The sequence below is a fragment of the Pseudophryne corroboree genome, chromosome 10, assembly GCF_028390025.1.
Source record: "Pseudophryne corroboree isolate aPseCor3 chromosome 10, aPseCor3.hap2, whole genome shotgun sequence".
NCBI classification, from domain to species: Eukaryota; Metazoa; Chordata; class Amphibia; order Anura; family Myobatrachidae; genus Pseudophryne; species Pseudophryne corroboree.
Window position 1 is genome coordinate 3,649,742 of NC_086453.1, and position 1,080,000 is coordinate 4,729,741.

A 1,080,000-nucleotide genomic window follows, 5' to 3' on the forward strand; every position below is an offset into this window, starting at 1 on the left:
CAGGATGCAGCTTTCCTGTGACATGTCATTACCCGAACTGCTCCGCCCCCCTGTGGGCTCATTCTGCTGCATACTGGCCTGTCAGGGAGATGTGACAGTGACACCCATCAGAGCGGACGTGCGCGGCTACATGTGAGAGGCGCGTCGTACACATGACTGACAGCCACATGTAAATAACCCCAGCGTTAGTAGGTGACAGTGATATTTTGCAGGATGTGTTTTACAGCAGGTTCCATATACTGTAAGTGGCCACGAGAAACCTTATATATACTGTATGTAGCCGTAGGGATCATTGGGGGTCATTTCGAGTTGATCGCTAGCAGCCGTTGTTCGCAGCGCAGCGATCAGTGAAAAAAAGGCTAATCTGCGCATGCGTATGCACCGCAATGCGCACGCGCGACATACGGGTACAAAGAGCATCGTGGTTTTGCACAGGTTCTAGCGAAGCTTTTAGTCGCGTGGCTGAACGCAGGAAGATTGACAGAAAGTAGGCGTTTCTGGGTGGCAACTGACCGTTTTCAGGGAGTGCTTAGAAAAACGCAGGCGTGTCGGGAAAAACGCAGGCGTGGCTGGGCGAACGCTGGGCGGGTGTGTGACGTCAAAAGCCTTTCCTCCATTGTTAGAATGAACGCATGCGAAGAGTAACTACAGGGCTGGTCTTGTTTTGCACAAAAAGATTTTGCAGGCGCTCTGCTGCACAGGCGTCCACACTTCTGCAAAGCGAAAATACACTCCCCGGTGGGCGGGGACTATGCGTTTGCACAGCTGCAAAAAGTAGCTAGCGAGCGATCAACTCGGAATGACCCCCATTGTGCCTTATATCCAATACAGGGAACAGGCGCTGATGATCCAATGTGAATGTATGTATCTCTGATTACCACCCCCCCCCCCCCCCCCCCCAAGAATGTAACAGCTACATAAATGGGTAAGGTGTAATCAGGGAGATCGCTGGTGTATTCAGGGAGTCAGGGAGGTCGCTGCTATTTCAGGGAGTCTCCTGCAGAATGCGGGAGGGTAGGTAACTATGACCTACCTCCTCTCCATACACAGGTGATGCTGCAGCCAGTAATGTAACACCAACCACCGCCACACCACAGGGAGCCACCAGACGCTCCACACTGCCACACCACGAGGAGCCACCAGACGCTGAGCACCGCCACAACATGGGGAGCCACCAGACGCTCCGCACTGCCACACCACGGGGAGCCACCAGACGCTCCACACTGCCACACCACGGGGAGCCACCAGACGCTGGGCACTGCCACACCACAAGAACCACCAGACGCTCCGCACTGCCACACCACTGGGAGCCACCAGACGCTGGGCACCGCCACACCACAGGGACCACCTGACGCTCTGCACCGCCACACCACAGGAACCACCAGACGCTGAGCACCGCCACACCACAAGAACCACCAGATGCTCTGCACCGCCACACCACAGGGAGCCACCAGACGCTGTGCACTGCCACACCACAGGGACCACCAGATGCTCTGCACCGCCACACCACAGGGACCACCAGACGCTCTGCACTGCCACACCACAGGAACCACCAGATGCTCTGCACCGCCACACCACAGGGACCACCTGACGCTCTGCACTGCCACACCACAGGGACCACCAGACGCAGAGCACCGCCACACCACAGGAACCACCAGATGCTCTGCACCGCCACACCACAGGGAGCCACCAGACGCTGTGCACCGCCACACCACAGGAACCACCAGATGTTCTGCACCGCCACACCACAGGAACCACCAGATACTCTGCACTGCCACACCACGGGGAGCCACCAGACGCTGTGCACCGCCACACCACAGGGAGCCACCAGACGCTGTGCACTGCCACACCACAGGAACCACCAGACGCTCCGCACTGCCACACCACTGGGAGCCACCAGACGCTGGGCACTGCCACACCACGGGGAGCCACCAGACGCTGAGCACCGCCACACCACAGGGATCACCTGACACTCTGCACCGCCACACCACAGAAACCACCAGACGCTGAGCACCGCCACACCACAAGAACCACCAGACGCTCCGCACTGCCACACCACTGGGAGCCACCAGACGCTGGGCACTGCCACACCATGGGGAGCAACCAGATGCTGAGCACCGCCACACCACAGGGACCACCAGACGCTGAGCACCACACTGAGCACTGACGCTCTGCACCGCCACACCACAGGAACCACCAGACGCTGAGCACCGCCACACCACAAGAACCACCAGATGCTCTGCACCGCCACACCACAGGGAGCCACCAGACGCTCTGCACTGCCACACCACAGGAACCACCAGATGCTCTGCACTGCCACACCACAGGGACCACCAGACGCTCTGCACTGCCACACCACAGGAACCACCAGATGCTCTGCACCGCCACACCACAGGGACCACCTGACGCTCTGCACTGCCACACCACAGGGACCACCAGACGCAGAGCACCGCCACACCACAGGAACCACCAGATGTTCTGCACCGCCACACCACAAGAACCACCAGATACTCTGCACTGCCACACCACGGGGAGCCACCAGACGCTGTGCACCGCCACACCACAGGAACCACCAGATGTTCTGCACCGCCACACCACAGGAACCACCAGATACTCTGCACTGCCACACCACGGGGAGCCACCAGACGCTGTGCACTGCCACACCACAGGGACCACCAGACGCTGAGCACCGCCACACCACAGGGACCACCAGACGCTGACCACTGCCACACCACAGGAACCACCAGATGCTCTGCACCGCCACACCACAGGAACCACCAGACGCTGTGCACCGCCACACCACAGGGACCACCAGACGCTGACCACTGCCACACCACAGGAACCACCAGATGCTCTGCACCGCCACACCACAGGAACCACCAGACGCTGTGCACCGCCACACCACAGGGACCACCAGACGCTGAGCACTGCCACACCACAGGAACCACCAGACGCTGTGCACCGCCACACCACGGGGAGCCACCAGACGCTGAGCACTGCCACACCACGGGGAGCCCCCAGACACTGGGCACAGCCACACTACGGGGAGCCACCAGACGCTCTGCACTGCCACACCACGGGGAGCCACCAGACGCTCTGCACTGCCACACCACGGGGAGCCCCCAGACACTGGGCACAGCCACACTACGGGGAGCCACCAGACGCTCTGCACTGCCACACCACGGGGAGCCACCAGACGCCCTGCACTGCCACACTACGGGGAGCCCCAGACAGTGGGCACAGCCACACCACGGGGAGCCACCAGACGCCCTGCACTGCCACACCACGGGGAGCCCCCAGACAGTGGGCACAGCCACACCACGGGGAGCCACCAGACGCCCTGCACTGCCACACCACGGGGAGCCACCAGACACTGGGCACTGCCACACCACGGGGAGCCACAAGACACTGGTCACTTGTATGGGATCTTTGCCCAGTTACAGATCCAGAGGTCGGTGACCCATCTATACCCCCGGTGTTAGTTATGTCAGAAGCATATAGCCATATAACAGAGGTATATACTAGACACTACGTCTATTGTCCTATACAGTAGTTGGGTTTCCATATTAATAGAGAGGATGTGACACCACTAAATGGTCATTATTTATCTCTGGGTGGGAGGCAGCATCTACAGGCGTATCCATCTGTGCCTTCATGCAAATACAGCTACAAGCCCATCCCTCACACACGAGAACACATGATAACATACAAACTCCACACAAATAGGGACTTGGTGGGAATCGAACACCAGACCTCAGTACTGTGTGGCTGCCATCTTGTGATATAACTGTACCCTGTAGAAAAATGACGTGAACAGAGAGATGATCATCTATGTCTATTATATATCTGCGTCTGTTCCTTCCCTCTATCCCGCACGTCTCACCAGTATATAATGGGGCTTATTGTCACAAATCCTTCCAAATCTGGATCATGCTCCCGCCTGACTCCCCATAATCACATTAATCTCATTCACTCCAGGCTGTTTTTTATTGTGGGTAATTAGCGTCATCGTCATTAGATAAATGAGACATAATTTCTGTTCCCCTCAGGATAATACTCGTACAGCATTGTTCCCCCGATCCCCGCTGAGCCCCGCGTCACGTCGTAAATCTGGCATTAATGAATGAAGGCAGTAAGTGTAGGTGCACCCATGCAAGACATGGCAGGCGTCACCCTTCACTGACATCACCACAGGGCGCAGGATTGTCTCTAGATCAGAGGTTCCCAAACGCGGTCCACAAGGCACCCCAATGGTCCAGGTTTTAAATGTATCCCTGCTTGGCCACAGGTGACTTAATCAGCAACTCAGTCAATTTCATTTAACCATCTGTGCTGAGCCATGGAAATACTGAAATCCTGGCCTGTTCGTCTGCCTCGAGGACTGCGTTTGGGAAGCTCTGATCTAGATGTTTCTCAGGATAACGCCTCGCTGTATATTGCTGCTCTGATCCCTGGACTCTGATCACTTGTAGTTTATTCTCAGTCTCTGGGACCGACCTCCTGAGATGTTACCAAGGGGATCACTTGGGGTCAGCCGATGGCCGACCGGGGAAGAGGTGCCCCAATTCTCTTTCTGGCACAGGGCACCAACGTCTAGTTACGACACTGGGCTATGGTACTGCGACACCAGAGGGGTTTCAGCTTTGTTACGCAGAACATTGATATTTGGAACTCATTTTTTCCTGTATGTTATATTGAGGGTGAGACGGTCGTAATAAAGTACAACAGGTCAAGTAGCGGCAAATAAAGGGGCCTCCGGACCCTCTCCGCCTGCTCATAGTAGAAAGGTTCAGTCTGATACACGCTCATCTAGCCTTCTCAGCTGCACCTAGGTGCACCAAGGTGTATTAGCATAAGCCTTTCATCTATTGTTCTCAGCTGCAATACAATACAGAGAGAACAATACATCAGGGGATTAATTCCGACTTCCCTGGCTCAGATATTCCTATTAAAGGCCACGATGAAGAGTGCTCCACCTGTATATGGCAGCTCTGTATAGCCTGCGCATTGCAGGAGGTCAGAATGATAACCTTGTTTACACAACCGAGCCCTTCTCATATTTGTCACAGATCGTAAAATCTGCAGACTCACAATTACTTGTGCACAGTATAAGGGGCCTGACCTTAGTACCGATATCACAAAGAGAAAGAAATCGCTGACACACTATGATTTCCTGCAACGAGCAGCACCTGCGTTCAGCATAGGGGTGCGGGGGAGGGGGGGGGGCTGTGCGGTGCATTCGTGCCTACTCTCCCACCAACTGCAATATTCAGGTATTCCCCCGCAGCCCCGGAAGAGTGGGCACCCATTCCGCATCCCAAACACTTCCGGCCTTTTCCCGGACAAGGAAAAAGATACTGATGTAGTAAATAAATATTATGGGGTATATGCAATTCACGGCGAATCGCGGCAATTTTTCGCCGTTTTTTAATTCGACTTAATTCGACAGGTGAATTCCGGAAGGTGGCTTCCGGAATTCACCATATTCAATGAAAAACGGATTCGCCAGAATCGCGGGCGAAAATCGGCCGATTTGGCGGATTTTGCCGCGATTTAAAAAAACGGGAAAAACCCGGAAAAAAAATGGCGTGGGGTCCCCCCTCCAAAGCATAACCAGCCTCGGGCTCTTCAAGCTGGTCCTGGTTCTAAAAATGCAGGGGAAAAATTGGGCAGGGATCCCCCGTATTTTTAAAACCAGCACCGGGCTCTGCGCCTGGTGCTGGTGCCAAAAATACGGGGGACAAAAAGAGTAGGGGTCCCCCGTATTTTTAACACCAGCATCGGGCTCCACTAGCTGGACAGATAATGCCACAGCCGGGGGTCACTTTTATGCCGTGCCCTGCGGCCGTGGCATTAAATATCCAACTAGTCACCCCTGGCCGGGGTACCCTGGGGGAGTGGGGACCCCTACAATCAAGGGGTCCCCCCCCCCCAGCCACCCAAGGGCCAGGGGTGAAGCCCGAGGCTGTCCCCCCCCCATCCAATGGGCTGCGGATGGGGGGGCTGATAGCCTTTTGTGATAATAAAAAGATATTGTTTTTTCCAGTAGTACTACAAGTCCCAGCAAGCCTCCCCCGCAAGCTGGTACTTGGAGAACCACAAGTACCAGCATGCGGGAGAAAAACGGGCCCGCTGGTACCTGTAGTACTACTGGAAAAAAAATACCCAAATAAAAACAGTACACAGACACCTTGATAGTAAAACTTTATTACACACTACCGACACACACATAGTAAGTAAGTACCTATGTTGACACGCCGACTGCCACGGTCTCCGACGATCCGAGGTACCTGTGAAAAAATTATACTCACCTTCCAGCCTCCAGAGGTACATCCAGGTCCAGAGATAATCCACGTACTTGGCAAAACAAAAAAACGAACACCGATCCATACCGGACTAAGAAAGGGGTCCCATGCTTTCACATCAGACCCCTTTCTCCCGAATCCCGGGACATCACGTGACTCCTGTCACTGAAGTCCCTTCAGCCAATCAGGAAGCGCTACTTCCGTGGCGCTCACCTGATTGGCTGTGCGCTGTCTGAGCTGTCAGACAGCGCATCGCAAAGCCGCTCCATTACTTTCAATGGTGGGAACTTTGCGGGTAGCGGTGGGGTTAACCCGCGGTCAGCCGCTGACCGGCGGGTGACCTCACCGCTAGCCGCTAAGTTCCCACCATTGAATATAATGGACTGGGCTGTGCGATGCGCTGTCTGCTCAGACGCGCAGAGCCAATCAGGTGAGCGCAACGAAGTTGCGCTTCCTGATTGGCTATAGAGACCTTTCTGTGACAGCTGTCACTGACAGGTCTCTCTGCATTCGGGGATAGGGGTCTCATGTGTCAGCATGGGACCCCTTTCAGTCCGGCATGGAGCGGGTATTTGCGTTTTGTTTTTTTCTACAAGTACGTGGATTTATCTCTGGACCATGGCTGAGGTGAGTATATTGATCTTTTATTTTCAGGTACCCCTGGATTCTACATGGAGAAGAGGACCGATGTCGGCGTGTGAACATAGGTAAGTATGTGTGTGTCGACGTATGAAATAAAGTTTTACTTTCACGGTGTGTGTGTCCTGTTTTTATTTGGGTATTTTTTTTCCAGTAGTACTACAGGTACCAGCGGGCCCGCTTTTCTCCCGCATGCTGGTACTTGTGGTTCTCCAAGTACCAGCTTGCGGGGGAGGCTTGCTGGGACTTGTAGTACTGCTGGAAAAAACAATATTCTTTTCATGATCACAAAAGGCTATCAGCCCCCCCATCCGCAGCCCATTGGATGAGGGGGACAGCCTCGGGCTTCACCCCTGGCCCTTGGGTGGCTGGGGGGGGGGACCCCTTGATTGAAGGGGTCCCCACTCCCCCAGGGTACCCCGGCCAGGGGTGACTAGTTGGATATTTAATGCCACGGCCGCAGGGCACGGCATAAAAGTGACCCCCGGCTGTGGCATTATCTGTCCAGCTAGTACAGCCCGATGCTGGTGTTAAAAATACGGGGGACCCCTACGCTTTTTGTCCCCCGTATTTTTGGCACCAGCACCAGGCGCAGAGCCCGGTGCTGGTTTTAAAAATACGGGGGATCCCCTGTCAATTTTTTCCCCGCATTTTTAGAACCAGGACCAGCTCGAAGAGCCTGAGGCTGGTTATGCTTTGGAGGGGGGACCCCACGCCATTTTTTTTTTAGGATTTTACCGTTCCAGGAATAAAAATAAATAAATAAATAATATTTTAAAAAATATATAAATAATATTTGTGCCTCCAAAAAAAAAAAAAAAAAAAGTACCTAATCCCTTCTAATATAAATAGATCTGCTATTCCCCCCCAAAAAAACACCAAAAAAACATGTTTACATTTTTTTTTATTGTTTTCACCCTCCAAAGTGTGGCGGATTGAAAATGACGAATTTGCTGTCTAAAAGCACTGCTGTCGAATTTCCAAACTTGAATTGAATATGCTTTGGTCGAATTGCAGCACTTGTATCATTGCAGAAAAGTCGAATTTGCAAAAATTCGAATTTCAAAAAGTCGAATTTTGAAAGTCCGTTTTTTGGTCGGAAAGCACTGAATTGCATAGGCGAATTTTTTTTTTGGTCGAAAATGACCCGAAATTCGACAATTTCGGGAATTCGACCGCAATTGCATATACCCCTATGTTTTAGTGAAGCGCTGTGATATATACTGATGGGATATGATGAAGGTAGGTATATATATGGACAGCGGTACTGACAGCGCCGGAAATATGAATATAAAAGTCTTAATGTAAGAGCAGAATAGAATATCTTGGTGAAAAACAGAAATCTGCCCATTCAGCAGCAGGGACCAGAGAACACACCTAGATAACTAGCTCCTTGTGGTGATGGTACCGGAGCCTCGCCGTCACCATGGGAGGACGGGTGTTATCACTTTCTCTATCTTACCTCGAGCAGTGCAAGTTGCACACTGCGGGAACGCTGAATGGACAGCGCTGAAGTGTAGCCACCTTGCTGCAGCGCGGTCTGGCCTCTCAGGGCGCGGCTCCTGTCTCCGTACCTCCTAACATGGGTGGTCATTCCGAGTTGATCGCTAGCTGCATTCGTTCGCTGTGCATCAATGAGGCAAAAAAAATGGCACTTCTGCGCATGCGTATGCGGCGCAATGTGCATGCACGTCGTACTTTTACCACGGCCGATGTAGTTTCACACAAGGTCTAGCAAAGTTTTTCAGTCGCACTGCTGACCGCAGAGTGATTGACATGAAGTGGGCGTTTCTGGGTGTAAACTGAGGGAGTACTTCTTTCGTTCGCACTTCTGCTGAGCTAAAATACACTCCCAGTGGGAGGCGGCATAGCGTTTGCACGGCTGCTAAAAACAGCTAGCGAGCGATCAACTCGGAATGACCCCCCTGATCCTCTCCAGGAGGGACACAATGCTCTGCTTCTGGGCTTTTCTCTTAATGTGTGATTGCCGGCACCTGTTTTGAACAGGTAAATGGATAAGAAAGGTGTTTCACCACAGGTGACGGCAATCACTAAATTAAGAGGGAAGTCCAGGAGCAGAGCATTGTGTCCTCCTGGAGAGGTCATGTTGAGAGGTATGACATAGGTATGAGCACTGGGTCAGTATTAGGGTACAGCACAGGTGATGGTAATCATACAGTAAGAGGGAAGAGCAGGAGCAGAGCATTGTGTCCTCCTGGAGAGGGTCATGTTGGGAGGTATGACATAGGTATGAGCACTGGGTCAGTATCAGGGTACAGCACAGGTGATGGTAATCATACAGTAAGAGGGAAGAGCAGGAGCAGAGCATTGTGTCCTCCTGGAGAGGTCATGTTGGGAGGTATGACATAGGTATGAGCACTGGGTCAGTATTAGGGTACAGCACAGGTGATGGTAATCATACAGTAAGAGGGAAGAGCAGGAGCAGAGCATTGTGTCCTCCTGGAGAGGTCATGTTGGGAGGTATGACATAGGTATGAGCACTGGGTCAGTATTAGGGTACAGCACAGGTGATGGTAATCATACAGTAAGAGGGGAGTGCAGGAGCAGAGCATTGTGTCCTCCTGGAGAGGTCATGTTGGGAGGTATGACATAGGTATGAGCACTGGGTCAGTATTAGGGTACAGCACAGGTGATGGCAATCATACAGTAAGAGGGAAGTGCAGGAGCAGAGCATTGTGTCCTCCTGGAGAGGTTATGTTGGGAGGTATGACATAGGTATGAGCAGTGGGTCAGTATTAGGGTACAGCACAGGTGATGGTAATCATACAGTAAGAGGGAAGAGCAGGAGCAGAGCATTGTGTCCTCCTGGAGAGGTCATGTTGGGAGGTATGACATAGGTATGAGCACTGGGTCAGTATTAGGGTACAGCACAGGTGATGGTAATCATACAGTAAGAGGGAAGAGCAGGAGCAGAGCATTGTGTCCTCCTGGAGAGGTCATGTTGGGAGGTATGACATAGGTATGAGCACTGGGTCAGTATTAGGGTACAGCACAGGTGATGGTAATCATACAGTAAGAGGGAAGAGCAGGAGCAGAGCATTGTGTCCTCCTGGAGAGGTCATGTTGAGAGGTATGACATAGGTATGAGCACTGGGTCAGTATTAGGGTACAGCACAGGTGATGGTAATCATACAGTAAGAGGGAAGAGCAGGAGCAGAGCATTGTGTCCTCCTGGAGAGGTCATGTTGGGAGGTATGACATAGGTATGAGCACTGGGTCAGTATTAGGGTACAGCACAGGTGATGGTAATCATACAGTAAGAGGGAAGAGCAGGAGCAGAGCATTGTGTCCTCCTGGAGAGGTCATGTTGGGAGGTATGACATAGGTATGAGCACTGGGTCAGTATTAGGGTACAGCACAGGTGATGGTAATCATACAGTAAGAGGGGAGTGCAGGAGCAGAGCATTGTGTCCTCCTGGAGAGGTCATGTTGGGAGGTATGACATAGGTATGAGCACTGGGTCAGTATTAGGGTACAGCACAGGTGATGGCAATCATACAGTAAGAGGGAAGAGCAGGAGCAGAGCATTGTGTCCTCCTGAAGAGGTCATGTTGGGAGGTATGACATAGGTATGAGCACTGGGTCAGTATTAGGGTACAGCACAGGTGATGGCAATCATACAGTAAGAGGGAAGAGCAGGAGCAGAGCATTGTGTCCTCCTGGAGAGGTCATGTTGGGAGGTATGACATAGGTATGAGCACTGGGTCAGTATTAGGGTACAGCACAGGTGATGGCAATCATACAGTAAGAGGGAAGTGCAGGAGCAGAGCATTGTGTCCTCCTGGAGAGGTTATGTTGGGAGGTATGACATAGGTATGAGCAGTGGGTCAGTATTAGGGTACAGCACAGGTGATGGTAATCATACAGTAAGAGGGAAGAGCAGGAGCAGAGCATTGTGTCCTCCTGGAGAGGTCATGTTGGGAGGTATGACATAGGTATGAGCACTGGGTCAGTATTAGGGTACAGCACAGGTGATGGTAATCATACAGTAAGAGGGAAGAGCAGGAGCAGAGCATTGTGTCCTCCTGGAGAGGTCATGTTGGGAGGTATGACATAGGTATGAGCACTGGGTCAGTATTAGGGTACAGCACAGGTGATGGCAATCATACAGTAAGAGGGAAGAGCAGGAGCAGAGCATTGTGTCCTCCTGGAGAGGTCATGTTGGGAGGTATGACATAGGTATGAGCACTGGGTCAGTATTAGGGTACAGCACAGGTGATGGCAATCATACAGTAAGAGGGAAGTGCAGGAGCAGAGCATTGTGTCCTCCTGGAGAGGTTATGTTGGGAGGTATGACATAGGTATGAGCAGTGGGTCAGTATTAGGGTACAGCACAGGTGATGGTAATCATACAGTAAGAGGGAAGAGCAGGAGCAGAGCATTGTGTCCTCCTGGAGAGGTCATGTTGGGAGGTATGACATAGGTATGAGCACTGGGTCAGTATTAGGGTACAGCACAGGTGATGGTAATCATACAGTAAGAGGGAAGAGCAGGAGCAGAGCATTGTGTCCTCCTGGAGAGGTCATGTTGGGAGGTATGACATAGGTATGAGCACTGGGTCAGTATTAGGGTACAGCACAGGTGATGGTAATCATACAGTAAGAGGGAAGAGCCGGAGCAGAGCATTGTGTCCTCCTGGAGAGGTCATGTTGGGAGGTATGACATAGGTATGAGCACTGGGTCAGTATTAGGGTACAGCACAGGTGATGGTAATCATACAGTAAGAGGGAAGAGCAGGAGCAGAGCATTGTGTCCTCCTGGAGAGGTCATGTTGGGAGGTATGACATAGGTATGAGCACTGGGTCAGTATTAGGGTACAGCACAGGTGATGGTAATCATACAGTAAGAGGGAAGAGCCGGAGCAGAGCATTGTGTCCTCCTGGAGAGGTCATGTTGGGAGGTATGACATAGGTATGAGCACTGGGTCAGTATTAGGGTACAGCACAGGTGATGGTAATCATACAGTAAGAGGGAAGAGCAGGAGCAGAGCATTGTGTCCTCCTGGAGAGGTCATGTTGGGAGGTATGACATAGGTATGAGCACTGGGTCAGTATTAGGGTACAGCACAGGTGATGGTAATCACACAGTAAGAGGGAAGAGCAGGAGCAGAGCATTGTGTCCTCCTGGAGAGATCATGTTGGGAGGTATGACATAGGTATGAGCACTGGGTTAGTATTAGGGTACAGCACAGGTGATCGCAATCATAAATTAATAGGGAATTCCAGGAGCAGAGCATTGTGTCCTCCTGGAGAGGTCATGTTGGGAGGTATGACATAGGTATGAGCACTGGGTCAGTATTAGGGTACAGCACAGGTGATGGTAATCATACAGTAAGAGAGAAGTGCAGGAGCAGAACATTGTGTCCTCCTGGAGAGGTAATGTTGGGAGGTATGACATAGGTATGAGCACTGGGTCAGTATTGGGGTACAGCACAGTTGATGGTAATCATACAGTAAGAGGGAAGTCCAGGAGCAGAGCATTGTGTCCCTCCTGGAGAGGTCATGTTGGGAGGTATGCGCCTCTCTCGTACTCCGGCAGCGGCTGTATCCAATGTGCCTGGGCTGTGCGGACTGGTCCACCAACGCGTTTCACCACCGCGTGACTTTGTCAAGGCAACCAGACTATCGCCATGGTCCTCAGTGTAAACATTAGTATTGCCCCTGGTTGGTAGCAAGTCAGCGTCCCAATCTTTACAACAATTATCTTCTGCATTGGACAGATAGATTCTCCACACGTATCGCTTCCTCTCATGGGTTACGTTGTGTAAAGCATCCCATATATACAGTCTCCATAGTACCACACTGCTGGGTCTTTATATGGAGTCAGATTCTCTCTTCTTGATGCTCCGGAAAGATAGGAAACAAAAACACACTGTAAAGAAGATAAATATCTGCTGGCCCCAAGTGACCACCGCCCTAACTGGATTGGTAACATCCCAGGGGGTCAGTTCCAGAGACTGGGAAGAAACTACAAGTGATCTGACGTCTAGGGATCAGAGCAGCAATATATGGCGAGGGGTTATCCTGAGAAACATCGAGATACAAGAGAGAGGATCTGATTATATATACAGACAATAGGGAACGCAGTGCACCACAAAGACGTGTAAAGATTGGGACGCTGACTTGCAGCCAACCAGGGGCAATACTATTGTTTACACTGAGGACCATGGTGATAATCTGGTTGCCTTGAAAAAGTCACACAGTGGTGAAACGCGCGTGGAGACCAGTTTCTGTGTTACAACAAGATTTCTATTCTGTTTTTACTTGTATATTCACATTTACAGGAATGTCACGTCCATATACAGTGGTACTGACATGTGGATGCCACAAGAGGAGGAGACAGTGGATCCTCAGCACTGCAGGGTTTGAACATTGGAACCATCTGATCGATGGTTCTGATGAAACATCGCATGAACTCCCACAGTGACAGCCACCAGCACACAGGCAGGAAACACTGCCGGTAGCAGCTCTGTGTTTACAAACAATGGAAAGAGCGTTTCCTTATATGGGAGTGATGGAGGCACGGCGCACCTGCCAGCGTCCTGGGGACACGACCTGCAGGAATGTGACACTCCCAAAGTCACAGCTGATGCAATGTGCCGGAAACCGGCTCCTGTGACAGGGAAACCTCTGACCTAGTCTGCAGGGTAACCGGAGACGCCTGCGTCATCCCCTTTCCTTTATAGAGCCCTAGAAGGGGCGTGTCACTGAGCCAAACACAAACACTAGCCTCTGTCTGACACGTCGCGGCCTTTTCCCCAAAAAAAGACTGGAAGGAAAGACTCTGGGGCAGATGTATTAAGCCTGGAGGAGTGATAAGCGCAAGGTGATAATGCATCAGCCAATCATTACGGGTTTAAAAAATGACAGTTAGGAGCTGATTGGCTGGTGCGTAATCACCTTCCACTTTTCAGTGCTTTATCCCTTCTTCAGGATTAATAGATTTGTGCAACCATTGTGGCGCCCCCTTGTCACAGTAACAGACACCCGTGTCAGCCCGGTGATACTCAGACCCCTGCCGGTACTGGCTGTCAGCGGTGATAGGGCCGCTCTGCCTGGCCACTCCACCCCTGCGCAGGGCGCCAGTCCTGGGCTTCCAGTACTGGCCAATGCGACATGCACGTTTGCCGCAGATGGCTATCAGTTCTTATGGTGAATGACGTATAAAAGCAGATAGCGAAAAGAAAGTCACTTTTCCCTGCAGTGTCCGCAAACCGTGACTGTCTCCCGTCGCCATACTATTGTTGGTGATAGAAAACCATTCAGCGGTTACTAAAACCTGAGAAGCGCACTCTTGTGGCTTATTGTGTCTCCAGATATCGGCAGGGCGACTTACCGGACCCTCGTGTGCTCTTCTTCCCTCACTCAGGCGCCTATTTATCAATGATCACATCTGCAATGCATTCCAAGACGCTAATACTGCACCCAGATCGCATTGCAGAATGCGATCATACTGGGTATATGTGTCACCTGATGCAGCCCGGCGCGCCAAGTGTAGTGCCGGGGGTCAGGGTAACCGCTATACACAGCGGCCATTGTAGCCCATAGGCTATAATAGACTACCACGATGAAAAGATGGCGGTAGCTGCATCGGCCAATATCGGAAATGGGTGTTTTCCGGGACATATTGTATGATAAATGGGCCCCTCATCTCCTCCCCACTGCCTACAGCAGCACCTGACCCCATGGTCCTGCCGCACTGCTGCGTATGAGCGCTATGACCGCTGACGCCGCAGTGTTTATACCATGTCCTGTGTTGTACGTCCTGTCTCTGTACTCAGGAAGGCGCTGCGGACCCCTTCTGGCACCATATAAATAAAGGATAACAATAGCAGCAGTCTGTAGGCGCCCCCTATGCACGAGATCTTGCGATATCTCAGGCACGCACAGCGGGTCAGCACTGGGGGGATGCACTGGGGGACTCGGAGATGTTACTACTCCCGGCTTCATCGCCTCCCGCTTCACCACGGTAAGTGCCACCATAGTACATCTTGCCAACACCTGTACAGTTAAGATCCCGAAGGACGGAGGTCGATAAACCGACGCCAGAATCCCGAAGGACGCCATAAGCCCGACGGAGGTTGGTATCCCGGCATCAAAATACAGACAGCCGAAATCCCAATTGTTCTTCCATCGAGACGTGGGTGGGTGTTAGGGTGCAGTGATGGGAAGGGTATAGTTAGGTACCGGGAGAGAGGGTTAGGTTTAGGCAATTAGAAGGGGAGGTTAGAGTTAGGCACCACAGGGGAGTGTTAGGGAAGGGGAGGGTTAGAGAAGGGGGCAGGGGAGGGTTAGGGTAGGGGAGGGTTAGAGAAGGGGGCAGGGGAGGGTTAGGGTAGGGGAGGGTTAGAGAAGGGGGCAGGGGAGGGTTAGAGAAGGGGGCAGGGGAGGGTTAGGGTAGGGGAGGGTAAGTGTAGGGGAGGATTAGGATAGGGGAGGGTTAGGGTAGGGGAGAGTTAGGGTTAGGGTATGGGAGAGTTAGGGTAGGGGAGGGTTAGTGTAGGGGAGGGTTAAGGTAGGGGCGGGTTAGGGGAGGGGAGGGTTAGGGAACAGGGTAAGGGAGGGTTAGAGAAGGGGGCAGGGGAGGGTTAGGGTAGGGGAGGGTTAGGGAACAGGGTAAGGGAGGGTTAGGGAAGGGGGCAGGGGAGGGTTAGGGTAGGGGAGGGTGAGGGTAGGGAAGGGTGAGGGTAGGGGAGGGTTAGGGTACGGGGGGGTTAGAGAAGGGGGCAGGGGAGGGTTAGGGTAGGGGAAGGTTAGGGAACAGGGTAAGGGAGGGTTAGGGAAGGGGGGAGGGGGAGGGGAGGGGGAGGGTTAGGGTAGGGTTAAGGTAGGGGCGGGTTAGGGGAGGGTTAGAGAAGGGGGCAGGGGAGGGGTAGGGGAGGGTTAGGGTAGGGGAGGGTTAAGGTAGGGGAGGGTTAGGGTAGGGGAGGGTTAGGGAACAGGGTAAGGGAGGGTTAGAGAAGGGGGCAGGGGAGGGGCGGGGGAGGGTTAGGGAACAGGGTAGGGTTAGGGAAGGGGGCAGGGGAGGGTTAGGGTAGGGGACGGTGAGGGTTGGGGAGGGTTAGGGAAGGGGGCAGGGGAGGGTTAGGGTAGGGGAGGGTTAGAGAAGGGGACAGGGGAGGGTTAGGGTAGGGGAGGGTTAAGGTAGGGGAGGGGAGGGTTAGGGTAGGGGAGAGTTAAGGGAGGGGAGGGTTAGGGGAGGGGAGAGTTAGGGTATGGGAGAGTTAGGGTAGGGGAGGGTTAGTGTAGGGGAGGGTTAGGATAGGGGAGGGTTAGGGTAGGGGAGAGTTAGGGGAGGGGTAGGGGAGGGTTAAGGTAGGGGTGGGTTAGGGAAGGGGTAGGGGAGGGTTAGGGTAGGGGAGGGTAAGGGAACAGGGTAAGGGAGGGTTAGGGAAGAGGGGAGGGGTAGGGGAGGGTTAGGGTAGGGGAGGGTTAGGGAACAGGGAAAGGGAGGGTTAGGGGAGGGGTGGGGGAGGGTTAGGATAGGGGCGGGATAGGGGAGGGGGAGGGGAGGGTTAGGGAACGGGGTAAGGGAGGGTTAGTGAAGGGGGCAGGGGAGGGGGAGGGTAAGGGTAGGGTTGTAGGGATAGGGTAGTGGAGGGTTAGGGTAGGGGAGAGTTAGGGTTAGGGTTACGCCAGGGGAGGGGAGGGTTAGGGTAGGGGAGGGTTAGGGAAGGGGGCAGGGGAGGGTTAGTGTAGGGGAGGGTTAGGATAGGGGAGGGTTAGGGTAGGGGAGAGTTAGGGTAGGGGAGGGGTAGGGGAGGGTTAGGGTAGGGGAGGGTTAGGGAACTGGGTAAGTGAGGCCTAGGGAAGGGCGCAGGGGTAGGGGAGGGTTAGGGTAGGATATGGTTAGGGTAGGGGAGGGTTAGGGGAGGGGAGAGTTAGGGTAGGGGAGGGTTAAGGTAGGGAAGGGTTAGGGGAGGGAAGGGTTAGGGTAGGGGAGGGTTAGGGTACGGGAGGGTTAGGGAACAGGGTAAGGGAGGGTTAGGGAAGGGGGCAGGGTAGGGGAGGGTTAGGGTAGGGGAGGGTTAGGGAACAGGGTAAGGGAGGGTTAGGGAAGGGGGCAGGGGAGGGTTAGGGTAGGGGAGGGTTAGGGTAGGGTAAGGTTAGGGTAGGGGAGGGTTAGGGAATGGGGTAAGGGAGGGTTAGGGAAGGGGGAGGGGTGGGGAGGGTTAGGGTAGGGGCGGGATAGGGGAGGGTTAGGGTAGGGGAGGGTTAGGGAACGGGGTAAGGGAGGGTTAGTGAAGGGGGCAGGGTAAGGGTAGGGTTGTAGGGTTAGGGTAGTGGAGGGTTAGGGTAGGGGAGAGTTAGGGTTAGGGTAGGGTTACGCCAGGGGATGGGAGGGTTAGGGTAGGGGAGGGTTAGGGGAGGGTTAGTGTAGGGGAGGGTTAGGGTAGGGGAGAGTTAGGGTAGGGGAGGGTTAGGGTAGGGGAGGGTTAGGGGAGGGGAGGGTTAGGGAACAGGGCAAGGGAGGGTTAGGGAAGGGGGCAGGGGAGGGTTAGGGTAGGGAAGGGGTAGGGGAGGGTTAGGGAACGGGGTAAGGGAGGGTTAGGGAAGGGGGCAGGGGAGGGTTAGGGTAGGGGAGGGTTAGGGTAGGGGAGGGTTAGGGTAGGGTAGGGTTAGGGAAGGAGGCAGGGGAGGGGTAGGGAACAGGGTAAGGGAGGGTTAGGGTAGGGGAGGGTTAGGGTAGGGGAGGGTTAGGGAACAGGGTAAGAGATGGTTAGGGAAGGGGGCAGGGGAGGGGTAGGGAAGGGTTAGGGTAGGGGAGGGTTAGGGAACGGGGTAAGGGAGGGTTAGGGAAGGGGACAGGGGAGGGGTAGGGGCGGGTTAGGGGAGGGTTAGGGTAGGGGAGGGGTAGGGTTAGGGAAGGAGGCAGGGGAGGGGTAGGGGAGGGTTAGGGAACAGGGTAAGGAAGGGTTAGGGTAGGGAAGGGTTAGGGTAGGGGAGGGTTAGGGAACAGGGTAAGGGAGGGTTAGGGAAGGGGGCAGAGGAGGGTTAGGGTAGGGGAAGGTTAGGGAACGGGTTTAAAGGAGGGTTAGGGAAGGGGGCAGGGGAGGGGTAGGGTAGGGGAGGGTTAGGGAAGGGGGCAGGGGAGGGTTATGGTAGGGGAGGGTAAGGGTAGGGGAGGGGTAGAGAATGGGGTAAGGGAGGGTAAGGGTTAGGGGTAAGGGTTAGGGGAGGGTTAGGGTAGGGGAGGGTTAGGGCACAGGGTAAGGGAGGGTTAGGGAAGGGGGCAGAGGAGGGTTAGGGTAGGGGAGGGTGAGAGTAGGGGAGGGTTAGGGAACGGGGTAAAGGAGGGTTAGGGAAGGGGGCAGGGGAGGGTTAGGGTAGGGAAGGGGGCAGGAGAGGGTTATGGTAGGGGAGGGTAAGGGTAGGGGAGGGTCAGAGAATGGGGTAAGGGAGGGTAAGGGTTAGGGGTAAGGGAAAGGGGAAGGGTTAGGGTAGGGGAGGGTTAGGGTACTTTACAGGGGGGCTGTTGGGATTCTGATGGTCGAGATGCCGCTGTTGGGATTCTGAGCACCGGCAACCTGTCCATCGGGATATCATACTGGAACCTCTATAGATTGTAGGCTCCATGGGGCAGAGCTTGATGTGAATGATTAAATATACTCTGTACATCGCTGCGGAATATGGAGGTCATTCCGAGTTGTTCGCTCGCAAGGCGATTTTAGCAGAGTTGCTCACGCTAAGCTGCCGCCTACTGGGAGTGAATCTTAGCATCTTAAAATTGCGAACGAAGTAATCGCAATATTGCAAATACACACCTCGTAGCAGTTTCTGAGTAACTTCAACCTTACTCGGCATCTGCGATCAGTTCAGTGCTTGTCGTACCTGGTTTGACGTCACAAACACACCCAGCGTTCGCCCAGACACTCCTCCGTTTCTCTGGCCACTCCTGCGTTTTTTCCGGAAACGGTAGCGTTTTTTCCCACACGCCCATAAAACGGCCTGTTTCCGCCCAGTAACACCCACTTCCTGTCAATCACACTACGATCGCCAGAACGATGAAAAAGCCGTGAGTAAAAATACTAACTGCATAGCAAATTTACTTGGCGCAGTCGCAGTGCGGACATTGCGCATGCGCATTAAGCGGAAAATCGCTGCGATGCGAAGATTTTTACCGAGCGAACAACTCGGAATGAGGGCCTATGTGTGCACTATATAAATAACAGTTATCTATAGTCTTTATGTGGTGAATAGGTAAGGTGTTATGGGCTGATGCGATGGGGAACGTGTGTCTATGTGCGGAGCATATGTTGCATCATTTCACCCTGCGAGTGCGCAGAGTTCCTGTGATCATTTGTCGCTGTCACGTATAAGACGATGTGTGTGGTATAAGGAGCAATAGGCTGCTGCGCAGTGTGGTGTATACAGGACAGGTTGGGATGGAAATCAAGCCAATAATTGCTGCCCACTGTCACATTATCTTTGCGGGGTGAGTGCGTCTTACCTGCTGCAGAACGTGACTCCCCCCCCCCCCGTATCTCATCTCCAGGCCACAACCCCCCCATATCTCATCTCCAGGCCACAACCCCCCCGTATCTCATCTCCAGGCCACAACCCCCCCATATCTCATCTCCAGGCCACAACCCCCCCGTATCTCATCTCCAGGCCACAACCCCCCCCATATCTCATCTCCAGGCCTCTCTCCTAATATAGACAGCAACGCTGGGTCCATGATGTGTACAGTGAGATTGGGACACATTCCTCAGCTATTAATATTCTTATCTATACTGGCTGTAAGAGACAGCACGCCTCAGGTTACATGTGACGGAGGTCTCAGTATCCCCAGACTCCCCCGGCATACAGCAGACGCTCATGTGACACGTGCCACACAACACACTGCATCACACCACGTGTTACACACAGGTACAGCCACACAACACACTGCATCACACCACGTGTTACACACAGGTACAGCCACACAACACACTGCATCACACCACGTGTTACACACAGGTACAGCCACACAACACACCACGTGTTACACACACAGGTACAGCCACACAACACACTGCATCACACCACGTGTTACACACAGGTACAGCCACACAACACACTGCATCACACCACGTGTTACACACAGGTACAGCCACACAACACACTGCATCACACCACGTGTTACACACAGGTACAGCCACACAACACACCACGTGTTACACACACAGGTACAGCCACACAACACACTGCATCACACCACGTGTTACACACAGGTACAGCCACACAACACACTGCATCACACCACGTGTTACACACACAGGTACAGCCACACAACACACTGCATCACACCACGTGTTACACACAGGTACAGCCACACAACACACTGCATCACACCACGTGTTACACACACAGGTACAGCCACACAACACACTGCATCACACCACGTGTTACACACAGGTACAGCCACACAACACACTGCATCACACCACGTGTTACACACAGGTACAGCCACACAACACACTGCATCACACCACGTGTTACACACAGGTACAGCCACACAACACACCACGTGTTACACACACAGGTACAGCCACACAACACACTGCATCACACCACGTGTTACACACAGGTACAGCCACACAACACACTGCATCACACCACGTGTTACACACAGGTACAGCCACACAACACACTGCATCACACCACGTGTTACACACAGGTACAGCCACACAACACACCACGTGTTACACACACAGGTACAGCCACACAACACACTGCATCACACCACGTGTTACACACAGGTACAGCCACACAACACACTGCATCACACCACGTGTTACACACAGGTACAGCCACACAACACACTGCATCACACCACGTGTTACACACAGGTACAGCCACACATCACACCACGTGTTACACACACAGGTACAGCCACACAACACACTGCATCACACCACGTGTTACACACAGGTACAGCCACACAACACACCACGTGTTACACACACAGGTACAGCCACACATCACACCACGTCTTACACACACAGGTACAGCCACACAACACACTGCATCACACCACGTGTTACACACACAGGTACAGCCACACATCAAACCACGTGTTACACACACAGGTACAGCCACACATCACACCACGTGTTACACACACAGGTACAGCCACACATCACACCACGTGTTACACACACAGGTACAGCCACACAACACACTGCATCACACCACGTGTTACACACACACGACACACTGCATCACACCACGTGTTACACACAGGTACAGCCACACGACACACTGCATCACACCACGTGTTACACACAGGTACAGCCACACGACACACTGCATCACACCACGTGTTACACACACAGGTACAGCCACACGACACACTGCATCACACCACGTGTTACACACAGGTACAGCCACACGACACACTGCATCACACCACGTGTTACACACAGGTACAGCCACACATCACACCACGTGTTACACACAGGTACAGCAACACATCACACCACGTGTTACACACAGGTACAGCCACACGACACACTGCATCACCCACCTAGGGTCCGGCCTACACAACTTTCCTCCATTTATAGTGAAACAAAGGACAGAACATTTAAATGTTGCCACATGGGTCTATCTGTATATAGCACATACCACCAATGGATCACACAGAGATCCTATAGGCAGGGCTTAAAGAGGTCCTGGAGAGGCGGTGGAACGCATTTGCCCTGCCATCTACCCCCCCCCCCCCCCCTCCCCTTCATATTTAGCAGAGCAAGGCCTGGGCTAGGGTTTTCGGCACCCCCCTGCAAACGATAAATTAGTGCCCTCTTTCCCATTCTTTATAAAGGGACATTGATCTCACAAAGAAGCGGCGTGGTCATATAATAGTACCCCCACTTCACATTACACCACACAGTAGCACAATCTTATTCACATTACACCGCACGTAGTGCCCCTGAAATATATTACACCACATAGTAATGCCCCTTATGCAGGTTACATCACTCAGTAGTGCCCTTTATACAAATTACACAATGGTACACAATGATTGACAGGCAGAGGCATTTGCTGGGCGGGAGGGGGTGACACGGCGGCGTTTAGCCGCCGTTTTTGGAGGGGCAGTCTGGCCAATGCAGGCATGGCCGGACCGTGCAGGGGGCGGGCCGCAGCGGCTACGTGACGTCACTGCGACCCAGGGCAGCGACGAGTAACTCCCAGCCAACCAAAGGAGCTGCGCTGGCCAGGAGCTACTCTTCAAGTACAAAAGCATCGCCGCTGTGTGATGCTTTTGTATTTGTGCGGGGGCTGGCACTGACATACGGGGCGGACTAGCCCTGTGCTGGGCGTCCCCCCGCATGTCTGGGAACATGATCGTAGCTGTGCTAAATTTAACACAGCTGCGATCAGCTCAGAATGACCCACATATTAGTACAGGTTGCGTATCCCTTATCCAAAATTCAAAATCACACATTTTGGCTCCCCTACTAAGGTAATGACACGTACCTAAATATTATATATATATATATATATATATATATATATATATATACAAAGCGTCTCCAAGCATGCAGCGGCACTCAGGGAATGATGCAAGCAATTATAAGGCAAAAGGTGTTTATTCCATAGTGAAGAAAATGGTCCAACGTTTCGGGGTGCAACCACCCCTTTGTCAAGGTGAACAAGCATGCAGCATGCTTGGAGACGCTTTGTGTACTACATTTCCCAGAAGGCACCGGGGCGCCTGTAACTACGAAGGGTGAGTGCCAATCCATTGGAATACATATATATATATATATATATATATATGTCATTATCTGAGTAGGGGACCCAAAAATGTGGCATTTTGAATTATGGATAAGGGATACGCAACCTGCAGTGGTTAATAAAACCCCTCTGGGTGATCTGTCATGTCACTCATGGGAGCTGGTATAGCGAGGTATAGAGGTTCCATGCTGATAATAATATATTATAATACTGCTCATATTAACACATAATAAGGTTTATAATAGTTGCACTGATTGTGACGATGGAACAGGGAATGTTTCACGTGAATGATTTGGCACGGTGCCCGGGTATAACTAACGCTGCAGATATGTCATTTGCACACTGCACTGTGTGTAACCTCCGAGCAGCGTCCAGAAGACAGATATAGGTGACTCTGACCCTTAGCAGAATTGTCTTAGACGTTACCTGGGTTCTCTAGGTGAGGAGACTTTGCTTTACTTCTGGCACATTTGACACATCTGAATTCTCAGAACATTAGTGGAATTTCTCCTGAACAATGCGCCATAAAACAATAACCCTTAGCTCTGCATCCTGTTACTTTCTGCGGTATAGCCTAATGGTTTGTGTCACGGGGGTCAATCCACGGAGGAAGGAAGATTGGCGTGGCCGCACTTTCCAACACAATTACACTTTTTAAATATGTTGAATCATTTCCAAAACAGCAAAATTCCCGCCGCAAAAAATATAGAGAACACTGCAGACATAAAATGCTAACCGAAAAGAATGAAAAGGAACACAAACGAGAAATGTTCTCCCAAGACCTGAAAACCCCTGATAGTAATACCTGCACACCTGTGTCCTGTCATTCTCTACTATATATCCTAAATACCTGTACACATGTGTCCTGTCATTCTCTACTATATATCCTAAATACCTGCACACCTGTGTCCTGCCATTCTCTACTATATATCCTAAATACCTGTACACCTGTGTCCAGTCATTCTCTACTACTGTATATCCTAAATACCTGTACACCTGTGTCCTGTCATTCTCTACTGTATATCCTAAATACCTGTACACCTGTGTCCTGCCATTATCTACTATATATCCTAAATACCTGCACACCTGTGTCCTGCCATTCTCTACTATATATCCTAAATACCTGCACACCTGTGTCCTGCCATTCTCTACTATATATCCTAAATACCTGCACACCTGTGTCCTGTCATTCTCTACTGTATATCCTAAATACCTGTACACCTGTGTCCTGCCATTATCTACTATATATCCTAAATACCTGCACACCTGTGTCCTGACATTCTCTACTATATATCCTAAATACCTGCACACCTGTGTCCTGTCATTCTCTACTATATATCCTAAATACCTGCACACCTGTGTCCTGCCATTCTCTACTATATATCCTAAATACCTGCACACCTGTGTCCTGCCATTCTCTGCTATATATCCTAAATACCTGCACACCTGTGTCCTGCCATTCTCTACTATATATCCTAAATACCTGCACACCTATGTCCTGCCATTCTCTACTATATATCCTAAATACCTGTACACCTGTGTCCTACCATTCTCTACTTACCTGTATATCCTAAATACCTGCACACCTGTGTCCTGTCATTCTCTACTATATATCCTAAATACCTGCACACCTGTGTCCTGCCATTCTCTACTATATATCCTAAATACATGCACACCTGTGTCCTGCCCTTCTCTACTATATATACCAAATACCTGTACACCTCTGTCCTGTCATTTCATACTATATATCTTAAATACCTGCACACCTGTGTCCTGTCATTTCCTACTATATATCCTAAATACCTGTACACCTGTGTCCTGACATTTCCTACTATATATCCTAGACACCTGCACACCTGTGTCCTGCCATTCTCTACTATATATCCTAAATACCTGTACACCTGTGTCCTGCCATTATCTACTATATATCCTAAATACCTGTACACCTGTGTCCTGTCATTCTCTACTATATATCCTAAATACCTGTACACCTGTGTCCTGCCATTATCTACTATATATCCTAAATACCTGTACACCTGTGTCCTGTCATTCTCTACTATATATATCCTAAATACCTGTACACCTGTGTCCTGTCATTTCCTACAATATATCCTAGACACCTGCACACCTGTGTCCTGCCATTCTCTACTATATATCCTAAATACCTGTACACCTATGTCCTGTCATTCTCTACTATATATCCTAAATACCTGCACCCCTGTGTCCTGCCATTCTCTTCTATATATCCTAAATACATACACACCTGTGTCCTGCCATTCACTACTATATATCCTAGACACCTGCACACCTGTGTCCTGCCATTCTCTACTATATATCCTAAATACCTGCACACCTGTGTCCTGCCATTATCTACTATATATCCTAAATACCTTCACACCTAAGTCCTGTCATTCCCTACTATATATCCTAAATACCTGCACACCTGTGTCCTGCCATTCTCTACTATATATCCTAAATACCTGTACATCTGTGTCTGGTCATTCTCTACTACTATATATCCTAAATACCTGCACACCTGTGTCCTGCCATTCTCTACTATATATCCTAAATACCTGCACACCTATGTCCTGTCATTCTCAACTACATATCCTATATAACTGCACACCTGTGGCCTGTCATTCCGTACTATATATCCTAAATACCTGTAACATGTGTCCTGCCATTCTCTACTATATATCCTAAATAACTGCACACCTATGTCCTGTCATTCTCTACTACTATATATCCTAAATACCTGCACACCTGTGTCCTGTCATTCCCTACTATGTATCCTAAATACATGCACACCTGTGTCCTGTCATTCCCTACTATATATCCTAAATACCTGCACACCTGTGTCCTGCCATTCTCTTCTATACTGTATATCCTAAATACCTGCACGCCTGTGCCCTGCCATTCCCTACTATATATCCTAAATACCTGTACCCCTGTGTCTTAACATTCTCTACTATATATCCTTAATACCTGTACACCTGTGTCCTAACATTCTCTACTATATATACTAAATACCTGCTCACCTATGTCCTACCATTCCCTACTATATATCCTAAATACCTGTACACCTGTGTCCTGCCATTCCCTACTGTATATCCTAAATACTTGTACACCTGTGTCCTGTCATTCTCTACTATATATCCTAAATACCTGTACACCTGTGTCCTACCATTCTCTACTATATATCCTAAATACCTGTACACCTGTTTCCTGTCATTCTCTATTATATATCCTAAATACCTGTACACCTATGTCCTGCTATTCTCTACTATATATCCTTAATACCCGTACACCTGTGTCCTGCCATTCTCTACTATATATCCTAAATACCTGTACACCTGTGTCCTGCCATTCTCTACTATATATCATAAATACCGGTACACGTGTCCTGCCATTCTCTACCATTATATATACTAAATACCTGCAGACCTGTGTCCTGTCATTCTCTACTATATATCCTAAATACCTGCACACCTGTGTCCTGTCATTTTCGACAATATATCCTAAATACCTGCACACTTTGTGTCCTGTTATTCTCTACTATATATCCTAAATACCTGCACACCTGTGTCCTGTCATTCTCTACTATATATCCTAAATACCTGCACACCTGTGTCCTGCCATTCTCTACTATATATCCTAAATACCTGTACACCTGTGTCCTGTCATTTCCTACAATATATCCTAGACACCTGCACACCTGTGTCCTGCCATTCTCTACTATATATCCTAAATACCTGTACACCTATGTCCTGTCATTCTCTACTATATATCCTAAATACCTGCACACCTGTGTCCTGCCATTCTCTTCTATATATCCTAAATACATACACACCTGTGTCCTGCCATTCACTACTATATATCCTAGACACCTGCACACCTGTTTCCTGCCATTCTCTACTATATATCCTAAATACCTGCACACCTGTGTCCTGCCATTATCTACTATATATCCTAAATACCTTCACACCTAATTCCTGTCATTCCCTACTATATATCCTAAATACCTGCACACCTGTGTCCTGCCATTCTCTACTATATATCCTAAATACCTGCACACCTGAGTCCTGTCATTCTCTACTACTATATATCCTAAATAACTGTACACCTGTGTCCTGTCAATCTCTACTATATATCCTAAATACCTGTACATCTGTGTCTGGTCATTCTCTACTACTATATATCCTAAATACATGCACACCTGTGTCCTGTCATTCCCTACTATATATCCTAAATACCTGCACACCTGTGTCCTGCCATTCTCTACTATATGTCCTAAATACCTGCACACCTATGTCCTGTCATTCTCAACTACATATCCTATATAACTGCACACCTGTGGCCTGTCATTCCGTACTATATATCCTAAATACCTGTAACATGTGTCCTGCCATTCTCTACTATATATCCTAAATAACTGCACACCTATGTCCTGTCATTCTCTACTACTATATATCCTAAATACCTGCACACCTGTGTCCTGTCATTCCCTACTATGTATCCTAAATACCTGCACACCTGTGTCCTGTCATTCCCTACTATATATCCTAAATACCTGCACACCTGTGCCCTGCAATTCCCTACTATATATCCTAAATACCTGTACACCTGTGTCTTAACATTCTCTACTATATATCCTAAATACCTGTACACCTGTGTCCTAACATTCTCTACTATATATACTAAATACCTGCTCACCTATGTCCTACCATTCCCTACTATATATCCTAAATACCTGTACATCTGTGTCCTGCCATTCCCTACTGTATATCCTAAATACTTGTACACCTGTGTCCTGTCATTCTCTACTATATATCCTAAATACCTGTACACCTGTGTCCTACCATTCTCTACTATATATCCTAAATACCTGTACACCTGTTTCCTGTCATTCTCTATTATATATCCTAAATACCTGTACACCTATGTCCTGCTATTCTCTACTATATATCCTTAATACCCGTACACCTGTGTCCTGCCATTCTCTACTATATATCCTAAATACCTGTACACCTGTGTCCTGCCATTCTCTACTATATATCATAAATACCGGTACACGTGTCCTGCCATTCTCTACCATTATATATACTAAATACCTGCAGACCTGTGTCCTGTCATTCTCTACTATATATCCTAAATACCTGCACACCTGTGTCCTGTCATTTTCTACAATATATCCTAAATACCTGCACACTTTGTGTCCTGTTATTCTCTACTATATATCCTAAATACCTGCAAACCCGTGTCCTGTCATTCTCTACTATATATCCTAAATACCTGCACACCTGTGTCCTGTCATTCTCTACTATATATCCTAAATACCTGCACACCTGTGTCCTGCCATTCTCTACTATATATCCTAAATACCTGTACACCTGTGTCCTGTCATTCTCTACTATATATCCTAAATACCTGTACACCTATGTCCTGCCATTCTCTACTATAAATCCTTAATACCTGTACACCTGTGTCCTGCAATTCTCTGCTATAAATCCTAAATACATGTACACCTGTGTCCTGCCATTCCCTACTATATATCCTAAATACCTGTACACCTGTGTCCTACCATTACCTACTATATATCCTAAATACATGCACACCTGTGTTCTGTCATTCTCTACTATATATCCTAAATACCTGTACACATGTGTCCTGTCATTCTCTACTATATATCCTAAATACCTGTACACCTGTGTCCTGCCATTACCTACTATATATCCTAAATACCTATACACCTGTGTCCTGCCATTACCTACTATATATCCTAAATACATGCACACCTGTGTCCTGTCATTCTCTACTATATATCCTAAATACCTGTACACATGTGTCCTGTCATTCTCTACTACATAATCCTAAATACCTGCACACCTGTGTTCTGCCATTCTCTACTATATATCCTAAATACCTGTACACCTGTGTCCTGTCATTCTCTATTATATATCCTAAATACCTGCACACCTGTGTCCTGCCATTCTCTACTATATATCCTAAATACCTGCACACCTGTGTCCTGCCATTCTCTACTATATATCCTAAATACCTGGACACCTGTGTCCTGTCATTCTCTACTATATATCCTAAATACCTGTACACCTGTGTCCTGTCATTCTCTACTATATATCCTAAATACCTGTACACCTATGTCCTGCCATTTTCTACTATAAATCCTTAATATCTGTACACCTGTGTCCTGCCATTCTCTGCTATAAATCCTAAATACCTGCACACTTGTATCCTGTCATTCTCTATTTTATATCCTAAATACCTGTACACATGCGTCCTGTCATTCTCTACTACATATCCTATATAACTGCACACATGTGTCCTGCCGTTATCTACTATATATCCTAGACACCTGTACACCTGTGTCCTGTCATTCTCTACTATATATCCTAAATACCTGCACACCTGTGTCCTGCCATTATCTACTATATATCCTAAATACCTGTACACCTGTGTTCTGTCATTCTCTACTATCCTGTATGTCCTGAATACCTGCGCACCTGTGTCCTGTCATTCTCTACTATATATCCTAAATACCTGCACACCTGTGTCCTGCGATTCTCTATTATATATCCTAAATACCTGCACACATGTGTCTTGTCATTCTCTACTACATATCCTATATAACTGCACACCTGTGTCCTGTCATTCTCTACTATATAACCTAAATACCTGTACACCTGTGTCCTGTCATTCCCTACTATATATCCTAAATACCTGTACACCTGTGTCCTGCCATTCTCTACTATATATCCTAAATACCTGCACACCTGTGTCCTGCCATTCTCTACTATATAACCTAAATACCTGCACACCCGTGTCCTGTCCTTCTCTACTACATATCCTATATAACTGCACACCTGTGTCCTGTCATTCTCTACTATTGTATATCTAAATACCTGCACACCTGTGTCCAGTCATTCTCTACTACATATCTTATATAACTGCACTCCTGTGTCCTGTCATTCTCTACTATTGTATATCCTAAATACCTGTACACCTGTGTCCTGTCAATCTCTACTATATATCCTAAATACCTGTACATCTGTGTCTGGTCATTCTCTACTACTATATATCCTAAATACATGCACACCTGTGTCCTGTCATTCCCTACTATATATCCTAAATACCTGCACACCTGTGTCCTGCCATTCTCTACTATATATCCTAAATACCTGCACACCTATGTCCTGTCATTCTCAACTACATATCCTATATAACTGCACACCTGTGGCCTGTCATTCCGTACTATATATCCTAAATACCTGTAACATGTGTCCTGCCATTCTCTACTATATATCCTAAATAACTGCACACCTATGTCCTGTCATTCTCTACTACTATATATCCTAAATACCTGCACACCTGTGTCCTGTCATTCCCTACTATGTATCCCAAATACCTGCACACCTGTGTCCTGTCATTCCCTACTATATATCCTAAATACCTGCACACCTGTGCCCTGCAATTCCCTACTATATATCCTAAATACCTGTACACCTGTGTCTTAACATTCTCTACTATATATCCTAAATACCTGTACACCTGTGTCCTAACATTCTCTACTATATATACTAAATACCTGCTCACCTATGTCCTACCATTCCCTACTATATATCCTAAATACCTGTACATCTGTGTCCTGCCATTCCCTACTGTATATCCTAAATACTTGTACACCTGTGTCCTGTCATTCTCTACTATATATCCTAAATACCTGTACACCTGTGTCCTACCATTCTCTACTATATATCCTAAATACCTGTACACCTGTTTCCTGTCATTCTCTATTATATATCCTAAATACCTGTACACCTATGTCCTGCTATTCTCTACTATATATCCTTAATACCCGTACACCTGTGTCCTGCCATTCTCTACTATATATCCTAAATACATGCACACCTGTGTTCTGTCATTCTCTACTATATATCCTAAATACCTGTACACATGTGTCCTGTCATTCTCTACTATATATCCTAAATACCTGTACACCTGTGTCCTGCCATTCTCTACTATATATCATAAATACCGGTACACGTGTCCTGCCATTCTCTACCATTATATATACTAAATACCTGCAGACCTGTGTCCTGTCATTCTCTACTATATATCCTAAATACCTGCACACCTGTGTCCTGTCATTTTCGACAATATATCCTAAATACCTGCACACTTTGTGTCCTGTTATTCTCTACTATATATCCTAAATACCTGCAAACCCGTGTCCTGTCATTCTCTACTATATATCCTAAATACCTGCACACCTGTGTCCTGTCATTCTCTACTATATATCCTAAATACCTGCACACCTGTGTCCTGCCATTCTCTACTATATATCCTAAATACCTGTACACCTGTGTCCTGTCATTTCCTACAATATATCCTAGACACCTGCACACCTGTGTCCTGCCATTCTCTACTATATATCCTAAATACCTGTACACCTATGTCCTGTCATTCTCTACTATATATCCTAAATACCTGCACACCTGTGTCCTGCCATTCTCTTCTATATATCCTAAATACATACACACCTGTGTCCTGCCATTCACTACTATATATCCTAGACACCTGCACACCTGTTTCCTGCCATTCTCTACTATATATCCTAAATACCTGCACACCTGTGTCCTGCCATTATCTACTATATATCCTAAATACCTTCACACCTAATTCCTGTCATTCCCTACTATATATCCTAAATACCTGCACACCTGTGTCCTGCCATTCTCTACTATATATCCTAAATACCTGCACACCTGAGTCCTGTCATTCTCTACTACTATATATCCTAAATAACTGTACACCTGTGTCCTGTCAATCTCTACTATATATCCTAAATACCTGTACATCTGTGTCTGGTCATTCTCTACTACTATATATCCTAAATACATGCACACCTGTGTCCTGTCATTCCCTACTATATATCCTAAATACCTGCACACCTGTGTCCTGCCATTCTCTACTATATGTCCTAAATACCTGCACACCTATGTCCTGTCATTCTCAACTACATATCCTATATAACTGCACACCTGTGGCCTGTCATTCCGTACTATATATCCTAAATACCTGTAACATGTGTCCTGCCATTCTCTACTATATATCCTAAATAACTGCACACCTATGTCCTGTCATTCTCTACTACTATATATCCTAAATACCTGCACACCTGTGTCCTGTCATTCCCTACTATGTATCCTAAATACCTGCACACCTGTGTCCTGTCATTCCCTACTATATATCCTAAATACCTGCACACCTGTGCCCTGCAATTCCCTACTATATATCCTAAATACCTGTACACCTGTGTCTTAACATTCTCTACTATATATCCTAAATACCTGTACACCTGTGTCCTAACATTCTCTACTATATATACTAAATACCTGCTCACCTATGTCCTACCATTCCCTACTATATATCCTAAATACCTGTACATCTGTGTCCTGCCATTCCCTACTGTATATCCTAAATACTTGTACACCTGTGTCCTGTCATTCTCTACTATATATCCTAAATACCTGTACACCTGTGTCCTACCATTCTCTACTATATATCCTAAATACCTGTACACCTGTTTCCTGTCATTCTCTATTATATATCCTAAATACCTGTACACCTATGTCCTGCTATTCTCTACTATATATCCTTAATACCCGTACACCTGTGTCCTGCCATTCTCTACTATATATCCTAAATACCTGTACACCTGTGTCCTGCCATTCTCTACTATATATCATAAATACCGGTACACGTGTCCTGCCATTCTCTACCATTATATATACTAAATACCTGCAGACCTGTGTCCTGTCATTCTCTACTATATATCCTAAATACCTGTACACCTGTGTCCTGTCATTCTCTACTATATATCCTAAATACCTGTACACCTATGTCCTGCCATTCTCTACTATAAATCCTTAATACCTGTACACCTGTGTCCTGCAATTCTCTGCTATAAATCCTAAATACATGTACACCTGTGTCCTGCCATTCCCTACTATATATCCTAAATACCTGTACACCTGTGTCCTACCATTACCTACTATATATCCTAAATACATGCACACCTGTGTTCTGTCATTCTCTACTATATATCCTAAATACCTGTACACATGTGTCCTGTCATTCTCTACTATATATCCTAAATACCTGTACACCTGTGTCCTGCCATTACCTACTATATATCCTAAATACCTATACACCTGTGTCCTGCCATTACCTACTATATATCCTAAATACATGCACACCTGTGTCCTGTCATTCTCTACTACATAATCCTAAATACCTGCACACCTGTGTTCTGCCATTCTCTACTATATATCCTAAATACCTGTACACCTGTGTCCTGTCATTCTCTATTATATATCCTAAATACCTGCACACCTGTGTCCTGCCATTCTCTACTATATATCCTAAATACCTGCACACCTGTGTCCTGCCATTCTCTACTATATATCCTAAATACCTGGACACCTGTGTCCTGTCATTCTCTACTATATATCCTAAATACCTGTACACCTGTGTCCTGTCATTCTCTACTATATATCCTAAATACCTGTACACCTATGTCCTGCCATTTTCTACTATAAATCCTTAATATCTGTACACCTGTGTCCTGCCATTCTCTGCTATAAATCCTAAATACCTGCACACTTGTATCCTGTCATTCTCTATTTTATATCCTAAATACCTGTACACATGCGTCCTGTCATTCTCTACTACATATCCTATATAACTGCACACATGTGTCCTGCCGTTATCTACTATATATCCTAGACACCTGTACACCTGTGTCCTGTCATTCTCTACTATATATCCTAAATACCTGCACACCTGTGTCCTGCCATTATCTACTATATATCCTAAATACCTGTACACCTGTGTTCTGTCATTCTCTACTATCCTGTATGTCCTGAATACCTGCGCACCTGTGTCCTGTCATTCTCTACTATATATCCTAAATACCTGCACACCTGTGTCCTGCGATTCTCTATTATATATCCTAAATACCTGCACACATGTGTCTTGTCATTCTCTACTACATATCCTATATAACTGCACACCTGTGTCCTGTCATTCTCTACTATATAACCTAAATACCTGTACACCTGTGTCCTGTCATTCCCTACTATATATCCTAAATACCTGTACACCTGTGTCCTGCCATTCTCTACTATATATCCTAAATACCTGCACACCTGTGTCCTGCCATTCTCTACTATATAACCTAAATACCTGCACACCCGTGTCCTGTCCTTCTCTACTACATATCCTATATAACTGCACACCTGTGTCCTGTCATTCTCTACTATTGTATATCTAAATACCTGCACACCTGTGTCCAGTCATTCTCTACTACATATCTTATATAACTGCACTCCTGTGTCCTGTCATTCTCTACTATTGTATATCCTAAATACCTGCACACCTGTGTCCTGTCATTCTCTACTACATATCTTATATAACTGCACACCTGTTTCCTGTCATTCTCTACTATTATATATCCTAAATACCTGCACACCTGTGTCCTGTCATTCTCTACTATATATCCTATATAACTGCACACCTGTGTCCTGCCATTCTCTTCTATATATCCTAAATACATACACACATGTGTCCTGTCATTCTCTACTATATATCCTAAATACCTGCACACCTGTGTCCTGTCATTCTCTACTATATATCCTATATAACAGCACACCTGTGTCCTGCCATTCTCTTCTATATATCCTAAATACATACACACCTGTGTCCTGTCATTCTCTACTATATATCCTAAATACCTGCACACCTGTGTCCTGTCATTCTCTACTATATATCCTAAATACCTGCACACCTGTGTCCTGTCATTCTCTACTACATATCCTATATAACTGCACACCTGTGTCCTGTCATTCTCTACTACATATCCTGTATAACTGCACACCTGTGTCCTGTCATTCTCTACTACATATCCTATATAACTGCACACCTGTGTCCTGTCATTTTCTACTACATATCCTATATAACTGCACACCTATGTCCTGTCATTCTCTACTATACTGTATATCATAAATACCTGCACACCTATGTCCTGTCATTCTCTACTATATATCCTAAATACCTGCACACCTATGTCCTGTCATTCTCTACTATACTGTATATCATAAATACCTGCACACCTGGGCGGCTTCAGCAGGAAATACACGGTATGTTAATGTACACAGATAGAACAGGAGGGGTGGCTAAATGTGGTTCACTGATTTAGGTAGGGATGTTCATATGAGGAGCGGCACAGAGCAGGTGTGTGTGTGTGTGTGTGTGTGTGTGTGTGTGTGTGTGTGTGTGTGTGTGTGTGTGTGTGTGTGTGTGTGTGTAAAGATAGACAGATAGATATTAGATAGATAGATAGATAGATGATATATGTGAGATAGATAGATAGATAGATAGATAGATAGATAGATAGATAGATAGATATTAGATAGATAGATAGATAGATAGATAGATAGATAGATAGATAGATAGATAGATAGATAGATGATATATGTGAGATAGATAGATAGATAGATAGATAGATAGATAGATAGATACATAGAAAGATAGATATTAGATAGATAGATAGATAGAAATTAGATAGATAGATAGATAGATAGATAGATAGATAGATAGATAGATAGATAGATATTAGATAGATAGATAGATAGATAGATAGATAGATAGATAGATAGATAGATAGATAGATAGATAGAAATTAGATAGATAGATAGATAGATAGATACATAGAAAGATAGATATTAGATAGATAGATAGATAGATAGATAGATAGATATTAGATATATAGATAGATAGATCGATACATAGAAAGATAGATATTAGATAGATAGATAGATAGATAGATAGATAGATATTAGATAGATAGATAGATAGATAGATAGATAGATAGATGATATATGTGAGATAGATAGATAGATAGATAGATAGATAGATAGATAGATAGATAGATAGATAGATAGATACATAGAAAGATAGATATTAGATAGATAGATAGATAGAAATTAGATAGATAGATAGATAGATAGATAGATAGATAGATAGATAGATAGATATTAGATAGATAGATAGATAGATAGATAGATAGAAATTAGATAGATAGATAGATAGATACATAGAAAGATAGATATTAGATAGCTAGATAGATAGATAGATAGATAGATAGATAGATATTAGATATATAGATAGATAGATCGATACATAGAAAGATAGATATTAGATAGATAGATAGATAGATAGATAGATAGATAGATAGATAGGGGGTGAGGGAGTTTGTGTGTTCCGCTTTGGCCTTAGCAATGTGTTTGTTAGGAGCGTCACATCACATGTGAGACTCTCATGTTCCTATACTACAGCTGGGAAGATCACGGCATCCTGGTGCCAGTGTAATGACAGGGCTCGGGTTACCCGTCTGCCATCGGGGTCAGACCCCTGTCCTGTGAGTACGAGTCATCTGAGGACCCGTGCGGGTCATGTGTGGCGCTGACATGTCAGTACTGTCTGGGGGCCGTAAAGTCAGTGTAAGTGATATGTGACTGCAGGTGAGACTGGGGCATAGTTCCTGGTGGCCGCAGCAGCTCCTACACAAGTTACACAGAGAGTGACACCGTACTGGAAGGGTTCTTTAGTGTTCGAGCAGCAGCAGCTCCTACACAAGTTACACATAGAGTGACACAGTACTGGAAGGGTTCTTTAGTGTTCGAGCAGCAGCAGCTCCTACACAAGTTACACAGAGAGTGACACAGTACTGGAAGGGTTCTTTAGTGTTCGAGCAGCAGCAGCTCCTACACAAGTTACACAGAGAGTGACACAGTACTGGAAGGGTTCTTTAGTGTTCGAGCAGCAGCAGCTCCTACACAAGTTACACAGAGAGTGACACAGTACTGGAAGGGTTCTTTAGTGTTCGAGCAGTCATTTCTATACAGGAAGCGTAGCGATAGCAATCCCGTGATTCATGTAACATGTAAGGGAGGTTACACTGAGCTGTAACACAGACATCATAAGATGAATGGGGATGTCTGTGACATACAGATGATATCTAGAAGAGGATTGGTTGCTACGGGCAACAGCTCCACTTGTTCTCTGTGGAAGGTGTGACATATCCTCCAGCATGTTAGTAAGGACAGAATGCTGGACACGTGGGCACACGCTGCGTCTGACTGCGGTGACCAATAAGGAATGATAACAAAGCGGATCACATGATGAGCAGACACCAATCACACACAGCTGCAAGTCTGAGCTAGGACGCTACTCCCCACGCAGCAACTGAGTGTTAACCCCTTGTTATCTCTACTATGCCCTTATTATCCCGACACATGATCAGCAGCCCCCTCCCTGGCTTACTGCATTACTGGGGGGGGGGGGGGGGGATATATGTACTGTGCCCCCTCCCTGGCTTACTGCATTACTGGGGGGGGGGATATGTACTGTGCCCCCTCCCTGGCTTACTGCATTACTGGGGAGGGGATATATGTACTGTGCCCCCTCCCTGGCTTCCTGCATTACTGGGGGGATATATGTACTGTGCCCCCTCCCCGGCTTACTGCATTACTGGGGGGGGGGGGGGGGATATATGTACTGTGCCCCCTCCCTGGCTTACTGCATTACTGGGGGGGGGGATATGTACTGTGCCCCCTCCCTGGCTTACTGCATTACTGGGGAGGGGATATATGTACTGTGCCCCCTCCCTGGCTTCCTGCATTACTGGGGGGATATATGTACTGTGCCCCCTCCCCGGCTTACTGCATTACTGGGGGGATATATGTACTGTGCCCCCTCCCTGGCTTCCTGCATTACTGGGGGGATATATGTACTGTGCCCCCTCCCTGGCTTACTGCATTACTGGGGAGGATATATGTACTGTGCCCCCTCCCCGGCTTACTGCATTACTGGGGAGGGGATATATGTACTGTGCCCCCTCCCTGGCTTACTGCATTACTGGGGAGGATATATGTACTGTGCCCCCTCCCCGGCTTACTGCATTACTGGGGAGAGGATATATGTACTGTGCCTCCTCCCCGGCTTACTGCATTACTGGGGGGGGGGGGATATATGTACTGTGCCCCCTCCCCGGCTTACTGCATTACTGGGGAGAGATATATGTACTGTGCCCCCTCCCCGGCTTGCTGCATTACTGGGGAGGATATATGTACTGTGCCCCCTCCCCGGCTTACTGCATTACTGGGGAGAGATATATGTACTGTGCCCCCTCCCTGGCTTACTGCATTACTGGGGAGGATATATGTACTGTGCCCCCTCCCCGGCTTACTGCATTACTGGGGAGGGATATATGTACTGTGCCCCCTCCCCGGCTTACTGCATTACTGGGGAGAGATATATGTACTGTGCCCCCTCCCCGGCTTACTGCATTACTGGGGAGAGATATATGTACTGTGCCCCCTCCCCGGCTTACTGCATTACTGGGGAGAGATATATGTACTGTGCCCCCTCCCCGGCTTACTGCATTACTGGGGAGGATATATGTACTGTGCCCCCTCCCCGACTTACTGCATTACTGGGGAGAGATATATGTACTGTGCCCCCTCCCCGGCTTACTGCATTACTGGGGAGAGATATATGTACTGTGCCCCATCCCCGGCTTACTGCATTACTGGGGAGGATATATGTACTGTGCCCCCTCCCCGGCTTACTGCATTACTGGGGAGAGATATATGTACTGTGCCCCCTCCCCGGCTTACTGCATTACTGGGGAGAGATTTATGTACTGTGCCCCCTCCCCGGCTTACTGCATTACTGGGGAGGGGATATATGTACTGTGCCCCCTCCCCGGCTTACTGCATTACTGGGGAGGGGATATATGTACTGTGCCCCCTCCCCGGCTTACTGCATTACTGGGGAGAGATATATGTACTGTGCCCCCTCCCCGGCTTACTGCAATACTGGGGAGAGATATATGTACTGTGCCCCCTCCCCGGCTTACTGCATTACTGGGGGGGGGATATATATACTGTGCCCCCTCCCCGGCTTACTGCATTACTTGGGAGAGATATATGTACTGTGCCCCCTCCCCGGCTTACTGCATTACTGGGGAGAGATATATGTACTGTGCCCCCTCCCCGGCTTACTGCAATACTGGGGAGAGATATATGTACTGTGCCCCCTCCCCGGCTTACTGCATTACTGGGGGGGGGATATATATACTGTGCCCCCTCCCCGGCTTACTGCATTACTGGGGAGAGATATATGTACTGTGCCCCCTCCCCGGCTTACTGCATTACTGGGGGGGGGGATATATATACTGTGCCCCCTCCCCGGATTACTGCATTACTGGGGAGAGATATATGTACTGTGCCCCCTCCCCGGCTTACTGCAATACTGGGGAGAGATATATGTACTGTGCCCCCTCCCCGGCTTACTGCATTACTGGGGAGAGATATATGTACTGTGCCCCCTCCCCGGCTTACTGCATTACTGGGGAGAGATATATGTACTGTGCCCCCTCCCCGGCTTACTGCATTACTGGGGAGAGATATATGTACTGTGCCCCCTCCCCGGCTTACTGCATTACTGGGAGAGGATATATGTACTGTGCCCCCTCCCTGGCTTACTGCATTACTGGGGAGAGATATATGTACTGTGCCCCCTCCCCGGCTTACTGCATTACTGGGGAGGGGATATATGTACTGTGCCCCCTCCCCGGCTTACTGCATTACTGGGGGGGGGGGATATATGTACTGTGCCCCCTCCCCGGCTTACTGCATTACTGGGGAGAGATATATGTACTGTGCCCCCTCCCCGGCTTACTGCATTACTGGGGAGGGATATATGTACTGTGCCCCCTCCCCGGCTTACTGCATTACTGGGGAGAGATATATGTACTGTGCCCCCTCCCCGGCTTACTGCATTACTGGGGGGGGGGGGGGAGGGGATATATGTACTGTGCCCCCTCCCTGGCTTACTGCATTACTGGGGAGGGATATATGTACTGTGCCCCCTCCCTGGCTTACTGCATTACTGGGGGGGGGGGGGGTATATGTACTGTGCCCCCTCCCCGGCTTACTGCATTACTGGGGAGAGATATATGTACTGTGCCCCCTCCCCGGCTTACTGCATTACTGGGGAGGGATATATGTACTGTGCCCCCTCCCTGGCTTACTGCATTACTGGGGGGGGGGATATATGTACTGTGCCCCCTCCCCGGCTTACTGCATTACTGGGGAGAGATATATGTACTGTGCCCCCTCCCCGGCTTACTGCATTACTGGGGAGGGATATATGTACTGTCCTATCCATTTGATAGATAGACAGTGTCTAGTTAGACAGTCAATAGATAGACACCATATGTTAGATGGACATTAGGTCGACAGGGTCAAAAGGTCGACAGGGTCAAAAGGTCGACATGAAAATGGTCGACATAAAAAGATAGACAAATGTTTTTTTTTTAAATGTAACATGTTTTTGGATTATTTCATACTTTCTCTATCCATGTCGGCATAGAGTTGGTTATAAACCTTGTGGCGAGCGCAGCGATCGACCGTGCCCGAAGCGTGGCGAGCGAAGCGAGCCCCGCGAGGGTATGCCTTTCTACAACTGGGGGTCCCAGATGACAAAACTATCCACACAAACCAGAAAAATGCAAAAAACATGGTGTCTACCTTTTTCATGTCAACCTTTTCCATGTCGACCTTTTGACCCTGTCGACCTTTTGACCTGTCGACCTTTTGACCTGTCGACCTTTTCCATGTCAACCTTTTGACCCTGTCGACCTTTTGAGCTGTCGACCTTTTGACCTGTCGACCTTTTCCATGTCGACCTTTTGACCCTGTCGACCTTTTGACCCTGTCGACCTAATGTCCATCTAACATATGGTGTCTATCTATTGACTGTCTAACTAGACACTATCTATCTTTCATACCGGAACCGTAATGCAGTAAGCCAGGGAGGGGGCACAGTACATATATCCCCTCCCCAGTAATGCAGTAAGCCAGGGAGGGGGCACAGTACATATATCCCCCCCCCCAGTAATGCAGTAAGCCGGGGAGGTGTCTATCTATTGACTGTCTAACTAGACACTATCTATCTTTCATACCGGAACCATGTACTGTGCCCCATCCCCGGCTTACTGCATTACTGGGGAGGATATATGTACTGTGCCCCCTCCCCGGCTTACTGCATTACTGGGGAGGGATATATGTACTGTGCCCCCTCCCTGGCTTACTGCATTACTGGGGAGGGATATATGTACTGTGCCCCCTCCCCGGCTTACTGCATTACTGGGGAGAGATATATGTACTGTGCCCCCTCCCCGGCTTACTGCATTACTGGGGAGGGATATATGTACTGTGCCCCCTCCCTGGCTTACTGCATTACTGGGGGGGGATATATGTACTGTGCCCCCTCCCCAGCTTACTGCATTACTGGGGAGGGATATATGTACTGTGCCCCATCCCCGGCTTACTGCATTACTGGGGAGGGGATATATGTACTGTGCCCCATCCCCGGCTTACTGCATTACTGGGGAGGGGATATATGTACTGTGCCCCCTCCCCAGCTTACTGCATTACTGGGGAGGGATATATGTACTGTGCCCCATCCCCGGCTTACTGCATTACTGGGGAGGGATATATGTACTGTGCCCCATCCCCGGCTTACTGCATTACTGGGGAGAGATATATGTACTGTGCCCCCTCCCCGGCTTACTGCATTACTGGGGAGAGATATATGTACTGTGCCCCCTCCCCGGCTTACTGCATTACTGGGGAGAGATATATGTACTGTGCCCCCTCCCCGGCTTACTGCATTACTGGGGAGAGATATATGTACTGTGCCCCCTCCCCGACTTACTGCATTACTAGGGAGAGATATGTGTACTGTGCCCCCTCCCCGGCTTACTGCATTACTGGGGAGGGGATATATGTACTGTGCCCCCTCCCCGGCTTACTGCATTACTGGGGAGGATATATGTACTGTGCCCCCTCCCCGGCTTACTGCATTACTGGGGAGGGGATATATGTACTGTGCCCCCTCCCTGGCTTACTGCATTACTGGGGAGGATATATGTACTGTGCCACCTCCCCGGCTTACTGCATTACTGGGGAGGGGATATATGTACTGTGCCCCCTCCCCGGCTTACTGCATTACTGGGGAGAGATATATGTACTGTGCCCCCTCCCTGGCTTACTGCATTACTGGGGGGGGGGGGGGGGGATATATGTACTGTGCCACCTCCCCGGCTTACTGCATTACTGGGGAGGGATATATGTACTGTGCCCCCTCCCCGGCTTACTGCATTACTGGGGAGGGATATATGTACTGTGCCCCCTCCCCGGCTTACTGCATTACTGGGGAGGGGATATATGTACTGTGCCCCCTCGCCGGCTTACTGCATTACTGGGGAGAGATATATGTACTGTGCCCCATCCCCGGCTTACTGCATTACTGGGGAGGGATATATGTACTGTGCCCCATCCCTGGCTTACTGCATTACTGGGGAGGGATATATGTACTGTGCCACCTCCCTGGCTTACTGCATTACTGGGGAGGGATATATGTACTGTGCCCCCTCCCCGACTTACTGCATTACTGGGGAGGGGATATATGTACTGTGCCCCCTCCCTGGCTTACTGCATTACTGGGGGGGGGATATATGTACTGTGCCCCCTCCCCGGCTTACTGCATTACTGGGGAGAGATATATGTACTGTGCCCCCTCCCCGGCTTACGGCATTACTGGGGAGGGATATATGTACTGTGCCCCATCCCCGGCTTACTGCATTACTGGGGGGGATATATGTACTGTGCCCCCTCCCCGGCTTACTGCATTACTGGGGAGGGGATATATGTACTGTGCCCCCTCCCCGACTTACTGCATTACTGGGGAGGGATATATGTACTGTGCCCCCTCCCTGGCTTACTGCATTACTGGGGGGGGGGGATATATGTACTGTGCCCCCTCCCTGGCTTACTGCATTACTGGGGGGGGATATATGTACTGTGCCCCCTCCCCGGCTTACTGCATTACTGGGGAGAGATATATGTACTGTGCCCCCTCCCCGGCTTACGGCATTACTGGGGAGGGGATATATGTACTGTGCCCCCTCCCCGACTTACTGCATTACTGGGGAGAGATATATGTACTGTGCCCCCTCCCCGGCTTACTGCATTACTGGGGAGGGATATATGTACTGTGCCCCCTCCCCGACTTACTGCATTACTGGGGAGGGATATATGTACTGTGCCCCCTCCCTGGCTTACTGCATTACTGGGGGGGGGGATATGTACTGTGCCCCCTCCCCGGCTTACTGCATTACTGGGGAGGATATATGTACTGTGCCCCATCCCCGGCTTACTGCATTACTGTGGAGGGATATATGTACTGTGCCCCATCCCCGGCTTACTGCATTACTGGGGAGGGATATATGTACTGTGCCCCCTCCCTGGCTTACTGCATTACTGTGGAGGGATATATGTACTGTGCCCCCTCCCCGGCTTACTGCATTACTGTGGAGGGATATATGTACTGTGCCCCCTCCCCGGCTTACTGCATTACTGGGGGGGGATATATGTACTGTGCCCCCTCCCCGGCTTACTGCATTACTGGGGGGGGGGGGATATATGTACTGTGCCCCCTCCCCGGCTTACTGCATTACTGGGGAGGGGATATATGTACTGTGCCCCCTCCCCGGCTTACTGCATTACTGGGGAGAGATATATGTACCGTGCCCCCTCCCCGGCTTACTGCATTACTGGGGAGGGATATATGTACTGTGCCCCCTCCCCGGCTTACTGCATTACTGGGGAGGGGATATATGTACTGTGCCCCCTCCCCGGCTTACTGCATTACTGGGGAGGGGATATATGTACTGTGCCCCATCCACGGCGTAATGCATTACTGGGGAGAGATATATGTACTGTGCCCCCTCCCCGGCTTACTGCATTACTGGGGAGAGATATATGTACTGTGCCCCCTCCCCGGCTTACTGCATTACTGGGGAGGGATATATGTACTGTGCCCCCTCCCCGGCTTACAGCATTACTGGGGAGGGATTAATGTACTGTGCCCCCTCCCCGACTTACTGCATTACTGGGGAGAGATATATGTACTGTGCCCCCTCCCCGGCTTGCTGCATTACTGGGGAGGGATATATGTACTGTGCCCCCTCCCCGACTTACTGCATTACTGGGGAGGGATATATGTACTGTGCCCCATCCCCGGCTTACTGCATTACTGGGGAGGGGATATATGTACTGTGCCACCTCTCCATCTTAGATAGATAGATAGATAGATGATATATGTGATACAGATAGATAGATAGATAGATAGATAGATAGATAGATAGATGATATATGTGATATAGATAGATAGATAGATAGATAGATAGATAGATAGATAGATAGATAGATAGATAGATAGATAGATGATATATGTGATATAGATAGATAGATAGATAGATAGATAGATAGATAGATAGATAGATAGATAGATAGATAGATGATATATGTGATATAGATAGATAGATAGATAGATAGATAGATAGATAGATAGATAGATAGATAGACAGATGATATATGTTATATAGAGGATAGATAGGTAGATAGATGATATATGTGAGATAGATAGATAGATAGATAGACAGACAGACAGACAGACAGACAGACAGACAGACAGATAGATAGATAGATAGATAGATAGATAGATAGATAGATAGATAGATAGATAGATAGATAGATAATATATGTGATATAGATAGATAGATAGATAGATAGATAGATAGATAGATAGATAGATAGATAGATGATAGATGTTATATAGAAGATAGATAGATAGGTAGATAGATAGATAGATAGATAGATAGATAGATAGATAGATAGATAGATAGATAGATAGATGATATATGTGATATAGATAGATGATATATGTGATACAGATAGATAGATAGATAAATAGATAGATAGATAGATAGATAGATAGATAGATAGATAGATAGATAGATAGATAGATAGATAGATAGATGATATATGTGATACAGATAGATAGATAGATAGATAGATAGATAGATAGATAGATAGATAGATAGATAGATAGATAGATGATATATGTTATATAGAGGATAGATAGATAGATAGATAGATAGATAGATAGATAGATAGATAGATAGATAGATAGATAGATAGATAGATAGATGATATATGTGATATAGATAGGTAGATGATATATGTGATATAGATAGATAGATAGATAGATAGATAGATAGATAGATAGATAGATAGATAGATAGATAGATGATATATGTGATATAGATAGATAGATAGATGATATATGTGAGATAGATAGATAGATAGATAGATAGATAGATAGATAGATAGATAGATAGATAGATGATATATGTGATAGATAGATAGATAGATAGATAGATAGATAGATAGATAGATAGATAGATAGATAGATAGATAGATAGATAGGTAGATAAATAGATGATATATGTGATAGATAGATAGATAGATAGATAGATAGATAGATAGATAGATAGATAGATAGATAGATAGATAGATAGATAGATGTTATATAGAAGATAGATAGATAGATAGATAAATAGATAGATAGATAGATAGATAGATAGATGATATATGTGATATAGATAGATAGATGATATATGTGATACAGATAGATAGATAGATAGATAGATAGATAGATAGATAGATAGATGATATATGTTATATAGAGGATAGATAGGTAGATAGATGATATATGTGATATAGATAGGTAGATGATATATGTGATATAGATAGATAGATGATATATATGATATACATAGATAGATAGATAGATAGATAGATAGATAGATAGAGAGAGAGATAGATAGATAGATGATATATGTTATATAGAAGATAGATAGATAGATAGATAGATAGATAGATAGATAGATAGATAGATAGATAGATAGATAGATGATATATGTAATACAGATAGATAGATAGATAGATAGATAGATAGATAATATATGTAATATAGATAGATAGATAGATAGATAGATAGATAGATAGATAGATAGATGTGATTATAGATAGATAGATGATATATGTAATACAGATAGATAGATAGATAGATAGATAGATAGATAGATAGATAGATAGATAGATAGATGATATATGTGATATACTGTAGATAGAGAGATAGATAGATGATATATGTTATATAGATAGATAGATAGATAGATAGATAGATAGATAGATAGATAGATATAGATAGATAGATAGATAGATAGATAGATAGATAGATGATATATGTAAGATAGATAGACAGATAATATATGTGATATATATAGATAGATGATACTGTATATGTAATATGGATAGATAGATAGATAGATAGATAGATAGTTGTGATATAGATAGATATATAGATAGATAGATAGATAGATAGATAGATAGATAGATAGATGATATATGTGAGATAGATAGATAGATAGATAGATAGATAGATGATATATGTGATACAGATAGATAGATAGATAGATAGATAGATAGATAGATAGATAGATAGATGATATATGTTATATAGAAGATAGATAGATAGATAGATAGATAGATAGATAGATAGATAGATAGATAGATGATATATGTGAGATAGGTAGATAGATAGATAGATAGATAGATAGATAGATAGATTATATATGTGATATACTGTAGATAGAGAGATAGATAGATGATATATGTTATATAGAGGATAGATAGATAGATAGATAGATAGATAGATAGATAGATAGATAGATAGATAGATGATATATGTGAGATAGATAGATGATATATGTTATATAGAGGATAGATAGATAGATAGATAGATAGATAGATAGATAGATAGATAGATAGATGATATATGTAAGATAGAGGATAGATAGATAGATAGATAGATAGATAGATAGATAGATAGATAGATAGATAGATAGATAGATAGATAGATAGGTAGATAGATTATATATGTGATATAGATAGGTAGATGATATATATAGATATATAGATAGATAGATAGATAGATAGATAGATGATATATGTTATATAGATAGATAGATGATATATGTGAGATAGATAGATAGATAGATAGATAGATAGATAGATAGATAGATGATATATGTGATATAGATAGATAGATAGATAGATAGATAGATAGATGATATATGTGAGATAGATAGATAGATAGATAGATAGATAGATAGATAGATAGATAGATAGAGAGATGATATATGTGATAGATATAGATAGATAGATAGATAGATAGATGATATATGTGATAGATAGATGATATATGTGATATAGATAGGTAGATGATATATATAGATATATAGATAGATAGATAGATAGATGATATATGTTATATAGATAGATAGATGATATATGTGAGATAGATAGATAGATAGATAGATAGATAGATAGATAGATAGATAGATAGATGATATATGTGATATAGATAGATAGATAGATAGATAGATAGATAGATAGATAGATAGATGATATATGTGAGATAGATAGATAGATAGATAGATAGATAGATAGATAGATAGATAGATAGATAGATAGATGATATATGTGATAGATATAGATAGATAGATAGATAGATAGATAGATAGATAGATAGATAGATAGATAGATAGATGATATATGTGATAGATTGATAGATAGATAGATAGATAGATAGATAGATAGATAGATAGATAGATGATATATGTGATAGATATAGATAGATAGATAGATAGATAGATAGATAGATAGATAGATAGATAGATAGATGATATATGTGAGATAGATAGATAGATAGATAGATAGATGATATATGTGATAGATATAGATAGATAGATAGATAGATAGATAGATAGATAGATGATATATGTTACAAGAAAACAAGAATATATATATATATATATAGATACGATACAGTGTAAATTGATGTTCTTAAACCAGCATATTCACTGAGGGGATCATATGGCATTGTGATATCCGGATGTTACTGTGTCAGCTGAAGTCCATCTCTGTTCCCCAATTTGGGTATGACTGGTCGTTTGTTTGGTTTTAAAAATAATAAAAGGGTTTTTGCTTTGCCCTAATTGGCTTCCCGTATTTTAATTTTGCATATAATTCCATGAGTGACATCTATCCATACCACATGGTCTAAGTAGGAGAGAATAAAACATCATCTCCAGTAAAGAAACCTTTATGTGTTTTCTACCATATTTATAGAAGTAAGCATACACGTAAGAATTTACGTTCAAGTCCTCATCACTTTGGGTGACCCCATAAGAAGGTGGACGTCGGATCTTTTCTGGGACTGTTTTATCACCTTAGTTTCCCTCCACACTGGGGAAAGAACTTTTATCTCATATACAGTTCACACTATTTTGTGTTATATCTCTTTGTTTCATACAATGTCATCGGTGTGAGGACTACTCAAGTGAAGGAGCATTTGGAGCGCAGAAAGTGAGATTGTACCATTCTTTTTTCTAGATGATATATGTTATATAGAAGATAGATAGATAGATAGATAGATAGATAGATAGATAGATAGATAGATGATATATGTGATATAGATAGATAGATAGATAGATAGATAGACAGATAGATAGATAAATAAATAGAGGATATATGTAATACAGATAGATAGATAGATAGATAGATAGATAGATAGATAGATAGATAGATAGATAGATAGATAGATGATATATGTAATACAGATAGACAGATAGATAGATAGATAGATAGATAGATAGATAGATAGATAAGATAGATAGATAGATAGATAGATAGATAGATAGATAGATAGATAGATAGATAGATAGATAGATAGATGATATATGTAATACAGATAGATAGATAGATAGATAGATAGATAGATAGATAGATGGATGATATATGTGATATACTGTAGATAGAGAGATAGATAGATGATATATGTTCTATAGAAGATAGATAGATAGATAGATAGATAGATAGATAGATAGATGATATATGTAATACAGATAGATAGATAGATAGATAGATAGATAGATAGATAGATAGATGATATATGTAATACAGATAGATAGATAGATAGATAGATAGATAGATAGATAGATAAGATAGATAGATAGATAGATAGATAGATAGATAGATAGATAGATAGATGATATATGTAATACAGATAGATAGATAGATAGATAGATAGATAGATAGATAGATGATATATGTGATATACTGTAGATAGAGAGATAGATAGATGATATATGTTATATAGAAGATATATAGATAGATAGATAGATAGATAGATAGATAGATAGATAGATAGATAGATAGATAGATAGATGATATATGTGAGATACTGTAGATAGATTATATATGTGAGATAGATAGATAGATAGATAGATAGATAGATAGATAGACAGATAGATAGATAGATAGATAGATAGATAGATAGATAGATGATATATGTAATACAGATAGATAGATAGATAGATGATATATGTAATACAGATAGATAGATAGATAGATAGATAGATAGATAGACAGATAGATAGATAGATGATATATGTGATATAGTGTAGATAGAGAGATAGATAGATGATATATGTTATATAGAAGATAGATAGATAGATAGATAGATAGATAGATAGATAGATAGATAGATAGATAGATAGATAGATAGATGATATATGTGAGATACTGTAGATAGATGATATATGTGAGATAGATAGATAGATAGATAGATAGATAGATAGATAGATAGATAGATAGACGGAAGCAGTAGCATTATACATGGCAGCACACAGTATCTGGCGAGCATATGCGTGACACAGGGATGCAGGACGGGGAGCGGGCTCGGCAGGGTGAGAGTTAATGCACTGGGTGGGGGACCAGTCTGATAATTGCCTGTGACCCCAGTGACCTCTATTGATCTCTGTGCTGTACGTGATGGCTGGGGGAGGGTAGCGAGCAGACCCCCCCACCTGGGTAATACACTGTGGGGGAAGTGATATAAACACTAGAGACAGAGATGAGAGGAGGGAAAGTCATGTAGAGCACGTACACCAGCGGGAAGGGAGGGGGCGCTCTGTCTGCCCCGGATTACACAGTTACTATCTCAGGCCAGAGAGGTGTCAGGGCAGCGGATGTGCATCAGAGTTACAGGGATTCCCCTCCATGCTCCTGCACACACGGTGCACCAATAACGCAGACCGGGGGTCCCCCATCCAGGCCGTCCCTCGCTAACGATTGTCACTGTAAACCATCGGGCACACGCGCTGGAAGTTCACCAATGCCTCGTGCTTTTACGTCACTGTACACGTTTCCCCCATACTGTATAATTTATTATTATTACCAGTTATTTGTATAGCGCACACATATTCCGCAGCGCTGTACAGAGAATACTTTACCCAGTCACATCAGCCCCTGCCCCAGTGGAGCTTACACTCTATATTCCCTGTCACATGTACACACACATTCTCACTAGGGGTAATTTTTAACCTACCAGTATATTTTTGGATTGTGGGAGGAAACCGGAGTACCCAGAGGAAACCCACGCAAGTACGGGGAGAACATACAAACTCCACACAGTTAGGTCCATGGTGGGAATGGAACCCGTGACCTCAGTGCTGTGAGGCAGTAATGCTAACCACTACACCATCCGTGCTGCCCAAATGGGCAGTATAATGGATCTGGTACTTCTGTATATTGTACTGGGCGCAGTACCTTCAGCATTTACCACTGATCAGCGCTAGTAATATATACTGACGGCGCATTTACCGTGTAACAAACACGACAGAATACAATCACCCAGCGCATAGTTACCGACTGTCCCGAAGGGTCGGGGAGAATCCCCAATATGGGAGCGCTCTCCCAGTGGCGTAACTACTGCCCCCGCAGTCCTCGCGGTGGCTTGGGGGCGAGGGGCTGCGGGGGCGCCACTGATTTACAGCAGACTGACATGCGGACGAGCGTCCGCATGTCAGTCTGCAGTCTCCTTCCCTCCGCCGCTTGTTGGAGGGCACACAGCGCGCCTCCCTGTGTCCCTCCTGCTGCATCATCTCCAGCGGCCGCGGGTCTAATAGGGGGAAGTGCCGTCCGTGAGCTCTAATTGGCTCACGAACCGGCACTTCCCCCTATTAGACCCGCGGCCGCCGGAGATGATGCAGCAGGAGGGACACAGGAGAGACGAGCTGTGCCCCCCGTGTCCCTCCAAAAAGCGACGGCGGGGGTGGGGGTGGGGGGGTGTAAATATCTGGCACTGGGGGCATATATGGCACGGGGGGGGGAGGAATATCTGGCACTGGGGCATTTCGGGCACTGGGGGGAATATCTGGCACTGGGGGGGGGATATCTGGCACTGGGGCATATATGGCACTGGGGGGGAATATCTGGCACTGGGGGCATATATGGCACTGGGGGGGGGGAATGGCACGGGGGGCATATATGGCACTGGGGGGAATATCTGGCACTGGGGGCATATATGGCACTGGGGGGGGGATATCTGGCACTGGGGCATATATGGCACTGGGGGAATATCTGGCACTGGGGGGGGATATCTGGCACTGGGGCATATATGGCACTGGGGGGAATATCTGGCACTGGGGGGGGGATATCTGGCACTGGGGCATATATGGCACTGGGGGGGAATATCTGGCACTGGGTGCATATATGGCACTGGGGGGGAATATCTGGCACTGGGGGCATATATGGCACTGGGGGGGATATCTGGCACTGGGGGCATATATGGCACGGGGGGAATATCTGGCACTGGGGGAATATCTGGCACTGGGGGGGAATATCTGGCACTGGGGGCATATATGGCACCGGGGGGGAATATATGGCACTGGGGGGGGGGGCATATCTGGCACTGGGGGCATATCTGGCACTGGGGGCATATGTGGCACTGGGGGGGAATATCTGGCACTGGGGGCATATGTGGCACTGGGGGGGTATATGTGTACCTGGCACATGGGGGGGACGACTATATTTGGCACTGGGGCATGTAAGTACCTGGCACCGTGGGGGAATATCTGGCACTGGGGACATATGTGGCACTGGGAGCACAGCCCTAGCAACAAGGACTACCTCCTAGCAACGAGCATGACACCCAGTGCATGAAACACCTGGCAACGAGCATGACACCCAGTGCATGAAACACCTGGCAACGAGCATGACACCCAGTGCATGAAACCCCTGGCAACGAGCATGACACCCTGAGCATGAAAACCCCTGGCACCGTGCATGGAACCAAGAGCATGAAACCCCTGGCAACGAGCATGACACCCAGTGCATGAAACCCCTGACAACGAGCAGGTAATTGAAAAGTAATTAGAAGCCTTACTGTAGGACTTAATGTGTAATGGGCATTACGGTGTGTGGCATCATGTATCACGGACATTGCGGTGTGTGTCATAATGTGTCACAGGCATTACGGTGTATGGTATACTATATCGCGGGCATTGTGATATGTGGTATAATGGCTCAGGGTCATTGCAGTGTGTGGCATAATGTATCACGGACATTGCGGTGTGTGTCATAGTGTGTCATGCATTACGGTGTGTGGTATACTATATCACGGGCATTGTGGTATGTGGTATAATGTCTCAGGGTCATTGCAGTGTGGCATAATACATAACGGGCATTGCGATGTGTGGCATAGGGTATAACGGGCAGGGCATTGCGGTATGTGTCACAGGCATTACGGTGTATGGTATACTATATCACGGGCATTGTGGTATAATGTCTCAAGGTCATTGCAGTGTGTGGCATAATGTGTCACAGGCATTGTATGTGCTATAATGTATCGGGCATTGCAGTGTGTGGCATAATGTATCACGGACATTGCGGTGTGTGTCATAATGTGTCACAGACATTGTATGTGCTATAATGTATCAGGGGCATTGCAGTGTGTAGCATAATGTATAACGGGCATTGCGATTCCTGTCATAATGTGTCACAGGCATTACGGTGTGTGGCATAATGTGTCACAGACATTACGGTGTGTGGCATAATGTATCGGGGGCATTACAGTGTGTGCATATTGTGTCGTGCATTATTGTGTGCGGCATAATGTCTAAGGGCCATTGTAGTGTGTGGCATAATGTATACTGGGCATTACTATAAGGAGGAAAAATGACAAATAATGTAAGGGGCATGAATCAGGATTATTTTTCTTTCCTGTGGTGGCCAACGTCTGGGCGTGCAGGTTGCAAAACTGGGGTATAAGGTAGTCTTTTCCTGCAATGCCACGCCCCTTTATACGAAACCACGCCCACTCCAACAAAATCACGCCCTTTTTTGGAGCGCGCGCCGAAGGCGCGCGCATATTTATCCCTTTCTTGCTCCCAATTATGGAGCATGAAGGGAGGGGGGCGCCGAATAATTTTTTGGCTTGGGGGAGAAAAATTTCTAGTTACGCCACTGCGCTCTCCCCAACACTGACGCAGCTGTAAATTGCAGTGGATCGCAGGGGGTGAAGCCACAATGACAGGAAGCAGCACCACGGTCCTCCCTCCGCCCTAATGGCTTTCCTGCTGCAGGCACAACGCAAATGTACAATAATGACGGTGACAGTATAAGTGGGAGGGGTCACAATGTACTCAGCCAATAAGAAGCGGCGGTCTATCAGCATCATCATCATCACATAGAAGTGATCCACCAGCATAAGTGATATGGAATGCATTGTGTAACCCTACTGTAGTCGGCTGACACTTGCACACCCGCTCTCCGTTCCTCCTATCAGTAACCCTACTGTAGCCGGCCGACACTTGCACACCCGCTCTCCGTTCCTCCTATCAGTAACCCTACTGTAGTCGGCCGACACTTGCACACCCGCTCTCCGTTCCTCCTATCAGTAACCCTACTATAGTCAGCCGACGCTTGCACACCCGCTCTCCGTTCCCCCTCTCAGTAACCCTACTGTAGCCGGCCGACGCTTGCACACCCGCTCTCCGTTCCCCCTCTCAGTAACCCTACTGTAGTCGGCCGACACTTGCACACCCGCTCTCCGTTCCCCCTCTCAGTAACCCTACTCTAGTCGGCCGACACTTGCACACCCGCTCTCCGTTCCTACTATCAGTAACCCTACTGTAGCCGGCCGACACTTGCACACCCGCTCTCCGTTCCTACTATCAGTAACCCTACTGTAGCCGGCCGACACTTGCACACCCGCTCTCCGTTCCTCCTATCAGTAACCCTACTATAGTCAGCCGACGCTTGCACACCCGCTCTCCGTTCCCCCTCTCAGTAACCCTACTGTAGCCGGCCGACGCTTGCACACCCGCTCTCCGTTCCCCCTCTCAGTAACCCTACTGTAGTCGGCCGACACTTGCACACCCGCTCTCCGTTCCCCCTCTCAGTAACCCTACTGTAGCCGGCCGACACTTGCACACCCGCTCTCCGTTCCTACTATCAGTAACCCTACTGTAGCCGGCCGACACTTGCACACCCGCTCCCCGTTCCTCCTAATAGTCACCCTACTGTAGCCGGCCTTCGCTTGCACACCCGCTCTCCATTCCTCCTATCAGTAACCCTACTGTAGCCGGCCGACGCTTGCACACCCACTCTCTGTTCCTCCTATCAGTAACCCTACTGTAGCCGGCCGACACTTGCACACACGCTCCCCGTTCCTCCTAATAGTCACCCTACTGTAGCCGGCCGACACTTGCACACCCGCTCCCCGTTCCTCCTAATAGTCACCCTACTGTAGCCGGCCGACACTTGCACACCCGCTCCCCGTTCCTCCTAATAGTCACCCTACTGTAGCCGGCCGACACTTGCACACCCGCTCTCCCGTTCCCCCTCTTAGTAACCCTACTGTAGTCAGTCGACGATTGCACACCCGCTCTCCATTCCTCCTATCAGTAACCCTACCGTAGCCGGCTGACGCTTCCACACCCGCTCTCCGTTCCTCCTATCAGTAACCCTACTGTAGCCGGCCGACACTTGCACACCCGCTCCCCGTTCCTCCTAATAGTCACCCTACTGTAGCCGGCCTTCGCTTGCACACCCGCTCTCCATTCCTCCTATCAGTAACCCTACTGTAGCCGGCCGACGCTTGCACACCCACTCTCTGTTCCTCCTATCAGTAACCCTACTGTAGCCGGCCGACACTTGCACACCTGCTCCCCGTTCCTCCTAATAGTCACCCTACTGTAGCCGGCCGACACTTGCACACCCGCTCCCCGTTCCTCCTAATAGTCACCCTACTGTAGCCGGCCGACACTTGCACACCCGCTCCCCGTTCCTCCTAATAGTCACCCTACTGTAGCCGGCCGACACTTGCACACCCGCTCCCCGTTCCTCCTAATAGTCACCCTACTGTAGCCGGCTGACACTTGCACACCCGCTCCCCGTTCCTCCTATCAGTAACCCTACTGTAGTCGGCCAACGCTTGCACACCCGCTCTCTGTTCCTCCTATCAGTAACCCTACTGTAGTCGGTCGACGCTTTCACAACCGCTCCCCGTTCCTCCTATCAGTAAACCCTACTGTAGCCGGCCGACACTTGCACACCCGCTCCCCGTTCCTCCTATCAGTAACCCTACTGTAGTCGACAAACGCTTGCACACCCGCTCTCTGTTCCTCCTATCAGTAACCCTACTGTAGTCAGTCGACGCTTTCACAACCGCTCCCCGTTCCTCCTATCAGTAAACCCTACTGTAGTCGGCCAACGCTTGCACACCCGCTCTCCGTTCCTCCTATCAGTAACCCTACTGTAGCCGGCCGACACTTGCACACCCGCTCCCCGTTCCTCCTAATAGTCACCCTACTGTAGCCGGCCTTCGCTTGCACACCCGCTCTCCATTCCTCCTATCAGTAACCCTACTGTAGCCGGCCGACACTTGCACACCCGCTCCCCGTTCCTCCTAATAGTCACCCTACTGTAGCCGGCCGACACTTGCACACCCGCTCCCCGTTCCTCCTATCAGTAACCCTACTGTAGTCGGCCAACGCTTGCACACCTGCTCTCCGTTCCTCCTATTAGTAACCCTACTGTAGCCGGCCGACACTTGCACACCCGCTCTCCCGTTCCCCCTCTTAGTAACCCTACTGTAGTCAGTCGACGATTGCACACCCGCTCTCCATTCCTCCTATCAGTAACCCTACTGTAGCCGGCCGACACTTTCACACCCGCTCTCCCGTTCCCCCTCTTAGTAACCCTACTGTAGCCGGCCGACACTTGCACACCCGCTCTCCCGTTCCCCCTCTTAGTAACCCTACTGTAGTCAGTCGACGATTGCACACCCGCTCTCCATTCCTCCTATCAGTAACCCTACTGTAGCCGGCCGACACTTGCACACCCGCTCTCCCGTTCCCCCTCTTAGTAACCCTACTGTAGTCAGTCGACGCTTGCACACCTGCTCTCTGCTCCTCCTATCAGTTACCCTACTGTAGCCGGCCGACACTTGCACACCCGCTCTCCCGTTCCCCCTCTTAGTAACCCTACTGTAGTCAGTCGACGATTGCACACCCGCTCTCCATTCCTCCTATCAGTAACCCTACTGTAGCCGGCCGACACTTGCACACCCGCTCCCCGTTCCTCCTAATAGTCACCCTACTGTAGCCGGCCTTCGCTTGCACACCCGCTCTCCATTCCTCCTATCAGTAACCCTACTGTAGCCGGCCGACGCTTGCACACCCACTCTCTGTTCCTCCTATCAGTAACCCTACTGTAGCCGGCCGACACTTGCACACACGCTCCCCGTTCCTCCTAATAGTCACCCTACTGTAGCCGGCCGACACTTGCACACCCGCTCCCCGTTCCTCCTAATAGTCACCCTACTGTAGCCGGCCGACACTTGCACACCCGCTCCCCGTTCCTCCTAATAGTCACCCTACTGTAGCCGGCCGACACTTGCACACCCGCTCTCCCGTTCCCCCTCTTAGTAACCCTACTGTAGTCAGTCGACGATTGCACACCCGCTCTCCATTCCTCCTATCAGTAACCCTACCGTAGCCGGCTGACGCTTCCACACCCGCTCTCCGTTCCTCCTATCAGTAACCCTACTGTAGCCGGCCGACACTTGCACACCCGCTCCCCGTTCCTCCTAATAGTCACCCTACTGTAGCCGGCCTTCGCTTGCACACCCGCTCTCCATTCCTCCTATCAGTAACCCTACTGTAGCCGGCCGACGCTTGCACACCCACTCTCTGTTCCTCCTATCAGTAACCCTACTGTAGCCGGCCGACACTTGCACACCCGCTCCCCGTTCCTCCTAATAGTCACCCTACTGTAGCCGGCCGACACTTGCACACCCGCTCCCCGTTCCTCCTAATAGTCACCCTACTGTAGCCGGCCGACACTTGCACACCCGCTCCCCGTTCCTCCTAATAGTCACCCTACTGTAGCCGGCCGACACTTGCACACCCGCTCCCCGTTCCTCCTAATAGTCACCCTACTGTAGCCGGCCGACACTTGCACACCCGCTCCCCGTTCCTCCTATCAGTAACCCTACTGTAGTCGGCCAACGCTTGCACACCCGCTCTCTGTTCCTCCTATCAGTAACCCTACTGTAGTCAGTCGACGCTTTCACAACCGCTCCCCGTTCCTCCTATCAGTAAACCCTACTGTAGCCGGCCGACACTTGCACACCCGCTCCCCGTTCCTCCTATCAGTAACCCTACTGTAGTCGGCCAACGCTTGCACACCCGCTCTCTGTTCCTCCTATCAGTAACCCTACTGTAGTCAGTCGACGCTTTCACAACCGCTCCCCGTTCCTCCTATCAGTAAACCCTACCGTAGCCGGCTGACGCTTGCACACCCGCTCTCCATTCCTCCTATCAGTAACCCTACTGTAGCCGGCCGACGCTTGCACACCCACTCTCTGTTCTTCCTATCAGTAACCCTACTGTAGCCGGCCGACACTTGCACACACGCTCCCCGTTCCTCCTAATAGTCACCCTACTGTAGCCGGCCGACACTTGCACACCCGCTCCCCGTTCCTCCTAATAGTCACCCTACTGTAGCCGGCCGACACTTGCACACCCGCTCCCCGTTCCTCCTATCAGTAAACCCTACTGTAGTCGGCCAACGCTTGCACACCCGCTCTCTGTTCCTCCTATCAGTAACCCTACTGTAGCCGGCCGACACTTGCACACCCGCTCCCCGTTCCTCCTATCAGTAACCCTACGGTAGCCGGCCGACGCTTGCACACCCGCTCTCCGTTCCTCATATCAGTAACCCTACTGTAGCCGGCCGACACTTGCACACCCGCTCCCCGTTCCTCCTAACAGTCACCCTACTGTAGCTGGCCTTCGCTTGCACACCCGCTCTCCATTCCTCCTATCAGTAACCCTACTGTAGCCGGCCGACACTTGCACACCCGCTCTCCATTCCTCCTAATAGTCACCCTACTGTAGCCGGCTGACACTTGCACACCCGCTCCCCGTTCCTCCTAATAGTCACCCTACTGTAGCCGGCTGACACTTGCACACCCGCTCCCCGTTCCTCCTAATAGTCACCCTACTGTAGCCGGCCGACACTTGCACACCCGCTCCGCGTTCCTCCTATCAGTAACCCTACTGTAGTCGGCCAACGCTTGCACACCCGCTCTCTGTTCCTCCTATCAGTAACCCTACTGTAGTCAGTCGACGCTTGCACACCTGCTCTCCGTTCCTCCTATCAGTAACCCTACTGTAGCCAGCCGACGCTTTCACAACCGCTCCCCGTTCCTCCTATCAGTAAACCCTACTGTAGTCGGCCAACGCTTGCACACCCGCTCTCTGTTCCTCCTATCAGTAACCCTACTGTAGCCGGCCGACACTTGCACACCCGCTCCCCGTTCCTCCTAATAGTCACCCTACTGTAGCCGGCCGACGCTTTCTCAACCGCTCCCCGTTCCTCCTATCAGTAACCCTACTGTAGTCGGCCGACGCTTGCACACCCGCTCCCCGTTCCTCCTATCAGTAACCCTACTGTAGTCGGCCGACGCTTGCACACCCGCTCCGTTCCTCCTATCAGTAACCCTACTGTAGTCAGTCGACGCTTGCACACCTGCTTTCCGTTCCTCCTATCAGTAACCCTACTGTAGCCGGCCGACGCATGCACACCCTCTCCCCGTTCCACCTATCAGTAACCCTACTGTAGCCGGCCGACGCATGCACACCCGCTCCCCGTTCCACCTATCAGTAACCCTACTGTAGCCGGCCGACGCTTGCACACCCGCTCTCTGTTCCTCCTATCAGTAACCCTACAGTAGTCGGCCGACGCTTGCACACCCGCTCCCCGTTCCTCCTATCAGTAACCCTACTGTAGCCGGCCGACGCATGCACACCCGCTCCCCGTTCCACCTATCAGTAACCCTACTGTAGCCGGCCGACGCATGCACACCCGCTCCCCGTTCCACCTATCAGTAACCCTACTGTAGCCGGCCGACGCATGCACACCCGCTCCCCGTTCCACCTATCAGTAACCCTACTGTAGCCGGCCGACGCATGCACACCCTCTCCCCGTTCCACCTATCAGTAACCCTACTGTAGCCGGCCGACGCATGCACACCCGCTCCCCGTTCCACCTATCAGTAACCCTACTGTAGCCGGCCGACGCTTGCACACCTGCTCCCCGTTCCTCCTATCAGTAACCCTACTGTAGCCGGCCGACACTTGCACACCCGCTCCCCGTTCCTCCTAATAGTAACCCTACTGTAGCCGGCCGACGCTTTCACAACCGCTCCCCGTTCCTCCTATCATTAACCCTACTGTAGTCGGCCAACGCTTGCACACCCGCTCCCCGTTCCTCCTATCAGTAACCCTACTGTAGTCGGCCGACGCTTGCACACCCGCTTTCCGTTCCTCCTATCAGTAACCCTACTGTAGCCGGCCGACGCATGCACACCCGCTCCCCGTTCCACCTATCAGTAACCCTACTGTAGCCGGCCGACGCTTGCACACCCGCTCTCCGTTCCTCCTTTCAGTAACCCTACTGTAGCCGGCCGACGCTTGCACACCCGCTCTCCGTTCCTCCTATCAGTTACTCTACTGTAGTCGGCCGACGCTTGCACACCCGCTCTCTGCTCCTCCTATCAGTAACCCTACTGTACCCGGCTGACACTTGCACACCCGCTCTCCGTTCCTCCTATCAGTAACCCTACTGTACCCGGCTGACACTTGCACACCCGCTCTCCATTCCTCCTATCAGTAACCCTACTGTAGCCGGCCGACACTTGCACACCCGCTCTCCGTTCCTCCTTTCAGTTACCCTACTGTAGCCGGCCGACGCTTGCACACCCGCTCTCCGTTCCTCCTATCAGTTACCCTACTGTAGCCGGCCGACGCTTGCACACCCGCTCTCCGTTCCTCCTATCAGTTACCCTACTGTAGCCGGCCGACGCTTGCACACCCGCTCTCCGTTCCTCCTATCAGTTACCCTACTGTAGCCGGCCTTCGCTTGCACACCCGCTCTCCGTTCCTCCTTTCAGTTACCCTACTGTAGCCGGCCGACGCTTGCACACCCGCTCTCCGTTCCTCCTTTCAGTTACCCTACTGTAGCCGGCCGACGCTTGCACACCCGCTCTCCGTTCCTCCTTTCAGTTACCCTACTGTAGCCGGCCGACGCTTGCACACCCGCTCTCCGTTGCTCCTATCAGTTACCCTACTGTAGCCGGCCGACGCTTGCACACCCGCTCTCCGTTCCTCCTATCAGTTACCCTACTGTAGCCGGCCGACGCTTGCACACCCGCTCTCCGTTCCTCCTATCAGTTACCCTACTGTAGCCGGCCGACGCTTGCACACCCGCTCCCCATTCCTCCTAATAGTCACACTACTGTAGCCGGCCTTCGCTTGCACACCCGCTCTCCATTCCTCCTATCAGTAACCCTACTGTAGCCGGCCGACGCTTGCACACCCGCTCTCTGTTCCTCCTATCAGTAACCCTACTGTAGTCAGTCGACGCTTGCACACCCGCTCTCCGTTCCTCCTATCAGTGACCCTACTGTAGCTGGCCGACGCTTGCACACCCGCTCTCCGTTCCTCCTATCAGTAACCCTACTGTAGCCGGCCGACGCTTGCACACCCGCTCTCCGTTCCTCCTATCAGTTACCCTACTGTAGCCGGCCGACGCTTGCACACCCACTCTCTGTTCCTCCTATCAGTAACCCTACTGTAGTCAGTTGACGCTTGCACACCCGCTCTCCGTTCCTCCTATCAGTAACCCTACTGTAGCCGGCCGACGCTTGCACACCCGCTCTCTGTTCCTCCTATCAGTAACCCTACTGTAGTCAGTCGACGCTTGCACACCCGCTCTCCGTTCCTCCTATCAGTAACCCTACTGTAGCCGGCTGACGCTTGCACACCCGCTCTCCGTTCCTCCTATCAGTTACCCTACTGTAGCCGGCCGACGCTTGCACACCCGCTCTCCGTTCCTCCTATCAGTAACCCTACTGTAGCCGGCCGACACTTGCACACCCGCTCCCCGTTCCTCCTAATAGTCACCCTACTGTAGCCGGCCTTCGCTTGCACACCCGCTCTCCGTTCCTCCTATCAGTAACCCTACTGTAGCCGGCCGACGCTTGCACACCCACTCTCTGTTCCTCCTATCAGTAACCCTACTGTAGTCAGTCGACGCTTGCACACCCGCTCTCCGTTCCTCCTGTCAGTAACCCTACTGTAGCCGGCCGACGCTTGCACACCCGCTCTCTGTTCCTCCTATCAGTAACCCTACTGTAGTCAGTCGATGCTTGCACACCCGCTCTCCGTTCCTCCTATCAGTAACCCTACTGTAGCCGGCCGACGCTTGCACACCCGCTCTCCGTTCCTCCTATCAGTAACCCTACTGTAGCCGGCCGACACTTGCACACCCGCTCCCCATTCCTCCTAATAGTCACCTTACTGTAGCCGGCCGACACTTGCACACCCGCTCCCCGTTCCTCCTAATAGTCACCCGACTGTAGTCAGTTGACGCATGCACACCCGCTCTCCGTTCCTCCTATCAGTAACCCTACTGTAGCCGGCCGACGCTTGCACACCCGCTCTCTGTTCCTCCTATCAGTAACCCTACTGTAGTCAGTCGACGCTTGCACACCCGCTCTCCGTTCCTCCTATCAGTAACCCTACTGCAGCCGGCTGACGCTTGCACACCCGCTCTCCGTTCCTCCTATCAGTTACCCTACTGTAGCCGGCCGACGCTTGCACACCCGCTCTCCTTTCCTCCTATCAGTAACCCTACTGTAGCCGGCCGACACTTGCACACCCGCTCCCCGTTCCTCCTAATAGTCACCCTACTGTAGCCGGCCTTCGCTTGCACACCCGCTCTCCATTCCTCATATCAGTAACCCTACTGTAGCCGGCCGACGCTTGCACACCCACTCTCTGTTCCTCCTATCAGTAACCCTACTGTAGTCAGTCGACGCTTGCACACCCGCTCTCCGTTCCTCCTGTCAGTAACCATACTGTAGCCGGCCGACGCTTGCACACCCGCTCTCTGTTCCTCCTATCAGTAACCCTACTGTAGTCAGTCGATGCTTGCACACCCGCTCTCCGTTCCTCCTATCAGTAACCCTACTGTAGCCGGCCGACGCTTGCACACCCGCTCTCCGTTCCTCCTATCAGTAACCCTACTGTAGCCGGCTGACGCTTGCACATCCTCTCTTCAATCCTCCTATCAGTAACCCTACTGTGGTCAGTCGACGCTTGCACACCCGCTCTCCGTTCCTCCTATCAGTAACCCTACTGTAGTCAGTCGACGCTTGCACACCCGCTCTCCGTTCCTCCTATCAGTAACCCTACTGTAGCCGGCCGACGCTTGCACACCCGCTTTCCGTTCCTCCTATCAGTAACGCTACTGTAGCCGGCTGACGCTTGCACACCCGCTCTCCGTTCCTCCAATCAGTAACCCTACTGTGGCCGGCCGACGCCTGCACACCCGCTCTCCGTTCCTCCTATCAGTAACCCTACTGTAGCCGGCCGACGCTTGCACACCCGCTCCCCGTTCCTCCTAGCAATAACCCTACTGTAGCCGGCCGACGCTTGCACACCCGCTCTCCGTTCCTCATATCAGTAACCCCACTGTAGTCGGCCGACACTTGCACACCCGCTCCCCGTTCCTCCTAATAGTCACCCTACTGTAGCCGGCCTTCGCTTGCACACCTGCTCTCCGTTCCTCCTATCAGTAACCCTACTGTAGTCGGCTGACGATTGCACACCCGCTCTCCATTCCTCCTATCAATAACCCTACTGTAGCCGGCTGACACTTGCACACCCGCTCTCCGTTCCTCCTATCAGTAACCCTACTGTAGCCGGCCGACGCTTGCACACCCGCTCTCCGCTCCTCATATCAGTAACCCTACTGTAGCCGGCCGACGCTTGCACACCCACTCTCTGTTCCTCCTATCAGTAACCCTACTGTAGTCAGTCGACGCTTGCACACCCGCTCTCTGTTCCTCCTATCAGTAACCCTACTGTAGTCAGTCGACACTTGCACACCCGCTCTCCGTTCCTCCTGTCAGTAACCCTACTGTAGCCGGCCGACGCTTGCACACCCGTTCTCTGTTCCTCCTATCAGTAACCCTACTGTAGTCAGTCGACGCTTGCACACCCGCTCTAAGTTCCTCCTATCAGTAACCCTAATGTAGCCGGCCGACACTTGCACACCCGCTCCCCGTTCCTCCTAATAGTCACCCTACTGTAGCCGGCCTTCGCTTGCACACCCGCTCTCCATTCCTCATATCAGTAACCCTACTGTAGCCGGCCGACGCTTGCACACCCACTCTCTGTTCCTCCTATCAGTAACCCTACTGTAGTCAGTCGACGCTTGCACACCCGCTCTCCGTTCCTCCTGTCAATAACCCTACTGTAGCCGGCCGACGCTTGCACACCCGCTCTCTGTTCCTCCTATCAGTAACCCTACTGTAGTCAGTCGACGCTTGCACACCCGCTCTAAGTTCCTCCTATCAGTAACCCTAATGTAGCCGGCCGACGCTTGCACACCCGCTCTCCGTTCATCCTATCAGTAACCCTACTGTAGCCGGCCGACGCTTGCACACCCGCTCTCCGTTCCTCCTGTCAGTAACCCTACTGTAGCCGGCCGAAGCTTGCACACCCGTTCTCTGTTCCTCCTATCAGTAACCCTACTGTAGTCAGTCGACGCTTGCACACCCGCTCTAAGTTCCTCCTATCAGTAACCCTAATGTAGCCGGCCGACACTTGCACACCCGCTCCCCGTTCCTCCTAATAGTCACCCTACTGTAGCCGGCCTTCGCTTGCACACCCGCTCTCCATTCCTCATATCAGTAACCCTACTGTAGCCGGCCGACGCTTGTACACCCACTCTCTGTTCCTCCTATCAGTAACCCTACTGTAGTCAGTCGACGCTTGCACACCCGCTCTCCGTTCCTCCTGTCAATAACCCTACTGTAGCCGGCCGACGCTTGCACACCCGCTCTCTGTTCCTCCTATCAGTAACCCTACTGTAGTCAGTCGACGCTTGCACACCCGCTCTAAGTTCCTCCTATCAGTAACCCTACTGTAGCCGGCCGACACATGCACACCCGCTCCCCGTTCCTCCTAATAGTCACCTTACTGTAGCCGGCCGACACTTGCACACCCGCTCCCCGTTCCTCCTAATAGTCACCCGACTATAGCCGGCCGACGCTTTCACAACCGCTCCCCGTTCCTCCTATCAGTAACCCTACTGTAGTCGGCCAACGCTTACACACCCGCTCTCTGTTCCTCCTATCAGTAACCCTACTGTAGTCGGCCGACGCTTGCACACCCGCTCCCCGTTCCTCCTATCAGTAACCCTACTGTAGTCAGTCGACGCTTGCACACCCGCTCTCCGTTCCTCCTATCAGTAACCCTACTGTAGCCGGCCGACGCTTGCACACCCGCTCTCCGTTCCTCCTATCAGTAACCCTACTGTAGCCGGCCGACGCTTGCACACCTGCTCCCCGTTCCTCCTATCAGTAACCCTACTGTAGTCAGTCGACGCTTGCACACCCGCTCTCCGTTCCTCCTATCAGTAACCCTACTGTAGCCGGCCGACGCTTCAACACCCGCTTTCCGTTCCTCCTATCAGTAACCCTACTGTAGCCGGCCGACACTTGCACACCCGCTCTCTGTTCCTCCTATCAGTAATCCTACTGTAGTCAGTCGACGCTTGCACACCCGCTCTCCGTTCCTCCTATCAGTAACCCTAATGTAGCCGGCCGACGCTTGCACACCCGCTCTCCGTTCATCCTATCAGTAACCCTACTGTAGTCGGCCAACGCTTGCACACCCGCTCCCCGTTCCTCCTATCAGTAACCCTACTGTAGTCGGCCGACGCTTGCACACCCGCTCCCCGTTCCTCCTATCAGTAACCCTACTGTAGTCGGCCGACGCTTGCACACCCGCTCTCCGTTCATCCTATCAGTAACCCTACTGTAGTCGGCCAACGCTTGCACACCCGCTCTCCATTCCTCCTATCAGTAACCCTACTGTAGTCGGCCGACGCTTGCACACCCGCTCTCCGTTCATCCTATCAGTAACCCTACTGTAGTCGGCCAACGCTTGCACACCCGCTCCCCGTTCCTCCTATCAGTAACCCTACTGTAGTCAGTCGACGCTTGCACACCTGCTCTCCGTTCCTCCTATCAGTAACCCTACTGTAGCCGGCCGACGCTTGCACACCCGCTCTCCGTTCCTCCTATCAGTAACCCTACTGTAGCCGGCCGACAATTGCACACCCGCTCTCCGTTCCTCCTATCAGTAACCCTACTGTAGCCGGCCGACGCTTGCACACCTGCTCCCCGTTCCTCCTATCAGTAACCCTACTGTAGTCAGTCGACGCTTGCACACCCGCTCTCCGTTCCTCCTATCAGTAACCCTACTGTAGCCGGCCGACGCTTGCACACCTGCTTTCCGTTCCTCCTATCAGTAACCCTACTGTAGCCGGCTGACGCTTGCACACCCACTCTCCGTTCCTCCAATCAGTAACCCTACTGTAGCCGGCCGAAGCCTGCACACCCGCTCTCCGTTCCTCCTATCAGTAACCTTACTGTAGTCAGTCGACGATTGCACACCCACTCTCCGTTACTCCTATCAGTAACCCTACTGTAGCTGGCCGACGCTTGCACACCCGCTCTCTGTTCCTCCTATCAGTAACCCTACTGTAGTCAGTTGACGCTTGCACACCCGCTCTCCGTTCCTCCTATCAGTAACCCTACTGTAGCCGGCCGACACTTGCACACCCGCTCTCTGTTCCTCCTATCAGTAACCCTACTGTAGCCGGCCGACACTTGCACACCCGCTCTCTGTTCCTCCTATCAGTAATCCTACTGTAGTCAGTCGACGCTTGCACACCCGCTCTCCGTTCCTCCTATCAGTAACCCTACTGTAGCCGGCCGACGCTTGCACACCCGCTCTCTGTTCCTCCTATCAGTAACCCTACTGTAGCCGGCCGACGCTTGCACACCCGCTCTCTGCTCCTCCTATCAGTAACCCTACTGTAGCCGGCCGACGCTTGCACACCCGCTCCCCGTTCCTCCTAATAGTCACCCGACTATAGCCGGCCGACGCTTGCACACCCGCTCTCCGTTCCTCCTATCAGTAACCCTACTGTAGTCGGCCAACGCTTGCACACCCGCTCTCTGTTCCTCCTATCAGTAACCCTACTGTAGTCGGCCGACGCTTGCACACCCGCTCCCCGTTCCTCCTATTAGTAACCCTACTGTAGTCAGTCGACGCTTGCACACCTGCTCTCCGTTACTCCTATCAGTAACCCTACTGTAGCCGGCCGACGCTTGCACACCCGCTCTCCATTCCTCCTATCAGTAACCCTACTGTAGCCGGCTGACGCTTGCACACCCGCTCCCCGTTCCTCCTATCAGTAACCCTACTGTAGTCAGTCGACGCTTGCACACCCGCTCTCCGTTCCTCCTATCAGTAACCCTACTGTAGCCGGCTGACGCTTGCACATCCGCTCTTCAATCCTCCTATCAGTAACCCTACTGTGGTCAGTCGACGCTTGCACACCCGCTCTCCGTTCCTCCTATCAGTAACCCTACTGTAGCCGGCCGACGCTTGCACACCCGCTTTCCGTTCCTCCTATCAGTAACCCTACTGTAGCCGGCTGACGCTTGCACACCCACTCTCCGTTCCTCCAATCAGTAACCCTACTGTAGCCGGCCGAAGCCTGCACACCCGCTCTCCGTTCCTCCTATCAGTAACCCTACTGTAGTCAGTCGACGATTGCACACCCGCTCTCCATTCCTCCTATCAGTAACCCTACTGTAGCCGGCCGACGCTTGCACACCCGCTCTCCATTCCTCCTATCAGTAACCCTACTGTAGCCGGCCGACGCTTGCACACCCGCTCTCTGCTCCTCCTATCAGTAACCCTACTGTAGCCGGCCGACGCTTGCACACCCGCTCTCTGCTCCTCCTATCAGTAACCCTACTGTAGCCGTCCGACGCTTGCACACCCGCTCTCCGTTCCTCCTATCAGTAACCCTACTGTAGCCGGCTGACGCTTGCACACCCGCTCCCCGTTCCTCCTATCAGTAACCCTACTGTGGTCAGTCGACGCTTGCACACCCGCTCCCCGTTCCTCCTATCAGTAACCCTACTGTAGTCAGTCGACGCTTGCACACCCGCTCTCCGTTCCTCCTATCAGTAACCCTACTGTAGCCGGCCGACGCTTGCACACCCGCTTTCCGTTCCTCCGATCAGTAACCCTACTGTAGCCGGCTGACGCTTGCACACCCACTCTCCGTTCCTCCTATCAGTAACCCTACTGTAGCCGGCCGACGCTTGCACACCCGCTCTCCATTCCTCCTATCAGTAACCCTACTGTAGCCGGCCGACGCTTGCACACCCGCTCTCTGCTCCTCCTATCAGTAACCCTACTGTAGCCGGCTGACACTTGCACACCCGCTCTCCGTTCCTCCTATCAGTAACCCTACTGTAGCCGGCTGACACTTGCACACCCACTCTCCATTCCTCCTATCAGTAACCCTACTGTAGTCGGCCGACACTTGCACACCCGCTCTCCGTTCCTCCTATCAGTAACCCTACTGTAGCCGGCTGACACTTGCACACCCGCTCTCCGTTCCTCCTATCAGTAACCCTACTGTAGTCGGCTGACGCTTGCACACCCGCTCTCCGTTCCTCCTATCAGTAACCCTACTGTAGTCGGCTGACGCTTGCACACCCGCTCCCCGTTCCTCCTATCAGTAACCCCACTGTAGCCGGCCGATGCTTGCACACCCGCTCCCCGTTCCTCCTATCAGTAACCCTACTGTAGCCGGCCGACGCTTGCACACCCGCTATCCGTTCCTCCTATCAGTAATCCTACTGTAGCCGGCCGACACTTGCACACCCGCTCCCCGTTCCTCCTATCAGTAATCCTACTGTAGCCGGCCGACACTTGCCCACCCGCTCTCCGTTCCTCCTATCAGTAACCCTACTGTAGCCGGCCAACGCTTGCACACCCGCTCCCCGTTCCTCCTATCAGTAACCCTACTGTAGCCGGCCGACGCTTGCACACCCGCTTTCCGTTCCTCCTATCAGTAACGCTACTGTAGCCGGCTGACGCTTGCACACCCGCTCTCCGTTCCTCCAATCAGTAACCCTACTGTGGCCGGCCGACGCCTGCACACCCGCTCTCCGTTCCTCCTATCAGTAACCCTACTGTAGTCAGTCGAAGCTTGCACACCCGCTCCCCGTTCCTCCTATCAGTAACCCTACTGTAGCCGGCCGACGCTTGCACACCCGCTCTCCGTTCCTCCTATCAGTAACCCTACTGTAGTCGGCTGACGCTTGCACACCCGCTCTCCGTTCCTCATATCAGTAACCCCACTGTAGTCGGCCGACACTTGCACACCCGCTCCCCGTTCCTCCTAATAGTCACCCTACTGTAGCCGGCCTTCGCTTGCACACCTGCTCTCCGTTCCTCCTATCAGTAACCCTACTGTAGCCGGCTGACACTTGCACACCCGCTCTCCGTTCCTCCTATCAGTAACCCTACTGTAGCCGGCTGACACTTGCACACCCGCTCTCCGTTCCTCCTATCAGTAACCCTACTGTAGCCGGCCGACGCTTGCACACCCACTCTCCGTTCCTCCTATCAGTAACCCTACTGTAGTCAGTCGACGATTGCACACCCGCTCTCCGTTCCTCATATCAGTAACCCTACTGTAGCCGGCCGACGCTTGCACACCCACTCTCTGTTCCTCCTATCAGTAACCCTACTGTAGTCAGTCGACGCTTGCACACCCGCTCTCCGTTCCTCCTGTCAGTAACCCTACTGTAGCCGGCCGACGCTTGCACACCCGTTCTCTGTTCCTCCTATCAGTAACCCTACTGTAGTCAGTCGACGCTTGCACACCCGCTCTAAGTTCCTCCTATCAGTAACCCTAATGTAGCCGGCCGACGCTTGCACACCCGCTCCCCGTTCCTCCTAATAGTCACCTTACTGTAGCCGGCCGACACTTGCACACCCGCTCCCCGTTCCTCCTAATAGTCACCTTACTGTAGCCGGCCGACACTTGCACACCCGCTCCCCGTTCCTCCTAATAGTCACCCGACTATAGCCGGCCGACGCTTTCACAAACGCTCCCCGTTCCTCCTATCAGTAACCCTACTGTAGTCGGCCAACGCTTGCACACCCGCTCTCTGTTCCTCCTATCAGTAACCCTACTGTAGTCGGCCGACGCTTGCACACCCGCTCCCCGTTCCTCCTATCAGTAACCCTACTGTAGTCAGTCGACGCTTGCACACCCGCTCTCCGTTCCTCCTATCAGTAACCCTACTGTAGCCGGCCGACGCTTGCACACCCGCTTTCCGTTCCTCCTATCAGTAACCCTACTGTAGCCGGCTGACGCTTGCACACCCGCTCTCCGTTCCTCCTATCAGTAACCTTACTGTAGTCAGTCGACGATTGCACACCCACTCTCCGTTACTCCTATCAGTAACCCTACTGTAGCTGGCCGACGCTTGCACACCCGCTCTCTGTTCCTCCTATCAGTAACCCTACTGTAGTCAGTCGACGCTTGCACACCCGCTCTCCGTTCCTCCTATCAGTAACCCTACTGTAGCCGGCCGACACTTGCACACCCGCTCTCTGTTCCTCCTATCAGTAACCCTACTGTAGCCGGCCGACACTTGCACACCCGCTCTCTGTTCCTCCTATCAGTAATCCTACTGTAGTCAGTCGACGCTTGCACACCCGCTCTCCGTTCCTCCTATCAGTAACCCTACTGTAGCCGGCCGACGCTTGCACACCCGCTCTCTGTTCCTCCTATCAGTAACCCTACTGTAGCCGGCCGACGCTTGCACACCCGCTCTCTGCTCCTCCTATCAGTAACCCTACTGTAGCCGGCCGACGCTTGCACACCCGCTCCCCGTTCCTCCTAATAGTCACCCGACTATAGCCGGCCGACGCTTTCACAACCGCTCCCCGTTCCTCCTATCAGTAACCCTACTGTAGTCGGCCAACGCTTGCACACCCGCTCTCTGTTCCTCCTATCAGTAACCCTACTGTAGTCGGCCGACGCTTGCACACCCGCTCCCCGTTCCTCCTATTAGTAACCCTACTGTAGTCAGTCGACGCTTGCACACCTGCTCTCCGTTCCTCCTATCAGTAACCCTACTGTAGCCGGCCGACGCTTGCACACCCGCTCTCCGTTCCTCCTATCAGTAACCCTACTGTGGTCAGTCGACGCTTGCACACCCGCTCTCCGTTCCTCCTATTAGTAACCCTACTGTAGTCAGTCGACGCTTGCACACCTGCTCTCCGTTCCTCCTATCAGTAACCCTACTGTAGCCGGCCGACGCTTGCACACCCGCTCTCCGTTCCTCCTATCAGTAACCCTACTGTGGTCAGTCGACGCTTGCACACCCGCTCTCCGTTCCTCCTATCAGTAACCCTACTGTAACCGGCCGACGCTTGCACACCTGCTCCCCGTTCCTCCTATCAGTAACCCTACTGTAGTCAGTCGACGCTTGCACACCCGCTCTCCGTTCCTCCTATCAGTAACCCTACTGTAGCCGGCCGACGCTTGCACACCCGCTTTCCGTTCCTCCTATCAGTAACCCTACTGTAGCCGGCTGACGCTTGCACACCCACTCTCCGTTCCTCCTATCAGTAACCCTACTGTAGCCGGCCGAAGCCTGCACACCCGCTCTCCATTCCTCCTATCAGTAACCCTACTGTAGCCGGCCGACGCTTGCACACCCGCTCTCCATTCCTCCTATCAGTAACCCTACTGTAGTCAGTCGACGATTGCACACCCGCTCTCCATTCCTCCTATCAGTAACCCTACTGTAGCCGGCCGACGCTTGCACACCCGCTCTCCATTCCTCCTATCAGTAACCCTACTGTAGCCGGCCGACGCTTGCACACCCGCTCTCTGCTCCTCCTATCAGTAACCCTACTGTAGCCGGCCGACGCTTGCACACCCGCTCTCTGCTCCTCCTATCAGTAACCCTACTGTAGCCGGCCGACGCTTGCACACCCGCTCTCCGTTCCTCCTATCAGTAACCCTACTGTAGCCGGCTGACGCTTGCACACCCGCTCCCCGTTCCTCCTATCAGTAACCCTACTGTGGTCAGTCGACGCTTGCACACCCGCTCTCCGTTACTCCTATCAGTAACCCTACTGTGGTCAGTCGACGCTTGCACACCTGCTCCCCGTTCCTCCTATCAGTAACCCTACTGTAGTCAGTCGACGCTTGCACACCCGCTCTCCGTTCCTCCTATCAGTAACCCTACTGTAGTCAGTCGACGCTTGCACACCCACTCTCTGTTCCTCCTATCAGTAACCCTACTGTAGCCGGCTGATGCTTGCACACCCGCTCTCCATTCCTCCTATCAGTAACCCTACTGTAGCCGGCCGACGCTTGCACACCCGCTCTCCATTCCTCCTATCAGTAACCCTACTGTAGCCGGCCGACGCTTGCACACCCGCTCTCCATTCCTCCTATCAGTAACCCTACTGTAGCCGGCCGACGCTTGCACACCCGCTCTCTGCTCCTCCTATCAGTAACCCTACTGTAGCCGGCCGACGCTTGCACACCCGCTCCCCGTTCCTCCTAATAGTAACCCTACTGTAGTCAGCCGACGCTTGCACACCCGCTCTCTGCTCCTCCTATCAGTAACCCTACTGTAGCCGGCCGACGCTTGCACACCCGCTCCCCGTTCCTCCTAATAGTCAACCTACTGTAGTCGGCCGACACTTGCACACCCGCTCCCCATTCCTCCTATCAGTAACCCTACTGTAGCCGGCCGACACTTGCACACCCGCTCTCTGCTCCTCCTATCAGTAACCCTACTGTAGCCGGCCGACGCTTGCACACCCGCTCTCCATTCCTCCTATCAGTAACCCTACTGTAGCCGGCCGACACTTGCACACCCGCTCTCTGCTCCTCCTATCAGTAACCCTACTGTAGCCGGCTGACACTTGCACACCCGCTCTCCGTTCCTCCTATCAGTAACCCTACTGTAGCCGGCCGACACTTGCACACCCGCTCTCTGCTCCTCCTATCAGTAACCCTACTGTAGTCGGCCGACACTTGCACACCCGCTCCCCGTTCCTCCTAATAGTCACCCGACTATAGCCGGCCGACGCTTTCACAACCGCTCCCCGTTCCTCCTATCAGTAACCCTACTGTAGTCGGCCGACGCTTGCACACCCGCTCTCCGTTCCTCCTATCAGTAACCCTACTGTAGCCGGCCGACGCCTGCACACCCGCTCTCCGTTCCTCCTATCAGTAACCCTACTGTAGTCAGTCGACGCTTGCACACCCGCTCTCTGTTCCTCCTATCAGTAACCCTACTGTAGCCGGCCGACGCTTGCACACCCGCTCTCTGCTCCTCCTATCAGTAACCCTACTGTAGCCGGCCGACACTTGCACACCCGCTCCCCGTTCCTCCTATCAGTAACCCTACTGTAGTCGGCCGACGCTTGCACACCCGCTCCCCGTTCCTCCTATCAGTAACCCTACTGTAGCCGGCCGACTCTTGCACACCCGCTCTCCGTTCCTCCTATCAGTAACCCTACTGTAGCCGGCCGACGCATGCACACCCGCTCTCCGTTCCTCCTATCAGTAACCCTACTGTAGCCGGCTGACGCTTGCACACCCGCTCTCCGTTCCTCCAATCAGTAACCCTACTGTAGCCGGCCGACGCCTGCACACCCGCTCTCCGTTCCTCCTATCAGTAACCCTACTGTAGTCAGTCGACGCTTGCACACCCGCTCTCCGTTCCTCATATCAGTAACCCTACTGTAGCCGGCCGACACTTGCACACCCGCTCTCCGTTCCTCCTATCAGTAACCCTACTGTAGTCGTCCGACACTTGCACACCCGCTCTCCGTTCCTACTATCAGTAACCCTACTGTAGTCGGCCGACACTTGCACACCCGCTCCCCGTTCCTCCTAGTAACCCTACTGTAGTCGGCCGACACTTGCACACCTGCTCCCCGTTCCTCCTATCAGTAACCCTACTGTAGTCGGCCGACGCTTGCACACCCGCTCTCCGTTCCTACTATCAGTAACCCTACTGTAGCCGGCCGACACTTGCACACCCGCTCTCCATTCCTCCTATCAGTAACCCTACTGTAGTCGGCCGACGCTTGCACACCCGCTCTCCGTTCCTCCTATCAGTAACCCTACTGTAGTCGGCCGACGCTTGCTCACCCGCTCTCCGTTCCTACTATCAGTAACCCTACTGTAGCCGGCCGACACTTGCACACCCGCTCCCCGTTCCTCCTATCAGTAATCCTACTGTAGTCGGCCGACACTTGCACACCTGCTCCCCGTTCCTCCTATCAGTAATCCTACTGTAGTCGGCCGACACTTGCACACCCGCTCTCCGTTCCTCCTATCAGTAATCCTACTGTAGTCGGCCGACACTTGCACACCCGCTCCCCGTTCCTCCTATCAGTAACCCTACTGTAGTCGGCCGACGCTTGCACACCCGCTCTCCATTCCTCCTATCAGTAATCCTACTGTAGTCGGCCGACACTTGCACACCCGCTCTCCATTCCTCCTATCAGTAACCCTACTGTAGTCAGTCGACGCTTGCACACCCGCTCTCCATTCCTCCTATCAGTAACCCTACTGTAGCCGGCTGACACTTGCACACCCGCTCCCCGTTCCTCCTATCAGTAACCCTACTGCAGCCGGCCGACGCTTGCACACCCGCTCCCCGTTCCTCCTAGTAACCCTACTGTAGTCGGCCGACACTTGCACACCCGCTCCCCGTTCCTCCTATCAGTAACCCTACTGTAGTCGGCCGACACTTGCACACCCGCTCCCCGTTCCTCCTATCAGTAACCCTACTGTAGTCGGCCGACGCTTGCACACCCGCTCTCCGTTCCTACTATCAGTAACCCTACTGTAGCCGGCCGACACTTGCACACCCGCTCCCCGTTCCTCCTATCAGTAACCCTACTGTAGTCGGCCGACGCTTGCACACCCGCTCTCCGTTCCTACTATCAGTAACCCTACTGTAGCCGGCCGACACTTGCACACCCGCTCCCCGTTCCTCCTATCAGTAACCCTACTGTAGTCGGCCGACGCTTGCACACCCGCTCTCCGTTCCTACTATCAGTAACCCTACTGTAGCCGGCCGACACTTGCACACCCGCTCTCCGTTCCTCCTATCAGTAACCCTACTGTAGCCGGCCGACACTTGCACACCCGCTCTCCATTCCTCCTATCAGTAACCCTACTGTAGCCGGCCGACGCTTGCACACCCGCTCTCCGTTCCTCCAATCAGTAACCCTACTGTAGTCAGTCGACGCTTGCACACCCGCTCTCCATTCCTCCTATCAGTAACCCTACTGTAGTCAGTCGACGCTTGCACACCCGCTCTCCGTTCCTCCAATCAGTAACCCTACTGTAGTCAGTCGACGCTTGCACACCCGCTCTCCATTCCTCCTATCAGTAACCCTACTGTAGTCAGTCGACGCTTGCACACCCGCTCTCCGTTCCTCCAATCAGTAACCCTACTGTAGTCAGTCGACGCTTGCACACCCGCTCCCCGTTCCTCCTATCAGTAACCCTACTGTAGTCAGTCGACGCTTGCACACCCGCTCTCCGTTCCTCCAATCAGTAACCCTACTGTAGTCAGTCGACGCTTGCACACCCGCTCCCCGTTCCTCCAATCAGTAACCCTACTGTAGTCAGTCGACGCTTGCACACCCGCTCCCCGTTCTTCCTAACAGTAATCCTACTGTAGCCGGCCGACTACGCACAGTACAAATAAATTCAGTTTGCACCTGTATAATTCCGTCACCCAGCTCTACATCATATCTGCATTCGCTACTGGTGGTGATCCAGCTCTCCTGGTAACATATACCGCCTCCAGCATGTAGAGGGGCTCGTCAGTGCCCACTTCTCCCCCCGGGAGGGGACGATGGTGCATTGTACGTCTGCTGGGTGACAGGGCTCAGCTTGTATAACAGGCAATGTTTCCAGCATCAGTGGTAATGAGGAACCTCCGTCTCCGGTTCCTGTTACACTGCACAGGCCAATGCAATACTTGGGATCAGTGAGTGCGGGTTCCCCCAGGGTGCACTGACCTCTCGGAGATATGTGGAAGTTATAAGCAAACGTTTACTTGTTCCGTGCGGCCTACATGCAGCTTTCAGGCCCAGTCATGAGTATTCTACCCCAGATAAGGGCAGGAGAGGACTGAGAGGAACCTGGAGCTAATTGCTAGTAACAGAGACTACACACATCCCTCCTTTATTCCTAAACTGCTAATCGCTTTATGTCCGGAGCCTGGAACCTCGCCGCTAAGGGCCAGGATGTAATTCCTGAGCAGAATCACAAGGCCGGACATTAACCCATTGCTGCATTAGGCCACCCATCCATATAACACGTAGAGAGAGGCTATCATCCTCTGGGCCCCTAGTGCCCCCTCACTGGGCCCCGGGCGGAGTCTGGGTGACAGGCAGCCATGTGGAAAGTCCAGAGATAGGCCTGAGGGAAACGGGTCTGACCAGGCCCGAGGAGGAATCTCCCATTATACAAGGAATGTCTGACTCATTCTTCTCATGAAAACGGATATATTCTGTAACTACAAGTAAGAGCTGAAAAGCTCATTAATGGGAACTGACGCCCTGTATATCTACCCTAGTCATTAGTCACCCTGCACAGCGGATTTCACTGCCCTGAGTAGCAGCTGCCGGACATTCTCTGTAAATGTTATCCATAGAACTCTGAATGAATAGCGCCCCCTAGTGGCAGCGTCATCCTGAACATACTTACATACAGATGCAGCCGTGCTCATCTTTCCTGCAACGCAGCACGCTGCAACACGGCTGGCTGTGCGGCGTGCCAGGCTGCGGCTATTTGCAGCCGGCGATCGCTACAATAACTCCATGTAATAAGAGCATGGCTACATCTGTATATCGCATGATTATAAAAGTGCTCAGCGCAAATAAATGTCTCCGAATGAAACATACTGAGCCTGATTCAGTGGCGGCATCAGACGCAAGCGGCTCCGACTCGCACCCCCTACCCTAACCCTCCCTTGTGGATGCCTAACCCTCCCCGGTGGTGTCTGACCCTAACCTCCCCTTCTAAGTGCCTAAACATAACCTCCTCTCCCTCCCCCGTGGCAGGACATCGGCACGTCCCGCTGACAGGACGATGGGGATGCCGGCTGTCGGTATATAGACGCCGACATTGCATCCTCCTTCACGATCCCAGCGTCGCTATATCAACCGCCGGGATCCCGTTTGTCGAGAAGCTAACTGCTTCCCTGATAGACAGCCTGTGACGTGCAACCAGAAACATGAGACCGCCTGGGAGGGTCTGCCTGAGAGGCGGACAAGGTCAGGAGCTTCCGCCGCTCTTATCTTTCTGTGCGTCGCTCCATTGAGAATACGACCCTGGCAGATAACGTTTTGGAAAAGCCATATTACTGTACTTGGTTGCCTGCAGCGACAGCCAGACCACATGAGCAGAAAAGCCTATTGCTTCATCCCTCGCTGCTGCCCACTATACTGAATTCAGTCCAACTACTTAGGGCATTGGCTAATCCCCTCAATCCCTCCGCTCATTAATATTTGGAAGTACCAGCTATACGTGTGTGAACTAGGCCTGGAGGAGGAGGACATTGTGCGGGAACAAAGGACATATACAGGCCAGTGACCCCGGGCAGCTGGAGACATACAATGAGGCTTTGTCCGGGGCGGGCAGGCAGACCGCTCATTTATAGGAGTATAAATATTACAGCAGAATTATACAACTACAGGCTGCAGATCCAACCAACACAATGTTCCCATCCTATGGTGACCAGGAGAATGTGATCCCTGACCCAACACTGCGGGAGCAGAAACCTAAATACACACAGCTGCAAGTTACTGTCTGATGGCCGACACGGTCACAGGATGCTATATCCCCAACACAGACATCAGTATACAGCACACACAGCGGAGACTGCCCGGGGAAATAGGAGGTGCTGAGAAACCTGGTCAAGATACGGGTGACGTCACTGGCTCCTAGTGACAGGATAGGCTGCGCTCTCAGTGATGTCACTGGCTCCTAGTAACTGGATAGGCTGCGCTCTCAGTGATGTCACTGGCTCCTAGTGACTGGATAGGCCGCGCTCTCAGTGATGTCACTGCTTTCTAGTGACTGGATAGGCCGCACTCTCAGTGATGTCACTGGCTCCTAGTAACTGTATAGGCTGCGCTCTCAGTGATGTCACTGGCTCTTAGTGGCTGGATATGCTGCACTCTCAGTGATGTCACTGGCTCCTAGTGACTGGATAGGCTGCGCTCTCAGTGATGTCACTGGCTCCTAGTGACTGGATAGGCTGCGCTCTCAGTGATGTCACTGGCTCTTAGTGACTGGATAGGCTGCGCTCTCAGTGATGTCACTGGCTCCTAGTGGCTGGATAGGCTGCACTCTCAGTGATGTCACTGGCTCCTAGTGACTGGATCGGCTGCGCTCTCAGTGATGTCACTGGCTCCTAGTGACTGAAGAGGCTGTGCTCTCAGTGATGTCACTGGCTCTTAGTGACTGGATAGGCTGCGCTCTCAGTGATGTCACTGGCTCCTAGTGACTGGATAGGCTGCACTCTCTGTGATGTCACTGGCTCCTAGTGACTGGATAGGTTGCACTCTCAGTGATGTCACTGGCTCCTAGTGACTGGATAGGCTGCTCTCTCAGTGATGTCACTGGTTCCTAGTGAAGGGATAGGCTGCGCTCTCAGTGATGTCACTGGCTCCTAGTGACTGGATAGGCTGCACTCTCAGTGATGTCACTGGTTTCTAGTGAACAAATAGGCTGCACTCTCAGTGATGTCACTAGCTCCTAGTGGCTGGATAGGCTGCACTCTCAGTGATGTCACTGGCTCCTAGTGATTGGATAGGTTGCGCTCTCAGTGATGTCACTGGCTCCTAGTGACTGGATAGGCTGCACTCTCAGTGATGTCACTGGTTTCTACTGAACGAATAGGCTGCACTCTCAGTGATGTCACTGGCTCCTAGTGACTGGATAGGGCACGCTCTCAGTGATGCCACTGGCTCCTAGTGACTGGATAGGCTGCACTCTCTGTGATGTCACTGGCTCCTAGTCACTGGACAGGCTGCGCTCTCAGTGATGTCACTGGCTCCTAGTGACTGGATAGGCTGTGCTCTCAGTGATGTCACTGGCTCCTAGTGGCTGGATAGGCTGCACTCTCAGTGATGTCACTCGCTCCTAGTGGCTGGATAGGTTGCACTCTCAGTGATGTCACTGGCTCCTAGTGATTGGATAGGTTGCGCTCTCAGTGATGTCACTGGCTCCTAGTGACTGGATAGGCTGCACTCTCAGTGATGTCACTGGTTTCTACTGAACGAATAGGCTGCACTCTCAGTGATGTCACTGGCTCCTAGTGACTGGATAGGGCACGCTCTCAGTGATGCCACTGGCTCCTAGTGACTGGATAGGCTGCACTCTCTGTGATGTCACTGGCTCCTAGTCACTGGACAGGCTGCGCTCTCAGTGATGTCACTGGCTCCTAGTGACTGGATAGGCTGTGCTCTCAGTGATGTCACTGGCTCCTAGTGACTGGACAGGCTGCACTCTCTGTGATGTCACTGGCTCCTAGTGACCGGATAGGCTGCAATCTCAGTGATGTCACTGGCACCTAGTGACTGGATAGGCTGCGCTCTCAGTGATGTCACTGGCTCCTAGTGAGTGGATAGGCTGTGCTCTCAGGATGTCACTGGCTCCTAGTGGCTGGATAGGTTGCACTCTCAGTGATCTCACTGGCTCCTAGTGATTGGATAGGTTGCGCTCTCAGTGATATCACTGGCTCCTAGTGACTGGATAGGCTGCACTCTCAGTGATGTCACTGGTTTCTAGTGAACGAATAGGCTGCGCTCTCAGTGATGTCACTGGTTTCTAGTGAACGAATAGGCTGCACTCTCAGTGATGTCACTGGTTTCTAGTGAACGAATAGGCTGCACTCTCAGTGATGTCACTGGTTTCTAGTGAACGAATAGGCTGCACTCTCAGTGATGTCACCGGCTCCTAGTGACTGGATAGGCTCCACTCTCAGTGATGTCACTGGCTCCTAGTGACTGGATACGCCGCACTCTCAGTGGTGTCACTGGCTCCTAGTGACTGGATGGGCTGCACTCTGTGATGTCACTGGCTCCTAGTGACTGGATGGGCTGCACTCTCAGTGATGTCACTGGCTCCTAGTGATTGGAGCAGAAGTGAATATCACAGAATGCGGCCTGAGTAGAAAGTATCTGTGTGAGAGTCACATCTAGTGGACATAGCATAATGAGAAATGGGCACTGTTGTGTAGTAACTGGGCAGTGAACATGCAGATTCACGGAGCAGATGCGCCTTGTGAGAGCACGGTCGGCATGCCGTCTGACATCCGTGGTTATGTGAGGCAGATGCAGCGTGATGTCTTTGCGCCCAGTCTGTGGTTACTAATGATGATAACTGCAGCTACACAAATGCACATAGACGCATGAATACTCGGTTGGATGTTTAGCGCCCAGCCTGCGGAAGGTATAAGTCCTGACGCTAATGATGATAGCTGCATGTAAACGCATGGACACACAGACGGATGTGCTGATGCTGCATCAGCATTTACATGGCCGGGACTGGGATCCCTTACTCATGGAAGAGGATGGCGAAGCCTTTGTCGGCCTCAGCCCTGGCTGCCAGCAGGGGGGGACTGTTGGGACTCTAGTCCCGGGCCCTAACTGCGAGGGGGACCGCATGGCAGCAGTGTGGATTGAAGCACAACACAGGCTGTCATAGAGGGGCAGCGCAGTCGGCATTATGAATTTGCAGCGGCAGCTCCCGATTGGCTGCCAATCCATGAGTTCTGATTGGCTCGTGGCCTCTTCTAAATTTGAAATACTGCCGGTGCTGTCCTTCTACGAATGCCTGCTCTGGACTCCTTCCCTGTGCTGCTGCTGTGATCCTGGCCCGCCGCAGTCACGCCTGGCGGAGCTACCTGGTGTTCTGCGGCCCTGTACCAGCACCCAGAATGGTAAATTGTGGGGGCTGCAGGGGGACCAGTCCCAGGCTCCATAATATCTGATGGCAGCTCTGGCCACAGCCGTATCGTCACCGATGGCAACCATCTGATTTATAAATAGGTGACATTTGTCTCCTTTTGGTAAATCTTCTCCCAAGTGTCTGAACCTTAATGACGTGCCTGGGGAATCACAGGATGATGGCGGTATTACTGTAAGCCTTGCCGGTCTCCGGGTATTTGCTCACTGAGCCAAAAACTTACACAACCTGTTCTGAGGAAGAATGACTGGAGCTCATTACCTCAGACGCTCGGCTCAGACAGGAAGTAACATGATGGAAACTCCGTGGCTATAAACTACGTGCTGAACGTGGACGTGCCAGCTCTGAGATGGAGCATAATCTCCTGGGGGGAGGGGACACTGCCATGTTACATCACCAAATAAAAACTTACGGACGCGGTTTACCATAATTTAGTCATTGTTGCCCCGCTGCTGTGGAAAAAATACCACCAATAAGGGTGACTGGTGCCCCCGCTCTCTCGGGGACCCGGTGTACGCCTGGTACGGGAAATTCGGATTCCTGATCTATTATGTAACCACAAAAGTCACAGCTTTCATTACAACTAAATGCCGAACACAGAAAGTAGATACTACACCAAGTGACATTGGGGGTCATTCAGCCCTGATCGCTCGCTAAGGGGTTTTTTTGCACTGCTGCGACCATATAGTCGCCGCCCATAGGAGAGGGTATTTTCGCTTCGCAAGTGTGTGATCGCATGTGTAGCAGAGCTGTAAGAATAGATCTTGTGTGGTCTCTGCGCAGCCCAGGACTTACTCAGCCGCTGCGATCACTTCACCCTGTCCGTGACCGGAACTGACGTCAGACACCCGCCCTGCAAACGCTTGGACACATCTGCGTTTTCCCAACCTCTCCCAGAAAACGGTCAGTTTCCACCCACAAACGCCCTCTTCCTGTCATCTCCTTGTGATCACCCGTGCGAACGGATCAGTCGCACAAACCCATCGCTGAGCAGTGATCTGCTTTGTACCCATGCGACGCGCCTGCGCATTGCGGTGCATACACATGCGCAGTTCTGATCTGATCGTCCACTATGCGAAAACGCAGCCTAGCGATCAGGTCTGAATTAGGCCCTTTATGTCTAAACTGCCCAATCCATGAAATATTTATTTGCTTTAGAAATGGAATAATGAATATTTAATTGAGATCTCAAGTGAGCGGTGTCCAGAGACATTGTCTGTGTGCTGTGGGTGTGAGCGGAGACGGTGGCTGTGTGCTGTGGGTGTGAGCGGAGACGGTGGCTGTGTGCTGTGTGTGTGAGCGGAGACGGTGGCTGTGTGCTGTGGGTGTGAGCGGAGACGGTGGCTGTGTGCTGTGGGTGTGAGCGGAGACGGTGGCTGTGTGATGTGGGTGTGAGCGGAGACGGTGGCTGTGTGCTGTGGGTGTGAGCGGAGACGGTGGCTGTGTGCTGTGGGTGTGAGCGGAGACGGTGGCTGTGTGCTGTGGGTGTGAGCGGAGACGGTGGCTGTGTGCTGTGGGTGTGAGCGGAGACGGTGGCTGTGTGCTGTGGGTGTGAGCGGAGACGGTGGCTGTGTGCTGTAGGTGTGAGCGGAGACGGTGGCTGTGTGCTGTGGGTGTGAGCGGAGACGGTGGCTGTGTGCTGTGGGTGTGAGCGGAGACGGTGGCTGTGTGCTGTGGGTGTGAGCGGAGACGGTGGCTGTGTGCTGTGTGTGTGAGCGGAGACGGTGGCTGTGTGCTGTGGGTGTGAGCGGAGACGGTGGCTGTGTGCTGTGGGTGTGAGCGAAGACGGTGGCTGTGTGCTGTGGGTGTGAGCGGAGACGGTGGCTGTGTGCTGTGGGTGTGAGCGGAGACGGTGGCTGTGTGCTGTGGGTGTGAGCGGAGACGGTGGCTGTGTGCTGTGGGTGTGAGCGGAGACGGTGGCTGTGTGCTGTGGGTGTGAGCGGAGACGGTGGCTGTGGGTGTGAGCGGAGACGGTGGCTGTGTGCTGTGGGTGTGAGCGGAGACGGTGGCTGTGTGCTGTGGGTGTGAGCGGAGACGGTGGCTGTGTGCTGTGGGTGTGAGCGGAGACGGTGGCTGTGTGCTGTGGGTGTGAGCGGAGACGGTGGCTGTGTGATGTGGGTGTGAGCGGAGACGGTGGCTGTGTGCTGTGGGTGTGAGCGGAGACGGTGGCTGTGTGCTGTGGGTGTGAGCGGAGACGGTGGCTGTGTGCTGTGGGTGTGCGGAGACGGTGGCTGTGTGCTGTGGGTGTGAGCGGAGACGGTGGCTGTGTGCTGTGGGTGTGAGCGGAGACGGTGGCTGTGTGCTGTGGGTGTGAGCGGAGACGGTGGCTGTGTGCTGTGGGTGTGAGCGGAGACGGTGGCTGTGTGCTGTGGGTGTGAGCGGAGACGGTGGCTGTGTGCTGTGGGTGTGAGCGGAGACGGTGGCTGTGTGCTGTGGGTGTGAGCGGAGACGGTGGCTGTGTGCTGTGGGTGTGAGCGGAGACGGTGGCTGTGTGCTGTGGGTGTGAGCGGAGACGGTGGCTGTGTGCTGTGGGTGTGAGCGGAGACGGTGGCTGTGTGCTGTGGGTGTGAGCGGAGACGGTGGCTGTGTGCTGTGGGTGTGAGCGGAGACGGTGGCTGTGTGCTGTGGGTGTGAGCGGAGACGGTGGCTGTGTGCTGTGGGTGTGAGCGGAGACGGTGGCTGTGTGCTGTGGGTGTGAGCGGAGACGGTGGCTGTGTGCTGTGGGTGTGAGCGGAGACGGTGGCTGTGTGCTGTGGGTGTGAGCGGAGACGGTGGCTGTGTGCTGTGGGTGTGAGCGGAGACGGTGGCTGTGTGCTGTGGGTGTGAGCGGAGACGGTGGCTGTGTGCTGTGGGTGTGAGCGGAGACGGTGGCTGTGTGCTGTGGGTGTGAGCGGAGACGGTGGCTGTGTGCTGTGGGTGTGAGCGGAGACGGTGGCTGTGTGCTGTGGGTGTGAGCGGAGACGGTGGCTGTGTGCTGTGGGTGTGAGCGGAGACGGTGGCTGTGTGCTGTGGGTGTGAGCGGAGACGGTGGCTGTGTGCTGTGGGTGTGAGCGGAGACGGTGGCTGTGTGCTGTGGGTGTGAGCGGAGACGGTGGCTGTGTGCTGTGGGTGTGAGCGGAGACGGTGGCTGTGTGCTGTGGGTGTGAGCGGAGACGGTGGCTGTGTGCTGTGGGTGTGAGCGGAGACGGTGGCTGTGTGCTGTGGGTGTGAGCGGAGACGGTGGCTGTGTGCTGTGGGTGTGAGCGGAGACGGTGGCTGTGTGCTGTGGGTGTGAGCGGAGACGGTGGCTGTGTGCTGTGGGTGTGAGCGGAGACGGTGGCTGTGTGCTGTGGGTGTGAGCGGAGACGGTGGCTGTGTGCTGTGGGTGTGAGCGGAGACGGTGGCTGTGTGCTGTGGGTGTGAGCGGAGACGGTGGCTGTGTGCTGTGGGTGTGAGCGGAGACGGTGGCTGTGTGCTGTGGGTGTGAGCGGAGACGGTGGCTGTGTGCTGTGGGTGTGAGCGGAGACGGTGGCTGTGTGCTGTGGGTGTGAGCGGAGACGGTGGCTGTGTGCTGTGGGTGTGAGCGGAGACGGTGGCTGTGTGCTGTGGGTGTGAGCGGAGACGGTGGCTGTGTGCTGTGGGTGTGAGCGGAGACGGTGGCTGTGTGCTGTGGGTGTGAGCGGAGACGGTGGCTGTGTGCTGTGGGTGTGAGCGGAGACGGTGGCTGTGTGCTGTGGGTGTGAGCGGAGACGGTGGCTGTGTGCTGTGGGTGTGAGCGGAGACGGTGGCTGTGTGCTGTGGGTGTGAGCGGAGACGGTGGCTGTGTGCTGTGGGTGTGAGCGGAGACGGTGGCTGTGTGCTGTGGGTGTGAGCGGAGACGGTGGCTGTGTGCTGTGGGTGTGAGCGGAGACGGTGGCTGTGTGCTGTGGGTGTGAGCGGAGACGGTGGCTGTGTGCTGTGGGTGTGAGCGGAGACGGTGGCTGTGTGCTGTGGGTGTGAGCGGAGACGGTGGCTGTGTGCTGTGGGTGTGAGCGGAGACGGTGGCTGTGTGCTGTGGGTGTGAGCGGAGACGGTGGCTGTGTGCTGTGGGTGTGAGCGGAGACGGTGGCTGTGTGCTGTGGGTGTGAGCGGAGACGGTGGCTGTGTGCTGTGGGTGTGAGCGGAGACGGTGGCTGTGTGCTGTGGGTGTGAGCGGAGACGGTGGCTGTGTGCTGTGGGTGTGAGCGGAGACGGTGGCTGTGTGCTGTGGGTGTGAGCGGAGACGGTGGCTGTGTGCTGTGGGTGTGAGCGGAGACGGTGGCTGTGTGCTGTGGGTGTGAGCGGAGACGGTGGCTGTGTGCTGTGGGTGTGAGCGGAGACGGTGGCTGTGTGCTGTGTGTGTGAGCGGAGACGGTGGCTGTGTGCTGTGGGTGTGAGCGGAGACGGTGGCTGTGTGCTGTGGGTGTGAGCGGAGACGGTGGCTGTGTGCTGTGGGTGTGAGCGGAGACGGTGGCTGTGTGCTGTGGGTGTGAGCGGAGACGGTGGCTGTGTGCTGTGTGTGTGAGCGGAGACGGTGGCTGTGTGCTGTGGGTGTGAGCGGAGACGGTGGCTGTGTGCTGTGGGTGTGAGCGGAGACGGTGGCTGTGTGCTGTGGGTGTGAGCGGAGACGGTGGCTGTGTGCTGTAGGTGTGAGCGGAGACGGTGGCTGTGTGCTGTGGGTGTGAGCGGAGACGGTGGCTGTGTGCTGTGGGTGTGAGCGGAGACGGTGGCTGTGTGCTGTGGGTGTGAGCGGAGACGGTGGCTGTGTGCTGTGGGTGTGAGCGGAGACGGTGACTGTGTGCTGTGGGTGTGAGCGGAGACGGTGGCTGTGTGCTGTGGGTGTGAGCGGAGACGGTGGCTGTGTGCTGTGGGTGTGAGCGGAGACGGTGGCTGTGTGCTGTGGGTGTGAGCGGAGACGGTGGCTGTGTGCTGTGGGTGTGAGCGGAGACGGTGGCTGTGTGCTGTGGGTGTGAGCGGAGACGGTGGCTGTGTGCTGTGGGTGTGAGCGGAGACGGTGGCTGTGTGCTGTGGGTGTGAGCGGAGACGGTGGCTGTGTGCTGTGGGTGTGAGCGGAGACGGTGCCTGTGTGCTGTGGGTGTGAGCGGAGACGGTGTCTGTGTGCTGTGGGTGTGAGCGGAGACGGTGGCTGTGTGCTGTGGGTGTGAGCGGAGACGGTGGCTGTGTGCTGTGGGTGTGAGCGGAGACGGTGGCTGTGTGCTGTGGGTGTGAGCGGAGACGGTGGCTGTGTGCTGTGGGTGTGAGCGGAGACGGTGTCTGTGTGCTGTGGGTGTGAGCGGAGACGGTGGCTGTGTGCTGTGGGTGTGAGCGGAGACGGTGGCTGTGTGCTGTGGGTGTGAGCGGAGACGGTGGCTGTGTGCTGTGGGTGTGAGCGGAGACGGTGGCTGTGTGCTGTGGGTGTGAGCGGAGACGGTGGCTGTGTGCTGTGGGTGTGAGCGGAGACGGTGGCTGTGTGCTGTGGGTGTGAGCGGAGACGGTGGCTGTGTGCTGTGGGTGTGAGCGGAGACGGTGGCTGTGTGCTGTGGGTGTGAGCGGAGACGGTGGCTGTGTGCTGTGGGTGTGAGCGGAGACGGTGGCTGTGTGCTGTGGGTGTGAGCGGAGACGGTGGCTGTGTGCTGTGGGTGTGAGCGGAGACGGTGGCTGTGTGCTGTGGGTGTGAGCCGGCGTGTAGCTGTGTAATCCCAGATGCTGCTGATGTGGAGAATGTGCAGGGCCTCACGTCTCCTGTCTCTTCCCTCGGGCTGTGAGTGGCAGCTGGGGGGGGAGCAGCACGTAGGAGGGGGATTGGCTGCAGTAGCATTGTGGTAGTCTCCGCTCTACCTCGTATAACAACCGCAGACTGGGAATTGGGAAACGTTACAAATATCCGTCTGGTTCTATTATCCTGTGTCACTTCTTACATAACATTGTCATATAAATATATCACTGTGCGGAATGAATAGACTCTAGTACAGGAGATCTCTCAGGTGTAACATTATAATGATCCCATCGCTCTCCTCAGGCCGGTCACTGGAAGACTATCCCACTGTCCTGCAATCCGGACACATATACTGTATACATGTATCACTCTTTCTGCACGTTACATCTGCCCCACCTGCAGTGCAGCATGGTGTTACCCAGGTCTCTCTGCACATGTTACATCTGCCCCACCTGCAGTGCAGCATGGTGTTACCCAGGTCTCTCTGCACATGTTACATCTGCCCCACCTGCAGTGCAGCATGGTGTTACCCAGGTCTCTCTGCACATGTTACATCTGCCCCACCTGCAGTGCAGCATGGTGTTACCCAGGTCTCTCTGCACATGTTACATCTGCCCCCCCCTGCAGTGCAGCATGGTGTTACCCAGGTCTCTCTGCACATGTTACATCTGCCCCACCTGCAGTGCAGCATGGTGTTACCCAGGTCTCTCTGCACATGTTACATCTGCCCCCCCCCTGCAGTGCAGCATGGTGTTACCCAGGTCTCTCTGCACATGTTACATCTGCCCCACCTGCAGTACAGCATGGTGTTACCCAGGTCTCTCTGCACATGTTACATCTGCCCCACCTGCAGTGCAGCATGGTGTTACCCAGGTCTCTCTGCACATGTTACATCTGCCCCCCCTGCAGTGCAGCATGGTGTTACCCTGGTCTCTCTGCACATGTTACATCTGCCCCACCTGCAGTACAGCATGGTGTTACCCAGGTCTCTCTGCACATGTTACATCTTCCCCACCTGCAGTGCAGCATGGTGTTACCCAGGTCTCTCTGCACATGTTACATCTGCCCCACCTGCAGTGCAGCATGGTGTTACCCAGGTCTCTCTGCACATGTTACATCTGCCCCCCCTGCAGTGCAGCATGGTGTTACCCAGGTCTCTCTGCACATGTTACATCTGCCCCACCTGCAGTGCAGCATGGTGTTACCCAGGTCTCTCTGCACATGTTACATCTTCCCCACCTGCAGTGCAGCATGGTGTTACCCAGGTCTCTCTGCACATGTTACATCTGCCCCCCCTGCAGTGCAGCATGGTGTTACCCAGGTCTCTCTGCACATGTTACATCTGCCCCACCTGCAGTGCACATGGGGGGTCATTCCGAGTTGTTCGCTCGCAAGCTGCTTTTAGCAGCTTTGCACACGCTAAGCCGCCGCCTACTGGGAGTGAATCTTAGCTTCATAAAATTGCGAACGAAAGATTAGCAGAATTGCGAATAGACACTTCTTAGCAGTTTCTGAGTAACTCGAGACTTACTCGGCATCTGCGATCAGTTCAGTGCTTGTCGTTCCTGGTTTGACGTCACAAACACACCCAGCGTTCGCCCAGACACTCCTCCGTTTCTCCAGACACTCCCGCGTTTTTCCCAGAAACGGTAGCGTCTTTTCACACACTCCCATAAAACGGCCAGTTTCCGCCCAGAAACACCCACTTCCTGTCAATCACACTACGATCACCAGAACGAAGAAAAAAACGTGAGTAATATTCCTAACTGCATAGCAAATTTACTTGGCGCAGTCGCACTGCGGACATTGCGCACGCGCACTAAGCGGAAAATCGCTGCGATGCGAAAAAATTTACCGAGCGAACAACTCGGAATGAGGGCCTTGTGGTTTTGCCCAACTGCTAACAAATTTGCTGCTGCGATCAGATCTGAATTACCCCCAATGTTTCTTATTGAGAAACTCAGCAAAAAATGTTCAGTGAGGTAACTTGTGTTTATATGTCACCCGTAGGTCCAGTCGTGCGGTGGTCGGGGACGTGCTTCTGTTTCTCCACATATTTTATGGCTGGCGGCCACAGGCACTGATTTTCCTGGTCACACTATACGCCAGGCAGGACTGTCACACTATACGCCAGGCAGGACTGTCACACTATATACACCAAGCAGGACTGTCACACTATATACAAGGCAGGACTGTCACACTATATACACCAAGCAGGACTGTCACACTATACGCCAGGCAGGACTGTCACACTATATACACCAAGCAGGACTGTCACACTATATACAAGGCAGGACTGTCACACTATATACAAGGCAGGACTGTCACTCTATAAATAAGGCAGGACTGTCACACTATATACACCAAGCAGAACTGTCACACTATATACAAGGCAGGACTGTCACACTATATGCCAGGCAGGACTGTCACACTATATACACCAAGCAGGACTGTCACACTAATCACTATATACAAGGCAGGACTGTCACACTATAAATAAGGCAGGACTGTCACACTATACACACCAAGCAGAATTGTCACACTATATACAAGGCAGGACTGTCACACTATATGCCATACAGGACTGTCACACTATATACAAGGCAGGACTGTCACACTATACGCCAGGCAGGACTGTCACACTATATACACCAAGCAGGACTGTCACACTATATACAAGGCAGGACTGTCACACTATATACAAGGCAGGACTGTCACTCTATAAATAAGGCAGGACTGTCACACTATATACACCAAGCAGAACTGTCACACTATATACAAGGCAGAACTGTCACACTATATGCCAGGCAGGACTGTCACACTATATACACCAAGCAGGACTGTCACACTAATCACTATATACAAGGCAGGACTGTCACACTATAAATAAGGCAGGACTGTCACACTATATACACCAAGCAGGACTGTCACACTAATCACTATATACAAGGCAGGACTGTCACACTATAAATAAGGCAGGACTGTCACACTATACACACCAAGCAGAATTGTCACACTATATACAAGGCAGGACTGTCACACTATACGCCAGGCAGGACTGTCACACTATATACACCAAGCAGGACTGTCACACTAATCACTATATACAAGGCAGGACTGTCACACTATATACAAGGCAGAATTGTCACACTATATACAAGGCAGGACTGTCACACTATATACAAGGCAGAATTGTCACACTATATACAAGGCAGAATTGTCACACTATATACAAGGCAGGACTGTCACACTATACGCCAGGCAGGACTGTCACACAATGGCCCTCATTCCGAGTTGTTCGCTCGCTAGCCGCTTTTCGCAGCAGTGCACACGCTAAGCCGCCGCCCTCTGGGAGTGAATCTTAGCTTAGCAGAATTGCGAACGAAGTATTCGCAATATTGCGAAAAGATTTTTCTTTGCAGTTTCTGAGTAGCTCGAGACTTACTCTGCCACTGCGATCAGTTCAGTGCTTGTCGTTCCTGGTTTGACGCCACAAACACACCCAGCGTTCGCCCAGACACTCCTCCGTTTCTCCAGCCACTCCCGCGTTTTTCCCAGAAACGGCAGCGTTTTTTCACACACTCCCATAAAACGGCCAGTTTCCGCCCAGAAACACCCACTTCCTGTCAATCACATTATGATCACCAGAACGAAGAAAAAACCTTGTAATGCCGTGAGTAAAATACCTAACTGCATAGCAAATTTACTTGGCGCAGCCGCAGTGCGAACATTGCGCATGCGCAGTTAGCGGAAAATCGCACCGATGCGAAGGAAAATAACGAGCGAACAACTCGGAATGAGGGCCTATATTCACCAAGCAGGACTGTCACACTATATACAAGGCAGGACTGTCACACTATATACACCAAGCAGGACTGTCACACTATATACAAGGCAGGACTGTCACACTATATACACCAAGCAGGACTGTCACACTATATACAAGGCAGGACTGTCACACTATATACACCAAGCAGGACTGTCACACTATATACAAGGCAGGACTGTCACACTATATACAAGGCAGGACTGTCACACTATATACAAGGCAGAACTGTCACACTATATACACCAAGCAGGACTGACACACTATATACAAGGCAGGACTGTCACACTATACGCCAGGCAGGACTGACATACTATATACAAGGCAGGACTGTCACAGTATATACAAGGCAGGACTGTCACACTATAAAATAAGGCAGGACTGTCACACTATATACACCAAGCAGGACTGTCACACTATATACAAGGCAGGACTGTCACACTATATACAAGGCAGGACTGTCACACTATACACACCAAGCAGAACTGTCACACTATATACAAGGCAGGACTGTCACACTATACACACCAAGCAGAACTGTCACACTATATACAAGGCAGGACTGTCACACTATACGCCAGGCAGGACTGTCACACTATATACACTAAGCAGGACTGTCACACTATATACAAGGCAGGACTGTCACACTATATACACCAAGCAGGACTGTCACACTATATACAAGGCAGGACTGTCACACTATATACACCAAGCAGGACTGTCACACTATATACAAGGCAGGACTGTCACACTATATACACCAAGCAGGACTGTCATACTATATACAAGTCAGGACTGTCGCACTATATACACCAAGCAGGACTGTCACACTATATACAAGGCAGGACTGTCACACTATATACACTAAGCAGGACTGTCACACTATATACAAGGCAGGACTGTCACACTATATACACCAAGCAGGACTGTCACACTATATACAAGGCAGGACTGTCACACTATATACACCAAGCAGGACTGTCACACTATATACAAGGCAGGACTGTCACACTATATACACTAAGCAGGACTGTCACACTATATACAAGGCAGGACTGTCACACTATACGCCAGGCAGGACTGACACACTATGGCCCTAATTCCGAGTTGTTCGCTCGCTAGCTGCTTTTAGCAGCCATGCAAACGCTAAGCCGCCGCCCTCTGGAAGTGTATCTTAGCTTAGCAGAAGTGCGAACGAAAGGATCGCAGAACTGCTACTAAATATTTTCGAGCAGTTTCTGAGCAGCTGCAGACCTACTCCTAGCTAGCGATCACTTCAGACTGTTTAGTTCCTGTTTTGACGTCACGAACACGCCCTGCGTTCTGCCAGCCACACCTGCGTTTCTCCAGGCACGCTCGCGTTTGTATCTGACACGCCTGCGTTTTTTCACACACTCCCTGAAAACGGTCAGTTGACACCCAGAAACGCCCCTTTCCTGTCAATCACTCTGCGGCAAGCAGTGCGACTGAAAAGCGTGGCTAGACCTTGTGTGAAACTGCATCAGCCGTTGTGAAAGTACGTCGTGCGTGCGCATTGCGCCGCATACGCAGAAGTACTGTTTTTTTGCATCATCGCTGCGCAGCGTACATTTTCATCTAGCGATCAACTCGGAATGACCCCCAATATGCAAGGCAGGACTGCTCATGGTTTGCAGGCCACCCAGCACTATAGTAGTATGCAGTGGCGTAAGTTTCTCCTGGTTGCCCAGAGGCAAGAAAAATATTGGTGCCCCCCCTATATATCATCCGTGAGCCAATAAGATGCCGTTTTGAGATCCGAGTAACACATACTTGCCGATATTTTAACTCTCCTCTCCGGGAGATGACCGGAGAGGAGAAGCAGGTGGGCGGTGATGAGGGAGGAGCCAAGCTGATTACATCAGCAGGCCCCGCCCACCCACCGGAAAAAGACGGTAATTGGATGAAATTTTGTTAGGGGCAGGGCTAAAATGACGCGATTAGCACCTGATCGCGTCATTAGGCTCCGCCCCCGCCGGGTCCGTGATTTTATGGTGTTATTCTCCCTATTCTGCCCACTTCACTAGGAAGTGGGCAGAATGCGGGAGGGGTGCCCACTCTTCCGGGGGCTGCGGGGGACTACCCGAAAACCGGATGTCTCCCGCAGAATCCGGGAGAGTAGGTAAGTATGGAGTAACACCGAGTAAAACCGAATCCGCTCATCTCTAATTTTAACTATATGAAGCTACTACAAAACCATTGCAACTAGGCAGCTCTTTGTAGGGGTCCAGCCACACACTACATAGATCTGCTCAGCCACTACATAGATCTGCTCAGTCACTACATAGATCTGCTCAGCTACACACTACATAGATCTGCTCAGTCACTACATAGATCTGCTCAGCTACACACTACATAGATCTGCTCAGTCACTCACAATGCTGATTATTTCTCTGACAATTAATTTGCAAGTGTCATTATATCCAGGATTAGAACCCACATCCTATTACACTAGTAACATGCACCTTACTGATGGAGCTATCTGCTCCTGCATAGGAAGTAGGAGAATTCTAACTATATGAAGTTACTTATAATTGTCAGAGAAATAACCTCATATAGTTGGAATTCTCAAACTTCCTTTATAGGGGCAAATAGCTTCATCAGTAAGGTGTCTGCTTCCAGTATACCTATAATAAAGAGGGTGTGATTTGTAAGGTGCAGTGACTAGTGGGGAAGTCGGCTACAGAAGAGATACCGGCTGCTGTCAATTAACTTTATTGATTAACGTCGCTGAACACACAGAACAGGAGGAGAGGTGCCCCCCTTCAAAGCAGGAGCCCGGCGGCAGCTGACTCCGTTGCCTCCCAGAGTTCTGCCTCTGGTAGTATGTAATGATTCTATCTGTGCATACAGTGGTAATTCAGTGATTTTAAATAAATAGTAATAATAATAATAATATATTGTGGTGCATATATAAAATATGGCACTGTGCACTGATTAACATAGGGGTAGATGAAGTCATTTTGTGTAAACATACTGTAAAAATTGAGGGATGTATATTTAATCAATGTTTTAATAGGTGTCATTGATGTGTTTTGTGTGTATATATACTATATATATATTATTCACGGTACTATAGGCTGACCCTTTATCCTGGGACACTGATGAGTTACACAGGTTCTGGGGCTGGCTGACTACACGCTGCGTGTCACCTGGTTTTAAGCAGCCCCAGAACCTGTGTAATCTATGAGTGTCCGGGATAAAGGGATAATATGGTCGCCCCAGGTACTATTATGTGCATATACAATCCTGCTGCTACATTTGCATTGGGATATATAATATACAACATATATATTTTTTATATTTTATTTTTATTTTATATACAATTGTTTCCTTCATGGGACAGTGACGTCTTCTCTGCGCTCTATTTAATAATGTGATATTATTGAGTACTATTAATACATGTATTGCTATAGTGATGAACACCGAGGGCCTGTCACTAGTAAAGGGGAAAGAGAACAATGGGAAGGGGGCTTGGGGTCTATTTACTAAGCAGTGATAACAGTGGAGAAGTGAGCCAGTTAGAAGTTGCCCATGGCAACCAATCAGCTGCTCTGTATTATTTTATAGTATGAAAATTATAAGTGTTACTTCAGTGCTGATTGGTTGCCGTGGGCAACTTCTCTACTGGCTCACTTCTCCGCTCCTATCACTGCTTCATGAATAGACCCCTTGGAGTGTTATTAATTACACCTGTGGATTGTGAATACAGCTGCTTGGCGCAGCGGCACTTATCCGATGAAGCCGGCGAATCAGCTCACAGGCGGCGAAACATGTTACGCACACGAGAAATCACTGGCCGAGGGGTAAAGTGTTGGCGCACAGCTTCCGCACCTCCAGTACAGTGCGACCAGACATACAGCACGACACAGCACGCCGCAGGACACAGGCGGCTGTCCCATTATTGCAGCAGCATTTGTGTCAGCACCTTAGGCAATACGCCGCGGCTATAGCACACCACCCGTTCATAACGGGAACAACTGTCTGGACACTGCACAATATGACGTACAGCATCTCATCTGCGACGGGACTGAGAGGGTCATTCCGAGTTGATCGCACGCTGCCATTTTTCACAACGCAGCGTCATACGGGTACAAAGCGGATCGTTGCTGGGCGATGAATTTAACGAAAAATCCATTCGCACAGCCAATCGCAAGGAGATTGACAGGAAGAAGGCGTTTGTGGGTGTCAACTGATCGTTTTCTGGGAGTGGCTGGAAAAACGCAGACGTGTCCAGGCGTTTGCAGGGCGGGTTCCTGACGTCAATTCCAGGACAGGACAGGCTGAAGTGATCACAGCGGCTGAGTAAGTTTAGAGCTTCTCAGAAACTGCACAAAACTTTTTCGTCCCCGCTCGGCTGCACAGGCGATCGCACACTTGCAAAGCAAAAATACACTCCCCGGTGGGCGGTGGCATAGCGTATGCACGGCTCAAAAAGTAACTAGCGAGTGATCAACTCGGAATGAGGGGCTGAGTACCGATCAGTAACATGACGGCAGTGAGTATGAATGAAGATACAGCTACCGCGCCGCTGTTCATTTATACTTAAAGTTTACTGGGATCAAATGTCGGTGATTCAAAATACAATCCTGCAGATTAGGACCGACAGCCGGGAGGTCTACACACATCCATATAATAAGCCGGAGTATTATATCTACCCTGCATATGTGTGACATCTCCTTCTCATCACTGGACACAAAAGAGCCATTCTAACCAGCCGGATACTCTGGGTCTAATTCAGACCTGGTCGCACGCAGGCGGTTTTTTGCAGTGCTGCGGCCAGGTAATCGCCGCCTACAGGCGATGGGGTAATCGCTGTGCAGGGGTGCGATCGGCTGTGCAGTTTCTGCACAGCCCAGGACTTCAGCCGCTGCGACAATCCGGACAAGTGGTGACGTCAGGAATCCCGGAAACGGCCGGGCACGCCTGCGTTTTTCCAGACACTCCCAGAAAACGTCTAGTTGCCGCCCACGAACGCCTTCTGCCTGTCAATCTTCTTGCGATTGCCGGTACAATCGTTTTCTTCGTTCGATTCGTCGCTGCTCGGCGACGGCGGCCGACGTGCCTGCGCATTGCGGGCCACACGCATGGGCTGTTCAGACCCGATCGCAAAGCTGCGATATAATGCAGCGTGTGATCGGGTCTGAATGACCCCCGCTGTCCACTAATTGTAACACCTGGCCCCCCGTGATACCCGTGAGAAAGATTGCAGGGGGTATCTGTGGGGTCCGACACCTCCCGGGGCTGGGAGTCCCCAGGCTCCTCCTCCTCCCCCCTGCAGCCGGAAGCAGAAATGACTGTGCTGCGGGGGAGAAGGAGCTGGGGATAAAGAGCAGTACCTGGACGCAGGTGAGGGGGGTCGGCAGGGGTGGCACTGGTCGGCGGGTGAGGCGTTCGGCGGCAGGTACAAAGGAAGCCAATAAGCTTCTATAGGGTATCGCCATCAAAAGATGGCGATACCTTTGGCAGCGAAAACCCGGCTGCCGGCTCTTAGTACATATGAATAAGCTGTAAAAAGCCCCAAAACTGAGTTTTATCGCATTTTCCCTTTAGTACATCCCACCCTGTGTGTAGTATTATTTTTATATGTGTTTTTTAAGGTATTAATGCGATTGTACATTTTAAATAAAGAATAAATACCAGCGCTTTCCTAACCTTTACTGCGTAGGTTCTGATAGGGTCCTGTCCCTGCGATGTGTAAACGCTGCGTCACATGTGCAGTTATCAGTCTGTACGTTTACTCAATGTATTAGCAGCCATGGCCTGGAAAGGTCCCTGCAGATCCCTCTCCTGGTAAGGTTTGCAGTGTGTAGCCTAAAGACAGCGTTAGCTACCGGGGGCCAAGCTCTGGAGCTTAGTAAATCTCACCTATAGGCTGCAGATACTGCGATCATGGTCCCTAAGCGCCATATAATGAATGTAATACAGGGGAATGATGGAGGAGAACCCAGGTAACTTTATCTCCCCGCAATCAGATTCCTCCATGGATGCTCTTGTTCCTTTGACCTCACACTTCAATCTCCTCCATGGCTTAAGTTACAGGTGAGGACAAGTTATTATGCATGAGGTAGAACTTTTGGTAAGACCTGGTCTATGTGTGATGTGTATAGTGTCCGGAGGGATGATGGGTGTGGGGGGGGAGGTTGTGGCCTGGTCATATTCCGTGGATCACTAAAGTTCTCTCCTTGTCAGGTTCCATTTACACCGCTCATTGTCAGGTGATTTCCCTGAGTCATCACTTCGAGGATTACTCAACAATGACCTGAATAAATCTGCAATATTACCAGTGTGACGAGTACTGAGGCATGTGAGACACTACCTGTCTTGTGACTGTGGTATGGAGGTGACTCAGTAACTTGGGACAGAGGTATCAGAGGGGGAGGTGTAACAGATGGAATAATACTGGTGGTATAGAGGTGATGGAGAGAGAGGTGTAACAGGTGGAGTAATACTGGTGGTGTAGAGGTGATGGAGAGAGAGGTGTAACAGGTGGAGTAATAGTGGCGGTGTAGAGGTGATGGAGGGGAGGAGTAATAGTGGTGGTATAGAGGTGATGGAGGGGAGGTGTAACAGGTATAGTAATAATGGTGGTGTAGAGGTAATAGAAGGGGAGGTGTAACAGGTGGAGTAGTAATGGTGGCGTAGAGGTGATGGAGGGGAGGATGTAACAGGCAGAGTAATACTGGTGGTGTAGAGGTGATGGAGGGGAGGATGTAACATGTGGAGTAATACTGGTGGTGTAGAGGTGATGGATAGGGAGGATGTAACAGGTGGAGTAATACTTGTGGTGTAGAGGTGATGAAGGAGGAGGATGTAACAGGTGGAGTAATAATGGTGGTGTAGAGGTGATAGAGGGGGAGGATGTAACAGGTGGAGTAATACTGGTGGTGTAGAGGTGATGGAGGGGAGGTGTAACATGTGGAGTAATACTGGTGGTGTAGAGGTGATGGAGGGGGAGGATGTAACAGGCAGAGTAATAGTGGTGGTGTAGAGGTGATGGAGGGGAGGATGTAACAGGTGGAGTAATAGTGGTGGTGTAGAGGTGATGGAGGGGAGGATGTAACAGGTGGAGTAATAATGGCGGTGTAGAGGTGATGGAGAGGGAAGTGTAACAGGCAGAGTAATACTGGTGGTGTAGAGGTGATGGAGAAGGATGTGTAACAGGTGGAGTAATACTGGTGGTGTAGGGGTGATGGAGAGAGGGTGTAACAGGTGGAGTAACAATGGTGGTGTAGAGGTGATAGAGGGAGAGGTGTAACAGGTGTAGTAACAATGGTCATGTAGAGGTGATGGAGAGGGAGGTGTAACAGGTATAGTAATAATGGTGGTGTAGAGGTGATGGAGAGGGATGTGTAACAGGTGGAGTAACAATGGTGGTGTAGAGGTGATGGAGGGGGAGGATGTAACAGGTGGAATAATAATGGTGGTGTAGAGGTGATAGCGAAGAGGTGAAACAGGTATAGTAATAATTGTGGTGTAGAGGTGATGGAGAGGGATGTGTAACAGGTGGAGTAACAATGGTGGTGTAGAGGTGATGGAGGGGGAGGATGTAACAGGTGGAGTAATAATGGTGGTGTAGAGGTGATGGAGGGGAGGTGTAACAGGTGGAGTAATACTGGTGGTATAGAGGTGATGGAGGGGAGGTGTAACAGGTATAGTAATAATGGTGGTGTAGAGGTAATGGAAGGGGAGGTGTAACAGGTGGAGTAGTAATGGTGGTGTAGAGGTGATGGAGGGGAGGTGTAACAGGTGGAGTAATAATGGTGGTGTAGAAGTGATGGAGGGGAAGTGTAACAGGTATAGTAATAATGGTGGAGTAGAGGGGATGGAGGGGAGGTGTAACAGGTGGAGTAATAATGGTGGTGTAGAGGTGATGGAGGGGGAGGATGTAACAGGCAGAGTAATAATGATGGTGTATAGGTGATTTAGAGAGAGGTGTAACAGGTGGAGTAATATTGGTGGTGTAGAGGTGATGGAGAGGGAGGTGTAACAGGCAGAGTAACAATGGCGGTGTAGAGGTGATGGAGGGGAGGTGTAACAGGTGGAGTAATAGTGGTGGTATAGAGGTGATGGAGGGGAGGTGTAACAGGTATAGTAATAATGGTGGTGTAGAGGTAATAGAAGGGGAGGTGTAACAGGTGGAGTAGTAATGGTGGTGTAGAGGTGATGGAGGGGAGGATGTAACAGGCAGAGTAATACTGGTGGTGTAGAGGTGATGGAGGGGAGGATGTAACATGTGGAGTAATACTGGTGGTGTAGAGGTGATGGATAGGGAGGATGTAACAGGTGGAGTAATACTTGTGGTGTAGAGGTGATGAAGGAGGAGGATGTAACAGGTGGAGTAATAATGGTGGTGTAGAGGTGATAGAGGGGGAGGATGTAACAGGTGGAGTAATACTGGTGGTATAGAGGTGATGGAGGGGAGGTGTAACAGGTATAGTAATAATGGTGGTGTAGAGGTAATGGAAGGGGAGGTGTAACAGGTGGAGTAGTAATGGTGGTGTAGAGGTGATGGAGGGGGAGGACGTAACAGGCAGAGTAATACTGGTGGTGTAGAGGTGATGGAGGGAAGATTGTAACAGGTGGAATAATAATGGTGGTGTAGAGGTGATAGAGGGGGAGGATGTAACAGGTGGAGTAATACTGGTGGTGTAGAGGTGATGGAGGGGAGGATGTAACATGCAGAGTAATACTGGTGGTGTAGAGGTGATGGATAGGGAGGATGTAACAGGTGGAGTAATACTTGTGGTGTAGAGGTGATGAAGGAGGAGGATGTAACAGGGGGAGTAATAATGGTGGTGTAGAGGTGATGGAGGGGGAGGATGTAACAGGTGGAGTAATACTGGTGGTGTAGAGGTGATGGAGGGGAGGATGTAACATGCAGAGTAATACTGGTGGTGTAGAGGTGATGGATAGGGAGGATGTAACAGGTGGAGTAATACTTGTGGTGTAGAGGCGATGAAGGAGGAGGATGTAACAGGTGGAGTAATAATGGTGGTGTAGAGGTGATGGAGGGGGAGGACGTAACAGGCAGAGTAATACTGGTGGTGTAGAGGTGATGGAGGGAAGGATGTAACAGGTGGAATAATAATGGTGGTGTAGAGGTGATAGAGGGGGAGGATGTAACAGGTGGAGTAATACTGGTGGTGTAGAGGTGATGGAGGGGAGGATGTAACATGCAGAGTAATACTGGTGGTGTAGAGGTGATGGATAGGGAGGATGTAACAGGTGGAGTAATACTTGTGGTGTAGAGGTGATGAAGGAGGAGGATGTAACAGGTGGAGTAATAATGGTGGTGTAGAGGTGATGGAGGGGGAGGACGTAACAGGCAGAGTAATACTGGTGGTGTAGAGGTGATGGAGGGAAGGATGTAACAGGTGGAATAATAATGGTGGTGTAGAGGTGATAGAGGGGGAGGATGTAACAGGTGGAGTAATACTGGTGGTGTAGAGGTGATGGAGGGGAGGATGTAACATGCAGAGTAATACTGGTGGTGTAGAGGTGATGGATAGGGAGGATGTAACAGGTGGAGTAATACTTGTGGTGTAGAGGTGATGAAGGAGGAGGATGTAACAGGTGGAGTAATAATGGTGGTGTAGAGGTGATGGAGGGGGAGGATGTAACAGGTGGAGTAATACTGGTGGTGTAGAGGTGATGGAGGGGAGGATGTAACATGCAGAGTAATACTGGTGGTGTAGAGGTGATGGATAGGGAGGATGTAACAGGTGGAGTAATACTTGTGGTGTAGAGGCGATGAAGGAGGAGGATGTAACAGGTGGAGTAATAATGGTGGTGTAGAGGTGATGGAGGGGGAGGACGTAACAGGCAGAGTAATACTGGTGGTGTAGAGGTGATGGAGAGAAGGATGTAACAGGTGGAATAATAATGGTGGTGTAGAGGTGATGGAGGGGGAGGATGTAACAGGTGGAGTAATACTGGTGGTGTAGAGGTGATGGATAGGGAGGATGTAACAGGTGGAGTAATACTTGTGGTGTAGAGGTGATGAAGGAGGAGGATGTAACAGGTGGAGTAATAATGGTGGTGTAGAGGTGATGGAGGGGGAGGATGTAACAGGTGGAGTAATACTGGTGGTGTAGAGGTGATGGTGGGGAGGATGTAACATGCAGAGTAATACTGGTGGTATAGAGGTGATGGATAGGGAGGATGTAACAGGCAGAGTAATACTTGTGGTGTAGAGGTGATGGAGGGGAGGTGTAACAGGTATAGTAATAATGGTGGTGTAGAGGTAATGGAAGGGGAGGTGTAACAGGTGGAGTAATAATGGTGGTGTAGAGGTGATGGAGGGGGAGGACGTAACAGGCAGAGTAATACTGGTGGTGTAGAGGTGATGGAGGGGAGGATGTAACAGGTGGAGTAATACTGGTGGTGTAGAGGTGATGGAGGGGGAGGATGTAACAGGCGGAGTAATACTGGTGGTGTAGAGGTGATGGAGGGGGAGGATGTAACAGGCGGAGTAATAATGGTGGTGTAGAGGTGATGGAGGGGAGGATGTAACCGGTGGAGTAATACTGGTGGTGTAGAGGTGATGGAGGGGGAGGATGTAACCGGTGGAGTAATACTGGTGGTGTAGAGGTGATGGAGGGGGAGGATGTAACCGGTGGAGTAATACTGGTGGTGTAGAGGTGATGGAGGGGGAGGATGTAACAGGTGGAGTAATACTGGTGGTATAGAGGTGATGGAGGGGAGGATGTAACATGTGGAGTAATACTTGTGGTGTAGAGGTGATGGAGGGGAGGATGTAACAGGCAGAGTAATACTGGTGGTGTAGAGGTGATGGAGGGGAGGATGTAACAGGTGGAGTAATACTGGTGGTGTAGAGGTGATGGAGGGGAGGATGTAACAGGCAGAGTAATACTGGTGGTGTAGAGGTGATGGAGGGGGAGGACGTAACAGGCAGAGTAATACTGGTGGTGTAGAGGTGATGGAGGGGGAGGACGTAACAGGCAGAGTAATACTGGTGGTGTAGAGGTGATGGAGGGGGAGGACGTAACAGGCAGAGTAATACTGGTGGTGTAGAGGTGATGGAGGGGAGGATGTAACAGGTGGAGTAATACTGGTGGTGTAGAGGTGATGGAGGGGGAGGATGTAACAGGTGGAGTAATACTTGTGGTGTAGAGATGATGGAGGAGGAGGATGTAACAGGTGGAGTAATACTGGTGGTGTAGAGGTGATGGAGGGGAGGATGTAACAGGTGGAGTAATACTGGTGGTGTAGAGGTGATGGAGGGGAGGATGTAACAGGTGGAGTAATACTGGTGGTGTAGAGGTGATGGAGGGGAGGATGTAACAGGTGGAGTAATACTTGTGGTGTAGAGGTGATGAAGGAGGAGGATGTAACAGGTGGAGTAATACTGGTGGTGTAGAGGTGATGGAGGGGGAGGATGTAACAGGCGGAGTAATACTGGTGGTGTAGAGGTGATGGAGGGGGAGGATGTAACAGGTGGAGTAATACTGGTGGTGTAGAGGTGATGGAGGGGGAGGATGTAACCGGTGGAGTAATACTGGTGGTGTAGAGGTGATGGAGGGGAGGATGTAACAGGTGGAGTAATACTGGTGGTGTAGAGGTGATGGAGGGGAGGATGTAACAGGTGGAGTAATACTGGTGGTGTAGAGGTGATGGAGGGGAGGATGTAACAGGTGGAGTAATACTGGTGGTGTAGAGGTGATGCAGGGGGAGGATGTAACAGGCAGAGTAATACTGGTGGTGTAGAGGTGATGGAGGGGAGGATGTAACAGGTGGAGTAATACTGGTGGTGTAGAGGTGATGGAGGGGGAAGACGTAACAGGCAGAGTAATAATGGTGGTGTAGAGGTGATGGAGGGGGAAGACGTAACAGGCAGAGTAATACTGGTGGTGTAGAGGTGATGGAGGGGGAGGATGTAACAGGTAGAGTAATAATGGTGGTGTAGAGGTGATGGAGGGGAGGATGTAACAGGTGGAATAATAATGGTGGTGTAGAGGTGATGGAGGGGGAGGATGTAACAGGCAGAGTAATACTGGTGGTGTAGAGGTGATGGAGGGGGAGGACGTAACAGGCAGAGTAATAATGGTGGTGCACACATGACAGAGATGTACAGGCTGGATTAGGTGGGAGGTGTGACAGATGCAGTAATGATGGTGTGATAACGGTGGTGTAGAGGAGGGGGCCTGTCACAAGTGGAGTAATAATGCTGGAGATGAATGGGTGATGACAGTGAGGTAATGGAAGATTAGGGGTAATAGGGAATTTGGCATAATCTAGTATACTGGTGACTGGTGTAAACGGAAAACCTGGATCCATCCCAATCAGACTAGAATTATTGAAACTCATGAAAGATATAATTAATCTGCTGCTGTATCTTCAGTAGAACATGAAGATCCCTCATCTGGATATTAGGTATCTGTTATAGATGGCACTGAGTTTGCCCCAGGTTCCAGCAGGTGCCGGTGACTGCGAGGCCCCTATTAGCCCCCATTAGTGAGGCCATGTCTGACTATATCTGCAAATGTCTGGGAACAGGAAATCTGTCCTGCTCATTGCATGAAGCATCAAGAAAATGCTGAAAAACACAATTTGTGCTTCACAGATCAAAGAGAAATTTCCCCACCTAGATCGCCACTGGGGCAGAAGAGTTTAATGATCGGGGCAGGCCCCTGGGAAAGAGAGGAGAGGAATACCTCCCCCTACTGGCGTTTTAGATAAGATGGCCTGTTTGGTTCATATATACTGTGAAGGTCTGTGTAACAAAGCTGGCTCAACCTTACACACTGGAAGGGTTCTTTACGGTTAAGGTGGAGACCACAGAGGGTAACAATAGATTGGAGCCTTTCTTGCAGGAAATAAGCAGTCATTTAGGACTGAGAGACATCTCAGTTATTATCAGGATGTTGCCTATAAAGCTACGTTAAATGGAGATGTACAGCAACCTGTTCCATAGCGTGGTACAACAGATGTCACACGCTGATGTACGTGACAAAGTGACATGTAGAGGAATGTAGAGGCCAGCGAAGCACCGGACAGGATCTGAACATGCGGATCTATCTGACGTGCCGTCTCCCCTGTCCCTGTATTATTCAGCATGACTGAGTATGAATATAAAATGCAGCATGACTAAAAGTGATCTAATCCCAGAGGATCCGGAGGCAGCTATGCGTGATCCTGAGAAGGAGCCTCATTGTCACCCGCTGGGTAACCATTGCTATGGCACCAGCCCCAGAACCCCCCCAATGATACTGCTATCAGGGCCAGAATTCCCCTCATCTCCCCAGTCTCTCCCACCAGTTACACCAGCAGCGTCTCCATCTTCCAAACACTGACCGCAGTTATACATGGAAGTTACCCGTCAGCTCTGTGCCAAGGTGTGTGCAGCCAGGGGCGGAAACCACCTGTGCTGGGGGCCACAGGTTACATACGCTGCTTGTGATGTAACACCCTCATACTGTACTGTACTCCATGCACTGCGGTACCCGGCTGCGTGTTACTGCTCATTACTACTCCATACACTGCGGTATCAGCCTGCGTGTTACTGCTCATTACTACTCCATACACTGCGGTATCTGCCTGCGTGTTACTGCTCATTACTACTCCATACACTGCGGTATCAGCCTGCGTTTTACTGCTCATTACTACTCCATACACTGCGGTATCCGCCTGCGTGTTACTGCTCATTACTACTCTATACACTGCAGTATCAGCTTGCGTGTTACTGCTCATTACTACTCCATACACTGCGGTATCTGCCTGCGTGTTACTGCTCATTACTACTCTATACACTGCAGTATCAGCCTGCGTGTTACTGCTCATTACTACTCCATACACTGCGGTATCCACCTGCATGTTACTGCTCATTACTACTCTATACACTGCGGTATCCGCCTGCGTGTTATTGCTCATTACTTCTCCATACACTGCGGTATCTGCCTGCGTGTTACTGCTCATTACTACTCCATACACTGCGGTATCAGCCTGCGTGTTACAGCTCATTACTACTCCATACACTGCGGTATCCGCCTGCGTGTTACTGCTCATTACTACTCTATACACTGTGGTATCAGCCTGCGTGTTACTGCTCATTACTACTCTATACACTGCGGTACCCGCCAGCGTGTTACTGTTCATTACTACTCCATACACTGCGGTATCAGCCTGCGTGTTACTGCTCATTACTATGCCATACACTGCGGTATCCGCCTGCATGTTACTGCTCATTACTACTCTATACAATGCAATATCAGCCTGCGTGTTGCTGCCCATTACTACTCCATACACTTTGGTATCCGCCTGCGTGTTACTGCTCATTACTACTCCATACACTGCGGAATCCGCCTGCGTTTTACTGCTCATTACTACTCTATACACTGCGGTATCAGCCTGCGTGTTACTGCTCATTATTACTCCATACACTGCGGTATCAGCCTGCGTGTTACTGCTCATTACTACTCCATACACTGCGGTATCCGCCTGCGTGTTACTGCTCATTACTACTCCATACACTGCGGTATCAGCCTGCTCATTACTACTCCATACATTGCGGTATCCGCCTGCGTGTTACTGCTCATTACTACTCAATACACTGCGGTATCAGCCTGCATGTTACTGCTCATTACTACTCCATACACCACGGTATCCACCTGCGTGTTACTGCTCATTATTACTCCATACACTGCGGTATCCACCTACGTGTTACTGCTCATTACTGATCCATACACTGCGGTATCAGCCTGCGTGTTACTGCTCATTACTACTCCATACACTGCGGTATCAGCCTGTGTGTTACTGATCATTACTACTCCATACACAGTGGTATCCGCCTGCGTGTTACTGCTCATTACTACTCTATGGGGGTCATTCCGAGTTGTTCGCTCGCAAGCTGCTTTTAGCAGCTTTGCACACGCTAAGCCGCCGCCTACTGGGAGTGAATCTTAGCATAGTAAAATTGCGAACGAAAGATTAGCAGAATTGCGAATAGACACTTCGTAGCAGTTTCTGAGTAGCTCCAGACTTACTCGGCATCTGCGATCAGTTCAGTGCTTGTCGTTCCTGGTTTGACGTCACAAACACACCCAGCGTTCGCCCAGACACTCCTCCGTTTCTCCAGCTACTCCCGCGTTTTTCCCAGAAACGGTAGCGTTTTTTCACACACACCCATAAAACGGCCAGTTTCCGCCCAGAAACACCCACTTCCTGTCAATCACATTACGATCAGCAGAACGAAGAAAAAGCTGTGAGTAAAATTCCTAACTGCATAGCAAATTTACTTGGCGCAGTCGCAGTGCGAACATTGCGCATGCGCACTAAGTGGAAAATCGCTGCGATGCGAAGAAATTTACAAAGCGAACAACTCGGAATTACCCCCTATACACTGCGGTATCAGCCTGCGTGTTACTGCTCATTACTACTTCATACACTGTGGTATCCGCCTGCATGTTACTACTCCATACACTCCGGTATCCGGCTGCGTGGTACTGCTACTCCATACACTCCGGTATCCGCCTGCATGTTACTACTCCATACACTCCGGTATCCGCCTGCGTGGTACTGCTCATTATTACTCCATACACTGCGGTATCCGCCTGCGTGTTACTGTTCATTACTACTCCATACACTGCGGTAGCCGCCTGCGTGTTACTGCTCATTACTACTCCATACACTGCGGTATCAGCCTGCATGTTACTGCTCATTACTACTCCATATGCTGCAGTATCGTATCAGCTTGTGTGTTACTGCTCATTACTACTCCACACACTGTGGTATCAGCCTGCGTGTTACTGCTCATTACTTCTCCATATACTGTGGTATCAGCCTGCATGTTACTGCTCATTACTACTCCATACACTGCGGTATCACCCTGCGTGTTACTGCTCATTACTACCCCATACACTGCGGTATCTGCCTGCATGTTACTGCTCATTACTACTCCATACACTGCGGTATCAGCCTGCATGTTGCTGCTCATTACTACTCCATATACTGCGGTATCCGCCTGCGTGTTCCTGCTCATTACTACTCCATACACTGCGGTATTAGCCTGCATGTTACTGCTCATTACTACTCCATACACTCCGGTATCAGCCTGCCTGTTCCTGTTCATTACTAATCCATACACTGTGGTATCTGCCTGCGTGTTACTGCTCATTACTACTCCATACACTGCGGTATCCGCCTGCGTGTTACTGCTCAATAATACTCCATACACTGCGGTATCAGCCTGCGTGTTACTGCTCATTACTACTCCATACACTGCGGTATCAGCCTGCGTGTTACTGATCATTTCTACTTCATACTCTGCGGTATCCGCCTGCGTGTTACTGCTCATTACTACTGCATACACTGCGGTATCAGCCTGCGTGTTACTGCTCATTACTACTCCATACACTGCGGTATCCGCCTGCGTGTTACTGCTCATTACTAGTCTATACACTGCGGTATCAGCCTGCTCATTACTACGCCATACACTGTGGCATCCGCCTGCGTGTTACTGCTCATTACTACTCCATACACTGCGGTATCCATCTGCGTGTTACTGCTCATTACTACTCCATACACTGCGGTATCCGCCTGCGTGTTACTGCTCATTACTACTCCATACACTGCTGTATCAGCCTGCGTGTTACTGCTCATTACTACTGCATACACTGCAGTATCCGCATGCGTGTTACTGCTCATTATTACTCCATACACTGCGGTATCAGCCTGCGTGTTACTGCTCATTAATGCTCCATACACTGCGGTATCAGCCTACGTGTTACTACTCATTACTACTCCATACACTGCGGTACCCGCCTGCGTGTTACTACTTTATATACCGCGGTACCCACCTGCGTGTTACTGCCCATTACATCATATACCAGCATTAGTCAGTGGCACTGGAGGAACAGGCCCGGCGCACGCTGATGTCACACAGCACAGGAAATGAAGGATAATAACAGGAGGTTGCAGCATACGGCGGCTGCACTGACTTCTCACCCACATTCTATGTCTGTGTCGCCAGAGATAAGAATTTTATATCCAGGAAATGTCTGAGAATCTGACCCTTCACCCACTGACCTTTTCCTGTCACACAGAGCGACACCACACTCCCTCAGCAAGGAACAGCACTCACCCTTGTATGAGACTGCCCTAACCCCAAGTATGAGTCCACACTCACAAAAGTATGGGGCTGTACTCACCCCAAGTATGAGACTACACTCACCCAAGTATGAAGCTGTGCTCACCCCAATTATGTGGCTACACTCTTCCCCAGTATTACGCTGTGTACTCCTCCCCGGTATAAGGCTGTGAATTTCTCCCCAGTATTAGGCTGTGTACTCCTCCCCAGTATAAGGCTGTGTACTCCTCCCCAGTATTAGGCTGTGTACCCCACCCCAGTATTAGGTGGCGCTCTCCTCCCCAGTATTAGGCTGTGTACCCCTCCCCAGTATAAGGCAGTGTATTCCTCCCCAGTATTAGGCTGTGTACCCCACCCCAGTATTAGGTGGCGCTCTCCTCCCCAGTATTAGGCTGTGTACCCCTCCCCAGTATAAGGCTGTGTACCCCTCCCCAGTATTAGGCTGTGTACCCCTCCCCACTATTAGGCTGTGTACCCCTCCCCAGTATTAGGCTGTGTACCCCTCCACAGTATTAGGCTGTGTACTCCTCCCCAGTATTAGGCTGTGTACCCCTCCCCAGTATTAGGCTGTGCACCCCTCCCCAGTATTAGGCTGTGTACCCCTCCCCAGTATTAGGCTGTGTACCCCTCCCCAGTATTAGGCTGTGTACCCCTCCCCAGTATTAGGCTGTGTACTCCTCCCCAGTATTAGGCTGTGTACCCCTCCCCAGTATTAGGCTGTGTACCCCTTGCCAGTATTAGGTGGCGCTCTCCTCCACAGTATTAGGCTAGGTACTCCTCCCCAGTATAAGGCTGTGTACCCCTCCCCAGTATTAGGCTGTGTACCCCTCCCCAGTAATAGGCTGTGTACCCCTCCCCAATATTTGGCTGTGTACCCCTCCCCAGTATTAGGCTGCGTACTCCTCTCTAGTATTAGGTGGCGCTCTCCTCCCCAGTATTAGGCTGTATACCCCTCCCCAGTATTAGGCTGTGTACACCTCCCCAGTAATAGGCTGTGTACCCCTCCCCAGTATTAGGCTGCTTACTCTTCCCCAGTATTAGACTGTGTACTCCTCCTCAGTATTAGGCTGTGTACCCCTCCCCAGTATTACGCTGTGTACCCCTCGCCAGTATTAGGTGGCGCTCTCCTCCACAGTATTAGGCTAGGTACTCCTCCCCAGTATTAGGCTGTGTACTCCTCCCCAGTATAAGGCTGTGTACCCCTCCCCAGTATTAGGCTGTGTACCCCTCCCCAGTAATAGGCTGTGTACTCCTCCCCAGTATTAGGCTGTGTACCCCTCCCCAGTATTAGGCTGTGTACCCCTCCTTAGTATTAGGCTATGTACTCCTCCCCAGTATTACGCTGTTTACTCCTCCCCAGTATTAGACTGTATACCCCTACCCAGTATTAGGCTGTGTATTCCTCCCCAGAATTACGCTGTGTACCCCTCCCCAGTATTAGGCTGTGTACCCCTCCCCAGTATTAGGCTGTGTACTCCTCCCCAGTATTAGGCTGTGTACCCCACCCCAGTATTAGGCTATGTACCCCTCCCCAGTATAAGGCTGTGTACCCTTCCCAAGTATTAGGCTGTGTACTCCTCCCCAGTATTAGGCTGCGTACTCCTCCCCAGTATTAGGCTGCGTACCCCACCCCAGTATTAGGTGGCGCTCTCCTCCCCAGTATTAGGCTGTGTACCCCTCACCAGTATAAGGCTGTGTACCCCTCCCCAGTGTTAGGCTGTGTACCCCTCCCCAGTATTAGGCTGTGTACTCCTCCCCAGTATTAGGCTGTGTACCCCTCCCCAGTATTGGGCTGCGTACTCCTCCCCAGTATTAGGCTGTGTACTCCTCTTTAGTATTAGGCTGTGTACCTCTCCCCAGTATTAGGCTGTGTACCACTCCCCAGTATTAGGCTGTGTACCCCTCCCCAGTATTAGGCTGTGTACCCCTCCCCAGTATAAGGCTGTGTACTCCTCCCCAGTATTAGGCTGTGTACCCCTCCCCAGTATTGGGCTGCGTACTCCTCCCCAGTATTAGGCTGTGTACTCCTCCCCAGTATTAGGCTGTGTACCTCTCCCCAGTATTAGGCTGTGTACCCCTCCCAAGTATTAGGCTGTGTACCCCTCCCCAGTATTTGGCTGTGTACCCCTCCCCAGTATAAGGCTGTGTACCCCTCCCCAGTATTAGGCTGTGTACCCCCTCCCAGTATTAGGCTGTGTACAACCTCCCCAGTATTAGGCTGTGTACCCCTCCCCAGTATAAGGCTGTGTACACCTCCCCAGTATTAGGGGGCGCTCTACTCGCCAGTATTAGGCTGTGTACTCCTCCCCAGTATTAGGCTGTGTATCCCTCCCCAGTATAAGGCTGTGTACACCTCCCCAGTATTAGGGGGCGCTCTACTAGCCAGTATTAGGCTGTGTACTCTTCCCCAGTATTAGGCTGTGTACTCCTCCCCAGTATTAGGCTGTGTACCCCTCCTCAGTATTAGGCTGTGTACCCCTCCCCAGTATTAGGCTGTGTACCCCTCCCCAGTATTAGGCTGTGTACTCTTCCCCAGTATTAGGCTGTGTACTCTTCCCCAGTATTAGGCTGTGTACCCTCCCCAGTATTAGACTGTGTACTCTTCCCCAGTATTAGGCTGTGTACCCCTCCCCAGTATTAGACTGTGTACCTCTCCCCAGTATTAGGTGGCGCTCTCCTCCCCAGTATTAGGCTGTGTACCCCTCCCCAGTATTAGGCTGTGTACTCCTCCCCAGTATTAGGCTGTGTACTCTTCCCCAGTATTAGGCTGTGTACTCCTCCCCAGTATTAGGCTGTGTACTCTTCCCCAGTATTAGGCTGTGTACTCCTCCCCAGTATTAGGCTGTGTACTCCTCCCCAGTATAAGGCTGTGTACTCCTCCCCAGTATTAGGCTGTGTACTCCTCCCCAGTATTAGGCTGTGTACTCCTCCCCAGTATTAGGCTGTGTACTCTTCCCCAGTATTAGGCTGTGTACTCCTCCCCAGTATTAGGCTGTGTACTCCTCCCCAGTATTAGGCTGTGTACTCTTCCCCAGTATTAGGCTGTGTACTCCTCCCCAGTATTAGGCTGTGTACCCCCTCCCAGTATAAGGCTGTGTACCCCCTCCCAGTATTAGGCTGTATACTCCTCCCCAGTATTAGGCTGTGCACCCCTCCCCAGTATTAGGCTGTGTACCCCTCCCCAGTATTAGGCTGTGTACCCCTCCCCAGTATTAGGCTGTGTACCCCTCCCCAGTATTAGGCTGTGTACTCCTCCCCAGTATTAGGCTGTGTACCCCTCCCCAGTATTAGGCTGTGTACCCCTTGCCAGTATTAGGTGGCGCTCTCCTCCACAGTATTAGGCTAGGTACTCCTCCCCAGTATAAGGCTGTGTACCCCTCCCCAGTATTAGGCTGTGTACCCCTCCCCAGTAATAGGCTGTGTACCCCTCCCCAATATTTGGCTGTGTACCCCTCCCCAGTATTAGGCTGTGTACTCCTCTCTAGTATTAGGTGGCGCTCTCCTCCCCAGTATTAGGCTGTATACCCCTCCCCAGTATTAGGCTGTGTACACCTCCCCAGTAATAGGCTGTGTACCCCTCCCCAGTATTAGGCTGCTTACTCTTCCCCAGTATTAGACTGTGTACTCCTCCTCAGTATTAGGCTGTGTACCCCTCCCCAGTATTACGCTGTGTACCCCTCGCCAGTATTAGGTGGCGCTCTCCTCCACAGTATTAGGCTAGGTACTCCTCCCCAGTATTAGGCTGTGTACTCCTCCCCAGTATAAGGCTGTGTACCCCTCCCCAGTATTAGGCTGTGTACCCCTCCCCAGTAATAGGCTGTGTACTCCTCCCCAGTATTAGGCTGTGTACCCCTCCCCAGTATTAGGCTGTGTACCCCTCCTTAGTATTAGGCTATGTACTCCTCCCCAGTATTACGCTGTTTACTCCTCCCCAGTATTAGACTGTATACCCCTACCCAGTATTAGGCTGTGTATTCCTCCCCAGAATTACGCTGTGTACCCCTCCCCAGTATTAGGCTGTGTACCCCTCCCCAGTATTAGGCTGTGTACTCCTCCCCAGTATTAGGCTGTGTACCCCACCCCAGTATTAGGCTATGTACCCCTCCCCAGTATAAGGCTGTGTACCCCTCCCAAGTATTAGGCTGTGTACTCCTCCCCAGTATTAGGCTGCGTACTCCTCCCCAGTATTAGGCTGCGTACCCCACCCCAGTATTAGGTGGCGCTCTCCTCCCCAGTATTAGGCTGTGTACCCCTCACCAGTATAAGGCTGTGTACCCCTCCCCAGTGTTAGGCTGTGTACCCCTCCCCAGTATTAGGCTGTGTACTCCTCCCCAGTATTAGGCTGTGTACCCCTCCCCAGTATTGGGCTGCGTACTCCTCCCCAGTATTAGGCTGTGTACTCCTCTTTAGTATTAGGCTGTGTACCTCTCCCCAGTATTAGGCTGTGTACCACTCCCCAGTATTAGGCTGTGTACCCCTCCCCAGTATTAGGCTGTGTACCCCTCCCCAGTATAAGGCTGTGTACTCCTCCCCAGTATTAGGCTGTGTACCCCTCCCCAGTATTGGGCTGCGTACTCCTCCCCAGTATTAGGCTGTGTACTCCTCCCCAGTATTAGGCTGTGTACCTCTCCCCAGTATTAGGCTGTGTACCCCTCCCAAGTATTAGGCTGTGTACCCCTCCCCAGTATTTGGCTGTGTACCCCTCCCCAGTATAAGGCTGTGTACCCCTCCCCAGTATTAGGCTGTGTACCCCCTCCCAGTATTAGGCTGTGTACAACCTCCCCAGTATTAGGCTGTGTACCCCTCCCCAGTATAAGGCTGTGTACACCTCCCCAGTATTAGGGGGCGCTCTACTCGCCAGTATTAGGCTGTGTACTCCTCCCCAGTATTAGGCTGTGTATCCCTCCCCAGTATAAGGCTGTGTACACCTCCCCAGTATTAGGGGGCGCTCTACTAGCCAGTATTAGGCTGTGTACTCTTCCCCAGTATTAGGCTGTGTACTCCTCCCCAGTATTAGGCTGTGTACCCCTCCTCAGTATTAGGCTGTGTACCCCTCCCCAGTATTAGGCTGTGTACTCTTCCCCAGTATTAGGCTGTGTACTCTTCCCCAGTATTAGGCTGTGTACCCCTCCCCAGTATTAGACTGTGTACTCTTCCCCAGTATTAGGCTGTGTACCCCTCCCCAGTATTAGACTGTGTACCTCTCCCCAGTATTAGGTGGCGCTCTCCTCCCCAGTATTAGGCTGTGTACCCCTCCCCAGTATTAGGCTGTGTACTCCTCCCCAGTATTAGGCTGTGTACTCTTCCCCAGTATTAGGCTGTGTACTCCTCCCCAGTATTAGGCTGTGTACTCTTCCCCAGTATTAGGCTGTGTACTCCTCCCCAGTATTAGGCTGTGTACTCCTCCCCAGTATTAGGCTGTGTACTCCTCCCCAGTATTAGGCTGTGTACTCCTCCCCAGTATTAGGCTGTGTACTCCTCCCCAGTATTAGGCTGTGTACTCTTCCCCAGTATTAGGCTGTGTACTCCTCCCCAGTATTAGGCTGTGTACTCCTCCCCAGTATTAGGCTGTGTACTCTTCCCCAGTATTAGGCTGTGTACTCCTCCCCAGTATTACGCTGTGTACCCCCTCCCAGTATAAGGCTGTGTACCCCCTCCCAGTATTAGGCTGTGTACTCCTCCCCAGTATTAGGCTGTGCACCCCTCCCCAGTATTAGGCTGTGTACCCCTCCCCAGTATTAGGCTGTGTACCCCTCCCCAGTATTAGGCTGTGTACCCCTCCCCAGTATTAGGCTGTGTACTCCTCCCCAGTATTAGGCTGTGTACCCCTCCCCAGTATTAGGCTGTGTACCCCTTGCCAGTATTAGGTGGCGCTCTCCTCCACAGTATTAGGCTAGGTACTCCTCCCCAGTATAAGGCTGTGTACCCCTCCCCAGTATTAGGCTGTGTACCCCTCCCCAGTAATAGGCTGTGTACCCCTCCCCAATATTTGGCTGTGTACCCTCCCCAGTATTAGGCTGTGTACTCCTCTCTAGTATTAGGTGGCGCTCTCCTCCCCAGTATTAGGCTGTATACCCCTCCCCAGTATTTGGCTGTGTACACCTCCCCAGTAATAGGCTGTGTACCCCTCCCCAGTATTAGGCTGCTTACTCTTCCCCAGTATTAGACTGTGTACTCCTCCTCAGTATTAGGCTGTGTACCCCTCCCCAGTATTACGCTGTGTACCCCTCGCCAGTATTAGGTGGCGCTCTCCTCCACAGTATTAGGCTAGGTATTCCTCCCCAGTATTAGGCTGTGTACTCCTCCCCAGTATAAGGCTGTGTACCCCTCCCCAGTATTAGGCTGTGTACCCCTCCCCAGTAATAGGCTGTGTACTCCTCCCCAGTATTAGGCTGTGTACCCCTCCCCAGTATTAGGCTGTGTACCCCTCCTTAGTATTAGGCTATGTACTCCTCCCCAGTATTACGCTGTTTACTCCTCCCCAGTATTAGACTGTATACCCCTACCCAGTATTAGGCTGTGTATTCCTCCCCAGAATTACGCTGTGTACCCCTCCCCAGTATTAGGCTGTGTTCCCCTCCCCAGTATTAGGCTGTGTACTCCTCCCCAGTATTAGGCTGTGTACCCCACCCCAGTATTAGGCTATGTACCCCTCCCCAGTATAAGGCTGTGTACCCCTCCCAAGTATTAGGCTGTGTACTCCTCCCCAGTATTAGGCTGCGTACTCCTCCCCAGTATTAGGCTGCGTACCCCACCCCAGTATTAGTTGGCGCTCTCCTCCCCAGTATTAGGCTGTGTACCCCTCACCAGTATAAGGCTGTGTACCCCTCCCCAGTGTTAGGCTGTGTACCCCTCCCCAGTATTAGGCTGTGTACTCCTCCCCAGTATTAGGCTGTGTACCCCTCCCCAGTATTGGGCTGCGTACTCCTCCCCAGTATTAGGCTGTGTACTCCTCTTTAGTATTAGGCTGTGTACCTCTCCCCAGTATTAGGCTGTGTACCACTCCCCAGTATTAGGCTGTGTACCCCTCCCCAGTATTAGGCTGTGTACCCCTCCCCAGTATAAGGCTGTGTACTCCTCCCCAGTATTAGGCTGTGTACCCCTCCCCAGTATTGGGCTGCGTACTCCTCCCCAGTATTAGGCTGTGTACTCCTCCCCAGTATTAGGCTGTGTACCTCTCCCCAGTATTAGGCTGTGTACCCCTCCCAAGTATTAGGCTGTGTACCCCTCCCCAGTATTTGGCTGTGTACCCCTCCCCAGTATAAGGCTGTGTACCCCTCCCCAGTATTAGGCTGTGTACCCCCTCCCAGTATTAGGCTGTGTACAACCTCCCCAGTATTAGGCTGTGTACCCCTCCCCAGTATAAGGCTGTGTACCCCTCCCCAGTATAAGGCTGTGTACACCTCCCCAGTATTAGGGGGCGCTCTACTCGCCAGTATTAGGCTGTGTACTCCTCCCCAGTATTAGGCTGTGTATCCCTCCCCAGTATAAGGCTGTGTACACCTCCCCAGTATTAGGGGGCGCTCTACTAGCCAGTATTAGGCTGTGTACTCTTCCCCAGTATTAGGCTGTGTACTCCTCCCCAGTATTAGGCTGTGTACCCCTCCTCAGTATTAGGCTGTGTACCCCTCCCCAGTATTAGGCTGTGTACTCTTCCCCAGTATTAGGCTGTGTACTCTTCCCCAGTATTAGGCTGTGTACCCCTCCCCAGTATTAGACTGTGTACTCTTCCCCAGTATTAGGCTGTGTACCCCTCCCCAGTATTAGACTGTGTACCTCTCCCCAGTATTAGGTGGCGCTCTCCTCCCCAGTATTAGGCTGTGTACCCCTCCCCAGTATTAGGCTGTGTACTCCTCCCCAGTATTAGGCTGTGTACTCTTCCCCAGTATTAGGCTGTGTACTCTTCCCCAGTATCAGGCTGTGTACTCCTCCCCAGTATTAGGCTGTGTAACCCTCGCCAGTATTAGGCTGTGTACTCCTCCCCAGTATTAGGCTGTGTAACCCCTCCCCAGTATTAGGCTGTGTAAAACTCCCCAGTATTAGGCTGTGTACCCCTCCCCAGTAATACGCTGTGTACTCTTCCCCAGTATTAGGCTGTGTACTCCTCCCCAGTATTAGGCTGTGTACTCTTCCCCAGTATTAGGCTGTGTACTCTTCACCAGTATTAGGCTGTGTATCCCTCCCCAGTATTAGGCTGTGTACTCTTCCCCAGTATTAGGCTGTGTATCCCTCCCCAGTATTAGGCTGTGTACCCCTCCCCAGTATAAGGCTGTATACCCCTCCCAAGTATTAGGCTGTGTACTCCTCCCCAGTATTAGGCTGCGTACTCCTCCCCAGTATTAGGCTGCGTACCCCACCCCAGTATTAGGTGGCGCTCTCCTCCCCAGTATTAGGCTGTGTACCCCTCACCAGTATAAGGCTGTGTACCCCTCCCCAGTGTTAGGCTGTGTACCCCTACCCAGTATTAGGCTGTGTACTCCTCCCCAGTATTAGGCTGTGTACTCCTCCCCAGTATTGGGCTGCGTACTCCTCCCCAGTATTAGGCTGTGTACTCCTCTTTAGTATTAGGCTGTGTACCTCTCCCCAGTATTAGGCTGTGTACCACTCCCCAGTATTAGGCTGTGTACCCCTCCCCAGTATTAGGCTGTGTACCCCTCCCCAGTATAAGGCTGTGTACTCCTCCCCAGTATTAGGCTGTGTACCCCTCCCCAGTATTGGGCTGCGTACTCCTCCCCAGTATTGGGCTGCGTTCTCCTCCCCAGTATTAGGCTGTGTACTCCTCTTTAGTATTAGGCTGTATACCTCTCCCCAGTATTAGGCTGTGTACCCCTCCCAAGTATTAGGCTGTGTACCCCTCCCCAGTATTTGGCTGTGTACCCCTCCCCAGTATAAGGCTGTGTACCCCTCCCCAGTATTAGGCTGTGTACCCCCTCCCAGTATTAGGCTGTGTACAACCTCCCCAGTATTAGGCTGTGTACCCCTCCCCAGTATAAGGCTGTGTACACCTCCCCAGTATTAGGGGGCGCTCTACTCGCCAGTATTAGGCTGCATACTCCTCCCCAGTATTAGGCTGTGTATCCCTCCCCAGTATAAGGCTGTGTACACCTCCCCAGTATTAGGGGGCGCTCTACTCGCCAGTATTAGGCTGTGTACTCTTCCCCAGTATTAGGCTGTGTACTCTTCCCCAGTATTAGGCTGTGTACCCCTCCCCAGTATTAGGCTGTGTACCCCTCCCCAGTATTAGGCTGTGTACTCCTTCCCAGTATTAGGCTGTGTACTCCTCCAAAGTATAAGGCTGTGTACTCCTCCCCAGTATAAGGCTGTGTATTCGTCCCCAGTATTACGCTGTGTACCCCTCCCCAGTATTAGACTGTGTACCTCTCCCCAGTATTAGGTGGCGCTCTCCTCCCCAGTATTAGGCTGTGTACCCCTCCCCAGTATTAGGCTGTGTACAACTCCCCAGTATTAGGCTGTGTACCCCTCCCCAGTATTAGGCTGTGTACTCCTCCCCGGTATTAGGCTGTGTACTCCTCCGCAGTATTAGGCTGTGTACTCCTCCCCGGTATTAGGCTGTGTACCCCTCCCCAGTATTAGGCAGTGTACCCCTCCCCAGTATTAGGCTGCGTACTCCTCCCCAGTATTAGGCTGTGTACTCCTCTTTAGTATTAGGCTGTGTACTCTTCCTCAGTAATAGGCTGTGTACTCCTCCCCTGTATTAGGCTGTGTACTCCTACCCAGTGTTAGGCTGTGTACCCCTCCCAAGTATTAGGCTGTGTACCCCTCCCCAGTATTTGGCTGTGTACCCCTCCCCAGTATAAGGCTGTGTACCCCTCCCCAGTATTAGGCTGTGTACCCCTCGCCAGTATTAGGCTGTGTACTCCTCCCCAGTATTAGGCTGTGTAACCCCTCCCCAGTATTAGGCTGTGTAAAACTCCCCAGTATTAGGCTGTGTACCCCTCCCCAGTAATACGCTGTGTACTCTTCCCCAGTATTAGGCTGTGTACTCCTCCCCAGTATTAGGCTGTGTACTCTTCCCCAGTATTAGGCTGTGTATTCCTCCCCAGTATTAGGCTGTGTACCCCTCCCTAGTATTAGGCTGTGTACCCCTCCCCAGTATTAGGCTGTGTATTCCTCCCCAGTATTAGGCTGTGTACTCCTCCCCAGTCTTAGGCTGTGTACTTCTCCCCAGTATTAGGCTGTGTACTCCTCCCCGGTATTAGGCTGTGTACTCTTCCCCAGTAATAGGCTGTGTACTCCTCCCCAGTATTAGGCTGTGTACTCCTCCCCGGTATTAGGCTGTGTACCCCTCCCCAGTATTAGGCAGTGTACCCCTCCCCAGTATTAGGCTGCGTACTCCTCCCCAGTATTAGGCTGTGTACTCCTCTTTAGTATTAGGCTGTGTACTCTTCCTCAGTAATAGGCTGTGTACTCCTCCCCTGTATTAGGCTGTGTACTCCTACCCAGTGTTAGGCTGTGTACCCCTCCCAAGTATTAGGCTGTGTACCCCTCCCCAGTATTTGGCTGTGTACCCCTCCCCAGTATAAGGCTGTGTACCCCTCCCCAGTATTAGGCTGTGTACCCCTCGCCAGTATTAGGCTGTGTACTCCTCCCCAGTATTAGGCTGTGTAACCCCTCCCCAGTATTAGGCTGTGTAAAACTCCCCAGTATTAGGCTGTGTACCCCTCCCCAGTAATACGCTGTGTACTCTTCCCCAGTATTAGGCTGTGTACTCCTCCCCAGTATTAGGCTGTGTACTCTTCCCCAGTATTAGGCTGTGTATTCCTCCCCAGTATTAGGCTGTGTACCCCTCCCTAGTATTAGGCTGTGTACCCCTCCCCAGTATTAGGCTGTGTATTCCTCCCCAGTATTAGGCTGTGTACTCCTCCCCAGTCTTAGGCTGTGTACCACTCCCCAGTATAATGCTGTGTACCCCTCCACAGTATTAGGCTGTGTACCCCTCCCCAGTATTAGGCTGTGTACCCCTGCCCAGTATTAGGCTGTGTACTCCTCCCCAGTATAAGGCTGTGTACCCCTCCCCAGTATTAGGCTGTGTACTCCTCCCCAGTATAAGGCTGTGTACTCCTCCCCATTATAAGGCTGTGTACTCCTCCCCAGTATTAGGCTGTGTACCCCTCCCCAGTATTAGACTGTGTACTCCTCCCCAGTATTAGGCTGTGTACCCCTCCCCAGTATAAGGCTGTGTACTCCTCCCCAGTATTAGGCTGTGTACTCCTCCCCAGTATTAGGCTGTGTACCCCTCCCCAGTATTAGGCTGTGTACTCCTCCCCAGTATAAGGCTGTGTACTCCTTCCCAGTATTAGGCTGTGTACCCCCTCCCCAGTATTAGGCTGTGTACCCCTCCCCAGTATTAGACTGTGTACCCCTCCCCAGTATTAGGTGGCGCTCTCCTCCCCAGTATTAGGCTGTGTAGCCCTCCCCAGTATTAGGCTGTGTACCCCTCCCCAGTATTAGACTGTGTACTCCTCCCCAGTATTAGACTGTGTACCCCTCCCCAGAATTAGGTGGCGCTCTCCTCCCCAGTATTAGGCTGTGTACCCCTCCCCAGTATAAGGCTGTGTACTCCTCCCCAGTATTAGACTGTGTACTACTCCCCAGTATTAGGCTGTGTACCCCTCCCCAGTATTAGACTGTGTACTCCTCCCCAGTATTAGACTGTGTACCCCTCCCCAGTATAAGGCTGTGTACTCCTCCCCAGTATTAGACTGTGTACTCCTCCCCAGTATAAGGCTGTGTACCCCTCCCCAGTATTAGGCTGTGTACTCCTCCCCAGTATTAGGCTGTGTACTCCTCCCCAGTATGAGGTGGCGCTCTCCTCCCCAGTTTAAGGCTGTGTACCCCTCCCTAGTATTAGGCTGTGTACTCCTCCCCAGTGTTAGATTGTGTACCCCCTCCCAGTATTAGGCTGTGTACCCCCTCCCAGTATTAGGCTGTGTACCCCTCCCCAGTATTAGGCTGTGTACCCCTCCCCAGTATAAGGCTGTGTACACCTCCCCAGTATTAGGTTGTGTACCCCTGCCCAGTATTAGGCTGTGTACTCCTTCCCAGTATTAGGCTGTGTACCCCTCCCCAGTATTAGACTGTGTACCCCTCCCCAGTATTAGGTGGCGCTCTCCTCCCCAGTATTAGGCTGTGTACTCCTCCCTAGTATTAGGCTGAGTACCCCTCCCCAGTATTAGGCTGTGTACTCCTCCCAAGTATTAGGCTGTGTACCCCTCCCCAGTAATAGGTTGTGTACTCCTCCCCAGTATTAGGCTGTGTACCTCTCCCCAGTGTTAGGTTGTGTACTCCTCCCCAGTATTAGGCTGTGTACTCCTCCCCAGTATTAGGCTGTGTAATCCTCCCCAGTATTAGGCTGTGTACCCCTCCCCAGTATTAGGCTGTGTACCCCTCCCCAGTATTAGGCTGTGTAATCCTCCCCAGTATTAGGCTGTGTACCTCTCCCCAGTATTAGGCTGTGTACTCCTTCCCAGTATTAGGCTGTGTATTCCTCACCAGTATTAGGCTGTGTACCCCTCCCCAGTAATAGGTTGTGTACTCCTCCCCAGTATTATGCTGTGTACCCCTCCCCAGTATTAGGCTGTGTACCCCTCCCCAATATTAAGCTGTGTACCCCTCCCCAGAATTAGGCTGTGTACTCCTCCCCAGTATTAGGCTGTGTACCCCTCCCCAGTATTAGGCTGTGTACCCCTCCCCAATATTAAGCTGTGTACCCCTCCCCAGAATTAGGCTGTGTACTCCTCCCCAGTATTAGGCTGTGTACCCCCTCCCCAGTATTAGGCTGTGTACCCCTCCCCAGTATTAGGCTGTGTACCCCTCCCCAGTATTAGGCTGTGTACCCCCCAGTATTAGGCTGTGTACTCCTCCCCAGTATAAGGCTGTGTACCCCTCCCCAGTATTAGGCTGTGTACCCCCCCAGTATTAGGCTGTGTACTCCTCCCCAGTATTAGGCTGTGTACCCCCCCCAGTATTAGGCTGTGTACTCCTCCCCAGTATTAGGCTGTGTACCCCCCCAGTATTAGGCTGTGTACTCCTCCCCAGTATTAGGCTGTGTACCCCTCCCCAGTATAAGGCTGTGTACCCCTCCACAGTATTAGGCTGTGTACCCCTCCCCAGTATTAGGCTGTGTACCCCTCCCCAGTATTAAGCTGTGTACCCCTCCCCAGAATTAGGCTGTGTACTCCTCCCCAGTATTAGGCTGTGTACCCCCTCCCCAGTATTAGGCTGTGTATCCCTCCCCAGTATTAGGCTGTGTACCCCTCCCCAGTATTAGGCTGTGTACCCCCCCCCCCCCGGTATTAGGCTGTGTACTCTTCCCCAGTATTAGGCTGTGTACTCTTCCCCAGTATTAGGCTGTGTACCCTTCCCCAGTATTAGGCTGTGTACTCCTCCCCAGTATTATGCTGTGTACCCCTCCCCAGTATTACGTGGTGCTCTCCTCCCCAGTATTAGGCTGTGTACTCCTCCCCAGTATTAGGCTGTGTACCCTTCCCCAGTATTAGGCTGTGTACTCCTCCCCAGTATTAGGCTGTGTACCCCTCCCCAGTAATAGGCTGTGTACTCCTCCCCAGTATTAGGCTGTGTACCCCTCCCCAGTATTAGGCTGTGTACTCCTCCCCAGTATTAGGCTGTGTACTCCTCCCCAGTATTAGGCTGTGTACCCCTCCCCAGTATAATGCTGTGTACCCCTCCACAGTATTAGGCTGTGTACCCCTCCCCAGTATTAGGCTGTGTACCCCTGCCCAGTATTAGGCTGTGTACCCTCCCCAGAATTATGCTGTGTACTCCTCCCCAGTATTAGGCTGTGTACCCCTCCCAAGTATAAGGCTGTGTACCCCTCCACAGTATTAGGCTGTGTACCCCTCCCCAGTATTAGGCTGTGTACCCCTGCCCAGTATTAGGCTGTGTACCCTCCCCAGAATTATGCTGTGTACCCCTCCCCAGTATTAGGCTGTGTATTCTTCCCCAGTATTAGGCTGTGTACTCTTCCCCAGTATTAGGCTGTGTACTCTTCCCCAGTATTAGGCTGTGTACCCTTCCCCAGTATTAGGCTGTGTACTCCTCCCCAGTATTATGCTGTGTACCCCTCCCCAGTATTAGGTGGTGCTCTCCTCCCCAGTATTAGGCTGTGTACTCCTCCCCAGAATTAGGCTGTGTACCCCTCCCCAGTAATAGGTTGTGTACTCCTCCCCAGTATTAGACTGTGTACTCCTCCCCAGTATAAGGCTGTGTACCCCTCCCCAGTATTAGGCTGTGTACTCCTCCCCAGTATTAGGCTGTGTACTCCTCCCCAGTATGAGGTGGCGCTCTCCTCCCCAGTTTAAGGCTGTGTACCCCTCCCTAGTATTAGGCTGTGTACTCCTCCCCAGTGTTAGATTGTGTACCCCCTCCCAGTATTAGGCTGTGTACCCCCTCCCAGTATTAGGCTGTGTACCCCTCCCCAGTATTAGGCTGTGTACTCCTCCCCAGTATTAGGCTGTGTACCCCTCCCCAGTATTAGGCTGTGTACTCCTCCCCAGTATTAGACTGTGTACTCCTCCCCAGTATAAGGCTGTGTACCCCTCCCCAGTATTAGGCTGTGTACTCCTCCCCAGTATAAGGCTGTGTACTCCTCCCCATTATAAGGCTGTGTACTCCTCCCCAGTATTAGGCTGTGTACCCCTCCCCAGTATTAGACTGTGTACTCCTCCCCAGTATTAGGCTGTGTACCCCTCCCCAGTATAAGGCTGTGTACTCCTCCCCAGTATTAGGCTGTGTACTCCTCCCCAGTATTAGGCTGTGTACCCCTCCCCAGTATTAGGCTGTGTACTCCTCCCCAGTATAAGGCTGTGTACTCCTTCCCAGTATTAGGCTGTGTACCCCCTCCCCAGTATTAGGCTGTGTACCCCTCCCCAGTATTAGACTGTGTACCCCTCCCCAGTATTAGGTGGCGCTCTCCTCCCCAGTATTAGGCTGTGTACCCCTCCCCAGTATAAGGCTGTGTACCCCTCCCCAGTATAAGGCTGTGTACCCCTCCCCAGTATTAGGCTGTGTACCCCTCCCCAGTATTAGGCTGTGTACCCCACCCCAGTATTAGACTGTGTACTCCTCCCCAGAATTAGGTGGCGCTCTCCTCCCCAGTATTAGGCTGTGTACTCCTCCCCAGTATTAGACTGTGTACTACTCCCCAGTATTAGGCTGTGTACCCCTCCCCAGTATTAGACTGTGTACTCCTCCCCAGTATTAGGCTGTGTACCCCTCCCCAGTATAAGGCTGTGTACTCCTCCCCAGTATTAGACTGTGTACCCCTCCCCAGTATAAGGCTGTGTACCCCTCCACAGTATTAGGCTGTGTACCCCTCCCCAGTATTAGGCTGTGTACCCCTCCCCAGTATTAAGCTGTGTACCCCTCCCCAGAATTAGGCTGTGTACTCCTCCCCAGTATTAGGCTGTGTACCCCCTCCCCAGTATTAGGCTGTGTATCCCTCCCCAGTATTAGGCTGTGTACCCCTCCCCAGTATTAGACTGTGTACTCCTCCCCAGTATAAGGCTGTGTACCCCTCCCCAGTATTAGGCTGTGTACTCCTCCCCAGTATTAGGCTGTGTACTCCTCCCCAGTATAAGGCTGTGTACCCCTCCCCAGTATTAGGCTGTGTACTCCTCCCCAGTATTAGACTGTGTACTCCTCCCCAGTATTAGGCTGTGTACCCCTCCCCAGTATAAGGCTGTGTACTCCTCCCCAGTATTAGGCTGTGTACTCCTCCCCAGTATTAGGCTGTGTACCCCTCCCCAGTATTAGGCTGTGTACTCCTCCCCAGTATTAGGCTGTGTACTCCTCCCCAGTATTAGACTGTGTACTCCTCCCCAGTATTAGACTGTGTACCCCTCCCCAGTATTAGACTGTGTACCTCTCCTCAGTAATAGACTGTGTACCCCTCCCCAGTATTAGACTGTGTACCCCTCCCCAGTATTAGACTGTGTACCCCTCCCCAGTATTAGACTGTGTACCCCTCCTCAGTATTAGACTGTGTACCCCTCCTCAGTATTAGACTGTGTACCCCTCCCCAGTATTAGACTGTGTACCACTCCCCAGTATTAGACTGTGTACCCCTCCCCAGTATTAGACTGTGTACCCCTCCCCAGTATTAGACTGTGTACCCCTCCTCAGTATTAGACTGTGTACCCCTCCTCAGTATTAGACTGTGTACCCCTCCCCAGTATTAAGCTGTGTACCCCTCCCCAGTATTAGACTGTGTTCCCCTCCTCAGTATTAGACTGTGTACCCCTCCTCAGTATTAGACTGTGTACCCCTCCTCAGTATTAGACTGTGTACCCCTCCTCAGTATTAGACTGTGTACCCCTCCCCAGTATTAGACTGTGTACCACTCCCCAGTATTAGACTGTGTACCCCTCCCCAGTATTAGACTGTGTACCCCTCCCCAGTATTAGACTGTGTACCCCTCCTCAGTATTAGACTGTGTACCCCTCCTCAGTATTAGACTGTGTACCCCTCCCCAGTATTAAGCTGTGTACCCCTCCCCAGTATTAGACTGTGTACCCCTCCTCAGTATTAGACTGTGTACCCCTCCTCAGTATTAGACTGTGTACCCCTCCTCAGTATTAGACTGTGTACCCCTCCCCAGTATTAGACTGTGTACCCCTCCCCAGTATTAGACTGTGTACTCCTCCCCAGTATTAGACTGTGTACCTCTCCTCAGTATTAGACTGTGTACCCCTCCCTTAGTATTAGACTGTGTACCCCTCCTCAGTATTAGACTGTGTACCTCTCCTCAGTATTAGACTGTGTACCCCTCCCTTAGTATTAGACTGTGTACCCCTCCTCAGTATTAGACTGTGTACCCCTCCCCAGTATTAGACTGTGTACTCCTCCCCAGTATTAGACTGTGTACCTCTCCTCAGTATTAGACTGCGTACCCCTCCCTTAGTATTAGACTGTGTACCCCTCCTCAGTATTAGACTGTGTACCCCTCCCCAGTATGATCCAATTCTCCCCAATTTGGGAAATCTTCGCAATATGGTAATAATTGCAGTCTCAGGACTTTGTTATTACAGATGTTGATGTCGGAGTGGGACAGGAGGGGGGGGGGGGCTGGGGTTGCTGGGATAAATTCCTCCCATATTGTGCAGCATTCTGTGTATATTGGGTGCGACCCATCGGTTCTTAGGAAACCTTTTCCAGTAACAGATGATGTTGTCTCCTAGCTGTGATGTGTCTCTCTCACCAGAACCTGGACAGGACAGCTGCAGTAAAACATCAAGTTCCCAAACGTTCCCTTTTATGGAGAGAAATTCAGTGTTATACCCCGTAATTCCCCACAGAAAACACGACGGAGCCTGGAATGAAAGGAACAATCACAAGAGCCACTGTGATACTCTACAGACGTCCCTACTGCTCCCGATATACAGGACAACCAATGTAACATTGATAGGCCCTTTCTCACAGCTCTGATAGTACATAGGGACAAGCACATGAGCGCAGGTGTGATACAGAATGAGGTCTACCTGCTCCTCCCCCATTGTAGCTTCATTACAGGAAAATGTGTCATAAATGGGGACAGTCGTGGCCAGGATACATGAGACGTGTCATCTACTGGGCCACAAACAGGTGACTGCAAGCAGGATATAGCTACCTGGATGTACCCTCCCACCCTCCAATACTATCCCCTCCCATCCTCCAATGCTGCCCCCTCCCATCCTCCAATGCTGCCCCCTCCCATCCTCCAATGCTGCCCCCTCCCGCCCTCTAATGCTGCACCCTCCCACCCTCCAATACTATCCCCTCCCACCCTCCAATGCTGCCCCCTCCCATCCTCCAATGCTGCCCCCTCCCGCCCTCTAATGCTGCACCCTCCCACCCTCCAATACTATCCCCTCCCATCCTCCAATTCTGCCCCCTCCCATCCTCCAATGCTGCCCCCTCCCGCCCTCTAATGCTGCACCCTCCCACCCTCCAATACTATCCCCTCCCATCCTCCAATGCTGCCCCCTCCCATCCTCCAATGCTGCCCCCTCCCGCCCTCTAATGCTGCACCCTCCCACCCTCCAATACTATCCCCTCCCATCCTCCAATGCTGCCCCCTCCCATCCTCCAATGCTGCCCCGTCCCGCCCTCTAATGCTGCACCCTCCCACCCTCCAATACTATCCCCTCCCATCCTCCAATGCTGCCCCCTCCCGCCCTAATTCTGCACCCTAATACTGCCCCCTTCCACCCTCTAATGCTGCCCCCTCCCGCCCTCTAATGATGCCTGCTTTCGGCCCCTAATGCTGCCTCCTCCCGTCCTCTAACGCTGCCCCCTCCCGCCCCCTAATGCTGCCTCCTCCCGCCCTCTAATGCTGCCCCCTCCCGCCCCCTAATGCTGTCCCCTCCCGCCCTCTAATGCTGCCCCCTCCCGCCCCCTAATGCTGCCCCCTCCCGCCCTCTAATGCTGCCCCCTCCCGCCCTCTAATGCTGCCCCCTCCCGCCCCCTAATGCTGCCTCCTCCTGCCCTCTAATGTTGCCCCCTCATGCCCTCCAATGCTGCCCCCTCCCATCCTCCAATGCTGCCCCTTCCCGCCCCCTAATATTGCCTCCTCCCGCCCTCTAATACTATCCCCTCCCGCCCCCTAATGCTGCCTCCTCCTGCACCCTAATGCTGCACATTCCCGCCCTCTAATGCTGCACCCTCCCTCCCTCTAATGCTGCACCCTCCCTCCCTGTAATGCTGCCCCCTCCCTCTAATGCTGCTCCCTCCCGCCTTCTAATGCTGCACCCTCCCGCCCTCTAATGCTGCACCCTCCCTCCCTCTAATGCTGCACCCTCCCGCCCTCTAATGCTGCTCCCTCCCGCCTTCTAATGCTGCACCCTCCACCCTCTAATGCTGCTCCCTCCCTCTAATGCTGCCCCCTCCCACCCTCTAATGCTGCACCCTCTCATCCTCTAATGCTGCACCCACCCTCCCTCTAATGCTGCACCCTCCCACCCTCTAATGCTGCACCCACCCTCCCTCTAATGCTGCACCCTCCCTCACTCTAATGATGCACCCTCCCTCCCTCTAATGCTGCACCCACCCTCCCTCTAATGCTGCACCCTCCCACCCTCTAATGCTGCACCCACCCTCCCTCTAATGCTGCACCCTCCCACCCTCTAATGCTGCACCCACCCTCCCTCTAACATACCTCCCAACTTTCGCTGCCTTGAAAGAGGGACTTCGCCGCGCGCGCTCCCGAAAGGGGGTGTGGCCTATGAAAAGGGGGCGTGGCTTCGCGGGAAGACCCGCAATCGCGAGCCACGCCCCCGATTTCATCACTGAGGGGGCATGCCCAGCGCTCCGTGAGCCGCTGGCATGCCCCCTCTCCCTCTGTCTACAATGAATAGACGCTGTGCGCATGCGCACAGCGTCTATTCACCGCTGCTCTGCTAAGCAGGGCAGCGAGAGACTGAGCCTCCCAACTGTCCCCCCCACCGCGGGACACTGCGGCCCGCGGGTGGGACAGCGGGACAGACCCCAAAAAACGGGACTGTCCCGCGAAAATCGGGACAGTTGGGAGGTATGCTCTAATGCTGCACCCTCCCTCCCTCTAATGTTGCCCCCTCCCACCCTCTAATGCTGCACCCTCCCTCCCTCTAATGCTGCACCCACCCTCCCACTAATGCCGCCCCCTCCCTCCCTCTAATGCCACACCCTCCCTCCCTCTAATGCTGCACCCACCCTCCCACTAATGCTGCACCCTCCCTCCCTCTAATGCTGCACCCACCCTCCCACTAATGCCGCCCCCTCCCTCCCTCTAATGCCGCATCCTCCCACCCTCTAATGCCGCACCCTCCCTCCCTCTAATGCTGCACCCTCCCTCCCTCTAATGCTGCACCCTCCTTCCATCTAATGCTGCACCCTCTCTCCCTCTAATGCTGCACCCTCCCTCCCACTAATGCCGCCCCCTCCCTCCCACTAATGCCGCCCCCTCCCTCCCTCTAATGTCGCACCCTCCCTCCCTCTAATGCTGCACCCTCCCTCCCTCTAATGCTGCACCCACCCTCCCACTAATGCCGCCCCCTCCCTCCCTCTAATGCCACACCCTCCCTCCCTCTAATGCTGCACCCACCCTCCCACTAATGCTGCACCCTCCCTCCCTCTAATGCTGCACCCACCCTCCCACTAATGCCGCCCCCTCCCTCCCTCTAATGCCGCATCCTCCCACCCTCTAATGCCGCACCCTCCCTCCCTCTAATGCTGCACCCTCCCTCCCTCTAATGCTGCACCCTCCTTCCATCTAATGCTGCACCCTCTCTCCCTCTAATGCTGCACCCTCCCTCCCACTAATGCCGCCCCCTCCCTCCCTCTAATGTCGCACCCTCCCTCCCTCTAATGCCGCATCCTCCCACCCTCTAATGCCGCACCCTCTCTCCCTCTAATGCTGCACCCTCCCACCCTCTAATGCTGCACCCTCCCTCCCTCTAATGCTGCACCCTCCCTCCCTCTAATACTGCACCCTCCACCCTCTAATGCTGCTCCCTCCCGCCCTCTAATGCTGCACCCTCCCACAATCTAAAGCTGCCTCCTCCCGCCCTCTAATGCTGCACCCTACCTCCCTCTAATGCTGCCTCCTCCCGCCCCCTAATGCCGCACCCTCCCTCCCTCTAATGCTGCCTCCTCCCGCCCCCTAATGCCGCACGCTCCCTCCCTCTAGTGCTGCACCCTCCCTCCCTCTAATGCCGCACCCTCCCGCCCCCTAATGCTGCCTCCTCCCGCCCTCTAATGCTGCACCCTACCTCCCTCTAATGCTGCCTCCTCCCGCCCCCTAATGCCGCACGCTCCCTCCCTCTAGTGCTGCACCCTCCCTCCCTCTAATGCCGCACCCTCCCGCCCCCTAATGCTGCCTCCTCCCGCCCTCTAATGCTGCACCCTCCCGCCCCCTAATGCTGCCTCCTCCCGCCCTCTAATGCTGCCCCCTCCTGCCCCCTAATGCTGCCCCCTCCCGCCCTCTAATTCTGCACCCTCACACCCTCTAATGCTGCCCCTTCCCGCCCTCTAATGCTACCCCCTCCCACCCTCTAATGCTGCTCCCTCCCACCCTCCAATGCTGCACCCTCCCGCCCTCTAATGCTGCCCCCTCCCACCCTCTAATACTGCACCCTCCCTCCATCTAATGCTGCACCCTCCCACCCTCTAATACTGCACCCTCCCTCCATCTAATGTTGCCCCCTCCCACCCTCTAATGCTGCACCCTCCCTCCCTCTAATGCTGCACCCACCCTCCCACTAATGCTGCACCCTCCCTCCCTCTAATGCTGCACCCACCCTCCCACTAATGCCGCCCCCTCCCTCCCTCTAATGCCGCACCCTCCCTCCCTCTAATGCCGCATCCTCCCACCCTCTAATGCCGCACCCTCCCTCCCTCTAATGCTGCACCCTCCCTCCCTCTAATGCTGCACCCTCCTTCCATCTAATGCTGCACCCTCTCTCCCTCTAATGCTGAACCCTCCCTCCCACTAATGCCGCCCCCTCCCTCCCTCTAATGTCGCACCCTCCCTCCCTCTAATGCCGCATCCTCCCACCCTCTAATGCCGCACCCTCTCTCCCTCTAATGCTGCACCCTCCCTCCCTCTAATGCTGCACCCTCCCTCCCTCTAATACTGCACCCTCCACCCTCTAATGCTGCTCCCTCCCTCCCTCTAATGCTGCACCCTCCTTCCATCTAATGCTGCACCCTCTCTCCCTCTAATGCTGCACCCTCCCTCCCACTAATGCCGCCCCCTCCCTCCCTCTAATGTCGCACCCTCCCTCCCTCTAATGCCGCATCCTCCCACCCTCTAATGCCGCACCCTCTCTCCCTCTAATGCTGCACCCTCCCTCCCTCTAATGCTGCACCCTCCCTCCCTCTAATACTGCACCCTCCACCCTCTAATGCTGCTCCCTCCCGCCCTCTAATGCTGCACCCTCCCACCATCTAAAGCTGCCTCCTCCCGCCCTCTAATGCTGCACCCTACCTCCCTCTAATGCTGCCTCCTCCCGCCCCCTAATGCCGCACGCTCCCTCCCTCTAGTGCTGCACCCTCCCTCCCTCTAATGCCGCCCCCTCCCGCCCCCTAATGCTGCCTCCTCCCGCCCTCTAATGCTGCACCCTCCCGCCCCCTAATGCTGCCTCCTCCCGCCCTCTAATGCTGCCCCCTCCTGCCCCCTAATGCTGCCCCCTCCCGCCCTCTAATTCTGCACCCTCACACCCTCTAATGCTGCCCCTTCCCGCCCTCTAATGCTGCCCCCTCCCACCCTCTAATGCTGCTCCCTCCCACCCTCTAATGCTGCACCCTCCCGCCCTCTAATGCTGCCCCCTCCCACCCTCTAATACTGCACCCTCCCTCCATCTAATGCTGCACCCTCCCGCCCTCTAATGCTGCACCCTCCCTCCCTCTAATGCTGCACCCTCCCCCCCTCTAATGCTGAACCCTCCCACCCTCTAATGCTGCCCCCTCCCGCCCTCTAATTCTGCACCCTCACACCCTCTAATGCTGCCCCTTCCCGCCCTCTAATGCTGCCCCCTCCCGCCCTCTAATGCTGCACCCTCTAATGCTGCACCCTCCCTCCCTCTAATGCTGCTCCCTCCTTCTAATGCTGCACCCTCCCGCCCTCTAATGCTGCACCCTCCCGCCCTCTAATGCTGCACCCTCCTTCCCTCTAATGCTGCTCCCTCACGCCTTCTAATGCTGCACCCTCCCTCCCTCTAATGTTGCACTCTTCCTCCCTCTAATGCTGCACCCTCCCTCCCTCTAATGCTGCACCCTCCCTCCCTCTAATGCTGCTCCCTCACGCTTTCTAATGCTGCACCCTCCCTCCCTCTAATGCTGAACCCTCCCTCCCTCTAATGCTGCTCCCTCCCGCCTTCTAATGCTGCACCCTCCCTCCCTCTAATGCTGCACCCTCCACCCTCTAATGCTGCGCCCTCCCATCCTCTATTGCTGCACCCTCCCTCACTCTAATGCTGCACCCTCCCACCCTCTAATGCTGCACCCTTTCATCCTCTAATGCTGCTCCCTCCCTCCCTCTAATGCTGCACCCTCCCATCCTCTAATGCTGCTCCCTCCCTCCCTCTAATGCTACACCCTCCCTCCCTCTAATGCTGAACCCTCCCACCCTCCAATGCTGCACCCTCCCATCCTCTAATGCTGCCCCCTCCCACCCTCTAATGCTGCCACCTCCCTCCATCTAATGCTGCACCCTCCCACCCTCTAATGCTGCACCCACCCTCCGTCTAATGCTCACCCTCCAAACCCTCTAATGCTGCCACCTGCCTCCATCTAATGCTGCGCCCTCCCATCCTCTAATGCTGCACCCTCCACCCTCTAATGCTGCACCCTCCCTCCCTCTAATGCTGCACACTCCCTCACTCTAATGCTGCACCCTCCCTCCCTCTAATGCTGCCCCCTCCCACCCTCTAATGCGGCACCCTCCCTCCCTCTAATGCTGCACACTCCCTCCCTCTAATGCTGCACCTTCCCTCCCTCTAATGCTGAACCCTCCTACCCTCTAATGCTGCACCCACCCTCCGTCTAATGCTCACCCTCCCACTCTCTAATGCTGCCACCTCCCTCCATCTAATGCTGCACCCTCCCACCCTCTAATGCTGGACACTCCCTCCCTCTAATGCTGCACCCTCCCTCCCTCTAATGCTGAACCCTCCCACCCTCTAATGCTGCACCCACCCTCCGTCTAATGCTCACCCTCCCACCCTCTAATGCTGCACCCTCCCTCCGTCTAATGCTACCCCTTCCCGCCCCCTAATATTGCCTTCTCCCGCCCTCTAATACTATCCCCTCCCGCCCCCTAATGCTGCCTCCTCCTGCCCTCTAATGCTGCACCCTCCCGCCCTATAATGCTGCACCCTCCCTCCCTCTAATGCTGCCCCCTCCCACCCTCTAATGCTGCACCCTCCCTCCATCTAATGCTCACCCTCCCACCCTCTAATGCTGCACCCTCCCATCCTCTAATGCTGCTCCCTCCCTCCCTCTAATGCTGCACCCTCCCATCCTCTAATGCTGCTCCCTCCCGCCCTCTAATGCTGCGCCCTCCCATCCTCTAATGCTGCACCCTCCACCCTCTAATGCTGCACCCTCCCATCCTCTAATGCTGCACCCTCCCTCACTCTAATGATGCCCCCTCCCTCCCTCTAATGCTGCACCCACCCTCCCTCTAATGCTGCACCCTCCCTCACTCTAATGCTGCACCTTCCCGGCCTCTAATGCTTCACCCTCCCTCCCTCTAATACTGCACCCTCTAATGCTGCCCCCTCCCGCCCGCTAATGCTGCACCCTAATGCTGCACATTCCCGCCCTCTAATGCTGCACCCTTCCTCCCTCTAATGCTGCACCCTCCCACCCTCTAATGCTGCACCCTAATGCTGCACATTCCCGCCCTCTAATGCTGCACCCTCCCTCCCTCTAATGCTGCACCCTCCCTCCCTGTAATGCTGCACCCTCCCGCTCTCTAATGCTGCTCCATCCCGCCTTCTAATGCTGCACCCTCCCGCCCTCTAATGCTGCGCCCTCACTCCCTCTAATGCTGCTCTCTCCCGCCTTCTAATGCTGCACCCTCCCGCCTTCTAATGCTGCACCCTCCCGCCCTCTAATGCTGCACCCTCCCTCCCTCTAATGCTGCACCCTCCCGCCCTCTAATGCTGCTCCCTCCCGCCTTCTAATGCTGCACCCTCCACCCTCTAATGCTGCTCCCTCCCTCCCTGTAATGCTGCGCCCTCCCATCCTCTAATGCTGCACCCTCCACCCTCTAATGCTGCACCCTCCCATCCTCTAATGCTGCACCCTCCCTCCCTCTAATGCTGCACCCACCCTCCCTCTAATGCTGCACCCTCCCTCACTCTAATGCTGCACCTTCCCGGCCTCTAATGCTGCACCCTCCCATCCTCTAATGCTGCACCCTCCCGCCCTCTAATGCCGCACCCTACTGCCCTCCAATGCCGCACCCTCCCTCCCACCAATGCCGCACCCTCCCACCCTCCAATGCTGCACCCTCCCTCTAATGCTGCACCCTCCCTCCATCTAATGCTGCACCCTCCCTCCATCTAATGCTGCACCCTCCCTCCCTCTAATGCTGCACCCTCCCTCCCTCTAATGCTGCACCCTCCCGTTCTGTAATGCTGCACCCTCTCTCCCTCAAAAGAGTACTACCCCATCCAGCCCAGCACTCACCCATAGAGTACCTATCATATGATCCAAAGTTCTCACCCAGAGTACTGTCCCCATCCAGCCCAGCACTCACCCATAGAGTACCTATCATATGCTCCAAAGTTCTCACCCAGAGAGTACTATCTCCATCCAGCACTCACCCATAGAGTACCTATCATATGTTCCAAAGCTATCACCCAGAGAGTATTACCCACATCCAGCCCAGCACTCACCCATAGAGTACCTATCATATGCTCAAAATTTCTCACCCAGAGAGTATTACCCACATCCAGCCCAGCACTCACCCATAGAGTACCTATCATATGTTCCAAATTTCTCACCCAGAGAATATTACCCACATCCAGCCCAGCTCTCACCCATAGAGTACCTATCATATGTTCCAAAGTTCTCGCCCAGAGTACTACCCACATCCAGCCCAGCACTCACCCATAGAGTACCTATCATATGCTCCAAAGCTATCACCCAGAGTACTGTCCCCATCCAGCCCAGCTCACACCCATAGAGTACCTATCATATGCTCCAAAGTTCTCACCCAGAGTACTGTCCCCATCCAGCCCAGCTCTCACCCATAGAGTACCTATCATATGTTCCAAATTCTCACCCAGAGTACAACCCACATCCAGCCCAGCACTCACCCATAGAGTACCTATCATATGATCCAAAGCTCTCACCCAAACAGTACTATCCCCATCCAGCCCAGCTCTCACCCATAGAGTACCTATCATATGCTCCAAAGCTATCACCCAGAGAGTACTATCATATGTTCCAAATTCTCACCCAGAGTACTACCCCCATCCAGCCCAGCTCTCACCCATAGAGTACCTATCATATGTTCCAAATTCTCACCCAGAGTACTACCCCCATCCAGCCCAGCACTCACCCATAGAGTACCTATCATATGTTCCAAAATCTCACCCAGAGTACAACCCACATCCAGCCCAGCACTCACCCATAAAGTACCTATCATATGATCCAAAGCTCTCACCCAAACAGTACTATCCCCATCCAGCCCAGCTCTCACCCATAGAGTACCTATCATATGCTCCAAAGCTATCACCCAGAGAGTACTATCATATGTTCCAAATTCTCACCCAGAGTACTACCCCCATCCAGCCCAGCTCTCACCAATAGAGTACCTATCATATGTTCCAAATTCTCACCCAGAGTACTACCCCCATCCAGCCCAGCACTCACCCATAGAGTACCTATCATATGTTCCAAATTCTCACCCAGAGTACAACCCACATCCAGCCCAGCACTCACCCATAGAGTACCTATCATATGATCCAAAGCTCTCACCCAAACAGTACTATCCACATCCAGCCCAGCTCTCACCCATAGAGTACCTATCATATGTTCCAAATTCTCACCCAGAGTACTACCCCCATCCAGCCCAGCACTCACCCATAGAGTACCTATCATATGTTCCAAAATCTCACCCAGAGTACAACCCACATCCAGCCCAGCACTCACCCATGAAGTACCTATCATATGATCCAAAGCTCTCACCCAAACAGTACTATCCCCATCCAGCCCAGCTCTCACCCATAGAGTACCTATCATATGCTCCAAAGCTATCACCCAGAGAGTACTATCATATGTTCCAAATTCTCACCCAGAGTACTACCCCCATCCAGCCCAGCTCTCACCAATAGAGTACCTATCATATGTTCCAAATTCTCACCCAGAGTACTACCCCCATCCAGCCCAGCACTCACCCATAGAGTACCTATCATATGTTCCAAATTCTCACCCAGAGTACAACCCACATCGAGCCCAGCACTCACCCATAGAGTACCTATCATATGATCCAAAGCTCTCACCCAAACAGTACTATCCCCATCCAGCCCAGCTCTCACCCATAGAGTACCTATCATATGCTCCAAAGCTATCACCCAGAGAGTACTATCCACATCCAGCCCAGCACTCACCCACAGAGTACCTATCATATGATCCAAAGCTATTACCCAGAGTACTATCCCCATCCAGACTAGCACTCACCCATAGAGTACCTATCATATGCTCCAACGTTCTCACCCAGAGAGTACTATCTCCATCCAGCCCAGCACTCACCCATAGAGTACCTATCATATGCTTCAAAGTTCGCATTGAGTATTACCCACATCCAGCCCAGCACTCACCCATAGAGTACCTATTATATGCTCCAAAGTTCTCACCCAGAGAGTACTACCCAAATCCATCCTAGCACTCACTCATAGAGTACCTATCATATGCTTCAAAGCTCTCACCCAGAGTATTACCCACATCCAGCCCAGCACTCACCCATAGAGTACCTATCATATGCTCCAAAGCTATCACCCAGAGTACTATCCCCATCCAGCCCAGCTCTTACCCATAGAGTACCTATCATATGTTCCAAAGTTCTCACCCAGAGAGCACTACCCAAATCCAGCCCAGCACTCACCCATAGAGTACCTATCATATGTTCAAAAGTTCTCACCCAGAGAGCACTTCCCACATCCAGCCCAGCACTCACCCATAGAGTACCTATCATATGCTCCAAAGCTATCACCCAGAGTACTATCCCCATCCAGCCCAGCACTCACCCATAGAGTACCTATCATATGCGCCAAAGCTATCACCCAGAGTACTATCCCCATCCAGCCCAGCTCTCACCCATAGAGTACCTATCATATGCTCCAAAGCTATCACCCAGAGTACTATCCCCATCCAGCCCAGTTCTCACCCATAGAGTACCTATCATATGCTCCAAAGCTATCACCCAGAGAGTACTATCCACATCAAGCCCAGCACTCACCCATAGAGTACCTATCATATGATCCAAAGCTATCACCCAGAGAGTATTACTCCCATCCAGCCCAGCACTCACCCATAGAGTACCTATCATATGCTCCAAAGCTCTCACCCAGAGTACTATCCCCATCCAGCCCAGCACTCACCCATAGAGTACCTATCATATGATCCAAAGTTCTCACCCAGAGAGTACTATCTCCATCCAGCCCAGCATTCACCCATAGAGTACCTATCATATGCTCCAAAGTTCTCACCCAGAGAGTACTACCCAAATCCAGCCTAGCACTCACTCATAGAGTACCTATCATATGCTCCAAAGCTCTCACCAAAAGAGTACTACCCCCATCCAGCCCAGCACTCACCCATAGAGTACCTATCATATGTTCCAAAGCTATCACCCAGAGTACTGTCCCCATCCAGCCCAGCTCTCACCCATAGAGTAACTATCATATGCTCCAAATTTCTCACCCAGAGAGTACTACCCACATCCAGGCCAGCACTCACTCATAGAGTACTTATCATATGTTCCAAAGTTCTCACCCAGAGAGTACTACACTCATCCAGCTCAGCACTCACCCATAGAGTACCTATTATATGCTCCAAAGCTCTCACCATGAGAGTACAATCCCCATCCAGCCCAGCACTCACCCATAGAGTACCTATCATATGTTCCAAATTTCTCACCCAGAGAGTATTACCCCCATCCAGCCCAGCACTCACCCATAGAGTACCTATCATATGTCCCAAAGTTCTCACCCAGAGAGTACTACCCACATCCAGCCCAGCACTCACCCATAGAGTACCTATATCTTCCACAGCTCTCGCCCATAGAGTACCTATCATATGCGCCAAAGCTATCACCCAGAGTACTATCCCCATCCAGCCCAGCACTCACCCATAGAATACCTATCATATGCTCCAAAGCTATCACCCAGAGTACTATCCCCATACAGCCCAGCTCTCACTCATAGAGTACCTATCATATGCTCCAAAGCTATCACCCAGAGAGTACTACCCACATCAAGCCCAGCACTCACCCATAGAGTACCTATCATATGATCCAAAGCTATCACCCAGAGAGTATTACCCCCATCCAGCCCAGCACTCACCCATAGAGTACCTATCATATGCTCCAAAGCTCTCACCCAGAGTACTATCCCCATCTAGCCCAGCACTCACCCATAGAGTACCTATCATATGATCCAAAGTTCTCACCCAGAGAGTACTACCCACATCCAGCCCAGCTCCCACCCATAGAGTACCTATCATATGCTCCAAAGTTCTCACCCAGAGAGTACTATCTCCATCCAGCCCAGCACTCACCCATAGAGTACCTATCATATGCTCCAAAGTTCTCACCCAGAGAGTACTACCCAAATCCAGCCTAGCACTCACCCATAGAGTACCTATCATATGCTCCAAAGCTCTCACCCAGAGTATTACCCCCATCCAGCCCAGCACTCACCCATAGAGTACCTATCATATGTTCCAAATTTCTCACCAAAAGAGTACTACCCCCATCCAGCCCAGCTCTCACCCATAGAGTACCTATCATATGTGCCAAAGCTATCACCCAGAGAGTACTACACTCATCCAGCCCAGCACTCACCCATAGAGTACCTATAATATGCTCCAAAGCTCTCACCGAAAGAGTACAATCCCCATCCAGCCCAGCACTCACCCATAGAGTACCTATCATATGTTCCAAATTTCTCACCCAGAGAGTACTACCCACATCCAGCCCAGCACTCACCCATAGAGTACCTATCATATGTTCCAAAGTTCTCACCCAGAGAGTATTACCCCCATCCAGCCCAGCACTCACCCATAGAGTACCTGTCATATGTTCCAGATTTCTCACCCAGAGAGTACTACCCACATCCAGCCCAGCACTCACCCATAGAGTACCTATCATATGTTCCAAATTTCTCACCCAGAGAGTACTACCCACATCCAGCCCAGCACTCACCCATAGAGTACCTATATCTTCCACAGCTCTCACCCATAGAGTACCTATCATATGCTCCAAAGCTATCACCCATAGAGTACTATCCACATACAGCCCAGCACTCACCCATAGAGTACCTATCATATGATCCAAAGTTCTCACCCAGGGAGTACTACCCACATCCAGCCCAGCTCTCACCCATAGAGTACCTATCATATGCTCCAAAGTTCTCACCCAGAGAGTACTATCTCCATCCAGCCCAGCACTCACCCATAGAGTACCTATCATATGATCCAAAGTTCTCACCCAGAGAGTACTACCCACATCCAGCCAAGCTCTCACCCATAGAGTACCTATCATATGCTCCAAAGTTCTCACCCAGAGAGTACTATCTCCATCCAGCCCAGCACTCACCCATAGAGTACCTATCATATGCTCCAAAGTTCTCACCCAGAGAGTACTACCCAAATCCAGCCTAGCACTCACCCATAGAGTACCTATCATATGCTCCAAAGCTCTCACCCAGAGTATTACCCCCATCCAGCCCAGCACTCACCCATAGAGTACCTATCATATGTTCCAAATTTCTCACCAAAAGAGTACTACCCCCATCCAGCCCAGCTCTCACCCATAGAGTACCTATCATATGTGCCAAAGCTATCACCCAGAGAGTACTACACTCATCCAGCCCAGCACTCACCCATAGAGTACCTATTAAATGCTCCAAAGCTCTCACCGAAAGAGTACAATCCCCATCCAGCCCAGCACTCACCCATAGAGTACCTATCATATGTTCCAAATTTCTCACCCAGAGAGTACTACCCACATCCAGCCCAGCACTCACCCATAGAGTACCTATCATATGTTCCAAAGTTCTCACCCAGAGAGTATTACCCCCATCCAGCCCAGCACTCACCCATAGAGTACCTATCATATGTTCCAAATTTCTCACCCAGAGAGTACTACCCACATCCAGCCCAGCACTCACCCATAGAGTACCTATCATATGTTCCAAATTTCTCACCCAGAGAGTACTACCCACATCCAGCCCAGCACTCGCCCATAGAGTACCTATATCTTCCACAGCTCTCACCCATAGAGTACCTATCATATGCTCTAAAGCTATCACCCAGAGAGTACTATCCACATCCAGCCCAGCACTCACCCACAGAGTACCTATCATATGATCCAAAGCTATCACCCAGAGTACTATCCCCATCCAGACTAGCACTCACCCATAGAGTACCTATTATATGCTCCAACGTTCTCACCCAGAGAGTACTATCTCCATCCAGCCCAGCACTCACCCATAGAGTACCTATCATATGCTTCAAAGTTTGCATCGAGTATTACCCACATCCAGCCCAGCACTCACCCATAGAGTACCTATTATATGCTCCAAAGTTCTCACCCAGAGAGTACTACCCAAATCCATCCTAGCACTCACTCATAGAGTACCTATCATATGCTTCAAAGCTCTCACCCAGAGTATTACCCACATCCAGCCCAGCACTCACCCATAGAGTACCTATCATATGTTCCAAAGCTATCACCCAGAGTACTATCCCCATCCAGCCCAGCTCTTACCCATAGAGTACCTATCATATGTTCCAAAGTTCTCACCCAGAGAGCACTACCCAAATCCAGCCCAGCACTCACCCATAGAGTACCTATCATTTGCTCCAAATTTCACACCCAGAGAGTACTACCCACATCCACCGCAGCACTCACCTATAGAGTACCTATCATATGTTCAAAAGTTCTCACCCAGAGAGCACTTTCCACATCCAGCCCAGCACTCACCCATAGAGTACCTATCATATGCTCCAAAGCTATCACCCAGAGTACTATCCCCATCCAGCCCAGCACTCACCCATAGAGTACCTATCATATGCTCCAAAGCTCTCACCCAGAGTATTACCCCCATCCAGCCCAGTACGGATGGTGTAATGGTTAGCATTACTGCCTCACAGCACTAAGGTCATGAGTTCGATTCCCACCATGGCCCTAACTGTGTGGAGTTTGTATATTCTCCCCGTACTTGCGTGGGTTTCCTCCGGGTACTCCGGTTTCCTCCCACAATCCAAAAATATACTGGTAGGTTAATTGGCTCCCAGCAAAATTAACCCTAGTGTGAATGTGTCTGTGTGTACATGTGGTAGGGAATATAGATTGTAAGCTCCACTGGGGCAGGGACTGATGTGAATGACCGAATATTCTCTGTAAAAGCGCTGCGGAATTTGTGTGCGCTATATAAATAACTGGTAATAATAATAATAATAATAATAATGCTCCAAAGCTATCACCCAGAGTACTATCCCCATCCAGCCCAGCTCTCACCCATAGAGTACCTATCATATGATCCAAAGCTATCACCCAGAGAGTATTACTCCCATCCAGCCCAGCACTCACCTATCATATGCTCCAAAGCTCTCACCCAGAGTACTATCCCCTTCCAGCCCAGCACTCACCCATAGAGTACCTATCATATGCTCCAAAGTTCTCACCCAGAGAGTACTACCCAAATCCAGCCTAGCACTCACTCATAGAGTACCTAACATATGCTCCAAAGCTCTCACCCAGAGTATTACCCCCATCCAGCCCAGCACTCACCCATAGAGTACCTATCATATGTTCCAAAGTTCTCACCCAGAGAGTATTACCCCCATCCAGCCCAGCACTCACCCATAGAGTACCTATCATATGTTCCAAATTTCTCACCCAGAGAGTACTACCCACATCCAGCCCAGCACTCACCCATAGAGTACCTATCATATGTTCCAAATTTCTCACCCAGAGAGTACTACCCACATCCAGCCCAGCACTCACCCATAGAGTACCTATATCTTCCACAGCTCTCACCCATAGAGTACCTATCATATGCTCTAAAGCTATCACCCAGAGAGTACTATCCACATCCAGCCCAGCACTCACCCACAGAGTACCTATCATATGATCCAAAGCTATCACCCAGAGTACTATCCCCATCCAGACTAGCACTCACCCATAGAGTACCTATCATATGCTCCAACGTTCTCACCCAGAGAGTACTATCTCCATCCAGCCCAGCACTCACCCATAGAGTACCTATCATATGCTTCAAAGTTCGCATCGAGTATTACCCACATCCAGCCCAGCACTCACCCATAGAGTACCTATTATATGCTCCAAAGTTCTCACCCAGAGAGTACTACCCAAATCCATCCTAGCACTCACTCATAGAGTACCTATCATATGCTTCAAAGCTCTCACCCAGAGTATTACCCACATCCAGCCCAGCACTCACCCATAGAGTACCTATCATATGTTCCAAAGCTATCACCCAGAGTACTATCCCCATCCAGCCCAGCTCTTACCCATAGAGTACCTATCATATGTTCCAAAGTTCTCACCCAGAGAGCACTACCCAAATCCAGCCCAGCACTCACCCATAGAGTACCTATCATTTGCTCCAAATTTCACACCCAGAGAGTACTACCCACATCCACCGCAGCACTCACCCATAGAGTACCTATCATATGTTCAAAAGTTCTCACCCAGAGAGTACTGTCCCCATCCAGCCCAGCTCTCACCCATAGAGTAACTATCATATGCTCCAAATTTCTCACCCAGAGAGTACTACCCACATCCAGGCCAGCACTCACTCATAGAGTACTTATCATATGTTCCAAAGTTCTCACCCAGAGAGTACTACACTCATCCAGCTCAGCACTCACCCATAGAGTACCTATTATATGCTCCAAAGCTCTCACCATGAGAGTACAATCCCCATCCAGCCCAGCACTCACCCATAGAGTACCTATCATATGTTCCAAATTTCTCACCCAGAGAGTATTACCCCCATCCAGCCCAGCACTCACCCATAGAGTACCTATCATATGTCCCAAAGTTCTCACCCAGAGAGTACTACCCACATCCAGCCCAGCACTCACCCATAGAGTACCTATATCTTCCACAGCTCTCGCCCATAGAGTACCTATCATATGCGCCAAAGCTATCACCCAGAGTACTATCCCCATCCAGCCCAGCACTCACCCATAGAATACCTATCATATGCTCCAAAGCTATCACCCAGAGTACTATCCCCATACAGCCCAGCTCTCACTCATAGAGTACCTATCATATGCTCCAAAGCTATCACCCAGAGAGTACTACCCACATCAAGCCCAGCACTCACCCATAGAGTACCTATCATATGATCCAAAGCTATCACCCAGAGAGTATTACCCCCATCCAGCCCAGCACTCACCCATAGAGTACCTATCATATGCTCCAAAGCTCTCACCCAGAGTACTATCCCCATCTAGCCCAGCACTCACCCATAGAGTACCTATCATATGATCCAAAGTTCTCACCCAGAGAGTACTACCCACATCCAGCCCAGCTCCCACCCATAGAGTACCTATCATATGCTCCAAAGTTCTCACCCAGAGAGTACTATCTCCATCCAGCCCAGCACTCACCCATAGAGTACCTATCATATGCTCCAAAGTTCTCACCCAGAGAGTACTACCCAAATCCAGCCTAGCACTCACCCATAGAGTACCTATCATATGCTCCAAAGCTCTCACCCAGAGTATTACCCCCATCCAGCCCAGCACTCACCCATAGAGTACCTATCATATGTTCCAAATTTCTCACCAAAAGAGTACTACCCCCATCCAGCCCAGCTCTCACCCATAGAGTACCTATCATATGTGCCAAAGCTATCACCCAGAGAGTACTACACTCATCCAGCCCAGCACTCACCCATAGAGTACCTATAATATGCTCCAAAGCTCTCACCGAAAGAGTACAATCCCCATCCAGCCCAGCACTCACCCATAGAGTACCTATCATATGTTCCAAATTTCTCACCCAGAGAGTACTACCCACATCCAGCCCAGCACTCACCCATAGAGTACCTATCATATGTTCCAAAGTTCTCACCCAGAGAGTATTACCCCCATCCAGCCCAGCACTCACCCATAGAGTACCTATCATATGTTCCAGATTTCTCACCCAGAGAGTACTACCCACATCCAGCCCAGCACTCACCCATAGAGTACCTATCATATGTTCCAAATTTCTCACCCAGAGAGTACTACCCACATCCAGCCCAGCACTCACCCATAGAGTACCTATATCTTCCACAGCTCTCACCCATAGAGTACCTATCATATGCTCCAAAGCTATCACCCATAGAGTACTATCCACATACAGCCCAGCACTCACCCATAGAGTACCTATCATATGATCCAAAGTTCTCACCCAGGGAGTACTACCCACATCCAGCCCAGCTCTCACCCATAGAGTACCTATCATATGCTCCAAAGTTCTCACTCAGAGAGTACTATCTCCATCCAGCCCAGCACTCACCCATAGAGTACCTATCATATGATCCAAAGTTCTCACCCAGAGAGTACTACCCACATCCAGCCAAGCTCTCACCCATAGAGTACCTATCATATGCTCCAAAGTTCTCACCCAGAGAGTACTATCTCCATCCAGCCCAGCACTCACCCATAGAGTACCTATCATATGCTCCAAAGTTCTCACCCAGAGAGTACTACCCAAATCCAGCCTAGCACTCACCCATAGAGTACCTATCATATGCTCCAAAGCTCTCACCCAGAGTATTACCCCCATCCAGCCCAGCACTCACCCATAGAGTACCTATCATATGTTCCAAATTTCTCACCAAAAGAGTACTACCCCCATCCAGCCCAGCTCTCACCCATAGAGTACCTATCATATGTGCCAAAGCTATCACCCAGAGAGTACTACACTCATCCAGCCCAGCACTCACCCATAGAGTACCTATTAAATGCTCCAAAGCTCTCACCGAAAGAGTACAATCCCCATCCAGCCCAGCACTCACCCATAGAGTACCTATCATATGTTCCAAATTTCTCACCCAGAGAGTACTACCCACATCCAGCCCAGCACTCACCCATAGAGTACCTATCATATGTTCCAAAGTTCTCACCCAGAGAGTATTACCCCCATCCAGCCCAGCACTCACCCATAGAGTAACTATCATATGTTCCAAATTTCTCACCCAGAGAGTACTACCCACATCCAGCCCAGCACTCACCCATAGAGTACCTATCATATGTTCCAAATTTCTCACCCAGAGAGTACTACCCACATCCAGCCCAGCACTCACCCATAGAGTACCTATATCTTCCACAGCTCTCACCCATAGAGTACCTATCATATGCTCTAAAGCTATCACCCAGAGAGTACTATCCACATCCAGCCCAGCACTCACCCACAGAGTACCTATCATATGATCCAAAGCTATCACCCAGAGTACTATCCCCATCCAGACTAGCACTCACCCATAGAGTACCTATCATATGCTCCAACGTTCTCACCCAGAGAGTACTATCTCCATCCAGCCCAGCACTCACCCATAGAGTACCTATCATATGCTTCAAAGTTCGCATCGAGTATTACCCACATCCAGCCCAGCACTCACCCATAGAGTACCTATTATATGCTCCAAAGTTCTCACCCAGAGAGTACTACCCAAATCCATCCTAGCACTCACTCATAGAGTACCTATCATATGCTTCAAAGCTCTCACCCAGAGTATTACCCACATCCAGCCCAGCACTCACCCATAGAGTACCTATCATATGTTCCAAAGCTATCACCCAGAGTACTATCCCCATCCAGCCCAGCTCTTACCCATAGAGTACCTATCATATGTTCCAAAGTTCTCACCCAGAGAGCACTACCCAAATCCAGCCCAGCACTCACCCATAGAGTACCTATCATTTGCTCCAAATTTCACACCCAGAGAGTACTACCCACATCCACCGCAGCACTCACCTATAGAGTACCTATCATATGTTCAAAAGTTCTCACCCAGAGAGCACTTTCCACATCCAGCCCAGCACTCACCCATAGAGTACCTATCATATGCTCCAAAGCTATCACCCAGAGTACTATCCCCATCCAGCCCAGCACTCACCCATAGAGTACCTATCATATGCTCCAAAGCTCTCACCCAGAGTATTACCCCCATCCAGCCCAGTACGGATGGTGTAATGGTTAGCATTACTGCCTCACAGCACTAAGGTCATGAGTTCGATTCCCACCATGGCCCTAACTGTGTGGAGTTTGTATATTCTCCCCGTACTTGCGTGGGTTTCCTCCGGGTACTCCGGTTTCCTCCCACAATCCAAAAATATACTGGTAGGTTAATTGGCTCCCAACAAAATTAACCCTAGTGTGAATGTGTCTGTGTGTACATGTGGTAGGGAATATAGATTGTAAGCTCCACTGGGGCAGGGACTGATGTGAATGACCGAATATTCTCTGTAAAAGCGCTGCGGAATTTGTGTGCGCTATATAAATAACTGGTAATAATAATAATAATAATAATAATGCTCCAAAGCTATCACCCAGAGTACTATCCCCATCCAGCCCAGCTCTCACCCATAGAGTACCTATCATATGATCCAAAGCTATCACCCAGAGAGTATTACTCCCATCCAGCCCAGCACTCACCTATCATATGCTCCAAAGCTCTCACCCAGAGTACTATCCCCTTCCAGCCCAGCACTCACCCATAGAGTACCTATCATATGCTCCAAAGTTCTCACCCAGAGAGTACTACCCAAATCCAGCCTAGCACTCACTCATAGAGTACCTAACATATGCTCCAAAGCTCTCACCCAGAGTATTACCCCCATCCAGCCCAGCACTCACCCATAGAGTACCTATCATATGTTCCAAATTTCTCACCAAAAGAGTACTACCCCCATCCAGCCCAGCACTCACCCATAGAGTACATATCATATGTTCCAAAGCTATCACCCAGAGTACTGTCTCCATCCAGCCCAGCTCTCACCCATAGAGTAACTATCATATGCTCCAAATTTCTCACCCAGAGAGTACTACCCACATCCAGGCCAGCACTCACCCATAGAGTACTTATCATATGTTCCAAAGTTCTCACCCAGAGAGTACTACACTCATCCAGCTCAGCACTCACCCATAGAGTACCTATTATATGCTCCAAAGCTCTCACCATGAGAGTACAATCCCCATCCAGCCCAGCACTCACCCATAGAGTACCTATCATATGTTCCAAATTTCTCACCCAGAGAGTATTACCCCCATCCAGCCCAGCACTCACCCATAGAGTACCTATCATATGTTCCAAATTTCTCACCCAGAGAGTACTACCCACATCCAGCCCAGCACTCACCCATAGAGTACCTATATCTTCCACAGCTCTCGCCCATAGAGTACCTATCATATGCTCCAAAGCTATCACCCAGAGTACTATCCCCATCCAGCCCAGCACTCACACATAGAGTACCTATCATATGGTCCAAAGCTATCTCCCAGAGTACTATCCCCATACAGCCCAGCTCTCACTCATAGAGTACCTATCATATGCTCCAAAGCTATCACCCAGAGAGTACTACCCACATCAAGCCCAGCACTCACCCATAGAGTACCTATCATATGATCCAAAGCTATCACCCAGAGAGTATTACCCCCATCCAGCCCAGCACTCACCCATAGAGTACCTATCATATGCTCCAAAGCTCTCACCCAGAGTACTATCCCCATCTAGCCCAGCACTCACCCATAGAGTACCTATCATATGATCCAAAGTTCTCACCCAGAGAGTACTACCCACATCCAGCCCAGCTCTCACCCATAGAGTACCTATCATATGCTCCAAAGATCTCACCCAGAGAGTACTATCTCCATCCAGCCCAGCACTCACCCATAGAGTACCTATCATATGCTCCAAAGTTCTCACCCAGAGAGTACTACCCAAATCCAGCCTAGCACTCACCCATAGAGTACCTATCATATGCTCCAAAGCTCTCACCCAGAGTATTACCCCCATCCAGCCCAGCACTCACCCATAGAGTACCTATCATATGTTCCAAATTTCTCACCAAAAGAGTACTACCCCCATCCAGCCCAGCTCTCACCCATAGAGTACCTATCATATGTGCCAAAGCTATCACCCAGAGAGTACTACACTCATCCAGCCCAGCACTCACCCATAGAGTACCTATTATATGCTCCAAAGCTCTCACCGAAAGAGTACAATCCCCATCCAGCCCAGCACTCACCCATAGAGTACCTATCATATGTTCCAAATTTCTCACCCAGAGAGTATTACCCACATCCAGCCCAGCACTCACCCATAGAGTACCTATTATATGTTCCAAAGTTCTCACCCAGAGAGTACTACCCACATCCAGCCCAGCACTCACCCATAGAGTACCTATCATATGTTCCAAAGTTCTCACCCAGAGAGTATTACCCCCATCCAGCCCAGCACTCACCCATAGAGTACCTATCATATGTTCCAAATTTCTCACCCAGAGAGTACTACCCACATCCAGCCCAGCACTCACCCATAGAGTACCTATATCTTCCACAGCTCTCACCCATAGAGTACCTATCATATGCTCCAAAGCTATCACCCAGAGAGTACTATCCACATCCAGCCCAGCACTCACCCACAGAGTACCTATCATATGATCCAAAGCTATCACCCAGAGTACTGTCCCCATCCAGACTAGCACTCACCCATAGAGTACCTATCATATGCTCCAACGTTCTCACCCAGAGAGTACTATCTCCATCCAGCCCAGCACTCACCCATAGAGTACCTATCAAATGCTTCAAAGTTCGCATCGAGTATTACCCACATCCAGCCCAGCACTCACCCATAGAGTACCTATTATATGCTCTAAAGTTCTCACCCAGAGTGTACTACCCAAATCCATCCTAGCACTCACTTATAGAGTACCTATCATATGCTTCAAAGCTCTCACCCAGAGTATTACCCACATCCAGCCCAGCACTCACCCATAGAGTACCTATCATATGTTCCAAAGCTATCACCCAGAGTACTATCCCCATCCAGCCCAGCTCTTACCCATAGAGTACCTATCATATGTTCCAAAGTTCTCACCCAGAGCACTACCCAAATCCAGCCCAGCACTCACCCATAGAGTACCTATCATTTGCTCCAAATTTCACACCCAGAGAATACTACCCACATCCACCGCAGCACTCACCCATAGAGTACCTATCATATGTTCAAAAGTTCTCACCCAGAGAGCACTTCCCACATCCAGCCCAGCACTCACCCATAGAGTACCTATCATATGCTCCAAAGCTATCACCCAGAGCACTATCCCCATCCAACCCAGCACTCACCCATAGAGTACCTATCATATGCTCCAAAGCTATCACCCAGAGTACTATCCCCATCCAGCCCAGCTCTCACCCATAGAGTACCTATCATATGCTCCAAAGCTATCACCCAGAGAGTACTACCCACATCAAGCCCAGCACTCACCCATAGAGTACCTATCATATGATCCAAAGCTATCACCCAGAGAGTATTACTCCCATCCAGCCCAGCACTCACCCATAGAGTACCCATAATATGCTCCAAAGCTCTCACCCAGAGTACTATCCCCATCCAGCCCAGCACTCACCCATAGAGTACCTATCATATGATCCAAAGTTCTCACCCAGAGAGTACTATCTCCATCCAGCCCAGCACTCACCCATAGAGTACCTATCATATGCTCCAAAGTTCTCACCCAGAGAGTACTACCCAAATCCAGCCTAGCACTCACTCATAGAGTACCTATCATATGCTCCAAAGCTCTCATCCAGAGTATTACCCCCATCCAGCCCAGCACTCACCCATAGAGTACCTATCATATGTTCCAAATTTCTCACCAAAAGAGTACTACCCCATCCAGCCCAGCACTCACCCATAGAGTACCTATCATATGTTCCAAATTTCTCACCCAGAGAGTATTACCCACATCCAGCCCAGCACTCACCCATAGAGTACCTATCATATGTTCCAAATTTCTCACATAGAGAGTACTACCCACATCCAGCCCAGCACTCACCCATAGAGTACCTATATCTTCCACAGCTCTCACCCATAGAGTACCTATCATATGCTCCAGAGTCCTCACCCGGGAAGGGGGAATGTAATAAGGTGTAAGAATCAGAAAGCGAGAGATTTTGGGAGATTTATCCTGTGTTGTTTTTTTTAAGTGGCAATCATTTACATGATAAAATCAGCCTGGTTTTGCTATGGTAGTTATTGCCTCTTTAAAAAAAAACAACACAGGAGAAATCTCCCAAAATCTCCCACTTTCTGATTCTCACACCCTATTACATCCCCCCCTCCCAGAGTGCTAGCCCCATCCTGCTCAGATCTCACCCCCAGAGTACCCATATCTTCCGAAGCTCTCACCCACTGAGTACTACCCCCCATCCTGCAGATTATTACAGTACTGACCAGAGCCGGCCCTAACCAATATGATGCCCTAGGCAAGATTTTGGCTGGTGCCCCCTAGCACCGCCGCTAGTTCTGCAGGAGATGTCTGGCATGAGTCAGCTGGCAGCTCTGCTAACGTCGGACGCCTTTTGTTTATGAAAATGCATCTTATTTGCATTACTATGTGGCTAGGATGCACAAGCAGCTTCTGCTGATTAAAATGATATGCAGCATGCCTATATTCTGTGTACGACTACGGCTGTATCTGCATACGAAATGCTACATTACAGTGATTTCCAGGAATACACACAGAATATAGGCATGCCGTATATCATTTTAATCAGCAGAAGCTGCTGGTGCCCCTAAGCATACCAAATGCCCTAGGCATTTGCCTAGTTTGCTTATGCCTAAGGCCGGCTCTGGTACTGACCTCTCTACAGTAGATATCTGCAGAACATTGCTCGGAGACAGACCCTGGTATACCGGCGACGAGTGCAGCATGTCCCCTAGTGGGCTCTCTGCACTAATCACACTTCAGCACGGTGGCGACATTCGGCCGCCACAAGGTTCTATTCCTCCTCTGGTGGTGGCATGGACCACCACACAATTGGGGATTCCAGCCGGCGGTCGGGATTTCGAGCGCCGGTATTTCACCGGGTGTCAGGATTCCGGTGTAGGTATTCTGACAGCCGGGATCCCAACAGCCGGTAAATTAACTGCCCCCGTCCCATCTACCCTCTGATTGGTACACAGAGAAATCTTGTTATGTTTCGGTAGCATAAAGAACAGTAAAAGTGGATTTATTGTCGCTCCTAATTCCCAGCTTTGGCCTGCTTCCTCCTGATCCATATCAGCTCTCTGAGTGTAAATTACAGCGACAGAAAGGACGCCAGAATCACGCTCTGGGACAGAGGGCGCCGGCTGCTGGCTTTTATATTTATCAAACCATTTTCAGCTATTTCTTAAAGATGTTGAAGTTCCCTGTGAAATGGAATTCCAAGTGTGGACGTGTCCTTGTGGTCAGACCCTCATGGCTGCACCCATGTGTGGAAAGGGGAAGGGGGGCAAAAGACCCCTGCGCTGGGCATTAGACCCGTCTGTATAAACAGCCAGACATCGCCCATATTTACTGTCACAGACAAGTGAGGAAAGCAGTCACTTATCACCCAAGGCAGCAGTTAGATTGTAAGCTCCACAGCGCAGGCATTCTCTCTGCAGGTATTTTTAAACCATTTCCTTAAAACAATCTCTGTTCCTATTCGTTATTCTAAATAGATATAGATGGATAAAGTTATTGTGATATTGTAATAATGCCTAATGCCAAGATAAATAATAATTATACAAAGCCAGGTTATATGTACAGGTATACAGTGTGTGGTCTATCTGTGTTATAAACAGTGTCTATCGCATATGTAATATCTACCGATCCTTCCATGTAATATCTACCCATCCTTCCATCTAATATCTACCCATCCTTCCATCTAATATCTACCCATCGCATATCTAATATCTACCTATCCTTCCATCTAATATCTACCCATCGCATATCTAATATCTACCCATCCTTCAATCTAATATCTACCCATCCTTCCATCTAATATTTACCCATTGCATTTCTAATATCTACCTATCCTTCAATCTAATATCTACCCATCCTTCCATCTAATATCTACCTATCCTTCCATCTAATATCTACCCATCGCATATCTAATATCTACCTATCCTTCCATCTAATATCTTCCATCTAATATCTACCTATCTTTCCATCTAATATCTACCCATCGCATATCTAATATCTACCTATCCTTCCATCTAATATCTACCCATCACATATCTAATATCTACCTATCCTTCCATCTAATATCTACCCATCGCATATCTAATATCTACCGATCCTTCCAGCTAATATCTTCCATCTAATATCTACCTATCCTTCCATCTAATATCTACCCATCGCTTATCTAATATCTACCCATCCTTCCATCTAATATCTACCCATCGCATATCTAATATCTACCTATCCTTCCATCTAATATCTACCCATCCTTCAATCTAATATCTACCTGTCCTTCCATCTAATATCTACCCATCGCATATCTAATATCTACCTATCCTTCCATATAATATCTACCCATCGCATATCTAATATCTACCTATCCTTCCATCTAATATCTACCCATCGCATATCTAATATCTACCCATCCTTCCATCTAATATCTACCCATCGCATATCTAATATCTACCTATCCTTCCATCTAATATCTACCCATCACATATCTAATATCTACCTATCCTTCCATCTAATATCTACCCATCGCATATCTAATATCTACCGATCCTTCCAGCTAATATCTTCCATCTAAAATCTACCTATCCTTCCATCTAATATCTACCCATCGCTTATCTAATATCTACCCATCGCATATCTAATATCTACCTATCCTTCCATCTAATATCTACCCATCGCATATCTAATATCTACCTGTCCTTCCATCTAATATCTACCCATTGCATATCTAATATCTACCTATCCTTCCATCTAATATCTACCCATCGCCAGGGCCGGCTCCAGGCATGTTCGACTAGAGCGGCCGCGCGGGGCGCCACTCTTACAGGGCGCCGCACGCTGCGGCCGCCATTTTCCTGCCTGGAGCCAGCCTCTGTGTGTCCGACTCCGACTCCCGGCCGCTTGTGTGCGCGCTATGCAGCGCGCTGTGCGGCGCCGGCGTCTGACGTTGGACGCCGGCGCCGCGCAGCGTGCATAGCGCGCACACAGTTTTGTTCCTCCGTCCGCGGCCCGCCCACAGCAGTATTCCCGGCTCCCAGCAGCACCGCAGTGTCAGTGACAGACAGGTAAGTTAAAATCTGTCTGGCACTGTGTGGGGCCGTTTATTTTTCTGGCACTGTGGGGGCATTATTTTTCTGGCACTGTGGGGGCATATCTGCACTGTGGGGGCATTGTTTTTCTGGCACTGTGGGGGCATATCTGCACTGTGGGGGCATTATTTTTCTGGCACTGTGGGGGCATATCTGCACTGTGGGGGCATTATTTTTCTGGCACTGTGGGGGCATATCTGCACTGTGGGGGCATTATGTTTCTGGCACTGTGGGGGCATTATTTTTCTGGCACTGTGGGGGCATATCTGCACTGTGGGGGCATTATTTTTCTGGCACTGTGGGGGCATTATTTTTCTGGCACTGTGGGGGCATATCTGCACTGTGGGCATTATTTTTCTGGCACTGTGGGGGCATATCTGCACTGTGGGGGCATTATTTTTCTGGCACTGTGGGGGCATATCTGCACTGTGGGGGCATTATTTTTCTGGCACTGTGGGGGCATATCTGCACTGTGGGGGCATTATTTTTCTGGCACTGTGGGGGCATATCTGCACTGTGGGGGCATTATTTTTCTGGCACTGTGGGGGCATATCTGCACTGTGGGGGCATTTATGTTTCTGGCACTGGGGGCATTTATGTATCTGGCACTGTGGGGGCATATCTGCACTGTGGGGGCTTTTATGTTTTGTGGCACGGCGGGCATTTATTTATCTGGCACTGTGGGGGCATTTATGTTTTGTGGCACTGGGGGCATTTATGTATCTGGCACTTATGTATCTGGCACTGTGGGGTCATTGATGCCAGGGCCGAAACTAGGATTTTTGTCACCCGGGGCAAGGTAGTCATTTGAACCCCCGAATAAAAATATTATATATATATATATATATATATATATATATATATATCTCTCTTTCAGAACTTTTTTACCTGAAAAATTGCCTTTTCTAACATGAATTTCATATCCAGGAAAAAGTGTCCCCATTTTACACAGTACGACAGGCAAGTGTCCCCATTCCCCATTTTACACATTGCGGCAGACAGGTGACCCCATTTTACACATTGCGGCAGACAGGTGTCCCCATTTTACACATTGCGGCAGGAAAAAGTGTCCCCATTTTACACATTGCGGCAGACAGGTGACCCCATTTTACACATTGCGGCAGACAGGTGTCCCCATTTTACACATTGCGGCAGGAAAAAGTGTCCCCATTTTACACATTGCGGCAGGCACGTGTCCCCATTTTACACAGTACGCTGGCAAGTGTCCCCATTTTACACATTGCGGCAGGAAAAAGTGTCCCCATTTGACACATTGCGGCAGGCACGTGTCCCCATTTTACACAGTACGCTGGCAAGTGTCCCCATTTTACACATTGCGGCAGGAAAAAGTGTCACCATTTTACACATTGCGGCAGGAAAAAGTGTCCCCATTTTACACATTGCGGCAGGCACAGGTCCCCATTTTACACATTGCGGCAGGAAAAAGTGTCCCCATTTTACACATTGCGGCAGGCACAGGTCCCCATTTTACACATTGCGGCAGGACGGTGGTGGAGGGAGAGAGAGAGAGAGGAAGGGAGAGGGGCTGACTTACATTTGAAGCGGTTCTCGCCGCTCTTCAGCCGCCTCTCCCTCCTCGTCCGGTCTGCGCGGCTCCCCCTTCTCCCTCCTCCGGCGGGGTTTCGTGGAATGACGCGTTTGCGCCGTGACGTCACGACGCAATCGCGTCATTCCGCGAAACCCCGCCCCCCGAGCTGGGCACTCGGGAGAAGGGGGTTTCAACGTTATAAAAGTGCCGCGGCGGGTGTTAGGGGGTCTCGGCGCCCCCTCCAATCCGGCGCCCAGGTCGCCTGCCCCCCTAGCCCCCCCCTAGTTTCGGCCCTGTTGATGCATCTGGCACTGTGGGGGCACTTATGTATCTGGCATTGTGTGGTCATTTATGTATCTGGCATTGTGGGGGCATTTATGTATCTGGCACTGGGGGCATATCTGCACTGTGTGGCCATTTATGTATCTGGCACTGCTGGGGGGCATGTCACGTGTAGCTGGCACTGCTGGGGGGTATGTCACGTGTAGCTGGCATTGCTGGGGGGCATGTCACGTGTAGCTGGCACTGCTGGGGGGCATATCATGTAGTGTATCTACTAGGCGTCTGTGGCTAGGCAATGTGTCTATCGTGCGCTGCCTGGCGCAAAGTGTCTATCGTGCGCTGCCTGGCGCAAAGTGTCTATCGTGCTCTGCCTGGCGCAAAGTGTCTATCGTGCTCTGCCTGGCGCAAAGTGTCTAACGTGCTCTGCCTGGCGCAAAGTGTATAGGAGGTTCTACCTGGTGCAATGTGTATTAGCTGCACTACTATGTGGTGTAATGCGAATTGCCACTACTCTGTGGTCATGCACCTTCCCCACGAATCAACGGCCCTAAATTTTTGCTGCGCGCCTTCGGCGCGCACTGTCCCTGCTTCACCATGTGGGTGGAGGAGCACCAAGCATTACAGTATGTACATCATTTTGCCCTCCTTACTTAAAAATGTGCCCTCCTTGTGATCAGCACCCTGCCCTAAAACGTGAACACTATCATGTGTAGCTGGCACTGCTGGGGGTCTATTGTGTGTAGCTGGCACTGTTGAGGGGCATGTCATGTGTAGCTGGCACTGCTGCGGGGCATGTCATGTGTAGCTGGCACTGCTGCGGGGCATGTCATGTGTAGCTGGCACTGCTGCGGGGCATGTCATGTGTTGCTGGCACTGCTGCGGGGCATGTCATGTGTAGCTGGCACTACACTGGAGACATTGTGTGTAAGGAACACTACTGTGGCTGTTCTGCATAAGGCTGCTAATTGTGTGCATAGAGGGGGTGTGAAAAAATATATTTATTTATAGTTTAATAATATGAAGTTACGAGGCCACACCCACTTTCCCAGGAGGCCACACCCACTTTTCCCGAAGCGCGCGCGCGCCTTCGGCGCGCGCATAGGGGTTGGGGGGCGCTTTTACATTTTCTCGCACAGGGTGCTAGTAGGCCTGGAGCCGGCCCTGCCCATCGCATATCTAATATCTACCTATCCTTCCATCTAATATCTAACCATCGCATATCTAATATCTACCGATCCTTCCAGCTAATATCTTCCATCTAATATCTACCTATCCTTCCATCTAATATCTACCCATCGCATATCTAATATCTACCTATCCTTCAATCTAATATCTACCCATCGCATATCTAATATCTACCTATCCTTCTATCTAATATCTACCCATCGCATATCTAATATCTACCTATCCTTCCATCTAATATCTACCCATCGCATATCTAATATCTACCTATCCTTCCATCTAATATCTACCCATCGCATATCTAATATCTACCTATCCTTCCATCTAATATCTACCCATCGCATATCTAATATCTACCTATCCTTCCATCTAATATCTACCCATCGCATATCTAATATCTACCGATCCTTCCAGCTAATATCTTCCATCTAATATCTACCTATCCTTCCAGCTAATACTGTATCTATTTGTTGCATATCTAATATCTAGCTATCCTTCCATCTAATATCTACCCATCCTTCCATCTAATATCTACCCATCCTTCCATCTAATATCTACCCATCGCATATCTAATATCTACCTATCCTTCCATCTAATATCTACCCATCGCATATCTAATATCTACCCATCCTTCCATCTAATATCTACCCATCCTTTCATCTAATATCTACCCATCCTTCCATCTAATGTCTACCCATCCTTCCATCTAATATCTACCCATCGCATATCTAATATCTACCCATCCTTCTATCTAATATCTACCAATCCTTCCATCTAATATCTTCCATCTAATATCTACCTATCCTTCCATCTAATATCTACCCATCGCATATCTAATGTCTACGTGTCCTTCCATCTAATATCTACCCATCGCATATCTAATATCTACCTATCCTTCCATCTAATATCTACCCATCGCATATCTAATATCTACCTATCCTTCCATCTAATATCTACCCATCACATATCTAATATCTTCCATCTAATATCTACCTTTCCTTCCATCTAATATCTACCCATCGCATATCTACCCAACCTTCCATCTAATATCTACCCATCGCATATCTAATATCTACCTATCCTTCTATCTAATATCTACCCATCGCATATCTAATATCTACCTATCCTTTCATCTAATATCTACCCATCGCATATCTAATATCTACCTATCCTTCCATCTAATATCTACCCATCGCATATCTAATATCTACCGATCCTTCCATCTAATATCTACCCATCGCATATCTAATATCTACCTATCCTTCCATCTAATATCTACCTATCGCATATCTAATATCTACCTATCCTTCCATCTAATATCTACCCATCGCATATCTAATATCTACCTATCCTTCCATCTAATATCTACCCATCGCATATCTAATATCTACCGATCCTTCCAGCTAATATCTTCCATCTAATATCTACCTATCCTTCCAGCTAATACTGTATCTATTTGTTGCATATCTAATATCTAGCTATCCTTCCATCTAATATCTATCCATCCTTCCATCTAATATCTACCCATCCTTCCATCTAATATCTACCCATCGCATATCTAATATCTACCGATCCTTCCAGCTAATATCTACCCATCGCATATCTAATATCTACCTATCCTTCCATCTAATATCTACCCATCCTTCAATCTAATATCTACCTGTCCTTCCATCTAATATCTACCCATCGCATATCTAATATCTACCCATCCTTCCAGCTAATATCTTCCATCTAATATCTACCTATCCTTCCATCTAATATCTACCCATCGCATATCTAATGTCTACCTGTCCTTCCATCTAATATCTAAACATCGCATATCTAATATCTACCTATCCTTCCATCTAATATCTACCCATCGCATATCTAATATCTACCTATCCTTCCATCTAATATCTACCCATCACATATCTAATATCTTCCATCTAATATCTACCTATCCTTCCATCTAATATCTACCCATCGCATATCTAATATCTACCCAACCTTCCATCTAATATCTACCCATCGCATATCTAATATCTACCTATCCTTCCATCTAATATCTACCCATCGCATATCTAATATCTACCTATCCTTCCATCTAATATCTACCCATCGCATATCTAATATCTACCGATCCTTCCAGCTAATATCTTCCATCTAATATCTACCTATCCTTCCATCTAATATCTACCCATCGCATATCTAATATCTACCCATCCTTCCATCTAATATCTACCCATCGCATATCTAATATCTACCTATCCTTCCATCTAATATCTACCCATCACATATCTAATGTCTACCTGTCCTTCCATCTAATATCTACCCATCGCATATCTAATATCTACCTATCCTTCCATCTAATATCTACCCATCGCATATCTAATATCTACCGATCCTTCCAGCTAATATCTTCCATCTAATATCTACCTATCCTTCCATCTAATATCTACCCATCGCATATCTAATATCTACCTATCCTTCCATCTAATATCTACCCATCGAATATCTAATATCTACCTGTCCTTCAATCTAATATCTACCCATCGCATATCTAATATCTACCTATCCTTCCATCTAATATCTACCCATCGCATATCTAATATCTACCAATCCTTCCATCTAATATCTACCCATCGCATATCTAATATCTACCTATCCTGCCATCTAATATCTACCCATCACATATCTAATATCTTCCATCTAATATCTACCTATCCTTCCATCTAATATCTACCCAGCGCATATCTAATATCTACCCAACCTTCCATCTAATATCTACCCATCGCATAACTAATATCTACCTATCCTTCCATCTAATATCTACCCATCGCATATTTAATATCTACCTATCCTTCCATCTAATATCTACCCATCGCATATCTAATATCTACCTATCCTTCCATCTAATATCTACCCATCGCATATCTAATATCTACCTATCCTTCCATCTAATATCTACCCATTGCATATCTAATATCTACCTATCCTTCCATCTAATATCTACCCATCGCATATCTAATACCTACCTATCCTTCCATCTAATATCTACCCATCGCATATCTAATATCTACCGATCCTTCCAGCTAATATCTTCCATCTAATGTCTACCTATCCTTCCATCTAATATCTACCCATCGCATATCTAATATCTACCCATCCTTCCATCTAATATCTACCCATCGCATATCTAATATCTACCTATCCTTCCATCTAATATATAACCCATCGCATATCTAATGTCTACCTGTCCTTCCATCTAATATCTACCCATCGCATATCTAATATCTACCGATCCGTCCAGCTAATATCTTCCATCTAATATCTACCTATCCTTCCATCTAATATCTACCCATCGCATATCTAATATCTACCTATCCTTCCATCTAATATCTACCCATCGCATATCTAATATCTACCTGTCCTTCCATCTAATATCTACCCATCGCATATCTAATATCTACCTATCCTTCCATCTAATACCTACCCATCGCATATCTAATATCTACCGATCCTTCCATCTAATATCTTCCATCTAATATCTACCTGTCCTTCCATCTAATATCTACCCATCGCATATCTAATATCTACCCATCTGTCCATCTAATATCTACCCATAGCATATCTAATATCTACCTATCCTTCCATCTATTATCTACCCATCGCATATCTAATATCTACCTATCCTTCCATCTAATATCTACCCATCGCATATCTAATATCTACCTATCCTTCCATCTAATATCTACCCATCGCATATCTAATATCTATCTATCCTTCCATCTAATATCTACCCATCGCATATCTAATATCTATCTATCCTTCCATCTAATATCTACCCATCGCATATCTAATATCTACCTATCCTTCCATCTAATATCTACCCATCGCATATCTAATATCTATCTATCCTTCCATCTAATATCTACCCATCGCATATCTAATATCTATCTATCCTTCCATCTAATATCTACCCATCGCATATCTAATATCTACCTATCCTTCCATCTAATATCTACCCATCGCATATCTAATATCTACCTATCCTTCCATCTAAAATCTACCAATCATGCTGAGCTGCATGTCCGGGAATGCCGGCGGTGACGTCACTGAACGTTATCGTTGAACGATAACGTTCAGTGTGTACGCACTATATCAATGAACGATATATCGTTCAACGATATAGGCGCAGTGGCCAGTTTCACGGAGTTCTGCACATGTGCAGTAGAGAAATCACTGGGAAAATGGCCACCATGCTATTTTCTTGGAGATCTGTGCATGGGCAGTAGAGTCTGAGCCCTCTAGCACGCTCCCGGCAGACAGGAGGTGGCCCGAACGAAGGAGGCAGGAAACGGGCCTCCTCTCTTAAAGCACCTCTGTCTATTACATATATGTTATTTACCTATCCTTCCATCTAATATCTATCACATATTATATAATATCTATCTATCCTTCCATCTGTATATACTTCTGTCTAATATCCATCTCATATGTAGCCATATCTCTGTCCCCTGTCACTGTGGCAGTCTGTATATACTGTGAGTGTGCTACTGTCTAATATCCATCTCATATGTAGCCGTATCTCTGTCCCCTGTCACTGTGGCAGTCTGTATATACTGTGCTTCTGTCTAATATCTATCTCATATGTAGCCGTATCTCTGTCCCCTGTCACTGTGGCAGTCTGTATATACTGTGCTTCTGTCTAATATCCATCTCATATGTAGCCGTATCTCTGTTCCCTGTCACTGTGGCAGTCTGTATATACTGTGAGTGTGCTACTGTCTAATATCCATCTCATATGTAGCCGTATCTCTGTCCCCTGTCACTGTGGCAGTCTGTATATACTGTGCTTCTGTCTAATATCCATCTCATATGTAGCCGTATCTCTGTCCCCTGTCACTGTGGCAGTCTGTATATACTGTGCTTCTGTCTAATATCCATCTCATATGTAGCCGTATCTCTGTCCCCTGTCACTGTGGCAGTCTGTATATACTGTGCTTCTGTCTAATATCCATCTCATATGTAGCCGTATCTCTGTCCCCTGTCACTGTGGCAGTCTGTATATACTGTGCTGCTGTCTAATATCCATCTCATATGTAGCCGTATCTCTGTCCCCTGTCACTGTGGCAGTCTGTATATACTGTGAGTGTGCTTCTGTCTAATATCCATCTCATATGTAGCCGTATCTCTGTCCCCTGTCACTGTGGCAGTCTGTATATACTGTGCTTCTGTCTAATATCCATCTCATGTGTAGCCGTATCTCTGTCCCCTGTCACTGTGGCAGTCTGTATATACTGTGCTGCTGTCTAATATCCATCTCATATGTAGCCGTATCTCTGTCCCCTGTCACTGTGGCAGTCTGTATATACTGTGCTTCTGTCTAATATCTATCTCATATGTAGCCGTATCTCTGTCCCCTGTCACTGTGGCAGTCTGTATATACTGTGCTTCTGTCTAATATCCATCTCATATGTAGCCGTATCTCTGTCCCCTGTCACTGTGGCAGTCTGTATATACTGTGCTTCTGTCTAATATCCATCTCATATGTAGCCGTATCTCTGTCCCCTGTCACTGTGGCAGTCTGTATATACTGTGCTGCTGTCTAATATCCATCTCATATGTAGCCGTATCTCTGTCCCCTGTCACTGTGGCAGTCTGTATATACTGTGAGTGTGCTTCTGTCTAATATCCATCTCATATATAGCCGTATCTCTGTCCCCTGTCACTGTGGCAGTCTGTATATACTGTGAGTGTGCTTCTGTCTAATATCCATCTCATGTGTAGCCGTATCTCTGTCCCCTGTCACTGTGGCAGTCTGTATATACTGTGAGTGTGCTTCTGTCTAATATCCATCTCATATGTAGCCGTATCTCTGTCCCCTGTCACTGTGGCAGTCTGTATATACTGTGAGTGTGCTTCTGTCTAATATCCATCTCAAATGTAGCCGTATCTCTGTCCCCTGTCACTGTGGCGGTCTGTATATACTGTGCTTCTGTCTAATATCCATCTCATATGTAGCCGTATCTCTGTCCCCTGTCACTGTGGCGGTCTGTATATACTGTGCTTCTGTCTAATATCCATCTCATATGTAGCCGTATCTCTGTCCCCTGTCACTGTGGCGGTCTGTATATACTGTGCTTCTGTCTAATATCCATCTCATATGTAGCCGTATCTCTGTCCCCTGTCACTGTGGCTGTCTGTATATACTGTGCTTCTGTCTAATATCTATCTCATATGTAGCCGTATCTCTGTCCCCTGTCACTGTGGCGGTCTGTATATACTGTATTTCTGTCTAATATCTATCTCATATGTAGCCGTATCTCTGTCCCCTGTCACTGTGGCGGTCTGTATATACTGTATTTCTGTCTAATATCCATCTCATATGTAGCCGTATCTCTGTCCCGTCACTGTGGCAGTCTGTATATACTGTGCTTCTGTCTAATATCCATCTCATATGTAGCCGTATCTCTGTCCCCTGTCACTGTGGCAGTCTGTATATACTGTGCTTCTGTCTAATATCCATCTCATATGTAGCCGTATCTCTGTCCCTCTGTCACTGTGGCAGTCTGTATATACTGTGCTTCTGTCTAATATCCATCTCATATGTAGCCATATCTCTGTCCTGTCACTGTGGCAGTCTGTATATACTGTGCTGCTGTCTAATATCCATCTCATATATAGCCGTATCTCTGTCCCCTGTCACTGTGGCAGTCTGTATATACTGTACTTCTGTCTAATATCCATCTCATATGTAGCCGTATCTCTGTCCTCTGTCACTGTGGCGGTCTGTATATACTGTGCTTCTGTCTAATATCCATCTCATATGTAGCCGTATCTCTGTCCCCTGTCACTGTGGCAGTCTGTATATACTGTGCTTCTGTCTAATATCCATCTCATATGTAGCCGTATCTCTGTCCCCTGTCACTGTGGCAGTCTGTATATACTGTGCTTCTGTCTAATATCCATCTCATATGTAGCCGTATCTCTGTCCCCTGTCACTGTGGCAGTCTGTATATACGTACTTCTGTCTAATATCCATCTCATATGTAGCCGTATCTCTGTCCCCTGTCACTGTGGCAGTCTGTATATACGTACTTCTGTCTAATATCCATCTCATATGTAGCCGTATCTCTGTCCCCTGTCACTGTGGCAGTCTGTATATACTGTACTTCTGTCTAATATCCATCTCATATGTAGCCGTATCTCTGTCCCCTGTCACCGTGGCAGTCTGTATATACTGTATTTCTGTCTAATATCCATCTGATATGTAGCCGTAGCTCTGTCCCCTGTCACTGTGGCAGTCTGTATATACTGTGCTGCTGTCTAATATCCATCTCATATGTAGCCGTATCTCTGTCCCCTGTCACTGTGGCAGTCTGTATATACGTACTTCTGTCTAATATCCATCTGATATGTAGCCGTATCTCTGTCCCCTGTCACTGTGGCAGTCTGTATATACTGTGCTTCTGTCTAATATCCATCTCATATGTAGCCGTATCTCTGTCCCCTGTCACTGTGGCGGTCTGTATATACGTACTTCTGTCTAGTATACATCTCATATGTAGCCGTATCTCTGTCCCCTGTCACTGTGGCGGTCTGTATATACTGTACTTCTGTCTAATATCCATCTCATATGTAGCCGTATCTCTGTCCCCTGTCACTGTGGCGGTCTGTATATACTGTGCTTCTGTCTAATATCCATCTCATATGTAGCCGTATCTCTGTCCCCTGTCACTGTGGCAGTCTGTATATACTGTGCTGCTGTCTAATATCCATCTCATATGTAGCCGTATCTCTGTCCCCTGTCACTGTGGCGGTCTGTATATACTGTGCTGCTGTCTAATATCCATCTCATATGTAGCCGTATCTCTGTCCCCTGTCACTGTGGCAGTCTGTATATACTGTGCTGCTGTCTAATATCCATCTCATATGTAGCCGTATCTCTGTCCCCTGTCACTGTGGCAGTCTGTATATACTGTGCTGCTGTCTAATATCCATCTCATATGTAGCCGTATCTCTGTCCCCTGTCACTGTGGCGGTCTGTATATACTGTACTTCTGTCTAATATCCATCTCATATGTAGCCTTATCTCTGTCCCTCTGTCCCCTGTCACTGTGATTAGATAACATGCAGCACATGGCACCTCCACCTGCGCACACTGAGCTCTGTCGCCAGGCTGCTTTGTTATCCGTGGAGGGGGCGTTTACTGCACCTGTGATATATGACGCGTGACAATTCACCTCTTGCTCCTTACACAATGTAAAGTTGAAAGCTTAGGTGGATAAAGGGTCAGACCATGTCCTGGATGATGAACTCCCGGTGTGCGAGCTCTGCAGCCTAAACTCACATAACCATTCATATAACACAAGATATTCCCTTATATATTCCCTTATAGCCTGAGCAGCAGAGGTGGCGCAAAATGCCTGGTTCTATGTTATATATCCAAATCTCACTGTGTTACCCTATTCATTCATCTGTCTGGAGTAGAGTAATGTTGTGCAGATCACTAGAGAGGACAGTAATGTAATAATCTGCAGGATATATCGCTATGTACCTGTCAGGGGTTAGATGGGACAGAGAGATGTTCTGCAGATCACTAGAGAGGTCAGTAATGTCCCTATAGAGTGTAAGCCTACGAGCAGGGCCTTCCTACCTCTAGGTCTGTCTGTTTTTACCCAGATTTGTTCTATACTGCTGTTCCAATTGTAAAGCGCAACGGAATATGCTGCACTATATAAGACATTGATGATAATAATAATAATAATAATAATAATAATAAATATCACTATGTACCTGTCAGGGGGTAGAGGGGACAGAGCAATGTTCTGCAGATCCCTATAGAGGTCAGTAATGTAATAAGCCGCAGAATATATCACTATCAGGGAGGTAGGTAAATTGGACAGAGCAATGATCTGCAGGCTACTAGAGGTCAGTGATGTAATAATCTGCAGAATATATCAGGATAGATGGAATAGCCCCAGCAACTTGCACTGCCTTTCCACCAAGTGCTGCCTGTCCTCCTGTCAGAGCTGCCTGTCCTCCTGTCAGTGCTGCCTGTCCTCCTGTCAATGCTGCCTGTCCTCCTGTCAGTGCTGCCTTTCCTCCTGTCAGTGCTGCCTGTCCTCCTGTCAGAGCTGCCTGTCCTCCTGTCAGTGCTGCCTGTCCTCCTGTCAATGCTGCCTGTCCTCCTGTCAGTGCTGCCTTTCCTCCTGTCAGTGCTGCCTGTCCTCCTGTCAGAGCTGCCTGTCCTCCTGTCAGTGCTGTCAGAGCTGCCTGTCCTCCTGTCAGAGCTGCCTGTCCTCCTGTCAGTGCTGCCTGTCCTCCTGTCAGTGCTGCCTGTCCTCCTGTCAGTGCTGCCTGTCCTCCTGTCAGTGCTGCCTGTCCTCCTGTCAGAGCTGCCTGTCCTCCTGTAAGTGCTGCCTGTCCTCCTGTCAGTGCTGCCTGTCCTCCTGTCAGTGCTGCCTGTCCTCCTGTCAGAGCTGCCTGTCCTCCTGTCAGAGCTGCCTGTCCTCCTGTCAGTGCTATCAGAGCTGCCTGTCCTCCTGTCAGAGCTGCCTGTCCTCCTGTCAGTGCTATCAGAGCTGCCTGTCCTCCTGTCAGAGCTGCATGTCCTCCTGTCAGTGCTGTCTATCCTATCAGTGCTGCCTGTCCTCCTGTCAGTGCATTCTGTCCTCCTGTCAGAGCTGCTTGTCCTCCTGTCAGAGCTGCCTGTCCTCCTGTAAGTGCTGTCAGTGCTGCCTGTCCTCCTGTCAGTGTTGCCTGTCCTCCTGTCAGTGCTGTCTGTCCTCCTGTCAGTGCTGTCAGTGCTGCCTGTCCTCCTGTCAGTGCTGCCTATCCTCCTGTAAGTGCTGTCAGTGCTGCCTGTCCTCCTGTAAGTGCTGTCAGTGCTGTCTGTCCTCCTGTCAGTGCTGCCTGTCCTCCTGTCAGTGCTGCCTGTCCTCCTGTCAGAGCTGCCTGTCCTCCTGTAAGAGCTGTCTGTGCTGCCTGTCCTCCTGTCAGTGCTGCCTGTCCTCCTGTCAGTGCTGCCTGTCCTCCTGTAAGTGCTGTCAGTGCTGCCTGTCCTCCTGTCAGTGCTGCCTGTCCTCCTGTAAGTGCTGTCTGTCCTCCTGTCAGTGCTGCCTGTCCTCCTGTCAATGCAGCCTGTCCTCCTGTCAGAGCTGCCTGTCCTCCTGTCAGTGCTGCCTGTCCTCCTGTCAGTGCCCAGTGCTGCCTGTCCTCCTGTCAGTGCTGCCTGTCCTCCTGTAAGTGCTGTCAGTGCTGCCTGTCCTCCTGTAAGTGCTGCCTGTCCTCTGGTCAGTGCTGCCTGTCCTCCTGTCAGAGCTGCCTGTCCTCCTGTCAGTGCTGTCAGTGCTGCCTGTCCTCCTGTCAGTGCAGCCTGTCCTCCTGTCAGAGCTGCCTGTCCTCCTGTCAGTGCTGCCTGTCCTCCTGTCAGAGCTGCCTGTCCTCCTGTCAGTGCTGCCTGTCCTCCTGTCAGTGCTGTCTGTCCTCCTGTCAGAGCTGCATGTCCTCCTGTCAGTGCTGCCTGCCCTCCTGTCAGTGCTGCCTGCCCTCCTGTCAGTGCTGTCTGTCCTCCTGTCAGTGCAGTCTGTCCTCCTGTCAGCTGCCTGTCCTCCTGTCAGTGCTGCCTGTCCTCCTGTCAGAGCTGCCTGTCCTCCTGTCAGTGCAGCCTGTCTTCCTGTCAGAGCTGCCTGTCCTCCTGTCAGTGCAGCCTGTCCTCCTGTCAGAGCTGCCTGTCCTCCTATCAGTGCTGCCTGTCCTCCTGTCAGTGCTGTCAGTGCTGCCTGTCCTCCTGTCAGTGAAGCCTGTCCTCCTGTCAGTGCTACCTGTCCTCTGGTCAGTGCTGTCTGTCCTCCTGTCAGTGCTGCCTGTCCTCCTGTCAGTGCTGCCTGTCCTCCTGTTAGTGCTGTCAGTGCTGCCTGTACTCCTGTCAGTGCTGCCTGTCCTCCTGTCAGTGCAGCCTGTCCTCCTGTCAGAGCTGCCTGTCCTCCTGTCAGTGCTGCCTGTCCTCCTGTCAGAGCTGCCTGTCCTCCTGTCAGTGCTGTCTGTCCTCCTGTCAGTGCAGCCTGTCCTCCTTTCAGCTGCCTGTCCTTCTGTCAGTGCAGCCTGTCCTCCTGTCAGTGCTGCCTGTCCTCCTGTCAGAGCTGCCTGTCCTCCTGTCAGTGCTGTCTGTCCTCCTGTCAGTGCAGCCTGTCCTCCTTTCAGCTGCCTGTCCTTCTGTCAGTGCTGCCTGTCCTCCTGTCAGTGCAGCCTGTCCTCCTGTCAGAGCTGCCTGTCCTTCTGTCAGTGCTGCCTGTCCTCCTGTCAGTGCTGCCTGTCCTCCTGTCAGAGCTGCCTGTCCTCCTGTCAGTGCTGCCTGTCCTCCTGTCAGTGCTGCCTGTCCTCCTGTCAGTGCTGTCAGTGCTGCCTGTCCTCCTGTCAGTGCTGCCCGTCCTCCTGTAAGTGCTGTCTGTCCTCCTGTCAGTGCAGCCTGTCCTCCTGTCAGTGCTGTCTGTCCTCCTGTCACTGCAGCCTGTCCTCCTGTCAGAGCTGCCTGTCCTCCTGTCAGTGCTGCCTGTCCTCCTGTCAGTGCAGCCTGTCCTCCTGTCAGAGCTGCCTGTCCTCCTGTCAGTGCTGCCTGTCCTCCTGTCAGTGCTGTCAGTGCTGCTTGTCCTCCTGTCAGTGCTGCCTGTCCTCCTGTCAGTGCTGTCAGAGCTGCCTGTCCTCCTGTCAGAGCTGCCTGTCCTCCTGTCAGAGCTGCCTGTCCTCCTGTCAGAGCTGCCTGTCCTCCTGTCAGTGCTGCCTGTCCTCCTGTCAGTGCTGCCTGTCCTCCTGTAAGTGCTGCCTATCCTCCTGTCAGAGCTGCCTGTCCTCCTGTCAGTGCTGCCTGTCCTCCTGTAAGTGCTGCCTGTCCTCCTGTCAGAGTTGCCTGTCCTCCTGTAAGTGCTGCCTGTCCTCTTGTCAGAGCTGTCTGTCCTCCTGTCAGTGCTGCCTGTCCTCCTGTCAGAGCTGCCTGTCCTCCTGTAAGTGCTGCCTTTCTTCCTGTCAGTGTTGCCTGTCCTCCTGTAAGTGCTGCCTGTCCTCTTGTCAGAGTTGCCTGTCCTCCTGTAAGTGCTGCCTGTCCTCTTGTCAGAGCTGTCTGTCCTCCTGTCAGTGCTGCCTTTCTTCCTGTCAGTGTTGCCTGTCCTCATGTAAGTGCTGCCTGTCCTCCTGTCAGCGAGAGGTGGGAATAACTACTATGGTGGCTGCAGAAGGTCACAGAATGGGGCGGCTGAAGCGCATAGCACATGGAATCAAGTTATTGGGCACTGAACGGCCCGTAGAAGCAATGTCAGCACCAGAACTGCTCTTTGGGTGCTTTATGTATTAGGTTTCCATGGCTGAGCAGCCACAAACAAGTCTTGTCACCATGGGCAATGGGAAAGGTTGGCTGGAGCGGCATACAGCAAACAACCATTGGACCCTGGAACAGTGGAAAGACGTTCTCTGCAGTGACAAATCACGCTTCTACATCTGCTGGTCTGACGGGACAATCAAGAGAAGGCTTCCTGGCGGAACGCTGTAGAGTCTGGCAGAGGAGGAATGCTAGTCTGACAGGACCATCGGGAGAAGGCTTCCTGGCAGAATGCTGTAGAGTCTGGCAGAGGAGGAATGCTGGTCTGACAGGACAATCAGGAGAAGGCTTCCTGGCGGAATGCTGTAGAGTCTGGCAGAGGAGGAATGCTAGTCTGACAGGACCATCGGGAGAAGGCTTCCTGGAGGAATGCTGTAGAGTCTGGCAGAGGAGGAATGCTGGTCTGACAGGACCATCGGGAGAAGGCTTCCTGGCGGAATGCTGTAGAGTCTGGCAGAGGAGGAATGCTGGTCTGCCAGGACCATCAGAAGGCTTCCTGGCGGAATGCTGTAGAGTCTGGCAGAGGAGGAATGCTGGTCTGACAGGACCATCAGGAGAAGGCTTCCTGGCGGAATGCTGTAGAGTCTGGCAGAGGAGGAATGCTGGTCTGACAGGACCATCAGGAGAAGGCTTCCTGGCGGAACGCTGTAGAGTCTGGCAGAGGAGGAATGCTGGTCTGACAGGACCATCAGGAAAAGGCTTCCTGGCGGAACGCTGTAGAGTCTGGCAGAGGAGGAATGCTGGTCTGACAGGACCATCAGGAGAAGGCTTCCTGGCGGAACGCTGTAGAGTCTGGCAGAGGAGGAATGCTGGTCTGACAGGACCATCAGGAGAAGGCTTCCTGGCGGAACGCTGTAGAGTCTGGCAGAGGAGGAATGCTGGTCTGACAGGACCATCAGGAGAAGGCTTCCTGGCGGAACGCTGTAGAGTCTGGCAGAGGAGGAATGCTGGTTAGGAGCTGTTTCTCTTGGTGTGGACCGAGCCCCTAATTTCCAGTGAAGGGAAACCTTAGTGGCACAGTATACAATGACATCCGTTAGGGAAGGCCCCTTTCCATGCACAAAGCAGGGGTCTATCAAGAACCTAGAAATGGTTTGCCTCACTTGGTGCAGAAGAACCTGTCACAGCTGCACCGATCCCTGACCCCAGCCTCATCCAATACCTTTAGGATGGTTTAGAACCCTGACTGTGACCCAGGCCCTATTACCCAACATCAGTGCCCAATGTCACTAATTCTCCTGTAGCCGGATGGTGAGTTCCTGATGCCATGTCTCACAATCTAGTGGTACTCATGCCATCTGTAGGTGGGTGAGCCGCTGTGCCCTATGAGTTACATTCTGCTAATAGCACTGGCAGAGAGTGCCTCCGGACCCCTCTCCTGCATTGGCTACTGCACAGGTATGGTTAGGAGACCACACATGTGCTGTGGAGGCACAATAAAGAAGTGGCGATACCGCTAACGCAATCACTGCGCACTACAGGACCCAGCTCCACTCTCACCTCCTCTCCCTGCATCTACAGAATTCATGCCAATGTTCATTTCTTATTGCCTCAAACAGGGGCAACAAGAAATGACAATGACCTGGCCTGACACAAGAAATTGATACTTCTGCCCCTGCAACACTTTACAATACGCTGGTAGTATCTGCTGATCACAGGAAGAGTTGCCGGCGGTGGTATTAGTATACTGTATGAGTAAACTTCACTAGTTTATAATATGCCAATAACCAATGTGCCAGCGACCTCTAGTGGCTGCTGTATCACACTGCGGATAGGCAGCCAGCACAGGTATTCGCAGAGCATCACACCCCACTATCTCAGCTACGTCCTCTATCGTTCCATGTTTACTAGTTTTTATTGTGTTTGCATTTAAATCATCCTCGGACACAAATATTAACTTATGAAGCAGAGACAGAAAGAAAAGACAGAGGTCTTGCATCAAACCGGCCTACGTGGCACGTCATGTAACCATTCACGCGGTCTGGCAATAGTCCAGTCCTTATCCGCCTGAATGTATCATTACTCCGTCGTCAGGACAGGGGCTCCATAGTACTACAGCAATTGCATATGCAAACACTTTCTACTGCGCATGCGCCATTGTCCGACAGTGCCTGTGGGCGCAGGTAGCAGCGGGGAGGGATCCTGTACATCCCTCTCCTGATTAATATTATATATGTAGCCCATAGGCTGCAGGGACCATGGCGTCCGGAGCTTGGGAAATCCGGCAGTTTAGCAGACACTTAGAAAGCTATGTGGGCTGCTGGCACATCCAGGAGATCCTTAATATTTGCAGTTACCCCTTCATATAGTGATAAAACAATCCCAAGAGACATAAAGACCCAGAGGTGGGATGTGTCATGTAGGTGACTGGTATTTACTTATACGTACAGCACAGTGACGTGCGGTGGGGTGAGGCAGAGCCTTTCCTGCCATACTTACGTTTAAATTAGAGTTTTGACTAAATAAAATATATGAAAAATACTAATAATTTGTTTGAAATATCTTTTTTGCATTATTCTAATAATTTTTATAGCCTAAACTCTGGAGTAAAAAGTCTATGGCAGGTGAGGCAGTGCCCCCCCCCCCCCCCCCCCCCTGTGTATCCTTTCCACACATCTCTAATCCAAACTCACCACATTTCCAGGAGTTTATACTGCTGCACCTGTGTATAATGCCCAGATGTATATAATGCTGCACCTGTGTATAATGCCCAGATGTACCCTTTGGCTCATATATTGCATGTAATCTGGTTCTGGGGTTAGCCAGTGCCTCCTGAGCCATTTAGCTCACCGCACGTCCCTGGTACAGCATATGTATCACATTAGGCATAAGGCCTCCTGCTTCCCTATGTGTGATAATGGTGTGCGGCGTCGCCTCCTGCTTCCCTATGTGTGATAATGGTGTGCGGGGTCGCCTCCTGCTTCCCTATGTGTGATAATGGTGTGCGGCGTCGCCTCCTGCTTCCCTATGTGTGATAATGGTGTGCGGCGTCGCCTCCTGCTTCCCTATGTGTGATAATGGTGTGCGGCGTCGCCTCCTGCTTCCCTATGTGTGATAATGGTGTGCGGCGTCGCCTCCTGCTTCCCTATGTGTGATAACGGTGTGCGGCGTCGTCTCCTGCTTCCCTATGTGTGTGATAACGGTGTGCGGCGTCGTCTCCTGCTTCCCTATGTGTGATAACGGTGTGCGGCGTCGCCTCCTGCTTCCCTATGTGTGATAACGGTGTGCGGCGTCGCCTCCTGCTTCCCTATGTGTGATAATGGTGTGCGGCGTCGCCTCCTGCTTCCCTATGTGTGATAACGGTGTGCGGCGTCGTCTCCTGCTTCCCTATGTGTGTGATAACGGTGTGCGGCGTCGTCTCCTGCTTCCCTATGTGTGATAACGGTGTGCGGCGTCGCCTCCTGCTTCCCTATGTGTGATAACGGTGTGCGGCGTCGCCTCCTGCTTCCCTATGTGTGATAATGGTGTGCGGCGTCACCTCCTGCTTCCCTATGTGTGATAATGGTGTGCGGCGTCGCCTCCTGCTTCCCTATGTGTGATAACGGTGTGCGGCGTCGTCTCCTGCTTCCCTATGTGTGTGATAACGGTGTGCGGCGTCGTCTCCTGCTTCCCTATGTGTGATAACGGTGTGCGGCGTCGCCTCCTGCTTCCCTATGTGTGATAATGGTGTGCGGCGTCGCCTCCTGCTTCCCTATGTGTGATAATGGTGTGCGGCGTCGCCTCCTGCTTCCCTATGTGTGATAATGGTGTGCGGCGTCGCCTCCTGCTTCCCTATGTGTGATAATGGTGTGCGGCGTCACCTCCTGCTTCCCTATGTGTGATAATGGTGTGCGGCGTCGCCTCCTGCTTCCCTATGTGTGATAATGGTGTGCGGCGTCGCCTCCTGCTTCCCTATGTGTGATAATGGTGTGCGGCGTCGTCTCCTGCTTCCCTATGTGTGTGATAACGGTGTGCGGCGTCGCCTCCTGCTTCCCTATGTGTGATAACGGTGTGCGGCGTCGTCTCCTGCTTCCCTATGTGTGTGATAACGGTGTGCGGCGTCGTCTCCTGCTTCCCTATGTGTGATAACGGTGTGCGGCGTCGCCTCCTGCTTCCCTATGTGTGATAACGGTGTGCGGCGTCGCCTCCTGCTTCCCTATGTGTGATAATGGTGTGCGGCGTCACCTCCTGCTTCCCTATGTGTGATAATGGTGTGCGGCGTCGCCTCCTGCTTCCCTATGTGTGATAACGGTGTGCGGCGTCGTCTCCTGCTTCCCTATGTGTGTGATAACGGTGTGCGGCGTCGTCTCCTGCTTCCCTATGTGTGATAACGGTGTGCGGCGTCGCCTCCTGCTTCCCTATGTGTGATAATGGTGTGCGGCGTCGCCTCCTGCTTCCCTATGTGTGATAATGGTGTGCGGCGTCACCTCCTGCTTCCCTATGTGTGATAATGGTGTGCGGCGTCGCCTCCTGCTTCCCTATGTGTGATAACGGTGTGCGGCGTCGTCTCCTGCTTCCCTATGTGTGTGATAACGGTGTGCGGCGTCGCCTCCTGCTTCCCTATGTGTGATAACGGTGTGCGGCGTCGCCTCCTGCTTCCCTATGTGTGATAATGGTGTGCGGCGTCGCCTCCTGCTTCCCTATGTGTGATAATGGTGTGCGGCGTCACCTCCTGCTTCCCTATGTGTGATAACGGTGTGCGGCGTCGCCTCCTGCTTCCCTATGTGTGATAACGGTGTGCGGCGTCGTCTCCTGCTTCCCTATGTGTGTGATAACGGTGTGCGGCGTCGCCTCCTGCTTCCCTATGTGTGATAACGGTGTGCGGCGTCGCCTCCTGCTTCCCTATGTGTGATAATGGTGTGCGGCGTCGCCTCCTGCTTCCCTATGTGTGATAAATAAGATTTTACTTACCGATAAATCTATTTCTCATAGTCCGTAGTGGATGCTGGGGACTCCGTCAGGAGTGGACCATGGGGAATAGCGGCTCCGCAGGAGACAGGGCACAAAAGCAAGCTTTTAGGATCACATGGTGTGTACTGGCTCCTCCCCCTATGACCCTCCTCCAAGCCTCAGTTAGGTACTGTGCCCGGACGAGCGTACACAATAAGGAAGGATTTTGAATCCCGGGTAAGACTCATACCAGCCACACCAATCACACTGTACAACCTGTGATCTGAACCCAGTTAACAGTATGATAACAATGAAGTAGCCTCTAAAAAAGATGGCTCACAACAATAATAACCCGATTTTTTTGTAACAATAACTATGTACAAGTAATGCAGACAATCCGCACTTGGGATGGGCGCCCAGCATCCACTACGGACTATGAGAAATAGAATTATCGGTAAGTAAATTCTTATTTTCTCTAACGTCCTAGTGGATGCTGGGGACTCCGTCAGGACCATGGGGATTATACCAAAGCTCCCAAACGGGCGGGAGAGTGCGGATGACTCTGCAGCACCGAATGAGAGAACTCCAGGTCCTCCTCAGCCAGGGTATCAAATTTGTAGAATTTAGCAAACGTGTTTGCCCCTGACCAAGTAGCTGCTCGGCAAAGTTGTAAAGCCGAGACCCCTCGGGCAGCCGCCCAAGATGAGCCCACCTTCCTTGTGGAATGGGCATTTACAGATTTTGGCTGTGGCAGGCCTGCCACAGAATGTGCAAGCTGAATTGTACTACAAATCCAACGAGCAATAGTCTGCTTAGAAGCAGGAGCACCCAGCTTTTTGGGTGCCTACAATATAAACAGCAAGTCAGACTTTCTGACTCCAGCCGTCCTGGAATTATATATATATATATATTTTCAGGGCCCTGACAACGTCTAGCAACTTGGAGTCCTCCAAGTCCCTAGTAGCCGCAGGCACCACAATAGGTTGTTTCAGGTGAAACGCTGACACCACCTTAGGAAGAAACTGGGGACGAGTCCGCAGTTCTGCCCTGTCCGAATGGAAAATCAAATATGGGCTTTTGTAAGACAAAGCCGCCAATTTTGACAATCGCCTGGCCGAGGCCAGGGCCAACAGCATGGTCACTTTCCATGTGAGATATTTCAAATCCACAGATTTGAGTGGTTCAAACCAATATGATTTGAGGAATCCCAACACTACGTTGAGATCCCACGGTGCCACTGGAGGCACACAAGGGCTGTATATGCAATACTCCCTTGACAAACGTCTGGACTTCAGGAACTGAAGCCAATTCTTTCTGGAAGAAAATCTATAGGGCCGAAACTTGAACCTTAATGGACCCCAATTTGAGGCTCATAGACACTCCTGTTTGCAGGAAGTGCAGAAATCGACCTAGTTGAAATTTTTTCGTGGGGCCTTCCTGGCCTCACCCACGCAACATATTTTTACCACATGTGGTGATAACGTTGTGCGGTCACCTCCTTCCTGGCTTTGACCAGGGTAGGTATGACCTCTTCCGGAATGCCTTTTCCCTTAGGATCCGGCGTTCAAACCGCCATGCCGTCAAACGCAGTCGCGGTAAGTCTTGGAACAGACAAGGTCCCTGCTGGAGCAGGTCCTTTCTTAAAGGCCGATGCCACGGTTCCTCTTGGAACAGACATGGTACTTGCTGAAAGCAAATCCCTTCTTAGCTCCCGAGGCCATTAGTCCTCTGTGAGCCTCTTGAAGTTACCAAGTCCCTCTTGGCCAATCCGGAGCCACGAGTATAGTTCTTACTCCTCTATGTCTTATAATTCTCAATACCTTGGTTATGAGAAGCAGAGGAGGGAACACATACACCGACTGTTACACCCACGGTGTTACCAGGACGTCCACAGCTATCGCCTGAAGGTCTCGTGACCTGGCGCAATACCTGTCCCATTTTTTGTTCGGGCGGGACGCCATCATGTCCACCTTTGGTCTTTCCCAACGGTTCACAATCATGCGGAAAACTTCCCGATGAAGTTCCCACTCTCCCGGGTGGAGGTCGTGCCTGCTGAGGAAGTCTGCTTCCCAGTCGTCCACTCCCGGAATGAACACTGCTGACAGTGCTATCACATGATTTTCCGCCTAGCGAAAAATCCTTGCAGTTTTGCCACTGCCCTCCTGCTTCTTGTGCCGCCCTTCTGTTTACGTGGGCGACTGCCGTGATGTTATCCCACTGGATCAATACCGGCTGACCTTGAAGCAGAGGTCTTGCTAAGCTTAGAGCATTATAAATTTGCTCTTAGCTCCAGTATATTTATGTGGAGAGAATTCTCCAGACTTGATCACACTCCTTGTGTGACTGCTCCCCAGCCTCTCAGGCTGGCCTCCGTGGTCACGAGCATCCAATCCTGAATGCCGAATCTGCGGCCCTCTAGAAAATGAGCACTCTGTAATCACCACAGGAGAGACACCCTTGTCCTTGGATATAGGGTTATCCGCTGATGCATCTGAAGATGCGATCCGGACCATTTGTCCAGCAGATCCCACTGAAGAGTTCTTGCGTGAAATCTGCCGAATGGAAGCGCTTCGTAATAAGCCACCATTTTTACCAGGACTCTTGTGCAATGATGCACTGACACTTTTCCTGGTTTTAGGAGGATCCCGATTAGCTCGGATAACTCCCTGGCTTTCTCCTCTGGGAGAAACACCTTTTCCTGGACTGTGTCCAGAATCATCCCTAGGACCAGCAGACGTGTCGTCGGAACAACTGCGGTTTTGGAATATTTAGAATCCACCCGTGCTGTCGTAGAACTACTTGAGATAGTGCTACTCCGACCTCCAACTGTTCTCTGGACCTTGTTCTTATCAGGAGGTCGTCCATTTTCTTTGAAGACGAATCCTCCTTTCGGTCATTACCTTGGTAAGGACCCGGGGTGCCTTGGACAATCCAACGGCATCGTCTTGAAACTGATAGTGACAGTTCTGTACCACGAACCTGAGGTACCCTTGGTGAGAAAAGGCAAATTTTGGGACATGGAGGTAAGCATCCCTGATGTCCCGGGACACCATATAGTCCCCTTGTTCTTTGCTATCACTGCTCTGAGTGACTCCATCTGGATTTGAACCCTTGTAAGTGTTCAAATTTTTCAGATTTAGAATAGGTCTCACCTAGCCTTCAGTACCACCATATAGTGTGGAGTAATACCCCTTTCCTTGTTGTCGGAGGGGTAATTTTATTATCACCTGCTGGGAATACAGCTTGTGAATTGTTTTCAATACTGCCTCCCTGTCGGAGGGAGACATTGGTACAGCAGACTACAGGAACCTGCGAGGGGGGAAACCTCTCGACATTCCAATCTGTACCCCTTGGATACTACTTGTAGGATCCAGGGGTCCTGTACGGTCCCAGCGTCATGCTGAGAACTTGGTAGAAGCGGTGGAGGGCTTCTGTTCCTGGGAATGGGCTGCCTGCTGCAGTCTTCTTCCCTTTCCTCTATCCCTGGGCAGATATGACTCTTATAGGGACGAAAGGACTGAGGCTGAAAAGACGGTGTCTTTTTCTGCAGAGATGTGACTTAGGGTAAAAAACGGTGGATTTTCCAGCAGTTGCCCTGGCCACCAGGTCCCATGGACCGACCCCAAATAACTCCTCCCCTTTATACGGCAATACATCTTTGTGCCGTTTGGAATCTGCATCACCTGACCACTGTCGTGTCCATAAACATCTTCTTGCAGATATGGACATCGCATTTACTCTTGATGCCAGAGTGCAAATATCCCTCTGCGCATCTCGCATATATAGAAATGCATCCTTTAAATGCTCTTATAGTCAATAAAATACTGTCCCTGTCAAGGGTATCAATATTTTTAGTCAGGGAATCCGACCAAGCCACCTCAGCTCTGCACATCCAGGCTGAGGCGATCGCTGGTCGCAGTATAACACCAGCATGTGTGTGTATACTTTTTAGGATATTTTTCAGCCTCCTATCAGCTGGCTCCTTAAGTACGGCCCTATCCGTAGATGGTACCGCTACTTGTTCTGATAAGCGTGTGAGCGCCTTATCCACCCTGAGGGGTGTTTCCCACCGCGCCTTAACTTCTGGCGGGAAAGGGTATACCGCCAATAATTTTCTATCGGGGGAAACCCACGCATCATCACACACTTCATTTAATTTATCTGATTCAAGAAAAACTACAGGTAGTTTTTTCACCTCACACATAATACCCTTTTTTGTGGTACTTGGAGTATCAGAAATATGTAACACCTCCTTCATTGCCCTTAACGTGTGGCCCTAAAAGAAAATACGTTTGTTTCTTCACCGTCGACACTGAAATCAGTGTCCGTGTCTGGGTCTGTGTCGACCGACTGAGGTAAATGGGCATTTTACAGCCCCTGACGGTGTTTGAGACGCCTGGACAGATACTAATTTGTTCGCCGGCCCTCTCATGTCGTCAACCGGCTTGCAGCGTGTTGACATTGTCACGTAATTTCCATAAATAAGCCATCCATTCCGGTGTCGACTCCCTAGAGAGTGACATCACCATTACAGGCAATTTGCTCCGCCTCCTCACCAATATTTTCCTCATACATGTCGACACACACGTACCGACATACAGCACACACATAGGGAATGCTCTGATAGAGGACAGGACCCACTAGCCCTTTGGGGAGACAGAGGGAGAGTTTGCCAGCACACACCAAAACGCTATAATTATCCAGGGACAACCTTTATATAAGTGTTCCTCCATTATAGCATTTTAATATACAGGTTGAGTATCCCTTATCCAAAATGCTTGGGACCAGAGGTATTTTGGATATGGGATTTTTCCGTATTTTGGAATAATTGCATACCATAATGAGATATCATGGTGATTGGACCCAAGTCTAAGCACAGAATGCATTTATGTTTCATATAGACCTTATACACACAGCCTGAAGGTAATTTTAGCCAATATTTTTTATAATTTTGTGCATTAAACAAAGTGTGTGTACATTCACACAATTAATTTATGTTTCGTATACACCTTATACACACAGCCTGAAGGTCCTTTAATACAATATTTGTAATAACTTTGTGTATTAAACAAAGTTTGTGTACATTGAGCCATCAGAAATAAAGGTTTCACTATATCACTCTCACTCAAAAAATTCCGTATTTCGGAATATTCCGTATTTCGGAATATTTGGATATGGGATACTCAACCTGTATATACATATCGCCAAATCAGTGCCCCCCCTCTCTGTTTTAACCCTGTTTCTGTAGTGCAGTGCAGGGGAGAGCATGGGAGCCTTCCCACCAGCCTTTCTGTGAGGGAAAATGGCGCTGTGTGCTGAGGAGAATAGGCCCCGCCCCCTTTTCGGCGGGCTCTTCTCCGGAGTTTTAGATATCTGGCAGGGGTTAAATACATCCATATAGCCTCAAGGGCTATATGTGATTTATTTTTCGCCATACAGGTATTATACATTGCTGCCCAGGGCGCCCCCCTCCAGCGCCCTGCACCCTCCGTGACCGCTGTGTGAAGTGTGCTGACAACAATGGCGCACAGCTGCAGTGCTGTGCGCTACCTGATGAAGACTGAGAGTCTTCTGCCGCCTGGTTCCGGACCTCATCTTCAGCGTCTGCAAGGGGGGTCGGCGGCGCGGCTCCGGGACGAACCCCAGGGCGAGCCCTGTGTTCCGACTCCCTCTGGAGCTATGTCCAGTAGCCTAAGAATCCAATCCATCCTGCACGCAGGTGAGTTGAAAATCTCTCCCCTAAGTCCCTCGATGCAGTGAGCCTGTTGCCAGCAGGACTCACTGAAAATAAAGAACCTAAAAACTTTTTCTAAGTAACTCTTTAAGAGAGCCACCTAGATTGCACCCTTCTCGGCCAGGCACAAAAACCTAACTGAGGCTTGGAGGAGGGTCATAGGGGGAGGAGCCAGTACACACCATGTGATCCTAAAAGCTTGCTTTTGTGCCCTGTCTCCTGCGGAGCCGCTATTCCCCATGGTCCTGACGGAGTCCCCAGCATCCACTAGGACGTTAGAGAAATGGTGTGCGGCGTCACCTCCTGCTTCCCTATGTGTGATAATGGTGTGCGGCGTCGCCTCCTGCTTCCCTATGTGTGATAATGGTGTGCGGCGTCGTCTCCTGCTTCCCTATGTGTGTGATAACGGTGTGCGGCGTCGCCTCCTGCTTCCCTATGTGTGATAACGGTGTGCGGCGTCGTCTCCTGCTTCCCTATGTGTGTGATAACGGTGTGCGGCGTCGTCTCCTGCTTCCCTATGTGTGATAACGGTGTGCGGCGTCGCCTCCTGCTTCCCTATGTGTGATAACGGTGTGCGGCGTCGCCTCCTGCTTCCCTATGTGTGATAATGGTGTGCGGCGTCACCTCCTGCTTCCCTATGTGTGATAATGGTGTGCGGCGTCGCCTCCTGCTTCCCTATGTGTGATAACGGTGTGCGGCGTCGTCTCCTGCTTCCCTATGTGTGTGATAACGGTGTGCGGCGTCGTCTCCTGCTTCCCTATGTGTGATAACGGTGTGCGGCGTCGCCTCCTGCTTCCCTATGTGTGATAACGGTGTGCGGCGTCGTCTCCTGCTTCCCTATGTGTGTGATAATGGTGTGCGGCGTCACCTCCTGCTTCCCTATGTGTGATAATGGTGTGCGGCGTCGCCTCCTGCTTCCCTATGTGTGATAATGGTGTGCGGCGTCGCCTCCTGCTTCCCTATGTGTGATAATGGTGTGCGGCGTCACCTCCTGCTTCCCTATGTGTGATAATGGTGTGCGGCGTCACCTCCTGCTTCCCTATGTGTGATAATGGTGTGCGGCGTCGCCTCCTGCTTCCCTGTGTGTGATAACGGTGTGCGGCGTCGCCTCCTGCTTCCCTATGTGTGTGATAACGGTGTGCGGCGTCGCCTCCTGCTTCCCTATGTGTGATAACGGTGTGCGTCGTCGTCTCCTGCTTCCCTGTGTCTGATAACAGTGTGCGTCGTCGCCTCCTGCTTCCCTGTGTGTGATAACGGTGTGCGGCGTCGCCTCCTGCTTCCCTATGTGTGATAACGGTGTGCGGCGTCGTCTCCTGCTTCCCTATGTGTGTGATAACGGTGTGCGGCGTCGCCTCCTGCTTCCCTGTGTGTGTGATAACGGTGTGCGGCGTCGCCTCCTGCTTCCCTATGGGTGTGATAACGGTGTGCGGCGTCGCCTCCTGCTTCCCTAAGTGTGTGATAACGGTGTGCGGCGTCGCTTCCTGCTTCCCTGTGTGTGATAACGGTGTGTGGCGTCGCCTCCTGCTTCCCTATGGGTGTGATAACGGTGTGCGGCGTCGCCTCCTGCTTCCCTAAGTGTGTGATAACGGTGTGCGGCGTCGCTTCCTGCTTCCCTGTGTGTGATAACGGTGTGTGGCGTCGCCTCCTGCTTCCCTGTGTGTGATAACGGTGTGCGGCGTCGCCTCCTGCTTCCCTAAGTGTGTGATAACGGTGTGCGGCGTCACCTCCTGCTTCCCTGTGTGTGATAACGGTGTGTGGCGTCGCCTCCTGCTTCCCTGTGTGTGATAACGGTGTGTGGCGTCGCCTCCTGCTTCCCTGTGTGTGATAACGGTGTGCGGCGTCGCCTCCTGCTTCCCTGTGTGTGATAACGGTGTGCGGCGTCGTCTCCTGCTTCACTGTGTGTGATAATGGTGTGCGGCGTCACCTCCTGCTTCCCTGTGTATGATAACGGTGTGCGGCGTCGCCTCCTGCTTCACTGTGTGTGATAATGGTGTGCAGCGTCGCCTCCTGCTTCCCTAAGTGTGTGATAACGGTGTGCGGCGTCGCCTCCTGCTTCCCTAAGTGTGTGATAACGGTGTGCGGCGTCGCTTCCTGCTTCCCTGTGTGTGATAACAGTGTGCGGCGTCGCCTCCTGCTTACCTGTGTGTGATAACGGTGTGCGGCGTCGCCTCCTGCTTCCCTGTGTGTGATAACGGTGTGCGGCGTCGTCTCCTGCTTCACTGTGTGTGATAATGGTGTGCGGCGTCACCTCCTGCTTCCCTGTGTATGATAATGGTGTGCGGCGTCACCTCCTGCTTCCCTGTGTCTGATAACAGTGTGCGGCGTCGCCTCCTGCTTCCCTGTGTGTGATAACGGTGTGCGACGTCGCCTCCTGCCTCCCTGTGTGTGATAACGGTGTGCGACATCGCCTCCTGCTTCCCTGTGTGTGATAACGGTGTGCGTCTCCTGCTTCCCTGTGTGTGATATCGGTGTGCGTTGTCGTCTCCTGCTTTGCTGTGTGTGATAATGGTGTGTGGCGTCGCCTCCTGCTACCCTGTGTGTGATAACGGTGTGCGCCTCCTGCCTCCCTGTGTGTGATAACGGTGTGCTGCGTTGCCACCTGCTTCCCTGTGTGTGATAACGGTGTGCGCCTCCTGCCTCCCTGTGTGTGATAACGGTGTGCGGCGTCGTCTCCTGCTTCACTGTGTGTGATAATGGTGTGCGGCGTCACCTCCTGCTTCCCTGTGTATGATAATGGTGTGCGGCGTCGCCTCCTGCTTCCCTGTGTGTGATAACGGTGTGCGACGTCGCCTCCTGCCTCCCTGTGTGTGATAACGGTGTGCGACATCGCCTCCTGCTTCCCTGTGTGTGATAACGGTGTGCGTCTCCTGCTTCCCTGTGTGTGATATCGGTGTGCGTCTCCTGCTTCCCTGTGTGTGATAACGGTGTGCGTCTCCTGCTTCCCTGTGTGTGATATCGGTGTGCGTCTCCTGCTTCCCTGTGTGTGATAACGGTGTGCGTCTCCTGCTTCCCTGTGTGTGATAACGGTGTGCGTCTCCTGCTTCCCTGTGTGTGATATCGGTGTGCGTTGTCGTCTCCTGCTTTGCTGTGTGTGATAATGGTGTGTGGCGTCGCCTCCTGCTACCCTGTGTGTGATAACGGTGTGCGCCTCCTGCCTCCCTGTGTGTGATAACGGTGTGCTGCGTTGCCTCCTGCTTCCCTGTGTGTGATAACGGTGTGCGCCTCCTGCCTCCCTGTGTGTGATAATGGTGTGTGGCGTCGCCTCCTGCTGATGTAACGCTGCAATGTGCCACAGACATGTGTTTACCCTTTATAATGGAGGAGACCCAGGAAACCGGACAGTGAGAGACACAGAGGGGCCCATTTATCATTAATCACATATTCAATGCGATCTGCGGCCAGGATAGCGCCGCAATATGCGAGTACATGGATGAGATTTATTAAGAAAAGCCTCCATCAATATTTATTACCCACTAGAATTAATGATAAATGTGCCACTTCAAAACATGAGCTGTAACCAAGCAACAGAGGAAAAGCATTACCAGACGCCAGGTCGCCACGAGCGCCGCAATACTGTGCTTCTGTCTAATATCCATCTCATATGTAGCCGTATCTCTGTCCCCTGTCACTCTGTATATACTGTACTTCTGTCTAATATCCATCTCATGTGTAGCCGTATCTCTGTCCCCTGTCACTGTGGCAGTCTGTATATACTGTGCTTCTGTCTAATATCCATCTCATATGTAGCCGTATCTCTGTCCCCTGTCACTCTGTATATACTGTACTTCTGTCTAATATCCATCTCATGTGTAGCCGTATCTCTGTCCCCTGTCACTGTGGCAGTCTGTATATACTGTACTTCTGTCTAATATCCATCTCATATGTAGCCGTATCTCTGTCCCCTGTCACTGTGGCAGTCTGTATATACTGTGCTTCTGTCTAATATCCATCTCATATGTAGCCATATCTCTGTCCCGTCACTGTGGCAGTCTGTATATACTGTGCTGCTGTCTAATATCCATCTCATATGTAGCCGTATCTCTGTCCTCTGTCACTGTGTCACTCTGTATATACTGTGCTGCTGTCTAATATCCATCTCATATGTAGCCGTATCTCTGTCCCCTGTCACTGTGGCAGTCTGTATATACTGTACTTCTGTCTAATATCCATCTCATATGTAGCCGTATCTCTGTCCCCTGTCACTGTGGCAGTCTGTATATACTGTGCTTCTGTCTAATATCCATCTCATATGTAGCCGTATCTCTGTCCCCTGTCACTGTGGCAGTCTGTATATACTGTGCTTCTGTCTAATATCCATCTCATATGTAGCCGTATCTCTGTCCCCTGTCACTGTGGCAGTCTGTATATACTGTACTTCTGTCTAATATCCATCTCATGTGTAGCCGTATCTCTGTCCCCTGTCACTGTGGCAGTCTGTATATACTGTACTTCTGTCTAATATCCATCTCATATGTAGCCGTATCTCTGTCCCCTGTCACTGTGGCAGTCTGTATATACTGTGCTTCTGTCTAATATCCATCTCATATGTAGCCGTATCTCTGTCCCCTGTCACTGTGGCAGTCTGTATATACTGTGCTTCTGTCTAATATCCATCTCATATGTAGCCGTATCTCTGTCCCCTGTCACTGTGGCAGTCTGTATATACTGTACTTCTGTCTAATATCCATCTCATATGTAGCCGTATCTCTGTCCCCTGTCACTGTGGCGGTCTGTATATACTGTGCTTCTGTCTAATATCCATCTCATATGTAGCCGTATCTCTGTCCCCTGTCACTGTGGCAGTCTGTATATACTGTACTTCTGTCTAATATCCATCTCATATGTAGCCGTATCTCTGTCCCCTGTCACTGTGGCAGTCTGTATATACTGTGCTTCTGTCTAATATCCATCTCATATGTAGCCGTATCTCTGTCCCCTGTCACTGTGGCAGTCTGTATACACTGTGCTTCTGTCTAATATCTATCTCATATGTAGCCGTATCTCTGTCCCCTGTCACTGTGGCAGTCTGTATATACTGTGCTTCTGTCTAATATCCATATATGTAGCCGTATCTCTGTCCCCTGTCACTGTGGCAGTCTGTATACACTGTGCTTCTGTCTAATATCCATCTCATATGTAGCCGTATCTCTGTCCCCTGTCACTGTGGCAGTCTGTATACACTGTGCTTCTGTCTAATATCCATCTCATATGTAGCCGTATCTCTGTCCCCTGTCACTGTGGCAGTCTGTATATACTGTGCTTCTGTCTAATATCCATCTCATATGTAGCCGTATCTCTGTCCCCTGTCACTGTGGCAGTCTGTATACACTGTGCTTCTGTCTAATATCCATCTCATATGTAGCCGTATCTCTGTCCCCTGTCACTGTGGCAGTCTGTATACACTGTGCTTCTGTCTAATATCCATCTCATATGTAGCCGTATCTCTGTCCCCTGTCACTGTGGCGGTCTGTATACACTGTGCTTCTGTCTAATATCTATCTCATATGTAGCCGTATCTCTGTCCCCTGTCACTGTGGCAGTCTGTATATACTGTGCTTCTGTCTAATATCCATCTCATATGTAGCCGTATCTCTGTCCCCTGTCACTGTGGCAGTCTGTATATACTGTGCTGCTGTCTAATATCCATCTCATATAAAGCCGTATCTCTGTCCCCTGTCACTGTGGCAGTCTGTATATACTGTGCTGCTGTCTAATATCCATCTCATATGTAGCCGTATCTCTGTCCCCTGTCACTGTGTCACTCTGTATATACTGTACTTCTATCTAATATCCATCTCATATGTAGCCGTATCTCTGTCCCCTGTCACTGTGGCAGTCTGTATATACTGTGCTGCTGTCTAATATCCATCTCATATAAAGCCGTATCTCTGTCCCCTGTCACTGTGGCAGTCTGTATATACTGTGCTGCTGTCTAATATCCATCTCATATGTAGCCGTATCTCTGTCCCCTGTCACTGTGTCACTCTGTATATACTGTACTTCTATCTAATATCCATCTCATATGTAGCCGTATCTCTGTCCCCTGTCACTGTGGCAGTCTGTATATACTGTACTTCTGTCTAATATCTATCTCATATGTAGCCGTATCTCTGTCCCCTGTCACTGTGGCAGTCTGTATATACTGTACTTCTGTCTAATATGCATCTCATATGTAGCCGTATCTCTGTCCCCTGTCACTGTGGCGGTCTGTATATACTGTGCTGCTGTCTAATATCCATCTCATATGTAGCCGTATCTCTGTCCCCTGTCACTGTGGCAGTCTGTATATACTGTGCTTCTGTCTAATATCTATCTCATATGTAGACGTATCTCTGTCCCCTGTCACTCTGTATATACTGTACTTCTGTCTAATATCCATCTCATGTGTAGCCGTATCTCTGTCCCCTGTCACTGTGGCAGTCTGTATATACTGTGCTTCTGTCTAATATCCATCTGATATGTAGACGTATCTCTGTCCCCTGTCACTCTGTATATACTGTACTTCTGTCTAATATCCATCTCATGTGTAGCCGTATCTCTGTCCCCTGTCACTGTGGCAGTCTGTATATACTGTACTTCTGTCTAATATCCATCTCATATGTAGCCGTATCTCTGTCCCCTGTCACTGTGGCAGTCTGTATATACTGTACTTCTGTCTAATATCCATCTCATATGTAGCCGTATCTCTGTCCCCTGTCACTGTGGCGGTCTGTATATACTGTGCTGCTGTCTAATATCCATCCATATGTAGCCGTATCTCTGTCCCCTGTCACTGTGGCAGTCTGTATATACTGTGCTTCTGTCTAATATCCATCTCATTTGTAGCCGTATCTCTGTCCCCTGTCACTGTGGCGGTCTGTATATACTGTGCTGCTGTCTAATATCCATCTCATATGTAGCCGTATCTCTGTCCCCTGTCACTGTGGCGGTCTGTATATACTGTGCTGCTGTCTAATATCCATCTCATATGCAGCCATATCTCTGTCCCCTGTCACTGTGTCACTCTGTATATACTGTGCTGCTGTCTAATATCCATCTCATATGTAGCCGTATCTCTGTCCCCTGTCACTGTGGCAGTCTGTATACACTGTGCTTCTGTCTAATATCCATCTCATATGTAGCCGTATCTCTGTCCCTCTGTCACTGTGGCGGTCTGTATATAATGTGCTTCTGTCTAATATCCATCTCATGTGTAGCCGTATCTCTGTCCCCTGTCACTGTGGCAGTCTGTATATACTGTACTTCTGTCTAATATCCATCTGATATGTAGCCGTATCTCTGTCCCCTGTCACTGTGGCAGTCTGTATATACTGTACTTCTGTCTAATATCCATCTGATATGTAGCCGTATCTCTGTCCCCTGTCACTGTGGCAGTCTGTATATACTGTACTTCTGTCTAATATCCATCTGATATGTAGCCGTATCTCTGTCCCCTGTCACTGTGGCAGTCTGTATATACTGTACTTCTGCCTAATATGCATCTCATATGTAGCCGTATCTCTGTCCCCTGTCACCGTGGCAGTCTGTATATACTGTACTTCTGTCTAATATCCATCTCATATGTAGCCGTATCTCTGTCCCCTGTCACTGTGGCAGTCTGTATATACTGTGCTTCTGTCTAATATCCATCTCATATGTAGCCGTATCTCTGTCCCCTGTCACTGTGGCAGTCTGTATATACTGTGCTGCTGTCTAATATCCATCTCATATGTAGCCGTATCTCTGTCCCCTGTCACTGTGGCAGTCTGTATATACTGTGCTTCTGTCTAATATCCATATATGTAGCCGTATCTCTGTCCCCTGTCACTGTGGCAGTCTGTATATACTGTGCTTCTGTCTAATATCCATCTCATATGTAGCCGTATCTCTGTCCCCTGTCACTGTGGCAGTCTGTATATACTGTGCTTCTGTCTAATATCTATCTCATATGTAGACGTATCTCTGTCCCCTGTCACTCTGTATATACTGTACTTCTGTCTAATATCCATCTCATGTGTAGCCGTATCTCTGTCCCCTGTCACTGTGGCAGTCTGTATATACTGTGCTTCTGTCTAATATCCATCTCATATGTAGCCATATCTCTGTCCCCTGTCACTGTGGCAGTCTGTACATACTGTACTTCTGTCTAATATCCATCTCATATGTAGCCGTATCTCTGTCCCCTGTCACTGTGGCGGTCTGTATATACTGTGCTTCTGTCTAATATCTATCTCATATGTAGACGTATCTCTGTCCCCTGTCACTCTGTATATACTGTACTTCTGTCTAATATCCATCTCATGTGTAGCCGTATCTCTGTCCCCTGTCACTGTGGCAGTCTGTATATACTGTGCTTCTGTCTAATATCCATCTCATATGTAGCCGTACCTCTGTCCCGTCACTGTGGCAGTCTGTATATACTTCTGTCTAATATCCATCTCATATGTAGCCGTATCTCTGTCCCCTGTCACTGTGGCGGTCTGTATATACTGTGCTGCTGTCTAATATCCATCTCATATGTAGCCGTATCTCTGTCCCCTGTCACTGTGGCAGTCTGTATATACTGTGCTTCTGTCTAATATCCATCTCATATGTAGCCGTATCTCTGTCCCCTGTCACTGTGGCAGTCTGTATATACTGTGCTGCTGTCTAATATCCATCTCATATGTAGCTGTACCTCTGTCCCCTGTCACTGTGGCAGTCTGTATATACTGTGCTTCTGTCTAATATCCATCTCATATGTAGCCGTATCTCTGTCCCCTGTCACTGTGGCAGTCTGTATATACTGTGCTTCTGTCTAATATCCATCTCATTTGTAGCCGTATCTCTGTCCCCTGTCACTGTGGCGGTCTGTATATACTGTGCTGCTGTCTAATATCCATCTCATATGTAGCCGTATCTCTGTCCCCTGTCACTGTGGCGGTCTGTATATACTGTGCTGCTGTCTAATATCCATCTCATATGCAGCCATATCTCTGTCCCCTGTCACTGTGTCACTCTGTATATACTGTGCTGCTGTCTAATATCCATCTCATATGTAGCCGTATCTCTGTCCCCTGTCACTGTGGCAGTCTGTATACACTGTGCTTCTGTCTAATATCCATCTCATATGTAGCCGTATCTCTGTCCCTCTGTCACTGTGGCGGTCTGTATATAATGTGCTTCTGTCTAATATCCATCTCATGTGTAGCCGTATCTCTGTCCCCTGTCACTGTGGCAGTCTGTATATACTGTACTTCTGTCTAATATCCATCTGATATGTAGCCGTATCTCTGTCCCCTGTCACTGTGGCAGTCTGTATATACTGTACTTCTGTCTAATATCCATCTGATATGTAGCCGTATCTCTGTCCCCTGTCACTGTGGCAGTCTGTATATACTGTACTTCTGTCTAATATCCATCTGATATGTAGCCGTATCTCTGTCCCCTGTCACTGTGGCAGTCTGTATATACTGTACTTCTGCCTAATATGCATCTCATATGTAGCCGTATCTCTGTCCCCTGTCACCGTGGCAGTCTGTATATACTGTACTTCTGTCTAATATCCATCTCATATGTAGCCGTATCTCTGTCCCCTGTCACTGTGGCAGTCTGTATATACTGTGCTTCTGTCTAATATCCATCTCATATGTAGCCGTATCTCTGTCCCCTGTCACTGTGGCAGTCTGTATATACTGTGCTGCTGTCTAATATCCATCTCATATGTAGCAGTATCTCTGTCCCCTGTCACTGTGGCAGTCTGTATATACTGTACTTCTGTCTAATATCCATCTCATATGTAGCCGTATCTCTGTCCCCTGTCACTGTGGCAGTCTGTATATACTGTGCTGCTGTCTAATATCCATCTCATATGTAGCCGTATCTCTGTCCCCTGTCACTGTGGCAGTCTGTATATACTGTGCTTCTGTCTAATATCCATATATGTAGCCGTATCTCTGTCCCCTGTCACTGTGGCAGTCTGTATATACTGTACTTCTGTCTAATATCCATCTCATATGTAGCCGTATCTCTGTCCCCTGTCACTGTGGCAGTCTGTATATACTGTACTTCTGTCTAATATCCATCTCATATGTAGCCGTCTCTCTGTCCCCTGTCACTGTGGCAGTCTGTATATACTGTACTTCTGCCTAATATCCATCTCATATGTAGCCGTATCTCTGTCCCCTGTCACTGTGGCAGTCTGTATATACTGTACTTCTGTCTAATATCCATCTCATATGTAGCCGTATCTCTGTCCCCTGTCACTGTGGCAGTCTGTATATACTGTACTTCTGTCTAATATCCATCTCATATGTAGCCGTATCTCTGTCCCTCTGTCACTGTGGCAGTCTGTATACACTGTGCTTCTGTCTAATATCCATCTCATGTGTAGCCGTATCTCTGTCCCCTGTCACTGTGGCAGTCTGTATATACTGTGCTTCTGTCTAATATCTATCTCATATGTAGCCGTATCTCTGTCCCTCTGTCACTGTGGTGGTCTGTATATACTGTGCTGCTGTCTAATATCCATCTCATATGTAGCCGTATCTCTGTCCCCTGTCACCGTGGCAGTCTATATACTGTGCTGCTGTCTAATATCCATCTGATATGCAGCCATATCTCTGTCCCCTGTCACTGTGGCGGTCTGTATATACTGTGCTTCTAATATCCATCTCATATGTAGCCGTATCTCTGTCCCCTGTCACTGTGGCAGTCTGTATATACTGTGCTTCTGTCTAATATCCATCTCATATGTAGCTGTATCTCTGTCCCCTGTCACTGTGGCAGTCTGTATATACTGTGCTTCTGTCTAATATCCATCTCATATGTAGCCGTATCTCTGTCCCCTGTCACTGTGGCAGTCTGTATATACTGTGCTTCTGTCTAATATCCATCTCATATGCAGCCATATCTCTGTCCCCTGTCACTGTGGCAGTCTGTATATACTGTGCTGCTGTCTAATATCCATCTCATATGTAGCCGTATCTCTGTCCCGTCACTGTGGCAGTCTGTATATACTGTACTTCTGTCTAATATCCATCTCATGTGTAGCCGTATCTCTGTCCCCTGTCACTGTGGCAGTCTGTATATACTGTGCTTCTGTCTAATATCCATCTCATATGTAGCCGTATCTCTGTCCCCTGTCACTGTGGCAGTCTGTATACACTGTGCTTCTGTCTAATATCCATCTCATATGTAGCCGTATCTCTGTCCCCTGTCACTGTGGCGGTCTGTATATACTGTGCTTCTGTCTAATATCCATCTCATATGTAGCCGTATCTCTGTCCCTCTGTCACTGTGGCGGTCTGTATATACTGTATTTCTGTCTAATATCCATCTCATATGTAGCCGTATCTCTGTCCCCTGTCACTGTGGCGGTCTGTATATACTGTGCTGCTGTCTAATATCCATCTCATATGTAGCCGTATCTCTGTCCCCTGTCACTGTGGCAGTCTGTATATACTGTACTTCTGTCTAATATCCATCTCATATGTAGCCGTATCTCTGTCCCCTGTCACTGTGGCGGTCTGTATATACTGTGCTGCTGTCTAATATCCATCTCATATGTAGCCGTATCTCTGTCCCCTGTCACTGTGGCGGTCTGTATATACTGTGCTGCTGTCTAATATCCATCTCATATGTAGCCGTATCTCTGTCCCCTGTCACTGTGGCGGTCTGTATATACTGTACATCTGTCTAATATGCATCTCATATGTAGCCGTATCTCTGTCCCCTGTCACTGTGGCAGTCTGTATATACTGTACTTCTGTCTAATATCCATCTCATATGTAGACGTATCTCTGTCCCCTGTCACTCTGTATATACTGTACTTCTGTCTAATATCCATCTCATGTGTAGCCGTATCTCTGTCCCCTGTCACTGTGGCAGTCTGTATATATATACTGTACTTCTGTCTAATATGCATCTCATATGTAGCCGTATCTCTGTCCCCTGTCACTGTGGCAGTCTGTATATATATACTGTACTTCTGTCTAATATCCATCTCATATGTAGCCGTATCTCTGTCCCTCTGTCACTGTGGCAGTCTGTATATACTGTGCTGCTGTCTAATATCCATCTCATATGTAGCCATATCTCTGTCCCCTGTCACCGTGGCAGTCTGTATATACTGTGCTGCTGTCTAATATCCATCTCATATGTAGCCGTATCTCTGTCCCCTGTCACTGTGGCAGTCTGTATATACTGTACTTCTGTCTAATATCCATCTCATATGTAGCCATATCTCTGTCCCCTGTCACTGTGGCAGTCTGTATATACTGTGCTGCTGTCTAATATCCATCTCATATGTAGCCATATCTCTGTCCCCTGTCACTGTGGCAGTCTGTATATATATACTGTACTTCTGTCTAATATCCATCTCATATGTAGCCGTATCTCTGTCCCTCTGTCACTGTGGCAGTCTGTATATACTGTGCTGCTGTCTAATATCCATCTCATATGTAGCCATATCTCTGTCCCCTGTCACCGTGGCAGTCTGTATATACTGTGCTGCTGTCTAATATCCATCTCATATGTAGCCGTATCTCTGTCCCCTGTCACTGTGGCAGTCTGTATATACGTACTTCTGTCTAATATCCATCTCATATGTAGCCATATCTCTGTCCCCTGTCACTGTGGCAGTCTGTATATATATACTGTACTTCTGTCTAATATCCATCTCATATGTAGCCGTATCTCTGTCCCCTGTCACTGTGGCAGTCTGTATATACTGTGCTGCTGTCTAATATCCATCTCATATGTAGCCGTATCTCTGTCCCCTGTCACTGTGGCAGTCTGTATATACTGTGCTGCTGTCTAATATCCATCTCATATGTAGCCGTATCTCTGTCCCCTGTCACTGTGGCAGTCTGTATATACTGTACTTCTGTCTATTATCCATCTCATATGTAGCCGTATCTCTGTCCCCTGTCACTGTGGCAGTCTGTATATACGTACTTCTGTCTAATATCCATCTCATATGTAGACGTATCTCTGTCCCCTGTGACTGTGGCGGTCTGTATATACTGTGCTTCTGTCTAATATCCATCTCATATGTAGCCGTATCTCTGTCCCCTGTCACTGTGGCAGTCTGTATATACTGTGCTGCTGTCTAATATCCATCTCATATGTAGCCGTATCTCTGTCCCCTGTCACTGTGGCGGTCTGTATATACTGTATTTCTGTCTAAAATCCATCTCATATGTAGCCGTATCTCTGTCCCCTGTCACTGTGGCAGTCTGTATATACTGTGCTTCTGTCTAATATCCATCTCATATGTAGCCGTATCTCTGTCCCCTGTCACTGTGGCAGTCTGTATATACTGTGCTGCTGTCTAATATCCATCTCATATGTAGCCGTATCTCTGTCCCCTGTCACTGTGGCAGTCTGTATATACTGTGCTGCTGTCTAATATCCATCTCATATGTAGCCGTATCTCTGTCCCCTGTCACTGTGGCAGTCTGTATATACTGTGCTTCTGTCTAATATCCATCTCATATGTAGCCGTATCTCTGTCCCCTGTCACTGTGGCAGTCTGTATATACTGTACTTCTGTCTAATATCCATCTGATATGTAGCCGTATCTCTGTCCCCTGTCACTGTGGCAGTCTGTATATACTGTGCTTCTGTCTAATATCCATCTCATATGTAGCCGTATCTCTGTCCCCTGTCACTGTGGCGGTCTGTATATACTGTACTTCTGTCTAATATCCATCTCATATGTAGCCGTATCTCTGTCCCCTGTCACTGTGGCAGTCTGTATATACTGTGCTTCTGTCTAATATCCATCTCACATGTAGCCGTATCTCTGTCCCCTGTCACTGTGGCAGTCTGTATACACTGTGCTTCTGTCTAATATCCATCTCATATGTAGCCGTATCTCTGTCCCCTGTCACTGTGGCGGTCTGTATATACTGTGCTTCTGTCTAATATCCATCTCATATGTAGCCGTATCTCTGTCCCTCTGTCACTGTGGCGGTCTGTATATACTGTATTTCTGTCTAATATCCATCTCATATGTAGCCGTATCTCTGTCCCCTGTCACTGTGGCGGTCTGTATATACTGTGCTGCTGTCTAATATCCATCTCATATGTAGCCGTATCTCTGTCCCCTGTCACTGTGGCAGTCTGTATATACTGTACTTCTGTCTAATATCCATCTCATATGTAGCCGTATCTCTGTCCCCTGTCACTGTGGCGGTCTGTATATACTGTGCTGCTGTCTAATATCCATCTCATATGTAGCCGTATCTCTGTCCCCTGTCACTGTGGCGGTCTGTATATACTGTGCTGCTGTCTAATATCCATCTCATATGTAGCCGTATCTCTGTCCCCTGTCACTGTGGCGGTCTGTATATACTGTACATCTGTCTAATATGCATCTCATATGTAGCCGTATCTCTGTCCCCTGTCACTGTGGCAGTCTGTATATACTGTACTTCTGTCTAATATCCATCTCATATGTAGCCGTATCTCTGTCCCCTGTCACTGTGGCGGTCTGTATATACTGTGCTGCTGTCTAATATCCATCTCATATGTAGCCGTATCTCTGTCCCCTGTCACTGTGGCGGTCTGTATATACTGTGCTGCTGTCTAATATCCATCTCATATGTAGCCGTATCTCTGTCCCCTGTCACTGTGGCGGTCTGTATATACTGTACATCTGTCTAATATGCATCTCATATGTAGCCGTATCTCTGTCCCCTGTCACTGTGGCAGTCTGTATATACTGTACTTCTGTCTAATATCCATCTCATATGTAGCCGTATCTCTGTCCCCTGTCACTGTGGCGGTCTGTATATACTGTATTTCTGTCTAATATCCATCTCATATGTAGCCGTATCTCTGTCCCCTGTCACTGTGGCAGTCTGTATATACTGTGCTTCTGTCTAATATCCATCTCATATGTAGCCGTATCTCTGTCCCCTGTCACTGTGGCAGTCTGTATATACTGTGCTTCTGTCTAATATCCATCTCATATGTAGCCGTATCTCTGTCCCCTGTCACTGTGGCAGTCTGTATATACTGTGCTTCTGTCTAATATCCATCTCATATGTAGCCGTATCTCTGTCCCCTGTCACTGTGGCAGTCTGTATATATTGTGCTTCTGCCTAATATCCATCTCATATGTAGCCGTATCTCTGTCCCCTGTCACTGTGGCAGTCTGTATATACTGTACTTCTGTCTAATATCCATGTCATATGTAGCCGTATCTCTGTCCCCTGTCACTGTGGCAGTCTGTATATACTGTGCTTCTGTCTAATATCCATCTCACATGTAGCCGTATCTCTGTCCCCTGTCACTGTGGCAGTCTGTATATACTGTGCTGCTGTCTAATATCCATCTCATATGTAGCCGTATCTCTGTCCCCTGTCACTGTGGCGGTCTGTATATATTGTGCTTCTGTCTAATATCCATCTCATATGTAGCCGTATCTCTGTCCCCTGTCACTGTGATTACATAACATGCAGCACATGGCACCTCCACTTGTGCACACTGAGCGCTGTCGCCAGGCTGCTTTGTTCTCCGTGGAGGGGGCGTTTTCTGCACCTGTGATATATGAAGCGCAACAATTCACCTCTTGGGGGTCATTCCGAGTTGTTCGCTCGTTATTTTTTTGCCGCAACGGAGCGATTAGTCGCTAATGCGCATGCGCAATGTCCGCAGTGCGACTGCGCCAAGTAAATTTGTTATGCAGTTAGGTATTTTACTCACGGCATTACGAGGTTTTTTCTTCGTTCTGGTGATCGTAATGTGATTGACAGGAAGTGGGTGTTTCTGGGCGGAAACTGGCCGTTTTATGGGTGTGTGCGAAAAAACGCTGCCGTTTCTGGGAAAAACGCGGGAGTGGCTGGGGAAACGGAGGAGTGTTTGGGCGAACGCTGGGTGTGTTTGTGACGTCAAACCAGGAACGACAAGCACTGAACTGATCGCAGATGCCGAGTAAGTCTGGAGCTACTCAGAAACTGCTAAGAAGTGTCTATTCGCAATTCTGCTAATCTTTCGTTCGCAATTTTACTAAGCTAAGATTCACTCCCAGTAGGCGGCGGCTTAGCGTGTGCAAAGCTGCTAAAAGCAGCTAGCGAGCGAACAACTCGGAATGAGGGCCCTTGCTCCTTACACAATGTAAAGTTGAAAGCTTAAGTGGATAAAGGGTCAGACCATGTCCTGGATGATAAACTCCCGGTGTGCGAGCTTTGCAGCCTAAACTCACATAACTATTCATATAACACAAGATATCCCCTTATATATTCATAGAAACATGGAAACATAGAATGTGACGGCAGATAAGAACCACTTGGCCCATCTAGTCTGCCCCTTTATTTTATCCTTTAGGTAATCTCAACCCTTTTTGAACCTTATTTCTTTGTAAGGATATTCATATGCCTGTCCCAAGCATGTTACATTGCCCTACAGTCTTAGCCTCTACCACCTCTGATGGGAGGCTATTCCACTTATCCACTACCCTTTCTGTGAAGTAATTTTTCCTTAAATTTCCCCTGAACCTCCCCCCCTCCAGTCTCAATGTATGCCTTCGAGTTCTAATACTTCTTTTCCTTTGAAGAATGTTTCCCTCCTGAACTTTGTTAAGACCCTTGATATATTTGAAAGTCTCTATCATGTCTCCCCTTTCCCTTCTCTCCTCCAAACTATACATGTTAAGATCTTTTAGCCTTTCTGGGTAAGTTTTGTGATGTAGGCCATGCACCATTTTAGTTGCCCTCCTTTGTACAGTTTTTAATGTATTTATATCCTTTTGAAGATATGGCCTCCAGAACTGGACACAGTATTCCAGATGGGACCGTACCAATGACCTATACAGTGGCATTATCACTTCTTTTTTCCTACTACTGATTCCTCTCCCTATGCAACCAAGCATCTGACTTGCCTTTCTCATTGCTTTGTTGCATTGCTTTCCTGCCTTCAAGTCACTTGAAATAGCGACTCCTAAATCCCTTTCCTCCTCCTTTATTCCCTTATAGCCTGAGCACCAGAGGTGCCACGCAAAGTGCCTGGTTCTATGTTATATATCCAAATCTCACTGTGTTACCCTATTCATTCATCTGTCTGGAGTAAAGCAATGTTCTGCAGATCACTAGAGGTCAGTAATGTAATAATCTGCAGGATATATCACTATGTATATATCAGGGGGTAGATGGGACAGAGCAATATTCTGCAGGTTACTAGAGAGGTCAGTAATGTAATAATCTGCAGGATATATCACTATGTATATATCAGGGTGTAGATGGGACAGAGCAATGTTCTGCAGGTTACTAGAGAGGTCAGTAATGTAATAATCTGCAGGATATATCACTATGTATCTATCAGGGGGTAGATGGGACAGAGCAATGTTCTGCAGATCACTAGAGGTCAGTAATGTAATAATCTGCAGGATATATCACTATGTACCTGTCAGGGGGTAGATGGGAAAGAGCAATGTTCTGCAGATGACTAGAGAGGTCAGTAGTGTAATAATCTGCAGGATATATCACTATGTACCTGTCAGGGGGTGGATGGGACAGAGCAATGTTCTGCAGATGACTAGAGAGGTCAGTAGTGTAATAATCTGCAGGATATATCACTATGTACCTGTCAGGGGGTAGATGGGACAGAGCAATGTTCTGCAGATAGTATTAGAGGTCAGTAATGTAATAATCTGCAGGATATATCACTATGTACCTGTCAGGGAGTAGATGGGACAGAGCAATGTTCTGCAGATAGTATTAGAGGTCAGTAATGTAATAATCTGCAGGATATATCACTATGTACCTGTCAGGGGGTAGATGGGACAGAGCAATGTTCTGCAGATCACTAGAGGTCAGTAATGTAATAATCTGCAGGATATATCACTATGTACCTGTCAGGGGGTAGATGGGAAAGAGCAATGTTCTGCAGATCACTAGAGCAGTCAGTAATGTAATAATCTGCAGGATATATCACTATGTACCTGTCAGGGGGTAGATGGGACAGAGCAATGTTCTGCAGATCAGTATTAGAGTAAGTAATGTAATAATGGTTGGTAGCATGCAGTGATGCTTTCTCCACCTGATGCTGGGACTGCAATGCTGTCTGACGCAGGGAGGAGACACTCAGTGACAGCTGAACACAGCCACGTTCTACACCCGCCTTCTGGGAGATATGAAGATGTGCTACAAACTGATACTATGTGCATAATTAGGTGGGCGGGGCAAGTGCTCACAGATGTGGGTGGAGCTTGAGGCGTGCAATATCATGACCCATCCACCTTGCAGACAGGTAAGTGCCTTGTATTGCAGGACAAATAGCTGTTTACTGGGACTTCTGAGAGGTGTCATCCTACTCTAGGAAATCTCACGGACGTTCTGGGAGAGTGACGTTACAATGCACCGGATTCATATTTCTAAGGAATTGCGCAGCTGCAAAGAAGCGGCAGTGCAATTCCGTGTCACTAAAATTGTAATGTAGTTGGGGACAGTAAGTGATGTGGGTCAGAGTGGGTGAGAGTCAGTGACGTGGATCAGGGTGGGTGAGAGTCAGTGATGAGAATCAGGGTGGGTAAGAGTCAGTGATGAGTCAGTGATGAGGATCAGGGTGGGTGAGAGTCAGTGATGAGGGTCAGGGCGGGTGAGAGTCAGTGACATGGATCAGGGTGGGTGAGAGTCAGTGATGAGGATCAGGGTGGGTGAGAGTCAGTAATGAGGGTCAGGGTGGGTGAGAGTTAGTGACATGGATCAGGGTGGGTGAGAGTCAGTGATGAGGGTCAGGGTGGGTGAGAGTCAGTGACATGGATTAGGGTGGGTGAGAGTCAGTGATGAGGATCAGGGTGGGTGAGAGTCAGTGATGAGGATCAGGGTGGGTGAGAGTCAGTGATGAGGATCAGGGTGGGTGAGAGTCAGTGACGTGGATCAGGGTGGGTGAGAGTCAGTGATGAGGGTCAGGGTGGGTGAGAGTCAGTGACATGGATCAGAGTGGGTGAGAGTCAGTGACGTGAATCAGGGTGGGTGAGAGTCAGTGATGAAGATCAGGGTGGGTGAGAGTCAGTGACGTGGATCAGGGTGGGTGAGAGTCAGTGATGAAGATCAGGGTGGGTGAGAGTCAGTGACATGGATCAGGGTGGGTGAGAGTCAGTGATGAGGATCAGGGAGGGTGAGAGTCAGTGATGAGGATCCTGATGGGTGAGATTCACTGACATGGATCAGGGTGGGTGAGAGTCAGTGATGAGGATCAGGGTGGGTGAGAGTCAGTGACATGGATCAGGGTGGGTGAGAGTCAGTGACATGGATCAGGGTGGGTGAGAGTCAGTGATGAGGGTCAGGGCGGGTGAGAGTCAGTGACATGGATCAGGGTGGGTGAGAGTCAGTGATGAGGATCAGGGTGGGTGAGAGTCAGTAATGAGGGTCAGGGTGGGTGAGAGTTAGTGACATGGATCAGGGTGGGTGAGAGTCAGTGATGAGGATCAGGGTGGGTGAGAGTCAGTGATGAAGATCAGGGTGGGTGAGAGTCAGTGATGAGGATCAGGGTGGGTGAGAGTTAGTGACATGGATCAGGGTGGGTGAGAGTCAGTGATGAGGATCAGGGTGGGTGAGAGTCACTGACATAGATAAGGGAGGGTGAGAGTCAGTGATGAGGATCAGGGTGGGTGAGAGTCAGTAATGAGGGTCAGGGTGGGTGAGAGTTAGTGACATGGATCAGGGTGGGTGAGAGTCAGTGATGAGGATCAGGGTGGGTGAGAGTCAGTAATGAGGGTCAGGGTGGGTGAGAGTTAGTGACATGGATCAGGGTGGGTGAGAGTCAGTGATGAGGATCAGGGTGGGTGAGAGTCAGTGATGAAGATCAGGGTGGGTGAGAGTCAGTGATGAGGATCAGGGTGGGTGAGAGTTAGTGACATGGATCAGGGTGGGTGAGAGTCAGTGATGAGAATCAGGGTGGGTGAGAGTCAGTGATGAAGATCAGGGTGGGTGAGAGTCAGTGATGAGGATCAGGGTGGGTGAGAGTCAGTGATGAGGATCAGGGTGGGTGAGAGTTAGTGACATGGGTCAGGGTGGGTCGAGAGTTAGTGACATGGATCAGGGTGGGTGAGAGTCAGTGATGAGGATCAGGGTGGGTGAGAGTCAGTAATGAGGGTCAGGGTGGGTGAGAGTTAGTGACATGGATCAGGGTGGGTGAGAGTCAGTGATGAGGATCAGGGTGGGTGAGAGTCAGTGATGAAGATCAGGGTGGGTGAGAGTCAGTGATGAGGATCAGGGTGGGTGAGAGTTAGTGACATGGATCAGGGTGGGTGAGAGTCAGTGATGAGAATCAGGGTGGGTGAGAGTCAGTGATGAAGATCAGGGTGGGTGAGAGTCAGTGATGAGGATCAGGGTGGGTGAGAGTCAGTGATGAGGATCAGGGTGGGTGAGAGTTAGTGACATGGATCAGGGTGGGTGAGAGTCAGTAATGAGGGTCAGGGTGGGTGAGAGTTAGTGACATGGATCAGGGTGGGTGAGAGTCAGTAATGAGGGTCAGGGTGGGTGAGAGTTAGTGACATGGATCAGGGTGGGTGAGAGCCAGTGATGAGGATCAGGGTGGGTGAGAGTCAGTGACATGGATCAGGGTGGGTGAGAGCCAGTAATGAGGGTCAGGGTGGGTGAGAGGCAGTGATGAGGGTCAGGGTGGGTGAGAGCCAGTGATGAGGATCAGGGTGGGTGAGAGTTAGTGACATGGATCAGGGTGGGTGAGAGTCAGTGATGAGGATCAGGGTGGGTGAGAGTCAGTGACATGGATCAGGGTGGGTGAGAGTCAGTGATGAGGATCAGGGAGGGTGAGAGTCAGTGATGAGGATCCTGATGGGTGAGATTCACTGACATGGATCAGGGTGGGTGAGAGTCAGTGATGAGGATCAGGGTGGGTGAGAGTCAGTGATGAGGATCAGGGTGGGTGAGAGTCACTGACATAGATAAGGGAGGGTGAGAGTCAGTGATGAGGATCAGGGTGGGTGAGAGTCAGTGACATGGATCAGGGTGGGTGAGAGTCAGTGACATGGATCAGGGTGGGTGAGAGTCAGTGATGAGGGTCAGGGCGGGTGAGAGTCAGTGACATGGATCAGGGTGGGTGAGAGTCAGTGATGAGGATCAGGGTGGGTGAGAGTCAGTAATGAGGGTCAGGGTGGGTGAGAGTTAGTGACATGGATCAGGGTGGGTGAGAGTCAGTGATGAGGATCAGGGTGGGTGAGAGTCAGTGATGAAGATCAGGGTGGGTGAGAGTCAGTGATGAGGATCAGGGTGGGTGAGAGTTAGTGACATGGATCAGGGTGGGTGAGAGTCAGTAATGAGGGTCAGGGTGGGTGAGAGTTAGTGACATGGATCAGTGTGGGTGAGAGTCAGTGATGAGGATCAGGGTGGGTGAGAGTCAGTGATGAAGATCAGGGTGGGTGAGAGTCAGTGATGAGGATCAGGGTGGGTGAGAGTTAGTGACATGGATCAGGGTGGGTGAGAGTCAGTAATGAGGGTCAGGGTGGGTGAGAGTTAGTGACATGGATCAGGGTGGGTGAGAGTCAGTGATGAGGATCAGGGTGGGTGAGAGTCAGTAATGAGGGTCAGGGTGGGTGAGAGTTAGTGACATGGATCAGGGTGGGTGAGAGTCAGTGATGAGGATCAGGGTGGGTGAGAGTCAGTGACATGGATCAGGGTGGGTGAGAGTCAGTGACATGGATCAGGGTGGGTGAGAGTCAGTGATGAGGGTCAGGGCGGGTGAGAGTCAGTGACATGGATCAGGGTGGGTGAGAGTCAGTGATGAGGATCAGGGTGGGTGAGAGTCAGTAATGAGGGTCAGGGTGGGTGAGAGTCAGTAATGAGGGTCAGGGTGGGTGAGAGTTAGTGACATGGATCAGGGTGGGTGAGAGTCAGTGATGAGGATCAGGGTGGGTGAGAGTCAGTAATGAGGGTCAGGGTGGGTGAGAGTCAGTAATGAGGGTCAGGGTGGGTGAGAGTTAGTGACATGGATCAGGGTGGGTGAGAGTCAGTGATGAGGATCAGGGTGGGTGAGAGTCAGTAATGAGGATCAGGGTGGGTGAGAGTCAGTAATGAGGATCAGGGTGGGTGAGAGTCAGTGACATGGATCAGGGTGGGTGAGAGTCAGTGATGAAGATCATGGTGGGGATAGTAAGTGATGAGGATCAGGGTGGGGATAGTAAGTGATATGGATAATGGAGGTAATTCCAAGTTGATCGCAGCAGGAATTTAGTTAGCAACTGGGCAAAACCATATGCAGTGCAGGAGAGGCAGATATAACATGTGCAGAGAGAGTTATATTTGGGTGGGTTATTTTATTTCTGTACAGGGTAAATACTGGCTGCTTTATTTTTACACTGCAGATTGAACACACCCCACCCAAATCTAACTCTCTCTGCACATGTTAAATCTGCCTCCCCTGCAGTGCACATGGTTTTGCCCAGTTGCTAACAAAAATCCTGCTGCGATTAACTTGGAATTACCTCCCATGCTGGGGAAGAGTAAGTGATGAGGATTAGTCTTGGGTGGTCAGTGATTAAGATCAGTGTGGAGGAGAGTCAGTGACATGGATCAGGGTGGGTGAGAGTCAGTGATGAGGGTCAGGGCGGGTGAGAGTCAGTGACATGGATCAGGGTGGGTGAGAGTCAGTGATGAGGATCAGGGTGGGTGAGAGTCAGTAATGAGGGTCAGGGTGGGTGAGAGTTAGTGACATGGATCAGGGTGGGTGAGAGTCAGTGATGAGGGTCAGGGTGGGTGAGAGTCAGTGACATGGATCAGGGTGGGTGAGAGTCAGTGATGAGGATCAGGGTGGGTGAGAGTCAGTGATGAGGGTCAGGGTGGGTGAGAGTCAGTGAAATGGATCAGGGTGGCTGAGAGTCAGTGATGAAGATCAGGGTGGGTGAGAGTTAGTGACATGGATCAGGGTGGGTGAGAGTCAGTGATGAGGGTCAGGGTGGGTGAGAGTCAGTAATGAGGGTCAGGGTGGGTGAGAGTCAGTAATGAGGGTCAGGGTGGGTGAGAGTTAGTGACATGGATCAGGGTGGGTGAGAGTCAGTGATGAGGGTCAGGGTGGGTGAGAGTCAGTGACATGGATCAGGGTGGGTGAGAGTCAGTGATGAGGGTCAGGGTGGGTGAGAGTCAGTGATGAGGGTCAGGGTGGGTGAGAGTCAGTGATGAGTGTCAGGGTGGGTGAGAGTCAGTAATGAGGGTCAGGGTGGGTGAGAGTTAGTGACATGGATCAGGGTGGGTGAGAGTCAGTGATGAGGGTCAGGGTGGGTGAGAGTCAGTAATGAGGGTCAGGGTGGGTGAGAGTCAGTGATGAGGGTCAGGGTGGGTGAGAGTCAGTGAAATGGATCAGGGTGGCTGAGAGTCAGTGATGAGGGTCAGGGTGGGTGAGAGTCGGTAATGAGGGTCAGGGTGGGTGAGAGTCAGTAATGAGGGTCAGGGTGGGTGAGAGTCAGTAATGAGGGTCAGGGTGGGTGAGAGTCAGTGATGAGGGTCAGGGTGGGTGAGAGTCAGTAATGAGGGTCAGGGTGGGTGAGAGTCAGTGATGAGGGTCAGGGTGGGTGAGAGTCAGTGAAATGGATCAGGGTGGCTGAGAGTCAGTGATGAAGATCAGGGTGGGTGAGAGTTAGTGACAGATCAGGGTGGGTGGGTGAGAGTCAGTGATGAGGATCAGGGTGGGTGAGAGTCAGTAATGAGGGTCAGGGTGGGTGAGAGTCAGTAATGAGGGTCAGGGTGGGTGAGAGTTAGTGACATGGATCAGGGTGGGTGAGAGTCAGTGAGGAGGGTCAGGGTGGGTGAGAGTCAGTGACATGGATCAGGGTGGGTGAGAGTCAGTGATGAGGATCAGGGTGGGTGAGAGTCAGTAATGAGGGTCAGGGTGGGTGAGAGTCAGTAATGAGGGTCAGGGTGGGTGAGAGTTAGTGACATGGATCAGGGTGGGTGAGAGTCAGTGATGAGGATCAGGGTGGGTGAGAGTCAGTGACATGGATCAGGGTGGGTGAGAGTCAGTGATGAGGATCAGGGTGGGTGAGAGTCAGTAATGAGGATCAGGGTGGGTGAGAGTCAGTGACATGGATCAGGGTGGGTGAGAGTCAGTGATGAAGATCATGGTGGGGATAGTAAGTGATGAGGATCAGGGTGGGGATAGTAAGTGATATGGATAATGGAGGTAATTCCAAGTTGATCGCAGCAGGAATTTAGTTAGCAACTGGGCAAAACCATATGCAGTGCAGGAGAGGCAGATATAACATGTGCAGAGAGAGTTATATTTGGGTGGGTTATTTTATTTCTGTACAGGGTAAATACTGGCTGCTTTATTTTTACACTGCAGATTGAACACACCCCACCCAAATCTAACTCTCTCTGCACATGTTAAATCTGCCTCCCCTGCAGTGCACATGGTTTTGCCCAGTTGCTAACAAAAATCCTGCTGCGATTAACTTGGAATTACCCCCCATGCTGGGGAAGAGTAAGTGATGAGGATTAGTCTTGGGTGGTCAGTGATTAAGATCAGTGTGGAGGAGAGTCAGTGACATGGATCAGGGTGGGTGAGAGTCAGTGATGAGGGTCAGGGCGGGTGAGAGTCAGTGACATGGATCAGGGTGGGTGATAGTCAGTGATGAGGATCAGGGTGGGTGAGAGTCAGTAATGAGGGTCAGGGTGGGTGAGAGTTAGTGACATGGATCAGGGTGGGTGAGAGTCAGTGATGAGGGTCAGGGTGGGTGAGAGTCAGTGACATGGATCAGGGTGGGTGAGAGTCAGTGATGAGGATCAGGGTGGGTGAGAGTCAGTGATGAGGGTCAGGGTGGGTGAGAGTCAGTGACATGGATCAGGGTGGGTGAGAGTCAGTGATGAGGGTCAGGGTGGGTGAGAGTCAGTGAAATGGATCAGGGTGGCTGAGAGTCAGTGATGAAGATCAGGGTGGGTGAGAGTTAGTGACATGGATCAGGGTGGGTGAGAGTCAGTGATGAGGGTCAGGGTGGGTGAGAGTCAGTAATGAGGGTCAGGGTGGGTGAGAGTCAATGATGAGGGTCAGGGTGGGTGAGAGTCAGTAATGAGGGTCAGGGTGGGTGAGAGTTAGTGACATGGATCAGGGTGGGTGAGAGTCAGTGATGAGGGTCAGGGTGGGTGAGAGTCAGTGACATGGATCAGGGTGGGTGAGAGTCAGTGATGAGGGTCAGGGTGGGTGAGAGTCAGTGACGAGTGTCAGGGTGGGTGAGAGTCAGTAATGAGGGTCAGGGTGGGTGAGAGTTAGTGACATGGATCAGGGTGGGTGAGAGTCAGTGATGAGGGTCAGGGTGGGTGAGAGTCAGTAATGAGGGTCAGGGTGGGTGAGAGTCAGTGATGAGGGTCAGGGTGGGTGAGAGTCAGTGAAATGGATCAGGGTGGCTGAGAGTCAGTGATGAGGGTCAGGGTGGGTGAGAGTCGGTAATGAGGGTCAGGGTGGGTGAGAGTCAGTAATGAGGGTCAGGGTGGGTGAGAGTCAGTAATGAGGGTCAGGGTGGGTGAGAGTCAGTGATGAGGGTCAGGGTGGGTGAGAGTCAGTAATGAGGGTCAGGGTGGGTGAGAGTCAGTGATGAGGGTCAGGGTGGGTGAGAGTCAGTGAAATGGATCAGGGTGGCTGAGAGTCAGTGATGACGATCAGGGTGGGTGAGAGTTAGTGACATAGATCAGGGTGGGTGGGTGAGAGTCAGTGATGAGGATCAGGGTGGGTGAGAGTCAGTAATGAGGGTCAGGGTGGGTGAGAGTCAGTGATGAGGGTCAGGGTGGGTGAGAGTCAGTGACATGGATCAGGGTGGGTGAGAGTCAGTGATGAGGATCAGGGTGGGGATAGTAAGTGATACGGATCATGTTGGGGAAGTGATGAGGATTAGTATTGGGTGGTCAGTGATGAAGATCAGTGTGGAGGAGAGTCAGTGTTGAGGATCAGGGTGGGGAGAGTCAGTGATGAGGGTCAGGGTGGGTGAGAGTCAGTGATGAGGGTCAGGGTGGGTGAGAGTCAGTGATGAGGATCAGGGTGGGTGAGAGTCAGTGATGAGGGTCAGGGTGGGTGAGAGTCAGTGATGAGGGTCAGGGTGGGTGAGAGTCAGTGATGAGGGTCAGGGTGGGTGAGAGTCAGTGATGAGGGTCAGGGTGGGTGAGAGTCAGTAATGAGGGTCAGGGTGGGTGAGAGTTAGTGACATGGATCAGGGTGGGTGAGAGTCAGTGATGAGGGTCAGGGTGGGTGAGAGTCAGTGACATGGATCAGGGTGGGTGAGAGTCAGTGATGAGGGTCAGGGTGGGTGAGAGTCAGTGATGAGTGTCAGGGTGGGTGAGAGTCAGTAATGAGGGTCAGGGTGGGTGAGAGTTAGTGACATGGATCAGGGTGGGTGAGAGTCAGTGATGAGGGTCAGGGTGGGTGAGAGTCAGTAATGAGGGTCAGGGTGGGTGAGAGTCAGTGATGAGGGTCAGGGTGGGTGAGAGTCAGTGAAATGGATCAGGGTGGCTGAGAGTCAGTGATGAGGGTCAGGGTGGGTGAGAGTCGGTAATGAGGGTCAGGGTGGGTGAGAGTCAGTAATGAGGGTCAGGGTGGGTGAGAGTCAGTAATGAGGGTCAGGGTGGGTGAGAGTCAGTGATGAGGGTCAGGGTGGGTGAGAGTCAGTAATGAGGGTCAGGGTGGGTGAGAGTCAGTGATGAGGGTCAGGGTGGGTGAGAGTCAGTGAAATGGATCAGGGTGGCTGAGAGTCAGTAATGAAGATCAGGGTGGGTGAGAGTTAGTGACATAGATCAGGGTGGGTGGGTGAGAGTCAGTGATGAGGATCAGCGTGGGTGAGAGTCAGTAATGAGGGTCAGGGTGGGTGAGAGTCAGTGATGAGGGTCAGGGTGGGTGAGAGTCAGTGACATGGATCAGGGTGGGTGAGAATCAGTGATGAGGATCAGGGTGGGGATAGTAAGTGATACGGATCATGTTGGGGAAGTGATGAGGATTAGTATTGGGTGGTCAGTGATGAAGATCAGTGTGGAGGAGAGTCAGTGATGAGGATCAGGGTGGGGAGAGTCAGTGATGAGGGTCAGGGTGGGTGAGAGTCAGTGATGAGGGTCAGGGTGGGTGAGAGTCAGTGATGAGGATCAGGGTGGGTGAGAGTCAGTGATGAGGGTCAGGGTGGGTGAGAGTCAGTGATGAGGGTCAGGGTGGGTGAGAGTCAGTGATGAGGGTCAGGGTGGGTGAGAGTCAGTGATGAGGGTCAGGGTGGGTGAGAGTCAGTAATGAGGGTCAGGGTGGGTGAGAGTTAGTGACATGGATCAGGGTGGGTGAGAGTCAGTGATGAGGGTCAGGGTGGGTGAGAGTCAGTAATGAGGGTCAGGGTGGGTGAGAGTCAGTGATGAGGGTCAGGGTGGGTGAGAGTCAGTGAAATGGATCAGGGTGGCTGAGAGTCAGTGATGAAGATCAGGGTGGGTGAGAGTTAGTGACATGGATCAGGGTGGGTGGGTGAGAGTCAGTGATGAGGGTCAGGGTGGGTGAGAGTCAGTAATGAGGGTCAGGGTGGGTGAGAGTTAGTGACATGGATCAGGGTGGGTGAGAGTCAGTGATGAGGATCAGGGTGGGGATAGTAAGTGATACGGATCATGCTGGGGAAGTGATGAGGATTAGTACTGGGTGGTCAGTAATGAAGATCAGTGTGGAGGAGAGTCAGTGATGAGGATCAGGGTGGGGAGAGTCAGTGATGAGGGTAAGGGTGGGTGAGAGTCAGTGATGAGGGTCAGGGTGGGTGAGAGTCAGTGACATGGATCAGGGTGGGTGAGAGTCAGTGATGAGGGTCAGGGTGGGTGAGAGTCAGTAATGAGGGTCAGGGTGGGTGAGAGTCAGTGATGAGGGTCAGGGTGGGTGAGAGTCAGTAATGAGGGTCAGGGTGGGTGAGAGTTAGTGACATGGATCAGGGTGGGTGAGAGTCAGTGATGAGGGTCAGGGTGGGTGAGAGTCAGTGACATGGATCAGGGAGGGGAGAGTCAGTGATGAGGATCAGGGTGGGGAGAGTCAGTGATGAGGGTCAGGGTGGGTGAGTCAGTGATGAGGGTCAGGGTGGGTGAGAGTCAGTGACATGGATCAGGGTGGGTGAGAGTCAGTGATGAGGATCAGGGTGGGTGAGAGTCAGTGATGAGGGTCAGGGTGGGTGAGAGTCAGTGATGAGGGTCAGGGTGGGTGAGAGTCAGTGATGAGGGTCAGGGTGGGTAAGAGTCAGTGATGAGGGTCAGGGTGGGTGAGAGTCAGTGATGAGGGTCAGGGTGGGTGAGAGTCAGTAATGAGGGTCAGGGTGGGTGAGAGTTAGTGACATGGATCAGGGTGGGTGAGAGTCAGTGATGAGGGTCAGGGTGGGTGAGCATCAGTAATGAGGGTCAGGGTGGGTGAGAGTCAGTGATGAGGGTCAGGGTGGGTGAGAGTCAGTGACATGGATCAGGGTGGGTGAGAGTCAGTGATGAGGATCAGGGTGGGTGAGAGTCAGTGATGAAGATCAGGGTGGGTGAGAGTTAGTGACATGGATCAGGGTGGGTGAGAGTCAGTGATGAGGGTCAGGGTGGGTGAGAGTCAGTAATGAGGGTCAGGGTGGGTGAGAGTCAGTGATGAGGGTCAGGGTGGGTGAGAGTCAGTAATGAGGGTCAGGGTGGGTGAGAGTCAGTGATGAGGGTCAGGGTGGGTGAGAGTCAGTAATGAGGGTCAGGGTGGGTGAGAGTTAGTGACATGGATCATGGTGGGTGAGAGTCAGTGATGAGGGTCAGAGTGGGTGAGAGTCAGTGATGAGGAACACGGTGGGGATAGTAAGTGATACGGATCATGTTGGGGAAGTGATGAGGATTAGTATTGGGTGGTCAGTGATGAAGATCAGTGTGGAGGAGAGTCAGTGATGAGGGTCAGGGTGGGTGAGAGTCAGTAATGAGGGTCAGGGTGGGTGAGAGTCAGTGATGAGGGTCAGGGTGGGTGAGAGTCAGTAATGAGGGTCAGGGTGGGTGAGAGTTAGTGACATAGATCAGGGTGGGTGAGAGTCAGTGATGAGGGTCAGGGTGGGTGAGAGTCAGTGACATGGATCAGGGTGGGTGAGAGTCAGTTATGAGGATCACGGTGGGGATAGTAAGTGATACGGATCATGTTGGGGAAGTGATGAGGATTAGTATTGGGTGGTCAGTGATGAAGATCAGTGTGGAGGAGAGTCAGTGATGAGGATCAGGGTGGGTATAGTAAGTGATACGGATCATGTTGGGGAAGTGATGAGGATTAGTATTGGGTGGTCAGTGATGAAGATCAGTGTGGAGGAGAGTCAGTGATGAGGGTCTGGGTGGGTGAGAGTCAGTAATGAGGGTCAGGGTGGGTGAGAGTCAGTGATGAGGGTCAGGGTGGGTGAGAGTCAGTGATGAGGATCAGGGTGGGTGAGAGTCAGTGATGAAGATCAGGGTGGGTGAGAGTTAGTGACATGGATCAGGGTGGGTGAGAGTCAGTGATGAGGGTCAGGGTGGGTGAGAGTCAGTAATGAGGGTCAGGGTGGGTGAGAGTCAGTGATGAGGGTCAGGGTGGGTGAGAGTCAGTAATGAGGGTCAGGGTGGGTGAGAGTCAGTGATGAGGGTCAGGGTGGGTGAGAGTCAGTAATGAGGGTCAGGGTGGGTGAGAGTTAGTGACATGGATCATGGTGGGTGAGAGTCAGTGATGAGGGTCAGAGTGGGTGAGAGTCAGTGATGAGGAACACGGTGGGGATAGTAAGTGATACGGATCATGTTGGGGAAGTGATGAGGATTAGTATTGGGTGGTCAGTGATGAAGATCAGTGTGGAGGAGAGTCAGTGATGAGGGTCAGGGTGGGTGAGAGTCAGTAATGAGGGTCAGGGTGGGTGAGAGTCAGTGATGAGGGTCAGGGTGGGTGAGAGTCAGTAATGAGGGTCAGGGTGGGTGAGAGTTAGTGACATAGATCAGGGTGGGTGAGAGTCAGTGATGAGGGTCAGGGTGGGTGAGAGTCAGTGACATGGATCAGGGTGGGTGAGAGTCAGTTATGAGGATCACGGTGGGGATAGTAAGTGATACGGATCATGTTGGGGAAGTGATGAGGATTAGTATTGGGTGGTCAGTGATGAAGATCAGTGTGGAGGAGAGTCAGTGATGAGGATCAGGGTGGGTATAGTAAGTGATACGGATCATGTTGGGGAAGTGATGAGGATTAGTATTGGGTGGTCAGTGATGAAGATCAGTGTGGAGGAGAGTCAGTGATGAGGGTCTGGGTGGGTGAGAGTCAGTAATGAGGGTCAGGGTGGGTGAGAGTCAGTGATGAGGGTCAGGGTGGGTGAGAGTCAGTAATGAGGGTCAGGGTGGGGGAGAGTTAGTGACATGGATCAGGGTGGGTGAGAGTCAGTGATGAGGGTCAGGGTGGGTGAGAGTCAGTGACATGGATCAGGGTGGGTGAGAGTCAGTGATGAGGATCAGGGTGGGGATAGTAAGTGATACGGATCATGTTGGGGAAGTGATGAGGATTAGTATTGGGTGGTCAGTGATGAAGATCAGTGTGGAGGAGAGTCAGTGATGAGGGTCAGGGTGGGTGAGAGTCAGTAATGAGGGTCAGGGTGGGTGAGAGTCAGTGATGAGGGTCAGGGTGGGTGAGAGTCAGTAATGAGGGTCAGGGTGGGTGAGAGTCAGTGATGAAGATCAGGGTGGGTGAGAGTTAGTGACATGGATCAGGGTGGGTGAGAGTCAGTGATGAGGGTCAGGGTGGGTGAGAGTCAGTGATGAGGGTCAGGGTGGGTGAGAGTCAGTAATGAGGGTCAGGGTGGGTGAGAGTCAGTGATGAGGGTCAGGGTGGGTGAGAGTCAGTAATGAGGGTCAGGGTGGGTGAGAGTTAGTGACATGGATCAGGGTGGGTGAGAGTCAGTGATGAGGGTCAGAGTGGGTGAGAGTCAGTGATGAGGAACACGGTGGGGATAGTAAGTGATACGGATCATGTTGGGGAAGTGATGAGGATTAGTATTGGGTGGTCAGTGATGAAGATCAGTGTGGAGGAGAGTCAGTGATGAGGGTCAGGGTGGGTGAGAGTCAGTAATGAGGGTCAGGGTGGGTGAGAGTCAGTGATGAGGGTCAGGGTGGGTGAGAGTCAGTAATGAGGGTCAGGGTGGGGGAGAGTTAGTGACATGGATCAGGGTGGGTGAGAGTCAGTGATGAGGGTCAGGGTGGGTGAGAGTCAGTGACATGGATCAGGGTGGGTGAAAGTCAGTGATGAGGATCACGGTGGGGATAGTAAGTGATACGGATCATGTTGGGGAAGTGATGAGGATTAGTATTGGGTGGTCAGTGATGAAGATCAGTGTGGAGGAGAGTCAGTGATGAGGATCAGGGTGGGGATAGTAAGTGATACGGATCATGCTGGGGAAGTGATGAGGATTAGTATTGGGTGGTCAGTGATGAAGATCAGTGTGGAGGAGAGTCAGTGATGAGGGTCAGGGTGGGTGAGAGTCAGTAATGAGGGTCAGGGTGGGTGAGAGTCAGTGATGAGGGTCAGGGTGGGTGAGAGTCAGTGATGAGGGTCAGGGTGGGTGAGAGTCAGTGACATGGATCAGGGTGGGTGAGAGTCAGTGATGAGGATCAGGGTGGGGATAGTAAGTGATACGGATCATGTTGGGGAAGTGATGAGGATTAGTATTGGGTGGTCAGTGATGAAGATCAGTGTGGAGGAGAGTCAGTGATGAGGGTCAGGGTGGGTGAGAGTCAGTAATGAGGGTCAGGGTTGGTGAGAGTCAGTGATGAGGGTCAGGGTGGGTGAGAGTCAGTAATGAGGGTCAGGGTGGGTGAGAGTTAGTGACATGGATCAGGGTGGGTGAGAGTCAGTGATGAGGGTCAGAGTTGGTGAGAGTCAGTGATGAGGATCACGGTGGGGATAGTAAGTGATACGGATCATGTTGGGGAAGTGATGAGGATTAGTATTGGGTGGTCAGTGATGAAGATCAGTGTGGAGGAGAGTCAGTGATGAGGGTCAGGGTGGGTGAGAGTCAGTAATGAGGGTCAGGGTGGGTGAGAGTCAGTGATGAGGGTCAGGGTGGGTGAGAGTCAGTAATGAGGGTCAGGGTGGGTGAGAGTTAGTGACATGGATCAGGGTGGGTGAGAGTCAGTGATGAGGGTCAGGGTGGGTGAGAGTCAGTGACATGGATCAGGGTGGGTGAGAGTCAGTGATGAGGATCAGGGTGGGGATAGTAAGTGATACAGATCATGTTGGGGAAGTGATGAGGATTAGTATTGGGTGGTCAGTGATGAAGATCAGTGTGGAGGAGAGTCAGTGATGAGGATCAGGGTGGGTGAGAGTTAGTGACATGGATCAGGGTGGGTGAGAGTCAGTGATCAGGGTCAGAGTGGGTGAGAGTCAGTGATGAGGATCACGGTGGGGATAGTAAGTGATACGGATCATGTTGGGGAAGTGATGAGGATTAGTATTGGGTGGTCAGTGATGAAGATCAGTGTGGAGGAGAGTCAGTGATGAGGATCAGGGTAGGGAGAGTCAGTGATGAGGGTCAGGGTGAGTGAGAGTCAGTAATGAGGGTCAGGGTGGGTGAGAGTTAGTGACATGGATCAGGGTGGGTGAGAGTCAGTGATGAGGGTCAGGGTGAGTGAGAGTCAGTAATGAGGGTCAGGGTGGGTGAGAGTTAGTGACATGGATCAGGGTGGGTGAGAGTCAGTGATGAGGGTCAGGGTGGGTGAGAGTCAGTGACATGGATCAGGGTGGGTGAGAGTCAGTGATGAGGGTCAGGGTGAGTGAGTCAGTAATGAGGGTCAGGGTGGGTGAGAGTTAGTGACATGGATCAGGGTGGGTGAGAGTCAGTGATGAGGGTCAGGGTGGGTGAGAGTCAGTGACATGGATCAGGGTGGGTGAGAGTCAGTGATGAGGATCAGGGTTGGGATAGTAAGTGATACGGATCATGTTGGGGAAGTGATGAGGATTAGTATTGGGTGGTCAGTGATGAAGATCAGTGTGGAGGAGAGTCAGTGATGAGGATCAGGGTGAGGAGAGTCAGTGATGAGGATCAGGGTGGGGAGAGTCAGTGATTTGGATTAGTGTGGGTTGGATTAGTGTGGGGTAGATTCAGTGATGAGAATCAGTGTGGAGATTCAGAGCCTAATTCAGCATGGATCATAGATGTCAGAAAAATCGCACATCTACAATCTATTACTCTCATCACAAGTCCGCCCCGCATGCTGGATCCAGCCCCCATCCGTGCAGAAGCATCGCATGGCGGCGATGCTTTTACATGTTTAAGGTAGCAGCCTAGCTGCGAAGGCAGGTGGCTACTTGTCATGTTTCGGGTCGCAGTGGCTGCATGTAACATCATGCAGCCATCGTGGCCCGCCCCGCAAATGATCTGGACACGCCTGCATTATCCAGACTGCACACCGCGATGCCCCTTAAACGCCACAGCGACGCCCCCTCCCGCCCTGACGAACACCTCTGCCTGTGAATTAGGCAGAGGCATTCGCACAAGTGAGATGTTGTTGCATCTCACTGTGTGCGCACGCACAGTGTGGCTTCTACGCATGCGCACACTTCACAGGGCTTCAGCATGCGAAAAAGGCCCTCAGTGAGGAAGATCAGTGTGGAGATTCAGTGACAAGGATCAGGTTGGGGGAGAGTAAGTGATGTTGATTTGGGTGGGGAGAGTCAGCAATGAGGATCTGGGTAGTGAAGAGTCAGTGTTAAGGATCTGGGTGGGGGAGAGTCAGTGATGAGGATCAATGTGGAGGAGTCAGTGGTGTGGATCTGGGTGGGGTAGATGCAGTGATGAGGATCAGTGTGGAGGATAGGTAATGATGAGGATATGGGTGGGGTGGGTGCAGTGATGAGGATCTAGGTGGGATAGTCAGTGGTGAGGATCTGGGTGGGAAAGTCAGTGGTGAGGATCTCGGTGGGGGAGAGTAAGTGATGTGGATTAGGGTGGGGAGAGTCAGCGATGAGGATCTGGTTGGGGGACAGTAAGTGATGTGGATCAAGTTTGGGGAGAGTCAGTGATGAGGATCTGTGTGGGAGAGTCAGTGATGAGGAACATTGTGGAGGAGAGTCAGTGATGATTATCAGGGTGAAAGAGAGTCAGTGACAAGGATCAGGTTGGGGAACAGTTAGTGATGTGGATCAGGTTTGGGGAGAGTCAGTGATGAGGATCTGGTTGGGGAGAGTCAGCGATGAGGAACAGGATGGAGGATGGTCAGTTACAAGGATCTGGTTGGGGACAGTAAGTGATGTGGATCAGGTTTGGGGAGAGTCAGTGATGAGGATCAGGGTGGGGAGAGTCAGTGATGAGGATCTTGGAGGGAGAGTAAGTGATGAGGATCAGGGTGGGGAGAGTCAGTGACGGGGATCTGGGTGGGAGAGTCAGTGATGAGGATTTGGATGGGAGACTCAGTGATGAGGATCTGGGTTAGAGAGTCAGTGATGAGGAACATTGTGGAGGAGAGTCAGTGATGATTATCAGGGTGAAAGAGAGTCAGTGACAAGGATCAGGTTGGGGAACAGTTAGTGATGTGGATCAGGTTTGGAGAGAGTCAGTGATGAGGATCTGGTTGGGGAGAGTCAGCGATGAGGAACAGGATGTAGGAGAGTCAGTTACAAGGATCTGGTTGGGGACAGTAAGTGATGTGGATCAGGTTTGGGGAGAGTCAGTGATGAGGATCAGCATGGAAGACAGTCAGTGACAAGGATCTGGTTGGAGGACAGTAAATGATGTGGATCAGGCTTAGGGAGTCAGTGATGAGGATTAGGATGGGGAGAGTCAGTGATGAAGATCAGGGTGGGATAATCAGTGATGAGGATTAGTGTGGAGAGTCAGTGATGAGGATCAATGTGGAGGAGAGGCAGTGATGAGGATCAGGATGGAAGACAGTCAGTGACAAGGATCTGGTTGGAGGACAGTAAATTATGTGGATCAGGTTTGGTGAGTCAGTGATGAGGATTAGGATGGGGAGAGTCAGTGATGAGGATCAGTGTGAAGGAGAGTCAGTGTTAAGGATCTGGGTGGGAGTTAGTGATGAGGATCAGTGTGGAGCAGTCAGTGGTGAGAATCAGGATGGAAGAGAGTCAGTGACAAGGATCTGGTTAGGGGACAGTAAGTGATGTGGATCAGATTTGGGGAGAGCCAATGATCAGGATCAGGGTGGGAATAGTCAGTGATGAGGATCAGGGTGGGAGAGTTGGTGATGAGGATGTGTGGAGGAGTCAGTAGCGAGGATAAGGATGGAAGAGAGTCAATGACAAGGATCAGGTTGGGGGACAGTAAGTGATGTGGATCAAGTTTGGGGAGAGTCAGTGATGAGGATCAGGATGAAAGAGAGTCAGTGTCGAGGATCAGTGCGGAGGAGAGTCAGTGATGAGGAACAGGTTTGGGGAGAGTCAGTGATGAGGATCTGGTTGGGGAGAGTCAGTGATGAGGATCAGGTTTGGGGAGAGTCAGTGATGAGGAACAGGTTTGGGGAGAGTCAGTGATGAGGATCAGGATGAAAGAGAGTCAGTGTCGAGGATCAGTGCGGAGGAGAGTCAGTGATGAGGATTAGTGTGGAGGAGTCAGTGGTGAGGATCAGGATGGAAGAGAGTCAGTGACAAGGATCTGTTTGGGGGACAGTAAGTTATGTGGATCAGGTTTGGGGAGAGTCAATGATGAGGATCAGGGTGGGAATAGTCAGTGATGAGAATCAGGGTGGGCGAGTCAGTGATGAGATTCAGTGTGGAGTCAGTGGTAAGGATCAGGATGGAAGAGAGTCAGTGACAAGGATCTGGCTGGGAGGCAGTAAGTGATGTGGATCAGGTTTGGGGAGAGTCAGTGATGAGGATCAGGGTGGGGAGAGTCAGTGATGAGGATCAGGGTGGGGAGAGTCAGTGATGAGGATAAGGGTGGGAGAGTCGGTGATGAGGATCAGTGTGGAGAGGCTTTGGGGAGAGTCAGTGATGAGGATCAGGTTTGGGGAGAGTCAGTGATAAGGATCAGGGTGGATGAGAGTCAGTGACAAGGATCTGGCTGGGGGACAGTAAGTGATGTGGATCAGGGTGGGGAGAGTCAGTGACAAGTATCTGGTTGGGGGAGAGTAAGTGATGTGGATCAGAATGGAAGAAAGTCCGTGATCAGGATCTGGTTGGGGGAGAGTAAGTGATGAGGATCAGGTTTGGGGAGAGTCAGTGATGAGGATCAGGATGGAAGAGAGTCAGTGACAAGGATCTGGTTGGGGACAGTCAGTGATGAGGATCAGGTTTGGGAAGAGTCAGTGATGAGGAACAGGATGGAAGAGAGTCAGTGATGAGGATCTGGTTGGGGGACAGTCAGTGATGAGGATCTGGTTGGGGAGAGTCAGTGATGAGGATCAGGTTTGGGGAGAGTCAGTGATGAGGAACAGGTTTGGGGAGAGTCAGTGATGAGGATCAGGTTTGGGGAGAGTCAGTGATGAGGATCTGGTTGGGGGACAGTCAGTGATGAGGATCAGGTTTGGGAAGAGTCAGTGATGAGGAACAGGATGGAAGAGAATCAGTGATGAGGATCTGGTTGGGGGACAGTCAGTGATGAGGATCTGGTTGGGGAGAGTCAGTGATGAGGATCTGGTTGGGGAGAGTCAGTGATGAGGAACAGGTTTGGGGAGAGTCAGTGATGAGGATCAGGTTTGGGGAGAGTCAGTGATGAGGATCTGGTTGGGGGACAGTCAGTGATGAGGAACAGGTTTGGGGAGAGTCAGTGATGAGGATCTGGTTGGGGGACAGTAAGTGATGTGGATCAGTGTGTGGAGAGTCAGTGACAAGGATCTGGTTGGGGGACAGTCAGTGATGAGGATCTGCTTGGGGAGAGTCAGTGATGCGGATCAGGATGGAAGAGAGTCAGTGATGAGGATCTGGTTAGGGTAATCTGGGCCATGGATCAGGTTGGGGGGAGAGGAGCTGGCGTGGATCTTGGTGTCATCATTAACTAGACTGTAATATATTACTATGCTGGTAAGAGGGCAGATAATGCTGTTATCAGAGCCCAGCACTGTCCGTGGAAGTGTGACCTTGGACTGTCCCTGGAGTAAAAGAGGAGTGACATTGGCTACTGTGTAATAGAGACCATCTGATAGTGACGTAGGACCCTGACAGTGGTGACTGGAATATTAGATTGCTGCAGCCCGTCGGATGACATGTTGGGAGTACGGGAAGGATGCAATTCTCCAGAATCGTCACTGTTCCCACGGAAACGCTGATATCCCCTGCATCATATAGGAAGCTTGTTAACGATCTACTCCTCAGCTTAACGCTTTACATGTGACTCCATAAGACATCACTGCACACGCAAGACATGCATACACAGAACCACGCTAGTAGCTGTGCAATTTTCTGACGTTCCAACTTAAATATAGGATCCAAGAACATCGCTTCTTATATACGCAGGAATAATCCTGAATCACCGCTCTGTCCCTCTATAGGACACATTTATCCTGAGCCAGCACATGGTGTTTGCAGGATAAAACATTGTATTCCTCAATAAGTCAGACTGCTGTGCTTTAATAACGATCATTATTAATTAAAATAATACATATATCACAAATCCTTAACTTACAGGTTGATTGAAATCCCAGTTATTACCAGGATATTGCTGAGTATGCGGATTGTAAGACAAACCCTGACACCAAGTAATCACCAGAGGGACCGGGAAGAGAGGCCAGGCTAACATAACGGGGACAGCTATGAGTGTCAGCTCTGTGCACACAATATGAAGCCCCCACACTGGGACAAGTGCACACAGGGTGGTCTATCACTCACACCCACCCTTACACCCCCCGATGGCCAGTACCAGAGGCGGATTGGCCATAGGGTTTACAGGGAAGATCCCCGGTGGGCCGACGCACCCGTGGGGCCTGTTTTGTTTGAGGACATGTGGTCCTTTTTATAGACATAATGAATAAGATGCTAAATAATTTGCATATATGAAAATGACTTTGCCACTTAGCCTGTGATTGCAGATGATCTAGTGTATGCTCTGTCTCCCTGCTTGGCTGACATATAAGATTGAGTGAATAGTGATTGGGATACGGTTGGTGTAATAAGCAAGAAAATATATATTTCTAAAGAATGATATCGTTTCCTAAATTCTGAAGGTGTATCATATAATGTGCTCATAATATTTAATTTTATTTCCGTTTAACTTCCCCTTGAGGCTGGACATGCCCACTATCTGGAAAGTCTTGGGGGGAGGGTGCTGCTGCCATGGCCCATGGCTAGACCTTACACCTCTGGTGCTGCCCATGTGGGGCCACTAGTACAAATTTTTCCTGGGCCGCTTTTTGTTCCCAATCCGCCCCTGACCAGTACTGACCATCTCATTTTATTTCCCCACATCTCTTTATACCATAGTTGCCTACCCTCCCCACATTCTGCAGGAGACTCCCTGAAATAGCGATCTCCCTGACTCCATCAGCAATCTCCCTGACTCCACCAGCAACCTCCCCGAATCCCTGACTCCACCAGCAACCTCCCCGACTCCCTGACTCCACCAGCAATCTCCCTGACTCCACCAGCAACCTCCCCGACTCCCTGACTCCACCAGCAACCTCCCAGACTTCCTGACTCCACCAGCAATCTCCCTGACTCCACCAGCAATCTCCCTGACTCCCTGAATAGACCAGCAATCTCCCTGACTCCACCAGCAATCTCCCTGACTCCACCAGCAATCTCCCTGACTCCCTGAATAGACCAGCAATCTCTCTGACTCCCTGACTCCACCAGCAATCTCCCTGACTCCACCAGCAAGCTCCCTGACTCCCTGAATAGACCAGCAATCTCCCTGACTCCCTGAATAGACCAGCAATCTCCCTGACTCCCTGAATAGACCAGCAATCTCTCTGACTCCCTGACTCCACCAGCAATCTCCCTGACTCCGCCAGCAATCTCCCTGACTCCCTGAATAGACTAGCAATCTCCCTGACTCCCTGACATAGCAGCAATCTCCCTGACTCCCTGAATAGACCAGCAATCTCCCTGACTCCCTGAATAGGCCAGCAATCTCCCTGACTCCCTGAATACACCAGCAATCTCCCTGACTCCCTGAATACACCAGCAATCTCCCTGACTCCCTGAATAGACCAGCAATCTCCCTGACTCCCTGAATACAGCAGCAATCTCCCGGACTCCCTGAATAGACCACTAATCTCCCTGACTCCCTGAATACACCAGCAATCTCGATGACTCCCTGAATACACCAGCAATCTCCCTGATTCCCTCAATAGACCAGCGATCTCCCTGACTCCCTGAATAGACCAGCGATCTCCCTGACTCCCTGAATAGACCAGCGATCTCCCTGACTCCCTGAATAGACCAGCGATCTCCCTGACTCCCTCAATAGACAAGCGATCTCCCTGACTCCCTGAATAGACCATCAATCTCCCTGACTCCCTCAATAGACCAGCAATCTCCCTGACTCCCTCAATAGACCAGCGATCTCCCTGACTCCCTGAATAGACCAGCAATCTCCCTGACTCCCTGAACAGTACAGTAATCTCCCTGACTCCCTGACTCCACCAGCTATCTTCCTGACTCCCTGAATAGACCAGCAATCTCCCTGACTCCCTGAATACACCAGCAATCTCCCTGACTCCCTGAATAGACCAGCAATCTCCCTGACTCCCTGAACAGTACAGTAATCTCCCTGACTCCCTGACTCCACCAGCTATCTTCCTGACTCCCTGAATAGACCAGCAATCTCCCTGACTCCCTGAATACACCAGCAATCTCCCTGAATAGACCAGCGATCTCCCTGACTTCCTGAACAGACCAGCGATCTCCCTGACTCCCTCAATAGACTAGCGATCTCCCTGACTCCCTGAATAGACCAGCGATCTCCCTGACTCCCTGAATAGACCAGCGATCTCCCTGACTTCCTGAATAGACCATCGATCTCCCTGACTCCCTCAATAGACTAGCGATCTCCCTGACTCCCTGAATAGACCAGCGATCTCCCTGACTCCCTGAATACACCAGCAATCTCCCTGACTCCCTGAATACACCAGCAATCTCCCTGACTCCCTGAAAATCAGAGGTACATACATTCACATTGGATCATCAGCGCCATTTCCCTGCATTGGGTATAAGGCACAATGATCCCTATGGCTACATACAGTATATATAAGGTTTCTCGTGGCCACTTACAGTATATGGGACCTCCTGTAAAACACATCCTGCAAAATATCACTGTCTTCTCATCAACGAGAAGACCTACTAACGCTGGGGTCATTTACATGCGGCTGTCAGTCATGTGTACGACGCGCCTCTCACATGTAGCCGCGCACGTCCGCTCTGATGGGTGTCACTGTCACATCTCCCTGACCGGCCAGTATGCGGCAGGCGAGTATGCTTTATACACATCTGAACTGTGCGGATGGCTTCATTCTGTTACCTTGTATAATCTCTGCTTGCAATATAGGTATCGGGACTCCATACTAGGGCCTCCAAGTTCCATATATAACATGAGTAAACACCAAGGGACATACAGCAGAAGGGGATGACCACATGGTGACACGCCCCCAGCAATATGCATTCTATACTGTAATTGACCTAAGAGCTTACAGTCCAGTCTCTAGGTGTGGATCTGGGGGTATGTTACCTCCATGTGCTCCTCTATTGATAAAATGAAAGTGCTACCACAGAGCGCGTTATCCATACTAGCTGACACCCCCACAGGGTTTAGGCAGAAGGGAGGTTAGTGTTACAGATCAGGGACAGGAAGGTTAGGGACCGGGGAGGGAGGGTTAGGTTTAGGCACTATAAGGGGGAGGTTAGGGTTAGGTACCACCGGGGAGGGTTAGGCAGCGGGGAAGGGAGGGTTAGGTACCACCGGGAAGGGTTAGGCAGCGGGGAAGGGAGGGTTAGGCACCACCGGGGAGGGTTAGGCAGTGGGGAAGGGAGGGTTAGGCACCACCGGGGAGGGTTAGGCAGTGGGGAAGGGAGGGTTAGGCACCACCAGGGAGGGTTAGGCAGCGGGGAAGGGAGGGTTAGGCACCACCGGGGAGGGTTAGGCAGCGGGGAAGGGAGGGTTAGGCACCACCGGGGAGGATTAGGCAGCGGGGAAGGGAGGGTTAGGCACCACCGGGGAGGGTTAGGCAGCGGGGAAGGGAGGGTTAGGCACCACCGGGGAGGGTTAGGCAGCGGGGAAGGGAGGGTTAGGCACCACCGGGGAGGGTTAGGCACCACCAGGGAGGGTTAGGTAGTGGGGAATGGAGGTTTAGGCACCACCGGGGAGGGTTAGGCAGCGGGGAAGGGAGGGTTAGGCACCACCGGGGAGGGTTAGGTAGTGGGGAAGGGAGGGTTAGGCACCACCGGGGAGGGTTAGGTAGTGGGGAAGGGAGGGTTAGGCACCACCGGGGAGGTTTAGGCACCACCGGGGAGGGTTAGGCAGCAGGTAAGGGAGGGTTGGGCACCACCGGGGAGGGTTAGACAGCGGGTATGGGAGGGTTAGGCAACACCGGGGTGGGGTAGGCAGTGGGGAAGGGAGGGTTAGGCACCACCGATGAGGGTTAGGCAGTGGGGTAGGGAGGGTTAGGCACCTAGCGGGAAGGGTTAGGGTAGGGAAAAGGTGAGGGTTAGGAACCTCAATGGAGGGCTGTTGGGATTCTGATGGACGGGATGCCGCTGTTAGTGTACTGCCAGTCGGTATCCCATCCATTGGTAAATTATACTGATTCCCCTGTACACTATAGATCTCCTATTTGCAAAGTACACATAGCATTATATGTCTGTATATTACAGATTACCTAAATGTATAGGACAAAGAATTATGTCTCTGTACACTATAGATCCTCCATAGAACACAAATGGTAATACAGTATGCCTGCACACTATAGATCCTCCATAGAACACAAACGGTAATACAGTACGCCTGCACAATATAGATCCACCACGGAACACAAATGGTAATACAGTATGCCTGCACACTATAGATCCACCATAGAACACAAATGGTAATACAGTATGCCTGCACACTATAGATCCTCCATAGAACACAAACGGTAATATAGTACGCCTGCACACTATAGATCCTCCATAGAACACAAATGGTAATACAGTATGCCTGCACACTATAGATCCACCACAGAACACAAATGGTAATACAGTATGCCTGCACACTATAGATCCACCACAGAACACAAATGGTAATACAGTATGCCTGTACACTATAGATCCACCACAGAACACAAATGGTAATACAGTATGCCTGCACACTATAGATCCACCATAGAACACAAATGGTAATACAGTATGCCTGCACAATATAGATCCACCATAGAACACAAATGGTAATACAGTATGCCTGCGCACTATAGATCCTCCATAGAACACAAATGGTAATACAGTATGCCTGCACACTATAGATCCTCCATAGAACACAAATGGTAATACAGTATGCCTGCACACTATAGATCCTCCATAGAACACAAATGGTAATACAGTATGCCTGCACACTATAGATCCACCGGAGAACACAAATGGTAATACAGTATGCCTGCACACTATGGATCCACCATAGAACACAAATGGTAATACAGTATGCCTGCACACTATAGATCCGTCATAGAACACAAATGGTAATACAGTATGCCTGCACACTATAGATCCTCCATAGAACACAAACGGTAATACAGTACGCCTGCACTATATAGATCCACCACAGAACACAAATGGTAATACAGTATGCCTGCACGCTATAGATCCACCACAGAACACAAATGGTAATACAGTATGCCTGCACACTATAGATCCACCATAGAACACAAATGGTAATACAGTATGCCTGCACACTATAGATCCACCATAGAACACAAATGGTAATACAGTATGCCTGCACACTATAGATCCTCCATAGAACACAAATGGTAATACAGTATGCCTGCACACTATAGATCCACCATAGAACACAAATGGTAATACAGTACGCCTGCACACTATAGATCCACCATAGAACACAAATGGTAATACAGTATGCCTGCACACTATAGATCTACCATAGAACACAAATGGCAATACAGTATGCCTGCACACTATAGATCCTCCATAGAACACAAATGGTAATACAGTATGCCTGCACACTATAGATCTGCCATAGAACACATATGGTAATACAGTATGCCTGCACACTATAGATCCACCATAGAACACAAATGGTAATACAGTATGCCTGCACACTATAGATCCTCCATAGAACACAAATGGTAATACAGTATGCCTGCACACTATAGATCCACCATAGAACACAAATGGTAATACAGTACGCCTGCACACTATAGATCTACCATAGAACACAAATGGTAATACAGTATGCCTGTACACTATAGATCCACCATAGAACACAAATGGTAATACAGTATGCCTGCACACTATAGATCTACCATAGAACACAAATGGCAATACAGTATGCCTGCACACTATAGATCCTCCATAGAACACAAATGGTAATACAGTATGCCTGCACACTATAGATCTGCCATAGAACACATATGGTAATACAGTACGCCTGCACACTATAGATCCACCATAGAACACAAATGGTAATACAGTATGCCTGCACACTATAGATCTACCATAGAACACAAATGGCAATACAGTATGCCTGCACAGTATAGATCTACCATAGAACACAAATGGCAATACAGTATGCCTGCACAATATAGATCCACCATAGAACACAAATGGTAATACAGTATGCCTGCACACTATAGATCTACCATAGAACACAAATGGTAATACAGTATGCCTGCACACTATAGATCCTCCATAGAACACAAATGGTGATACAGTATGCCTGCACACTATAGATCCACCATAGAACACAAATGGTAATACAGTATGCCTGGACACTATAGATCCACCATAGAACACAAATGGTAATGCAGTATGCCTGCACACTATAGATCTACCATAGAACACAAATGGAAATACAGTACGCCTGCACACTATAGATCCTCCATAGAACACAAATGGTAATACAGTATGCCTGCACACTATAGATCTGCCATAGAACACATATGGTAATACAGTACGCCTGCACACTATAGATCTACCATAGAACACAAATGGTAATACAGTATGCCTGCACACTATAGATCCACCATAGAACACAAATGGTAATACAGTACGCCTGCACACTATAGATCCACCATAGATCACAAATGGTAATACAGTATGCCTGCACACTATAGATCCACCATAGAACACAAATGGTAATACAGTACGCCTGCACACTATAGATCTACCATAGAACACAAATGGCAATACAGTATGCCTGCACACTATAGATCCTCCATAGAACACAAATGGTAATACAGTATGCCTGCACACTATAGATCTGCCATAGAACACATATGGTAATACAGTATGCCTGCACACTATAGATCCACCATAGAACACAAATGGTAATACAGTATGCCTGCACACTATAGATCCTCCATAGAACACAAATGGTAATACAGTATGCCTGCACACTATAGATCTGCCATAGAACACATATGGTAATACAGTACGCCTGCACACTATAGATCCACCATAGAACACAAATGGTAATACAGTATGCCTGCACACTATAGATCTACCATAGAACACAAATGGCAATACAGTATGCCTGCACAGTATAGATCTACCATAGAACACAAATGGCAATACAGTATGCCTGCACAATATAGATCCACCATAGAACACAAATGGTAATACAGTATGCCTGCACACTATAGATCTACCATAGAACACAAATGGTAATACAGTATGCCTGCACACTATAGATCCTCCAAAGAACACAAATGGTAATACAGTATGCCTGCACACTATAGATCCACCATAGAACACAAATGGTAATACAGTATGCCTGCACACTATAGATCCACCATAGAACACAAATGGTAATACAGTATGCCTGCACACTATAGATCCTCCATAGAACACAAATGGTAATACAGTATGCCTGCACACTATAGATCCACCATAGAACACAAATGGTAATACAGTACACCTGCACACTATAGATCTACCATAGAACACAAATGGTAATGCAGTATGCCTGCACACTATAGATCTACCATAGAACACAAATGGTAATACAGTATGCCTGCACACTATAGATCCACCATAGAACACAAATGGTAATACAGTATGCCTGCAGACTATAGATCTACCATAGAACACAAATGGCAATACAGTATGCCTGCACACTATAGATCCTCCATAGAACACAAATGGTAATACAGTATGCCTGCACACTATAGATCCTCCATAGAACACAAATGGTAATACAGTATGCCTGCACACTATAGATCCTCCATAGAACACAAATGGTAATACAGTATGCCTGCACACTAGAGGATCCACCGTAGAACACAAATGTTAATACAGTATGCCTGCACACTATGGATCCACCATAGAACACCAATGGTAATACAGTATGCCTGCACACTATAGATCCATCATAGAAAACAAATGGTAATACAGTATGCCTGCACACTATAGATCTACCATAGAACACAAATGGTAATACAGTATGCCTGCACACTATAGATCCTCCATAGAACACAAATGGTGATACAGTATGCCTGCACACTATAGATCCACCATAGAACACAAATGGTAATACAGTATGCCTGGACACTATAGATCCACCATAGAACACAAATGGTAATGCAGTATGCCTGCACACTATAGATCTACCATAGAACACAAATGGAAATACAGTACGCCTGCACACTATAGATCCTCCATAGAACACAAATGGTAATACAGTATGCCTGCACACTATAGATCTGCCATAGAACACATATGGTAATACAGTACGCCTGCACACTATAGATCTACCATAGAACACAAATGGTAATACAGTATGCCTGCACACTATAGATCCACCATAGAACACAAATGGTAATACAGTACGCCTGCACACTATAGATCCACCATAGATCACAAATGGTAATACAGTATGCCTGCACACTATAGATCTACCATAGAACACAAATGGCAATACAGTATGCCTGCACACTATAGATCTACCATAGAACACAAATGGCAATACAGTATGCCTGCACAATATAGATCCACCATAGAACACAAATGGTAATACAGTATGCCTGCACACTATAGATCTACCATAGAACACAAAAGGCAATACAGTATGCCGGCACACTATAGATCCTCCATAGAACACAAATGGCAATACAGTATGCCTGCACACTATAGATCCGCCATAGAACACAAATGGTAATACAGTATGCCTGCACACTATAGATCCGCCATAGAATACAAATGGTAATACAGTTTGCTTGCACACTATAGATCTACCATAGAACACAAATGGTAATACAGTATGCCTGCACAATATAGATCCACAACAGAACACAAATGGCAATACAGTTTGCCTGCACACTATAGATCAACCATAGAACACAAATGGTAATACAGTATGCCTGCACACTATTGATCCACCATAGAACACAAATGGTAATACATTATGCCTGCACACTATAGATCCGCCATAGAACACAAATGGTAATACAGTATGCTTGCACACTATAGATCTACCATAGAACACAAATGGTAATACAGTATGCATGCACAATATAGATCCACAAAAGAACACAAATGGTAATACAGTATGCCTGCACAATATAGATCCACCATAGAACACAAATGGTAATACAGTATGCTTGCACACTATAGATCCGTCATAGAACACAAATGGTAATACAGTATGCTTGCACACTATAGATCTACCATAGAACACAAATGGTAATACAGTATGCCTGCACAATATAGATCCACAACAGAACACAAATGGTAATACAGTATGCCTGCACAATATAGATCAACCATAGAACACAAATGGTAATACAGTATGCCTGCACACTATAGATCCACCATAGAACACAAATGGTAATACAGTATGCCTGCACAATATAGATCCACAACAGTACACAAATGGTAATACAGTATGCCTGCACAATATAGATCCATCATAGAACACTAATGGTAATACAGTATGCTTGCACACTATAGATCCTCCATAGAACACAAATGGTAATACAGTATGCCTGCACAATATAGATCCACCATAGAACACAAATGGTAATACAGTATGCCTGCACAATATAGATCCACCATAGAACACAAATGGTAATACAGTATGCCTGCACACTATAGCTCCACCATAGAACACAAATGGTAATACAGTATGCCTGCACAATATAGATCCACCATAGAACACTAATGGTAATACAGTATGCTTGCACACTATAGATCCTCCATAGAACACAAATGGTAATACAGTATGCCTGCACAATATAGATCCACCATAGAACACAAATGGTAATACAGTATGCCTGCACACTATAGCTCCACCATAGAACACAAATGGTAATACAGTATGCCTGCACAATATAGATCCACCATAGAACACAAATGGTAATACAGTATGCCTGCACAATATAGATCCACCATAGAACACAAATGGTAATACAGTATGCCTGCACAATATAGATCCACCATAGAACACAAATGGTAATACAGTATGCCTGCACACTATAGATCCACCACAGAACACAAATGGTAATACAGTATGCCTGCACAATATAGATCCACCCCATAGAACACAAATGGTAATACAGTATGCCTGCACAATATAGATCCACCGTAGAACACAAATGGTAATACAGTATGCCTGCACAATATAGATCCACAACAGAACACAAATGGTAATACAGTACGCCTGCACACTATAGATCTACCATAGAACACAAATGGTAATACAGTATGCCTGCACAATATAGATCCACCATAGAACATAAATGGTAATACAGTATGCCTGCACACTATAGCTACACCATAGAACACAAATGGTAATACAGTATGCCTGCACACTATAGCTCCACCATAGAACACAAATGGTAATACAGTATGCCTGCACACTATAGATTCCTTATAGACAAAGTGCAAATAGTATAAACTCCTCTACCCTAAAGATCTCCTATACAGGATGCAGTTGAAATCCCGACGACCGAGATCCCAGCCCACAAGATACCGGCACTGGAATCCCGACACACAACAGAATGCCAAAAGGGGCCAGGACACTGATGCCGGACCCCAATTGTCCAAACAGCGGGGTGGGTAAGTAAGTACCATGTCGGGGATGGAGGGGTTAGGTTCAGGAGACCATCGTGGGACAGGGTAAGTCTGTGGGGGGGTGTAGTTAGGTTTAGGGTGCGGGGAGTATGGTTAGGTTTAGGCACCACCCGGAGCGGTTAAGGTTAGGCTGCAGTGGGGAGAGGGAGAGGGTAGGGCGTCACAAGCCACCACGGCTCCCCGGTGGCTTGTGACACCCTACCTAACGTCCGGTCATTGCAAAATGACCAGATGCTCCTGAACTTCCACTCCCTGGCTGCAGGCTCTAGATCAACAAGTCATCAAGACGCCGAGCCAGTCTAGCGGTCGAGGTTGCCGGACTGATAGAGAACTGGAGAACATACAGCAGGGCAGCTGCACAAGATGAGTATTATCAGAGGCTTGACTGGGCTCAGCATGCTATTGGCTCCTGTTCCCTTTATAGCTGGGTTCTGCCTCTCATTCAGTGCTGGTCATAGTTTCTGGTTGCAGCGGGAGCCTTTGTCGTTTGGAGTTTCAGTATGTGTATTTCTCCGGCTGTCAGTACTCATCTCTTGACAGTGTCCCTGTGTCCAGCCTGTATTCAGCAGCATAATCTGTTGAGCAGAACTCTGTATCTTACTTTATGCTGTATTGTGTATTTCTATTGTACACTTGTGTTAGGTAGAAGTTACTGCTCCTCCTTGCCCGGAGGCAGCTCCCCGGTCAGGGGTTCTTTTGTTATCTCCTCAGCTCCTTTCTCCCCTTTCCTCGTACTTCCATTCCAGCCTTATCTCCATTGTTTGCCTTCTCTTAGTCCTATTCTCTGGTGTTCTACTCCTTTAGTGTATTTCTGGTACTCTCTTCCTTACTGGCACTGATTCAGGTCACTCGAGGGTTAAGCTCATACTACCACCAGTGGCGTAATTCCTGGTGGCATCCCAGTACCGGTAGGCGCATCAAGCCTTATGGGAAAAGCGGCTCTTATAGGCAAGAAGACTTAACCCCAGGTGCACAGGGGTCACTACCCAGAAGACCACCTGGAGACGAGAACTCAGCAAGAGGACCATCCAGTTGTAAGAGAGTGTTGGGTTACTTAACGACCCTTGTTGGGGTTCCCATGTCAGTCTCCTGACCACAGGCATCCCAACAGCATTTTATATCAAACCCCCTATACATAGTACACAATTGTAATATACCTGTGCATTACACATCCCCTATTCACAAAGAACACATTATATGTCTGTACACTATAGAGCCCACATATATATAATTACATGTATGTATATGCATAGGACACAGAGTTAATGTGTAATATATTGCTCCCCTACACATATATACCAATATCTGCCTGTATATCCAATGCAATATAGCATTACAGTCAGGGCCACCATTATAACATGATAGCCCTTGGGCACAGCAATACATTGGGGCCCTACACCCATTCATGGGAACCAATGATAAAGACAACCATAACTCACCCCTGCTGCGGTCCTGTACTCTGATTGGCGGATAGCTCTAGCCATCTACCAATCAGCATACTAACAAACACTCAGCAGGCTGGGAGGTAGGTAGAGAATGCTGCCTCACTGCTCTGATTGTGTGACCACCATCTGCCCTAGCTTGGAGGCCCCTAGAATTGTGGGGTCCTGGGCAGCTGCCCAGTGTGCCTATAGGTTAAGATGGCCCTGGTTACAGTATGTCTGTACACAACAGATCGCCTACACACTGAGTATACTGGCATTACATGTCAGTATGCAAACAGCAAGTTGCTGCATACATCGCAAGGACAGGAAGTGGGCGGTGACAATGTGATCGCCCATACTTGTGGGAGTGTCCTGACCGCGTATCTGCAGCTCTGTGCGACTCTGAGCCTGTCTCTAGCATGGGGCCGGTGCATGTCTGTGTATACTGCATTGTGTCTGACTCAGAATCAGCCCTATAGTACACACACATTATATATCAGTACTCTATAGATTCCCCTATATATACTGTATATATAGTACACACACTATATATCAGTACACTATAGCTTCCCCTATATACACTGTGTATATATAGTACACACATCATTATATATCAGTACACTATCGATTCCCCTATATATACTGTATATATAGTACACACAGCATTATATATCAGTACACTATAGATTCCCCTATACTGTATATATAGTACACACAGCATTATATATCAGTACACTATCGATTCCCCTATATATACTGTATATATAGTACACACATCATTATATATCAGTACACTATAGATCCAATATATATCATGTATATATAGTACACTCATCATTATATATCAGTACACTATCGATTCCCCTATATATACTGTATATATAGTACACCCAGCATTATATATCAGTACACTATAGATTCCCCTATATATATGTGTATATAGTGTACACACACATTATATATCAGTACACTATAGATTCCCCTATATATACTGTATATATAGTACACACAGCATTATATATCAGTACACTATCGATTCCCCTATATATACTGAATATATAGTACACACATCATTATATATAAGTACACTATAGATCCACTATATATACCGTATATATAGTACACACATCATTATATATCAGTACACTATCAATTCCCCTATATATACTGTATATATAGTACACATTATTATAGATCACTACACTATAGATTCCCCTATATGTACTGTATATATAGTACACACATCATTATATATCAGTACACTATAGATCCACTATATGTACTGTATATATAGTACACGCATAATTATATATCAGTACGCTATAGATCCTATATATGTACTGTATTTCTTCGTTGATGTTCCAGTTCTTTACTGTGTCAATTAATGAAGAAAATATGGAGCTGTTTAATAAATATAAATAAATAAATAAAAAAATAAAAAAAAAAAAATAAAAAAAAAATTAAATAAAAATAAATACTGGTTAATTATAATTTTGTTACTGTAATTCACTTAAAACAAAAGTACACGGGGGAGATGAATTTTAATAGTTGAACATCTTGGATATAATGGCTGCCGATGGGGGAACGGTAGATCAACGGTTTGGGGAAGGTGGGATTGTAGGTTCGATTTATGGATTGGTAAATTAGCGTTTAATGATGGTATCGGTAGACCAATACTAATATGTATTGTGATAACAGATATTTTCTTTATCTAAATATAATAGAGTTGAGAATGTGAACAATACATGAGATCAATTCAAAAACCTACCCTTTGAGGAGGGAAGCCTCACCTGATATACATAATGCACTTATAATTAATGTCGTACTCTCTACTATGATCACTAATGTGATCAAGATCTAACATGTATATAGAGGCTGAGGATGGATAAACGGTAGAGCATCGGACTACGAGAGACAGGGTATTCGGTTCAATTCATATGTTAGACTGATAATATAAGTAAAGGTGTATATATATATATGTTTTTCAATTTTTCTCTTTATTATTAGAACTGTTTAGGAAACAATTGAATATGTAGAAAAATTTTATGGACAAGCGGGCGTGCATGTATATTTATACATATTATTTTTAGTATAAGACTGTTTAGAGTTTTTGTTATAGATTGAATGATGTTTGTGAGGAGGTTGGATCAGGAGGTGGAATTAGGTAAATGTTGAAACAGGTGTTTCTTATACTCATTAATTGAAACACCAATAGGAGTTAAGATCTCTCCTTTAAAAAGGGTTCTGGAGCATTTGGAGCTCATTCTTTGATGAAGCCCCCGTAAGAGGAGCGAAACGCGTCAGAAGCAGACTTTTGGACCCTTGTACCAGCCTTTTTTTGCACCCATAATTACTCTATCATCCAGCGGTATCGTCCGTGGACAAACGGAGATCGGGAGGAGAAAAACCGCGACTGTGGTGTCTGCAGACGGCACTTGGAGGTGTGGACTCATAGAGCTTGGAAGTCGGGTAAACATTCAGTACAGCAGGCGCCAGTGTAGCGCCGTTCCCGCAGCCCGAGACCGCCTCGTCTGTCATTGGACTCTCCCGTGCTGTAACAACAGGTGCAAGCCACACGTAAGGCTCCAGTGTGGAGCGGTTATTCTGCACAATATCATCTCTCTTTGCTGAGTGGCAGCATATTGAGGAATTCCAGTACAAAGCAACGTGCAAAGATGTTATTTATTACATGGGCTCAAATCACAGCTGGTATTTGATCTTTTGTTCCAGTATATGGACTGAGTTTTATTTTTAGAAAATTATACTTCTCTGTGCACAGAGTTTACCTAGATCCACCTCCTCTATATATGAGAATATATTGTTAGTGATTTTATTGACCGGTCTATTAGTTTATTTGTAATATATATATATATATATATATATATATATTTTTTTTTTTTTTTTTTAATGTATTAAAAAATATAGAATTTATGAAATTATTAGTTTGTTTTTATTGAACTTTGAACCATACCATATCATTTATAGCGCAAGAGGGGATTATTTGTTCAGTGTCCTATTGTTACCAGAGACTTCTAGGTGCCGGTTCTTTTTGACTTGTTTTACCCAAAGTCAAGCTCTCTCCTGCAGCTTAAGTATATAATAATCTATAGTTACATTTGTATACAATTTTTAACACTAGTATTTTGTTCACCAGGATATGGTGATGATTTATTAGCGCCTGGTTATATTTTCTTGTAATATATAGTACATGCAGCATTATATATCAGTACGCTATATTTCCACTATATATACTGTATGTATAGTACACACACATTACATATCAGTACACTATAGATCCTCTTTATATAGTACACACAGTATTATATATCAGTACACTATAGATTCTTCTATATATACTGTATATATAGTACACACAACATTATATAGCAGTACACTATAGATTCTTCTATATATACTGTATATATAGTACACACAACATTATATAGCAGTACACTATAGATTCGTAAGCTTGCGAGCAGGGCCTTCCTACCTCTGTCTGTCTTTGCCCAGTTTTGTTCTATAATTGTTTGTCTAATTGTCAAGCGCAACGGAATATGCTGCACTATATAAGAAACTGCCAATAAATAAATATATATATATATACTGTATATTTAGTACACACACATTATATATCAGTACATTATACAGGGACATGTGTGTCTGGCACTGGGGCATGTCTGGCAATGGGGCATATCTGGCACTGGGGGCATGTCTGGCAATTGGGCATATCTGGCACTGGGGGCATGTCTGACACTGGGGCATATCTGGCACTGGGGGCATGTCTGACACTGGGGCATATCTGACACTGGGCGCATGTCTGGCACTGGGGCATATCTGGCACTGGGGGCATGTCTGGCACTGGGGCATATCTGGCACTGGGGGCATGTCTGACACTGGGGCATATCTGGCACTGGGGGCATGTCTGGCAATGGGGCATATCTGGCACTGGGGGCATGTCTGACACTGGGGCATATCTGGCACTGGGGGCATGTCTGGCACTGGGGGCATGTCTGACACTGGGGCATATCTGACACTGGGCGCATGTCTGGCACTGGGGCATGTCTGGCACTGGGGCATATCTGGCACTGGGGGCATGTCTGACACTGGGGCATATCTGGCACTGGGGGCATGTCTGGCACTGGGGGCATGTCTGGCACTGGGGGCATGTCTGACACTGGGGCATATCTGGCACTGGGGGCATGTCTGGCACTGGGGGCATGTCTGGCACTGGGGGCATGTCTGACACTGGGGCATATCTGACACTGGGCGCATGTCTGGCACTGGGGCATGTCTGGCACTGGGGGCATGTCTGACACTGGGGCATATCTGGCACTGGGGGCATGTCTGGCACTGGGGGCATGTCTGACACTGGGGCATATCTGGCACTGGGGGCATGTCTGGCACTGGGGGCATGTCTGACACTGGTGGCATGTCTGACACTGGGGCATATCTGACACTGGGGGCATGTCTGGCACTAGGGCATATCTGGCACTGGGGCATATCTGGCACTGGGGGCATATCTGGCACTGGGGGCATATCTGGCACTGGGGGCATGTCTGGCACTGGGCACTGGGGGCATGTCTGGCACTGGGGGCATATCTGACACTGGGGGCATGTCTGGCACTGGGGGCATATCTGACACTGGGGGCATGTCTGGCACTGGGGGCATATCTGACACTGGGGGCATGTCTGGCACTGGGGGCATATCTGACACTGGGGGCATATCTGACACTGGGGGCATGTCTGGCACTGGGGGCATATCTGATACTGGGGGCATGTCTGGCACTGGGGGCATATCTGACACTGGGGGCATGTCTGGCACTGGGGATCATGTCTGGCTCGGGGGCATATCTGGCACTGGGGGCATGTCTGGCACTGGGGGCATATCTGGCTCGGGGGCATGTCTGACACTGGGGGCATATCTGGCACTGGGGGCATATCTGGCACTGGGGGCATGTCTGGCACTGGGGGCATGTCTGGCACTGGGGGCATATCTGACACTGTGGGGACATGTGTATCTGCACTGGGGCATAGCTGGCACTGTGGGGATATGTGTATCTGGCACTGGGGGCATATCTGCACTGTGGGGACATGTGTATCTGCACTGGGGGCATATCTGCACTGTGGGGGCATGTGTATCTGCACTGGGGGCATATCTGGCACTGGGGGCATGTCTGGCACTGGGGGCATGTCTGGCACTGGGGGCATATCTGGCACTGGGTGCATGTCTGGCACTGGGGGCATATCTGGCACTGGGGGCATGTCTGGCACTGGGGGCATATCTGCCACTGGGGGCATGTCTGGCACTGTGGGGACATGTGTATCTGGCACTGGGGGTATGTCTGGCACTGTGGGGACATGTGTATCTGGCACTGGGGCATATCTGGCACTGTGGGGACATGTGTATCTGCACTGGGGGCATGTCTGGCACTGTGGGGACATGTGTATCTGGCACTGGGGCATGTCTGGCACTGTGGGGACATGTGTATCTGGTACTGGGGCATAGCTGGCACTGTGGGGACATGTGTATCTGGTACTGGGGCATAGCTGGCACTGTGGGGACATGCGTATCTGGCACTGGGGGCATAGCTGGCACTGGGGCCATAGCTGGCACTGTGGGGGCATGTGTATCTGGCACTCTGGGAACATGTGTATCCGGCACTGGGGGCATATCTGGCACTAGGGGGGCATGTATAACTGGAACTGGGAGCATATCTGACACTGGGGGCATGTCTGGCTTGGGGGCATATCTGGCACTGGGGGCATGTCTGGCTCGGGGGCATGTCTGACACTGGGGGGCATATCTGGCACTGGGGCATATCTGGCACTGGGGGCATGTCTGGCACTGGGGGCATATCTGGCACTGGGGGCATATCTGGCACTGGGGGCATGTCTGGCACTGGGGGCATATCTGCCACTGGGGGCATGTCTGGCACTGTGGGGACATGTGTATCTGGCACTGGGGCATGTCTGGCACTGTGGGGACATGTGTATCTGGCACTGGGGCATGTCTGGCACTGTGGGGACATGTGTATCTGGCACTGGGGCATAGCTGGCACTGGGGCCATAGCTGGCACTGTGGGGGCATGTGTATCTGGCACTCTGGGAACATGTGTATCCGGCACTGGGGGCATATCTGGCACTAGGGGGGCATGTATACCTAGAACTGGGAGCATATCTGGCACTGGGGGCATGTCTGGCTTGGGGGCATATCTGGCAATGGGGGCATGTCTGGCACTGGGGGCATGTCTGGCACTGGGGCATATCTGACACTGGGCGCATGTCTGGCACTGGGGCATGTCTGGCACTGGGGCATATCTGGCACTGGGGGCATGTCTGACACTGGGGCATATCTGGCACTGGGGCATGTCTGGCAATGGGGCATATCTGGCACTGGGGGCATGTCTGGCAATTGGGCATATCTGGCACTGGGGGCATGTCTGACACTGGGGCATATCTGGCACTGGGGGCATGTCTGGCACTGGGGGCATGTCTGACACTGGGGCATATCTGACACTGGGCGCATGTCTGGCACTGGGGCATATCTGGCACTGGGGGCATGTCTGGCACTGGGGACATGTCTGGCACTGGGGGCATGTCTGACACTGGGGCATATCTGGCACTGGGGGCATGTCTGGCAATGGGGCATATCTGGCACTGGGGGCATGTCTGACACTGGGGCATATCTGGCACTGGGGGCATGTCTGGCACTGGGGGCATGTCTGACACTGGGGCATATCTGACACTGGGCGCATGTCTGGCACTGGGGCATGTCTGGCACTGGGGCATATCTGGCACTGGGGGCATGTCTGACACTGGGGCATATCTGGCACTGGGGGCATGTCTGGCACTGGGGGCATGTCTGGCACTGGGGGCATGTCTGACACTGGGGCATATCTGGCACTGGGGGCATGTCTGGCACTGGGGGCATGTCTGGCACTGGGGGCATGTCTGACACTGGGGCATATCTGACACTGGGCGCATGTCTGGCACTGGGGCATGTCTGGCACTGGGGGCATGTCTGACACTGGGGCATATCTGGCACTGGGGGCATGTCTGGCACTGGGGGCATGTCTGACACTGGGGCATATCTGGCACTGGAGGCATGTCTGGCACTGGGGGCATGTCTGGCACTGGTGGCATGTCTGACACTGGGGCATATCTGACACTGGGGGCATGTCTGGCACTAGGGCATATCTGGCACTGGGGCATATCTGGCACTGGGGCATATCTGGCACTGGGGGCATATCTGGCACTGGGGGCATATCTGGCACTGGGGGCATGTCTGGCACTGGGGGCATGTCTGGCACTGGGGGCATATCTGACACTGGGGGCATGTCTGGCACTGGGGGCATATCTGACACTGGGGGCATGTCTGGCACTGGGGGCATATCTGACACTGGGGGCATGTCTGGCACTGGGGGCATATCTGACACTGGGGGCATATCTGACACTGGGGGCATGTCTGGCACTGGGGGCATATCTGATACTGGGGGCATGTCTGGCACTGGGGGCATATCTGACACTGGGGGCATGTCTGGCACTGGGGATCATGTCTGGCTCGGGGGCATATCTGGCACTGGGGGCATGTCTGGCACTGGGGGCATATCTGGCTCGGGGGCATGTCTGACACTGGGGGCATATCTGGCACTGGGGGCATATCTGGCACTGGGGGCATGTCTGGCACTGGGGGCATGTCTGGCACTGGGGGCATATCTGACACTGTGGGGACATGTGTATCTGCACTGGGGCATAGCTGGCACTGTGGGGATATGTGTATCTGGCACTGGGGGCATATCTGCACTGTGGGGACATGTGTATCTGCACTGGGGGCATATCTGCACTGTGGGGGCATGTGTATCTGCACTGGGGGCATATCTGGCACTGGGGGCATGTCTGGCACTGGGGGCATATCTGGCACTGGGTGCATGTCTGGCACTGGGGGCATATCTGGCACTGGGGGCATGTCTGGCACTGGGGGCATATCTGCCACTGGGGGCATGTCTGGCACTGTGGGGACATGTGTATCTGGCACTGGGGGCATGTCTGGCACTGTGGGGACATGTGTATCTGGCACTGGGGCATATCTGGCACTGTGGGGACATGTGTATCTGCACTGGGGGCATGTCTGGCACTGTGGGGACATGTGTATCTGGCACTGGGGCATGTCTGGCACTGTGGGGACATGTGTATCTGGTACTGGGGCATAGCTGGCACTGTGGGGACATGTGTATCTGGTACTGGGGCATAGCTGGCACTGTGGGGACATGTGTATCTGGCACTGGGGGCATAGCTGGCACTGGGGCCATAGCTGGCACTGTGGGGGCATGTGTATCTGGCACTCTGGGAACATGTGTATCCGGCACTGGGGGCATATCTGGCACTAGGGGGGCATGTATAACTGGAACTGGGAGCATATCTGGCACTGGGGGCATGTCTGGCTTGGGGGCATATCTGGCACTGGGGGCATGTCTGGCTCGGGGGCATGTCTGACACTGGGGGGCATATCTGGCACTGGGGCATATCTGGCACTGGGGGCATGTCTGGCACTGGGGGCATATCTGGCACTGGGGGCATGTCTGGCACTGGGGGCATGTCTGGCACTGGGGGCATATCTGCCACTGGGGGCATGTCTGGCACTGTGGGGACATGTGTATCTGGCACTGGGGCATGTCTGGCACTGTGGGGACATGTGTATCTGGCACTGGGGCATGTCTGGCACTGTGGGGACATGTGTATCTGGCACTGGGGCATAGCTGGCACTGGGGCCATAGCTGGCACTGTGGGGGCATGTGTATCTGGCACTCTGGGAACATGTGTATCCGGCACTGGGGGCATATCTGGCACTAGGGGGGCATGTATACCTAGAACTGGGAGCATATCTGGCACTGGGGGCATGTCTGGCTTGGGGGCATATCTGGCACTGGGGGCATGTCTGGCACTGGGGGCATGTCTGGCACTGGGGGCATGTCTGGCACTGGGGCATATCTGACACTGGGCGCATGTCTGGCACTGGGGCATGTCTGGCACTGGGGCATATCTGGCACTGGGGGCATGTCTGACACTGGGGCATATCTGGCACTGGGGGCATGTCTGGCACTGGGGCATATCTGGCACTGGGGGCATGTCTGGCACTGGGGGCATGTCTGGCACTGGTGGCATGTCTGACACTGGGGCATATCTGACACTGGGGGCATGTCTGGCACTGGGGGCATATCTGGCACTGGGGACATGTCTGGCACTGGGGACATGTCTGGCACTGGGGGCATATCTGACACTGGGGGCATGTCTGGCACTGGCGGCATATCTGACACTGGGGGCATGTCTGGCACTGGGGGCATATCTGACACTGGGGGCATGTCTGGCACTGGGGGCATATCTGACACTGGGGGCATATCTGACACTGGGGGCATATCTGGCACTTGGGGCATGTCTGGCACTGGGGGCATGTCTGGCACTGGGGGCATGTCTGGCACTGGGGGCATATCTGATACTGGGGTCATGTCTGGCACTGGGGGCATATCTGACACTGGGGGCATGTCTGGCACTGGGGATCATGTCTGGCTCAGGGGCATGTCTGGCACTGGGGGCATGTCTGGCACTGGGGGCATATCTGGCACTGGGGGCATATCTGGCTCGGGGGCATGTCTGACACTGGGGGCATATCTGGCACTGGGGGCATATCTGGCACTGGGGGCATATCTGACACTGTGGGGACATGTGTATCTGCACTGGGGCATAGCTGGCACTGTGGGGATATGTGTATCTGGCACTGGGGGCATATCTGCACTGTGGGGACATGTGTATCTGCACTGGGGGCATATCTGCACTGTGGGGGCATGTGTATCTGCACTGGGGGCATATCTGGCACTGGGGCATATCTGGCACTGGGGGCATGTCTGGCACTGGGGGCATGTCTGGCACTGGGGGCATATCTGGCACTGGGTGCATGTCTGGCACTGGGGGCATATCTGGCACTGGGGGCATGTCTGGCACTGGGGGCATATCTGCCACTGGGGGCATGTCTGGCACTGTGGGGACATGTGTATCTGGCACTGGGGCATGTCTGGCACTGTGGGGACATGTGTATCTGGCACTGGGGCATAGCTGGCACTGTGGGGACATGTGTATCTGGCACTGGGGGCATAGCTGGCACTGGGGCCATAGCTGGCACTGTGGGGGCATGTGTATCTGGCACTCTGGGAACATGTGTATCCGGCACTGGGGGCATATCTGGCACTAGGGGGGCATGTATACCTGGAACTGGGAGCATATCTGGCACTGGGGGCATGTCTGGCTTGGGGGCATATCTGGCACTGGGGGCATGTCTGGCTCGGGGGCATGTCTGACACTGGGGGGCATATCTGGCACTGGGGTATATCTGGCACTGGGGGCATGTCTGGCACTGGGGGCATATCTGGCACTGGGGGCATGTCTGGCACTGGGGGCATATCTGGCACTGGGGGCATGTCTGGCACTGGGGGCATATCTGGCACTGGGGGCATGTCTGGCACTGGGGGCATATCTGGCACTGGGGGCATGTCTGGCACTGGGGGCATATCTGCCACTGGGGGCATGTCTGGCACTGTGGGGACATGTGTATCTGGCACTGGGGCATGTCTGGCACTGTGGGGACATGTGTATCTGGCACTGGGGCATGTCTGGCACTGTGGGGAAATGTGTATCTGGCACTGGGGCATAGCTGGCACTGGGGCCATAGCTAGCACTGTGGGGGCATGTGTATCTGGCACTCTGGGAACAATTGTATCCGGCACTGGGGGCATATCTGGCACTAGGGGGGCATGTATACCTGGAACTGGGAGCATATCTGGCACTGGGGGCATGTCTGGCTTGGGGGCATATCTGGTACTGGTGGCATATCTGGCACTGGGGCATATCTGGCACTGGTGGCATGTCTGGCACTGGGGGCATATCTGGCACTGGGGGCATGTCTGGCACTGGGGGCATGTCTGGCACTGGGGGCATATCTGCCACTGGGGGCATGTCTGGCACTGTGGGGACATGTGTATCTGGCACTGGGGCATGTCTGGCACTGTGGGGACATGTGTATCTGGCACTGGGGCATGTCTGGCACTGTGGGGACATGTGTATCTGGCACTGGGGCATAGCTGGCACTGGGGCCATAGCTGGCACTGTGGGGGCATGTGTATCTGGCACTCTGGGAACATGTGTATCCGGCACTGGGGGCATATCTGGCACTAGGGGGGCATGTATACCTGGCACTTGGAGCATATCTGGCACTGGGGGGGGCATGTATACCTGGACTGGGAGCATATCTGGCACTGGGGGCATGTCTGGCTTGGGGGCATATCTGGCACTGGGGGCATGTCTGGCTCGGGGGCATGTCTGACACTGGGGGCATATCTGGCACTGGGGGCATGTCTGGCACTGGGGGCATATCTGGCACTGGGGGCATGCCTGGCACTGGGGGCATGCCTGGCACTGGGGGGCATGCCTGGCACTGGGGGCATGTCTGGCACTGGGAGCATATCTGGCACTGGGGGCATGTCTGGCACTGGGGCATGTCTGGCACTGTGGGGACATGTGTATCTGGCACTGGGGCATGTCTGGCACTGTGGGGACATGTGTATCTGGCACTGGGGCATAGCTGGCACTGGGGCCATAGCTGGCACTGTGGGGGCATGTGTATCTGGCACTCTGGGAACATGTGTATCCAGCACTGGGGGCATATCTGGCACTAGGGGGGCATGTATACCTGGCACTGGGAGCATATCTGGCACTGGGGGGGGGGGCATGTATACCTGGACTGGGAGCATATCTGGCACTGGGGGCATGTCTGGCTTGGGGGCATATCTGGCACTGGGGGCATGTCTGGCTCGGGGGCATGTCTGACACTGGGGGCATATCTGGCACTGGGGGCATGTCTGGCACTGGGGGCATATCTGGCACTGGGGGCATGTCTGGCACTGGGGGCATGTCTGGCACTGGGGGCATATCTGGCACTGGGGGCATGTCTGGCACTGGGGCATGTCTGGCACTGTGGGGACATGTGTATCTGCACTGGGGGCATATCTGGCACTGTGGGGGCACGTGTATCTGCACTGGGGGCATATCTGGAACTGTGGGGGCATGTGTATCTGGCACTCTGGGAACATGTGTATCCGGCACTGGGGGCATATCTGGCACTGTAAGGACATGTGTATCTGGCACTGTGGGTGCATATGTGTATCTGGCACTGTGGGGGCATATGTGTATCTGGCACTGTGGGGACATATGTGTATCTGGCACTGTGGGGGCATGTGTATCTGGCACTGTGGGGACATATCTGTATCTGGCACTGTGGGGACATGTGTATCTGGCACTGTGGGGACATGTGTATCTGGCACTGGGGTGACATATATGTATCTGGCACTGTGGTGACATATCTGTATCTGACACTGTGGGGACATATGTGTATCTGGCACTGTGGGGACATATGTGTATCTGGCACTGTGGGGACATATGTGTATCTGGCACTGTGGGGACATATGTGTATCTGGCACTGTGGAGGCACCCATTTTTTGGCATTTTTATATGTATGTGGCACTGTACTGGGGCATTATATGTATGTGGCACTGTACTGGGGCATTATATATATGTATGTGGCACTAAACTGGGGCATTATATGTATGTGGCACTGTACTGGGGCATTATATGTATGTGGCACTGTACTGGGGCATTATATGCAGCTGCGAGGCTAATCTTCCTTGCCAGACGTTCATCGTCTGCAGATCTGCTCTGTCAGTCCCTCCATTGGTTACCGGTATTCTACCGTAGTAAATATAAAATACTTTTACTCACATACAAGGCTATTAACCAAACTGCACCAACATACATCTCTTCACTCATCTCAAAATATCTCCCTACCCGACCTGTCCGCTCTGCACAAGATCTGCGTCTCTCATCCACTCGCATTACTTGTTCACACTCAAAATTACAGGACTTTATCTGGGCTGCGCCCACTCTGTGTAATGCCCTCCTACGCACAATAAGACTTACCTCTAGTCTCCAAACCTTTAAACGTTCCCTGAAAACTCACCTCTTCAGACAAGCCTATCAAATTCCAGACCCACCCACATAACCTTCAGTGCTTCCCTATCTAATTACATCCTCTGTAGAGTATTCATAACATCACATATCTTGTCTTTCTTTACTCTCACACCCTCCTGACACTTGGATAACTTTGTGGGGTATCATCATACAACCCATTAAGAACCTAGCAACCTGGTGGACCATTATGCAATAGATAGCATCAATCCTTGTGTATCTATGCCTATCTCCCTATAGATTGTAAGCTTGCGAGCAGGGCCTTCCTACCTCTATGTCTGTCTGTTTTTACCCAGTTTTGTTCTATTACTGTTGTTCTAATTGTAAAGCGCAATGGCATATGATGCGCTATATAAGAAACTGTTTAATAAATAAATAAATAAATAAATAAATATATGTATGTGGCACTGTACTGGGGCATTATATGTATGTGGCACTGTACAACATGACTAAAAACGGGGTTATGACACAAGGTCATACTCCTACAAATGTGATACCGAAAGGTGTGCACACAAAAATGGGGTGTGGCTTTGCGACAACTAGGCCACACCCCCATTTTTGCACGCGCGCCTGCGGCGCACGCATGATAGTGGCTCTTCACCTTTACTGTGGATCTTTTCTGGCTCTTTGCCTCTGACTGGTTGGCCACCCCTGCTATAGATATATATATATATATATATATATATACACATACACTGTATACATAGTACACACAGCATTATATATCAGTACACTATAGATCCACTATATATACTGTATATATATGTATGTATATACACACACTGTATATATACTGTATATATAGTACACACAGTATTATATATCAGCACACTATAGATCCTCTATATATACTGTATATATAGTACACACAGCATTATATATCAGTACACTATAGATCCACTATATATACTGTGTGTATACTGTATATATAGTACACACAGTATTATATATCAGCACACTATAGATCCTCTATATATACTGTATATATAGTACACACAGCATTATATATCAGTACACTATAGATTCCCCATATATACTGTGTATATAGGCCCTCATTCCGAGTTGTTCGCTCGCAAGGCGATTTCAGCAGAGTTACACACGCTAAGCCGCCGCCTACTGGGAGTGAATCTAAACTTCTTAAATGTGCGACCGATGTATGCGCATTTTTGCGATCAAAAACGAGTTAGCAGTTTCTGAGTAACTCCAGACTTACTCTGCCTGTGCGATCAGTTCAGTGCTTTTCGGTCCCGGCTGACGTCAGAAACACACCCAGCGTTCGGCCAAGCACTCCCACCGTTTCTCCAGACACGCCTGCGTTTTTTCCGGAAACGGTAGCGTTTTCAGCCACACGCCCATAAAACGCCATACATCCGCCCAGTAACACCCATTTCCTGTCAATCACAATGCGATCGCCGGAGCGATGAAAAAGCCGTGAGTAAAATTACTTTCTTCATAGTAAAGTTACTTGGCGCATGCGCAGTGCGAACATTACACATGCGCACTAAGAGAATTCTCACTGCGATGCGATGAAAAATACCGAGCGAACAACTCGGAATGAGGGCCATAGTACACAAAGCACAATATATCAGTACACTATAGATCCACTATATATACTGTATATAGTACACACAGCATTATATATCAGTACACTATAGATTTTCTCTCTCTCTCTCTCTCTCTCTATATATATATATATATATACTGTATATATAGTACACACCGCATTATATATCAGTACACTCAAGATTCTTCTATATATACTGTATTTATAGTACACACAGCATTATATATCAGTACACTATAGATTCCCCATATATATTTATATATATATAGTACACACACACATAATATATCAGTACACTACAGATCCTATATATAGTACACACAGCATTATATATCAGTACACTATAGATTCCCCATATATATTGTTTATATATAGTACACACACATTATATATCAGTACACGATAGATCCTCTATATATAGTACACACAGTATTATTATATATCAGTACGCTATAGATTCTCCTATATATACTGTATATATAGGATACACAGCATTATATATCAGTATACTATAGATTCTCTATATATACTGTATATATAGTACACACAGCATTATATATCAGTACGCTATAGATTCCCCATATATATTGTTTATATATAGTACACACATAATATATCAGTACACAATAGATCCTCTATATATAGTACACACAGTATTATATATCAGTACGCTATAGATTCTCCTATATATACTGTATATATAGTACACACAGCATTATATATCAGTATACTATAGATGTTCTCTATATATACTGTATATATAGTACACACAGCATTATATATCAGTATACTATAGATCCTCTATATATACTGTATATATAGTACACACAGCATTATATATCAGTATACTATAGATCCTCTATATATACTGTATATATAGTACACACAGCATTATATATCAGTATACTATAGATGTTCTCTATATATACTGTATATATAGTACACACAGCATTATATATCAGTATACTATAGATTATCTATATATACTGTATATATAGTACACACAGCATTATATATCAGTATACTATAGATTATCTATATATACTGTATATATAGTACACACAGCATTATATATCAGTATACTATAGATGTTCTCTATATATACTGTATATATAGTACACACAGTATTATATATCAGTACGCTATAGATTCTCCTATATATACTGTATATATAGTACACACAGCATTATATATCAGTATACTATAGATGTTATCTATATATACTGTATATATAGTACACACAGCATTATATATCAGTATACTATAGATTCTCTATATATACTGTATATATAGTACACACAGCATTATATATCAGTATACTATAGATGTTCTCTATATGGCCCTCATACCGAGTTGTTCGCTCGCAAGCTGCTTTTAGCAGCTTTGCACACGCTAAGCCGCCGCCTACTGGGAGTGAATCTTAGCTTATCAAAATTGTGAACGAAAGATTAGCAGAATTGCAAATAGAAATTTCTTCGCAGTTTCTGAGTAACTCCAGACTTAAGGCCCATACACACTTGACGATAAAATGAGCGACGTTGTTCATTTCAGCCCTCATCAATGACGTCGCTCATTATATCGTCAAGTGTGTATGCATCCAACGACCACCGATGCGCGGCCCCGCGGGACGTTAACGACCCTCGCTTATATGTGGAGCATGTATGCTCAATTTCCACTATGGTCGTTACCGACCAGAGACGTCGTTGAATGTGTATGGTGTGAACGACCAACGACCAACGACCAAGCCACTGTTCACCAGCCCTGTTCCCAGCTCATTATTTTAATAAACTGTTCAGCTTGGATGCTTCAGCGATGAATGGTCTTTGGTCGTTGGTAGTGTGTATGCTCATGTCGTTTGCTCAGCTGTTCAAGGGAAGTTCAAGGGAAGTCGTTAACGACGGTCGTTAACGACGTGTGCATCGTCAAGTGTGTATGGGCCTTTACTCTTCCAGTGCGATCGGTTCAGTGCTTGTCGTTCCTGGTTTGACGTCACAAACACACCCAGCGTTCGCCCAGACACTCCTCCGTTTCTCCACCCACTCCCGCGTTTTCCCCAGAAACGGCAGCGTTTTTTCACACACACCCATAAAACGGCCAGTTTCCGCCCAGAAACACCCACTTCCTGTCAATCACACTCCGATCACCAGAACGAAGAAAAAACCTCATAATCCATGAGTAAAATTCCTAACTGCATAGCAAATTTACTTGGCACAGTCGCAGTGCGAACATTGCGCATGCGCAATTAGCGGAAAATCGCTGTGATGCGAAGAAAATTACCAAGCGAACAACTCGGAATGACCACCTATATACTGTATATATAGTACACACAGTATTATATATCAGTACGCTATAGATTCTCCTATATATACTGTATATATAGTACACACAGCATTATATATCAGTATACTATAGATGTTCTCTATATATACTGTATATATAGTACACACAGCATTATATATCAGTACGCTATAGATTCTCCTATATATACTGTATATATAGTACACACAGCATTATATATCAGTACACTATAGATGTTCTCTATATATACTGTATATATAGTACACACAGCATTATATATCAGTATACTATAGATGTTCTCTATATAGCATCATTTGCCTGCACAATATAGATCACATCGTGTTATACCTCAGTACTATGGCCCTCATTCCGAGTTGATCGGTCGCAAGGCGATTTTAGCAGAGTTACACACGCTAAGCCGCCGCCTACTGGGAGTGAATCTTAGCTTCTTAAAATTGCGACCGATGTATTCGCAATATTGCGATTACACACCTCGTAGCAGTTTCTGAGTAGCTCCAGACTTACTCTGCCTGTGCGATCAGTTCAGTGCTTGTCGTTCCTGGTTGACGTCACAAACACACCCAGCGTTCGCCCAGACACTCCCCCGTTTCTCCAGCCACTCCTGCGTTTTTTCCGGAAACGGTAGCGTTTTTATCCACACGCCCATAAAACGCCGTGTTTCCGCCCAGTAACACCCATTTCCTGTCAATCACATTACGATCGCCGGAGCGATGAAAAAGCCGTGAGTAAAAATACTATCTTCATTATAAAATTACTTTGCGCAGTCGCAGTGCGAATATTGCGCATGCGTACTAAGCGGAATTTCACTGCGATGCGATGAAAATTCCCGAGCGAACGACTCGGAATGAGGGCCTGTGTATCGTTCACACAGCTTTATACTATATATCCGTATACTATAGATTCCCCTATATGTCTGTATACTATAGATTCCCCTATATATACTGTACACATAGCATTATTAGTGTAATATAGACACCTATACCTACTGTATGCATAGCGTTATATGTCCCCTATACACCTGGGTCCTCCCTCGTCCTTTGTCACTATTCGCAGCGATGCACTGTGCCAGCGAATGGGAGCGTGCGCTGCATACACGCCCCATACAGAATACATTATGCATATGCACCCGCAACTATACACGAGCGGGTATGAACAGTCGCTGCCGCAATGCATGTGAAAGCATCACGGCAAAGATGAAGGTGGCCATATTTGTACATATAGCGCACAGAGGCCGGGATGTAATAGGAGCCGATAATGCCAGCCAGGAAATTATCGCACCACATCGGACATTGGGGGTCATTCCGAGCTGATCGTAGCCCTGCAAAATTTAGGGGAACGCCCAGCACTGGGATATCCCGCCCCGCATGTCAGTGCTGACCCCTCCCCCGCAGAAGTGCAAAAGCATCGCACAGCGGCGATGCTTTTGAACTTTAGGAGTAGCTCCCGGACAGCACAGCTTTAGCGTGCTGACCGGGAGCTACTCGTCGCTCCCCGGCCCACAGCGGGTGCGTGTGACGTCACGCAGCCGCTGCGGCCCGCCCCCCGCTTGGTCCAACCACGCCTGCATTGGTCGGACCGCGCCCACGAAACGGCGGCCAAATGCCGTTGCCCCCCCCCCCCCCCCTGGCCCAGCAACCGCCACTGCCTGTCAGACAGAGGCGATCATATCGCAGCGACGGCCTTAGGCCATCGGGCATGCGCCGGTGCACTGCGGCGCTGGCACATGCGCAGTTCAGACCCGACCGCGCCGCCTCGATAAACTGCAGCGTGCGAATGGGTCAGAATGACCCCCATTACCCGGAACTGCGCCTATTTCCCAGAACTCGGCAATGTAATGGCGTGCGCCTATTTCCCAGAACTCGGCAATGTAATGGCGTGCGCCTATTTCCCAGAACTCGGCAATGTAATGGCGTGCGCCTATTTCCCAGAACTCGGCAATGTAATTGCGTGCGCCTCTTTCCCGGAACTCTGCAATGTAATGGCGTGCGCCTATTTCCCGGAACTCGGCAATGTAATGGCGTGCGCCTATTTCCCAGAACTCGGCAATGTAATGGCGTGCGCCTATTTCCCGGAACTCGGCAATGTAATGGCGTGCGTCTATTTCCCAGAACTCGGCAATGTAATGGCATGCGCCTATTTCCCAGAACTCGGCAATGTAATGGCGTGTGCCTATTTCCCAGAACTCGGCAATGTAATGGCGTGCGTCTATTTCCCGGAACTCGGCAATGTAATGGCGTGCGTCTATTTCCCGGAACTCGGCAATGTAATGGCGTGCGCCTATTTCCCAGAACTCGGCAATGTAATGGCATGCGTCTATTTCCCGGAACTCGGCAATGTAATGGCGTGCGCCTATTTCCCGGAACTCTGCAATGTAATGGCATGCGCCTATTTCCCAGAACTCGGCAATGTAATGGCGTGCGCCTATTTCCCAGAACTCGGCAATGTAATGGCGTGCGTCTATTTCCCGGAACTCGGCAATGTAATGGCATGCGCCTATTTCCCAGAACTCGGCAATGTAATGGCGTGCGCTTCTTTCCCGGAACTCTGCAATGTGATGACGTGCGCCTATTTCCCGGAACTCGGCAATGTAATGGCGTGCGTCTATTTCCCGGAACTCGGCAATGTAATGGCATGCGCCTATTTCCCAGAACTCGGCAATGTAATGGCGTGCGTCTATTTCCCGGAACTCGGCAATGTAATGGCATGCGCCTATTTCCCAGAACTCGGCAATGTAATGGCGTGCGCTTCTTTCCCGGAACTCTGCAATGTGATGACGTGCGCCTATTTCCCGGAACTCGGCAATGTAATGGTGTGCGTCTATTTCCCGGAACTCGGCAATGTAATGGCATGCGCCTATTTCCCGGAACTCGGCAATGTAATGGTCGTGCGTCTATTTCCCGGAACTCGGCAATGTAATGGCATGCGCCTATTTCCCAGAACTCGGCAATGTAATGGCGTGCGCCTATTTCATGGAACTCGGCAAAGTAATGGCGTGCGTCTATTTCCCAGAACTCGGCAATGTAATGGCGTGCGTCTATTTCCCGGAACTCAGCAATGTAATGGCGTGCGTCTATTTCCCGGAACTCAGCAATGTAATGGCGTGCGTCTATTTCCCAGAACTCGGCAATGTAATGGCGTGCGTCTATTTCCCGGAACTCAGCAATGTAATGGCGTGCGTCTATTTCCCGGAACTCAGCAATGTAATGGCGTGCGCTTCTTTCCCGGAACTCTGCAATGTGATGACGTGCGCCTATTTCCCGGAACTCGGCAAAGTAATGGCGTGCGCCTATTTCCCAGAACTCAGCAATGTAATGGCGTGCGTCTATTTCCCGGAACTCAGCAATGTAATGGCGTGCGCTTCTTTCCCGGAACTCTGCAATGTGATGACGTGCGCCTATTTCCCGGAACTCGGCAAAGTAATGGCGTGCACTTCTGCATTCGGATCCAAGCTGTCGTGGCATTTAGACTAGAAAACGTCCGATATTTACGGACCAACCGGAATGTGTCTTTTAGTATAGGAGGACCACAGTGTCAGAGAAAGTCACACATTGTCCACCAAAAGTCCCACGACTAAAGCAACACCCCCCCTAAATAAACCGCAGTCCTCCAGGACGCACACGCAGCTCCTGCTGATTACAATGACATGCGGCATGCCTGTATACCGTGTGTAACAGCGGCTGTATCTGCATACCTAATTATGTTACAGTGCTCGGCTGGAATACACTGTAGCATAACATTGTGCAGATACAGCCGCTATCACACACGGTATACAGGCATGACGCATGTCTTTGTAAACAGCAGGAGCTGCTTGTGCGTCCTAATACATCTATTTGTGTATCAGACACACGTTCCTGTGCAAAATGTGCAAAAATGACATATACACTACACAGACTATTTTTACAGATATAAGGTTTTTTTGTGTCAAAATGTACTGAAAAGTGCTTATAGCAAATGTGGCTGCAAAGTGCATTTATAACGGAGTTCTAATATAGGGGGTCATTCCGAGTTGTTCGCTCGTTGCCGTTTTTCGCAACAGAGCGATTTGGTGGAAAATGCGCATGCGCTAAGTTATTTATCACAAAACGTAGTAGATTGACACAAGCTTGAGCGACGTTTTTTCATCGCTCGAGTGATCATTGAGTGATTGACATGAAAGGGGCATTTCTGGGCGGAAACTGGCCGTTTTCAGGGAGTGTGCTAAAAAACGCAGGCGTGCCAGGTAAAAACGCAGGAGTGTCTGGAGAAATGGGGGAGTGGCTGGCCGAACGCAGGGCGTGTTTGTGACGTCAAACCAGGAACTAAACGGACTGAGCTGATCGCAATCTAGGAGTAGGTCTGGAGCTACTCAGAAACTGCTAAGAATTATTTAGTAGCAATTCTGCTAATCTTTCGTTCGCTATTCTGCTAAGATAAGATACACTCCCAGAGGGCGGAGGCTTAGCGTGTGCAATGCTGCTAAAAGCAGCTAGCGAGCCAACAACTCGGAATGAGGGCCATTGTCATTACCAACCCAAAAAAAAACACCTCTAAATTATTTGAGAGTTTTAGAGCGGTTTTGTGTTCGACTTGCAATATCGGACTTCATTACATCGGCCGAGATGTATACTTAACACGGGCTAAATATCTGCATCCGACTTTTAATCAGACTCTTTACCCTAGAACCGAAAGTGTCCGATAAATCCGATGTACTGCCGCCAATACAATAGCTGACTTATAATTATACAGGCACATATACACATTCTATACATAGTGTTATATGTCTGTACACCAGGCATGTCCAAACTGCGGCCCTCCAGCTGTTGTGAAACTACATATCCCAGCATGCCCTGACACAGTTTTGCAGTCAGAGAATGCTAAAGCTGTGTCAGGGCATGCTGGGATGTGTAGTTTCTCAACAGCTGGAGGGCCGCAGTTTGGACATGCCTGCTGTACACTATAGATCTCCTATACCAGTGGTTCCCAAAATCCCAAGATTATCAGCATTTCTTCCATGGCAACCCCTAGGCCAAAGGTTCTTATTGATAAATTCAGAAGAAATTATTTAATTAAGTAAACTGTGCTTAGCCGTCACCCTGAGGTGTAGTTATGTGGCGGTAGGCCGGGCTGTGCTGTCTGCGTATGTCACTGTGCTTAGCCGTCACCCTGAGGTGTAGTTATGTGGCGGTAGGCCGGGCTGTGCTATCTGCGTATGTCACTGTGCTTAGCCGTCACCCTGAGATGTAGTTATGTGGTGGTAGGCCGGGCTGTGCTATCTGCGTATGTCACTGTGCTTAGCCGTCACCCTGAGATTTAGTTATGTGGCGGTAGGCCGGGCTGTGCTGTCTGCATATGTCACTGTGCTTAGCTGTCACCCTGAGATGTAGTTATGTGGTGGTAGGCCGGGCTGTGCTGTCTGCGTATGTTACTGTGCTTAGCCGTCACCCTGAGATGTAGTTATGTGGCGGTAGGCCGGGCTGTGCTGTCTGCGTATGTTACTGTGCTTAGCCGTCACCCTGAGATGTAGTTATGTGGCGGTAGGCCGGGCTGTGCTGTCTGCGTATGTCACTGTGCTTAGCCGTCACCCTGAGGTGTAGTTATGTGGCGGTAGGCCGGGCTGTGCTATCTGCGTATGTCACTGTGCTTAGCCGTCACCCTGAGATGTAGTTATGTGGTGGTAGGCCGGGCTGTGCTATCTGCGTATGTCACTGTGCTTAGCCGTCACCCTGAGATTTAGTTATGTGGCAGTAGGCCGGGCTGTGCTGTCTGCATATGTCACTGTGCTTAGCTGTCACCCTGAGATGTAGTTATGTGGTGGTAGGCCGGGCTGTGCTGTCTGCGTATGTTACTGTGCTTAGCCGTCACCCTGAGATGTAGTTATGTGGCGGTAGGCCGGGCTGTGCTGTCTGCGTATGTTTCTGTGTTTAGCTGTCACCCTGAGGTGTAATTATGTGGCGGTAGGCCGGGCTGTGCTGTCTGCATATGTCACTGTGCTTAGCTGTCACCCTGAGATGTAGTTATGTGGTGGTAGGCCGGGCTGTGCTGTCTGCGTATGTCACTGTGCTTAGCCGTCACCCTGAGATGTAGTTATGAGGCGGTAGGCCGGGCTGTGCTGTCTGCGTATGTCACTGTGCTTAGTCGTCACCCTGAGATGTACTTATGTGGCGGTAGGCCGGGCTGTGCTGTCTGCGTATGTCACTGTGCTTAGCTGTCACCCTGAGATGTAGTTATGTGGCGGTAGGCCGGCTGTGCTGTCTGCGTATGTCACTGTGCTTAGCTGTCACCCTGAGATGTAGTTATGTGGCGGTAGGCCGGGCTGTGCTGTCTGCATATGTTACTGTGCTTAGCTGTCACCCTGAGATGTAGTTATGTGGCGGTAGGCCGGGCTGTGCTGTCTGCGTATGTCACTGTGCTGTCTGCGTATGTCACTTTGCTTAGCCGTCACCCTGAGATGTAGTTATGTGGCGGTAGGCCGGGCTGTGCTGTCTGCGTATGTCATTGTGCTTAGCCGTCACCCTGAGATGTAGTTATGTGGCGGTAGGCCGGGCTGTGCTGTCTGCGTATGTCACTGTGCTTAGCCGTCACCCTGAGATGTAGTTATGTGGCAGTAGGCCGGGCTGTGCTGTCTGCATATGTCACTGTGCTTAGCTGTCACCCTGAGATGTAGTTATGTGGTGGTAGGCCGGGCTGTGCTGTCTGCGTATGTTACTGTGCTTAGCCGTCACCCTGAGTTGTAGTTATGTGGCGGTAGGCCGGGCTGTGCTGTCTGCATATGTCACTGTGCTTAGCCGTCACCCTGAGATGTAGTTATGTGGCGGTAGGCCGGGCTGTGCTGTCTGCGTATGTTACTGTGCTTAGCCGTCACCCTGAGGTGTAGTTATGTGGTGGTAGGCCGGGCTGTGCTGTTTGCGTATGTTACTGTGCTTAGCCGTCACCCTGAGATGTAGTTATGTGGCGGTAGGCCGGGCTGTGCTGTCTGCATATGTCACTGTGCTTAGCCGTCACCCTGAGATGTAGTTATGTGGCGGTAGGCCGGGCTGTGCTGTCTGCGTATGTCACTGTGCTTAGCCGTCACCCTGAGGTGTAATTATGTGGCGGTAGGCCGGGCTGTGCTGTCTGCATATGTCACTGTGCTTAGCCGTCACCCTGAGATTTAGTTATGTGGCGGTAGGCAGGGCTGTGCTATCTGCGTATGTTACTGTGCTGAGCCGTCACCCTGAGATGTAGTTATGTGGTGGTAGGCCGGGCTGTGCTGTCTGCGTATGTCACTGTGCTTAGCCGTCACCCTGAGATGTAGTTATGTGGCGGTAGGCCGGGCTGTGCTGTCTGTGTATGTCACTGTGCTTAGTCGTCACCCTGAGATGTAGTTATGTGGCGGTAGGCCGGGCTGTGCTGTCTGCGTATGTCACTGTGCTTAGCCGTCACCCTGAGATGTACTTATGTGGCGGTAGGCCGGGCTGTGCTGTCTGCATATGTTACTGTGCTTAGCTGTCACCCTGAGATGTAGTTATGTGGCGGTAGGCCGGGCTGTGCTGTCTGCGTATGTCACTGTGCTGTCTGCGTATGTCACTGTGCTTAGCCGTCACCCTGAGATGTAGTTATGTGGCGGTAGGCCGGGCTCTGCTGTCTGCGTATGTCACTGTGCTTAGCCGTCACCCTGAGATGTACTTATGTGGCGGTAGGCCGGGCTGTGCTGTCTGCATATGTTACTGTGCTTAGCTGTCACCCTGAGATGTAGTTATGTGGCGGTAGGCCAGGCTGTGCTGTCTGCGTATGTCACTGTGCTTAGCCGTCACCCTGAGATGTAGTTATGTGGTGGTAGGCCGGGCTGTGCTGTCTGTGTATGTTTCTGTGTTTAGCTGTCACCCTGAGATGTAGTAATGTGGCGGTAGGCCGGGCTGTGCTGTCTGTGTATGTCACTGTGCTTAGCCGTCACCCTGAGATGTAGTTATGTGGCGGTAGGCCGGGCTGTGCTGTCTGCATATGTCACTGTGCTTAGCTGTCACCCTGAGGTGTAATTATGTGGCGGTAGGCCGGGCTGTGCTGTCTGCATATGTCACTGTGCTTAGCCGTCACCCTGAGATGTAGTTATGTGGCGGTAGGCCGGGCTGTGCTGTCTGCATATGTCACTGTGCTTAGCCGTCACCCTGAGATGTAGTTATGTGGCGGTAGGCCGGGCTGTGCTGTCTGCGTATGTTACTGTGCTTAGCCGTCACCCTGAGATGTAGTTATGTGGCGGTAGGCCGGGCTGTGCTGTCTGCGTATGTTACTGTGCTTAGCCGTCACCCTGAGGTGTAGTTATGTGGCGGTAGGCCGGGCTGTGCTGTCTGCGTATGTTACTGTGCTTAGTCGTCACCCTGAGATGTAGTTATGTGGCGGTAGGCCGGGCTCTGCTGTCTGCGTATGTTACTGTGCTTAGCCGTCACCCTGAGGTGTAGTTATGTGGCGGTAGGCCGGGCTGTGCTGTCTGCGTATGTTACTGTGCTTAGCCGTCACCCTGAGATGTAGTTATGTGGCGGTAGGCCGGGCTGTGCTGTCTGCGTATGTCACTGTGTAAGGCCGTCACCCTGAGATGTAGTTATGTGGCGGTAGGCCGGGCTGTGCTATCTGCGTATGTCACTGTGCTTAGCCGTCACCCTGAGATGTAGTTATGTGGTGGTAGGCCGGGCTGTGCTGTCTGCGTATATGTCACTGTGCTTAGCCGTCACCCTGAGATGTAGTTATGTGGTGGTAGGCCGGGCTGTGCTGTCTGCGTATGTCACTGTGCTTAGCCGTCACCCTGAGATGTAGTTATGTGGCGGTAGGCCGGGCTGTGCTATCTGCGTATGTCACTGTGCTTAGCCGTCACCCTGAGATGTAGTTATCTGGCGGTAGGCCGGGCTGTGCTGTCTGCGTATGTTACTGTGCTTAGCCGTCACCCTGAGGTGTAGTTATGTGGTGGTAGGCCGGGCTGTGCTGTCTGCGTATATGTCACTGTGCTTAGCCGTCACCCTGAGATGTAGTTATGTGGCGGTAGGCCGGGCTGTGCTGTCTGCGTATGTTACTGTGCTTATCCGTCACCCTGAGATGTAGTTATGTGGTGGTAGGCCGGGCTGTGCTGTCTGCGTATATGTCACTGTGCTTAGCCGTCACCCTGAGATGTAGTTATGTGGCGGTAGGCCGGGCTGTGCTGTCTGCGTATGTTACTGTGCTTAGTCGTCACCCTGAGATGTAGTTATGAGCCGGTAGGCCAGGGTGTGCTGTCTGCGTATGTCACTGTGCTTAGCCGTCACCCTGAGGTGTAGTTATGTGGCAGTAGGCCGGGCTGTGCTGTCTGCGTATGTCACTGTGCTTAGCCGTCACCCTGAGATGTAGTTATGTGGCGGTAGGCCGGGCTGTGCTATCTGCGTATGTTACTGTGCTTAGCCGTCATGATGAGATGTAGTTATGTGGTGGTAGGCCGGGCTGTGCTGTCTGCGTATGTCACTGTGCTTAGCCGTCACCCTGAGGTGTAGTTATGTGGTGGTAGGCCGGGCTGTGCTGTCTGCGTATGTTACTGTGCTTAGCCGTCACCCTGAGGTGTAGTTATGTGGTGGTAGGCCGGGCTGTGCTGTCTGCGTATGTTACTGTGCTTAGCCGTCACCCTGAGATGTAGTTATGTGGCGGTAGGCCGGGCTGTGCTGTCTGCGTATGTCACTGTGCTTAGCCGTCACCCTGAGGTGTAGTTATGTGGCGGTAGGCCGGGCTGTGCTGTCTGCGTATGTCATTGTGCTTAGCCGTCACCCTGAGATGTAGTTATGTGGCGGTAGGCCGGGCTGTGCTATCTGCGTATGTCACTGTGCTTAGCCGTCACCCTGAGATGTAGTTATGTGGTGGTAGGCCGGGCTGTGCTGTCTGCGTATATGTCACTGTGCTTAGCCGTCACCCTGAGATGTAGTTATGTGGTGGTAGGCCGGGCTGTGCTGTCTGCGTATGTCACTGTGCTTAGCCGTCACCCTGAGATGTAGTTATGTGGCGGTAGGCCGGGCTGTGCTGTCTGCGTATGTCATTGTGCTTAGCCGTCACCCTGAGATGTAGTTATGTGGCGGTAGGCCAGGCTGTGCTATCTGCGTATGTCACTGTGCTTAGCCGTCACCCTGAGATGTAGTTATGTGGTGGTAGGCCGGGCTGTGCTGTCTGCATATGTCACTGTGCTTAGCTGTCACCCTGAGATGTAGTTATGTGGCGGTAGGCCGGGCTGTGCTGTCTGCGTATGTCACTGTGCTTAGCTGTCACCCTGAGATGTAGTTATGTGGCGGTAGGCCGGGCTGTGCTGTCTGCATATGTCACTGTGCTTAGCCGTCACCCTGAGATGTAGTTATGTGGCGGTAGGCCGGGCTGTGCTGTCTGCGTATGTCACTGTGCTTAGCCGTCACCCTGAGATGTACTTATTTGGCGGTAGGCCGGGCTGTGCTGTCTGCGTATGTCACTGTGCTTAGCTGTCACCCTGAGATGTAGTTATGTGGCGGTAGGCCGGGCTGTGCTGTCTGCGTATGTCACTGTGCTGTCTGCGTATGTTACTGTGCTGAGGCGTCACCCTGAGATGTAGTTATGTCGCGGTAGGCCGGGCTGTGCTGTCTGCGTATGTCACTGTGCTTAGCCGTCACCCTGAGATGTAGTTATGTGGCGGTAGGCCGGGCTGTGCTGTCTGCATATGTCACTGTGCTTAGCCGTCACCCTGAGACGTTTACACATGAAACCCCTTTTTCAGACTGCCGGGACACCCCGTGACTACTGTCATTGAAGGTCCCGCCAGCCAATCAGGGAGCGCCACGTCATGGCGCTCTCCTGATTGGCTGTGTGCTCCTTGCCTGTCAATCAGGCTCAGCGCAGCGGCTAGAATGGAGGATCGCGGTCCTCCATTATAGCCTATGATGGGAACTTTGCGTTCTGCGGTTAACCGCAAAGTTAATTTGAGTCACTCTTGTGGGTGAATACATTACAATTAAATACAAATTGGATGATAAATGGACTGAAGAGGACCGAACTTCACCGGATAACAGGGGAATGTTTTGGGCATCTGTTCTGTTCACAGGTCCACGGTGGATTCTACGGGACAAGAGGACCGAGGGGCTCCGTGGGACAATAGGTAAGTATGTGAGTGTGTAAGTGTGCATGTATGTAAATTAAAGCTTTACTGTCACAGTGTGTGTGTTGTTTTTTTGGGTGTATTTTTTTGTAGTAGAACTACAGGTACCAGCAGGCCCGTTCTTTCCCTGCTTGCTGGTACTTGTGGTTCTCCAAGTACCAGCTTGCGGGGGAGGCTTGCTGGGACTTGTAGATCTCCTACAAAAAAAACAATATTCTATTTTTTACACAAAGGCTATCAGACTCCCATCCACTGCCCACGGATGGGGGGGGGGACAGCCTCGGGCTTCACCCCTGGCCCTTGGGTGGCTGACGGGGGGGGGGGGGGAACCCCTTGATTTAAGGGGTCCCCACTCCTGCAGGGTACCCGGCCAGGGGTGGCTAGTTGGGGGGAGAGGGGGGGGTAATGCCGCGGCCGCAGGGACCTATATAAAAGTGTCCCCCGGCTGCGGCATTATCTCTCTGGCTAGTGTAGCCCGGTGCTGGTTTAAAAAATACAGGGGACCCCTACTTCTTTTGTCCCCCGTATTTTTTGAACCAGGACTGGACGCTGAGCCCGGTGCTGGTTGTTTTAATATGGGGGGACCCTACGCAATTTCCCCCCTGTATTTTTACAACCAGGACCGGCTCAAAGAGCCCGAGGCTGGTTACGCATAGGAGGGGGAACCCAAGCAATTTTTTTTGGACATTTTGATGGAAAACAGACCCTTTCCCACAGATAAGCATGCATGGATCTCACTGATACGTGCATGACTATCCAAACACGCCAGGAAAAAGCAGGTCTATTTTTTTGCTTTTTTTTACGATTAGCAAAAAAATACAATCGCAATTGAACATTTAGAGACAAACACCAAAATACAAATAAATAGTAAATTCCCGTGTTGTATGAACAAACAGCCGCGTTTGACCGATGGTCTATTCATTCGTATTTCTGCCCTCTGCCGTGAAAACCATTCGAATAGCCCCAACACTGGCGCGATTTGTGCTTAGTAAATTCCTGTGTTGCCACTTAGAAAAAAAAAAAAAAATCGGACAAAATCGTGACTTTACTAAATATACCCCAGTGTGTGACATCGTAGTGTACATTGGGCCTAATTCTGAGTTGATCGCAGAGTTAGATTTGGGTGGAGTGTGTTCAATCTGCAATCTAATTTGCAGTGTAAAAATAAAGCAGCCAGTATTTACCCTGCACAGAAACAATATAACCCACCCATATCTAACTCTTTCTGCACATGTTATATCTGCCCCCCCCCCCCTGCAGTGCACATGGGCCCTCATTCCGAGTTGTTCGCTCGCTAGCTGCTTTTAGCAGCATTGCACACGCTAAGCCGCCGCCTACTGGGAGTGTATCTTAGCATTGCAGAATTGCGAACGCAAGATTAGCAGAATTGCAAATAGAAATTTCTTAGCAGTTTCTGAGTAGCTCGAGACTTACTCCTCCACTGCGATCAGTTCAGTCAGTTTAGTTCCTGGGTTGACGTCACAAACACTCCCAGCGTTCGCCCAGACACTCCCCCGTTTCTTCAGACACTCCCGCGTTTTTCCAAAAAACGGCAGCGTTTTTTCGCACACACCCATAAAACGTCCAGTTTCCGCCCAGAAACACCCACTTCCTCTCAATCACACTCCGATCACCAGAACGAAGAAATTTCTCCGTTAAGCTGTGAGTAAAATACCAAACTTCTTAGCAAATTTACTTGGCGCAGGCGCGGTGCGAACATTGCGCATGCGCATTAGCGACTAATCTCTCCGGTGCGAAAAAAAATAACGAGTGAACAACTCGGAATGAGGGCCATGGTTTTGCCCAATTGCTAACAAACTTGCTGCTGCGATCAACTCAGAATTAGGCCCATTATACAGTGTGTGACATCATAGTGTACAGTATACAGTGTGTGACATCATAGTGTACAGTATACAGTGTGATATCATAGTGTACATTATACAGTATGTGACATCGTAGTAAACATTATACAGTGTGTGACATCATAGTGTACAGTATACAGTGTGATATCATAGTGTACATTATACAGTATGTGACATCGTAGTAAACATTATACAGTGTGTGACATCATAGTGTACAGTATACAGTGTGATATCATAGTGTACATTATACAGTGAGTGATATCGTGTATATTATACAGTGTGATATCATAGTGTACATTATACAGTGTGTGACATCGTAGTAAACATTATACAGTGTGTGACATCATAGTGTACAGTATACAGTGTGATATCATAGTGTACATTATACAGTGAGTGATATCGTGTATATTATACAGTGTGATATCATAGTGTACATTATACAGTGTGTGACATCGTAGTAAACATTATACAGTGTGTGACATCATAGTGTACAGTATACAGTGTGATATCATAGTGTACATTATACAGTGTGTGACATCGTAGTAAACATACAGTGTGTGACATTATAGTGTACAGTATACAGTGTGATATCATAGTGTACATTATACAGTGAGTGATATTGTGTATATTATACAGTGTGATATCATAGTGTACATTATACAGTGTGTGATATCATAGTGTACATTATACAGTAAGTGATATCGTGTATATTATACAGTGTGATATCATAGTGTATATTATACAGTGAGTGATATCATAGTGTACATTATACAGTGAGTGATATCGTGTATATTATACAGTGTGATATCATGGCGTATGACATTGTAGTGTACGTTATACAGTGTGACATCATGGTGTACATTATATAGTGTGTGACATCATAGTGTACATTATACGGTGTGTGATATCATAATGTACATTATACAGTGTGTGACATCATAGTGTACATTATACGGTGTGTGATATCGTAGTGTACGTTATACAGTGTGACATCATGGTGTACATTATATAGTGTGTGACATCATAGTGTACATTATACGGTGTGTGATATCATAGTGTACATTATACAGTGTGTGACATCATAGTGTACATTATACGGTGTGTGATATCGTAGTGTACGTTATACAGTGTGACATCATGGTGTACATTATACAGTGTGTGACATCATGGTGTACATTATACAGTGTGTGACATCATAGTGTACAGTATACAGTGTGTGACATCATAGTGTACAGTATACAGTGTGTGATATCATAGTGTACATTATACAGTGTGTGACATCATAGTGTACATTATATGGTGTGTGATATCGTAGTGTACGTTATACAGTGTGACATCATGGTGTACATTATACAGTGTGTGACATCATGGTGTACAGTATACAGTGTGTGACATCATAGTGTACAGTATACAGTGTGTGATATCATAGTGTACATTATACAGTGTGTGATATCATAGTGTACATTATACAGTGTGTGATATCACAGTGTACATTATACAGTGTGTGACATCATAGTGTACATTATACGGTGTGTGATATCATAGTGTACATTATACGGTGTGTGATATCGTAGTGTACGTTATACAGTGTGACATCATGGTGTACATTATACAGTGTGTGACATCATGGTGTACAGTATACAGTGTGTGACATCATAGTGTACAGTATACAGTGTGTGACATCATAGTGTACAGTATACAGTGTGTGATATCATAGTGTACAGTATACAGTGTGTGATATCATAGTGTACATTATACAGTGTGACATCATAGTGTACATTATACAGTGTGACATCATAGTGTACATTATACAGTGTGACATCGTGGTGTACAGTATACAGCGTGTGACATCATAGTGTACATTATACAGTGTGACATCGTGGTGTACAGTATACAGCGTGTGACATCATAGTGTACATTATACAGTGTGACATCGTGGTGTACAGTATACAGCGTGTGACATCATAGTGTACATTATACAGTGTGACATCATAGTGTACATTATACAGTGTGACATCATAGTGTACATTATACAGTGTGTGACAGTGTAGTATACAGCGTGTGACATCATAGTGTACATTATACAGTGTGACATCGTGGTGTACAGTATACAGTGTATGACATCATAGTGTACATTATACAGTGTGACATCGTGGTGTACAGTATACAGCGTGTGACATCATAGTGTACATTATACAGTGTGACATCGTGGTGTACAGTATACAGCGTGTGACATCATAGTGTACATTATACAGTGTGACATCGTGGTGTACAGTATACAGCGTGTGACATCATAGTGTACATTATACAGAGTGACATCGTGGTGTACAGTATACAGCGTGTGACATCATAGTGTACATTATACAGTGTGACATCGTGGTGTACAGTATACAGCGTGTGACATCATAGTGTACATTATACAGTGTGACATCGTGGTGTACAGTATACAGCGTGTGACATCATAGTGTACATTATACAGTGTGACATCATAGTGTACATTATACAGTGTGACATCGTGGTGTACAGTATACAGCGTGTGACAGTGTAGTATACAGTACACAGCATGTGATAACACAATGTACACACCTTACTGTCGCCGGGTCCATGTACGAGGCTGGTGCTCTCAGTAGCAGATGGTTTGGGCGCGGGCTCCTTCTCCTCAGGCTGCATGGTGGGTGAGGGCAGAATCTCTCTCTCTGATCCTGCCGTCTCCCTGACAGCGTCCTCTCTCTCTCCCAATATACGTGTATCTACCTCCTCCCCTCCTCCTGTCTTATGCTCCATTCACATACCCCCTCCTCCCCGTCACATAATACTCCTCCCCTTCCCACAATATCCCTGCACATTTACCACCGCCCTGCAATATACCTGTGCATCTGCCCCCTCCCTATAATATTCCTGTGCATCTGTCCCCTCCCTATAATATTCCTGTGCATCTGCCCCCTCCCTATAATATTCCTGTGCATCTGTCCCCTCCCTATAATATTCCTGTGCATCTGCCCCCTCACTATAATGTACCTGTGCATCTGCCCCCTCACTATAATATACCTGTGCATCTGCCCCCTCCCTATAATATTCCTGTGCATCTGTCCCCTCCCTATAATATTCCTGTGCATCTGCCCCCTCACTATAATGTACCTGTGCATCTGCCCCCTCACTATAATATTACTGTGCATCTGCCCCTCATATAATATACCTGCGTATCTGCCCCCTCACTATAATATTCCTGTGCATCTGCCCCTTATATAATATACCTGCGTATCTGCCCCCTCACTATAATATTCCTGTGCATCTGCCCCTCATATAATATACCTGCGTATCTGCCCCCTCACTATAATATTCCTGTGCATCTGCCCCTCATATAATATACCTGTGCATCTGCCCACTCCCTATAATATTCCTGTGCATCTGCCCCCTCACTATAATATTCCTGTGCATCTGCCCCTCATATAATATACCTGTGCATCTGCCCCCTCCCTATAATATTCCGGTTCATCGTCCCCCTTCCTATAATATTCCTGTGCATCTGCCCCCTCACTATAATATTTCTGTGCATCTGCCCCCTCACTATAATGTACCTGTGCATCTGCCCCCTCACTATAATATTCCTGTGCATCTGCCCCCTCACTATAATATTCCTGTGCATCTGCCCCTCATATAATATACCTGCGTATCTGCCCCCTCACTATAATATTCCTGTGCATCTGCCCCTCATATAATATACCTGCGTATCTGCCCCCTCACTATAATATTCCTGTGCATCTGCCCCTCATATAATATACCTGTGCATCTGCCCACTCCCTATAATATTCCTGTGCATCTGCCCCCTCACTATAATATTCCTGTGCATCTGCCCCTCATATAATATACCTGTGCATCTGCCCCCTCCCTATAATATTCCGGTTCATCGTCCCCCTCCCTATAATATTCCTGTGCATCTGCCCCCTCACTATAATATTTCTGTGCATCTGCTCCCTCCCTATAATATTCCTGTGCCTCTGCCCCCTCACTATAATATTCCTGTGCATCTGCCCCTCATATAATATACCTGTGCATCTGCCCCCTCCCTATAATATTCCGGTTCATCGTCCCCCTCCCTATAATATTCCTGTGCATCTGCCCCCTCACTATAATATTTCTGTGCATCTGCTCCCTCCCTATAATATTCCTGTGCATCTGCCCCCTCACTATAATATTACTGTGCATCTGCCCCCTCACTATAATATTCCTGTACATCTGCCCCCTCACTATAATATTTCTGTGCATCTGCTCCCTCCCTATAATATTCCTGTGCATCTGTCCCCTCCCTATAATATTCCTGTGCATCTGCCCCTTCCCTATAATATTCCTGTGCATCTGCTCCCTCACTATAATAAGACTGTGCATCTGCCCCTCACTATAATATTCCTGTACATCTGCCCCCTCACTATATTCCCACGCATCGTCCCCCTCCCTATAATATTCCTGCGCATCTGCCCCCTCACTATAATATTCCTGCGCATCTGCCCCCTCACTATAATATTCCTGTGCATCTGCCCCCTCACTATAATATTCCCGCGCATCGTCCCCCTCACTATAATATTACTGCGCATCTGCCCCTTCCTATAAAATTCCTGTACATCTGCCCCCTCACTATAATATTCCCACGCATCGTCCCCCTCCCTATAATATTCCTGTGCATCTGCCCCCTCACTATAATATTCCTGTGCATCTGCCCCCTCACTATAATATTCCTGCGCATCTGCCCCCTCACTATAATATTTCTGTGCATCTGCTCCCTCCCTATAATATTCCTGTGCATCTGCCCCTCACTATAATATTCCCGCGCATCGTCCCCCTCACTATAATATTCCTGTGCATCTGCCCCCTCCCTATAATATTCCTGTGCATCTGCCCCCTCTCTATAATATTCCTGTGCATCTGCCCCCTCACTATAATATTCCTGCGCATCTGCCCCCTCACTATAATATTTCTGCGCATCTGCTCCCTCCCTATAATATTCCTGTGCATCTGCCCCTCACTATAATATTCCCGCGCATCGTCCCCCTCACTATAATATTCCTGTGCATCTGCCCCCTCACTATAATATTCCCGCGCATCGTCCCCCTCACTATAATATTCCTGTGCATCTGCCCCTCACTATAATATTCCCGCGCATCGTCCCCCTCACTATAATATTCCTGTGCATCTGCCCCTCACTATAATATTCCCGCGCATTGTCCCCCTCACTATAATATTCCTGTGCATCTGCCCCTCACTATAATATTCCCGCGCATCGTCCCCCTCACTATAATATTCCTGTGCATCTGCCGCCTCCCTATAATATTCCTGTGCATCTGCCCCCTCCCTATAATATTCCTGTGCATCTGCCCTCTCACTATAATATTCCTGCGCATCTGCCCCCTCACTATAATATTCCTGCGCATCAGCCGCCTCCCTATAATATTCCTGTGCATCTGCCCCCTCTCTATAATATTCCTGTGCATCTGCCCTCTCACTATAATATTCCTGCGCATCTGCCCCCTCACTATAATATTCCTGCGCATCTGCCGCCTCCCTATAATATTCCTGTGCATCTGCCCCCTCCCTATAATATTCCTGTGCATCTGCCCCCTCGCTATAATATTCCTGCGCATCTGCCCCCTCCTATAATATTCCTGTGCATCTGCCCCCTCACTATAATATTCCCGCGCATCGTCCCCCTCACTATAATATTACTGCGCATCTGCCCCCTCCTATAATATTCCTGTGCATCTGCCCCCTCCTATAATATTCCTGCGCATCTGCCCCCTCACTATAATATTCCTGCGCATCGTCCCCCTCACTATAATATACCTGCGTATCTGCCCCCTCACTATAATATTCCTGTGCATCTGCCCCCTCACTATAATATTACTGTGCATCTGCCCCCTCACTATAATATTGCTGTGCATCTGCCCCCTCCCTATAATATTCCTGTGCATCTGCCCCCTCCTATAATATTCCTGTGCATCTGCCCCCTCACTATAATATTTCTGTGCATCTGCTCCCTCCCTATAATATTCCTGTGCATCTGACCACTCCCTATAATATTCCTGTGCATCTGCCCCTTCCCTATAATATTCCTGTGCATCTGCTCCCTCCCTATAATATTCCTGTGCATCTGACCACTCCCTATAATATTCCTGTGCATCTGCCGCCTCCCTATAATATTCCTGTGCATCTGCCCCCTCACTATAATATTCCCGCGCATCGTCCCCCTCACTATATTACTGCGCATCTGCCCCTTCCTATAAAATTCCTGTACATCTGCCCCCTCACTATAATATTCCCGCGCATCGTCCCCCTCCCTATAATATTCCTGTGCATCTGCCCCCTCACTATAATATTCCTGCGCATCTGCCCCCTCACTATAATATTTCTGTGCATCTGCCCCCTCCCTATAATATACCTGTGCATCTGCTCCCTCCCTATAATATTCCTGTGCATCTGCCCCCTCCCTATAATATACCTGTGCATCTGCTCCCTCCCTATAATATTCCTGTGCATCTGCCCCCTAACTATAATATTCCTGTGCATTTGCTCCCTCCCTATAATATTCCTGTGCATCTGCCCCCTCCCTATAATATTCCTGTGCATCTGCCCCCTCCCTATAATATTCCCGTGCATCTGCCCCCTCACTATAATATTCCTGCGCATCTGCCCCCTCCCTATAATATTCCTATGCATCTGCCCCTCCCTATAATATTCCTGTGCATCTGCCCCCTCACTATAATATTTCTGTGCATCTGCTCCCTCCCTATAATATTCCTGTGCATCTGCCCCCTCGCTATAATATTCCTGTGCATCTGCCCCCTCACTATAATATACCTGCGCATCTGCCCCCTCCCTATAATATTCCTGCGCATCTGCCCCCTCACTATAATATTCCTGTGCATCTGCCCCCTCACTATAATATTCCTGTGCATCTGCCCCCTCCTATAATATTCCTGTGCATCTGCCCCCTCACTATAATATACCTGCGTATCTGCCCCTTCCTATAATATTCCTGTACATCTGCCGCCTCCCTATAATATTCCTGTGCATCTGCCCCCTCCCTATAATATTCCTGTACATCTGACCCTCACTATAATATACCTGCGTGTCTGCCCCTTCCTATAATATTCATGTACATCTGCCGCCTCCCTATAATATTCCTGTGCATCTGCGCCCTCCCTATAATATTCCTGTGCATCTGCCCCCTTCCTATAATATTCCTGTACATCTGCCCCTCACTATAATATTTCTACGCATCTGCCCCTCACTATAATATACCTGCGTATCTGCCCCTTCCTATAATATTCCTGTGCATCTGCCCCCTCACTATAATATACCTGCGTATCTGCCCCCTTACTATAATATTCCTGTGCATCTGCCCCCTCCCTATAATATTCTGGTGCATCTGCCCCCTCACTATAATATACCTGTGCATCTGCCCCCTCCCTATAATATTCCTGTGCATCTGCCCCCTCCCTATAATATTCCTGTGCATCTGGCCCCTCACTATAATATTCCCGCGCATCGTCCATCTCCCTATAATATTACTGTGCATCTGCCCCCTCCTATAATATTCCTGTGCATCTGCCACCTACGTTTAATATTCCTGTGCATCTGCCCCCTCCGTTTAATATTCCTGTGCATCTGCCCCCTCACTATAATATACCTGTGCATCTGCTCCCTCCCTATAATATTCCCGTGCATCTGCCCCTCACTATAATATTCCTGTGCATCTGCCCCCTCCCTATAATATTCATGTGCATCTGCCCCCTCACTATAATATTCCTGTGCATCTGCCCCCTCCCTATAATATTCCTGTGCATCTGCCCCCTCCCTATAATATACCTGTGCATCTGCCTACTCCCTATAATATTCCTGTGCATCTGCCCCCTCCCTATAATATACCTGTGCATCTGCCCCTCACTATAGAATTAGAGATGAGCGCCTGAAATTTTTCGGGTTTTGTGTTTTGGTTTTGGGTTCGGTTCCGCGGCCGTGTTTTGGGTTCGAACGCGTTTTGGCAAAACCTCACCGAATTATTTTTGTCGGATTCGGGTGTGTTTTGGATTCGGGTGTTTTTTTCCAAAAACACTAAAAAACAGCTTAAATCATAGAATTTGGGGGTCATTTTGATCCCAAAGTATTATTAACCTCAAAAACCATAATTTCCACTCATTTTCAGTCTATTCTGAATACCTCACACCTCACAATATTATTTTTAGTCCTAAAATTTGCACCGAGGTCGCTGTGTGAGTAAGATAAGCGACCCTAGTGGCCGACACAAACACCGGGCCCATCTAGGAGTGGCACTGCAGTGTCACGCAGGATGTCCCTTCCAAAAAACCCTCCCCAAACAGCACATGACGCAAAGAAAAAAAGAGGCGCAATGAGGTAGCTGTGTGAGTAAGATTAGCGACCCTAGTGGCCGACACAAACACCGGGCCCATCTAGGAGTGGCACTGCAGTGTCACGCAGGATGGCCCTTCCAAAAAACCCTCCCCAAACAGCACATGACGCAAAGAAAAAAAGAGGCGCAATGAGGTAGCTGTGTGAGTAAGATTAGCGACCCTAGTGGCCGACACAAACACCGGGCCCATCTAGGAGTGGCACTGCAGTGTCACGCAGGATGGCCCTTCCAAAAAACCCTCCCCAAACAGCACATGACGCAAAGAAAAAAAGAGGCGCAATGAGGTAGCTGACTGTGTGAGTAAGATTAGCGACCCTAGTGGCCGACACAAACACCGGGCCCATCTAGGAGTGGCACTGCAGTGTCACGCAGGATGTCCCTTCCAAAAAACCCTCCCCAAACAGCACATGACGCAAAGAAAAAAAGAGGCGCAATGAGGTAGCTGTGTGAGTAAGATTAGCGACCCTAGTGGCCGACACAAACACCGGGCCCATCTAGGAGTGGCACTGCAGTGTCACGCAGGATGTCCCTTCCAAAAAACCCTCCCCAATCAGCACATGATGCAAAGAAAAAGAAAAGAAAAAAGAGGTGCAAGATGGAATTATCCTTGGGCCCTCCCACCCACCCTTATGTTGTATAAACAAAACAGGACATGCACACTTTAACCAACCCATCATTTCAGTGACAGGGTCTGCCACACGACTGTGACTGATATGACGGGTTGGTTTGGACCCCCCCCAAAAAAGAAGCAATTAATCTCTCCTTGCACAAACTGGCTCTACAGAGGCAAGATGTCCACCTCATCTTCACCCTCCGATATATCACCGTGTACATCCCCCTCCTCACAGATTATCAATTCGTCCCCACTGGAATCCACCATCTCAGCTCCCTGTGTACTTTGTGGAGGCAATTGCTGCTGGTCAATGTCTCCGCGGAGGAATTGATTATAATTCATTTTAATGAACATCATCTTCTCCACATTTTCTGGATGTAACCTCGTACGCCGATTGCTGACAAGGTGAGCGGCGGCACTAAACACTCTTTCGGAGTACACACTTGTGGGAGGGCAACTTAGGTAGAATAAAGCCAGTTTGTGCAAGGGCCTCCAAATTGCCTCTTTTTCCTGCCAGTATAAGTACGGACTGTGTGACGTGCCTACTTGGATGCGGTCACTCATATAATCCTCCACCATTCTATCAATGTTGAGAGAATCATATGCAGTGACAGTAGACGACATGTCCGTAATCGTTGGCAGGTCCTTCAGTCCGGACCAGATGTCAGCATCAGCAGTCGCTCCAGACTGCCCTGCATCACCGCCAGCGGGTGGGCTCGGAATTCTGAGCCTTTTCCTCGCACCCCCAGTTGCGGGAGAATGTGAAGGAGGAGATGTTGACAGGTCGCGTTCCGCTTGACTTGACAATTTTGTCACCAGCAGGTCTTTCAACCCCAGCAGACCTGTGTCTGCCGGAAAGAGAGATCCAAGGTAGGCTTTAAATCTAGGATCGAGCACGGTGGCCAAAATGTAGTGCTCTGATTTCAACAGATTGACCACCCGTGAATCCTTGTTAAGCGAATTAAGGGCTGCATCCACAAGTCCCACATGCCTAGCGGAATCGCTCCGTGTTAGCTCCTTCTTCAATGCCTCCAGCTTCTTCTGCAAAAGCCTGATGAGGGGAATGACCTGACTCAGGCTGGCAGTGTCTGAACTGACTTCACGTGTGGCAAGTTCAAAGGGCATCAGAACCTTGCACAACGTTGAAATCATTCTCCACTGCACTTGAGACAGGTGCATTCCATCTCCTATATCGTGCTCAATTGTATAGGCTTGAATGGCCTTTTGCTGCTCATCCAACCTCTGAAGCATATAGAGGGTTGAATTCCACCTCGTTACCACTTCTTGCTTCAGATGATGGCAGGGCAGGTTCAGTAGTTTTTGGTGGTGCTCCAGTCTTCTGTACGTGGTGCCTGTACGCCGAAAGTGTCCCGCAATTTTTCTGGCCACCGACAGCATCTCTTGCACGCCCCTGTCGTTTTTTAAAAAATTCTGCACCACCAAATTCAAGGTATGTGCAAAACATGGGACGTGCTGGAATTTGCCCATATTTAATGCACACACAATATTGCTGGCGTTGTCCGATGCCACAAATCCACAGGAGAGTCCAATTGGGGTAAGCCATTCCGCGATGATCTTCCTCAGTTGCCGTAAGAGGTTTTCAGCTGTGTGCGTATTCTGGAAAGCGGTGATACAAAGCGTAGCCTGCCTAGGAAAGAGTTGGCGTTTGCGAGATGCTGCTACTGGTGCCGCCGCTGCTGTTCTTGCGGCGGGAGTCCATACATCTACCCAGTGGGCTGTCACAGTCATATAGTCCTGACCCTGCCCTGCTCCACTTGTCCACATGTCCGTGGTTAAGTGGACATTGGGTACAACTGCATTTTTTAGGACACTGGTGAGTCTTTTTCTGACGTCTGTGTACATTCTCGGTATCGCCTGCCTAGAGAAGTGGAACCTAGATGGTATTTGGTAACGGGGGCACACTGCCTCAATAAATTGTCTAGTTCCCTGTGAACTAACGGCGGATACCGGACGCACGTCTAACACCAACATAGTTGTCAAGGACTCAGTTATCCGCTTTGCAGTAGGATGACTGCTGTGATATTTCATCTTCCTCGCAAAGTACTGTTGAACAGTCAATTGCTTACTGGAAGTAGTACAAGTGGGCTTACGACTTCCCCTCTGGGATGACCATCGACTCCCAGCGGCAACAACAGCAGCGCCAGCAGCAGTAGGCGTTACACGCAAGGATGCATCGGAGGAATCCCAGGCAGGAGAGGACTCGTCAGACTTGCCAGTGACATGGCCTGCAGGACTATTGGCATTCCTGGGGAAGGAGGAAATTGACACTGAGGGAGTTGGTGGGGTGGTTTGCGTGAGCTTGGTTACAAGAGGAAGGGATTTACTGGTCAGTGGACTGCTTCCGCTGTCACCCAAAGTTTTTGAACTTGTCACTGACTTATTATGAATGCGCTGCAGGTGACGTATAAGGGAGGATGTTCCGAGGTGGTTAACGTCCTTACCCCTACTTATTACAGCTTGACAAAGGGAACACACGGCTTGACACCTGTTGTCCGCATTTCTGGTGAAATACCTCCACACCGAAGAGCTGATTTTTTTGGTATTTTCACCTGGCATGTCAACGGCCATATTCCTCCCACGGACAACAGGTGTCTCCCCGGGTGCCTGACTTAAACAAACCACCTCACCATCAGAATCCTTCTGGTCAATTTCCTCCCCAGCGCCAGCAACACCCATATCCTCCTCATCCTGGTGTACTTCAACACTGACATCTTCAATCTGACTATCAGGAACTGGACTGCGGGTGCTCCTTCCAGCACTTGCAGGGGGCATGCAAATAGTGGAAGGCGCATGCTCTTCACGTCCAGTGTTGGGAAGGTCAGGCATCGCAACCGACACAATTGGACTCTCCTTGTGGATTTGGGATTTCAAAGAACGCACAGTTCTTTGCGGTGCTTTTGCCAGCTTGAGTCTTTTCAGTTTTCTAGCGAGAGGCTGAGTGCTTCCATCCTCATGTGAAGCTGAACCACTAGCCATGAACATAGGCCAGGGCCTCAGCCGTTCCTTGCCACTTCGTGTGGTAAATGGCATATTGGCAAGTTTACGCTTCTCCTCCGACAATTTTATTTTAGGTTTTGGAGTCCTTTTTTTTCTGATATTTGGTGTTTTGGATTTGACATGCTCTGTACTATGACATTGGGCATCGGCCTTGGCAGACGACGTTGCTGGCATTTCATCGTCTCGGCCATGACTAGTGGCAGCAGCTTCAGCACGAGGTGGAAGTGGATCTTGATCTTTCCCTAATTTTGGAACCTCAACTTTTTTGTTCTCCATATTTTATAGGCAGAACTAAAAGGCACCTCAGGTAAACAATGGAGATGGATGGATTGGATACTAGTATACAATTATGGACGGACTGCCACGGTTAGGTGGTATAAAAAAACCACGGTTAGGTGGTATATATTGTAATACAATTATGGATGGACGGACTGCCTGCCGAGTTCCGACACAGAGGTAGCCACAGCCGTGAACTACCGCACTGTACACTGGTTGATAAAGAGATAGTAGTATACTCGTAACAACTAGTATGACTGACTATGACGGTATAAAGAATGAAAAAAAAACCACGGTTAGGTGGTATATATTATAATACAATTATGGATGGACGGACTGCCTGCCGACTGCCGACACAGAGGTAGCCACAGCCGTGAACTACCGCACTGTACACTGGTTGATAAAGAGATAGTAGTATACTCGTAACAACTAGTATGACACTATGACGGTATAAAGAATGAAAAAAAAACCACGGTTAGGTGGTATATATTATAATAATACAATTATGGATGGACGGACTGCCTGCCGAGTTCCGACACAGAGGTAGCCACAGCCGTGAACTACCGCACTGTACACTGGTTGATAAAGAGATAGTAGTATACTCGTAACAACTAGTATGACTGACTATGACGGTATAAAGAATGAAAAAAAAACCACGGTTAGGTGGTATATATTGTAATACAATTATGGATGGACGGACTGCCTGCCGAGTTCCGACACAGAGGTAGCCACAGCCGTGAACTACCGCACTGTACACTGGTTGATAAAGAGATAGTAGTATACTCGTAACAACTAGTATGACTGACTATGACGGTATAAAGAATGAAAAAAAAACCACGGTTAGGTGGTATATATTGTAATACAATTATGGATGGACGGACTGCCTGCCGAGTTCCGACACAGAGGTAGCCACAGCCGTGAACTACCGCACTGTACACTGGTTGATAAAGAGATAGTAGTATACTCGCAACAACTAGTATGACTGACTATGACGGTATAAAGAATGAAAAAAAAACCACGGTTAGGTGGTATATATTGTAATACAATTATGGATGGACGGACTGCCTGCCGAGTTCCGACACAGAGGTAGCCACAGCCGTGAACTACCGCACTGTACACTGGTTGATAAAGAGATAGTAGTATACTCGTAACAACTAGTATGACTGACTATGACGGTATAAAGAATGAAAAAAAAACCACGGTTAGGTGGTATATATTATAATACAATTATGGATGGACGGACTGCCTGCCGACTGCCGACACAGAGGTAGCCACAGCCGTGAACTACCGCACTGTACACTGGTTGATAAAGAGATAGTAGTATACTCGTAACAACTAGTATGACACTATGACGGTATAAAGAATGAAAAAAAAACCACGGTTAGGTGGTATATATTATAATACAATTATGGATGGAAGGACTGCCTGCCGAGTGCCGACACAGAGGTAGCCACAGCCGTGAACTACCGCACTGTACACTGGTTGATAAAGAGATAGTAGTATACTCGTAACAACTAGTATGACTGACTATGACGGTATAAAGAATGAAAAAAAAACCACGGTTAGGTGGTATATATTATAATACAATTATGGATGGACGGACTGCCTGCCGACTGCCGACACAGAGGTAGCCACAGCCGTGAACTACCGCACTGTACACTGGTTGATAAAGAGATAGTAGTATACTCGTAACAACTAGTATGACACTATGACGGTATAAAGAATGAAAAAAAAACCACGGTTAGGTGGTATATATTATAATACAATTATGGATGGACGGACTGCCTGCCGACTGCCGACACAGAGGTAGCCACAGCCGTGAACTACCGCACTGTACACTGGTTGATAAAGAGATAGTAGTATACTCGTAACAACTAGTATGACACTATGACGGTATAAAGAATGAAAAAAAAAACCACGGTTAGGTGGTATATATTATAATAATACAATTATGGATGGACGGACTGCCTGCCGACTGCCGACACAGAGGTAGCCACAGCCGTGAACTACCGCACTGTACACTGGTTGATAAAGAGATAGTAGTATACTCGTAACAACTAGTATGACTATGACGACGGTATAAAGAAAGAAAAAAAAATACCACGGTTAGGTGGTATATAATTATACAATTATGGATGGACGGACTGCCTGCCGAGTGCCGACTGCCGACACAGAGGTAGCCACAGCCGTGAACTACCGCACTGTACTGTGTCTGCTGCTAATATAGACTGGTTGATAAAGAGATAGTATACAACAATATACTACTATACTGGTGGTCAGGCACTGGTCACCACTAGTCACACTGGCAGTGGCACTCCTGCAGCAAAAGTGTGCACTGTTTAATTTTAAATTAATATAATATTATGTACTCCTGGCTCCTGCTATAACAACCTGCAGTGCTCCCCAGTCTCCCCCACAATTATTATAAGCTTTTATACATTGATGTGCAGAACACTGGGCTGAGCTGAGTGCACACAGACTGAGTCACACTGTGTGACTGCTGTGTATCGTTTTTTTCAGGCAGAGAACGGATATAGCAGAGAACGGATATATTAAATAAAAGTTAACTTAACAACAACTGCACTGGTCACTGTGGTAAACTCTGTCTGCACAATCTCTCTCTCTCTCTCTCTCTTCTAATCTATTCTAATGGAGAGGACGCCAGCCACGTCCTCTCCCTATCAATCTCAATGCACGTGTGAAAATGGCGGCGACGCGCGGCTCCTTATATAGAATCCGAGTCTCGCGAGAATCCGACAGCGTCATGATGACGTTCGGGCGCGCTCGGGTTAACCGAGCAAGGCGGGAAGATCCGAGTCGCTCGGACCCGTGAAAAAAAAAGTGAAGTTCGTGCGGGTTCGGATTCAAAGAAACCGAACCCGCTCATCTCTATATAGAATTCCTGTGCATCTGCCCCCTCCCTATAATATTCCTGTGCATCTGCCCCCTCACTATAATATACCTGTGCATCTGCCCCTCGCTATAATATACCTGTGCATCTGCCCCCTCCCTATAATATACCTGTGCATCTGCCCCCTCACTATAATATACCTGTGCATCTGCCCCCTCCCCATAATATACCTGTGCATCTGCCCCCTCCCTATAATGTACCTGCGCATCTGCCACCTCCCTATAATATTCCTGTGCATCTGCCCCCTCACTATAATATACCTGTGCATCTGCCCCTCGCTATAATATACCTGCGCATCTGCCACCTCCCTATAATATACCTGCGCATCTGCCACCTCCCTATAATATTCCTGTGCATCTGCTCCCTCACTATAATATACCTGCGCATCTGCCACCTCCCTATAATATTCCTGTGCATCTGCCCCCTCACTATAATATACCTGTGCATCTGCCCCTCGCTATAATATACCTGTGCATCTGCCCCATCGCTATAATATTCCTGTGCATCTGCCCCCTCGCTATAATATTCCTGTGCATCTGCCCCCTCGCTATAATATTCCTGTTCATCTGCCCCCTCACTATAATATACCTGCGCATCTGCCCCCTCCCTATAATAATCCTGCGCATCTGCCCCCTCCCTATAATATTCGTGCACATCTGCCCCCTCACTATAATATACCTGCGCATCTGCCCCCTCCCTATAATATACCTGTGCATCTGCCCCCTCACTATAATATTCCTGTGCATCTGCCCCCTCACTATAATATACCTGTGCATCTGCTCCCTCCCTATAATATTCCTGTGCATCTGCCCCTTCCTATAATATTCCTGCGCATCTGCCCCCTCCCTATAATATTTCTGTGCATCTGCCCCCTCACTATAATATTCCTGTGCATCTGCCCCCTCACTATAATATTTCTGTGCATCTGCCCCCTCACTATATTTCTGTGCATCTGCCCCCTCACTATAATATTCCTGTGCATCTGCCCCCTCACTATATTTCTGTGCATCTGCTCCCTCACTATAATATTCCTGTGCATCTGCCCCCTCACTATAATATTCCAGTGCATCTGCCCCCTCCCTATAATATTCCTGTGCATCTGCCCCCTCACTATAATATTCCTGTGCATCTGCCCCCTCCTATAATATTCCCGTGCATCTGCCCCCTCACTATAATATACCTGCGTATCTGCCCCTCACTATAATATTCCTGTGCTTCTGCCCCCTCCCTATAATATTCCTGTGCATCTGCCCCCTCCCTATAATATTCCAGCGCATCTTCCCCTCAGTATAGTATTCCTGCGCATCTGCCCCCTCCCTATAATATTCCTGTACATCTGCCCCCTCCTATAATATTCCCACACATCTGCTCCCTCACTATAATATACCTGCGTATCTGCCCCTTCCTATAATATTCCTGTACATCTGCCGCCTCCCTATAATATTCCTGTGCATCTGCCCCCTCCCTATAATATTCCCACGCATCTGCCCCTCACTATAATATACCTGCGTATCTGCCCCTTCCTATAATATTCCTGTACATCTGCCGCCTCCCTATAATATTCCTGTGCATCTGCCCCCTCCTATAATATTTCTACGCATCTGCCACTCACTATAATATACCTGTGCATCTGCCCCCTCCTATAATATTCCGGTGCATCTGCCCCCTCACTATAATATACCTGTGCATCTGCCCCTCCCTATAATATACTTGTGCATCTGCCCCCTCACTATAATATTCCTGTGCATCTGCCCCCTCCCTATAATATTCCTGTGCATCTGCCCCCTCACTATAATATTCTTGTACATCTGACCCCTCACTTTAATATTTCTGCGCATCTGCCCCTTCCCTATAATATTCCTGTGCATCTGCCCCCTCACTATAATATACCTGTGCATCTGCCCCCTCACTATAATATTCCTGTGCATCTGCCCCTCCCTATAATATTACTGTGCATCTGCCCCCTCACTATAATATTCCTGCGCATCTGCCCCCTCCCTATAATATTACTGTGCATCTGCCCCCTCCTATAATATTCCTGTGCATCTGCCCCCTCTGTTTAATATTCCTGTGCATCTACCCCCTCCCTATAATATTCCTGTGCATCTGCTCCCTCCCTATAATATTCCCACGCATCTGCCCCTCACTATAATATTCCGGTGCATCTGCTCCCTCCCTATAATATTCACGCGCATCTGCCCCCTCCCTATAATATTCCTGCGCATCTGCTCCCTCCCTATAATATTCCTGCGCATCTGCCCCCTTACTATAATATACCTGTGCATCGTCCCCCTCCCTATAATATTCCTGCGCCTCTGCCCCCTCCCTATATTCCCACGCATCTGTCCCTTTCCTATAATATACCTGTGCATCTGCCCCCTCCCTATAATATTCCCGTGCATCTGTCCCCTCCCTATAATATTCCTGCGCATCTGCCCCCTCACTATAATATTCCTGTGCATCTGCCCCCTCACTATAATATTCCTGTGCATCGTCCCCCTCCCTATAATATTCCCGTGCATCTGTCCCCTCCCTATAATATTCCTGCGCATCTGCCCCCTCACTATAATATTCCTGTGCATCTGCCCCCTCACTATAATATACCTGTGCATCTGCCCACTCCCTATAATATTCCAGTGCATCTGCCCCCTCCCTATAATATACCTGTGCATCTGCCCCTCACTATAATATTCCTGTGCATCTGCCCCCTCCCTATAATATTCCTGTGCATCTGCCCCCTCACTATAAAATACCTGTGCATCTGCCCCCTCTCTATAATATTCCTGTGCATCTGCCCCCACTCTATAATATTCCTGTGCATCTGCCCCCTCCCTATAATATTCCCACGCATCTTCCCCCTCCCTATAATATCCCTTGCATCTGCCCCTCACTATAATATTCTCGCACATCGTCCCCCTCACTATAATATTCCTGCGCATCTGCCCCCTCCCTATAATATTCCTGTGCATCATCCCCCTCTCTATAATATTCCTGTGCATCGTCCCACTCCCTATAATATTCCCGCGCATCGTCCCCCTAACTATAATATTCCCGCGCATCGTCCCCCTAACTATAATATTCCTGTGCATTGTCCCCCTCTCTATAATATACCTGCGCATCTGCCCCTCGCTATAATATTCCTGCGTATCTGCCCCCTCACTACAATATTCCTGCGCATCTGCCCCTCCCTATAATATTACTGTGAATCTGCCCCCTCCTATAATATTCCTGTGCATCTGCCCCCTCACTATAATATTCCTGTGCATTGTCCCCCTCACTATAATATTCCTGTGCATCTGCCCCCTCACTATAATATTCCTGCGCATCTGCCCCCTCCCTATAATATTCCCGCGCATCTGCCCTCTCCCTATAATATTCCAGCGTATCTGCCCCCTCCCTATAATATTCCCGCGCATCTGCCCCCTCACTATAATATTCCCGCGCATCTGCCCCCTCACTATAATATTCCCGCGTATCTGCTCCCTCACTATAATATTCCTGCGCATCTGCCCCCTCACTATAATATTCCTGTGCATCATCCCCCTCACTATAATATTCCTGCGCATCTGCCCACTCCCTATAATATTCCCGCGCATCTGCCCCCTCCCTATAATATTCCCGCGTATCTGCTCCCTCACTATAATATACCCGCGCATCTGCCCCCTCCCTATAATATTCCCGCACATCTGCCCCCTCACTATAATATTCCTGCGCATCTGCCCCCTCCCTATAATATTCCCGCGCATCTGCTCCCTCCCTATAATATTCCTGCGCATCTGCCCCCTCCCTATAATATTCCCGCGCATCTGCCCCCTCCCTATAATATTCCTGTGCATTGTCCCCCTCACTATAATATTCCTGTGCATCTGCTCCCTCCCTATAATATTCCTGTGCATTGTCCCCCTCACTATAATATTCCTGTGCATCATCCCCCTCACTATAATATTCCTGCGCATCTGCTCCCTCCCTATAATATTCCCGTGCATCTGCCCTCTCCCTATAATATTCCCGCGTATCTGCCCCCTCCCTATAATATTCCCGCGCATCTGCCCCCTCACTATAATATTCCCGCGTATCTGCCCCCTCACTATAATATTCCTGCGCATCTGCCCCCCTCCCTATAATATTCCCGCGCATCTGCTCCCTCCCTATAATATTCCCGCGCATCTGCCCCTCCCTATAATATTCCCGCGCATCTGCCCCCTCCCTATAATATTCCCGCGCATCTGCCCCCTCACTATAATATTCCCGTGCATCTGCCCCCTCCCTATAATATTCCCGCGCATATGCCCCCTCACTATAATATTCCTGTGCATCGTCCCCCTCACTATAATATTTCTCCTCGGGCACAGTTTCTAGACTGCGTCTGGTAGGGGGGGCATAGAGGGAGGAGCCAGTGCACACTATTGATTTCTTAAAGTGCCCAAGGCTCCTAGTGGACCCGTCTATACCCCATGGTACTATTGTGGACCACAGTATCCTCTGGGATGTAAGAGAAAAAAAAGTAAAAAAAAAACAAAACAGAAACCATACTCACATGTCCAGGGAGCCGGTGTCCGTTGCTCCGGTGAGCGCTACCGGGCGCCGGGTCCCCCATATGCTGCAATGTGACCCCGATGCAGTGAAGTGACGCTGCAAAGCGGCAGCACACTTTACAGCAACGGGGGTCACCGCAGCGCACAGGATTCCGCGCCAGGCTGCCCAGCAAAAGCAGCGCGGACCAGCTCCCTGGACTGGTAAGTATATTGATCTGCTGAGGGGGGATCCGCGGTGCGAGGGGGGTAGTCGCGAGGGGGGTCGACCGGGTAGTGGCGGTAGCAGCGAAGTCGGCGGGGGCGGTGCATGCGCAGCAGGACATCAGGGTATTTTTTACGAAAAATACCCCGATAATGCTGCGGAGCGTCATCGCAGGGACAGAGCTTGACCGCAACCTCTGTCCCCAAGCGATAATTGATACATCCCTGTAATCAATTATCGCAGTGCGAGATTGGGCGATTTTATCACATGACATCCGCATCCTGGATGGCGATAAATAGGCCCCTTAGTCTCTAAGAACTTTCCACCTCACTCCAACAACTGCTCTCACCTATTTCTATATTCACTTCTCCTGAGACGCTGGATCACACCTGAACCAGACTCTACAGAGAGCACTTGATGAAGTGGCTCCAGCCACCAATCACACTCCACGTAGGCCTAGATGTCAACCGTGGCACTCTACATTAACAAGGCATCTACAAAAACTGTCACGTAAACTTGAACGTAAGTGGAGTAAATCACGTGTTCCAAGCGACTTCCTCACATATAAGACGGTCTACAACTCTTATCATAATGTCCTGGACACTGCCAAACATACTTCCAATCTCTCATCTCTGCTCAAGCCTCTAACTCAAAGCGACCATTTAATACACTTAAATCACTTCTGAATCCTCCTTCATCCAACCCACCAGCCACTGTCATACCCCTTTAACATCGCACAAATAACCCGGTACCGACACGGCATATTGCCGTGTCGAACCGGGTCAGTGTGCGATGTGAAAGCACACTGGCCGATTTAGCGGGTCGCCTGACCCGGTAAATCAACCCGGTAAAAAAGAAGGGTTTTACCCGGGTTGATTACCGGGTCAGGTGCGGTGTGAATGGGAGCCGTGTCGTTGCGACACGGTTCCCATTCACAAGATAGGGAGAGGCGGCGCTGGAGATGAGCTCATCTCCCGACGCCGCCTCCACCTCCGCCCCTGCTGCGCGCTCCGTTGTTATGGCAACCGACCCGGTATATTGCCGGGTCGGAAAGCCAGCAGCGGAGTGCAAATGCCGGATCCCACCCGGTAAGTACACGTTTGTCTTACCGGGTAGGATCCGGCATTTGCAGTCTGAATGCAGCATCAGTGTGCAAGATCTGGCTTCCTACTTCAAGGACAAGATTGATGATATCTGAGATGATAAGGGCCCTCATTCCGAGTTGTTCGCTCGCAAACTGCTTTTAGCAGCTTTGCACACGCTAAGCCGCCGCCTACTGGGAGTGAATCTTAGCATATTAAAATTGCGACCGAAAGATTCACAATGTTGCGAAAAGACTTCTCTTAGCAGTTTCTGAGTAGCTCGAGACTTACTCTGCCAGTGCGATCAGTTCAGTGCTTGTCGTTCCTGGTTTGACGTCACAAACACACCCAGCGTTCGCCCAGACACTCCTCCGTTTCTCCAGCCACTCCCGCGTTTTTCCCAGAAACGCCAGTGTTTTTTCAAACACTCCCATAAAACGGCCAGTTTCCGCCCAGAATCACCCACTTCCTGTCAATCACACTCCAATCACCAGAACGAAGAAAAAACCTTGTAATGCCGTGAGTAAAATACCTAACTGCATAGCAAATTTACTTGGCGCAGTCGCAGTGCGAACATTGCGCATGCGCAGTTAGCAGAAAATCGCTGCGATGCAAAGAAAATTACTGAGCGAACAACTCGGAATGATCACCATGGTACGCTCTTCCTCAGCCAGTGACCTGCTCAGTTCCCTACATGAACCCTCTGGCACTCTCTTCATGTGATCCTACAAATGAAGATGAAGTATCTGCACTCTTCTCATCTGCCTAATCTACTACCTCTCCCCTTGAGCCCATACCTTCACAAGTAAATCTCTGTCTCCTGTGCTCATCCCAACCTTAACTAACATCTGTAATCTCTCTCTCTCTACTGGTATCTTTTCTTCAGTCTTCAAGCATGCAGTGATTACTCCCATTCTGACAAAACAATTCAAACCCAGACTCTCTCTCTAACTACCGTCCCATCTCTCAGCTCCCATGTCTCTCTCCCGTCCCATCTCTCAGCTCCCACATCTCTCTCAGCTCCCATCTCTCAGCTCCCATGCCACTCTCCCGTCCCATCTCTCAGCTCCCATGCCTCTCTCTTGTCCCATCTCTCAGCTCCCATGCCTCTCTCCTGTCTCATCAGCTCCCATGCCTCTCTCCCGTCCCATCTCTCAGCTCCCATGCCTCTCTCCCGAAACACAATTCAGACCCAGACTCACTCTCTAATTACCGTCCCATCTCTTAGCTCCCATGTCTCTCTCCCGTCCCATCTCTCAGCTCCCATGTCTCTCTCCCGTTTCATCTCTCAGCTCCTATGTCTCTCTCCCGTCCCATCTCTCAGCTCCCATGTCTCTCTCCCGTCCCATCTCTCAGCTCCCATGTCTCTCTCCCGTCCCATCTCTCAGCTCCCATCCCTCTCTCCCATCCCATCTCTCAGCTCCCATGCCTCTCTCCCGTCCCATCTCTCAGCCCATCTCTCAGCTCCCATGCCTCTCTCCCGTCCCATCTCTCAGCTCCCATGTCTCTCTCCCATCCCATCTCTCAGCTCCCATGCCTCTCTCCCGTCCCATCTCTCAGCTCCCATGACTCTCTCCCCCGTCCCATCTCTCAGCTCCCATGTCTCTCCCCGTCCCATCTCTCAGCTCCCATGCCTCTCTCCCGTCTCATCTCTCAGCTCCCATGCCTCTCTCCCGTCCCATCTCTCAGCTCCCATGTCTCTCTCCCATCCCATCTCTCAGCTCCCATGTCTCTCTCCTGTCCCATCTCTCAGCTCCCATGCCTCTCTCCCGTCCCATCTCTCAGCTCCCATGTCTCTCTCCCGTCCCATCTCTCAGCTCCCATGCCTCTTTCCCGTCCCATCTCTCAGCTCCCACATCTCTCTCAGCTCCCATCTCTCAGCTCCCATGCCACTCTCCCGTCCCATCTCTCAGCTCCCATGCCTCTCTCTTGTCCCATCTCTCAGCTCCCATGCCTCTCTCCTGTCTCATCAGCTCCCATGCCTCTCTCCCGTCCCATCTCTCAGCTCCCATGCCTCTCTCCCGAAACACAATTCAGACCCAGACTCACTCTCTAATTACCGTCCCATCTCTCAGCTCCCATGTCTCTCTCCCGTCCCATCTCTCAGCTCCCATGACTCTCTCCCGTCCCATCTCTCAGCTCCCATGTCTCTCTCCCGTCCCATCTCTCAGCTCCCATGCCTCTCTCCCATCCCATCTCTCAGCTCCCATGCCTCTCTCCCGTCCCATCTCTCAGCTCCCATGCCTCTCTCCAGTCCCATCTCTCAGCTCCCATGTCTCTCTCCCATCCCATCTCTCAGCTCCCATGCCTCTCTCCCGTCCCATCTCTCAGCTCCCATGACTCTCTCCCCCGTCCCATCCCTCAGCTCCCATGTCTCTCCCCGTCCCATCTCTCAGCTCCCATGCCTCTCTCCCGTCTCATCTCTCAGCTCCCATGCCTCTCTCCCGTCCCATCTCTCAGCTCCCATGTCTCTCTCCCATTCCATCTCTCAGCTCCCATGTCTCTCTCCTGTCCCATCTCTCAGCTCCCATGCCTCTCTCCCGTCCCATCTCTCAGCTCCCATGCCTCTCTCCCGTCCCATCTCTCAGCTCCCATGCCTCTCTCCCGTCCCATCTCTCAGCTCCCATGCCTTTCTCCCGTCCCATCTATCAGCTCCCATGCCTCTCTCCCGTCCCATCTATCAGCTCCCATGCCTCTCTCCCGTCCCATCTCTCAGCTCCCATGCCTCTCTCCCGTCCCATCTCTCAGCTCCCATGCCTCTCTCCCCCGTCCCATCTCTCAGCTCCCATGCCTCTCTCCAGTCCAATCTCTCAGCTCCCATGCCTCTCTCCCCCGTCCCATCTCTCAGCTCCCATGCCTCTCTCCCGTCCCATCTCTCAGTTCCCACGCCTCTCTCCCGTCCCATCTCTCAGCTCCAATGCCTCTCTCCCGTCCCATCTCTCAGCTCCCATGCCTCTCTCCCCTATCCCTACTCTCAGCTCCCATGCCTCTCTCTTGTCCCATCTCTCAGCTCCCGTGTCTCTCTCCCGTCTCATCAGCTCCCATGCCTCTCTCCCGTCCCATCTCTCAGCTCCCATGCCTCTCTCTCGTCCCATCTATCAGCTCCCATGCCTCTCTCCCGTCCCATCTCTCAGCTCCCATGTCTCTCCCCTATCCCATCTCTCAGCTCCCATGCCTCTCTCCCGTCCCATTTCTCAGTTCCCACGCCTCTCTCCCGTCCCATCAGCTCCCATGCCTCTCTCCCGTCCCATCTCTCAGCTCCCATGCCTCTCTCCCGTCCCATCTCTCAGCTCCCATGCCTCTCTCCCCTATCCCATCTCTCAGCTCCCATGCCTCTCTCCCGTCCCATCTCTCAGCTCCCATGCCTCTTTCCCCTATCTCATCTCTCAGCTCCCATGCCTATCTTTTGTCCCATCTCTCAGCTCCCATGCCTCTCTCCTGTCTCATCAGCTCCCATGCCTCTCTCCCGTCCCATCTCTAAGCTCCCATGCCTCTCTCCCGTCCCATCTCTAAGCTCCCATGCCTCTCTCCCGTCCCATCTCTCAGCTCCCACGCCTCTCTCCCGTCCCATCTCTCAGCTCCCATGTCTCTCCCCTATCCCATCTCTCAGCTCCCATGCCTCTCTTCCGTCCCATCTCTCAGTTTCCACGCCTCTCTCCCGTCCCATCTCTCAGCTCCCATGTCTCTCCCCCGTCCCATCTCTCAGCTCCCATGCCTCTCTCCCGTCCCATCTCTCAGCTCCCATGTCTCTCTCCCGTCCCATCTCTCAGCTCCCATGTCTCTCCCCTGTCCCATCTCTCAGCTCCCATGCCTCTCTCCCGTCCCATCTCTCAGCTCCCATGCCTCTCTCCTGTCCCATCTCTCAGCTCCCATGCCTCTCTCCCGTCCCATCTCTCAGCTCCCATGCCTCTCCCCCGTCCCATCTCTCAGCTCCCACGCCTCTCTCCCGTATCCCATCTCTCAGCTCCCATGCCTCTCTCTTGTCCCATCTCTCAGCTCCCATGCCTCTCTCCCGTCTCATCAGCTCCCATGCCTCTCTCCCGTCCCATCTCTCAGCTCCCATGCCTCTCTCCCGTCCCATCTCTCAGCTCCCATGCCTCTCTCCCGTCCCATCTCTCAGCTCCCATGCCTCTCTCCCGTCCCATCAGCTCCCATGCCTCTCTCCCGTCCCATCTCTCAGCTCCCATGCCTCTCTCCCATCCCATCTATCAGCTCCCATGCCTCTCTCCCGTCCCATCTCTCAGCTCCCATGCCTCTCTCCCCTATCTCATCTCTCAGCTCCCATGCCTCTCTCACGTCCCATCTCTCAGCTCCCATGTCTCTCTTCCGTCCCATCTCTCAGCTCCCATGCCTCTCTCCCGTCCCATCTCTCAGCTCCCATGTCTCTCTCCCCCGTCCCATCTCTCAGCTCCCATGTCTCTCGCCCATCCCATCTCTCAGCTCCCATGCCTCTCTCCCATCCCATCTCTCAGCTCCCATGTCTCTCTCCCGTCCCATCTCTCAGCTCCCATGCCTCTCTTCCGTCCCATCTCTCAGCTCCCATGCCTCTCTCCCGTCCCATCTCTCAGCTCCCATGCCTCTCTCCCGTCCCATCTCTCAGCTCCCATGCCTCTCTTCCGTCCCATCTCTCAGCTCCCATGCCTCTCTTCCATCCCATCTCTCAGCTCCCATGCCTCTCTCCCGTCCCATCAGCTCCCATGCCTCTCTCCCGTCCCATCTCTCAGCTCCCATGCCTCTCTCCCGTCCCATCTCTCATGCCTCTCTCCCGTCCCATCTCTCAGCTCCCATGCCTCTCTCCCGTCCCATCTCTCAGCTCCCATGCCTCTCTCCCGTCCCATCTCTCACGCCTCTCTCCCGTCCCATCTCTCATGTCTCTCCCCCATCCCATATCTCAGCTCCCATGTCTCTCTCCCGTCCCATCTCTCAGCTCCCATGCCTCTTTCCCGTCCCATGTCTCAGCTCCCATGTCTCTCCCCTATCCCATCTCTCAGCTCCCATGTCCAGCCAAGCTACTTGAGAGACTCTCCTACACTCACTCTCACAGCTTACTGGACCCACTTCATTCAGGATTTCCTCCCAACACTCCACAGGGACAGGACATCGGCATCGCAAGGTGACCCTGCACTAACTTTTCTTACGATTTTGACTATATAGTCAAAATCGTAAGAAAATATCTCACCGTGCGTACACACCATTACATACATCTAAGAAACATATCCAAAATACGACCATATCTTACACAAGACACAGCTAACACTCTAATCCACGCTCTCATTATCTCCCGCATTGATTATTGTAATAGTCTCCTGACCGGTCTTCCCAAACATAGGCTCTCACCACTACAATCCATTCTGACTGCAGCTGCGAGGCTAATCTTCCTCGCTAGACATTCATCGTCTGCAGTTCCGCTCTGTCAGTCCCTCCATTGGTTACCGGTATTCTACCGTATTCAATATAAAATACTGTTACTTACATACAAGGCTATTAATCAAACTACACCAACATACATCTCTTATCTCATAACATCTCCCTACCCGACCTCTCCGCTCTGCACAAGACCTGCGTCTCTCATCTACACTCATCACTCGCTCCCACTCACGATTGCAGGACTTTCATTGGGCTGCACCCACTCTGTGGAATGCCCTACCACGCACAATAAGACTCACCTCTAGTCTCCACACCTTCAAGCGTTCCCTGAAAACGCACCTCTTCAGGCAGCTTATCACATTCCAGAAACGCCCACATAACTTTCATAAACCTTCCTATCAAATTGCATCCACTCTGTACAGTCCACACATATCCTCACACTAACTCCCGACCCCAGTTCATCATTGCTGTGTGACCATATCATACAGCCCACCAAGAACCTAGCAATCTGGTGGACCATTATGCAATAGATAGCACCTATCCTTGTGTATCTATGCCTATTTCCCTATAGAGTGTAAGCTTGCGAGCAGGGCCTTCCTACCTCTATGCCTGTCTGTTTTTACCCAGTTTTGTTGTTATTTCCTATTATAAAGCGCAACGGAATTTGCTGCGCTATATAAGAAACTGTTAATAAATAAATAAAGGATATTGGGCATGATATATCATTTGAATACTGCCCATAGAGTCTTGGTGAAGACTTATTCTTTCTGAAGACACGGAGCCACTGTCATTTGTGAAGCGCGGTTTAGCTTACTTCTATTTCTGCAAAACCTGTGCATCTGCCCCCTCCATATAATATCCCTATGCCTCTGCCCAGTGCAGGGATGGGGGGGGCTGTTCAGGGCACACACCACTCTCCTGCTCTATATACATCCTCCTGGAATACATCTCTCCGTACAGGGCCGGGGTGAGGAAGGCGTTGTCCGGGGATGAAGCCTCAGGGAATCCTGGTTACGGATGTCATGGATGCCATATGGAATAAGCAGTATGCACCGGCTGTACTGTATGGGGGTAGCGCAGAGTGAGCATCGTTATCGGTCACTTATTACTCTGCTCTCATTATAATTCATCTGAGTTCAGCCAGGAAGCCATGTCTGTTCCCCCAGCACATTTCCTGTGATTTCCTCCTATCCTCCATACACATCGGTAGGGTAAGTGGATTGTAATGAAGTTAGCCCTAACGTGTGTCTGCATGGCGGGGGTTACAGACTGTAATCTCCGCTGGGACTGGTATGTATGATAATCTCCGTAACATCCTATATAATAAAAAGCTAACACTGTTCCTCTCCTCTATGGGGGGAATTCAAGTGTTTTGCGCACGGGCAGCCACAAAATGGCGCCCAGCGAAGCACTTTAAGTTTTGCTCTGCTCCGGCGCCCACAGCCGCAGACATCACAGTTATGTTGTTCCATCATTGTCACAGGCAGGTAGCTAGTCCTGTATAATACATGTAGGAGCCATGACGGTCAGAGCCATAGTTATCACATCCTGCATTCTGAATGCAGCTAAGCTTTGAACAAGACGCTATAGTCCCCATCCTCTGGGTGTTGGGGCAGAGCCGGCTCACCATGGTGAAGGATTAGAAGCAGTGATAGATCTTCAGGCGGCATAGCGTCAGAACGTGAGAGCTAAGTATCCCTATAGAAGCCTATGGCGTCTGCTGCAGGAAATGGACGGACTGCACAAGATTTGGGGATGGTTAAAATGTATTTGTAGGTACCCCCCACCCCTCTTCCCCGCCCCCCAAAAAATAATTTATTTTTATGGGATATCCACAATAATCCTTACCACATCAGCTTTTTAGGATGATCACAGATGAATTAGATATGTTTATTGCAGATGTACACGGAACGATATGGTTTGGCCGTGGTTTCACCTTTGCCCAAATTCCTTGTGCGTCTTAATTTTCGTTAAAATGTACAAAACAGGTAATACCCATAGTGTTCAATTACAGTCATTAACAATCAACTTTTCAAAGAAACACCTGAAAACATTCAATACAGGTTGAGTATCCCTTATTTAAAATCCCACATGTTTTGGCCCACGTACTGATATAATGACATGTATATATATATATATTGTATATATAATATATGTATAGATAGAAACATAGAAACAGAGAATTTGTCGGCAGATAAGAACCACTTGGCCCATCTAGTTTGCCCCTTTTTTTTTACCATATTTTTTATCTCAATCCTTATTTGATCCTTATTTCTTTTTAAGGATATCCTTATGTCTATCCCATACATGTTTAAATTGCCCTACTGTCTTACCCTCTACCACCTCTGATGGGAGGCTATTCCACTTGTCCACTACCCTTTCTGTGAAGTAATTTTTCCGCAAATTTCCCCTGAACCTCCCCCCTCCAGTCTCAGTGCATGTCCTCATGTCCTATTGCTTCTCTTCATTTGGAGAATGTTTCCCTCCTGGACTTTGTTAAAACCCTTGATATATGTGACAGTCTCTATCATGTCCCCCCTTTCCCTTCTCTGCTCCAAACTATACATATTGAGATTTCTGAGTCTTTCTGGGTAAGTTTTGTGATGTAGGCCATGCACCATTTTAGTTGCCCTTCTTTGTACAGTCTCTAATGTATTAATATTCTTTTGAAGATATGGCCTCCAGAATTGAACACAGTATTCTAGATATATGTAGATAGATATATATATATATATATATATATATATATATATATAGTTATCTCAGTGTGGGACCCAAAAATGTGGGATTTGGGATTTTGGATAAGGGATACTCAACCTGTATTTCATCAATATTGCCCAAAGGCTGAAGGGACCTGCCCGTCTAACCTTAGTGATAGAGCAGTGACACAGACACAGACGTATAATATCACATACGACACCTATAGACCACAGTATACATGTATAGGAGCCAGGCCCTTTTGTGCAACACAGAAATTACATGGTGGCAGATTTACCGGCCAGTTCCTTATAACTAGTATATACTGATGATGTAGATTCATTGATGAAGAGAAGGAAATAAGAATACAAATAAAATATGTAGTAAATAGTAAATGGATTTTTAGAACATGGAGATGGAGGTAGAACTTCAACCCAATTTTTGATAGGAAACAGTACAAATATTAGACTGTTAAATAAATTAGAATTTCATTTTGAAGGAGATTGCGGAGCTTCCTGACCTCTGTAGATGACGGTGGTAGTGACGGGACAGAGGTGTCCCATACAATGAGCTTCCTGACTTCTGTAGATGACGGTGGTAGTGGCGAGACAGGGGTGTCCCATACAATGAGCTTCCTGACCTCTGTAAATAACGGTGGTAGTGGCGAGACAGAAGTGTCCCATACAATGAGCTTCCTGACCTCTGTAGATGACGGTGGTAGTGGCGAGACAGAGGGGTCCCATACAGTGAGCTTCCTGACCTCTGTAGATGACAGTGGTAGTGGCGAGACAGAGGTGTCCCATACAATGCGCTTCCTGACCTGGCAAGGTGTCCCATACAATGAGCTTCCTGACCTCTGTAGATGACGGTGGTAGTGGCGAGACAGGGGTGTCCCATACAATGAGCTCCCTGACCTCTGTAGATGACAGTGGTAGTGGCGAGACAGAGGTGTCCCATACAATGAGCTTCCTGACCTCTGTAGATGACGGTGGTAGTGGCGAGACAGAAGTGTCCCATACAATGAGCTTCCTGACCTCTGTAGGTGACAGTGGTAGTGGCGGGACAGAGGTGTCCCATACAATGAGCTTCCTGACTTCTGTAGATGACGGTGGTAGTGGCGAGACAGAGGTGTCCCATACAATGAGCTTCCTGACCTCTGTAGATGACAGTGGTAGTGGCGAGACAGAGGTGTCCCATGCAATGAGCTTCCTGACCTCTGTAGATGACGGTGGTAGTGGCGAGACAGAGGTGTCCCATACAATGAGCTTCCTGACCTCTGTAGATGAGTAGATGACGGTGGTAGTGGCGAGACAGAGATGTCCCATGCAATAAGCTTCCTGACCTCTGTAGATGACAGCGGTAGTGGCGAGACAGAGATGTCCCATACAATGAGCTTCCTGACCTCTGTAGATAACGGTGCTAGTGGCGAGACAGAAGTGTCCCATACAGTGAGCTTCCTGACCTCTGTAGATGACAGTGGTAGTGGCGAGACAGAGGTGTCCCATACAATGCGCTTCCTGACCTCTGTAGATGACGGTGGTAGTGGCGAGACAGAGATGTCCCATACAATGAGCTTCCTGACCTCTGTAGATGAGTAGATGACGGTGGTAGTGGCGAGACAGAGGTGTCCCATACAATGAGCTTCCTGACCTCTGTAGATAACGGTGGTAGTGGCGAGACAGAAGTGTCCCATGCAATGAGCTTCCTGACCTCTGTAGATGACGGTGGTAGTGGCGAGACAGAGGTGTCCCATACAATGCGCTTCCTGACCTCTGTAGATGACGGTGGTAGTGGCGAGACAGAGATGTCCCATACAATGAGCTTCCTGACCTCTGTAGATGACGGTGGTAGTGGCGAGACAGAGGTGTCCCATACAATGCGCTTCCTGACCTCTGTAGATGACGGTGGTAGTGGCGAGACAGAGATGTCCCATACAATGAGCTTCCTGACCTCTGTAGATGACGGTGGTAGTGGCGAGACAGAAGTGTCCCATGCAATGAGCTTCCTGACCTGTGTAGATGACGGTGGTAGTGGCGAGACAGAGATGTCCCATGCAATGAGCTTCCTGACCTCTGTAGATGACGGTGGTAGTGGCGAGACAGAGGGGTCCCATACAATGAGCTTCCTGACCTCTGTAGATGAGTAGATGACGGTGGTAGTGGCGAGACAGAGGTGTCCCATACAATGAGCTTCCTGACCTCTGTAGATGACGGTGGTAGTGGCGAGGGTCGCAGTTAATTTCAGGACACCGATGCCGGAATCCAGACAGCCGATTAAATCCCGACAAATGCTAAGTATTCTCCCTCAGCTGACGGGTCCACGCCACCAACGGAGGGGAAATATAATAGTGCAGCGTGCCAAGCGAGCCTCTGGGGCCGAAGCGTGGTGAGCGAAGTGAGCCCGCGGGGGGACTGGATGCGCCGCTGTCGGGAAATCATACAGAATCCAGTGGCGAGACAGAGGTGTCCCATATAGTCAGCTTCTGGACAATATTTTTCTGGATGTGTAAAAATAGGATTTTAATTACCTACTGGTAAATCCTTTTCTCGTAGTCCGTAGAGGTTGCTGGGGTCCATTTAGTACCATGGGGTATAGACGGGTCCTTTGGGAGCCACTGGCACTTTAAGAGTTTATTAGTGTGGGCTGGCTCCTCCCCTCTATGCCCCTCCTACCAGACTCAGTCTAGAAACTGTGCCCGAGGAGACGGACATACTTCGAGAAGGAATACACAGATAGTGGTGAGATTCACACCAGCTCACACATAACAAAAAAGAAAGCCAAGCTAACCAGCTTGAAACGATTCAGCAACAACTGAAACAACAATACTGAACCAAGTAACAATGCAGAAATACGAAGCACTGGGCGGGCGCCCAGCATCCTCTACGGACTACGAGAAAAGGATTTACCGGTAGGTAATTAAAATCCTATTTTCTCTTACGTCCTATAGGATGCTGGGGTCCACATTAGTACCATGGGGATGTACCAAAGCTCCCAGTACGGGAGGGAGAGTGCTGAGGTTCCTGCAGAACTGATTGACCAAACTTCAGATCCTCAGAGGCCAAAGTATCAAACTTCTAGAACTGAGCAAACATGTTCGACCCAAACCAAGTAGCTGCTCAGCAAAGCTGTAAAGCCAAGACACCCCGGGCAGCCGCCCAGTAAGGACCCACTTTACTAATAGTGGGGCCTCGTAACAGATTTTGGACACGGCAAGCCTGCCGTATAATAAGCATGCTGGATAGTAGACCTGATCCAATGGAGAAATCGTCTGCTTAGAAGCAGGACACCCAACCTTGTTAGGATCATAAAGGACGAACAAAGCGCCCGACTTCCTGTGACGAGAGGTTCTCTTCAGATAATTCTTCAAAGCCCTCACCACATACAAGGACTTTGAGGTAATTGAGGAGTCAGTAGCCAATGGCACCACAATAGGTTGGTTGATATGAAAAGCAGACACAACCTTAGGAAGAAACTGCTGATACGTTCTGAGCTCGGCCCTATTTTTATGGAAAATCAAATAGGGGCTCTTGCAAGACAAAGCCCCCAATTCATACACACGTCTAGCAGATGCCAATGACAACAGTGTGACCGCCTTCCAAGTAAGAAACTTGACGTCCACCTCCTGCAAAGGTTCAAACCAATCCGATTGCAGGAACTGCAGCACCACATTAAGATCCCAAGGTGCCGTAGGAGGCACAAAGGGAGGTTGGATGTGCAGAACCCCTTTCAAGAAAGTCTGAACCTCAGGGAGCGCAGCCAATTGTTTCTGGAAGAAAATGGACAATGACGAAATCTGGACTTTAATGGAGCCCAAGCTAGGCCCACATCCACACCAGCCTGCAGAAAGAGGAGAAACTGTCCTAGTTAAAACTCCACCGTCCGATACTTCTTGGATTCACACCAAGACACATACTTTTTCCAAATGCGATGGTAATGTTTAGACGTTACTCCTTTCCTAGCTCGTATCAGGGTAGGAATAACTTTGGTCGGAATGCCTTTCCGAGCTAAGATCTGGCACTCAACCTCCATGCCGTCAAACATAGCCATGGTAAGTCTTGATAAGCGAATGGCCCCTGTTGCAGATGGTCCTATCGAAGAGGAAGAGGCCTCGGATCTTTCAGCAGTAACTCCAGAAGATCCGCATACCAAGCCCGTCTTGGCCAGTCCGGAGCAATGAGGATCGCCTGAACTCTTGTTCTTTTAATAAGTTTTAGAATCCTTGGGATGAGTGGAATAGGAGGAAACACATACATTGACTGGAAGATCCACGGAGTTACCAGTGCGTCCACCGCCACCGCCTGTGGGTCTCTCGACCTGGAACAGTACCTGCGAAGCTTCTTGTTGAGGCGGGAGGCCATCATGTCTATTTGAGGTACGCCCCAAAGACTTGTCACCTCTGCGAACACCTCCGGGTGGAGGCCCCACTCTCCTGGATGGAGGTCGTGTCTGCTGAGGAAGTCCGCTTCCCAGTTGTGCACTCCCGGAATGAAGATTGCTGATAACGCTATCGCATGCTGTTCTGCCCAGAGGAGAATCTATGTTACCTCTGCCATTGCAGCTCTGCTCTTCGTTCCGCCTTGTCGGTTTATGTAGGCCACCGTCGTTGCATTGTCTGACTGCACCTGAATGGCCTGATTTTGCAGAAGGTGTGCCGCTTGTAGAAGGCCATTGTACACGGCTCTTAACTCCAGAATGTTTATCAGAAGGATGGATTCCAGACTTGACCACCTCCTTGGAAGTTTTCCCCTTGGGTGAACGCGCCCCAACCTCTGAGACTTGCATCCGTGGTTAGAAGGATCCAGTTCTGAATCCCGAACCTGCGGCCCTCGAGAAGGTGAGGCATCTGCAGCCACCATAGGAGCAAAATCCTGGCTTTAGGCAACAGACGTATCATCTGGTGCATGTGCAAGTGAGATCCCGACCACTTGTCCAGGAGATCCAGTTGAAAGGACCGTGCATGAAATCTTCCATATTGTAGAGCCTCGCAGGAGGCAACCATCTTTCCCAGAAGGCGAATGCACTGATGAACTGACATCCGGGCAGACTTCAAGACATCCCGGACCATTGATTGTATCACCAATGCTTTCTCCACCGGTAGAAATACCCTCGCACTTCCGTGTTGAGGATCATCCCCAGGAAGAACAGTCTCCTTGTCGGCTCCAAATAGGACTTCGGAAGATTTAGGATCCATCCATGATCCCTGAGCAGTCGAGTTGTGAGAACAATGGACTGCAACAACTTCTCCCTGAACGATGCTTTTATCAGCAGGTTGTCCAGATATGGAATTATGTTCACTCCCTGCTTGCGGAGCAGGAGCATCATCTCTGCCATTACCTTAGTGAACACCCTCGGTGTCGTGGATAGGCCGAATGGCAGCGCCTGGAACTGATAGTGACAGTCCAACAGTGCAAATCTGAGATAAGCCTGGTGCGGCGGCCAAATTGGAATGTGAAGGTACGCATCCTTGATATCTAAGGATACCAGGAATTCCCCCTCCTCCAGACCTGAGATCACTGCTCTCAGAGACTCCATCTTGAACTTGAATTCCCTCAAATATGGATTTAAGAATTTGAGGTTCAATATTGGTCTGACCGAACCGTCTAGTTTCGGCACCACAAATAGGTTTGAGTAGTAACCCTTGTTTACCAGATGAGGTGGAACTGGAACAATGACATTTGCCTTTTCCAATTTTTGAATGGCTTCCTGCAGGATAGACCTTTCTGGCAGCAAAGCTGGTAAGCCTGATTTGAAGAATTTGTGAGTTGGGAGTTCTTGAAACTCCAGTCTGTACCCCTGGGATACAATATCTTGCACCCAGGGGTCCAGGCCTGAGGATACCCAGGCCTGACTGAAATTCCGTAGGCGAGCTCCCACCTGCCCGATCTCCAGGCTTGGAGGTCCACCGTCATGCTGAGGATTTTCAGGAAACAGAACCCGGCTTCTGTTCCTGGGAACCTGTCTGGATTTTCCCCGACCAACTCTGAAGAAGGTGGAAGAGGCTTTGGACTTCTTAACCTTTGCGGTCCGAAAGGACTGCATTGTAGACGTAGAAAAAGACTTCTTCTGCGTCGGGGTGGCTGAGGGAAGAAAGGGTGACTTACCCGCAGTTGCCGTGGAAATCCGCGCATCCAAAGCTTCCCCAAATAGAGCCTGACCTGTAAAGGGTCTTCTTGGATTCCGCAGACCATTGGCGCAACCAGAGTCCCCTGCGTGCCGAAACAGCCATGGAAGACGTCCGTGCATTCAGATGACCAAGGTCCTTCATAGCCTCCACCATGAAACCTGCAGAATCCTGTATGTGACGTAAAAACATTTCAATGTCACTTCTATCCATAGTATCTAAATCTTCTAGCATAAATACTAAAATAAGAATTTACTCACCGGTAATTCTATTTCTCGTAGTCCGTAGTGGATGCTGGGAACTCCGTAAGGACCATGGGGAATAGCGGGCTCCGAAGGAGGCTGGGCACTCTAGAAAGATTTATGACTACCTGGTGTGCACTGGCTCCTCCCACTATGACCCTCCTCCAAGCCTCAGTTAGGACACCGTGCCCAGACGAGCAGACATAATAAGGAAGGATTTAGAATCCCGGGTAAGACTCTTACCAGCCACACCAATCACACCGTACAACTCGTGATACTATATCCAGTTTGACAGTATGAAAACAACTGAGCCTCTCAACAGATGGCTCAACAATAACCCTTTAGTTAACAATAACTATATACAAGTATTGCAGACAATCCGCACTTGGGATGGGCGCCCAGCATCCACTACGGACTACGAGAAATAGAATTACCGGTGAGTAAATTCTTATTTTCTCTAACGTCCTAGTGGATGCTGGGAACTCCGTAAGGACCATGGGGATTATACCAAAGCTCCCAAACGGGCGGGAGAGTGCGGATGACTCTGTAGCACCGAATGAGAGAACTCCAGGTCCTCCTCAGCCAGGGTATCAAATTTGTAGAATTTTGCAAACGTATTTGCCCCTGACCAAGTAGCTGCTCGGCAAAGTTGTAAAGCCGAGACCCCTCGGGCAGCCGCCCAAGATGAGCCCACCTTCCTTGTGGAATGGGCCTTTACAGATTTTGGCTGTGGTATGCCTGCCACAGAATGTGCAAGCTGAATTGTACTACAAATCCAGCGAGCAATAGACTGCTTAGAAGCAGGAGCACCCAGTTTGTTGGGTGCATACAGGATAAACAGCGAGTCAGATTTTCTGACTCCAGCCGTCCTGGAAACATATATTTTCAGGGCCCTGACAACGTCTAGCAACTTGGAGTCCTCCAATTCACTAGTAGCCGCCGGCACCACAATAGGCTGGTTCAGGTGAAACGCTGACACCACCTTAGGGAGAAATTGGGGACGAGTCCTCAACTCTGCCCTATCCATATGGAAAATCAGATAAGGGCTTTTACATGATAAAGCCGCCAATTCTGACACTCGCCTGGCTGAAGCCAAGGCTAATAACATGACCACTTTCCACGTGAGATATTTCAGATCCACGGTTTTAAGTGGCTCAAACCAATGTGATTTTAAGAAACTCAACATCACGTTGAGATCCCAAGGTGCCACTGGAGGCACAAACGGGGGCTGAATATGCAGCACTCCTTTTACAAAAGTCTGAACTTCAGGTACTGAAGCTAGTTCTTTTTGAAAGAAAATCGACAGAGCCGAGATCTGTACTTTAATGGAGCCTAGTTTTAGGCCCATATCCACTCCTGCTTGCAGGAAATGCAGAAATCGACCTAGTTGAAATTCCTCTGTTGGGGCCTTATTGGCCTCGCACCATGCAACATATTTTCGCCATATGCGGTGATAATGCGTTGCCGTAACATCTTTCCTGGCCTTAATAAGCGTAGGAATGACTTCTTCCGGAATACCCTTTTCCTTTAGGATCCGGTGTTCAACCGCCATGCCGTCAAACGCAGCCGCGGTAAGTCTTGGAACAGACAGGGCCCCTGTTGTATCAGGTCCTGTCTGAGCGGTAGAGGCCACGGGTCCTCTGAGAGCATCTCTTGAAGTTCCGGGTACCACGCTCGTCTTGGCCAATCCGGAACCACGAGAATCGTGTTTACTCCTCGCTTTCTTATTATTCTCAATACCTTTGGAATGAGAGGCAGAGGAGGGAACACATAAACCGACTGGTACACCCACGGTGTCACTAGAGCGTCCACAGCTATCGCCTGAGGGTCCCTTGACCTGGCGCAATATCTTTTTAACTTTTTGTTGAGACGGGACGCCATCATGTCCACCTGTGGTTTTTCCCAACGGTTTACCAGCATCTGGAAGACTTCTGGGTGAAGTCCCCACTCTCCCGGGTGGAGGTCGTGTCTGCTGAGGAAGTCTGCTTCCCAGTTGTCCACTCCCGGAATGAACACTGCTGACAGTGCTAGTACATGATTCTCCGCCCATCGGAGAATTCTTGTGGCTTCTGCCATCGCCATCCTGCTTCTTGTGCCGCCCTGTCGATTTACATGGGCGACTGCCGTGATGTTGTCTGACTGGATCAGCACCGGCTGGTGTAGGAGCAGGGATTTTGCTTGACTTAGGGCATTGTAGATGGCCCTTAGTTCCAGAATATTTATGTGAAGGGAAGTCTCCTGACTCGACCATAGTCCTTGGAAGTTTCTTCCCTGTGTGACTGCCCCCCAGCCTCGAAGGCTGGCATCCGTGGTCACCAGGACCCAGTCCTGTATGCCGAACCTGCGGCCCTCTAGAAGATGGGCACTCTGCAGCCACCACAGTAGAGACACCCTGGTTCTTGGAGACAGGGTTATTAAGCGATGCATCTGAAGATGCGATCCGGACCACTGGTCCAACAGGTCCCTCTGAAAGATTCTGGCATGGAACCTGCCGAAGGAAAAATTGCTTCGTAAGAAGCCACCATCTTTCCCAGGACCCGCGTGCAGTGATGCACTGATACCTGTTTTGGTTTCAGGAGGTCTCTGACTAGAGATGACAACTCCCTGGCTTTCTCCTCCGGGAGAAACACTTTTCTCTGGACTGTATCCAGAATCATACCCAGGAACAGTAGCCGTGTCGTCGGAACCAGCTGTGACTTTGGGATATTCAGAATCCAGCCGTGCTGGTGCAGCACTTCCTGAGATAGTGCTACTCCCACCAACAACTGTTCCTTGGACCTCGCTTTTATTAGGAGATCGTCCAAGTACGGGATAATTAAAACTCCCTTTCTTCGAAGGAGTATCATCATTTCCGCCATAACCTTGATAAATACCCTCGGTGCCGTGGACAGTCCAAACGGCAGCGTCTGAAATTGGTAATGGCAATCCTGTACCACAAATCTGAGGTACTCCTGGTGAGGATGGTAAATGGGGACATGCAAGTAAGCATCCTTGATGTCCAGGGATACCATGTAATCCCCCTCGTCCAGGCTTGCAATAACCGCCCTGAGCGATTCCATCTTGAACTTGAATTTCTTTATGTATGTGTTCAAGGATTTCAAATTTAGAATGGGTCTCACCGAACCGTCCGGTTTCGGTACCACAAATAGTGTGGAATAATAACCCCGGCCTTGTTGAAGTAGGGGTACCTTGATTATCACCTGCTGGGAATACAGCTTGTGAATTGCCGCTAGCACCGCCTCCCTGTCTGAGGGAGCAATCGGCAAGGCAGATTTTAGGAACCGGTGGGTTGGGGACGCCTCGAATTCCAGCTTGTACCCCTGAGATACTATTTGCAGGATCCAGGGATCCACCTGTAAGCGAACCCACTGATCGCTGAAATTTTTGAGGCGACCCCCCACCGTACCTGGCTCCGCCTGTGGAGCCCCACCGTCATGCGGCGGACTTGGAAGAAGAAGCGGGGGAGGACTTTTGCTCCTGGGAACCTGCAGTTTGTTGCAGCCTTTTTCCCCTACCTCTGCCTCTGGACAGAAAAGACCCGCCTTTTCCACGCCTGTTTTTCTGGGTCCGAAAGGACTGAACCTGATAAAACGGCGCCTTCTTAGGCTGTGAGGGGACATGGGGTAAAAATGCTGACTTCCCAGACGTTGCTGTGGAAACTAGGTCCGAGAGACCATCCCCAAATAATTCCTCACCCTTATATGGTAACACTTCCATGTGCTTTTTTGAATCCGCATCTCCTGTCCACTGGCGAGTCCGTAAGCCTCTCCTAGCAGAAATGGACAATGCACTTACTTTAGATGCCAGCCGGCAGATTTCCCTCTGTGCATCTCTCATATATAAGACTGAGTCTTTTATATGGTCTATGGTTAACAGGATCGTGTCTCTGTCTAATGTGTCAATATTTTCTGACAGTTTATCTGACCATGCAGCGGCAGCACTGCACATCCAAGCTGACGCAATAGCTGGCCTAAGTATAATGCCTGTGTGTGTGTATACAGACTTCAGGATCGCCTCCTGCTTTCTATCAGCAGGTTTCTTGAGGGCGGCCGTATCCGGAGACGGTAGTGCCACCTTTTTAGACAAACGTGTGAGCGCTTTATCCACTCTAGGGGGTGTTTCCCAACGTGACCTATCCCCTGGCGGGAAAGGGAACGCCATTAGTACCTTCTTAGGAATTACCAATTTTTTATCAGGGAAAGCCCACGCTTCTTCACACACTTCATTTAATTCATCTGATGGGGGAAAAACTACGGGTAGTTTTTTCTCTCCAAACATAATACCCTTTTTAGTGGTACCTGTAGTTATATCAGAAATGTTTAACACCTCTTTCATTGCCTCAATCATGCAGTGAATGGCCTTAGTGGGCATCAGATTTGACTCATCGTCGTCGACACTGGTGTCAGTATCAGTGTCGACATCTGGGTCTGCTTGAGGTAGCGGGCGTTTTAGAGCCCCTGACGACCCATGCGACGCCTGGGCAGGCACGAGCTGAGAAGTCGGCTGTCCCACATTTGGCATGTCGTCGATTTTTTTATATAAGGAGTCTATACGTGCACTCATTACTTTCCATAAGCCCATCCACTCAGGTGTCTGTCCCGCAGGGGGTGACATCCCTTCTAAAGGCATCTGCTCCGCCTCCACATCATTATCCTCATCAAACATGTCGACACAGCCGTACCGACACCGCACACACACAAGGAATGCTCCGAATGAGGACAGGACCCACAAAAGCCCTTTGGGGGGACAGAGTGAGAGTATGCCAGCACACACCAGAGCGCTATATAATGCAGGGACTAACTGAGTTATGTCCCCTATAGCTGCTTTTAATATTATATATATATATATTGCGCCCAAATTTAGTGCCCCCCCTCTCTGTTTTTACCCTGTTCTGTAGTGTAGACTGCAGGGGAGAGCCAGGGAGCTTCCTTCCAGCGGATCTGTGAAGGAGAAATGGCGCCAGTGTGTCTGAGGGAGATAGCTCCGCCCCTTTTCCGCGGCCTATTCTCCCGCTTTTTTCTGGATTCTGGCAGGGGTATTTTCCACATATATAGCCTCTGGGGCTATATATTGTGGTATTTTTGCCAGCCAAGGTGTTTTTATTGCAGCTCAGGGCGCCCCCCCCCCAGCGCCCTGCACCCTCAGTGACCGGAGTGTGAAGTGTGCATGAGGAGCAATGGCGCACAGCTGCAGTGCTGTGCGCTACCTTGGTGAAGACTGATGTCTTCTGCCGCCGTTTTTCCGGACCTCTTCTTGCTTCTGGCTCTGTAAGGGGGACGGCGGCGCGGCTCCGGGACCGAACACCAAGGACTGGGCCTGCGGTCGATCCCTCTGGAGCTAATGGTGTCCAGTAGCCTAAGAAGCCCAATCCGGCTGCAAGCAGGCGAGTTCGCTTCTTCTCCCCTTAGTCCCTCGCTGCAGTGAGCCTGTTGCCAGCAGGTCTCACTGAAAATAAAAAACCTAAAATAAACTTTCTTTCTAGGAGCTCAGGAGAGCCCCTAGTGTGCATCCAACCTCGGCCGGGCACGAAATCTAACTGAGGCTTGGAGGAGGGTCATAGTGGGAGGAGCCAGTGCACACCAGGTAGTCATAAATCTTTCTAGAGTGCCCAGCCTCCTTCGGAGCCCGCTATTCCCCATGGTCCTTACGGAGTTCCCAGCATCCACTAGGACGTTAGAGAAATAAAATATAAATAAAACTAATAAAGCATAACGTAGAATATCAATCGACAATCACTCGTAAGAAAGCACAGTTCCTGTCAAATGAGATCACAGCAGCAAACAATAGGCCAGCTCAACTTTTCCGCACAGTGGAGATGCTTTGCAAGCCAGCATGCCTGCAGACTGATGAGACCTTCTCCCAGGCAAGATGCAGCGAGTTTGCAAACTTCTTTGCAGATAAAATATCCACCATCCGGGCTGGAATCTCCACAGTGCCATCAAAAGAGTGCCAAACTACAAAGCCTGCCAATATAAGCTACCTGCCTTCATGGACCAGCTTTGATCCAGTGGATGTAAAGGACACTGCTGAAATTGCTCGGATTTTGCGTCCCACCACCTGTGATCTGGACCCAGCCTCAACCAAGCTTCTAATAGGTTGTATGGATATAATTGGTCCTGTCTTTACAAAAATTGTTCAATGCTCTTTGCAGACAGGCATTTTTCCTGGACCCCTAAAGGAAGCAATTGTTAGACCGCTTCTTAAAAAACCTAATTTAGATCCCGACTGCATGACCAACTACAGACCGGTATCAAACCTTCCTTTCCTAGGAAAGGTTATTGAGAAAGTCCTTGCAAATCAACTGGAAACCCGCCTGACAACCCATGATATTTATGATCCATTTCAATCAGGATTCAGGAGAAGACCTAGCACTGAAACAGCCCTGGTGTGTGTGTTAAATGATCTTCTGATGGCAAAAGACAGAGGTGACTGTTCAATATTAATCCTTCTGGATCTCTCGGCAGCATTTGATACCGTGGACCATGGGCTTCTGATTGAGCGACTGATACATTTCTGTGGTCTGGATGGCACAGTTCTAAGCTGGTTCAAATCATTTCTCACAGGCAGGTCACAGAGAGTATCATCTGGATTATACTCATCACCACCAGTGCCATTTACATGTGGTGTCCCACAAGGTTCTATACTATCCCCCATGCTTTTTGCAGTATACATGCTCCCATTGGGCGAAATAATCAGGTGCCATGGCCTGGTCTACCACTGCTATGCAGATGATACACAACTGTACTTGTCCTTTGCTCCGGGCACTGATAACCCAATAGGAACCCTAAATGGCTGTCTAGCTGAACTACAGGAGTGGATGAGCGCCAGTTGGCTGCGACTGAACCCGGATAAAACAGAGGTCCTTATGATACGACCGCAACATCAAAGGACAAGACTGCAGCATAGCCAACCAACTGGACTTACACTCGGGGATTCAGAATTACAGACCAGTGATCGTGTGCGGAATCTTGGCGTTGTCCTGGATGGTGGCTTGACACTTAAACATCAGATATCAGCCACAATCAAATCCTCATTCTTTCACCTGAGAAACATAGCCAGAATCAAGCACTTAATTCCCTCAGATGATCTGCCAAAAGTCATCCATGCGTTTGTATCATCTCTAGATTAGACTACTGTAATGCCCTCTACCTTGGTCTACCAGAAAAAGAATTGCAGCGCTTACAGCTGGTGCAAAACACAGCTGCCAGGCTATTAACCAACCAGCCCCGTTCTAGCCACATAACACCCATCCTCTACTCCCTTCACTGGCTGCCTGTAAGATGGCGAATCATCTTCAAGATTGGCTTACTGAGTTTCAAAGCATTACATGACCAGGGCCCAAGGTACCTGAAACAGCTTCTGACCCCATACTGCCCCACTCGATACTGCGATCTGTAGATGAAGGACTTTTAGCAGTACCTAGAATCTACCGTAATTCACCTGGGGGTCGAGCTTTTAGTCATGCGGCTCCGACTCTATGGAACTCACTTCCCCGCACAGTGCGAGAGGCCTCAACTATAGAATCCTTCAAAAGTAGACTCAAGACTTTTCTGTTTACTCAGCATTTCCATAATGTCCCTTTTAGTATCTTCATGCTTCTGTATTTTATGAAAATGTACTTCATTATTTTCTGTACTATATTATGCTATGTATCTGTTAAGCGCCTTGAGTCCTATTGGAGAAAGAGCGCTATATAAATAAAATTATTATTATTATAGTAATGTGCCTGACCACTTTACTATGGCTTTAGAAATCCATGCACAAGCGATAGTGGGCCTTAGCGCCACGCCTGAAGCAGTGTATATGGATTTGAGCGTAGTCTCAATCTTGCGGTCTGCCGGCTCTTTCAAAGCGGTAGACCCAGGGACAGGTAAAACCACCTTTTTAGACAATCTAGATACAGAAGCGTCTACTATAGGGGGGTTTTCCCACTTTTTCCTATCCTCTTCAGGGAAAGGAAAAGCGAGAACCCTCTTTGGGATCTGGAATTTTTTCTCCGGGTTTTCCCAGGATTTCTCAAATAATGCGTTCAATTCCTTAGATGCAGGGAAGGTCAGGGAGGCTTTCTTATTGTCAGTAAAGTAAGCCTCCTCTACCTGTTCAGGTACCTTGTCAGAAATGTGTAAAACGTCCCGAATGGCCTCAATCATGAGCTGCACCCCCTTAGCAAGGGATGCCTCCCCCCTCAGTATATCCCCGTCACTGTCTCCTCTCCTGTGTCAGAGTCGGTATCCGTGTCGACCTGCATTACCGGGGTAAGAGCACGTTTTGGGGGGCATATACCAGGGGATTTTGAGGAGGTAGTAGGAGTAGAATACGACAAAATCTCTACACATTTTTTCAAAACCTGTGTTTCAACTGATGCAGAAAAAGCCTTTGACAGAGTGGACAGGGATTTTATGACTGGAATATTGAGGCATCTGGGACTAGGTAGCATCTGCCTACACAGAATCCTATCCCTCTATACCTCCCCATCCGCCAAAATTAAGATTAATGGCTCCCTTTCTGACCCCTTTCCAATTTTCAACGGTACGCGACAGGGATGCCCGCTATCCCCATTGCTCTTTGTCATCTGCATGGAAACACTAGCCCGAAGCATTAGGGCTAACCCAAATATTTCAGGCTTGCTAGTAAGGGGGACCGAATATAAACTGGCATTATATGCCGATGATCTCCTCGCAATAATCACGAACCCGGTCACCTCTCTGCCAAATTTAATGGTGGAATTTGAGAAGTTTGGAGTCCTCTCCAACGTCAAAATAAATTATTCCAAATCTATTGCCATGAACCTGACTACACCTCCGGCTATAGTAGAGGGCCTGAAACAAGCCTTCCCCTTCACCTGGCATGATCATAAATTAAAATATCTGGGGGTATCACTGACCAATGACTTGTCCAAAATGTTCTCCCTTATTATCTAGGCTTCGTTTAGACTTCCTGCTATGGAAAAAACTGAGACTGTCCTGGTTCGGAAGGATTAACGTAGTTAAAATGAATGCCCTCCCCAGGATTTTATTCTTTCTCCAGACCCTTCCGATACACATTCCCTTGCTATGGCTTCGAGATTTCCAGAGGCTTATCCGTACATTTGTATGGGGTGGGAATACACCTAGATTTAAACATGATATTTTGTTCAGAAGAAAACATCAAGGGGGGCAACAACTCCCACATATCCCTAACTACTACCACGCAGTACACCTGAATAGGATTCTGGAGTGGACACGTGCCAAGGATCGCAAACAATGGGTCCTCCTAGAGGAGGGCTGTCTCCCATACTATATAGAAATTGCACCTTGGCTTCCTACCCTCCCGAAGGTGTCACACCCCACGGTCTCTCCCACGCTCAGATTATGGGCCAAACTGAGATCCCAGAGTTATATATCCTCCAAACGGTCCCCCTTAACCTCTTTTCTCTATAACTCCGAATTTGCCCCTGGCTTTCAGGGGACTGCTTTCGCCCCATGGGCAGAAGCCGGGATCTTCAGAGTCAGTCAGCTGGTGAGCTCGGGTAGGGTGCGCTCTTTTTCAGATGTTCAATCCTCTTGGAACCTACACAGTGCTGAGTTTTGGAGGTTCCTGCAGGTCCACCATTTCATATCATCTCCCAAGAACTTCTCTGACATAACTAGGGACCTCACTGGATTTGAGAGACTATGTATCTCCCCCAGCTCACCCACACATACTATTTCACAAATTTACACGTTGATTATGGAAAATTTCTTCCCACAACCTCCTAACTTCTTGGCTTCCAGGGAAAGGGAATTGTCGGGGCTACCTACTCAAATTAACTGGGAATCCGTGTTTAAAAACGCTCAGGCGAGTTCTTTATGCATTTCGACACTAGAGACCCTTTATAAACTTATATATAGGTGGTATAGGACCCCCCATGTTCTCAACAGAATGTTTCCCTCTCTTTCGAATATGTGTTGGAGATGCAAAAATGCCCCAGGGAGTTTTATACATATTTGGTGGGATTGCCCTCTTATAACCCCATTCTGGACAGAAATATTTAAATGCACCGAACTGACAGTAGGTGACGAAATCCTGAGAGACCCAGATTTCTGGCTCCTTAATCACACCCCCGTAGGATTACACTCCTACAAATATTCCCTGTTAAGACACCTTAGCAACGCCGCTAAAGCGGTGATCCCAGTTCTTTGGAGATCTACCTCCCCACCCTCAATTAAAATGTGGTTCACAAAGATTGATCACTTCTTGGACATGGAAGACCTGGTTTCCTTCTCATCCGGGAAAACAGTTAACTTCATAGCTATTTGGTTTCCCTGGTACGACTTTAAAGACACATCGCAGTATAGGTCCTATATTGCGACATAACCCCCCTCATGTTGGTAAACAGGCCCATAATCATATCATTATCTATACCCATACCCATATTCCGATAATGTTGTTTCAGTACTGTGGCCCAGACTCAGGATCAGTGGAGATCGCCCATACGCTCCCCAATTAGTCTGCCCGCACCACGCAGACCACCACACCTGACCCTGTCCACCCTAACCTTCCCGTGCGTATCCTCTTTTCCTCTTCTCTTCTCTCTTTCCTTTTTTTTTTTCTCTTTCCCACTCACTGATGCTGTTTTGATATTATGCTCATCCCTTATAAAAGCTTTAATGATGACAGAAATGCAGACAGATATTTTTCGGCTAAGGGCGCTTTATGTGTGGTGTACTGATGGATATATGCTATGTGATATTTTTGTATGCCCTCCTTTTGTGTTTTTTTTTTTTAAATGTTTCTGTAATGTTTTTTAAATACTGCTTTGACTAATAAAAACAGTTTACACAAAAAAAAACCTGTGTTTCAGTCTCATAATGAGCTACCCTAGATGAAATCTGGGATATCATCCTCTTAATAGAAGCCACCAACTTGGGTTCAGAGGGCTGAGACATTATATTGCATTCCTGAGTACATGGAATGGATTCCGCTGAAGATACATATTCTGCCGCACAAGATACATGGTATAACATGGTAATGTGAGATATATAACACACACAAACACAGAAAAATGTCAGACACAGTTTCCCCCAGAGTATCTTCAGAGAGACACAGAGTATAAGGAGCCAGCCACACAGCGCCCCAGTAGGCAGGTATATAATAACAGCCTGGCGCTGCCTGAGTAACCTTAATAGACTACACAGGAATTTAGTGAACAAACACTCTCCCCCCCCCCCTTTCTATAACCCCCTGGTACCGCACAGCATAGCTGGAGTTATGTGGAGGTCAGCGCTCCCTGTCATCGTCTCTGTGTGTGATCTGCAGGGAGGAAAATAGCGCTGGTGAGCTGCTGGATCCGCTCTGAGCAGAAGCTCCGCCCCCTGTAATGACGCGTCTTCCCACACTTCTAAGGATTATACTGGCCTGAGGTAATGGTGACTAGCAGTAGCACAGAGTCCCTGATAGTCTTAGTGATCAGTTTTAAGGTATTGTCGCTGGCCCAGTGCGCCGCTCACAGCGCCGCACTACAGTACCGCTGAGCCCTCATGGAGCGCAGCGCCCACCCTGATGCCGCCATTCTCACCGGCTCCCCGCTTGTCGGAGCGCCGGCTTCCTACTCAGCACTGACGTCTTCTGGCTCTGTTAGGGGGTGGCGGCAGTGCTGCGGGAGCGAGCGGTCGCCTCGGGGGCTTGCGATCGACACCCTTAGGAGCTCAGTGTCCTGTAAGCGGAGATAGAGAACCATTAATTTCAAGAGTTGGTTCCTACTCCCCCCCGAGTCCCACGAAGCAGGGAGGTTGTTGCCAGCAGCCTCCCTGTACCTAACTACCCTTAGACATGGTAATGTGGATAAATGTACACACGCATACACACACACACACAGGAAAATGTCAGACACAGTTTCCCCCAGAGTACCTTCAGAGAGTCACAGAGTATAAGGAGCAGCCACACAGCGCCCCTGTAGGCAGATAATAGAATAAATGGCAGGCAGGTTATAACACTCTCCCCCCCTGTCTATAACACCCTGGTACCGCAGAGGTATGCTGGAGTTATGTGGAAGGCAGCGCTCCCTGTCAGCGTCTCATCTGTGTGATCTGCAGGTAGAAAATGGCGCTGGTGAGAGCTGGATCCGCCCTGAGAAGCCCCACCCCCTGTAATGGCGTGTCTTCCCGCACTTAATGGGTTATACTGGCCTGAGGTTTTGTGATGCTAACAGCGGGATTAGCCCCTGTTAGCATATGTGACCAGTGTAGGGTATGTGCGCTGGCCCAGGACGCCCCTCAAAGCGCCATAGACCAAGTGCCGCTGAGCCTTCTGGAGCACAGCCGATCAGAGCTGCGTTCCCACCCTTGTGCCGACATTCCCGCCGGCGACCCACTTCCCGGGCCGCCTGCGTCATACTCACCACTCTTCTTTCTTCTGGCTCTGTTAGAGGGTGGCGGCCATGCTGCGGGAGTGAGCGGTCGCCTCGTGGGCTTGCAATCAGCACCCTCAGGAGCTCAGTGTCCTGTTAGAGGAGATAGAGAACCACTAACTTCAAGAGTTGGTTCCTACTCCCCCCCCTACGTCCCACGAAGCAGGGAGGCTGTTACCAGCAGCCGCCTGTACCTAACTAACTCAGAAAATAATAAAAGTAGAAAAACTCCTAGGAGCTCCCCTAGCTGTGACCGGCTCCTCCTGGCACATTTTCTAAACTGAGTCTGGTAGGAGGGGCATAGGAGGGAGGAGCCAGCCCACACTCTCAAACTCTTAAAGTACCAGTGGCTTCTAGTGAACCCGTCTATACCCCATGGTACTAATGTGGACCCCAGCATCCTGTAGGACGTAAAAGAAAATTGATTAAATTGATTACAAATGAATAAGTGGCCATTGATTAATGAAGATATTTGGCATACAGTATGTGGGGTGCCAGTCTGTGTGCGATGAGATAACACCTGTACCACCTCCTGACCTCGTGGCACATCCCGGCCACAAAGGACATTTCAACAAGGAGGAAGACTATAATGGTAGCACAGGAACATGACAGAGAACATGAAAATAAGATTTTACTCACCGGTAAATCAATTTCTCGTAGTCCGTAGTGGATGCTGGGACTCCGTAAGGACCATGGGGAATAGCAGCTCCGCAGGAGACTGGGCACAACTAAAGAAAGCTTTAGGACTACCTGGTGTGCACTGGCTCCTCCCCCTATGACCCTCCTCCAGACCTCAGTTAGGATACTGTGCCCGGAAGAGCTGACACAATAAGGAAGGATTTTGAATCCCGGGTAAGACTCATACCAGCCACACCATTCACACCGTATAACTCGTGATACTATACCCAGTTAACAGTATGAAATATAACTGAGCCTCTCAACAGATGGCTCAACAATAACCCTTTAGTTAAACAATAACTATATACAAGTATTGCAGACAATCCGCACTTGGAATGGGCGCCCAGCATCCACTACGGACTACGAGAAATAGATTTACCGGTGAGTAAAATCTTATTTTCTCTGACGTCCTAAGTGGATGCTGGGACTCTCTAAGGACCATGGGGATTATACCAAAGCTCCCAAACGGGCGGGAGAGTGCTGATGACTCTGCAGCACCGAATGGGCAAACTCTAGGTCCTCCTCAGCCAGGGTGTCAAACTTGTAGAATTTAGCAAATGTGTTTGACCCCGACCAAGTAGCTGCTCGGCAAAGTTGTAAAGCCGAGACCCCTCGGGCAGCTGCCCAAGAAGAGCCCACCTTCCTCGTGGAATGGGCTTTCACTGATTTAGGATGCGGCAGTCCAGCAGCAGAATGTGCAAGCTGAATCGTACTACAGATCCAGCGAGCAATAGTCTGCTTTGAAGCAGGAGCACCCAGTTTGTTGGGTGCATACAGGATAAATAGCGAGTCAGTTTTCCTGACACTAGCCGTCCTGGAAACATAAATTTTCAGGGCCCTGACTACGTCCAACAACTTGGAAGCCTCCAAGTCTTTTGTAGCCGCAGGCACCACGATAGGTTGGTTCAGATGAAAAGCTGATACCACCTTAGGGAGAAACTGGGGACGAGTCCTCAATTCTGCCCTATCCATATGGAAAATCAGATAAGGGCTTTTACATGACAAAGCCGCCAATTCTGATACACGCCTGGCCGAAGCCAAGGCCGACAACATGACCACTTTCCACGTGAGATATTTCAATTCCACGGTTTTAAGTGGCTCAAACCAATGTGACTTTAGGAAATCCAACACCACGTTGAGATCCCAAGGTGCCACTGGAGGCACAAAAGGGGGCTGAATATGCAGCACTCACTTAACAAAAGTCTGAACTTCAGGTAGTGAAGCCAGTTCTCTCTGGAAGAAAATCGATAGAGCCGAAATCTGGACCTTAATGGAACCCAATTTGAGGCCCATAGTCACCCCTGACTGTAGGAAGTGCAGAAAACGGCCCAGCTGAAATTCCTCCGTTGGGGCCTTCCTGGCCTCACACCACGCAACATTTTCGCCAAATGCGGTGATAATGGTTTGCGGTCACTTCTTTCCTAGCTTTAATCAGCGTAGGAATGACTTCCTCCGGAATGCCCTTTTCCTTCAGGATCCGGTGTTCAACCGCCATGCCGTCAAACGCAGCCGCGGTAAGTCTTGGAACAGACAGGGCCCCTGCTGCAGCAGGTCCTGTCTGAGCGGCAGAGGCCATGGGTCCTCTGAGATCATTTCTTGAAGTTCCGGGTACCAAGCTCTTCTTGGCCAATCCGGAACAATGAGTATAGTTCTTACTCCTCTTCTCCTTATTATCCTCAGTACCTTTGGTATGAGAGGAAGAGGAGGGAACACATAAACCGACCGGTACACCCACGGTGTCACTAGAGCGTCCACAGCTATCGCCTGAGGGTCCCTCGACCTGGCGCAATATCTTTCTAGCTTTTTGTTTAGGCGGGACGCCATCATGTCCACCTGTGGCTTTTCCCAACGGTTTACAATCAGTTGGAAGACTTCCGGATGAAGTCCCCACTCTCCCGGGTGGAGGTCGTGTCTGCTGAGGAAGTCTGCTTCCCAGTTGTCCACTCCCGGAATGAACACTGCTGACAGTGCTAACACGTGATTTTCCGCCCATCGGAGAATCCTTGTGGCTTCTGCCATCGCCGTCCTGCTTCTTGTGCCGCCCTGTCGGTTTACATGGGCGACTGCCGTGATGTTGTCTGACTGGATCAGTACCGGCTGGTTTTGAAGCAGGGGTTTTGCCTGACTTAGGGCATTGAAAATGGCCCTCAGTTCCAGAATATTTATGTGTAGGGAAGTCTCCTGACTTGACCATAGTCCTTGGAAGTTTCTTCCCTGTGTGACTGCCCCCCATCCTCGAAGGCTGGCATCCGTGGTCACCAGGATCCAGTCCTGTATGCCGAATCTGCGGCCCTCTTGAAGATGAGCACTCTGCAGCCACCACAGCAAAGACACCCTAGTCTTTGGAGACAGGGTTATCAGCCGATGCATCTGAAGATGCGATCCGGACCACTTGTCCAACAGGTCCCACTGAAAGGTTCTTGCATGGAACCTGCCGAATGGAATTGCTTCGTAGGAAGCTACCATCTTTCCCAGGATCCGCGTGCAGTGATGCACCGACACCTGTTTTGGTTTTAGGAGGCCTCTGACTAGAGATGACAGCTCCTTGGCCTTCTCCTCCGGGAGAAACACTTATTTCTGTTCTGTGTCCAGAACCATCCCCAGGAACAGTAGACGTGTCGTAGGGACCAGCTGTGACTTTGGAATATTTAGAATCCAGCCGTGCTGTTGTAGCACCTCCCGAGACAGTGCTACCCCGACCAACAACTGCTCCCTGGACCTCGCCTTTATCAGGAGATCGTCCAAGTACGGGATAATTAAAACTCCCTTCTTTCGAAGGAGTATCATCATTTCGGCCATTACCTTGGTAAATACCCTCGGAGCCGTGGATAGACCAAACGGCAACGTCTGGAATTGGTAATGACAATCCTGTACCACAAATCTGAGGTACTCCTGGTGAGGATGGTAAATGGGGACATGCAGGTAAGCATCCTTGATGTCCAGTGATACCATGTAATCCCCCTCGTCCAGGCTTGCAATAACCGCCCTGAGCGATTCCATCTTGAACTTGAATTTTTTTATATATGTGTTCAAGGATCTCAAATTTAAAATGGGTCTTACCGAACCGTCCGGTTTCGGTACCACAAACATTGTGGAATAGTAACCCTGTCCTTGTTGAAGTAGGGGCACCTTGACTATCACCTGCTGGGAATACAGCTTGTGAATTGCCTCTAACACTGCCTCCCTGCCTGAGGGAGTTGTTGGCAAGGCAGATTTGAGGAAACGGCGGGGGGGAGACGTCTCGAATTCCAGCTTGTACCCCTGAGATACTACTTGAAGGATCCAGGGATCCACCCGTGAGCGAGCCCACTGATTGCTGAAGTTTTTGAGACGGGCCCCCACCATACCTGGCTCCGCCTGTGGAGCCCCAGCGTCATGCGGTGGACTTGGAGGAAGCGGGGGAGGACTTTTGCTCCTGGGAACTGGCTGTATGCTGCAGCTTTTTCCCTCTACCTCTGCCTCTGGGCAGAAAGGACGCGCCTTTAACCCGCTTGCCCTTTTCGGGCCGAAAGGACTGTACCTGATAATACGCTGCTTTCTTTGGCTGTGAGGGAACATGGGGTAAAAATGCAGACTTCCCAGCTGTTGCTGTGGAAACGAGGTCCGAGAGACCATCCCCAAACAACTCCTCACCCTTATAAGGCAAAACTTCCATGTGCCTTTTAGAATCTGCATCACCTGTCCACTGCCGAGTCCATAACCCTCACCTGGCAGAAATGGACATTGCACTTATTTTAGATGCCAGCCGGCAAATATCCCTCTGTGCATCTCTCATGTATAAGACTGCGTCTTTAATATGCTCTACGGTTAGCAATATAGTGTCCCTGTCTAGGGTATCAATATTTTCCGACAGGGAATCTGACCACGCAGCTGCAGCACTGCACATCCATGCTGAAGCAATAGCTGGTCTCAGTATAATACCTGTGTGTGTATATACAGACTTCAGGATAGCCTTCTGCTTTCTATCAGCAGGTTCCTATAGGGCGGCCGTGTCCGGAGACGGTAGTGCCACCTTCTTTGACAGGCGTGTGAGCGCTTTATCTACCCTAGGGGATGTTTCCCAACGTGACCTATCCTCTGGCGGGAAAGGGTACGTCATTAGTAACCTTTTAGAAATTACCAGCTTTTTATCAGGGGAAGCCCACGCTTCTTCACACACTTCATTTAATTCCTCAGATGGAGGAAAAACTACTGGTAGTTTTTTCTCTCCAAACATAATACCCTTTTTTGTGGTACCTGGGGTAACATCAGAAATATGCAACACATTTTTCATTGCCTCAATCATGTAACGTGTGGCCCTATTGGAAGTTACATTAGTCTCATCGTCGTCGACACTGGAGTCAGTATCCGTGTCGACATCTGTGTCTGCCATCTGAGGTAGCGGGCGTTTTAGAGCCCCTGATGGCTTTTGAGACGCCTGGGCAGGCACAGGCTGAGAAGCCGGCTGTCCCACATTAGGTATGTCGTCAAAACTTTTATGTAAGGAGTCGACACTGTCACGTAATTCCTTCCACATAACCATCCACTCAGGTGTCGACCCCGCAGGGGGTGACATCACATTTATCGGCATCTGCTCCGCCTCCACGTAAGCCTCCTCATCAAACATGTCGACACAGCCGTACCGACACACCGCACACACACAGGGAATGCTCTGACAGAGGACAGGACCCCACAAAGCCCTTTGGGGAGACAGAGAGAGAGTATGCCAGCACACACCAGAGCGCTATATAACACAGGGATCCCACTATAAATGAGTGTTTTCCCTTATAGCTGCTTATATATATATATATATATATATATATATATATATATATATTGCTGCGCCTAAATTTAGTGCCCCCCCCCTCTCTTTTTTACCCTTTTGAAGCTTGAAACTGCAGGGGAGAGCCAGGGAGCGATCCTTCCAGCGGAGCTGTGAGGGAAAAATGGCGCCAGTGTGCTGAGGGAGATAGCCCCGCCCCTTTTTCGGCTGACTTTTCTCCCGCTTTTTTATGGATTCTGGCAGGGGTATTTATCACATATATAGCCTCTGGGACTATATATTGTGATTTTTTGCCAGCCAAGGTATTAATATTGCTGCTCAGGGCGCCCCCCCCCAGCGCCCTGCACCCATCAGTGACCGCAGTGTGTGGTGTGCATGAGGAGCAATGGCGCACAGCTGCAGTGCTGTGCGCTACCTTGTTGAAGACCGAAGTCTTCTGCCGCCGATTTTCCGGACCATCTTCATGCTTCTGGCTCTGTAAGGGGGACGGCGACGCGGCTCCGGGACCGGACGATCGAGGTCGGGCCCTGTGTTCGATCCCTCTGGAGCTAATGGTGTCCAGTAGCCTAAGAAGCCCAAACTAGCTGCAATCAGGTAGGTTCGCTTCTTCTCCCCTTAGTCCCTCGCTGCAGTGAGTCTGTTGCCAGCAGGTCTCACTGAAAATAAAAAACCTAAAATATACTTTCTTTTCTAGGAGCTCAGGAGAGCCCCTAGTGTGCATCCAGCTCAGCCGGGCACAAGATTCTAACTGAGGTCTGGAGGAGGGTCATAGTGGGAGGAGCCAGTGCACACCAGGTAGTCCTAAAGCTTTCTTTAGTTGTGCCCAGTCTCCTGCGGAGCCGCTATTCCCCATGGTCCTTACGGAGTCCCAGCATCCACTTAGGACGTCAGAGAAAAAGGAAAAGACGCTCTAGGGTCTGAAATTCAAAGGAACCCCCCATTATATTCTGCAGTATGGGGGAGATTCATTCACACGCTCTCTATAAAGCAGTTCACGGTCACAGCCTTCTAAATGTCTAGCTATAACACCCACCTGTGTCAGGTAACCAAGGACCATCACACCCACCTGTCCGGAGACTAATAATTCCTGGATCTTACCTGGCCTGAATGCACGAAGGATAAGTTCCTGCTCCGCTTCTGTCCTCGGAGCTCTGGGGATTCTGTGTTCTAGGACCAGCCTTATACATACCTGAAACACAGACTACAATATAGAATTGTGAAGTCAAGGCCTGCGTTATTCCGCTGCCATCAAGCCAACCAATACTACCAAGACTACACCCATTGGTGGTGGTGGTGGGGGGAATCAGGGGACAGGCCTTGTTGATGACCTTCCCCACCTGTTATTAGGCCTTCTTCTTCCATACCATCCATCCTGGTGTTCCTGCCCGCAGAGCGTGAGCAGGATACAGAACGAGGAGCTGGATGTCCCCAGTGGTAGTAGAGGAGCATCAGATAGAGAGGAGGTCCGTTCTGTCTCCTACTGGTTATATCATGTATGTATACTTACTATGGGATGTGTAACGTTTCCTGACCACGTTACTTCTCCCAGGTAAATGTGTGTGATACAGAAAGTGTGATTTTAGGAGCCATTTATCAATCACTGCATGCACAATGTCTTCTGGACACGATGTTAGCGCCCAAGATCGCATTGCAGGATGCTCATACATTGCCCAGAAGTATGAAGCGGCAACAGCAGGTGCCTTTCCCTCCAATGTGCACGCTCCAATTTCCACCGACCATGCAAGATCGGCGACCACATGTGCTACAACGGCGTGACGCCATCTTTAGAGCATGGTAAATCTGACAGCATCACATCTTCTTCAGAGCAGTGTCTCCAGGGACCCCTAGCAGGGCATGTTTTACAGATCTCCTCAGTATCGCAAGTGACACAGGCCCAAATGTATATTAAGCCTTAACATAAGATGAAGTGGAGATGGATAAAGAGAGATAAAGTACCAGCTACTAACCGCCATGACACAGGCTGTGTTGTCTGACACTTTATCTCTCTTTATTCGTTTCCACTGGACCTCTTGTTAAGGCTTAATACAGATGGCGCCACAATTATCCAGTGCGGCTCCATCGTAGGCATGCAGTGTCCTGTGTGTGTGAGACTATTAGAGCATGTATTACGTGTATGCAGTGTCCTGTGTGTGTGAGACTATTAGAGCATGTATTACGTGTATGCAGTGCCCTGTGTGTGTGAGACTATTAGAGCATGTATTACGTGTATGCAGTGTCCTGTGTGTGTGTGAGACTATTAGAGCATGTATTACGTGTATGCAGTGTCCTGTGTGTGTGTGTGAGACTATTAGAGCATGTATTACGTGTATGCAGTGTCCTGTGTGTGTGAGACTATTAGGGCATGTATTACGTGTATGCAGTGTCCTGTGTGTGTGAGACTATTAGAGCATGTATTACGTGTATGCAGTGTCCTGTGTGTGTGAGACTATTAGAGCATGTATTACGTGTATGCAGTGTCCTGTGTGTGTGAGACTATTAGAGCATGTATTACGTGTATGCAGTGTCCTGTGTGTGAGACTATTAGAGCATGTATTACGTGTATGCAGTGTCCTGTGTGTGTGAGACTATTAGAGCATGTATTACGTGTATGCAGTGTCCTGTGTGTGAGACTATTAGAGCATGTATTACGTGTATGCAGTGTCCTGTGTGTGTGAGACTATTAGAGCATGTATTATGTGTATGCAGTGTCCTGTGTGTGTGAGACTATTAGAGCATGTATTATGTGTATGCAGTGTCCTGTGTGTGAGACTATTAGAGCATGTATTACGTGTATGCAGTGTCCTGTGTGTGTGAGACTATTAGAGCATGTATTACGTGTATGCAGTGTCCTGTGTGTGTGAGACTATTAGAGCATGTATTACGTGTATGCAGTGTCCTGTGTGTGTGACACTATTAGAGCATGTATTACGTGTATGCAGTGTCCTGTGTGTGTGACTATTAGAGCATGTATTACGTGTATGCAGTGTCCTGTGTGTGAGACTATTAGAGCATGTATTACGTGTATGCAGTGTCCTGTGTGTGTGACTATTAGAGCATGTATTATGCGTATGCAGTGTCCTGTGTGTGTGAGACTATTAGGGGATGTATTATGTGTATGCAGTGTCCTGTGTGTGTGACTATTAGGGCATGTATTACGTGTATGCAGTGTCCTGTGTGTGTGAGACTATTAGAGCATGTATTATGTGTATGCAGTGTCCTGTGTGTGTGAGACTATTAGAGCATGTATTACGTGTATGCAGTGTCCTGTGTGTGTGAGACTATTAGAGCATGTATTACGTGTATGCAATGTCCTGTGTGTGTGACACTATTAGAGCATGTATTACGTGTATGCAGTGTCCTGTGTGTGTGACTATTAGGGCATGTATTACGTGTATGCAGTGTCCTGTGTGTGTGTGAGACTATTAGAGCATGTATTATGTGTATGCAGTGTCCTGTGTGTGTGAGACTATTAGAGCATGTATTATGTGTATGCAGTGTCCTGTGTGTGTGAGACTATTAAGGCATGTATTACGTGTATGCAGTGTCCTGTGTGTGTGAGACTATTAGAGCATGTATTAGGTGTATGCAGTATCCTGTGTGTGTGAGACTATTAGAGCATGTATTACATGTATGCAGTGTCCTGTGTGTGAGACTATTAGAGCATGTATTACGTGTATGCAGTGTCCTGTGTGTGTGAGACTATTAGAGCATGTGTTACGTGTATGCAGAGTCCTGTGTGTGTGAGACTATTAGAGCATGTTTTATGTGTATGCAGTTTCCTGTGTGTGTGACTATTAGAGCATGTATTACGTGTATGCAGTGTCTTGTGTGTTTGAGACTATTAGAGCATGTATTACGTGTATGGAGTGTCCTGTGTGTGTGGGACTATTAGGGCATGTATTATGTGTATGCAGTGTCCTGTGTGTGTGAGACTATTAGGGCATGTATTATGTGTTGCAGTGTCCGGTGTGTGTGTGAGACTATTAGGGCATGTATTACGTGTTGCAGTGTCCGGTGTGTGTGTGTGAGACTATTAGGGCATGTATTACGTGTTGCAGTGTCCGGTGTGTGTGTGTGAGACTATTAGGGCATGTATTACATGTTGCAGTGTATGGTGTGTGTGTGAGACTATTAGGGCATGTATTACGTGTTGCAGTGTCCTGTGTGTGTGAGACTATTAGGGCATGTATTACGTGTTGCAGTGTCCTGTGTGGGACTATTAGGGCATGTATTACGTGTTGCAGTGTCCTGTGTGTGTGAGACTATTAGGGCATGTATTACGTGTTGCAGTGTCCTGTGTGGGACTATTAGGGCATGTATTACATGTATGCAGTGTCCTGTGTGTGAGACTATTAGGGCATGTATTACGTGTTGCAGTGTTCGGTGTGTATGTGAGACTATTAGGGCATGTATTACGTGTTGCAGTGTCCTGTGTATGTGAGACTATTAGGGCATGTATTACGTGTTGTAGTGTCCTGTGTGGAACTATTAGGGCATGTATTACGTGTATGCAGTGTCCTGTGTGTGTGAGACTATTAGAGCATGTGTTACGTGTATGCAGAGTCCTGTGTGTGTGAGACTATTAGAGCATGTTTTATGTGTATGCAGTTTCCTGTGTGTGTGGGACTATTAGGGCATGTATTACGTGTATGCAGTGTCTTGTGTGTTTGAGACTATTAGAGCATGTATTACGTGTATGGAGTGTCCTGTGTGTGTGGGACTATTAGGGCATGTATTATGTGTATGCAGTGTCCTGTGTGTGTGAGACTATTAGGGCATGTATTATGTGTTGCAGTGTCCGGTGTGTGTGTGAGACTATTAGGGCATGTATTACGTGTTGCAGTGTCCGGTGTGTGTGAGACTATTAGGGCATGTATTACGTGTTGCAGTGTCCGGTGTGTGTGTGTGAGACTATTAGGGCATGTATTACATGTTGCAGTGTATGGTGTGTGTGTGAGACTATTAGGGCATGTATTACGTGTTGCAGTGTCCTGTGTGTGTGTGAGACTATTAGGGCATGTATTACGTGTTGCAGTGTCCTGTGTGGGACTATTAGGGCATGTATTACGTGTTGCAGTGTCCTGTGTGTGTGAGACTATTAGGGCATGTATTACGTGTTGCAGTGTCCTGTGTGGGACTATTAGGGCATGTATTACATGTATGCAGTGTCCTGTGTGTGAGACTATTAGGGCATGTATTACGTGTTGCAGTGTTCGGTGTGTATGTGAGACTATTAGGGCATGTATTACGTGTTGCAGTGTCCTGTGTATGTGAGACTATTAGGGCATGTATTACGTGTTGTAGTGTCCTGTGTGGAACTATTAGGGCATGTATTACGTGTATGCAGTGTCCTGTGTGTGTGAGACTATTAGGGCATGTATAACGTGTATGCAGTGTCCTGTGTGTGTGAGACTATTAGGGCATGTATTACGTGTATGCAGTGTCCTGTGTGTGTGAGACTATTAGAGCATGTATTACGTGTATGGAGTGTCCTGTGTGTGTGGGACTATTAGGGCATGTATTATGTGTATGCAGTGTCCTGTGTGTGTGGGACTATTAGGGCATGTATTATGTGTATGCAGTGTCATGTGTGTGTGAGACTATTAGGGCATGTATTATGTGTTGCAGTGTCCGGTGTGTGTGTGAGACTATTAGGGCATGTATTACGTGTTGCAGTGTCCGGTGTGTGTGTGAGACTATTAGGGCATGTATTACGTGTTGCAGTGTCCGGTGTGTGTGTGAGAGACTATTAGGGCATGTATTACATGTTGCAGTGTATGGTGTGTGTGTGAGACTATTAGGGCATGTATTACGTGTTGCAGTGTCCTGTGTGGGACTATTAGGGCATGTATTACGTGTTGCAGTGTCCTGTGTGTGTGAGACTATTAGGGCATGTATTACGTGTTGCAGTGTCCTGTGTGGGACTATTAGGGCATGTATTACATGTATGCAGTGTCCTGTGTGTGAGACTATTAGGGCATGTATTACGTGTTGCAGTGTCCTGTGTGTGTGAGACTATTAGGGCATGTATTACGTGTATGCAGTGTCCTGTGTGTGTGAGACTATTAGGGCATGTATTACGTGTTGCAGTGTCCTGTGTGGGACTATTAGGGCATATATTACGTGTTGCAGTGTCTTGTGTGTATGTGAGACTATTAGGGCATGTATTACGTGTTGCAGTGTCCGGTGTGGGACTAATAGGGCATGTATTACGTGTTGCAGTGTCCGGTGTGTATGTGAGACTATTAGGGCATATATTACGAGTTGCAGTGTCTTGTGTGTGTGAGACTATTAGGGCATGTATTACATGTATGCAGTGTCCTGTGTGTGAGACTATTAGGGCATGTATTACGTGTTGCAGTGTCCGGTCTGTATGTGAGACTATTAGGGCATGTATTACGTGTTGCAGTGTCCGGTGTGGGACTATTAGGGCATGTATTACGTGTTGCAGTGTCCTGTGTGTGAGACTATTAGGGCATGTATTACGTGTTGCAGTGTCCGGCGTGTATGTGAGACTATTAGGGCATGTATTATGTGTTGCAGTGTCCGGTGTGGGACTATTAGGGCATGTATTACGTGTTGCAGTGTCCGGTGTGTATGTGAGACTATTAGGGCATGTATTACGTGTTGCAGTGTCCGGTCTGTATGTGAGACTATTAGGGCATGTATTACGTGTTGCAGTGTCCGGTGTGGGACTATAAGGGCATATATTACGTGTTGCAGTGTCCGGTGTGGGACTATAAGGGCATATATTACGTGTTGCAGTGTCCGGTCTGTATGTGAGACTATTAGCGCATGTATTACGTGTTGCAGTGTCCGGTGTGGGACTATAAGGGCATATATTACGTGTTGCAGTGTCTTGTGTGTGTGAGACTATTAGGGCATGTATTACGTGTTGCAGTGTCCTGTGTGAGACTATTAGGGCATATATTACGTGTTGCAGTGTCTTGTGTGTGTGAGACTATTAGGGCATGTATTACGTGTTGCAGTGTTCTGTGTGTGAGACTATTAGGGCATGTATTACGTGTTGCAGTGTCCGGTGTGTATGTGAGACTATTAGGGCATGTATTACGTGTTGCAGTGTCCGGTGTGTATGTGAGACTATTAGGGCATGTATTACGCGTTGCAGTGTCCGGTGTGGGACTATTAGGGCATGGAGAGATAGGTTTATGCTGCGGGGAGGGAGAGTTAGGGGGACATTGCGGTAAGTAAACTTACCTGCCCCATGTCGGGATTTTAAGCATCGGGATGCCGCAGGCGGTCTTCTAACCGCCACATCCTGGCCTCCAGCATTTCCTAGCTGACGTTGTACAAGAGGAGGAATGGTAAATGTACCTGAATGGATGCCGGACACGTATCCCACAAAGGTTTATGGATTTAATAGGTTTAAATGTATTGTTATCATTCTCACCACCTCTCCCGGATTGTGGGGCAGAGTCATGGGTGCGCCTCCTAGACCCTGACATACTGCGCCCGTCTCCCGCATGCTGCCCACTTCCTGAATGAAGCGGGAGGCCTGGGGTTCAGTGATGTCATTAACACTGAACTGCGTCATTGTGATGCCATTGAGGCTCCAAGATCCCCCACACATCAGACATGACGTGGGAATGTCCCAAAGGAGGCGGGTACAAGTCAGCACATCCGCCCAGAACCATCTTCTCTCGTCATAATGTAATAATAGGATTTTGGTTACCTACCAATAAATCCTTTTCTCGTAGTCCATAGAGGATGCTGGGGTCCACATTAGTACCTTGGGGTATAGACGGATCCACCAGGAGCCATTGGCACTTTAAGAGTTTGAGAGTGTGGGCTGGCTCCTCCCTCTATGCCCCTCCTACCAGACTCAGTTTAGAAACTGTGCCCGAGGAGACGGACATCTTCGAGAGAAGGATTTAACACAGTGGCGAGATTCACACCAGCTCACACATACAAGGCATGTCAAGCTAACACTCAGCAACTGCTGAAACATTACTTACCAAGTAACAATGCAGTACATAACTAAAGAAAGAAGTACTGAACCAGATAACGGTTGCAGGAAAACGAAGCGCTGGGCGGGCGCCCAGCATCCTCTACGGACCACGAAAAAAGGATTTAACGGTGGGTACCAAAATCCTATTTTCTCTTATGTCCTAGAGGATGCTGGGGTCCACATTAGTACTATTGGGATGTACCAAAGCTCCCAGAACGGGAGGGAGAGCGCGGAAGCTCCTGGAGAACTGATTGACTGAATTTCAGATCATCAGAGGCCAAAGTATCGAACTTGTAAAACTTTGCAAACGTGTTCGACCCAGACCAAGTTGCCGCTTGGCAAAGTTGTAACGCCGAGACACCCCGGGCAGCCGCCCAAGAAGACAGCACCTTACGAGTAGAGTGGGCCTTAACGGATTTTGGACATGGCAGTCCTGCCATAGAATAAGCATGCTGGATAGTGAATCTAATCCAGCGAGATATAGTCTGCTTTGAAGCAGGACACCCAATTTTCTTGGGATCATACAGGACAAACAAAGAGTCCGATTTCCTATGACGAGCAGTCCTCTTCACATAGATTCTCAAAGCCCTCACAACATCCAAGGACTTTGACGAAATTGAGGAGTCAGTAGCCACTGGCACGACAATAGGTTGGTTGATATGAAATGCCGACACAACCTTTGGAAGAAACTGCTGACAGGTCCGGAGCTCAGCTCTATCTTCGTGGAAGATCAAGTAAGGGCTTTTACATGACAAAGCCCCCAATTCTGACACACGTCTACCATAAGCTAAGGCCAACAACATGACAGCCTTCCATGTAAGAAATTTGACCTCAACCTCCTGTAGAGGCTCAAACCAGTCTGACTGCAACACCACGTTAAGGTCCCAAGGCGCCGTAGGCGGTACAAAGGGAGGTTGAATGTGCAGAACTCCCTTCAAAAAGGTCTGAACCTCAGGGAGGGTTGCCAATTGTTTCTGGAAGAAAATGGACAGGGCCGAAATCTGAACCTTCACAGATCCCAACCTCAGGCCCATATCCACACCTGCTTGCAGGAAGAGGAAGAAACATCCCAGTTGAAACTCCACCGTAGGAAACTTCTTGGACTCACACCAAGAGACATATTTCTTCCAAATACGATGGTAATTCTTAGACGTTACCCCTTTACTAGCCTGTATCAGGGTAGGAATGACCTTCTTCGGAATGCCCTTCCGAGCAAGTATCAGGCGCTCAACTTTCATGCCGTCAAACGTAGCCGCAGTAAGTCTTGATAGGAAAACGGCCCCTGCTGCAGCAGGTCCTCCCGAAGAGGAAGAGGTCTCGGCTCTTCCTGCAAGAGATTCAGAAGGTCCGCGTACCAAGCCTGCCTTGGCCAGTCTGGAGCAATGAGGATCGCTTGAACTCTTGTTCTCCTTACGAGCTTTAGAACTCTTGGAATGAGTGGAAGTGGTGGAAACACGTACACCGACTGGAACACCGACGGAGACACCAGGGCGTCCACTGCCACTGCTTGTGGGTCCCTCGACCTGGAACAATAGGGTTGAAGCTTCTTGTTGAGACGAGAGGCCATCATATCTATTTGGGGTAACCCCCAAAGGTCTGCTATTTCCTTGAACACCTCCAGATGGAGACCCCACTCCCCTGGATGGAGATCGTGTCTGCTGAGGAAGTCTGCTTCCTAGTTGTGCATTCCCGGAATGAAGATTGCTGAGAGCGACAACGCGTGTCTTTCTGCCCAGAGGATGATTCTTGTCACCTCTGACATTGCCGCTCTGCTCTTCGTTCCGCCCTGTCGGTTTATGTAAGCCACGGTCGTTACATTGTCCGACTGTACTTGAATGGCCCGACCTCTTAGAAGATGGGCCGCCTGAAGAAGACCGTTGTAGACGGCTCTTAGTTCCAGGAGGTTTATCGGCAGGCCGGCTTTCAGACTTGACCACCGTCCTTGGAAGGTTTCCCCTTGAGTGACTGCGCCCCAGCCCCGAAGGCTCGCATCCGTGGTTAGAAGGACCCAGTCCTGAATCCCGAACCTGCGGCCCTCCAGAAGGTGAGGCAATTGGAGCCACAGAGGAGTGAAATCCTGGCCTTTGGCGACAGACGAATTCTCTGGTGCATGTGGAGATGAGATCCTGACGACTTGTCCAGTAGATCCAGTTGGAAGGCCCGAGCATGGAATCTCCCGTACTGGAGAGCCTCGTAAGAGGCCACCATCTTTCCCAAAAGGCGAATGCATTGATGAACCGACACCCGGGCTGGCTTCAGGACATCCCGGACCATTGTTTGTATCACCAACGCCTTTTCCTGCGGAAGAAACACCCTCTGCACTTCCCAATGTGATTTTGGAAGGTTCAGAATCCAACCGTGGAGTCTGAGTAGGTGGGTTGTGAGAACAATGGACTGCAACAGCTTCTCCTTGGACGATGCCTTTATCAGCAGATCGTCCAGATATGGAATGATGTTCACCCCTTGTTTGCGGAGGAGAATCTTCATCTCTGTCATCACCTTCGTTGCTGTTGAGAGGCCGAATGGCAGGGCCTGGAACTGACAGTCCAGTAATCCGAAACGGAGACAAGCCTGATGCGGCAGCAAAATCGGAATGTGGAGGTACGCATCCTTGATATCCAGGGATACCAGGAATTCCCCCTCTTCTAAACCTGATATCACCACCCGGAGAGACTGCATTTTGAACTTGAACTCCTTTAGAAAGGGGTTCAGTGATTTTAGGTTCAGAATGGGCCTGACCGAACCATCCGGTTCCGGTACCACGAAAAGGTTTGAATAGTAACCTGTGGTTTGCAAATGAGGAGGAACTGGCACGATGACCTGTGCCTCCCCCAACTTCTGGACAGCCTCTTGTAGGACAGTTCTGTCTGCCAGTAGAACTGGCAAGGCTGATTTGAAAAATCAGTGAGGAGAGAGATTCTGAAATTCCAGCCTGTATCCCCGAGACACAATATCTATCACTCAAGGATCCAGGCCAGACGATACCCAGACGGTGACTGAACTGTCTGAGTCTCGCTCCCACCGGCCCCACCTCCAGGCCGCGCAGTCCACTGTCATGCGGAGGACTTTGGCGTACCTGAAACAGGCTTTTGTTCCTGGGAACCTGCAGCAGCAGGTTTCTTGGATTTAACTCGACCTCCCCTAAAGAAAGTATTGGACGGTTTGGCCTTTCCAGGCTTGTTAGGCCGAAAGGACTGTGATGCTGATGAAGAGAAGGATTTCTTCGGAGCAGGTGCAGCTGAGGGAAGAAACAGAGACTTACCCGCTGTAGCCGTGGATATCCACGCATCCAGAGCTTCTCCAAAGAGAGCCTGACCTGTGTAGGGTAGGGACTCCACACTTTTCCTGGATTCCGCGTCGGCCGACCACTGGCACAGCCACAGTCCCTGACGAGCTGAAACAGACATGGAAGAGATCCCCGCAGCCATGGAACCCAGGTCTTTCATGGATTCTACCATAAAACCTGCTGAATCGTGAATGTTACACAAAAACAATTCAACATCACCCTTATCCATCGTATCCAAATCCTCAAGTAAGGCAGCCGACCACTTCACTATTGCTTTTGCAATCCATGCACTAGAAATAGTGGGACGTAATATGGCCCCTGAAGCAGTGTACATTGATATAAGTGTATTATCAATTTTCCTATCAGCCGGCTCCTTTAAGGCGGTAGATCCCGGAACAGGTAAAACCACCTTTTTTGAGAGTGTGGACACAGAGGTGTCAACAATTGGCGGGTTTTCCCATTTTTTTTCCATCATCCTCAGGGAAAGGGAACACCACCTGAACCCTTTAAGGGATCTGGAATTTTTTCTCAGGGTTTTCCCATGCTTTCTCAAATATAGCATTTAATTCCTTTGACGCAGGGAAGGTTAGCGAGGCTTTCTTATTTTCAGTGAAAAAAGCCTCCTCAACCTGCTCAGGTGTGGTATCAGCAACATTCAACACATCCCTGATAGCCTCTATCAACAATTGCACCCCCTTTGCAAGAGAGGCAGACCCCCGCAACACATCCCCATCACCGTCTGTGGTGTCAGAATCGGTATCCGTGTCGTCTTGTGTGACATGCACAAGCGCACGTTTGTGGGGGTATATACCGGGGCGTCCTGAGGTACCAGAAACAGGCCACACAGCCATAGAGCTCTGTAATACCTGGGTTGCAGGTTCATTACTTGCAACCCTTTCTGAAATCTGAGAAATCCAAGTTTTGCTAGAGGAAAACCACTCTGGTTCCCTTGCTGGTATCTGTCCTAAACCAGTGCTATTCTGATTACATGGAATGGGATCATCCTGGGAGGATAAATCCTCTGCAGCATATGACACAGTGTCCCTGGACATTGCTATAGGTAACCACCAAACACTCCACACACACACACACACACAGGAGAGGGCAGACAGAGTTCCCCCCCCCAAGTAAGGCAAGAGAGACACAGAGATTGGAGCCAACCCACACACAGCGCTTGTAGCAAAGGGAGACCCCTTGTCAGCGCTAACTGTGCACCTTAATAGGATACACAGTCGTATTGCAGCCCCCCCCCCCCCCTTCTACAACCCCCTGGTACCGTGCACTGATAGCTGGAGTTGCTGTGGAGGGTCCTGTTCTTCCTCTCAGCGCTGTGCAGGCAGGAAAATGGCGCTGGAACGCTGCTGGGTCCGGTCTGAGGAGAAGCTCCGCCCCCAAAATGGCGCTGTCTTCCCGCTCTTCCACTGATTATACTGGCCTGAGGATTGATGCTGGCTGAGATCCGAGGACCCAGACAGACTTTGGGACCAGTGTAGGGTGTAGCGCTGGCTCAGGGCGCCCCTCACAGCGCCGCACCATGTACCGCTGAGCCTCCCCAAGCGCAGTTAATACTGCGCTCCTACCCTGATGCCGTCATCTTCACACCGCCCCCCCGCTTGCTCACTCCGTGTCTCACTTGCCACAATCTTCAGCTCTGTAAGGGGGTGGGGCATGCTGCTGGGGTGGACACGTCTAGACCCCATGCTACTAATGTGGACCCCAGCATCCTCTAGGACTTAAGAGAAAGAAGGTACAACATTACTCATACAGTGATTGTGTCTGTGTGTTTTACTGGAGAGAGAGCATCTACAGCACTGGTTCTGTGCCTCTCACCTCACACACATATACACAAGGCTACACACACATATATCCAGATACACACACTCCCCTACACAAGGAAAACATATGTACAGGCACACACCCCTACACAATATACACACCTATCCAGGGACACACATACATACATACATACATACATACATATATACAGACACACACACGCACACACACACACACACACCTATCCAGGGACACACATACATACATACATACATACATACATATATACAGACACACACCTATCCAGGGACACACACACACATACATACATACATACATACATACATATACATACATATATATATACAGACACACACACACACACACACACACACACACACACCTATCCAGGGACACACATACATATATACAGACATAAAACACAGGGTAGATGCTAGAATCAAGGGACCTTTTCCATCAGGGGGAGGAGCCAGGACACAAGGGGGAGGAGCTAGGCCAGCGGGATAGTTCCTCTACTATCCACGCCACCAACTATTACCTTTAGTAATTAGGTGGTGAGCGGAGCGGAGCGAGCCACCGTGCCCGAAGCGTGGCGAGCGAAGCGAGCCCGCGAGGGTACTTTTTCGGGTACCCTGTTCGCCCGTAGCTCCTCCCCCTGGTGACGAAGCTCCTCCCCTCAATACGTCACAAGGTCCCTTCAGCCCCTCCGATATAGAACCAACCATAAACACAGGGGGTATACAGAGACACTCCTCTATACAGACACACACACCTATCCAGGGACACACATACATACATATATACAGACATAAACACAGGGGGTGTACAGAGACACTCCTCTATACACACACACACACCTATCCAGGGACACACATACATATATACAGACATAAACACAGGGGGTGTACAGAGACACTCCTCTATACACACACACACACACACACACACACACCTATCCAGGGACACACATATATATATATACAAACATAGACACAGGGGGTGTACAGAGACACTCCTCTATACACACACACCTATCCAGGGACACACATACATACATATATACAGACATAAACACAGGGGGTATACAGAGACACTCCTCTATACACACACACACACCTATCCAGGGACACACATACATATATACAGACATAAACACAGGGGGTATACAGAGACACTCCTCTATACACACACACACACCTATCCAGGGACACACATACATATATACAGACATAAACACAGGGGGTATACAGAGACACTCCTCTATACACACACACCTATCCAGGGACACACATACATATATACAGACATAAACACAGGGGGTGTACAGAGACACTCCTCTATACACACACACACACCTATCCAGGGACACACATACATACATATATACAGACATAAACACAGGGGGTATACAGAGACACTCCTCTATACACACACACACACCTATCCAGGGACACACATACATATATACAGACATAAACACAGGGGGTATTGAAAGGATTTGACCTTATATTCTTTAACCCTCGATGTGATGGCCTCTTAGACGTCTGGAGTGTAAACTTTTAACCACAAGGTACATGCACAACACAAGCAGTAAAAATTCACACTGTTTATTATGAAGTTAACAAAAGTATATAAGACAATGCATATGGGTGTAACTGACATGTCGTTACACTCCCATTGGCTCGTTAATAGTTACCAGGCAGAACAGAAAAGGCGGATGTCCATATATGGGTTTTCTACAAGTTTCTCAAACATTTAACAAAGTTTTTGTAACACAGTATATTTGGGTAGAAAGAACAAGTTTCATCTGGTATGGAACTGACCTTGGATGCCAGACCCACACAGGCCTGGTATCTGTATGAGAGACAAAGGCACCTAGCACAGGGCAGCACGCATCCATGCAAACACATAAGAGTTCATATAGCATGTTTTAACCCTTCACTAGGGAAATAGAAATATTCACTTTTACACTGTAACTATTATAAGGAAATTGATCATATAAAAAGTAATATGTACCAAGACAGAAGAGGTAACCCTTCAATCCCCTCTTAGAATCATGATTATTATATGACATGATTCTTGAGTGAGGCTCCTTTCTTGTTCCTCCAGTTCTTGAGATATTGGACATAATCGTCGGGTCCCTCACTATCAGAGGAGGTGACAGGACTGGTGGTTATATCATAATACATCAGGGCCTTATCAATGCCTTTGGAGGTAAGTTTCTTTCCACAGGGAATTACACAATAAACTATAATGCCTACAAGAATTAAAGTTACAAGTATGAATATGCTTATTTGCACAAGAGCCTGTTTCCAATTTTCAAACCATCCAAAATATTGGCTCCATGGGTTATCAATACCTGAATTTTTCTTAAGTTCTATGGATAAGGTTTCTAACTTGTTTATGGCTAAAGTAACCTTACCATTGGGACCAGTGTTGTCAGGAATATATGTACAACAGCCTTCCACCTTACTAATGTAAACACATGTACCGCCTTTTTCTGCTAGGATCATGTCAAGGGCCATTCTATTTTGGAATGTCATTTGGGAAGTGGCTTCTAGCTGTTCAGCTATACCTTTAAGAGCATCTTTGGTATCATTAACAAATCTTTGTTGATTATAATATATATAATTAATCCAGGCTACGTTTTTATTTACAGTTACTATAGGAAATAATGACTCAAAACCCGCAGCCACCTCATCTCTAGCTTTGAACTCATTTGGAACACCTCTTGGGACCCCTATAGCATCAATGTATACGTGGGGGTCAAAGCTACCTCCTGGGAGTGCTCTTTTCTTTCGATTAGCAGGAGTATTAGAGGGAGGAGTGGGGTCATCGGTGATCATTAAAAAGGCTGAAAAAACAATTTTCCTGTTCTAGGGGTATATTAAGGGGCACTGTACCTAGGTGGGGCCTAGATTTGCCACAGACATAACAGTTGCTTTTATTGTGTTTGTTAGCACTATACTTCATCCATTCCAACCAAAAATTAATGTCAGGGAAACCAGTTTCAATAGCTAGGGTGTCTTCAAAGGTAGGGTTAGTAATAGCCACCATATCTTTAGAAGTGGCAATATGGGGCTTTAAAGGTTTGTTTTGGGGATATTTGCTATATCTATTTTTTGCAAATGATGGGCCATATTTCCAATCTGCTCCTGTATTCCACCCCACAGCTTCCCAGGAATTACAATTAGATCCATAATATCTAATGTCATAGTACCATTCGTCAGTAACACAAATATATACTGTCTCAGACATTCCTGATTTCCTCCTGTGTTGTATATAATATTTGTCATCAGCAATTTTGGGGAACATAAAATAGTCAAGGATATATGTGGCTACGTGTGTGTTAGAGGAATTATACCACAAGGTGGGGATCCCATTTGTTTGTGTGATGTCGACTTCACATATTGTGAGGTGAATAAGGGCCAGTAGGGCTATCGAGATAGTCCCCAGGATAGAGATAGGGGACAGGTTCCTCATCTTCTTCTGTTCTTCTTTCTTCGCTAGGTGGGAGGTCAGGGCTGTCTGCCCCGGTTCGTACCTCACTGGAATCACTTGCTTCCCTCTTTAGGTCTGGTCTAGGAACCTTTTTTTACTCGGGATGCATGGATCCAGGTAGGACTTTCCTCTATCAGGACTGCTGTTCGGGTAACTGCTACGACCTCTGTCTCTGGACCATAGGTGAAGTCTCCTGGGCTCTTGTTCCTGGGGAGCACCTTCACCACGACTCTGTCTCTGACTTTAAAGGGGTGTGTAGGTTCCTGTGGATTCAAAGGGTTTTTACAAACAACCTCATGTTCAATTTCATTCAGTTTTGTTATCAGGGACCTGACATACTCTTCTCTGATGAGTTCTAGATCTCCTTCCTGTACTACTAGTGGTTTCTTAGCCCAGGGTGTAGGAAAAGGGTCTACCCATTAGTATTTCAAAGGGTGAGTATCCTAGAGTTTTCTGTGGGGTATTCAAGATGCTGGTGTTTAGCTTTATTAGGGTTGTTCCTGAGGCAAGTGATGCATCTGCTAACATACTGGTCCACAAGTGATTTGGCATTAGTAACATAAAAATCATTGGTTAGTAGGAGGAGTGTTGTGGCTTCACCACGGTGACCAACACCACGGCACTGGGCAACGAGCAAAGGGGCACTGGACTGGGGTATACAGGGTTTCCCCTCTTTGCAGATTAATCCTGATTTAGGATTTTTTCTGCAGAATTGGGTAAGTCCAGTCGGAGAGATCAGTATTTGTCGCAGCAGCTTGAAGTTGAGTGAGCAGATGGACGTTGTCAAGGGAGGGACATGCTCTAGTGAGTGCAATGAGTTCTGCAGCTTGCGCGGACTGATAAGGCATTGGTAGGGTTTCCAACACAGTGTCAGGGAGGGTGACAATGGCATAGCCAGCCTGGTATGCATTGTCATTGGGCCTACTACAGGAGCCGTCAACAAAAACAATGTCTGCGCCTGGTATGGGAACGGGAGACATGTCAAGTCTGGGAGAAGTTTCAGCGTCAATGGAAGCAGCACAGTCATGTAGGTCGGGTGGTTCATCCTCGGGACCTTTCAAGCCTAAAAGGGCATTGAGAATGGGTGCAGGGCCAGAAGAGCTAGCAGTGTACTTAATGGTAAGGGTAGGGTTACTCAAAAGGAGTACTTCATATCCACTAAGGCGTTGTGCTGACATGTGCTGTGTGTGTAAGCCTTTAAGTATTGCCAGGACATCATGTGTGGTGTGGAGTACTGTGATGTGGCCTAAAGTGAGGGTAGTGGCCATTTCTGCAACCATTGCACAGGCTGCCAAAGCCCTGAGGCAGGCAGGCATACCTTGCACAGACACTGGCATGACTTTGGAAAAAAATGCCACGGGGCGCAACTTCCCTCCATGAAACTGTGTGAGCACCCCCGCCATGGTTTTACAATTGTCCCTTGCATATAGATGGAAAGGTAGTACATAATTGGGGAGGCCAAGTGCCGGACTTTTCATCAACATACATTTTAAACTTTCATATGCAGTTAACATTTCTTGTGACCATTGTACAGTTTTAGGTTTGTCCTTCAGTGTGGCTTGTCTCAAAATGTTATCATAATAAGAGCAATCAGATATCCACTGTCTGCAGTAATTTACCATACCCAGGAAGGACAGTAGTTCCCTCTGGGTAGTTGGGGTGACCAGGCCCAATACAGACTGTATGCGTTGTGGACTGACTTTCCTCTCTCCCTGAGTGAGCACAAAACCCAAGTAATCAACATGCTTTTTACACCATTGCATTTTTATTTTGGACACCTTGTGTCCACATTCACAAAGCCAGTTTAGTAATGAAACACCATCCACTCGGCAGGCCTCCTCAGTTTTACTACAGAGCAGCAGATCATCTGCATACTGTAGCAGGACTGAACCATGGTGAGGTTGCCAGGGCCCCAATGTGGCCTGGAGACAACAGGTGCGTCAATAATCTGCACCAGGTAAGTTGTTTACCCTCAAAAGAAAAGGCAAAAGTAATTGTGTCTGTGAATCTACAGGTATGCTGAAAAAAGGCATTCTTCAAATCAAATACAGAGAAGAACGCAGCATCTGCAGGGATTGCAGAAATGAGTGAGTTTACATCTGGAACAATTGGTGCAATTGGGACAATTAGCTGATTGATCGCTCTGAGATTCTGTACAAATCTTATACTGCCATCAGCTTTGGCAACAGGGTTCACAGGAGTACAGTATGGTGATACAATATGTCTGAGAATACCCTGTTGTAAGAATTGCTGTATCATGGGGCGGAGACCTTCTATCTTTTCTGGTGAGAGGGGATACTGCATAGGTCAGAACACAAAACACTGGTTGTTGCACCGCTGTCCACTAAAAAGGGAATTTTACTTCCATTTATAATAAGTGGCAGCAGAGGTGAATATTTTTACTATGACGGGAGAGTTGAATAAAGGCTGGGATATCCTCCTCCGGGCCCCGTCAGTGCGCGGGGTCTTTGGAATGTTCCCTGACTGCGGGGTTGGTTCTGTCTGTCAAAGCGTCTGGAGTTCTGATAGGTATGAGTGAGTGCAGGTTTCTTTTTACATCAAAACACCCTGCAGCCTCTTTCTCATATAAATGTATAGCTGCGTCCTTTGCAAGCTTTGCGCAAATAAGATATACAGCCATCGAGGGTAATAGTGGGCTTGGGACAGTGTTTTACTATTATCTAAACTCTGGGTTATTGGTGCGTTAGGGATAGAGCTAGTGGACGCACCCTCCAGCAGTGGAGCTGGAGGCAATCCCATTTGGTGTGAAAGGGTTACTGCTGCCAAGAGATCTGTGTCTCCGAGCGCAGGATACATTGGAATGCAAAGGGGGGAGGCGAGAGGGATACAGTTTCTCACTGCTTCGCTTCTGTGCTATTGGGAACTGACATTTTTCTTAAATCTCCATATAGAAAGGGTAATTACTGCCTTCCCGTAGGAATGGGTCCTGTCCTGCTTTCTCTATCCATCCCGCTAAATTATCCACCCATGGGTTAACTAAGTAATACTCTGAGGTAGAGTTGCGGGCGACATACATCTTGCATGTCTCACCAGGGAGGGGCGGGGGATATGTAGTTTTTTACTCTGACTAGAGCCCATTGTCAGACAGTAATATAAATCAACAGTACAACTTTAAAGGAAAATATCTAAAATTTACAACTCTACTATACATGCATCAGCTAACCAGTTAATTAGTCATTGACAATATCACAATATTATCTGTATAGTGAGAACATGAAATCTTTTGACGCGTACGATACTTACATTCGTACAAGATGTCAGAAAAATACAGCGTTTTAAACAGGAAGCAAGAAAAGTGTTTGAGTAAAGATATCTGGCAGACGAAAACTTACCAGCCGTCTGGACCAAATATAAGAACTTATCTCACTACAAACATACAAGAATATATATAGACGATCAAATCGAGGTATAATCTACGTTACGTATAGACCCCAGGTCTATTTTTTTTAAGTATCCCAGATACTGACGTCTTTGGAGAATTGCGCTTGGACCCCGGGTCCTTTCTCAGACGTATCTTTAAGTCCCAGACATTAAAGATTCTATGGTATCCCTGATACCTGTTTTATGCTTTTACATAAAACTTCGTAATATTAAGTCCCGGACTTAAATATTACCTTGTCACGTGTTCCCGGAACACTGACACGGATTCAGCTTCAGTGTATGACCGCAATCCTGTATGGCAAAGACAGACAATAAATTCTCTATCTTACCATTCAGGGACGATCACTGAATTCCGGACATAGCCCCCAGCTGAAAGGATTTGACCTTATATTCTTTAACCCTCGATGTGATGGCCTCTTAGACGTCTGGAGTGTAAACTTTTAACCACAAGGTACATGCACAACACAAGCAGTAAAAATTCACACTGTTTATTATGAAGTTAACAAAAGTATATAAGACAATGCATATGGGTGTAACTGACATGTCGTTACACTCCCATTGGCTCGTTAATAGTTACCAGGCAGAACAGAAAAGGCGGATGTCCATATATGGGTTTTCTACAAGTTTCTCAAACATTTAACAAAGTTTTTGTAACACAGTATATTTGGGTAGAAAGAACAAGTTTCATCTGGTATGGAACTGACCTTGGATGCCAGACCCACACAGGCCTGGTATCTGTATGAGAGACAAAGGCACCTAGCACAGGGCAGCACGCATCCATGCAAACACATAAGAGTTCATATAGCATGTTTTAACCCTTCACTAGGGAAATAGAAATATTCACTTTTACACTGTAACTATTATAAGGAAATTGATCATATAAAAAGTAATATGTACCAAGACAGAAGAGGTAACCCTTCAGGTATACAGAGACACTCCTCTATACACACACACACACACACACCTATCCAGGGACACACATACATACATATATACAGACATAAACACAGGGGGTGTACAGAGACACTCCTCTATACACACACACACACACACACACACACACACACAGGGGTGCAGAGACTGAGAGCAGGGCTGTGGCACTAGTAGTGAGTACCTGGCTGGTTCTGGTCTGGTGATACTGCTTTTGGTATCATGCAGGTCTGGTACCGCCGCGTTAGAGTGTGTCTCTATTACCGACTGACAGTTACACATGCGGCGGCCATCTTCCTGGAGACCAGCATGCGCGGAGTCCTATGTAATGAGCTCAGCCACTATGGCCTCTGCACAGGAGACACACTGAGTGCACACCTGAGCAGCCTGTTTCCCATGTGCTTATGACGGCGGCCCCGGCCAGCTGCGGAGAGGTGTACCATGCTGCCTCTGATACACACCTCCCCCCATCTCTCTATTCCCCATCCTCCCTCTCCCTCCATCACCCTTTCCCCCTCCCTCTCCCTCCATCACCCTTTTCCCCCTCCCTCCCCTCTCCCTCCATCACCCTTTTCCCCCTCCCTCCCCTTCCCTCTCCCTCCATCACCTTCGCTCTCCATCACCCTTTCCCCCCTCTCTCCCTCCCTCACCATATCCCTTCTCTCTCCTCCACCCCCCCCCCCCCTCTCCCTTCCCTCTCCTTCCCCCTTAGGGGCCTATTCATTAATCAGTGAAAAGGGTGGAGAAGTGAGACTGGAGAAGTTGCCCACGGCAACCAATCAGCATTGAAGTGAAATTTATAATTTGCATACTATACAGTTGTACAGAGCAGCTGATTGGTTGCCGTGGGCAACTTCTTCACCCTTTTCATGTATAGACCCCTTAGTCCTTTCCACAAAGGGAAAATAGACTCAACCCACAGAGCGAGGCCTCCATATCCTTCCACAGAGTGAGGCCTCCAAATCCTCACACAGAGCGAGGTCTCCATACCCTCACACACAGCGAGGCCTCTGTATCCTACCACAGAGCGAGGCCTCCATATCCTCTGTATCCTACCACAGAGCAAGGCCTCCATACTCTCCCACACAGCGAGGCCTCCACACCCTCCCATTCCATACCCTCCCACAGAGCGAGACCTCCATATCCTCCCACAGAGCGTGGCCTCCATATCCTCCCTTAGAGCGAGGCCTCCATACCCTCCCACAGAGCGAGGCCTCTGTACCCTCCCACAGAGCGAGGCCTCCGTATCCTCACACAGAGCGAGGCCTCCATATCCTCCCACAGAGCGAGGCCTCTATCCTACCACAGAGCGAGGCCTCCATATCCTCCCACAGAGCGAGACAGCCATACCCTCCCACATAGCGAGGCCTCCATATCCTTCCATTCCATACCCTCCCACAGAGCGAGACCTCCATATCCTCCAACAGAGCGTGGCCTCCATACCCTCCCACAGAGCGAGGCCTCTGTATCCTACCACATAGCGAGGCCTCCATATCCTCCCACAGAGCGAGGCCTCCATATCCTCCCACAGAGTGAGGCCTCCATACCCTCCCACAGAGTGAGGCCTCCATATCCTCCCACAGAGCGAGGCCTCTGTATCCTACCACAGAGCGAGGCCTCCATATCCTCCCACAGAGCGAGGCCTCCATACCCTCCCACACAGCGAGGCCTCCATACCCTCCCATTCCATACCCTCCCACAGAGCGTGGCCTCCATATCCTCCTTTAGAGCGAGGCCTCCATACCCTCCCACAGAGCGAGGCCTCCATACCCTCTCACAGAGAGAGGCCTCTGTACCCTCCCACAGAGCGAGGCCTCCATATCCTCACACAGAGCGAGGCCTCCATATCCTGCCACAGAGCGAGGCCTCCATATCCTGCCACAGAGCGAGGCCTCTGTATCCTACCACAGAGCGAGGCCTCCATACCCTCCCACACAGCGAGGCCTCCATACCCTCCCATTCCATACCCTCCCACAGAGCGTGGCCTCCATATCCTCCTTTAGAGTGAGGCCTCCATACCCTCCCACAGAGCGAGGCCTCCATACCCTCCCACAGAGCGAGGCCTCTGTACCCTCCCACAGAGCGAGGCCTCCATATCCTCACACAGAGCGAGGCCTCCATACCCTCCCACAGAGTGAGCCCTCCATATCCTCCCACAGAGCGAGGCCTCTGTATCCTACCACAGAGCGAGGCCTCCATATCCTCCCACAGAGCGAGACCTCCATACCCTCCCACATAGCGAGGCCTCCATATCCTTCCATTCCATACCCTCCCACAGAGCGAGACCTCCATATCCTCCCGCAGAGCGTGGCCTCCATATCCTCCCTTAGAGCAAGGCCTCCATACCCTCCCACAGAGCGAGGCCTCTGTACCCTCCCACAGAGCGAGGCCTCCGTACCCATCAATCAGAGTGCACTGTACTTTTCTGCAGCGGGGTACACTGGTATTCCACAGGGAATAACATTGGGATGTAGAGTTGGATTTTGATCCGAGGCACCAACAGGCTAAAGCTTTGACTGTTCCCAGGATGCACTGCACCGGCTCCTCTATAGCCCCGCCTCCAGGCACTGGAGCTCAGTTTGTAAGTTGGTGCCTGCAGTGCAGGCAGCTAACTGGATGGGTTGCTCTAAGCAGCCCTCAAAAGAGATTTTCTGAGAAGAAAGAAGACCTCAAGGGCCGCAGCACAGGCACTAGATGCTATATGTCATGCGGACATATCGTGCTGCGGCTCCCTCACCTCCCCCAACGGCGCTGTATACTCCCGCGTCCTGGTTGCCGGGTACTTACAGCAGAGGTGCTCCGGTCATCACAGGCACACATACCGCCGCTGCTCTCCTGGATCGCATCGCCGCAAATCTAGGGAGACGGTAAGAGGGTCCCCCAGGCGGGACCCGCCGAAATCGCGCTGGTGTGGACACTGTGGCCGTGCAGGGACCCCACTATATCCACCAGGGCAAGGAGCACAGGTCGGATTTACTAAAATCCGTTTTACATAGGCTCCATAGTACCCGGTGGTGAAGCTCAGCAAAGGGGGTAAGGCGCTGACCTGTAGCCCCAGCCCCAGACGCCATCTACAGCAGATGTTCCCGCCCTGGAGCTGCATCTCTCTCTCCCTCACTCCCTGTCAGCGTTTGGGCGCCATTACACAGTAATGATTCTGGGACTGCTGGCCACAGTCTCCTCTGTAAAGCCGCCTGTCTCATCAGCGCTGTGCATTTACAGGACACTTAAGTATTCTACATGTCGTTTAGACAGTGTTAGTTGAGAACAAGTGCATTACTACAGGGATAGTTAGTACAAGTATCCTGTGATATACATCCAGTGTTTACTGTGCATTGTTATATCTGTATACATACATAGCTTTACTTAGTATTGCTGGTCCAGTGCAGTTTTGTTGTTGTATGTAATAATTTCTGCATTATACATGTGACTGTGTGTGCATATAGCTGCTGTGTGGTTTCCATTCAGTGTATCTCACACGTATTGCTATCCCTACATTCTGTACCCTGAGGGGGGATAAGTGCACAGGGTCATACATATAGTGTTTCACAGGATATACGATTTTGTATTTTTATCTGTGTGTTTCAGTCACCCTATACCGCTTAAATCCTCTGTTTTGTGCTCTGCATTTGCAATTACATTACACAGGTTTTTTTTAGTCCGATTCTGTGTTTTGTCTGGCTATATTGTACTACCACGCCCTAAGACTACGTTTTCAACTAATGTCTGCTACACAGGGTGGGAATTCTGTGGACGCCCCTGCCTCATGCAGTGCTGATGCCACGGTTTTACCTGAGGAAGATATTTCAGCTGAGGGTCCAGCCCACCTTGGGCTGCTTTCTCTAATATGCTGACTACACTGGTAACAAGACTTATGCCCCCTGTGGGACCTCCTGTGCCATTACAGCCACATATTGTCCCTGTAGTTAATCCACCATGGGCGGATACTCTGTCAATTCAGTTACAGAAATTAAATTAGTCCTTGGTTACACAAACACCTAACCCTCCACCCCACCCTCCTAGGACCAAAGGGTCATCTAAGCGGGCCATTTCTTCCTCTTAGTCCACTCTTGTTTCGGATTCTTCATCCGATGAAGATGGGGAATACACTGATCCATCAGACACTGATACAGCTGCTTCTAAAGGGGAATCTACAACACAGGTTGATGTTCCTGCCCTAGTGGAGGCTATCACAATGATTCTTCAGATTGATGATGAGACTGACCATCCAGATACGTCTAAGAAACCTGATAAGTTCAAATGTCAGAAGGTCACTAAATTAGTCTTACCACATTCTGACCATTTAATTGACATACGTCAGGAATCCTGGGAGTCTCCAGGAAAGAAATTCTCCCTGTCTAAAAAGATGCTACCTCGTTATCCTATCGCTGCAGAGTTAAGTACTAAGTGGGAAACCCCACCACCAGTGGACTCACATGTAGCCCGTCTCGTGTTGTCATCTACTCTGCCTGTCACTATCATCACCCCTTTGAAGGAACCGACGGATAAGCGTGTGGAGGGTTGCTTGAAGTCTATTTACACTCTCGCAGGTGCTGTACATAGACCCACTATTGCAGCCTCTTGGGCTGCAGAAAGTATTGAAGCCTGGATTCAAGCAGTTGAGACAGTTACCTCTGAAATTTCCTGATAATGCCAGAGTGTTTATCATATATTACCACAGCCTCCCATTACATTCAGGAGGCGGCCTCTGATGCCGGTGTTATAGCGGTCAAAGCGTCTACTACGTCCATTCTGGCTCGCCGGATTCTGTGGTTGCGGTCCTGCTCGGTGGACCTGGACTCTAAAAGACCTTGGAGGTGCTCCCTCTTAAGGGAGATATACTGTTTGGGGAAGATATGAACAAGATTGTGACTGACTTGGCATCTGCCAAGACTGCATGTCTCCCAAGTACTAATCCGTCGGCTCCGAAGGCTAAGAGTACCACCTTTCGTTCCTTTTGACCTCCAGGTAAAACAAAGGGTCAGGCAGACCCGAGACAAGCTCGCACTTCCAAAACCTCTAAGCCCAAACCTAATTGTTCTTGGGCCGCCTGTCAGCCTGCTTCCAAATTAGACAAGCCTGCTGCATGACGGGGTGGGCCTCCCCCTGGGGGACCCCAGGGTAGGAGGCCAACTTCTGCAGTTCGCCCAGGTATGGTTACAGACCACTTCAGACACCTACGTGCGGGAAGTCGTCTCTCAAGGATACGCTATCTATTTCAAGACACGTCCCCCTCACCAGTTGTGTTCGACGATTATTCCTTCGGATCCGTTAAAAGCAAAAACTGTACATTTCTTGTACAATCCCTCCTGGACACAGGAGTGATAGTGTCAGTGCCTCAGTCTCAGAGAGGCAGGGGGTACTACTCAACGCTGTTCCTAGTTCCAAAACGCCGAATGGATCCTCCCGGCCCATTCTCAACCTCAAATCTTTGAACAAATTTGTGAAGGTATCCAAATTCCGCATGGAAACTCTTCGCTCTATTATTCTAGCTTTGGAGCCCAAGGACTATATGGTATCCCTGGACATACAGGATGCTTACCTGCATATACCCATTGCCATGTCGCATCAGCAATACCTGCGGTTTGCTATTGGTAACCTACATTATCAATTCCAAGCCTTGCCTTTTGGACTGACTACAGCTCCTCAGATCTTCACCAATGTCATGGCAGTCATGACGGCCATTCTCCGTCGTCAAGGCATCAGGATCCTGCCGTATCGGGACGACTTGCTGATCCTGGCGAATTCCCCAGAGGTTCTCATCCGTCATCTGGAACTGACAGTCCTATTCCTACAAGCCCATTGGTGACTCGTCAATTGGAAGAAATCCTCGCTGGTCCCTGCTCAGCGCATGGTGCACCTGGGGGCATTACTGGACACACACAACCAACGTTTGTTCTTGTCTCCAGAGAAGGTACTGAAGCTTCAGGACAGGATAAGATGCTTCCTTTCTCGCCCACGAGTGTCGATACACTCGGCGATGCAAGTACTAGGCCTCATGGGGTTGGCTTTCGAATTAGTAGAGTACGCTCAAAATCACTCTCGCTCTCTGCAGAAGCTAATCCTTGCCAAGTGGGACGGTCTGCCTCACCGGATCAGATCTCACATGGTCTCCTTGACTCCGGAGGTTCGACTGTTGCTGAGCTGGTGGCTACAAAACCAACAATTGAGCAGGGGTCATCCCTTCTGGATCTTCAACTGGGTCCTCCTAACAACGGATGCCAGTCTGTGGGGTTGGGGCGTGGTGTTGGAGCAACATTCTATTCAGGGTTGGTGGACCAGGGAGGAAAGTCTCCTCCCGATAAATATTCTGGAGTTGCGGGTAGTGTTCAATGCTCTGAAACTTGCCCTGCCTCTGGTACAGAAAAGGCCTGTTCAAGTACAGTCGGACAGTGCCACCACGGTGGCGTCCATAAATCATCAAGGCGGCACGCGAAGCCGCATGGCAATGTTGGAAGTGTCAAAGATTCTTCAATGGGCGGAACGCCATCTGCCAGCCATATCGGCAGTGTTCATTCCGGAAGTCCTCATGCTGGGAAGCGGACTTCCTCAGTCGTCAGGACGTACACACCGGAGAGTGGAGCCTTCATCCAGAAGTCTTTCAGCTCCTAGTAGACAAGTGGGGCTTACCAGATGTAGACCTGATGGCGTCTCGACACAATCACAAGGTTCCAGTCTTCGGAGCAAGGACAAGGGATCCTCAAGCAGCGTTCGTGTACGCACTGGCAATTCCGTGGAACTTTCAGCTGCCATGCATGTTCCCTCCGATGTCACTCCTGCCCAGGGTAATTAGGAAGTTCAAGCAAGAAGGAGGAATACTACTTCTAATCACTCCAGCGTGGCCCAGACGGCATTGGTTCTCAGACCTGCAGGGTCTCTCGATGGAACGTTCTCTTCTGCTTTCCACAATGCCCAGATCTCCTCGTTCAGGGCCCTTGTGTCCACCAGGATCTGGCCCGACTGGCTTTGACGGAGTGGCTCTTGAAGCTTCACTCCTGAGGGCCAAAGGATTTTCTGAGGCGGTCATTCAAACTATGTTGAAAGCCCGTAAACCAGCTGCGGCTCGGATTTATTATAGGGTCTGGAATATTTACTTCATCTGGTGTGCGGCTAAGAATTACGATGCATACAAGTTCAGTACTGCAAAACTTTTGGCTTTTCTGCAACAGGGCCTGGACTTAGGCCTTCGTCTGTCCTCCCTCAAGGTTCATATATCTTCCTTGTCTATGTGGTTTCAGAGAAAGATTGCATCTCTTCCTGACATTCACACTTTCACTCAGGGTGTTTTACGGATTCCACCTCCCTATGTCCCTCCTGTGGCTCCATGGGATTTGTCTGTTGTTCTGAATGCCCTACAAAAGTCTCCATTTGAGCCTCTTGAGTCTGTGGACCTTAAAGGGCTCACGCTTAAGGTCTTATTTTTGCTGGCTATTGCCTCTGCTAGGAGGGTGTCAGACTTGGGTGCCTTGTCTTGTCGGTCACCCTTTCTGATTTTTCACCGTGACCGGGTGGTTCTTAGAACTCGCCCTGGTTATCTACTTAAGGTGGTGTCGTCTTTCCACCTTAACCAAGAGATTGTGGTTCCGGCCTTTACCTCTCTTGGTTTGTCCTCCAAGGAATGGTCTTTGGATGTGATACGGCTCTCCGTCTCTATGTGAAGAGAACCGCCTCCCTTAGGAAATCTGATTCTCTATTTGTCCTTTTTGGTTTTCGCAAACGTGGCTGGCCTGCAAATAAGCAGACTTTGGCCAGATGGATTAGAATGGTGATCGCACAAGCTTATGCTCAGGCTGGACTCCCAGCTCCTGCTGCTATCAAGGCCCATTCTACTCGGTCTGTTGGACCTTCTTGGGTGGCCCGCCGTGGCGCGTCCCTAAAACAATTGTGCAAGGCGGGTACGTAGTCTTCAGTGAACACGTTCATAAGGTTTTATGCCTTTGATACCACCGCCTCCCAGGATGCTTCCTTTGGACGCCGGGTTCTTGTGCCCGCTACAGTGCGTCCCCTCCATGAGGAACTGCATTAGGAGATCCCCGATGTTATCCCTGTGGAATACCTGTGTACCCCGATGCAGAAAGGGAGATTTATGGTAAGATTTACCATTGTTAAATCTCTTTCTGCGAGGTACACTAGGTTCCACAGGGCGCCCACCCTGACGCACTTAGTTTCTTTGGGTTTATATGGCATTAGCCGCTGGTACCTTCTCCTGTCGTGAGAATGTGGTGTATGTGGCTACTAACTTCTGTCATCTCTTTTACCTGCTACTGCATTGGACTGGTTAACAAAACTGAGCTCCAGTGTCTGGAGGCGGGGCTATAGAGGAGGCGGTGCAGTGCATCCTGGGAACTGTCAAAGCTTTAGCCTGTTGGTGCCTCGGATCAAGATCCAACTCTACACCCCAATGTTATTCCCTGTAGAATCCAGTGTACCTGGCAGAAAGAGATTTAACAACGGTAAGTTCTTACCATAAATGTCCTTATTGCAGGTATTGCACGTTCTGTGTGGATGCTGCCATATATACACGCAGTGAGCAGCGAGGGGGGCACAGCAGCAGTGGGCTGATAAGCACACAGGCTCTGCAGGACTATCAGTGCATTATAAGCAGCGCGCGGTATAATGGAGGAGCAGTGACATCACGTTATACGTAGTATACTGCTCCTGCAGAGAATAGATGGCAGAGCCTGGATCCTGGGAGACGTCACTGAGAGGCTGCATTCAGATGCTCCCTATGTACTATCAGTATATGTCGCAGTAACACATAGACTTGTGCTCTGGGCTGAGGCCCAGTGAGGGCGTTTGGGGCGAGATGCCGGAGGACAGGGGTCACACACTATAGTAATAATGAGAATAATGGGCGACATCCCGGCTCTACACACCACAGTCACATCCTGGGAAAGGTCCGAGCGCCCGATTGGATGTTGCTAGGCAACACCATAATCATGTGGAAATGAGGCTGCAATTCTTTTCCTGCGAGTGGGAATGGAAGAGATTGCTGAGGATCCAAACAAAAGCTGCCTGCTGGTGGTGGTGGGATGCCGGAGCGCTCCGTCACTGGTAAGACCCTCTCTCTTATTCTGCTTCATTGCTAGGGCAGCCCACCCTCCCCCCCGTCCTGATGGTGATGTGTCTGCCCGGGGCACAGGGGGCCCTCCAACGCCTGGACATGCCGGAACTGTACATTACACGGATGTCACATCTCCAGTATGGCTGATACCACCGAGACGCAACCAAAGCCCCAAATCAAATCTGCATTTCCTGCCTCTCATGTCTGCGATGCCCCAGAGACAGCTGGAGGTCATTGTACTGCACTCTGGTATAGGTGGGTGATTCATAGATATGAGATATTAATAGCGGCCCTCCCCCTAGTAGTGCCTTATTCTGCGGCGGATGCCACCCCTTGTTACCCCTCAGAGGGGTGACCCCACACACTGGCACCTGTCTTGGCAGGCATGGGGTACAATATTACAGAACATACCCTCTATACTTTATCATGCAGCTGTCACAGGGGTAGTGGGACTGACTGGGATACGGCCCCCTGGGGTAAGTGTGTCCGTGTGGGAGAACATGCTGATATGACATGTATGAGAGATAAAGATCCGGTAATGATGCTGAGATGACCTTCCACGTTCCAGAAAGTGAGACTTTCCTATTACAATATGAAGGGAAGAGGCGTGTAATCGCAGGCTGGGGGCAGTAAGCAGGTGCTGCCGCTAATCCGGCTCATACAGACCAGAAACGGGCAGATACCCCAGAGGCTGGGGGCAGTAAGCAGGTGCTGCCGCTAATCCGGCTCATACAGACCAGAAACGGGCAGATACCCCAGAGGCTGGGGGCAGTAAGCAGGTGCTGCCGCTAATCCGGCTCATACAGACCAGAAACGGGCAGATACCCCAGAGGCTGGGGGCAGTAAGCAGGTGCTGCCGCTAATCCGGCTCATACAGACCAGCAGAGGTGGGCAGATACACCGGAGGCTGGGGGCAGTAAGCAGGTACCGCCTCTAATCCGGCTCATACAGACCAGCGAGATGGGCAGATACCCCGGAGGCTGGGGGCAGTAAGCAGGTGCCACTGCTAATCCAGCTCACACAGACCAGCAGAGACGGGCAAATACACCGGAGGCTGGGGGCAGTAAGCAGGTGCCACCACTAATACGGCTCATACAGACCAGCGAGATGGGCAGATACACCGGAGGCTGGGGGCAGTAAGCAGGTGCCACCGCTAATCCGGCTCATGCAGACCAGAGGCGCCCAGATACCCCAGAGGCTGGGGGTAGTAAGCAGGTGCCACCACTAATCCAGCTCATACAGACCAGCAGAGGCGCGCAGATACCCCGGAGGCTGGGGGCAGTAAGCAGGTGCCACCGCTAATCCAGCTCATGCAGAACAGCAGAGGCGCGCAGATACCCCAGAGGCTGGGGGCAGTAAGCAGGTGCCACCACTAATACGTCTCATACAGACCAGCAGAGACGGGCAGATACCCCAGAGGCTGGGGGCAGTAAGCAGGTGCCACCGCTAATCCGGCTCATACAGACCAGCAGAGGCGCCCAGATACCCCAGAGGCTGGGGGTAGTAAGCAGGTGCCACCACTAATCCGTCTCATACAGACCAGCAGAGGCGCGCAGATACCCCGGAGGCTGGGGGCAGTAAGCAGGTGCCACCGCTAATCCAGCTCATACAGACCAGCAGAGATGGGCAGATACCCCAGAGGCTGGGGGGCAGTAAGCAGGTGCCACCGCTAATCCGGCTCATACAGACCAGCAGAGATGGGCAGATACCCCAGAGGCTGGGGGCAGTAAGCAGGTGCCACCGCTAATCCGTCTCATACAGACCAGCAGAGGCGGGCAGATACACCGGAGGCTGGGGGCAGTAAGCAGGTGCCACCGCTAATCCGGCTCATGCAGACCAGCAGAGACGGGCAGATACCCCGGAGGCTGGGGGCAGTAAGCAGGTGCCACCGCTAATCCGGCTCATGCAGAACAGCAGAGACGGGCAGATACCCCGGAGGCTGGGGGCAGTAAGCAGGTGCCACCGCTAATCCGGCTCATACAGACCAGCAGAGGCGCGCAGATACCCCGGAGGCTGGGGGCAGTAAGCAGGTGCCACCGCTAATCCGGCTCATGCAGAACAGCAGAGACGGGCAGATACCCCGTGGGCTGGGCGCAGTCAGCAGGTGCCACATACACTGCTGACATGGAGGTGGACGCATCTCCGCATTTATACGGCTCTGCGATATATAAGGCTCTGCGTATGGGCGGGAATATCTGTAGGTATATTGGTCATCGTGTGTGCTGCAGGGCCAACGCGACGCCGTCGTTCACAGACATGTGGTTGGTACACACTGGCCGAAGGGCCCACGATATATCGGCATGTGTGTACCCAGCATGAGTCTCTGAATCTGTACAATGTACCAGCTGCAGCTTTTCCCCAATACAAGTCCTGTTCTACCGGAACTACATCTCCCAAAGTGCAGCGCATAGGAGACGAACGCGCTGCCGCAATCAGAGGATTTATAGTAGAACCACAATGGAGCTGAACATGTTCATTCCTGGGCATAATGTCTTACATCGTGCACCATGGGGGTAATTCAGACCTGATCGCAGCAGGAAATTTGTTATCAGTTGGGCAAAACCAGGGGGGTCATTCCGAGTTGTTCGCTCGCTAGCTGCTTTTAGCAGCTTTGCACACGCTAAGCCGCCGCCTACTGGGAGTGAATCTTAGCATAGTAAAATTGTGAACGAAAGATTAGCAAAATTGCGAATAGACACTTCTTAGCAGTTTCTGAGTAGCTCGAGACTTACTCCTACACTGCGATCACTTCAGTCAGTTTCGTTCCTGGTTTGACGTCACTAACACACCCAGCGTTCGCCCAGACACTCCTCCGTTTCTCCAGCCACTCCCGCGTTTTTCCCAGAAACGGTAGCGTTTTTTCACACACTCCCATAAAACGGCCAATTTCCGCCCAGAAACACCCACTTCCTGTCAATCACATTACGATCACCAGAACGACGAAAAAACCTCGTAATGCCGTGAGTAAAATACCTAACTGCTTAGCAAATTTACTTGGCGCAGTCGCACTGCGGACATTGCGCATGCGCATTAGCGACTAATCGCTCCGTTGCGGAAAAAAAATAACGAGCGAACAACTCGGAATGACCCCCCATGTGCAGTGCAGGTGGGGCAGATGTAACATGTGCAGAGAGAGTTAGATTTGGGTGGGGGGTGTTCAAACTGAAATCTAAATTGCAGTGTAACAATAAAGCAGCCAGTATTTACCCTGCACAGAAACAATATAACCCTCCCAAATCTAACTCTCTGCACGTTACATCTGCCTCCCCTGCAGTGCACATGGGCCCTCATTCCGAGTTGTTCGCTCGGTAAAAATCTTCGCATCGCAGCGATTTTCCGCTTAATGCGCATGCGCAATGTTCGCACTGCGACTGCGCCAAGTAAATTTGCTATGCACTTAGTAATTTTACTCACGGCTTTTTCATTGTTCTGGCGATCGTAATGTGATTGACAGGAAATGGGTGTTACTGGGCGGAAACAGGCCGTTTTATGGGCGTGTGGGAAAAAACGCTACCGTTTCCGGAAAAAACGCAGGAGTGGCCGGAGAAACGGAGGAGTGTCTGGGCGAACGCTGGGTGTGTTTGTGACGTCAAACCAGGAACGACAAGCACTGAACTGATCGCTGATGCCGAGTAAGTCTGGAGCTACTCAGAAACTGCTACGAGGTGTGTAATCGCAATATTGCGAATACATCGTTCGCAATTTTAAGATGCTAAGATTCACTCCCAGTAGGCGGCGGCTTAGCATGAGCAAATCTGCTAAAATCCGCTTGCGAGCGAACAACTCGGAATGACCTCCATGGTTTTGCCCAACTGCTAACAAATTTGCTGCTGCGATCACATCTGAATTACCCCTTGTATACAATGGTTTTATTGGGGGTCATTCCGAGTTGTTCGCTCGGTAAATTTCTTCGCATCGCAGCGATTTTCCGCTTAGTGCGCATGCGCAATGTTCGCACTGCGACTGCGCCAAGTAAATTTGCTATGCAGTTAGGAATTTTACTCACGGTTTTTTCTTCGTTCTGGTGATCGTAATGTGATTGACAGGAAGTGGGTGTTTCTGGGCGGAAACTGGCCGTTTTATGGGTGTGTGTGAAAAAAAGCTGCAGTTTCTGGGAAAAACGCGGGAGTGGCTGGAGAAACGGAGGAGTGTCTGGCCGAACGCTGGGTGTGTTTGTGACGTCAAACCAGGAACGACAAGCTCTGAACTGATCGCAGATGCCGAGTAAGTTTCGAGTTACTCAGAAACTGCACAGAGATGTCTTATCGCAACATTGCGAATCTTTCGTTCGCAATTTTAAGAAGCTAAGATTCACTTCCAGTAGGCGGCGGCTTAGCGTGTGCAAAGCTGCTAAAAGCAGCTTGCGAGCGAACAACTCGGAATGACCCCCATTGTACATTGTATTTTAACTATTTAGACAAATAAAGAGATTAAATAAAGGACACAACTGTATTTCTGCTTAGAGTCAGTCTTGCGTCAGCCCCCCCATGGTGTACCTAATGTCTGTTCTCAGTGACCACTTACCAGGTCTATGCCATTTCTAGCTGTCATCCTGATTTACAGGACATTTGCTGGTTACTGTGTGACATACTCATCACTTCCACCAATGTGTTCTCTCCTAGATCTGTGTACATGAGGCAGGGAATAACACGCTGACTGAGGTGTGCCGCAGCCCCATGTGATATCCACAAGACAGGTAAGTCCCACGCTTCTTCATGTCTGTGCCGGTCACATAGAGGAGGGGCCCCGTAACCCCTCGGTGCTGCAATGGGGCCCGCGGCTGAAATGAGCTGAGACACATAGGGGCCCATTTATCATAGATTACATATTGATTGCGTTCTTACCGCCCAGGATTGTGTTGCAATATGTGAACCTATCAGGTGACTGTATCACGCGGCACCCGCATCGACAGGGTCTCCGAAAGCAGCGCGTCCCTGCAATGTGGTCTGCGGGTGGCCGGGGGTCCTGCGCATGTGCGGTCAGATATGGATGCAGATCACTCCATACACAGCCAGACCTGCGTTCATCTCCTCACATGGCGGGGGTCGCCCAGCTTGTGCCCCCATGCATCTGCAATTACATTGCGGTCGCATAGGAACTAAGGTTGTCTCCCGGCAGCGCAGCCTGGCTGGGCTGTCAGGCGCTCGGCCGACAATTTTTTCCATCAAAGCGGCTGTGTGTGACATCATGCAGCCATCATAACGACCCGCCCTCTCAGTGCCGCGTTGCCGCCCCGCGAACGCCCACCACTGTCAGTCGCACTGCGGCCGCTTTCTTCAGGGATGCAGTGAAATGTTTATGGTCGCGCACGTGCAGTGCAGCCAGTAGGCATGCACAGACCAGATGGATGCGGCCGCTGCGTGCGGACCTGCGTCTGCGACCTTCTCAGAATCAGCCCCTTAGACCGCTCCTGTTTTGCAGCTGCTTGGCTGGGTTTCCTCGCACACATGTCCTCATACAAGTTACACTGAATACATTGCTTTATCTGTGTGCTTCAGTCTGTGTTTCTCAGCCATGTTTTGTGTCATCAGGCTGCCTGGAGACAGACATGGCCCTGGGCTCTCTGCATTAGACACGGTGTATTTAGACAATTCACGTGTGCACTGATGATGAAACGCGTCTATGCTACACTACATTTTACTATTGCAGAATGTAAATCACGGCGCGTCCTTTCACCCTCAAATAGCGCAACCCCCCCCCCCAATCCTACTACGCAAATGGACACATGTACTTCTGCTCCGTAACACTAGGCGGCTTCTTTCTACCTTCTTCATCCAGCCAATCTCCTGCCAACTCCATCACAGACCCCACCCGCTCCTGTAGTGTGACTGTTCTGTACCTCTACATGGTTAAATGGAAATCTATTGTCCCCTTACACCCGATGTGCACATTGTGGACAAAAGTGATTGGACACCCACACACCAGCGAAGGTGTGTGTTCCTCAGGAGCAGAACTACAATTGGTGCAGCAGGTGTGCTGCACTGGGGCCCCTGGAATTAAGGGGCCCACTCCTATCCAGACCAGCAATTAGTTTTTCTGCCTTTCCCTGTCACTTTCCGCCTCCCTGTCACCCACTGCCTCTCCCTGTCACTCTCCACCACCCTGTCACCCACTGCCTCTCCCTGTCACTCTCCTCCGTGTCACCCACTGCCTCTCCCTGTCACTCTCCTCTGTGTCACCCACTGCCTCTCCCTGCCACTTTCCTCCCTGTCACCCACTGCGTCTCCCTGTCAATTTCTGCCTCCCTGTCACCCACTGTCTCTCCTTATCACTTTCCACCTCCCTGTCACCCACTGCCTCTCCTTGTCTCTCTCCACCTGCCTGTCACCCACTGCCTTTCCCTATTACTTTCCTCCCCCGTGTCACCCACTGCCTCTCCCTGTCACTCTCCACTTCCCTGTCACTGACTGCCTCTCCCTGTCACTCTCCGCCTCCCTGTTACCCACTGCCTCTCCCTGGCACTTTCCTCCTCCGTGTCATCCACTGCCTCTCCCTGTCACTTTCCTCCTCCATGTCACCCACTGCCTCTCCCTGTCACTCTCCACCTCCCTGTCACCCACTGCCTCTCCCTGTCACTTTCCTCCTCCGTGTCACCCACTGCCTCTCCCTGGCACTTTCCTCCTCCATGTCACCCACTGCCTCTCCCTGTCACTTTCCTCCTCCATGTCACCCACTGCCTCTCCCTGTCACTCTCCTCCTCCATGTCACCCACTGCCTCTCCCTGTCACTCTCCACCTCCCTGTCACCCACTGCCTCTCCCTGGCACTTTCCTCCTCCGTGTCACCCACTGCCTCTCCCTGGCACTTTCCTCCTCCGTGTCACCCACTGCCTCTCCCTGTCACTTTCCTCCTCCATGTCACCCACTGCCTCTCCCTGTCACTCTCCACCTCCCTGTCACCCACTGCCTCTCCCTGTCACTCTCCACCTCCCTGTCACCCACTGCCTCTCCCTGTCACTCTCCACCTCCCTGTCACCCACTGCCTCTCCCTGTCACTTTCCTCCTCCATGTCACCCACTGCCTCTCCCTGTCACTCTCCACCTCCATGTCACCCACTGCCTCTCCCTGTCACTCTCCACCTCCCTGTCACCCACTGCCTCTCCCTGGCACTTTCCTCCTCCGTGTCACCCACTGCCTCTCCCTGGCACTTTCCTCCTCCGTGTCACCCACTGCCTCTCCCTGTCACTTTCCTCCTCCATGTCACCCACTGCCTCTCCCTGTCACTCTCCACCTCCCTGTCACCCACTGCCTCTCCCTGGCACTTTCCTCCTCCGTTTCATCCACTGCCTCTCCCTGGCACTTTCCTCCTCCGTGTCACCCACTGCCTCTCCCTGGCACTTTCCTCCTCCATGTCACCCACTGCCTCTCCCTGTCACTCTCCACCTCCATGTCACCCACTGCCTCTCCCTGTCACTCTCCACCTCCCTGTCACCCACTGCCTCTCCCTGGCACTTTCCTCCTCCGTGTCACCCACTGCCTCTCCCTGGCACTTTCCTCCTCCGTGTCACCCACTGCCTATCCCTGTCACTTTCCTCCTCCATGTCACCCACTGCCTCTCCCTGTCACTCTCCACCTCCCTGTCACCCACTGCCTCTCCCTGTCACTCTCCACCTCCCTGTCACCCACTGCCTCTCCCTGTCACTCTCCACCTCCCTGTCACCCACTGCCTCTCCCTGTCACTTTCCTCCTCCATGTCACCCACTGCCTCTCCCTGTCACTCTCCACCTCCATGTCACCCACTGCCTCTCCCTGTCACTCTCCACCTCCCTGTCACCCACTGCCTCTCCCTGGCACTTTCCTCCTCCGTGTCACCCACTGCCTCTCCCTGGCACTTTCCTCCTCCGTGTCACCCACTGCCTCTACCTGTCACTTTCCTCCTCCATGTCACCCACTGCCTCTCCCTGTCACTCTCCACCTCCCTGTCATCCACTGCCTCTCCCTGTCACTCTCCGCCTCCCTGTCACACTGTGCCTCTCCCTGTTACTGTGGCATATTATGAACTTGGGGTGGGGCAGAGGAGGAGGCCAAAAGCATTTTTTTGCACTTACCTGTGCCCACCACTCACAAGTTCCGCCACTGGTGCTCCTGCAGCAGACAAGAGCTTGTGAAGGTATAAGACAGGTGGAGGGCACGGATCAGATCATTTGCTAATAAAATGACTTGCCAGAAGCAGCGTACCCAGTTTGGAAAGGGGGAGTCATCATACGTTGCACGATTGGAGGTATGAGTGTGAGAAGACTTGCATATGTTAGGAAAGTTCCTAAATCCACTGGGCCAGATGTACTAAGCCTTGAAAAGTGATACATTTCACGGTGATAAAGTACCAACCAATCAGCTCCTAACTGTCATTTCTCAATCCCAGCCTTTAACATGGCAGTTAGGAGCTGATTGGCTGGTACATTATCACCGTGAAATTTATCACTTTTCAAGGCTTAGTACATCTCCCCATCGTGTCTTATGTCATTAATGCGTGGAAGAGAACGGTCATTGCTGGAATGAACCTCACCCTGGAAGACCCCGAAACTGCAGCCCAGCGACCGGAGAGAGCTAACCAGGGAGCTGGTCGCATGCATACACGCGCGTTCCGAATGTCCACTCGTTCCGATTCCAGAAGAACACTTGCCCATGAACCACTATTCCCACTCGTCCATGACACCCATAGAGTGGGAATGAATCCTGCGGACGCCAACCGAGCCCGCAAGAGGCTTCTTGCGCTCGCTTAACTCCCCCCCCCCTCTTTCCGGCGGAATCACGCTTACCCGACGGATCAGGGTTACACTCTTCAGATCAGATGGGCGTGTTTGGGTATTGTTAGGAGAACGTCTGTTCTTCGGTCTCGTAGCTAGTCGCTGTACATAAGGCGGAATGGCGAAACACACCGCATTGCCTGCAATAATCGCAGCACGTGGTGGCCCTTCAGAGTACTGACGTCAGTGACATCACTCTGGTCTATGTACTATCAGTGTCCAATCACTTCTGCCTACATAGTGTATATTACTGTGACACCGGGAACACGTCACCTCACACCTGATGTCATGCAGCCAGTACCGCTGTATTATTACACTGTATAGCACCATTCCTGTCATGTGACACCGGGAACGCGTCACCTCACACCTGATGTCATGCAGCCAGTACCGCTGTATTATTACACTGTATAGCACCATTCCTGTCCTGTGACACCGGGAACGCGTCACCTCACACCTGATGTCATGCAGCCAGTACCGCTGTATTATTACACTGTATAGCACCATTCCTGTCCTGTGACACCGGGAACGCGTCACCTCACACCTGATGTCATGCAGCCAGTACCGCTGTATTATTACACTGTATAGCACCATTCCTGTCCTGTGACACCGGGAACGCGTCACCTCACACCTGATGTCATGCAGCCAGTACCGCTGTATTATTACACTGTATAGCACCATTCCTGTCCTGTGACACCGGGAACACGTCACCTCACACCTGATGTCATGCAGCCAGTACCGCTGTATTATTACACTGTATAGCACCATTCCTGTCCTGTGACATCGGGAACACGTCACCTCACACCTGATGTCATGCAGCCAGTACCGCTGTATTATTAAACTGTATAGCACCATTCCTGTCCTGTGACACCGGGAACGCGTCACCTCACACCTGATGTCATGCAGCCAGTACCGCTGTATTATTACACTGTATAGCACCATTCCTGTCCTGTGACACCGGGAACACGTCACCTCACACCTGATGTCATGCAGCCAGTACCGCTGTATTATTACACTGTATAGCACCATTCCTGTCCTGTGACACCGGGAACGCGTCACCTCACACCTGATGTCATGCAGCCAGTACCGCTGTATTATTACACTGTATAGCACCATTCCTGTCCTGTGACACCGGGAACGCGTCACCTCACACCTGATGTCATGCAGCCAGTACCGCTGTATTATTACACTGTATAGCACCATTCCTGTCCTGTGACACCGGGAACACGTCACCTCACACCTGATGTCATGCAGCCAGTACCGCTGTATTATTACACTGTATAGCACCATTCCTGTCATGTGACACCGGGAACACGTCACCTCACACCTGATGTCATGCAGCCAGTACCGCTGTATTATTACACTGTATAGCACCATTCCTGTCCTGTGACACCGGGAACACGTCACCTCACACCTGATGTCATGCAGCCAGTACCGCTGTATTATTACACTGTATAGCACCATTCCTGTCATGTGACACCGGGAACACGTCACCTCACACCTGATGTCATGCAGCCAGTACCGCTGTATTATTACACTGTATAGCACCATTCCTGTCCTGTGACACCGGGAACGCGTCACCTCACACCTGATGTCATGCAGCCAGTACCGCTGTATTATTACACTGTATAGCACCATTCCTGTCCTGTGACACCGGGAACGCGTCACCTCACACCTGATGTCATGCAGCCAGTACCGCTGTATTATTACACTGTATAGCACCATTCCTGTCCTGTGACACCGGGAACGCGTCACCTCACACCTGATGTCATGCAGCCAGTACCGCTGTATTATTACACTGTATAGCACCATTCCTGTCCTGTGACACCGGGAACACGTCACCTCACACCTGATGTCATGCAGCCAGTACCGCTGTATTATTACACTGTATAGCACCATTCCTGTCCTGTGACACCGGGAACACGTCACCTCACACCTGATGTCATGCAGCCAGTACCGCTGTATTATTACACTGTATAGCACCATTCCTGTCATGTGACACCGGGAACACGTCACCTCACACCTGATGTCATGCAGCCAGTACCGCTGTATTATTACACTGTATAGCACCATTCCTGTCCTGTGACACCGGGAACGCGTCACCTCACACCTGATGTCATGCAGCCAGTACCGCTGTATTATTACACTGTATAGCACCATTCCTGTCCTGTGACACCGGGAACGCGTCACCTCACACCTGATGTCATGCAGCCAGTACCGCTGTATTATTACACTGTATAGCACCATTCCTGTCATGTGACACCGGGAACGCGTCACCTCACACCTGATGTCATGCAGCCAGTACCGCTGTATTATTACACTGTATAGCACCATTCCTGTCCTGTGACACCGGGAACGCGTCACCTCACACCTGATGTCATGCAGCCAGTACCGCTGTATTATTACACTGTATAGCACCATTCCTGTCCTGTGACACCGGGAACGCGTCACCTCACACCTGATGTCATGCAGCCAGTACCGCTGTATTATTACACTGTATAGCACCATTCCTGTCCTGTGACACCGGGAACACGTCACCTCACACCTGATGTCATGCAGCCAGTACCGCTGTATTATTACACTGTATAGCACCATTCCTGTCCTGTGACACCGGGAACGCGTCACCTCACACCTGATGTCATGCAGCCAGTACCGCTGTATTATTACACTGTATAGCACCATTCCTGTCCTGTGACACCGGGAACGCGTCACCTCACACCTGATGTCATGCAGCCAGTACCGCTGTATTATTACACTGTATAGCACCATTCCTGTCCTGTGACACCGGGAACACGTCACCTCACACCTGATGTCATGCAGCCAGTACCGCTGTATTATTACACTGTATAGCACCATTCCTGTCCTGTGACACCGGGAACACGTCACCTCACACCTGATGTCATGCAGCCAGTACCGCTGTATTATTACACTGTATAGCACCATTCCTGTCATGTGACACCGGGAACACGTCACCTCACACCTGATGTCATGCAGCCAGTACCGCTGTATTATTACACTGTATAGCACCATTCCTGTCCTGTGACACCGGGAACGCGTCACCTCACACCTGATGTCATGCAGCCAGTACCGCTGTATTATTACACTGTATAGCACCATTCCTGTCCTGTGACACCGGGAACGCGTCACCTCACACCTGATGTCATGCAGCCAGTACCGCTGTATTATTACACTGTATAGCACCATTCCTGTCCTGTGACACCGGGAACGCGTCACCTCACACCTGATGTCATGCAGCCAGTACCGCTGTATTATTACACTGTATAGCACCATTCCTGTCCTGTGACACCGGGAACACGTCACCTCACACCTGATGTCATGCAGCCCGTACCGCTGTATTATTACACTGTATAGCACCATTCCTGTCCTGTGACACCGGGAACGCGTCACCTCACACCTGATGTCATGCAGCCAGTACCGCTGTATTATTACACTGTATAGCACTATTCCTGTCCTGTGACACCGGGAACGCGTCACCTCACACCTGATGTCATGCAGCCAGTACCGCTGTATTATTACACTGTATAGCACCATTCCTGTCCTGTGACACCGGGAACACGTCACCTCACACCTGATGTCATGCAGCCAGTACCGCTGTATTATTACACTGTATAGCACCATTCCTGTCCTGTGACACCGGGAACACGTCACCTCACACCTGATGTCATGCAGCCAGTACCGCTGTATTATTACACTGTATAGCACCATTCCTGTCATGTGACACTGGGAACACGTCACCTCACACCTGATGTCATGCAGCCAGTACCGCTGTATTATTACACTGTATAGCACCATTCCTGTCCTGTGACACCGGGAACGCGTCACCTCACACCTGATGTCATGCAGCCAGTACCGCTGTATTATTACACTGTATAGCACCATTCCTGTCCTGTGACACCGGAAACGCGTCACCTCACACCTGATGTCATGCAGCCAGTACCGCTGTATTATTACACTGTATAGCACCATTCCTGTCCTGTGACACCGGGAACGCGTCACCTCACACCTGATGTCATGCAGCCAGTACCGCTGTATTATTACACTGTATAGCACCATTCCTGTCCTGTGACACCGGGAACACGTCACCTCACACCTGATGTCATGCAGCCAGTACCGCTGTATTATTACACTGTATAGCACCATTCCTGTCCTGTAACACCGGGAACACGTCACCTCACACCTGATGTCATGCAGCCAGTACCGCTGTATTATTACACTGTATAGCACCATTCCTGTCCTGTGACACCGGGAACGCGTCACCTCACACCTGATGTCATGCAGCCAGTACCGCTGTATTATTACACTGTATAGCACCATTCCTGTCCTGTGACACCAGGAACGCGTCACCTCACACCTGATGTCATGCAGCCAGTACCGCTGTATTATTACACTGTATAGCACCATTCCTGTCCTGTGACACCAGGAACACGTCACCTCACACCTGATGTCATGCAGCCAGTACCGCTGTATTATTACACAGTATAGCACCATTCCTGTCCTGTGACACCGGGAACACGTCACCTCACACCTGATGTCATGCAGCCAGTACTGCTGTATTATTACACTGTATAGCACCATTCCTGTCCTGTGACACCGGGAACGCGTCACCTCACACCTGATGTCATGCAGCCAGTACCGCTGTATTATTACACTGTATAGCACCATTCCTGTCCTGTTACACCAGGAACGTGTCACCTCACACCTGATGTCATGCAGCCAGTACCGCTGTATTATTACACTGTATAGCACCATTCCTGTCCTGTGACACCGGGAACGTGTCACCTCACACCTGATGTCATGCAGCCAGTACCGCTGTATTATTACACTGTATAGCACCATTCCTGTCCTGTGACACCGGGAACACGTCACCTCACACCTGATGTCATGCAGCCCGTACCGCTGTATTATTACACTGTATAGCACCATTCCTGTCCTGTGACACCGGGAACGCGTCACCTCACACCTGATGTCATGCAGCCAGTACCGCTGTATTATTACACTGTATAGCACCATTCCTGTCCTGTGACACCGGGAACGCGTCACCTCACACCTGATGTCATGCAGCCAGTACCGCTGTATTATTACACTGTATAGCACCATTCCTGTCCTGTGACACCGGGAACGCGTCACCTCACACCTGATGTCATGCAGCCAGTACCACTGTATTATTACACTGTATAGCACCATTCCTGTCCTGTGACACCGGGAACGCGTCACCTCACACCTGATGTCATGCAGCCAGTACCGCTGTATTATTACACTGTATAGCACCATTCCTGTCCTGTGACACCGGGAACGCGTCACCTCACACCTGATGTCATGCAGCCAGTACCGCTGTATTATTACACTGTATAGCACCATTCCTGTCCTGTGACACCGGGAACGCGTCACCTCACACCTGATGTCATGCAGCCAGTACCGCTGTATTATTACACTGTATAGCACCATTCCTGTCCTGTGACACCGGGAACACGTCACCTCACACCTGATGTCATGCAGCCAGTACCGCTGTATTATTACACTGTATAGCACCATTCCTGTCCTGTGACACCGGGAACGCGTCACCTCACACCTGATGTCATGCAGCCAGTACCGCTGTATTATTACACTGTATAGCACCATTCCTGTCCTGTGACACCGGGAACGCGTCACCTCACACCTGATGTCATGCAGCCAGTACCGCTATATTATTACACTGTATAGCACCATTCCTGTCCTGTGACACCGGGAACACGTCACCTCACACCTGATGTCATGCAGCCAGTACCGCTGTATTATTACACTGTATAGCACCATTCCTGTAACACCGGGAACACGTCACCTCACACCTGATGTCATGCAGCCAGTACCGCTGTATTATTACACTGTATAGCACCATTCCTGTCCTGTGACACCGGGAACGCGTCACCTCACACCTGATGTCATGCAGCCAGTACCGCTGTATTATTACACTGTATAGCACCATTCCTGTCCTGTGACACCAGGAACGCGTCACCTCACACCTGATGTCATGCAGCCAGTACCGCTGTATTATTACACTGTATAGCACCATTCCTGTCCTGTGACACCGGGAACACGTCACCTCACACCTGATGTCATGCAGCCAGTACCGCTGTATTATTACACTGTATAGCACCATTCCTGTCCTGTGACACCGGGAATGCGTCACCTCACACCTGATGTCATGCAGCCAGTACCGCTGTATTATTACACTGTATAGCACCATTCCTGTCCTGTGACACCGGGAACGATGTCACCTCACACCTGATGTCATGCAGCCAGTACCGCTGTATTATTACACTGTATAGCACCATTCCTGTCCTGTGACACCAGGAACGCGTCACCTCACACCTGATGTCATGCAGCCAGTACCGCTGTATTATTACACTGTATAGCACCATTCCTGTCCTGTGACACCGGGAACACGTCACCTCACACCTGATGTCATGCAGCCAGTACCGCTGTATTATTACACTGTATAGCACCATTCCTGTCCTGTGACACCGGGAACGCGTCACCTCACACCTGATGTCATGCAGCCAGTACCGCTGTATTATTACACTGTATAGCACCATTCCTGTCCTGTGACACCGGGAACGCGTCACCTCACACCTGATGTCATGCAGCCAGTACCGCTGTATTATTACACTGTATAGCACCATTCCTGTCCTGTGACACCGGGAACGCGTCACCTCACACCTGATGTCATGCAGCCAGTACCGCTGTATTATTACTCTGTATAGCACCATTCCTGTCCTGTGACACCGGGAACGCGTCACCTCACACCTGATGTCATGCAGCCAGTACCGCTGTATTATTACACTGTATAGCACCATTCCTGTCCTGTGACATCGGGAACACGTCACCTCACACCTGATGTCATGCAGCCAGTACCGCTGTATTATTACACTGTATAGCACCATTCCTGTCCTGTGACACCGGGAACACATCACCTCACACCTGATGTCATGCAGCCAGTACCGCTGTATTATTACACTGTATAGCACCATTCCTGTCCTGTGACACCGGGAACACGTCACCTCACACCTGATGTCATGCAGCCAGTACCGCTGTATTATTACACTGTATAGCACCATTCCTGTCCAGTAACACCGAGAACGCGTCACCTCACACCTGATGTCATGCAGCCAGTACCGCTGTATTATTACACTGTATAGCACCATTCCTGTCCTGTGACACCGGGAACACGTCACCTCACACCTGATGTCATGCAGCCAGTACCGCTGTATTATTACACTGTATAGCACCATTCCTGTCCTGTAACACCGGGAACGCGTCACCTCACACCTGATGGCATGCAGCCAGTACCGCTGTATTATTACACTGTATAGCACCATTTCTGTCCTGTAACACCGGGAACGTGTCACCTCACACCTGATGTCATGCAGCCAGTACCACTGTATTATTACACTGTATAGCACCATTCCTGTCCTGTGACACCAGGAACGCGTCACCTCACACCTGATGTCATGCAGCCAGTACCGCTGTATTATTACACTGTATAGCACCATTCCTGTCCTGTGACACCGGGAACACGTCACCTCACACCTGATGTCATGCAGCCAGTACCGCTGTATTATTACACTGTATAGCACCATTCCTGTCCTGTGACACCGGGAACGCGTCACCTCACACCTGATGTCATGCAGCCAGTACCGCTGTATTATTACACTGTATAGCACCATTTCTGTCCTGTAACACCGGGAACGTATCACCTCACACCTGATGTCATGCAGCCAGTACCGCTGTATTATTACACTGTATAGCACCATTCCTGTCCTGTGACACCGGGAACACGTCACCTCACACCTGATGTCATGCAGCCAGTACCGCTGTATTATTACACTGTATAACACCATTCCTGTCCTGTGACACCGGGAACACGTCACCTCACACCTGATGTCATTCAGCCAGTACCGCTGTATTATTACACTGTATAGCACCATTCCTGTCCTGTGACACCGGGAACGCGTCACCTCACACCTGATGTCATGCAGCCAGTACCGCTGTATTATTACACTGTATAGCACCATTCCTGTCCTGTGACACCGGGAACACGTCACCTCACACCTGATGTCATGCAGCCAGTACCGCTGTATTATTACACTGTATAGCACCATTCCTGTCCTGTGACACCGGGAACGCGTCACCTCACACCTGATGTCATGCAGCCAGTACCGCTGTATTATTACACTGTATAGCACCATTCCTGTCCTGTGACACCGGGAACGCGTCACCTCACACCTGATGTCATGCAGCCAGTACCGCTGTATTATTACACTGTATAGCACCATTCCTGTCCTGTGACACCGGGAACGCGTCACCTCACACCTGATGTCATGCAGCCAGTACCGCTGTATTATTACACTGTATAGCACCATTCCTGTCCTGTGACACCGGGAACGCGTCACCTCACACCTGATGTCATGCAGCCAGTACCGCTGTATTATTACACTGTATAGCACCATTCCTGTCCTGTAACACCGGGAACACGTCACCTCACACCTGATGTCATGCAGCCAGTACTGCTGTATTATTACACTGTATAGCACCATTTCTGTCCTGTAACACCGGGAACACATCACCTCACACCTGATGTCATGCAGCCAGTACCGCTGTATTATTACACTGTATAGCACCATTCCTGTCCTGTAACACCGGGAACGTGTCACCTCACACCTGATGTCATGCAGCCAGTACCGCTGTATTATTACACTGTATAGCACCATTCCTGTCCTGTGACACCGGGAACACGTCACCTCACACCTGATGTCATGCAGCCAGTACCGCTGTATTATTACACTATATAGCACCATTCCTGTCCTGTGACACCGGGAACACGTCACCTCACACCTGATGTCATGCAGCCAGTACCGCTGTATTATTACACTGTATAGCACCATTCCTGTCCTGTAACACCGGGAACGCGTCACCTCACACCTGATGTCATGCAGCCAGTACCGCTGTATTATTACACTGTATAGCACCATTCCTGTCCTGTGACACCGGGAACGCGTCACCTCACACCTGATGTCATGCAGCCAATACCGCTGTATTATTACACTGTATAGCACCATTCCTGTCCTGTGACACCGGGAACGTGTCACCTCACACCTGATGTCATGCAGCCAGTACCGCTGTATTCTTGTATTAGGAGTTCGGGGAGTAATTGGAGCAGGATCTCAGGTGAGTGATGTTTCCTGTGTTAGTACATGGCAAGTGGGTGTCTGGTCGCTCCCAGCCTGAGGCTGACACTGAGGGGGGAGGAACTAGCTGGGGTAATTAGCTGTGTAAGAAATGATAATATAATTGCAGCTTCCGTCTCCCCCTCCCCCTGTGCAGGATACCTCAGGCCTGTCTGTCTCTGGGCAGTGCTGCTGTGCAGATGTGTGGCTGGGAGAGCAGCACGCTGGGGCAGTGGACAGTGCTGCTTTACAGGTGTGTGGCTGGGAGAGCAGCACGCTGGGGCAGTGGACAGTGCTGCTGTGCAGATGTGTGGCTGGGAGAGCAGCACGCTAGAGCAGTGGACAGTGCTGCTTTACAGGTGTGTGGCTGGGAGAGCAGCACGCTGGGGCAGTGGACAGTGCTGCTGTGCAGATGTGTGGCTGGGAGAGCAGCACGCTAGAGCAGTGGACAGTGCTGCTTTACAGGTGTGTGGCTGGGAGAGCAGCACGCTGGGGCAGTGGACAGTGCTGCTGTGCAGATGTGTGGCTGGGAGAGCAGCACGCTAGAGCAGTGGACAGTGCTGCTGTACAGGTGTGTGGCTGGGAGAGCAGCACGCTGGGGCAGTGGACAATGCTGCTGTGCAGATGTGTGGCTGGGAGAGCAGCACGCTAGAGCAGTGGACAGTGCTGCTGTGCAGATGTGTGGCTGGGAGAGCAGCACGCTGGGGCAGTGGACAGTGCTGCTGTGTAGATGTGTGGCTGGGAGAGCAGCACGCTAGGGTAGTGGACAGTGCTGCTGTGCAGATGTGTGGCTGGGAGAGCAGCACGCTGGGGCAGTGGACAGTGCTGCTGTGCAGATGTGTGGCTGGGAGAGCAGCACGCTAGGGTAGTAGGCAGTGCTGCTGTGCAGATGTGTGGCTATGAGAGCAGCACGCTAGGGCAGTGGACAGTGCTGCTGTGCAGATGTGTGGTTGGGAGAGCAGCACGCTGGGGCAGTGGACAGTGCTGTTGTGCAGATGTGTGGCTGGGAGAGCAGCACGCTAGGGCAGTGGACAGTGCTGCTGTGCAGATGTGTGGCTATGAGAGCAGCACGCTAGGGCAGTGGACAGTGCTGCTGTGCAGATGTGTGGCTGGGAGAGCAGCACGCTGGGGCAGTGGACAGTGCTGCTGTGCAGATGTGTGGCTGGGAGAGCAGCACGCTGGGGCAGTGGACAGTGCTGCTGTGCAGATGTGTGGCTGGGAGAGCAGCACGCTAGGGCAGTGGACAGTGCTGCTGTGCAGATGTGTGGTTGGGAGAGCAGCATGCTAGGGCAGTGGACAGTGCTGCTTTGCAGATGTGTGGCTGGGAGAGCAGCACGCTAGGGCCGTGGACAGTGCTGCTGTGCAGATGTGTGGTTGGGAGAGCAGCATGCTAGGGCAGTGGACAGTGCTGCTTTGCAGATGTGTGGCTGGGAGAGCAGCACGCTAGGGCAGTGGACAGTGCTGCTGTGCAGATGTGTGGTTGGGAGAGCAGCACGCTGGGGCAGTGGACAGTGCTGCTGTGCAGATGTGTGGCTGGGAGAGCAGCACGCTAGTGCAGTGGACAGTGAGATAGGCATAGATCTGCGCCCATCTGCTCACATGCTGTGGTCCGCCCAGCACAGGACAAGGTCACCCAGCATGTTTGTGGCGCCACCCCGCGATGTGCTCAACCCCTGTCTGCGCTGGTAGGTTGTCTTGCGCCATTTTTTTTATCGGAACGGCTGCGTGTGACGTCACGCAGCCGGCATGAAAATAGTTTAGACCAGACTGCGCTCACAAAACGCAGCGTGGACGCCCCTTCCAGAATATAGATAGGGGCTTCATGCATGGTATACAGTAACGGCCCTTGTTCATACAGAGGTGGGTCTGTATACATGTAGTAGAGCCCCCAGGTGTCAGTGTGCCGGTGGGATATACAGTGCAATGTGCAGCAGAACATGAGACATAAATACATAGCATCGGCCAACCACCAGGATGGGGTGTGGGTGCGTGTACAGACCAGGCTCGCCCGCATTGAGCGATAAGCTCACGTTTCTCAGTTGAACCTCTGGATGGCCCGGAAACCTTCCTAGTCTCCTGGTTTTTCAGTGTCTCTCTGTGAAAATCCGTGTCAAAGTGATTTTTATATGAATAACATCCATACAGGATAATAACACGTCTGTGCGGAAGACTTCGGATTATGAGGAAAGACTTACAAGGCTGGATATGTTTACACTGGAAAAGAGGCGGCTGGGAGGGGACATTATTAATATCTATAAATACATAAAGGGACAATACAAGGATTTATCAGACGATCTGTTTATAAAAAAAAAAAAAACACTACACAGGACACGAGGACACCCCTGAGGTTAGAAGAGAAAATTCCATACCCAACGGAGGAAAGGGTTCTTCACAGTAAGAGCAGTAAGGATTTGGAATTCTCTGCCAGAGAAGGTAGTAATGGTGGACTCAATCAATAAGTTTAAAAATGGATTAGAAAGATTCCTAACTAAAAGAAATATCCAAGGATACAGCATTTAATTAAGATTTAAAAAAAATAAATAAAGATTATTCTAGAGGTTGAACTCGATGGACATCTGTCTTTTTTCAACCTCAACAACTATGTAACTTGTAATATCCGTATAATCGGCAGCGAGGGTCACGTCATTTCTTTCCTCTTTTATTTCCTTCTCTGCAGCTGCTGCTCTTCCCAGTAATTATACCCTGACACAAGGAGCATGGAGAATGAGCCGCCACACTCTGCCCCGGCCACTTCCACAACCGGCAGCCGCCAGACTAACACCCCGCTACCGGTGTACAGCGGAATACCTGACCGGCAGACTGTCCAGGTACTGACTGCCTTACTGGTGCCGCTCTGGCACAAGATGTATCCTCTCACTATAAGGGGGCAATCCAATTGGTGGGGATGTGCGATCCTGGTGTCACCCGGAATTCCCGTGGGGCAAACTCTGTGACGCCGGAGGATCAGCGGTCAGAATGCCATTCCCGCTAATTGTACTGCCCCATCCATCATGTGCTACATATCTGTCCCATCCCTCACCTCTGACGCCAGCAAGATTGTAAGCTCTTGTGGTCCTTACACTTGGGAACACAGGGGGTAATTCAGACCTGATGGCAGCAGCAAATTTGTTAGCAGTTGGGCAAAACCATGTGCACTGCAGGTGGGGCAGATGTAACATGTGCAGAGAGAGTTAGATTCGGGTGGGTTATTTTGTTTCTGTGCAGGGTAAATACTGGCTGCTTTATTTTTTACACTGCAATTTAGATTTCAGTTTGAACACACCCCACCCAAATCTAACTCTCTGCACATGTTACATCTGCCCCCCCCCCCCCCCCCGCAGTGCACATGGTTTTGACAAACTGCTAACAAATTTGCTGCTGCGATCAGATCTGAATTAGGCCCAAATAGTAATAAACCAGACTAGGTAATAGCAGTCAGGCGGAGAGGTTGGAGGGCCCTGCTCACAGGCTCCCAGCCTATAGGGAAATGGGATTGTGATACAAATGGGTAACAGCTACATTTCTCTAACGTCCTAAGTGGATGCTGGGGACTCCGTAAGGACCATGGGGATTAGCGGCTCCGCAGGAGACTGGGCACAACTAAAGAAAGCCTTAGGACTACCTGGTGTGCACTGGCTCCTCCCACCAAGACCCCCCCCCAGACCTCAGTTAGATTCTTGTGCCCGGCTGAGCTGGATGCACACTAGGGGCTCTCCTGAGCTCCTAGAAAGAAAGTATATGTTAGTTTTTTTATTTTACAGTGAGACCTGCTGGCAACAGGCTCACTGCAACGAGGGACTAAGGGGAGAAGAAGCGAACCTACCTGCTTGCAGCTAGCTTGGGCTTCTTAGGCTACTGGACACCATTAGCTCCAGAGGGATCGACCGCAGGACCCGACCTCGATCGTTCGGTCCCGGAGCCGCGCCGCCGGCCCCCTTACAGAGCCAGAAGCAAGAAGTGTTCCGGAAAATCGGCGGCAGAAGACTTCTGTCTTCACCAAGGTAGCGCACAGCACTGCAGCTGTGCGCCATTGCTCCTCATGTACACCTCACACTCCGGTCACTGATGGGTGCAGGGCGCTGGGGGGGGGGCGCCCTGAGGGCAATATATGACACCTTGGCTGGCAAATCTACACCATATATAGTCAGGAAGTTACGTGGAGGCGGAGCAGAGGCCGATAAATGGGATGTCGCCCCCTGTGGGGCCGACACCAGAGTGGATGGATAGGTGGAAGGTATTAACCGACAATGTCAACTCCTTACATAAAAGGCTGGATGACGTAGCAGCTGTGGGACAGCCGGCTTCTCAGCCCGCGCCTGCCCAGGCGTCTCAAAGGCCATCAGGGGCTCAAAAAAGCGCCCGTTACCTCAGATGGCAGACACAGATGTCGACACGGAGTCTGACTCCAGTGTCGACGAGGTTGAGACATATACACAATCCACTAGGAACATCCGTTACATGATCTCGGCAATGAAAAATGTGTTACGCATTTCTGACATGAACCCAAGTACCACATAAAAGGGGTTTTATTTTTGGGGAGAAAAAGCAGCCAGTGTTTTGTTCCCCCATCAGATGAATGAATGAAGAGTGTGAAAGCGTGGGTTCCCCCGATAAGAAACTGGTAATTTCTAAACAGTTACTGATGGCGTACCCTTTCCCGCCAGAGGATAGGTCACGCTGGGAGATATCCCCTAGAGTGGATAAGGCGCTCACACGTTTGTCAAAAAAGGTGGCACTGCCGTCTTAGGATACGGCCACCTTGAAGGAGCCTGCTGATAAAAAGCAGGAGGCTATCCTGTAGTCTGTATTTACACACACTCAGGTTCTATACTGAGACCTGCAATTGCCTCAGCAAAATAGTGCTGCTGCAGCGTGGTCTGATACCCTGTCAGATAATATTAATACCCTAGACAGGGATAATATTTTGCTAACATATAGCATTTTAAAGACGTCGTCTTATATAGGAAGGATGCACAGAGGGATATTTACCGGCTGGCATCCAGAATTAATGCAATGTCCATTCTGCCAGGAGGGTATTAGAAACCCGGCAGTGGACAGGTGATGCTGCCTATAAAAGGCACATGGAGATTCTGCCTTATAAGGGTGAGGAATTGTTTGGGGATGGTCTCTGGGACCTCATATCCACAGCAACAGCTGGGAAGAAAAATTTTTACCTCAGGTTTCCTCACAAAAGCCTAAGAAAGCACTGTATTTTCAGGTACAGTCCTTTCGGCTTCAGAAAAGCAAGCGGGTAAAAGGCGCTTCCTTTCTGCACAGAGACAAGGGAAGAAGGAAAAAGCTGCTCCAGGCAGCCAGTTCCCAGGATCAAAAATCTTCCCTCGCTTCCTCTGAGTCCACCGCATGACGCTGGGGCTCCACAGGTGGAGACAGGTGCGGTGGGGGCGCGTCTCGGGAACTTCAGGGACCAGTGGGCTTGCCCACAGGTGGATCCCTAAGTTCTGCAAGTAGTATCACAGGGATACAGGCTGGAGTTCGAGGCGACTCCCCCTCGCCGTTACCTCACATCAGCCTTGCCTGCTGCCCTCGGAGAAAGGTAGTACTGGCGGCAATTCACAAGTTGTACTTCCAGCAGGTGAAATCAAGGTACCCCTCCTTCAACAAGGCCGGGGTTACTATTCCAAAATGTTGTGGTACCGAAACCAGATGGTTCGGTGAGACCCATTCTAAAATTGAAATCCTTGAACACTTATATACGAAGGTTCAAGTTCAAAATGGAATCGCTCAGGGCGATTATTGCAAGCCTGGAGAATTTCAGGGTATCACTGGACATCAAGGATGCTTACCTGCATGTCCCTATTTACCCTCTTCACCAGGTGTACCTCAAAATTGTGGTACAGGATTGTCATTACCAATTCCAGACGTTGCCGTTGGTCTGTCCCCGGCACCGAGGGTATTTACCAAGGTAATGGCCGAAGTACTTATCCCGTACTTGGACGATCTCCTTATAAGGCGAGGTCCAGGGATCAGTTGTTTGTCGGAGTAGCACTATCTCGGGAAGTGCTACAACAGCACGGCTGGATTCTGAATATTCCAAAGTCGCAGCTGGTTCCTGCGACGCGTCTACTGTTCCTGGGTATGGTTCTGGACACAGAACAGGATAAAAAGGGTTTCTCCCGGAGGAGAAATCCAAGGAGTTGGCGTCTCTAGACGGAGACCTCCTAATACAAATACAGGTGTCGGTGCATCAATGCACGCGAGCCTTGGGAAAGATGGTAGCTTCTTTCGAAGAAATTCCATTCGCCAGGTCCCATGCAAGGATCTTCCAGTGGGATCTGTTGGACAAGTGGTCCGGGTCGCATCTTCAGATGCATCGGCGGATAACCCTGTCTCCAAGGGCCAGGGTGTCGCGGTTGTGGTGGCTGCAGAGTGCTCATCTTCTAGGGGGCCGCAGATTCGGCATACAGGACTGGGTCCTGGTGACCACGGATGCCAGCCTTCAAGGCTGGGGGCCAGTCACACAGGGAAGAAACTTCCAAGGCCTATGGAAAAGTCAGGAGACTTCCCTACACATAAATGTTCTGGAACTATGGGCCATTTACAATGCCCTAAGTCAGGCTAGACCCCTGCTTCAACACCGGCCGGTGCTGATCCAGTCAGACAACATCACGGCGGTCGCTCAGGGAAACCGACAGGGCGGCACAAGAAGCAGGATGGCGATGGCAGAAGCCACAAGGATTCTCCGATGGGCGGAAAATCATGTGTTAGCACTGTCAGCAGTGTTCATTCCCGGAGTGGACAACTGAGAAGCAGACTTTCTCAGCAGACACGACCTCCACCCGGGAGAGTGGGGACTTCATCCAGAAGTCTTCAAAATGATTGTACACCGTTGGGAAAGGCCACAGGTGGACATGATGGCGTCCCGCCTCAACAAAAAGCTACAAAGATATTGCGCCAGGTCAAGGGACCCTCAGGCGATAGCTGTGGACGCTCTGGTAACACCGTGGGTGTACCAGTCGGTGTATGTGTTCCCTTCTCTGCCTCTCTTACCCAGGGTAATGAGAATAATAAGAAGGAGAGGAGTAAGAACTATACTCATTGTTCCGGGTTGGCCAAGGAGAGCTTGGTACCCAGAACTCCAAGAAATGATCTCAGAGGACCCATGGCCTCTGCCGCTCAGACAGGACCTGCTGCAGCAGGGGGCCTGTCTGTTCCAAGACGTACCGCGGCTGCGTTTGACGGCATGGCGGTTGAACGCCGGATCCTGAAGGAAAAGGGCATTCCAGAGGAAGTTATCCCTACGCTAATTAAAGCTAGGAAAGAAGTGAACGCAAACCATTATCACCGCATATGGCGGAAATATGTTGCGGGCTGTGAGGCCAGGAAGGCCCCAAAGGAGGAATTTCAGCTGGGTCGATTTCTGCACTTCCTACAGTCAGAGGTGACTATGGGCCTAAAATTGGGTTCCATTAAGGTCCAGATTTCGGCTCTATCGATTTTCTTCCAAAATAGAACTGGCTTCACTGCCTGAAGTTCAGACTTTTGTTAAGGGAGTGCTGCATAGTCAGCCCCCGTTTGTGCCTCCAGTGGCACCGTGGGATCTCAACGTGGTGTTGGATTTCCTGAAGTCGCATTGGGTTGAGCCACTTAAATCCGTGGAGCTACAATACCTCACGTGGAAAGTGGTCATGCTGTTGGCCTTGACGTCGGCCAGGCGTGTGTCAGAATTGGCGGCTTTGTCATGCAAAAGCCCTGATCTGATTTTTTGTATGGATAAGGCGGAATTGAGGACTCGTTCCCAATTCCTTCCTAAGGTGGTATCAGTTTTTCATGTGAACCAACCTATTGTGGTGCCTGCGGCTACTTGGGACTTGGAGGATTCCAAGTTTCTGGACGTAGTCAGGGCCCTGACAAATATATGTTTCCAGGACGGCTGGAGTCAGAAAGACTGACTCGCTATTTATCCTATATGCACCCAACAAGCTGGATGCTCCTGCTTCTAAGCAGACTATTGCTCGCTGGATCTGTAGCACGATTCAACTTGCACATTCTGCGGCTGGACTGCCGCACCCTAAATCTGTAAAAGCCCATTCCACGAGGAAAGTGGGCTCTTCTTGGGCGGCTGCCCGAGGGGTCTCGGCTTTACAAATTTGCAGAGCTGTTACTTGGTCGGGGCCAAACACTCTTGCAAGAGTCTACAAGTTTGATACCCTGGCTGAGGAGGACCTAGAGTTTGCTCATTCGGTACTGCAGAGTCATCCGCACTCTCCCGCCCGTTTGGGAGCTTTGGTATAATCCCCATGGTCCTTACGGAGTCCCCAGCATCCACTTAGGACGTTAGAGAAAATAAGATTTTACTCACCGGTAAATCTATTTCTCGTAGTCCGTAGTGGATGCTGGGCGCCCGTCCCAAGTGCGGATTGTCTGCAATACCTGTATATAGTTATTGCCTAACTAAAGGGTTATTGTGGAGCCATCTGTTGAGAGGCTCAGTTGTTATCATACTGTTAACTGGGTATAGTATCACGAGTTATACGGTGTGATTGGTGTGGCTGGTATGAGTCTTACCCGGGATTCAAAATCCTTTCCTTGTTGTGTCAGCTCTTCCGGGCACAGTATCCTAACTGAGGTCTGGGGGGGGGGTCTTGGTGGGAGGAGCCAGTGCACACCAGGTAGTCCTAAGGCTTTCTTTAGTTGTGCCCAGTCTCCTGCGGAGCCGCTAATCCCCATGGTCCTTACGGAGTCCCCAGCATCCACTACGGACTACGAGAAATAGATTTACCGGTGAGTAAAATCTTATTATTGCATTATGGTCCAGCCAGATTGCACGGGGGAGGGGGGTAACAGAAGAATAGCTTATGGGGGTTATGCATACTTGCCCACTTTGCTGCCCCCTCCTCATGATTACTGGGAAGTGATCGCATCATCGTGGCTCCACCCCCCGCTATATAGTGCCGAGAAAATAGGCGCTGTATAGCGGGGGGGGGGGGGGGGGCGGAGCTACGATGGTTACTGCTGTGGGCGGCCGAGGTGGGGTGCGGAGGGCTTGACAGGGAGGCTTGCCCACCTTTCTGTGGTGCCGGGAGGGTGATCCCTATTTTCGGGTGTCTCCCGGCCATTCTGGGAGGGTAGGCAAGTATGAGGTTATGTGATTATTATCATTATTATTATTAAGTGTGTATGGAGATGAGGTTGGAGATGCAGGGCCGGCAACAGAAATCTTGGGGCCCACTACAGTGATATCTCTGGGGGCCCCTCACACACCGCAGTCTCCTTACACACACCCCACTGTCTGTCTGTCCCCAATGACTCCATGCCGGATTCCCAGCTCCCCCACCCCATCCCAGTGCCCTGTATCCCCTCACCAATCCACTCTTACCCAGTGAGAGACTCACCTGCGCGGCACTCCCCAGTATCCAGACCTGAACACCGCACAGCAGGTACCACGCGGCCCCCCCCCCCCTTCCCCCCCACAAGAGGCCGACTCAGGGCATAGGAATCCCGGCCAGCGGAATTGCTGCCAGTCACTGTGTGGCGTGAGGCTCCCGTCACTCTGAGGCTCCGCCCACACCGCCTACAGCTCGCTGCCCTATTTGGACAAGACGGCTCACATCCCTGCCGGGCACTAAGTGGCGTATTCTTGGGGCCCCTCTGATCCTTGGGGCCCGATACAGGTGTCCCCTCTGACTCCCCCCTGTTGCTGGCACTTTGGAGATGTAGGGAGCAGTGGAGTAGGAGAGGCCTTTGTGCATGATGGAATTCTGTAGCCGGTGGGTAGCCAGTGAAGGGCTTGGTAGAGAGGGAGCAGATGTGGAGCGGCGGGAGAGGAAGATACGTCTAGCTGCAGCGTTGAGTACAGATTGCAGAGGATCAAGCTGGGAGCAGGGGAGTCCGGTGATGAGAAGGTTGCAGTAGTCGATGTGAGAAATGATGTCACACTGCGGGTTCTCAGATCCTCTCACCACTGCCCCCACTACCGTTCCACTGGTTGGCATGTCTCTGCTGGTCAGTCATATTCCTGTTTGTTATTATTTCTGAATAGCGCTTCTGCGGTTCTGGCTGCATGGGTGCCGCCACCTGGCCTGCAGTCAGATGACACCATTACAGCCACTCACAGAGACTTACTTCTCACATGATTTCAAGTCTCCAATCCCAATGCACCGAGTCCTTTGTAAATCTTTTCCTGGCACCTGTTCATTGGCAGTTCAGCGAGTCTCCTGGTCTCCTGTGACAGAAGCAGTTGCAGTTCCTGTGCTCCAGCTTGTGTACCAATAATCTCTGTTATTCACCTGAGTGTTTCCAGTTCTCTGGATTCAGCCTGTAATAAGTGCTCATCATTCTGCTCACCTGTTGTCATCAAGCGCTTTCCTACACCAGTGTGATGTCTGCCTCCTGCAGCTATAGCTGAGTTTTGTTTCAGCCTCCTGCATGCAGTGTCCTTCCCCACATCCCATCTGTTATTGCAGACACACTCTCGTATCACAGACTCCAGTATCTGACACCTGGTAGCATAGCAGTCTATAATATTCCATCCTCCTTGTTCTGTTTCCAAGGAGTGTTGCAAATTTAGGAGAAGTATCAGTCAGCCTTTCAGAGTAATTCTAAGTCGGTCCCGCCCAGCGGTCCTAGCTCCTATGTACAGAACAAACCCGAAACCTGAAAGGTGATCAGTGAATGGACGATGGTTTTGGTGGTATACTTGGAGAGAAAGGGTCTGATGTGAGCAGTGGTTAAAGTGGGCCGTAACGGGCCAGAACTGCGTTCCGTCACCTCTAATTGAAATCGGAACCAGTTCCGCCTACGTCCGGCCACAGCATCTGGTCCCGGCTTCAGTGCATTTTAAAGCTAGCAGCGGCCGCCAGCCAATCCTGGATCATGGGCGGACCGGCTGCCAATTAAAACAGGAAGGATTTTTTCTTCAAAACTGCGTGAGCCAGTCACGGCTCACGCACCGTCAGCCAATGAGAAGCTGCCAAGTGGCCGCTTCTCATTGGCTGGCGGTCCACCAGCCGTGATTGGCGCGCAGATTCAAAGCAAGGCTTTTTAGATCAGCAGCTGGTCCACAGTTGTGACCCAGCCGTTGCTCCCTGCTTCTCCTCCGTCCCACTCCCAGAGAGACTGTGTCTCATGAAATGCCAGGAGCAGGAGGCGATATGGGGGAGGGGGGAGGAGGTGCCCCTAGTAATGAGGATTGGGTAAAAACCATAATACCCTCAGTAGTGCCACTTACACATAATGCCCCCAGTAGTGACAGTTATACATTATGTCCCCAGTATAGTGCCAGATACATATAATGCCCCCAGCAGTGCCTGGTACACGTAATGCCCCCAGCAGTGCCAGATACATGAAATACCCCCAGTAGTGTCAGATACACATACTATCCCCAGCAGTGCCAGATACACATACTATCCCCAGCAGTGCCAGATACACATACTACCCCCAGCAGTGCTAGGTACACATAATACCCGCAGCAGTGCCTGATACACGTAATGCCCCCAGCAGTGCCAGATACATGAAATACCCCCAGTAGTGTCAGATACACATACTATCCCCAGCAGTGCCAGATACACATACTATCCCCAGCAGTGCCAGGTACACATAATACCCGCAGCAGTGCCTGATACATGTAATGCCCCCAGTAGTGCCAGATACACATACTATCCCCAGCAGTGCCGGGTATCGGGATTGAAAAATGATCAATCCCGGGATTCCAAAAATACCAGGGATTGAGTTGAAGTTTTTACAATTAAAATCTTCAGTGCCCTCCCCCCTACCCTTGACGGACCCACCCAGCCCACAGAACTACTTACCATCCGCTGGGAGTGTGGACGGGTTCACTTTGTGCAGGCGGTGGGCGGTGAGGTGCAATCCGGGAAGCGCGGGCGGCTGGCATCAGACTGTGCAGCATGACCCCTGACCTCACGTAGTGCGCACAGCTGGGGGCGGGGGAGCCGAGAGAAGGGAGCTGGGCAGCATCTGAGCCTCCTGAGGAAGCTCAACGCTGCCTAACATTGAAAAAACAAGAGGGCTTTCTAATCCCGAAATCCCGGGGATTGACCCTAGGTGCACCCCTGGAACACCCCCCAGTTTGGCCTATGGTTTCTACGTGTGGTCCGAATGGAGAAGCAGAGAACCAGTGAAGCTTAGATCACAGCAACAAGCAGTGAGAATGGGGGGAAATCCTGATTGCCTGTACTGCAAAATATGTGAATGTCAGTGATGTAACGCGCAGTGGCCCTCATTCCGAGTTGTTCGCTCGTTAGTTTTTTTCGCAACGGAGCGATTAGTCGCAAACTGCGCATGCGCAACATTCGCAGTGCGCCTGCGCCAAGTAAATTTGCAAAAAAGTTTGGTATTTTACTCACGGCTTAACGAAGAAAATTCATCGTTCTGGTGATCGTAATGTGATTGACAGGAAGTGGGTGTTTCTGGGCGGAAACTGGTCGTTTTATGGGTGTGTGCGAAAAAACGCTGGCGTTTCTGGTAAAACGCGGGAGTGTCTGAAGAAACGGGGGAGTGTCTGGGCGAACGCTGGGTGTGTTTGTGACGTCAAACCAGGAACGACAAGCACTGAACTGATCGCAGTGGAGGAGTAAGTGTTGAGCTACTCAGAAACTGCTAAGAAATGTCTATTCGCAATTCTGCTAATCTTTCGTTCGCAATTCTGCTAAGCTAAGATTCACTTCCAGTAGGCGGCGGCTTAGTGTGTGCAATGCTGCTAAAAGCAGCTAGCGAGCGAACAACTCGGAATGAGGGCCAGTGTTGGGCTATTAGCCAATTATCTGTGCGTATAGCTAATTATACGCGGCACTCATTGGGCCGGATTCAGATCTTGACGGTAGTGTGGCTCTTTGCACAGGATGTTCAGTACTTTGCGCTGGAATACGGGTCTGCGACACCAGAAGCGGATGCGCTTATATCAGACTCCTCCTCCTGCATTACCATATTAGTGCTATGAGTGCTGCTTCCCTCCAACCACATCTGTGACATAAAAGACACCTTTATTACTTTCATGTAAAGTCATTTTTTTCACATCCGGACCCTTGGAGCTTACACTCTACAGGTTGTATTGCAGAAGCGTCCAACAATACAGTTGTACAGACAGCATGATATTCTGGCCTGTCCAGTATCACAATGTAGTGTACCATGTAGACGTGTGATGTGAGGTTGTGTCATGGAGAGCTGGTAGAGGGAAGGGGTAGAGAAGGGCTTCTGTGACTGGTTATCCCGGCACACAGAGCTCACACTCACATTCTCCTCCTCCTTCCTTTCAGGCTGCAGAATAGGAGTCAGTAGGAGGCACAGGTCAGAGGGCTTCTCTTTGTGTCCCCTGACAAAAGCCTCACTACTTGTAGCTAGGTCTCTGTTCTGTAATAGGCTGCGATGTTCTGAATCACTGACGCTCACTACTAGTTCCAGCACACACCTCCTGCGGGACCAGCAGGGCTCTACCCTGGGATATAGGGTACAGCATCGGTCCGAACCTCTGCACTGCTGACTGCGGACTGTGTGTAAGTACAACTGGTCTACACATCTCTTCCCAAACTCTCTGCTGTCTCCTGTCACTCAATGGTACTCAGGTCTGAGTGTAGTACAGTCTCTGGTGTCTCCTGTCAGTCAGTGTTACTCAGGTCTGAGTGTAATACAGTCTCTGGTGTCTCCTGTCAGTGTTACTCAGGTCTGAGTGTAGTACAGTCTCTGGTGTCTCCTGTCAGTGTTACTCAGGTCTGAGTGTAGTACAGTCTCTGGTGTCTCCTGTCACTCACTGGCACTCAGGTCTGAGTGTAATACAGTCTCTGGTGTCTCCTGTCAGTGTTACTCAGGTCTGAGTGTAGTACAGTCTCTGGTGTCTCCTGTCACTCACTGGCACTCAGGTCTGAGTGTAGTACAGTCTCTGGTGTCTCCTGTCACTCACTGGTACTCAGGTCTGAGTGTAGTACAGTCTCTGGTGTCTCCTGTCACTCACTGGCACTCAGGTCTGAGTGTAGTACAGTTTCTGGTGTCTCCTGTCACTCACTGGTACTCAGGTCTGAGTGTAGTACAGTCTCTGGTGTCTCCTGTCAGTGTTACTCAGGTCTGAGTGTAGTACAGTCTCTGGTGTCTCCTGTCACTCACTGGCACTCAGGTCTGAGTGTAATACAGTCTCTGGTGTCTCCTGTCACTCACTGGTACTCAGGTCTGAGTGTAATACAGTCTCTGGTGTCTCCTGTCAGTGTTACTCAGGTCTGAGTGTAGTACAGTCTCTGGTGTCTCCTGTCACTCACTGGCACTCAGGTCTGAGTGTAGTACAGTCTCTGGTGTCTCCTGTCACTCACTGGCACTCAGGTCTGAGTGTAATACAGTCTCTGGTGTCTCCTGTCACTCACTGGTACTCAGGTCTGAGTGTAATACAGGCTCTGGTGTCTCCTGTCAGTGTTACTCAGGTCTGAGTGTAATACAGTCTCTGGTGTCTCCTATCACTCACTGGTACTCAGGTCTGAGTGTAATACAGTCTCTGGTGTCTCCTGTCAGTGTTACTCAGGTCTGAGTGTAATACAGTCTCTGGTGTCTCCTGTCACTCACTGGTACTCAGGTCTGAGTGTAGTACAGTCTCTGGTGTCTCCTGTCAGAGTTACTCAGGTCTGAGTGTAGTACAGTCTCTGGTGTCTCCTGTCACTCACTGGCACTCAGGTCTGAGTGTAATACAGTCTCTGGTGTCTCCTGTCACTCACTGGTACTCAGGTCTGAGTGTAGTACAGTCTCTGGTGTCTCCTGTCAGTGGTACTCAGGTCTGAGTGTAGTACAGTCTCTGGTGTCTCCTGTCACTCACTGGTACTCAGGTCTGAGTGTAATACAGTCTCTGGTGTCTCCTGTCACTCACTGGTACTCAGGTCTGAGTGTAGTACAGTCTCTGGTGTCTCCTGTCAGTGTTACTCAGGTCTGAGTGTAGTACAGTCTCTGGTGTCTCCTGTCAGTGTTACTCAGGTCTGAGTGTAGTAAAGTCTCTGGTGTCTCCTCTCATTCTCTGTTACTCAGGTATGAGTGTAGTACAGTCTCTGGTGTCTCCTGTCAGTCACTGGTACTTAGGTCTGAGTGTAGTACAGTCTCTGGTGTCTCCTGTCAGTGTTACTCAGGTCTGAGTGTAGTACAGTTTCTGGTGTCTCCTGTCAGTCACTGGCACTCAGGTCTGAGTGTAGTACAGTCTCTGGTGTCTCAAGCCGCTCACTGTTACTAAGGTCTGAGTGTAGTACAGTCTCTGGTGTCTCCTGTCACTCACTGGTACTCAGGTCTGAGTGTAGTACAGTCTCTGGTGTCTCCTGTCACTCACTGTTACTCAGGTCTGAGTGTAGTACAGTCTCTGGTGTCTCCTGTCACTCACTGGCACTCAGGTCTGAGTGTAGTACAGTCTCTGGTGTCTCCTGTCACTCACTGGTACTCAGGTCTGAGTGTAGTACAGTCTCTGGTGTCTCCTGTCACTCACTGGCACTCAGGTCTGAGTGTAGTACAGTCTCTGGTGTCTCCTGTCACTCACTGGTACTCAGGTCTGAGTGTAGTACAGTCTCTGGTGTCTCCTGTCACTCACTGGTACTCAGGTCTGAGTGTAGTACAGTTTCTGGTGTCTCCTGTCACTCACTGGCACTCAGGTCTGAGTGTAGTACAGTCTCTGGTGTCTCCTGTCACTCACTGGTACTCAGGTCTGACTGTAGTACAGTCTCTGGTGTCTCCTGTCAGTCACTGTTACTCAGGTCTGAGTGTAGTACAGTCTCTGGTGTATCCTGTCACTCACTGTTACTCAGGTCTGAGTGTAGTACAGTCTCTGGTGTCTCCTGTCACTCACGGTTACTCAGGTCTGAGTGTAGTACAGTCTCTGGTGTCTCCTGTAACTCACTGTTACTCAGGACTGAGTGTTACACAGTCTCTGGTGTCTCCTGTCACTCACTGTTACTCAGGTCTGAGTGTAGTACAGTCTCTGGTGTCTCCTGTCAGTCACTGTTACTCAGGTCTGAGTGGAATACAGTCTCTGGTGTCTACGTTAAGTCACTGTTACTCAGGTCTGAGCGGAGTACAGTCTCTGGTGTCTTCTGTCAGTTAATGTTACTCAGGTCCGACTGTTGTACAGACTGGTGTCTCCTCTCAGTCAGTGTTACTAAGGTCTGAGTGGAGTACAGTCTCTGGTGTCTCCTGTCAGTCTCTGTTACTGAGGCCTGAGTGGAGTACAGTCTCTAGTGTCTCCTGTCAGTTACTGTTACTCAGGTCTGAGTGTAGTACAGTTTCTGGTGTCTCCTGTCACTCACTGGCACTCAGGTCTGAGTGGAGTACAATGTCTGGTGTCTCCTGTCAGTCTCTGTTACTCAAGTCTGAGTGGAGTACAGTCTCTGGTGTCTCCTGTCACTGTTACTCAGGTCTGACTGTAGTATAGTCTCTAGTGTCTCCTGTCACTCACTTTTACTCAGGTCTGAGTGTAGTACAGTCTCTGGTGTCTCCTGTCAGTCAGTGTTACTCAGGTCTGAGTGTAGTACAGTCTTTTGTGTCTCCTCTCACTCACTGTTTCTCAGGTCTGAGTTTAATACAGTCTCCTGCGTCTCCTATCAGTCTCTGTTACTTGGGTCTGAGTGGAGTATAGTCTCTGGTATCTCCTGTCAGTCAGTGTTACTCACTTATGAGTGTAGTACAGTCTCTTGTGTCTCCTGTCAGTCACTGTTACTTAGGTCTGAGTGGAGTACAGTCTCTGGTGTCTCCTGTCAGTCACTGTTACTCAGGTCTGAGTGTAGTACAGTCTTTTGTGTCTCCTCTCACTCACTGTTTCTCAGGTCTGAGTTTAATACAGTCTCTTGTGTCTCCTGTCAGTCACTGTTACTCAGGTCTGAGTGGAGTACAGTCTCTTGTGATTCCTGTCAGTCACTGTTACTCAGGTCTGGGTGAAGTACAGTCTCTGGTGTCCCCTGTCAGTCACTGTTACTCAGGTCTGAGTGGAGTACAGTCTCTGGTGTCTCCTGTCAGTCACTGTTACTCAGGTCTGAGTGTAGTACAGTCTTTTGTGTCTCCTCTCACTCACTGTTTCTCAGGTCTGAGTTTAATACAGTCTCTTGTGTCTCCTGTCAGTCACTGTTACTCAGGTCTGAGTGTAGTACAGTCTCTGGTGTCTCCTGTCAGTCACTGTTACTCAGGTCTGGGTGTAGTACAGTCTCTGGTGTCCCCTGTCAGTCACTGTTACTCAGGTCTGAGTGGAGTACAGTCTCTAGTGTCTCCTGTCAGTCACTGTTACTCAGGTCTGAGTGGAGTACAGTCTCTTGTGTTTCCTGTCAGTCACTGTTACTCAGGTCTGAGTGTAGTACAGTCTCTGGTGTCTCCTGTCAGTCACTGCGACTCAGGTCTAAGTGTAGTAAAGTTTCTGGTGTCTCCTGTCAGTGTTACTCAGGTATGAGTGTAGTACAGTCTCTGGTGTCTCCTGTCAGTGTTACTCAGGTCTGAGTGTAGTACAGTCTCTGGTGTCTCCTGTCAGTGTTACTCAGGTCTGTGTGTTGTACAGTCTCTGGTGTCTCCTGTCAGTGTTACTCAGGTATGAGTGTAGTAAAGTCTCTGGTGTCTCCTGTCAGTGTTACTCAGGTCTGAGTGTAGTATAGTCTCTGGTGTCTCCTGTCAGTGTTACTCAGGTATGAGTGTAGTACAGTCTCTGGTGTCTCCTGTCAGTGTTACTTAGGTATGAGTGTAGTACAGTCTCTGGTATCTCCTGTCAGTGTTACTCAGGTCTGAGTGTAGTACAGTTTCTGGTGTCTCCTGTCAGTCAGTGTTACTCAGGTCTGAGTGTAGTACAGTCTCTGGTGTCTCCTGTCAGTCTGCATTACTCAGGTCTGAGTGTAGTACAGTCTCTGGTGTCTCCTGTCAGTCAGTGTTACTCAGGTCTGAGTGTAGTGCAGTCTCTGGTGTCTCCTGTCAGTCTGTATTACTCAGTTTTGAATGTAGTACAGTCTCTGGTGTCTCCTGTCAGTGTTACTCAGGTATGAGTGTAGTACAGTCTCTGGTGTTTCCTGTCAGTGTTACTCAGGTATGAGTGTAGTACAGTCTCTGGTGTCTCCTGTCAGTGTTACTCAGGTCTGAGTGTAGTACAGTCTCTGGTGTCTCCTGTCAGTCAGTGTTACTCAGGTCTGAGTGTAGTACAGTCTCTGGTGTCTCCTGTCAGTCAGTGTTACTCAGGTCTGAGTATAGTACAGTCTCTGGTGTCTCCTGTCAGTCAGTGTTACTCAGGTCTGAGTGTAGTACAGTCTCTGGTGTCTCCTGTCAGTCAGTGTTACTCAGGTCTGAGTATAGTACAGTCTCTGGTGTCTCCTGTCAGTCAGTGTTACTCAGGTCTGAGTGTAGTACAGTCTCTGTTTTCTCCTGTCAGTCAGTGTTACTCAGGTCTGAGTGTAGTACAGTCTCTGGTGTCTCCTGTCAGTGTTACTCAGGTCTGAGTGGAGTACAGTCTCTTGTGTTTCCTGTCAGTCACTGTTACTCAGGTCTGAGTGTAGTACAGTCTCTTGTGTCTCCTGTCAGTCACTGTTACTCAGGTCTAAGTGTAGTAAAGTTTCTGGTGTCTCCTGTCAGTGTTACTCAGGTATGAGTGTAGTACAGTTTCTGGTGTCTCCTGTCAGTGTTACTCAGGTCTGAGTGTAGTACAGTCTCTGGCGTCTCCTGTCAGTGTTACTCAGGTCTGTGTGTTGTACAGTCTCTGGTGTCTCCTGTCAGTGTTACTCAGGTATGAGTGTAGTACAGTCTCTGGTGTCTCCTGTCAGTGTTACTCAGGTCTGAGTGTAGTACAGTCTCTGGTGTCTCCTGTCACTCAGATCTGAGTGTAGTACAGTCTCTGGTGTCTCCTGTCAGTCTGTATTACTCAGGTCTGAGTGTAGTACAGTCTCTGGTGTCTCCTGTCAGTCTGTATTACTCACGTCTGAGTGTAGTACAGTCTCTGGTGTCTCCTGTCAGTGTTACTCAGGTATGAGTGTAGTACAGTCTCTGGTGTTTCCTGTCAGTGTTACTCAGGTATGAGTGTAGTACAGTCTCTGGTGTTTCCTGTCAGTGTTACTCAGGTCTGAGTGTAGTACAGTCTCTGGTGTCTCCTGTCAGTGTTACTCAGGTCTGAGTGTAGTACAGTCTCTGGTGTCTCCTGTCAGTGTTACTCAGGTCTGAGTGTAGTACAGTCTCTGGTGTCTCCTGTCAGTCAGTGTTACTCAGGTCTGAGTGTAGTACAGTCTCTGGTGTATCCTGTCAGTCAGTGTTACTCAGGTCTGAGTGTAGTACAGTCTCTGGTGTCTCCTGTCAGTCAGTGTTACTCAGGTCTGAGTGTAGTACAGTCTCTTGTGTCTCCTGTCAGTCAGTGTTACTCAGGTCTGAGTGTAGTACAGTCTCTGGTGTCTCCTGTCAGTGTTACTCAGGTCTGAGTGGAGTACAGTCTCTTGTGTTTCCTGTCAGTCACTGTTACTCAGGTCTGAGTGTAGTACAGTCTCTTGTCTCTCCTGTCAGTCACTGTTACTCAGGTCTAAGTGTAGTAAAGTTTCTGGTGTCTCCTGTCAGTGTTACTCAGGTATGAGTGTAGTACAGTTTCTGGTGTCTCCTGTCAGTGTTACTCAGGTCTGAGTGTAGTACAGTCTCTGGTGTCTCCTGTCAGTGTTACTCAGGTCTGTGTGTTGTACAGTCTCTGGTGTCTCCTGTCAGGGTTACTCAGGTATGAGTGTAGTACAGTCTCTGGTGTCTCCTGTCAGTGTTACTCAGGTCTGAGTGTAGTACAGTCTCTGGTGTCTCATGTCAGTGTTACTCAGGTATGAGTGTAGTACAGTCTCTGGTGTCTCCTGTCAGTGTTACTCAGGTATGAGTGTAGTACAGTCTCTGGTGTCTCCTGTCAGTGTTACTCAGGTCTGAGTGTAGTACAGTTTCTGGTGTCTCCTGTCAGTCAGTGTTACTCAGGTCTGAGTGTAGTACAGTCTCTGGTGTCTCCTGTCAGTCTGTATTACTCAGGTCTGAGTGTAGTACAGTCTCTGGTGTCTCCTGTCAGTCAGTGTTACTCAGGTCTGAGTGTAGTGCAGTCTCTGGTGTCTCCTGTCACTCAGATCTGAGTGTAGTACAGTCTCTGGTGTCTCCTGTCAGTCTGTATTACTCAGGTCTGAGTGTAGTACAGTCTCTGGTGTCTCCTGTCAGTCTGTATTACTCAGGTCTGAGTGTAGTACAGTCTCTGGTGTCTCCTGTCAGTGTTACTCAGGTATGAGTGTAGTACAGTCTCTGGTGTTTCCTGTCAGTGTTACTCAGGTATGAGTGTAGTACAGTCTCTGGTGTTTCCTGTCAGTGTTACTCAGGTCTGAGTGTAGTACAGTCTCTGGTGTCTCCTGTCAGTGTTACTCAGGTCTGAGTGTAGTACAGTCTCTGGTGTCTCCTGTCAGTGTTACTCAGGTCTGAGTGTAGTACAGTCTCTGGTGTCTCCTGTCAGTCAGTGTTACTCAGGTCTGAGTGTAGTACAGTCTCTGGTGTATCCTGTCAGTCAGTGTTACTCAGGTCTGAGTGTAGTACAGTCTCTGGTGTCTCCTGTCAGTCAGTGTTACTCAGGTCTGAGTGTAGTACAGTCTCTGGTGTCTCCTGTCAGTCAGTGTTACTCAGGTCTGAGTGTAGTACAGTCTCTGGTGTCTCCTGTCAGTCAGTGTTACTCAGGTCTGAGTGTAGTACAGTCTCTGGTGTCTCCTGTCAGTCAGTGTTACTCAGGTCTGAGTGTAGTACAGTCTCTGATGTCTCCTGTCAGTCAGTGTTACTCAGGTCTGAGTGTAGTACAGTCTCTGGTGTTTCCTGTCAGTCAGTGTTACTCAGGTCTGAATGTAGTACAGTCTCTGGTGTCTCCTGTCAGTGTTACTCAGGTCTGAGTGTAGTACAGTCTCTGGTGTCTCCTGTCAGTGTTACTCAGGTCTGAGTGTTGTACAGTCTCTGGTGTCTCCTGTCAGTGTTACTCAGGTATGAGTGTAGTACAGTCTCTGGTGTCCCCTGGAGTATGGATCATGAGATCTACATAACAGAGGTGTACAGTCATGGATGAGAGAAGTATAGATGGGCGGAGGGAAGTACTGCAGAGCCTGTCCTGAGTGAGTGGTCTGTTCCTGCACTGGATAGAGGGCCTAATTCAGATCTGATCCCAGCAGCACATTTGATAGCTAATGGGCAAAACCATGTGCACTGCAGGGGAGGCAGATGTAACATGTGCAGAGAGAGTTAGATTTGGGTGGGTTATATTGTTTCTGTGCAGGGTAAATACTGGCTGCTTTATTTTTACACTGCAATTTAGATTGTAGATTGAACACACCCCACCCAAATCTAACTCTCTCTCTGCACATGTTACATCTGCCTCCCCTGCAGTGCACATGGGCCCTCATTCCGAGTCGTTCGCACGGTATTTTTCATCGCATCGCAGTGAAAATTCGCTTAGTACGCATGCGCAATATTCGCACTGCGACTGCGCCAAGTAATTTTATAATGAAGATAGTATTTTTACTCACGGCTTTTTCATCGCTCCGGCGATCGTAGTGTGATTGACAGGAAATGGGTGTTACTGGGCGGAAACACGGCGTTTTAGGGGCGTGTGGATGAAAACGCTACCGTTTCCGGAAAAAACGCAGGAGTGGCCGGAGAAACGGGGGAGTGTCTGGGCGAACGCTGGGTGTGTTTGTGACGTCAAACCAGGAACGACAAGCACTGAACTGATCGCAGATGCCGAGTAAGTCTGAAGCTACTCTGAAACTGCTAAGAAGTTTGTTATCGCAATTTTGCGAATACATCGTTCGCAATTTTAAGAAGCTAAGATTCACTCCCAGTAGGCGGCGGCTTAGCGTGTGTAACTCTGCTAAAATCGCCTTGCGACCGATCAACTCGGAATGAGGGCCATGGTTTTGCCCAATAGCTAACAAATTTGTTGCTGGGATCAGGTCTGAATTAGGGCCGGAGCCCCAGCCCTGGCACAGGGATGATGGAACACCTGTCACTGGGGGATGGGCAGGGGAGTGATGGATGAGATGGGGAAAAGCCATATCCGGGAGGAGAACTTTTTCCCTCATACAAAGGCTTCTCCTATTGTGAGGGGTAAACAACAAAACTTCTTCACCCCTCTTACCCTCTGACCCCCACTTCCGCCTTTCTAGATAAATCACTTTATGGATTGGAATCATTTTCATATTAACATCTTGTATGCCAGGTGATCTAGCAGGGATCTGCCAGTGGTGCCTCATACCTCTCAGTGAGGGTGATGGAGCCGGATGTTTATATATGTACAGTACTGTGCAAAAGTTTTAGGTGTGGAGAAAATGCTGCAATGTAAGAATGCTTTCAAAAATAGAAGTGTCATTAGTTTATTTTTATCAATTAACAAAATGCAAAGTTAATGAACAGAAGAGAAAGCTACATCAGTGCTTCTAGGTACACTTGCACACAGTTTTTGAAGAAACTCGGCAGGGAGGTTGTTCCAAACAACGGGTTCCAATGTTTAGATAGATGTCTAAGTCGTCAAGCAATAGGTTGATCTCATAGGTTGACATGCATTAGGTTGACACTGACAAAAGGTCAGAAGGTTCAAATGGTTGACACGGCAAAAGTCGACACATGTCAACATGAATTTTTAAGGGATTTTTGCACTTTTTACACCTTTTCCATACTTTACCATCCACGTGGACTCCTATTCAGAATAGTAACCCCTGCTCATCTCCCCAATCTCCACTCCCCCAACCCCTGCTCATCTCCTCACTCTCCTCTCCCCAACCCCTGCTTATCTTCCCACTCTCCTCTCCCCCAACCCCTGCTCATCTCCCCACTCTCCTCTCCCCAACCCCTGCTCATCTCCCCACTCCCCCCAACCCCTGCTCATCTCCCCACTCTCCTCTCCCCAACCCCTGCTTATCTCCCCACTCTCCTCTCCCCAACCCCTGCACATCTCCCCACTCCCCCCAACCCCTGCTCATAGCCCCACTGTCCTCTCCCCAACCCCTGCTTATCTCCCCACTCTCCTCCCCCCAACCCCTGCTCATCTCCCCAATCTCCACTCCCCCAACCCCTGCTCATCTCCCCACTCTCCTCTCCCCAACCCCTGCTCATCTCCCCACTCTCCTCTCCCCAACCCCTGCTCATCTCCCCACTCTCCTCTCCCCCAACCCCTGCTCATCTCCCCACTCTCCTCTCCCCAACCCCTGCTCATCTCCCCATTCTCCTCTCCCCAACCCCTGCTTATCTCCCCACTCTCCTCTCCCCAACCCCTGCTCATCTCCCCACTCCCCCCAACCCCAGCTCATCTCCCCACTCTCCTCTCCCCAACCCCTGCTTATCTCCCCACTCTCCTCCCCCCAACCCCTGCTCATCTCCCCAATCTCCACTCCCCCAACCCCTGCTCATCTCCCCACTCTCCTCTCCCCAACCCCTGCTCATCTCCCCACTCTCCACTCCCCAACCCCTGCTCATCTCCCCACTCTCCTCTCCCCAACCCCTGCTCATCTCCCCACTCTCCTCTCCCCAACCCCTGCTCATCTCCCCACTCTCCTCTCCCCCAACCCCTGCTCATCTCCCCACTCTCCTCTCCCCAACCCCTGCTCATCTCCCCAATCTCCACTCCCCAACCCCTGCTCATCTCCCCACTCTCCTCTCCCCAACCGCTGCTTATCTCCCCACTCTCCTCTCCCCAACCCCTGCTCATCTCCCTAATCTCCACCCCCCTAACCCCTGCTCATCTCCCCAATCTCCACTCCCCCAACCCCTGCTCATCTTCCCACTCTCCTCTACCCAACCCCTGCTCATCTCCCCATTCCCCCCAACCCCCGCTCATCTCCTCACTCTCCTCTCCCCAACCCCTGCTTATCTCCCCACTCTCCTCCCCCCAACCCCTGCTCATCTCCCCAATCTCCACTCCCCCAACCCCTGCTCATCTCCCCACTCTCCTCTCCCCAACCCCTGCTCATTTCCCCACTCTCCTCTCCCCAACCCCTGCTCATCTCCCCACTCTCCTCTCCCCAACCCCTGCTCATCTCCCCAATCTCCACTCCCCAACCCCTGCTCATCTCCCCACTCTCCTCTCCCCAACCCCTGCTTATCTCCCCACTCTCCTCTCCCCAACCCCTGCTCATCTCCCCAATCTCCACTCCCCCAACCCCTGCTCATCTCCCCAATCTCCACTCCCCCAACCCCTGCTCATCTCCCCACTCTCCTCTCCCTAACCCCTGCTCATCTCCCCACTCTCCTCTCCCCAACCCCTGCTCATCTCCCCAATCTCCACTCCCCAACCCCTGCTCATCTCCCCACTCTCCTCTCCCCAACCCCTGCTCATCTCCCCAATCTCCACTCCCAACCCCTGCTTTTCTCCCCACTCTCCTCTCCCCAACCCCTGCTCATCTCCCCACTCTCCTCTCCCCAACCCCTGCTCATCTCCCCACTCTCCACTCCCCCCAACCCCTGCTCATCTCCCCACTCTCCTCTCCCCAACCCCTGCTCATCTCCCCACTCTCCTCTCCCCAAACCCTGCTCATCTCCCCACTCTCCTCTCCCCATCCCCTGCTCATCTCCCCACTCTCCTCTCCCCAGCCTCTGCTCATCTCCCCACTCTCCTCTCCCCAACCCCTGCTCATCTCCTCACTCTCCTCTCCCCAACCCCTGCTCATCTCCCCACTCTCCTCTCCCCAACCCCTGCTCATCTCCCCACTCTCCTCTCCCCAACCCCTGCTCATCTCCCCACTCTCCTCTCCCCAACCCCTGCTCATCTCCCCACTCTCCTCTCCCCAACCCCTGCTCATCTCCCCACTCTCCACTCCCCCCAACCCCTGCTCATTTCCCCACTCTCCTATCCCCAACCCCTGCTCATCTCCCGACTCTCCACTCCCCCCAACCCCTGCTCATCTCCCCAATCTCTACTCCCCCAACCCCTGCTCATCTCCCCACTCTCCACTCCCCCCAACCCCTGCTCATCTCCTCACTCTCCTCTCCCCAACCCCTGCTCATCTCCTCACTCTCCTCTCCCCAACCCCTGCTCATCTCCCCACTCTCCTCTCCCCAACCCCTGCTCATCTCCCCACTCTCCTCTCCCCAGCCCCTGCTCATCTCCCCACACTCCTCTCCCCAACCCCTGCTCATCTCCCCACTCTCCTCTCCCCAACCCCTGCTCATCTCCCCATTCTCCACTCCCCCCAACCCCTGCTCATCTCCCCACTCTCCACTCCCCGCAACCCCTGTTCATCTTCCCATTCTCCACTCCCCCCAACCCCTGCTCATCTCCCTACTCTCCACTCCCCAACCCCTGCTCATCTCCCCACTCTCCTCTCCCCAACCCCTGCTCATCTCCCCACTCTCCTCTCCCCAACCCCTGCTCATCTCCCCACTCTCCTCTCTCCAACCCCTGCTCATCTCCCCACTCTCCACTCCCCCCAACCCCTGCTCATTTCCCCACTCTCCTATCCCCAACCCCTGCTCATCTCCCGACTCTCCACTCCCCCCAACCCCTGCTCATCTCCCCAATCTCTACTCCCCCAACCCCTGCTCATCTCCCCACTCTCCACTCCCCCCAACCCCTGCTCATCTCCTCACTCTCCTCTCCCCAACCCCTGCTCATCTCCTCACTCTCCTCTCCCCAACCCCTGCTCATCTCCCCACTCTCCTCTCCCCAACCCCTGCTCATCTCCCCACTCTCCTCTCCCCAGCCCCTGCTCATCTCCCCACACTCCTCTCCCCAACCCCTGCTCATCTCCCCACTCTCCTCTCCCCAACCCCTGCTCATCTCCCCATTCTCCACTCCCCCCAACCCCTGCTCATCTCCCCACTCTCCACTCCCCGCAACCCCTGTTCATCTTCCCATTCTCCACTCCCCCCAACCCCTGCTCATCTCCCTACTCTCCACTCCCCAACCCCTGCTCATCTCCCCACTCTCCACTCCCCCCAACCCCTGCTCATCTCCCCACTCTCCACTCCCCCAACCCCTGCTCATCTTCTCACTCTCCACTCCCCCCAACCCCTGCTCATATCCCCACTCTCCACTACCCCCAACCCCTGCTCATCTCCCCACTCTCCACTCCCCCCAACCCCTGCTCATCTCCCCACTCTCCACGCCCCCCAACCCCTGCTCATCTACCCACTCTCCACTCCCCCCAACCCCTGCTCATATCCCCACTCTCCACTCCCCCCAACCCCTGCTCATCTCCCCAACCCCTGCTCATCTCCCCATTCTCCACTCCCCCAACTCCTGCTCATCTCCCCACTCTCCTCTCCCCAACCCCTGCTCATCTCTCCACTCTCCTCCCCCCAACCCCTGCTCAACTCCTCACTCTCCTCTCCCCAACCCCTGCTCATTTCCCATTCTCCACTCCCCCCAACCCCTGCTCATCTCCCCACTCTCCACTCCCCCCAACCCCTGTTCATCTTCCCATTCTCCACTCCCCCCAACCCCTGCTCATCTCCCCACTCTCCACTCCCCCCAACCCCTGTTCATCTTCCCATTCTCCACTCCCCCCAACCCCTGCTCATATCCCCACTCCCCCCAACACCTGCTCATCTCCCCACTCTCCGCTCCCCAACCCCTGCTCATCTCCCCACTCTCCTCTCCCCAACTTCTGCTCATCTCCCCATTCTCCACTCCCCCCAATCCCTGCTCATCTCCCCAATCTCCACTCCCCCAACCACTGCTCATCTCCCCACTCTCCACTCCCCCAACCCCTGCTCATATCCCCATTCTCCACTCCCCCCAACCCCTGCTCATCTCCCCACTCTCCTCTCCCCAACCCCTGCTCATCTCCTCACTCTCCTGTCCCCAACCCCTGCTCATCTCCCCACTCTCCTCTCCCCGACTTCTGCTCATCTCCCCATTCTCCACTCCCCCCAACCCCTGCTCATCTCTCCACTCTCCACTCCCCCCAACCCCTGCTCATCTCCGCACTCTCCTCTCCCCAACCCCTGCTCATCTCTCCACTCTCCTCTCCCCAACCCCTGCTCTTCTCCCCACTCTCCACTCCCCCCAACCCCTGCTCATCTCCCTACTCTACACTCCCCAACCTCTGCTCATCTCCCCATTTTCCACTCCCCCCAACCCCTGCTCATCTCCCCACTCTCCACTCCCCCAACCCCTGCTCATCTCCCCTCTCCAACCCCTACTCCTCTCCCCACTCTCCACTCCCCACTCCCCCCAACCCCTGTTCATCTTCCCATTCTCCACTCCCCCCAACCCCTTCTCATCTCCCTACTCTCCTCTCCCCCAAACCCCTGCTCATCTCCCCACTCTGCTCCCTCCAACCCCAGCTCATCTCCCCACTCTCCACTCCCTCCAACTCCTGCTCATCTCCCCACTTTCCACTCCCCCAACCCCTGCTCATCTCCCCACTCTCCACTACCCCAACCCCTGCTCATCTCCCCTCTACACCTCCCCAACCCCTGCTCATCTCCCCACTCTCCTCTCCCCAACCCCTGCTCATCTCCTCACTCTCCTCTCCCCAACCCCTGCTCATATCTTTACTCTCCACTCCCCCAACCACTGCTCATCTCCCCACTCTCCTCTCCCCAACCCCTGCTCATCTCCCGACTCTCCTCTCCCCAACCCCTGCTCATATCTCCACTCTCCAGTCCCCCCAACCCCTGCTCATCTCCCGACTCTCCACTCCCCCAACCCCTGCTCATATCTCCACTCCCCACAACTCCATCTCATCTCCCGACTCTCCTCTCCCCAACCCCTGCTCATCTGTCCACTTTCCACTCCCCCCAACCCCATATCATCTCCCGACTCTCCCTTCCCCAACCCCTGCTCATCTCTCCACTCTCCTCTTCCCAACCCCTGCTCATCTCCCCACTCTCCTCTTCCCAACCCCTGCTCATCTCCCCACTCTCCACTCCCCCCAACCCCTGCTCATCTCCCCACTCTCCACTCCCCCCAACCCCTGCTCATCTCCCCACTCTCCTCTCCTCAACCCCTGCTCATCTCCCCACTCTCCTCTCCCCAACCCCTGCTCATCTCCTCACTCTTCTCTCCCCAACCCCTGCTCATCTCCCCACTCTCCTCTCCCCCAACCCCTGCTCATCTCCCCACTCTCCACCCCCAACCCCTGCTCCTCTCCCCACTCCCCTCTCCCCCCAACCCCTGTTCATCTTCCCATTCTCCACTCTCCCCAGCCCCTGCTCATCTCCCCACTCTCCTCTCCCCCACCCCTGCTCATCTCCCCTCTCCACCCCCAACCCCTACTCCTCTCCCCACTCCCCACTCCCCCCAACCCCTGTTCATCTTCCCATTCTCCACTCCCCCCAACCCCTTCTCATCTCCCTACTCTCCTCTCCCCCAAACTCCTGCTCATCTACCCACTCTGCTCCCCCCAACCCCAGCTCATCTCCCCACTCTCCACTCCCTCCAACTCCTGCTCATCTCCCCACTTTCCACTCCCCCAACCCCTGCTCATCTCCCCACTCTCCACTCCCCCAACCCCTGCTCATCTCCCCTCTCCACCTCCCCAACCCCTGCTCATCTCCCCACTCTCCTTTCCCCAACCCCTGCTCATCTCCTCACTCTCCTCTCCCCAACCCCTGCTCATATCTCCACTCTCCACTCCCCCCAACCACTGCTCATCTCCCCACTCTCCTCTCCCCAACCCCTGCTCATCTCCCGACTTTCCTCTCCCCAACCCCTGCTCATATCTCCACTCTCCACTCCCCCCAACCCCTGCTCATCTCCCGACTCTCCACTCCCCCAACCCCTGCTCATATCTCCACTGTCCACTCCCCCCAACCCCATCTCATCTCCCGACTCTCCTCTCCCCAACCCCTGCTCATCTGTCCACTCTCCACTCCCGACAACCCCATATCATCTCCCGACTCTCCTCTCCCCAACCCCTGCTCATCTCTCCACTCTCCTCTTCCCAACCCCTGCTCATCTCCCCACTCTCCTCTTCCCAACCCCTGCTCATCTCCCCACTCTCCACTCCCCCCAACCCCTGCTCATCTCCCCACTCTCCTCTCCTCAACCCCTGCTCATCTCCCCACTCTCCTATCCCCAACCCCTGCTCATCTCCTCACTCTTCTCTCCCCAACACCTGCTCATCTCCCCACTCTCCTCTCCCCCAACCCCTGCTCATCTCCCCACTCTCCACTCCCCCAACCCCTGCTCATCTCCCCACTATCCTCTCCCCCAACCCCTACTCATCTCTCCACTCTCCACTCCCCCCAACTCCTGCTCATCTCCCCTCTCTCCTCTCCCCAACCCCTGCTCATCTCCTCACTCTCCTCTCCCCAACCCCTGCTCATCTCCCCACTCTCCTCTCCCCTACCCCTGCTCATCTCCCCACTCTCCTCTACCCAACCCCTGCTCATCTCCCCACTCTCCTCTTCCAACCCCTGCTCATCTACCCACTCTCCTCTCCCCAACCCCTGCTCATCTCCCCACTCTCCACTCCCCCCAACCCCTGCTCATCTCCCGACTCTCCACTCCCCCAAACCCTGCTCATATCCCCTCTCTCCACTCCCCCCAACTCCTGCTCATCTCCCCTCTCTCTTCTCCCCAACCCCTGCTCATCTCCCCAATCTCCTCTCCCCAACCCCTGCTCATCTCCTCACTCTCCTCTTCCCAACCCCTGCTCATCTCCCCACTCTCCTCTCCCCCAACCCCTGCTCATCTCCCCACTCTCCTCTTCCCAACCCCTGCTCATCTCCCCACTCTCCACTCCCCCCAACCCCATCTCATCTCCCCACTCTCCTCTCCCCAACCCCTGCTCATCTCCCCACTCCCCCCAACCCCTGCTCATCTCCCCACTCTCCTCTTCCCAACCCCTGCTCATCTCCCCACTCTCCACTCCCCCCAACCCCTGCTCATCTCTTCACTCTCCTCTCCTCAACCCCTTCTCATCTCCCCACTCTCCTCTCCCCAACCCCTGCTCATCTCCTCACTCTTCTCTCCCCAACCCCTGCTCATCTCCCCACTCTCCTCTCCCCCAACCCCTGCTCATCTCCCCACTCTCCACTCCCCCAACCCCTGCTCATCTCCCCACTCTCCTCTCCCCCAACCCCTGCTCATATCCCCTCTCTCCTGTCCCCAACCCCTGCTCATCTCCCCACTCTCCTCTCCCCAACCCCTGCTCATATCCCCTCTCTCCTGTCCCCAACCCCTGTTCATCTCCCCACTCTTCACTCCCCAACCCCTGCTCATCTCTCCACTCTCCTCTCCCCAACCCCTGCTCATCTTCCTACTCACCTCTTCCCAACCTCTGTTCATCTCCCCACTCTCCACCCCCCCCAACTCCTGCTCATCTCCCCTCTCTCCTCTCCCCAACCCCTGCTCATCTCCCCACTCTCCTCTCCCCAACCTCTGTTCATCTCCCCACTCTCCACTCCCCACCCCTGCTCATCTCCTCACTCTCCACTCCCCCAACCCCTGCTCATCTCCTCACTCTCCTCTCCCCAACCCCTGCTCATCTCCCCACTCTCCTCTCCCCAACCCCTGCTCATTTCCTCACTCTCCACTCCCCCCAACCCCTGCTCATCTCCCTACTCTCCACTCCCCCCAACCCCTGCTCATCACCCTACTCTCCACTCCCCCCAACCCCTGCTCATCTCCTCATTCTCACTCTTTATTACACTGGCAGTGGCTGGTGCAATAGAAAAAATTGTGTTCATTGTGGCTCAGCTTGTGTGACGTTATGACATCATGCAGCGCCGCTGAGACAGGCAGAGCAGAGGAGCGTGACGTTGGGCAGCCAGAAGACAGCAGAGAAGGTAAGTGTGGTGGCTGGAGAGACACGTGGCTGAGCCGGAGTCTGCAGACATTCATTCAGATATTATATAAGTGTGCACTATTTTACCAACGTTCCGGAGCTGCAGAGACCCTTGTGTGGGTTGAGGAGACACAAGGGGGATGAGGCTGCTTGGGATGGGGGAAATGGGAGCACAGCACCGTGAGGCCATGCCGTTCCTTGAGATCATGTGCTAAAGCTGCCACCTAGGAGGGAGGGCAACAGACAAAATTTTGCTTAGGGCACCAAACTGGTCCTGGACGGCTCTGTGTGGCGCGGTACGAACTGCGGTGTATTTATGACAGTTGAATAACTGCTTATTCTCATTACTTATTGTGCAGGTGATCCAGCAAGCTCTGACCCGCCAGCCCAGCACCGCGGCACAGTATCTGCAGCAGATGTATGCAGCCCAGCAACAACACCTAATGCTGCAGACCGCAGCGCTACAACAGCAGCACCTGAACAGCGCTCAGCTGCAGAGCCTAGCTGCGGCACAGCAGGTAAGAGCTTACCCTGGGGTTATAGTTCACAGCCTCCAGTTAGCAGTATGACATGTGACTAAACTGCGGTCTATTTCCAGGCGAGTCTGGCGGGCAGCAGAGCTTCTCCCGCCGTGAGCGTGTCTCAGCAGAGTGCCCCCCAGTCCCCAGCGGTGAGTCACAGAGCATGGTATTGTATTGGCAGCACATTACGGGCACAGAGTCTATATTATCAGCAATGCTGGTCTGGGAGTACAGGAAGATACTATAATATAATGTATTGTGTCCCTCCGCCACCAGGTGTCACTACAGCTGAAAGTATAGACGTGTCCATGTACAGCTAGCCTCCCTGCACGTTAAACAGCCCTTAGAGTCACACCATGCCGCGGCGTGACTTGTTAGCACCGAGCCTCTTTATGCGCAGCTTTTTCCATTAAAATGCGTCTTATTTGCAAAACAATGGAAATAGGACGTACAAGCAGCTTATGCTGAGTAATATGATATGCGGCATGTGTATATTGCGTGTGTGTGTGTGTGTGTGTGTGTGTGTGTGTGTGTGTGTGTGTGTGTGTGTGTGTGACTGCGGCTGTATCTGTATACATAATGCTGCGTTACAGTGTCAGTAATAGGATATGCTGCATGTGTATACTCTGTGTGTGACTGCGGCTGTATCTGCATATGTAATGCTACGTTACAGTGTCAGTAATAGGATATGCTGCATGTGTATATTCTGTGTGTGACTGTAGCTGTATCTGCATATGTAATGCTACGTTACAGTGTCAGTAATAGGATATGCTGCATGTGTATATTCTGTGTGTGACTGTAGCTGTATCTGCATATGTAATGCTACGTTACAGTGTCAGTAATAGGATATGCTGCATGTGTATATACTGTGTGTGACTGCGGCTGTATCTGCATATGTAATGCTGCGTTACAGTGTCGGTAATAGGATATGGTGCATGTGTATACTCTGTGTGTGACTGTAGCTGTATCTGCATATGTAATGCTACGTTACAGTGTCAGTAATAGGATATGCTGCATGTGTATATTCTGTGTGTGACTGTAGCTGTATCTGCATATGTAATGCTGCGTTACAGTGTCGGTAATAGGATATGGTGCATGTGTATATACTGTGTGTAACTGCGGCTGTATCTGCATATGTAATGCTGCGTTACAGTGTCGGTAATAGGATATGGTGCATGTGTATACTCTGTGTGTGACTGTAGCTGTATCTGCATATGTAATGCTACGTTACAGTGTCAGTAATAGGATATGCTGCATGTGTATATTCTGTGTGTGATTGCTGCTGTATATGCATACATAATGCAATGTTACAATGACAGTAATAGGATATGCAGCATGTGTATATTGTGTTTGTGACTGTAGCTGTATCTGCATACGTAATGCTGCGTTACAGTGTCAGTAATAGGATATGCTGCATGTGTATATTCTGTGTTTGGCTGCGGCTGTATCTGTATACGTAATGCTACGTTACAGTGTCAGTAATAGTATATGCTGCATGTGTATATTCTGTGTGTGACTGCGGCTGTATCTGTATACGTAATGCTACGTTACAGTGTCAGAAATAGGATATGCTGTATGTGTATATTCTGTGTGTGACTGCGGCTGTATCTGTATACGTAATGCTACGTTACAGTGTCAGAAATAGGATATGCTGTATGTGTATATTCTGTGTGTGACTGCGGCTGTATCTGTATATGTAATGCTACGTTAGTGTCGGTAATAGGATATGCTGCATGTGTATATTCTGTGTGTGATTGCTGCTGTATCTGTATACGTAATGCTATGTTACAATGACAGTAATAGGATATGCGCATGCCTATATTCTGTGTGTGACTGTGGCTGTATCTGCATACGTAATGCTACGTTACAGTGTCAGTAATAGGATATGCTGCATGTGTATATACTGTGTGTGACTGCAGCTATATCTGCATACGTAATGCTACGTTAGTGTCGGTAATAGGATATGCTGCATGTGTATATACTGTGTGTGATTGCTGCTGTATCTGTATATGTAATGCTGTGTTACAGTGTCAGTAATAGGATATGCTGCATGTGTATATTGTGTGTGTGACTGCGGCTGTATCTGTATATGTAATGCTATGTTACAGTGTCAGTAATAGGATATGCTGCATTTGTATATACTGTATGTGACTTCGGCTGTATCTGCATACATAATGCTACGTTACAGTGTCAGTAATAGGATATGCTGCATGTGTATATACTGTGTGTGGTTGTTTCTGTATACGTAATACTACGTTACAGTGTCAGTAATAGTATATGCTGCATGTGTATATACTGTGTGTGACTGTGGCTGTATCTGTATATGTAATGCTATGTTACAGTGTCAGTAATAGGATATGCTGCATTTGTATATACTGTATGTGACTTCGGCTGTATCTGCATACGTAATGCTACGTTACAGTGTCAGTAATAGGATATGCTGCATGTGTATATACTGTGTGTGACAGCGGCTGTATCTGTATATGTAATGCTACGTTACAGTGTCAGTAATAGGATATGCTGCATGTGTATATACTGTGTGTGGCTGTATCTGTATACGTAATGCTACGTTACAGTGTCAGTAATAGTATATGCTGCATGTGTATATACCGTGTGTGACTGCGGCTGTATCTGTATACGTAATGCTACGTTAGTGTCAATAACAGTATATGATGCATGTGTATATTCTGGGTGTGACTGCGGCTGTATCTGCATACATAATGCTGCGTTACAGTGTCAGTAATAGTATATGCTGCATGTGTTTATTATATATATATACTTTCTGAAACTCTCACTCTATTGCATTTGTCCCACCGCCGCGGTCGCACACAGAATGTAGGCATGCCGCGTATCATTTTACTCAGCAGAGTCTGCGTGTGCGTCTTATTCATATAGCGATGCGAATAAGATGCAGTTTTGGCAAAAAAGGCGGCCGCCACTAACGGCGTCACTCGCACCAGGCGTCTCCCGCTGCGTGGCGTATTGAGGCGAGATGTATGAGGACACATCTGGAAGTGATTACTGCAATGAGTCCCTCACATCCCCATTTACAGGTCCTATCATTAGTGGACAGTTATTATCAGTGGATTCCCCACCCTGGTCCAGGAGACCCTCTGGGGTACCTGTGTATATACCTGTGCTCCGTGTACATTGGGGCACATGCTGGGTGAATATGGGGGGACAGGCTGTGTACAGGGGGTTATTGTAGATGACATAACGATGATCCTGTGATTCTTGTGTTTTGGCAGCAGATAAACCTGACCAGCTCTCCTCAGATCATCCAGCGGCCGCAGACCATCAGCTCCACGCCTCCGGCAGCGCCAGCCATAACCCAGCAGACTGTGCTACTGGGAAACGCAGCGTCTCCGTCGCTGAGCGCCAGCCAGGCTCAGATGTATCTGCGAGCACAGATGGTGGGTCCCCGATTGCTGACGCTAGCTACCTACCTGTACCAAGGCTGGCTCACAGCAATAAGCAGTTACATTGGTGCTATTATTATTACTGCCAGTTATTTATATAGCGCACACATATTCCACAGCGCTGTACAGAGAATATTTACCCATTCACATCAGCCCCTGCCCCAGGGAGCTTACACTCTATATTCCCTGTCACATGTACACACACACAGTCACACTAGGGGTAATTTGTGTTGGGAGCCAATTGACCTGCCAGTATATTTTTGGATTGTGGAGGAAACCCACGCAAGCATGGGGAGAACATACAAACTCCACACAGTTAGGGCCATTGTGGGAATGGAACCTATGACCTCAGTGCTGTGAGGCAGTAGTACTACCTATCCGCACTGGTGCTGAGGCAGATGGGTACGTACGCCTGTTTATACAGCGGAAGGTACATAGGGGGAAGAAGAAGGATTATACACAGACGTATTAGTACATAGGTGACTGAACTGCTCAGGACCTTTCACCTAAATCACAGTATTTACATACAAATAATACAGTATCGCCTGGCTGTGCTGCCTAACGTTAGTCTGAGGACCTATAAGCGAAGGTCTGGGATTAATTTCTAGGTTAAAGTAGTTTAAAAAAAAAACTTTTATGAAGCAGATACAGAAACTGGAGCAGTAAAGCTGGTGGCTGAGCCGCTCTGGGTACCTGCAGACTAGAGTCCAATCTCTCAGGTCATTGCAAGGTGTGACATTCTGCGGATTCCCTCCTACTTCTCTCACTGGTAGGCCCTTGTCATTTTATGGAATGTATATCTCCCTAGTCCCCACTGTGGTCACATATCCAGGCCTTCCTATCTCACTCAGGGCTGCCATTTTACCTTCTGGGGTGTTCCCGCAGTAGACTACAGTAATCCTCAGCCTCACCCTAACCTCAGTCTAACCCTAACCTCAACCTAACGCTAACCTCAGCCTAACCTTAACCTCAACCTAACCCTAACCTCAGCCTAACCTCAACCTAACCCTAACCTCAGCCTAACCCTAACCTCAACCTAACCCTAACCTCAGTCTAACCCTAACCTCAACCTAACCCTAACCTCAGCCTAACCCTAACCTCAACCTAACCCTAACCTCAGCCTAACCCTAACCTCAGTCTAACCCTAACCTCAGCCTAATCCTAACCTCAGCCTAACCCTAACCTCAACCTAACCCTAACCTCAGTCTAACCCTAACCTCAACCTAACACTAACCTCAGCCTAACCCTAACCTCAACCTAACCCTAACCTCAGCCTAACCCTAAACTCAACCTAACCCTAACCTCAGTCTAACCCTAACCTCAGCCTTACCCTATTCTCAGCCTAACCCTAACCTCAACCTAATGCTAACCTCGGCCTAACCCTAACCTCAACCTAACCATAACCTCAACCTAACGCTAACCTCAGCCTAACCCTCACCTCAGTCTAACCCTAACCTCAACCTAATGCTAACCTCAACCTAACGCCCTCCTCAGCCTAACCCTAACCTTAGCCTAACGCTAACCTCAGCCTAACCCTAACCTCAGCCTAACGCTAACCTCAGCCTAACCCTAACCTCAATCTAACGCTAACCTCAGCCTAACCCTAACCTCAGCCTAACGCTAACCTCAGCCTAACGCTAACCTCAGCCTAACCCTAACCTCAGCCTAACGCTAACCTCAGCCTAACCCTAACCTCAACCTAACGCTAACCTCAGCCTAACCCTAACCTCAACCTAACGCTAACCTCAGCCTAACCCTATGCTCAGCATAACCCTATCCTCAGCCTAGCCCTAACCTCAGCCTAACCCTAACCTCAGCCTAACCCTAACCTCAGCCTAACCCTAACCTCAACCTAACGCTAACCTCAGCCTAACCCTATGCTCAGCCTAACCCTAACCTCAACCTAATGCTAACCTCAGCCTAACTCTAACTTCAGCCTAACCCTATCCTCAATTTAATGCTAACCTCAGCCTAACCCTATGCTCAACCTAACGCTAACCTCAGCCTAACCCTAACCTCAACCTAACGCTAACCTCAGCCTAACCCTAACCTCAACCTAACGCTAACCTCAGCCTAACCCTAACCTCAACCTAACGCTAACCTCAGCCTAACCCTAACCTCAACCTAACGCTGACCTCAGCCTAACCCTAACCTCAGCCTAACCCTAACCTCATCTTAACCCTAACCTCAACCCAACGCTAACCTCAGCCTAACCCTATCCTCAACCTAATGCTAACCTCAGCCTAACGCTAACCTCAGCCTAACCCTAACCTCATTTTAACCCTAACCTCAACCTAACGTTAACCTCAGCCTAACCCTAACCTCAGCCTAACGCTAACCTCAGCCTAACTCTAACCTCAGCCTAACCCTAACCTCAGCCTAACCCTAACCTCAGATTAACCCTATCCTCAGCCTAACCCTATCCTCAGCATAACCCTATCCTCAGCATACCCTATCCTCATCATAAACCTAACCCCAGATTAACCCTATCCTAACCCTAATCTCAGCCTAATCCTAACCCCAGATTAACCCTATCCTCAGCCTAACCTAAACCTAACACATTAAACCCTATCCCTAATTACTGCCTAACCTAACCATAACCCTATTTCACCCCTAACCCTAAAATCAACTTTCTGGCTGTCAACATTCACAATGAATGAATGTCAACAAATTGCAGCCATGGGGGGAAGTGTAATAGGGGCTGAGTTTGCTGAGGTCGAGGAATTCGGCAGATACTGCATGTATTTTTAAAGCAGCAATAATTTACAAGGCAAAACCAACCTGATTTTGCCTTGTAAATGATTGCCGCTTTATAACGATCCTGGACTTCAACAAACTCAGCCCCTGTGGGTACTGCGGGGCACTGGGGGTAGGTTGGGACTGTACATTGCCCAGTGCTGGTACTGCGGGGCACTGGGGGTAGGTTGGGACTGTACATTGCCCAGTGCTGGTACTGCGGGGCACTGGGGGTAGGTTGGGACTGTACATTGCCCAGTGCTGGTACTGCGGGGCACTGGGGGTAGGTTGGGACTGTACATTGCCCAGTGCTGGTACTGCGGGGCACTGGGGGTAGGTTGGGACTGCACATTGCCCAGTGCTGGTACTGCAGGGCACTGGGAGTAGGTTGGGACTGCACATTGCCCAGTGCTGGTACTGTGGGGCACTGGGGGTAGGTTGGGACTGCACATTGCCCAGTGCTGGTACTGCAGGGCACTGGGGGTAGGTTGGGACTGTACATTGCCCAGTGCTGGTACTGCGGGGCACTGGGGGTAGGTTGGGACTGTGCATTGCCCAGTGCTGGTACTGTGGGGCACTGGGGGTAGGTTGGGACTGTACATTGCCCAGTGCTGGTACTGCGGGGCTCTGGGGGTAGGTTGGGACTGTACATTGCCCAGTGCTGGTACTGTGGGGCTCTGGGGGTAGGTTGGGACTGTACATTGCCCAGTGCTGGTACTGCGGGGCTCTGGGGGTAGGTTGGGACTGTACATTGCCCAGTGCTGGTACTGCGGGGCTCTGGGGGTAGGTTGGGACTGTACATTGCTCAGTGCTGGTACTGCGGGGCACTGGGGGTAGGTTGGGACTGTACATTGCTCAGTGCTGGTACTGCTGGGCACTGGGGGTAGGTTGGGACTGTACATTGCCCAGTGCTGGTACTGCGGGGCACTGGGGGTAGGTTGGGACTGTACATTGCCCAGTGCTGGTACTGCGGGGCTCTGGGGGTAGGTTGGGACTGTACATTGCTCAGTGCTGGTACTGCGGGGCACTGGGGGTAGGTTGGGACTGTACATTGCCCAGTGCTGGTACTGCGGGGCTCTGGGGGTAGGTTGGCACTGTACATTGCCCAGTGCTGGTGCTGTGGGGCACTGGGGGTAGGTTGGGACTGTACATTGCCCAGTGCTGGTACTGCGGGGCACTGGGGGTATGTTGGGACTGTACATTGCTCAGTGCTGGTACTGCGGGGCTCTGGGGGTAGGTTGGGACTGTACATTGCCCAGTGCTGGTACTGCAGGGCTCTGGGGGTAGGTTGGGACTGTACATTGCCCAGTGCTGGTGCTGTGGGGCACTGGGGGTAGGTTGGGACTGTACATTGCTCAGTGCTGGTACTGTGGGGCACTGGGGGTAGGTTGGGACTGTACATTGCCCAGTGCTGGTACTGCGGGGCTCTGGGGGTAGGTTGGGACTGTGCATTGCCCAGTGCTGGTACTGTGGGGCACTGGGGGTAGGTTGGGACTGCGCATTGCCCAGTGCTGGTGCTGTGGGGCACTGGGGGTAGGTTGGGACTGTACATTGCCCAGTGCTGGTGCTGTGGGGCACTGGGGGTAGGTTGGCACTGTACATTGCCCAGTGCTGGTACTGCGGGGCTCTGGGGGTAGGTTGGGACTGTACATTGCCCAGTGCTGGTGCTGTGGGGCACTGGGGGTAGGTTGGGACTGTACATTGCCCAGTGCTGGTACTGCGGGGCACTGGGGGTAGGTTGGGACTGTACATTGCCCAGTGCTGGTACTGCGGGGCACTGGGGGTAGGTTGGGACTGTACATTGCCCAGTGCTGGTGCTGTGGGGCACTGGGGGTAGGTTGGGACTGTACATTGCCCAGTGCTGGTACTGCGGGGCACTGGGGGTAGGTTGGGACTGTACATTGCCCAGTGCTGGTACTGCGGGGCACTGGGGGTAGGTTGGGACTGTACATTGCCCAGTGCTGGTTGGGACTGCACATTGCCCAGTGCTGGTACTGCAGGGCACTGGGAGTAGGTTGGGACTGCACATTGCCCAGTGCTGGTACTGTGGGGCACTGGGGGTAGGTTGGGACTGCACATTGCCCAATGCTGGTACTGCAGGGCTCTGGGGGTAGGTTGGGACTGTACATTGCCCAGTGCTGGTACTGCGGGGCACTGGGGGTAGGTTGGGACTGCGCATTGCCCAGTGCTGGTGCTGTGGGGCACTGGGGGTAGGTTGGGACTGTACATTGCCCAGTGCTGGTGCTGTGGGGCACTGGGGGTAGGTTGGGACTGCGCATTGCCCAGTGCTGGTGCTGTGGGGCACTGGGGGTAGGTTGGGACTGTACATTGCCCAGTGCTGGTACTGTGGGGCACTGGGGGTAGGTTGGGACTGTACATTGCCCAGTGCTGGTACTGTGGGGCACTGGGGGTAGGTTGGGACTGTACATTGCTCGGTGCTGGTGCTGTGGGGCACTGGGGGTAGGTTGGGACTGTACATTGCTCGGTGCTGGTACTGTGGGGCTCTGGGGGTAGGTTGGGACTGTACATTGCCCAGTGCTGGTACTGCAGGGCTCTGGGGGTAGGTTGGGACTGTACATTGCCCAGTGCTGGTACTGCAGGGCTCTGGGGGTAGGTTGGGACTGTACATTGCCCAGTGCTGGTACTGCGGGGCACTGGGGGTAGGTTGGGACTGCGCATTGCCCAGTGCTGGTGCTGTGGGGCACTGGGGGTAGGTTGGGACTGTACATTGCCCAGTGCTGGTGCTGTGGGGCACTGGGGGTAGGTTGGCACTGTACATTGCCCAGTGCTGGTACTGCGGGGCTCTGGGGGTAGGTTGGGACTGTACATTGCCCAGTGCTGGTGCTGTGGGGCACTGGGGGTAGGTTGGGACTGTACATTGCTCAGTGCTGGTACTGCGGGGCACTGGGGGTAGGTTGGGACTGTACATTGCTCAGTGCTGGTACTGATGGGCACTGGGGGTAGGTTGGGACTGTACATTGCCCAGTGCTGGTACTGCGGGGCTCTGGGGGTAGGTTGGCACTGTACATTGCCCAGTGCTGGTGCTGTGGGGCACTGGGGGTAGGTTGGGACTGTACATTGCCCAGTGCTGGTACTGTGGGGCACTGGGGGTAGGTTGGGACTGTACATTGCCCAGTGCTGGTGCTGTGGGGCACTGGGGGTAGGTTGGGACTGCGCATTGCCCAGTGCTGGTGCTGTGGGGCACTGGGGGTAGGTTGGGACTGTACATTGCCCAGTGCTGGTACTGTGGGGCACTGGGGGTAGGTTGGGACTGTACATTGCCCAGTGCTGGTACTGTGGGGCACTGGGGGTAGGTTGGGACTGTACATTGCTCGGTGCTGGTGCTGTGGGGCACTGGGGGTAGGTTGGGACTGTACATTGCTCGGTGCTGGTACTGTGGGGCTCTGGGGGTAGGTTGGGACTGTACATTGCCCAGTGCTGGTACTGCAGGGCTCTGGGGGTAGGTTGGGACTGTACATTGCCCAGTGCTGGTACTGCAGGGCTCTGGGGGTAGGTTGGGACTGTACATTGCCCAGTGCTGGTACTGTGGGGCACTGGGGGTAGGTTGGGACTGTACATTGCCCAGTGCTGGTACTGCGGGGCTCTGGGGGTAGGTTGGGACTGTACATTGCCCAGTGCTGGTACTGCAGGGCTCTGGGGGTAGGTTGGGACTGTACATTGCCCAGTGCTGGTACTGTGGGGCACTGGGGGTAGGTTGGGACTGCGCATTGCCCAGTGCTGGTGCTGTGGGGCACTGGGGGTAGGTTGGGACTGTACATTGCCCAGTGCTGGTGCTGTGGGGCACTGGGGGTAGGTTGGCACTGTACATTGCCCAGTGCTGGTACAGCGGGGCTCTGGGGGTAGGTTGGGACTGTACATTGCCCATTGCTGGTGCTGTGGGGCACTGGGGGTAGGTTGGGACTGTACATTGCTCAGTGCTGGTACTGCGGGGCACTGGGGGTAGGTTGGGACTGTACATTGCTCAGTGCTGGTACTGCTGGGCACTGGGGGTAGGTTGGGACTGTACATTGCCCAGTGCTGGTACTGCGGGGCTCTGGGGGTAGGTTGGCACTGTACATTGCCCAGTGCTGGTGCTGTGGGGCACTGGGGGTAGGTTGGGACTGTACATTGCCCAGTGCTGGTACTGTGGGGCACTGGGGGTAGGTTGGGACTGTACATTGCCCAGTGCTGGTGCTGTGGGGCACTGGGGGTAGGTTGGGACTGCGCATTGCCCAGTGCTGGTGCTGTGGGGCACTGGGGGTAGGTTGGGACTGTACATTGCCCAGTGCTGGTACTGTGGGGCACTGGGGGTAGGTTGGGACTGTACATTGCTCGGTGCTGGTGCTGTGGGGTACTGGGGGTAGGTTGGGACTGTACATTGCTCGGTGCTGGTACTGTGGGGCACTGGGGGTAGGTTGGGACTGTACATTGCCCAGTGCTGGTACTGCGGGGCACTGGGGGTAGGTTGGGACTGTACATTGCTCGGTGCTGGTGCTGTGGGGCACCTTGGGTAGGTTGGGACTGTACATTGCTCGGTGCTGGTACTGTGGGTCACTGGGGGTAGGTTGGGACTGTACATTGCAGCCCCGTGGAGATGAGATCATGGCTGTTTCCAGGTCAGTAGCTGAGTTTCTGTAATTGCTTTGTTCCCGCAGCTTATATTCACTCCGACAGCCGCAGTGAGCAGCATTCAATCCGAGGTCAGTTCTGGAGCCACGTCTCAGCCCCCCACCATCAGCACTCAGGTAACTTCTCTCTCAGTGTCATAGGAAGATGTAGCCGAGCCTGGCGAGATCGGGAGTAAGTGTGGGCATGCCAGTATAACGGTGAGACTCAGGGTCTGGTTCAGAGGTGGAAGCAGATGCCTTCACTATTGTGCGTTTGTACGCAGCGCTGTGTGCAAATGTCGCAGCTGTCAGGATTTGTATTGACGCCCATTAGAGGCGTCCATCCGCCGCTTGCATACATCTCTGAACCAGGCCTGAGAGCACAGACTGGACAGGGCTCTGCTACCATCAGTCGGGCTGATCACGTGTCTCTATGCCACCTCATTCTCATGCCAGGTCCTGGTGCAGATGTTACCGTCTGTGTTTCAGGTACAGAATCTCGCTGTGCGAGGACCAGGCGGTACGGCAGGCGGGCTGAGCCAGACGCAACTTCCCAGCCTGGCCATGAAGCCGACCACCATCAGCATGAACCTCCATCCTGTGAGCAGTACGTCTCAGAGCAGAAGCATGGGACACATACGAGGGGATAGCGTCGACATCCACAGGAAGGGCGACTCCCAGGGCGCAGAAAGCCGGGTGCTGGCAGGCAGGACAGTGATCCCAGCACACTCCATCATTACACCAGGTAAGAGGGGTGAGAGGAGGCTCCCGCACCGCTCCGCAACTGGGACACTCCACAGCGGACATCACGCAGCCGTCTATGACGCTTTCTCCTATTACACTCCTTTGTGTACCGGTAGATGCTTGTTGTGCGGGAGCCCCGTGTTATTAGCAGTATATTATATAGCGCAGCATATTCCGTGGCGCTTTACAAATGGAAACAACAAGAGAAGTGTGTAATAACAGACAGTCATAGCTGAGATTGGTTCTTACATTTTCTCCTGTTTTCCTTCGGTATAACGCTGATATAACGGTGAGATCATTGGCCCTCATTCCGAGTTGTTCGCTCGCAAGCTGCTCTTAGCAGATTTACTCACACTAAGCCGCCGCCTACTGGGAGTGAATCTTAGCATCTTAAAATTGCGAATGAAAGATTCTCAAAATTGCGATTACACACCTCTTAGCAGTTTCTGAGTAGCTTCAACCTTACTCGGCATCTGCGATCAGTTCAGTGCTTGTCGTTCCTGGTTTGACGTCATAAACACACCCAGCGTTCGCCCAGACACTCCTCCGTTTCTCCAGCCACTCCCGCGTTTTTCCCAGAAACGGTAGCGTTTTTCCGCACACACCCATAAAACGGCCAGTTTCTGCCCAGTAACACCCACTTCCTGTCAATCACACTACGATCACCAGAACGAAGAAAAAGCCGTGAGTAAAATTCCTAACTGCATAGCAAATTTACTTGGCAAGGTCGCACTGCGGACATTGCGCATGCGCACTAAGCGGAAAATCGCTGCGATGCGAAAAAAATTACCGAGCGAACAACTCGGAATGACCCCCATAGGTCACATGTAAACTGCACTTCTGTTATTGCACTACCGTATTCCCTGCTTAGTAGTGCCCAGGGTCTCCTATCTTCTCCCACTACAAGTGATCTGGTCTACTGTATTCGTGCACTAATAGTGATCTGGTATATTGTCTTCTCGCACTAGTAGTGATCTGATATCTTGTCTTACCGCACTAGTAGTGATATGATATCTTGTCTTCTCGCACTAGTAGTGATCTGATATCTTGTCTTCTCGCACTGATAGTGATCTGATATCTTGTCTTCTCGCACTAGTAGTGATCTGATATCTTGTCTTCTCGCACTAGTAGTGATCTGATATCTTGTCTTCTCGCACTGATAGTGATCTGATATCTTGTCTCCTCGCACTAATAGTGATCTGATATCTTGTCTCCTCGCACTAATAGTGATCTGATATCTTGTATTCTCGCACTAGTAGTGATCTGATATCTTGTCGTCTCGCACTAGTAGTGATCTGATATCTTGTCTTCTCGCACTGATAGTGATCTGATATCTTGTCTCCTCGCACTAGTAGTGATCTGATATCTTGTCTTCTCGCACTAGTAGTGATCTGATATCTTGTCTTCTCGCACTGATAGTGATCTGATATCTTGTCTTCTCGCACTAGTAGTGATCTGATATCTTGTCTTACCGCACTAGTAGTGATATGATATCTTGTCTTCTCGCACTAGTAGTGATCTGATATCTTGTCTTCTCGCACTGATAGTGATCTGATATCTTGTCTTCTCGCACTAGTAGTGATTTGATATCTTGTCTTCTCGCACTAGTAGTGCTCTGATATCTTGTCTTCTCGCACTAGTAGTGATCTGATATCTTGTCTTCTCGCACTGATAGTGATCTGATATCTTGTCTCCTCGCACTAGTAGTGATCTGATATCTTGTCTTCTCGCACTAGTAGTGATCTGATATCTTGTCTTCTTGCACTGATAGTGATCTGATATCTTGTCTTCTCGCACTAGTAGTGATCTGATATCTTGTCTTCTTGCACTAGTAGTGATTTGATATTGTCTTCTCGCACTGATAGTGATCTGATATCTTGTCTTCTCGCACTGATAGTGATCTGATATCTTGTCTTCTCGCACTGATAGTGATCTGATATCTTGTCTTCTCGCACTGATAGTGATCTGATATCTTTTCTTCTCGCACTAGTAGTGATTTGATATTGTCTTCTCGCACTGATAGTGATCTGATATCTTGTCTTCTCGCACTAGTAGTGATCTGATATCTTGTCTTCTCGCACTAGTAGTGATCTGATATCTTGTCTTACCGCACTAGTAGTGATCTGATATCTTGTCTTCTCGCACTGATAGTGATCTGATATCTTGTCTCCTCGCATTAGTAGTGATCTAATATCTTGTCTTCTTGCACTAGTAGTGATTTGATATCTTGTCTTCTTGCACTACTAGGGATTCTAAATGCCATTGTTCTTGTCCTTCGACAGTGTTCTCACACTAGTGAAGATCTTGATCTCCAGTATTCTAACACTTGTATTGATGTTTTTGCTTTAGTAATGATCCTGATCTCTGAAATTCTTGCACTGGTAGTGATCCTGATCTCTGATGTTCTTGCACTGGTAATGATCCTGATCTCTGAAGTTCCTGCACTGGTAATGATCCTGATCTCTGAAGTTCTTGCACTAGTAATGATCCTGATCTCTGATGTTCTTGCACTGGTAATGATCCTGATCTCTGAAGTTCCTGGACTGGTAATGATCCTGATCTCTGAAGCTCCTGGACTGGTAATGATCCTGATCTCTGAAGTTCTTGAATTAGTAGTAACACTGATCTCTGATGTTCTTGCACTAGTAATGATCCTGATCTCTGATGTTCTTGCACTAGTAGTGATCCTGATCTCTGATGTTCTTGCACTAGTAGTGATCCTGATCTCTGATGCTCTTGCACTGGTAATGATCCTGATCTCTGAAGTTCCTGGACTGAAAATGATCCTGATCTCTCATGTTCTTGCACTGGAAATGATCTTGATCTTTGATGTTCTAGCACTAGCAATGATCCTGATCTCTGATGTTCTTGCACTGGAAGTGATCCTGATCTCTGATGTTCTTGCACTGGTAATGATCCTGATCTCTGACGTTCTTGCACTGGTAATGATCCTGATCTCTGAAGTTCTTGCAATAGTAATGATCCTGATCTCTGATGTTCTTGCACTGGAAGTGATCCTGATCTCTGTTGTTTTGATCTCTGATGTTATTGCACTAGTAATGATCCTTATCTCTGATGTTCTTGCACTAATAATGATCCTGATCTTTAATGTTCTTGCACTAGAAATGATCCTGATCTCTGAAGTTCTTGCACTGGTAATGATCCTGATCTTTAATGTTCTTGCACTAGAAATGATCCTGATCTCTGATGTTCTTGCACTGGAAGTGATCCTGATCTCTGTTGTTTTTGCACTAGTAGTGATCTTGTAGTGGTGATGATCCTGATCTCTGAAGTTCTTGCACTAGTAGTGATCCTGATCTCTGATGTTCTTGCACTAGTAGTGATCCTGATCTCTGAAATTCTTGCACTGGTAATGATCCTGATCTCTGCAGTTCTTGCACTAGTAATGATCCTGATCTCTGATGTTCTTGCACTGGTAATGATCCTGATCTCTGAAGTTCCTGCACTAGTAATGATCCTGATCTCTGCAGTTCTTGCACTAGTAATGATCCTGATCTCTGATGTTCTTGCACTGGTAATGATCCTGATCTCTGATGTTCTTGCACTGGTAATGATCCTGATCTCTGATGTTCTTGCACTGGAAGTGATCCTGATCTCTGTTGTTTTTGCACTAGTAGTGATCTTGTAGTGGTGATGATTCTGATCTCTGATGTTCTTGCACTAGTAGTGATCCTGATCTCTGGAGTTCTTGCACTGGTAATTACCCTGATCGCTGAAGTTTTTGCACTAGTAGTAAGCCTGATCTTTGATGTTATTGCACTGGAAATTATCCTGATCTATCATGTTCTTGCACTGGAAATGATCTTGATCTTTGATGTTCTAGCACTAGCAATGATCCTGACCTCTGAATTTCTTGCACTAGTAATGATCCTGATCTCTGATGTTCTTGCACTAGTAATGATCCTGACCTCTGAATTTCTTGCACTAGTAATGATCCTGGTCTCTGAATTTCTTACAATAGTAATGATCCTGATCTCTGATGTTCTTGCACTGGAAGTGATCCTGATCTCTGTTGTTTTTGCACTAGTAGTGATCTTGTAGTGATGATGATCCTGATCTCTGATGTTCTTGCACTAGTAGTGATCCTGATCTCTGAAGTTCTTGCACTGGTAATTACCCTGATCGCTGAAGTTTTTGCACTAGTAGTGAGCCTGATCTCTGATGTTCTTGCACTGGAAATGATCCTGATCTTTGATGTTTTAGCACTAGTAATGATCCTGATCTCTGATGTTCTTGCACTGGAAATGATCCTGATCTTTGATGTTTTAGCACTAGTAATGATCCTGATCTCTGATGTTCTTGCACTAGTAATGATCCTGACCTCTGAATTTCTTGCACTAGTAATGATCCTGATCTCTCATGTTCTTGCACTGGAAATGATCCTGATCTTTGATGTTTTAGCACTAGTAATGATCCTGATCTCTGATGTTCTTGCACTAGTAATGATCCTGACCTCTGAATTTCTTGCACTAGTAATGATCCTGATCTCTGATGTTCTTGCACTGGTAATGACCCTGATCTCTGATGTTTTTGCACGAGTTGTGATCCTGATATCTGATGTTCTTGCACTAGTAATGATCCTGATCTCTGATGTTCTTGCACTAGTAGTTATCCTGATCTCTGATGTTCTTGCACTAGTAATGATCCTGACCTCTGAATTTCTTGCACTAGTAATGATCCTGATCTCTGATGTTCTTGCACTAGTAGTGATCCTGATCTCTGATGTTCTTGCACTGGTACTGACCCTGATCTCTGATGTTTTTGCACGAGTTGTGATCCTGATCTCTGATGTTCTTGCACTAGTAGTGATCCTGATCTCTGATGTTCTTGCACTGGTAATGACCCTGATCTCTGATGTTTTTGCACTAGTAGTGATCCTGATCTCTGATGTTCTTGCACTAGTAGTGATCCTGATCTCTGATGTTCTTGCACTAGTAGTGAACCTGATCTCTGATGTTCTTGCACTAGTAGTGATCCTGATCTCTGATGTTCTTGCACTAGTAGTGATCCTGATCTCTGAAGTTCTTGCATTGATAATTATAATGTCTGCCCTGTGCAGTCTTATATAGTTCTTATATCCCTCTATTTGTCTTTAGGGCTTTGCTGCTCCTCCTCATCCCTGGAGATTGCACAAAGTGTCATCACTTCACAGTATCTCATGTGACTCTAGAACCGGGCTCTCTCACTCAGGATGGAGCAGGGATTGTCATGGAAACAGCCCCCACTTCCTATGGTTATAAATAAATAATTGGTACTTCCATCAACCCCAGGCTCTATAGTAACCTCTTCCCTGCCGGAGTGATCCTGATCTCTGAAGTTCCTGCACTGGTAATGATCCTGATCTCTGAAGTTCTTGCACTAGTAATGATCCTGATCTCTGATGTTCTTGCACTGGTAATGATCCTGATCTCTGAAGTTCCTGGACTGGTAATGATCCTGATCTCTGAAGCTCCTGGACTGGTAATGATCCTGATCTCTGAAGTTCTTGAATTAGTAGTAACACTGATCTCTGATGTTCTTGCACTAGTAATGATCCTGATCTCTGATGTTCTTGCACTAGTAGTGATCCTGATCTCTGATGTTCTTGCACTAGTAGTGATCCTGATCTCTGATGCTCTTGCACTGGTAATGATCCTGATCTCTGAAGTTCCTGGACTGAAAATGATCCTGATCTCTCATGTTCTTGCACTGGAAATGATCTTGATCTTTGATGTTCTAGCACTAGCAATGATCCTGATCTCTGATGTTCTTGCACTGGAAGTGATCCTGATCTCTGATGTTCTTGCACTGGTAATGATCCTGATCTCTGACGTTCTTGCACTGGTAATGATCCTGATCTCTGAAGTTCTTGCAATAGTAATGATCCTGATCTCTGATGTTCTTGCACTGGAAGTGATCCTGATCTCTGTTGTTTTGATCTCTGATGTTATTGCACTAGTAATGATCCTTATCTCTGATGTTCTTGCACTAATAATGATCCTGATCTTTAATGTTCTTGCACTAGAAATGATCCTGATCTCTGAAGTTCTTGCACTGGTAATGATCCTGATCTTTAATGTTCTTGCACTAGAAATGATCCTGATCTCTGATGTTCTTGCACTGGAAGTGATCCTGATCTCTGTTGTTTTTGCACTAGTAGTGATCTTGTAGTGGTGATGACCCTGATCTCTGAAGTTCTTGCACTAGTAGTGATCCTGATCTCTGATGTTCTTGCACTAGTAGTGATCCTGATCTCTGAAATTCTTGCACTGGTAATGATCCTGATCTCTGCAGTTCTTGCACTAGTAATGATCCTGATCTCTGATGTTCTTGCACTGGTAATGATCCTGATCTCTGATGTTCTTGCACTGGTAATGATCCTGATCTCTGATGTTCTTGCACTGGAAGTGATCCTGATCTCTGTTGTTTTTGCACTAGTAGTGATCTTGTAGTGGTGATGATTCTGATCTCTGATGTTCTTGCACTAGTAGTGATCCTGATCTCTGGAGTTCTTGCACTGGTAATTACCCTGATCGCTGAAGTTTTTGCACTAGTAGTAAGCCTGATCTTTGATGTTATTGCACTGGAAATTATCCTGATCTATCATGTTCTTGCACTGGAAATGATCTTGATCTTTGATGTTCTAGCACTAGCAATGATCCTGACCTCTGAATTTCTTGCACTAGTAATGATCCTGATCTCTGATGTTCTTGCACTAGTAATGATCCTGACCTCTGAATTTCTTGCACTAGTAATGATCCTGGTCTCTGAATTTCTTACAATAGTAATGATCCTGATCTCTGATGTTCTTGCACTGGAAGTGATCCTGATCTCTGTTGTTTTTGCACTAGTAGTGATCTTGTAGTGATGATGATCCTGATCTCTGATGTTCTTGCACTAGTAGTGATCCTGATCTCTGAAGTTCTTGCACTGGTAATTACCCTGATCGCTGAAGTTTTTGCACTAGTAGTGAGCCTGATCTCTGATGTTCTTGCACTGGAAATGATCCTGATCTTTGATGTTTTAGCACTAGTAATGATCCTGATCTCTGATGTTCTTGCACTGGAAATGATCCTGATCTTTGATGTTTTAGCACTAGTAATGATCCTGATCTCTGATGTTCTTGCACTAGTAATGATCCTGACCTCTGAATTTCTTGCACTAGTAATGATCCTGATCTCTCATGTTCTTGCACTGGAAATGATCCTGATCTTTGATGTTTTAGCACTAGTAATGATCCTGATCTCTGATGTTCTTGCACTAGTAATGATCCTGACCTCTGAATTTCTTGCACTAGTAATGATCCTGATCTCTGATGTTCTTGCACTGGTAATGACCCTGATCTCTGATGTTTTTGCACGAGTTGTGATCCTGATATCTGATGTTCTTGCACTAGTAATGATCCTGATCTCTGATGTTCTTGCACTAGTAGTTATCCTGATCTCTGATGTTCTTGCACTAGTAATGATCCTGACCTCTGAATTTCTTGCACTAGTAATGATCCTGATCTCTGATGTTCTTGCACTAGTAGTGATCCTGATCTCTGATGTTCTTGCACTGGTACTGACCCTGATCTCTGATGTTTTTGCACGAGTTGTGATCCTGATCTCTGATGTTCTTGCACTAGTAGTGATCCTGATCTCTGATGTTCTTGCACTGGTAATGACCCTGATCTCTGATGTTTTTGCACTAGTAGTGATCCTGATCTCTGATGTTCTTGCACTAGTAGTGATCCTGATCTCTGATGTTCTTGCACTAGTAGTGAACCTGATCTCTGATGTTCTTGCACTAGTAGTGATCCTGATCTCTGATGTTCTTGCACTAGTAGTGATCCTGATCTCTGAAGTTCTTGCATTGATAATTATAATGTCTGCCCTGTGCAGTCTTATATAGTTCTTATATCCCTCTATTTGTCTTTAGGGCTTTGCTGCTCCTCCTCATCCCTGGAGATTGCACAAACTGTCATCACTTCACAGTATCTCATGTGACTCTAGAACCGGGCTCTCTCACTCAGGATGGAGCAGGGATTGTCATGGAAACAGCCCCCACTTCCTATGGTTATAAATAAATAATTGGTACTTCCATCAACCCCAGGCTCTATAGTAACCTCTTCCCTGCCGGAGGCCTGACAGGTGCTGCCACTGAATATAATCACTTGGAGACAATGTGTAGTAACTTCTTACAGCGGAAGCATATAAAACAGACGCAATATACGGAGAAAGCATTGTTACTGAAATGTATTCTTCCCTGTCGTTCTGTGGCATGTACTAGTACTGGACGCTTCCATAGCCCTTACCGGCAGCAAAGGTAGAGACAAGAGCTCCGGACAGCAGATGACGAGCAATTATCACCTATTAATAGTGTAGTCTCCGGCGGAATGGTTGTACATTCCATCTATCTATCTACTACTTCTTCTATTACATCTGCGATCAACATATTTTGCCTTCCAGAGCTGTCCGCAGTGACGATTGTCAGCTGGGCGCTGGTTTCCTACTGAGCCATGCTTTCCCTAGTGTGTCTCCAGCTGTGATGGACGGCACAGTGTTTTATGATAGAAGGATGTTGGGCAGTACTGAGCGATGGCTGGGACACGGTCCATTTTATGGGCCTGCACTGGTTGTGTACTCAGACGTCACATGGGAGGCCCTACTGAGATAGGGAATCTACACCTGTCAGAGGGCTGCTATGGTGAGACCGATGGTGGCATTTCTCCCCTTGCACACTCATACGTACACTTGCACACTCCCACACATGCTTGTGTTACATGGGAAGCACAGAGTCACAGACGTGAAAACTACAGCAACAGCAGCCAAAGCAAAGTCACCCCATACGGTGATATACAACCTGCTCCAGTACAGAACTGGCTTTTATATGATTTATGGAGCTGCCAGTGTCTTTTGGAAATGTAATCAATTTACATGGAGGACAGCGATTAGGGGCAGGCGGTATAGATGGAGGACAGCGATTAGGGGCAGGCGGTATAGATGGAGGACAGAGATTAGGGGCAGGCGGTATAGATGGAGGACAGAGATTAGGGGCAGCCGGTATAGATGGAGGACAGCGATTAGGGGCAGGCGGTATAGATGGAGGACAGCGATTAGGGGCAGGCGGTATAGATGGAGGACAGGGATTAGGGGCAGGCGGTATAGATGGAGGACAGAGATTAGGGGCCACCGGTATCGATGGAGGACAGCGATTAGGGGCAGGTGGTATAGATGGAGGACAGAGATTAGGGGCAGGCGGTATAGATGGTGGACAGAGATTAGAGGCAGGCGGTATAGATGGAGGACAGCGATTAGGGGCAGGCGGTATAGATGGAGGACAGCGATTAGGAGCAGGCGGTATAGATGGAGGACAGGGATTAGGGGCAGGCGGTATAGATGGAGGACAGGGATTAGGGGCAGCCGGTATAGATGGAGGACAGCGATTAGGGGCAGGCGGTATAGATGGAGGACAGCGATTAGGAGCAGGCGGTATAGATGGAGGACAGGGATTAGGGGCAGGCGGTATAGATGGAGGACAGGGATTAGGGGGAGCCGGTATAGATGGAGGACAGCGATTAGGGGCAGGCGGTATAGATGGAGGACAGCGATTAGGGGCAGGCGGTATAGATGGAGGTCAGCGATTAGGGGCAGGCGGTATAGATGGAGGACAGCGATTAGAGGCAGGCGGTATAGATGGAGGACAGGGATTAGGAGCAGGCAGTATAGATGGAGGACAGAGATTAGGGGCAGGTGGTATAGATGGAGGACAGAGATTAGGAGTAGGCGGTATAGATGGAGGACAGCAATTAGGGGCAGGCGGTATAGATGGAGGACAGAGATTAGGGGCAGGCGGTATAGATGGAGGACAGAGATTAGGGGCAGGCGGTATAGATGGAGGACAGAGATTAGGGGCAGGCGGTATAGATGGAGGACAGAGATTAGGGCCAAGCGGTATAGATGGAGGACAGAGATTAGGGGCAGGCGGTATAGATGGAGGACAGAGATTAGGGGCAGGCGGTATAGATGGAGGACAGAGATTAGGGGCAGGCGGTATAGATGGAGGACATAGATTAGGGGCAGGCGGTATAGATGGAGGACAGGGATTAGGGGCAGGCGGTATAGATGGAGGACAGAGATTAGGGGCAGGCGGTATAGATGGAGGACAGAGATTAGGGGCAGGCGGTATAGATGGAGGACAGAGATTAGGGGCAGGCGGTATAGATGGAGGACAGGGATTAGGGGCAGGCAGTATAGATGGAGGACAGGGATTAGGGGCAGGCGGTATAGATGGAGGACAGCGATTAGGGGCAGGCGGTATAGATGGAGGACAGCGATTAGGGGCAGGCGGTATAGATGGAGGACAGCGATTAGGGGCAGGCGGTATAGATGGAGGACAACGATTAGGGGCAGGCGGTATAGATGGAGGACAGCGATTAGGGGCAGGCGGTATAGATGGAGGACAGAGATTAGGGGCAGGCGGTATAGATGGAGGACAGGGATTAGGGGCAGGCGGTATAGATGGAGGACAGAGATTAGGGGCAGGCGGTATAGATGGAGGACAGGGATTAGGGGCAGGCGGTATAGATGGAGGACAGAGATTAGGGGCAGGCGGTATAAATGGAGGACAGAGATTAGGGGCAGGCGGTATAGATGGAGGACAGAGATTAGGGGCAGGCGGTATAGATGGAGGACAGAGATAAAGGGCAGGCGGTATAGATGGAGGACAGAGATTAGTGGCAGGCGGTATAGATGGAGGACAGAGATTAGGGGCAGGCGGTATAGATGGAGGACAGCGATTAGAGGCAGGCGGTATAGATGGAGGACAGCGATTAGAGGCAGGCGGTATGGATGGAGGACAGCGATTAGAGGCAGGCGGTATGGATGGAGGACAGCGATTAGAGGCAGGCGGTATAGATGGAGGACATCGATTAGGGGCAGGCGGTATAGATGGAGGACATCGATTAGGGGCAGGCGGTATAGATGGAGGACAGAGATTAGGGGCAGGCGGTATAGATGGAGGACAGCGATTAGGGGCAGGCGGTATAGATGGAGGACAGCGATTAGAGGCAGGCGGTATAGATGGAGGACAGAGATTAGGGGCAGGCGGTATAGATGGAGGACAGAGATTAGGGGCAGGCGGTATAGATGGAGGACAGCGATTAGGGGCAGGCGGTATAGATGGAGGACAGGGATTAGGAGCAGGCGGTATAGATGGAGGACAGGGATTAGGAGCAGGCGGTATAGATGGAGGACAGGGATTAGGAGCAGGCGGTATAGATGGAGGACAGTGATTAGGAGCAGGCGGTATAGATGGAGGACAGCGATTAGGGGCAGGCGGTATAGATGGAGGACAGAGATTAGAGGCAGGCGGTATAGATGGAGGATAGCGATTAGGGGCAGGCGGTATAGATGGAGGACAGTGATTAGGAGCAGGCGGTATAGATGGAGGACAGTGATTAGGAGCAGGAGGTATAGATGGAGGACAGAGATTAGGGGCAGGCGGAATAGATGGAGGACAGCGATTAGGGGCAGGCGGTATAGATGGAGGACAGCGATTAGGGGCAGGTGGTATAGATGGAGGACAGTGATTAGGAGCAGGTGGTATAGATGGAGGACAGTGATTAGGGGCAGGCGGTATAGATGGAGGACAGAGATTAGGGGCAGGCGGTATAGATGGAGGACAGCGATTAGGGGCAGGCGGTATAGATGGAGGACAGCGATTAGGGGCAGGCGGTATAAATGGAGGACAGAGATTAGGGGCAGGCGGTATAGATGGAGGACAGAGATTAGGAGCAGGCGGTATAGATGGAGGACAGTGATTAGGAGCAGGCGGTATAGATGGAGGACAGCGATTACGAGCAGGCGGTATAGATGGAGGACAGAGATTAGGGGCAGGCGGTATAGATGGAGGACAGCGATTAGGGGCAGGCGGTATAGATGGAGGACAGCGATTAGGAGCAGGCGGTATAGATGGAGGACAGAGATTAGGGGCAGGCGGTATAGATGGAGGCCAGAGATTAGGGGCAGGCGGTATAGATGGAGGACAGCGATTAGGAGCAGGCGGTATAGATGGAGGACAGGGATTAGGAGCAGGCGGTATAGATGGAGGCCAGAGATTAGGGGCTGGCGGTATAGATGGAGGACAGCGATTAGGGGCAGGCGGTATAGATGGAGGACAGCGATTAGAGGCAGGCGGTATAGATGGAGGACAGAGATTAGGGGCAGGCGGTATAGATGGAGGACAGTGATTAGGGGCAGGCGGTATAGATGGAGGACAGCGATTAGGAGCAGGCGGTATAGATGGAGGACAGAGATTAGGGGCAGGCGGTATAGATGGAGGACAGCGATTAGAGGCAGGCGGTATTGATGGAGGACAGAGATTAGGGGCAGGTGGTATAGATGGAGGACAGAGATTAGGGGCAGGCGGTATTGATGGAGGACAGCGATTAGGGGCAGGCGGTATAGATGGAGGACAGTGATTAGGGGCAGGCGGTATAGATGGAGGACAGAGATAAGGAGCAGGCGGTATAGATGGAGGACAGAGATTAGGGGCAGGCGGTATAGATGGAGGACAGTGATTAGGGGCAGGCGGTATAGATGGAGGACAGAGATTAGGGGCAGGCGGTATAGATGGAGGACAGAGATTAGGAGCAGGCGGTATAGATGGAGGACAGAGATTAGGGGCAGGCGGTATAGATGGAGGACAGTGATTAGGGGCAAGCGGTATAGATGGAGGACAGAGATTAGGGGCAGGCGGTATAGATGGAGGACAGAGATTAGGAGCAGGCGGTATAGATGGAGGACAGAGATTAGGGGCAGGCGGTATAGATGGAGGACAGAGATTAGGGGCAGGCGGTATAGATGGAGGACAGAGATTAGGGGCAGGCGGTATTGATGGAGAACAGAGATTAGGGGCAGGCGGTATAGATGGAGGACAGCGATTAGAGGCAGGCGGTATAGATGGAGGACAGAGATTAGAGGCAGGCGGTATTGATGGAGGACAGAGATTAGGGGCAGGCGGTAAAGATAGAAGACAGAGATTAGGAGCAGGCGGTATATATTCTCCTGTATTGTGCTGTATACTCGGTTCTGGATTACCCGCAGTACATGTATAGAACGTGTCTCCATGCGGTAGCTGTGCAATATGTAACGTTCCTGATCTTTCCGCAGCCTTCTCCCCGCAGCTGGTGCACCAGCAGAAACAGATCCAGCACCACTTTACCATCCAGAACCAGCCGCACATCCAGCCGCGTCCTGTGCTGCCGGTCACACAGATCAGCGCCCCGCGTCAGCCGCTCACCCACCAGCCGCAGCTGTCTCAGTGTCTGTGCTCCCCACCAATCACATCCCAGGCTCAACTGGATCCCCCGTCTACGTGCGTTGAGTCCAATGGGCACAGACCGAGCCCAGTTCTCCAGCTTCCCCAGCCATGTGCCAGCCTATCAGAGGGCACAGTGCAGCGCAGGCTCCTGCCACCCAGCTCTCCAGTCATCCTCCAGATCCCGACCGCTGCCGGCATGGTGAGTGTATTATCATATCACAAGGGATCCATAGTGCTCTGCTTAACGCGTAATACCCGACTGCCAGAATGCCGACGGATCCCAGTAAGTATTGTAACACTATCCCTAACCCACCCCTCCTGCAGCCTCACAATAACCCCCCTTGAAGCCTAACCCTAACCGCTCCCCCCACAGCCTAACCCTAACCAACCCCCCACAGCCTAACCCTAACCAACCCCCCACAGCCTAACCCTAACCGCCCCCCCCCACAGCCTAACCCTAACCGCCCCCCACAGCCTAACCATAACCACCCCCCCACAGCCTAACCCTAACCACTCCCCCCACACAGCCTAACCCTAACCGCTCCCCCCCACAGCCTAACCCTAACCAACCCCCCACAGCCTAACCCTACCCGCCCCCCCCCACAGCCTAACCCTAACCGCCCCCCCACAGCCTAACCATAACCACCCCCCCACAGCCTAACCCTAACCACTCCCCCCCCCACAGCCTAACCCTAACCGCTCCCCCCCACAGCCTAACCCTAACCAACCCCCCACAGCCTAACCCTACCCCCCCCCACAGCCTAACCCTAACCGCCCCCCACAGCCTAACCATAACCACCCCCCACAGCCTAACCCTACCCGCCCCCCCCCACAGCCTAACCCTAACCACCCCCCACAGCCTAACCATAACCCCCCCACAGCCTAACCCTAACCGCTCCCCCCCACAGCCTAACCCTAACCAACCCCCCACAGCCTAACCCTACCCGCCCCCCTCCACAGCCTAACCCTAACCTCCCCCCACAGCCTAACCCTAACCGCTCCCCCCCAAGCCTAACCCTAACCAACCCCCCACAGCCTAACCCTACCCCCCCCCCACAGCCTAACCCTAACCTCCCCCCACAGCCTAACCATATTCACCCCCCCACAGCCTAACCCTAACCTCCCCCCACAGCCTAACCATAACCACCCCCCCACAGCCTAACCCTAACCACCCCACACAGCCTAACCCTAACCGCTCCCCCCCACAGCCTAACCCTAACCGCTCCCCCCCCCCAAGCCTAACCCTAACCAACCCCCCACAGCCTAACCCTACCCGCCCCCCCACAGCCTAACCCTAACCTCCCCCCACAGCCTAACCATAACCACCCCCCCACAGCCTAACCCTAACCACCCCCCACAGCCTAACCCTAACCGCTCCCCCCCACAGCCTAACCCTAACCGCTCCCCCCCCACAGCCTAACCCTAACCGCCCCCCCCACAGCCTAACCCTACCCGCTCCCCCCCCACAGTCTAACCCTAACCACCACCCCCCACACAGCCTAACCCTAACCGCCCCCCCCCCCCACAGCCTAACCCTAACCACCCCCCCACAGCCTAACCCTAACTGCCCCCCCACAGCCTAACCCTAACCGCCCATCCCACACATCCTGACACTACCCCCCCACAGCCTAACCCTAACCGCCCCCCCACAGCCTAACCCTAACCGCCCCCCCCCCCACTCACAGCCTAACCCTAACCGCCCCTCCCCCACAGCCTAACCTACCCGCCCCCCACAGCCTAACCCTAACCGCCTCTCCCCCTCAGCCTAACCATAACCACCCCCCACAGCCTAACCTTAACCACCCCCCACAGCCTAACCCTAACTGCTCCCCCCCACAGCCTAACCCTAACCGCTCCCCCCCCCACAGCCTAACCCTAACCGCTCCCCCCCCACAGCCTAACCCTAACCACTCCCCCCCCCACAGTCTAACCCTAACCACCCCCACCCCCACACAGCCTAACCCTAACCGCCCCCCTCACAGCCTAACCCTAACTGCCCCCCCACAGCCTAACCCTAACCGCCCATCCCACACAGCCTGACACTACCCCCCCACAGCCTAACCCTAACCGCCCCCCCACAGCCTAACCCTAACCGCCCCCCCCCCCCACTCGCAGCCTAACCCTAACCGCCCCTCCCCCACAGCCTAACCTACCCGCCCCCCACAGCCTAACCCTAACCGCCTCTCCCCCACAGCCTAACCCTAACCCCCCCCACACAGCCTAACCCTAACCACCCCCCCCACAGCCTAACCCTAACCGCCTCCCACAGCCTAACCCTAACCGCTCCCCACAGCTAACCCTAATCGCACCTACAGCCTAAACATAACTGCCCCTCCCCACAGCCTAACCCTAACTGCCCCCCCACACATTAACCCTGACCGCCCCCCCACAGCCTAACCCTAACCACTCCCCCCCCCCCACAGCCTAACCCTAACCCCCCCCCCCCACACACAGCCTAACCCTAACCGCCCTCCCACAGCCTAACCCTAACCGCCCATCCCACACAGCCTGACACTACCCCCCCACAGCCTAACCCTAAACTCCTCGAACAGCCTAACCCTAACCGCTCCCCACAGCTAACCCTAACCGCCCCTACAGCCTAAACATAACCGCCCCTCCCCACAGCCTAACCCTAACCTCCTCCCACAGCCTAACCCTAACCGCTCCCCACAGCTAACCCTAACCGCCCCTACAGCCTAAACATAACCGCCCCTACCCCCTACAGCCTAACCCTAACTGCCCCCCCACAGCCTAACCCTAACCGCCCCCCCCCACACTGCCTAAACCTAACCACCCTTACAGCCTAAATCTAACTGTACCTTCCTGCAGCCTAACCTTAACCGCACCCTCCTTCCGCATCCGAACCCTAACTGCAGCCCCCCTAAAACATAACCATAATCTGCAGCTTAACCCCTGTCCCCCCACAGCCTAACCGCACTCCCCCTCGCCCACACAGCCTAACCCTAACCGCCTCACAGCGGCCTCACCCTGTCCACATCCGACCCACAGTCGCACAATAATTGGCGCATGATGTCACAAAATGGCGTTCTGTCACATGACTGGTGGAATGCATGAATATAGCGTATCTCCGTGTCCTGGGGAATGGTATCTCTCCAGTAACCGCTCTCATTTGCAGCAGATATGGAGTTTGGATCACTGTAACCAGGCAGAGAAGCAGTGTGACTTCTGCAGCGCTCGAGGTACAGAACAGCAATGCGCCTTATCACGCTTTTCCCGTCTTCCCGCAGGACAGCATCCACAAACATTGTGCTCCCCCCCAACGTATCCCGTCCGTCAGTCCTTCTCTGATTCATATCCAGCCACAGCCTACACTGGTAGCCCAAGCCACTGTCTCCATCACACAGACCCCGGATCTGCAGAAACCACTGCCGCACGGTGAGCCGCTGTCACATTGCATGCGTGTGATGAGAATAACATGCTTCTGTATCATGTATGTGTGCGTGCTGCAATGCCTCCGCGTTACAGGCTGGATAATGTCATGTGTGATCTATGCTTATCATTATATAGTGGTATAGGGTGCAGGTCACAGGCTCGCTGGTAACAGGCCAGAGGTATAGTGCAGCAGAGTCAGCGGAGGGCTTGGGTGTGATCTATACTTATCATTATATAGTGGTATAGGATACAGGTCACAGGCTCGCTGGTAACAGGCCAGAGGTATAGTGCAGCAGAGTCAGCGGAGGGCTGGGTGTGATCTATGCTTATCATTATATAGTGGTATAGGATACAGGTCACAGGCTCGCTGGTAACAGGCCAGAGGTATAGTGCAGCAGCAGAGTCAGCGGAGGGCTGGGTGTGATCTATACTTATCATTATATAGTGGTATAGGATGCAGGTCACAGGCTCGCTGGTAACAGGCCAGAGGTATAGTGCAGCAGAGTCAGCGGAGGGCTGGGTGTGATCTATACTTATCATTATATAGTGGTATAGGGTGCAGGTCACAGGCTCGCTGGTAACAGGCCAGAGGTATAGTGCAGCAGAGTCAGCGGAGGGGCTGGGTGTGATCTATGCTTATCATTATATAGTGGTATAGGGTGCAGGTCACAGGCTCGCTGGTAACAGGCCAGAGGTATAGTGCAGCAGAGTCAGCGAGGGCTGGTGTGATCTATACTTATCATTATATAGTGGTATAGGGTGCAGGTCACAGGCTCGCTGGTAACAGGCCAGAGGTATAGTGCAGCAGAGTCAGCGGAGGGCTGGGTGTGATCTATACTTATCATTATATAGTGGTATAGGGTGCAGGTCACAGGCTCGCTGGTAACAGGCCAGAGGTATAGTGCAGCAGAGTCAGCGGAGGGCTGGGTGTGATCTATACTTATCATTATATAGAGGTATAGGTGCAGGTCACAGGCTCGCTGGTAACAGGCCAGAGGTATAGTGCAGCAGAGTCAGCGGAGGGCTGGGTGTGATCTATACTAATCATTATATAGTGGTATAGGATGCAGGTCACACCGCTCGCTGGTAACAGGCCAGAGGTATAGTGCAGCAGAGTCAGCGGAGGGCTGGGTGTGATCTATACTTATCATTATATAGTAGTATAGGGTGCAGGTCACAGGCTCGCTGGTAACAGGCCAGAGGTATAGTGCAGCAGAGTCAGCGGAGGGCTGGGTGTGATCTATACTTATCATTATATAGTGGTATAGGGTGCAGGTCACAGGCTCGCTAGTAACAGGCCAGAGGTATAGTGCAGCAGAGTCAGCGGAGGGCTGGGTGTGATCTATACTTATCATTATATAGTGGTATAGGGTGCAGGTCACAGGCTCGCTGGTAACAGGCCAGAGGTATAGTGCAGCAGAGTCAGCGGAGGGCTGGGTGTGATCTATACTTATCATTATATAGTGGTATAGGATGCAGGTCACAGGCTCGTTGGTAACAGGCCAGAGGTATAGTGCAGCAGAGTCAGCGGAGGGCTGGGTGTGATCTATACTTATCATTATATAGTGGTATAGGGTGCAGGTCACACGCTCGCTGGTAACAGGCCAGAGGTATAGTGCAGCAGAGTCAGCGGAGGGCTGGGTGTGATCTATACTTATCATTATATAGTGGTATAGGGTGCAGGTCACAGGCTCGCTGGTAACAGGCCAGAGGTATAGTGCAGCAGAGTCAGCGGAGGGCTGGGTGTGATCTATACTTATCATTATATAGTGGTATAGGGTGCAGGTCACAGGCTCGCTGGTAACAGGCCAGAGGTATAGTGCAGCAGAGTCAGCGGAGGGCTGGGTGTGATCTATACTTATCATTATATAGTGGTATAGGATGCAGGTCACAGGCTCGCTGGTAACAGGCCAGAGGTATAGTGCAGCAGAGTCAGCGGAGGGCTGGGTGTAATCTATACTTATCATTATATAGTGGTATAGGGTGCAGGTCACAGGCTCGCTGGTAACAGGCCAGAGGTATAGTGCAGCAGAGTCAACGGAGGGCTGGGTGTGATCTATACTTATCATTATATAGTGGTATAGGATGCAGGTCACAGGCTCGCTGGTAACAGGCCAGAGGTATAGTGCAGCAGAGTCAGCGGAGGGCTGGGTGTGATCTATGCTTATCATTATATAGTGGTATAGGGTGCAGGTCACAGGCTCGCTGGTAATAGGCCAGAGGTATAGTGCAGCAGAGTCAGCGGAGGGCTGGGTGTGATCTATACTTATCATTATATAGTGGTATAGGGTGCAGGTCACAGGCTCGCTGGTAACAGGCCAGAGGTATAGTGCAGCAGAGTCAGCGGAGGGCTGGGTGTGATCTATACTTATCATTATATAGTGGTATAGGATGCAGGTCACAGGCTCGCTGGTAACAGGCCAGAGGTATAGTGCAGCAGAGTCAGCGGAGGGCTGGGTGTGATCTATAGTTATCATTATATAGTGGTATAGGGTGCAGGTCACAGGCTCGCTGGTAACAGGCCAGAGGTATAGTGCAGCAGAGTCAGCGGAGGGCTGGGTGTGATCTATACTTATCATTATATAGTGGTATAGGATACAGGTCATAGGCTCGCTGGTAACAGGCCAGAGGTATAGTGCAGCAGAGTCAGCGGAGGGCTGGGTGTGATCTATGCTTATCATTATATAGTGGTATAGGATACAGGTCACAGGCTCGCTGGTAACAGGCCAGAGGTATAGTGCAGCAGAGTCAGCGGAGGGCTGGGTGTGATCTATGCTTATCATTATATAGTGGTATAGGATACAGGTCACAGGCTCGCTGGTAACAGGCCAGAGGTATAGTGCAGCAGAGTCAGCGGAGGGCTGGGTGTGATCTATACTTATCATTATATAGTGGTATAGGATACAGGTCACAGGCTCGCTGGTAACAGGCCAGAGGTATAGTGCAGCAGAGTCAGCGGAGGGCTGGGTGTGATCTATACTTATCATTATATAGAGGTATAGGATGCAGGTCACAGGCTCGCTGGTAACAGGCCAGAGGTATAGTGCAGCAGAGTCAGCGGAGGGCTGGGTGTGATCTATACTTATCATTATATAGTGGTATAGGGTGCAGGTCACAGGCTCGCTGGTAACAGGCCAGAGGTATAGTGCAGCAGAGTCAGCGGAGGGCTGGGTGTGATCTATACTTATCATTATATAGTGGTATAGGGTGCAGGTCACAGGCTCGCTGGTAACAGGCAGAGGTATAGTGCAGCAGAGTCAGCGGAGGGCTGGGTGTGATCTATACTTATCATTATATAGTGGTATAGGGTGCAGGTCACAGGCTCGCTGGTAACAGGCCAGAGGTATAGTGCAGCAGAGTCAGCGGAGGGCTGGGTGTGATCTATACTTATCATTATATAGTGGTATAGGATGCAGGTCACAGGCTCGCTGGTAACAGGCCAGAGGTATAGTGCAGCAGAGTCAGCGGAGGGCTGGGTGTGATCTATACTTATCGTTATATAGTGGTATAGGGTGCAGGTCACAGGCTCGCTGGTAACAGGCCAGAGGTATAGTGCAGCAGAGTCAGCGGAGGGCTGAATGTGATCTATACTTATCATTATATAGTGGTATAGGGTGCAGGTCACAGGCTCGCTGGTAACAGGCCAGAGGTATAGTGCAGCAGAGTCAGCGGAGGGCTGGGTGTGATCTATACTTATCATTATATAGTGGTATAGGGTGCAGGTCACAGGCTCGCTGGTAACAGGACAGAGGTATAGTGCAGCAGAGTCAGCGGAGGGCTGGGTGTGATCTATACTTATCATTATATAGTGGTATAGGGTGCAGGTCACAGGCTCGCTGGTAACAGGCCAGAGGTATAGTGCAGCAGAGTCAGCGGAGGGCTGGGTGTGATCTATACTTATCATTATATAGTGGTATAGGGTGCAGGTCACAGGCTCGCTGGTAAGAGGCCAGAGGTATAGTGCAGCAGAGTCAGCGGAGGGCTGGGTGTGATCTATGCTTATCATTATATAGTGGTATAGGATGCAGGTCACAGCCTCGCTGGTAACAGGCCAGAGGTATAGTGCAGCAGAGTCAGCGGAGGGCTGGGTGTGATCTATACTTATCATTATATAGTGGTATAGGGTGCAGGTCACAGGCTCGCTGGTAAGAGGCCAGAGGTATAGTGCAGCAGAGTCAGCGGAGGGCTGGGTGTGATCTATACTTATCATTATATAGTGGTATAGGGTGCAGGTCACAGGCTCGCTGGTAACAGGCCAGAGGTATAGTGCAGCAGAGTCAGCGGAGGGCTGGGTGTGATCTATACTTATCATTTTACAGTGGTATAGGATGCAGGTCACAGGCTCGCTGGTAACAGGGCCAGAGGTATAGTGCAGCAGAGTCAGCGGAGGGCTGGGTGTGATCTATACTTATCATTATATAGTGGTATAGGATGCAGGTCACAGGCTCGCTGGTAACAGGCCAGAGGTATAGTGCAGCAGAGTCAGCGGAGGGCTGGGTGTGATCTATACTTATCATTATATAGTGGTATAGGGTGCAGGTCACAGGCTCGCTGGTAACAGGCCAGAGGTATAGTGCAGCAGAGTCAGCGGAGGGCTGGGTGTGATCTATACATATCATTATATAGTGGTATAGGGTGCAGGTCACAGGCTCGCTGGTAACAGGCCAGAGGTATAGTGCAGTAGAGTCAGCGGAGGGCTGGGTGTGATATATACTTATCATTATATAGTGGTATAGGATACAGGTCACAGGCTCGCTGGTAACAGGCCAGAGGTATAGTGCAGCAGAGTCAGCGGAGGGCTGGGTGTGATCTATACTTATCATTATATAGTGGTATAGGATACAGGTCACAGGCTCGCTGGTAACAGGCCAGAGGTATAGTGCAGCAGAGTCAGCGGAGGGCTGGGTGTGATCTATACTTATCATTATATAGTGGTATAGGATACAGGTCACTGGCTCGTTGGTAACAGGCCAGAGGTATGGTGCAGCAGAGTCAGCGGAGGGCTGGGTGTGATCTATGCTTATCATTATATAGTGGTATAGGGTGCAGGTCACAGGCTCGCTGGTAACAGGCCAGAGGTATAGTGCAGCAGAGTCAGCGGAGGGCTGGGTGTGATCTATACTTATCATTATATAGTGGTATAGGGTGCATTTCACAGGCTCGCTGGTAACAGGCCAGAGGTATAGTGCAGCAGAGTCAGCGGAGGGCTGGGTGTGATCTATACTTATCATTATATAGTGGTATAGGATACAGGTCACTGGCTCGTTGGTAACAGGCCAGAGGTATGGTGCAGCAGAGTCAGCGGAGGGCTGGGTGTGATCTATACTTATCATTATATAGTGGTATAGGGTGCAGGTCACAGGCTCGCTGGTAACAGGCCAGAGGTATAGTGCAGCAGAGTCAGCGGAGGGCTGGGTGTGATCTATGCTTATCATTATATAGTGGTATAGGATGCAGGTCACAGGCTCGCTGGTAACAGGCCAGAGGTATAGTGCAGCAGAGTCAGCGGAGGGCTGGGTGTGATCTATACTTATCATTATATAGTGGTATAGGGTGCAGGTCACAGGCTCGCTGGTAACAGGCCAGAGGTATAGTGCAGCAGAGTCAGCGGAGGGCTGGGTGTGATCTATGCTTATCATTATATAGTGGTATAGGGTGCAGGTCACAGGCTCGCTGGTAACAGGCCAGAGGTATAGTGCAGCAGAGTCAGCGGAGGGCTGGGTGTGATCTATACTTATCATTATATAGTGGTATAGGGTGCAGGTCACAGGCTCGCTGGTAACAGGCCAGAGGTATAGTGCAGCAGAGTCAGCGGAGGGCTGGGTGTGATCTATGCGTATCATTATATAGTGGTATAGGATGCAGGTCACAGGCTCGCTGGTAACAGGCCAGAGGTATAGTGCAGCAGAGTCAGCGGAGGGCTGGGTGTGATCTATACTTATCATTATATAGTGGTATAGGGTGCAGGTCACAGGCTCGCTGGTAACAGGCCAGAGGTATAGTGCAGCAGAGTCAGCGGAGGGCTGGGTGTGATCTATACTTATCATTATATAGTGGTATAGGGTGCAGGTCACAGGCTCGCTGGTAAGAGGCCAGAGGTATAGTGCAGCAGAGTCAGCGGAGGGCTGGGTGTGATCTATGCTTATCATTATATAGTGGTATAGGATGCAGGTCACAGCCTCGCTGGTAACAGGCCAGAGGTATAGTGCAGCAGAGTCAGCGGAGGGCTGGGTGTGATCTATACTTATCATTATATAGTGGTATAGGGTGCAGGTCACAGGCTCGCTGGTAAGAGGCCAGAGGTATAGTGCAGCAGAGTCAGCGGAGGGCTGGGTGTGATCTATACTTATCATTATATAGTGGTATAGGGTGCAGGTCACAGGCTCGCTGGTAACAGGCCAGAGGTATAGTGCAGCAGAGTCAGCGGAGGGCTGGGTGTGATCTATACTTATCATTTTACAGTGGTATAGGATGCAGGTCACAGGCTCGCTGGTAACAGGCCAGAGGTATAGTGCAGCAGAGTCAGCGGAGGGCTGGGTGTGATCTATACTTATCATTATATAGTGGTATAGGATGCAGGTCACAGGCTCGCTGGTAACAGGCCAGAGGTATAGTGCAGCAGAGTCAGCGGAGGGCTGGGTGTGATCTATACTTATCATTATATAGTGGTATAGGGTGCAGGTCACAGGCTCGCTGGTAACAGGCCAGAGGTATAGTGCAGCAGAGTCAGCGGAGGGCTGGGTGTGATCTATACATATCATTATATAGTGGTATAGGGTGCAGGTCACAGGCTCGCTGGTAACAGGCCAGAGGTATAGTGCAGTAGAGTCAGCGGAGGGCTGGGTGTGATATATACTTATCATTATATAGTGGTATAGGATACAGGTCACAGGCTCGCTGGTAACAGGCCAGAGGTATAGTGCAGCAGAGTCAGCGGAGGGCTGGGTGTGATCTATACTTATCATTATATAGTGGTATAGGATACAGGTCACAGGCTCGCTGGTAACAGGCCAGAGGTATAGTGCAGCAGAGTCAGCGGAGGGCTGGGTGTGATCTATACTTATCATTATATAGTGGTATAGGATACAGGTCACTGGCTCGTTGGTAACAGGCCAGAGGTATGGTGCAGCAGAGTCAGCGGAGGGCTGGGTGTGATCTATGCTTATCATTATATAGTGGTATAGGGTGCAGGTCACAGGCTCGCTGGTAACAGGCCAGAGGTATAGTGCAGCAGAGTCAGCGGAGGGCTGGGTGTGATCTATACTTATCATTATATAGTGGTATAGGGTGCATTTCACAGGCTCGCTGGTAACAGGCCAGAGGTATAGTGCAGCAGAGTCAGCGGAGGGCTGGGTGTGATCTATACTTATCATTATATAGTGGTATAGGGTGCAGGTCACAGGCTCGCTGGTAACAGGCAGAGGTATAGTGCAGCAGAGTCAGCGGAGGGCTGGGTGTGATCTATACTTATCATTATATAGTGGTATAGGGTGCAGGTCACAGACTCGCTGGTAACAGGCCAGAGGTATAGTGCAGCAGAGTCAGCGGAGGGCTGGGTGTGATCTATACTTATCATTATATAGTGGTATAGGATACAGGTCACTGGCTCGTTGGTAACAGGCCAGAGGTATGGTGCAGCAGAGTCAGCGGAGGGCTGGGTGTGATCTATACTTATCATTATATAGTGGTATAGGGTGCAGGTCACAGGCTCGCTGGTAACAGGCCAGAGGTATAGTGCAGCAGAGTCAGCGGAGGGCTGGGTGTGATCTATGCTTATCATTATATAGTGGTATAGGATGCAGGTCACAGGCTCGCTGGTAACAGGCCAGAGGTATAGTGCAGCAGAGTCAGCGGAGGGCTGGGTGTGATCTATACTTATCATTATATAGTGGTATAGGGTGCAGGTCACAGGCTCGCTGGTAACAGGCCAGAGGTATAGTGCAGCAGAGTCAGCGGAGGGCTGGGTGTGATCTATGCTTATCATTATATAGTGGTATAGGGTGCAGGTCACAGGCTCGCTGGTAACAGGCCAGAGGTATAGTGCAGCAGAGTCAGCGGAGGGCTGGGTGTGATCTATACTTATCATTATATAGTGGTATAGGGTGCAGGTCACAGGCTCGCTGGTAACAGGCCAGAGGTATAGTGCAGCAGAGTCAGCGGAGGGCTGGGTGTGATCTATGCTTATCATTATATAGTGGTATAGGGTGCAGGTCACAGGCTCGCTGGTAACAGGCCAGAGGTATAGTGCAGCAGAGTCAGCGGAGGGCTGGGTGTGATCTATACTTATCATTATATAGTGGTATAGGGTGCAGGTCACAGGCTCGCTGGTAACAGGCCAGAGGTATAGTGCAGCAGAGTCAGCGGAGGGCTGGGTTGTGATCTATGCTTATCATTATATAGTGGTATAGGATGCAGGTCACAGGCTCGCTGGTAACAGGCCAGAGGTATAGTGCAGCAGAGTCAGCGGAGGGCTGGGTGTGATCTATACTTATCATTATATAGAGGTATAGGGTGCAGGTCACAGGCTCGCTGGTAACAGGACAGAGGTATAGTGCAGCAGAGTCAGCGGAGGGCTGGGTGTGATCTATACTTATCATTATATAGTGGTATAGGATGCAGGTCACAGGCTCGCTGGTAACAGGCCAGAGGTATAGTGCAGCAGAGTCAGCGGAGGGCTGGGTGTGATCTATACTTATCATTATATAGTGGTATAGGGTGCAGGTCACAGGCTCGCTGGTAACAGGCCAGAGGTATAGTGCAGCAGAGTCAGCGGAGGGCTGGGTGTGATCTATACTTATCATTCTATAGTGGTATAGGGTGCAGGTCACAGGCTCGCTGGTAACAGGCCAGAGGTATAGTGCAGCAGAGTCAGCGGAGGGCTTGGGTGTGATCTATACTTATCATTATATAGTGGTATAGGGTGCAGGTCACAGGCTCGCTGGTAACAGGCCAGAGGTATAGTGCAGCAGAGTCAGCGGAGGGCTGGGTGTGATCTATACTTATCATTATATAGTGGTATAGGGTGCAGGTCACAGGCTCGTTGGTAACAGGCCAGAGGTATAGTGCAGCAGAGTCAGCGGAGGACTGGGTGTGATCTATACTTATCATTATATAGTGGTATAAGGTGCAGGTCACAGGCTCGTTGGTAACAGGCCAGAGGTATAGTGCAGCAGAGTCAGCGGAGGGCTGGGTGTGATCTATACTTATCATTATATAGTGGTATAGGGTGCAGGTCACAGGCTCGTTGGTAACAGGCCAGAGGTATAGTGCAGCAGAGTCAGCGGAGGGCTGGGTGTGATCTATACTTATCATTATATAGTGGTATAGGATACAGGTCACAGGCTCGCTGGTAACAGGCCAGAGGTATAGTGCAGCAGAGTCAGCGGAGGGCTGGGTGTGATCTATACTTATCATTATATAGTGGTATAGGGTGCAGGTCACAGGCTCGCTGGTAACAGGCCAGAGGTATAGTGCAGCAGAGTCAGCGGAGGGCTGGGTGTGATCTATACTTATCATTATATAGTGGTATAGGGTGCAGGTCACAGGCTCGCTGGTAACAGGCCAGAGGTATAGTGCAGCAGAGTCAGCGGAGGGCTGGGTGTGATCTATGCTTATCATTATATAGTGGTATAGGGTGCAGGTCACAGGCTCGCTGGTAACAGGCCAGAGGTATAGTGCAGCAGAGTCAGCGGAGGGCTGGGTGTGATCTATACTTATCATTATATAGTGGTATAGGGTGCAGGTCACAGGCTCGCTGGTAACAGGCCAGAGGTATAGTGCAGCAGAGTCAGCGGAGGGCTGGGTGTGATCTCTACTTATCATTATATAGTGGTATAGGGTGCAGGTCACAGGCTCGCTGGTAACAGGCCAGAGGTATAGTGCAGCAGAGTCAGCGGAGGGCTGGGTGTGATCTATACTTATCATTATATAGTGGTATAGGATGCAGGTCACAGGCTCGCTGGTAACAGGCCAGAGGTATAGTGCAGCAGAGTCAGCGGAGGGCTGGGTGTGATCTATACTTATCATTATATAGTGGTATAGGGTGCAGGTCACAGGCTCGCTAGTAACAGGCCAGAGGTATAGTGCAGCAGAGTCAGCGGAGGGCTGGGTGTGATCTATACTTATCATTATATAGTGGTATAGGATACAGGTCACAGGCTCGCTGGTAACAGGCCAGAGGTATAGTGCAGCAGAGTCAGCGGAGGGCTGGGTGTGATCTATACTTATCATTATATAGTAGTATAGGGTGCAGGTCACAGGCTCGCTAGTAACAGGCCAGAGGTATAGTGCAGCAGAGTCAGCGGAGGGCTGGGTGTGATCTATACTTATCATTATATAGTGGTATAGGATACAGGTCATAGGCTCGCTGGTAACAGGCCAGAGGTATAGTGCAGCAGAGTCAGCGGAGGGCTGGGTGTGATCTATACTTATCATTATATAGTGGTATAGGATACAGGTCACAGGCTCGCTGGTAACAGGCCAGAGGTATAGTGCAGCAGAGTCAGCGGAGGGCTGGGTGTGATCTATACTTATCATTATATAGTGGTATAGGGTGCAGGTCACAGGCTCGCTGGTAACAGGCCAGAGGTATAGTGCAGCAGAGTCAGCGGAGGGCTGGGTGTGATCTATGCTTATCATTATATAGTGGTATAGGATGCAGGTCACAGGCTCGCTGGTAACAGGCCAGAGGTATGGTGCAGCAGAGTCAGCGGAGGACTGGGTGTGATCTATACTTATCATTATATAGTGGTATAGGGTGCAGGTCACAGGCTCGCTGGTAACAGGCCAGAGGTATAGTGCAGCAGAGTCAGCGGAGGACTGGGTGTGATCTATACTTATCATTATATAGTGGTATAGGGTGCAGGTCACAGGCTCGTTGGTAACAGGCCAGAGGTATAGTGCAGCAGAGTCAGCGGAGGGCTGGGTGTGATCTATACTTATCATTATATAGTGGTATAGGGTGCAGGTCACAGGCTCGTTGGTAACAGGCCAGAGGTATAGTGCAGCAGAGTCAGCGGAGGGCTGGGTGTGATCTATACTTATCATTATATAGTGGTATAGGGTGCAGGTCACAGGCTCGCTGGTAACAGGCCAGAGGTATAGTGCAGCAGAGTCAGCGGAGGGCTGGGTGTGATCTATACTTATCATTATATAGTGGTATAGGGTGCAGGTCACAGGCTCGCTGGTAACAGGCCAGAGGTATAGTGCAGCAGAGTCAGCGGAGGGCTGGGTGTGATCTATGCTTATCATTATATAGTGGTATAGGGTGCAGGTCACAGGCTCGCTGGTAACAGGCCAGAGGTATAGTGCAGCAGAGTCAGCGGAGGGCTGGGTGTGATCTATACTTATCATTATATAGTGGTATAGGGTGCAGGTCACAGGCTCGCTGGTAACAGGCCAGAGGTATAGTGCAGCAGAGTCAGCGGAGGGCTGGGTGTGATCTATACTTATCATTATATAGTGGTATAGGGTGCAGGTCACAGGCTCGCTGGTAACAGGCCAGAGGTATAGTGCAGCAGAGTCAGCGGAGGGCTGGGTGTGATCTATACTTATCATTATATAGTGGTATAGGGTGCAGGTCACAGGCTCGCTGGTAACAGGCCAGAGGTATAGTGCAGCAGAGTCAGCGGAGGGCTGGGTGTGATCTATACATATCATTATATAGTGGTATAAGGTGCAGGTCACAGGCTCGCTGGTAACAGGCCAGAGGTATAGTGCAGCAGAGTCAGCGGAGGGCTGGGTGTGATCTATACTTATCATTATATAGTGGTATAGGATGCAGGTCACAGGCTCGCTGGTAACAGGCCAGAGGTATAGTGCAGCAGAGTCAGCGGAGGGCTGGGTGTGATCTATACTTATCATTATATAGTGGTATAGGGTGCAGGTCACAGGCTCGCTGGTAACAGGCCAGAGGTATAGTGCAGCAGAGTCAGCGGAGGGCTGGGTGTGATCTATACTTATCATTATATAGTGGTATAGGATGCAGGTCACAGGCTCGCTGGTAACAGGCCAGAGGTATAGTGCAGCAGAGTCAGCGGAGGGCTGGGTGTGATCTATACTTATCATTATATAGTGGTATAGGGTGCAGGTCACAGGCTCGCTGGTAACAGGCCAGAGGTATAGTGCAGCAGAGTCAGCGGAGGGCTGGGTGTGATCTATGCTTATCATTATATAGTGGTATAGGATGCAGGTCACAGGCTCGCTGGTAACAGGCCAGAGGTATAGTGCAGCAGAGTCAGCGGAGGGCTGGGTGTGATCTATACTTATCATTATATAGTGGTATAGGGTGCAGGTCACAGGCTCGCTGGTAACAGGCCAGAGGTATAGTGCAGCAGAGTCAGCGGAGGGCTGGGTGTGATCTATACTTATCATTATATAGTGGTATAGGGTGCAGGTCACAGGCTCGCTGGTAACAGGCCAGAGGTATAGTGCAGCAGAGTCAGCGGAGGGCTGGGTGTGATCTATACTTATCATTATATAGTGGTATAGGGTGCAGGTCACAGGCTCGCTGGTAACAGGCCAGAGGTATAGTGCAGCAGAGTCAGCGGAGGGCTGGGTGTGATCTATACTTATCATTATATAGTGGTATAGGGTGCAGGTCACAGGCTCGCTGGTAACAGGCCAGAGGTATAGTGCAGCAGAGTCAGCGGAGGGCTGGGTGTGATCTATGCTTATCATTATATAGTGGTATAGGGTGCAGGTCACAGGCTCGCTGGTAAGAGGCCAGAGGTATAGTGCAGCAGAGTCAGCGGAGGGCTGGGTGTGATCTATACTTATCATTATATAGTGGTATAGGGTGCAGGTCACAGGCTCGCTGGTAAGAGGCCAGAGGTATAGTGCAGCAGAGTCAGCGGAGGGCTGGGTGTGATCTATGCTTATCATTATATAGTGGTATAGGGTGCAGGTCACAGGCTCGCTGGTAAGAGGCCAGAGGTATAGTGCAGCAGAGTCAGCGGAGGGCTTGGGTGTGATCTATACTTATCATTATATAGTGGTATAGGGTGCAGGTCACAGGCTCGCTGGTAACAGGCCAGAGGTATAGTGCAGCAGAGTCAGCGGAGGGCTGGGTGTGATCTATACTTATCATTATATAGTGGTATAGGGTGCAGGTCACAGGCTCGCTGGTAACAGGCCAGAGGTATAGTGCAGCAGAGTCAGCGGAGGGCTGGGTTGTGATCTATACTTATCATTATATAGTGGTATAGGGTGCAGGTCACAGGCTCGCTGGTAACAGGCCAGAGGTATAGTGCAGCAGAGTCAGCGGAGGGCTGGGTGTGATCTATACTTATCATTATATAGTGGTATAGGGTGCAGGTCACAGGCTCGTTGGTAACAGGCCAGAGGTATAGTGCAGCAGAGTCAGCGGAGGGACTGGGTGTGATCTATACTTATCATTATATAGTGGTATAAGGTGCAGGTCACAGGCTCGCTGGTAAGAGGCCAGAGGTATAGTGCAGGCAGAGTCAGCGGAGGGCTGGGTGTGATCTATACTTATCATTATATAGTGGTATAGGGTGCAGGTCACACGCTCGCTGGTAACAGGCCAGAGGTATAGTGCAGCAGAGTCAGCGGAGGGCTGGGTGTGATCTATACTTATCATTATATAGTGGTATAGGGTGCAGGTCACAGGCTCGCTGGTAACAGGCCAGAGGTATAGTGCAGCAGAGTCAGCGGAGGGCTGGGTGTGATCTATACTTATCGTTATATAGTGGTATAGGGTGCAGGTCACAGGCTCGCTGGTAACAGGCCAGAGGTATAGTGCAGCAGAGTCAGCGGAGGGCTGGGTGTGATCTATACTTATCATTATATAGTGGTATAGGGTGCAGGTCACAGGCTCGCTGGTAACAGGCCAGAGGTATAGTGCAGCAGAGTCAGCGGAGGGCTGGGTGTGATCTATACTTATCATTATATAGTGGTATAGGGTGCAGGTCACAGGCTCGCTGGTAACAGGCCAGAGGTATAGTGCAGCAGAGTCAGCGGAGGGCTGGGTGTGATCTATGCTTATCATTATATAGTGGTATAGGATGCAGGTCACAGGCTCGCTGGTAACAGGCCAGAGGTATAGTGCAGCAGAGTCAGCAGAGGGCTGGGTGTGATCTATACTTATCATTATATAGTGGTATAGGGTGCAGGTCACAGGCTCGCTGGTAACAGGCCAGAGGTATAGTGCAGCAGAGTCAGCGGAGGGCTGGGTGTGATCTATGCTTATCATTATATAGTGGTATAGGATGCAGGTCACAGGCTCGCTGGTAACAGGCCAGAGGTATAGTGCAGCAGAGTCAGCAGAGGGCTGGGTGTGATCTATACTTATCATTATATAGTGGTATAGGATACAGGTCACAGGCTCGCTGGTAACAGGCCAGAGGTATAGTGCAGCAGAGTCAGCGGAGGGCTGGGTGTGATCTATACTTATCATTATATAGTGGTATAGGGTGCAGGTCACAGGCTCGCTGGTAACAGGCCAGAGGTATAGTGCAGCAGAGTCAGCGGAGGGCTGGGTGTGATCTATACTTATCATTATATAGTGGTATAGGGTGCAGGTCACAGGCTCGCTGGTAACAGGCCAGAGGTATAGTGCAGCAGAGTCAGCGGAGGGCTGGGTGTGATCTATGCTTATCATTATATAGTGGTATAGGGTGCAGGTCACAGGCTCGCTGGTAACAGGCCAGAGGTATAGTGCAGCAGAGTCAGCGGAGGGCTGGGTGTGATCTATACTTATCATTATATAGTGGTATAGGGTGCAGGTCACAGGCTCGCTGGTAACAGGCCAGAGGTATAGTGCAGCAGAGTCAGCGGAGGGCTGGATGTGATCTATGCTTATCATTATATAGTGGTATAGGATAGCAGGTCACAGGCTCGCTGGTAACAGGCCAGAGGTATAGTGCAGCAGAGTCAGCGGAGGGCTGGGTGTGATCTATACTTATCATTATATAGTGGTATAGGATGCAGGTCACAGGCTCGCTGGTAACAGGCCAGAGGTATAGTGCAGCAGAGTCAGCGGAGGGCTGGGTGTGATCTATACTTATCATTATATAGTGGTATAGGGTGCAGGTCACAGGCTCGCTGGTAACAGGCCAGACGGTATAGTGCAGCAGAGTCAGCGGAGGGCTGGGTGTGATCTATACTTATCATTATATAGTGGTATAGGATGCAGGTCACAGGCTCGCTGGTAACAGGCCAGAGGTATAGTGCAGCAGAGTCAGCGGAGGGCTGGGTGTGATCTATACTTATCATTATATAGTGGTATAGGGTGCAGGTCACAGGCTCGCTGGTAACAGGCCAGAGGTATAGTGCAGCAGAGTCAGCGGAGGGCTGGGTGTGATCTATACTTATCATTATATAGTGGTATAGGGTGCAGGTCACACGCTCGCTGGTAACAGGCCAGAGGTATAGTGCAGCAGAGTCAGCGGAGGGCTGGGTGTGATCTATACTTATCATTATATAGTGGTATAGGGTGCAGGTCACAGGCTCGCTGGTAACAGGCCAGAGGTATAGTGCAGCAGAGTCAGCGGAGGGCTGGGTGTGATCTATACTTATCATTATATAGAGGTATAGGGTGCAGGTCACAGGCTCGCTGGTAACAGGCCAGAGGTATAGTGCAGCAGAGTCAGCGGAGGGCTGGGTGTGATCTATACTTATCATTATATAGTGGTATAGGGTGCAGGTCACAGGCTCGCTGGTAACAGGCCAGAGGTATAGTGCAGCAGAGTCAGCGGAGGGCTGGGTGTGATCTATACTTATCATTATATAGTGGTATAGGGTGCAGGTCACAGGCTCGCTGGTAACAGGCCAGAGGTATAGTGCAGCAGAGTCAGCGGAGGGCTGGGTGTGATCTATGCTTATCATTATATAGTGGTATAGGGTGCAGGTCACAGGCTCGCTGGTAACAGGCCAGAGGTATAGTGCAGCAGAGTCAGCGGAGGGCTGGGTGTGATCTATGCTTATCATTATATAGTGGTATAGGGTGCAGGTCACAGGCTCGCTGGTAACAGGCCAGAGGTATAGTGCAGCAGAGTCAGCGGAGGGCTGGGTGTGATCTATACTTATCATTATATAGTGGTATAGGGTGCAGGTCACAGGCTCGCTGGTAACAGGCCAGAGGTATAGTGCAGCAGAGTCAGCGGAGGGCTGGGTGTGATCTATACTTATCATTATATAGTGGTATAGGGTGCAGGTCACAGGCTCGCTGGTAACAGGCCAGAGGTATAGTGCAGCAGAGTCAGCGGAGGGCTGGGTGTGATCTATGCTTATCATTATATAGTGGTATAGGGTGCAGGTCACTGGCTCGCTGGTAACAGGCCAGAGGTATAGTGCAGCAGAGTCAGCGGAGGGCTGGGTGTGATCTATACTTATCATTATATAGTGGTATAGGGTGCAGGTCACAGGCTCGCTGGTAACAGGCCAGAGGGTATAGTGCAGCAGAGTCTGCGGAGGGGCTGGGTGTGATCTATACTTATCATTATATAGTGGTATAGGGTGCAGGTCACAGGCTCGCTGGTAACAGGCCAGAGGTATAGTGCAGCAGAGTCAGCGGAGGGCTGGGTGTGATCTATACATATCATTATATAGTGGTATAGGGTGCAGGTCACAGGCTCGCTGGTAACAGGCCAGAGGTATAGTGCAGCAGAGTCAGCGGAGGGCTGGGTGTGATCTATGCTTATCATTATATAGTGGTATAGGGTGCAGGTCACAGGCTCGCTGGTAACAGGCCAGAGGTATAGTGCAGCAGAGTCAGCGGAGGGCTGGGTGTGATCTATGCTTATCATTATATAGTGGTATAGGGTGCAGGTCACAGGCTCGCTGGTAACAGGCCAGAGGTATAGTGCAGCAGAGTCAGCGGAGGGCTGGGTGTGATCTATACTTATCATTATATAGTGGTATAGGGTGCAGGTCACAGGCTCGCTGGTAACAGGCCAGAGGTATAGTGCAGCAGAGTCAGCGGAGGGCTGGGGTGTGATCTATACTTATCATTATATAGTGGTATAGGGTGCAGGTCACAGGCTCGCTGGTAACAGGCCAGAGGTATAGTGCAGCAGAGTCAGCGGAGGGCTGGGTGTGATCTATGCTTATCATTATATAGTGGTATAGGGTGCAGGTCACTGGCTCGCTGGTAACAGGCCAGAGGTATAGTGCAGCAGAGTCAGCGGAGGGCTGGGGTGTGATCTATACTTATCATTATATAGTGGTATAGGGTGCAGGTCACAGGCTCGCTGGTAACAGGCCAGAGGTATAGTGCAGCAGAGTCTGCGGAGGGCTGGGTGTGATCTATACTTATCATTATATAGTGGTATAGGGTGCAGGTCACAGGCTCGCTGGTAACAGGCCAGAGGTATAGTGCAGCAGAGTCAGCGGAGGGCTGGGTGTGATCTATACATATCATTATATAGTGGTATAGGGTGCAGGTCACAGGCTCGCTGGTAACAGGCCAGAGGTATAGTGCAGCAGAGTCAGCGGAGGGCTGGGTGTGATCTATACTTATCATTATATAGAGGTATAGGGTGCAGGTCACAGGCTCGCTGGTAACAGGCCAGAGGTATAGTGCAGCAGAGTCAGCGGAGGGCTGGGTGTGATCTATACTTATCATTATATAGTGGTATAGGATACAGGTCACAGGCTCGCTGGTAACAGGCCAGAGGTATAGTGCAGCAGAGTCAGCGGAGGGCTGGGTGTGATCTATACTTATCATTATATAGTGGTATAGGGTGCAGGTCACAGGCTCGCTGGTAACAGGCCAGAGGTATAGTGCAGCAGAGTCAGCGGAGGGCTGGGTGTGATCTATGCTTATCATTATATAGTGGTATAGGGTGCAGGTCACAGGCTCGCTGGTAACAGGCCAGAGGTATAGTGCAGCAGAGTCAGCGGAGGGCTGGGTGTGATCTATACTTATCATTATATAGTGGTATAGGATGCAGGTCACAGGCTCGCTGGTAACAGGCCAGAGGTATAGTGCAGCAGAGTCAGCGGAGGACTGGGTGTGATCTATACTTATCATTATATAGTGGTATAGGGATGCAGGTCACAGGCTCGCTGGTAACAGGCCAGAGGTATAGTGCAGCAGAGTCAGCGGAGGGCTGGGTGTGATCTATACTTATCATTATATAGTGGTATAGGGTGCAGGTCACAGGCTCGCTGGTAACAGGCCAGAGGTATAGTGCAGCAGAGTCAGCGGAGGGCTGGGTGTGATCTATACTTATCATTATATAGTGGTATAGGATGCAGGTCACAGGCTCGCTGGTAACAGGCCAGAGGTATAGTGCAGCAGAGTCAGCGGAGGGCTGGGTGTGATCTATACTTATCATTATATAGTGGTATAGGATACAGGTCACAGGCTCGCTGGTAACAGGCCAGAGGTATAGTGCAGCAGAGTCAGCGGAGGGCTGGGTGTGATCTATACTTATCATTATATAGTGGTATAGGATACAGGTCACTGGCTCGTTGGTAACAGGCCAGAGGTATAGTGCAGCAGAGTCAGCGGAGGGCTGGGTGTGATCTATACTTATCATTATATAGTGGTATAGGGTGCAGGTCACAGGCTCGCTGGTAACAGGCCAGAGGTATAGTGCAGCAGAGTCAGCGGAGGGCAGGGTGTGATCTATACTTATCATTATATAGTGGTATAGGGTGCAGGTCACAGGCTCGCTGGTAACAGGCCAGAGGTATAGTGCAGCAGAGTCAGCGGAGGGCTGGGTGTGATCTATACTTATCATTATATAGTGGTATAGGATACAGGTCACAGGCTCACTGGTAACAGGCCAGAGGTATAGTGCAGCAGAGTCAGCGGAGGGCTGGGTGTGATCTATACTTATCATTATATAGAGGTATAGGGTGCAGGTCACAGGCTCGCTGGTAACAGGCCAGACGTATAGTGCAGCAGAGTCAGCGGAGGGCTGGGTGTGATCTATACTTATCATTATATAGTGGTATAGGATACAGGTCACTGGCTCGTTGGTAACAGGCCAGAGGTATAGTGCAGCAGAGTCAGCGGAGGACTGGGTGTGATCTATACTTATCATTATATAGTGGTATAGGGTGCAGGTCACAGGCTCGCTGGTAACAGGCCAGAGGTATAGTGCAGCAGAGTCAGCGGAGGGCTGGGTGTGATTTATACTTATCATTATATAGTGGTATAGGGTGCAGGTCACAGGCTCGCTGGTAACAGGCCAGAGGTATAGTGCAGCAGAGTCAGCGGAGGGCTGGGTGTGATCTATACTTATCATTATATAGTGGTATAGGATACAGGTCACAGGCTCGCTGGTAACAGGCCAGAGGTATAGTGCAGCAGAGTCAGCGGAGGGCTGGGTGTGATCTATACTTATCATTATATAGTGGTATAGGATGCAGGTCACAGGCTCGCTGGTAACAGGCCAGAGGTATAGTGCAGCAGAGTCAGCGGAGGGCTGGGTGTGATCTATACTTATCATTATATAGTGGTATAGGATGCAGGTCACAGGCTCGCTGGTAACAGGCCAGAGGTATAGTGCAGCAGAGTCAGCGGAGGGCTGGGTGTGATCTATACTTATCATTATATAGTGGTATAGGATACAGGTCACAGGCTCGCTGGTAACAGGCCAGAGGTATAGTGCAGCAGAGTCAGCGGAGGGCTGGGTGTGATCTATGCTTATCATTATATAGTGGTATAGGATACAGGTCACAGGCTCGCTGGTAACAGGCCAGAGGTATAGTGCAGCAGAGTCAGCGGAGGGCTGGGTGTGATCTATACTTATCATTATATAGTGGTATAGGGTGTAGGTCACAGGCTCGCTGGTAACAGGCCAGAGGTATAGTGCAGCAGAGTCTGCGGAGGGCTGGGTGTGATCTATACTTATCATTATATAGTGGTATAGGGTGCAGGTCACAGGCTCGCTGGTAACAGGCCAGAGGTATAGTGCAGCAGAGTCAGCGGAGGGCTGGGTGTGATCTATACTTATCATTATATAGTGGTATAGGGTGCAGGTCACAGGCTCGCTGATAACAGGCCAGAGGTATAGTGCAGCAGAGTCAGCGGAGGGCTGGGTGTGATCTATACTTATCATTATATAGTGGTATAGGATGCAGGTCACAGGCTCGCTGGTAACAGGCCAGAGGTATAGTGCAGCAGAGTCAGCGGAGGGCTGGGTGTGATCTATGCTTATCATTATATAGTGGTATAGGGTGCAGGTCACAGGCTCGCTGGTAACAGGCCAGAGGTATAGTGCAGCAGAGTCAGCGGAGGGCTGGGTGTGATCTATGCTTATCATTATATAGTGGTATAGGATGCAGGTCACAGGCTCGCTGGTAATAGGCCAGAGGTATAGTGCAGCAGAGTCAGCGGAGGGCTGGGTGTGATCTATGCTTATCATTATATAGTGGTATAGGGTGCAGGTCACACGCTCGCTGGTAACAGGCCAGAGGTATAGTGCAGCAGAGTCAGCGGAGGGCTGGGTGTGATCTATACATATCATTATATAGTGGTATAGGGTGCAGGTCACAGGCTCGCTGGTAACAGGCCAGAGGTATAGTGCAGCAGAGTCAGCGGAGGGCTGGGTGTGATCTATGCTTATCATTATATAGTGGTATAGGATGCAGGTCACAGGCTCGCTGGTAACAGGCCAGAGGTATAGTGCAGCAGAGTCAGCGGAGGGCTGGGTGTGATCTATACTTATCATTATATAGTGGTATAGGGTGCAGGTCACACGCTCGCTGGTAACAGGCCAGAGGTATAGTGCAGCAGAGTCAGCGGAGGGCTGGGTGTGATCTATACTTATCATTATATAGTGGTATAGGGTGCAGGTCACAGGCTCGCTGGTAACAGGCCAGAGGTATAGTGCAGCAGAGTCAGCGGAGGGCTGGGTGTGATCTATACTTATCGTTATATAGTGGTATAGGGTGCAGGTCACAGGCTCGCTGGTAACAGGCCAGAGGTATAGTGCAGCAGAGTCAGCGGAGGGCTGGGTGTGATCTATACTTATCATTATATAGTGGTATAGGGTGCAGGTCACAGGCTCGCTGGTAACAGGCCAGAGGTATAGTGCAGCAGAGTCAGCGGAGGGCTGGGTGTGATCTATACTTATCATTATATAGTGGTATAGGGTGCAGGTCACAGGCTCGCTGGTAACAGGCCAGAGGTATAGTGCAGCAGAGTCAGCGGAGGGCTGGGTGTGATCTATACTTATCATTATATAGTGGTATAGGGTGCAGGTCACAGGCTCGCTGGTAACAGGCCAGAGGTATAGTGCAGCAGAGTCAGCGGAGGGCTGGGTGTGATCTATACTTATCATTATATAGTGGTATAGGGTGCAGGTCACAGGCTCGCTGGTAACAGGCCAGAGGTATAGTGCAGCAGAGTCAGCGGAGGGCTGGGTGTGATATATACTTATCATTATATAGTGGTATAGGGTGCAGGTCACAGGCTCGCTGGTAACAGGACAGAGGTATAGTGCAGCAGAGTCAGCGGAGGGCTGGGTGTGATCTATACTTATCATTATATAGTGGTATAGGATACAGGTCACAGGCTCGCTGGTAACAGGCCAGAGGTATAGTGCAGCAGAGTCAGCGGAGGGCTGGGTGTGATCTATACTTATCATTATATAGTGGTATAGGATACAGGTCACAGGCTCGCTGGTAACAGGCCAGAGGTATAGTGCAGCAGAGTCAGCAGAGGGCTGGGTGTGATCTATACTTATCATTATATAGTGGTATAGGGTGCAGGTCACAGGCTCGCTGGTAACAGGCCAGAGGTATAGTGCAGCAGAGTCAGCGGAGGGCTGGGTGTGATCTATACTTATCATTATATAGTGGTATAGGGTGCAGGTCACATGCTCGCTGGTAACAGGCCAGAGGTATAGTGCAGCAGAGTCAGCGGAGGGCTGGGTGTGATCTATACATATCATTATATAGTGGTATAGGGTGCAGGTCACAGGCTCGCTGGTAACAGGCCAGAGGTATAGTGCAGCAGAGTCAGCGGAGGGCTGGGTGTGATCTATGCTTATCATTATATAGTGGTATAGGGTGCAGGTCACAGGCTCGCTGGTAACAGGCCAGAGGTATAGTGCAGCAGAGTCTGCGGAGGGCTGGGTGTGATCTATAGTTATCATTATATAGTGGTATAGGATGCAGGTCACAGGCTCGCTGGTAACAGGCCAGAGGTATAGTGCAGCAGAGTCAGCAGAGGGCTGGGTGTGATCTATACTTATCATTATATAGTGGTATAGGGTGCAGGTCACAGGCTCGCTGGTAACAGGCCAGAGGTATAGTGCAGCAGAGTCAGCGGAGGGCTGGGTGTGATCTATACTTATCATTATATAGTGGTATAGGGTGCAGGTCACAGGCTCGCTGGTAACAGGCCAGAGGTATAGTGCAGCAGAGTCAGCGGAGGGCTGGGTGTGATCTATACTTATCATTATATAGTGGTATAGGGTGCAGGTCACAGGCTCGCTGGTAACAGGCCAGAGGTATAGTGCAGCAGAGTCAGCGGAGGGCTGGGTGTGATCTATGCTTATCATTATATAGTGGTATAGGGTGCAGGTCACAGGCTCGCTGGTAACAGGCCAGAGGTATAGTGCAGCAGAGTCTGCGGAGGGCTGGGTGTGATCTATAGTTATCATTATATAGTGGTATAGGATGCAGGTCACAGGCTCGCTGGTAACAGGCCAGAGGTATAGTGCAGCAGAGTCAGCGGAGGGCTGGGTGTGATCTATACTTATCATTATATAGTGGTATAGGGTGCAGGTCACAGGCTCGCTGGTAACAGGCCAGAGGTATAGTGCAGCAGAGTCAGCGGAGGGCTGGGTGTGATCTATGCTTATCATTATATAGTGGTATAGGGTGCAGGTCACAGACTCGCTGGTAACAGGCCAGAGGTATAGTGCAGCAGAGTCAGCGGAGGGCTGGGTGTGATCTATACTTATCATTATATAGAGGTATAGGGTGCAGGTCACAGGCTCGCTGGTAACAGGCCAGAGGTATAGTGCAGCAGAGTCAGCGGAGGGCTGGGTGTGATCTATACTTATCATTATATAGTGGTATAGGATGCAGGTCACAGGCTCGCTGGTAACAGGCCAGAGGTATAGTGCAGCAGAGTCAGCGGAGGGCTGGGTGTGATCTATACTTATCATTATATAGTGGTATAGGATACAGGTCACAGGCTCGCTGGTAACAGGCCAGAGGTATAGTGCAGCAGAGTCAGCGGAGGGCTGGGTGTGATCTATGCGTATCATTATATAGTGGTATAGGATGCAGGTCACAGGCTCGCTGGTAACAGGCCAGAGGTATAGTGCAGCAGAGTCAGCGGAGGGCTGGGTGTGATCTATACTTATCATTATATAGTGGTATAGGGTGCAGGTCACAGGCTCGCTGGTAACAGGCCAGAGGTATAGTGCAGCAGAGTCAGCGGAGGGCTGGGTGTGATCTATACTTATCATTATATAGTGGTATAGGGTGCAGGTCACAGGCTCGCTGGTAACAGGCCAGAGGTATAGTGCAGCAGAGTCAGCGGAGGGCTGGGTGTGATCTATACTTATCATTATATAGTGGTATAGGGTGCAGGTCACAGGCTCGCTGGTAACAGGCCAGAGGTATAGTGCAGCAGAGTCAGCGGAGGGCTGGGTGTGATCTTATCATTATATAGTGGTATAGGGTGCAGGTCACAGGCTCGCTGGTAACAGGCCAGAGGTATAGTGCAGCAGAGTCAGCGGAGGGCTGGGTGTGATCTATACTTATCATTATATAGTGGTATAGGGTGCAGGTCACAGGCTCGCTGGTAACAGGCCAGAGGTATAGTGCAGCAGAGTCAGCGGAGGGCTGGGTGTGATCTATACATATCATTATATAGTGGTATAGGGTGCAGGTCACAGGCTCGCTGGTAACAGGCCAGAGGTATAGTGCAGCAGAGTCAGCGGAGGGCTGGGTGTGATCTATACATATCATTATATAGTGGTATAGGGTGCAGGTCACAGGCTCGCTGGTAACAGGCCAGAGGTATAGTGCAGCAGAGTCAGCGGAGGGCTGGGTGTGATCTATACTTATCATTATATAGTGGTATAGGATGCAGGTCACAGGCTCGCTGGTAACAGGCCAGAGGTATAGTGCAGCAGAGTCAGCGGAGGGCTGGGTGTGATCTATACTTATCATTATATAGTGGTATAGGATGCAGGTCACAGGCTCGCTGGTAACAGGCCAGAGGTATAGTGCAGCAGAGTCAGCGGAGGGCTGGGTGTGATCTATACTTATCATTATATAGTGGTATAGGATGCAGGTCACAGGCTCGCTGGTAACAGGCCAGAGGTATAGTGCAGCAGAGTCAGCGGAGGGCTGGGTGTGATCTATACTTATCATTCTATAGTGGTATAGGGTGCAGGTCACACGCTCGCTGGTAACAGGCCAGAGGTATAGTGCAGCAGAGTCAGCGGAGGGCTGGGTGTGATCTATACTTATCATTATATAGTGGTATAGGATGCAGGTCACAGGCTCGCTGGTAACAGGCCAGAGGTATAGTGCAGCAGAGTCAGCGGAGGGCTGGGTGTGATCTATACTTATCATTATATAGTGGTATAGGGTGCAGGTCACAGGCTCGCTGGTAACAGGCCAGAGGTATAGTGCAGCAGAGTCAGCGGAGGGCTGGGTGTGATCTATACTTATCATTATATAGTGGTATAGGGTGCAGGTCACAGGCTCGCTGGTAACAGGCCAGATGTATAGTGCAGCAGAGTCAGCGGAGGGCTTGGTGTGATCTATACTTATCATTATATAGTGGTATAGGGTGCAGGTCACAGGCTCGCTGGTAACAGGCCAGATGTATAGTGCAGCAGAGTCAGCGGAGGGCTTGGTGTGATCTATACTTATCATTATATAGTGGTATAGGATACAGGTCACAGGCTCGCTGGTAACAGGCCAGATGTATAGTGCAGCAGAGTCAGCGGAGGGCTTGGTGTGATCTATACTTATCATTATATAGTGGTATAGGGTGCAGGTCACAGGCTCGCTGGTAACAGGCAGAGGTATAGTGCAGCAGAGTCAGCGGAGGGCTGGGTGTGATCTATACTTATCATTATATAGTGGTATAGGATACAGGTCACAGGCTCGCTGGTAACAGGCCAGAGGTATAGTGCAGCAGAGTCAGCGGAGGGCTGGGTGTGATCTATACTTATCATTATATAGTGGTATAGGATGCAGGTCACAGGCTCGCTGGTAACAGGCCAGAGGTATAGTGCAGCAGAGTCAGCGGAGGGCTGGGTGTGATCTATACTTATCATTATATAGTGGTATAGGGTGCAGGTCACAGGCTCGCTGGTAACAGGCCAGAGGTATAGTGCAGCAGAGTCAGCGGAGGGCTGGGTGTGATCTATACTTATCATTATATAGTGGTATAGGGTGCAGGTCACAGGCTCGCTGGTAACAGGCCAGAGGTATAGTGCAGCAGAGTCAGCGGAGGGCTGGGTGTGATCTATGCTTATCATTATATAGTGGTATAGGGTGCAGGTCACAGGCTCGCTGGTAACAGGCCAGAGGTATAGTGCAGCAGAGTCAGCGGAGGGCTGGGTGTGATCTATGCTTATCATTATATAGTGGTATAGGATGCAGGTCACAGGCTCGCTGGTAACAGGCCAGAGGTATAGTGCAGCAGAGTCAGCGGAGGGCTGGGTGTGATCTATACTTATCATTATATAGTGGTATAGGGTGCAGGTCACAGGCTCGCTGGTAACAGGCCAGAGGTATAGTGCAGCAGAGTCAGCGGAGGGCTGGGTGTGATCTATACTTATCGTTATATAGTGGTATAGGGTGCAGGTCACAGGCTCGCTGGTAACAGGCCAGAGGTATAGTGCAGCAGAGTCAGCGGAGGGCTGGGTGTGATCTATACTTATCATTATATAGTGGTATAGGGTGCAGGTCACAGGCTCGTTGGTAACAGGCCAGAGGTATAGTGCAGCAGAGTCAGCGGAGGGCTGGGTGTGATCTATACTTATCATTATATAGTGGTATAGGATGCAGGTCACAGGCTCGCTGGTAACAGGCCAGAGGTATAGTGCAGCAGAGTCAGCGGAGGGCTGGGTGTGATCTTATCATTATATAGTGGTATAGGGTGCAGGTCACAGGCTCGCTGGTAACAGGCCAGAGGTATAGTGCAGCAGAGTCAGCGGAGGGCTGGGTGTGATCTTATCATTATATAGTGGTATAGGGTGCAGGTCACAGGCTCGCTGGTAACAGGCCAGAGGTATAGTGCAGCAGAGTCAGCGGAGGGCTGGGTGTGATCTATACTTATCATTATATAGTGGTATAGGGTGCAGGTCACATGCTCGCTGGTAACAGGCCAGAGGTATAGTGCAGCAGAGTCAGCGGAGGGCTGGGTGTGATCTATACTTATCATTATATAGTGGTATAGGGTGCAGGTCACAGGCTCGCTGGTAACAGGCCAGAGGTATAGTGCAGCAGAGTCAGCGGAGGGCTGGGTGTGATCTATACTTATCATTATATAGTGGTATAGGGTGCAGGTCACAGGCTCGCTGGTAACAGGCCAGAGGTATAGTGCAGCAGAGTCAGCGGAGGGCTGGATGTGATCTATGCTTATCATTATATAGTGGTATAGGATACAGGTCACAGGCTCGCTGGTAACAGGCCAGAGGTATAGTGCAGCAGAGTCAGCGGAGGACTGGGTGTGATCTATACTTATCATTATATAGTGGTATAAGGTGCAGGTCACAGGCTCGTTGGTAACAGGCCAGAGGTATAGTGCAGCAGAGTCAGCGGAGGGCTGGGTGTGATCTATACTTATCATTATATAGTGGTATAGGATACAGGTCACAGGCTCGCTGGTAACAGGCCAGAGGTATAGTGCAGCAGAGTCAGCGGAGGGCTGGGTGTGATCTATACTTATCATTATATAGTGGTATAGGGTGCAGGTCACAGGCTCGCTGGTAACAGGCCAGAGGTATAGTGCAGCAGAGTCAGCGGAGGGCTGGGTGTGATCTATGCTTATCATTCTATAGTGGTATAGGGTGCAGGTCACAGGCTCGCTGGTAATAGGCCAGAGGTATAGTGCAGCAGAGTCAGCGGAGGGCTGGGTGTGATCTATACTTATCATTATATAGTGGTATAGGGTGCAGGTCACAGGCTCGCTGGTAAGAGGCCAGAGGTATAGTGCAGCAGAGTCAGTGGAGGGCTGGGTGTGATCTATACTTATCATTATATAGTGGTATAGGGTGCAGGTCACAGGCTCGCTGGTAACAGGCCAGAGGTATAGTGCAGCAGAGTCAGCGGAGGGCTGGGTGTGATCTATACTTATCATTATATAGAGGTATAGGGTGCAGGTCACAGGCTCGCTGGTAACAGGCCAGAGGTATGGTGCAGCAGAGTCAGCGGAGGGCTGGGTGTGATCTATACTTATCATTATATAGTGGTATAGGATACAGGTCACAGGCTCGCTGGTAATAGGCCAGAGGTATAGTGCAGCAGAGTCAGCAGAGGGCTGGGTGTGATCTATACTTATCATTATATAGTGGTATAGGGTGCAGGTCACAGGCTCGCTGGTAATAGGCCAGAGGTATAGTGCAGCAGAGTCAGCGGAGGGCAGGGTGTGATCTATACTTATCATTATATAGTGGTATAGGATACAGGTCACAGGCTCGCTGGTAACAGGCCAGAGGTATAGTGCAGCAGAGTCAGCGGAGGGCTGGGTGTGATCTATACTTATCATTATATAGTGGTATAGGGTGCAGGTCACAGGCTCGCTGGTAACAGGCCAGAGGTATAGTGCAGCAGAGTCAGTGGAGGGCTGGGTGTGATCTATACTTATCATTATATAGAGGTATAGGGTGCAGGTCACAGGCTCGCTGGTAACAGGACAGAGGTATAGTGCAGCAGAGTCAGCGGAGGGCTGGGTGTGATCTATACTTATCATTATATAGTGGTATAGGATGCAGGTCACAGGCTCGTTGGTAACAGGCCAGAGGTATAGTGCAGCAGAGTCAGCGGAGGGCTGGGTGTGATCTATACTTATCATTATATAGTGGTATAGGATGCAGGTCACAGGCTCGTTGGTAACAGGCCAGAGGTATAGTGCAGCAGAGTCAGCGGAGGGCTGGGTGTGATCTATACTTATCATTATATAGTGGTATAGGGTGCAGGTCACAGGCTCGCTGGTAACAGGACAGAGGTATAGTGCAGCAGAGTCAGCGGAGGGCTGGGTGTGATCTATACTTATCATTATATAGTGGTATAGGATGCAGGTCACAGGCTCGCTGGTAACAGGCCAGAGGTATAGTGCAGCAGAGTCAGCGGAGGGCTGGGTGTGATCTATACTTATCATTATATAGAGGTATAGGGTGCAGGTCACAGGCTCGCTGGTAACAGGCCAGAGGTATAGTGCAGCAGAGTCAGCGGAGGGCTGGGTGTGATCTATACTTATCATTATATAGTGGTATAGGGTGCAGGTCACAGGCTCGCTGGTAACAGGCCAGAGGTATAGTGCAGCAGAGTCAGTGGAGGGCTGGGTGTGATCTATACTTATCATTATATAGAGGTATAGGGTGCAGGTCACAGGCTCGCTGGTAACAGGCCAGAGGTATAGTGCAGCAGAGTCAGCGGAGGGCTGGGTGTGATCTATACTTATCATTATATAGTGGTATAGGATACAGGTCACAGGCTCGCTGGTAACAGGCCAGAGGTATAGTGCAGCAGAGTCAGCGGAGGGCTGGGTGTGATCTATACTTATCATTATATAGTGGTATAGGGTGCAGGTCACAGGCTCGTTGGTAACAGGCCAGAGGTATAGTGCAGCAGAGTCAGCGGAGGGCTGGGTGTGATCTATACTTATCATTATATAGTGGTATAGGATACAGGTCACAGGCTCGTTGGTAACAGGCCAGAGGTATAGTGCAGCAGAGTCAGCGGAGGACTGGGTGTGATCTATACTTATCATTATATAGTGGTATAGGGTGCAGGTCACAGGCTCGCTGGTAACAGGCCAGAGGTATAGTGCAGCAGAGTCAGCGGAGGGCTGGGTGTGATCTATACTTATCATTATATAGTGGTATAGGATACAGGTCACAGGCTCACTGGTAACAGGCCAGAGGTATAGTGCAGCAGAGTCAGCGGAGGGCTGGGTGTGATCTATACTTATCATTATATAGAGGTATAGGGTGCAGGTCACAGGCTCGCTGGTAACAGGCCAGACGTATAGTGCAGCAGAGTCAGCGGAGGACTGGGTGTGATCTATGCTTATCATTATATAGTGGTATAGGATACAGGTCACAGGCTCACTGGTAACAGGCCAGAGGTATAGTGCAGCAGAGTCAGTGGAGGGCTGGGTGTGATCTATACTTATCATTATATAGTGGTATAGGGTGCAGGTCACAGGCTCGCTGGTAACAGGCCAGAGGTATAGTGCAGCAGAGTCAGCGGAGGGCTGGGTGTGATCTATACTTATCATTATATAGTGGTATAGGGTGCAGGTCACAGGCTCGCTGGTAACAGGCCAGAGGTATAGTGCAGCAGAGTCAGCGGAGGGCTGGGTGTGATCTATACTTATCATTATATAGTGGTATAGGGTGCAGGTCACAGGCTCGTTGGTAACAGGCCAGAGGTATAGTGCAGCAGAGTCAGCGGAGGGCTGGGTGTGATCTATACTTATCATTATATAGTGGTATAGGATACAGGTCACAGGCTCGCTGGTAACAGGCCAGAGGTATAGTGCAGCAGAGTCAGCGGAGGGCTGGGTGTGATCTATGCTTATCATTATATAGTGGTATAGGGTGCAGGTCACAGGCTCGCTGGTAACAGGCAGAGGTATAGTGCAGCAGAGTCAGCGGAGGGCTGGGTGTGATCTATGCTTATCATTATATAGTGGTATAGGATACAGGTCACAGGCTCGCTGGTAACAGGCCAGAGGTATAGTGCAGCAGAGTCAGCGGAGGGCTGGGTGTGATCTATGCTTATCATTATATAGTGGTATAGGGTGCAGGTCACAGGCTCGCTGGTAACAGGCCAGAGGTATAGTGCAGCAGAGTCAGCGGAGGGCTGGGTGTGATCTATACTTATCATTATATAGTGGTATAGGGTGCAGGTCACAGGCTCGCTGGTAACAGGCCAGAGGTATAGTGCAGCAGAGTCAGCGGAGGGCTGGGTGTGATCTATACTTATCATTATATAGTGGTATAGGGTGCAGGTCACAGGCTCGCTGGTAACAGGCCAGAGGTATAGTGCAGCAGAGTCAGCGGAGGGCTGGGTGTGATCTATACTTATCATTATATAGTGGTATAGGGTGCAGGTCACAGGCTCGCTGGTAACAGGCCAGAGGTATAGTGCAGCAGAGTCAGCGGAGGGCTGGGTGTGATCTATACTTATCATTATATAGTGGTATAGGGTGCAGGTCACAGGCTCGCTGGTAACAGGCCAGAGGTATAGTGCAGCAGAGTCAGCGGAGGGCTGGGTGTGATCTATACTTATCATTATATAGTGGTATAGGGTGCAGGTCACAGGCTCGCTGGTAACAGGCCAGAGGTATAGTGCAGCAGAGTCAGCGGAGGGCTGGGTGTGATCTATGCTTATCATTATATAGTGGTATAGGGTGCAGGTCACAGGCTCGCTGGTAACAGGCCAGAGGTATAGTGCAGCAGAGTCAGCGGAGGGCTGGGTGTGATCTATACTTATCATTATATAGTGGTATAGGATGCAGGTCACAGGCTCGCTGGTAACAGGCCAGAGGTATAGTGCAGCAGAGTCAGCGGAGGGCTGGGTGTGATCTATGCTTATCATTATATAGTGGTATAGGGTGCAGGTCACAGGCTCGCTAGTAACAGGCCAGAGGTATAGTGCAGCAGAGTCAGCGGAGGGCTGGGTGTGATCTATGCGTATCATTATATAGTGGTATAGGATGCAGGTCACAGGCTCGCTGGTAACAGGCCAGAGGTATAGTGCAGCAGAGTCAGCGGAGGGCTGGGTGTGATCTATACTTATCATTATATAGTGGTATAGGGTGCAGGTCACAGGCTCGCTGGTAACAGGCCAGAGGTATGGTGCAGCAGAGTCAGCGGAGGGCTGGGTGTGATCTATACTTATCATTATATAGTGGTATAGGGTGCAGGTCACAGGCTCGCTGGTAACAGGCCAGAGGTATAGTGCAGCAGAGTCAGCGGAGGGCTGGGTGTGATCTATACTTATCATTATATAGTGGTATAGGATGCAGGTCACAGGCTCGCTGGTAACAGGCCAGAGGTATGGTGCAGCAGAGTCAGCGGAGGGCTGGGTGTGATCTATACTTATCATTATATAGTGGTATAGGATGCAGGTCACAGGCTCGCTGGTAACAGGCCAGAGGTATGGTGCAGCAGAGTCAGCGGAGGGCTGGGTGTGATCTATACTTATCATTATATAGTGGTATAGGATGCAGGTCACAGGCTCGCTGGTAACAGGCCAGAGGTATGGTGCAGCAGAGTCAGCGGAGGGCTGGGTGTGATCTATACTTATCATTATATAGTGGTATAGGGTGCAGGTCACAGGCTCGCTGGTAACAGGACAGAGGTATAGTGCAGCAGAGTCAGCGGAGGGCTGGGTGTGATCTATACTTATCATTATATAGTGGTATAGGATGCAGGTCACAGGCTCGCTAGTAACAGGCCAGAGGTATAGTGCAGCAGAGTCAGCGGAGGGCTGGGTGTGATCTATACTTATCATTATATAGTGGTATAGGATGCAGGTCACAGGCTCGCTGGTAACAGGCCAGAGGTATAGTGCAGCAGAGTCAGCGGAGGGCTGGGTGTGATCTATACTTATCATTATATAGTGGTATAGGGTGCAGGTCACAGGCTCGCTGGTAACAGGCCAGAGGTATAGTGCAGCAGAGTCAGCGGAGGGCTGGGTGTGATCTATACTTATCATTATATAGTGGTATAGGGTGCAGGTCACAGGCTCGCTGGTAACAGGCCAGAGGTATAGTGCAGCAGAGTCAGCGGAGGGCTGGGTGTGATATATACTTATCATTATATAGTGGTATAGGATGCAGGTCACAGGCTCGCTGGTAACAGGCCAGAGGTATAGTGCAGCAGAGTCAGCGGAGGGCTGGGTGTGATCTATACTTATCATTATATAGTGGTATAGGATGCAGGTCACAGGCTCGCTGGTAACAGGCCAGAGGTATAGTGCAGCAGAGTCAGCGGAGGGCTGGGTGTGATCTATGCTTATCATTATATAGAGGTATAGGATACAGGTCACAGGCTCGCTGGTAACAGGCCAGAGGTATAGTGCAGCAGAGTCAGCGGAGGGCTGGGTGTGATCTATACTTATCATTATATAGTGGTATAGGATGCAGGTCACAGGCTCGCTGGTAACAGGCAGAGGTATAGTGCAGCAGAGTCAGCGGAGGGCTGGGTGTGATCTATACTTATCATTATATAGTGGTATAGGGTGCAGGTCACAGACTCGCTGGTAACAGGCCAGAGGTATAGTGCAGCAGAGTCAGCGGAGGGCTGGGTGTGATCTATACTTATCATTATATAGTGGTATAGGGTGCAGGTCACAGGCTCGCTGGTAACAGGCCAGAGGTATAGTGCAGCAGAGTCAGCGGAGGGCTGGGTGTGATCTATACTTATCATTATATAGTGGTATAGGATACAGGTCACAGGCTCGCTGGTAACAGGCCAGAGGTATAGTGCAGCAGAGTCAGCGGAGGGCTGGGTGTGATCTATACTTATCATTATATAGTGGTATAGGGTGCAGGTCACAGGCTCGCTGGTAACAGGCCAGAGGTATAGTGCAGCAGAGTCAGCGGAGGGCTGGGTGTGATCTATACTTATCATTATATAGTGGTATAGGATGCAGGTCACAGGCTCGCTGGTAACAGGCCAGAGGTATAGTGCAGCAGAGTCAGCGGAGGGCTGGGTGTGATCTATACTTATCATTATATAGTGGTATAGGGTGCAGGTCACAGGCTCGCTGGTAACAGGCCAGAGGTATAGTGCAGCAGAGTCAGCGGAGGGCTGGGTGTGATCTATGCTTATCATTATATAGTGGTATAGGGTGCAGGTCACAGGCTCGCTGGTAACAGGCCAGAGGTATAGTGCAGCAGAGTCAGCGGAGGGCTGGGTGTGATCTTATCATTATATAGTGGTATAGGGTGCAGGTCACAGGCTCGCTGGTAACAGGCCAGAGGTATAGTGCAGCAGAGTCAGCGGAGGGCTGGGTGTGATCTATACTTATCATTATATAGTGGTATACGGTGCAGGTCACAGGCTCGCTGGTAACAGGCCAGAGGTATAGTGCAGCAGAGTCAGCGGAGGACTGGGTGTGATCTATGCTTATCATTATATAGTGGTATAGGATACAGGTCACAGGCTCGCTGGTAACAGGCCAGAGGTATAGTGCAGCAGAGTCAGCGGAGGGCTGGGTGTGATCTATACTTATCATTATATAGTGGTATAGGATGCAGGTCACAGGCTCGCTGGTAACAGGCCAGAGGTATAGTGCAGCAGAGTCAGCGGAGGGCTGGGTGTGATCTATACTTATCATTATATAGTGGTATAGGATGCAGGTCACAGGCTCGCTGGTAACAGGCCAGAGGTATAGTGCAGCAGAGTCAGCGGAGGGCAGGGTGTGATCTATACTTATCATTATATAGTGGTATAGGGTGCAGGTCACAGGCTCGCTGGTAACAGGCCAGAGGTATAGTGCAGCAGAGTCAGCGGAGGGCAGGGTGTGATCTATACTTATCATTATATAGTGGTATAGGGTGCAGGTCACAGGCTCGCTGGTAACAGGCCAGAGGTATAGTGCAGCAGAGTCAGCGGAGGGCTTGGTGTGATCTATACTTATCATTATATAGTGGTATAGGGTGCAGGTCACAGGCTCGCTGGTAACAGGCCAGAGGTATAGTGCAGCAGAGTCAGCGGAGGGCTGGGTGTGATCTATACTTATCATTATATAGTGGTATAGGGTGCAGGTCACAGGCTTGCTGGTAATAGGCCAGAGGTATAGTGCAGCAGAGTCAGCGGAGGGCTGGGTGTGATCTATACTTATCATTATATAGTGGTATAGGGTGCAGGTCACAGGCTCGCTGGTAATAGGCCAGAGGTATAGTGCAGCAGAGTCAGCGGAGGGCTGGGTGTGATCTATACTTATCATTATATAGTGGTATAGGGTGCAGGTCACAGGCTCGCTGGTAACAGGCCAGAGGTATAGTGCAGCAGAGTCAGCGGAGGGCTGGGTGTGATCTATACTTATCATTATATAGTGGTATAGGGTGCAGGTCACAGGCTCGCTGGTAACAGGCCAGAGGTATAGTGCAGCAGAGTCAGCGGAGGGCTGGGTGTGATCTATACTTATCATTATATAGTGGTATAGGGTGCAGGTCACAGGCTCGCTGGTAACAGGCCAGAGGTATAGTGCAGCAGAGTCAGCGGAGGCTGGGTGTGATCTATACTTATCATTATATAGTGGTATAGGGTGCAGGTCACACGCTCGCTGGTAACAGGCCAGAGGTATAGTGCAGCAGAGTCAGCGGAGGGCTGGGTGTGATCTATACTTATCATTATATAGTGGTATAGGGTGCAGGTCACAGGCTCGCTGGTAACAGGCCAGAGGTATAGTGCAGCAGAGTCAGCGGAGGGCTGGGTGTGATCTATACTTATCATTATATAGTGGTATAGGATACAGGTCACAGGCTCGCTGGTAACAGGCCAGAGGTATAGTGCAGCAGAGTCAGCGGAGGGCTGGGTGTGATCTATGCTTATCATTATATAGTGGTATAGGATACAGGTCACAGGCTCGCTGGTAACAGGCCAGAGGTATAGTGCAGCAGAGTCAGCGGAGGGCTGGGTGTGATCTATACTTATCATTATATAGTGGTATAGGATGCAGGTCACAGGCTCGCTGGTAACAGGCCAGAGGTATAGTGCAGCAGAGTCAGCGGAGGGCTGGGTGTGATCTATACTTATCATTATATAGTGGTATAGGATGCAGGTCACAGGCTCGCTGGTAACAGGCCAGAGGTATAGTGCAGCAGAGTCAGCGGAGGGCTGGGTGTGATCTATACTTATCATTATATAGTGGTATAGGGTGCAGGTCACAGGCTCGCTGGTAACAGGCCAGAGGTATAGTGCAGCAGAGTCAGCGGAGGGCTGGGTATGATCTATACTTATCATTATATAGTGGTATAGGGTGCAGGTCACAGGCTCGCTGGTAACAGGCCAGAGGTATAGTGCAGCAGAGTCAGCGGAGGGCTGGGTGTGATCTATACTTATCATTATATAGTGGTATAGGATGCAGGTCACAGGCTCGCTGGTAACAGGCCAGAGGTATAGTGCAGCAGAGTCAGCGGAGGGCTGGGTGTGATCTATACTTATCATTATATAGTGGTATAGGGTGCAGGTCACAGGCTCGCTGGTAACAGGCCAGAGGTATGGTGCAGCAGAGTCAGCGGAGGGCAGGGTGTGATCTATGCTTATCATTATATAGTGGTATAGGGTGCAGGTCACAGGCTCGCTGGTAACAGGCCAGAGGTATAGTGCAGCAGAGTCAGCGGAGGACTGGGTGTGATCTATACTTATCATTATATAGTGGTATAGGATACAGGTCACAGGCTCGCTGGTAACAGGCCAGAGGTATAGTGCAGCAGAGTCAGCGGAGGGCTGGGTGTGATCTATACTTATCATTATATAGTGGTATAGGATGCAGGTCACAGGCTCGCTGGTAACAGGCCAGAGGTATAGTGCAGCAGAGTCAGCGGAGGGCTGGGTGTGATCTATACTTATCATTATATAGTGGTATAGGGTGCAGGTCACAGGCTCGCTGGTAACAGGCCAGAGGTATAGTGCAGCAGAGTCAGCGGAGGGCAGGGTGTGATCTATACTTATCATTATATAGTGGTATAGGGTGCAGGTCACAGGCTCGCTGGTAACAGGCCAGAGGTATAGTGCAGCAGAGTCAGCGGAGGGCTGGGTGTGATCTATACTTATCATTATATAGTGGTATAGGATGCAGGTCACAGGCTCGCTGGTAACAGGCCAGAGGTATAGTGCAGCAGAGTCAGCGGAGGGCTGGGTGTGATCTATACTTATCATTATATAGTGGTATAGGATACAGGTCACAGGCTCGCTGGTAACAGGCCAGAGGTATAGTGCAGCAGAGTCAGCGGAGGGCTGGGTGTGATCTATACTTATCATTATATAGTGGTATAGGATGCAGGTCACAGGCTCGCTGGTAACAGGCCAGAGGTATAGTGCAGCAGAGTCAGCGGAGGGCTGGGTGTGATCTATACTTATCATTATATAGTGGTATAGGGTGCAGGTCACAGGCTCGCTGGTAACAGGCCAGAGGTATAGTGCAGCAGAGTCAGCGGAGGGCTGGGTGTGATCTATACTTATCATTATATAGTGGTATAGGGTGCAGGTCACAGGCTCGCTGGTAACAGGACAGAGGTATAGTGCAGCAGAGTCAGCGGAGGGCTGGGTGTGATCTATGCTTATCATTATATAGTGGTATAGGATACAGGTCACAGGCTCGCTGGTAACAGGCCAGAGGTATAGTGCAGCAGAGTCAGCGGAGGGCTGGGTGTGATCTATGCTTATCATTATATAGTGGTATAGGGTGCAGGTCACAGGCTCGCTGGTAACAGGCCAGAGGTATAGTGCAGCAGAGTCAGCGGAGGGCTGGGTGTGATCTATACTTATCATTATATAGTGGTATAGGATGCAGGTCACAGGCTCGCTGGTAACAGGCCAGAGGTATAGTGCAGCAGAGTCAGCGGAGGGCTGGGTGTGATCTATACTTATCATTATATAGTGGTATAGGGTGCAGGTCACAGGCTCGCTGGTAACAGGCCAGAGGTATAGTGCAGCAGAGTCAGCGGAGGGCTGGGTGTGATCTATACTTATCATTATATAGTGGTATAGGATGCAGGTCACTGGCTCGTTGGTAACAGGCCAGAGGTATAGTGCAGCAGAGTCAGCGGAGGGCTGGGTGTGATCTATGCTTATCATTATATAGTGGTATAGGGTGCAGGTCACAGGCTCGCTAGTAACAGGCCAGAGGTATAGTGCAGCAGAGTCAGCGGAGGGCTGGGTGTGATCTATACTTATCATTATATAGTGGTATAGGATACAGGTCACAGGCTCGCTGGTAACAGGCCAGAGGTATAGTGCAGCAGAGTCAGCGGAGGGCTGGGTGTGATCTATGCTTATCATTATATAGTGGTATAGGATGCAGGTCACAGGCTCGCTGGTAACAGGCCAGAGGTATAGTGCAGCAGAGTCAGCGGAGGGCTGGGTGTGATCTATACTTATCATTATATAGTGGTATAGGGTGCAGGTCACAGGCTCGCTGGTAACAGGCCAGAGGTATAGTGCAGCAGAGTCAGCGGAGGGCTGGGTGTGATCTATACTTATCATTATATAGTGGTATAGGGTGCAGGTCACAGGCTCGCTGGTAACAGGCCAGAGGTATAGTGCAGCAGAGTCAGCGGAGGGCTGGGTGTGATCTATGCTTATCATTATATAGTGGTATAGGATACAGGTCACAGGCTCGCTGGTAACAGGCCAGAGGTATAGTGCAGCAGAGTCAGCGGAGGGCTGGGTGTGATCTATGCTTATCATTATATAGTGGTATAGGATGCAGGTCACAGGCTCGCTGGTAACAGGCCAGAGGTATAGTGCAGCAGAGTCAGCGGAGGGCTGGGTGTGATCTATACTTATCATTATATAGTGGTATAGGGTGCAGGTCACAGGCTCGCTGGTAACAGGCCAGAGGTATAGTGCAGCAGAGTCAGCGGAGGGCTGGGTGTGATCTATACTTATCATTATATAGTGGTATAGGGTGCAGGTCACAGGCTCGCTGGTAACAGGCCAGAGGTATAGTGCAGCAGAGTCAGCGGAGGGCTGGGTGTGATCTATACTTATCATTATATAGTGGTATAGGGTGCAGGTCACAGGCTCGCTGGTAACAGGCCAGAGGTATAGTGCAGCAGAGTCAGCGGAGGGCTGGGTGTGATCTATACTTATCATTATATAGTGGTATAGGATGCAGGTCACAGGCTCGCTGGTAACAGGCCAGAGGTATAGTGCAGCAGAGTCAGCGGAGGGCTGGGTGTGATCTATGCTTATCATTATATAGTGGTATAGGGTGCAGGTCACAGGCTCGCTGGTAACAGGCCAGAGGTATAGTGCAGCAGAGTCAGCGGAGGGCTGGGTGTGATCTATACTTATCATTATATAGTAGTATAGGGTGCAGGTCACAGGCTCGCTAGTAACAGGCCAGAGGTATAGTGCAGCAGAGTCAGCGGAGGGCTGGGTGTGATCTATACTTATCATTATATAGTGGTATAGGATACAGGTCACAGGCTCGCTGGTAACAGGCCAGAGGTATAGTGCAGCAGAGTCAGCGGAGGGCTGGGTGTGATCTATACTTATCATTATATAGTGGTATAGGGTGCAGGTCACAGGCTCGCTGGTAACAGGCCAGAGGTATAGTGCAGCAGAGTCAGCGGAGGGCTGGGTGTGATCTATACTTATCATTATATAGTAGTATAGGGTGCAGGTCACAGGCTCGCTAGTAACAGGCCAGAGGTATGGTGCAGCAGAGTCGGAGGAGGCGCACCTAGCGTCATACCGCTCGCCATGGCGCAATCGCACAGTATACAATATACTGAGATACACTCAGCTCCTCCTGTCACAACGTTTTAAACAGCTAATCAATCTGATCCGCCAACTTTCTCCATCAAATAGGTGCACCTGGCGCCACCCAGGGGCAAGGAGAGGGGGGTAGATACTGATTTCCTGGCCCCCGGCTTGTTGCAGGGGCCCAGAGGCACAGGTCAGCTGCTGAGGGGTCATGGCCACCACCCCTGTGTACATGGGTCCTGTTTAGCTGTTGGGGGCCCTGGTGCCCACATGCCAGTCCCGGACAGACCCCCAATAACGGGACTGTGCTACCAGAATCAGAACCGCTGTCAGGCCGTCGTGCCGTCTCCTTCTCCTTATGCCGTCATCCAGTTGCTGAAAGGTCCTGGAATGTCCAGACCATCTCCCGGAGGCCTCCCCTCGTCCAGCCTGGCATTCATCGTATCCCCAAACCAGTCCCGACATCTAATTATTGCTATTCACATTTAATATATTGTCAACTCCTAAAATATGTAAAATAGCCCCAACAACCCCGAATCAGATTAATAGCACCCATGAAACATTACTACCTCCTCCAATGCCTCATGACGCTAATTCCCTGAGCACAGAAGATCCCGCATAACATTAATACACCCGCAGGCCCAAAATATATCAGTAGCTCCCATCCCCAGACACACTTACCTGCTTTGTAGAATGTTGTGGGAGTGATATCTCCATGGGTACCAAGACAAGGGGACATCTTGCCCCATGCGGAGAAGTGAGGGGACAGAGAAGAGAAGGAGGGGGAGGAATGGATGAGGATGAGGGCTAGGGAAGAGACCCCCTCCGGAATGCAGCTCAGACCTCCTATATTTTGTCTCCAGCCCTGATAAGGCATTCCAATGTGTGACCGGCCCAGGGTGGAATAGTCCACTCGTCCCCCAGGCCCAGCACGATCCTGGTACTGACCCATACTAACACTTATCCAATGTCTGTAAGTTCTGTGTATAATCCACCTGCACAACAATGCGTATGGGCCCAGTGATGTGGCCGACCTATCTGCACCGGGAGGCCATGTACGGAGCACACTGGTGGTGTAATGGGGACGAGAGAGACAGAGAAAACATTACCCAGGTACCAAGCACACCACAATGCTCTACAACCTTAGTCATGAGGACTATGGCCAAGCCACACTGCACCCGCACAGAGCTGGACCCAAACCAGGAGAAGCTCTCACACGGAATACCTAGGCTCAGAGCTGGACCCAAACCAAGAGAAGCTCTCACACGGAATACCTAGGCTCAGAGCTGGACCCAAACCAGGAGAAGCTCTCACACGGAATACCTAGGCTCAGAGCTGGACCCAAACCAGGAGAAGCTCTCACACGGAATACCTAGGCTCAGAGCTGGACCCAAACCAGGAGAAGCTCTCACACGGAATACCTAGGCTCAGAGCTGGACCCAAACCAGGAGAAGCTCTCACACGGAATACCTAGGCTCAGAGCTGGACCCAAACCAAGAGAAGCTCTCACACGGAATACCTAGGCTCAGGGTTGCTCCAGCCCAGGAACCTTTCTGCGTGGACAATTGGAGACAACCCGAGAGATGCCTGTCACCCACACAGCGCCAAGCTGTACTCACAGAGGAAGTCCAGCTAGTGGTAGAACCTTTCTTCTCTGGGAGGTCACTCCTCAGCCTGTGTGCGTGTTTTCAAATACTCACCATGTCCTACAATGAAAACCAACCAACGATGGCACACGCACCTCTACATAACTGCTGACAGCGTCAGAAAGGGCCACATACAACACGCGGACAGCAGGGAGGGAAAGGTTTGGGCCCTGGCTGTGTAACCCACAGGAAGTGTTCCCGAGAGACTCTGAACATGGTGGGAAGAGCAGGAGTGAGGCCTGGATGTGATAGGGCATGGGATCTGAGGGACGCATAGCTTACATATGGGGTAGAGCATGAGCTGGACATTATGGGCAGGTCCTAGGCCTGGGGAAGCTGGCAGAGAAGGGTGGTAAAATACCAGGACAGGACAGGAGCCTGGGACCAAAAGGAACAGAGGATATTAGTGGTCTTACCATGGGCAGGAGCTGTGAGAGGGCACAGTGATAGCTCTGTTGCTTCGGGTGACCTCTCCTTGCCACCTCTATTGTTATAGCATCTTCTGGCTCCTCCTATCTGATCTTCATTCTGTTGCTTCAGCTGCCATAGGGGGCAGGGTGACAATTGGTTGGTCATGGGAGGTCTTGGTTGAGTGGTCACAGCAAGTCCTGATTGATTGACAGTAATGGCCCTCACTGATACAAAGCAAGTCCACAACACGCGCTGCACCACGTCGGCCCGTCATTGCTATGTGTCCACAGCATCTGTACTACTGTCCTGCTGAACGCTCACTTGTGCCATTCCCTCGACGGACAGTAGGGTATACCAAGACCACCATGTGTCACTGGATCCGCATAATGCCTGCCCTGGTAACAGGTGGGCTGTCAGGGTGGACCTGTGCTGGACACCATACTACACGAGGAACTGGACAGTGATGGTTTTGGTGGCTTTCTCCACTGGCTGGTGGGGTGACCTGTCATCGTGCTGGTGTCCGCTGCCTGACTCACCAAGCAAGAGGTTCTGCAGCGCCTTTCAGCCCTAATGCTCTGTACGGTTGTGTCCTCTGTTCTGGAGTTCAGGAATAATATTGTCTTCACAACCAGGGATGAGTTTTGTCTCCCCCAGATGTGCTCCTTGCACATGGGAGTCTAAGGCCAGTTCCTCAGGAAAACGCAACACATTGTTCTACATACTCGCTGCAGAACTCCATCCCGGGAGCTATATACACACAGTGTGACCCTGTAGATGGTGTATATACCGTGTTACCCTGTAGAGGGTGTATATATGCAGCGTGACCCTGTAGAGGGTGTATATATGCAACATAACCCTGTAGGGGGTGTATATACAGTGTGACTCTGTAGAGGGTGTATATACGCAACGTGACCCTATAAAGCAGGGCTGGCCAAACCAGTCCTCGAGATCTACCAACAGTTCACATTTTCCAGATCACCTAGCTGGTGCACAGGTGTAGTCATTACTAATAAGATGTGCTGCATTCATTCCTAACTGACCATGCTACAGATCTCCAGGAGGCCTGGAAAACATGAACTGTTGCTAGATCTCAAGGACCGGTTTGGCCAGCCCTGCTATAAAGGGTATATGTACAGAGTGTGACCCTGTACGGGGTGTATATACAGTGTGACCCTGTAGAGGGTGTATATACACAGTGTGACCCTGTAGAGGGTGTATATACACAGTGTGACCCTGTAGAGGGTGTATATATGCAACATAACCCTGTAGGGGGTGTATATACAGCGTGATTCTGTAGAGGGTGTATATACGCAGCGTGACCCTGTAAAGGGTATATGTACAGAGTGTGACCCTGTATGGGGTGTATATACAGTGTGACCCTGTAGAGGGTGTATATACACAGTGTGACCCTGTAGATGGTGTATATATGCAACATGACCCTGTAGGGGGTGTATATACAGCGTGACTATGTAGAGGGTGTATATACGCAGCGTGACCCTGTAAAGGGTATATGTACAGAGTGTGACCCTGTACGGGGTGTATATACAGTGTGACCCTGTAGAGGGTGTATATACACAGTGTGACCCTGTAGAGGGTGTATATACACAATGTGACCCTGTAGAGGGTGTATATATGCAACATAACCCTGTAGGGGGTGTATATACAGCGTGACTCTGTAGAGGGTGTATATACGCAGCGTGACCCTGTAAAGGGTATATGTACAGAGGGTGACCCTGTATGGGGTGTATATACAGTGTGACCCTGTAGAGGGTGTATATACACACTGTGACCCTGTAGAGGGTGTATATATGCAACATGACCCTGTAGGGGGTGTATATACAGCGTGACTATGTAGAGGGTGTATATACGCAGCGTGACCCTGTAAAGGGTATATGTACAGAGTGTGACCCTGTACGGGGTGTATATACAGTGTGACCCTGTAGAGGGTGTATATACACAGTGTGACCCTGTAGAGGGTGTATATATGCAGCATGACCATGTAGGGGGTTTATATACAGTGTGACCCTGTAGAGGGTGTATATACACAGTGTGACCCCGTAGAGGGTGTATATACACAGTGTGACCCCGTAGAGGGTGTATATGCACAGCGTGACCCTGTAGACGGTGTATATGCACAGCGTGACCCTGCAGAGGGTGTATATACACAGCGTGACCCTGTAGAGGGTGTATACACAGTGTGACACTGTAGAGGGTGTATATACACAGCGTGACCCTGTAGAGGGTGTATACACAGCGTGACCCTGTAGAGGGCGTATATACGCAGCGTGACCCTGTAGATGGTGTATACACAGCGTGACCCTGTAGAGGGTGTATATACAGCGTGACCCTGTAAGGGTGTATATACGCAGCGTGACCCTATAGAGGGTGTATATACAGCGTGACCCTGCAGGGGGTGTATACGTAGCGTGACCCTGTAGAGGGTGTATATACACAGCGTGATCCTGTAGAGGGTGTATATACACAGTGTGACCCTGTAGAGGGGTGTAATCACAGCGTGACCCTGTAGAGGGTGTATACACAGTGTGACCCTGTAGAGGATGTATATACACAGTGTGACCCTGCAGGGGGTGTATACACAGCGTGACCCTGCAGGGGGTGTGTATACACAGTGTGACCCTGCAAGGGGTGTATATACACAGTGTGACCCTGTAGAGGGTGTATATACACAGTGTGACCCTGTAGAGGGTGTATATACACAGTGTGACCCTGTAGAGGGTGTATACGCAGCGTGACTCTGTAGAGGGTGTATATATAGACAGAGTGACCATGTAGAGGGTGTATATACACAGTGTGACCCTGCAGGGGGTGTATATAGACAGAGTGACTTTGTAGAGGGTGTATATATAGAGCGTGACCCTGCAGGGGGTGTATACGTAGCGTGACCCTGCAGGGGGTGTATATACAGCGTGACCCTGTAGAGGGTGTATATACACAGTGTGACCCTGTAGAGGGTATATATACACAGGTTGACCCTGTAGAGGGGTGTAATCACAGCGTGACCCTGTAGAGGGTGTATACACAGTGTGACCCTGTAGAGGGTGTATATACACAGTGTGACCCTGTAGAGGGTGTATATACACAGTGTGACCCTGTAGAGGGGTGTAATCACAGCGTGACCCTGTAGAGGGTGTATACACAGTGTGACCCTGTAGAGGATGTATATACACAGTGTGACCCTGCAGGGGGTGTATACACAGCGTGACCCTGCAGGGGGGGTGTATACACAGTGTGACCCTGCAAGGGGTGTATATACATAGTGTGACCCTGTAGAGGGTGTATATACACAGTGTGACCCTGTAGAGGGTGTATATACACAGTGTGACCCTGTAGAGGGTGTATACGCAGCGTGACTCTGTAGAGGGTGTATATATAGACAGAGTGACCATGTAGAGGGTGTATATACACAGTGTGACCCTGCAGGGGGTGTATATAGACAGAGTGACTTTGTAGAGGGTGTATATATAGAGCGTGACCCTGCAGGGGGTGTATACGTAGCGTGACCCTGCTGGGGGTGTATATACAGCGTGACCCTGTAGAGGGTGTATATACACAGTGTGACCCTGTAGAGGGTATATATACACAGGTTGACCCTGTAGAGGGTGTATATACAGCGTGACCCTGTAGAACCCCTTAGAATGTAAGCTCTCACGAGTAGGGCCCTCTTCCCTCATGTGCTTATCCTTTTCTTACTTTAATAATCCTCAACTGCCCAAATCACGCAGTTTTTTTAACCACCTGGAACTTCTCTCTGTCATTTACTGGTGTAGTTATGCTTAGTTACCCTGTACTTGTCCTATATTGTCTTCACCTGTAAGTCACTGTTTTCCTGTTTTGATTATGTGCATATGTGTTCTGTAATTGGGCGCTGCGGAACCCTTGTGGCGCCATATAAATAAAGGATAATAATAATAATAATAATATACGCAGCTTGACCCTGCAGGGGGTGTATACACAGCGTGACCCTGCAGGGGGTGTATATACAGCGTGACCCTGTAGAGGGTGTATACGCAGCGTGACCCTGCAGGGGGTGTATACACAGTGTGACCCTGTAGAGGGTGTATATACACAGCGTGGCCCTGTAGAGGGTGTATACACAGTGTGAACCTGTAGAGGGTGTATATACTGTACGCAGCGTGACCCTGTAGAGGGTATATATATAGACAGCGTGACCCTGCAGGGGGTGTATACGCAGCGTGACCCTGCAGGGGGTGTATACGCAGCGTGACCCTGCAGGAGGTGTATATATAGACAGCGTGACCCTGCAGGGGGTGTATATACAGCGTGACCTTGTAGAGGGTGTATATACGCAGCGTGACCCTGTAGAGGGTGTATACACAGTGTGAACCTGTAGAGGGTGTATATACTGTACGCAGCGTGACCCTGTAGAGGGTGTATATATAGACAGCGTGACCCTGCAGGGGGTGTATACGCAGCGTGACCCTGCAGGGGGTGTATACGCAGCGTGACCCTGCAGGAGGTGTATATATAGACAGCGTGACCCTGCAGGGGGTGTATATACAGCGTGACCCTGTAGAGGGTGTATATACGCAGCGTGACTCTGCAGGGGGTGTATACACAGCGTGACCCTGTAGAGGGTGTATATACGCAGCGTGACTCTGCAGGGGGTGTATATACAGCGTGACCCTGTAGAGAGTGTATATACGCAGCGTGACCCTGCAGGGGGTGTATACAGAGCGTGGCGCTCTCAGACACATACGGACAGCTGGCTCTCTGGTGCGGCAGCTGCTGCTGTGTCTAGTCCTCTCCTCCCTGATCCCCCCTCCTCCGCCTGGGATCTGGGATTGGAGGAGCAGTCAGGGGATAGGAGGCTGTGGGCACAAAGGGCCGAGCCTTTCATTCATTGTGTGATTGCTGAGCGCAGGCAGCATGGAGCGTGCTGTGGGGACACATTGCTGGGCTGCACCCGGGGAGGAATAGGCCGCACTCTGCAGCACTTCCTGCCAGCTGCCCCAATTCACAACAAAGGGGCTCCATTCCTCACTGCTCTGCAGAACATACATGTGGCCTGTCCCTGCAGAGCTCAACACATTGCAGAGCACTGCCCAACTTCACTCCGCAGAGCACAGTGCCCAACTTCACCTCGCAGAGCACAGTGCCCAACTTCACCTCGCAGAGCACAGTGCCCAACTTCACCTCGCAGAGCACAGTGCCCAACTTCTCCTCGCAGAGCACAGTGCCCAACTTCACCTCGCAGAGCACAGTGCCCAACTTCACTCCGCAGAGCACAGTGCCGGTGCCCAACTTCACTCCGCAGAGCACAGTGCCCAACTTCACCTCGCAGAGCACAGTGCCCAACTTCACCTCGCAGAGCACAGTGCCCAACTTCACCTCGCAGAGCACAGTGCCCAACTTCACCTCGCAGAGCACAGTGCCCAACTTCACTCCGCAGAGCACAGTGCCGGTGCCCAACTTCACTCCGCAGAGCACAGTACCCAACTTCACTCCGCAGAGCACAGTGCCCAACTTCACTCAACAGAGCACAGTGCCCAACTTCACCTCGCAGAGCACAGTGCCCAACTTCACCTCGCAGAGCACAGTGCCCAACTTCACCTCGCAGAGCACAGTGCCCAACTTCACCTCGCAGAGCACAGTGCCCAACTTCACTCCGCAGAGCACAGTGCCCAACTTCACTCCGCAGAGCACAGTGCCCAACTTCACTCCGCAGAGCACAGTGCCCAACTTCACCTCGCAGAGCACAGTGCCCAACTTCACCTCGCAGAGCACAGAGCCCAACTTCACTCCGCAGAGCACAGTGCCCAACTTCACTCCGCAGAGCACAGTGCCCAACTTCACTCCGCAGAGCACAGTGCCCAACTTCACCTCGCAGAGCACAGTGCCCAACTTCACTCCGCAGAGCACAGTGCCCAACTTCACTCCGCAGAGCACAGGACTACTGCCCAACTTCACTCCGCACAGCACAGTGCCCAACTTCACTCCGCAGAGCACAGGACCGCTGCCCAACTTCACTCCGCAGAGCACAGGACCACTGCCCAACTTCACTCCGCAGAGCACAGTGCCCAACTTCACTCCGCAGAGCACAGTGCCCAACTTCACTCCGCAGAGCACAGGACCGCTACCCAACTTCACTCCGCAGAGCACAGGACCACTGCCCAACTTCACTCCGCAGAGCACAGTGCCCAACTTCACTCCGCAGAGCACAGGACCGCTGCCCAACTTCACTCCGCAGAGCACAGTGCCGTGGCCCAACTTCACTCCGCAGAGCACAGTGCCCAACTTCACTCCGCAGAGCACAGTGCCAAACTTCACTCCGCAGAGCACAGGACCACTGCCCAACTTCACTCCGCAGAGCACAGGACCGCTGCCCAACTTCACTCCGCAGAGCACAGGACTACTGCCCAACTTCACTCCGCTGAGCACAGTGCCCAACTTCACTCCGCAGAGCACAGGACCGCTACCCAACTTCACTCTGCAGAGCACAGGACCACTGCCCAACTTCACTCCGCAGAGCACAGTGCCGGTGCCCAACTTCACTCCGCAGAGCACAGTGCCCAACTTCACTCCGCAGAGCACAGGACCGCTGCCCAACTTCACTCCGCAGAGCACAGTGCCGGTGCCCAACTTCACTCCGCAGAGCACAGTGCCCAACTTCACTCCACAGAGCACAGGACAGCTGCCCAACTTCACTCCGCAGAGCACAGTGCCCAACTTCACTCCGCAGAGCACAGTGCCCAACTTCACCTCGCAGAGCACAGTGCCCAACTTCACTCTGCAGAGCACAGTGCCCAACTTCACTCCGCAGAGCACAGGACCGCTGCCCGACTTCACTCCGCAGAGCACAGTGCCCAACTTCACTCCGCAGAGCACAGGACCGCTGCCCAACTTCACTCCGCAGAGCACAGGACTACTGCCCAACTTCACTCTGCAGAGCACAGGACTACTGCCCAACTTCACTCCGCAGAGCACAGTGCCCAACTTCACTCCACAGAGCACAGTGCCCAACTTCACTCCGCAGAGCACAGTGCCCAACTTCACTCCGCAGAGCACAGTGCCCAACTTCACTCCGCAGAGCACAGTGCCCAACTTCACTCCGCAGAGCACAGTGCCCAACTTCACTCCACAGAGCACAGTGCCCAACTTCACCTCGCAGAGCACAGTGCCCAACTTCACTCCGCAGAGCACAGTGCCGAACTTTACTCCGCAGAGCACAGTGCCCAACTTCACTCCGCAGAGCACAGTGCCCAACTTCACTCCGCAGAGCAAAGGACCTTAGTCCACAAAGTAAGGACTGAACCCAACCTCAATCTGCAGAGCACAGGGTCAGTACCCAACTTCACTATGCAGTTGACAGGATGAATACTGAACCCCAGTCTGTAGAGTAAGGACTGACTTTCAACCTCACTCCGCAGAGGACAGGGCTCCCAGCCGGCCTCCCTCCCAGAGGACAGGGCTTCTAGCCAGCCTCACTCCACAGAGGACAAGGCTCACAGCCGGCCTCAGTCCACCACAGAGTACAGGTCTCACAGCAGGCCTCCATCCTCCACAGTGGACAAAGCTTACAGCAGGCCTCCATCCTCCACAGTGGACAAAGCTTACAGCAGGCCTCCATCCTCCACAGTGGACAAGGCTCACAGCCAGCCTCCCACTGCAGAGGACAGGACGCTTAGTGTCCAGAGCAGTAGAGGACAGTGCTCCCAGCTGGCCTCCCACCGCAGAGGACAGGACTCCCAGCCGGCCTCCCACCACAGAGGACAGGGCTCCCAGCCGGCCTCCCACCACAGAGGACAGGGCTCACTGCCGGCCTCCCTCCCAGAGGACAGGGCTCACTGCCGGCCTCCCTCCCAGAGGACAGGGCTCACTGCCGGCCTCCCTCCCTGAGGACAGGGCTCTCAGCCGGCCTCCCACCGCAGAGGACAGGGACGCTTAGTGTCCAGCACAGAAGAGGACAGGGACGCTTAGTGTCCAGCGCAGAAGAGGACAGGGACGCTTAGTGTCCAGCGCAGAAGAGGACAGGGACGCTTAGTGTCCAGCGCAGAAGAGGACAGGTCTTGTAGAGAGGCCTCCAGCGTGTGAGACTGCCTTCGTTAGACATGTTTGACTCCAGAAGACTCTGATCAGCTCGTTATCTTCATGACAGCGTCATATTCCTCGGAACGCCGCAGCCTCTCATCCAGAACAGTTCTTGCTCCGAGCGTCACATACAGGTAGGTGATCCCGCCGGATACACACAATGGAGTGTTGGGGGGGAGGGGGGGGGGCTATTACTGTTCTTGGTAGTTATTCTGGAGCCACAGACTTTGTACCCATAGTTACTGGTGTGACCCCGTCATTGGGGTGAGTTTTTTTAGAACAGGTGATGTTGCCCATAGCAACCAATCAAATTCCACTTGAAATTTATCTAGCTGTTTGTAGAAGATAATAGATAAAGGGCGGGATGTACTAAGCTCTGCCGCTGCGCTAATTGCCGTCTCAGCGCTCCCTTGACATCTGCACGGTAACCCCTCCCGGCCCTGCCATCCGCTCCCGTTATTTTCTTCTGCAATCGCCGGTATGAACTTACATAAGCACCGCCTCTTCTCCGCCTGCGCTGGGGGTGGCGTAGTATACATACAGCGGTGTGTGCTGGAGATGTATCGCCTGCGCTGGGGGTGGTGTAGTATACATACAGCGGTGTGTGCGGGAGATGTATCGCCTGCGCTGGGGGTGGTGCAGTATACATACAGAGGTGTGTGCTGGAGATGTATCGCCTGCGCTGGGGGTGGCTTAGTATACATACAGCGGTGTGTGCTGGAGATGTATCGCCTGCGCTGGGGGTGGTGTAGTATACATACAGCGGTGTGTGCGGGAGATGTATCGCCTGCGCTGGGGGTGGTGTAGTATACATACAGAGGTGTGTGCGGGAGATGTATCGCCTGCGCTGGGGGTGGTGCAGTATACATACAGCGGTGTGTGCGGGAGATGTATCGCCTGCGCTGGGGGTGGTGCAGTATACATACAGCGGTGTGTGCGGGAGATGTATCGCCTGCGCTGGGGGTGGTGTAGTATACATACAGCGGTGTGTGCGGGAGATGTATCGCCTGCGCTGGGGGTGGTGCAGTATACATACAGCGGTGTGTGCGGGAGATGTATCGCCTGCGCTGGGGGTGGCTTAGTATACATACAGCGGTGTGTGCTGGAGATGTATCGCCTGCGCTGGGGGTGGTGCAGTATACATACAGCGGTGTGTGCGGGAGATGTATCGCCTGCGCTGGGGGTGGTGTAGTATACATACAGCGGTGTGTGCGGGAGATGTATCGCCTGCGCTGGGGGTGGTGTAGTATACATACAGAGGTGTGTGCGGGAGATGTATCGCCTGCGCTGGGGGTGGTGTAGTATACATACAGCGGTGTGTGCTGGAGATGTATCGCCTGCGCTGGGGGTGGTGTAGTATACATACAGCGGTGTGTGCGGGAGATGTATCGCCTGCGCTGGGGGTGGTGCAGTATACATACAGCGGTGTGTGCTGGAAATGTATCGCCTGCGCTGGGGGTGGTGCAGTATACATACAGAGGTGTGTGCGGGAGATGTATCGCCTGCGCTGGGGGTGGCGCTGTATACATACAGAGGTGTGTGCTGGAGATGTATCGCCTGCGCTGGGGGTGGTGTAGTATACATACAGCGGTGTGTGCTGGAGATGTATCGCCTACGCTGGGGGTGGTGTAGTATACATACAGAGGTGTGTGCTGGAGATGTATCGCCTGCGCTGGGGGTGGTGTAGTATACATACAGCGGTGTGTGCTGGAGATGTATCGCCTGCGCTGGGGGTGGTGTAGTATACATACAGAGGTGTGTGCGGGAGATGTATCGCCTGCGCTGGGGGTGGCGCTGTATACATACAGAGGTGTGTGCTGGAGATGTATCGCCTGCGCTGGGGGTGGTGTAGTATACATACAGCGGTGTGTGCTGGAGATGTATCGCCTACGCTGGGGGTGGTGTAGTATACATACAGAGGTGTGTGCTGGAGATGTATCGCCTGCGCTGGGGGTGGTGTAGTATACATACAGCGGTGTGTGCGGGAGATGTATCGCCTGCGCTGGGGGTGGTGTAGTATACATACAGCGGTGTGTGCAGGAGATGTATCGCCTGCGCTGGGGGTGGTGTAGTATACATACAGCGGTGTGTGCGGGAGATGTATCGCCTGCGCTGGGGGTGGTGTAGTATACATACAGCGGTGTGTGCGGGAGATGTATCGCCTGCGCTGGGGGTGGTGTAGTATACATACAGCGGTGTGTGCGGGAGATGTATCGCCTGCGCTGGGGGTGGTGTAGTATACATACAGCGGTGTGTGCGGGAGATGTATCGCCTGCGCTGGGGGTGGTGTAGTATACATACAGCGGTGTGTGCGGGAGATGTATCGCCTGCGCTGGGGGTGGTGTAGTATACATACAGCGGTGTGTGCGGGAGATGTATCGCCTGCGCTGGGGGTGGCGTAGTATACATACAGCGGTGTGTGCTGGAGATGTATCGCCTGCGCTGGGGGTGGTGTAGTATACATACAGAGGTGTGTGCTGGAGATGTATCGCCTGCGCTGGGGGTGGTGCAGTATACATACAGCGGTGTGTGCTGGAGATGTATCGCCTGCGCTGGGGGTGGTGCAGTATACATACAGCGGTGTGTGCGGGAGATGTATCGCCTGCGCTGGGGGTGGTGTAGTATACATACAGAGGTGTGTGCGGGAGATGTATCGCCTGCGCTGGGGGTGGCGTAGTATACATACAGCGGTGTGTGCGGGAGATGTATCGCCTGCGCTGGGGGTGGTGCAGTATACATACAGCGGTGTGTGCGGGAGATGTATCGCCTGCGCTGGGGGTGGTGCAGTATACATACAGCGGTGTGTGCTGGAGATGTATCGCCTGCGCTGGGGGTGGTGTAGTATACATACAGCGGTGTGTGCGGGAGATGTATCGCCTGCGCTGGGGGTGGTGTAGTATACATACAGCGGTGTGTGCGGGAGATGTATCGCCTGCGCTGGGGGTGGTGCAGTATACATACAGCGGTGTGTGCTGGAGATGTATCGCCTGCGCTGGGGGTGGTGTAGTATACATACAGAGGTGTGTGCGGGAGATGTATCGCCTGCGCTGGGGGTGGTGTAGTATACATACAGCGGTGTGTGCTGGAGATGTATCGCCTGCGCTGGGGGTGGTGCAGTATACATACAGCGGTGTGTGCTGGAGATGTATCGCCTGCGCTGGGGGTGGTGTAGTATACATACAGCGGTGTGTGCGGGAGATGTATCGCCTGCGCTGGGGGTGGTGTAGTATACATACAGCGGTGTGTGCTGGAGATGTATCGCCTGCGCTGGGGGTGGCGTAGTATACATACAGAGGTGTGTGCGGGAGATGTATCGCCTGCGCTGGGGGTGGTGTAGTATACATACAGCGGTGTGTGCGGGAGATGTATCGCCTGCGCTGGGGGTGGTGTAGTATACATACAGCGGTGTGTGCGGGAGATGTATCGCCTGCGCTGGGGGGGGTGTAGTATACATACAGCGGTGTGTGCTGGAGATGTATCGCCTGCGCTGGGGGTGGTGTAGTATACATACAGCGGTGTGTGCGGGAGATGTATCGCCTGCGCTGGGGGTGGTGTAGTATACATACAGCGGTGTGTGCTGGAGATGTATCGCCTGCGCTGGGGGTGGTGTAGTATACATACAGCGGTGTGTGCGGGAGATGTATCGCCTGCGCTGGGGGTGGTGTAGTATACATACAGCGGTGTGTGCTGGAGATGTATCGCCTACGCTGGGGGTGGTGTAGTATGCATACAGAGGTGTGTGCAGGAGATGTATCGCCTGCGCTGGGGGTGGCGTAGTATACATACAGCGGAGTGTGCTGGAGATGTATCGCCTGCGCTGGGGGTGGTGTAGTATACATACAGCGGTGTGTGCGGGAGATGTATCGCCTGCGCTGGGGGTGGTGTAGTATACATACAGCGGTGTGTGCTGGAGATGTATCGCCTGCGCTGGGGGTGGCTTAGTATACATACAGCGGTGTGTGCAGGAGATGTATCGCCTGCGCTGGGGGTGGTGCAGTATACATACAGCGGTGTGTGCGGGAGATGTATCGCCTGCGCTGGGGGTGGTGTAGTATACATACAGCGGTGTGTGCTGGAGATGTATCGCCTGCGCTGGGGGTGGCGTAGTATACATACAGAGGTGTGTGCGGGAGATGTATCGCCTGCGCTGGGGGTGGTGTAGTATACATACAGCGGTGTGTGCGGGAGATGTATCGCCTGCGCTGGGGGTGGTGTAGTATACATACAGCGGTGTGTGCGGGAGATGTATCGCCTGCGCTGGGGGTGGTGTAGTATACATACAGCGGTGTGTGCTGGAGATGTATCGCCTGCGCTGGGGGTGGTGTAGTATACATACAGCGGTGTGTGCTGGAGATGTATCGCCTGCGCTGGGGGTGGTGTAGTATACATACAGCGGTGTGTGCGGGAGATGTATCGCCTACGCTGGGGGTGGTGTAGTATACATACAGCGGTGTGTGCTGGAGATGTATCGCCTGCGCTGGGGGTGGTGTAGTATACATACAGCGGTGTGTGCTGGAGATGTATCGCCTGCGCTGGGGGTGGTGTAGTATACATACAGCGGTGTGTGCTGGAGATGTATCGCCTGCGCTGGGGGTGGTGTAGTATACATACAGAGGTGTGTGCTGGAGATGTATCGCCTGCGCTGGGGGTGGTGTAGTATACATACAGCGGTGTGTGCTGGAGATGTATCGCCTGCGCTGGGGGTGGTGTAGTATACATACAGCGGTGTGTGCTGGAGATGTATCGCCTGCGCTGGGGGTGGTGTAGTATACATACAGCGGTGTGTGCGGGAGATGTATCGCCTGCGCTGGGGGTGGTGTAGTATACATACAGCGGTGTGTGCGGGAGATGTATCGCCTGCGCTGGGGGTGGCGTAGTATACATACAGCGGTGTGTGCTGGAGATGTATCGCCTGCGCTGGGGGTGGTGTAGTATACATACAGCGGTGTGTGCTGGAGATGTATCGCCTGCGCTGGGGGTGGTGTAGTATACATACAGCGGTGTGTGCTGGAGATGTATCGCCTGCGCTGGGGGTGGTGTAGTATACATACAGCGGTGTGTGCTGGAGATGTATCGCCTGCGCTGGGGGTGGTGTAGTATACATACAGCGGTGTGTGCGGGAGATGTATCGCCTGCGCTGGGGGTGGTGTAGTATACATACAGCGGTGTGTGCGGGAGATGTATCGCCTGCGCTGGGGGTGGTGTAGTATACATACAGCGGTGTGTGCGGGAGATGTATCGCCTGCGCTGGGGGTGGTGTAGTATACATACAGCGGTGTGTGCTGGAGATGTATCGCCTGCGCTGGGGGTGGTGTAGTATACATACAGCGGTGTGTGCGGGAGATGTATCGCCTGCGCTGGGGGGGGTGTAGTATACATACAGCGGTGTGTGCTGGAGATGTATCGCCTGCGCTGGGGGTGGTGTAGTATACATACAGCGGTGTGTGCGGGAGATGTATCGCCTGCGCTGGGGGTGGTGTAGTATACATACAGCGGTGTGTGCTGGAGATGTATCGCCTGCGCTGGGGGTGGTGTAGTATACATACAGCGGTGTGTGCGGGAGATGTATCGCCTGCGCTGGGGGTGGCGTAGTATACATACAGCGGTGTGTGCTGGAGATGTATCGCCTGCGCTGGGGGTGGTGTAGTATACATACAGCGGTGTGTGCGGGAGATGTATCGCCTGCGCTGGGGGTGGTGTAGTATACATACAGCGGTGTGTGCGGGAGATGTATCGCCTGCGCTGGGGGTGGTGTAGTATACATACAGCGGTGTGTGCGGGAGATGTATCGCCTGCGCTGGGGGTGGTGTAGTATACATACAGCGGTGTGTGCTGGAGATGTATCGCCTGCGCTGGGGGTGGTGTAGTATACATACAGCGGTGTGTGCGGGAGATGTATCGCCTGCGCTGGGGGGGGTGTAGTATACATACAGCGGTGTGTGCTGGAGATGTATCGCCTGGGCTGGGGGTGGTGTAGTATACATACAGCGGTGTGTGCGGGAGATGTATCGCCTGCGCTGGGGGTGGTGCAGTATACATACAGCGGTGTGTGCGGGAGATGTATCGCCTGCGCTGGGGGTGGTGTAGTATACATACAGCGGTGTGTGCTGGAGATGTATCGCCTGCGCTGGGGGTGGTGTAGTATACATACAGCGGTGTGTGCTGGAGATGTATCGCCTGCGCTGGGGGTGGTGTAGTATACATACAGCGGTGTGTGCGGGAGATGTATCGCCTGCGCTGGGGGTGGCGCTGTATACATACAGCGGAGTGTGCTGGAGATGTATCGCCTGCGCTGGGGGTGGTGTAGTATACATACAGCGGTGTGTGCTGGAGATGTATCGCCTGCGCTGGGGGTGGTGTAGTATACATACAGCGGTGTGTGCTGGAGATGTATCGCCTGCGCTGGGGGTGGTGTAGTATACATACAGCGGTGTGTGCGGGAGATGTATCGCCTGCGCTGGGGGTGGCGTAGTATACATACAGCGGTGTGTGCTGGAGATGTATCGCCTGCGCTGGGGGTGGTGTAGTATACATACAGAGGTGTGTGCTGGAGATGTATCGCCTGCGCTGGGGGTGGTGTAGTATACATACAGCGGTGTGTGCGGGAGATGTATCGCCTGCGCTGGGGGTGGTGTAGTATACATACAGCGTTGTGTGTGGGAGATGTGTCGCCTGCGTTGGGGGTGGTGTAGTATACATACAGAGGTGTGTGCTGGAGATGTATCGCCTGCGCTGGGGGTGGCGTAGTATACATACAGCGGTGTGTGCTGGAGATGTATCGCCTGCGCTGGGAGTGACAGGAGGTTTGTCAGAGATTTCTGGGAAGAGAGACAGCTGTACACAGGTACCTGGTGATACTGCGCTCTGATTGGTGAGGAGTGGGTCACATGTGCAGTCAGGTGTGCCCAGGTGTCTCATTATCAGGTAGCAGGAGGTGAGGAATATGAGATAATACATCACAATGGAGACAGGGCTCTGGGAGTATAGCAGTGTGTGATTTCCTCATATTCTCATTTTAGTGAGTCTGCTACAGAGATATCCAGTAATCCTGTCCTGTGAGATGACTCAGATGAGCTTTGGTTATAACCTGTGTTATTAGAATAATGCTAATGCTGATTAGGGGGAACCTTACTATAGTATATGTATGCTGTCTGTGTACTGCTTCCATGACGCCTGGTGCTGTCCTTTACTATATGTGTGCTGTCAGTATAGTGTATCTATGGGTCCCTGGTGCTGTCACTTACTATCTGTGTATGATCTATATTGTATATCTATAGGACAGCACCAGTGACCTACAGATAGTAAGTGACAGCACCAGCAACCTACAGATAGTAAGGGACAGCACCAGCGACCTATAGATATACAATATAGATCACACACAGATAGTAAGTGACAGCACCAGCGGCATACAGATACTATCTGTCTGTGATCTATATTGTATATCTGTATCTTGCTGGTGCTGTCACTTACTATCTGTCAGCTTTCAGTCTCTGTGCCCTTAGTACTGTCTATATAATATATCTGTGAGCACTGGTGCTGTCACTTAGTCTCTGTACCCTTAGTACAGTCTATATAATATATCTGTGAGCACTGGTGCTGTCACTTAGTCTCTGTACCCTTAGTACAGTCTATATAATATATCTGTGAGCACTGGTGCTGTCACTTAGTCTCTGTACCCTTAGTACAGTCTATATAATATATCTGTGAGCACTGGTGCTGTCACTTAGTCTCTGTACCCTTAGTACTGTCTATATAATATATCTGTGAGCACTGGTGCTGTCACTTAGTCTCTGTACCCTTAGTACAGTCTATATAATATATCTGTGAGCACTGGTGCTGTCACTTAGACTGTACTAAGGGTACAGAGACTATATAATATATCTGTGAGCACTGGTGCTGTCACTTACTATCTGTCAGCTTTCAGTCTCTGTACCCTTAGTACTGTCTATATAATATACTGTATCTGTGAGCACTGGTGCTGTCACTTACTATCTGTTGGCTTTCAGTCTCTGTAACTATAGTACTGTCTATATAATATACTGTATCTGTGAGCACTGGTGCTGTCACTTACTATTTGTCGTCTTTCAGTCTCTGTACCCTAAGTACTGTCTATATACTGTATCTGTGAGCACTGGTGCTGTCACTTACTATCTGTCAGCTTTCAGTCTCTGTACCCTTAGTACTGTCTATATACTGTATCTGTGAGCACTGGTGCTGTCACTTACTATTTGTCGTCTTTCAGTCTCTGTACCCTAAGTACTGTCTATATACTGTATCTGTGAGCACTGGTGCTGTCACTTACTATCTGTCAGCTTTCAGTCTCTGTACCCTTAGTACTGTCTATATACTGTATCTGTGAGCACTGGTGCTGTCACTTACTATCTGTCAGCTTTCAGTCTCTGTACCCTTAGTACTGTCTATATACTGTATCTGTGAGCACTGGTGCTGTCACTTACTATCTGTCAGCTTTCAGTCTCTGTACCCTTAGTCAGTCTATATAATATATCTGTGAGCACTGGTTATGTCACTTACTATCTGTCTGCTTTCAGTCTCTGTACCCTTAGTACTGTATATATAATATACTGTATCTGTGAGCACTGGTGCTGTCACTTACTATCTGTCGACTTTCAGTCTCTGTACCCTTAGTACTGTATATATAATATACTGTATCTGTGAGCACTGGTGCTGTCACTTACTATACAGTAATGTGTGTCTTCCTTTATACGGACGCTCTGACAACACAACAATAATTGGAAGTCATTGTAAGTACAACAGATCGTTGTGGTGTGAGTGTGGGGTTCCAGTGTATAGATAGACGGTCATTAGGACGACACCATATGGATGACGGTGTCGGCACATGTTTCTCTTACATCCTAGAGGATGCTGGGGACTCCGTAAGGACCATGGGGTATAGACGGGCTCCGCAGGAGACATGGGCACTCTAAAGACTTTAGATGGGTGTGCACTGGCTCCTCCCTCTATGCCCCTCCTCCAGACCTCAGTTAGATCCTGTGCCCAGAGGAGACTGGGTGCATTACAGGGGAGCTCTCCTGAGTTTCTCTGTAAAAATAATTTTGTTAGGTTTTTTATTTTCAGGGAGCACTGCTGGCAACAGGCTCCCTGCAACGTGGGACTGAGGGGAGAGGAGCAGACCTACTTAAGTGATAGGCTCTGCTTCTTAGGCTACTGGACACCATTAGCTCCAGAGGGAGTCAGAACGCAGGTCTCACCCTCACAGAGCCGGAAGATAGAAGCCGGGTGAGTATTAAGAAGAAAAGAAGACTTCACAGGCGGCAGAAGACTTCAGATCTTTGCTGAGGTAACGAGCAGCGGTAACGCTGTGCGCCATTGCTCCCACACACAACTCACACAGCGGGCACTGTACAGGTGCAGGGGGGGGCGCCCTGGGCAGCAATAAAAACCTCTAGGGACACTGGCATATAAAGGAGATACTGCGGAGGCAGTATATTAATAAACCCCCGCCAGTATAAATAATTTGAGCGGGACCGAAGCCCGCCGGTGAGGGGGCGGGGCTTGGTCCTCCAGCACTAACCAGCACCATTTTCTCCACAGCACATTGCAGAGAAGCTGGCTCCCCGGACTCTCCCCTGCTGAACAAGGTTACAGAGGGCAAAAAAGAGGGGGGGGGCACATTAATGGCGCAGTGAGTATATTTATATAAAAGCGCTGAATACTAACTGTGATTTTATTCCAGTGTCCGGTGGCGCTGGGTGTGTGCTGGCATACTCTCTCTCTGTCTCTCCAAAGGGCCTTATTGGGGTGTGTGTGGGGGTGTCGGTACGCGTGTGTCGGCATGTCTGAAGCGGAAGGCTCGTCTAAGGAGGAGGTGGAGCAGATGATTGTGGTGTCTCCGTCGGCAACGCCGACTCCTGATTGGTTGGATATGTGGAATGTTTTAAATGCAAATGTGTCTTTATTACATAAAAGATTGGACAAAGCAGAGTCCAGGGATAAAACAGGGAGTCAATCCATGGCTTTGACTGTGTCACAGGGCCCTTCTGGGTCTCAAAAACGTCCCCTGTCCAAAGTAACAGACACTGATACCGACACGGATTCTGACTTCAGTGTCGACTACGATGATGCGAGGTTACACCCAAGGGTGGCCAAAAGTATTCATTATATGATTATTGCAATAAAAGATGTTTTACATATCACAGATGACCCCTCTGTCCCTGACACGAGGGTGCGCATGTATAAGGAAAAGAGACCTGAGGTAACCTTTCCCCCATCTCATGAGCTGAACGCGTTATTTGAAAAAGCTTGGGAAACTCCAGACAAAAAACTGCAGATTCCCAAGAGAATTCTTATGGCGTATCCTTTCCCTGCACAGGACAGGGTACGCTGGGAATCCTCTCCCAGTGTGGACAAGGCTTTAATGCGCTTATCCAAGAAGGTGGCGCTACCGTCTCCAGACACGGCAGCCCTCAAGGATCCTGCTGATCGCAGACAGGAAACTACCTTAAAATCTATTTATACACATACGGGTGCTTTACTCAGACCGGCAATAGCATCGGCTTGGGTTTGTAGCGCTGTAGCAGCTTGGACAGATACCTTGTCAGCTGATATTGATACCCTAGATAGGGATACCATTTTATTGACCTTAGGTCACATTAAGGACGCAGTCTTATATATGAGAGACGCTCAGAGAGACGTTGGGCTGCTAGGTTCGAGAGCCAACGCCATGGCGATTTCTGCTAGGCGAGCTCTGTGGACCCGCCAATGGACGGGTGATGCCGACTCAAAGAGGCGTATGGAAGTTTTACCTTACTAGGGTGAGGTTGTATTTGGGGAAGGTCTCGCGGACCTAGTTGCCACAGCTAAAGCGGGGAAATCTACTTTTTTACCTTCTGTTCCCCCACAGCAAAAGAAAACTCCACAATATCAGATGCAGTCCTTTCGGTCGCATAAGTCCAGAAGAGGTCGGGGCTCTTCCTTCCTCGCCAGAGGTAAGGGTAGAGGGATGAGAACACCTGCTTCGGCTAGTTCCCAGGAGCAGAAGTCCTCCCCGGCTTCTACTAAATCTACCGCATGACGCTGGGGCTCCACTGAGGGAGTCCGCGCCAGTGGGGGCACGTCTTCGACTCTTCAGCCACTTCTGGGTTTCGTCAGACGTGGATCCTTGGGCGATGGAAATTGTATCCCAGGGCTACAAACTGGAATTCGAAGAGGTGCCTCCTCGCCGATTTTTCAAATCGGCTTTACCAGCTTCTCCCCCAGAGAGGGAGATGGTTTTAGCTGCAATTCAAAAGCTGTGTCAACAACAAGTGGTTGTCGAGGTTCCTCTAGATCAACAGGGGAAGGGGTACTATTCAACCCTGTTTGTGGTTCCGAAACCGCATGGCTCGGTCAGACCATTCTAAATCTAAAATCCCTAAACCTGTACTTGCAAAAGTTCAAATTCAAGATGGAATCGCTCCGGGCGGTTATCTCCAGCCTGGAAGGGGGGGATTTTATGGTGTCACTAGACATAAAGGATGCATACCTTCATGTCCCCATATATCCCCCTCATCAGGAGTTCCTGAGATTCGCTGTACAGGACTGTCATTACCAGTTTCAGACGTTGCCGTTTGGTCTTTCCACGGCCCCGAGGGTGTTCACCAAGGTAATGGCGGAAATGATGGTGCTCCTGTGCAGGCATGGAGTCACAATTATCCCGTACTTGGACGATCTCCTGATAAAGGCGAGATCGAGAGATCAGTTGCAGAAAAGCGTGGCGCTCTCCCTGAGAGTGCTGCAGTAACATGGCTGGATTCTAAATATACCAAAGTCACAGTTGGTTCCAACGACTCGGCTATCTTTCTTAGGCATGATTCTGGACACGGAACAGAAGAGGGTTTTTCTCCCAATGGAAAAAGCCCAGGAACTCCAGAACATGGTCAGAGACCTGTTAAAACCGAAAAGAGTGTCAGTCCATCAATGCACTCGAGTTCTGGGAAAAAATGGTGGCGACCTACGAGGCCATCCCCTTCGGCAGGTTTCATGCGAGGACATTTCAGTGGGACCTTCTGGACAAGTGGTCCGGGTCCCATCTTCACATTCATCAGAAAATAAGCCTGTCCCCCAGGGCCAGGGTGTCTCTCCTGTGGTGGCTCACCTTCTAGAGGGTCGCAGGTTCGGCATTCAGGACTGGGTTCTGGTGACCACAGACGCGAGCCTCCGAGGATGGGGAGCAGTCACACAAGGAAGAAATTTTCAGGGACTATGGTCAAGCCAGGAGGCTTATCTACACATCAACATTCTAGAATTAAGGGCCATATACAACGGCCCACGACAAGCGGAGAATCTTCTTCGCGACCTACCGGTTCTGATTCAATCAGACAACGTCACAGCCGTGGCTCATGTAAATCGCCAAGGCTGGACAAAGAGGAGAGTGGCAATGGCGGAAACCACCAGGATTCTTCACTGGGCGGAAAATCACGTAAGCGCTCTGTCAGCAGTCTTCATTCCGGGAGTGGACAACTGGGAAGCAGACTTCCTCAGCAGACACGATCTCCATCCAGGAGAGTGGGGACTTCATCAATAAGTTTTTGCAGAGATAACAAGTCATTGAGGACTTCCTCAAATAGACATGATGGCGTCACGCCTCAACAAGAAGATTCGGAGGTATTGTGCCAGGTCAAGGGACCCTCAGGCAGTAGCGGTAGACGCCCTGGTGACACCGTGGGTGTTTCAATCGGTCTATGTGTTCCCTCCTCTTCCTCTCATCTCAAAAATATTGAGAATCATAAGACGAAAAAGAGTTCGGACAATACTCATTGTTCCAGATTGGCCTCGATGGGCCTGGTATTCAGATCTTCAGGAAATGCTCACAAAAGATCCGTGGCCTCTTCCTCTCAGGGAGGACCTGTTGCAGCAGGGGCCCTGCGTATTCCAAGACTTACCGCGGTTACGTTTGACGGCATGGCGGTTGAACACCGAATCCTAGCTGGGAAAGGTATTCTGGAGGAAGTCATCCCTACTCTGATAAAGGCTAGGAAGGAGGTGACGGCGAAACATTATCACCGTATCTGGAGGAAGTATGTATCTTGGTGTGAAGCCAAGAATGCTCCTACGGAAGATTTCCACTTGGGCCGTTTTCTCCACTTTCTACAGACAGGAGTGGATATGGGCCTGAAGTTAGGGCCGAAATCTGTACCTTAATGGAGCCTATCTGTATTCTTTCAGAAGGAATTGGCTTCTCTCCCAGAAGTCCAGACTTTTGTAAAGGGAATGCTGCACATCCAGCCTCCTTTTGTGCCCCCAATGGCACCTTGGGACCTTAACGTGGTGTTACAGTTCCTAAAATCTCACTGGTTTGAGCCTCTTCAAACAGTTGAATTAAAATTTCTCACTTGGAAGGTGGTCATGTTGTTGGCCTTGGCATCTGCAAGGCGGGTGTCCGAATTGGCGGCTTTGTCTCACAAAAGCCCCTATCTGATTTTCCATGTGGATAGAGCAGAGTTGAGGACGCGTCCTCAATTTTTGCCCAAGGTGGTTTCATATGAACCAACCTATTGTGGTGCCGGTGGCTACGGGAGACTTGGAGGATTCCAAGTCCCTGGATGTAGTCAGGGCCTTAAAAATTTACGTAGCCAGGACGGCTCGGATTAGGAAAACAGAGGCACTGTTTGTCCTGTATGCAGCCAACAAGGTTGGCGCTCCTGCTTCTAAGCAGACTATTGCTCGCTGGATCTGTAACACGATTCAGCAGGCCCATTCTACGGCTGGATTGCCGTTACCAAATTCGGTAAAGGCCCATTCCACTAGGAAGGTGAGCTCTTCTTGGGCGGCTGCCCGAGGCGTCTCGGCGTTACAGCTTTGCCGAGCAGCTACTTGGTCGGGTTCAAACACCTTTGCAAAGTTCTACAAGTTTGATACCCTGGCTGAGGAGGACCTCCTGTTTGCTCAATCGGTGCTGCAGATTCATCCGCACTCTCCCGCCCGGTTTGGAGCTTTAGTATAATCCCCATGGTCCTTACGGAGTCCCCAGCATCCTCTAGGACGTAAGAGAAAAATAAGAATTTACTTACCGATAATTCTATTTCTCGTAGTCCGTAGTGGATGCTGGGAACTCCGTAAGGACCATGGGGAATAGCGGCTCCGCAGGAGACTGGGCACAAAAGTAAAGCTTTAGGACTACCTGGTGTGCACTGGCTCCTCCCCCCATGACCCTCCTCCAAGCCTCAGTTAGGATACTGTGCCCGGACGAGCGTACACAATAAGGAAGGATTTTGAATCCCGGGTAAGACTCATACCAGCCACACCAATCACACTGTACAACTTGTGATCTGAACCCAGTTAACAGCATGATAACAGCGGAGCCTCTGAAAAGATGGCTCACAACAATAATAACCCGATTTTTGTAACAATAACTATGTACAAGTATTGCAGACAATCCGCACTTGGGATGGGCGCCCAGCATCCACTACGGACTACGAGAAATAGAATTATCGGTAAGTAAATTCTTATTTTCTCTGACGTCCTAGTGGATGCTGGGAACTCCGTAAGGACCATGGGGATTATACCAAAGCTCCCAAACGGGCGGGAGAGTGCGGATGACTCTGCAGCACCGAATGAGAGAACTCCAGGTCCTCCTCAGCCAGGGTATCAAATTTGTAGAATTTAGCAAACGTGTTTGCCCCTGACCAAGTAGCTGCTCGGCAAAGTTGTAAAGCCGAGACCCCTCGGGCAGCCGCCCAAGATGAGCCCACCTTCCTTGTGGAATGGGCTTTTACAGATTTTGGCTGTGGCAGGCCTGCCACAGAATGTGCAAGCTGAATTGTACTACAAATCCAACGAGCAATAGTCTGCTTAGAAGCAGGAGCACCCAGCTTGTTGGGTGCATACAGGATAAACAGCGAGTCAGATTTTCTGACTCCAGCCGTCCTGGAAACTTATATTTTCAGGGCCCTGACTACGTCCAGCAACTTGGAGTCCTCCAAGTCCCTAGTAGCCGCAGGTACCACAATAGGCTGGTTCAAGTGAAACGCTGAAACCACCTTAGGGAGAAATTGAGGACGAGTCCTCAATTCTGCCCTGTCCGTATGAAAAATTAGGTAAGGGCTTTTATAGGATAAAGCCGCCAATTCTGAGACACGCCTGGCTGAAGCCAGGGCCAACAGCATTACCACTTTCCATGTGAGATATTTTAAGTCCACAGTGGTGAGTGGTTCAACCAATGTGATTTTAGGAACCCCAAAACTACATTGAGATCCCAAGGTGCCACTGGAGGCACAAAAGGAGGCTGTATATGCAGTACCCCCTTGACAAACGTCTGAACTTCAGGAACTGAAGCCAGTTCTTTCTGGAAGAAAATCGACAGGGCCGAAATTTGAACCTTAATGGACCCCAATTTTAGGCCCATAGACACTCCTGTTTACAGGAAATGCAGGAATCGACCTAGTTGAAATTCCTCCATCGGGGCCTTACTGGCCTCGCACCACGCAACATATTTTCGCCAAATGCGGTGATAATGTTTTGCGGTTACATCCTTCCTGGCTTGACCAGGGTAGGGATGACTTCATCCGGAATGCCTTTTTCCTTCAGGATCCGGCGTTCAAAGTCTTGGAATAGACAGGGTCCTTGCTGGAGCAGGTCCCTTCTTAGAGGTAGAGGCCACGGGTCCTCCGTGAGCATCTCTTGAAGTTCCGGGTACCAAGTCCTTCTTGGCCAATCCGGAGCCACGAGTATAGTTCTTACTCCCCTCCTTCTTATAATTCTCAGTACTTTTGGTATGAGAGGAAGAGGAGGGAACACATACACTGACTGGTACACCCACGGTGTTACCAGAGCGTCCACAGCTATTGCCTGAGGGTCCCTTGACCTGGCGCAATACCTGTCCAATTTTTTGTTTAGGCGGGACGCCATCATGTCCACCTTTGGTTTTTCCCAATGGTTTACAATTATGTGGAAGACTTCTGGGTGAAGTCCCCACTCTCCCGGGTGGAGGTCGTGCCTGCTGAGGAAGTCTGCTTCCCAGTTGTCCACTCCCGGAATGAACACTGCTGACAGTGCTATCACATGATTTTCCGCCCAGCGAAAAATCCTTGCAGCTTCTGCCATTGCCCTCCTGCTTCTTGTGCCGCCCTGTCTGTTTACGTGGGCGACTGCCGTGATATTGTCCGACAGGATCAGCACCGGCTGACCTTGAAGCAGAGGTATTGCTTGGCTTAGGGCATTGTAAATGGCCCTTAGCTCCAACATATTTATGTGAAGTGATGTATCCAGGCTTGACCACAAGCCCTGGAAATTTTTTCCCTGTGTGACTGCTCCCCAGCCTCTCAGGCTGGCATCCGTGGTCACCAGGACCCAGTCCTGAATGCCGAATCTGCGGCCCTCTAGAAGATGAGCACTCTGCAACCACCACAGGAGAGACACCCTTGTCTTTGGTGACAGGGTTATCCGCTGATGCATCTGAAGATGCGATCCGGACCATTTGTCCAGCAGGTCCCACTGGAAAGTTCTTGCGTGGAATCTGCCAAATGGAATTGCTTCGTAGGAAGCCACCATTTTTCCCAGGACCCTTGTGCACTGATGCACTGAGACTTGGCCTGGTTTTAGGAGGTTTCTGACTAGTTCGGATAACTCCCTGGCTTTCTCCTCCGGGAGAAAACACCTTTTTCCGGACTGTGTCCAGGATCATCCCTAGGAATAGAAGGCGTGTCGTCGGGATCAGCTGCGATTTTGGAATATTGAGAATCCAACCGTGCTGCCGCAGCACTATCTGAGATAGTGCTACCCCGACTTCCAACTGTTCCCTGGATCTTGCCCTTATCAGGAGATCGTCCAAGTAAGGGATAACTAAAACTCCCTTCTTTCGAAGGAGTATCATCATTTCGGCCATTACCTTGGTAAAGACCCGGGGTGCCGTGGACAATCCAATCGGCAGCGTCTGAAACTGATAGTGACAGTTCTGTACCACAAACCTGAGGTACCCTTGGTGAGAAGGGTAAATTGGGACGTGTAGGTAAGCATCTTTGATGTCCAGAGAGACCATATAGTCCCCTTCTTCATGGTTTGCAATCACTGCTCTGAGTGACTCCATCTTGAATTTGAACCTTTGTATGTAAGTGTTCAAGGATTTTAGATTTAAAAATGGTCTTACCAAGCCGTCCGGCTTCGGTACCACAATAGTGTGGAATAGTACCCCTTTCCCTGTTGCAGGAGGGGTACCTTGATTATCACCTGCTGGGAATACAGCCTGTGAATGGCTTGCAATACTGTCTCCCTGTCTGAGGGAGACGTCGGTAAAGCAGACTTTATGAAACGGCGAGGGGGAGACGTCTCGAATTTCTTGAGACGGGCCCCCACCGTGCCTGAGACCGCTTGTAAAGCCCCAGCGTCATGCTGAGGACTTTGCGGAGGCGGGAGAGGGCTGAAGCGCCTTTTGCCCGCTTGTCCTTATGGGGCCGAAAGGACTGCGCCTGATAATACGGCGTCTTCTTAGGTTGAGAAGCTACCTGGGGTAAAAATGTGGATTTTCCAGTGGCCACCAGGTCTGTTAGACCTACCCCAAATAACTCCTACCTTTTATAAGGCGATACTTCCATATGCCTTTTGGAATCCTCATCACCTGACCACTGTCTTGTCCATAACCCTCTTCTGGCAGAAATGGACAGCGCACTTACTCTTGATGCCAGTCGGCAAATATCCCTCTGTGCATCACGCATATATAGAAATGCATCTTATAAATGCTCTATAGTTAGTAATATACTGTCCCTATCTAGGGTATCAATATTGTCAGTCAGGGAATCCGACCAAGCCACCCCAGCACTGCACATCCAGGCTGAGGCGATTGCTGGTCGCAGTATCACACCCGTGTGAGTGTATATACATTTTAGGATATTTTACTGCTTTCTGTCAGCAGGTTCCTTAAGGGCGACCGTATCCGGGGGACGGTAGTGCCACCTGTTTAGACAAGCGTGTGAGCGCTTTATTCACCCTAAGGGGTGTTTCCCAACGTGCCCTATCCTCTGGCGGGAAGGGGTATGATGCTAATAACTTTTTATCGGGGGAAACCCACGCATCATCACACACTTCATTTAATTCCTCAGATGCAGAAAAAACTACAGGCAGTTTTTTCTCACCCAACCTAATACCCTTTTTAGTGGTACTGGTATTATCAGAAATGTGTAAAAACATTTACCATAGCCTCAATCATGTAACGTGTGGGCCTACTGGAAGTCACATTCGTCTCTTAATCGTCGACACTGGAGTCAGTATCCGTGTCGGCGTCTGTATCTGCCATCTGCGGTAACGGGCGTTTTAGAGCCCCAGATGGCTTTTGAGACACCTGGACAGGCACAGGCTGAGTCGCGGGCTGTCTCATGTCATCAATCTTTTGTAAAGAGCTGACACTGTCACATAATTCCTTCCATAAGCTCATCCACTCAGGTGTCGACTCCCTAGGGGGTGACATCTCTGTTACAGGCAATTGCTCCGCCTCCACCTCATTTTCCTCCTCATACATGTCGACACAACGTACCGAGACACAGCACACACACAGGGAATGCTCTGATAGAGGACAGGACCCCACTAGCCCTTTGGGGAGACAGAGGGAGAGTATGCCAGCACACACCAGAGCGCTATATATATATATATATATATATATATATACAGGGATAACCTTATATAAGTGTTTTTCCCCTTATAGCTGCTGTATTGTTATACTGCGCCTAATTAGTGCCCCCCTCTCTTTTTTAACCCTTTCTGTAGTGTAGTGACTGCAGGGGATAGCCAGGGGAGCTTCCCTCCAACGGAGCTGTGAGGGAAAATGGCGCCAGTGTGCTGAGGAGATAGGCTCCGTCCCCTTCTCGGCGGCCTTTTCTCCCGTTTTTCTGTGGAATCTGGCAGCGGTTAAAATTCATCCATATAGCCCTGGGGGCTATATGTGATGTATTTTCGCCAGCCAAGGTGTTTTTATTGCTGCTCAGGGCGCCCCCCCCCCAGCGCCCTGCACCCTCAGTGACCGAAGTGTGAAGTGTGCTGAGAGCAATGGCGCACAGCTGCAGTGCTGTGCACTACCTTGGTGAAGACAGGATGTCTTCTGCCGCCGATTTTTCCGGACCTCTTCTTGCTTCTGGCTCTGTAAGGGGGCCGGCGGCGCGGCTCTGGGACCGAGCTCCGAGGCTGGGCCTGTGTTCGGTCCCTCTGGAGCTAATGGTGTCCAGTAGCCTAAGAAGCCCAATCCACTCTGCACGCAGGTGAGTTCGCTTCTTCTCCCCTTAGTCCCTCGATGCAGTGAGCCTGTTGCCAGCAGGTCTCACTGAAAATAAAAAACCTAAAACTAAACTTTCACTAAGAAGCTCAGGAGAGCCCCTAGTGTGCACCCTTCTCGGCCGGGCACAAAAATCTAACTGAGGCTTGGAGGAGGGTCATGGGGGGTGGAGCCAGTGCACACCAGGTAGTCCTAAAGCTTTACTTTTGTGCCCAGTCTCCTGCGGAGCCGCTATTCCCCATGGTCCTTACGGAGTTCCCAGTATCCACTAGGACGTCAGAGAAATAAGATTTTAAACCTACCGGTAAATATTTTTATCCTAGTCCGTAGAGGATGCTGGGCGCCCGTCCCAAGTGCGGACATATTTCTGCAAGACTTGTATATAGTTATTGCTTACATAAGGGTTATGTTACAGTTGAGATCAGTCTTTGGCTGATGCTGTTTTTGTTCATACTGTTGACTGGTTGCGTATATTCCAGGTTATACTGTGTGGATGGTGTGGGCTGGTATGAATCTTGTCCTTGGATTAACAAAAATCCTTTCCTCGTACTGTCCGTCTCCTCTGGGCACAGTTTCTCTAATTGAGGTCTGGAGGAGGGGCATAGAGGGAGGAGCCAGTGCACACCCAAACCTAAAGTTCTTTATAGTGCCCATGTCTCCTGCGGAGCCCGTCTATACCCCCATGGTCCTTGCGGAGTCCCCAGCATCCTCTACGGACTACGAGAAAAAGATTTACCGGTAGGTTTAAAATCTTATTTTTTAGGGTGTTTTCACGCTATTACAACTTTTGCCTCATTTGCTGTCCTTAGTAACCGTGTGGCGAGCGGACGCATTTCATCACATTTGGGTAAAAATGATTAAAAACACTTTTTTTGTGTTGACCTGTCGACCTAACGATAGTCTATCTTTTATACCACACCAGGTGTAGAGTGTCAGCTCTCTGACCCAGCAAGCTCTTCCTGTCAGCCCGGTCGCTACGTTAGATTGCCGGCAGATGGTGGACAGGTTAGAGAGCGCGGCAGGGACTGATGTGTACAGAGCTGCGGCATATGTAGGTGACATAGTCTCTGTGACGTGGTGAGGGCAGTGCCGCCTGTACGCAGCTGATGCTGCTGGATAAGGGGCATCTGACAGTGTGGGGCGGGGGTGATCCTCACCGTGGATCGCCGATACCCCACACCCAAGGACAGCTAGGAGCCCTCTCCGGCGTCTTCCTGGTAGCGGTGTGCCTGACCCTCCCGGTGGGCTAGGCCGGGTCTCTGGTGCCCACCTGGAACGCAGACGACTTCCTATAGTAATGGTGGGGATAACAGACCAGACATGTCTCTCTGTGTAGTCATCTGTATGTCAATGTCACCGTCTCTCTCTCTCTCTCTCTCTCTCTCTCTCTCTCTCTCTCTCTCTCTCTCTACGTGCTGTCTCTCATGTCACCGTCTCTCTCTCTCTCTCTACGTGATGTCTCTCATGTCACCGTCTCTCTCCCTCTCTACGTGATGTCTCTCATGTCACCGTCTCTCTCTCTCTCTCTCTCTCTACGTGATGTATCTCATGTCACCGTCTCTCTCTCTCTACGTGCTGTCTCTCATGTCACCGTCTCTCTCTCTCTCTCTACGTGATGTCTCTCATGTCACCGTCTCTCTCTCTACGTGATGTCTCTCATGTCAACGTCTCTCTCTCTCTCTCTCTGTCTCTACGTGCTGTCTCTCATGTCACCGTCTCTCTCTCTCTCTACGTGCTGTCTCTCATGTCACCGTCTCTCTCTCTCTCTCTCTCTACGTGCTGTCTCTCATGTCACCGTCTCTCTCTCTCTCTACGTGCTGTCTCTCATGTCACCGTCTCTCTCTCTCTCTCTCTCTACGTGCTGTCTCTCATGTCACCGTCTCTCTCTCTCTCTACGTGCTGTCTCTCATGTCACCGTCTCTCTCTACGTGCTGTCTCTCATGTCACCGTCTCTCTCTACGTGCTGTCTCTCATGTCACCGTCTCTCTCTCTCTCTCTACGTGCTGTCTCTCATGTCACCGTCTCTCTCTCCCTCTCTCTCTCTACGTGCTGTCTCTCATGTCACCGTCTCTCTCTCCCTCTCTCTCTCTACGTGCTGTCTCTCATGTCACCGTCTCTCTCTCTCCTCTCTCTCTACGTGCTGTCTCTCATGTCACCGTCTCTCTCTCTCTCTACGTGCTGTCTCTCATGTCACCGTCTCTCTCTCTCTCTCTCTACGTGCTGTCTCTCATGTCACCGTCTCTCTCTCTCCCTCTCTCTCTCTCTACGTGCTGTCTCTTATGTCACCGTCTCTCTCTCCCTCTCTACGTGCTGTCTCTCATGTCACCGTCTCTCTCTCTCTCTCTCTACGTGCTGTCTCTCATGTCACCGTCTCTCTCTCCCTCTCTCTACGTGCTGTCTCTCATGTCACCGTCTCTCTCTCTCTCTCTACGTGCTGTCTCTCATTTCACCGTCTCTCTCTCCCTCTCTACGTGCTGTCTCTCATGTCACCGTCTCTCTCTCTCTCTCTCTACGTGCTGTCTCTCATGTCACCGTCTCTCTCTCTCTCTCTCTCTACGTGCTGTCTCTCATGTCACCGTCTCTCTCTCCCTCTCTAGACCCCAGTCCGACGTGCCAGCCTGACCCACACTCTCGGCCTCCCCTGGACATGACATCGGGAAATGGTTCTTCTCCACTGCCAGCTGCTGCTACTGGCAGCGCCACCCAGAATGGTGAGAGCAAGCCGCCTCAGGCCGTGGTGAAGCCGCAGATCCTGACTCACGTCATCGAAGGCTTCGTCATCCAAGAGGGGGCTCAGCCATTCCCGGTATGTGTACGTCACATGATGCTTATCCTCCTGGGCACAATGGGGGTAATTCTGAGTTGATCACAGCAGGAATTTTGTTAGCAGTTGGGCAAAACCATGTGCACTGCAGGTGTGGCAGATGTAACACGTGCAGAGAGAGTTAGATGTGGGTGGGTTATTTTGTTTCTGTGCAGGGTAAATACTGGCTGCTTTATTTTTACACTGCAATTTAGATTTCAGTTTGAACTCACCACACCCAAATCTACCTCTCTCTGCACATGTTACATCTGCCTCCCCTGCAGTGCACATGGTTTTGCCCAACTGCTAACAAAATTCCTGGTGCGATCAACTCGGAATTACCCCCATTGTACATGAGGCACCGTGGGGGCAGTGCCTGGGAGGGTGGGGGCACCTAGAACCTGTATAAGATAAGGCTTCTGCCCATTCTGCCCGGGATATTGTACATGAGGCACCGTGGGGGCTGTGCCTGGGAGGGTGGGGGCACCTAGAACCTGTATAAGATGAGGCTTCTGCCCATTCTGCCCGGGATATTGTACATGAGGCACCGTGGGGGCTGTGCCTGGGAGGGTGGGGGCACCTAGAACCTGTATAAGATGAGGCTTCTGCCCGGGATATTGTATATGAGGCACCGTGGGGGCAGTGCCTGGGAGGGTGGGGGTACCTAGAACCTGTATAAGATGAGGCTTCTGCCCATTCTGCCCGGGATATTGTACATGAGGCACCGTGGGGGCTGTGCCTGGGAGGGTGGGGGCACCTAGAACCTGTATAAGATGAGGCTTCTGCCCGGGATATTGTATATGAGGCACCGTGGGGGCAGTGCCTGGGAGGGTGGGGGCACCTAGAACCTGTATAAGATGAGGCTTCTGCCCATTCTGCCCGGTATATTGTACATGAGGCTCCGTGGGGGCTGTGCCTGGGAGGGTGGGGGCACCTAGAACCTGTATAAGAGGAGGCTTCTGCCCGGGATATTGTATATGAGGCACCGTGGGGCCTGTGCCTGGGAGGGTGGGGGCACCTAGAACATGTATAAGATGAGACTTCTGCCCGGGATATTGTATATGAGGCACCGTGGGGCCTGTGCCTGGGAGGGTGGGGGCACCTAGAACCTGTATAAGATGAGGCTTCTGCCCGGGATATTGTATATGAGGCACCGTGGGGGCTGTGCCTAGGAGGGTGGGGGCACCTAGAACCTGTATAAGATGAGGCTTCTGCCCATTCTGACCGGTATATTGTACATGAGGCACCGTGGGGGCTGTGCCTGGGAGGGTGGGGGCACCTAGAACCTGTATAAGATGAGGCTTCTGCCCGGGATATTGTACATGAGGCACCGTGGGGGCTGTGCCTGGGAGGGTGGGGGCACCTAGAACCTGTATAAGATGAGGCTTCTGCCCGGGATATTGTACATGGGGCACCGTGGGGGCAGTGCCTGGGAGGGTGGGGGCACCTAGAACCTGTATAAGATGAGGCTTCTGCCCGGGATATTGTACATGAGGCACCGTGGGGGCTGTGCCTGGGAGGGTGGGGGCACCTAGAACCTGTATAAGATGAGGCTTCTGCCTGGGATATTGTATATGAGGCACCGTGGGGGCTGTGCCTGGGAGGGTGGGAGCACCTAGAACCTGTATAAGATGAGGCTTCTGCCCGGGATATTGTATATGAGGCACCGTGGGGGCAGTGCCTGGGAGGGTGGGGGCACCTAGAACATGTATAAGATGAGGCTTCTGCCCATTCTGCCCGGTATATTGTACATGAGGCACCGTGGGGGCTGTGCCTGGGAGGGTGGGGGCACCTAGAACCTGTATAAGATGAGGCTTCTGCCCATTCTGCCCGGGATATTGTACATGAGGCACCGTGGGGGCAGTGCCTGGGAGGGTGGGGGCACCTAGAACCTGTATAAGATGAGGCTTCTGCCCGGGATATTGTATATGAGGCACCGTGGGGCCTGTGCCTGGGAGGGTGGGGGCACCTAGAACCTGTATAAGATGAGGCTTCTGCCCGGGATATTGTACATGAGGCACCGTGGGGGCAGTGCCTGGGAGGGTGGGGGCACCTAGAACCTGTATAAGATGAGGCTTCTGCCCGGGATATTGTATATGAGGCACCGTGGGGCCTGTGCCTGGGAGGGTGGGGGCACCTAGAACCTGTATAAGATGAGGCTTCTGCCCGGGATATTGTACATGAGGCACCGTGGGGGCAGTGCCTGGGAGGGTGGGGGCACCTAGAACCTGTATAAGATGAGGCTTCTGCCCGGGATATTGTATATGAGGCACCGTGGGGCCTGTGCCTGGGAGGGTGGGGGCACCTAGAACCTGTATAAGCTGAGGCTTCTGCCCGGGATATTGTACATGAGGCACCGTGGGGGCAGTGCCTGGGATGGTGGGGGCACCTAGAACCTGTATAAGATGAGGCTTCTGCCCGGGATATTGTACATGAGGCACCGTGGGGGCAGTGCCTGGGAGGGTGGGGGCACCTAGAACCTGTATAAGATGAGGCTTCTGCCCGGGATATTGTATATGAGGCACCGTGGGGCCTGTGCCTGGGAGGGTGGGGGCACCTAGAACCTGTATAAGATGAGGCTTCTGCCCATTCTGCCCGGGATATTGTACATGAGGCACCGTGGGGGCAGTGCCTGGGAGGGTGGGGGTACCTAGAACCTGTATAAGATGAGGCTTCTGCCCATTCTGACCGGTATATATACATGAGGCACCGTGGGGGCTGTGCCTGGGAGGGTGGGGGCACCTAGAACCTGTATAAGATGAGGCTTCTGCCCATTCTGCCCGGGATATTGTACATGAGGCACCGTGGGGGCAGTGCCTGGGAGGGTGGGGGTACCTAGAACCTGTATAAGATGAGGCTTCTGCCCATTCTGACCGGTATATTGTACATGAGGCACCGTGGGGGCTGTGCCTGGGAGGGTGGGGGCACCTAGAACCTGTATAAGATGAGGCTTCTGCCCATTCTGACCGGTATATTGTACATGAGGCACCGTGGGGGCTGTGCCTGGGAGGGTGGGGGCACCTAGAACCTGTATAAGATGAGGCTTCTGCCCGGGATATTGTATATGAGGCACCGTGGGGCCTGTGCCTGGGAGGGTGGGGGCACCTAGAACCTGTATAAGATGAGGCTTCTGCCCGGGATATTGTACATGAGGCACCGTGGGGGCAGTGCCTGGGAGGGTGGGGGCACCTAGAACCTGTATAAGATGAGGCTTCTGCCCGGGATATTGTACATGAGGCACCGTGGGGGCTGTGCCTGGGAGGGTGGGGGCACCTAGAACCTGTATAAGATGAGGCTTCTGCCCGGGATATTGTACATGAGGCACCGTGGGGGCAGTGCCTGGGAGGGTGGGGGCACCTAGAACCTGTATAAGATGAGGCTTCTGCCCATTCTGCCCGGTATATTGTACATGAGGCACCGTGGGGCCTGTGCCTGGGAGGGTGGGGGCACCTAGAACCTGTATAAGATGAGGCTTCTGCCCGGGATATTGTACATGAGGCACCGTGGGGGCAGTGCCTGGGAGGGTGGGGGCACCTAGAACCTGTATAAGATGAGGCTTCTGCCCGGGATATTGTATATGAGGCACCGTGGGGCCTGTGCCTGGGAGGGTGGGGGCACCTAGAACCTGTATAAGATGAGGCTTCTGCCCGGGATATTGTACATGAGGCACCGTGGGGGCAGTGCCTGGGATGGTGGGGGCACCTAGAACCTGTATAAGATGAGGCTTCTGCCCGGGATATTGTACATGAGGCACCGTGGGGGCAGTGCCTGGGAGGGTGGGGGCACCTAGAACCTGTATAAGATGAGGCTTCTGCCCGGGATATTGTATATGAGGCACCGTGGGGCCTGTGCCTGGGAGGGTGGGGGCACCTAGAACCTGTATAAGATGAGGCTTCTGCCCATTCTGCCCGGGATATTGTACATGAGGCACCGTGGGGGCAGTGCCTGGGAGGGTGGGGGTACCTAGAACCTGTATAAGATGAGGCTTCTGCCCATTCTGACCGGTATATTGTACATGAGGCACCGTGGGGGCTGTGCCTGGGAGGGTGGGGGCACCTAGAACCTGTATAAGATGAGGCTTCTGCCCATTCTGCCCGGGATATTGTACATGAGGCACCGTGGGGGCAGTGCCTGGGAGGGTGGGGGTACCTAGAACCTGTATAAGATGAGGCTTCTGCCCATTCTGACCGGTATATTGTACATGAGGCACCGTGGGGGCTGTGCCTGGGAGGGTGGGGGCACCTAGAACCTGTTTAAGATGAGGCTTCTGCCCATTCTGACCGGTATATTGTACATGAGGCACCGTGGGGGCTGTGCCTGGGAGGGTGGGGGCACCTAGAACCTGTATAAGATGAGGCTTCTGCCCGGGATATTGTATATGAGGCACCGTGGGGCCTGTGCCTGGGAGGGTGGGGGCACCTAGAACCTGTATAAGATGAGGCTTCTGCCCGGGATATTGTACATGAGGCACCGTGGGGGCAGTGCCTGGGAGGGTGGGGGCACCTAGAACCTGTATAAGATGAGGCTTCTGCCCGGGATATTGTACATGAGGCACCGTGGGGGCTGTGCCTGGGAGGGTGGGGGCACCTAGAACCTGTATAAGATAAGGCTTCTGCCCGGGATATTGTACATGAGGCACCGTGGGGGCAGTGCCTGGGAGGGTGGGGGCACCTAGAACCTGTATAAGATGAGGCTTCTGCCCATTCTGCCCGGTATATTGTACATGAGGCACCGTGGGGCCTGTGCCTGGGAGGGTGGGGGCACCTAGAACCTGTATAAGATGAGGCTTCTGCCCATTCTGCCCGGTATATTGTACATGAGGCACCGTGGGGCCTGTGCCTGGGAGGGTGGGGGCACCTAGAACCTGTATAAGATGAGGCTTCTGCCCATTCTGACCGGTATATTGTACATGAGGCACCGTGGGGGCTGTGCCTGGGAGGGTGGGGGCACCTAGAACCTGTATAAGATGAGGCTTCTGCCCGGGATATTGTATATGAGGCACCGTGGGGGCAGTGCCTGGGAGGGTGGGGGCACCTAGAACCTGTATAAGATGAGGCTTATGCCCGGGATATTGTATATGAGGCACCGTGGGGCCTGTGCCTGGGAGGGTGGGGGCACCTAGAACCTGTATAAGATGAGGCTTATGCCCGGGATATTGTATATGAGGCACCGTGGGGGCAGTGCCTGGGAGGGTGGGGGCACCTAGAACCTGTATAAGATGAGGCTTATGCCCGGGATATTGTATATGAGGCACCGTGGGGGCTGTGCCTGGGAGGGTGGGGGCACCTAGAACCTGTATAAGATGAGGCTTCTGCCCGGGATATTGTATATGAGGCACCGTGGGGGCAGTGCCTGGGAGGGTGGGGGCACCTAGAACCTGTATAAGATGAGGCTTATGCCCGGGATATTGTATATGAGGCACCGTGGGGGCAGTGCCTGGGAGGGTGGGGGCACCTAGAACCTGTATAAGATGAGGCTTCTGCCCGGGATATTGTATATGAGGCACCGTGGGGCCTGTGCCTGGGAGGGTGGGGGCACCTAGAACCTGTATAAGATGTCACTGATCTTGGTTTTCTCTTTGCAGTCACATAGGCGCAGAACAGTCCTAGAGGTAGGTGTGCGGACGCCACTGACCATGTTATTATTGCATTGTGGTACACACGGGGCATGAAGCCGGGTCGTGTTGTGTGGGTGGTGGTGCGGGCAGAGTGTTACATGCAATATATTCCCTCACTTCAGCCCTGATGCCCACCCACCCCCCAGGCGGCTCGTCGGCAGTGTGCCCAGACTGTACCGCGCCAAACCTCCTGCTCCGTGGATGTGCGCTACATCCCCCTCTTCCGCCTCTCACATGTAACATTGCAGTGGCGCAATTCTCTGCCAGCAGAATGCTAGAGGCTGTAAGTGACATCTGTGCCTCATTCACACAGTATGTGTGCCTCATTCATATATAGTATGCATGCCTCATTCACATGTATGTGTGCCTCATTCATATTTAGTATATGTGCCTCATTCACATAGTATATATGTTCCTCATTCGCATAATATCTGTGTGCCTCATATATATGTCGTATGTATGCCTCATTCATATGTCGTATGTGTGCCTCATTTACATAGTATTGGTGTGCCTCACTCATGTGTAGTATGTGTAGTATGTGTGCCTCACTCATGTGTAGTATGTGTGCCTCACTCATGTGTAGTATGTGTGCCTCACTGATGTGTAGTATGTGTGCCTCACTCATGTGTAGTATGTGTGCCTCACTCATGTGTAGTATGTGTGCCTCACTCATGTGTAGTATGTGTGCCTCACTCATGTGTAGTATGTGTGCCTCACTCATGTGTAGTATGTGTGCCTCACTCATGTGTAGTATGTGTGCCTCACTCATGTGTAGTATGTGTGCCTCACTCATGTGTAGTATGTGTGCCTCACTCATGTGTAGTATGTGTGCCTCACTCATGTGTAGTATGTGTGCCTCACTCATGTGTAGTATGTGTGCCTCACTCATGTGTAGTATGTGTGCCTCACTCATGTGTAGTATGTGTGCCTCACTCATGTGTAGTATGTGTGCCTCACTCATGTGTAGTATGCGTGCCTCATGCACATAGTATATCTGCCTCATTGATATAGTATATATGTGCCTCATTCACATAGTGTATGTATATAATTTTATATATATATATATATATATATATATATATTTACACCTCATTCACATAGTATGCGTGCCTCATTCACATGTAATATACGTGCCTCATTCCCATAGTATGCATGCCTCATTCATATGTAGTGTGCGTGCTTCATTCACATAGAATCTGTGTGCATCTTTCATATGTAGTATGTGTGCCTCATTTACATAGTATGTGTGCCTCATTTACATAGTATGTGTGCCTCGTTTACATAGTATGTGTGCCTCATTCACATAGCATATATGTGCCTCATTCATATGTAGTGTGTGTGCCTCATTCACATAGTATATACGGTATGTGCCTCACTCATATGCAGTTTGCATGCCTCAATCATATACAGTATGTGTGCCTCACTCGTATGCATAAAGCACTTTTTGAGGCTCATTCAACTTATATCAGCAAAGATTGTTTCCAAACAGACACGGGTCTATTGGTCGGCACGTTCCATGTGCATCTGTATGACTGTTCCGGGGCCTGGGCACGCTGCGCCAGTGCTGCGTCTGTTCCGGGGCCTGGGCACGCTGCGCCAGTGCTGCGTCTGTGTCGGGGCCTGGGCACGCTGCGCCAGTGCTGCGTCTGTTCCGAGGGCTGGGCACGCTGCGCCAGTGCTGCGTCTGTTCCGAGGGCTGGGCACGCTGCGCCAGTGCTGCGTCTGTTCCGTGGGCCGGGCACATTGCGCCAGTGCTGCGCACACCTGTACCTTTCTGCCTAGGCTCCTGGGAAAGTTATATGCTGTAATTGCACACTCCTGTAGTATACACAGCGTAACACAACACGCCTCAGCCCCAGGTACTGTAATGGCGGTGTGATAGTAACGTCTCTTGGTAACAGCGCTTCCCCCTGTGTGACAGGTGCCTCGCTCACCCCTCCTGCTGGCGGCACAGAAGTATCAGCAGGTACTACTACCCGAGAAGCAGCCACAGCAAGATAACAACACCACCACCGACTCCGAGATGGAGACCTTCGTGCCAGGTACCCTGGGCGGCAGAGTGCAGAGAGCAACCACCCTACACCTTCATACATAGTGTGTGTCTGCGTGTGTCCTGTCACACATTCACCATGTGCAACCATATATGTGCAGAAACGCAGCCGCTGATACCCACTGACACTGTATCCCTGCCAGGGGGCTGCGTCACCGCTCCCCGCAGCGCTGTGTGTGACTGGATGGTGATGTCACAGAGTGAGGGCAGTGACACAGTCTATGTAGCAGGTTAGTGTGCGACTGGATGGTGATGTCACACAGTGAGCGCAGTAACACAGTCTATGTAGCAGGTTAGTGTGTGACTGGATGGTGATGTCACAGAGTGAGCGCAGTCACACAGTCTATGTAGCAGGTTAGTGTGTGACTGGATGGTGATGTCACAGAGTGAGGGCAGTGACACAGTCTATGTAGCAGGTTAGTGTGCGACTGGATGGTGATGTCACACAGTGAGCGCAGTCACACAGTATGTAGCAGGTTAGTGTGTGACTGTAGGGTGATGTCACAGAGTGAGGGAAGTGCAGTCACACAGTCTATGTAGCAGGTTAGTGTGTGACTGTATGGTGATGTCACAGAGTGAGGGAAGTGCAGTCACACAGTCTATGTAGCAGGTTAGTGTGTGACTGGATGGTGATGTCACAGAGTGAGTGCAGTCACACAGTCTATGTAGCAGGTTAGTGTGTGACTGGATGGTGATGTCACAGAGTGAGGGCAGTGCAGTCACACAGTCTATGTAGCAGGTTAGTGTGTGATTGGATAGTGATGTCACAGAGTGAGCGCAGTCACACAGTCTATGTAGCAGGTTAGTGTGTGACTGGATGGTGATGTCACAGAGTGAGCGCAGTCACACAGTCTATGTAGCAGGTTAGTGTGCGACTGGATGGTGATGTCACACAGTGAGCGCAGTAACACAGTCTATGTAGCAGGTTAGTGTGTGACTGGATGGTGATGTCACAGAGTGAGCGCAGTCACACAGTCTATGTAGCAGGTTAGTGTGTGACTGGATGGTGATGTCACAGAGTGAGCGCAGTCACACAGTATGTAGCAGGTTAGTGTGTGACTGTATGGTGATGTCACAGAGTGAGGGAAGTGCAGTCACACAGTCTATGTAGCAGGTTAGTGTGTGACTGTATGGTGATGTCACAGAGTGAGGGAAGTGCAGTCACACAGTCTATGTAGCAGGTTAGTGTGTGACTGGATGGTGATGTCACAGAGTGAGTGCAGTCACACAGTCTATGTAGCAGGTTAGTGTGTGACTGGATGGTGATGTCACAGAGTGAGCGCAGTCACACAGTCTATGTAGCAGGTTAGTGTGTGACTGGATGGTGATGTCACAGAGTGAGGGCAGTGACACAGTCTATGTAGCAGGTTAGTGTGTGACTGTATGGTGATGTCACAGAGTGAGGGAAGTGCAGTCACACAGTCTATGTAGCAGGTTAGTGTGTGACTGGGTGGTGATGTCACAGAGTGAGGGCAGTCACACAGTCTATGTAAGAGGTTAGTGTGTGACTGGATGGAGATGTCACAGAGTGAGAGCAGTCACACAGTCTATGTAGCAGGTTAGTGTGTGACTGGATGGTGATGTCACAAAGTGAGGGCAGTGACACAGTCTATGTAGCAGGTTACTGTGTGACTGGATGGAGATGTCACAGAGTGAGGGCAGTGACACAGTCTATGTAGCAGGTTAGTGTGTGACCTGGATGGTGATGTCACAGAGTGAGCGCAGTCACACAGTCTATGTAGCAGGTTAGTGTGTGATTGGACGGTGATGTCACAGAGTGAGCGCAGTCACACAGTCTATGTAGCAGGTTAGTGTGTGACCTGGATGGTGATGTCACAGAGTGAGCGCAGTCACACAGTCTATGTAGCAGGTTAGTGTGTGATTGGATGGTTATGTCACAGAGTGAGTGCAGTCACACAGTCTATGTAGCAGGTTAGTGTGTGACTGGATGGTGATGTCACAGAGTGAGGGAAGTGCAGTCACACAGTCTATGTAGCAGGTTAGTGTGTGATTGGATGGTGATGTCACAGAGTGAGGGCAGTCACACAGTCTATGTAGCAGGTTAGTGTGTGATTGGATGGTGATGTCACAGAGTGAGTGCAGTCACACAGTCTATGTAGCAGGTTAGTGTGTGACTGGATGGTGATGTCACAGAGTGATGGCAGAGCAGTCACACAGTCTATGTAGCAGGTTAGTGTGTGACTGGATGGTGATGTCACAGAGTGAGGGCAGCCACACATTCTATGTAGCAGGTTAGTGTGTGATTGGACGGTGATGTCACAGAGTGAGCGCAGTCACACAGTCTATGTAGCAGGTTAGTGTGACTGGTTGGTGATGTCACAGAGTGAGCGCAGTCACACAGTCTATGTAGCAGGTTAGTGTGTGACTGGATGGTGATGTCACAGAGTGAGCACAGTCACACAGTCTATGTAGCAGGTTAATGTGTGACTGGATGGTGATGTCACAGAGTGAGGGCAGAGCAGTCACGTAGTCTATGTAGCAGGTTAGTGTGTGACTGGATGGTGATGTCACAGAGTGAGTGCAGTCACACAGTCTATGTAGCAGGTTAGTGTGTGACTGGATGGTGATGTCACAGAGTGAGAGCAGTCACACAGTCTATGTAGCAGGTTAGTGTGTGACTGGATGGTGATGTCACAGAGTGAGGGCCATCACACAGTCTATGTAGCAGGTTAGTGTGTGACTGGATGGTGATGTCACAGAGTCAGCGCAGTCACACAGTCTATGTAGCAGGTTAGTGTGTGACTGGATGGTGATGTCACAGAGTGAGGACAGTCACACAGTCTATGTAGCAGGTTAGTGTGTGACTGAATGGTGATGTCACAGAGTGAGGGAAGTGCAGTCACACAGTCTATGTAGCAGGTTAGTGTGTGACTGGATGGTGATATCACAGAGTGAGCGCAGTCACACAGTCTATGTAGCAGGTTAGTGTGTGACTGGATGGTGATATCACAGAGTGAGCGCAGTCACACAGTCTATGTAGCAGGTTAGTGTGTGACTGGGTGGTGATATCACAGAGTGAGCGCAGTCACACAGTCTATGTAGCAGGTTAGTGTGTGACTGGGTGGTGATGTCACAGAGTGAGAGCAGTCACACAGTCTATGTAGCAGGTTAGTGTGTGACTGGATGGTGATGTCACAGAGTGAGAGCAGTCACACAGTCTATGTAGCAGGTTAGTGTGTGACTGGATGGTGATGTCACAGAGTGAGGGAAGTGCAGTCACACAGTCTATGTAGCAGGTTAGTGTGTAACTGGATGGTGATGTCACAGAGTGAGGGAAGTGCAGTCACACAGTCTATGTAGCAGGTTAGTGTGCGACTGGATGGTGATGTCACACAGTGAGCGCAGTCACACAGTCTATGTAGCAGGTTAGTGTGTGACTGGATGGTGATGTCACAGAGTGAGAGCAGTCACACAGTCTATGTAGCAGGTTAGTGTGTGACTGGATGGTGATGTCACAGAGTGAGGGCAGTCACACAGTCTATGTAGCAGGTTAGTGTGTGACTGGATGGTGATGTCACAGAGTGAGGGAAGTGCAGTCACACAGTCTATGTAGCAGGTTAGTGTGTGTATGGTGATGTCACAGAGTGAGCGCAGTAACACAGTCTATGTAGCAGGTTAGTGTGTGACTGGATGGTGATGTCACAGAGTGAGGGAAGGGCAGTCACACATTCTATGTAGCAGGTTTGTGTGTGATTGGACGGTGATGTCACAGAGTGAGCGCAGTCACACAGTCTATGTAGCAGGTTAGTGTGACTGGATGGTGATGTCGCAGAGTGAGCGCAGTCACACAGTCTATGTAGCACGTTAGTGTGTGATTGGATGGTGATGTCAGAGTGAGGGCAATCACACAGTCTATGTAGCAGGTTAGTGTGTGACTGGGTGGTGATGTCACAGAGTGAGAGCAGTCACACAGTCTATGTAGCAGGTTAGTGTGTGACTGGATGGTGATGTCACAGAGTGAGGGCAATCACACAGTCTATGTAGCAGGTTAGTGTGTGACTGGATGGTGATGTCACAGAGTGAGGGAAGTGCAGTCACACAGTCTATGTAGCAGGGCAGTGTGTGACTGGACGGTGATGTCACAGAGTGAGGGAAGTGCAGTCACACAGTCTATGTAGCAGGTTAGTGTGTGATTGGATGGTGATGTCACAGAGTGAGCGCAGTCACACAGTCTATGTAGCAGGTTAGTGTGTGACTGGATGGTGATGTCACAGAGTGAGGGAAGTGCAGTCACACAGTCTATGTAGCAGGTTAGTGTGTGACTGGATGGTGATGTCACAGAATGAGGGAACTGCAGTCACACAGTCTATGTAGCCGGTTAGTGTGTGATTGGATGGTGATGTCACAGAGTGAGCGCAGTCACACAGTCTATGTAGCAGGTTAGTGTGTGGCTGGATGGTGATGTCGCAGAGTGAGTGCAGTCACACAGTCTATGTAGCAGGTTAGTGTGTGATTGTATGGTGATGTCACAGAGTGAGCAGAGTAACACAGTCTATGTAGCAGGTTAGTGTGTGATTGGATGGTGATGTCACAGAGTGAGCGCAGTCACACAGTCTATGTAGCAGGTTAGTGTGTGGCCTGGATGGTGATGTCACAGAGTGAGCGCAGTCACACAGTCTATGTAGCAGGTTAGTGTGTGATTGGATGGTTATGTCACAGAGTGAGTGCAGTCACACAGTCTATGTAGCAGGTTAGTGTGTGACTGGATGGTGATGTCACAGAGTGAGCGCAGTCACACAGTCTATGTAGCACATTAGTGTGTGATTGGATGGTGATGTCAGAGTGAGCACAGTGCAGTCACACAGTCTATGTAGCAGGTTAGTGTGTGTATGGTGATGTCACAGAGTGAGCGCAGTCACACAGTCTATGTAGCAGGTTAATGTGTGACTGAATGGTGATGTCACAGAGTGAGCGCAGTCACACAGTCTATGTAGCAGGTTAGTGTGTGACTGGATGGTGATGTCACAGAGTGAGCGCAGTCACACAGTCTATGTAGCAGGTTAGTGTGTGATTGGATGGTGATGTCACAGTGAGCGCAGTCACACAGTCTATGTAGCAGGTTAGTGTGTGACTGGGTGGTGATGTCACAGAGTGAGGGCAGTCACACAGTCTATGTAGCAGGTTAGTGTGTGACTGGATGATGATGTCACAGAGTGGGTGCAGTCACACAGTCTATGTAGCAGGTTAGTGTGTGATTGGACAGTGATGTCACAGAGTGAGCGCAGTCGCACAATCTATGTAGCAGCTTAGTGTGTGACTGGATGGTGATGTCACCGAGTGAGCGCAGTCACACAGTCTATGTAGGAGGTTAGTGTGTGACTGGGTGGTGATGTCACAGAGTGAGCGCAGTCACACAGTCTATGTAGGAGGTTAGTGTGTGACTGGATGGTGATGTCACAGAGTGAGCGCAGTCACACAGTCTATGTAGCAGGTTAGTGTGTGACTGGATGGTGATGTCACAGAGTGAGTGCAGTCACACAGTCTATGTAGCAGGTTAGTGTGTGACTGGATGCTGATGTCACAGAGTGAGCGCAGTCACACAGTCTATGTAGCAGGTTAGTGTGTGACTGGATGGTGATGTCACAGAGTGAGCGCAGTCACACAGTCTATGTAGCAGGTTAGTGTGTGACTGGATGGTGGTGTCACAGAGTGAGGGAAGTGCAGTCACACAGTCTATATAGCAGGTTAGTGTGCGACTGGATGGTGATGTCACACAGTGAGCGCAGTCACAGTCTATGTAGCAGGTTAGTGTGTGATTGTATGGTGATGTCACAGAGTTAGCAGAGTAACACAGTCTATGTAGCAGGTTAGTGTGTGACTGGATGGTGATGTCACAGAGTGAGCACAGTCACACAGTCTATGTAGCAGGTTAGTGTGTGACTGGATGGTGATGTCACAGAGTGAGGGCAATCACACAGTCTATGTAGCAGGTTAGTGTGTGACTGGATGGTGATGTCACAGAGTGAGCGCAGTCACACAGTCCATGTAGCAGGTTAATGTGTGATTGTATGGTGATGTCACAGAGTGAGTGCAGTCACACAGTCTATGTAGCAGGTTAGTGTGTGACCTGGATGGTGATGTCACAGAGTGAGCGCAGTCACACAGTGTATGTAGCAGGTTAATGTGTGACTGGATGGTGATGTCACAGAGTGAGGGCAGAGCAGTCACACAGTCTATGTAGCAGGTTAGTGTGTGACCTGGATGGTGATGTCACAGAGTGAGCGCAGTCACACAGTCTATGTAGCAGGTTAGTGTGTGATAGGATGGTGATGTCACAGAGTGAGTGCAGTCACACAGTCTATGTAGCAGGTTAGTGTGTGATTGGATGGTTATGTCACAGAGTGAGGGAAGTGCAGTCACACAGTCTATGTAGCAGGTTAGTGTGTGACTGGATGGTGATGTCACAGAGTGAGCGCAGTCACACAGTCTATGTAGCAGGTTAGTGTGTGACTGGGTGGTGATGTCACAGAGTGAGGGCAGTCACACAGTCTATGTAGCAGGTTAGTGTGTGACTGGATGGTGATGTCACAGAGTGAGAGCAGTCACACAGTCTATGTAGCAGGTTAATGTGTGACTGGATGGTGATGTCACAGAGTGAGCGCAGTCACACAGTCTATGTAGCAGGTTAGTGTGTGACTGGATGGTGATGTCACAGAGTGAGAGCAGTCACACAGTCTATGTAGCAGGTTAATGTGTGACTGGATGGTGATGTCACAGAGTGAGCGCAGTCACACAGTCTATGTAGCAGGTTAGTGTGTGACTGGATGGTGATGTCACAGAGTGAGGGAAGTGCAGTCACACAGTCTATGTAGCAGGTTAGTGTGTGACTGGATGGTGATGTCACACAGTGAGCGCAGTCACACAGTCTATGTAGCAGGTTAGTGTGTGACTGGATGGTGATGTCACAGAGTGAGGGAAGTGCAGTCACACAGTCTATGTAGCAGGTTAGTGTGTGACTGGATGGTAATGTCACAGAATGAGGGAAGTGCAGTCACACAGTCTATGTAGCAGGTTAGTGTGTGATTGGATGGTGATGTCACAGAGTGAGCGCAGTCACACATTCTATGTAGCAGGTTAGTGTGTGGCTGGATGGTGATGTCGCAGAGTGAGTGCAGTCACACAGTCTATGTAGCAGGTTAGTGTGTGATTGTATGGTGATGTCACAGAGTGAGCAGAGTAACACAGTCTATGTAGCAGGTTAGTGTGTGACTGGATGGTGATGTCACAGAGTGAGGGCAGTCACACAGTCTATGTAGCAGGTTAGTGTGTGACTGGATGGTGATGTCACAGAGTGAGCGCAGTCACACAGTCTATGTAGCAGGTTAGTGTGTGACTGGATGGTGATGTCACAGAGTGAGGGAAGTGCAGTCACACAGTCTATGTAGCAGGTTAGTGTGTGTATGGTGATGTCACAGAGTGAGCGCAGTCACACAGTCCATGTAGCAGGTTAATGTGTGATTGTATGGTGATGTCACAGAGTGAGTGCAGTCACACAGTCTATGTAGCAGGTTAGTGTGTGACCTGGATGGTGATGTCACAGAGTGAGCGCAGTCACACAGTGTATGTAGCAGGTTAATGTGTGACTGGATGGTGATGTCACAGAGTGAGGGCAGAGCAGTCACACAGTCTATGTAGCAGGTTAGTGTGTGACCTGGATGGTGATGTCACAGAGTGAGCGCAGTCACACAGTCTATGTAGCAGGTTAGTGTGTGATTGGACGGTGATGTCACAGAGTGAGCGCAGTCACACAGTCTATGTAGCAGGTTAGTGTGTGACCTGGATGGTGATGTCACAGAGTGAGCGCAGTCACACAGTCTATGTAGCAGGTTAGTGTGTGATAGGATGGTGATGTCACAGAGTGAGTGCAGTCACACAGTCTATGTAGCAGGTTAGTGTGTGATTGGATGGTGATGTCACAGAGCGAGCGCAGTCAGTCTATGTAGCAGGTTAGTGTGTGATTGGATGGTGATGTCACAGAGCGAGCGCAGTCAGTCTATGTAGCAGGTTAGTGTGTGATAGGATGGTGATGTCACAGAGTGAGTGCAGTCGCACAGTCTATGTAGCAGGTTAGTGTGTGATTGGACAGTGATGTCACCGAGTGAGCGCAGTCACACAGTCTATGTAGGAGGTTAGTGTGTGACTGGGTGGTGATGTCACAGAGTGAGCGCAGTCACACAGTCTATGTAGCAGGTTAGTGTGTGATTGGATGGTGATGTCACAGAGTGAGCGCAGTCACACAGTCTATGTAGCAGGTTAGTGTGTGACTGGATGGTGATGTCACAGAGTGAGGGCAGTCACACAGTCTATGTAGCAGGTTAGTGTGTGACTGGATGGTGATGTCACAGAGTGAGAGCAGTCACACAGTCTATGTAGCAGGTTAGTGTGTGACTGGATGGCGATGTCACAGAGTGAGCGCAGTCACACAGTCTATGTAGCAGGTTAGTGTGTGACTGGATGGTGATGTTACAGAGTGATGGCAGAGCAGTCACACAGTCTATGTAGCAGGTTAGTGTGTGACTGGATGGTTATGTCACAGAGTGAGCACAGTCACACAGTCTATGTAGCAGGTTAGTGTGTGACTGGATGGTGATGTCATAGAGTGAGGACAGTCACACAGTCTATGTAGCAGGTTAGTGTGTGACTGAATGGTGATGTCACAGAGTGAGGGCAGTCATACAGTCTATGTAGCAGGTTAGTGTGTGACTGGATGGTGATGTCACAGAGTGAGGGCAGAGCAGTCACGTAGTCTATGTAGCAGGTTAGTGTGTGATTGGATGGTGATGTCACAGAGTGAGCGCAGTCATACAGTCTATGTAGCAGGTTAGTGTGTGACTGGATGGTTATGTCACAGAGTGAGGACAGTCACACAGTCTATGTAGCAGGTTAGTGTGTGACTGGATGGTGATGTCACAGAGTGAGGACAGTCGCACAGTCTATGTAGCAGGTTAGTGTGTGACTGAATGGTGATGTCACAGAGTGAGGGCAGTCACACAGTCTATGTAGCAGGTTAGTGTGTGACTGGATGGTGATGTCACAGAGTGAGTGCAGCACAGTCACACAGTCTATGCAGCAGGGTAGTGTGTGATTGGATGGTGATGTCACAGAATGAGGGAAGTGCAGTCACACAGTCTATGTAGCAGGTTAGTGTGTGATTGGATGATGTCACAGAGTGAGCGCAGTCACACAGTCTATGTAGCAGGTTAGTGTGTGATTGGATGGTGATGTCACAGAGTGAGGGCAGAGCAGTCACGTAGTCTATGTAGCAGGTTAGTGTGTGATTGGATGGTGATGTCACAGAGTCAGCGCAGTCACACAGTCTATGTAGCAGGTTAATGTGTGACTGGATGGTGATGTCACAGAGTGAGTGCAGCGCAGTCACACAGTCTATGCAGCAGGGTAGTGTGTGATTGGATGGTGATGTCACAGAGTGACGGCAGAGGAGTCACACAGTCTATGTAGCAGGTTAGTGTGTGATTGGATGGTGATGTCACAGAGTGAGCGCAGTCACACAGTCTATGTAGCAGGTTAGTGTGTGACTGGATGGTGATGTCACAGAGTGAGGGCAGTCACACAGTCTATGTAGCAGGTTAGTGTGTGACTGGATGGTGATGTCACAGAGTGAGGGCAGTCACACAATCTATGTAGCAGGTTAGTGTGTGACTGGATGGTGAAGTCACAGAGTGAGGGCAGAGCAGTCACACAGTCTATGTAGCAGGTTAGTGTGTGACTGGATGGTGATGTCACAGAGTGAGGGCAGTCACACAGTCTATGTAGCAGGTTAGTGTGTGACTGGATGGTGATGTCACAGAGTGAGGGCAGTCACACAGTCTATGTAGCAGGTTAGTGTGTGACTGGATGGTGATGTCACAGAGTGAGTGCAGTCACACAGTCTATGTAGCAGGTTAGTGTGTGACTGGATGGCGATGTCACAGAGTGAGCGCAGTCACACAGTCTATGTAGCAGGTTAGTGTGTGATTGGACGGTGATGTCACAGAGTGAGCGCAGTCACACAGTCTATGTAGCAGGTTAGTGTGTGACCTGGATGGTGATGTCACAGAGTGAGCGCAGTCACACAGTCTATGTAGCAGGTTAGTGTGTGATAGGATGGTGATGTCACAGAGTGAGTGCAGTCACACAGTCTATGTAGCAGGTTAGTGTGTGATTGGATGGTTATGTCACAGAGTGAGGGAAGTGCAGTCACACAGTCTATGTAGCAGGTTAGTGTGTGACTGGATGGTGATGTCACAGAGTGAGCGCAGTCACACAGTCTATGTAGCAGGTTAGTGTGTGACTGGATGGTGATGTCACAGAGTGAGGGCAGAGCAGTCACGTAGTCTATGTAGCAGGTTAGTGTGTGACTGGATGGTGATGTCACAGAGTGAGAGCAGTCACACAGTCTATGTAGCAGGTTAATGTGTGACTGGATGGTGATGTCACAGAGTGAGCGCAGTCACACAGTCTATGTAGCAGGTTAGTGTGTGATTGGATGGTGATGTCACAGAGCGAGCGCAGTCAGTCTATGTAGCAGGTTAGTGTGTGATTGGATGGTGATGTCACAGAGCGAGCGCAGTCAGTCTATGTAGCAGGTTAGTGTGTGATAGGATGGTGATGTCACAGAGTGAGTGCAGTCACACAGTCTATGTAGCAGGTTAGTGTGTGACTGGATGGTGATGTCACAGAGTGAGGGCAGTCACACAGTCTATGTAGCAGGTTAGTGTGTGACTGGATGGTGATGTCACAGAGTGAGTGCAGTCACACAGTCTATGTAGCAGGTTAGTGTGTGACTGGATGGCGATGTCACAGAGTGAGCGCAGTCACACAGTCTATGTAGCAGGTTAGTGTGTGACTGGATGGTGATGTCACAGAGTGAGGGCAGTCACACAGTCTATGTAGCAGGTTAGTGTGTGACTGGATGGTGATGTTACAGAGTGATGGCAGAGCAGTCACACAGTCTATGTAGCAGGTTAGTGTGTGACTGGATGGTTATGTCACAGAGTGAGGACAGTCACACAGTCTATGTAGCAGGTTAGTGTGTGACTGGATGGTGATGTCACAGAGTGAGGACAGTCACACAGTCTATGTAGCAGGTTAGTGTGTGACTGAATGGTGATGTCACAGAGTGAGGGCAGTCACACAGTCTATGTAGCAGGTTAGTGTGTGACTGGATGGTGATGTCACAGAGTGAGGGCAATCACACAGTCTATGTAGCAGGTTAGTGTGTGACTGGATGGTGATGTCACAGAGTGAGGGCAGAGCAGTCACGTAGTCTATGTAGCAGGTTAGTGTGTGATTGGATGGTGATGTCACAGAGTGAGCGCAGTCACACAGTCTATGTAGCAGGTTAGTGTGCGACTAGATGGTGATGTCACAGAGTGAGTGCAGCGCAGTCACACAGTCTATGTAGGAGGTTAGTGTGTGACTGGGTGGTGATGTCACAGAGTGAGCGCAGTCACACAGTCTATGTAGCAGGTTAGTGTGTGACTGGATGGTGATGTCACAGAGTGAGGGCAGTCACACAGTCTATGTAGCAGGTTAGTGTGTGACTGGATGGTGATGTCACAGAGTGAGGGCAGTCACACAGTCTATGTAGCAGGTTAGTGTGTGACTGGATGGCGATGTCACAGAGTGAGCGCAGTCACTCAGTCTATGTAGCAGGTTAGTGTGTGACTGGATGGTGATGTTACAGAGTGATGGCAGAGCAGTCACACAGTCTATGTAGCAGGTTAGTGTGTGACTGGATGGTTATGTCACAGAGTGAGGACAGTCACACAGTCTATGTAGCAGGTTAGTGTGTGACTGAATGGTGATGTCACAGAGTGAGGGCAGTCACACAGTCTATGTAGCAGGTTAGTGTGTGACTGGATGGTGATGTCACAGAGTGAGTGCAGCGCAGTCACACAGTCTATGCAGCAGGGTAGTGTGTGATTGGATGGTGATGTCACAGAATGAGGGAAGTGCAGTCACACAGTCTATGTAGCAGGTTAGTGTGTGATTGGATGATGTCACAGAGTGAGCGCAGTCACACAGTCTATGTAGCAGGTTAGTGTGTGATTGGATGGTGATGTCACAGAGTGAGGGAAGTGCAGTCACACAGTCTATGTAGCAGGTTAGTGTGTGACTGGATGGTGATGTCACACAGTGAGCGCAGTCACACAGTCTATGTAGCAGGTTAGTGTGTGACTGGATGGTGATGTCACAGAGTGAGGGAAGTGCAGTCACACAGTCTATGTAGCAGGTTAGTGTGTGACTGGATGGTAATGTCACAGAATGAGGGAAGTGCAGTCACACAGTCTATGTAGCAGGTTAGTGTGTGATTGGATGGTGATGTCACAGAGTGAGCGCAGTCACACATTCTATGTAGCAGGTTAGTGTGTGGCTGGATGGTGATGTCGCAGAGTGAGTGCAGTCACACAGTCTATGTAGCAGGTTAGTGTGTGATTGTATGGTGATGTCACAGAGTGAGCAGAGTAACACAGTCTATGTAGCAGGTTAGTGTGTGACTGGATGGTGATGTCACAGAGTGAGGGCAGTCACACAGTCTATGTAGCAGGTTAGTGTGTGACTGGATGGTGATGTCACAGAGTGAGCGCAGTCACACAGTCTATGTAGCAGGTTAGTGTGTGACTGGATGGTGATGTCACAGAGTGAGGGAAGTGCAGTCACACAGTCTATGTAGCAGGTTAGTGTGTGTATGGTGATGTCACAGAGTGAGCGCAGTCACACAGTCCATGTAGCAGGTTAATGTGTGATTGTATGGTGATGTCACAGAGTGAGTGCAGTCACACAGTCTATGTAGCAGGTTAGTGTGTGACCTGGATGGTGATGTCACAGAGTGAGCGCAGTCACACAGTGTATGTAGCAGGTTAATGTGTGACTGGATGGTGATGTCACAGAGTGAGGGCAGAGCAGTCACACAGTCTATGTAGCAGGTTAGTGTGTGACCTGGATGGTGATGTCACAGAGTGAGCGCAGTCACACAGTCTATGTAGCAGGTTAGTGTGTGATTGGACGGTGATGTCACAGAGTGAGCGCAGTCACACAGTCTATGTAGCAGGTTAGTGTGTGACCTGGATGGTGATGTCACAGAGTGAGCGCAGTCACACAGTCTATGTAGCAGGTTAGTGTGTGATAGGATGGTGATGTCACAGAGTGAGTGCAGTCACACAGTCTATGTAGCAGGTTAGTGTGTGATTGGATGGTGATGTCACAGAGCGAGCGCAGTCAGTCTATGTAGCAGGTTAGTGTGTGATTGGATGGTGATGTCACAGAGCGAGCGCAGTCAGTCTATGTAGCAGGTTAGTGTGTGATTGGATGGTGATGTCACAGAGTGAGGGCAGTCACACAGTTTATGTAGCAGGTTAGTGTGTGATTGGATGATGTCACAGAGTGAGCGCAGTCACACAGTCTATGTAGCAGGTTAGTGTGTGACTGGATGGTGATGTCACAGAGTGAGCGCAGTCACACAGTCTATGTAGCAGGTTAGTGTGTGATTGGATGGTGATGTCACAGAGTGAGGGCAGAGCAGTCACGTAGTCTACGTAGCAGGTTAGTGTGTGATTGGATGGTGATGTCACAGAGTCAGCGCAGTCACACAGTCTATGTAGCAGGTTAATGTGTGACTGGATGGTGATGTCACAGAGTGAGTGCAGCGCAGTCACACAGTCTATGCAGCAGGGTAGTGTGTGATTGGATGGTGATGTCACAGAGTGACGGCAGAGGAGTCACACAGTCTATGTAGCAGGTTAGTGTGTGATTGGATGGTGATGTCACAGAGTGAGGGCAGTCACACAGTTTATGTAGCAGGTTAGTGTGTGACTGGATGGTGATGTCACAGAGTGAGGGAAGTGCAGTCACACAGTCTATGTAGCAGGTTAGTGTGTGACTGGATGGTGATGTCACAGAGTGAGGGCAGTCACACAGTCTATGTAGCAGGTTAGTGTGTGACTGGATGGTGATGTCACAGAGTGAGGGCAGTCACACAATCTATGTAGCAGGTTAGTGTGTGACTGGATGGTGAAGTCACAGAGTGAGGGCAGAGCAGTCACACAGTCTATGTAGCAGGTTAGTGTGTGACTGGATGGTGATGTCACAGAGTCAGCGCAGTCACACAGTCTATGTAGCAGGTTAGTGTGTGATTGGACAGTGATGTCACAGAGTGAGGGCAGTCACACAGTCTGTGTAGCAGGTTAGTGTGTGACTGGGTGGTGATGTCACAGAGTGAGGGCAGTCACACAGTCTATGTAGCAGGTTAGTGTGTGACTGGATGGTGATGTCACAGAGTGAGCGCATTCACACAGTCTATGTAGCAGGTTAGTGTGTGACTGGATGGTGATGTCACAGAGTGAGGGAAGTGCAGTCACACAGTCTATGTAGCAGGTTAGTGTGTGACTGGATGGTGATGTCACAGAGTCAGCGCAGTCACACAGTCTATGTAGCAGGTTAGTGTGTGACTGGATGGTGATGTCACAGAGTCAGCGCAGTCACACAGTCTATGTAGCAGGTTAGTGTGTGACTGGATGGTGATGTTACAGAGTGAGGACAGTCACACAGTCTATGTAGCAGGTTAGTGTGTGACTGAATGGTGATGTCACAGAGTGAGGGCAGTCACACAGTCTATGTAGCAGGTTAGTGTGTGACTGGATGGTGATGTCACACAGTCTATGTAGTAGGTTAGTGTGTGATTGGACAGTGATGTCACAGAGTGAGCGCAGTCACACAGTCTATGTAGCAGGTTAGTGTGTGACTGGATGGTGATGTCACAGAGTGAGGGAAGTGCAGTCACACAGTCTATGTAGCAGGTTAGTGTGTGACTGGATGGTGATATCACAGAGTGAGCGCAGTCACACAGTCTATGTAGCAGGTTAGTGTGTGACTGGGTGGTGATGTCACAGAGTGAGAGCAGTCACACAGTCTATGTAGCAGGTTAGTGTGTGACTGGATGGTGATGTCACAGAGTGAGGGCAATCACACAGTCTATGTAGCAGGTTAGTGTGTGACTGGATGGTGATGTCACAGAGTGAGCGCAGTCACACAGTCTATGTAGCAGGTTAGTGTGCGACTGGATGGTGATGTCACACAGTGAGCGCAGTCACACAGTCTATGTGGCAGGTTAGCGTGTGACTGGATGGTGATGTCACAGAGTGAGGGAAGTGCAGTCACACAGTCTATGTAGCAGGTTAGTGTGTGGCTGGATGGTGATGTCGCAGAGTGAGTGCATTCACACAGTCTATGTAGCAGGTTAGTGTGTGATTGAATGGTGATGTCACAGAGTGAGTGCAGTAACACAGTCTATGTAGCAGGTTAGTGTGTGATTGAATGGTGATGTCACAGAGTGAGTGCAGTCACACAGTATGTAGCAGGTTAGTGTGTGACTGGATGGTGATGTCACAGAATGAGGGAAGTGCAGTCACACAGTCTATGTAGCAGGTTAGTGTGTGACTGGATGGTGATGTCACAGAATGAGTGAAGTGCAGTCACACAGTCTATGTAGCAGGTTAGTGTGTGACTGGATGGTGATGTCACAGAATGAGGGAAGTGCAGTCACACAGTCTATGTAGCAGGTTAGTGTGTGATTGGATGATGTCACAGAGTGAGCGCAGTCACACAGTCTATGTAGCAGGTTAGTGTGTGATTGGATGATGTCACAGAGTGAGGGCAGAGCAGTCACACAGTCTATGTAGCAGGTTAGTGTGTGACTGGATGGTGATGTCACAGAGTGAGGGAAGTGCAGTCACACAGTCTATGTAGCAGGTTAGTGTGCGACTGGATGGTGATGTCACACAGTGAGCGCAGTCACACAGTCTATGTAGCAGGTTAGTGTGTGACTGGATGGTGATGTCACAGAGTGAGGGAAGTGCAGTCACACAGTCTATGTAGCAGGTTAGTGTGTGGCTGGATGGTGATGTCACAGAGTGAGTGCAGTAACACAGTCTATGTAGCAGGTTAGTGTGTGGCTGGATGGTGATGTCACAGAGAGTGCAGTCACACAGTCTATGTAGCAGGTTAGTGTGTGATTGAATGGTGATGTCACAGAATGAGGGAAGTGCAGTCACACAGTATGTAGCAGGTTAGTGTGTGACTGGATGGTGATGTCACAGAATGAGGGAAGTGCAGTCACACAGTCTATGTAGCAGGTTAGTGTGTGACTGGATGGTGATGTCACAGAATGAGGGAAGTGCAGTCACACAGTCTATGTAGCAGGTTAGTGTGTGACTGGATGGTGATGTCACAGAATGAGGGAAGTGCAGTCACACAGTCTATGTAGCAGGTTAGTGTGTGATTGGATGGTGATGTCACAGAGTGAGCGCAGTCACACAGTCTATGTAGCAGGTTAGTGTGTGACTGGATGGTGATGTTACAGAGTGATGGCAGCGCAGTCACACAGTCTATGTAGCAGGTTAGTGTGTGATTGGACAGTGATGTCACCGAGTGAGCGCAGTCACACAGTCTATGTAGGAGGTTAGTGTGTGACTGGGTGGTGATGTCACAGAGTGAGCGCAGTCACACAGTCTATGTAGCAGGTTAGTGTGTGATTGGATGGTGATGTCACAGAGTGAGCGCAGTCACACAGTCTATGTAGCAGGTTAGTGTGTGACTGGATGGTGATGTCACAGAGTGAGGGCAGTCACACAGTCTATGTAGCAGGTTAGTGTGTGACTGGATGGTGATGTCACAGAGTGAGGGCAGTCACACAGTCTATGTAGCAGGTTAGTGTGTGACTGGATGGTGATGTCACAGAGTGAGTGCAGTCACACAGTCTATGTAGCAGGTTAGTGTGTGACTGGATGGCGATGTCACAGAGTGAGCGCAGTCACACAGTCTATGTAGCAGGTTAGTGTGTGATTGGATGGTGATGTCACAGAGTGAGCGCAGTCACACAGTCTATGTAGCAGGTTAGTGTGTGACTGGATGGTGATGTCACAGAGTGAGGGCAGAGCAGTCACGTAGTCTATGTAGCAGGTTAGTGTGTGACTGGATGGTGATGTCACAGAGTGAGGACAGTCACACAGTCTATGTAGCAGGTTAGTGTGTGACTGAATGGTGATGTCACAGAGTGAGGGCAGTCACACAGTCTATGTAGCAGGTTAGTGTGTGACTGGATGGTGATGTCACAGAGTGAGGGCAATCACACAGTCTATGTAGCAGGTTAGTGTGTGACTGGATGGTGATGTCACAGAGTGAGGGCAGAGCAGTCACGTAGTCTATGTAGCAGGTTAGTGTGTGATTGGATGGTGATGTCACAGAGTCAGCGCAGTCACACAGTCTATGTAGCAGGTTAATGTGTGACTGGATGGTGATGTCACAGAGTGAGTGCAGCGCAGTCACACAGTCTATGTAGGAGGTTAGTGTGTGACTGGGTGGTGATGTCACAGAGTGAGCGCAGTCACACAGTCTATGTAGCAGGTTAGTGTGTGATTGGATGGTGATGTCACAGAGTGAGCGCAGTCACACAGTCTATGTAGCAGGTTAGTGTGTGACTGGATGGTGATGTCACAGAGTGAGGGCAGTCACACAGTCTATGTAGCAGGTTAGTGTGTGACTGGATGGTGATGTCACAGAGTGAGGGCAGTCACACAGTCTATGTAGCAGGTTAGTGTGTGACTGGATGGTGATGTCACAGAGTGAGTGCAGTCACACAGTCTATGTAGCAGGTTAGTGTGTGACTGGATGGCGATGTCACAGAGTGAGCGCAGTCACACAGTCTATGTAGCAGGTTAGTGTGTGACTGGATGGTGATGTCACAGAGTGAGGGCAGTCACACAGTCTATGTAGCAGGTTAGTGTGTGACTGGATGGTGATGTCACAGAGTGAGGGCAGTCACACAGTCTATGTAGCAGGTTAGTGTGTGACTGGATGGTGATGTCACAGAGTGAGTGCAGCGCAGTCACACAGTCTATGCAGCAGGGTAGTGTGTGATTGGATGGTGATGTCACAGAGTGACGGCAGAGGAGTCACACAGTCTATGTAGCAGGTTAGTGTGTGATTGGATGGTGATGTCACAGAGTGAGGGCAGTCACACAGTCTGTGTAGCAGGTTAGTGTGTGACTGGGTGGTGATGTCACAGAGTGAGGGCAGTCACACAGTCTATGTAGCAGGTTAGTGTGTGACTGGATGGTGATGTCACAGAGTGAGCGCATTCACACAGTCTATGTAGCAGGTTAGTGTGTGACTGGATGGTGATGTCACAGAGTGAGCGCAGTCACACAGTCTATGTAGCAGGTTAGTGTGTGACTGGATGGTGATGTCACAGAGTCAGCGCAGTCACACAGTCTATGTAGCAGGTTAGTGTGTGACTGGATGGTGATGTTACAGAGTGAGGACAGTCACACAGTCTATGTAGCAGGTTAGTGTGTGACTGAATGGTGATGTCACAGAGTGAGGGCAGTCACACAGTCTATGTAGCAGGTTAGTGTGTGACTGGATGGTGATGTCACAGAGTCAGCGCAGTCACACAGTCTATGTAGCAGGTTAGTGTGTGATTGGATGGTGATGTCACAGAGTGAGGGAAGTGCAGTCACACAGTCTATGTAGCAGGTTAGTGTGTGACTGGATGGTGATATCACAGAGTGAGCGCAGTCACACAGTCTATGTAGCAGGTTAGTGTGTGACTGGATGGTGATATCACAGAGTGAGAGCAGTCACACAGTCTATGTAGCAGGTTAGTGTGTGACTGGATGGTGATGTCACAGAGTGAGGGCAATCACACAGTCTATGTAGCAGGTTAGTGTGTGACTGGATGGTGATGTCACAGAGTGAGCGCAGTCACACAGTCTATGTAGCAGGTTAGTGTGTGACTGGATGGTGATGTCACACAGTGAGCGCAGTCACACCGTCTATGTAGCAGGTTAGTGTGTGACTGGATGGTGATGTCACAGAGTGAGGGCAGTCACACAGTCTATGTAGCAGGTTAGTGTGTGACTGGATGGTGAAGTCACAGAGTGAGGGCAGAGCAGTCACACAGTCTATGTAGCAGGTTAGTGTGTGACTGGATGGTGATGTCACAGAGTCAGCGCAGTCACACAGTCTATGTAGCAGGTTAGTGTGTGACTGGATGGTGATGTCACAGAGTCAGCGCAGTCACACAGTCTATGTAGCAGGTTAGTGTGTGACTGGATGGTGATGTCACAGAGTGAGCGCAGTCACACAGTCTATGTAGCAGGTTAGTGTGTGACTGGATGGTGATGTCACACAGTGAGCGCAGTCACACCGTCTATGTAGCAGGTTAGTGTGTGACTGGATTGTGATGTCACAGAGTGAGGGCAGTCACACAGTCTATGTAGCAGGTTAGTGTGTGATTGTATGGTGATGTCACAGAGTGAGCAGAGTAACACAGTCTATGTGGCAGGTTAGCGTGTGACTGGATGGTGATGTCACAGAGTGAGGGAAGTGCAGTCACACAGTCTATGTAGCAGGTTAGTGTGTGGCTGGATGGTGATGTCGCAGAGTGAGTGCATTCACACAGTCTATGTAGCAGGTTAGTGTGTGATTGAATGGTGATGTCACAGAGTGAGTGCAGTAACACAGTCTATGTAGCAGGTTAGTGTGTGATTGAATGGTGATGTCACAGAGTGAGTGCAGTCACACAGTATGTAGCAGGTTAGTGTGTGACTGGATGGTTATGTCACAGAATGAGGGAAGTGCAGTCACACAGTCTATGTAGCAGGTTAGTGTGTGACTGGATGGTGATGTCACAGAGTGAGGACAGTCACACAGTCTATGTAGCAGGTTAGTGTGTGACTGAATGGTGATGTCACAGAGTGAGGGCAGTCACACAGTCTATGTAGCAGGTTAGTGTGTGACTGGATGGTGATGTCACAGAGTCAGCGCAGTCACACAGTCTATGTAGCAGGTTAGTGTGTGATTGGACAGTGATGTCACAGAGTGAGGGCAGTCACACAGTCTATGTAGCAGGTTAGTGTGTGACCGGATGGTGATGTCACAGAGTGAGCGCATTCACACAGTCTATGTAGCAGGTTAGTGTGTGACTGGATGGTGATGTCACAGAGTGAGGGAAGTGCAGTCACACAGTCTATGTAGCAGGTTAGTGTGTGACTGGATGGTGATGTCACAGAGTCAGCGCAGTCACACAGTCTATGTAGCAGGTTAGTGTGTGACTGGATGGTGATGTCACAGAGTCAGCGCAGTCACACAGTCTATGTAGCAGGTTAGTGTGTGACTGGTTGGTGATGTTACAGAGTGAGGACAGTCACACAGTCTATGTAGCAGGTTAGTGTGTGACTGAATGGTGATGTCACAGAGTGAGGGCAGTCACACAGTCTATGTAGCAGGTTAGTGTGTGATTGGACAGTGATGTCACAGAGTGAGGGCAGTCACACAGTCTGTGTAGCAGGTTAGTGTGTGACTGGGTGGTGATGTCACAGAGTGAGGGCAGTCACACAGTCTATGTAGCAGGTTAGTGTGTGACTGGATGGTGATGTCACAGAGTCAGCGCAGTCACACAGTCTATGTAGCAGGTTAGTGTGTGACTGGATGGTGATGTCACAGAGTCAGCGCAGTCACACAGTCTATGTAGCAGGTTAGTGTGTGACTGAATGGTGATGTCACAGAGTGAGGGCAGTCACACAGTCTATGTAGCAGGTTAGTGTGTGACTGGATGGTGATGTCACAGAGTCAGCGCAGTCACACAGTCTATGTAGCAGGTTAGTGTGTGATTGGATGGTGATGTCACAGAGTCAGCGCAGTCACACAGTCTATGTAGCAGGTTAATGTGTGACTGGATGGTGATGTCACAGAGTGAGGGAAGTGCAGTCACACAGTCTATGTAGCAGGTTAGTGTGTGACTGGATGGTGATATCACAGAGTGAGCGCAGTCACACAGTCTATGTAGCAGGTTAGTGTGTGACTGGATGGTGATGTCACAGAATGAGGGAAGTGCAGTCACACAGTCTATGTAGCAGGTTAGTGTGTGACTGGATGGTGATGTCACAGAATGAGGGAAGTGCAGTCACACAGTCTATGTAGCAGGTTAGTGTGTGACTGGATGGTGATGTCACAGAATGAGGGAAGTGCAGTCACACAGTCTATGTAGCAGGTTAGTGTGTGACTGGATGGTGATGTCACAGAATGAGGGAAGTGCAGTCACACAGTCTATGTAGCAGGTTAGTGTGTGATTGGATGATGTCACAGAGTGAGCGCAGTCACACAGTCTATGTAGCAGGTTAGTGTGTGATTGGATGATGTCACAGAGTGAGGGCAGAGCAGTCACACAGTCTATGTAGCAGGTTAGTGTGTGACTGGATGGTGATGTCACAGAGTGAGGGAAGTGCAGTCACACAGTCTATGTAGCAGGTTAGTGTGTGACTGGATGGTGATGTCACAGAATGAGGGAAGTGCAGTCACACAGTCTATGTAGCAGGTTAGTGTGTGACTGGATGGTGATGTCACAGAATGAGGGAAGTGCAGTCACACAGTCTATGTAGCAGGTTAGTGTGTGACTGGATGGTGATGTCACAGAATGAGGGAAGTGCAGTCACACAGTCTATGTAGCAGGTTAGTGTGTGATTGGATGGTGATGTCACAGAGTGAGCGCAGTCACACAGTCTATGTAGCAGGTTAGTGTGTGACTGGATGGTGATGTTACAGAGTGATGGCAGAGCAGTCACGTAGTCTATGTAGCAGGTTAGTGTGTGATTGGACAGTGATGTCACAGAGTGAGGGAAGTCACACAGTCTATGTAGCAGGTTAGTGTGTGACTGGGTGGTGATGTCACAGAGTGAGGGCAGTCACACAGTCTATGTAGCAGGTTAGTGTGTGACTGGATGGTGATGTCACAGAGTGAGCGCATTCACACAGTCTATGTAGCAGGTTAGTGTGTGACTGGATGGTGATGTCACAGAGTGAGGGAAGTGCAGTCACACAGTCTATGTAGCAGGTTAGTGTGTGACTGGATGGTGATGTCACAGAGTCAGCGCAGTCACACAGTCTATGTAGCAGGTTAGTGTGTGACTGGATGGTGATGTCACAGAGTCAGCGCAGTCACACAGTCTATGTAGCAGGTTAGTGTGTGACTGAATGGTGATGTCACAGAGTGAGGGCAGTCACACAGTCTATGTAGCAGGTTAGTGTGTGACTGGATGGTGATGTCACAGAGTCAGCGCAGTCACACAATCTATGTAGCAGGTTAGTGTGTGATTGGACAGTGATGTCACAGAGTGAGCGCAGTCACACAGTCTATGTAGCAGGTTAGTGTGTGACTGGGTGGTGATGTCACAGAGTGAGGGCAGTCACACAGTCTATGTAGCAGGTTAGTGTGTGACTGGATGGTGATGTCACAGAGTGAGTGCAGTCACACAGTATGTAGCAGGTTAGTGTGTGACTGGATGGTGATGTCACAGAGTGAGGGCAGCGCAGTCACACAGTCTATGTAGCAGGTTAGTGTGTGAATGGATGGTGATGTCACAGAGTGAGAGAAGTGCAGTCACACAGTCTATGTAGCAGGTTAGTGTGTGACTGGATGGTGATGTCACAGAGTCAGCGCAGTCACACAGTCTATGTAGCAGGTTAGTGTGTGACTGGATGGTGATGTCACAGAGTCAGCGCAGTCACACAGTCTATGTAGCAGGTTAGTGTGTGACTGGATGGTGATGTTACAGAGTGAGGACAGTCACACAGTCTATGTAGCAGGTTAGTGTGTGACTGAATGGTGATGTCACAGAGTGAGGGCAGTCACACAGTCTATGTAGCAGGTTAGTGTGTGACTGGATGGTGATGTCACAGAGTCAGCGCAGTCACACAGTCTATGTAGCAGGTTAGTGTGTGACTGGATGGTGATGTCACAGAGTCAGCGCAGTCACACAGTCTATGTAGCAGGTTAGTGTGTGATTGGACAGTGATGTCACAGAGTGAGGGCAGTCACACAGTCTGTGTAGCAGGTTAGTGTGTGACTGGGTGGTGATGTCACAGAGTGAGGGCAGTCACACAGTCTATGTAGCAGGTTAGTGTGTGACCGGATGGTGATGTTACAGAGTGAGCGCATTCACACAGTCTATGTAGCAGGTTAGTGTGTGACTGGATGGTGATGTCACAGAGTGAGGGAAGTGCAGTCACACAGTCTATGTAGCAGGTTAGTGTGTGACTGGATGGTGATGTCACAGAGTCAGCGCAGTCACACAGTCTATGTAGCAGGTTAGTGTGTGACTGGATGGTGATGTCACAGAGTCAGCGCAGTCACACAGTCTATGTAGCAGGTTAGTGTGTGACTGGATGGTGATGTCACAGAGTCAGCGCAGTCACACAGTCTATGTAGCAGGTTAGTGTGTGACTGGATGGTGATGTTACAGAGTGAGGACAGTCACACAGTCTATGTAGCAGGTTAGTGTGTGACTGAATGGTGATGTCACAGAGTGAGGGCAGTCACACAGTCTATGTAGCAGGTTAGTGTGTGACTGGGTGGTGATGTCACAGAGTGAGGGCAGTCACACAGTCTATGTAGCAGGTTAGTGTGTGACCGGATGGTGATGTCACAGAGTGAGCGCATTCACACAGTCTATGTAGCAGGTTAGTGTGTGACTGGATGGTGATGTCACAGAGTGAGGGAAGTGCAGTCACACAGTCTATGTAGCAGGTTAGTGTGTGACTGGATGGTGATGTCACAGAGTCAGCACAGTCACACAGTCTATGTAGCAGGTTAGTGTGTGACTGAATGGTGATGTCACAGAGTGAGGGCAGTCACACAGTCTATGTAGCAGGTTAGTGTGTGATTGGACAGTGATGTCACAGAGTGAGGGCAGTCACACAGTCTGTGTAGCAGGTTAGTGTGTGACTGGGTGGTGATGTCACAGAGTGAGGGCAGTCACACAGTCTATGTAGCAGGTTAGTGTGTGACTGGATGGTGATGTCACAGAGTCAGCGCAGTCACACAGTCTATGTAGCAGGTTAGTGTGTGACTGGATGGTGATGTCACAGAGTCAGCGCAGTCACACAGTCTATGTAGCAGGTTAGTGTGTGACTGGATGGTGATGTTACAGAGTGAGGACAGTCACACAGTCTATGTAGCAGGTTAGTGTGTGACTGAATGGTGATGTCACAGAGTGAGGGCAGTCACACAGTCTATGTAGCAGGTTAGTGTGTGACTGGATGGTGATGTCACAGAGTCAGCGCAGTCACACAGTCTATGTAGCAGGTTAGTGTGTGATTGGATGGTGATATCACAGAGTGAGCGCAGTCACACAGTCTATGTAGCAGGTTAGTGTGTGACTGGATGGTGATGTCACAGAATGAGGGAAGTGCAGTCACACAGTCTATGTAGCAGGTTAGTGTGTGACTGGATGGTGATGTCACAGAATGAGGGAAGTGCAGTCACACAGTCTATGTTGCAGGTTAGTGTGTGACTGGATGGTGATGTCACAGAATGAGGGAAGTGCAGTCACACAGTCTATGTAGCAGGTTAGTGTGTGACTGGATGGTGATGTCACAGAATGAGGGAAGTGCAGTCACACAGTCTATGTAGCAGGTTAGTGTGTGATTGGATGATGTCACAGAGTGAGCGCAGTCACACAGTCTATGTAGCAGGTTAGTGTGTGATTGGATGATGTCACAGAGTGAGGGCAGAGCAGTCACACAGTCTATGTAGCAGGTTAGTGTGTGACTGGATGGTGATGTCACAGAGTGAGGGAAGTGCAGTCACACAGTCTATGTAGCAGGTTAGTGTGTGACTGGATGGTGATGTCACAGAATGAGGGAAGTGCAGTCACACAGTCTATGTAGCAGGTTAGTGTGTGACTGGATGGTGATGTCACAGAATGAGGGAAGTGCAGTCACACAGTCTATGTAGCAGGTTAGTGTGTGACTGGATGGTGATGTCACAGAATGAGGGAAGTGCAGTCACACAGTCTATGTAGCAGGTTAGTGTGTGATTGGATGGTGATGTCACAGAGTGAGCGCAGTCACACAGTCTATGTAGCAGGTTAGTGTGTGACTGGATGGTGATGTTACAGAGTGATGGCAGAGCAGTCACGTAGTCTATGTAGCAGGTTAGTGTGTGATTGGACAGTGATGTCACAGAGTGAGGGAAGTCACACAGTCTATGTAGCAGGTTAGTGTGTGACTGGGTGGTGATGTCACAGAGTGAGGGCAGTCACACAGTCTATGTAGCAGGTTAGTGTGTGACTGGATGGTGATGTCACAGAGTGAGCGCATTCACACAGTCTATGTAGCAGGTTAGTGTGTGACTGGATGGTGATGTCACAGAGTGAGGGAAGTGCAGTCACACAGTCTATGTAGCAGGTTAGTGTGTGACTGGATGGTGATGTCACAGAGTCAGCGCAGTCACACAGTCTATGTAGCAGGTTAGTGTGTGACTGAATGGTGATGTCACAGAGTGAGGGCAGTCACACAGTCTATGTAGCAGGTTAGTGTGTGACTGGATGGTGATGTCACAGAGTCAGCGCAGTCACACAGTCTATGTAGCAGGTTAGTGTGTGATTGGACAGTGATGTCACAGAGTGAGCGCAGTCACACAGTCTATGTAGCAGGTTAGTGTGTGACTGGGTGGTGATGTCACAGAGTGAGGGCAGTCACACAGTCTATGTAGCAGGTTAGTGTGTGACTGGATGGTGATGTCAGAGTGAGTGCAGTCACACAGTATGTAGCAGGTTAGTGTGTGACTGGATGGTGATGTCACAGAGTGAGGGCAGCGCAGTCACACAGTCTATGTAGCAGGTTAGTGTGTGACTGGATGGTGATGTCACAGAGTGAGTGCAGTCACACAGTATGTAGCAGGTTAGTGTGTGATTGGATGGTGATGTCACAGAGTGAGTGCAGTCACACAGTATGTAGCAGGTTAGTGTGTGATTGGATGGTGATGTCACAGAGTGAGTGCAGTCACACAGTATGTAGCAGGTTAGTGTGTGGCTGGATGGTGAGGTCACAGTCGCGCAGGTTACATAAACGCAGTCCTGGATTTTAGTGAGTCTGCCTCAGAGTTGTGTCTCGGTCTCATAGTCCAGTGCAGACATCTCCCCCCCCCCCCCCCCCCTTCGAGCTTCTACATATTCACATTCTTTTCTTTGTATTTTTGTTGTGTTTAAGAATCCAAAAATGAGAACGATCCTCCCAAACTGAAGTGTGAGCTCTGTGGTCGGGTGAACTTTGAATACAAATTTAAACGTTCCAAGAGGTTTTGTTCCATGGCGTGTGCGAAGAGGTGAGTGAGTGTGCGATGTGTTACCTGTGCGCACACCTGGAGGTACCTGACACAGGGAGGCAGGGAGGCGCACACATCGGTAACATTATAGAAAATGAAGAATTAGCCCCAACTGGTAGTGAAAGCTAAGTGCAGGAGAAGAGGTGGTTATTATGTGTCGGCAGCTGACGCCCGGTGCCCACCGCGGAGACCAAATCTACAAACTACACCGTGCTGCGTGTTACTGTGACAGCCCGGAACGAGACGTTCTCTGATAGAGCAGGCGGGGAGATGGCTTTATGTGAGGCCTTGTAGGATTATGACGTGGGGGGAGACCACTCGCTAGTTCCGCTACCGCACAGCGCAGTGCTGACTGATTCCCCTCCCAGCCAATGCCAGCACACCGGTGTCTGATGTCAGCACCCCTCTCCTTCCTCCCGGTACTCGGTGGCGTCCTTCACTCTTTGCCCAGTGATGGTGGTGTACCGTAATGAGCCAGTCTGGCTTATTCCAGTACTGCTGACAATGACGCAAGGCGGGCCCCCACATCGCCGCGGGCCCCAGTGCAATGCACGAGCTGCACCACCGCTAGTTCTGCCCCTGGACACTGTGTGTATTGTGTATTTGCACGAACACTGTGTATAGTGGGGGTAATTCCACAGCCAGTACAGCGCATGTAACCATTTCTAGTTGTCAGGGAGCGCTGAGGCGTGAGAGACGTGGGGGGTCCGACCACGTGTAATCTCACATTATAATATAGATGGACAGCACTACCGCCTGTGGTGCTTCTCCTAATTATAAAGCATCTTAATCAATGTCCGTTTCCACACACTAAGGGGGTTATTCAGAGGTGTCAGCAAACCAAAAAGTTAGCAATTGGGTAACACCATGTGTACTACAGATGTAACATGTGCAGAGAGAGTTAGATTTGGGTGGGTTATATTGTTTCTGTGCAGGGTAAATGCTGGATGCTTTATTTTTACACTGCAATTTAGATTTCAGTTTGGACACACCCCACCCAAATCTAACTCTCTCTGCACATGTTACATCTGCCCCCCCCCCCCCCCCTGCAGTGCCAGTGCAGCATGGTGTTACCCAGGCCTCTCTGCACATGTTACATCTGCCCCCCCTGCAGTGCACATGGTTTTTCTCTTACGTCCTAGAGGATGCTGGGGACTCCAAAAGGACCATGGGGTATAGACGGGATCCGCAGGAGCTTGGGCACACTAAAAAGACTTTGACTGGGTGTGAACTGGCTCCTCCCTCTATGCCCCTCCTCCAGACCTCAGTTAGACTTTGTGCCCAGGAGTGACTGGACACACACTAGGGGAGCTCTACGGAGTTTCTCTAGAAAAGACTTTGTTAGGTTTTTTTATTTTCAGGGAGCACTGCTGGCTACAGGCTCCCTGCATCGTGGGACTGAGGAGAGAGAAGTCAGACCTACTTCTTAGTTTAAGGGCTCTGCTTCTTAGGCTACTGGACACCATTAGCTCCAGGGGGTTCGATCACTTGGTGCGCCTAGCTGCTTGTTCCCGGAGCCGCGCCGTCACCCCCCTCACAGAAGCCAGAAGAAAGAAGCCGGGTGAGTATTAGAAGAACCGAAGACTTCAGTAACGAGGTACAGCGCAGCGATAGCGCTGCGCTCCATGCTCCCACACACATCACCAACGGCACTCGCAGGGTGCTTGGGGGGAGCGCCCTGGGCAGCAGTTACTGAGGTTATTTAGACTGGCTAAAGGCATATTCGGTGCCCGGGCACCGCATATAATACCCCCCGCCAGTATAAATTTTCAAATTTGAGCGGGACTGAAGCGCGCCGGGAAGGGGCGGGGCTTAGCCGCACAGCTCACCTGCGCCATTTTCTTCTCTCCACATCCGCTGCAGAGACGCTGGCCCGGGACCTCCATGATCCTCACAAGTACAAGGGAGCAAAACGGGTGGGGGGGGGGGGGGGGGCACAGATAATTTGGTGCTTCTCTTATTTCAGCGCCACTGACATATTATTGTGTGTAGTATATAGGCGCTGGGGTGTGAGCTGGCATATTCCCTCTGTGTTTCTCTCTCCAGGCTTCCCTGTAGGCTGTCCCCTTTATTTGGCCAGTGTGAGTGTGGGGGTGTCGGTACTACGTGTCGGCATGTCTGAGGCTGAGTGTTCCTCCCCGGAGGAGGTTACTGGGGGTGCAGAAAAGGGGCTGGAGATGGCTCTGTCGGCACAGCCGACTGCTGATTGGGTTGCTATGTTAAGTACACGTAATGCTAATGTGGCTTTATTGTCTAAGAGGTTGGATAAATCTGATTCTCAGACTCTTACATGGAGAAAATCCATGGAAGATGCTTTGGCTCAGGTGCAGACCCCTCAGGGTCACAAAAACGTTCATTTACCCAGATGGTAGATACAGATGCCGACACGGAATCGGATTCCGATGTCGATTTTAATGAGGCTACTTTACACCCAAGGGTAGTTAAGAGTATTCACTACATGATTGTGGCTATTAAAGATGTTTTACGTCTCTCTGACGAACCTGCTGTTCAGGACACAAGGGTTTGCTTATTTAAAGGGAAAAGACCTGAGGTGAAGTTTCCCCCTCTCATGAAATGAACGCTCTTTGTGAAAAGGCTTGGGAGTCGCCGGACAAGAGGTGTTAGATTCCCAAGAGACTTTTTATGGCTAATCTTTCCCCTCTGATGACAGGGAAAAATGGGAATCGTCTCCCAATGTGGACAAAGCTCTATCCCGTTTGTCCAAGAAGGTGGCGCTTCCATCCCCTGACACTGCTGCTCTCAAGGATCCGGCGGATCGCAAGCTGGAGACGTCTTTGAAGGCCATTTTCGTTAATACTGGTGCATTGCTCAGACCTGCTGTGGCGTCGGTATGGGTGAGTAGTGCTATTGCTAAATGGGCTGATAATTTGGCTTCTGATATGGATACCCTTGATAAAGAAAATATTCTTTTGACTCTTGGTTATGTCAAGGACGCTGCAGATTACCTAAAGGATGCGGCGAGAGATGTGGCCTCTTGGGATCAAGAGCCAATGCCATGGCGGTCTCGGCCAGGAGGGCGCTGTGGATCCATCAATGGAATGCTGATGCCGACTCCAAGAAAAATATGGAAGCTCTCCCCTTCAAAGGTAGTGTCTTGTTTGGTGACGGCCTGGCTGACCTGGTGTCTACCGCGAATGCGGGTAAGTCATCTTTTCTTCCTTATGTTCCCGCACAACAGAAAAAGGCGCCCCATTATCAGATGCAGTCCTTTCGACCTAATAAATACAAGCGAGGTAGGGGCTCGTCCTTCCTCGCTTCAAAGGGTAGAGGAAGGGGAAAGAAGTCGCCTGCAGGATCAGGCACCCAGGAACAAAAGTCCTCCCCCGCCTCTACCAAGTCCACCGCATGACGCTGGGGCTCCCCTGCGGGAGTCCGTGCTGGTGGGGGGCCGTCTCCGAATCTTCAATCAGCCCTGGATCCTTGGGTCTTAGACATAGTGTCCCAAGGGTACAAGCTGGAGTTTCAGGAGATGCGCCGCCCCCCCCCCCCCCTCCCCCCCGCCGCTTTTTCATATCGGCCTTGCCAGTTTCTCTTCCAGAAAGAGAAGTAGTAAATGCTGCGATACAAAAGTTGAGTCAACAGAGGGTCATTGTTCCCGTTCCCCCGTCCCAACGGGGGGAAGGGTTCTATTTGAGCCTCTTTGTCGTACCGAAGCCGGACGGTTCAGTCAGACCGATTCTGAACCTAAAATCCCTCAATCCATACTTGAAAACTTTCAAGTACAAGATGGAATCTCTTCGAGCTGTGATCTCCAGCCTAGAAGGGGGGGAATTTTATGGCGTCAGTCGACATAAAGGATGCCTATTACACGTCCCGATATATCCTCTGCATCAGGCCTTCCTGAGATTTGCGGTGCAGGATTGTCATTACCAATTTCAGACGTTGCCGTTTGGGCTTTCCACGGCCCCGAGGGTTTTCACCAAGGTTATGGCAGAAATGATGGTACTCCTTCGCAAGCGAGGGGTCACAATTATCCCATACATGGACGATCTCCTGATAAAGGTGAGGTCACAGGAACAATTGTTAAAGAATGTGGAACTCTCCCTGACGGTTCTGCAACATCACGGTTGGATTTTAAATTTGCCAAAGTCTCAGTTAATTCCGACGACTCGGCTGCCCTTCCTGGGCATGATCCTAGACACAAAGCTTCAGAGAGTGTTTCTTCCGGAGGACAAAGCTCTAGAAATACAGACCATGGCCAAGGAGCTACTGAGACCGGCAAGAGTGTCGATTCATCAATGCACTCGAGTGCTAGGGAAGATGGTTGCGGCTTACGAAGCCATTCCATTTGGCAGGTTTCATACCCGGGTGTTTCAGTGGGATCTGCTAAACAAATGGTCCGGGTCTCACCTGCACATGCACCGGAAAATAAGTCTATCTTCCAGGGCCAGGATCTCTCTCCTGTGGTGGCTGCAAGGCTCTCACCTTCTAGAGGGATGCCGTTTCGGAATCCAGGACTGGGTCCTGCTGACCACAGATGCAAGTCTCCGAGGCTGGGGCGCAGTCGCACAGGGAAGAAGTTTCCAGGGAAAATGGTCAAGCCAGGAATCTTCTCTCCACATAAATGTTCTCGAGTTAAGAGCCATTTACAACGGCCTCCTGCAAGCGAAGAGTTTTCTTCAGGGTCTTCCTGTCCTGATCCAGTCGGACAACATCACAGCGGTGGCGTACGTAAACCGCCAAGGCGGAACAAGGAGCAGGGCGGCAATGGCGTAGGCCACAAGAATCCTTCGCTGGGCGGAACAGCACGTGAGCGCTCTGTCAGCAGTCTTCCTCCCGGGTGTGGAGTGTGGACAACTGGAAAGCAGACTTCCTCAGCAGACACGATCTCCATCCAGGAGAGTGGGCTCTTCATCAAGAGGTATTTGCAGAAGTGACAAGGCGTTGGGGAATTCCTCCTATAGACATGATGGCGTCTCGCCTCAACAAGAAACTAGTATTGTTCCAGGTCAAGCGACCCCCTAGCCTTTGCGGTGGACGCCATTTTAACTCTGTGGGTGTTTCAGTCGGTGTATGTGTTCCTTCCGCTTCCTCTCATTCCAAAGGTGCTGACGATCGCAAGACGAACAAGGGTTCAGGCAATACTCGTCGCTCCAGATTGGCCACGGAGGGTATCCGGATCTTCAGGAATTACTAGTGGAAGATCCCTGGCCGCTTCCTCTAAGAGAGGACCTGTTACTGCAGCGTCCCTGCATGTTTCCGGACTTACCGCGGCTGCGTTTGACGGCGTGGAAGTTGAACGCCAGATTTTAGCTCGGAAGGGTATTCCCGGGGAAGTCATCCCCACTCTCCTTAAGGCTAGGAAGGATGTCACGGCGAAACATTATCACCGTATTTGGAGAAAATACGTGTCGTGGTGTGAAACCAAATCAGCTCCTGCGGAGGAGTTTCACTTGGGTCGTTTCCTCCATTTTTTGCAGGCAGGCGTGGATGCAGTCCTGAAATTGGGTTCCATCAAAGTGCAGATTTCGGCTTTATCTATTTTCTTTCAAAGGGAATTGGCCGTCCTTCCTGACGTTCAGACTTTCGTGAAGGGAGTGCTGCATATCCATCCTCCATGTGTGCCGCCTGTGGCGCCGTGGAATCTTGAAGTGGTGTTGCAGTTTCTTATGTCTCACTGGTTAGAACCTTTGCGTAAGGTTGAGTTTCTCACTTGGAAAGTGGTCATGCTTTTGGCCTTGGCGTCTGCCAGGCGAGTGTCTGAGTTGGCGGCTTTGTCTCACAAGAGCCCATATTTGATTTTTTATTCGGACAGAGCGGAATTGAGGACTCGTCAACAATTTCTGCCGAAGGTGGTTTCTTCGTTTCACATAAATCAACCTATTGTTGTACCTGTGGCTACGGATGCTGTGGCGGTCCCGAAATATCTTGATGTTGTAAGAGCTTTGAAAATTTATGTCGCCAGAACGGCTCTTACTAGAAAGACAGAGGCTCTGTTTGTCCTGTATGCTTCCAACAAGATTGGAAATCCTGCTTCCAAGCAAACTATTGCACGCTGGATTTGTAATACGATTCAGCACGCTCATTCTTCGGCTGGGCTACCGTTGCCGAAGTCAGTAAAGGCCCATTCTATCAGGAAGGTGGGCTCATCTTGGCCGGCTGCCCGAGGGGTCTCGGCACTGCAACTTTGCCGAGCAGCTACGTGGTCGGGTTCAAACACTTTTGCTAAGTTCTATAAGTTTGATACCCTGGCTGAGGAGGACCTCATGTTTGCTCAGTCGGTGCTGCAGAGTCATCTGCACTCTCCCGCCCACTCTGGAGCTTTGGTATAATCCCCATGGTCCTTTTGGAGTCCCCAGCATCCTCTAGGACGTAAGAGAAAATAGGATTTTAATACTTACCGGTAAATCCTTTTCTCCTAGTCCGTAGAGGATGCTGGGCGCCCATCCCAGTACGTACTGTTACTTGCAGTTGTATTGTTACTGGTTATTTTCGGTTACACGTGGGTTGTGTATCGGTTATATTCAGCTTGTTGCTGTTGTTAGTTCATACTGTTATCTGGTTTCCTGATACTCCGGTTGTGGTGTGGGCTGGTATGTTTCTTGCCCTTTAGTTTAACAAAAATCCTTTTCTCGAAATGTCCGTCTCTCCTGGGCACAGTTCCTATAACCGAGGTCTGGAGGAGGGGCATAGAGGGAGGAGCCAGTTCACACCCAGTCAAAGTCTTTTTAGTGTGCCCAAGCTCCTGCGGATCCCGTCTATACCCCATGGTTCTTTTGGAGTCCCCAGCATCCTCTACGGACTAGGAGAAAAGGATTTACCGGTAGGTATTAAAATCCTATTTTCCCAGTTGCTAAATTTTTGGGTTTGCTAACAGCTCTGAATAGACCCCAAAGTGCAGTAGTTTGTTACTGGGTATTAGGAAATACGTTATCAGCGATTTGCCCCGTAGAGGTGGAACGTAATGAATTGTACTAAAGGGGTTATTCAGAGTTGTTAATAAATGATGTTATGCTGCAGGTGGGGCAGATGTAACGTGCAGAGACAGATTTGGGTGGGGGGTGTACATACTGAAATGTAAATTGCAGTGTAGAAATGAAGCAGCCAATATTTACCCTGCACAGGATGCTAAGAGTAAGTGACCGATAGTCACTATAAGAAGATCAGTACCTACCTCCAGTATCTGACAATGATTTCTGTTTATTGGTTGACACAATAACACACAACGGGGTTTAATAGTGAATGTCATTAATTCAGTAGATTCTGCCTCAGCCCGCTCAGCATACAGGGAGGCGGGAGCCCGGTGCCCACCCAGCATACCATACAGGAAAGTGGGAGCCCGGTGCCCACCCAGCATACCATACAGGAAAGTGGGAGCCCGGTGCCCACCCAGCATACCATACAGGAAAGTGGGAGCACGGTGCCCACCCAGCATACCATACAGGGAGGCGGGAGCCCGGTGCCCACCCAGCATACCATACAGGAAAGTGGGAGCCCGGTGCCCACCCAGCATACCATACAGGGAGGCGGGAGCCCGGTGCCCACCCAGCATACCATACAGGGAGGCGGGAGCCCGGTGCCCGCTCAGCATACCATACAGGAAAGCGGGAGCCTGGTGCCCACCCAGCATACCATACAGGGAGGCGGGAGCCCGGTGCCCACCCAGCATACCATACAGGGAGGTGGGAGCCCGGTGCCCGCTCAGCATATGGGGAGGCAGGAGCCCGGTGCCCACCCAGCATACCATACAGGGAGGCGGGAGCCCGGTGCCCGCCCAGCATAAGGGGAGGCAGGAGCCCGGTGCCCACCCAGCATACCATACAGGGAGGCGGGAGCCCGGTGCCCGCTCAGCATACCATACAGGGAGGTGGGAGCCCGGTGCCCGCTCAGCATACGGGGAGGCGGGAGCCCGGTGCCCACCCAGCATACCATACAGGGAGGCGGGAGCCCGGTGCCCACCCAGCATACCATACAGGGAGGCGGGAGCCCGGTGCCCACCCAGCATACCATACAGGGAGGTGGGAGCCCGGTGCCCGCTCAGCATACGGGGAGGCAGGAGCCCGGTGCCCACCCAGCATACCATACAGGGAGGCGGGAGCCTGTTGCCGCTCAGCATACCATACAGGGAGGCGGGAGCCCGGTGCCCGCCCAGCATAAGGGGAGGCAGGAGCCCGGTGCCCACCCAGCATACCATACAGGGAGGCGGGAGCCCGGTGCCCGCTCAGCATACCATACAGGGAGGTGGGAGCCCGGTGCCCGCTCAGCATACGGGGAGGCGGGAGCCCGGTGCCCACCCAGCATACCATACAGGGAGGCGGGAGCCCGGTGCCCACCCAGCATACCATACAGGGAGGCGGGAGCCCGGTGCCCGCTCAGCATACCATACAGGGAGCCCTGTGCTCGCCCAGCATAAGGGGATGCAGGAGCCCGGTGCCCACCCAGCATACCATACAGGGAGGCGGGAGCCCGGTGCCCACCCAGCATACCATACAGGGAGGCGGGAGCCCGGTGCCCGCTCAGCATACCATACAGGGAGCCCGGTGCCCGCCCAGCATAAGGGGAGGCAGGAGCCCGGTGCCCACCCAGCATACCATACAGGGAGGCGGGAGCCCGGTGCCCGCTCAGCATACCATACAGGGAGGTGGGAGCCCGGTGCCCGCTCAGCATAAGGGGAGGCAGGAGCCCGGTGCCCGCTCAGCATACCATACAGGGAGGTGGGAGCCCGGTGCCCGCTCAGCATACGGGGAGGCGGGAGCCTGGTGCCCACCCAGCATACCATACAGGGAGGCGGGAGCCCCAGTGCCCACTCAGCATACCATACAGGGAGGCTGGAGCCCGGTGCCCACCCAGCATACAATACAGGGAGGCGGGAGCCCAAGTGCCCACCCAGCATACAATACAGGGAGGCGGGAGCCCCAGTGCCCACCCAGCATACAATACAGGGAGGCGGGAGCCCGGTGCCCACCCAGCATACAATACAGGGAGGCGGGAGCCCAAGTGCCCACCCAGCATACAATACAGGGAGGCGGGAGCCCCAGTGCCCACCCAGCATACAATACAGGGAGGCGGGAGCCCGGTGCCCACCCAGCATACAATACAGGGAGGCAAGAGCCTGGTGCCCACCCAGCATAGTGTATGGGGAGACGGGAGCCCCGGGGCCCACCCAGCATAGTGTACGGGGAGGCGGGAGCCCCGGTGCCCACCCAGCATAGTGTACGGGGAGGCGGGAGCCCCGGTGCCCACCCAGCATAGTGTACGGGGAGGCGGGAGCCCCGCTGCCCACCCAGAATAGTGTACGGGGAGCCCCGGTGCCCACCCAGCAGCATAGCATACAGGGAGGTGGGTGCCCATCTAGCATAACTGCGCAGTTGGACTGGGTACCGGTGCCGATCTTGCATAGCGTCCGCGAAGGTGGGTACCGGTGTCCTCCTTGCATAGCGTCCAGGGAGGTAGGTTTCCGGTGCCCTCCTTGCATAGCGTACAGGCAGGCGGGAGAGGCAGTCGCCAGTGTCAGACTGAGCTATGTGAGTGGGTGGTGAGAAGTGAGTGAGCCTCAGCTGCCTGGTTACATCTCTGAGCACCGGATGTTATACCGGAGCCCTCGCCTGTAATATTACATCTCTGAGCCCTCGCCTGTTATACCGGAGCCCGGATCCTGTAATATTACATCTCTGAGCACCGGATGTTATACCGGAGCCCTCGCCTGTAATATTACATCTCTGAGCACCGGAAGTTATACCGGAGCCCTCGCCTGTAATATTACATCTCTGAGCACCGGATGTTCTACCGAAGCCCTCGCCTGTAATATTACATCTCTGAGCACCGGATGTTATACCGGATCCCTCGCCTGTAATATTACATCTCTGAGCACTGGATATTATACCGGAACCCGGATCCTGTAATATTACATCTCTGAGCACCGGATGTTATACCGGATCCCTCGCCTGTAATATTACATCTCTGAGCACCGGATGTCATACCGGAGCCCTCGCCTGTAATATTACATCTCTGAGCACCGGATATTATACCGGAGCCCTCGCCTGTAATATTACATCTCTGAGCACCGGATGTTATACGGATTCCTCGCCTGTAATATTACATCTCTGAGCACCGAATGTTATACCGGAGCCCGGATCCTGTAATATTACATCTCTGAGCACCGGATGTTATACCGGAGCCCGGATCCTGTAATATTACATCTCTGAGCACCGGATGTTATACCGGATCCCTCGCCTGTAATATTACATCTCTGAGCACCAGATTTTATACCGGATCCCTCGCCTGTAATATTACATCTCTGAGCACCAGATGTTATACCGGAGCCCAGATCCTGTAATATTACATCTCTGAGCATCGAATGTTATATCGGAGCCCGGATCCTGTAATATTACATCTCTGAGCACCGGATGTTATACCGGATCCCTCGCCTGTAATATTACATCTCTGCGCACCGGATGTTATACCGGAGCCCATATCCTGTAATATTACATCTCTGAGCATCGGATGTTATACCGGAGCCCGGATCCTGTAATATTACATCTCTGAGCACCGTATGTTATACCGGAGCCCTCGCCTGTAATATTACATCTCAGAGCACCGGATGTTATACCGGATCCCTCGCCTGTAATATTACATCTCTGTGCACCGGATGTTATACCGGATCCCTCGCCTGTAATATTACATCTCTGAGCACCGGATGTTATACCGGAGCCCTCGCCTGTAATATTACATCTCTGAGCACCGGATGTTATACCGGATCCCTCGCCTGTAATATTACATCTCTGAGCACCGGATGTTATACCGGATCCCTCGCCTGTAATATTACATCTCTGAGCACCGGATGTTATACCGGAGCCCTCGCCTGTAATATTACATCTCTGTGCACCGGATGTTATACCTGAGCCCTCGCCTGTAATATTACATCTCTGTGCACCGGATGTTATACCTGATCCCTCGCCTGTAATATTACATCTCTGAGCACCGGATGTTATACCGGATCCCTCGCCTCTAATATTACATCTCTGAGCACCGGATGTTATATCGGATCCCTCGCCTCTAATATTACATCTCTGAGCACCGGATGTTATATCGGATCCCTCGCCTGTAATATTACATCTCTGAGCACCGGATGTTATACCGGAGCCCTCGCCTGTAATATTACATCTCTGAGCACCGGATGTTATACCGGATCCCTCGCCTGTAATATTACATCTCTGAGCACCGGATGTTATACCGGATCCCTCGCCTGTAATATTACATCTCTGAGCACTGGATGTTATACCGGAGCCCTCGCCTGTAATATTACATCTCTGAGCACCGGATGTTATACCGGAGTCCTCGCCTGTAATATAACCTCTCTGAGCACCGGATGTTATACCGGAGCCCGGATCCTGTAATATTACATCTCTGAGCACCAGATGTTATACCGGATCCCTCACCTGTAATATTACATCTCTGAGCACCGGATGTTATACCGGAGCCCTCACCTGTAACATTACATCTCTGAGCACCGGATGTTATACCGGAGCCCTCGCCTGTAATATTACATCTCTGAGCACCGGATGTTATACCGGATCCCTCGCCTGTAATATTACATCTCTGTGCACCAGATGTTATACCGGATCCCTTGCCTCTAATATTACATTGATGAATCTGCTTCTACGTTCCGTCCGTGGTTCTGTTATTTGTATGAAATTATAGCTTTCCTCTTATCTCCTATCTCTGTAATTGTCTGTCCCGCAGGTATAATGTGGGATGCACGAAACGCGTAGGACTGTTCCACCCCGACCGCAGCAAGTTACAGAAACCCGGAGGTCCGAAACAGCGGAGATCACGCAAGGGTGGCCTGCAGAATCTGGGCACAGTTCCCGTGAAGCAGGTACAAGCAGCGCCCTATCTGTATACAGCATCCAGTCCAGTATTACACTGTGACACGGGGACCCTATGTACTAACGCGTTTCTGCCTTCCCTCATGGTGGTGATAAATCAGCCCTTAATCTACAGAACGGAGCGTTACATGTCTGTCGCATTGTCATTTAATGAAAAATATGTATATAATGGCCGGGTGTCCTATTACACTCCAGAGGCTCAAGTTGCACCCGTTCTTATCACTAGGAGGGACACAAGATGGACAGTGAGGGGTCTGGGTCTTGCAGTGTCCCCCCTCCATCGCTGATGACGATATACATTATCCCCAGGTAGAGACGGGGAACCATACACGCCAGCCTTGTGTCTCTGCCCTTGGCATTGTGGTTCTGTGTCCGCAGTCACTGGTTGCGTCATCGGCCATCTGAGTGCGCCTAAGGCTACTCACAGTGGCTGTCTCCATAGCCAGTAAATTTGCGTCGCAAGACACAGACACTGGCCTCGCCGCTCCCAAACGGGGTTATCGCCACCCATTCCCTGACCCCAGACGGCTTAGGGGGCTCTGTCCGAAGACCCCAGATGGCTTAGGGGGCTCTGTCCGATGACCCCAGACGGCTTAGGGGGCTCTGTCCGATGACCCCAGACGGCTTAGGCGGCTCTGTCCGATGACCCCAGACGGCTTAGGGGGCTCTGTCCAATGACGCAGGCCCCACTAGACAGTTCAGTGTACATATGTGACTGAGGGGTCTGGGACTCCAGGTCGACAACAAAAAGGTCGACACACCTTAGGCCGACGCCAATTGGTCGACACACCTTAGGTCGACATGGACAAAAGGTCGACATGGAAAAAGGTCGACATGAGTTTTTTTGGTGTCTTTTTTTCGTAGAGTGACCGGGAACCCCAATTAGTGCACCGCGTCCCCTCGCATGCTTCGGGCATGGTGCCTTCGCTTCGCTCGGCACAGATTACCATTCCAATCTTAGTCCACGTGGATCGTTAAGTATGAAAAGGTACCAAAAAAGAAAAAAATTGTGAAAAACTCATGTCGACGTTTTTCCATGTCGACATTGTTCCTGTCGACCTTTTGTCGATGTCGACCTAAGGTGTGTCGACCTTTTTGTTGTCGACCTGGAGTCCGGATACCGTGACTGAGGCCCATAGCTAGGTGACTGTGACCACAGCCGGGCAGTGCCCGGGGATAAATACGGTAGCAGTATATAGGATCTGATCACGCCGTCGCAGTTCTATGATCCATCCGTCTCGCTGATATTACACCATGATACCAGTATGGTTAGAACCTCAGGCCGGAACGCTGCGATCGCAGCCTGAACCTATCACTTGCCCTCATTTATCAATGAGTGATACATTTCACTGTGAGTGATAAATGGCACCAGCCAATCAGCTCCTAACTGTCATTTTTCAGTGGGGGCGCGGGGGAGGGGGGCATGTTTTACCTTTTGGGTTGTAAATTGCAGCGGAGCCCTTACCAGATTTTCCTGCCCTGGATTCAGCGGATACAATGAATTCTTTCTAACGCTTCCGGTATACAGCAGACATGGGGACAAGGAGCACCCTCGCTTCCTGTAGGATCACCGGCTCTTGTTCTGCATGAATGTAGCAGAAAGAAAGAAGTAATAATGCCACTGTATAGGTCATTGGTACGGCCTCATCTAGAATACTGTATTCAGTTCTGGAGGCCATATCTTCAAAAGGATATTAATACATTAGAAACTGTACAAAGGAGGGCAACTAAAAATAAGATTTTACTCACCGGTAAATCTATTCCTCGTAGTCCGTAGTGGATGCTGGAACTCCGTAAGGACCATGGGGAATAGCGGCTCCGCAGGAGACTGGGCACAACTAAAGAAAGCTTTAGGACTACCTGGTGTGCACTGGCTCCTCCCACTATGACCCTCCTCCAGACCTCAGTTAGGATACTGTGCCCGGAAGAGCTGACACAATAAGGAAGGATTTTGAATCCCGGGTAAGACTCATACCAGCCACACCAATCACACAGTATAACTCGTGATACTATACCCAGTTAACAGTATGAAATATAACTGAGCCTCTCAACAGATGGCTCAACAATAACCCTTTAGTTAGGCAATAACTATAAACAAGTATTGCAGACAATCCGCACCTGGGATGGGCGCCCAGCATCCACTACGGACTACGAGAAATAGATTTACCGGTGAGTAAAATCTTATTTTCTCTAACGTCCTAAGTGGATGCTGAGACTCCGTAAGGACCATGGGGATTATACCAAAGCTCCCAAACGGGCGGGAGAGTGCGGATGACTCTGCAGCACCGAATGAGCAAACTCTAGGTCCTCCTCAGCCAGGGTATCAAACTTGTAGACTCTTGCAAAAATGTTTGAACCCGACCAAGTAACAGCTCGGCAATTTTGTAAAGCCGAGACCCCTCGGGCAGCCGCCCAAGAAGAGCCCACTTTCCTCGTGGAATGGGCTTTTACAGATTTAGGGTGCGGCAGTCCAGCCGCAGAACGTGCAAGTTGAATCATGCTACAGATCCAGCGAGCAATAGTCTGCTTAGAAGCAGGAGCACCCAGCTTGTTGGGTGCATACAGGATAAATAGCGAGTCAGTTTTCCTGACTCCAGCCGTCCTGGAAACATATACTTTTCAGGGCCCTGACTACGTCCAGTAACTTGGAATCCTCCAAGTCCCAAGTAGCCGCAGGCACCACAATAGGTTGGTTCACATGAAAAACTGATACCACCTTAGGAAGGAATTGGGAACGAGTCCTCAATTCCGCCTTATCCATACAAAAAATCAGATCAGGGCTTTTGCATGACAAAGCCGCCAATTCTGACACACGCCTGGCCGACGTCAAGGCCAACAGCATGACCACTTTCCACGTGAGGTATTGTAGCTCCACGGATTTAAGTGGCTCAACCCAATGCGACTTCAGGAAATCCAACACCACGTTGAGATCCCACGGTGCCACTGGAGGCACAAACGGGGGCTGAATATGCAGCACTGCCTTAACAAAAGTCTGAACTTCAGGCAGTGAAGCCAGCTCTATTTTGGAAGAAAATCGATAGAGTCGAAATCTGGACCTTAATGGAACCCAATTTTAGGCCCATAGTCACCCCTGACTGTAGGAAGTGCAGAAATCGACCTAGCTGAAATTCCTCCTTTGGGGCCTTCCTGGCCTCACAGCACGTAACATATTTCCGCCATATGCGGTGATAATGGTTTGCGTTCACTTCTTTCCTAGCTTTAATTAGCGTAGGGATAACTTCCTCCGGAATGCCCTTTTCCTTCAGGATCCGGCGTACAACCGCCATGCCGTCAAACGCAGCCGCGGTACGTCTTGGAACAGACAGGCCCCCTGCTGCAGCAGGTCGTGTCTGAGCGGCAGAGGCCACGGGTCCTCTGAGATCATTTCTTGGAGTTCTGGGTACCAAGCTCTTCTTGGCCAACCCGGAACAATGAGTATCGTTCTTACTCCTCTCCTTCTTATTATTCTCATTACCCTGGGTAAGAGAGGCAAAGAAGGGAACACATACACCGACTGGTACACCCACGGTGTTACCAGAGCGTCCACAGCTATCGCCTGAGGGTCCCTTGACCTGGCGCAATATCTTTGTAGCTTTTTGTTGAGGCGGGACGCCATCATGTCCACCTGTGGCCTTTCCCAATGGTGTACAATCATTTGGAAGACTTCTGGATGAAGTCTCCACTCTCCCGGGTGGAGGCCGTGCCTGCTGAGAAAGTCTGCTTCCCAGTTGTCCACTCCGGGAATGAACACTGCTGACAGTGCTAACACATGATTTTCCGCCCATCGGAGAATCCTTGTGGCTTCTGCCATCGCCATCCTGCTTCTTGTGCCGCCCTGTCTTGTCTGACTGGATCAGCACCGGCCGGTGTTGAAGCAGGGGTCTAGCCTGACTTAGGGCATTGTAAATGGCCCTTAGTTCCAGAATATTTATGTGTAGGGAAGTCTCCTGACTTTTCCATAGTCCTTGGAAGTTTCTTCCCTGTGTGACTGCCCCCCAGCCTCGAAGGCTGGCATCTGTGGTCACCAGGACCCAGTCCTGTATGCCGAATCTGCGGCCCCCTAGAAGATGAGTACTCTGCAGCCACCACAACAGCGACACCCTGGCCCTTGGAGACAGGGTTATCCGCCGATGCATCTGAAGATGCGACCCAGACCACTTGTCCAACAGATCCCACTGGAAGATCCTTGCATGGGACCTGGCGAATGGAATTTCTTCGTAAGAAGCTACCATCCTTCCCAGGGCTCGCGTGCATTGATGCACCGACACCTGTATTTGTATTAGGAGGTCTCTGTCTAGAGACGACAACTCCTTGGACTTCTCCTCCGGGAGAAACCCTTTTTATCCTGTTCTGTGTCCAGAACCATACCCAGGAACAGTAGACGCGTCGTTGGAACCAGCTGCGACTTGGGAATATTCAGAATCCAGCCGTGCTGTTGTAGCACTTCCCGAGATAGTGCTACTCCAACGAACAACTGCTCCCTGGACCTCGCCTTTATAAGGAGATCGTCCAAGTACGGGATAATTATTTCGGCCATTACCTTGGTAAATACCCTCGGTGCCGGGGACAGACCAACGGCAACGTCTGGAATTGGTAATGACAATCTTGTACCACAATTTTGAGGTACTCCTGGTGAAGAGGGTAAATAGGGACATGTAGGTAAGCATCCTTGATGTCCAGTGATACCATGAAATTCTCCAGGCTTGCAATAATCGCCCTGAGCGATTCCATTTTGAACTTGAACCTTCGTATATAAGTGTTCAAGGATTTCAATTTTAGAATGGGTCTCACCGAACCGTCTGGTTTCGGTACCACAACATTCTGGAATAGTAACCCCGTCCTTGTTGAAGGAGGGGTACCTTGATTTCACCTGCTGGAAGTACAGCTTGTGAATTGCCGCCAGTACTACCTCCCTTTCTCCGAGGGCAGCAGGCAAGGCTGATGTGAAGTAACGGCGAGGGGGAGTCGCCTCGAACTCCAGCCTGTATCCCTGTGATACTACTTGCAGAACCTAGGGATCCACCTGTGGGCAAGCCCACTGGTCCCTGAAGTTCCCGAGACGCGCCCCCACCGCACCTGTCTCCACCTGTGGAGCCCCAGTGTCATGCGGTGGACTCAGAGGAAGCGGGGGAAGATTTTTGATCCTGGGAACTGGCTGTCTGGTGCAGCTTTTTCCTTCTTCCCTTGTCTCTGTGCAGAAAGGAAGCGCCTTTGACCCGCTTGCTTTTCTGAAGCCGAAAGGACTGTACCTGAAAATACGGTGCTTTCTTAGGCCGTGAGGAAACCTGAGGTAAAAAATTTTCTTCCGAGCTGTTGCTGTGGATACGAGGTCCCAGAGACCATCCCCAAACAATTCCTCACCCTTATAAGGCAGAATCTCCATGTGCCTTTTATAGGCAGCAGCACCTGTCCACTGCCGGGTTTCTAATACCCTCCTGGCAGAATGGACATTGCATTAATTCTAGATGCCAGCCGGCAAATATCCCTCTGTGCATCCTTCATATAAGACGACGTCTTTAATATGCTCTATGGCCCTCATTCCGAGTTGATCGCTCGGTATTTTTCATCGCATCGCAGTGAAATTCCGCTTAGTACGCATGCGCAATATTCGCACTGCGACTGCGCCAAGTAATTTTACAATGGAGATAGTATTTTTACTCACGGCTTTTTCTTCGCTCCGGCGATCGTAATGTGATTGACAGGAAATGGGTGTTACTGGGCGGAAACAGGCCGTTTTATGGGCGTGCGGGAAAAAACGCTACCGTTTCCGGAAAAAACGCAGGAGTGGCCGGGGAAACGGGGGAGTGTCTGGGCGAACGCTGGGTGTGTTTGTGATGTCAAACCAGGAACGACAAGCACTGAACTGATCGCACAGGCAGAGTAAGTCTGAAGCTACTCTGAAACTGCTAAGTAGTTAGTAATCGCAATATTGCGAATACATCGGTCGCAATTTTAAGAAGCTAAGATTCACTCCCAGTAGGCGGCGGCTTAGCGTGTGTAACTCTGCTAAAATCGCCTTGCGAGCGATCAACTCGGAATGAGGGCCTATGTTAGCAAACTATTATCCCTGTCTAGGGTATTAATATTATCTGACAGGGTATTAGACCACGCTGCAGCAGCACTATTTATGCTGAGGCAAATGCAGGTCTCAGTATAGTACCTGAGTGTGTAAATACAGACTTCAGGATAGCCTCCTGCTTTTTATCAGCAGGCTCCTTCAAAGTGGCCGTATCCCCAGACGGCAGTGCCACCTTTTTTGACAAACGTGTGAGCGCCTTAAACACCCTAGGGGATATCTCCCAACGTGACCTATCCTCTGGCGGGAAAGGGTACGCCATCAGTAACTTTTTAGAAATTACCAGTTTCTTATCGGGGGAACCCACGCTTCTTCACACACTTCATTCACTCATCTGATGGGGGAACAAAACACTGCCTGCTTTTTCTCCCCAAACATAAAACCCCTTTTATGTGGTACTTGGGTTCATGTCAGAAATGTGTAACACATTTTTCATTGCCGAGATCATGCAAGGGATGTTCCTAGTGGATTGTGTATATGTCTCAACCTCGTCGACACTGGAGTCAGACTCCGTGCCGACATCTGTGTCTGCCATCTGAGGTAACGGGCGTTTTTTGAGCCCCTGATGGCCTTTGAGACGCCTGGGCAGGCGCGGGATGAGAAGCCGGCTGTCCCACAGCTGTTACGTCATCCAGCCTTTTATGTAAGGAGTTGACATTGTCGGTTTATACCTTCCACCTATCCATCCACTCTGGTGTCGGCCCCACAGGGGGCGACATCCCATTTATCGGCCTCTGCTCCGCCTCCACGTAACCTTCCTCATCCAACATGTCGACACAGCCGTACCGACACACCGCACACACACAGGGAATGCTCTGACCGAGGACAGGACCCCACAAAGTCCTTTGGGGAGACAGAGAGAGAGTATGCCAGCACACACCAGAGCGCTATATAATGCAGGGATTAACACTATAACTGAGTGATTTTTTCCCCAATAGCTGCTTGTATACACATATTGCGCCTAAATTTAGTGGCCCCCCCCCCCTCTCTTTTTAACCCTTTGAGCCTGAAAACTACAGGGGAGAGCCTGGGGAGCTGTCTACCAGCTGCACTGTGAAGAAAAAATGGCGCCAGTGTGCAGAGGGAGATAGCCCCGCCCCCTTTTCGGCTGACTTTTCTCCCGCTTTTTTCATGGATTCTGGCAGGGGTAATTTATCACATATATAGCCCTGGGGACTATATATTGTGATGATTTACCAGCCAAGGTGTATTACATTGCCCTCAGGGCGCCCCCCCCCCAGCGCCCTGCACCCATCAGTGACCGGAGTGTGAGGTGTGCATGAGGAGCAATGGTGCACAGCTGCAGTGCTGTGCGCTACCTTGTTGAAGACAGAAGTCTTCTGCCGCCGATTTTCCGGAACACTTCTTGCTTCTGGCTCTGTAATAGGGCCGGCGGAGCGGCTCCGGGACCGAACATCGAGGTCGGGTCCTGTGGTCGATCCCTCTGGAGCTAATGGTGTCCAGTAGCCTAAGAAGCCCAAGCTACCACCAGTTAGGTAGGTTCGCTTCTTCTCCCCTTAGTCCCTCGCTGCAGTGAGTCTGTTGCCAGCAGATCTCACTGTAAAATAAAAAACCTAAAATATACTTTCTTTCTAGGAGCTCAGGAGAGCCCCTAGTGTGCATCCAGCTCAGCCGGGCACAAGATTCTAACTGAGGTCTGGAGGAGGGTCATAGTGGGAGGAGCCAGTGCACACCAGGTAGTCCTAAAGCTTTCTTTAGTTGTGCCCAGTCTCCTGCGGAGCCGCTATTCCCCATGGTCCTTACGGAGTCCCAGCATCCACTTAGGACGTCAGAGAAATGGTGCATGGCCTACATCACAAAACATACCCAGAAAGACTAAGAAATCTCAATATGTATAGTTTGGAGCAGAGAAGGGAAAGGGGGGACATGATAGAAACTTTCAAATATATGAAGGGTTTTAACAAAGTCCAGGAGGGAAACATTCTCCAAATGAAGAGAAGCAATAGGACACGAGGACATGCACTGTGACTGGAGGGGGGGAGGTTCAGGGGAAATTTGCGGAAAAATTACTTCACAGAAAGGGTAGTGGACAAGTGGAATAGCCTCCCATCAGAGGTGGTAGAGGCTAAGACAGTAGAGCAATTTAAACATGCATGGGATAGACATAAGGATATCCTTACACAGAAATAAGGATCAAATAAGGTTAGAGATAAAAAATAATATAAAAAAAAGGGGCAAACTGGATGGGCCAAGTGGTTCTTATCTGCCGACACATTCTATGTTTCTATGTATGGGCACCACTACCCTCCTCTATCTGTGCCCGGGGGATTTGGGTGATGGGTATAAGAGAGGGCGTGGTTAGTGCTGGCTGGTCCTTGCTCTGTATATAAACCATACTGTGGTCAGCGACTGGGCATTACTATCCGTAGTCAGCCTCAGCAATAATCCTCCTGGAAATCGCACAGAAGCCTCTGTTCCGGGAGCCGCGGGGCTGGTGTGAAACGGGTGTAAGTTACTAATACCCCTTTCACACAGACATAAATTTCCCGGGTTAAAACACATGAACGCTCATCAACCCGGGAAATTTCTTGGTGTGAAAGGGTACAGGGACAAAAACCCGGGATTTCTGTCCCCGCATTTCAACCCTGCAATCGACCAGGGTTGATCCCGGGATGATCCCTGGACCCTGGACAGTGTGATTGGTGCAGGGACATGTCCCGCCTTCCCGGGTTGCCTATACTGATACTGATTGGCTATTCAGGGCACTTCCTGGTCTTGTGTCTTTTCTGAGACGCCCATTTTCAGAAAATGCAGGGCCATCCCGGGTTCAGTATGAAAGGTGCAGACCCGGGATGTCCCTGCATGAGCCCGTGGCAGAATTCCCGGGTTTTGCCCCTGCATTTCTGGTGTGAAAGGGGTATAAGGGAGCACGAATAAATGTTCTTTTCTTCTGCGGACTCCAACAATTCCAGCCCCCATTCTTCTTCCAGATGGCCTCAGACAGAGACTCTCCGGGCCTCCGTCCCAAACACTCCCGAACTCCCCGGCCCGTCCGCCCTCGCGATCGCTTTATTCATGTTTCTAGGCCCATGTGTGTCTGCTCTGTCAGGAAACTGGAATTAACCACAATAGCTTTGATGTGTGAAATCCAGAATCTCCATCTGGTTCTCCTCCGTGTAATCACCTTGAAGCAACATTAACGCTGAACCTAATCTACGCTTTTATTGATGGAGCAAACTGGAAAGACAGAGAGGAGACTACGTCCGTATGTGGCGGCGCTGCCCCGAGATATATACATCCCAATGTCTGGGATCACGCCTTGTCGTCTGTACATGCAGCACAGTCTGTATTCTATAGCCGAACACTGGAAGGAACAGTCTTCATCCCCCTCCTCCTCTAGTTTACTGTTGTCTCTTATAGCTCACCAGCCCATAGCTCGGCCTTCAACCCCCATAGCTCGGCCTTCAACCCCCATAGCTCGGCCTTCAACCCCCATAGCTCGGCCTTCAACCCCCATAGCTCGGCCATCAGCCCCCATAGCTCGGCCATCAGCCCCCATAGCTCGGCCATCAGCCCGCAGCTCACCAGCCCATAGCTCAGCCATCAGCCCATAGCTCACCCATAGCTCAGCCATCAGCCCCATAGCTCAGCCATCAGCCCATAGCTCACCCATAGCTCAGCCATCAGCCCCATAGCTCAGCCATCAGCCTGCAGCTCACCAGCCCATAGTCCATTATCCCACAGCTGTCCAGCACTCTGTAATTGGTACCTGGTAATCACTGGCTCACATACAGCAGCAATGGACATGATCTCTCTCTGCTATACAAATGTCCTCAGCATCACAGCTCTCACTGGTGGTAAGGATAGAGCAGGGGAGGCCCAACAGCTCTCACTGGTGGTAAGGATAGAGCAGGGGAGGCCCAACAGCTCTCACTGGTGGTAAGGATAGTGCAGGGGAGGCCCAACAGCTCTCACTGGTGGTAAGGATACTGCAGGGGGAGGCCCAACAGCTCTCACTGGTGATAAAGATAGTGCAGGGGAGGCCCAACAGCTCTCATTGGTGGTAAGGATAGTGCAGGGGAGGCCCAACAGCTCTCACTGGTGATATGGATAGTGCAGGGGAGGCCCAACAGCTCTCACTGGTGATAAGGATAGTGCAGGGGAGGCCCAACAGCTCTCACTGGTGATATGGATAGTGCAGGGGAGGCCCAACAGCTCTCACTGGTGATATGGATAGTGCAGGGGAGGCCCAACAGCTGTCACTGGTGATATGGATAGTGCAGGGGAGGCCCAACAGCTCTCACTGGTGATAAGGATAGTGCAGGGAAGGCCCAACAGCTCTCACTGGTGATATGGATAGTGCAGGGGAGGCCCAACAGCTCTCACTGGTGGTAAGGATAGTGCAGGGGAGGCCCAACAGCTCTCACTGGTGATATGGATAGTGCAGGGGAGGCCCAACAGCTCTCACTGGTGATACGGATAGTGCAGGGGAGGCCCAACAGCTCTCACTGGTGATAAGGATAGTGCAGGGGAGGCCCAACAGCTCTCACTGGTGGTAAGGATAGTGCAGGGGAGGCCCAACAGCTCTCACTGGTGGTAAGGATAGTGCAGGGGAGGCCCAACAGCTCTCACTGGTGATATGGATAGTGCAGGGGGAGGCCCAACAGCTCTCACTGGTGATATGGATAGTGCAGGGGGAGGCCCAACAGCTCTCACTGGTGGTAAGAATAGTGCAGGGGAGGCCCAACAGCTCTCACTGGTGGTAAGAATAGTGCAGGGGAGGCCCAACAGCTCTCACTGGTGATATGGATAGTGCAGGGGAGGCCCAACAGCTGTCACTGGTGATATGGATAGTGCAGGGGAGGCCCAACAGCTCTCACTGGTGGTAAGAATAGTGCAGGGGAGGCCCAACAGCTCTCACTGGTGATAAGAATAGTGCAGGGGATGCCCAACAGCTCTCACTGGTGGTAAGAATAGTGCAGGGGAGGCCCAACAGCTCTCACTGGTGATATGGATAGTGCAGGGGGAGGCCCAACAGCTGTCACTGGTGATATGGATAGTGCAGGGGAGGCCCAACAGCTCTCACTGGTGGTAAGAATAGTGCAGGGGAGGCCCAACAGCTCTCACTGGTGGTAAGAATAGTGCAGGGGATGCCCAACAGCTCTCACTGGTGGTAAGGATAGTGTAGGGGAGGCCCAACAGCTGTCACTGGTGATATGGATAGTGCAGGGGAGGCCCAACAGCTCTCACTGGTGATATGGATAGTGCAGGGGAGGCCCAACAGCTCTCACTGGTGATAAGGATAGTGCAGGGGAGGCCCAACAGCTCTCACTGGTGATATGGATAGTGCAGGGGGAGGCCCAACAGCTCTCACTGGTGGTAAGGATAGTGCAGGGGGAGGCCCAACAGCTCTCACTGGTGGTAAGGATAGTGCAGGGGAGGCCCAACAGCTCTCACTGGTGGTAAGGATAGTGCAGGGGAGGCCCAACAGCTCTCACTGGTGATATGGATAGTGCAGGGGGAGGCCCAACAGCTCTCACTGGTGGTAAGGATAGTGCAGGGGAGGCCCAACAGCTCTCACTGGAGGTAAGGATAGTGCAGGGGAGGCCCAACAGCTCTCACTGGTGATATGGATAGTGCAGGGGAGGCCCAACAGCTCTCACTGGTGATATGGATAGTGCAGGGGAGGCCCAACAGCTCTCACTGGTGGTAAGGATAGAGCAGGGGAGGCCCAACAGCTCTCACTGGTGATAAGGATAGTGCAGGGGAGGCCCAACAGCTCTCACTGGTGATATGGATAGTGCAGGGGAGGCCCAACAGCTCTCACTTGTGGTAAGGATAGAGCAGGGGAGGCCCAACAGCTCTCACTGGTGGTAAGGATAGAGCAGGGGAGGCCCAACAGCTCTCACTGGAGGTAAGGATAGTGCAGGGGAGGCCCAACAGCTCTCACTGGTGGTAAGGATAGTGCAGGGGGAGGCCCAACAGCTCTCACTGGTGATAAGGATAGTGCAGGGAAGGCCCAACAGCTCTCACTGGTGATATGGATAGTGCAGGGGAGGCCCAACAGCTCTCACTGGTGATATGGATAGTGCAGGGGAGGCCCAACAGCTCTCACTGGTGGTAAGGATAGAGCAGGGGAGGCCCAACAGCTCTCACTGGTGATATGGATAGTGCAGGGGAGGCCCAACAGCTCTCACTGGTGATGAGGATAGTGCAGGGGAGGCCCAACAGCTCTCACTGGTGATATGGATAGTGCAGGGGAGGCCCAACAGCTCTCACTGGTGATATGGATAGTGCAGGGAAGGCCCAACAGCTCTCACTGGTGATATGGATAGTGCAGGGGAGGCCCAACAGCTCTCACTGGTGATATGGATAGTGCAGGGGAGGCCCAACAGCTCTCACTGGTGATATGGATAGTGCAGGGGAGGCCCAACAGCTCTTACTGGTGATATGGATAGTGCAGGGGAGGCCCAACAGCTCTCACTGGTGATAAAGATAGTGCAGGGGAGGCCCAACAGCTCTCATTGGTGGTAAGGATAGTGCAGGGGAGGCCCAACAGCTCTCATTGGTGGTAAGGATAGTGCAGGGGAGGCCCAACAGCTCTCACTGGTGATAAGGATAGTGCAGGGGAGGCCCAACAGCTCTCACTGGTGATATGGATAGTGCAGGGGAGGCCCAACAGCTCTCACTGGTGGTAAGGATAGTGCAGGGGAGGCCCAACAGCTCTCACTGGAGGTAAGGATAGTGCAGGGGAGGCCCAACAGCTCTCACTGGTGGTAAGGATAGTGCAGGGGGAGGCCCAACAGCTCTCACTGGTGATATGGATAGTGCAGGGGAGGCCCAACAGCTCTCACTGGTGGTAAGGATAGTGCAGGGGAGGCCCAACAGCTCTCACTGGTGGTAAGGATAGTGCAGGGGAGGCCCAACAGCTGTCACTGGTGATATGGATAGTGCAGGGGAGGCCCAACAGCTCTCACTGGTGATATGGATAGTGCAGGGGAGGCCCAACAGCTCTCACTGGTGATAAGGATAGTGCAGGGGAGGCCCAACAGCTCTCACTTGTGGTAAGGATAGAGCAGGGGAGGCCCAACAGCTCTCACTTGTGGTAAGGATAGTGCAGGGGAGGCCCAACAGCTCTCACTGGTGGTAAGGATAGTGCAGGGGAGGCCCAACAGCTCTCACTGGTGATATGGATAGTGCAGGGGAGGCCCAACAGCTCTCACTGGTGATATGGATAGTGCAGGGGAGGCCCAACAGCTCTCACTGGTGATATGGATAGTGCAGGGGAGGCCCAACAGCTCTCACTGGTGATATGGATAGTGCAGGGGAGGCCCAACAGCTGTCACTGGTGATATGGATAGTGCAGGGGAGGCCCAACAGCTGTCACTGGTGATATGGATAGTGCAGGGGAGGCCCAACAGCTCTCACTGGTGATATGGATAGTGCAGGGGAGGCCCAACAGCTGTCACTGGTGATATGGATAGTGCAGGGGAGGCCCAACAGCTGTCACTGGTGATATGGATAGTGCAGGGGAGGCCCAACAGCTCTCACTGGTGGTAAGGATAGTGCAGGGGAGGCCCAACAGCTCTCACTGGTGGTAAGAATAGTGCAGGGGAGGCCCAACAGCTCTCACTGGTGGTAAGAATAGTGCAGGGGAGGCCCAACAGCTCTCACTGGTGGTAAGAATAGTGCAGGGGAGGCCCAACAGCTCTCACTGGTGGTAAGAATAGTGCAGGGATATGCAACACTTGCACATCTGAATCTGTATACAAAGTGCTACGATGCTGCTGCTTTTTTCATGCCAATTTCCGCTGTGCTGCTTCTGCGATATTGTACATAAATTCCTGTGTGGTAAAGTCACAGCCAGGCGTCTCCGGTACAGACTGAGTGGTGTGTCGCTGCATCTGCGGTGGGAATTAGAAAGAAGAAATCTCGCTACGCAACACCGCTCAGCGCCTCTCTCACCGAGCCGTTCTGGGCGCTTTGTGTAACACGATCATTATTGGAAGCAGCCGGTAATGATCCTTTTCGGCACTACAAGGTGCGCTCTTACATGCCTGGAAGAGAACTTTCTTCTTGTCGGCAGATTGGGTTACTGGGAGCTGTAGGTGTTCTAAGAGCCTCACCGGCACTGACTAGTGATGGGTCATTCATGAATGATTAGTTCATCAGGAAGGAGTCAGACACGGACAGAATAGAGCCAGCAGCTGCATTAGGCTTCTCACTGTCTCACTCACTGGATTTTACTTCCTGAATCTGATGCTGTGAATGAAAGGTAAAAGTACAACACAGCCCAGCAATACAGATCTAATAAAAAATATCCTCTGCACTGCCTAGCCCAAGTCTCTGTGTGTCTGTGAGTGAGCATGTGTATCATGCTGCTCACCTTTCTGTGATACAATCACTGTCCTATTAGTCCAGATGTCCAAACACTTGCTGCTACTTCTGGTACTACTGGCTCCTGAGCATACTGCTGGGTGTTGTGTAGGTGCTGCTGCAGCACTGTTGTTATTCAGCTCTCACTCAGTGTCAGTCAGTACATCTCTGCTGCCACAGGGGGCACTGCTGCGCTCAGACATGGAGTGGACTCACTCTGTGGAGCTGATTGAGCTACATTGTCCTGACGACTCATGAGTCATTCTCCTTGCAAGTAGTTCAGTGATTCATTACAGATCACTGATCAGCTCACTGACTCAATGACTCTTACAGCCATAACAAGTCAGTGCAGTACCTCAAAGCTACCATGTGTGGTGCTGCTGTGCACAGGCATATGCATTGTATGGAGCTGATACTGAGCTGCATATAGCCATGATTCATTCCCCCAGTATATTAGGTGACAAGCTACACTCCCAATCAGCTAAAGACACAGTGCTGAGTGCTGCATGCTATCCTGTAGGGTCTGATTACTCCACACAAGACACAGGAGGATATGTACTATGACCCTTCAAGTGACATAAAGTGGAGCAGTTCCCCTAGCAACCAATCAGCTTCTGTCACTTTATATACTGTTGAAGATAAATGACAGAAGCTGATTGGTTACTTTGCAACATCTCCACTTTATCTCTCTAAGGTCTGTTACATTGGCGCAAAGGGACTTTTTTTTCTTTTAATTATTGTATTTTAAAAGCAGAAAAAAGTGACTTATGACATTACTCTGAATTTGGGTCACTTGCATATTATGAAGTAAAAAGGAGTACCAACAATGGGATTAATATTGCAGAGATACATATGTCACTATAAGGTTGCTATATAACTTATTGCTTTTCTTAAATATAAAATAAATCTGACATTTTAAACATATCTGATCATTTGATAAAGATTATAACTCCTACAATGAGCTAGTATTAGAAATACCTACTCTATGGGGGTCATTCCGAGTTGTTCGCTCGCAAGCCGTTTTTAGCAGCATTGCACACGCTAAGCCGCCGCCTACTGGGAGTGAATCTTAGCATAGTAAAATTGCGAACGAAAGATTCGCAATATTGCGAAAAGACTTCTCTGTGCAGTTTCTGAGTAGCTCCAGACTTACTCTTCCAGTGCGATCAGTTCAGTGCTTGTCGTTCCTGGTTTGACGTCACAAACACACCCAGCGTTCGCCCAGACACTCCTCCGTTTCTCCAGCCACTCCCGCGTTTTTCCCAGAAACGGTAGCGTTTTTTCCCACACGCCCATAAAACGTCCAGTTTCCGCCCAGAAACACCCACTTCCTGTCATTCACATTACGATCACCAGAACGAGGAAAAAACCTCGTAATGCCGTGAGTATAATACCAATCTTCATAGCAAATTTACTTGGTGCAGTCGCAGTGCGAACATTGCGCATGCGCACTAAGCGGAAAATCGCTGCGATGCAATGAAATTTACCGAGCGAACAACTCGGAATGACCCCCAATGTGTAATAGTCTAGACTACTTCTAAATCCAATCACTCCTTTCAGTCTCAGAGTCAGAGTGAGATGATGAACTACATGAACTAATCTTCTGAACTAATCTTCTCAGTGAACTAGATCATAATGAACTAATCACCAAAGTGAACTAGATTTCCCATCACTAGCACTGACGTTACGCTCGGAAACCCTGTAAGTTGCTGGGTTAATAACCCGCTATTCAGAGCCGCCCCGTGCGTTCCGCTCGCTGGTTCCGGTCATGGAGCTGATTGTATTCTGGGATGATTGGAGTTTGTCTCCTGCAATGAGGCTATGGTCACCAGTAACCTGTCTCCCTCTCCACAGATATCCGAATCGGTCCCCCTCCTCAACCCAGCGCCCATAACCGCCTCCTCCAACCTAAAGCACTGCAACAGCCAGGAGGACTCCAGCCGCTGCTCGGACAATTCCAGCTTTGAGGAGCCGCTGTCTCCCGTCTCCGTCAGCTCTTCCCTCTCCCGCAAGCGCCACAGTGACCGGAACACGGAGCTTCCAGATCTGCAGGGCGGCGGCTTGTTGGAGAACGACAATACCTTCTTACCCAGCGACCCTACCAAGTGGAACGTAGAGGAGGTCTACCAGTTCATCCGGTCCCTGCCAGGTGCGTAATGTCGCTCAGAAGTGTAAGTTGTGTTTCGGTGGACCATCTGTCCGGCGTCCGGGAATTATTCTAGGCGTAGGGTCCTGGCAGAGTCTACAGTGCTGCAGCCGCTGTCAGAGAGGAGGGGGATCTGCAAGGAGCCTACACTGGGGCCACCTCCTCTCCTAATCCAAGCCTGACACACACACACATTGTTCTTTACAGGTGGACTTCCCCTTCCCCTGCATGCTGGCACTTTTAGAACAATCATGCCCAAATTATTAAGGGAACCCTGGCACCTGTAGTCCACCTGTAAAGAAAAAAATTAAGAGAGCACTCACAGCCCAAAGACTGTATTCCTAACAACTTGTCCTACTCAGTAAGCCCTTGGGTTGGATCCTCTTTGGTGCATGTAGTAGTCCAAGCGTCTTCAAAAAATACAACAGCGGAGATCCCACTCCCCATGGACGTGTGCTAGCACGTAGTGACAAGTGAGTGACATCCATTCTTGTAGGAATCAATGGGGCATGTGCTGATTGGCTGAGAGTGTGAGAACCGGCGCTCTCAGCCAATCAGTGCTTCCCCCTATCATTCCTATGAGAGCAGTGCATCTAGTGTACAATGCTTGTCAGTGGGGAACGGGGTTTTCAGTTGTTTATTTTGGACGGTTTCCCAAAGCGTCGCAGAATCGCCCAAAAAGCCAAAATGGACCGTTAGTAAAAATCCAGTACCTGTGCCCGATTTACTTCTTCTCTTTCATGCCCGAAACATTGCGGGTCAAGGCAAATTGCAAGTGGGTGACATGTACGTGACCACCCTCTGTGTATTCCAAGTGTCCTATCTGGTGACCAACGCGGTTTAACCCTTGCACTGCTACAGCTACTTATTCAGATCCATAAAATGAGTATCTGTGCCTGCTTTACTGTCCTATCTCGTGGCCAAAACCTTGCCGGGCCAGCAAAACACAAAGGACATCTGTGTGAGGGACACAAGTTCTTGTGTATACATTGTTAGTGATCCAACTTGATGTAATTGTTTTAATGTAAAATGTGTTGAACAAGAAGCGTACGTCATCATCGTCATTTCCTCTCCATCCCTCTCTTTTTCTCCACTCTGCCCTAATACCTTCTTCTCTTACTGTCCAGGCTGCCAGGAGATCTCCGAGGAGTTCCGAGCACAAGAGATCGATGGACAGGCTCTGCTTCTTCTCAAAGAAGACCATCTTATGAGCACCATGAACATTAAACTGGGGCCGGCCCTCAAGATCTATGCCCGGATCAGTATGCTGAAGGACTCTTAAATAATATGGGACAGATGGACTCTCCAGCCCCGTTCCTCCACGGTTGCTCCACCTCCTGCGCTCTCTGTGAGAATGGAAATGCTCTTGCAGGAGACAGCAGCGAGGAAGCCACCGTTTCTCCCCCGCAGAGCATATGCTGGATTATAGTACCTGCCCTGATGCAGAGGATATGAGGTTTTGCTGTAACCAGTGATGTGTGGACTGGGATCTAAACCTTGTTATTTATAGGAATCTTCTTCTTTACTTTATATTTTTTACAACCAAATTCTCTATTTTAAAAGGGATGTCCTGGTTTTGAGCAGAAATAATTTTGTATGTGATGGGTTTTATGTTTTGATGGTGTAGATAGTGGCCTAGTCCTACAACGTCGGGCGCCAGTAGATGCTTTATTGCAGCAACTTTAATCTGAGAGAGCGTGTTGCCTTCTCCTTCCTGTGCAGTAGTCAGGGCCCGTGGGGTTATGCCTGTGGCGGCGTAGGCTGGCCCCTCTCCTAATGCCACAAGTGTGGGAAGAAGAAGAAATGTGCAATGTAAGTATGGACCTAAAGCTTATTACTTGGGTCTTCCCTGCTTGGCACTTGCTCCCCTGTCTAAGCTGCAAACATTGCCTTTAATGATAGCCGCCTACAGAAACAATGTACAGCTGCCCAAATCTGTACTCTGAGGACGGGGCAGAAGCGGTATCTGGTGACTCCAGCCCGGTCCAGCCAAGCTTCTAGGGCAGCGGTCTCTCTCACAGTGTTGTCTCCCAGGACCTGCATCATGGGGAAGCATTGCAGGTGCCTGGACTGAAGGACCTGTGCGTCTTAAGAGTAGCGTGGAAAACCATTCACCTAGATTAGGCGCTAGTAAGTTATTGTTCCCGGCTCTAGGCTGAGGTCACCAGGTTCTACCACTACGACGTCATATGTCAGGTGCAGGAGTTACTGCCGGGCTGTGCAGGCCTCATGTACATATGGTTCCTGGTGGCCATTGCTGTTGAGGCATGGGGCACATAGAGAAAGGAGGCAGAGATAGAGCAGAATGCCTGTAATGAGAATGGCCCCATGAGGGCTAATGTAATATGTATCAGCCCCGCACAGCCGTGCAGTACTATCTGCCTCTACCCCTACAATGGCCCATGGGGGTCCAGTAATGGGTGCACAGTGCTACAGCGGGTCACTAATCAGCGGGATCAACTCCAAACATCGATTCAGCTGCATTATATTACAGTGACGTCTCGAGGCATCCACGCGGAGCGGATAGGTCCAGCGATACAGACCTGGCGCTACAGTAACTACAGATCCCAATGGCTCTAATTTCCCTGATATCAGATTATTTCCTTAGGATTCAGTCGGGAATTTCACCACCAATGTTTGTGCCGGCCAAATAGAAGCCATTCACTGTGAAGGAGAAGAGAGGTAAATGGCAACGCGGCCAGCCCCAGCATCTCCCACCCCCCTTGGTGGTCCTGGGACTGTGTCTCTGCGGCAGTTACTGTCCAATACACCTGTAACCCCTCCCGAAGGGGACCACTTCTAGAAAACATTGTTATACTCTTAAGCCATGGGGACTGGTTAACTGGTGCTATATTGGTGCTAGGTTATAAAACCCTTTTGCAAGTGTTATCTTTATTTTATAAATAAAGTTGCAGTTGAATTAACGCTTTGTTGTGACGTATAACGGGTTCAGCCAATTCGGGCGATATACTAAGGGGCCCATTTACTAAGAAATGCAGTGGCAATGTGACCTGGGAGCGATATTAGCATTACAGTATACGATTCTTATAGAACCTGCAGTGAGAGAGAGCCAGTCTCTGCGATGTGCTCAGTGTGCCCGCTCCCGCTGACAGTACATGTACAGCCCGTCTCTGCGATGTGCTCAGTATTCCTGCTCCCGCTGACAGTACATGTACAGCCCGTCTCTGCGATGTGCTCAGTATTCCTGCTCCCGCTGACAGTACATGTACAGCCAGTCTCTGCGATGTGCTCAGTGTGCCCGCTCCCGCTGACAGTACATGTACAGCCCGTCTCTGCGATGTGCTCAGTGTGCCCGCTCCCGCTGACAGTACATGTACAGCCGGTCTCTGCGATGTGCTCAGTGTTCCTGCTCCCGCTGACAGTACATGTACAGCCCGTCTCTGCGATGTGCTCAGTGTTCCTGCTCCCGCTGACAGTACATGTACAGCCAGTCTCTGCGATGTGCTCAGTGTTTCTGCTCCCGCTGACAGTACATGTACAGCCAGTCTCTGCGATGTGCTCAGTGTTCCTGCTCCCGCTGACAGTACATGTACAGCCAGTCTCTGCGATGTGCTCAGTGTTCCTGCTCCCGCTGACAGTACATGTACAGCCAGTCTCTGCGATGTGCTCAGTGTTCCTGCTCTCGCTGACAGTACATGTACAGCCAGTCTCTGCGATGTGCTCAGTGTTCCTGCTCCCGCTGACAGTACATGTACAGCCCGTCTCTGCGATGTGCTCAGTGTTCCCACTCCCGCTGACAGTACATGTACAGCCAGTCTCTGCGATGTGCTCAGTGTTCCTGCTCCCGCTGACAGTACATGTACAGCCAGTCTCTGCGATGTGCTCAGTGTTCCTGCTCCCGCTGACAGTACATGTACAGCCCGTCTCTGCAATGTGCTCAGTGTTCCTGCTCCCGCTGACAGTACATGTACAGCCAGTCTCTGCGATGTGCTCAGTGTTCCTGCTCCCGCTGACAGTACATGTACAGCCCGTCTCTGCGATGTGCTCAGTGTTCCTGCTCCCGCTGACAGTACATGTACAGCCAGTCTCTGCGATGTGCTCAGTGTTCCCGCTCCCGCTGACAGTACATGTACAGCCAGTCTCTGCCATGTGCTCAGTGTTCCTGCTCCCGCTGACAGTACATGTACAGCCAGTCTCTGCGATGTGCTCAGTGTTCCTGCTCCCGCTGACAGTACATGTACAGCCAGTCTCTGCGATGTGCTCAGTGTGCCCGCTCCCACTGACAGTACATGTACAGCCAGTCTCTGCGATGTGCTCAGTGTTCCTGCTCTCGCTGACAGTACATGTACAGCCAGTCTCTGCGATGTGCTCAGTGTTCCTGCTCCCGCTGACAGTACATGTACAGCCAGTCTCTGCGATGTGCTCAGTGTTCCTGCTCCCGCTGACAGTACATGTACAGCCAGTCTCTGCCATGTGCTCAGTGTTCCTGCTCCCGCTGACAGTACATGTACAGCCAGTCTCTGCGATGTGCTCAGTGTTCCTGCTCCCGCTGACTGTACATGTACAGCCAGTCTCTGCGATGTGCTCAGTGTTCCTGCTCCCGCTGACAGTACATGTACAGCCAGTCTCTGCGATGTGCTCAGTGTTCCTGCTCCCGCTGACAGTACATGTACAGCCCGTCTCTGCGATGTGCTCAGTGTTCCCGCTCCCGCTGACAGTACATGTACAGCCAGTCTCTGCGATGTGCTCAGTGTTCCTGCTCTCGCTGACAGTACATGTACAGCCAGTCTCTGCGATGTGCTCAGTGTTCCTGCTCCCGCTGACAGTACATGTACAGCCAGTCTCTGCGATGTGCTCAGTGTTCCTGCTCCCGCTGACTGTACATGTACAGCCAGTCTCTGCAATGTGCTCAGTGTGCCTGCTCCCGCTGACTGTACATGTACAGCCAGTCTCTGCCATGTGCTCAGTGTTCCTGCTCCCACTGACAGTACATGTACAGCCAGTCTCTGCGGTGCTCAGTGTTCCCGCTCCCGCTGACTGTACATGTACAGCCAGTCTCTGCGATGTGCTCAGTGTTCCCACTCCCGCTGACTGTACATGTACAGCCAGTCTCTGCGATGTGCTCAGTGTTCCTGCTCCCGCTGACTGTACATGTACAGCCAGTCTCTGCCATGTGCTCAGTGTTCCTGCTCCCACTGACAGTACATGTACAGCCCGTCTCTGCGATGTGCTCAGTGTTCCTGCTCCCGCTGACTGTACATGTACAGCCAGTCTCTGCCATGTGCTCAGTGTTCCTGCTCCCACTGACAGTACATGTACAGCCCGTCTCTGCGATGTGCTCAGTGTTCCTGCTCCCGCTGACTGTACATGTACAGCCAGTCTCTGCCATGTGCTCAGTGTTCCTGCTCCCACTGACAGTACATGTACAGCCAGTCTCTGCGATGTGCTCAGTGTTCCCCTTACCGCTGACAGTACATGTACAGCCCGTCTCTGCGATGTGCTCAGTGTTCTTGCTCCCGCTGACAGTACATGTACAGCCAGTCTCTGCGATGTGCTCAGTGTTCCCACTCCCGCTGACAGTACATGTACAGCCCGTCTCTGCGATGTGCTCAGTGTACCTGCTCTCGCTGACAGTACATGTACAGCCAGTCCCTGCCATGTGCTCAGTGTTCCTGCTCCCGCTGACAGTACATGTACAGCCAGTCTCTGCGATGTGCTCAGTGTTCCTGCTCCCGCTGACAGTACATGTACAGCCAGTCTCTGCAATGTGCTCAGTGTTCCTGCTCCCACTGACAGTACATGTACAGCCAGTCTCTGCGATGTGCTCAGTGTTCCCACTCCCGCTGACAGTACATGTACAGCCAGTCTCTGCGATGTGCTCAGTGTTCCCACTCCCGCTGACAGTACATGTACAGCCAGTCTCTGCGATGTGCTCAGTGTTCCTGCTCTCGCTGACAGTACATGTACAGCCAGTCCCTGCCATGTGCTCAGTGTTCCTGCTCCCGCTGACAGTACATGTACAGCCAGTCTCTGCGATGTGCTCAGTGTTCCTGCTCCCGCTGACAGTACATGTACAGCCAGTCTCTGCAATGTGCTCAGTGTTCCTGCTCCCACTGACAGTACATGTACAGCCAGTCTCTGCGATGTGCTCAGTGTTCCCACTCCCGCTGACAGTACATGTACAGCCAGTCTCTGCGATGTGCTCAGTGTTCCCACTCCCGCTGACAGTACATGTACAGCCAGTCTCTGCCATGTGCTCAGTGTTCCTGCTCCCGCTGACAGTACATGTACAGCCAGTCTCTGCCATGTGCTCAGTGTTCCTGTTCCCGCTGACAGTACATGTACAGCCAGTCTCTGCCATGTGCTCAGTGTTCCTGCTCCCGCTGACAGTACATGTACAGCCAGTCTCTGCCATGTGCTCAGTGTTCCTGCTCCCGCTGACAGTACATGTACAGCCAGTCTCTGCGATGTGCTCAGTGTTCCTGCTCCCGCTGACTGTACATGTACAGCCAGTCTCTGCCATGTGCTCAGTGTTCCTGCTCCCGCTGACAGTACATGTACAGCCCGTCTCTGCGATGTGCTCAGTGTTCCCACTCCCGCTGACAGTACATGTACAGCCAGTCTCTGCGATGTGCTCAGTGTTCCTGCTCCAGCTGACAGTACATGTACAGCCAGTCTCTGCCATATGCTCAGTGTTCCTGCTCTCGCTGACAGTACATGTACAGCCAGTCTCTGCGATGTGCTCAGTGTTCCTGCTCCCGCTGACAGTACATGTACAGCCCATCTCTGCGATGTGCTCAGTGTTCCCACTCCCGCTGACAGTACATGTACAGCCCGTCTCTGCGATGTGCTCAGTGTTCCTGCTCCCGCTGACAGTACATGTACAGCCCGTCTCTGCGATGTGCTCAGTGTTCCCACTCCCGCTGACAGTACATGTACAGCCCGTCTCTGCGATGTGCTCAGTGTTCCTGCTCCCGCTGACAGTACATGTACAGCCAGTCTCTGCGATGTGCTCAGTGTTCCTGCTCCCACTGACAGTACATGTACAGCCTGTCTCTGCGATGTGCTCAGTGTGCCCGCTCCCGCTGACAGTACATGTACAGCCAGTCTCTGCCATGTGCTCAGTGTTCCTGCTCCCGCTGACAGTACATGTACAGCCAGTCTCTGCAATGTGCTCAGTGTTCCCCCTACCGCTGACAGTACATGTACAGCCAGTCTCTGCGATGTGCTCAGTGTTCCTGCTCCCGCTGACAGTACATGTACAGCCAGTCTCTGCGATGTGCTCAGTGTTCCCGCTCCCGCTGACAGTACATGTACAGCCAGTCTCTGCGATGTGCTCAGTGTTCCTGCTCCCGCTGACAGTACATGTACAGCCAGTCTCTGCGATGTGCTCAGTGTTCCTGCTCCCACTGACAGTACATGTACAGCCTGTCTCTGCGATGTGCTCAGTGTGCCCGCTCCCGCTGACAGTACATGTACAGCCAGTCTCTGCCATGTGCTCAGTGTTCCCGCTCCCGCTGACAGTACATGTACAGCCAGTCTCTGCGATGTGCTCAGTGTTCCCGCTCCCGCTGACAGTACATGTACAGCCAGTCTCTGCCATGTGCTCAGTGTTCCTGCTCCCGCTGACAGTACATGTGCGATGTGCTCAGTATTCCTGCTCCCGCTGACAGTACATGTACAACCCATCTCTGCGATGTGCTCAGTGTGCCCGCTCCCGCTGACAGTACATGTACAGCCAGTCTCTGCCATATGCTCAGTGTTCTTGCTCTCGCTGACAGTACATGTGCGATGTGCTCAGTGTTCCTGCTCTCGCTGACAGTACATGTACAGCCCGTCTCTGCGATGTGCTCAGTGTTCCTGCTCCCGCTGACAGTACATGTACAGCCCGTCTCTGCGATGTGCTCAGTGTTCCTGCTCCCGCTGACAGTACATGTACAGCCAGTCTCTGCGATGTGCTCAGTGTTCCTGCTCCCGCTGACAGTACATGTACAGCCAGTCTCTGCGATGTGCTCAGTGTTCCTGCTCCCGCTGACAGTACATGTACAGCCAGTCTCTGCGATGTGCTCAGTGTTCCTGCTCCCGCTGACAGTACATGTACAGCCAGTCTCTGCGATGTGCTCAGTGTTCCTGCTCTCGCTGACAGTACATGTACAGCCAGTCTCTGCGATGTGCTCAGTGTTCCTGCTCCCGCTGACAGTACATGTACAGCCCGTCTCTGCGATGTGCTCAGTGTTCCCACTCCCGCTGACAGTACATGTACAGCCAGTCTCTGCGATGTGCTCAGTGTTCCTGCTCCCGCTGACAGTACATGTACAGCCAGTCTCTGCGATGTGCTCAGTGTTCCTGCTCCCGCTGACAGTACATGTACAGCCCGTCTCTGCAATGTGCTCAGTGTTCCTGCTCCCGCTGACAGTACATGTACAGCCAGTCTCTGCGATGTGCTCAGTGTTCCTGCTCCCGCTGACAGTACATGTACAGCCCGTCTCTGCGATGTGCTCAGTGTTCCTGCTCCCGCTGACAGTACATGTACAGCCCGTCTCTGCGATGTGCTCAGTGTTCCTGCTCCCGCTGACAGTACATGTACAGCCAGTCTCTGCGATGTGCTCAGTGTTCCTGCTCTCGCTGACAGTACATGTACAGCCAGTCTCTGCGATGTGCTCAGTGTTCCTGCTCCCGCTGACAGTACATGTACAGCCAGTCTCTGCGATGTGCTCAGTGTTCCCGCTCCCGCTGACAGTACATGTACAGCCAGTCTCTGCGATGTGCTCAGTGTTCCTGCTCTCGCTGACAGTACATGTACAGCCAGTCTCTGCGATGTGCTCAGTGTTCCTGCTCCCGCTGACAGTACATGTACAGCCAGTCTCTGCGATGTGCTCAGTGTTCCTGCTCCCGCTGACTGTACATGTACAGCCAGTCTCTGCAATGTGCTCAGTGTGCCTGCTCCCGCTGACTGTACATGTACAGCCAGTCTCTGCCATGTGCTCAGTGTTCCTGCTCCCACTGACAGTACATGTACAGCCAGTCTCTGCGGTGCTCAGTGTTCCCGCTCCCGCTGACTGTACATGTACAGCCAGTCTCTGCGATGTGCTCAGTGTTCCCACTCCCGCTGACTGTACATGTACAGCCCGTCTCTGCGATGTGCTCAGTGTTCCTGCTCCCGCTGACTGTACATGTACAGCCAGTCTCTGCCATGTGCTCAGTGTTCCTGCTCCCACTGACAGTACATGTACAGCCCGTCTCTGCGATGTGCTCAGTGTTCCTGCTCCCGCTGACTGTACATGTACAGCCAGTCTCTGCCATGTGCTCAGTGTTCCTGCTCCCACTGACAGTACATGTACAGCCAGTCTCTGCGATGTGCTCAGTGTTCCCACTCCCGCTGACAGTACATGTACAGCCAGTCTCTGCAATGTGCTCAGTGTTCCTGCTCCCACTGACAGTACATGTACAGCCAGTCTCTGCGATGTGCTCAGTGTTCCCACTCCCGCTGACAGTACATGTACAGCCAGTCTCTGCGATGTGCTCAGTGTTCCCACTCCCGCTGACAGTACATGTACAGCCAGTCTCTGCCATGTGCTCAGTGTTCCTGCTCCCGCTGACAGTACATGTACAGCCAGTCTCTGCCATGTGCTCAGTGTTCCTGTTCCCGCTGACAGTACATGTACAGCCAGTCTCTGCCATGTGCTCAGTGTTCCTGCTCCCGCTGACAGTACATGTACAGCCAGTCTCTGCCATGTGCTCAGTGTTCCTGCTCCCGCTGACAGTACATGTACAGCCAGTCTCTGCGATGTGCTCAGTGTTCCTGCTCCCGCTGACTGTACATGTACAGCCAGTCTCTGCCATGTGCTCAGTGTTCCTGCTCCCGCTGACAGTACATGTACAGCCCGTCTCTGCGATGTGCTCAGTGTTCCCACTCCCGCTGACAGTACATGTACAGCCAGTCTCTGCGATGTGCTCAGTGTTCCTGCTCCAGCTGACAGTACATGTACAGCCAGTCTCTGCCATATGCTCAGTGTTCCTGCTCTCGCTGACAGTACATGTACAGCCAGTCTCTGCGATGTGCTCAGTGTTCCTGCTCCCGCTGACAGTACATGTACAGCCCATCTCTGCGATGTGCTCAGTGTTCCCACTCCCGCTGACAGTACATGTACAGCCCGTCTCTGCGATGTGCTCAGTGTTCCTGCTCCCGCTGACAGTACATGTACAGCCCGTCTCTGCGATGTGCTCAGTGTTCCCACTCCCGCTGACAGTACATGTACAGCCCGTCTCTGCGATGTGCTCAGTGTTCCTGCTCCCGCTGACAGTACATGTACAGCCAGTCTCTGCGATGTGCTCAGTGTTCCTGCTCCCACTGACAGTACATGTACAGCCTGTCTCTGCGATGTGCTCAGTGTGCCCGCTCCCGCTGACAGTACATGTACAGCCAGTCTCTGCCATGTGCTCAGTGTTCCTGCTCCCGCTGACAGTACATGTACAGCCAGTCTCTGCAATGTGCTCAGTGTTCCCCCTACCGCTGACAGTACATGTACAGCCAGTCTCTGCGATGTGCTCAGTGTTCCTGCTCCCGCTGACAGTACATGTGCGATGTGCTCAGTATTTCTGCTCCCGCTGACAGTACATGTACAGCCAGTCTCTGCGATGTGCTCAGTGTTCCCGCTCCCGCTGACAGTACATGTACAGCCAGTCTCTGCGATGTGCTCAGTGTTCCTGCTCCCGCTGACAGTACATGTACAGCCAGTCTCTGCGATGTGCTCAGTGTTCCTGCTCCCACTGACAGTACATGTACAGCCTGTCTCTGCGATGTGCTCAGTGTGCCCGCTCCCGCTGACAGTACATGTACAGCCAGTCTCTGCCATGTGCTCAGTGTTCCCGCTCCCGCTGACAGTACATGTACAGCCAGTCTCTGCGATGTGCTCAGTGTTCCCGCTCCCGCTGACAGTACATGTACAGCCAGTCTCTGCCATGTGCTCAGTGTTCCTGCTCCTGCTGACTGTACATGTACAGCCAGTCTCTGCCATGTGCTCAGTGTTCCTGCTCCCGCTGACAGTACATGTACAGCCAGTCTCTGCGATGTGCTCAGTGTTCCCGCTCCCGCTGACAGTACATGTACAGCCAGTCTCTGCGATGTGCTCAGTGTTCCCGCTCCCGCTGACAGTACATGTACAGCCAGTCTCTGCGATGTGCTCAGTGTGCTCGCTCCCGCTGACTGTACATGTACAGCCAGTCTCTGCGATGTGCTCAGTGTTCCCGCTCCCGCTGACAGTACATGTACAGCCAGTCTCTGCCATGTGCTCAGTGTTCCTGCTCCTGCTGACTGTACATGTACAGCCAGTCTCTGCCATGTGCTCAGTGTTCCTGCTCCCGCTGACAGTACATGTACAGCCAGTCTCTGCGATGTGCTCAGTGTTCCCGCTCCCGCTGACAGTACATGTACAGCCAGTCTCTGCGATGTGCTCAGTGTTCCCGCTCCCGCTGACAGTACATGTACAGCCAGTCTCTGCGATGTGCTCAGTGTGCTCGCTCCCACTGACCGTACATGTACAGCCCGTCTCTGCGATGTGCTCAGTGTTCCCCTTACCGCTGACAGTACATGTACAGCGAGTCTCTGCCATGTGCTCAGTGTTCCCCTACCGCTGACAGTACATGTACAGCCAGTCTCTGCCATGTGCTCAGTGTTCCTGCTCCCGCTGACGCTCCCGCTGACTGTACATGTACAGCCAGTCCCTGCCATGTGCTCAGTGTTCCTGCTCCCGCTGACAGTACATGTACAGCCAGTTTCTGCGATGTGCTCAGTGTGCCCGCTCCCGCTGACAGTACATGCACAGCCCGTCTCTGCGATGTGCTCAGTGTTCCTGCTTCCGCTGACAGTACATGTACAGCCAGTCTCTGCGATGTGCTCAGTGTTCCTGCTCCCGCTGACAGTACATGTGCGATGTGCTCAGTATTCCTGCTCCCGCTGACAGTACATGTACAACCCATCTCTGCGATGTGCTCAGTGTGCCCGCTCCCGCTGACAGTACATGTACAGCCAGTCTCTGCCATATGCTCAGTGTTCTTGCTCTCGCTGACAGTACATGTGCGATGTGCTCAGTGTTCCTGCTCTCGCTGACAGTACATGTACAGCCCGTCTCTGCGATGTGCTCAGTGTTCCTGCTCCCGCTGACAGTACATGTACAGCCCGTCTCTGCGATGTGCTCAGTGTTCCTGCTCCCGCTGACAGTACATGTACAGCCAGTCTCTGCGATGTGCTCAGTGTTCCTGCTCCCGCTGACAGTACATGTACAGCCAGTCTCTGCCATGTGCTCAGTGTTCCTGCTCCTGCTGACTGTACATGTACAGCCAGTCTCTGCCATGTGCTCAGTGTTCCTGCTCTCGCTGACAGTACATGTACAGCCAGTCTCTGCAATGTGCTCAGTGTTCCCCCTACCGCTGACAGTACATGTACAGCCCGTCTCTGCCATGTGCTCAGTGTTCCTGCTCCCGCTGACAGTACATGTACAGCCAGTCTCTGCGATGTGCTCAGTGTTCCCCCTACCGCTGACAGTACATGTACTGCCAGTCTCTGCCATGTGCTCAGTGTTCCTGCTCCTGCTGACTGTACATGTACAGCCAGTCTCTGCCATGTGCTCAGTGTTCCTGCTCCCGCTGACAGTACATGTACAGCCAGTCTCTGCGATGTGCTCAGTGTTCCCCCTACCGCTGACAGTACATGTACTGCCAGTCTCTGCCATGTGCTCAGTGTTCCTGCTCCTGCTGACTGTACATGTACAGCCAGTCTCTGCCATGTGCTCAGTGTTCCTGCTCTCGCTGACAGTACATGTACAGCCAGTCTCTGCAATGTGCTCAGTGTTCCCCCTACCGCTGACAGTACATGTACAGCCAGTCTCTGCGATGTGCTCAGTGTGCTCGCTCCCGCTGACTGTACATGTACAGCCAGTCGCTGCGATGTGCTCAGTGTTCCCGCTCCCACTGACCGTACATGTACAGCCCGTCTCTGCGATGTGCTCAGTGTTCCCCTTACCGCTGACAGTACATGTACAGCCAGTCTCTGCCATGTGCTCAGTGTTCCCCTACCGCTGACAGTACATGTACAGCCAGTCTCTGCCATGTGCTCAGTGTTCCTGCTCTCGCTGACAGTACATGTACAGCCAGTTTCTGCGATGTGCTCAGTGTGCCCGCTCCCGCTGACAGTACATGCACAGCCCGTCTCTGCGATGTGCTCAGTGTTCCTGCTCCTGCTGACAGTACATGTACAGCCAGTCTCTGCCATGTGCTCAGTGTTCCTGCTCCCGCTGACAGTACATGTACAGCCAGTCTCTGCAATGTGCTCAGTGTTCCTGCTCCCGCTGACTGTACATGTACAACCCATCTCTGCGATGTGCTCAGTGTTCCTGCTCTCGCTGACAGTACATGTACAGCCAGTCTCTGCGATGTGCTCAGTGTTCCTGCTCCAGCTGACAGTACATGTACAGCCAGTCTCTGCGATGTGCTCAGTGTTCCTGCTCCCGCTGACTGTACATGTACAGCCAGTCTCTGCCATGTGCTCAGTGTTCCTGCTCCCACTGACAGTACATGTACAGCCCGTCTCTGCGATGTGCTCAGTGTTCCTGCTCCCGCTGACAGTACATGTACAGCCAGTCTCTGCGGTGCTCAGTGTTCCTGCTCTCGCTGACAGTACATGTACAGCCAGTTTCTGCGATGTGCTCAGTGTTCCTGCTCCCGCTGACAGTACATGTACAGCCAGTCTCTGCGATGTGCTCAGTGTTCCTGCTCCCGCTGACAGTACATGTACAGCCCGTCTCTGCAATGTGCTCAGTGTTCCTGCTCCCGCTGACAGTACATGTACAGCCAGTCTCTGCGATGTGCTCAGTGTTCCTGCTCCCGCTGACAGTACATGTACAGCCAGTCTCTGCGATGTGCTCAGTGTTCCTGCTCCCGCTGACAGTACATGTACAGCCAGTCTCTGCGATGTGCTCAGTGTGCCTGCTCCCGCTGACAGTACATGTACAGCCAGTCTCTGCGATGTGCTCAGTGTTCCCACTCCCGCTGACAGTACATGTACAGCCAGTCTCTGCGATGTGCTCAGTGTTCCCCCTACCGCTGACAGTACATGTACAGCCAGTCTCTGCCATGTGCTCAGTGTTCCTGCTCCCGCTGACTGTACATGTACAGCCAGTCTCTGCCATGTGCTCAGTGTGCCCGCTCCCGCTGACAGTACATGCACAGCCCGTCTCTGCGATGTGCTCAGTGTTCCTGCTTCCGCTGACAGTACATGTACAGCCCGTCTCTGCGATGTGCTCAGTGTTCCTGCTCCCGCTGACAGTACATGTACAGCCAGTCTCTGCGATGTGCTCAGTGTTCCTGCTCCCACTGACAGTACATGTACAGCCAGTTTCTGCGATGTGCTCAATGTGCCCGCTCCTGCTGACAGTACATGTACAGCCAGTCTCTGCCATGTGCTCAGTGTTCCTGCTCTCGCTGACAGTACATGTACAGCCAGTCTCTGCAATGTGCTCAGTGTTCCCCCTACCGCTGACAGTACATGTACAGCCAGTCTCTGCGATGTGCTCAGTGTTCCTGCTCCCGCTGACAGTACATGTACAGCCAGTCTCTGCGATGTGCTCAGTGTTCCCCCTACCACTGACAGTACATGTACAGCCAGTCTCTGCGATGTGCTCAGTGTTCCTGCTCCCGCTGACAGTACATGTACAGCCAGTCTCTGCGATGTGCTCAGTGTTCCCCCTACCACTGACAGTACATGTACAGCCAGTCTCTGCCATATGCTCAGTGTTCCTGCTCCCACTGACAGTACATGTGCGATGTGCTCAGTATTTCTGCTCCCGCTGACAGTACATGTACAGCCAGTCTCTGCGATGTGCTCAGTGTTCCCGCTCCCGCTGACAGTACATGTACAGCCAGTCTCTGCAATGTGCTCAGTGTTCCCCCTACCGCTGACAGTACATGTACAGCCAGTCTCTGCGATGTGCTCAGTGTTCCTGCTCCCGCTGACAGTATATGTACAGCCCGTCTCTGCCATGTGCTCAGTGTTCCTGCTCCCGCTGACAGTACATGTACAGCCAGTCTCTGCCATATGCTCAGTGTTCCCGCTCCCGCTGACAGTACATGTACAGCCGGTCTCTGCGATGTGCTCAGTGTGCTCGCTCCCGCTGACTGTACATGTACAGCCAGTCTCTGCGATGTGCTCAGTGTTCCCGCTCCCGCTGACAGTACATGTACAGCCAGTCTCTGCGATGTGCTCAGTGTTCCCGCTCCCGCTGACAGTACATGTACAGCCAGTCTCTGCGATGTGCTCAGTGTGCTCGCTCCCGCTGACTGTACATGTACAGCCAGTCGCTGCGATGTGCTCAGTGTTCCCGCTCCCACTGACCGTACATGTACAGCCCGTCTCTGCGATGTGCTCAGTGTTCCCCTTACCGCTGACAGTACATGTACAGCGAGTCTCTGCCATGTGCTCAGTGTTCCCCTACCGCTGACAGTACATGTACAGCCAGTCTCTGCCATGTGCTCAGTGTTCCTGCTCCCGCTGACTGTACATGTACAGCCAGTCCCTGCCATGTGCTCAGTGTTCCTGCTCCCGCTGACAGTACATGTACAGCCAGTTTCTGCGATGTGCTCAGTGTGCCCGCTCCCGCTGACAGTACATGCACAGCCCGTCTCTGCGATGTGCTCAGTGTTCCTGCTTCCGCTGACAGTACATGTACAGCCAGTCTCTGCGATGTGCTCAGTGTTCCTGCTCCTGCTGACAGTACATGTGCGATGTGCTCAGTATTCCTGCTCCCGCTGACAGTACATGTACAACCCATCTCTGCGATGTGCTCAGTGTGCCCGCTCCCGCTGACAGTACATGTACAGCCCGTCTCTGCGATGTGCTCAGTGTTCTTGCTCTCGCTGACAGTACATGTGCGATGTGCTCAGTGTTCCTGCTCTCGCTGACAGTACATGTACAGCCCGTCTCTGCGATGTGCTCAGTGTTCCTGCTCCCGCTGACAGTACATGTACAGCCAGTCTCTGCGATGTGCTCAGTGTGCCCGCTCCCGCTGACAGTACATGTACAGCCTGTCTCTGCGATGTGCTCAGTTTTCCCACTCCCGCTGACAGTACATGTACAGCCAGTCTCTGCGATGTGCTCAGTGTTCCCCCTACCGCTGACAGTACATGTACTGCCAGTCTCTGCCATGTGCTCAGTGTGCCTGCTCCTGCTGACTGTACATGTACAGCCAGTCTCTGCCATGTGCTCAGTGTTCCTGCTCTCGCTGACAGTACATGTACAGCCAGTCTCTGCAATGTGCTCAGTGTTCCCCCTACCGCTGACAGTACATGTACAGCCAGTCTCTGCCATGTGCTCAGTGTTCCTGCTCTCGCTGACAGTACATGTACAGCCAGTCTCTGCAATGTGCTCAGTGTTCCCCCTACCGCTGACAGTACATGTACAGCCAGTCTCTGCGATGTGCTCAGTGTTCCTGCTCCCGCTGACAGTACATGTACAGCCAGTCTCTGCGATGTGCTCAGTGTTCCCCCTACCACTGACAGTACATGTACAGCCAGTCTCTGCGATGTGCTCAGTGTTCCTGCTCCCGCTGACAGTACATGTACAGCCAGTCTCTGCCATATGCTCAGTGTTCCTGCTCCCACTGACAGTACATGTGCAATGTGCTCAGTATTTCTGCTCCCGCTGACAGTACATGTACAGCCAGTCTCTGCGATGTGCTCAGTGTTCCCGCTCCCGCTGACAGTACATGTACAGCCGGTCTCTGCGATGTGCTCAGTGTGCTCGCTCCCGCTGACTGTACATGTACAGCCAGTCTCTGCGATGTGCTCAGTGTTCCCGCTCCCGCTGACAGTACATGTACAGCCAGTCTCTGCGATGTGCTCAGTGTTCCCGCTCCCGCTGACAGTACATGTACAGCCAGTCTCTGCGATGTGCTCAGTGTGCTCGCTCCCGCTGACTGTACATGTACAGCCAGTCGCTGCGATGTGCTCAGAGTTCCCGCTCCCACTGACCGTACATGTACAGCCCGTCTCTGCGATGTGCTCAGTGTTCCCCTTACCGCTGACAGTACATGTACAGCGAGTCTCTGCCATGTGCTCAGTGTTCCCCTACCGCTGACAGCACATGTACAGCCAGTCTCTGCCATGTGCTCAGTGTTCCCGCTCCCGCTGACGCTCCCGCTGACTGTACATGTACAGCCAGTCTCTGCCATGTGCTCAGTGTTCCTGCTCCCGCTGACAGTACATGTACAGCCAGTCTCTGCGATGTGCTCAGTGTGCCTGCTCCCGCTGACTGTACATGTACAGCCTGTCTCTGCGATGTGCTCAGTGTTCCTGCTTCCGCTGACAGTACATGTACAGCCAGTCTCTGCGATGTGCTCAGTGTTCCCGCTACCGCTGACCGTACATGTACAGCCAGTCCCTGCGATGTGCTCAGTGTTCCTGCTCACGCTGACAGTACATGTACAGCCAGTCTCTGCGATGTGCTCAGTGTTCCTGCTCTCGCTGACAGTTCATGTACAGCCAGTCTCTGCGATGTGCTCAGTGTTCCTGCTCTCGCTGACAGTACATGTACAGCCAGTCTCTGCGATGTGCTCAGTGTTCCCGCTCTCGCTGACAGTACATGTACAGCCAGTCTCTGCGATGTGCTCAGTGTGCCCGCTCCCGCTGACAGTACATGTACAGCCAGTCTCTGCGATGCGCTCAGTGTTCCCCCTACCGCTGACAGTACAAGTACAGCCAGTCTCTGCCATGTGCTCAGTGTTCCTGCTCCCGCTGACAGTACATGTACAGCCAGTCTCTGCGATGTGCTCAGTGTGCCTGCTCCCGCTGACTGTACATGTACAGCCTGTCTCTGCGATGTGCTCAGTGTGCCCGCTCCCGCTGACAGTACATGTACAGCCAGTCTCTGCCATGTGCTCAGTGTTCCTGCTCCCGCTGACAGTACATGTACAGCCAGTCTCTGCGATGTGCTCAGTGTGCCCGCTCCCGCTGACAGTACATGTACAGCCCGTCTCTGCGATGTGCTCAGTGTGCCCGCTCCCGCTGACAGTACATGTACAGCCAGTCTATGCCATGTGCTCAGTGTTCCTGCTCCCGCTGACAGTACATGTACAGCCAGTCTATGCCATGTGCTCAGTGTTCCTGCTCCCGCTGACAGTACATGTACAGCCAGTCTCTGCGATGTGCTCAGTGTTCCTGCTCCCGCTGACTGTACATGTACAGCCAGTCTCTGCCATGTGCTCAGTGTTCCTGCTCTCGCTGACAGTACATGTACAGCCAGTCTCTGCCATGTGCTCAGTGTTCCCCCTACCGCTGACAGTACATGTACAGCCAGTCTCTGCGATGTGCTCAGTGTTCCTGCTCCCGCTGACAGTATATGTACAGCCCGTCTCTGCCATGTGCTCAGTGTTCCTGCTCCCGCTGACAGTACATGTACAGCCAGTCTCTGCCATATGCTCAGTGTTCCTGCTCCCGCTGACAGTACATGTACAGCCAGTCTCTGCGATGTGCTCAGTGTTCCTGCTCTCGCTGACAGTACATGTACAGCCAGTCTCTGCGATGTGCTCAGTGTTCCTGCTCTCGCTGACAGTACATGTACAGCCAGTCTCTGCGATGTGCTCAGTGTGCCCGCTCCCGCTGACAGTACATGTACAGCCAGTCTCTGCGATGTGCTCAGTGTGCCCGCTCCCGCTGACAGTACATGTACAGCCCGTCTCTGCGATGTGCTCAGTGTGCCCGCTCCCGCTGACTGTACATGTACAGCCAGTCTCTGCGATGTGCTCAGTGTTCCTGCTCCCGCTGACAGTACATGTACAGCCAGTCTATGCCATGTGCTCAGTGTTCCTGCTCCCGCTGACAGTACATGTACAGCCAGTCTATGCCATGTGCTCAGTGTTCCTGCTCCCGCTGACAGTACATGTACAGCCAGTCTCTGCGATGTGCTCAGTGTTCCTGCTCCCGCTGACTGTACATGTACAGCCAGTCTCTGCGATGTGCTCAGTGTTCCTGCTCTCGCTGACAGTACATGTACAGCCCGTCTCTGCCATGTGCTCAGTGTTCCTGCTCCTGCTGACAGTACATGTACAGCCAGTCTCTGCCATATGCTCAGTGTTCCTGCTCCCGCTGACAGTACATGTACAGCCAGTCTCTGCGATGTGCTCAGTGTTCCTGCTCCCGCTGACAGTACATGTACAGCCAGTCTCTGCGATGTGCTCAGTGTTCCTGCTCCCGCTGACAGTACATGTACAGCCCGTCTCTGCCATATGCTCAGTGTTCCTGCTCCCGCTGACAGTACATGTACAGCCAGTCTCTGCGATGTGCTCAGTGTTCCTGCTCCCGCTGACAGTACATGTACAGCCAGTCTTTGCCATATGCTCAGTGTTCCTGCTCCCGCTGACAGTACATGTACAGCCAGTCTCTGCGATGTGCTCAGTGTACCTGATCCCGCTGACAGTACATATACAGCCAGTCTCTGCAATGTGCTCAGTGTTCCTGCTCCCGCTGACAGTACATGTACAGCCAGTCTCTGCAATGTGCTCAGTGTTCCTGCTCCCGCTGACAGTACATGTACAGCCAGTCTCTGCCATGTGCTCAGTGTTCCTGCTCCCGCTGACAGTACATGTACAGCCAGTCTCTGCCATGTGCTCAGTGTGCCCGCTCCCGCTGACTGTACATGTACAGCCAGTCTCTGCCATGTGCTCAGTGTTCCTGCTCCCGCTGACAGTACATGTACAGCCCGTCTCTGCGATGTGCTCAGTGTTCCTGCTCCCGCTGACAGTACATGTACAGCCAGTCTCTGCAATGTGCTCAGTGTTCCTGCTCCCGCTGACAGTACATGTACAGCCCGTCTCTGCGATGTGCTCAGTGTTCCCGCTCTCGCTGACAGTACATGTACAGCCCGTCTCTGCCATATGCTCAGTGTTCCTGCTCCCGCTGACAGTACATGTACAGCCCGTCTCTGCGATGTGCTCAGTGTTCCCGCTCCCGCTGACAGTACATGTACAGCCAGTCTCTGCGATGTGCTCAGTGTTCCTGCTCTCTCTGACAGTACATGTACAGCCAGTCTCTGCGATGTGCTCAGTGTTCCTGCTCCCGCTGACAGTACATGTACAGCCAGTCTCTGCGATGTGCTCAGTGTTCCTGCTCCCGCTGACAGTACATGTACAGCCAGTCTCTGCGATGTGCTCAGTGTTCCTGCTCTCGCTGACAGTACATGTACAGCCCATCTCTGCGATGTGCTCAGTGTTCCTGCTCCAGCTGACAGTACATGTACAGCCAGTCTCTGCGATGTGCTCAGTGTGCCCGCTCCCGCTGACAGTACATGTACAGCCAGTCTCTGCGATGTGCTCAGTGTGCCCGCTCCCGCTGACAGTACATGTACAGCCCGTCTCTGCCATGTGCTCAGTGTTCCTGCTCCCGCTGACAGTACATGTACAGCCAGTCTCTGCGATGTGCTCAGTGTACCTGATCCCGCTGACAGTACATATACAGCCAGTCTCTGCGATGTGCTCAGTGTTCCTGCTCCCACTGACAGTACATGTACAGCCAGTCTCTGCGATGTGCTCAGTGTTCCTGCTCTCGCTGACAGTACATGTACAGCCCGTCTCTGCGATGTGCTCAGTGTGCCCGCTCCCGCTGACAGTACATGTACAGCCCGTCTCTGCGATGTGCTCAGTGTTCCTGCTCCCGCTGACAGTACATGTACAGCCCGTCTCTGCGATGTGCTCAGTGTTCCTGCTCCCGCTGACAGTACATGTACAGCCCATCTCTGCGATGTGCTCAGTGTTCCTGCTCCCGCTGACAGTACATGTACAGCCAGTCTCTGCGATGTGCTCAGTGTGCCCGCTCCCGCTGACAGTACATGTACAGCCAGTCTCTGCCATGTGCTCAGTGTTCCTGCTCCCGCTGACAGTACATGTACAGCCAGTCTATGCCATGTGCTCAGTGTTCCTGCTCCCGCTGACTGTACATGTACAGCCAGTCTCTGCGATGTGCTCAGTGTTCCTGCTCCCGCTGACAGTACATGTACAGCCAGTCTCTGCCATGTGCTCAGTGTTCCCCCTACCGCTGACAGTACATGTACAGCCAGTCTCTGCGATGTGCTCAGTGTGCCCGCTCCCGCTGACTGTACATGTACAGCCAGTCTCTGCCATATGCTCAGTGTTCCCGCTCCCGCTGACAGTACATGTACAGCCAGTCTCTGCGATGTGCTCAGTGTTCCTGCTCCCGCTGACAGTACATGTACAGCCCGTCTCTGCGATGTGCTCAGTGTTCCTGCTCCCGCTGACAGTACATGTACAGCCCGTCTCTGCGATGTGCTCAGTGTTCCTGCTCCCGCTGACAGTACATGTACAGCCCATCTCTGCGATGTGCTCAGTGTTCCTGCTCCCGCTGACAGTACATGTACAGCCAGTCTCTGCGATGTGCTCAGTGTTCCCCCTACCGCTGACAGTACATGTACAGCCAGTCTCTGCGATGTGCTCAGTGTGCCTGCTCCCGCTGATTGTACATGTACAGCCTGTCTCTGCGATGTGCTCAGTGTTCCTGCTCCCGCTGACAGTACATGTACAGCCAGTCTCTGCAATGTGCTCAGTGTTCCTGCTCTCGCTGACAGTACATGTACAGCCAGTCTCTGCGATGTGCTCAGTGTGCCCGCTCCCGCTGACAGTACATGTACAGCCAGTCTCTGCGATGTGCTCAGTGTGCCCGCTCCCGCTGACAGTACATGTACAGCCCGTCTCTGCGATGTGCTCAGTGTGTCCGCTCCCGCTGACAGTACATGTACAGCCAGTCTATGCCATGTGCTCAGTGTTCCTGCTCCCGCTGACAGTACATGTACAGCCAGTCTATGCCATGTGCTCAGTGTTCCTGCTCCCGCTGACTGTACATGTACAGCCAGTCTCTGCCATGTGCTCAGTGTTCCTGCTCTCGCTGACAGTACATGTACAGCCAGTCTCTGCCATGTGCTCAGTGTTCCCCCTACCGCTGACAGTACATGTACAGCCAGTCTCTGCGATGTGCTCAGTGTTCCTGCTCCCGCTGACAGTACATCTACAGCCCGTCTCTGCCATGTGCTCAGTGTTCCTGCTCCCGCTGACAGTACAAGTACAGCCAGTCTCTGCGATGTGCTCAGTGTTCCTGCTCCCGCTGACAGTACATGTACAGCCAGTCTCTGCCATATGCTCAGTGTTCCTGCTCTCGCTGACAGTACATGTACAGCCAGTCTCTGCGATGTGCTCAGTGTTCCTGCTCCCGCTGACAGTACATGTACAGCCAGTCTCTGCGATGTGCTCAGTGTTCCCACTCCCGCTGACAGTACATGTACAGCCAGTCTCTGCCATGTGCTCAGTGTTCCTGCTCCCGCTGACAGTACATGTACAGCCCATCTCTGCGATGTGCTCAGTGTTCCTGCTCCAGCTGACAGTACATGTACAGCCAGTCTCTGCAATGTGCTCAGTGTTCCTGCTCCCGCTGACAGTACATGTACAGCCAGTCTCTGCCATGTGCTCAGTGTTCCTACTCCCGCTGACAGTACATGTACAGCCAGTCTCTGCCATGTGCTCAGTGTGCCCGCTCCCGCTGACTGTACATGTACAGCCAGTCTCTGCCATATGCTCAGTGTTCCTGCTCCCACTGACAGTACATGTACAGCCAGTCTCTGCCATGTGCTCAGTGTTCCTGCTCCCACTGACAGTACATGTACAGCCAGTCTCTGCCATGTGCTCAGTGTTCCTGCTCCCGCTGACAGTACATGTACAGCCAGTCTCTGCGATGTGCTCAGTGTTCCTGCTCCCGCTGACAGTACATGTACAGCCCGTCTCTGCGATGTGCTCAGTGTTCCCACTCCCGCTGACAGTACATGTACAGCCAGTCTCTGCGATGTGCTCAGTGTTCCTGCTCCCGCTGACAGTACATGTACAGCCAGTCTCTGCGATGTGCTCAGTGTTCCTGCTCCCGCTGACAGTACATGTACAGCCCGTCTCTGCGATGTGCTCAGTGTTCCTGCTCCCGCTGACAGTACATGTACAGCCAGTCTCTGCGATGTGCTCAGTGTTCCTGCTCCCGCTGACAGTACATGTACAGCCCGTCTCTGCGATGTGCTCAGTGTTCCTGCTCCCGCTGACAGTACATGTACAGCCAGTCTCTGCGATGTGCTCAGTGTTCCTGCTCCCGCTGACAGTACATGTACAGCCCGTCTCTGCGATGTGCTCAGTGTTCCTGCTCCCGCTGACAGTACATGTACAGCCCGTCTCTGCGATGTGCTCAGTGTTCCTGCTCCCGCTGACAGTACATGTACAGCCAGTCTCTGCGATGTGCTCAGTGTTCCTGCTCCCGCTGACTGTACATGTACAGCCCGTCTCTGCGATGTGCTCAGTGTTCCTGCTCCCGCTGACAGTACATGTACAGCCCGTCTCTGCGATGTGCTCAGTGTTCCTGCTCCCGCTGACAGTACATGTACAGCCCGTCTCTGCGATGTGCTCAGTGTGCCCGCTCCCGCTGACAGTACATGTACAGCCAGTCTCTGCGATGTGCTCAGTGTTCCTGCTCCCGCTGACAGTACATGTACAGCCAGTCTCTGCGATGTGCTCAGTGTTCCTGCTCCCGCTGACTGTACATGTACAGCCCGTCTCTGCGATGTGCTCAGTGTTCCTGCTCCCGCTGACAGTACATGTACAGCCCGTCTCTGCGATGTGCTCAGTGTTCCTGCTCCCGCTGACAGTACATGTACAGCCAGTCTCTGCGATGTGCTCAGTGTTCCTGCTCCCGCTGACAGTACATGTACAGCCAGTCTCTGCGATGTGCTCAGTGTGCCTGCTCCCGCTGACAGTACATGTACAGCCAGTCTCTGCCATGTGCTCAGTGTTCCTGCTCCCGCTGACAGTACATGTACAGCCAGTCTCTGCGATGTGCTCAGTGTGCCCGCTCCCGCTGACAGTACATGTACAGCCGGTCTCTGCGATGTGCTCAGTGTTCCTGCTCTCGCTGACAGTACATGTACAGCCAGTCTCTGCGATGTGCTCAGTGTTCCTGCTCTCGCTGACAGTACATGTACAGCCAGTCTCTGCGATGTGCTCAGTGTTCCTGCTCTCGCTGACAGTACATGTACAGCCCGTCTCTGCGGTGCTCAGTGTTCCCGCTCCCGCTGACAGTACATGTACAGCCAGTCTCTGCGGTGCTCAGTGTTCCCGCTCCCGCTGACTGTACATGTACAGCCAGTCTCTGCGATGTGCTCAGTGTTCCTGCTCTCGCTGACAGTACATGTACAGCCCGTCTCTGCGATGTGCTCAGTGTGCCCGCTCCCACTGACAGTACATGTCACTGCCCCTGTCACATGCAGCCCTGTCCTCACTGACACATCACTCATCTCCTGATATACTCTGTGCTGCTGGGGACCCTGCTCCTCCCACTATATAACTCTCAGTCTGTGGCTTCCTGCTGCCTCCATTCCCCTCCTCACATCATGTCACTGCCCCTGTCACATGCAGCCCTGTCCTCACTGACACATCACTCATCTCCTGATATACTCTGTGCTGCTGGGACCCCTGCTCCTCCCACTATATAACTCTCAGTCTGTGTCTTCCTGCTGCCTCCATTCCCCTCCTCACATCATGTCACTGCACCTGTCACATGCAGCCCTGTCCTCACTGACACATCACTCATCTCCTGATATACTCTGTGCTGCTGGGTACTCTGCTCCTCCCACTATATAACTCTCAGTCTGTGGCTTCCTGCTGCCTCCATTCCCCTCCTCACATCATGTCACTGCCCCTGTCACATGCAGCCCTGTCCTCACTGACACGTCACTCATCTCCTGATATACTCTGTGCTGCTGGGGACCCTGCTCCTCCCACTATATAACTCTCAGTCTGTGGCTTCCTGCTGTCTCCATTCCCCTCCTCACATCATGTCACTGCCCCTGTCACATGCAGCCCTGTCCTCACTGACACGTCACTCATCTCCTGATATACTCTGTGCTGCTGGGGACCCTGCTCCTCCCACTATATAACTCTCAGTCTGTGGCTTCCTGCTGCCTCCATTCCCCTCCTCACATCATGTCACTGCCCCTGTCACATGCAGTCCTGTCCTCACTGACACACCACTCATCTCCTGATATACTCTGTGCTGCTGGGGACCCTTCTCCACCCACTATATAACTCTGTCTGTGGCTTCCTGCTGCTTCCATTCCCCTCCTCACATCATGTCACTGCCCCTGTCACATGCAGCCCTGTCCTCACTGACACATCCCTCATCTCCTGATGTACTCTGTGGTGCTGGGGACCCTGCTCCTCCCACTATATAACTCTCAGTCTGTGGCTTCCTGCTGCCTCCATTCCCCTCCTCACATCATGTCACTGCCCCTGTCACATGCAGCCCTGTCCTCACTGACACATCACTCATCTCCTGATATACTCTGTGCTGCTGGAGACCCTGCTCCTCCCACTATATAACTCTCAGTCTGTGGCTTCCTGCTGCCTCCATTCCCCTCCTCACATCATGTCACTGCCCCTGTCACATGCAGCCCTGTCCTCACTGACACATCACTCATCTCCTGATATACTCTGTGCTGCTGGAGACCCTGCTCCTCCCACTATATAACTCTCAGTCTGTGGCTTCCTGCTGCCTCCATTCCCCTCCTCACATCATGTCACTGCCCCTGTCACATGCAGCCCTGTCCTCACTGACACATCACTCATCTCCTGATATACTCTGTGTTGCTGGGGACCCTGCTCCTCCCACTATAGTATACACCTTATTCATCAAGATTATAATCTGGGTCCAAGTTTTGTGGGAAAGAGTCTGAGAAAACTATCCCAGGTCACGTTTCCCGGGAGTCCAACCCTGCTAGCTACCAGAGTGGAACCCAGGAGGGAGCTGGGTAATGGTGCGGTGTGAACGTCTGCCCCGGGTCAGGCTAAACATAGGGAGAGCTGGCTCCCCGGGATTTGGAAATGATGCCCTGATGTAGCTATGGGTGTGAAGCATACTTACCTACTCTTCCTGGAATCATGTTGCCGTATGGAGGAGTGGGGATAAATGACGCCAATTGCGTAATTCTGGCCCTCTCCGCAGACCCCGGATTGCTGCATTTTCTCGTGAACACCTGGCCCCGCCCACATCAGGTGTCTGGGGGTTTGTGAACTTGGATCAGGAACCGGAGAGACGGCTTGGATATTTGGAGAATGTAGGAAGCTTGGAGGCCTGATGAGGCTTCTCCGCAGATGGAGAAGACTGAGTACCAAGGGTAGAGAGCCACAAGCCCGGTATACAGTGAGGAAGGGCTACAGCCCGCACACAGTCCTGGGCGGACCTAGAAGTGGTAGAGGCTCCGTATATAGTGGAAGCAGACACTGGTAGGTGTAGAGCCCGCACACTGCTGCTCAGAGCAAGGAATGAGCAGCATGAGTAGGACACCAACAAATGGATATTGATGCTAGCACACTATAGTACTCTGCACTGCATGGAGAGGATTCTGCAGTGTGCAGTGTGGATTGCACTGCATAGTATGAATGTAGGTGTTTGTGTAGAATGAAAGCAGTGTGCAGTGCGCAGCGTATACTGGATACAAGTACTAGCAGAATGGAGTCAGGAACAGGAATACACTAGGAACCAGGACACTCCAGGGAGTGGAGACCAGGAGCCAGTAGCAGGTTACAGGAGTGCAGTTGTTCTGGCGCTGATCTGTACTCCAAACCAGCATTAAATAGGGCGCCCTCTGCATTGATAGGCTGCTAGAGTCAGCTGATCACATAGCAGCTGGAGATTGGAGAATGATGTGTCAGCTGATAGGAATCAAGATGGCGGCGCCCATGCACTGCTGACATGACGGAGGAGACCGGCGGCTGCTGGGGCAGCGCGCGGACCAAAGGAGACGGAGGACACTGACGAAGAGGACTGAAGCCTGAGGTTGTGGAAGGAAGAGACGCGGTCACCGGCGGCAGGCTGAGACCTGCCCCCGGTGGTAAGTGTGAAACACACAGCCCACGACCACACACCTCAGCGCTGCACATGAGAGGGGACTGGTAGGTGGGACGCCGCACTGGTCATACCCACCGAACATTAAAGTAGGACACAGCTTCAGAGGACACATAGGCACCCACCACACCTATGGTAAAGGTGACCCGCAGGGTACACCTGACATTTACCTGAGCTGGGGTTCATTTTTGGTATACCATTAGGAAGGTATACCTTGCAAAGGGTGGTCTGCAGGACACACCTGACAGTGGTGAAGGAACGGTGTGATTAGGAACCATTAAATCATTAAAGGAGGTTGCTGACAGAAGGGCAGCCTGCAAGATATATCCGAACACTCAATATTATAATAAAGTGAGTCACAGAAACCATCATAGATTGATCATTGCCTCAAACCTACATCCATACACAAACAGTTTAACATATCTGTATACCCGTAACCTTATCCTATCCCACAACACCTTCTTTCCCCTCTCTCAATTTCCACTAATGGGCGCGCTGACCACTCAATGTTATAAATGACATGAGTGAAGAACCAGGGGACATTCCAACCACCTGTCTGATTGACAATGTTCTACACTCTGGTGTCTTCAGTGGCCCTCCGGAGGCCAGAAAGCGCTGCATGAGGTAATGGGGCTGTGAATCCCGATGTGTGACATCCTGGACCAACATGGTTTGTACAGAAGCATGAGTAAAGATCCTTTCCCAAAAGGCGATGTCTAAGGTTTTGTGGAGATCCCTCTCCCTATGCAAACCTGGGGGCTGAAGGGAGGGGCCTGCGTGCAGCCTCCATGTGGGCCCTTTCCTCTCTGGCAGCCCAGTAGACTCATTATTGTGCCACAGTCTACTGCGTGTGCATAGGTCTCCGGCAACATGGCACCCACACCTTGTTCCCTGGAACCTCTCTACTGCGTGTGAGCAAATCACTGAGAAAATGGCCACTGCATCGCTTTCCCCTTGATTTCTGTTCTTCTTTCATGTCGAACTGTGGGTGGAGTCTAGAAGCAGTAATGAGGTAAGTATAACTACCTCCCCGGCACCCATTATAGATAGACCATTGGGTGAAGGCCGGCTGTCTTCTTTTCTACAAGTATCTTATACAATGTAGAGACAGTATGTAGCAGGACCTGTAGTGTGGGAAAGAGGTCTCAGAGTGTGACAAATCTCTCCTCAATGACCGCTTCCACATGTCACGTGTGAGCCGAGTATAGAACCAGTGGTCTCCTTCTGAACGAGACTGCTTCTGAATGACATGAGAAGGGCTGGAGCCTACTAACCAACTGGCAGACCTGCAATGGCCATCAAGTGGGCTTGAGGAACAAGGTGGGAAGTCCGTACTGTACGCAAGCGTGAATGACAGGGGAGAGGATACAGTGGAACAACCGTATCTTCCGATGGAGGAGAGTGGGTGCCATCGTGGAGTGGGCGATAGGAGGCAATACTGGAGTCCATGCTATGGTTTGTACGGGTTGGGTAAGAAAGTTTTGTCCATCGTGACCATTGTGAGCATGACACACCCACGCCAATGCTCTGACCGGGAGAACGGCTGGGTAATATACCAAAAATAAGATTTTACTCACCGGTAAATCTATTTCTCTGACGTCCTAAGTGGATGCTGGGACTCCGTAAGGACCATGGGGATTATACCAAAGCTCCCAAACGGGCGGGAGAGTGCGGATGACTCTGCAGCACCGAATGAGCAAACTCTAGGTCCTCCTCAGCCAGGGTATCAAACTTGTAGACTCTTGCAAAAATGTTTGAACCCGACCAAGTAACAGCTCGGCAAATTTGTAAAGCCGAGACTCCTCGGGCAGCCGCCCAAGAAGAGCCCCGTTCCTCGTGGAATGGGCTTTTACAGATTTAGGGTGCGGCAGTCCAGCCGCAGAATGTGCAAGTTGAATCGTGCTACAGATCCAGCGAGCAATAGTCTGCTTAGAAGCAGGAACACCCAGCTTGTTGGGTGCATACAGGATAAATAGCGAGTCAGTTTTCCTGACTCCAGCCGTCCTGGAAACATATACTTTTCAGGGCCCTGACTACGTCCAGTAACTTGGAATCCTCCAAGTCCCAAGTAGCCGCAGGCACCACAAGAGGTTGGTTCACATGAAAAACTGATACCACCTTAGGAAGGAATTGGGAACGAGTCCTCAATTCCGCCTTATCCATATAAAATACAGATAAGGGCTTTTGCATGACAAAGCCGCCAATTCTGATACACGCCTGGCCGACGCCAAGGCCCACAGCATGACCACTTTCCACGTGAGGTATTGTAGCTCCACGGATTTAAGTGGCTCAACCCAATGCGACTTCAGGAAATCCAACACCACGTTGAGATCCCACGGTGCCACTGGAGGCACAAACGGGGGCTGACTATGCAGCACTCCCTTAACAAAAGTCTGAACTTCAGGCAGTGAAGCCAGTTCTATTTTGGAAGAAAATCGATAGAGGCGAAATCTGAACCTTAATGGAACTCAAGTTTAGGCCCGTAGTCACCTCTGACTGTAGGAAGTGCAGAAATCGACCTAGCTGAAATTCCTCCTTTGGGGCCTTCCTGGCCTCACAGCATGCAACATATTTCCGCCATATGCGGTGCTAATGGTTTGCGTTCACTTCTTTCCTAGCTTTAATTAGCGTAGGGATAACTTCCTCCGGAATGTTCTTTCAGGATCCGGCGTTCAACCGCCATGCCGTCAAACGCAGCCGCGGTACGTCTTGGAACAGACAGGCCCCCTGCTGCAGCAGGTCCTGTCTGAGCGGCAGAGGCCATGGGTCCTCTGAGATCATTTCTTGGAGTTCTGGGTTCCAAGCTCTTCTTGGCCAATCCGGAACAATGAGTATAGTTCTTACTCCTCTCCTTCTTATTATTCTCATTACCCTGGGTAAGAGAGGCAGAGAAGGGAACACATACACCGACTGGTACACCCACGGTGTTACCAGAGCGTCCCCAGCTATCGCCTGAGGGTCCCTTGACCTGGCGCAATAACTTTGTAGCTTTTTGTTGAGGCGGGACGCCATCATGTCCACCTGTGGCCTTTCCCAACGGTGTACAATCATTTGGAAGACTTCTGGATGAAGTCCCCACTCTCCCGGGTGGAGGTCGTGTCTGCTGAGAAAGTCTGCTTCTCAGTTGTCCACTCCGGGAATGAACACTGCTGACAGTGCTAACACATGATTTTCCGCCCATCGGAGAATCCTTGTGGCTTCTGCCATAGCCATCCTGCTTCTTGTGCCGCCCTGTCGGTTTACATGAGCGACCGCCGTGATGTTGTCTGACTGGATCAGCACCGGCCGGTGTTGAAGCAGGGGTCTAGCCTGACTTAGGGCATTGTAAATGGCCCATAGTTCCAGAATATTAATGTGTAGGGAAGTCTCCTGACTTTTCCATAGGCCTTGGAAGTTTCTTCCCTGTGTGACTGCCCCCCAGCCTTGAAGGCTGGCATCCGTGGTCACCAGGACCCAGTCCTGTATGCCGAATCTGCGGCCCCCTGGAAGATGAGCACTCTGCAGCCACCACAACAGCGACACCCTGGCCCTTGGATACAGGGTTATCCGCCGATGCATCTGAAGATGCGACCCGGACCACTTGTCCAACAGATCCCCCTGGAAGATCCTTGCATGGGACCTAGCGAATGGAATTTCTTCGTAAGAAGCTACCATCTTTCCCAGGGCTCGCGTGCATTGATGCACCGACACCTGTATTTGTATTAGGAGGTCTCTGTCTAGAGACGACAACTCCTTGGACTTCTCCTCCGGGAGAAACCCTTTTTATCCTGTTCTGTGTCCAGAACCATACCCAGGAACAGTAGACGCGTCGTAGGAACCAGCTGCGACTATGGAATATTCAGAATCCAGCCCTGCTGTTGTAGCACTTCCCGAGATAGTGCTACTCCGACGAACAACTGCTCCCTGGACCTCGCCTTTATAAGGAGATCGTCCAAGTACGGGATAATTATTTCGGCCATTACCTTGGTAAATACCCTCAGTGCCGGGGACAGACCAACGGCAACGTCTGGAATTGGTAATGACAATCCTGTACCACAATTTTGAGGTACTCCTGGTGAAGAGGGTAAATAGGGACATGCAGGTAAGCATCCTTGATGTCCAGTGATACCATGAAATTCTCCAGGCTTGCAATAATCGCCCTGCGCGATTCCGTTTTGAACTTGAACCTTCGTATATAAGTGTTCAAGGATTTCAATTTTAGAATGGGTCTCACCAAACCGTCTGGTTTCGGTACCACAACATTTTGGAATAGTAACCCCGGCCTTGTTGAAGGAGGGGTACCTTGATTTCACCTGCTGGAAGTACAGCTTGTGAATTGCCGCCAGTACTACCTTTCTCCGAGGGCAGCAGGCAAGGCTGATGTGAGGTAACGGCGAGGGGGAGTCGCCTCGAACTACTACTTGCAGAACCTAGGGATCCACCTGTGGGCAAGCCCACTGGTCCCTGAAGTTCCCTAGACGCGCCCCCACCGCACCTGTCTCCACCTGTGGAGCCCCAGCGTCATGCGGTGGACTCAGAGGAAGCGGGGGAAGATTTTTGATCCTGGGAACTGGCTGTCTGGTGCAGCTTTTTCCTTCTTCCCTTGTCTCTGTGCAGAAAGGAAGCGCCTTTGACCCGCTTGCTTTTCTGAAGCCGAAAGGACTGTACCTGAAAATACGGTGCTTTCTTAGGCTGTGAGGAAACCTGAGGTAAAAAAATTTCTTCCCAGCTGTTGCTGTGGATACGAGGTCCCAGAGACCATCCCCAAACAATTCCTCACCCTTATAAGGCAGAATCTCCATGTGCCTTTTAAAGGCAGCATCACCTGTCCACTGCCGGGTCTCTAATACCCTCCTGGCAGAATGGACATTGCATTAATTCTGGATGCCAGCCGGCAAATATCCCTCTGTGCATCCTTCATATATAAGACGACGTCTTTAATATGCTCTATGTTAGCAAAATATTATCCCTGTCTAGGGTATTAATATTATCTGACAGGGTATTAGACCACGCTGCAGCAGCACTATTTATGCTGAGGCAATTGCAGGTCTCAGTATAGAACCTGAGTGTGTATATACAGACTTCAGGATAGCCTCCTGCTTTTTATCAGCAGGCTCCTTCAAGGTGGCCGTATCCTAAGACGGCAGTGCCACCTTTTTCGACAAACGTGTGAGCGCCTTATCCACCCTAGGGGATATCTCCCCACGTGACCTATCCTCTGGCGGGAAAGGGTACTCCATTAGTAACTTTTTAGAATTACCAGTTTCTTATCGGGGGAACCCACGCTTCTTTACACACTTCATTCATTCATCTGAGGGGGAACAAAACACTGGCTGCTTTTTCTCCCCAAAAATAAAACCCCTTTTATGTGGTACTTGGGTTTATGTCAGAAATGCGTAACACATTTTTCATTGCCGAGATCATGTAACGGATGTTCCTAGTGGATTGTGTATATGTCTTAACCTCGTCGACACTGGAGTCAGACTCCGTGTCGACATCTGTGTCTGCCATCTGAGGTAACGGGCGTTTTTTTGAGCCCCTGATGGCCTTTGAGACGCCTGGGCAGGCGCGGGCTGAGAAGCCGGCTGTCCCACATCTGTTTTACGTCATCCAGCCTTCTATGTAAGAAGTTGACATTATCGGTTAATACATTCCACCTATCCATCCACTCTGGTGTCGGCCCCACAGGGGGCGACATCCCATTTTGTCGGCCTCTGCTCCACCTCCACGTAACCTTCCTCATCCCACATGTCGACACAGCCGTACCGACACACAGCACACACACAGGGAATGCTCTGACTGAGGACAGGACCCCACAAAGTCCTTTGGGGAGACAGAGAGAGAGTATGCCAGCACACACCAGAGCGCTATATAATGCAGGGATTAACACTATAACTGAGTGATTTTTCCCCCAATAGCTGCTTGTATAAACAATATTGCGCCTAAATTTAGTGCCCCCCCTCTCTTTTTAACCCTTTGAGCCTGAAAACTACAGGGGAGAGCCTGGGGAGCTGTCTTCCAGCTGCACTGTGAAGAGAAAATGGCGCCAGTGTGCTGAGGGAGATAGCTCCGCCCCTTTTTCGCGGACTTTTCTCCCGCTTTTTTATGGATTCTGGCAGGGGTATTTATCACATATATAGCCTCTGGGGCTATATATTGTGATATATTTGCCAGCCAAGGTGTTTTTATTGCTGCTCAGGGCACCCCCCCCCCAGCGCCCTGCACCCTCAGTGACCGGAGTGTGAAGTGTGTATGAGGAGCAATGGCGCACAGCTGCAGTGCTGTGCGCTACCTTGGTGAAGACTGATGTCTTCTGCCGCCGATTTTCCGGACTCTTCTTGCTTCTGGCTCTGTAAGGGGGCCGGCGGCGCGGCTCCGGGACCGAACACCAAGGTCAGGTCCTGCGGTCGATCCCTCTGGAGCTAATGGTGTCCAGTAGCCTAAGAAGCCCAAGCTACCACCAGTTAGGTAGGTTCGCTTCTTCTCCCCTTAGTCCCTCGCTGCAGTGAGTCTGTTGCCAGCAGATCTCACTGTAAAATAAAAAACCTAGCATATACTTTCTTTCTAGGAGCTCAGGAGAGCCCCTAGTGTGCATCCAGCTCAGCCGGGCACAAGATTCTAACTGGGGTCTGGAGGAGGGTCATAGTGGGAGGAGCCAGTGCACACCAGGTGGTCCTAAAGCTTTCTTTAGTTGTGCCCAGTCTCCTGCGGAGCCGCTATTCCCAATGGTCCTTACGGAGTCCCAGCATCCACTTAGGACGTCAGAGAAATAATTCAGCAAATGCATCTATTATGACATGCAGGCCATGGATGTCGATGCCTCTCTGTAGGCCTGGGACTGCTACAGCAGGGGCACTAGAATTCTCGGCAATGAATAGAGTTAATGCTGAAGTAAGTCTGAAACTCTGTGAATAGAGACTAGGGCAGAGGTTCCCAATTGCGGTCCTCAAGGCACCCCAACAGTCCAGGTGTTAGGTATATCCCTGGCTCAGCACAGATGGTTAAATCAAATTGACTAAGGTGCTAATTAATTCACCTGTGGCCAAGCATGGTTACATTTAAAACCAGGAACGTTGGGGTGCCTTGAGGACCGCGTTTGGGAACCTCTGGACTAGGGGATTGGATATGCTAGCCCACAAATCACTGGGGAGAGCTTGTATTCCCGGTCAGCCAGTCCCGGGTCCTAGATGTATTAGGGTTCAACTAGACTGCCCAGACATGAATGAACATGCAGCAAGAGCGCGGGGGGCATCACTGGGGCGCTTGCCATTGGGGTTACCAAAAGGATCTGAGAGGGCGCTGTCAACTAGGATCCTCCTCCACCGCTTGTCACAAAGGGACAACATTCTCAGGAGGAAAGGAGGACTGAGACCCAAATGAGCCAGTAGACACGTTTACCACCTTGATGGTGTGATCCCTAGTTCTTCTGCCACCTAATCCTGAGGAGGGAGTAAGGCACAACCAGGGTAGCACCACACTGCACTGCAGAGGGGCAGGTGTAACATGCCCTAACATGGGCGTTTCTGGGCAGTAACTGGGTGGTGACCATGTGGCCACACGGAACAGAGTGTTGTGGGCACTGATGCCAGCTTCCATCAAGTTAGGGTTAGGGTCATCCAGATACGGATGACGAGGACTGTAGCTGCGGCTGTAGGAACAGTGGGGACGGGGCGGGATGCAGACACAGATTCTTAGTATACACAGGGGGATTCTCGTATTAGCATAAGGGAGGAATTTGGGGGAGTTAAATGGGGGCAGGGTGTGTGCCCCTGCCCTCATTATAGATATGCCAGTGCTGCTACATTCTGTGCCAGAACTAGATAACAGACGGGCTATGTGATCTCCCACAGCACCTTCCGCTAAAGGGACGGTTCTCTCCCGAACACCTAAACATCATCTGCTTGCATACAGTGACCATCTGGTAAACACCAATGCTTCACGGTTTTCCAACCGCGCTGCCGATAAGCCCAGCATCTCCGAGCTGAAGCCCGCTGCCTGCTACCAGTCACAGTGCTGCGTGACCACCCATACTATGAAGTGGTTCCAGATGCCGATGGTAGGAGCAAGTTCCCCACCCATGACGCAGTGGGAGGAGTCAGTAACAGGTGGTTACAGAGAGAGAGAAAATATGTATATGCTAGGAGTGGTGAAATAATCCCACTTAGGTTACTAAAGAAGATTAACCCTTTACACAAATCACTCGGTCTGGGGTCCAAATGAAGTTCCTGTCCCCCTTGTTGGATTCAGCAATGTTGGCCCTAAATAAGAGTGGAAACAGCAATTAGGGTTAACAGCTGGTTACAATGTATTGCCAGTAACCATGAGGCAACTCTCCTACTCTGCAACCTTTGTCCACCACATTAAGGTCTTTAGCATTACCGGGTACAAATTTGAGGACCGCACTAGGACAAATCGTGGGTTGTAGACAGGGAGGAGAATATTGCAGGTTAATAAGCTCCAGAGCAGAGGTCAACTCTGGGAGGAAGTAAAGGCTATTTTACAGAAATAAGGAGCAAACATGAAGGTCTAGGGAGCAGAGGGCACAAGGAGAAAGGGTGGAAAACAGAGTTGAAACCAAGATAACAATAACACAACATTTTTCTCAAGAAGCTGGAATAACAGTTACCGGTGAGGGTGGAGGGAAACGCCTTATGGAAATTGTAAAAGTAATAAAAGACTAATGACCATCCATTGTTGGAGACGGGACAATGAATAATGACAAGCGGATTATGCCTCATGAGTGGTAGGGACAGGTGCTCAAAGAATTACAGATTACAGATAGGAAATATCAAATAATGAACAAGCAACTTCTAGGAAAGCAAGGGATTTACATAGGTCAGATACAGTGGCAACCCTTGGGCTTTTGGGCCTCCATTAGGAGCCTCAACTCATCAGGTTCCTCCCAGGAGTTGAAGCAGGGTTGAGGCAGCCAAATGAGCATGACCACTAGGGAAGATCAACCACAGGAACTTTTGAGAGAACAGCAGAATTGGTCAAGGTGGTCAGGCTCTGTGAGAGTAACATCTAATATTGTGGGTCACTAAGACAGAAACCCCAATGGGTATTTGACATTACATTCCAGCAGGTCAGTAAATGAATGGAGATTCTTTTGTTGCAAGGTGCGTCATGACAAACCCTTATACATTTCAACACCATAGCTGTTAAAGTCCGTGCCATGCAGGGACAAAATTTCGAGGACTATAGCCTCCTTTTCTATAATACAGATAATATTGCAGTGGGTATCAGAAGGGGAATCCGTAGACATCAGGCATCTCATTATCACAGTGTTTGTCACTGAATATCTGAGAGTGTCCACAATTCCCCGGGAAGAAACATCCCCAGGGACCCCTCTGATTCGTAGAGTTGTCTAGCAGCCATGGTGATTCTGGTCAAGTCTTCTGTAATGGCTCCTAATTTCATGGGACTGATTATACAGCGACTGCTGGAGTGATAGGATGCTATGGCTTCCATGGCATCTTCCAACCTGATGAGATGGAGGGCCACATGACCTACAGTATTGTCAGGGCAGGCTGTGTTTGTGGATCCGTTGGACTCAGTCCAACCGAAGGAGCGGATGCCCCTGAGTGCTGGAAACAAGGAGGACGAAGATAATTCCTTCTCATATATTTATTTAAATCAACAGAACTGAGAAGCTGAGGCAGAAGTTCAGGATTAGGGCACTGCAGGGAATGAAGTCACTGAAAGACACAGGACGTGAACGAAGAACTGTAGCAACTGGATGCTCGGTGATGTGGAAACATGGATGAAGAACTGTGAAAACTGGATGCTGGGTGATATGAAGACGTGGATGAAGAACTGTGAATACTGGATGCTGGATGATATGAAGACGTGGATGAAGAACTGTGAATACTGGATGCTGGATGATATGAAGACGTGGATGAAGAACTGTGAATACTGGATGCTGGATGATATGAAGAACTCCAACTGCAGCTAGCGAACCGCCACGAGAATCCTGCGGAACCCGAAGGCACTGGTGGGAGAGCGGTACACCGTGACTGCACAGTGGAGAGCTGGCGAGCGTTGTACAGCGAGAGTCGGCTGAGAATTCGGAGATCCTGACGGAACCAATTACAAGAGACGCACAGAACAGACTGCGGGAGCACAGAGCTAGGTACAGAGTAACCACAACAAAGCACTGGCACAGAATGCAATATCCCCAGCCTATTTACAGGCAACAGGAAAACAGGATTGGCTGGCACTCACCCTTCACGCTAATTGGTGCTACCCTTGGTCTCCAACATGGCCGCTCCCAGCACTTCAGACACGCCAGGGAGCCACTGGCCACTAGGTGCTCCCTCCAGCCTCCAGGAAGCCGCACTCACGCTGCCTGACCCGGCCGCATCCCCCTTGCGCCACAGAGCCGCCGCAGACAGCCCACTGGCAGCGGGCGAACGGCGGGACCCGCAGCGGTAAGCACACGCTGCGTGACAGTGTATATTGGATGGAATGGACAGTCATCCACTCCTGGATTCAGTGTTTTTGGTCCAGGAAGTTCTTCATCATGAGCAGGGAGTCAAGGGGTTGACTTACCAGGTTGGATGACGCTGGTTTCCCCTCCGATGACTGGTTGCAGTGGTGCCTCTTCTCCCGGTGGTTACAGATGGCCACGTCTCCCATAGGGACACGCACGCAGGTCAAATCCCAATCTCCACCTTATAAAAGGAAGCTCCCAGACACTCTCCTGTGCCAGAGTATGGGCCCGCATGCCATACTCCAGTGTCTAATCCTTTGTGCTTCCCAGTGAGTTTTCTGAAGCAGATTACGTATCCTGATCCCTGGTTTTCCTGCGCTCTGCTCCCTGTACCCGTGGTTTCTCATGCAGTCCTGTCACAGTCTGATGACCACATTACTACACGCCTCACAGCGAACAATTAGTTCTTGCTCCAATGTACACCCGTGCCCTTAACTTGAACTTAGGAATCCAGAGGACCGTGACCTGTGCGTCGGGTGCAGTGAAGCCCAAATCCTCATGTGGGTTGCCCTGGTGAAACCCCCGGCTCATTAAACGTTGCACCTCTGTTCACAGTATCTGCCAATCCTAAAGTATGGGTCAGCATCCATGATATCATGCATGAATTTGTGACAAAAGGCAAAGATTATGCGAATATCACTCTTAAGGTTGGCAAGAAGTGGTGAGAAGACATTCTTGGGAGATGCTTGGTAGACAAGATAGGGGTTACCAATGCTGGGAGCTGAGCACTGGAGATCAGGAGCGTTGGGGGGTCTTATGATTTGCTAGAGCCTATCTTGTGTGTAGATTTTTTGTCCCTATGGTTCAGGTACCGGCCTTGGTATAGAAGAGGATATTCCTGAAGACACTTTATGACCAGCTACTGAGAAACAATTTGAACCAGCTGAGGACTGTGCCATCCAGTCCACAGAAGATTTACAGGTGCACAGTCCTAGGAATCAAATGCTGCAGAGCGGTCAAGGAAGAAGAATCACCCGTCTCTTGCCACGTGAAGCTCAATAAGAACACGCACCAGGGCCGTGTCCATACTATGCAATACAGGAAGGGATCGCTTGTCTGATGGGTTTGAGAGGCGGTTTGTACTCTGAGTGGAAGAGGAGCGAGTGATGCACTTGGTAGAGGGGTGAGGCCAGCACAGCTGACGGGTGACAGCTCTGAGGAAAGACTGACATCGGGGAGACGGAGCTGGATATTTATATGCTGCTGTTCATAGAGCTAGTGTGGTTCCTTGGCTTGTACTACCTATCGTCTATGGTAGAGCTTCTCAAACGTGGTCCTCAAGCAACGGTCCATGTTTCAGGTAAATCCCTGGCTCAGCACAGATGGTTAAATCAAATTGACTGAGTTGCCAATTAAGTCACCTGTGGCCAAGCATGGCTATACTTAAAACCTGGACCATTGGGGAGCCTTGAGGACCATGTTTGAGAACCTCTGGTCTATGGCCTAGTGTCTATTTAAGCATGACCTGCTTTGTCAATATGCTGTGAAATATCTACAATGGCACAAACACAATTGTTGGCGTTAGCTCATACGTCACATTTGGAAATACTGTAAAATCCAATTCGCCATTTGCCATGGCGAAAGCACAAGCGCCGTCCTCAGAGGACACATTAAAAGAGATTCATTCCTCGTGACAGAGAGAGAGAAATGATTTCCAGGAAAGACGTCGGTTATTGCTGAAATAAGTGTCGGGAACAGGGTTTGTTTTATACAAATGTTGCATTTACAAGTTTATTCTCACAACAGATACAAATAGCAACTTGTCAAATTTTTTTTTTCCATTTTCCTCATTTTTTTGTACATAATGCAGACTGATTCCTCAGCTGTCCTGGTGGAGACGTTACTGAATGAGATAGCTAGGCTCTACATACATGTGGCTTGTATTTCATATAGAAAAGAAAGGTGTTAATAAGTATATTAGCGTATTTACACATTATTAACATGCCGAGGGGTAAGGTCAGTCTTGCATAACCCTTACACAACACATTAGAAGCAGGGAGAGGGGCAGCCAGATTCAGCCTAACAACAAAAGGAAACAAATGATAATAAAACATACAACTGTTAAAGTAACAATATAGTTAAGGCTTAAAACGTGTATAAAAATAACAGTTACAGTTGGAGGAACGTATACAGAGTAATCTGAGGAGCGTATACAGCAGGTTACCGCTCTGTACACAGCGAGCTGTCCCTGGGACTGTTGGGTAAACCCCCAATCTGGGACGGGGCAACCAACTCAATAGGGAGGTGGCAAGATGTAGGGTCATTACCAAAAAGCACAGAGGTCATGGAACAGGAAAGGGACCTTGTAGTGATGCAGCAGAACTCTCCCTCCCAGCTGGAAAAATCTCTGGACAGTATGAAAGGGATAAGTCCACAGGTATACAATACAGTGACCACCCCGGGTAGTCTGGTGATGGAGGCCTCAGAAGGAGGAGAGGTAACTGGACAGTATATAAGGGATACAATACAGTGACCACCCCGGGTAATCTGGTGACGGGGGCCTCAGAAGGAGGAGAGGTAACTGGACAGTATATAAGGGATACAATACAGTGACCACGCCGGGTAATCTGGTGACGGGGGCCTCAGAAGGAGCAGAGGTAACTGGACAGTATATAAGGGATACAATACAGTGACCACCCCAGGTAAACTGGTGGCAGGGGCCTCAGAAGGAGGAGAGTTAACTGGACAGTATATAAGGGATACAATACAGTGACCACCCCGGGTAATATGGTGACGGGGGCCTCAGAAGGAGGAGAGGTAACTGGTTCTGACTTTTGGTACACTACTGTTAATGCAAGCTTCATAAAATCCATCTAGAAATAATCATCTGCTCCTGATACAACAACACGTAGGTGAGCGCGGGAATCCCCCCTCCCCAGGATTAGAGACGAGACCAGGTGACGTGAGAATGGAAGGTAAGGGTCTCCCCTCAGCCACGACCACAAGGGATGCCCAGTAACTGGGATGTGAGGATCAGTACGTCACTGGGAATGGATAATGGGGTCTACTGGGCACAGCTCCATGGTTCCATGATGTTCTGAGATATAAATGTCTCCCGGACCTTTGTACATGGCAGGAAACGTTCATTCAATCAGTGCCAGGACACAACTACCGCCCACGCAGTTCTACTCCCCCGCCAGGCCGCACCCACTCATGTGACACCAGCAAGGGCATGCTGGAGTACAGAAACACTGCAGACAACACACCTCAGGGGCCGAGTCCATTAGGTGCGAGCTGCACACTTACTGTATCTAGTCTATGGGCTGAGACACGCCACAAAGCCTCCGGAAGCTGCTCCTAAAACGGGTCCCCTGGGTCACCCCTACCTTCCTCCCTGGGGTCGCCCCTACCTTCCTCCCTGGGGTCGCCCCTACCTTCCTCCCAGGGGTCGCCCCTACCTTCCTCCCTGGGGTCGCCCCTACCTTCCTCCCAGGGGTCGCCCCTACCTTCCTCCCTGGGGTCGCCCCTACCTTCCTCCCTGGGGTCTCCCCTACCTTCCACCTTGGGGTCGCCCCTACCTTCCTCCCTGGGTCGCCCCTATGCAGCACTATGGGGGCCATCCTGCCAGCACTTTAAGGTGATTAGAGGTCTGTTGCTCCTACACCTGTCACCAGATACACTGTTTGGGGGATCCTCCATCTCTGATTTCAGATGTCAGGGGATGATAATGAGACGTGATCTGTCACAGTGACCAGGCCGCGGGGTTTAGTATCGAGGCTGAAACCTGTAACGCTGTGTGAAGGCGGAGGTCCTATTTCCTGACCACAGAACACAATGCTTTCCCATGTTACTGTAAAATATGGGATCCGGTCAGGATCCCGGCAGTTGAAATACCGACGGCGGAATCCCACAACTGCTTGTAATGCCGGTGTCAGTATGCCGACATGAATCACAATTCCGGCACATACCATGTGTGTTATACAAAAGGCTGATTGAGGCGTTCCAACCCACAGATCCTAAAATACAACTTGTGTGAGTTAAAAAGCCGCCAGTAATGTCCCTTTCTTACCAAACTCCCGGGTCCAGCCCAGGACACTGACCACAGGTCTCCAGCCGTGCGGGGTACTGCCGTGTCACAGTGCAGGGGTACTGCCGTGTCACAGGTCGGGGGTACTGCCGTGTCACAGGTCGGGGGTACTGCCGTGTCACAGTGCAGGGGTACTGCCGTGTCACAGGTCGGGGGTACTGCCGTGTCACAGTGCAGGGGTACTGCCGTGTCACAGTGCAGGGGTACTGCCGTGTCACAGTGCAGGGGTACTGCCGTGTCACAGGTCGGGGGTACTGCCGTGTCACAGTGCAGGGGTACTGCCGGGGCTTGGAGAGGACGTCATCGCCTGGCTCTCCATACAGTGTTAGTGGGACCTGGGCTGGATGACCCGGGTTACCCAAGTCCTTCCGGGGAATGACCCTTCTCGCGTCCCGGGCTTTGCGGCAGTGTGAGAGGGGTGTAATGGTCTGAGGCAGAGCTGTTAAAGAGCAGATGAAATGTAGACTGGCCTGGTTCTGTGTTACAATGTATACACACAGAGCCAGCAGTGACGTCAGGGGACCATGTAACCTGTATACACAGAGCCTATACAGATGTTGGGGGACATCGATGCCCTGTAACCTGTATACACACAGAGCCAGCAGAGACTGTGTGTAACCTGTATACACACACACAGATCAGGGATCACCATTGGCTGAATACTGACTTATAGGGATGCGTTTTTCAGCACACACCCACATAATTTATTAAACTATAAAACTTAGGGTCAGGATCTTATTCTACCTCTGCATACAACAAGAAGATCAGATGTAAGGATTGTAGCTCTATGGGGTCCTATGGTACGTGTACAATAAATGTTATTGTGGTGACGGGGAATCACTGCAGGGTGGTGGTGGGGGAATCACTGCAGGGTGGTGGCGGGGGAATCACTGTGAGGTGGTCACGGGGAATCACTGCAGGGTGGTGGCGGGGGAATCACTGTGAGGTGGTGGCAGGGGAATCAGTGCGAGGTGGTGGCGGGGGAATCACTGCAGGGTGGTGGTGGGGGAATCACTGCAGGGTGGTGGCGGGGGAATCACTGTGAGGTGGTGACGGGGAATCACTGCAGGGTGGTGGCGGGGGAATCACTGTGAGGTGGTGACGGGGAATCACTGCAGGGTGGTGGCGGGGGAATCACTGTGAGGTGGTGGCTGGGGAATCACTGCGGGGTGGTGGCCGGGGAATTACTGCGAGGTGGTGGCCGGGGAATCACTGCGAGGTGGTGAAGGGGGAATCACTGCTGGGTGGTGGTGGTGGGGGAATCACTGTGAGGTGGTGGCCGGGGAATCACTGCGGGGTGGTGGCCGGGGAATCACTGTGGGGTGGTGGCCGGGGAATCACTGCGAGGTGGTGGCCGGGGAATCACAGCGGGGGGAAGGGTGTGATCATGATATGACGGTAATGGAATAAAGCAGATGTACGTCATGTTATATGAACGTGCGTCACACTGCGACATCGTGACGCCTGCAGGAATTACCCCAGGTCACGTAAGCTCTGCAGGTTCCCTCGCCTCTCTGCTTTAAATGAATGATGTAGATTGCCTCAATCACACACAGCCACAGCCCTGAAATGGGACTACAAATCCCAGCCACCTGCCGTTACTCTGCACCCGGTAATGACGGAACGCCTCGGAATGTGGGTATAACTCTGCCAATAAGCTCTACGTATACAAGACTCCCCAGGGACTGGCCTGACGCAGATTTCCTGAACAGTCCTGAGTTACAGTGTGGGAGGTAAGTGTCCACCTATCGGGGTACATAGTACTGGCGGCAGTGTTATTGCTACATCGCTGAGCCTGCCTGGTACAGGACCTCTGACCTCATCAGTGACACGGACAGAACCTGGCTCACCCGTTCATCAACAATCCTGGGGTCAGTAGAGTGAAACCAAAGACGGAAATAGAATCTTGTTATTACCAGGTGAAGCGCTCGTCGTCTGGTCACTCAGGACGCTGACACAATGCCGACTCACAATGGCCCAGACCATACAGCTGATGCATCCAGCTATCACTCACACATTAGTGAGCAGATATATATTTTTATATATATATATATATATATATATATATATATATATATGTATATATAAGTGGCATTTTCATACAATAATTTATTTATGTTTAGTTTCACTCTAGGTGACTCCGTACACAGGCAACACGCATCGCTTGTGACCAGAGGTGAGAAATAATGTGGAATGGAGGAGCCAGTCAGCGAGCCTGGGAACCAGCGGGGACGTCACCCCAAACAGGCAGGTGACTTACTAAGTGCATCAGCTCCCAGGACCTGTCCAGCCCAGACTGTGACCGTCACTCAACAGAAGCCCCCTGAAAGCTATACTGATGACGTGGGGGCACGGATCAGCATACAGGACCTGTCAGTGGATGGGGCGCGTCTTCAGTACAAGCTGGAGAGGAAAGTCTCTACGTGCTAAGTGCAGAGTATGGTTAGAAGGTGTGAGGCATGGTGTTCTATCTGCGGAGCCTCAGACGGCCCAAATGGCCCTTCTCCATCAGAAAATGCTCTATACATACACACACACACACAAAGGTCTCTCAGCTGCACATCAGGAACATAGAGGATCCTGCCAGACCACCAGGAGCTTATCATGTATGGTCAGGTCAGAAGGGAGAGCAGAATGGGAGAGGGGCCGTTACACATCCACGGCAGGTGTCACCACTGAGCCGCTTTCTCCAGTCCGACAACGCAGGGTAACGCGTCCGACTCCCCAGCCCCCTCTCCCGGAACTCAGCGCCAGGCTGGCAGGGACATGAACACACTAGGACCCTCAGCCGAAAGCAACAACATTTGGTCAGTTCTCAAGCGCAGTCAGCAGTGATGTGGCGTCTCGCTGATCAGTCCAGTCCGGGAGCAGAGCAGTCACGGTGCAGAGCATCGCAGCTCATCCTCTCCTTCTGCTTATGTTTTATTTCATTTCCCCGATTAGCAGCACCAAATTCTTGGCCAATAAATAGGATTTTATTTTTTTTATTATTGTTTTCTTATATGTAAAAAATGGAGGATAAAAAAAGGTTAGAGAAACATAAAGATATAAAATGTGAGAGATTAAAAGTGCTCAGCTGGGGATTCCGCATGTCACCTACTGTGGGCTAATCAATGTACACAAAGTCTCACACCCAGGGCAGACACTCGGAACCCCATGTGACTTCCAAAGCTCAGCCAATCCATGAGCACTCCTGAAGCCAGCCAATCAGAAGTTGCTGTGGTTCCAAGGTGACGTCCGCTTGTATGAAGAACTGGTTTAGCCAAATGAAAGCTTTGTAATCCCCAAGGGCAACCAACGACAGGCATAAATCCAGAGGTAAAATCCATTTGTATCCATAGGTTGGAGAAATGTAAGGAATCCAGGGGCAGCCACCACCGGAGCCGACAACAGGGTCTGAGACAGAAGGTGGTGGTCTCATTCCTGGACTTATTTCCCAGCCAGACAACTGTGGACAGGGGGCAGCCGCTCGAGCTGCCCTTAGTTTTTGGTCACCCTCTCCAAGGCTGCTCTCGCTTGCTCTATATGAGGGAAATTCTAACGGGAATGCCAGGAGACTCGGTCCTCTGAGGAGAATGGTGGTTGACCAGATGTTCGACCACAGTATGTTTGGACATATGCTTCATCAAATAGGTTTCCTGCAAGTAGAGAGAAGCCATTAGATGGAATCGTACCCCAGTAACAAGCAGGACCCCCATTCCCCATATAACATAAAGACGAGCGCTACTCACCGATGTGTACGCTCTCCCGCACATACTACAGCAATACGCCTTGGCGTGCTTGACGGCGTGGGCCGAGAGGTGGATTTGAAGTGAGGCAGAGTCTGTGTACGCTCGGTAGCAGTTGGGACACTTGTACGGTTTGTCTTTGTTGTGCTGTCGCTGGTGAGACTGTGCGGAGTAGAAGAAGGTCATTACGCAAAGGTATCGGACCCCCATTGCTACGGCCAGCCGGGGCGGAACCAACAGGCAAGACAAAGAACTAGCTGCCCCAAGGCGAGTAACACACCATTGCTTCCTATAGAACACAATGCCGCAGTGTACGCCCGCCGTCTGATGTAACTAGGGGCAACGGTCATCGCAGCTCTGGATAAAGGTGCCGCATGTACGTGGAAGTACATATAGATTATGTGTAACTCTGCAGTAACCTATCAGCTTCAGGTCTATTATCTCCGGCTACAGGTTTGCTCCTGTGTTAGTAAATAAGACCCACTTGCTGCTCATTCATTTCCCACTCAGTAAAACGTTGCTACCTCCGCAGGACATGAGCTACCGGGGCCGTAATAGACTCAGTGCAGACCCCATGGTGTCACTCACCTGCAGGTTGGAGAGCTGGGTGAAAGCCTTTTCACAGCCGGGCTGCGGACATTTGTAGGGCCGGTCTCCAGTATGAATCCTTCAATACAATCAGACACATCATTATACCAAAGAACACGAAAGGACAAAGCTTTATATGACGGTGAGGCCACGAGCTGCCAATCCTGGCACTCTAACAAGACATCGGACCACAGTACAGGAACCCAGAGGGACAGACTGGAAGAGATTATGGATTTATCATCTCGTTAGGAATGATAAGTGCTGCTCCAGCCAATCAGCTCCAGTCACTTTTCAAGCACATGACAGTAAGGAGCTGATTGGCTGGAGCCGTAGTTATTATTCCTAGTGAGTGATAACAAGCATATCACTCGTTGATAGATTTCCCCTATATGTCTGTTAGGCAATAGGGATTATGGGGGTCATTCCGAGTTGTTCGCTCGCTAGCAGTTTTTAGCAGCCGTGCAAACGCTAAGCCGCCGCCCACTGGGAGTGTATCTTAGCTTAGCAGAAGTGCGAATGAAAGGATCGCAGTGCGGCTACAAAATAAGTTTGTGCAGTGTCAGAGTAGCTCCAGACCTACTCAGCGCTTGCGATCACTTCAGACTGTTCAGTTCCTGTTTTGACGTCACAAACACGCCCTGCGTTCGCCCAGCCACGCCTGCGTTTTTCCTGCCACGCCTGCGTTTTTTCGAACACTCCCTGAAAACAGTCAGTTGTCACCCAGAAACGCCCACTTCATGTCAATTACTCTGCGGCCACCAGCGCAACTGAAAAGCTTTGCTAGACCTTGTGTGAAACTACATCGGCCGTCGTGAAAGTATGTCGAGCGTGCGCATTGCGCCGCATGCGCAGAAGTGCCGTTTTTTGGCATCATCGCTGCGCAGCGAAAATTTTCAGCTAGCGATCAACTCGGAATGACCCCCTATAATGGGAGATCAATGTGACGTACAGGAATGTTTGTGAATGGCGGTTTGTCAACATTAAAATGGCGTCAGGAATCATCGATAAATCGGGCTTGTTTATATCCGATTTCCGTGGCCGTTTTAAAACTATTGGTTGGAGCCGTTAGTAAAAATCCCCTGTAATGTCCCCGGTGGACAAAGCGCTTACCTGGTGTGCTGCTGAAGATGAGAGAGCTGGCGGAAGGATTTCTCGCAGTACGAGCAGTGGTAGGGCTTGACGCCGAGGTGGATGCGCAGGTGCTGTGCTAGGTATGAAGCATTGGCAAACGACTTAGAACAATGCGGGCACTTGTGAGGTTTGGCCTCTGTGTGGGACTTGGAGTGAATCTGCATCTCGGACTTGGTAAAGAAGGTCAAAGGGCAAACCTTACACCTAGATATGTCAAGGGGGCGATACAAGGAGAGGGTTTTAGAATAACAGCACAGGGGATACATATGTTAGGTCTTCAGTCACTACGTAGACACCCGAATGTCGGCGCCAGTACACCGACACGTTTCAGATGCTACATAAAGCATATTACCCGTGCGAGCATTATAACGCTGCCGCGTCAGCATTAGGTACCGGAGGTTCTGCACTGTGCGCCTCACTCAGCTGGGATCACTACTGAGAAAGAAATTGCCGTTTTCTCACAACTGCTAAAAAACGCCTGTGAAGAGCCGCCCCGAAAGGTATAAGACGCCCACCGATTCATTCACATAATAACGCTGCATACGCAGAAATCAAGTGTCATCGACAATGCTGGTTGACCCATGCATACGCAGGATATATGCGGCTGCAGTTTCAGAGGTGCCATGTTTATAATCGCAGCTGACATCAGATGCACGCCCTGAAACCGCCATGACACCCCCCCTGCGTTTTCCCAACCACTCCCCTCAAACGCCATTGTAACCTCCCACAAGCGCTCACTTCCTGGCAATCGCTATGCGATCGCACCTTGCTGGACCTATGATTGCATTGCACATGCACTTTGGCCTTCGCGCACGCACAGGTGTTCGATAATGGGCCGATTTGTGACTGAAGCTGAATACGGCCCTTACAAGAATATATTTCTCCATACTTTTCCCCTACTCAGGGGCTGAACACTTTAACTTAACATTGAGACAAGCGGTAAATTAAGGCGGCTCTCTAACAGAACAGGAAATGCTGCAGCTGTGGACTTCTGTCCCGCACTAGCGCACGTTACCGGAACCCGCGGCTAATTAAGTTCGGGCCTTAGTCTTCTGGAATTACACATCCGTGCGGTTAGGAAAAGATGTTCCGGCAACAACCGGTAACAAAACATAATAATCAGTTATTGGGCTCGCTTACTGATGGCGCCATAACTCCCATCACCCAGACACCAGCTGCCTCGTGACTTGCAGGGAAGGGTCACACTGCCCTATAGGAACCAGTCACAATACCTGGCACAATAAGGAAGAAGCCCCTCCAGCAATTATTACAGTTTACAGTAGATGGCGCCATTTATAGCGGAGATTAGATTAAAGACAGAACCAACCTTTTTTTTGCCTTTAGACCAATCGCCGCTTTAAATCTAGCGGCCCAGTCGCCAGAATCTCGGCGGCTCTCGCAAATTGTCGGCTATTCCATTTTGCCCAGAGCCGGCGAGGAACACGGCATCATTTTATTATGAACATCTAAGAGTGAAAAAGATTTCATCACACCTATAGGTTTTTCCCTCCTTTCCGATATCTCCCGAGGCCAAGATGGGGTATGGCACGACAAGCACCGGCGGTCCGGGTGGGTTCTCTGCTTTGATTTTCTTTCGTCCCCTCTCTGGCTTGGTGGGGCCGAGCAGACCGTGCCCCTGGATGGTCTTTATGGAATCTAGCGTTCCTGAGATGAGGGTGGGGGAGGTGGCGATGAGCCGCGTCTGGCTGTTGGAGGTCGGGGTGGAGGGTGTACCGCTGCTAGTACCGGTACTGGACTCCGAGGTGCTGACGTTGCTGCGGGAGGAGGACAGACCCAGCCCTGCAAAGTAAGAAGAGAACCCAGCTAAGTCATGAAGGGGAAAGAAAAAAAGAGAAGGTTAGATAATCAAAGTGGAAAACGATCAGTATCATCAATCACAGAACGCTAACGACCCCAGATAATAATTACACACATCCCTCCTTCACATACACAGAACAACAAGAAATCCTCTGCTCAGGGTCCACTGGGGGACACAAAGATTTGGTAACAAGGGTCCAACCTGCTGCTTGTTTCACAGAAGTAAGTCTGAACTCCCCCCCACCCCTTCTCTATCCCCTTCTCTGCGGGGAACTATTGCTCTTCTAACTGAGCCTCACAGGGCAGAGGAGGCGTCACGGAGGAGGTCACAAGAAAGATGAGAGGGAAAGGTAGAGAGGGAGGCAGAGAGAAAGGTAGAGAGAGAAGTAAAGAGAAAGAAAGAGAGAGGGAGAAAGAAATGAAAGAGAGAAAAGAAGAAGAGAGATACGCCGGCCATACCAGTGAGCACTAGCCAATGACACGGCTGTTCTGAATGATCGCGTATTAGAGTACGGCCAGAGTGTATCTCCGAGCGCACTGTTCCACTGAAGCCAAGGTCTAGTTCCACCGAGAGCCCCCAGATGTATGGACCCACTATGGGTGTAATCAGCCACGGCCAACACATCATCCCTCAGTCTCCCTGACACCACGATATGAACCCAAAGCGTGGTTATTATAGGTGTGACAGATGCTCCAGCCACTTGTGACCCCTCCTGCTGACCCCCCATTACACTGGACTACAGCAGGACTGACTCTAGAAGAGGAGGAAACCTGGATGAGGCCCTGGACTGGCCTTGCTGGGGTTTGAGCCCAGGCTGGCTCTTCAGATGGAGCCGTCACAGAGACCAAGGACTCCTGGCCGAGCGCCCTCTGATGAACGGACTACTTTCTGGGGGTTCCAGCGGAGCTAGCGGATAAAGGGGGTAACTCAGTCCTGATCGGTAGGGTGCGTTTTTTGCAGACCTGCGATCAGATAGTTGCCGCCTAGAGGGGGAGGGGTAATGTGCAGGTGTGCGATCGCATTTGTAGCAGCCCAGGACTTACACAGCCGCTGCAATAATCGGGGCTGGAGCTGACGTCAGAAACCTCCCTCCAAACGCCTGGTCCCTCCTGCGTTTTCCTGGACACTCCTACAAAATGGTCAGTTGCCACCCACAAACGCCCTCTTCCTGTGCAGTCGTCCAACGCGCCGGTGCATATATGTGCGCGGTACAGACCTGATTGCCCGCTATGCAGCGATCAGGTCTGACTTACCCCCAATACGCTCCCATCTCCCGTACTGTGAGCTCAGCAATACACTATGCCCAGAGCCGGCACCACCTGCAGGCGCACAGGTAACACCGTATCACACCTCACTTACAGAGGAGGCTCCATAATGCCGCCCGCTGCTGGAACACTGCGGCGCTGACCTCAGAACAAAGCCCGGTACCTATATAGAAGGGGAGGAGCTCAGACTTACAGCAGATCTTTGTCAGGACCCCCTATACCCCATCGTTAGTGTCCCCCGTAGGATGTAAGAGCTATAATCATTGCAGACAGATGAAAACAGAATAATTAGGGGAATTTCTAAGATTAACACGTCAAATACAGAGAAGGAAAAACATTCCAGGGGATAATCTCTTTCCATATGAGCCTAGTGAGATATACGCTGCATTATCCTCCCCTGCCCTGCGCTGTCTGCTGCGGCCTACGCTATTATTACCCGCCATCATGTTTATCAGACAGCGCTGTACTTGGCGACTGGGAAATGACTCGTGTCACTGGTTCTGGGTGATCTCGCAGGCTGTATCATGGCTGTCTGCATTGTATGCACGGTATTACATCAATAGGGTATTTACCCGTACAACACCCGCCCCCCCCGGCCGGACTTAGCACAATAACCCCAGGAGCTAGAGCGGAGCCGGCTCCCAGTGCCAGATAGCAGGGTAATGTGTGTACTGGGAATATGACATCTGTAAGGGAATTTCCTATAACTGTGTATTACTCCTACACACAGAGGCCTGGATCCTACTGAGCAGGGGCCCCAGGGAAGATGTGTACAGGGGACACAGGGAACATCCGCTCTCTCCCCCGGCCACACACAGCACTAATCAGGAATAGCAGCACTGTCCTAGCGAGCAGTGATTTACCAGTGACAGAGCTGCTGGCGGGCCGGGCATGTAATGCCACATCTGGCTGGGGAACGGCGTGTGGGTGCAGACCTTGGACTTGCTGTAGCTTCTGTAAGGACATGACGGACTGGCTGGTCTCCGCAGGCGAATGCGATGGAATGAGAAGTTGCTGCGATGGGACAGACGTCGGAGGCAAATGAGGAGGTCGGATCTTCTCAGCCATCAGCTGCTCCTTAATCTTATTGATTAACACCAGGTTATCCAACTGTGAGGAGAGGAGAGGGGTCAGTGTGATCCAGTACACAGGAACAATACACAGGCGTGACCGCACACAATGGAATGACTTCCATACTGCGGAAGCTATACTGTAACATTCACTGCAAGTCTTTGTTATAATGCTGTATATACTGTAATGGTGTCACAGCTGAATACAGATTGTGACCGGCTATTGTCCCATGGACAGTTCCTCCCACCTCAGTCATGAAAGACTATAACTCAGCGCTGCCATCGGCGTATACGCGCCGTATTCCATGCATTAATTTAGGATGCACTGGACAAGGGTCTTATGCCCTTCCCCTAACTGATGCTTTTCTAGACTCTTTCTCAGAATTGCTTTGACTGTTCTTTGATCTTCATGATGAAGCTTTGGCAAATGTATTTCCACAGACACGATACGTGATACAAGGTACAATACTGACCTCGGGGTGACTGTGCTGCAGTGTAAGACACACCTACAGCGTCACAAGTTCCCGGGTAGTTGTACAGAGCATGTCTGCATTATGAATACCTAATAACAGTCTATAAACTAGAGGAGAAGACGCCATCGATATACCACAAAGACTCTGCTTACCGTCTGGACAAGCGGCTTCCTGATCTGTAGCACGTTTAATGAATAAGTATACGTCTGTGCAAAATGCACGAGAAAGGTTGGACTAAAAATAAAAAAGTTTCCTAAAATAATTTTACAACAAACTTCTGGTGACGATCCGTGTTCCCATTTTATACAGAGTACATGGAGCTTCATGGAATCACTACGCTTTGGGGTATATTTACTAAGGTGTGAGTTTTTTTTATTATTAAGGGAGATGTCGCCCATAGCAACCAATCAGATTGTAGCTATTTTCTTCTAGAAGCAGCTAGATAAATGTTAAGTGGAATCTGATTGGTTACTATAGGCAATATCTCAACTTCTAAAAAAACTCACACCTTAGTACATATACCCCTTTGTGTCTACAAGCCGGATCTTCTATCTAATGCTTGTGTCCTGACTGCTGCACAGGTAAGTTGTCCTATAGATCTTTCATATAGAGTAACAACAGACTATAGGTTCCCCCTACCCTCTCTGTAATATGTCCCAGCTTTATGTGCGCTGTCCGGAGCTATGTGACATCATACAGATAATAGACAGTAATAAGCTCTGTCCCGGGCAGGGTTCTCCCTACCCTCTCTGTAATATGTCCCAGCTTTATGTGCGCTGTCCGGAGCTATGTGACATACAGATAATAGACAGTAATACGCTCTGTCCCGGGCAGGGTTCTCCCTACCCTCTCTGTAATATGTCCCAGCTTTATGTGCGCTGTCTGGAGCTATGTGACACCATACAGATAATAGACAGTAATACGCTCTGTCCCGGGCAGGGTTCTCCCTACCCTCTCTGTAATATGTCCCAGCTTTATGTGCGCTGTCTGGAGCTATGTGACACCATACAGATAATAGACAGTAATACGCTCTGTCCCGGGCAGGGTTCTCCCTACCCTCTCTGTAATATGTCCCAGCTTTATGTGCGCTGTCCGGAGCTATGTGACATCATACAGATAATAGACAGTAATACGCTCTGTCCCGGGCAGGGTTCTCCCCTCTCTGTAATATGTCCCAGCTTTATGTGCGCTGTCCGGAGCTATGTGACATCATACAGATAATAGACAGTAATAAGCTCTGTCCCGGGCAGGGTTCTCCCTACCCTCTCTGTAATATGTCCCAGCTTTATGTGCGCTGTCCGGAGCTATGTGACATCATACAGATAATAGACAGTAATATGCTCTGTCCCGGGCAGGGTTCTACCTACCCTCTCTGTAATATGTCCCAGCTTTATGTGCGCTGTCCGGAGCTATGTGACATCATACAGATAATAGACAGTAATACGCTCTGTCCCGGGCAGGGTTCTCCCTACCCTCTCTGTAATATGTCCCAGCTTTATGTGCGCTGTCCGGAGCTATGTGACATCATACAGATAATAGACTGTAATACGCTCTGTCCCGGGCAGGGTTCTCCCTACCCTCTCTGTAATATGTCCCAGCTTTATGTGCGCTGTCTGGAGCTATGTGACACCATACAGATAATAGACAGTAATACGCTCTGTCCCGGGCAGGGTTCTCCCTACCCTCTCTGTAATATGTCCCAGCTTTATGTGCGCTGTCCGGAGCTATGTGACATCATACAGATAATAGACAGTAATACGCTCTGTCCCGGGCAGGGTTCTCCCCTCTCTGTAATATGTCCCAGCTTTATGTGCGCTGTCCGGAGCTATGTGACATCATACAGATAATAGACAGTAATAAGCTCTGTCCCGGGCAGGGTTCTCCCTACCCTCTCTGTAATATGTCACAGCTTTATGTGCGCTGTCCGGAGCTATGTGACATCATACAGATAATAGACAGTAATAAGCTCTGTCCCGGGCAGGGTTCTCCCTACCCTCTCTGTAATATGTCCCACCTTTATGTGCGCTGTCCGGAGCTATGTGACATCATACAGATAATAGACAGTAATACGCTCTGTCCCGGGCAGGGTTCTCCCTACCCTCTCTGTAATATGTCCCAGCTTTATGTGCGCTGTCCGGAGCTATGTGACATCATACAGATAATAGACAGTAATAAGCTCTGTCCCGGGCAGGGTTCTCCCTACCCTCTCTGTAATATGTCCCAGCTTTATGTGCGCTGTCCGGAGCTATGTGACATCATACAGATAATAGACAGTAATAAGCTCTGTCCCGGGCAGGGTTCTCCCCTCTCTGTAATATGTCCCAGCTTTATGTGCGCTGTCCGGAGCTATGTGACACCATACAGATAATAGACAGTAATAAGCTCTGTCCCGGGCAGGGTTCTCCCTACCGGCTCTGTAATATGTCCCAGCTTTATGTGCGCTGTCCGGAGCTATGTGACATCATACAGATAATAGACAGTAATAAGCTCTGTCCCGGGCAGGGTTCTCCCTACCGGCTCTGTAATATGTCCCAGCTTTATGTGCGCTGTCCGCAGCTATGTGACATCATACAGATAATAGACAGTAATACGCTCTATCCCGGTCAGGGTTCTCCCTACCCTCTCTGTAATATGTCCCAGCTTTATGTGCGCTGTCCGGAGCTATGAGACATCATACAGATAATAGACAGTAATAATAAGATTTTACTTACCGATAAATCTATTTCTCGGAGTCCGTAGTGGATGCTGGGGTTCCTGAAAGGACCATGGGGAATAGCGGCTCCGCAGGAGACAGGGCACAAAAAGTAAAGCTTTTCCAGATCAGGTGGTGTGCACTGGCTCCTCCCCCTATGACCCTCCTCCAGACTCCAGTTAGGTACTGTGCCCGGACGAGCGTACACAATAAGGGAGGATTTTGAATCCCGGGTAAGACTCATACCAGCCACACCAATCACACCGTACAACTTGTGATCTAAACCCAGTTAACAGTATGATAACAGCGGAGCCTCTGAAAGATGGCTTCCTTCAACAATAACCCGAATTAGTTAACAATAACTATGTACAATTATTGCAGATAATCCGCACTTGGGATGGGCGCCCAGCATCCACTACGGACTCCGAGAAATAGATTTATCGGTAAGTAAAATCTTATTTTCTCTATCGTCCTAGTGGATGCTGGGGTTCCTGAAAGGACCATGGGGATTATACCAAAGCTCCCAAACGGGCGGGAGAGTGCGGATGACTCTGCAGCACCGAATGAGAGAACTCCAGGTCCTCCTTAGCCAGAGTATCAAATTTGTAAAATTTTACAAACGTGTTCTCCCCTGACCACGTAGCTGCTCGGCAAAGTTGTAATGCCGAGACCCCTCGGGCAGCCGCCCAAGATGAGCCCACCTTCCTTGTGGAGTGGGCCTTTACAGATTTAGGCTGTGGCAGGCCTGCCACAGAATGTGCAAGTTGGATTGTGCTACAGATCCAACGAGCAATCGTCTGCTTAGACGCAGGAGCACCCATCTTGTTGGGTGCATACAATATAAACAACGAGTCAGATTTTCTGACTCCAGCTGTCCTTGCAATATATATTTTTAATGCTCTGACAACGTCCAGTAACTTGGAGTCCTCCAAGTCACTTGTAGCCGCAGGCACTACAATAGGCTGGTTCAGATGAAATGCTGACACCACCTTAGGGAGAAAATGCGGACGAGTCCGCAGTTCTGCCCTGTCCGAATGGAAAATCAGATATGGGCTTTTGTAAGATAAAGCTGCCAGTTCTGACACTCTCCTGGCCGAAGCCAGGGCTAGAAGCATGGTCACTTTCCATGTGAGATATTTCAAATCCACCTTCTTTAGTGGTTCAAACCAATGAGATTTTAGAAAGTCCAAAACCACATTGAGATCCCACGGTGCCACTGGAGGCACCACAGGAGGCTGTATATGTAGCACTCCCTTAACAAAGGTCTGGACTTCAGGGACTGAAGCCAATTCTTTTTGAAAGAAAATCGACAGGGCCGAAATTTGAACCTTAATAGATCCCAATTTGAGACCCATAGACAATCCTGATAGCAGGAAATGTAGGAATCGACCCAGTTGAAATTCCTCCGTCGGAGCACTCCGATCTTCGCACCACGCAACATATTTTCGCCAAATTCGGTGATAATGTTGCACGGTTACTTCCTTCCTTGCTTTAATCAAAGTAGGAATGACTTCTTCCGGCATGCCTTTTTCCTTTAGGATCCGGCGTTCAACCGCCATGCCGTCAAACGCAGCCGCGGTAAGTCTTGAAACAGACAGGGACCCTGCTGAAGCAAGTCCCTCCTTAGAGGTAGAGGCCACGGATCTTCCGTGATCATCTCTTGAAGTTCCGAGTACCAAGTCCTTCTTGGCCAATCCGGAACCACTAGTATCGTCCTTACGCCTCTTTGCCGTATAATTCTCAATACTTTTGGTATGAGAGGCAGAGGAGGAAACACATACACCGACTGGTACACCCAAGGCGTTACCAGCGCGTCCACAGCTATTGCCTGCGGATCTCTTGACCTGGCGCAATACCTGTCCAGTTTTTTGTTGAGGCGAGACGCCATCATGTCCACCATTGGTCTTTCCCAACGGGTTACCAGCAAGTGGAAGACTTCTGGATGAAGTCCCCACTCTCCCGGGTGAAGATCGTGTCTGCTGAGGAAGTCTGCTTCCCAGTTGTCCACTCCCGGGATGAACACTGCTGACAGTGCTATCACATGATTCTCTGCCCAGCGAAGAATCCTTGCAGCTTCTGCCATTGCACTCCTGCTTCTTGTGCCGCCCTGTCTGTTCACATGGGCGACTGCCGTGATGTTGTCCGACTGGATCAACACCGGTTTTCCCTGAAGCAGAGGTTCTGCCTGGCTTAGAGCATTGTATATTGCTCTTAGTTCCAGAATGTTTATGTGAAGAGACGTTTCCAGGCTCGTCCATACTCCCTGGAAGTTTCTTCCTTGTGTGACTGCTCCCCAGCCTCTCAGGCTGGCGTCCGTGGTCACCAGGATCCAATCCTGTATGCCGAATCTGCGGCCCTCCAATAGATGAGCACTCTGCAACCACCACAGAAGAGACACCCTTGTCCTTGGAGACAGGGTTATCCGCAGGTGCATCTGAAGATGCGACCCTGACCATTTGTCCAACAGATCCCTTTGGAAAATTCTTGCGTGGAATCTGCCGAATGGAATTGCTTCGTAAGAAGCCACCATTTTTCCCAGGACTCTTGTGCATTGATGTACAGACACTTTTCCTGGTTTTAGGAGGTTCCTGACAAGCTCGGATAACTCCTTGGCTTTTTCCTCCGGGAGAAAAACCTTTTTCTGAACCGTGTCCAGAATCATCCCTAGGAACAGCAGACGAGTTGTCGGCATTAACTGGGATTTTGGAATATTCAGAATCCACCCGTGCTGTTTTAGCACTTCTTGCGACAGTGCTAATCCCATCTCTAGCTGTTCTCTGGACCTTGCCCTTATTAGGAGATCGTCCAAGTATGGGATAATTAATATGCCTTTTCTTCGAAGAAGAATCATCATCTCGGCCATTACCTTTGTAAAGACCCGAGGTGCCGTGGACAATCCGAACGGCAGCGTCTGAAACTGATAGTGACAGTTTTGTACAACGAACCTGAGGTACCCCTGGTGTGAGGGGTAAATTGGAACGTGGAGATACGCATCCTTGATGTCCAAGGATACCATAAAGTCCCCCTCTTCCAGGTTCGCTATCACTGCTCTGAGTGACTCCATCTTGAACTTGAACTTCTTTATGTACAGGTTCAAGGACTTCAGATTTAGAATAGGCCTTACCGAGCCATCCGGCTTCGGTACCACAAAAAGAGTGGAATAATACCCCTTCCCTTGTTGTAGAAGAAGTACCTTGACTATCACCTGCTGAGAGTACAGCTTGTGAATGGCTTCCAAAACCGTCTCCCTTTCGGAGGGGGACGTTGGTAAAGCAGACTTCAGGAAACGGCGAGGTGGATCTGTCTCTAATTCCAACCTGTACCCCTGAGATATTATCTGCAGGATCCAGGGATCTACCTGCGAGTGAGCCCACTGCGCGCTGTAATTTTTGAGACGACCACCCACCGTCCCCGAGTCCGCTTGAGAAGCCCCAGCGTCATGCTGAGGCTTTTGTAGAAGCCGGGGAAGGCTTCTGTTCCTGGGAAGGAGCTGCCTGTTGCTGTTTCTTCCCTCGACCTCTGCCTCGTGGCAGATATGAATAGCCCTTTGCTCTCTTATTTTTAAAGGAACGAAAGGGCTGCGGTTGAAAAGTCGGTGCCTTTTTCTGTTGGGGAGTGACTTGAGGTAGAAAGGTGGATTTCCCGGCTGTAGCCGTGGCCACCAAATCTGATAGACCGACTCCAAATAACTCCTCCCCTTTATACGGCAAAACTTCCATATGTCGTTTTGAATCCGCATCGCCTGTCCACTGTCGCGTCCATAAAGCTCTTCTGGCCGAAATGGACATAGCACTTACCCGTGATGCCAGTGTGCAGATATCCCTCTGTGCATCACGCATATAAAGAAATGCATCCTTTATTTGTTCTAACGACAGTAAAATATTGTCCCTGTCCAGGGTATCAATATTTTCAATCAGGGACTCTGACCAAACTACCCCAGCACTGCACATCCAGGCAGTCGCTATAGCTGGTCGTAGTATAACACCTGCATGTGTGTATATACTTTTTTGGATATTTTCCATCCTCCTATCTGATGGATCTTTAAGTGCGGCCGTCTCAGGAGAGGGTAACGCCACTTGTTTAGATAAGCGTGTTAGCGCCTTGTCCACCCTAGGAGGTGTTTCCCAGCGCTCCCTAACCTCTGGCGGGAAAGGGTATAATGCCAATAATTTCTTTGAAATTATCAGCTTTTTATCAGGGGCAACCCACGCTTCATTACACACGTCATTTAATTCTTCTGATTCAGGAAAAACTATAGGTAGTTTTTTCACACCCCACATAATACCCTGTTTAGTGGTACCTGTAGTATCAGCTAAATGTAACGCCTCCTTCATTGCCAAAATCATATAACGTGTGGCCCTACTGGAAAATACGGTTGATTCGTCACCGTCACCACTGGAGTCAGTGCCTGTGTCTGGGTCTGTGTCGACCGACTGAGGCAAAGGGCGTTTCACAGCCCCTGACGGTGTTTGAGTCGCCTGGACAGGCACTAATTGATTGTCCGGCCGTCTCATGTCGTCAAACGACTGCTTTAGCGTGTTGACACTATCCCGTAGTTCCATAAATAAAGGCATCCATTCTGGTGTCGACTCCCTAGGGGGTGACATCCTCATATTTGGCAATTGCTCCGCCTCCACACCAATATCGTCCTCATACATGTCGACACACACGTACCGACACACAGCAGACACACAGGGAATGCTCCTAACGAAGACAGGACCCACTAGCCCTTTGGGGAGACAGAGGGAGAGTTTGCCAGCACACACCAAAAGCGCTATATATATAACAGGGATAGCCTTATAATAAGTGCTCCCTTATAGCTGCTTTATATATATCAAAATATCGCCATAAATTTGCCCCCCCTCTCTGTTTTACCCTGTTTCTGTAGTGCAGTGCAGGGGAGAGACCTGGGAGCCGTCCTGACCAGCGGAGCTGTGAGAGGAAATGGCGCCGTGTGCTGAGGAGATAGGCCCCGCCCCTTTTCCGGCGGGCTCGTCTCCCGCTATTTAGTGAATCCAGGCAGGGGTTAAATATCTCCATATAGCCTCTGGGGGCTATATGTGAGGTATTTTTAGCCTTTATATAGGTTACATTTGCCTCCCAGGGCGCCCCCCCCCCCAGCGCCCTGCACCCTCAGTGACTGCGTGTGAAGTGTGCTGAGAGGAAAATGGCGCACAGCTGCAGTGCTGTGCGCTACCTTTAGAAGACTGCAGGAGTCTTCAGCCGCCGATTCTGGACCTCTTCTGACTTCAGCATCTGCAAGGGGGCCGGCGGCGCGGCTCCGGTGACCATCCAGGCTGTACCTGTGATCGTCCCTCTGGAGCTGATGTCCAGTAGCCAAGAAGCCAATCCATCCTGCACGCAGGTGAGTTCACTTCTTCTCCCCTCAGTCCCTCGTTGCAGTGATCCTGTTGCCAGCAGGACTCACTGTAAAATAAAAAACCTAAGCTAAACTTTTTCTAAGCAGCTCTTTAGGAGAGCCACCTAGATTGCACCCTTCTCGGCCGGGCACAAAAATCTAACTGGAGTCTGGAGGAGGGTCATAGGGGGAGGAGCCAGTGCACACCACCTGATCTGGAAAAGCTTTACTTTTTGTGCCCTGTCTCCTGCGGAGCCGCTATTCCCCATGGTCCTTTCAGGAACCCCAGCATCCACTAGGACGATAGAGAAATGCTCTGTCCCGGGCAGGGTTCTCCCCTCTCTGTAATATGTCCCAGCTTTATGTGCGCTGTCCGGAGCTATGTGACATCATACAGATAATAGACAGTAATAAGCTCTGTCCCGGGCAGGGTTCTCCCTACCCTCTCTGTAATATGTCCCAGCTTTATGTGCGCTGTCCGGAGCTATGTGACATCATACAAATAATAGACAGTAAAAAGCTCTGTCCCGGGCAGGGTTCTCCCTACCCTCTCTGTAATATGTCCCAGCTTTATGTGCGCTGTCCGGAGCTATGTGACATCATACAGATAATAGACAGTAATAAGCTCTGTCCCGGGCAGGGTTCTCCCTACCCTCTCTGTAATATGTCACAGCTTTATGTGCGCTGTCCGGAGCTATGTGACATACAGATAATAGACAGTAATACGCTCTGTCCCGGGCAGGGTTCTCCCTACCCTCTCTGTAATATGTCCCAGCTTTATGTGCGCTGTCCGGAGCTATGTGACATCATACAGATAATAGACAGTAATACGCTCTGTCCCGGGCAGGGTTCTACCTACCCTCTCTGTAATATGTCCCAGCTTTATGTGCGCTGTCAGGAGCTATGTGACATACAGATAATAGACAGTAATACGCTCTGTCCCGGGCAGGGTTCTCCCTACCCTCTCTGTAATATGCCCCAGCTTTATGTGCGCTGTCCGGAACTATGTGACATACAGATAATAGACAGTAATACGCTCTGTCCCGGGCAGGGTTCTCCCCTCTCTGTAATATGTCCGAGCTTTATGTGCGCTGTCCGGAGCTATGTGACACCATACAGATAATAGACAGTAATAAGCTCTGTCCCGGGCAGGGTTCTCCCTACCCTCTCTGTAATATGTCCCAGCTTTATGTGCGCTGTCCGGAGCTATGTGACATACAGATAATAGACAGTAATAAGCTCTGTCCCGGGCAGGGTTCACCCCTCTCTGTAATATGTCCCAGCTATATGTGCGCTGTCCGGAGCTATGTGACATCATACAGATAATAGACAGTAATAAGCTCTGTCCCGGGCAGGGTTCTCCCTACCCTCTCTGTAATATGTCCCAGCTTTATGTGCGCTGTCCGGAGCTATGTGACATCATACAGATAATAGACAGTAATACGCTCTGTCCCGGGCAGGGTTCTCCCTACCCTCTCTGTAATATGTCCCACCTATATGTGCGCTGTCCGGAGCTATGTGACATCATACAGATAATAGACAGTAATACGCTCTGTCCCGGGCAGGGTTCTCCCTACCCTCTCTGTAATATGTCCCAGCTTTATGTGCGCTGTCCGGAGCTATGTGACATCATACAGATAATAGACAGTAATAAGCTCTGTCCCGGGCAGGGTTCTCCCTACCCTCTCTGTAATATGTCCCAGCTTTATGTGCGCTGTCCGGAGCTATGTGACATCATACATTTAATAGACAGTAATACGCTCTGTCCCGGGCAGGGTTCTCCCTACCCTCTCTGTAATATGTCCCACCTATATGTGCGCTGTCCGGAGCTATGTGACATCATACAGATAATAGACAGTAATACGCTCTGTCCCGGGCAGGGTTCTCCCTACCCTCTCTGTAATATGTCCCAGCTTTATGTGCGCTGTCCGGAGCTATGTGACACCATACAGATAATAGACAGTAATAAGCTATGTCCCGGGCAGGGTTCTCCCTACCCTCTCTGTAATATGTCCCAGCTTTATGTGCGCTGTCCGGAGCTATGTGACATCATACAGATAATAGACAGTAATAAGCTCTGTCCCGGACAGGGTTCTCCCTACCCTCTCGGTAATATGTCCCAGCTTTATGTGCGCTGTCCGGAGCTATGTGACATCATACAGATAATAGACAGTAATAAGCTCTGTCCCGGGCAGGGTTCTACCCTCTCTGTAATATGTCAAAGCTTTATGTGCGCTGTCCGGAGCTATGTGACATACAGATAATAGACAGTAATACGCTCTGTCCCTGGCAGGGTTCTCCCTACCCTCTCTGTAATATGTCCCAGCTTTATGTGCGCTGTCCCGAGCTATGTGACATCGTACAGATAATAGACAGTAATACGCTCTGTCCCGGGCAGGGTTCTCCCCTCTCTGTAATATGTCCCAGCTTTATGTGCGCTGTCCGGAGCTATGTGACATCATACAGATAATAGACAGTAATACGCTCTGTCCCGGGCAGGGTTCTCCCCTCTCTGTAATATGTCCCAGCTTTATGTGCGCTGTCCGGAGCTATGTGACATCATACAGATAATAGACAGTAATAAGCTCTGTCCCGGGCAGGGTTCTACCCTCTCTGTAATATGTCCCAGCTTTATGTGCGCTGTCCGGAGCTATGTGACATCATACAGATAATAGACTGTAATACGCTCTGTCCCGGGCAGGGTTCACCCCTCTCTGTAATATGTCCCAGCTATATGTGCGCTGTCCGGAGCTATGTGACATCATACAGAAAATAGACAGTAATACGCTTTGTCCCGGGCAGGGTTCTCCCTACCCTCTCTGTAATATGTCCCAGCTTTATGTGCGCTGTCCGGAGCTATGTGACATCATACAGATAATAGACAGTAATAAGCTCTGTCCCGGGCAGGGTTCTCCCTACCCTCTCTGTAATATGTCCCAGCTATATGTGCGCTGTCCGGAGCTATGTGACATCATACAGATAATAGACAGTAATACGCTCTGTCCCGGGCAGGGTTCTCCCTACCCTCTCTGTAATATGTCCCAGCTTTATGTGCGCTGTCCGGAGCTATGTGACATCATACAGATAATAGACTGTAATACGCTCTGTCCCGGGCAGGGTTCACCCCTCTCTGTAATATGTCCCAGCTATATGTGCGCTGTCCGGAGCTATGTGACATCATACAGATAATAGACAGTAATACGCTCTGTCCCGGGCAGGGTTCTCCCTACCCTCTCTGTAATATGTGCCAGCTTTATGTGCGCTGGCCGGAGCTATGTGACATACAGATAATAGACAGTAATAAGCTCTGTCCCGGGCAGGGTTCTCCCTACCCTCTCTGTAATATGTCCCAGCTTTATGTGCGCTGTCCGGAGCTATGTGACATCATACAGATAATAGACAGTAATAAGCTCTGTCCCGGGCAGGGTTCTCCCTACCCTCTCTGTAATATGTCCCAGCTTTATGTGCGCTGTCCGGAGCTATGTGACATCATACAGATAATAGACAGTAATAAGCTCTGTCCCGGGCAGGGTTCTCCCTACCCTCTCTGTAATATGTCCCAGCTTTATGTGCACTGTCCGGAGCTATTTGACATCATACAGATAATAGACAGTAATAAGCTCTGTCCCGGACAGGGTTCTCCCTACCCTCTCTGTAACATGTCCCAGCTTTATGTACGCTGTCCGGAGCTATGTGACATACAGATAATAGACAGTAATAAGCTCTGTCCCGGGCAGGGTTCTCCCCTCTCTGTAATATGTCCCAGCTTTATGTGCGCTGTCCGGAGCTATGTGACATCATACAGATAATAGACCGTAATATGCTCTGTCCCGGGCAGGGTTCTCCCCTCTCTGTAATATGTCCCAGCTTTATGTGCGCTGTCCGGAGCTATGTGACATCATACAGATAATAGACAGTAATAAGCTGTCCCGGGCAGGGTTCTCCCTACCCCCTCTGTAACATGTCCCAGCTTTATGTGCGCTGTCCGGAGCTATGTGACATCATACAGATAATAGACAGTAATATGCTCTGTCCCGGGCAGGGTTCTCCCCTCTCTGTAATATGTCCCAGCTTTATGTGCGCTGTCCGGAGCTATGTGACATACAGATAATAGACAGTAATAAGCTCTGTCCCGGGCAGGGTTCTCCCTACCCTCTCTGTAATATGTCCCAGCTTTATGTGCGCTGTCCGGAGCTATGTGACATCATACAGGTAATAGACAGTAATATGCTCTGTCCCGGGCAGGGTTCTCCCCTCTCTGTAATATGTCCCAGCTTTATGTGCGCTGTCCGGAGCTATGTGACATCATACAGATAATAGACAGTAATATGCTCTGTCCCGGGCAGGGTTCTCCCTACCCTCTCTGTAATATGTCCCAGCTTTATGTGCGCTGTCCGGAGCTATGTGACATCATACAGATAATAGACAGTAATACGCTCTGTCCCGGGCAGGGTTCTCCCTACCCTCTCTGTAATATGTCCCAGCTTTATGTGCGCTGTCCGGAGCTATGTGACACCATACAGATAATAGACAGTAATACGCTCTGTCCCGGGCAGGGTTCTCCCTACCCTCTCTGTAATATGCCCCAGCTTTATGTGCGCTGTCCGGAGCTATGTGACATCATACAGAAAATAGACAGTAATACGCTCTGTCCCGGGCAGGGTTCTCCCTACCCTCTCTGTAATATGTCCCAGCTTTATGTGCGCTGTCCGGAGCTATGTGACACCATACAGATAATAGACAGTAATAAGCTCTGTCCCGGACAGTGTTCTCCCTACCCTCTCTGTAATATGTCCCAGCTTTATGTGCGCTGTCCGGAGCTATGTGACATCATACAGAAAATAGACAGTAATACGCTCTGTCCCGGGCAGGGTTCTCCCTACCCTCTCTGTAATATGTCCCAGCTTTATGTGCGCTGTCCGGAGCTATGTGACACCATACAGATAATAGACAGTAATAAGCTCTGTCCCGGACAGGGTTCTCTCTACCCTCTCTGTAATATGTCCCAGCTTTATGTGCGCTGTCCGGAGCTATGTGACATCATACAGATAATAGACAGTAATAAGCTCTGTCCCGGGCAGGGTTCTCCCCTCTCTGTAATATGTCCCAGCTTTATGTGCGCTGTCCGGAGCTATGTGACATCATACAGATAATAGACAGTAATACGCTCTGTCCCGGGCAGGGTTCTCCCTACCCTCTCTGTAATATGTCCCAGCTTTATGTGCGCTGTCCGGAGCTATGTGACATCATACAGATAATAGACAGTAATAAGCTCTGTCCCGGGCAGGGTTCTACCCTCTCTGTAATATGTCCCAGCTTTATGTGCGCTGTCCGGAGCTATGTGACATACAGATAATAGACAGTAATACACTCTGTCCCGGGCAGGGTTCTCCCTACCCTCTCTGTAATATGTCCCAGCTTTATGTGCGCTGTCCGGAGCTATGTGACATCATACAGATAATAGACAGTAATAAGGTCTGTCCCGGGCAGGGTTCTACCCTCTCTGTAATATGTCCCAGCTTTATGTGCGCTGTCCGGAGCTTTCTGACATCATACAGATAATAGACAGTAATAAGCTCTGTCCCGGGCAGGGTTCTCCCTACCCCCTCTGTAATATGTCCCAGCTTTATGTGCGCTGTCCGGAGCTATGTGACATCATACAGATAATAGACAGTAATAAGCTCTGTCCCGGGCAGGGTTCTCCCTACCCTCTCTGTAATATGTCCCAGCTTTATGTGCGCTGTCCGGAGCTATGTGACATCATACAGATAATAGACAGTAATAAGCTCTGTCCCGGGCAGGGTTCTCCCTACCGGCTCTGTAATATGTCCCAGCTTTATGTGCGCTGTCCGGAGCTATGTGACATCATACAGATAATAGACAGTAATATGCTCTGTCCCGGGCAGGGTTCTCCCTACCCTCTCTGTAATATGTGCCAGCTTTATGTGCGCTGTCCGTAGCTATGTGACATCATACAGATAATAGACAGTAATAAGCTCTGTCCCGGGCAGGGTTCTACCTACCCTCTCTGTAATATGTCCCAGCTTTATGTGCGCTGTCCGGAGCTATGTGACATCATACAGATAATAGACAGTAATACGCTCTGTCCCGGGCAGGGTTCTCCCTACCCTCTCTGTAATATGTCCCAGCTTTATGTGCGCTGTCCGGAGCTATGTGACATCATACAGATAATAGACTGTAATACGCTCTGTCCCGGGCAGGGTTCACCCCTCTCTGTAATATGTCCCAGCTATATGTGCGCTGTCCGGAGCTATGTGACATCATACAGATAATAGACAGTAATACGCTCTGTCCCGGGCAGGGTTCTCCCTACCCTCTCTGTAATATGTCCCAGCTTTATGTGCGCTGTCCGGAGCTATGTGACATCATACAGATAATAGACAGTAATAAGCTCTGTCCCGGGCAGGGTTCTCCCTACCCTCTCTGTAATATGTCCCAGCTTTATGTGCGCTGTCCGGAGCTATGTGACATCATACAGATAATAGACAGTAATACGCTCTGTCCCGGGCAGGGTTCTCCCTACCCTCTCTGTAATATGTCCCAGCTTTATGTGCGCTGTCCGGAGCTATGTGACATCATACAGATAATAGACAGTAATAAGCTCTGTCCCGGGCAGGGTTCTCCCTACCCTCTCTGTAATATGTCCCAGCTTTATGTGCGCTGTCCGGAGCTATGTGACATCATACAGATAATAGACAGTAATATGCTCTGTCCCGGGCAGGGTTCTCCCTACACTCTCTGTAATATGTGCCAGCTTTATGTGCGCTGTCCGTAGCTATGTGACATCATACAGATAATAGACAGTAATAAGCTCTGTCCCGGACAGGGTTCACCCCTACCCTCTCTGTAATATGTCCCAGCTTTATGTACGCTGTCCGGAGCTATGTGACATACAGATAATAGACAGTAATAAGCTCTGTCCCGGGCAGGGTTCTCCCCTCTCTGTAATATGTCCCAGCTTTATGTGCGCTGTCCGGAGCTATGTGACATCATACAGATAATAGACAGTAATATGCTCTGTCCCGGGCAGGGTTCTCCCCTCTCTGTAATATGTCCCAGCTTTATGTGCGCTGTCCGGAGCTATGTGACATCATACAGATAATAGACAGTAATAAGCTCTGTCCCGGGCAGGGTTCTCCCTACCCTCTCTGTAATATGTCCCAGCTTTATGTGCGCTGTCCGGAGCTATGTGACACCATACAGATAATAGACAGTAATAAGCTCTGTCCCGGACAGGGTTCTCCCTACCCTCTCTGTAATATGTCCCAGCTTTATGTGCGCTGTCCGGAGCTATGTGACATCATACAGATAATAGACAGTAATAAGCTCTGTCCCGGGCAGGGTTCTCCCCTCTCTGTAATATGTCCCAGCTTTATGTGCGCTGTCCGGAGCTATGTGACATCATACAGATAATAGACAGTAATACGCTCTGTCCCGGGCAGGGTTCTCCCTACCCTCTCTGTAATATGTCCCAGCTTTATGTGCGCTGTCCGGAGCTATGTGACATCATACAGATAATAGACAGTAATAAGCTCTGTCCCGGGCAGGGTTCTACCCTCTCTGTAATATGTCCCAGCTTTATGTGCGCTGTCCGGAGCTATGTGACATACAGATAATAGACAGTAATACACTCTGTCCCGGGCAGGGTTCTCCCTACCCTCTCTGTAATATGTCCCAGCTTTATGTGCGCTGTCCGGAGCTATGTGACATCATACAGATAATAGACAGTAATAAGCTCTGTCCCGGGCAGGGTTCTACCCTCTCTGTAATATGTCCCAGCTTTATGTGCGCTGTCCGGAGCTTTCTGACATCATACAGATAATAGACAGTAATAAGCTCTGTCCCGGGCAGGGTTCTCCCTACCCCCTCTGTAATATGTCCCAGCTTTATGTGCGCTGTCCGGAGCTATGTGACATCATACAGATAATAGACAGTAATAAGCTCTGTCCCGGGCAGGGTTCTCCCTACCCTCTCTGTAATATGTCCCAGCTTTATGTGCGCTGTCCGGAGCTATGTGACATCATACAGATAATAGACAGTAATAAGCTCTGTCCCGGGCAGGGTTCTCCCTACCGGCTCTGTAATATGTCCCAGCTTTATGTGCGCTGTCCGGAGCTATGTGACATCATACAGATAATAGACAGTAATATGCTCTGTCCCGGGCAGGGTTCTCCCTACCCTCTCTGTAATATGTGCCAGCTTTATGTGCGCTGTCCGTAGCTATGTGACATCATACAGATAATAGACAGTAATAAGCTCTGTCCCGGGCAGGGTTCTACCTACCCTCTCTGTAATATGTCCCAGCTTTATGTGCGCTGTCCGGAGCTATGTGACATCATACAGATAATAGACAGTAATACGCTCTGTCCCGGGCAGGGTTCTCCCTACCCTCTCTGTAATATGTCCCAGCTTTATGTGCGCTGTCCGGAGCTATGTGACATCATACAGATAATAGACTGTAATACGCTCTGTCCCGGGCAGGGTTCACCCCTCTCTGTAATATGTCCCAGCTATATGTGCGCTGTCCGGAGCTATGTGACATCATACAGATAATAGACAGTAATACGCTCTGTCCCGGGCAGGGTTCTCCCTACCCTCTCTGTAATATGTCCCAGCTTTATGTGCGCTGTCCGGAGCTATGTGACATCATACAGATAATAGACAGTAATAAGCTCTGTCCCGGGCAGGGTTCTCCCTACCCTCTCTGTAATATGTCCCAGCTTTATGTGCGCTGTCCGGAGCTATGTGACATCATACAGATAATAGACAGTAATACGCTCTGTCCCGGGCAGGGTTCTCCCTACCCTCTCTGTAATATGTCCCAGCTTTATGTGCGCTGTCCGGAGCTATGTGACATCATACAGATAATAGACAGTAATAAGCTCTGTCCCGGGCAGGGTTCTCCCTACCCTCTCTGTAATATGTCCCAGCTTTATGTGCGCTGTCCGGAGCTATGTGACATCATACAGATAATAGACAGTAATATGCTCTGTCCCGGGCAGGGTTCTCCCTACACTCTCTGTAATATGTGCCAGCTTTATGTGCGCTGTCCGTAGCTATGTGACATCATACAGATAATAGACAGTAATAAGCTCTGTCCCGGACAGGGTTCACCCCTACCCTCTCTGTAATATGTCCCAGCTTTATGTACGCTGTCCGGAGCTATGTGACATACAGATAATAGACAGTAATAAGCTCTGTCCCGGGCAGGGTTCTCCCCTCTCTGTAATATGTCCCAGCTTTATGTGCGCTGTCCGGAGCTATGTGACATCATACAGATAATAGACAGTAATATGCTCTGTCCCGGGCAGGGTTCTCCCCTCTCTGTAATATGTCCCAGCTTTATGTGCGCTGTCCGGAGCTATGTGACATCATACAGATAATAGACAGTAATAAGCTCTGTCCCGGGCAGGGTTCTCCCTACCCCCTCTGTAACATGTCCCAGCTTTATGTGCGCTGTCCGGAGCTATGTGACATCATACAGATAATAGACAGTAATATGCTCTGTCCCGGGCAGGGTTCTCCCCTCTCTGTAATATGTCCCAGCTTTATGTGCGCTGTCCGGAGCTATGTGACATACAGATAATAGACCGTAATAAGCTCTGTCCCGGGCAGGGTTCTCCCTACCCTCTCTGTAATATGTCCCAGCTTTATGTGCGCTGTCCGGAGCTATGTGACATCATACAGGTAATAGACAGTAATAAGCTCTGTCCCGGGCAGGGTTCTCCCTACCCTCTCTGTAATATGTCCCAGCTTTAGGTGCGCTGTCCGGAGCTATGTGACATCATACAGGTAATAGACAGTAATAAGCTCTGTCCCGGGCAGGGTTCTCCCTACCCTCTCTGTAATATGTCCCAGCTTTATGTGCGCTGTCCGGAGCTATGTGACATCATACAGATAATAGACAGTAATATGCTCTGTCCCGGGCAGGGTTCTCCCTACCCTCTCTGTAATATGTCCCAGCTTTATGTGCGCTGTCCGGAGCTATGTGACATCATACAGATAATAGACAGTAATACGCTCTGTCCCGGGCAGGGTTCTCCCTACCCTCTCTGTAATATGTCCCAGCTTTATGTGCGCTGTCCGGAGCTATGTGACACCATACAGATAATAGACAGTAATACGCTCTGTCCCGGGCAGGGTTCTCCCTACCCTCTCTGTAATATGCCCCAGCTTTATGTGCGCTGTCCGGAGCTATGTGACATCATACAGAAAATAATAAGAATTTACTTACCGATAATTCTATTTCTCATAGTCCGTAGTGGATGCTGGGACTCCGTCAGGACCATGGGGAATAGCGGGCTCCGCAGGAGACAGGGCACATCTAAATAAAGCTTTTAGGATCACATGGTGCGTACTGGCTCCTCCCCCTATGACCCTCCTCCAAGCCTCAGTTAGGTACTGTGCCCGGACGAGCGTACACAATAAGGAAGGATCTTGAATCCCGGGTAAGACTCATACCAGCCACACCAATCACACCGTACAACTTGTGATCTGAACCCAGTTAACAGTATGATAACAAAAAACGAAGTAGCCTCTGAAAAGATGGCTCACAACAATAGTAATAACCCGATCTTTGTAACAATAACTATGTACAAGTATTGCAGACAATCCGCACTTGGGATGGGCGCCCAGCATCCACTACGGACTATGAGAAATAGAATTATCGGTAAGTAAATTCTTATTTTCTCTAACGTCCTAGTGGATGCTGGGACTCCGTCAGGACCATGGGGATTATACCAAAGCTCCCAAACGGGCGGGAGAGTGCGGATGACTCTGCAGCACCGAATGAGAGAACTCCAGGTCCTCCTTAGCCAGAGTATCAAATTTGTAAAATTTTACAAACGTGTTCTCCCCTGACCACGTAGCTGCTCGGCAAAGTTGTAATGCCGAGACCCCTCGGGCAGCCGCCCAAGATGAGCCCACTTTCCTTGTGGAGTGGGCCTTTACAGATTTAGGCTGTGGCAGGCCTGCCACAGAATGTGCAAGTTGGATTGTGCTACAGATCCAACGTGCAATCGTCTGTTTAGACGCAGGAGCACCCATCTTGTTGGGTGCATACAATATAAACAACGAGTCAGATTTTCTGACTCCAGCTGTCCTTGAAATATATATATTTTTAATGCTCTGACAACGTCCAGTAACTTGGAGTCCTCCAAGTCGCTAGTAGCCGCAGGCACCACAATAGGCTGGTTCAAGTGAAAAGCCGAAACCACCTTAGGGAGAAAATGAGGACGTGTCCGCAGTTCTGCCCTGTCCGAATGGAAAATCAGATATGGGCTTTTGTATGATAAAGCCGCCAACTCTGAAACTCTCCTGGCTGAAGCCAGGGCCAATAGCATGGTTACCTTCCATGTAAGGTATTTTAAATCTACCGATTTTAGAGGCTCAAACCAATGAGATTTGAGAAAATTCAAAACTACGTTCAAATCCCACGGTGCCACTGGAGGCACTATTGGGGGTTGTATATGTAGTACACCTTTGACAAAAGTTTGTACTTCAGGCACTGATGCCAATTCCTTCTGGAAGAAGATTGATAAGGCCGAAATTTGAACTTTAATGGACCCCAATTTTAGGCCCATAGACAATCCTGCTTGCATGAAATGTAAGAATCGACCCAATTGAAATTCTTCCGTTGGAGCCTTCTTGGCCTCACACCACGCAACATATTTTCGCTAAATGCGGTGATAATGTTGTACAGTCACTTCCTTTCTAGCCTTAATCAAGGTAGGAATAACTTCCTCTGGAATGCCCTTTTCTTTTAGAATCCGGCGTTCAACCGCCATGCCGTCAAACGCAGACGCGGTAAGTCTTGGAACATACAAGGTCCCTGCTGAAGCAGATCCCTTCTTAGAGGTAGAGGCCATGGATCCTCCGTGAGCATCTCTTGAAGTTCCGGATACCAAGTTCTTCTTGGCCAGTCCGGAGCCACCAGTATTGTTCTTACTCCTCTTTTCCGTATAATTCTCAGTACCTTTGGTATGAGAGGCAGAGGAGGGAACACATACACTGACTGGTACACCCACGGTGTTACCAGAGCGTCCACAGCTATTGCCTGAGGGTCTCTTGACCTGGCGCAATATCTGTCCAATTTTTTGTTGAGGCGAGACGCCATCATGTCCACCTTTGGTCTTTCCCAACGGTTCACAATCATGTGGAAGACTTCTGGATGAAGTCCCCACTCTCCCGGGTGAAGGTCGTGTCTGCTGAGGAAGTCTGCTTCCCAGTTGTCCACTCCCGGGATGAACACTGCTGACAGTGCTATGACATGATTCTCCGCCCAGCGCAGAATCCTTGCAGCTTCTGTCATTGCTCTTCTGCTTCTCGTGCCGCCTTGTCGGTTTACGTGGGCGACTGCCGTGATGTTGTCCGACTGGATCAACACCGGCTGACCCTGAAGCAGCGATTTTGCCAGGCTTAGAGCATTGTAGATCGCTCTTAGCTCCAGTATATTTATGTGAAGGGACGTCTCCAGGTTTGACCACACGCCCTGGAAGTTTCTTCCCTGTGTGACTGCTCCCCAGCCTCGTAGGCTGGCATCCGTAGTCACCAGGACCCAGTCCTGTATGCCGAATCTGCGGCCCTCTAACAGATGGGCACTCTGCAACCACCACAGGAGAGACAACCTTGTTCTTGGTGACAGTGTTATCCGCTGATGCATGTGCAGATGCGATCCGGACCATTTGTCCAGCAGATCCCACTGAAATGTCCGTGCATGGAATCTGCCGAATGGAATCGCTTCGTAAGAAGCCACCATCTTTCCCAGGACTCTTGTGCATTGATGTACTGACACAGTTCCTGGTTTTAGGAGGTTCCTGACAAGTTCGGATAACTCCCTTGCTTTCTCCTCCGGGAGAAACACCTTTTTCTGAACCGTGTCCAGAATCATTCCCAGGAACAGCAGACGAGTTGTCGGGGTCAATTGAGATTTTGGAAGATTCAGAATCCACCCGTGTTGCTGAAGCACTACCTGGGTTAGTGCTACACCGACTTTCAGCTGTTCTCTGGACTTTGCCCTTATCAGGAGATCGTCCAAGTAAGGGATAATTAATACGCCTTTTCTTCGTAGAAGAACCATCATTTCGGTCATTACCTTGGTAAAGACCCGAGGGGCCGTGGACAAACCAAACGGCAGCGTTTGAAACTGATAATGACAGTCTTGTATCACGAACCTGAGATACCCTTGGTGTGAGGGGTAAATTGGGACATGCAGATAAGCATCCTTTATGTCCAGGGACACCATGAAGTCCCCTTCTTCCAGATTCGCTATCACTGCTCTGAGTGACTCCATCTTGAACTTGAATTTCTGTATGTACAGGTTCAAGGATTTCAGGTTTAGAATAGGTCTTACCGAACCGTCCGGCTTCGGTACCACAAATAGTGTGGAATAATACCCCTTTCCCTGTTGTAGGAGGGGTACCTTGACTATCACCTGCTGAGAATACAGCTTGTGAATGGCTTCCAAAACCGACGTCCTTTCTGAGGGAGACGTTGGTAAAGCAGACTTTAGGAACCGGCGAGGGGGAGACCTTTCGAACTCCAACATGTAACCCTGAGATATTATCTGCAGGATCCACGGGTCCACTTGTGAGCGAGCCCACTGATTGCTGAAAATCTTGAGTCGACCCCCCACCGCTCCTGAGTCCGCTTGTAAAGCCCCAGCGTCATGCTGATGGCTTTGTAGAACCCGGGGCGGGCTTCTGGTCCTGGGCAGGGGCTGCTTGCTGCCCTCTCTTACCCTTTCCTCTGCCTCGCGGCAGATAAGACTGTCCTTTTGGTCGCTTGTTTTTATAGGAGCGAAAGGACTGCGGCTGAAAAGACGGTGTCTTTTTCTGTTGGGAGGGGGTCTGAGGTAAAAAAGTGGATTTGCCGGCAGTTGCCGTGGCCACCAGGTCCGAAAGACCGACCCCAAATAATTCCTCTCCTTTATATGGCAATACTTCCATATGCCTTTTGGAATCCGCATCACCTGACCACTGTCGCGTCCATAAACTTCTTCTGGCAGATATGGACATCGCGCTTACTCTTGATGCTAGAGTACAATATCCCTCTGAGCATCTCGCATATAAAGAAAAGCATCCTTTAATTGCTCTAGAGTCAATAAAATACTGTCCCTATCCAGGGTATCAATATTTTCAGTCAGAGAATCCAACCACACTACCCCAGCACTGCACATCCAGGCTGAGGCTACTGCCGGTCGCAGTATAACACCAGTATGTGTGTATATACTCTTCAGTGTAGTTTCCAGCCTCCTATCTGCTGGATCCTTGAGGGCGGCCGTATCAGGAGACGGCAACGCCACTTGCTTTGATAAACGTGTGAGCGCCTTATCCACCCTAGGGGGTGTTTCCCAGCGCGCCCTAACCTCTGGTGGGAAAGGGTATAATGCCAATAACTTCTTGGAAATTAGCAGTTTTCTATCTGGGTTAACCCACGCTTCGTCACACACGTCATTCAATTCCTCTGATTCTGGAAAAGCTACAGGTAGTTTTTTCACCCCCCACATAATACCCCTTTTTGAGGTACCAGCAGTATCAGAGATCTGCAAAGCCTCCTTCATTGCCGTGATCATATAACGTGTGGCCCTATTGGAAAATACGTTTGTTTCTTCACCGTCGACACTAGATTCATCTGTGTCGGTACCCGTGTCGACTGACTGAGGTAAGGGACGTTTTACAGCCCCTGACGGTGTCTGAGACGCCTGAGCCGGTACTAACTGGTTTTCCGGCCGTCTCATTTCGTCAACTGACTTTTGTAATGTGCTAACATTATCACGTAATTCCATAACTAAAGCCATCCATTCCGGTGTCGACTCCCTAGGGGGTGACATCACCATTACCGGCAATTGCTCTGCCTCCACACCAACATCGTCCTCATACATGTCGACACACACGTACCGACACACAGCAGCCACACAGGGAATGCTCTAATCGAAGACAGGACCCTCTTAGCCCTTTGGGGAGACAGAGGGAGAGTTTGCCAGCACACACCAAAAGCGCTATAAATGTATATAAACAACCCTAGAAGGTGTTGTTTTTGATATAAGCGCTTTTAATATATCAATATCGCCAAATTATGCCCCCCTTCTCTTTGTTACCCTGTTTCTGTAGTGCAGTGCAGGGGAGAGTCCTGGGAGCCTTCCTCACCAGCGGAGCTGAGCAGGAAAATGGCGCTGAGTGCTGAGGAGAATAAGCTCCGCCCCTTTTTCGGCGGGTTTTTCTCCCGGGTTTTAAGAAAACTGGCCTGGGTTAAATACATACATATAGCCTTAATGGCTATATGTGATGTATTTATTTTGCCACTAAAGGTATTTAATATTGCTGCCCAGGGCGCCCCCAGCAGCGCCCTGCACCCTCCGTGACTGAATCAGTGAGACGTGTAGCAACAATGGCGCACAGCTGCAGTGCTGTGCGCTACCTTCATGAAGACTGAGGAGTCTTCTGCCGCCTGCTTTCCGGACCTCCGTCTTCAGCGTCTGTAAGGGGGATCGGCGGCGCGGCTCCGGGACGAACCCCAGGAGGACCTGTGTTCCGACTCCCTCTGGAGCTAAGTGTCCAGTAGCCTAAGACTCCAATCCATCCTGCACGCAGGTGAGTTGGAAATCTCTCCCCTAAGTCCCTCGATGCAGTGATCCTGTTGCCAGCAGGATTCACTGAGATTTAAACCTAAAAAAACTTTTTCTAAGCAGCTCTTTAGGAGAGCCACCTAGATTGCACCCTTCTCGGACGGGCACAAAAACCTAACTGAGGCTTGGAGGAGGGTCATAGGGGGAGGAGCCAGTACGCACCATGTGATCCTAAAAGCTTTATTTAGATGTGCCCTGTCTCCTGCGGAGCCCGCTATTCCCCATGGTCCTGACGGAGTCCCAGCATCCACTAGGACGTTAGAGAAAGACAGTAATACGCTCTGTCCCGGGCAGGGTTCTCCCTACCCTCTCTGTAATATGTCCCAGCTTTATGTGCGCTGTCCGGAGCTATGTGACACCATACAGATAATAGACAGTAATAAGCTCTGTCCCGGACAGTGTTCTCCCTACCCTCTCTGTAATATGTCCCAGCTTTATGTGCGCTGTCCGGAGCTATGTGACATCATACAGAAAATAGACAGTAATACGCTCTGTCCCGGGCAGGGTTCTCCCTACCCTCTCTGTAATATGTCCCAGCTTTATGTGCGCTGTCCGGAGCTATGTGACATCATACAGATAAGACAGTAATAAGCTCTGTCCCGGGCAGGGTTCTACCTACCCTCTCTGTAATATGCCCCAGCTTTATGTGCGCTGTCCGGAGCTATGTGACATCATACAGATAATAGACAGTAATAAGCTCTGTCCCGGGCAGGGTTCTCCCTACCCTCTCTGTAATATGTCCCAGCTTTATGTGCGCTGTCCGGAGCTATGTGACATCATACAGATAATAGACAGTAATACGCTCTGTCCCGGGCAGGGTTCTCCCTACCCTCTCTGTAATATGTCCCAGCTTTATGTGCGCTGTCCGGAGCTATGTGACATCATACAGATAATAGACAGTAATAAGCTCTGTCCCGGGCAGGGTTCTACCCTCTCTGTAATATGTCCCAGCTTTATGTGCGCTGTCCGGAGCTATGTGACATACAGATAATAGACAGTAATACGCTCTGTCCCTGGCAGGGTTCTCCCTACCCTCTCTGTAATATGTCCCAGCTTTATGTGCGCTGTCCCGAGCTATGTGACATCATACAGATAATAGACAGTAATACGCTCTGTCCCGGGCAGGGTTCTCCCCTCTCTGTAATATGTCCCAGCTTTATGTGCGCTGTCCGGAGCTATGTGACATCATACAGATAATAGACAGTAATACACTCTGTCCCGGGCAGGGTTCTCCCTACCCTCTCTGTAATATGTCCCAGCTTTATGTGCGCTGTCCGGAGCTATGTGACATCATACAGATAATAGACAGTAATAAGCTCTGTCCCGGGCAGGGTTCTACCCTCTCTGTAATATGTCCCAGCTTTATGTGCGCTGTCCGGAGCTTTCTGACATCATACAGATAATAGACAGTAATAAGCTCTGTCCCGGGCAGGGTTCTCCCTACCCCCTCTGTAATATGTCCCAGCTTTATGTGCGCTGACCGGAGCTATGTGACATCATACAGATAATAGACAGTAATAAGCTCTGTCCCGGGCAGGGTTCTCCCTACCCTCTCTGTAATATGTCCCAGCTTTATGTGCGCTGTCCGGAGCTATGTGACATCATACAGATAATAGACAGTAATATGCTCTGTCCCGGGCAGGGTTCTCCCTACCCTCTCTGTAATATGTGCCAGCTTTATGTGCGCTGTCCGTAGCTATGTGACATCATACAGATAATAGACAGTAATAAGCTCTGTCCCAGGCAGGGTTCTACCTACCCTCTCTGTAATATGTCCCAGCTTTATGTGCGCTGTCCGGAGCTATGTGACACCATACAGATAATAGACAGTAATACGCTCTGTCCCGAGCAGGGTTCTCCCTACCCTCTCTGTAATATGTCCCAGCTTTATGTGCGCTGTCCGGAGCTATGTGACATCATACAGATAATAGATAGTAATAAGCTCTGTCCCGGGCAGGGTTCTCCCTACCCTCTCTGTAATATGTCCCAGCTTTATGTGCGCTGTCCGGAGCTATGTGACATCATACAGATAATAGACAGTAATAAGCTCTGTCCCGGGCAGGGTTCTCCCCTCTCTGTAATATGTCCCAGCTTTATGTGCGCTGTCCGGAGCTATGTGACATCATACAGATAAGACAGTAATAAGCTCTGTCCCGGGCAGGGTTCTACCTACCCTCTCTGTAATATGCCCCAGCTTTATGTGCGCTGTCCGGAGCTATGTGACATCATACAGATAATAGACAGTAATAAGCTCTGTCCCGGGCAGGGTTCTCCCTACCCTCTCTGTAATATGTCCCAGCTTTATGTGCGCTGTCCGGAGCTATGTGACACCATACAGATAATAGACAGTAATAAGCTCTGTCCCGGACAGTGTTCTCCCTACCCTCTCTGTAATATGTCCCAGCTTTATGTGCGCTGTCCGGAGCTATGTGACATCATACAGAAAATAGACAGTAATACGCTGTGTCCCGGGCAGGGTTCTCCCTACCCTCTCTGTAATATGTCCCAGCTTTATGTGCGCTGTCCGGAGCTATGTGACATCATACAGATAAGACAGTAATAAGCTCTGTCCCGGGCAGGGTTCTACCTACCCTCTCTGTAATATGCCCCAGCTTTATGTGCGCTGTCCGGAGCTATGTGACATCATACAGATAATAGACAGTAATAAGCTCTGTCCCGGGCAGGGTTCTCCCTACCCTCTCTGTAATATGTCCCAGCTTTATGTGCGCTGTCCGGAGCTATGTGACATCATACAGATAATAGACAGTAATAAGCTCTGTCCCGGGCAGGGTTCTACCCTCTCTGTAATATGTCCCAGCTTTATGTGCGCTGTCCGGAGCTATGTGACATACAGATAATAGACAGTAATACGCTCTGTCCCTGGCAGGGTTCTCCCTACCCTCTCTGTAATATGTCCCAGCTTTATGTGCGCTGTCCCGAGCTATGTGACATCATACAGATAATAGACAGTAATACGCTCTGTCCCGGGCAGGGTTCTCCCCTCTCTGTAATATGTCCCAGCTTTATGTGCGCTGTCCGGAGCTATGTGACATCATACAGATAATAGACAGTAATACACTCTGTCCCGGGCAGGGTTCTCCCTACCCTCTCTGTAATATGTCCCAGCTTTATGTGCGCTGTCCGGAGCTATGTGACATCATACAGATAATAGACAGTAATAAGCTCTGTCCCGGGCAGGGTTCTACCCTCTCTGTAATATGTCCCAGCTTTATGTGCGCTGTCCGGAGCTTTCTGACATCATACAGATAATAGACAGTAATAAGCTCTGTCCCGGGCAGGGTTCTCCCTACCCCCTCTGTAATATGTCCCAGCTTTATGTGCGCTGACCGGAGCTATGTGACATCATACAGATAATAGACAGTAATAAGCTCTGTCCCGGGCAGGGTTCTCCCTACCCTCTCTGTAATATGTCCCAGCTTTATGTGCGCTGTCCGGAGCTATGTGACATCATACAGATAATAGACAGTAATATGCTCTGTCCCGGGCAGGGTTCTCCCTACCCTCTCTGTAATATGTGCCAGCTTTATGTGCGCTGTCCGTAGCTATGTGACATCATACAGATAATAGACAGTAATAAGCTCTGTCCCAGGCAGGGTTCTACCTACCCTCTCTGTAATATGTCCCAGCTTTATGTGCGCTGTCCGGAGCTATGTGACACCATACAGATAATAGACAGTAATACGCTCTGTCCCGAGCAGGGTTCTCCCTACCCTCTCTGTAATATGTCCCAGCTTTATGTGCGCTGTCCGGAGCTATGTGACATCATACAGATAATAGATAGTAATAAGCTCTGTCCCGGGCAGGGTTCTCCCTACCCTCTCTGTAATATGTCCCAGCTTTATGTGCGCTGTCCGGAGCTATGTGACATCATACAGATAATAGACAGTAATAAGCTCTGTCCCGGGCAGGGTTCTCCCCTCTCTGTAATATGTCCCAGCTTTATGTGCGCTGTCCGGAGCTATGTGACATCATACAGATAAGACAGTAATAAGCTCTGTCCCGGGCAGGGTTCTACCTACCCTCTCTGTAATATGCCCCAGCATTATGTGCGCTGTCCGGAGCTATGTGACATCATACAGATAATAGACAGTAATAAGCTCTGTCCCGGGCAGGGTTCTCCCTACCCTCTCTGTAATATGTCCCAGCTTTATGTGCGCTGTCCGGAGCTATGTGACACCATACAGATAATAGACAGTAATAAGCTCTGTCCCGGACAGTGTTCTCCCTACCCTCTCTGTAATATGTCCCAGCTTTATGTGCGCTGTCCGGAGCTATGTGACATCATACAGAAAATAGACAGTAATACGCTCTGTCCCGGGCAGGGTTCTCCCTACCCTCTCTGTAATATGTCCCAGCTTTATGTGCGCTGTCCGGAGCTATGTGACATCATACAGATAAGACAGTAATAAGCTCTGTCCCGGGCAGGGTTCTACCTACCCTCTCTGTAATATGCCCCAGCTTTATGTGCGCTGTCCGGAGCTATGTGACATCATACAGATAATAGACAGTAATAAGCTCTGTCCCGGGCAGGGTTCTCCCTACCCTCTCTGTAATATGTCCCAGCTTTATGTGCGCTGTCCGGAGCTATGTGACATCATACAGATAATAGACAGTAATACGCTCTGTCCCGGGCAGGGTTCTCCCTACCCTCTCTGTAATATGTCCCAGCTTTATGTGCGCTGTCCGGAGCTATGTGACATCATACAGATAATAGACAGTAATAAGCTCTGTCCCGGGCAGGGTTCTACCCTCTCTGTAATATGTCCCAGCTTTATGTGCGCTGTCCGGAGCTATGTGACATACAGATAATAGACAGTAATACGCTCTGTCCCTGGCAGGGTTCTCCCTACCCTCTCTGTAATATGTCCCAGCTTTATGTGCGCTGTCCCGAGCTATGTGACATCATACAGATAATAGACAGTAATACGCTCTGTCCCGGGCAGGGTTCTCCCCTCTCTGTAATATGTCCCAGCTTTATGTGCGCTGTCCGGAGCTATGTGACATCATACAGATAATAGACAGTAATACACTCTGTCCCGGGCAGGGTTCTCCCTACCCTCTCTGTAATATGTCCCAGCTTTATGTGCGCTGTCCGGAGCTATGTGACATCATACAGAAAATAGACAGTAATAAGCTCTGTCCCGGGCAGGGTTCTACCCTCTCTGTAATATGTCCCAGCTTTATGTGCGCTGTCCGGAGCTTTCTGACATCATACAGATAATAGACAGTAATAAGCTCTGTCCCGGGCAGGGTTCTCCCTACCCCCTCTGTAATATGTCCCAGCTTTATGTGCGCTGACCGGAGCTATGTGACATCATACAGATAATAGACAGTAATAAGCTCTGTCCCGGGCAGGGTTCTCCCTACCCTCTCTGTAATATGTCCCAGCTTTATGTGCGCTGTCCGGAGCTATGTGACATCATACAGATAATAGACAGTAATATGCTCTGTCCCGGGCAGGGTTCTCCCCTCTCTGTAATATGTCCCAGCTTTATGTGCGCTGTCCGGAGCTATGTGACATCATACAGATAAGACAGTAATAAGCTCTGTCCCGGGCAGGGTTCTACCTACCCTCTCTGTAATATGCCCCAGCTTTATGTGCGCTGTCCGGAGCTATGTGACATCATACAGATAATAGACAGTAATAAGCTCTGTCCCGGGCAGGGTTCTCCCTACCCTCTCTGTAATATGTCCCAGCTTTATGTGCGCTGTCCGGAGCTATGTGACATACAGATAATAGACAGTAATAAGCTCTGTCCCGGGCAGGGTTCTCCCTACCCTCTCTGTAATATGTGCCAGCTTTATGTGCGCTGTCCGGAGCTATGTGGCATCATACAGATAATAGACAGTAATAAGCTCTGTCCCGGGCAGGGTTCTCCCTACCCTCTCTGTAATATGTCCCAGCTTTATGTGCGCTGTCCGGAGCTATGTGACATCATACAGATAATAGACAGTAGTATGCTCTGTCCCGGGCAGGGTTCTCCCTACCCTCTCTGTAATATGTGCCAGCTTTATGTGCGCTGTCCGTAGCTATGTGACATCATACAGATAATAGACAGTAATAAGCTCTGTCCCAGGCAGGGTTCTACCTACCCTCTCTGTAATATGTCCCAGCTTTATGTGCGCTGTCCGGAGCTATGTGACACCATACAGATAATAGACAGTAATACGCTCTGTCCCGAGCAGGGTTCTCCCTACCCTCTCTGTAATATGTCCCAGCTTTATGTGCGCTGTCCGGAGCTATGTGACATCATACAGATAATAGATAGTAATAAGCTCTGTCCCGGGCAGGGTTCTCCCTACCCTCTCTGTAATATGTCCCAGCTTTATGTGCGCTGTCCGGAGCTATGTGACATCATACAGATAATAGACAGTAATAAGCTCTGTCCCGAGCAGGGTTCTCCCCTCTCTGTAATATGTCCCAGCTTTATGTGCGCTGTCCGGAGCTATGTGACATCATACAGATAAGACAGTAATAAGCTCTGTCCCGGGCAGGGTTCTACCTACCCTCTCTGTAATATGCCCCAGCTTTATGTGCGCTGTCCGGAGCTATGTGACATCATACAGATAATAGACAGTAATAAGCTCTGTCCCGGGCAGGGTTCTCCCTACCCTCTCTGTAATATGTCCCAGCTTTATGTGCACTGTCCGGAGCTATGTGACATCATACAGATAATAGACAGTGATATGCTCTATCCCGGGCAGGGTTCTCCCCTCTCTGTAACATGTCCCAGCTTTATGTGCGCTGTCCGGAGCTATGTGACATCATACAGATAATAGACAGTAATAAGCTCTGTCCCGGGCAGGGTTCTCCCTACCCTCTCTGTAATATGTCCCAGCTTTATGTGCGCTGTCCGGAGCTATGTGACATACAGATAATAGACAGTAATAAGCTCTGTCCCGGGCAGGGTTCTACCTACCCTCTCTGTAATATGTCCCAGCTTTATGTGCGCTGTCCGGAGCTATGTGACATCATACAGATAATAGACAGTAATAAGCTCTGTCCCGGGCAGGGTTCTCCCTACCCTCTCTGTAATATGTCCCAGCTTTATGTGCGCTGTCCGGAGCTATGTGACATACAGATAATAGACAGTAATAAGCTCTGTCCCGGGCAGGGTTCTCCCTACCCTCTCTGTAATATGTGCCAGCTTTATGTGCGCTGTCCGGAGCTATGTGACATCATACAGATAATAGACAGTAATAAGCTCTGTCCCGGGCAGGGTTCTCCCTACCCTCTCTGTAATATGTCCCAGCTTTATGTGCGCTGTCCGGAGCTATGTGACATCATACAGATAATAGACAGTAATAAGCTCTGTCCCGGGCAGGGTTCTCCCCTCTCTGTAATATGTCCCAGCTTTATGTGCGCTGTCCGGAGCTATGTGACATAATACAGATAATAGACAGTAATATGCTCTGTCCCGGGCAGGGTTCTCCCTACCCTCTCTGTAATATGTCCCAGCTTTATGTGCGCTGTCCGGAGCTATGTGACATCATACAGATAATAGACAGTAATATGCTCTGTCCCGGGCAGGGTTCTACCTACCCTCTCTGTAATATGTCCCAGCTTTATGTGCGCTGTCCGGAGCTATGTGACATCATATAGATAATAGACAGTAATAAGCTCTGTCCCGGGCAGGGTTCTCCCTACCCTCTCTGTAATATGTCCCAGCTTTATGTGCGCTGTCCGGAGCTATGTGACATCATACAAATAATAGACAGTAATAAGCTCTGTCCCGGGCAGGGTTCTCCCTACCCTCTCTGTAATATGTCACAGCTTTATGTGCGCTGTCCGGAGCTATGTGACATCATACAGATAATAGACAGTAATAAGCTCTGTCCCGGGCAGGGTTCTCCCCTCTCTGTAATATGTCCCAGCTTTATGTGCGCTGTCCGGAGCTATGTGACATACAGATAATAGACAGTAATAAGCTCTGTCCCGGGCAGGGTTCTCCCTACCCTCTCTGTAATATGTCACAGCTTTATGTGCGCTGTCCGGAGCTATGTGACATCATACAGATAATAGACAGTAATATGCTCTGTCCCGGGCAGGGTTCTCCCTACCCTCTCTGTAATATGTCCCAGCTTTATGTGCGCTGTCCGGAGCTATGTGACATCATACAGATAATAGACAGTAATAAGCTCTGTCCCGGGCAGGGTTCTCCCCTCTGTGTAATATGTCCCAGCTTTATGTGCGCTGTCCGGAGCTATGTGACACCATACAGATAATAGACAGTAATAAGCTCTGTCCCGGGCAGTGGTCTTCCTACCCTCTCTGTAACATGTCCCAGCTTTATGTGCGCTGTCCGGAGCTATGTGACATCATACAGATAATAGACAGTAATAAGCTCTGTCCCGGGCAGTGGTCTTCCTACCCTCTCTGTAACATGTCCCAGCTTTATGTGCGCTGTCCGGAGCTATGTGACATCATACAAATAATAGACAGTAATAAGACACTGTATCAATCACCATAGTATTGGATAAAGGTAATTTCATCATTCTCACCTGGCTGGGCATTGCTGGAGGTGGAGGCCAAAAATAAGGATTGTTAAAGCGGGGTTCGGCCATCCTGCAAGAAGGAAAGAGAGTTACGCTGCTGGCTGGAGGGTACAGAAGTGATGCAGTCAGTTATAAGCATGCACCTAGATGCCAGGCAGCATTATACATAATACGTATTAGAAGATACAGGATGAAGCCACACGGCCGCAGGAGCAGAAAGACGCAGACACAGGGCTTACTACACGTCAGGGGAAGGGCCGCAGATCACTCCCTTACACACAGCTGGCGGACGCTGTCTGCGGGTACACAAACGTTTATAGACACCCATAGCTCCAGTTCTTGTTACAAGTGACACAGAGGATACATTTCATCTGGTATCCCTAAAGCACCAACGCTTTGCACAGTGCTATGTAATGAGCGAGTGAAAGGATACAGGGTCTGTACACTGTACACTAGCAGATGGCAGCTTGGGAAAGGCCGGGACAGGGGGACTAGGGGCCTAATACAGCAACTACGTATTCACATGCAGCGGATATGCAAAAATATGCTAATGACATCATTATAGCTGATCAGGATGTCAGTCACAAGTAAGCCGCCAGCGCCTGTACAACTGTGGAGGGAGAAGCAGTCGCAGGCTCAGCTACACCCCCAAAGCAGCCGCAGGGTCACCCCCGAAAGCAGCCGCAGGGTCACCCCCGAAAGCAGGGGTAGTTTGTGCAGTTACGCTCCTTTCCCCTGACCTGTGCAATGTGTCCCCAGTACCTCCGCGCTCAGCTGTATGGGGGGATGCTCAGGGAAAGCGGCTACTGAGCACAGAAGACCATCGCTGTATGTAAGGTTGTGCGCTGTGTAGGGTAAGGGGGAAACGCTCTTCACCATCGTTATTCGTAGCCGTGTAAAGCACTGGGGACTTCAGCCCATTTTTATAATGCATTTTCCATTCACAGTTTACACAATAATCATTACGTGTAATTCAGGTGATGCACAGACATTATATATTGTTATATATTGTTCTATACAAAAATAAATTTGCATTGAGTCCCCCTTTCTGTCCCCACGTTCTGTACTCAGGCCGGCTCCTGGCTTATCTGTCTGCACATTGCTGCCCTCTCTCTGCCTTCCCTTATACTATCTCACCCTCTCCACCTTCCCTTATAGTATCTCACCCCCTCCACCTTCCCTTATACTATCTCACCCTCTCCACCTTCCCTTATACTATCTCACCCCCTCCACCTTCCCTTATACTATCTCACCCTCTCCACCTTCCCTTATACTATCTCACCCCATCCACCTTCCCATATACTATCTCACCCTCTCCACCTTCCCTTATACTATCTCACCCACTCCACCTTCCCTTATAGTATCTCACCCCCTCCACCTTCCCTTATACTATCTCACCCTCTCCACCTTCCCTTATACTATCTCACCCTCTCCACCTTCCCTTATAGTATCTCACCCCCTCCACCTTCCCTTATACTATCTCACCCCCTCCACCTTCCCTTATACTATCTCACCCTCTCCACCTTCCCTTATAGTATCTCACCCCCTCCACCTTCCCTTATACTATCTCACCCCCTCCACCTTCCCTTATACTATCTCACCCTCTCCACCTTCCCTTATAGTATCTCACCCCCTCCACCTTCCCTTATACTATCTCACCCTCTCCACCTTCCCTTATAGTATCTCACCCCCTCCACCTTCCCTTATACTATCTCACCCTCTCCACCTTCCCTTATACTATCTCACCCCATCCACCTTCCCATATACTATCTCACCCCCTCCACCTTCCCTTATAGTATCTCACCCCCTCCACCTTCCCTTATACTATCTCACCCCCTCCACCTTCCCTTATAGTATCTCACCCCCTCCACCTTCCCTTATACTATCTCACCCCCTCCACCTTCCCTTATACTATCTCACCCCCTCCACCTTCCCTTATACTATCTCACCCTCTCCACCTTCCCTTATACTATCTCACCCTCTCCACCTTCCCTTATACTATCTCACCCCCTCCACCTTCCCATATACTATCTCACCCTCTCCACCTTCCCTTATACTATCTCACCCTCTCCACCTTCCCTTATACTATCTCACCCCCTCCACCTTCCCTTATAGTATCTCACCCCCTCCACCTTCCCTTATACTATCTCACCCCCTCCACCTTCCCTTATACTATCTCACCCCCTCCACCTTCCCTTATACTATCTCACCCCCTCCACCTTCCCTTATACTATCTCACCCCCTCCACCTTCCCTTATAGTATCTCACCCCCTCCACCTTCCCTTATACTATCTCACCCCCTCCACCTTCCCTTATACTATCTCACCCCATCCACCTTCCCTTATACTATCTCACCCCCTCCACCTTCCCTTATACTATCTCACCCCCTCCAACTTCCCTTATACTATCTCACCCCCTCCACCTTCCCTTATAGTATCTCACCCCCTCCACCTTCCCTTATAGTATCTCACCCCCTCCACCTTCCCTTATACTATCTCACCCCCTCCACCTTCCCTTATACTATCTCACCCCCTCCACCTTCCCTTATAGTATCTCACCCCCTCCACCTTCCCTTATACTATCTCACCCCCTCCACCTTCCCTTATACTATCTCACCCCATCCACCTTCCCTTATACTATCTCACCCCCTCCACCTTCCCTTATACTATCTCACCCCCTCCACCTTCCCTTATACTATCTCACCCCCTCCACCTTCCCTTATAGTATCTCACCCCCTCCACCTTCCCTTATACTATCTCACCCCCTCCACCTTCCCTTATACTATCTCACCCCCTCCAACTTCCCTTATACTATCTCACCCCCTCCACCTTCCCTTATAGTATCTCACCCCCTCCACCTTCCCTTATAGTATCTCACCCCCTCCACCTTCCCTAATACTATCTCACCCCCTCCAACTTCCCATATACTATTTAACCCCCTCCATCTTCCATTATACTATCTCACCCCCTCCACCTTACCTTATAGTATCTCACCCCCTCCACCATCCCTTATACTATCTCACCCTCTCCACCTTCCCTTATAGTACCTCACCCCCTCCACCTTCCCTTATAGTATCTCACCCCCTCCACCTTCCCTTATAGTATCTCACCCCCTCCACCTTCCCTTATAGTATCTCACCCCCTCCACCTTCCCTTATAGTATCTCACCCCCTCCACCTTCCCTTATAGTACCTCACCCCCTCCACCTTCCCTTATAGTATCTCACCCCCTCCACCTTCCCTTATAGTATCTCACCCCCTCCACCTTCCCTTATACTATCTCACCCCCTCCACCTTCCCTTATAGTACCTCACCCCCTCCACCTTCCCTTATAGTATCTCACCCCCTCCACCTTCCCTTATACTATCTCACACCCTCCCTTATACTATCTCACCCCCTCCACCTTCCCTTATAGTATCTCACCCTCTCCACCTTCCCTTATAGTATCTCACCCCCTCCACCTTCCCTTATACTATCTCACCCCCTCCACCTTCCCTTATACTATCTCACCCCCTCCACCTTCCCTTATAGTATCTCACCCCCTCCACCTTCCCTTATAGTATCTCACCCCCTCCACCTTCCCTTATAGTATCTCACCCCCTCCACCTTCCCTTATACTATCTCACCCTCTCCACCTTCCCTTATACTATTTCACCCCCTCCACCTTCCCTTATAGTACCTCACCCTCTCCACCTTCCCTTATACTATTTCACCCCCTCCACCTTCCCTTATAGTATCTCACCCCCTCCACCTTCCCTTCTACTATCTCACCCCCTCCACCTTCCCTTATAGTATCTCACCCCCTCCACCTTCCCTTATAGTACCTCACCCTCTCCACCTTTCCTTATACTATCTCACCCCCTCCACCTTCCCTTATAGTATCTCACCCCCTCCACCTTCCCTTATAGTATCTCACCCCCTCCACCTTCCCTTATAGTATCTCACCCCCTCCACCTTCCCTTATAGTATCTCACCCCCTCCACCTTCCCTTATAGTATCTCACCCCCTCCACCTTCCCTTGTACTATCTCACCCCCTCCATCTTCCCTTATACTATCTCACCCCCTCCACCTTCCCTTATAGTATCTCACCCCCTCCACCTTCCCTTATACTATCTCACCCTCTCCACCTTCCCTTATACTATCTCACCCCCTCCACCTTCCCTTAGAGTACCTCACCCTCTCCACCTTCCCTTATAGTATCTCACCCCCTCCACCTTCCCATATACTATCTCACCCACTCCACCTTCCCTTATACTATCTCACCCCCTCCATCTTCCATTATACTATCTCACCCCCTCCACCTTACCTTATAGTATCTCACCCCCTCCACCATCCCTTATACTATCTCACCCTCTCCACCTTCCCTTATAGTACCTCACCCCCTCCACCTTCCCTTATAGTATCTCACCCCCTCCACCTTCCCTTATCGTATATCACCCCCTCCACCTTCCCTTATAGTATCTCACACTCTCCACCTTCCCTTATACTATTTCACCCCCTCCACCTTCCCTTATAGTACCTCACACTCTCCACCTTCCCTTATACTATTTCACCCCCTCCACCTTCCCTTATAGTATCTCACCCCCTCCACCTTCCCTTCTACTATCTCACCCCCTCCACCTTCCCTTATAGTATCTCACCCCCTCCACCTTCCCTTATAGTACCTCACCCTCTCCACCTTTCCTTATACTATCTCACCCCCTCCACCTTCCCTTATAGTATCTCACCCCCTCCACCTTCCCTTATAGTATCTCACCCCCTCCACCTTCCCTTATAGTATCTCACCCCCTCCACCTTCCCTTATAGTATCTCACCCCCTCCACCTTCCCTTGTACTATCTCACCCCCTCCATCTTCCCTTATACTATCTCACCCCCTCCACCTTCCCTTATAGTATCTCACCCCCTCCACCTTCCCTTATAGTATCTCACCCCCTCCACCTTCCCTTATACTATCTCACCCTCTCCACCTTCCCTTATACTATCTCACCCCCTCCACCTTCCCTTACAGTACCTCACCCTCTCCACCTTCCCTTATAGTATCTCACCCCCTCCACCTTCCCATATACTATCTCACCCACTCCACCTTCCCTTATACTATCTCACCCCATCCACCTTCCCTTATAGTATCTCACCCCCTCCACCTTCCCTTATAGTATCTCACCCCCTCCACCTTCCCTTATACTATCTCACCCCCTCCACCTTCCCTTATACTATCTCACCCCCTCCACCTTCCCTTATACTATCTCACCCCCTCCACCTTCCCTTATACTATCTCACCCTCTCCACCTTCCCTTATAGTATCTCACCCACTCCACCTTCCCTTATAGTATCTCACCCCCTCCACCTTCCCTTATAGTATCTCACCCCCCTCCACCTTCCCTTATACTATCTCACCCCCTCCACCTTCCCTTATACTATCTTACCCCCTCCACCTTCCCTTATACTATCTCACCCCCTCCACCTTCCCTTATAGTATCTCACCCCCTCCACCTTCCCTTATAGTATCTCGCCCCCTCCACCTTCCCTTATACTATCTCACCCCCTCCACCTTCCCTTATACTATCTCACCCCATCCACCTTCCCTTATACTATCTCGCCCCCTCCACCTTCCCTTATACTATCTCACCCCCTCCACCTTCCCTTATAGTATCTCACCCCCTCCACCTTCCCTTATAGTATCTCTCCCCCTCCACCTTCCCTTATAGTATCTCACCACCTCCACCTTCCCTTATAGTATCTCACCCCCTCCACCTTCCCTTATACTATCTCACCCTCTCCACCTTCCCTTATACTATCTCACCCCCTCCACCTTCCCTTAGAGTAACTCACCCTCTCCACCTTCCCTTATAGTATCTCACCCCCTCCACCTTCCCTTATACTATCTCACCCCCTCCACCTTCCCTTATAGTATCTCACCCCCTCCACCTTCCCTTATAGTATCTCTCCCCCTCCACCTTCCCTTATAGTATCTCACCCCCTCCACCTTCCCTTATAGTATCTCACCCCCTCCACCTTCCCTTATACTATCTCACCCCCTCCACCTTCCCTTATACTATCTCACCCACTCCACCTTCCCTTATAGTATCTCACCCACTCCACCTTCCCTTATAGTATCTCACCCACTCCACCTTCCCTTATAGTATCTCACCCCCTCCACCTTCCCTTATACTATCTCACCTTCTCCACCTTCCCTTATAGTATCTCGCCCCCTCCACCTTCCCTTATACTATTTCACCCCCTCCACCTTCCCTTATACTATCTCACCCCATCCACCTTCCCTTATACTATCTCACCCTCTCCACCTTCCCTTATAGTATCTCACCCACTCCACCTTCCCTTATAGTATCTCACCCCCTCCACCTTCCCTTATACTATCTCACCCCCTCCACCTTCCCTTATACTATCTCACCCCCTCCTACTTCCCTTATACTATCTCACCCCTCCACCTTCCATTATACTATCTCACCCCCTCCACCTTCCCTTATAGTATCTCACCCCCTCCACCTTCCCTTATACTATCTCACCCACTCCACCTTCCCTTATACTATCTCCAGAGCGGAGCTGTACAGACATAACCAGGCATATATTCCCCTCTGCACTGCCTCTGTGTATCTGTATAGTGTGCTCTCGGGAACATCTCCAGAGCGGAGCTGTAGAGACATAACCAGGCATATATTCCCCTCTGCACTGCCTCTGTGTATCTGTATAGTGTGCTCTCAGGAACATCTCCAGAGCGGAGCTGTACAGACATAACCAGGCATATATTCCCCTCTGCACTGCCTCTGTGTATCTGTATAGTGCGCTCTCAGGAACATCTCCAGAGCGGAGCTGTACAGAGACATAACCAGGCATATATTCCCCTCTGCACTGCCTCTGTATCTGTATAGTGTGCTCTCAGGAACATCTCCAGAGCGGAGCTGTACAGAGACATAACCAGGCATATATTCCCCTCTGCACTGCCTCTGTGTATCTGTATAGTGTGCTCTCAGGAACATCTCCAGAGCGGAGCTGTACAGAGACATAACCAGGCATATATTCCCCTCTGCACTGCCTCTGTGTATCTGTATAGTGTGCTCTCAGGAACATCTCCAGAACGGAGCTGTACAGAGACATAACCAGGCATATATTCCCCTCTGCACTGCCTCTGTGTATCTGTATAGTGTGCTCTCAGGAACATCTCCAGAGCGGAGCTGTAGAGACATAACCAGGCATATATTCCCCTCTGCACTGCCTCTGTGTATCTGTATAGTGTGCTCTCAGGAACATCTCCAGAGCGGAGCTGTACAGAGACATAACCAGGCATATATTCCCCTCTGCACTGCCTCTGTGTATCTGTATAGTGTGCTCTCAGGAACATCTCCAGAACGGAGCTGTACAGAGACATAACCAGGCATATATTCCCCTCTGCACTGCCTCTGTGTATCTGTATAGTGTGCTCTCAGGAACATCTCCAGAGCGGAGCTGTACAGAGACATAACCAGGCATATATTCCCCTCTGCACTGCCTCTGTGTATCTGTATAGTGTGCTCTCAGGAACATCTCCAGAGCGGAGCAGTACAGACATAACCAGGCATATATTCCCCTCTGCACTGCCTCTGTGTATCTGTATAGTGTGGTCTCAGGAACATCTCCAGAGCGGAGCTGTAGAGACATAACCAGGCATATATTTCCCTCTGCACTGCCTCTGTATCTGCATAGTGTGCTCTCAGGAACATCTCCAGAGCAGAGCAGTACAGACATAATCAGGCACATATTCCCCTCTGCACTGCCTGTGTGTATCTGTATAGTGTGCTCTCAGGAACATCTCCAGAGCGGAGCTGTACAGAGACATAACCAGGCATATATTCCCCTCTGCACTGCCTCTGTGTATCTGTATAGTGTGCTCTCAGGAACATCTCCAGAGCGGAGCTGTACAGAGACATAACCAGGCATATATTCCCCTCTGCACTGCCTCTGTATAGTGTGCTCTCAGGAACATCTCCAGAGCGGAGCTGTACAGAGACATAACCAGGCATATATTCCCCTCTGCACTGCCTCTGTGTATCTGTATAGTGTGCTCTCGGGAACATCTCCAGAGCGGAGCTGTAGAGAGACATAACCAGGCATATATTCCCCTCTGCACTGCCTCTGTGTATCTGTATAGTGTGCTCTCGGGAACATCTCCAGAGCGGAGCTGTACAGAGACATAACCAGGCATATATTCCCCTCTGCACTGCCTCTGTATCTGTATAGTGTGCTCTCAGGAACATCTCCAGAGCGGAGCTGTAGAGACATAACCAGGCATATATTCCCCTCTGCACTGCCTCTGTGTATCTGTATAGTGTGCTCTCAGGAACATCTCCAGAGCGGAGCTGTACAGAGACATAACCAGGCATATATTCCCCTCTGCACTGCCTCTGTGTATCTGTATAGTGTGCTCTCGGGAACATCTCCAGAGCGGAGCTGTACAGAGACATAACCAGGCATATATTCCCCTCTGCACTGCCTCTGTGTATCTGTATAGTGAGCTCTCGGGAACATCTCCAGAGCGGAGCTGTACAGACATAACCAGGCATATATTCCCCTCTGCACTGCTTCTGTATCTGTATAGTGTGCTCTCAGGAACATCTCCAGAGCGGAGCTGTAGAGACATAACCAGGCATATATTCCCCTCTGCACTGCCTCTGTATCTGTATAGTGTGCTCTCAGGAACATCTCCAGAGCGGAGCTGTAGAGACATAACCAGGCATATATTCCCCTCTGCACTGCTTCTGTATCTGTATAGTGTGCTCTCAGGAACATCTCCAGAGCGGAGCTGTAGAGACATAACCAGGCATATATTCCCCTCTGCACTGCCTCTGTATCTGTATAGTGTGCTCTCAGGAACATCTCCAGAGCGGAGCTGTAGAGACATAACCAGGCATATATTCCCCTCTGCACTGCCTCTGTATCTGTATAGTGTGCTCTCAGGAACATCTCCAGAGCGGAGCTGTAGAGACATAACCAGGCATATATTCCCCTCTGCACTGCTTCTGTATCTGTATAGTGTGCTCTCAGGAACATCTCCAGAGCGGAGCTGTAGAGACATAACCAGGCATATATTCCCCTCTGCACTGCCTCTGTATCTGTATAGTGTGCTCTCAGGAACATCTCCAGAGCGGAGCTGTAGAGACATAACCAGGCATATATTCCCCTCTGCACTGCCTCTGTATCTGTATAGTGTGCTCTCAGGAACAACTCCAGAGCAGAGCAGTACAGACATAACCAGGCATATATTCCCCTCTGCACTGCCTCTGTATCTGTATAGTGTGCTCTCGGGAACATCTCCAGAGCGGAGCTGTACAGAGACATAACCAGGCATATATTCCCCTCTGCACTGCCTCTGTATCTGTATAGTGTGCTCTCAGGAACATCTCCAGAGCGGAGCTGTAGAGACATAACCAGGCATATATTCCCCTCTGCACTGCCTCTGTGTATCTGTATAGTGTGCTCTCAGGAACATCTCCAGAGCGGAGCTGTAGAGACATAACCAGGCATATATTCCCCTCTGCACTGCCTCTGTGTATCTGTATAGTGTGCTCTCTGGAACATCTCCAGAGCGGAGCTGTACAGACATAACCAGGCATATATTCCCCTCTGCACTGCCTCTGTGTATCTGTATAGTGTGCTCTCGGAAACATCTCCAGAGCGGAGCTGTAGAGACATAACCAGGCATATATTCCCTCTGCACTGCCTCTGTATCTGTATAGTGTGCTCTCGGGAACATCTCCAGAGCGGAGCTGTACAGAGACATAACCAGGCATATATTCTCCTCTGCACTGCCTCTGTATCTGTATAGTGTGCTCTCTGGAACATCTCCAGAGCGGAGCTGTACAGACATAACCAGGCATATATTCCCCTCTGCACTGCCTCTGTGTATCTGTATAGTGTGCTCTCAGGAACATCTCCAGAGCGGAGCTGTACAGACATAACCAGGCATATATTCCCCTCTGCACTGCCTCTGTGTATCTGTATAGTGTGCTCTCAGGAACATCTCCAGAGCGGAGCTGTACAGAGACATAACCAGGCATATATTCCCCTCTGCACTGCCTCTGTATCTGTATAGTGTGCTCTCTGGAACATCTCCAGAGCGGAGCTGTACAGACATAACCAGGCATATATTCCCCTCTGCACTGCCTCTGTGTATCTGTATAGTGTGCTCTCTGGAACATCTCCAGAGCGGAGCTGTAGAGACATAACCAGGCATATATTCCCCTCTGCACTGCCTCTGTGTATCTGTATAGTGTGCTCTCGGAAACATCTCCAGAGCGGAGCTGTAGAGACATAACCAGGCATATATTCCCTCTGCACTGCCTCTGTATCTGTATAGTGTGCTCTCAGGAACATCTCCAGAGCGGAGCTGTACAGAGACATAACCAGGCATATATTCCCCTCTGCACTGCCTCTGTGTATCTGTATAGTGTGCTCTCAGGAACATCTCCAGAGCGGAGCTGTACAGAGACATAACCAGGCATATATTCCCTCTGCACTGCCTCTGTATCTGTATAGTGTGCTCTCAGGAACATCTCCAGAGCGGAGCTGTACAGAGACATAACCAGGCTTTAGGAACTGCCTCTTTCATCTACTGCAGGTACTTTTTTTACTTAGACTACGGCTTAGTTTACGAGAGAACATCCGCTATAATTATCATTTCTCAGTGTGCAACACGGAGGTCCAAAACTGGTCCTAGCACAATATAACCTGTCAGCTACACATAGCACATAGAGCCTGCAAGTTACATATTAGCTGGCCCTACATTCAGGGCCTGTGTGTCCCCTCAGGCTGGCTACACCCCTACAAATGCTCCCTTTCCTATCACATTGCACACTGTACAGAGCCCCTCTGGAGACTGTCAGGCCTTTGCTAAGAATGTCCTGCCTCCGCCTCTGCAAACGTTGCCATCTTACACCTCGCCGGAAAGCGGGGCACACGGCGGGAGGAAAGCACAAATCGCACTGCGTCACGGACCTCCAGCGTTGTACAGGTCAGACGGGGAATTGCCCACCCATTAGCTCCTCAGCCAACGCCAAGTGACTTCTGACAGCTCAGACAACAGTAATGACGGGTTTATCAGGCTCCCTCTTCAGATGTCTACATCACGGCCTTCACCATAGTGTAGCAACAAGGCTTAAGCCATGCACAGGCCCCGATTCCCAGCAAGCATCCATTCCTGGCTCACAACAGTGCAGGCCCCAGGCCCGGCAGTCAAGGCGTTAATCCAGAGATGAGGCTTTCTGAGGAATGCTATGAAAGGCTGTGTTTATTTTTAGTCAGATGAACATCTCAGCAGGTTCCATGGTCAGTTCCTGCTCCGCTCCAGGCCTCACACAGAAAGAGGGCACAATCCTGACTTGCAAGAGAAATTCTCAGCTTAACCCATAGGATACTGAACAGCTCCAGGTCTTACGGGCCTTCTGTTGCCGGGAAGATGTGTGCACACCAGCCAGCTGGAACTCCTACTGTACGCCATATTGCCTTTGTACAATGCTAGGCGACAGGTCTAAACAAATCCCGGGAAAGGTTTACACAGGAACCAGACCAAAGGAAACCGGGATTCGGAATGATGAGATTTCATCACCAATTGCTGACACAGGTCTGAGCGCTTCTTAGTGTGCCCGCAGCTTCAGGGTGCGCCAGCAGGCCTATACCCCAAATCTTTCCAGCCAATCACAGCACAGCCAGGTAACATGTCAGGTTGGCCCTCACCTTCTACCCTGTAATTCTCAGCATGTTGTAAGACAGCCTGTAGCGGCCCGCGGAGCCACCGGTCCCAGGGAGAGTTCCTGCACATTACTGTACAGAAGAAATGTTCTTATTCTGCACCTTGTATGCATTTTCCCCTATAAACAAAAAGCACTAAGTCCCCTAAACAGGTCAGTATGGGATCTGTAGTGCCACAAGTCCACTTAGCAGCACTCGAGCCTTAAATACAAATGGCTGAGCAGCAAAGTGTCGCTGGACGTTACTGTGAGATGTTGGCAGCTACGTAACCTTTCAGGAACAATTTAGAACTGGCAGCGGGGAGACCCGTCTGTAATCGTCTAGCGTATGACGAGGAACCGTGTCCAGGATCACAGTGTAGGGACTAGTGACACAGGTGCCATTTATCAGTGTATATATGTGGATATATCCCCAAAAACACCCGTTTTCAGGGGGTAGCTGCCAACATTCTGTAACACCTGAACGTATGTAGGAGGGACCGGAGCAGATACCTCCAATACTGATTGGTTGGTACTTTAACTCTCTCCAAGGCTTAGTAAATAGACCCCTATGTGTCATCTTATCCTTTTCACAAATCACCCAAACAGTCTACACCCAGCACACTAACACGCAGTACACACTAATGCCCCCGCCGTCACTGCCGGGATCAGCTAGTGCATACACTATGGCATAGTACACACTAATGCCCCCACCGTCACTGCCGGGATCAGCCAGTGCATACACTATGGCACAGTACACACTAATGCCCCCGCCATCACTCCTAGGATCAGCAAGTGCATACACTATGGCGCAGTACACACTAATGCCCCCGCCGTCACTGCTGGGATCAGCAAGTGCATACACTATGGCGCAGTACACACTAATGCCCCCGCCGTCACTGCCGGGATCAGCTAGTGCATACACTATGGCGCAGTACACACTAATGCCGTCGCTGCGTCACTGCTGGGATCAGCAAGTGCATACACTATGGCGCAGTACACACTAATGCCCCCGCCGTCACTGCCGGGATCAGCAAGTGCATACACTATGGCGCAGTACACACTAATGCCCCCGCCATCACTCCTAGGATCAGCAAGTGCATACACTATGGCGCAGTACACACTAATGCCCCCGCCGTCACTGCTGGGATCAGCAAGTGCATACACTATGGCGCAGTACACACTAATTCCCCCGCCGTCACTGCTGGGATCAGCCAGTGCATACACTATGGCGCAGTACACACTAATACCCCCGCCGTCACTGCTGGGATCAGCAAGGGCATACACTATGGCGCAGTACACACTAATGCCCCCGCCGTCACTACTGGGATCAGCCAGTGCATACACTATGGCGCAGTACACACTAATGCCCCCGCCGTCACTGCTGGGATCAGCAAGTGCATACACTATGGCACAGTACACACTAATGCCCCCGCCGTCACTGCTGGGATCAGCAAGGGCATACACTATGGCGCAGTACACACTAATGCCCCCGCCGTCACTCCTTGGATCAGCAAGTGTATACACTATGGCGCAGTACACACTAATGCCCCCGCCGTCACTGCTGGGATCAGCAAGAGCATACACTATGGCGCAGTACACACTAATACCCCCGCCGTCACTGCTGGGATCAGCAAGGGCATACACTATGGCGCAGTACACACTAATGCCCCCGCCGTCACTGCTGGGATCAGCCAGTGCATACACTATGGCGCAGTACACACTAATGCCCCCGCCGTCACTGCCGGGATCAGCAAGTGCATACACTATGGCGCAGTACACACTAATGCCCCCGCCGTCACTGCTGGGATCAGCAAGTGTATATGCATTGCCGATGCCACCCCCTGGCTTAACACAACTGCTCCACCACACAAACACAAGACACTGCCAACAAATGTCACTTTGTATTACAGCAACACAATACACAACTTGTACTACGTACAGCGAGAGCTGGAGTAAATTATGGGCCGTGCTCCCTGGTTGTGTGCCCGGAGCTATTCAACTGACTGCATCGTGCCCGGAGCTATTCAACTGACTGCATCGTGCCCGGAGCTATTCAACTGACTGCATCGTGCCCGGAGCTATTCAACTGACTGCATCGTGCCCGGAGCTATTCAACTGACTGCATCGAGCCCGGAGCTATTAAACTGACTGCATCGTGCCAGGAGCTATTCAACTGACTGCATCGTGCCCGGAGCTATTCAACTGACTGCATCGTGCCCGGAGCTATTCAACTGACTGCATCGAGCCCGGAGCTATTAAACTGACTGCATCGTGCCAGGAGCTATTCAACTGACTGCATCGTGCCCGGAGCTATTCAACTGACTGCATCGTGCCCGGAGCTATTCAACTGACTGCATCGTGCCCGGAGCTATTCAACTGACTGCATCGTGCCCAGCACTTACCCCGGGAGACGCACCTACTGAGCATGCCCGGTGGTTTGTCGTGGTAAACCGCACCTCAAAAGGGAAGTATCGGGCACGACGCGGTTACCACATGCGGTCAGTCCGACACCAGCCCTGAGGCACTGGCTGATGCAGGCCCCTCTGCTAATCACGGGCTTACGCCGGGGCACTGGGACAGCTTTGGGCACTTATCCCGGGAATTCCCTCCAATTATCATCAATTTCACACATATCCTATACAGGCCAACGCTGCTCCTCACCTTTATGGGGGGAATTCAAGTGTTTTGTGCACTGGCGGCCCCTAGATGACACCCAACGGACCAATTGAATTGTTGCTCCATTCGAGCGTGCACAGCCGCCGCCACTGACGTCACTGCTGTTTCGTCATTTTGACGGGCTGGTGACTAGTCCGTGATAAGTGACCACACGTCAGGAGGGAACGCGTCACGCTATATAGAACGTCATATAATAAAGGATTAGAGAATACACGTGAAAGTGACGCTAAGCAGGTGAACTATACGCCTTGTCTGCCCTGTAACGTGAGCCTGTTCCCATCTGAAATCATTCACAGGTTGTGCAGTGAACGCTGCCTTATTTCTGGGAATATCCCTAACCCTGTAACTTTTACCCACTGCCGTTTTTACACAAGCGAGAAGCTGGAGGATGCCTGAAACATAAAGTGTATTTTCTATGTGCTAAGAAATCTGCGTTCACGCTTGTGCCTATGTTGGAGCTATATGGATGCCAGAGCGTCACTCCCTACTGAGGGGTCATCAATACAGGGAAGCTCGAACACCCCCTCCACTGACCAATCACATCATGGTTAGTGAGGCAAACCACGTGTTATTGGCTGAACGCAAATAATCCATCTCTCAATTTTATTTAATGACTAAATTGGTAAATGAGGGTTTGGGGAGCGACTCACAATCACAATGAGTGGAGTAAACAGATAATACCTCACCCCAGCCACTGTGATAGAGGAGTATTATGGAATCATAGTAATAATAGGTAATATTAAAGCGATATGTTTCTATGGAGCATTGGGATCTATAGGAATGATATTCAGGTTCCATCAATTCACCTCAGATCGGCAGAACACTGGCAGCAAGTGTTCCTACACTTCCAACCCTCAACCAGCAAATCATATCTGTACGACACGCTGCAGGCCATTCCGCACGTGAGGAATAACCAGGAATGCATGAATAATTAGGGCAAATTGCCATCATAAATAGCACATCACTGCATTGCATAGGAGGGTTCCCGATATCTGGGGGGAGGGGGGGGAGTTACCAGTGTTATTCTCCCAGCTGCAGAGATCGCGCCCGGACACCTGAGAGAGAGGAGGTAACTGATGAAGGACTCTTCTGCGGCCACACTCTCTCAGTGCCCTCCTGGTGTGTATATGGGGGCGGGTTACAAGGTCAGACTGAGAGACGGCGTATACTGAGAAATGGAAATAAACCTCTGCATACACGGCTTCCATGTTTAGCACGATCTACAGCTTGGGGTGACTGACTGCTGAGTCAGCTCTCCCAGCGTCACCCTGTCGCCCCCTAACCCCACTGGAACATTTAAGTATATTAGTGAAAGAAGAAAATCAAATGGAGGAATAATAAGACGGAGAGGGAGACAATGTAATAGCAGATCATCTAAATTACTATTTGTGCTCAGTATTCACCACAAGAGAGGGGAAGGGGCCACAAGGACATTCATACGCATATAAGGTAGACGGAACCTTTTCAGACAGACAGTGAAATTCCCGGGTGAAGAAGTACTACCCGGTAATTTGCCGATAAACACCGGTCCTTTTAGAGTCTGATAGGCTCAACTCTGGTTGAAATTCCCGGGACTTCGACCCAGGATTTTACCCGGGAATTTCCACCCTTTCACACAGACGAAATACCCATGTTGATCCGCAAATTACCGGGTAGAAATTCTTGGCCCGGTAACTTGCTTGTCTGTGTGAAAGGGGGGTCAGGCGGGGACCGGCAAAACGACCCAGCACTGAAATGCCGGGCAATATGCCGGGATTTTCAGACGTTTCTTTCTGAAAAAGAGTATCACAGAGGAGAAGGGTATAACAGAACGCTCAAAGCAGAAAGTAGATAAATCAATGGGGCCAAATGGGAGAATACTAAAAGAGCATAAAGGGGTGCTGGTAACACCATTATTAGAATTATTCAACCAGTCACTAGCTACAGGAGTAAGTCCAGAGGACTGGAAAAGAGCAAACGTAGCCCCACTGCACAAAAGTGGAAGCAAGGAAGAGTCAAGTAACTACAGACCAGTAAGCCTTACATCAGTAGTGGGAAAGTAATGAAACACCATTAGAAGAAAGAGTAGTGGAATATCTTAAAAGAAACAGTTTACAGGATCCCAAACAGCATGGATTTACTGGCGGGAGATCATGCCAAACAAATCGTGACTAAAATAATAGATCAAGAGGGAGGCGCCATAGATGTAGCATATCTTTAGTAAGGCACGGGATGCATTTGGCATCCCAGGGGTTGGGATGTCGTCGGTCATGTGACTGATGCTGGAATCCAGACATAGCCGACACTCCACGAGGATTAGTCCTAGCCGAAGCCCCTGGAGGGTTAGGGATAGGGGTAAAATTCTTACCCCCATACGGTGTCTGGATTCTAACTGTTGCGGTCAGTCATGTGACGGTCGGTATCCTGACTGCAGGCATTTCATACTAACCCATTTGACACTGTCCCACATTGGATTATAAAACAGTTGGATAAGAACCTGGTTGCAGGAAAAGAAACAGAGAGTTGTAGTAAATGGAGTGCATTCACAGGAGTAAAATATTACCAATGGAGTACCCCAGGGATCTGTACTTGGACCAGCGCTCTTTAATATCTTTGTTGGTGGCATTGTACATGGTATTGAAGGGAAATTATTCCTTATTGCAGATGACACAAAAGGTATGCAACAGGGTGCACACAACAGGAGGGGTAAAACAAATGATTGAGGGTCAGGACTAGGTAGACTAGAGGAATGGTCAAGAGTGTGGCAACTACAGTTTAATGCTAAAAAATGCAAAATCCTGCACTTGGGTCTCAAAAATTCAAAGGCTAAATATAGAATTAATGGCGCAATACTGGAAACTACTCAGGAGGAAAGGGATCTAGGAATTACTATTTCAGGTGACAAAGGATAAATATAGTATTAATGGCGCCATACTGGGAACTACTGAGAAGGAAAGGGATCTAGGAGTCACTATTTCAGGTGACAAAGTATAAATAAAGTATTAATGGCACTATACTGGGGACTACTGAGGAGGAAAGGGATATAGGAGTCACTATTTCAGGTGACATAAAGAATAAATATAGTATAATGGCACTATACTGGGAACTACTGAGGAGGAAAGGGATCTAGGAGTCACTACCTCAGGTGACATAAAGAATAAATATAGTATTAATGGCACTATACTGGGGACTACTGAGGAGGAAAGGGATCTATGAGTCACTATTTCAGGTGACATAAAGAATAAATATAGTATTAATGGCACTATACTAGGGACTACTGAGGAGGAAAGGGATCTAGGAGTCACTATCTCAGGTGACATAAAGGATAAATATAGTATTAATGGCACTATACTAGGGACTACTGAGGAGGAAAGGGATCTAGGAGTCACTATCTCAGGTGACATAAAGGATAAATATAGTATTAATGGCACTATACTGGAAACTACTGAGGAGGAAAGGGATCTAGGAGTCACTATTTCAGGTGATATAAAGGATAAATATAGCATTAATGGCTCTATACTGGAGACTACTGAGGAGGAAAGGGATCTAGGAGTCACTATTTCAGGTGACATAAAGAATAAATATAGTATAATGGCACTATACTGGAAACTACTGAGGAGGAAAGGGATCTAGGAGTCACTATCTCAGGTGACATAAAGGATAAATATAGAATTAATGGCACTATACTGGGGACTACTGAGGAGGAAAGGGATCTAGGAGTCACTATTTCAGGTGATATAAAGGATAAATATAGCATTAATGGCTCTATACTGGAGACTACTGAGGAGGAAAGGGATCTAGGAGTCACTATTTCAGGTGACATAAAGAATAAATATAGTATAATGGCACTATACTGGGAACTACTGAGGAGGAAAGGGATCTAGGAGTCACTATTTCAGGTGATATAAAGGATAAATATAGTATTAATGGCACTATACTGGGAACTACTGAGGAGGAAAGGGATCTAGGAGTCACTATCTCAGGTGATATAAAGGATAAATATAGTATTAATGGCACTATACTGGGGACTACTGAGGAGGAAAGGGATCTAGGAGTCACTATCTCAGGTGATATAAAGGATAAATATAGTATTAATGGCACTATACTGGGAACTACTGAGGAGGAAAGGGATCTAGGAGTCACTATTTCAGGTGACATAAAGGATAAATATAATATTAATGGAACTATACTGGAAACTACTGAGGAGGAAAGGGATCTAGGAGTCACTATTTCAGGTGACATAAAGGATAAATATAGCATTAATGGCTCTATACTGGAGACTACTGAGGAGGAAAGGGATCTAGGAGTCACTATTTCAGGTGACATAAAGGATAAATATAATATTAATGGCACTATACTGGAAACTACTGAGGAGGAAAGGGATCTAGGAGTCACTATCTCAGGTGACATAAAGGATAAATATAGTATTAATGGCGATATACTGGGAACTACTGAGGAGGACAGGAATCTAGGAGTCACTATTTCAGGTGACATAAAGGATAAATATAGTATTAATGGCACTATACTGGAAACTACTGAGGAGGAAAGGGATCTAGGAGACACTATCTCAGGTGACATAAAGGATAAATATAGTATTAATGGCACTATACTGGAAACTACTGAGGAGGAAAGGGATCTAGGAGTCACTATCTCAGGTGACATAAAGGATAAATATAGTATTAATGGCACTATACTGGAAACTACTGAGGAGGAAAGGGATCTAGGAGACACTATCTCAGGTGACATAAAGGATAAATATAGTATTAATGGCACTATACTGGAAACTACTGAGGAGGAAAGGGATCTAGGAGTCACTATCTCAGGTGACATAAAGGATATAGTATTAATTGACCTATACTGGGAACTACTGAGGAGGAAAGGGATCTAGGAGTCACTATTACAGGTGACAAAGGATAAATATAGTATTAATGGCACTATACTGGAAACTACTGAGGAGGAAATGGATCTAGGAGTCACTATTTCAGGTGACATAAAGGATAAATACAGTATTAATGGCACTATACTGGGAACTACTGAGGAGGAAAGGGATCTAGGAGTCACTATCTCAGGTGACATAAAGGATAAATATAGTATAATGGCACTATACTGGGAACTACTGAGGAGGAAAGGGATCTAGGAGTCACTATCTCAGGTGACATAAAGGATAAATATAGTATTAAGGGCACTATACTGGATACTACTGAGGAGGAAAGGGATCTAGGAGTCACTATCTCAGGTGACATAAAGGATAAATATAGTATTAATGGCACTATACTGGAAACTACTGAGGAGGAAAGGGATCTAGGAGTCACTATTTCAGGTGATATAAGGATAAATAAGATTTTACTTACCGATAAATCTATTTCTCGTAGTCCGTAGTGGATGCTGGGACTCCGTAAGGACCATGGGGAATAGCGGCTCCGCAGGAGACAGGGCACAAGAATAAAAGCTTTAGGATCAGGTGGTGTGCACTGGCTCCTCCCCCTATGACCCTCCTCCAAGCCTCAGTTAGGATACTGTGCCCGGACGAGCGTACATAATAAGGAAGGATATTGAATCCCGGGTAAGACTCATACCAGCCACACCAATCACACCGTACAACTTGTGATCTGAACCCAGTTAACAGTATGATAAAACGAAAAGGAGCCTCTGAAAAGATGGCTCACAACAATAATAACCCGAATTTTTGTAACAATAACTATATACAAGTATTGCAGACAATCCGCACTTGGGATGGGCGCCCAGCATCCACTACGGACTACGAGAAATAGATTTATCGGTAAGTAAAATCTTATTTTCTCTGACGTCCTAGTGGTTGCTGGGACTCCGTAAGGACCATGGGGATTATACCAAAGCTCCCAAACGGGCGGGAGAGTGCGGATGACTCTGCAGCACCGAATGAGAGAACTCCAGGTCCTCCTCAGCCAGGGTATCAAATTTGTAGAATTTCGCAAACGTGTTTGCCCCTGACCAAGTAGCTGCTCGGCAAAGTTGTAAAGCCGAGACCCCTCGGGCAGCCGCCCAAGATGAGCCCACTTTCCTTGTGGAATGGGCTTTTACCGATTTTGGCTGTGGCAGGCCTGCCACAGAATGTGCAAGCTGAATTGTACTACAAATCCAACGAGCAATCGTCTGCTTAGAAGCAGGAGCACCCAGCTTGTTGGGTGCATACAGGATAAACAGCGAGTCAGATTTTCTGACTCCAGCCGTCCTGGAAACATATATTTTCAGGACCCTGACAACGTCAAGCAACTTGGATTCCTCCAAGTCCCTAGTAGCCGCAGGTACCACAATAGGTTGGTTCATGTGAAATGCAGAAACCACCTTAGGTAGAAATTGAGGACGAGTCCTCAATTCTGCCCTGTCAGAATGAAAAATTAAGTAAGGACTTTTATATGATAAAGCCGCCAATTCTGACACACGCCTGGCTGAAGCCAGGGCTAACAGCATCGTCACCTTCCATGTGAGATATTTGAAGTCCACAGTGGTGAGTGGTTCAAACCAATGTGACTTTAGAAAACTCAACACAACATTGAGATCCCAAGGTGCCACTGGAGGCACAAAAGGAGGCTGTATATGCAGTACCCCTTTTACAAATGTCTGAACTTCAGGCATTGAAGCCAGTTCTTTCTGGAAGAAAATCGACAGGGCCGAAATTTGAACCTTAATGGACCCTAATTTTAGGCCCATAGATAGTCCTGTTTGCAGGAAATGGAGGAAACGACCCAGTTGAAATTCCTCTGTAGGGGCCTTCTTGGCCTCACACCACGCAACATATTTTCGCCAAATGCGGTGATAATGTTTTGCGGTTACGTCCTTCCTGGCCTTGACCAGGGTAGGGATGACTTCATCTGGAATGCCTTTTTCCCTCAGGATCCGGCGTTCAACCGCCATGCCGTCAAACGCAGCCGCGGTAAGTCTTGGAACAGACAAGGCCCCTGCTGGAGCAGGTCCTTTCTCAGAGGTAGAGGCCACGGTTCGTCCGTGAGCATCTCTTGAAGTTCCGGGTACCAAGTCCTTCTTGGCCAATCCGGAGCCACGAGTATAGTTCTTACTCCTCTCCTTCTTATGATTCTCAGTACCTTTGGTATGAGAGGCAGAGGAGGGAACACATACACTGACTGGTACACCCACGGCGTTACCAGGGCGTCCACCGCTATTGCCTGAGGGTCCCTTGACCTGGCGCAATATCTGTCTAGTTTTTTGTTTAGACGGGACGCCATCATGTCCACCTTTGGTTCTTCCCAACGGTTTACTATCAGGTGGAAGACTTCTGGGTGAAGTCCCCACTCTCCCGGGTGGAGGTCGTGTCTGCTGAGGAAGTCTGCTTCCCAGTTGTCCACTCCCGGAATGAACACTGCTGACAGTGCTATCACATGATTTTCCGCCCAGCGAAGAATCCTTGCAGCTTCTGCCATTGCCCTCCTGCTTCTCGTGCCGCCCTGTCTGTTTACGTGGGCGACTGACGTGATGTTGTCCGATTGGATCAATACCGCCTGACCCTGAAGCAGGGGTTTCGCTTGACTTAGGGCATTGTAAATGGCCCTTAGTTCCAGAATGTTTATATGAAGAGATGCTTCCATGCTTGACCACAAGCCCTGGAAATTTCTTCCCTGTGTGACTGCTCCCCAGCCTCTCAGGCTTGCATCCGTGGTCACCAGGATCCAATCCTGAATGCCAAATCTGCGGCCCTCTAGTAGATGAGCACTCTGCAGCCACCACAGAAGAGACACCCTTGTCCTTGGCGACAGGGTTATCCGCTGATGCATCTGAAGATGCGATCCGGACCATTTGTCCAGTAGATCCCACTGAAAAGTTCTTGCATGGAATCTTCCGAATGGAATCGCTTCGTAAGAAGCCACCATTTTTCCCAGGACCCTCGTGCACTGATGCACTGACACCTGGCCTGGTTTTAGGAGGTTCCTGACTAGCTCGGATAACTCCCTGGCCTTCTCCTCCGGGAGAAACACCTTTTTCTGGACTGTGTCCAGAATCATTCCTAGGAACAGTAGACGTGTCGTTGGAATCAGCTGCGATTTTGGAATATTTAGGATCCACCCGTGCTGACGTAACACTATCTGAGATAGTGCTACTCCGACTTCTAACTGTTCCCTGGACCTTGCCCTTATCAGGAGATCGTCCAAGTAAGGGATAATTAAGATGCCTTTTCTTCGAAGAAGAATCATCATTTCGGCCATTACCTTGGTAAAGACCCGAGGTGCCGTGGACAACCCAAACGGCAGCGTCTGAAACTGATAATGACAGTCTTGTACTACAAACCTGAGGTACCCTTGGTGAGACGGGTAGATTGGGACGTGGAGATAAGCATCCTTGATGTCCAGAAACACCATATAGTCCCCTTCTTCCAGGTTTGCTATCACCGCTCTGAGTGATTCCATCTTGAATTTGAACCTCTTTATGTAAGTGTTCAAGGATTTCAGATTTAAAATTGGTCTCACCGAGCCGTCCGGCTTCGGTACCACAAAACAGCGTGGAATAATACCCCTTTCCCTGTTGTAGGAGGGGTACCTTGATTATCACCTGCTGGGAATACAGCTTGTGAATGGCTTCCAAAATTGCCTCCCTGTCGGAGGGAGACTTTGGTAGAGCAGACTTCAGGAACCGGCGAGGGGGAAACGCCTCGAATTCCAGTTTGTACCCCTGCGACACTACCTGTAGAATCCAGGGGTCCACTTGCGAGTGAGCCCACTGCGCGTTGAAATTCTTGAGACGGGCTCCCACCATGTCTGAGTCTGCTTGTAAAGCCCCAGCGTCATGCTGAAGACTTGGCAGAAGCAGGGGAGGGCTTCTGCTCCTGGGAAGTGGCTGCATGGTGCAGTCTTTTTCCCCTTCCTCTGCCCCGGGGCAGGAAGGAATGGCCTTTGGCTCGCTTGTACTTATGGGAACGAAAGGACTGAGTTTGAAAAGACGGTGTCTTTTTCTGCTGATGTGAAGTGACCTGGGGTAAAAAGGTGGATTTTCCAGCCGTTGCCGTGGCCACCAGGTCCGATAGACCAGCCCCAAATAACTCCTCCCCTTTATACGGCAATACTTCCATATGTCGTTTGGAATCCGCATCGCCTGACCACTGTCGCGTCCATAACGCTCTTCTGGCAGAAATGGACATAGCACTTACTCTTGATGCCAGGGTGCAAATATCCCTCTGTGCATCACGCATATATAGTAATGCATCCTTCAAATGCTCTATAGTTAACAGAATATTGTCCCTATCCAGGGTATCAATATTTTCAGTCAGGGAATCCGACCACGCGACTCCAGCACTGCACATCCAGGCTGAGGCGATTGCTGATCGCAGTATAACACCAGTATGTGTGTATATACTTTTAAGAATATTTTCCAGCCTTCTATCTGCTGGTTCTTTGAGGGTGGCCGTATCAGGAGACGGTAACGCTACTTGTTTAGATAAACGTGTGAGCGCCTTATCTACCCTAGGGGGTGTTTCCCAACGCGTCCTAACCTCTGACGGGAAAGGATATAGTGCCAATAATTTTTTAGAAATTAGCAGTTTTTTGTCGGGGGAAACCCACGCTTCATCACACACCTCATTTAATTCATCTGACTCAGGGAAAACTATTGGTAGTTTTTTCACACCCCACATAATACCCTTCTTTGTGGTACTTGTAGTGTCAGAAATGTTCAATGCCTCCTTCATTGCCGTGATCATGTAACGTGTGGCCCTACTGGACATTACGTTTGTCTCCTCACCGTCGACACTAGACTCAGTATCTGTGTCTGGGTCTGTGTCGACCCACTGAGGTAACGGGCGTTTTAGGGCCCCTGACGGTGTCTGAGACGCCTGGACAGGCACTAATTGATTTGCCGGCTGTCTCATGTCATCAACCGTTCTTTGCAAAGTGCTGACATTATCACTTAATTCTTTAAATACGATCATCCAGTCAGGTGTCGACTCCCTAGGGGGTGACATCACTAACCCAGGCAATTGCTCCGCCTCCACATCATTTTCCTCCTCATACATGTCGACACACACGTACCGACACACAGCACACACACCGGGAATGCTCTGATAGAGGACAGGACCCCACAAGCCCTTTGGAGAGACAGAGGGAGAGTCTGCCAGCACACACCAAGCGCTATATATATATATACAGGAATAACCTTATATAAAAGTGTTATTCCCTTATAGCTGCTGTTTATATAATTTTTAGCTGCCAAGAGTGCCCCCCCTTCTCTTTTTTACCCTGATTCTGTAGCAAGTCTGCAGGGGAGAGTCAGGGAGCCGTCCTTCCAGCGGAGCTGTGAGGGAAAATGGCGCTTGTGTGCTGAGGAGATAGGCTCCGCCCCTTCACGACGTCCTTATCTCCCGCTTTTTGCTGTAAAAATGGCAGGGGTTAAAATACATCCATATAGCCCAAGAGCTATATGTGATGTATTCTTTTGCCAACCTAAGGTATCATCTGTTATATTGCGTCTCAGGGCGCTCCCCCCCAGCGCCCTGCACCCTCAGTGACCGGAGTGTGAAGTGTGCTGAGAGCAATGGCGCACAGCTGCGGTGCTGTGCGCTACCTTAGCCTGAAGACAGGATCGTCTTCTGCCGCCGATTTCACCGGACCTCTTCGCTCTTCTGGCTCTGTAAGGGGGCCGGCGGCGCGGCTCCGGGACCCATCCAGGCTGAACCTGTGATTGTCCCTCTGGAGCTAATGTCCAGTAGCCTAAGAAGCCCAATCCACTCTGCACGCAGGTGAGTCCGTTTCTTCTCCCCTTAGTCCCACGATGCAGTGAGCCTGTTGCCAGCAGGACTCACTGAAAATAAAAAACCTAAAAAACACTTTTATTCTAAGCAGCTCAGGAGAGCCACCTAGCCTGTACCCTTCTCGTTCGGGCACAAAAATCTAACTGAGGCTTGGAGGAGGGTCATAGGGGGAGGAGCCAGTGCACACCACCTGATCCTAAAGCTTTTATTCTTGTGTCCTGTCTCCTGCGGAGCCGCTATTCCCCATGGTCCTTACGGAGTCCCAGCATCCACTAGGACGTCAGAGAAAATATAGTATTAATGGCACTATACTGGAAGATACTGAGGAGGAAAGGGATCTAGGAGTCACTATCTCAGGTGACATAAAGGATAAATATAATATTAATGTCACTATACTGGAAACTACTGAGGAGGAAAGGGATCTAGGAGTCACTATTTCAGGTGTCATAAAGGATAAATATAGTATTAATGGCGCTATACTGGGAGCTACTGAGGAGGAAAGGGATCTAGGAGTCACTATTTCAGGTGACAAAGGATAAATATAGTATTAATGGCACTATACTGGGAACTACTGAGGAGGAAAGGGATCTAGGAGTCACTATTTCAGGTGATATAAAGGATAAATATAGTATTAATGGCACTATACTGGTAAATACTGAGGAGGAAAGGGATCTAGGAGTCACTATTTCAGGTGACAAAGGATAAATATAGTATTAATGGCACTATACTGGAAACTACTGAGGAGGAAAGGGATCTAGGAGTCACTATTTCAGGTGACATAAAGGATAAATATAGTATTAATGGCACTATACTGGGAACTACTGAGGAGGAAAGGGATCTAGGAGTCACTATCTCAGGTGACATAAAGGATAAATATAGTATTAATGGCACTATACTGGGAACTACTGAGGAGGAAAGGGATCTAGGAGTCACTATCTCAGGTGACATAAAGGATAAATATAGTATTAATGCTACTATACTGGAAACTACTGAGGAGGAAAGGGATCTAGGAGTCACTATTTCAGGTGACATAAAGGATAAATATAGTATTAATGGCACTATACTGGACACTACTGAGGAGGAAAGGGATCTAGGAGTCACTATCTCAGGTGACATAAAAGGATAAATATAGTATTATTGGCACTATACTGGAAGATACTGAGGAGGAAAGATATCTAGGAGTCACTATCTCAGGTGACATAAAGGATAAATATAGTATTAATGGCACTATACTGGAAACTACTGAGGAGGAAAGGGATCTAGGAGTCACTATCTCAGGTGACATAAAGGATAAATATAGTATTAATGGCACTATACTGGAAACTACTGAGGAGGACAGGAATCTAGGAGTCACTATTTCAGGTGACATAAAGGATAAATATAGTATTAATGGCGATATACTGGAAACTACTGAGGAAAGGGATCTAGGAGTCACTATTTCATGTAACATAAAGGATAAATATAGTATTAATGGCACTATACTGGAAACTACTGAGGAGGAAAGGGATCTAGGAGTCACTATTTCAGGTGACATAAAGGATAAATATAGTATTAATGGCGCTATACTGGAAACTACTGAGGAGGAAAGGGATCTAGGAGTCACTATCTCAGGTGACAAAGGATAAATATAGTATTAATGGCACTATACTGGGAACTACTGAGGAGGAAAGGGATCTAGGAGTCACTATTTCATGTAACATAAAGGATAAATATAGTATTAATGGCACTATACTGGAAACTACTGAGGAGGAAAGGGATCTAGGAGTCACTATTTCAGGTGTCATAAAGGATAAATATAGTATTAATGGCACTATACTGGGAGCTACTGAGGAGGAAAGGGATCTAGGAGTCACTATTTCAGGTGACATAAAGGATAAATATAGTATTAATGGCACTATACTGGGAACTACTGAGGAGGAAAGGGATCTAGGAGTCACTATTTCAGGTGACATAAAGGATAAATATAGTATTAATGGCAGTATACTGGAAACTACTGAGGGGGAAAGGGATCTAGGAGTCAATATTTCAGGTGACATAAAGGATAAATATAGTATTAATGGCACTATACTGGAAACTACTGAGGAGGAAAGGGATCTAGGAGTCACTATTTCAGGTGACATAAAGGATAAATATAGTATTAATGGCACTATACTGGAAACTACTGAGGAGGAAAGGGATCTAGGAGTCACTATTTCAGGTGACATAAAGGATAAATATAGTATTAATGGCGCTATACTGGAAACTACTGAGGAGGAAAGGGATCTAGGAGTCACTATCTCAGGTGACAAAGGATAAATATAGTATTAATGGCACTATACTGGGAACTACTGAGGAGGAAAGGGATCTAGGAGTCACTATTTCATGTAACATAAAGGATAAATATAGTATTAATGGCACTATACTGGAAACTACTGAGGAGGAAAGGGATCTAGGAGTCACTATTTCAGGTGTCATAAAGGATAAATATAGTATTAATGGCACTATACTGGGAGCTACTGAGGAGGAAATGGATCTAGGAGTCACTATTTCAGGTGACATAAAGGATAAATATAGTATTAATGGCACTATACTGGGAACTACTGAGGAGGAAAGGGATCTAGGAGTCACTATTTCAGGTGACATAAAGGATAAATATAGTATTAATGGCAGTATACTGGAAACTACTGAGGGGGAAAGGGATCTAGGAGTCAATATTTCAGGTGACATAAAGGATAAAATAAGAATTTACTTACCGATAATTCTATTTCTCGGAGTCCGTAGTGGATGCTGGGGTTCCTGAAAGGACCATGGGGAATAGCGGCTCCGCAGGAGACAGGGCACAAAAGTAAAGCTTTCCGATCAGGTGGTGTGCACTGGCTCCTCCCCCTATGACCCTCCTCCAAGCCAGTTAGGCACTGTGCCCGGACGAGCGTACACAATAAGGGAGGAATTTTGAATCCCGGGTAAGACTCATACCAGCCACACCAATCACACCGTACAACTTGTGATCTAAACCCAGTTAACAGTATGATAACAGCGGAGCCTCTGAAAAGATGGCTCACAACAATAATAACCCGATTTTTGTAACTATGTACAAGTATTGCAGATAATCCGCACTTGGGATGGGCGCCCAGCATCCACTACGGACTCCGAGAAATAGAATTATCGGTAAGTAAATTCTTATTTTCTCTATCGTCCTAGTGGATGCTGGGGTTCCTGAAAGGACCATGGGGATTATACCAAAGCTCCCAAACGGGCGGGAGAGTGCGGATGACTCTGCAGCACCGAATGAGAGAACTCCAGGTCCTCCTTAGCCAGGGTATCAAATTTGTAGAATTTAGCAAACGTGTTTGCCCCTGACCAAGTAGCTGCTCGGCAAAGTTGTAAAGCCGAGACCCCTCGGGCAGCCGCCCAAGATGAGCCCACCTTCCTTGTGGAATGGGCATTTACATATTTTGGCTGTGGCAGGCCTGCCACAGAATGTGCAAGCTGAATTGTATTACACATCCAACTAGCCATAGTCTGCTTAGAAGCAAGAGCACCCAGTTTGTTGGGTGCATACAGGATAACAGCAAGTCAGTTTTCCTGACTCCAGCCGTCCTGGAACATATTTTCAGGGCCCTGACAACATCTAGCAACTTGGAGTCCTCCAAGTCCCTAGTAGGTGCAAGGCACCACAATAAGCTGGTTCAGGTGAAACACTGACACCACCTTAGGGAGAGAACTGGGGACGAGTCCGCAGCTCTGCCCTGTCCGAATGGACAAACAGATATGGGCTTTTTTGAGAAAAAAACCACCAATTTGACACTCGCCTGGTCCAGGCCAGGGCCAAGAGCATGGTCACTTTTTATGTGAGATGCTTCAAATCCACAGATTTGACTGGTTTTAAACCAATGTGATTTGAGGAATCCCAGAACTACGTTGAGATCCCACAGTGCCACTGGAGGCACAAAAGGGGGTTGTATATGCAATACTCCCTTGACAAACTTCTGGACTTCAGGAACTGAAGCCAATTCTTTTTGGAAGAAAATCGACAGGGCCGAAATTTGAACCTTAATGGACCCCAATTTGAGGCCCATAGACACTCCTGTTTGCAGGAAATGCAGGAAACGACCGAGTTGAAATTTCTTTGTGGGGCCTTCCTGGCCTCACACCACGCAACATATTTTCGCCACATGTGGTGATAATGTTGTGCGGTCACCTCCTTTCTGGCTTTGACCAGGGTAGGAATGACCTCTTCCGGAATGCCTTTTTCCCTTAGGATCCGGCTTTCCACCTCCATGCCGACAAACGCAGCTGCGGTAAGTCTTGGAACAGACATGGTACTTGCTGAAGCAAGTCCCTTCTTAGCGGCAGAGGCCATAAGACCTCTGTAAGCATCTCTTGAAGTTCCGGGTACCAAGTCCTTCTTGGCCAATCCGGAGCCATGAGTATAGTTCTTACTCCTCTACGTCTTATAATTCTCAGCACCTTAGGTATGAGAAGCAGAGGAGGGAACACATACACCGACTGGTACACCCACGGTGTTACCAGAACGTCCACAGCTATTGCCTGAGGGTCTCTTGACCTGGCGCAATACCTGTCCCGTTTTTTGTTCAGACGGGACGCCATCATGTCCACCTTTGGTATTTCCCAACGGTTTACAATCAAGTGGAAAAAACTTCCCGATGAAGTTTCCACTCTCCCGGGTGGAGGTCGTGCCTGCTGAGGAAGTCTGCTTCCCAGTTTCCATTCCCGGGATGAAACACTGCTGACAGTGCTATCACATGATTTTCCGCCCAGCGAAAAGTCCTTGCAGTTTTTGCCATTGCCCTCCTGCTTCTTGTGTCGCCCTGTCTGTTTACGTGGGCGACTGCCGTGATGTTTTTCCCACTGGATCAATACCGGCTGACCTTGAAGCAGAGGTCTTGCTAAGCTTAGAGCATTATAAATTTACCCTTAGCTCCAGTATATTTATGTGGAGAAAAGTCTCCAGACTTGATCACACTCCCTGGAAATTTTTTCCTTGTGTGACTGCTCCCCAGCCTCTCGGGCTGGGCTCCGTGGTCACCAGCATCCAATCCTGAATGCCGAATCTGCGGCCCTCTAGAAGATGAGCACTCTATAACCACCACAGGAGAGACACCCTTGTCCTTGGATATAGGGTTATCCGCTGATGCATCTGAAGATGCGATCCGGACCATTTGTCCAGCAGATCCCACTGAAAAGTTCTTGCGTGAAATCTGCCGAATGGAATTGCTTCGTAGGAAGCCACCATTTTTACCAGGACCCTTGTGCAATGATGCACTGTTTTTAGGAGGTTCCTGACTAGCTCGGATAACTCCCTGGCTTTCTCTTCCGGGAGAAACACCTTTTTCTGGACTGTGTCCAGAATCATCCCTAGGCACAGCAGACGTGTCGTCGGGATCAGCTGCGATTTTGGAATATTTAGAATCCACCCGTGCTGTTGTAGCAGTATCCGAGATAGTGCTACTCCGACCTCCAACTGTTCCCTGGACTATGCCCTTATCAGGAGATCGTCCAAGTAAGGGATAATTAAGACGCCTTTTCTTCGAAGAAGAATCATCATTTCGGCCATTACCTTGGTAAAGACCCGGGGTGCCGTGGACAATCCAAACGGCAGCGTCTGAAACTGATAGTGACAGTTCTGCACCACGAACCTGAGGTACCCTTAGTGAGAAGGGCAAATTTGGGACATAGAGGTAAGCATCCCTAATGTCCCGGGACACTATATAGTCCCCTTCTTCCTGGTTCGTTATCACTGCTCTGAGTGACTCCATCTTGATTAGAACCTTTGTAAGTGTTCAAAAAATTTTTTAGAATAAGTCTCACCTAGCCTTCTGGCTTCAGTACCACAATATAGTGTGGAATAATACCCCTTTTCTTGTAGTAGGAGGGGTAATTTAATTATCACCTGCTGGGAATACAGCTTGTGAATTTTTTCCCATACTGCCTCCTTGTCGGAGGGAGACCTTGGTAAAGCAGACTTCAGGAGCCTGCGAAGGGGAAACGTCTCGACATTCCAATCTGTACCCCTGGGATACTACTTGTAGGATCCAGGGGTCCTGTACGGTCTCAGCGCCATGCTGAGAATTTGTCAGAAGCGGTGGAACGCTTCTGTTCCTGGGAATGGGCTGCCTGCTGCAGTCTTCTTCCCTTTCCTCTATCCCTGGGCAGATATGATCTTATAGGGACGAAAGGACTGAGGCTGAAAAGACGGTGTCTTTTTCTGCAGAGATGTGACTTAGGGTAAAAACGGCGGATTTTCCAGCAGTTGCCGTGGCCACCAGGTCCGATGGACCGACCCCAAATAACTCCTCTTCCTTTATACGGCAATACACCTTTGTGCCGTTTGGAATCTGCATCACCTGACCACTGTCGTGTCCATAACATCTTCTGGCAGATATGGACATCGCATTTACTCTTGATGCCAGAGTGCCAATATCCCTCTGTGCATCTCGCATATATAGAAATGCATCCTTTAAAATGCTCTATAGTCAATAAAATACTGTCCCTGTCAAGGGTATCAATATTTTTAGTCAGGGAATCCGACCAAGCCACCCCAGCTCTGCACATCCAGGCTGAGGCGATCGCTGGTCGCAGTATAACACCAGTATGTGTGTATATACTTTTTATGATATTTTCCAGCCTCCTGTCAGCTGGTCCTTGAGGACGGCCCTATCTATAGACGGTACCGCCACTTGTTTTGATAAGCGTGTGAGCGCCTTATCCACCCTAAGGGGTGTTTCCCAACGCGCCCTAACTTCTGGCGGGAAAGGGTATACCGCCCATAATTTTCTATCGGGGGGAACCCACGCATCATCACACACTTTATTTAATTTATCTGATTCAGGAAAAACTACGGTAGTTTTTTCACATCCCACATAATACCCTCTTTTGTGGTACTTGTAGTATCAGAAATATGAAACACCTCCTTCATTGCCTTTAACGTGTGGCCCTAATAAGGAATACGTTTGTTTATTCACCGTCGACACTGGATTCAGTGTCCCTGTCTGTGTCTGTGTCGACCGACTAAAGTAAACGGGCGTTTTAAAACCCCTGACGGTGTTTTTGAGACGTCTGGACCGGTACTAATTGTTTGTCGGCCGTCTCATGTCGTCAACCGACCTTGCAGCGTGTTGACATTATCACGTAATTCCCTAAATAAGCCATCCATTCCGGTGTCGACTCCCTAGAGAGTGACATCACCATTACAGGCAATTGCTCCGCCTCCTCACCAACATCGTCCTCATACATGTCGACACACACGTACCGACACACAGCACACACACAGGGAATGCTCTGATAGAGGACAGGACCCACTAGCCCTTTGGAGAGACAGAGGGAGAGTTTACCAGCACACACCAAAAACGCTATAATTATATAGGGACAACCTTATATAAGTGTTTTCCCTTATAGCATCTTTTTTATATATTTTTAACGCCAAATTAGTGCCCCCCCTCTCTGTTTTAACCCTGTTTCTGTAGTGCAGTGCAGGGGAGAGCCTGGGAGCCTTCCCTCCAGCCTTTCTGTGAGGGAAAATGGCGCTGTGTGCTGAGGAGATAGGCCCCGCCCCTTTTTCGGCGGCCTCGTCTCCCGCTTTTAACGGATTCTGGCAGGGGTTAAATATCTCCATATAGCCTCCGGAGGCTATATGTGAGGTATTTTTAGCCAAAATAGGTATTCATTTGCCTCCCAGGGCGCCCCCCTCCCAGCGCCCTGCACCCTCAGTGACTGCCGTGTGAAGTGTGCTGAGAGGAAAATGGCGCACAGCTGCAGTGCTGTGCGCTACCTTTAGAAGACTGAGGAGTCTTCTGCCGCCGATTCTGGACCTCTTCTTACTTCAGCATCTGCAAGGGGGCCGGCGGCAAGGCTCCGGTGACCATCCAGGCTGTACCTGTGATCGTCCCTCTGGAGCTGATGTCCAGTAGCCAAGAAGCCAATCCATCCTGCACGCAGGTGAGTTCACTTCTTCTCCCCTAAGTCCCTCGTTGCAGTGATCCTGTTGCCAGCAGGACTCACTGTAAAATAAAAAACCTAAGCTAAACTTTTCTAAGCAGCTCTTTAGGAGAGCCACCTAGATTGCACCCTTCTCGGCCGGGCACAAAAATCTAACTGGCTTGGAGGAGGGTCATAGGGGGAGGAGCCAGTGCACACCACCTGATCGGAAAGCTTTACTTTTGTGCCCTGTCTCCTGCGGAGCCGCTATTCCCCATGGTCCTTTCAGGAACCCCAGCATCCACTAGGACGATAGAGAAATATAGTATTAATGGCACTATACTGGAAACTACTGAGGAGGAAAGGGATCTAGGAGTCACTATTTCAGGTGACATAAAGGATAAATATAGTATTAATGGCACTATACTGGAAACTACTGAGGAGGAAAGGGATCTAGGAGTCACTATCTCATGTGACAAAGGATAAATATAGTATTAATGGCACTATACTGGAAACTACTGAGGAGGAAAGGGATCTAGGAGTCACTATTTCAGGTGACATAAAGGATAAAATAAGATTTTAAACCTACAGGTAAATCTTTTTCTCGTAGTCCGTAGAGGATGCTGGGGACTCCGTAAGGACCATGGGGATAGACGGGCTCTGCAGGAGACATGGGCACTTTAAGAAAGACTTTAGGTTTGGGTGTGCACTGGCTCCTCCCTCTATGCCCCTCCTCCAGACCTCAGTTAGAGAAACTGTGCCCAGAGGAGACGGACAGTACGAGGAAAGTATTTTTGTTAAACCAAGGGCAAGATTCATACCAGCCCACACCATTCACACCGTATAACTTGTGATAAACTAACCAGTTAACAGTATGAAAAAACAACATAGCATCAGTCGGAGACCGATGAAACTATAACATAACCCTTATGTAAGCAAAACTATATACAAGTCTTGCAGAAGTAGTCCGCACTAGGGACGGGCGCCCAGCATCCTCTACGGACTACGAGAAAAAGATTTACCGGTAGGTTTAAAACTTATTTTCTCTTACGTCCTAGAGGATGCTGGGGACTCCGTAAGGACCATGGGGATTATACCAAAGCTCCCAAACGGGCGGGAGAGTGCGGATGACTCTGCAGCACCGAATGAGCAAACAGGAGGTCCTCCTGAGCCAACTTATAGAACTTTGCAAAGGTGTTTGAATCCGACCAAGTAGCAGCTCGGCACAGCTGTAGTGCCGAGACCCCTCGGGCAGCCGCCCAAGACGAGCCCACCTTCCTAGTGGAATGGGCCTTGACCGATTTTGGTAACGGCAATCCAGCCGTCGCATGCGCCTGCTGAATCGTGTTACAGATCCAGCGAGCAATAGTCTGCTTTGAAGCAGGAGCGCCAACCTTATTGGCTGCATACAGGACAAACAGTGTTTCTGTTTTTCTGACTCTATCCGTTCTGGCCACGTAAATTTTCAAAGCCCTGACCACATCAAGGGACTCGGAATGCTCCAAGTCTCGCGTAGCCACAGGCACTACAAAAGGTTGGTTCATATGAAAAGATGACACCACCTTAGGCAAGAATTGAGGACGGGTCCACAATTCCGCTCTATCCATATGGAAAACCAGATAGGGGCTTTTATGAGACAAAGCCGCCAATTCCGACACTCGCCTAGCCGAAGCCAAGGCCAACAACATGACCACCTTCCAAGTGAGATATTTTAACTCCACCGTTTTAAGTGGTTCAAACCAGTGCGACTTAAGGAAACTCAAAACCACGTTAAGGTCCCAAGGCGCCACCGGAGGCACAAAAGGAGGCTGAATATGCAGTACTCCCTTCACAAAGGTCAGTACTTCTGGGAGAGAAGCCAATTGTTTTTGAAAGAAAATGGATAAGGCCGAAATCTGAACCTTAATGGAGCCTAATTTTAGGCCCAACTTCACTCCAGTTTGTAGGAAGTGAAGGAAACGGCCCAGATGGAATTGTTCCGTAGGAGCATTCCTGGCCTCACACCAAGAAACATATTTTCGCCATATACGGTGATAATGTTTTGCTGTCACGTCCTTCCTAGCCTTTATCAGAGTAGGAATGACCTCATCCGGAATACCCTTTTCCGCTAGGATCCGGCGTTCAACCGCCATGCCGTCAAACGCAGCCGCGGTAAGTCTTGGAACAGACAGGGCCCCTGTTGCAACAGGTCCTGTCTTAGAGGAAGATGCCACGAATCTTCTGTGAGCATCTCCTGCAGATCCGGATACCAGGCCCTTCGTAGCCAATCTGGAACAATGAGAATTGTCTGTACTCCTCTATTCTCAACACCTTTGGGATGAAAGGAAGAGGAGTAAACACATAGACCGACTGGAAAACCCACGGTGTCACTAGGGCGTCCACAGCTACCGCCTGAGGGTCTCTTGACCTGGCGCAATACCTCTGCAGCTTTTTGTTGAGGCGGGACGCCATCATGTCTATCTGGGGCAGTCCCCACTGACTTGCAATCTGTGCGATGACTTCCTGATGAAGTCCCCACTCTCCTGGATGCAGGTCGTGTCTGCTGAGGAAGTCTGCTTCCCAGTTGTCCACTCCCGGAATGAACACTGCTGACAGTGCGCTTACATGATTTTCCGCCCAGCGAAGAATCCTGGTGGCTTCCGCCATTGCCACTCTGCTCCTTGTGCCGCCCTGGTGGTTTACATGAGCCACTGCAGTGATGTTGTCTGACTGGATCAGAACTGGTAAGTCGCGAAGCAAGGTCTCCGCTTGACGAAGGGTGTTGTATATGGCCCTCAGCTCCAGGACGTTGATGTGAAGACAAGTCTCTTGACTTGACCAAAGACCCTGGAAGTTTCTTCCTTGTGTGACTGCTCCCCAACCTCGGAGGCTCGCGTCCGTGGTCACCAGAACCCAGTCCTGAATGCCGCACTCTGCAGCCACCACAGAAGAGATACCCTGGCCCTGGGGGACAGGGTGATCAACTGATGAATCTGTAGATGTGACCCGGACCACTTGTCCAGTAGGTCCCATTGGAAGGTCCTCGCATGGAACCTGCCGAATGGAATGGCCTCGTAAGATGCCACCATCTTTCCCAGGACTCGAGTGCAGTGATGCACTGACACCTGTTTTGGTTTCAATAGGTTCCTGACCAGAGTCATGAGTTCCTGAGCCTTTTCCATCGGAAGATAAACGCTTTTCTGGTCCGTATCCAGAATCATGCCCAAGAAGGTCAGACGAGTCGTAGGAACCAACTGCGACTTCGGGATATTGAGAATCCAGCCGTGTTGCTGTAACACCTTCAGTGAAAGTGACACGCTGTTCAGTAACTGCTCTCGTGATCTCGCTTTTATGAGGAGATCGTCCAAGTATGGGATAATTGTGACACCCTGCTTGCGCAGGAGCACCATCATTTCCACCATTACCTTGGTGAAAATCCTCGGGGCTGTGGAAAGCCCAAACGGCAACGTCTGAAATTGGTAATGACAATCCTGTACCGCAAATCTCAGGTACGCCTGATGAGGTGGATATATGGGAGCATGAAGGTATGCATCCTTTATGTCTAGAGATGCCATAAAATCCCCCCCTTCCAAGCTGGCGATGATCGCCCTGAGCGATTCCATCTTGAACTTGAACCTTTTCAAGTATAAGTTCAGGGATTTTAAATTTAAAATGGGTCTGACCGAACCGTCCGGTTTCGGGAATACGAACAGGGTTGAGTAATATCCCCTCCCTTGTTGAAGTAGGGGAACCTTGACCACCACCTGTTGAAGATACAATTTGTGAATTGCATTTAACACTATCTCCCTTTCTTGGGGAGAAGTCGGCAGGGCCGATTTGAAAAACCGGCGAGGAGGCACCTCTTCGAATTCCAGCTTGTAACCTTGAGAAACAATTTCTATTGCCCAGGGATCCACCTGTGAGTGAACCCAGATGTGGCTGAAAATTCGAAGACGTGCCCCCACTGGGGCGGACTCCCTTAGTGGAGCCCCAGCGTCATGCGGTGGATTTTGTAGAGGCCGGGGAGGACTTCTGTTCCTGGTAACTAGCTGTGTTGTGCAGCTTTTTCCCTCTGCCCTTACCTCTGGCAAGAAAGGACGCACCTCGTACTCTCTTGTTTCTTTGTGACCGAAAGGACTGCATTTGATAATGTGGCGCTTTCTTAGGCTGTGAGGGAATATAAGGCAAAAAATTTGATTTACCAGCTGTAGCTGTGGAGACCAGGTCCGAGAGACCTTCCCCAAACAATTGCTCACCCCTGTAAGGTAAAACCTCCATATGCCTCTTTGAGTCGGCATCACCTGTCCATTGCCGGGTCCATAGGACTCGTCTAGCAGAAATCGACATAACATTGATTCTAGAACCCAGTAGACCAATGTCTCTTTGAGCATCTCTCATATATAAGACAGCATCTTTTATATGTCCTAGGGTCAATAAGATGGTATCCTTATCCAGGGTTTCAATTTCCGCTGATAAGGTATCTCTCCACGCTGCTACAGCGCTACAAACCTAAGCCGACGCAATAGCCGGTCTGAGTAAGGTACCTGAATGTTTGTAAACGGACTTCAAGGTAACCTCCTGCTTGCGATCAGCAGGATCCCTGAGGGTAGCCGTATCTTGGGATGGCAGCGCTACCTTTTTGGATAGGCGTGTCAACGCTTTGTCCACCTTAGGGGAGGATTCCCACCGTATCCTGTCCATTGGCGGAAAAGGATACGCCATAAGAATCCTTTTGGGAATCTGCACTTTTTTGTCTGGAGATTCCCAAGCTTTTTCACATAACTCGTTCCGCTCATGTGAGGGGGGAAAGGTTACCTCATGTTTCTTTCCCTTATACATGTGTACCCTCGTGTCAGGGACAGGGGGTTCCTCTGTGATATGCAAAACATCTTTTATTGCAATAATCATATATCGAATACATTTAGCCAATTTTGGCTGTAACTTTACATCATCGTAGTCGACACTGGAGTCAGAATCCGTGTCGGTATCTGTGTCTACTATTTGGGATAGTGGGCGCTTTTGAGACCCCGAAGGTCCCTGCGACATAGGGACAGACATGGGTTGACTCCCTGGCTGTTTCCTAGCTTCAGCTTTGTCTAATCTTTTGTGCAATAAATTTACATTAGCACTTAAAACATTCCACATATCCAGCCAGTCAGGTGTCGGCGTTGTCGACGGAGACACCACTTTCATTTGCTCCCCCTCCTCCCTAGGAGAGCCTTCTACCTCAGACATGTCGACACACGCGTACCGACACACCACACACTCAGGGAATCCTCTTATCTGAAGATAGTTCCCCCACAAGGCCCTTTGGAGAGACAGAGAGAGAGTATGCCAGCACACACCCAGCACTATATGACCCAGGAAAAAACCACACACAATATGTTTACCTAGATAGCGCTGTATGTATTTTGCGCCAAATATGTGCCCCCCCCCCTTCTTTAAAACCTTCTTTCACCGTGGATAAGCAGGGGAGAGTCCGGGGAGCTTCCTCTCAGCGCTGTGCTGTGGAGAAAATGGCGCTGGTGAGTGCTGAGGAAGAAGCCCCGCCCCCTCAGCGGCGGCCTTCTGTCCCACTAAAATATCCAAAAAACCTGGCTGGGGCTCTTTATATATACAGTGCCCAGCTGTATATATATATATATATATATATATACTTTTTGCCAGAAAATGAGGTTTATTGCTGCCCTCAGTGAAGATCTGAAGTCTTCTGCCGCCTCTGAAGTCTTCTTTTCTTCTCATACTCACCCGGCTTCTATCTTCCGGCTCTGCAAGGAGGACGGCGGCGCGGCTCTGGGACGGACGGCGAGGGTGAGACCTGCGTACCGATTCCTCTGGAGCTAATGGTGTCCAGTAGCCTAAGAAGCAGAGCCTATCATTTAAGTAGGTCTGCTCCTCTCTCCTCAGTCCCACGATGCAGGGAGCCTGTTGCCAGCAGTGCTCCCTGAAAATAAAAAACCTAACAAAAGTCTTTTTCAGAGATACTCAGGAGAGCTCCCCTGTAATGCACCCTATCTCCTCTGGGCACAGGCTCTAACTGAGGTCTGGAGGAGGGGCATAGAGGGAGGAGCCAGTGCACACCCATCTAAAGTCTTTTAGAGTGCCCATGTCTCCTGCGGAGCCCGTCTATACCCCATGGTCCTTACGGAGTCCCCAGCATCCTCTAGGACGTAAGAGAAAAGTGGTATAACCTCCCATCAGAGGTGGTAGAGGCTAAGACAGTAGAGCAATGTAACATGCTTGGGATAGACAAGAACTAAGTATCAAAAAGGGTTGAGATTACCTAAAGGATAAAAAAGGGGCAGACTAGATGGGCCGCGTGGTTCTGCCGTCACATTCTAGGTTTCTCTGCTCTCCCCTATCAGTGCTCAGTACGGAGCAATCAGCGGATCTATACATTACTCGTCACATTCTAGGTTTCTCTGCTCTCCCCTATCAGTGCTCAGGACGGAGCAATCAGCAGATCTATACATTACTCGTCACATTCTAGGTTTCTCTGCTCTCCCCTATCAGTGCTCAGGACGGAGCAATCAGCAGATCTATACATTACTCGTCACATTCTAGGTTTCTCTGTTCTCCCCTATCAGTGCTCAGTACGGAGCAATCAGCGGATCTATACATTACTCGTCACATTCTAGGTTTCTCTGCTCTCCCCTATCAGTGCTCAGGACGGAGCAATCAGCAGATCTATACATTACTCGTCACATTCTTGGTTTCTCTGCTCTCCCCTATCAGTGCTCAGGACGGAGCAATCAGCAGATCTATACATTACTCGTCACATTCTAGGTTTCTCTGCTCTCCCCTATCAGTGCTCAGAACGGAGCAATCAGCGGATCTATACATTACTCGTCACATTCTAGGTTTCTCTGCTCTCCCCTATCAGTGCTCAGGACGGAGCAATCAGCAGATCTATACATTACTCGTCACATTCTAGGTTTCTCTGCTCTCCCCTATCAGTGCTCAGAACGGAGCAATCAGCGGATCTATACATTACTCGTCACATTCTAGGTTTCTCTGCTCTCCCCTATCAGTGCTCAGGACGGAGCAATCAGCGGATCTATACATTACTCGTCACATTCTAGGTTTCTCTGCTCTCCCCTATCAGTGCTCAGGACGGAGCAATCAGCAGATCTATACATTACTCGTCACATTCTAGGTTTCTCTGCTCTCCCCTATCAGTGCTCAGGACGGAGCAATCAGCAGATCTATACATTACTCGTCACATTCTAGGTTTCTCTGCTCTCCCCTATCAGTGCTCAGGACGGAGCAATCAGCAGATCTATACATTACTCGTCACATTCTAGGTTTCTCTGCTCTCCCCTATCAGTGCTCAGGACGGAGCAATCAGCAGATCTATACATTACTCGTCACATTCTAGGTTTCTCTGCTCTCCCCTATCAGTGCTCAGGACGGAGCAATCAGCAGGTAACATTACTCGTCACATTCTAGGTTTCTCTGTTCTCCCCTATCAGTGCTCAGGACGGAGAAATCAGCAGATCTATACATCACTCGTCACATTCTAGGTTTCTCTGTTCTCCCCTATCAGTGCTCAGGACGGAGAAATCGGCAGATCTATACATCACTCGTCACATTCTAGGTTTCTCTGCTCTCCCCTATCAGTGCTCAGGACGGAGCAATCAGCGGATCTATACATTACTCGTCACATTCTAGGTTTCTCTGCTCTCCCCTATCAGTGCTCAGGACGGAGCAATCAGCAGATCTATACATTACTCGTCACATTCTAGGTTTCTCTGCTCTCCCCTATCAGTGCTCAGGACGGAGCAATCAGCAGATCTATACATTACTCGTCACATTCTAGGTTTCTCTGCTCTCCCCTATCAGTGCTCAGGACGGAGCAATCAGCAGATCTATACATTACTCGTCACATTCTAGGTTTCTCTGCTCTCCCCTATCAGTGCTCAGGACGGAGCAATCAGCGGATCTATACATTACTCGTCACATTCTAGGTTTCTCTGCTCTCCCCTATCAGTGCTCAGGACGGAGCAATCAGCGGATCTATACATTACTCGTCACATTCTAGGTTTCTCTGCTCTCCCCTATCAGTGCTCAGGACGGAGCAATCAGCGGATCTATACATTACTCGTCACATTCTAGGTTTCTCTACTCTCCCCTATCAGTGCTCAGGACGGAGCAATCAGCGGATCTATACATTACTCGTCACATTCTAGGTTTCTCTGCTCTCCCCTATCAGTGCTCAGGACGGAGCAATCAGTGGATCTATACATTACTCGTCACATTCTAGGTTTCTCTGCTCTCCCCTATCAGTGCTCAGGACGGAGCAATCAGCAGATCTATACATTACTCGTCACATTCTAGGTTTCTCTGCTCTCCCCTATCAGTGCTCAGGACAGAGCAATCAGCAGATCTATACATTACTCGTCACATTCTAGGTTTCTCTGCTCTCCCCTATCAGTGCTCAGGACGGAGCAATCAGCGGATCTATACATCACTCTTACAGCTGTAACTGAGCCTCAGCCAACCCTGAGTGCAGCACCAGCAATAACTCCTGGGACACGTCTGACAGGCACAAGTGTTATTTACATGACTGGACAATATGGACAAGACAATCAATAACAGCCCAGCTCCACGTGACTCCCCCAGGTCTGTCTCATAGAGTCTCTCTCTGTCTAGGAACACCTTAGTCACGTCTGGAGCTGCTGACTCTATGGTTATAATGTCAGTATATTATTATCCCTCACACGTGTCCTTCCATTCATTCCGTAACAGGCCTACTGCACATTTTAATGGATCTGAAATACAATATATATATATATATATATATATAGCGACAGAAGGGAAAAATGTGCCATATGACAGAGCTCACCTTATGTCACAGTCCCTGTAACAGTAATTATAATAATATGAGAATAATGAATAGAATCCTGCGCGCGGATTAATAGGGCGGCACTGTTACCGTGTTCCGCAGACAGCCTGTCACATTCTCTGCAGGCCAGTAAATCAAAGCCCCTCATAACCCCCCAGCCAGGAGGACACTGTGTCACTGCACCATAGGTGGGCACTCCTGGCCAGCGTATTAGGTCTCATGCCCACTAGCACCAATTACGTACGCCTTACTAGCGATAGACACCGTGCCCGCTCTCTGGGCTACATCCTGTTCTATAGATATGACTGCATTGTGCATGCCTGCTAATACAGCGTGTCCCTGGTCTCAGACTGGCCGAGCAGACGTGAGGGGCACCTGGGGAGAGCAGCGGTCACAATAAGCCCTACCCCCGCTCAGCAGATGCACCGCTGATACCTCAGGAGGTTCCCATCCATACACCTGCACCAGGCAGACATCACCAGGGCCTCAGCTCAGCGAGTTACCTCTATGAGGCGCCAGGATATTAGTCACAGAGAACCTTTGCCCAACCGTTCCAGTAGCACTCCGTACCGAGCTGCCCCATGGAGGGGTGGGGGGTAGGGGTAGATTTACTTAAGATTCTAAATATTACCCAGCCCTGTAACAGGGCGTCACTGCGCTTCACCCACCCCCTAGGGGGTCAGGTGGGTGGGACACACTGCTTCTGCCCACTAGCTGCTGCTCAGGGGGTCTCACAGACGTTCCAAGCAGCCGCACAGGGGAGAAGACACAGTGGAGGGCGTGAGGTGGAGGGGGGGGCGGCATGCGGCCGAGGGCAGGCATGGCTGGTACCACGACCAGGCCATCCCGCCCTCTGCGGCTGCAAACCCCTCATTATGGCCCTGGTGTCGCCTATAGCAACCAATAACATTGTATTATTTTCTAGCATGCAATAGAGGAATTATAGCTAGAATCTGATTGGTTGCTATGGACAACACCAACACTTTTCATTTTAAGAAGCTTTAGTAAATCTACACCTTAATTATCATCTATTAAAAAAAAACAGACATTTCTGCAAAGATCCTATTTATATGGAATGAAGATTCCCCATCGATCGGCCCACCCACTTTGCTACACCCTGCCCTCTCTTACGCCCCCAATACACCCTCTGGCTGCCTTCCCTTACACCCCAGCTACACACACTGGCTGCCTTCCCTTACTCCCCAGCTACACCCACAGGCTGCCTTCCCTTACTCCCCAGCTACACCCACTGGCTGCCTTCCCTTACACCCCAGCTACACCCACTGGCTGCCTTCCCTTACTCCCCAGCTACACACACTGGCTGCCTTCCCTTACACCCCAGCTACACCCACTGGCTGCCTTCCCTTACTCCCCAGCTACACCCACTGGCTGCCTTCCCTTACTCCCCAGCTACACCCACTGGCTGCCTTCCCTTACACCCCAGCTACACCCACTGGCTGCCTTCCCTTACTCCCCAGCTACACACACAGGCTGCCTTCCCTTACACCCCAGCTGCACACACTGGCTGCCTTCCCTTACTCCCCAGCTGCACCCACTGGCTGCCTTCCCTTACTCCCCAGCTACACCCACTGGCTGCCTTCCCTTACACCCCAGCTACACCCACTGGCTGCCTTCCCTTACACCCCAGCTACACCCACTGGCTGCCTTCCCTTACTCCCCAGCTACACACACTGGCTGCCTTCCCTTACACCCCAGCTACACACACTGGCTGCCTTCCCTTACTCCCCAGCTACACCCACTGGCTGCCTTCCCTTACTCCCCAGCTACACACACTGGCTGCCTTCCCTTACACCCCAGCTACACCCACTGGCTGCCTTCCCTTACTCCCCAGCTACACACACTGGCTGCCTTCCCTTACACCCCAGCTACACCCACTGGCTGCCTTCCCTTACTCCCCAGCTACACACACTGGCTGCCTTCCCTTACACCCCAGCTACACCCACTGGCTGCCTTCCCTTACTCCCCAGCTACACCCTCTGGCTGCCTTCCCTTACACCCCAGCTACACCCACTGGCTGCCTTCCCTTACTCCCCAGCTACACCCACTGGCTGCCTTCCCTTACTCCCCAGCTACACACACAGGCTGCCTTCCCTTACTCCCCAGCTACACCCACTGGCTGCCTTCCTTTTCACCACAGCTACACCCACTGGCTGCCTTCCCTTACTCCCCAGCTACACACACGGGCTGCCTTCCCTTATTCCCCAGCTACACCCACTGGCTGCCTTCCCTTACTCCCCCGATACACACACTGGCTGCCTTCCCTTACACCCCAGCTACACCCACTGACTGCCTTCCCTTACGCCCCCGATACACACACTGGGTGCCTTCCCTTACACCCCAGCTACACCCACTGGCTGCACTCCCTTTGCTGTATCATTTCTCCTCTCACTTTGTGTTATTCTAGAAGTTTTTGTAACTGGCTTTCCATAAACTTGCTAAATCCCAGGAATAGCAGACTGTAATTGCCAGGCTGCTCTCAGGTTACCCCACTGTGTGTGGTTTTGGAAACACCAACTCACAACATTACTGCAATCACTAAAGCACGTTGGGATACACTATAAAGCATCGAACTCTCAATATAATACACAAGTGATGCTAGTATACGGTACATAAACGCATGTAAATATCTGTATAAATGGTGTGTAATGACATCATAGCTTATAATATCTGTGTTCTGATGTCATCACTTCAGCGTACTGTAAATTATCATGGATATTAGCAGTCACCTGGGATTTCTGATTTGTGTTTAAGTTAAATATGGTCATGGGGTGACTTCTAATGTCCATGAACTTTACACAAGGGAGTGCGCGATCCTATAGACACAGCAATGAGGTTGTAATTAGTTGTTACAGGAACACAGCGGCTCAGGACAGACAGGCCTAGCAATCAGAAGAAAAGCCCGTTCACTCCGCTCCAACAAAAAACACATCGTCCATAGTGTATCCATATCTCTGCCACCAACCATTATCCTGTACCCAGCACACGTCCACAGGACAGAAGGGTCACTGGATGAGCAATGGAGGGCCGCATTTTACTATCACACCCCTGGGCCCAACGTTTCTTATCAAGATATTCAGCAAAAATATGAAATTAAGTAAGTCACGCTGACCTGTCATCCTTAGGATCAGTTATATACCGGGCAGGGTTGAGCTTGCGTCTGTCCACAGATTTCACGTTTGGCAGCCACCAGCTCTGGTTTTACCTATCACATTCACCATAACATAATTTGATTTAGGCCGGGACCCCCTACCAGTGGCACCCCTGCAAGTGCCTCGCAGCACCCTGTCTGGGTACAACTGGCTCATTCTACAAAGCGTGTATCACCGCACGGACACTGACAAGATGGCGGTAACCGTTCAGGAGAATGCAGCGAGAGACTGGCCACAGAGAACGTCATTACTGTTCTCATGCTCCAAATGCAGAACTTCCATCATTTGTCCCCTAGTTGGGAAATGATGGAAGTAACTAGGGGACGGATGACGGGAGACATCATGTTAATGGTGGTCATTCAGCTTCCTGATCACAAATAGTAAGGTATAGCGATCCACAAACGCACTGGACTTAAAGTTCTTCATTGAAGGTGGATTTTTACAGCCACATAAATGTATGAAATGAGATGGATCCCAGTACGCAGAAATGCAGCCAGATATCACACGTTCAGTAGCCTCGGACGCACGGATCTTTGCACGCAGCGTTGCGGACATTTTCACGCCACTGCAACAGCACTTAAGGGCCTAGAACACGCACAAACGCATTTCCAACCCCGGATTAGGCCCATAATACATTTGCTACTACATGACACGGAAAGCGTTCCTACCACAAGGAACAAAACCCATCACTGTAATCCCAGTCATACAGCAGCGGTGTGATCAACAAAACCAAACTCTAATGGGCCCACATACATCTCACTATATCCTTCTCTCTCTGCCAGCGGCTGATCAGGAACTGCGTCCTGCAGCATCAGTACGAGAAGATACCCAGAAAAATGGACGCAAGTGTCTCCACCTCACACAGAGGATGAGGCCCTTCACCCCGGCTACAGCAGCCAGAGAAGAGGTCATTTCTCTAACAAGAGGGCCACAACACGTCACACGAAAGGGCCTGCGCACAATAAATGTACAGAAATAGAATGCCGGACAAGTGTTGGTCTGCGGTGCACAGGGCCAAGGGTGCTCAATGGTAGAAAGTCACCACTTGTCAAGGAGGACTGCAATACAGATCATTCTCCAGATGTAACATCTCCTCTTTGTGTGGTCACAATGTCTTGAAGTGCTGAGAATTCCAGCCCCCTGAATGCAGCCCCTCTGCACCCAGTATCTCAGCGTGCAGCCCCCACTGCACCCGTCCACCTGCATCTCAGCATGAAGTCCCCAATCCTGCACCCACCCTGGAACCCCATCATAAAGTTCCCTCTACACACCAGCATCTATGCGTGCAGCCCCCCACTGCAATCGCCCCCCTTCATCTCAGCAGGAAGTCCCTCAGCCCCCTTGCCTGCAGACCCTCCAGACTGAGACAGAAATAAAGTTTCCATGGCAGGCTGCACCCTTTCACCTCCCCCTAAGTGCCCCCAGGAGATGCGGGGATCCTTGGTGATTCTCCTAGTCAGTCCCTTCAGAAGAGATGCCATGACAGGTCCTTCCCCCTCCTGGAGGTGGCCCCAGCTTGTCCCCCCCCTGAGGTGCCCCCAGGCAGTCCTTACAGGAGCTGCCCCTCTAATTGGTGATGCCCCCGGCCCATCCATCCCGGAGCTACTCCTCACCTGATGATGCCCCCAGCGAGTCTTCCCAGCCAGTTCCCCCACAAAGTTGCGCCCCACTTGGTGATGCCCCCAGCCAGTCCTCCCAGGAGATGGCAACCCAGACCAGTCCTCCCGCTTGGTGATGCCCCCAGCCAGTCCCACCAGGAACTGCCCCCTTAATTGGTGATGCCCCCGGCCTGTCCATCCTGGAGATACACTTCACCAGATAATGCCCCTGGAAAGCCCCCCCTCTCAGAACTGCCCCCCTAATTGGTGATGCCCCCGGTCTGTCCATCCCGGAGCTAACCCTCACCTGATGATGCCCCCGGACAGTCACCCCTCCCAGAACTGCCCCCCTAATTGGTGATGCTCCCGGCCTGTCTTCCCCCGGAGTTGCCCCCCAATTGGTGATGCCCCAGGGCCAGACCCTACTCCTGGAACTGCCCCCCACTTGGTGATGCCCTCAGCCAACCCCCTCCTAGAGGTGCCCCCCAGTCTGTCCCCCCAGGTGCTGGTCCCCCACTTGGTGATGCCCACAGCCTGCCCCCCTCAGGGTCTGCCCCCACCTGTTGATGCCCCAAGCCTGCCCCCCCTCAGGAGCTGCCCCCCACTTGGTGATGCCACAAGCCTGCCCCCCTCAGGATCTGCCCCCACCTGGTGATGCCCCCAGTCTGCCCCCCACTTGATAATGCCCCCAGCCTGCCCCCCTCAGGAGGTGCCCCCCACTTGGTTATGCCCCCAGCCTGCCCCCCCCCACAGGAGCTGCCCCCAGCATGCCCCCCACTTGGTTATGCCCCCAGCCTGCCCCCCCACAGGAGCTGCCCCCAGCATGCCCCCCTCAGGAGCTGCCCCCCACTTGGTGATGCCCCCAGCCTGCCCCCCCACAGGAGCTGCCCCCAGCATGCCCCCCTCAGGAGCTGCCCCCAGCCTGCCCCCCTCCGCCTCTCCCACATTCTCAGACAGTTTTATTAAAAATGTCAGACAAAAGAAAAACAAACATGGCAGCAGCAGCGGCGGCGGCAGAGGACGGAGATCACCCCGAGCCGCCGCCATGTTCTGCAGATCTCCAGCACATAGACTGGGGGGCGAGGCCGGGCAACCGGAGCCCCCCCGCATCCCCCGCCGCACCGACCCCCACACCCGCTGCTCCCCGCCCCGGACACTGACACGAGCCGCCCTCCTCCCGTCCCCGGTGCCCCCCTCCCCCCGGTACCGGACAGCCCGGATACCCCGGCGGCGGCAGCAGCAGCAGCGCGGGAAGAGGCCGGGATACAGACCTGATGTGTGGCCGGACATAGACACCAGGGCCGGCGGCGGCCTGACGGGGGCTCCGGTTGCTGGGCGGGTTCCGGGTCGCCGCGGATCACTTCTGGGTTCTGCTCCGTGCCCACAATTCACCCAACTCACACGGTGCACGGAGATTCCACGGAGGAGCCCCCCTTCTCTCAGCAGCGCTCAGCAGCCCTCCCCCCCGTCCCCAAATATCCTCCCCCTGCTCCCCCTCCCAGCCTCCCCCCGCCCGGCGATCCCTCCATGTTCCCTCATCACAGGGCTGCTCCTATAGACTCTATATACCCTATATACTGTATATACACTGTATACTGTACCCTATATACTAACAATACCCCTCCCCCAGCCTGGCTATCCCTCCATGTTCCCTCATCACAGGGCAGCTCCTATACACTCTATATACTGGATATACCCTATATACTGTACCCTATATAGTAATAATACACCCCCCTCCCAGCCTGGCTATCCCTCCATGTTCCCTCATCACAGGGCTGCTCCTATAGACTCTATATACCCTATATACTGTATATACCCTGTATACTGTACCCTATATACTAACAATACCCCTCCCCCAGCCTGGCTATCCCTCCATGTTCCCTCATCACAGGGCTGCTCCTATAGACTCTATATACCCTATATACTGTATATACCCTGTATACTGTACCCTATATACTAACAATACCCCTCCCCCAGCCTGGCTATCCCTCCATGTTCCCTCATCACAGGGCAGCTCCTATACACTCTATATACCCTATATACTGGATATACCCTATATACTGTACCCTATATAGTAATAATACACCCCCCTCCCAGCCTGGCTATCCCTCCATGTTCCCTCATCACAGGGCAGCTCCTATAGACTCTATATACCCTATATACTGTATATACCCTGTATACTGTACCCTATATACTAACAATACCCCTCCCCCAGCCTGGCTATCCCTCCATGTTCCCTCATCACAGGGCTGCCCCTATATACTCTATATACCCTATATACTCCATATGCTGTACCCTATATACTAATAATACACCCCCCTCCCAGCCTGGCTATCCCTCCATGTTCCCTCATCACAGGGCTGCTCCTATAGACTCTATATACTGTATATACCCTGTATACTGTACCCTATATACTAATAAAACACCCCTCTCCCAGCCTGGCTATCCCTTCATGTTCCCTCATCACAGGGCTGCTCCTATATACTATATATACCCTATATAGTGTACCCTGTATACTGTATATACCCTGTATACTGTACCCTATATACTAATAATACACCCCCCCGCCCGGCGATCCCTCCATGTTCCCTCATCACAGGGCTGCTCCTATAGACTCTATATACCCTATATACTGTATATACCCTGTATACTAATAATACACCCCCCTCCCAGCCTGGCTATCCCTTCATGTTCCCTCATCACAGGGCTGCTCCTATATACTCTATATACCCTATATACTGTATATACTCCATATGCTGTACCCTATATACTAATAATACACCCCCCTCCCAGCCTGGCTATCCCTCCATGTTCCCTCATCACAGGGCTGCCCCTATATTCTCTATATACCCTATATAGTGTACCTATATACTGTATATACCCTATATACTGTACCCTATATACTAATAATACACCCCCCTCCCAGCCTGGCTATCCCTCCATGTTCCCTCATCACAGGGCTGCTCCTATATACTATATATACCCTCTATAGTGTAGCCTGTATTCTGTATATACCCTATATACTGTACCCACATATACTAATAATACTCCCCCCACCCGGCGATTCCTCCATGTTCCCTCATCACAGGGCTGCTCCTATATACTCTATATACACTGTATACTGTACCCTATATACTGTATATACCCTGTATACTGTACCCTATATATTAATAATACACCCCCCTCCCAGCCTGGCTATCCCTCCATGTTCCCTCATCACAGGGCTGCTCCTATATACTCTATATACCCTGCATACTGTACCATATATACTAATAATACCCCCCTCCCAGCCTGGCTATCCCTCCATGTTCCCTCATCACAGGGCTGCTCCTATATACTCTATATACCCTATATACTGTACCCTGTATACTGTATATACTCCATATGCTGTACCCTATACACTAATAATACCCCTTCCCCTGTCTGGCTATTCCTCCATGTTCCCTCATCACAGGGCTGTTCCTATATACTATATATACCCTATATACTGTATATACCCTATATACTAATAATACACCCCCCTCCCAGCCTGGCTATCCCTCCATGTTCCCTCATCACAGGGCAGCTCCTATATACTCTATATACCCTATATACTGTATATACTCCATATGATGTACCCTATATACTAACAATACACACACACCCCTCCCAGCCTGGCTATCCCTCCATGTTCCCTCATCACAGGGCTGCCCCTATATACCCTATATACTGTATATACCCTATATACTAACAATACACCCCCCCCCCCTCCCAGCCTGGCTATCCCTCCATATTCCCTCATCACAGGGCTGCTCCTATATACTGTGTATATGCCCAATATACTGTACCCTATATACTAATAATACACCCCCCTCCCAGCCTGGCTATCCCTCCATGTTCCCTCATCACAGGGCTGCCCCTATATTCTCTATATACCCTATATAGTGTACCTATATACTGTATATACCCTATATACTGTACCCTATATACTAATAATACACCCCCCCCTCCCAGCCTGGCTATCCCTCCATGTTCCCTCATCACAGGGCTGCTCCTATATACTATATATACCCTATATAGTGTAGCATGTATTCTGTATATACCCTATATACTGTACCCACATATACTAATAATACTCCCCCCGCCCGGCGATTCCTCCATGTTCCCTCATCACAGGGCTGCTCCTATATACTCTATATACACTGTATACTGTACCCTATATACTGTATATACCCTGTATACTGTACCCTATATATTAATAATACACCCCCCTCCCAGCCGGGCTATCCCTCCATGTTCCCTCATCACAGGGCTGCTCCTATATACTCTATATACCCTGCATACTGTACCCTATATACTGTACCCTATATACTAATAATACCCCCCTCCCAGCCTGGCTATCCCTCCATGTTCCCTCATCACAGGGCTGCTCCTATATACTCTATATACCCTATATACTGTACCCTGTATACTGTATATACTCCATATGCTGTACCCTATACACTAATAATACCCCTTCCCCTGTCTGGCTATTCCTCCATGTTCCCTCATCACAGGGCGGCTCCTATATACTCTATATACCCTGTATACTGTATATACCCTATATACTGTACCCTATATACTAATAATACACCCCCCCCCCCCCTTCCAGCCTGGCTGTCCCTCCATGTTCCCTCATCACAGGGCTGTTCCTATATACTATATATACCCTATATACTGTATATACCCTATATACTGTACCCTATATACTAATAATACACCCCCCTCCCAGCCTGGCTATCCCTCCATGTTCCCTCATCACAGGGCAGCTCCTATATACTCTATATATACCCTATATACTGTATATACTCCATATGAGTTACCCTATATACTAACAATACACACACACACCCCTCCCAGCCTGGCTATCCCTCCATGTTCCCTCATCACAGGGCTGCCCCTATATACTCTATATACCCTATATACTGTACCCTATATACTGTATATACCATATATACTAATAATACACCCACCCCCCCCCCTCCCAGGCTGGCTATCCCTCCATATTCCCTCATCACAGGGCTGCTCCTATATACTATATATACCCTATATACTGTACCCTATATACTAATAATACACCCCCCTCCCAGCCTGGCTATCCCTCCATGTTCCCTCATCACAGGGCAGCTCCTATATACTCTACCCTATATACTAATAATAACCCCCTCCCAGCAGCCTCCCCCCGCCTGGTTATCACTTCATGTTCCCTCATCACACGGCAGCTCCTATATACTCTATATACCCTATATACTGTACCCTATATACTAATAATAACCCCCTCCCAGCAGCCTCCCCCCCCGCCTGGCAATCCCTTCATGTTCCCGCATCACAAGGCTGCTCCTATATACTATATATACCCTATATAATGTATTCTATATACTGTACCCTGTAATTTCCCCTCACAGCCCCCCCCCCCCCCCCCACACCTTCCTGCCTGACTATCACATCATATTCCCTCATCACAGGGCTGCTCTGCTCACACATCATATATACTTATATACCCTATATACTATACGCTGTATACTACTACTAATGTCCCCCTCCCAGCCTCCCCCTGCCTGGCTATCACATCATGTTCCCCCATCACAGGGCTGCTCCCCTCACACATCATACTGTATATACCCTATATACTAATAATAATGCCAGCCTCCCCCCCACCTGGCTATCCCTTCATGTTCCCTCATCACAGGGCTGCTCCTATATACTGTATATACCCTATATAATGTACCCTGTATAATAATAATAATGTCCCCTCCCCCCGCCTGGATATCCCTTCATGTACCCTCATCACAGGGCTGCTCCTATATAATGTATGTAACCTGTATACTGTACCCTATATACTGTACATACCCTATACACTATACCCTATATACTAATAATAATAACCCCCTCCCAGCCTCCCCCGCCTGGCAATCCCTTCATGTTCCCGCATCACAAGGCTGCTCCTATATACTATATATACCCTATATAATGTATTCTATATACTGTACCCTGTAATTTCCCCTCACAGCCCCCCCCCCCCCCACACACACACACCTTCCTGCCTGGCTATCACATCATATTCCCTCATCACAGGGCTGTTCCTCTCACACATCATATATACAGTATATACCCTATCTCCTAATAATAATGCCAGCCTCCCGCCGCCTGGCAATCCCTTCATGTTCCCTCATCACAGGGCTGCTCTGCTCACACATCATATATACTTATATACCCTATATACTATACGCTATATACTACTACTAATGTCCCCCTCCCAGCCTCCCCCTGACTGGCTATCACATCATGTTCCCCCATCACAGGGCTGCTCCCCTCACACATCATACTGTATATACCCTATATACTAATAATAATGCCAGCCTCCCCCCACCTGGCTATCCCTTCATGTTCCCTCATCACAGGGCTGTTCCTATATACTGTATGTAACCTGTATACTGTACCCTGTATAATAATAATGTCCCCTCCCCCCGCCTGGATATCCCTTCATGTACCCTCATCACAGGGCTGCTCCTATATAATGTATGTAACCTGTATACTGTACATACCCTATACACTATACCCTATATACTAATAATAATATCCCCCTCCCAGCCTCCTCCCACCTGGCTATCACTTCATGTTCTCTCATCACAGAGCTGTTCCTCTCACACATCCTATATACTGTACATACCCTATATACTGTACCCTATATACTCATAATAATAATATCCCCTCCCAGCCTCCCCCGCCTGGCAATCCCTTCATGTTCCCGCATCACAAGGCTGCTCCTATATACTATATATACCCTATATAATGTATTCTATATACTGTACCCTGTAATTTCCCCTCACAGCCTCCCCCCCCCCCCCCCCCACACCTTCCTGCCTGGCTATCACATCATATTCCCTCATCACAGGGCTGTTCCTCTCACACATCCTATATACTGTACCCTATATACTCATAATAATAATACCCCCTCCCAGCCTCCCCCGCCTGGCAATCCCTTCATGTTCCCGCATCACCGGGCTGCTCCTATATACTGTATATACCCTATATAATGTACCCTATATACTGTACCCTGTATCTCCTATATATTAGCCCAAGTCTGTGACTCTGTGCCTGCCCGTAACGCTGGGCGGAGTCACAGATGTGGGCTAAGCTACTGACGTCACACACCCTTCTCCCCCCGGACCCGCGCCGAAGATGTGAGGGCGGGAGGCGACGGTCTGTCTGAAGCCGAGCGCCTGTCACTCCTGCTCCCCGCCTGAGCCCCGGCGCCTCTCTCCTGCCGTCTGCCCAGTGAGGAGAGAGGCAACCCTCCGTCCGGACCTCCAGGTACAGCGGGTCCCCGGGGGGGGGAAGGAAAGATGTGCCTGGCGCCCTGGGGGGGGGGATGTGCCTGCCAAGGGGGAAGGTCTGCCTGGCGGGGGGGGACATGTGCCTCGCGGGGGAGATGTGCGGCTCACGCGGCAGCGGGGACAGCGCACACTGCTGTGCTCCCCAGCTGCCGAGGGAGGTGTGCCTGGCGTGTGGTACACATGTGCCTGGCTGGGAGGGGGGGGGGGGGGGGGGGGGGAGATACTGTACATGTGCCTGGCTGGGGGGGAGATGTGCCTGGCTGGGGGGGGACATGTGGCTGGCTGGGGGGGGGACATGTGCCTGGCTGGGGGGGGCGGGGGAAATGTGACGCAGGGCGCCTCACGCGGGAGCAGGGACACCCCACAGTTACCCTGACACTGCGCCTGGGTGGCCTGCGGACCTGCTGCTGCTAATGGCCAACCACCCCCAGCGCCTCCTTACCCCCTACCCCACCTGTGGCACCCCCACACTCGCCCATCCACCACCTTCCACTGCACCACCACCCCACCCCCACATTCCGCGCCTCCAGACCCCCCAGCCTCTACAGACACCCTCCCCCATCCACCGTCAACCCCCGCAGCCGCACATCCCCCACACACAACGCCTCCTCACCCCATACCGCACCTGCAGCACACCCGCAGCCACCCATCCACCACCCGCACTGCCTTCGAACCCTTCCACCATCCGCCGCACCTGCCACTCCCCCACACGCAGCGCCTCCAGACCCTCTATACCACCCACGCACCCCACTCCGCTGCCCCTCCCTTATCCACAGAACATCCCATCCGCACACCCCCATCCGCAGGAGACCCACAACATCTACACACATCCTCCCCCATCCGCAGTCATTCCCCGCAACCAACCCCACCCGCACCACCTCCTGACCTCCTACCCCACTGCACCCACCCCTCAACCACCCGCAGTGCCTCCAGACCCCCTCCCCCATCTGCCACACTCCCGCACCTGCTCCTCCCCCACATGCATCGCTTCTGGACCCCCTACCCCACCCTCAGCGCACTCACCCCTTCCCCACCCGCACCACCTTCTGACAGCCTGCCCCACTGCACCCGCCCCTCCACCACCCGCAGCACCTCCCAACCCCCTCCCCCATGTGCTGCACCTGCCCCTCCCCCACACACGGCGCACTCGCCCCTTCCCCACCTGCAGCGCCTCCGGAACCCCCATCCGCCAGATCCCCGTACCTGCCCCTCCCCTACCCGCCGCACCTGCCCATTCACCACCTGTAGCGCCTTTGGACTCTTCCACCATCCGCCGCACCACCACCCCTCCCTCACATGCGGACCCTCCAGACCCCCTACACCAGCCACGGCCCCCACTGCCCTGCCCCTCCCTCAACCACAGACCCTCCCAACCACAGCCCCCCCATCCACCCCCCCTCCACAGACACCCTCCCCCATCCACCGTCAACCCCTGCAACCGCCCCTCCCTCACCCACAGCACATCCTGACCCCCTATCCCACCCGCTGCCCCACTGCACCCGCCCCTCAACCACCTGCACCGCCTCTGGACCCCCTCCCCCATCTGCCGCACCCCCGCACCTGCCCCTCCCCAACGCACATCTCTTCCGGACCCCGGACCCCACCAGCAGCGCACTCACCCCTTCCCCACCTGCAGCCCCTCTGGAACCCCCTCACCCAGCCCCCAGAACCCAGTACCTGCCCCTCCCCTACCCGCGGCACCCCCCACCCTCCCCCACCCATACCGCCTCTGGAACCCACTCCCCCGCACATCCCCACCCGCAGCGCCTAACGACCCCATCCGCTTTCCCCCCCACACCCGCTGCATTCTGTACAGTGTGCCCTGCAGGCGCTGTTCACACCGTCGCAAGGGCCTACGCCCCTTCACCATCCAACGCCCCTTCACCATCCAACGCCCTTTAATTGTGCAATATTGAACCGCTCACAAAACTAGGAATGCAGGTAATACTTCATATAATACATATATTGAACGGCGTACAGGGGTTAAGGGGGCGTAGCCCCTTACGACGGTGTGAAGAGCGCCCGTAGGGCGCAATGAAGCACCTAGTACTAATAATAATGTTCCGCTCCCAGCCTCCCCCGTCTGGCTATCACTTCATGTTCCTTCATAACAGGGCTGCTCCTATATACTATATATACCCTATATACTGTACCCAGTGGTGCAGAGAGAGAGAGGGGAGAGGGTACAAATTACCTGGGCCCAGGCCCCTCCCCCTTACCTGGCTGCAGCTCTTCTCCTCAGCCCAGCACACGCCGCTGTGTACTGGGCTGCAGTGTGGCCATGGAGGTGCTTAAAATACAATTTTTTCAGTATTTTTTTCAAAGGGTACATGACCACACCTCTTGTGATTAAGCCACACCCCTTGAAAAGTACCTGGGCCCAGCCCGTCTCTTGACTGCCCCGAATGTACCCTATATACTAATAATAATGTCCCCTCCTAGCCTCCCCCCACCTGGCTATCTCTTTCCTTCATCACAAGGCTGCTCCAATCACACTATATACTGTATATACCCTATATATTGTTCCCTATATACTAATAATCATCTCCTTCCCCTCACAGTAATAATATTTCTGCTGCGGGGTACACTGGGCTCCACAAGTCTGGACAATGGATTGTAGAGTAGGATCTTGATCCGAGGCACCAACAGGCTCAAAGCTTTGACTGTTCCCAGAATGCACAGCGCCGCCTCCTCTATAACCCCGCCTCCCTGCACAGGAGCTCAGTTTGTCAGTTGGTGCTGCAGTAAGCAGGCACATTACAGAGGGGCTGCTCCAGGCAGCCCTGAGAAAAGCTTTTTATGAGGTAAAAAGTGAAGACTACAAGGGCAGCAGCGGTGGTAAATGTCTTGTGACATTCACTGCTGCAGCTCCAGCTCTCCCCAGCGGCGCTGCACACTCTCGAGCCCTGGTTGCCGGGTACCTACAGCGGAGGCTCCGGTTTACTTCACGTTAGGCACACACGGCTGGGGCTCTCCAGGATCGCGTGGCCGCGCTTCGGAAGGTGGCGAGTGGGTCCCGCTCGCGGGACCCGGTCTTTATCGCGATCTGGCGCGGTCAGTGGGAGGCGAGCCGCGCGCGCTGGCAGTGGACACTGTGGATACAGGCCGATCCCATTAGATCACCAGAGCATGGGCGCAGGTCAGGTTTTCTCTTAAAACCGATTTCTCTAACGTCCTAGTGGATGCTGGGGACTCCGTCAGGACCATGGGGAATAGCGGCTCCGCAGGAGACAGGGCACAAAAGTAAAAGCTTTAGGATCAGGTGGTGTGCACTGGCTCCTCCCCCTATGACCCCCCTCCAAGCCTCAGTTAGATTTTTGTGCCCGGCCGAGAAGGGTGCAATCTAGGTGGCTCTCCTAAAGAGCTGCTTAGAGTAAAAGTTTGTTAGGTTTTTTATTTTCAGTGAGTCCTGCTGGCAACAGGCTCACTGCATCGAGGGACTTAGGGGAGAGAAGTGAACTCACCTGCGTGCAGGATGGATTGGCTTCTTAGGCTACTGGACACCATTAGCTCCAGAGGGAGTCGGAACACAGGTCTCACCCTGGGGTTCGTCCCGGAGCCGCGCCGCCGACCCCCCTTGCAGATGCCGAAAAATGAAGGTCCAGAAACGGCGGCAGAAGACTCTTCAGTCTTCATAAGGTAGCGCACAGCACTGCAGCTGTGCGCCATTGTTGTCAGCACACTTCATAGCAGCGGTCACTGAGAGTGCAGGGCGCTGGGGGGGGGCGCCCTGGGCAGCAATGATAGTACCTTATTCTGGCTAAAAATACATCACATATAGCCCCTGGGGGCTATATGGATGTATTTAACCCCTGCCAGGTCTCAGAAAAACGGGAGAAGAAGCCCGCCGAAAAGGGGGCGGGGCCTATTCTCCTCAGCACACAGCGCCATTTTCCCTCACAGAAATGCTGGTGGGAAGGCTCCCAGGCTCTCCCCTGCACTGCATTACAGAAACAGGGTTAAAACAGAGAGGGGGGGCACTTATTTGGCGATATGTATATATATATATTAAAATGCTATAAGGGAAAAACACTTATATAAAGGTTGTCCCTGTATAATTATAGCGTTTTTGGTGTGTGCTGGCAAACTCTCCCTCTGTCTCCCCAAAGGGCTAGTGGGGTCCTGTCCTCTATCAGAGCATTCCCTGTGTGTGTGCTGTGTGTCGGTACGTGTGTGTCGACATGTATGAGGACGATGTTGGTGAGGAGGCGGAGCAATTGCCTGAAATGGTGATGTCACTCTCTAGGGAGTCGACACCGGAATGGATGGCTTATTTAAGGAATTACGTGATAATGTCAACACGCTGCAAGGTCGGTTGACGACATGAGACGGCCGGCAAACAAATTAGTACCTGTCCAGGCGTCTCAAACACCGTCAGGGGCTGTAAAACGCTCATTTACCTCAGTCGGTCGACACAGACACGGACACTGACTCCAGTGTCGACGGTGAAGAAACAAACGTATTTTCCTTTAGGGCCACACGTTACATGTTAAGGGCAATGAAGGAGGTGTTACATATTTCTGATACTACAAGTACCACAAGAAGGGTATTATGTGGGGTGTGAAAAAACTACCTGTAGTTTTTCCTGAATCAGATAAATTAAATGAAGTGTGTGATGATGCGTGGGTTTCCCCCGATAGAAAATTATTGGCGGTATACCCTTTCCCGCCAGAAGTTAGGGCGCGTTGGGAAACACCCTTTAGGGTGGATAAGGCGCTCACACGCTTATCAAAACAAGTGGCGGTACCGTCTCCAGATAGATCCGCCCTCAAGGAGCCAGCTGAGAGGCTGGAAAATATCCTAAAAAGGTATATACACACATACTGGTGTTATACTGCGACCAGCGATCGCCTCAGCCTGGATGCGCAGCGCTGGGGTGGCTTGGTCGGATTCCCTGACTGAAAATATTGATACCCTTGACAGGGACAGTATTTTATTGACTATAGAGCATTTAAAGGATGCATTTCTATATATGCGAGATGCACAGAGGGATATTTGCACTCTGGCATCAAGAGTAAGTGCGATGTCCATATCTGCCAAAAGATGTTTATGGACACGACAGTGGTCAGGTGATGCAGATTCCAAACGGCACAAAGATGTATTGCCGTATAAAGGGGAGGAGTTATTTGGGGTCGGTCCATCGGACCTGGTGGCCACGGCAACTGCTGGGAAATCCACCGTTTTTACCCTAAGTCACATCTATGCAGAAAAAGACACTGTCTTTTCAGCCTCAGTCCTTTCGTCCCCATAAGCATATCTGCCCAGGGATAGAGGAAAGGGAAGAAGACTGCAGCAGGCAGCCCATTCCCAGGAACAGAAGCCTTCCACCGCTTCTGCCAAGTTCTCAGCATGACGCTGGAGCCGTACAGGACCCCTGGATCCTACAAGTAGTATCCCAGGGGTACAGATTGGAAAGTCGAGACGTTTCCCCTCGCAGGTTCCTGAAGTCTGCTTTACCAACGTCTCCCTCCGACAGGGAGGCAGTATTGGAAACAATTCACAAGCTGTATTCCCAGCAGGTGATAATCAAAGTACCCCTCCTACAACAAGGAAAGGGGTATTATTCCACACTATATTGTGGTACTGAAACAAGAAGGCTCGGTGAGACCTATTCTAAATCTGAAATATTTGAACACTTACAAAGGTTCAAATCAAGATGGAGTCACTCAGAGCAGTGATAGCGAACCAGGAAGAAGGGGACTATATGGTGTCCCGGGACATCAGGGATGCTTACCTCCATGTCCCAATTTGCCCTTCTCACCAAGGGTATCTCAGGTTCGTGGTACAGAACTGTCACTATCAGTTTCAGACGCTGCCGTTTGGATTGTCCACGGCACTCCGGGTCTTTACCAAGGTAATGCCCGAAATGATGATTCTTCTTCGAAGAAAATGGACGACCTCATGATAAGAGCAAGGTCCAGAGAACAGTTGGAGGTCGGAGTAGCACTATCTCAAGTAGTTCTACGACAGCACGGGTGGATTCTAAATATTCCAAAACCGCAGCTGTTTCCGACGACACGTCTGCTGTTCCTAGGGATGATTCTGGACACAGTCCAGAAAAAGGTGTTTCTCCCGGAGGAGAAAGCCAGGGAGTTATCCGAGCTAGTCAGGAACCTCCTAAAACCAGGAAAAGAGTCAGTGCATCATTGCACAAGAGTCCTGGGAAAAATGGTGGCTTATTACGAAGCGATTCCATTCGGCAGATTCCACGCAAGAACTTTTCAGTGGGATCTGCTGGACAAATGGTCCGGATCGCATCTTCAGATGCATCAGCGGATAACCCTATCTCCAAGGACAAGGGTGTCTCTCCTGTGGTGGTTACAGAGTGCTCATCTTCTAGAGGGCCGCAGATTCGGCATTCAGGATTGGATGCTGGTGACCACGGAGGCCAGCCTGAGAGGCTGGGGAGCAATCACACAAGGAAAAAAAAAAATTTCCAGGGAGTGTGATCAAGTCTGGAGACTTTTCTCCACATAAATATACTGGAGCTAAGGGCAATTTATAATGCTCTAAGCTTAGCAAGACCTCTGCTTCAAGGTCAGCCGGTATTGATCCAGTGGGACAACATCACGGCAGTCGCCCACGTAAACAGACAGGGCGGCACAAGAAGCAGGAGGGCAATGGCAAAAACTGCAAGGATTTTTCGCTGGGCGGAAAATCATGTGATAGCACTGTCAGCAGTGTTCATTCCGGGAGTGGACAACTGGGAAGCAGACTTCCTCAGCAGGCACGACCTCCACCCGGGAGAGTGGGGACTTCATCAGGAAGTTTTCCACATGATTGTGAACCGTTGGGAAAGACCAAAGGTGTACATGATGGCGTCCCGCCTGAACAAAAAACTGGACAGGTATTGCGCCAGGTCAAGAGACTTTCAGGCAATAGCTGTGGACGTTCTGGTAACACCGTGGGCGTACAAGTCGGTGTATGTGTTTCCTCCTCTGCTTCTCATACCCAAGGTATTGAGAATTATAAGACGTAGAGGAGTAAGAACTATACTCGTGGCTCCGGATTGGCCAAGAAGGACTTGGTACCCGGAACTTCAAGAGATACTCACAGAGGACTCATGACCTCTGCCGCTAAGAAGGGACTTGCTTCAGCACGTACCATGTCTGTTCCAAGACTTACCGCGGCTGCGTTTGACGGCATGGCGGTTGAACGCCGGATCCTAAGGGAAAAAGGCATTCCGGAAGAGGTCATTCCTACCCTGGTCAAAGCCAGGAAGGACGTGACCGCACAACATTATCACCACATGTGGCGAAAATATGTTGCGTGGTGTGAGGCCAGGAAGGCTCCACGAATAAATTTCAACTCGGTCGATTCCTGCATTTCCTGCAAACAGGAGTGTCTATGGGCCTCAGATTGGGATCCATTAAGGTTCAAATTTCGGCCCTGTCGATTTTCTTCCAGAAAGAATTGGCTTCAGTTCCTGAAGTCCAGAAGTTTGTCAAGGGAGTACTGCATATACAACCCCCTTTTGTGCCTCCAGTGGCACTGTGGGATCTCATCGTAGTGCTGGGATTCCTCAAATCACATTGGTTTAAACCGCTCAAATCTGTGGATTTGAAATATCTCACATGGAAAGTGACCATGATGTTGGCCCTGGCCTCGGCCAGGCGAGTGTCAGAATTGGCGGCTTTGTCTCACAAAAGCCCATATCTGATTGTCCATTCGGACAGGGCAGAGCTGCGGACTCGTCCCCAGTTTCTCCCTAAGGTGGTGTCAGCGTTTCACCTGAACCAGCTTATTGTGGTACCTGCGGCTACTAGGGACTTGGAGGACTCCAAGTTGCTAGATGTTGTCAGGGCCCTGAAAATATCGGTTTCCAGGACGGCTGGAGTCAGGAAAACTGACTTGCTGTTATCCTGTATGCACCCAACAAACTGGGTGCTCTTGCTTCTAAGCAGACGATTGCTAGTTGGATGTGTAGTACAATTCAGCTTGCACATTCTGTGGCAGGCCTGCCACAGCCAAAATATGTAAATGCCCATTCCACAAGGAAGGTGGGCTCATCCTGGGCGGCTGCCCGAGGGGTCTCGGCATTACAACTCTGCCGAGCAGCTACGTGGTCGGGGGAGAACACGTTTGTAAAATTCTACAAATTTGATACCCTGGCTAAAGAGGACCTGGAGTTCTCTCATTCGGTGCTGCAGAGTCATCCGCACTCTCCCGCCCGTTTGGGAGCTTTGGTATAATCCCCATGGTCCTGACGGAGTCCCCAGCATCCACTAGGACGTTAGAGAAAATAAGATTTTACTTACCGATAAATCTATTTCTCGTAGTCCGTAGTGGATGCTGGGCGCCCATCCCAAGTGCGGATTGTCTGCAATACTTGTACATAGTTATTGGTACAAAAATCGGGTTTTCTCTAACGTCCTAGTGGATGCTGGGGACTCCGTCAGGACCATGGGGGATAGCGGCTCCGCAGGAGACAGGGCACAAAAGCAAGCTTTTAGGATCACATGGTGTGTACTGGCTCCTCCCCCTATGACCCTCCTCCAAGCCTCAGTTAGGTTTTTGTGCCCGGCCGAGAAGGGTGCAATCTAGGTGGCTCTCTTAAAGAGTTACTTAGAAAAAATTTTTAGGTTCTTTATTTTCAGTGAGTCCTGCTGGCAACAGGCTCACTGCATCGAGGGACTTAGGGGAGAGATTTTCAACTCACCTGCGTGCAGGATGGATTGGATTCTTAGGCTACTGGACATAGCTCCAGAGGGAGTCGGAACACAGGGCTCGCCCTGGGGTTCGTCCCGGAGCCGCGCCGCCGACCCCCCTTGCAGACGCTGAAGATGAAGAGGTCCGGAACCAGGCGGCAGAAGACTCTCAGTCTTCATCAGGTAGCGCACAGCACTGCAGCTGTGCGCCATTGTTGTCAGCACACTTCACACAGCGGTCACGGAGGGTGCAGGGCGCTGGGGGGGGGCGCCCTGGGCAGCAATGTATAATACCTGTATGGCGAAAAATACATCACATATAGCCCTTGAGGCTATATGGATGTATTTAACCCCTGCCAGATATCTAAAACTCCGGAGAAGAAGCCCGCCGAAAAGGGGGCGGGGCCTATTCTCCTCAGCACACAGCGCCATTTTCCCTCACAGAAAGGCTGGTGGGAAGGCTCCCATGCTCTCCCCTGCACTGCACTACAGAAACAGGGTTAAAACAGAGAGGGGGGGCACTGATTTGGCGATATGTATATATATTAAAATGCTATAAGGGAGGAACACTTATATAAAGGTTGTCCCTGGATAATTATAGCGTTTTGGTGTGTGCTGGCAAACTCTCCCTCTGTCTCCCCAAAGGGCTAGTGGGTCCTGTCCTCTATCAGAGCATTCCCTATGTGTGTGCTGTATGTCGGTACGTGTGTGTCGACATGTATGAGGAAAATATTGGTGAGGAGGCGGAGCAAATTGCCTGTAATGGTGATGTCACTCTCTAGGGAGTCGACACCGGAATGGATGGCTTATTTATGGAAATTACGTGACAATGTCAACACGCTGCAAGCCGGTTGACGACATGAGAGGGCCGGCGAACAAATTAGTATCTGTCCAGGCGTCTCAAACACCGTCAGGGGCTGTAAAATGCCCATTTACCTCAGTCGGTCGACACAGACCCAGACACGGACACTGATTTCAGTGTCGACGGTGAAGAAACAAACGTATTTTCTTTTAGGGCCACACGTTAAGGGCAATGAAGGAGGTGTTACATATTTCTGATACTCCAAGTACCACAAAAAAGGGTATTATGTGTGAGGTGAAAAAACTACCTGTAGTTTTTCCTGAATCAGATAAATTAAATGAAGTGTGTGATGATGCGTGGGTTTCCCCCGATAGAAAATTATTGGCGGTATACCCTTTCCCGCCAGAAGTTAAGGCGCGGTGGGAAACACCCCTCAGGGTGGATAAGGCGCTCACACGCTTATCAGAACAAGTGGCGGTACCATCTACGGATAGGGCCGTACTTAAGGAGCCAGCTGATAGGAGGCTGAAAAATATCCTAAAAAGTATACACACACATGCTGGTGTTATACTGCGACCAGCGATCGCCTCAGCCTGGATGTGCAGAGCTGAGGTGGCTTGGTCGGATTCCCTGACTAAAAATATTGATACCTTTGACAGGGACAGTATTTTATTGACTATAGAGCATTTAAAGGATGCATTTCTATATATGCGAGATGCGCAGAGGGATATTTGCACTCTGGCATCAAGAGTAAATGCGATGTCCATATCTGCAAGAAGATGTTTATGGACACGACAGTGGTCAGGTGATGCAGATTCCAAACGGCACAAAGATGTATTGCCGTATAAAGGGGAGGAGTTATTTGGGGTCGGTCCATCGGACCTGGTGGCCACGGCAACTGCTGGGAAATCCACCGTTTTTACCCTAAGTCACATCTCTGCAGAAAAAGACACCGTCTTTTCAGCCTCAGTCCTTTCGTCCCTATAAGAGTCATATCTGCCCAGGGATAGAGGAAAGGGAAGAAGACTGCAGCAGGCAGCCCATTCCCAGGAACAGAAGCCCTCCACCGCTTCTACCAAGTTCTCAGCATGACGCTGGGACCGTACAGGACCCCTGGATCCTACAAGTAGTATCCAAGGGGTACAGATTGGAATGTCGAGAGGTTTCCCCCCTCGCAGGTTCCTGTAGTCTGCTGTACCAATGTCTCCCTCCGACAGGGAGGCAGTATTGAAAACAATTCACAAGCTGTATTCCCAGCAGGTGATAATAAAATTACCCCTCCGACAACAAGGAAAGGGGTATTACTCCACACTATAGGGTGGTACTGAAGGCTAGGTGAGACCTATTCTAAATCTGAAAAATTTGAACACTTACAAGGGTTCAAATCCAGATGGAGTCACTCAGAGCAGTGATAGCAAAGAACAAGGGGACTATATGGTGTCCCGGGACATCAGGGATGCTTACCTCCATGTCCCAAAATTTGCCTTTTCTCACCAAGGGTACCTCAGGTTCGTGGTACAGAACTGTCACTATCAGTTTCAAGACGATGCCGTTGGATTGTCCAAGGCACCCCGGGTCCTTACCAAGGTAATGACCGAAAGGAGGATTCGTCTTCAAAGAAAATGGACGACCTCCTGATAAGAACAAGGTCCAGAGAACAGTTGGAGGTCGGAGTAGCACTATCTCAAGTAGTTCTACGACAGCACGGGTGGATTCTAAATATTCCAAAACCGCAGTTGTTCCGACGACACGTCTGCTGTTCCTAGGGATGATTCTGGACACAGTCCAGGGAAGGGTGTTTCTCCCAGAGGAGAAAGCCAGGGAGTTTTCCGAGCTAATCGGGATCCTCCTAAAACCAGGAAAAGTGTCAGTGCATCATTGCACAAGAGTCCTGGTAAAAATGGTGGCTTATTACGAAGCGCTTCCATTCGGCAGATTTCACGCAAGAACTCTTCAGTGGGATCTGCTGGACAAATGGTCCGGATCGCATCTTCAGATGCATCAGCGGATAACCCTATATCCAAGGACAAGGGTGTCTCTCCTGTGGTGATTACAGAGTGCTCATCTTCTAGAGGGCCGCAGATTCGGCATTCAGGATTGGATGCTCGTGACCACGGAGGCCAGCCTGAGAGGCTGGGGAGCAGTCACACAAGGAGTGTGATCAAGTCTGGAGAATTCTCTCCACATAAATATACTGAAGCTAAGAGCAAATTTATAATGCTCTAAGCTTAGCAAGACCTCTGCTTCAAGGTCAGCCGGTATTGATCCAGTGGGATAACATCACGGCAGTCGCCCACGTAAACAGAAAGGGCGGCACAAGAAGCAGGAGGGCAGTGGCAAAACTGCAAGGATTTTTCGCTAGGCGGAAAATCATGTGATAGCACTGTCAGCAGTGTTCATTCCGGGAGTGGACGACTGGGAAGCAGACTTCCTCAGCAGGCACGACCTCCACCCGGGAGAGTGGGAACTTCATCGGGAAGTTTTCCGCATGATTGTGAACCGTTGGGAAAGACCAAAGGTGGACATGATGGCGTCCCGCCCGAACAAAAAATGGGACAGGTATTGCGCCAGGTCACGAGACCTTCAGGCGATAGCTGTGGACGTCCTGGTAACACCGTGGGTGTAACAGTCGGTGTATGTGTTCCCTCCTCTGCTTCTCATAACCAAGGTATTGAGAATTATAAGACATAGAGGAGTAAGAACTATACTCGTGGCTCCGGATTGGCCAAGAGGGACTTGGTAACCGGAACTTCAAGAGATGCTCACAGAGGACTAATGGCCTCGGGAGCTAAGAAGGGATTTGCTTTCAGCAAGTACCATGTCTGTTCCAAGAGGAACCGTGGCATCGGCCTTTAAGAAAGGACCTGCTCCAGCAGGGACCTGGTCTGTTCCAAGACTTACCGCGACTGCGTTTGACGGCAGGGCGGTTTGAACGCCGGATCCTAAGGGAAAAGGCATTCCGGAAGAGGTCATACCTACCCTGGTCAAAGCCAGGAAGGAAGTGACCGCACAACGTTATCACCACATGTGGTAAAAATATGTTGCGTGGGTGAGGCCAGGAAGGCCCCACGAAAAAATTTCAACTAGGTCGATTTCTGCACTTCCTTCAAACAGGAGTGTCTATGAGCCTCAAATTGGGGTCCATTAAGGTTCAAGTTTCGGCCCTATAGATTTTCTTCCAGAAAGAATTGGCTTCAGTTCCTGAAGTCCAGACGTTTGTCAAGGGAGTATTGCATATACAGCCCTTGTGTGCCTCCAGTGGCACCGTGGGATCTCAACGTAGTGTTGGGATTCCTCAAATCATATTGGTTTGAACCACTCAAATCTGTGGATTTGAAATATCTCACATGGAAAGTGACCATGCTGTTGGCCCTGGCCTCGGCCAGGCGATTGTCAAAATTGGCGGCTTTGTCTTACAAAAGCCCATATTTGATTTTCCATTCGGACAGGGCAGAACTGCGGACTCGTCCCCAGTTTCTTCCTAAGGTGGTGTCAGCGTTTCACCTGAAACAACCTATTGTGGTGCCTGCGGCTACTAGGGACTTGGAGGACTCCAAGTTGCTAGACGTTGTCAGGGCCCTGAAAATATATATATATATATAATTCCAGGACGGCTGGAGTCAGAAAGTCTGACTTGCTGTTTATATTGTAGGCACCCAAAAAGCTGGGTGCTCCTGCTTCTAAGCAGACTATTGCTCGTTGGATTTGTAGTACAATTCAGCTTGCACATTCTGTGGCAGGCCTGCCACAGCCAAAATCTGTAAATGCCCATTCCACAAGGAAGGTGGGCTCATCTTGGGCGGCTGCCCGAGGGGTCTCGGCTTTACAACTTTGCCGAGCAGCTACTTGGTCAGGGGCAAACACGTTTGCTAAATTCTACAAATTTGATACCCTGGCTGAGGAGGACCTGGAGTTCTCTCATTCGGTGCTGCAGAGTCATCCGCACTCTCCCGCCCGTTTGGGAGCTTTGGTATAATCCCCATGGTCCTGACGGAGTCCCCAGCATCCACTAGGACGTTAGAGAAAATAAGATTTTACTTACCGATAAATCTATTTCTCATAGTCCGTAGTGGATGCTGGGCGCCCATCCCAAGTGCGGATTGTCTGCATTACTTGTACATAGTTATTGTTACAAAAAAATCGGCTTATTATTGTTGTGAGCCATCTTTTTTAGAGGCTACTTCATTGTTATCATACTGTTAACTGGGTTCAAATCACAAGTTGTACGGTGTGATTGGTGTGGCTGGTATGAGTCTTACCCGGGATTCAAGATCCTTCCTTATTGTGTACGCTCGTCCGGGCACAGTACCTAACTGAGGCTTGGAGGAGGGTCATAGGGGGAGGAGCCAGTACACACCATGTGATCCTAAAAGCTTGCTTTTGTGCCCTGTCTCCTGCGGAGCCGCTATCCCCCATGGTCCTGACGGAGTCCCCAGCATCCACTACGGACTATGAGAAATAGATTTATCGGTAAGTAAAATCTTATTATTATTGTTGTGAGCCATCTTTTCAGAGGCTCCGCTGTTATCATGCTGTTAACTGGGTTCAGATCACAGGTTGTACAGTGTGATTGGTGTGGCTGGTATGAGTCTTACCCGGGATTCAAGATCCTTCCTTATTGTGTACGCTCGTCCGGGCACAGTATCCTAACTGAGGCTTGGAGGGGGGTCATAGGGGGAGGAGCCAGTGCACACCACCTGATCCTAAAGCTTTTACTTTTGTGCCCTGTCTCCTGCGGAGCCGCTATTCCCCATGGTCCTGACGGAGTCCCCAGCATCCACTACGGACTACGAGAAATAGATTTATCGGTAAGTAAAATCTTATTTTTAATATCGCCCACAGTACCCGGTGGTTTTGCCAGCAAGGGGGATAAGGCTTAGACCTGAAGCCCCTCCCCCAGCCCCAGGGCGCCATTTCCAGCAAGTGTTCCCGCCCTGCAGCTGCATATCTGTCTCTCCCTCACTCCCTGGCAGTGTCTGCGGCGCCATTATCCCTCAGCTCACTGTTCCTGGGACTGCTTGGGCAAATCCTCCTGTGTAAAGCCGCCTGGTTGTCAGCGCTGTGACTTTACATGACACTTAAGTCTTCTACCTGCCTTTTTAGTCAGTGTTAGTAAGAAAGAGTGCATTTAGTCAGGGGTTTATAGTACAATTACCCTGTGATATACATCCAGTTCTTACTGTGCAGTGTTATATCTATTGACTACATAGCTATATATATAAGCTAGTCCAGTGCAGTATTATTGTCTGTAATAACCTCTGCATTGTACAGACTGTGACTATCTGTGTGTGCATTAGCTTGCTGAGTGGTGTCCATCTCGTGTCTTTCACTCAACCTGCTATCCCTATATTCTATAACCTGAGGGGGCTTGGTGCGTCAGGTGTTATCTAATATAGGATTTTCACAAAGATATACTGTAGTATGTATTTTTCTCTGTGATTTAGTCACCATATCTCTCCTTTATCTCTGCTTGTGCTGACTACACTGCGCAGGGGTTTGGGTTTAGGGATATAGTGCTGCTAATAATTGTACTGTGTTACCTGATACTGCAAGTTATATCATGTCTGTTTCTGAGGGTAACGGTTCTGGGGCTGAACACACTGCCGGTGTTGCTGAAGCCACAGGCACATATGGGGAGAATATAGCAGCTGTGGGCTCTGGTTCTGGGGGCTCCTTGCCCCCCAGTGGGACTGTGGCAACGAAGGCACATACTGACCCTCCGTGGGCCGCTTTTTCCACGCTTCTGCATACGCTAGTTCATAAACTAACACCCCCTATGGGACCCCCAATGCCGGTACAACCGTATGTGGTCCCTGCAGCTAACCCGCCGTGGGCAGACGATTTATCTGCTCAATTAAAGAAGTTGAACCAGTCCCTGACTAATAAAAAGTCTGACCAACGCTCGCCTAAGTCCAAGAGGTCCTCTAAGCGAGCGCTCGTCTCCTCACAATCCACTGCTGTCACTGACACCTCGTCTGATGAAGACAGCACATACACTGACCCCATAGGTTCTGACTCAGATACGGCTGATGGGGAGGGTAGTTCACATGTGGATGTTCCTGATCTTTTGGAGGCTATTAAATTAATTCTGCAGATTACGGATGATCCCGAGCCATCCGTTCCTCCTAAGAAACCAGATAGGTTCAAGCGTCACAAGGTGATTAAACAAGTTTTACCTCACTCTGACCACCTAGTGGATATACGTCAGGAACCCTGGCAAAGCCCGGGTACGAAGTTTGTGCCTCAAAAGAAGATGCTGGCTCGCTATCCCCTCGCGCCAGAGCTGTCTAAGAATTGGGAAACGCCTCCTCCAGTAGACTCACATGTGACAAGCTGGTGGTTTCCTCAGCTCTACCTGTCACTACCGTCACGTCTCTAAAAGAGCCTACGGATAAACGTGTCAAGGGTTGTCTAAAAGCGATTTACACCCTCACGGGTGCTGCACAAAAGCCCACTATTGCAGCTACATGGGCGGCATAGGCTATTGAAGCATGGGCCTTGGAGTTAGAGGCTGAAATTTCCTCTGACCATGCAAGACATTGCTTGTCATATATTGTCACAGCTTCTCGCTATATTAAAGAGGCGGCTTCTGATGCCGGTATCCTAGCAGCCAAGGCCTCTACTACGTCAGTCCTGGCTCGCAGGATATTGTGGCTGAGATCCTGGTCTGTGGATCTGGACTCTAGAAAAACCCTGGAGGTACTCCCTTTCAAGGGGGATATTCTGTTTGGGGAGGACTTAAATAAGATAGTGGCTGACTTGGCTACTGCCAAAACTGCCTGTCTGCCTAATACAGCTCCTTCTGTGTCGAAGGCCAAAGGTACGTCCTTTCGTCCTTCAGGTAAAGCAAAAGGTCAGGCTTACCATAAGCAGGCCCGCACTTCCAAACCTGGTAAGCCGAAGCCCAAAAGAGCCTGGGCTGCCCGTCAGCCAGCAGCCAAGACCGATAAGCCTGCCGCATGACGGGGCGGGCATCCCCCTGGGGGATCCCAGGGTGGGGGGCCGGCTTCTAGGGTATACCCAGGAATGGTTGAAGACCACTTCAGATGCCTGGGTACGGGAAGTCGTCACTCGAGGTTACGCCATAGCCTTCAAAAACCGACCCCCTCATCGATTTTGCCAGACAGACGTCCCGTCGGACCAGACAAAGGCAAACACTCTGCATTCGGTGATACAGACCCTCCTGGATATAGGAGTCGTAGTACAGGTGCTGTCACGATCCGGGTATCTGGACGCCATTACTTACCCTTCAGATGCCTCCTGAGGCTGGCTCAGCGTTCCAGGACCGGATCCCATCCGTTACACTGATGTCCACATTCCTGCCTCCTCTCCTGTCACTCTGAGACGCGGTCACCGCGGCGCCATGTTACATCTGGAATGGCGTTCTCCGCAGCCTCCACCGCTGTCCCTGAGTTCCTGCATGCAGAGTGTCAGAGTGGCGATTACGTCAGCCGCGGCCTCCGCTGTGCCCGCGTGGTTTAGATGTGCAATCATCAGTCTGGCGTCTCCTGTCTCCTGTGGCCGGCGCCGCCATTGCTGTTTCAATTCTCACATGGATTACAAACCAAACTTCCCTCCAAGTGTCTGCATGGGCGCAGCCATCTTGGATTTTGTCATCTGATCATTTCCACCAATCTGCTGTCTGTATTGTTAATCTGCATAATTGCCTAGCCAACCCCTTCCTTGCTGCAGGTATAAATATGCTGTGCCTGAGCAAGGAAGGCGTCAGTGCTTTGGTTGTCAAACCTAGTTCCAGTTTGTCTCTCTCCTGTGGTTGTTTTCCAGGTTCCAGTTCCTATCTCCAAACCTCCACTAAAGAGACCCGCACCAGCATTCCACCTGCGGTGTAGCCTGACTCTCCTATCCTCATTTGATTCATCTGCTTCCAGCTACAGAACCACCTGCTTTCTGCATCCAGCTTCCAGCAGAGGTCAGCTCTTCTTAAAGTGCCGGTACCCTTTTCTGCATATTATCATTTATCACCGGCATTATAATTTCACCGCTCTCAATCTCCAAACATCACTTCATATTTCATCGCTCTCAAGCTACATTTATTATTTGACTGGTTCCAGCCAGTACCCACTCCGTGCCAACATCAGTCTGGTTCCAGCCAGTACCCACAGCAGCCGTTTTATCCACAGCAGCCCAGCTTTTCCTGGAACACCAGCTGGTACGATCCTGGGCTATCTCCATTGCTACAGTCGGGCCTGGTAAGGACTTTCCAACTAGAAAATTATAAGAACTATCTCACACTACCAGAGCCCTGTGGCCCTTGCCACCCTGTAGTACCCAGGAACTGTATTTATTCTCTGCTGATTTTTATGTTTTCTTTTACTACTGCTGTGTTACGGAGTTTTGTCATAAATAAACATCATTGACTTTTATCCTGGTTGTCGTGGCCACGCCTTCGGGCAATTCTGTTACATGTTACTTACATGTCTAGGGGTCTGATTCAACCTCCCAGGTTCCACTATACCTCAGCCCCTACAACTGAGGCTGCCTCCCGTCAGCTCAGGCCCTCAGTTGTGACAGTAAGCACTGACCATATGAATCCAGCCGGAGACCAGGATCAAGCGGCTAGGCCGATGCAAGAACTGGCAGCCCGACTTGAACATCAGGAGGCTGCACAGGGCCACATCATCCGCTGTCTCCAGGATCTCTCTACTCGGCTGGATGGGATTCAGACAACCCTCCGTGGATCAGACGCGTCCGGTGCGTCAACCACAGTGACTCCAGCTATAACCCCACCCACCTTACCCATTTCTGCTCCACGTCTTCATCTTCCAACGCCAGCAAAATTTGACGGATCTCCAAGATTCTGCAGGGGATTTCTCAACCAGTGTGAGATTCAGTTTGAGCTACAACCTGGCAATTTTCCCAGTGACCGTACAAAAATTGCCTACATTATCTCTCTTCTCAGTGGCTCAGCCCTTGATTGGGCATCACCGTTATGGGAGAGGTCCGACACCCTGCTATCCTCCTATACTGCATTCGTGTCAACATTCAGGCGTATCTTCGACGAGCCAGGCCGGGTAACTTCAGCTTCATCTGAGATTCTCCGTTTACGCCAGGGATCATGTACTGTAGGACAATATCTTATACAGTTCCAGATCCTGGCATCCGAACTGGCATGGAACGACGAGGCCCTGTATGCTGCATTCTGGCATGGCTTATCTGAGCGTATTAAAGATGAGTTAGCTACCAGAGACTTACCTTCCAAGTTAGATGAGCTAATCTCACTCTGCACGAAAGTTGATTTACGTTTCAGAGAGAGAGCAACTGAGCGTGGAAGATCATCTGCTCCAAAATCTTCTGCTCCTCCTCCTCGCCAACTGTTACCATCTAAAGATGAGCCCATGCAAATTGGCCGTTCCCGTTTAACTCCTGCTGAGCGCCGAAGACGTCTCTCCGAGTCTCTCTGTCTTTACTGTGCAGCTCCGTCTCACACCATCAATGCCTGTCCCGAACGTTCGGGAAAACTCCAAACCCTAGCTCGCCCAGGAGAGGGCCGGCTAGGAGTAATGATCTCCTCTCCATCTCCTCATGATTGTAATCTCCCAGTGTCGCTCCAAATTGCTCAACGTTATCGGAACGTCATTGCCCTCCTTGATTCCGGAGCAGCTGGGAACTTTATTACCGAAGCCTATGTTAAACGGTGGTCCCTACCCACCGAAAGACTTCCTTCATCCATTTCCTTAACTGCCGTGGATGGCAGCAAGATTTTTGATACAGTTATTTCTCTAAGGACTCTACCAGTTCGTCTGAGAGTGGGAGTTCTTCATTCCGAACTTATTTCTTTTTTAGTGATTCCAAGAGCAACACATCCTGTGGTCCTGGGCCTTCCATGGCTCCGTCTTCACAATCCTACAATTGATTGGACGACTACGCAAATTCTGGCATGGGGTTCCTCCTGTGCTGAGACATGTTTGTTTAAAGTATTGCCTGTCTGTTCTTCCTCCCCCAGTTCGTCTGATGTTCCACCTCCTCCATATCAAGATTTCACGGATGTGTTCAGTAAAGCTTCTGCTGATATCCTTCCTCCTCATAGAGAATGGGACTGCCCGATTGATCTCGTTCCAGGGAAGGTTCCACCTCGAGGCCGAACTTATCCGTTGTCTCTGCCTGAGACGCATTCTATGGAGGAATACATTAAAGAGAACCTAGCAAAGGGGTTCATTCGACCTTCTTCTTCTCCAGCCGGCGCAGGCTTCTTTTTTGTAAAGAAGAAAGATGGTGGTCTGCGGCCGTGCATCGACTACAGAGGCTTGAACGACATTACCATCAAGAACCGCTATCCTTTACCCCTGATTACTGAGCTCTTTGATAGAGTTAGCGGAGCTACCATCTTCACAAAGCTGGACTTGAGAGGTGCATACAATCTCATCCGGATCCGTGAGGGTGACGAGTGGAAGACCGCCTTTAACACCCGTGACGGACATTATGAGTACCTCGTCATGCCCTTCGGATTGAGCAATGCTCCAGCTGTCTTCCAGCATTTTGTCAATGAGATCTTCAGAGACATTTTATACCGTCATGTCGTGGTCTATCTAGATGATATCCTCATTTTTGCTAACAATTTAGAGGAACATCGTTTTTGGGTAAAAGAGGTTCTGTCCCGTCTCCGTGTCAATCATCTCTATTGCAAATTAGAGAAATGCGTCTTTGAAGTCAAGTCCATTCCGTTTCTAGGTTACATTGTGTCCGGTTCCGGACTAGAGATGGATCCTGAGAAACTACAAGCAATCCAGAATTGGCCGATACCCTTAACCCTCAAAGGGGTCCAGAGGTTCTTAGGGTTCGCCAATTATTATAGAAAGTTTATACGAGACTTTTCCACCATTGTGGCGCCTATTACTGCTTTAACTAAGAAGGGTGCTAACCCGTCCAAGTGGTCTGAAGAAGCTACGCAAGCTTTTCATCTTTTAAAACAGCGGTTCATCTCAGCACCAGTTCTGAAACAGCCCGACATCGACTCCCCTTTCATCTTAGAGGTGGATGCCTCCTCCGTTGGAGTAGGAGCAGTGTTATCTCAGAGGGCTAAAGATGGTCATTTACACCCTTGCAGTTTCTTCTCCCGGAAGTTCTCCCCAGCTGAGCGCAACTATGCCATTGGCGACCAGGAGTTGCTAGCCATCAAGCTCGCTCTAGAAGAGTGGAGGTATCTGTTGGAGGGAGCTTCTCATTCAATCACCATACTTACAGACCACAAGAATCTTTTATATCTGAAAGGCGCACAATGTCTCAATCCTCGTCAGGCCAGATGGGCACTTTTCTTTTCCAGGTTCGACTTTAAGCTCCAGTTCTGTCCGGGCTCTCAGAATCGCAAGGCCGATGCCCTTTCCCGCTCATGGGAGCAAGAAAATGAGTCAGAGTCTTCAGACAAGCATCCTATTATAAATCCGTTGGCATTCTCCACGGTAGGGATGGACTCTACGCCCCCACCAGGGAAAAGTTTTGTGAAGCCGATGCTAAGGAAGAAGCTCATGCATTGGGCCCATGCTTCCCGTTTTGCCGGACATACAGGTATCCAAAAAACCCTGGAGTTTATCTCTAGGTCCTATTGGTGGCCAACTCTGAAAAAGGACGTCATGGAGTTTATTGCATCTTGCCCAAAGTGTGCCCAACATAAGGTATCCCACCAGTCGCCTGCGGGGCAACTGGTTCCACTATCCGTTCCCCGTCGACCATGGACCCATTTGTCAATGGATTTCATTACAGACTTACCCATGTGCAACAAGTTCAATACCATCTGGGTGGTAGTTGACCGGTTCACCAAGATGGCGCACTTCATTCCTCTCACCGGCCTTCCGTCAGCTTCCAAGTTGGCTCAAGTATTCATACAAGAGATCTTCCGACTCCACGGTCTTCCTGAAGAAATTATCTCAGATCGAGGAGTTCAATTCACAGCCAAATTCTGGCGAAGTTTATGTCAAGTCCTCCAAGTCAAGCTAAAGTTTTCCACGGCTTACCATCCTCAGACCAATGGTCAAACTGAGAGGTTGAATCAGGACTTGGAGGCCTTCCTCCGCATCTATGTGTCTTCCTCTCAAGATGACTGGGTTCAATTACTTCCCTGGGCCGAGTTCTGTCATAACAACCAGTATCATTCCTCATCTTCTTCAACACCATTCTTCACTAACTTTGGATTCCACCCTAAAGTCCCTGAGTTCCAACCGCTTCCAGCAACTTCTGTTCCAGCAGTGGATATCACCTTGCATCAGTTTGCAAATAACTGGAAGAGTGTACGATCAGCTCTGCTCAAGGCATCGTTCAGGTACAAGAAGTTTGCGGATAAGAAGCGTAGAGCAGTTCCTGCTCTCAAGGTGGGTGATCGGGTATGGTTATCCACAAAGAATTTGAGGTTAAGAGTTCCCAGTATGCAGTTTGCACCTCGCTACATCGGTCCTTTTAAAATTGAACAAATCATCAATCCTGTTGCTTACAGACTTCAGTTACCTCCCTTCTTAAAAATACCCAGGACATTCCATGTTTCCCTGTTGAAACCGCTGATCCTGAATCGGTTTCATTCCTCACTTCCTCCAACTCCGAAAGTCCAAACTCAACGAGGCGTTGAGTATGAAGTGGCCAAGATCCTGGACTCACGTCACCGTTACGGTCAACTACAGTATCTTATTGACTGGAAGGGTTACGGCCCTGAGGAACGCTCATGGACCAATGCTTCTGATGTCCATGCTCCTGCCTTGGTCCGGAGATTCCATTCCAAGTTTCCTCAAAAGCCAAAGAAGTGTCCTGGGGCCACTCCTAAAGGGGGGGGTGCTGTCACGATCCGGGTATCTGGACGCCATTACTTACCCTTCAGATGCCTCCTGAGGCTGGCTCAGCGTTCCAGGACCGGATCCCATCCGTTACACTGATGTCCACATTCCTGCCTCCTCTCCTGTCACTCTGAGACGCGGTCACCGCGGCGCCATGTTACATCTGGAATGGCGTTCTCCGCAGCCTCCACCGCTGTCCCTGAGTTCCTGCATGCAGAGTGTCAGAGTGGCGATTACGTCAGCCGCGGCCTCCGCTGTGCCCGCGTGGTTTAGATGTGCAATCATCAGTCTGGCGTCTCCTGTCTCCTGTGGCCGGCGCCGCCATTGCTGTTTCAATTCTCGCATGGATTACAAACCAAACTTCCCTCCAAGTGTCTGCATGGGCGCAGCCATCTTGGATTTTGTCATCTGATCATTTCCACCAATCTGCTGTCTGTATTGTTAATCTGCATAATTGCCTAGCCAACCCCTTCCTTGCTGCAGGTATAAATATGCTGTGCCTGAGCAAGGAAGGCGTCAGTGCTTTGGTTGTCAAACCTAGTTCCAGTTTGTCTCTCTCCTGTGGTTGTTTTCCAGGTTCCAGTTCCTATCTCCAAACCTCCACTAAAGAGACCCGCACCAGCATTCCACCTGCGGTGTAGCCTGACTCTCCTATCCTCATTTGATTCATCTGCTTCCAGCTACAGAACCACCTGCTTTCTGCATCCAGCTTCCAGCAGAGGTCAGCTCTTCTTAAAGTGCCGGTACCCTTTTCTGCATATTATCATTTATCACCGGCATTATAATTTCACCGCTCTCAATCTCCAAACATCACTTCATATTTCATCGCTCTCAAGCTACATTTATTATTTGACTGGTTCCAGCCAGTACCCACTCCGTGCCAACATCAGTCTGGTTCCAGCCAGTACCCACAGCAGCCGTTTTATCCACAGCAGCCCAGCTTTTCCTGGAACACCAGCTGGTACGATCCTGGGCTATCTCCATTGCTACAGTCGGGCCTGGTAAGGACTTTCCAACTAGAAGATTATAAGAACTGTCTCACACTACCAGAGCCCTGTGGCCCTTGCCACCCTGTAGTACCCAGGAACTGTATTTATTCTCTGCTGATTTTTATGTTTTCTTTTACTACTGCTGTGTTACGGAGTTTTGTCATAAATAAACATCATTGACTTTTATCCTGGTTGTCGTGGCCACGCCTTCGGGCAATTCTGTTACATGTTACTTACATGTCTAGGGGCCTGATTCAACCTCCCAGGTTCCACTATACCTCAGCCCCTACAACTGAGGCTGCCTCCCGTCAGCTCAGGCCCTCAGTTGTGACAGGTGCCTCTTGCTCAGAGGGGCCGGGGGTAATATTCTCCGCTGTTTCTAGTCCCGAAACCGAATGGGTTCTCCCGGCCCATTCTCAACCTCAAGGCACTGAACAAATTTGTGAAGGTTTCCAAGTTCCGTATGGAAACCCTTCGCTCTATAGTTCTGGCCTTGGAACCTGGGGACTACATGGTCTCCCTGGACATACAGGATGCTTACCTGCATATTCCTATAGCAGTGTCACATCAACAATACCTGAGGTTCGCTATTGGCAACCTCCATTACCAGTTTCGGGCGTTACCTTTTGGTTTAACAACGGCTCCGCGAGTCTTCACCAAAGTTATGGCGATGATGACGGTGGTACTCCGCCGTCAAGGGGTCAGGATACTGCCGTATCTGGACGACTTGTTAATCCTGGCAAATTCCCCAGATCTTCTCCTGCGCCATCTGGATATGACGGTCCGGTTTCTACAAGCCCACGGGTGGCTCATCAACTGGAAGAAATCCTCCCTGGTCCCTGCTCAAAGCATGGTGCATCTGGGAGCGCTGTTGGACACTCACAACCAGACGTTGTTCTTGTCTCAGGAGAAAGTCCTGAAACTTCAGGACAGGATTCGTTGCTTCCTTTCTCGTCCGCAAGTGTCGATACATTCGGCAATGCAGGTGCTGGGCCTCATGGTGTCAGCATTCGACATAGTGGAGTATGCTCAATTCCATTCTCGCCCCCTCCAGAAGCTGATTCTAGCCAAGTGGGACAGCCTGCCTCACCGGATCAGGTCTCACATGATCTCTTTGACTCCGGAGGTCCGTCTGTCGCTGCTCTGGTGGCTCCTGGACCGACAATTGTGCAAAGGCCGTCCCTTCTGGATATCCAGCTGGGTCCTGTTGACGACAGATGCCAGTCTAAGAGGTTGGGGCGCGGTGCTGGAGCAGCACTCCTTGCAGGGTCGGTGGACCAAGGAGGAATCTCTCCTCTTGATCAACATTCTGGAATTGCGGGCGGTCTTCATTGCGTTGAACCTAGCCCAGCATTTGATTCAGAACCGTCCTGTTCAAGTACAGTCGGACAACGCCACCACAGTGGCTTACATAAATCATCAAGGCGGCACTAGAAGCTGTTTGGCAATGAAGGAAGCCTCACAGATTCTACGTTGGGCAGAACGCAATCTACCGGCAATATCTGCAATATTCATTCCGGGAGTCCTGAATTGGGAAGCAGACTTTCTCAGTCGTCAGGACGTGCATGCCGGCGAGTGGGGCCTCCATCCAGAAGTGTTTCAACTCCTCGTGGAAAGGTGGGGTCTTCCAGATGTGGATCTGATGGCGTCTCGACACAATCACAAGGTTCCGGTCTTCAGAGCAAGAACAAGGGATCCTCAAGCAGCATTCGTGGATGCGCTGGCAGTGCCGTGGAGGTTTCGGCTGCCGTACGTGTTCCCTCCGGTGTCACTCCTGCCCAGGGTAATTTGGAAGTTCAAGCAAGAAAAAGGAAATCTGCTTCTCATAGCTCCGGCGTGGCCCAGATGGCACTGGTTCTCAGACCTGCAAGGCCTATCGTCAGAGCGTCCACTTCTACTTCCACAACGCCCAGACCTCCTCGTTCAGGGCCCCTGTGTTTACCAGGACCTAGCCCGACTGTCTTTGACGGTGTGGCTCTTGAAGCTTCCGTCTTAAGAGCTAAGGTTTTTTTTGAAGAGGTCATTAAAACTATGTTGCGTGCCCGGAAACTGGCCTCTGCTCGGATTTACCATCGGGTCTGGCATTCCTACTTTGTTTGGTGCGCATCTAACCATTATGACGCTTCCAAGTTTAGTACAGCCAAACTTTTGGCTTTTCTACAGCAGGACCTAGATTTATGCCTGCGTCTGGCCTCCCTCAAGGTTCATATTTCTGCCTTGTCGGTGTGGTTTCAGAGAAAAATTGCGACTTTACCTGATTTTCATACTTTCACTCAGGGTGTGTTGCGTATCCAACCTCCCTATGTCCCGCCTGTGGCTCCTTGGGACTTGTCGGTGGTTTTGGAGGTGTTGCAGGAGCTTCCATTTGAACCTCTTGGTTCAAGCTGACCTTAAGTGGCTTTCCCTTAAGGTGGTGTTCTTGCTGGCTATTGCCTCTGCTAGAAGAGTGTCGGATTTGGGTGCCTTGTCTTGTAGTTCCCCATATCTGATTTTTCACCGTAACCGGGCGGTTCTTGGGATTCGTCCCGGATATTTACCTAAGGTGGTTTCTTCGTTCCACCTTAATCAGGAGATTGTGGTTCCAGCTTTTGTTTCTCCTGATTTGTCTCCCAAAGAGCGGTCTTTGGATGTGGTACGGGCTCTCCGTATCTATGTGAAGAGAACTGCTTCTATTCGAAAGTCTGATTCTCTCTTTGTTTTGTTTGGATTTCACAAACGTGGCTGGCCTGCTCACAAGCAGACCCTGGCCAGGTGGATTAGAATGGTGATTGCGCATGCTTATGTGAAGGCTGGTCTGTCAGCTCCTGTTCACATTACGGCCCATTTTACTCGGTCTGTTGGACCTTCTTGGGCGGCCCAACGTGGTGCGACCCTTGACCAATTGTGCAAGGCGGCTACGTGGTCCTCCGGGAACACGTTCATAAGGTTCTATGCCTTCGATACTGCCGCTTCCCAGGATGCTTTCTTTGGACGCCGGGTTCTTGTGCCTGCTACAGTGCGTCCCCTCCCATAAGGAACTGCTTTAGGACATCCCCATTGTCCAGACTTGTGGAGCCCAGTGTACCCCGCAGCAGAAAACGAGTTTTATGGTAAGAACTTACCCTTGTTAAAACTCTTTCTGCGAGGAACACTGGGCTCCACAAGGCGCCTTCCCTGACGCACTTAGCTTCTTTGGGTTGATATGGCATACATAAAAGTGTTATTATAAAAATAGCATTATACCTGCGTTAAGTTATATCATCAGCTGTTGTCGATTGTGAACTTTGTGAACCAACTCCTCATCACTCTTTGTGCTCAACAGGTATGATTCGTGGAACTACACATCCCAGCAAGTTGTACTGCATTTGCTGATTATGTCAAATGAATATCATGATTGAATAGTCTAGGTATATTGAAAAAGCTAGTTTTTTTTGTTTTTTGTTTGTTTTTCTCTTTGTAAAGATATAGGGGCTCATTCCGAGTTGTTCGCTCGTTATATTTTTCTCGCAACGGAGCGATTAGTCGCTAATGCGCATGCGCAATGTCCGCAGTGCGACTGCGCCAAGTAAATTTGCTATGCAGTTAGGTATTTTACTCACCGCATTACGAGGTTTTTTCTTCGTTCTGGTGATCTTAATGTGATTGACAGGAAGTGGGTGTTTCTGGGCGGAAACAGGCCGTTTTATGGGTGTGTGCGAAAAAACGCTACCGTTTCTGGGAAAAACGCGGGAGTGGCTGGAGAAACGGAGGAGTGTCTGGGCGAACGCTGGGTGTGTTTGTGACGTCAAACCAGGAACGACAAGCACTGAACTGATCGCAGATGCCGAGTAAGTCTGGAACTACTCAGAAACTGCTAAGAAGTGTCTATTCGCAATTCTGCTAATCTTTCGTTCGCAATTTTGATAAGCTAAGATTCACTCCCAGTAGGCGGCGGCTTAGCATGTGCAAAGCTGCTAAAAGCAGCTTGCGAGCGAACAACTCGGAATGACCCCCATAGTTGGCTGCCTTATTGGTATGTAATGTCTGTTTTTCTAAGCTAATTTATGGCCTTAGCTTAAAGGGGGGTTGTATTGGGTGGAGTTTGCAATCATTGCATTCACATGGATATTGTTCCTATTTGAAGTCTAGTATACGGCTGGATAGCCATCGGCTGGTAGTGCTTCCCTAGAAGTGCTGACATAAAAGTGTTATTATAAAAATAGCGTTATACCTGCGTTAAGCCGAAGGAAAACAGAAGGGAAACATCAACACACCAACACTACCACAAAAGGACTGCCTTAATGCCTCAAAAATAAGATTTTACTTACCGATAAATCTATTTCTCGGAGTCCGTAGTGGATGCTGGGGTTCCTGAAAGGACCATGGGGAATAGCGGCTCCGCAGGAGACAGGGCACAAAAAGTAAAGCTTTTCCAGATCAGGTGGTGTGCACTGGCTCCTCCCCCTATGACCCTCCTCCAGACTCCAGTTAGGTACTGTGCCCGGACGAGCGTACACAATAAGGGAGGATTTTGAATCCCGGGTAAGACTCATACCAGCCACACCAATCACACCGTACAACTTGTGATCTAAACCCAGTTAACAGTATGATAACAGCGGAGCCTCTGAAAGATGGCTTCCTTCAACAATAACCCGAATTAGTTAACAATAACTATGTACAATTATTGCAGATAATCCGCACTTGGGATGGGCGCCCAGCATCCACTACGGACTCCGAGAAATAGATTTATCGGTAAGTAAAATCTTATTTTCTCTATCGTCCTAGTGGATGCTGGGGTTCCTGAAAGGACCATGGGGATTATACCAAAGCTCCCAAACGGGCGGGAGAGTGCGGATGACTCTGCAGCACCGAATGAGAGAACTCCAGGTCCTCCTTAGCCAGAGTATCAAATTTGTAAAATTTTACAAACGTGTTCTCCCCTGACCACGTAGCTGCTCGGCAAAGTTGTAATGCCGAGACCCCTCGGGCAGCCGCCCAAGATGAGCCCACCTTCCTTGTGGAGTGGGCCTTTACAGATTTAGGCTGTGGCAGGCCTGCCACAGAATGTGCAAGTTGGATTGTGCTACAGATCCAACGAGCAATCGTCTGCTTAGACGCAGGAGCACCCATCTTGTTGGGTGCATACAATATAAACAACGAGTCAGATTTTCTGACTCCAGCTGTCCTTGCAATATATATTTTTAATGCTCTGACAACGTCCAGTAACTTGGAGTCCTCCAAGTCACTTGTAGCCGCAGGCACTACAATAGGCTGGTTCAGATGAAATGCTGACACCACCTTAGGGAGAAAATGCGGACGAGTCCGCAGTTCTGCCCTGTCCGAATGGAAAATCAGATATGGGCTTTTGTAAGATAAAGCTGCCAGTTCTGACACTCTCCTGGCCGAAGCCAGGGCTAGAAGCATGGTCACTTTCCATGTGAGATATTTCAAATCCACCTTCTTTAGTGGTTCAAACCAATGAGATTTTAGAAAGTCCAAAACCACATTGAGATCCCACGGTGCCACTGGAGGCACCACAGGAGGCTGTATATGTAGCACTCCCTTAACAAAGGTCTGGACTTCAGGGACTGAAGCCAATTCTTTTTTGAAAGAAAATCGACAGGGCCGAAATTTGAACCTTAATAGATCCCAATTTGAGACCCATAGACAATCCTGATTGCAGGAAATGTAGGAATCGACCCAGTTGAAATTCCTCCGTCGGAGCACTCCGATCTTCGCACCACGCAACATATTTTCGCCAAATTCGGTGATAATGTTGCACGGTTACTTCCTTCCTTGCTTTAATCAAAGTAGGAATGACTTCTTCCGGCATGCCTTTTTCCTTTAGGATCCGGCGTTCAACCGCCATGCCGTCAAACGCAGCCGCGGTAAGTCTTGAAACAGACAGGGACCCTGCTGAAGCAAGTCCCTCCTTAGAGGTAGAGGCCACGGATCTTCCGTGATCATCTCTTGAAGTTCCGGGTACCAAGTCCTTCTTGGCCAATCCGGAACCACTAGTATCGTCCTTACGCCTCTTTGCCGTATAATTCTCAATACTTTTGGTATGAGAGGCAGAGGAGGAAACACATACACCGACTGGTACACCCAAGGCGTTACCAGCGCGTCCACAGCTATTGCCTGCGGATCTCTTGACCTGGCGCAATACCTGTCCAGTTTTTTGTTGAGGCGAGACGCCATCATGTCCACCATTGGTTTTTCCCAACGGGTTACCAGCAAGTGGAAGACTTCTGGATGAAGTCCCCACTCTCCCGGGTGAAGATCTGCTTCCCAGTTGTCCACTCCCGGGATGAACACTGCTGACAGTGCTATCACATGATTCTCTGCCCAGCGAAGAATCCTTGCAGCTTCTGCCATTGCACTCCTGCTTCTTGTGCCGCCCTGTCTGTTCACATGGGCGACTGCCGTGATGTTGTCCGACTGGATCAACACCGGTTTTCCCTGAAGCAGAGGTTCTGCCTGGCTTAGAGCATTGTATATTGCTCTTAGTTCCAGAATGTTTATGTGAAGAGACGTTTCTCCAATAGATGAGCACTCTGCAACCACCACAGAAGAGACACCCTTGTCCTTGGAGACAGGGTTATCCGCAGGTGCATCTGAAGATGCGACCCTGACCATTTGTCCAACAGATCCCTTTGGAAAATTCTTGCGTGGAATCTGCCGAATGGAATTGCTTCGTAAGAAGCCACCATTTTTCCCAGGACTCTTGTGCATTGATGTACAGACACCTTTCCTGGTTTTAGGAGGTTCCTGACAAGCTCGGATAACTCCTTGGCTTTTTCCTTCGGGAGAAAAACCTTTTTCTGAACCGTGTCCAGAATCATCCCTAGGAACAGCAGACGAGTTGTCGGCATTAACTGGGATTTTGGAATATTCAGAATCCACCCGTGCTGTTTTAGCACTTCTTGCGACAGTGCTAATCCCATCTCTAGCTGTTCTCTGGACCTTGCCCTTATTAGGAGATCGTCCAAGTATGGGATAATTAATATGCCTTTTCTTCGAAGAAGAATCATCATCTCGGCCATTACCTTTGTAAAGACCCGAGGTGCCGTGGACAATCCGAACGGCAGCGTCTGAAACTGATAGTGACAGTTTTGTACAACGAACCTGAGGTACCCCTGGTGTGAGGGGTAAATTGGAACGTGGAGATACGCATCCTTGATGTCCAAGGATACCATAAAGTCCCCCTCTTCCAGGTTCGCTATCACTGCTCTGAGTGACTCCATCTTGAACTTGAACTTCTTTATGTACAGGTTCAAGGACTTCAGATTTAGAATAGGCCTTACCGAGCCATCCGGCTTCGGTACCACAAAAAGAGTGGAATAATACCCCTTCCCTTGTTGTAGAAGAGGTACCTTGACTATCACCTGCTGAGAGTACAGCTTGTGAATGGCTTCCAAAACCGTCTCCCTTTCGGAGGGGGACGTTGGTAAAGCAGACTTCAGGAAACGGCGAGGTGGATCTGTCTCTAATTCCAACCTGTACCCCTGAGATATTATCTGCAGGATCCAGGGATCTACCTGCGAGTGAGCCCACTGCGCGCTGTAATTTTTGAGACGACCACCCACCGTCCCCGAGTCCGCTTGAGAAGCCCCAGCGTCATGCTGAGGCTTTTGTAGAAGCCGGGGAAGGCTTCTGTTCCTGGGAAGGAGCTGCCTGTTGCTGTTTCTTCCCTCGACCTCTGCCTCGTGGCAGATATGAATAGCCCTTTGCTCTCTTATTTTTAAAGGAACGAAAGGGCTGCGGTTGAAAAGTCGGTGCCTTTTTCTGTTGGGGAGTGACTTGAGGTAGAAAGGTGGATTTCCCGGCTGTAGCCGTGGCCACCAAATCTGATAGACCGACTCCAAATAACTCCTCCCCTTTATACGGCAAAACTTCCATATGTCGTTTTGAATCCGCATCGCCTGTCCACTGTCGCGTCCATAAAGCTCTTCTGGCCGAAATGGACATAGCACTTACCCGTGATGCCAGTGTGCAGATATCCCTCTGTGCATCACGCATATAAAGAAATGCATCCTTTATTTGTTCTAACGACAGTAAAATATTGTCCCTGTCCAGGGTATCAATATTTTCAATCAGGGACTCTGACCAAACTACCCCAGCACTGCACATCCAGGCAGTCGCTATAGCTGGTCGTAGTATAACACCTGCATGTGTGTATATACTTTTTTGGATATTTTCCATCCTCCTATCTGATGGATCTTTAAGTGCGGCCGTCTCAGGAGAGGGTAACGCCACTTGTTTAGATAAGCGTGTTAGCGCCTTGTCCACCCTAGGAGGTGTTTCCCAGCGCTCCCTAACCTCTGGCGGGAAAGGGTATAATGCCAATAATTTCTTTGAAATTATCAGCTTTTTATCAGGGGCAACCCACGCTTCATTACACACGTCATTTAATTCTTCTGATTCAGGAAAAACTATAGGTAGTTTTTTCACACCCCACATAATACCCTGTTTAGTGGTACCTGTAGTATCAGCTAAATGTAACGCCTCCTTCATTGCCAAAATCATATAACGTGTGGCCCTACTGGAAAATACGGTTGATTCGTCACCGTCACCACTGGAGTCAGTGCCTGTGTCTGGGTCTGTGTCGACCGACTGAGGCAAAGGGCGTTTCACAGCCCCTGACGGTGTTTGAGTCGCCTGGACAGGCACTAATTGATTGTCCGGCCGTCTCATGTCGTCAAACGACTGCTTTAGCGTGTTGACACTATCCCGTAGTTCCATAAATAAAGGCATCCATTCTGGTGTCGACTCCCTAGGGGGTGACATCCTCATATTTGGCAATTGCTCCGCCTCCACACCAATATCGTCCTCATACATGTCGACACACACGTACCGACACACAGCAGACACACAGGGAATGCTCCTAACGAAGACAGGACCCACTAGCCCTTTGGGGAGACAGAGGGAGAGTTTGCCAGCACACACCAAAAGCGCTATATATAACAGGGATAGCCTTATAATAAGTGCTCCCTTATAGCTGCTTTATATATATCAAAATATCGCCATAAATTTGCCCCCCCTCTCTGTTTTACCCTGTTTCTGTAGTGCAGTGCAGGGGAGAGACCTGGGAGCCGTCCTGACCAGCGGAGCTGTGAGAGGAAATGGCGCCGTGTGCTGAGGAGAAAGGCCCCGCCCCTTTTCCGGCGGGCTCGTCTCCCGCTATTTAGTGAATCCAGGCAGGGGTTAAATATCTCCATATAGCCTCTGGGGGCTATATGTGAGGTATTTTTAGCCTTTATATAGGTTACATTTGCCTCCCAGGGCGCCCCCCCCCAGCGCCCTGCACCCTCAGTGACTGCGTGTGAAGTGTGCTGAGAGGAAAATGGCGCACAGCTGCAGTGCTGTGCGCTACCTTTAGAAGACTGCAGGAGTCTTCAGCCGCCGATTCTGGACCTCTTCTGACTTCAGCATCTGCAAGGGGGCCGGCGGCGCGGCTCCGGTGACCATCCAGGCTGTACCTGTGATCGTCCCTCTGGAGCTGATGTCCAGTAGCCAAGAAGCCAATCCATCCTGCACGCAGGTGAGTTCACTTCTTCTCCCCTCAGTCCCTCGTTGCAGTGATCCTGTTGCCAGCAGGACTCACTGTAAAATAAAAAACCTAAGCTAAACTTTTTCTAAGCAGCTCTTTAGGAGAGCCACCTAGATTGCACCCTTCTCGGCCGGGCACAAAAATCTAACTGGAGTCTGGAGGAGGGTCATAGGGGGAGGAGCCAGTGCACACCACCTGATCTGGAAAAGCTTTACTTTTTGTGCCCTGTCTCCTGCGGAGCCGCTATTCCCCATGGTCCTTTCAGGAACCCCAGCATCCACTAGGACGATAGAGAAAGTATGTAATTCATCTTATGCATATTATCTGTTTTTAAAAACCTATGAAAAGGCATCCCTAATCTGCTCACTATAGTTCTCTCTTAGGCAAACTTATGTGTGTTTCTTGATGTAATGATTTCTTGTAAATGTCATTGCATGTGTGGGGAAGTTGCTCGGTGAAACATTTTATTATTGCATACTGACTGGTGTTTACCTCCTTTGAACATTTACCCATTGTGGTCAGGTGTACTATATCTTTATATTTAGTAAGGTGTAGACATGGTGTATAGGACAGAGTATGATTTCCGATTAGTAAAAGAAAACAAATACTGAGCAACATCCCCAAACAGGTAATTTCAACTTTAAACTTGTCATTTATTTTGTACGCTCTGGACATGGCTACTAATAACAAATGCACAGACAAAATTCTTAAAGCTATGTGTGCAAATGCTAGGAGCTTAGGAGACAAAATTCCAGAGCTAATTGCGATAATGACAAGGGATAACCTGGATTTTGTGGCAATTACAGAGTCTTGGTGCAATGAGAATCATGACTGGGACTTAGCTATACCAGGATACAATTTATTTAGGAAAGATAGAATAGGAAGAATAGGAGGAGGGGTAGCAATGTATGTGAAAAAAAGCATAAATGCTACTTTAATACAAAATATTGAAGCCAAAACTGAGGCCCTTTGGGTCACCATAGAAACTGGGAAGAAGGACATTATTCGCATTGGGGTGATCTATAGACCACCAGGCCAGGGGCAGGATTTGGACAGGAACCTATTGTTGGACATCTCTAAAATGGCTTTTAAGGGAGAAGTCATAATCATGGGAGACTTTATTTTACCTGATGTAAATTGGGAGGGGTCTTTTGCAAGTTCAGCTACAAGTGGCAAATTTCTACATTCCTTACAGGGAGCATATCTCAAGCAATTGGTGAGGGAGCCCACTCGCAAAGACTCAATATTAGATCTAATTCTTACAAATGGTGATAGGATATCTGATATATATGTGGGTGAGCACCTGGGATCCAGTGATCATCAAGCAGTATGGTTTAGTATAAAGACAGGATCCAACTCCTGTCACACAAAAACAAAGGTGTTGGATTTTATAAATGCTGACTTTGCAAAAATGGGGAGATGTTTAAGTGATTCATTGGCAGACTGGAGGAACTTGGAAGGATTGCAGGAGAGGTGGAAAAAACTGAAAAGTGCAATGCTAAGTGCAACAGACCTTTGTATCAAAATGGTTAGGAAAAGCACCAGGAAAAGGAAGCCAGTGTGGTTCACAAAAGAAGTATCAACTAGTGTGAAAGCAAAAAAGATGGCTTTTAGGAAATACAAACAGACTCAAAATAATAACGACAAAGAGGTGTATCTGGGCAGACGGAAGGATGCTAAGAAAGTGATCAGACGTGCAAAGGCAGAAGCTGAGGAGAAAATGGCCCAGTCAGTAGATAAAGGGGGCAAAAATAAGAATTTACTCACCGGTAATTCTATTTCTCGTAGTCCGTAGTGGATGCTGGGTACTCCGTGAGGACCATGGGGTATAGACGGGCTCCACAGGAGACTGGGCACTCTTAAAAGAAAGATTAGGTACTATATCTGGTGTGCACTGGCTCCTCCCTCTATGCCCCTCCTCCAGACCTCAGTTAGGGAAACTGTGCCCGGAAGAGCTGACATTACTAGGAAAGGATTTGGAATCCAGGGTAAGACTCATACCAGCCACACCAATCACACCGTACAACTCGTGATAACTATACCCAGTTAACAGTATGAACAATAACTGAGCCTCTCTCAACAGATGGCTCATACAATAACCCTTTAGTTAAGCAATAACTATATACATGTATTGCAGAGAGTCCGCACTTGGGACGGGCTCCCAGCATCCACTACGGACTACGAGAAATAGAATTACCGGTGAGTAAATTCTTATTTTCTCTGACGTCCTAGTGGATGCTGGGTACTCAGTAAGGACCATGGGGATTATACCAAAGCTCCCAAATGGGCGGGAGAGTGCAGATGACTCTGCAGCACCGAATGAGCAAACTCAAGGTCCTCCTCAGCCAGGGTATCAAACTTGTAGAATTTTGCAAAAGTGTTTGAACCCGACCAAGTAGTAGCTCGGCAAAGTTGTAAAGCCGAGACCCCTCGGGCAGTCGCCCAAGAAGAGCCCACCTTCCTCGTGGAATGGGCATTTACTGATTTAGGATGTGGCAGTCCAGCCGCAGAATGTGCAAGCTGAATCGTGCTACAGATCCAGCGAGCAATAGTCTGCTTTGAAGCAGGAGCACCCAGCTTGTTGGGTGCATGCAGGATAAATAGCGAGTCAGTTTTTCTGACTCTAGCCGTCCTGGAAACATAAAGTTTCAGGGCCCGGACTACATCCAGCAACTTGAAATCCTCCAAGTCCCTAGTAGCCGCAGGCACCACAATAGGTTGGTTCAAATGAAACGATGATACCACCTTAGGGAGAAATTGGGCACGAGTCCTCCATTCTGCCCTTTCCATATGGAAGATCAGATATGGGCTTTTACATGACAAATCCGCCAATTCTGACACACGCCTAGTCCAAGCTAAGGCCAAAAGCATGACCACTTTCCACGTGAGATATTTTAGCTCCACGGTCTTAAGTGGCTCAAACCAGTGGGATTTTAGGAATCCAACACACGTTAAGATCCCAAGGTGCCACTGGAGGCACAAAAGGGGCTGAATATGCAGCACCCCTGTAACAACGTTCGAACTTCAGGCAGTGAAGCCAGTTCTTTTTGAGAGAAAAAGGGATAGGGCCGAAATCTTGGCCTTTATGGATCCTAATTTTAGGCCCATAGTCACTCCTGACTGTAGGAAGTGCAGGAATCGACCCCCCTGGAATTCCTCTGTAGGGCCTTCCCGGCCACACACCAAGCAACCTATTTTCTCTAACGTCCTAGTGGATGCTGGGGACTCCGTCAGGACCAAGGGGAACAGCGGCTCCGCAGGAGACAGGGCACAAAAGCAAGCTTTTAGGATCACATGGTGTGCACTGGCTCCTCCCCCTATGACCCTCCTCCAAGCCTCAGTTAGGTTTTTGTGCCCGGCCGAGAAGGGTGCAATCTAGGTGGCTCTCTTAAAGAGTTACTTAGAAAAAGTTTTTAGGTTCTTTATTTTCAGTGAGTCCTGCTGGCAACAGGCTCACTGCATCGAGGGACTTAGGGGAGAGATTTTTAACTCACCTGCGTGCAGGATGGATTGGATTCTTAGGCTACTGGACATAGCTCCAGAGGGAGTCGGAACACAGGGCTCGCCCTGGGGTTCGTCCCGGAGCCGCGCCGCCGACCCCCCTTGCAGACGCTGAAGATGAAGAGGTCCGGAACCAGGCGGCAGAAGACTCTCAGTCTTCATCAGGTAGCGCACAGCACTGCAGCTGTGCGCCATTGTTGTCAGCACACTTCACACAGCGGTCACGGAGGGTGCAGGGCGCTGGGGGGGGGGCGCCCTGGGCAGCAATGTATAATACCTGTATGGCGAAAAATACATCACATATAGCCCTTGAGGCTATATGGATGTATTTAACCCCTGCCAGATATCTAAAACTCCGGAGAAGAAGCCCGCCGAAAAGGGGGCGGGGCCTATTCTCCTCAGCACACAGCGCCATTTTCCCTCACAGAAAGGCTGGTGGGAAGGCTCCCATGCTCTCCCCTGCACTGCACTACAGAAACAGGGTTAAAACAGAGAGGGGGGGCACTGATTTGGCGATATGTATATATATTAAAATGCTATAAGGGAGGAACACTTATATAAAGGTTGTCCCTGGATAATTATAGCGTTTTGGTGTGTGCTGGCAAACTCTCCCTCTGTCTCCCCAAAGGGCTAGTGGGTCCTGTCCTCTATCAGAGCATTCCCTATGTGTGTGCTGTATGTCGGTACGTGTGTGTCGACATGTATGAGGAAAATATTGGTGAGGAGGCGGAGCAAATTGCCTGTAATGGTGATGTCACTCTCTAGGGAGTCGACACCGGAATGGATGGCTTATTTATGGAAATTACGTGACAATGTCAACACGCTGCAAGCCGGTTGACGACATGAGAGGGCCGGCGAACAAATTAGTATCTGTCCAGGCGTCTCAAACACCGTCAGGGGCTGTAAAATGCCCATTTACCTCAGTCGGTCGACACAGACCCAGACACGGACACTGATTTCAGTGTCGACGGTGAAGAAACAAACGTATTTTCTTTTAGGGCCACACGTTAAGGGCAATGAAGGAGGTGTTACATATTTCTGATACTCCAAGTACCACAAAAAAGGGTATTATGTGTGAGGTGAAAAAACTACCTGTAGTTTTTCCTGAATCAGATAAATTAAATGAAGTGTGTGATGATGCGTGGGTTTCCCCCGATAGAAAATTATTGGCGGTATACCCTTTCCCGCCAGAAGTTAAGGCGCGGTGGGAAACACCCCTCAGGGTGGATAAGGCGCTCACACGCTTATCAGAACAAGTGGCGGTACCATCTACGGATAGGGCCGTACTTAAGGAGCCAGCTGATTGGAGGCTGAAAAATATCCTAAAAAGTATACACACACATGCTGGTGTTATACTGCGACCAGCGATCGCCTCAGCCTGGATGTGCAGAGCTGAGGTGGCTTGGTCGGATTCCCTGACTAAAAATATTGATACCTTTGACAGGGACAGTATTTTATTGACTATAGAGCATTTAAAGGATGCATTTCTATATATGCGAGATGCGCAGAGGGATATTTGCACTCTGGCATCAAGAGTAAATGCGATGTCCATATCTGCAAGAAGATGTTTATGGACACGACAGTGGTCAGGTGATGCAGATTCCAAACGGCACAAAGATGTATTGCCGTATAAAGGGGAGGAGTTATTTGGGGTCGGTCCATGGGACCTGGTGGCCAGGGCAACTGCTGGAAAATCCACCGTTTTTTTTACCCTAAGTCACATCTCTGCAGAAAAAGACACCGTCTTTTCAGCCTCAGTCCTTTCGTCCCTATAAGAGTCATATCTGCCCAGGGATAGAGGAAAGGGAAGAAGACTGCAGCAGGCAGCCCATTCCCAGGAACAGAAGCCCTCCACCGCTTCTACCAAGTTCTCAGCATGACGCTGGGACCGTACAGGACCCCTGGATCCTATAAGTAGTATCCAAGGGGTACAGATTGGAATGTCGAGAGGTTTCCCCCCTCGCAGGTTCCTGTAGTCTGCTGTACCAATGTCTCCCTCCGACAGGGAGGCAGTATTGAAAACAATTCACAAGCTGTATTCCCAGCAGGTGATAATAAAATTACCCCTCCGACAACAAGGAAAGGGGTATTACTCCACACTATATGGTGGTACTGAAGGCTAGGTGAGACCTATTCTAAATCTGAAAAATTTGAACACTTACAAGGGTTCAAATCCAGATGGAGTCACTCAGAGCAGTGATAGCAAAGAACAAGGGGACTATATGGTGTCCCGGGACATCAGGGATGCTTACCTCCATGTCCCAAAATTTGCCTTTTCTCACCAAGGGTACCTCAGGTTCGTGGTACAGAACTGTCACTATCAGTTTCAAGACGATGCCGTTGGATTGTCCAAGGCACCCCGGGTCCTTACCAAGGTAATGACCGAAAGGAGGATTCGTCTTCAAAGAAAATGGACGACCTCCTGATAAGAACAAGGTCCAGAGAACAGTTGGAGGTCGGAGTAGCACTATCTCAAGTAGTTCTACGACAGCACGGGTGGATTCTAAATATTCCAAAACCGCAGTTGTTCCGACGACACGTCTGCTGGTCCTAGGGATGATTCTGGACACAGTCCAGGAAAAGGTGTTTCTCCCAGAGGAGAAAGCCAGGGAGTTATCCGAGCTAATCGGGATCCTCCTAAAACCAGGAAAAGTGTCAGTGCATCATTGCACAAGAGTCCTGGTAAAAATGGTGGCTTATTACGAAGCGCTTCCATTCGGCAGATTTCACGCAAGAACTCTTCAGTGGGATCTGCTGGACAAATGGTCCGGATCGCATCTTCAGATGCATCAGCGGATAACCCTATATCCAAGGACAAGGGTGTCTCTCCTGTGGTGATTACAGAGTGCTCATCTTCTAGAGGGCCGCAGATTCGGCATTCAGGATTGGATGCTCGTGACCACGGAGGCCAGCCTGAGAGGCTGGGGAGCAGTCACATAAGGAGTGTGATCAAGTCTGGAGAATTCTCTCCACATAAATATACTGGAGCTAAGAGCAAATTTATAATGCTCTAAGCTTAGCAAGACCTCTGCTTCAAGGTCAGCCGGTATTGATCCAGTGGGATAACATCACGGCAGTCGCCCACGTAAACAGAAAGGGCGGCACAAGAAGCAGGAGGGCAGTGGCAAAACTGCAAGGATTTTTCGCTAGGCGGAAAATCATGTGATAGCACTGTCAGCAGTGTTCATTCCGGGAGTGGACGACTGGGAAGCAGACTTCCTCAGCAGGCACGACCTCCACCCGGGAGAGTGGGAACATCATCGGGAAGTTTTCCGCATGATTGTGAACCGTTGGGAAAGACCAAAGGTGGACATGATGGCGTCCCGCCCGAACAAAAAATGGGACAGGTATTGCGCCAGGTCACGAGACCTTCAGGCGATAGCTGTGGACGTCCTGGTAACACCGTGGGTGTAACAGTCGGTGTATGTGTTCCCTCCTCTGCTTCTCATAACCAAGGTATTGAGAATTATAAGACATAGAGGAGTAAAGAACTATACTCGTGGCTCCGGATTGGCCAAGAGGGACTTGGTAACCGGAACTTCAAGAGATGCTCACAGAGGACTAATGGCCTCGGGAGCTAAGAAGGGATTTGCTTTCAGCAAGTACCATGTCTGTTCCAAGAGGAACCGTGGCATCGGCCTTTAAGAAAGGACCTGCTCCAGCAGGGACCTTGTCTGTTCCAAGACTTACCGCGACTGCGTTTGACGGCATGGCGGTTTGAACGCCGGATCCTAAGGGAAAAGGCATTCCGGAAGAGGTCATACCTACCCTGGTCAAAGCCAGGAAGGAGGTGACCGCACAACGTTATCACCGCATGTGGTAAAAATATGTTGCGTGGGTGAGGCCAGGAAGGCCCCACGAAAAAATTTCAACTAGGTCGATTTCTGCACTTCCTGCAAACAGGAGTGTCTATGAGCCTCAAATTGGGGTCCATTAAGGTTCAAGTTTCGACCCTATAGATTTTCTTCCAGAAAGAATTGGCTTCAGTTCCTGAAGTCCAGACGTTTGTCAAGGGAGTATTGCATATACAGCCCTTGTGTGCCTCCAGTGGCACCGTGGGATCTCAACGTAGTGTTGGGATTCCTCAAATCATATTGGTTTGAACCACTCAAATCTGTGGATTTGAAATATCTCACATGGAAAGTGACCATGCTGTTGGCCCTGGCCTCGGCCAGGCGATTGTCAAAATTGGCGGCTTTGTCTTACAAAAGCCCATATTTGATTTTCCATTCGGACAGGGCAGAACTGCGGACTCGTCCCCAGTTTCTTCCTAAGGTGGTGTCAGCGTTTCACCTGAAACAACCTATTGTGGTGCCTGCGGCTACTAGGGACTTGGAGGACTCCAAGTTGCTAGACGTTGTCAGGGCCCTGAAAATATATATATATATATAATTCCAGGACGGCTGGAGTCAGAAAGTCTGACTTGCTGTTTATATTGTAGGCACCCAAAAAGCTGGGTGCTCCTGCTTCTAAGCAGACTATTGCTCGTTGGATTTGTAGTACAATTCAGCTTGCACATTCTGTGGCAGGCCTGCCACAGCCAAAATCTGTAAATGCCCATTCCACAAGGAAGGTGGGCTCATCTTGGGCGGCTGCCCGAGGGGTCTCGGCTTTACAACTTTGCCGAGCAGCTACTTGGTCAGGGGCAAACACGTTTGCTAAATTCTACAAATTTGATACCCTGGCTGAGGAGGACCTGGAGTTCTCTCATTCGGTGCTGCAGAGTCATCCGCACTCTCCCGCCCGTTTGGGAGCTTTGGTATAATCCCCATGGTCCTGACGGAGTCCCCAGCATCCACTAGGACGTTAGAGAAAATAAGATTTTACTTACCGATAAATCTATTTCTCATAGTCCGTAGTGGATGCTGGGCGCCCATCCCAAGTGCGGATTGTCTGCATTACTTGTACATAGTTATTGTTACAAAAAAAAAAAAAAAAAATTGGGTTATTATTGTTGTGAGCCATCTTTTTTAGAGGCTACTTCATTGTTATCATACTGTTAACTGGGTTCAAATCACAAGTTGTACGGTGTGATTGGTGTGGCTGGTATGAGTCTTACCCGGGATTCAAGATCCTTCCTTATTGTGTACGCTCGTCCGGGCACAGTACCTGGCTGAGGCTTGGAGGAGGGTCATAGGGGGAGGAGCCAGTGCACACCATGTGATCCTAAAAGCTTGCTTTTGTGCCCTGTCTCCTGCGGAGCCGCTGTTCCCCTTGGTCCTGACGGAGTCCCCAGCATCCACTACGGACTATGAGAAATAGATTTATCGGTATGTAAAATCTTATTTTCGCCATATACAGTGAAAAAGTCTTGCCGTCTTTCCTAGCCTTTATCAGCGTAGGAATAACTGCATCCGGAATGCCCTTTTCCGCTAGGATCCGGCGTTCAGCCGCCATGCCGTCCAACGCAGCCGCGGTAAGTCTTGGATCAGACAGGGTCCCTGTTGCAACATGTCCTGACTGAGAGGCAGAGGCCATGGGTCCTCTGAGAGCATTTCTTGCAGTTCCGGGTACCGAGTCCTTCTTGGCCAATCCGGAGCAAAGAATATTGTTCACACTCCTCCGTTTATTACAATTCTTAGCCCTTGGGTCTGAGAGGAAGAGGAGGGAATATATAGACCGACCGGAACACCCACGGTGTTACTAGTGCGACCACAGCTATCGCCTGAGAGTCCCTTGACCCAGCGTAAAACCTTTTTTATCTTTTTATTGAGGTGGGACGCCATGTAGTCCACCTGAGGCAGTTTCCATCAATTTGCAAAACTGCGTGAAGACTTCCTGATGAAGTCACCACTTTCCCGGGTGGAGGTCGTGTCCACTCCCGGAATGAACACTGCTGTCAGTGCGCTTACTTGATTCTCCGCTCAGCGAAGAATTCTGGTGGCTTCTACTCTCGCCACCCTGCTCCTTGTGCCGCCCTGGCGGTTTACATGAGCCCCTGCGGTCTGACTGGATCAGAACCAGTTGGTCGCGAAGCAGGAACTCCGCTTGACTTAGGGCGTTGTATATTGCCCTTAGTTCCAGGATATTGATGTGAAGGCAAGTCTGTTGGCTTGACCACAAACCTTGGAATTTTCTTTCCTGTGTAACTGCCCCCCACCCTCGGTGGCTTGCATCCGTGGTCACCAGGACCCAGTCCTGAATGCCGAATCTGCGGCCCTCGAGAAGGTGAGCACTCCGCAGCCACCACAGGAGAGACACCCTGGCCCTTGGGGATAGGGTGATTAACCGATGCACCTGAAGATGTGATCCGGACCACTTGTCCAGTAAGTTCCATTTTCCTTGCATGGAACCAGCCGAAGGGGATGGCCTCGTATGATGCCATCATCCTTCCCAGGACTCGAGTGTAGTGAAGCACTGACACCTGTTTTGGTTTTCAATAGATTCCTGACCAGTGTCATGAGCTCCTGAGCTCTCTCTATCGGGAGATAAACCCTCTTCTGGTCTGTGTCTAGGATCATGCCTAGGCGAGGCAGATGAGCTGTAGGAACCAACTGCGACTTCGGAATATATAGAATCCAGTCGTGTTGCCGTTTCACTTCCAGAGAAGGTGATACGCTGTCCAGCAACTGCTCTCTTGATCTCGCTTTTATGAGGAGATCATCCAAGTATGTGATAATAGTGACACCTTGCTTCCGCAGGAGCACCATCATATCCGCCATTACCTTGGTGAAATTGGTAATGACAATCCCGTACCGCAATTCTGAGGTACGCCTGATGAGGTGGATAAATGGGGACACGAAGGTATGCATCCCTTATGTCCCGATTCATTTCAGGCTTGCAATGACCGCTCTTAGCGATTTCATCTTGAACCTGAACCTTTTCAGGTACATGTTCAGGGATTTTAATTCAATATGGGTCTAACCGAACCGTCTGGTATCGGGATTATAACATGGTCGAATAATAACACCCTCTTGTTGAAGGAGGGGACCCTTGACCACCACCTGTTGAAGATACAATTTACGAATTGCAGTTAACACTGGCTCCCTCTCTTGGGGGGAAGCCCGCCGGGTCCTCGGTGAGGGGGCATCTTCTCACAGTCCAGCCTGTATCCCTGCGATACAATTTCTATTGCCCAGGGATCTAACAGGGAGTGAACCCACTTGTGGCTGAACTTACGAAGGCGTGTCCCCACCGGGCCTAGCTCCGCCTGTGGAGCCCCAGTGACATGCGGTGGATTTTTGTAGAGGCCGGGGAGGACTTCTGTTCCTGGGGACTAGCTGTGTTGTACAGCTTCTTTCCTCTTTCCCCGGCTCTGACAAGAAAGGACGCACCTCAGACTTTCTTGTTTCTTTATTCGAAAAGCTGCATTTAATAATGTCGTGCTTTCCTAGGCTGTGCAGGAATATAAGGCAAAATATCAGAATTCACCAGCTATAGCTGTGGAGACCAGGCCCGAGAACCTTTCTCCACACAATCCTCAGCCTTCCATATGCCTCTTAAGTCGGCATCATCTGTCCAATGTATATTCTACAGGACACGTCAAGCAGAAATCGACATAGCTTTTGTCTCTAGGACCCAGTATACTCATGTCCCTTTGGGCATGCTTTATAATTATATATCTATCACTTAAGACTGCATCTTAAATATTTATATGCATACTACGGTCTTAATCTCTGCTGATAAAGTACCTGTCCATGCTGCCACAGCGCTATAAACTCATGCCGACACAATCGCCGGTCTGGGTAGTATACTAGAATGTGCACACTATCTGCAGGATCCCTGAGAATAGCTAGTGCAAACAGGACACCCAAGGGGAAGATTCTCAACACATCCTGGCCCTAGTGGGGAAAGGATACAGCCTGAGAATTCTCTTGTGGGAAGCTGCCGTCTCTTGTCTGGAGATTCCCGCTCTTTTTCCTCATGAGAGGAGGGAAATGTACCTCAGCATTCTTCCCCTTAACATGTGTACTCTCGTGTCAGGGACAGATGAGTCATCAGTGATATGCAAATCATCTTTTATTCCAATAATCATATATTGAATATCTTTTAGCCCTCTTGGCTGTAACTTTGCATTATCGTAGTCGACAGTGGAGTTAAACTCCGTGTCGATACTTTGTTATTTTGGATAGTGAACATAGAGAGACTCTGAAGGACTCTGTGACATAGGGACAGACCAGTGTAGATTTCCTTTCTGTTCCCTAACCTTTTGTGCAATAATTTTACCTCAGCACTTACACATATCCAAACAGGTGTCGGTGTTGTTGACGGAGACACCCTCCCACACACTTATCCGCTCTATCACCTCCTTAGAGGAGCCTTTTACCTCAGACATGTCGACACACGCGTACCGACACACCACACACACAGGGGAGGAATGGCGCACAGCTGCAGTGCTGTGCGCTACCTTAATGAAGACCGGAGTCTTCAGCCGCCGATTTTCAACTTCTCTTCGTTCTTCTGACTCTGCAAGGGGGACGGCGGCGCGGCTCCGGGACCGGACGACCGAGGACTGGGCCTGTGTTCGATCCCTCTGGAGCTAATGGTGTCCAGTAGCCTTAGAAGCCCAAGCTAGCTGCAAGCAGGTAGGTTCGCTTCTCTCCCCTCAGTCCCACGTAGCAGTGAGTCTGTTGCCAGCAGATCTCACTGAAAATAAAAAACCTAACAAATACTTTCTTTTCTAGGAAGCTCAGGAGAGCCCCTAGGGTGCATCCAGCTCTGGCCTGGCACAGATACTAACTGAGGTCTGGAGGAGGGGCATAGAGGGAGGAGCCAGTGCACACCAGATATAGTACCTAATCTTTCTTTTAAGAGTGCCCAGTCTCCTGCGGAGCCCGTCTATACCCCATGGTCCTTACGGAGTACCCAGCATCCACTAGGACGTCAGAGAAACTTTTTTTAAGTATATAAGTGAAAGGAGAAAATCAAATGGAGGAATAATAAGACTTAAGACAGAGAGTGGGCATTTGGTGGAGGGAGACAAGGCAATAGCAGATCACCTAAATAATAATTTTTGCTCAGTATTTACTACAGAAGAAGGGATAAGGCCACAGTTAAGTTGCAAGGACATTCATAAAAATAAGGTAGATGAAAATACATTTACAGAGGAGAAGGTCCTAACAGAACTTTCAAAACTAAAAGTGGATAAATCAATGGGACCAGATGGGATACACCCAAGGATACTCAAAGAGCTAAAAGATGTGCTGGTTACACCTTTAACAGAATTATTTAACCAGTCATTAAATACAGGTGCTATTCCAGAAGACTGGAAAAGAGCAAATGTAGTTCCACTGCACAAAAGTGGAAGCAAGGAAGAAGCAAGTAACTACAGACCAGTAAGCCTTACATCAGTAGTAGGGAAAGTAATGGAAAAACTATTAAAAGAAAGAGTAGTGGAATATCTTAAATCAAACAACTTACAGGATCCAAAACAGCATGGATTTACTGGTGGGAGATCATGCCAAACAAATCTTATTGACTTTTTTGACTCTGTGATGAAAATAATAGATCAAGGGGGAGCTGTAGGTGTAGCATATCTAGACTTTAGTAAGGCATTTGACACTGTCCCACATCGCAGACTGCTAAATAAACTTGAAAGCCTGGGGGTGGATTATAAATCAGTTAAATGGATAAGAACCTGGTTGCAGGATAGGAAACAGACAGTCGTAGTTAATGGAGTGCAATCTATGGAGGGAAATGTTACCAGTGGAGTACCCCAGGGATCTGTACTTGGTCCAGTTCTCTTTAATATCTTTGTTGGTGACATTGCAGATGGTATTGAAGGGAAGATATGCCTTTCTGCAGATGATACAAAGATATGCAACAGGGTAGACACACCGGGAGGGGTCAAACAAATGATTAATGACCTAGGTAGGCTTGAGAAATGGTCAAGAACGTGGCAACTACAGTTTAATGCTAAAAAATGCAAAATCATGCACTTGGGTCTCAAAAACCCAAAGGCTAAGTATAGTATCAAGGGTACTATAATGGAAACTACTGAGGAGGAAAGAGATTTAGGAGTCACTATTTCAAGTGACTTGAAGGCAGGAAAGCAATGCAACAAAGCAATGAGAAAGGCAAGTCAGATGCTTGGTTGCATAGGGAGAGGAATCAGTAGCAGGAAAAAAGAAGTGATAATGCCACTGTATAGGTCATTGGTACGGCCCCATCTGGAATACTGTGTCCAGTTCTGGAGACCCTATCTCCAGAAGGATATAAATACATTAGAGAGTGTACAAAGAAGGGCAACTAAAATGGTGCATGGCCTACATCACAAAACTTACCCGGAAAGGCTAAAAGATCTTAACATGTATAGTTTGGAGGAGAGAAGGGAAAGGCGGGACATGATAGAAACTTTCAAATATATCAAGGGTCTTAACAAAGTTCAGGAGGGAAACATTCTTCAAAGGAAAAGAAGTATTAGAACTCGAGGGCATACATTGAGACTGGAGGGGGGGAGGTTCAGGGGAAATTTAAGGAAAAATTACTTCACAGAAAGGGTAGTGGATAAGTGGAATAGCCTCCCATCAGAGGTGGTAGAGGCTAAGACTGTAGGGCAATTTAAACATGCTTGGGACAGGCATATGAATATCCTTACAAAGAATTAAGGTTAAAAAAGGGTTGAGATTGCCTAAAGGATAAAATAAAAAAGGGGCAGACTAGATGGGCCAAGTGGTTCTTATCTGCCGTCAAATTCTATGTTTCTATGTTACTATGTTTCTCTTGTCATGAGAGTGTGGTGTATATGGCTACTGTCACGATCCGGGTATCTGGACGCCATTATTTACCTTTCAGGTGTCTCCTAAGTCTGTCCCAGCGTCCTAGGCCCGGTTCCCAGCTGTGTGGCTAGCATTCATACGTCATGTCTCATCTCTACTGATCCGTGGATGTTGTCCTTCTAATGCCTGGGCGACTGGCTTGGCGTCACCTGCCAGCGGGGCCTCAGGCATCATCTCCGTATTCTCAACGCATTACAGGGTATGTGGCACTCCTCACCTACTGCGGCCGTCCGTGCTGAAGGTTTGAGACGCAAGTCGGCGTTCTCTGTGTTCACCGCCGCCATTACAGAGGAATCTCCATGTGGTGTTACCAACAAGGTTTCCCTCCACTGGCCGGTATGGGCGCAGCCATCTTGGTTCCAGTCACATGATCCTGACCTCCAATCCATAGCTCCGCTGAAGTCTGCCTAATTGGTCATCCAATCCCTGCATACCTAAGGGTATAAAGGGATTGAGCCTGCACCAGGAAATCGTCAGTGCTTTGGTTGTCAAACCTTGTTTCCAGTCTTTCTCTCCTGTGGTTGTTTCCATTCCAGGTTTCCAGCTCCTGTTTCCAGTTACCACTAAGAGACCCGCACCAGCTTACCACCTTGCGGTGCAGCCTGACTCTGCAGTCTTCTATGACTACTCCAGCTTCCAGCTACAGATCCATCTGCTTCCAGCGGTCAGCTTCCAGCAGTGATCAACTACCTTAAAGTGCCGGTGCTTTTCCAGCGGATACCTACATACCATCGGTATCCACAAACCATCGGTACCTGCATATTATCATTTCCTTTATCTTCGCTCCCTAGCTTCATTCTACCACCTGGCTGGTTCCATCCAGCATCCACTCCATGTTTTCAACACCTGGCTGGTTCCATCCAGCATTCAGAGCAGTTACCTGAACTACAGTGCTAACAGCTTCCAGCGATACATCTGCTGGTGTGTTCCTTGGCTACTCTCACTACTACGGACGGGTCTGGTAAGGACATTCCATCTCTGGGACATTAAGAACTGTACCTTCTGCTACCAGTACCCTGTGGCTTCTGCCAAGCCTATAGTGATCCAGGAACTGTTTTATGTTTACTACTGTATATCTTCATTCATTTACCACTGCTGTGAATACATGGAGTTCTGTTAATAAACTTTTATTGACTTTTAATCCTGGTTGTCATGGTCACGCCTTCGGGCAACCTTCCTACACTGTACTCATATGTCCAGGGGTCTGATTAAACCTCTGAAGTTTAGTTTCACCTCAGCCCCTACAACTGAGGCTTCCTCCCGTCAGCTCAGGCCCTCAGTTGTGACAGTAAGCACTGACCATATGAATCCAGCCGGAGACCAGGATCAAGCGGCCAGGCCAATGCAAGAACTGGCAGCCAGACTCGAACATCAGGAGGCTGCACAAGGCCACATTATCCGCTGTCTCCAGGATCTCTCTACTCGGCTGGATGGGATCCAAACGACTCTCTGTGGATCAGGGGCGTCCGGTGCGTCCACCACAGTGACACCAGTTGTAACCCCACCCACCTTACCCATTTCTGCTCCACGTCTTCATCTTCCAACGCCAGCTAAATTTGATGGATCTCCAAGATCTTGCAGGGGATTTCTCAATCAATGTGAAATTCATTTCGAGCTACAACCTGGCAGTTTCCCTAGTGATCGCACTAAAATTGCTTATATTATTTCCCTCCTCAGTGGCTCAGCCCTTGATTGGGCATCACCTTTATGGGAGAAATCCGACACCCTGTTGTCCTCATATACTGACTTTGTAGCGACATTCAGGCGCATCTTCGACGAGCCAGGCTGGGTAACTTCAGCTTCTTCTGAGATTCTCCGTTTACGCCAGGGAACACGTACTGTGGGACAGTACCTAATACAGTTCAAGATCCTGGCATCCGAACTGCCATGGAACGACGAAGCCCTGTATGCTGCATTCTGGCATGGCTTATCTGAACGCATCAAGGACGAATTAGCTACCAGAGACTTGCCCTCTAAGTTGGATGAGCTAATATCTCTATGTACAAAAGTCGATCTACGGTTCAGAGAAAGAGCAACTGAGCGGGGAAGGTCGTCTATCCCAAAACCTTCTGCTCCTCCTCCTCGTCAACCGTCTCCATTCAAAGATGAGCCCATGCAAATTGGTCGTTCCCGTCTATCTCCAGCTGAACGCCGAAGACGTCTTTCTGAGTTCATATGTCTTTGTTGTGCAGCTCCGTCTCATGCAATCAATGCCTGTCCCAAACGTCCGGGAAACTTCAAGTCCTAGCCCGCCAAGGAGAGGGCCGGCTAGGAGTAATGCTCTCCTCTCCATCTCCTCATGATTGTAATCTCCCAGTCTCGCTTCAAATTGCTCAACGTTATAGGAACATCATTGCCCTCCTAGATTCCGGAGCAGCTGGGAATTTCATAACTGAAGCATGTTAAACGGTGGTCCCTACCCACTGAGAGACTTTCCTCGTCCATCTCTTTAACTGCCGTGGATGGCAGTAAGATTTTTGACGCAGTTACTTCTTTAAGAACTCTACCAGTCCGTCTGAGAGTAGGAGTTCTTCATTCAGAATTTATTTCCTTCCTAGTGATTCCAAGAGCCACACATCCAGTGGTTTTGGGCCTTCCATGGCTTCGTCTCCATAACCCATCGATTGACTGGACGACTACTCAAATCCTGGCATGGGGTCCTTCCTGTACTGAGACCTGTTTGTCCAAAGTGCTTCCTGTTTGTTCTTCCTCCTCCAAGTCGTTGGATGTTCCACCTCCTCCGTATCAACATTACACGGACGTGTTCAGTAAAGCCTCTGCTGATATCCTTCCTCCTCATAGGGAATGGGACTGTCCAATTGATCTCATCCCAGGGAAGTTTCCACCTCGAGGCCGAACCTATCCGTTGTCTTTACCAGAAACGTATTTTATGGAGGAATATATTAAAGAGAATCTGGCAAAGGGTTTAATTCGACCTTCTTCCTCCCCAGCTGGCGCAGGTTTCTTCTTCGTTAAGAAGAAAGATGGTGGCCTGCGGCCATGCATCGATTACAGAGGCTTGAACGACATCACCGTCAAGAACCGATATCCTTTACCTTTGATTACAGAACTCTTCGATAGAGTCAGCGGAGCAACCATCTTCATGAAATTAGATTTGAGGGGTGCCTACAACCTCATCCGGATCCGAGAGGGTGACGAGTGGAAGACCGCCTTTAACACCCGTGATGGACATTATGAGTACCTCGTCATGCCTTTCGGATTAAGTAATGCTCCAGCTGTCTTCCAGCATTTCGTGAACGAGATCTTCAGAGACATCTTATATCGTCATGTCGTGGTTTATCTAGATGATATACTTATCTTTGCCAATAATCTGGAAGAACATCGTTTCTGGGTAAAGGTAGTTCTGTCCCGTCTCCGTGTCAATCATCTCTATTGCAAATTGGAGAAGTGTGTTTTCGAAGTCAAATCCACTCCATTTCTAGGCTACATTGTGTCCGGTTCCGGACTAGAAATGGATCCTGAGAAATTACAAGCAATCCAGAATTGGCCGATACCTTTAACCCTCAAAGGGGTCCAGAGGTTTTTAGGATTCGCCAATTATTACAGAAAGTTTATACGAGACTTTTCCACCATTGTGGCACCTATCACTGCGTTAACCAAGAAGGGTGCTAATCCGTCCAAGTGGTCTGAAGAAGCTATGCAAGCCTTTCATCTATTAAAGCAACGATTCATCTCTGCTCCGGTTTTGAAACAACCCGACGTTAACTCTCCTTTCATCCTGGAGGTGGATGCCTCTTCTGTTGGAGTAGGGGCGGTACTTTCCCAGAGAGCTAAAGATGGTCATCTACATCCTTGCAGCTTCTTCTCCCGGAAGTTTTCTCCAGCTGAGCGCAACTATGCCATTGGCGATCAGGAGTTGCTGGCAATCAAACTCGCTCTGGAGGAGTGGAGATACCTGCTGGAGGGAGCTTCTCATTCGATCACCATACTTACCGATCACAAGAATCTTTTGTATTTGAAAGGCGCACAATGTCTTAATCCTCGTCAGGCCAGATGGGCACTTTTCTTTTCCAGGTTCGACTTTAAACTCCAGTTCTGTCCGGGCTCTCAGAATCGCAAGGCCGATGCCCTTTCCCGCTCTTGGGAGCAAGAAAATGAGTCGGAGTCTTCTGACAAGCATCCTATTATTAATCCGTTGGCATTCTCCACGGTAAGGATGGACTCTACGCCCCCACCAGGGAAAAGTTTTGTGAAGCCGGTGTTAAGGAAGAAGCTCATGCTTTGGGCACATGCTTCCCGTTTTGCCAGACATACAGGCATTCAGAAAACCCTTGAGTTCATCTCTAGGTCTTATTGGTGGCCAACTCTGAAGAAGGACGTCATGGAGTTTATTGCTTCTTGCCCAAAGTGTGCCCAACACAAAGTATTCCGCCAGTCGCCTGCGGGGCAACTGGTTCCATAATCTGTTCCCCGTCGACCGTGGACCCATTTGTCGATGGACTTTGTTACAGACCTGCCTATGTGCAACAAATTTAATACCATCTGGGTAGTGGTTGACCGGTTTACCAAGATGGCACATTTCATTCCTCTCACCGTTCTTCCGTCAGCTTCCAAGTTGGCTCAAGTATTCATTCAAGAGATCTTCCGATTACACGGTCTTCCCGAGGAGATCATCTCTGATAGAGGAGTACAATTTGTAGCCAAATTCTGGCGAAGTTTGTGTCAAGCCCTCCAGGTCAAATTAAAGTTTTCTACAGCTTACCATCCTCAGACCAATGGTCAAACTGAGAGGGTGAATCAGGACTTGGAGGCCTTCCTCCGCATCTATGTGTCTTCCTCTCAAGATGACTGGGTTCAACTCCTTCCCTGGGCCGAGTTCAGCCATAACAACCAATATCATTCCTCATCTTCTTCAACACCATTCTTCATCAACTATGGATTCCACCCTAAAGCTCCAGAATTCCAGCGACATATGTACCAGCAGTTGATATCACCTTGCGCCAGTTTTCAAATAACTGGAAAAATGTTCGAGCGGCTCTGCTCAAAGCATCATTCAGATATAAGAAGTTTGCAGATAAGAAGCGTAGGGCAGTTCCTGCTCTTAAGGTGGGTGATCGTGTGTGGTTGTCTACGAAGAATTTGAGATTAAGAGTTCCAAGCATGAAGTTTGCACCTCGTTACATTGGCCCTTTTCAAATTGAACAAGTTATCAATCCTGTTGCTTACAAACTCCAGTTGCCCCCATTCTTGAAAATTCCTAGGACATTCCATGTTTCCCTTCTGAAACCGCTGATTCTGAATCGATTCCACTCTGCACTACCTTCGGCTCCTAAAGTCCAGACTCAACAGGGAGTTGAGTATGAAGTTGCCAAGATTCTGGATTCACGTTTCCGCTATGGTCAGTTACAATATCTTATTGATTGGAAGGGCTATGGTCCTGAATAACGCTCTTGGACCAATGCTTTAGATGTCCATGCTCCTACTTTGGTCCGGAATTTCCACTCCAGATTTCCTCAGAAGCCTAAGAAGTGTCCTGGGGCCACCCCTAAAGGGGGGGGTGCTGTCACGATCCGGGTATCTGGACGCCATTATTTACCTTTCAGGTGTCTCCTAAGGCTGTCCCAGCGTCCTAGGTCTGGTTCCCAGCTGTGTGGCTAGCATTCATACGTCATGTCTCATCTCTACTGATCCGTGGATGTTGTCCTTCTAATGCCTGGGCGACTGGCTTGGCGTCACCTGCCAGCGGTGCCTCAGTCATCATCTCCGTATTCTCAATGCATTACAGGGTATGTGGCACTCCTCACCTACTGCGGCCCCGGCCGTCCGTGCTGAAGGTTTGAGACGCAAGTCGGCGTTCTCTGTGTTCACCGCCGCCATTACAGAGGAATCTCCATGTGGTGTTACAAACAATGTTTACCTCCACTGGCCGGTATGGGCGCAGCCATCTTGGTTCCAGTCACATGATCCTGACCTCCAATCCATAGCTCCGCTGAAGTCTGCCTAATTGGTCATCCAATCCCTGCATACCTAAGGGTATAAAGGGACTGAGCAAGAAAAAAAGCAATTGTTTCCCCAGCACACTGAATGAATAACAGTAACCAGATATAAATCCCACATGATAATAGAATTCAGAGATCTTCGTTACACATATTTGCGCAAATGTGTGGTTAAGCCCCAAAGCCGCATCAAGGCCTCTCTGTATATTTGGGGTCCCTAGCGCTATATCTAGGTGCAGGGTGTGGCACCCCAAAACACCAGAATGAGCCAGAAAGCACAGCGTGACATACCAGTGTAAAAAACTATAGTGTTAATAAATTAGTATTTAGGAAGCCGAAGCTATAGAGGGGGTGATACAAACATGAAATGTAATTAAAATAGAGAAATAGTGTTAGAAAATTAATAAGTGAAAAGTGTTAATAGAATGTAAAGGTATGCCACACTAAAGCCATCCAGCTCAGCCAGTCCAGAGGCACCACACCTCACACCTCCATTACCCCAATCTGGGTCTAATATTAACCAGCAAGGAGTCACATGATAATGGCTCCTTACTAAAATATGTCTAAGCTAAGAGCTACTTACCTTGGAGCAACCCCATAATGCTCCATGTGGCATGTCAGGGCCTGCACCTCCTCCTAATGCAGAAACCTCTCTGCCTCTCACAACAGACATATAGATTGGTAAATGCTCAATTAGCTTAGTGATATCATTCAGGTGCTCGAAAGGAAGGGGTATTTCTGAGCAAGAAAAAAAGCAATTGTTTCCCCAGCACACTGAATGAATAACAGTAACCAGATATAAATCCCACATGATAATAGAATTCAGAGATCTTCGTTACACATATTTGCGCAAATGTGTGGTTAAGCCCCAAAGCCGCATCAAGGCCTCTCTGTATATTTGGGGTCCCTAGCGCTATATCTAGGTGCAGGGTGTGGCACCCCAAGACACCAGAATGAGCCAGAAAGCACAGCGTGACATACCAGTGTAAAAAACTATAGTGTTAATAAATTAGTATTTAGGAAGCCGAAGCTATAGAGGGGGTGATACAAACATGAAATGTAATTAAAATAGAGAAATAGTGTTAGAAAATTAATAAGTGAAAAGTGTTAATAGAATGTAAAGGTATGCCACACTAAAGCCATCCAGCTCAGCCAGTCCAGAGGCACCACACCTCACACCTCCATTACCCCAATCTGGGTCTAATATTAACCAGCAAGGAGTCTCCTTGCTGGTTAATATTAGACCCAGATTGGGGTAATGGAGGTGTGAGGTGTGGTGCCTCTGGACTGGCTGAGCTGGATGGCTTTAGTGTGGCATACCTTTACATTCTATTAACACTTTTCACTTATTAATTTTCTAACACTATTTCTCTATTTTAATTACATTTCATGTTTGTATCACCCCCTCTATAGCTTCGGCTTCCTAAATACTAATTTATTAACACTATAGTTTTTTACACTGGTATGTCACGCTGTGCTTTCTGGCTCATTCTGGTGTTTTGGGGTGCCACACCCTGCACCTAGATATAGCGCTAGGGACCCCAAATATACAGAGAGGCCTTGATGCGGCTTTGGGGCTTAACCACACATTTGCGCAAATATGTGTAACGAAGATCTCTGAATTCTATTATCATGTGGGATTTATATCTGGTTACTGTTATTCATTCAGTGTGCTGGGGAAACAATTGCTTTTTTTCTTGCTCAGAAATACCCCTTCCTTTCGAGCACCTGAATGATATCACTAAGCTAATTGAGCATTTACCAATCTATATGTATAAAGGGACTGAGCCTGCACTAGGAAATCGTCAGTGCTTTGTTTGTCAAACCTTGTTTCCAGTCTCTCTCTCCTGTGGTTGTTTTGTTCCAGGTTTCCAGCTCCTGTCTCCAGTTACCACTAAGAGACCCGCACCAGCTTACCACCTTGCGGTGCAGCCTGACTCTGCAGTCTTCTATGACTACTCCAGCTTCCAGCTACAGATCCATCTGCTTCCAGCGGTCAGCTTCCAGCAGTGATCAACTACCTTAAAGTGCCGGTGCTTTTCCAGCGGATACCTACATACCATCGGTATCCACAAACCATCGGTACCTGCATATCATAATTTCCTTTATCTTCGCTCCCTAGCTTCATTCTACCACCTGGCTGGTTCCATCCAGCATCCACTCCATGTTTTCAACACCTGGCTGGTTCCATCCAGCATTCACAGCAGTTACCTCAACTACAGTGCTACCAGCTTCCAGTGATACATCTGCTGGTGTGTTCCTTGGCTACTCTCACTACTACGGACGGGTCTGGTAAGGACATTCCATCTCTGGGACATTAAGAACTGTACCTTCTGCTACCAGTACCCTTGTGGCTTCTGCCAAGCCTATAGTGATCCAGGAACTGTTTTATGTTTACTACTGTATATCTTCATTCATTTACCACTGCTGTGAATACATGGAGTTCTGTTAATATACTTTTATTGACTTTTAATCCTGGTTGTCATGGTCACGCCTTCGGGCAACCTTCCAACACCGTACTCATATGTCTAGGGGTCTGAATAAACCTCCCAAGTTTAGTTTCCCCTCAGCCCCTACAACTGAGGCTTCCTCCCGTCAGCTCAGGCCCTCAGTTGTGACAGCTACTAACCGTTGTCGTCTATTTTCCTGCTACTGCATTGGGCTGGTTAACTAAAAACTGAGCTCCTGTGCTGGGAGGCGGGGTTATAGAGGAGGCGGCGCTGTGCATTCTGGTAACAGACAAAGCTTTGAGCCTGTTGGTGCCTCGAATCAAGATCCTACTCTACACCCCTATGTCTATTCCTTGTGGAGCCCAGTGTACCTCGCAGAAAGAGTTTTAACAAGGGTACGTTCTTACCATAAAACTCGTTATATGTATAGAGTATACCATAACCTGTATAATATCCCTGTATATACCCTCCTGCCTGATTATTATTCATATTACCTCAGAATTCGCTCCTTCCCCTCACAGTAATAATATATATGTATAGAGTGTACCATAACCTATATAATATCCCTGTATATACCCTCCTGCCTGATTATTATTCATATTACCTCAGAATCAGCTCCTTCCCCTCACAGTAATAATATATATGTATAGAGTATACCATAACCTATATAATATCCCTGTATATACCCTCCTGCCTGATTATTATTCATATTACCTCAGAATCAGCTCCTTCCCCTCACAGTAATAATATATATGTATATAGTATACCATAACCTATATAATATCCCTGTATATACCCTCCTGCCTGATTATTATTCATATTACCTCAGAATCAGCTCCTTCCCCTCACAGTAATAATATATATGTATATAGTATACCATAACCTATATAATATCCCTGTATATACCCTCCTGCCTGATTATTATTCATATTACCTCAGAATCAGCTCCTTCCCCTCACAGTAATAATATATATGTATATAGTATACCATAACCTATATAATATCCCTGTATATACCCTCCTGCCTGATTATTATTCATATTACCTCAGAATCAGCTCCTTCCCCTCACAGTAAATAATATATATGTTGATAAAGCTAAATATTTATCTTACTTAAAACCCTTTAAGAGGTCAAAGAACACAGTACGCTATTGGTGTATGGAATACCGTAAGGGTACGCACGTTGCGTAACAATCGCTTAGCCGTAGTCGAGACGCTCGAGCGTCACGTTCGCTCACGGCCACGAGATCACAGGCAGGCACGCTATAGGCTGCCGACTAACGTAATGATATGCTACTAGTGTAGCGGACGCTTGGGACCACGAGGAGATCACAAGCGGCGCTGATGCTCACAATATTAAACCTTTATAACTATACCATAAAACAATGTATTATGCAGTAAACCTTGGTGTAGTGATAGAGTGTAAATGTAACACAGTGTAACCTTATTAACTTAAAGCTGTATGAGCGTCTCCGACGCTCAGAGAATACTTAGAAATATAAAAAATACACAGATACCGATCTTAGGTTCTAACACCTTATATAAACGTTCTATTTGCAAAAGAATAATACAATACAAGTCATACACTACCAATATAACATAGACTAACTAACCAGATAACTACACATGAAATACAATAACAGCACAATAACACTTTAAGAGGAAAAGAGAGAGAAAGAGGAGAAGAGAGAGAGAGAGAGAGAGAGATATGGCTCACAATAACAATAAATACAATATGATTGCGGAGAAACTTATGCACAAGGGGAACAATCGCATGCGCCTTTCTGAATATCCAGCTCCCGATTATCAGTGATGAGAACCGTTGAAGAGAGTAGAGTGGAGCTGGATCAGATCGGCTCGTCTATATATACACCACTCACAATATAATACAATGGTCCCTACAATCTCATTGTTCATTGGACACAGGAATTCGTCTTCGCATTATAACAAAAGGTCATAGGTTGATTCATACAGGTGGGCTGTGACTATTTCCAACTGCTCAGGTGGGTGGGAAACTAGGTTTCCCGCCGCATGGATAATAAAGTGCAAATAATAGCAAATGTCCATAAACTTCTTATGTCCATAACTATTCGCACGAGCAATTAATCTGCTTCAAACCAACACCGGAATATTGCTAATTAAATACTCTTCCGATGGATACTAAACATCACTGTATAACCTCTGTCTGACCCTTCGTATCAAACAAAGAGGGATCTTTTTGTCTATGAACATGCTACATTAACTAAACTTTCAGATTCTATCAAAGGGACCATAATCTACAAAATACATTATATCGTTAAAATATGTAACGATCGAGTCGCCCGTTAGACGCACACAAACTCTACCGTAAATGCGCATACCGTGCGCCTGCGGGTGCACGCACCAGCGGGTATGCGTACGCACGGGAGAGCGTGGGCACGCGCAGCGGGGACACGCATGAGGTGCAAATATGGTAGTGTGCATCATGATATTTTTCTGACTTTGACAGTCCACCCTTTGGCAGTCACCAATAACTGCCACTTCCTAAAACATTTCAAAAAGAGAAAAATATATGTCATGTGTAAATATTTCTATGGTTGGGTAGGGGAGGAGAGGAGAAGGTGAGAAAAGGGTATGACCTAGTGAGATAGCAGAAGCATGTGTGTATGAATCCATGTTTGGGGGGTCATGTATCATCGTGCCGTACGTGTCTTAAATCAAGCTTCGAGGTATTGCGAAGTATACATTTGAATTCCTTCTTATCCTGTGGTACGGGTCTGTGGATGGGCTGTCAAACTTTACCGAGCTCTTTTCGGCTTTTGGTTGCAACAAAATGGGGGAGCACATTTTAGTTGATGATACATGAATGGGGGAATATGTGAATGCTGATATCTGTGCCTGTATTCCCTATCGACTATGTGTGTTGTTACCTGAAGGTTGTAGAGGTGAAGATAAAGAACACTTATGGTAAATGCATTGATAAACTATGTGAGTTTAATATACATTTGCCGATTGAGGTCTTGTCTGAAGTCTTGTCTGAAGTCTCCTTTGGGCTTTTGCTATTAACGGTATGCAAAAAGCCTTGTCAATGTCCATAGACTTACAAAAAAAAGTTGGGCTAGCGTAAATTTAAAATTTCTAGGGAAACTGGGGGTCTATGGCATAGTCCATCTGTTGTTTGTGTACAAGGTTGTCAAACTTCTTCTTTAATCCATCTGTTGTCTGTATATAAGGTCATCAAATTCCTCTTCCAAGCGGGTCTTTTTATCTTGGAGAAAAGGAGAAACAGGTGAAAGAAACAGACCGTAGAATCACATTTTCATCACATCATTGTCTCTATCGTTGGGTCATAAATCACATCCATTGGAATTACAATTTCCTCACTCCTTAGACTCATTACCCTGGTACTCCGTTTGCACTTCGTTAAAGCCTGACCGCATCTAAATATCAAGCCAATTGATATGACAACACCTAAGATACATAGAAGAAATTTCCCTACATCCATTATGACTCCTTGAGCCCATTCTCCTAAACCAGAGAACCAATTTCGCGGGTTCAACCATGACACCCAACCAGTCAGCTCATTACCCACAGCAGCAAGGGTGAGATTGTGTCTCCTGCGAAATTCCCACTTTAATTGGAGAATATCGTCCATCTTTTGGTCTATGACCTCGACCGGGTCCTCGGTGCTATTCGTAATATAAGTGCAGCATTTCACGCCGTACTGCGTTGCCAGTGTGACACAATATCCACCTGTCACTGCCGTGAGATAATTAAGAACCATCCTATGCTGAACCAGTTCTGTTTTATAAGCTTGGAGCTCTCTTCCGGTATATCTAAAAGTGTCGTCATACATTTCAGTGATATTGTCTAATAAATTTGCAAGCGCGGATGTATATCTATAGTTCAGCACTCCTCTAGCGGTGCGAGTGAAATCTAACGCAAGTAGAACCTGAATCCTGGTGGATTCATGGATCAGATCAGAGGCCGGGTGCTCTGTCCTTTCTGTCAGTTGCCTTTTAACGACGTGCTCGTAATGAGTGTGAGTATAAGGAGCTTGGGCACCACGGTGTATATCTTTCATTTTGGTATGTGATACAGTCATTACCTCAGGCAGTACTTTTCCAATATAACACAATCCTTCAGAGTTTGGGGCAAGCCACTTATACGCCTTCCTCCCGCATATGAAATATGCATCATCGGGGAGAACATATGGGACGGAGTAGGACATAACCATATTGCACATCTTCCATGTGAAATCTCCTAACCCTAATTCTCCCATCTGTCTAGTACACGTATCTGTTTGTATGATATGTGCACAGTATCCTGGTGATACCTCTCCAACTCTCATGATCCTATTTCCTAGGGTATACCTATATCGGAAAGATTTTTCCCTACCGGCTATGTGGCGTATAAGCTCTGTATCTGTAGGCATTCTATCTGCTCTATATGAAAAGGTCATGGTTTGGTTACTCCATGACACTTCCCAATTTCCCGGCTTTCGGGGATTGGAAATGTTAAAACATATTAGGGATCTATCCACATGATATTGGTGGAGCTTCAAACTAGGAGGACTGGAGATATTAAACCTCCTGTCCACCGGTCTCCCACCACTTAACTCAAGTACCTCCCCTACCGTTAAAGGGAATGGTACTAAACCTGATTTGCTATGGCCTAGAAGTACTTGAGAGCATACCCAACAATCTGTCTGATTTAACACATTACCCACTAAGGAGTGATAGTCACTCAATGGATGCCGGTCCATGTGGATATTAAAACTGGATTGGCATTTCTTGATGCACCCATCCTCAACTACATTGTCACAGAGCCTACAGATACAGTTTTCTTCAGCTAACAATCCTTCACAATTCCTTCTATTGTCAATGCTATCGGATCGTTTTCTGATACTCGCCTTTACTTGTTGGTTAAGTTGCTCTTGGAAAACTACGCCTCCATCTTTGTCATCAGAACCCATTCCAGAACCTCTCTCGACCTCCATGGTACTCTCGCCGGAACAGACTGCTCTGGTCAACATCATGGTCAACAGGAAAATCCGGATCACAGTCTCTTGGGGCAAGTCCATCTTATAGGAGGAAACGGAGAAGAGTAAGAAGGGGGAAAAAATAATTGAGGGAGATGGGATGGGAAGTGGAGAAAACAATAAAAGGGAACAGGGGATCGACAACTGCTTCCGATCTTATGATTTTTCAAAGCTCAGGTGCCGCCTCAGTCCTCCTGAAACAGACACTCCAGTGATACAACTTCCTCTACCGTCTGTTCTTTATCACGGGACCTCTCTGGATCAGCAACCTTCTTACAATGGGACGAATGAACCCAAGTCTCTCTCTCGGCAACCTTCAATGCTGTCGTGCTAATCAATAAGACTTGGTATGGTCCTTCCCATCTGTCAATAAGGCAACCTGAGCGTAGAAAATTCCGTATCATTACATAATCCCCAGGTTCAATGTCATGACAATTACTATCTGGTAAATCAGGAATCACTAATTTCAAATTATCATTTTGATTCCTTAGCTGTTTACTCATGTTAACCAGGTATTTTACAGTCACTTCATTGTTACACTTCAAATCATCCTGAGGGTTAATCATAACATGCGGTTGTCGACCAAACAAGATTTCAAAGGGGGACAGATTAAGAGGGGACCTGGGAGTGGTTCTGATGCTGTATAGTACAATGGGTAAAGCTTCTGGCCATGTCAATCCTGTTTCTGCCATAACTTTGCTCAATTTATTTTTAATAGTGCTGTTCACTCTTTCCACCTTCGCACTCGCCTGGGGGCGATATGGAGTGTGCAGCTTACTATCAATTCCCATCAACTTACACATTCCTTGAAAGACATCACCTGTAAAATGGGTACCCCTATCACTTTCAATTATTCTAGGGATACCATATCTACACACAAATTCCTGCACAATTTTCTTAGCAGTAAACATAGCGGTATTTGTGGCCGCAGGAAATGCTTCGACCCAATTTGAGAATACATCTATACAAACAAGTACATATTTCAAATTTCGACAAGGGGGTAATTGTATAAAGTCAATCTGTATTACCTGAAAAGGGCCGCCTGTAGGTGGGATATGAGATGGTTCTGTTGGTATTGCCTTTCCGATATTCTTCCTCAAGCAGGTAAGGCATGACATTGCTCTCTTACCTGCATGGGATGAGAATCCTGGGGCGCACCAATATGCTCTTACCAACTTACACATTCCTTCCCTGCCCAGATGAGTCAGCCCGTGTGCTGCCTCAGCTAAGCATGGAAGATATGCTCTGGGGGCCACTGGTTTACCTTGTCCATCCGTCCAGAGTCCTGAGGACTCCTGGCCATATCCTTTTGCCTTCCAGACTGCCTTTTCCTGTGTGGAACACAAATTTTGCATTTCACACAACTTCTGTGTGTTGATGGTATTAAATACCATCAGTTGTGTGGTGTCTGTCTGTCTGGGGGTACCGGCTGCTAACTTAGCAGCTTCGTCTGCTCGGCTGTTACCAAGTGATACTGGGTCCTGGCTATATGTGTGTGCTTTACACTTGATAACAGCCACTCTGTCGGGTTCCTGTATTGCTGTTAGAAGCCTTTTGATGTGAGCTGCATGCGCTACCGGTGTACCAGCTGCCGTCATGAAATTTCTGAGGCGCCATAGGGCTCCGAAATCATGGACTACCCCGAAGGCGTATCTAGAATCGGTGTAGATATTGGCTGACTTGCCCTTAGCCAATTCACATGCTCTGGTTAGGGCAACCAGTTCAGCAACCTGGGCTGAGTGAGGTGGGCCTAGCGGTTCTGCTTCTATGGTGCCTTGGTCATCTACGACTGCGTATCCAGTACACAAGTCTCCCGAGTCCGACTGTCTGTGACAACTACCGTCAGTGTAAAAAGTAAGATCTACATCTTCCAGTGGGTTGTCACTGATGTCAGGCCTTGCCGTGAAATTTTGGGTCAAATATTCCATACAATCATGTGTGCCATCCCTTGTATTAAATCCTCCTTCCCCATCACTCTCGTCCTCCACCCTTTGTGCCTGTCCAGGCACACCTGGGAGATATGTTGCAGGATTTAATGCACTGCATCTCCTTATGGTGATGTTTACGGGGGCCATTAGTGCCAATTCCCATCTTGTAAACCGCGCTGATGAGACGTGCCTGGTTTGGGCAGAATTTAGCAAGGCTGACACTGCATGTGGTGTATGGATTGTGAGGTTGTGTCCTAGCACTACATCTTCGCTTTTCGTTACTAGCAATGCTATCGCAGCAACGCTTCGCAAGCATGTGGGGAGGGATCGCGCTACCGTATCTAGCTGAGCGCTGTAGTATGCTACCGGCCTGCTGGCATCACCGTGCTTTTGGGTTAGGACGCCTGCCGCGCAACCAGCACTTTCTGTTCCGTACAGCTCAAAGGGTTTCCCATAGTCTGGCATACCTAATGCTGGTGCCTGCGTTAGGCACTGTTTGAGTTTCTCAAATGCCATCTCGGATTCGTCTGTATGCGAAATCCGATCAGGTTTGTTTGATGAAACCATCTCCTGCAAAGGTAATGCTAGAATGGAAAATCCTGGGATCCAGTTACGGCAATACCCACACATTCCTAAAAATGTTCTGATTTGTTGCTGGGTTTGTGGCAGAGTCATGTCTCTAATTGCTTGGATTCTATCAGCGGTCAGGTGTCTCAGTCCTTGTGTTAGACAGTGTCCTAAATATTTTACTTTAGTTTGGCATAATTGCAACTTGTCTTTGGAAACCTTGTGTCCTGTGTCTGAAAGTTGAAACAGGAGCTGTTTCGTATCCTTCAGGGACGCTTCCAATGAATCTGAACACAGTAGTAAATCATCCACATACTGTATCAATATTGATCCACTCTCTGGTTGGAAAGACTGTAAACAATCATGCAAAGCCTGGGAAAATATGCTTGGACTGTCTATGAAACCTTGTGGTAATCGAGTCCATGTGTATTGGACTCCTCTGTATGTAAATGCAAACAAATATTGGCTGTCAGGGTGCAGAGGTACCGAGAAGAAAGCGGAGCAGAGGTCAATAACAGTGAAAAATTTCGCAGTGGGAGGGATCTGCATAAGGATGACAGCTGGATTTGGCACTACGGGGAACTGACTCTCAACTATTTTGTTAATCCCCCTTAGATCCTGCACTAGCCTGTAACCCCTCCCCCCACTCTTTTTCACAGGGAAGATGGGACTATTGGCAGTGCTGGATGTTCTTACCAGAATGCCCTGTTGTAGCAAGCGCTCTATTACTGGGTAAACTCCTAACTCCACCTCTGGCTTCAGAGGATATTGTGGGATTTTTGGAGCTATCCTACCATCTTTTACTTGCACAACTACTGGAGCTACGTTTGCCATTAATCCAGTGTCTTGTCCATCTTTAGTCCAAAGTGACTCTGGTATCTGGGATGTCATTTCTTCTACTTGGGATGGAGTCCTATTTGTCATAACGGTATGTGTCATTAATTTTGATGGGGAGTCTAACATGTCTCGTACTTCCTGAGCGTTATTCTCAGGTATGTCTAAGAATACACCTTCAGGAGTACAATAAATGACGCACCCCATTTTACACAATAAATCTCTTCCCAGGAGATTAGTCGGTGCCGATGCAGCCAGCAAAAAGGAATGCTTGGTATGTAAAGGCCCTATTGTAATCTCGGCTGGTTTGCTAACAGGGTAGCGCTGGACTACTCCCGTTACTCCCATGGCTGGAATTGTCTTACCAGTGGTTCTCATGCCCACTGTCGAATTTATCACTGATTTGGCCGCCCCCGTATCTACAAGAAAGTTTAATGATTTACCAGCTACATTAATTGCAATTTCGGGTTCACTTCCAAGACTTGCAATCAATTTTACTGGTTGCAGATTACAGGTGTGGCCACACCCCTATTGGGTATGGTGACCTCCCTGAATCCCGCTGGCAGCAACTACTTGAGAAGGGGTTAAATGGGAACTGCCAGAAGCTTGCCAGTCTCCTTTTGGGGGATATCTTTTTGTTTCCCCTGTATGTGGCTCATAACTCCGTCTCTGCGGACCCTGATCCCAATTTCGTGTGTCATGTCGTTGTCTAGGGGGTTGGTATGATTTTTGTGAATTTTTCGCTCTACAGTCTCGTGCCATGTGTCCCTGTCTATGACAAAAATAACAAGTTACCACATTTGACTTACCCACAGGGGTCGGAGGTTTATACGAAGGTTGCCTTGTGGTCAAAGCCTGTATACTTACGGCCATTAACTTATCACCTTGTGACTCCCTGTGTCTGGTGATATTTCGATCGTGATCAATAGCAGCCTCTCTCAAAGTAGCCACCGACAGACCTCGCCAACATGGTTGCGTGGTCTGTACTCTTGCTTTCAATACCTCTTTTAAACCATCCATTAACACAGATACTGCTACTTCTCTATGATTTGCATTGGTCTTAATGTCTTCTATGCCTGTGTATTTTGCCATTTCTAGTAGTGCCCGATGAAAATAATCAGCAGCTGTTTCTGTCTCTTTTTGTTTAATGGAGAAAATTCTATTCCATTTGACTACAGCTGGAAAATACTCCTTCAACTGTAAATTTATCCTCTTTACATTGTCTGAGTTGTACACATCCGTAAGGGGTACCTCTCCATCTAATTTACAGTCAGCTAAAAACCTTTCTGGGTCGACATTGGAGGGTAAACATGCCCTCAGCAATATCTGCCAGTCTTTGTTATTGGGCTCTACAGTGTTCCCTAGGTCTCTGATGTATTTCTGGCTAGCAACTAGATCTTTCCTAGGATCAGGGAATTCAGACACTATTGCTCTTAATTCCATTTGGGTAAACGGGCAGTGCATGGCAATGTTTCTGACAGGAGTGACTCCTGTAGTGTCCGTTTTCCCATTTGGCACTGCTATTACCCTAACGGGATTAAGTTTAATAATATCATTCTGAGTAGATTCTACAGCCTGTGGTGAAATGGTTTCAGCATAGTGTATGGTGCCGTACTTACCCGTTGATACGACCTCACCTGTCCCTCCGCTAGGGGCCTTTGATACTAATCTTACGGGTTGGGCCGCGCCTACTGTTGTTTCAGATATGGTGGCTGCTAGAGAGAGCGCCGATATTGTTGTCGATTCGTCCTCTTGATCACACTCCTGGGGAAAGTTTAAAACAGGGTACAACTTGCATGGGTTAATACTTGTATTAGTTAACTTATTAATATTATCCTTAACATTTATACAGTTGCTAAGTGCCTGTTTATTGCACCCTAGTGCGTCATTCTCCGCAACCAATTTCTCTCCTGATATATATGGTGGCGGTGGTGCCGTGGCTACCAGTTTCCTGATAGGGTTAGATCCCGCCGCCTGAGCCAATCCTCTCTGTATTTCACCCTCCTGTTGCCATAACTGTAAATAATCATAATGTTTGATCTGTCTCTTTGTTGATTTAATGAGACATATCCTCCTCCTTAGATTTAGTAACACATCTGGGCTAAAGCTGCCTACTCTTGGGAACTTCTCCCCGTCATGTACAGTCATTCTTTCCCATTCATCACATAAAACCTCTGTGTGTGAACCGTATTTTTCACACATTACATACCTTGCCGACCCGATTGGTCGGTTTACTAAATCAACCCGAACCAAGGTTGATCGCCCCCTACCTGAACAACTGGCCCCCATAGCTTGCAGGCGTTGCTTGCACTACCTTTGACCTTTATATCAGGGTCTTCAGCGAACCCTTACAAAAACCAAGATGTTCAAGATAGGCTGACGGTGGCGGTTTACCGAGTACCCCACTCACTCGCCCACGCCGACCAATACGCCCACACACTGCCTTAGCGCTGGCGTACTCGACCCAGGGCCCCTATGAACCTTTGTTTACTGGAACATGCGAGTGTGATCCGAAGAGCATTAACCCTTTCCAGCAACTGTTGGTTGTTGGATAATTCCTGAGTGACCAGCGAACTTCCCTTAAAAAATAAAAAATTACACAAATCACGTTAGAATGTACAAATAGCGTTTATGACCCCTTCCGTACGCAAATGGTACTGGGTCAAATTACTAACTAATGCACACAATTACGTGCGGTACAATCGTTCAGCACATAAGCAACTAATCTTATGTGCGGAGCGACCAGTGGAATCGAAATTTAGCAGCTGCGAATTCCTTCAGCCTGAGCTTTATGGCCTATATGGGTTCTGCACCAACCCTTCCTGGTGTTGGGCTACTTGTCTCTATAGCGGACTTCTTTGTCTGCTGTACCTAGACCTCCTGGTCTGTTCCGGACCTCCTGGTCTGCTACAGTATGACCTCCTGGTCTGCTACACTCTAATGCTCTTTATATGTTTAACAAGGGATGCCTCCCTAGCCACCATGTATGTCACTTACACGTATGTACTTCACGAGAACTCGATGATTTCCTGTGGTTCAATCCCAAAAATTGTAGAAACTTATATATGCAAACACTCACTCACCACATGTACACTTTACTTTTGTTTCTATTTCTTTCTATTTCTGCGCAGAAATTTCTTCCCTTTAGACCAGATGAGTCGTAAATTGGAGAAGGATCTATTAGCTTAAATTTCAGACACTAAAATCGATTTGCGCTATTTATCGCGTTGCCACCTTTTCGCCTGTTTAAAATAACACTATCGTGTGATTTGTTACGTGGGCGTACCCAGACGCTCCGTTGCGTAATATACGCTGCGTGCGTCGGCCTTTTGGTTGCGCACGCGGGTCTCAGCCTTTTGTTAGAGACACGTGTACGCAAGGCAGATATCCACCGTAACACAGTTAACACGTTTATCAATGTAGGTGATCCTCGATCATCTACCGAGCACCACACCGGTCTCTCCTTGTATCCTTAGGCAGAGCTGTGTGCGTGCTTTACAATTTACCCCTTAAATGTATTACTTTTACTCTTTAACTATTAATAGCGACAAATCTCTCTTAGCACGTTTATCAATTATAAAATGACAAACAGGAGAGTGATATGAAAATACACGAATAAAAAGAAATGCAGATATATGCGTGCGTGTGTGCGTACGCAAAACAGAAAAAAACAGTTTTAAAAGACACTATTGTGTTGTTCTTACCTCCGGTTCCGGATTCCTTCAGCACCCTTTACTAAGCGAAGCAGACGCTTATCCAGGCAGCACTACGAGGAATATGATCTCCCGCCCTTTGCTGATGGATAATGTCTGCTGAAATTACCTAGTACAGATATGTGAAGGACGGACGAGCCGCCAATTGATAAAGCTAAATATTTATCTTACTTAAAACCCTTTAAGAGGTCAAAGAACACAGTACGCTATTGGCGTATGGAATACCGTAAGGGTACGCACGTTGCGTAACAATCGCTTAGCCGTAGTCGAGACGCTCGAGCGTCACGTTCGCTCACGGCCACGAGATCACAGGCAGGCACGCTATAGGCTGCCGACTAACGTAATGATATGCTACTAGCGTAGCGGACGCTTGGGACCACGAGGAGATCACAAGCGGCGCTGATGCTCACGATATTAAACCTTTATAACTATACCATAAAACAATGTATTATGCAGTAAACCTTGGTGTAGTGATAGAGTGTAAATGTAACACAGTGTAACCTTATTAACTTAAAGCTGTATGAGCGTCTCCGACGCTCAGAGAATACTTAGAAATATAAAAAATACACAGATACCGATCTTAGGTTCTAACACCTTATATAAACGTTCTATTTGCAAAAGAATAATACAATACAAGTCATACACTACCAATATAACATAGACTAACTAACCAGATAACTACACATGAAATACAATAACAGCACAATAACACTTTAAGAGGAAAAGAGAGAGAAAGAGGAGAAGAGAGAGAGAGAGAGATATATGGCTCACAATAACAATAAAGACAATATGATTGCGGAGAAACTTACGCACAAGGGGAACAATCGCATGCGCCTTTCTGAATATCCAGCTCCCGATTATCAGTGATGAGAACCGTTGAAGAGAGTAGAGTGGAGCTGGATCAGATCGGCTCGTCTATATATACACCACTCACAATACAATACAATGGTCCCTACAATCTCATTGTTCATTGGACACAGGAATTCGTCTTCGCATTATAACAAAAGGTCATAGGTTGATTCATACAGGTGGGCTGTGACTATTTCCAACTGCTCAGGTGGGTGGGAAACTAGGTTTCCCGCCGCATGGATAATAAAGTGCAAATAATAGCAAATGTCCATAAACTTCTTATGTCCATAACTATTCGCACGAGCGATTAATCTGCTTCAAACCAACACCGGAATATTGCTAATTAAATACTCTTCCGATGGATACTAAACATCACTGTATAACCTCTGTCTGACCCTTCGTATCAAACAAAGAGGGATCTCTTTGTCCATGAACATGCTACATTAACTAAACTTTCAGATTCTATCAAAGGGACCATAATCTACAAAATACATTATATGGTAAAAATATGTAACGATCGAGTCGCCCGTTAGACGCACACAAACTCTACCGTAAATGCGCATACCGTGCGCCTGCGGGTATGCGTACGCACGGGAGAGCGTGGGCACGCGCAGCGGGGACACGCATGAGGTGCAAATATGGTAGTGTGCATCATGATATTTTTCTGACTTTGACAATGTATATAGTATACCATAACCTATATAATATCCCTGTATACACCCTCCTGCCTGATTATTATTCATATTACCTCAGAATTCGCTCCTTCTCCTCACAGTAATAATATATATGTATGGAGTATACCATAACCTATATAATATACATGTATATACCCTCCTGCCTGATTATTATTCATATTACCTCAGAATTCGCTCCTTCCCCTCACAGTAATAATATATATATATATATATATATATATATATATATATATATATATGTAGAGTGTACCATAACCTATATAATATCCCTGTATATACCCTCCTTCCTGATTATTATTCATATTACCTCAGAATTCGCTCCTTCCCCTCACAGTAATAATATATATATATATATATGTATAGAGTATACCATATATAATATACCTGTATATACCTTCCTGCCTGATTATTATTCATATTACCTCAGAATTCGCTCCTTCCCCTCACAGTAATAATATATATGTATATAGTATACCATAACCTATATAATATCCCTGTATATACCCTCCTTCCTGATTATTATTCATATTACCTCAGAATTCGCTCCTTCCCCTCACAGTAATAATATATATGTATATAGTATACCATAACCTATATAATATCCCTGTATATACCCTCCTTCCTGATTATTATTCATATTACCTCAGAATCAGCTCCTTCCCCTCACAGTAATAATATATATGTATATAGTATACCATAACCTATATAATATCCCTGTATATACCCTCCTTCCTGATTATTATTCATATTACCTCAGAATAATCTCCTTCCCCTCACAATAATAATATATATGTATATAGTATACCATAACCTATATAATATCCCTGTATATACCCCTCCTGCCTGATTATTATTCATATTACCTCAGAATTAGCTCTTTCCCCTCACAGTAATAATATATATGTATATGTATAGAGTATATCATAACCTATATAATATCCCTGTATATACCCTCCTTCCTGATTATTATTAATATTAACCCAGAATCAGCTCCTTCCCCTCATAATAATAATAATAATAATAATAATATATATGTATAGAGTATACCATAACCTATATAATATCCCTGTATTTACCCTCCTGACTGATAATTATTCATATTACCTCAGAATTCACTCCTTGCCCTCTCAGTAATCATATATATGTATAGAGTATACCATAACCTATATAATATCCCTGTATATACCCTCCTGCCTGATTATTATTCATATTACCTCAGAATTCGCTCCTTCCCCTCACAGTAATAATATATATGGATAGAGTTTGGTTCGTTTTTCCTCTTACGTCCTAGAGGTTGCTGGGGACTCCGTAAGAACCATGGGGTATAGACGGGCTCCGCAGGAGACATGGGCACTTATAAAGAACTTTTAGTATGGGTGTGCACTGGCTCCTCCCTCTATGCCCCTCCTCCAGACCTCAGTTAGATCCTGTGCCCAGAGGAGAAGGGTGCACTGCAGAGAGCTCTCCTGAGTTTTCTGTGGAAAAAAGAATTTTGTTAGGTTTTTATTTTCAGGGAGCACTGCTGGCAACAGGCTCCCTGCATCGTGGGACTGAGGGGAGAAGAGCAGACCTACTTAAATGATAGGCTCTGCTTCTTAGGCTACTGGACACCATTAGCTCCAGAGGGAGTCGGAACACAGGTCTCACCCTGGGGTTCGTCCCGGAGCCGCGCCGCCGTCCTCCTCACAGAGCCGGAAGATAGAAGCCGGGTGAGTATGAGAAGCAAGAAGATGTCAAAGGCGGCAGAAGACTTCAGATCTTCATGAGGTAAAGCGCGCAGCGGTAAGCTGCGCACCATTGCTCCCACACACAGACACACAGAAAGCACTGATGGGTGCAGGGCGCAGGGGGGGTGCCCTGGGCAGCAATAAGCCTCATTTTTGGGCAAAAAAGGTCACATTAGGCTGCGGAGGCAGCAAATAGATGATTCCCCGCCATTTTATTAAAATTGAAGAGGGACCGAAGCCCGCCGCTGGAGGGGGCGGAGCTTGATCCCTCAGCACTAACCAGCGCCATTTTCTCCACAGAGGCTGCAGAGAACGCTGGCTCCCCGGACTCTCCCCTGCTGAACACTTCAGAGGGCTGAAAAAGAGGAGGGGGGCACATCACAGGCGCAGTGAGTGGGAAGATTGGCATTATATAATAATATAAAAGCGCTGTCTGGATTTTCCAGTGTCAGTTTGGCGCTGGGTGTGTGCTGGCATACTCCCTCTCTCTCTCTCTGTCTCTCCTAAGGGCCTGGTTGGGGATTTGTCCCCTTATAGGTATATCCCTGTGTGTGTGGGGTGTCAGTACGTGCGTGTCGGCATGTCTGAAGCAGAAGGCTTCTCCAAGGAGGAGGTGGAGCAGATGAGTGGTGTGTCCCCGTCGGTAGTGCCGACTCAGGAATGGATGGACATGTGGCATATGTTGAATGCAAGTGTGGCATCTTTACATAAGAGGCTAGATAAAGCTGAATCCAGGGAGGCATCAGGGGGTCAATCCTCGGATTGGACCGACTCACAGGGCCCGTCGGGGTCTCAAAAGCGTCCCTTGTCACAAATGGAGGACACAGATACTGACACGGACTCTGATTCCAGTGTCGACTATGATGAAGCTAGATTGCACCCTAAGGTGACAAAGAGTATTCAGTGTATGATTATTGCAATAAGAGATGTGTTGCATATTGCTGATGAACCCTCTGTTCCAGACACGAGGGTACACATGTTTAAGGGAAAGAAACAGATAAATAAGAATTTACTTACCGATAATTCTATTTCTCGTAGTCCGTAGTGGATGCTGGGGACTCCGTAAGGACCATGGGGACTAGCGGCTCCGCAGGAGACTGGGCACATCTAAAGAAAGCTTTAGGACTAGCTGGTGTGCACTGGCTCCTCCCCCTATGACCCTCCTCCAAGCCTCAGTTAGGATACTGTGCCCGGACGAGCGTACACAATAAGGAAGGATCTTGAATCCCGGGTAAGACTCATACCAGCCACACCAATCACACCGTATAACTCGTGATCTGAACCCAGTTAACAGCATGATAGCAGAGGAGCCTCTAGAAAAGATGGCTCACTACAGCAATAACCCGATCTTTTTGGTAACAATAACTATGTACCAGTATTGCAGACAATCCGCACTTGGGATGGGCGCCCAGCATCCACTACGGACTACGAGAAATAGAATTATCGGTAAGTAAATTCTTATTTTCTCTAACGTCCTAAGTGGATGCTGGGGACTCCGTAAGGACCATGGGGATTATACCAAAGCTCCCAAACGGGCGGGAGAGTGCGGATGACTCTGCAGCACCAATTGAGAGAAACTCCAGGTCCTCCTCAGCCAGGGTATCAATTTTGTAGAATTTTACAAACGTATTTGCTCCTGACCAAGTAGCTGCTCGGCAAAGTTGTAAAGCCGAGACCCCTCGGGCAACCGCCCAAGATGAGCCCACCTTCCTTGTGGAGTGGGCATTTACAGATTTTTTGGCTGTGGCAGGCCTGCCACAGAATATGCAAGCTGAATTGTACTACAAATCCAACGAGCAATAGTCTGCTTAGAAGCAGGAGCACCCAGCTTGTTGGGTGCATACAGGATAAACAGCGAGTCAGTTTTCCTGACTCCAGCCGTCCTGGATATTTTCAGGGCCCTGACAACATCTAGCAACTTGGAGTCCTCCAAGTCCCTAGTAGCCGCAGGCACCACAATAGGTTGGTTCAGGTGAAACGCTGAAACCACCTTAGGGAGAAACTGAGGACGAGTCCTCAATTCCCCCTGTCCGAATGGAAAATCAGATAAGGGCTTTTACAGGATAAAGCCGCCAATTCTGACACGCACCTGGCCCCGGCCAGGGCCAACAGCATGACCACTTTCCATGTGAGATATTTTAACTCCACAGATTTAAGTGGTTCAACCCAATGTGACTTTTGGAAACCAAAACCTACATTGAGATCCCAAAGTGCCACTGGAGGCACAAAAGGAGGCTGTATATGCAGTACCCCTTTTACAAACGTCTGAACTTCAGGGACTGAAGCTAGTTCTTTTTGGAAGAAAATTGACAGGGCCGAAATTTGAACCTTAATGGACCCCAATTTCAGGCCCATAGACACTCCTGTTTGCAGGAAATGTAGGAATCGACCTAGTTGAATTTCCTCCGTCGGGCCTTACTGGCCTCGCACCACGCAACATATTTTCGCCAAATGCGGTGATAATGTTTTGCGGTTACATCCTTCCTGGCTTTGATCAGGATAGGGATGACTTCATCCGGAATGCCTTTTTTCCTTCAGGATCCGGCGTTCAACCTCCATGCCGTCAAACGCAGCCGCGGTAAGTCTTGGAACAGACAGGGTCCATGCTGGAGCAGGTCCCTTCTTAGAGGTAGAGGCCACGGATCCTCCGTGAGCATCTCTTGAAGTTCCGGTTACCAATTCCTTCTTGGCCAATCCGGAGCCACGAATATAGTGCTTACTCCTCTCCATCTTATCAATCTCAGTACCTTGGGTATGAGAGGCAGAGGAGGAAACACATACACTGACTGGTACACCCACGGTGTTACCAGAGCGTCTACAGCTATTGCCTGAGGGTCCCTTGACCTGGCGCAATACCTGTCGAGTTTTTCCCAACGGTTTATAATCATGTGGAAGACTTCTGGGTGAAGTCCCCACTCTCCCGGGTGGAGGTCGTGTTGAGGAAGTCTGCTTCCCAGTTGTCCACTCCCGGAATGAATACTGCTGACAGTGCTATCACATGGTTTTCTGCCCAGCGAAAAATCCTTGCAGCTTCTGCCATTGCCCTCCTGCTTCTTGTGCCACCCTTGTTTGTTTACGTGGGTGACTGCCGTGATGTTGTCCGACTGGATCAACACCGGCTGACCTTGAAGCAGAGGTCTTGCTAAGCTTAGAGCATTGTAAATGGCCCTTAGCTTTAGGATATTTATGTGAAGTGACGTCTCCAGGCTAGACTATAAGCCCTGGATATTCCTTCCCTGTGTGACTGCTCCCCAGCCTCGCAGGCTGGCATCCGTGGTCACCAGGACCCAGTCCTGAATGCCGAATCTGCGGCCCTCTAGAAGATGAGCACTCTGCAACCACCACAGGAGGGACACCCTTGTCCTTGGTGACAGGGTTATCCGCTGATGCATCTGAAGATGCGACCCGGACCATTTGTCCAGCAGGTCCCACTGGAAAGTTCTTGCGTGGAATCTGCCGAATGGGATTGCTTCGTAGGAAGCCACCATTATACCCAGAACCCTTGTGCATTGATGCACTGAGACTTGGCTCGGTTTTAGGAGGTTCCTGACTATCTCGGATAACTCCCTGGCTTTCTCCTCCGGGAGAAACACCTTTTTCTGGACTGTGTCCAGGATCATCCCTAGGAACAGAAGACAAGTCATCGGAACCAGCTGCGATTTTGGAATATTGAGAATCCAATCGTGCTGCCGCAACACTACCTGAGATAGTGCTACACCGACCTCCAACTGTTCCCTGGATCTTACCCTTATCAGGGAATCGTCCAAGTAAGGGATAACTAATATTCCCTTCCTTCGAAAGAATATCATCATTTCGGCCATTACCTTGGTAAAGACCCGGGGTGCCGTGGACCATCCATACGGCAGCGTCTGAACTGATAGTGACAGTTCTGTACCATAAACCTGAGGTACCCTTGATGAGAAGGGTACATTTTTTACATGAAGGTAAGCATCCTTGATGTCCCGAGACATCATGTAGTCCCCTTCTTCCAGGTTCGCAATCACTGCTCTGAGTGACTCAATCTTGAATTTGAACCTCTGTATGTAAGTGTTCAAAGATTTTAGATTTATAATCGGTCTCACCAAGCCGTCCGGCTTTGGTACCACAACAGTGTGGAATAATACCCCGTTCCCTGTTACAGGAGGGGTACCTTGATTATCACCTGCTGGGAATACAGCTTGTGAATGGCTTCCAAAACTATCTCCCTGTCAGAAGGAGACATCGGTAAAGCCGACTTTAGGAAACGGCGAGGGGGAGACGTCTCGAATTCTAATTTGTACCCCTGAGTATCACCTGAAGGATCCAGGGGTCTACTTGCGAGTGAGCCCACTGCGTGCTGAAATTCATTGAGACGGGCCCCCCACCGTGCCTGATTCTGCTTGTAAAGCCCCAGCGTCATACTGAGGGCTTGGCAGAGGCGGGAGAGGGTTTCTGTTCCTGGGAACTGGCTGATTTCTGCAGCCTTTTTCCTCTCCCTCTGTCACGGGGCAGAAAAGAGGAACCTTTTGCCCGCTTGTCCACGAAAAGACTGCGCCTGATAATACGGCGTCTTCTCATGATGAGAGGCGACCTGGGGTACAAACGTGGATTTCCCAGCTGTTGCCGTGGCCACCAGGTCTGAAAGACCGACCCCAAATAACTCCTCCCCTTAATAAGGCAATACTTCCAAATGCCGTTTGGAATACGCATCACCTGACCACTGACGTGTCCATAACCCTCTACTGGTAGAAATGGACAACGCACTTAGACTTGATGCCAGTCGGCAAATATTCCGCTGTGCATCACGCATATATAGAAATGCATCTTTAAAATGCTCTATAGGCAATAATATACTGTCCCTATCTAAGGTAACAATATTTTCAGTCAGGGAATCCGACCACGTCAACCCAGCACTGCACATCCAGGCTGAGGCGATTGCTGGTCGCAGTATAACACCAGTATGTGTGTAATACATTTCTCTAACGTCCTAGTGGATGCTGGGGACTCCGTCAGGACCATGGGGAATAGCGGCTCCGCAGGAGACAGGGCACAAAAGCAAGCTTTTAGGATCACATGGTGTGTACTGGCTCCTCCCCCTATGACCCTCCTCCAAGCCTCAGTTAGGTTTTTGTGCCCGTCCGAGCAGGGTGCAATCTAGGTGGCTCTCCTAAAGAGCTGCTTAGAAAAAGTTTTTAGGTTTTTTATTTTCAGTGAGTCCTGCTGGCAACAGGCTCACTGCATCGAGGGACTTAGGGGAGAGATTTTCAACTCACCTGCGTGCAGGATGGATTGGAGTCTTAGGCTACTGGACATAGCTCCAGAGGGAGTCGGAACACAGGTCACCCTGGGGTTCGTCCCGGAGCCGCGCCGCCGATCCCCCTTACAGATGCTGAAGATCGTGGGTCCGGAAACAGGTGGCAGAAGGCTCTTCAGCCTTCATGAAGGTAGCGCACAGCACTGCAGCTGTGCGCCATTGTTGCTACACACTTCACACTGAACGGTCACGGAGGGTGCAGGGCGCTGCTGGGGGCGCCCTGGGCAGCAATAATTAATACCTTTTATGGCAAAGAATACATCACATATAGCCATTGAGGCTATATGTATGTATTTAACCCAGGCCAGATATCTCAAAACCCGGGAGAAAAGCCTGCCGGAAAGGGGGCGGGGCTTATTCTCCTCAGCACACAGCGCCATTTTCCTGCTCAGCTCCGCTGTGAGGAAGGCTCCCAGGACTCTCCCCTGCACTGCACTACAGAAACAGGGTAACAAAGAGAAGGGGGGCATATTTTGGCGATATTTATATATTTAAAGCGCATATAACAGAAACAACACCTTTTAGGGTTGTTTATATACATTTTATAGCGCTTTTGGTGTGTGCTGGCAAACTCTCCCTCTGTCTCCCCAAAGGGCTAGTGGGGTCCTGTCTTCGATAAGAGCATTCCCTGTGTGTCTGCTGTGTGTCGGTACGTGTGTGTCGACATGTATGAGGACGATGTTGGTATGGAGGCGGAGCAATTGCCGGTAATGGTGATGTCACCCCCTAGGGAGTCGACACCGGAATGGATGGCTTTAATTATGGAATTACGTGATAATGTTAGTACATTACAAAAGTCAGTTGACGAAATGAGACGGCCGGAAAACCAGTTGGTACCTGCTCAGGCGTCTCAGACACCGTCAGGGGCTGTAAAACGTCCCTTACCTCAGTCAGTCGACACAGGTACCGACACAGATGAATCTAGTGTCGACGGTGAAGAAACAAACGTATTTTCCAATAGGGCCACACGTTATATGATCACGGCAATGAAGGAGGCTTTGCAGATCTCTGATACTGCAGGTACCTCAAAAAGGGGTATTATGTGGGGGGTGAAAAAAACTACCTGTAGCTTTTCCAGAATCAGAGGAATTGAATGACGTGTGTGATGAAGCGTGGGTTAACCCCGATAGAAAACTGCTAATTTCAAAGAAGTTATTGGCATTATACCCTTTCCCACCAGAGGTTAGGGCGCGCTGGGAAACACCCCCTAGGGTGGATAAAGCGCTCACACGTTTATCAAAACAAGTGGCGTTGCCGTCTCCTGATACGGCCGCCCTCAAGGATCCAGCAGATAGGAGGCTGGAAACTACACTGAAGAGTATATACACACATACTGGTGTTATACTCCGACCAGCAATAGCCTCAGCCTGGATGTGCAGTGCTGGGGTAGTGTGGTTGGATTCCCTGACTGAAAATATTGATACCCTGGATAGGGACAGTATTTTATTGACTTTAGAGCAATTAAAGGATACGTTTCTTTATATGCGAGATGCTCAGAGGGATATTTGCACTCTGGCATCGAGAGTAAATGCGATGTCCATATCTGCCAGAAGAAGTTTATGGACGCGACAGTGGTCAGGTGATGCGGATTCCAAAAGGCATATGGAAGTATTGCCATATAAAGGAGAGGAATTATTTGGGGTCGGTCTATCGGATCTGGTGACCACGGCAACTGCCGGCAAATCCACGTTTTTACCTCAGACTCCCTCCCAACAGAAAAAGACACCGTCTTTTCAGCCGCAGTCCTTTCGCTCCTATAAAAACAAGCGGGCAAAAGGACAGTCTTATCTGCCCCGAGGCAGAGGAAAGGGTAAGAGAGGGCAGCAAGCAGCCCCTGCCCAGGAACAGAAGCCCGCCCCGGGTTCTACAAAGCCATCAGCATGACGCTGGGGCTTTACTAGCGGACTCAGGAGCGGTGGGGGGTCGACTAAAGATTTTCAGCAATCAGTGGGCTCGCTCACAGGTGGACCCGTGGATCCTGCAGATAGTATCTCAGGGTTACATGTTGGAATTCGAAAGGTCTCCCCCTCGCCGGTTCCTAAAGTCTGCTTTACCAACGCCTCCCTTAGTAAGGGCGACGGTATTGGAAGCCATTCACAAGCTGTATTCTCAGCAGGTGATAATCAAGGTACCCCTCCTACAACAGGGAAAGGGGTATTATTCCACACTATTTGTGGTACCGAAGCCGGACGGTTCGGTAAGACCTATTCTAAATCTGAAATCCTTGAACCTGTACATACAGAAATTCAAGTTCAAGATGGAGTCACTAAGAGCAGTGATAGCGAATCTGGAAGAAGGGGACTTCATGGTGTCCCTGGACATAAAATATGCTTATCTGCATGTCCCAATTTACCCCTCACACCAAGGGTATCTCAGGTTCGTGATACAAGACTGTCATTATCAGTTTCAAACGCTGCCGTTTGGTTTGTCCACGGCACCTCGGGTCTTTACCAAGGTAATGACCGAAATGATGGTTCTTCTACGAAGAAAAGGCGTATTAATTATCCCTTACTTGGACGATCTCCTGATAAGGGCAAGGTCCAGAGAACAGCTGGAAGTCGGGGTAGCACTAACCCAAGTAGTGCTTCAACAACACGGGTGGATTCTGAATCTTCCAAAATCTCAATTGACACAGACAACACGTCTGCTGTTCCTGGGAATGATTCTGGACACTGTTCAGAAAAAGGTGTTTCTCCCGGAGGAGAAAGCGAGGGAGTTATCCGAACTTGTCAGGAACCTCCTAAAACCAGGAAATGTGTCAGTACATCAATGCACAAGAGTCCTGGGAAAGATGGTGGCTTCTTACGAAGCAATTCCATTCGGCAGATTCCACGCACGAATATTTCAGTGGGATCTGCTGGACAAATGGTCCGGATCGCATCTGCACATGCATCAGCGGATAACACTGTCACCAAGAACAAGGTTGTCTCTCCTGTGGTGGTTGCAGAGTGCCCATCTGTTAGAGGGCCGCAGGTTCGGCATACAGGACTGGGTCCTGGTGACTACGGATGCCAGCCTACGAGGCTGGGGAGCAGTCACACAGGGAAGAAACTTCCAGGGTGTATGGTCAAACCTGGAGAAGTCTCTTCACATAAATATACTGGAGCTAAGAGCGATCTACAATGCTCTAAACATGGCGAAACCGCTGCTTCAGGGTCAGCCGGTGTTGATCCAGTCGGACAACATCACGGCAGTCGCCCACGTAAACAGACAAGGCGGCACGAGAAGCAGAAGAGCAATGACAGAAGCTGCAAGGATTCTTCGCTGGGCGGAAAATCATGTCATAGCACTGTCAGCAGTGTTCATCCCGGGAGTGGACAACTGGGAAGCAGACTTCCTCAGCAGACACGACCTTCACCCGGGAGAGTGGGGACTTCATCCGGAAGTTTTCCACATGATTGTGAACCATTGGGAAAAACCAAAGGTGGACATGATGGCGTCTCGCCTCAACAAAAAACTGGACAGATATTGCGCCAGGTCAAGAGACCCTCAGGCAATAGCTGTGGACGCTCTGGTAACACCGTGGGTGTACCAGTCAGTGTATGTGTTCCCTCCTCTGCCTCTCATACCAAAGGTACTGAGAATTATACGGAAAAGGGGAGTAAGAACAATACTAGTGGCTCCGGATTGGCCAAGAAGAACTTGGTACCCGGAACTTCAAGAGATGCTCACGGAAGATCCGTGGCCTCTACCTCTAAGAAGGGATCTGCTTCAGCAGGGACCTTGTATGTTCCAAGACTTACCGCGACTGCGTTTGACGGCATGGCGGTTGAACGCCGGATTCTAAAAGAAAAGGGCATTCCAGAGGAAGTTATTCCTACCTTGATTAAAGCTAGGAAGGAAGTGACCGCACAACATTATCACCGCATTTGGAGAAAATATGTTGCGTGGTGTCAAGCCAAGAAGGCCCCAACGGAAGAATTTCAATTGGGTCGATTCCTACATTTCCTGCAGGCAGGATTGTCTATGGGCCTAAAATTGGGGTCTATTAAAGTTCAAATTTCGGCCTTATCAATTTTCTTCCAGAAAGAATTGGCTTCAGTGCCTGAAGTACAAACTTTTGTCAAGGGTGTACTACATATACAGCCCCCAATTGTGCCTCCAGTGGCACCGTGGGATCTAAACGTAGTTTTGGATTTTCTCAAATCTCATTGGTTTGAGCCTCTCAAATCGGTAGATTTGAAGTATCTTACATGGAAAGTAACCATGCTACTGGCCCTGGCTTCAGCCAGGAGAGTTTCAGAGTTGGCGGCTTTATCGTACAAAAGCCCATATCTGATTTTCCATTCGGACAGGGCAGAACTGCGGACACGTCCTCATTTTCTCCCTAAGGTGGTTTCGGCTTTTCACTTGAACCAGCCTATTGTGGTGCCTGCGGCTACTAGCGACTTGGAGGACTCCAAGTTACTGGACGTTGTCAGAGCATTGAAAATATATATTTCAAGGACAGCTGGAGTCAGAAAATCTGACTCGTTGTTTATCTTGTATGCACCCAACAAGATGGGTGCTCCTGCGTCTAAGCAGACGATTGCTCGTTGGATCTGTAGCACAATCCAACTTGCACATTCTGTGGCAGGCCTGCCACAGCCTAAAACTGTTAAAGCCCACTCCACAAGGAAGGTGGGCTCATCTTGGGCGGCTGCCCGAGGGGTCTCGGCTTTACAACTTTGCAGAGCAGCTACGTGGTCAGGGGAGAACACGTTTGTAAAATTTTACAAATTTGATACTCTGGCTAAAGAGGACTTGGAGTTCTCTCATTCGGTGCTGCAGAGTCATCCGCACTCTCCCGCCCGTTTGGGAGCTTTGGTATAATCCCCATGGTCCTGACGGAGTCCCCAGCATCCACTAGGACGTTAGAGAAAATAAGAATTTACTTACCGATAATTCTATTTCTCATAGTCCGTAGTGGATGCTGGGCGCCCATCCCAAGTGCGGATTGTCTGCAATACTTGTACATAGTTATTGTTACAAAAATCGGGTTATTATTGTTGTGAGCCATCTTTTTTTAGAGGCTACTTCTGTGTTATCATACTGTTAACTGGGTTCAGATCACAAGTTGTACGGTGTGATTGGTGTGGCTGGTATGAGTCTTACCCGGGATTCAAGATCCTTCCTTATTGTGTACGCTCGTCCGGGCACAGTACCTAACTGAGGCTTGGAGGAGGGTCATAGGGGGAGGAGCCAGTACACACCATGTGATCCTAAAAGCTTGCTTTTGTGCCCTGTCTCCTGCGGAGCCGCTATTCCCCATGGTCCTGACGGAGTCCCCAGCATCCACTACGGACTATGAGAAATAGAATTATCGGTAAGTAAATTCTTATTTTTAGGATATCCTCCTGCTTTCTATCAGCAGGATCCTTAAGGGCGGCCATCTCAGGAGAGGGTAGAGCCCTTGTTCTTACCAGCGTGTGAGCGCTTTATCCACCCTAGGGGGTGTTTCCCAACGCACCCTAACCTCTGGCGGGAAAGGATATAATGCCAATAACATTTTTATCAGTTGTTATCGGGGGAAACCCACGCATCATCACACACTTCATTTAATTTCTCAGATTCAGGAAAACTACAGGTAGTTTTTCCTCACCGAACATAATACCCCTTTTTGGTGGTACTCGTATTATCAGAAATGTGTAAAACATTTTTCATTGCCTCAATCATGTAACGTGTGGCCCTACTGGAAGTCACATTTGTCTCTTCACCGTCGACACTGGAGTCAGTATCCGTGTCGGCGTCTATATCTGCCATCTGAGGTAACGGGCGCTTTAGAGCCCCTGACGGCCTATGAGACTTCTGGACAGGCACAAGCTGAGTAGCCGGCTGTCTCATGTCAACCACTGTCTTTTATACAGAGCTGACACTGTCACGTAATTCTTCCAACAGTTCATCCACTCAGGTGTCAACCCCCTAGGGGGTGACATCACTATTACAGGCAATCTGCTCCGTCTCCACATCATTTTTCTCCTCATACATGTCGACACCAACGTACCGACATACAGCACACGCACAGGGAATGCTCTGATAGAGGACAGGACCCCACTAGCCCTTTGGGGAGACAGAGGGAGAGTTTGCCAGCACACACCAGAGCGCTATATATATATACAGGGATAACCTTATATAAGTGTTTCTCTATCGTCCTAGTGGATGCTGGGGTTCCTGAAAGGACCATGGGGAATAGCGGCTCCGCAGGAGACAGGGCACAAAAAGTAAAGCTTTCCGATCAGGTGGTGTGCACTGGCTCCTCCCCCTATGACCCTCCTCCAAGCCTCAGTTAGATTTTTGTGCCCGGCCGAGAAGGGTGCAATCTAGGTGGCTCTCCTAAAGAGCTGCTTAGAGAAAGTTTAGCTTAGGTTTTTTATTTTACAGTGAGTCCTGCTGGCAACAGGATCACTGCAACGAGGGACTTAGGGGAGAAGAAGTGAACTCACCTGCGTGCAGGATGGATTGGCTTCTTGGCTACTGGACATCAGCTCCAGAGGGACGATCACAGGTACAGCCTGGATGGTCACCGGAGCCTCGCCGCCGGCCCCCTTGCAGATGCTGAAACATGAAGAGGTCCAGAAACGGCGGCAGAAGACTCCTCAGTCTTCTAAAGGTAGCGCACAGCACTGCAGCTGTGCGCCATTTTCCTCTCAGCACACTTCACACGGCAGTCACTGAGGGTGCAGGGCGCTGGGAGGGGAGCGCCCTGGGAGGCAAATGAAAACCTATTTGGCTAAAAAATACCTCACATATAGCCTCCGGGGGCTATATGGAGATATTTAACCCCTACCAGAATACACTAAAGAGCGGGAGACGAGCCCGCCGGAAAAGGGGCGGGGCCTATCTCCTCAGCACACAGCGCCATTTTCCTTACACAGCTCCGCTGGTCAGGACGGCTCCCAGGTCTCTCCCCTGCACTGCACTACAGAAACAGGGTAAAACAAGAGAGGGGGGGCAAAATAGTGGCAAAAATTATATTATAAAAGCAGCTATACAGGGAGCACTTATTATAAGGCTATCCCTGTCATATATAGCGCTTTTGGTGTGTGCTGGCAAACTCTCCCTCTGTCTCCCCAAAGGGCTAGTGGGGTCCTGTCTTCGTTAAGAGCATTCCCTGTGTGTCTGCTGTGTGTCGGTACGTGTGTGTCGACATGTATGAGGACGATATTGGTGTGGAGGCGGAACAATTGCCAAATTTGGGGATGTCACCTCCTAGGGGGTCGACACCAGAATGGATGCCTTTATTTATGGAATTACGGGATAGTGTCAACACGCTAAAGCAGTCGTTTGACGACATGAGACGGCCGGACAATCAGTTAGTGCCTGTCCAGGCGCCTCAAACACCGTCAGGGGCTGTAAAACGCCCTTTGCCTCAGTCGGTCGACACAGACCCAGACACAGGCACTGATTCCAGTGGCGACGGTGACGAATCAACCGTATTTTCCAGTAGGGCCACACGTTATATGATTTTGGCAATGAAGGAGGCGTTACATTTAGCTGATACTACAGGTACCACTAAACAGGGTATTATGTGGGGTGTGAAAAAACTACCTATAGTTTTTCCTGAATCAGAAGAACTAAATGATGTATGTGATGAAGCGTGGGTTGCCCCCGATAAAAAGATGCTAATTTCAAAGAAGTTATTAGCTTTATACCCTTTCCCGTCAGAGGTTAGGGCGCGCTGGGAAACACCTCCTAGGGTGGACAAGGCGCTCACACGCTTATCTAAACAAGTGGCGTTACCCTCTCCTGAGACGGCCGCACTTAAAGATCCAGCAGATAGGAGGATGGAAAATATCCAAAAAAGTATATACACACATACAGGTGTTATACTACGACCAGCTATAGCGACAGCCTGGATGTGCAGTGCTGGAGTAGCTTGGTCAGAGTCCCTGATTGAAAATATTGATACCCTGGATAGGGACAATGTTTTACTGTCTTTAGAGCAAATAAAGGATGCATTTCTTTATATGCGTGATGCACAGAGGGATATCTGCACACTGGCATCACGGGTAAGTGCTATGTCCATTTCGGCCAGAAGAAGTTTATGGACGCGACAGTGGTCAGGCGATGCGGACTCAAAACGGCATATGGAAGTTTTGCCGTATAAAGGGGAGGAGTTATTTGGAGTCGGTCTATCAGATTTGGTGGCCACGGCTACAGCCGGGAAATCCACCTTTTTACCTCAAGCTACTCCCCAACAGAAAAAGACACCGACTTTTCAACCGCAGCCCTTTCGTTCCTTTAAAAACAAGAGAGCAAAGGGATATTCATATCTGCCACGAGGCAGAGGAAGGGGGAAGAGACACCAACAGGCAGCTCCTTCCCAGGAACAGAAGCCCTCCCCCGCTTCTACAAAAGCCTCAGCATGACGCTGGGGCTTCTCAAGCGGACTCGGGGGCGGTGGGCGGTCGTCTCAAGAATTTCAGCGCGCAGTGGGCTCACTCGCAGGTAGATCCCTGGATCCTGCAGATAATATCTCAGGGGTACAGGTTGGAACTAGAGACAGATCCGCCTCGCCGTTTCCTGAAGTCTGCTTTACCAACGTCCCCCTCCGAAAGGGAGACGGTTTTGGAAGCCATTCACAAGCTGTACTCTCAGCAGGTGATAGTCAAGGTACCTCTTCTACAACAGGGAAAGGGGTATTATTCCACTCTATTTGTGGTACCGAAGCCGGACGGCTCGGTAAGACCTATTCTAAATCTGAAGTCCTTGAACCTGTACATAAAGAAGTTCAAGTTCAAAATGGAGTCACTCAGAGCAGTGATAGCGAACCTGGAAGAAGGGGACTTTATGGTGTCCTTGGACATCAAGGATGCGTACCTCCACGTTCCAATTTACCCCTCACACCAGGGGTACCTCAGGTTCGTTGTACAAAACTGTCACTATCAGTTTCAGACGCTGCCGTTCGGATTGTCCACGGCACCTCGGGTCTTTACAAAGGTAATGGCCGAGATGATGATTCTTCTTCGAAGAAAAGGCGTATTAATTATCCCATACTTGGACGATCTCCTAATAAGGGCAAGGTCCTGAGAACAGCTAGAGATGGGATTAGCACTGTCTCAAGAAGTGCTAAAACAGCACGGCTGGATTCTGAATATTCCAAAATCCCAGTTAATGCCGACAACTCGTCTGCTGTTCCTAGGGATGATTCTGGACACGGTTCAGAAAAAGGTTTTTCTCCCGGAGGAAAAAGCCAAGGAGTTATCCGAGCTTGTCAGGAACCTCCTAAAACCAGGAAAGGTGTCTGTACATCAATGCACAAGAGTCCTGGGAAAAATGGTGGCTTCTTACGAAGCAATTCCATTCGGCAGATTCCATGCACGAATTTTCCAGAGGGATCTGTTGGACAAATGGTCAGGGTCGCATCTTCAGATGCACCAGCGGATAACCCTGTCTCCAAGGACAAGGGTATCTCTTCTGTGGTGGTTGCAGAGTGCTCATCTATTGGAGGGCCGCAGATTCGGCATACAGGATTGGATCCTGGTGACCACGGACGCCAGCCTGAGAGGCTGGGGAGCAGTCACACAAGGAAGAAACTTCCAGGGAGTGTGGACGAGCCTGGAAACGTCTCTTCACATAAACATTCTGGAACTAAGAGCAATCTACAATGCTCTAAGCCAGGCAGAACCTCTGCTTCAAGGAAAACCGGTGTTGATCCAGTCGGACAACATCACGGCAGTCGCCCATGTAAACAGACAGGGCGGCACAAGAAGCAGGAGTGCAATGGCAGAAGCTGCAAGGATTCTTCGCTGGGCAGAGAATCATGTGATAGCACTGTCAGCAGTGTTCATCCCGGGAGTGGACAACTGGGAAGCAGACTTCCTCAGCAGACACGACCTTCACCCGGGAGAGTGGGGACTTCATCCGGAAGTCTTCCACATGCTGGTAACCCGTTGGGAAAGACCAATGGTGGACATGATGGCGTCTCGCCTCAACAAAAAACTGGACAGGTATTGCGCCAGGTCAAGAGATCCGCAGGCAATAGCTGTGGACGCGCTGGTAACGCCTTGGGTGTACCAGTCGGTGTATGTGTTTCCTCCTCTGCCTCTCATACCAAAAGTATTGAGAATTATACGGCAAAGAGGCGTAAGAACGATACTAGTGGTTCCGGATTGGCCAAGAAGGACTTGGTACCCGGAACTTCAAGAGATGATCACGGAAGATCCGTGGCCTCTACCTCTAAGGAGGGACTTGCTTCAGCAGGGTCCCTGTCTGTTTCAAGACTTACCGCGGCTGCGTTTGACGGCATGCCGGTTGAACGCCGGATCCTAAAGGAAAAAGGCATGCCGGAAGAAGTCATTCCTACTTTGATTAAAGCAAGGAAGGAAGTAACCGTGCAACACTATCACCGCATTTGGCGAAGATATGTTGCGTGGTGCGAGGATCGGAGTGCTCCGACGGAGGAATTTCAACTGGGTCGATTCCTACATTTCCTGCAATCAGGATTGTCTATGGGTCTCAAATTGGGATCTATTAAGGTTCAAATTTCGGCCCTGTCGATTTTCTTTCAAAAAGAATTGGCTTCAGTTCCTGAAGTCCAGACTTTTGTTAAGGGAGTGCTGCATATACAGCCTCCTGTGGTGCCTCCAGTGGCACCGTGGGATCTCAATGTGGTTTTGGAATTTCTAAAATCTCATTGGTTTGAACCACTAAAAAAGGTGGATTTAAAATATCTCACATGGAAAGTGACCATGTTACTAGCCCTGGCTTCGGCCAGGAGAGTGTCAGAACTGGCAGCTTTATCTTACAAAAGCCCATATCTGATTTTCCATTCGGACAGGGCAGAACTGCGGACTCGTCCGCATTTTCTCCCTAAGGTGGTGTCAGCATTTCATCTGAACCAGCCTATTGTAGTGCCTGCGGCTACAAGTGACTTGGAGGACTCCAAGTTACTGGACGTTGTCAGAGCATTAAAAATATATATTGCAAGGACAGCTGGAGTCAGAAAATCTGACTCGTTGTTTATATTGTATGCACCCAACAAGATGGGTGCTCCTGCGTCTAAGCAGACGATTGCTCGTTGGATCTGTAGCACAATCCAACTTGCACATTCTGTGGCAGGCCTGCCACAGCCTAAATCTGTAAAGGCCCACTCCACAAGGAAGGTGGGCTCATCTTGGGCGGCTGCCCGAGGGGTCTCGGCATTACAACTTTGCCGAGCAGCTACGTGGTCAGGGGAGAACACGTTTGTAAAATTTTACAAATTTGATACTCTGGCTAAGGAGGACCTGGAGTTCTCTCATTCGGTGCTACAGAGTCATCCGCACTCTCCCGCCCGTTTGGGAGCTTTGGTATAATCCCCATGGTCCTTTCAGGAACCCCAGCATCCACTAGGACGATAGAGAAAATAAGAATTTACTTACCGATAATTCTATTTCTCGGAGTCCGTAGTGGATGCTGGGCGCCCATCCCAAGTGCGGATTATCTGCAATAATTGTACATAGTTATTGTTAACTAATTCGGGTTATTGTTTAGGAAGCCATCTTTCAGAGGCTCCTCTGTTATCATACTGTTAACTGGGTTTGATCACAAGTTGTACGGTGTGATTGGTGTGGCTGGTATGAGTCTTACCCGGGATTCAAAATTCCTCCCTTATTGTGTACGCTCGTCCGGGCACAGTACCTAACTGAGGCTTGGAGGAGGGTCATAGGGGGAGGAGCCAGTGCACACCACCTGATCGGAAAGCTTTACTTTTTGTGCCCTGTCTCCTGCGGAGCCGCTATTCCCCATGGTCCTTTCAGGAACCCCAGCATCCACTACGGACTCCGAGAAATAGAATTATCGGTAAGTAAATTCTTATTTTTTCCCCTTATAGCTGCTGTATAGTTAATACTGCGCCTAATTAGTGCCCCCCTCTCTTTATTTAACCCTTTCTGTAGTGTAGTGACTGCAGGGGAGAGACAGGGAGCTTCCCTCCAACGAAGCTGTGAGGGAAAATGGCGCCAGTGTGCTGAGGAGATAGGCTCCGCCCCCTTATCGGCGGCCTTATCTCCCGTTTTTTGGGTATTTTTGGCATGGGTTAAATGCATCCATATAGCCCAGGGGCTATATGTGATGCATCTTTTGCCATTTACGGTATGTTTATTGCGTCTCATGGCGCCCCCACCCAGCGACCTGCACCCTCAGTGACCGGAGTGTGAAGTGTGCTGAGAGCAATGTTGCACAGCTGCGGTGCTGTGCGCTACCTTTTTGAAGACAGGACGTCTTCTGCCGCCGATTTTCCGGATCTCTTCAGGCTTCTGGCTCTGTAAGGGGGCCGGCGGCGCGGCTCTGGGACCCATCCAGGCTGGGCCTGTGATCGTCCCTCTGGAGCTAATGTCCAGTAGCCTAAGAAGCCCAATCCACTCTGCACGCAGGTGAGTTCGCTTCTTCTCCCCTTAGTCCCTCGATGCAGTGAGCCTGTTGCCAGCAGGTCTCACTGAAAATAAAAAACCTAAACTAAAACTTTCACTAAGCAGCTCAGGAGAGCCCCTAGTGTGCACCCTTCTCGTTCGGGCACAGAAATCTAACTGAGGCTTGGAGGAGGGTCATAGGGGGAGGAGCCAGTGCACACCAGCTAGTCCTAAAGCTTTCTTTAGATGTGCCCAGTCTCCTGCGGAGCCGCTAGTCCCCATGGTCCTTACGGAGTCCCCAGCATCCACTTAGGACGTTAGAGAAATAAACTTTCCCCCATCTCATGAACTTAACGAGTTATTTGAAAAAGCTTGGGAGACTCCAGATAAGAGGCTGCAGATTCCCAAAAGAATTAATATGGCATACCCTTTCCCTACACAGGACAGGGTACGTTGGGAATCCTCTCCCACTGTGGACAAGGCTTTTACACGCCTGTCCAAGAAAGTGGCGCTGCCGTCTCCAGACACAGCGGCCCTCAAGGACCCTGCGGACCGCAGGCAGGAGACTACATTAAAGTCTATTTATTCACATACTGGTGCTTTGCTCAGACCGGCAATTGCGTCGGCATGGGTATGTAGCGCAGTTGCAGCTTGGACAGATACCCTGTCGGCTGACCTTGATACCCTAGATAGGGATGCTATTTTGTTAACTCTAGCCCATATTAAAGACGCAGTCTTGTATATGAGAGACGCTCAAGGGGACATTGGGTTGCTGGGTTCCAGAGCCAATGCCATGGCTATTTCAGCGAGACGATCCTTATGGACCCGCCAATGGACGGGTGATGCGGATTCGAAAAAGCATATGGAGGTTTTACTCTATAAGGGTGACGTGTTGTTTGGGGATGGGCTCGCGGACCTGGTTTCCACAGCTACCGTGGGTAAATCTACCTTTTTACCTTTTATTCCCCAACAGCAAAAGAAAACTCCACAATATCACATGCAGTCCTTTCGGTCGCAAAAGTCCAGAAGAGGTCGGGGATCCTCCTTCCTTGCCAGAGGTAAGGGTAGAGGAAAGAGAACACCTGCTTCGGCTGGTGCCCAGGAACAGAAGTCCTCCCCGGCTTCTACAAAACCCACTGCATGACGCTGGGGCTCCCCTGCGGGAGTCCGCACCAGTGGGGGCACGCCTTCGACTCTTCAGCCAGGTCTGGGTCAGGTCAGACGTGAATCCTTGGGCGTTGGAAATAGTTTCCCAAGGCTACAAACTGGAATTCGAAGAGGTGCCCCCACGCCGATTTTTCAAGTCGGCCTTACCAACTTCTACCCCGTAGCGGGATGTAGTGTTAGCTGCAATTCAAACGCTGTGTCAACAGCAAGTAATTATCAGGGTTCCCCTGAACCAACAGGGAAAAGGGTACTATTCGACCCTCTTTGTGGTCCCGAAGCCGGATGGTTCGGTCAGACCCATTTTAAATCTAAAATCCCTAAACCTGTACTTGAAAAGATTCAAATTCAAGATGGAATCACTCCGAGCGGTAATAGCCAGCCTGGAGGGGGGGGAGGGATTTTATGGTGTCACTGGACATAAAGGATGCTTACCTTCATGTCCCCATATATCCCTCTCATCAGGAGTACCTGAGATTCGCTGTACAGGATTGTCATTACCAGTTTCAGACGTTGCCGTTTGGGCTTTCCACGGCCCCGAGGATTTTCACCAAGATAATGGCGAAGATGATGGTGGTCCTGCGCAAGCAAGGAGTCACAATTATCCCATACTTGGACGATCTCCTGATAAAGGCGAGATCAAAAGAGCAATTGCTGAGAAACGTGTCACTCTCTCTGAGAGTACTCCAGCAACACGGTTGGATTCTCAATCTACCGAAGTCACAGTTGGTTCCAACAACTCGACTAGCGTTCCTAGGTATGATACTGGACACGGAACAAAAGAAGGTTTTTCACCCGTTGGAAAAAGCCCAGGACCTCCAGAACATGGTCAGAGACCGGCTAAAGCCAAAAAGAGTGTCAGTTCATCAATGCACTCGTGTTTTGGGGAAAATGGTGGCAGCCTACGAGGCCATCCCCTTCGGCAGGTTCCATGCGAGGACGTTTCAATAGGACCTTCTGGACAAATGGTCCAGGTCCCATCTACAATTACATCAAAAGAAAACACTGTCCCCCAGGGCCAGGGTGTCTCTTCTATGGTGGCTGCAAAGTGCTCACCTCCTAGAGGGTCGCAGATTCGGCATTCAGGACTGGGTTCTGGTAACCACGGACGCGAGCCTCCGAAGATGGGGAGCAGTCACCCAAGGAAGAAATTTTCAAGGACTATGGATAAGCCAGGAGTCCTGCCTGCACATCAACGTGTTGGAATTAAGGGCCATATACCACGGCCTTCGACAAGCGGAGAGTCTTCTTCGAAACCTATCGGTGCTGATTCAATCGGACAATGTCACAGCAGTGGCTCATGTGAACCGCCAAGGCGGGACAAGGAGCAGAGTCGCGATGGCAGAAGCCACCAGGATTCTTCGCTGGGCGGAAAATCACGTAAGCGCTCTGTCAGCTGTCTTCATTCCGGGTGTGGACAACTGGGAGGCAGACTTCCTCAGCAGACACGATCTCCATCCAGGAGAGTGGGGACTTCATCAAGAAGTCTTTGCAGAGATAACGGGTCTTTGGGGAGATCCTCAAATAGACATGATGGTGTCACGCCTCAACAAGAAGCTTCGGAGGTATTGTGCCAGGTCCCGGGACCCTCAGGCAATAGCAGTAGACGCGCTGGTAACGCCATGGGTGTTCCAATCGGTCTATGTGTTTCCTCCTCTTCCTCTCATCACAAAGGTGTTGAGGATCATAAGGCGAAAAAGAGTACAGACAATACTCATTGTTCCAGACTGGCCTCGAAGGGCCTGGTACTCAGATCTTCAGGAGATGCTCACAGAAGATCCTTGGCCTCTTCCTCTAAGGGAGGACCTGTTGCAGCAGGGGCCCTGCATGTTCCAAGACTTACCGCGGTTACGTTTGACGGCATGGCGGTTGAACGCCGGATCCTAGCTGAGAAGGGTATTCCGGAAGAAGTCATACCTACTCTAATAAAGGCTAGGAAGGAGGTGACGGCAAAACATTATCACCGTATCTGGCGGAAATATGTCTCTTGGTCTGAAACCAAGAATGCTACTACGGAAGATTTCCATTTGGGCCGTTTTCTCCACTTCCTACAGACAGGAGTGGATGTGGGCCTAAAATTAGGCTCTGTTAAGGTACAGATTTCGGCTCTGTCGATATTCTTTCAGAAGGAATTGGCTTCTCTTCCAGAAGTCCAGACTTTTGTAAAGGGAGTGCTACACATCCAGCCTCCTTTTGTGCCCCCAGTGGCACCATGGGACCTGAACGTGGTGTTGCAGTTCCTAAAATCACACTGGTTTGAACCCCTTAACACGGTTGAGTTGAAATTTCTCACCTGGAAGGTGGTCATGTTATTGGCCTTGGCTTCTGCAAGGCGGGTGTCAGAATTAGCGGCCTTGTCTCACAAGAGCCCCTACTTGATTTTTCATGTTGATAGAGCGGAATTGAGGACTCGTCCTCAATTTTTACCTAAGGTGGTTTCTTCATTCCATATAAACCAACCTATTGTGGTGCCTGTGGCTACGAGTGACTTGGAGGATTCCAGGTCCCTGGATGTAGTCAGGGCCTTAAAGATTTATGTAGCCAGGACGGCTAGAACTGGGAAAACAGAGGCTCTGTTTGTTCTGTATGCAGCCAACAAGATTGGCGCGCCTGCTTCAAAGCAGACTATTGCTCGCTGGATCTGTAACACGATTCAGCAGGCGTATGTTACGGCTGGATTGCCGTTACCACATTCAGTAAAGGCCCATTCCACTAGGAAGGTGGGCTATTCTTGGGCGGTTGCCCGAGGCGTCTCGGCATTACAGCTTTGCCGAGCAGCGACTTGGTCGGGGTCAAACACTTTTGCTAAATTCTACAAGTTTGATACCCTGGCTGATGAGGACCTAGCATTTGCTCAGTCGGTGTTGCAGAGTCATCCGCACTCTCCCGCCCGATTGGGAGTTTTGGTATAATCCCCATGGTCCTTACGGAGTCCCCAGCATCCACTAGGACGTAAGAGAAAATAAGATTTTAAACCTACCGGTAAATCTATTTCTCCTAGTCCGTAGAGGATGCTGGGCGCCCGTCCCAGTGCGGAAAATCTGCAAGACTTGTATATAGTTGTTGCTTACATAAGGGTTATGTTACAGTTGGAATCGGTCTTGGACCGTTGCTGTTGTTTGTTCATACTGTTAACTGGTTCTGTATGTTCCGGGTTACATGGTATGATTGGTGTGGGCTGGTATGAATCTTGCCCTTGGATTGCTAAATCCTGCCTTGTATTGTCCATCTCCTCTGGGCACAGTTCTCTAACTGAGGTCTGGAGGAGGGGCATAGAGGGAGGAGCCAGTGCACACCCATAGTCAAAGTTCTGTATAGGTGCCCATGTCTCCTGCGGAGCCCATCTATACCCCATGGTCCTTACGGAGTCCCCAGCATCCTCTACGGACTAGGAGAAAATAAGAATTTACTTACCGATAATTCTATTTCTCATAGTCCGTAGTGGATGCTGGGGACTCCGTAAGGACCATGGGGAATAGCGGCTCCGCAGGAGACTGGGCACATCTAAAGAAAGCTTTAGGACTATCTGGTGTGCACTGGCTCCTCCCCCTATGACCCTCCTCCAAGCCTCAGTTAGGATACTGTGCCCGGACGAGCATACACAATAAGGAAGGATTTTGAATCCCGGGTAAGACTCATACCAGCCACACCAATCACACCGTATAACCTGTGATCTGAACCCAGTTAACAGCATGATAACAGAGGAGCCTCTGAAAGATGGCTCACAACAATAATAACCCGATTTTTGTAACAATAACTATGTACAAGTATTGCAGACAATCCGCACTTGGGATGGGCGCCCAGCATCCACTACGGACTATGAGAAATAGAATTATCGGTAAGTAAATTCTTATTTTCTCTAACGTCCTAAGTGGATGCTGGGGACTCCGTAAGGACCATGGGGATTATACCAAAGCTCCCAAACGGGCGGGAGAGTGCGGATGACTCTGCAGCACCAAATGAGAGAACTCCAGGTCCTCCTCAGCCAGGATATCAATTTTGTAGAATTTTACAAACGTATTTGCTCCTGAACAAGTAGCTGCTCGGCAAAGTTGTAAAGCCGAGACCCCTCGGGCAGCCGCCCAAGATGAGCCCACCTTCCTTGTGGAGTGGGCATTTACAGATTTTTGGCTGTGGCAGGCCTGCCACAGAATGTGCAAGCTGAATTGTACTACAAATCCAACGAGCAATAGTCTGCTTAGAAGCAGGAGCACCCAGGTTGTTGGGTGCACACAGGATAAACAGCGAGTCAGATTTCCTGACTCCAGCCGTCCTGGAAACATATATTTTCAGGGCACTGACAACGCCTGCAACTTGGAGGCCTCCAAGTCCCTAGTAGCCGCAGGCACCTCCAATAGGTTGGTTCAGGTGAGACGCTGAAACCACCTTGGGGAGAAACTGAGGACGAGTCCTCAATTCCGCCCTGTCCGAATGGAAAATCAGATAAGGGCTTTTTCAGGATAAAGCCGCCAATTCTGACACGCGCCTGGCCCAGGCCAGGGCCAACAGCATGACCACTTTCCATGTGAGATATTTTAACTCCACAGATTTAAGTGGTTCAAACCAATGTGACTTTTGGAACCCAAAACTACATTGAGATCCCAAAGTGCCACTGGAGGCACAAAAGGAGGCTGTATATGCAGTACCCCTTTTACAAACGTCTGAACTTCAGGGACTGAAGCTAGTTCTTTTTGGAAGAAAATTGACAGGGCCGAAATTTGAACCTTAATGGACCCCAATTTCAGGCCCATAGACACTCCTGTTTGCAGGAAATGTAGGAATCGACCCAGTTGAATTTCCTCCGTCGGGCCTTACTGGCCTCGCACCACGCAACATATTTTCGCCAATTGCGGTGATAATGTTTTTTGCGGTTACATCCTTCCTGGCTTTGATCAGGATAGGGATGACTTCATCCGGAATGCCTTTTTTCCTTCAGGATCCGGCGTTCAACCGCCATGCCGTCAAACGCAGCCGCGGTAAGTCTTGGAACAGACAGGGTCCTTGCTGGAGCAGGTCCCTTCTTAGAGGTAGAGGCCACGAATCCTCCGTGAGCATCTCTTGAAGTTCCGGTTACCAAGTCCTTCTTGGCCAATCCGGAACCACGAATATAGTGCTTACTCCTCTCCAACTTATCAATCTCAGTACCTTGGGTATGAGAGGCAGAGGAGGGAACACATACCCTGACTGGTACACCCACGGTGTTACCAGAGCGTCTACAGCTTATTGCCTGAGGGTCCCTGGACCTGGCGCAATACCTGTCGAGTTTTTAATCATGTGGAAGACTTCTGGGTGAAGTCCCCACTCTCCCGGGTGGAGGTCGTGCTGAGGAAGTCTGCTTCCCAGTTGTCCACTCCCGGAATGAATACTGCTGACAGTGCTATCACATGATTTTCCGCCCAGCGAAGAATCCTTGCAGCTTCTGCCATTGCCCTCCTGCTTCTTGTGCCACCCTGTCTGTTTACGTGGGTGACTGCCGTGATGTTGTCCGACTGGATCAACACCGGCTGACCTTGAAGCAGAGGTCTTGCTAAGCTTAGAGCATTGTAAATGTCCCTTAGCTTCAGGATATTTATGTGAAGTGATGTCTCCAGGCTTGACCATAAGCCCTGGATATTCCTTCCCTGTGTGACTGCTCCCCAGCCTCGCAGGCTGGCATCCGTGGTCACCAGGACCCAGTCCTGAATGCCTAATCTGCGGCCCTCTAGAAGATGAGCACTCTGCAACCACCACAGGAGGGACACCCTTGTCCTTGGTGACAGGGTTATCCGCTGATGCATCTGAAGATGCGATCCGGACCATTTGTCCAGCAGGTCCCACTGGAAAGTTCTTGCGTGGAATCTGCCGAAACGGATTGCTTCGTAGGAAGCCACCATTTTACCCAGAACCCTTGTGCATTGATGCACTGAGACTTGGCTCGGTTTTAGGAGGTTCCTGACTAGCTCGGATAACTCCCTGGCTTTCTCCTCCGGGAGAAACACCTTTTTCTGGACTGTGTCCAGGATCATCCCTAGGAACAGAAGACACGTCGTCGGAACCAGGTGCGATTTTGGAATATTGAGAATCCAATCGTGCTGCCGCAACACTACCTGAGATAGTGCTACACCGACCTCCAACTGTTCCCTGGATCTTACCCTTATCAGGGAATTGTCCAAGGAAGGGATAACTAAAATTCACTTCCTTCGAAGGAATATCATCATGTCGGCCATTACCTTGGTAAAGACCCGGGGTGCCGTGTACCATCCATACGGCAGCGTCTGAACTGATAGTGACAGTTCTGTACCATAAACCTGAGGTACCCTTGGTGAGAAGGGTAAATTTTGACATGAAGGTAAGCATCCTTGATGTCCCGAGACATCATGTAGTCCCCTTCTTCCAGGTTCGCAATCACTGCTCTGAGTGACTCAATCTTGAATTTGAACCTCTGTACGTAAGTGTTCAAAGATTTTAGATTTAGAATCGGTCTCACCGAGCCGTCCGGCTTCGGTACCACAACAGTGTGGAATAATACCCCGTTCCCTGTTGCAGGAGGGGTATCTTGATTATCACCTGCTGGGAATACAGCTTGTGAATGGCTTCCAAAACTGTCTCCCTGTCAGAAGGAGACATCGGTAAAGCCGACTTTAGGAAACGGCGAGGGGGAGACGTCTCGATTTCTAATTTGTACCCCTGAGATATCACCTGAAGGATCCAGGGGTCTACTTGCGAGTGAGCCCACTGCGCGCTGAAATTCATTGAGACGGGCCCCCCACCGTGCCTGATTCTGCTTGTAAAGCCCCAGCGTATACTGAGGGCTTGGCAGAGGCGGGAGAGGGTTTCTGTTCCTGGGAACTGGCTGATTTCTGCAGCCTTTTTCCTCTCCCTCTGTCACGGGGCAGAAATGAGGAACCTTTTGCCCGCTTGTCCACGAAAAGACTGCGCCTGATAATACGGCGTCTTCTCATGTTGAGAGGCGACCTGGGGTACAAACGTGGAATTCCCAGCTGTTGCCGTGGCCACCAGGTCTGAAAGACCGACCCCAAATAACTCCTCCCTTAATAAAGCAATACTTCCAAATGCCGTTTGGAATACGCATCACCTGACCACTGACGTGTCCATAACCCTCTACTGGTAGAAATGGACAACGCGCTTAGACTTGATGCCAGTCGGCAAATATTCCGCTGTGCATCACGCATATATAAAAATGCATCTTTTAAATGCTCTATAGGCAAAAATATACTGTCCCTATCTAGGGTATCAATATTTTCAGTCAGGGAATCCGACCACGCCAACCCAGCACTGCACATCCAGGCTGAGGCGATTGCTGGTCGCAGTATAACACCAGTATGTGTGTAAATACCTTTTAGGATACCCTCCTGCTTTCTATCAGCAGGATCCTTAAGGGCGGCCATCTCAGGCGAAGGTAGAGCCCTTACAAGCGTGTGAGCGCTTTATCCCCCCTAGGGGGTGTTTCCCAACGCACCCTAACCTCTGGCGGGAAAGGATATAATGCCAATAACATTTTAGAAATTATCCGTTGTTATCGGGGGAAACCCACGCATCATCACACACCTCGTTTAATTTCTCAGATTCAGGAAAACTACAGGTAGTTTTTCCTCACCGAACATAATACCCCTTTTTTTTGGTGGTACTCGTATTATCAGAAATGTGTAAAACATTTTTCATTGCCTCAATCATGTAACGTGTGGCCCTACTGGAAGTCACATTCGTCTCTTCACCGTCGACACTGGAGTCAGTATCCGTGTCGGCGTCTATATCTGCCATCTGAGGTAACGGGCGCTTTAGAGCCCCTGACGGCCTATGAGACGTCTGGACAGGCACAAGCTGAGTAGCCGGCTGTCTCATGTCAACCACTGTCTTTTATACAGAGCTGACACTGTCACGTAATTCCTTCCAACAGTTCAACCACTCAGGTGTCGACCCCCTAGGGGGTGACATCACTATTACAGGCAATCTGCTCCGTCTCCACATCATTTTTCTCCTCATACATGTCGACACAAAAGTACCGACATACAGCACACACACAGGGAATGCTCTGATAGAGGACAGGACCCCACTAGCCCTTTGGGTAGACAGAGGGAGAGTTTGCCAGCACACACCAGAGCGCTATATATATACAGGGATAACCTTATATAAGTGTTTTTCCCCTTATAGCTGCTGTATTGTTAATACTGCGCCCAATTAGTGCCCCCCTCTCTTTTTTTTAACCCTTTCTGTAGTGTAGTGACTGCAGGGGAGAGACAGGGAGCTTCCCTCCAACGGAGCTGTGAGGGAAAATGGCGCCAGTGTGCTGAGGAGATAGGCTCCGCCCCTTTTTTGCGGACTTTTCTCCTGCTTTTTTATGGATTCTGGCAGGGGTTAAATGCATCCATATAGCCCAGGAGCTATATGTGATGCATTTTTTTGCCATCCAAGGTGTTTTTATTGCGTCTCAGGGCGCCCCCCCCCCAGCGCCCTGCACCCTCAGTGACCGAAGTGTGAAGTGTGCTGAGAGCAATGGCGCACAGCTGCAGTGCTGTGCGCTACCTTGTTGAAGACAGGACGTCTTCTGCCGCCGATTTTCCGGACCTCTTCTGCCTTCTGGCTCTGTAAGGGGGCCGGCGGCGCGGCTCTGGGACCCATCCAAGCTGGGCCTGTGATCGTCCCTCTGGAGCTAATGTCCAGTAGCCTAAGAAGCCCAATCCACTCTGCACGCAGGTGAGTTCGCTTCTTCTCCCCTTAGTCCCACGATGCAGTGAGCCTGTTGCCAGCAGGACTCACTGAAAATAATAAACCTAAACTAAAACTTTCACTAAGAAGCTCAGGAGAGCCCCTAGTGTGCACCCTTCTCGTTCGGGCACAGAGATCTAACTGAGGCTTGGAGGAGGGTCATAGGGGGAGGAGCCAGTGCACACCAGATAGTCCTAAAGCTTTCTTTAGATGTGCCCAGTCTCCTGCGGAGCCGCTATTCCCCATGGTCCTTACGGAGTCCCCAGCATCCACTTAGGACGTTAGAGAAATAGATTTACCGGTAGGTTTAAAATCTTATTATAACCTTTATAATATCCCTGTATATAAATTCCTGCCTGATTATTATTCATATTACCTCAGAATCATCTCCTTCCCCTCACAGTAATAATATATATGTATATAGTATACCATAACCTATATAATATCCCTGTATATACCCTCCTTCCTGATTATTATTCATATTACCTCAGAATCAGCTCCTTCCCCTCACAGTAATAATATATATGTATATAGTATACCATAACCTATATAATATACCTGTATATACCTTCCTGTCTGATTATTATTCATATTACCTCAGAATCATCTCCTTCCCCTCACAGTAATAATATATATGTATATAGTATACCATAACCTATATAATATACCTGTATATACCTTCCTGTCTGATTATTATTCATATTACCTCAGAATCAGCTCCTTCCCCTCACAGTAATAATATATATGTATAGAGTATACCATAACCTATATAATATCCCTGTATATACCCTCCTGCCTGATTATTATTTGTATTACCTCAGAATAAGCTCTTTCCCCACACAGTAATATATTATATATGTGTAGAGTGTACCATAACCTATATAATATCCCTGTATATACCCTCCTGCCTGATTATTATTTGTATTACCTCAGAATAAGCTCTTTCCCCACACAGTAATATATTATATATGTATAGAGTGTACCATAACCTATATAATATCCCTGTATATACCCTCCTGTCTGATTATTATTCATATTACCTCAGAATAAGCTCCTTCCCCTCACAGTAATAATATATATGTATAGAGTATACCATAACCTATATAATATCCCTGTATATACCCTCCTGCCTGATTATTATTTGTATTACCTCAGAATCATCTCCTTCCCCTCACAGTAATAATATATATGTATAGAGTATACCATAACCTATATAATATACGTGTATACACCCTCCTGTCTGATTATTATTCATATTACCTCAGAATCATCTCCTTCCCCTCACAGTAATAATATATATGTATATAGTATACCATAACCTATATAATATACCTGTATATACCTTCCTGTCTGATTATTATTCATATTACCTCAGAATCATCTCCTTCCCCTCACAGTAATAATATATATGTATAGAGTATACCATAACCTATATAATATCCCTGTATACACCCTCCTGCCTGATTATTATTCGTATTACCTCAGAATCAGCTCCTTCCCCTCACAGTAATATTATATATGTATAGAGTGTACCATAACCTATATAATATCCCTGTATATACCCTCCTGCCTGATTATTATTCATATTACCTCAGAATAAGCTCCTTCCCCTCACAGTAATAATATATATGTATAGAGTATACCATATATAATATCCCTGTATATACCCTCCTGTCTGATTATTATTCATATTACCTCAGAATCATCTCCTTCCCCTCACAGTAATAATATATATGTATAGAATATACCATAACCTATATAATATTCCTGTATATACCCTAATTATTATTAATATTACCTCAGAATCAGCTTCTTCTCCTCAGACTAATAATATATATGTCTAGAATATATAATAACCTCTGTAATGATTTACCCCATCCAAACCACCTCCCTAATTGTTCATTTTATTTTAGAATCAGCTATTACCTTCAGAATAATAATACTTGTGTATCTAACATAACCTATTAAAAATCTATATATATGTAGTAGGACTTGTATCATATTATTTGTAGTATGGATGTACATATATACGGATTATAGTATAATATATATTATATACATGGAGTGTATGTATAACGTATATTCCTGGGGGTACACTGTAATTCGGGCTATCACCTGTACAGCCCGTGGCTGAGAGAGACCCGGATGAGACAGTTGAGAAAGTCGGTTGGGAGAGGCAGAACGAGGGGGAACGGCGCAGAGAGAGGAGGGATGATCGGTGCAGCAGAGGGAAAACAGAGAGACCCCGCTGGAGATTGCGATCACCCGCAGCCACGGAGACCGGTGATCTTGGACCGGGTGAGGCGGAGCGCCAGCAGCAGTGACCGCCGAACCAGGAGAGCAGGGACTGGCACCGCATTCCCAGAAGTCGGGGGAGCAGAGTGTAGCGCCTATCCTTTGATGACGCCATTCCCTCCTGGACACATCAGACGACAGACTCAGACGACGTCAGCCCTCAAAGCGGTTGGCCAGCCTCATCTCATTAGGCAGTGCAGAGAGCTGAGAGTCACTGAAGCGACTGAGGTCTGTAACCACTTACACAACCAACTTTATACCTTATAGACCCATAACGCCAACATTAATTACCAGGAAATAGTTTATGTCTATATCTAGCCCCCTCTACGTCCAGAGAACAGACTTATCACAAACCATCAGATTGTAGTATTAAATACAGCAGGGACTAAGACTAGGCTAGAGACCCATCCCCGTCAGTGGGAAAAAAGAAGATATATTTATCCGCTACCCGTGTATTCAAGTGGAGAGTAATACACCCTGAGCCCATTAACTAAAGTGCACCAGTAATGCCAGAGCCACTGCCACACTGCCACATACCCCCTAAGGACAATCTAAGGACAGTGTCCAGGCAGTGACTACAAAACTGGAACAGCAGTTTAGGTGTTACCCGTAACACAGGAAAAGAGTACTTTTAATTGGAACTCATCGACTAGACTAAACGGATACAAATCATATATAATTTGGTAGTAGCTGGTCCACACAACTGGTAAATTTCTACACATTTCAGGAAGGGAAACTTTGTTGCTAAATAGCTACTACAATCATTAAACAGGATACGTACTAGCTACTACACTCATTAAACAGGATACGTACTAGCTACTACACTCATTAAACAGGATACGTACTAGCTACTACACTCATTAAACAGGATACGTACTAGCTACTACACTCATTAAACAGGATACATACTAGCTACTACACTCATTAAACAGGATACGTACTAGCTACTACACTCATTAAACAGGATACGTACTAGCTACTACACTCATTAAACAGGATACGTACTAGCTACTACACTCATTAAACAGGATACGTACTAGCTACTACACTCATTAAACAGGATACGTACTAGCTACTACACTTATTAAACAGGATACGTACTAGCTACTACACTCATTAAACAGGATACGTACTAGCTACTACACTTATTAAACAGGATACGTACTAGCTACTACACTTATTAAACAGGATACGTACTAGCTACTACACTCATTAAACAGGATACGTACTAGCTACTACACTCATTAAACAGGATACGTACTAGCTACTACACTCATTAAACAGGATACGTACTAGCTACTACACTCATTAAACAGGATACGTACTAGCTACTACACTCATTAAACAGGATACGTACTAGCTACTACACTCATTAAACAGGATACGTACTAGCTACTACACTCATTAAACAGGATACGTACTAGCTACTACACTCATTAAACAGGATACGTACTAGCTACTACACTCATTAAACAGGATACGTACTAGCTACTACACTCATTAAACAGGATACGTACTAGCTACTACACTCATTAAACAGGATACGTACTAGCTACTACACTCATTAAACAGGATACGTACTAGCTACTACACTTATTAAACAGGATACGTACTAGCTACTACACTCATTAAACAGGATACGTACTAGCTACTACACTCATTAAACAGGATACGTACTAGCTACTACACTCATTAAACAGGATACGTACTAGCTACTACACTCATTAAACAGGATACGTACTAGCTACTACACTCATTAAACAGGATACGTACTAGCTACTACACTCATTAAACAGGATACGTACTAGCTACTACACTCATTAAACAGGATACGTACTAGCTACTACACTCATTAAACAGGATACGTACTAGCTACTACACTTATTAAACAGGATACGTACTAGCTACTACACTCATTAAACAGGATACGTACTAGCTACTACACTTATTAAACAGGATACGTACTAGCTACTACACTCATTAAACAGGATACGTACTAGCTACTACACTCATTAAACAGGATACGTACTAGCTACTACACTCATTAAACAGGATACGTACTAGCTACTACACTCATTAAACAGGATACGTACTAGCTACTACACTCATTAAACAGGATACGTACTAGCTACTACACTCATTAAACAGGATACGTACTAGCTACTACACTCATTAAACAGGATACGTACTAGCTACTACACTCATTAAACAGGATACATACTAGCTACTACACTTATTAAACAGGATACGTACTAGCTACTACACTCATTAAACAGGATACGTACTAGCTACTACACTCATTAAACAGGATACGTACTAGCTACTACACTCATTAAACAGGATACGTACTAGCTACTACACTCATTAAACAGGATACGTACTAGCTACTACACTCATTAAACAGGATACGTACTAGCTACTACACTCATTAAACAGGATACGTACTAGCTACTACACACATTAAACAGGATACGTACTAGCTACTACACTCATTAAACAGGATACGTACTAGCTACTACACTCATTAAACAGGATACGTACTAGCTACTACACTTATTAAACAGGATACGTACTAGCTACTACACTCATTAAACAGGATACGTACTAGCTACTACACTCATTAAACAGGATACGTACTAGCTACTACACTCATTAAACAGGATACGTACTAGCTACTACACTTATTAAACAGGATACGTACTAGCTACTACACTCATTAAACAGGATACGTACTAGCTACTACACTTATTAAACAGGATACCAATACCCAGGAGTTCTTCAGTCATCATAAAGGGAGTGTAATATTATCCTAACGTCACAGGAACTTGGCAATATATATATGCATATATACATAGTACTTTCCTTTCGACAGTTCGCTTAGTTACGATAAACTCTTTAGTGCACACGTGACTGCACTCAGGACATTCTTTGAACTAAGAGTTGTTTGCAGTTAACTTTATTGTATTGTTTAATGCTAATAATTCCAAAGGGCCCTGAGTAATTGCAAAGGAGTATCGATGATATAAACGAAGGTTGTTAGAGGCAATATGCTAGATAACTGTTGTTATACTCTGCAGAATGAGTAAATATATTTACGTTTATTTACATGTCTGATATTTATGTGATATAATTGATTACCTAAATACTTACCGTTGACAAGAAAGAGCGGGATCCAAAGGACGTCCAGGTGAATCTGAAATACAAAAGGTTATAATATTATCGTATTATTTGTTTGTTTCGATATAGGGTATTCCCAAGCCTACCCTACCCAAACCCCTTTTTCCCAATAACTGAACAGGGACACGGCTTGGGTGGAGGCACACATATCGTTCTTAGTCCTTAGTTACCGTGGTAACCATTATTGAGGGCTACATTTGGAGGCACTGCTGAGATTTTAAGTAAGTACGCCTGTCTACTAGTCAGAAATGGAGAAGGCTATATACCTGTGGTGTAAAGATCATGGTACAGAAGTACGATGCAGCCTGAGTATCGGAGATTTTGTAGGCATCACTGATGAGGAAGTGATTAAAGAGGTACAGAAGCTGTGGGGTGTGAAGGTACCCGTTCTGGTGGATAAGTGGAAGTGAGTGACCGGGGACATCAGGGCTGTGTTGATAACAACGCAAGAGTGCTTAGATCCGTCTCTGATCCCGGTCAACATATTAGTAGGAGGAGAATTAAGCAAGAGATGGCAGATCATGTGGCCCCGGGATCTCACTGATAGTGCCGGGGGTCCCCAGAGGATAGTAGACTGGGGGAGGGGACGGTTGCATGGGAGGAAAATTCTAAGATAATAGGGGATAATTCTCCAACTCCCCTGCCCAAAGACCCCTCAATTGAAGTCATAGAGCCCCAAGTTGAATCGGTCATGGATAAAGTAGTGAGCAATTTCGAACAATGGCACTACGAAGGAGGGTACAGAAGATTACGAGTATTCTCCGGTATACTACCCATACCCACTGGAGAAGAGGGATACGATGCATGGCGGGAGGCCGCTATACAACACTCAGAGGAATGGCGTTGCCCTGAGCACATCAAGAAGCAGGGGATCGTTGAAAGCTTAAGGGGTCCTGCCATGGGAATCATTCGTGCCACCCGACGCAGCAATCCTACCGCTACCTTGAAAGATTACTTCAATGCGTTAGATTACTCATTTGGGACGTTGGAGGACATAGGAGATATATTGGCCCGTCTAAACCAGACATCAGGAGCCATCCGAGACTCTCACCAAGTTCATCTATCGGTTAGACAAAATCCTGTACAAACTTCTTGATAAGGGAGGAATCGAGTCATCAGAAATTGATGAGAAGCGCCTTAAACAGTTATTGAGAGGGGCTCTGACCACAAATCCAGTGGCCCAACGACTTAGGTGTAGTGTGTCCGGGGCCAAACCCCCAACTTTGAGTGAATTAATTAAAGATGTGAAGCTGGAAGAGGTCCAAATCGAGAATAGAGAAAAGAGTCTCAAGAGAGTGAAGGTTGTGGTACCATCCCCTTTAGACCCCTCTTCTAATGTTCTCCCTAATACCGAAAAACTGTATAAACTGCTCGAGGAACAGAATAAGAAACTAGATCAACTAATAACATTGCAGTGCAGTATTCCTGTGCCAAGGAACCGTGGGAGAGGGAGAGGATCATCTCGACAGATGGAGAACAGGGATCAGATTATCTGTTATCGGTGTGGTCAGATGGGTCACCGATCATTTGAGTGCCCACAGATAGGGAACTATGGCCAGAGCTCCAATACACGTGAGATCCGACCTACTAGTCCGCCGGAAAACCCGTGAGGGACGTCGGTGAACCCCGCATCGACTCCCGAGCAATAGTAGTATGTGCAATGGGGGGTACCTGGTGGCCTACGTCCTTTCCTGAAGGAATGATTGGAATGGCCCCCGTATTACTGGCTAGCATCAACGGTCAACCCTGTAGGGTGTTATTGGACAGCGGCTCGCAAGTTTCCATCATCTTAGAGAGCTGGTAACTTCACCACTTATCTGATGTACCCATATCACCTGTAGACGGGCTAGTGATATGGGGTCTGAGTGACCAAAAATACCCGTACCTAGGATATGTTGTGACTCAAATTGAATTTCACCCGTCTTTAACAGATCCAGTAGTCCCACTCCCTTTCATTGCCCTGATTTGTCCCGACCCCCCTGGGACCAGGGAGGCAGTACCTGTTATAGTTGGGACTAATTCAAACCTTTTCAAGACCCTATCAGATTGGTGTCTATCACAGGATAGAGTTATCATCCCTCCGGAGGGAACGGAGAATCAATGCCCAGTATTCCGAACTACTGTCACTGACGGATCTACTATTCCCTCTACTACAGATGAAGTGGCTATCTCAGATAAAGAGGGCGAATGTTTTGTCACCAAACTGCGGAAGTGCTTTCAGGACAGTGACCTGACAGGGCAGGAACAGGAGCAGCTAGTAGAAGAACTATCCAATAGAAGATCGGTCTTTTCAGTCAACGAATGGGATCTGGGGACGGCAGTTGGGGTGGAACATCGGATTAGGCTAAGTAATACCACTCCTTTCCGAGAACGATCTCGACGACTAGCCCCCGCTGACTTTGATGATGTACGGAAACATCTGAAGGACTTACTAGAAAATCAAGTGATAGCTGTTTCCGAAAGTCCCTATGCATTTCCGATCGTCGTAGCTCGGAAGAAGAACGGTGACATTCGGTTGTGCATCGACTATAGGACTTTAAACAATAGAACGATTGCTGATAAATACACCGTACCTCGAGTAGAAGAAGCCCTGGATTGCCTACAAGGTAGTCGTTCGTTCTCGGTCCTAGACATGCGGTGTGGATACTACCAGATCCCCATGAGACCCGAGGATAGAGCTAAAACAGCATTCATCTGTCCAATCGGGTTTTTTGAGTTCCTCAAAATGCCGCAGGGTGTGAAGGGGGCCCCCTCTACTTTCCAACGCACTATGGAACAGACGGTAGGAGACGTGCTACCGAGAGGTACTGGTGTACTTGGACGATATTATTGTCTTCGGGAAGACTATTGCGGAGCACGACGCCCGATTGCTTAAAGTATTAGACAGACTTCAATGTAAGGGGCTAAAATTGTCCATTGATAAATGCAAATTCTGTCAGACCACCATCAAGTATCTTGGGCATATTGTCAATCGAGATGGAGTCGCCACGGACCCGGAGAAAAACGATGCTGTGTTACGGTGGCCACGTCCGAAAAACTTGAAAGAACTACGTTCGTTTTTAGGGTTCTGTGGGTACTATCGTCGTTTCGTACCTCAGTACTCTAGAGTAGCACGACCCCTCACCGAATTGACCAAAGGTTATCCCCCAATTAATGGCAGCATTAGAAGCAAACGCAACGGTGCCCCTACTGGTTACTTTAAGCCATCGGAGAAGTTCAGAGAAAGGTGGAACAGTCTCTGTGAGGATTCTTTCCTTCGGTTGAAGCAGTGTTTGACCCAAGCACCTATTCTTGCCTATGCAGATCCGACTCTACCCTATGAACTGCACATAGATGCCTCTTTCGAGGGGTTGGGTGGAGTGTTGTATCAATACCAGCAAGAGAAATTAAGACCTATCGCCTATGTCAGTCGAGGCCTGTCTGATAGTGAACGGAAGTATGCCGTACACAAGCTCGAATTCCTCTCCCTAAAGTGGGCCGTAGTCGATAAATTCCACAACTATCTGTACGGAGCGGAGTTCATGGTTCACACCGCTAATAATAAGATTTTACTTACCGGTAAATCTATTTCTCGTAGTCCGTAGTGGATGCTGGGGACTCCGTAAGGACCATGGGAATAGACGGGCTCCGCAGGAGACATGGGCACTTTAAGAAAGAATTTAGATTCTGGTGTGCTCTGGCTCCTCCCTCTATGTCCCTCCTCCAGACCTCAGTTAGAGAAACTGTGCCCGGAAGAGCTGACAGTACAAGGAAAGGATTTTGGAAATCCAGGGCAAGACTCATACCAGCCACACCAATCACACCGTATAACTTGTGATAAACTTACCCAGTCAACAATATGAACAACAACAGAGCATCAGTTCAACCCTGATGCAACAATAACATAGCCCTTATTGCAGCAATAACTATATACAAGTATTGCAGAAGAAGTCCGCACTTGGGACGGGCGCCCAGCATCCACTACGGACTACGAGAAATAGATTTACCGGTAAGTAAAATCTTATTTTCTCTAACGTCCTAGTGGATGCTGGGGACTCCGTAAGGACCATGGGGATTATACCAAAGCTCCCAAACGGGCAGCAGAGTGCGGATGACTCTGCAGCACCGATTGAGCAAACAATAGGTCCTCATCAGCCAGGGTATCAAACTTGTAGAACTTTGCAAAAGTGTTTGAACCTGACCAAGTAGCAGCTCGGCATAGTTGTAATGCCGAGACCCCTCGGGCAGCCACCCAAGAAGAGCCCACCTTCCTAGTGGAATGGGCTTTAACTGATTTTGGCAGCGGCAATCCAGCCGCAGAATGAGCCTGCTGAATCGTGTTACAGATCCAGCGAGCAATAGTTTGCTTTGAAGCAGGAGCACCCAGCTTGTTGGATGCATACAGGATAAACAGCGACTCAGTTTTCCTGACTCTAGCCGTTCTGGCTACATAAACCTTCAAAGCCCTGACCACATCCAGTAACTCGGAATCCTCCAAGTCACGAGTAGCCACAGGCACCACAATAGGTTGGTTCATATGCCACTTTTGGCAGAAATTGTGGACGGGTCCGCAATTCTGCTCTATCCATATGGAAAACCAGATAGGGGCTTTTATGTGACAAAGCCGCTAAATCTGACACACGCCTAGCCGAAGCCAAGGCTAATAGCATGACCACCTTCCACGTGAGATATTTTAACTCCACCGTTTTAAGTGGTTCAAACCAGTGTGATTTCAGGAAACTTAACACCACGTTAAGATCCCAAGGTGCCACTGGAGGTACAAAAGGAGGCTGAATATGCAGCACTCCCTTTACAAACGTCTGAACTTCTGGTAGAGAAGCCAACTCTTTTTGAAAGAAAATGGATAGGGCCGAAATCTGGACCTTAATGGAGCCCAATTTTAGGCCCAAATTCACTCCTGACTGTAGGAAGTGAAGGAAACGGCCCAGCTGGAATTCCTCTGTAGGAGCATTCCTGGCCTCACACCAAGAAACATATTTTCGCCATATACGGTGATAATGTTTAGCTGTCACGTCCTTCCTAGCCTTTATCAGCGTAGGAATGACCTCGTCCGGAATGCCCTTTTCTGCTAGGATCCGGCGTTCAAACGCCATGCCGTCAAACGCAGCCGCGGTAAGACTTGGAACAGACAGGGCCCCTGTTGCAACAGGTCCTGTCTTAGAGGAAGAGGCCACGGGTCCTCTGTGAGCATTTCTTGCAGATCTGGATACCAGGTCCTTCGTGGACAATCTGGAACAATGAGGATTGTTCTCACTCCTCCTTTTCTTATTATCCTCAGCACCTTGGGAATGAGAGGAAGAGGAGGAAATGCATAGACCGACTGGAACACCCACTGTGTCACCAGGGCGTCTACCGCTATTGCTTGAGGGTCTCGACCTGGCGCAATACCTCTGTAGTTTTTTGTTGAGGCGGGATGCCATCATGTCCACCTGTGGCAGTTCCCACCGATATGTGATCTGTGTGAAGACTTCCTGATGAAGTCCCCACTCTCCCGGGTGGAGGTCGTGTCTGCTGAGGAAGTCTGCTTCCCAGTTGTCCACTCCCGGGATGAACACTGCTGATAGAGCGCTTACGTGATTCTCCGCCCAGCGAAGAATTCTGGTGGCTTCTGCCATCGCCACTCTGCTCCTTGTGCTGCCTTGGCGGTTCACCTGAGCCACTGCGGTGATGTTTTCTGACTGAATCAGAACCGGTTGGTCGCGAAGCAAGTGCTCCGCCTGACGTAGGGCGTTGTATACGGCCCTTAGTTCCAGGATGTTGATGTGAAGGCAAGTCTCTTGACTTGACCACAGACCTTGGAAATTTCTTCCCTGTGTGACTGCTCCCCACCCTCTGAGGCTAGCGTCCGTGGTCACCAGGACCCAGTCCTGAATTCCGAATCTGCGTCCCTCTAGAAGGTGAGAACTCTGCAGCCACCACAGGAGTGACACCCTGGCCCTGGGGGACAGGGTGATTAACCGATGCATCTGAAGATGTAAACCGGACCACTTGTCCAGTAAGTCCCATTGGAAGGTCCTCGCATGGAACCTGCCGAAGGGAATGGCCTCGTATGATGCCACCATCCTTCCCAGGACTCGAGTGCAGTGATGTACTGACACCTGTTTTGGTTTTAATAGATTCCTGACCAGTGTCATGAGCTCCTGAGCTCTCTCTATCGGGAGATAAACCCTTTTCTGGTCTGTGTCTAGAATCATGCCTAGGAAAGGCAGATGAGCCGTAGGAACCAACTGCGACTTTGGAATATATAGAATCCAGCCGTGTTGCCGTTACACTTTCAGAGAAAGTGATACGCTGTTCAGCAACTGCTCTCTTGATCTCGCTTTTATGAGGAGATCGTCCAAGTACGGGATAATTGTGACACCTTGCTTCCGCAGGAGCACCATCATTTCCGCCATTACCTTGGTGAAGATTCTCGGGGCCGTGGAGAGACCAAACGGCAACGTCTGAAATTGGTAATGACAATCCTGTACCGCAAATCTGAGGTACGCCTGATGAGGTAGATAAATGGGGACATGAAGGTATGCATCCTTTATGTCCAGAGACACCATAAAATCTCCCCCTTTCAGGCTTGCGATGACCGCTCTTAGCGATTCCATCTTGAACTTGAACCTTTTCAGGTATATGTTCAGGGATTTTAAATTCAATATGGGTCTGACCGAACCGTCCGGTTTCGGGACTACAACATGGTCGAATAATAACCCCCTCCTTGAAGGAGGGGAACCTTGACCACCACCTGTTGAAGATACAATTTGTGAATTGCAGTTAACACTATTTCCCTCTCGTGGGGGGAAGCCGGCAGGCCGTCGGTGAGGGGGCATCTCCTCAAAGTCCAGCTTGTATCCCTGAGACACAATATCTATTGCCCAGGGATCCAACAGGGAGTGAACCCACTTGTGGCTGAAATGACGAAGACGTGCCCCCACCGGGCCTAGCTCCGCCTGTGGAGCCCCAGCGACATGCGGTGGATTTTGTAGAGGCCGGGGAGGACTTTTGTTCCTGGGAACTAGCTGTGTTGTGCAGCTTCTTTCCTCTGCCCCTGCCTCTGGCAAGAAAGGGCACACCTCGGACTTTCTTGTTTCTTTGTGTTCGAAAGGCTGCATTTGATAATGTCGTGCTTTCCTAGGCTGTGCAGGAATATAAGGCAAAAGATCAGAATTACCAGCTATAGCTGTGGAGACCAGGTCCGAGATCCCTTCTCCACACAATCCTCAGCCTTCCATATGCCTCTTAAGTCGGCATCACCTGTCCATTGCATATTCTACAGGACACGTCAGGCAGAAATCGACATAGCGTTGACTCTAGAACCCAGTAGACTAATGTCTCTTTGGGCATGTTTAATATATATATATATATATATCTTAAGACAGCATCTTTAATATATATCTATATATATATATATACATATATATATATACATACTAGTGTCTCAATCTCTGCTGATAAGGTACCTGTCCACGCTGCTACAGCGCTATAAACCCATGCCGACACAATCGCCGGTCTGAGTAGTGTACCAGAATGTGCACGCTATCTGCAGGATCCCTGAGGATAGCTGTTAAGTCAGGGCTACTTTTTGGGCAAACGTGACACCCTAGGGGAAGATTCCCATCGTATCCTGGCCCCATTAGGGAAAGGATACTCCCTGAGAATTCTTTTTGGGAAGCTGCAGCTTCTTGTCTGGAGATTCCTGCTCTTTTTCTTCATGAGAGGAGGGAAATTTACCTCAGCTTTCTTCCCCTTAAACATGTGTACCCTTGTGTCAGGGACAGATGAGTCATCAGTGATATGCAAATCATCTTTTATTACAATAATCATATATTGAATACTTTCCTGCCATTTTGGCTGTAACTTTGCATTATCGTAGTCGACACTGGAGTCAGACTCCGTGTCGATATCAGTGTGTATTATTTTGGATAGTGAGCATTGAGAGACTCTGAAGGTCTCTGCGACATAGGGACAGACATGGGTAGATTCCCTGTCTGTTCTCTAATCTTTTGTGCAATAAATTCACCTTAGCACTTAATTACACATATCCAAACAGCTGTCGGCGTTGTCGACGGAGACACCCCTCACACACACATTTGCTCCATCTCCTCCTTAGGGGAGCCTTTTACCTCAGACATGTCGACACACACGTACCGACACACCACACACTCAGGGAATGCTCATCTGAAGACAATTCCCCCATAAGGCCCTTTGGAGAGACAGAGAGAGAGTATGCCAGCACACACCCCAGCGCTATTAACCCTGGAATAACACAGTAACTTAATGTTAACCCAGTAGCTGCTGTTTATATTGATTTTTGCGCCTAATTATGTGCCCCCCCCCCTCTCTTTTTACCCTCTTCTACCGTGTATCTGCAGGGGAGAGGCTGGGGAGCTTCCTCTCAGCGGTGCTGTGGAGAAAAAACATGGCGCTGGTGAGTGCTGAGGAAGAAGCCCCGCCCCCTCGACGGTGGGCTTCTGTCCTGCTTAAATATACATTTACTTGGTGGGGGCTCATATGTATATACAGTGCCCAACTGTATATATGCTAAACTTTTGCCAAAGAGGTCCCAATTGCTGCCCAGGGCGCCCCCCCCTGCGCCCTGCACCCTTACAGTGACCGGAGTATGTGAGGTGTGTGGGAGCAATGGCGCACAGCTGCAGTGCTGTGCGCTACCTCAGTGAAGACTGGAGTCTTCTGCCGCCGATTTCGAAGTCTTCTTGCTTCTTATGCTCACCCGGCTTCTGTGTTCCGGCTCTGCGAGGGGGGCGGCGGCGCGGCTCTGGGATCGGACGACGAGGGTGAGATCCTGTGTACGATCCCTCTGGAGCTAATGGTGTCCAGTAGCCTAAGAAGCAGGACCTATCTTCAGAGAGTAGGGCTGCTTCTCTCCCCTCAGTCCCACGCTGCAGAGAGTCTGTTGCCAGCAGAGCTCCCTGAAAATAAAAAACCTAACAAAATACTTTCTAACAGCAAGCTCAGGAGAGCTCACTGAACAGCACCCAGCTCGTCCGGGCACAGATTCAAACTGAGGTCTGGAGGAGGGACATAGAGGGAGGAGCCAGAGCACACCAGAACCTAAATTCTTTCTTAAAGTGCCCATGTCTCCTGCGGAGCCCGTCTATTCCCATGGTCCTTACGGAGTCCCCAGCATCCACTAGGACGTTAGAGAAACATATTTTCTCTGACGTCCTAGTGGATGCTGGGACTCCGTCAGGACCATGGGGAATAGCGGCTCCGCAGGAGACAGGGCACAAAATTTAAAAGTTTGACCACTAGGTGGTGTGTACTGGCTCCTCCCCCTATGACCCTCCTCCAAGCCTCAGTTAGGTTTTTGTGCCCGTCCGAGCAGGGTGCAATCTAGGTGGCTCTCCTAAAGAGCTGCTTAGAAAAAGTTTGTTAGGTTTTTTATTTTCAGTGAGTCCTGCTGGCAACAGGCTCACTGCAACGAGGGACTTAGGGGAGAAGAAGTGAACTCACCTGCGTGCAGGATGGATTTGCTTCTTAGGCTACTGGACACTAGCTCCAGAGGGACGATCACAGGTACAGCCTGGATGGGTCACCGGAGCCGCGCCGCCGACCCCCTTGCAGATGCCGAATAGAGAAGGTCCAGAAACCGGCGGCAGAAGACGTCTCAGTCTTCATGAGGTAGCGCACAGCACTGCAGCTGTGCGCCATTGCTCTCCGCACACTTCACACCAGCGGTCACTGAGGGTGCAGGGCGCTGGGGGGGGCGCCCTGGGCAGCAATGTAATATACCTATTCTGGCTAAAATATATCACATATAGCCCCTGGGGCTATATGGATGTATTTAACCCCTGCCAGGTTCCAAAAAAACCGGGAGAAGAAGCCCGCCGAAAAGGGGGCGGGGCCTATTCTCAGCACACAGCACCATTTTCCTGCCCAGCTCCGCTGCGAGGAAGGCTCCCAGGACTCTCCCCTGCACTGCACTACAGAAACAGGGTAAAAACAGAGAGGGGGGGCACTTATTGGCGATATTTATAATATTTGAGCTGCTATAAAGGGAACACACTTATTAAGGTTGTCCCTATATATATTTATAGCGCTTGGGTGTGTGCTGGCAAACTCTCCCTCTGTCTCCCCAAAGGGCTAGTGGGGTCCTGTCTTCTATCAGAGCATTCCCTGTGTGTCTGCTGTGTGTCGGTACGTGTGTGTCGACATGTATGAGGACGATGTTGGCGTGGAGGCGGAGCAATTGCCTGTAATGGTGATGTCACCCCCTAGGGAGTCGACACCAGAATGGATGGCTTTGTTTATGGAATTACGGGATAGTGTCAGCACGCTACAAAAGTCGGTTGACGACATGAGACAGCCGGCAAACCAGTTAGTACCTGTCCAGGCGTCTCAGACACCGTCAGGGGCTGTAAAACGCCCTTTACCTCAGTCGGTCGACACAGACCCAGACACTGACACTGAATCCAGTGTCGACGGTGAAGAAACAAACGTATTTTCCAGTAGGGCCACACGTTATATGATCACGGCAATGAAGGAGGCTTTACATATCTCTGATACTGCAAGTACCACAAAAAGGGGTATTATGTGGGGTCTGAAAAAACTACCTGTAGTTTTTCCTGAATCAGAGGAATTGAATGACGTGTGTGATGAAGCGTGGGTTACCCCTGATAAAAAACTGCTAATTTCAAAGAAGTTATTGGCATTATACCCTTTCCCGCCAGAGGTTAGGGCGCGCTGGGAAACACCCCCTAGGGTGGACAAGGCGCTCACACGTTTATCCAAACAAGTGGCGTTACCGTCTCCTGATACAGCCGCCCTCAAGGATCCAGCTGAAAGGAGGCTGGAAAATACTCTAAAAAGTATATACACACATACTGGTGTTATACTGCGACCAGCAATCGCCTCAGCCTGGATGTGCAGTGCTGGGGTGGCTTGGTCGGATTCCCTGACTGAAAATATTGATACCCTGGATAGGGACAGTATTTTATTGACTATAGAGCAATTAAAGGATGCGTTCCTTTATATGCGAGATGCACAGAGAGATATCTGCACTCTGGCATCAAGAGTAAGTGCGATGTCCATATCTGCCAGAAGAAGTCTATGGACACGACAGTGGTCAGGCGATGCGGATTCCAAACGGCATATGGAAGTATTGCCGTATAAAGGAGAGGAATTATTTGGGGTCGGTCTATCGGATTTGGTAGCCACGGCAACAGCCGGGAAGTCCACCTTTTTACCTCAAGTCCCCTCCCAACAGAAAAAGCCGCAGTCTTTTCAGCCGCAGTCCTTTCGTTCCTATAAGAACAAGCGAGCAAAAGGACATTCATATTTGCCCCGAGGCAAAGGAAAGGGTAAGAGACTGCACCAAGCAGCCCCTTCCCAGGAGCAGAAGTCCTCCCCGGCTTCTGCAAAGGCCTCAGCATGACGCTGGGACCTTACAAGCGGACTCAGGGGCGGTGGGGGGTCGCCTCAAGAATTTCAGCGCACAGTGGGCTCACTCGCAGGTGGACCCCTGGATCCTGCAGGTAGTATCTCAGGGTTACAGGTTGGAATTCGAGAAGTCTCCCCCTCGCCGGTTCCAAAAGTCTGCTTTGCCAACGTCTCCCTCCGACAGGGCGACGGTATTGGAAGCCATTCACAAGCTGTATTCTCAGCAGGTGATAGTCAAGGTACCCCTTCTACAACAGGGAAAGGGGTATTACTCCACGCTATTTGTGGTACCGAAGCCGGACGGCTCGGTAAGACCTATTCTAAATCTGAAATCTCTGAACCTCTACATACAAAAATTCAAGTTCAAGATGGAGTCACTCAGAGCAGTGATAGCGAATCTGGAAGAGGGGGATTTTATGGTGTCCTTGGACATCAAGGATGCTTACCTTCATGTCCCAATTTGCCCTTCACACCAAGGGTACCTCAGGTTTTTGGTACAAAACTGTCATTATCAGTTTCAGACGCTGCCGTTTGGATTGTCCACGGCACCCAGGGTCTTTACCAAGGTAATGGCCGAAATGATGATTCTTCTTCGAAGAGAAGGCGTATTAATTATCCCTTACTTGGACGATCTCCTGATAAGGGCAAGATCCAGAGAACAGCTGGAGGTCGGAGTAGCACTAACTCAAGTAGTGCTCCAACAGCACGGGTGGATTCTGAATTTTCCAAAATCCCAACTGATCCCGACGACACGTCTGCTGTTCCTAGGGATGATTCTGGACACTGTTCAGAAAACGGTATTTCTTCCGGAGGAGAAAGCCAGGGAGTTATCCGAACTAGTCAGGAACCTCCTAAAACCAGGGACAGTGTCTGTGCATCAATGCACAAGAGTCCTGGGAAAAATGGTGGCTTCTTACGAAGCGATTCCATTCGGCAGATTCCATGCACGAATTTTTCAGTGGGATCTGCTAGACAAATGGTCCGGATCGCATCTGCAGATGCATCAGCGGATAAAATTGTCGACAAGGACAAGGGTCTCTCTGCTATGGTGGTTGCAGAGTACTCATCTGTTAGAGGGCCGCAGATTCGGCATACAGAACTGGGTCCTAGTGACCACGGATGCCAGCCTGAGAGGCTGGGGAGCGGTCACACGAGGAAGAAACTTCCAGGGCGTGTGGTCAAGCCTGGAAACGTCTCTTCACATAACTATACTGGAGCTAAGAGCAATCTACAATGCTCTAAGCCTGGCAAAACCTCTGCTTCAGGGTCAGCCGGTGTTGATCCAGTCGGACAACATCACGGCAGTCGCCCACGTAAACAGACAGGGCGGCACAAGAAGCAGGAGGGCAATGGCAGAAGCTGCAAGGATTCTTCGCTGGGCGGAAAATCATGTGATAGCACTGTCAGCAGTGTTCATTCCGGGAGTGGACAACTGGGAAGCAGACTTCCTCAGCAGACACGATCTTCACCCGGGAGAGTGGGGACTTCATCCAGAAGTCTTCCACATGATTGTGGTCCATTGGGAAAGACCAATGGTGGACATGATGGCGTCCCGCCTCAACAAAAAACTGGACAGGTATTGCGCCAGGTCAAGAGATTCTCAGGCAATAGCTGTGGACGCTCTGGTAACACCATGGGTGTACCAGTCAGTGTATGTGTTCCCTCCTCTGCCTCTCATACCCAAGGTACTGAGAATTATACGGCAAAGGGGAGTAAGAACGATACTCGTGGCTCCGGACTGGCCAAGAAGGACTTGGTACCCGGAACTTCAGGAGATGCTCACGGAAGATCCGTGGCCTCTACCTCTAAGAAGGGACCTGCTTCAGCAGGGACCGTGTCTATTCCAAGACTTACCGCGGCTGCGTTTGACGGCATGGCGGTTGAACGCCGGATCCTAAGGGAAAAAGGCATTCCGGAAGAGGTCATCCCTACCCTGGTCAAAGCCAGGAAGGAGGTGACTGCACAACATTATCACCGCATTTGGAGAAAATATGTTGCATGGTGTGAGGCCAGGAAGGCCCCGACAGAGGAATTTCAACTGGGTCGATTCCTACATTTCCTGCAAACAGGATTATCTATGGGCCTCAAATTAGGGTCCATTAAGGTTCAAATTTCGGCCCTGTCGATTTTCTTCCAGAAAGAATTGGCTTCAGTTCCTGAAGTCCAGACTTTTGTAAAAGGAGTACTACATATACAGCCCCCGGTTGTGCCCCCAGTGGCACCGTGGGATCTCAATGTAGTTTTGGATTTTCTCAAATCCCATTGGTTTGAGCCACTCAAATCGGTAGATTTGAAATATCTTACATGGAAAGTAACCATGCTACTGGCTCTGGCTTCAGCCAGGAGAGTGTCAGAATTGGCAGCTTTATCATATAAAAGCCCATATCTGATTTTCCATTCGGACAGGGCAGAATTGAGGACGCGTCCTCATTTTCTGCCTAAGGTGGTATCAGCGTTTCACCTGAACTAGCCTATTGTGGTGCCTGCGGCTACTAGCGATTTGGAGGATTCCAAGTTGCTGGACGTTGTCAGAGCATTGAAAATATATATTTCAAGGACGGCTGGAGTCAGAAAATCTGACTCGTTGTTTATACTATATGAACCCAACAAGCTGGGTGCTCCTGCTTCTAAGCAGACGATTGCTCGTTGGATTTGTAGCACAATTCAACTGGCACATTCTGTGGCAGGCTTGCCACAGCCTAAATCTGTCAAGGCCCACTCCACAAGGAAGGTGGGCTCATCTTGGGCGGCTGCCCGAGGGGTCTCGGCATTACAACTCTGCCGAGCAGCTACGTGGTCAGGGGAGAACACGTTTGTAAGATTCTACAAATTTGATACCCTGGCTAAGGAGGACCTGGAGTTCTCTCATTCGGTGCTGCAGAGTCATCCGCACTCTCCCGCCCGTTTGGGAGCTTTGGTATAATCCCCATGGTCCTGACGGAGTCCCAGCATCCACTAGGACGTCAGAGAAAATAAGATTTTACTTACCGATAAATCTATTACTCGTAGTCCGTAGTGGATGCTGGGCGCCCATCCCAAGTGCGGATTGTCTGCAATACTTGTACATAGTTATTGTTACAAAAAAATCGGGTTGTTTATTGTTGTGAGCCATCTTTTCAGAGGCTCCTACGTTATCATACTGTTAACTGGGTTCAGATCACAAGTTGTACGGTGTGATTGGTGTGGCTGGTTTGAGTCTTACCCGGGATTCAGAATCCTTCCTTATTGTGTACGCTCGTCCGGGCACAGTATCCTAACTGAGGCTTGGAGGAGGGTCATAGGGGGAGGAGCCAGTACACACCACCTAGTGGTCAAACTTTTAAATTTTGTGCCCTGTCTCCTGCGGAGCCGCTATTCCCCATGGTCCTGACGGAGTCCCAGCATCCACTACGGACTACGAGAAATAGATTTATCGGTAAGTAAAATCTTATTTTAAAACAATTCAACACAAGAACAGAAGTTACAGATAAAGAATATACACAAGGTGCTGGCGGCAACTAGGGAGGCCAATCCTGGGCCGTTTTTTCAATCCCGGGATTCGGGATTGAAAAACGCTCAATCCCGGGATTCCGGGATTGCAGTAGGGAGCAGGGAGAGTGGGAGTGGAGGGCAGTGGAAAAGAGTGTAGGGAGCACGGAGGCTGTAGGGAGCAGCGCTGGAGGGTGGGTGTAGTGAAGGGACTAGGGAGCAGCACTGGAGGGTGGGTGTAGTGTAGGGACTAGGGAGCATTGCTGGAGGGTGGGTGTAGTGTGGGAGCAGCGCTGGAGGGTGGGTGTAGTGTAGGGACTAGGGAGCAGCGCTGGTGGGTGTAGTGTAGGGACTAGGGAGCATCGCTGGAGGGTGGGTGTAGTGTAGGGACTAGGGAGCAGCGCTGGAGGGTGGGTGTAGTGTAGGGACTAGGGAGCAGCGCTGGAGGGTGGGTGTAGTGTAGGGACTAGGGAGCAGCGCTGGTGGGTGTAGTGTAGGGACTAGGGAGCAGCGCTGGTGGGTGTAGAGTAGGGATTACAGAGCCGGAAGACAGAAGCCGGGTGAGTATGAGAAGCAAGAAGACTTCGAAATCGGTGGCAGAAGACTCCGTTCTTCACATGAGGTAACGCACAGCACTGCAGCTGTGCGCCATTGCTCCCACACACCTCACATACTCCGGTCACTGTAAGGGCGCAGGGGGGGGCGCCCTGGGCAGCATATGGACCTCTTTTGGCAAAAGTACACATATATACAGTTGGGCACTGTATATATGTATGAGCCCCCGCCAAGAAAATGTATATTTAAGCGGGACAGAAGCCCGCCGTCAAGGGGGCAGGGCTTCTTCCTCAGCACTCACCAGCGCCATGTTTTTTCTCCACAGCACCGCTGAGAGGAAGCTCCCCAGCCTCTCCCCTGCAGATACACGGTAGAAGAGGGTAAAAAGAGAGGGGGGGCACATAATTAGGCTCAAAAATCAATATAAACAGCAGCTACTGGGTTAACATTAAGTTACTGTGTTATTCCAGGGTTAATAGCGCTGGGGTGTGTGCTGGCATACTCTCTCTCTGTCTCTCCAAAGGGCCTTATGGGGGAATTGTCTTCAGATGAGCATTCCCTGAGTGTGTGGTGTGTCGGTACGTGTGTGTCGACATGTCTGAGGTAAAAGGCTCCCCTAAGGAGGAGATGGAGCAAATGTGTGTGTGAGGGGTGTCTCCGTCGACAACGCCGACAGCTGTTTGGATATGTGTAATTAAGTGCTGAGGTAAATTTATTGCACAAAAGATTAGAGAACAGACAGGGAATCTACCCATGTCTGTCCCTATGTCGCAGAGACCTTCAGAGTCTCTCAATGCTCACTATCCAAAATAATAAACACTGATATCGACACGGAGGTTGACTCCAGTGTCGACTACGATAATGCAAAGTTACAGCCAAAATGGCAGGAAAGTATTCAATATATGATTATTGTAATAAAAGATGTTTTGCATATCACTGATGACTCATCTGTCCCTGACACAAGGGTACACATGTTTAAGGGGAAGAAAGCTGAGGTAAATTTCCCTCCTCTCATGAAGAAAAAGAGCGGGAATCTCCAGACAAGAAGCTGCAGCTTCCCAAAAAGAATTCTCAGGGAGTATCCTTTCCCTACTAGGGCCAGGATACGATGGGAATCTTCCCCTAGGGTGTCACGTTTGCCCAAAAGGTAGCCCTGACTTAACAGCTATCCTCAGGGATCCTGCAGATAGCGTGCACATTCTGGTACACTACTCAGACCGGCGATTGTGTCGGCATGGGTTTATAGCGCTGTAGCAGCGTGGACAGGTACCTTATCAGCAGAGATTGAGACCCTAGTATGTATATAAATATATATGTGTATATATATATATAGATATATATATTAAAGATGCTGTCTTAAGATAGATAGATATATATATATATATATATATATAAAAAACATGCCCAAAGAGACATTAGTCTACTGGGTTCTAGAGTCAACGCTATGTCGATTTCTGCTTGACATGACCTGTAGAATATGCAATGGACAGGTGATGCCGACTTAAGAGGCATATGGAAGGCTGAGGATTGTGTGGAGAAGGGATCTCGGACCTGGTCTCCACAGCTATAGCTGGTAATTCTGATCTTTTGCCTTTTATTCCTGCACAGCGTAGGATAGCACGACATTATCAAATGCAGCCTTTCGATCACAAAGAAACAAGAAAGTCTGAGGTGCGTCCTTTCTTGCCAGAGGCAGGGGCAGAGGAAAGAAGCTGCACAACACAGCTAGTTCCCAGGAACAGAAGTCCTCCCCGGCCTCTACAAAATCCACCGCATGTCGCTGGGGCTCCACAGGCGGAGCTAGGCCCGGTGGCGGCACATCTTCGTCATTTCAGCCACAAGTGGGTTCACTCCCTGTTGGATCCCTGGGCAATTTATATTGTGTCTCAGGGATACAAGCTGGACTTTGAGGAAATGCCCCCTCACCGACGGCCCTGCCGGCTACCCCCCACGAGAGGGAAATAGTGTTAACTGCAATTCACAAATTGTATCTTCAACAGGTGGTGGTCAAGGTTCCCCTCCTTCAACAAGGAGAGGGTTATTATTCGACCATGTTGTAGTCCCGAAACCAGACGGTTCGGTCAGACCCATATTGAATTAAAATCCCTGAACATATACCTCAAGTTCAAGATGGAATCTCTAAGAGCGGTCATCGCAAGCCTGAAAGGGAGATTTTATGGTGTCTCTGGACATAAAGGATGCATACCTTCATGTCCCCATTTATCCACCTCATCAGGCGTACCTCAGATTTGCGGTACAGGATTGTCATTACCAATTTCAGACGTTGCCGTTTGGTCTCTCCACGGCCCCGAGAATCTTCACCAAGGTAATGGCGGAAATGATGGTGTTCCTGCGGAAGCAAGGTGTCACAATTATCCCGTACTTGGACGATCTCCTCATAAAAGCGAGATCAAGAGAGCAGTTGCTGAACAGCGTATCACTTTCTCTGGAAGTGTAACGGCAACACGGCTGGATTCTATATATTCCAAAGTCGCAGTTGGTTCCTACGGCTCATCTGCCTTTCCGAGGCATGATTCTAGACACAGACCAGAAAAGGGTTTATCTCCCGATAGAAAGAGCTCAGGAGCTCATGACACTGGTCAGGAACCTATTAAAACCAAAACAGGTGTCAGTACATCACTGCACTCGAGTCCTGGGAAGGATGGTGGCATCATACGAGGCCATTCCCTTCGGCAGGTTCCATGCGAGGACCTTTCAATGGGACTTACTGGACAAGTGGTCCGGATCACATCTTCAGATGCATCGGTTAATCACCCTGTCCCCCAGGGCCAGGGTGTCTCTCCTGTGGTGGCTGCAGAGTGCTCACCTTCTTGAGGGCCGCAGATTCGGCATTCAGGACTGGGTCCTGGTGACCACGGATGCAAGCCTCCGAGGGTGGGGAGCAGTCACACATGGAAGAAATTTCCAAGGTTTGTGGTCAAGTCAGGAGACTTGCCTTCACATCAACATCCTGGAACTAAGGGCCATATACAACGCCCTAAGTTAAGCGGAGACCCTGGTTCGCGACCAACCAGTTCTGATTCAGTCAGAAGCCACCAGAATTCTTCGCTGGGCGGAGAATCACGTAAGCGCACTGTCAGCAGTGTTCATCCCGGGAGTGGACAACTGGGAAGCAGACTTCCTCAGTAGGCACGACCTCCACCCGGGAGAGTGGGGACTTCATCTAGAAGTCTTCACGCAGATTGCAAGTCGGTGGGAACTGCCACAGGTGGACATGATGGCATCCCGCCTCAACAAAAAGCTACAGAGGTATTGCGCCAGGTCAACACCGTGGGTGTTCCAGTCGGTCTATGTATTTTCTCCTCTTCCTCTCATACCCATAAGAAAAAGAGAAGTGAGAACAATACTCATTGTTCCGGATTGGCCAAGAAGGACTTGGTATCCAGATCTGCAAGAAATGCTCACAGAGGACCCGTGGCCTCTTCCTCTAAGACAGGACTTGTTGCAACAAGGGCCCTGTCTGTTCCAAGACTTACCGCGGCTGCGTTTGACGGCATGACGGTTGAACGCCGGATCCTAGCGGAAAAAGGCATTCCAGATGAGGTCATTCCTACGCTGATAAAGGCTAGGAAGGACATGACAGCTCAACATTATCACCGTATATGCCGAAAATATGTTGCTTGGTGTGAGGCCAGGAATGCCCCTACGGAGGAATTCCAGCTGGGCAGTTTCCTTCACTTCCTACAGTCAGGAGTGACTTTGGGCCTAAAATTGGGTTCCATTAAGGTCCAGATTTCGGCCCTATCCATTTTCTTTCAAAAAGAGCTGGCATCTCTACCTGAAGTTCAGACGTTTGTGAAGGGAGTGCTGTGTATTCAGCCCCCTTTTGTGCCCCCGGTGGCACCTTGGGATCTTAATGTGGTGTTGAGTTTCCTGAAATCCCACTGGTTTGAACCACTCAAAACGGTGGAATTGAAATATCTCACGTGGAAGGTGGTCATGCTACTAGCATTGGCTTCGGCTAGGTGTGTGTCAGAATTAGCGGCTTTGTCACATAAAAACCCCTATCTGGTTTTCCATGCGGATAGAGCAGAATTGCGGACCCGTCCACAATTTCTGCCAAAAGTGGTTTCAACCTTTCATATAAACCAACCTATTGTGGTGCCTGTGGCTACTACTGACTTGGAGGATTCCGAGTTACTTGATGTGGTCAGGGCTCTGAAGGTTTATGTAGCCAGAACGGCTAGGGTCAGGAAAACAGAATCTTTGTTTATCCTGTATGCTTCCAACAAGCTTGGTGCTCCTGCTTCAAAGCAAACTATTGCTCTCTGGATCTGTAATACGATTCAGCAGGCTCATTCTGCGGCTGGATTGCCGCTGCCAAAATCAGTTGACGCCCATTCCACTAGGAAGGTGGGCTCTTCTTGGGCGGCTGCCCGAGGGGTCTCGGCATTACAACTGTGCCGAGCGGCTACTTGGTCAGGTGCAAACACTTTTGCAAAGTTCTACAAATTTGATACCCTGGCTGAGGAGCACCTTGTGTTTGCTCATTCGGTGCTGCAGAGTCATCCGCACTCTCCCGCCCGTTTGGGAGCTTTGGTATAATCCCCATGGTCCTTACGGAGTCCCCAGCATCCACTAGGACGTTAGAGAAAATAAGATTTTACTTACCGGTAAATCTATTTCTCGTAGTCCGTAGTGGATGCTGGGCGCCCGTCCCAAGTGCGGACTTCTTCTGCAATACTTGTATATAGTTATTGCTGCAATAAGGGCAATGTTATTGTTGCATCAGGGTTGAACTGATGCTCTGTTGTTGTTCATACTGTTGACTGGGTAAGTTTATCACAAGTTATACGGTGTGATTGGTGTGGCTGGTATGAGTCTTGCCCTGGATTTCCAAAATCCTTTCCTTGTACTGTCAGCTCTTCTGGGCACAGTTTCTCTAACTGAGGTCTGGAGGAGGGACATAGAGGGAGGAGCCAGAGCACACCAGAATCTAAATTCTTTCTTAAAGTGCCCATGTCTCCTGCGGAGCCCGTCTATTCCCCATGGTCCTTACGGAGTCCCCAGCATCCACTACGGACTACGAGAAATAGATTTACCGGTAAGTAAAATCTTATTTTTGCTTCTGAGGAAGTTGTGGTCACACCATGACGAAACGCGTTAAGCAAATATTCCTACTGGACTCTCTGGATATTGGACCTCTATTTACACATGGGTGATGTCCTGTCCAGCAGGTAGCGCATGCAGACTGGGTTTCCTCTTATTCCTTCCAGCAATGAGACCCTACTGCGTCCTCTTCCAGTAACTGCTGGTGCTTGGACTCCTTGCTGACACTTCATGCAGACAGGCACGTGTGTCGGCTATAGTAATTACAGTCTCCGGCTCTGTGACAGAATGCTGCAATAACCGGTCACTCTCAGGCACTCTCAGTGCTGCATGAGATCAGGTGTAGGAGCCAGACGTGGGGATGTGTTAGTGGCTGTGGCCAGATGGTCTGTGACAATGTGTTCCCCAGTGGGTGGCTGCTCTGATAAGACTGGGGTTTTGGTAGGATGTGAGAGACCATTGTATGCCCTAACCTTTCACATGGGCTTCGCAGGACGTCGGCCGCTTCCACAAGTGCGTCACGTAGACACACAAGGAGAAGAGCTGACGGCAAGCACATGACTTGTATGGCGGCCCTGGGATAAAGACCAAATCTGTTATCTGGTGGCAGAGGCCCCATTCTGCTTTCCCTTGTGACCTTTGCTGGAGACGGTTAGATGGGCAGACAATGGAATTAGGAGAATGTTCTACGTCCCGGGGCTCAAACACTGTCATGGTCTGAGATTTACATTATTGCATCAAGAGTGCATCCTCGTAACCTTCCTTCATCAGAACTACAGCAGTGCGGCCTACACGCACTTATAGCCGAGGTCTGTGTGTCCACGAGGCGTTAACTGCGCGGTGCCTCTCTCATGGGGATAGCTGCATGGTGCCTCTCTGATGGGTGTAGCTGCATGATGCCTCTCTGATGGGGATAGCTGCATGGTGCCTCTCTGATGGGGATAGCTGCATGGTGCCTCTCTGATGGGTGTAGCTGCATGATGCCTCTCTGATAGGGATAGCTGTATGGTGCCTCTCTGATGGGGATAGCAGCATGGTGCCTCTCTGATGGGGATAGCTGCATGGTGCCTCTGATGGGGATAGCTGCATGGTGCCTCTGATGGGGATAGCTGCGTGGTGCCTCTCATGGGGATAGCTGCGTGGTGCCTCTCTGATGGGGATAGCTGCATGGAGCCTCTCTGATGGGGATAGCTGTATGGTGCCTCTCTGATGGGGATAGCTGCATGGTGCCTCTCTGATGGGGATAGCTGCACGGTGCCTCTCTGATGGGGATAGTTGCATGGTGCCTCTCTCATGGGGATAGCTGCATGGTGCCTCTCTCATGAGGATAGCTGCATGGTGCCTCTCTGATGGGGATAGCTGCATGGTGACTCTCTGATGGGGATAGCTGCATGGTGCCTCTCTGATGGGGATAGCTGCATGGTGCCTCTGATGGGGAAAGCTTCATGGTGCCTATCTGATGGGGACAGCTGTATGTTGCCTCTCTGATGGGGATAGCCGCATGGTGACTCTCTCATGGGGATAGCCGCATGGTGACTCTCTCATGGGGATAGCTGCATGGTGACTCTCTCATGGGGATAGCTGCATGATGCCTCTCATGGGGATAGCTGCATGGTGACTCTCTGATGGGGATTGCTGCATGGTGCCTCTCTGATGGGGATAGCTGCATGGTGCCTCTGATGGGGATAGCTGCATGGTGCCTCTCTGATGGGGATAGCTGCATGGTGCCTCTCTGATGGGGATAGCTGCATGGTGCCTCTGATGGGAATAGCGCCTCTCTGATGGGGATGGCTGCATGGTGCCTCTGATGGGGATAGCTGCATGGTGCCTCTGATGGGGATAGCTGCATGGTGCCTCTGATGGGGATAGCTGCATGGTGTCTCTCTGATGGAGATAGCTGCATGGTGCCTCTGATGGGGATAGCTGCATGGTGTCTCTCTTATGGGGATAGCTGCATGGTGCCTCTGATGGGGATAGCTGCATGGTGCGTCTTGATGGGGATAGCTGCATGGTGCCTCTCTGATGGGGATAGCGGCATAGTGCCTCTCTGATGGGGATAGCGGCATTGTGCCTCTCTGATGGGTGTAGCTGCATGATGTCTCTCTGATGGGGATAGCTGTTTGGTGCCTCTCTGATGGGGACAGCAGCATGGTGCCTCTGATGGGGATAGCTGCATGGTGCCTCTGATGGGGATATCTGCATGGTGCCTCTCATGGGGATAGCTGCATGGTGCCTCTCATGGGGATAGCTGCATGGTGCCTCTCATGGGAATAGCTGCATGGTGCCTCTCTGATGTGGATAGCTGCATGGAGCCTCTCTGATGGGGATAGCTGCATGGTGCCTCTGATGGGGATAGCTGCATGGTGCCTCTGATGGGGATAGCTGCATGGTGCCTCTCTCCTGGGTATAGCTGCATGGTGCCTCTCTGATGGGGATAGCTGCATGGTGCCTCTCTGATGGGGATAGCTGCATGGTGCCTCTGATGGGGATAGCGTCATGGTGCCTTTCTGATAGGGATAGCTGCATGGTGCCTCTCTGATGGGGATAGCTGCATGGTGCCTCTCTGATGGGGATAGCTGCATGGTGCCTCTCTCATGGGGATAGCTGCATGGTGCCTCTCTCATGGGGATAGCTGCATGGTGCCTCTCTGATGGGAATAGCTGCATAGTGACTCTCTGATGGGGATAGCTGCATGGTGCCTCTCTGATGGGGATAGCTGCATGGTATCTCTCTGATGGGGATAGCTGCATGGTGCCTCTGATGGGGATAGCTGCATGGTGCCTCTCTGATGGGGATAGCTGCATGGTGCCTCTGATGGGAATAGCGTCTCTCTGATGGGGATAGCTGGATGGTGCCTCTCTGATGGGGATAGCTGCATGGTACCTCTCTGATGGGGATAGCTGCATGGTGCCTCTCTGATGGGGATAGCTGCATGGTGCCTCTGATGGGGATAGCTTCATGGAGCCTCTCTGATGGGGATAGCTGCATGGTGCCTCTCTGATGGGGATAGCCGCATGGTGCCTCTCTGATGGGGATAGCCGTATGGTGTCTCTCTGATGGGGATAGCTGCATGGTGCCTCTCTGATGGGGATAGCTGCATGGTGCCTCTCTGATGGGGATAGCTGCATGGTGCCTCTCTAATGGGGATAGCTGCATGGTGCCACTGATGGGGATAGCTTCATGGTGCCTCTCTGATGGGGATAGCTGCATGGCGCCTCTCTGATGGGGATAGCTGCATGGTGCCTCTCTGATGGGGATAGCGGCATGGTGCCTCTGATGGGGATATCTTCATGGTGCCTCTCTGATGGGGATAGCTGCATGGTGCCTCTCTGATGGGGATAGCTGCATGGTGTCTCTCTGATGGGGATAGCTGCATGGTGCCTCTGATGGGGATAGCTGCATGGCGACTCTCCTATGGGGATAGCTGCATGGTGCCTCTGATGGGAATAGCTGCATGGTGCCTCTCTGATGGGGATAGCTGCATGGTGCCTCTCTGATGGGGATAGCTGCATGGTGCCTCTCTGATGGGGATAGCAGCATGGTGCCTCTGATGGGGATAGCTGCATGGTGCCTCTCTGATGGGGATAGCTGCATGGTGCCTCTCTGATGAGGATAGCTGCATGGTGACTCGTCTCGTAAGGGGATAGCTGCATGGTGCCTCTGATGGGAATAGCTGCATAGTGCCTCTCTGATGGGGATAGCTGCATGGTGCCTCTCTGATGGGGATAGCAGCATGGTGCCTCTCTGATGTGGATAGCAGCATGGTGCCTCTGATGGGGATAGCTGCATGGTGCCTCTCTGATGGGGATAGCTGCATGGTGCCTCTCTGATGGGGATAGCTGCATGGTGCCTCTCTGATGGGGATAGCGGCATAGTGCCTCTCTGATTGGGACAGCAGCATGATGCCTCTGATGGGGATAGCTGCATGGTGCCTCTGTGATGGAGATATCTGCATGGTGCCTCTGTGATGGGGATAGCTGCATGGTGCCTCTCTGATGGGGATAGCTGCATGGTGCCTCTCTGATGGGGATAGCTGCATGGTGCCTCTCTGATGGGGATTGCTGCATGGTGCCACTGATGGGGATATCTTCATGGTGCCTCTCTGATGGGGATAGCTGCATGGTGCCTCTCTGATGGGGATAGCTGCATGGTGCCTCTCTGATGGGGATAGCGGCATGGTGCCTCTGATGGGGATAGCTTCATGGTGCCTCTCTGATGGGGATAGCTTCATGGTGCCTCTCTGACGGGGATAGCTGCATGTTGCCTCTCTGATGGGTGTAGCTGCATGATGCCTCTCTGATGGGGGTAGCTGTATGGTGCCTCTCTGATGGGGATAGCTGCATGGTGCCTCTGATGGGGATAGCTGCATGGTGCCTCTGATGGGGATAGCTGCATGGTGCCTCTGATGGGGATAGCTGCGTGGTGCCTCTCTCATGGGGATAGCTGCATGGTGCCTCTCTGATGGGGATAGCTGCATGGAGCCTCTCTGATGGGGATAGCTGTATGGTGCCTCTCTGATGGGGATAGCTGCATGGTGCCTCTCTGATGGGGATAGCTGCATGGTGCCTCTCTGATGGGGATAGCTGCATGGTGCCTCTCTGATGGGGATAGCTGCATGGTGTCTCTCTGATGGGAATAGCCGCATGGTGCCTTTCTGATGGGGATAGCCGCATGGTGCCTCTCTGATGGGGATAGCCGCATGGTGCCTCTCTGATGGGGATAGCGACATGGTGCCTCTGATGGGGATAGCTTCATGGTGCCTATCTGATGGGGATAGCTGCATGGTGCCTCTCTGATGGGGATAGCTGCATGGTGTTTCTCTGATGGGGATAGCTGCATGGTGTCTCTCTGATGGGGATAGCTGCATGGTGCCTCTGATGGGGGATAGCTGTATGGTGCCTCTGATGGGGATAGCTGTATGGTGCCTCTCTGATGGGGATAGCTGCATGGTGCCTCTCTGATAGGGATAGCTGCATGGTGCCTCTCTGATGGGGATAGCTGCATGGTGCCTCTGATGGGGATAGCTGCATGGTGACTCTCCTATGGGGATAGCTGCATGGTGCCTCTGATGGGAATAGCTGCATGGTGCCTCTCTGATGGTGATAGCTGCATGGTGTCTCTCTGATGGGGAAAGCTGCATGGTGCCTCTGATGGGGATAGCTGCATGGTGCCTCTCTGATGGGGATAGCTGCATGGTGCCTCTCTGATGGGGATAGCTGCATGGTGCCTCTCTGATGGGGATAGCTGCATGGTGCCTCTCTGATGGGGATAGCTGCATGGTGCCTCTGATGGGGATTGCTGCATGGTGCCTCTGATGGGGATAGCTGCATGGTGCCTCTTTGATGGGGAAAGCGGCATGGTGCCTCTGATGGGGATAGCTTCATGGTGCCTCTCTGATGGGGATAGCGGCATGGTGCCTCTCTGATGGGGATAGCTGCATGGTGCCTCTCTGATGGGGATAGCTGCATGGTGCCTCTCTGATGGGGATAGCAGCATGGTGCCTCTCTGATGGGGATAGCAGCATGGTGCCTCTGATGGGGATAGCTGCATGGTGCCTCTGATGGGGATAGCTGCATGGTGCCTCTCTGATGGGGATAGCTGCATGGTGCCTCTCTGATGGGGATAGCGGCATGGTGCCTCCCTGATGGGGATAGCTGCATGGTGCCTCTCTGATGGGTGTAGCTGCATGGTGCCTCTCTGATGGGGATAGCTGCATGGTGCCTCTCTGATGGGGATAGCTGCATGGTGCCTCTCTGATGGGGATAGCTGCATGGTGTCTCTCTGATGGGGATAGCTGCATGGTGTCTCTCTGATGGGGATAGCTGCATGGTGTCTCTCTGATGGGGATAGCTGCATGGTGCCTCTGATGGGGGATAGCTGTATGGTGCCTCTGATGGGGATAGCTGTATGGTGCCTCTCTGATGGGGATAGCTGCATGGTGCCTCTCTGATGGGGATAGCTGCATGGTGCCTCTGATGGGGATAGCTGCATGGTGACTCTCCTATGGGGATAGCTGCATGGTGCCTCTCTGATGGGGATAGCGGCATGGTGCCTCTGATGGGGATAGCTTCATGGTGCCTCTCTGATGGGGATAGCGGCATGGTGCCTCTCTGATGGGGATAGCTGCGTGGTGCCTCTCTGATGGGGATAGCTGCATGGTGCCTCTCTGATGGGGATAGCAGCATGGTGCCTCTCTGATGGGGATAGCAGCATGGTGCCTCTCTGATGGGGATAGCAGCATGGTGCCTCTGATGGGGATAGCTGCATGGTGCCTCTCTGATGGGGATAGCTGCATGGTGCCTCTCTGATGGGGATAGCGGCATGGTGCCTCTCTGATGGGGATAGCGGCATAGTGCCTCCCTGATGGGGATAGCTGCATGGTGCCTCTCTGATGGGTGTAGCTGCATGGTGCCTCTCTGATGGGGATAGCTGCATGGTGCCTCTCTGATGGGGATAGCTGCATGGTGCCTCTCTGATGGGGATAGCAGCATGGTGCCTCTGATGGGGATTGCTGCATGGTGCCTCTGATGGGGATAGCTGAATGGAGCCTCTCTGATGGGGATATCTGCATGGTGCCTCTCTGATGGGGATAGCGGCATAGTGCCTCTCTGATGAGGATAGCTGCATGGGGTCTCTCTGATGGGGATAGCTGCATGGTGCCTTTCTGATGGGGATAGCTGCGTGGTGTCTCTCCTATGGGGACAGCTGCATGGTGCATCTGATGGGAATAGCTGCGTGGTGCCTCTCTGATGGGGATAGCTGCATGGTGCCTCTCTGATGGGGATAGCTGCATGGTGCATCTGATGGGAATAGCTGCGTGGTGCCTCTCTGATGGGAATAGCTGCGTTGTGCCTCTCTGATGGGGATAGCTGCATGGTGCCTCTCTGATGGGGATAACTGCATGGTGCCTCTCTGATGGGAATAGCTGCATGGTGCCTCTCTGATGGGTATAGCTGCATGGTGCCTCTCGGATGGGAATAGCTGCATGATGGCTCTCTGATGGGAATAGCTGCATGGTGCCTCTCTGATGGGAATAGCTGTATGGTGCCTCTCTGATGGGAATAGCTGTATGGTGACTCCCTGATGGGGATAGCTGCATGGTGCCTCTCTGATGGGGATAGCTGCATGGTGCCTCTGATGGGGATAGCTGCATGGTGCCTCTGATGGGGATGGCTGCATGGTGCCTCTTTGATGGGGATAGCTGCATGGCGCCTCTCTAATGGGGATAGCGGCATGGTGCCTCTGAAGGGAATAGCTGCATGGTGCCTCTCTGATGGGGATAGCTGCATGGTGCCTCTGATGGGGATAGTTGAGACAGAGTGGGTACACATATGTAGACTGGCAGGATGCCCCAGGTAGGTAGTGGGATGGCAGTATAATGAGAGATACAGTAAAACAAGATGGCACTGCACTGTATGCAGATAACTGGTGCAGAGCTGGAGCCAGTAGCCTGGCACTGTGATATGAGATACATATGAGAGAGCCCCAGCATGTAATAACAACAGGTATTAGTACCAGAAGATGGCATTAGACATAAATGTGACAGACGCATAGCCCTTCCTCAGATCTATGGAAGGTGGGCAGATTAATGATAAAGCACTGCCACAGCTGTACTAGAGGGTGGCGCTGTATGTAGGTGCCCTCACTACCCAGTGCTTGTGGATGGCACAGAACAGGCATAGTGTACGACAGTGACCATTCTGTTTCTGTAGTGCCTCTGTGGTTGGGCCAGCACAGAATAAATGTATATTGGACTATGCACTAGGGTTGGTGGGCATCTTACGCCATCTTATTCAGTGTCAGCACCAACACCGAGCTCTTCCCCCAACATCAGCTGTCTCCTTAGGAATCAGTAGTTACAGGTTAGTTCTCAGTTTCCCAGCAGTGGTAAAACCCAGCAATCCTGCGCAGCGCCCTCTTGTGTCTGTGTGTAGACATTGTAATAGCTTAGTGTAATAATGTAGTGATGCCCATCGGGTGAGATAATAATACAAAGTCTTCCCTATGTCTGTAATTGCTGAATAGATATATGGTGGTGTTTTCCCTGGTGCACAGATGTATCTGTATACATGTGTACAGGACAGGGATCATTCAAGGAAATATAACAATTCATTCATATTATTAAAACAGAGGCACAAAGTAATATTCTGTAGTAAATAGTAACAACACATGTAACCGTACATATAGTGTACAAAGCCAATAAGCAATAAAAGGACAATAAAAGTCAAGATGGATGATGTACAAGTCAGGATAAAAACTGACACGTGCTAGCACATATGAGGTGCAGTATGTTAGTTAGACAGTTAAAAGGTCGACATGCAATAACTAGACACCATAGGGTTGTAAAATAGGTCGACAAGGTCAATATGAAAAAGGTTGACACAAAAGAAGTAGAGCTCCGCTTCGCTCGCCACAAGGTTACTAAAGGTAATAGTTTGTGACACGGATATAAATGCAGCAAAAGTTATAAAAACATGGGCAAAAAACCTGAAAAACATGTGTCGACCATATGTGTGTTGACCATTTGATCTGACAACCTTTTGACTGTCGACCTTGTATCTGTCTATCTCACCAGCACCTCCCCACATATGATGGGTACCTGTTGTCAGCCTCTGGCTCATGGTAGTGAATCCTGTATATTCAGCATCTGCTTAGTATACGTATTTTTCCACCAGCAGTTGTGCAGCAGAGGGGGGTATAGCAGGGACAGCAATCGGGACCGTTCTATAAAACGGGCACATGTCATACCCATATAGTAGGCATGCCAAGCCCAGGATCTGCATCATCGGATGCAGACTTCCTGGACCTAGCTGACCCGTTCCAAAGGCCAGTCTGCGTAAGATTAGGCTTACACACAGACTCACAGAGGACTGTGACCATTGCGATCGATGGTCACAATGATGATCCGATGCTCCGTCATCAGATGTAGCACAAGGATCGCTGGCAGGAGGTGTATTTTGTCTACGGATGCGTCCTGCTACATTTGCATTTTAGTAGTACGGTATTGCATAGCCGCTTCCATGCCACTTCCCAGAGGTTGAGAACTGAGAGGATGCTCAGAGGAAGCCAGGGGTTGAGAACCAGGAGGATGGTCAGTACAAGCCAGAGGTTGAGAAACAGAAGGATAGTCAGAGGAAGCCAGGGGCTGAGAATCGGGAGGATGGTCAGAGGAAGCCAGAGGTTGAGAACCAGGAGGCTGGCCAGTGAAAACCAGAGGTTGAGAAACAGAAGGATAGTCAGAGGAAGCCAGAGGCTGAGAATTGGGAGGATGGCCAGAGAAAGCCAGAGGTTCAAAACGGGGAGAATGGTCAGTGAAAGCCAGAGGCTGAGAATTGGGAGGATAGTCAGAGGAAGCCAGAGGTTGAGAACCGTGAGGATGGTCAGTGGAAGCCAGATGTTGAGAATGTGTAGGATGGTCAGTGTAAGCCAGAGGCTGAGAATTGAGAGGATAGTCAGAGGTTGAGAACCGTGAGTATGGTCAGTGGAAGCCAGAGGTTGAGAATGGGGAGGATGGTCAGTGAAAGCCAGAGGCTGAGAATCGGGAGGATAGTCAGAGGAAGCCAGAGGATGAGAACTAGAAGGATGGTCAGTGAAAGCCAGAGGTTGAGAAACAGCAGGATAGTCAGAGGAAGCCAGAGCCTGAGAACTAAGAGCAAAGTCAGTGGAAGCCAGAGGTTGAGAACCAGGAGGATGGTCAGAGGAAGCCAGAGGCTGAGAATCGGGAGGATGGTCAGTGAAAGCCAGAGGCTGAGAATCAGGAGGAGGATAGTCAGAGGAAGCCAGAGGCTGAGAATCGGGATGATAGTCAGAGGAAGCCAAAGGATGAGAACCAGGAGGATGGCCAGTGAAAGCCAGAGGCTGAGAATCGGGAGGATAGTCAGAGGAAGCCAGAGGTTGGGAACGGAGAGGATGGTCAGTGAAAGCCAGAGGCTGAGAATCGGGAGGAAAGTCAGAGGAAGCCAGAGGATAAGAATCAGGAGGATAGTCAGTGAAAGCCAGAGGTTGAGAAACTGCAGGATAGTCAGAGGAAGCCAGAGGCTGAGAACTAAGAGCAAAGTCAGTGGAAGCCAGAGTTTGAGAACCAGGAGGATGGTCAGAGGAAGCCAGAGGCTGAGAATCGGGAGGATGGTCAGTGAAAGCCAGAGGCTGAGAATCGGGAGGATGGTCAGATGAAGCAAGAGGTTGAGAACCAGGAGACTGGTCAGATGAAGCCAGAGGTTGAGAACCGGGAGAATGGTCAGATGAAGCCCAGTAGTCAGATGTTAGAAACAAAAGCACACAATTAAAAAAGATTTTGTGAGCTCCTTGGAATTTGATCCCATGACATTGGAGACTAGAAACCAGCCAGTTGAGCCATGGCAGGGACAGGTTGGTTAATCCTTGTTTCTGGTTTACATGATATTCCTGAACAGCTCTTGATCTCCTCCTGCTTCCTGGCCACAGTCAATCCTCTGCAGGCTGTGGGTATATAAAGCAGGAAGCAACACATCCATTGACATCCTGTGCTGCAATTAGACTTGGCGCTCTCAAGATCAGTGGCGCCACACTGGGCTGGCGAGTCTGCAGAATCACTGATTAGTTTAGTGACTCATAACGATCAGATGATGGCAAGTGTAAAGAGCCAGATTGGTAGCCAGGAAATGCCAGGAGCCGAGAGCCTTTGGTGTAGTCAGATGATGCAGGGCCAGGAAACCAGAAGGGTAGCCAGACAAAATTATCCGATAGATGAATCAGGCCCACTGGTTTACACAACAAGAGCTCAGACAACTGGTAACTTCTGGTGGTCTTCTAGCATCTCTTATATAAAGTGATTGTCACCTTTTTCTGATGTGCCTAAGCATTGTATGCAAAAACATTACCCATTCGCTGACTAGCAGAAAAATAGCCCACAGAACCACCCCCCATATGCAGATACAGTAAGTGTTAAGGCAAAAGCTTTGCGTTGTTGGTAGTGTAACAGCCAGGCCATGTTAGGAAACACTTGTAGTTAGAGGATGCACTCTAATCATGTCTAGAGACCTGTGGATGTGATGTTGCAGCAGGTTAGGATTCAGATTGCCAGGTGTTGTGCCAGCAAGCATCCTGACGGTACCCTCGTTCCTTCCAAGATGATTGGCAGGTTTCCCAAGACGGTGGATGTGATAGGAGACAATAAGATGAGGAGCAGGAATAACTGCTGCACAGCTCTCAGATATTTTTCCCAGAACATCTCTCTTCCCCTTAACAAATTATTGAATCAGGCTCGGTACCTTGAGAGATGTCTTCATCTATTTAGTCCAGATGAACTTGAGTATGTAGAGGAGCCTTTGGAGAATTAGATGGGGAGGATAATAAGAATACATGACGTGTCTGTATCTGTTGTGTGAAATTAGGAAGCTGTAACCAAATATGTGCAGCAGAGCTTTCTAATGATATTCATAGGGTCCGATATAGTCTTCTGCAAGCTCATAAGAAGGCCGTAAGAGATGACAATGGTTTGGGATCACCATATTTCAGTGGCTTGATGTTGATAAGGGGTAGAATTAATAATTTCCATTTGCTCAGCCTTCTGTAATAGTCTAAGGGCCATTTTTGGGTCGTGTCTACTGTGGCCAGTCTGCATAACCATAGGTCAACTCTAGGAGTTGATGCTCTTCGTTATTGCGTATAGTCTGCGTATGTGTGCGTAGTTGCATATGAGTTTGCGATGGCTCAGGTGGGCAGCAGCTTCACTTGCAATGATTAGCAATTCCATAGCCTATAGAACCTCAGCTGCGTAGGCATCGCATAGAAACATAAATTAGTCCCTAAGTAAGGTTGTATGAGTATCATGGATCAGAGATCTGGTAGAGAGCAGTTAGTCCACGAGGTAGATGGAAACCATTACTGGCAAAGTGTTTGCTCATATTGGCAGATTGGGTTATAGAATTATAAGCACACATCGCAGGGGCAGGCACGTCTTCAAACCTTGTTTGTCTCATCCCCTCTCCACCCCTCCACCATCTTGGCCTCAGATGTATTTGTGTGCTTCTCCCACCCATAATTCACCATGCTTCCGGGGAAAGGGGATTACCTGGTCCCCACTGTTTTTGTGGTTGGGAGGGGACTACCATCACCATGTGCAGGCCACAAGTTACAGGATCGCACTCTGGGACCCGTGGATAGTACATACAGTGCAGCCCCAATTCTCTCTATGGGGTAAATTTACTAAGCTCCCGATTTTGACCGAGATGCCGTTTTTTCAGCAAAGTGTCATCTCGGTAATTTACTAAACACTAATCACGGCAGAGATGAGGGCATTCGTAATTTTTTGCAAGTCCAAGTAAAAAATTACGAATGAATACACCATCGGTCAAATTACGCCTGTTTAGATATGAATCTCGGTCATTTACTATCCATTCGTAATTGTAATTGCTGCCGTGAAAATGCATTCGCGGCCGCGAAAAATTACACATCGTAATTTTTTCCTAAAAAAAAACGCGCCAGCATTTGAAAAGCGTGTTTACATGTGTACTCAATTATCCATTACTCACACCTGAATGTTTGGCCCTATAAAAGTGTTCCAGGCACATTTTGAACTTCTCTCACTCTGAAATGGCGGCTGTGGTGTGTGCCAATGATTTTTGGTTTGCTGTGGGATACCTTAGACTGCTCCATGAGGCTTCCAGGAATCAGGCCCAGGTAAGTGAACATGGTCAACAGGTTGTCCAGGTACCGCGGAGGCTGCGCCAGCCTCGTTTTTTTAGAGGGCGTTTAAACTTAAATGCATTGTCCGATGATAGGGTCATACAGATGTTCCGCCTAAATAGAACCAACATTTTCCACCTGTATGACCTTGTCAAACTGGGCATAGACCCTGAGACAGCACGCTCTCGCTCTGTCTCAGGCCTACACAAACTCCTGGCTGTGTTACACTTTATGGCTACTGGGAGCTTCCAGGCTGTGGCAGGCGACGTCATTGGTATCTCACAGCCCACCTTTTCCAGATATTTGAATCAGGTGAGTCTAAAAATACATAGGCGGTTATGTCTAAGTGTTGCTTCTGTAAGTACAAACAACACAGTATTGTAGAGAATACCTAACATGACACTCACCTTAGCTTGTTTAATGTCCACTCAGGTTTTGGATGTGTTGGAGCCACACATTAATGCCTCAATCTGCTTCCCTACCGAGGAGTCGGAGTGGAGTGCTGTCAGGGTAGCTTTCTATGAGCTTGCTGGCATGCCCAATGTGCTGGGGGCCATAGATTGCACACACGTTCAGCTGAGATCACCTAAGGGCCGCCAATATATATATACTAATAGGCATCTGGCACAATCAACTAATGTCCAGGTGGTCTGTGATGCAAACATAAAAATTATGAGTGTTGTTGCAGGTTACCCTGGTGGCTGCCATGACTCCTTCATCCTCAGTCAGTCATCGCTCTTCGATAAATTTGAGGACGGACAAATGCCTGATGGCTGGCTGTTGGGTATGTTTAAAATGTGTTGTGTGTATGTCTTTTAACCACAAACTCGAGTTTTGATTAGGTGAAAGAATAATCTAACATATGTACTAATGTTGACTATATCTGATTTTCAGGTGATGGGGGTTACGGCTGCTACTCTTGGCTCCTTACTCCATTGTCCCAACCTGATTCTCCTGCTGAACACAGTTACAATCATGCACATAAGGCTACGCGGAATGTGATAGAAAGATGTTTTGGTGTGCTGAAGTCACGGTTTCGGTGTCTGGATAAATCTGCAGGCCTTTTGTTGTATAGTCCCTCAAAGGTGACTAGAATTGTGTTCTGCTGCTGTTTTCTCCATAATCTGTGTTTAAACCAACATCTGGCACATGATGAGGGAGAAAGCAGTCAGCAAGCAGAGGAGTTAGACCCATCTGGTGACAGTGTGAGTACATATGTAGGGAGGCAGGTACGGCAAGAAGTGATCCTGCGCTATTTTTCAGGTCAGTTTTAGTAGGCTGTAATTATCCTTGACTAAACACTTTGCACTACTTTCTATTGTGTGTTTTGTAACTTACTGTTTGTTGTTTATAGTGGTGTGTACATTGTACTTAGTTTATGCTAAAAACACATTTTCAGTCATTACCCTTGAAAAATATACATACATACAGAGCAGCTTCGACAATGTTTGAGACGGACACAGGAAGTTGTGTGTTTGTCAAATACAAATTTTTATTTAGCAAATCACATTGGGGTTATTTTTTCCGCTTGTGTGTGCTGGGTGCTGTGCTTTGTGCTGGCTCACTGGCACGTGCTCTGGAGGAACGCCGAACAGGGGAGGTTACTGGCGTTTGGATAGGGGTCGTGGTCCCCGAGCTGGAGGTTACTTGGTGAGCTCCCATCAATGTAATATTGCTGCTCAAATTATTAATGCTTGCAATCAGTTGAGTGTTGGTTGCAGTGTGGCTGGCTACAATCCGGGATAAGGACTCATTCACAACCTGGTTGTGCTGAATGAGCTGAACGAGTGCCTGCTGATGGCGCTGTTGCTCATCTATGATGCGCGTTAAATGAGCAAGCATTTGGCTGTTGTCAGCCCTTATTTGCTCCATTGAGATTGCCATTCGCCCTACTTGTACAATCAGTCTGCCCGAGTTGCGACTAATGCGCGGTAGATGATGGGGCAGACTGGCAAGGTGTTGTGTATGTGCGGTCAGGCTGGCATTGCTTTGGGCCTGTTGGCTTGTCCAACTGGCCCAAAAGTCATCTGGTATTTGGGTTGGGGGCGGAGCTTGTGCCAGTTGTGGACTGATGGAGGCTTGGGGGATATCCTGCAGCTGTATTGGCTGGCTTGGGTCAACAGGTGTAAGTTGCAGTGTGATGGTTGCCTGTTGGTCTTGTCCCTGCTGGTCCACGTCGGCCATCAAGCTGGGCTCTGTATGGGGTGGCCAACATGCAATGTTTATTTGTCAATTTGTTTAAAGGCTACTTCTACACATTACTACATTCATAATACTCCATTTGTATAGTTGTTGGCGTTGTTTTTCAAAACTTATAATGTTTTTTTTGTTCAAAAACATATATACCAACACAGGCGGCCACATAGACAGATTTGCATAATCCACACCTAACTACCTCCCCTCCACAGCATTACAGTGTTATATCACCTCCCCTGACCACGATATAGACTACTTACCTGGATAGTCCAGATGAGCGGAGCAAGTAAGCCATCTACATACTGGACAGGGGAGATGTGTGAACAATATAATGTTGTGGATGCTGTTTTTGTTTGGGAATTTTATTGGTATTTTATTTTAATGTGCACGTGTGTGGCCAAATTTTAAACAAATGTCTGTTATTTATTAAAAATGATGTTGGCGAGATCATCCACTAAGACCTTTTAAAAAAAAACATTTTCACCTTTAGCAATTGAAGACGTAACATCACATTGCTTGTTCTGGAAAACATGTAATCTCAAAACCAACTAACAACATATTAACTGTACTGTGTATATTATTGCCTATGTGTTTAATTTCTGTTTTTACTCACCAGATAACTGAGGTGATCGGGGCTCATCACTCTGCGAACTCGCCAATAGTGCCAGTGGTGGCTGGGGTGACACTGCCGAAATGCGTCGCCTGGGTGGGGATGATGGAGCCGCAGATTCCGTGCCAAGACGCCGTGTCTTACTTGGCCTCCTGGGTAAGTGGCCCGAGCCCTGTGATGGGCGCCTTACAGGAGGTCGGCTTCCAGAAGCAGAACCTATGTGAAAATATAAACATTAATATTTTGTACTTCTATGTGTTTTCAGAATATGTGACTACAGTGAAGTCTTACCTGCAATCCCAGCCTCATCCTGACTTGTCTGAGGCCTGTCTGGCCGGCTGGTCTGTGGGACTGTTGAAAAAGTGGCCCAAACATTATTACCATGCTTTGTGTAAAAATTATAACTGCAAAGCCTTAGTGTACTGTAACCATCTATTAGGTATTGGATAAACAAATAATTTCTGATTAAGAGCTTCAAGCTTCATTATTTTGTGTTGTATATCCAAATGTACATGATGTTGCACACAATAAATCTGTTACATTTGAGAATTATGCCTCAGATATTGCAGAGATTGACTACTTGCAAATGTTTTAAAAATGTAATATTGGAATAATTGCACCGTTTTTCAGAAGTAAATAAATCAAAAAATATTTTGAAAATAAGCATACAACACAGATGTCCAAGCAATATTGCAAAAAATATTTTATACAAAATAAAAAAACAGCAGCCATTGCACATGTTTTTGCGCAATATTAAATTTACCAAACAGCCAATGCAAGGTGAAAAAAGCAAATTCTAAACACAAACACACCTTAAGGGTGCATAGGCCTGAAATATGTGAAACACAATTTATGCATCCTTTACCCTTTAAAAATGACATTTACAACATTTAGAGGACATTTAAATAAAAATCTAACAAATCAAACTTACCATCCTGCGTGGGTCGGTCCGAATCCCGGACATGAGTAGCAGACACCACTTCGGCAGGAATCAATGCCCGCACAGGCTCCTCCCAGTCCCGATAGGTGGCCCGGAAAGGGGGGCCACCTCCGGTTTTTCGTGCAGATTTGGACTCTTTGGCCATCTTGGCCTTGACACGCCGCTTTATATCATAAAACCTCTTGCGGCACGTGTCCTCAGTCCGCCTCACCACACCCTCACTATTCACGGCAAGTATTACTTGCCCCCACAGGACAGACTTCCTGCGGGAGGACACCTTGCCAGCATCCTGACCAAACAATTGGCGATGGTGCTTCATCAGCTCACGCACCAAAGCCATGTTTTCAGCATAGCTGAACTTAATATTCCTGCCAGTCTTGGTAGTGGTGCGTGGCTGCGGAGCCACAACACCATCACTATCACTGGAAAATACAGCAACAGGCACCCCCTCCTCCTCCTCCTCACTAACCTCCTCCCTCTCACTACCCCCCTCCACCTCACTAACAGCCTCCACCTCACTACCAGCCTCCACCTCACTACCAGCCTCCACCTCACTACCAGCCTCCACCTCACTAACCTCCGCCACCACACTGACCTCTGAGTCTGACATGACAAACGACAAAAAACACTGAAAAATCAAAACACAAAACACACTCCTCCACTACTCCTACTACTACACACCACACAGCCAACACACACGCTCACTCACTCACAAACAATGACAAAAGACTGTAAAAAAAAAACAAGAACAAAAAAGTAGACAAACTGTGAAAAAACAATACTACAAATATGACAAGACTACTTACACACACAGTACAGCACTCAACAATCACCAAACTCCTCTCCAAATCCACCAAAAACTCCACCAAACTCACCAACTCCAAATACACCTTCCTCTCTCCTCTCCACTAGCTAAACCCACGAGGTGCGGTGTGTTTGGGGCGGTTTTATAGTAATATGCACAGACACTCCTCCTTCACGAATACAACCAATCACGGCCGCGTGACGAAAACGAAACTTAGGACTAAAAACGCGGCAGCAATTTCTAAATCACTGCCGTAACAGACATGTGACGCAGTCGTAAAAAAAACACATAAACGCGGCCGCGAAACAGCAAACGCGGCCGCAATCTACAGCAGAAAAGCACGAATGACATCGACATCGGAAGAAACGAAAAACACGAATACGACAGCTTAGTAAATTAGTCGTAATCAATTCAAAAAGTTGCAATTTTACACTGTCGATGTCATTCGTGATTGAACTTGGACATGATTCTGGAAAATACGAATCTTAGTAAATTTACCCCTATGTATATTGTGTCAGGGTTTGCAGTGGTCCACCCGTTTGCTGTATTCAGCAATGCAGGACTTCTAGAGACCAGATGGAAAGGGTCAAGTGGAGTCCCTAATCTATCCGAGCCCACACTTACATCATGGCAGGGTAGCTATCCTATGTGTCGCAAGCAGTACGCACCAGAGTCATAGTGGCTATGCTGCACATATCAAGTTCAGGCAAGTTGGTTTCTGTGGCTTGCCCATCACCATGAATTGTGACAGTTCACTGTTATGACCAGAAGCTCTGTCCATGAACTGACTCCTCACTACCTTGGTGCCTGTGCACTGCAACTGGCTTATAAGACTTCATCTAAGTGTCATCATCATACTTCAGCCTACTTAAAGGGACCTATCCCAATGACTATTGCTTGGTTATTGCTGGTTTGTCTCCCTGAGCTTTGGGTGTTCAGACTTTAGTCCTGTTATCGGATGTGCGCTTTTGAATTCTGCTTGTCTGCTTCCAGTCCATTGGACTTGTGTTCTGAACCCAGGCGTGTTAGAGACTACTCTATTTTCTCCATTCTTGTGTGCTTATTCTCCAGCCCTGTGCTCCATGATTTACCTACACTGTGACACTATGAAGAGCACCATGTCTGGACTGGAGCTTTGGGGCAGGACCCATGTCAGTACCTTCTTGTAGGTGTGGTTATTGCTCATGGGCACACTAGCTTCTGCTACCGGGCTTCGTGACTGATTCTTAGTGTGAACGGTATTGCACAGCCGCAGATCAACATTGCAATGTTTCCAGCATTGGCCATTGGAGGAAGCTGACGCTTGCTCAAACTGGCTGCTTCCTTCCTGCTTGCAAAGCCAGGAAATCTGCGTCCTCCGACAAGATCCTGGCCCTGACACTGACATGCTCCCGGCCAACCATACTCCTGCTCCACGCCCACATCCCTACTCTCGGTTGAACCACATGGTAGTTGGGTACTGCACTGCAGTTTCCTCACCTGGAAGGTGCCTCTCTTGTGTGTCTCTTGTTGGTGATTGTCTTGGCAAGACAGGTATCTGACTTGGCTTCCCTATCTCTTAGGTTATCATGTCTGGCTGTTTATTAGGACAGAGAGGTCCTGGGTCCCAGGCCATCATTCTAGTGAAAGTGACATTTCCACCAGGATCTTGAAATCCCTGCTCTGGAGCCAGATCTCACTTGGTTTCTCCTCCTTGATGTGGCGTAGATCTGTGTCTCCACAGATTCCAACTCCATTACGGACAATGGATCACTTTATTATACAGAAGAGGAAGGCCAGAAACCAAACAGCCGGTGGCCTGTTGGATTACAGGTACCATCAAGCAAGTCTGTTTTGTAGGCGACTCCAATACCTGATCACATTGCGGTTTACTTACTGTATATAGGTGAGTTCCTCTTGGGCGAAGCTTCATCTATGTGAGGTCAGCTGGAGATTGAGTATAAATCCAGGTTTGTGCTCGGATTGTTACATCTGGGAAGGGTTGGATGTAACAGGATGTGAACGGCTAGTCAGTAGTATATAAGGGTGGTGGTCTGTAAGGGACGGGCAGAGGGATACGTATGGAGGAACCAGCAGAAGCCTCCAGTGATGTCAGCTGTGTAACAAGCTTGTTTCCCCACACCATGCTGATTGAGAACATCCTCTCACTTCAGATGTTCTTGTTACCGGTTCATGATTAATTAATCTTCACTAATCAGGAGCAGGGATTGAACATGTTCTGATTAATTAAACCTCTCAAACAGCCCATGCCTCACAGGCAGCGAGAGGCAGCGGCGGCTCCACACCTGGTCTCCTCATCCCTGCTCATTCACTCAATCCAGCAGATTAGGCCTGGATTTGTTACAGAGGTAGGCAGACGCTTACACCGTCATCTGTTCTGGGCTCTGTACAAGCCGGGGCCCCCTCTGCTGGTGATCTGTAAGAACTGCAAATCCAAAATGTTACATTTCAAGTTTAGTACAATTTTGTGGCTTTCATCTTTTATGCATGTTGTAGTCCCAAAATGACACGTGTAAATGATACCTCCTGTATGTATGTATGTATGTATGTATGTATGTATGTATCTATCTATGTATGTATGTATGTATGTATCTATGTATGTATAGTATGTATGTATAGTATGTGTGTATGTATTTATGTATGTGCAGTATGTATGTATGTATGTATGTACAGTATGTAAGTACGTACAGTATGTATGTATTTATGTATGTATGTATGTACACTATGTATGTATGTACACTATGTACGTACGTACGTACGTACGTACGTACGTACGTACGTACGTACGTACGTACGTATTTATGTATGTATGTACAGTATGTATGTATCTATGTATGTACAGTATGTATGTATGTACGTATGTACAGTATGTATGTATAGTATGTATGTACAGTATGTACAGTATGTATAGTATGTATAGTATGTATGTATAGTATGTATGTATAGTATGTATGTATGTATGTACAGTATGTATGTACTGTATGTATGTATGTATGTATGTATGTATGTACAGTATGTATGTATGTATGTATGTACAGTATGTATGTATGTATGTATGTATGTATGTACAGTATGTATGTACAGTATGTATTTTATGTATGTACAGTATGTATGTATGTATGTATGTACAGTATGTATTTGTTAGGTGCAGACTCCAGCAGAGTGTATCTGTCAGCTCTTTCCCTCTGAGGGACTATGGGGGTAATTCAGCATGGATCGCTCTTCAGAGAAATCGCAAATTGAGCGATTATCGAATGACTACACATGTGTAGCGTCTGCATTGCGCACGCGTGAGGAGTAATAGCGACTGGGCAGAAACCTGCCATTTTCTGGGTGTGTCAGAAAAAACGCAGGCGTGCCCAGGTGTTTTTGGGGAGGGTCTCTGATGTCGGCGCGGACCACTTCCAGCCCGTCTCAGTCGCAGATTAGTGACAGCCTCAGACCTGCTCACATTTGTTCAGACGGCAAAGACTCTTCAGTGTTCCGGGATTTGCGTATGCATCTGCGAGTGGATAGCGATCTGTGATGTATATGTAGGGGGCGTTTCTTTCTTTTTGTCGAGGCGGCGCCTTTCTACTCGCAGACAACTGCAATCTGTCAGAGTAACGATCCATGCTGAATTGGGCCTTATATACACATATGGCCTGTGCAGACGCAGTAGTGTATGACGTGCTGTGTGTACAGGCTGGGCTCTGTATAATATGTCCTGTGCAGACGCAGTGGTGTATGACGTGCTGTGTGTACAGGCTGGGCTCTGTATAATATGTACTGTGCAGACGCAGTGGTGTATGACGTGCTCTGTGTACAGGCTGGGCTCTGTATAATATGTCCTGTGCAGACGCAGTGGTGTATGACGTGCTCTGTGTACAGGCTGGGCTCTGTATAATATGTACTGCGCAGACGCAGTGGTGTATGACGTGCTCTGTGTACAGGCTGGGCTCTGTATAATATGTACTGTGCAGACGCAGTGGTGTATGACGTGCTCTGTGTACAGGCTGGGCTCTGTATAATATGTACTGTGCAGACGCAGTGGTGTATGACGTGCTCTGTGTACAGGCTGGGCTCTGTATAATATGTACTGTGCAGACGCAGTGGTGTATGACGTGCTCTGTGTACAGGCTGGGCTCTGTATAATATGTACTGTGCAGACGCAGTGGTGTATGACGTGCTCTGTGTACAGGCTGGGCTCTGTATAATATGTACTGTGCAGACGCAGTGGTGTATGATGTGCTCTGTGTACAGGCTGGGCTCTGTATAATATGTACTGTGCAGACGCAGTGGTGTATGACGTGCTGTGTGTACAGGCTGGGCTCTGTATAATATGTACTGTACAGACGCAGTGGTGGATGACGTGCTGTGTGTACAGGCTGGGCTCTGTATAATATGTACTGTGCAGACGCAGTGGTGGATGACGTGCTCTGTGTACAGGCTGGGCTCTGTATAATATGTCCTGTGCAGACGCAGTGGTGTATGACGTGCTCTGTGTACAGGCTGGGCTCTGTATAATATGTCCTGCGCAGACGCAGTGGTGGATGACGTGCTAAGTGTACAGGCTGGGCTCTGTATAATATGTACTGTGCAGACGCAGTGGTGTATGACGTGCTCTGTGTACAGGCTGGGCTCTGTATAATATGTCCTGTGCAGACGCAGTGGTGTATGACGTGCTCTGTGTACAGGCTGGGCTCTGTATAATATGTACTGCGCAGACGCAGTGGTGTATGACGTGCTCTGTGTACAGGCTGGGCTCTGTATAATATGTACTGTGCAGACGCAGTGGTGTATGACGTGCTCTGTGTACAGGCTGGGCTCTGTATAATATGTACTGTGCAGACGCAGTGGTGTATGACGTACTCTGTGTACAGGCTGGGCTCTGTATAATATGTCCTGTGCAGACGCAGTGGTGTATGACGTGCTCTGTGTACAGGCTGGGCTCTGTATAATATGTCCTGCGCAGACGCAGTGGTGTATGACGTGCTCTGTGTACAGGCTGGGCTCTGTATAATATGTACTGTGCAGACGCAGTGGTGTATGACGTGCTCTGTGTACAGGCTGGGCTCTGTATAATATGTACTGTGCAGACGCAGTGGTGTATGACGTGCTCTGTGTACAGGCTGGGCTCTGTATAATATGTACTGTGCAGACGCAGTGGTGTATGACGTGCTCTGTGTACAGGCTGGGCTCTGTATAATATGTACTGTGCAGACGCAGTGGTGTATGATGTGCTCTGTGTACAGGCTGGGCTCTGTATAATATGTACTGTGCAGACGCAGTGGTGTATGACGTGCTCTGTGTACAGGCTGGGCTCTGTATAATATGTACTGTGCAGACGCAGTGGTGTATGACGTGCTGTGTGTACAGGCTGGGCTCTGTATAATATGTCCTGTGCAGACGCAGTGGTGTATGACGTGCTGTGTGTACAGGCTGGGCTCTGTATAATATGTCCTGTGCAGACGCAGTGGTGTATGACGTGCTGTGTGTACAGGCTGGGCTCTGTATAATATGTCCTGTGCAGACGCAGTGGTGTATGACGTGCTGTGTGTACAGGCTGGGCTCTGTATAATATGTCCTGTGCAGACGCAGTGGTGTATGACGTGCTCTGTGTACAGGCTGGGCCCTGTATAATATGTCCTGTGCAGACGCAGTGGTGGATGACGTGCTCTGTGTACAGGCTGGGCTCTGTATAATATGTACTGTGCAGACGCAGTGGTGTATGACGTGCTCTGTGTACAGGCTGGGCTCTGTATAATATGTACTGTGCAGACGCAGTGGTGGATGATGTGCTGTGTGTACAGGCTGGGCTCTGTATAATATGTCCTGTGCAGACGCAGTGGTGTATGACGTGCTCTGTGTACAGGCTGGGCTCTGTATAATATGTACTGCGCAGACGCAGTGGTGTATGACGTGCTGTGTGTACAGGCTGGGCTCTGTATAATATGTACTGTGCAGACGCAGTGGTGTATGACGTGCTCTGTGTACAGGCTGGGCTCTGTATAATATGTACTGCGCAGACGCAGTGGTGTATGACGTGCTCTGTGTACAGGCTGGGCTCTGTATAATATGTCCTGTGCAGACGCAGTGGTGTATGACGTGCTCTGTGTACAGGCTGGGCTCTGTATAATATGTCCTGCGCAGACGCAGTGGTGTATGACGTGCTGTGTGTACAGGCTGGGCTCTGTATAATATGTCCTGTGCAGACGCAGTGGTGTATGACGTGCTCTGTGTACAGGCTGGGCTCTGTATAATATGTCCTGTGCAGACGCAGTGGTGTATGACGTGCTGTGTGTACAGGCTGGGCTCTGTATAATATGTCCTGTGTAGACGCAGTGGTGTATGATGCGCTCTGTGTACAGGCTGGGCTCTGTATAATATGTCCTGTGCAGACGCAGTGGTGTATGACGCGCTCTGTGTACAGGCTGGGCTCTGTATAATATGTCCTGCGCAGACGCAGTGGTGTATGACGTGCTCTGTGTACAGGCTGGGCTCTGTATAATATGTCCTGTGCAGACGCAGTGGTGTATGACGTGCTGTGTGTACAGGCTGAGCTCTGTATAATATGTACTGTGCAGACGCAGTGGTGTATGACGTGCTGTGTGTACAGGCTGAGCTCTGTATAATATGTCCTGTGCAGACGCAGTGGTGTATGACGTGCTCTGTGTACAGGCTGGGCTCTGTATAATATATGTACTGTGCAGACGCAGTGGTGTATGACGTGCTGTGTGTACAGGCTGGGCTCTGTATAATATGTACTGTACAGACGCAGTGGTGGATGACGTGCTGTGTGTACAGGCTGGGCTCTGTATAATATGTCCTGCGCAGACGCAGTGGTGGATGACGTGCTATGTGTACAGGCTGGGCTCTGTATAATTTGTACTGTGCAGACGCAGTGGTGTATGACGTGCTCTGTGTACAGGCTGGGCTCTGTATAATATGTACTGCGCAGACGCAGTGGTGTATGACGTGCTCTGTGTACAGGCTGGGCTCTGTATAATATGTACTGCGCAGACGCAGTGGTGTATGACGTGCTGTGTGTACAGGCTGGGCTCTGTATAATATGTCCTGTGCAGACGCAGTGGTGTATGACGTGCTCTGTGTACAGGCTGGGCTCTGTATAATATGTCCTGTGCAGACGCAGTGGTGTATGACGTGCTCTGTGTACAGGCTGGGCTCTGTATAATATGTCCTGTGCAGACGCAGTGGTGTATGACGTGCTCTTTGTACAGCGTGGGCTCTGTATAATATGTCCTGTGCAGACGCAGTGGTGTATGACGTGCTCTGTGTACAGGCTGGGCTCTGTATAATATGTCCTGTGCAGACGCAGTGGTGTATGACGTGCTCTTTGTACAGCGTGGGCTCTGTATAATATGTACTGTGCAGACGCAGTGGTGTATGACGTGCTCTGTGTACAGGCTGGGCTCTGTATAATATGTCCTGTGCAGACGCAGTGGTGTATGACGTGCTGTGTGTACAGGCTGGGCTCTGTATAATATGTCCTGTGCAGACGCAGTGGTGTATGACGTGCTCTGTGTACAGGCTGGGCTCTGTATAATATGTCCTGCGCAGACGCAGTGGTGGATGACGTGCTGTGTGTACAGGCTGGGCTCTGTATAATATGTCCTGTGCAGACGCAGTGGTGTATGATGTGCTCTGTGTACAGGCTGGGCTCTGTATAATATGTACTGTGCAGACGCAGTGGTGTATGACGTGCTCTGTGTACAGGCTGGGCTCTGTATAATATGTCCTGTGCTGACGCAGTGGTGGATGACGTGCTCTGTGTACAGGCTGGGCTCTGTATAATATGTCCTGTGCAGACGCAGTGGTGTATGACGTGCTCTGTGTACAGGCTGGGCTCTGTATAATATATGTACTGTGCAGACGCAGTGGTGTATGACGTGCTGTGTGTACAGGCTGGGCTCTGTATAATATATGTACTGTGCAGACGCAGTGGTGTATGACGTGCTGTGTGTACAGGCTGGGCTCTGTATAATATGTCCTGTGCAGACGCAGTGGTGTATGACGTGCTCTGTGTACAGGCTGGGCTTTGTATAATATGTCCTGTGCAGACGCAGTGGTGTATGACGTGCTCTGTGTACAGGCTGGGCTCTGTATAATATATGTACTGTGCAGACGCAGTGGTGTATGACGTGCTCTGTGTACAGGCTGGGCTCTGTATAATATATGTACTGTGCAGACGCAGTGGTGGATGACGTGCTGTGTGTACAGGCTGGGCTCTGTATAATATGTACTGTGCAGACGCAGTGGTGTATGACGTGCTCTGTGTACAGGCTGGGCTCTGTATAATATGTCCTGTGCAGACGCAGTGGTGTATGACGCGCTCTGTGTACAGGCTGGGCTCTGTATAATATGTCCTGTGCAGACGCAGTGGTGTATGACGTGCTCTGTGTACAGGCTGGGCTTTGTATAATATGTCCTGTGCAGACGCAGTGGTGTATGACGTGCTGTGTGTACAGGCTGGGCTCTGTATAATATATGTACTGTGCAGACGCAGTGGTGTATGACGCGCTCTGTGTACAGGCTGGGCTCTGTATAATATGTACTGTGCAGACGCAGTGGTGGATGACGTGCTCTGTGTACAGGCTGGGCTCTGTATAATATGTACTGTGCAGACGCAGTGGTGTATGACGTGCTCTGTGTACAGGCTGGGCTCTGTATAATATGTCCTGTGCAGACGCAGTGGTGTATGACGTGCTGTGTGTACAGCGTGGGCTCTGTATAATATGTACTGTGCAGACGCAGTGGTGTATGACGTGCTGTGTGTACAGGCTGAGCTCTGTATAATATGTACTGTGCAGACGCAGTGGTGTATGACGTGCTGTGTGTACAGGCTGGGCTCTGTATAATATGTCCTGTGCAGACGCAGTGGTGTATGACGTGCTGTGTGTACAGGCTGAGCTCTGTATAATATGTACTGTGCAGACGCAGTGGTGTATGACGTGCTCTGTGTACAGGCTGGGCTCTGTATAATATGTCCTGTGCAGACGCAGTGGTGTATGACGTGCTGTGTGTACAGGCTGGGCTCTGTATAATATGTCCTGCGCAGACGCAGTGGTGTATGACGTGCTCTGTGTACAGGCTGGGCCCTGTATAATATGTCCTGTGCAGACGCAGTGGTGTATGACGTGCTGTGTGTACAGGCTGGGCTCTGTATAATATGTCCTGCGCAGACGCAGTGGTGTATGACGTGCTCTGTGTACAGGCTGGGCTCTGTATAATATATCCTGCGCAGACGCAGTGGTGTATGACGTGCTGTGTGTACAGGCTGGGCTCTGTATAATATATGTACTGTGCAGACGCAGTGGTGTATGACGTGCTGTGTGTACAGGCTGGGCTCTGTATAATATGTCCTGTGCAGACGCAGTGGTGTATGACGTGCTCTGTGTACAGGCTGGGCTCTATATAATATGTCCTGTGCAGACGCAGTGGTGTATGACGCGCTCTGTGCACAGGCTGGGCTCTGTATAATATGTACTGTGCAGACGCAGTGGTGTATGACGTGCTCTGTGTACAGGCTGTGCTCTGTATAATATGTACTGTGCAGACGCAGTGGTGTATGACGCGCTCTGTGTACAGGCTGGGCTCTGTATAATATATGTACTGTGCAGACGCAGTGGTGTATGACGTGCTCTGTGTACAGGCTGTGCTCTGTATAATATGTACTGTGCAGACGCAGTGGTGTATGACGTGCTCTGTGTACAGGCTGGGCTCTGTATAATATGTCCTGTGCAGACGCAGTGGTGTATGACGCGCTGTGTGTACAGGCTGGGCTCTGTATAATATGTCCTGTGCAGACGCAGTGGTGTATGATAGAGATGAGCGGGTTCGGTTCCTCGGAATCCGAACCCGCCCGAACTTCAGCTTTTTTTACACGGATCCGAGCGACTCGGATCTTCCCGCCTTGCTCGGTTAACCCGAGCGCGCCCGAACGTCATCATGACGCTGTCGGATTCTCGCGAGGCTCGGATTCTATCGCGAGACTCGGATTCTATATAAGGAGCCGCGCGTCGCCGCCATTTTCACACGTGCATTGAGATTGATAGGGAGAGGACGTGGCTGGCGTCCTCTCCATTTAGATTAGAAGAGAGAGAGTGAGATTGAGACAGAGACACTTGATTTACTGGAGCTTAGGAGTACTAGAGAGTGCAGAGTTTACTAGTGACTGACCACTGACCAGTGACCACCAGTGCAGTTTTATTTAATATAATCCGTTCTCTGCCTGAAAAAAACGATACACAGTGACTCAGTCACATACCATATCTGTGCTCAGCCCAGTGTGCTGCATCATCTATGTATAATATCTGACTGTGCTCACACAGCTTAATTGTGGGGGAGACTGGGGAGCAGTTATAGGTTATAGCAGGAGCCAGGAGTACATACATATTATTAAAATTAAACAGTGCACACTTTTGCTGCAGGAGTGCCACTGCCAGTGTGACTGACCAGTGACCTGACCACACTGACCACCAGTATAGTATACTATATTGTGATTGCCTGAAAAAGTTAAACACTCGTCGTGTGACTTGTGTGGTGTTTTTTTATTCTATAAAAAACTCATTCTGCTGACAGACAGTGTCCAGCAGGTCCGTCATTATATAATATATACCTGTCCGGCTGCAGTAGTGATATATATATATTTTTTATATCATTATTTATCATCCAGTCGCAGCAGACACAGTACAGTAGTTCACGGCTGTAGCTACCTCTGTGTCGGCACTCGGCAGTCCATCCATAATTGTATACCACCTACCCGTGGTTTTTTTTTTCTTTCTTCTTTATACATACTACATCTCATTATCATCCAGTCTATATTAGCAGCAGACACAGTACAGTACGGTAGTCCACGGCTGTAGCTACCTCTGTGTCGGCACTCGGCAGTCCATCCATAATTGTATACCACCTACCCGTGGTTTTTTTTTTCTTCTTTATACATACTACATCTCATTATCATCCAGTCTATATTAGCAGCAGACACAGTACAGTACGGTAGTCCACGGCTGTAGCTACCTCTGTGTCGGCACTCGGCAGTCCATCCATAATTGTATACCACCTACCCGTGTTTTTTTTTCTTTCTTCTTTATACATACTACATCTCATTATCAACCAGTCTATATTAGCAGCAGACACAGTACAGTACGGTAGTCCACGGCTGTAGCTACCTCTGTGTCGGCACTCGGCAGTCTGTCTATAACTGTATACCACCTACCCGTGGTTTTTTTTTCTTTCTTCTTTATACATACTACATCTCATTATCATCCAGTCTATATTAGCAGCAGACACAGTACAGTACGGTAGTCCACGGCTGTAGCTACCTCTGTGTCGGCACTCGGCAGTCCATCCATAATTGTATACCACCTACCCGTGGTATTTTTTTCTTTCTTCTTTATACATACTACATCTCATTATCATCCAGTCTATATTAGCAGCAGACACAGTACAGTACGGTAGTCCACGGCTGTAGCTACCTCTGTGTCGGCACTCGGCAGTCCATCCATAATTGTATACCACCTACCCGTGGTTTTTTTTTCTTTCTTCTTTATACATACTACATCTCATCAACCAGTCTATATTAGCAGCAGACACAGTACAGTACGGTAGTCCACGGCTGTAGCTACCTCTGTGTCGGCACTCAGCAGTCCGTCCATAATTGTATACCACCTACCCGTGGTTTTTTTTTCTTTCTTCTTTATACATACTACATCTCATTATCATCCAGTCTATATTAGCAGCAGACACAGTACAGTACGGTAGTCCACGGCTGTAGCTACCTCTGTGTCGGCACTCGGCAGTCCATCCATAATTGTATACCACCTACCCGTGGTTTTTTTTTTCTTTCTTCTTTATACATACTACATCTCATTATCATCCAGTCTATATTAGCAGCAGACACAGTACAGTACGGTAGTCCACGGCTGTAGCTACCTCTGTGTCGGCACTCGGCAGTCCATCCATAATTGTATACCACCTACCCGTGGTTTTTTTTTCTTTCTTCTTTATACATACTACATCTCATTATCATCCAGTCTATATTAGCAGCAGACACAGTACAGTACGGTAGTCCACGGCTGTAGCTACCTCTGTGTCGGCACTCGGCAGTCCGTCCATAATTGTATACCACCTACCCGTGGTTTTTTTTTCTTTCTTCTTTATACATACTACATCTCATTATCAACCAGTCTATATTAGCAGCAGACACAGTACAGTACGGTAGTCCACGGCTGTAGCTACCTCTGTGTCGGCACTCGGCAGTCCGTCCATGTCGTCTACTGTCACTGCATATGATTCTCTCAACATTGAAAGAATGGTGGAGGATTATATGAGTGACCGCATCCAAGTAGGCACGTCACACAGTCCGTACTTATACTGGCAGGAAAAAGAGGCAATTTGGAGGCCCTTGCACAAACTGGCTTTATTCTACCTAAGTTGCCCTCCCACAAGTGTGTACTCCGAAAGAGTGTTTAGTGCCGCCGCTCACCTTGTCAGCAATCGGCGTACGAGGTTACATCCAGAAAATGTGGAGAAGATGATGTTCATTAAAATGAATTATAATCAATTCCTCCGCGGAGACATTGACCAGCAGCAATTGCCTCCACAAAGTACACAGGGAGCTGAGATGGTGGATTCCAGTGGGGACGAATTGATAATCTGTGAGGAGGGGGATGTACACGGTGATATATCGGAGGATGATGATGAGGTGGACATCTTGCCTCTGTAGAGCCAGTTTGTGCAAGGAGAGATTAATTGCTTCTTTTTTGGGGGGGGTCCAAACCAACCCGTCATATCAGTCACAGTCGTGTGGCAGACCCTGTCACTGAAATGATGGGTTGGTTAAAGTGTGCATGTCCTGTTTTGTTTATACAACATAAGGGTGGGTGGGAGGGCCCAAGGACAATTCCATCTTGCACCTCTTTTTTCTTTTCTTTTTCTTTGCGTCATGTGCTGTTTGGGGAGGGTTTTTTGGAAGGGACATCCTGCGTGACACTGCAGTGCCACTCCTAGATGGGCCCGGTGTTTGTGTCGGCCACTAGGGTCGCTTATCTTACTCACACAGTCAGCTACCTCATTGCGCCTCTTTTTTTCTTTGCGTCATGTGCTGTTTGGGGAGGGTTTTTTGGAAGGGACATCCTGCGTGACACTGCAGTGCCACTCCTAGATGGGCCCGGTGTTTGTGTCGGCCACTAGGGTCGCTTATCTTACTCACACAGTCAGCTACCTCATTGCGCCTCTTTTTTTCTTTGCGTCATGTGCTGTTTGGGGAGGGTTTTTTGGAAGGAACATCCTGCGTGACACTGCAGTGCCACTCCTAGATGGGCCCGGTGTTTGTGTCTGCCACTAGGGTCGCTTATCTTACTCACACAGTCAGCTACCTCATTGCGCCTCTTTTTTTCTTTGCGTCATGTGCTGTTTGGGGAGGGTTTTTTGGAAGGGACATCCTGCGTGACACTGCAGTGCCACTCCTAGATGGGCCCGGTGTTTGTGTCGGCCACTAGGGTCGCTTATCTTACTCACACAGCGACCTCGGTGCAAATTTTAGGACTAAAAATAATATTGTGAGGTGTGAGGTATTCAGAATAGACTGAAAATGAGTGGAAATTATGATTTTTGAGGTTAATAATACTTTGGGATCAAAATGACCCCCAAATTCTATGATTTAAGCTGTTTTTTAGGGTTTTTTGAAAAAAACACCCGAATCCAAAACACACCCGAATCCGACAAAAAAAATTCGGTGAGGTTTTGCCAAAACGCGGTCGAACCAAAAACCAAAACACAAAACCCGAAAAATTTCCGGCGCTCATCTCTAGTGTATGACCCGCTGTGTGTACAGGCTGGGCTCTGTATAATATGTCCTGTGCAGACGCAGTGGTGTATGACGTGCTGTGTGTACAGGCTGGGCTCTGTATAATATGTCCTGTGCAGACGCAGTGGTGTATGACGTGCTCTGTGTACAGGCTGGGCTCTGTATAATATGTCCTGTGCAGACGCAGTGGTGTATGACGTGCTCTGTGTACAGGCTGGGCTCTGTATAATATGTCCTGTGCAGACGCAGTGGTGTATGACGTGCTGTGTGTACAGGCTGGGCTCTGTATAATATGTCCTGTGCAGACGCAGTGGTGTATGACGTGCTGTGTGTACAGGCTGGGCTCTGTATAATATGTCCTGTGCAGACGCAGTGGTGTATGACGTGCTGTGTGTACAGGCTGGGCTTTGTATGATATGTCCTGTGCAGACGCAGTGGTGTATGACGCGCCCTGTGTACAGGCTGGGCTCTGTATAATATGTCCTGTGCAGACGCAGTGGTGTATGACGTGCTGTGTGTACAGGCTGGGCTCTGTATAATATGTCCTGTGCAGACGCAGTGGTGTATGACGTGCTGTGTGTACAGGCTGGGCTCTGTATAATATGTCCTGTGCAGACGCAGTGGTGTATGACGTGCTCTGTGTACAGGCTGGGCTCTGTATAATATGTCCTGTGCAGACGCAGTGGTGTATGACGCGCTCTGTGTACAGGCTGGGCTCTGTATAATATGTCCTGTGCAGACGCAGTGGTGTATGACGCGCTGTGTGTACAGGCTGGGCTCTGTATAATATGTCCTGTGCAGACGCAGTGGTGTATGACGCGCTCTGTGTACAGGCTGGGCTCTGTATAATATGTCCTGTGCAGACGCAGTGGTGGATCACGTGCTCTGTGTACAGGCTGGGCTCTGTATAATATGTCCTGTGCAGACGCAGTGGTGTATGACGTGCTGTGTGTACAGGCTGGGCTCTGTATAATATGTCCTGTGCAGACGCAGTGGTGTATGACGTGCTGTGTGTACAGGCTGGGCTCTGTATAATATGTCCTGTGCAGACGCAGTGGTGTATGACGTGCTGTGTGTACAGGCTGGGCTCTGTATAATATGTCCTGTGCAGACGCAGTGGTGTATGACGTGCTGTGTGTACAGGCTGGGCTCTGTATAATATGTCCTGTGCAGACGCAGTGGTGTATGACGTGCTGTGTGTACAGGCTGGGCTCTGTATAATATGTCCTGTGCAGACGCAGTGGTGTATGACGCGCTGTGTGTACAGGCTGGGCTCTGTATAATATGTCCTGTGCAGACGCAGTGGTGTATGACGCGCTGTGTGTACAGGCTGGGCTCTGTATAATATGTCCTGTGCAGATGCAGTGGTGTATGACGTGCTCTGTGTACAGGCTGGGCTTTGTATAATATGTCCTGTGCAGACGCAGTGGTGTATGACGCGCTCTGTGTACAGGCTGGGCTCTGTATAATATGTACTGTGCAGACGCAGTGGTGTATGACGCGCTGTGTGTACAGGCTGGGCTCTGTATAATATGTCCTGTGCAGACGCAGTGGTGTATGACGTGCTCTGTGTACAGGCTGGGCTTTGTATAATATGTCCTGTGCAGACGCAGTGGTGTATGACGCGCTCTGTGTACAGGCTGGGCTCTGTATAATATCTACTGTGCAGACGCAGTGGTGTATGACGTGCTCTGTGTACAGGCTGGGCTCTGTATAATATGTCCTGTGCAGACGCAGTGGTGTATGACGTGCTGTGTGTACAGGCTGGGCTCTGTATAATATGTCCTGTGCAGACGCAGTGGTGTATGACGTGCTGTGTGTACAGGCTGGGCTCTATATAATATGTCCTGTGCAGACGCAGTGGTGTATGACGTGCTCTGTGTACAGGCTGGGCTCTGTATAATATGTCCTGTGCAGACGCAGTGGTGTATGACGTGCTCTGTGTACAGGCTGGGCTCTGTATAATATGTCCTGTGCAGACGCAGTGGTGTATGACGCGCTGTGTGTACAGGCTGGACTCTGTATAATATGTCCTGTGCAGACGCAGTGGTGTATGACGTGCTCTGTGTACAGGCTGGGCTCTGTATAATATGTCCTGTGCAGACGCAGTGGTGTATGACGTGCTGTGTGTACAGGCTGGGCTCTGTATAATATGTTCTGTGCAGACGCAGTGGTGTATGACGTGCTCTGTGTACAGGCTGGGCTCTGTATAATATGTCCTGTGCAGACGCAGTGGTGTATGACGTGCTCTGTGTACAGGCTGGGCTCTGTATAATATGTCCTGTGCAGACGCAGTGGTGTATGACGTGCTGTGTGTACAGGCTGGGCTCTGTATAATATGTCCTGCGCAGACGCAGTGGTGTATGACGTGCTGTGTGTACAGGCTGGGCTCTGTATAATATGTCCTGTGCAGACGCAGTGGTGTATGATGTGCTGTGTGTACAGGCTGGGCTCTGTATAATATGTCCTGTGCAGACGCAGTGGTGTATGATGTGCTCTGTGTACAGGCTGGGCTCTGTATGATATGTCCTGTGCAGACGCAGTGGTGTATGATGTGCTGTGTGTACAGGCTGGGCTCTGTATAATATGTCCTGTGCAGACGCAGTGGTGTATGATGTGCTGTGTGTACAGGCTGGGCTCTGTATAATATGTCCTGTGCAGACGCAGTGGTGTATGACGTGCTGTGTGTACAGGCTGGGCTCTGTATAATATGTCCTGTGCAGACGCAGTGGTGTATGACGTGCTCTGTGTACAGGCTGGGCTCTGTATAATATGTCCTGTGCAGACGCAGTGGTGTATGACGTGCTCTCTGTACAGGCTGGGCTCTGTATAATATGTACTGTGCAGATGCAGTGGTGTATGACGTGCTGTGTGTACAGGCTGGGCTCTGTATAATATGTCCTGCGCAGACGCAGTGGTGTATGACGTGCTCTGTGTACAGGCTGGGCTCTTTATAATATGTCCTGTGCAGACGCAGTGGTGTATGACGTGCTGTGTGTACAGGCTGGGCTCTGTATAATATGTCCTGTGCAGACGCAGTGGTGTATGACGTGCTGTGTGTACAGGCTGGGCTTTGTATAATATGTCCTGTGCAGACGCAGTGGTGTATGACGTGCTCTGTGTACAGGCTGGGCTCTGTATAATATGTCCTGTGCAGACGCAGTGGTGTATGACGTGCTGTGTGTACAGGCTGGGCTCTGTATAATATGTCCTGTGCAGACGCAGTGGTGTATGACGTGCTCTGTGTACAGGCTGGGCTCTGTATACGTCCTGCGCAGACGCAGTGGTGTATGACGTGCTCTGTGCTCTGTGTACAGGCTGGGCTCTGTATAATATGTACTGCGCAGACGCAGTGGTGTATGACGTGCTCTGTGTACAGGCTGGGCTCTGTATAATATGTCCTGTGCAGACGCAGTGGTGGATGACGTGCTCTGTGTACAGGCTGGGCTCTGTATAATATGTCCTGTGCAGACGCAGTGGTGTATGACGTGCTCTGTGTACAGGCTGGGCTCTGTATAATATATGTACTGTGCAGACGCAGTGGTGTATGACGCGCTCTGTGTACAGGCTGGGCTCTGTATAATATGTACTGTGCAGACGCAGTGGTGTATGACGTGCTGTGTGTACAGGCTGGGCTCTGTATAATATATGTACTGTGCAGACGCAGTGGTGTATGACGCGCTCTGTGTACAGGCTGGGCTCTGTATAATATGTCCTGTGCAGACGCAGCGGTGTATGACGCGCTCTGTGTACAGGCTGGGCTCTGTATAATATGTACTGTGCAGACGCAGTGGTGTATGACGTGCTCTGTGTACAGGCTGGGCTCTGTATAATATGTCCTGTGCAGACGCAGTGGTGTATGACGTGCTCTGTGTACAGGCTGGGCTCTGTATAATATGTACTGTGCAGACGCAGTGGTGTATGACGTGCTGTGTGTACAGCGTGGGCTCTGTATAATATGTACTGTGCAGACGCAGTGGTGTATGACGTGCTGTGTGTACAGGCTGAGCTCTGTATAATATGTACTGTGCAGACGCAGTGGTGTATGACGTGCTGTGTGTACAGGCTGAGCTCTGTATAATATGTACTGTGCAGACGCAGTGGTGTATGACGTGCTCTGTGTACAGGCTGGGCTCTGTATAATATGTACTGTGCAGACGCAGTGGTGTATGACGTGCTCTGTGTACAGGCTGAGCTCTGTATAATATGTACTGTGCAGACGCAGTGGTGTATGACGTGCTCTGTGTACAGGCTGGGCTCTGTATAATATGTCCTGTGCAGACGCAGTGGTGTATGACGTGCTGTGTGTACAGGCTGGGCTCTGTATAATATGTCCTGTGCAGACGCAGTGGTGTATGACGTGCTGTGTGTACAGGCTGGGCTCTGTATAATATGTCCTGTGCAGACGCAGTGGTGTATGACGTGCTCTGTGTACAGGCTGGGCTCTGTATATGTCCTGCGCAGACGCAGTGGTGTATGACGTGCTCTGTGTACAGGCTGGGCTCTGTATAATATGTACTGCGCAGACGCAGTGGTGTATGACGTGCTCTGTGTACAGGCTGGGCTCTGTATAATATGTCCTGTGCAGACGCAGTGGTGTATGACGTGCTGTGTGTACAGGCTGGGCTCTGTATAATATGTCCTGTGCAGACGCAGTGGTGTATGACGTGCTGTGTGTAGTACAGGCTGGGCTCTGTATAATATGTCCTGTGCAGACGCAGTGGTGTATGACGTGCTCTGTGTACAGGCTGGGCTCTGTATAATATGTCCTGTGCAGACGCAGTGGTGTATGACGTGCTCTGTGTACAGGCTGGGCTCTGTATAATATGTCCTGTGCAGACGCAGTGGTGTATGACGTGCTCTGTGTACAGGCTGGGCTCTGTATAATATGTACTGTGCAGACGCAGTGGTGTATGACGTGCTCTGTGTACAGGCTGGGCTCTGTATAATATGTCCTGTGCAGACGCAGTGGTGTATGACGTGCTCTGTGTACAGGCTGGGCTCTGTATAATATGTCCTGTGCAGACGCAGTGGTATATGACGTGCTCTGTGTACAGGCTGGGCTCTGTATAATATGTACTGTGCAGACGCAGTGGTGTATGACGTGCTCTGTGTACAGGCTGGGCTCTGTATAATATGTACTGTGCAGACGCAGTGGTGTATGACGTGCTGTGTGTACAGCGTGGGCTCTGTATAATATGTACTGTGCAGACGCAGTGGTGTATGACGTGCTGTGTGTACAGGCTGAGCTCTGTATAATATGTACTGTGCAGACGCAGTGGTGTATGACGTGCTGTGTGTACAGGCTGAGCTCTGTATAATATGTACTGTGCAGACGCAGTGGTGTATGACGTGCTCTGTGTACAGGCTGGGCTCTGTATAATATGTACTGTGCAGACGCAGTGGTGTATGACGTGCTCTGTGTACAGGCTGAGCTCTGTATAATATGTACTGTGCAGACGCAGTGGTGTATGACGTGCTCTGTGTACAGGCTGGGCTCTGTATAATATGTCCTGTGCAGACGCAGTGGTGTATGACGTGCTGTGTGTACAGGCTGGGCTCTGTATAATATGTACTGTGCAGACGCAGTGGTGTATGACGTGCTGTGTGTACAGGCTGGGCTCTTTATAATATGTCCTGTGCAGACGCAGTGGTGTATGACGTGCTGTGTGTACAGGCTGGGCTCTGTATAATATGTCCTGTGCAGACGCAGTGGTGTATGACGTGCTGTGTGTACAGGCTGGGCTTTGTATAATATGTCCTGTGCAGACGCAGTGGTGTATGACGTGCTGTGTGTACAGGCTGGGCTCTGTATAATATGTCCTGTGCAGACGCAGTGGTGTATGACGTGCTGTGTGTACAGGCTGGGCTCTGTATAATATGTCCTGTGCAGACGCAGTGGTGTATGACGTGCTCTGTGTACAGGCTGGGCTCTGTATATGTCCTGCGCAGACGCAGTGGTGTATGACGTGCTCTGTGTACAGGCTGGGCTCTGTATAATATGTACTGCGCAGACGCAGTGGTGTATGACGTGCTCTGTGTACAGGCTGGGCTCTGTATAATATGTCCTGTGCAGACGCAGTGGTGTATGACGTGCTGTGTGTACAGGCTGGGCTCTGTATAATATGTCCTGTGCAGACGCAGTGGTGTATGACGTGCTGTGTGTAGTACAGGCTGGGCTCTGTATAATATGTCCTGTGCAGACGCAGTGGTGTATGACGTGCTCTGTGTACAGGCTGGGCTCTGTATAATATGTCCTGTGCAGACGCAGTGGTGTATGACGTGCTCTGTGTACAGGCTGGGCTCTGTATAATATGTCCTGTGCAGACGCAGTGGTGTATGACGTGCTCTGTGTACAGGCTGGGCTCTGTATAATATGTACTGTGCAGACGCAGTGGTGTATGACGTGCTCTGTGTACAGGCTGGGCTCTGTATAATATGTCCTGTGCAGACGCAGTGGTGTATGACGTGCTCTGTGTACAGGCTGGGCTCTGTATAATATGTACTGTGCAGACGCAGTGGTGTATGACGTGCTCTGTGTACAGGCTGGGCTCTGTATAATATGTACTGTGCAGACGCAGTGGTGGATGACGTGCTCTGTGTACAGCGTGAGCTCTGTATAATATGTACTGTGCAGACGCAGTGGTGTATGACGTGCTGTGTGTACAGGCTGGGCTCTGTATAATATGTCCTGTGCAGACGCAGTGGTGGATGACGTGCTGTGTGTACAGGCTGGGCTCTGTATAATATGTCCTGTGCAGACGAAGTGGTATATGACGTGCTCTGTGTACAGGCTGGGCTCTGTATAATATGTACTGTGCAGACGCAGTGGTGTATGACGTGCTCTGTGTACAGGCTGGGCTCTGTATAATATGTCCTGTGCAGACGCAGTGGTGGATGACGTGCTGTGTGTACAGGCTGGGCTCTGTATAATATGTCCTGTGCAGACGCAGTGGTGTATGATGTGCTGTGTGTACAGGCTGGGCTCTGTATAATATGTCCTGTGCAGACGCAGTGGTGTATGACCCGCTGTGTGTACAGGCTGGGCTCTGTATAATATGTCCTGTGCAGACGCAGTGGTGTATGACGTGCTGTGTGTACAGGCTGGGCTCTGTATAATATGTACTGTGCAGACGCAGTGGTGTATGACGTGCTCTGTGTACAGGCTGGGCTCTGTATAATATGTCCTGTGCAGACGCAGTGGTGTATGACGTGCTCTGTGTACAGGCTGGGCTCTGTATAATATGTACTGTGCAGACGCAGTGGTGGATGATGTGCTCTGTGTACAGGCTGGGCTCTGTATAATATGTCCTGTGCAGACGCAGTGGTGTATGACGTGCTCTGTGTACAGGCAGGGCTCTGTATAATATGTCCTGTGCAGACGCAGTGGTGTATGACGTGCTCTGTGTACAGGCAGGGCTCTGTATAATATGTCCTGTGCAGACGCAGTGGTGTATGACGTGCTGTGTGTACAGGCTGGGCTCTGTATAATATGTACTGTGCAGACGCAGTGGTGTATGACGTGCTGTGTGTACAGGCTGGGCTCTGTATAATATGTACTGTGCAGACGCAGTGGTGTATGATGTGCTGTGTGTACAGGCTGGGCTCTGTATAATATGTACTGTGCAGATGCAGTGGTGTATGACGTGCTGTGTGTACAGGCTGGGCTCTGTATAATATGTCCTGTGCAGACGCAGTGGTGTATGACGTGCTGTGTGTACAGGCTGGGCTCTGTATAATATGTACTGCGCAGACGCAGTGGTGGATGATGTGCTCTGTGTACAGGCTGGGCTCTGTATAATATGTACTGTGCAGACGCAGTGGTGTATGATGTGCTGTGTGTACAGGCTGGGCTCTGTATAATATGTCCTGTGCAGACGCAGTGGTGTATGACGTGCTCTGTGTACAGGCTGGGCTCTGTATAATATGTACTGTGTAGACGCAGTGGTGTATGACGTGCTCTGTGTACAGGCTGGGCTCTGTATAATATGTCCTGTGCAGACGCAGTGGTGTATGACGTGCTCTGTGTACAGGCTGGGCTCTGTATAATATGTCCTGTGCAGACGCAGTGGTGGATGACGTGCTCTGTGTACAGCGTGAGCTCTGTATAATATGTACTGTGCAGACGCAGTGGTGGATGATGTGCTGTGTGTACAGGCTGGGCTCTGTATAATATGTACTGTGCAGACGCAGTGGTGTATGACGTGCTGTGTGTACAGGCTGGGCTCTGTATAATATGTCCTGTGCAGACGCAGTGGTGTATGACGTGCTGTGTGTACAGGCTGGGCTCTGTATAATATGTCCTGTGCAGACGCAGTGGTGTATGACGTGCTCTGTGTACAGGCTGGGCTCTGTATAATATGTCCTGTGCAGACGCAGTGGTGTATGACGTGCTGTGTGTACAGGCTGGGCTCTGTATAATATGTCCTGTGCAGACGCAGTGGTGTATGACGTGCTCTGGGTACAGGCTGGGCTCTGTATAATATGTCCTGTGCAGACGCAGTGGTGTATGACGTGCTCTGTGTACAGGCTGGGCTCTGTATAATATGTACTGTGCAGACGCAGTGGTGTATGACGTGCTGTGTGTACAGGCTGGGCTCTGTATAATATGTACTGCGCAGACGCAGTGGTGGATGATGTGCTCTGTGTACAGGCTGGGCTCTGTATAATATGTCCTGTGCAGACGCAGTGGTGTATGACGTGCTGTGTGTACAGGCTGGGCTCTGTATAATATATGTACTGTGCAGACGCAGTGGTGTATGACGTGCTCTGTGTACAGGCTGGGCTCTGTATAATATGTACTGTGCAGACGCAGTGGTGTATGACGTGCTCTGTGTACAGGCTGGGCTCTGTATAATATGTACTGTGCAGACGCAGTGGTGTATGACGTGCTCTGTGTACAGGCTGGGCTCTGTATAATATGTACTGTGCAGACGCAGTGGTGTATGACGTGCTCTGTGTACAGGCTGGGCTCTGTATAATATGTCCTGTGCAGACGCAGTGGTGTATGACGTGCTCTGTGTACAGGCTGGTCTCTGTATAATATGTCCTGTGCAGACGCAGTGGTGGATGACGTGCTCTGTGTACAGCGTGAGCTCTGTATAATATGTACTGTGCAGACGCAGTGGTGTACAGGCTGGGCTCTGTATAATATGTCCTGTGCAGACGCAGTGGTATATGACGTGCTCTGTGTACAGGCTGGGCTCTGTATAATATGTCCTGTGCAGACGCAGTGGTATATGACGTGCTCTGTGTACAGGCTGGGCTCTGTATAATATGTCCTGTGCAGACGCAGTGGTGTATGACGTGCTCTGTGTACAGGCTGGGCTCTGTATAATATGTACTGTGCAGACGCAGTGGTGTATGACGTGCTCTGTGTACAGGCTGGGCTCTGTATAATATGTACTGTGCAGACGCAGTGGTGTATGACGTGCTCTGTGTACAGGCTGGGCTCTGTATAATATGTCCTGTGCAGACGCAGTGGTGTATGACGCGCTGTGTGTACAGGCTGGGCTCTGTATAATATGTCCTGTGCAGACGCAGTGGTATATGACGTGCTCTGTGTACAGGCTGGGCTCTGTATAATATGTCCTGTGCAGACGCAGTGGTGTATGACGTGCTCTGTGTACAGGCTGGGCTCTGTATAATATGTACTGTGCAGACGCAGTGGTGTATGACGTGCTGTGTGTACAGGCTGGGCTCTGTATAATATGTACTGTGCAGACGCAGTGGTGTATGACGTGCTCTGTGTAGAGGCTGGGCTCTGTATAATATATCCTGTGCAGACGCAGTGGTGTATGACGTGCTGTGTGTACAGGCTGGGCTCTGTATAATATGTACTGCGCAGACGCAGTGGTGGATGATGTGCTCTGTGTACAGGCTGGGCTCTGTATAATATGTACTGTGCAGACGCAGTGGTGTATGACGTGCTCTGTGTACAGGCTGGGCTCTGTATAATATGTACTGTGCAGACGCAGTGGTGTATGACGTGCTCTGTGTACAGGCTGGGCTCTGTATAATATGTACTGTGCAGACGCAGTGGTGGATGATGTGCTGTGTGTACAGGCTGGGCTCTGTATAATATGTACTGTGCAGATGCAGTGGTGTATGACGTGCTGTGTGTACAGGCTGGGCTCTGTATAATATGTCCTGTGCAGACGCAGTGGTGTATGACGTGCTGTGTGTACAGGCTGGGCTCTGTATAATATGTACTGTGCAGACGCAGTGGTGTATGACGTGCTGTGTGTACAGGCTGGGCTCTGTATAATATGTCCTGTGCAGACGCAGTGGTGTATGACGTGCTCTGTGTACAGGCTGGGCTCTGTATAATATGTACTGTGCAGACGCAGTGGTGTATGACGTGCTGTGTGTACAGGCTGGGCTCTGTATAATATGTCCTGTGCAGACGCAGTGGTGTATGACGTGCTCTGTGTACAGGCTGGGCTCTGTATAATATGTACTGTGCAGACGCAGTGGTGTATGACGTGCTCTGTGTACAGGCTGGGCTCTGTATAATATGTACTGCGCAGACGCAGTGGTGTATGACGTGCTGTGTGTACAGGCTGGGCTCTGTATATGTCCTGTGCAGACGCAGTGGTGTATGACGCGCTCTGTGTACAGGCTGGGCTCTGTATAATATGTACTGTGCAGACGCAGTGGTGTATGACGTGCTGTGTGTACAGGCTGGGCTCTGTATAATATGTACTGTGCAGACGCAGTGGTGTATGACGTGCTCTGTGTACAGGCTGGGCTCTGTATAATATGTCCTGCGCAGACGCAGTGGTGTATGACGTGCTCTGTGTACAGGCTGGGCTCTGTATAATAGGTACTGTGCAGACGCAGTGGTGGATGATGTGCTGTGTGTACAGGCTGGGCTCTGTATAATATGTACTGTGCAGACGCAGTGGTGTATGACGTGCTGTGTGTACAGGCTGGGCTCTGTATAATATGTACTGCGCAGACGCAGTGGTGTATGACGTGCTCTGTGTACAGGCTGGGCTCTGTATAATATGTCCTGTGCAGACGCAGTGGTGTATGACGTGCTCTGTGTACAGGCTGGGCTCTGTATAATATGTACTGTGCAGACGCAGTGGTGTATGACGTGCTCTGTGTACAGGCTGGGCTCTGTATAATATGTACTGTGCAGACGCAGTGGTGTATGACGTGCTCTGTGTACAGGCTGGGCTCTGTATAATATGTCCTGTGCAGACACAGTGGTGTATGACGCGCTCTGTATACAGGCTGGGCTCTGTATAATATGTCCTGTGCAGATGCAGTGGTGGATGACGTGCTCTGTGTACAGGCTGGGCTCTGTATAATATGTACTGCGCAGACGCAGTGGTGTATGACGTGCTCTGTGTACAGGCTGGGCTCTGTATAATATGTACTGTGCAGACGCAGTGGTGTATGACGTGCTGTGTGTACAGGCTGGGCTCTGTATAATATGTCCTGTGCAGACGCAGTGGTGTATGACGTGCTGTGTGTACAGGCTGGGCTCTGTATAATATGTCCTGTGCAGACGCAGTGGTGTATGACGTGCTGTGTGTACAGGCTGGGCTCTGTATAATGGTAGTTTGCATCTGATCTGCTGTTCCAAGCGTTACTACACAGACTCTTTTCTGGCTCTGGGAGTTACTGCTGTTACATTGCTATTTTCATGTGTTGTAAGATAGACCCTATACATCCATATAAGGGCCCTCATTCCGAGTTGATCGCTCGCTAGCTACTTTTTGCAGCCATGCAAACGTATAGTCGCCGCCCACGGGGGAGTGTATTTTCGCTTTGCAAGTGTGTGATCGCCTGTGCAGCCGAGCGGGACAAAAACGTTTTTTGCAGTTTCTGAGAAGCTCTGAACTTACTCAGACGTTGCGATCACATCAGCCTGTCCGGTCCTGGAATTGACGTCAGACACCCGCTCTGCAAACGCCTGGACACGCCTGCGTTTTCCCAACCACTCCCAGAAAACGGTCAGTTGACACCCACAAACACCCTCTTTCTGTCAATCTCCTTGTGAACGGCTGTGCGAATGGAATCGTCGCTAGAAGCATTGCACAGCAACAATGCTGTTTGTACCCGTACGACGCGCCTGTGCATTACGGTGCATACGCATGCGCAGTAGTAACCTGATCGCTGCGCTGCGAAAATCGGCAGCGTGCGACCAACTCGGAATGACCCCCATGTGTACTCACAACAGGGCATTATGTGCTGACCAATGCCAGCGCTGCACAGAAGGCAGCTGGCGGCAGACGGCAGCCATAGAGGAACAAGTGGCGTTTATAAGAACATTTGCCGTCGCCTTTCTAGAATTCTATATTGGAGGTAATACAGGTTGATCGCTCAGTGGGGCAGAGGCCGCTTTGGGCGTGATACAGTAGTGGAAGGTTGGGCATTGGTGGGCACCCTGCAACTCTCCAGGACCCTTCCCCGCACACAGGGCAGGACCCCAGCAGGAGAGGTCTCTGCCGTGCGGATTATCCCGTAGCTTGTAGGCTGTTCCCTGGAATTCCTCTGCAATCTCACTGAATGCTGCTGCCATATGCAATACCTTTATGTACTCTATCACTGTGTCTCAGACCCAGAGAAACACCTGTATTGTACAGTACGGGTATAGGCCCTCATTCCGAGTTGTTGGCTCGCTAGCTGCTTTTCGCAGCATTGCACACGCTAGGCCTCCGCCCTCTGGGAGTGTATCTTAGCTTAGCAGAATTGCGAACGAAAGATTAGCAGAATTGCGAATAAATAATACTTAGCAGTTTCTGAGTAGCTCGAGACTTATGTCACAGAAAAAACGAAAAGAAATGGTCGCACAGACGAAATAATTTTATGAATCAATTATGTGTGTTTATTCTATCCCCGCTTATCATTAAATAGATATTGCAATATCGTGAACCGGGGGAGGTGCTCCTGGAATAAAGTTTGGCATCAATATAGCTAAAGAAAGAAAAGTATTCCGTACTAGGGCACACTCAAAAACTAATACACTGATATATCCTAAAAGTCAACGCCCCTTAGGGGAGAGGACCAATGATAATTAAAATATAACTTTTATTGATATACGTTAAAGCTTACGAAATATGTGCACGTGAAAAAATAATAATAATAATGAAAAAATAATAATAGAATAATAATTAGAGATGAGCGGGTTCGGTTTCTCTGAATCCGAACCCGCCGAACTTCAGCTTTTTTTACACGGGGCCGAGCAGGCTCGGATCCTCCCGCCTTGCTCGGTTAACCCGAGCGCGCCCGAACGTCATCATCCCGCTGTCGGATTCTCGCGAGGCTCGGATTCTATCGCGAGACTCGGATTCTATATAAGGAGCCGCGCGTCGCCGCCATTTTTCACACGTGCATTGAGATTGATAGGGAGAGGACGTGGCTGGCGTCCTCTCCGTTTAGAGTGACTAATAGTACTAGAGAGAGAGAGACACAAATTTTGGGGAGCATAATATAGGAGGAGTACTACTTGCTGCTGATAGTGTGACCAGTGGCAGTGACCAGTGCCACCAATTTAATGAATCCGTTCTCTGCCTGAAAAAAAACGATACACAGTGTGACACAGTCACACATACCATATCTGTGCTCAGCCCAGTGTGCTGCATCATATACTGTATATCATTATCTGACTGCTGAGTGCTCACTGCTCACACAGCTTAATTGTGGGGGAGACTGGGGAGCAGTTATAGCAGGAGTACATATTTTAAGTACAGTGCACACTTTTGCTGCCAGAGTGCCACTGCCAGTGTGACTGACCAGTGACCACTGACCACCAGTATTGTGATTGTCTGCTGACCACCAGTATATTGTGATTGTCTGCCTGAAAAAGTTAAACACTCGTCGTGTGGTGTTTTTATAAACGCATTCTGCAGACAGTGTCCAGCAGGTCCGTCATTACATAATATATACCTGTCCGGCTGCAGTACTAGTGTGATATATATATATATATATTTTAATTTTATCTCATTATCATCCAGTCTATATTAGCAGCAGACACAGTACGGTAGTCCACGGCTGTAGCTACCTCTGTGTCGGCAGTCGCTCGTCCATCCATAATTGTATACCACCTACCCGTGTTTTTTTTTTTTTCTATCTTCTTGATACTAGTAGCTTACTTTAGGAGTCTGCAGTGCTGAGTCTGACAGACAGTGTCCAGCAGGTCCGTCATTACATAATATATACCTGTCCGGCTGCAGTACTAGTGTGATATATATATATATTTTAATTTTATCTCATTATCATCCAGTCTATATTAGCAGCAGACACAGTACGGTAGTCCACGGCTGTAGCTACCTCTGTGTCGGCAGTCGCTCGTCCATCCATAATTGTATACCACCTACCCGTGGTTTATTTTTTTTTTCTATCTTCTTGATACTAGTAGCTTACTTTAGGAGTCTGCAGTGCTGACAGACAGTGTCCAGCAGGTCCGTCATTACATAATATATACCTGTCCGGCTGCAGTACTAGTGTGATATATATATATATATATTTTAATTTTATCTCATTATCATCCAGTCTATATTAGCAGCAGACACAGTACGGTAGTCCACGGCTGTAGCTACCTCTGTGTCGGCAGTCGCTCGTCCATCCATAATTGTATACCACCTACCCGTGGTTTATTTTTATTTTCTATCTTCTTGATACTAGTAGCTTACTTTAGGAGTCTGCAGTGCTGAGTCTGACAGACAGTGTCCAGCAGGTCCGTCATTACATAATATATACCTGTCCGGCTGCAGTACTAGTGTGATATATATATATATTTTAATTTTATCTCATTATCATCCAGTCTATATTAGCAGCAGACACAGTACGGTAGTCCACGGCTGTAGCTACCTCTGTGTCGGCAGTCGCTCATCCATCCATAATTGTATACCACCTACCCGTGGTTTATTTTTTTTTTCTATCTTCTTGATACTAGTAGCTTACTTTAGGAGTCTGCAGTGCTGACAGACAGTGTCCAGCAGGTCCGTCATTACATAATATATACCTGTCCGGCTGCAGTACTAGTGTGATATATATATATATATTTTAATTTTATCTCATTATCATCCAGTCTATATTAGCAGCAGACACAGTACGGTAGTCCACGGCTGTAGCTACCTCTGTGTCAGCAGTCGCTCGTCCATCCATAAGTATACTAGTATCCATCCATCTCCATTGTTTACCTGAGGTGCCTTTTAGTTGTGCTTATTAAAATATGGAGAACAAAAATGTTGAGGTTCCAAAATTAGGGAAAGATCAAGATCGACTTCCACCTCGTGCTGAAGCTGCTGCCACTAGTCATGGCCGAGACGATGAAATGCCAGCAACGTCGTCTGCCAAGGCCGATGCCCAATGTCATAGTACAGAGCATGTAAAATCCAAAACACCAAATATCAGTAAAAAAAGGACTCAAAAATCTAAAATAAAATTGTCGGAGGAGAAGCGTAAACTTGCCAATATGCCATTTACCACACGGAGTGGCAAGGAACGGCTGAGGCCCTGGCCTATGTTCATGGCTAGTGGTTCAGCTTCACATGAGGATGGAAGCACTCAGCCTCTCGCTAGAAAAATGAAAAGACTCAAGCTGGCAAAAGCACAGCAAAGAACTGTGCGTTCTTCGAAATCACAAATCCACAAGGAGAGTCCAATTGTGTCGTTTGCGATGCCTGACCTTCCCAACACTGGACGTGAAGAGCATGCGCCTTCCACCATTTGCACGCCCCCTGCAAGTGCTGGAAGGAGCACCCGCAGTCCAGTTCCTGATAGTCAGATTGAAGATGTCAGTGTTGAAGTACACCAGGATGAGGAGGATATGGGTGTTGCTGGCGCTGGGGAGGAAATTGACCAGGAGGATTCTGATGGTGAGGTGGTTTGTTTAAGTCAGGCACCCGGGGAGACACCTGTTGTCCGTGGGAGGAATATGGCCGTTGACATGCCTGGTGAAAATACCAAAAAAATCAGCTCTTCGGTGTGGAAGTATTTCAACAGAAATGCGGACAACATTTGTCAAGCCGTGTGTTGCCTTTGTCAAGCTGTAATAAGTAGGGGTAAGGACGTTAACCACCTCGGAACATCCTCTCTTATACGTCACCTGCAGCGCATTCATAATAAGTCAGTGACAAGTTCAAAAACTTTGGGCGACAGCGGAAGCAGTCCACTGACCAGTAAATCCCTTCCTCTTGTAACCAAGCTCACGCAAACCACCCCACCAACTCCCTCAGTGTCAATTTCCTCCTTCCCCAGGAATGCCAATAGTCCTGCAGGCCATGTCACTGGCAATTCTGACGAGTCCTCTCCTGCCTGGGATTCCTCCGATGCATCCTTGCGTGTAACGCCTACTGCTGCTGGCGCTGCTGTTGTTGCTGCTGGGAGTCGATGGTCATCCCAGAGGGGAAGTCGTAAGCCCACTTTTACTACTTCCACCAAGCAATTGACTGTCCAACAGTCCTTTGCGAGGAAGATGAAATATCACAGCAGTCATCCTGTTGCAAAGCGGATAACTGAGGCCTTGACAACTATGTTGGTGTTAGACGTGCGTCCGGTATCCGCCGTTAGTTCACAGGGAACTAGACAATTTCTTGAGGTAGTGTGCCCCCGTTACCAAATACCATCTAGGTTCCACTTCTCTAGGCAGGCGATACCGAGAATGTACACGGACGTCAGAAAAAGACTCACCAGTGTCCTAAAAAATGCAGTTGTACCCAATGTCCACTTAACCACGGACATGTGGACAAGTGGAGCAGGGCAGGGTCAGGACTATATGACTGTGACAGCCCACTGGGTAGATGTATGGACTCCCGCCGCAAGAACAGCAGCGACGGCACCAGTAGCAGCATCTCGCAAACGCCAACTCTTTCCTAGGCAGGCTACGCTTTGTATCACCGGTTTCCAGAATACGCACACAGCTGAAAACCTCTTACGGCAACTGAGGAAGATCATCGCGGAATGGCTTACCCCAATTGGACTCTCCTGTGGATTTGTGGCATCGGACAACGCCAGCAATATTGTGTGTGCATTAAATATGGGCAAATTCCAGCACGTCCCATGTTTTGCACATACCTTGAATTTGGTGGTGCAGAATTTTTAAAAAAACGACAGGGGCGTGCAAGAGATGCTGTCGGTGGCCAGAAGAATTGCGGGACACTTTCGGCGTACAGGCACCACGTACAGAAGACTGGAGCAACACCAAAAACGCCTGAACCTGCCCTGCCATCATCTGAAGCAAGAAGTGGTAACGAGGTGGAATTCAACCCTATATATGCTTCAGAGGTTGGAGGAGCAGCAAAAGGCCATTCAAGCCTATACAATTGAGCACGATATAGGAGGTGGAATGCACCTGTCTCAAGCGCAGTGGAGAATGATTTCAACATTGTGCAAGGTTCTGCTGCCCTTTGAACTTGCCACACGTGAAGTCAGTTCAGACACTGCCAGCCTGAGTCAGGTCATTCCCCTCATCAGGCTTTTGCAGAAGAAGCTGGAGATATTGAAGGAGGAGCTAACACGGAGCGATTCCGCTAGGCATGTGGGACTTGTGGATGGAGCCCTTAATTCGCTTAACAAGGATTCACGGGTGGTCAATCTGTTGAAATCAGATCACTACATTTTGGCCACCGTGCTCGATCCTAGATTTAAAACCTACCTTGGATCTCTCTTTCCGGCAGACACAAGTCTGCTGGGGTTCAAAGACCTGCTGGTGAGAAAATTGTCAAGTCAAGCGGAACGCGACCTGTCAACATCTCCTCCTTCACATTCTCCCGCAACTGGGGGTGCGAGGAAAAGGCTCAGAATTCCGAGCCCACCCGCTGGCGGTGATGCAGGGCAGTCTGGAGCGACTGCTGATGCTGACATCTGGTCCGGACTGAAGGACCTGACAACGATTACGGACATGTCGTCTACTGTCACTGCATATGATTCTCTCCCCATTGAAAGAATGGTGGAGGATTATATGAGTGACCGCATCCAAGTAGGCACGTCAGACAGTCCGTACTTATACTGGCAGGAAAAAGAGGCAATTTGGAGGCCCTTGCACAAACTGGCTTTATTCTACCTAAGTTGCCCTCCCACAAGTGTGTACTCCGAAAGAGTGTTTAGTGCCGCCGCTCACCTTGTCAGCAATCGGCGTACGAGGTTACTTCCAGAAAATGTGGAGAAGATGATGTTCATTAAAATGAATTATAATCAATTCCTCCGTGGAGACATTGACCAGCAGCAATTGCCTCCACAAAGTACACAGGGAGCTGAGATGGTGGATTCCAGTGGGGACGAATTGATAATCTGTGAGGAGGGGGATGTACACGGTGATATATCGGAGGATGATGATGAGGTGGACATCTTGCCTCTGTAGAGCCAGTTTGTGCAAGGAGAGATTAATTGCTTCTTTTTTGGTGGGGGTCCAAACCAACCTGTCATTTCAGTCACAGTCGTGTGGCAGACCCTGTCACTGAAATGATGGGTTGGTTAAAGTGTGCATGTCCTGTTTATACAACATAAGGGTGGATGGGAGGGCCCAAGGACAATTCCATCTTGCACCTCTTTTTTCTTTAATTTTTCTTTGCGTCATGTGCTGTTTGGGGAGTGTTTTTTGGAAGGGCCATCCTGCGTGACACTGCAGTGCCACTCCTAGATGGGCCAGGTGTTTGTGTCGGCCACTAGGGTCGCTTAGCTTACTCACACAGCTACCTCATTGCGCCTCTTTTTTTCTTTGCGTCATGTGCTGTTTGGGGAGTGTTTTTTGGAAGGGCCATCCTGCGTGACACTGCAGTGCCACTCCTAGATGGGCCAGGTGTTTGTGTCGGCCACTAGGGTCGCTTAGCTTACTCACACAGCTACCTCATTGCGCCTCTTTTTTTCTTTGCGTCATGTGCTGTTTGGGGAGTGTTTTTTGGAAGGGCCATCCTGCGTGACACTGCAGTGCCACTCCTAGATGGGCCAGGTGTTTGTGTCGGCCACTAGGGTCGCTTAGCTTACTCACACAGCTACCTCATTGCGCCTCTTTTTTTCTTTGCGTCATGTGCTGTTTGGGGAGTGTTTTTTGGAAGGGCCATCCTGCGTGACACTGCAGTGCCACTCCTAGATGGGCCAGGTGTTTGTGTCGGCCACTAGGGTCGCTTATCTTACTCACACAGCTACCTCATTGCGCCTCTTTTTTTCTTTGCGTCATGTGCTGTTTGGGGAGTGTTTTTTGGAAGGGCCATCCTGCGTGACACTGCAGTGCCACTCCTAGATGGGCCAGGTGTTTGTGTCGGCCACTAGGGTCGCTTAGCTTACTCACACAGCTACCTCATTGCGCCTCTTTTTTTCTTTGCATCATGTGCTGTTTGGGGAGTGTTTTTTGGAAGGGCCATCCTGCGTGACACTGCAGTGCCACTCCTAGATGGGCCAGGTGTTTGTGTCGGCCACTAGGGTCGCTTAGCTTAGTCATCCAGCGACCTCGGTGCAAATTTTAGGACTAAAAATAATATTGTGAGGTGTGAGGTATTCAGAATAGACTGAAAATGAGTGGAAATTATGGTTTTTGAGGTTAATAATACTAACACACCCGAATCCGACAAAAAAAATTCGGTGAGGTTTTGCCAAAACGCGGTCGAACCCAAAACACGGCCGCGGAACCGAACCCAAAACCAAAACACAAAACCCGAAAAATTTCAAGTGCACATCTCTAATAATAATATTATTATTTTTTCATTATTATTATTATTTTTTCACGTGCACATATTTCGTAAGCTTTAACGTATATTAATAAAAGTTATATTTTAATTATCATTGGTCCTCTCCCCAAAGGGGCGTTGACTTTTAGGATATATCCGTGTATTTGTTTTTGAGTGTGCCCTAGTACGGAATACTTTTCTTTCTTTAGCTATATTGATAGCTCGAGACTTACTCCTACACTGCGATCAGCTCAGTCAGTTTCGTTCCTGGTTTGACGTCACACACACGCCCTGCGTTCGGCCAGCCACTCCCCCGTTTCTCCAGCCACTCCCGCGTTTTTCCCTGACATGCCTGCGTTTTTCTGCACACTCCCAGAAAACGGTCAGTTTCCGCCCAGAAACACCCACTTCCTGTCATTCACACTCCGATCACTTCAACGATGAAAATTCTTCGTTCGGACGTGAGTAAATCTACTAAGTTTTGTGCTAAAATACTTACCGCATGCGCGCTGCATACCATGCGCATTTTTGCCTTAATCGCTCCGTTGTGAAAATCGTCAACGAGCTAACAACTCGGAATGACCCCCATAATACAGTACAGGTGTTATTAGCCGGCGCTTCCACAACGGAGCGATTATCAGCAGACTGCTGTACCGCGCTTTCATACGCAGAGTGATTGACAAGAAGGGATCGCTTGCCGGAGTTCACGTAGAAGTGGCGGCAAAAATGCAGGCGTGTGGTGACCATTTTCCAGGCATGTATCTGCCGTCAGCTGTGATCATTTACGTAAAGTGACATGGCACCAGCGTCGCTACTGGCGCAGCCAGTCTGTGTACGCATAGGTCAGCCCTAGGAGACCATGTTTCCCCCGTCATTGCGTCGGTGCATCTGAGTTCGCAATTGCTGAGGATGGCTTCGGGGGCGTCGATCGTGGGGCGGCTGCTTCATTAGCGAGTATTAGCAATTCCGCAACCTAAGAAACCGCAGCCGCGTATGCTTGTATACAAACAGGAATTACAGCGCAGTGTCTGCTGGGATATCTCACGCAGTCCCCCTGTGACTCTGCTGCCTGTCTGGGAGGACTGTCTACTAGAGTCCATAATCCTGCCATGGTCCTGACATCACCAAGCCCCACCCCCACATTGGGAAAATACCACGATTTGTGGGTCCACGGGAAGGGGGTGGGGCTATAATGGCACCATTCGCATAATTTTAGCCCCTCCCCACCACATGGACCCGCGGAGCGCGAATATACCAGTGTGAGTATCTCTTCATCCTACCAGCATCACTAGGGTTCGGCCAGGATGCGGGAGAACTGCCTGCTCTTCCGGGGGGTGCGGGGTACTACCCCAAAAATCGTGAGCCTCGCGCAACTTCCGGGAGAGAAAGCAAGTATGGTGCAGGAGGTTCTCTGACATGAGATTGCATTTGACACCAGTGTCAGTTCTGTATTTTCTCTCTGTTTCTGTTGTGTTTGACGCGGAGTCTGGTAAAGACTCCTCCCCTTTCAGCGACCAGTTCTGCGCTCTCGCAGTGTATGGCATTGTCAGGTTCAGATACGGTCTCCATGTTATTGGTTCTATGTGGCTGCCGTCCCCTCAGTGTTACGTGTGGCATGCTTGCAGTCATTGTGTATTTGGATTTGTGGCGCTCAGGTGGGTGGTGCCCACCACAGTTTCGGCATTGCATGTACTGGGGTGTTGCGGCGCTTTATACATACTTCTGCCTCCCTCTGTGACTCCCTTGTACTCCGCTCAGACTGCTCAGTAAGTATGCAGAGATGGATGGCAGTTTCTAAAGTCAGATTATTCTCTCTTAGTAACTAGGGGGGTCATTCCGAGTTGATCGCTAGCTGCCTTTGTTTGCAGCACAATAATCAGTGAAAAAAACGGCTAAGCACCAGCTCCCACCCAACACACACACCACCTGCCCCTATCTCCTACCCTGCAACAATTACAAAGTGTATTTTATGTGTGTGTATATATATATATATATATATATATTAAAATACCAAATTAAATCTTAAATTGCGCTATACCCCAAGCTACACCACTGAGAAATACCTTCTGTCAGATGAGGTATTGAGAGTTAAATAGAAAACTGTAGGGGATTCTCGTGGGAGCTAAATCGCCTTACAATTCACAATACAATTTTTAAAAGAAATATTTATTCACATAAAATGAATAATGAAATTCATAACATTGTCACATACGTCATTGACGCAAATATATAAAACCCTTTTTCGGAATTATACATCAATCATATAAACATATATTGCTTCCATGTTAGTCTGAAGAATTACAATCTGGTGATTTTCTGCTTGAAATTAGAAAAGATGAATCTCCAACCAGATGATGTGTGTTCTAATAACCGAAAAAACCCAACGCGTTTCATCCGTTAGGACTTCATCAGGGGTTAAAAATCAAATTCTCTATAACAGAAAGGATTACCAATAGTTGTAATTCTCAATGTATCACATCCAAAATGTGTATTCGGTATTCAACTTATAAGATATCAAAATGGCTTCACCACAATAATATCATCAACATATAGATTGGGATTAGTTGCTGTGGTAATCCTTTCTCCAATGAATTAGGGTCACTCTCACAGGATCACAGCTGTGATCCTGTGAGAGTGACCATAATTCATTGGAGAAAGCTGATCCCATGATGAAGGTGTGACAACCGAAACGGGCCGTTGGGATGGCTGTACATTTATCTATGGACTTTTCCCTACAACGCTGATGAGTATAAACTCTGTATTCTAAATGCCTGATTATGCTGCTACTAAACCGTTTTTCACTTTTTCTATTTGGTGGTGTGCTGGTCTCCTTGTGTTAGACTTTTGTGGAAAACACAGGGAATGGACTGTATTTCAATGAATTGACCTGGCACCCCTGGAGCTTTTACAAGTGTGTGCGATTCACTTCTGGACATATATATGTATATATAGATGGTTGCGGCAGCACTCCCAATAAAAGGATTACTTTCCCGGTGCCCTCCTTGGTAACCTGGCAGTGTTACCGAATAGAAGCGAAACACTGAAGGCGGCGCTCGGATGAACTCCACAGTCACACACAGGTGATGTTCAACGTTTCGAAGACGCTTAATTACATCATCATCAGGACACACATACAACTAAACACAGGTCCCAGCCACCAGGTGTAGTCATCTCAGCTATCGGGCCGGTGTGTAGACGCACACAGACTGCGTCACCTTCCCTCGCCCGTTACATTGGATGACTAATAACATATACAAAAAGTGCAAGAAAGTAATTACAATGGATGCAGGACATACACAATCCAATATAGGACTAGCAAAGGCATATTCCAATATTATTATCATTTTATATATACTGTAAATGCAGCGCATACATCAAACTAAATAATATGCACAAAAAATGGATGGTACTTCTATATAATACCTACACAAGAGATGATACCGAATTAAGTTCAATGGGCGGTTTTCAAATGATATATCACAAAGACAATGGTGTTGATTCGCACAGATCTGCTCTCAGGGGTCACACAGGTATATCATGACGTATATATATATATATATATATATATATGTACCATCATTTAACAGAAGTTTTCCAGGTATAAGATAATTTCTCAGTTGGCGGTGCTCCCACGAGTCACAAAATTATAGTGGTAATAGAGGACATAATTATAATTTATTAAAAATATTACATATTACATTTCTCTATCGTCCTAGTGGATGCTGGGGTTCCTGAAAGGACCATGGGGAATAGCGGCTCCGCAGGAGACAGGGCACAAAAAGTAAAGCTTTACGATCAGGTGGTGTGTACTGGCTCCTCCCCCTATGACCCTCCTCCAAGCCTCAGTTAGATTTTTGTGCCCGGCCGAGAAGGGTGCAATCTAGGTGGCTCTCCTAAAGAGCTGCTTAGAAAAGTTTAGCTTAGGTTTTTTATTTTACAGTGAGTCCTGCTGGCAACAGGATCACTGCAACGAGGGACTTAGGGGAGAAGAAGTGAACTCACCTGCGTGCAGGATGGATTGGCTTCTTGGCTACTGGACATCAGCTCCAGAGGGACGATCACAGGTACAGCCTGGATGGTCACCGGAGCCTTGCCGCCGGCCCCCTTGCAGATGCTGAAGTAAGAAGACTCCTCAGTCTTCTAAAGGTAGCGCACAGCACTGCAGCTGTGCGCCATTTTCCTCTCAGCACACTTCACACGGCAGTCACTGAGGGTGCAGGGCGCTGGGAGGGGGGCGCCCTGGGAGGCAAATGAAAACCTATTTTGGCTAAAAATACCTCACATATAGCCTCCGGAGGCTATATGGAGATATTTAACCCCTGCCAGAATCCGTTAAGAGCGGGAGACGAGGCCGCCGAAAAAGGGGCGGGGCCTATCTCCTCAGCACACAGCGCCATTTTCCCTCACAGAAAGGCTGGAGGGAAGGCTCCCAGGCTCTCCCCTGCACTGCACTACAGAAACAGGGTTAAAACAGAGAGGGGGGGCACTAATTTGGCGTTAGAAATATATAAAAAAGATGCTATAAGGGAAAACACTTATATAAGGTTGTCCCTATATAATTATAGCGTTTTTGGTGTGTGCTGGCAAACTCTCCCTCTGTCTCTCCAAAGGGCTAGTGGGTCCTGTCCTCTATCAGAGCATTCCCTGTGTGTGTGCTGTGTGTCGGTACGTGTGTGTCGGCATGTATGAGGACGATGTTGGTGAGGAGGCGGAGCAATTGCCTGTAATGGTGATGTCACTCTCTAGTGAGTCGACACCGGAATGGATGGCTTATTTAGGGAATTACGTGATAATGTCAACACGCTGCAAGGTCGGTTGACGACATGAGACGGCCGACAAACAATTAGTACCGGTCCAGACGTCTCAAAAACACCGTCAGGGGTTTTAAAACGCCCGTTTACTTTAGTCGGTCGACACAGACACAGACAGGGACACTGAATCCAGTGTCGACGGTGAATAAACAAACGTATTCCTTATTAGGGCCACACGTTAAAGGCAATGAAGGAGGTGTTACATATTTCTGATACTACAAGTACCACAAAAGAGGGTATTATGTGGGATGTGAAAAAACTACCGTAGTTTTTCCTGAATCAGATAAATTAAATAAAGTGTGTGATGATGCGTGGGTTCCCCCCGATAGAAAATTATGGGCGGTATACCCTTTCCCGCCAGAAGTTAGGGCGCGTTGGGAAACACCCCTTAGGGTGGATAAGGCGCTCACACGCTTATCAAAACAAGTGGCGGTACCGTCTATAGATAGGGCCGTCCTCAAGGACCAGCTGACAGGAGGCTGGAAACTATCATAAAAAGTATATACACACATACTGGTGTTATACTGCGACCAGCGATCGCCTCAGCCTGGATGTGCAGAGCTGGGGTGGCTTGGTCGGATTCCCTGACTAAAAATATTGATACCCTTGACAGGGACAGTATTTTATTGACTATAGAGCATTTAAAGGATGCATTTCTATATATGCGAGATGCACAGAGGGATATTTGCACTCTGGCATCAAGAGTAAATGCGATGTCCATATCTGCCAGAAGATGTTATGGACACGACAGTGGTCAGGTGATGCAGATTCCAAACGGCACAAAGGTGTATTGCCGTATAAAGGAAGAGGAGTTATTTGGGGTCGGTCCATCGGACCTGGTGGCCACGGCAACTGCTGGAAAATCCACCGTTTTTACCCTAAGTCACATCTCTGCAGAAAAAGACACCGTCTTTTCAGCCTCAGTCCTTTCGTCCCTATAAGATCATATCTGCCCAGGGATAGAGGAAAGGGAAGAAGACTGCAGCAGGCAGCCCATTCCCAGGAACAGAAGCGTTCCACCGCTTCTGACAAGTTCTCAGCATGGCGCTGAGACTGTACAGGACCCCTGGATCCTACAAGTAGTATCCCAGGGGTACAGATTGGAATGTCGAGACGTTTCCCCTTCGCAGGCTCCTGAAGTCTGCTTTACCACACCCCGGGTCTTTACCAAGGTAATGGCCGAAATGATGATTCTTCTTCGAAGAAAAGGCGTCTTAATTATCCCTTACTTGGACGATCTCCTGATAAGGGCATAGTCCAGGGAACAGTTGGAGGTCGGAGTAGCACTATCTCGGATACTGCTACAACAGCACGGGTGGATTCTAAATATTCCAAAATCGCAGCTGATCCCGACGACACGTCTGCTGTGCCTAGGGATGATTCTGGACACAGTCCAGAAAAAGGTGTTTCTCCCGGAAGAGAAAGCCAGGGAGTTATCCGAGCTAGTCAGGAACCTCCTAAAAACAGTGCATCATTGCACAAGGGTCCTGGTAAAAATGGTGGCTTCCTACGAAGCAATTCCATTCGGCAGATTTCACGCAAGAACTTTTCAGTGGGATCTGCTGGACAAATGGTCCGGATCGCATCTTCAGATGCATCAGCGGATAACCCTATATCCAAGGACAAGGGTGTCTCTCCTGTGGTGGTTATAGAGTGCTCATCTTCTAGAGGGCCGCAGATTCGGCATTCAGGATTGGATGCTGGTGACCACGGAGCCCAGCCCGAGAGGCTGGGGAGCAGTCACACAAGGAAAAAATTTCCAGGGAGTGTGATCAAGTCTGGAGACTTTTCTCCACATAAATATACTGGAGCTAAGGGTAAATTTATAATGCTCTAAGCTTAGCAAGACCTCTGCTTCAAGGTCAGCCGGTATTGATCCAGTGGGAAAAACATCACGGCAGTCGCCCACGTAAACAGACAGGGCGACACAAGAAGCAGGAGGGCAATGGCAAAAACTGCAAGGACTTTTCGCTGGGCGGAAAATCATGTGATAGCACTGTCAGCAGTGTTTCATCCCGGGAATGGAAACTTGGAAGCAGACTTCCTCAGCAGGCACGACCTCCACCCGGGAGAGTGGAAACTTCATCGGGAAGTTTTTTCCACATGATTGTAAACCGTTGGGAAATACCAAAGGTGGACATGATGGCGTCCCGTCTGAACAAAAAACGGGACAGGTATTGCGCCAGGTCAAGAGACCCTCAGGCAATAGCTGTGGACGTTCTGGTAACACCGTGGGTGTACCAGTCGGTGTATGTGTTCCCTCCTCTGCTTCTCATACCTAAGGTGCTGAGAATTATAAGACGTAGAGGAGTAAGAACTATACTCATGGCTCCGGATTGGCCAAGAAGGACTTGGTACCCGGAACTTCAAGAGATGCTTACAGAGGTCTTATGGCCTCTGCCGCTAAGAAGGGACTTGCTTCAGCAAGTACCATGTCTGTTCCAAGACTTACCGCAGCTGCGTTTGTCGGCATGGCGGTGGAACGCCGGATCCTAAGGGAAAAAGGCATTCCGGAAGAGGTCATTCCTACCCTGGTCAAAGCCAGAAAGGAGGTGACCGCACAACATTATCACCACCTGTGGCGAAAATATGTTGCGTGGTGTGAGGCCAGGAAGGCCCCACAAAGAAATTTCAACTCGGTCGTTTCCTGCATTTCCTGCAAACAGGAGTGTCTATGGGCCTCAAATTGGGGTCCATTAAGGTTCAAATTTCGGCCCTGTCGATTTTCTTCCAGAAAGAATTGGCTTCAGTTCCTGAAGTCCAGAAGTTTGTCAAGGGAGTATTGCATATACAACCCCCTTTTGTGCCTCCAGTGGCACTGTGGGATCTCAACGTAGTTCTGGGATTCCTCAAATCACATTGGTTTAAAACCAGTCAAATCTGTGGATTTGAAGCATCTCACATGAAAAGTGACCATGCTCTTGGCCCTGGCCTGGACCAGGCGAGTGTCAAATTGGTGGTTTTTTCTCAAAAAAGCCCATATCTGTTTGTCCATTCGGACAGGGCAGAGCTGCGGACTCGTCCCCAGTTCTCTCCCTAAGGTGGTGTCAGTGTTTCACCTGAACCAGCTTATTGTGGTGCCTTGCACCTACTAGGGACTTGGAGGACTCCAAGTTGCTAGATGTTGTCAGGGCCCTGAAAATATGTTCCAGGACGGCTGGAGTCAGGAAAACTGACTTGCTGTTATCCTGTATGCACCCAACAAACTGGGTGCTCTTGCTTCTAAGCAGACTATTGCTAGTTGGATGTGTAATACAATTCAGCTTGCACATTCTGTGGCAGGCCTGCCACAGCCAAAATATGTAAATGACCATTCCACAAGGAAGGTGGGCTCATCTTGGGCGGCTGCCCGAGGGGTCTCGGCTTTACAACTTTGCCGAGCGGTTATTTAGTCAGGGGCAAACACGTTTGTAAAATCCTACAAATTTGATACCCTGGCTAAGGAGGACCTGGAGTTCTCTCATTCGGTGCTGCAGAGTCATCCGCACTCTCCCGCCCGTTTGGGAGCTTTGGTATTATCCCCATGGTCCTTTCAGGAACCCCAGCATCCACTAGGACGATAGAGAAAATAAGAATTTACTTACCGATAATTCTATTTCTCGGAGTCCGTAGTGGATGCTGGGCGCCCATCCCAAGTGCGGATTGTCTGCAATACTTGTACATAGTTACAAAAATCGGGTTATTATTGTTGTGAGCCATCTTTTCAGAGGCTCCGCTGTTATCATACTGTTAACTGGGTTCAGATCACAGGTTGTACAGTGTGATTGGTGTGGCTGGTATGAGTCTTACCCGGGATTCAAAATCCTTCCTTATTGTGTACGCTCGTCCGGGCACAGTACCTAACTGAGGCTTGGAGGAGGGTCATAGGGGGAGGAGCCAGTACACACCACCTGATCGTAAAGCTTTACTTTTTGTGCCCTGTCTCCTGCGGAGCCGCTATTCCCCATGGTCCTTTCAGGAACCCCAGCATCCACTACGGACTCCGAGAAATAGAATTATCGGTAAGTAAATTCTTATTTTTATTGATATGCATTAAAAAAAAGGGGATTTAGGTGTGCCGTTTTGAGTTCACAGACAACACAAACATGTAACAATACAGGTTGAGTATCCCATATCCAAATATTCCGAAATACGGAATATTCCGAAATACGGACTTTTTTGATTGAGAGTGAGATAGTGAAACCTTTGTTTTCTGATGGCTCAGTGTACACAAACTTTGTTTAATACACAAAGTTATTAAAAATATTGGCTAAAATGACCTTCAGGCTGTGTGTATAAGGTGTATATGTAACATAAATGCATTCTGTGCTTATACTTGGGTCCCATCACCATGATTTCTCATTATGGTATGCAATTATTCCAAAATACGGAAAAATCCCATATCCAAAATACCTCTGGTCCCAAGCATTTTGGATAAGGGAGACTCAACCTGTAATTAGAGAAAATGTAATCCCAATCAGTCATTTCAAGTAGTCAGAGGGCCGTGTGTAAGAAATAATAATCGTCCCAAAGACTGGTGACCATACAGCAGTACAGAGAAGTGTGCTACGTTTAGTAACGCACATAGCACATGTGGATGTATATTCATAGACAAAATATATACAAATGGCAGCCAATGCAAGTAGCGATTTCCAATTTTTGGGGAATAAATTTGTCCTGTTACTTACCTATTGCATATAGCTATATTTTTGAACATAACATCAAAGTAGTTCTAGTAATTGTAGGTGAAAATATAGACTTAGGACAATAGTAAATCAATATAACTACATATATGCAAAAATAAGAAACAATCTTCAGGTATCACATATATTGTCTGTGAGGAGGCAAAGACTCATATGGACCACCGCCACTTTTACTGCTGTCCTCCCGTATGTCCTAAAGGACAGTGAACATGAGGATGAGAGTGTGGGAAGATGGACCAGAGGTAAGAGAGTATAGAACAGGGGAAGGATCTACTGCTGTGGGGCGGCCAGCCCTGACACCCCTGTTGGTAAGTAACCAGCGCAGGGGAGTCAAATGGGTTCCTCAGGTAGGAGGTGAGGAAGATACTTAGATATCGAAATGCGTTGGCTGAGGACTGTTTTATGAAGCTCTTTCGTGGTCAGACGGTACAGTGGATATTCTGGGGATGCCTATGATATTGTTATAATCCATGTGCATTTGTCTACTTTTTTGTTGGGTAGACCATATGACCGGGTGAGAGTCCATTTTTAATATTGTTCTTTTTTATGAAATCTATTAAAAGATTGTACTACACTAGTGGAAGCTTTTCCTTTTTCCCACATATACAACGAACGAACATTGAAAGTTCATTGAAGGAAGGATCAGGATCATGATTGGCTGAAGCCGCTCCAGTGAATGTGTTATTGTCTACATATCTAGTAGACCACTATTTCCGGTAGGGGGCTATATCATCAACCTTGCATGTCAAAATATATTGAAGGGGTGATACACTATGAGAGTTCTTTCCTTCTATTTTTGAGTGTACTTGGGAGCTGTAAGAGATTTGCTGCTTGGAGGAACACTTGAGGAGGTGGAATCTTGAAATTGTCTTTTGTCCTACCAACAGAGCCGAAGGATAAAGTGGTGATTTTGTTCCTTTTGAGTCATGTGTAGATATTATATAGAAGTACCATCCATTTTTTGTGCATATTATTTAATATATTCATATATCCCATAGTTTAATGTATGCGCTGCATTTACAGTATATATAAAATGATAATAATATTGGAATATGCCTTTGCTAGTCCTATATTGGTTTGTGTATGTCCTGCATCCATTTTAATTACTTTCTTGCACTTTTTGTATATGTTATTAGTCATCTAATGTAACGGGCGAGGGAAAGTGGCGCAATCTGTGTGCGTCTACACACCGGCCCGATAGCGGAGATGACTACACCTGGAGGCTGGGACCTGTTTTTAGTTGTATGTGTTTCCTGATGACGATGTAATTAAACGTCTTCGAAACATTGAACATCACCTGTGTGTGACTGTGGAGTTCATCCAAGTGCCGCCTTCAGTGTTTTGCTTATTTATATATATATATATATATATATATATTTATTTTTATATATATATATATATATATATATATAGTAACCCTGTAAGGGAACAAGGTGCCGTTTCGTGGGGTAAATGTTAGCAAGCAGCAGCTGAGGAATCACACAAGTCCAGTGTGTGGTGCAACTGGCCACGACCAGTTTTATTAAGCAGAAGACAAACAAACATCAAAAGAAAATACCGTGCCTGTCCGGCACTAACTAAACACAAGACGTTCCTAACTGGCTCTAAACAAAAAAAACACAGAGTTTTCCAGTCAACACTGTATGGCTCACATGTATAAGGAAGCGTATTTCTCTCACAGAGATCCTGCAGTCTTCCCAGGCAGTCTGCACACACTAATCAGGCTAGCAGCCCGATAACCCACTTACACAGCTGAAACCCTGATTAGCCCTCTGTGAGGCCAAAGACCCGAACTGGGCCCAACGTCTGGAACTTGCCCTATCTTTCTTTCAGGGCCCTTATCCAGCTTTTCCAATAAACTGAAAAGGCTCTGAACTTCTGACAAAACAAAACATTTTCCTAATACATGTAAGACAAGAACCTGGGACAAACATACCTGCCCTTAAACACTATTCCAGTCTTCTTGTCACATATCCCCCTCCACTGTTTCGACCTAGGGGCCGGAACACTTGTAGCCCCCAAACAGAAGATGCGGGACAATGCATCTGCGTTGGCCAATTGTGTACCCGGTCTATGTTCAACAGTAAACTTAAAATCCTGCAATGCTAGAAACCATCTAGTTATCCGAGCATTCTGACCTCTATTTACATACATCCATTTTAAAGGGGCGTGATCTGTCACTAGTCTGAATTGTCTACCCAAGAGGTAATATCTCAAGGTATCTAGTGCCCACTTAATGGCCAAAGCCTCCTTTTCCACAATGGCATACCTTTTTTCATGCTCATTGAGTTTCCTACTCAAATAAATGATAAGGTGTTTGTCCCCATCTCTGGTTTGGGACAACATAGCCCCTATCCCTACCTCTGAGGCATCTGTCTGTACAACAAATTGTTTCGAGAAATCTGGTGTCATCAATACCGGTTGTGAACACATAGCCACTTTTAATGTTTGGAACGCTTTTTCTGCATCAGAGTTCCATTTCACCATATTTGACTGCTTCCCTTTGGTAAGGTCTGACAACGGGACTGCTGTGGTCGCAAAATTGGGAATAAACCGTCTATAGTACCCAATTATTCCCAAAAAAGCCCTTACCTGTTTTTTATTCACTGGACGAGGCCAGTTTTGAATAGCATCAATTTTATTCAATTGGGGCCTAATCAGACCACTGCCTATGGTGAAGCCCAAGTATTTGACCTCCTCCATTGCGAGGCAGCACTTCTTTGGGTTAGCAGTTAACCCTGCCTCTCTGATTGAGTCCAGTACTGCTTGCACTTTAACCCAATGGGACCCCCAGTCTGTACTGTGAATTACCACATCATCCAAATAGGCAGCTGCATATTTTCTATGGGGCCTCAAAATTTTATCCATGGCCCGTTGAAAGGTTGCTGGAGCCCCATGCAACCCAAAGGGTAACATCTTATACTGGTATAGCCCCTTCGGAACCGAAAAGGCTGTTTTTTTCTTTTGCGCTGTCAAAGGTATTTGCCAGTACTCTTTGGTCAGGTCCAACGTAGTGAGAAACCTGGCTGTTCCCAGCCTTTCTATAAGCTCATCCACACGGGGCATGGGGTATGCGTCAAATTTGGACACCTCATTTAACTTACGAAAGTCATTACAGAAGCGTATGCTACCGTCGGGCTTCGGGATGAGAACTATGGGACTGGACCACTCACTGTTAGATTCCTCTATAACTCCAAGTTCTAACATGTTTTTAACTTCTTTAGAAACAGCTTCTCGCTGAGCTTCAGGAATCCTATATTGCTTTAAATGAACCCTGACCCCTGGTTCTGTGACAATGTCATGTTTTATTATGGTCGTTCGGCCAGGCAGCTCTGAAAATACCTCCCTATTTTGGATGAGAAATTCTTTAACCTGATTGTTCTGATCAGCAGATAATGTCTCTGACACCTTTACTGCGGGAAGCAACTGAGATGAAGACACAGAAGGGCCAGGCTCCGATGACAGAGACAACCTATCTTTCCAGGGTTTGATTAAGTTAACATAGTAGATTTGTTCGGGTTTTCTCTTTCCCGGTTGGTATACTTTGTAATTAACCTCATTCACTTTTTCCCTAATCTCAAATGGACCCTGCTATTTAGCTAGGAATTTGCTTTCCACAGTGGGTACCAAAACAAGAACTCTATCTCCAGGAGCAAATTCCCGTATCTTGGCACTCCGGTTATAGACCCTCTGTTGAGCACTTTGGGCCTGTTCCATGTGCTCTCTGACAATAGGTACCACGGCTGCAATCCTATCCTGCATTTGCGTTACATGTTCAAGAACGCTTCTATAAGGAGTGGGCTGTCCTTCCCACGTCTCTTTGGCAATGTCCAACAGCCCTCTGGGTTGTCTACCGTACTACAAATCAAATGGAGAAAACCCCATAGAGGACTGAGGAACTTCTCTGATGGCCATTAACAAGTAGGGCAACAAACAATCCCAGTTTTTCCCATCTCTATCAACAACCTTTTTTAACATACTTTTTAATGTTTTATTGAACCTTTCCCCCAACCCGTCAGTTTGGGGATGGTAGATGGACGTCCTGAGGTGAGTGACCTTAAATAATTTGCACAATTCTTTCATGACCCTTGACATAAATGGGGTACCTTGGTCAGTCAAAATTTCTTTTGGTATTCCCACTCTACTAAAAACCTGCACCAGCTCCCTAGCTATCGCCTTGGTTGTGATAGTGCGTAAAGGGACAGCCTCAGGATATCGAGTGGCATAGTCCATTATTACCAGGATATACTGATGGCCCCGAGCGGACTTTAACAAGGGCCCCACGAGATCCATGGCTATCCTGTCTAACGGGACCTCTATAATAGGCATGGGAACTAGTGAGCTCCTGAAATGGGGTCTAGGAGCATAATACTGGCATTCAGGACAGGAAGAACAATATTCAGACACTTCTTTATAAACCCCTGGCCAGAAGAACCTTTGTAAAACTCTTTCAGTGGTTTTTTCTGCCCCTAAATGTCCTGCTGTAACATGACTATGAGCTAAATCCAGTACCGTTCTCCGATAAGGCTGGGGAACTACCAGCTGTTCCACCACATCCTCACCCTTTTTGACAATGTGGTACAAGAGCTCATTACAGATGGCCATGTGGGGATACGTAACCCTGTCACCTGGTACCACAGGTACCCCATTAACAATCTTAACATTCTCTCTAGCCTTTATTAAGGTAGGATCCTTTAACTGTTCAGATGCAAACAGATCCTTTGCCTCCAGGTCAGGCACGCTTTCAGTTCTAACTACTATGTCTCAGTTCCCAGCAAGAGGGTCCTCCCTGGACTCCCCATCTGTCACTTCCCCAGCCAAACTAGCAAAAGGCAAAGGGTCAGAAAGTTCCTAAGACACAAGTACATCCATAAAATCACCGGTATTATCAACTGGCTCTTTACTTCTCACATTTGTTGATAAACGTGATTCCCACAGTTTCCAAAAACTAGGAAAATCCCTCCCTATTATGGCCTCATGCACCAGGGTGAGGACCAGTCCTACTTTAACAATTGCTGACCCACAACAAGTTTCTATATTCACTTCAGCAGTGACATAATGTTGGGTATACCCATGTATGCAAGTTACCCCAATAGGTATTTGCTGGACCTTTAAGGGGTTCACTAACCCAGCTTTCACGAGGGTAACTAAACTTCCTGAATCTAGCAAGGCCTCTACCCGGTTACCCTCTAAGAACACATCACACATTTGTTTTTCCAGCTCAGGTGAAGGTACCACAATACAGGCTAACCTATCAAAGAAAGACATTCTGCGACATTCAAAGGCAGCATCACATTGCATGGGTTCTTGCATGACTGGGCAATTGGCAATAACATGACCTGGCATACCACACCTAAAACATTTAACCACATGATTATGAACCCATTGGCCTGTCTCCAGGGCCAGTGTTTACAGTCTCTCCAGCCTTGCGTTCTCTTAACCGCCCAGCAACGTTTTCCCATGGAACAGTCTTACCAGTCTTCACTGAAGGGCACTGTCGAGGATCTATGGGTTGCTGGGTGGTCATCAGTAGTTCCTCTGCCGCCAAATACCTCTCTACCATGTCCACCAATTGGTCAGCAGTATCCGGGTTTCCATGGCTCACCCACTTGCGCAGGACCACTGGCAAAGATCTCAAGTAGCGGTCCATAACGACTCTTTCAACCATCTGGGTACCAGTTAATGTCTCTGGCTGTAACCATTTTTTTGTTAGCTGAATAAGGTCGTGCATCTGGGAGCGAGGAGGCTTCTCCATGGCGTACACCCAACGGTGCACCCGTTGTGCTCGTACTGACAGCGTGACTCCTAGGCGGGTCAGGATCTCAGTCTTTAGTTTATCATAGTCCCGAGCCTCAGCAGTACTTAAATCAAAGTACGCTTTTTGTAGCTCACCTGACAGAAAAGGCGCCAGCAGACTGGCCCACTGTGCTTTCGGCCAGTTCTCACACTCGGCAGTCCTTTCAAACGTGGTCAGGTAGGCCTCTACATCATCAGCCTCTGTCATTTTCTGCAGGAAGTGACTGGCCCGTATAGAACTAGAGCTAGTCGGAGCACTGATGGCCACATCTCCAATCCGGGCTGCAAGGCTCTGCACCACTTCTGTTAAGGCCTCTCTATCCTGACACTGTTGCCTGTAAAGTTCGTCAATAGCCACCTGCTGCTGTCTCCTATTTTCCTCTATTGCCACCTGCTGCTGTCTGTTGTCCTCCTGCTGAGCCGCTGTAGCTTGCAGCAAGGCTTTGAGCAGTTCCTCCATGTCGACAGATTTTTCAGGCGGCTTTGTAGCTGCTTTCACCCAGGACATATATCAAATCCTCAGGGCGAGTTTCAGCAACTTCACACTGGGCTGTATCTGCACAAACCACCGTTTTCCGCAGGCCTCATAAAGCTGCTGCTTTCACTTATGCGCAGAGCGGCATGCTTGCATTCCCCACCAAGTTGTAACACTGTAAGGGAACAAGGTGCCATTTCGTGGGGTAAATGTTAGCAAGCAGCAGCTGAGGAATCACACAAGTCCAGTGTGTGGTGCAACTGGCCACAACCAGTTTTATTAAGCAGAAAACAAAACAAACATCAAAAGAAAATACCTTGCCTGTCCGGCACTAACTAAACACAAGACGTTCCTAACTGACTCTAAACAAAAAAAACACAGAGTTTTCCAGTCAACACTGTATGGCTCACATGTATAAGGAAGCGTATTTCTCTCACAGAGATCCTGCAGTCTTCCCAGGCAGTCTGCACACATTAATCAGGCTAGCAGCCCTATAACCCACTTACACAGCTGAAACCCTGATTAGCCCTCTGTGAGGCCAAAGACCCGAACTGGGCCCAACGTCTGGAACTTGCCCTATCTTTGTTTCAGGGCCCTTATCCAGCTTTTCCAATAAGCTGAAAAGGTTCTGACAAAACAAAACATTTTCCTAATACATGTAAGACAAGAACCTGGGACAAACATACCTGCTCAAACACTATTCCAGTGTTCTTGTCACAAAATAAATATATATATATATATATATATATATATATATGTAACCCTTCCCTATTATAAGGTACCGTGAGGGTTTGGGTTACTTTAGTAATTCCTATGGCGTGCCTCCACCCAAGCACTAATGTAAGCGCGCTTGCTTGGGAAAGCCCGTAAAGATATACTAAGTATACTTTAATATATAACTATCGAAATACTCCTGTAATACCTTGCTTTCTACTTTGTCTTTCAGCTCTTCTCGGGATACCTCAGCAGGATGTGAAGTCCTTCATGGTATGTATGTCGCACTTAATAATACACCACCATTGCAATAAATTATATTTCAATTAATATATTAGTAACACACATGAACATTACTAACACTGTAACCCTGAATCTATACAATTTCATTTGCATGCAGAACAAAAAAAACAATTTTACCTTGGTACCAAAAAATTTATATGCGCTCAGTGTAAAACCGGTATCAGTGTTTCTATTTACCCAGAGTTATTTTCAATGGTCTCGTCTATAACCCAAAGGGGTAACTGATTCAATACCTCGAATCAACTACTGCTGTATGTATAGAAGTGAATCCAGGATATAGGTTGTTCCACTGTCTAGATTCGGTGCATTCTCCTAAGTCTGGGAGTAAATATAGTACAGTAATTTAATTGCCGGCTAAATAGGTAGGAAAAGGGAACCTAGGTATTAGGTGGGTCGTCCACGTGTTACAAGTGGATACTGTAATCTTGTTAGCAACCTATGATGTGCTCCAATGAGTCTTGATCCCTTCCAAGACGCACACCGGTTTTCCACTGAGACCTTTGAAGCGTCGTCTCCTAAGCAGTCTTTCTCAATACACCTTACAACATTCGATAATCCGGTTCGGAAAGGAGGGCATATCAATTTCTCGGTGGATTGTTGGACTACACGGCAGTAGATGATTGTCCCCTTATATCCACCTTAGTACTCCTATGTCTAGCAATACTTATATCTTTGCCTCTATAGTGGGGGCGATCCTTGAATAAGACGGGATAATACTGTTCATAATACGGGCCCAATGATGCCCCAGATGGTCTCATTAACCTAGGGATGGTCGTGGTAACCCCTAATTTGGTAAAGTTCTTGCCCTGTATTCCCAGTGGTGGTATCTATAGGGTGAGGGTATTATATTGAGGATGAACCCCTTCTGACTCTCCTCTTGAAGCGACTTAATACTTCCAGCTGGGATAACGGTCCTTGCATCGGATCCCACTATATATGTAGGGGTGTACTAATCACATTCTCCCCCATCATTGCAGTTGCAAAGAAGTAAAGTTAAAATTGGGTACCCAGAGGCTGCTGTTGTAATGCCTATACTCTCCTACCATCACTTTGCCAATTCTTATTCACCATTTACTCCCTGCCTCCTCCTTAACCCACCTCCTCCTCCTGACGTTTAGGCTCCTTCACTCCAATGTGATCCCGGGTCGGCGCTCCGATAATCAGGGCTCTACCATATAACCCAGCACCAGGTACCTATGATTGCGGCCCTCCCCGTCGAGCCGTCCGTCTCTTCTCTTTCATCCAGCTGGCGTTTGTTGTACTGCTGCACCGCGGCTCTCTCCGCTAGACGCTATTAAGTTACTCCGTCGAGGGGAGCCGCCCTGTGCCGCTTCTCTTTCTCGTCCTCCGCTCCGTCCTCTCAGCAGTCAGGGATCACAGGCTGGCTCACTCTGCGGTCCGTCCTTCTCCTCCTCTGCCGCGCTTCTCCCCGGGTCCCCTCTCTTGACTCTCCTTCTGCGTCACCTCCTCGCCCTCCAGTCCTCGCTCCAACGTCCACACTCTAACGGTCCCCTCATCGGCACTAGGGTTCTGGAAGTTTCTCTCCAGACCCCCAATGCTCAGTCCTTTTTATTATGAATTACCAATATCATACAATACCTATCTACATATCACAAATATATACATTTGAGATATATACACATGTTCCCCTATTACACAGTACCCCTACATTTCTATAAAGACTATTCCCCTAAATACCTCACCCTCCATACCTCTAGATCTAGGGCGCTACATATATATCTATATATATCTATATATCTATATCTATATGTGAAGCGAGTGAACCAACCGCGCCAATATGCATTCGCCAATCAACACTAGTAGTTTAGACCAAAAATTAAGAAATTATTACGTGCAATCAAATAATATATAAGTAGATATATATACACCTATATAATCTCCCTTGAAGGACACTCCCTTGAATTTAGTAGGGCGTCTGCTACACCTTAAGAAAAAAGCATTGGTAAAGTGCTTTATGGGTCATGTATATGGAACGATGGATAAGGTGTTTCAAAGCGACCAATGATGTCACATAGAATTTGGGAGACCTTAAATATATAAAAAAAGGTTGTCAATTTATTACTAAATACACCAGTAAAAGACAGTAACACCACTAAAATCACAAATAAAAGATGTTAAAAAAACTTTTTAGAGCAAACTTAAAAAATACAGAGAATTTATTCCTAAAAATATTTTAAAAAATGGGTAACATAGACTGCATAAAATGATGGTACTATAGACAAGATACCATAAAACTGCTTAACTTGAGAAGATATATATATATATCATGGCAGGGGATGTTATTCAATACACATAACACTAAAACTGAATAATAAATGTTTCTCTCCTAAAACCTCCCACTTATTGTTTTGCACATAGTTAATGATTTGTCATCGCTCCCCCCATACACTTACTGTATATAATGTAATGATTTGCCATCGCCCCCCCCCATACACTTACTGTATATAAATGTAATGATTTGTCATCGCCCCCCCATACACTTACTGTATATAAATGTAATGATTTGTCATTGCCCCCCATACACTTACTGTATATAAATGTAATGATTTATCGTCGCCCCCATACATTTACTGTATATAAATGTAATGATTTATCGTCGCCCCCCCCATACACTTACTGTATATAAATGTAATGATTTATCGTCACCCCCCCATACACTTACTGTATATAAATGTAATGATTTGTCATTGCCCCCATATACTTACTGTATATAAATGTAATGATTTATCGTCGCCCCCCCCATACACTTACTGTATATAAATGTAATGATTTATCGTCGCCCCCCCATACACTTACTGTATATAAATGTAATGATTTATCGTCGCCCCCCCCATACACTTACTGTATATAAATGTAATGATTTATCATCGCCCCCCCATACACTTACTGTATATAAATGTAATGATTTGTCATCGCTCCCCCATACACTTACTGTATATAAATGTAATGATTTATCATCGCCCCCCCATACACTTTACTGTATATAAATGTAATGATTTGTCATCGCTCCCCCATACACTTACTGTATATAAATGTAATGATTTATCATCGCCCCCCCATACACTTACTGTATATAAATGTAATGATTTATCATCGCCCCCCCATACACTTACTGTATATAAATGTAATGATTTGTCATCGCTCCCCCATACACTTACTGTATATAAATGTAATGATTTGTCATCGCTCCCCCCATACACTTACTGTATATAAATGTAATGATTTATCATCGCCCCCCCATACACTTACTGTATATAAATGTAATGATTTGTCATCGCTCCCCCATACACTTACTGTATATAAATGTAATGATTTATCGTCGCCCCCCCATACACTTACTGTATATAAATGTAATGATTTGTCGCCCCCCCCATACACTTACTGTATATAAATGTAATGATTTGTCGCCCCCCCATACACTTACTGTATATAAATGTAATGATTTATCGTCGCCCCCCCCCATACACTTACTGTATATAAATGTAATGATTTATCGTCGCCCCCCCATACACTTACTGTATATAAATGTAATGATTTCTCATTGCCCCCATATACTTACTGTATTTATTACCAGTTATTTATATATATAAATGTAATGATTTATCGTCGCCCCCATACACTTACTGTATATAAATGTAATGATTTGTCATCGCTCCCCATACACTTACTGTATATAAATGTAATGATTTATCGTCGCCCCCCCATACACTTACTGTATATAAATGTAATGATTTGTCATCGCCCCCCATACACTTACTGTATATAAATGTAATGATTTATCGTCGCCCCCCCATACACTTACTGTATATAAATGTAATGATTTATCGTCGCCCCCCCATACACTTACTGTATATAAATGTAATGATTTATCGTCGCCCCCCCCATACACTTACTGTATATAAATGTAATGATTTGTCATCGCCCCCCCCATACACTTACTGTATATAAATGTAATGATTTATCGTCGCCCCCCCATACACTTACTGTATATAAATGTAATGATTTATCGTCGCCCCCCCATACACTTACTGTATATAAATGTAATGATTTGTCATCGCTCCCTCCATACACTTACTGTATATAAATGTAATGATTTATCGTCGCCCCCCCCCCATACACTTACTGTATATAAATGTAATGATTTATCGTCGCCCCCCCCATACACTTACTGTATATAAATGTAATGATTTATCGTCGCCCCCCCCCATACACTTACTGTATATAAATGTAATGATTAATCGTCGCCCCCCCCATACACTTACTGTATATAAATGTAATGATTTATCGTCGCCCCCCCATACACTTACTGTATATAAATGTAATGATTTGTCGTCGCTCCCTCCATACACTTACGGTAAATAAATGTAATGATTTGTCATCGCCCCCATACACTTACTGTTTATAAATGTAATGATTTATCATCGCCCCCATACACTTACTGTATATAAATGTAATGATTTGTCATCGCTCCCTCCATACACTTACTGTATATAAATGTAATGATTTATCGTCGCCCCCCCATACACTTACTGTATATAAATGTAATGATTTATCGTCACCCCCATACACTTACTGTATATAAATGTAATGATTTATCATCGCCCCCCCATACACTTACTGTATATAAATGTAATGATTTATCGTCGCCCCCCCCCCATACACTTACTGTATATAAATGTAATGATTTGTCATCGCTCCCTCCATACACTTACTGTATATAAATGTAATGATTTATAGTCGCCCCCCCATACACTTACTGTATATAAATGTAATGATTTATCATCCCCCCCCCATACACTTACTGTATATAAATGTAATGATTTATCGTCGCCCCCCCCCATACACTTACTGTATATAAATGTAATGATTTATCGTCGCCCCCCCCCATACACTTACTGTATATAAATGTAATGATTTATCGTCGCTCCCCCCATACACTTACTGTATATAAATGTAATGATTTGTCATCGCCCCCATACACTTACTGTATATAAATGTAATGATTTGTCATCGCCCCCATACACTTACTGTATATAAATGTAATGATTTATCGTCGCCCCCCCCATACACTTACTGTATATAAATGTAATGATTTGTCATCGCCCCCATACACTTACTGTATATAAATGTAATGATTTGTCATCGCTCCCCCATACACTTACTGTATATAATGTAATGATTTGTCATCGCTCCCCCATACACTTACTGTATATAAATGTAATGATTTGTCATCGCCCCCATACACTTACTGTATATAAATGTAATGATTTGTCATCGCTCCCCCCATACACTTACTGTATATAAATGTAATGATTTATCGTCGCCCCCATACACTTACTGTATATAATGTAATGATTTGTCATCGCCCCCCCCATACACTTACTGTATATAAATGTAATGATTTATCGTCGCCCCGCCCATACACTTACTGTATATAAATGTAATGATTTGTCATCGCCCCCCCCCCATACACTTACTGTATATAAATGTAATGATTTGTCATCGCTCCCCCCATACACTTACTGTATATAAATGTAATGATTTATCGTCGCCCCCCCCATACACTTACTGTATATAAATGTAATGATTCGTCATCGCTCCCCCCCATACACTTACTGTATATAAATGTAATGATTTATCGTCGCCCCCCCATACACTTAATGTATATAAATGTAATGATTTGTCATCGCCCCCCCCATACACTTACTGTATATAAATGTAATGATTTTTCTCTATCGTCCTAAGTGGATGCTGGGGTTCCTGAAAGGACCATGGGGAATAGCGGCTCCGCAGGAGACAGGGCACAAAAAAGTAAAGCTTTACTAGGTCAGGTGGTGTGCACTGGCTCCTCCCCCTATGACCCTCCTCCAGACTCCAGTTAGATTTTGTGCCCGAACGAGAAGGGTGCAATCTAGGTGGCTCTCCTAAAGAGCTGCTTAGAGAAAGTTTAGTTTAGGTTTTTTTCTTTACAGTGAGCCCTGCTGGCAACAGGATCACTGCAACGTGGGACTTAGGGGGAAAGTAGTAAACTCACCTGCATGCAGAGTGGATTTGCTGCTTGGCTACTGGACACCATTAGCTCCAGAGGGATCGAACACAGGCCCAGCCGTGGAGTCCGGTCCCGGAGCCGCGCCGCCGACCCCCTTGCAGATGCTGAAGCATGAAGAGGTCCGGAAACCGGCGGCTGAAGACTCCTCAGTCTTCATAAGGTAGCGCACAGCACTGCAGCTGTGCGCCATTTTCCTCTCAGCACACTTCACTGGGCAGTCACTGAGGGTGCAGAGCGCTGGGGGGGGGCGCTCTGAGAGGCAAATATAAACCTTATACAAGGCTAAAAATACCTCACATATAGCCCATAGGGGCTATATGGAGATATTTAACCCCTGCCTGACTGGAAAAATAGCGGGAGAAGAACCCGCCGAAAAAGGGGCGGGGCCTATCTCCTCAGCACACGGCGCCATTTTCTGTCACAGCTCCGCTGGTCAGAACGGCTCCCAGGTCTCTCCCCTGCACTGCACTACAGAAACAGGGTAAAACAGAGAGGGGGGGCACATTAATGGCTATATATATATATATTAAAGCAGCTATAAGGGAGCACTTAATATAAGGATATCCCTTGTATATATAGCGCTTTGTGGTGTGTGCTGGCAGACTCTCCCTCTGTCTCCCCAAAAGGGCTAGTGGGTCCTGTCTTCATTAGAGCATTCCCTGTGAGTTTGCGGTGTGTGTCGGTACGTGGTGTCGACATGTATGAGGACGATATTGGTGTGGAGGCGGAGCAATTGCCAAATATGCAGATGTCACCCCCCAGGGGGTCGACACCAGAATGGATGCCTTTATTTGTGGAATTACGTGATGGTTTATCTTCCCTTAAACAGTCAGTTGAGGACATGAGGCGGCCGGACAATCAATTAATGCCTGTCCAGGCGCCTCAAACACCGTCAGGGGCTGTAAAACGCCCTTTGCCTCAGTCGGTCGACACAGACCCAGACACGGGCACTGATTCCAGTGACGACGGTAGAAATTCAAACGTATTTTCCAGTAGGGCCACACGTTATATGATTTTGGCAATGAAGGAGACGTTACATTTAGCTGATACTACAGATACCGTAAAACAGGGTATTATGTATGGTGTGAAAAAACTACAAACAGTTTTTCCTGAATCAGAAGAATTAAATGACGTGTGTGATGAAGCGTGGGTTGCTCCTGATAAAAAGTTGATAATTTCAAAAAAGTTATTGGCATTATACCCTTTCCCGCCAGAGGTTAGGGCGCGCTGGGAAACACCCCCTAAGGTGGACAAGGCGCTCACACGCTTATCCAAACAAGTGGCGTTACCCTCTCCTGAGACGGCCGCACTTAAGGATCCATCAGATAGAAAGATGGAAGTTATTCAAAAGAATATATACACACATGCAGGTGTTATACTACGACCAGCTATAGCAACTGCCTGGATGTGCAGTGCTGGAGTAGTTTGGTCAGAATCCCTGATTGAAAATATTGATACCCTAGATAGGGACAATGTTTTACTGTCGTTAGAACAAATAAAGGATGCATTTATCTATATGCGTGATGCACAGAGGGATATTTGCACACTGGCATCTCGGATGAGTGCTATGTCCATTTCAGCCAGAAGAGCCTTATGGACACGACAGTGGACAGGCGATGCGGATTCAAAACGTCACATGGAGGTTTTGCCGTATAAAGGGGAGGAGTTATTTGGAGTTGGTCTATCAGACTTGGTGGCCACGGCTACTGCCGGGAAATCCACTTTTTTACCTCAAGTCACTCCCCAACAGAGAAAGGCACCGACCTTTCAACCGCAGCCTTTTCGCTCCTACAAAAATAAGAGAGCAAAGGGCTTGTCGTACCTGCCACGAGGCAGAGGAAGAGGGAAGAGACACCAACAGGCAGCTCCTTCCCAGGAACAGAAGCCCTCCCCGGCTCCTGCAAAAACCTCAGCATGACGCTGGGGCCTCTCAAGCGGACTCGGGGACAGTGGGGGGCCGTCTCAAAAATTACAGCGCGCAGTGGGCTCACTCGCAGGTAGACCCCTGGATCCTGCAGATAATATCTCAGGGGTACAGGTTGGAATTAGAGACGGATCCTCCTCATCGTTTCCTGAAGTCTGCCTTACCAACCGTCTCTTCCGAAAGGGAGAGGGTGTTGGAAGCCATTCACAAGCTGTACGCTCAGCAGGTGATAGTCAAAGTACCCCTATTACAACAAGGAAAGGGGTATTATTCCACTCTATTTGTGGTACCGAAGCCGGATGGCTCGGTAAGGCCTATTCTAAATCTGAAGTCCTTGAACCTCTACATAAAAAAGTTCAAGTTCAAGATGGAGTCACTCAGAGCAGTGATAGCGAACCTGGAAGAAGGGGACTTTATGGTATCCTTGGACATCAAGGATGCGTATCTACACGTTCCGATTTACCCCGCACACCAGGGGTACCTCAGGTTCATTGTTCAAAACTGTCACTATCAGTTTCAGACGCTGCCGTTCGGATTGTCCACGGCGCCTCGGGTCTTTACCAAGGTAATGGCCGAGATGATGATTCTTCTTCGAAGAAAAGGCGTATTAGTTATCCCATACTTGGACGATCTCCTAATAAGGGCAAGGTCCAGAGAACAGCTGGAGACAGCTTTAGCACTATCTCAAGAGGTGCTAAGACAACACGGGTGGATTCTGAATATTCCAAAATCCCATTTAATCCCGACAACTCGTCTGCTGTTCCTAGGAATGATTCTGGACACGGTTCAGAAAAAGGTTTTCCTTCCAGAGGAAAAAGCCAAGGAGTTATCCGATCTGGTCAGGAACCTCCTAAAACCAGGAAAAGTGTCAGTACATCAATGCACAAGAGTCCTGGGAAAAATGGTGGCTTCTTACGAAGCAATTCCATTCGGCAGATTCCATGCAAGAATATTCCAAAGGGATCTGTTGGACAAATGGTCAGGGTCGCATCTGCAGATGCACCTGCGAATAACCCTGTCACCAAAGACAAGGGTGTCACTTCTGTGGTGGTTGCAGAAGGCTCACCTATTAGAAGGCCGCAGATTCGGCATTCAGGATTGGATCCTGGTGACCACGGACGCCAGCCTGAGAGGCTGGGGAGCAGTCACACAAGGAAGAAACTTCCAGGGAGTATGGACGAGTCTGGAAAAGTCTCTTCACATAAACATTCTGGAACTAAGAGCAATCTACAATGCTCTAAGCCAGGCGGAACTTCTCCTGCAAGGAAAGCCGGTGTTGATTCAGTCGGACAACATCACGGCGGTCGCCCATGTAAACAGGCAGGGCGGCACAAGAAGCAGGAGTGCAATGGCAGAAGCTGCCAAGATTCTTCGCTGGGCGGAGAATCACGTGATAGCACTGTCAGCAGTGTTCATCCCGGGCGTGGACAACTGGGAAGCAGACTTCCTCAGCAGACACGATCTTCATCCGGGAGAGTGGGGTCTACATCCAGAAGTCTTCAACATGTTAATAGACCGTTGGGAAAGACCAATTGTAGACATGATGGCGTCTCGCCTCAACAAGAAACTGGACAAATATTGCGCCAGGTCAAGAGATCCACAGGCAATAGCTGTGGACGCACTGGTAACTCCTTGGGTGTACCAGTCAGTGTATGTGTTTCCTCCTCTGCCGCTCATACCAAAGGTATTGAAGATCATACGGCAAAGAAGAGTAAGAACAATACTAGTGGTTCCGGATTGGCCGAGAAGGACTTGGTATCCGGAACTTCAAGAGATGCTCACGGACGAACCGTGGCCTCTACCTCTGAGAAGGGACCTGCTACAGCAGGGTCCCTGTCTTTTTCAAGACTTACCGCGGCTGCGTTTGACGGCATGGCGGTTGAACGCCAGATCCTAAAAGGGAAAGGCATTCCAGAAGAAGTCATTCCTACCTTGATTAAGGCACGGAAGGAAGTCACCGTGAAACATTATCACCGCATTTGGCGAAAATATGTAGCGTGGTGCGAGGATCGGAGGGTTCCGACGGAGGAATTCCAACTGGGTCGTTTCCTACATTTCCTGCAATCAGGATTATCTATGGGTCTCAAATTGGGATCCATTAAGGTTCAAATTTCGGCCCTGTCAATATTCTTCCAAAAAGAATTGGCCTCTGTCCCTGAGGTCCAGACTTTTGTCAAGGGAGTACTGCATATACAGCCTCCTGTGGTGCCTCCGGTGGCACCGTGGGATCTAAATGTAGTTTTAGATTTCCTCAAATCCCATTGGTTTGAACCATTGAAAAAGGTGGATTTGAAATATCTCACATTGAAAGTGACTATGTTACTAGCCCTGGCCTCTGCCAGGAGAGTATCTGAATTGGCGGCTTTATCTTATAAAAGTCCTTATCTAATCTTCCATTCGGATAGGGCAGAACTGCGGACTCGTCCGCATTTTCTCCCTAAAGTGGTATCAGCATTTCATCTGAACCAACCTATTGTGGTGCCTGCGGCCACTAGCGACTTGGAGGACTCCAAGTTGTTGGACGTTGTCAGAGCCTTAAAAATATACATTGCAAGGACGGCTGGAGTCAGAAAATCTGACTCGCTGTTTATATTGTATGCACCCAACAAGTTGGGCGCACCTGCTTCTAAGCAGTCGATTGCTCGTTGGATTTGTAACACAATTCAACTTGCACATTCTGTGGCAGGCCTGCCACAGCCTAAAACTGTAAAAGCCCACTCCACAAGGAAGGTGGGCTCATCTTGGGCGGCTGCCCGAGGGGTCTCGGCATTACAACTCTGCCGAGCAGCTACGTGGTCGGGGGAGAACACGTTTGTAAAATTTTACAAATTTGATACCCTGGCACAGGAGGACCTGGAGTTCTCTCATTCGGTGCTGCAGAGTCATCCGCACTCTCCCGCCCGTTTGGGAGCTTTGGTATAATCCCCATGGTCCTTTCAGGAACCCCAGCATCCACTTAGGACGATAGAGAAAATAAGAATTTACTTACCGATAATTCTATTTCTCGGAGTCCGTAGTGGATGCTGGGCGCCCATCCCAAGTGCGGATTATCTGCAATACTTGTACATAGTTATTGTTAACTAATTCGGGTTATTGTTAAGGAGCCATCTTTAAGAGGCCCTTTCTGTTGTCATACTGTTAACTGGGTTTAGATCACAAGTTGTACGGTGTGATTGGTGTGGCTGGTATGAGTCTTACCCGGGATTCAAAATGCCTCCCTTATTGTGTATGCTCGTCCGGGCACAGTACCTAACTGGAGTCTGGAGGAGGGTCATAGGGGGAGGAGCCAGTGCACACCACCTGACCTAGTAAAGCTTTACTTTTTTGTGCCCTGTCTCCTGCGGAGCCGCTATTCCCCATGGTCCTTTCAGGAACCCCAGCATCCACTACGGACTCCGAGAAATAGAATTATCGGTAAGTAAATTCTTATTATCGTCGCCCCCCCCCCCATACACTTACTGTATATAAATGTAATGATTTATCGTCGCCCCCATACACTTACTGTATATAAATGTAATGATTTGTCATCGCTCCCCCCATACACTTACTGTATATAAATGTAATGATTTGTCATCGCTCCCTCCATACACTTACTGTATATAAATGTAATGATTTGTCATCGCTCCCCCCATACACTTACTGTATATAAATGTAATGATTTATCGTCGCCCCCATACACTTACTGTATATAATGTAATGATTTATCGTCGCCCCTCCATACACTTACTGTATATAAATGTAATGATTTATCGTCGCCCCCATACACTTACTGTATATAAATGTAATGATTTATCGTCGCCCCCATACACTTACTGTATATAAATGTAATGATTTGTCATCGCCCCCCCATACACTTACTGTATATAAATGTAATGATTTGTCATCGCCCCCCCATACAATTACTGTATATAAATGCAATGATTTATCGTCGCCCCCCCATACACTTACTGTATATAAATGTAATGATTTATCGTCGCCCCCCCCATACACTTACTGTATATAAATGTAATGATTTGTCATCGCCCCCATACACTTACTGTATATAAATGTAATGATTTATCGTCGCCCCTCCATACACTTACTGTATATAAATGTAATGATTTATCGTCGCCCCCCCATACACTTACTGTATATAATGTAATGATTTATCGTCGCCCCCCCATACACTTACTGTATATAAATGTAATGATTTATCGTCGCCCCCCCATACACTTACTGTATATAAATGTAATGATTTATCGTCGCCCCCCCCATACACTTACTGTATATAAATGTAATGATTTATCGTCGCCCCCCCCCATACACTTACTGTATATAAATGTAATGATTTATCGTCGCCCCCCCCATACACTTACTGTATATAAATGTAATGATTTATCGTCGCCCCCCCCATACACTTACTGTATATAAATGTAATGATTTGTCATCGCCCCCCCATACACTTACTGTATATAAATGTAATGATTTATCATCGCCCCCCCCATACACTTACTGTATATAAATGTAATGATTTGTCATCGCCCCCCCATACACTTACTGTATATAAATGTAATGATTTGTCATCGCCCCCCCATACACTTACTGTATATAATGTAATGATTTATCGTCGCCCCCATACACTTACTGTATATAAATGTAATGATTTATCGTCGCCCCCATACACTTACTGTATATAAATGCAATGATTTATCGTCGCCCCCCCATACACTTACTGTATATAAATGTAATGATTTATCGTCGCCCCCCCCATACACTTACTGTATATAATGTAATGATTTGTCATCGCTCCCCCCATACACTTACTGTATATAAATGTAATGATTTATCGTCGCCCGCCCATACACTTACTGTATATAAATGTAATGATTTATCGTCGCCCCCATACACTTACTGTATATAAATGTAATGATTTGTCATCGCCCCCATACACTTACTGTATATAAATGTAATGATTTATCGTCGCCCCTCCATACACTTACTGTATATAAATGTAATGATTTGTCATCGCCCACCCATACACTTACTGTATATAAATGTAATGATTTGTCATCGCCCCCCCCATACACTTACTGTATATAAATGCAATGATTTATCGTCGCCCCCCCATACACTTACTGTATATAAATGCAATGATTTATCGTCGCCCCCCCATACACTTACTGTATATAATGTAATGATTTATCGTCGCCCCCATACACTTACTGTATATAAATGTAATGATTTATCGTCGCCCCCATACACTTACTGTATATAAATGTAATGATTTGTCATCGCCCCCATACACTTACTGTATATAAATGTAATGATTTATCGTCGCCCCTCCATACACTTACTGTATATAAATGTAATGATTTATCGTCGCCCCCCCCATACACTTACTGTATATAAATGTAATGATTTATCGTCGCCCCCCCATACACTTACTGTATATAAATGTAATGATTTATCGTCGCCCCCCCCATACACTTACTGTATATAAATGTAATGATTTATCGTCGCCCCCCCCATACACTTACTGTATATAAATGTAATGATTTGTCGTCGCCCCCCCCATACACTTACTGTATATAAATGTAATGATTTGTCATCGCCCCCCCATACACTTACTGTATGTAAATGTAATGATTTGTCATCGCCCCCCCATACACTTACTGTATATAATGTAATGATTTGTCGTCGCCCCCCCCATACACTTACTGTATATAAATGTAATGATTTGTCATCGCCCCCCCATACACTTACTGTATATAAATGTAATGATTTATCGTCGCCCCCATACACTTACTGTATATAAATGTAATGATTTGTCATCGCCCCCCCCATACACTTACTGTATATAAATGTAATGATTTGTCATCGCCCCCCCATACACTTACTGTATATAATGTAATGATTTGTCATCGCCCCCCCATACACTTACTGTATATAAATGTAATGATTTATCGTCGCCCCCCCATACACTTACTGTATATAAATGTAATGATTTATCGTCGCCCCCCCCATACACTTACTGTATATAAATGTAATGATTTATCGTCGCCCCCATACACTTACTGTATATAAATGTAATGATTTATCGTCGCCCCCCCCATACACTTACTGTATATAAATGTAATGATTTGTCATCGCCCCCCCATACACTTACTGTATATAAATGTAATGATTTATCGTCGCCCCCCCATACACTTACTGTATATAAATGTAATGATTTGTCATCGCTCCCCCCATACACTTACTGTATATAAATGTAATGATTTATCGTCGCCCCCCCCATACACTTACTGTATATAAATGTAATGATTTATCGTCGCCCCCCCCCCATACACTTACTGTATATAATGTAATGATTTGTCATTGCCCCCCCATACACTTACTGTATATAAATGTAATGATTTGTCATCGCCCCCCCCATACACTTACTGTATATAAATGTAATGATTTGTCATCGCCCCCCCCATACACTTACTGTATATAAATGTAATGATTTATCGTCGCTCCCTCCATACACTTACTGTATATAAATGTAATGATTTGTCATCGCTCCCTCCATACACTTACTGTATATAAATGTAATGATTTATCGTCGCCCCCCCATACACTTACTGTATATAAATGTAATAATTTATCATCGCCCCCCCCATACACTTACTGTATATAAATGTAATGATTTGTCATCGCCCCCATACACTTACTGTATATAAATTTCATGATTTATCGTCACCCCCCCCATACACTTACTGTATATAATGTAATGATTTATCATCGCCCCCCCCATACACTTACTGTATATAAATGTAATGATTTGTCATCGCCCCCATACACTTACTGTATATAAATGTAATGATTTATCGTCGCCCCCCCCATACACTTACTGTATATAAATGTAATGATTTATCGTCGCCCCCCCATACACTTACTGTATATAAATGTAATGATTTATCGTCGCCCCCCCCCATACACTTACTGTATATAAATGTAATGATTTATCGTCGCCCCCCCATACACTTACTGTATATAAATGTAATGATTTGTCATCGCCCCCCCATACACTTACTGTATATAAATGTAATGATTTATCGTCGCCCCCACATACACTTACTGTATATAAATGTAATGATTTATCGTCGCCCCCCCATACACTTACTGTATATAAATTGTAACAGGAGACTTGCTAGAATGTGCTCTGCTACAAAAATTCCACCAGCGACCGACTCCAGGCTTGTGCAAAAACAACAATTACCTTTTATTCAGGTAGCTCAAGAACACAGATATACATAAAACAAAGATCACTGTCTTTAGTATAAACTACCAGGGAGGTTAGGCCCTGCCTCACTCCCTCTTATACCCCTTTTCCACTAGCTGTTTTTACCCGTGTTTTTGCACGGGGGCGCGCATCAACACGGATTTTTAGTAGGTGGAAACGGGTCAACACGGGTTGAGTGACCCGGGAATCCAACCCGGCTATTTACCTGGGTAGAACACGGTAATGACACGGATAGCGGTGCAGTGGAAACGGTCATTACACGTGTTTTCAGACCCGAGTAACGCTCTGAGACGCTGATTGGTGCTTCTGGGGCACTGGAAGATGATGTCATCCCTGGGAGACACGCTGGGCACATGCAGGCATTGAGGCAGCAAACAAAACACTCTGAAGTCGCGCTGGGTACATACAGATCTTTTTATTGCAGCAGCTTCCAGACAATATACAGCAGCAGAAGCTCCAGCACAGCAACATGGCTAGCCATATCTGGTCAGACACAGAGATCAAGGAGCTGCTTAATATTCGGGGAGAGGAAGAAATAAGAAGGCAGGTGACTGGAACAGTTAAGGATGCTATCGTCTACAAGAACATATCCCTTATGCTGGCAGAAAGGGGCATCCAAAAAACCCAGCAACAAGTCGTTAACAAATTGAAGGCACTACGCAGACAATTCACCAAAGTACACGACCATAACCGCAAGAAAAGTGGTGCTGGGCGTATGGAATGGCCATATTATGACCTATGCTATAGTGTCTTCGGCAAAACTGCGATAACAAATCCCATAGCACTATCGTCATCCAGCTCTGCCAGTCGCCAGATGTCAGTCGACGAGGACTGTGACGAAACACAGCACAGCCTTCCCAGCTCACAATGCAGCCCATCATCCCCGCTGCTTATATCGGACAGCAGTTTTGAAGACTCGACCGTCAATGATGATTCCATCAGTGCCACTATTGAGGACGTACCACAGTCTCAGGCGGAGACGTCGCAACCCCCCAAGACCACGACTTTGCGCTCAAATAGTAAGTATTACCATTACAAATACAGTTGCAGCAGTCCCTATATGTAAAGGCATGGTAATGTTGCAGAGTATAGCTAGTGTGCAGGTGGGAGAAGGCCACAAACACGTATATGCTACCACTGCTATTTTTAAATTGTTGCTTACATTCTGTTTCATCTCCTTCACAGTCTACAACGTTCCACAGCGGAAAAAGAAACTGAACAAAACAGAACAGGTAGCCCTCTCTGCAAAGAATTGAGCTCTCCTTCTCCAGCTCTGCAGTAGGTAGCACAAGGTGAAAAGCTGCATCAAGCTGTCTGTAGCAGAAAGCAGCAGTAAACTGCAAACAGTCTGCGACTCCATGCTAGACACAGCTACTGCACCGGCGTCCATTGCTGCAATGCTGTGAGCAGGCCCCACCCCTCCCTTTTGGTCCTTTTGATGACATCATCTTGATGAGACAGTAAAAAGTCCATTTGTAATGACAGCAATAGGCTTTTACAGAGCTTACCCGGGTTAAGTGGAAACAGATCAGACACGGGAATAACCCGTGTCGAAGTGTAGTGGAAACGGGGGAGCCGACACGGGTTGTAGCCGTGTTAAACATCCCGGATCGGACACGGTACGTAGGTGGAAAAGGGGTATTACTAAGGAATCGTTCAGGTCCCGGCATCCTGACACTAGTGGCCCAGCCCTCCGGATCCCACTGTCCCTAGCAGGCCTATATCCTGGACACTTACTGCCTTCAGGAGCCCTAACCAGAGGCGGATTGGCCATAGGGTTCACAGGGAAGATCCCCGGTGGGCCGACGCACCCGTGGGGCCTGTTTTGTTTGAGGACACATGGTCCTTTTTATAGACATAATGAATAAGATGCTAAATAATTTGCATATATGAAAATGACTTTGCCACTTAGCCTGTGATTGCAGATGATCTAGTGTATGCTCTGTCTGCCTGCTTGGCTGACATATAAGATAAGATTGAGTGAATAGTGATTGGGATACGGTTGGTGTAATAAGCAAGAAAATATATCTTTCTAAAGAATGATATCGTTTCCTAAATTCTGAAGGTGTATCATATAATGTGCTCATAATATCTAATTTTATTTCCTTTTAACTTCCCCTTGAGGCTGGACATGCCCACTATCTGGAAAGTCTTGGGGGGAGGGAGCTGCTGCCATGGCCCATGGCTAGACCTTACACCTCTGGTGCCGCCCATGTGGGGCCACTAGTACACATATTTCCAGGGCCGCTTTTTGTTCCCAATCCGCCCCTGGCCTGACTGATGGGAGAGACTCTGCTTTAAACCCAGCAGCCAGGTGCTGGCTGATGAAGCAGCTTCTTGGGCTAAGAAGCCTATAAGACCTGGTCTGGGCCCAATGGATAGGAACCCGGTCCATCCACACTTCCCACCTACCCCCAGGACCCTGTGTGTAGCTTACAGGTGGCAAAGTACTTCTCCTGCCACATACCCTTTCCCTCAGCTTTTCATGGCTCAGAAAAGCAGCATGTGACATTGGCAAGGTTTCACCTTCCCCAATTATTTTGGGCTGACAAATCGTTGGGACATCACTTGGGCCCATACACTTGCTGCGTGTAAATGTAATGACTTGTCGTCTCCTCCCCCCATACACTTTCTGCGTGTAAATGTAATGACTTGTCGTCTCCTCCCCCCATACACTTGCTGCGTGTAAATGTAATGACTTGTCGTCTCCTCCCCCCATACACTTGCTGCGTGTAAATGTAATGACTTGTCGTCTCCTCCCCCCATACACTTGCTGCGTGTAAATGTAATGACTTGTCGTCTCCTCCCCCCATACACTTGCTGCGTGTAAATGTAACGACTTGTCGTCTCCTCCCCCCATACACTTGCTGCGTGTAAATGTAACGACTTGTCGTCTCCTCCCCCCATACACTTGCTGCGTGTAAATGTAACGACTTGTCGTCTCCTCCCCCCATACACTTGCTGCGTGTAAATGTAACGACTTGTCGTCTCCTCCCCCCATACACTTACTGTATATAAATGTAATGATTTGTCATCGCCCCCCCATACACTTACTGTATATAAATGTAATGATTTGTCATCGCTCCCCCATACACTTACTGTATATAATGTAATGATTTGTCATCGCCCCCCCATACACTTACTGTATATAAGTGTGTTGATTTGTCATCGCCCCCATACACTTACTGTATATAAATGTAATGATTTGTCATCGCTCCCCCCATACACTTACTGTATATAATGTAATGATTTGTCATCGCTCCCCCCATACACTTACTGTATATAATGTAATGATTTGTCATCGCTCCCCCCATACACTTACTGTATATAATGTAATGATTTGTCATCGCTCCCCCCATACACTTACTGTATATAATGTAATGATTTGTCATCGCTCCCCCCATACACTTACTGTATATAATGTAATGATTTGTCATCGCTCCCCCCATACACTTACTGTATATAATGTAATGATTTGTCATCGCTCCCCCCATACACTTACTGTATATAATGTAATGATTTGTCATCGCTCCCCCATACACTTACTGTATATAATGTAATGATTTGTCATCGCTCCCCCATACACTTACTGTATATAAATGTAATGATTTGTCATCGCTCCCCCCATACACTTACTGTATATAATGTAATGATTTGTCATCGCTCCCTCCATACACTTACTGTATATAATGTAATGATTTGTCATCGCTCCCCCCATACACTTACTGTATATAAATGTAATGATTTGTCATCGCTCCCTCCATACACTTACTGTATATAAATGTAATGATTTATCGTCGCCCCCCCCATACACTTACTGTATATAAATGTAATGATTTGTCATCGCCCCCCCATACACTTACTGTATATAAATGTAATGATTTGTCATCGCTCCCCCCATACACTTACTGTATATAATGTAATGATTTGTCATCGCTCCCCCCATACACTTACTGTATATAAATGTAATGATTTATCGTCGCCCCCATACACTTACTGTATATAATGTAATGATTTGTCATCGCCCCCCCATACACTTACTGTATATAAATGTAATGATTTGTCATCGCCCCCATACACTTACTATATATAATGTAATGATTTGTCATCGCTCCCCCCATACACTTACTGTATATAAATGTAATGATTTATCGTCGCCCCCATACACTTACTGTATATAAATGTAATGATTTATCGTCGCCCCCATACACTTACTGTATATAATGTAATGATTTGTCATCGCTCCCCCCATACACTTACTGTATATAATGTAATGATTTGTCGTCGCCCCCATACACTTACTGAATATAATGTAATGATTTGTCATCGCTCCCCCATACACTTACTGTATATAATGTAATGATTTGTCATCGCTCCCCCATACACTTACTGTATATAATGTAATGATTTGTCATCGCCCCCCCATACACTTACTGTATTTAAATGTAATGATTCGTCATCGCTCCCCCCATACACTTACTGTATATAATGTAATGATTTGTCATCGCTCCCCCCATACACTTACTGTATATAATGTAATGATTTGTCATCGCTCCTTCCATACACTTACTGTATATAATGTAATGATTTGTCATCGCTCCCCCCATACACTTACTGTATATAATGTAATGATTTGTCGTCGCCCCCATACACTTACTGTATATAATGTAATGATTTGTCATCGCTCCCCCATACACTTACTGTATATAATGTAATGATTTGTCATCGCTCCCCCATACACTTACTGTATATAATGTAATGATTTGTCATCGCCCCCCCATACACTTACTGTATCTAAATGTAATGATTCGTCATCGCTCCCCCCATACACTTACTGTATATAATGTAATGATTTGTCATCGCCCCCCCATACACTTACTGTATATAAATGTAATGATTTATCGTCGCCCCCATACACTTACTGTATATAAATGTAATGATTTGTCATCGCCCCCCCATACACTTACTGTATATAATGTAATGATTTATCGTCGCCCCCCCATACACTTACTGTATATAATGTAATGATTCGTCATCGCTCCCCCCATACACTTACTGTATATAAATGTAATGATTTGTCATCCCCCCCATACACTTACTGTATATAATGTAATGATTTATCGTCGCCCCCCCCATACACTTACTGTATATAATGTAATGATTCGTCATCCCCCCCATACACTTACTGTATATAATGTAATGATTTGTCATCGCTCCCCCCATACACTTACTGTATATAAATGTAATGATTCGTCATCGCTCCCCCCATACACTTACTGTATATAAATGTAATGATTTGTCATCGCTCCCCCCATACACTTACTGTATATAAATGTAATGATTTGTCATCGCTCCCCCATACACTTACTGTATATAAATGTAATGATTTTTGTTCCCCCTCCACTGTACTGAGGAGAAGAACTGATACTGACCAGAGGATGACACACCGGAAGCTGGAGTCAATGGCAGAGCACCGAGGTAGGCTGAGAGCTGGAGGACTGCCGAGGATGCTGGGTAGAACTGGCACAGATGGCAAGAGCTCATTGGAAGCACACCAATGGTAACCAAGGTCGATGTTGGAACACCAGTGGTGAGCTGTGTCACGATCCGGGTATCTGGACGCCATTTCTTACCCATCAGATGCCTCCTAAGGCTGGCTCAGTGCTCCAGGACCGGATCCCATCTGTTATCCTAATGTTCACATTCCTGCATCCTCTCCTGTCTCTCTGAGACGCTGTCACAGTAACGCCTTATTACATCTGGCATGGCGTCTCCCGCGGCCTCCGCCGCCGTCCCTGAGCTTCTGCATGCAGAGTGTCAGAGTGGCGATTACGTCAGCCGCGGCCTCCGCTGTGTCCGCGTGGTTGGATGTGCACTTGTCAGCCTGGCGTCTCCTGTCTCCAGTGGCCGGCGCCGCCATTACTGTTTTCATTACCACATGGATTACAAACCAAACTTCCCTCCAAGTGTCTGCATGGGCGCAGCCATCTTGGATTCTGTCAGCTGATCATTTCCTCCAATCTGTTGTCAGTATTGTTAATCTGCATAATTGCCTAGCCAATCCCTTCCTTGCTGCAGGTATAAATACACTGTGCCTGAGCAAGGAAGGCGTCAGTGCTTTGGTTGTCAAACCTAGTTCCTGTTTGTCTCTCTCCTGTGATTGTCTTCCAGGTTCCAGCTCCTGTCTCAAGACTTCCACCATAGAGACCCGCACCAGCATTCCACCTGCGGTGTAGCCTGACTCTCCAATCCATTGTGGATTCATCTGTTTCCAGCTACAACATTACCTGCTTCCAGCTCAGCTTCCAGCAGAGTACAGCTTCCCTTAAAGGGCCGGTGTCCTTTCTACACTTTACCACTCTCCACCGGTATTATTATTTCTCCGCTCTCAAGTTCTACATTTCAGTTCATATTTCATCGCTCCCAAGTTCATTTATTATTTAACTGGTTCCAGCCAGTATCCACTCCGTGCTAACAACAGTCTGGTTCCAGCCAGTATCCACAGCAGCTGTTTTATCTTCAGCAACCCAGCTTTTCCTGGAACACCAGCTGGCACAATCCTGGGTTATCTCCATTGCTACAGTCGGGCCTGGTAAGGACTTTCCATCTAGAAGATCATAAGAACTATCTCACACTACCAGTGCCCTGTGGCTCCTGCCATCCTGTAGTACCCAGGAACTGTATTTATTCTTTGCTGACTTTTACGTTTTCTTTTACTGCTGCTGTGTTGCGGAGTTGTCATAAATAAACATCATTGACTTTTATTCCTGGTTGTCGTGGTCACGCCTTCGGGCAATTCTTCTACATGTCTAGGGGTCTGATACAACCTGCCAGGTTCCATTACACCTCAGCCCCTACAACTGAGGCTGCCTCCCGTCAGCTCAGGCCCTCAGTTGTGACAGTCCCTACAACTGAGGCTGCCTCCCGTCAGCTCAGGCCCTCAGTTGTGACAGTAAGCACTGACCTAATGAATCCAGCCGGAGATCAGGATCAAGCGGCCAGGCCGATGCAAGAACTGGCAGCCCGACTTGAACATCAGGAAGCTGCACAGGGCCACATCATCCGCTGTCTCCAGGATCTCTCTACTCGGCTGGATGGGATTCAGACAACCCTCCGTGGATCAGACGCGTCCGGTGCGTCAACCACAGTGACTCCAGCTATAACCCCACCCACCTTACCCATTTCTGCTCCACGTCTTCATCTTCCAACGCCAGCAAAATTTGACGGATCTCCAAGATTCTGCAGGGGATTTCTCAACCAGTGTGAGATTCAGTTTGAGCTACAACCTGGCAATTTTCCCAGTGACCGTACAAAAATTGCCTACATTATCTCTCTTCTCAGTGGCTCAGCCCTTGATTGGGCATCACCGTTATGGGAGAGGTCCGACACCCTGCTATCCTCCTACACTACATTCGTGTCAACATTCAGGCGTATCTTCGACGAGCCAGGCCGGGTAACTTCAGCTTCATCTGAGATTCTCCGTTTGCGCCAGGGATCACGTACTGTAGGACAATATCTTATACAGTTCCAGATCCTGGCATCCGAACTGGCATGGAACGACGAGGCCCTGTATGCTGCATTCTGGCATGGCTTATCTGAGAGTATTAAAGATGAGTTAGCTACCAGAGACTTACCTTCCAAGTTAGATGAGCTAATCTCACTCTGCACGAAAGTTGATTTACGTTTCAGAGAGAGAGCAACTGAGCGTGTAAGATCATCTGCTCCAAAATCTTCTGCTCCTCCTCCTCGCCAACTGTCACCATCTAAAGATGAGTCCAGCCAAATTGGTCGTTCCCGTTTAACTCCTGCTGAGCGCCGAAGACGCCTCTCCAAGTCTCTCTGTCTTTATTGTGCAGCTCCATCTCACACCATTAATGCCTGTCCCAAACGTCCAGGACTCCAGACCCTAGCTCGCCAAGGAGAGGGCCGGCTAGGAGTAATGATCTCCTCTCCATCTCCTCAAGATTGTAATCTCCCAGTCTCGCTTCAAGTTGCTCAACGTTATCGGAACGTCATTGCCCTCCTTGATTCCGGAGCAGCTGGGAACTTTATTACCGAAGCCTATGTTAAACGGTGGTCCCTACCCACCGAGAGACTTCCTTCGTCCATTTCTTTAACTGCCGTGGATGGCAGCAAAATTTTTGATGCAGTTATTTCTTTAAGGACTCTACCAGTTCGTCTGAGAGTGGGAGTTCTTCATTCCGAACTTATTTCTTTTTTAGTGATTCCAAGAGCCACACATCCTGTGGTCCTGGGCCTTCCATGGCTCCGTCTTCACAATCCTACAATTGATTGGACGACTACGCAAATCCTGGCATGGGGTTCCTCCTGTGCTGAGACATGTTTGTTTAAAGTATTGCCTGTCTGTTCTTCCTCCCCCAGGTCGTCTGATGTTCCACCTCCTCCATATCAAGATTTCACGGATGTGTTCAGTAAAGCTTCTGCTGATATCCTTCCTCCTCATAGAGAATGGGACTGCCCGATTGATCTCGTTCCAGGGAAGGTTCCACCTCGAGGCCGAACTTATCCGTTGTCTCTGCCTGAGACGCATTCTATGGAGGAATACATTAAAGAGAACCTAGCAAAGGGGTTCATTCGACCTTCTTCTTCTCCAGCCGGCGCAGGCTTCTTTTTTGTAAAGAAGAAAGATGGTGGTCTGCGGCCGTGCATCGACTACAGAGGTTTGAACGACATTACCATCAAGAACCGTTATCCTTTACCCCTGATTACTGAGCTCTTTGACAGAGTTAGCGGAGCTACCATCTTTACAAAGCTGGACTTGAGAGGTGCATACAATCTCATCCGGATCCGTGAGGGTGACGAGTGGAAGACCGCCTTTAACACCCGTGACGGACATTATGAGTACCTCGTCATGCCCTTCGGATTGAGCAATGCTCCAGCTGTCTTCCAGCATTTTGTCAATGAGATCTTCAGAGACATTCTATACCGTCATGTCGTGGTCTATCTAGACGATATCCTCATTTTTGCCAACGATTTAGAGGAACATCGTTTTTGGGTTAAAGAGGTTCTGTCCCGTCTCCGTGTCAATCATCTCTATTGCAAATTAGAGAAATGCGTCTTTGAAGTCAAGTCCATTCCGTTTCTAGGGTACATTGTGTCCGGTTCCGGACTAGAGATGGATCCTGAGAAACTACAAGCAATCCAAAATTGGCCGATACCCTTAACCCTCAAAGGGGTCCAGAGGTTCTTGGGGTTCGCCAACTATTACCGAAAGTTTATACGAGACTTTTCCACCATTGTGGCGCCTATTACTGCTTTCACTAAGAAGGGTGCTAACCCGTCCAAGTGGTCTGAAGAAGCCATGCAAGCATTTCATCTTTTAAAACAAAGGTTCGTCTCTGCGCCTGTTCTGAAACAGCCTGACATCGACTCTCCTTTCATCTTAGAGGTGGATGCCTCCTCCGTTGGAGTAGGAGCGGTGTTATCTCAGAGGGCTAAAGATGGCCATTTACACCCTTGCAGTTTCTTCTCCCGGAAGTTCTCCCCAGCTGAGCGCAACTATGCCATTGGCGACCAGGAGTTGCTAGCCATCAAGCTCGCTCTAGAAGAGTGGAGGTATCTGTTGGAGGGAGCTTCTCATTCAATCACCATACTTACAGACCACAAGAACCTTTTATATCTGAAAGGCGCACAATGTCTCAACCCTCGTCAGGCCAGATGGGCACTTTTCTTTTCCAGGTTCGACTTTAAACTCCAGTTCTGTCCGGGCTCTCAGAATCGCAAGGCCGATGCCCTTTCCCGCTCATGGGAGCAAGAAAATGAGTCAGAGTCTTCAGACAAGCATCCTATTATAAATCCGTTGGCATTCTCCACGGTAGGGATGGACTCTACGCCCCCATCAGGGAAAAGTTTTGTGAAACCGATGCTAAGGAAGAAGCTCATGCATTGGGCCCATGCTTCCCGTTTTGCCGGACATACAGGTATCCAAAAAACCCTGGAGTTTATCTCTAGGTCCTATTGGTGGCCAACTCTGAAAAAGGACGTCTTGGAGTTTATTGCATCTTGCCCAAAGTGTGCTCAACATAAGGTATCCCGCCAGTCGCCTGCGGGGCAACTGGTTCCACTATCTGTTCCCCGTCGACCTTGGACCCATTTGTCGATGGATTTTATTACAGATTTACCCATGTGCAACAAGTTCAATACCATCTGGGTGGTAGTTGACCGGTTCACCAAGATGGCACACTTCATTCCTCTCACCGGTCTTCCGTCAGCTTCCAAGTTGGCTCAAGTATTCATACAAGAGATCTTCCGACTCCACGGTCTTCCTGAAGAAATTATCTCAGATCGAGGAGTTCAATTCACAGCCAAATTCTGGCAAAGTTTATGTCAAGTCCTTCAAGTCAAGCTAAAGTTTTCCACGGCTTACCATCCTCAGACCAATGGTCAAACCGAGAGGGTGAATCAGGACTTGGAGGCCTTCCTCCGCATCTATGTGTCCTCCTCTCAAGATGACTGGGTTCAATTACTTCCCTGGGCCGAGTTCTGTCATAACAACCAGTATCATTCTTCATCTGCTTCAACACCATTCTTCACTAACTTTGGATTCCACCCTAAAGTCCCTGAGTTCCAACCGCTTCCAGCAACTTCTGTTCCCGCAGTGGATATCACCTTGCATCAGTTTGCCAATATCTGGAAGAGCGTACGATCAGCTCTGCTCAAGGCATCGTTCAGGTACAAGAAGTTTGCGGATAAGAAGCGTCGAGCAGTTCCTGCTCTCAAGGTGGGTGATCGGGTATGGTTATCCACGAAGAATCTGAGGTTAAGAGTTCCCAGTATGAAGTTTGCACCTCGCTATATCGGTCCTTTCAAGATTGAACAAGTCATCAATCCTGTTGCTTACAGACTTCAGTTGCCTCCCTTCTTAAAAATACCCAGGACATTCCATGTTTCCCTGTTGAAACCGCTGATCTTGAATCGGTTTCATTCCTCACTTCCTCCAACTCCGAAAGTCCAAACTCAACGAGGCGTTGAGTATGAAGTGGCCAAGATCCTGGACTCACGTCACCGTTACGGTCAACTACAGTATCTTATTGACTGGAAGGGTTACGGCCCTGAGGAACGTTCATGGACCAATGCTTCTGATGTCCATGCTCCTGCCTTGGTCCGGAGATTCCATTCCAAGTTTCCTCAAAAGCCAAAGAAGTGTCCTGGGGCCACTCCTAAAGGGGGGGGTGCTGTCACGATCCGGGTATCTGGACGCCATTTCTTACCCATCAGATGCCTCCTAAGGCTGGCTCAGCGCTCCAGGACCGGATCCCATCTGTTATCCTAATGTTCACATTCCTGCATCCTCTCCTGTCTCTCTGAGACGCTGTCACAGTAACGCCTTATTACATCTGGCATGGCGTCTCCCGCGGCCTCCGCCGCCGTCCCTGAGCTTCTGCATGCAGAGTGTCAGAGTGGCGATTACGTCAGCCGCGGCCTCCGCTGTGTCCGCGTGGTTTGATGTGCACTTGTCAGCCTGGCGTCTCCTGTCTCCAGTGGCCGGCGCCGCCATTACTGTTTTCATTACCACATGGATTACAAACCAAACTTCCCTCCAAGTGTCTGCATGGGCGCAGCCATCTTGGATTCTGTCAGCTGATCATTTCCTCCAATCTGTTGTCAGTATTGTTAATCTGCATAATTGCCTAGCCAATCCCTTCCTTGCTGCAGGTATAAATACACTGTGCCTGAGCAAGGAAGGCGTCAGTGCTTTGGTTGTCAAACCTAGTTCCTGTTTGTCTCTCTCCTGTGATTGTCTTCCAGGTTCCAGCTCCTGTCTCAAGACTTCCACCATAGAGACCCGCACCAGCATTCCACCTGCGGTGTAGCCTGACTCTCCAATCCATTGTGGATTCATCTGTTTCCAGCTACAACATTACCTGCTTCCAGCTCAGCTTCCAGCAGAGTACAGCTTCCCTTAAAGGGCCGGTGTCCTTTCTACACTTTACCACTCTCCACCGGTATTATTATTTCTCCGCTCTCAAGTTCTACATTTCAGTTCATATTTCATCGCTCCCAAGTTCATTTATTATTTAACTGGTTCCAGCCAGTATCCACTCCGTGCTAACAACAGTCTGGTTCCAGCCAGTATCCACAGCAGCTGTTTTATCTTCAGCAACCCAGCTTTTCCTGGAACACCAGCTGGCACAATCCTGGGTTATCTCCATTGCTACAGTCGGGCCTGGTAAGGACTTTCCATCTAGAAGATCATAAGAACTATCTCACACTACCAGTGCTCTGTGGCTCCTGCCATCCTGTAGTACCCAGGAACTGTATTTATTCTTTGCTGACTTTTACGTTTTCTTTTACTGCTGCTGTGTTGCGGAGTTGTCATAAATAAACATCATTGACTTTTATTCCTGGTTGTCGTGGTCACGCCTTCGGGCAATTCTTCTACATGTCTAGGGGTCTGATACAACCTGCCAGGTTCCATTACACCTCAGCCCCTACAACTGAGGCTGCCTCCCGTCAGCTCAGGCCCTCAGTTGTGACAGTCCCTACAACTGAGGCTGCCTCCCGTCAGCTCAGGCCCTCAGTTGTGACAAGCTGTAGGCGATGTAGGAACACCGCTGATGACTGAGGATGGTGTAGGGACACCGCTGATGACTGAGGATGGTGTAGGGACACCGCTGATGACAAGAGGCAATGTGGAAACACCGCTGGTAGCTGGAAACGATGTGGGAATACCGCTGAGAGCTGGAGACAGTGAAGGAACACTGCTGGTAACAGGAGGCAATGTGGTAACACCGCTAGAGTCAGGCAGTACCGCAGGATGGAAACAGGTGCGGGGTCTCTTTAAGTGGAGCAAGGTCGCAGGAGCTGGAATACCTGGAGACAGCAAGCAGGAACAACAGACTGTAGAGCCATCCAACACTGGGTTAGACAATCATAGCACTGACAACAAGAAGTCCTGGTTCAGGATACTTATACCTGCTGGGAAGCCGGGATTGGCTGAGCAATCAGAGAGGATTCTGTGTACAGTGGATTGGCTGTGGAGAGTCATGTGATCAACCCAAACATGGCTGCACCCATGTATGGCTCTGGAGGGAAAAGTCTGTTTGTAAACAGCATGTGGAAACTTGTAGTAATGGCGGCAGAGGCTGCGGAGAACAGGAGACACCATCCGCTAGGACAGGAGGGACATGCTGGGTAGCTGTCATATCAGCGTCGCCGGGATCGCTGAGGAGACACTGTGGAGATACCGTGCAGCGTGCTGCATGTAAACAGCGCAGATGGAATCCAGGCTTGGAGCGCAGGGACAGTCTCAGAAGGCACTTGGGGGGACATTCCAACCTGATCGCATGCTAGGTTTTTTCACTGCGCTGCGCTCAGGTCAGAACTGCGCATGCGTATGCACCACAATGCGCAGGCGGGTCATACGGGTACAAAGTAGAGATGAGCGGATTCGGTTTTACTCGGTTTTACTCGGTTCCTAAAACCGACTCTTATTGGCTATCCAAAACACGTGACATCCGTGAGCCAATAAGACTCGGTTTTGAGAACCGAGTAAAACCGAGTAAAACCGAATCCGCTCATCTCTAGTACAAAGCGAATTGTTGCTGAGCGATGGATTTAACAAAGAATCCATTCGCACAGCCGATCGCAAGGAGATTGACAGGACGAAGGCGTTTGTGGGTGGCAACTGACCGTTTTCTGGGAGAGGTTGGAAAAATGCAGGCGTGTCCAAGCGTTTGCAGGGCTGGTGTCTGACGTCAATTCCGGGACCGGACAGGCTGAAGTGATCGCAGCGACTGAGTAAGTTCTGGGCTACTCAGAAACTGCACAAAACTTTTTTGTACCGCTTGGCTGCACAGGCGTTCGCACACTTGCAAAGCGAAAATACACTCTCCTGTGGGCGGCGACTATCTGATCGCAGCGCTGCAAAAAAAACCCTAGCGAGCGATCAACTCGGAATGACCCCCTTGGATGGTAAGTAAGTGTGCTTAGTTACCCGGACCGTGACAAAAGGTCTACAGTTAATAGGTCGACTACTAATGGTAGACATGCATTAGGAAGATAGGGTCACAAGAGGTCGACATGACAATGGTCGACAGTTTTTTTCCTTTTTCCCCCAACTTTTTCATACTTTACTGTCCATGTGGACTGCGATTGGGAATAGAAAGCTAATAGTAGTCTCCATGCGAGGGGACGCGGCGCACTAACGGGGCTTGATTGTGGCAGAACAGTGACAAAACACCCCACAAAATAAAAAAAATTGTGTCTACTTTTTTGTGTCGACCATTTACATATCAACCTTTTTACCCTGTCGACCTCTCCTACTGTCTACCTATTTGTCGACCTTTGACCCTGCGGCCCAATGCATGTCTACCATTAGTGGTAATCCAGACCCGGCTGCGCTGCCTCCTCTCTACCGCTGCCATCCTCAGTCATGAAGTGCGGCTCAGACAGTGAGAGGAGAGGGAACTCTCAGACACCGCAACCAGACACACTGATTGCCAATGAGATGGAAACTTTTCAGGTCTGGGCAGCCAAAGGCCCCTTAGTCCCCAAGGACCCCTGTGCACCGCACCTGCAGTAGATCCAGCTCTGGTCTGCGATCAGCTGTATACGCTCTGCAGATATATACTGGGCACCGGCTGTACTGCATACGCTCTGCAGATATATACTGGGCACCGGCTGTGCTGCATACGCTCTGCAGATATATACTGGGCACCGGCTGTACTGCATACGCTCTGCAGATATATACTGGGCACCGGCTGTACTGCATACGCTCTGCAGATATATACTGAGCACCGGCTGTGCTGCATACGCTCTGCAGATATATACTGGGCACCGGCTGTACTGCATACGCTCTGCAGATATATACTGGGCACCGGCTGTACTGCATACGCTCTGCAGATATATACTGGGCACCGGCTGTGCTGTATACACTCTGCAGATATATACTGGGCACCGGCTGTGCTGCATACGCTCTGCAGATATATACTGGGCACCGGCTGTACTGCATACGCTCTGCAGATATATACTGGGCACCGGCTGTGCTGTATACGCTCTGCAGATATATACTGGGCACCGGCTGTACTGCATACGCTCTGCAGATATATACTGGGCACCGGCTGTGCTGTATACGCTCTGCAGATATATACTGGGCACCGGCTGTGCTGTATACACTCTGCAGATATATACTGGGCACCGGCTGTACTGCATACGCTCTGCAGATATATACTGGGCACCGGCTGTACTGTATACGCTCTGCAGATATATACTGGGCACCGGCTGTACTGCATACGCTCTGCAGATATATACTGGGCACCGGCTGTACTGCATACGCTCTGCAGATATATACTGGGCACCGGCTGTACTGCATACGCTCTGCAGATATATACTGGGCACCGGCTGTGCTGCATACGCTCTGCATATACTGGGCACCGGCTGTACCGCAGGGCTGACACTATATGTCTGTGAGTGACGTGTCTGCGCCCAGCTGTATACGCTCTGCAGATATATACTGGGCACCGGCTGCACTGCATATGCTCTGCAGATATATACTGGGCACCGGCTGTGCTGTATACGCTCTGCAGATATATACTGGGCACCAGCTGTGCTGTATACGCTCTGCAGATATTTACTGGGCACCGGCTGTACTGCATACGCTCTGCAGATATATACTGGGCACCGGCTGTACTGCATACGCTCTGCAGATATATACTGGGCACCGGCTGTACTGCATATGCTCTGCAGATATATACTGGGTACCGGCTGTACTGCATACGCTATACTGTGCACCGGCTGTGCCGCAGGGCTGACGCTATATGTCTGTGAGTGACGTGTCTGCGCCCAGCTGTATACGCTCTGCAGATATATACTGGGCACCGGCTGTACTGCATACGCTCTGCAGATATATACTGGGCACCGGCTGTACTGCATACGCTCTGCAGATATATACTGGGCACCGGCTGTACTGCATATGCTCTGCAGATATATACTGGGCACCGGCTGTGCTGCATACGCTCTGCAGATATATACTGGGCACCGGCTGTACTGCATATGCTCTGCAGATATATACTGGGCACCGGCTGTGCTGTATACGCTCTGCAGATATATACTGTGCACCGGCTGTGCTGTATACGCTCTGCAGATATATACTGGGAACCGGCTGTGCTGTATACGCTCTGCAGATATATACTGGGCACCGGCTGTACTGCATATGCTCTGCAGATATATACTGGGCACCGGCTGTGCTGTATACGCTCTGCAGATATATACTGGGCACCGGCTGTGCTGTATACGCTCTGCAGATATATACTGGGCACCGGCTGTACTGCATACGCTCTGCAGATATATACTGGGCACCGGCTGTACTGCATACGCTCTGCAGATATATACTGGGCACCGGCTGTACTGCATACGCTCTGCAGATATATACTGGGCACCGGCTGTACTGCATATGCTCTGCAGATATATACTGGGCACCGGCTGTACTGCATATGCTCTGCAGATATATACTGGGCACCGGCTGTGCCGCAGGGCTGACTCTGTGAGCGGTATTCAATTCTTTTCACCCCCTTCCACACCCGTTCTGTTTCTGCTGACAGGAGTGTTATAATCATTTCAGCTTACTACCCCCGGGGTAGCGAGGGCGCCCAACTCTTTACGCAGCCAAACCTAATTACAATGGGCACGATATACGCGATAACGGGGATCACTTTAGAAAGGAGATTGCGCATGATATATATTTGAATACCGCCCTATAGGGGTCATTCCGAGTTGAACGCACAGTAGCTGTTTTTAGCAGCCGTGCAAACTCATAGTCGCCGCCCACAGGGGAGTGTATTTTCACTTTGCAAGTGTGCGAACGCCTGTGCAGCCGAGCGGTACAAAAACAGTTTGTGCAGTTTCTGATTAACTCTGGACTTACTCAGCCGCTGCGATCACTTCAGTCTTTTTGGTGCCGGAATTGACATCAGACACCCGCCCTGCAAAAGCCCAGACACGCCTGCGTTTTCCCTACCGCTCCCAGAAAATGGTCAATTGACACCCATAAACGCCCTCTTCCTGTCAATTTTCTTGCGATCGGCTGTGCGTATGGATTCTTCATTAAATCCATAGCTCAGCAACGATCCGCACTGTACCCATACGATGCGCGCGTGCATTGCATACGCATGCGCAGTAGAGACCTAATCGCAGCGCAGCGAAAATCGGAATGACCCCCTATATGTCTGTGAGTGACGTGTCTGCGTCCAGCTGTATATGCTCTGCAGATATATCGGACACTGGCTATGCTGCATATGCTCTGCAGATACATAGGGAATCAGCTGTGCCGCAGGACTGATGCTATATGTCTGTGAGTGACGTGTCTGCGCCGGGCTGTATACGCTCTGCAGATATATACTGGACACCGGCTGTGCCGCAGGACTGATGCTATATGTCTGTGAGTGACGTGTCTGCGACCAGCTGTATACGCTCTGCAGATATATACTGGACACCGGCTGTGCGCCAGGGCTGATGCTATATGTCTGTGAGTGACGTGTCTGCGTCGGGCTGTATACGCTCTGCAGATATATACTGGACACCGGCTGTGCCGCAGGGCTGATGCTATATGTCTGTGAGTGACGTGTCTGCGTCGGGCTGTATACGCTCTGCAGATATATACTGGACACCGGCTGTGCCGCAGGGCTGACGCTATATGTCTGTGAGTGACGTGTCTGCGTCGGGCTGTATACGCTCTGCAGATATATACTGGACACCGGCTGTGCCGCAGGGCTGATGCTATATGTCTGTGAGTGACGTGTCTGCGCCGGGCTGTATACGCTCTGCAGATATATACTGGACACCGGCTGTGCTGCAGGGCTGATGCTATATGTCTGTGAGTGACGTGTCTGTGACCAGCTGTATATGCTCTGCAGATATATACTGGGTACCGGCTGTGCTGCAGGGCTGATGCTATATGTCTGTGAGTGACGTGTCTGCGTCGGGCTGTATATGCTCTGCAGATATATACTGGGTACCGGCTGTGCTGCAGGGCTGACGCTATATGTCTGTGAGTGACGTGTCTGCGCCCGGCTGTATACGCTCTGCAGATATATACTGGACACCAGCTGTGCCGCAGGGCTGATGCTATATGTCTGTGAGTGACGTGTCTGCGCCGGGCTGTATACGCTCTGCAGATATATACTGGACACCGGCTGTGCTGCAGGGCTGATGCTATATGTCTGTGAGTGACGTGTCTGTGACCAGCTGTTTATGCTCTGCAGATATATACTGGGTACCGGCTGTGCGGCAGGGCTGATGCTATATGTCTGTGAGTGACGTGTCTGCGTCGGGCTGTATATGCTCTGCAGATATATACTGGGTACCGGCTGTGCTGCAGGGCTGACGCTATATGTCTGTGAGTGACGTGTCTGCGCCCGGCTGTATACGCTCTGCAGATATATACTGGACACCAGCTGTGCCGCAGGGCTGATGCTATATGTCTGTGAGTGACGTGTCTGCGCCGGGCTGTATACGCTCTGCAGATATATACTGGACACCGGCTGTGCTGCAGGGCTGATGCTATATGTCTGTGAGTGACGTGTCTGTGACCAGCTGTATACGCTCTGCAGATATATACTGGGTACCGGCTGTGCTGTATACACTCTACAGATAATAAGATTTTAAACCTACCGGTAAATCTGTTTCTCCTAGTCCGTAGAGGATGCTGGGGACTCCGTAAGGACCATGGGGGATAGATGGGCTCCGCAGGAGACATGGGCACTAAAAAATAACTTTAGGTATGGGTGTGCACTGGCTCCTCCCTCTATGCCCCTCCTCCAGACCTCAGTTAGAGAAACTGTGCCCAGAGGAGACGGACAGTACGAGGAAAGGATTTTGGAAATCCAAGGGCAAGATTCATACCAGCCACACCATTCACACCGTATAACATGGGATACACGAACCAGTCAACAGTATGAAACAAAACCAGTATCAGTCCAAAACTGATCCAACTGAAACATAACCCTTATGTAAGCAACAACTATATACAAGTCTTGCAGAATGTTGTCCGCACTGGGACGGGCGCCCAGCATCCTCTACGGACTAGGAGAAATAGATTTACCGGTAGGTTTAAAATCTTATTTTCTCTTACGTCCTAGAGGATGCTGGGGACTCCGTAAGGACCATGGGGATTATACCAAAGTTCCAAAACGGGCGGGAGAGTGTGGATGACTCTGCAGGACCGAATGAGCATACATGAGGTCCTCCTCAGCCAGGGTATCAAACTTGTAGAATTTTGCAAAAGTGTTTGAACCCGGCCAAGTCGCCGCTCGGCAAAGTTGTAATGCCGAGATGCCTCGGGCAGCCGCCCAAGAAGAGCCCACCTTCCTAGTGGAATGGGCCTTTACCAAATTCGGTAACGGCAATCCAGCCGTAGAATGAGCCTGCTGAATCGTGTTACAGATCCAGCGAGCAATAGTCTGCTTTGAAGCAGGGCCGCCAACTTTGTTGGCTGCATACAGGATAAACAGTGCCTCTGTTTTCCTAACCCGAGCCGTTCTGGCCACATAAATTTTCAATGCCCTGACCACATCTAGGGACTCGGAATCCTCCACGTCCCTAGTAGCCACCAGCACCACAATAGGATGGTTCATATGAAAAGAAGAAACCACCTTAGGCAAAAACTGAGGACTAGTCCGCAACTCAGCTCTATCCACATGAAAAATCAGATAAGGGCTTTTGTGAGACAAAGCCGCCAACTCCGACACTCGCCGCGCCAAAGCCAATAACATGACCACTTTCCAAGTGAGATACTTCAATTCAACTGTTTGAAGAGGTTCAAACCAGTGAGACTTAAGAAACCGTAACACCACGTTAAGGTCCCATGGTGCCACCGGAGGCACAAAAGGAGGCTGGATATGCAGCACCCCTTTCACGAAAGTCTGGACTTCTGGAAGAGAAGCCAATTCCTTTTGAAAGAAAATGGATAGGGCCGAAATCTGAACCTTAATGGAGCCTAACTTTAGGCCCAAATTCACTCCAGTTTGCAGGAAGTGGAGAAAACGGCCCAGATGGAATTCTTCCGGAGGAGCAGTCTTGGCTTCGCACCAAGATACATACTTCCTCCAGATACGGTGATAATGTTTCGATGTCACCTCCTTCCTAGCCTTTATCAGAGTAGGAATGACCTCATTCGGAATGCCCTTTTCCGCTAGGATCCTGCGTTCAACCGCCATGCCGTCAAACGCAGTCGCGGTAACAGGTCTTCCCTGAGGGGAAGAGGCCACGGATCTTCTGTGAGCATTTCCTGCAGATCCGGATACCAGGCCCTTCGAGGCCAATCTGGAACAATGAGAATTGTCTGAATCCCTCTTCGTGTTATGATTCTCAGTATCTTTGAGATGAGAGGAAGAGGAGGGAACACATAGACCGACTGAAACACCCACGGTGTCACCAGTGCGTCCACTGCCACCGCCTGAGGGTCCCTTGACCTGGCGCAATATCTCGGAAGTTTCTTGTTGAGGCGTGAAGCCATCATGTCTATTTGAGGCAGTCCCCACTGACTTGCAATCTCTGCGAAGACTTCTTGATGAAGTCCCCACTCTCCTGGATGCAGATCGTGTCTGCTTAGGAAGTCTGCCTCCCAGTTGTCCACTCCCGGAATGAAGGCTGCTGACAGAGCGCTTACATGACTCTCCGCCCATCGAAGAATCTTTGAGGCTTCTGCCATTGCCACTCTGCTCCTTGTGCCGCCTTGGCGGTTTACATGAGCCACTGCTGTGATGTCGTCTGATTGAATCAGAACCGGTAGACCTCGAAGTAAGGTCTCCGCTTGACGAAGGCCATTGTATATGGCCCTTAATTCCAGTACGTTGATGTGTAGACAAGTCTCCTGGCTTGACCACAGACCTTGGAAGTTTCTTCCCTGTGTGACTGCTCCCCATCCTCGGAGGCTCGCGTCCGTGGTCACCAGAACCCAGTCCTGAATGCAGAACCTGCGACCCTCTAGAAGGTGAGCACTCTGCAGCCACCACAAGAGAGATACCCTGGCCCTGGGGGACAGGCGGATCATCTGATGAATCTGTAGATGTGACCCGGACCACTTGTCCAGAAGGTCAAACTGAAAAGTCCTGGCATGGAACCTGCCGAGTGGAATGGCCTCGTAAGACGCCACCATCTTTCCCAGAACTCGAGTGCAGTGATGTACCGACACCCTGTCTGGCTTTAACAGGTCCCTGACCAAGCTCTGAAGTTCCTGGGCCTTTTCCATTGGGAGAAAGACCCTCTTTTGTTCCGTGTCCAGAATCATGCCTAAGAAAGGCAATCGGGTCGTTGGAACTAACTGTGACTTCGGTAGATTGAGAATCCAACCGTGTTGTTGCAACACTCAGGGAGAGAGATACGCTGTCCAGCAACTGTTCTCTCGATCTCGCTTTTATCAGGAGATCGTCCAAGTATGGGATAATTGTGACACCATGCTTGCGCAGGAGCACCATCATCTCTGCCATTAATTTGGTAAAAATCCTCGGGGCCGTGGAAAGCCCAAACGGCAGCGTCTGAAATTGGTAATGACAATCCTGCACCACAAATCTCAGGAACGCCTGATGAGGTTGATATATGTGGACATGAAGGTATGCATCCTTTATGTCTAGGGACACCATATAATCTCCCCCTTCCAGACTTGCAATGACCGCTCTGAGCGATTCCATCTTGAACTTGAACCTCTTTAAGTATAGGTTTAAGGATTTTATATTCAGAATGGGTCTGACCGAACCGTCCGGTTTTGGGACCACAAACAGGGTTGAGTAATAGCCCATCCCCTGCTGCAGTAGGGGAACTTTGACCACCACTTGTTGAAGGCACAACTTTTGAATTGCTGCCAAAACTACTTCCCTCTCTGGGGAAGAAGTCGGCAGTGCCCAGGGAAAACCGGCGAGGAGGCACCTCTTTGAATTCCAGCTTGTACCCCTGGGAAACAATGTCTATTGCCCAGGGATCCACCTGAGAGTGAACCCAGACTTGGCTGAAAAGACGAAGACGTGCCCCCACAGGAGCGGACTCCCCCCGCGGAGCCCCAGCGTCATGCGGTGGATTTAGTAGAAGCCGGGGAGGACTTTTGTTCCTGGGAACTGGCTGTAGCTGGCAGCTTTTTCCCTTTGCCCTTACCTCTGGCAAGAAAGGAAGATCCCCGAGCTCTCTTGGATTTATGCGACCAAAAGGACTGCATTTGATAATGTGGTGCTTTCTTAGGCTGTGAGGAAACATAAGGTAAAAAGGTTGATTTACCTGCAGTAGCTGTGGAAACCAGGTCCACGAGACCTTCCCCAAACAACTCCTCACCCTTGTAAGGCAAAACCTCCATATGCCGTTTCGAGTCGGCATCACCCGTCCACTGTCGGGTCCACAGTGCTCGCCTGGCAGAAATCGCCATAGCGTTCGCTCTGGACCCCAGTATGCCCACATCCCTCTGAGCCTCTCTCATATAAAGGACCGCATCCTTAATATGGCCCAGGGTAAATAAAGTAGTTTCCTTATCCATCGTATCCATATCAGCAGATAAGGTATCGGTCCACGCTAGTACAGCGCTACAAACTCAAGCCGACGCTATTGCCGGTCTGAGTAATGTACCAGTATGTGTGTAAATTGACTTCAAGGTATTTTCCTGCTTGCGATCAGCAGGATCCCTGAGGGTTGCGGTATCCTGAGACGGCAGCGCCACCTTTTTGGAAAGGCGCGTCAATGCTTTGTCCACCCTTGGGGAGGATTCCCACCGTATCCTGTCCTTGATAAGGAAAGGATACGCCATAAGAATCCTTTTGGGAATCTGCAGCTTCTTGTCTGGAGTTTCCCAAGCCCTTTCAAATAACTCATTTAATTCAAAGGAAGGTGGAAAAGTAACCTCAGGCTTCTTTTCTTTAAACATGTGGACCTTTGGATTAGGTACAGCGGGGTCATCTATAATATGCAGCACATCCTTTATAGCAATAATCATATAATGAATACTCTTTGCCAATTTTGGCTGCAACCTCGCATCATCATAATCGACACTGGATTCAGAATCCGTGTCGGTATCTGTGTCAACTACCGGAGAAAGTGGGCGTTTTTGAGACCCAGAAGGCCCCTGTGACATAGGGAAAGGCAGGGCATGACCCTCTGTACCGTCCCTGGACTCTGCTGTGTCCAAACGTTTGTGCAATAAATTCACATTTGCATTTAAAATATTCCACATATCCATCCAGTCATGTGTCGGCATTGCCGACGGAGACACCACACTCATGCGCTCCACCTCATCCCTAGGAGAGCCTTCCGCTTCAGACATGCCGACACGCACGTACCGACACACCACACACTCAGGGAAAGCTCTAATCTGGAGACAGTTCCCCCACAAGGCCCTTTGGAGAGACAGAGAGAGAGTATGCCAGCACACACCCAGCGCCAATAACCCTGGAAAAAATGACCCAGATACAGCGCTTCTTTATATATGTACTGTGCCAAATTATGTGCCCCCCCCTTCTTTAAAACCCTGTCACCGGTGATCAGCAGGGGAGAGTCCGGGGAGCCAGCTTCTCAGCGTGTGCTGTGGAGAAAATGGCGCTGGTGAGTGCTGAGGGAGAAGCCCCGCCCCCTCAGTGGCGGGCTTCGGTACCGCTCTTTTAAAACAACTGGCGGGGATTCACTGTAAATACCACAAAAAAGTGTATATATTAGAGATGAGCGGGTTCGGTTTCTCTGAATCCGAACCCGCCCGAACTTCATGTTTTTTTACACGGGTCCGAGCGACTCGGATCTTCCCGCCTTGCTCGGTTAACCCGAGCGCGCCCGAACGTCATCATCACGCTGTCGGATTCTCGCGAGGCTCGGATTCTATCGCGAGACTCGGATTCTATATAAGGAGCCGCGCGTCGCGGCCATTTTCACACGTGCATTGAGATTGATAGGGAGAGGACGTGGCTGGCATCCTCTCCGTTTAGAAATTAAAATAGATAGGAGAGTGAGACACTTCATTTACTTACTGGAGCTTAGGAGGAGTTATACTAGTGACTGATGACCAGTGACCTGACCACCAGTGCAGTTTTATAATTTATTATTATTTAATAATCCGTTCTGTTCTTGTTCTCTGCCTGAAAAAAACGATACACAGTGACTCAGTCACGCTCACATACCATATCTGTGCTCAGCCCAGTGTGCTGCATCATCTATGTATAATATCTGACTGTGCTCACACAGCTTAATTGTGGGGGAGACTGGGGAGCAGTTATAGGTTATAGCAGGAGCCAGGAGTACATATTAAACAGTGCACACTTTTGCTGCCAGAGTGCCACTGCCAGTGTGACTGACCACTGACCACTGTGACCAGTGACCTGACCACACTGACCACCAGTATAGTATATTGTGATTGAATGTCTGCCTGAAAAAGTACACTCGTCGTGTGACTTGTGTGGTGTTTTTTTATTCTATAAAAATTAAAAAACTCATTCTGCTGAGTGCTGACAGACAGTGTCCAGCAGGTCCGTCATTATATAATATATACCTGTCCGGCTGCAGTAGTGATATATATATATTTTTTATATCATTATTTATCATCCAGTCTATACTAGCAGCAGACACAGTACGGTAGTTCACGGCTGTAGCTACCTCTGTGTCGGCACTCGGCAGTCCATCCATAATTGTATACCACCTACCCGTGGTTTTTTTTTTCTTTCTTCTTTATACATACTACATCTCATTATCATCCAGTCTATATTAGCAGCAGACACAGTACAGTACGGTAGTCCACGGCTGTAGCTACCTCTGTGTCGGCACTCGGCAGTCCATCCATAATTGTATACCACCTACCCGTGGTTTTTTTTTTCTTTCTTCTTTATACATACTACATCTCATTATCATCCAGTCTATATTAGCAGCAGACACAGTACAGTACGGTAGTCCACGGCTGTAGCTACCTCTGTGTCGGCACTCGGCAGTCCATCCATAATTGTATACCACCTACCCGTGGTTTTTTTTTTCTTTCTTCTTTATACATACTACATCTCATTATCAACCAGTCTATATTAGCAGCAGACACAGTACGGTAGTTCACGGCTGTAGCTACCTCTGTGTCGGCACTCGGCAGTCCATCCATAATTGTATACCACCTACCCGTGGTTTTTATTTTTCTTTCTTCTTTATACATACTACATCTCATTATCATCCAGTCTATATTAGCAGCAGACACAGTACAGTACGGTAGTCCACGGCTGTAGCTACCTCTGTGTCGGCACTCGGCAGTCCATCCATAATTGTATACCACCTACCCGTGTTTTTTTCTTTCTTTCTTCTTTATACATACTACATCTCATTATCAACCAGTCTATATTAGCAGCAGACACAGTACGGTAGTTCACGGCTGTAGCTACCTCTGTGTCGGCACTCGGCAGTCCATCCATAATTGTATACCACCTACCCGTGGTTTTTTTTTCTTTCTTCTTTATACATACTACATCTCATTATCATCCAGTCTATATTAGCAGCAGACACAGTACAGTACGGTAGTCCACGGCTGTAGCTATCTCTGTGTCGGCACTCGGCAGTCCATCCATAATTGTATACCACCTACCCGTGGTTTTTTTTTTCTTTCTTCTTTATACATACTACATCTCATTACCAACCAGTCTATATTAGCAGCAGACACAGTACAGTACGGTAGTCCACGGCTGTAGCTACCTCTGTGTCGGCACTCGGCAGTCCATCCATAATTGTATACCACCTACCCGTGGTTTTTTTTTTCTTTCTTCTTTATACATACTACATCTCATTATCAACCAGTCTATATTAGCAGCAGACACAGTACGGTAGTTCACGGCTGTAGCTACCTCTGTGTCGGCACTCGGCAGTCCATCCATAATTGTATACCACCTACCCGTGGTTTTTATTTTTCTTCTTTATACATACTACATCTCATTATCATCCAGTCTATATTAGCAGCAGACACAGTACAGTACGGTAGTCCACGGCTGTAGCTACCTCTGTGTCGGCACTCGGCAGTCCATCCATAATTGTATACCACCTACCCGTGGTTTTTTTTTCTTTCTTCTTTATACATACTACATCTCATTATCAACCAGTCTATATTAGCAGCAGACACAGTACGGTAGTTCACGGCTGTAGCTACCTCTGTGTCGGCACTCGGCAGTCCATCCATAATTGTATACCACCTACCCGTGGTTTTTTTTTTTCTTTCTTCTTTATACATACTACATCTCATTATCATCCAGTCTATATTAGCAGCAGACACAGTACAGTACGGTAGTCCACGGCTGTAGCTACCTCTGTGTCGGCACTCGGCAGTCCATCCATAATTGTATACCACCTACCCGTGGTTTTTTTTTTTCTTCTTTATACATACTACATCTCATTATCATCCAGTCTATATTAGCAGCAGACACAGTACAGTACGGTAGTCCACGGTTGTAGCTACCTCTGTGTCGGCACTCGGCAGTCCATCCATAATTGTATACCACCTACCCGTGGTTTTTTTTTTTTTCTTCTTTATACATACTACATCTCATTATCAACCAGTCTATATTAGCAGCAGACACAGTACAGTACGGTAGTCCACGGCTGTAGCTACCTCTGTGTCGGCACTCGGCAGTCCATCCATAATTGTATACTAGTATCCATCCATCTCCATTGTTTACCTGAGGTGCCTTTTAGTTGTGCCTATTAAAATATGGAGAACAAAAATGTTGAGGTTCCAAAATTAGGGAAAGATCAAGATCCACTTCCACCTCGTGCTGAAGCTGCTGCCACTAGTCATGGCCGAGACGATGAAATGCCAGCAACGTCGTCTGCCAAGGCCGATGCCCAATGTCATAGTACAGAGCATGTCAAATCCAAAACACCAAATATCAGTAAAAAAAGGACTCCAAAACCTAAAATAAAATTGTCGGAGGAGAAGCGTAAACTTGCCAATATGCCATTTACCACACGGAGTGGCAAGGAACGGCTGAGGCCCTGGCCTATGTTCATGGCTAGTGGTTCAGCTTCACATGAGGATGGAAGCACTCAGCCTCTCGCTAGAAAACTGAAAAGACTCAAGCTGGCAAAAGCACCGCAAAGAACTGTGCGTTCTTCGAAATCCCAAATCCACAAGGAGAGTCCAATTGTGTCGGTTGCGATGCCTGACCTTCCCAACACTGGACGTGAAGAGCATGCGCCTTCCACCATTTGCGCGCCCCCTGCAAGTGCTGGAAGGAGCACCCGCAGTCCAGTTCCTGATAGTCAGATTGAAGATGTCAGTGTTGAAGTACACCAGGATGAGGAGGATATGGGTGTTGCTGGCGCTGGGGAGGAAATTGACCAGGAGGATTCTGATGGTGAGGTGGTTTGTTTAAGTCAGGCACCCGGGGAGACACCTGTTGTCCGTGGGAGGAATATGGCCACTGACATGCCTGGTGAAAATACCAAAAAAATCAGCTCTTCGGTGTGGAAGTATTTCAACAGAAATGCGGACAACAGGTGTCAAGCCGTGTGTTGCCTTTGTCAAGCTGTAATAAGTAGGGGTAAGGACGTTAACCACCTCGGAACATCCTCCCTTATACGTCACCTGCAGCGCATTCATAATAAGTCAGTGACAAGTTCAAAAACTTTGGGCGACAGCGGAAGCAGTCCACTGACCAGTAAATCCCTTCCTCTTGTAACCAAGCTCACGCAAACCACCCCACCAACTCCCTCAGTGTCAATTTCCTCCTTCCCCAGGAATGCCAATAGTCCTGCAGGCCATGTCACTGGCAATTCTGACGAGTCCTCTCCTGCCTGGGATTCCTCCGATGCATCCTTGCGTGTAACGCCTACTGCTGCTGGCGCTGCTGTTGTTGCTGCTGGGAGTCGATGGTCATCCCAGAGGGGAAGTCGTAAGCCCACTTGTACTACTTCCAGTAAGCAATTGACTGTTCAACAGTCCTTTGCGAGGAAGATGAAATATCACAGCAGTCATCCTGCTGCAAAGCGGATAACTGAGGCCTTGACAACTATGTTGGTGTTAGACGTGCGTCCGGTATCCGCCGCTAGTTCACAGGGAACTAGACAATTTATTGAGGCAGTGTGCCCCCGTTACCAAATACCATCTAGGTTCCACTTCTCTAGGCAGGCGATACCGAGAATGTACACGGACGTCAGAAAAAGACTCACCAGTGTCCTAAAAAATGCAGTTGTACCCAATGTCCACTTAACCACGGACATGTGGACAAGTGGAGCAGGGCAGGGTCAGGACTATATGACTGTGACAGCCCACTGGGTAGATGTATGGACTCCCGCCGCAAGAACAGCAGCGGCGGCACCAGTAGCAGCATCTCGCAAACGCCAACTCTTTCCTAGGCAGGCTACGCTTTGTATCACCGGTTTCCAGAATACGCACACAGCTGAAAACCTCTTACGGCAACTGAGGAAGATCATCGCGGAATGGCTTACCCCAATTGGACTCTCCTGTGGATTTGTGGCATCGGACAACGCCAGCAATATTGTGTGTGCATTAAATATGGGCAAATTCCAGCACGTCCCATGTTTTGCACATACCTTGAATTTGGTGGTGCAGAATTTTTTAAAAAACGACAGGGGCGTGCAAGAGATGCTGTCGGTGGCCAGAAGAATTGCGGGACACTTTCGGCGTACAGGCACCACGTACAGAAGACTGGAGCACCACCAAAAACTACTGAACCTGCCCTGCCATCATCTGAAGCAAGAAGTGGTAACGAGGTGGAATTCAACCCTCTATATGCTTCAGAGGTTGGAGGAGCAGCAAAAGGCCATTCAAGCCTATACAATTGAGCACGATATAGGAGGTGGAATGCACCTGTCTCAAGCGCAGTGGAGAATGATTTCAACGTTGTGCAAGGTTCTGATGCCCTTTGAACTTGCCACACGTGAAGTCAGTTCAGACACTGCCAGCCTGAGTCAGGTCATTCCCCTCATCAGGCTTTTGCAGAAGAAGCTGGAGACATTGAAGGAGGAGTTAACACGGAGCGATTCCGCTAGGCATGTGGGACTTGTGGATGGAGCCCTTAATTCGCTTAACAAGGATTCACGGGTGGTCAATCTGTTGAAATCAGAGCACTACATTTTGGCCACCGTGCTCGATCCTAGATTTAAAGCCTACCTTGGATCTCTCTTTCCGGCAGACACAAGTCTGCTGGGGTTGAAAGACCTGCTGGTGAGAAAATTGTCAAGTCAAGCGGAACGCGACCTGTCAACATCTCCTCCTTCACATTCTCCCGCAACTGGGGGTGCGAGGAAAAGGCTCAGAATTCCGAGCCCACCCGCTGGCGGTGATGCAGGGCAGTCTGGAGCGACTGCTGATGCTGACATCTGGTCCGGACTGAAGGACCTGACAACGATTACGGACATGTCGTCTACTGTCACTGCATATGATTCTCTCAACATTGAAAGAATGGTGGAGGATTATATGAGTGACCGCATCCAAGTAGGCACGTCACACAGTCCGTACTTATACTGGCAGGAAAAAGAGGCAATTTGGAGGCCCTTGCACAAACTGGCTTTATTCTACCTAAGTTGCCCTCCCACAAGTGTGTACTCCGAAAGAGTGTTTAGTGCCGCCACTCACCTTGTCAGCAATCGGCGTACGAGGTTACATCCAGAAAATGTGGAGAAGATGATGTTCATTAAAATGAATTATAATCAATTCCTCCGCGGAGACATTGACCAGCAGCAATTGCCTCCACAAAGTACACAGGGAGCTGAGATGGTGGATTCCAGTGGGGACGAATTGATAATCTGTGAGGAGGGGGATGTACACGGTGATATATCGGAGGATGATGATGAGGTGGACATCTTGCCTCTGTAGAGCCAGTTTGTGCAAGGAGAGATTAATTGCTTCTTTTTTGGTGGGGGTCCAAACCAACCCGTCATTTCAGTCACAGTCGTGTGGCAGACCCTGTCACTGAAATGATGGGTTGGTTAAAGTGTGCATGTCCTGTTTATACAACATAAGGGTGGGTGGGAGGGCCCAAGGACAATTCCATCTTGCACCTCTTTTTTCTTTAAATTTTCTTTGCGTCATGTGCTGTTTGGGGAGGGTTTTTTGGAAGGGCCATCCTGCGTGACACTGCAGTGCCACTACTAGATGGGCCCGGTGTTTGTGTCGGCCACTAGGATCGCTTATCTTACTCACACAGCTACCTCATTGCGCCTCTTTTTTTCTTTGCGTCATGTGCTGTTTGGGGAGGGTTTTTTGGAAGGGACATCCTGCGTGACACTGCAGTGCCACTCCTAGATGGGCCCGGTGTTTGTGTCGGCCACTAGGGTCGCTTATCTTACTCACACAGCTACCTCATTGCGCCTCTTTTTTTCTTTGCGTCATGTGCTGTTTGGGGAGGGTTTTTTGGAAGGGACATCCTGCGTGACACTGCAGTGACACTCCTAGATGGGCCCGGTGTTTGTGTCGGCCACTAGGGTCGCTTATCTTACTCACACAGCTACCTCATTGCGCCTCTTTTTTTCTTTGCGTCGTGTGCTGTTTGGGGAGGGTTTTTTGGAAGGGACATCCTGCGTGACACTCCTAGATGGGCCCGGTGTTTGTGTCGGCCACTAGGGTCCCTTATCTTACTCACACAGCTACCTCATTGCGCCTCTTTTTTTCTTTGCGTCATGTGCTGTTTGGGGAGGGTTTTTTGGAAGGGACATCCTGCGTGACACTGCAGTGCCACTCCTAGATGGGCCCGGTGTTTGTGTCGGCCACTAGGGTCGCTTATCTTACTCACACAGCTACCTCATTGCGCCTCTTTTTTTCTTTGCGTCATGTGCTGTTTGGGGAGGGTTTTTTGGAAGGGACATCCTGCGTGACACTGCAGTGCCACTCCTAGATGGGCCCGGTGTTTGTGTCAGCCACTAGGGTCGCTTATCTTACTCACACAGCTACCTCATTGCGCCTCTTTTTTTCTTTGCGTCATGTGCTGTTTGGGGAGGGTTTTTTGGAAGGGACATCCTGCGTGACACTGCAGTGACACTCCTAGATGGGCCCGGTGTTTGTGTCGGCCACTAGGGTCGCTTATCTTACTCACACAGCTACCTCATTGCGCCTCTTTTTTTCTTTGCGTCATGTGCAGTTTGGGGAGGGTTTTTTGGAAGGGACATCCTGCGTGACACTGCAGTGACACTCCTAGATGGGCCCGGTGTTTGTGTCGGCCACTAGGGTCGCTTATCTTACTCACACAGCTACCTCATTGCGCCTCTTTTTTTCTTTGCGTCATGTGCTGTTTGGGGAGGGTTTTTTGGAAGGGACATCCTGCGTGACACTGCAGTGACACTCCTAGATGGGCCCGGTGTTTGTGTCGGCCACTAGGGTCGCTTAGCTTAGTCATCCAGCGACCTAGGTGCAAATTTTAGGACTAAAAATAATATTGTGAGGTGTGAGGTATTCAGAATAGACTGAAAATGAGTGTAAATTATGGTTTTTGAGGTTAATAATACTTTGGGATCAAAATGACCCCCAAATTCTATGATTTAAGCTGTTTTTTAGTGTTTTTTGAAAAAAACACCCGAATCCAAAACACACCCGAATCCGACAAAAAAAATTCGGTGAGGTTTTGCCAAAACGCGGTCGAACCCAAAACACGGCCGCGGAACCGAACCCAAAACCAAAACACAAAACCCGAAAAATTTCCGGCGCTCATCTCTAGTATATATATGTATAGCCAGTCTTAGGGGTATACATTGCTGCCCAGGGCGCCCCCCCTTCCCCCCGCGCCCTGCACCCAACAGTCTGCGCTGTGTGTGTTCTGTGAGGGAGCAATGGCACGCAGCATTACCGCTGCCCGTTACCTCAGTGAAGCTCTGAAGTCTTCTGCCGCCTTTGAAGTCTTCTGCCTTCCTATACTCACCCGGCTTCTATCTTCCAGCTCTGCGAGGAGGACGGCGGCGCGGCTCCGGGACGAACCTGCTAGGGGAGACCTGCGTTCTGACTCCCTCTGGAGCTAATGGTGTCCAGTAGCCTAAGAAGCAGCGCCTATCAGTTAAGTAGGTCTGCTTCTCTCCCCTCAGTCCCACGATGCAGGGAGTCTGTTGCCAGCAGAGCTCCCTGAAAATAAAAAACCTAACAAAATACTTTCTTTCAGGAAGCTCAGGAGAGCTCCCTGTAGTGCACCCAGTCTCCTCTGGGCACAGTATTAAACTGAGGTCTGGAGGAGGGGCATGGAGGGAGGAGCCAGTGCACACCCAGACCTAAAGTTCTTTTTTAGTGCCCATGTCTCCTGCGGAGCCCGTCTATCCCCCATGGTCCTTACGGAGTCCCCAGCATCCTCTAGGACGTAAGAGAAATATACTGGACACTGGCTGTGCTGCAGGGCTGATGCTATATGTCCGTGAGTGATGTGTCTGCGCCCGGCTGTATACACTCTGCAGATATATACTGGGCACCGGCTGTGCTGTATACACTCTGCAGATATATACTGGGCACCGGCTGTACTGCATACACTCTGCAGATATATACTGGGCACCGGCTGTGCTGTATACACTCTGCAGATATATACTGGGCACCGGCTGTGCTGTATACACTCTGCAGATATATACTGGGCACCGGCTGTGCTGTATACACTCTGCAGATATATACTGGGCACCGTCTGTACTGTATACGCTCTGCAGATATATACTGGGCACCGGCTGTACTGCATACGCTCTGCAGATATATACTGGATACCGGCGGTACTGTATACGCTCTGCAGATATATACTGGGCACCGGCTGTGCTGTATACGCTCTGCAGATATATACTGGGCACCGGCTGTGCTGTATACGCTCTGCAGATATATACTGGGCATGGGCTGTGCTGTATACGCTCTGCAGATATATACTGGGCACCAGCTGTGCTGTATACGCTCTGCAGATATATACTGGGCACCGGCTGTGCTGTATACGCTCTGCAGATATATACTGGGCATGGGCTGTGCTGTATACGCTCTGCAGATATATACTGGGCACCAGCTGTGCTGTATACGCTCAGCAGATATACTGGGCATGGGCTGTGCTGTATATGCTCTGGAGATATATACTGGGCACCAGCTGTGCTGTATACGCTCTGCAGATATATACTGGGCACCGGCTGTGCTGTATACGCTCTGCAGATATATACTGGGCATGGGCTGTGCTGTATACGCTCTGCAGATATATACTGGGCACCAGCTGTGCTGTATACGCTCTGCAGATATATACTGGGCACCAGCTGTGCTGTATACGCTCTGCAGATATATACTGGGCACTGGCTGTGCTGTATACGCTCTGCAGATATATACTGGGCACCGGCTGTGCTGTATACGCTCTGCAAGATATATACTGGACACTGGCTGTACTGTATACACTCTGCAGATATATACTGGACACTGGCTGTACTGTATACACTCTGCAGATACATAGGGCACCGGCTGTACTGTATACACTCTGCAGATACATAGGGTACCGGCAGCGTCATACACCCACGGATCTGCACGCGGTATAGGAACAGACGGTATATCAGCCAGCGTGCCACCAGCGTAAGGCTAGGGACCTGGAGAGAGCGCTGACCAGTCTACCAGGCCTCCGTGCTATGGCCCAGTGCTCAGGGCTGACGCTAGACACATCTTACAGCAGAGCAGCATGTCGCCCACCTCACCACCTGCCATACGGGGGAGGACTCTGTCCCTTTAAGCCCCCCCTCCCTCCTGACTGTGTCTCTGCTCCCACTAGCTGTTTGCAGAACAATGAGGAAATGATGGAGTGAACCACTCAGCCAGTATAGGGGGATCACACAGGTGCAGCCATGCTGCCTCCTGTCATAGCTAGTGTAAGGGACAGGACACCCCACTACCCCCACTGCCAGGGGCCCATGCAGAGGTAGTCAGGCCGGGGCTGTGAGCACAGGGAGGGGTGACCTTTGCTCGGGGCTGCAGGTGCTGATGTGGTTTGTTCCATGTTCCCAGGGGTGGGATTGCATTTGCTTTCTGACCTGGAGCAGGATAGCAGCAGCTGAACCTGTGAGCTGCAGGGGAGGGGGCATGTTGCTGTCAGCCTAGACCGGGGCTGCACCACCCGGCTCTGCACCTCAGGTTTGTCTGGATCTCTTTATCTGCTATTCAGGCTGATTGATTGCTAGGAGGAAAAAAGGTAGAGGGGACAGGTACAGTGGTATCCCCCCCATACAGGCTGATTGCTAGGAGGAGGAAAGGTAGGGGGGACAGGTACAGTGGTAGCCCCCATACAGGCTGATTGCTAGGAGGAGGAAAGGTAGAGGGGACAGGTACAGTGGTAGCCCCCATACAGGCTGATTGCTAGGAGGAGGAAAGGTAGAGGGGACAGGTACAGTGGTAGCCCCCATACAGGCTGATTGCTAGGAGGAGGAAAGGTAGGGGGGACAGGTACAGTGGTAGCCCCCATACAGGCTGATTGCTAGGAGGAAAGGTAGAGGGGACAGGTACAGTGGTATCCCCCCCATACAGGCTGATTGCTAGGAGGAGGAAAGGGAGGGGGGACAGGTACAGTGGTATCCCCCCCATACAGGCTGATTGCTAGGAGGAGGAAAGGTAGAGGGGACAGGTACAGTGGTAGCCCCCCATACAGGCTGATTGCTAGGAGGAAAAAAGGTAGAGGGGACAGGTACAGTGGTATCCCCCCCATACAGGCTGATTGCTAGGAGGAGGAAAGGTAGAGGGGACAGGTACAGTGGTAGCCCCCCATACAGGCTGATTGCTAGGAGGAAAAAAGGTAGAGGGGACAGGTACAGTGGTATCCCCCCCATACAGGCTGATTGCTAGGAGGAGGAAAGGTAGGGGGGACAGGTACAGTGGTAGCCCCCCATACAGGCTGATTGCTAGGAGGAGGAAAGGTAGGGGGGACAGGTACAGTGGTAGCCCCCCATACAGGATGATTGCTAGGAGGAGGAAAGGTAGGGGGACAGGTACAGTGGTAGCCCCCCATACAGGCTGATTGCTAGGAGGAGGAAAGGTAGAGGGGACAGGTACAGTGGTAGCCCCCATACAGGCTGATTGCTAGGAGGAGGAAAGGTAGAGGGGACAGGTACAGTGGTAGCCCCCCATACAGGCTGATTGCTAGGAGGAGGAAAGGTAGGGGGGACAGGTACAGTGATAGCCCCCCATACAGGCTGATTGCTAGGAGGAGGAAAGGTAGAGGGGACAGGTACAGTGGTAGCCCCCCATACAGGCTGATTACTAGGAGGAGGAAAGGTAGAGGGGACAGGTACAGTGGTATCCCCCCCATACAGGCTGATTGCTAGGAGGAGGAAAGGTAGAGGGGACAGGTACAGTGGTAGCCCCCCATACAGGCTGATTGCTAGGAGGAGGAAAGGTAGGGGGGACAGGTACAGTGATAGCCCCCCATACAGGCTGATTGCTAGGAGGAGGAAAGGTAGAGGGGACAGGTACAGTGGTAGCCCCCCATACAGGCTGATTACTAGGAGGAGGAAAGGTAGAGGGGACAGGTACAGTGGTATCCCCCCCATACAGGCTGATTGCTAGGAGGAGGAAAGGTAGAGGGGACAGGTACAGTGGTAGCCCCCCATACAGGCTGATTGCTAGGAGGAGGAAAGGTAGAGGGGACAGGTACAGTGGTAGCCCCCCATACAGGCTGATTGCTAGGAGGAGGAAAGATAGAGGGGACAGGTACAGTGGTAGCCCCCATACAGGCTGATTACTAGGAGCAGGAAAGGTAGGGGGGACAGGTACAGTGGTAGCCCCCATACAGGCTGATTGCTAGGAGGAGGAAAGGGAGGGGGGACAGGTACAGTGGTATCCCCCCCATACAGGCTGATTGCTAGGAGGAGGAAAGGTAGAGGGGACAGGTACAGTGGTATCCCCCCCATACAGGCTGATTGCTAGGAGGAGGAAAGGTAGAGGGGACAGGTACAGTGGTAGCCCCCCATACAGGCTGATTACTAGGAGGAGGAAAGGTAGAGGGGACAGGTACAGTGGTAGCCCCCATACAGGCTGATTACTAGGAGGAGGAAAGGTAGAGGGGACAGGTACAGTGGTAGCCCCCCATACTGGCTGATTGCTAGGAGGAGGAAAGGTAGGGGGGACAGGTACAGTGGTAGCCCCCCCATACTGGCTGATTGCTAGGAGGAGGAAAGGTAGGGGGGACAGGTGCAGTGGTAGCCCCCCATACAGGCTGATTGCTAGGAGGAGGAAAGGTAGAGGGGACAGGTGCAGTGGTAGCCCCCATACAGGCTGATTGCTAGGAGGAGGAAAGGTAGAGGGGACAGGTGCAGTGGTGGCCCCCATACAGGCTGATTGCTAGGAGGAGGAAAGGTAGAGGGGACAGGTACAGTGATAGCCCCCCATACAGGCTGATTGCTAGGAGGAGGAAAGGTAGGGGGACAGGTACAGTGGTAGCCCCCCATACAGGCTGATTACTAGGAGGAGGAAAGGTAGGGGGGACAGGTACAGTGGTAGCCCCCCATACAGGCTGATTGCTAGGAGGAGGAAAGGTAGAGGGGACAGGTACAGTGGTAGCCCCCCATACAGGCTGATTGCTAGGAGGAGGAAAGGTAGAGGGGACAGGTGCAGTGGTAGCCCCCCATACAGGCTGATTGCTAGGAGGAGGAAAGGTAGGGGGACAGGTACAGTGGTAGCCCCCCCATACAGGCTGATTACTAGGAGGAGGAAAGGTAGAGGGGACAGGTACAGTGGTATCCCCCCATACAGGCTGATTGCTAGGAGGAGGAAAGGTAGGGGGGACAGGTACAGTGGTAGCCCCCCATACAGGCTGATTACTAGGAGGAGGAAAGGTAGAGGGGACAGGTGCAGTGGTAGCCCCCATACAGGCTGATTGCTAGGAGGAGGAAAGGTAGGGGGGACAGGTACAGTGGTAGCCCCCCATACAGGCTGATTGCTAGGAGGAGGAAAGGTAGAGGGGACAGGTACAGTGGTAGCCCCCCATACAGGCTGATTGCTAGGAGGAGGAAAGGTAGGGGGACAGGTACAGTGGTAGCCCCCCATACAGGCTGATTGCTAGGAGGAGGAAAGGTAGAGGGGACAGGTACAGTGGTAGCCCCCCATACAGGCTGATTGCTAGGAGCAGGAAAGGTAGAGGGGACAGGTACAGTGGTAGCCCCCATACAGGCTGATTGCTAGGAGGAGGAAAGGTAGAGGGGACAGGTACAGTGGTAGCCCCCCATACAGGCTGATTACTAGGAGGAGGAAAGGTAGAGGGGACAGGTACAGTGGTAGCCCCCATACAGGCTGATTGCTAGGAGGAGGAAAGGTAGAGGGGACAGGTACAGTGGTAGCCCCCCATACAGGCTGATTGCTAGGAGGAGGAAAGGTAGAGGGGACAGGTACAGTGGTAGCCCCCCATACAGGCTGATTGCTAGGAGGAGGAAAGGTAGAGGGGACAGGTACAGTGGTAGCCCCCATACAGGCTGATTGCTAGGAGCAGGAAAGGTAGGGGGACAGGTACAGTGGTAGCCCCCCATACAGGCTGATTGCTAGGAGGAGGAAAGGTAGAGAGGACAGGTACAGTGGTATCCCCCCCAAACAGGCTGATTGCTAGGAGGAGGAAAGGTAGGGGGGACAGGTACAGTGGTAGCCCCCCATACAGGCTGATTGCTAGGAGGAGGAAAGGTAGAGGGGACAGGTACAGTGGTATCCCCCCCATACAGGCTGATTGCTAGGAGGAGGAAAGGTAGAGGGGACAGGTACAGTGGTATCCCCCCCATACAGGCTGATTGCTAGGAGCAGGAAAGGTAGAGGGGACAGGTACAGTGGTAGCCCCCATACAGGCTGATTGCTAGGAGGAGGAAAGGTAGCGGGGACAGGTACAGTGGTATCCCCCCCATACAGGCTGATTGCTAGGAGGAGGAAAGGTAGAGGGGACAGGTACAGTGGTAGCCCCCCATACAGGCTGATTGCTAGGAGGAGGAAAGGTAGAGGGGACAGGTACAGTGGTAGCCCCCATACAGGCTGATTGCTAGGAGGAGGAAAGGTAGGGGGGACAGGTGCAGTGGTGGCCCCCATACAGGCTGATTGCTAGGAGGAGGAAAGGTAGAGGGGACAGGTACAGTGGTATCCCCCCCATACAGGCTGATTGCTAGGAGGAGGAAAGGTAGAGGGGACAGGTACAGTGGTATCCCCCCCATACAGGCTGATTGCTAGGAGGAGGAAAGGTAGGGGGGACAGGTACAGTGGTAGCCCCCCATACAGGCTGATTGCTAGGAGGAGGAAAGGTAGAGGGGACAGGTACAGTGGTATCCCCCCATACAGGCTGATTGCTAGGAGGAGGAAAGGTAGAGGGGACAGGTACAGTGGTAGCCCCCCATACAGGCTGATTGCTAGGAGGAGGAAAGGTAGAGGGGACAGGTACAGTGGTAGCCCCCCATACAGGCTGATTGCTAGGAGGAGGAAAGGTAGGGGGGACAGGTACAGTGGTAGCCCCCCATACAGGCTGATTGCTAGGAGGAGGAAAGGTAGGGGGGACAGGTACAGTGGTAGCCCCCATACAGGCTGATTGCTAGGAGGAGGAAAGGTAGAGGGGACAGGTACAGTGGTAGCCCCCCATACAGGCTGATTGCTAGGAGGAGGAAAGGTAGAGGGGACAGGTACAGTGGTAGCCCCCATACAGGCTGATTGCTAGGAGGAGGAAAGGTAGAGGGGACAGGTACAGTGGTAGCCCCCCATACAGGCTGATTGCTAGGAGGAGGAAAGGTAGAGGGGACAGGTACAGTGGTAGCCCCCATACAGGCTGATTGCTAGGAGGAGGAAAGGTAGAGGGGACAGGTGCAGTGGTAGCCCCCATACAGGCTGATTGCTAGGAGGAGGAAAGGTAGAGGGGACAGGTACAGTGGTAGCCCCCATACAGGCTGATTGCTAGGAGGAGGAAAGGTAGAGGGGACAGGTACAGTGGTAGCCCCCCATACAAGCTGATTGCTAGGAGGAGGAAAGGTAGGGGGGACAGGTACAGTGGTATCCCCCCCATACAGGCTGATTGCTAGGAGCAGGAAAGGTAGGGGGGACAGGTACAGTGGTAGCCCCCCCATACTGGCTGATTGCTAGGAGGAGGAAAGGTAGGGGGGACAGGTGCAGTGGTAGCCCCCATACAGGCTGATTGCTAGGAGGAAAGGTAGAGGGGACAGGTACAGTGATAGCCCCCCATACAGGCTGATTGCTAGGAGGAAAGGTAGGGGGGACAGGTACAGTGGTAGCCCCCATACAGGCTGATTGCTAGGAGGAAAGGTAGAGGGGACAGGTACAGTGATAGCCCCCCATACAGGCTGATTGCTAGGAGGAAAGGTAGGGGGGACAGGTACAGTGGTAGCCCCCATACAGGCTGATTGCTAGGAGGAGGAAAGGTAGAGGGGACAGGTACAGTGGTAGCCCCCCATACAGGCTGATTGCTAGGAGGAGGAAAGGTAGGGGGACAGGTACAGTGGTAGCCCCCATAGAGGCTGATTGCTAGGAGGAGGAAAGGTAGAGGGGACAGGTACAGTGGTAGCCCCCATACAGGCTGATTGCTAGGAGGAGGAAAGGTAGAGGGGACAGGTACAGTGGTAGCCCCCATACAGGCTGATTGCTAGGAGGAGGAAAGGTAGAGGGGACAGGTACAGTGGTAGCCCCCATAGAGGCTGATTGATAGGAGGAGGAAAGGTAGAGGGGACAGGTACAGTGGTAGCCCCCATACAGGCTGATTGCTAGGAGGAGGAAAGGTAGGGGGACAGGTACAGTGGTAGCCCCCATAGAGGCTGATTGATAGGAGGAGGAAAGGTAGAGGGGACAGGTACAGTGGTAGCCCCCCATACAGGCTGATTGCTAGGAGGAGGAAAGGTAGAGGGGACAGGTACAGTGGTAGCCCCCCATACAGGCTGATTACTAGGAGGAGGAAAGGTAGAGGGGCAGGTACAGTGGTAGCCCCCCATACAGGCTGATTGCTAGGAGCAGGAAAGGTAGGGGGGACAGGTACAGTGGTATCCCCCCCATACAGGCTGATTGCTAGGAGGAGGAAAGGTAGAGGGGACAGGTACAGTGGTAGCCCCCATACAGGCTGATTGCTAGGAGGAGGAAAGGTAGAGGGGACAGGTACAGTGGTAGCCCCCATACAGGCTGATTGCTAGGAGGAGGAAAGGTAGGGGGACAGGTACAGTGATAGCCCCCCATACAGGCTGATTGCTAGGAGGAGGAAAGGTAGAGGGGACAGGTACAGTGATAGCCCCCCATACAGGCTGATTGCTAGGAGGAGGAAAGGTAGAGGGGACAGGTACAGTGGTAGCCCCCCATACAGGCTGATTACTAGGAGGAGGAAAGGTAGAGGGGCAGGTACAGTGGTAGCCCCCCATACAGGCTGATTGCTAGGAGCAGGAAAGGTAGGGGGGACAGGTACAGTGGTATCCCCCCCATACAGGCTGATTGCTAGGAGGAGGAAAGGTAGAGGGGACAGGTACAGTGGTAGCCCCCATACAGGCTGATTGCTAGGAGGAGGAAAGGTAGAGGGGACAGGTACAGTGGTATCCCCCCCATACAGGCTGATTGCTAGGAGGAGGAAAGGTAGAGGGGACAGGTACAGTGGTAGCCCCCATACAGGCTGATTGCTAGGAGGAGGAAAGGTAGAGGGGACAGGTACAGTGGTAGCCCCCATACAGGCTGATTGCTAGGAGGAGGAAAGGTAAGGGGGACAGGTACAGTGGTATCCCCCCATACAGGCTGATTACTAGGAGGAGGAAAGGTAGAGGGGACAGGTACAGTGGTAGCCCCCCCATACTGGCTGATTGCTAGGAGGAGGAAAGGTAGGGGGGACAGGTACAGTGGTAGCCCCCCCATACTGGCTGATTGCTAGGAGGAGGAAAGGTAGGGGGGACAGGTGCAGTGGTAGCCCCCCATACAGGCTGATTGCTAGGAGCAGGAAAGGTAGAGGGGACAGGTACAGTGGTAGCCCCCATACAGGCTGATTGCTAGGAGGAGGAAAGGTAGAGGGGACAGGTACAGTGGTAGCCCCCATACAGGCTGATTGCTAGGAGGAGGAAAGGTAGAGGGGACAGGTGCAGTGGTAGCCCCCATACAGGCTGATTGCTAGGAGGAGGAAAGGTAGAGGGGACAGGTACAGTGGTAGCCCCCATACAGGCTGATTGCTAGGAGGAGGAAAGGTAGAGGGGACAGGTGCAGTGGTGGCCCCCATACAGGCTGATTGCTAGGAGGAGGAAAGGTAGAGGGGACAGGTACAGTGATAGCCCCCCATACAGGCTGATTGCTAGGAGGAGGAAAGGTAGAGGGGACAGGTACAGTGGTAGCCCCCCATACAGGCTGATTACTAGGAGGAGGAAAGGTAGGGGGGACAGGTACAGTGGTAGCCCCCCATACAGGCTGATTGCTAGGAGGAGGAAAGGTAGAGGGGACAGGTACAGTGGTAGCCCCCCATACAGGCTGATTGCTAGGAGGAGGAAAGGTAGAGGGGACAGGTGCAGTGGTAGCCCCCCATACAGGCTGATTGCTAGGAGGAGGAAAGGTAGGGGGACAGGTACAGTGGTAGCCCCCCCATACAGGCTGATTACTAGGAGGAGGAAAGGTAGAGGGGACAGGTACAGTGGTATCCCCCCATACAGGCTGATTGCTAGGAGGAGGAAAGGTAGGGGGGACAGGTACAGTGGTAGCCCCCCCATACAGGCTGATTACTAGGAGGAGGAAAGGTAGAGGGGACAGGTGCAGTGGTAGCCCCCATACAGGCTGATTGCTAGGAGGAGGAAAGGTAGAGGGGACAGGTACAGTGGTAGCCCCCATACAGGCTGATTGCTAGGAGGAGGAAAGGTAGGGGGGACAGGTACAGTGGTAGCCCCCCATACAGGCTGATTGCTAGGAGGAGGAAAGGTAGAGGGGACAGGTACAGTGGTAGCCCCCCATACAGGCTGATTGCTAGGAGGAGGAAAGGTAGGGGGACAGGTACAGTGGTAGCCCCCCATACAGGCTGATTGCTAGGAGGAGGAAAGGTAGAGGGGACAGGTACAGTGGTAGCCCCCCATACAGGCTGATTGCTAGGAGCAGGAAAGGTAGAGGGGACAGGTACAGTGGTAGCCCCCATACAGGCTGATTGCTAGGAGGAGGAAAGGTAGAGGGGACAGGTACAGTGGTAGCCCCCCATACAGGCTGATTGCTAGGAGGAGGAAAGGTAGAGGGGACAGGTACAGTGGTAGCCCCCCATACAGGCTGATTGCTAGGAGGAGGAAAGGTAGAGGGGACAGGTACAGTGGTAGCCCCCATACAGGCTGATTGCTAGGAGCAGGAAAGGTAGGGGGACAGGTACAGTGGTAGCCCCCCATACAGGCTGATTGCTAGGAGCAGGAAAGGTAGAGGGGACAGGTACAGTGGTAGCCCCCCATACAGGCTGATTGCTAGGAGGAGGAAAGGTAGAGGGGACAGGTACAGTGGTAGCCCCCCATACAGGCTGATTGCTAGGAGGAGGAAAGGTAGAGGGGACAGGTACAGTGGTAGCCCCCCCAAACAGGCTGATTGCTAGGAGGAGGAAAGGTAGGGGGGACAGGTACAGTGGTAGCCCCCCATACAGGCTGATTGCTAGGAGGAGGAAAGGTAGAGGGGACAGGTACAGTGGTATCCCCCCCATACAGGCTGATTGCTAGGAGGAGGAAAGGTAGAGGGGACAGGTACAGTGGTATCCCCCCCATACAGGCTGATTGCTAGGAGCAGGAAAGGTAGAGGGGACAGGTACAGTGGTAGCCCCCATACAGGCTGATTGCTAGGAGGAGGAAAGGTAGCGGGGACAGGTACAGTGGTATCCCCCCCATACAGGCTGATTGCTAGGAGGAGGAAAGGTAGAGGGGACAGGTACAGTGGTAGCCCCCCATACAGGCTGATTGCTAGGAGGAGGAAAGGTAGAGGGGACAGGTACAGTGGTAGCCCCCATACAGGCTGATTGCTAGGAGGAGGAAAGGTAGGGGGGACAGGTGCAGTGGTGGCCCCCATACAGGCTGATTGCTAGGAGGAGGAAAGGTAGAGGGGACAGGTACAGTGGTATCCCCCCCATACAGGCTGATTGCTAGGAGGAGGAAAGGTAGAGGGGACAGGTACAGTGGTATCCCCCCCATACAGGCTGATTGCTAGGAGGAGGAAAGGTAGGGGGGACAGGTACAGTGGTAGCCCCCCATACAGGCTGATTGCTAGGAGGAGGAAAGGTAGAGGGGACAGGTACAGTGGTAGCCCCCCATACAGGCTGATTGCTAGGAGGAGGAAAGGTAGAGGGGACAGGTACAGTGGTAGCCCCCATACAGGCTGATTGATAGGAGGAGGAAAGGTAGGGGGGACAGGTACAGTGGTAGCCCCCCATACAGGCTGATTGCTAGGAGGAGGAAAGGTAGAGGGGACAGGTACAGTGGTAGCCCCCCATACAGGCTGATTGCTAGGAGGAGGAAAGGTAGGGGGGACAGGTACAGTGGTAGCCCCCCATACAGGCTGATTGCTAGGAGGAGGAAAGGTAGAGGGGACAGGTACAGTGGTAGCCCCCCATACAGGCTGATTGCTAGGAGGAGGAAAGGTAGGGGGGACAGGTACAGTGGTAGCCCCCATACAGGCTGATTGCTAGGAGGAGGAAAGGTAGAGGGGACAGGTACAGTGGTAGCCCCCCATACAGGCTGATTGCTAGGAGGAGGAAAGGTAGAGGGGACAGGTACAGTGGTAGCCCCCCATACAAGCTGATTGCTAGGAGGAGGAAAGGTAGGGGGGACAGGTACAGTGGTATCCCCCCCATACAGGCTGATTGCTAGGAGCAGGAAAGGTAGGGGGGACAGGTACAGTGGTAGCCCCCCCATACAGGCTGATTGCTAGGAGGAGGAAAGGTAGAGGGGACAGGTATAGTGGTAGCCCCCCATACAGGATGATTGCTAGGAGGAGGAAAGGTAGGGGGGACAGGTACAGTGGTAGCCCCCATACAGGCTGATTGCTAGGAGGAGGAAAGGTAGAGGGGACAGGTACAGTGGTAGCCCCCCATACAAGCTGATTGCTAGGAGGAGGAAAGGTAGGGGGGACAGGTACAGTGGTATCCCCCCCATACAGGCTGATTGCTAGGAGCAGGAAAGGTAGGGGGGACAGGTACAGTGGTAGCCCCCATACAGGCTGATTGCTAGGAGGAGGAAAGGTAGAGGGGACAGGTACAGTGGTAGCCCCCCATACAGGCTGATTGCTAGGAGGAGGAAAGGTAGGGGGACAGGTACAGTGGTAGCCCCCATAGTGGCTGATTGCTAGGAGGAGGAAAGGTAGAGGGGACAGGTACAGTGGTAGCCCCCATACAGGCTGATTGCTAGGAGGAGGAAAGGTAGAGGGGACAGGTACAGTGGTAGCCCCCATACAGGCTGATTGCTAGGAGGAGGAAAGGTAGAGGGGACAGGTACAGTGGTAGCCCCCATAGAGGCTGATTGCTAGGAGGAGGAAAGGTAGAGGGGACAGGTACAGTGGTAGCCCCCATACAGGCTGATTGCTAGGAGGAGGAAAGGTAGGGGGACAGGTACAGTGATAGCCCCCCATACAGGCTGATTGCTAGGAGGAGGAAAGGTAGAGGGGACAGGTACAGTGGTAGCCCCCCATACAGGCTGATTGCTAGGAGGAGGAAAGGTAGAGGGGACAGGTACAGTGATAGCCCCCCATACAGGCTGATTGCTAGGAGGAGGAAAGGTAGAGGGGACAGGTACAGTGGTATCCCCCCATACAGGCTGATTGCTAGGAGGAGGAAAGGTAGAGGGGACAGGTACAGTGGTAGCCCCCCATACAGGCTGATTGCTAGGAGGAGGAAAGGTAGGGGGGACAGGTACAGTGGTAGCCCCCATACAGGCTGATTGCTAGGAGGAGGAAAGGTAGAGGGGACAGGTACAGTGGTAGCCCCCCATACAGGCTGATTGCTAGGAGGAGGAAAGGTAGGGGGGACAGGTACAGTGGTAGCCCCCCATACAGGCTGATTGCTAGGAGGAGGAAAGGTAGAGGGGACAGGTACAGTGGTAGCCCCCCATACAGGCTGATTGCTAGGAGGAGGAAAGGTAGAGGGGACAGGTACAGTGGTATCCCCCCATACAGGCTGATTGCTAGGAGGAGGAAAGGTAGGGGGGACAGGTACAGTGGTAGCCCCCCATACAGGCTGATTGCTAGGAGGAGGAAAGGTAGGGGGGACAGGTACAGTGGTAGCCCCCCATACAGGCTGATTACTAGGAGGAGGAAAGGTAGAGGGGACAGGTACAGTGGTATCCCCCCCATACAGGCTGATTGCTAGGAGGAGGAAAGGTAGAGGGGACAGGTACAGTGGTAGCCCCCATACAGGCTGATTGCTAGGAGGAGGAAAGGTAGAGGGGACAGGTACAGTGGTAGCCCCCCATACAGGCTGATTGCTAGGAGGAGGAAAGGTAGGGGGACAGGTACAGTGGTAGCCCCCCATACAGGCTGATTGCTAGGAGGAGGAAAGGTAGAGGGGACAGGTGCAGTGGTAGCCCCCATACAGGCTGATTGCTAGGAGGAGGAAAGGTAGAGGGGACAGGTACAGTGGTAGCCCCCATACAGGCTGATTGCTAGGAGGAGGAAAGGTAGGGGGGACAGGTACAGTGGTAGCCCCCCATACAGGCTGATTGCTAGGAGGAGGAAAGGTAGAGGGGACAGGTACAGTGGTATCCCCCCCATACAGGCTGATTGCTAGGAGCAGGAAAGGTAGGGGGGACAGGTACAGTGGTAGCCCCCATACAGGCTGATTGCTAGGAGGAGGAAAGGTAGAGGGGACAGGTACAGTGGTATCCCCCCCATACAGGCTGATTGCTAGGAGGAGGAAAGGTAGAGGGGACAGGTACAGTGGTAGCCCCCCATACAGGCTGATTGCTAGGAGGAGGAAAGGTAGAGGGGACAGGTACAGTGGTAGCCCCCCATACAGGCTGATTACTAGGAGGAGGAAAGGTAGAGGGGACAGGTACAGTGGTAGCCCCCATACAGGCTGATTGCTAGGAGGAGGAAAGGTAGAGGGGACAGGTACAGTGGTAGCCCCCCATACAGGCTGATTGCTAGGAGGAGGAAAGGTAGAGGGGACAGGTACAGTGGTAGCCCCCATACAGGCTGATTACTAGGAGGAGGAAAGGTAGAGGGGACAGGTACAGTGGTAGCCCCCCATACAGGCTGATTGATAGGAGGAGGAAAGGTAGAGGGGACAGGTACAGTGATAGCCCCCCATACAGGCTGATTGCTAGGAGGAGGAAAGGTAGGGGGGACAGGTACAGTGGTAGCCCCCATACAGGCTGATTGCTAGGAGGAGGAAAGGTAGAGGGGACAGGTACAGTGGTATCCCCCCATACAGGCTGATTGCTAGGAGGAGGAAAGGTAGAGGGGACAGGTACAGTGGTAGCCCCCATACAGGCTGATTGCTAGGAGGAGGAAAGGTAGGGGGGACAGGTACAGTGGTAGCCCCCATACAGGCTGATTGCTAGGAGGAGGAAAGGTAGAGGGGACAGGTACAGTGGTAGCCCCCCATACAGGCTGATTGCTAGGAGGAGGAAAGGTAGAGGGGACAGGTACAGTGGTAGCCCCCCATACAGGATGATTGCTAGGAGGAGGAAAGGTAGAGGGGACAGGTACAGTGGTAGCCCCCCATACAGGCTGATTGCTAGGAGGAGGAAAGGTAGAGGGGACAGGTACAGTGGTAGCCCCCCATACAGGATGATTGCTAGGAGGAGGAAAGGTAGAGGGGACAGGTACAGTGGTAGCCCCCATACAGGCTGATTGCTAGGAGGAGGAAAGGTAGAGGGGACAGGTACAGTGGTAGCCCCCCATACAGGCTGATTGCTAGGAGGAGGAAAGGTAGAGGGGACAGGTACAGTGGTATCCCCCCCATACAGGCTGATTGCTAGGAGGAGGAAAGGTAGAGGGGACAGGTACAGTGGTATCCCCCCCATACAGGCTGATTGCTAGGAGGAGGAAAGGTAGGGGGGACAGGTACAGTGGTAGCCCCCCATACAGGCTGATTGCTAGGAGGAGGAAAGGTAGAGGGGACAGGTACAGTGGTATCCCCCCCATACAGGCTGATTGCTAGGAGGAGGAAAGGTAGGGGGGACAGGTACAGTGGTAGCCCCCCATACAGGCTGATTGCTAGGAGCAGGAAAGGTAGGGGGGACAGGTACAGTGGTAGCCCCCATACAGGCTGATTGCTAGGAGGAGGAAAGGTAGAGGGGACAGGTACAGTGGTAGCCCCCATACAGGCTGATTACTAGGAGGAGGAAAGGTAGGGGGGACAGGTACAGTGGTAGCCCCCCATACAGGCTGATTGCTAGGAGGAGGAAAGGTAGAGGGGACAAGTACAGTGGTAGCCCCCCATACAGGCTGATTGCTAGGAGGAGGAAAGGTAGAGGGGACAGGTACAGTGGTAGCCCCCATACAGGCTGATTGCTAGGAGGAGGAAAGGTAGAGGGGACAGGTACAGTGGTAGCCCCCATACAGACTGATTGCTAGGAGGAGGAAAGGTAGAGGGGACAGGTATAGTGGTAGCCCCCCATACAGGCTGATTGCTAGGAGGAGGAAAGGTAGAGGGGACAGGTACAGTGGTAGCCCCCCATACAGGCTGATTGCTAGGAGCAGGAAAGGTAGGGGGGACAGGTACAGTGGTAGCCCCCATACAGGCTGATTGCTAGGAGGAGGAAAGGTAGAGGGGACAGGTACAGTGGTAGCCCCCCATACAGGCTGATTGCTAGGAGGAGGAAAGGTAGAGGGGACAGGTACAGTGGTATCCCCCCCATACAGGCTGATTGCTAGGAGGAGGAAAGGTAGAGGGGACAGGTACAGTGGTAGCCCCCATACAGGCTGATTGCTAGGAGGAAAGGTAGAGGGGACAGGTACAGTGGTAGCCCCCCATACAGGCTGATTGCTAGGAGGAGGAAAGGTAGAGGGGACAGGTACAGTGGTAGCCCCCATACAGGCTGATTGCTAGGAGGAGGAAAGGTAGAGGGGACAGGTACAGTGGTAGCCCCCCATACAGGCTGATTGCTAGGAGGAGGAAAGGTAGAGGGGACAGGTACAGTGGTATCCCCCCCATACAGGCTGATTGCTAGGAGGAGGAAAGGTAGAGGGGACAGGTACAGTGGTAGCCCCCCATACAGGCTGATTGCTAGGAGCAGGAAAGGTAGAAGGGACAGGTACAGTGGTAGCCCCCCCATACAGGCTGATTGCTAGGAGGAGGAAAGGTAGAGGGGACAGGTACAGTGGTATCCCCCCCATACAGGCTGATTGCTAGGAGGAGGAAAGGTAGAGGGGACAGGTACAGTGGTAGCCCCCATACAGGCTGATTGCTAGGAGGAGGAAAGGTAGGGGGGACAGGTACAGTGATAGCCCCCCATAGAGGCTGATTGCTAGGAGCAGGAAAGGTAGGGGGGACAGGTACAGTGGTAGCCCCCATACAGGCTGATTGCTAGGAGGAGGAAAGGTAGGGGGGACAGGTACAGTGGTAGCCCCCATACAGGCTGATTGCTAGGAGGAGGAAAGGTAGAGGGGACAGGTACAGTGGTAGCCCCCCATACAGGCTGATTGCTAGGAGGAGGAAAGGTAGAGGGGACAGGTACAGTGGTAGCCCCCCATACAGGCTGATTGCTAGGAGCAGGAAAGGTAGAGGGGACAGGTACAGTGATAGCCCCCCATACAGGCTGATTGCTAGGAGGAGGAAAGGTAGAGGGGACAGGTACAGTGATAGCCCCCCATACAGGCTGATTGCTAGGAGGAGGAAAGGTAGAGGGGACAGGTACAGTGATAGCCCCCCATACAGGCTGATTGCTAGGAGGAGGAAAGGTAGAGGGGACAGGTACAGTGGTAGCCCCCCATAGAGGCTGATTGCTAGGAGCAGGAAAGGTAGAGGGGACAGGTACAGTGGTAGCCCCCCCATAGAGGTTGAGAGAAGGGGGCAGGTACAATGATAGCCCCCCCATAGAGGTTGAGAGGATAGCCCCCCCATAGAGGTTGAGAGAAGGGGGCAGGTACAATGATAGCCCCCCCATAGAGGCTGAGAGAAGGGGAGTGGTACAGTGTCACTCTCTAGCCCCCATCAGCTGGTGATAAGATGAACTCTCTAATCACTGTATGTGCTGTGCTATAACGTGATTTCGAGATCATCTCAGGGATCAGGACAGGAGAGATATAAATCAGTGGAAAGAGATCTCTCCAGACAATCCATAATCTCCAGGCCCGGAAGCAGCTGAGTGTATACGTCAGAGAAAGAGTACTGTGTGGCCTTATACTGAGAGTGAAGAGTGTAGTGTACCCTTATACTGAGAGGGGGGAGTGTAGTGTACCCTTATACTGAGAGGGGGGAGTGCAGTGTATCATTATACTGAGAGGGGAGACTGCAGTGTATCATTGTACTGAGAGGGGAGAGTGCAGTGTATCATTATACTGAGAGGGGGGAGTGTAGTGTACAATTATACTGAGAGGGGGGAGTGCAGTGTATCATTGTACTGAGAGGGGAGAGTGTAGTGTACCCTTATACTGAGAGGGGGGAGTGTAGTGTACCCTTATACTGAGAGGGGAGACTGCAGTGTATCATTATACTGAGAGGGGGGAGTGTAGTGCACAATTATACTGAGAGGGGAGACTGCAGTGTATCATTATACTGAGAGGGGGGAGTGTAGTGTACAATTATACTGAGAGGGGAGACTGCAGTGTATCATTATACTGAGAGGGGGCAGTGTAGTGTACCCTTATACTGAGAGGGGGGAGTGCAGTGTATCATTGTACTGAGAGGGGAGAGTGCAGTTTATCATTGTACTGAGAGGGGAGAGTGCAGTGTATCATTATACTGAGAGGGGGGAGTGTAGTGTACAATTATACTGAGAGGGGAGACTGCAGTGTATCATTGTACTGAGAGGGGAGAGTGCAGTGTATCATTATACTGAGAGGGGGGAGTGTAGTGTACAATTATACTGAGAGGGGAGACTGCAGTGTATCATTGTACTGAGAGGGGAGAGTGCAGTATATCATTATACTGAGAGGGGGGAGTGCAGTGTATCATTATACTGAGAGGGGGGAGTGCAGTGTATCATTGTACTGAGAGGGGAGAGTGCAGTGTATCATTATACTGAGAGGGGGGAGTGTAGTGTACCCTTATACTGAGAGGGGAGACTGCAGTGTATCATTGTACTGAGAGGGGAGAGTGCAGTGTATCATTATACTGAGAGGGGAGACTGCAGTGTATCATTGTACTGAGAGGGGAGACTGCAGTGTATCATTATACTGAGAGGGGGGAGTGTAGTGTACCCTTATACTGAGAGGGGGGAGTGCAGTGTATCATTGTACTGAGAGGGGAGAGTGCAGTTTATCATTGTACTGAGAGGGGAGAGTGCAGTGTATCATTATACTGAGAGGGGGGAGTGTAGTGTACAATTATACTGAGAGGGGAGACTGCAGTGTATCATTGTACTGAGAGGGGAGAGTGCAGTGTATCATTATACTGAGAGGGGGGAGTGTAGTGCACAATTATACTGAGAGGGGAGACTGCAGTATATCATTGTACTGAGAGGGGAGAGTGCAGTATATCATTATACTGAGAGGGGGGCGTGTAGTGTATCATTATACTGAGAGGGGAGAGTGCAGTGTATCATTATACTGAGAGGGGAGACTGCAGTGTATCATTGTACTGAGAGGGGAGACTGCAGTGTATCATTATACTGAGAGGGGGGAGTGTAGTGTACCCTTATACTGAGAGGGGGGAGTGCAGTGTATCATTGTACTGAGAGGGGAGAGTGCAGTTTATCATTGTACTGAGAGGGGAGAGTGCAGTATATCATTATACTGAGAGGGGGGCGTGTAGTGTATCATTATACTGAGAGGGGGGAGTGCAGTGTATCATTGTACTGAGAGGGGAGAGTGCAGTGTATCATTATACTGAGAGGGGGGAGTGTAGTGTACAATTATACTGAGAGGGGAGACTGCAGTGTATCATTGTACTGAGAGGGGAGAGTGCAGTGTATCATTATACTGAGAGGGGGGAGTGTAGTGCACAATTATACTGAGAGGGGAGACTGCAGTATATCATTGTACTGAGAGGGGAGAGTGCAGTATATCATTATACTGAGAGGGGGGAGTGCAGTATATCATACTGAGAGGGGAGAGTGCAGTGTATCATTATACTGAGAGGGGGGAGTGTAGTGTACAATTATACTGAGAGGGGAGACTGCAGTGTATCATTATACTGAGAGGGGGGAGTGTAGTGTACCCTTATACTGAGAGGGGGGAGTGCAGTGTATCATTGTACTGAGAGGGGAGAGTGCAGTGTATCATTATACTGAGAGGGGGGAGTGTAGTGTACCCTTATACTGAGAGGGGGGAGTGCAGTGTATCATTGTAATGAGAGGGGAGAGTGCAGTGTATCATTATACTGAAAGGGGGGAGTGTAGTGTACAATTATACTGAGAGGGGAGACTGCAGTGTATCATTGTACTGAGAGGGAGACTGCAGTGTTTTATTATACTGAGAGGGCGGAGTGCAGAGTATTATTGTACTGACAGGGTAGAATGCAGTGTATCATTATACTGAGAGGGGAGACTGCAGTGTATCATTGTACTGACACCAGGGAGTGCAGTGTATCATTATACTGAGAGGAAGACTGCAGTGTATCATTATACTGAGAGGGGAGAGTGCAGTGTATCATTATACTGAGAGGAGGGAGTGCAGTATATCATACTGACGGGACAGAGCAGTGTATCATTATACCGAGAGGAGGGAGTGCAGTGTATCCTTATGCTCAGAGGGAAACTGCAGTGTATCATACTGAGAGGGGGGAGTGAAGTGTATCATTATACTGAGAGGGAGACTGCAGTCCGGGCCGGTTCTTAGCTTTGTGGCGCCCCGGGCAAAATATAGGGGCGTGGCTTCAAATGGGGGGGTGGTCACGACGCTGAAATAAATAAAAAAATAAAAAAAGTATACTTACCATCCCCGTTCCTGATCCAGACCGCTGCAGACCCCCTCTGCCGGCGGCGCCGCTCTTCTCCTCTCCTCTCTTCTCTTCGATCCATGGGAGAGACGTTATTACGTCTCTCCCATAGAACAGCATAGACACTAGAGGTCAATTATGACCCCTAGTGTCTGTGCCACTATGCTGTGCGGTGCGCGATGACGTCATCGCGCATCGCACAGCAAAGGTCCTCTACATGAAGGGAAACTAGACCGTAGCGTCTAGTTTCCCTTCATGGAGAGGACCTTTGCTGTGCGGTGCGCGATGACGTCATCGCGCACCGCACAACTAAGGTCTTCTCAATGAAGGGAAACTAGACGCTACGCGTCTGGTTCCCTTCAAAGCAGGGGGGCACTGCGGGGGGCACAGTGGCGGATCTTGCCCTGGTGCGGCGCCCTCCGGATGGCGCCGGCGCCCTCCGGAAGGCGGCGCCCCGGGCAAAAGTACCGCTTGCCCGTGGCAAGAACCGCCACTGACTGCAGTGTATCATTATGCTGAGAGGGAGACTGCAGTGTATCATTGTACTAAGGAGGGGAGTGCAGTGTATCATTATACTGAAAGGGGAGAGTGCAGTGTATCATTATACTGAGAAGGGAGACTGCAGTGTATCATTGTAATGAGGAGGGGTGTGCAGTGTATCATTATACGGAAAGGGGAGAGTTCAGTGTATCCTTGTACTGAGGGGGTAGTGCAGTGTATCATACTGAGAGGGGAGTGCAGTATATCATTATTCATTATACTGAGAGGGGGCAGTGCGGTGTATTATACTAAGAGGGGAGACTGCAGTGTATCATTGTACTGGGGGGGAGACTGCAGTGTATCATTATACTGAGAGGGCGGAGTGCAGTGTATTATTGTACTGACAGGGGAGAATGCAGTGTATCATTATACTGAGAGGGGAGACTGCAGTGTATCATTGTACTGACACCAGGGAGTGCAGTGTATCATTATACTGAGAGGGGAGAGTGCAGTGTATCATTGTACTGAGAGGGGGGAGTGCAGTGTATCATACTGAGAGGGCGGAGTGCAGTGTATCATTGTACTGAGAAGGGTGAGTGCAGTGTACCATTATACTGAGAGGGGAGAGTGCAGTGTATCATTGTACTGAGAGGGGAGAGTGCAGTGTATCATTATACTGAGAGGGGGGAGTGTAGTGTACAATTATACTGAGAGGGGAGACTGCAGTGTATCATTGTACTGAGAGGGAGACTGCAGTGTTTCATTATACTGAGAGGGCGGAGTGCAGTGTATTATTGTACTGACAGGGGAGAATTCAGTGTATCATTATACTGAGAGGGGAGACTGCAGTGTATCATTGTACTGACACCAGGGAGTGCAGTGTATCATTATACTGAGAGGGGAGAGTGCAGTGTATCATTGTACTGAGAGGGGGGAGTGCAGTGTATCATACTGAGAGGGTGGAGTGCACTGTATCATTGTACTGAGAAGGGTGAGTGCAGTGTATCATTATACTGAGAGGGGAGAGTGCAGTGTATCATTGTACTGAGAGGGGAGACTGCAGTGTATCATTCTAAGAGGGGAGACAGCAGTGTATCATTATACTGAGAGGGCGGAGTGCAGTGTATTATTGTACTGAGAGGGGAGAGTGCAGTGTATCATTGTACTGAGAGGGGAGACTGCAGTGTATCATTCTGAGAGGGGAGAGGTATTATTGTACTGAGAGGGGGGAGTGCAGTGTATCATTGTACTGAGAGGGGAGAGTGCAGTGTATCATTGTACTGAGAGGGGAGACTGCAGTGTATCATTCTGAGAGGGGAGAGTGCAGTGTATCATACTGAGAGGGTGGAGTGCAGTGTATCATTGTACTGAGAGGGGAGAGGTATTATTGTACTAAGAGGGGGGAGTGCAGTGTATCATTATACTGAGAGGGCGGAGTGCAGTGTATCGTTATACTGACAGGGGAGAGTGCAGTGTATCCTTATACTGCAGTGTATCATTATACTGATAGGGGAGAGTGCAGTGTATCATTATACTGAGAGGGGGGAGTGCAGTGTATCATTATACTGAGAGGAAGACTGCAGTGTATCATTATACTGAGAGGGGAGAGTGCAGTGTATCATTATACTGAGAGGGGAGAGTGCAGTATATCATACTGACGGGAGAGAGCAGTGTATCATTATACCGAGAGGAGGGAGTGCAGTGTATCCTTATGCTCAGAGGGAAACTGCAGTGTATCATACTGAGAGGGGGGAGTGAAGTGTATCATTATGCTGAGAGGGAGACTGCAGTGTATCATTGTACTAAGGAGGGGAGTGCAGTGTATCATTATACTGAAAGGGGAAAGTGCAGTGTATCATTATACTGAGAAGGGAGACTGCAGTGTATCATTGTAATGAGGAGGGGTGTGCAGTGTATCATTATACGGAAAGGGGAGAGTTCAGTGTATCCTTGTACTGAGGGGGTAGTGCAGTGTATCATACTGAGAGGGGAGTGCAGTATATCATTATTCATTATACTGAGAGGGGGCAGTGCGGTGTATTATACTAAGAGGGGAGACTGCAGTGTATCATTGTACTGGGGGAGGGGGGGGAGTGCAGTGTATAATTTTACTTAGAGGGGAGAGTGCAGTGTAGCCTAATACTGTGTCTATATACTGAGAGGGGAAAGTGCAGTGTATCATTGTACTAAAAGGGGGGAATTGATGTGTATCATTGCACTGAGAGGGGAAAGTTTAACTGTACAGTGCATTCTCCCCTCTAAGGATAATGATACACTGCACTCTCCATTTTCAATAAAATGATACACTGCACTCTCCTCCCTCAGGATAATCATAACAGTGCACTCACCCATTTCAGTATAATGATACTGCACTCCCCGCTCTCAGTATGATGATAGGCTGCACTCACCCCTCTCAATATGAACACTCGCTGCACCCTAATAAAACGGTTATCTCTCAGTATATGGACACACTTAAACCCTTCGGAGTCTAAACTTCTTCCAGGCCAGGAGATTGCAGGCTTTATTCAGGGTTGTTAGCAAACCAAAAAAGCACACAACTGGGTAAAACCATGTGCAGTGCAGGTGGGGCAGATGTAACATGTGCAGAGAGAGTTCGATTTGGGTGGGGTGTGGTCAAACTGAAATCTACATTGCAGTGTAACAATAAAGCAGCCAGTATTTACCCTGCACAGAAACAATATAACCCACCCACATCTAACTCTCTCTGCACATGTTACATCTGCCCCACCTGCACTGCACATGTTACATCTGCCCCACCTGCAGTCCACATGGTTTTGCCCATTAGTGTGTTTTTTTGGTTTGCTAACATACCTGAATAACCCCCTGTGTATCAGCGATCTCTGTGGTCCTGAATATTCAGCAGAATTTAGAATTCAGTACTACAATATGTGACCTGTGCTATAGAGAGATGTCTATGTCTTTATGCATACTATGTGTGCCATTGCATTGTGGGTGAGGAATGCATCTTATACTGTAGTGGGGATAAACCATAGTTGTTGTGTCTTCCCTGTAGGATTGCTCCTTCATTCTGAGGTCTCTCCTTCTCTCTAGGATGGCTCCTCCATGCTGAGGTCTCTCTTTCTCTCTAGGATGGCTCCACCATACTGAGGTCTCTTCTCTAGGATTTCTCCACCATACTGAGGTCTCTCCTTCTCTGTAGGGTGGCTCCTTCATGTTGAGGTCTCTCCTTCTCTCTAGGATGGCTCCGCCATGCTGAGGTCTCTGCTTTTTAGGATTGCACCTCAATGCTGACATTTCTCCTCTCTAGGGTGGCTTCATCATGCTGATACATCTTCTTCCACCTAGGATGGCTCCTTAATGCTGACGCCTCTTCTTCCCTTTAGCATGGCTCCTTCATGCTGATGTCTCTTCTCTCTAGGATGGCTCTTTGATGCTGATGTCTTCTCTCTAGGATGGACTTTAATGCTGATGTGTCTTCTTCCCTCTAGGTTGGCCTCATCATGCTGAGATCTCTTCTTCCCTCTAGGATGGCTCCTTAATGCTGATATCTCTTCTCTCCAGGATGGCTTCATAATGTTGAGGTATCTCCTTATAGGATGGATCCTCCATGCTAAGGTCTCTCCTTCCCATGAGGATGGCTCCTCCATGCCAAGGTTTCTTCTCTCTAAGGTGGCTCCTCATACTGAGGACTCTTCTTACCTCTAGGAAGGCTCCTCTGTGCCATGGTTTATTCTCTCTAGGATGGCTTCTCTATGCCAAGGTTTCTTCTATCTAGGGTGGCTCCTCCATTCCTAGGTCTTTTCTCTCTAGGGTGGCTCCTCCATTCCTAGGCCCCTTCTCGCTAGGGTGGCTCCATGAGAAGGTCTCTTATCTCAAGGGAGGCTCATCCATGACAACCAAGGTCTATTTTCTGAAGGGTGGCTCCTCCGTACTGATGTCTCTTCTTCCATGCAGGATGGCTTCTCCATGCTGATGTATCTTCCCTGTAGGCTGGCTCCTTAATGCTGATGGCTCTACTTCCATCTAAGATAGATCATTCACACTGATGTTTCTTCTTCCCTCTATGATGGCTTGTTCATACTGACTCTTATGCATCTAGGCTGCCTTGTTTATACTGATGTTTCATTTCCCCCCCCTGTAGAATGGCTTGCTGTCTGAAAGACGAGCTGCTCTGCTCCATCTGTCTGAGCATTTACCAGAACCCAGTCAGTTTTGGCTGTGAGCACTACTTCTGTCGTAAATGTATCACTGAGCACTGGAGTCGCCAGAAGCATGGAGGTCCCTTGGATTGTCCGGAGTGCCGAAGAACCTTTGCGGAGCCCACGCTGTCCCCCAGCCTCAAGCTCTCTAACATTGTTGAAAGATACTCAGCCTTTCCTCTAGATGCCATCCTCAGTGCTCAGAGGAGCTCGTTCCCCTGCAAGGACCATGACAAGGTCAAGCTGTTCTGCCTGACGGACCGTGCCGTGGTGTGCTTCTTCTGTGACGAGCCCTCGTTGCATGAGCAGCATCAGGTGACCAATGTGGATGAAGCGTTCGAGGAGTTGCAGGTGAGCGGCCAGAACAGGAGCCAGACCGACCTATATGTATCTGTAATTTCTTCCTTATTATCTGTGCACAAACAAATGGACCTAAATTCCCCAACGTATACACTGTCAGACGTAGGAGGTGTACAGCACAAATTCCAGAGATATGAATATCCTATAGGCATCGCTACTGAGGCAGTACTGCATGTAAGACTACACTGATGTAGATGTAAGGGGACATACATACGGGGCGACTTGAGCTGTGTGCTGAGCGATCTGTGCTGACCAGTATTCTTTATGCACATCCTAGGCGATCTACAGTATGCAGCCCACAGCCCTATGGCAGGTGCAGTGTCTCCATCTAACCCAGCCTCCTATTCCTGTGGCTGTGCATCTGTATATGCAGCTCCCAGCCCTGTGGCAGGTGCAGTGTCTCCATCTGACCCAGCCTCCTATGCCTGCGGCTGTGTGTCTGTATATGCAGCCCCCAGCCCTATGGCAGGTGCAGTGTCTCTGTCTGACCGCGGCCTCCTATGCCTGCGGCTGTGCGTCTGTATATGCAGCCCCCAGCCCTATGGCGGGTGCAGTGTCTCCGTCTGACCACGGCCTCCTGTGGCTGTGAGTCTGTATATGCAGCTCCCAGCCCTATGACTGATGCAGTGTCTCCGTCTGACCGCGGCCTCCTATGCCTATGGCTGTGCGTCTGTATATGCAGCCCCTAGCCCTATGGCAGGTGCAGTGTCTCCGTCTGACCCAGCCTCCTATGCCTGCGGCTGTGCGTCTGTATATGCAGCCCCCAGCCCTATGACTGATGCAGTGTCTCCGTCTGACCGCGGCCTCCTATGCCTATGGCTGTGCGTCTGTATATGCAGCCCCTAGCCCTATGGCAGGTGCAGTGTCTCCGTCTGACCACGGCCTCCTATGCCTGTGGCTGTGCGTCTGTATATGCAGCCCTATGGCAGGTGCAGTGTCTCTGTCTGACCGCGGCCTCCTATGCCTGCGTCTGTGCGTCTGTATATGCAGCCCCCAGCCCTATGGCAGGTGCAGTGTCTCTGTCTGACCGCGGCCTCCTATGCCTATGGCTGTGCGTCTGTATATGCAGCCCTATGGCAGGTGCAGTGTCTCCGTCTGACCGCGGCCTCCTATGCCTGTGGCTGTGCGTCTGTATATGCAGCCCTATGGCAGGTGCAGTGTCTCCATCTGACCGCGGCCTCCTATGCCTATGGCTGTGTGTCTGCATATGCAGCCCCCAGCCCTATGGCAGATGCAGTGTCTCCGTCTGACCGCGGCCTCCTATGCCTATGGCTGTGTGTCTGCATATGCAGCCCCCAGCCCTATGGCAGATGCAGTGTCTCCGTCTGACCGCGGCCTCCTATGCCTGTGGCTGTGCGTCTGTATATGCAGCCCTATGGCAGGTGCAGTGTCTCTGTCTGACCGCGGCCTCCTATGCCTGCGTCTGTGCGTCTGTATATGCAGCCCCCAGCCCTATGGCAGGTGCAGTGTCTCTGTCTGACCGCGGCCTCCTATGCCTATGGCTGTGCGTCTGTATATGCAGCCCTATGGCAGGTGCAGTGTCTCTGTCTGACCGCGGCCTCCTATGCCTGCGTCTGTGCGTCTGTATATGCAGCCCCCAGCCCTATGGCAGGTGCAGTGTCTCTGTCTGACCGCGGCCTCCTATGCCTATGGCTGTGCGTCTGTATATGCAGCCCCCAGCCCTATGGCAGGTGCAGTGTCTCCGTCTGACCGCGGCCTCCTATGCCTGTGGCTGTGCGTCTGTATATGCAGCCCCCAGCCCTATGGCAGATGCAGTGTCTCCGTCTGACCGCGGCCTCCTATGCCTGTGGCTGTGCGTCTGTATATGCAGCCCTATGGCAGGTGCAGTGTCTCCATCTGACCGCGGCCTCCTATGCCTATGGCTGTGTGTCTGCATATGCAGCCCCCAGCCCTATGGCAGATGCAGTGTCTCCGTCTGACCGCGGCCTCCTATGCCTGCGGCTGTGTGTCTGTATATGCAGCCCTATGGCAGGTGCAGTGTCTCCATCTGACCGCGGCCTCCTATGCCTATGGCTGTGTGTCTGCATATGCAGCCCCCAGCCCTATGGCAGATGCAGTGTCTCCGTCTGACCGCGGCCTCCTATGCCTGCGGCTGTGTGTCTGTATATGCACACTGAGCGGATATATATATATCTTGCATTACTGGGGCTTTTGCACATGTGCAGGTATAAATAATGGCTGAGCTACGGGAACATGGAGCCTGCGTGTGGTTCCGATCAGACCTAGGGGGTAATTCAGACCTGATCGTAGATGAGATAAATTTAGCACATCTACGATCAGTCACACAGACATCGGGGGGACGCCCAGCACAGCGCTATTCCCCCCCTCCCGCATGTCAGGCGCCCCCTCCCTCCGCACAGCGGCGATGCTTTTGTACCTGGCGAGTAGCTCCCTACCAGCTGCGTACTGGCTGGCCACTACTCGCCACATCCCGGGTCACAGCGGCAGCGTGTGATGTCACGCAGCCGGTGCGCCTCCCCCCCACACCCCTGTCCGGACCGCGCCCCGCCTACAGCGTTCTAATGCCGTTGGCACGCCCCCTCCCGCCCCGCTACTGCCTCTGCCTGATTGACATCTCACTGGGTTCCCGGGGTGCGCACGTGCAGCGCACTCTCCACGTAGGGATTCAGACTGCGAACGCTGCCGCTGCACTTTATCTCTCTCCAGGGCTTAGTACGTAGACCCGCAATTCCCCTACCGGCTTTACAGTATTTCCCAGAATTCCGTGTGTAGTAGTAGAAGAGCTGACGCTCTGCCACTATTCCTCACCAGCGCCCTCACACGTCTCCAGGCGTCACCGCACTCTGGTGTTGGCTTAGTGTTACTTGTTTAATGCAAACCCTGCACCCAAACCACTTACCTGACACGGAGGAGAGGTTAGTGGCCTCCTGCCCTCCCGCCTGTGCCGCCTGACTTGTCTTCCACCCGTGGTCTGTATGTCAGCGGCATCCCCAGACCCAGATTCCAGGGGATGATGGGGGTAATTCAGACCTTAATGCAGCAGCAAACTTGTTAGATAATGGGCACTGCATGTGCACTGCAGAGAGAGGGGGGGGGGGGGGGGGGGGCAGATATAACATGTGCAGAGAGACCTGGGTAACAACATGCTGCACTGCAGAGAGAAGGGGGGGGGCAGATATAACGGGTGTGGTATTGAAAGTCGACAGTAACTAGGTCGACAATGTCTAGGTCGACAGTAACTAGGTCGACAGGGTGTCTAGGTCGACATGTTCTAGGTCGACAGGTCAAAAGGTCGACATGAGTTTTTAATGTTATTTTGGTGTCGTTTTCTTCGTAGAGTGACCGGGAACCCCAATTAGTGCACCGCGTCCCCTCGCATGGCTCACTACGCTCGCCATGCTTCGGGCATGGTGCCTTCGCTCCGCTACCGCTTCGCTCGGCACAGATTACCATTCCAATCGTGGTCCACGTGGATCGTTAAGTATGAAAAGGTTCCAAAAAAAAAAAAATTGTGAAAAACTCATGTCGACCTTTTGACCTGTCGACTTAGAACATGTCGACCTAAAGACCCTGTCGACTTAGACACCCTGTCGACCTAGTTACTGTCGACCAATAGTGGTCGACCTAGACATTGTCGAATAGTTACTGTCGACTTTCAGTCCGGATCCCGATATAACGTGCAGGGAGACCTGGGTAACATCATGCTGCACTGCAGGGGAGGCAGGTGTAACATGTGCAGAGAGACCTGGGTAACACCATGCTGCACTGCAGGGGGGGCATGTGTAACATGTGCAGAGAGACCTGGGTAACACCATGCTGCAGAGAGAGTTAGATTTGGGTGGGGTGTGTTCAAACTGAAATCTAAATTGCAGTGTAAAAATAAAGCAGCCAGTATTTACCCTGCACAGAAACAATATAACCCACCCACATCTAACTCTCTCTGCACATGTTACATCTGCCGCACCTGCAGTGCACATGGTTTTGCCCATTAGCTAACACATTTGCTGCTGTGATCAGATCAGAATTACCCCCAAAGTCTGTCCTCCTCCTTCATCCGCAAACACCGGGATTCTGTCCTGTCTCTAGCTCAGAGGTCGGGCAGCAGTGTACATCTACGTCTGGGCTAACGGGGCTTCTACTACTCATTAATCCTTTCTGTAGCACCAACATACAAATGGCGCACACTAGCATTAACCTATCAGTATGATCCTAGGAGGAAACCGGAACACGTACAGGAAACATACAAACTCCACACAAATAGGACAGAATGCATGTGTGACTGTATTATTATAATTTCCTTCTCAATGCCATGGCTGCCATATGGAACGTCAGCTGGGTAGGGACAGGATAAAGAGACACCTGGGAAGGTATGTCATGTGACACCTCGTTCCCCGGGGGTCTGATACCTGATATGTTTTCCCATCAGCTTCCTTTCTCCCAGCACAACTGTACTGGGAGCTGATCCTGTCTGGCAATGAGAACGGCGCCCTCTGCTGGTCGCAGATGTAATATGTCTTCTCTAGGCACTGCAATGTGTGATCCATGGATCTGTTGGGTGGCACTGCAATGTGTGATCTGTAAGGATCTAGTGTATGTTACTGTAGGGATTACCTGACAGGTTTCTCTTCTCCTTAGAGGGAACTGAAGGAGCAGCTGCGGGCGTTGCAGGAGAGCGCCCAGGGGCATACAGAAGCTTTGCAATTGCTGAAACGCCAGCTGGCAGAAACCAAGGTAAGAGTACCCTGAAATAAGACCAGTAATACACTCCGGGTGTACTTACAGCATGTACCCATAGCTGGGGGGTGGGAGGGTAGGTGGGTACCGGAGCGCCCCATCTGCTGTGTAATGTGGGACAGACAAGAGACAGAAGGAGCTGGCTCTTGGTCACCAGGATTTGGGGAGATTGTGAAATTGGTCAATATTCTAGTTCCATACACCTCAATGTGCAATCCATGGCACCGATATTCCAAATAATATTTATGAGGGTGATGTCATTGTTAGACGAGTACTCTGTAAAGTGATCCGGGGGCGGAGGGGGGGGGGGGTCCTTACTGCATCCTCTGTAGAGGTCTCTCATGAAGAAGACCCTCAGACATTGTCCTCTTGGGGCTGTTGCAATGAGCCGGTAACTCCCAGAGAGTGCAGCTGCACCTGGGCCCATGTGTGATCACCTCTCTCCTCCGCTCAGTCCTCAGCTAAGAGCCTGCGCGCCACCATCAGCGAGGCCTTCGAGCGGCTCCACCGGTTGCTGCGCGAGCGCCAGAAGTCCATGCTGGAGGAGCTGGAGTCCGATACGGCCAGGACCTTCACGGACATTGAGCACAAAGTACAGCGATACAGCCAGCAGCTGCGGAAGGTGCAGGAAGGCGTACAGATCCTGCAGGAGCGTCTGGCGGAAAGCGACAAGCACACCTTCCTGGCCGGCATCTCCTCGCTGTCCGAGAGGTAACCGGGGGGGGGGGAGACTCCGGCCTCTATAGAGTCTGTGCAGCCTGCTGCATGTGGTCAGAGTCTATTATCAATGTCTGACGTCTGTCTGTAGGCCCAGAGCAGCCTTTGGTGCCTCAGTCGGGCGCAGTGGAGAAGTCTTTATTGGAGTGTGATTGGTAGGAACGCGTAGGGTTCCTGACTATACTGCAGCGGGTCATCGGGGAATATTGCAGCCTGTGTCTTATGGTGTAACGCCACGTACTCTCTGTCTCCAGGTTAAAGGGGAAGATCCATGAGACCAATCTGACGTATGAGGATTTCCCCACCTCCAAGTACATGGGTCCCCTACAGTACACCATCTGGAAATCTCTCTTCCAAGACATCCACCCTGGTAAGTCGCTCTACGCCGTCTTCCGATAAGATGCGCTCAAGTGCACTACACCCCGGTTGGGGGGGATCGGTGGTTAGGTGCGTCTGTGTCACCCCATGTGTAGAGGCCGTAACTCATCGAGTGTCTGTTCCTTTCGCAGTGCCTGCGGCCTTGACCCTCGACCCGGTAACGGCCCACCAGCGCCTAATCCTCTCAGACGACTGCACCATCGTGGCCTATGGGAACTTGCATCCGCAGCCCCTGCAGGACTCCCCGAAGCGGTTTGACGTGGAGGTGTCGGTGTTGGGGTCACAGGTCTTCGATGGAGGGGTACATTACTGGGAGGTGGTGGTGTCTGATAAAACGCAGTGGATGATAGGACTGGCCCACGAAGCTGTTAGTCGGAAAGGAAGTATCCAAATCCAGCCGGGCCGAGGCTTTTACTGCATAGTCATGCACGACGGGAACCGCTACAGCGCTTGCACGGAGCCCTGGACGCGGCTGAACGTCAAGAGCAAATTAGAGAAAGTCGGGGTCTACCTGGACTATGACAAAGGGCTGCTCATCTTCTACAATGCAGAAGACATGTCGTGGCTTTATACCTTCCGCGAGAAGTTTCCGGGGAAACTGTGCTCTTATTTCAGCCCGGGCCAGAGCCACGCCAACGGCAAGAATGTACAACCGCTGCGCATCAACACCGTGCGCATATAGCGACGCACCTCCCTTATGTGTTACGCAGCGGTCTGGCACAGGATGGCAGGGGCACGCTCCTGGCAACGAGCCACCTGAACATCCAGCACCATCCTGAGCCACATTGCCGCCGGAGCGGGAAGTGTTCTGGACTAGATTAGTGAATGTCGTCACCTTCTCCTCCAGTAACTATTACCCGAGGGACCAACGTTTCCCCAATTCCAGAGAGGTTTGGGAACAAAGAGAATGATAAATCCGTCAGGGGTCGGACAGCCGATCGCTGCTACTAGCCTTCATTAATAATACGCAGTTCAGTAACTTCCCAACACCCGATTGTTGCCCCTTCCAGGGTTCCGTCCTTTCCTATCCAACTGCAGAGTGTGTACGAGAGTTGTGGGGAAAGTAAGGGCTCCGCTACCGTCTGTCTCTCAAATCGGAGACGCTCTACGTCAGGTTACATACTGTACTGTAGGTGGTTGTGCCTCTGTGCTCTCGTTACACTGTAGACTGTGGAGGGCCGACGGTCTCATCTCTACATCTCAGGATCTGTGTCGCCACAACGCTGGGACCAGCGCTGGTCCTTCTCCGAGACTCCTGCTGTAGTGCGTGCAGGACAGACTGAGAGCCCCGTCCCTCTGCGTCTATAGGTAAACCAGCTGCCTTACCTCTGATAATGGACAATGATGCATCACAGATTCATTTCATGTGTGAGATTATACCGGTGTGATCAGTATGAAGAGGAAAGCCGTGCGCTTTTATCCATCCGCTGTGCAGACCACTTACAGGCTGCCCTCTCTGTCCAGCGATTATATGTACTTACCACATACGTGGGATATTGGGCTGATCGCTGACCTGTTCCTCCAGAATGTATTATTTTTTACATTATGCAATAGATGATGTGTGACTGTAGCTATGACATGCCGCGGGATAAGCGGCGTTACGGAGAGGATGCGTATACGGAATGTGATATATGAGCCGCTCAGTGGTGCTGCTGCAATACAATCCCACCCACCTGAGAATGCAGGACGTCGGCTCTGGATTAAAGCGAGTTTCTGGGAATTTACTGCGCTTGTTGTTTTCTGTTGGTTGTAATTCGTGGTGTAATAATGTAACCGATAGCTTTGTGGTCACCGTTCTACCTGGTGTACCGGCGGAGGTATATGGTGCCTCCTATGGGTAATAGCGGAGGGGCCTGTGTATATGTCATATACATGTATGTCCATATGGGCTTACATGGGCAAGAACCAGTCCTGTGATATCGGCCACCAGGGACGTGTGTAGCCAGGGAGAGGCCCCGCGCTGAGGCAGATTACCCTGCAGCATGCTACACCATGGAGTGACGCTGTGACCACATAGAGGGTACTGAGACCACCAGCTCGGAGTGTCAGAGAGGGGGCAACTACAAACATCATCAGTAAAATGTAACTGGTATTACACAGCTTGTCCCATAATTATACTGTAGGACCTGACTTAGTGGTTGCGCTGTGTCAGGGGTGTGCGTGCGGTGTCAGGGGTGTATAGGAAGAGGTATCAGTATCAAGGAGAGGGAGGTATATTACCACTATATAGGACACCGGTAACACCTCACCCCGAGTACTGTGTATAGGAAGAGGTATCAGTATCAAGGAGAGGGAGGTATATTACCACTATATAAGACACAGGTAACACCTCACCCCGAGTACTGTGTATAGGAAGAGGTATCAGTAACAGGGAGGTATATTACCACTATATAGGACACAGGTAACACCTCACCCCGAGTACTGTGTGTATAGGAAGAGGTATCAGTAGCAGGGAGAGGAGGTATATTACCGCTATATAGGACACCGGTAACACCTCACCCCGAGTACTGTGTATAGGAAGAGGTATCAGTAACAGGGAGGTATATTACCACTATATAGGACACAGGTAACACCTCACCCCGAGTACTGTGTATAGGAAGAGGTATCAGTAGCAGGGAGAGGAGGTATATTACCACTATATAGGACACAGGTAACACCTCACCCCGAGTACTGTGTATAGGAAGAGGTATCAGTAGCAGGGAGAGGGAGGTATATTACCACTATATAGGACACAGGTAACACCTCACCCCGAGTACTGTGTATAGGAAGAGGTATCAGTAGCAGGGAGAGGGAGGTATATTACCACTATATAGGACACAGGTAACACCTCACCCCGAGTACTGTGTATAGGAAGAGGTATCAGTAGCGGGGAGAGGAGGTATATTACCACTATATAGGACACCGGTAACACCTCACCCCGAGTACTGTGTATAGGAAGAGGTATCAGTAGCAGGGAGAGGAGGTATATTACCACTATATAGGACACAGGTAACACCTCACCCCGAGTACTGTGTATAGGAAGAGGTATCAGTAGAGGGGAGAGGGAGGTATATTACCCCTATATAGGACACAGGTAACACCTCACCCCGAGTACTGTGTATAGGAAGAGGTATCAGTAGCAGGGAGAGGGAGGTATATTACCACTATATAGGACACAGGTAACACCTCACCCCGAGTACTGTGTATAGGAAGAGGTATCAGTAGCAGGGAGAGGGAGGTATATTACCACTATATAGGACATATGTAACACCTCACCCCGAGTACTGTGTATAGGAAGAGGTATCAGTAGCAGGGAGAGGGAGGTATATTACCACTATATAGGACATATGTAACACCTCACCCCGAGTACTGTGTATAGGAAGAGGTATCAGTAGCGGGGAGAGGAGGTATATTACCACTATATAGGACACAGGTAACACCTCACCCCGAGTACTGTGTATAGGAAGAGGTATCAGTAGCAGGGAGAGGGAGGTATATTACCACTATATAGGACACAGGTAACACCTCACCCCGAGTACTGTGTATAGGAAGAGGTATCAGTAGCGGGGAGAGGAGGTATATTACCACTATATAGGACACAGGTAACACCTCACCCCGAGTACTGTGTATAGGAAGAGGTATCAGTAGCAGGGAGAGGAGGTATATTACCACTATATAGGACACAGGTAACACCTCACCCCGAGTACTGTGTATAGGAAGAGGTATCAGTAGCAGGGAGAGGGAGGTATATTACCACTATATAGGACACAGGTAACACCTCACCCCGAGTACTGTGTATAGGAAGAGGTATCAGTAACAGGGAGAGGGAGGTATATTACCACTATATAGGACACCGGTAACACCTCACCCCGAGTACTGTGTATAGGAAGAGGTATCAGTAGCAGGGAGAGGAGGTATATTACCACTATATATAGGACACCGGTAACACCTCACCCCGAGTACTGTGTATAGGAAGAGGTATCAGTAGCAGGGAGAGGAGGTATATTACCACTATATAGGACACAGGTAACACCTCACCCCGAGTACTGTGTATAGGAAGAGGTATCAGTAGCGGGGAGAGGAGGTATATTACCACTATATAGGACACAGGTAACACCTCACCCCGAGTACTGTGTATAGGAAGAGGTATCAGTAACAGGGAGAGGGAGGTATATTACCACTATATAGGACACCGGTAACACCTCACCCGAGTACTGTGTATAGGAAGAGGTATCAGTAGCGGGGAGAGGGAGGTATATTACCACTATATAGGACACCGGTAACACCTCACCCCGAGTACTGTGTATAGGAAGAGGTATCAGTAGCGGGGAGAGGGAGGTATATCACCACTATATAGTACACCGGTAACACCTCACCCCGAGTACTGTGTATAGGAAGAGGTATCAGTAGCGGGGAGAGGAGGTATATTACCACTATATAGTACACCGGTAACACCTCACCCCAAGTACTGTGTATAGGAAGAGGTATCAGTAGCGGGGAGAGGGAGGTATATTACCACTATATAGGACACCGGTAACACCTCACCCCGAGTACTGTGTATAGGAAGAGGTATCAGTAGCGGGGAGAGGGAGGTATATTACCACTATATAGGACACAGGTAACACCTCACCCCGAGTACTGTGTATAGGAAGAGGTATCAGTAGAGGGGAGAGGAGGTATATTACCGCTATATAGGACACAGGTAACACCTCACCCCGAGTACTGTGTATAGGAAGAGGTATCAGTAACAGGGAGAGGGAGGTATATTACCACTATATAGGACACCGGTAACACCTCACCCCGAGTACTGTGTATAGGAAGAGGTATCAGTAGCGGGGAGAGGGAGGTATATTACCACTATATAGGACACAGGTAACACCTCGCCCCGAGTACTGTGTATAGGAAGAGGTATCAGTAGCAGGGAGAGGGAGGTATATTACCACTATATAGGACACAGGTAACACCTCACCCCGAGTACTGTGTATAGGAAGAGGTATCAGTAGCGGGGAGAGGAGGTATATTACCACTATATAGGACACAGGTAACACCTCACCCCGAGTACTGTGTATAGGAAGAGGTATCAGTAGCGGGGAGAGGGAGGTATATTACCACTATATAGGACACAGGTAACACCTCACCCCGAGTACTGTGTATAGGAAGAGGTATCAGTAGCGGGGAGAGGGAGGTATATTACCACTATATAGGACACTGGTATCACCTCACCCCGAGTACTGTGTATAGGAAGAGGTATCAGTAGAGGGGAGAGGGAGGTATATTACCACTATATAGGACACCGGTAACACCTCGCCCCGAGTACTGTGTATAGGAAGAGGTATCAGTAGCAGGGAGAGGAGGTATATTACCACTATATAGGACACCGGTAACACCTCACCCCGAGTACTGTGTATAGGAAGAGGTATCAGTAGCGGGGAGAGGGAGGTATATTACCACTATATAGGACACCGGTAACACCTCACCCGAGTACTGTGTATAGGAAGAGGTATCAGTAGCGGGGAGAGGGAGGTATATCACCACTATATAGTACACCGGTAACACCTCACCCCGAGTACTGTGTATAGGAAGAGGTATCAGTAGCAGGGAGAGGGAGGTATATTACCACTATATAGGACACCGGTAACACCTCACCCCGAGTACTGTGTATAGGAAGAGGTATCAGTAGCAGGGAGAGGGAGGTATATTACCACTATATAGGACACCGGTAACACCTCACCCCGAGTACTGTGTATAGGAAGAGGTATCAGTAGCGGGGAGAGGGAGGTATATTACCACTATATAGGACACAGGTAACACCTCACCCCGAGTACTGTGTATAGGAAGAGGTATCAGTAGCAGGGAGAGGGAGGTATATTACCACTATATAGGACACAGGTAACACCTCACCCCGAGTACTGTGTATAGGAAGAGGTATCAGTAGCGGGGAGAGGGAGGTATATTACCACTATATAGGACACCGGTAACACCTCACCCCGAGTACTGTGTATAGGAAGAGGTATCAGTAGCAGGGAGAGGGAGGTATATTACCACTATATAGGACACCGGTAACACCTCACCCCGAGTACTGTGTATAGGAAGAGGTATCAGTAGCAGGGAGAGGGAGGTATATTACCACTATATAGGACACCGGAAACACCTCACCCCGAGTACTGTGTATAGGAAGAGGTATCAGTAGCAGGTAGGTATATTACCACTATATAGGACACAGGTAACACCTCACCCCGAGTACTGTGTATAGGAAGAGGTATCAGTAGCAGGGAGAGGAGGTATATTACCGCTATATATGACACCGGTAACACCTCACCCCGAGTACTGTGTATAGGAAGAGGTATCAGTAGAGGGGAGAGGGAGGTATATTACCACTATATAGGACACCGGTAACACCTCACCCGAGTACTGTGTATAGGAAGAGGTATCAGTAGCAGGGAGAGGGAGGTATATTACCACTATATAGGACACCGGTAACACCTCACCCCGAGTACTGTGAATAGGAAGAGGTATCAGTAGCAGGGAGAGGGAGGTATATTACCACTATATAGGACACAGGTAACACCTCACCCCGAGTATTGTGTACAGGAAGAGGTATCAGTAACAGGGAGAGGAGGTATATTACCACTATATAGGACACCGGTAACACCTCACCCCGAGTACTGTGTATAGGAAGAGGTATCAGTAGAGGGGAGAGGAGGTATATTACCATATATAGGACACAGGTAACACCTCACCCCGAGTACTGTGTATAGGAAGAGGAGGTATCAGTAGCAGGGAGAGGGAGGTATATTACCACTATATAGGACACAGGTAACACCTCACCCCGAGTACTGTGTATAGGAAGAGGTATCAGTAGCAGGGAGAGGGAGGTATATTACCACTATATAGGACACAGGTAACACCTCACCCCGAGTACTGTGTATAGGAAGAGGTATCAGTAGCGGGGAGAGGGAGGTATATTACCACTATATAGGACACAGGTAACACCTCACCCCGAGTACTGTGTATAGGAAGAGGTATCGGTAACGGGGAGAGGAGGTATATTACCACTATATAGGACACCGGTAACACCTCACCCCGAGTACTGTGTATAGGAAGAGGTATCAGTAGCAGGGAGAGGGAGGTATATTACCACTATATAGGACACCGGTAACACCTCACCCCGAGTACTGTGTATAGGAAGAGGTATCAGTAGCAGGGAGAGGGAGGTATATTACCACTATATAGGACACAGGTAACACCTCACCCCGAGTACTGTGTATAGGAAGAGGTATCAGTAGCGGGGAGAGGGAGGTATATTACCACTATATAGGACACAGGTAACACCTCACCCCGAGTACTGTGTATAGGAAGAGGTATCAGTAGCAGGGAGAGGAGGTATATTACCACTACATAGGACACCGGTAACACTTCACCCCGAGTACTGTGTATAGGAAGAGGTATCAGTAGCGGGGAGAGGGAGGTATATTACCGCTATATAGGACACCGGTAACACCTCACCCCGAGTACTGTGTATAGGAAGAGGTATCAGTAGCAGGGAGAGGGAGGTATATTACCACTATATAGGACACCGGTAACACCTCACCCCGAGTCCTGTGTATAGGAAGAGGTATCAGTAGCAGGGAGAGGGAGGTATATTACCACTATATAGGACACCGGTAACACCTCACCCCGAGTACTGTGTATAGGAAGAGGTATCAGTAGCGGGGAGAGGGAGGTATTTTACCACTATATAGGACACCGGTAACACCTCACCCCGAGTACTGTGTATAGGAAGAGGTATCAGTAGCAGGGAGAGGGAGGTATATTACCACTATATAGGACACAGGTAACACCTCACCCCGAGTACTGTGTATAGGAAGAGGTATCAGTAGCGGGGAGAGGGAGGTATATTACCACTATATAGGACACAGGTAACACCTCACCCCGAGTACTGTGTATAGGAAGAGGTATCAGTAACAGGGAGAGGAGGTATATTACCACTATTTAGGACACCGGTAACACCTCACCCCGAGTACTGTGTATAGGAAGAGGTATCAGTAGCAGGGAGAGGGAGGTATATCACCACTATATAGACACAGGTAACACCTCGCCCCGAGTACTGTGTATAGGAAGAGGTATCAGTAACAGGGAGAGGAGGTATATTACCACTATATATAGGACACCGGTAACACCTCACCCCGAGTATTGTGTATAGGAAGAGGTATCAGTAGCGGGGAGAGGGAGGTATATTACCACTATATAGGACACCGGTAACACCTCACCCCGAGTACTGTGTATAGGAAGAGGTATCAGTAGCGGGGAGAGGAGGTATATTACCACAATATAGGACACAGGTAACACCTCACCCCGAGTACTGTGTATAGGAAGAGGTATCAGTAGCAGGGAGAGGAGGTATATTACCACTATATAGGACACCGGTAACACCTCACCCCGAGTACTGTGTATAGGAAGAGGTATCAGTAGCAGGGAGAGGGAGGTATATTACCACTATATAGGACACAGGTAACACCTCACCCCGAGTACTGTGTATAGGAAGAGGTATCAGTAGCAGGGAGAGGAGGTATATTACCACTATATAGGACACCGGTAACACCTCACCCCGAGTACTGTGTATAGGAAGAGGTATCAGTAGCAGGGAGAGGGAGGTATATTACCACTATATAGGACACCGGTAACACCTCACCCCGAGTACTGTGTATAGGAAGAGGTATCAGTAACAGGGAGGTATATTACCACTATATAGGACACAGGTAACACCTCACCCCGAGTACTGTGTATAGGAAGAGGTATCAGTAGCAGGGAGAGGGAGGTATATTACCACTATATAGGACACAGGTAACACCTCACCCCGAGTACTGTGTATAGGAAGAGGTATCAGTAGCGGGGAGAGGGAGGTATATTACCACTATATAGGACACTGGTAACACCTCACCCCGAGTACTGTGTATAGGAAGAGGTATCCGTAGCAGGGAGAGGGAGGTATATTACCACTATATAGGACACAGGTAACACCTCACCCCGAGTACTGTGTATAGGAAGAGGTATCAGTAGCAGGGAGAGGAGGTATATTACCACTATATAGGACACAGGTAACACCTCACCCCGAGTACTGTGTATAGGAAGAGGTATCAGTAGCAGGGAGAGGAGGTATATTACCACTATATAGGACACAGGTAACACCTCACCCCGAGTACTGTGTATAGGAAGAGGTATCAGTAGAGGGGAGAGGGAGGTATATTACCCCTATATAGGACACAGGTACCACCTCACCCCGAGTACTGTGTATAGGAAGAGGTATCAGTAGCAGGGAGAGGGAGGTATATTACCACTATATAGGACACAGGTAACACCTCACCCCGAGTACTGTGTATAGGAAGAGGTATCAGTAGCAGGGAGAGGAGGTATATTACCGCTATATAGGACACAGGTAACACCTCACCCCGAGTACTGTGTATAGGAAGAGGTATCAGTAACAGGGAGAGGGAGGTATATTACCACTATATAGGACACCGGTAACACCTCACCCCGAGTACTGTGTATAGGAAGAGGTATCAGTAGCAGGGAGAGGGAGGTATATTACCCCTATATAGGACACAGGTAACACCTCACCCCGAGTACTGTGTATAGGAAGAGGTATCCGTAGCAGGGAGAGGGAGGTATATTACCACTATATAGGACACAGGTAACACCTCACCCCGAGTACTGTGTATAGGAAGAGGTATCAGTAGCAGGGAGAGGAGGTATATTACCACTATATAGGACACAGGTAACACCTCACCCCGAGTACTGTGTATAGGAAGAGGTATCAGTAGCAGGGAGAGGGAGGTATATTACCACTATATAGGACACAGGTAACACCTCACCCCGAGTACTGTGTATAGGAAGAGGTATCAGTAGCAGGGAGAGGGAGGTATATTACCACTATATAGGACACAGGTAACACCTCACTCCGAGTACTGTGTATAGGATGAGGTATCAGTATCAGGGAGAGGGAGGTATATTACCACTATATAGTACACCGGTAACACCTCACCTCGAGTACTGTGTATAGGAAGAGGTATCAGTAGCGGGGAGAGGGAGGTATATTACCGCTATATAGGACACAGGTAACACCTCACCCCGAGTACTGTGTATAGGAAGAGGTATCAGTAGCGGGGAGAGGAGGTATATTACCACTATATAGGACACCGGTAACACCTCACCCCGAGTACTGTGTATAGGAAGAGGTATCAGTAACAGGGAGAGGGAGGTATATTACCACTATATAGGACACCGGTAACACCTCACCCCGAGTACTGTGTATAGGAAGAGGTATCAGTAGCAGGGAGAGGGAGGTATATTACCCCTATATAGGACACAGGTAACACCTCACCCCGAGTACTGTGTATAGGAAGAGGTATCCGTAGCAGGGAGAGGGAGGTATATTACCACTATATAGGACACAGGTAATACCTCACCCCGAGTACTGTGTATAGGAAGAGGTATCAGTAGCAGGGAGAGGAGGTATATTACCACTATATAGGACACAGGTAACACCTCACCCCGAGTACTGTGTATAGGAAGAGGTATCAGTAGCAGGGAGAGGGAGGTATATTACCACTATATAGGACACAGGTAACACCTCACCCCGAGTACTGTGTATAGGAAGAGGTATCAGTAGCGGGGAGAGGGAGGTATATTACCGCTATATAGGACACAGGTAACACCTCACCCCGAGTACTGTGTATAGGAAGAGGTATCAGTAGCGGGGAGAGGAGGTATATTACCACTATATAGGACACCGGTAACACCTCACCCCGAGTACTGTGTATAGGAAGAGGTATCAGTAGAGGGGAGAGGGAGATATATTACCACTATATAGGACACCGGTAACACCTCACCCCGAGTACTGTGTATAGGAAGAGGTATCAGTAGCGGGGACAGGGAGGTATATTACCACTATATAGGACACCGGTAACACCTCACCCCGAGTACTGTGTATAGGAAGAGGTATCAGTAGCAGGGAGAGGGAGGTATATTACCACTATATAGGACATATGTAACGCCTCACCCCGAGTACTGTGTATAGGAAGAGGTATCAGTAGCGGGGAGAGGAGGTATATTACCACTATATAGGACATATGTAACGCCTCACCCCGAGTACTGTGTATAGGAAGAGGTATCAGTAGCGGGGAGAGGAGGTATATTACCACTATATAGGACATAGGTAACACCTCACCCCGAGTACTGTGTATAGGAAGAGGTATCAGTAGCAGGGAGAGGAGGTATATTACCACTATATAGGACATATGTAACGCCTCACCCCGAGTACTGTGTATAGGAAGAGGTATCAGTAGCAGGGAGAGGGAGGTATATTACCACTATATAGGACACAGGTAACACCTCACCCCGAGTACTGTGTATAGGAAGAGGTATCAGTAGAGGGAGAGTGAGGTATATTACCACTATATAGGACACAGGTAACACCTCACCCCGAGTACTGTGTATAGGAAGAGGTATCAGTAGAGGGAGAGTGAGGTATATTACCACTATATAGGACACAGGTAACACCTCACCCCGAGTACTGTGTATAGGAAGAGGTATCAGTAGCGGGGAGAGGAGGTATATTACCACTATATAGGACACAGGTAACACCTCACCCCGAGTACTGTGTATAGGAAGAGGTATCAGTAGCGGGGAGAGGAGGTATATTACCACTATATAGGACACCGGTAACACCTCACCCCGAGTACTGTGTATAGGAAGAGGTATCAGTAGCAGGGAGAGGAGGTATATTACCACTATATAGGACACAGGTAACACCTCACCCCGAGTACTGTGTATAGGAAGAGGTATCAGTAGCAGGGAGAGGAGGTATATTACCACTATATAGACACAGGTAACACCTCACCCCGAGTACTGTGTATAGGAAGAGGTATCAGTAGCAGGGAGAGGGAGGTATATTACCACTATATAGGACACAGGTAACACCTCACCCCGAGTACTGTGTATAGGAAGAGGTATCAGTAGCGGGGAGAGGAGGTATATTACCACTATATAGGACACAGGTAACACCTCACCCCGAGTACTGTGTATAGGAAGAGGTATCAGTAGCGGGGAGAGGAGGTATATTACCACTATATAGGACACCGGTAACACCTCACCCCGAGTACTGTGTATAGGAAGAGGTATCAGTAGCAGGGAGAGGAGGTATATTACCACTATATAGGACACAGGTAACACCTCACCCCGAGTACTGTGTATAGGAAGAGGTATCAGTAGCAGGGAGAGGAGGTATATTACCACTATATAGACACAGGTAACACCTCACCCCGAGTACTGTGTATAGGAAGAGGTATCAGTAGCGGGGAGAGGGAGGTATATTACCGCTATATAGGACACCGGTAACACCTCACCCCGAGTACTGTGTATAGGAAGAGGTATCAGTAGCGGGGAGAGGAGGTATATTACCACTATATAGGACACAGGTAACACCTCACCCCGAGTACTGTGTATAGGAAGAGGTATCAGTAGCGGGGAGAGGAGGTATATTACCACTATATAGGACACCGGTAACACCTCACCCCGAGTACTGTGTATAGGAAGAGGTATTAGTAGCTGGAAGGTGGTAGGGGGGGTGATATTACCATTGTAGGTAAGTGATAGGACCCCACCCTGAGTACTGTGTACAGGTCTGTGAGCCCTATCTGATGGTGATTGCGATGGGCAAGTAGAAAAGTATATTATTTTCCTTTATTTATATGGCGCCACAAGGGATCCACAACGCCCATTACACAGTACATTATCAAATGAGTGACCAGCACTTATAGTTCAAGACAATATAGGACAGGTATGGAAACCAGGGGTCAGGTGTCACCAGGAGGGAGTGTGGAGTAGGGTCAGGATAAAGGAACGATACTTAGAGTCAGTGTTTATTTCAGCAAGGGGTCTCCCAGTGTAGATGGACAGAGGTGACATAAGGAGGGAAATGCAGGGGGACGGATAGATCCAGCTGGTGCCTGGGATACGTATGTGGATATTGTTATAATATCAGACAGCAGATTCCGGGGATCTGCGGGAACCATCCTGCCGTTGTCTAATACTAGTGTTGAGGCTTTGTGCCAGTCCTTCAGGCGCCGCACACAATGTAGAGTGACAGGTGTGTGTGTGTGCAGAGTGTATGTAGGGAAGGGACACATGCATTCCCTCGGTGTAGAACGTGCACGCTACACCCCGTTCCTGGCTGGTTCTCCTACTGGTTATATCACAGCAGTGATCAGAGGCCACCCCAGCCTCAGGGTTACACCAGTGTTCTGTTCTATAGGAGTGATGCAGCAGCTCTGTATATTACACAGTACGATGCAGCGGTAATAACGCGTGCAGCCGGCTCTGTACATTACACAGTATGATGCAGCAGTAATAATGCGTGCAGCCGGCTCTGTATATTACACAGTATGATGCAGCAGTAATAATGCGTGCAGCCGGCTCTGTATATTACACAGTATGATGCAGCAGTAATAACGCGTGCAGCCGGCTCTGTATGTTACACAGTATGATGCAGCAGTAATAACGCGTGCAGCCGGCTCTGTATGTTACACAGTATGATGCAGCAGTAATAACGCGTGCAGCCGGCTCTGTATATTACACAGTATGATGCAGCGGTAATAACGCGTGCAGCCGGCTCTGTATATTACACAGTATGATGCAGCAGTAATAACGCGTGCAGCCGGCTCTGTATATTACACAGTATGATGCAGCAGTAATAACTCGTGCAGCCGGCTCTGTATATTACACAGTACGATGCAGCAGTAATAACGCGTGCAGCCGGCTCTGTATGTTACACAGTATGATGCAGCGGTAATAACGCGTGCAGCCGGCTCTGTATATTACACAGTATGATGCAGCGGTAATAATGCGTGCAGTCGGCTCTGTATATTACACAGTATGATGCAGCAGTAATAACGCGTGCAGCCGGCTCTGTATATTACACAGTATGATGCAGCAGTAATAACGCGTGCAGCCGGCTCTGTATGTTACACAGTATGATGCAGCAGTAATAACGCGTGCAGTCGGCTCTGTATATTACACAGTATGATGCAGCGGTAATAACGCGTGCAGCCGGCTCTGTATATTACACAGTATGATGCAGCAGTAATAACGCGTGCAGCCGGCTCTGTATGTTACACAGTATTATGCAGCAGTAATAACGCGTGCAGCCGGCTCTGTATATTACACAGTATGATGCAGCAGTAATAACGCGTGCAGCCGGCTCTGTATATTACACAGTATGATGCAGCGGTAATAACGCGTGCAGCCGGCTCTGTATATTACACAGTATGATGCAGCAGTAATAACGCGTGCAGCCGGCTCTCTGTATATTACACAGTATGATGCAGCAGTAATAACGCGTGCAGTCGGCTCTCTGTATATTACACAGTATGATGCAGCAGTAATAACGCGTGCAGCCGGCTCTCTGTATATTACACAGTATGATGCAGCAGTAATAACGCGTGCAGTCGGCTCTGTATATTACACAGTATGATGCAGCAGTAATAACGCGTGCAGCCGGCTCTGTATATTACACAGTATGATGCAGCGGTAATAACGCGTGCAGCCGGCTCTGTATATTACACAGTATGATGCAGCAGTAATAACGCGTGCAGCCGGCTCTGTATATTACACAGTATGATGCAGCAGTAATAACGCGTGCAGCCGGCTCTGTATGTTACACAGTATGATGCAGCGGTAATAACGCGTGCAGCCGGCTCTGTATATTACACAGTATGATGCAGCAGTAATAACGCGTGCAGCCGGCTCTGTATATTACACAGTATGATGCAGGAGTAATAACGTGTGCAGCCGGCTCTGTATATTACACAGTACGATGCAGCAGTAATAACGCGTGCAGCTGGCTCTGTATATTACACAGTATGATGCAGCAGTAATAACGCGTGCAGCCGGCTCTGTATATTACACAGTATGATGCAGCAGTAATAACTCGTGCAGCCGGCTCTGTATATTACACAGTATGATGCAGGAGTAATAACGTGTGCAGCCGGCTCTGTATATTACACAGTATGATGCAGCAGTAATAACGCGTGCAGCCGGCTCTGTATATTACACAGTATGATGCAGCAGTAATAACGCGTGCAGCCGGCTCTGTATATTACACAGTATGATGCAGCGGTAATAACGCGTGCAGCCGGCTCTGTATATTACACAGTATGATGCAGCAGTAATAACGCGTGCAGCCGGCTCTGTATGTTACACAGTATGATGCAGCAGTAATAACGCGTGCAGCCGGATCTGTATATTACACAGTATGATGCAGGGGTAATAACGCGTGCAGCCGGCTCTGTATATTACACAGTATGATGCAGCAGTAATAACGCGTGCAGCCGGCTCTGTATATTACACAGTATGATGCAGCAGTAAATAAGATTTTACTTACCGATAAATCTATTTCTCGTAGTCCGTAGTGGATGCTGGGACTCCGTAAGGACCATGGGGAATAGCGGCTCCGCAGGAGACAGGGCACAAAATAAAAGCTTAAGGATCAGGTGGTGTGCACTGGCTCCTCCCCCTATGACCCTCCTCCAAGCCTCAGTTAGGATACTGTGCCCGGACGAGCGTACATAATAAGGAAGGATCTTGAATCCCGGGTAAGACTCATACCAGCCACACCAATCACACCGTACAACTCGTGATCTGAACCCAGTTAACAGTATGATAAATGCAAAGGAGCCTCTGAAAAGATGGCTCAAACAATAATAACCCGAATTTTTGTAACAATAACTATATACAAGTATTGCAGACAATCCGCACTAGGGATGGGCGCCCAGCATCCACTACGGACTACGAGAAATAGATTTATCGGTAAGTAAAATCTTATTTTCTCTGACGTCCTAGTGGATGCTGGGACTCCGTAAGGACCATGGGGATTATACCAAAGCTCCCAAACGGGCGGGAGAGTGCGGATGACTCTGCAGCACCGAATGAGAGAACTCCAGGTCCTCCTCAGCCAGGGTATCAAATTTGTAGAATTTAGCAAACGTGTTTGCCCCTGACCAAGTAGCTGCTCGGCAAAGTTGTAAAGCCGAGACCCCTCGGGCAGCCGCCCAAGATGAGCCCACTTTCCTTGTGGAATGGGCTTTTACTGATTTTGGCTGTGGCAATCCTGCCACGGAATGTGCAAGCTGAATTGTACTACAAATCCAACGAGCAAACGTCTGCTTTGAAGCAGGAGCACCCAGCTTGTTGGGTGCATACAGGATAAACAGCGAGTCAGTTTTCCTGACTCCAGCCGTCCTGGAAACATATATTTTCAGGGCCCTGACAACGTCTAGCAACTTGGAGTCCTCCAAGTCCCTAGTAGCCGCAGGCACCACAATAGGTTGGTTCATGTGAAATGCAGAAACCACCTTAGGTAGAAATTGAGGACGAGTCCTCAATTCCGCCCTGTCAGAATGAAAAATTAAGTAAGGGCTTTTATATGATAAAGCCGCCAATTCTGACACACGCCTGGCTGAAGCCAAGGCTAACAGCATCGACACCTTCCACGTGAGATATTTTAAGTCCACAGTGGAAAGTGGTTCAAACCAATGTGATTTTAGAAAACTCAATACAACATTGAGATCCCAAGGTGCCACTGGAGGCACAAAAGGAGGCTGTATGTGCAGCACCCCTTTCACAAATGTCTGAACTTCAGGTACTGAAGCCAGTTCTTTCTGGAAGAAAATCGACAAGGCCGAAATTTGAACCTTAATGGACCCTAATTTTAGGCCCATAGACAGTCCTGTTTGCAGGAAATGCAGGAAACGACCCAGTTGAAATTCCTCTGTAGGGGCCTTCTTGGCCTCACACCACGCAACATATTTACGCCAAATGCGGTGATAATGTTTTGCGGTTACTTCCTTCCTGGCTTTGACCAGAGTAGGGATGACTTCTTCTGGAATGCCCTTTTCCTTTAGGATCCGGCGTTCAACCGCCATGCCGTCAAACGCAGCCGCGGTAAGTCTTGGAACAGACAAGGCCCCTGCAGTAGCAGGTCCTTTCTTAGAGGTAGAGGCCACGGTTCGTCCGTGAGCATCTCTTGAAGTTCCGGGTACCAAGTCCTTCTTGGCCAATCCGGAACCACGAGTATAGTTCTTACTCCTCTCCTTCTTATGATTCTCAATACTTTTGGTATGAGAGGCAGAGGAGGGAACACATACACTGACTGGTACACCCACGGCGTTACCAGAGCGTCCACTGCTATTGCCTGAGGGTCCCTTGACCTGGCGCAATATCTGTCCAGTTTTTTGTTTAGACGTGACGCCATCATGTCCACCTTTGGTTTTTCCCAACGGTTTACAATCAGGTGGAAGACTTCCGGGTGAAGTCCCCACTCTCCCGGGTGAAGGTCGTGTCTGCTGAGGAAGTCTGCTTCCCAGTTGTCCACTCCCGGAATGAACACTGCTGACAGTGCTATCACATGATTTTTCGCCCAGCGAAGAATCCTTGCAGCTTTTGTCATTGCCCTCCTGCTTCTCGTGCCGCCCTGTCTGTTTACGTGGGCGACTGACGTGATGTTGTCCGATTGGATCAACACCGCCTGACCCTGAAGCAGAGGTTTTGCTTGACTTAAGGCATTGTAAATGGCCCTTAGTTCCAGAATGTTTATATGAAGAGATGTTTCCATGCTTGACCACAAGCCCTGGAAATTCCTTCCCTGTGTGACTGCTCCCCAGCCTCTCAGGCTGGCATCCGTGGTTACCAGGATCCAATCCTGAATGCCAAATCTGCGGCCCTCTAGAAGATGAGCACTCTGCAGCCACCACAGGAGAGACACCCTTGTCCTTGGCGACAGGGTTATCCGCTGATGCATCTGAAGATGCGATCCGGACCATTTGTCCAGTAGATCCCACTGAAACGTTCTTGCATGGAATCTTCCGAATGGAATCGCTTCGTAAGAAGCCACCATTTTTCCCAGGACCCTCGTGCACTGATGTACTGAGACCTGTCCTGGTTTTAGGAGGTTCCTGACTAGCTCGGATAACTCCCTGGCCTTCTCCTCCGGGAGAAACACCTTCTTCTGGACTGTGTCCAGAATCATTCCTAGGAACAGTAGACGTGTCGTTGGAATCAGCTGCGATTTTGGAATATTTAGAATCCACCCGTGCTGACGTAACACTACCTGAGATAGTGCCACTCCGACTTCTAACTGTTCCCTGGTTCTTGCCCTTATCAGGAGATCGTCCAAGTAAGGGATAATTAAGATGCCTTTTCTTCGTAGAAGAATCATCATTTCGGCCATTACCTTGGTAAAGACCCGAGGTGCCGTGGACAATCCAAACGGCAGCGTCTGAAACTGATGACAGTTTTGTACTACAAACCTGAGGTACCCTTGGTGAGAAGGGTATATTGGGACGTGGAGATAAGCATCTTTGATGTCCAGAGACACCATATAGTCCCCTTTTTCCAGGTTCGCTATCACTGCTCTGAGTGACTCCATCTTGAATTTGAACCTTTTTATGTAAGTGTTCAAAGATTTCAGATTTAAGATTGTGGTACCGAAGCCGGACGGCTCGGTGAGACCAAACAGCGTGGAATAATACCCCTTTCCCTGTTGTAAGAGGGGTACCTTGATTATCACCTGCTGGGAATACAGCTTGTGAATGGCTTCCAAAACTGCCTCCCTGTCGGAGGGAGACTTTGGTAGAGCAGACTTCAGGAACCGATGAGGGGGAAACGCCTCGAATTCCAGTCTGTACCCCTGTGATACTACCTGTAGAATCCAGGGATCCACTTGCGAGTGAGCCCACTGCGCGTTGAAATTCTTGAGACGGGCCCCCACCATATCTGAGTCTGCTTGTAAAGCCCCAGCGTCATGCTGAAGACTTGGCAGAAGCAGAGGAGGGCTTCTGCTCCTGGGAAGCGGCTGCATGGTGCAGTCTTTTTCCCCTTCCTCTGCCCCGGGGCAGAAAAGAGTGGCCTTTTGCTCGCTTGTATTTATGGGAACGAAAGGACTGAGTTTGAAAAGACGGTGTCTTTTTCTGTTGATGTGAAGTGACCTGGGGTAAAAAGGTGGATTTTCCAGCCGTTGCCGTGGCCACCAGGTCCGATAGACCAGCCCCAAATAACTCCTCCCCTTTATACGGCAATACTTCCATGTGCCGTTTGGAATCTGCATCCCCTGACCACTGTCGCGTCCATAACGCTCTTCTGGCAGAGATGGACATAGCACTGACTCTTGATGCCAGGGTGCAAATATCCCTCTGTGCATCACGCATATATAGCAATGCATCCTTTAAATGCTCTATAGTTAACAAAATACTGTCCCTCTCCAGGGTATCAATATTCTCAGTCAGGGAATCCGACCATGCGACTCCAGCACTACACATCCAGGCTGAGGCGATTGCTGGTCGCAGTATAACACCAGTATGTGTGTATATACTCTTTAGGATATTTTCCAGTCTTCTATCAGCCGGTTCTTTGAGGGTGGCCGTATCAGGGGACGGTAACGCTACTTGTTTAGATAAACGTGTGAGCGCCTTATCTACCCTAGGGGGTGTTTCCCAGCGCGTCCTAACCTCTGGCGGGAAAGGATATAGTGCTAATAATTTATTAGAAATTAGCTGTTTTTTATCGGGGGAAACCCACGCTTTATCACACACCTCATTTATTTCATCTGACTCAGGAAAAACTATTGGTAGTTTTTTCACCCCCCACATAATACCCTTCTTTGTGGTACTTGTAGTGTCAGAAAGGTTCAATGCCTCTTTCATTGCTGTGATCATGTAACGTGTGGCCCTGCTGGACATCACGTTTGTCTCGTCACCGTCGACACTAGACTCAGTATCTGTGTCTGGGTCTGTGTCGACCCACTGAGGTAACGGGCGTTTTAGGGCCCCTGACGGTGTCTGAGACGCCTGGACAGGCACTAATTGATTTGCCGGCTGTCTCATGTCGTCAACAGTTTTTTGCAAATTGCTGACATTATCACTTAATTGTTTAAATACAATCATCCAGTCAGGTGTCGACTCCCTAGGGGGTGACATCACTAACACAGGCAACTGCTCCGCTTCCACCTCATTTTCCTCCTCATACATGTCGACACACGCGTACCGACACACAGCACACACACCGGGAATGCTCTGATAGAGGACAGGACCCCACTAGCCCTTTGGAGAGACAGAGGGAGAGTCTGCCAGCACACACCCAGCGCTATATATATATACAGGGATAACCTTATATAAGTGTTACTCCCTTATAGCTGCTGTTAATATATTTATTTGCTGCCAAACGTGCCCCCCCTTCTCTTTTTTACCCTGATTCTGAAGCAGGACTGCAGGGGAGAGTCAGGGAGCCGTCCTTCCAGCGGAGCTGTGAGGGAAAATGGCGCTTGTGTGCTGAGGAGATAGGCTCCGCCCCTTCACGACGTCCTTATCTCCCGCTTTTTCTGTGTAAAATGGCAGGGGTAAAATACATCCATATAGCCCAGGAGCTATATGTGATGTATTCTTTTTAGCCACCTAAGGTATATACTGTAATATTGCGTCTCAGGGCGCTCCCCCCCCAGCGCCCTGCACCCTCAGTGACCGGAGTGTGAAGTGTGCTGAGAGCAATGGCGCACAGCTGCGGTGCTGTGCGCTACCTTAGTCTGAAGACAGGATCGTCTTCTGCCGCCGATTTCACCGGACCTCTTCGTCTCTTCTGGCTCTGTAAGGGGGACGGCGGCGCGGCTCCGGTGACCCATCCAGGCTGAACCTGTGATCGTCCCTCTGGAGCTAATGTCCAGTAGCCTAAGAAACCCGATCCACTCTGCACTCAGGTGAGTCCGTTTCTTCTCCCCTTAGTCCCACGATGCAGTGAGCCTGTTGCCAGCAGGACTCACTGAAAATAAAAAATCCTAAACTAAACTTTTATTCTAAGCAGCTCAGGAGAGCCACCTAGATTGCACCCTTCTCGGCCGGGCACAAAAATCTAACTGAGGCTTGGAGGAGGGTCATAGGGGGAGGAGCCAGTGCACACCACCTGATCCTTAAGCTTTTATTTTGTGCCCTGTCTCCTGCGGAGCCGCTATTCCCCATGGTCCTTACGGAGTCCCAGCATCCACTAGGACGTCAGAGAAATAACGCGTGCAGCCGGCTCTGTATATTACACAGTATGATGAAGCGGTAATAACGCGTGCAGCCGGCTCTGTATATTACACAGTATGATGCAGCGGTAATAACGTGTGCAGCCGGCTCTGTATATTACACAGTATGATGCAGCAGTAATAACGCGTGCAGCCGGCTCTGTATATTACACAGTATGGTGCAGCAGTAATAACGCGTGCAGCCGGCTCTGTATATTACACAGTATGATGCAGCGGCAATAACGCGTGCAGCCGGCTCTGTATATTACACAGTATGATGCAGCGGTAATAACGCGTGCAGCCGGCTCTGTATATTACACAGTACGATGCAGCGGTAATAACGCGTGCATCCGGCTCTGTATGTTACACAGTATGATGCAGCGGTAATAACGCGTGCAGCCGGCTCTGTATATTACACAGTATGATGCAGCAGTAATAACGCGTGCAGCCGGCTCTCTGTATATTACACAGTATGATGCAGCAGTAATAACGCGTGCAGCAGGCTCTGTATATTACACAGTATGATGCAGCGGTAATAACGCGTGCAGCCGGCTCTGTATGTTACACAGTATGATGCAGCGGTAATAACGCGTGCAGCCGGCTCTGTATATTACACAGTATGATGCAGCAGTAATAACGCGTGCAGCCGGCTCTCTGTATATTACACAGTATGATGCAGCAGTAATAACGCGTGCAGCCGGATCTGTATATTACACAGTATGATGCAGCAGTAATAACGCGTGCAGCCGGCTCTGTATATTACACAGTATGATGCAGCAGTAATAACGCGTGCAGCCGGCTCTGTATATTACACAATATGATGCAGCAGTAATAACGCGTGCAGCCGGCTCTCTGTATATTACACAGTATGATGCAGCAGTAATAACGCGTGCAGCCGGCTCTGTATATTACACAGTATGATGCAGCGTGCAGCCGGCTCTGTATGTTACACAGTATGATGCAGCAGTAATAACGCGTGCAGCAGGCTCTGTATATTACACAGTATGATGCAGCGTGCAGCCGGCTCTGTATATTACACAGTATGATGCAGCAGTAATAACGCGTGCAGCAGGCTCTGTATATTACACAGTATGATGCAGCAGTAATAACGCGTGCAGCCGGATCTGTATATTACACAGTATGATGCAGCAGTAATAACGCGTGCAGCCGGCTCTCTGTATATTACACAGTATGATGCAGCGGTAATAACGCGTGCAGCCGGCTCTGTATGTTACACAGTATGATGCAGCGGTAATAACGCGTGCAGCCGGCTCTGTATATTACACAGTATGATGCAGCAGTAATAACGCGTGCAGCCGGCTCTCTGTATATTACACAGTATGATGCAGCAGTAATAACGCGTGCAGCAGGCTCTGTATATTACACAGTATGATGCAGCAGTAATAACACGTGCAGCCGGATCTGTATATTACACAGTATGATGCAGCGGTAATAACGCGTGCAGCCGGCTCTGTATATTACACAGTATGATGCAGCGGTAATAACGCGTGCAGCCGGCTCTGTATATTACACAGTATGATGCAGCGGTAATAACTCGTGCAGCCGGCTCTGTATATTACACAGTATGATGCAGCGGTAATAACGCGTGCAGCCAGCTCTGTATATTACACAGTATGATGCAGCGGTAATAACGCGTGCAGCCGGCTCTGTATATTACACAGTATGATGCAGCAGTAATAACGCGTGCAGCCGGCTCTGTATATTACACAGTATGATGCAGCAGTAATAACGCGTGCAGCCGGCTCTGTATATTACACAGTATGATGCAGCGGTAATAACGCGTGCAGCCGGCTCTGTATATTACACAGTATGATACAGCGGTAATAACGCGTGCAGCCGGCTCTGTATATTACACAGTATGATGCAGCGGTAATAACGCGTGCAGCCGGCTCTGTATATTACACAGTATGATGCAGCGGTAATAACGCGTGCAGCCGGCTCTGTATATTACACAGTATGATGCAGCAGTAATAACGCGTGCAGACGGCTCTGTATATTACATAGTATGATGCAGCAGTAATAACTCGTGCAGCCCGCTCTGTATATTACACAGTATGATGCAGCGGTAATAACGCGTGCAGCCGGATCTGTATATTACACAGTATGATGCAGCGGTAATAACGCGTGCAGCCGGCTCTGTATATTACACAGTATGATGCAGCGGTAATAACGCGTGCAGCCGGATCTGTATATTACACAGTATGATGCAGCAGTAATAACTCGTGCAGCCGGCTCTGTATATTACACAGTATGATGCAGCAGTAATAACGCGTGCAGCCGGCTCTGTATATTACACAGTATGATGCAGCAGTAATAACGCGTGCAGCCGGCTCTGTATATTACACAGTATGATGCAGCAGTAATAACGCGTGCAGCCGGCTCTGTATATTACACAGTATGATGCAGCAGTAATAACGTGTGCAGCCGGCTCTGTATATTACACAGTATGATGCAGCGGTAATAACTCGTGCAGCCGGCTCTGTATATTACACAGTATGATGCAGCGGTAATAACGCGTGCAGCCGGATCTGTATATTACACAGTATGATGCAGCAGTAATAACGCGTGCAGCCGGCTCTGTATATTACACAGTATGATGCAGCAGTAATAACGTGTGCAGCCGGCTCTGTATATTACACAGTATGATGCAGCAGTAATAACGCGTGCAGCCGGCTCTGTATATTACACAGTATGATGCAGCGGTAATAACGCGTGCAGCCGGCTCTGTATATTACACAGTATGATGCAGCAGTAATAACGCGTGCAGCCGGCTCTGTATATTACACAGTATGATGCAGCAGTAATAACGTGTGCAGCCGGCTCTGTATATTACATAGTATGATGCAGCAGTAATAACGCGTGCAGCCGGATCTGTATATTACACAGTATGATGCAGCGGTAATAACGCGTGCAGCCGGCTCTGTATATTACACAGTATGATGCAGCAGTAATAACGCGTGCAGCCGGCTCTGTATATTACACAGTACGATGCAGCGGTAATAACGCGTGCAGCCGGCTCTGTATATTACACAGTATGATGCAGCAGTAATAACGCGTGCAGCCGGCTCTGTATATTACACAGTATGATGCAGCGGTAATAACGCGTGCAGCCGGCTCTGTATATTACACAGTATGATGCAGCGGTAATAACGCGTGCAGCCGGATCTGTATATTACACAGTATGATGCAGCGGTAATAACGCGTGCAGCCGGCTCTGTATATTACACAGTATGATGCAGCAGTAATAACGCGTGCAGCCGGCTCTGTATATTACACAGTATGATGCAGCAGTAATAACGCGTGCAGCCGGCTCTGTATATTACACAGTATGATGCAGCAGTAATAACGCGTGCAGCCGGCTCTGTATATTACACAGTATGATGCAGCAGTAATAACGCGTGCAGCCGGCTCTGTATATTACACAGTACGATGCAGCGGTAATAATGCGTGCAGCCGGCTCTGTATATTACACAGTACGATGCAGCAGTAATAATGCGTGCAGCCGGCTCTGTATATTACACAATATGATGCAGCAGTAATAACGCGTGCAGCAGTATGATGCAGCAGTAATAATGCGTGCAGCTGGCTCTGTATATTACACAATATGATGCAGCAGCTGTAAGTCACTAGTGAGGCTGTGATTGTGCTGCATCACTTCCTCCACCTCCTGCTGCTTGGTGCCTCCCACCTCCTGCCTCCTAGCATGCAGTATCTTCCGTCACCTCCAGCAAGAATACCAAAGATGACCAAAACGTATCCATTCTCCGGCCATTACTGCACCTCCTGCTATCCGCCCAATGGGTCACCACTTCTATCTGCCCCCAGCACCCGTCCCCTCTCATAGAAGATCTACCTCTGACTGTCACCTCGCCCTTGGTAACTGCCTGTTACTCCTGCCTACGTCTCTCGTGGCGCTACCCACCTATGGATTTACCCACCACGCCCTATCAGGTTCTCCCACTGCCGCCTAGTCTCAGCTCTGCCCTTACCAGCTGGCCCTTCCCTTCTCTCTGGTTCCTGGAGATCAGTGATTAACAGCGGTTCTATCCTGTCACCGTACTGGCCGTTCTCTCACCGCGCACCTGAACGAGGCCGGCGTCCTCAGGGGGAATGTCCCATCGTAGACTTTATATTATATAAGCTGTTCCACCTGTTCTTCTCACGGGAGTGTCTGATTGTCACGGTTGTACATATACATGAGTGTTAGTAATTTGGTAAATCTATAGAGATGTAAATCTGAGACGTCTTATTGTAAGTAAATATTAATCCTTGGTTCCTGGCGTTACCCGAGGGCACCCATAGCAAATACGGTATAATGTAACAGGAACATTTTTGTGGTTTATTAAATTCTACTCACTGGAGGTGTAATCCAAATTTTGTTCTGATTGTCCGTTTGGGCGTTATTATTCCCGCAACTCAAACCACGCATCGGTAATGATGTCATTATGTCATCTCCCTGTTCATCGCCTTGGGAGAGGTTTATTAACATTCTAATTACGTAGTTTTCCTATTTCACACCTGAAGAATACCTGTTACATTTCATCTTCCTAACACACCGGGAAGTGAGAGAATCATTGATGAGTGAGATAGATATATATATATATATATATATATATATATACACAGGTTGAGTATCCCATATCCAAATATTCCGAAATACGGAATTTTTTGAGTGAGAGTGTGTGACAGGACGGTACCGTACGGAAGCACTCACCGCTTGCCGCGTCCCGTCGACTGCGCACAGAATGGAAGGTCAAGCCGCACGAGGCCTGACCACATAGGGGATTCCCGCTTACCGTCAGTAACCGCCTGTTACTGACTCCACCCACTGCGTTGTGGGCGGGTTCTTGCTGCCACCACCAAACTCCTAACCTGCCGTGGCGTTTGGAACCACGGTTCTGCTCTGTATGTGCTGACGCACTGCCTTACCACAGCTGTGTGGTGCTGACGAATCCCCACTAGCCACTTGCTAGGCCTCTACCGGTAGCTGGCGGAAGGCGGAGCTTGGAGACGCTAGGTACTTCCCTGGACAGCCGGAGGACGGGGCTAGGTTTGGCCTAACCCTGTTGGTCACAAGATGAAGCAGTCTTCTTGAGGCAAAGATGTTTATTTGCTCAATAGTTCTAAAGAGAACCCTTCCCTATTGCTAGGGGCAACAGCATACAATTAGATGTTTCAGCAGAATAAAGATGGTACAACTACACAATCCTATGGGCCAACTGCCCTCCTTTTATCCCTCTCCAAGACCCCTTACCACAGGGGGTAAGCCCACCCTGTGGTGTACAACCAATCAATGTTTACCCATGAGCTGTGCATGCTCTGGTCTCATGCACACACAACATTGTTCCCAATGGACAGTGGGAAGTGGTCGGTCTCCTTTGTCTCTCCCATCTGGGAGAGCAGGCTACTCCCACGGTGCCGTTCAGTCTGGCTGGGGGGAGGTTTTCCCTCCTAAACTGACTTCCAGAAACCTGCCCGGGACCCCTTCTCACTGCCTGCAGCCTGGACTTGGGCTCCAGAGCTGGGCAGCCTGGCTCCCCGGTCCAGGTCTCTGGTCCACTACGGCTGATCTCCATGGAGCTCCAAGAAACCACTCAGCCTGTCCCATAGCTAAGCTGCTTCTTTTTCTCCCTGTCCCCATTGGAACTGTGAGGCTGGATGGGAAAGCATTCCGTTTTTAGGGAAAAGGTCTGGGAGAATCCATCAGCCTGCACAGCTATGGATTCCCCCCTCCTGGGACACACAATCAAGTAAGTGCACTTTATCTTTAAATACATTTACATTTTAAATCACACTGTACATTTTTCCTTTTAAATATACACTGAGCCTGTGCCCTGCACAGACTCTACATACTCAGGCACTGCAGTGCCTTCCCTAGCCCTGCAGCCTGGCTGTTAGGGCTCTCTGGGTGCTGGAGGTATGGGGCTGGCTTCCCCCATCCTCCAGCCTGCTTTTCTGCCTCTGGGGTTCCAGGGAGCTGGCTCTCCCTGTCCCCCCAGGGTGGCACTAACCAGTGGCCTCGCCGCACGCAGCGGCGCACCCCCCTGTACCTAAGCCCGGCGGCCCGGGACACTTGTCCTGGCCGCCGTGACTCTGGCTTTGTTGTGGTGCTGGGGCGCCGGGAGCGTAGCTCCCGGACCCCAGCGCTCATCATCTGGCTTGGCCGCCTAATGTGCCCACGCCGCTAGGGAGCCGGCTAGCCCGGTCCCCCATGAGCGGCGCCTGTCTGTTAGCCTCGCTGCAGTGTCCGGCGGGGAGCCGGGCTGCAGCGCACCCCCCTCGCCGACTAGCAGCCCGGGACGTCCGTCCCGGCTGCTGCGGCTGGCCACCCGTGCTGGGCTGAGGCGCTGGGAGCAGAGCTCCCGGCCCCCAGCGGCGGCTCGTACAGAGAGCACTGCAGCGGGAGCCGAGCTCCCAGCCGCAGCGCTCACCCTTCTCCCCGGCGCGCACACTCCAGTGCGCCCGGGGCTACACTGACCGCTGCCGGGAGCGGAGCTCCCGGACTCCGGCGGTCAGCGGCTGCCTCCTCTCCCCCGGCGCGCACACACTGCTGAGCGCGCCGGGGGCTGTGCTCCCTGCCGTGGTCTCCGGAGGGGTCCGGGACCACGGCACATATAAAATACATTTTGTACAATGAATAAAACACGGCGCCTAGCGCCCACAACACATTTCAAATTTGGCGCCAAGCGCCCCTTTGTCTTTAGAATGGCGCCGGGCACTAGGGGTTAACCCCTTCAGTGCCGCAGGCGGCCATTCTCCTCGTGGCTGGGGTCCCTCCGGCCACAGAGTGAAATAGTGAAACCTTTGTTTTCTGATGGCTCAATGTACACAAACTTTGTTTAATGCACAAAGTTATTAAAAATATTAGCTAAAATTACCTTCAGGCTGTGTGTATAAGGTGTATATGTAACATAAATACATTCTGTGCTTAGACTTGGGTCCCATCACCATGATATCTCATTATGGTATGCAATTATTCCAAAATACGGAAAAATCCGATATCCAAAATACTTCTGGTCCCAAGCATTTTGGATAAGGGAGACTCAACCTGTATATCTAAGTTTGTGTATATATATATATATATATATATATATATATATCTACCAGTGGTTTTCCGCCTCATCTCACGGTCCCCGCCAATAGGTCATATTTTGATGATATCGGTCTGGGGACGCAGGTGTGATAATTACTGACCCAGCAACACGGATCACCTCACATGTTCATGCGTAAAGACATCCACAAAACATGACCTGTTGGGGGTACCTGGGGACTGGAGCGGAGAACCCTGTTTATACAATCTACTTTATACACATGTTGAGTTACGTATATCACAGGTCGCAGACCCTTATCCACTGATCCAGATGCCAATACTAAACCACTGCATGTCCAGCAAAGGCTGCAGATCTGGTGGAAGCTTTATATTGCTGACACGGTGAGTAAGAGCTCCAGGGAATTGTATTGGCATATTCTGTTCCTGACTAGATGAATAAGAGCCCCTGGAAATACTGCTGGTATATTTAGTTACTGGCAAGGTAAGAGCGCCTGGAAACAACAGAGAGCAAAATGTGATTTAATTGCAGACAGATGTGAGATCAGTAGTGGTTACAAGAGAACACAGACTGCGGCCACTGGCAGCGCCGAGTCCGCGGGCAGAGACATGGCAGAGGGGGGGGGGGGGGTTATTTGCTGGACGTCTGCATCTGCGAACAAAACGCTTCAAACTGCTGCTGCTCCAGCTCCGTCATCACCTTGTTCAGTGCGTAAATCTGTAAGAGAGAGACACGGAATCAGAGACATGTTATTAGCATGTAAGAGGCATGTTATTCACGTGTGTACATAGGTGCAGCACTGTACTGCGGTCAGTCATTAATCACAACAGAGTTCCTGTATGAGGCCTGGAAACCACTTCCTGCCGAGCGGGGGAGACGCCCGAGAGACACACAGCGTGACAGCTGCCCGCCCGAGAGACAGACAGGGAGAGCGGGGGAGACGCCCGAGAGACACACAGCGTGACAGCTGCCCGCCCGAGAGACAGACAGGGAGAGCGGGGGAGACGCCCGAGAGACACACAGCGTGACAGCTGCCCGCCCGAGAGACAGACAGGGAGAGCGGGGGAGACGCCCGAGAGACACACAGCGTGACAGCTGCCCGCCCGAGAGACAGACAGGGAGAGCGGGGGAGACGCCCGAGAGACACACAGCGTGACAGCTGCCCGCCCGAGAGACAGACAGGGAGAGCGGGGGAGACGCCCGAGAGACACACAGCGTGACAGCTGCCCGCCCGAGAGACAGACAGGGAGAGCGGGGGAGACGCCCGAGAGACACACAGCGTGACAGCTGCCCGCCCGAGAGACAGACAGGGAGAGCGGGGGAGACGCCCGAGAGACACACAGTGTGACTGCTGCCCGCCCGAGAGACAGACAGGGAGAGCGGGGGAGACGCCCGAGAGACAGACAGTGTGACTGCTGCCCGCCCGAGAGACAGACAGGGAGAGCGGGGGAGACGCCCGAGAGACACACAGTGTGACTGCTGCCCGCCCGAGAGACAGACAGGGAGAGCGGGGGAGACGCCCGAGAGACAGACAGTGTGACTGCTGCCCGCCCGAGAGACAGACAGGGAGAGCGGGGGAGACGCCCGAGAGACACACAGTGTGACTGCTGCCCGCCCGAGAGACAGACAGGGAGAGCGGGGGAGACGCCCGAGAGACACACAGTGTGACTGCTGCCCGCCCGAGAGACAGACAGGGAGAGCGGGGGAGACGCCCGAGAGACACACAGCGTGACTGCTGCCCGCCCGAGAGACAGACAGGGAGAGCGGGGGAGACGCCCGAGAGACACACAGTGTGACTGCTGCCCGCCCGAGAGACAGACAGGGAGAGCGGGGGAGACGTGGGAGAGAGACACACAGCGTGACTGCTGCCCGCCCGAGAGACAGACAGGGAGAGCGGGGGAGACGTGGGAGAGAGACACACAGCGTGACTGCTGCCCGCCCGAGAGACAGACAGGGAGAGCGGGGGAGACGCCCGAGAGACACACAACGTGACAGCTGCCCGCCCGAGAGACAGACAGGGAGAGCGGGGGAGACGCCCGAGAGACACACAGCGTGACAGCTGCCCGCCCGAGAGACAGACAGGGAGAGCGGGGGGACGCGGGAGAGAGACACACAGCGTGACAGCTGCCCGCCCGAGAGACAGACAGGGAGAGCGGGGGAGACGCCCGAGAGACACACAGCGTGACAGCTGCCCGCCCGAGAGACAGACAGGGAGAGCGGGGGAGACGCCCGAGAGACACACAGCGTGACAGCTGCCCGCCCGAGAGACAGACAGGGAGAGCGGGGGGACGCGGGAGAGAGACACACAGCGTGACAGCTGCCCGCCCGAGAGACAGACAGGGAGAGCGGGGGAGACGTGGGAGAGAGACACACAGCGTGACTGCTGCCCGCCCGAGAGACAGACAGGGAGAGCGGGGGAGACGTGGGAGAGAGACACACAGCGTGACTGCTGCCCGCCCGAGAGACAGACAGGGAGAGCGGGGGAGACGTGGGAGAGAGACACACAGCATCACTGCTGCCCGCCCGAGAGACAGACAGGGAGAGCGGGGGAGACGTGGGAGAGAGACACACAGCATCACTGCTGCCCGCCCGAGAGACAGACAGGGAGAGCGGGGGAGACGCAAGAGAGACACACAGCGTGACTGCTGCCCGCCCGAGAGACAGACAGGGAGAGCGGGGGAGACGTGGGAGAGAGACACACAGCATCACTGCTGCCCGCCCGAGAGACAGACAGGGAGAGCGGGGGGACGCGGGAGAGAGACACACAGTGTGACTTCTGCCCGCCCGAGAGACAGACAGGGAGAGCGGGGGAGACGTGGGAGAGAGACACACAGCGTGACTGCTGCCCGCCCGAGAGACAGACAGGGAGAGCGGGGGAGACGCCCGAGAGACACACAGCGTGACTGCTGCCCGCCCGAGAGACAGACAGGGAGAGCGGGGGGACGCGGGAGAGAGACACACAGTGTGACTGCTGCCCGCCCGAGAGACAGACAGGGAGAGCGGGGGAGACGCCCGAGAGACACACAGCGTGACTGCTGCCCGCCCGAGAGACAGACAGGGAGAGCGGGGGGACGCGGGAGAGAGACACACAGTGTGACTGCTGCCCGCCCGAGAGACAGACAGGGAGAGCGGGGGAGACGTGGGAGAGAGACACACAGCATCAGTGCTGCCCGCCCGAGAGACAGACAGGGAGAGCGGGGGAGACGCGGGAGAGAGACACACAGCATCACTGCTGCCCGCCCGAGAGACAGACAGGGAGAGCGGGGGAGACGTGGGAGAGAGACACACAGCGTGACTGCTGCCCACCCGAGAGACAGACAGGGAGAGCGGGGGAGACGTGGGAGAGAGACACACAGCATCAGTGCTGCCCGCCCGAGAGACAGACAGGGAGAGCGGGGGAGACGCGGGAGAGAGACACACAGCATCACTGCTGCCCGCCCGAGAGACAGACAGGGAGAGCGGGGGAGACGTGGGAGAGAGACACACAGCATCACTGCTGCCCGCCCGAGAGACAGACAGGGAGAGCGGGGGAGACGCGGGAGAGAGACACACAGCATCAGTGCTGCCCGCCCGAGAGACAGACAGGGAGAGCGGGGGAGACGTGGGAGAGAGACACACAGCATCACTGCTGCCCGCCCGAGAGACAGACAGGGAGAGCGGGGGGACGCGGGAGAGAGACACACAGCATCAGTGCTGCCCGCCCGAGAGACAGACAGGGAGAGCGGGGGAGACGTGGGAGAGAGACACACAGCATCACTGCTGCCCGCCCGAGAGACAGACAGGGAGAGCGGGGGAGACGTGGGAGAGAGACACACAGCATCAGTGCTGCCCGCCCGAGAGACAGACAGGGAGAGCGGGGGAGACGTGGGAGAGAGACACACAGCATCACTGCTGCCCGCCCGAGAGACAGACAGGGAGAGCGGGGGGACGCGGGAGAGAGACACACAGTGTGACTTCTGCCCGCCCGAGAGACAGACAGGGAGAGCGGGGGAGACGTGGGAGAGAGACACACAGCTTCACTGCTGCCCGCCCGAGAGACAGACAGGGAGAGCGGGGGAGACGCGGGAGAGAGACACACAGCATCACTGCTGCCCGCCCGAGAGACAGACAGGGAGAGCGGGGGAGACGTGGGAGAGAGACACACAGCATCACTGCTGCCCGCCCGTGAGACAGACAGGGAGAGCGGGGGAGACGTGGGAGAGAGACACACAGCATCACTGCTGCCCGCCCGAGAGACAGACAGGGAGAGCGGGGGGACGCGGGAGAGAGACACACAGTGTGACTTCTGCCCGCCCGAGAGACATGTCCAGAGACAGGGAGAGCGGGGGGACGTGTGCCAGGATCTGAGAGAGACACACAGTGTGACTGCTGCCTACCAGAGAGACATGTCCAGAGACAGAGAGGGCGAGAGACACACAGCATCACTGCTGCCCGCCCGAGAGACAGACAGGGAGAGCGGGGGAGACGCGGGAGAGAGACACACAGCATCACTGCTGCCCGCCCGAGAGACAGACAGGGAGAGCGGGGGAGACGCGGGAGAGAGACACACAGCATCACTGCTGCCAGCACGAGAGACAGACAGGGAGAGCGGGGGAGACGCGGGAGAGAGACACACAGCATCACTGCTGCCCGCCCGAGAGACATGTCCAGAGACAGGGAGAGCGGGGGGACGTGTGCCAGGATCTGAGAGAGACACACAGTGTGACTGCTGCCTACCAGAGAGACATGTCCAGAGACAGAGAGGGCGAGAGACAGGGAGACGCGGGAGAGAGACTGCTGCCTGCCCGAGAGACATGTCCAGAGACAGACAGGGCGAGAGACAGGGAGAGCGGGGAGACGTGGGAGAGAGACTGCTGCCTGCCTTAGAGACATGTCCAGAGACAGACAGGGCGAGAGACAGGGAGAGCGGGGGAGAGAGACACACAGTGAGACTGCTGCCTGCCCGAGAGACATGTCCAGAGACAGACAGGGCGAGAGACAGGGAGAGCAGAGAGACGGGTGCCAGGATCTGCGAGACACTCAGTGTGACTGCTGCCCGCCCGAGAGACAGACAGGGTGAGAGACAGGGAGAGCGGGGGGGACGTGTGCCAGAATCTGAGAGAGACACACAGTGTGACTGCTGCCTACCAGAGAGACATGTCCAGAGACAGACGGGGCGAGAGACAGGGAGAGCGGGGAGACGGGTGCCAGGATCTGAGAGACACACAGTGTGACTGCTGCCTACCAGAGAGACATGTCCAGAGACAGACGGGGCGAGAGACAGGGAGAGCGGGGAGACGGGTGCTAGGATCTGAGAGACACACAGTGTGACTGCTGCCTACCAGAGAGACATGTCCAGAGACAGACAGGGCGAGAGACAGGGAGAGCAGAGAGACGGGTGCCAGGATCTGAGAGAGACACACAGTGTGACTGCTGCCCGCCCGAGAGACAGACAGGGTGAGAGACAGGGAGAGCGGGGGGACGTGTGCCAGGGTCTGAGAGAGACACATAGCGTGACTGCTGCCTACCAGAGAGACATGTCCAGAGACAGACGGGGCGAGAGACAGGGAGAGCGGGGAGACGGGTGCCAGGATCTGAGAGAGACACATAGCGTGACTGCTGCCTACCAGAGAGACATGTCCAGAGACAGACAGAGCGAGAGACAGGGAGAGCAGGGCCACACGGGGCCTGATAAAGAGGTGGATGCCACAGCCGATGGCGCCCTACTGATGCGCCCGCCTGCTTCTTTACTAATTCACCCACAAACTAAAACCATGAGAAGACAAAGCATCGGTGGCATCATCGGATATTACACCTGCACTACAAGCACAGCTTGTGCGTCTGCACCGCTGCCAGTGTAACTGCAAAACAGATGCTGTCACTGCCCGTCACACACCAGCGAGCCAGCCCCTAACCCGCCAGGAACGCCCACTGGTACTGCCTCTCTCTCCGCCAAAGTCATTGACATTCTGTGACTCCCGGCGTTAACTATTGGGAGGCGTGCGCAGTGCGACTCAGGCACAACTGCAGACTTACATCAGCCTCCTGCATGCCACATGGAGACTGCACCCATCCCTGATTCAAGCCCACAGTGCCGAAAGGAATGCTAGTGCACAGTGGGTGCTGGGGCACAGTATAGGAGGGGGGACGCTGGTGCACAGTGGGTGCTGGGGCACAGTGTAGGAGGGGGGACGCTGGTGCACAGTGGGTGCTGGGGCACAGTGTAGGAGGGGGGACGCTGGTGCACAGTGGGTGCTGGGGCACAGTGTAGGAGAGGGGACGCTTGTGCACAGTGGGTGCTGGGGCATAGTGTAGGAGAGGGAATGCTGGTGCACAGTGGGTGCTGGGGTACAGAGTAGGAGAAGGGACGCTGGTGCACACTGGGTGCTGGGGCACAGTGTAGGAGAGGGAATGCTGGTGCACAGTGGGTGCTGGTGTACAGATTAGGAGAGGGGACGCTGGTGCATAGTGGGTGCTGGGGTACAGTGCAGGAGAGGGGATGCTGGTGCACAGTGGGTGCTGGGGTACAGTCGGAGGGGACGCTGGTGCACAGTGGGTGCTGGGGTACAGAGTAGGATGGGACGCTGGTGCATAGTGGGTGCTGGGGTACAGTGTAGGAGAGGGGATACAGGTGCACAGTGGGTGCTGGGGTACAGAGGCGGAGGGGACACTGGTGCACAGTGGGTGCTGGGGTAGAGTGTAGGAGGGGATGCTGGTGCACAGTGGGTGCTGGGGTACAGAGTCGGAGGGGATGCTGGTGCACAGTGGGTGCTGGGGTACAGATTAGGAGAGGGGACGCTGGTGCACAGTGGGTGCTGGGGTACAGTGTAGGAGAGGGAATGCTGGTGCACAGTGGGTGCTGAGGTACAGATTAGGAGAGGGGACGCTGGTACACAGTGGGTGCTGGGGTACAGTGTAGGAGGGGACGCTGGTACACAGTGGGTGCTAGGGTACAATGTAGGAGGGGACGCTGGTGCACAGTGGGTGCTGGGGTACAGTGTAGGAGGGGATGCTGGTAAACAGTGGGTGCTGGGGTACAGTGTAGGAGAGGGGACGCTGGTGCACAGTGGGTGCTGGGGTAAAGTCGGAGGGGACGCTGGTGCACAGTAGGTGCTTGGGTACAGTGTAGGAGGGGATGCTGGTACACAGTGGGTGCTGGGGTACAGTGTAGGAGGGGATGCTGGTACACAGTGGGTGCTGGGGTACAGTGTAGGAGGGGATGCTGGTACACAGTAGGTGCTGGGGTACAGATTAGGAGAGGGGACGCTGGTGCACAGTGGGTGCTGGGGTGCAGTGTAGGAGAGGGGATGCAGGTGCACAGTGGGTGCTGGGGTACAGAGGCAGAGGGGATGCTGGTGCACAGTGGGTGCTGGGGTACAGTGTAGGAGGGGACGCTGGTGCACAGTGGGTGCTGGGGTACAGATTAGGAGAGGGGATATTGGGAGAGTCAGTAAGTGCAGATATGGGGGTGGAACGCTCACAGTGAATACCAGGCAGCCAGTAAAACAGGCTGAGCAGTCAGGGAGATGTTTGTCAGACCATGGGAACTGCACGGGGTAATCCTGCGCCCTGGGGCAGAAAGAGCTGAGCTGATTCGCCACACCCATCCCTGGCAGCTAGAGTGTTCCTACGAATACACTCATTGGGTTGGTATGTAATCTGCGGCACAGACCACTACACGCTACACGGGACACACAACACGCTAGCTGCTAGTCTGGAAATAGGATATGTCAGATCCTGGTGTTGTCAGTACAGAGCAGAGAACACAGCCGGCGACTGAGCAGTACCTTGCCAAGCCTATTTATAGTATTCCCGGGGGCAGGCTGGGCCTGGTGCAAGGACACAGAGGGGAATAGTGCCATTATGTACCCTGCGTGGGGTAACAATGAATGTATCTGCCCCCCTGCAGCGCAGCACGGATCGCTATATTCCCAGCGCAGAATCTCCCCATCGCTGTTCCCTACATACAGATGCTGCGGATTACAGCAATGGTTCCATCACATTGTCCTCTCCCTAATCCCCGGCGCCCCTCCCTGCAGCTCTCACCATCCGCCCTGCTCTCATTGTCCTCTCTGCCTGCTCCCCTACCCTCATCCTCCTCCCTGCAGCTCTCACCATCCGCCCTGCTCTCATTGTCCTCTCTGCCTGCTCCCCTACCCTCATCCTCCTCCCTGCAGCTCTCACCATCCGCCCTGCTCTCATTGTCCTCTCTGCCTGCTCCCCTACCCTCATCCTCCTCCCTGCAGCTCTCACCATCCGCCCTGCTCTCATTGTCCTCTCTGCCTGCTCCCCTACCCTCATCCTCCTCACCCTGACACTTGCATATGGGAGGGTGGTTGCAGAGGTCCCAGAGCTGGTGGGGAGGGGGGGGGGGATGCTGGGTGGGGAGGAGAGGGGGGGGGGGGGGGGCTGGGACGGCTCTCGCACAATTTAGGAGGAATGTTTTGGAGGGGCGGCTGCTATTGGCTGCTGCAGTTTAGTGTCTCTGGGTGGAGCTCAGCTCTGACTCAACAATTCTGTTTTCCTTCTGCAGTGACTGCACAGGAGAGGACTTGCACAGAATTCCCCAGTCTGCTCCCTCTGCACAGGACAACAGAGTCTGCTCCCTCTGCACAGAATCCCCCCATCTGCTGCTTCTGCACAGGACAACCGAGTCTGCTCCGTCTGCACAAGACAACCGGGTCTGCTCCCTCTGCACAGAATCCCCCAGTCTGCTCCGTCTACACAGAATCCCCCCCTCTGCTTCTTCTGCACAGGACAACCGAGTCTGCTCCCTCTGCACAAGACAACATAGTCTGCTCCGTCTGCACAGAATCCCCCCGTCTGCTCCTTGTGCACAGGACAACCGAGTCTGCACAGGATCCCCCAGTCTGCTCCACCTGCACACAGCTATCGGGTCTGCCCCCTCTGCGCACAGACACAATGTTTCTGGTGAATAATTTTATAAAGGACGTGTCGGGTGGAGGTGGAGGCTCTGGCCAGGGAGGGGGCGCCGGCATTGGGAATATCCTGAAAGGGGTGGTCGGCAGCGTTGCAGGGTCCGGCCAGGGCGGATCAGTCGGTAACATAGTCCAAGGAGCCCTGAGCGGCTTAGCGGGATCCGGACAAGGTGGCGGAGCCGGCAAGTTCCTACAAGGAGCCCTCAGCAGCCTGAGCGGATCTGGTGGATCTGGCGGACAGGCCGGCGGGGCAGGGAAACTTTTTGCAGGACCCGCCGGGGCTGGGGCGTCAGGCGGACAAGGAATGAACATACTTGGAAGTATTCTGGGCGTCATCGGTAATGCAATTGCAAATTACAAGCCGGAGCCTCCTCCAGTGCCGACCGCCAACAGCTACCTGCAAGAGGCGACAGAGAACGACGAGCAGCGGCAGTTCCGACGCCTCTTTAAGCAGCTGGCGGGAGAAGACATGCAGGTCTCCCCGGTAGAGCTGCAGAATGTCCTGAACAAGGTGGTGGCCAAGCACCAGGACTTAAAGACTGACGGCTTCAGCATAGACACGTGCCGCAGTATGGTCGCGGTCATGGACAGCGACGGGACAGGCAAACTGGGCTTCGAGGAGTTCAAGTATCTGTGGAATAACATTAAGAAGTGGCAATGCATCTACAAGCAGTTCGATACGGAGAAGACGGGCTACATCCCGGCCTCCGCCATGCCAGGGGCTGTGGAGGCTGCCGGCTTCAAGCTCAACGAGCAGCTCCACCAGCTGCTGGTCCGCCGGTACGCCGACAACAAGGGGAACGTGAACTTTGACAGTTTCATCAGCAGTCTGGTGCGGATGGATTGCATGTTCCGGGCCTTCCAAGCCCTGGACAGGTCTGGAACGGGAGAGGTCCAGGTGAGGCTGCCGGAATGGCTGAAGATGACCATCTACTCCTAGGGACACCAGCACACCTGGCCAGGTATGGAGGCCGGGCGGATGGCGGCTGTCATTGCTGTACGCTGCTGCTTCTCTCCTTATACAATAAATGCAGAATGTACGGACGGATCCGCGGCCTGGACATTCCCGTTACTGAGAGAGGGGGGGGGGGGGGGGGGGTTACCGTAATAATGCACTCACTTTAACCCCTTCAGTGCCCGGGCTGGCTGGAGGCAGTGCAGGAGTTACTGGAGGAGTCTGGCTGTCTGAGCCGGGGATCTCTCTGTAGAGTCTGGCAGACACCGTCCGTGTCATCTGCGGAAGCTGCGGCACTTAATGGGTTAAATGTAACCAGATCTGGACTAACTGTGTCGTTCCCCCCCGTACAGTCACAGACAGAGGTACTCCCAGTGCTGAGAGCTGCCACACTTAGGGGTGCATTTACTAAAGTGCGGGCGTACAGAAGTCCACGGCGGCAACCAATCAGATTCTAGCTTTTATCTTCTAGATGGTGCTAGATAAGTGATAAGTATAAACCCGCACCTTAGTAAATACACCCCTGCTGCTCTGTCAGGATGCAGTGTACAATGTAATGCCAGTCACTAGGGGGCGCTGTAACCAGACACGGCTGATGTGCAGAGCTGTATGCGGTTAAAATACCGCTCGTCGGGATCCCGGTTGTCTCAGTACCGACGCCGGGATCCCGATAGGGGTACTATACCGGCGCCAGAATACCGGCGAGGTAGGTGATTCTCCCTCTGTGGGTGTCAGAGGGTCACATGCAGGGGGGTGTCACATAAACAGTAGATGTCATATGTAATGGGGGTGTGACATGAAGGGGGAGGAGCCACAGAGTGGGCCATCACATAGCGCTGGGTAACGGTACAACATATCACTGCGCACTGTATATCAAAGCACAGTGTATGGTGATACAATATATCATCTCACACTGCAATGTAGCTCTGAGCTAGGACACGCCCCTCCCACACCTACCTCTCTGCACATGTTACATCTGCCCCCTGCAGTGCAGCATGGTGTTACCCAGGTGCTCAGTAACTGGCTGCTTCTGCATGTAGCCCAGGCATGCTGGGCAGCTCTATTCTCACACTGCAATGTAGCTCTGAGCTAGGACACGCCCCTCCCAAACCTAACTCTCTGCACATGTCACATTTGCCCCCCTGCAGTGCAGCATGGTGTTATCCAGGTGCTCAGTTACTGGCTGCTTCTGCGTGTAGCCCACACATGCTGGGCAGCTTTATTCTCACACTGCAAAGTAGCTCTGAGCTAGGACATGTCCCCCCCACACCTAACTCTCTGCACATGTTACATCTGCCCCCTGCAGCACAGCATGGTGTTACCCAGGTGCTCAGTTACTGGCTGCTTCTGCGTGTAGCCCACACATGCTGTGCAGCTTTATTCTCACATTGCAATGTAGATCTGAGCTAGGACACGCCTGTCCCACACTTAACTCTCTGCACATGTTACACCTGCCTCCTGCAGTGCCGCTTGGTGTTACTCAGGTACTCAGTTACTGGCTGCTTCTCCATGTAGCCCACACATGCTGGGCAGCTTTATTCTCACACTGCAATGTAGCTCTGAGCTAGGACACGCCTCTCCCACACCTAGCTCTCTGCACACGTTACATCTGTCCCCCTGCAGTGCAGCATGATGTTACCCATGTGCTCAGTTACTGGCTGCTTCTGCATGTAGCCCACCCATGCTGGGCAGCTTTATTCTCACACTGCAATGTAGATCTGAGCTAGGACACACCCCTCCCACACCTAACTCTCTGCACATGTTACATCTGTCCCCCTGCAGAGCAGCATGGTGTTACCCAGGTGCTCAATTACTGGCTGCTTCTGCATGTAGCCCACACATGCTGTGCAGCTTTATTCTCACATTGCAATGTAGAGCTGAGCTAGGACACGCCTGTCCCACACTTAACTCTCTGCACGTGTTACATCTGCCCCCTGCAGTGCCGCATGGTGTTACCAGGGGCACAGTTACTGGCTGCTTCTGCATGTAGCCCACACATGCTGGGCGGCTTTATTCTCACACTGCAATGTAGATGTGTGCTAGGACACGCCCCTCCCACACCTTCTCTCTGCACATGTTACATCTGCCCCCCTGCAGTGCAGCGTGGTGTTACCCAGGTGCTCAGTTACTGGCTGCTTCTGCATGAGCTCACACATGCTGGGCAGCTTTATTCTCACACTGCAATGTAGATCTGAGCTAGGACACGCCCCTCCCACACCTAGCTCTCTGCACACGTTACATCTGTCCCCCTGCAGTGCAGCATGATGTTACCCATGTGCTCAGTTACTGGCTGCTTCTGCATGTAGCCCACCCATGCTGGGCAGCTTTATTCTCACACTGCAATGTAGATCTGAGCTAGGACACACCCCTCCCACACCTAACTCTCTGCACATGTTACATCTGTCCCCCTGCAGAGCAGCATGGTGTTACCCAGGTGCTCAATTACTGGCTGCTTCTGCATGTAGCCCACACATGCTGTGCAGCTTTATTCTCACACTACAATGTAGATCTGAGCTAGGATACGCCTCTATCACACCTAACTCTTTGCACATGTTACACCTGCCTCCTGCAGTGCCGCTTGGTGTTACTCAGGTACTCAGTTACTGGCTGCTTCTCCTACATGGAGGGCAGCTTTATTCTCACACTGCAATGTAGCTCTGAGCTAGGACACGCCTCTCCCACACCTAGCTCTCTGCACATGTTACATCTGTCCCCATGCAGTGCAGCGTGGTGTTACCCAGGTGCTCAGTTACTGGCTGCTTCTGCATGAGCTCACACATGCTGGGCAGCTTTATTCTCACACTGCAATGTAGATCTGAGCTAGGACACGCCCCTCCCACACCTAACTCTCTGCACATGTTACATCTGTCCTCCTGCAGTGCAGCATGGTGTTACCCAGGTGCTCAGTTACTGGTTGCTTCTGCATGTAGCCCACACATGCTGGGCAGCTTTATTCTCACACTACAATGTAGATCTGAGCTAGGATACGCCTCTATCACACCTAACTCTTTGCACATGTTACACCTGCCTCCTGCAGTGCCGCTTGGTGTTACTCAGGTACTCAGTTACTGGCTGCTTCTCCTACATGGAGGGCAGCTTTATTCTCACACTGCAATGTAGCTCTGAGCTAGGACACGCCTCTCCCACACCTAGCTCTCTGCACATGTTACATCTGTCCCCATGCAGTGCAGCATGATGTTACCCAGGTGCTCAGTTACTGGCTGCTTCTGCATGTAGCCCACCCATGCTGGGCAGCTTTATTCTCACACTGCAATGTAGATCTGAGCTAGGACACGCCCCTCCCACACCTAACTCTCTACACATGTTACATCTGTCCCCCTGCAGTGCAGCATGGTGTTACCCAGGTGCTCAATTACTGGCTGCTTCTGCATGTAGCCCACACATGCTGTGCAGCTTTATTCTCACATTGCAATGTAGCTCTGAGCTAGGACACGCCTCTCCCACACCTAGCTCTCTGCACATGTTACATCTGTCCCCATGCAGTGCAGCATGATGTTACCCAGGTGCTCAGTTACTGGCTGCTTCTGCATGTAGCCCACCCATGCTGTGCAGCTTTATTCTCACACTGCAATGTAGATCTGAGCTAGGACACACCCCTCCCACACCTAACTCTCTACACATGTTACATCTGTCCCCCTGCAGTGCAGCATGGTGTTACCCAGGTGCTCAATTACTGGCTGCTTCTGCATGTAGCCCACACATGCTGTGCAGCTTTATTCTCACACTGCAATGTAGATCTGAGCTAGGACACGCCCCTCCCACACCTAACTCTCTGCACATGTTACATCTGCCAGAAAGGCCATGTATTACAGGACAGTGTATGGTATCACACAACAGCACAATGATACAATAAATAGGGAATAGAGACCAGTACAGTTTTCTGAAAGCTACACTGACCCCAAATGCTAAAACTGGTATAAATCCACATGGACTACGTTTGGGAATAGTAACCCGTGCCGCGCGCAGCTCGCCATACAAGAGGACGCAGTGCAGTAGCTGCGGTTCCCTGTGCACAGATGGTGAAAACACGATTTTTTTTTAAAAAATGTTGTTTCGACTTTTTTTTTATCGACCATTTCCTGTGTTGACCATATGGGGTCAACCTAATGATCGACCTAGACACGTAGATCTTCTATAGCAGCAGTCGCCGTCCTCCCCATGAATGGAACAACTGATAAGTGGGACTCAGACGCAGACCAGGACCCCCGCAGACCAGGGCCGCCAATGGCGCAGTCTGATAATAGAAGGTAATTATCCACAGGGTGGCGCCACACTCTTCCACCCAGCCTGAACACACCACCGTGTAGGGGGCATAGGGCCTGACGGCAGGTGCCAATCCCCATCACGGGAACACCCCAGGTTACAGCGCCCCCATAACCAAGGGTGGTACAGGTATTTCCATCACACAGATGAGAGGCATGTATGGGATCAGTAGCTGGAGGGTGTGCTGATCCTTGTAGTGCATTACTGGAGGTAAGCTGGCTCTCTGTAGAAACACTTACATGTATGAGGCGCAGTAGGTGCTATTATTATGCAGCGCAGAGACGCCGCGCCAAGACTTACCATACGTGCGCAGATGTACTTACTGAGGTCTCTGCATTACTGTTATCATGTAGCTGCATGTCTCCTGTGCTGGCGCAATGCTGAGCGCGGGGGGGAACTGGGGGCCAGACGGAGTAAGGGGGGTGTACCGGCTCCCCGGCTGAGAGTAGGGGTACACTCTATATAACGCCATCATTTACAGGTAAGCCGGCCACCCCGGACCCAGTGCCCCCCAGCAGATGCCAGTCACCACCACAGACACCTCAGACCCCAGTGCCCCCCAGCAGATGCCAGTCACCGCCTCAGACCCAGTGCCCCCCAGCAGATGCCAGTCACCACCACAGACACCTCAGACCCCAGTGCCCCCCAGCAGATGCCAGTCACCGCCTCAGACCCAGTGCCCCCCAGCAGATGCCAGTCACCGCCACACAGACACCTCAGACCCCAGTGCCCCCCAGCAGATGCCAGTCACCGCCACACAGACACCTCAGACCCCAGTGCCCCCCAGCAGATGCCAGTCACCGCCACAGAGACACCTCAGACCCCAGTGCCCCCCAGCAGATGCCAGTCACCACCACAGAGACGGCTCAGACCCCAGTGCCCCCCAGCAGATGCCAGTCACCGCCACAGAGACACTTCAGACCCCAGTGCCCCCCAGCAGATGCCAGTCACGGCCTCAGAGACGGCTCAGACCCCAGTGCTCCCCAGCAGATGCCAGTCACCACCACAGAGACGGCTCAGACCCCAGTGCCCCCCAGCAGATGCCAGTCACCACCACAGAGACGGCTCAGACCCCAGTGCCCCCCAGCAGATGCCAGTCACCGCCACAGAGACACCTCAGACCCCAGTGCCCCCCAGCAGATGCCAGTCACCACCACAGAGACACCTCAGACCCCAGTGCCCCCCAGCAGATGCCAGTCACCACCACAGAGACGGCTCAGACCCCAGTGCCCCCCAGCAGATGCCAGTCACCACCACAGACACCTCAGACCCCAGTGCCCCCCAGCAGATGCCAGTCACCGCCACAGAGACGGCTCAGACCCCAGTGCCCCCCAGCAGATGCCAGTCACCACCACAGAGACACCTCAGACCCCAGTGCCCCCCAGCAGATGCCAGTCACCACCACAGAGACGGCTCAGACCCCAGTGCCCCCCAGCAGATGCCAGTCACCGCCACAGAGACACCTCAGACCCCAGTGCCCCCCAGCAGATGCCAGTCACCGCCACAGAGACACCTCAGACCCCAGTGCCCCCCAGCAGATGCCAGTCACCGCCACAGAGACACTTCAGACCCCAGTGCCCCCCAGCAGATGCCAGTCACCACCACAGAGACGGCTCAGACCCCAGTGCCCCCCAGCAGATGCCAGTCACCGCCACAGAGACACCTCAGACCCCAGTGCCCCCCAGCAGATGCCAGTCACCGCCACAGAGACACCTCAGACCCCAGTGCCCCCCAGCAGATGCCAGTCACCGCCACAGAGACACTTCAGACCCCAGTGCCCCCCAGCAGATGCCAGTCACCGCCACAGAGACACCTCAGACCCCAGTGCCCCCCAGCAGATGCCAGTCACCGCCACAGAGACACTTCAGACCCCAGTGCCCCCCAGCAGATGCCAGTCACGGCCTCAGAGACGGCTCAGACCCCAGTGCCCCCCAGCAGATGCCAGTCACCACCTCAGAGACACCTCAGACCCCAGTGCCCCCCAGCAGATGCCAGTCACCGCCACAGAGACACTTCAGACCCCAGTGCCCCCCAGCAGATGCCAGTCACGGCCTCAGAGACGGCTCAGACCCCAGTGCCCCCCAGCAGATGCCAGTCACCACCTCAGAGACACCTCAGACCCCAGTGCCCCCCAGCAGATGCCAGTCACCACCTCAGAGACACCTCAGACCCCAGTGCCCCCCAGCAGATGCCAGTCACCGCCACAGAGACACTTCAGACCCCAGTGCCCCCCAGCAGATGCCAGTCACGGCCTCAGAGACGGCTCAGACCCCAGTGCCCCCCAGCAGATGCCAGTCACCGCCACAGAGACACTTCAGACCCCAGTGCCCCCCAGCAGATGCCAGTCACGGCCTCAGAGACGGCTCAGACCCCAGTGCCCCCCAGCAGATGCCAGTCACCACCTCAGAGACACCTCAGACCCCAGTGCCCCCCAGCAGATGCCAGTCACCGCCACAGAGACACTTCAGACCCCAGTGCCCCCCAGCAGATGCCAGTCACGGCCTCAGAGACGGCTCAGACCCCAGTGCCCCCCAGCAGATGCCAGTCACCACCTCAGAGACACCTCAGACCCCAGTGCCCCCCAGCAGATGCCAGTCACCACCTCAGAGACACCTCAGACCCCAGTGCCCCCCAGCAGATGCCAGTCACCGCCACAGAGACACTTCAGACCCCAGTGCCCCCCAGCAGATGCCAGTCACGGCCTCAGAGACGGCTCAGACCCCAGTGCCCCCCAGCAGATGCCAGTCACCACCACAGACACACCTCAGACCCCAGTGCCCCCCAGCCGATGCCAGTCACCACCTCAGACCTCAGTGCCCCCCAGCAGATGCCAGTCACCGCCACAGAGACACCTCAGACCCCAGTGCCCCCCAGCAGATGCCAGTCACGGCCTCAGAGACGGCTCAGACCCCAGTGCTGGGGTTGGGGGGAGAGAGGATATGAAAATGCAGCAATATAACATTATATTTCCCCTCAGATCCTAATAGCAGCAGCAGCATTGTACCAAAAACCTCTCATCTACACGGTGCAGTGCATGCAGGGTCAGCTGTTATATCAGGGTGTAGTAAGATGGCGGATAGAGAGGGGCTGTCACGGTGTAGAAAGATGGCGTACACAGCGACTATATTAGGGTGTAGTAAAATGGCGGACACAGCAGCGCTGTCTGGGTGTAGTAAGATGGCGGATACAGCTTTATCACGGTGTAGTAAGATGGCGGAAACAGCGGCTATACAAGGATGTAGTAAGATGGCGGACATAGCGACTATATCAAGGTGTAGTAAGATGGCGGCCTCAGCGGCTACTATACAGGGTGTAGTAAGATGACGGGCACAGCGGCCTCAGCGGCTACTTTACAGGGAGTAGAAAGATGGCGGACTCAGCGGCTACTATACAGGGTGTAGTAAGATGGCAGGAACAGCGGCGTTATCAGGGTGTAGTAAGATGGCGGACTCAGCGGCTACTATACAGGGTGTAGTAAGATGGCGGGCACAGCGGCGCAGTCAGGGTGTAGTAAGATGGAGGGCGCCTCCCGGTGTAATAGTACCCCCGTCACGTACCTCCGCTCGCTGCCGCTGTTTCAGCTCCTGCTGGGCGCTCTTCTGTTTGGCTTTCTCCAGGCGGGACAGCGCGTCCCTGGCTTTGGATTTGTCCCTCCGGCCCGGGGTCTCCATGGCGGCCGCTATCTCCGGAAATACTCCGAGCCTGCGGTGCACCCGCCCGTGCGCGACCCCGCCTGACACTACTGCGCATGCGCTGTTCTGTCACCCTTCCCCCCCCGTACCTAATCTCAGTATCAGCACCACAGCCAGCCTTTCCCTGGGCACCCCCATACCAGTAACACCATCACCTGGAGACACCCCATACCAGTAACACCATGGCCTGGAATCTCCCCCATACCAGTAACACCATCACCTGGAGACACCCCATACCAGTAACACCATGGCCTGGACACCCCCATACCAGTAACACCATGGCCTGGAGACACCCCCATACCAGTAACACCATGGCCTGGAGACACCCCCATACCAGTAACACCATGGCCTGGAGACACCCCCATACCAGTAACACCATGGCCTGGAGACACCCCCATACCAGTAACACCATGGCCTGGAGACACCCCCATACCAGTAACACCATGGCCTGGAGACACCCCATACCAGTAACACCATGGCCTGGAGACACCCCATACCAGTAACACCATGGCCTGGAGACACCCCCATACCAGTAACACCATGGCCTGGAGACATCCCCATACCAGTAACACCATGGCCTGGAGACATCCCCATACCAGTAACACCATGGCCTGGAGACCATACCAGTAACACCATGGCCTGGAGACCATACCAGTAACACCATGGCCTGGAATCACCCCCATACCAGTAACACCATAGCCTGGAGACACCCCATACCAGTAACACCATGGCCTGGAGACACCCCCATACCAGTAACACCATGGCCTGGAGACACCCCCATACCAGTAACACCATGGCCTGGAATCACCCCCATACCAGTAACACCATGGCCTGGAGACACCCCCATACCAGTAACACCATGGCCTGGAATCACCCCCATACCAGTAACACCATGGCCTGGAGACACCCCCATACCAATAACACCATGGCCTGGAGACACCCCCATACCAGTAACACCATGGCCTGGAGACACCCCCATACCAGTAACACCATGGCCTGGAGACATCCTCATACCAGTGACGTGCGGTGGGGTGAGGCAGGTGAGGCACAGCTTTTCCTGTCATACTTACGTATGTACCAGAGTTTTGATTGTATAAAGTATATGAAAAATACAAAGAATATGTTTGAAATCTCTTCATAATATTTTTTATACCCAAAACTCTAGAGTAAAAAGTCTATGGCAGGTGGACCCCAGTACCATTAACACCATGGCCTAGACCCCAATACCAGTAACACCATGGTCTGGACCCCAATACTAGTTACACCAGGCCTGGACCCCAATACCAGTAACACCAGACCTGAACCCCAATACCAGTAACACCATGGCCTGGAGCCCCATACCAGTAACACCATGGCCTGGTCCCCAATACCGGTGACACCAGGCCTGGACCCCAATACCAGTAACACCAGACCTGGACCCCAATACCAGTACACCATGGCTTGGACCTCATACCAGTAACACCATAAGAAAACACACTGACTACAGGAGTGTGACACCCTGTAGAAAATCAAGAGCGCTGTCCGCACTGATAAAGGAGACTATTTACTATACAATTAAAATATTGACAATATCAAATTGTTAATAAATTTTATTTATTTTTAATAAAAATTGTTAAGTAGTACAACCTGACTGGCCTTCAATCAGCCTATATATGCATAATTAATATCATGAAATAGACAATTCATATACAACCATTATTATGGCAATGTGTTACTGAAATTATGAGGCTTAGAATTTGATGCAACTATAATTCATAATGTCCACTTGTTGGAAGATGAAAAGGCTATAAATAGCGTTCCAAACACTGGATGTGTTTGGAGGTCCTCAGTTCTTTAAATGTTTCAATTTGAACATGTGTGCACACATATAGCAATTTAATGAATAGTTACCATCCACGGATAATATGGGTTCACCTCCAGGATAATGAATAAATGCTGTGACAGTCCCGAATTCAGAAACTCCCTCTGCTGGTGCTTAACCGTCAGTTGCAGAATATCTGGAGAAGATGTCAGTGGGGACTCATCCACAGTGCTCAGGCTCCCTCTGCTGGCAATCAGCCCAAATTGCAGGTGCACTGATAGGTATCAAACCACACGACGGTGTTTCAGTCAGTGATTGGAGATGAATATCCTGGGTACCGGTCACTCAAAAACGCGTTTCTCCGCCTTCTAAGTCCTCTCAGCGGCTTCCTCAGTTTGAAATCAAACTGAGGAAGCCGCTGAGAGGACTTAGAAGGCGGAGAAACGCGTTTTTGAGTGACCGGTACCCAGGATATTCATCTCCAATCACCGACTGAAACACCGTCGTGTGGTTTGATACCTATCAGTGCACCTGCAATTTGGGCTGATTGCCAGCAGAGGGAGCCTGAGCACTGTGGATGAGTCCCCACTGACATCTTCTCCAGATATTCTGCAACTGACGGTTAAGCACCAGCAGAGGGAGTTTCTAAATTCGGGACTGTCACAGCATTTATTCATTATCCTGGAGGTGAACCCATATTATCCGTGGATGGTAACTATTCATTAAATTGCTATATGTGTGCACACATGTTCAAATTGAAACATTTAAAGAACTGAGGACCTCCAAACACATCCAGTGTTTGGAACGCTATTTATAGCCTTTTCATCTTCCAACAAGTGGACATTATGAATTATAGTTGCATCAAATTCTAAGCCTCATAATTTCAGTAACACATTGCCATAATAATGGTTGTATATGAATTGTCTATTTCATGATATTAATTATGCATATATAGGCTGATTGAAGGCCAGTCAGGTTGTACTACTTAATAAATTTTATTTATTTTTAATAAAAATTGTTAACAATTTGATATTGTCAATATTTTAATTGTATAGTAAATAGTCTCCTTTATCAGTGCGGACAGCGCTCTTGATTTTCTACAGGGTGTCACACTCCTGTAGTCAGTGTGTTTTCTTTTGGTTTTTGTGAGGATTGCAATTATCCTTTATTAGGAGCAGCAGTCCGCATTGTTATTTGATCTCCATCTTCCTGGTGGGAACCAGCGCCCAGGGGTATACACACCAGTCCACACACGGTGGTGTGGGGGTGGTTGTGTATACATTTAGTAACACCATAGCCTGGACCCCAATACCAGTAACACCATGGCCTGGACACCAATACCAGTAACACAAAGCCAGGGCACCCCCATATCAGTAACACCCAGGCCATGCTGTTCCTTCATACCAGTAACACCGTGGCCTTGGCACCCCCATATCAGTAACACCATGGCCTGGGCCCCAATACCAGTAACACCAGGTCTGGGCACCCCCATACCAGTAACACAAAGCCAGGGCACCCCCATATCAGTAACACCAAGCCTGGACCCCTATACCAGTAATACCATGGCCTGGGCCCCCATACCAGTAACACCAGGCCTGGACCCCAATACGAGTAACCCCATGGCCTGGACCCCAATACCAGTAACATACCTCCAAACATGATCTTCTCCATCAGGGACACAATGCTCTGCTCCTGGACTGCTTTCTCACTGTATGATTACCATCACCTGTGCTGTACCCTAACACTGACCCAATGCTCATACCTATGTCATACCTCCCAACATGACCTCTCCAGAAGGACACAATGCTCTGCTCCTGCTCTTCCCTCTTACTGTATGATTACCATCACCTGTGCTGTACCCTAACACTGACCCAATGCTCATACCTATGTTATACTTCCCAACATGACCTCTCCAGGAGGACACAATGCTCTGCTCCTGCTCTTCCCTCTTACTGTATGATTACCATCACCTGTGCTGTACCCTAATACTGACCCAGTGCTCATACCTATGTCATACCTCCCAACATGACCTCTCCAGGAGGACACAATGCTCTGCTCCTGCTCTTCCCTCTTACTGTATGATTACCATCACCTGTGCTGTACCCAAACACTGACCCAGTGCTCATACCTATGTCATAACTCCCAACATGACCCTCTCCAGGAGGACACAGTGCTCTGCTCCTGCTCTTCCCTCTTACTGTATGATTACCATCACCTGTGCTGTACCCTAATACTGACCCAGTGCTCATACCTATGTTATACTTCCCAACATGACCTCTCCAGGAGGACACAATGCTCTGCTCCTGCTCTTCCCTCTTACTGTATGATTACCATCACCTGTGCTGCACCCTAATCCTAATACTGACCCAGTGCTCATACCTATGTCATACCTCCCAACATGACCTCTCCAGGAGGACACAATGCTCTGCTCCTGCTCTTCCCTCTTACTGTATGATTACCATCACCTGTGCTGTACCCTAATCCTAATACTGACCCAGTGCTCATACCTATGTCATAACTCCCAACATGACCTCTCCAGGAGGACACAATGCTCTGCTCCTGCTCTTCCCTCTTATTGTATGATTACCATCACCTGTGCTGTTCCCTAATACTGACCCAGTGCTCATACCTATGTCATACCTCCCAACATGACCTCTCCAGGAGGATACAATGCTCTGCTCCTGCTCTTCCCTCTTACTGTATGATTACCATCACCTGTGCTGTACCCTAATACTGACCCAGTGCTCATATCTATGTCATACCTCCCAACATGACCTCTCCAGGAGGACACAATGCTCTGCTCCTGCTCTTCCCTCTTACTGTATGATTACCATCACCTGTGCTGTACCCTAATACTGACCCAGTGCTCATACCTATGTCATACCTCCCAACATGACCTCTCCAGGAGGACACAATGCTCTGCTCCTGCTCTTCCCTCTTACTGTATGATTACCATCACCTGTGCTGTACCCAAACACTGACCCAGTGCTCATACCTATGTCATACCTCCCAACATGGGGGGTCATTCCGAGTTGTTCGCTCGGTAAATTTCTTCGCATCGCAGCGATTTTCCGCTTAGTGCGCATGCGCAATGTTCGCACTGCGACTGCGCCAAGTAAATTTGCTATGCAGTTAGGAATTTTACTCACGGTTTCTCTGACGTCCTAGTGGATGCTGGGAACTCCGTAAGGACCATGGGGAATAGACGGGCTCCGCAGGAGACTGGGCACTCTAAAAGAAAGATTAGGTACTATCTGGTGTGCACTGGCTCCTCCCACTATGACCCTCCTCCCGACCTCAGTTAGATTTCTGTGCCCGGCCGATCTGGATGCACAATAGGGGCTCTCCTGAGCTCCTAGAAAGAAAGTTTATTTTAGGTTTTTTATTTTACAGTGAGACCTGCTGGCAACAGGCTCACTGCATCGAGCCGCATGGAACTGGCCTTGGTGTTCGTTCCCGGAGCCGCGCCGCCGTCCCCCTTACAGAGCCAGAAGCAAGAAGAGGTCCGGAAAATCAGCGGCAGAAGACATCGGTCTTCACCAAGGTAGCGCACAGCACTGCAGCTGTGCGCCATTGCTCCTCATGCACACTTCACACTCCGGTCACTGAGGGTGCAGGGCGCTGGGGGGGGGGCGCCCTGAGGGCAATATAAACACCTTGGCTGGCAAATCTACATCATATATAGTCCTAGAGGCTTTATAGATGTAAAATTACCCCTGCCAGTATTCCAGAAAAAGCGTGAGAAAGTCAGTTGAAAAAGGGGCGGGGCTTCTCCCTCAGCACACTGGCGCCATTTTCTCTTCACAGTGCAGCTGGAAGACAGCTCCCCAGGCTCTCCCCTGTAGTTTTCAGGCTCAAAGGGTTAAAAAGAGAGAGGGGGGGGGGCACAAAATTTAGGCACAATATTGTATATACAAGCAGCTATTGGGAAAAATTCACTCAATATAGTGTTAATCCCAAAATTATATAGCGCTCTGGTGTGTGCTGGCATACTCTCTCTCTGTCTCCCCAAAGGGCTGTGTGGGGTCCTGTCCTCAGTCAGAGCATTCCCTGTGTGTGTGTGCGGTGTGTTGGTACGGCTGTGTCGACACGTTTGATGAGGAGGCTTATGTGATGGCAGAGCAGATGCCGATAAATGTGATGTCGCCCCCTGTGGGGCCGACACCAGAGTGGATGGATAGGTGGAAGGTATATACCGACAGTGTCAACTCCTTACATAAAAGGCTGGATGACGTAACAACTATGGGACAGCCGGCTTCTCAGCCCGCGCCTGCCCAGGCGTCTCAAAGGCCATCAGGGGCTCAAAAACGCCCGCTCCCTCAGATGGCAGACACAGATGTCGACACGGAGTCTGACTCCAGTGTCGACGAGGTTGAGACATATACACAATCCACTAGGAACATCCGTTACATGATCCCGGCAATAAAAAATGTGTTACACATTTCTGACATTAACCCAAGTACCACTAAAAAAGGGTTTTATGTTTGGGGAGAAAAAGCAGGCAGTGTTTTGTTCCCCCATCAAATGAGTGAATGAAGTGTGAAAAAGCGTGGGTTCCCCCGATAAGAAACTGGTAATTTCTAAAAAGTTACTGATGGCGTACCCTTTCCCGCCAGAGGATCAGTTACGCTGGGAGATATCCCCTAGGGTGGATAAGGCGCTCACACGTTTGTCAAAAAAGGTGGCACTGCAGTCTTAGGATACGGCCACTTTGAAGGTACCTGCTGATAAAAAACAGGAGGCTATCCTGAAGTCTGTATTTACACACTCAGGTACTAGACTGAGACCTGCAGATAGTGCTGCTGCAGCGTGGTCTGTAACCCTGTCAAACAGGGATACTATTTTGCGAACATAAGACTTCGTCTTATATATGAGGGATGCACAGAGGGATATTTTGCCGGCTGGCATCCAGAATTAATGCAATGTCCATTCTGTCAGGAGGGTATTAGAGACCTGACACTGGACAGGTGATGCTGACTTTAAAAGGCACTCTATGTGCCTTATAAGGGTGAGGAATTGTTTGGGGATGGTCTCTGGGACCTCGTATCCACAGCAACAGCTGGGAAGAAAATTTTTTACCTCAGGTTTCCTCACAGCCTAAGAAAGCACTGTATTATCAGGTACAGTCCTTTCGGCTTCAGAAAAGCAAGCGGGTCAAAGGCGCTTCCTTTCTGCACAGAGACGAGGGAAGAGGGAAAAAGCTGCACCAGTCAGCCAGTTCCCAGAATCAAAATTCTTCCCCCGCTTCCTCTGAGTCCACCGCATGACGCGGGGGCTCAACAGGCGTAGCCAGGTACAGTGGGGGGCCGCCTCAAAAATTTCAGCGATCAGTGGGCTCGCTCACAGGTGGATCCCTGTATCCTTCAAGTAGTATCTCAGGGGTACAAGCTGGAATTCGAGGCGTCTCCCCCCGCCGTTTCCTCAAATCTGCCTTGCCGACAACTCCCTCAGGCAGGGAGGCTGTGCTAGAGGCAATTCACAAGCTGTATTCCCAGCAGGTGATAGTCAAGGTGCCCCTACTTCAACAAGGACAGGGTTACTATTCCACACTGTTTGCGGTACCGAAACCGGACGGTTCGGTGAGACCCATTTTAAAAACTTTAAATCCTTGAACACATACATAAAAAAATTCAAGTTCAAGATGGAATCGCTCAGGGCGGTTATTGCAAGCCTGGAGGAGGGGGATTACATGGTATCCCTGGACATCAAGGATGCTTACCTACATGTCCCCATTTACCATCCTCACCAGGAGTACCTCAGATTTGTGGTACAGGATTGCCATTACCAATTCCAAACACTGCCGTTTGGACTGTCCACGGCACCGAGGGTCTTTACCAAGGTAATGGCAGAAATTATGATACTCCTTCAAAAAAAGGGAGTTTTAATTATCCCGTACTTGGACGATCTCCTTATAAAGGCGAGGTCCAAGGAGCAGTTGTTGGTCGGAGTAGCACTATCTCGGGAAGTGCTACAACAGCACGGATGGATTCTATACATTCCAAAGTCACAGCTGGTTCCTACCACACGCCTACTGTTCCTGGGGATGGTTCTGGACACAGAACAGAAAAAAAGTGTTTCTCCCGCAGGAGAAAGCCAAGGAGCTGTCATCTCTAGTCAGAGACCTCCTGAAACCAAAACAGGTATCGGTGCATCACTGCACATGAGTCCTGGGAAAAATAGTAGCTTCTTACGAAGCAAAATTCCATTCGGCAGGTTCCATGCAAGAACCTTTCAGTGGGACCTCTTGGACAAGTGGTCGGGATCGCATCTTCAGATGCATCGGCTGATAAACCTGTCTCCAAGGACCAGGGTATCTCTACTGTGGTGGCTGCAGAGTGCTCATCTTCAAGAGGGCCGCAGATTCGGCATACAGGACTGGGTCCTGGTAACCACGGATGCCAGCCTTCGAGGCTGGGGGGCAGTCACACAGGGAAGAAATTTCCAAGGACTTTGGTCAAGTCAGGAGTCGTCCCTACACATAAATATTCTGGAACTGAGGGCCATTTACAATGCCCTAAGTCTGGCAAGGCCTCTGCTTCAAAACCAGCCGGTACTGATCCAATCAGACAACATCACGGCAGTCGCCCATGTAAACCGACAGGGCGGCACAAGAAGCAGGATGGCGATGGCAGAAGCCACAAGGATTCTCCGATGGGCGGAAAATCACGTCTTAGCACTGTCAGCAGTGTTCATTCCGGGAGTGGACAACTGGGAAGCAGACTTCCTCAGCAGACACGACCTACACCCGGGAGAGTGGGACTTCATCCAGAAGTCTTCCAACTGTTGGAAAACCGTTGGGAAAGGCCACAGGTGGACATGATGGCGTCCCGCCTAAACAAAAAACTAGATATTGCGCCAGGTCAAGGGACCCTCAGGCAATAGCTGTGGACGCTCTAGTGACACCGTGGGTGTACCAGTCGGTTTATGTATTCCCTCCACTGCCTCTCATACCAAAGGTACTGAGAATAATAAGAAAACGAGGAGTAAGAACGATACTCGTGGTTCCGGATGGGCCAAGAAGAGCTTGGTACCCAGAACTTCAAGAAATGATATCAGAGGACCCATGGCCTCTACTGCTCAGACAGGATCTGCTACAGCAGGGGCCCTGTCTGTTCCAAGACTTACCGTGGCTGCGTTTGACGGCATGGCGGTTGAATTCCGGATCCTAAAGGAAAAGGGCATTCCGGAAGAAGTCATTCCTACGCTGATAAAAGCCAGGAAAGAAGTAACCGCAAACCATTATCACCGTATTTGGCGAAAATATGTTGCGTGGTGTGAGGCCAGGAAGACAGAGGAATTTCAGCTGGGTCGTTTTCTGCACTTCCTACAGTCAGGGGTGACTATGGGCCTAAAATTGGGTTCCTTTAAGGTCCAGATTTCGGCTCTGTCGATTTTCTTCCAGAAAGAACTGGCTTCACTGCCTGGAGTTCAGACATTTGTAAAGGGAGTGCTACATATACAGCCCCCTTTTGTGCCTCCTGTGGCACCTTGGGATCTCAACGTGGTGTTGAGTTTCTTAAAATCACATTGGTTTGAGCCATGACAATGTTAAATTCCTTTGTCGTATAAACAACCCTTAATGAAGTCTAAGAACACAGTACGCTGTTTACTTAAGAAGTACCGTAAGGGTACGCTAGTTGCGTAACGATCGCTTAGCCGTAGGCGAGACGATCAAGCGTCACGTTCGCTTACGGCCCAGTGATCACAGGACAGCACGTTATTGGTGATGACTAACGTAATGATTCGCTATAGCGTAGCGGACGCTTGGGACCACGAGGAGATCTCCAGCGGTGCAGACGCTTACGACGTTATACCTTTATGTCTAAACCTATTATCAATGAAATACACAGAATACCTTAATGTGAATACAGGGTGTAAGTGCAACCTTGTGTAACCTGACTAACTACAAAGCTGCTTGAGCGTCACCGACGCTCAAGTGAACACTTAAAATTATAGGAAATACACAGATACTGGTTTAGGGTCCAAAGCCTATTAACTGTATTATATCTAATATACTTGTAAAAGAGAATAACAGTACAAATGATACACTACAATATAACAGGTACTTCCTAACCAAAATACGATACTATCTAATACAATACAATACTAGTCTAGGGGAGATGTGAGAGAAAAGAGAAGGGAGAGAGAGAGAGAGAAATGGAGAGAGATGAGAGAAATTGGCTCACAGTAAGACAATGATTACGGAGAGAAACTTACGCACAAAGGGTATGATCGCATGCGCCTCGATATCCAGCTCCCGATTATCAGCAAGAAAACCGTTGATGAGAGTGAAGTTGGATATGGTCGGCCTGCCTATTTATGCCCCACACACAATGCAATCTCATAGTCCCTACAATCCCATTGTCCATTGGACGAAGGAATTCGGCTTCGCACTATAACAAAAGGTCATAGGGTGATTCATACAGGTGGGCTGTGACGATTTCAAACAGCTCAGGTGGGTGGGAAACTAGGTTTCCCGCCGCATACCTGAGTAAGAGTAAATAATAGTAATGGACATAAACTTCTTATGTCCATAACTATTCGCACGAGCGATTAATACGCTCCAAACCAACACCGGAATATTGCTAATTAAATACTCTTCCGATAGGTACCAAACACTGCTGTATGATTCCTGTTAGACCCTTCGCACAATACAAAGAGGGATTCCTCCATTCAGGGACATTCTATATTAACCAAACTTTCAGAATCTATCAAAGGGACCATGATCTACAAACTACATTAATTGTGGAAATATGTAACGATTGGGTCGCACGCTACGACTACATACTCCTTACCGTAAATACGCATACCGATGCGAGCGGGTGCACGCATCAGCGGGTATGCGCTATCACGGGAAAGCGCACGCATGCGCAGCGCGGACCAGCGTGAGGTGCAAATATGGCAGCGTGTATAGGGATATTTTTCTGACTTTGACAGTCCACCCTTTGGCAGTCAATAATAACTGCCACCTTCTAAAACATTTCAAAAGGAGAAAAATATAAGTCAGGGGTTAATTCATTTCCATGGTTGGGTAAGGAAGAAGAGAGGAGTAGGTGTGAAAAGGGTATGACCTAGTGAGATAGCAGAAGCATGTGTGTATGAGTCCATGTTTGGGGGGGTCATGTATCATCGTGCCGTACGTGTTGTAAATCAAGCTTCGAGGTATTGCGAAGTATACATTTGAATTCCTTCTTATCCTGTGGTACAGGTCTGTGGATGGGCTGTCAAACTTTACCGAGCTCTTTTTTCGGATTTTGAACAAAATGGGGAGCACATTTTAGTTGATGATACATGAATGGGGGAATATGTGATTGCTGATATCTGTGCCTGTATTCCCTATACTATGTGTGTTATTACCTGAGGGTTGTAGAGATGAAGATAAAGAACACTTATGGAAAATGCAATGATATTCTATGTCAGGGAAATGTACATCTGTTGTTGAAGTTTTTGTTCGGTATCTGTTGAGAGTCGTCTTCTTTGCGCTGTATTGCTCCTTGGGCATGAGCAAATAGCTTTGTCAGTGCCATCAGATTTACAAAAATGTTGGGCTAGCGTGAGTTTAAGAATACTAGGGAAACTGGGGATCCATGGCAAAGTTCATCAAATGTCCATTTCTCAAGTGGTCAAAACTTCATCTTTGGTGCTTGTCTGTTGTCTGTATAGCGTCTCGTCAACTTCCTCGTCCAAGGGGGTCTTTGTATCTTGGAGAAAAGCAGAAAAACAGGTGAAAGAAACGGACCGTATAATCGCATTTTTCATCACATCCTGGTTTCTATCATTGGGTCATAAATCAAATCCAGGTTAATTACAGTTTCCTCACTCCTCAAGCTCATCACTTTTGTACTTTGTTTGCACCTCATTAAAGCCTGCCCGCATCTAAATATCAATCCAATAGATATAACAACACCTAAGATACATAGGAGAAACTTTCCAACATCCATTATGACTCCTTGAGCCCAGTCTCCTAAACCGGAGAACCAATTTCGCGGGTTCAACCATGACACCCAACCAGTCAGCTTATTACCTACAGCAGCAAGGGTGAGATTGTGTTTTCGACGAAATTCCCACTTCAATTGGAGAATATCATCCATCTTTTGGTCTATGACCTCTACCGGATCCTCGGTGCTATTTGTGATATACGTGCAACACTTTATGCCGTACTGTGTTGCCAATGTAACACAATATCCGCCTGTTACTGCTGTAAGATAATTAAGAACCATCCTATGCTGAACTAGTTCTGTTTTATAAGCTTGAAGTTCTCTTCCAGTGTATCTGAACGTGTCATCATACATTTCAGTGATATTATCTAACAAATTGGCGAGTGCGGAAATGTATCTATAATTCATCACTCCTCGAGCGGTGCGAGTGAAATCTAACGCTACCAGAACCTGAATCCCGGTGGATTCATGGATAAGATCAGAGGCCGGATGCTCTAACCTTTCTGACAGTTGTCTTTTAACTCGGTGCTCGTAATGAGTGTGAGTATAAGGAGCTTGGGCACCACGGTGTATGTCCTTCATTTTGTCATGTGTAACAGTCATCACTTCAGGCAATACTTTTCCAATATAACACAATCCTTCAGAGTTTGGGGCAAGCCACTTGTACGCCTTTCTCCCGCATATGAAATATGCATCATCGGGGAGAACATATGGGACGGAGAAGGACATTACCATATTACACACCTTCCAGGTGAACTCTCCTGACCCTAATTCTTCCATCTGCTTAATGCACGTATCGGTTTGTACGATATGTGCACAGTATCCTGGTGATACTTCTCCAACTCTAGTAATCCTATTTCCTAAGGTATATCGATACCGGAAAGATTTTCCTCTACTGGCTATGTGGCGTACAAGCTCTGTATCTGTAGGCATTCTATCTGCTCTGTGTGAAAAGGTCATGGTAAGGTTGCTCCATGACACTTCCCAATTTCCCGGCTTACGGGGATTGGAGATATTAAAACATAAGAGGGACCTATCCACATGGTATTGGTGGAGCTTCAAACTAGGAGGGCTGGAGATGTTAAACCTCCGGTCCACCGGTCTCCCACCACTTAGCTCAAGTACCTCCCCTAACGTTAAAGGAAATGGTACTAGCCCTGATTTGCTATGACCCTGAGGTACTTGAAAGCATACCCAACAATCTGTTTGGTTTAATACGTTACCCACTAAGGAGTGATAGTCACTCAATGGATGCCGGTCCATATGGATATTAAAACTGGATTGGCATTTCTTTATGCACCCATCCTCAATCAAATTGTCACAGAGCATACAGATACAGTTTTCTTCAGCTAATAATCCATCACAATTTCTTCTATCGGATCGTTTTCTGATACTCGCCTTTGCTTGTTGGTTTGGTTGATCTTGGAAAACTACGCCTCCATCATCATAATCGGAACCCATTCCAGAACCTCTCTCGACCTCTATGGTACTCTCGCCAGAACAGACTGCTCTGGTCAACATCATGGTTAACATCAAAATCCGGATCACAGTCTCTTGGGGCAAGTCCATCTTTGAGGAGGAAATAGAGAAGAATGAGAAGGGGGAAAAGGAAATTTTTAAGGGAGAGGGGATGGGAAGTGGAGAAAAACAATAAAAGGGAGAAGGGAGTCAACAACTGCTTTCGGTCTTCAAGGCTCAGGTGCCGCCTCAGTCCTCCTGGAACAGACACTCCAGTGATACAACCTCTACCGTCTGTTCCTTATCACGGGATCAGCAACCTTTTTGCAGTGGGATGAATGGACCCAAGTCTCTCTCTCAGCAACCTTCAATGCTGTGGTGCTAGTCAATAAGACCTGGTATGGTCCTTCCCATCTATCAATAAGACAACCTGAGCGTAGAAAATTTCGTATCATTACATAATCCCCAGGTTCAATGTCATGACAATTACTATCTGGTAAATCAGGAATCACCAACTTCAGATTATCATTTTGATTCCTCAACTGCTTACTCATGTTAATCAAGTATTTTACAGTCACTTCATTGTTACATTTCAAATCATCCTGAGGGTTAATCATGACATGTGGTTGTCGACCAAACAGAATTTCAAAAGGGGACAGGTTAAGAGGGGACCTGGGAGTGGTTCTGATGCTATACAAAACAATGGGTAAAGCTTCTGGCCACGTCAATCCTGTCTCTGCCATTACTTTACTCAATTTATTTTTAATAGTGCTGTTCACTCTTTCGACCTTCGCACTCGCCTGTTGACGGTACGGAGTGTGCAGCTTGCTATCAATACCCATTAGTTTACACATTCCTTGAAAGACATCACCGGTAAAATGGGTACCCCTATCACTTTCAATGATTCTAGGGATACCATATCTACATACAAATTCCTGCACAATTTTCTTAGCTGTAAACATAGCGGTATTTGTAGCTGCTGGAAATGCTTCGACCCAATTCGAGAAAACATCTATACAAACAAGTACATATTTCAAATTTCGACATGGGGGTAATTGAATGAAGTCAATTTGTATTACCTGGAAAGGGCCGCCGGCAGGTGGGACATGGGATGGTTCTGTAGGTATTGCTTTTCCAATATTCTTTCTCAGACAGGTAAGGCATGACATTGCTCTTTTACCCGCATGAGAGGAGAATCCTGGGGCGCACCAGTATGCTCTTACCAATTTGCACATCCCCTCCTTGCCTAGATGAGTCAGCCCGTGAGCTGCTTCAGCCAGACATGGAAGGTATGTCCTGGGGGCCACTGGTTTACCATGTCCATCCGTCCAGAGCCCTGAGGACTCCTGGCCATATCCCTTTGCCTTCCAGACTGCCTTTTCCTGTGTGGAACACAAATTCTGCATCTCACACAACTTCTGTGTGTTGATGGTATTAAATACCATCAGTTGTGTGGTGTCTGTCTGTATGGGGGTAGCAGCTGCAAGCTTTGCGGCTTCGTCTGCTCGGCTGTTACCAAGGGATACTGGGTCTTGGCTATATGTATGTGCTTTACATTTGATAACAGCCACTCTGTCGGGTTCCTGTATCGCTGTTAGAAGCCTTTTTATATAAGCTGCATGCGCTATCGGTGTACCAGCTGCCGTCATGAAATTTCTGAGGCGCCATAGGGCTCCGAAATCATGTACTACCCCGAAGGCGTATCTAGAATCGGTGTAGATATTGGCTGACTTACCCTTAGCCAATTCACATGCTCTGGTTAGGGCGACCAGTTCAGCAACCTGGGCTGAGTGAGGTGGACCTAGCGGTTCCGCTTCTATGGTGTCTTGGTCATCTACGACTGCGTATCCAGTACACAAGTCTCCCGAGTCTGACTGTCTGTGACAACTACCGTCAGTGTAGAACGTGAGTTCTGCATCTTCCAGTGGATTGTCACTGATGTCAGGCCTTGCGGTAAAATTTTGGGTCAAATATTCCATACAATCATGTGTATCTTCCTTTGTATTAAATCCTCCTTCCCCATCACTCTCACTGAAAGGATATGCCCCTATATTCTTTAACCCTCGATGTGATGGCCTCTCAGACGTCCGTGAGTGTAAACCTTTAGCCACAAGTTACATGCACAACACAAGCAGTAAAGATTCACACTGTTTATTTAATAAATTACAGCGTACTATATAGAAAAGAAACATGGGTGTATACAATATGTGCAAGCATATGATTGGATAAATAGAAGTAGCATACGACATTACATGCAGGATATTTTAGTAACACACAGAAGTAACAGTTTTGATCTGGTATGTAATTGTCCTTGAAGATAAGACACACACAAGCCTTATATTATATGAACAGACAAAGGCATCTTGTAGAGAGTGCGTACGTGTCTATTCAAACACATAACAATTCATATAGCATGTTTAACCCTTCAATCCCCTCTTAGAATCATTATTGTTATACTATATGATTCTTGCAAAGCTTACGTCTTTCTGCACACCAATGGCGCAATTTTTAGCCTGAGCGGGAGTTGCAGTAATTGTTGGGCATTTTAAGAAGGGTTAATCGTTGGGTTAATGATGTTCCGTGTTTATCCTTTTCATCTAAGGCTTCAGCGGGCTTATAGCCCCATGGGGTACCTGTGTTCCAGGCAGCCGCGGACCATGAGCTGCAATCATTTCCCCAGTTATGGCCTGTAACGCAAATATAGGGTACCTCGGGGCTTAGGTTGTCTGTGGTGTCAGCGCGGATCTGGTAGTCAACAGACTTTTGGACAGCAGCTAGTTGGGGGAATTGGAAATAATCTAGTATGTAGGTTGCGGTGTATGTGGTGGAAGAGTTATACCATAGTGTCAGTTTCCCTTATTCTGAGTTATATCAACCTCAGTCATTGAGAGGGGAAAATGGGCCAGTAGGGCTATCAAGATAGTCCCCAGGGTAAAGATAGGGGGCATTTTCTTCATCCTCCTCTGGTCTTCTGTCTTCGCTAGGTGGGAGGTCAGGGCTGTCCGCCCCGGTTCGTACCTCACTGGAATCACTTGCTTCCCTCTCTAGGTCTGGTCTAGGAACCTTTTTTACTCGGGATGCATGGATCCAGGTAGGACTTTCCTCTGTCAGGACTGCTGTTCGGGTAACTGCTACGACCTCTGTCTCTGGACCATAGGTGAAGTCTCCTGGGCTCTTGTTCCTGGGGAGCACCTTCACCACGACTCTGTCTCCGACTTTAAAGGGGTGTGTAGGTTCCTGTGGATTCAAAGGGTTTTTACAAACAACCTCATGTTCAATTTCATTCAGTTTTGTTATCAGGGACCTGACATACTCTTCTCTGATGAGTTCTAGATCTCCTTCCTGTATTACTAGTGGTTTCTTAGCCCAGGGTGTAGGAAAAGGGTCTACCCATTAGTATTTCAAAGGGTGAGTATCCTAGAGTTTTCTGTGGGGTCATTCTGATTTCTGCTAGGATAATGGGAAGGACCTGCTTCCACTTGTGGAAGGTACCTCCTGTGGCCTTCCTTAGTTTGTCTTTGAGGGTCCTATTCATTCTTCCTACGACCCCTGAACTCTGCAGGTGGTACGGGATGTGAAACTTCCACTCCACCTGCAGAGCTTTTACTAAGGCCTGTGTGATTTTGGCTGTAAAGGCTGAGCCTTTATCACTATTTATTTGCAGGGGGCACCCCCATCTAGGGATGATTTTCTGTGTTAGGATTCTTGCTACTATCTTGGCATCCTCTGACTTAGTTAGGAATACTTCTGGCCAGCGAGATAACATATCTACAATGACCAGGGCATATTCTTGTTTACCTGTACCAGGGATATGGGTAAAATCAATTTGTAAGTGTGTAAAAGGGGTGGTGGGGTATTCAAGATGCTGGTGTTTAGCTTTATTAGGGTTGTTAGGGTTGTTCCTGAGGCAAGTGATGCATCTGCTAACATACTGGTCCACAAGTGATTTGGCATTAGTAACATAAAAATCATTGGTTAGTAGGAGGAGTGTTGTGGCTTCACCACGGTGACCAACACCACGGCACTGGGCAACGAGCAAAGGGGCACTGGACTGGGGTATACAGGGTTTCCCCTCTTTGCAGATTAATCCTGATTTAGGATTTTTTCTGCAGAATTGGGTAAGTCCAGTCGGAGAGATCAGTATTAGTCGCAGCAGCTTGAAGTTGAGTGAGCAGATGGACGTTGTCAAGGGAGGGACATGCTCTAGTGAGTGCAATGAGTTCTGCAGCTTGCGCGGACTGATAAGGTGTTGGCAGGGTTTCCAACACAGTGTCAGGGAGGGTGACAATGGCATAGCCAGCCTGGTATGTATTGTCATTGGGCCTACTACAGGAGCCGTCAACAAATACTATGTCTGCGCCTGGTATGGGAACGGGAGACATGTCAAGTCTGGGAGAAGTTTCAGCTTCAATGGAAGCAGCACAGTCATGTAGGTCGGGTGGTTCATCCTCGGGACCTTTCAAGCCTAAAAGGGCATTGAGAATGGGTGCAGGGCCAGAAGAACTAGCAGTGTACTTGATGGTAAGGGTAGGGTTACTCAAAAGGAGTACTTCATATCCACTAAGGCGTTGTGCTGACATGTGCTGTGTGTGCAAGCCTTTAAGTATTGCCAGGACATCATGTGTGGTGTGGAGTACTGTGATGTGGCCTAAAGTGAGGGTAGTGGCCATTTCTGCAACCATTGCACAGGCTGCCAAAGCCCTGAGGCAGGCAGGCATACCTTGCACAGACACTGGCATGACTTTGGAAAAAAAATGCCACGGGGCGCAACTTCCCTCCATGAAACTGTGTGAGCACCCCCGCCATGGTTTTACAATTGTCCCTTGCATATAGATGGAAAGGTAGTACATAATTGGGGAGGCCAAGTGCCGGACTTTTCATCAACATACATTTTAAACTTTCATATGCAGTTAACATTTCTTGTGACCATTGTACAGTTTTAGGTTTGTCCTTCAGTGTGGCTTGTCTCAAAATGTTATCATAATAAGAGCAATCAGAAATCCACTGTCTGCAGTAATTTACCATACCCAGGAAGGACAGTAGTTCCCTCTGGGTAGTTGGGGTGACCAGGCCCAATACAGACTGTATGCGTTGTGGACTGATTTTCCTCTCTCCCTGAGTGAGCACAAAACCTAAGTAATCAACATGCTTTTTACACCATTGCATTTTTATTTTGGACACCTTGTGTCCACATTCACAAAGCCAGTTTAGTAATGAAACACCATCCTCTCGGCAGGCCTCCTCAGTTTTACTACAGAGCAGCAGATCATCTGCATACTGTAGCAGGACTGAACCATGGTGAGGTTGCCAGGGCCCCAATGTGGCCTGGAGACAACAGGTGCGTCAATAATCTGCACCAGGTAAGTTGTTTACCCTCAAAAGAAAAGGCAAAAAGTAATTGTGTCTGTGAATCTACAGGTATGCTGAAAAAAGGCATTCTTCAAATCAATTACAGAGAAGAACGCAGCATCTGCAGGGATTGCAGAAATGAGTGAGTTTACATCTGGAACAATTGGTGCAATTGGGACAATTAGCTGATTGATCGCTCTGAGATCCTGTACAAATCTTATACTGCCATCAGCTTTGGCAACAGGGTTCACAGGAGTACAGTATGGTGATACAATATGTCTGAGAATACCCTGTTGTAAGAATTGCTGTATCATGGGGCGGAGACCTTCTATCTTTTCTGGTGAGAGGGGATACTGCATAGGTCAGAACACAAAACACTGGTTGTTGCACCGCTGTCCACTAAAAAGGGAATTTTACTTCCATTTATAATAAGTGGCAGCAGAGGTGAATCTTTACTATGACGGGTGAGTTGAATAAAGGCTGGGATACCCTCCTCCGGGCCCCGTCAGTGCGCGGGGTCTTTGGAATCTTTCCTGACTGCGGGGTTGGTTCTGTCTGTCAAAGCGTCTGGAGTTCTGATAGTTATGAGTGGGTGCAGGTTTCTGTTTACAAGCTACAGCGACAGGCAAAAAAGCACAGGCAAAGGAGCACGGGTTTTAAAGACTTCCTTCATATGTGTATAGCTGCGTCCTTTGCAAGCTTTGCGCAAATAAGATATACAGCCATCGAGGGTAATAGTGGGCTTGGGACAGTGTTTTACTATTATCTAAACTCTGGGTTATTGGTGCGTTAGGGATAGAGCTAGTGGACGCATTTTCTAGCAGTGGAGCTGGAGGCAATCCCATTTGGTGTGAAAGGGTTACTGCTGCCAAGAGATCTGTGTCTCCGAGCGCAGGATACATTGGAATGCAAGGGGGAGGCAGAGGGTTTTCAAAGATTTACAGTTTTTTACTGCTTCGCTTCTGTGCTGTTGGGAACTGACATTTTTTTTTAATCCTCCATATAGAAAGGGTAATTACTGCCTTCCCGTAGGAATGGGTCCTGTCCTGCTTTCTCTGTCCATCCCGCTAAATTATCCACCCATGGGTTAACTAAGTAATACTCTGAGGTAGAGTTGCGGGCGACATACATCTTGCATGTCTCACCAGGGAGGGGCGGGGGATATGTAGTTTTTTTTACTCTGACTAGAGCCCATTGTCAGACAGTAATATAAATCAACAGTACAACTTTAAAAGAAAATATCTAAAATGTACAACACTCTACTATACATGCATCAGCTAACCAGTTAATTAGTCATTGACAATATCACAATATTATCTGCACAGTGAGAACATGAAATCTTTTGACGTGTACGATACTTACCATTCGTACAAGATGTCAGAAAAATACAGCGTTTTAAACAGGAAGCAGGAAAAGTGTTTGAGTAAAGATATCTGGCAGACGAAAACTTACCAGCCGTCTGGACCAAATATAAGAACTTATCTCACTACAAACATACAAAAATATATAGACGATCAAATCGAGGTATTCTCTACGTTACGTATAGACCCCAGGTCTATTTTAAGTATCCCAGATACTAACGTCACGTTATGTATAGACTCCCAGGTCTATTTTAAGTATCCCAGATACTAACGTCTTTGGAGAATTGCGCTTGGACCCCTGGTCCCTTCTCAGACGTATCTTTAAGTCCCAGACATTAAAGATGTTTGGTCACGTGTTCCCAGAACACTGACACGGATTCAGCTTCAGTGTATGACCGCAATCCCGTATGGCAAAGACAGACAATAAATTCTCTATCTTTACCATTCGGGGACGATCACTGAATCGCGGACGTAGCCCCCATTTGAAAGGATATGCCCCTATATTCTTTAACCCTCGATGTGATGGCCTCTCAGACGTCCATGAGTGTAAACCTTTAGCCACAAGTTACATGCACAACACAAGCAGTAAAGATTCACACTGTTTATTTAATAAATTACAGCGTACTATATAGAAAAGAAACATGGGTGTATACAATATGTGCAAGCATATGATTGGATAAATAGAAGTAGCATACGACATTACATGCAGGATATTTTAGTAACACACAGAAGTAACAGTTTTGATCTGGTATGTAATTGTCCTTGAAGATAAGACACACACAAGCCTTATATTATATGAACAGACAAAGGCATCTTGTAGAGAGTGCGTACGTGTCTATTCAAACACATAACAATTCATATAGCATGTTTAACCCTTCACTCACCTTCCACCCTTTGTGTCTGACCAGGCACACCTGGGAGAAATGTTGCAGGATTTAATGCGCTGCATCTCCTTATGGTGATGTTTACTGGGGCCATTAATGCCAATTCCCATCTTGTAAACCTTGCTGATGAGACGTGTCTGGTTTGGGCAGAATTTAATAAGGCAGATACCGCATGTGGTGTATGGATTGTGAGGTTGTGGCCTAGCACGACATCTTCGCTTTTTGTCACTAGCAATGCTATCGCCGCAACGCTACGCAAGCATGTGGGGAGGGATCGTGCTACCGTGTCTAGCTGAGCGCTGTAGTATGCAACTGGCCTGCTGGCGTCACCGTGCTTTTGGGTTAGTACACCTGCTGCGCAACCAGCACTTTCTGTTCCGTATAGTTCAAAGGGTTTCCCATAGTCTGGCATACCTAGTGCTGGCGCCTGCGTTAGGCACTGTTTGAGTCTCTCAAATGCTGTTTCGGATTCGTCTGTATGCGAGATCCTATCAGGTTTGTTTGAGGAGACCATTTCCTGCAAAGGTAACGCCAATATGGAAAACCCTGGGATCCAATTACGGCAATACCCACACATTCCTAAAAACGTCCTGATCTGTTGCTGGGTTTGTGGCAGTGTCATGTCTCTAATGGCTTGGATTCTATCAGCGGTCAGGTGTCTCAGTCCTTGTGTTAGACAGTGTCCCAAATATTTTACCTTAGCTTGGCATAATTGCAACTTGTCTTTGGAAACCTTATGTCCTGTGTCTGAAAGATGAAACAGGAGCTGTTTCGTATCCTTCAGGGAAGCTTCCAGCGAATCTGAACACAGTAGTAAATCATCCACATACTGTATCAATACTGATCCACTCTCCGGTTGGAAAGACTGTAAACAATCATGCAAAGCCTGAGAAAATATACTTGGACTATCTATGAAACCTTGGGGTAACCGAGTCCACGTGTATTGGACTCCTCTGTATGTGAATGCAAACAAATATTGGCTGTCAGGGTGCAGAGGTACCGAAAAGAATGCGGAGCAGAGGTCAATAACAGTGAAAAATTTGGCAGTGGGAGGAATTTGCATTAGGATGACAGCTGGATTAGGCACTACGGGGAACTGACTCTCAACTATTTTGTTAATCCCCCTTAGATCCTGCACTAGCCTGTAACCCCTCCCCCCACTCTTTTTAACAGGGAAGATGGGACTATTTGCTGTGCTGGACGTTCTTACTAGAATGCCCTGTTGTAGCAAGCGCTCTATTACTGGGAAAACTCCTAACTCCACCTCTGGCTTCAGAGGATACTGTGGGATTTTTGGAGCTATCCTACCATCTTTTACTTGTACAACTACTGGAGCTACGTTTGCCATTAATCCAGTGTCCTGTCCATCTTTTGTCCAGAGTGACTCTGGTATCTGAGATGTCATCTCTTCTATTTGGGATGGATTCCTATTTGTCATAATGGGATGTGACATTAATTTTGATGGGGAGTCTAACATGTCTCGTACTTCCTGAGCGTGATTCTCAGGAATGTCCAAGAATACACCTTCAGGAGTACAATAAATGACGCAACCCATTTTACATAGTAAGTCTCTTCCCAGGAGATTGGTTGGTGCCGATGCAGCTAGCAAAAACGAATGCTTGGTATGCAAAGGCCCTATTGTAATCTCGGCTGGTTTGCTAACAGGGTAGTGCTGGACTACTCCTGTTACTCCCATGGCTGGAACTGTCCTACCAGTGGTTCTCATGCCCACTGTCGAATTTATCACTGACTTGGCCGCCCCTGTGTCTACAAGAAAGTTTAAGGTTTTACCAGCTACATTGATTGCAATCTCTGGTTCACTTCCAAGACTGGCAATCAATTTAACTGGCTGCAGATTACAGGTATGGCCACACCCCTATTGGGTATGTTGACCTCCCTGAATCCCGCTGGCAGCGACTACTTGCGAGGGAGTTAGCTGGGAACTACCAGAGGCATGCCAATCTCTGTTCGGGGGGTATCTTTTTGTTTCCCCTGTATGTGGCTCAAAACTCCGCCTCTGTGGACCCTGCTCCCAATGTCGTGTGTCGTGTCGTTGTCTAGGGGGTTGAAAAGATCTTTGTACACTCTTTGTTCTACAGTCTCGTGCATAGTGTCCCTGTTTGTTACAAGAAAAACATGTTATTACACTTGACTTACCCACAGGATTCGGTGGTACATACGCAGGCTGCCTTGTGGTCAGCGCCTATATACTTACTGACATCAACTTATCACTTTGCGACTCCCTGTGTCTAGTGATGTTTCTGTCGTGATCAATAGCAGCCTCTCTCAATGTGGACACCGACAGACCTCGCCAACATGGTTGCGTGGTCTGAACCCTAGTCTTTAATGTTTCCTTTAAACCATCCATCAGTACAGATACTGCTACTTCTTGGTGGTTTGGGTTGGTCCTAATGTCTTCTATTCCAGTGTACTTTGCCATTTCTAATAGTGCCCGGTGGAAATATTCTGCTGCCGTTTCGGACTCTTTTTGTCTAATGGAGAATATTTTGTTCCATTTAACAACGGCTGGGAAATACTCCTTTAGCTGTAAATTTATCCTTTTTACATTATCTTTGTTGTACACATCTGAAAGTGGTACATCTTTATCTAGTCCACAATCAGCTAAGAATTGAACTGAGTCGACATTTGAAGGTAAACAAGCTCTTAGCAGTATCTGCCAATCCTTGTTGTTGGGTTCTACAGTGTTACCTAGATCCCTGATGTATTTTTGGCTAGCAACTAAGTCTTTCCTGGGGTCAGGAAATTCGGACACTATTGTTCTTAATTCCATTCGGGAAAATGGAGTGTACATGGCAATGTTCCTTATGGGAGTGGCTCCTGATACATCTGTTTTCCCATTGGGAACTGCTATTACTCTAACAGGGTTAACTCTAACAACCTCATTCTGTGTAGATTCTACAACTTGTGGTGAAATTGTTTCAGTATAATGCATGGTGCCGTACTTACCCGTTGACACGACCTCACCTATCCCTCCGCTAGGGGCCTTCGCTAATCTCGTGGGTGTTGCTGTGCCTACTGTGGTCTCTGCTATGGTGGCTGCGAGAGAGAGAGCTGAAATTGTTGCCGGATCGTCTTCTTGATCACACTCCTGAGGAAAGTTCAAAACAGGGTACAACTTGCACGGGTTAATAATTGTATGGGTTACTTGGTTAACATCATTAACATTTACAGGGTTACTAAGTGTTTGTGTTTTACAACCCAGTGCGTTTCTCTCCGTAATCAACTTCTCTCCTGCTATGTATGGTGGTGGCGGGGCTGTGGCTATCAGTTTCCTGACTGCCCCAGATCCCGCCGCCAGAGCCAAACCTCTCTGTATCTCACCTTCCTGTTGCCACAACTGTAAATAATCATGATGCTGAATTCGTCTCTTTGTTGATTTTATGAGACATATCCTCCTCCTTAAATTTTGTAACACTTCTGGACTGAAGCTACCTATTCTTGGGAATTTCTCCCTGTCTTGTACAGTCATTCTCTCCCATTCATCACATAAAACCTCTGTGTGACTTCCGTATTTTTCACACATGATGTACCTTGCCGACCCGACTGGTCGGTTCTCTGAATCAACCCGAACCGAGGTTGATCGCCCCCTACCTGAACAATTGGCCCCCATAATCTGCAGGTGTTGCTTACTACTCCTTTGATCTTTATATCACGGTCTTCAGCGAACCCTTACAGCAAACCAAATTATTCAAAATAGGCCGGCGGTGGCGGTTTACCGAGTACCCCACTCACTCGCCCACCTCGACCAATACGACCTGATCACACCGATATGGTGCTGGCGTACTCGATACAGGGCCCTACCAGAAACCTTCTGTTTACTGGAACATACGAGGGTTACCCGCAGGACACTTACTCTTTCCAGTAAAGGTGGGGTTGTTAGATAGTTCCTGAGTGACCAGCGAACTTCCCTTTAAAAATAAAAAATTACACAAATCACGTCAGAATGTACAAATAGCGTTTGTGACCACTTTACTCTAATGGTATTAGGTCAGATTACTAACTACTGCACACAATTACGTGCGGTACAATCGTTCAGTACATAAGCACTACCTGTTATGTACTGAGAGATCAGTGGAATCGAAAATTGCGGCTGCGAATTCCTTCAGCCAGAGCTTCCAATGGCCTATATGGGTTTTAGCACCAACCCCCGGGGTTGTGCTTTTTTTTTGTACCTTTGTAGCGGACCTTCTTGTACCTTGTGACCTCCTGGCCTTGTCCTTGTGACCTCCTGGTCTTGTTACCTTGTGGTCCGCTATACTCTAATGCTCATATTTTATTTAACCAAGGATGCCTCCTTAGCCACCGTATATGTCACTTACACGTATGTCCTTTACGAGTACCCGATTTCTTTTTGGTTCAACCTCTAAGTTATATAAACTTATGTAATAAAAACACACTCACTCAACACATGTACACTTTCGTTTCTATATCTATTTCTGCGCAGAAATTTTCTTTAGCCCAGCTGTGTTACCAATTAGGAGCAGGATCTGTTAAACTAAATTTCAAATTTTCCAAAAAAATAGATTTGCGTTATTTACCGCGTCGCGTTATCTACCGCTGTGCGTTACTTATCGCCTTTGCGTTACTTATCGCCTTATCACAACTTGAGCTACGTGGGCGTAACCGGACGCTACGTTGCGTAATGTACGCTGCGTGCGTCTGCCTTTGGATTGCGTACGCTAGTCTTTGTTAGAGACACGTGTACGCAAAACAAAAGATCCACCGTAACACAATTTCTACTTTTATCAATGTAGATGATCCCTGATCATCTACCGCACACCACACTGACTGCCTTATCTCCCAGACAAGCCGTGTGTTGGTCTATACTTTAGCTATTACCTCTACTATGAAATAACAGCAAATCTCTTTTAGCACTTTCTATCAACTATAAAAATTGGCAAACAGGAATAGTGATATACGAAATTGAAAAAGAAATGCAGATATATATGTATGCGTGCGTGTATACGCAAGACAGAAGAGAAATAAACAGTTTTAAAGGACACAAGCGTTTTGTTCTTACTTCCGGTTCCCGGATTCCTTCAGCACTCTTTATCTAAGCGAAGCAGACGCTTATCCCGTCAGCACTGTGAGACAACCTCCCACCCTTTGCTGGGGGATAATGTCTGCTGATCTACCTAGTGCAGATATGAGAAGGACAGGACGAGTCCCCAATTGACAATGTTAAATTCCTTTGTCGTATAAACAACCCTTAATGAAGTCTAAGAACACAGTACGCTGTTTACTTAAGAAGTACCGTAAGGGTACGCTAGTTGCGTAACGATCGCTTAGCCGTAGGCGAGACGCTCAAGCGTCACGTTCGCTCACGGCCCAGTGATCACAGGACAGCACGTTATTGGTGATGACTAACGTAATGATTCGCTATAGCGTAGCGGACGCTTGGGACCACGAGGAGATCTCCAGCGGTGCAGACGCTTACGACGTTATACCTTTATGTCTAAACCTATTATCAATGAAATACACAGAATACCTTAATGTGAATACAGGGTGTAAGTGCAACCTTGTGTAACCTGACTAACTACAAAGCTGCTTGAGCGTCACCGACGCTCAAGTGAACACTTAAAATTATAGGAAATACACAGATACTGGTTTAGGGTCCAAAGCCTATTAACTGTATTATATCTAATATACTTGTAAAAGAGAATAACAGTACAAATGATACACTACAATATAACAGGTACTTCCTAACCAAAATACGATACTATCTAATACAATACAATACTAGTCTAGGGGAGATGTGAGAGAAAAGAGAAGGGAGAGAGAGAGAGAGAAATGGAGAGAGATGAGAGAAATTGGCTCACAGTAAGACAATGATTACGGAGAGAAACTTACGCACAAAGGGTATGATCGCATGCGCCTCGATATCCAGCTCCCGATTATCAGCAAGAAAACCGTTGATGAGAGTGAAGTTGGATATGGTCAGCCTGCCTATTTATGCCCCACACACAATGCAATCTCATAGTCCCTACAATCCCATTGTCCATTGGACGAAGGAATTCGGCTTCGCACTATAACAAAAGGTCATAGGGTGATTCATGCAGGTGGGCTGTGACGATTTCAAACAGCTCAGGTGGGTGGGAAACTAGGTTTCCCGCCGCATACCTGAGTAAGAGTAAATAATAGTAATGGACATAAACTTCTTATGTCCATAACTATTCGCACGAGCGATTAATACGCTCCAAACCAACACCGGAATATTGCTAATTAAATACTCTTCCGATAGGTACCAAACACTGCTGTATGATTCCTGTTAGACCCTTCGCACAATACAAAGAGGGATTCCTCCATTCAGGGACATTCTATATTAACCAAACTTTCAGAATCTATCAAAGGGACCATGATCTACAAACTACATTAATTGTGGAAATATGTAACGATTGGGTCGCACGCTACGACTACATACTCCTTACCGTAAATACGCATACCGATGCGAGCGGGTGCACGCATCAGCGGGTATGCGCTATCACGGGAAAGCGCACGCATGCGCAGCGCGGACCAGCGTGAGGTGCAAATATGGCAGCGTGTATAGGGATATTTTTCTGACTTTGACAGCCACTTAAAACTGTGGATTTGAAATATCTCACGTGGAAAGTGTTAGGTTCCTGGTGCTCAGAACAAGAGAGATGTTATGAAGCGAGTCCAGAGCACCAGGACGTAATGTTGGGAAAGGGGAATGGAAAGGGAATAGCCCCTGGCGCCCCATCTCCGTTGTCTCACCCGTGCTGTCAGTACACTCCTGCGAGACTATGGTTGCTTGAGCCCATGGCAGCCGCGTTTGAAGGGCGGATTACGTCTGCCCAACTTCGATGCCCCCTCAGGTCTTAATGAGAGACAAAGAGTGTACCGAGACAGGGTGATAACAAGGGGCCCTCTGACTAAACAACAAGGCCAGGGGCTACTAACAAACCTAAAACCAAAGTATGTGCGGCTTGCCACCAAAGGAAAAGAACAACAAAGGAAATGCTGACCACACGCCGACACAATACTTTTGTGTACCGGCGGTGACAGCATAAGCAGAACCCTCTGCAAAACACCAGTGACAGAAATAATAAGGGAATACAGCTGCCTAGGCCGACGGACGCGGCCGTGCCGCTACTCACGGAACCGGTACGAATACTGGCAAACGGACAGGAACTCCCAATGCTGCTGACACAGACTCTCAGAACTGGAGGACAGGCAGAATCCCAAACGACAGACCGGTGGACACCAAGAAGCCAGAAACTTGCACAGGCAAAGGTACTGGACCTCAGGACAGGAACGCCTCACGGCAGGACACGGGATCAGACATAGGAATCGACACAGGGACTGACACAGGAATCGACACAGGAAGCTCAGGAACTAGCAGGAACCAAGCTCAGAACTCAAGCAGACTGAAAACCCAGAAATATCACCAGCATCTGTAAATTGCAAACAGCCAGCATATAACAGAGAGGCCTAATTAATAATCCCATGCAGCTGCCTTGTTGCATGATTCCAAACTGACCAGATGCAATTAGCAGCCAGGTGAGGCTGAACACAAGGGAACAAGCTGCAATTACACAGACTCACCAGCGGCAGCAGACAAGAGTATTCTAAAACAGAGCAACAGGAAATCCTGGCATGCAAGACAACTTTATAACATAAAATAGGAATGAACCACTACCTGTGGTTCATAACAGAAAGTGGTCATGTTATTGGCCTTGGCTTCGGCCAGGCGTGTGTCAGAATTGGCGGCTTTGTCATGTAAAAGCCCTTATCTGATTTTCCATATGGATAGGGCAGAATTGAGGACTCGTCCCCAGTTTCTCCCTAAGGTGGTATCAGCTTTTCACTTGAACCAACCTATTGTAGTGCCTGCGGCTACTAGGGACTTGGAAGATTCCAAGTTACTGGACGTAGTCAGGGCCTTAAAAATTTATATTTCCAGGACGGCTGGAGTCAGGAAAACTGACTCGCTTTTTATCCTGTAGGCACCCAACAAAATAGGTGCTCCTGCTTCTAAGCAGACTATTGCTCGCTGAATTTGTAGCACAATTCAGCTGGAGCATTCTGCGGCTGGATTGCCGCATCCTAAATCAGTAAAAGCCCATTCCACGAGGAAAGTGGGCTCATCTTGGGCGGCTGCCCGAGGGGTCTCGGCTTTACAATTTTGCCGAGCTGCAACTTGGTCAGGGGCAAACACGTTTGCTAAATTCTACAAAATTGATACCCTGGCTGAGGAGGACCTTGAGTTCTCTCATTCGGTGCTGCAGAGTCATCCGCACTCTCCCGCCCGTTTGGGAGCTTTGGTATTATCCCCATGGTCCTTACGGAGTTCCCAGCATCCACTAGGACGTCAGAGAAAATAAGATTTTACTCACCGGTAAATCTATTTCTCGTAGTCCGTAGTGGATGCTGGGCGCCCATCCCAAGTGCGGATTGTCTGCAATACTTGTATGTAGTTATTGCCTAACTAAGGGTTATTGTATGAGCCATCTGTTGAGAGGCTCAGTTATATTTCATACTGTTAACTGGGTGTAGTATCACGAGTTATACGGTGTGATTGGTGTGGCTGGTATGAGTCTTACCCGGGATTCAAAATCCTTCCTTATTGTGTCAGCTCTTCCGGGCACAGTATCCTAACTGAGGTCTGGAGGAGGGTCATAGTGGGAGGAGCCAGTGCACACCAGATAGTACCTAATCTTTCTTTTAGAGTGCCCAGTCTCCTGCGGAGCCCGTCTATTCCCCATGGTCCTTACAGAGTGCCCAGCATCCACTACGGACTACGAGAAATAGATTTACCGGTGAGTAAAATCTTATTTTTTTCTTCGTTCTGGTGATCGTACTGTGATTGACAGGAAGTGGGTGTTTCTGGGCGGAAACTGGCCGTTTTATGGGTGTGTGTGAAAAAACGCTACCGTTTCTGGGAAAAACGCGGGAGTGGCTGGAGAAACGGAGGAGTGTCTGGGCGAACGCTGGGTGTGTTTGTGACGTCAAACCAGGAACGACAAGCACTGAACTGATCGCACTGGCAGAGTAAGTCTCGATCTACTCAGAAACTGCACAGAGAAGTCTTTTCGCAATATTGCGAATCTTTCGTTCGCAATTTTAAGAAGCTAAGATTCACTCCCAGTAGGCGGCGGCTTAGCGTGTGCAAAGCAGCTAAAAGCAGCTTGCGAGCGAACAACTCGGAATGAGGGCCATGACCTCTCCAGGAGGACACAATGCTCTGCTCCTGCACTTCCCTCCTACTGTATGATTACCATCACCTGTGCTGTACCCTAGTACTGACCCAGTGCTCATACCTATGTCATACCTCCCAACATGACCTCTCCAGGACACAATGCTCTGCTCCTGCTCTTCACTCTTACTGTATGATTACCATCACCTGTGCTGTACCCTAATACTGACCCAGTGCTCATACCTATGTCATACCTCCCAACATGACCTCTCCAGGAGGACACAATGCTCTGCTCCTGCTCTTCCCTCTTATACTGTATGATTACCATCACCTGTGCTGTACCCTAATACTGACCCAGTGCTCATACCTATGTTATACTTCCCAACATGACCTCTCCAGGAGGACACAATGCTCTGCTCCTGCACTTCCCTCTTACTGTATGATTACCATCACATGTGCTGTACCCTAATACTGACCCAGTGCTCATACCTATGTCATACCTCCCAACATGACCTCTCCAGGACACAATGCTCTGTTCCTGCTCTTCACTCTTACTGTATGATTACCATCACCTGTGCTGTACCCTAATACTGACCCAGTGCTCATACCTATGTCATACCCCCCAACATGACCCTCTCCAGGAGGACATAATGTTCTGTTCCTGCACTTCCCTCTTACTGTATGATTACCATCACCTGTGCTGTACCCTAATACTGACCCAGTGCTCATACCTATGTCATACCTCCCAACATGATCTCTCCAGGAGGACACAATGCTCTGCTCCTGCTCTTCCCTCTTACTGTATGATTACCATCACCTGTGCTGTACCCTAATACTGACCCAGTGCTCATACCTATGTCATACCTCCCAACATGACCCCTCCAGGAGGACACAATGCTCTGCTCCTGCACTTCCCTCTTACTGTATGATTACCATCACCTGTGCTGTACCCTAATACTGACCCAGTGCTCATACCTATGTCATACCTCCCAACATGACCTCTCCAGGAGGAAATAATGTTCTGTTCCTGAACTGCCCTCTCACTGTATGATTGCCATCACTTGTGCTGTACCCTAATACTGACCCAGTGCTCATACCTATGTCATATCTCCCAACATGACCTCTCCAGGAGGACACAATGCTCTGCTCCTGCACTTCCCTCTTACTGTATGATTACCATCACCTGTGCTGTACCCTAATACTGACCCAGTGCTCATACCTATGTCATACCTCCCAACATGATCTCTCCAGGAGGACACAATGCTCTGCTCCTGCACTTCCCTCTTACTGTATGATTACCATCACTTGTGCTGTACCCTAGTACTGACCCAGTGCTCATACCTATGTCATACCTCCCAACATGACCTCTCCAGGAGGACACAATGCTCTGCTCCTGCTCTTCCCTCTTACTGTATGATTACCATCACCTGTGCTGTACCCTAATACCGACCCAGTGCTCCTACCTATGTCATACCTCCCAACATGACCTCTCCAGGAGGACACAATGCTCTGCTCCTGCTCTTCCCTCTTACTGTATGATTACCATCACCTGTGCTGTACCCTAATACTGACCCAGTGCTCATACCTATATCATATCTCCCAACATGACCTCTCCAGGAGGACACAATGCTCTGCTCCTGCTCTTCCCTCTTACTGTATGATTACCATCACCTGTGCTGTACCGTAACACTGACCCAGTGCTCATACCTATGTCATACCTCCCAACATGACCTCTCCAGGAGGACACAATGCTCTGCTCCTGCTCTTCCCTCTTACTGTATGATTACCATCACCTGTGCTGTACCCTAACACTGACCCAGTGCTCATACCTATGTCATACCTCCCAACATGACCTCTCCAGGAGGACACAATGCTCTACTCCTGCTCTTCCCTCTTACTGTATGATTACCATCACCTGTGCTGTACCCTAATACTGACCCAGTGCTCATACCTATGTCATACCTCCCAACATGACCTCTCCAGGAGGAAATAATGTTCTGTTCCTGAACTGCCCTCTCACTGTATGATTTGATTACCATCACCTGTGCTGTACCCTAATACTGACCCAGTGCTCATACCTATGTCATACCTCCCAACATGACCTCTCCAGGAGGACACAATGCTCTGCTCCTGCTCTTCCCTCTTACTGTATGATTACCATCACCTGTGCTGTACCCTAATACTGACCCAGTGCTCATACCTATGTCATACTTCCCAACATGACCTCTCCAGGAGGACACAATGCTCTGCTCCTGCTCTTCCCTCTTACTGTATGATTACCATCACTTGTGCTGTACCCTAATACTGACCCAGTGCTCATACCTATGTCATATCTCCCAACATGACCTCTCCAGGAGGAAATAATGGAGGTCATTCCGAGTTGTTCGCTCGCAAGGCGATTTTAGCAGAGTTGCTCACGCTAAGCCGCCGCCTACTGGGAGTGAATCTTAGCATCTTAAAATTGCGAACGAAGTAATCGCAATATTGCGATTACACACCTCGTAGCAGTTTCAGAGTAGCTTCAGACTTACTCGGCATCTGCGATCAGTTCAGTGCTTGTCGTTCCTGGTTTGACGTCACAAACACACCCAGCGTTCGCCCAGACACTCCCCCGTTTCTCCAGCCACTCCTGCGTTTTTTCCGGAAACGGTAGCGTTTTTTCCCACACGCCCATAAAACGGCCTGTTTCCGCCCAGAAACACCCATTTCCTGTCAATCACACTACGATCGCCTGAGCGAAGAAAAAGCCGTGAGTAAAAATCCTAACTTCATAGCAAATTTACTTGGCGCAGTCGCAGTGCGGACATTGCGCATGCGCACTAAGCGGAAAATCGCTGCGATGCGATGAAATTTACCGAGCGAACAACTCGGAATGAGGGCCAATGTTCTGTTCCTGAACTGCCCTCTCACTGTATGATTGCTGGCACCTGTGCTGAACAGGTTAGCGGATAAGAAAGGTGTGTCAACAGAGGTGATGGAAATCATACATTAAAAAGGAAGTCCAGGAGCAGAGCGTTCTGTCCCAGCTGGAGATGATCATGTTGGGAGGTATGCAGTAACACCATGGCCTGGACCTCCATACCAGTAATAACATGGCCAGGACCCCATATAGTAACACCAGGGCCTGGACCCCCATACCAGAAATACCAGGCCTGGACCCCTATACAGTAATACAAAGCCAGGGCACCCCCATACAGTAACACTATGGCTTGGATTCCAATACCAGTAACAACAGTCCAGGGCACCCCCATACCAGTAACACTAGACTTGGCCACCCTTATACCAGTAACACAAGGCCAGGGTGCCCCCATACCAGTAGCACCATGTCCTGGACCCCATACAAGTAGCACCAGGATTAGGCACACCTATACCAGAAGCACCAGGACTAGGTACCTCCATACCAGAGCCACCATGGCCTGAACCCCTATACCAGTGACACCTTGGCCTGGACCCCCATACCAGTGACACCTTGGCCTGGGTCCCCTTACCAGTAATACCAGGCCTCGGCATCCCCATACCAGAAATACCAGGCCTGGGCAGCCCCATACCAGAAACACCAGGCCAGTCCTTCTGACGGGCACAATTTTGGATGCAGCACTAAAGCTGATATAAATTTATCGTACATTAATATAAGAGGAAGAGAAGTATTAGAGGAGAAGACCTGCACTTATACTGGAGGGAAGCGAGCTACATAGGAAGAGGATGTGCACTCATACTATATCACAGTCTGGGTTTCTGATGCTAGGCAAGACCATTAGGCCGGACTGATGAGAAGTGAAACCTGGGGGGACATGGGCCTCAGCAACCAATCAACGGCAGGACCAGGGCACGAACCACCACCATCGATGGTACCACTATGGATAAAGTCTGTATCAGAAGTTGGTAATGATTCTGCTGCTTACTTGCTGAGAGGTGGAGAAGAAGCTGAATATCGGTAGTGCAGATAGAAAGGTCATTTATGGGAACCTGCATTGAGCAGCTGAGATGACAAACCTAGAAGTGCTGCTAAACACACTGGAGCTGCTGAGCACTTCTCAGGAAACTTGGTAATGAGGAATACAGGCCGATGACAGTAGCGCTCAATACTGGCAAATAACAGGAGTGCTGAATGCCAGCAAGTGGTAGAGGTTCTGGACTCAGGCTGATAAGCGCTGGCACGGGCAGGTGACAGAGCTACTGGAAGCAGACTAGTAACAGGCGTACTGGCTCATACCGAAACCCGGGCACTGTATACAGGCAAGTAGCAGAGGTACTGGACTCAGGCTGACAACAGCAGCAGTGGCACATGCTGGCTCTAAGTGCATTGTTACCGGAGATTAGCGTTCTACAGAGGAAGAGAAGTAACAGAGGAAGAGGATACCGGAAGGTAGCATTCTACAGAGGAAGAGAAGTAATAGAGGAAGAGGATACCGGAATGTAGCATTCTACAGAGGAAGAGAAGTAATAGAGGAAGAGGATACCGGAAGGTAGCATTCTACAGAGGAAGAGAAGTAATAGAGGAAGAGGATACCGGAATGTAGCATTCTACAGAGGAAGAGAAGTAATAGAGGAAGAGGATACCGGAAGGTAGCATTCTACAGAGGAAGAGAAGTAATAGAGGAAGAGGATACCAGAGGGGAGCGTTCTACAGAGGAAGAGAAGTAATAGAGGAAGAGGATACCAGAAGGTAGCATTCTATAGAGGAAGAGAAGTAATAGAGGAAGAGGATACCGGAAGGTAGCGTTCTACAGAGGAAGAGAAGTAACAGAGGAAGAGGATACCGGAAGGTAGCATTCTACAGAGGAAGAGAAGTAATAGAGAAAGAGGATACCGGAAGGTAGCATTCTATAGAGGAAGAGAAGTAATAGAGGAAGAGGATACCGGAAGGTAGCGTTCTACAGAGGAAGAGAAGTAACAGAGGAAGAGGATACCGGAATGTAGCATTCTACAGAGGAAGAGAAGTAATAGAGGAAGAGGATACCAGAAGGTAGCGTTCTACAGAGGAAGAGAAGTAACAGAGGAAGAGGATACCGGAATGTAGCGTTCTACAGAGGAAGAGAAGTAACAGAGGAAGAGGATACCGGAAGGTAGCATTCTACAGAGGAAGAGAAGTAACAGAGGAAGAGGATACCGGAAGGTAGCGTTCTACTTAGGAAGAGAAGTAACAGAGGAAGAGGATACCAGAAGGTAGCGTTCTACAGAGGAAGAGAAGTAACAGAGGAAGAGGATACCGGAATGTAGCATTCTATAGAGGAAGAGAAGTAATAGAGGAAGAGGATACCGGAAGGTAGCGTTCTACAGAGGAAGAGAAGTAATAGAGGAAGAGGATACCGGAAGGTAGCGTTCTACAGAGGAAGTGAAGTAACAGAGGAAGAGGATACCAGAAGGTAGCGTTCTACAGAGGAAGAGAAGTAACAGAGGAAGAGGATACCGGAAGGTAGCATTCTACAGAGGAAGAGAAGTAACAGAGGAAGAGGATACCGGAAGGTAGCATTCTACAGAGGAAGATAAGTAACAGAGGAAGAGGATACCGGAAGGTAGCGTTCTACAGAGGAAGAGAAGTAACAGAGGAAGAGGATACCGGAAGGTAGCGTTCTACAGAGGAAGAGAAGTAACAGAGGAAGAGGATACCGGAAGGTAGCATTCTATAGAGGAAGAGAAGTAATAGAGGAAGAGGATACCGGAAGGTAGCGTTCTACAGAGGAAGAGAAGTAACAGAGGAAGAGGATACCGGAAGGTAGCATTCTACAGAGGAAGAGAAGTAACAGAGGAAGAGGATACCAGAAGGTAGCATTCTACAGAGGAAGAGAAGTAACAGAGGAAGAGGATACCAGAAGGTAGCGTTCTACAGAGGAAGAGAAGTAACAGAGGAAGAGGATACCGGAAGGTAGCATTCTATAGAGGAAGAGAAGTAATAGAGGAAGAGGATACCGGAAGGTAGCGTTCTACAGAGGAAGAGAAGTAACAGAGGAAGAGGATACCGGAAGGTAGCATTCTACAGAGGAAGAGAAGTAACAGAGGAAGAGGATACCAGAAGGTAGCGTTCTACAGAGGAAGAGAAGTAACAGAGGAAGAGGATACCAGAAGGTAGCGTTCTACAGAGGAAGAGAAGTAACAGAGGAAGAGGATACCGGAAGGTAGCATTCTACAGAGGAAGAGAAGTAACAGAGGAAGAGGATACCAGAAGGTAGCGTTCTACAGAGGAAGAGAAGTAACAGAGGAAGAGGATACCGGAATGTAGCATTCTACAGAGGAAGAGAAGTAACAGAGGAAGAGGATACCAGAAGGTAGCGTTCTACAGAGGAAGAGAAGTAACAGAGGAAGAGGATACCAGAAGGTAGCGTTCTACAGAGGAAGAGAAGTAACAGAGGAAGAGGATACCGGAAGGTAGCGTTCTACAGAGGAAGAGAAGTAACAGAGGAAGAGGATACCGGAAGGTAGCGTTCTACAGAGGAAGAGAAGTAACAGAGGAAGAGGATACCGGAAGGTAGCGTTCTACAGAGGAAGAGAAGTAACAGAGGAAGAGGATACCGGAAGGTAGCATTCTATAGAGGAAGAGAAGTAATAGAGGAAGAGGATACCGGAAGGTAGCGTTCTACAGAGGAAGAGAAGTAACAGAGGAAGAGGATACCGGAAGGTAGCATTCTACAGAGGAAGAGAAGTAACAGAGGAAGAGGATACCAGAAGGTAGCATTCTACAGAGGAAGAGCAGTAACAGAGGAAGAGGATACCAGAAGGTAGCGTTCTACAGAGGAAGAGAAGTAACAGAGGAAGAGGATACCGGAAGGTAGCATTCTATAGAGGAAGAGAAGTAATAGAGGAAGAGGATACCGGAAGGTAGCATTCTACAGAGGAAGAGAAGTAACAGAGGAAGAGGATACCGGAAGGTAGCATTCTACAGAGGAAGAGAAGTAACAGAGGAAGAGGATACCAGAAGGTAGCGTTCTACAGAGGAAGAGAAGTAACAGAGGAAGAGGATACCAGAAGGTAGCGTTCTACAGAGGAAGAGAAGTAACAGAGGAAGAGGATACCAGAAGGTAGCGTTCTACAGAGGAAGAGAAGTAACAGAGGAAGAGGATACCGGAAGGTAGCATTCTACAGAGGAAGAGAAGTAACAGAGGAAGAGGATACCAGAAGGTAGCGTTCTACAGAGGAAGAGAAGTAACAGAGGAAGAGGATACCGGAAGGTAGCGTTCTACAGAGGAAGAGAAGTAACAGAGGAAGAGGATACCGGAAGGTAGCATTCTATAGAGGAAGAGAAGTAATAGAGGAAGAGGATACCGGAAGGTAGCGTTCTACAGAGGAAGAGAAGTAACAGAGGAAGAGGATACCGGAAGGTAGCATTCTACAGAGGAAGAGAAGTAACAGAGGAAGAGGATACCAGAAGGTAGCGTTCTACAGAGGAAGAGAAGTAACAGAGGAAGAGGATACCAGAAGGTAGCGTTCTACAGAGGAAGAGAAGTAACAGAGGAAGAGGATACCAGAAGGTAGCGTTCTACAGAGGAAGAGAAGTAACAGAGGAAGAGGATACCGGAAGGTAGCATTCTACAGAGGAAGAGAAGTAACAGAGGAAGAGGATACCAGAAGGTAGCATTCTACAGAGGAAGAGAAGTAACAGAGGAAGAGGATACCGGAAGGTAGCATTCTACAGAGGAAGAGAAGTAATAGAGGAAGAGGATACCGGAAGGTAGCATTCTATAGAGGAAGAGAAGTAATAGAGGAAGAGGATACCGGAAGGTAGCATTCTACAGAGGAAGAGAAGTAACAGAGGAAGAGGATACCGGAAGGTAGCATTCTACAGAGGAAGAGAAGTAATAGAGGAAGAGGATACCGGAAGGTAGCATTCTACAGAGGAAGAGAAGTAACAGAGGAAGAGGATACCGGAAGGTAGCATTCTACAGAGGAAGAGAAGTAACAGAGGAAGAGGATACCGGAAGGTAGCATTCTACAGAGGAAGAGAAGTAACAGAGGAAGAGGATACCGGAAGGTAGCATTCTACAGAGGAAGAGAAGTAATAGAGGAAGAGGATACCGGAAGGTAGCATTCTACAGAGGAAGAGAAGTAACAGAGGAAGAGGATACCGGAAGGTAGCATTCTACAGAGGAAGAGAAGTAATAGAGGAAGAGGATACCGGAGGGGAGCGTTCTACAGAGGAAGAGAAGTAACAGAGGAAGAGGATACCGGAAGGTAGCATTCTACAGAGGAAGAGAAGTAACAGAGGAAGAGGATACCGGAAGGTAGCATTCTACAGAGGAAGAGAAGTAACAGAGGAAGAGGATACCGGAAGGTAGCATTCTACAGAGGAAGATAAGTAACAGAGGAAGAGGATACTGGAAGGTAGCGTTCTACAGAGGAAGAGAAGTAACAGAGGAAGAGGATACCGGAAGGTAGCGTTCTACAGAGGAAGAGAAGTAACAGAGGAAGAGGATACCGGAAGGTAGCATTCTATAGAGGAAGAGAAGTAATAGAGGAAGAGGATACCGGAAGGTAGCGTTCTACAGAGGAAGAGAAGTAACAGAGGAAGAGGATACCGGAAGGTAGCATTCTACAGAGGAAGAGAAGTAACAGAGGAAGAGGATACCAGAAGGTAGCGTTCTACAGAGGAAGAGAAGTAACAGAGGAAGAGGATACCGGAATGTAGCATTCTACAGAGGAAGAGAAGTAACAGAGGAAGAGGATACCGGAAGGTAGCATTCTACAGAGGAAGAGAAGTAACAGAGGAAGAGGATACCGGAAGGTAGCATTCTACAGAGGAAGAGAAGTAACAGAGGAAGAGGATACCAGAAGGTAGCGTTCTACAGAGGAAGAGAAGTAACAGAGGAAGAGGATACCGGAATGTAGCATTCTACAGAGGAAGAGAAGTAACAGAGGAAGAGGATACCAGAAGGTAGCGTTCTACAGAGGAAGAGAAGTAACAGAGGAAGAGGATACCAGAAGGTAGCGTTCTACAGAGGAAGAGAAGTAACAGAGGAAGAGGATACCGGAAGGTAGCGTTCTACAGAGGAAGAGAAGTAACAGAGGAAGAGGATACCGGAAGGTAGCGTTCTACAGAGGAAGAGAAGTAACAGAGGAAGAGGATACCGGAAGGTAGCGTTCTACAGAGGAAGAGAAGTAACAGAGGAAGAGGATACCGGAAGGTAGCATTCTATAGAGGAAGAGAAGTAATAGAGGAAGAGGATACCGGAAGGTAGCGTTCTATAGAGGAAGAGAAGTAATAGAGGAAGAGGATACCGGAAGGTAGCGTTCTACAGAGGAAGAGAAGTAACAGAGGAAGAGGATACCGGAAGGTAGCATTCTACAGAGGAAGAGAAGTAACAGAGGAAGAGGATACCAGAAGGTAGCATTCTACAGAGGAAGAGAAGTAACAGAGGAAGAGGATACCAGAAGGTAGCGTTCTACAGAGGAAGAGAAGTAACAGAGGAAGAGGATACCAGAAGGTAGCGTTCTACAGAGGAAGAGAAGTAACAGAGGAAGAGGATACCGGAAGGTAGCGTTCTACAGAGGAAGAGAAGTAACAGAGGAAGAGGATACCAGAAGGTAGCGTTCTACAGAGGAAGAGAAGTAACAGAGGAAGAGGATACCGGAAGGTAGCTTTCTATAGAGGAAGAGAAGTAATAGAGGAAGAGGATACCGGAAGGTAGCGTTCTACAGAGGAAGAGAAGTAACAGAGGAAGAGGATACCGGAAGGTAGCATTCTACAGAGGAAGAGAAGTAACAGAGGAAGAGGATACCAGAAGGTAGCGTTCTACAGAGGAAGAGAAGTAACAGAGGAAGAGGATACCAGAAGGTAGCGTTCTACAGAGGAAGAGAAGTAACAGAGGAAGAGGATACCAGAAGGTAGCGTTCTACAGAGGAAGAGAAGTAACAGAGGAAGAGGATACCGGAAGGTAGCATTCTACAGAGGAAGAGAAGTAACAGAGGAAGAGGATACCAGAAGGTAGCGTTCTACAGAGGAAGAGAAGTAACAGAGGAAGAGGATACCGGAAGGTAGCGTTCTACAGAGGAAGAGAAGTAACAGAGGAAGAGGATACCGGAAGGTAGCATTCTACAGAGGAAGAGAAGTAACAGAGGAAGAGGATACAAGAAGGTAGCATTCTACAGAGGAAGAGAAGTAACAGAGGAAGAGGATACCAGAAGGTAGCGTTCTACAGAGGAAGAGAAGTAACAGAGGAAGAGGATACCAGAAGGTAGCGTTCTACAGAGGAAGAGAAGTAACAGAGGAAGAGGATACCGGAAGGTAGCATTCTACAGAGGAAGAGAAGTAACAGAGGAAGAGGATACCAGAAGGTAGCGTTCTACAGAGGAAGAGAAGTAACAGAGGAAGAGGATACCGGAAGGTAGCATTCTACAGAGGAAGAGAAGTAATAGAGGAAGAGGATACCGGAAGGTAGCATTCTACAGAGGAAGAGAAGTAACAGAGGAAGAGGATACCGGAAGGTAGCATTCTACAGAGGAAGAGAAGTAACAGAGGAAGAGGATACCAGAAGGTAGCGTTCTACAGAGGAAGAGAAGTAACAGAGGAAGAGGATACCAGAAGGTAGCGTTCTACAGAGGAAGAGAAGTAACAGAGGAAGAGGATACCAGAAGGTAGCGTTCTACAGAGGAAGAGAAGTAACAGAGGAAGAGGATACCGGAAGGTAGCATTCTACAGAGGAAGAGAAGTAACAGAGGAAGAGGATACCAGAAGGTAGCGTTCTACAGAGGAAGAGAAGTAACAGAGGAAGAGGATACCGGAAGGTAGCGTTCTACAGAGGAAGAGAAGTAACAGAGGAAGAGGATACCGGAAGGTAGCGTTCTATAGAGGAAGAGAAGTAATAGAGGAAGAGGATACCGGAAGGTAGCGTTCTACAGAGGAAGAGAAGTAACAGAGGAAGAGGATACCGGAAGGTAGCATTCTACAGAGGAAGAGAAGTAACAGAGGAAGAGGATACCAGAAGGTAGCGTTCTACAGAGGAAGAGAAGTAACAGAGGAAGAGGATACCAGAAGGTAGCGTTCTACAGAGGAAGAGAAGTAACAGAGGAAGAGGATACCGGAAGGTAGCATTCTACAGAGGAAGAGAAGTAACAGAGGAAGAGGATACCAGAAGGTAGCGTTCTACAGAGGAAGAGAAGTAACAGAGGAAGAGGATACCGGAAGGTAGCATTCTACAGAGGAAGAGAAGTAATAGAGGAAGAGGATACCGGAAGGTAGCATTCTACAGAGGAAGAGAAGTAACAGAGGAAGAGGATACCGGAAGGTAGCATTCTACAGAGGAAGAGAAGTAACAGAGGAAGAGGATACCAGAAGGTAGCGTTCTACAGAGGAAGAGAAGTAACAGAGGAAGAGGATACCAGAAGGTAGCGTTCTACAGAGGAAGAGAAGTAACAGAGGAAGAGGATACCAGAAGGTAGCGTTCTACAGAGGAAGAGAAGTAACAGAGGAAGAGGATACCGGAAGGTAGCATTCTACAGAGGAAGAGAAGTAACAGAGGAAGAGGATACCAGAAGGTAGCGTTCTACAGAGGAAGAGAAGTAACAGAGGAAGAGGATACCGGAAGGTAGCGTTCTACAGAGGAAGAGAAGTAACAGAGGAAGAGGATACCGGAAGGTAGCGTTCTATAGAGGAAGAGAAGTAATAGAGGAAGAGGATACCGGAAGGTAGCGTTCTACAGAGGAAGAGAAGTAACAGAGGAAGAGGATACCGGAAGGTAGCATTCTACAGAGGAAGAGAAGTAACAGAGGAAGAGGATACCAGAAGGTAGCGTTCTACAGAGGAAGAGAAGTAACAGAGGAAGAGGATACCAGAAGGTAGCGTTCTACAGAGGAAGAGAAGTAACAGAGGAAGAGGATACCGGAAGGTAGCGTTCTACAGAGGAAGAGAAGTAACAGAGGAAGAGGATACCGGAAGGTAGCATTCTACAGAGGAAGAGAAGTAACAGAGGAAGAGGATACCGGAAGGTAGCGTTCTACAGAGGAAGAGAAGTAACAGAGGAAGAGGATACCGGAAGGTAGCATTCTACAGAGGAAGAGAAGTAATAGAGGAAGAGGATACCGGAAGGTAGCATTCTATAGAGGAAGAGAAGTAATAGAGGAAGAGGATACCGGAAGGTAGCATTCTACAGAGGAAGAGAAGTAACAGAGGAAAAGGATACCGGAAGGTAGCATTCTACAGAGGAAGAGAAGTAATAGAGGAAGAGGATACCGGAAGGTAGCATTCTACAGAGGAAGAGAAGTAACAGAGGAAGAGGATACCGGAAGGTAGCATTCTACAGAGGAAGAGAAGTAACAGAGGAAGAGGATACCGGAAGGTAGCATTCTATAGAGGAAGAGAAGTAACAGAGGAAGAGGATACCGGAAGGTAGCATTCTACAGAGGAAGAGAAGTAATAGAGGAAGAGGATACCGGAAGGTAGCATTCTACAGAGGAAGAGAAGTAACAGAGGAAGAGGATACCGGAAGGTAGCATTCTACAGAGGAAGAGAAGTAATAGAGGAAGAGGATACCGGAGGGGAGCGTTCTACAGAGGAAGAGAAGTAACAGAGGAAGAGGATACCGGAAGGTAGCATTCTACAGAGGAAGAGAAGTAACAGAGGAAGAGGATACCGGAAGGTAGCATTCTACAGAGGAAGAGAAGTAATAGAGAAAGAGGATACCGGAGGGGAGCGTTCTACAGAGGAAGAGAAGTAACAGAGGAAGAGGATACCGGAAGGTAGCATTCTACAGAGGAAGAGAAGTAATAGAGGAAGAGGATACCGGAAGGTAGCATTCTACAGAGGAAGAGAAGTAATAGAGAAAGAGGATACCGGAGGGGAGCGTTCTACAGAGGAAGAGAAGTAACAGAGGAAGAGGATACCGGAAGGTAGCATTCTACAGAGGAAGAGAAGTAATAGAGGAAGAGGATACCGGAATGTAGCATTCTACAGAGGAAGAGAAGTAACAGAGGAAGAGGATACCGGAAGGTAGCGTTATACAGAGGAAGAGAAGTAACAGAGGAAGAGGATACCGGAAGGTAGCATTCTACAGAGGAAGAGAAGTAATAGAGAAAGAGGATACCGGAGGGGAGCGTTCTACAGAGGAAGAGAAGTATCAGAGGAAGAGGGTACCGGAATGTAGCATTCTACAGAGGAAGAGAAGTAATAGAGGAAGAGGATACCGGAATGTAGCATTCTACAGAGGAAGAGAAGTAATAGAGGAAGAGGATACCAGAGGGGAGCGTTCTACAGAGGAAGAGAAGTAATAGAGAAAGAGGATACCGGAAGGTAGCATTCTACAGAGGAAGAGAAGTAACAGAGGAAGAGGATACCGGAAGGTAGCATTCTACAGAGGAAGAGAAGTAACAGAGGAAGAGGATACCGGAAGGTAGCATTCTACAGAGGAAAAGAAGTAACAGAGGAAGAGAATACCGGAGGGGAGCGTTCTACAGAGGAAGAGAAGTAATAGAGAAAGAGGATAACGGAAGGTAGCATTCTACAGAGGAAGAGAAGTAACAGAGGAAGAGGGTACCGGAAGGTAGCATTCTACAGAGGAAGAGAAGTAACAGAGGAAGAGGATACCGGAAGGTAGCATTCTACAGAGGAAGAGAAGTAACAGAGGAAGAGAATACCGGAGGGGAGCGTTCTACAGAGGAAGAGTAGTAACAGAAGAAGAGGACATGCACTAATTCTGGAGGGAAGCATTCTACAGAGGAAGGGAGGTATTAGAGGAAGAGAATGTGCACTATTACTGGAGGGAAGCATTCTACAGAGAAAGGAAAGTATTGGAGGAAGAGAATGTGCACTATTACTGGAGGGAAGCATTCTACAGAGGAAGGGAAGTATTAGAGGAAGAGAATGTGCACTATTACTGGAGGGAAGCATTCTACAGAGAAAGGGAGGTATTAGAGGAAGAGGATGTGCACTATTACTGGAGGGAAGCATTCTACAGAGGAAGGGAAGTATTAGAGGAAGAGGATGTGCACTGTTACTGGAGGGAAGCATTCTACAGAGGAAGGGAAGTATTAGAGGAAGAGAATGTGCACTATTGCCAGAGGGAAGCATTCTACAGAGGAAAGGAAGTATTAGAGGAAGAGAATGTGCACTATTGGCGGAGAGAAGCATTCTACAGAGGAAGGGAGGTATTAGTGGAAGAGAATGTGCACTATTACTGGAGGGATGCATTCTACAGAGGAAGGGAAGTATTAGAGGAAGAGAATGTGCACTATTGCCAGAGGGAAGCATTCTACAGAGGAAGGGAAGTATTAGTGGAAGAGAATGTGCACTATTACTGGAGGGATGCATTCTACAGAGGAAGGGAAGTATTAGAGGAAGAGGATGTGCACTGTTACTGGAGGGAAGCATTCTACAGAGGAAGGGAAGTATTAGAGGAAGAGAATGTGCACTATTACTGGAGGGATGCATTCTACAGAGGAAGGGAAGTATTAGAGGAAGAGAATGTGCACTATTGCCGGAGAGAAGCATTCTACAGAGGAAAGGAAGTATTAGAGGAAGAGAATGTGCACTATTGCCGGAGAGAAGCATTCTACAGAGGAAGGGAGGTATTAGTGGAAGAGAATGTGCACTATTACTGGAGGGATGCATTCTACAGAGGAAGGGAAGTATTAGAGGAAGAGAATGTGCACTATTGCCAGAGGGAAGCATTCTACAGAGGAAAGGAAGTATTAGAGGAAGAGAATGTGCACTATTGCCGGAGAGAAGCATTCTACAGAGGAAGGGAGGTATTAGTGGAAGAGAATGTGCACTATTACTGGAGGGATGCATTCTACAGAGGAAGGAAAGTATTAGAGGAAGAAGAGGTGCACTTTTACTGGAGGGAAGCATTCTACAGAGGAAGGGAAGTATTAGAGGAAGAGGATGTGCAGTATTGCTGGAGGGAAGCATTCTACAGAGGAAGGGAGGTATTAGAGGAAGAGAATATGCACTATTACTGGAGGGAAGCATTCTACAGAGGAAGGGAGGTATTAGAGGAAGAGGCACTTTTACTGGAGGAAAACATTCTACAGAGGGAGTGAAGTATTAGTGGAAGAGAATGTGCACTATTACTGGAGGGAAGCATTCTACAGAGGAAGGAAAGTATTGGAGGAAGAGAATGTGCACTATTACTGGAGGGAAGCATTCTACAGAGGAAGGAAAGTATTGGAGGAAGAGAATGTGCACTATTACTGGAGGGAAGCATTCTACAGAGGAAGGAAAGTATTGGAGGAAGAGAATGTGCACTATTACTGGAGGGAAGCATTCTACAGAGGAAGGAAAGTATTGGAGGAAGAGAATGTGCACTATTACTGGAAGGAAGCATTCTACAGAGGAAGGGAGGTATTAGAGGAAGAGGCACTTTTACTGGAGGAAAACATTCTACAGAGGGAGTGAAGTATTAGTGGAAGAGAATGTGCACTATTACTGGAGGGAAGCATTCTACAGAGGAAGGGAGGTATTAGAGGAAGAGGCACTTTTACTGGAGGAAAACATTCTACAGAGGGAGTGAAATATTAGTGGAAGAGAATGTGCACTATTACTGGAGGGAAGCATTCTACAGAGGAAGGAAAGTATTGGAGGAAGAGAATGTGCACTATTACTGGAGGGAAGCATTCTACAGAGGAAGGAAAGTATTGGAGGAAGAGAATGTGCACTATTACTGGAGGGAAGCATTCTACAGAGGAAGGGAGGTATTAGTGGAAGAGAATGTGCACTGTTACTGGAGGGAAGAATTCTACAGAGGGAGTGAAGTATTAGTGGAAGAGAATGTGCACTATTACTGGAGGGAAGCATTCTACAGAGGAAGGAAAGTATTGGAGGAAGAGAATGTGCACTATTACTGGAGGGAAGCATTCTACAGAGGAAGGGAGGTATCCCTATTGATAACCCCACAAAATCACCTGTCTCTAAACTCCTTAACCTCACCTCTTCTCTTGGTCTCTCCCAGTGGACCTTCTTCCCCTCCCGTGTGAGTAGGAGCTCACTGGATTTAGTTTTCACTCACCGCTGTGATCTTTCTGAGTTCTCTAACTCCCTGTTCCCCCTCTCTGACCATCACCTGCTCACTTTTAACCTATCTCTGTCTGCTTCTCCATCTTTACCACCTAATACTACCATCACTAAGCGTAACATTGAGGCTATTGACACCACTTCCCTATCTTCCATGTTTGACTCACTGCTCTCTTCTATTCTCTTTCTTTCCAGACCTGAACAAGCCACTTCCACATACAATGCATTCCTTACCTCTGCTCTTGACTCTGTTGCCCCACCAACCACTATTTATCCTCGCAGATCAACACCTCAACCCTGGCACACCAAATGCACCAGATATCTGCAAAAATGCTCACGTACCGCTGAGCGACAGTGGAGGAAATCACGCAATAAGGCCGACTTCCTCCACTACAAATTTATGCTCTCATCCTACTTTGCTGCCCTTACCCTCTCTAAACAATCTTACTTCAAATACCTCATCTCCTACCAATGCTTAAACCCCGGGCACCTCTTTGTCACTGTCAACTCTCTCCTCTGCCCACCCCCGCCTCAACTCCCCTCTTCACTTTCTGCTCTTGACTATGCCACCTACTTCACATCCAAAATTGACTCCATTTGTCAGGACATAACATCTAACCAGAACCTGAGCAACCCACCTCCTCCATTTCTCAACCCCCCCCCCCCCCCAACCCCCTCTTCCCTCCTACCAACTCTAACATCTTTCTTCCCTGTATCTGGAGTGGAAGTCATGGTCCTCATCCGGTCCTCACCCCCCTCGATCTCCCCACTATTCCCTCCCGCCTTCTCCGCTTCCTCTCTTCTTCTGCCTGTTCCCATCTTGCCCATCTACTCAATCTCTCACTCTCATCAGGCACTGTCCCTTCTGCCTTCAAGCATGGTCTTGTCTCCCTATTCTTAAAAAAACCTACCCTTGATCCAACCAATCTCTCCAACTACTGACCCTTCTCTCTTCTCCCTTTTGCCTCCAAAATCCTTGAGCGTATTGTCTACAACCGCCTCACTTTCTTTCTTCCCACTCACTGCTTGACCCTTTCCAGTCTGGTTTCTGTTCTCTGCACTCCACTGAAACTGCCCTCACGAAAGTCTGCAATGACCTCCTTGCTGCTAATTCCAGGGGCCACTACTCTCTGCTTATTCTCCTTGACCTCTCTGCCGCTTTTGACACTATAGACCACCCTCTCCTCCTGCAAATTCTTGACTCCCTTGGTTTGCATGATACTGCTCTTTCCTGGTTGTCCTCCTACCTTTCTGACCGTTCCTTCTCTGTCTCCCCATGACTCCACCTCCCCCCCCACTACCTCTACCAGTAGGTGTACCCCAAGGTTCTGTTCTTGGGCCTCTCCTTTGCTCTTTCTACACATCCTCATTAGGTGAGCTCATTAGCTCTTTTGACTTAAAATATCATCTCTAGCTGACGATACTCAAATCTACCTTTCCTCCCCTGACCTCTCCCCTGCTCTCCTCACTTGTACCTCCAACTGTCTCTCTGCTATCTACTCCTGGATGTCCCAGCGCTTTCTTAAACTTAACATGTCTAAGACTGAGCTGATCAGCTTCCCTCCCTCCCTCCCGCATAACCTCACCGCCCACAATTTCATTATCCATTGATGGCACAACTATCTCCTCTAGCCCCCAAGTGCGATGTCTTGGAGTAATCCTTGACTCCTCCCTCTCCTTCAAACCACACATTCAGTACCTCTCAAAAACCTGCCATTCCCATCTCAAAAACATATCCAGGATCAGACCCTTTCTCACACAGGATGCTACTAAGACCCTCATCCACTCACTGGTCATCTCCAGATTGGACTACTGCAATCTCCATCTATCTGGCCTCCCTCAAAAATGCCTCTCTCCACTTCAGTCTATCCTCAATACTGCTGCCCGTCTCACCTTCCTCACCAAACATACTACATTCACATCCCCTCTCTTGCAGGACCTTCAATGGCTCCCCTTCCCATTCAGAATCCAATTCAAGCTTCTCACACTCACCTGCAAAGCCCTCACCCACTCTTCTCCCTCTTACATCTCTGACCTTATCTCTCTTTACATTCCCAACCTTCCTCTTTGTTCTGCTAATGCACGCCATCTCTCCTGCCAACTGATTACCTCCTCCCACTCCTACCTACAAGATTTCTACAGATTAAATATTATGAGGACAGGTGTAGGTGATACACACCCCCTGTGAGGAGAGACAGGTGTAGGTAATACCCCCTATGAGGAGAGACAGGTGTAGGTGATACACCCCCTATGAGGAGGACAGGTGTAGATGATACACACACCCTGTGAGGAGAGACAGATGTAGGTGATACACACCCCTATGAGGAGGACAGGTGTAGGTTATACACCCCCTATGAGGAGAGACAGGTGTAGGTGATACACACCCCCTATAAGAGACAGGTGTAGGTGATACATCCCCTATGAGGAGGACAGTTGTAGGTGATACACACCCCCTGTGAGGAGAGACAGGTGTAGGTGATACACCCCCCTATGAGAGACAGGTGTAGGTGATACACACCCCTATGAGGAGAGACAGGTGTAGGTGATACCCCCTGTGAGGAGAGACAGGTATAGATGATACACCCCCCCTATGAGAGACAGGTGTAGGTGATACACACACCCTATGAGGAGAGACAGGTGTAATTGATACACACCCCTATGAGAGACAGGTGTAGGTGATACACCCTGTGAGGAGAGACAGGTGTAGGTGATACACACCCCCTGTTAGGAGAGACAGGTGTAGGTGATACACACACCCTATGATGAGAGACAGGTGTAGGTGATATGCACCCCTTATGAGGAGAGACAGGTGTAGGTGATACACTGCCCTATGAGAGACAGGTGTAGGTGATACACATCCCCTATGAGGAGAGACAGGTGTAGGTGATACACACCCTTATGAGGAGAGATAGGTGTAGGTGATACACCCCCCTGTGAGGAGAGACAGGTGTAGGTGATACACCCCCCTATGAGAGACAGGTGTAGGTGATATACACCCACTATGAGAGGACAGGTGTAGGTGATACACACCCCCTGTGAGGAGAGACAGGTATAGATGATACACCCCCCTATGAGAGACAGGTGTAGGTGATACACACCCCTATGAGGAGAGACAGGTGTAGGTGATACACACCCCCTATGAGGAGAGACAGGTGTAGGTGATACATCCCCTTATGAGAGACAGGTATAGGTGATACACACCCCCTATGAGGAGGACTGGTGTAGGTGATACACACCCCCTGTGAGGAGGTCAGGTGATACACACCCCCTATGAGGAGGACAGGTGTAGGTGACACACCCCCTATGAGGAGGACAGGTGTAGGTGACACACCCCCTATGAGGAGGACAGGTGTAGGTGACACCCCCCCTATGAGGAGGACAGGTGATACACAGCCCCTATGAGGAGAGACAGGTGTAGGTGATACACAGCCCCTATGAGGAGGACAGGTGATACATACCCCCTATGAGGACAGGTGTAGGTGACACCCCCCCTGTGAGGAGGACAGGTGATACACACCCCCTATGAGGAGGACAGGTGATACACACCCCCTATGAGGAGTACAGGTGATACACACCCCCTATGAGGAGGACAGGTGATACACACCCCCTATGAGGAGGACAGGTGAAACACACCCCCTATGAGGTGGACAGGTGATACACACCCCCTGTGAGGAGGTCAGGTGATACACACCCCCTATGAGGAGGACAGGTGTAGGTGACACACCCCCTATGAGGAGGACAGGTGTAGGTGATACACATACACACCCCCTATGAGGAGGACAGGTGATACACAGCCCCTATGAGGAGGACAGGTGATACATACCCCCTATGAGGACAGGTGTAGGTGACACCCCCCCTGTGAGGAGGACAGGTGATACACACCCCCTATGAGGAGGACAGGTGATACACACCCCCTATGAGGAGGACAGGTGATACACATCCCCTATGAGGAGGACAGGTGATACACACCCCCTATGAGGAGGACAGGTGATACACACCCCCTGTGGTGAGGAGGACAGGTGTAGGTGATATACACCCCCTATGAGGAGGACAGGTGATACACACCCCCTGTGAGGAGGACAGGTGATACACACCCCCTCTGAGGAGAGACAGGTGATACACACCCCCTATGAGGAGGACTGGTGATACACACCCCCTATGAGGAGGACAGGTGATGCACACCCCATATGAGGAGGACAGGTGATGCACACCCCCTGTGAGGAGGACAGGTGTAGGTGACACACCCCCTGTGAGGAGGACAGGTGATGCACACCCCCTATGAGGAGGACAGGTGATACACACCCCCTGTGAGGAGAGACAGGTGATACACACACCCTATGAGGAGGACAGGTGATGCACACCCCATATGAGGAGGACAGGTGTAGGTGACACCCCCCCTATGAGGAGGACAGGTGATGCACACCCCATATGAGGAGGACAGGTGATCCATACCCCCTGTGAGGAGGACAGATGATACACACCCCCTGTGAGGAGGACAGGTGAGGCACACCCCCTATGAGGAGGACAGGTGATACACACCCCTTGTGAGGAGGACAGGTGATACACACCCCCTGTGAGGAGGACAGGTGATACACACCCCCTGTGAGGAGGACAGGTGATACACACCCCCTGTGAGGAGGACAGATGATACACACCCCCTGTGAGGAGGACAGGTGACACACACCCCCTATGAGGAGGACAGGTGATACACACCCCATATGAGGAGGACAGGTGAGGCACACCCCCTGTGAGGAGGACAGGTGAGGCACACCCCCTGTGAGGAGGACAGGTGATACACACCCCCTATGAGGAGGAACAGGTGATACACACACCCTATGAGGAGGACAGGTGATGCACACCCCATATGAGGAGGACAGGTGTAGGTGACACCCCCCCTATGAGGAGGACAGGTGATGCACACCCCATATGAGGAGGACAGGTGATCCATACCCCCTGTGAGGAGGACAGATGATACACACCCCCTGTGAGGAGGACAGGTGAGGCACACCCCCTATGAGGAGGACAGGTGATACACACCCCCTGTGAGGAGGACAGGTGATACACACCCCCTGTGAGGAGGACAGGTGATACACACCCCCTGTGAGGAGGACAGGTGATACACACCCCCTGTGAGGAGGACAGATGATACACACCCCCTGTGAGGAGGACAGGTGATACACACCCCCTATGAGGAGGACAGGTGATACACACCCCATATGAGGAGGACAGGTGAGGCACCCCCCCTGTGAGGAGGACAGGTGAGGCACACCCCCTGTGAGGAGGACAGGTGATACACACCCCCTATGAGGAGGACAGGTGATACACACCCCATATGAGGAGGACAGGTGAGGCACACCCCCTGTGAGGAGGACAGGTGATACACACCCCCTGTGAGGAGAGACAGGTGATACACACACCCTATGAGGAGGACAGGTGATGCACACCCCATATGAGGAGGACAGGTGTAGGTGACACCCCCCCTATGAGGAGGACAGGTGATGCACACCCCATATGAGGAGGACAGGTGATCCATACCCCCTGTGAGGAGGACAGATGATACACACCCCCTGTGAGGAGGACAGGTGAGGCACATCCCCTATGAGGAGGACAGGTGATACACACCCCCTGTGAGGAGGACAGGTGATACACACCCCCTGTGAGGAGGACAGGTGATACACACCCCCTGTGAGGAGGACAGGTGATACACACCCCCTGTGAGGAGGACAGATGATACACACCCCCTGTGAGGAGGACAGGTGACACACACCCCCTATGAGGAGGACAGGTGATACACACCCCATATGAGGAGGACAGGTGAGGCACACCCCCTGTGAGGAGGACAGGTGAGGCACACCCCCTGTGAGGAGGACAGGTGATACACACCCCCTGTGAGGAGGACAGATGATACACACCCCCTGTGAGGAGGACAGGTGACACACACCCCCTATGAGGAGGACAGGTGATACACACCCCATATGAGGAGGACAGGTGAGGCACACCCCCTGTGAGGAGGACAGGTGAGGCACACCCCCTGTGAGGAGGACAGGTGATACACACCCCCTATGAGGAGGAACAGGTGATACACACACCCTATGAGGAGGACAGGTGATGCACACCCCATATGAGGAGGACAGGTGTAGGTGACACCCCCCCTATGAGGAGGACAGGTGATGCACACCCCATATGAGGAGGACAGGTGATCCATACCCCCTGTGAGGAGGACAGATGATACACACCCCCTGTGAGGAGGACAGGTGAGGCACACCCCCTATGAGGAGGACAGGTGATACACACCCCCTGTGAGGAGTACAGGTGATACACACCCCCTGTGAGGAGGACAGGTGATACACACCCCCTGTGAGGAGGACAGGTGATACACACCCCCTGTGAGGAGGACAGATGACACACACCCCCTGTGAGGAGGACAGGTGATACACACCCCCTATGAGGAGGACAGGTGATACACACCCCATATGAGGAGGACAGGTGAGGCACACCCCCTGTGAGGAGGACAGGTGAGGCACACCCCCTGTGAGGAGGACAGGTGATACACACCCCCTATGAGGAGGACAGGTGATACACACCCCATATGAGGAGGACAGGTGAGGCACACCCCCTGTGAGGAGGACAGGTGATACACACCCCCTGTGAGGAGGACAGGTGTAGGTGACACACCCCCTATGAGGAGGACAGGTGATACACCCCCCCTGTGAGGAGGACAGGTGTAGGTGACACACCCCCTATGAGGAGGACAGGTGATGCACACCCCATATGAGGACAGGTGATACACACCCCCTATGAGGAGGACAGGTGATGCACACCCCCTATGAGGAGGACAGGTGATGCACACCCCCTATGAGGAGGACAGGTGATACACACCCCCTATGAGGAGGACAGGTGATACACACTCCCTATGAGGAGGACAGGGGATGCACGCCCCCTATGAGGAGGACAGGTGATACACCCCCCCCATGAGGAGGACAGGTGATACACACCCCCTATGAGGTGGACAGGTGATACACGCCCCCTATGAGGAGGACAGGTGATACACACCCTCTATGAGGAGGACAGGTGATACACGCCCCCCATGAGGAGGACAGGTGATATACACCCCCTATGAGATGGACAGGTGATACACGCCCCCTATGAGGAGGACAGGTGATACACACCCCCTATGAGGAGGACAGGTGATGCACACCCCCTATGAGGAGGACAGGTGATACACGCCCCCTATGAGGAGGACAGGTGATACACCCCCCCTATGAGGAGGACAGGTGATACACACCCCCTATGAGGAGGACAGGTGATGCACACCCCCTATGAGGAGAACAGGTGATACACGCCCCCTATGAGGAGGACAGGTGATACACCCCCCCTATGAGGAGGACAGGTGATACACACCCCCTATGAGGAGGACAGGTGATGCACACCCCCTATGAGGAGGACAGGTGATACACGCCCCCTATGAGGAGGACAGGTGATACACACCCCCTATGAGGAGGACAGGTGATACACACACCCTATGAGGAGGACAGGTGATGCACACCCCCTATGAGGAGGACAGGTGATACACGCCCCCTATGAGGAGGACAGGTGATGCACGCCCCCTATGAGGTGGACAGGTGATACACACCCCCTATGAGGAGGACAGGTGATACACACCCCCTGTGGTGAGGAGGACAGGTGTAGGTGATATACACCCCCTATGAGGAGGACAGGTGATACACCCCCCCCTATGAGGAGGACAGGTGATGCACACCCCATATGAGGAGGACAGGTGATGCACACCCCCTGTGAGGAGGACAGGTGTAGGTGACACCCCCCCTGTGAGGAGGACAGGTGATACACACCCCATATGAGGAGGACAGGTGTAGGTGACACCCCCCCTATGAGGAGGACAGGTGATGCACACCCCATATGAGGAGGACAGGTGATCCATACCCCCTGTGAGGAGGACAGATGATACACACCCCCTGTGAGGAGGACAGGTGAGGCCCACTCCCTATGAGGAGGACAGGTGATACACACCCCCTGTGAGGAGGACAGGTGATACACACCCCCTGTGAGGAGGACAGGTGATGCACACCCCCTGTGAGGAGGACAGATGATACACACCCCCTGTGAGGAGGACAGGTGATACACACTCCCTATGAGGAGGACAGGTGATACACACCCCCTATGAGGAGGACAGGTGAGGCACACCCCCTGTGAGGAGGACAGGTGAGGCACACCCCCTGTGAGGAGGACAGGCGACACACACCCCCTATGAGGAGGACAGGTGATACACACCCCATATGAGGAGGACAGGTGAGGCACACCCCCTGTGAGGAGGACAGGTGATACACACCCCCTGTGAGGAGGACAGGTGATACACCCCCCCTGTGAGGAGGACAGGTGTAGGTGACACACCCCCTGTGAGGAGGACAGGTGATGCACACCCCCTATGAGGAGGACAGGTGATGCACACCCCATATGAGGACAGGTGATGCATACCCCCTGTGAGGAGGACAGGTGATACACACTCCCTGTGAAGAGGACAGGTGATACACCCCCCCTGTGAGGAGGACAGGTGTAGGTGACACACCCCCTATGAGGAGGACAGGTGATACACCCCCCCTGTGAGGAGGACAGGTGTAGGTGACACACCCCCTATGAGGAGGACAGGTGATGCACACCCCATATGAGGACAGGTGATGCATACCCCCTGTGAGGAGGACAGGTGATACACACTCCCTGTGAGGAGGACAGGTGATACACACCCCCTGTGAGGAGGACAGGTGTAGGTGACACACCCCCTGTGAGGAGGACAGGGGATGCACACCCCCTATGAGGAGAGACAGGTGATACACGCCCCCCATGAGGAGGACAGGTGATACACACCCCCTATGAGGTGGACAGGTGATACACGCCCCCTATGAGGAGGACAGGTGATACACGCCCCCTATGAGGTGGACAGGTGATACACACACCCCATGAGGAGGACAGGTGATACACACCCCCTATGAGGTGGACAGGTGATACACGCCCCCTATGAGGAGGACAGGTGATACACGCCCCCTATGAGGTGGACAGGTGATACACGCCCCCTATGAGGAGGACAGGTGATACACACCCCCTATGAGGTGGACAGGTGATACACGCCCCCTATGAGGAGGACAGGTGATACACACCCCCTATGAGGTGGACAGGTGATACACGCCCCCTATGAGGAGGACAGGTGATGCACACCCCCTATGAGGAGGACAGGGGATGCACACCCCCTATGAGGAGGACAGGTGATACACGCCCCCTATGAGGAGGACAGGTGATACACCCCCCCTATGAGGAGGACAGGTGATGCACACCCCCTATGAGGAGGACAGGTGATACACACCCCCTGTGAGGAGAGACAGGTGATACACGCCCCCTATGAGGAGGACAGGTGATACACACCCCCTATGAGGTGGACAGGTGATACACACACCCCATGAGGAGGACAGGTGATACACACCCCCTATGAGGTGGACAGGTGATACACGCCCCCTATGAGGAGGACAGGTGATACACCCCCCCTATGAGGTGGACAGGTGATACACGCCCCCTATGAGGAGGACAGATGATACACACCCCCTATGAGGTGGACAGGTGATACACGCCCCCTATGAGGAGGGCAGGTGATACACACCCCCTATGAGGTGGACAGGTGATACACGCCGCCTATGAGGAGGACAGGTGATGCACACCCCCTATGAGGAGGACAGGTGATGCACACCCCCTATGAGGAGGACAGGTGATACACGCCCCCTATGAGGAGGACAGGTGATACACCCCCCCTATGAGGAGGACAGGTGATACACACCCCCTATGAGGAGGACAGGGGATGCACACCCCCTATGAGGAGGACAGGTGATACACGCCCCCTGTGAGGAGAGACAGGTAATACACACCCCCTGTGAGGAGGACAGGTGATACACACCCCCTGTGAGGAGGACAGGTGATACACACCCCCTATGAGGAGGACAGGTGATACACATTCGCTGTGAGGAGGACAGGTGATACACACCCCCTGTGAGGAGGACAGGTGATACACGCCCCCTATGAGGAGGACAGGTGATACACACCCGCTGTGAGGAGGACAGGTGATACACACCCCCTGTGAGGAGGACAGGTGATACACGCCCCCTATGAGGAGGACAGGTGATACACGCCCCCTATGAGGGGGACAGGTGATACACCCCCCCTATGAGGAGGACAGGTGATACACACCCCCTATGAGGAGGACAGGTGATACACACCCCCTGTGAGGAGGACAGGTGATACACGCCCCCTATGAGGAGGACAGGTGATACACACCCCCTGTGAGGACAGGTGATACACACCCCCTGTGAGGAGGACAGGTGATACACGCCCCCTATGAGGAGGACAGGTGATACACACCCGCTGTGAGGAGGACAGGTGATACACACCCCCTGTGAGGAGGACAGGTGATACACGCCCCCTATGAGGAGGACAGGTGATACACACCCCCTGTGAGGACAGGTGATACACACACCCTGTGAGGAGGACAGGTGATACACGCCCCCTATGAGGAGGACAGGTGATACACACCCGCTGTGAGGAGGACAGGTGAGACACACCCCCTGTGAGGAGGACAGGTGATACACGCCCCCTATGAGGAGGACAGGTGATACACACCCCCTGTGAGGACAGGTGATACACACCCCCTGTGAGGAGGACAGGTGATACACGCCCCCTATGAGGAGGACAGGTGATACACACCCCCTGTGAGGACAGGTGATACACGCCCCCTATGAGGAGGACAGGTGATACACGCCCCCTGTGAGGAGGACAGGTGATACACACACCCTGTGAGGACAGGTGATACACACCCCCTGTGAGGAGGACAGGTGATACACGCCCCCTATGAGGAGGACAGGTGATACACACCCGCTGTGAGGAGGACAGGTGATACACACCCCCTATGAGGAGGACAGGTGATACACACCCCCTGTGAGGACAGGTGATACACACCCCCTGTGAGGAGGACAGGTGATACACGCCCCCTATGAGGAGGACAGGTGATACACACCCCCTGTGAGGAGAGACAGGTGATACACGCCCCCTATGAGGAGGACAGATGATACACACCCCCTGTGAGGAGAGACAGGTGATACACGCCCCCTATGAGGAGGACAGGTGATACACACCCGCTGTGAGGAGGACAGATGATACACGCCCCCTATGAGGAGGACAGGTGATACACACCCCCTGTGAGGAGGACAGGTGACACACACCCCCTGTGAGGAGGACAGGTGATACACACCCCCTATGAGGAGGACAGGTGATACACGCCCCCTATGAGGAGGACAGGTGATACACACCCCCTATGAGGAGGACAGGTGATGCACACCCCCTATGAGGAGGACAGGTGATGCACACCCCCTGTGAGGAGGACAGGTGATACACACCCCCTATTAGGAGGACAGGTGATACACGCCCCGTGTGAGGAGAGACAGGTGATACACACCCCCTATGAGGAGGACAGGTGATACACACCCCCTATGAGGAGGACAGGTGATGCACACCCCCTATGAGGAGGACAGGTGATGCACACCCCCTATGAGGAGGACAGGTGATACACACCCCCTATGAGGAGGACAGGTGATGCACACCCCCTATGAGGAGGACAGGTGATGCACACCCCCTATGAGGAGGACAGGTGATACACGCCCCGTGTGAGGAGGACAGGTGATGCACACCCCCTATGAGGAGGACAGGTGATACACACCCCCTATGAGGAGGACAGGTGATACACACCCCCTATGAGGAGGACAGGTGATACACGCCCCCTATGAGGAGGACAGGTGATACACGCCCCCCATGAGGAGGACAGGTGATACACACACCCTATGAGGAGGACAGGTGATGCACACCCCCTATGAGGAGGACAGGTGATGCACACCCCCTATGAGGAGGACAGGTGATACACACCCCCTGTGAGGAGAGACAGGTGATACACACACCCTATGAGGAGGACAGGTGATGCACACCCCATATGAGGAGGACAGGTGTAGGTGAGACCCCCCTATGAGGAGGACAGGTGATGCACACCCCATATGAGGAGGACAGGTGATACACACCCCCTATGAGGAGGACAGGTGATACACACCCCCTATGAGGAGGACAGGTGATACACGCCCCCCATGAGGAGGACAGGTGATACACACCCCCTATGAGGAGGACAGTTGATACACACCCCCTATGAGGAGGACAGGTGATGCACACCCCCTGTGAGGAGGACAGGTGATACACACCCCCTATGAGGAGGACAGGTGATACACACCCCCTATGAGGAGGACAGGTGATACACACACCCTATGAGGAGGACAGGTGATACACACCCCCTATGAGGAGGACAGGTGATACACGCCCCGTGTGAGGAGGACAGGTGATGCACACCCCCTATGAGGAGGACAGGTGATACACACACCCTATGAGGAGGACAGGTGATACACACCCCCTATGAGGAGGACAGGTGATGCACACCCCCTATGAGGAGGACAGGTGATACACACCCCCTATGAGGAGGACAGGTGATACACACCCCCTGTGAGGTGGACAGGTGATACACGCCCCCTATGAGGAGGACAGGTGATACACACCCCCTATGAGGTGGACAGGTGATACACACACCCCATGAGGAGGACAGGTGATACACACCCCCTATGAGGTGGACAGGTGATACACGCCCCCTATGAGGAGGACAGGTGATACACGCCCCCTATGAGGTGGACAGGTGATACACGCCCCCTATGAGGAGGACAGGTGATACACACCCCCTATGAGGTGGACAGGTGATACACGCCCCCTATGAGGAGGACAGGTGATACACACCCCCTATGAGGTGGACAGGTGATACACGCCCCCTATGAGGAGGACAGGTGATGCACACCCCCTATGAGGAGGACAGGGGATGCACACCCCCTATGAGGAGGACAGGTGATACACGCCCCCTATGAGGAGGACAGGTGATACACCCCCCCTATGAGGAGGACAGGTGATGCACACCCCCTATGAGGAGGACAGGTGATACACACCCCCTGTGAGGAGAGACAGGTGATACACGCCCCCTATGAGGAGGACAGGTGATACACACCCCCTATGAGGTGGACAGGTGATACACACACCCCATGAGGAGGACAGGTGATACACACCCCCTATGAGGTGGACAGGTGATACACGCCCCCTATGAGGAGGACAGGTGATACACCCCCCCTATGAGGTGGACAGGTGATACACGCCCCCTATGAGGAGGACAGATGATACACACCCCCTATGAGGTGGACAGGTGATACACGCCCCCTATGAGGAGGGCAGGTGATACACACCCCCTATGAGGTGGACAGGTGATACACGCCGCCTATGAGGAGGACAGGTGATGCACACCCCCTATGAGGAGGACAGGTGATGCACACCCCCTATGAGGAGGACAGGTGATACACGCCCCCTATGAGGAGGACAGGTGATACACCCCCCCTATGAGGAGGACAGGTGATACACACCCCCTATGAGGAGGACAGGGGATGCACACCCCCTATGAGGAGGACAGGTGATACACGCCCCCTGTGAGGAGAGACAGGTAATACACACCCCCTGTGAGGAGGACAGGTGATACACACCCCCTGTGAGGAGGACAGGTGATACACACCCCCTATGAGGAGGACAGGTGATACACATTCGCTGTGAGGAGGACAGGTGATACACACCCCCTGTGAGGAGGACAGGTGATACACGCCCCCTATGAGGAGGACAGGTGATACACACCCGCTGTGAGGAGGACAGGTGATACACACCCCCTGTGAGGAGGACAGGTGATACACGCCCCCTATGAGGAGGACAGGTGATACACGCCCCCTATGAGGGGGACAGGTGATACACCCCCCCTATGAGGAGGACAGGTGATACACACCCCCTATGAGGAGGACAGGTGATACACACCCCCTGTGAGGAGGACAGGTGATACACGCCCCCTATGAGGAGGACAGGTGATACACACCCCCTGTGAGGACAGGTGATACACACCCCCTGTGAGGAGGACAGGTGATACACGCCCCCTATGAGGAGGACAGGTGATACACACCCGCTGTGAGGAGGACAGGTGATACACACCCCCTGTGAGGAGGACAGGTGATACACGCCCCCTATGAGGAGGACAGGTGATACACACCCCCTGTGAGGACAGGTGATACACACACCCTGTGAGGAGGACAGGTGATACACGCCCCCTATGAGGAGGACAGGTGATACACACCCGCTGTGAGGAGGACAGGTGAGACACACCCCCTGTGAGGAGGACAGGTGATACACGCCCCCTATGAGGAGGACAGGTGATACACACCCCCTGTGAGGACAGGTGATACACACCCCCTGTGAGGAGGACAGGTGATACACGCCCCCTATGAGGAGGACAGGTGATACACACCCCCTGTGAGGACAGGTGATACACGCCCCCTATGAGGAGGACAGGTGATACACGCCCCCTGTGAGGAGGACAGGTGATACACACACCCTGTGAGGACAGGTGATACACACCCCCTGTGAGGAGGACAGGTGATACACGCCCCCTATGAGGAGGACAGGTGATACACACCCGCTGTGAGGAGGACAGGTGATACACACCCCCTATGAGGAGGACAGGTGATACACACCCCCTGTGAGGACAGGTGATACACACCCCCTGTGAGGAGGACAGGTGATACACGCCCCCTATGAGGAGGACAGGTGATACACACCCCCTGTGAGGAGAGACAGGTGATACACGCCCCCTATGAGGAGGACAGATGATACACACCCCCTGTGAGGAGAGACAGGTGATACACGCCCCCTATGAGGAGGACAGGTGATACACACCCGCTGTGAGGAGGACAGATGATACACGCCCCCTATGAGGAGGACAGGTGATACACACCCCCTGTGAGGAGGACAGGTGACACACACCCCCTGTGAGGAGGACAGGTGATACACACCCCCTATGAGGAGGACAGGTGATACACGCCCCCTATGAGGAGGACAGGTGATACACACCCCCTATGAGGAGGACAGGTGATGCACACCCCCTATGAGGAGGACAGGTGATGCACACCCCCTGTGAGGAGGACAGGTGATACACACCCCCTATTAGGAGGACAGGTGATACACGCCCCGTGTGAGGAGAGACAGGTGATACACACCCCCTATGAGGAGGACAGGTGATACACACCCCCTATGAGGAGGACAGGTGATGCACACCCCCTATGAGGAGGACAGGTGATGCACACCCCCTATGAGGAGGACAGGTGATACACACCCCCTATGAGGAGGACAGGTGATGCACACCCCCTATGAGGAGGACAGGTGATGCACACCCCCTATGAGGAGGACAGGTGATACACGCCCCGTGTGAGGAGGACAGGTGATGCACACCCCCTATGAGGAGGACAGGTGATACACACCCCCTATGAGGAGGACAGGTGATACACACCCCCTATGAGGAGGACAGGTGATACACGCCCCCTATGAGGAGGACAGGTGATACACGCCCCCCATGAGGAGGACAGGTGATACACACACCCTATGAGGAGGACAGGTGATGCACACCCCCTATGAGGAGGACAGGTGATGCACACCCCCTATGAGGAGGACAGGTGATACACACCCCCTGTGAGGAGAGACAGGTGATACACACACCCTATGAGGAGGACAGGTGATGCACACCCCATATGAGGAGGACAGGTGTAGGTGAGACCCCCCTATGAGGAGGACAGGTGATGCACACCCCATATGAGGAGGACAGGTGATACACACCCCCTATGAGGAGGACAGGTGATACACACCCCCTATGAGGAGGACAGGTGATACACGCCCCCCATGAGGAGGACAGGTGATACACACCCCCTATGAGGAGGACAGTTGATACACACCCCCTATGAGGAGGACAGGTGATGCACACCCCCTGTGAGGAGGACAGGTGATACACCCCCCCTATGAGGAGGACAGGTGATACACACCCCCTATGAGGAGGACAGGTGATACACACACCCTATGAGGAGGACAGGTGATACACACCCCCTATGAGGAGGACAGGTGATACACGCCCCGTGTGAGGAGGACAGGTGATGCACACCCCCTATGAGGAGGACAGGTGATACACACACCCTATGAGGAGGACAGGTGATACACACCCCCTATGAGGAGGACAGGTGATGCACACCCCCTATGAGGAGGACAGGTGATACACACCCCCTATGAGGAGGACAGGTGATACACACCCCCTGTGAGGAGAGACAGGTGATACACGCCCCCTATGAGGAGGACAGATGATACACATCCCCTGTGAGGAGAGACAGGTGATACACGCCCCCTATGAGGAGGACAGGTGATACACACCCGCTGTGAGGAGGACAGATGATACACGCCCCCTATGAGGAGGACAGGTGATACACACCCCCTGTGAGGAGGACAGGTGACACACACCACCTGTGAGGAGGACAGGTGATACACACCCCCTATGAGGAGGACAGGTGATACACGCCCCCTATGAGGAGGACAGGTGATACACATCCCCTATGAGGAGGGCAGGTGATGCACACCCCCTATGAGGAGGACAGGTGATGCACACCCCCTATGAGGAGGACAGGTGATACACACCCCCTATGAGGAGGACAGGTGATACACGCCCCGTGTGAGGAGAGACAGGTGATACACACCCCCTATGAGGAGGACAGGTGATACACACCCCCTATGAGGAGGACAGGTGATGCACACCCCCTATGAGGAGGACAGGTGATGCACACCCCCTATGAGGAGGACAGGTGATACACACCCCCTATGAGGAGGACAGGTGATGCACACCCCCTATGAGGAGGACAGGTGATGCACACCCCCTATGAGGAGGACAGGTGATACACGCCCCGTGTGAGGAGGACAGGTGATGCACACCCCCTATGAGGAGGACAGGTGATACACACCCCCTATGAGGAGGACAGGTGATACACACCCCCTATGAGGAGGACAGGTGATACACGCCCCCTATGAGGAGGACAGGTGATACACGCCCCCCATGAGGAGGACAGGTGATACACACACCCTATGAGGAGGACAGGTGATGCACACCCCCTATGAGGAGGACAGGTGATGCACACCCCCTATGAGGAGGACAGGTGATACACACCCCCTGTGAGGAGAGACAGGTGATACACACACCCTATGAGGAGGACAGGTGATGCACACCCCATATGAGGAGGACAGGTGTAGGTGAGACCCCCCCTATGAGGAGGACAGGTGATGCACACCCCATATGAGGAGGACAGGTGATACACACCCCCTATGAGGAGGACAGGTGATACACACCCCCTATGAGGAGGACAGGTGATATACGCCACCCATGAGGAGGACAGGTGATACACACCCCCTATGAGGAGGACAGTTGATACACCCCCCCTATGAGGAGGACAGGTGATGCACACACCCTGTGAGGAGGACAGGTGATACACCCCCCCTATGAGGAGGACAGGTGATACACACCCCCTATGAGGAGGACAGGTGATACACACACCCTATGAGGAAGACAGGTGATACACACCCCCTATGAGGAGGACAGGTGATACACGCCCCGTGTGAGGAGGACAGGTGATGCACACCCCCTATGAGGAGGACAGGTGATACACACACCCTATGAGGAGGACAGGTGATACACACCCCCTATGAGGAGGACAGGTGATGCACACCCCCTATGAGGAGGACAGGTGATACACACCCCCTATGAGGAGGACAGGTGATACACCCCCCCTATGAGGAGGACAGGTGATACACGCCCCCTATGAGGAGAGACAGGTGATACACACCCCATATGAGGAGGACAGGTGATGCACACCCCCTGTGAGGAGAGACAGGTGATACACCCCCTATGAGGAGGACAGGTGACACACACCCCCTGTGAGGAGGACAGGTGATACACACCCCCTATGAGGAGGACAGGTGACACACACCCCCTGTGAGGAGAGACAGGTGATACACACCCCCTATGAGGAGGACAGGTGATACACACCCCCTATGAGGAGGACAGGTGACACACACCCCCTGTGAGGAGAGACAGGTGATACACACCCCCTATGAGGAGGACAGGTGACACACACCCCCTATGAGGAGGACAGGTGATACACGCCCCGTGTGAGGAGAGACAGGTGATACAGACCCGCTATGAGGAGGACAGGTGATGCACACCCCCTATGAGGAGGACAGGTGTAGCACACCCCCTATGAGGAGAGACAGGTGATACACACCCCCTATGAGGAGGACAGGTGACACACACCCCCTGTGAGGAGGACAGGTGATACACACCCCCTATGAGGAGGACAGGTGATACACGCCCCGTGTGAGGAGAGACAGGTGATACAGACCCGCTATGAGGAGGACAGGTGATGCACACCCCCTATGAGTAGGACAGGTGATACACGCCCCGTGTGAGGAGGACAGGTGATACACGCCCCCTATGAGGAGGACAGGTGATGCACACCCCCTATGAGGAGGACAGGTGATACACACACCCTATGAGGACAGGTGATACACACCCCCTATGAGGAGGACAGGCGACACACACCCCCTGTGAGGAGGACAGGTGATACACACCCCCTGTGAGGAGGACAGGTGATACACACCCCCTATGAGGAGGACAGGTGATACACACCCCCTATGAGGAGGACAGGTGATACACGCCCCGTGTGAGGAGGACAGGTGATGCACACCCCCTATGAGGACAGGTGATACACGCCCCCTATGAGGAGGACAGGTGATGCACACCCCCTATGAGGAGGACAGGTGATACACACCCCCTGTGAGGAGGACAGGTGATACACGCCCCTTGTGAGGAGGACAATTGATGCACACCCCCTATCAGGAGGACAGGTGATACACACCCCCTATGAGGAGGACAGGTGATACACACCCCCTATGAGGAGGACAGGTGATACACGCCCCCCATGAGGAGGACAGGTGATACACACCCCCTATGAGGAGGACAGGTGATACACCCCCCCCCCATGAGGAGGACAGGTGATACACACCCCCTGTGAGGAGGACAGGTGATACACGCCCCCTGTGAGGAGAGACAGGTGATACTCACCCCCTGTGAGGAGGACAGGTGATACACCCCCCCTGTGAGGAGGACAGTTGATACACACCCCCTATGAGGAGGACAGGTGATACACACCCGCTGTGAGGAGGACAGGCGATACACACCCCCTGTGAGGAGGACAGGTGATACACCCCCCCCCCCCCCCCATGAGGAGGACAGGTGATACACACCCGCTGTGAGGAGGACAGGTGATACACGCCCCCTATGAGGAGGACAGGTGATACACACCCTCTGTGAGGAGGACAGGTGATACACCCCCCCTGTGAGGAGGACAGGTGATACACGCCCCCTATGAGGAGGACAGGTGATACACGCCCCCTATGAGGAGGACAGGTGATACACCCCCCCTGTGAGGAGGACAGATGATACACGCCCCCTATGAGGAGGACAGGTGATACACACCCCCTGTGAGGACAGGTGATACACACCCCCTGTGAGGAGGACAGGTGATACACGCCCCCTATGAGGAGGACAGGTGATACACCCCCCCTGTGAGGAGGACAGGTGATACACACCCTCTATGAGGAGGACAGGTGATACACACCCCATATGAGGAGGACAGGTGATACACACCCCCTGTGAGGAGGACAGGTGATACACACCCGCTGTGAGGAGGACAGGTGATACACACACCCTGTGAGGAGGACAGGTGATACACGCCCCCTATGAGGAGGACAGGTGATACACACCCCCTGTGAGGACAGGTGATACACACCCCCTGTGAGGAGGACAGGTGATACACACCCCCTGTGAGGACAGTTGATACACGCCCCCTATGAGGAGGACAGGTGATACACACCCCCTGTGAGGAGGACAGATGATACACACCCCCTATGAGGAGGACAGGTGATACACACCCCCTATGAGGAGGACAGGTGATACACACACCCTATGAGGAGGACAGGTGATACACACCCCCTATGAGGAGGACAGATGATACACACCCCCTGTGAGGAGGACAGGTGATACACACCCCCTATGAGGAGGACAGGTGATACACACCCCCTATGAGGAGGACAGGTGATACACCCCCCCTATGAGGAGGACAGGTGATGCACACCCCCTATGAGGAGGACAGGTGATGCACACCCCCTATGAGGAGGACAGGTGATACACACCCCCTATGAGGAGGACAGGTGATGCACCCCCCCATGAGGAGGACAGGTGATACACACCCCCTATGAGGAGGACAGGTGATACACGCCCCCCCCATGAGGAGGACAGGTGATACACTCCCCCTATGAGGAGGACAGGTGATGCACCCCCCCTATGAGGAGGACAGGTGATGCACACCCCCTATGAGGAGGACAGGTGATACACACCCCCTATGAGGAGGACAGGTGATACACACCCCCTGTGAGGAGGACAGGTGATGCAAACCCCCTATGAGGAGGACAGGTGATACACACCCGCTGTGAGGAGGACAGGTGATACACACCCCCTGTGAGGAGGACAGGTGATACACACCCCCTGTGAGGAGGACAGGTGATACACACCCCCTATGAGGAGGACAGGTGATGCACACCCCCTATGAGGAAGACAGGTGATGCACACCCCCTATGAGGAGGACAGGTGATGCACACCCGCTGTGAGGAGGACAGATGATACACGCCCCCTATGAGGAGGACAGGTGATACACGCCTCCCCCTTGAGGAGGACAGGTGATACACACCCCCTATGAGGAGGACAGGTGATACACACCCCCTATGAGGAGGACAGGTGATACACGCCCCCTATGAGGAGGACAGGTGATACACACCCCCTATGAGGAGGACAGGTGATACACACCCCCTGAGAGGAGGACAGGTGATGCAAACCCCCTATGAGGAGGACAGGTGATACACACCCGCTGTGAGGAGGACAGGTGATACACACCCCCTGTGAGGAGGACAGGTGATACACACCCCCTGTGAGGAGGACAGGTGATACACACCCCCTATGAGGAGGACAGGTGATACACACCCGCTGTGAGGAGGACAGGTGATACACCCCCCTTGTGAGGAGGACAGGTGATACACCCCCCCCCCCATGAGGAGGACAGGTGATACACTCCCCCTATGAGGAGGACAGGTGATGCACCCCCCCTATGAGGAGGACAGGTGATGCACACCCCCTATGAGGAGGACAGGTGATGCACACCCCCTATGAGGAGGACAGGTGATGCACACCCCCTATGAGGAAGACAGGTGATGCACACCCCCTATGAGGAGGACAGGTGATACACACCCGCTGTGAGGAGGACAGGTGATACACACCCCCTGTGAGGAGGACAGGTGATACACGCCCCCTATGAGGAGGACAGGTGATACACGCCCCCTATGAGGAGGACAGGTGATACACCCCCCCTGTGAGGAGGACAGATGATACACGCCCCCTATGAGGAGGACAGGTGATACACACCCCCTGTGAGGACAGGTGATACACACCCCCTGTGAGGAGGACAGGTGATACACGCCCCCTATGAGGAGGACAGGTGATACACACCCCCTGTGAGGAGGACAGGTGATACACACCCTCTATGAGGAGGACAGGTGATACACACCCCATATGAGGAGGACAGGTGATACACACCCCCTGTGAGGAGGACAGGTGATACACACCCGCTGTGAGGAGGACAGGTGATACACACACCCTGTGAGGAGGACAGGTGATACACGCCCCCTATGAGGAGGACAGGTGATACACACCCCCTGTGAGGACAGGTGATACACACCCCCTGTGAGGAGGACAGGTGATACACACCCCCTGTGAGGACAGTTGATACACGCCCCCTATGAGGAGGACAGGTGATACACACCCCCTGTGAGGAGGACAGATGATACACACCCCCTATGAGGAGGACAGGTGATACACACCCCCTATGAGGAGGACAGGTGATACACACACCCTATGAGGAGGACAGGTGATACACACCCCCTATGAGGAGGACAGATGATACACACCCCCTGTGAGGAGGACAGGTGATACACACCCCCTATGAGGAGGACAGGTGATACACACCCCCTATGAGGAGGACAGGTGATACACCCCCCCTATGAGGAGGACAGGTGATGCACACCCCTTATGAGGAGGACAGGTGATGCACACCCCCTATGAGGAGGACAGGTGATACACACCCCCTATGAGGAGGACAGGTGATGCACCCCCCCATGAGGAGGACAGGTGATACACACCCCCTATGAGGAGGACAGGTGATACACGCCCCCCCCCATGAGGAGGACAGGTGATACACTCCCCCTATGAGGAGGACAGGTGATGCACCCCCCCTATGAGGAGGACAGGTTGATGCACACCCCCTATGAGGAGGACAGGTGATACACACCCCCTATGAGGAGGACAGGTGATACACACCCCCTGTGAGGAGGACAGGTGATGCAAACCCCCTATGAGGAGGACAGGTGATACACACCCGCTGTGAGGAGGACAGGTGATACACACCCCCTGTGAGGAGGACAGGTGATACACACCCCCTGTGAGGAGGACAGGTGATACACACCCCCTATGAGGAGGACAGGTGATGCACACCCCCTATGAGGAAGACAGGTGATGCACACCCCCTATGAGGAGGACAGGTGATGCACACCCGCTGTGAGGAGGACAGATGATACACGCCCCCTATGAGGAGGACAGGTGATACACGCCCCCCCCTTGAGGAGGACAGGTGATACACACCCCCTATGAGGAGGACAGGTGATACACCCCCCCTATGAGGAGGACAGGTGATACACGCCCCCTATGAGGAGGACAGGTGATACACACCCCCTATGAGGAGGACAGGTGATACACACCCCCTGTGAGGAGGACAGGTGATGCAAACCCCCTATGAGGAGGACAGGTGATACACACCCGCTGTGAGGAGGACAGGTGATACACACCCCCTGTGAGGAGGACAGGTGATACACACCCCCTGTGAGGAGGACAGGTGATACACACCCCCTATGAGGAGGACAGGTGATACACACCCGCTGTGAGGAGGACAGGTGATACACCCCCCCTGTGAGGAGGACAGGTGATACACCCCCCCCCCCATGAGGAGGACAGGTGATACACTCCCCCTATGAGGAGGACAGGTGATGCACCCCCCCTATGAGGAGGACAGGTGATGCACACCCCCTATGAGGAGGACAGGTGATGCACACCCCCTATGAGGAAGACAGGTGAAGCACACCCCCTATGAGGAGGACAGGTGATGCACACCCGCTGTGAGGAGGACAGATGATACACGCCCCCTATGAGGAGGACAGGTGATACACCCCCCCCCTTGAGGAGGACAGGTGATACACACCCCCTATGAGGAGGACAGGTGATACACACCCCCTATGAGGAGGACAGGTGATACACGCCCCCTATGAGGAGGACAGGTGATACACACCCCCTATGAGGAGGACAGGTGATACACACCCCCTGTGAGGAGGACAGGTGATGCAAACCCCCTATGAGGAGGACAGGTGATACACACCCGCTGTGAGGAGGACAGGTGATACACACCCCCTGTGAGGAGGACAGGTGATACACACCCCCTGTGAGGAGGACAGGTGATACACACCCCCTATGAGGAGGACAGGTGATACACACCCGCTGTGAGGAGGACAGGTGATACACCCCCCCTGTGAGGAGGACAGGTGATACACGCCCCCCCCCCCATGAGGAGGACAGGTGATACACACCCGCTGTGAGGAGGACAGGTGATACACGCCCCCTATGAGGAGGACAGGTGATACACACCCGCTGTGAGGAGGACAGGTGATACACACCCCCTGTGAGGAGGACAGGTGATCCACGCCCCCTATGAGGAGGACAGGTGATACACACCCGCTGTGAGGAGGACAGGTGATACACGCCCCCTATGAGGAGGACAGGTGATACACACCCGCTGTGAGGAGGACAGGTGATACACACCCCCTATGAGGAGGACAGGTGATACACACCCCCTGTGAGGAGGACAGGTGATACACACCCCCTATGAGGAGGACAGGTGATACACACCCCCTATGAGGAGGACAGGTGATACACACACCCTGTGAGGAGGACAGGTGATACACACCCCCTGTGAGGACAGGTGATACACACCCCCTGTGAGGAGGACAGGTGATACACACCCCCTGTGAGGACAGGTGATACACGCCCCCTATGAGGAGGACAGGTAATACACACCCCCTGTGAGGAGGACAGGTGATACACACCCCCTATGAGGAGGACAGGTGATGCACACCCCCTGTGAGGAGGACAGGTGATACACACCCCCTATGAGGAGGACAGGTGATACACACCCCCTATGAGGAGGACAGGTGATACACACCCCCTATGAGGAGGACAGATGATACACACCCCCTGTGAGGAGGACAGGTGATACACACCCCCTAAGAGGAGGACAGGTGATACACACCCCCTATGAGGAGGACAGGTGATACACCCCCCCTATGAGGAGGACAGGTGATGCACACCCCCTATGAGGAGGACAGGTGATGCACACCCCCTATGAGGAGGACAGGTGATGCACACCCGCTGTGAGGAGGACAGATGATACACGCCCCCTATGAGGAGGACAGGTGATACACGCCCCCCCCATGAGGAGGACAGGTGATACACACCCCCTATGAGGTGGACAGGTGATACACACCCCCTATGAGGAGGACAGGTGATACACGCCCCCTATGAGGAGGACAGGTGATACACACCCCATATGAGGAGGACAGGTGATACACACCCCCTATGAGGAGGACAGGTGATACACACCCCCTATGAGGAGGACAGGTGATACACACCCCCTGTGAGGAGGACAGGTGATACACACACCCTGTGAGGAGGACAGGTGATACACGCCCCGTGTGAGGAGGACAGGTGATGCACACCCCCTATGAGGAGGACAGGTGATACACACCCCCTATGAGGAGGACAGGTGATACACACCCCCTATGAGGAGGACAGGTGATACACACCCCCTATGAGGAGGACAGGTGATACACCCCCCCTATGAGGAGGACAGGTGATACACGCCCCCCCCATGAGGAGAACAGGTGATACACACCACCTATGAGGAGGACAGGTGATACACACCCCCTATGAGGAGGACAGGTGATACACACCCCCTGTGAGGAGGACAGGTGATACACACCCCCTGTGAGGAGGACAGGTGATACACGCCCCGTGTGAGGAGGACAGGTGATGCACACCCCCTATGAGGAGGACAGGTGATACACACCCCCTATGAGGAGGACAGGTGATACACACCCCCTATGAGGAGGACAGGTGATACACCCCCCCTATGAGGAGGACAGGTGATACACCCCCCCTATGAGGAGGACAGGTGATACACGCCCCCCCCATGAGGAGGACAGGTGATACACACCCGCTGTGAGGAGGACAGGTGATACACACCCCCTGTGAGGAGAGACAGGTGATACACACCCACTATGAGGAGAGACAGGTGATACACACCCCATATGAGGAGGACAGGTGATGCACGCGCCGTGTGAGGAGGACAGGTGTTACACACCCCCTATGAGGAGGACAGGTGATACACACCCCCTGTGAGGAGGACAGGTGATACACACCCCCTATGAGGAGGACAGGTGATGCACGCGCCGTGTGAGGAGGACAGGTGTTACACACCCCCTATGAGGAGGACAGGTGATACACACCCCCTGTGAGGAGGACAGGTGATACACACCCCCTATGAGGAGGACAGGTGATACACACCCCATATGAGGAGGACAGGTGATACACACACCCTGTGAGGAGGACAGGTGATACACACCCCCTGTGAGGACAGGTGATACACACCCCCTGTGAGGAGGACAGGTGATACACAACCCCTGTGAGGACAGGTGATACACGCCCCCTATGAGGAGGACAGGTAATACACACCCCCTGTGAGGAGGACAGGTGATACACACCCCCTATGAGGAGGACAGGTGATGCACACCCCCTGTGAGGAGGACAGGTGATACACACCCCCTATGAGGAGGACAGGTGATACACACCCCCTATGAGGAGGACAGGTGATACACACCCCCTATGAGGAGGACAGATGATACACACCCCCTGTGAGGAGGACAGGTGATACACACCCCCTAAGAGGAGGACAGGTGATACACACCCCCTATGAGGAGGACAGGTGATACACCCCCCCTATGAGGAGGACAGGTGATGCACACCCCCTATGAGGAGGACAGGTGATGCACACCCCCTATGAGGAGGACAGGTGATGCACACCCGCTGTGAGGAGGACAGATGATACACGCCCCCTATGAGGAGGACAGGTGATACACGCCCCCCCCATGAGGAGGACAGGTGATACACACCCCCTATGAGGTGGACAGGTGATACACACCCCCTATGAGGAGGACAGGTGATACACGCCCCCTATGAGGAGGACAGGTGATACACACCCCATATGAGGAGGACAGGTGATACACACCCCCTATGAGGAGGACAGGTGATACACACCCCCTATGAGGAGGACAGGTGATACACACCCCCTGTGAGGAGGACAGGTGATACACACCCCCTGTGAGGAGGACAGGTGATACACACCCCGTGTGAGGAGGACAGGTGATGCACACCCCCTATGAGGAGGACAGGTGATACACACCCCCTATGAGGAGGACAGGTGATACACACCCCCTATGAGGAGGACAGGTGATACACACCCCCTATGAGGAGGACAGGTGATACACCCCCCCTATGAGGAGGACAGGTGATACACGCCCCCCCCATGAGGAGGACAGGTGATACACACCCCCTATGAGGAGGACAGGTGATACACACCCCCTATGAGGAGGACAGGTGATACACACCCCCTGTGAGGAGGACAGGTGATACACACCCCCTGTGAGGAGGACAGGTGATACACGCCCCGTGTGAGGAGGACAGGTGATGCACACCCCCTATGAGGAGGACAGGTGATACACACCCCCTATGAGGAGGACAGGTGATACACACCCCCTATGAGGAGGACAGGTGATACACACCCCCTATGAGGAGGACAGGTGATACACCCCCCCTATGAGGAGGACAGGTGATACACGCCCCCCCCATGAGGAGGACAGGTGATACACACCCGCTGTGAGGAGGACAGGTGATACACACCCCCTGTGAGGAGAGACAGGTGATACACACCCACTATGAGGAGAGACAGGTGATACACACCCCATATGAGGAGGACAGGTGATGCACGCGCCGTGTGAGGAGGACAGGTGATGCACGCGCCGTGTGAGGAGGACAGGTGATGCACACCCCATATGAGGAGGACAGGTGATACACACCCCCTATGAGGAGGACAGGTGATACACACCCCCTATGAGGACAGGTGTAGGTGACACCCCCTGTGAGGAGGACAGGTGATACACACCCCCTGTGAGGAGGACAGGTGATGCACACCCCCTGTGAGGAGAGACAGGTGATACACCCCCCCCTGTGAGGAGAGACAGGTGATACACACCCCCTGTGAGGAGAGACAGGTGATACACACCCCCTGTGAGGAGGATAGGTGATACACACCCGCTATGAGGAGGACAGGTGATACACGCCCCGTGTGAGGAGGACAGGTGATGCACACCCCCTATGAGGAGGACAGGTGATACACACCCCCTATGAGGAGGACAGGTGATACACACCCCCTATGAGGAGGACAGGTGATACACACCCCCTATGAGGAGGACAGGTGATACACCCCCCCTATGAGGAGGACAGGTGATACACGCCCCCCCCATGAGGAGGACAGGTGATACACACCCCCTATGAGGAGGACAGGTGATACACACCCCCTATGAGGAGGACAGGTGATACACACCCCCTGTGAGGAGGACAGGTGATACACACCCCCTGTGAGGAGGACAGGTGATACACGCCCCGTGTGAGGAGGACAGGTGATGCACACCCCCTATGAGGAGGACAGGTGATACACACCCCCTATGAGGAGGACAGGTGATACACACCCCCTATGAGGAGGACAGGTGATACACACCCCCTATGAGGAGGACAGGTGATACACCCCCCTATGAGGAGGACAGGTGATACACGCCCCCCCCATGAGGAGGACAGGTGATACACACCCGCTGTGAGGAGGACAGGTGATACACACCCACTATGAGGAGAGACAGGTGATACACACCCACTATGAGGAGAGACAGGTGATACACACCCCATATGAGGAGGACAGGTGATACACACCCCCTATGAGGACAGGTGTAGGTGACACCCCCTGTGAGGAGGACAGGTGATACACCCCCCCTGTGAGGAGAGACAGGTGATACACCCCCCCCTGTGAGGAGAGACAGGTGATACACGCCCCGTGTGAGGAGAGACAGGTGATACACACCCCCTGTGAGGAGAGACAGGTGATACACACCCCCTGTGAGGAGGACAGGTGATACACACCCCCTGTGAGGAGGACAGGTGATACACGCCCCCTATGAGGAGGACAGGTGATACACACACCCTATGAGGACAGGTGATACACACCCCCTATGAGGAGGACAGGCGACACACACCCCCTGTGAGGAGGACAGGTGATACACACCCCCTGTGAGGAGGACAGGTGTAGGTGATACACCCCCCCCCCCCCATGAGGAGGACAGGTGATACACACCCCCTGTGAGGAGGACAGGTGATACACACCCCCTGTGAGGAGGACAGGTGATACACACCCCCTGTGAGGAGGACAGGTGATACACACCCCCTGTGAGGAGGACAGGTGATACACACCCCATGTGAGGAGGACAGGTGATACACACCCCCTGTGAGGAGGACAGGTGATACACCCCCCTATGAGGAGAGACAGGTGATACACACCCCCTGTGAGGAGGACAGGTGATACACACCCCCTGTGAGGAGGACAGGTGATACACACCCGCTGTGAGGAGGACAGGTGATACACACCCCCTGTGAGGAGAGACAGGTGATACACGCCCCCTATGAGGAGTACAGGTGATACACGCCCCCTATGAGGAGTACAGGTGATACACACCCCCTATGAGGAGTACAGGTGATACACGCCCCCTATGAGGAGTACAGGTGATACACACCCCCTGTGAGGAGGACAGGTGATACACACCCGCTGTGAGGAGGACAGGTGATACACACCCCCTGTGAGGAGGACAGGTGATACACGCCCCGTGTGAGGAGGACAGGTGATGCACACCCCCTATGAGGAGGACAGGTGATACACACCCCCTATGAGGAGGACAGGTGATACACACCCCCTATGAGGAGGACAGGTGATACACACCCCCTATGAGGAGGACAGGTGATACACCCCCCTATGAGGAGGACAGGTGATACACGCCCCCCCCATGAGGAGGACAGGTGATACACACCCGCTGTGAGGAGGACAGGTGATACACACCCACTATGAGGAGAGACAGGTGATACACACCCACTATGAGGAGAGACAGGTGATACACACCCCATATGAGGAGGACAGGTGATACACACCCCCTATGAGGACAGGTGTAGGTGACACCCCCTGTGAGGAGGACAGGTGATACACCCCCCCTGTGAGGAGAGACAGGTGATACACCCCCCCCTGTGAGGAGAGACAGGTGATACACGCCCCGTGTGAGGAGAGACAGGTGATACACACCCCCTGTGAGGAGAGACAGGTGATACACACCCCCTGTGAGGAGGACAGGTGATACACACCCCCTGTGAGGAGGACAGGTGATACACGCCCCCTATGAGGAGGACAGGTGATACACACACCCTATGAGGACAGGTGATACACACCCCCTATGAGGAGGACAGGCGACACACACCCCCTGTGAGGAGGACAGGTGATACACACCCCCTGTGAGGAGGACAGGTGTAGGTGATACACCCCCCCCCCCCCATGAGGAGGACAGGTGATACACACCCCCTGTGAGGAGGACAGGTGATACACACCCCCTGTGAGGAGGACAGGTGATACACACCCCCTGTGAGGAGGACAGGTGATACACACCCCCTGTGAGGAGGACAGGTGATACACACCCCATGTGAGGAGGACAGGTGATACACACCCCCTGTGAGGAGGACAGGTGATACACCCCCCTATGAGGAGAGACAGGTGATACACACCCCCTGTGAGGAGGACAGGTGATACACACCCCCTGTGAGGAGGACAGGTGATACACACCCGCTGTGAGGAGGACAGGTGATACACACCCCCTGTGAGGAGAGACAGGTGATACACGCCCCCTATGAGGAGTACAGGTGATACACGCCCCCTATGAGGAGTACAGGTGATACACACCCCCTATGAGGAGTACAGGTGATACACGCCCCCTATGAGGAGTACAGGTGATACACACCCCCTGTGAGGAGGACAGGTGATACACACCCGCTGTGAGGAGGACAGGTGATACACACCCGCTGTGAGGAGGACAGGTGATACACGCCCCCTATGAGGAGGACAGGTGATACACACCCCCTATGAGGAGGACAGGTGATACACACCCCCTGTGAGGAGGACAGGTGATACACACCCCCTGTGAGGAGGACAGGTGATACACGCCCCCTATGAGGAGGACAGGTGATACACGCCCCCTATGAGGAGGACAGGTGATACACACCCCCTGTGAGGAGGACAGGTGATACACACCCCCTGTGAGGAGGACAGGTGATACACACCCCCCTATGAGGAGGACAGGTGATACACACCCGCTGTGAGGAGGACAGGTGATACACCCCCCCTGTGAGGAGGACAGGTGATACACACCCCCTGTGAGGAGGACAGGTGATACACACCCCCTGTGAGGAGAGACAGGTGATACACACCCCCTGTGAGGAGGACAGGTGATACACACCCCCTGTGAGGAGAGACAGGTACCAGCTCACAGGGCAAAGTGTGAGGAGGAAGCTGTGGTCTGGTCGTTGACTGTACAAACACCGCCTGTTCCTCCACATATGGGCAGCTGCTGCTGTAATCAGTATACCTGCGGGAATCTCTGCAATTACCCTCCGGCTGCAGGGAAGAGAGCAGTACATTTA

General features: G+C 50.0%; 8 protein-coding genes across 21 annotated transcripts in view; 4 read left to right on the forward strand and 4 right to left on the reverse strand.

The window, feature by feature from the left end:
• SLC2A1 (solute carrier family 2 member 1) overlaps positions 1-259,007 on the reverse strand; it is a 327,646-nt gene extending 68,639 nt beyond the window's left edge. The window contains exon 1 of the mRNA XM_063942024.1: positions 258,828-259,007. Coding sequence (XP_063798094.1) covers positions 258,828-258,911 — 84 coding nt within the window. The 5' untranslated portion in view covers positions 258,912-259,007. The remainder of the gene's footprint in view (positions 1-258,827) is intronic.
• Positions 259,008-324,698: 65,691 nt separating this feature from the next.
• Positions 324,699-958,693, forward strand: ERMAP (erythroblast membrane associated protein (Scianna blood group)). 5 transcript variants are annotated; one of them, XM_063942039.1, is made up of 8 exons: positions 928,000-928,311; positions 949,694-949,860; positions 950,092-950,184; positions 950,745-951,153; positions 955,780-955,875; positions 956,333-956,589; positions 956,850-956,965; positions 957,105-958,693. In XM_063942039.1, exons 3-8 carry the CDS (start codon positions 950,177-950,179, stop codon positions 957,653-957,655), a joined length of 1,437 nt encoding a protein of 478 aa, XP_063798109.1. In that variant the 5' UTR covers positions 928,000-928,311; positions 949,694-949,860; positions 950,092-950,176; the 3' UTR covers positions 957,656-958,693. The 5 variants fall into 5 exon arrangements, with proteins under 5 accessions (XP_063798111.1, XP_063798112.1, XP_063798109.1 ...); XM_063942038.1 differs by lacking the exon at positions 949,694-949,860; XM_063942041.1 differs by lacking the exons at positions 928,000-928,311; positions 949,694-949,860; positions 950,092-950,184 and adding an exon at positions 324,699-324,800.
• PHC2 (polyhomeotic homolog 2) lies at positions 338,788-552,730 on the forward strand. Of its 4 annotated transcripts, none has more exons than XM_063942027.1 (17): positions 338,788-338,872; positions 344,106-344,179; positions 360,127-360,277; positions 388,459-388,617; positions 388,698-388,769; positions 391,869-392,033; positions 399,431-399,520; positions 399,872-400,127; positions 413,281-413,630; positions 416,680-416,827; positions 487,341-487,549; positions 493,131-493,157; positions 495,085-495,205; positions 521,284-521,398; positions 533,102-533,237; positions 549,515-549,809; positions 550,934-552,730. In XM_063942027.1, the coding sequence occupies exons 3-17, from the start codon at positions 360,167-360,169 to the stop codon at positions 551,086-551,088; spliced, it is 2,409 nt and encodes an 802-aa protein (XP_063798097.1). In that variant the 5' UTR covers positions 338,788-338,872; positions 344,106-344,179; positions 360,127-360,166; the 3' UTR covers positions 551,089-552,730. The 4 variants fall into 4 exon arrangements, with proteins under 4 accessions (XP_063798097.1, XP_063798096.1, XP_063798098.1 ...); XM_063942026.1 differs by lacking the exon at positions 338,788-338,872 and adding an exon at positions 339,377-339,473; XM_063942028.1 differs by lacking the exon at positions 338,788-338,872 and adding an exon at positions 339,377-339,473 and having other exon boundaries at positions 391,872-392,033.
• ZNF362 (zinc finger protein 362) lies at positions 588,924-681,615 on the reverse strand. Of its 7 annotated transcripts, none has more exons than XM_063942036.1 (8): positions 681,426-681,615; positions 633,545-633,608; positions 600,717-600,891; positions 598,191-598,497; positions 596,677-596,901; positions 595,567-595,645; positions 594,982-595,140; positions 588,924-594,888 (listed from the first exon to the last, which is right to left on the reverse strand). In XM_063942036.1, exons 2-8 carry the CDS (start codon positions 633,605-633,607, stop codon positions 594,772-594,774), a joined length of 1,125 nt encoding a protein of 374 aa, XP_063798106.1. In that variant the 5' UTR covers position 633,608; positions 681,426-681,615; the 3' UTR covers positions 588,924-594,771. The 7 variants fall into 7 exon arrangements, with proteins under 7 accessions (XP_063798106.1, XP_063798105.1, XP_063798104.1 ...); XM_063942035.1 differs by having other exon boundaries at positions 598,191-598,521; XM_063942034.1 differs by having other exon boundaries at positions 600,645-600,891.
• On the reverse strand, positions 825,751-830,742 carry LOC134966872 (uncharacterized). Its single transcript, XM_063943912.1, has 4 exons — positions 830,711-830,742; positions 827,381-827,440; positions 827,093-827,305; positions 825,751-826,478 (listed from the first exon to the last, which is right to left on the reverse strand). The coding sequence occupies exon 4, from the start codon at positions 826,465-826,467 to the stop codon at positions 825,799-825,801; it is 669 nt and encodes a 222-aa protein (XP_063799982.1). The 5' UTR covers positions 826,468-826,478; positions 827,093-827,305; positions 827,381-827,440; positions 830,711-830,742; the 3' UTR covers positions 825,751-825,798.
• Positions 958,694-985,633: 26,940 nt separating the features above from the next.
• Positions 985,634-1,003,036, reverse strand: SVBP (small vasohibin binding protein). The gene is made up of 2 exons (XM_063942043.1): positions 1,002,843-1,003,036; positions 985,634-985,845 (listed from the first exon to the last, which is right to left on the reverse strand). The coding sequence occupies exons 1-2, from the start codon at positions 1,002,954-1,002,956 to the stop codon at positions 985,759-985,761; spliced, it is 201 nt and encodes a 66-aa protein (XP_063798113.1). The 5' UTR covers positions 1,002,957-1,003,036; the 3' UTR covers positions 985,634-985,758.
• LOC134965715 (calpain small subunit 1-like) lies at positions 992,619-995,094 on the forward strand. The gene is made up of 2 exons (XM_063942037.1): positions 992,619-992,757; positions 993,641-995,094. The coding sequence occupies exons 1-2, from the start codon at positions 992,634-992,636 to the stop codon at positions 994,984-994,986; spliced, it is 1,470 nt and encodes a 489-aa protein (XP_063798107.1). The 5' UTR covers positions 992,619-992,633; the 3' UTR covers positions 994,987-995,094.
• A 76,816-nt stretch (positions 1,003,037-1,079,852) lies between the features above and the next one.
• The window catches only part of LOC134966874 (tyrosine-protein kinase STYK1-like), a 49,495-nt gene continuing 49,347 nt past the window's right edge, over positions 1,079,853-1,080,000 (forward strand). Inside the window, exon 1 of the mRNA XM_063943913.1 lies at positions 1,079,853-1,080,000. This exon is cut by the window's right edge and continues 54 nt beyond it. The gene's annotated coding sequence lies outside the window, so the exon portion shown is untranslated.

Excerpts from the sequence above, each read along its gene's own strand:
- PHC2 (XM_063942027.1), top strand. The coding sequence starts at position 360,167 with ATGGAGAATGAGCCGCCACACTCTGCCCCGGCCACTTCCACAACCGGC. Across the intron at positions 360,278-388,458 it reads CTGACCGGCAGACTGTCCAG|GTGATCCAGCAAGCTCTGAC; the intron begins GTACTGACTGCC and ends CTTATTGTGCAG. Across the intron at positions 493,158-495,084 it reads GGCGCAGAACAGTCCTAGAG|GTGCCTCGCTCACCCCTCCT; the intron begins GTAGGTGTGCGG and ends CCTGTGTGACAG.
- ERMAP (XM_063942039.1), top strand. Across the intron at positions 955,876-956,332 it reads GCCAGCTGGCAGAAACCAAG|TCCTCAGCTAAGAGCCTGCG; the intron begins GTAAGAGTACCC and ends TCCTCCGCTCAG. Across the intron at positions 956,966-957,104 it reads CTTCCAAGACATCCACCCTG|TGCCTGCGGCCTTGACCCTC; the intron begins GTAAGTCGCTCT and ends TTCCTTTCGCAG.
- LOC134965715 (XM_063942037.1), top strand. The coding sequence starts at position 992,634 with ATGTTTGTCAGACCATGGGAACTGCACGGGGTAATCCTGCGCCCTGGG. Across the intron at positions 992,758-993,640 it reads CGAATACACTCATTGGGTTG|TGACTGCACAGGAGAGGACT; the intron begins GTATGTAATCTG and ends TTCCTTCTGCAG.
- SVBP (XM_063942043.1), bottom strand. The coding sequence starts at position 1,002,956 with ATGGAGACCCCGGGCCGGAGGGACAAATCCAAAGCCAGGGACGCGCTG. Across the intron at positions 985,846-1,002,842 it reads AACAGCGGCAGCGAGCGGAG|ATTTACGCACTGAACAAGGT; the intron begins GTACGTGACGGG and ends TCTCTCTTACAG.
- LOC134966872 (XM_063943912.1), bottom strand. The coding sequence starts at position 826,467 with ATGGCCGACGTGGACCAGCAGGGACAAGACCAACAGGCAACCATCACA.
- ZNF362 (XM_063942030.1), bottom strand. The coding sequence starts at position 633,607 with ATGGCCGAACCCCGCTTTAACAATCCTTATTTTTGGCCTCCACCTCCA. Across the intron at positions 600,892-633,544 it reads CTCCAGCAATGCCCAGCCAG|TTGGATAACCTGGTGTTAAT; the intron begins GTGAGAATGATG and ends CTCTCCTCACAG. Across the intron at positions 595,646-596,676 it reads CATCTTCAGCAGCACACCAG|GATTCATACTGGAGACCGGC; the intron begins GTAAGCGCTTTG and ends ATTGTATTGAAG.